At 43.6% G+C, this 1033516-nt stretch overlaps 2 protein-coding genes and 1 pseudogene across 8 annotated transcripts in view; all 3 read left to right on the top strand.

Moving 5' to 3' along the window:
• LAMA2 (laminin subunit alpha 2) overlaps nt 1-315838 on the top strand; it is a 3858378-nt gene extending 3542540 nt beyond the window's left edge. For 5 of the 7 annotated variants that reach the window (XM_086927001.1, XM_086926997.1, XM_086927000.1 and 2 more), the window contains 14 exons: nt 78040-78178; nt 141050-141170; nt 145215-145391; nt 146471-146613; nt 152957-153133; nt 176510-176732; nt 200236-200295; nt 207598-207710; nt 216019-216208; nt 260584-260739; nt 266766-266919; nt 283340-283470; nt 311405-311627; nt 315470-315838. In XM_086927001.1, the coding sequence (XP_086783127.1) occupies nt 78040-78178; nt 141050-141170; nt 145215-145391; nt 146471-146613; nt 152957-153133; nt 176510-176732; nt 200236-200295; nt 207598-207710; nt 216019-216208; nt 260584-260739; nt 266766-266919; nt 283340-283470; nt 311405-311627; nt 315470-315627 (2165 nt within the window). In that variant the 3' untranslated portion in view covers nt 315628-315838. The remainder of the gene's footprint in view (nt 1-78039; nt 78179-141049; nt 141171-145214; nt 145392-146470; nt 146614-152956; nt 153134-176509; nt 176733-200235; nt 200296-207597; nt 207711-216018; nt 216209-260583; nt 260740-266765; nt 266920-283339; nt 283471-311404; nt 311628-315469) is intronic. The other 2 variants (XM_086927002.1, XM_086926998.1) reach the window with 1 other exon arrangement.
• Nucleotides 315839-463933: 148095 nt separating this feature from the next.
• LOC147708257 (enoyl-[acyl-carrier-protein] reductase, mitochondrial-like) lies at nt 463934-1008911 on the top strand. Its single transcript, XM_086925328.1, has 10 exons — nt 463934-464216; nt 541711-541808; nt 649140-649271; nt 747150-747293; nt 794556-794658; nt 909248-909350; nt 909496-909569; nt 910590-910650; nt 979876-979948; nt 1008333-1008911. The coding sequence occupies exons 1-10, from the start codon at nt 464056-464058 to the stop codon at nt 1008494-1008496; spliced, it is 1113 nt and encodes a 370-aa protein (XP_086781454.1). The 5' UTR covers nt 463934-464055; the 3' UTR covers nt 1008497-1008911.
• LOC147708258 (small ribosomal subunit protein uS10 pseudogene) lies at nt 582953-583427 on the top strand (annotated as a pseudogene).
• Nucleotides 1008912-1033516: the final 24605 nt, after the last annotated feature.

Below are 1033516 nucleotides of genomic sequence, written 5' to 3'. Positions count from 1 at the left end.
TATAGTTCCATATGAAAGAGTTGATTTCTCTTTGACATTTTTCAATCATTTTCGGATCAAAGGCAATTGGGATAGTATTAAAAATAAAGGTGAATTTTGGAAGGATACACATTTTAACTAGATTTACTCTACCCATTATAGAGAGTGGTAGATGTGTCCAAGATTTTAAAAGTCTTTTGCTCTCAGTGTGTATTCTATCCAAATTAGTTTGCCCAATGCTGCCCACTTCTTGGGTTATTCTTATTCCTAGGTATCCCATTGATGTTGATATATTTACCCCAAGTAAGCATGAGCGAATTTTGCGGATCTCGCGTTCGCGAATTTTGCGGATTTGCGGATTCGCAATCCGCAAAATCCGCGAATTCCCGCGAATTTGCGGATTTTTTTTTTTTTTGTGTTTGCGCGGGTTTCTGCGAGTTCGCGAGGGTTTTGTACAATGTCGCAAATTGCGAACTTACCTGTCGGGTCGCAAGTTTCGCGAACTTGTTGTTTCTACTTGTCCAGCCTGTTTGGGACACTCTTCTTTCATCACTGCCACTCTCTGACTACTCATGCCACCCTCTGGCCCACCCATGCCACCCTCTGTTAAATCAATGCCACCCTCTGGTTCATCATCACTGTAGAAGATGGGGGGGAAAAGCAAGCCCACCTGCCCTGCTTGAACTGACATGAATTAATTTGGGGTTAGTTTATTAACAACACCTGCCCTGCCCCAAATGACAATAATGAATTAGGGGCTAATTAATGTGTCACTGAAAGAATTTAAAGTTCCAGCCTGGCACCTGCTTGTCTGCTCCTTTAGCTGTAAATCAGGACCTTTGTGGCATACAGTTAAGGTCAGAGCAGGGTCACACAATAGTTGCAAGCAGGCAACCGAATTCTGGAGGGCCCCCTCAGGAAGCAGTACAAAGAATCGTTACAAATCATGAGGTTGACCTTTTGCACCTGCTCATTGCTTTTGCTTTTGCTGAAATCGTTTTGCGGTTTTTTTCGCGCTATTCGCGGGGCGCGGCGTCGTGCGAAACCGACCGCGGAAGCCGCCAATTCGTGCGAATGAGCATTTTATTTTTTTGCGGCTTGTTGTTTCGCGAGTTTTTTTGCAGTATTCGCGAGCCGCTTGCAGCGCAACACGCGAATTTACCCCAAGGTCGAGTACGGGCGCGGCCATTTTGTTTGCGTGACGTATTTCCGTTTCCGCCCGCTATGTATAATCTCGCGCAGTAAGCGCATTGCGAGTAGAGGTTCGCACGAGATCGCGCGGGAAATCTAGAGGTTCGCACGAGATCGCGAGGAAAATCTCGCGCGAACTGACTTTCGCGCTCGGAAACGGGCGCCGGCCATCTTGTTTTTCATTCATTTCCTGTGTCTGGGCATGGTGTTTAATCCTCTTGATATCTTTCCCATCCTTTGCTTGTTTTCAGTTTTTTTTTTACGATTTTGCTTCTTATCTATCCCTCTCTTTTCCTAGCTGTATATTTTTGTCTTTTCTGCTATTTTTCTTTACTTTTAAACTACTTTTGTAAACTCTTTTCTTTTCTTCTTCCCTATCCTATTCCTTCTTAATTTTCTACTTCTTCCTACCTTACCTGCCCAGACCATGGTCAAGCCAGGCGCCGTGAAGCTGCCCAGGCACTTGAGGGCCGCAGCGGCGGCGGGGAGTAGTGCTGGACCCAGTGGCAGGACAGCAGGCGTGAGATCGAGGGGGGAGCAGGTGACGCGCCGGGAGATATTCAGCCCGGAGGAAGTGGGCGCGCTGGTCTACTTCGTCCAGCGCCGCCTGCCCAGGACCATCGCGGGAGGCGGCAGGATCGCGGCCGGCGGGTACAACATGCGGGAGCGCCGGAAGCGGTGGGAGAAGGTGTGCTGGGCCATATCCCACCTCTACGGGGTCCAGCGCACCTACAGCCAGGTCACCCATCGCTGGACGGACCTCCTGGACCGCGAGCGCGACCTGCTGGACCAGCTCGGCTTGGAGATCCCCGGGCTTGGTGAGTAGTAGTAGCCATTGGCATTTAATCACTCACTACTATGATGTTTTCTCCTGCTCTGTGTTGTTGTATTGCAAATATTTGTTTTTTACATGGAGCAAGCCAATAATGCCGCTGATGACGATTACATTGTAGTTAAATTATATTTCAAAATCTTCTGTGCATTTCAGGTGCACTGCTCTCCTTCTCAGTGGGGTTGCTACTATGCTTATTTGTTTTCTATTTCGTGGTCTCATTGGCCTGAGTAACTATTATGTATGAGTGTACTTAACAGAACTGCGTAATGCTAGACACTAGGGGGCAGATTACATTTACAAGCCCCTTGCGCCACGTTTACGCTGCCTTGCGTGACGCAACAGCGGCGTAAACGTGCCGCATCCCTGCAAGTCATTTACAGCATGACGCATCTAGGGAGATGCGTCACGTTATAAAGCCATGGGCCTGCACCACAATGGGTGCGTTCCTAGTACGCAGGGTGGGCGGTCCAGCGGCTGTGCGCCTCGCAAAATTGCCTGCGTGAAATCTACAAGATTTAACGCAGGCACTTCTGCGACGCTGCTACGTCAATTCAATTCCTTATGTCTGCTCGAAGCAGGCGAAAGGACTGACACAGCATGTAAAGTATTGGGTGGCCCTGAGCATTACTGGAGTTGCATTGCGTTGGCGACGTGACTCCAGCGATGCGCCGCTCTTACGTGACGAGATGCGTCACGCAAGTGCCTACCCTTGCGCCAGGGCGCGCCGCATTGTAAATGAGGCACATCTGCCGTGTCGCAAGGGTAGTTTTGCGTGACGCATTTGATCTGGCGCATCTCTGGAGATGCGCCAGAACGCGTAAGTAAGTATGCCCCTAAGGGGCAGAATTGCAATTACCGTCGCATCCCTGCAAAGTAGCAGGGATGCGCCATTAATTGTGCGGCCCGCTACCACCACCAAACATGGTGCGCCGTATTTGCAATGCGGCGCCCCATGGGCCCAAAACGTCACCGAAGCTTTACTGCTGGAGTTGCGTCGCAACGATGGCGCAGCTCCATCAATGCTCTGGGGTACCCTATCTCCCCAATGCTGGGTCAAGCCGTACGTCTGCTTCAAGCAGGTGCAGGGTTTGTGTGACGCATCATTGTCCTAAAGGTGACTGATTGATATTTTGTAGATTTCCCTCAGCCACTATTAGGATGTGTTCCAGCGCAGGAATGCCCTCCCTTGCGCCGGAACGCCCCCTGATGGCGCAGGGCTTTATAACGGGATGCATCTCCCAAATGCGTCACGTTGTTATAATATTATACGCCGCACCATGGCGCCCTTTTTTGTTTAGCTGCTGCGTCACAAAAGTCACGCAAGAACGGCGCAAAAGAGCCGCAAGGGCTTAAATCTGCCCCTTCCTTTGTAACCCTGACAATAAGAAAAATAGTGGCGGTGGATTGATAGTTTGACTATTTAAATGACTGGTAATGTAGCAGGCAACTGTTAGTGTTGTCACTGATCTGACTGAAAATCACAATGGAGTTTGTCTGTCACTTTGCGTCTTGCCTGCGGACTGCTGCCTGCCAGTCCTAGGTGAACGTTTCAGTACTTTGTTTAGTGAGTTACGTGACTTTCGAAGTCACAGGTCCGCAAATAAATAAAAAGTAACCATAATCAATATAATTTCGCGGAAATATTTTGTTATTGTTCTTTTGAAATGTTTGATTTGGTTGACATTGACAAGCAACAATCATCCATGTTTTCTGTTCTTTCTTTCATGTTGTACGTCAGCTCCCCCCAGGGGCGAGAGGAGGACACAGGAGCAGCAGGCGGTGGATGCTGTTCAACAGGGCCAGGATCGGGCAGGCGAGGGCTCCTCTGCTGGCCCCAGTAAGTTTTCATTTTAGACTAGTACCTATTTTTCCTAGCGTTCCTCATTTGAATTTTTTCAAAATTGTCGTTGCTCTTCTTGTAGACTGTATCTAAATTCTTATCCTGCCTCTACTATGACTCCCTGTGGTATTACTAGATTATTCTTATTAGTCTGTCTGTGTAGCTAACTAAGATTGCACGGTTGGCGAAACTCCCATGATTCTAGTCAGCAATAGCTCTATCAACTTAGTGCAGTTCTCTGGGATTGTCCATAATGTCTTTTGAAGTGTTCTATCTGGACTCATGCTTGCAAAAATTGCAAAACCTTTCGCTCAGTCACTCTAGTCTGGAGGACCCAAAAACACAGATTGTATTTAAGTTTAAAAGCTTTATTAAAAGTAAACACATTTATTAAAATGAAGTCATAATAAAACTAAACGTTTAACTGATAATGGAAAAGTGGTTAGTGCTGACGATTAATTGAAGACATTTCTTGTGGTCGAGCCGAGCTCTCACCTGGTTTCAACTTGATCTTGTTGTTAGAAGTCCATCTTCTGTCTGTGTGGAGAAAAATGGTGCGTGTTAAAAAATCAGCCTTCATCAGTTGTGCCAAAAAGTGCAGCAAGACAACCTTCCCTGGAAAAAGGGACATTTTTTTTAACTTTAACGTAGACAGTCACAAATTACATTGTTTTCACATGTCTTCATTCCTAGACCAAATACTAGTGACTAGTGAGTGCTTTATTCTAAGATTCTTAAATGTACTTTGTAGGTGGAACATCTGGTGGCGGGGCCAGTGTGGTGGTGGTGCTCGACACGGAGGCGGAGGGCAGTTTATCAGGGGAGGAGGCGGCGGCGGCGGCTGTGAGAGTTGAGACGGTGGTGGCGGCCAGAGGTAAGCTCTTATATATTCCTTACTTATTGAGATTGAAGACTAGCTGGGAAGGCAAGAATATGAGATGCATGGCTGGGTGAATGATGAAGCAATGATGGGTGGAAGGACAACAGCCTGGGTGGGTGACACAGAAACTGTATGTGTCCATATACCTGGATCATGCTACTATCTGACTCTTAGATAGCATATGTGTATCTAGAGCAGGGGTACTCATAGTACGGCCCGCGGGCCGGTGGTGGCCCGGCAAGCCTTCCTTGGCGGTGCGCAGACCTTGCAGACAATCACTGCTCCCCCGGCCCCCACAGAGCAGAGGCTTTTTTGTATTTCACCTGTTAGCGCCCCTGCATCTCCACTCTGACAATCACTGCTCCCCCGGCCCCCACAGAGCAGAGTGGAGATGCAAGGCCACAAAGAGGTGAAATAGAACAAAGCCTCTGCTCTGTGGGGCCGGGCAAGCAGTGATTGTCAGGGTGGAGAAGCAGGGGCGCTAAAACAAACAAAGCCTCAATAATATGTTAATGGTCTTTTAAAGACCTGTTAAGTACTTTGGTGTTGTTGTCTGTGTGTGCGCGTTGAGGAAGCGGTCTCAACCCGGGCTGAAGGCTGACACAGATAGACACACACACAGTGAGATGACAGAGGGGGAGGGAGAGGGAGGGCAGGAGGGAGAGAGAGATGGAGGGAGGGCAGGAGGGACAGCAGGAGGGAGAGAGATGTATGTAAATGCTGGGTCTGGTGGCTCAGTGGATGAGGGCATCTGCTGCAGGGACCTGTGTGCAACCTCATGGTCACAAGTTATCGTTTTGCTTTAGCCCCGCCCCCTCTGACTCCGCCCCCACCAGTGCGGCCCTCGGCCCCAAACTACACTGTAAATGTAGCCCCTGAGAGAAAGTTTGTGAGTACCCATGATCTAGAGAGAGTAGATGGTCAGTGGATGAACTAAGTGTAACTTTGAAGAGCATGTAACACTGCACCCGCACGTCCGTTCCAGTGTAGGAAAGGCAAGGAAAAGAACTTTTAATTTTGTCCAAATACTACCATAAATAGTAGCAGTAGTTTGTATTGCAAGCACTGCATAGATCCGGTTATTATGGTGGCCACTCCCTACCTCTCTTAATAAGTTTAGTAGTACTCAGTCATTCATGTGTGGATGTATCACTGCCTGTCACTCAATAAAAACCAAAGCACCTAAAGTCATCCCATATATAAGCAAAAACATCCCATGTGAAGTGATAGATAATCAGATTATTTATCTTCTTCAATTTTCCATTTCTAGTACTCATTTCCACTGTAGGGTGAAAGTTAAATTAATTAAGCAGTAGCCCTTGAGTTGTAACAGAGTATTCTCAGTGCCACCCGTAATAGAAAAGTAAGAGATTCACCACCTGCATGTACTGGACGGGTACAGTAACGCAACGGCAACGCAAGTCTAGGTCACTCCTCATGGCGTGCGTCTCTTTTTCTCGGGTGCAAGTTTACCGCGCTGGCATTATGCCGGCTTGCAGAAAATAACGTACCAATTTTCCAAAACAAGAGATAAGAAGAAGAATAAGACTGGTGTACTTTCATAGTCGACTCCAATGGAAGTCCACAGTGCTCATAGAATTTGTTCCTTAAACTCCCACTAATGTTAGAGCAAGGATGAAGAAGTGTGAGGTTAGATAGATACTGGCCTCAATAGTTATGTAATGCGCTTGCAAGTTGCTAGTTGTACTGCAGCACACATTTCTGCTGAATGATTGAGTTAATCTTAAAGAGCATTGGTTACAGACTATGTCTTTCTTTCTTCATATAGGTTCTCCTTCCAAACGAACAAGGAGGAAGGAGCTGGCTAGAGCGGCCCGGCAACGGAGAATCGAGGCCACTGTTGCGGAATATCGGCGGCTGGTGGCCCTGGAGGACGAGGAAAGTGTGCGGTCGACAACAACGACAACGTCGTCCGCATCGGCCTCCGTGGCCCCACCGGCTGCCACCCAGCACAGTGGTCCACCGAGACTGAGCCGGGCTGCCAAAGGCAAACGCCACCGCCGAGCAGCAAGGCCAACAGCTGCTTCTCACAGGCCTTGCACCTGCAAGGCAGTGAAGGCACGCCTGCGCCGCACTACCCTGATGGTGTCCCGCCTTCAGCAGGAGCTCGCCTTGCTCCGCGAGGAGCATGATGCCCTGGCCCAAAAAGTTAACAGCATCCACCCATAGTGTCCCTTGCCCCTTTTTTAGAGACTTTTGGGGGGTGGGAATTGGGAGTTGGGTTTTTGGGGACTTTTGAAGGACAATCGTTGGGGTTAGGGAGGGTCTTGCGGGAGATTATTTTGTTAGGGATATAAATATACTTTTTCAAACTTTATCTGAGCATACCTGTTTTTTACTGCTTGCCTGGTGGGTGGGGGTTTAACGTTGACTGTTTTCCTGAAAGTTTAGTTCCATTTTCTTCCTTTAAGTGTAAATGCCCAAATGTTTTCAACACTAAGTGCCTCTCACAGACTAAGTGAAGTGAATCCAAGAGTCCTAGGACTTTAGTAGTACTACCTTCAGTCTCTCGTCTCTCGTACTAATACTCCATTATACCCCCAAACGCTTATCTTACCTGTAATTTGTGTTTGAAAGTAGGGCTAGGCCCAGGGCTGGCTCCACGGGAAACACCGAATAACGTTGGCAATCTTGGTCGGATAAAATTTCCTCATAGCGGTGGTACTAGTGGTGTGACACAGTGGCAGTTGCATGCCTATGAAAAAAAAGAAAATGAAATCTGGTTTGTCCTCCTGAGCAATTCAACGGTACAACTGAGAATATAGCAGGTGACAGAAGTACAGTAGAGCAGTGCCACATTGTAGCCTAACAAATGGTAAAGTATAACTACTAATTCGGTTGAAGTTCTTTCACATTAGCAATGGTTCTTTGTCAAGCAGAGTAAGAATATATCATCGACAACTGTGGAAAGAAAGAATGCGACAGTACAGGGCCTGTGTGGAATTATTGATAACTATATTCAACATAAGGTCTCTGTAGCCAGATACCCGAGAGCCTTGCTGGTCACTATAAATCCATTCACAACAACACTCAATGGGGTTGGTCTGGAAGGTGTCACGTTTACTCCCCGTGATCCAGTCGATGCAAATATGGTTCCACCTCCAAATGTCACCAACACCCAGAAGTGTAAACACAGGGTGTTCGAGGCATTAGGCGAGGGAGAAAAATAACAAACTAAAATAAAAAATGTGGGATGGGTAAAGGTAGGGTCAGCAGGGAAAGGATACCTGTAAGAGAAGACAAGACAGGCATCAGTGAAGTGATGTCCTAACATACAAGGGTACTCTCATATAGTCTCACTAAATAGTCTGCAAGTCTCCCGCCTACTCATGGGAAATGTAGTTTCATAGTACGGTAGGCGCTTAGGGGCTGCGTAACCTGACAGAAGGTATAGTAGATAGAAAAGGAGAAATTGCTTTTTTTCTAGGTGTCCCCTCACTCACCAGGGTTGCCCCTTGGTGACATGCTTCATCATTGGGGCCATCCCAGTCCTCTACGGCCTGGGGCGTGCTGCGACTTGCGAATTACGTAGGAGCACTTACAAATGACTATGTGTGGTGCAGATAGTGGAGTGGACTAAGTGATGTGTTAAGGGATCAATGTAGAAGCCGAGAGAGAGCAAAGAAATGCAGTCACAGTCAGAGAAAAAGGCAAGGGATACTGTATCTATGTGGTTGTAGTGGTCCTGTTGGAAGTGGTAAGTAAGTTGCCCGCAGAAAAAAAATCCTCCTATTAGCGGCACTCCTCCATTGCAGCCGACGCTTCGTCCACCGATGTTGGTCACCAGAAGACACCCTGTCCACTGCCTGCCTGATGCTGAATTGTGGCTCGCTACTGTGAAGCCTGACTCCATCCTTTTTTCCCCATTGCAGAGACTGAAACCCGGCCTGTAATTCTGCAACGAAAAACAGGAAGTGATATAATATTACAACACCACTGATAAATAAATATAAGGTATGTAGGCTGTGGAGTGCAAAAAGTCACAATTTGTTTTTCCTAGTAGACAGACAGTACAATGTTTTTGAAAGTGCGTACTCTGAGTCACCTTTTGAAGGATAAATAAGTATGGGCAAATTAATGTAGCGGATCTTGCCCCTCAAGCTAGGTGTACTGTAAACTGTGTTTTAGAACAAAAATAGATCTTCCTAGCAGTGCTCCCACCCAAAAAACGAGGCCTAGCAGAAAACTGGAGACAAAACTTACTTTGAAAGTAAAAGTAGGCCGAAGTACCCTAATTACCCATTACCCCCCGTGGATTGCATTCAAACCACTTGCAAGCAACCAAGCAAAAGTAGCCATAGCCAGCATCGCTCCAAGACTCGAAATCCCCCCCACTCAAACACATGCAATAGAAATACTGCTAACCCTAACGAACCCTAAGTTAAGAATAGTGGCAAAGGCTTTCTTTAACTATGCCAAATCCCCCCTTTCCCACCATGGATTTTCTTCAAATGACTTGCAACCAAAATTACACATTCTCACGAGTGCTCTAAGACCCCAGAACTCAGTTTGAAAAATCTAGAACACCCCGATACACATGCAATCCTGCTGCTAGGGCTAACCCTAACGAACCCTAAGTTACAAAAAGTGCCAAAACTAAAGGCTTTTCCGCGCGGATTTTGTCCCAACCACTTCTACCCGGTATTAGACCTTCCCAGGAATGCCCCAAGACCCGGCAACCCACCCGCCAAGAAGCGTAACACCCCCAAACAGGCCAAAAGCAAAATCTCATACTTGCAATATTTCTGGGCCTTCGGTCCAAACGCGCTGCGTAGCTAGGCCATAAGTCGGGGTTGGCACGACGGATTTCCTGAAAAGCAAATGCAATCAAGATTAGAGTGTCCCAGCAGTGCTCCCAGACCACGAAACTCACCCGCAAACAGACGGAACCCCCCCTAAGAGCACCTCAAAGGCAAGCAAGTCATCAAAAACACAAAAAAAATTCCGCCTGGGATTTGGTCCAAAACACTTTTATCCGGTATTAGAGCTTCCCAGCAATGGCCCCAGAGCCGTCAACCCAGGAGAAAACGAGTAGAAGACCCCCAAACAGCCAAAGAGCAAAAGTACAAAAATGGGGACTTAGTCACTTTTTCACAAATTTCCCAAATCACTCCGCGCGCGCTCTGCAGCTAGGCCCTAAGTCCCCTCAGCCACCATGGATTTGCTTCAAACCTCTTGCAAAGTAAAGTATATATAGCCAGCAGTGCTCCCACACCACGAAACTCACCCGCAAACACCAGGAAGCCCCCCAAACAGGCCCCCGAAAACGCTACATAGAGCAAAATGTCAGAAATAGCCCAAAAAAAAATCGGCCTGGATTTTGTCCCAACCACTTCTACCCGGTATTAGACCTTCCCAGGAATGCCCCAAGACCCGGCAACCCACCCGCCAAGAAGCATAACACCCCCAAACAGGCCAAAAGCAAAATCTCATACTTGCAATATTTCTGGGCCTTCGGTCCAAACGCGCTGCGTAGCTAGGCCATAAGTCGGGGTTGGCACGACGGATTTCCTGAAAAGCAAATGCAATCAAGATTAGAGTGTCCCAGCAGTGCTCCCAGACCACGAAACTCACCCGCAAACACCAGGAAGCCCCCCAAACAGGCCCCCGAAAACGCTACATAGAGCAAAATGTCTGAAATAGCCCAAAAAAAATCGGCCTGGATTTTGTCCCAACCACTTCTACCCGGTATTAGACCTTCCCAGGAATGCCCCAAGACCCGGCAACCCACCCGCCAAGAAGCATAACACCCCCAAACAGGCCAAAAGCAAAATCTCATACTTGCAATATTTCTGGGCCTTCGGTCCAAACGCGCTGCGTAGCTAGGCCATAAGTCGGGGTTGGCACGACGGATTTCCTGAAAAGCAAATGCAATCAAGATTAGAGTGTCCCAGCAGTGCTCCCAGACCACGAAACTCACCCGCAAACACCAGGAAGCCCCCCAAACAGGCCCCCGAAAACGCTACATAGAGCAAAATGTCTGAAATAGCCCAAAAAAAATCGGCCTGGATTTTGTCCCAACCACTTCTACCCGGTATTAGACCTTCCCAGGAATGCCCCAAGACCCGGCAACCCACCCGCCAAGAAGCATAACACCCCCAAACAGGCCAAAAGCAAAATCTCATACTTGCAATATTTCTGGGCCTTCGGTCCAAACGCGCTGCGTAGCTGGGCCATAAGTCGGGGTTGGCACGACGGATTTCCTGAAAAGCAAATGCAATCAAGATTAGAGTGTCCCAGCAGTGCTCCCAGACCACGAAACTCACCCAGAAACACCAGGAAGCCCCCCAAACAGGCCCCCGAAAACGCTACATAGAGCAAAATGTCAGAAATAGCCCAAAAAAAAATCGGCCTGGATTTAGTCCCAACCACTTCTACCCGGTATTAGACCTTCCCAGGAATGCCCCAAGACCCGGCAACCCACCCGCCAAGAAGTATAACACCCCCAAACAGGCCAAAAGCAAACTCTCATACTTGCAATATTTCTGGGCCTTCGGTCCAAACGCGCTGCGTAGCTGGGCCATAAGTCGGGGTTGGCACGACGGATTTCCTGAAAAGCAAATGCAATCAAGATTAGAGTGTCCCAGCAGTGCTCCCAGACCACGAAACTCACCCGCAAACACCAGGAAGCCCCCCAAACAGGCCCCCGAAAACGCTACATAGAGCAAAATGTCAGAAATAGCCCAAAAAAAAAATCGGCCTGGATTTAGTCCCAACCACTTCTACCCGGTATTAGACCTTCCCAGGAATGCCCCAAGACCCGGCAACCCACCCGCCAAGAAGTATAACACCCCCAAACAGGCCAAAAGCAAACTCTCATACTTGCAATATTTCTGGGCCTTCGGTCCAAACGCGCTGCGTAGCTGGGCCATAAGTCGGGGTTGGCACGACGGATTTCCTGAAAAGCAAATGCAATCAAGATTAGAGTGTCCCAGCAATGCTCTCAGACCATGAAACTCACCCACAAACAGACGGAACCCCCCCTAAGAGCACCTCAAAGGCAAGCAAGTCATCAAAAACACAAAAAAATTTCCGCCTCGGATTTGGCACAAACCACTTTTAGTGCTTCCCAGCAATGGCCCCAGACCCGTCAACTCACCTGCAAAGAGGTAGAACAACACCCCCACAAGTGCTGAGTCTTTCTTCATTGGGCGTAAACCAGCCCTCTGCTTTGATGGAAATAGGAGTCTGGAGGAGGAGGATAGAGGAGCATGTTCTTCTGAACTTGTGAACCTGAGGAATGCAGACTGCGGCACCTTCAAATAAATTAGCAAACAAGTGAAGACAGTTCTGCTGATGGGCTTGTCTTTGTGATTATCTGATTAAAGTTTGAATTATATTAACTGTGCACAACAAAGAAAGACAGACACACAGGAATAAAAGTGAATAAGGATGAAAAAGAAAGTTATTGATTCGTTGTCTCATTTTCAGGGCTCGAAGTCGGAATCACGGTCCAGGAATAAGAATAAGGCTTCGTCATCATACTCTGCGAATTCAGCCCGGGTGAGGTCAGTGCCACCTGACAGAGTAGAAATTCCCTCATCTATGGTGCTGGCCACCTCCTCTTCATCCGGCACGCTCTCTCGTACTCTTATATCTGGTGGTATGAGGTGCTGATTCATCTTGATCATTGTTAACCTCTCCACATTTTTGGGCGAGAGGCGGCTCCGTTTGGGAGTTACAATCCCACCAGCCGCACTGAAAACCCGTTCAGAAGACACACTTGCGAGTGGGCAAGACAAGTAGTTTAAAGCCAGGTTGGTGAGCTGTGGCCACAATTCTTTTTTCCCATGCCAATACGCCAATGGGTCAGAATTAACATAGACCTCTGTGGAGTCATTCAGATAGTCCTTCACCATCGACTCAAGGTCCTCCTCCAAGGTTCCTCCACTTTGCGTAGCTCTTGCTGTGCCTCTGGCCTTTTGAGAACCAAACCCACGCAGAGCTAGCCAATCCTCTTCAGCCTCCAATGTTTCTGCTGCCTTTCGTGCAGATGATGCGGTTGCCGGTGTCTTTAACGGCTGAGAGGTCACTTGTGCCACAGCCACAGGTGCAGAAGTGGATTGTTTTGACTGGGGATGGCCTGCTGATGTACTGCCATTTCCTTCAATTTCCAGCCGTTCTGTTTCAAACTTCTTGGCTGACAAGGCTAGCCAACGTTTGTACTTTGTAACATCTTCATCAGCAAAAGGAAAGAATGCTCTGCCTGCCAGCGCCTTTTTGTAGCGTGGATCCAGAATAGTAGCACAAATGTAATGCTGTTCTGAGTGGATCTTTTGAAGACGTTCATCACCTTGTAGGAGCTCTAATAATGTCTCAGCCAGAAGCAAAGAGTCTTTCTTTTTGTCATCTTTTCGAAACACAGAACACACCTCCTTCAGTTGGTCCTCCAGCATGTACAACAATGGGATAGCTTTTCCCAAATTAGAGTCCTCCTTGCTGACTGCACGTGTGAAGACCTCAAAAGGACGAAGCATGCGTGTTAGGCTTTCAACTATGTTCCATTGCGGCCCACCCATCCTCAGCTCCTCTATACCCTCTTTCAAGAAAAATTGATCGAGTTGCGTATACTGCTCATACAGACGCTCAAGCATGTAGAAGGTTGAGTTCCAACGTGTTACCACCTCCTGGATGAGTGCTTTCACTGGCATTTGACTTTGATATAGCATGCTCCTCAGCTGCTTGCGGGCCTTAAAAGAATGCCTGAAATGCTTGCAAATTTTTCGGCAGTTGTCCAATACACTGTACGCTGCACTGCGTTTATTACCCAAGAATTTTTGGACAACCAGGTTTATACAGTGCGCCAAACACGGCACTCTGAAATAGTAACCGTCCCTCATGGCCTTAACTATATTGGAGCCATTGTCTGTGGAAACATAACCAACCTTGCGTTTTAGTGGGGACAGACAGTTAAGGACCTTTGTGTTAAAGACATCCAAAATGTTTTCTGCTGTGTGACGTTTCTCCAAACCAAACATGGCTAGTGTTGCATGTTTCCGAGCACCTTTAAAAACAATGTTAGTGTCAACACCTGAGTTTAGCTTTGCTTTAGCCCCTGAAAAAGAGACCCAGTGTGCAGTGATGCACATGTAATCAGCGCCTGCGCCACTGGTCCACATGTCTGTTGTCAGATGTATAGTGTGAACAGCACTCTTCTCCAAAGCTGCCCCAATCAACTTCAGAACATCTTCATGTAGTGCTGGAACCGCAACTCGGGCAAAATAGAACCGGCTAGGAACCTTCCATTTAGGGCAGAGCACTGTCACTAATTCTAGAAAACCAACCCCTTCTACAAAAGAAAAAGGGAGAAGGTCCAGAGCTAGCATTTTAGCCAGCTTAGTGTTATACAGACGGGTCATTGGGTGGTTGCGTTCATATTGCGCTTCTGTAAACAACATCTTTTTAATGTTGCCCTGGACCAATGATTTACGGGATGATGATGATCTCTTCGACCCAGTTACGCTCGCTGATGAACTTTTCCGCATTGATGTCTCACTCTCTCCCACACTCTTAGTGTGGCTCCCATGGGGTGTGCTGCTGACATGGGAACTGGGTGTAAGTGAAGTGTTTGAATCGTCTTCTTCTACCTCCTCGTCATCAGCAGATGACAAATCAACGTTTTCATTACGTGCAATTCCGGCTTTCTTGACCGCCTCTAGGTGCGGAAACCATTCGACAGGGTGCCTTCTCTCAAGATGACCTCTCTGGCCTCCGGTACCATAGTTAGAACCAAGCTTACCACGACTATATCGAAGCTTACAAAGGCTACAAATGGCTACGTTTTCCTTTTTTGGGCAAACACTAAAGAAGTCCCAAACTGGAGACTTGAAATGTCTTCGGGGGCCGGAGGAGGCGGCGATACTGGTGGTGGTGGTCCTGCTGCTAATGACAGATGAAGTGGAGGATGTGGATTGCCGAACTTCAGTACGTTTTGCACTTTCACCACCACGAATTGAGGTCGAGGACGAGGTGGGTACCTTCTTGCGAGGAAGAAATATGGAAGCGGTAGGTTTTGGTGTACTACTTAACTCCAAATCTAATGATTCCATTTCCATTGCCTCCTCGCCGACATCATCATCACGCTCAGCAGCTTCTCGGGATAGGGTCAAAATGTCTCTTTGCTGCATGCCCGGTGGGGCTGCAGTGACCTTTGTGATGACTGCCTCGTCGTCATCGTGAGAGGCTTCATCACCAGCAGTATCTGTCACTTCTTGTTGAGCCTCATCACACTCCATAGGTTTGAGTTTTTGGACGACCTTCCTTTTACGCTTAGGTACCGGTGGCAGATCATGGTGTGCCTCTGCCTCACTGTCAGACCGCAGTTGTCGTGGTTCCCAAGACAGATCACTTGCACCAGAACGAGGTGGGCTTGAAGAAGATGTAGACACCCCCCTTGATCTTTTCCTTGCTAGGGATGTGGAAGACAATGAATGATCATCAGGAGGAGTGGCTTCCAATGATACCTCAGCTTCATTGTCGATTTCCAAATGTGCCCCTACTTCGGGAGGAACAACTATTGTGGGCACTTGTGAACGTCCATGCACCTTTGCTTGCGCATCTCCTTTTGCTGCCTCTCCTTCCACATGTACTTGGGCGTGTACTTGCACATGGTGTTGTTGTTGCGGCTGTGGTTGTTCAACACTTGTCAGATGAGTTACAACAACCTGTGTTGATTCAGGGACATTGCTGCTACTTTCTTGCGATGAGCCAACATCACTGGTCGATGGTGATTGGAGAAGTACACTGACTGCCTCTGAAGCACTCAAGGGCTTTGACTTAAGTTGGCGTGGTGGTGGAGGCACTGAACCCAATGGAGCAGGGGTGCTGCTCTCAGGTTGGTCCCCAGCAGATCCTGCTGCTGCAGGCGTACTTTTTTTTTTGCTCCCAAAAAAAGTGGCGGGTGGCACACCAGCCTCCTTGGTAACTTGCTTCTTCTGCTCCTTACTAGCAACTTTCTTGCTAGAGGAGCTACGGAGAACTTTCTTTGGGGCCATCTTCTTCAGAGCAGGTCAGACAGCAGGCCGCAGTTGCACGAATTGTAGAGTTGTCTGAGGCCAGACGTGACGTCGCGTGACGTTATGCTGCACACACACACCGCTGCAGGACTTCTTCCTGGCACTGGTGGTTCTCTTGAGTCTTGTGCACCTAAAAAAAATGGAAGACAGAGGAACATCAGTTCAGTTATAGAGCACAAAAAAATCGAAAAACACTGCAAAATCAGCACAATCCCAATCCATCCATGCCCTCCATGATGTTTAAATTCAAGACAACCCACAGAAAGACTAGGCCCATGCAAGACTCACTACCCCTGGGCATAAATAAAGGTTGAAAAATAGGCAAAATGGTTGGAGGCCTAACAACAAAGCCTGCATTCAAAATGGCCACTTGCCTGCCAGCACATGGCAAGTGCCTGTAGCTGCACTCAAAATGGCCACCAGCCACATGGCATGTCCCTCCCCATGAACACCCCCAAAAATCGAAAAACACTGCAAAATCAGCACAATCCCATTCCATCCATGATGTTTAAATTCAAGACAGCCCACAGAAAGACTAGGCCCCATGCACCACTCACTACCCCTGGTCAAGGCCCCAACAACAGGTCAAAAATCGAAAAACACAAAATTTTACAAAAAAAAAAAATTGAAAAACACAGAAAAATCAGCACAATCCCAATTCATCTATGGCCTCCATGATGTTTAAATTCAAGACAACCCACAGAAATACTAGGCCCATGCAAGACTCACTACCCCTGGCATAAATAAAGGTTGAAAAGTAGGGAAAATGGTTGGAGGCCTAACAACAAAGCCTGCATTCAAAATGGCCACTTGCCTGCCAGCACATGGCAAGTGCCTGTAGCTGCACTCAAAATGGCCACCAGCCACATGGCATGTCCCTCCCCATGAACACCCCCAAAAATCGAAAAACACTGCAAAATCAGCACAATCCCATTCCATCCATGATGTTTAAATTCAAGACAGCCCACAGAAAGACTAGGCCCCATGCACCACTCACTACCCCTGGTCAAGGCCCCAACAACAGGTCAAAAATCGAAAAACACAAAATTTTACAAAAAAAAAAAATTGAAAAACACAGAAAAATCAGCACAATCCCAATTCATCTATGGCCTCCATGATGTTTAAATTCAAGACAACCCACAGAAATACTAGGCCCATGCAAGACTCACTACCCCTGGCATAAATAAAGGTTGAAAAGTAGGGAAAATGGTTGGAGGCCTAACAACAAAGCCTGCATTCAAAATGGCCACTTGCCTGCCAGCACATGGCAAGTGCCTGTAGCTGCACTCAAAATGGCCACCAGCCACATGGCATGTCCCTCCCCATGAACACCCCCAAAAATCGAAAAACACTGCAAAATCAGCACAATCCCATTCCATCCATGATGTTTAAATTCAAGACAGCCCACAGAAAGACTAGGCCCCATGCACCACTCACTACCCCTGGTCAAGGCCCCAACAACAGGTCAAAAATCGAAAAACACAAAATTTTACAAAAAAAAAAATTTGAAAAACACAGAAAAATCAGCACAATCCCAATTCATCTATGGCCTCCATGATGTTTAAATTCAAGACAACCCACAGAAATACTAGGCCCATGCAAGACTCACTACCCCTGGCATAAATAAAGGTTGAAAAGTAGGGAAAATGGTTGGAGGCCTAACAACAAAGCCTGCATTCAAAATGGCCACTTGCCTGCCAGCACATGGCAAGTGCCTGTAGCTGCACTCAAAATGGCCACCAGCCACATGGCATGTCCCTCCCCATGAACACCCCCAAAAATCGAAAAACACTGCAAAATCAGCACAATCCCATTCCATCCATGATGTTTAAATTCAAGACAGCCCACAGAAAGACTAGGCCCCATGCACCACTCACTACCCCTGGTCAAGGCCCCAACAACAGGTCAAAAATCGAAAAACACAAAATTTTACAAAAAAAAAAAATCGAAAAACACAGAAAAATCAGCACAATCCCAATTCATCTATGGCCTCCATGATGTTTAAATTCAAGACAACCCACAGAAATACTAGGCCCATGCAAGACTCACTACCCCTGGCATAAATAAAGGTTGAAAAGTAGGGAAAATGGTTGGAGGCCTAACAACAAAGCCTGCATTCAAAATGGCCACTTGCCTGCCAGCACATGGCAAGTGCCTGTAGCTGCACTCAAAATGGCCACCAGCCACATGGCATGTCCCTCCCCATGAACACCCCCAAAAATCGAAAAACACTGCAAAATCAGCACAATCCCATTCCATCCATGATGTTTAAATTCAAGACAGCCCACAGAAAGACTAGGCCCCATGCACCACTCACTACCCCTGGTCAAGGCCCCAACAACAGGTCAAAAATCGAAAAACACAAAATTTTACAAAAAAAAAAAATTGAAAAACACAGAAAAATCAGCACAATCCCAATTCATCTATGGCCTCCATGATGTTTAAATTCAAGACAACCCACAGAAATACTAGGCCCATGCAAGACTCACTACCCCTGGCATAAATAAAGGTTGAAAAGTAGGGAAAATGGTTGGAGGCCTAACAACAAAGCCTGCATTCAAAATGGCCACTTGCCTGCCAGCACATGGCAAGTGCCTGTAGCTGCACTCAAAATGGCCACCAGCCACATGGCATGTCCCTCCCCATGAACACCCCCAAAAATCGAAAAACACTGCAAAATCAGCACAATCCCATTCCATCCATGATGTTTAAATTCAAGACAGCCCACAGAAAGACTAGGCCCCATGCACCACTCACTACCCCTGGTCAAGGCCCCAACAACAGGTCAAAAATCGAAAAACACAAAATTTTACAAAAAAAAAAAATCGAAAAACACAGAAAAATCAGCACAATCCCAATTCATCTATGGCCTCCATGATGTTTAAATTCAAGACAACCCACAGAAAGAATCAGTCCACCCACCACTGAGTACCCCTGGGAAAAGGCCCCAAAACAGCCCAAAAATCGAAAATCCCAAAATTTTAGTTGCAGCAACTGTAATGCCCCAAACAAACTTACTTGTAAAATTTCTAATCCAACAGTGATCCAAAGAAAGTCAAAAAGGCCTCAAATCCAAAGATCCAGCAGCATCCACAAAAGGTAATCCTTCCAGGTCCAATCCGAATGAAAAGTGACCAGGAGATGGACAAAGCACTGGGAGGAGCCTGCTGAACAGGAACAGGAAGTTGAAGACTATGGGGCACTTCCTTCCTCCCACCCCCCTGCCCCCCTCCCCAAAATGGACTCCTCGCTAAAAAAGTGCAGGCAAATGTCAAACTAAGGAGTTATTCACATAAAAATCATCATTTCTAGAAGGTTTATGCTGCTTGCTGGTGGATTTCTTGTGCAGAATTGCAAATTTATATTTTCGCGCGCCGCATCTCAAATCTCGCAATTTGCGAAGTACCGCGAGACGTGATCTCGCCGTACTCGCGTTGACAAACTCTCGCTGGCAAGCCGCGATGACGTAATCGCGCTCGCCAATTCCCGCGGGATCACACAGCAAGATCCAAAATGGCGCAGCACTCGCAAACTATCGAAAAAAACAACTCGGCAAACGATGATAAACGCCGCGCGCCGCAAAAATTGTATCACCAACGCCGCGCGCCGCCAAAAAAATCCGCTGCGTGCGAATTTGCGGATTTTGCGGGAAATCCGCAAATCTCGCGGATTGCGGATTTCCCGAAAATCCGCAAAATCCGCGAGCGGAACGGATTTTCCGCCCACGCTTAACCCCAAGCTGTATATTTGGTAAATTCCATGCCATTATCTCACTTTTACTAGAATTAATGTCATAACCCGAGATATGACCAAATTCTTCAGCCAGTTGAATAACGACTGGAAATGCCTTGACTGGATCAGATGTAAAGACAAGGATATCATCTGCATATAATGCTACCCGCCTTTCCCACTCTCCAAAGCTAAAAGATGGAATATTAGCCTCGTCCCTTAAAAGCTGAGCGAACGGTTCGATGTATAAGTTAAATAGGAGAGGGGAAAGCGGGCAGCCCTGCCTTGTACCTCTAGATATATTAAAGGCTTCGGTCAAGGCCCCATTAACCAGCAACCTGGCTGAGGGTGCACTGTATAGTTGTTTAATAGTCCTACAAAACCCTTCCCCACAATTGAATTTTTTTAATACGTTGTTTAGATAGAGCCAATTGACTCTATCAAACGGTTTGGTTGCGTCTAAAGTCAGAGTAGCCAAGGGTACAGAGAAGGCAGTAGCAATGTCTATAGCCCCCACAACTTCATGTGTTAACTCTGCTAGTTGTCTGCCCTTAATAAATCCTTTTTGATCTGAATGGACTATATTGCCGATAACGCTAGCCAATCTTGTAGAAATGATAGTTGTAAATATTTTGTAGTCGTTGTTGAGTAGTGATATTGGTCTGTATGACCCGCACTCTAAGGGAGATTTTCCTGTTTTCGGAATAAGGACAATTGTGGCCTCCCCCCAGGATTTAGGCGGCGGATCTCCATCTATTAAGATACCGTTAAAAAGTGCCGTGAGCACATGGGCAATGATATTCTCGAGAGATCTATAAATTTCTCCCGGCAGACCATCCGGACCTGCCGCTTTTCCTTTTTTTGATTGGCGAATTGCTTTTTTTACCTCGTCCTCTGTAATCTTATTCTCTAGGGATTTACTCTGACTTATTGATAGGGTTGGAAGGGTAATGGCATCCAGCCAACTGTCCCTTGCTTGCTGGTCATTGGGAAGATCTTCTTTATAAATCTCCTCAAAAAATTCAAAGAAGGCTCTCCCTATTTCTAGGTTAGTAGATCTTGTCTCTGACTCTCCTACTATCTTAGTTTCCCTGATATAGTTAAGGGCTTTGTCAGATTTTATTTTCCATGCAAGTACTTTCCCTGCAGCTTCTCCGAATTCAAATTGGGAAGATTTGCTCACTTCCCACCTTTTGTTTATTCTCTCTTGTAGAGTGTTTTCCAGTTGGGTTTTTAACTCATGTTCTTCTGATGTTGCTAAAGACGGGTCAATCTTTGATTCTAGAAGTTTCATATCTAGTTCTAGTCTCTTTACTTTTTCAATATATAATTTCCGCCCATAAGAGGCTCTGTTAGTGATCTGTCCTCTTAGGAAGGCCTTAAAAGCCTCCCAAACAACTGTTGGGCCTGCAGAGTTTCTATTTATATCGAAAAAGGTTAAAGACTCGTCTGACAGAAATTTGACCTCTTCCTCTTCAAGCAGAAGTGTTTGGTCAAAGGACCAAGATGGGTGTTTAACAAGATTATCAGATTTCAGAGTAAATTTTAGTGCAGAGTGGTCTGATAAATGTGATGGTAAGTAATCTATTGAAACCAGAGTATCCTTTAGACAGTAACTGAAGAAAGCGTAGTTGATTCTAGATTTATGTTTAAAACGACTGTTCCTAAAGGACACCCCTGGCTTATTGCCGACTCTTTCTCTCCAGAAATCCGCCAATCCCAGATGTGTCATGATTGTTTTGAGGGTTTCTCTGGATTTAGGGGAGCTACAAATTCTAGATTTTGTTGATTTATCTAATCTGGGATCAAGAACAATGTTAAAATATCCCATCCCGATTATTGGCTCCTGGGCTGAAATTAATTGATTTCTTACAGCGTCCAGGTGTGATGGATCATCTGAATTGGGACCGTAGTAGCCTACCAATGTCCTGATCTGACCGTTGAGAGAGACTCTAACTATTAACCATCTCCCTGTATTGTCTTCCTTACATTCTAGTATTTGCGCTTTTACAGATTTTTTAAAGATGAATTTTACCCCTCTTATGTTCGCGTTATGGTCTGTGGAGCAGAATTTGTCTATCCACCTTTGTTTTTTTAGTATAGTGATAGCCTCTGATTTAAGAAGATGAGTTTCCTGCAACGCAATGATCTGCGCCTATGAGTCTCTCAGATATTGTAAAATGCGATCTCTTCTTCCTCTCACGCGCAGACCATTCACGTTCCAGGACATGTAATTTATAGTTGTCATGTTTTGGCTTCATTCCCTAACATCTTCATTCTTTTACTTATACTTTTTATTTGATGACTTTTTGATTTTAGCATGTCGAAAATTTGATTTTGAGAAAAGTAGAAGACTGGAACACTAAACCAATAAGGATTTTTTGCTTTTTTTCCACCCCCCCCCCCCCCCCCCTCACCCTCCCCCTAGGAAACCCCCCCTATTTATTCTGGCTTGGTGTTGAGCCAGGTGAACGCCCACCAGCAGCCTATCCTTTGACCCCCTACTGCTACATTTTCCTCGGGTAAAAAGAAGTAGCTGTAACTGAGCCGGTAAAGGCGAAAGATCACCATTGACTATCATACCAAGAGGGGATATTTGGGAGTTATCTAAATAGTTTTTTTTTGTACCCCTTCTATGTTTTTAAGTATATGTATGTGTCACTATTGTATTTTAAATGAATAGCATTTTTTTTATTTAGTGTATATATTGTTTTGTTTATTGTTTATGTATAACTTTTTTTATTTATTTATTTTGTTATCTTTTCCCCATTCTTTTAATTTATGTAATTCTTTTTTTTTTGTCCTTCTAAAAGATCTGTGTACCTTCAGTGATACCTAAATTAACTTGTTTTATGAGCCTGAGCTTGGGCATGATCTCTGATGGAATCTAATAGGTCGTCGGCATCATGTATAGAACGAACGTTATGCATCTTATTAGTATACATGATTCGGAAAAATGCAGGAAATCTCATCTGTACCGTCGCACTAAATGATCTAAATTTGTCCATGTGCTGCCCCAGCTCCCACTGCCTATCCAGTGTAGTTTTCGAGAGATCTGAGCGTATCTCAAAGGAGAAATCAGGGCCCTTTATTGTACCAGCTTTCAGAGCAAGATTCAGTATTTTTTCTTTGAGAGCATAAGTCAAAAAGTTGATTAGCAATTTCCTTGGTTTGGTCCTTGCCGGATTCATACGAAACGGGTCTCTCTGTATTCGCTGAATGTCTTTGTCTAGTTCTTCAGCAGTTTTTCTTCCAGGTTAAGTGAACCTTTTATTAATTGTACTATAAAACCTTTAAGATCCCCACCTTCTTTTCCTTCTGGAATTTTTAGGAGTCGAATGTTGTTGCGTCTAGAATAATTTTCTAAGACTTCAATTCTCTCTCTGATGTTGTCACCATCTCTTTGGAGAGTATGTATTTTTGATCTGGCCGACTCCAGATTTGTGGTCAGTAGACCTACCGAGCTTTCTAGTACTTCCGTTCTCTCACAAAGGCCATCAACCTTTTGACCCAGTTCCTCACAAGTTACTCTAATCTCTGCCTGCTTAGTTTTAGAGACTGCGAAGTCTTGTCTTATCTCCTCTCTCATTGCTGCAATAGAGGATACTATGGCCTCGAGTGCGTTACCGAAACCTAAGTCTAAATTTTGGTCCGTTGCATTTTTCTTCTTCCCCACTTCGGTTGCTGAAGTCTCTTTTTCTAAAGTTTCCTTTTGTTGGGCAGGTGTTACATTATCGGTGAGATTCTTTGTATGTATTTCTGAATCAAGCAGGGTAGACTGGGTAGATCTTACAAGGGCTTCAGACGATGCCCCCTCTAGTGATGGAGCCAGGGATAAGTCTAATCTCGAGGTGGATAAGCCGTGCCCTATTTGTTTGTCCTGCTTATCCTGTTTCTCCTGCTGTACATTTTCGTTTTCCATAGCTGCGGCCATATCCTGTGTGATCTGCAATACTTGTGGCAGAGCTCTAAAATATGAGCGCAGAGATGGAGTTATGTCACCTGGAGCTTTTAATTTTTTACTCTTATTTTTACTTTTAAGCTGTTTTTGAGTAATATGTCTGTCTTTCGCTAATTCTGACTTTTTTCTTTGTACCTGGACTTTCTTTTGAATCTCCCCCAAGGTGCACTCTGGGAACTGTAGTCCGTTCTCCTCTAGCCCAATCTCCTTCCCTCTGTTTTTTGTTTTACTCCTTGTTACTCTTACTTGTAAGTATTTGTTTAAATCGCACTCTGTCTTTGACCCCTCCTTGAATAATTCAAAGACCTTACTTGGTTTATGAGAAAAGATGCCTCGGTCACCAAAATCCTCCAAACCAGCCTCCGCTGCAGTTGCTGTCGTGCTGTTCGTCTCCTCCACGGCCGAGCCGATCAATGCCACAACTCTCCGCGACTCCTCTCCTCTCCCTCCGCCGAACGCTGCCGTGTGTGTGCTCCGAGCAGCGGCCGCTCGGCCGCGCCTGATCTTCACGGCTGCCTGCCCCCAGCACAGGAGAGAGGCGGAGACAGGTGAGGCGAATGGCGGGCACATTCGTGGAAGCCCGTCGTTTGAACCGCGGTTGCTATATGGCACAAAAATCACTGCGGAATCCCCTTATTCGATACTCCAAGCCTCCCCTGTAGGCTCAATGAACAGGTACACTCAAAATTCGGTAACACCAATCATCCGCGGCAGTAGCACCGAGGGTCTCAGGAGACTGCTTCTGAGCGTGCGAGCCGCTCTAGCCTACGGCCGCCATGTTTCCCCTGTCTCTCAATGCCCGAATATTTGATTTGTAGTGGAATAATAGACCATAATAGAGAGTTGAATGGGGTTGCATCCATTGACTGAATTGTTGTAATAAATGGCTGTCAAACATTTCCATAACAGAAGGAGGTGTGGGTGTTTGCTGTATCAATTTTCAGTACCCTCTGCTGCTTGGTTGGCCACTGGGAAAGACATCTCTGAAAGGTTGGAACACAGCAAAAAACTTACATCAGGTGTGAGTACTTAGCAGAAGATGGACTGTAGGACATTTAGATAATAGAGGTCTGACATGCATACTATGTATTTGTGTCTATGCTCTTAGGCTCACTGTCTTGTTTGACAGGGAACTCTGACAGGTTATGAGGGCAAAAGAGATGGAAACTAAAGATCATAATTCCACCACAATTTTGTATTCAGTGTCATTTTTAGGTCTGGCCTAGACAGCGCTTTTGCTGTCGCTCAGCTACCTGTTTTATATGCTTTGTGGAGTTCCAACTCAACCATCTGCTTCTCTTTGCATTTCATTTGTTTATGTCAGTGTCTTTTAAAATACCCTTGCTTACTAGTGGTCAGTCCTTCTTCTTTGGCCCTCCTTTTTCTCTTCCGTTCCTTTCACGGAGCAGGGACTAATTACTGGCTCATTACGCAATGTTTCTTTAACTGTATTTTGGGGGATCATTTTTTTCTTGGTTTCCTGCTCTGTTACTGTTTCTCTGTGTTCAACTTTGGCACCATTGCTGCTTACTTTTGAATATAGCATCCCTCCCACCTCATTTTAATGTCACAGTTGTGTTGGTATTGCCTCCCGTGCCATACCTCCCACTCCGTTAGTACATTTATATGCTTTTTTTCCAGTTTTTGATGTCTACAGTCAGGTGGGCTTTTTTTGGTAGGATATTATTTTGGGTTTGGCCTTTCTTTTAATGGGGATTGGGCTTGTTGAACTTGTGATCTTTTGTGTGAGGTAGCCTTCCTGAAATATATTTTTAAATGTCGGACTGAAGGTTTTGAATCTGTTTTATTGGATTTACATTAAATGATTTTTCGCAAGTACCTGCTTGCATGTTAATGCACCATTCTTCAAGGAATAAAGTGTGGTGCTTCCTTTTAGCCTTAGCACAGCCTTCACCTGTGTGCACCTTTTATGTTATCAGCACATGAAATTAACATCAGTATCATAAACAAGATCAGAACTGGCAAACTATTTGACTGATTGCAACATGGTTGATTGTCAGGACATATGCCCTTCGCCGCCAGAGGCGCGCAGGCCGGATGCTGTGATGTCATTCATAAGCCTTTAACTTTGCCCTAGGTGCTCCGGCTTTAGACATCTAGACGGAAAACAAAGGGCCACGCTCGTCAGTTCCAGTGGCGTGTTCTGTTGCCTAATCATCAGTTCTGGGAAGGGCTCAGGGTTCAATGTGTTTGTTTCCTGTCGGACTGTGTTTGTGGAGCGCTAGTTCAGCCATTCACAAGGCTGGGTTGATGACAGCAGCATCAGCATATTCAGGAGCAGCAGGTTGTGCTCATTTTGTTATTCACCGACATCTAGGTTTCCATGTCCAGGTACCAACATCCACCAGGGCTTGGATGTTGACAGTCTGTGGGTGCTGCAGCACCAGTCAAAGGCAGAGACAAACACAAAATGGTGTGTGACACTGGCATTTCTTCTCATGGATTCTGCCAGAGATCCATCTGTCCCGCCCCTCCCCCATCTGCCAGCACTTGGGGCCTCATTTATGAAAAGTGACGCATCGCTGCGTGAAAACAGCGATGCGTCACTTTTCACTGCGCACTCCTTGCGACACCAATGATGCGTCATATTTAATGTATGACGCATCATGTCGCAAGGACTTACAGATACGTCAGTATTTCTGACACATCTGTAAGCGCAAAAGTGACGCATTGCTGGAGTGTGTCACAAAAGTGATGCAACTCCAGCAATGCGTCCTTTCACATGGGGAAAGCCCCATGTGAAAGGGCTTGCGTCAGTCTTACGCCTGCTGTGAGGCAGGCGCAAGATTTTGACGCAACAGCATCCTAAAAGTGACGCAGTGAAATCTCATAGATTTCACTGCGTCACTATTACGAGGCTTTTTGCGGGGGAACGCCCCCTCTGCATACATTATACCTGACGCAGGTATAATGTGGCGCAGGGGTTTAAAAAGTGACGCATCTACCTAGATGCGTCACTTTTTAAATATGGCGCAACAAGGCGCATTTTGTACGCCGCTGGTGCGTCACAAAAAGTGACGCACCGGCGGCGCAAAACTGACGCAAGGCCTCATAAATAAGGGCCTTGGCTTATAGTCAGTGTTTTGCTGTACAGTTGCCAGGCAAGTATCCAGCCACCCTTGCTCGTGTTCTGGGCGTAGTAGCAGCTCCCTGATCTGAAGTGCAGCACTGGCTGTAACAACAGTGCAATGCATCCAGTCAGGTAGAAGTTACCCTTCCAAAAGAATGCTTTCCGGTACACAGATAGTCATTCTGCATTAGCACTGGCTTGTTATGAACCCCATTCCCCCCGACCACGAAACGTTTCCACCAGCTCTCTACCCATCTTGAATGGCTGCCTCGAGCACCCCCTGCCACACCCCCGTCCAACCTGAAAAACTTGTTATCCAGCCATGACACAACTCACTACTCACAGAAAAAAATACACAATTTTTGGAGAAGCCCCTCTAGAGCAATGTTTGACACTGCCCAGGAGCATTTTCACTTCAGGTAATGGCGTAGATGTGGTTGTTACAGTTCTGCACTTTAGTTTTGCAACATTGATGTGTACTGGGAAGTGGGATGACTTGAGACATGAGGAATGCAGGAATTGTTCCTGCCCAATACTTAAAGTGGGAGGTGTAGTGGGTTGTCACATCAGTTGCCTGAGCGTCCGGGGTGATGCAGGCCAGTTTAACAAGCAAGGCGCGTGGAAGATCTGAATCTTTATAAAACATTCTGAATGTTTTAGTTATGAATATATAAAAATTTCCCAGAGGCTGTGTTGTTCTTTTACAGTAGGAAAAGAAGCCTGGGCTGTGTATAAAAAAAACATTCAATTTTCAACTAACATTTCAGATCCACCCAGTATTTGGAAACAGCGCAACGCCTTAAGGTACTTTTTTCTACTTTTGCTGACAGTAGTGGGTGATAGATGCTCACAACTGTCAGTATGACATGAGCGGAATGTAGTCCTAACTGCTGTGGGGTACAGAAAGGGACACACACATCAGTAGCGCGTTGGGGTGGTGCCGAACTAACTCCATCCAGTTTTGGCTGCCCCTTTTATTCTGCATACCACATCCAGTCCCTCCTTTACATGGGCACTACCATCATGCAAAACGGCCTGTGTCCCTAGCTGCAAAATACTCCCACCGGCGGAGCACCAAATTGTATGGTCCGCCAAAATAACAGCGGCCTCTTTGGTTGCTTTACGTTGTGCCTGCTTTAAGGTTCGTGACGTAAACATGTTAGCATTGAATCCGGCTGGCATGTGTAATGATGAGGCGACAGGAGAAGGTAAAGAGGTGACCTTCTTTATTCGTTCTAAGTATCAGAATGCCGTTAACTAACGGCTCCTGCTCACTCCACCTCAACGTTTGACCCGCGCGCCGGGAGTCACGCGCACAGGCACAGAAGGTAGGACGGGATCAAGGAAGGGACTAAGACAGGGTAAGGTGATGACAGCATATTACATCTTCTCCCGTTTTTTAAGACACCTTTGGAATGCACAGTTTTCAAATATACAGTGGAAATACTTTACTTCTCTTGACAGTAAACTAATACATTGCATAAGCCTTAAATCTTATGGGCGGAACAATTGTTCTCCTATCCCGAATGGCATCAACAGGACCGGTAGCCAACTCAGGAAGAGACACCTTGGGGAGATCGTCATTAGACACAGGATTAGTGCTATCCCTACATGCTTCCCCTATGCGTGACTGATCAGAGGACGCCAGACCATTGTTCTGCAATCCACAAGGCCTGCTCACAGGCTCAGGGATCCTGCTTCTGGCAACTTTCGAACCATTCCTCCACTGGCCATTGTCAAGGAGAACAGCATTCTCCTTAGTCTTGACCACATGCCTCGGTTCACTGTATTTGCCCATGTTGGCACCCTTCATGGGATACCTCACTCTCACCACATCACCTTCCTTCACAGACATCTTTTGTACAGCATTTCTGGTATCATAATTAATGCGCATGCACTACTGGCGCTCATCCACCAGACTTATCATCCTGCTCTCACTCTCTTTGTGGTTCTCGTTTTCCCACTTTTTCCAAGCTAATGACCAATGAGGTTGTAAACGTGTAAAAGCTGCCCTACCCCTGATGAGTTCAAATGGGGTTCTACTGGTGGTATTGTGGGGATTGGTACGGTACAACCACAACCTAGTGCGTAGAGCTGCCTCAACAGGAATGTGTGATTTCAAGGCCATTTGAATAGTTTCTGTAATCAAACGATTGGCCCATTCTACTTGGCCATTGCCTTGTGGTGATATAAAGAGGACTTCACATGCTCTATGCCATTTTCTTTTAAGAATGAGACTAACTCGTAGGACACAAACTGCACTCCGTTATCGGAGACGAGCTGATGGGGAAAACCTTCCCTGCAAAGCAACTCCTTCAAGAAGTCAATTACTTCACGTGTGGTGGGTTGAGACATGAATTTGACTTCTACACACTTGCTGAAATAATCAATCAACACAATAGCATAGCATAATTCTAGATTCAAAGCATTCATAGGACCTATGAAGTCAATGCCGACTTTGATCCATGGACCGTCTGGTAGTTCAACAGAGGTCAAGGAACAATGGCGTGTTGACATCGTTTTGTCAGCTTCATTGCAAACTGAACAGTGAGTGACAAATACATCAACGTCAGGATCCATGGAGGGCCACCAGTACCTTTCTCTCAATCTCTGTTTGGTGCTTGTCATTCCTACATGTCCTTCGTGGGTTAAAGTCACCAACCTGTTCATCATGAATATTGGTGCTATTAAAGTTTCACTCCGGAGAATGAGATCTTTGACAACACCAATATCTTCCTTAATTGTCCAGCAGGATCTGAGTGCCTCATCAAGTGCCTTTTGAAGTGGACAACCTTTAATCACATATGTGGTAACACCTTCCAACAGTGTGTCATCTCATATTGCTTCCAACCATTCTGATTTGGTAATGGTACCATTGGATTTGTGACCCTCAAATAAGCATGCAACGAGTAGATCATCTTCCTTATCCACTTCTCACTCAGAATCAACCTCACATGGGGCACGTGACAAGTAATCTGCTAAAACATTCACTCAACCTGGAAAGTATTCCATCCTAACTTGATACTCCTGCAATTTGCATGCCAACTTCGCAATTCTTGGTGAAGGTCGGCTGGAACCCTTTCCTTCAAGTATACTGGCCAGTGATTTGTGGTCAGTACGGATGGTGAATTCTTTGCCCCACAGGAAACTTTTAAACCTTGTGATAGCCCAAACACCAGCTAACAATTCGCACTCAATTACTGAGTACGTTGTCTCGGGGTCCTTTAACTTCCTGCATGCGAATACAATGATTTTCTCCCCTTTCTCAGTCATTTGGCTGAGCACGGCTCCAAACCCAATTTGGCTTTCATTTGTTGTTACAGTGTTTTGCAACTTCTCGTCGAATGACTGGAGTGATGGTGCTTGCTCAAGTTCCTTTTTAATGGTTTTTATGCTCTGTTCACATTTTTTATTCCAATGGAATTCTGCATCCTTCTTTATAATTTTTCGTAGCGGTTCAACCTTGGCTGCTTAATATTGTATGAATTTGGAGTGAAATTCATACATGCCCAAAAAAGACGCACGTTCTTCCTCATCTTTGGGATTAGGTGAACAGGAAATAGCTGATAGAAAGGACGGTTTGGGTCGTACACCATTTCCATCAATGAAGTGACCTAAGTACTCAACAGTTCCCTTCAGAAATTTGCACTTGGCTTTTTGCAATGGGAGGCCGCTGTCCTGAATCCTCTGAAGAACTTTGCCCAGGATGATTAGGTGCTCCTCTTCTGTCTTGCTGTAAATTAGTACATCGTCTTGGAACGATCTGACTCCTTCCATGCCGTTGAACAACGTATTCATCGTGCGCTTTAATTTAGCTGACGCCGAACACAACCTGAAGGGTAACCTGCGGAATTGATATGCTCCTTTTGGTGTGATTAACGCTGTGTATTTTTTTGACTCCTCTTGTAATTGTATTTGATGGTAGGCAGTGCTGAAGTCTAGTGTTGTGATGATCTTTGCTTGACCTAACGTCATTCCCATTTCATTGATTAGAGGCAAGGTTTGGCAATCAGCTACCAGATGGCGGTTTAATACATGAAGCTCAATGCACAAATGGATCCATCCAATCCTTTTCTTCGCGATAACCATGGGCGACAACCACTCAGATGGTATGAGTGGTTCAATGATACCGTCCTTGCACCAACTCTCTAGGATTGCCTTGAATTCAGCACGGGCAGACAAGGGTATATTCCTGACCCTCTGTTTCACTGGGTATGCTTTACTCTTCAGGACAATCTGGTGTTCAGCAACCAGCAGCACAAAGTTCTCCCGTAGTTCATTCTCATCTGAGTCTTCTTCGAATTTTGACTCATTTACTGTGTAAATCTTCTTAGAACGCAAAGTTCTGCAAACCTTAAGGAAATGTCCTATTTTTCCGCATCCTTGGCAGATCTTTCCCCATGCAGGACAATCTTTACTAGTTGCCACATGCGTGTTGAATCCATAATGATAACAGTTTGGCTTTCCAATGTACGTGCTGAGGTTTTTCAGAGTGAAATTATTGTGTGGCTTATGGGATGCAGATTCTTCCTCCTTCCGCATGACATTAACGCTTATTTGTCGGTTGCACAGCAATTTGACTCTTTTGGGCGATCTTTCCATGCTTTTGATGGTAGAAACTACTTTTTCGAGGTGAGTCTCTATGGCATAATAGTTTTTTCTTGCGCCTTCACGCACGTGGTAAGCATCTCTACCTGATCCCCTATCGTCTCATCTGCATCTTTGAATGCACACATTGTAGCCAACATCCTTAACGTTGCGACGTAAAACTCAATCGCCTGGTGCTTGATATCTGTAGTAAAAGTTATATCTCTCCATTATCACACTCATGGTGGTATCAAAATAGTACTTCATCCTCAATTTTGCTTCCTTAAACACATCCCATTCTTCATTCCCCTCTTCCTATTCAATGGGAGTTATGTGGTCAAATAACGTCCTTCCTTGTGCCCCTAAACAGTTGTACATCATGGCTTGTTTGTTTTCTTGTGGGATTGTATTCAGTTCCATCAATTGCCTCCAAATGTTTCTCAAAACATTTAACCCACTGTGTCCAATTTTCCACAGGTCGCCCAGGGACTTCTAGGAAGGTGCTGAGCAAGGCCACTTCATTCATTATTCCAGTCATGTTGACACTGTACCGGTGTTTTTTTTGGAAAATTTCTTAACAAGGCGAAGGTTAGGAAGGCGTTTGGCTCCCTCTGGTGGCAGTGTAAGGTAATACCTAGTCGGTAGACAAGTATGATGTTCCACTCACGTTTAATCGCAGCTCCTCCCAGGGGCTGGCAGGAGTCAGGGAAGATGAATGGTGTGAACCTGGATGACGAGTAGGCGTGGTGCGGAGGCGGTACGAAGAAAAGGAAAGTCTGCCTCACTTTGTACTCTGTCGGAGAGTGTGTGAATGGTCCGGAGCCTCTGGCGATCTGCCGCACTGAAGTGTCTGGGTTCAGATCCTGTAATCGTTGCCAAAAAATAATTATGTAATAATGAGGCGACAGGTGGAGGTAAAGAGGTGACCTTCTTTATTCGTTCTAAGTATCAGAATGCCGTTAACTAACGGCTCCAGCTCGCTCCACCTCAACGTTCGACCTACGTGCCAGGAGTCACACGCACAGGCACAGAAGGCAGGACGGGATCGGGGAAGGGACAAAAACAGGGTAAGGTGATGACAGCATCTTACACATTCCTGTTCTTACAAACTCTATAGCTCGAGGGATTTTTGTAAATAAATAAAAAGGCAACCTACTGTTATAATATTTCATTAACAAACACATATGTTCTAGCCATTCTTTAACCCGTTTACTGCGCCCGCGATTTTGGGGAAGTGCGGCACTTCTGCAAAACGGGCGGGGCCGTGTCGGCCATTGGCCGACGGCAGCACCAGTGAGGTAGCGTTGCCGTCGGCCAATGGCCGACGGCAGCATGGAAGGGGTTAAATAGCATGCTGTAGTTAACAAAAGTAAACATTTGCCTGCCAGACTTATTTTCACTCAGTGACGGATTACCCGTGACACGGAGACCTCTCGGTTTCCTCTCTCAGGGAATGTTGTTAATGAAAGATTTGGTAAGGCACAAACCACAATAAAACGTGCACGAGAGAAGAGGCCACAAGGGAATGATCTGGGAGCCACACAACTTCATCCTAGGGGATGAAAGGCAAGGGCAAGATGGTAAAAGTTCACAAACTGTCAAGACAGAACATGCTTTGAACAGCCCACTCCCCAACCCTTGCATGTGATTTACTCCCCATATACTATTACTTTGTCATGGGGTATGCTATGTAGTAAATAAAAACATATCTCAACTGAACTTTCATGGATCATTTTTGGTGGGAAATGTGAACAACAAAAGTTGTTATATTTCTATAACCATATCAACAAATGTGGTATTCATGAATTATGAATTCATAAGGCTGAACCTCCTGGAAAACTGCAGTGGTCTTCTCCTCGGACCCACTGCCATGATTCTGTATTCATTTATCTGAATGCATGCCTTATTCACTGCTTTGTGAGCACTATGAAGCTAAGGATTGGCTCTGCCAATTCTATTCATAAACTGTGAATAAAATGTAATAAAATATAGCATCAACATAATATTATTCATTCTTTGTCCATGCTCTTCAGTCCTACTGACTCTACAATGCGGAATTCGGAGATGACCACATTTTATTTCACTCTTAGATCTTTCCTCAAAGCCAGAATTTTTAAGATGTGAATTTTGGGAAAAATACGTCTTGGACATCAAGTACAGAGCAAATTCACAAAATGATGGGTAAATAGTAATGTTCACTAATGAACAATACCCAATAAAATAAAATAAACACATTTTAGCCACTCATTTAGACCTTCCTTTTCAAAGGTGGGCCAAGATGTGGGCTTATATCCAGAGCTGCCTGCTAAGTTCAAGTCGCAGTGTCGACTCCACATCCTGTGATTCTGGGTAATTCACTTAGGAGTATATTTACCAACACTTTGCACCAAGTTTGCATCACAAGAGTGATGCAAAATTGTAGTTTCAAATTTACTTTCCAGCACAAAAACTGTTTGTGCTGGAAAGCCGTCTGAAAGAAATGCAAATCAGTGCATAGCTGGGTGGTACATGGGCATTCTGATGCAACCACCTATGTTTTTTGATGCAAAACTCTATGTACTGAAATGAAAGAGAAAGGGAATTGCATAAAACAATAACGCCCTTTTGATCTAGGCTCTATTGTGGAGAAATACTTTAACCCCTCCGCCGTAGGGCTAATTCCCCCGCAACGAAGCTCGTCATGAGCACAACACCACTGTGCCTCATGACGAGCTGAGCTCGTCATGAGCACCCAAAGTGTTAATGTCTCCCTTCTTTTCTGACTTTGAATGTGTGTTGAACTGCAGAGCACATATACAAAGTAGGAAAAGTTTTAAAGTTACTCTAATCATAGTATTTTGTACTGAAGGATACCCTTCCAGTACAAAATATTTGCTAGACTCAAGCAGTTGTATGTGTGTGTCGCTTGGTAGCATGATTCTGCACCAGCACTGGGGGGAGAACAGGATAGTGTCATATCTCTGTAGATAAGGCTCATTCCTTATCTCCCTCTCATGCAATGCTGTGCAACAGTTTAGGCTGCGGTGTTTTGAGAGAATTTAGTAAATATACCCTTCAATTTCCCAATGCCTTAAAAAACAGGAACATGGTTTTGTGTAATGTCATCTTGTGCTCATGTACAGCACTTTAATGCTCTTGGGCCAGGTTAGAGCTTTATAAACAATGCAAAAAAAGTAAGAGTTTCCAATGCAATTACAAACTGTATCACTATTCCAGTACCATTTCCCAAATATGCCGATACCCCAACGAAGTGTCCACAAGATGAACTGAATCAGCCAGTGCACCCACTTTTTGGCAGTGTAATTTCCCTAGCATTATTGCTTTATCCCTTAAAGAGACCAAGTTGTCTCTGAGGCAGGGGTTTATTATGTTTAGAGTGATATTGCCCTTGTGGTTTCAAGAGATAAGCATAGAAAATCTAGAACAGAAAACTGCAGAATCACAGGCATTAATATATTATTACTCAATAATGACTTTCAGATGAGATGAATAACTGGAAAATCTAATCTGAGGGAGGAGCTGCTTGTCTATTTCTGATCAGATATTATATGCAGTTGCACTTCCCTGTCTACCTTTTTGTTTATTACATGCAATCTTTGCTTGCAACCAAAATGGAATCTTTAAGGAATCTCTGTGCTGTAAATGGTGAAACCGAGTATTCTTAATTAAATGTCCTTGCTCGTAGCAGGACACTACTGTGGGTAAGAATCTGTCATCCTCCATCTCTTACTCAAGATTTACTTCAGCTGCCTAACTGAAGCCTGAAAGTAATGGATAAAGAAACAATCTGATCAACAAACTACTCCTGCTTAGAGTAAAAAAAGCAGTTATACAGCATTTCTATTATTTAAGTTTAGACTACTGGATTTACAGCAGAATAAGGCAGTAAATGTCTACTGACTATATTTGGGTGTGTGCAGTTTTCTTTGTGAATACATATGAAAGGCATCTATAAAAGATCTTACATAAGCTCTCTTCACACACAATAAGGCAGGCTGCTGGGGTCAACTGGGACACAGCAATGAGCAGTTTTATCACAGGGAGTGGGTGATTGACAGCACAGACACATTATTGATTTTTGTGAAAACCCAGCTGCTCTGGCCATGAAATTCAATACTGAGCAATCAAGGTGAACAATATCAGGTGGTCCAAGCTGAGTGGTCTAACAATAAATGGCAGGAAATATTTATTTTATTTTTAGAAAGAATTGAACCGGTCATTGTAAAAAAGACTTGCACACAAATGAAAAAATCACAGCTTCACCTATCAATCGCAATCCAAATGTACAAGAACAAAAGAAATGTAAGTGGTAAGGTAAGAAAATCATAAAAGTGCTGAGCAAAGAAACGTAAACGAGTAGTTTTCTACATTATTATAGGACTTCGCATATAAACATGAACAGATGTTTCTTTTGTGTGTCCTTATTATGTAAGATTCTAGTAATTTAATGCAATTACACTAGAGTTGTTGCAATAAAACATCAAATTATTGAGAATTTTTCTCGCCGTAAGATAAAACACCAGAAAAACAACTTGGACACTGATGCATCAAGTTGCGAGTGGTTTTGCGCCTCTAAATGTGATTCTTCAGCTTATAAACAGCTGAACATTTGATCCCATAAGAACGCCATATTGGTGTAAGCCCAAAAATAGAGATGGGTAAATCTATCAGTCTACACTGAAATAGCACAAATTGTATGCTAACTGTAAGGTTGTGGGCCATAGGCCCGCATGACTCTAAAATAAGATACTGATCCAGTGGAAGTGGTGAAAAATTGTGAGCATAAACCTGTGATTACTCACCATACCATGAACTTAAAATCAATAGCCAAATCTCATCAACACAGAGTTTGGGCCCATTGAAACTCTATGACCACTTACAATTCACGAGGTCCTCCGATCTTTGTAAGAGCTAATAGGGACTATGATATTTAGAGATGGAAGACACTCCTTCATGAGGACCTGTAATATAGAAATGCCTATCTAACAGCAATAATCAATAACCATACATTGTCATCAATAAAGAAAGACAAACTTAGAATACTTATCAAGGTATCCTTATCTAAACTTCAATGATGAAAATGCTCAAATGCGAAAATACATTAGAATTCATTTAATACTTGGTTATTCAAATGTATACAGGTAAATCACAGTTTTAAACAGAATACATCACAAATCAAATCTCTGGCAGAGGGTAGAGAGAAAGTGAAAAAAGAACACATATTGCAAATACAGTATGCAATTTCAGGAATCATAAGAAACAAAATTTGGTTGTAGATTTTCAGGACTGAGACGCAAGACTAGAGCACAGTGTGCATTAGCCAGAGTAGTCAACCCTTCAACCGAAAGGTTTAGCCAGCTCAACTTCACCAGGCGAAAAAATCACAGGAGAAAAATTAGGAAAATTTTGTTCAAGGGAAATCAAAGTTGAAACCGACAGCATGTCACGCCAAGAATTGCAAGGAAATAGCCAGCCCAAGTCCTTTTTCTACAGGGCAATTATACCTGAAAGTGTTCTTAGTTCCTACCCTCAAAGTATCCTTTGAACAGTTTGATGAAGCAGGCTGTGACAGGACATCTCTGCTCGCATCCATACTTTAACCTGTCTTAGACAGGACACAAACACTGGTTCAAGGATTTCCAAAACCTTCTCATTGCAGCCTGCTGGAACCTTGTCGATTTTGTGGCGCTGGTCCACTTTGCTGATGCTCCAAATGATTTTTGGTTGGTGTCAACAGTTCAAAAACAGGGTAGGTCAGGAACGTTGGAGTCCATCGTAAAGCTTAGATTGGTGGTGTTGCATGACTCCTTTAAGACATTCTTGGTGTGCTGCAGTCTTTTGAAGTCTCTGCTCCTAGGCCCCAAAAGCTCCTGGCATCTGTCGGTGGGGCAACGTCAAGTTAATTTGTCGTGCTTGTGAAGACCCCTTGGTTGGGTTGCCATGAGACTGCATATGGTCTGTGCTGGGGCTGCATGTGTGCCATGTCTGAACCACTACAAGACCGCTGAGGAACCACTGCCTAGTCGCTCATGCAACCACAGGGTAAGTTGGTTCCTGTTCAAGGCACGCTCTCGCCACTCAGATCAGGATGCAGGTAGGATGAGCAGGTACTCAAGAGTGTCACTTGTGATTTTTTCCTGTAGATATAACAACAGTATTGGACTCCACTCTGGTTGTTAGATGCTCCGTGTGTAGTAGTGATGACGCAAAAAGACAGGGGCTGGAATGATGGGGTTGCATGTCATGTGGCGAACTTGTATGACAGTTGGTAATGAATTGCCTTGATTGTCACGACCATTCCTTGTTGGGCCATCAACAACTTGGAGTGTTGGTGGCCAAGTGCTCACATTCTTTCTTTATGGATGTACCAGTATCCTTCAGCCTGTATACTCTGGGTTGCTGAATCCCTAGTTACAATGTCTGGATGGTTATGCTGGGAGGCATGGGGCAGAGACTCGGTTTGCGCATGCTTATGGCGTACTCTTGGTTCTCCTATCGGGCTTGGGGCAGAGACTTGGTTTGCGCATGGTTGCAGAATACTCCCTGTTCTCCCACTGGGCTAGGGGCAGAGACTCGGTTTGTGGAGGCTTACAGCTTATTTCCGGTTCTCCCTTGGGTCTTTGGGCAGAGACTCAGTTTACACATGCTTGCAGCTTACTCTTGGTTCTCCCGCGGGGCTTGGGGTAGAGAATCAGTTTGTGCATGCTACCTGCTTACTTGCAGTTCTCCCACTGTGCTGTCATCAGGTTGTCCTTGTTTTACCTCGGTGGCTTCTTCGTGTGAATAGATGCATTCCATCAGTGGCTCGAGTCCTCACAAGCCCACCTTCCAGTACTGGCAAATCGTAATCTTCCCTCCTTAGGGAATGGTCCATTGCTAGATTTTCCATTGTGAACTGGTACTTCCTTCTTCTCTTTCTCCTTGTTGCTTCAGCATGCACCTTCTTTCCACTTATACTGGCAAGACGACTCATTGCATGCATCTCTTCTCTTTTTCTTCTATAGGGTTTTGTGGTATCTGGCCACATATCACATGTCCAATCTTCCGGGACATTCTTGGAGCTCACACTCCATGTGTAGATGTGAGTAGCTGGCCCTCTGCCTTGAGGGCCTTCCCACTGCCTAGTTCTCTTCTTCTCTGGGTCAGTGTGTCTTCATGCCACGTGTTGCCATTTCCTCCTCAGGGTCCTTTTTAGAACTTCTACTCCCTGGTGTCCCCTCCTTAGGGATCACTCTTCCATGGGTAATAGGGAGCTGTTTTTCTGGGTGGTGTAGGACTTGCACCTTGAGTCACCTTGAGTCATTGCTGCCATAGATGGTTGAGCGTATCACAGTGTGCCTTCAGGTTGTGGGATGGTGCGGTCCTAGGGTCTGGGCCACTGTCACAAAATTGTTTGCTTCTGTCCACCTTCTGGTCCAGCTTAGCTTTCCTTGGACATTCTCCTGCATGGGGGGTGTCCATCTGGTTGGCTTTGACATCCAATGTGGTACCTCTGGGGTTCTCAGTCTCTTTAACAGGTGGCCCTGGGTAGGTTGCAATTCGTGCTCTGTGCGTCCTCTTGAGAGCCCTCCACTCCTTTGTCGCGCAGAGGCCATGGTCAGAGTGCTCTCCTTCCTTTCCCTTGTTGGCTCATCCACTCCTCTCTGTACCTCTTTGGGGAGATAGGCTTCTGTCTACGTCCACTCTGGAGCCGGCTGTCTGGTGGTGCCACACTGTGTAGCGGTCTATTCTTCCAGCTCCTCAGACCATACCTGGGTGTCTCTAGGGGCAACGACTGCTGTTGGCTCATGGCGGGGTGGCTTTCTAGGCTTTGCCACCCTGATTCACTAGCCCTGTCTCTCTTTGGTAGTGTTGGCAGACTGTGGATTGGTGCAGTGCTACTGTTTGCTTCCGGGGGGGGGGGGGGGGGGGCATTCATAGTGCTTCTTGGCCCATATGGAACTGTCAGGCTGCTGCGTGGGAAGCTCTGTGACTTTTCACAGTGATTGGGATGAATCTTTTATGTCAGCTGTGATCTTCTTTGGATTGTGAGGGGCGCCCTCTTGTGAAGCAGACTCACAGCGTTTGTTGTGCTTCTTAGTGCCAACGATAGACTGGTTCAGTACCTCTTTCTCGCAGTGGGGGCATCAACCTATCAGGCCTTGCTGTACCTGACGGGTTGTGCTGAAGGCTGTGTAGCAAGGGGACAGCTAAGGAGCTCCCTTAGTAGGGGGCTGGCCAGACTGCGAAATGCCCATGAGTGTGCAGAGAGACCGACGCTGGGATGTGGGATCCTGCAAAACAGTCCCTCTTGTGCCTCTCTTTGCCCACAGACTCCTGATGGATTGCTGTGGGAGCCAGACTGCCTCCTTCATTGTATTGCCATTAAGGTGTGTGTGCCCTCCAGTGGGCAGCCCCTGCCCTTGTGCTGCACTATTCTCATATACCACGTTCCTGGAGTCGTTCCTCCTCATGCAATGGGCTGACCTGTGCTGGCAGTCCTTCTGTTCCCTATGCTGCTCCATGTGTTTCTCTTTCCCTCTCTTGCTGAGACAAGGGATACAGGTGGTGTACAACGCTCACTACACCTGTCTTGGCTTTACGTGAAAGACATCCCTCACCGCTGGATAGAGGGAATTGAATTTGTTCACACGTGCATTTGGGTAGGTGAGGCGGGTTTGTGAACTCTTGTGTGCCCTTTTCTGTCCCAGGCATCAACTATTCTCTAAAGGGACATGATTAAGGGGACTCGTGTGCGGCCAATGTCTCCTTGTCAGTGGGAGCGGCTCGATCCTTTCTCTGCCTTATTACATTGTGTACAGAGCTCATGACCTCATCGCAGCCTGTCAGTGCTGTTAGTCAAGGGGGGACTCACATCCATGCTCAAGCATGACTATGGAGCACCACCCAGTGGCATCTCAGGCAGGTGCCCTCTTCTCTGCCACGCCACACTACTTACTGACTCACGATGTCTCCCTACTTGGCATGCTAGTCCTACACCATGCTCTCTGCAGGTTTATGGCAGCTCATGAGGTGGGTTGTGGGAGCAAAATATCTCTGTTTCCTCTCACATGTTCAGGTAGAGTTCTACTCCTTCACGGAAAAATAGAGACTATTGCATGGTCAGGCTATGGCAGCAGTGCAGAACTGCCATTTTCCTCACTCATGGCTCTTTTCTCCAGGGAAGTATGGCCGGTGTGGTAATACGCCCTCATCACCAATGTAAAGTCTTGCACTGTAGGCCTGCATGTTGCTGAAATAATAGATACAGACATTTCAGTTACAGGTATTGTAACTGGATACGATCACATGCGCCCGGGTTCTTTTATTCACTGGGTCACCTGACTGGTGACATCTGTGTTGGATGGGTGTAAGTACTGCTCCTGGGAGGGGACTTGTCCAGCAGGACACAAAGGTAATGTTTCAGTTTTATCATGATTTGTGAATTTTTTAGATGATCTTGTGAAAGTGCATGACTTCTGGTGCTACAGTTATTACTGCAAACATATGTAAATTCAAGTATAAAAATATAGGATTGACGTTAGGTTACTAGTCCTGTTGTGTAGTTCCTAGGACCCCCCAGGACCTGTACGTTATGGATGACCTAATCTGAGGGCTTGGTGTGCACTCAGAGTGATTGTAAAATATATATATATATATTTTAATTCTTCAATCTTTTAATAGGTTTTTACTTTTTAAGCAGAGAACATTTTTGATTTTTCAAAAAATAAATGTCTACAAAATCACAAGTAACCACAAAAAAACAACAAAGATAAATTACATGATACATCCACAAATGTATAGTCAAATGTATGACTTATCTTTTCATCATATTTAACCTGTATCGGAAAAAAGATAGACTAGCTCTAGTTCCAGAAAGAAAAAGGTTAGAAAAGTCAGAATAGAAAAATGAAAAAGAAGGCCAAGCGGGGAAGAACACAGTCAAAAAGATTCACCTACTATTAAAGGTGTCAATTTTATATTACATCCCATTGTCCCACATTGGACTCGTGCAAAAACAATGGATGACTGAGGTAACCAAAGTGACAAGTACAACAACGTATAAACAAGAACAAGGTTAGCCTGGTCACATTTTTTTAAATCACATTTGTTTTAGCAAGAAAAAAAGGTCTACTCGTTTCGAGCCTTATTCACGTTTTAAGTGGGAATCTCCTCAGGACCAGAAACGAGCTTTACTACGAGTTTTTTGTCAGGATATCTGTTGATTTCTTTTCAACCCAGCAGCCGCCGGAACAACTCAATTTAAACTTGCTTGAGCAAAGGAGTAGTTGTTCACGCGTTTTCCATGTGTGTGTTCTGCCACTTTGTGAGATATACTTTGTCGCAATCGCAATTTAAACTGTGGTGCGATTACAAGTCCGGCTTTCCTTTGACAAACGCCATTCTCTCTCGGCTGGATCACTCAGGACGATGAGCGTACTGTTCCCATTACAGGTAGCTTCTCAATAGGCCCCAAAAAAAAAAAAAACAAGAAGGCAGTTGATGTTGCAGGCTCATGAAAGGTAACTTGAAATCAGTGAAAATGTATTCACCATTAAATCAGCTACATTTTAGGGTGTTTGGAAAATATGTTACAAAACAATCAAACTGTGAAACTTCCATTATAATCTCCAATCAGTTTCAATGATTTACAAAGCTAATATTTTTTTACAAAAAGGCTATATACTCAATAGTACTAATTTAAGGAAGTTGGAAAGATGACATTCTTAATTGTCCCTGTGTGAATTTGAACCTGTGACTCACAGATTATACTCTGATCTTTTCCAGTCAATAGCCAGTACCTTATTGGAAATCACCATGTAGCATGCAGGTTACACATAGATCTTGAAAATAGGTTGATTAATCCCAAAATCTGTATTAGAAAGTATTGGAACTCAGAAATGGAGGCTACCCATAGATCTCTATTGCATCCAATGTTCGTTTTCCTCATCTTGGTCATACATATAAGAGCAACATCTTCACCAACTTCTAGAAGTACACAGTTAACATTTTAATGGTTTTCCCACTACGTAACCCTTCAATTCATTAATTAGGAAATGTCATCATTTCAAATCCATTTTAAATGGTAAATGTTATGGCAATATATAAGCACATGCGAATCAAGTTTAAAACATGCTTAACAGAGTGACTTGTGATAAATGTTATGTTTAGCCTAACAAGATAACGGACCACGATACGTGCACTGTGCTATTAAAGTAAGGGCAGTGTGAGGGACTGTGGGGGTGATAACATCACTGTTACATAGGGACACCTTTTTTCGGTGGTCACCCCCAGTTTTAAGTTTTTTTGTGGAGGACTCATCTGCTGGTAGCTTTGAACTCGAACACTGGTACGCTGCTATTCAGAGCCCAGTGTATGTGCTCTGACCCCAAAAACAAAGGTGAATTAACTTAAAGGCCCATGCCGTATATTTGATTTTATTATACAACCATTGTTAATGTTGTACAAACTACACCTATAGAGTGTAAGACGAGATGTCAAATATGGATTGAAGTACTATATTGTGCCACCCTCTTGTGACCCTAAAAACTTGACAAAGACTTCCACTGAGAAATGTAAATATTTTTCTTCATGAAAATGACAAAATCCCTTCCTAACGTGGGACTTAGAAACTTTTTTGAACTGTTTGACTTGTATATGGGGTAGAAGCTACACCTATGGCATGTTAAATGAAATTTCACATGGATTGAAACAATGTTTCATGCCAACCACTTTGTGACCCTGAAAACATGACACAGGCCTCCACAGAGGTGTTATTCACCACAGCCTGCAAGCTCTCATGTTTGTACAGATACCTGTAAAAAGAAACTCTTGACTAGGGTTGAAGCCTACTTCTAAGCGCTAAATAAGTCTTCCCTGTTAGAAATGGGGTTTCTGGTTGGCTATGGTATGCAACTAAGCCAGGCAGAGTCCACCACTCTAGTTAGGGTAACAGAGTTACACACCCAAAATACCCCTGCTCACCCCTTGTTAGCTTGGCAGAGCGCTCAGGCGTTTGCTCACCACACACACACACTGGTGACACACTAGGCCCACCACAAAAGAGACTCCACACAAGGTCATATAAAAATACTAGCAGCCCGTCCCGACGTTGTCCGGGTATGAATTGCTGCCGGCCAGTAGTATATTGTTTTGTAGGATTTCGTTTTGATAGCATTTCTTATCTGTGACAGGCCTGTGAAACGCTCCGATTCACAGTGCACTGCTGATGCACTTAAGAGTGCGCGTTCAGTAGTGTGTGAACTCGAGTTTCCCTACTTTATTTTTCCTTGCAGTATTATATAGCGAGAACTCGACAACATGGCATGAGCACAATTTACTTTACATAAGAACACATTCATTTGTGGTAGGCACGGGGAGACAAAGCGATTTGCCTGGAATCACAGGATGTTGAGCTGATGCCGAGATTCGAACGTAGCTCCCCAGCTCTAAAGTTCGCAATTCTAGAACTTGTGGAGGGAGGTGTGTCTAAAAGTGTATGTCGGTGCTGGCCATCAATGAGAGAGACCTGTGCATTTTTCAAATGGGTGGTGAAAAAATATGAGTATGTTGCTGGAGATGTGGGCCGCCGTGCCACCAATGTACTTACCGGGGGAGGGTAAACACCCATTAATCCGCAACTTTCTTTCCGCATACCATCACTCTGCATACTTTCATTACGAAAGTACCATGACTCCGCAATGCGATTAAAACGCATGGCATTACATTTTATATGCATTTACAACACATACATTTACAACGAAATTCGTTGTAAATGCATGAATGGTAAAAGCATGTTTTTAAAAAAAATGTTTGGATAAGGTAAGTATGGGTATAGGGGTATATGTTTTGGGGTACTGAGGTACATGTTTTGGGGTGTTTGGGTATTTTAAGGGTTCAGATATAGTTTTGGGTTATGGGGTACAGGGGTAGTTTTAGGGTTTAGGGATAGGTATGGGTTTTGCGGTACAGGGGTATTTTTAGGATTCAGGGCTAGATTTGCGTTTGGGGTATAGGGGTATTTTTAGGGTTCTGGGGTAGGTTTGGGGGTACTGGGGTATTTTAAGGGTTCAGGGCTAGGTTTGGGTTTTGGGGTACAGGGATATTTTTAGGGTTCAGGGCTAGGTTTGGGTTTAGGGGTACAGGGTTATTCTTAGGGTTCAGGGCTAGGTTTGTGTTTTGGGGTACATGGGTATTTTTAGGGTTCAGGGGTAGGTTTGGGATTTGGGGTACAGGGGTATTTTAAGGGTTTAGGGCTAGGTTTGGGTTTTGGGGTACAGGGGTATTTTAGGGTTCAGGGGTGGTTTGGGGGTACAGTGGTATTTTTAGGGTTCAGGGCTAGGTTTGGGTTTTGGTGTACAGGGGTATTTTTAGGGTTGAGGGGTAGGTTTGGGTTTTGAGGTACAGGGGTATTTATAGGGTTCAGGGCTAGGTTTGGGTTTTGGGGTATAGGGGTATTTTTAGGGTTTAGGGATAGGTTTGGGTTTTGGGGTACAGGGCATATTTATAGGGTTAAGTTGGGTTAGTGTTTAAGGGTGTTGGGGTATTTTAAGGAGTAAGGGTGGGTTATGATTATGGGGTGCAGGGGTATTTAAAGGGAGCAGGTGGGATTAGCACACAATATGAGACATGGCATGAAGGGCGGAACGTACCACATGCCCCCAGCACACGCCCACAGCACAACACAGACACGCCCACAAGGGACTACTTTGCTGGCATGGTTCTTTTACCTTTTAAATGTATATGGTGGGCGTCTGCATAGCCTATGTCCTTCTGCTGTAACTGCCCTTTCCAACGCTGTATTGGGTGTTGTGATTGGTGCTGGGGTTCCTGAGATTACCCGCCTCAAAGGTTTGGGCTCTCTCTTTATTATATTAGTATAGATATAGATCTCATATACTGTAGATAAAACACATAGACCACAATCATATTCATCACTTTGCCACCAGGCAATTGTCGTAATAGTGTATAGATTATAAATCACTTGCCAACTACACAATTGTCCTAAACAGAACAGTTAGTTCATTAGGTAGGTACTTATAAGTTGCACAGATCATGAAAATGTTATCATTAAATCATTATGCATAACAACACCTTACACCATCATGGTACATGTTATGCTGCTCCTGCAATAAGATGTTATCCTGTCAACACACAGTATGAGCATGACATAAATTCATATCTCAGGGCATGAAATGGACACTGTAGTTTGTAGCACTCAAGCACATTTAGCTCTTAACCATGCTCAGGCCGCAGAGACGCCTGCACTTCTATTACCAGCAATACAGTAATACTGTCAGGGGAGCGAGCCTCATTGTTCCTCCGTAGAGGATTCCCTACTGCACCACCTAGTGGGGCCCTCTATGCCCTGAAGGCATGTAATAAGGCAGCTGCCCATGATCGCGCGTGCATCTGCAGGTAATGCCAAGGAACAAGTCAGGGACCTCTCCCGGTCTCATGTAGTTGATTGGAGAGGGGCTGGTGCCTTGATCCCCCCCTCCCGCCATATCAACAACAATGCCTGCGGCGCTGCTGGTAACAGCCACACTTCTAGCTAGGGTGCGGGCGGGTCTGCCTGTGTCTCCCACGGAGACGTACCCACTGGTGATGTCGCAAGGCCTCTCCCACAAGACCCAAAAGCGGTAGCGACACCAGGCCAGCATTCTCACAAAATCGGGCAGGCTGCACTCCGTTGCTGAGGGTTTCTAGGCAGCCTTTCCCATTCAGGGGCAGCATAGGGAGATGCCAATGAGACTCCTTCTACCCACGGCTCCACCAGCTTGCTCCATGCACTGTCTATGCGGCACGAGGCAGGAGAGAGGTTGGGAGAAACGTGTCTTCCAGCACTTCACCTCAGCATCCCTCACACAGCGCTTCACATGTGCTACTGGTGGTACACAAGGGAAATGGCCCCAAGACAGCGCTGCACAAGCAGGCATACAACTCCCAAAGTGCATAGCACGCACTGGTAGGGAAATCTTGTAATCACATTTCTTGAAGTAATCTAAAGTCCTTGGGTTTAAGGTCAAACACTTTTAGCCCATTTTGTCATTGTTCTCTTTGCTTCAGAGTCTCTGAGCTCAGTCCAAACCAGTTCTGTCTTCCCTGGACCTGCATGATCACAGGGGGTGGATACAGCATTATGCAAGGGAGACACAACCTATTCATGTGCTAGTGAACCTCCTCCCACCACTCTAAATGCAGCCCAGGTCTATCCAGCCTATCGATGAGTCACCCAGGCAATGCAGGGCACTATTTGCAGACACTGGCGTGTTTGGTAATAGCAATGCTTAATAGCGACCATTTACCCAAAGTATACTGCCCACTGGCTAGTAGCTCCTGTCTCTACTTTTTGTAGTGTCACATAGTGCAAACTTGACAGAAGGGCATTAGAATGCTTTATATGAGCACCAGATTACATTTCATAAGGTCTGATTCACAGTTGTTAGGTGTGGGGAGTTTAAGTGATTAGCCCAGAATCACAGGAAACTGAACTGAGGCCATGACTCAAAACTATTTCCCTAGTTTCAAGGTCGAGAGCTCTGGCCCTTAGATCAAATCACCTCTATAATTGGAGTTTGAGTGGCCTGAGGAGATAAAATCCAGCGAAAGGTTGTTGAATAAATGTTACAGGGTAGAATCATGTACAAATAAATACATGTGCACAAATGGGAATATGTGTTGAGTTTTAACGGGGTAAACCCATGAAAACCTACCCGACCTGGGTCAGTAATGCAGTATTCCCTAGAAATAGTTGTGGTAGTACTTTTTGAAAATGTTTACAATAGAAAAAACATTCACCGCTCAAAACTTCAATATGATTCAAGGAACCGGAATTTAATTCCATGAGTTTAAACAGGCATCAAATGCAATATCAAGTCAAAGCATTAATGATTATCAACACAGTTGCTCCAATCAGGTAGCAGTGCATTCAATATTTACAGTGCTCTTGTTGTGAAGAAAAGGAAGGGTAGGGTCAATGGTAGTGAGTCTCAGTGGGTGAGGGACAGGGTAAAGGTATGGTGACATATATATATAAATGTTTACATAGAGATGGACATTTCCAGCCTAACATTGGTCCGTTGTTCCTATATATACGCATAGTTCAAAGGTACATAATGTTTCAATTATTCAATTCTTTGAGCTTGCGAACAGGTGATAGATTGTCTATGTTTCGACCCCTTTGATATAGAGGGTGGTTAGGTCCTCACGTTGGGGTCTTCATCAGGGCAGGGCTGGGTAGAGCACCTAGGAGTAATTGAAATAGGTGGGGTCAGTCTAGTGACGGTGTATGCATGTACGGTGAATGCTAATGGAGGTGAAGTGACTGTCACCTACTTGTAGAGGGAAGGCCGGACACCATGCGTTCCCTTGTGGGCTATCAAGTTGCTTCTGAAAACTAAAATAATGTATACATTGTCATTGTGGAAGAGTGGTGTGATTACATCGCACTCTGTGTACAGTATTCGACAAAAGGGAGTAGAAAACTCACTCAGCAGCAGTGGTTGCTGGTGGGGTATTATATCTCCCTCAGCAATGACTCGATCAATATCAGGATCTGGTAAGGAGGGAGAGACAGACTAAGGGACTAAGGGCGAGTGGCACGCTCGTGCAGTACAACGTATATTTAAGAGTTCTTCGTCAAGCAAAAATATATAAAACTGGCAATTCGTAAATGCGTGCGACTCGAGCATGAGTGAAACATTGATAACATGTAAATGAAAGTGGGATCAAACCCTTGACATATATCAAAGCAGCGTATATGCGGGTGCCCATGGACTAAGGACGAGTGACATGCTCGCTCGTGCAGTATAACCTATAGTTAAGAGTTCTTCGTTAAGCAAAAATTCATAAAACTGGCAATTCGTAGATGTGGGCAGGCCGGAGCCGAGAATGCAGAATTCATTCTAAAAGGTGAGGGGGCTCAGATGGATGCGCTACGATATCCTATTGACATGCATCTGTGCGGGCTTACCTCCTTTCCTTAGGCGCTCGGGAGTGAGCCCGTCAGGTGAAATCTCACGCATATTATAGTAAGATGCCAGGCGCGCATGCACCACGTGGTGCAGCCCCTCAATGGTTTCTGGGGGCTCGTCGGGACGGTGGCCAATGGGGAAGTGAAGGGGCGGGCCCCACGTACTGTGTCAATGTTCTTTTTAACCCTATGTGTAGGAGCTTATGAGAGGTTTCACATTGATTGGCCAAATTACTGTTGGGTTACTCACAACTTCTTAGTGCCTAATGGGTTTTTTAAAAAAGGTTATAAAACAACTAGTATAAATTATTGCACAAACAAGGACTGAGATATTGTCATATGCACACATGTGCTACGTGAATTTGCATGGTGGCACGTAATTCATGGCATGGTAACATCAAAGTCGGTTTATGCTTTACAATAGGATCATATCAATGCACATTAAAGCTCGGTCAGATAACGATCACCATTTGGTTCTGAGAATGAGTGACGTCTAAACATGATTATGTTTGGTCAAATTAATATACAGTAAGGCACTTTCACAAGATGGTATTTACAAGTCAAGTATTTGGTATAGACACATTGGTTTTGGTATGCATATATTCACAATTTCTTTTAAAGACATTAATATGGTTATCACAACTGAAAATAGCATTGCAATTATGCATTGAAAGACATTTGTATTGAGCTTAGAAGTTATTGTGCAATGGTATCTAAACACTTTGGAATAAATGGTCTAGGGTCTAAGATACGACCATCAGTAAGGTGTGTGTCATGTGTAAGGGTTCCCCAGGTGTGGGTCGGGTTGGTCCAGGGAGTATGGGTATTACTGACAACCGTTTTAAACAATCACTCTGTTTGTAGTCCTGCCAGCTGGGCGTTCGTGCCATCCAGCTTATTAAGTCCATTAGTTACTGTGTCCAAGAGTTAAATCCACTTGCATTCTCTCGTATTTAAAAAAAAAATCATTAGGTACTAAGAAGTTGTGAGTAACCCAACAGTAATTTGGCCAATCAATGTGAAACATTTCATAAGCTCCTACACATAGGGTTAAAAAGAACATTGACACAGCACACGGGGTCCCGCCCCTTCACCTCCCCATTGGCCACTGTCCCGATGAGCCCCCAGGAACCATTGAGCAGCTGCACCATGCGGTGCACACGCACCAGGCAGCTCACTACAATATGCGTGAGATTTCGCCTGATGGGCTCACTCTAGAGCCGAGCGCCTAAGGAAAGGAGGTAAGCCTGCACAGATGCATGTCAATAGGATAACGTAGCGCATCTATCCGGGCCCCTCGGCTTTTAGAATTAATTCTCCATATTTGGCTCCGGCCCGCCCGCATCTACGAATTGCCGGTTTTATATCTTTTTGCTTAACAAAAAACTCTTAACTATACGTTATACTGCACAAGCGTGTCACTCGTCCTTAGTCCCTGGGCACCCGCATCTACGCGGCTTTGATATATGACAAGGGTTTGAGCCCACTTTCATTTACATGTTAACAATGTTTCACTCAAGCTCGAGTCGCCCGCATTTATGAATTGCCAGTTTTATATATGTTTGCTTAACAAAGAACTCATAAATATACGTTGTACTGCACAAGAGTGCAACTCGTCCTTAGTCCCTGGGCACCTGCATCAACATAGGCTGTGAATATGTGCAAGGGCTGAAATGAAAGTACCTCTCACACACATGCACAATCCATGGAGCCCTGCTATTGTGCCTTGCCTTTGCTTCTGACATGCTTACTCTTCACTAACAGCACAAGCCTCAGTAGTGAAAACAGACAACATTACATGCCCGTCATTTCGGCAGTTTACGTTTCTGCTGCACAAAGCTGCACAGTGCATTTTCTAAAGCTGTGATTGCTGGTTTTGGTGGGACAGCACCCTATGGCCCAATGTGGACCTGCTACCACTTCTGGCTGCCTCTCTCTCTCTCTTCATTTGGCATCCCTTGCTCAGCAATGATCTTATCTTACCTTGTTGATCATTCCAATGCTGTGTCTTGAGTAAAGCATGGTATGGTTATGGTTCTCCTCATATCTGCTGTGGAGGTCCAAATGGTTCTGTTGCAGTGGCAACTGCCTCTGAACAGGGTGTTTGGGCAGGGGTCAGGATGAAAAAAAAGAAGAATAAGCTTACATGCTTTTCCGCTGCATCTCTCTCCTCCATCTTCTCTCCTTCCCTGCTGCTGCCTGCACCGGAAGCACCCAGGCTTCCGACTCTGCCAGCTAATCACGATGCTACAGGAGCATCGCTGTGATTGGTCTGAGTGGCGTGTTTAGCCGCTCAGGCAGTACCTGGAGAGGCTGGGCATATTCTACCCCATGGAGGACATGCCAACTACGCATGACTGTTAGGCTGGCCCTAGAGGGCCAGTGAAAGCGCCATGCACATGTAGGGAGGGAGTGCAAACCACGCCTGCTCCCTGTGTGGCGAGCCAGCCCTGCCACGCCCCGCTAGTAGTCGCAAAGGAAATTAAAATGATAATAACTTCTTGCTGTTATTATTTTATTTTTATTTTCCACTGCTCAACAAGCAGTGGGTCAACGCTCCTCCACCTTAGCGGTGGAGCCGCCACTGCTCTGTTGTTGCTGCTCTCCTCCTGTCTACACAATCCTTCCTGTTTCTTTGATCTCCTTTCAGATCTCCTGCTACTCCTACGTGGATGGTTTCCAAATCTGTTATTTCTTTTCACCCTTTGATTCTTCTCTAAGAAGCTCTTTCACCAGTTTCCTATTATTCATCCATTCTTGGATGGCATAACATTCCCTTATTTTTAACCAGTCTAATCTGCTTCTAGCCTGTACTGCTGTCCTCCTCCTTCTAGATAATTTTCTTCTGCCTTCCTCTCATTGTCAGCTGAAGCCGGTAACATTGATATTATATTTGATTTCTTTATTACCTTCTCCGCGCACTTCTTTTACGTAGACTCTTAATGCCTTAGGAAAATCCATCCTTTTCTTAGTTTTTAAGTTATTTATTCTTTCTCACTTTTATTGCTATCCCTCCCGTGCCATCACCCTCCTTACCTACCAATTGGAGATTTAAAATTTGAGTGGATTAGGTAAATCCTAATACACTCAAATTTTAAATCTCCAATTGGGCTTCTTTTCTGGCTTCCTCTTTAAATGCCTATTTCCCCTTCCCTTGCTGCTTTACATTACCTTCGATTTCACTCCCATATTCTCTTTTACTTCTGTATTGCTTTCCAATCCATTCTTGATGTTTCCCCTCCTTAAATTTCCCCCATCGTCCTCTTTGTGTTCCCTCACCCATTCTTCATTAGGCTTGTCAGTTTGGTGTCTTCTCCCCAGCTTGTGTCCAGTCTGATGTCTGTTCATTCTTGCTACTTGCCCCAACCCACTGGTATTCTTTTATCTAAATGCACCACCCACACTTACACACCTTCTGCTCTCTCCTTTCTTATCCTCTCCCCTCAATTGTCTCTTCACATTACCTGTATTGATGTACGTAATTATTTCTCCTTTTATTGATTGTACTGCTTTAAAATATATTTTGCAAAGTGCTTTGGCTAAAGTGCTATATAAATATAATACAATCACGTAAGACCCACTCCCAGAGAACATAAAATGGCGACAACACATTCCTTCTCCTGAGGAGATTAAAGATAGTCGGGTTCCTTTACAAAGGATATGCCACAGATTTATCTCCAGCCACGTCTTGCCCAGAACATTCTTAACTTGCCCCTTAACTATGCATTATATTGTTTTTGATTTTTTTTTACCTCTTGCTATTTCCATGTTCAGGGTTTTTAGGAAGCCCGACTGCACTGAAAACGTTTGGGGTAAGAGTGGTAATGTATAAGAATCATACATAAATATAGTACCTGAGGAGAAGAGACATAATACGGAAAATGAAAGTATGGAAATGGAGCTTGATAACATCTTCATAATGTGATGGTAATCTGTGAGGTATTGAGAGGACAAATTGCAAAAGTTATGAAGGATGACTATAAACACACCACAAGCGCCAATGGTTACATTTAAACAGTAAGATTTGATTGTATAGACGCACAAAAATCCCTAGTATGTGATGTAACAGAACTGTGCCTAGCTGCTGAGTTTTCCAAAATGATCTAATCAAGATGCACACCTCAAATTTCCTCACCCTAAAAACCGTCACAACCTGTGGTGCCTGGAAGTCAGTTCACCTCCTGGACCCTCTGATGCCTGATGACATGAGTGGGTGGACCCTAGTCCCGCCATGGCCACCTGAACAATGTGCTATGTCCTACTGAGGGTTACCTGAATGACAAAGAGTAGAAAATCCTGAAGAAAGCAAGGCTCTTGGATCCCTGTTCACTTTTCCGTCCTGTCTTTCCCTTGATACCTACAGGGGACAGTGCTGGGGCTATAGAAGCGCAAGTTAAAAGTGGCACTGCTGCTCGCGGCTGTCCCTGTGTGATGTCTGTGCTTCTGTCAGTCAGTGCAAGACCTCTTTCACGAGTGCGCTAAGGGAGGCTCAGGGTCGCATTTGTGAAACACGTCTCTTGAAATGCCCCATTTACTTACCAGTAATCTTCATTACTTCGAGTATAGTCTTTCTCGCCACATGATTAACGAAGTGAGCTTCAGCTCCACACCAGAACCCTTCAAAGCAAAAAAGTTAGCCTCCCATCCCTTCCCAATATGGCCGACCCATGTCACCCTTGACCTCTATAAGAGACGGGCCGGCCCAACCCTTCAGCCTCAAACTACTAAGCATAAACATGAGGCCGGTAACCAGACAGGGAGGGAGGGATGGGAACTCATGTGGCGAGAAAGACTATACTCGGAGTAATGAAGATTACCCGTAAGTAATCAGGGCATTACCTCCTAGTAAGTCTTCCTCGCCACATGATTAACCAAGTGAACACATACCAAAGCCAAGCGGCTTCATGGAAACTCACAAGAAACCAATGGACCAGAAGGGGATGCGAACAAAGCAGGCAAACCCAAAAGACCAGCCGAGCGGAAGGACCACCCAAGAGAGAGGCAACAACGAGTAGGAAGAACCAGCCTGGGACAGAGAGACACCGGGAGGACCGGGAACCCGGACCCCGGGACACGTAGGGCCGCCAGAAAATCCACCCAAACTGACCAGGAAGGAGGACAGGGAAGGCACAGAACCAGACCGTACAGGGCCAAAAGCAACAACAAACAGTCCCAGAACAGAAAACAGCAAGCCGGTTCAAACACACCAAGACCGCCCAACGGATAGCCAAAAGCTAGAGGGGAGCAAAAGCCCAGATGTCGGAACCGAAGAAAACAGAGCGAAACCCCACCGCAGTGACCCAAAAAAAAAGCCACAGCAGCAAAGATCCGCAGTCCGACCAAAACACAGCAACACCGCACAGTGGACCACCAACAGCAAGAGAGGCAAATCCACCCGAGGACAGAAGCAGCATAACCGGACGCAAGCAAAAGAGACAGGCAGGAGCTGCAAGGAGAGAAACAGGCGGGACACGGACCCCAGTCACACAAATGACCCCCCCCCCCACCCTCCCCCTCCCAGAAGGGAGCGCGACACCAAATAGAGAACCCACGCAGGCACAAGGTAAAACAGACCAAGGAAGCCACAGGAAATGACTCTGAAGCGACCCGGCCACCAAGGGAAACCAACCGGACAACAGCGAAAAGTAGAAAGCCCACAAGGCCACCCACAGAGCCCGAAGAGCAGAAGGGACCAGGCCCATGCCAGGTGACCAGAAATTCAGAAAGGAAGCGAAGGCCCACTAGGGGACACCACACACAAGAAAGCTTAGAGAACCCAGTAGAGAGGGGAATGCAGCACAGAAAAGCAAGACCGTCCCGCCCAGGGGCCAAGCAAACAGGCCCAGCAACATACCACATGTAGGAAGCGAGCCGCCGAAGCGATCACCCAGGTGGCCATACAGCCAGCCAATAACCAGACCCGACCCAGCCCAAACAACAACGAGCCAACAGGAACAGGAGTGCACAGGGAGGGAAGGCCACAGGCAGAAATGCACCAAAGGTGAGAAGGGCAGAAGAGCTGGGCCAAGCAAGCCTGAGCAACGTTAACACCTCCAGGGAGCAAACCCGAGCCAGCAGGCCCCATCACCCCAAAACCAGGGACAAAGAAGAAGAGGATGCAAATTCTGCACAAGAAGCGCAGTGCCCCGCCCTGGGAAGGAGTACCGGGAAATCCCAGCATCCCCGGACAAGTAAAAGCACAGTTCGAACATACACCACCGTGGGAACATTGGAAGCAGTGGCAAGATACAAACCCTTGACCCATGCAAGCCTGTGCCCCCACAAGCACAATACTCCCCATTGGGCCATAGCTCCATGGGCCAACACTCGCAGCAGCAGAAACCAAGGGAGAAGCACCCAGGTGAGCACCACCAACAGGAAAAAAGACCGTCCAGGCTAGACAGGCCCAGACCCCCGTGAGCAAATTGGACCAGAGGAAAGCGCAATGCCAGGAGCCTGAACGAGAAGGCAGATACAGCCCCCACTGGAACAAGTGACCCCAACAAGGACAGCACAACCATGCTAAAAAACCAAAGGGGCAAACATAAGACTACAGCACCTGGTATTCTCAGGCAGTCTCCCTTTCAGACATAAAACAGACCTGACCCTGCTTAACGTCTGAGACAGACAAGACCAGATGCTTTCATGGTGGTATGGCTGTAGGCTCAGCAACCCCCTGGAGAATGAGACAGGTGAAAGAAACTGCCCAGAAAAGCAACAGGAAGCGCCCGCAGGGCAGGGGCAAACCCCAGACAAACCAAGGAATGGCCAACAGAAGCCAGACTGTAAACTCGATATCAGGTGTTCCAATTGACCCAGTACAGACCGGGAACCCAAGCACACCCCACATGACAGCAAAGGCGGCCAACCCCCGGGACGGGGATACCAGAACAGAAAGACCACCGACACCCGAGAACACAGGGTGGGAAGGGAGTCACCGTTTCCAGAGAAGGGACACCCACGGGAACCGGCGAAGCCAGAAATTAACCGGAACCCAGGAAAGCCTAAAAGCATTGCGACCAACTGGATGGGGAGGACCCACAAGCGAAAGAACTGGGGAAGTACCTCCTGTCAACAAGGCCCAAAGACACCCAAAACACTCCCCGTGGAAGGCCCCTCCCAAGGCAGACAACCCAAACATGAACAGCTGTAGGGCCAAACAAAACCAGCCAAAGGGGGAAAGGCACCAGGAGGAAGGCAACTAAAAACCGGAAAACTAGAAACAGGATGGGGAAGACACCAATACCCCACCGGTAAACTGGAACCGGAGGAACCGGTCCCGCCGGAGAAGGACCTGCAAGACAGCCAGTAAGTGACCCCGCAGAACCAGGCCAAAACGCACACCCCAGCAGAGGTGTGCGCCAAACCCCTGGCCCGACCAAGCAGTCACCACCCAAAGGAAGAAGACCAACCAAACAGCCACAGCATTTCGGACAGGAGCAGGGGAGCCCAATAACCGACAACCGGTGACAACCGGAGCGGGCCACCAGTAGGCAGGACCCAAGGAACCGTGACAGAGGCCACCCAGGATGGGAGAAGAGGCAACAGAAGGCCCTAACTGAGCCCCAACCCCCAGGAAGTTGAGGAGAATCACGGCCAGGTGGGGGGCGCAAGAGCCACCTGCCATGCCAGGGAGCAGGAGGAGGAGCCACAGCCATGACCCTGGAAAAGAAAAAGCAAGCCCACAGGGTGCAGAAACAGAAGAAAGAGCCACCAGGAGACTACCAAAGCAGCAAAGAGACGGACGGACAGGGGCCAACCGCAGCCTGCCCCCATCAGCTATGTAGTGGCCCACAGCCCCCGGAAACCCCTGGAGCACGTCCAACCAGGGACCTAACTGAACAAACCCAGCACAATAACGGAGAACATGCAGGAACAGGAGTACACAGGAAGGAAGAACCGCAGGCCCAAAGCCTGGAAGGGAAGAAGAAGTCAGGGACAAACACAGCCAACAAAATGTAGCCGTGGAACCGCAATACACCCCTAAACGCCAGTAAAACACCAGGACAGGAACACACACCCCAAAAGGCAAACAATTGAAGCATTGGTCACCACCAGTATGTACATTAATGGCAATCAAAGAGCACCACTACTAATAGCGTATCACTACCCAATGGAACCCACCTTGCAACCTCAGAATAAAGAAAGATTGAGAAGGGCCCAGTGCTGTGTCATGAACTGCATGTTACAGTGGACATACAGCTTCTTGATGCCTCTTCACAAAACAGCAATACGCACAACAAAAATAGATAGTAATGACGAGCAGGTAATGAATACAAAGACATATTGCAAAAAGTCGTACGTGGAGGACCAACATACATAAATCACAAACACCTAAATAGCTATACACACATTGTGCGTAGACGCAGGACCAATATCACTAGGCATAATGGGGAAAACCAAGACTAATTTGAACCAAGATTCAGACCAGGAATGCAAAAATAGGTATAAACCTATAAACAACATTCACCCAGAGTATGAAGATCCCGCAGGCCGAAACGTGACAGGCAGCAAAAGAGCCGCGCTGAGACGAGAATGCCAAACACAACCTGCTCCCATACACAGCTGTAAACCATGTATACAGTGGTGCAGTGTGAGAAGGACGAAGCATGCATGCCTGCGTGCAAGACACCGCAAACAACTAAACACCCTGAAAGCTATGTCTAGGAAAGTGAACTATCCAAGAGGCATAAAGCTTCCCACCAAGGACCAGTGCCACTCCAGGGACACCTCTATTCTACACGCCGCACGTCCCCGGACCGAGGAATGGGTGAGTGTTAGGCAACTTCGGGTCTGGGATCGCCAAAGGCAACGGCAGCAGCTCGCGGCTCCAGAGAGCCCGCAGCTGCAGGCGGAACCCAGGAGTATCCGTCATCTCCGGGAGAGCAGCACGGGCCCTCCAACCAAGGAGACCATGCTCAGGAGGCGGACTATCGAGGCAAGGTCCTTCGAGACCGGGCCGGCCGCCAGATAGCAGTGAGGCTCAATGGGGTTCCGAAAAGAAAATGAATGAAGCGGAGGCGCACCTGTGGACCGTAGAACGGATTGCCAGGCGTCCCACCTCACACACAAGCCCCAAGCTGCCCCAGAGCCTGACATGCAGGTATAACGGGAAACCTGGAGCGACTGTTAAAAGGCAAGACTAGAACCCATCATATCGAAGTAATAACAGTCATCATCTCCGTTCAGGTGTGCTAGTGCAACAGAAAGAGCAACACCAGGGGAGGCACAAGTAAAACTTATAAACACTATGCCCACACGGACTAGGGGAGAGGGAAAAAAGGCTGCCAGGAAGAGCCCCAGACCCCCTAGTCCGTCCCCCTGTAAATCCTTGGCTCACTAAAGCAGAGCCTAACCGGCCCAGACCTGACACCGGGGGAAGGAAGTAGGATGGTCCCAGAATCCCAGGCCCCCTCATCCGTCTCCCTGTAAACCCTTGCTCACTAAAGCAGAGCCTAACCAGCCCAGACCTGACACCGGGGAAGGAAGTAGGATGGTCCCAAAGTCCTAGGGCCCGCTAGGGCAGGGCCACCAACCAGGGACCCCATTCCCAGCTACAGCAGGAACCACTTATCTGAAACACGCTCTGAAGAATCTGCAGCGCAGAACCAAAAAAACAGGCTGAAGTGACAAGTGTCGGCCATATTGGGATAGGATGGGAGGCTAACTTTTTTGCTTTGGAGGGTTCTGGTGTGGAGCTGAAGCTCACTTCGTTAATCATGTGGCGAGGAAGACTTACGAGAAGGTAATGAGTTCTGCGCTCACATCTGTGGCTGCAGACCGAGGGTATAAAACTAAAATGGCAAATAGGCCTTTTCGAAGTAGTTTGTATGGAAACAGCCTCGCCTGTAGACTCAAGGTAAAGGGCAAAGTTAAAATAAAGCTGCAGCAAGAGAGCCTTAAAAACTAATGTGTGTGCTAGGAGCTTCTGCTGCAAACTCATGGGAGAGGTTTTGTTTTCATTTTGCATAATATTCTAGAGAATGTATGCAGCAATAAATGTTCTCTCCTCCTTGCCTACGTCTGCAGCAGTCTATGTTGTTGGGAGGGAGGAAGATTTTTGTTTTAGGGGGCAAAGCTTTCTCCTGATTTGAACCCGTGAAAAGAACGTGTGAGGCTTGCAGTGAGGGCTGTGGTGCCACTCCTTCAGCTATGTGCAGTTCTAGGGCTGCGCGTATTTACATATTTCAAGAGAAGGAATATATCGTTATTGGAATACAGACAGTGCTTGATTTGTAGAATAAGTACAGTGACCCAAAGCTTTGCTCAGTAGCCAACGACAAGCACTATTGAAGGTCAAGGTGCCGAACACCGAGACTGCTAGTATTGATTCCACCTTCAACAAACAGACACTTCTTACCTTTTTCCCGAACTCTTGCCGTTTATTTTCTCCTCTGCTTTCTAAATTTGTAACTGTTTTCACATCCTCCTTTCCCCCTTTCTTTTCTTTATTTCCTTTTTCTCTTTCTTGCTCTGTATCAAAAGCTGTTGATAAAAAATAAGTGCTGGTCCCCAAAATTGAGTGCCAGTGGTTTCCACCTGCAAATCCGGCCACGAGCACAGGGGCCCCGTGCAGACCAGAATTTATCACCCATTTTCTGTTAAACATTTTTACCTCTGTGAGTGGTTGTGTATGCAGGACACTGCTTTGCCCGGAGGCCTATAATGCTGTTAAGACAGTTCTGCCAGTGGCACCTTTTCCCATATGTTTTAAAGCATGTATTTGACTCCGAAGAGCACAACAAAGAGACAATGACAAGTACTGGTCAATTGTTGGAATTTGTTGCTTATTGAAAAGTTGGTTCACCAATCATCCTTCCCTGCATTTTCTTGCTTATTGAAAAGTTGCTTCACCAATCATCCTTCCCTGCATTTTCTTACCAAACACTGAGTCCTATTTATGTATTTGCTGGATTGGTCATTTGTCTTTTACATAGACTTACCTACTGTTTTTGAATCTATGCAAACTTTCTCTGAGGTTTTGAGGCTGGGCTTTTTTCCTTCACTTTACTTTCATGTGTTTATTGTGCACAGGAAGGAGGGACTTGGATTGCGGATAGCTAGCTATTGCCTGTCTGTAACTGAAAGGCGTTTTTGTGTTGTCAGCATTATCAACAACAAGATTTGTACAACGAATGCTGGAAACATCATCATAGTGGAAGCTCAGAAGTTGGATTTCACTGTTAGGTGTTTTACAGGATTTTTTCTGCAAATGGTCTCCTACAATATCTGGTCTGAAAGACGGACACATTCTGTCAATTAATGCAGCATATTTTAATGAATGAGGGTCATGTGCAGGGAAAGCCTTGTTGCATATGGCAATATTGTTCTTCATGAAAATGGCCAGGCATATCAGAAGTTTTTGTTGGTCCAGGTTAACAAACTGAAGTCCAGTCCTTCATAGAGTGAGCACCAATTTTAAAGTTTAACAAGCATTGGCAAAGCCAACAGGTCCCGCCTTTTGGATCTTTTAAGTGTTTCGACATGCAGCACATTTTCTTGGGTGTTGTGCAGCCAGGAATTAAAGAGCTATACAACTGGTACACACTAGTCACAAAGGCGAGCCCGTCTGCGCCCGTCCGCGCCGGACCCGCACCCAGGGCCATACCCCCTGCCTCTCCTAATCTAAGCCCTATACTCAAACAGGCTTACAATAGAGAGACACTCTGGGCCTTAAACAACAAGTCCTCCAGCAAGGGCTGTAAAGTATGGGAACCTGGGACGAAAGCTCCATTCACATCTTCCCATTGCGCTAACTGCTCTCAGCTGTTGCCCAAACTTCTCTGGCTACCTATTGCACCCCAAGGAAACCAAAACACTGTTTCCATTAGAAAAAAAGACTCTCTGGTGAAGTGCCTCCTTCTCAATACGAGGTCGCTAGTTAAACACAGCTCGGAAATAGCAGAGCTAATCCAGGATGAGGATATAAAAATAGCATTCATTACTGAATCATGGACTGATGCAGCATCAGGCCCAGATATAGTTAAAGCCACCCCCCAGGACTTTGTTTGCCACACCCAATACAGGGACAAGAGGAGAGGGGGTGGCCTAGCCATCATCCACCATAAAAACATTAGAGGCTCCTTTCAACCCGGTCCCGCCGGCCTTGATGAATCTCTGCTTTTTAATTTCACTCTCTCAAACCACCTGTCCCTCACAGGCTGCCTTGTTTACAGGCCCCCAGGTGAGAAAACCCGATTTTTAGCAGCATTGAGTAAATTACTAGAAGCGGCAGCATGTACCCAAAGGTTCACTCTACTGGGTGACTTTAATTTTCATCTGGAATCCAATGCAGACACAGATACTCGAGAGCTAATAGACCTACTACAGGGGATTGATATGATGCAGCTGGTATCTGACCCCACACACAGAGCAGGACACACCCTAGACGGGATTTTCTCGAATCTTCCCAGTCTAAAAGTTACTTCGGTTCTACCAGTCTCCTGGTCAGATCACTCAGCAATTCACTTTGCCATTCCCCTCACCACTCCTGAAAAACCACCTAGCACGAGACAAGTTAGAAAATGGAAGAACATTAAAGGGGACAATCTGGATAATATATTAAAAAACTCCCTGACCCCTCTTCCTAACAACGTGGAGGAAGCAGCTAGGACCTATACAGCCTGGTTGGACCAGGCTTGCTTACTCTTGCCCCCCCCCAAAACCACCCACTCCACCCGGGCTAATCCCGCTGCCCCGTGGTTTACAGAACAAATCAGGGAACACAAAATACGATGTAAAAAGCTCGAAAAGGTCTGGCGAATGAATTATAGCGAGTTGGACAAACAAATTCTCAATTCTGAGCAAAGACGTTATAAAGAAAGAATCCTACAAGCAAAAAAGGCCTTTCTCACTAAACAGATAGAAGCAGGGGTGGGGAATTCATATCGCCCGACGCCCGAGACATGTTGATTTCTGTCAGGGGCAAGAAGATTTAATGTCTATTTTGTCCTACGGACAACTAGACATTAAATCAAAATAAACGGGGATGTCCCTACTTGGCCCCGCACCTACAGCTATTGGCTCCGTGAGTGGCCCGTGGTTTTCTGTCAGATGCTACAACCAGTAGCAGAAGAGAAGTTGCATCTGTAGGCAAGCATAGCTCTTATGTATTACAAGTACGCACAAGAACAATGGTCTGCCTAAGACTGCTCCACAAGTCCCTCTCACTTGATTTAATAATGCTGTAGTATGCGTGATGGCACGGGATGCAGATTACAGAAAATACCATTTCTTTTCCTTGCAGTTGGGATGTTAAAAACACGCTTTAGTGTTTTCCTAGCAGCTAATGTCTGCGTGACTAGTGCTGAAAAGTGGACACTTTTGCTTGCAAGCACTAGAAGTAGAAGAAAGAGGCAGCAGAAAGAGAATAACACCGGGATGAGCAAGGAGAGGGGTCTTTGAGAGCGTACTGTCTGCATGTTTCTAATTGCCACAATTAAACAAGAAGGAGTCCATAGTAACTTGTGTTAGATTCTACGAAGAACGCAATATAAAATGAGCTGAGGGCCGGTAAATACTTTTTTCCATCTGTTATGTTGTCTGTTTTCTCTTTTTCCTTTGGTGCAGTTGTCCAAACAAATCTAAAGTGTGGTGACGATTTCTCATGCAGGATAGTGAGTTTGTATTTACAAGGCTTATCTATTGGTGTGCCCAGAAGCAGTCCTGCATGGGTAGTACTGGAGGGCAGTCTCACCTGGCGTGAAGGGTCCCGTTTGGGTCACATTCTCTACTGTCTGGTCTTGGCGGCTCTGCTGTGGTTGGAGCTGTCGGCTGAGGCGGTGCTCAAGAGGGCAGTGGAGTTGGTTGGTGCTTTAAGTTTCAAGAGACTCTGATTGGCCCGGGAGGGCATAGACCTTGTCATTCAGGTGCTGAAAGATGAGAGTGTGTTTAAAGAGGCGCTGGCAAGTTTTCAGTGGGCTTCGGCGTTACAGTTTCATTTTTTCAGGGTATTTAAATTTGACGTCTTATTTTATGTGCGAAATTTAAGAGTTGCTTTTGGCTCTTTTAGTAACACACTTAGCCAGCATTTTGAAGGCCTTTTGTGTGATGTTGTGCTCAAGGCTGCCGATTTTACATTGCCTATGTGTGGCACTTCTGTGTTTTCAGTGTACTTATGAGTGACATTCTACTGTCCAATGTTGGACACCTCGAGTGACATTTTATTGTGAGTAAACCGAATAACGAAGACATGCAAAGAAATGCATATCTGAGATTACCCCTTTTGAGCAACGTGAACTGCTACAAAACCCCTGAATTGGACGATCTAGCCTACTGGGCATATTTTCAACCTACCTTCCTGACAGTTCTAAGCACTAACAAAAAACACATAGCTGCACTCTAAAAGAGAATCATTGCTCGAAACTGCATTATTTAATAATATATTATGCATTAGAGTAAAATCAACATACTTCCGAGTCAACACAAGTAATTTTCCCAACAGTAATACGGTCTCCATTTTTCTCCATGCTCGCTGGAAAATGAACCACAAAGCAAGCAGTGAGACCTTTCCATAAAATCCCACCACATTAGGTGGAATTTTCTTCCCACTTCCACCCTGGACACAAATTTTGTTCGATCTTTGAAATGAGCAAATACTTGGCCATGTCCATGACGAGAATGGACTGTGGAAAGATTTGTGAACACTCCCAAAGGCATTATTCTGTGGGTGTGCACAAACTTCCCAGGCCTTTCCGACCCTGAAGCACCCTCTTCTCACACCTCAGAAAATATTTATTCACAAGAAAAGGTAGGTTTAAGTGAATCTTTTACAAGTGCACTTCTACACTTTGAGCCTAACAAACTGAAACGCGGTGCGAGTTGCGAACCTAAGTTGAAATAAGCATTAGCAAACAAGAGATCCTAAACAGCCAAAGAGGCAAGGGGTGTCCAATATGTGCCAAGGAGGGCCACAACCCATACTCGATTTTCACAATTATAACATAAAATAAACAAACAACATTTTAATCTCATTGGAACTAATTTGAATAGTCAGTGGTAATTTTGAAAGTCTGGCCATGGATTCTGACCTGCCCTCATGGACCTATACTGGACATCATTGCCACCTAATCTTAAACTTCCTTGGAAACCTTCCCCTTCTGCAAGATACATTTGTATTTCATATCAATTTGTATTATATCCTTCCTTAGAATAGAAAACAAGTGGATTCTTTCAGCCTCTTCTAGAAAACCATGGATATCTTTGCGGGCAGTATCTCTGCTCCAGTCTGGGCCAAGTTAGGCCCATACGGTTAGGCACTGCCTGTCAATAGGAAGTGCTTGGGTCTATTTATTGGGGGTGTATTTAGGTCTGCGTAGGGGGGTATGTCTCTAGGGGAGTGGTCCTGCATGGGGTTGTGTGTCTGTCCATTAAGTGATGTATGAGTCTATGCATCTATAGTGTAGCTATGTGTCTGCAGTGGCGTTGTTTGAGTGTGTGGAGTGGGTGTGTTTATCTGTCCTGTGAGTGTCTTTGCAGTTGGGTTGGGTGTATGTGCAGTGAGTATGTCAGTATGGAAAGATAAAAGGGAAAGAACCAATTAGGCTGGAAGCTGGCCAGACGTTTTGTGACAGACAACACCTCCCCAACTGCACAGAATTTCTCATCCATTTATATTTTTACTGCAACACTGAGGTACTCCGCCTAATTTTTGTCCGAATAGCATGCTACCCGAATATTATTTACAAAATATTGAGGGTCAAAATTTGGAAAAAGTAATTGGTAAGTTAAGATTTACTATTTTTAACTCCAGACTCTATATTTTGGTCCTCAGTATTTTGGAAGCATGCAGTTTCTGTAGTAGATATTTCCACATACAACCAACATGGATGGATGTGCACATATGCTGCAACTTGCGTTTTGGACCAGTATAACCAAACTACCATACCTGAAGTCAGTTATTCAAGATCCTTTCAAGATGATACGGAGGAAGCTTTTCACAACTTCAAAGAATGTCTTAGAGCAGTCGCAACTTGGATGGATGCAAACCATTTAAAACAAAATTGACAAAATAAATGTTTTGGTTTTTACTAAAATGAACACCTTCTATCGGGTGGTGGCCTGCCAAACACCTTTCCTAATCATACCACATCTGCTAAAAATGTGTGCATCATCTTTTACTCCACCCTTTCTTTTACGTCGGAAATTAATCATATTTCGTCTGTCTGCCTTATGAAGATGAAAATTAGAAAGAAGTTTCTTGATCTGGTTCCTGAAGAGACTAGGTGAACAGTAGTTCATTCTTTAATTAAGTCCCATCTGGACTACTTGAACAGTCTCTACCTTGGTCTTCCTTCATATTTGATAAAAAGGTTTCAGCTAATTCGAAATGCAGCAACAGAACTAATCAGGAGAAAGCTGAGGCGCCATCACATCTCTCCATTTTTGAGACATCTACACTGGCTTCCAGTGGAATTTCGTATCAACTAAAGCTCTAACAGTGGCTTTCAGCACATATCATGGTGAGGCCCCATGGTATCTGCTGAATAGACTGTCTCTGTATACTCAAAAGAGGGCACTTAGATCCAACAATAGTCACCTTCTGCGGATTCCAAATTTCTGAAGTCTCGTCGTGGCGGCAACCCCATCACCATATGCACTGCAAGATTATGGACAGTCTTCCTTTCCAGTTATGGTTAATTGACTGTCAGTCTTCAAAAGGCAACTTAAAACCTTGGCGATTTGAATCCGTTTAGTTTCTTGTTACTTTGGCCTCTCTTTACTGTCTGCTAAAGCGCTGGGACGCTACCTTCGATGCAGCTGTGCACTTAAGTGTCATTTGATTGATTGATTTATTGAAGATCATTTATTGTTGTGTTTCAGTACTTAAGGAGAATATCGCTTTTCTCAGCAATAAAGTCAAGATTTCCTTCAACATTTTTACAAATCCTTTATATTACTGGTCAGTTTTATTAACACAAAAATCCATTAATGACTGTGTCATCACACATAATTGATTTGGGAGTAGGTGGGACAAGTTGATTGTCTTACAGGACAGGTAGATTTATGTTGCATTTTGTCCCATGGACAAGTAGATTATTTAGAAATTTCCACATCCCTGTAGAAGATGCCAGCAATACCCCCAAAGAACTATTCCAAACGGTCTCTTCCCTAGCAAACCCAAAAACCACAGAAATTCCCTCCAGTCCATTCTTCACTCAGTAAGCCTGCTCACTCACGCTAGCTCTATCACACCAGCGCCAGGACACCTCCGGGTAACAGAGCGCTCTACAAATGTGCCAAATAAATAAATAGTTCAAGTAGTCTGATTTAGAAATATATGCTTCCATTAGTAAACATTTATGGGCACATTGTAAGGCCCGTTAAAGCACACAGACAAGTGCTTCGATGCAAGTCAACAGAGCTACAACATTCTTTATGCGGCTATCATAAAGCTGTTTCCTTAGTAAATGTTACAAATAATCCTAGTCTGAGCCTCGCAATGAACAGCTGCATTCAAGCTGAATCCACCAGGCACGGATCACAAGAATAAAAGTCTCGGTCTGTTGAGTTATACTTCATATAAATGGACAGAAATAATCAGGTCTTATTCAAAATATTTAGAATAAAAAACATTTGAAACATCTGTGTGTGCAAGTGTTGAGTCTGTGTGGCTTTTCTTATCAGAATACTTCAACTTTAAGGTAAACTTTGAATATTTTGGTTATAAGGAATAATCATGGAATACCTTCATTTGAGCCTATCATCATACATAAACAATGTGATTCTACCCTATATAGCAATTTAATTCTTGTTTTTTAATTTTGGATTAGGAAATAAGTGGGTGTTGCTGATCCTTGAAATGTCAAGGAAAAGCACTAGGTGTTTTTAAAATGCCCCTCACACACTACGAATCCCATAGTGTCCTGCTGCATCATAGGGGTCTTCCCGTCCCTCTACGGAGCGGGGCGTGCTACTACCTACGAATACGCGGGAGCACTTGGTTTTTGAATATAGGTTATGTGAATGAAACATGAATGAAATTTTTTTTATTGTTCAGTTACTAAAAACTTACAATTAAAACAACATTATACAATTCTTCTTACATTTCATACATTATTAAGACCACATAATTAAAAGAAACTTTTCATCAATGTATAAAACCAAATATAAATAAAACCCTCCTCATTGTCCACAGTTAAGCAATTTCTTCTCCACTATTTCTATAAACTTCAAAAGTCTACCCGTAAATTGCAAGCTTTCTCCTTGTAAACTGGCTATGACTGCTTGTCGGCATGTTCATATAATTTGACTATTAAAGTCCGACCTTAACAGCCTCCTACGTTCCTCTATTAGTGCAGGGCAGCTACAGATGATATGACAAATGTCTTCCCTCTTGTAATAACAGAGGCGACACACCCTCTCACTACTCATCAATTTCCATGTAGGGGCGTCTCCAAGAAATTGGCTAATTCCAAATCGGAGATTCATCAGCTTCAGCTTTGCCCTTTGGCTATTTGAGTCTCCTAAATATCTTTGGGGTTTTAGCATACCGTACGAAGCAATAACTGTCCATGCATGGGATCTCTTTGCCAGTACTGCTTTATCCCATAAAGAAGACAATTTTTTGCTGGACCACCTGTGAAAGAGGTAAGGCCCATAGTAGTTCCGCATTGAATGTATCTATCGCCAGTTTGAAATATTCATGTGCCTGCTTATGTTTATTATCGCATATTACCACTGTCATAAGCGAGGAATTATTATCCCTTTGTGGCAGAATTTTAAATACGTTCCTAAGCTATTTAGGTTCTGTCATTTAAGTCCGAACTCAAGTCGGATTTGTGCCGGTGAAGAATGTCGCGGAAGATTAACCAGGCGTCGGTAGGTCCCTGTCACTAGCTTATCTATGGTGTTGTCAGCACAACCTCTTAAGGTCTCTACTCCATATGCAAGAGTTGGCACATGTTTAACTGACATAATTTGTAATAGCTGGTTAAGGGGAAGCCCTTTTAAGTTATTCTGAAGTTTGGAAAATGCAGCAATTAATGATTTGTTTCTTCTCTGTAGTGCAGCACACTGTTTTTTACCCGTGCCCCTAGCATCTATTATAACACCCAGATATCTATATTCAGTGACCGATTCTAATACAGTCCCCTCCATTCTCAATTTTGGTCTTACAGCCAACCCTCTAGTCACCAGCATTGTTTTTGTCTTTTTTAAGTTAATCTTCAGGGCATGAGTGGAGGCGTACTGTGCACGTTCATTAATTCATCTCTGCAGACTCACCTTGGTATAGCTTATTAAAACAATATCATCGGCATAAAGTAAATGTGAAACATTAAAACCTGCAACAGTCGGAGAGTGAGAATTAATTTAACTAAGCCTTGATGAAATCCCAGCTAAATACAAGTTAAATAAGGCTGTGTGTCGTGTGGGTAGTGAGAGTGGTAGGGTCTGTGAAAAGTGACAAAAAGGGGGTTTTAGAAGTTCCCTGACTAGTGGAAAAAAATAAACTTTACTCACTTTCCCTGGCTGGAAACATTAAAAAGGGGGTTACGTAGAGGGTATATTCAAATTAAATACCCTCTACTGGGTCAACATGTTTCGTAAGCAGCCCCTACTGCTTTACTGATCAGGACCTAATATGATCCCTACTGCACTCCAAATATAATGTAGTTTTTAGGGCTCGCCTGCTGTGCGCATGCGCATAGCTGGCGAAGCTCTAATGTGGCTTATCCAGAGGTTGACCACCACTGGCGATTCCACTGGCGATTGCATCAAGTGCATGTGCTTTTAAGGTGATTGCGCAAGCGCAAGCCCTAAAAAGCGCGTGCACAATGCCACCAGCCGCCTGCCTGCATTACCACATCAAAGGCAGCCCGCCCCTCCTCCCACAAGCTTCTCAGCGTGTGCCCTGCCTCAGGCCGGCATTTCTCCTCCCCTCGGGCAAGCAGATAGCCGCAATAACACCCTCCCTGCTCAGCTTTCTTCTCAATTTCTCCCCGTCTCCACTTCCCATTAGGAGCCCTTCCTCCCCCCACTTCGTATGCTAGCCTTCACTCTAGCAATGGCAGTGCTTTCACTTGTTACAAAATCAACCACTTTAATGGTAGTCAGTGGACTAATTAAATTCCGAATATTTGTTTCGAAATCTAAACTTTGAAAAAGCAATACGTGATTAGACAAAATGCAGATCTTTTATTTTGTGCTTTATTTTATTGCATAATGCATCCCGGTGTCAATTCTGGCGAAAGAACACATTTGGCACAAAAAAGATGAAAAAATAAATTTGGTGCGAACAGCTGCTTGCGTTCTGTTTGCGTTCTGTTTGCTCATGTTGTTCCTGTGATATAATTTTGTAGCGAACTGCTGCATAATTACTCAGCATGGTATAGTTTTACAATTTTTTCCAAACTACACCGGCGTAATTTTACTTTTGCTCAGCCCCTGGTCTTTTTAGAGCAAGTACATAGAGACGCAAAAGTGAACTCCGCTGACTTTAAAGCATCCTGCTTCAAATGCTTGAGACTGCTCTAATCGCCTGTAGTTTTATATTCCCATAGCTGCAGCTTGATTTAACGACACCTGGAATAGCGCCGTAAAGAGCACTCGAAGTGTAGTGAAAATGCTGTATTGATGTTGGCGTTAAAGCAGTTTTTGACTTTAGGTTACTTGATGAAAAGAAGAGATTGAAGAATTATAAGAATATGTGACTTTTTTGGGGACCTTTTATATAGCGTGAAACTGACTCGAAGGTATTGGGGCGCTTTACCTGAGCACCAGTTACATTACAGAAAGACGAGTTTATTTTTTTTCTCTCTCCGGAGATTGAGTGATTTGCCCATAATCACAGGTTGTTGAGCCAACGCCGGGACTCGAACCTGGTTCCCCTGCTCCAAAGTCGGCAGCTCTGCCCCATACGCCACACCCTGGCACATTTTAAAGAAACCCTGCCATACCAAAAATAGATGTTTTGTTTTTATAGTGTGGAGGTTACTGCGCTGCTGCAAACATTGCTGTGGTAGGTCGATCAAACACGCGCTTGTATTTTTAGATGCACAGATTAAAAGGTGAGTTTTTCACATGCCCTTGACAGGCCTTTAAACGAAGCTTAAAACGTGAAACAGTGTTCATGGACAATGCGGCATTAGTACGTTGTTTTGATAACCGTCCAATAAACCGGTCCTGTGCTTTGCATTGTTCACGCCGTGTCTCTTCCTGTACAATATATCAATAGCTGCCAAGTAGGAGGGCTAAACCGAGCCTTCCTGATTCGAGCTAAGCTGCTCTGGTTTAACGGCAATTGCATTTTGAAACTTTAAAGGTGTGTAACTTTTTTTTTTTTTTTTTTTATAAGTGCTATAGCCTATTTTATTTTGTCTTTTGGTTAATATCAAGTTATTGGTAACTATATTGACACACAGGAGCTAATCCGTTCTACCATCTTCAAAATACATTGAGGCCTGTGAAGACTTTGAACTCTTCCCCTGGGGTTTGACACCCACACTCAATACTTGTGGTCAAAGTGCTGTTACTGCGGGCTGGAGCCACGGGTTCAATTCTCATTTGCTCGCTGCAGTCTCAAAATATGCAGGTCGAATGCAAGATGGCTAACTACTGTGAGATGCAGCCAGCACGCTGTTTCCCTCCTTTTAGAGATAGTAAAGTGTAAGCAGATGAAATTGAAAACCTTCGTTTGCATATCTGCCGTGTCATTTACCTCAGAATACCCACACTTTTTGAGAAAGTGTGGTCTGCTGGCTGTCTTTTCAAAACGGGAGGCCCGCATTATAATCGAACCACTAGTAAGCGATTTTGCGGCGTTTTCCGGATAATGATGTATTTAGTGCTTTTGCCATATAATCCATCATCTATGTGCATAATTTGCAGATTTTACCCAAAAAAATGATACAGTTCAAACAGATCAAAAGTTTCTAAAAATGCTGCAACACGTGTTACCCCGACGTGATAGCCCCCTGACAGAAGTCAGCTGGTCACCTTTTAATTGCTTCTTACTATTTTTGAGTGTAAAACTGTTACTAATGATGTGGAATCTTTGTCTCTCATCCACCACCACCACCGCATCCACCACCACCACCGCATCCACCACCACATCCACTGCATCCACCACCACCGCATCCATCACCACATCCACCATCACCACCACATCCACCATCACATCCACCACCACCACCACCACCCCATCCACCACCACCACCACATCCACCACCACATCCACCATCACCTCCACATCCACATCCACCATGACATCCACCACCACATCCACATCCATCACATCCACCACCATCACATCCACCACCACCACATCCACCACCACCACATCCACCACCACCACCACCACATCCACCACCAATTCCACCACCACTGAATCCACCACCACCACCACATCCACCACCACCATCACTACATCCACCACCACATCCACCACAACCACCACATCCACCACCACCACAGCATCCACCACCACATCCACCGCATCCACCACCACCGCATCCACCACCACATCCACCATCACCACCACATCCACATCCACCATCACATCCACCACCACATCCACCATCACCTCCACCACCATCACCACCACCACCTCCACCATCACCTCCACATCCACCATGACATCCACCACCACCACATCCACCACATCCACCACCACCGCATCCACCACCACCGCATCCACCACCACATCCACCATCACCACCGCATCCAACACCACATCCACCATCACCACCACATCCACCATCACATCCACCACCACCACCACCCCATCCACCACCACCACCACATCCACCATCACCTCCACATCCACATCCACCATGACATCCACCACCACATCCACCACATCCACCACCATCACATCCACCACCACCACATCCACCACCACCACCATCACATCCACCACCAATTCCACCACCACTGAATCCACCACCACCACCGCATCCACCACCACCACCACCACTACATCCACCACCACATCCACCACAACCACCACATCCACCACCACCACCACCACCGCATCCACCACCACATCCACCGCATCCACCACCACCTCATCCACCACCATCACCACCACATCCACCATCACATCCACCACCACATCCACCACCACCTCCACCACCACCACCACCACCACCTCCACCATCACCTCCACATCCACCATGACATCCACCACCACCACATCCACCACATCCACCACCACCGCATCCACCACCACCGCATCCACCACCACCACCACACCCACCACCACTACATCCACCACCACATCCACTACAACCACCACCCCATCCACCACTACCCCGACCACCGCATCCACCAACACCTCCGCATCCACCACATCCACCACATCCACCACCACCACATACACCGCATCCACCACCACATCCACCACCACATCCACCATCACCACCACATCCACCATCACATCCACCACCACCACCACATCCACCACCACATCCACCATCACCTCCACATCCACCGCCACATCCACCATCACCTCCACATCCACCGCCACATCCACCACCACCACATCCACCACCACCGCATCCACATCCACCACTTCCACCGCATCCACCACTTCCACCGCATCCACCACCACCACATCCACCACTTCCACCGCATCCACCACCACCACATCCACCATACCCACCACCATCACTTCCACCACCACATCCACCACCACTTCCACCACCACATCCACCACCACTTTCACCACATCCACCACCACCAAATCCACCACATCCACCACCATCACATCCACCACATCACCACCACATCCACCACCTCCACCACCACATCCACCCCCACATCCACCACCATCACCACCACATCCACCACCATCACCACCACATCCACCATCACCACCACCACCACATCCACCACCACCATATCCCCCAGATCCACCACCACCACATCTATATGTGTGTGGCTCTGTGTGTGTGTAGGTGCAAATGCAACGTTCTTGGATTTTCGTCACAATAAAATACACTGAACATAATCTTCACAAAAGTTATTTACAAACGTTTAAGCTATTGCCATTAGAAATTACAATAACTTTTATTTAAGTATTAATTATTTACAAAATTAAAAGCCATTGTTATTTGTAATATCATTACATCTAAGTCACGTAAATACAACACACATTGCATTACAAATGCTATAGGTGTCACATTTTCAAAAGTTAAAACTACTGACATTGTAACTGACAAAGCTATTAATTTTGCTACTTTCAAAACCAACACATAAATAAAAAAAGTGTCATTTACAATACCAATAGCTCAAACTTTCCTAATGCGAGACCTATTGCATTTCCAATGCTTGTTATATGTAGTATGCCTATCTTCCAGAATCAGACAGCAGAAATACTCTATCTTGAAAGTGAGGGGTAGAATCGCACCTTGATGAAAAAATAACCAAAGTCGGTATCTGAAAAGGTTGTTTTTGCAACACATCACCATAGCGTGGAATCTCATTATTAGTAGAAGTCTGTGATATATTTTTCTGGGGCAAGGCACTATTACTTTGTCATGCCTTGCGACAGTGCTACACACTCATTGGGTGACTTCGCAGTTTATCCCTTGAAATTCATACACATCGAACACGTAGATTAGACAATGCAACCACATGGATTATATATACTTATACAAGCGTTCTCTCACTATGTTGCACGCTGGCATTGTTGGTAACTCACACATCCTGTGATCCAGACATGCCAAAAATGTGTCTTTTCATTCATACTAAATGCCATTTAAAAAAGGTACACTCATACATACGTTCTGTCACTATGTTGCATGGTGGCATTATTGGTAACTCACACATCCTGTGCTACAGACATGCCGAAATAGTGTTTTTTTCATTCGTACTAGATGCCAATCAAAACAAGCACTGGCGTTGCCAATAGGTCTCGCATTAGGAAAGTGTGAGCTATTGGTATTGTAAATGACAATTATTTTTTTTAATATGTGTTTGCATTGAAAATATATAAATTAATGGCATTGCTATTTACAAAGCCAATAGCTTACACTTTCCTAATGCGAGTCCTATTGGCTATGGGAATGCTTGTTGTTAGCCAGCAGCCCGGGACGAGAGAGCTGCAACGCGAGGATGTGGATGCCAGGGGGGGGGGGGGGGGGGGGGTTGGTGGGAGTCTGCGATGATCAGGAGCGGGGGAGGGGGTCCTGGGGGCTTTGATGTGAGAGATAAATTAGGGGCGGGGTGGACTCTGGCAGGGGAGGGAACATGGCCTGGAGAGAGGCCGAAGGGAAGCCGGATGGGGGCGGGAGTGCAATTAACATGGTGTAAACGGTCCGAATTCAACGTAATGTGGGGGCTCTGTGGTCTCTGTTCCTCACAGAGTCTGGGTAGTTAGAGGGGGAAGCTGGGTAGTTTCCTAGGGTTATAGTGCGATGGCATCTGGTGTTTTGAAGGGTCCATGAAGAAAAGGCGGAGTTCTGTGGTGGGCGGGATGAGGGGATGTGGCGGACAGTAAGGGGGTCTGCAAGGACCGAAGGAGAGGGCGAGCAGCCCGGGACGAGAGAGCTGCAACGCGAGGATGTGGATGACGGGGGGGGGGGGGGTTGGTGGGAGTCTGCGATGATCAGGAGCGGGGGAGGGGGTGAGGCTGTGGGGAAAAAGCCATAATTGAATGTTCTGTGAACGTGCATGGGTGAGAAAGTGAGATCTGCCCTCTGTGACTGAAGCCTGCTGTTTGGAGGTAGGGAGGGAGGGCGCGCGGGGAGGCTGAGAGATACCGGAAGAACAAATACATGATTGGAGAAAAGGAGGGAGGAGAGCACGACGAAGAAAACAACAGACATCACGAGAGAGAAAAAGTGGGGAAGACTGAGGAAAAATTGAACCAGGGACGGACCGCCACAAGCTGCGAGGTCTCCGGCTCTGTCACTGCCCTTCTGCTACGACGAATGTTGCCATACCATGCTCTCAGGGCGGAACTGAAGTGCATGGCTGTGATTGCGTGGAGAGAGAGGGGAGGTGCTGGTGTGGGAGGGGGAGGCGGAACTGAAGTGCATGCCTGTGATTGCGTGGAGAGAGAGGGGAGGTGTGGGAGGGGCTTGCATGCGGATTGGGAGAGAAGCCTGATGGGGGCTGGAGAGCCTGGTGGGTGGGCGTGAATGAGAGGAGGACTGGGCTGGGCTTGCATGCGGATTGGGAGAGGAGAGAAGCCTGATGGGGGCGGGAGAGCCTGGTGGGTGGGCGTGAATGAGGGGAGGACTGGGCTGGGCTTGCATGCGGATTGGGAGAGAAGCCTGATGGGGGCGGGAGAGCCTGGTGGGTGGGCGTGAATGAGGGGAGGACTGGGCTGGGCTTGCATGCGATGCGCGTGCATGTTGACGGGCACTGCATGAAAACCGCGGGCTGAAAGCCCTTTGGTTTGACGAGAAAATAGCCGACTTGAATTCTCCCCATTTCCCATTCCTGCGGAATGGTAAAGGCTCGACCTAAAAAGTACTTGAGAACATTATATATACATACACTACGGGAAAAGATAATCGGGCCCCATTAGCTTGCACCGAAGGGGAGGTATCCTCTGATGAGACACTGTAGATAAATTCAGAGATCAGGAAAAAAAGTTAACTGATCTTTCTGTGAGGTTGTAAGTAAATAGAGTCACAGCATAGTTCCATGAGCCGGGTTTAAAGACATGGCTCAAGTCTTACTCACATGAAGTTGCATGTTTCCTCTGCTTAAAATTACCTCTTTGCTGCTCCGTGGGTTGGAGAAGAAGCAGAAGGCTTCGTTATTTATTGGTGCTTAATTGGAGAAAAGTCGCTAAAGGGCTTGTTTCTGATGCACTAGAGCATTAACTAAAGCAAAGATGGCAGCTTGCTTTGTTCAGATATACTTATGAAAAAGAACACCTCTTCCTGGTTTTGCGGGCAATGTCCGATATAGAGGAGAAAAAAGATCAGGTCCAAATGTACAAAAAATAGGCGCTTGTTATGATTATTATTTTATGGAAATCTCAAAGACGTTGCTGTGAACGGAATAATAAAAGGACCTGTTCCGTACACTTCGTAGCACAGGGGGCTGGTATCTACAGAAAGACTGGAGCGAGAAGTGCGAAAAAAATGGCCGCTATTATTGTGACAGTGGTAGCACCCAAATTAGTCTACTTCCTATATGTAGATTCGTTCGTGAGAATACAATGTTAAGCAAAAAGAGTCGCTCTATTCAGCCTGGTATTGTACCAGAGCGAGGAGTGTGAAAAAAGGCTGCTCTTATAGTGACGGTGGCATCATCAAAAGTAATCTACTTCCTGTATGTAGATTCGTTTGTGAGAATATAATGTTAAGTAAAACGAATTACACTATTCAAGCTGGTATCGTTATCAGGAAACCAAATGGGTTTCTTCTGAGAAATTAATAAATAAGGATACTTAAAGAACTTGCACCAGGGGTTCCCAGGGTAAGGATAATATAATGAGAGCTACCACAGGGGAACTCAATAGGAAATTTTCCAAAAAAGGAGAATGTCTCAGTGCTCTACTGTCAATTCCACTTCGGAGTGTCATTATTCCCCTAAATTCCTCCGGGGAGTGTTTCTTCTAAAAAATAGTTCCTTATATTTGCTTAGTGACTGCACACGTGGTTCTACATCATGGTTCTTAGATGTTGTTGAGGAACTCAGTAATGTACGATATAAAAGGGGAGGATTTGTATATATATACTGCTCTTATATATATATTTATATATATATATATAGATCTTGGAACTTTGTAGCTTTGTCTGTTTGACCTTTAGTAGGTGAAGGTTATAACTGACTCCATGGAATCTCGTCGTTAAGACCCTTTACATCAGTCCTCAGATGGAACACCCATCTCTGTTCTTTTTCAAAAAGGTACCATTCGTCGGGGACCTGTTCGATTACTGTCCACATATTGTCATTTGGGGTGTGGCCTTTCTCCAAGAAATGGGATGCCATTTTGGTGGTGCCTTTCTTGCACCTGATATTGCTTTATGTTCCCCTATTCTTGTTTTTACAGGTCGTGTTGTCATACCTACATATTCCAAATGGCACGGGCAGGTAATTAGATATACTACATTGCTGTTATTACAGGTGGTACATTTCCTTTGTTCCAATTTGGTGCCGTTAAGAAAGGTTATTTCTTTGCTGTTTTCTTGTGAGGTGGCAAACCTTACATTTCCCACATGGGTGGTGTCCTTGTATGTTTGCCATTGCTGCTGACTGACCCGAAGGTTTGTGCTTCTTGGGTCTCGTGTGAACAATCATGTCTCGAATGCTTTTTCCTCTTCTGTGGGAGAAGATAGGTTTGGGGAGATTCAAACTACCGCTGTTTAAGATCTTCCAGTGCTTATTGACAATTTTGGTCACTTGATTGGAATTAGTGTTGTATGTCGTGATACAAAATGGTTGTCTTTCCTCAGATTTAGGAGGGGCAGGTTCAAGAAGACTTTCTCTGTAGTTGTTACGCTCCCTTTTGTAGGCCTGATCTATTATCCTTCTGGTATATTGTCGCATTTCGAGTTTCTTTTTCAAATCTTTTGATTGTGTTTTGAAGTTGGTAATTTCAGTACAATTTTGTCTCAGACGTAAAAATTGCCCATAAGGAAGGGTATCTTGAAGGTGCCTCGGTGGAAGCTCTAGTACATCAAGAGACAGTTCTTCGATGTTGTTTTAAAATGCGTTGTGGTCATCAGTCGACCATCTTTGGGTGATATTTTAAAGTCCAAGAAAGCCAGTTCTTTGTTAGTAATAATACTGGTGAATTTTAGTAAATCATCCTGGTAATTGAGCCAAGTAATGAAGCGTTTTGCTATCAATTCATCTCCATCCCAGATGATCAATATATCATCAATATACCTTTTCCAGGTGTTTATGTGGTTGTGAAAAGGATTCAGAGTGTAGTATCTTGGTTGTCTCTAAATGATGGACATAAAGACCAGCTATGCTGGGAGCAAATGTGCTCCCCATGCTGGTCCCATGCTTACACAGTAGCTCCTTTGGACAACTTCCAATTCGTGCACTTTGATGTATTAATGTAATGGTACCCTCGTGCTGTTGTGTCTTAAACATCAGTCAATTAGCTATTATGTTTTGTGACATTGATGTTTTTGTTCACAGGTTGCCCCTGACGAAGGGACGCCCCAGTCCCGAAATGCATTGGGCTCTCTTTTTAAGCATTTATGTATAATTTGATGTGCTGTTCATGATGTAATGATCACACTATATGATTTTCATGTGATATGCTGTATATTTGCGAAACTTTTTATGGTCTTGATACCAATATGTTGTATCATCTGGTATAAGATGATTTAATATAACACACTTTCTGAGCTACATTGGTTTACTTATTTAATTGTTGGAGTATAATTTTGGGCATTATATAACCCGTCTGGATTCCAGTGCACAGTGTATACTACCTCGCCGGTTAGCATTTTTCCCCTTGGACTCACACGCTTGTATGGACAGCAAGTGTCACACTGTAGCACCATTGTGTACAGATAGACACATAGGGTTTATACGTTAGAAAAGGTGTGCGCCTCCTCCCCTTTTACGTTCAATAGTTCATTATTGAAAGCCACACGCAAAGACCAATAGAATGTGCCAAACAGACACAGAGAGGTTTCGGAGAAGTTTGGAGTGCTCACAAGAAGTCTCTCATAGAGAAGCGCATGCGCGCTGCGCTAGGTTCAACCTAACAATGCCCTACTGGGAAAGAGACTGCACTGCAGGTCCATCATCTGGCCCCATCTAATGGCATCAGCCATGTTGGTTCCCTCATCATTAATAAATATTTCAGTTATGCTATAAAAATCTATAAATACATGTTGCAGTACGAGTGGGGGGTCCTCAAAAGCACAGGGCCCGAGTAATTATGGCTCCCCTGATGCCACTTTTTATGGACCTGGGAATGGTATTGCTAATCCTTTGTTGCCTATGCGCCTGTTTTGCATATAAAAAAATTGAAACCACGGGTTCTGCACTTAACAATTTGCATTTTCAATCTATCTTTGTTTTCTAGCAAACATATCAATTATAGATTTGGATACGGAGGAAGAGGACAACATCATAACACTTGCTGTTGGAACTAATTTTGGCTTGAATCTAAAAGCTGATGAAAAAATCTACTTTGGCGGACTTCCAACATTGAGAAATTTAAGGTAATGGTGCCTTACTTACAATAGAGTAATTTGAATGTCAGAATATTGATAACAAAAATTTAATTTGACATAGATATAATAGCCTAAATATTTTTTACAAAAATATTGCTGCATTTAGTGTAGATTTTCTATTAACTCCACTAGGGTGATATTTTTGTAAATTATATTTAGATCACAATAATATTGTCAGACGATATTTAGGCCATGATATACTGATAAGATAATATAACGAAAAGTCCGGTCCCTTCATTATGGAAATGGAGAGTTTAATTTTTTTCTTATATTTATGTTTTAATCTTGCCCGTTTTGCTACGATCAAACACACTAAAATGTCTGTATATCTCTGTTCTAACTTTGGTAACAATAACTATGCTTGGTGCACAAAAGAACGGAAAATCTAACTTGTTCTTTAATTCCAAATAATGCCATCTAATTGGTGGGTGAATAAGATACTCAGATACAAAATGCCAATATCCCTCAGCAAGAAGAAATGAACTCTCGTGACTGGACTGGCTTTTCTCACTTTCAACCACGTCCCTGGTAGGGTGCAGGATTGGCGGCTGCTTTTACAGCAGGATGGGCTGCCATGAATTTACCATGTCCCCAATGAACCATTCTACTGGTGACCTCCTGCAGGGTAGACGGGTTGGAACATTTTTACCAGGTCTGATTTTCGTTTTCAGTCCACCTCTGGCTGTTCTTTCTTAATTATGGTCTCAAATGATATACCAGTGCTGTTCTTGGGTATAATGTATGATACTGATGCATACTGTACAGATGATCACCTGTGGGTACATTAAAAATGGTAATCCAGAGATTCTAGTATTTTATGCATTTTTAAAACTATTCATTATTTTTATGTTTTATAAATATTTTTTTCAAGCCTGCTTTCGCGTAGTGTGTTATTTCCGAACAATCGTTCTTATAATTAAGGCAAATTTGCTCTATTTACATGACATTTCGTAGTATGAGTTCCTTCAGAATTAAGAAGATATATTGAACCAATGCTGAGAGATCAAGGTAGACTTTTAATTAGAGAGCGTCTTATCACTGCCACAGACTGCACTAGTTTAGAGAGGTAACCTAGCCTGAGATCATTCACCATTACCTCTGTCAGCCTGGTGACCGAAAATCGGGGTAATTTGGTGGATCTGGATTTATCACTCGAGTCGTCGGGCCTCAATGCATCCAACAATTCTTCTTAATCTTAAAACACTAAAAAAATAATTTCCCTTCATCAATCCATAGCTTCAAGTGAGAGACATGAATGCTTTCATCATGTCATTATTGGACTATTTGGTAACCTTGATAAAAGGTGTACATCTCCTGCAGCTGGTCCACACACAGTCCTGTTTCTTGGGTGGACAAATTCAAGGGAAATGATCCACAGAGTAATTTACTGTTCGTTCATCAGTTAACACTGTGTATATCTAAAACCAGAGCAATCACCTTCGTGGACTAGGTCATTTTAATTGAGGCTGTTAAATTGTTAATGTGTCTCACCCTCTCCTCGAAGGCAGAGGCAATATGAGAAAGTGCCTTAAATTTTCATTTTTCAGTCTGCAATTTCCCTGTGCCTATTCTTTCTTATGCTGGCTACCAATAATTTATTCTGTTGTAGCATTAGTTGTGCAGTTAATTATGTTGTAAGTGCAGGTTATTGCAGCTTTTGAAGTATGTGCTAAATATGTATCTTAACATAATATTTCACACTTTTTGGTGTGTCCAAATTCCTCAAGTGCCTTGCCTTACTCAACGCCCTTTTAAATGCCTTCCATCTCCTGTTTTATTCCTACGAGGATGCTTCACACATAAAAATATACAAAAACATAGCTACCCCCCGTAGGTCCTCATTAGGGGGGCTGCTTGGGTATATGGGACTGTGTAATTACAAGTTCTCAGGTTTTTCCTTACCCACAATTTTGGGTGTGAAATTACCAGACCCTGTATTAGGTGGTGCAGGTCCAAACCTAGAAAATCTGTGCCTGAACAACAGACAAGGACGAAGGACAGAGGCACAGCTTGGCCTCTACCCTCCCAGTGTCACCTTAAGGTTATTGGTGTGCCCCAGGCAAGGCAAATTTGGGGGCCCCTGTATAGAACAAATTATACTTGTATTACCCATTTCCTGCGAATTCAAGCCAGCGTAATATCAGTATTGAATTACATGTTAAACTTTAATAAAGTCACACAAAATCATTTGAAACGTGGTTTGCTGTCAACCACAAAACATCTTTAAGATAACGCAGGTTAGAGAGACATAGTCAGAATTAGATGCAAGCAGAAGAGTAGAGAGGTAAAGATTGAAAAATAGGATAGAGGTGAAGTAATTCCCATTCCCATGAGGCCCCTCGGACCCATTGGACAATTGCCCACATTGTCCCATGCCTTGAAATGTCTCGGAACCCGCCCCATCCAGCACAATGAAAAAGCAGACAGTACCCCACCCAAAGAGTGTGTAGCCTGTCTCCACAAGACAGCCCTCATCCAACAACACCCAGCCACCACTGGCTTCCCCACACAGATATTTACCAGCTGCTCAGCGCAGATGATAAATATCTGCATTACCTCCTCGCCACAGTAATCACTAATGAGCATCCTGCTCCCACAGAAACTCCAAGCAAAGTTAACATACTAGTCTCCTTATCCCTCCAACATGGCCCCCCAGTGGCAACCATCAATCACATAAAAGGATACAAGATCCACAGCACGACCACCTGTTTTTTTGTTTCTGCACTACTGCTGTTCATGTTCCTGTTTATTCAGGTAAGTTGGGGGCTGCGGTCCTGCTTTGGCGGACTCTTGGGCCCCATTCTGATGGGGGGAGTTGGTTTTCACGCTTGTATTGCCTGTTTCACTCCCCCCTTGGTTGGCACTTAAGGCATTTTCCGGCCTGGGACTTTTCCTTATGGTACGTGCCTTGATGTAGGGGGGCGGTGGTCCTGCTTTAGCGGACTCTTGAGCTCTGTTTTGTAGGGATGCAGTGTCATTTATTCTGTTTTTATCCCCCCTTGTTGTGCACTTTATGCATCTTCCCCGTCCTGCTTTAGCGGACTAACGGGGTCTTGCTTTCAGTGCCGGTTCTTTTTCTGCTGCTGACACCGAGTCTTGCCTTTGCAGGCTTGGCGTCTTGTCTGGGGGCCTGATATTGTTTACTCGTGTTGCTACGTCCTGCTCTAGCGGACTTGGCATGTTTCTTGGTGCCTCCTGATGCCGCCATTGTGCTTGTAGCAGTCCCGGCGTGTTTTCTGGGGGTGCCCGCCCTCCTGGACCAGGGTTCGAATCCTGCCTGATCTGTGTTGCTTTTTCGTAAGTCCACTGTGCGTTTCCCTGCACGCCTTCCTGTTTGTGGCCACGGCATTGGTTTCCTGCTGTTGGTCATTATTTATGGCAGGCTGGTGGGAGGGGCTGCATTCGCTTGCGGTTTGTGTCCGCTTCTGATACTGCATGTATTTTTGTAGCACTTGCCTCGCGGGTGCTTGTCGGTTTGGTGTTTCCCTCCGCTTGTGCTTCTGCATACTCTGTATGTTCTTGGCTTCCCTCCAGGTCACGCTGGTGGGTCACATAAGTGTTCTCTATTCCTGACTGCCCCTCTTGTTTCGCATGTTACTGTCCTGCTTTAGCGGACTTGATGTTCACTGCTTCCGGGCCTCCCTGGTTCGAGGCATGTGGGCTGCTGAATTCATATCTGTGCATAGATCGCCGCCTAGTGTTGGGTCCGGATGATTGCACATTGTTGTCCTGGAAGAGTCTTCGAAGTATCACGAGATAGGTGGCTCCTCCCCTGGACTACAGTGCGCATGGGCATCGCCTCCATCCCCAGATTGTTTTTTTCCGCCATTGGGTTCGGATGTGTTTCGGTTCCCTCTGTCGGAATCGATAGTTGTTTAACTTTCCTAACTTGAGACCAAAAGGTCTTTAGGCTTGGCGTCGGTATCGTTTTTCGTTCGGGTTTGTCTGTTCTTCAGCTCCGAACTCTTGCTGCCCTTCCGCGTGCTGTCGGCGCAGACGGGCCTACACGACGCTCCAGACATGGAACGAACTCCGTTTAAAAGGTGCCCGGTGTGCACCTCAAAGTATTCACACCTCGACGTGCACCCAGTGTGCAACAAATGTCTGTCGCCGGACCATGATGAGGACAGGTGTATGGCCTGCTCAAAGTTCCGGTGTAAGAAGACTCTCAAGCTTCGTCGGGCCGCTAGGCTCCAGGCCCAGTTATCAGCGCCCCCGCCAGACAACATCTTCGAAGAAGACGTTGGAGACGACAATGTCTTTCAAGTTTCGGACTCTAGCCCGGCGTCGGAGGAAGAAAACTACGACGCGGGAGACGAGGACTTTGATGAAGTCGTCGGTGAGGTAGAGGACGACGATGGGGCCATTGCCACCGTGGAGGATAGCTCTGAGGAGGAGCATCCTCAAACTGACTCAGGGGTCAACCCCCATTATACGGCCCAGGTCGAGGGATCGCCTTCGGGCCTTACCCAAGACCTCGTTAATCGTCCCACGGCCTCGCCTCCGGGCCCGGCCACTGACATTTCTGATGTGCCACTCCCGTTGAAGAAAATGAAAGTGAAGCCATCGGGGTCCACACCATCGGTTTCGAAACCGAAAGTGAAAGTCGCACTGGTGGGACAGAAGGCTCCAGAGGCCTCCAAGTCTAAGAAATTCAAAATGGCCGACAGCAAGAGCCACGCCAAGATGGCCGACCCGAAGACCCCGGTGTCGAAGCCGAAGGCGAAGACGACCGACACGGTCGCGTCGGCGCCGAAGGTGGTCGGGGTCGATGACCCGAAAAAGGCTCCGAAGAAGCGTCAGGACGACGCCGAAGCTCTGGCTGCGCCGACTCCGGCCGTCAAGGCCAAGGATGGTGATGTGTCGGCTCCAAAGACCGTGCCTTTCGCCGACCCGACTCCGGACTCGGGGAAATCGCTCGAGCCGGTCCAGCCCTCCCCGGCCTTAACAAAAAAGGTCGTGGAGTCCCTGCAGCGGATTCGTAAGGACGCTGTGGCTCACGAACCAAAGGATGTGGTGCCGAAGCCTACACCAAAGCCGGCAAAGGCGCAAACGCCTATCCACTTCACGCTGCCGCCGAAGACGACGCCGAAGGCTTTCGCTCCGAAGCATGGGGCCGGGGTGCCTTTGAAGGTGGTGTCGACGCCCAAGGCGTCATTGGTAGTGACGAAGCCTCGGCTCCAGCCACTCACAGATGAGGAGCGTCGAGAGGTTCTCATCGACGCCAACACCGGGAAGCTCTCTCTCCTCAAACGGAAGATCACCACGGAGCCGGTGTTGGAGCATTATCGTATTCCACTCAAAAACAAAAAGGACTCTTCGGGTACTTCTGCCCCTATAGAGCCTTCATCTCCACGTAATTTGGAACTTTCACCGACGCATTCAAACGCTGGGGAAGGTGACGGAGATGAAGAGGACGAGTACAATTATCCAGCATACTCGGATCCAGAGGAGGTACATGAACCTTGGTCTGCCGGGGGCGACCCTGAGGACCCTCAGTCGGGTCATGAACCGCAGTTTTTTGCAGCAAAAACTTCTCCAACAGAGGACTCTGCAGCCTTCAGCGCTCTAATTGAGAGAGCTGCAGCTAATCATGATGTCGACCTACATTCAGATCCTGTGGATGTCGATTTTCTGTTTGACACTTTCTCAGTGGCTGAAAAGTCAGTCAACACATTGCCTATGCTCAAGGGAGTGCTGAAGCACGCGCCAGAGGTTTTCAGGGAGCCCACTCGGGCGTGAGTCATCAATCCTCGTATTGATAAAAAATACAAGGCAGCGCCCTCGGATCCAACGTACATCAAGGGACACTTGCCACTGGATTCTTTGGTTGTATCCAACGCACGTAAGCGGGCGAACTCGCAGACCACGGGTGACGCTCCTCCCCCAGACAAAGAGTCAAAAATATTTGAAGCCTCAGGGAAACGGATTGCTGCGCAGGCAGCTAATATTTGGCGCATTTCAAACACGCAGGCCCTACTTGCACGCTACGATAGGGCGCATTACGACACCCTAGAAACACTTCTGCAGCACTTACCTGATCAGTACAAGGAGGCAGGTGAAATGTTGATTCAGGAGGGGAAGCTGATCACCAACGCTTCCATCAAATGTGCGCTGGACGTGGCTGATACCGCCTCCAGGGCGATCAACACTAGCGTGTTGCTGAGGAGACATGCATGGCTTAGAATATCAGGCTTCAAACCAGATATACAGACAACAATCTTGAACCAAACAGTTAATCCTGACCACCTGTTTGGCCCCGAGGTGGATGCGACACTTGAAAAAATGAAGAAAGACACGGACACTGCTAAGTCTATGGGGGCCCTCCAGTCTCAGCAGTTTCGGGGTGGTTCCTTTCGCCGCTCCAATAACAGAGGCACCTCAAGGGGTCAGGCATCACAATCCACACAGTACTACAAGAGCAACACCCAAACCTCATACACCAACAAAGGTAGAGGTGGTTACAGGGGCAACAACGTCAAAGGCAGGGGACGTGGAAACAACAGCTCCAGGTCCTCCACCGCCAACAAACAGTGACGCCTTGTCACTGCCCCCCGACCACACAACACCGGTCGGGGGGAGACTCCAGCAGTTCCTGCCCGCGTGGAAATCCATCACCACGGACAGGTGGGTCAAGTCTCTTATCCAGTACGGTTACTGTCTGGAACTTACTTCCACTCCACCAAACATGCCTCCAAGAAACCGTCCTATGTCCGGCGAGCACTTGCACTTGTTGCAGCAGGAAGTTCAAGTCATGCTGCAAAAAGGGGCAATAGAGCTCGTCCCACTGCAAGAAAGGGGAACAGGAGTTTACTCTCTGTACTTTCTAATCCCCAAAAAGGACGGATCCCTCAGGCCCATCCTGGACCTCAGGCCCCTCAACTGGTACATTCTATCGGAGCACTTCCATATGCTCACGTTGCAGCAGGTCCTCCCCCTGCTTCGACAGGGGGACTTCCTGGCTACGCTGGATCTGAAGGATGCATACTTTCATATCCCCCTGCATCCTTCCCACAGGAAGTACCTCAGATTCACGATTCAAGACCAGCACTAGCAGTTCAGGGTTCTGCCTTTCGGGGTCACCACAGCGCCAAGAGTCTTTACAAAGTGCCTGGCGACTGTGGCGGCGCATCTACGACGCCAGAACGTCCACGTCTATCCCTATCTGGACGACTGGCTCATTCAGGCAAAGTCAGAACAGCAGTGCACCGACCACGTGTCCCGCACCATTCATCTCCTGCACGATCTGTGATTCTCGCTGAACTATCCAAAATCCCATCTCCAACCCGCCCATATACGGCAGTATCTGGGCGCGACAATAGACACTCTGGCAGCCACTGCGCAGCCAAATTCAGTGAGAATCGCCAGTATCCAAACGCTGATCCAACGATTCAGACCTCAGCACTCGCTTCCAGCGAAGGTGTTCATGCAGTTGATAGGCATGATGGCCTCCTGCATCTCCATCGTCCCGCACGCGAGACTACATATGCGTCCGCTTCAGGAGTGCTTAGCACGTCAGTGGACTCAGGCTCATGGGCAACTAACAGACCTAGTGTTGGTGAGCGGTCGGGCGTACAACTCTCGCATTGGTGGAATCCACAAAACCTTTGCAAGGGCCGACCGTTCCAGGAGCCTGTGCCACAGATTATCCTGACAACGGACGCTTCTCTCCAGGGATGGGGAGCGCATGTACTCCACTACACAGTGCAGGGACTATGGACACTACAGCAAAGGAAGATGCACATCAACATTTTGGAACTGATGGCAATCTTCATGGCCTTGAAGGCATTCAAAGTACATCTGTGCAACAAGGTCGTGTTGATCCGGACGGACAACATGACGGCCATGTACTACATTCAGAAACAGGGGGGCACACACTCTCCGCAGCTGTCTCATCTGGCTCAGAGCATGTGGAAGTGGGCCATTCAGAGGAACATCTTCCTCATGGCCGAGCATCTCCCGGGCAAGGACAACCAGATGGCGGACCTGCTCAGCAGGCACAGCCACCAAATGCACGAGTGGGAGATACATCCATCAGTACTCCAACCGTACTTCCAAAAGTGGGGTCATCCAGAGATAGACCTGTTCGCCACAAAGGAGAACGCAAAATGCCAAAGCTTCGCCGCCAGATTCCCACACCCGCAATCGCAGGGCAATGCGATGTGGATGAACTGGTCAGGCAGATTTGCGTACGCTTTTCCCCCAGCACCTCTGATACCGCTGGTGGCACGCAAACTCAGGCAGCACTCGATGACTCTCATCCTGGTTGCTCCAACGTGGGCTCGCCAACCATGGTACACCACGTTTCTGGAACTCTCCGTGGTACCGCATCAAAGGCTTCATCTCACTCCCAGCCTTCTGACGCAGAGCCATGGCGACATTCAGCACCCAGATCCGCAACAGCTCAACCTGGCGATCTGGCTCCTGAAGTCCTAGAGTTTGGCTACCTCAATCTTCCCCCCGATTGCATGGACATCATTCGGGAGGCAAGGAAGCCCACTACTAGAGCCTGTTATGCGGCTAAATGGAAGCGGTTTGTCATTTACTGTGTAAACCACGATATTGACCCGCTAGATGCTTCCATTCAGAACATCATTTGTTACCTGTTCCACCTGTACCAATGCAATTTAGCGTATTCTTCCATCCGCATTCACTTGTCTGCAATGGCAGCATACCTCCAGAATAGGCAACACCTATCACTTTTTAAGGTCCCTGCTATCAAGGCTTTTCTGGATGGACTCAAAAGGGTCATTCCACCACGGACACCACCAGCTCCGGAATGGAACCTCAATGTGGTTCTTACAAGGCTGATGGGTCCTCCCTTTGAGCCACTGCACTCTTGTGAGCTTCAGTTTCTGACTTGGAAGGTTGCTTTCTTAGTAGCAATTACATCGCTACGGAGGGTTAGTGAGTTGCAGGCGCTCACCATCCAAGAACCTTTCTTCCAAGTACACGCTAACAGGGGGGTGCTCCGCACTAACCCTAAATTCTTACCCAAGGTTGTATCTCAATTCCACATGAACCAGACAATTGAGTTGCCAGTGTTTTTTCAAAACCCAGAGTCGCTGGCGGAGCGGATGCTCCACACCCTTGACGTTAAAAGAGCCTTAATGTACTACATTGACAGGACAAAAGATTTTCGTAAGACCAAGCAACTTTTCGTTGCATTTGCCTCACACCACAAGGGAAACGCTATCTCCAAAGCTGGGATCGCTAGGTGGATCGTGAAATGCATTCAGATCTGTTACGCTAAGGCTAAACGCACTCTCACAATTCCACCAAGAGCCCACTCCACCAGAAAGTTGGGGGCCTCTATGGCTTTCCTAGGTAACATTCCCTTAGAAGATATTTGTAGAGCAGCCACATGGTCTACCACACATACTTTCACTAAACATTACTGTGTAGACGTGCACTCCAAACAGCAGGCAGCTGTTGGTCAGGCTGTTCTCAAAACACTTTTTCAGACTGCTGCAGCTGGCACGGGCGGCCGCCAATAATGGGAGGACTGCTATGTATTCTATGCACAGATATGAATTCAGCAGCCCACATGCCTCGAACTGCAAATGCTACTTACCAGTATGCATCTGTTCTTGGCATGTAGGGCTGCTGACATTCATATCGCCCACCCTCCTCCCCGGCGCCTGTAGCAGCTGCAGTATTCATATGTATATATATATATATGCTCGTAGCATGGGCATCACTCACATACTTCACTCCATCTCTGCCAATGGCTAAAAACAATCTGGGGATGGAGGCGATGCCCATGCGCACTGTAGTCCAGGGGAGGAGCCACCTATCTCGTGATACTTCGAAGACTCTTCCAGGACAACAATGTGCAATCATCCGGACCCAACACTAGGCGGCGATCTATGCACAGATATGAATGTCAGCAGCCCTACATGCCAAGAACAGATGCATACTGGTAAGTAGCATTTGCATTTTGCTCGCATGGGAGGGGGTTTGCCTGTGGGTTTGTAGGTCCCTGGTTCTATCCTGGGTTTCGTCACAGTTTGGACTTCTGCGTTGTATGTCGCGGAGCGGTTTGGTGTCGATTCGTTTTGACGCTCTTCGTTTTCATGTCCTTTATTTGCTGCGCTTCTTGGGATCATACGGTGTCATGCCTGCAGCGTGCTGCTCCTGGACTGGGGCTCTTTCTCTGGTTTCCATGGTGTTGGTACGCTTTTGGGGTGCTCCTACTTACCGTGGTGATGTTGCTGGTCATTCTTTTCCACTGCCTTAGAGGGTTCTTCTGATTCTCTGGACTCAGTCCCTTGCTTTGCGTGTTTCAGCAGATGTTGGTTCCTGCGGTGGCGTATGCCTTGCCTGTTCGGGTGTCGCTTCCCCCTCCCGTGTGGGCCAGATGTGTTCCGGGTCCTTCCCGTGTCACGGTGAGGGTGGAGGTTGTGGACCTGCATGGTCTTTTTATGCTGGGGTTGGATCTTGGGGTTATTCTTCGACGCATCCGTTCCTTCCTGTTGTTTCCGGGGTCCATGATGGATTTCCCCTGGTTTCTGTTTTGGATGGTGGGATGTCTCAAGGAGGCCTATGTCCGGTGTTGGATCTGCCTTGGTTGGATTGATGTTTTGGTTCCGTCACATACCAGTTGGTGTCCTTGGAGGTGTTCCTGCCTCTGCTCATTCATTGGGCTTATGGATTCCTTCGGGTTGCGGGATGCTTCTCTCCATGCCCCTATCCTCTTAACCTCTCGTATTGGGTTGCCCTTTGGCCTGTGTTTCTCCCTTCATGTCTTTGCTGCGGTTCTGGCACCTCAGATCCTTCCTTATTCCTTCTCTGGATCGATTGTACTTTGGGGCTCACTTGGGACGCTGTTGGGTTTGGTGTTCGGGTATCATACACTGATTTTGCCTCTGGTGTCTGTTTTAAGTCCCTGTTGTCGGGGACTTGCCCTCCAGTGTGGCTTTGGTTGGGGGTCCGGGTATTCTGTCCGCCTGCTTGTTAGTGATGCCTTGGGCTCCTCTCCCTTTGTCTCTTATGATGAGTTGTCTTGTTTTTCTCATTGACGCCCCTTTGGCTTGGATTTCGATCTGGGGGTTCCTGTGCCTGCCCTGGTGAGGGTGGTACTATGTTGGTGGCTGTTTGTTGGTCATCTGTTCCGATGTCGTCCGTTTCTGTTTGTTCCCTTTCGGACGGTCACTGCGCGTGTCTGTCTGTGGCATTGGGGGGCGTTTCTGGATGGCTCTTTGATGCGGACTGGTGGTCGGTGGCTCTGCTTTCTTGTTCTCCGTTGCAGGGGACTGATGGCTGTTCAGTTGGGTTGCTGGACGTTTACCTGCCTTGCTGGCGGTTCCCCGTGTTGGTGTCCGGGCAGACTCTCCTGTAGTCATGTTCTGCTTCTCTCTGTAGGGAGGGTTACGTTGTTCGCTCCCTCAGTTTCCTCTGTCGACTCCTTTGTTCCAGACCGGGGTCGTGGTTGGCCTCACTGTCTGCGGCCGGTTTCTCTCCTGAACTGGGGGAGTGTGTTGTTGGGCTGTCTGTGTGGGTTCTTCCCTCCGTGGGGTCTTTTTATCAGCTACAGATGGTATTCCTGCCATTGTTGTGGTGTTTTGAATATCGGATGGTGAACTTGTTTGCTTCTTCGGTCCTTGGCCCGTTCCGTTGTTTCTCCTCTTTGAAGCCTTTTCCGTGGGCTTGGATGGGGATGCGTTGTCCATTCGGTGGCCGAGGGGCCTGTTGTCCGCCTTCCTCTGGTTACTCTGCTTCCGTACGTGTGCTGGGGTTTGGGTGCGTTGGGGCTTTGGTGATTCTGGTGGTTCCGGGTTGGCTTCGCCCCCGTGGTTTCCTCTGTTGTTGGTGGCGGCGTTGCGTCCGGGTTGGGCGTCGCCGTTCCTTTCATATCCGTTGTTGGACCCTCCGGTTCCTCTTCCGGTGTTCCGGTTCGTGTTCCTTCTGGGTTGGCTCTTGTGCAGTGTTCCCTGTTCCTGTCTGTTAGTTCATTGGAGTTGCAGGCCTTTTTCCACTGTGGGGGCACCCCTCTGCTTTGTGGTCTTTCGCTGCGCTTTGGGTCTCCTTTGCTATTGGGGTCTGCACTATGATTTGGCTCCTGGTTGGGTCCTGGATATTTTTTGGGAGGGGTCAGTGTTGGTGGGCTTGGCCCTTTCTACCCTCTATGTTTGGGGGGGCCTACCTTTGGAGCTTTTTCCTGGTCTCCCTTTTGTGTCCGTGGGGCCTTTTGGAGGCTCGTCTTCCGCGTCTCTGGTCCTTCTACCCCCTTGTCCTGGGTTGTCTCCTCCCTGTGGGATTTTCCGTTGGTGTTGGAGCATTGCATGAGGTTCCATTGGTAAGTTGGGGTACGGGGATGTGCTGTTTTTGGCGTTTGGTAGGTTTCGGTGCTCTTGCATGCTCTTCCTTCTTTTGTGCCTGCTTGTGCTCTTCTTAGTCTGTCAGCGGGGATGTTGCTTCCTGTTGACTCCTTTGCACATTTTTGGTTGTGTAGCGTGCCTTGATGTTTTCTTGGTCTTGCACGGCTGCTTTTTCTGTGGTGGTCTCTTGTTTGTCATTGTAACTGCTCCATAGGGGTCTGTTGACATCTCTTGCGCTCTCGACCGGTGGTTTTGGGTGGCTCTCCTTTTGGTGCCTGTTTCAGTCGGTGGTTCTCTCTCATTCATTTCGGGGGCGTTCTTCTGGTTTGTTGCGGTTTCTTGGTCCGCCTTTCCGATTGTTTCCATGGGTGTTTGGCTGGTCGACCACTTGGTCTTCCCCTCATGCCTTCTTTTCTCGTTACCGGCTTGGGGCTTCTGTTGCCTTTGCCTCTTTGGTTCTGTACTCAGTGATTTCTTGGGGTGTATCTCTCTCCTTTGTTGTCCCTGTGGTTTTTGTTGTGCTGCCTTCCGTGTGTGGGCTGTATTTCTTATCCATGAAGCTGATATTGCTTTGGTATCTGCTCATTAGTGATTACTGTGTCGAGGTAGATGGGCGAGGAGGCAAGGCCCCGGTTACTTACCGGTAATCTTCATTACTCCGAGTCCTAGTCTTCCTCGCCACAGTATAGTTTCCCTTCCCTTCCGGCCCTTTGTTGTGGCTTCTTGTATACAGCTTTGGTTTTCAGGTCGTGCTGTGGATCTTGTATCCTTTTATGTGATTGGTGGTTGCCACTGGGGGCCATGTTGGAGGGATAGGGAGACTAGTATGTTAACTTTGCTTGGAGTTTCTGTGGGAGCAGGATGCTCATTAGTGATTACTGTGGCGAGGAAGACTAGGACTCGGAGTAAAGAATATTACTGGTAAGTAACCGGGGCATTAAACTCCCTGTTTTAGGGGAATGAAATATGCTATTAGTTTCCTGGTCGTTCTGGGTCCCACAAGTTGGCCCCAATTTCCGATGAGTTTGACTCATAGTCCCCAATAACTTCCAGCCATGGTATCTCCCCATAGAGTTAAAGGGGAACTTATAATAAGGGCCAAATGACACATAAGATAAGACGCTTTAAAAACATTAATTTATTACTCAACTGAGACACACCAGCAGGGCCACCCATCGTAGCAACATCTGCATCACTTGCACAATAATATATTAGCGTGAACATCACACAGTCACTCATCACAACCCCTCAGTACACATTTCAGAGAATATCTCAGACAACAAACTTGGCTTATACATGCCCAGCCACATTCTGTTTAGACTATTTCTAACAGCCAGGCAATGGCCATGTTAAATACCAAAGACATGGATAACCAACTGTTGAAGCCCACCAGCAGCAACCAAGGGCATAGTTTTGACCTACCAGAGGTCACATCTGCTACTCCTCGTTTACCCACTGCTATTCTTGGCACTAGCCTCGTGGCTCAAAAGTAGCGGAACATTACAAGAATAAAATAAGCCAACATTTCTCTCTAAAAACTGTGTATTTCTGCCATTCCCACTACTTGTCCCTTCCTTAGTTCCTCATCAGCCGACAGCAGACTATTGAGTGATAAATCGTGTGCCAACAGGTGAACAGAACTCCAGCTCTTTACACATCCACTAGCTCCGGATTGCTTCAGAAGAGCTATGGAAGGGGCAAAAGTTGTGATGTTTTACTCCCTTCACACATTTCCAGAAATTGGATGTGGAGGGATCCTAGATATAGACCTGATGATTCCATTCTAGGGAGGGGAATTTACCCATAATTCCAGTTTGAGGGTATGTGGGGCCGGGAGGGGGGATTACGAGGGACAATGCAGAGGGAAAATTAAATAAATAAATAAGTTACCCACAGCATTGTCCGTCAATCTCCCCCACCCACTCCATCGCCCTATCACAGTGTGCAGATTTTTCAGCTTTGTTGGCTTTCATGAAGCAAAAGGTGCAATTTCTCTCAGATGTCACCTTTGACAATCTCTGTGCTTCAGCAGCAGTTTGCAGTGTGGCGATTGCTACTCATTGCAACATTTGGATGTGGACATGGAAGGCCCATGTTGCTCAGAAAGCAGTCTTTCTGAAGCTTCCTTTTACAGGATCTAAGGATTTTGGCCGTGACTTGGAGGACATGATTAAGGATTCTGCAGAGAATAGGAAGCTGGTTACTCCTCTTTGGCCAGTTTCCAGAGACAGGGGATTTGGGTTCAAGAGGGCCTTTCCCGCTGGGTGAAGGTCCCATCACATCAACTCTTTCAAGTAAGGGGTAGCGACTGGGGCACCCCTCATGCTGACAATTCCTGGTACTCAGCTGCAGCGTTTTTTTCCTGCTCCTTCCAATGCATGAATGCTCCAGGTTGTGAGGGGGGGGGTGTTAAATTCTTTCTGGACATTTGGACTTCTTGCATTTCCAATGCATGGGCCAATCCAAGTGCTCTCTGAAGGTTACAGGCTAAATTTTGGCGAGACTCTGCCACACCATTTGTCCAGACTCCTGCTCCAGCTCCTTGTTTCCCTTGTCTGATCTTCTCCAGGAGATTCAGTTGCTGCTCCAGAAGGCACCCTTCATTTCCGTACCTCCTGGGGAGATATTCTTTACTTGTTATTCCCTGCTTTTGCTGGCCCAGAAAGCATCCAGGGAGTTCCGCTCTGTGCAGGACTTAAAAGGGGTCAATCAGTATATCCATCATGTCTCCTTCAAGATGGTGTCTCTTCAGCTGATTCTGCTTCTCTTGAGGAAGGGGGAGTTCCTGACTTCCATCGATCTCCTGGATGCATACCTCCATATCCTGGTTCATCCGTCTCAGCAGTGGTTCCTCAGGTTTGCTGTCCAGAGCAACCACTTCCACTTCCAGTTCCGGGTCCTGCCCTTTGGGCTGGCTTGGCTCTGAGGGTTTTCACCAAGCTGTTGGCTCCTTTAGTGGGCACTTTACATTCAGAAGGTTTAAAGCTATTTCCATATTTGGCAACTGGATTATTGCCTCTTGTTCTTTTTCCAAGGCCTAGACAGAGGTTTTCAGGGTGATCACGCTGTTGTGGGCCTACAGCTTCTTGATCAACTTGAAGAAGTCCCAGGTCCAGCCTAACCAGGATCTCCTCTTCATCTGAGTTCACTTCAGGATGGATTTAGGGGGAGGTTGTGATGTCAGAAAAGTGGTGTGTTCATCTTTGCTCCCACCTGTCTTCTCTCCTTCTTCACCCCTCGGCCTCGGCCCAGACAGGGCTTCACAGTCAGATGGAAATGTCCTCTACTTTGGTTCTGGTTCCTTGGGGGAGATAACACCTGTGTTCCTTAGTTCACTTTCTCCGTAGGCAATGGGACCTGTTGTCTCTGGAGACTTTGGTTTCAGTGACTCCACATATAAGCAGGGCTCTCCAGTGGTGGCTAGACTCTGCTCATCTGTGCAGGGGGTTTTCTTTGGTTCCTCTTCCTATTCTGGTTCCCATGACCGGTGCCATTGGGAGGGGCTTGGGTGCCAATCTGGGGGATGCTGCTGCTCAGGGCAGATGGGATCTGATGGAGACTCTTCAGTCTTAGAATTGGAAGGAGCTGGCAGTTGTCCTGAAGGCCTTTCTGTTTTCCATTCACAGCTGGTGTTCCCTACTGTGTGTGTGCAAACAAACAATCAGATTATACGATCTTACCTGATTAGACAGGACAGCATGTGTCCCTCTCTGTTTTTCCTTTCCCAGAGGATTTGTCTTTGGGTCAAATCCCATCTCTTGTCTTTGTCAGCAGTTTTTCTTCCGGGGAGGGAGAATTGGCCTGCCGATGCTCTGAGTCGGAGGTTTCCGTCCTCTGACATAGTGTCTGGATAAAGGGGTCTTTCAATTCATTCTGTTTCAGTTCAGTTATCCATGACTGTTTTTTTTGCCACGGAGGCATATGCCCTTCTTTCCCACTTGTGATGTCTGGTGCCTCCTCTAGGGCTTGGGTAGTGGATGCTCTGGCCATTCCTTGGCCGGGGTGTCTCCTTTGTTGTTTTCCGCACATCCTTTGTCTCCCTCTGGTGATTCAGAAGGTGGTCCAAGGCCAGGCGGAGATTCTGTTGATTGCCCGGGCATGGTGGAGTTGTCCTTGGTACCCTTGTCTTCTCTGCTGTCTGTTAGGCTCCATTTAGTTTTGCCATTCCATCCATCCTCCCTGCATCAGCGGATTCTTCCAATGGACACTTCACAGTTTGAGGTTGCCCGTTTGGCGCTTGAGAGGCAGACCTCCTAAGAGCAGGGTAGCTGTGTGGATGTTGCTGAACTAATCCAGCAGTCTCGGCAGCCACCTACCCTTAAGGTTTATGACTGCAATTGGCGACATTTTCCATCTGGTATCAGGATAAGGGGTTGTCTTCCTCCTCTTGTGGTCCTACAGCTGTTTTGGAACTCCTTTGGGATGGTTTTCAGCTGGAATTTGCTATCTCCACCCTCCATTTTCAGTGGCCTGCTGTTCAGGCTTTTCAGGGGGATGGTGTTTGTCGCTCCTCTAGCAGCTCATTTGCTGCAGAGTTGTTCTCTTCGGTGGCTGGTGGTGCATTTCCCTGTATCTCTTTGGGACTTCCCTTTGGTTCTGCAGGTTGCTCCCTCTGAGCCTTTAGAGTCCTGTGACTTTAATTTTCTTTCTACCAAAGTTGCTTTTCTGGTGGCCATTACACCGGGAAGACATGTTTGGGAGATTGAAGCCTAGTTGTCCTCCCCTCCTTTCCTTTATTCTTTTCCAGACAAGGCGGTGTTTCGCATAGCCCGGCATTTTTCCCTAAGGTGGTGTCTTTTCAATTGGATTAGGATATTGTTTTGCCCTCCTTTTACTCCAGTGGAGTGGTGTGGCTCACTGGTTAGAGGCGGCAGACCCAAGAGCAGAAAACGGCCCGGGACCAGGGTTCGATTCCCGACGCGGCAGGGTCTTGGACCAGGATCAGCTGACTCGATAATTCTCGCATCGGTGCCTACTCCAACCAGAGATCACACTCGGCAACTCTGGGCATTAGCTTGCCTCATCTCCACAACGGCCCCTCACAAACGCCGGGGTTGCCTGGTTTCACCTTGGAGACTCCCAGGAGGGACTATCTCCCAGGGAAAGCCAGGACGGGTTCCCCAGCGGTCTATAGCGCTACGAGGCCTGCGGTGCGGGTAGCAGTGCGCTTTACAAGACACACAATTTACAATTTTATTTATTTATCCATCTCCTGTGTCTGACGAGGAGGGGTGTTTACATTCCATGGATGTGCATTGTGCTCTTTCCATTTATTATCAGTGCACTGCTGTCTTCCACAAGTCAGATTACTTGTTGTCTCCCATGGTTTGGTGCAGCAGGGTTTCAAGCCGTCCCTCTCTGGTTTGGTGCAGCAGGGTTTCAAGCCGTCCCTCTCTACATTGTCCTGTTGGATTAAGTTGGCTATTTGGCATTCCTATTCCTTACTAGGCCAATCTGTTCCGGAGGCCTTCCTTGGAAGATCTACTAGGGGTGTTTCTACCTTCTGGGTGGCCTTTATGGCTGTTTTGCTGCCACTTGGGCTCTGCCCCACATGTTCATGACTCACTACTATTTGCAATTGGGTGGGGATGTTTCTTCCAATTTTGGTGCTGCTGTCATGAGTTCTGTGGGGCCACCTGCAATGTAAGACTTGGGGTCCTTTGTGTCCTTTGTTCATTAAATTCACTTGTTTAGTTTATTGTTGGTGTGGATTTTTTCAAAATCAGTGTTTGGCTTGGGTAGGTACTCATAAGCGAGGACTGTAAGAGGAAGACGGATGAGGGGGTAATGCCAGTTACTCACTTGTATTATTCATTACTCTGAGTCCATGACTTCCTTGTCACAGTCCAGAGTTTAAACTCGCCTCTCCCTGTGGTCCACTGATTTCTGTCTGTTCTTGACTACTTCAGGAAGTGAGGTACCTGTACTCATGGTTACATGGGCCATCTTGGATTGAGAAGGAAAATTCAAGTTCGGTGATTAGGTTCTGCTTGATTGGAGATAACTCATACATGAGGACTGTGAAAAGGACGACATGGACTGGGAGTAATGAATATTACCAATAAGTGACCAGGCACTACCAACAGTCTCCTGGCACATCGATGTGGTGGACAACCATTCCAGTGCTCATACTGAGACACCCTGGCACCCGTCAAGAGAAGACCATGTAAACAATGATCCAAGGCAGTCAGCTGGTTCACCTCCCCCTCCACAAGTCTACTCACACCTGCAGACTTCTCGAGAAGAAATGGAGGAGCTATAAAAACCTGGAAAGTCACGCAACCTTTAAATCCACCAGCAATGCACACCACCTCCTCCTCAATACCACTAAAAAATTGCCCTACAATTCAGAATCAACACCAGCGCACACAACAGCAAGGAACTCTACACCATTATCAAGAAGCCCACCAGGCCCAACAGTGAAACCACAGACATTCCCCCTTCCAGGACCTCTGCAACAAACCCAGCACCTTCTTCCACCACAAGATCAGGCAGATCTACGAGAGCCTTGACACCCTAGACCCAGCTCCCATGCAAGCCACCATCTCACACAACCAAGCCACCCCTCAACAGGCCGTGCTCTGCTGGACCCCGCTCACTATAGAGGATACGCTCAAGACCATGAAGACCCATGCCTATAACACATATTCCACAGAGCAGCAGCCACCATCGCCCCTGAGCTCTGCTGCACCATCACTGCTCCATCGAAACTGCTACCTTTTCCGATGACTTGAAACATGCAGAAATCGACTCCCTGCTGAAAAAGCCATCCTCAGACCCAACAGACCTCAAGAACTTCAGACCGATCTCTCTCCTCCCATTCCCAGCCAAGGTCATAGAGAAGGCCATCAACACCCAACTCTCTGAGTTCATCGATGCGAACCATGTCCTAGACACCTCCCAATCTGGCTTCCTAAGAAAACACAGCACAGACACCGCACTTCTCACCGCCACAGATGACATCCGTACCCTCCTCGACCGGGGCAAGTGCAACAATGACGATCCATGCCCTCAGGCTTGGCTCAATGCACAATAGGGTCCAACTCTCGATAGCCTCCATTCCATCTGCTATTATAGCACAGACATTTGAGGTGATCAAGTGAGGTAAAGAAAGGGAAGGGAACAGCTGGGAAGGAGACCTGAAATAAGCACAACATATATTAATCACTCCGCACATTGTTTAACATAATAAATATGCTCCCTATACCTTAAGCTTTACCTGTAAAAAAGCAAAAGAAAATTTCTGCTCTTGTAATTTCAAGATGAGGAAGAGGCGTTTCAAAAGTAGTATGTGTGTCCTTATGCTTGTCTAATGACCAAGCTAAAAAAATAAGAAGTAGATGTCATGTATGTATACTATTCACACTCAAATGCATAGTACCTTGGTATGAGGAAACGTATACACACCAAAAACAGATAGAAACTGTGCCTCACAGGGGAAGAACTAAACTTCCTGGACCCCACTTGACTCCCTGTAATTTTAGTAAAACATAAAAAAAAATGTGAACATTTTCAGGAGAGAACACTTTTTCCAAGCACATCTCTTCTTAAAAAAAATGAATTACTCTGGTAAACAATCCACATATATTTCACCATACATGAATGAACATAAGAAATAGTTATTTGTCCATATTGTTCCAATATGACCTCTTGTAGATAAAGCAATGGTATTTCAAGATGGAGTTTGTAGAAAGTAAAAGCAAAGTGTTCATCTCTTGATTTAATTAAGCAGTTACTTCTGTGTCCTCACAGTTTAAGCAAGCCAGCAAATAATTCACTCTAGCAAGATTTACGACTTCTTATGGTAACCTTGACACCAAGTATAGCTTTATCTGATTTCAAACTGAGGAACTTCAACATGTAAAAAAACCACTCTGTCAAACTGAATAATATAATACAGCTTTTCAGAAAATCAGCAAATGTATTATAACCCCTTCCCTGCTGCCGTCGGCCGTTGGCCGTCACGAGCACTACCTCCCTGGTGCTGCGAACGTCCAACTGCCGAGGCAGCCCCGCCCACTCCGCGGAAACGCCGCACTGCCGCGAAATAACGGCTGCAGTTAAGGTGTTAAAACAATCTGTAGATAAGTATTTACTCTAATCTCACAGAGCAGGCACAGACTTAGACTTTTAGAATGCATGAACAGGAATCTGTGCAAGCACCCTTACCACCTCACAAGTACACGGATTTTCAGGAATAAATAGCAGAAGTACTGGAAATAATCTACCTCATTCCTCAATCAGAAGCTCTTTTTATAGCTCTTCCAGGCTACTGTGAGTCAGAACTTACAAAAGGTTATAGAGCAACTGACCTCTACAATGATTCATGGGACAAGTAGTTCTAACCTTCTTCATCTGAAATTCTGCTTCTGTGATGCCCTTTGAATTCTCTCATAAACTCCACCATCTTGTGAGCTTATAAAATAATGACAGTAACTTCTGTTCTTCAGTAACTCTACTTGTAAATCTACTATTACGGAGATGTTTTGCTTTGTGTCAGTGTTCATGTCCCTTTTACTCCTCCAGACCCTTGTTTTAGTTGTAACAGCGAGACCACAGCCCTCATCCTACTTGACCACTCAGCCACCTTCGACACTATCTCCCACCACACCCTAATCACCAGACTCCACAACGCCAGAATCTGCGACTAGGCTCTGGACTGGATTCACTCCTCCCTCACTGGCCGGACCCGGCAAGTCACACTACCACCATTCCTCTCAGAACCCACGGAGATCAGCTGGAGAGTCCCCCAGGGTACCTCCCTGAACCCCACCCTCTTCAACATTTACATGGCCCCCCTCGCTGCCATCGTCAGAAGCCCCGGACTCAACATCATCTCCTACGCTGGGGACACCTAACTGATCCTCTCCCTCACCAATGAACCCTCAACCTCCAGAACCAACTTCCACAGTGGAATGAAGGCCGTTGCGTAGTGGGTGAAAGACAACTGCCTCAAGCTAAACTCAGACAAGATCGAATTTCTCATACTTGGGCCCGGCGCATCATCCTGGGATAACTCCTGTGGCCAGCCGCTCTGGGTGCTCCCCCCCACCCGAAGGACCACACACGCAACCTTGGCATTATACTGGATTCTTTGCGCATGAGGGACCTACAAATCAATGCAATTTCCTCAGCCTGATTCCACACGCTCTGCCTCCTCTGAAAAACTTTCAGATGGATCGCCACAGAATCCAGAAGAATGGTCACCCACGCACTCATCACCAGCAGACTCGACTATGGCAATTCACTCTACGTCAACATCACCCAGAAACAGCTCAATAAACTACAGAATGTCCAAAATGCTGCCAACAAACTGGTCTGTAACATTTCCTGCCACATCAAGCAACACCTCTGACAACTCCACTGGCTCCCAGTCAATAAGTAAGTCCCTTTAAAGCTCCACCCAGTCCGACCAGCAGCCCCCCAGCACCTTGAGACCCTCACGGGTGAGTAGACCTGCTTTTCACACCCCTGATTGATTGATTGATTGAGGAAACACTGCCTTCTTGCTGAGCATAATACCTGCACATACTGATGTAGAGGAGTGAGAAAGCAACCAGCAGACTTCTGCAGTCTGCTGCTGAAGTTGAAGTACAACCATATCACCCAATCCCAGTTCAACATGTCAGTCATGCAGATAGTCCATCCCATATCCTTACGCAAACAGCTTAGCACCAAATGCCATGCAGATGGTTACAACACTATCCAAACAAGCATTGTCAAAGCCAATAGTTTGTGCCTATTAAACCTTTAGTTTTGCCAATCTTTTTTAGCTTTACTCTATAGATTTGTGGCTGCTGTGCAGTGTGGCTATTAAAGTTTTAAAAAAGCATGATGATGCACATGCAGCATCATTTTTTAGGCGCTCACATGCATTCAACACATATGCACAAGCGTAAAAATTACAATGGGTGTTTTTTATTTGGAATTACCAGTCTGAGATGGATTGTACATTTTAAAAAAGCAGCTTGAAAGCACTATTTAAAATAATTAAAAATATAAAAAACTTAAAAAAAATATGGCCTGGTAGGGGAGGAGGAACACGACAAATGGGGGAAAAAAAACTCAACCTGATCGAAATACACAATGTGGACCATGGAGTGGGGAGGAACGCAGACGTGACAGAGGGTGTGCTTAAATAAAATTACAAATTAAGGAGTTCCTTAAAAGCAAGCAGGGGAAGCACAGGCTTCAGCCAATCAAAGAGGTTAGAAAGAGGGTGTAGTCCATAAGATGAACAAACACAGGGCTTACAAGACATTAATAAGAAGTAGTCAAATGAGAAAAAAAAAAAAGACAACCAATGATAAGCAAAGGGAGGGCTGCAATCCCCTGTATGTTCTTGGTAAGTCCACAATAAATAATTTGCAACTAACCTATTTGCGTTGTCAGGTAGGCGTGACAAAAAAAGAGAACAGAGCAAAATCGGTCTCGCTTTTCTAATACTTGTAACTTGCACCATCACTGGTGAATCTAAAAGCAGTGGCTACCCTTCTTGGAATCGTATTTTCTATAGTTCCAATATGACCATTATGTTGCCTGTAGATGCAACATGGTGAGCTTATTGGACGAGCAAAAAATAATGTTTCGCCATCTTGGATCATTATTTTCTATACTTCAAAGATTGACGCCATGTTGTAAGTAACCACCTTCCTGTAACACCATTAGAGTCAAAATACATTTTATTGTACTATAAGGGGGGTAGATAAAAAGGTGTGTGATATCACTTCCCCTAGCTGCAGTATTTTGATGAAACAACATCCTTGGCCACACCTCACTGACTACGAAATGATATGCAAACTGCTCATTCAATTTGCGATTCTCATTCAACCCAGGAAAAGGCTAGAACAAGACACTCAAACATATCATTACAAAAGAACTTGGACTCCAGTCTATGATGGATATTGCTGAAGTATATGGAAGTACGCCATACAACTGGCAGAACAGCAAGGCAATGTGGAAGACGGTGTTAAACAAAGTTCACTAACATAACATGAAATGACATGACACGACACAACATAACATAACATAGCATACCAATTTGTTTGAATCAAACTGCTGTGTACCAAAATATGGTTTCATTTGTCATTGTCCTAGTATTTTGTTTTTATAATTGATTGATTGGTCTCAGAGGTCTTCCCATGGGATGCTGTAAGAGAAGAAAGAGGCATTTATTGTTATTATTTTTGTTTAGTGTAATGAACCACCAAAGTGGAGTGATGTCCCAGGGAATAACTATTAGGAAATTTACAAGTATGTAATTTGTGTCTTAAGTAGGTTCTTTTTGAAGTGGACAATCGGCATTACTGGACAAACAAAGTTACTCATGACTGCCTTTCCAAACATCTTCCCATCTCCCTAGGGGTCCCTCAGGACTCTATCCTCTCCCCCTCTCTATTTAATCTCTTCATTGAACCCCTCACCCTTATCCTTAAACAAGCAGGAATCAACTACCACCTATACGCCGATGACACCCAACTTTACTATAAGATTCAATCCCGCTCAGATGTTCTGCACCTCAATGATACCTTGAGTAAGATTCAATCCTGGTTCAACTACAACCACCTCAAACTCAACCCAAAAAAGAGCGAAATCATTCTTTTCTCCCCTAAGGACAACTCGATCCCCATCCTTTCCTGGATCTCTGACTTTACCACACTCAACTGCTCCCTCACTACATCAAACTCAGTTAAATTCCTCGACTTTAACATTGATCGAAACCTTACTCTTTTCCCCCACATTACAAATTCGGCCAGAAGCGCTCTCTTCACACTCCATCACCTCAAGAAAATAAAACCCTTAATTTCTGCTGACAACTTTAAATTAGTCGTCCAATCACTGGTCTTGTCGAAATTCGACTATGGAACCCCTAAAACCCACCTATCCCCAATCAAATCTGTTCTGAACCTGTCTGCTAGGCTCATTACCGACCTCAGATGGTTCGATCACATCTCCCCTACCCTAAAAGCCCTCAATTGGCTGCCCGTTGAAGGTAGAGCTTCCTACATGACAGCTTGCATCACGCACAAAGTCCTGCATCAACACTCCCCGCAGTACCTCTCTGATAAACTTGACAAAGCTTGCTGCTCTAGATCATTGAGGAGTTCCAACACCCTCGCTCTTGTCCCTCCTCTGTTAAACGAGAAAACGACACTATATTGCTCATTTTCCAGGAACGCGCCTAACATTTGGAACTCTCGTCCTAAAGATCTTCGTTGCAACCCCTCCTACGTCAGCTCAAACTTCTCCTGCTCAACAAATACTTAATCCCTTCCTCACAATCAGGAGCATAGAGGGAAAAACAGAGAACCCAGGTTACCCTCCACTCAAAGTGTACTCAACAACAAAACCTGGTCCTGATTCTCAAAAGTATTTATTCTCACATTACCTGTCTACCTCTTTCACTGCGGCGGCTATTCTGCCGCAGTGCTAAGGGGCGGGGGCCATGCGGTGCTCCCGCGCTGGTGACGGAACCGCTCCGTCACACCCCTCAGGTGAGCTGTGCTTGTGACGGAACGGTTCCGTCACAGCCTCGCCTGCTCAATAGAATGCGCCGCGCAGGCGCGGCGAGCGGGCCATGATGGAACCGTTCCATCACCAGCACAGCCCATCCGAGGGGCGTGACGGAACGGTTCCATCACAAGCGTGGGAGGGTTCTACTGCTGTGTATGGATATACTTGAATCTATCACCCACATTGTTTCCCTAGATAGGGTGTACCTCCTTTTTGTCTTACTATAAACCGTTGTGTGTCTACATATGTCTGCGTGGCTACCATCCAGACGCCATGCTAAGTGTCTATGAAAAAATGTGTGTGAGGAAGGAAGGGACCTCACGGGAGCAACCACCAGGGAACTACTGACTGGTACTCGTCAGTGTGTTCCTCTTATCATCATTGGCTCCTTCCAACCAGAAAAAGAAAATGGTGTAAAAAGTGTAAGTGATACTGTGAAACACAAAAAGTGATTCTGCCTACTTACATCTATATTCACCCTCCCCCCTGGGGTAAGAGAACCGCTATTCAGTTCTCTACCCTATTTAACAATGAGTTAGATATACCTGGCTAAATGATACTCTTTATTCTGGCTGGGTATCTACTCTTATTAAAACCTATGCTCTACAGTTGAGCTTCGTTTTAATCTATAAGAAGCCAACATGTTTCGTTGCCTGTCTTACTTGGTCGGCAACTTCTTCAGGGCTGGGGGTTTGTCTTGCCACACACTGCTGTGAATATCCAACGCTCAAATCTGTAGGGACACAGACAAAGACACACAACATCAAAAATGTAAAAAACATAGAGTGACACTGATTAATAACTGCCCATATTCCAACTGGTTACATTGTATACCAACTGTTTCCTGGACGTTTGTGGTTTACCTTATTATGGTCACCTGCTGGCATACCTGTGGCCACCCATGTACCGGACTTAACTATGGGTCCTCTTTAGTTCCTTGCAGTCACTGTGTGTCAACCTGCAACATGGTGGGCATTATATCACTGTTGAATGCATTTGCATGGAATTATAATTCTGCCTCTGCTTATGGCATTTAGTGCTTGTCTGAGGCTGCAATAATACCTCTAATGAGCATTATTAAAGGTTTCCTATATATGGCCCATTCGTAAAATATAGTTGTAACCCCGGTACTTCAGTTTGGCATCCCACCTCGCCTCTTAAATGATCTCTCTACTAGCTTTCACTCATTCGCTAAAAATGCCAACAATCCTGCCCGTACACTGGCTCAAGTGAAAACAGACTCACATTGTCACCGTACAGTCCCCGCGTGCAGCCCCCGCGTGGTCGTCCCCTCTTACCGTCACCTTGGATAGGCTAACGCTCCATCGTGCTCCCGTTCCACTGAGCTGCCCTAGTGGTGTTGCTTTTAAAGTGCAGTGGTCACCCCGGGTATTCTCCGTGCTTGGTAACGTGCGTGTAAATGTCACGTGTTGTCTCCACTAGCGGCCATCTTAAAGTAATTAAACCATCGCATCTATTGCAATTCCTACAATTATGCATCCTCATTGGCATTAATAGCACTACAAAACTGTACACAATTTATCGACATAGCTCCAGCCCTTACAGGTGCCACAATGCGGGCTCGCAGTTTTACTTTTAATTCTTAATTTTTTTTAAAAAGGTTTAAAGTGAAGTGGACACCACGGATGGGCTCCTGGGCGTCATAACGTGCGAGTGTGTGTCACGTGTTGTTTTCTCCACTGGTGGCCATCTTGGAATAGGTGAAAACGTTACGTCAATTACTATTCTCACAGTTATTCCTCCTCATTGATACCATAAATGTTGAAAAACTGCTTATATATTATCGGTATGGTTCCCGCCCTCACGAGTGTCATAATGGGGGTGAGAAACTCATTACCTCGAACTCATAATACATGAATAGCGTAATGCAGTGGCAGCCATCTTAACCTGGGGTCGATAATGAGAACCCTCATAGCATCCTTTCTCTGATGCCTGGTTATGTTATATTGTGTTATATTTTCTATTATGAAACTCATGATTTATGATATTTTTGAATATTCTATCTAGCTTAGTGTGATAAAGCAGGGTGGTGCCCACTGTGACCCACTCTGGGGGAGTTTTCGCGACCTGCACCTTTCAATTTCCACCAAACATGTATACTGATCTCTTGGACCTCCTAGACTATGGGACACGCGTTCCTGTTTAGATATTACAGTTAGGAGCGCTCTAGGAGTGTGTGTTATTGTCTTTTGCGTATTTTTGGTCAGAAGGAAACCACCAAGATTGACATCCCGTCAGGATAGTTTACTAGGAAGAGCCCTCCCTGTAATGTAGTCATCCTCATGTGATTACTTTGTTCCATTCAATCACATAATTCAGGCCCATCTTGTCTGCCTGTTCCTGATAAATCCAACAGGCTTCTTTGGTTATCAATCTGGTCTCAATGTTGGTTGGATCTCCCCAGATTTTCTCTTGGACAACAAACCGGATTACTCTGGGATGATGTTTATACTCTTTGTAATGTTCAACCAGTCGCGTTGTCAATCTGCTGGGTTTGATCGTACTCAGGTGCTCCTGTATGCAAATTTTTATCTTTCTTGTTGTTAATCCAATGTGATTCAACCCACATGGGCATGTCAGGCGGTAAATCACATTGGCTGTGTTACAATTGGTGAATTTGTTAAGATGCCATACTTTTCCATTCACCAATTGTACACTCTTTGTTCGTTCCGTTAGTGCACATACTGAGCACCCTCCACAAGGGTAATGTCCTGCTAATGTGTCTAAGGACTGTGCCTCCTGCCTGGTGCGAGAATGTACCAGTCTGTCTTTCAGGTTTTGTGACCTCTTAAATGCGAACCGTGGGGGAGGCATCTTGAAATGGCTGGTACTAAGCAGGTGCCAGTGTTTCCTGATAATCTGGCGGATTTTGGTCAATAGTGGATCAAAAGTGGTGACCACCGGGAGACATTCCCCTCTGTCCTTGTTGGTTCTTTCCTATAATGCTTCTCTGGGTGTATTAAGCGCTCTCTTCCAAGCTGTCTTCACGACCCATTTAGGGTAGGCACGGTGTCCCAATTTCTCTACAAGATCACTTGCTTGTTCCACATATTTTTCTTTTGTGCTGCAATTCCTCCGATACCGGAGGAATTGGCCTACCGGCAAGTTACAATCATATATGAACCTTTTGCTTTGTTATCCTGTCCAAGAATGAAGACTCAATGATACTTGGAACTGGACTAATGTTACCATTTGCTACACAAACTGTTGTGATTAATAAGTCACTTGTTTCTACTTGTTCTTAGGATTGTGCTCCTCTTGACCCCTTTTTTGCATTTGTGGGTTAACCACTATGTCGTTCTCCTGTGTGGTTAAAACTCGGGTAGTTTTGGTCCCCTGCTCCGAGTGACCCTCGGGGAGTAGGTCTGCCATGTGAGGTTCTGCCTGGCACGTCCCCTACCCCTCTGTGCTTGACCTCCCCCTCTTCCACGGTCTGCCAGGTGCTGTCCTAAAAAAGACCTGAACAGTGCTCCGAGGTCCTCGTCTGATCTGTCTTGTGGATTGAACCTGACCCTGCCCAGGTTCGATGTGGAAGGTTGGGCACTGGTGTCGTCGTCCTCACTGCTGGTGTTATCAAATGCCCAGCTTTGTGGTGTCCTCCTACCCTGACGTCGGCCACCTCTCTGACCTGCTGATTGAAATGTTTGGTCTCGTTTTGATTGATAGTACTTATCTTCTGTGTATGGGAATGCCCACTCGTGTGAGAATCTTTCCAAATTGCGTTTTAGGCCTTCAATTTTTTTGGTTGACCATATAGGTCTTGTATTCTCCTAGGTCACTCTGGATCTTGACGAGTTGTTCCCTAGTATCTGTAATGGTAGTGTCAATCCTGATGGCCTCCTCCAAATCCAAAATCTCTTTCAGGAGTTCTTCACTGAGCCGTTTGGCCGTGTTAATAATGAGGATAAGTCAGTCCCGGGTGCACTTGTTGGCGATGTAACTCCAGTCCACCCGGAACCTCTTATCCTCAAGAAAGATTTTTGGCTCTAAACATACCAGAAGACTAGCTGGTGCTGCCCCTGCCCGGAGATACTTAGTCATGAGCGCCCCATGCAGGGAAACCCTAATTTGACGCTTCTTAAGGTTGCTGAGCTTATCCCATTCCTCCCGGGCTGTTGTCGTGCCGATTAATGGTGCGTCTGGGAGAAGGGATGGACCTGAAAGGATGGATGCTATTTGGTCTACAGTAAAAGCGAGGCAATTCCTATCCATGGTATGAGCACTCAGCCCACCCTGACCTCCTACTGTTCTCCTCCCCCACTCGCATCTTCCGTAGCCCACTTACTCCTCCCACTAGCCTCTCCCATAGGACCTGCATCTTCCCACTTTGTATTGCCTTAACCTCCCCCCTCCTCAGCCACGCCCCATTCCCATACCCTTCCCCCCTCTTCTTCATCCTTTCCCTCCCAAGCTAGGCTAATCTCTCAGGACTTGCTGTAGCCCATTGCAATACATGTTATTTGATTGTGTAAAACTGGAGTTGCTTTTAGTGTTTCGGATGGGTTTTGAGTTTTGAGTACTACCTCTTTGTAATTCTTTTACATTACAATTAATTATGTACTACGGTATGATTTTGCCTTAACCTACCCTCCTCCCTAGCCTCTCCCCATTCCTTTACCCTACCTCCCTCGTTTCCATTCTTCCCCTCCCTCTCCAGCCTAATCGCTCAGGATTGGCTGTAGCCCATTGCAACTTTTGTATTTTGATTGTGTAATATTTATGCTGCTTTCTACTGTTTGTTTTGTTTTTTTGAATACTACCTCATTGTAATATTTTGCTTTATTGCAATTAATACCATGGAAAGCGCTCTGATACCCTCGGGTCCAGCCAGCGCTATATAAAACATTTTAAATAAAATAAATAAATAAAAAAAATAAACTCCTGAGATGGATGGAAATGCTTTTTGTATTGAGACTGAAATTATTTTTAAGGAACTACAAATTGACAAATGTTTACTAAATTTAAGTATGTGAATAATTCAAATCAAATTAATAAAAATTATAAATGTGTCCTGCTGTAAGATTAAATGTACTAGTTTATCAAAAGCACGATTATTTGAAACTGTTTTAACATTTTTTATCAAAATGGCTTAAAAATGTACGCCTAAATGTATTCTTTTTTTTCTTTCATGTCAGTATGAAAGCCAGGTAAAAATGAACGTTTTCTTGCCATGCATGCCTTGTTGAATTGCATGGGTTTCCTTGGCGTGGCTCTGATTGGGTTGCTTCTGTTGGAGAGGGGACTGCTGTGGTGCTGAGCTTCCAGCTGTTCTCCTCCGGGCTGTGAAATCAGAGCTGTCTGCTCATGCTGGCACAACAAACGCTGCTGCTGCGCGCTTGGCGCTTTCCGTGTGTACCCTCGTGCCCACACACACACACGCTCTGACGCACAGACGCACACATTCAGACGCACACTTTCATGTCCCCTTCACAGCAGCACACCGCGCTCTCGGTTTATGTAGTGTCAGCGCGGGCGCCTGCTGCTGGAACTCTCATCAATATGCCGACTCTGTCAAACGACAGTTGCAATTTGGGCCCAGCGGGGGACAGCTGAACGAGCTGAACACAGTTGAGGCCTTTTGGGCATGGCCCGATACTGTTCATGAAATTATTTGAGCTCTGGAAATGTGAGAGGAGAACAATTTGATAAATAATCCGTTTCCAGGAACAGATTAGTTATTACAGGTAAAGAAGCGTGGTTGTAGGCGCTCCAGAGGAAGGCTGTTTCAAGAGGTGTTGAGACAGAGAAATTGGAACAGCATTATATATAAGAAAACTTTTTTGCCACTTAAGAAATTACGACGTGAATTCACCTAAAAATGTGTGATAGCGGAGAGGCTGCAATGAGATGCTATTTGTTTATAGATTAACAATGGCCTTTCTTTGACATCAACATTTATTAGCTGGTAAGTGCCATGCTCAATAATAGTCCTCACCAGGCATTTGCAATGCAATAGGTCCCGCGTTTGCGAGAGTTTAAGCTGTTGGCATTGTACATTGTATTGTATTGTAATTGCATTTATATAGCGCTTACTACCCCTGACGAGGCGTCAAAGTGCCTTTTATTCACCTGTTTTGAAAAACAACACAAAAATGAAAGGCATTGTCATTTACAATACCAATAGCTCACACTGTCGCAAATGCGAGACCTATTGCATTGCAAATGCTTGTTTGAGAGAGGATTGAAAGCAGAGAAAAGTGGAAGTGTTTTCATGTGGGCGGAAACAGCAGCCCGTTTCCTCTGATGAGCGGCAACCTGCTTAGGTCTAGCTCAAAGAGTGAGTGTTTTGAGGCCTTTAGAGTCATCATGGGTAGAGAAACGTGTTGATATATGCATGCAGGTACTGGTTATACGTGAGGGGCAGTGTTATGTGGGCCAGTTTTGAATTTTTCTGCATTTTGTGTGGCAATCTAGAGGTTAATGTTGTCTATGGTGTGTGGATGATTGTTTTATATGCAAGTGTGCAAACAGATTTGTGTGCGCAGTAAAGGGACAATCTTTTCAGATTGTAGTTAGCAGCGGAGGAGGCAAAAATGTTCAAACCAGCCCCACACTGCAGCAGGCTCATTGCTGTCCATTCTTCTTTGGAAATAACTGACTAGCCTGAGGATTACTGTGGCAGAATGTCCTGTCCGGCCCTGGTAGTGACGTGTTTGTAGAAATGTGGATAGGGACTGAGCAGCTCCTTATGGGGTTGCTTGGGTTGCCATGCATAGCGATGTGGTCTAGCCAGTGTTTGCTTTCTCAGGGCTTTAAGTGGGCCAGGTCTCACCTGTTCTGAGCACCGGTAGTTTTTTAAAGGGGGACTCAAAACGAGTCTCTATCGGGCTCTTTGTGCCCTGGCACAGGCAGCCCGTTTTTTCCAGACTGCAGTGACAGCAGCACATCGATGTGTGCTGCTCACACTGCTAACTTCTCACTAGTGGAGGGACGGCATGACGTAATTCCAGGTGAGCGTTGTAGGGGAAAGGAAATCCTTTTCTCTCTGGATTTCCCTTCTCTCACTCAGGAGCAACAACATTGTCGTGGTGTCATCAGGGCTGCAACACTGAGGTTGAATCCTAATGTCTAGGAGCAGCCAGTCTTCCTTAAAATGGCGTGCCAGGCAGCGTGCCTTTACGTCTGGTTAAGCTCGGTTGCTAGGCAACCAAGGGAATCGATTGGCAGAGAGTTCTGCATGACAGAATTTCCTTAGCCTATGGCTTTCTGTCGGAAAAGCTGTTGTATGTGGACAAGGGCACCAGTGGCAATTGTACATCTCATGCGCTGAGGAAACTGCAAGACAAATTTCGCTTCCCAAACGCATGCTAATCTCTGGTGATGCATGCTGGTAGATATGGCCAATTCCTCCCCTCAATTAGGGTCCGTGCACCTTTACCAGCAATTATTATCGCTTTTTAAATAGATGTGACTCCGTGTTTTACCAGCTGCCCCTCCCTGAGGAAGAAGCTTGTTAGCTTTGAAACGCGTTGGGGAACTCTTAATACAGACGAAATGTGCAGCTTTCTAGAATAAATGGTTGTTAACCTACCTGTCTGTGGAGTGGCGTCCTTGAAGGAGATGCATTTTGGGTGAAAATATTTGCGGCAGTCTCGGCCTCGGAGGATGCACCTCCTGCCAGCACTAAGGAAGCAGGTATGCACGCCGTCAAACTTGTTGGCCATGAAACAGCGCAGGCAGCTGTGAAAGGAGAAAGCTGCACCTCACGCCTGGAGCCCACTGGAGGGCTGTAAATGAACATAAAAAGCAATAATAACGGCTGGTAAGGTGCACGGACACTAATGGAGGGGAGGAATTGGCCACATCTACCAGCATGCATCACCAGAGATTAGCATGCGTTTGGGAAGCGAAATGGATGTGACTCCGTGTTTTACCAGCTGCCGCCCCCTGCGGAAGAAGCTTGTTAGCTTTGAAACGCGTTGGGGAACTCTCAATAAAGACGTAATGTGCAGCTTTATAGAATAAATGGTTGTTAACCAACCTGTCTGTGGAGTGGCGTCCTTGAAGGAGAGGCATTTTGGGTGAAAATATTTGCGGCAGTCTCGGCCGCGGAGGATGCAACGCCTGCCAGCACTAAGGAAGCAGGTCTGCACGGCATCAAACTTATTGGCCGTGAAAACAGTGCAGGCAGCTGTGAAAGGAGAATACATACATACATATATATATATATATATATTCACTGAAAAAAACATAGGTTTCACACCAGTTATAGTTAGCTAGAAATTTTACTGACATAAAACCAATGAAATTCCCACGTTATAGTTAGTTGGACTCACTATAACTTGCGCGTGAAATGCACTGCTGATGACGTCACATATTACATCACTCATGACATGGTCTGTGACATCACTCATGACATCACTGATGACACCATCCAGTGAATGTGTGTCTTTCTGAAAAATAAATATTAGTGAGTAATGTTTAAATTTTTAAATATATGTATTAGTGTTTCACTTTGTGTATAAGTAGGTGCATGGGTTGGTGAGTAGGTACATGTGTATGTACATGGGTTATTAGATGTTTTATTAGTATCAGTATGAGTGTTTGTATTGTTTAGTGTTGGAATTACTTACAACATTGATGCATGAGTGACTGACTCTTTTTTTGTATGTATTTTGAAGACTACATATGTGCAGGACTGTATGGTTGAATAGTGTGTATATGTGTATGTTAGTGAGTAAATGACTGTCTCACTAGTGTTTTAAACAGTAACTACATATGTTTTAATCTAGAATATGTGAATATTGATGCATATAAGTGAGTATATATGAGAGTAAGAGATTGTAAGAGTTCCTGTTTAAATAAGTATGTGTTTCGAAAAGTGATTGTTTAAGAGAATAAATATGTGTAATTTTCAATAGAAGTAAGGTGGTAGTGTGTGTATTGCTCTATATGCAAATAAATGGATGTTCAATAGTTTATTTGCATCTGTGAGTATGTGTGTAAGTAACTTTTGGATGACTGTCGGTGTGTAACAGGATGTATAGGTGTATCACTTCATATGATGAGTGAGTATATGTATGAGTGACTATATAGAACTGTTGGTGAATGAGTGGATGTGTATATAGATAGTTGAATTACTGAATTGGTTGTTGTAACTGATATGGGCATCTCAATTTTTTATTAAAATTTAGTTTCTATTTTTGAATATGTGTCTCAAGTGTTACATTACAGTGAAAGGAGGTCTGTCACTATGTCACAAGGATGGTGTCATCAGTGATGTCATGAGTGATGTCACTGACCATGTCATGAGTGATGTAATATGTGACATCATCAGCAGTGCATTGCACGCGCAAGTTATAGTGAGTCCAACTAACTATAACGTGGGAATTTCATTGGTTTTATGTCAGTAAAATTTCTAGCTAACTATAACTGGTGTGAAACCTATGGTTTTTTCAGTGAATTTATTAGGTTTTTTAAATGCAAATTCCTAACTATAACTGGTGTGAAACTTATGGTTTTTTCAGTGGATTTAATAGGTTTTTTTAATGCTAATTCCTAACTATAAATCTCAGTTTATAAGTAAGACTTTTAGCTCACTAGTTGTTCTTTAGAACACTCTGGGACATTCTGACATTGGGCTATATTTGGGCTACATCTGGCTAATATTTTGGCTACATTTGTTTTTTTTGTCTCTGGTGGCCATCTTTGGGCTACATTTGGCTACATTGGGCTACATTGGGCTCTAACATATATAAAACCCAATGTAGCCCAATATATATTTTTTCAAAGTTAACTTTCGTTAAAACCACTTGAGCATATATCTTGAGACATAGCAAAGGCACATCGGGCTACCAGTCCCTACAATTTTTTTCCTAATTTTTTTTTTTTTTTTTTGCCTTGGTGCGCTCCCAGCGCACCGGAAAGCGTAATTATATGAAGCGCCCCGGGGCGCGCACCGGGTAGCGTCCCGTAAGCGCCATTATCGCGAACGAAAATATGATCGTGACGTATCGCGTAGCCGCGTCTGCGTGAAACGCACGGCGTAAGCGCACCCGGAAGCACTCGTGCGAATACGATCGCGCATCGTAAACTTCCGACGCGCTTACGCTACGCGCCCCGGAGCGCGCCCCGGGGCGCGTAGCGTAAGCGCGTCGGATCATGTGACCTGAAAATAACACTTTTCATTGGTTCATATCATAACAGTTTTGGTTTCATAATAATGAAGCCACTGGTCATGTGACCTGAAAATAACACTTTTCATTGGTTCCAAACATTTTTTTTTTCCTTCTGATGAAAGACCCCACCTTTTTTCCTTCTTCTGACTTTGTCCTTTGACTGAGGAAGACCTGCTTGTACCTCTCTGTACCATTTTGATCTTTATAATGGCTTCAGTAGCAGCAGCAGCTGGTGCATCTGCACCACCACCACAACAACCAAGAGGACCACCACAAGATTTCATTGGTGGTCAACAAGAGGAGGAAGAGGAGGAGGAGGAGGAAGAAGGGAGGAGAACATTTCTCCAAGAACAAAATACCCCATACCAGCCCAGACCACACATTATTTGGCAGTTTTTTTTCGGTTCCACAGGGGAAGAAAAAGGTAAATGTAGCCAAGGTGACTTGCCTGATCTGTGACATGGAACTTTCTAGGGGGAACCCTAATAAAAAATATTCCTTTGGAAATCACACGATGATCCGCCACATGCAGCGCAAGCATCCTATAAACTATTCTGCTGCAGAGATGAGGGAACTGGCCAGTAACCCTCCCCAATCAACAAGAACCAGCTCAAAAAGGAAGCAACCCACTTTGTCTGCACCAGAGGAAAGTGAGACAATGCCGTGCATTCAGCCCCGATTTGCAGATTTCAGAATCACATGTAAATATTGTGGGAAGACCATCTCCTACGGAGAACAGAGCGTAAAGCTCATCGTCCTTGCTGGGGACAACCACAAATGCCCCAATCAACCCTAATTATTTATTTATTTATTTTTTCACTCCAGTTGAGCCATTTTCAATTCCCTGTTTTTTCGTTTCTCCCCTCGAAAAATACAAAAACAATATAAAAGTGTTCTGAAAACCCCCAAAAAGTACAAAATGGTTCAAAAACATAAAAAAAATATAAAACAACAAAAAGAAGAAAAAGGCTAAATTTTTTTAAAACTCTATTATTCATTTTTCCACATGGTACGCTCCCCGGCCCCCACATCAAACCTAGGGGGTCAGGGGGGGCTATCCCTGCCCCCTTATGGTCATTTCCCCCTTTTTTTTTTCCACCTCTTGTGTCTCTATCCTACCGAGACACAAGATGGCGGCCGCTCCGGACTGTTTAGAATGTTTACAGACACCCGAGAGCCAATCAGCTTTCCGTGCGCAAGTCGCGTGGCGCGCCCGGTGCGCTCCCCGGTGCGCGTACCGGAGCGCGCTTATAGATGTATATATTTTTTTGAACCTAAATTACTCAAAATCCACTGGAACACATATCTTGAGACATAGCAAAGGCACATCGGGCTACCAGTCCCTACAATTTCGCCAAGTTTTGTGGAAATCCATTCAGCCGTTCGGGCTAAAAGTGAGGTCGACCGCCCTATAGAAATTAACATGGGGAAAACGCGTTTTGGGACCCCCCTTTTATCTCGGCCCCCGCTTGACGCATCCCCCCCAAACTTTCAGGGAAGGACCAGAGCTCGACGAGGCCATTTTGAGGACATTTTCAGGCAGATTCGTCAACCGGCGCCAAAGTTATTCCAAATAGAATTTTGAGATTTAACATTGAAAAAAATCCTAACTATAACTACCTACTGGCGACCGCCAGTAGGTAATATATATATAAATCTAGCAAGGAGCGCACCTGCGCTTTCAGCAGTCACACTTAACGCACCGTGCCTTCTAGCTTTGTTTACCTCGTATATGCTCTGGAATCCCCGTTTCTCATTACAAATGATTATGCGCCCATCATGCGCCCAACGCGTTTCGACGCCAACGCCTCCTCTTCATGGGGCTGATGCAAACAAACAGGATGTGCTCGCACCTTGTAATTTACCAACTTTATTTCGTTTGGAATGATCCGCCCTAAGTGGGCGTGGCTATAGCGTGTTGTACCACCAGGAGTGATGGTTAATGTAGTCCGAGGTGCAAGTGTCAACAATCCCTTGAGTGGGTTCCCTGATTTGAAGCAGGTTTCACCAGTCTTGTTATACACTTGAGTAGGGGGAGAGTCAGGGATCCAGGAGCAGTCATTTTCATCGGAGCGTTAAACCTTTGGTAGCGAAGCAAAGTGCAGCGCCCAGGCCTCTCTGTGAAACCTATGGTTTTTTCAGTGAATATATATATATATATATATATATATATATATATATATATATATATATATATATATATATATATATATATATATATATATATATATATTGCATCTCTTCAGTCAACCCACTTGGTGCTTTAATTGTTCGAACTGATCTGGTTACTGGAAGCTGGGAACTATCATCTTAAGTGTCAGAGATTTTTGAAGGCAGTGAAGAGGTAACAGCAGTCACTGAGTTTCCAGGTTCAGTCTTTCCTTCACCATCTCATTCAGAAGACTGATGAATCTAATGCAGAAAGTGAGAAGAGGTTTTTGAAACCGACTTTCCAGGATGCTTGGCGGACACTACGAGGAAAGGTTCCGCATTATATGGAGCATCAAATTTCCTCCGTTGCATTTGTCATGCAATTACTAGATCTCCCCTCTTAAACTCAGTGTTCTTTGCATGTCACCTCTTGTCTGCATAGTCTTTCATTGTCTGCTCGTTAACCAAGTCTTTGTACAAGTGGTGTTCTTCTTCCCTTCTCTTTTGTTGGTCGAATAAGGTAACTTGGTTATCATTGCCCTCAAGAACATCAAAGTCGCAGGACTTTCGCCTGTGGTCAAGTGAAGTGTTGAATAATAGGCTCGTAAGGTGGAATTCAATACAATTTTTAAACTGAGCCTCTCAAGATCTGCAGACTGTACTGCTTTCTTTACCATACTCATAAAATGCTCAACAAGTCTGTTGGCCTGGGGCCACAAAGGTGGACTATTCTAATGCTTTATGTTCAGATGCTCCAGGAGAAATTCTTGAATTCTTGACTGTTAAACGGGGTGCCATTATAAGTCTTCAAAATGGCTGGAACTCCCCATGTCAGAAAGATGCTATCTAGTCCCTCAATGACTTGCTCATGGGTTGTGAATGAGAGATCTTCTGTTAATGGAAGATGTGAGTATTCCTCACAATTATCATCAGATGATGCCCATTATCGAGTTAACCAAAGACATTGATGGATATTATCTCTCATGGATACTTAGGGAGTTCTGAGATATTGAGTCATTTGAGTAATATTGGTAGTAAGGTAGTTACATAAATTACAGACTTTGTTAACTCTTTTATTTAAATATGGAAACCAAACTCAATCTTGGAGAGCTCTTTTAGTGGCAGCCATACCTTGATGACCTTCGTAGGCTACTTCAATTATTTTCTGTCGCAGACTCTCCAGAATTAGGATTTTCGACCCTCAGTTATGGACAGTTCATCTTAAAAATTGTTTTTTGATATTCACCTTCACTGGTGAGAGGTCGCATGTGTCGGTTTCATAACTGATGTATAATTATATCTTTCAACTTCAGCATGTCACTATCATGTCACATGGCAGTGATGATCTGGGCTAATGATGTAGCAGCTGGCATATTTACAATGAAATTAATGTAGGCTTCAGCCATCTTGGATGGAGTACCCTGCCCTTGAATAGGCACTCTGGAAAAGTAGCCAGCAGGGTGTTGATCCTTCTCTGGATTACGCACAATTGTATAATGTTACTATGGTAATCGTAGTCCCCACCATTCAGTGCGAGGAGGCATCTTGGTTTTCGGATAACCAAAGATAGTAAGTAAAACTTGATGATTAGTTACCAGTGTAAAAGTATTTGCATACAGGAATGCATGGAAATATTCACAAGCCCAAAACAGGCTAAACATTCTTTTTCTTGTTGGGAGTGAGCATGTTCTGTCTGGGCAAACTTCTAGTGGCATATGCCACAATATGCCTTTGAGCATGTGGGTGTCTGTTGTGCTGTGCCATGATAGTGCCTGACCCGACTGGGCTAGCATTAACACCTACCTTGGAATGAAGCTTCCGATTGTAGTAGGCCATGACAGTGGCAGTTTCAATGGCTTGTTTGATTTTCTTGAAACTTCTCTCACATTCTTGTGACCACTTGAATGAAACATTTTTCATCATTAACTCTCACAATGGAGCACTAATAGTAGCAAAGTCTTCTATTTACCTTGGAACAGTAAATGGCCATTCCAAGAAATTAACATGTCATAGAAACATCTTGTGGAGGATCAGTATTTGACAGGGCTTGTACTTTTGCAGGATTAGGTGTGATACCCCCATCTGAAAAGATATGGCCAAAGAACTTTAACTTTGTCTTGTGGAACTTACACTTTTTTGCGTTCAAAATCAAATCTGCATCGGTAAGTAAACAGCATACTTGTGTGAGAGCATGTTCATGCTCTTCTGTGTAGCTCCGAAAATCAATATGTCATTGCTATAATTAAATGCATGTGCAACAGGCTGTGTGACACATCAAATGGCGTCATGGAAAAGTTCTGCAGCCGATGGCACACCAAAACTGTGTCTCTTGTATCGAAACAAACATGTGAAGAAACTGTTGTAAAATACCTACAATCTCCTTTGAGTTTCAACCGATGATAACCTTTATTTAAATCAAGGCGAGAGAAGACCTCTGCATCATTTCATTGTGTTATCATGCCCACAATATTTGAGCCTAGACGTCGTTCTCATTCAATTGCCTTGTTTGCCTGACACATCTCAGTGCATATGAGTACATCTCCTTCACTGTCCTGTTTGGATACTACCACTATTGGATAAACCCATGGCATTGGACCAGGTGAACTCTCAATGATGTCATGCTTAAGTAATAATTCTGGTTCTTTTTTAACAGCATCTTGTAAATGGAAAGCAACTTGCCTATGTCTCTGAGCAACAGGACGGACGTCCTCATTATTATGCAAATTTACTTTCATAGTCTTAAGCTTTCCCAAACCATGAAATAACAAAGGGAACTGACTTAATATTTCATGGTGAGCATACATTTTGGAGTTCATGGAAATCAGTCCAACATCTGCCGCTGTACTAAAGCTGAGTAGACATGCACTTGACGCTGTACCATGAAGCTCATGCATGGGTCTTGCACCTTTATTTTCTTGTGTTTCATTGTCAATACAAATGAACCTTGACTTTTTATGGGTGTCGAAGCAGCTCATGTGTACACTTTGATTTTCAAAGGCGTAAGTTGGGGCTAAGGAGATAATTCATTGTTTTTTCTTATGGCATTATGTTTATCAATGCACCACTGTCGATGATGGAAGGTATCGAGCGTCCATTTATTTTCAATGTAATCTTCGGACAATGTGTGTATGCTTTGGCATGTCGACTTTTCTTTAACTAAAATTTTCCTCACATGAAACAAGTCCGACATGTGCACATTTCTGCACGGTAAACATCAAAATGGCACAACCATCTTCCTCACTTTCACTTGATATTGTGGCAGATTTAAATTACAATTGACTTTGTTCAGTGTCAATTTGCCTCAATTGATGTTGCCTGATTGTCCTTACAGGTAGCCTTCGAACGTTGCTTCTAGAAGGTTCTGGCAGCCATTTTGTCTTTGTGTCCTGACACACTTACTCTTTCCTTCGTAACAAAATGGTTCTCTTTCCCACAGCCTTTACATATATGTCCAATGGCAGGAGATGTACGTTCATGTGGAAATGAAAAACCACATCTAAAACAGAACTTTTTTATGTGTAGACATCACTTTGTGTCTTTTAGTCTTTTGCTTAATTGTTGTACTCTTGACGAATTCACATGTGGCACCTCTGGCTTCCTTGACATCCTTGTCAGCAACTTGTCTTTCAGCATGCTCCTCAACTCTAGTAGCCTTCAACACTCACTCCAGACTAAGAGTTTCTCTCACCATTCATTGTCTGAATGAATCTGACAAGCATCCATCAATAACTTTAAGACACATAGCTTCTTCATCAATACATTAATTGAACTTACAGTGTTTTATGAGTGTATTGAGTCCCTCAACAAATTCATCAATGGTTTCACCAGCTGTTTGGTGTTCTTGACTGAAAATGTATCTTTCATAATCACCATTTGGTATTGGGTTGAACTTTAGATTCAGCGTTTCTTTAATCTAACAATATGTAATTTCTGTCAGTTTGCAGTCTTTTGTTAATGACTACTTTCACAGCATCATCAGCAAGATTTTTGACATCCTTGCAGTCGCAGCCCATGCAGGTATGTACGGTGGGGGTGGGGCAGGATAGGGGGAGTGGTAAATGACAGAATAGCTCAAATAAATAAATAAATAATGAAACCACTTACCTTTTGCTCACCGCATCACTCAGTTGGCGATGCAGCGAACGCAAGGTAAGTGGTTTTATTTACTTATTTTATTTGACCTATTCCATCGTTTGGCACTTGCACACCCCCACCCCTGCACAGCCCCCACCAAGCCTCACCACCGCACTGCATTTACCTGCAGGGGCCATCACAGCATACTTGATAATCTTTCTGGTATTAGTCTCTTCAAGTGCATCATTCAAATCATACGATTTTCCTATCCAAGCAGTCCATCCATTGCTAATAATTAGCTTTTTAGCTGTATCGAAAGGTGGAAGTGGTTTCGGGAAAGTAGGAGCATGGTAACTAGTTATGGGAGTGGCTGACATCAAGGATGGAGCTCATTCTGCTACTGTCAGCTGTCCAGTTGAGCCTGCGCCATTCGCTCTATTTGTGAGGCCTTGCAATGGACATGCCTCAGACTATTTGTAGACAATTGGGGAAATGGTTACCTCCTACTTGGTCTCCATTGGAGCCCTGAACTTGTTGGAGACTTCTGGAGTTGTTCTGAGCCATCACCTGGCAGCCTTGGTGGTGGGCGACTTAAGGTATTAGACAACTCAGTAAGCAAAACCCTTGTGGTTCTCCTTGGGTCTCCTCGCCCAGTGCTCACATCATAAAGCTCCATTTATTAAGGCCCTGGTAAATGCAATGATAATACACTTCTTTCTTCGTTGTTTGTCAGCCAGCACTTATGTATTTGACTATTGCAAATTTGTGGAGCTTTTTTCTGTATCAATACATAACCGCCTTTTGCAGTATCACTCCGTGGGGTACATTGTCAAGAAGGTGTGATAACCATCGCAAAAGTTACTTAACGCAACTTCCAACATCGCAGTCTATAGTGGGAAAATTACACTGTGTTAACCAAGCATTCTCAACACAGCGGAACCATGCAATAGTCTCCAGATAACGCGCCAAATGTCTGTGTTACAATCAACGCCACGCCGCAAAAATGCAAAACACGAACATAAAAAAACTTGCGATGAGGCCAATCGCGGTACAAAAGCAGCGAAAACCATCGACAGGCCTGCAAATCCCACGCACCTGGTGGGAAAATGCACCATAAAAACTACAGAAACAACACACCAGAAACAATCCAAAGTGCGTAGCAACATGGCTGACCCTGATCGAGAGCAGAGGCCAACGCAAACCCCACAACCCCCACAGACCACCAGCAAGGAACAACAGGGACGGCCAAGGAGAAGAGGGAGAGGAAGACGGGATGCAATCCGCAGCAAAACCAGATCAGCGTCACGGAGGTGACAGAACACTACCTACAACTGGCCCACAACTACACTACCGGGAATGCAGTTGGAGTACCGTGGTAGACAATCAAGGAAGCCAAGAGGCGCTGGTACGATGTGACAACCTAAACAAGGCACAGACCCGCTGCCAACAGGAAGGCTGCAACGCCGACAGGAGGTGGGAGTCCTGCACCACAGGCGGAGCTTAAGGAGACGGAGGCCACAGTCATCAGTGTGGAGACGTGAAAGGAGTAGGGAGTACGGACACAGCATGAGAGGACCTGACACAACTTCAACAGGGTGAGTAATGACCAGGGACTGGGGGGACGGGGGGAGATGGGCACAATGGCACACATGCACAACGAGGTATAGCACTGCACACCCACAATTACCCTGGATCATGTCCCTGATCCCCGTGGCACACTGCAGCACACACACACACATAGCAAGAACAGCAGACAAACATTGACGACAACGTGGTACAATGCGCAAAGCAAAAACTGCAGAACAGAGGACACAACTTGCTCCACACATGCACAGAAACATGCCTATTACATCTGACAGAGCTGGAAACTGAAATGGAAATGAATGCGTACGACCTCACATCCGTCATGTAGTGCAAATGTACACTGTCCCGCAGCAATATTCAGCATCTCCCAAACAGGCTGCATGTAGACAAGAACAATGCGCCAACATACATTAATTCAGACACTCTGTTCATCACCACCCCCTTTTCTGAATCGTTTTTGGCCACTATAGGTGTGGCAGGGTATACTCAGACATGAGTCCCTTTCTCACTGCTCCATCAGGATTCAAGCAAGCCGGGCCGAAGACGGCTGAAATGCCAGAAACCGGTCCCCGGTAGCTTGTCTCCTTTCTGGTGAAGAATTGGCTTGGTAGTTTAGTCTGCCCTGTTCCCATGATGCACTGGGCCAGGGACAGACTGATTTGCATATAGCCAGGTTCTGAGCTGGGATGGGGCAGTGAGATAAATAACGGTGATGGATCAAGCCCTGATCTTTGGACTGGGTAAGAGTGGTCTGCTTAATTCAAACACTCTGTTCATCACCACCCCCTTTTCTGAATCGTTTTTGGCCACTATAGGTGTGGCAGGGTATACTCAGACATGAGTCCCTTTCTCACTGCTCCATCAGGATTCAAGCAAGCCGGGCCGAAGACGGCTGAAATGCCAGAAACCGGTCCCCGGTAGCTTGTCTCCTTTCTGGTGAAGAATTGGCTTGGTAGTTTAGTCTGCCCTGTTCCCATGATGCACTGGGCCAGGGACAGACTGATTTGCATATAGCCAGGTTCTGAGCTGGGATGGGGCAGTGAGATAAATAACGGTGATGGATCAAGCCCTGATCTTTGGACTGGGTAAGAGTGGTCTGCTTAATTCAGACACTCTGTTCATCACCACCCCCTTTTCTGAGTCGTTTTTGGCCACTATAGGTGTGGCAGGGTATACTCAGACATGAGTCCCTTTCTCACTGCTCCATCAGGATTCAAGCAAGCCGGGCCGAAGACGGCTGAAATGCCAGAAACCGGTCCCCGGTAGCTTGTCTCCTTTCTGGTGAAGAATTGGCTTGGTAGTTTAGTCTGCCCTGTTCCCATGATGCACTGGGCCAGGGACAGACTGATTTGCATATAGCCAGGTTCTGAGCTGGGATGGGGCAGTGAGATAAATAACGGTGATGGATCAAGCCCTGATCTTTGGACTGGGTAAGAGTGGTCTGCTTAATTCAGACACTCTGTTCATCACCACCCCCTTTTCTGGATCCAACATACATCCCAACACAATGTCAACATGCATCTCCCCTTCACATTGCAGAGGGGTACACAACACCTCCAGCAGAGCACAGAAGACAACACATCTGTGATGCCGGAGAGGACCACCACACCTACGACACTGATGCCCTAAAAACGCCCATGGACATCCCACGCAACCCATCACCAGGACCTGGGTAGCCAAGCTACTTAGAGAAGAACACAGACCCTGCAACAGACCACACAGCAGGAAGCACCCACAAGCATAGCTGGCCCACAACACACTTCACCCACCCACACATGGCACCCCAAAGCCAGGTGTCAGCACGCCAAAAGGAGATGGCCGAACAGGTGTGGGTGGGATCCGAACTCAGGAAGGCGAACTAGATCACATACGTTGTTGTCTATTATCCTTCAGGGACAACCTACACCCCACAAAGGAGACCTACACTGCCATAGAGACACATGCTGTGAGAAGTTAGCCTGGCATATGATGTCCACTATTCTAGTGGGCACCTTACACCAGTCTAATCAACCCGCATTGATGGTGGTTGTAAAGTCAACCTTATGGACAAGCTATCCTAGTGTAGCATGGACCAGCAGTCTTAGGCTAAGACTTCAGAGAGCATGTGAAGCAAGCTGTTTTACCAATTATAATCCTTTAAATACCAAATGAAAGGACACCACACAAGGTATATATCAAATATATATGTATTTATTCTAAACACAACCCCTCTGCACTCTTTATGAGGTCAGAGATTGAAGTACATCACAAGTTACTTAATTAGCATAAGATAAGTTGCACAAATACAGTTATGCCCTAGGGGCCTCACAAACCATATACTAAACAAGTAGTGTAAGAACCACGTGAGAGTTAGTCAGTAGGCCTAGGGCCTGTAGAATCTCTGGGGCTACACTAAACAACCAAAGGTTAGGAAGTAAGAGACCCATGGGAGACGCATGCAGTGTCTAAACACAGTCGCGAGTTAACATTGACTTATAATGGGAAACAAAGAAGTTACAAAGTTACTGTTTAAGGACACTTCCGGGTGGACTCCTGTAAAACCACTTTAGACTAGGAAACTTTGAGAGTCAAGACCCACGGGAGCACCGGAGTACTCGTGTTACCTCACTCAGGGAAGCCGGATACATAGGTGCCTTTTGGTGTCGGGTTTCGTCGTCTTTTTCTATAGGGATCTGCAAAGAAGTGCTGCAGGCGTCCAGAGGAAAAGTGTCCGGGTGGATCCAAGGGTGGATCGGTGAAGTGAAGAACCTGAAAGCAGAGGGAACAGAGTCTGGGTCACTAGCCAGTGACCAGGAAGGAACCAGGCGATGTCGAGTGCTTGAAGGTGAAGAAGGTGAGCTTGTCTCTTCAGCCACGAGGTCCAGGAGGCATCGACGATGACCAGGAGCTGGATACGAGCTGTCCCATGATGGATCTAGTTGACTGCAGAGTCGGTATCCGGACTGGACCCAACAAGCCTTGGCAACTGCAACCCATGCAGGATGACGAGATTTGCTCTGTTGCAGACCAGCAAGGTCTGTGGTGCTTCTCCCTTGATGGAAAGCTGGAGCAAGCCTGGAGCAACCAGAAAAGCAGTTTAGTTTAAAAAGAAATTCTTCAGGGGGCTCACTAGCCAACGGGCAAGGAACCAGGAAGACGCGTCGAGCTGAAATGCAAGAGCAGGCCCCACGCGGCACTCGTGGAGTGTGGAGGGCTGAGCTTCGGTGCAAATAGCGCTCGGGTCTGGGGCTTCTCGTACCTCAATGCACAACTGCGAGGGTACCTCGGTAGTCGAGCAGTTAGCAAAATGCAGGATGTCCAGGTTGTCCGGTCCCACGTCTCTCGTGTCCGCCACGCGTCTCAGCTTTGCTGTGGATGTGGGTTGCAGTTGGAGAAGTCTGAGAGTCCAGTTCCTGTGTCGCTGAGTCTTCGGGTTCCGGCTGGAACGTCGACAAAGCAGACTGGCAAGTTACTGGTGGTGCCTGTTTGCACAGGGTGGTCACTCCTTGACCACGAGATGTCTTCCGTCTTCTAGTCAGGATAGAATGTCGAAGGTCCAAGAGTTCTGTATCAAAGTTTCTTTCCAGGATAATCTAAAGTCCTGGGGACACAGCTCCTATATTTATACTAAGCTAAAGGGCTGGATTACCTGCCTAGGTCCCTCCTATGGGTGGACCTGAGAAGGGGGTGGTTACACCCCTTTCCATTTGTCCAGTTTCGCGCCAGAGCTGGGACTGGAGTGCCCCAGCAACTGGTTTGAACCGGGCTATGCATGGAGCACCTTGTGTGCCCCAGGCAGTGTCTAGATGCATTCACTGAATGCAGCCCTCCCTGCCCCAATACACATAACCCCTGTCTGGGGAGGTGCACATCCCTGGAAAGGAAACCTATTGTTCAGGCTGCCCTTGCTGGAGTTTCCCCCAGCACCAGGTGGTCAGACTCGTGTCTGTGGCAGCAGCATCCATTTTGTGATGCTGAGGCTCTGTTTAACTTTAAACAGGTAAAGCAGTAACATACATGTCTTTTCCCTCTAGACGGGTGGAATGCTACCCCCGCCGCCAGAATTGGCGGGGGTAGTATTCCAAAGTGTTTGACACCTTACACAACATGTTTTGATAAAGCCAAACCAAAGTTAGCATTAACCGCGAGGATTATAATGCACTTAAGAATATATGGTATGGCTATATCATAGAACAGCTATAAGGAGATGTTTCCGAAAGCTACAGAGGGGCTCAGCTCATGCTAGGGCACCCTCTCACATAAAACCAAGCACTCTGCCTCCAGGATTGTCGAGGCCTACCATAGGAGTAACTTATAGGTGCATATGTGTCTATGTATAATGGTAGATATAGGTATACTATATCTAAGTAAGGGGTGATTACACCACCTTACCCAAGCTGAGTGATCAGCCTGTGGTGTCAGTTTGGAGGGCCAGCCAGGGGTGGCATAATACATCCTGCAGCCCCTGGTAGGCCTTGGATGCACCTATGACCTGGGTACCTATGGTACCCTGTACAGGGACTCACAGAGGTGACCCAATACCCAATCTGGTATGTACCTAAAGTACATGGTATAAATTTAGAGAGAGAACAGCTGGGCTATGGGTCTGATTAGCAGGCCCACAGCCACATTAACGTCGAAAAACCAGAGAATCACAGCAAAAAGTGGGGGTGACCATAGGAAGCAGACCCTACTCTCCTACACATGCAGATGCACATTCACAGTTCAGAACCACACCCAGGGACACACAAATAGCAGTCACACACCCGCGTTGGATCTGTGTATGACAACCCAGGCCACTCCCCTTACGAATTAAGTGGGTGAAGACAAAGCTACATGTTGAAAGCTCCAACCTACTGCATGCGGTGACATGTTTGCGCCTGCTGTACAAAGCACAATGTAATGTTGTAGGGCCCAAGGCCCTCATGCATTACAAGAAGACCACAGAGAGACACGCAGATATAATGTTGAACTGGCCACGGGCACGTGCGCTCAGCCCCTTTATTGGCAGGGCCACATGTACAGTGATGCCTGTGCTGGATGTGTGTGGGGTGAGTGTAAGCCAGCCCACACGTAGTGCTTGGTGCTGGCAACAACTTGAACAGTGGACACCAGTGCAATGGAAACAGAAAACACCTCCATAACACAGTCAAATGCTGAGCAAAATGGAGGGAGCCGGACCAAGTCCCAAGGTCAGCCAACATACAAACAGAAGTGTCCATGAGTTGCAGTGCACTGAGGTTGGGGCACTAGAGCTGAGCGCGCTCAAGTGAAGAAAAAGTCTAGGATTGTGTCCCTTTGAGATATTCCTGATGCAGATGCAGTGGGGTGTGTTAAACATGCACCATCTTCCTCATCAACGTAACAGCTCTCCCACACTGCTTTACATTGCTGCATAACCTCTCCATGGGTTGCGGTGCACTGAGTCAGTGGCACCTGTAGTTCTGAGCAGGGGATCAGGCAGAAGATGGCATCCACGGCAGGAGCGAGCGACTCCGTCACTCTGCCAGTACCACCGTTTCGACTCTGGCAGATGGCAGATGGATGTGGACCTGGCGATGGTAGTGAGTGCCTTCTGCTGTGATGCGACGTCCGGGCCGGTCAGGACTCGATTAGATGTGTGCCCTGGTGGGCCGTAGTTGAGGCTGGAGGCAGCGGACAGTGCAGGGCCACAGACACATGGCGTTTATGACCCCAAGGCCATTGCCTAAGAGGCCATCCAACATCTCAGAAGAAGGGGTCTCTGACCTGCCCAGCACAGAGTTAGTGGCCCTGGATGCACAGTGGCCGGTACAGGCACCCTGCCACAAGAGGGTTGCTTGCGGTGCACTGAGGTAGGGCCACGCGGACTGGGCGGGTCCTCATCGATGTCGAAGGTGAATGTGGCGAAGGGTTACGGGGGACAGTGGAAGGTGCCCTCCAGGGCATGATGCGGACGGTCTGATTTTATCCAGAAGCAGCAAATGGTGGAGTGGAAAGCAACAGCTTTGTTGCCAGAACCGATTGGGTATCAGCTACATGAGGATGAAACTACCCCCTAGTCCATAGACTCAGACGCCACCAATGTACGACCAGTGAGTGTCCATGAATGTCGAGGAACAGACTTAGTGGCACCAGGGCTGAGAGGGGATGCAGTCTGCGGTGATGCCGGTACACTGATATGAACTCCGCCATTGCTAAATCAAGACTCAGCGACCTACTGGACCGCAGTGTAGGCCGGAGGCAGCGGTCAGTAGTGGCCCACAGCCACGTGCCGTTGGCTCGCGATGCACAGAGTTAGTGACACCAGGGCAGTTGTCGGTAGTGTTCAATCACCCCCAGTTCCGATGATCCTTTTTAGCTCCTGACTGCAACGTGTCATCCTCTTACACCTCTCCTTGCATGCAATATGTACTCTGCCATTGAAAAATCGATGCTCACTTCCAATTGTGTGACCAACTCGACCGCAGTGTAGGTGGTATACGTTTCCAGCAAGGGGCCAAGAAACGTGTTGTTGTGATGTTATACATAGACTTGGTGTCACCACATCGAAGGGAGTATAGTGATTTAAAGCCTGCATTGCCAAGTGTACCCGGCCATTGCATTATCAAGACTCAGTTCCAAATGTGTGACCTACTCGAGCTTAGTGTGGCCTGGGAGCAGTAGTCCGCGTGGGCCCACAGACATGCGTGGTTGTAATGCTATGCACAGACTTGGTGGCAGCACATCGAAGGGAGTATAATGACTTCAGCTCAGCCATACACATTGTCCTCAACCATAGTGTAATCAAGGCTCAGTTCCAAATGTGTGACCTACTAGTTCGCTGTGTATGCCGGTAGAGTACGTCAACGAGAAAGGAGTACTGTGGGCCTTGCTCGCGGAGGATGTGATGGTCGTGGCAGGTTGCCAGGGTCATGGGCCTCGGGCATGGAGCTTGCACCGGCACGTGGCAGGACCTCTTCGACGCACGCCGGTGTTGGCAGGTGGGCATTGAGGCCTGGGTGCGCATGTACGGGTACGACTGGTTCGGGACCAGCGTCCCTGGGTGCAGCAGGCACACAGGATCACAGACAACTCTGCTCACAGCGATGCGTCGGCCTCGTGGCGGGGTGAGAGGCACTGCCCTGGCAGAGACGTTGGACAGTCCGGAAGAGAACCACGCCTATATCTACATACCTTTTATTCGCACCCCTACGCTTGCCTGGCCTACGCTCAGCCATCCCACTCTGCTCACGCTTACGGGGAACATAACAAGCTACATTTCTGCATTCCTCCCCACTGGCTGGGGTGACAGGATTGCGTCCACTGTCCACTACACTCCATACACCAGCAGTGTGCGCCGACATGGATATGTGTGTGGTCTGCATATTGCAGTGTGGCCATCACATCCACGCCACACTTGGCATTGTGTAAATTTGCCTCTTTCCCACATGCCTGGTCCCCTCCTCTTCCCAAAACCTGCTATTGTGTGGCTGATGTGCCATGCCGTTGATGGATAATGTACATGGCTGCCCCAGGTTCCCACAGTAAGTTGTTCTGTTGTGTCTGGTGGGTATGCATGTTGTATGTGAGCCTGTTACATGTGCATTTCCTGTGTTGTGAGTTGCATGATTGTGGAGTTGAGGTGTGTGGTTGTTCATGTGGTATTGGCCAACGAGCAGTGCATTTCCGTTGGTGCCATCCTGGTAGCGCAGGTTGATGATGGACTGTCGGAAGGTGTAGGGCTCATGCACACTGCCTGGGCGATTGGCACCGACGTTGGCGGAGATTCCCCGGTGGTCCAAAATTGCCTGGACATTGGTGGGATACGTGCGCTTATTGTGTGCAGTGTTGCCAGGGGGCACAAGTAGGACATGTGTGTAGTCAATTGCCCCCTGACACGTGTGGTAAGACAACTGTGGCGTAGACTCCTTGCTTGGTCTCCAGCTGTTCCTGCGCAGTGTGTGGGAAGTATAGATAGTGGGGTACCAAACTGATGGTGTCATCCAGGACCGTTGTGCGGGACATGGATTGGGCTGGCTGTGTGACACCTCTGGCTCGTGCGGATGTTGGTTGGAGGGTACCAGTGGCCAACAGGTGCTTCACTGCCAGCAGCTTGGTCTGCGGTGGGATGTTGGTTGTCCGCTATGTTGGTACAGTCAGCCTGTGTGCAATGGTGGTCAGGATGTGGAGGATAGTTGATCATGTGTGCCTGTGGTGGGCTATGACATTCTCTGGTGTTGGGTCCGTGAGGTTGGTGCATTTTTGGAGGATCGCTGACTTTGTCTGCGCTGCCTCTGTGTTGGTTGTTGGGGAGTGGGGGTGCAGGGGGGTGGGGGGGTGGTCCTGGGGGTGGTGGCGGTGGGTGTTGTGCCCTCTTGGGTGTCCGGGCTGCATGATCAGTGGCTCCATGGCATCTTTTGTTCTTCAGGTGTGGCTTTGGGCTAGCCTCCCTTTTATGGTGCAGGCTGTGGTCCGACTTTACACCAAGTCAGAGCAGGTGTTAATTTCCTGATCGTAACGCGCCTTATCGCCTTTTTTGGGATCTTATCGCCGATCTGCCTGGTTATTGAGAATGTTGCGGAGTGGTGTTGTCACAGCTTTTTGCTCGGGAACGCCTACTCTGCTTCTCATTAGCGGTATTTGCGGGGGTCATCTGTGGCGATGTTTTTTGTGGCTGCTATCGCAGGTAAACTGGTGCTATGGGCTGTTAGAACCAGCTTGTGAATGTGGCGATAAATTTATCGCGACTTTGGCTGCGATAAAGTGCCATTAACTCGGCGATAGCTCCTTGAGAATATGCCCCCGGGTAGTTTCCAACTTTACCTTGCGTGGCAGTGCAATACCTTTATGTAGGACCTGACCAACAGGTTCTCGACCAGCGACGTGTAGATTCTTTGCAGTACTTCCGTTGTCTTCACCTGCATTACAGTGGTTGGAGTTGCTCTTGGACTTCACATGCATGAATTGTTGATTCTGTACTTTCAACAGTGACACGCGGCATGCACAAGCAGTTTGCTTGGACCACAGCAACCTCTCTGTGGGAGTGCGGTTGTTCTTCAGGTTACTTATACCCTCTCTCATTGACAGTTGTAGCGGCCTTCCTAGCCTAGGTACCCATCAGTGACTACACCACAGATGGAGCCTAGTCTTAGATGTCTTTATTCAGCTCTATGTAACTGCAAACTTTGCATTCTAAAACAAGCTTTCATTGCACCTGCTCTGACACCTACGTCACAGCTCTATGGAGTCAGTTTGGAGCCAAAAGGGTTCCTTCATAAAACTCCCAAGTCACTACATCATGCTTCATTTGTTTTGCAGTTTTATATAGCGGGAACATGATCTGAGGCCAGTGGAACGTTTTTAATGAGAAGAAATTACATTACACAGTCATTTTTTAGGCATGGTTAGTTCAAGTGATTTGCCCAGAATCACAGGATGTGGAGAGTCGAACCTGATTCCCTAGTTCCATAGTCAGAAGCTTTGGCCGTAACACCACATCTCATGCATTGTAATGAGCAATGTCAGCTTATACTGCTCCTCTTTCCTGCCCTGTGACATTGATATTGAATCAAGAAATTCAGAACCAAAAGGTCATTGGCTGGATAGTGGTGTGGTATGTTGTGTTGTGTGAGCTAGTTACCTTGTGGTTTAACACTGCTCAGTCTTCTGTCTCTTTCCTGCCTGCATGTAGGCATGAGTTGTTTTCCCATTAGTGAAGCAGATTATGAAGAAAATGTCCACATTAGCAAGACAAGGAAGTTTTGAACTTGTAAAGAGACGCTGAATAGGTATTTTGCAAGGTATGGAAGACTGCATGCATTTGTGCTTGCTGCAGGTAGATGTTGGCAAGCCAAGAAATTAACAGGCAGAGCCGAGCCAGAGTTGAGTCAAGGGTCTGGCTTGGGCCTAAGCGACTGTGCACGAGCTGAGACCTGGACATTTTTGGCAAGCAAATTATGCAACTACCGTTGAATAAAACTATGATAAAGTCACTTCCAAACTCGAACTACTTTTCAGTAGCGCATGAAAGCGATTCACCGTGGTACATCAGATTATATCACTACATCAACAGGAATTTATTAAAAGCGATAATTAAATAGAAGGTTTTTTTAGACTGCACAGCCAAACTCATATATATGAACATATTCTCATAAGCGACAATGAAGAAGATGGCTCAGTAAAATTAAATATTTGCCAAAGATCACACAATTTGGTGAAGCCTGGTTGCCTGGATTGATCCCAGGTTTTCAGGTTCCACAGTGTGGAGTACAGCATCTAAACGGGTATCACTGTCAATAGCCCATTTAACATTAAAAGTCACTGCCTTCTGTTTAATTCTTGGTGCCCGCATGAGATAAGAGCGAGGTGGCAGGTAAAAACCATGCAATGGTTCGACTTGTTGTGTGCACGAGGATCAAAGACGTCACACGTTTTCAGAGGCTCGCTCACCTCTAGGAGCAGGAAGTGTTTCTGGTAACATCAGGGAAATAAACAGTAAAATCCGGCACACCAAACCATAAAATAGGTTCACATACAGCCAAAAAAACGGCCTGTGAACTGACCTCTCAGACCAACCTTTCTGGCACTGTCAGAATGCTCTATAGTCCAGTCCGACCCTCAGGGTATTATGCAGCACTTAATTTGTAACTAATCAAGAGCACAAGACCAACGTTTTCATTAGGAGTTCTACCCCAGTGCTGTGGAAGGCAGGGGTTGCCGAAGACCAAGGCTGCCTAGTCATATTACACCTCTTCCTGTCTCCACCCTCCACTTCATATCATTCTATCACACTCTTCCACATTGTTTTAATTATTGCTTTCTCGTCCTCCTTTCTCCCTCTCTGCCATTCGCTTTCTTCTCTGGTCAAAAATTAAAGAGAAAAAATATGCCGAGGTCCTTACAAATGATTGCCTGTTAAATGCTGCCTTGTGATTTGCTTGTTGCAGGTTAACATCTACTGAAGCGATTCATTGCCAAAACTGCAAACAAGCCTCATGACAGACCTAAGCCACATATCACTACTGTGAAGATTTAATTTAGCAGCATATACTGACGAATTGCACAATGTCTTGGTCCATAACAATGTAACCACTGTTTTAGTGGAAATTCCCACCTTATAAATGACAACATAATGGGTTTTCTTTCTTTCCCTCACCTATACTTTCTTTCCCTCATATCAAAGAGTTTTTGAGATGTATGAGTTGGTCTAAGAGTTAACGTAGTAAAGTATAGGGACATTGACAAATATGCACGTGGGTGGTTTAAGCTCGTACTTAGAGCCATATGCCAGTAAAAACTTAATACCATACTAAAAATGTGTACTTCTGCCACTAAATACCCACCGCTATTGGCTTTGACAGAGCTAGATTCTTTTCGATTTGTGTTACATTGGCAAAGCCATTATTGAAGCCTGGCCCCCTTCAAATTATCGAAAATAACAAAAATGTTACATTCTGTTCTTTCAAGTGGCTGTCGTGTTGCGTCAACACATGACGCCCATCTTCAAAGTGTAGATAATCTATTTCATTTAACTTTCAAGATGGCTAATGTGTTGCATGATGCAACGTGGCATGACACCAAAGGGCAGCTTTCTTAAAAGTATCGAAAATAATATTTTTATACTTTTAAGATAGCTGCCATGTGACATCTCTTCATGTTGCATCATGCAACATAGTGGTCATGTTGATATCATGGATATGCTACTATCTATACTATTAAGATAGTCACCTTCTTGCATCATCTTGAAAGTTTAGCAAATAGAGTTTCAACATAGCCAGTAGCCACTATTGTCGTTCCAATACTACTGCACCTTAAAAGCATTTACCATTGTCAAGGCCAATAGTGGCAACCACAAAGCATTAGTAAAGCCATGGACTTTGCCAGTAATTGCTTGTGCTATTGAGATCTGCAATTAGAGAGTCTCATGTAGCCATCTTCACACAACCACCCATCAGATTATGTTTTTCAGTTTCCAATCGTATTATTGCCACAAGTTAATCGTGTTATGTTTCAATTAACCTTCAGTAATATTGTATTGTGTTGTTTTGTAACATTTATATAGTGCTTACTACATAGGTAGCAGGCTACAACTGTGCAATGGTATGTAGTTGGAAGTAGGTTGTCTTTGTTTTGATCCTATGAGGGAAGTGATTCCATGTCATGAGTGATGACTACTGAGGTGCAATTTGAATGCTTGTAGCAGTGTGGTGGAGAGACAGACGGATAGTTTTTGGTTTTTAGTATGCCTGTAGCTTTGAACAGCTCTGTAAGTCCCTTTAGATTATTTTGTATGATATAGTTTGCTTATCTTGCACTGGGTTGTCCACTCTGAGAATGTGTGTATTGTGTGGTCCTGAGATGGCATGGTTGAAGGCAGAAAGAGGTGGTGAGATCTGTTGGGATGGGCATTTTCAATATCATCCTATATCTGAGTATTGTTGTGAGATGTAAAGAAGGGAGTAAGAGGACATCCATTTTGCCATCCTTTAGGCGGGCAGAGATGTTTTATATTCATCTATCCTCGAAGGTGCAGAAAACAGTCTGTGACGAGATGAGTATCTGCAGGTAATGCATGCAGCTTGAGATCAAGCTGGGTATGATCAGCAAACAGATGACCATCGAATCGTGTTACTCTATATGATTTCAGCTAGCTGGGCAATATAAATGTCAAAGAGTTATGTGCACTATAAAAAGAAGATAGCCCTTCTATCTTCCACAGTAGACCTGTAATATAGGACTGGCCTTCTGCATTTTGCAGGTCATGGGGCTGACACTGCACAGGTACCAAAAAGTCAATGTTTTATGCATTGTAGTTTCAGTGCACGATAGCCTAGTCACAAATGTATTCATTTAAGACATGGTAAAGTACAAGTAATTTGATCCATGCAAAAATGCCACATATTCAGACTTTGGAAATAGATCAATCAACAACAACGGTACCAGAGGGTCTCAGGTAAATGTGCCCATCAACACAAGAAAACCAAGCAAGAACTCACCTCTACACCCATCTCCCCACCACTCGTCGGTACCTCCCCAGATGGCCAGGACGCCAGCCAGGAGTACCGACGGTTAGGTGAGTTGAACCCACATGCCATTTGCTGCTACTTTCACAACAGGGCTGTCCACATACGCTGGGCATACCTGCTCTTACGATCAGTCGAGTGGGTTCTAGAAGACCATCTACTCTTTGTTATTGTTAGTCCTGGTAGTCTTTTTGGTGTGTGCATCTAATGTTTTAACGTGTGTTATACATGTTTTTCTAGAGCGGTGCTTCATTTCCCCTGAGCCTCTGCCAGGTGGGGTGAGGCCATCTGACCTTACATGTTAAGGTAAGATTCTACGAACATTTGGTATACTGAAACTTTTGATCCAAGTGTACTTAATAATTTTTGTCTGCACCCACATGGTGCCTTTTCTAATTATTAGTTTACCCAAATCATATTTTATGGTTGGAAGTCCGAGCCCATATATCATATTTAAACCTCTCCTCACCTTTTTTCCCACAGTGCCTTGCACAGACAGTAAGGATACCCAGAACCTACAGGTGACTGTTCGCACTTGTTTCACGTTTCTAGGGTTAGGCTTTTTTCTCACATGGTGTAGTAGCTTTTAAATTGTTTTGGTCCTGAAGAAAGCATTTCTGACATAATCTGTCATTCATATGCTGAAACTAGTCGACCACCTCTTGTCCCGAGGCTGTCCACATAATTAGACAGCCCGCGGGCGCACTGTTTTTAATGTTGGTATGGTAAGCACATTTGAATTAAAATCCTCGTTTGGTGCTTATTCTTAACCAATTTTAAACCCACTTATTCTGGTTTCTTTTCTTGACACCTTCTTTAGCACTGCACACCCCAGTCCCATCTTTCTTTACCACGTATTTACATCTAGTGGTATATCACACTGTCATCTCTCTTTTCTAGTGAGGATACCCCCTACCACCGGGTTTACCTCCTAGGAGAGTTGTTCAATCCTCTGACGGGTGGTACGGATAAAATCCCAAATGATGAAGGGCGCATCCGAATGGTGACTGATGGGTATTTTTCCTCATCCACAGAGAGCTCTCTGGGACATAGCCTGGGTGTAGAGGTGAGTTCTTGCTTGGTTTTCTTGTGTTGATGGGCACATTTACCTGAGACCCTCTGGTACCGTTGTTGTTGATTGGTCCTTTTGGGGATAGTACCCAGAGCCTGGTCTTTAAATATTTCCCCTAGGTCCCCTTCCACCGTTTTGTGTTTGTCGTTTGGAAATAGATCACCTTTCTGGGGTATTTTTTTACTTGAGAGGAAATAATCACACCTCTCTGCTTTCTTTGAGTGCAAAAGGCCACTTTGTTTTACAACTGGCAAGCAATGTACCTAGCTGTTTGGCTAAGCTGCACAAGCTACTCCGTCAAATGGGCTAACATTGGTTCTAAACCAACCCACCTGCCCTAAGTAACTCCCACCATCCCACCCTGAAACACTTTTGAACTGCACGCAAGCTTTGAAATGCTCTAAGTCCTTGGGGTCCTCATACCAGAACCCACATTAACCATCTTGTTGAGGCCGACTGCTCTTGGACTAGGTCCTCGTCTTTGCCTCATGTCTTGACTACCCTTATCTTTTCCCCAATCAGCTGAACAGTTTGCCTTCCTCCACCACCAGAAAGACCCTCCCTGCGATGTCACTTCTGTCCTTCAACCCCAGAGCTTTTTAGGGTGTTTCATCCAGCCTTCCAGTGGATGTCAACCCTTCTAAACAAAGGTTATTGCCCTTGTGAGACAAGGGCACCCTTTCGTGCCTGAACAAAAGCAAGGACTCAAAAATAATGATCTGCTGAGCTTTCATCTGCAACCCTCTGTCCTTGCAGAGACCAGTCATTTCTCTATTCAGCTCCTTCCTGGCTTTATCTCAGCTGCCTGCTTCGTGCCCCTCTACATCCTACCAGACAACAGCATAGTCCTGAAAACATCTGCGGAAACCGAGCTAATCGTCTGCATTTCTATGTCCCACTTCATGGACTTCATTAAATCCAGCTCAGTATATTTTAAAATATAATTCTCACCTATAAGAATGATGAAAACATCTGCCCAGCCCCAGTTTGTTGTGTACTCTTACAAGGCTGACACCTGTTGCCCCAACGCATCCTACCAAGAACTTACCAATGAACCCTGGCACTATCTTTTTCCAACTCCTGCTGATTGCCTCCAAATTGTCCCTCAGCCTGCACCCTAGCCCACATCACCACAGAGGGACCACAGATCCCTATACCCCAAGGTGAGCCTCTGCACAAGGAGCACCTTCCAACAATGTAACATCCTGTTAGTTCTTTGCTTGCCAAACATACCTCAGCAAACCTGCTCTGCCACCTACCCAAACCATTCAGTCTGTCTTCTCTCATCCCCATTCAGAAACTCTCCTTCGCTGCTCCTAACCAAAACAAGTGGGTGCTTATGTTCAGTGATGGCAAGCATGGCTCCTGTAAGCATCTTCTCAGTACTCCCAGTACTTGCCCCAATCTTACTGCGGAACCTTTATCATGCAAGAAAATGGGGCCCTCACCCCAACCCCTTAACTCCAACAAGACCTGCAAGTGTAACCAAGGGTCAACCTATGTGTCACCTAAACAGTGTAAGTGCACCACTGCCCCTTACCCCTAAGGTCAGTCCTAGGCTTCCTCATATCAATCAATCAATCAATCAATCAATCAATCAATCAATCAAGGGGTTTATAAAGCGTGCTACTCAACCGGGAGGGTCCCAAGGCGCTACGGGGGTGGGGTTGCAGCTCCGGATCAGTTGAAGAGCCAGGTCTTGAGGTCCTTCCTGAAAGTGTGCAGGGTGGGGGAGCATCTGATGTTCACTGGGAGCTTGTTCCAGGTCTTGACCACGATGTAGGAGAAGGCTCTCCGGTCTGTTCTGTTTCTGCAGTTGCGGAGGACCTCTGTCAGGGCGAGGTCAGCGGACCGGAAGTTCCTCTTGGGTGCATGGAAGGATACTCTCTCATTTAGGTATTTGGGTCCGATGTTGTGGAGGGATTTGTAGGCGTGGGTGAGGAGTTTGAAGGTTACTCTCTTCTCAACGGGGAGCCAGTGGAGGTCTCGTAGGTGCTGGGTCATGTGTTCGTGGTGCAGTATCCCGAGGACGAGTCTGGCTGCGGCTGCGCACATGCACTGTGAAACCGTTTGTATGCAACTCTAGGTTTGCCATCACCCTCCCTGAACTACCTTTCCCACCTACCATCTCTAAAACCCTAATACGCTGAAAACACCAAACTGAAGATTGCTCTGTAGAGCTGCATCTGCAGGTGAAAGGCCATGCGACTCTTACCTGCTATATTATAGCCCTCAAGACCCTGATCATAATAAGACGCCTTGAGGGGCACCCTGCCTTGCTTTCGGGACCAGCTATCTAACACCATAGAATGCAATACTAGCCAGCTTTCCTCCTATGCTAATCGCAGATAAACTACTCTCTAATTGACCCAAAATAAATTCAAGCATATTCAGCATGTCCTCGCTTTTCAACCATAACCCCTTCTTTTCACAGCTAAGCCTTCTGGCACCCAATGCTGTTGGTACATCTTCCTTGTGGACATTGCTAGTGAATATTCCACAAGAAGATATGCTTTCACAGTCTGATGTCCCACTGGTCTTCTGGAACACAAAGACCTTCTTTGTCCACACTCTGGGTCAAATCAAGGAACCCTTCCGCTGTGAATGAGAAAGTGCATCAGCTACTCCGTTGTATAGGCCCACAATGTGGTTAGCTATAAAACCGGAGGTTTTCCTCCAAGCATTTCAAGACCAATTCTCTCAGAATCTTCAACATCCGAGCATCAGACAGAGTCACCCTGTTTACCACCTGCTAAAACTGTTGCATTGTCAGACACAAATGTCACCCTCCTGTTCCTCCAGTCTGCGTCCACTTCCATTGTCATCCTCAATCTCTCACACTCTCCTGTTACCACTGCTGTCCCAATGACAAGAAAATCATCCAAGTAATGAAGAAACTGCTCTGACACAGTTACTGTGCGAACCATCCATTTGAGGAAGGTACTACATTTTTCATGCACTTCGCATGCAACTGAACCTCTCATAGACATGAACGTGTCAACAAAGTATCTTCCCTGAAATGGTATTCCTAATAAATCAAGCTCATTTTGGTGCACTGACACTAGGCAAAAACCCAATATAATATATGCCTTCACCATTTGGCCCCAGCCTGCACCTCCACACTAACTTAATGGCTGTGTCTTTGCTGGTTGGCATATGACACCGAACACTCTGTTTGGTCGATGCAATCATTTACACATCTCCTATCAGGTTGTGACAGATATTGCATCACCATCAAGTTCCTCAATTTAGGAATCGGAAATGGCCCTGCTATACTACCCTGACCCACTTCTTTTCACTGTTTCTTCTACTAGTGTGGTAGTGCTCTTCCATCCCTTTGCAGGACTTCAGATTGTATGCTTGTCAACCCACCTGTGGACCCATGTAGGGAACGCGTAAACCAAAACGAAAACTCTCCCCCAAGAAAGCTGTTATTGTACTGTCAGCATATCTCTCCAACAATGGTAGCATTACCTCAGAGTCCACTGGAGTATCTGCCCATTGCCACCACTCATTTGCCATTACCCGTGCTCCATCCTGCTGGGAGTGGGTTGTCCCCTGCTGTGAACTGCAGCAGATGTGCCTGCCGCCACAATTGGAATAGTCATGTAAAAAGTCACAGGGTTCAAATAATAGGCTCCCTTTAGTTAAAGTTTCAACAGGCCCCCATAGAAGGTTGCTTGTCCATTTCCCTGATCCCATTCTGGGTGGGGCGTCTTGGAAAGGTGTCGTAAGGATAGGCAGACTACTCGCACCATGTGCCGTTTGCACAGGACTTGTAGGTGCCATGCACTGTAGCCAAAGCTCCTGATCAATATCCCCCATGATTTGTATGGCATGGTGCTTCTGCAGAGACTAAACTGCTCATCAAATCTTAACCATGCCAAGTCACCAAAACTGATTCGAGCTGCCTTAAGGAGATACATGTACTCCCTTAACACCTTGGCTGCTAGAGCAATTCCCGCTGGGTGCTGAAATATTCAGATCCCCATACTCCATGACGAGCTCAGCTCGTCATAAGCACACGACCAGTGTACTGCATGACGAGCTGAGCTCGTCATGAGCATCGAAGGGGTTAAGGCCAAACTCTGCCCTGGGGGCTTTCCACATAAGATGCTAGTGAAAATAGCGAATGCCCCTCTCCAGGTAACCATGTTACTGGGCACCTATGGCCCCTTAGCTAGCTCTCTTTCCTCTGCTTTCGAGCCTTCTTTGCTCACTGTCTACCTATAGACCAATTTAAACAAATCAATATACTTGTTTTCCCAAATCTTATTCTTGGTCGTCTGCATCAATTGACCACCTCAAGGGGCCATCTATGCCTGTATTCCGCAATTCACACATCACACCCATTTGTCATGGTTGCAGCCCAAGGAAGCCCCATTGGGGCATCCTCTGCCCTGATATTCTTCTACTTACCCATCTGTGTCACGGCAGAGCATTCATCCAGTGCTTAATGAACCCCTGCAATGTGTCCTGCACTTACCCCACAGTTGAGCCTTGCCTCTGCACCACATCACTGATGCGCCCCTCAAGATGATGATTTAGTCAATGCCATTCCTGCATGTACCTCTAGCTCTGACGTCAACCTTTCCTGCCCATGCCCCAGTGTCAGACCACTCTCTCACTGAAGAGGAGACCCCCAGCTGTAATCGCTATGGACAACACAGAGGTGCCCAGTCATAGCCAAAGTATCCTGTGGGTCTTTTCCATCCCTCCTCCTCGGTCAGCACCATGATCCATTCCTTACCACAAAGAACAGGAAAGCGGCCCTGTACTCCACCACCTATACAGACTTATTTGCACATGTTGACTGCAGTCCTTTTAGGGCTCCCCTTAGTGCTTATTGCCATATACGCCTCCTCCTTCATCCTTAGACCCTGTTCAAATTCTAAATTATTGCTCAAAAACCCAAGAAGGCCCTTCTTGGGGAGTGAACCCACAACAGGTCACCTACCCCACCCCAAAGAACTCTTCACACTGGACAAGTTTCTGGGGACCCCCCCCTCAAGCTTCTCCAGGGGCCTCGTCCTGCCATCGTCCTGTGTAGGCTCCCACCACCTGCCCGCACAGTTTCATGGACTTGAAGCTCTGACTTTATGATGATTCTCTGCAAGAAATGGCGCTTCAAAATCTGCAGCATCTCGCCCCAGTTCAGCCCAAACACTGGCTATTGGGTTTCCTAGCCCTCAAGAGAGTTGGTGCCTGCAGTGCCTGCATCTCATTGGTTCAAAAGGGAACGGTGCGATGATGACCTGGATTTCTGTCAAGACACTCTTACTGATGCATCCATCTCTTGGCTCCCCAGGCCTCTTCGTCCCAAGGGTGAGTAGCCACAGGGGGCTTCACACCAGACATACTGCATGATGTCGCTGACTTCCTGCCATGGCCACAACCCACAACAGGGCCAGCTGGGTCCATCTGGTCACCTCTGTGTGACTGGACACTGGCTCCTGCAGAACTCTTGTCAATCCCTGTCTGGCTGGTGTCGCTGTTCCTCCAACGAGCACCAGTGAGGGTCGCGTTAGCAGCCCCCACCAACATCCTGCTCAGGGTCAGCTGTGCTTCGATAACTGTGTCAAAAATTCAGAAGCTCTAGATATTCCCTTCAGCTTGGCCACATTCTCAAAGGAAGTTGATCTTGCTGCTGTATGGGCTGATGCTATGTGAGTGACCCTACGGCTGCCGCGCTCCCTGGCCTTCTTCCCAACCTTCGTGAGCGTGCTGCCCTGACCACGCTCATAATCCTGAATGTCAATTCAAGTCAAAGTAACTTTATTTCGGCCAACATGACCTAGAAAGTACAGAATTTACAGCGTTCATTTACGAAAAAACCTGAATGTAGTTTCCCTCTCTGGATTCTGACTCGTGATAATTCCCTCAGTAGATGCTCGAGTATTTATACCCGCAGGCGAGAACCAGCCCAACTGTAGATTTCAGGTAGCGCGCATGGTGTGGCACTGTCAGTGTGCATCCCACATGGGGACTAGGCATGCCATAAAACAACTACTAATCATTGTTTTGTATTGATCCTCTCTTTGTAGGCCTGAAGTAAATTTAAAGAAGTATTCAGGATGCATGAAGGATATCGAAGTGTCCCGTACGCCCTACAATTTACTGAGTAGCCCTGATTATGTCGGAATCACCAAAGGATGTGCGTTAGAGGTATGTTGGAATGTCAAATTGTTATGCCTGTTTAAGCCTTTCATGTTTGCATGCTCCTTAAACACATTTACAAACAGCAACACACTCCATGATAACATTTTTAGCGGGAGACCGCATAGATTCGCCAAATGCCAATTGCCCTTTAAAATGATAATGGTTGGCCTACAATAAAGTTTAAATGTGTGCAGTTGGAATTTATTTCTCTGAAAAAACTCTGCATATTCACAAAGTTGCAAAGGTTTACGCTTTCCTAATTTGCAGCAGTATCGTAACTTATGCAGTAATGCATGTAGGAAAAGGTTCCTGTGTACACAAAAATCTGCAGCTTCCACTGCACGTACAAAAACTCTGTAAACTGCATAGAAAAAGACTGCATGTATTTTCCATCTTTGTTGGGGTTGTTTGGCGTGACAATAACCTCACAAAAAACATGGAAAACGTATGCACAAATAATGGCAAAACTGACGCAGTAATCTTCATTAATTTTGTGAAAGCCAATTAAGTCAAGAAAAAACTTTGTAAACACCTGGGTATAATGATGTTTGTAAAAACTCTCTGTGTACTGAAAACAAATGCATGGTTATGCTTTTTGCCATTGTTCTGCCAAACGTTCAAGAAAAAGAAACATTCAAGTGGGTTAGTTCAATTCCTTCTTCTTTTTTATCCTGGGGCTAGGGCAGGTGTGGACACAAGTAAACCCCCCTAATAAGGCCATAAGGCATGGTACAACAAACACTTGTAGTATGGAAAAGCAATTACTTGCAACTAATCTAGAAGGGTGTCTTGGAACAGCAAACACTACTGCAGCTTTGTGAAAGACTTTGCAAGTACATGCATCCTACTCGAAAGGGACCACTAGTTGCGCCCTGCAGTACTACAGATTTGGGAAAGAGTTCTCAAATATTTATGTTCGAGTTAGGGGTTCATCTGGAGGCAGCTTGAAGTACTGGAGCTTTCTGGAAGATTTTTCAAGCATCTGTACCTGATTTGAAAGGACATCTATTAAGAACGTTCAATACTGCAGCTTTGTGAAAGGTCTGAACTATTTTTATAAATGTTTTTGCAATGTGCGTTAACTTCTATAACTGATGTTGCTTCCACCAAATCCAATGTTCATTAATAAAAAGGGCAATTTTGGTGAAAAGTGACTTTTTTTGCATTTAACCTTATATTGGTAATGGTTTCAGTCTTATCCAATAACCATGGGTACATTTTTCCAACAGAGTATAAACTTGTCACCATTCAAGCATGGATTTTCTCTATGAAATCTAGGTTTCGTGATTTAGAAAGCATGTGCGCAGAGTGACTTGTGTTGTCAAAATACAGTGACCTAATATGTACATCTCTACTATAGAAGAGAGGGGTAGTTCATGCTTTATTTGGACTTTACGACTCTGTACTTATTACCGTAGCTTTGTAATGCGCAACACTTCTTGAATATTACAGTTTGTATGTAGTTAGCTATAGAGTTAGGAAAATAGTAGATGCCTTCGTGCATGCCACACTGCTCCAAAGGGAAGGTATTTGCCATTTGTTTCTGAATGTTAGTGGCCTCACTGAAAACCGTGGCCTGGTGTAATACTGTAAGCCTCAACATTGTCAGATTATTTTCAACTGCCATCTCCCAAGAGTATATTATGTGTTTTGAGTTTAAGGTGAAGGTTTTGTCATGTGATGTTATTTCTCTCTCATTTCTACAATTTGGTGATATTTTATTGCGACTATCTCTTATGATGGTGCCAATCCTTGACATATTAAGGGCCATATGTATCATCCTGACCATTTGCGATTTCTAAATAGCGATTTTTAAGGAATCGCTATTTAGAAATCGCAAAATGGTATGTATTTAGGAAATCGCTTCTTTTTAGCGATTCCTTAACATTCCTAAATTGCGATTAGCAAATTGCTAATCGCAAATTTCCCATTCATTTCTATGGGCCAGGAGGCCCATAGGAATGAAGGGGTAATTTGCGATTAGCAATTAGCTAATCGCAATTTAGGAATATTTTCAAGGGTGTCACAAGAACACCCTGCTGCACCCCTGAAAATCACATGTGTTGGCATATGGCGCCCATACATGCCCTAAGGGCATGTATGAGCGTCATATGGCACCTTTGAATTTTAAATAAATTGCTTTATTAAAAGAATTCGCAATTTACCACCAACTAGAAGTTGGTGGTAATTTGCGAATCCTTATGGGCACTTTTGCATTAATTTTCCGTTGATACATTGCATTTGAGGAATCGCACAATTTGCGATTCCTTAAGTGCAATCGCAAAATAAGGAATAGCAAATTTTGCGATTCCTTATTTTGCTGTTAAAATGTGTCATACATACCATTTAGCAAATTAGCATTCGCAAAGGCCGAATTTCGGCCTTTGCGAATGCTAATTTGCTTGATACATATGGCCCTAAGTGTGTTAAGTCAGGAACTGTGTCTATCCATGGTATTATGGGGCCCTGGCCTTACAGCCCTATCTGTTTATATTGTGGGCGTTTGTAAGACAAAGCTGAGTATTCCTGCCATAGTGATGGCGGAACTCTCCGACACATGATTGGTGGTTCTGATAGTTGATGGTGATAGTAAATGTGCATGAAAGGCAGAATCCGTGCATGAACAGCAGTAGTAAATGAAAGTACTTGATGTAAATGTCAAGCTGATGCTTTGAGGCCAAACGCATTTGCTATAAACGAAAATGTAGTATTTCGAGTGAAAAACATGTGTTTGTGAAACTGACAAGCTTTTGTTTAGGCATCTTGGTTTTTATTGTTCAAAAAGTCTGTATTTTGATGGCGAACTGTTTATATTTTTGGGGAAACTAACGAGCTGATGTTTGTGAATATCGCTCCTGTATTTCCGAAATATATGTATTCTGATTTTTAATGCTGTCTTTGAGAGCCTTGTTACCCATCTTCAGTTTTTGTTTCCTCAAGTGCTTGCTTCTGTTGCTTATATTTCATGACTCGAATGTAGGAATTTTATCATGTACATGGATAAATATTGTATGTTTTCCTTACTTCTGTTTGGTGCCTGAGCATGTACGATTAGTGTAATCTGTATTACCTCCTCGTCCCTCCCTCGCTTCCATTCATTGCGCATTGAGGCGTGGAAGCGAGGGAGTAGGACTCCGAGTAATGCAATTACCGGTAAGTAATGGATGCATAGTCTCATACAAGATGTAAATTGAGTAGAAGAGTTGCTTTTTGCGCCATAAAGATGTTATTAGGCTGTGCTCTATATGGTCTGTGATTATATGAATGCTCTGCGGTGACAACATTTTAAAAATGTTTTATTAGGGAGGGTGACCATAAAACGCCCCTTTTGAGGGCAGGCTTGAAGGCACATGATGAAAGTATTGGAATGTTTCATAAGCGCCCTTTCAGAACCTTCGGATCTTAAGCCAATTTATAGGAAACTTTTTTAGTGCACAAAAGCCCCCACTACACCCGATTTTTTCAATATTTTCTTTTTCACTGAGGGAGACACCCCCCACACCCATTGGAGCACGTTAGGCGCATTCACTTCGCTCTCGCGCTCAGAGTAACTCCGTGCAGGTATTTACACCCCACCACTTTCAAAGTTGTCAAGCCACTGCTGATTAACTCAACACTAAAGGTTGTCAACAGTTTCAGTCGTCCTTATTTAAATAAGGAACATTTGCACCTTTTTGCTTCTGCAGTAGTCATTCCACCTGTGTGGAATAATCCTGAACCACTGCTCTCTGAGCTACACATGAAAGGTGTGAGCGAAACTTGCTATCCTGTTGTTCATGCTGTGCTTGTTCTGGGAATGTGGCTGCCGTTTGTGCTGTTAATATGCTGTCCTTGAGTTCTGTGTCCAAAGGACGTTTGCGTGGCTGTGTCTGTGTTTTTGTAGCTTTGCCGAGACTGAAGTATACTTGCACTTCTCCTGTAGTTTAGCTGTTATTCTTTGTCTTACTGAAGCTTAAGAAAGCCTTCCTACTTTGAAAGGGCCAAGTCTATAGGCTTTCTTTATGCTTGCTTTCCCAGCCTAACTACAGTGTTTGTCTTTTTCTTACACAGAAATTATACACAGTCAGCTTTCCTAAACCTGGATTTATTGAACTGCCTCCTGCCTCGTTTGACACTGGCTCTGAAATCAACCTGTCATTCAGCACAAAGAACGAGTCTGGGATCATCCTTTTTGGCAACGGTGGGACGCCCTCTCCTCCAAGGAGAAAGCGAAGGCAGCTCGGACAGGTACACCACCCGCGTCATCCTCTGCCAGACCTCGTTGGGGTAAACATGTGGGACTAGGTAGTATAAACTAGGCACCGGTGCGGTGCACCCGCGCACTGACGGAGTAATGCACGTGCAGCTTTTGTGCAAAATTGCACGGTTGGATAAGACTATAGGGCCATATGTATCAACAAATCCTGTTGCGATTCCTAAATAGCGATTTTTAAGGAATCGCTATTTAGGAATCGCAAAATGGTATGTATGAAGAAATTCGCTTATTTTAGCGATTCCTTAATCTTCCTTATTTGCGAATTCGCATTTTGCGAATTCGCAATTACGGAATAATTTCCAATGCATTCCTGTGGGCCAGGGGGCCCATAGGAATGATTGCGAAATAATTCTCAAATTGCAAATTCGCAATTTGCTAATCGCAATTTGAGAATTATTTCAAGGGTGCAGGGGTGTTTCAAAGACACCCTGCTGCACCCCTGAAATGTACATGAGTGTGCATATGAGGCACATACATGCCCTATGGGCATGTGTGTGCATCACATGCCACCTTCAAAAATGCCAAATTGTACATTTTTAGAAGAATTCGCAAGTTACCATCAACTACAAGTTGGTGGTAATTTGCGAATTCTTAACCATAATTCGCAGCCCAAAAATGCTACATACATAGCATTTAAGGAATCGCAAAATTGCGATTCCTTAAATGCTATGGCAAAATAAGGAATCGCAAATCTTTGCGATTCCTTATTTTGCGAATGTTTCATACATACCAAAACATGCAAAAAGGCCTTTTGCGTTTCGCAAAGGCCGAAATTCGGCGAATTTCGGCGTTTGCGAATCAAAAAAGGCTTGATGCATATGGCCCTATGTGATATAGGGACGCTGGTGAAGTTGTTGGCAGTTCCACTGTTTGATCCCGACAGTGAAGTGGTTATTAAATGCATGTGCTTAATTTGACACGCAGACTTAGTTCTAAGAAAGTGAAACTGGTCTAAGAACAGAAGGTGCACATTAATAGGGCGAGTCAAATGCAGAATCCACCTACCTCACCTTTTATTTTGCTCTCTAATCTTTTTGCTTTAATTTTTCAGGCCTTCTATGCTGTGTTGCTGAACAAGGGGCGAATTGAAGTCCAGCTCTCCACAGGCCTGCGGGAGCCCCATAGGATCACCATCAAGTCTGGGGAGTTTCACGATGGCAAGGAACATTCAGTCCGGATCGAAAGAACCAAAGGGTAACGGAAATAAACCTATCACTTATTGGTAATCTTCATTACTCCTACCTAGCCCACCCCCCTCTCGTCATGGTCAGATCTTGGCAGAGACCTATTTGAACAGGCGAAACCGTCAGGGACAGGAACAATAACAAAAGGTCGACTTATGTTGCGAGGAATTAAACAAAAAAGAAGGATGGGCGAATGGAACAATGCATACAACTTAATACCCTATTCCATGCGGTTTTTACCACATATATTTACCATTTGCTGTAACCTGGTGCTAAATGTATAGAGGGATGGGGGCATGGGGTAGTGGGTGAGATATTTGGATTGGGGTGGGAGGCGTAGGGGACAAATGGAAGTTAAAAAAAGAATTGTAAGCAGGGGTACCCACTGTTAAATTTAAAAAAAACAAGATCGATGGCTGCTACTACAGCCACGTCCTCATAATAATAATAATTCATATTTGTAAAGCTCGACCATATCACTCCCTTAAGGATTTCAAGGCGCTTGGGGCAGTCAGGGAGATCTAAGTTTCTTGGAAGCTACTGGCCCACTTACAGCCACCTCCCTCCAACAGTCACCCATGTAAACACAGGAATGGCAAGTGAGGTGGTGAGTGGTGCATGCGTTTTGCTACAATTCTGCCCTAGCTGCTTATGCACTGGTTAATTTGTAAAAAAAAAAAAAAATGACCAAGGTTCTCATCAGCAGGAAGCTTGCACAAGCCCATATCTCCTGTTGGCGCTGCCTAAAACGGAACCAACTACTAACCATGACAATGGGGAGAAGATCCAGCCTCATGGCCAGAGCTACCGGCTTCATGCCTGGGGAACGAAGTTTGAGTTTCGGCATCAACTCAACATCATGTGATTTTGGGCAAATCACATAATCCCCTTGTGCCATAAATGAATGTGTCCTTAACTGGTGCTCATGAAAAGGGCAGTTGTTGATGATTAAGTACCGGTGCTGAGTACTGAAAACCACCTGCTCAAATTAAGCACTATGGCATCCCAGTCTGCCAGTAAAAAATAATTTCTGCCACCTCCAGATTAGTATATGATTTTGTATTTTTACATTCAAAGGGAGAAGTTATAGGCACCAAAAGAGTTATGTGGTCGCTTGTCAGCAAGAGCTGGAAGTGGTGACCAAGTTCGCCTCACCTTTTGCTCAGTAACATGGTGCCTGTGGGGATCGACATGGCCATGCTGGCCCTTTGTGCATGCACGTTTTACCCAGTGGACGGCTAGTCGAAGGGCTTGCTTTAGGGCTAGATGGGGTGCCATGATTCAGCCCTGAAAGAGTGTAGGAAATATATTTAAAAGACTGTGCTAGATTGTGCATTGTTTCTGTACTCTGACGTTGAAGGGGGGCTCAATCACTCTCTCCCTAAAATTGAAGAGGGTCAGGCTTGGGCCCCACTTTTGCATGGTGCAAGATGGGTCTGGTTTCAACGTGTTTGCCAGTCCTGGCTCTGGGTCCCAGTTAAGGCATGGGGTGAGATCTTGCGGGAGAAATGTCCATGAGGACATCCTTGGACAGATCGCTCTCTAGTGGGCTGATAACCACATGCTCACGCCCACCCCTGAAACAACATCAGGACAGGTGACAGTGCTAATACAATGGAATCAGGCACATGCGCTTACCTCCAGTGCCTAACAATGTGTGCCAGTGGTACTTATTATGCAGCATGGCCTGTGCACCACCTGACACATCATTGACAATACCTTTCCAATGGCATCTTTACAAATTAAAACAGTGCATGAAAAGCTTTGTGGACCACTTATGAGGCACGGGCACATTTCACTGTGTATTTGTATTTCTGGGATTTGCTAACACAACCCTATTGCTTACAATAGCCACTGTAAGGTCTTTGGGTCAACCTCTTTCACCCACTGGCATTTTTCATCCAACCTGTTTTAGCTTTATCTTGATACTATGACAATCCCATCACGTAGTGCTTAATTTGTAAGAAAAACAAGTGTCATGGCTCTTTTCAGGAAGCCACTGCAGCTAGCTCCACACATGGCCCCTGCCATGCTGCCAATAATAGTAACAACACAACTCCTAACTGTCACACTCCTACAACTGTGACAGTTCAGACTATTTCAGGCCCCCAAAGCTATAAGATTGGCTTGGGCGGTAGGTAATAGTGATTTTAATGTATTTTGAATTAAATTATAACTGTTGTTGTGGTCATCTCTAAACAACTATACCACAAGAGAGATACCCTGGGTATCTCTCTTGTGGTATAGCTGTTAATATAAAAAAGGGCATTGAGATATCTGGGTCGGTAAATATGGGCCCTTAGACCCTCATTCAATTATGTTTTTTGGCATCTCTAAACAACGCCACCCTGTGGAAGACTGTCATAAATGCTGGTGTTGACAGTCATAAGTGCTGGTGCCAATCACCGGAAACCACTCGCACAAATTAAGCACTGCTTCAGCCCAGTGCCGTACTGGTTCATCTCTCACCTAAAACTACTGGTTGTTTAGGTTTGCCCATCTACCTCTACTCAAGTGCTTCTGTTGAGCTGCATGGGAGACTGTTTTACCACTGTAGCCCTCTCACTAAACTACCGGCAACTCCTTCCCATGTGTCTCGCTCAAACCTCCTAAAGCAGCGTCCATTAGAAGTGGCAGCTATCATGGCTGGGGGGTAGCTGGGCTGGCCGGGGGGGGGGGGTTTCGCTGGGAGCGATCATGGGGGATGTGGTAGGGGGGATCGCGGGGGTGTTGTGGGGGGCGAATAAGAAAATAAAAATAAACGTACCTTTCCGCCGGGTCCTACGTCTCTGCTCCTGCTCCCCTGTCTCTGCTCCAGGAACAGGAAGCAGGCAGCCAGGCTCCCTCCCCTAAACGAATCTCAACGCTGCAATGCAGCGTTGTGAGTGGTCTGATCGCCGTGACACAGCGCTCAGCCATGGTCTGGAGGGGAAGAGCATGTTCTCCATGCAGGCTTTAATGCAGCCTGAAAAAGAAGGGGAAAGTGCGCATGACTGGTTTGGGTGGCCCGAGAGGGCTGACCAAACAGTCACTGCTCACCTAGGAGTGGGCAAACCACTTCTCCCCTGCCCCACTCGGAGAGCAGCCCCGCTCCGTCCGCCTACAAAGCAGCAGGAAGCATAAAATGATAATAACACAAAGTTATTATCATTTTATTGTTGTACTGTGTACGCCTCGTACTGCTTTAAAGCAGTGGGCGACCCTCCCTTGCCATAGATGAGGTGCCACTACTGTCCATTAGTACCTTTAAATCCACACCTTTACTAGTGCCTCTTTTTCTTGTTTCATCTAGGCACTGAGCTGTGCAAGATGTCAAGTCCTCGCACCAAAAGAGATTTTCTCTAAACTTTTAAATTACTTGGTGGGAGAGATGAGCCGTGAAAGTTGCATTGTCTGCAATTGGCTGAGTCATGGAAGCTAATCAGATGGAAAGCAACGTATTTAAATCGCCACAGTGAACAATCAATAGTTTGTGTTCCTTCCTCTTAAATGGCCTGTTCACAGCTTCTGCCGAACGAGTATCTGTTTTCAGCTCCAAGAGCCAGAAGCATTACTTTGTTTCTGAGGGAGAAAAATAAATAGTGCGAACCAGAGAATTAAGATCTTGGCAGATGGGACCCCAGGAGCTTCGAGAGGCCCACTGAGCCCAATCGAATTGCATTATACCGGAGACACTTCCCATTGTACCCAACCAGGCGCCAATCATGTCCATCCTGCCAGGCAGACTTCTCATTACTGTTGCCAGCACCCGTACTGCTTGTGCTACGGTACACTGAGAGTAGATGAGCAGGGCCGCAGTTTTCTGCCACCCCTGCGGCTATCCACCGCAGCTGTCCACAGTGCAGCTGGTCCGCTGGCACGGGGGTCCAGGTGGTGGGGCGGGGACAACATTTAACCCGAATTACGGGCTGTTTTTCTTCTTCAGAGGATGAGGAGTCAGATTCCTTGCTTGCATTAGGGCTCACGGCCCTCTCGCGCACCGCCACTTTACTTATGCATCGTTTTAGGGTGATCAGGGGGCATATTACCAACAACTAGCGATAATTATCGCTATGTTGGCTTGGGGGGAAATTCCTATCGCCGCCCTTCACCTGTTTTTATTGCTGAGATACCTTGCTATTATCAAGGTTTATCTCAGAAGCGATAAAAAACGGGCGAAATGCGTGAATATCGCTGTCAATACAGCAATATTCAGGCATTACCGTGACAATGCTCTTAGCGATCTTATCCACCTCTCATTGGATAACATGGCTAAGAACTGGTCAGGGCAGGTGTTAGCTTTTGGAGATATTCGCGCTTAGCGCGAATATTTCCAAAACTACGCCTGTGTTGATCATAGGCGATAGCTATTGCAGCAACTGTTTTCAGTCTCTGACATTTTGGCACGCCCACTTTGCATTTCATTAGCGATAATTATCGCTGACATGCAAAGCGGGCCCCAAAATGCCCGCTATCGCCTACGAGCTGTCGCTAACTGGTGTTAGCGACAGCTTGGTAATAGGGCGAGAAAATTATCGCCGCTTTAGTGGGAAAATGTCCAGCTAAAGCGACGATAATGGCCCTTGGTAATATGCCCCCAGAATTTTAAAGCCACAAAACAGGACATTTCACAAGCATAGAAGAAGGACTACAATTTTACCTCTAGTGCTCGCTTGAGGTAAAATTGTAGTCCTTCTTCTCCTCAGCAGAGAATTACAGAACAGGCGGCTAGAACATACATAAAGTTCGATTTTTAAACCCAGTAGCTTGCCTGTTAAATTGATTCTTGAAACAACTGCTAACTATCCCTGCTTTGTAAAACATAAAAATGCACCTCCTGCCGTTTTCAGATGGCTCTCTCTGAAAACCGTGACGTGAGCTATATTTTTTTGTAATCTGCCGGGACAGCTAGTGAAAAACTAGGACCGTCCTGGCAAATCCGGGACGTGTGGTCACCCAACATTGTTTACGGATGAATGAAAAAGGCATTGAAGGACAGAATGAAGAACCAATGAGGTTATTTCTAGGACCCTCTCAGATTGTGACAAAAGAGCAGGGAGGTTAAGTTACAGATTGGCTAGCAATACTACCGATGACGATGAACATTCACCTGAAAAGGAGACAAAACCGAAAATAATAAAATTGTAACTGAAATGCTTATCGGAGTAACTAGAAATTAGCAATAAATTATCAGTAAATCATAGAAGATACCTCTTAGTGGGATTTGAGCATTAAAAAACCAGGCAGAACTGGGTAAACTTTGGATGAAGTGGGATTTAGATACAAACAAACCAGTGAAAAGATAGGTTCGGCACATTTCAGGTCGAACAGCTAACACAGCATGAAAGTGAGGATTGTGTAAGGTCCATTACAAAAGTGACAGGCAATAGGTGAAAACACGAGGGGCAACAGCAGCAAAGTAACAGGTGGTTTCATTATGGGAAAGGAGGGATGTGCAGTCTGCCATGGGAAGACATTAATGGCCTCACTTGAGGTTGCCTAGTGTATCTAGGGGCATTTCCCTACACAATGACTCCCAGTAAATGACCGGAGCCACTTTGAGGGAAAAATGAACTGCGTCAGCATGTTCGCCATGCCAGCAGGATGGACCATTCGTCCTTTATGATGTTCCTAAAGCCAACTACTAATAAATGCCCTCCACACACTGGAAGCTTTAATCCTTTATGAGAAGGATAATTTAAGGGTATTTGTCCGGACTGGAATTGTTTACATGGAGGTTCACACGGACAGAAAGGAAGCCGGTGGAAATGGCGTCTGAGGGGCTATCCGAATTAGGGATGCCCATCCACCATCATTTGAACTGACATCCGGTTTTCTGAAAACGTTTTCCCAATGGCAGATCAGTGTCGGCTCAGCCATCAGCATTCATTAGTCCCACACTTCACTCAGAGGGGGAACAGAGAGGTAGGAGGACGGGACACCGTCTCTCAATTGCAGATTTCCCATCTCTACTCTTCTGTAAATGAGAGTTGAAGGTAGTGCTAGACAATAAGGTCTGATGGAAAGCTATTGGTGGCAACAGCACAGACATATTATAGGCCTTTCTTTTTCATTGCTAAAGCTCAGGGGCCAGATCATATAATTTGCATCAGGGGAGGCTGATTTTGCACCGGTACAAGGACTTGTGAAAGAACCATGAAATAAGAATTTCTCGGTGTGAATGCAAGCAATGTAATTTTTTATATTTTAGTCCGAGCTAATGTTGCTTTTACATGTGTATTTCTCTGTGAAATTGCTAAGCTTCAGTCCATATGCTGGTATCTGGTCCCTGGCTCGACACTGCATACATATTGAATGGACTGAAATGATGTGGTTGTAACATTGTTTTTTTTTGTTTTTTTTTTAATGTTCAGAGCGTTTACTGTCCAGGTGGATGAAGAACAAGGGCAAACACACAAGATAAATGGTGATAAGGCTATCAATGTGAAAAGACTCTTCGTGGGAGGAATTCCCCCCCACTCGCAGCCCGCCCCACTGAGAAACATTCCGCCTTTTGATGGATGCATATGGAATCTAGTGATTAATACAGTGTAAGTTTTGCTGCTAGGAGCAGCTGCTGCATTACTTATACGTTGCTGCATGATATCCTTGCTTGAACAGGTTTTTACCCGTTTTAAAGGCTATGGGGTTGAAATGCAATATCTTCAGATCAGATCCTCAAATGAAGCTTCTTATTGACCTTCACTTAGTGGAACAAATATGCACAGACGTGGGCTCTGTAGCCCACTGGTTCCAATAACCAAATCTGCCCCTCACTGATGATGCCCAACAAGGACAAAAGCAGTCCTGTGGTTGCTTGTGTTCCTCTACAGTGATTACATGGTCTACCAGTTTGGGACTTTTGGAGCAGGACCAAGGCAGATTTGCATATGATTGGTCTCTAGCTGTAATAGATTCTGAAAATGATTGACTCAATGACGCCTGCATCACTACCAGCGGTTGAGAGTAATTCAAGCATTCTATCCACTACCTTTTTATTTTTCTCAAGCAAGCAAGCAAGCATCACACCAATCAGGCTTCCACCTTCAATTATGGGACCAGAACAGGTATTGTGGAAATGTGATGCCATCCAAACTAATGCCTTCTGAGAAGACTGCCAACATGCGATTCACTTGTAATGGTGTTTCTTGGAATGGTACTGGGCCAGCCATTTGCTTGTGGACGGTTGGCATTCTTGTCTATTTCATTTGCAGACTTCGGTGGCTTTCCTTCCTATTGTTGTGCTGTGTTTGGCCCTCTCCTCGAGCATAGCTATCTTACAGTATTTGTAATTGGATGCATCGTATCCTTACACTGTTTATATTCGGAGAATTACTTTTTCCATTTTCTTTGAGCACTCCTAAGGATTGCAATTGCTTTCTTTCTCTCTCCCCTACGTGCTGTCTTTCATGCCCCACAGCTTCCTTGTTGCTCCTGCAACTTGTCTGAATCTTCCCCTTCCATCCCACGGCATTTTTTGTGGCTTTCTTTCTACTACGGGTCTATGCTAGCTCCTCCGTCTCTCCCTTCTGGTCCTCCCCGCTCAGTTGCATTGAGATGTTCCTTTCATTCCTTCATTGCTCACCTACCCTTCCCTACTTTTTTCATTTGCATTTCATTTTATCTTTCAGTGGGCCTATCAGATGCATTTGCGTTCCTACTGGTTATTTATTCTCATTAACCCCTTCAATGCTGATGACGAGCTCAGCTCGTCATCTGCTATGGCGCTCGTATGCTGATGATGAGCTGAGCTCGTCATGTAACGCGGGTTTTCGAAATACCCAGCACACAGCGGGAAAACCGCTAGCGCGCAAGGGGTAATGCAGTTTTGCACATGTTATATTTTTTAATTTACTGATCCCAGGCGGGTGTCCGTCATCTTGAAATAGTATATAAAAAAATAATATAAAATGATAGTTGCAACCTCATGACACTGCTCAGGCGTGCATATACATCATCATCATGGAGCTCGCCGTTTTGGATTTTTGTTTGTTTTGCCAATGCTGTTAAGAATCATCAACAACCATCAACCATTTTTTTTGTTTTTGTCAATGCTGTTCAGCCTCTGAAACAGCACTGCCAAATACAAAAGATCAGCTAATGCATTTAAAAGGAAACACCCAATGTGTTTGCCTAGGCTTGTTTTTTTTTGCTTTCAGTAGAAAATAATCAACTCTTTTCACATTGACCTGTGGCATCCCGAGTTACAATTGCAACCAGACAAGAACCACATTTGGCAATCTTTAGGTGAACAGATCTGAAAGCCAGGGCTCCAGTATTGAGCCATGCAGCCATTCACATGCGCCTGGTGGCTTAGTGGACTAATGCATCCACTGTAGGGGCCTGTGTTCGATCTCATGGTCATAAGTTCAAATGTCGGTGGGTCCACTCAGCCTTTAATCCTTCTGAGGTCGTTAAAATTAGTACCATTGAGTTGGGTAACAATAAACATCTGTTATACAGCGTCAAGTTACCTGTTGTGGTGAATGTGCGCTTTACAAGTTCACGTTATGTTATTTTTCGCATCACATGGATTTAAAACTTTAGACAATTCACCAATTTGTGGTTTATCTGCAGTAGAAAATCTTAAACCAAATGCAGGACAGTGAAAAGGATAGACACTTGCCCAGCACAAAGTTGCTGAGCACCTAAAAGCCGGTAAGTTTGCTTGTGTATTCAAAAACGTTTTGGCGGTCAGTTTGACTCTGAATATACAGGTGAAATTACTCTTGTAAAATAAAGGAAATTATTTCTTTTCATGATGTGGAACAAAAGATAGACAACAAGTTTCAAGTTTGTTTTATTTGATTCGGAACTCCGAAGAGATCCACAAAAAAGCAATGAATGCAACAATACAAGACCATTTTTACAAAAAAAAGAAAGAAGCACATTACAAAGTCACAATTTCTGAACAAAAGGCCAATACGGGTTACAAGAATCAATAATACATACTATGCAAGAAGAAAAAGCCCCTCAATAAATATCTAAAAAACATTTAAAAAAGTTAAAAACATTAAAACAAAACATCTCGTTAGGAGGGTTATTTAGAGCATGTACAAAAGCATTAGCAGTAAGAATACTCAATTTCAAGCAAATGTGGCGTAACCATTTGCGACGGAAAGGGAGCAGGGAGGGACATATAAATATGACATATGTCAGATCTTGTTTAGGGAAGTTGCAAAAGTTACAAGCTGCGGAAGTACCATACCACTTGGCCAAAAGTACATCTAAAGGCAAGAGATCTTGTCTTAACAGAAACCAGAATCGTCAGACACCATGGGATAGGTTCCAAGATATGTAGGGTTGCCTATATTTGATTACACAAGATGAGATAAATGGAGTAACTCCCTTCCTAGTTACAATATACTCCCTATCTAATCTGAAACTAAGTGCCCATGAGGCCCGTTTCAAGACTAGTTTTAATTGGCCCTGGGAGAGTGAGAAAAGGGAGGTCTCATCTAATTTCAGAAGTGTCACTGCCCTTCTGAAATTTTTTACAAGAAGGGAGAATTCATTAAAAGACCCCAATAGTTTGTCTTTCATTAGGCATCTTAATGTCCCCACTTCCCCTTTGGCCAAACAGGCAACCCAACGCACCAACCCCGCTAGGCCCTGGGCCCAGCTACTACGAGCTCCAAACTCCAGTCTGAAAGCGGCAGCTGTACATGAATTATTGGTAGTGGTTAGATTCCGGAAAATCTTCCCCTCTGCCAACTGCAAAAAACCCCATTGCCCCAAATCCACTATATCAAGTCCATATAGTAAAGTGGACGGGATCTTAGCACGAAATACCTCTAACAGGAAGGAGAAATGGCGCCTCCCTGTGGCTGAATAAAGGGCTTGTAAACTTTTGCCTTGGGCCACTGCTTTCCGCATGTTGTTATCAATATGGGGTTTCTCACTGGAGTTATTAGTTATTACTTTCCCCAAGAAAACATAACTATTTACAATTTCCAACTTAAGTCCCCCAACTGTCCATCCAAATTTCACAGATTTAGGTTTTTTATTGCCAACAATACACATTATTTTGCTTTTAGAAATATTTATTTTGAGAAAGTGAGTTTCAGCAAATAAATGGAGGGCATGCAGGCGGTTGTTTAAGCCTTTAGGCGTTAGATCCAACAATAAAATATCATCAGCGTAGAGTAAACTAGAAATCGCGACACCTCCCAGCGTAGGAGCTATTCCTTCGCAGGCAGCCAGAGTCATAGGGAGATTCAAGATATATAAAGAAAAAAGAATAGGGGCTAACAAACAACCCTGCTTGAGACCATTAACAGAGTAAATGACCCTAGATAGCCCTCTTTCTCCCCCAAAAGGACCTTACACCAAGTATCTGTGTGAAGTGCGCGCACCAGCTCTAACAAAATAAAAGGCATACCCAGCGCAGACAGCTTCCTCCATAACAGCGGACGGTCTACCTTATCGAACGCTGTTGAGAAATCAATGAACGCTGCGTACACTTTACCGCCACGGACCCTCACATATTTGTCTGTAATTATCTGTAACGCCGTAAGATTATCAAGAGTACCATGACTCTTACGAAAGCCTGTCTGTTCAAGGGGCAGTATATTACTATTAACTACCCACTCATTTATTGAGTACAGCAGGCATTTAGAAAAGACCTTACCAATTGCATCAAGAAGGGCGATTAGGCGATAGTTTTGAGGAACATTCCTATCGCCCTTCTTGATCAGCGGCACCAAAATGCTACCCTTCCAAGATGGCAGAACTGTTTTGCTCATGAAGCAGTACCTAAATATCGGAAACAAAATCTTGCTCCAAGAGCTGGGATCCTGCTTTAGAACCAAAACAGGGAGCTCATCTGGGCCCATTGCACCAGAGGAGCGTAATTCTATTGTAGCCCGTTCGATAACCCTCTCAGAGGGAGGATCTATGAGGGAGCCATCTTCTTTACAGTCCCCAGAGGCATTTAAACAGCCATTACTCGCGTAAAGGTTAGAAATAAAACTAATCCAAATGGCTTCAGCAATGGGAATTGGAGAAGGAAAAGACCTTGTTCCGCAGCCCTCACTAATTAGGGACCAGAACAACCTTGCTTGCCCGCGCACTGCGGCCTCAAGCAAGCTAACCCATATTGTGTCCTCTTTGTCCTTTTTTATTTTCATTTTGACCCTATGCCTCCTTCTTCTCAGAAGGGTTATTTTATTGTTTCTATCGAGGGATCTGCATAGATATTGTTCTCTAACTAGTTTATTTATTTCCCTATTGAGACACAAAATAGAACTAGGAGTTATTTTCCTCCTTTTTTGTCGAGAGGGTTTTCTAGCAACAGACGTTACCACCTTCAAAAAATCTTCAAAGAGGGGTAAAGACGAGCTATCCTCATTTTGTAAAGCATTTAGTTTATTCTCTATAATAGGTTCTAGGCCCATAATAGACGTGGAGTTCCAAAAGCAACGTCCAGTCTTGTTGGCAAAATTAACAAAGTCACCGCTAAGAGTCCAGGAATCAGTGATAGGCGGATTTATCAACACTGATACCGATAACACATTATGATCACTCAGTGTAGTCTGCAGGATTGATAGGTCGTTTAGAATATAAAAACTATTCATATCTATAACCATGTAATCTAAAATAGACCCACCATGAATGGATCTGTGCGTACAATTAGCTGGAAAATCAGAGGAAAATCTTCCGTTTACTATAATCCCCTCCATCTCAACAAGTTCGTTTAAAAACTGTTTCCCTCTCTTGTTTGTTTTAATCTTATCCGGAAAAACGGCCCGGGGAATATGGAGAGATTCCTCTTTCAACTTGTTTCGGAAAAGTTCCAAACTTAGGTTTGAGACATGACAGTTGAAATCTCCCACTAGTATTACATGGGGAAAGGGAATTTTATCCATAATTTTCTTTGTATAGTCAAAAACCTGTTTTAGAATGATATCGAAACTAGCTTCCGGGGGGATATAGGAGTTAATAATTACTAAGGGTTTCAAGTTCTCAAAATTGTCCGCACTAAACAATGTTACTGATTGAAACAGCTTACTTGAATCCAGGTGGTGAGAAAAATTCCACCTTATTTGATTTGAAAGTAAGCATGCAATACCACCCTTAGCATGGCCTCTCTTTGATGGCGAGGCTCCCCCCTCTAGGCAAAAGTATCTACACACCATGTTTCTTGTAAACAAATTACAGGGGCCTTCAATGAAGAAAGATACTGCCGTTTCTCCGGGTCATTTTTTAAACCAGCAACGTTCCACAAGATTATCTTCAGTCCACTGCTAAAGGTGTGAAAATAATTTGGAATGACAAGTGGATTGACTGGTCAGGACACCGGGCAACCAATTCCATTGGCAGTTTTCCTCACCCATAGTCCTATTAGTGCCCAAAGAGATAGGAGTTCTATATGTCACTTGGCGGGTACTTTTAGTTAGACTTATCTTTAAATCCTCGAAGCCCTGGGCAAACCCACTTGATCCAGATGAGAACGGGAAGGAATTTTTGACTACATTATCCTCTTTCCTATTTAATACAAATGGCATAACATCGATCACTCTACATTGAAAGTTCTCAGCCTGATGGAGGATAAGGTTTACAATTAATTTAGAATAGAATTTTGCCCTAATATACATCCTATCCTCACTTTTCAAGATCGTAACCAGACCAATATCATTAGATTGTAATAATTTTAATCCCTCAAGCTCCCCGAAACATTTGAGTAACATAGATCTATTTAATATTAGACCAGAATCAAATAAGGGGAAAAAATCCAATATGAGAGTATCGACCCCTTCTTTATTAGGGATTACATTCGAGTTTCTTAACTCTCCGTCATCAACCAAGAAAGGTAGGGCCTCTGGGTTAAGAGGGGTTAGTATAGAGGGTATAGCTATCTTCCTATCTTCCACAGGTGCAGGAACCAACACCCTACCAGGAAATCCAACACAACTTCCAGGTGCAGATACCCCTCCCTCAGGGACGGGGTTCACACCCTCCAAGGAAATAACTTCCATTACTGAACGATTTTGTCCCAGAGCTATAGGACCAACCAAGTCAGCAGACAACTTTACAGGAGAATTATTTTCAAGATCTTTTAAAGGAGAGTTCTCCAAACAGCCAAAGACAACTCTTCTCTGTCTTTTTTGCTTGTGTCTACGGACAGGTTTCCTCTTTTTCCCTCTGGTAGTTTTAGACTTTCCTTTTTAGTTTTCCTCCATTTTAATATTTTCCTCGGGCAAGAAGATTGGAAAAAGTTCTTTATTTGTATTTGTACCATTCAATCCCTCAATTGCCTCAAGCTCTTCAATTTTTAAATCATCATCAATGGCATTATTGTTAGCTGCTGGTAATGGAATGGGGGACAGATCTGCCTTTGCCCCGGATAAAACATTAACATCAGCAACCACTGATAATATATGTCCAACGTAGGGTTGAGGTTTAGGTGAATTCGCTACAACTAAAGGGGCCTTAGGAGAAGAAAGCGTAATAGGGCCTACTTGCGGAGCCAAACTACAACCCTTCTCAACATTTTTATTCACCAGGGCCGTCAAAATCTGTGTAACTGCCTCCAGTATACAATCCGAACTACCAACAAATCTACCCAGTAATGACAGAATGGAGGACAACAAATGTTCAAGGGCAATCATTGATTCAGAAATTGGTCTATCCTGCCGATCAGGTTTAATTAGCTCAATGCCGGATAGCTCCAACTCGGGACTCTTAGAAAGATTGGACAAAGAATACATATCAGAAGACTTCATAAAGGGCGTACTGCTATATAACAATAACCCAGATGGACCTGAAACTAGTGGTGTTTTAGTGGAACCCACAGATTCAGAGAGGATGTCAGGAAGATACCTCTTACAGAGCTCCATATCAATATCTGGAAATAAAGGGTTTCCATCAGGAGTCGCCAAAACATCCCCTACAGAATTAGAAGTCAAAATGTGCCCCGTCGAAGCCATAGGGATAGGTTGAAGCGGGCTTACTACTATTAAAGAAGAAGCACCTGAGGGAGAAGGTGGATTAGGAATGTTCTCCGTAGGAGGATGTATATCAATAGAGTTAAAGTCGAGATGATCATAAACCACCGACAGGGGAACAAATACACCTGGTGTATTTACCACACAGACGTCTGCACGTACAATTGTAATAGGAGAAGCGACCCCATTTGGCACCGGTATGTTTAAGGGTTTTTCCCATAAGTCAAATAATTGACATTGTCCCTTAACGAGGGGTAGCTGTGCATTCTTATTTCGTAAAGGATTAGATTTTGTCTTACTACACGCTCTTCCCATGAGAATTCTCCCTGATCGCAACTTTTTGGCGGTCATATTTATATTCTCACTACACGATCAAAAATTGAAAAGTAAACAGTAAATATAAATACAAAACACGTTAAAATTTAAAACACCAGGCTAAGGCAAAGTAATGCACCCCAAACTTCTAAACCACGTATAATCGCTGCAGAAAATAAATACTATCTAAGGTCACGCATTACGTGTGTTAACAATGCAAAGTGCCACGATGTTTATCAAAAAATAATTATGGTAAAATGAAAAGGAATGGGCCCGGCCCGGCCTACTTCGGTCTCTGAGGGCTTAGAGGGCCCGCCCTTTCCCGGGCTTAGCCCGGCACCGCCCGCGCGCGTCCCGCGATGCGCAGAACTGCAGCGCAATTTGAGCCAGGTGAGGGGAGCGTGGCGGGGAGGTGCTCCAGGCCCAGATGGCTTGTGGGCGATGATGTTTCTTGGCCTCCCTGTCAGCCAACAAGCCCACAGTAACGAGTGTTTCCCGCGAAGCGGGAAACACGAGCAGTTAAGCACAAGCGCTGCCAAATAGCGCTATGAAATAAACAGTAGCGTTATTCTTGCAGTTACGGCTGCACAATGAGAGTTCACCTCCTCAGCAAAACGGCAGCCAACTCCAGATCAGCAGCAAAAATCTCCGCTCTCCAGCGGTACTGCAGCGCAATTTGAGCCAGGTGAGGGCGGCGTGGCGGGTAGGTGATCCAGGGCCAGATGGCTTGTGGGCGATGATGTTTCCTGGCCTCCCTGTCAGCCAACAAGCCCACAGTAACGAGTGTTTCCCGCGAAGCGGGAAACACGAGCAGTTAAGCACAAGCGCTGCCAAATAGCGCTATGAAATAAACAGGAGCGTTATTCTTGCAGTTACGGCTGCACAACGAGAGTTCACCTCCTCAGCAAAACGGCAGCCAACTCCAGATCAGCAGCAAAAATCTCCGCTCTCCAGCGGTACTGCAGCGCAATTTGAGCCAGGTGAGGGGGGCGTTGCGGGGAGGTGCTCCAGGCCCAGATGGCTTGTGGGCGATGATGTTTCCTGGCCTCCCTGTCAGCCAACAAGCCCACAGTAACGAGTGTTTCCCGCGAAGCGGGAAACACGAGCAGTTAAGCACAAGCGCTGCCAAATAGCGCTATGAAATAAACAGGAGCGTTATTCTTGCAGTTACGGCTGCACAACGAGAGTTCACCTCCTCAGCAAAACGGCAGCCAACTCCAGATCAGCAGCAAAAATCTCCGCTCTCCAGCGGTACTGCAGCGCAATTTGAGCCAGGTGAGGGGGGCGTGGCGGGGAGGTGCTCCAGGCCCAGATGGCTTGTGGGCGATGATGTTTCCTGGCCTCCCTGTCAGCCAACAAGCCCACAGTAACGAGTGTTCCCCGCGAAGCGGGAAACACGAGCAGTTAAGCACAAGCGCTGCCAAATAGCGCTATGAAATAAACAGGAGCGTTATTCTTGCAGTTACGGCTGCACAACCAGAGTTCACCTCCTCAGCAAAACGGCAGCCAACTCCAGATCAGCAGCAAAAATCTGGAGTTAGACAACCATATTCCATAGGACAATAAGTGAAAGGTTAACCATTTGGAAACGTGTTTTTCTATGGGAAAATGTCAATGAAAAACATGTTTGTACTAAGCATGGTCGGAAAATCCGTTACGCTCGCGGATTTTGCGGATTTTCGGTAAATTCGCAATCCGCGAACGCTCGCGAATTTACCGAAAATCCGCAAATTCGCACGCAGCGGATTTTTTTTTCTTGGTGATACAATTTTGCGGCGTGCGGTGTAAGTTCGCAATTGCGAACTGGTACAAAACCCTCGAGAACTGGCAGAAATCCTTGCGAACTGGCAGAAATCCTTGCGAACACAAAAAAAGCATTCAGCAGGTTCAAAAGTTCAAACTCATCATTAGTAACCATTCCCTGTAGTGCTTCCTGACAAGGGCCCCTCCAGAGTTCAGTTGCTAGTTGCAACAATTGTATGACCCTGCTCTGACCCTCACAGCAGGCTCATAGAATAGCTACAAGTAGGCCACAAAGGTCCTGGAAAAAAAATTGCACTGCAACAGAAAGCAAATTACAGATAAGGAAGCAGGTGCCAGACTGGAATTTTAAAACAGTGACACATTAATAAATCAACCCCAAATTAATTCATGTCAGTTGAAGCAGGCAGGTGTGCTTGCTTTTTCCCCCCATAATCTACAGTGATGATGAACCAGAGGGTGGCATTGATGTACCAGAGGGTGGCATGGATGAAACAGAGGGTGGCAGGGGTGAAACAGAGGGTGCTGGGAACCTGTGATGATGAACCAGACGTAGAAACAACATAATCGTGACCGTTGCGAGCCGACATGTAAGTTCGCAATTGCGAACTGGTACAAAACCCTCGCGAACTGGCAGAAATCCTTGCGAACTGGCAGAAATCCTTGCGAACACAAAAAAAGCATTCAGCAGGTTCAAAAGTTCAAACTCATCATTAGTAACCATTCCCTGTAGTGCTTCCTGACAAGGGCCCCTCCAGAGTTCAGTTGCTAGTTGCAACAATTGTATGACCCTGCTCTGACCCTCACAGCAGGCTCATAGAATAGCTACAAGTAGGCCACAAAGGTCCTGGAAAAAAAAATTGCACTGCAAAAGAAAGCAAATTACAGATAAGGAAGCAGGTGTCGGACTGGAATTTTAAAACAGTGACACATTAATAAATCAACCCCAAATTAATTCATGTCAGTTGAAGCAGGCAGGTGTGCTTGCTTTTTCCCCCCATAATCTACAGTGATGATGAACCAGAGGGTGGCATTGATGTACCAGAGGGTGGCATGGGTGAAACAGAGGGTGGCAGGGGTGAAACAGAGGGTGCTGGGAACCTGTGATGATGAACCAGACGTAGAAACAACATAATCGTGACCGTTGCGAGCCGACATGTAAGTTCGCAATTGCGAACTAGTACAAAACCCTCGCGAACTGGCAGAAATCCTTGCGAACTGGCAGAAATCCTTGCGAACACAAAAAAAAATCCGCAAATTCGCGAGAATTCGCGGATTTTGCGGACTGCGAGTTCGCAAATTCGCAAAATTTGTGAACGCCAGATTCACAAAATTCGCCCATGCTTAGTTTGTACACAATTCTGCACAGCAAGTAATAAACAGTGGAGGCTGGTTGTAGGAATAGAAGTATGCTGGCATGCATTTTTTTCAAAGATAGCCATTCACCTTTTTTGTATGAATCTTTGTATATTTTAGGTCTATGTATATGATGAATAGAGTTTCACATTTATTTCTGAATGGGTTCCACATATAATAGATTAAATACGAAAAACTGATTTCACCAACCCTTAAGTCTTAAAATGTATTTTTGTTTCTTCAGATTGTTCACCAGTACCTTAGGAATCTCACCGACATTTGTACCAATTTACAAGTGCAAAGTGACATTGACACCACTGGACCAGTGCACAATATTATTAGTATCACCTGACCAGGAAAAAATTGTTCTACAGTTGGCCAGTGAAAAATGTGGATATAAAACTGCCAGGCTCTGATGCCAAACTGCTAAGTAGTAGTGCAATTTTATCTAGAACTTTTTCATTCTTTGAAGTAACATCAAAACCAAATCATTACAGTCAAGAAATTTGAACTTATAAACAATATGGACTGCCTGGCCAAATGTATATTACTGAAAAGAAGATAAAAATTGAACAGTAAGTAAGAGAAGGAAGGAAAAAAAGCCCAAGGGAAATAAATGTTAAACTATACAGTAATATCCTAGAAAGTCCAATGGATTATGCTCCACACTAGCTCAGAAACAGTGACCAAGATTTCTGAATGAGGCAAAGTTCAGTCCTGAACCTCAAAACTACCACCACTATCAGAAATCATCAGAGGATCCGTCCCTGAGTTATTTTGACGATATATTAAGGATCATGGGACAGGTGTACCTGTTGGCATTTGCAAACCATCTGATTCGCAAAATTAGATTGTTTGTGGCAAATATAAAGTGGTTAGGTATGTATTAAACCCATTTCAGGAGTCAGTGAAGTATTATCGACTTCTAAAATGGGTTTGGAAATGGATACGGAATCAAACTTTGGAAGGGTCTGTTATTCGACATCCCTTCCAGAATGTTAGTCGACATCATATTTATCAATGGTTTTCAACCAGAATGTAAGTCTCAAACCATTGATAAGTTAGTTCCTGAATCCCATGTTGTAGTGGTAACTGATTAACAATGAGTAAAAGGTCCTGTTTGGACCCCTCCCCCTTTACGAATTGTGATTGTAGCTTCTAGGGGAGTACGTAGTGGTCCAGGACTCCCAGTGACTTTTACTAACGTTTTTCAAAAGTTAATTTTAAAAAAATCAGCATCTCTTCCTTTAAGCAAAATAGACTCCTTTAAAAATCACTTTTGAAATGCAGACATGGTGATGGTGGATTTTTTGTGCCATGCAGGCCACCATCCCTGTCTTTGTAACCAGTCGGAAGGAGTCTCACTTTTTGACCTGTCTAAGTAATATTTATTAGCTAGGTCGTTTTGTAACCCACAGACTTATTTTTTAAAAAGTAATATTATTGCATCAGTTTGCAAAATTAGATACTGTTTGCAAAATCAGTCTTGACCCTGTACCTCATGGGAACAGTCCAGCCCGAACTGCCAAGCCAGATCCGCCCAGGACCGGAAACAAGCATCCTGGGACCGGTTTCGGGTTTCACCCCTCATCAGCCAGGATAGCTTGATTCCAGTGGCACAGTGAGCCCAGGACCCACGTCTGGGCATACCTGGCGCACTTAGGGCGAGAAAGCAAAAGACACATGATGGACGAATGCAGAGCAAATCAAAACATTCACCCCCAGTCAATAGATCTGGGTGAAATCCATCATTCTTTTGCTCTCCATGCCACCCCAGTTTAGACCTGGCCATATGCAAATCAACCCTTGTGCCTCATGGGAACAGTCCAGCCCGAACTGCCAAGCCAGGTCCTCCCTGGACCAGAAACAAGCATCCTAGGACCTGTTTCAGGTTTTCACCCCTCATCAGCCATGATAGCTTGATTCCAGTGGAACAGTGAGCCCAGGACCCACGTCTGGGCATACCTGGCGCACTTAGGGCGAGAAAGCAAAAGACACACAATTGATGGACAGAATGCAGAACAAATCAAAACATTCACCCACAGTCAAGAGATATGGGTTAAATCTATCATTCTTTTGCTCACCATGCCACCCCAGTTTAGACCTGGCCATATGCAAATCAATATTTACCTGTGCCTCATGGGAACAGTCCAGCCCAAACTGCCAAGCCAGGCCCTCGCTGGGCCGGAAACAAGCATCCTAGGAGTGGTTTTGGATTTTCACCCCTCATCAGCCAGGATAGCGTGGGGGGGCGTGGCCAGGTACCGACAATGGCGGTCGCCTTCTGTAGGAGCTCCCAACCCGGGCATACATAATCCTGAATACTTGCCGGATACTGCGGGGCCTGTCGCTTGCTGAGTTTGGCCGCCGCAGGGGCTGCCAGGCACTGACCTCCGTAGCATTCTTTGGGTCCCGATTAGGACCAAGTTGCGGAGTGAGCGGACCTAGTCTGGAGGGGCCGCGAGGCCTGAGACGGCCCGGGCCACTGTTGCAGTGCCACCCGCCGGAGAGCGAGCAGTACTGGCGGTGGCATAGGGGACAGGCAACGGAGACCTGAGCCAAAATGGTGGTCCTTCCGCGGCTACTCTATTATGTTATGTATTATTTCAGGACACTATTGTAAGCTTCCCGATTCATGCCCTTATATAGGTATAAATCACCATATCCTTATATCCTTTTGCATGCTCATGACGAGCTCAGCTCGTCATGAGGCACGGCGCTCCAGTGCTCATGACGAGCTCAGCTCGTCATGGGCCGTGGAACGCTCAGGTGCGGGGAGAATTCCCCTCCTGTGCTCAGCGTTCCATGGGAGCCAATGCACCTGTGACGAGCTGAGCTCGTCATGAGCACAGGAGCGCCGTAGCTCATGACTAGCTCAGCTCGTCATGAGCATGCGGGCGCTGTGCGCGCCCCCCCCAGCACAGCGGGGCAATTGCCCCCGCAGCGAAGGGGATATAGGCATAGAAATCATACCATATTTAGGCATAGCTCATGCAGTCCAAATACGGCAGGGCTACTTCCACTAGTTCCAAAAATCCACAACGATTTCTTGGAAAAACTCAGCTTCAGCAGCTAGGGACGTCCCCTTGCTTAAATATTGATTTGTCCAAGAACTCATGGAGTTTTCACAGAACTGAGGGGCAAATTATCAAGATGTGCGTTAAAAAACGCACATCGCACATTTCCCTATCGCCGACTATAGTCGGATTTTATCGCCATAATAGCGCGTTATTATCAACGCGCAACACGTAGGTGATAATAAATCCGGCGACAGTCGGCAATAGGGAACATTAGCGCGTGAAACAAGCGTTGTTGTCACGCGCTAATGTGTGCCTTGATAATATGGGGGGTGGATTCAGCTTTATGATCCACACCCCCATGTTATCAATGCCTAACACCTGATCAAAGCAGGAGTTTGGAGACCTGCTATAAACGAGTTTATCGCAGGTCTCCTTCTCCCAAAGCCTGCCTTGATAATAGGGTGTTACCACCTCCAACCACATTCTACATGTGGTTGGACGTGGGAACACCCACCCTGCATCCCATTAGCGTTATCTATCGCCCCCAGCTCGAGGGCGATGTATGAAGTCAAGAATACGTCTCTAACTCCGGTTACAGACGCATTGAGAATAGTGCAATAAAAAAAAATGTGTTAGCGACTTTAAAAAGTCGCTAACACATTTATCGCGGGCTTGATATGATGCCCCTAAGACTCTTTGATGATATTATTACGTCCAACTGTACGTCAAAGTTGGCACCTTCAAGGTATAAATATGCCCACACTCGCCCAAGCAAACACACAATGGTTTGGAGCAGTTCGACTATCTACTTGCCATACGCGCCCTGCTACAGCCAGTGCTGAAGGAAGGCGACCTCCAGCAGACGCACTGAGAGAGACACTGTCTTTTCTCCTGCCGAGAAATCCAGCTCCAGTGTTTCCAAGGTACCCTTGCGGGTTGTTGGGAAATCGAATCCCGAGACGGACCTTCTCCATTCTAAACTAAGGTACGGAGCTGATTGGACCCTTAGAGAAATCTTGAGCAGATTCTTGGCAAAAGAATACTACATTTATGCTGCACCTCACTTACTTCTTCCCTCGTACTAAGCTTAGGTTTGGTACACCGGGGTAGGCGTATTTTAGAAGCACCAGTTGAATTCTTTTAGCCTCAGCTATTTATGTATGTATTTATATATGGTTTAGGAACCATACAATGCCCTTACAGTATTATTTTATTCTACTATTTATACTGTACACATTATATTTTACAAACAGTTTTACGATTGTAGCAGTCATTTCTTATGCTTGAGAAAAAAGACTGTTCAATAAATCCTTTTATTGAAAACGCCCGTCTTTCTACTTTCTCTGCACCTCTAGTGAAACGAAGCATGCACGATTGACTGAGTGTAATATATATCTGTTGTTTCCACGACTCTGAAGATACGTTTTATCTTGAGGAAACAAATTTGTCAAGTTTATGCAGTTGTCAGAAACTAATCCCTTCTTGTGAATTCGAGAACGTTTCTAGTGACCTCTGAGCTAGCTGGCACACACAATTAAGTCTAGTAAATTCGATAGAGACCTAGTCGACCTCAGTCCTACGTCTAATCTATAGGATATATTATTCCAATGCGCAGAGCCTATTGGGAATATAGGAACTTCACTACAATTACTTTACAAATATACCACTTATGCTCCCGAGCAACACTTTTAAATTAATGAATACCTTGTTGGTCAAACTTATCGGGAGGTCGGGCAGGCGGAGGATTAGCCTAAAGAAATTGCAGCATAGCACATCTGGAGGGGGCCTAGGTGTGCCTGATCTTAGGGCGTATTTTATGCCTGTCAACTGCAGTGGCTATCCTTCTGGACGGCAGGGCGGAACTTGCAGGAGATAGGGATGACCGAACAAGATATAGGTAAAGGGGTGCTTCACACCCTTTTGCTACCTCATAGCAAGCTACCGCGGGACCTCTCCCCCCTTCTGCGCACTGCGCTGCAATGTTGGAGGGCAGCGCTGCAGTATACAGGGTCCTCTCCTGCATAAGCCGGGAATATACCTCTTCTTGGCATTCCTTTACAAAGTGGACGCCTATCGCTGCGCAGGCTCACACCCTGAACTGATGTGGCAGTCACTACAGTTGCAGACCTCTTCGGTGAGGGACTATTACTGGACAATGATAATTTTGTTCGGGAAAAGGGAGCACCAGACCATCTGTACCTCTTACATGCGGCTCTGCTACAATATGTCCGGAAGTATTGGGCCCCACAGAGACAGAAGCCTCCCACTATAAACGCTATATTACATGGGCAGGGGAAGCCACCTCATCAAGTGGTTATACGTAGGACTCCGCTCCCATACGCAAGCTGACCTGACACCGCTCCGCACCGCCTGGGAAGGGGACATAGACAGGGCCCTTACGGATAAGGAATAGGAGAGAGCGATGGAACACCCAAAAAAAATATCGCGGATTGCTCGCTTTAAATATATTCAAACTATGATTCTACATAGGGCGTATCTTACGCCATGTAAGCTTGACAGGATATTCCCTGCAGTGCGCCACTACTGCCCTAGATGCTAACTAGAGGGAGCGGACCTAGTACACATGATATGGTCCTGTCCGTGGCTTGGAGGATATTGGGCTTCGGTCAGGGCACACACAGCGGAAGTCACACAAAGGGAGATAGATGCTACAGTTGAGAGCTGTATCCTGGGGCGGCGGAAGGGAACTTCTAAATTCAAGGTGAAATATAGATTTGAGAACTTGGCGCTTCTCCTGGCAGTGCGGGCGATCACTATGCGGTGGAAGTGGAAAGCACCACCCTGTATCCATACATGGCAGAGTGAACTGACACGGTGGGAAGTTGCAGAGAGTGCTGCATTGAGACAGGAAGAAGCTAGGGGGTTGCGCAAGACACCGATTCTGATGGACTGGGAACTTATGTTGGGGGCATGTAGGTCTTTGGACATAGCCTTTGACACCGAGGCTAGTAATGCATAGGGCAATGGTCCAACCCACGGAGTGGAGTGGCATGGCCCTGTGTACCAGCGGAGCGTGCTGGGGATAGTGTTTGTGTTGGAGCAGGCGACCAACCCTAGATAGAGTCACTATGTATATAAGCAGGATCAGAGGGTGGGGGGAGGGTGAAGAACAGTTGTGTTTTTTTTCCCCATTTTTTTGTGTAAGCATATGTGCGGATGAGACAGTGACGCACTTGTATCCAGGAGTTTTGTATTAATGCGGAGAAGATAACATAATGTCATAATGGTCTCACTTGATAACGCACTGGATACATTTTGGACTGGCCAAGGCATAAGAGCACTGATGGGAATATCTGAAAGTGGGCTTTGGTAATATGTGATATGGACATTGTTGTGGTATGCTTTCTATATTGTCATAAGCTGTTCAATGCACAGATGTACAATTTTATGTCCATGTATGATGTGGAGAAAACTAAAATCCAATAAAACTATGTTTAAAAAAAAAAAGCCAGGATAGCTTGATTCCAGTGGCACAATGAGCCCAGGACCCACGTCTGGGCATACCTAACGCACTTAGGGAGAGAAAGCAGTTTGGGCTGGACTGTTCCCATTGAGCGCAGGGTCAAGACTGATTTGCATATATCTGAGTTCAAACTGGAATGGCATGGTGAGCAAAAAAACTATGGATTTAGGTCCAGATTTCTGTACTGGGGTGAATGTATGACATTGTTCTGCATTCTGTCCAATAATTGTTCTTTTTGCATTTGTCACCCGAGAGGGACGGGTATGCCCAGACAGGGGTCCCATGCTCTCCATGCCACTGGAGTCAAGCTATTCTGGCTGATGAGGGCTGAAAGTTCAAAACCGGTCCTAGGATGCTTAGTTCCAGTCCAGGGAGGACCTGGCCTGGCAGTTCGGGCAGGACTGTCCCATTGGACGCAAGGTCAAGACTGATTTGCATATGACTGGGTCCAAACTGGAATGGCATGGTGAACAAAAAAATTGTGGATTTAGGCCCAGGTCTCTGTACTGGGGTGAATGTATGACATTGTTCTGCATCTGTCCATCAAATGTTCTTTTTGCATTTGCCAAATAACTGAGGCATCTGCACCCGTGGGTTCTTCCAATACTGCTGAGGTGGACTCTTTTCCTTTCCCCGATCCATTTGGAATCGTCACCTAATGTTTTTAGTCCTTCAACCAAAGGCCAGCCAGCAAAAGGGTCTAAGTATGCGTCAACTTTAAAACACATGCCCACCAGTGGCAAGCCAAAAGCTAGACTCTAGAGGCCAGCGTGAGGCATTTATTGCTGAGGCTGTAAGGGTTTTGTGCAGTAAAGTAACTGATATATTGGAGGCTAAACTAAAACCCCTTTATTAATGGCTGTGGGTTATTGAGGAAGAACTTTGAAAGATGAATTTAGCTCCATTACCTCAGTCTTCGAATCTTTCCCTCAAGTGCAGGCGTAATTTCTTCCACAAAATGCTTTGTCAATGACACTGAGACCAGCGGCCAAGCACCCACTCATACTTCTATGAAGACAGGGGCTAGACCAAAATTTATGGTTAATCCTGCCCTTTCGGGCAAGGAGCAGATTAACTCTAGTTTCGGGAGGGCTATAATGGAGGAGGCTATTGGGGAAACTGGGGTGCTACAAACATTGCATACTTGTCTGGTCTACTGAAAGACCCCCCTCTCGAATATCCAAACAATTAATCCATAGTCTATGTTAAAACAAAATCTAAGACCATGCTCTGTTGCTTTACTTTCTACTAAAAAGCCTACAAATGTTATTAAATGTGTCTTTTACTAAACTACAGTGGCCTTCTGTTTCTGGATTTGGTATGTTATTGAGTAGATGCCCTATTAAAGGCTGACCAACATGACATCACCCCAATCAAGGTGCCATCAGCACACAACTCAGACTGAACAAATGCCTCTTAAATCAGCTCCCCATTGACATAAAAACTGCACCCAACATCTGACATCTGATTTTTCAAAATCCAAGAACTCAAATATCTTATTGTTGTGGATCCTTAATCCAAGGGTTGTGTGGGTGGCCCAATAACTTATGTACAAGGAAAATCTGGCAATGTCTTTTCTTGGCCTTATTTCCTTTTCGAACACCTGTAACTGTTGACGCATTTCAGCCTGTCAAGCCGTTTCAGGCCTCATCAGGACAAAGGGCAACAATAATCTTACAAGAAATCCACAAAATAGTATTACAGTTACTGGGATAAGCGCAGAGGAGTAGTTGATCCACAACAATAAGATATTTGAGTTCTTGGATTCTGAACAAGATATATTGCTTTTGAATCTTGATAAGTATTTTCACACAAGATTAAATATTGCGTGAATTGTATGTATGATGTAAAAATATGAAAAAGGATTTCTAAAGGAATACGTTAAATCATCTTTTGTTGTATGTTTTTTCTTTTTAGTTTTAGTTGTTGGTAATGGCTAGTAGATGAACGTTGTATTAGATGAGATATTTACTATACAATGTACTATATGATGAGACAGATAATTAGTAGTATTTGGCTTGACAAATAACCTCCCTTAAGAAAATACCATTGGCATCCCCTTTTTCTTAATTAGCTATATTCACCCAGATGCCGCATGGTTTACCGGGTATCCCCTGTTGTTAATAATAAGAACTGTTCTGGGCAGGTGTTAGTTTTTGAAGATATTCGCGCTTAGCGCGAATATTTCCATCCCTACACCTGCCTTGCTAATAGGCGATAGCGACGTTAGCGACTGCTTTCAGTCGCTAACAGGTTGGGTACGTCCACTTTGCATGTCATTAGCGCTAAATATCGCTGACATGCAAAGCGGGCCCCAAACCGCTCACTATCGCCTACAAGCTGTTGCTAACTGCTGTTAGTGACAGCTTGCTAATAGGGCGATAGAATTATCGTCGCTTAGCGGCCGAAAACGGCCGCTAAAGCGGCGATAAGTCACTATCGCCACCCTTGATAATATGCCCCTTTCTTTTCCCCTGTTGACTGAATTTGATCAAACATTTTCCCATATATTCTAAGTACATGTGGGGCAAAGATGAAAATGTAGAGTTTTCCAGAGTATGAGTTAAAGCCAATCACTGACTCATGGTATTTGGTATGTTTTAAACATGAATGCCTTATCTGAATATAAGAAGAAAGTAAACGGCCTAAGTGTTTTAAATGTGTAGTAACATTGTATTTGGATTACCATAACGATCACTGATTTCAAATCCTAATTGAGCAAATTAGACGCTATTAGTTGATTCTGAGTGATTTATATTGAATATGTATCTAGAGGAGCTCCAATTCAAACTGCACCAATCAGAGTAAATTGAGCCAAGACCAATATCTGTCTGTCCCCACACATCGGGCCAGATGAGTGACCATAGCATTTTGCGACTCGCAAATTGCAACAAATTGCAAGTCGCAATTTGTGAGTCACAAAATGCTATGTACAACAGTGTCTGAGACACTGTTTGTGATTCCCAATGGGGTCGCAAATGGCATGCTTCATAAATATTAATGAGGCAGTCGCAATTTGCGACCCCATTGCGAATGGCTAGCACTCTCAGGGATGGTGGTCTGCTCGGGTTGGCAGACCACCATGTCTGGGTCTGCTTTAAATAAAGCCATTAAAAAAAATGCTGCCCGTTTTCCTTAAAGGAAAACGGGATGCATTTAAAAAATAAAAATGAAACTTTTAAGTTTCATTTTTTAAGGGCAGGCAGTGGTCCTTGGGACCACTGCCTGCCCATAAAAAATAATTGTGCATGCCTTCCCAAGGAGGAAGGGGTCCCTTAATTGATTAGTGACTCGCAAAATAGAGTTGGTACATGGGCCACATAATTATTGCGGTAGAAAACGGGCCAAAAACCCCTTTGCAACCGCAAAACACAGTCGTACATCTGGCGGATTGCCTTCATTTAAGAACATCTCATCCTTTGTCACCACAAATGTACATACCAGGATTTATTTGTAGGATTACTTTCCCATGATGATAGACTTTCAATATAGGAGTCCGAGAAAGGCCTCCAGACTCAAGATCAAAACCACTTTCATCAATGTTAATTCAGAAATCTACATACATGTTCCAAGTGTAAATGTGCTGGTTACATTTAAGATTGATTCTATGTCTCGAATCTTTCAATGACTAACATTTTTAATCCTTTACCATCAGTTTTTCATTCGAAGTAGCCCTTATTCGAATAATGACCAAAACAATTACGTTGGTCTTAAGTACATTATTAAGCAAGAAGTTATGAGTTGGATAGGTGCACAATAGTCTAAGTTGCTTCTGTGTACTCCAAGACATATGTGAAATAAGAGCAGCATCATCAGCATGCATTATAGGCTACCAGCTGAGGTGTTTGCCCTGAAAGTCAACAGCAAGAGCATTTAACCAATCTGGAAGAGCATCGATAAGAGAACTAGAAAATCTAGGAGCCAAACACTTAAGAAAGGTTTTCATTTGCCTGTAAACTAAATAATAAGATGTTCAACTCCCCAAAAACTACCATACCATTATCTGAACAGAGAAGTGGAATAGTTTAAACATACTCCCTGGATTAGTCGATGTTTCTACTTTCCCAAAACAATACGGTAATGGCGTACACTAGGTAAACCAGCGGAATGTACCCATACTACTACCACCATTTCATATTGGTTCAAGCAATCTCACCATCCCATTTGTCCAGCCCTTTCCATAAATGTCAAAAGTCAGTCCTTTCTCTTAGGCCTCCTTCATCTCTCTTCAGCTATCAACACCATTGACAAACAGACCCTCGCAGTGTTCTCTTTATTCTCCTGCAATTTGACTCCAGTCATTCAGATGTGGCCCTCCCATTCTGAGCAACAACCTGCAAAGAACAGAGTACCCCAAAGATTCATTCTTTCACAAGTGGTCCTGCTGGATAATCAAGTTTCAACAACACAATGATAAAACTCAACAACTCTGTTTAAACATCTCTTCAGTCCCTCAAATAGACCAGTTGCAGTGCCAGGTGGCCAGCACCCATCTTTAAAGTGGCCCCCATCAGACAGAAATGTTCCTCTTTAACAAAGCTCCCAACAAGCCCAAATCTAGTACAAGCACTTTAAGAGGAAACTAGGAGATTTCTCTCAGGAACTCATCCCCAATGCAAATTCCATAGGGTTTATCACAGATTGAAAGCTCTCCTTTAAGATCCACACTTCCAAGAAGACATGAGCTGCCGGCTAGTATCTCTTTCTCTCCATTCAGATCCACCAAATGAGACCTGGGGCCATATTATGCATTGTGATTGTTTGCACCGGGCCCACCTTTAAAAGGTGCGCCGGGCGTAAACAATCACAGTGCACCCTATTATGATGTATGCGTTGCCCCGAGGGCAGCCGCGACCTCACACGGCCCTGGGGGCAGCACATTCATGTGAAAACACAGAGCAGTCGCTTTTCTTAGGATATTAGAGATCCCCTTGGAGGCGGGTGCAGTTAGTGACTGCACCCACCTGCAAGGGGATGTCTGGTGGGTCCATGGGACCCACTTTACCCCCTACAGAGGGTTGCTGTCAGGAGGCGCACTGATAGTGTGCCACCTTTTAAATGGCGCACAGTCAGTGCGCCTTCTGAGGTCTTCTGTGACTCTGCGCCCACGTCTGTAATAAGGTGTGGGCTCAGAGTCAAAGGAATTCCATCATTTGCATAGAGCACGCCCCTATGCAAATAAGGGGACACCCTCTGAAGGTAGCACTGGAGCATTAAGTGCGCCATCGCTATTGGTATTATAGAAGGGGACGCACACGCGTCTGCGCCCCCCTTCTATAATACCAAGGTGCCCCGAGAGTATGCAAAGCGGGCGCAAATGCCCGTTGCACCCCCGGTGCACCCTCCTTAATACAGCCACTGGTCCTTTCCCTGGATGTGGCAATTCTGTACTCACCAGCCTCACCAATATACATTTTACTGCAATAGCTCTATAGTATATTCCACGCGACTTTGTATTTATTGGGTATTTTTCTCCTGGTAAACATTGGCCGGTTTGAGCTAGTAAAATATACATGGGGAGAATTGCAGTGTGTGGTAATGGTTCCTGCGGGGACAGAAATGTCATGGTCTACACATATTCATGGCCTTGCAATATATAGAAATTGATAATCAGGCATGCCTCCCAATTCTGGTCCATGTTTGCCCAGAAGCTGCTTTGACCGGTCAGTACATAATGCACGACAAACTATACCATGATAAATGTAATGATTTTCTGGCATTCAAATCAATTAACAACAAAGAAAAATGCTGAGCACGTTATCTACAGTTCGCATTGATCTTATGCTGACATAGAAGTTCAAAATAGATAGGGGTGTCAGTCCAAGAGTAAACAAGATATGATAGTCCTCAATCACACAAAGTTACTGCTGTTGGCCCAGTTTATAAATGTTTTTCTTGGATAAATACATCTTCAAAAACTACAGCTCTTGTAACCACTTCACAGCTCATTGTTACATTTACTGTTAAAAGAGAACAGCAGCTCAGTGTTTCAGCATTAACCTTTTTATGTGCCAGAGGTAGCAGTTATCTCATTTCTTCCCACAGACCAATGGATTTTTCACAGAATTTGGACTTTGAGAATGCAGATATTGGCCACTGCCCCACTCAGGAACAGGCCAGACCACCTCCAGATGAAGGAGAAGATGGGGGAGCCCCAACAAAGTCACCAGGCAAAATCCAACCCACACCTGTCCCCGGTGGAGCAGAAGAGATTACATCCACTCCTCCCAAATTCACCCCCCCACCACCTCCTTTGCCTCCTCCTTTTGTAAGTATAACTTGCGTTTTCTGAATTATAGGTTTTGAATTGTAGTATCTAAAATGTTAACTACTCTTTCAACAGAAGAGCAACCCTGACGTGCTGTAAAATGGACTGTGCTCACGTTTACAAAACATCCATACTTCTCCTGCTGTGTTCATGTGCACTTCTTCCAAAGTGTAGTAACGAGGCAGCCTTACAAAGCATGGTCCCTCCTTCCTGTCCTAAATTAAAATAAATAAATGAATACATAAAATATAAATAAATGTATGGCTTCCTGCCACCCATCCCCACCACTCTGTGGCCCTCCTCCAGAATCTGTGCTCCCTGCATTTCAAAGCTGCTTTGACAGGCTGCACCAGAGTCTAGCCAGGTTACCACGGAATTCCTTTATAACATAGCAACAGTGGTTAACAAGTTCTATTAGTGACCATGCCTTTGTTCCTACAGATAAACTAGTAATACTACATGACTCCTCAGATTTGAAAGGTGTATCCTTCCACCGGTTGTGCTGGTTGTCAGTTGCGTTTGCAACACTTAAGATGTGCATCCTCAGGCACTGGTGTTCCCCCATCACTCAAACACACGGAGAGTGGTTGATTGAAATGTAAAAAATGGTCTCTTATATGCAAATTATATAAATAGACCAGGATATCAGAAGGATATTTTTCCTACATTTGGACTCTCAGAAGTAGGGAGCGAGTGATTGGCTGTGATGGAAAACGGGGGAGATATAAGGTAGAATACAAAAAAATAAAAAGAATCCCTTAATTGTTCCTAACTCTGTTTAGGCTTCTTATATTACACTCCTTCCTATATAAACTACTATCGACCCTTGGTAGAGGTCTTCAGCACCCATGGTCTGAAACACAGGTAAATCAGAGCTGATCGTGAGGCAATAGCTACATTTATGTGTTTCGGTTTCTTTAGCATGATATATTCCAGGGTTCTTAGAGATACTGAGTGAACAGATGAGGATTTGCATAACTCGGTTTACTGACCTCTCCCGTTTTAGCCACTCATTTAACCGCTGTATTGGGAGGTGAGAAATAGCTAGGCATAAAATAGTGGTAATATTTTAGGCTCTGCTTGTCTTTATTCATATTCATATTATTAACCCCTTGGCGCCGCGGCGCTGGGGGGGAGAGGGGGCTGCGCGGCGCCGCCATGCTCGTGACGGAACCACTCCGTCACAAGCCATGAGCGCGCTGTGCTTGTGACGGAGTGGTTCCGTCACGGCCCCACCCGCTCAATAAAACGCCCGCGCAGGTGTGGTATTGACGCCGCGTAGACGGGGCGGCCGCGCTGTGACGGAACCACTTTGTCACCAGCACAGCGCGTCCGTGGCTCGTGACGGAGTGGTTACGTCTCGAGCACATAAGGGGTTAATATGATTAAATGTATTATTATTTATATATTCTCCAGTACTTTCACTATGCGTGAAACATCACACTTTTATTTTTATGTTAAACTTCAATATTAAAAAAATTATAACAAAATTACGATGGAAGGATCTTGGAGGTGTCAAGAAATATTCAATATAGCCAACTGGAAGAGCATAGATTTAGGGCAGCAAACCAGTGCAGAATATTTCATTATGAGAACCCTGTAATTATGTTAGCTGCTGGTCTCAAACTTTATGACGTGTATAGAGTGCACGAAAAGGAGATGGAACATGCACAACGAATGTGGTGGTGCTATGAGGCATGAATATCCTTTAGGATATAGAAATCTAGATGATTGTGTCCAGTTTTGAAAGCTATTCTCTGAAAAGGAGGGTGAAAGTAACAATACAAACTTAAATACAGCTCTAGAATCGTATTGATTGAAAGGAATATTGTATTGATTGAAAGGCACATATTTAAAACGAATATAGCTTGTTACATTGGATGCATTGTAAACGCATGCGATTACAATGCGGTTGTTACAGCAACAGCATTGTTGCTTCGCAGTACCATTCCAACGTAAGTCGTTACAACGACTTGCTCTAGGGGTTGCGCTGGAGTTAGGAATAGTATAATTTACTATTCCAACTCCAGTGTGTGAAACAGTAGGGAAGGTGTTTGAATAGTAAATTATACTATTCCTTAGTTTAGAGAGTCCCCTAGAGCAAGACTTGCATTGTAATGGTACTGCAATTTAACTCGTGGTCGTTGTAACAACCGCATTGTAATCGCATGCGTTTGTAATGCATGCAATGTGATGGCTGTATCCCATTTAAAAGAGTATTCGTATGTAGGTCTGGTTTAAAGGTGGATGATAGTGAGTCATGCAAGTAACAGAAGCAAATATTTTATTCACAGATAGGGTAATGGTTACCATGCCATAGAAATCAAGGATTGCAGAAGATGCACTTGTGTAATTAACCCACAGCAGAAATGTTCAAACTGGAGAGCAAGGTCCCCTGCTGGGGCATAGTGGCATTTCCAAGAGGCTAGGGTTCCACAATGAAAATGCAGGACCTGGCCAATTAGTCACAATTTCTGTGAACATGGGTACCTGTATACAGGAAAGAACCTAAGCAAAACCCAAACTTCACAATGACAGTGTTGGAAATGGCCCTTTATGCACACTTTTTGCCTTCCTCTCCTCCTTTTTGCTGAATTCGTTTTTGTTGGGGAAAGCGCTATCAGTTTGCTTATCGCCGTGAGGGGAACGGCTCCTACCTGCACTACACGCCATGAGGGGAACGGCTTCTTCCTTCAATCCACACCATGAGGGGGACGGCTTCTTCGCCAGCAAAGTGCCGTGAGGGGAACGGCTGGAAACAGCAATAGCCTACAACTCCCAGCAGGCCAAGGGGAGCAACGCAACGAGCGCACCGACGCTAGCCTACAAACTGCTCCCGCCCCCACGCATCGCGGGAAGCACTATCAGTTTGCTTATTGCCGTGAGGGGAACGGCTACTACCTGCACTCCACGCCGTGAGGGGAACGGCTTCTGCCCGCAATCCACGTCGTGAGGGGAACGGCTTCTTCGCCAGCAAAGCGCCGTGAGGGGAACGGCTGGAAACAGCAATAGCCTACAACTCCCAGCAGGCCAAGGGGAGCAACGCAACACGCGCACCGGCACTAGCCTACAAAGCGCTCCCGCCCCCACGCATCGCAGGACGCTCGCGGGCCAAGGGCGGGCCCGTCCCGCGCCTGTCCGCGACAGGAAGAGGCAGGACCCCCCCCCTCTAATAACTGGAGTGCAAGACCACACAAGGAAAGCGCAAAGGTCTAAAGGGACTGTGGGGATTGGGGATATCACACGATCTCCCACATTTCTCTTCAGCCATCAGGAGAACATTTTAGCAGTGTGGCATCTATTCCACTGAAAGCGCGTTCGCTATCTTGTACCACGGGTGAAACCTGACCTGGCACAGGGACTAGAAGAAGCCGGATCGGACTATTCCCCCTTGCTTTTGACAACACCACTAACGAACAACAAGGTACTGATAAAATCCAGTTTGGCCCTGAGTCATTATGAATTATCTCACTATTTTACTGCTAGTCCCACTTCCCCACGGACTTGTAAGAAAAACAATTTGTGCATATTGCCATTTGTAAGTTTTGTTGCTTATGCTAGTATAGCTATTTTACATTTATTTTTATTCTCTCTTCTTCAAAATTCTCTCTATTAGAAAATGGGGAAAAAGGTTTGCCCAGCAAAAAAACTCCCACCACCGCAGCATACACCTGCCCAAAAACAAACCTCAATTGACAGGATGCTAGAAAAAGCTTTAGGGTCAGTACCCTCAGAAATTGAAAGAACGGAGAGGCGGCTATCGATTACACCTAATTTAGCCACTGGTCCATTGATTTTGCACTCCCCTGATGAAACAGATCAACCAATATTTGAGCAGCCCAACGATGCACACATAGATGCAGAAACTTTAAACAAGGATCCCCAGCCCAACATTCGCCCCAGGCTAGACAGAAACACCAAAGTTAAGCCCAGGCCAAAAGCGAAGCCACAAGCAAAGCGTAAAAAAAACATGCTAATAGTGTAGACCCAGTGAAATCCCCGATCTCTAACTTGGCAGGAGACCATACTCTTCATTCTGATGACCAGCCCGGGTGGGTAACATCCCTGGTAGCTAACTTACAGATTCAATTGAGAGCCATCATAAAGGAGGAACTTAGGCCTACATTAGAAATCTGGAGGGCCTAAATTCATCTGTTAAAGGAGCTGCCATCAAAAGTAAGTCTCGCCAGGAGAGCCACTCTAGTGGCATTACTACCAATACCCCAATAAGAGATAAATCCAATATTAACATGAGCACAAGAGTTTTATTACCCATAATTAATATAATTCCAGGTGCTCAAATACAGGCGAGGCCCACCATGGAAAAAGGGGCGGAGAATCTTAATATAAACCAAGTCAAGGGAAATACGGCACAACAAATAGTAACAGGTAGCGCTGGAGAAGCCGAAAAGATTGGGGGGAAAGGCCAACCTGAATCAGGCCCCTTGCCTGAACAAATTGATCAATTGACCAACCCTCCAATTATAAATCTCCTGCCGGCTGCAACCCCGTATGTGGTATAACAAGGCTATGCTCTCGCAACTACATGTGTGGTAACAAACAAGGTACAATGACCAAATGGAAAAGAGGCACAGAAGCAGATTCTTTGGTGTGTTTCTCCTTGTCACAGCAAGATGTTGGTTTTATTTTCTCCAGACTTGAGAAATGTTATATTCGCCGACACGTGTTTCGTCGTGTGCGGTTGAGTCAACACGACTCTTCAGGGCTTAAACTCCAATTCCAAATGGTAGGTTTGGAGTAAGTCTGGGTCTTGAGATCTATGTTCACTATGTAACTAGTTTGACTCGGAAAAATCAATACAATGGCAGCATTAAACCAGTGAGGTCATGCGTGTGCTGAGTAATTCGTCTGTCTGTGTTCCAGTCTCACTGGTAAGTGATGAATCTCGAGTTAGGCTCTGAGTACGTCTGCGTATCAGGCGGAAGCCGGGAGGGGATGCTTCGGTTGTGCCCACGAGGGAAACGGGTGCGTCTCCTCTACGGCGGTGTACCGATGATGGCAATCCCTCCTCTGGTAGTTCCCGGCGGTCGTCTCTCGTGTACGAACCCCGTATGTGGTGATCCTGGCTGGGGTACCGGAGCTACGAAAGGGACAGCCAGAATCTCACCAAGAGTTAAAAAACAAAAGCATACATTGGTTGACTAACCATAGCGACTTCTGCTACGAAAACACAGAAGAAATGTTATCAACTAGAAGGGTGGGTTGGATAGGCCAACGTCACAAAGACATACAAGGAAATTGTATTGTAATTAATTTTAGAAAACATGCTGTCACCGAAAGGATTTTAAAATCTGTCTCAGCTATTAATCCGGGCAGTATTATTCCTCTCCCTATGGGCTTTTCTACCCTCCCAGGGCATCACTTAGGCAAGATTACGGCAACCAAACAAGATGGAGATCTGCTAGCACTAATCTCCTCTCGTTTAATCTCGGCCAAAATTGGAGAAATCAGCATATTTTTAATATACCCATTGGTAATAGGTTTAGCCCCCTTGACGGGGTTGATTGACTGTTGGCAGACTCAGTAGTAATACAGGAGGCAAAACTAGCAAATCCAGACACTTTAGAAAATGGGGGGTGTTCTTCTGAGTCCCATTCCCCTAGACAGGTTTACCTGGATGGAGAGTACTTGAGCGGTTCCCGATCCAGTGATCCTGCGGGGGAGGGGTTCGTAGCGTTAGCTGCCCCCCCCCCCTGTCTCCCAACTGCCAATAGCTTAGAGAGGGTAAATGTGCATTCGGCCCTAACAGTAGGATCTAAGGATTGCCATTCCAATGTTAATACGAAATTAGCCAGTGAAGAAACTACAAAAATCCTTTTTTGGAATGTAGCAGGCATTAATAGTAAACTAGATGACCCGGAGTGGAGATCATTCATTGCAGAGCACGATATATGCATGCTTCAGGAAACGTGGGCAAGAGGGGAAGTCTCAATGCAGGGGTTTGCTTCTTTTTACACCCCGGCAACCTCAGTGGGTGTGGGAAGACCCTCGGGGGGATTAGTGATATGGGTGGGTGCACACCTTGGATGTATGGCAGTCCAACTCGACACATGCTCGAGAGACATTCTTTGTGTACAGCTGCAGTTTTCTCATCTTAATCCCATTACACTAATCAATGTTTATTCAAGACCTAAACCAAGAAGGAAGGAGTCTGCTACCCTTGAGGAGCTTGACTCAGTTTTATCTAGCACCCCAGCGAAAAATATGGTTATATTAGTAGGAGATTTTAACTGTCAGTTCGAGCCCTTAGAGGGCCTAAACTGTGATAATATCCCCGAGGAGGACTCCCTCCTACAAATTCCGGAATCTGGCTGCCCACCGGTGACCAAATGGACACCTTTGGCAATCCAAATGAATTGCCTAACTTTAAATCACTCACTGAGAGCATGCAATGGTAGATCACCCTCCGATACATCAACTGCCTCTACATTCCATAGCAAAAATAGTGGCTTCATACTGGACTACATCCTGTTAAATACTAATAACTGGGACAGGATGCTTGATTTCAGAATTCTTCCCCGTATTGACAGCGACCATGATGCATTAGTACTTGACCTTCAACCAGTTACCCCAAATCCACTAAACTGTGCTGATTCCTTTGAAGATCAGGGGACAACATTATCAAACTGTAGGAGGAGAGTACGTTGGGTTAATTTAATCAAATCAGAGGAAAACATGAGCATTATTTATGATGCTCTTTTGCCAGTGTTTTTAGAAGCCTCTACCCTATATAATTCAAATAGGGGCCTTATGGACAAAGAGGCGATTGGGCTTAATCTTGACAAATTAAAGAAATTTGTATTAGAATTCTTTTTCCCTACTAAAGAGAAAATAACCGGTAGACCAGTGCCCCACCCATGGTATGACTCGTCTTGCCGGCAAGTGCATTGCTTGCCTCAATTAAAATAAGGGATCGCCCCCAAATTAAAACCTTGAGAAGGGCCTATAAAGAAGCAGTAAACAGAGCTAAACATGGGTGGGAACTGGAAAACTGGGATTTACTTAAAACTTCTCTCGGGGAAAGAGACATGCAAACTTTCTGGATAATTGTAAATTCAGGGTCATCGATACCCAGAAGAGCACTAGGACCATCCCTAGGAGAAGATGTTTGGCGGGAACACTTTGAATCCCTGTACAAAGAAAAAGAGTATCTAGGGTTGCCACCCGGCAAGCAGCATTGGGATAAAACCCCTGGTCCGACAATAACTTCAAAGGAAATAAAGGCTGCCATAGAGAAGATAGCCCCAGGTAAAGCCCCTGGTCTGCATAAGGTCCCTGGGGATCTTTACAGAAGTGAACCAGACATCTGGGCCCGGTATCTGTGGGTTCTCTTCAATGCTATTCTAATGGCCATGATGATCCCGCTAAGCTGGGTAGGCACAGAAATAATACCCATTTTTAAAAAGGGTTCACCCTTAGTGCCTAGTAACTACAGACCAATCAGTCTAATAGACATCCCGCAAAAGATTTTTGCATGAGTCTTACTGCTCAGATTACAATCCTGGATCGATGAGGAGAATATCCTCTCACCGCTCCAGGCAGGGTTCAGGGAAAAACTGTCTACCCTGGATCAAGTATTAAGATTACAACTGCTCCACTGGAAGACTGTTTGCTTGGAGGGGGGTAGTTTGTATCTGATATTTGTTGATCTGAGGTCAGCTTTTGACTTGGTGCCAAGGGCAAAATTATGGTCCGTTTTACTTGAGCTGGGGGCCCCGGCGTACCTTATACACCTTATTCGACGCTTGCATGAGAACACCTTTGCACAAATAAGATTTGGAAGGGATGGAAACCTATCGGCTCCCATACCAATCAAACGTGGTGTACGCCAGGGCTGTGTATTTGCCCCTACACTTTTCAGCCTGTATATAAATGGTCTTATAAATGTATTGTCGCAGGAAAAAGATTTAGATGCCCCCAAACTAGCTACCCGAAAGATCTCAGCTATGATGTTTGCTGACGATACACTCTTGGTGTCTAAATCTCCCATGGGGATCCAACGGGTGTTGGACAAATTTCAGATGTTCTGTGGGGAAAGGGGGCTTGAGATCAACCTCCAGAAAACGAAGTTTATGGTTTTTAATAAACCGAAGAGTACTCGTCCAAACCCTCTATTAAACAACGAACCCCTTGAAAGAGTAACATTGTTTATGTATCTAGGCATTACAATCACTGAGACCATGGATTGGGGAGCACATAGAGGGAAATCCACACTAAAACTTGCCCAGTCAACAGGGGGAATACTGAAGGTTTTTAATAATTCAGATAGGAGTGCTGTTAGCCCGGCATTGGAAATTTACAAGGTACAAGCTTGTGGGGGTGCTCTGTATGGTGCAGAATTCTCGGGCTACTGTAGACCCAAACCCCTATTGCAGATTGAGAAGCAGTATATCAGGAATCTTTTTAGATTGCCACGTAGCACTCCTCTAGTTCCGCTTCGCCTAGACTTGGGTCTGATGGAGCTGGAGGCAGTCCTATGTCTTAGGCCCCTCCTATACTGGCGGCGCTTATGGTCGACTCCGGAACTCCTTATTTACAGAGAGGAATTATCCGAAGTTCTAGAGGTCAGAGGTGCTGCTAGGCTTCCCTGGTTTTCCCATGTCAAACAGTTACTAATTGACATGGATCTGGGGGAATGTTGGTTTGATCCAGAGGTAGCATGCCCCCAATTCTCAAAAAAACTACAGAATGGCTCTGCTTCATTCTAATTCTAACATAGGAAAATCAACCCTAACTTTTATGGAAATAAAGGATAATTCTGTTTTTGAAAAGGTGTTCGACTTTATTAAACCGCAAACTGCTAGAAAACTCTTTCTACAATTCAGATATGGGTTCTTGCCCCTACGCTGCCTGACCTCTAAGTGGACACCCCAAAATGAAGCCAGGTGCCCTGCATGCAACAATTGCGATGAAACCTAGCTCCACGTCTTCTTTGGTTGCCCAGGATATAGTAAAATGAGAAAAAGATGGCTTGCACAGATCTGTAGAAACTTAGGTAGTAGACGTTGTATTGAAGCATTCAGGGTATTGAAATACGATCCGAGTATCCCAATTGTCTACTCTGTGGCAGGATTCCTGTTTTCCATGTGGTGTACCAGAAGGGCCCTTCTTAAATTCTTGATTGTGCCTGTAGTTAAAAAATAATTAATGAAAGATTCAAACTTTCACAATACTACACACAAATCAATTCCAGCATTCTTGCTCCCCCTTTTTTTTTAGCAATGTTTTAGCTTGACCACTTGAATTTCTAGGGAAAAATGTACCCTAATGCACTATGCACTTTACATGTAATTCTCTTGGTGATTATGTGATAATATGTTGTGCTATAATGCCATCCTCCATCTCCTCTTCCTCTCCTTTAAAAAAAACATATAGGGAAAAAGTGAAGGGATGAAGTTTTTATGTATTTATATAATGTTTTTAACCTTTTTAACTATTGTAAATATTATGAGATTATGTTTTTTTTTTTAGATGTATCATGAATTATGCACTTTCTGGACCACGTTGGCAGTAATAAAGTTACTTTGACTTGACTTGTTTTTGTTGGCCATATGACTCTGGGCACTTTACCACTGCTGACCAGTTCGAAAGAGCATGTGCTCTCTGCTTAAAACATAGCAACATTATCTTACCCACAGTTAGAATAATTAATTTACTCATATGTCCCTAGTAATATGCACTACATGTGCCCAGAGCCTGTAAATTAAATGACACTAGTAGGCCTGTAGCACTGATTGTGTCACACACTTAATTAGCCTTTTTAGATGCCCCACCTATTAAAAGCGCTACTCTGGTTTGTTCATATTGCCCAAAAAGCAATACGCAGATTTGTGGCGAAAGCCCTGATGCTAGCAAAACGGGAAATTGCAATATGCTGGGGTGGCAAGCACCCACCGACATTAAAGCGATGGATTGGCACCTTAATATTTTGCAGCACCAACTGTGATATATATTCTCAACTTCCAACGATTACCTCATGCCCACGTGACATCTGGCAACGACTCCAAACATATCTTCTAGAAACACAAAATGACTCAGATCACACCCCAGATTTGGTGGTCTAGCAAGATACGCACACATAGCCCACGCCCTATTAATAATCCCCATTGTATGACTTCGGCCCATTCTTGCTCACGCAATGTGTACACAATTAGCAGAATTTGTGAAATGGACACAACGTTATTACTGTTAGTTGATTAAGATTTGTCATCAATGCTATCAGAAATGTAACATGGTATGGGACTTAAATCTGTCATAATCCTATGGGTTGTTAACTGTATGAAAAAAGGAAAATAAAGTTTTTAAAAAATGTAGCCTTTAAACATGTCTCACATCTGCCATTGCAGAACAAGCATGTGGAGTTTTAAACTGCTATGTCGACCTGGCAGTTTAACGCTCTTGCCAGGCCCAAACCTTCCTTTTTAATCATAAGGAAGGCCCTGGACAGCTGAATGGCAGGGTGCACTCTATAAAAAGTAGGACTTAAACATTTACTTTTTACATGACCTGGTAGTAAAAAACTCGTTTTTCACTACTGCAAGGCCTCTCCCTCCCATAGGATTACGCTGAGATTACCAAATTATATTTTGTAAGTGTCATTTGCAACAGGGAAGAGATTGGAGCCCCAAGCTTGGTGTCCCTGGAACTGCAATTGAAGATCATAACTTATAGTCGGATTTTAAATTGTAATTCTGAAAATGCCTCTTTTAGAAAGCTGCAAACACAACAATTGATGTGCAGAATGCAGAACAATGTCATACATTCACCCCAGTACAGAGATCTGGGCCTAAATCCATTCTACTTTGAACCAAGCCATATGCAAATCAGTATTGACCCTGCGCTCAACTGTAACAGTCCAGCCTGAACTGCCAAGTCAGGTCCTCCCTGGACTTGAAACCAGCATCCTAGGACCGGTTTTGGTGTTTCACCCCTCATCAGCCAGGATAGCTTGACTCCAGTGGCATGGAGAGCATGGGAGCCACGTCTGGGCATACCCGTCCCACTCGGGGTGACAAACGCAAAAACAACAATTGATGGGCAGAATGCAGAACAATGTCATACATTCACCCCAGTACAGAGATCTGGGCCTAAATCCATTCTACTTTGAACCAAGCCATATGCAAATCAGTATTGACCCTGCGCTCAACTGTAACAGTCCAGCCTGAACTGCCAAGTCAGGTCCTCCCTGGACTTGAAACCAGCATCCTAGGACCGGTTTTGGTGTTTCACCCCTCATCAGCCAGGATAGCTTGACTCCAGTGGCATGGAGAGCATGGGAGCCACGTCTGGGCATACCCGTCCCACTCGGGGTGACAAACGCAAAAACAACAATTGATGGACAGAATGCAGAACAATGTCATACACCTTCTTGTGTTTACTTTTAGAAAGCTGACATTTTCTTTCGTTAGCCATTTGATGCCTCCTGCCTGTCCCTGAATACATGTCTGGGGTGGGTGATAGCTGGGGGATGGGCATTCCCTCTAGCCAGTTACACAAAAAGGGAGCTTAGGTCGGGCTGATGGGCCATCCACATCCTGATGGGCCATCCTGTGCAGGATGGGAATGAGGAGCTGACACTTAACCCTGAATACGATGTGTCATATCCCCTCACAAATGGCTGCATCCCCCCCTTCCGCAGGGGGCTTGGAGTCAGAGCAGGGACTTTGTGCACTTCAAAGGCATCTCTTTAAAGTCTCGACCATTTCAAAGTCACAACTGGGTATAAGTACTGGACCTCTGACACTACCACTTCAGTACACCTGTGGATACTCTGCCAGGAAGAAGGACTGCACTCTGGTGGGCTACTACTCTGCTGGTCTCCTGCTTTGCTGTACTGACCTGCTCCCTACTGCACTTCTTGCCTGGGAGTGAGAAGGACTGGACCTGCATCTCTCCATCTCAGTACCAAAGTGACTCCGGGGTTTGCTGGCATGCCTCCTGTTTCAAGTCTCAGAGACATCAAAGACTTCCAACTCACCCCGATACAGCACCTGGACTCTACCATATGGAGACATGCCCTGCCAAATGGTGCCAATCCAGACCAGGGCCATTGGAAGTGGGTATAAAGTGCTGCTCCAGCAGAAATCCATGCATCGATCCCATTGCACATCACCACTGCAGCGAGGATCGAGGACATCTCATCACCAACTGCGTGGTGCATCGCCTGTATTCCTAACGCATCTTTGACTTTCCACAGCTCGGAGTCGACGCATTAATCATCCTGCGGTTCGACGATGACACATCGGCTCATTGTTTCTTGCATCCTGGCTCCGATGACAATGCATTGCTTCTTTGCTTCACGCATCTCGGATCCTTTGACGACGCAACTAAGGTACTTTGCAGTGGGCCAAGGCTGGTCCCTGTACCCAACCTGTGCTCCATTGCGGTCAGCCTGAACTTTAGGATTTGACACAGTCTAGCTTGACCAGATAACCCTGGTTGGCGCTTTATGCTTTTAAGCACCACATTTCAGTTTATCATTTAAAAATGTATAACTTCGGTCCTACTTATAGGATTTTTGTAATTTTGGTCTAGTAATGTTCATTCAATTGAGCTTTATTTTTCTAACCAGGTGTGGTATTATTTTGTGTGGTGTTTGTTTTACCTGTTTTACTGTTTGAAGTATTGCACAAATACTTTACACATTGCTTCTTAAGTTAAGCCTGATTGCTCTGTGCCAAGCTACCAGAGGGTAAGCACAGGTTAATTTAGGGTGTGGGTCTCAATTACCCTGACTAGGATTGTGCTTCCTGCTTGGGTAGAGTGCATAGCTCTGTCATCCAGAAATTCCATTTCTAACTGAAGACGATACCCATATCACTGTCTTTGTGTGGATTATATTTGATCTGGGCTTCTATTTTGTAGTCAGTTGTGGTTTAAAATGTCAAAAATGGTCATGCTTCCAATCCAAGAATATATTTCATGGCCAGGGATTGACAAAATGAGGGGGCTGAATGTAATTATGCACTTTAAAAAAAATTGAGGGTAAGTACATAAAGTAATGCACAGAATGTTTTGAGACAGTGGGACAGTACATAAGAATTGATGCACAGTGATGGGAGAGGTGAGTAATGTTGAGACAAAGGGGCAGTTACGGGAGATTTGGGTAGTGGTGTGGGTAGTAGCGGAAGTGGTGGCTATGACTCCAGATGAGGCTGTGACAGGCATGTATAAGAGACACTGACATAGCAATAATTAGAAGAGGGGACTTTAACAGTGAGAAAAGCGGAAATATGTGATCCCTTGCTCCACGTGTCTCAGTACAATTCTTACTGTGCAAACATTTACTAAACTGCCTTCCGCTCCCCTGCATTTTACCATCTCCTTCATAATAGACTTTGGGGGGTGATGCAGAAACATTTTACCTAGGGCAGACTTGACAATCCTGGGCTCGAGCAGGGATAGGGGATTAATGGTACTGAACACAAAGGTAACCAGGTGGACACTGTTTAGACTTGAGATGTAAATTATTTCCCTTTCACTTTGACATCTATCTACCCTTTGAAGACAGGCTAAAATCTATATCTATTCTTTTATTTCAACCGCCTAAATCTCCAGTTCTTATATATAGCAAAACTGAGTCGCCGGCTTGCTCTTTGTTGTCAGATGCAATGAAATTGCATCCTCTCAACACTCTCAATAACCTGTCACTGAGCTAAGTTAAATTTAGCTCAGCCTATTTAAAAATATATCAGAGAGGAACTAGCCTTACAATAAAATGGATCACAATGTTTCAACAATGTCCAATAAGGAAAATACAGTAGACAGCCTTTAAAATGGAAAGGGGTGAGCAGCATTGACCATTCCATGTTGCTGTCACTCTCTTCCTCTCCCTGTGAAGAAGCATTAACAGGAACCCAGCTGTGGTTCTAAAGTGGCCCCAGAGCTGGATGCTGCATGCCAGGCTCCAAGCAGTGGTCTAGTACACCTCTGCCCAAAGGCTGATAGCAGCTAACACCATCATAAGACGATCCCCTTCAGCTGAAGTGCAGGATCACCACACTGCATCATGTCAGAGAAACAGAAGGTGGGTTGCTACTCACCTGCTTTGGAACTGCCTCAATGCCCCAGATCTATTCAGAGATACACACATAGAACCTGATCCCTGCCGTCAGCAGCAGGACCCTAAATCTGTAACTGCGGATGAGTATCTAGATAGTGTACTGTGGTGGGGGCAGCAGAGGTCCTGTTAGAAGACAAGGTGGGGGATATGACAAGCCACATTGTGTCTTATCAGGGGCACAATCTTGCTGCCACTTCTGCCATGCCTACTCAGAATGTTCTCTGTGCCTCTTCAGTACTAATTGTGTTGAGGTCATGATCTATTGCTGCTTATTGGAGGCACCAAATGTAGACCTGGAAAGTGCACCAGATTGCCAAAGTATATGGGCTCTACTTCTTTTAGGGCATTGGCCAAGAGATCTTTCTCTTTGGTCCCAGAAGTACGTAGGGCTTCCATGTCTAAGACAATTCATGTTAGGCAGGATGTAGAAAAATATGTTTCCCATGCAGGCCTCAATAGCACATTGGCAGAGCGCTGGCACCAGTGTTCTGCTTTGAAAGCACACATGGATGAGGTCAACCCGTTTTCTGGTGATGTACAAGCTGTGTACATGGGCATGCTCTTTAATGGGCGTAGACTGTTTGGAGAGATGGCACACTCCACACTTTAAAGGTTTCAAGACCATGGGGGCACAGCCCACTCAGCGTTGCTACTGATTCCTGCAAAACAGCTCCCTCATCAGTTCTGCAATTCTAGGGGACATTCCAGTGGGTTAGCCTGCAGACAAGAGTAGCCTTTCCATTCAGTGTTGCAGCAAACTGCTCAGCACTTTCAGGGCCTTCATCATGGCGCCAGCAGACATTACACAGTGCAGCAGGGACACCAGTCCTCCAGCTCCTCATAACCCGCAGCTACAGCTACCTGCTTTAGTTTGCCGTTAATGATTCACGTACAACTTGTGTGAGTCACAATACTTCCTCCAGGTTGGTGATCCATCACATCTGGCAGATCTATCTTACAGATCATTGAGAGGGACTATGCAGTGCATCTCATTTCCTCCCCACCCTACCTTTCTCCATCACTAAAATGAATTTCAAAGGAGTATCCATCCTATTGCAGTAGGCACATCTTTTACTCTCCAATGGCACCATTAAAATGTACTGGACTAAAAAAGAAGCAAGGATTGTATTCACTGTACTACTTCTTAGTTCTGAAAAGGATGGAGCCTCAGACATATACCAGTTCTTTCGCTTCTAAATGCCTTCCTGTGTAAGGAGAAATTGAAAAAATTCCCTCTGGCTAAATCTATTTGACATGGACCCAGGTGACTGCATGGAGTCCCTGGACATGCAGGAAACCTGGTCCATATACCCCTCCTGCAGTCCCACAGTGGTTCTAGGGGGACCAGGAATACTTTTTATTAGCCAGGATGTTGGAGATCACTGCCCATCTTTGGACCCTTGAGGTTACTGCATTGACATATCTCACATACCAGTTCTGGACAGCAGTAGAACTTTAAACATCATTGGGTTTCACCATAAATAAGCCATCATCCTTGATCTCTCAAAGAGGCTACCATTCATTGGGGTGATCTTGGGTACAGTGAGATTCGAGGTCTTTCCTCCACCACAATGAGTCTGGGACATTCAGGTTTTGATCCTGATGTTTCAGGTTTAGACTTGGATCTTGTGAGGATGTCTTGAGGCTTCTTGGTCTCTTGGTCTCATGCACTATCTGGCAAGCAACACCAGGTGGCACATGCAGGCCCTGCAATGTAACCTGAAATCCCAGAGGCTGCCTCCCCAACTCCAGCTCAGTTTTGAGGGAGGTGGCGCAAGATCTGCAGTAGTGGATGACCAATCCTAATTTACCACGCTCTTTTCCCTACAGTAGGGTGGTGCAGGTTCCTCACTGACAACACATCTGCCATATGGTATTGCAACAAGCAGAGAGGAGTGGCGTCCTGTGCCATTATGCTTTACTTCTCTGGAGGTGGCACATTACGAAGGCCATCTACAGCCAGATGTAGCACAGGACATATTCGACCAGTGCGGAGAGCCATGGCTCAGGTCTATTCAACACCAATGAGAACTCTCAGTGTAAAGGTTTTGTAGCCTTGGACTTTCCACAAGAGCACTCATTAGAACATACATTCTGACTGAGATAGAACAAGGTATTCCTCTAAACTGCTCGCCATGACCTCTCTTTCCCCGATTTCTAAATAAGATCAAGAACGACTGGGCCAAATTCATCCTATATGCCATGGACTCGGCCAACACAGTATGGTACCCGGACTTCAGGAGTAAGAGCATCTGACCCCCAATCAAGCTATCCCTTGGTAATGGGAAAGGGTCTTCGAGCCATGCCTCTACAACCTACACCTCCATGCGTGTAAATTGAGAGGTCGAAATTGACAGCATTTGAGTTGCAACTGAAGTGCTAGATGTCATCCTTGCTGCCAGACGCACCTCCATGAAATCTATCCATGCTGAGACAAACTTGTTGTCTGTGTAGTTCTCGAGGCACTACCCCAGAAAAGTTAAGCTGTCAAAAGTCATGTTATTTGTCCTTACTTTAGCTCAGCAATGATTTTCACTAGGCACTATAAAAAATAGTTTGTTTCCCCTTTTAGTGTCCCTAATTTTGCTTGACTAACCATTATTGTTTAATTCACCAGATGTGAAATGGTTCATTTAGGTGTGAGGCACCTTTTTCCTCCCATAACTGTGTGATGCCCAGTTCAACCTTAACATGGGCTTGACATTTCTTGTGTGTACATCTCTTGAGTCTACGCATCAGCGGTGGCTCTTCTGCAGTAGCAGAGGAGTGTCTCTCCACTGCCTGGCTCAGACCCAGAAAATGAAATATAAAAAGATGTTCTAGCATTCTTGTATCTTCCATTTGCCGGCTCTGAGCCAGCTTGTGCAGGGTGGGGTGGGGCATGGGAGGAGGAGTGCTATGTGCACTCCCTAAGTGCGCATATGTGTTTGGCCAGCCGTCTCAGGTCGGCCAAACACCCTAGCACACTTAGGTTTCTCCAGCCCAGCTGTATTGAGCAGCCAGGCTGGAGAAATCCCATAGACTCCCTGGCCTGAGCAGAGAATCTTTTCATCCCGCTCAGGCCAATCCCAGTGCTACTCTCAAAGCATGAAAGCAGCGTGGGGATTGCACAGGAAGTATGTCCCAGGGCCTGCTGGGATCAGGAAGAACACAGAGGGGTGACGCGGGAGGCGGCCGGTACCTTAAGGTAAATTTTATTATTATTATTTATTATTATTAACACCACTCCCCCGCGCTCCCTCCATCCGCCCTACCACCCTTTGTTTATGGCGGCCCCCACTGCTATGCACAACTAGTTGTTTCATCTCTTGACTCGCTTCTTCAATTGTTGCATGAACACCCAGAAGCCTCGATTCAGCCACCCTACACCACCTTGTTCCTGGACAAATTGGTGCTGAGGACTCATGCCGTCTTCATACTGAAGACTGTAACTCCCTCGACAATCACTCTACCAGAATTATCTGCTCCCCCTAATCTTTCAATAAAGGAAAAGAAGGTTCATGTAGGCCCATTGAGTGGATGATCCACTTTTTGCAGAGTTTTCAGCAGTGAGGAAAGAGAAGGTTGTGCAAAAGAGGATAGGGTCATCATCATCATCATCAATAAACTTTATTTGGCTTTAAGGATAAAACCATAAAAGTCAAACAACTACAAAATATCATTGTAATATAAATTCACGGGTGTACCAAAATCCATATAATCAAAACACAAGGTAAAATACATGATATGCAATACAAATATTAGTCGTGACTTTTCCTAAGTCTGATGCCATCCCGTAAAAAACGAATTGTGTGCAAAACAGTATCGCTGGAGAGAAGTTGTAAAAAGACGAAAGCTGGTCTTACCCTACTAAAACCCAAATGTTTTAAAATGGGGATAATAAATAATTTTCTGGGTACAACATAAAAGGTACAAAACAGTAAAAAGTGCATCATGTCCTGAGGAGACTCTCCGTCGCAGCCACAGGGCATGAGGCACTGGGCACCTGTTCTTACTGCTACCATCAAAGCCTCTGTTTGGGCTGGCTGCCCTGATTCCTTGGCTTTATCGACCATAGTCCCGATTTTCAAAAAAGGATGACAGGGATAGCACCTCATGCTACATGCCCATCTCCCTCCTGGATTCTGGGGTGAAGGTGGTGGGCCGGCTGATACTTGAATGGCTGGTATCTTGGGCGGATGAAAGTAATTTATTTTCTGAGATCCAATATGGGTTTCGTCCCGGGTGTTCCACCATGGAGCAGTGTCTCAACTTGTATCTTGTCTTGAACAAGTATACGGTGGCGTGCCTGCCCCATATAGTTAGCCTTCATGGACCTGTCCTCAGCCTTCGACTGTGTGAACAGGTCCATGTTATAGCAGCTGATGACTTCCGCCGGTATTGATAACAACATCATCTGGTTTCTGAGGGATCTTCACCGAGACTCTAGGGCAGTAGTACGCTACTCAAAGGATTTGAAAGTGTCCCCCAACTCAACATAAAGAGGGGGGCGTCAGGGGTGTATCCTTGCTCCATTTCTTTTTAACTTATATATTAATTCTCTAGAGAAGGCTATTTTAGACATTAAAGAAGACACCCCACAGTTAGGTAAGCGCAGTCTGTTGGTCCTCCTCTATGCGGACGACGCAAGGGCTTACAACTTCTCCTTAACTCCTTTGCTTCTTTTATGGAGGAGTTGGACTTATCAGTAAACCATTCCAAGTCATATCTCTTGAAAGTGGGCCCTGGTAAGGCAAAGGCAAAACAGCCCACTTTTAGATTGGGACGTTCGCCAATACCTAAAACTGATGTCTTTTGCTACCTGGGAGTTGTATTTGACCACTCCCTGAGCTGGCACCCCCTGATTAACTGTAAGAAAGGGCACCTAGTGAAAGCCTCTGCAGCCGTTTTTAACTTTGCCAGTAGAGTGGGCAGGACATCAATAGGGGCGCTCCTGAAAATGTATCAAGCAAAATGTATGTCTAAGGTTATGTATGGGAGCGAGATATGGGGTCATATTGAACTTGGGGCCGTGCAGAGCACCGAGAACTCATTCTTGCGAAGAGTCCTCTCGGTTTCACAAAGTACCCCATCCTATGTCGTACACGAGGAATTGGTGATGTCTTTCCTTGCTGATGACTTAGCTTTCCGCCCTTTGTCCTTGTGGCTCAAAATTTGGTCTAAGCAGGAGAATTCACTTAGTAAAAACGTCATACAGGACTGTCTTCCTCTTGATCATGCCCCGTGCATCCGCTGGCTCCAGTACATAAGTATTGGCCTTGCCAGGCTTGGAAGAGCTGACCTTTATATGAACCCAAATGGTATTTGTAAAAGGGACCAACCACACAGAGTTATCTATCTTGTTTGCCAGCCCCGCAATGTTCCAAGACAGGAACCTACACACTCCGTTCTTACGTGATGCCTGTACCGGGGAAGGAAAGTACCCATGTGATGTATGGACCGTACAGTCAATCAAAATCTTCCAACATGCTCAGTGGAGCAAACCTATTTACGATGCTTACCCCTCAGGTCCCATCCATGCAACCCCCATAAGCCCCTTCGGGCTGGGCAAAAATTATCGGGTCTACAAAAGAAACCGAACGGGAGTGCCAAAATTGCAGAATTCCACCCCCTAAATTCAAACTGTGCTACTGAACTCAAAATATGGTTTACAATGCTTGGGTTATTACAATTGACAATGATATAATTCCCTGGCCAAGATTTTGAGGTGCCACCAACCCACTCGATCCGTCGCACCATGAAAATTTGATTGTCCTCCCTAGGACCAAGGGCGATATAAGAATTGAGCCAGTGCACCACCTTGTTCTTTAGCTGGCAAAAATCTTCCTTGTTATTGGGTACAAGGCGCAGTAAATTGGCTAACACCACGATGTAGGGGGTGGACTCAGGAGGGAGATGCACAGAGGCTGCACAGCGGGCAGGGTACAACATCAGACCCATCTTGCCTGTCAGCTAACGATGCAAGCCACCAACATTAACACTCCGAGGTTGGCGGGAAGGGGATGTAATGGAGGTCAAGATAATGTCCCCCCTACAAATGTAGTTGGTGCTGAGATGGCAGCTGGCTTGAAGTTTGGCTGCTGGACAGCAGAAGACCCTACCACATTTCCTACCCTAGTGCCACTACCACTAGAACTTAGAGTGGCAATCGTGGTCAGGACTTGTGGTAAGAGAAGTGCGGTCCCTTTGCAAGAAATTTGTTAGTACGCAGAGGTTCTTTTCAAAAGCAGCAAGATGATGTAAGATAGGGTCCAATTTGGTATCCAGGACTGACAACAATGCAGCTTTGAGCATATCAGGCGAGATCACGTCCAAACTAGATGTTACCGGGTGTGCTGCTGAGTTTGACTGGGGACCTGTTTTCTTTCTGCGTTTACATGATCCTCCCACCAAAGGTCGTTTTCCCTTTGCGCCTCCTGCGCTAGGCCATTGCCAAGGGGCTGTCCTGATCCAGACCCGCATGCTGGGACTAAAACTGTGGGAAGTGCGGTGCGCCTGATGATAACTGTCGTGAAAAGAGGAACAATACCACCCACCTGAAGATGCTGACAGCTCGACCCGATCTACCGCAGGAGACTGAAGCTCAATTGAGGTGTCGGCCTGTATGGTAGTTGGGGAGATCAGAGCAGGACAGTGAACAGGAGAGCGGGATAAACGTCAGGTGGCCAGTTCAATCTCTTTGTCCAGGACCCCAGCCGCACGCTGAAGAAAAGCATCCATGGTACTGCCCATGAAATAAGGCTCTTGCTTGTAGTTCCTGCCGCCACGCTGCGCCTACCCATGATTGGTAAGTTAGTGTGTCTGTTCTTGTGAGGCCAGCGTTAAAGGTGTATAGATCGATGATACGCCCGGCACACGTAAATATCAAGAAATCAAGGTGATAAAAAAGGCAGTCCATGCAATACAGACCACAAGGGAAATACAGAAGTCCGGGCTAACTTAACCAGATTGTATTAGGAGGCCAAATCCTTAACTAGCGACCAACTGAAAATGTAGCCAGATGGTTGGTACTTGTATGAGGGTTAATAACAAATTGCAGTGAGGAAGAAGTTAGCTCCCTACGTGGTCGTCTGCAGCTTACATGAAGAGAAGGTCTCAACTTCGGAGGGTAGACAGAGAATGATCCTGGTGAGCAAGACAAAACCAAGAGGGTGGGCACAGCCCAGCCTCCTCCGGTCTGAGACGGGCACTTACAAGCCTGCCCTTGGCCCCCGCGCGTCCCGCACTGCGGGAGCCCTGGCTGACAGTTAAGCGCCTCCTGGCTCGAGGATTCTTTGTTGGCGGCGTACTCCCCGCGTGGCCCCCTGGAGGTTGTGGTCTCAGCAGTCGGGGCAAGGAACAGCAAGTGCGGTAGGATAGGGTAAATTTTTATACCAAGCTTCAAAAGAAAGACAAAACATCTGTAGCAGCAGTACATCCTTTAGTAACACAGATATTAAATAAAGGATAAGTGAAAACTCACCTACTTAGGACCCCATTATGATGGCGGGCGGATCGCCACCGCCCGGCTGGCGGTGTCGATCCGCCCACCAACACAACCTTATTTACCCCCGCCATATTACCATGTCCACTTTTCCGCTGGTCAGCAATCGTCATGATTGCCGGTCGGGCAGGCCTCGGGCACAATATGGTGGCGGTGCCTGGAAGGCACCGCCATCCATATTATAATGCCTGGTGGTTCAGGCCTTTCCATGGGGGTGATGCCGCCATGGAAAGGCATGCGGGAATCGCTGTGGCGGACCGTTGTGTGCCCCTGGGGGGGTGGGGGTCTGCACTTGGGGGTACCTATGGTACCCTCCTTCATTGCCATGCACAACGCGACAGGTACTGCCCGGTGCCTGTCACGTTGTGCATGGCAATACACAACATGCCTCTTTGGCATTGCGGAGGGTGATGCGTACAGCAGCTCCCAACGCAATGATAAAGATGTGGGATGCGACTGCCAGGGTGGAAGTAGTATCCTAATTGGTGGTGCGAAACCGCTCCACCCCTGGTGGCCGGTCCCAGCCCTGCTAGGGTGGCGGGCGGACTGAAATCTGCCCGCCATCCTAATGGGCCCCTAGTGTGTAAATCATTAATGAGTTTCTTCATCTTGCACTGAGAAGCAGCGTTCTATTGTTCTCTGGTTGTATTGTCTCATAGTCACAGGTTCCCTAGGGTGATATTATTTTCCTTATGTCAGCAATTATGATTTACTTTTATTAAATTGCCATACCTACATAACAATGTGTGCAAGTGAGCGTAAAATTGTGTCTTTGTTCCAAAAGATTCAAAAACAGAACGGTCAAGCAACTACTTGTCCCTCTCTTTTGCGTTGGCATGTTTTGATGCTTTAATATTTATCAATTAGTACAGTGGTTCTTAAACTGTGATGCAGGGACCCCCGGAGGTCAACAAACTCTACTCGTGTTTGCGAATGCCTAAAAGATTAAATAGTATTACCAGATTAATAAAGTGTTTGTGAATAAAAAAGCAAAAGGTAAAGTTTAAACCTTGAAAACATTCTGTAAATTTGAAGGAATTTGAAATTGGAGTCTAAAAATCCTCAGATTGATTTGTGAGAGCAGTGAAAATGCGTCAAACACAATATAATATGGATGATGAGCAGCCTGAAGCGAATTTAGAAAAGCTCCAATTTTCCCATTAATATAAAAAAAATGTTTTTTTATATATTTGTTTGTGAATACAATACAATATTTCATCAATTGTGTATTTGTTTGATAAATGCATGTTTCTGTAATTTTGTGTATTGTTTTGCAGTTCAAATCATGGAGATTGCTTAGGTCAAGTCCCCTGCTTCTAGTAACGAATCCCAATAATAATTAATTGAGGTTCCCTGGTTCAAGAAATGATTAAATGGGGGTTCCACAGAAGTCAAAAGTTTAATAATCATTGGTTTAGTGTGTATTATGGCACGTCACCCACAATACAGAGAATAGCAACAAAAGATGGCCACGTGGTGGTGCATGGTTCAAAGAAATATAACTTAACCCCTTCGCTGCGGTGCGAATTTGGCCGTGGCACGAGGGGGCTAGGGGGTGAGCACGGCGCTTCGGTGCTAATGACGGCTTCATGCCGTCAAGAGTCATGGGCGGCGTGTGCTCATGACGCCGTGGTTCCGTCATGACCCCGCCCGCTCATTAATTCGCCTTCACAGGCGGGGAATTAGTGCCGCTTGGTTGGAGCGGCAGCGGCATGAGGGAACCACGCCGTCATGAGCACAAGCCCGTGACTCATGACGGCGTGGTTCCGTCATAAGCACTCAAGGGGTTAAAGAGCAGTTGAAGTTGAAAACCACAAAGAAAAAACAATTATGTCCTTTGTCTCAGTGCCTTTGTAAAAGGGGTGAGTTTGAATGTGCCTTGCCTGCCAGAGCTTCCTTAACTGCTACTTTGCCTCCTGTTATTTAAAACTTTCTAGGATTCTCACGCCACTGAGCTGAAGAGCGCCAACGTAATGGCCGACCAAGCTGCCATGACGGTATCTTTCAGCGATTCCAGCATTTCTTAATTTTGTTTTCTTTAACAAGATGTTATTAATGGTGTTTATTTTCCAGTGATGCCGAGTTTTCTCTTTTTCTAATACATGACTTTTCCCCTGAGTGCGGTTCTGGTATCTTTCCTCCATTTTTAAATAAAAGAATGTGTGATATTGTCAGCTGTTAATTTATATATTTATTTCTGCTACGTTCCTGAACACATTGAATTATAGCCCAAAAGAGTGGTCATAGGGATTCAGTAATGCATCGGTTATTAATGGGAATAAAGGGAAAGAACCATGAACTCCAGCAGAATCAAAAGAAGGGATTCGTGGTAGTCCTGAAAAACACAGGCCTTTTAGTGTTTAGTGTAAAAATCTAAAACATATTGTGGATATTCCAGCATTTTGGCATTTAAAATAATTTCAAATTGCAAGCAAAAGCTTGTAAGAACGTTCTCAAAAAATAGCCCACTATTGTTTTGTTATATCTAGATTAATAGGGCATATGTCATAAAGGCCTGGCAAACACCTGAGACAATTATTCAAAACGTTTCATGTGTCAAGAGTCCTAACTGACATTGACTAGCACTCTATCAACATGGCACATCTTGGTAAAAAAATGCAGGCTCGGCGACTAGTCTCTGAAAGCTTAAAAACAGTCCCTCAGGCGCAATGTAACCAAAGTACGCACAAAAGGCCTTCTTGAAGAACTATTTATGTATTAACTCATCAGCCAGTCTTGAACCCAAACATTCATGAGTTGAATGTTACGGTTACATTGTTTACCAGTTTCTCTAGTCAACTAATTGGAAGCGGGAAAATGTCTGCAAACAAATAAAGTCTGAAAAAGCGTGAACATATAACACGCGGCTGAGGGGGTATGAGAGCCCTGTTTGCCAAAGATGTGCCTTTTTTGGCATATAATATGATAGAACATAAACACATTCTGCAAACATGGCTCTGTTAGATGACTATTATCACACATTCTTCATGTGACTGTTGTATGCTCATGAATAACATTATTCTAGCCTGTTGTTTGAATGGGTGTGACGTTTCACAAATGTTCAAAGGTTGTCGAAGAGCATGCTTTCTTTTCTCTACTGTTTCTAGGATTTCATGTATACACTCATTTGATGTTTGAAAAAAGTCAGCAAGTTTTAGAAAGATCTAATTTATCGACAGTTAGGAGGCAGGTACTTGGTTGTTTGGCACTGCTGAATGTGAACTGCTTCTACTCCTTGGGCCTTATTTATGAAGGCCTTGCTCCACCGGTGCGTCACTTTTAACATGGGAAAAAGTGACGCACCCGTGGCGCAAGGCCTTCATAAATAAGGCCCCTTGTATATAACTCGAAGGAGAAGTGCAAGTCGTGTTCCTCTTGCATTTTGCTCACAATCCACGGTATGAAGACAAGAGGCAGGCCTTTCCTGTCACATAAGCACGTTTGTGGTCACTCGGTGGTATATTCTCATCTTGGTCGTGAATTTCAGGAAGACAAGTGAGGCAACAATTTCCAGAAGAGGTGTGTGCACATACAGGCTTTCAGATATTTGCACGCAAGGCAATTCTTTTGTGGTTGTTCATTTTTATTTTTCAAATATGCACATTGCATAATCTGCTTTATTTGCAAGGTACTTCGGTTGGAAATCTTATTTGGTTAGTCTCTTAACAAAAAGGGGGAAACATGGGGGCATATTACCAAGGGCCCTTATCGCCGCTTTAGCAGGACTTTTCCCCTCTAAAGTGGCGATAATTTGATCGCCCTATTACCAAGCTGTCGCTAACACCAGTTAGCGACAGCTAATAGGCGATAGTGAGCATCTTGGGACCCGCTTTGCATGTCAGCGATATTTATCGCTAATGACATGCAAAGTGGGCATGCCAAGATGTTAGCGACTGAAAACAGTCGCTAACATCGCTATCTCCTATTTCCTACAAAGGTGTAGTTTTGGAAATATACGCGCTAAGCGTGAATATCTCCAAAAGCTAGCACCTGCCCAGAGCAGTTCTTAGCCATGTTATCCAATGCGAGGTGGATAACATGGCTAACAGCATTGTCACGATAATGTGTGAATATCGCTGTATTTCCAGCGATATTCACGCATTTCGAATGATTTTTATCGTTTCTCAGATAAATCTTGATGATAGCAAGGTATATCAGCGATAAAAATCGTCGTAGCGCGGCGATAAAATTATTCCCACTAACCCTGCTTAGCGATAAATATCGCTATTTCTAGGTAATATGCCCCATGGTTTCATGGAAACTACAAAATAGGCAAGAAATCTATCACTATAATGTGACCAAGACCACGACGGCTATGGTCGAAGCGCGTCTGTTTATCTGCCTGAATAAACAACTTGATTAACACTCATTTTATCTCCAACTGGGGATTCTTCTGGGAAATTATAACGCCAGTCTTGGGGAATATATATATATATATATAAAGCAGCAACTGCAGTCTTGCACCACGCCGCCACCAGAATAGTAGAGACAGGAAAGACCACGCAAATCCAAGACGTTGTATCTTCGGCAAAGATTTATTAAAGGAGAGCCACCTAATCATATATATATATATATATATATATATATATATATATATATATATATATATATATATATATATAATATATATATATATATATTATTTTTTTTATCGAAATCCACACTCCTGATATGCCAGCAGGACAAACAGGTACGGGCCACAGCTTCTTCAGGTTTCACCAAGCAGTGCTTTATTGCATGGTGTAAATAAAATAAATCAGCATCACGGAAATGCGAAGATTAGTGTCCAGCCTGACGCGTTTCGACCACGTTTCCGCGGTCTTGATCACATGATGCGCTGGACCAATCAAAAATTCTTTATAGAGTGCACAATCTAGAATCACCTCCCCTGGAGCCAACACAATGAAAGAAATACTTAGCGATTCATAAATCTGTTCAATTCGTTTCTATGCTAATGTCAAAGGATATAACCAATTAATGTCTAACGACATACAATACTGGTTAAAATTGAATTGACATGAATAAATATACGACTGATAAAAATGTATAAAAATCAATGTTACAAATTATACATACAGGTTAAAACAGGGATAAAAAGCAACGTGCATACATTTTCAGAAACCGTAATGGTTGCTCATGTCAACTCCTGTATGGAAAATAGTTCTTCAGTCAAGAAGCATCGCATGGGTTGTCGCTATCTCACAAAGTATTGATCCAAGCTCCCCCATAAAGTGCAAAAGATTTAAAGTGCAAGTGCAAAAGAGGTGCAAATTAACTAAACTTGTGCAAAATATACAATTCATGAAATGATGGCACATATATTGTCAGTTGTTTGAATCTTTAAATACAAAAGTGCAAATGCACGATAAACACATCGGTTAAATGCAAAGAGGCAATTATTTGACTTAATTTTCTTGGTTAACATTCGCTGAGACAGCATGGTAAACCTCCACCAGAAACACACAACAACGTTAGAGTGGAAGCTCGGAATAAATCCTCAGAATTAAAAATGATCAGAGTAAAAGCCAGGGTCAAAAACCGAGAAATGCTGTATGAATATAAAAATCAGTAAAAACTACAGTACATTGAAAATTGAAAACAGAGTTGGACTGAAATGGCTTCCCAGAACAATAGAGAGTGACTGCCCGAGTGGAACTAAGCTGTAATGACTATCATTGCTAATTCACAAAAAATTGTGAAGGTTTTCCCCCGTATTAAGACCGTTTGGTAACTCCTTCTCCCTGTTGCCACCACGTAAGGACTTCGGTACAGAACCAATCACATAATATTTCAGGTCATTTAAGTTGTTGTTACAAACATGTTTTAGATGCCTAGTGACTGGGTAGTTCAGATCCGAATTAACCACAGCACGAAGATGTTGTAAGATGTAGTTAAACACCTGGGTTCAGATTTACAAGCCCCGTGCCCCACTTATGCGTGTCTTTTCCCATGTTAAAAGTGATGCCAAAGTGGCGCAAGGGGCTTGTAAATCTGCCCCCTGGAATTTAACACTCCTACGTACTAAAGTTGGCAGGTACATTATAAAATGTACACTGCGAACTCAGTACGGCAAGTGAGATGACCCTGGATTTTAATGGGTCTATCACCAAATGCTGTTGTGTATTTGGTGATGTTTTTACCAAATTTACATGCACGGCACGTGTTACATTTGAAAAAAACCTGACCTGGGAGACAATCAGTTTTCAGACACAATTACCTCCGGGCTGCTCTTGACAGGTGCATCCATCATTGAGGGTGCACAGCTAATGTGAGAGTAGGAAGTTTGGGCACGATTTGAGATATTGTTAGATCAGATAACACTATTGCCCAATGTTTAAAAATAATCTTCCTGATTGCTCTCTCCTGGCAGCCACCGCTCTGGACTATCAGTCCCCTGGATAGAAGTAGTTGTACTCACATTGGTGCCAGCATTTTGGCCCTGGAGGAATTCCTCTCTATTGTGCTCATTGGCCTTGTTCAATGCCTGTATACGCTCAGACTGCTTGTAGCCCCTGGCTTAGAATCTCTGTAGAGCTTCCGCCTGACATTTCGCAAGATATATAGATAGATAGATAGATAGATAGATAGATAGATAGATAGATAGATAGATAGATAGATAGATAGATAGATAGATAGATAGATAGATAGATATTTAGCAATTTTCCATTTACTTAATCTATGTTAGCACCTTGCTCTGGCTCTGCCAATCAAAATACTTGGAATTCTGGCCTAACAACTAGAATGTGCATTCCATTCTGGCCTCTGTGGCTGCAGCATGAAGCAGGTTATAAAGCTAGAGAACAAACACTGCATTTCAAGGAGAGAACATGGGTCTGTAGTAAAAGAAAACAAAATGGCCCCCGGGACTGGTTTAAACCAACGAATGACAGATTATGAGTCATTTGCAAAAGAACATCAAACCTGACATGCATCAAATAAAAGTCCTGAATAGTAAAAAAAAATGGCAAAAACATTGGCAAGGAATATGTATGTGAAATGTGTTTCCTACCGAACAGAGAGCATAACACAGTGAAGCTGTGCAGTTATCGGAGTGCAGGTTGAAGGCTGTAAGTATAACACGAACAATGCGTATGAAAATAACCCAATTATTCATATAAATAATTTAGGGTATACAGTAGTGATCTGGAATGCCTGATAATCTGTAACTAGAGATGGTTTCTGCACAATTTGCAAAATCAACATGTCCCTGTTCAGGACAGCCTCTTTTGCATACTGCTCTGAGCCTCCAATTGGGTAATAGTGTTGGTGTAGTATATCTCCCCATACTTATTTCATACAAGACCTCAGAAGTACCAGATAATGGAGTGACTTTGGAGGGCTTGTCAGTGAGATTCTAGTGGGCAGGCCTACAGAGACTAGGGAACTCATGCTGCAAATCTTCATTGACCGATTGACCAACTGAACCTATTTATAGACTGCATATTTACTACTGAGCACCTTGGCGCTCTTAAACTAGTCAGTACTCCAGTACTACAGATTCCCTCCTTACTTAACAGAAGAGTGAGTTCTTTAGAGAGTTATAGAAAACCAAGGGTCTCCGGTTTGACAATTGGATCCAGGGACATTTTAAGGATTTTGGGGGCCCTTGACCAAAAGTATTTAGGGGGGCCTATTCGGAACAGCTTTGAATTTATGATCCAGTTTTAGCTCGTTCATGCCGTCTTTGGCCAGGTCAGTGACAGTGCACAGGCACACTGGCCCATATTCTAAATGTGTTTACATCTAATAATCAGGGATACTGATGTGCTGATGTGTTTTCTACATTGCAATACAGAGGCAGCTCACTAATATCACTGCAAATAATCTCTGTGAGAACCTACCAGTTCTCATATGTGAGGTCCTGTATTTATCTAAAAAATCATTTTCATGGATATTTGCATGAAACCAAAACACACATTTTCTCTCCAAAATGTGTGTAATTGACTCTCACACATCACCCACGATAATAAAAAAATTAAAGGAAAACGCTATATAAAATAATGTGTTTAAGAATTTATCAAGGTCATCAGGGCAAGACTCTCTTGAGATCAGAGCTGCCTCTATCAGGGGCCCCCTGAAAGGCTAGGGCCCTGGACCAGAGCCCACTTTGACAATACCTTAAAACGCTTCTGATTAGATCCAGAGTTTTGGCCCATAACCCCTAAATGAATGTCCTCCAGGACATACCTAGGAGGACCTGTGCACGTTTTATAAATCTGTTTTCATCATCCGCATACCCGTACCTGTTATACAGGGACAGAGTTAATAGTCCCCTGCGAGCGAGGCTTCGAGACGAGTCATGGCAGGGAAAGACAGCTGTCCTGAAGAAAGGAGGGCTCCGTGCAAAAGAATGCTAGGTAACGGTTATTCGTTGCAGAATACCATAAGAGAATCTGTTATTGAATGTGTAACTGATGCACTCCTGACGGGCTTCTGTCATGTTGTAAAAAAACAAACAAAAAAAAGAGTACAGCTGTTTGTCGAAGACAAATATACAATGGGAGCACTATCACACATACCAATGCAAATTCTACCCCGTAACTGTCTGTACATCCATATGAGGGGGCCTCTTAAACATTCAACCCCAGCTATATACATCTCTTACTGAGACAGACAACTTTCTCCAACATCGGGGAATATATTTGTAGACAATTGTAAAGTAGGTTAATAATCTCACCTGGTTAAATGTCTGCAATTTAGTAGCCGTTGGTTGAAATATCAGAAAACATTTATTACCTTTTTATCATTTTACATCATTTATTGTTGGTGAGCAGACACTACTGCCATTATTACAAGATGCGGGGAATTGTGGGAGTGTTTACCACACCAGTTAAATACCATTACCCAAGGGAGGGATATTTATCTTGTGCGGCAAATATCTTCTATTTTGTATTTTTAATTTGGATGTGAGGCATAACATGCAGAATCAGTAAAGGACACATCTAATCCCACGTTTTGCCTTTTGTCCAAGACTTAAATCAGTTTCAGAAGGTCCGGCCTGTAATCACACAACTCCTGATTCTGATGCCTGCATAAATATCTGTTGACAAGGGATCGGACTTTAAAAGCAAGCTCATACCCTATCCGACCTGTGAGTTAAGGACACACAAACACATTGATGGTTGAGTTTGTCGGCTGTTGATAACATCTTGGATTGGGTGCTCTAGGTGTCCAGTTTGCTGCCTGTTCATCGTGCCCTCCTCGAAAGATCAAATATTTGTTACTCATCAGGCACAGATAGCTCCAAGAGCAGACATCTTGGAGTAAAACATTAATTAAACACTTCTTTCCTCCTTTAGGGCTCTTGTGCCGTGGACAGAGAACCAGTGACCCTGGAGGGGGGCAAACAGTTTGGTCTGTCACGGAACAGCCATGTAGCTGTTGCATTTGATGACACTAAAGTGAAGAACAGGTATGTCATATCACATTACTTTTTGTTATGAGTTTTCAGTTGACATGGCAACATGATGTGTAGCACCCCTTTCCATACAGATGCGTTATGAACTAAAGACTGCAAAGAAAGGTTCCTGGTATGGCTAGCTGAATACATTTCAGGACACAAATATATGGTAGGCCAACCCTCGTGAAAAGGCCATTGTAGATGGAAAACCTTACCCACAGCTGAGGTTGGGTACTTAATTTCGGAGATTACGTCAACCACAAATGTTGCAAGATTTACCGACCGTTCTTGCTAAAATTTGAATTTCACTCATTCTGTGCATGAAATGAATTTTGTCACTGGATAAAGTCCTCTATTAAGAAAGACTTTACAGTTAGGGGTAATAGTTCTCAAAAACATAATTTATAGAGTTCTCTGTAACTTAAGCGTTACATGTGTTTGCTGCAGGCGCGCAACACCCATTGGACTCAAAGGGCTTCAGGCCCCCCGTCGTGTGTGGCAGCCCGGGATGAGACAGCTTCCCGGGCACACACACATAGCCGACCTGAGCACTTCACAGGTCTATTAAATACCATTTGCATGTTAATGAGGCCTTGCTGTTGTTTCACCCCTTCTAAGAGCACCTGCAGCTCCACTGCATGTTGCTTAAAGATTCAGCCCTCCCCCGAAATTCTTACTTAGACCCCCCCCCCCGAAATTTGGCTCTAGTTGCGCCTCTGGTTTACAGTAAGATTGCAGAATATAACTTGATGCCAGCTATGCACAGCAAATTGTCTGAAGAGGATTTTAACATACAGTCCATATGTGAGAGTACTGGGAGCATATTCTTCCAGAAGCCACTTGTTAGAAATGGGGTTTCTGGTTGGCTGGGGTAAACACCTAAGCAAGGCAGAACCCACCCCCTTGATAGTTGGGCAGAGCAGTCAGGCTTATCCCAGAGGCAATGTATAAGGGGAGACACACACACTCACTCACTCACTCGCTCGCTCGCTCACTCACTCACTCACTCACTCACTCACTCACTCACTCACTCACTCACTCGCTTTACCACCCATTAATCATAACTGCTGGGCCTACCATGCTAGCTTGTGAATGTGAGTAAAAACAACATGTACCCCAACATCAGGTCACAAATGAAGCCATTATGTAGGGAGGAAAAACACATAGATCCACCTAAACATCACCAGTTAATGCCAGTTATGCAGTAAAAACCCGTAGGCCACAGGTGCACCTGTACGCCTACTATTGGCCTTACAGTAACTTCAATAAAAAGGAGATGTGGCAAGTTTCTCTAGGCAACCAGGGGCCTCTGGCAAAGTTGCGCCCATGTCGCAACATTTCAGCAAAAGCTCCAAGGTAGGTGTCAGTATGGGAGGCAGACACGCACTACCAGTATCGGTTGTGGCACTTTGCTGGGTCCCCCTCAGGCAAAATCAGCAGGTGGGGCTGCTTGCAAACATGTGGTACAGCCCTCGCCACCCGAAACTCATTGGCACTCAGCATATGAATGCTTCGATGTCGGTGACCTCCTCTGGTTCTCGAGCGGGCGTGCCACTTTGCAACAATGCTTTGGGCCAGCCGAGGTTGCAAGAGACCTCCATTGGTCTCTCGATGTTGCACTGCCTGTGGAGCCAACCACCCGCTAGCAGCCATGCTACTCGATCTCCTCAGTGGTACGGGAGCAACTCGATCTGAGCGGTGCTGCAGTGGAGGCCGCTTCTACCTCCTGCAGCTGTGGGAATCCTGGGTGGCTTCAGGAGGTGTTGCGGGGGTGCCACAGGAGGCTTCACTGCTGTGTCAGTTGCCAGGCAACGCTTGGTGGTTCTGCTGCCCTTACCCAGCTGGGGAGTGGCCTCACTCTGGTCCTTCAAGGTCAAAGACCTCATAGCACTTTGGACGGCGACTCAATTGTTGCTAGTCGCCGGTTAAGGGGCACAAGCAATTTTTATTCCTGGAAGCATAAGGGAGCTTACCAGCGAGGAGAGCACATAGGGACTTTCCAGAAAGTAAAGCACAACAAAGTTTCGGTATGGCACCAGGAATTTCCAATAAAGTAAAAGCAACAGTGACGTCTAATAAAGTAAAAGCACAAGGAACTAGTTCTTTTCTTAGATGGAAAATAGAGCTCTCACCATGCTTTGTTTTGCAAATTGATGAAAGAATAGTCTAGTCCTTTCTTCTGCTCCACGCAGGAGCAGCAACTGGCCCACCAAACACACAGCAGGGCCAATGCTTTTCATACAAATTCTTCAGCTCTCCTCCCAGGCAAGTTGCCTTTTGGTCCAGCAAGGAAATTTCCTGAAGTCTTTAATCTCCCTAAGACTTCCAACAGGAGGCAAACACACACGAGCCCTTTGAATTTCTTCAAAAGCAGGATACCACAGCAGAGCATAAATAGTCAGTCCTTTTTCCTCTACCACAGACAGAGGCAGAAACTGCAGGCCAACCCACCCCTCGCAAGAAAAGGTGGAGCTCTTCGCACAGCTCTTCAGCTGTTCTTCCTGGCAGGGTCCTCTTGTTTCCAGATGTAATATAAAGTCCTGGGATTTCAGGTCCAATAATTATACCCATTTTCTAATTGAAGTCTTTGTTTCAGACCAACGGAGCTTAGTCCCAACCAGTTCTGTCCGCCCTGGTTCAGCATGAACACAGGAGTGTGGATACAGCATTGGGAAAAGGAGACACAGCCTATTTAGTTACTCACAAAACACCTCTTACCACTCTAAATGCAGAGCAGGTCTCTTCAGCCTAGTGATGAGTCACCCAGGCAAGGTAGGGCACATCTCAAACCCCCTTGGGACTGTCTAGAGTGAATGCACATCCCCAGCTCCTGTCACTCCAAAACCAAACAATGAAAATACAACAGGCAGAGGCACACAGAATGGTAAGGCAAGAAAATGCCCACTTATTGGCATTTTCAAACACACAATTTAAAAACGACCTTTACTAAAAGGTGTGTTATTAAATTCTGAGTTCAGAGAGTCTAAACTCCATTTCTCTATCTGGTCCTAATTGAAAGTTGCACACATAAAATGTTACAGTGCAGTTACAATGTTAACCTATGAGACAGACAGCTGATTAACAGTGACAAACGAAATACAGTATTTCACTATTAGGACATATCATACACCAGTACATACCCTACATTTCACCTACACTGCACTCTGCACATGGGGTACCTTGGGCCTTCTTTCGGGGTGCCCTACATGTAAGAAAAGGGAAGGTTTGTGCCTGGCAAGTGGGTGCTCTTGCTAGGTCAGCATGGCAGCTGAAACCTGTGCATGAAGACACTGCAGTGGCAAGCCTGAGACACATTTACAGGGCTACTCATGTGGGTGACACAACCAGTGCTGCAAGCCCACTAGTAGAATTTGTTTTACAGACCATGGCACACTCATTGTATTTTACTAGAGACTTACCAGTAAATCAAATATGCAAATCATTGATAACCAATCATAATCATACTTTACTCAGAGAGCAAAAGCACTTTAGCACTGATCAGCAGTAGTAAAGAGCACAGAATCCTATATCCAACAAAAACAGGGCCAGACAAATAGGAGGCACAAGACAAAAAGTTTAGGGATAAACCTGTAAAAAGGGCAAGGTTTAACACCACTTAATCGAGAACTACATCACTCGGCTTACTGTAAATGATGATAGAGAACATTTTGTTTATACCTTTTTGTTGCTACTTCCTTCTTAGTTGCAGTATGACTATTCTTAGGTTTGAAATCTCTTTTTGACACTTGGAGCCTCATTCACAAAGTGATTTCCAAGCTTGTTGAAAGAGAGAAGGCATTTGCATGGGAAAAATGTGTTTTGCATAAAGAATAAAATGCAAGTGCCCATTGGACTGCATTTGCCCAGGGAGGTATCGACCAGCATGAAGAAGTCTGCATTCGGGAAAAGAGTGGACAGGAATATATCACATGGTGCTCCCAGTAGTGTGCATGGAAACCTGCAGCTTCTTTCAGGGGGTACTATTGGGAATGTTTGTGCATCCCCCGAAGCAGTAAAAAATCTGCAGCCTTTTATTGGAGTACAGTTACGAGTAAAGATTTAATATTTTTCTAAATTAATCAGGCCCATGAATTGTGAATGTGATAAGGGTATAGTGGGAAACCTTTTTCTCACCGGCATCTCAGAGTCTATTAACTGGCTATCAGTTTATCATACTCAGAAGAATTAACGGTAGGCACAAATCCTAGGTACCAGTAATCCAGGATCGTTCCAAGACAGCAACAGTAGTACAAGTGTGGCATACCTTACCTAGTCACATTTAATTTTACTTGTCTACAAGTGAGTACAGGTTCTAGCTCTGCAAAACCAACCGGAACCCTAATGCATTACTCGATGAGCAACACCACCTACTGTACTGGGAATTACTTCTATGCCATCATCACGATTTACTGGAGTCTACACGTCTTTGTGACCAAAAGCGCCTTATACCCAGGGCCATTGGTGTTATGCTACAGTCTTGCAGCGTTGGCTAAGTTATGTGGCAACACAATGCAGTATTAACTGATTTGTGACTTTAACACAAATTAATACTGTCTGAGCAGATGCTTCAGCTCATTAGTACCGTTTTCAACACCTTAATACAACATATAGTTACTAAAAGGTGACAAGTTAACCTGTGTGATAGGTCTGGCACTTTACAGCACTACTTGAGTGCTGTTTTTACTTTTTAGCAACAACCAATCCGTTTTGAGCTAGAAAGATAATTTTTGTAGAAATCTGCAAATAATGCAGCAGGAGCAGATTGCGTCTGCCATAAAGGTATTCATACTTCCTACCTTTTTGGGCTCCCATCCATAATGATTCTTCTAGCCATATCAAATTCTAGAAAAATGACGCAAGTCAAAACTGGAGGTTGGATCTGAGATATAATGTCTGAAGTCCAATGTCTCTCAGACTAACCTAGCTTCAGTTGTCTTCATCACCTTTCTTACACCTACCTTCAACTCTCTGTCTGTCGCTTTAAACTGCCTCCTACTCACCTATCTCTCACCTATCACTTAGATGCCTCTTTTTCACCCTTTCCACTCTCTGCAGTGTTTTTTTCCCCTGGCTCTATTTTACCCCTTTGTTCAGACCTGTTTCCCCTTTATATGTATCTTTCTCATCTTTCTGCCAGGTCTCTGTCTTTTCCTCTGCCAGCTGTCTCTTTTTCGCCTGTCTTTCTTAAACGTCTCTCTTGTCTCTCTCATATCTGTCTGTCTCTACCTTTCAGCAAATAACTCTTACTCAGCTGTTTCTTTCTTTTTATTACTCTCTCTCATTCATACATGCTTCTGTATCACACCTATCTGTTGTGTCTGCTTCCTCCCATCTGGTCCATCTACTCCTCCCTCGTTCCTCCCTCTCTACTGTCTGCTGTAATTCCCCTGACATGTCCAAAGACAGCACGAGACATGGAGGCGCCGTTTGGCCCGGCCTTCTCATTCAGCAACAATAAATGATGTTGCAAAGTTTTGTTATTTTCAGTTTACCATTGTGCTATTACCACTGTGCTAGGTTTTTGGTGGAGATACATACTACAAAAGCAGCTCAGCACATGTACCACCGACCAGAAATTGTAACATTTTGTTTCAGTGCAGTGTAGTTTCACTTGTAAATGTTTTTTTATTGCAGGCAACAAGTTAATGTTCAGGAAAGCCCTGTTTAGCATTCCTGGCACTACTTTAGCGATCTCCTAGGAAAGGGGCCACAAGGGTGGTGCCAGGTATCACAAGGGGCAAGCTGGGGGTGCTAAAGCAACCGCTGCCGACCCCTAAATGACGTCTGTGGGAGGCCCCAATGGCACACAAACTGCTGAGCCAACCTGAACAGAAATGAGATGCTTTTATACTAGACATGAGAAAGCAAAATACACAGGGTTGATGGATGGAATGCAGAAAAAAACAAAACATTCACCACCAGTCAAAAGATCTGACTTAAATCCATCATTATTTTGCTCACCATGCCACTCCAGTTCAGACCTCACCATATGCAAATCAGTCTTGACCCTGTACCTCATGGGAACAGTAGAGCCCGAACTGCCAAGCCTGGTACTCCTTGGACCGAAAACAGGCATATTAGGACCAGTTTTGGAGTTTCACCCCTCATCAGCCTGGATAGCTTGAATCCGATGGCACAGTGAGCCTGTGACCCACGTTTGAGCATACCCAGCGCACTTAGGGTGAGAAAGCAAAAGACATAGAATTGATGGATGGAATGCAGAACAAATCAAAACATTCACCCCCAGTCAAGAGATCTGGGTTAAATCCATCATTATTTTGCTCACCATGCCACCACAGTTTAGATCTGGCCATATTCAAATCAGTCTTGACCCTGTGCCTCATGGGAATAGTCCAGCCCAACCTGCCATGTCAGGTCCTCCCTGGACTGGAAACAAGCATCCCAGGACCTGTTTTGGGGTTTCACCCCATATCAGCCAGGATAGCTTAAATCCAGTGGCACGGTGAGCCAAGGACCCTCGTCTGGGCATACCCGGTGCACTTAGGGTGAGAAAGCAAAAAACACAGAGTTGATTGATGGAATGCAGAACAAATCAAAACATTCACCACCATTCAAGAAATCTGGGTTAAATCCATCATAATTTTGCTCACCATGCCATGTGCAAATCAGTCTTGACCCTGTGCCTCATAGGAACAGTCCAGCCTGAACTGCCAAGTCAGGTCCTCTCTAGACCGGAAACAAGCATCCTAAGACAGGTTTCGGGTTTCACCCCTCATCAGTCAGGATAGCATGAAACAAGTGGCACAGTGAGCCCGGGTCCCACGTCTGGGCATACTTTGGCACACTTAGACTTTTTGAGAGGGTACCAGGCCAAATTGAAAGACCAGTTTGGAACAGTAGAATTGACACTGCCACACTGCCCCACACGGACACATATCTAGAAGTGTTGACAGCTAAAACTGACGAGAGACCACTGTGAACATTCCTGGGAACACACACCAGTACACTTCCCACAGCGGAGATAAACAGGACCAATAATTTGGGACCCTACAACATACCCCTATCTAGTTGGACATGACTGGAAGACACAGAGGAGCCATGGCACTTTTCACCCAATACTCTAACAGAGACTATCTCCCACCCCTCAACCCCAGTAAAATGATGCACCAGCCAGTACTATATAGAACTGGCAGTCAGGCAAGCGATGATCCAGAAGTGAGTTCATGTCCTCACGTTCCTGGAAGAGGGAGATAGAAGAAAGTGCAAGATACTGATCTGAAGCAACTAAGACTGTGCTGAACCACCACTAGTTAGTTGCCACAACATTTCTACTGTTTAAAGTTGGGCGGTTGGGGTCTACTTAAATCATGACAAGTGATGGCCTTGCACACATCACAGCCAATAGTCTGGTGGGGACTTGGTAAAAGGGGAGACCAACCACAGGAATTTGCTCTTGATGATGTGAAGATGGCGTGCACACTCATGTAAAAGGTTGGTGTTTTACCAATCTGTATCTGCAAAGCATAGTAGTAAAGAATCGCTTGGGAAAAAGGAGGATTTATGAGGATTTATGAATGTAAGGAGTTTCCATGGCCCTAAGATCTTTGATGCCAAACTACTGAAGTATTTTTCTTTAAAAAGCTCCTCTGCACTCACCTCCTCAAATGTAAAAGTTTTTTTTAAATCACTGTGTGACCCCAGGTTTCCCCTCTTCTGTCCACTTACAAGTGGCCCAGAATTCCGAGTAGAGCTGTTAATGGAAGTTACAAGACCCATTGAGAATCACAAGTGGTACGGTATTACCAAGGATCACTTCTACAGATCGTATCAGAACTTGTCACTGGCCAATGCAATAAGATGATGAGTTTACATGATTCTCTTAATTATTTCCCCAGTGCATAGGAGCCTTTAGATGTCAACTTGTGATCACCCAATAATACCAGGACCTGGTGCTTGTAATTCTGGTATGGTTTACAGCCTCTTTCACAGGTCACTCGCAATGAGGTCACAAGTATTCTCCTAAAGCCAATACTGTGTAGTTCACTACTCATGACATGCAATGGTCCCTTGCTCCTCTCTGTGTTTCTTTGCTGAATCATTTGGTAGTATGAGCATCCCAATGTTAGTTGGCAAGGCTTGCATGGCAGTCAACAGGCTTGGTGCAGTAATGCTGAGACAGAAGAACCTTCCTCTTCAAAACAGCAGTGACCGACATATGTCTTATTAGAATTGTTTACTCATGTATGTTTCAGAAGGAGAGTCTGTAAAATGCACTTGCTGAATAAAGGGTCACTGTTAAATGAATAAAAACGTGTTATATTTTCTTTCATGCATACATGGGTTTCTTCTTTCTTTGCAGTCTCAATATTGAGTTTGATGTCCGCACAGAGGCAGAGTCGGGCTTGCTTTTTTACATGGCCAGAATCAATCACGCTGATTTTGCTACTGTTCAGATCAAGAATGGAATGGCATACTTCAGCTATGACTTGGGAAAGGGCAACACCAGCACAATGGTCTCTAAAAAGATAAACGATGGACAATGGCACAAGGTATACAAACGGTAGAGTTGGGGGGGTGCACCTGGAGAGAAAGAGTAAGAGCGAGTGTGGACTGAGAAAATGAAAGGAACAAAGACATCAACTGTTCAGTTTTGGAAAAGGTGATTGAGAGAAAAATAATAGATTAGACGATCAGTCAGTTGTGGAGGAAAGTATGTGCAGTGGTTCAATTTGACGCTAAAACATTTTTATATTTGATAAATGATTTAATTCATTCATTTGAATCCAATGCTTAACAAAACCCATGCTTTACTGTTCCCCAAAGACTTATCTTTCCATTGCCATACCTTTAAAACATGAGTTCTCATTTGTCCCCTTTCTTGTCTCGTTTGTAGCAAGACATTCCTGTGTCTTCCTTTCTGCCTGACCATCATCCTTCCGTGTTTTGAGGAGATAGCTTCCTCTTCTTTCCATTTCACTTTACTCATTATACTTTCCAGGTTCTCTGTGCATCCTTTCCTCCTCATTTTACCACTTCCTCTGTCTCACACTCTCCTCCCTCAGGCGCTTACTGCCAGGCATCCTTTTTCTTCTTTTACAAATTAAATGTTTTTTTTTATTCTCACTAGTTTTGCCTCCCCATCAGCGCCTCAAATGAAAAGCCTCACTTGCCTTTGCCTAAATTTCCTTAACCATTTATTGCTAGTTAATGATTCCCTTCTTCCACCTCTACCATACTTTTCCCGCTGTGGTCATGGTAGAAATAACTAACAGTCTATACTCTCAAAACTTTTGTTGTTGTAAAAATATACTGTTCACATTCCTACAATTCCTTCTGTTTGGGGATTGTAAAAAGATGTATGCTCCTTTTTAAAATGTGTGTTTTCAGTCTGGTTCCAGGATAAAAAATGTAATGCAATAGTTTTTTTTAATGCCAATCGTCCCATTTGGAGAAAAAAAATGTTTTGCCTCAAGTTACACATTCACCAAGTTGGAGTTCCATCAATCTGAGTTTGCCCAATGTTGATTCTCCAACTAAGTCCCAGATTCCTGTAATGGCTGCTAACAACATTTTGCTCATGTTGTCGGCAGCCAATCAGAGCGCTCACTCCCGAAGGAATCTGACTCGTATGGGAGCAAGATGGCCAATCTCCCTGGGCCAATCAGAATGCTGTATTTTTAAATTGCCACTCCTGAAAGAGTCTTTCAAGACTCTCACGGACCCAACCATCCAGATATAGAATTATGGTAGCCTCCGGTCTTGTAATGAAATTATTTTTCAACCCTAATTTTTCAGAAACTACTGAACAGATTTAAATCACATCACAAAAAGCACAAGACCAAGACCTAGCTTCCTGCCAACATTTGGTGTAATTCTGTTCAGCAGTTTTTGCTGTAGCCTGTCTTACAGAAGTCTACTTCAAATGCATGAGGATTTTACGTTTTGTGACACCCTTTTTTCTTTGCCATCACTTGAAAGATTGGACAACTTTTTGGTCCACCGTAATGCAAATACATAACAAGTAGGCGAGCTATTAAGAACATGCCTTTAAATGAAATGGGCAAGTAAGACAAGAGTTTGTGTGAGTTCTGTCAGCCATTTGCAGTTGAACTTATTTTAATCTGGAATGCTGGTTGCTGTAAAGCGCTTGTCGGAATATACGGACAGCACTCTTTCTGTGTCAGCGAAAAAAAACAGTTATCAACAATCACTTATTTTGCATATCTCTATGCTTTTTTTCCACAACACGGTGCCCCATGTTTCCTTTAGGGCTAATTTTCACTAGCTTCTTAGTATGATGGAAGAGGGTTTTCATGAATTCACTCTTATACACCGGACAAATTAACCTTTGGTTTGCCAAGATAGTTGCATCTGATATGGATTTTATAGAAACCAGAGAAGAAGCAGTGTCCATTCAAGGTATTTTGCAGTGTGTACTAAACTATGCTTCTATCAGTCTATGCAGGGTTATCTCGACTAGCTCATAAGGATAAAAGTCTTACTTGAGCTTTTTGCTATTTGATACTTGTTGTAGCTACCAATGGCACAGCAAGTGGAGTGGTGCCGGGGCATAGCCCTGAGGGGCCCAGTGAACCCGGATTATTGCTGTGGTTTACTACCCCAACAGTCAAGAAACTTTTTTTTCATTGCCTGCACACAGGCCTGTTGCATCCATGCTGCGATACTGCACCGAAGTTGGATACATCTCAGAGTCTCTGACTTCACTCAGAATAGCAGTTTGCCCAGCTACTAAGAAAAAGGCAACTTTTAAATTAAGTTATAAATACCCAAAATACAAGACCTCAGAGCATGGACTGAATATGGAATATTACGGTTTTAAGGAAGAGCCACTTTATAACAGCATTTATTTTGCCTCACTCTGGCTTCCACACAATGAGCCCCAAGTGGGTTTTTGGAAGAGAGGAGAATGTAGACCGAGGGTCATGTGATGCAGGAAGATTCATCTGAATAATTAGCCTTTCAAGTACTTCTTAATGGTGACTATCTATCGTCTCTCTGGGGAAAGAAAAAACCTAGGATCATTATAGGCTGACAACAAATTGTGCAAATATTTAAAATGAATTAACTACTGGTTGTAAATGAGGCACGAGGATGGAAAAGACTATACAGTATGTGCATAATCATATTGTGAATGCACTTACTGACTTGCTTTGGTACCTCTTCAGTTAGTAACACGTAGAATAAGAGACCCAATGTAATCCCATTCTGAAATGGATACCTCTGAGATATCGTTGCACTGGTTGACATCTATGCTCCTAGCTAGAAGTATGGCATTTGGATTGGTTTTGAATTACTTTTTTCTTCAAGCAGCTATCCTGGAAGCACCTTTCAAATCAAAGTCAAGTCAAAACTTACTTTATTCGGCAACTGAAAGCCATACAAATCAACATGTTAAAAAAGAGCATTAATTTCATCAACATAGATTCAGACTTTAATAAAAACATTGATCAGTTAAAAAATATATAAAATAGAAACATCCCTTCAATCAGTGCGAAAAACAGGTTTCAAGTTTTTCTGTTTTTTTTAAATTACGCAAAATACATTTGTAAAGTGCAAAAGTGCTAGAGACCAAGTGCAAGGACAAGATATCAAAAAGTGTGTAGACGATTGTAAGAAGGGCCATTAGGGCCAGCTGGTTAATATAGAAACAGCTTTTTTCTGTGCCTGGTAGCTCCTGTTAAAAAACTTGCAACCCCGAAACAGACCATAGGGGTGGATAACATTTAAAGATGCAGTAAGGCAGGCCTAACTTGGGTAAAGTGGTGATCTCTGAACAGGGAGAGTATAAATCTTTTACGCAATGGATGGTTAAAATCACAGAAGAAAATAAAATGTAGGGTATCTTGCTCTGAAAGTTATCAAAGGGGCAGGGTTTTAGAGTACCAGGTTTTGTGAAGCCTAGTGGATCAGCCAAAAGCCAAGCGACCAAATACAGCCAAAATCTTGTCAAAACGGATCGATGTAGGTACAGTTGGACTTGCTTGCCCAGGGAGAGTGTGACATGCCTTCTCACAGTGGGTTTCACCACCTCTGTTTCCTCCCTGAAACCTTGCCGTTTATCCAGGAACTGTTGGTTAATAATACTAGAAGCTGATTTACTCAAAGGTTTGGGGCTCAAGTACAAGTTGCGGCAGCAGAGCCAATTTGACAGATCCCTTACATATTTTAACCAAGGGATATACTTTTCCCCCTCCGATGCTACACAGTCAGTGACTACAAGTTGTTTTAAGCTGATGGTCGAGCAGGCCCATATTCTCAAACAGCGCAACAAAGGGGCTACCCCTATCAGATCTGAAATGTACCCCATGCCTAATTCTTCGTGTAATATAAAAGCTGGGGTAGTATGTGGGACGGCAAAAACCTTACGTATAAACTTGTTCTCTGCCACCTGGATATCCTTTCCATCCTTGTAAGCCCAGACATCACTTCTGTAGGTTGTCATGGGGATGAACTTGTCTTTATAAATCTTCAACAAGGCAGGAAACGGTTTTGACCCTAATCTTTTGGCAAAATTCAAAGTAGCCACTGCCGCTCTAGTAAGGGTATTTGTTTTTTGTGTAATTTGAGCACGCCAAGAACCATGCTCATCAAAAAGTACCCCTAAGTACCACCAAACTTCTAGAGTCCAAACGCACTTGCCTCCTCCTCGACAAAGAACTATTAAACATCATCAAGTAGTTCGCCCAACCGACCAGCGAGTCCACCGACATCCCTCCCTCACAAGACCTCTGCGACAAACTCAGCACCATTTCCCACCACAAAATCAAAAGCATCTACGTCAACTTCGATGAAGACAACCAACACACTGAACCCTCACCAACCATCCCCGACACCCTGAAGCCAGCGATCGACAACTGGACAGCCCTCACCACCGAAGACACACTGAAGACGATGAAGTCAATCCACTCCGGGGCCCCCACGGACCCTGCCCCCACCACATTTTCAACAGAGATGCCGACACCGTCGCGCCAATGCTCTGCCACACCATCAACCACTCCCTGGCAATCGCCAGGTTCCCCGATGACTGGAAACATGCCAAGGTCAACCACCGCCTGAAGAACCCTTGGCGGACCCCACCGACCTCAAAAACTACAGATCAATCTCCCTGCTCCTGTTCCCAGCGAAAGTCATAGAGAAAGCCATCAACAGCAAACTCGCCACATTCATCGAAGAGCACAACATCCTTGACTCCTCCCAATCCAGCTTCAGAAAAAAACCACAGTACGGAAAACGCCCTCCTCGCTGCAACAGATGACATCCGCACCCTACTGGTCATAGGAGAAACAGCAGCCCTCATCCTACTCGACCTCTCAGCGGCGTTCGGCACAGTCTCTCACCACATCCTAATACGCAGACTCCACGACACAGGGATCCAAGACAAGGCCCTCAACTGGATCTGCTCCTTCCTCTCCGGCAGAACGCAGCGGGTCAGACTCCCCCCTTTCCTCTCGGACCCTACACCTACCACCTGTGGAGTCCTCCAGGGGTCCTCCCTCAGCCCTACACTCTTCAACTTCTACATGGCTCCTTTCGCCTCCATCGTCAGCACCTACAGACTCAACATTGTGTCATATGCAGACAACACCCAACTCATCCTCTCCCTATCTAACAAACCCAATACTGCCAGACACAATTTTCGAGAAGGCATGGAAGCCATTGCCAAATGGATGAAAAACAGCTGCCTACAACTAAACACCAACAAAACAGAAGTACTCATCATGAGCCCAAACCCCAACGTATGGAACGACACGTGGTGGCCCCCACCCTCAGAAGCCCGGCCACCCCCACGGACTATGCCCGCAACTTGGGAATCATCCTGGACTCTGAGCTCAAATGGACCACCAAATAAACTCCGTCTCGCCCTCCTGCTTCCACACCCTCCACCTCCTATGTAAGACCTTCAAATGGATCCCCCTTGAACACAGAAAGACCGTCACTCATGCCCTTGTCACCAGCAGACTCGACTACGGCAGCACACTCTATGCCGGAATAAACAAAAACCTCACCTGCAAGTTACAGAATATCCAGAACAAGACTAGTCCTCGACCTGCCAAGACACTGCCACATCTCTCAGCACCTGCGCACACTCCACTGACTCCCTATCAAAGCTAGAGTCACCTTCAAGATGCTCATCCATGCCCACAAGGCCGTCCACGACACCGGTCCAGCATATCTGAACAGCTGACTCAAATTACACACACCCCAGAGGACCCTATGATCAGCCCAGCTCTCCTACGCCGTGATTCCCTGCACCAGAAAGACCAGATCAGGAGGCCGCTCCTTCTCCTTCCTCGCGGCCCGAGCCTGGAACGCCCTTCCGCTCCACCTCACAGACAACGTTGCTTCCCATCTTCACAAGTAACCTCAAAACCTGGCTCTCTTCGACAGACCCCCCCCCTGATGGACTGGAGCCTGCTAATCTCCCCCAGCCACCTCCAGCGCCTTGAGACCCTTAGGGGTGAGTAGTCGCGCTTAACAAACGCCTGATTGATTGATTAGGTCAGGGAAGGTCGATACTTTGGTTAGTTTTGCCCCCTACAGTAAAATTTGGCCTTTAAGGCCTTACGGGGGCCTGTAGACATAGTATCCGATTTTGTTACGTTTATGGTCAGGTCTAGGGAATCCATAAAAGCTATAAAACATCTAAAAGTGATTGGAGGCCCACAGCGGTCCTGGCCAGCAGAACCACATCATCTGCATAAAGAAGTGCAGGTATCACCTTGGTACCAACCCTGAGGATATCTTTGCATTTTGAAATGAGAAGTCCCCTAACCTGTTTATATACAATGTAAACAACAGGGGGGTCAATATGCAGCCCTGAAAGACCCCCCTCTTCACTGCCCAGGTATCCGCCAGACCGCTATCCCTGTTATATCTAACTGCGGCTGAGGAGATGTTTTCGTGGGCTGTAAGTAAGAAAGCCACCAGCTCTGCATCTAGGCCCATGTTACTTAAAATCAGCCATAACCTAGACCTGTTTACACAGTCAAAGGCTTGGGTCAAATCCTTAAGAGCTAAGTGCAGCATTCCCTTCTTAGCAAGGGTATATTTTCCAATCACTAAATGTAGATTAAGACATTGTTCCAAGGTCCCTTTTCCCTGCCTAAAATGATATTGTAGATCAGAAGTAACATTTAAGTGATCAAGCCAAGCAGTTATACATTCCAATATCACTTTATCCATAATTTTAGCAGCAGAATCTAAATGGGAGATTGGTCTATAACATGCAGGATTATCCCTTGCTCCTTTTTGAAAATGGGAATAATGACTCCCATTGCCCACGAAGAGGGCAAACCAAATAAACACGCTGCATTAAAAAAGTGAGTTAAAATCTTGGCCCAAACCTTTGGGTTGGCCTTATAAAGATCTGCTGGAACCCCGTCCGGGCCGGGGGATTTACCACCAGATATAGAAATGATTGCCTTTTAGACCTCGTGTAAGCTAAAGTGGAGAGGTATACTGGATGGGCCACCTTCAACATGAGCCTCAGGTTCTCCAATGTTAGTGCCGCTAAAAATCTGTCCAAAATGCTGCACCCACTGGTCAGCTGGGATTATGCAGTCTATATTAGAGTTTAGGGTATCAGAAAAAAAGGGACTGTTAACCACTGACCAGAATTTGGACCTGTCTGCTAGCACACTTACTTTCCCTAGAGCCTCCCATGCCTGCTCTTGAATCATCTTCTTCCTCTCCTCTATTGCATGTTCGTATGCCTTTCTTCTGCTCCTGACCAGTGCTTCATCCCTAGGGTTGTGCTTTAGGGCCTACAGGAGCTCCCAATAGGTCGCAGAGCAGGAACTTTCGAACCAGCTCTTGGCCTTTGGGCGGCTTGCTCTGCTCACGGTGGTAAGGTTAGATGAAATCTGCTTAGTTATTATATCAAAGGCCTCCAAGGTGTCTCTACCATGCAAAGAGGGGTCCAAGCATGCTTGTACCTCTGTGGCACAGACAGCATATAGATTGTCCAGAAAACTTTCCGGGACAACCCTTTCCCACTTTAGCCTGCAAGCTTAATCTTTGGTACTAAAGCTTTTATGTGCGATGCAAGTGCTCGTCTCCCATATTAAAATGGCTTCATGGGATAACACAAGTGTGAGAGGATTGTGATCACTGAGACAGACCAAGAACCACTCATGTGCTCTCCAACCAAGACTAGTGGCACAGACAGCAATATGTAATCAATGGTATTGGGCCTTCCATTGCCTACATAAGTGGGGACCGGAGCCAACGTGTTTGTTTGCCGAAGGCAGTGTAGTTATGTGGGGAAATAAAACCTTCTAAAAACTCACCTGATGGTAAGTGCTCAAAGTGGTTAAATGATTAGGAAAAGTCCCCCTGTTCCAGTGTTAAAATGCAATCAAAATGGCACTGGTGGATGTTAAAATCCCCTAAGATTATCAGGTCAAAGTGACCTGGTTTGACTACCTTGTGTTGTTCCAAAAGTTCACCTAGAGCTGGAAGGGGTTGTAGCTCGTGACTTTTGGTGAAGGAGTTATACAAATTAACCACTAATATAGATGGGAGGTTCTTAAAAGACAACTCTACTGCTAGCACATGAGGTGATCAGCCTTCAATCACTCTGGATTTACAAGACAGTTTTAAAGAAAACATTAAAAGCAGACCCCACTTGCTCTTCCCATGTTCGAAGGTGTAGCGTGTTTACAGAATGAAATAAAATTGTCCAAATAATAAAAATCCTTGGCTTCCCACGTTTTTTTGTAGGGCAATAATATGGTGCGTTGATAGGAAATTTTCGCAAGGTATATTGCCCCTTTTTGCTCTAATGCCGGCTATATGCCAGGAGAGAACCTTCACATGTTGGATTTCAGTGTGTGTTGATATGTCAATAGTGCCAGAAGATTTGGCCCTCATTTGGCAAGGAATAGGGGCTGGTGGAATAAAAATTTGTGTAGCTTTAGGTAAAGATTGATTACCCTGTGTCTTTACTTCCTCTATCTCTAGTCTTCATCCAAGCTCGAAGGTTGACTAGGGATTGGAAGCGATTACTCATGGGTAAATTTGGGTTTTGGGGAACTGCCATTCAGGATAGATCGTCGGCTGTCCAGAAGGATAAAAAAATTGTAAAGAAACAGTTCTGATTGTGGAGGTGGAACTGTTCTTATAAACACAACACAATAGAAACTTAGCCTGTGCAGAATGCCTAAAATTGACAACTATACAATCCCCCGATCCACTTTTTTTTGTCCCATGGCCAATCCATCCCATTCTTCTTGTCATATTTATGTCGTAAGCTATGTTCTGGCCATTCACCAAGTTCTTGGTGCACCAATGGGTAACCTTATATATAAGGTCCAGGGAAGATTCCTTGGCAGGATGAGGGGACCCCTAGAAATACAGCGTCGAGGGGAGCAAATGCAGGTGGCAGGTCAAGAATACAGTTGTTTACATCCTTTAACATAGCAGGATGTGACCGAGCATGTGTCAGTATTAGGTCTTTCCTGGGTATAGGGGGCATACCCATCTGGCCAACCTATACTGACTCAGCCATTGGGGTTGCCTCTCCTGGCATGCTGTTAGGTATAGGGCTGTGGGGCACTTCCTCAGTTTCTATATCTTTAGTGCTTAATACCTGGGGAATTTGGTATGGGTTCTCAGACACAGAGCGGGTGCACCCCCGCTCCTGCCCACTGGATGTTGGGCAATGGGGTATTTATCGGATGTGGGGACAAAAATGTTTACTCATCTCTCGACCCCTTTGAGCTTTAACATTATTGGGGCTAAGAGATCTTTAGTCATTTTCTCCAGTCTTATAAAAAGAGAGTTCAATAATTGTTCAAGATTGAGGCCAGCTGGTAATGGTGGTTTAGGCTGGGGAGGCTTATTCGTGGCCTTGTTACCGCCTACTCGCTTCCTCTTGGTATGTGGAGAAGTCAGCACTAAATCCTCTCCAGCTGTTCATTTGGCTGTCACGGATTTTGAGGGAGTTTCTAATTCAGCCGGGTGGCCACCATGATTCTAGGCGCAGATATGACCGAGCTTGGAAGTCCCTCTGGCATCCCCACTATATACCCAAATGGGAGAACAGTTGGGAGAACCTTAATTTGCAGATGGCAGGGCACATTTGTCAGCAGATAAAAATAGTTAGTACATTGGCATATTAGGGAAGAGGTACACATCCTCTTTTATAATACCAGCTTGCATGAGAATACTCTAATGTGGGCATAACATAAACTGACAAAAGGTGTCTTTGAAGAGTAGTCTATTATTTCTCATCTAGACATGACACTGACTTTTTGGAGACAGGCTTGACTTGAGGTAAACCAAGAACTCGAACTTCCAGTGATTTAAAACTAGTATAATTCATCCACTCATAATGTTCTCTGAAATGGTCTATAGTATTGCCATTATACAGTGACTAACTACAAATGACAATGGGTGATTGTAGCCGAGTACAAGCAGGTGTGCACAATGTCTGTCAATTTAATATTTTTTCATTCTGTAACACGTGACTATAGCTTAGGTGCTCATCGGAATGTCAAGGTTTCAAATCTCTGTTGATTATTTTAGCTCACATTACACTGTGCTAAAGTACAAACTGACATTATAGCCTTATAGGCCGCTGCCAATGGCTATACTGGTTGTTAAAGGCCTGAACATGAGTTATATACCAGAGATGCAAGCGTGGGCCTATAACAAGCAAAAGGGCATTTAACACCTGGCATAGCCCGAGGCAAAAGGGCTGCAAGGTTATTCGAACATTCCACCCACTGAAGTTAGAATATTCTGAGCTAAAAAGGGAGAAACAGAAAGACAAACATTGGAATGTTGTAGCAGACATCTTACTCCAGCCAATATTAGCTCTGAGCCACTTCATTGTCTTTAGAAGAGCTCACCACATTCCAGAGTCCTAATTGCTTATATAGAGAATTATAGATGGGTGACAGTGAATTACAGGCTTGTTTTTTTTACCTAGTGTCTTTGAGTGACATCAAATAGACACCAAGAGGCAAGCTTGAGCTGTCTATGATGTCACTTGAAACCCTGAGGTGAAAAATCCCTGTAATTCACTTTTTGCCCATCTATGATTTTATGTTATGTATGGCCCTCTATAGTGAAGTACAACACTGCAGAAAGAATTTCCAAGTTAAGTTTTGTAATTTCTTTGGTATAGAAATGTCTCAGCCACAACATCACCACCCAATCTCCAACTGTGCGCACTCCCAGCTCTCAACCCTAAACATTCTTAGAACATTACATCACTACTAAAAGGAATGTTCTAGCAACTAACACTAATAGTTATATGCTACGTACCACACATCTTACCACTTATACAATATTAAAATAAACAATGACAATAAATACCCTGAAAAAACACAAAAAGAAAAAAAAAGCAGAAAGAAGTTCAAACATTACGCACAACATTTTTCCAAACCTTACATTTGTTACAGGTATCATTGACAGCAATAAGTTCAAACATCACACACATAACCTTTCATAAATCTTGGAGGTTGTGCCATCCTCTCACTCCTTCTGGGCAGGTTACTGCCTTCTGTGTGTAAATTCTCAGTTTCACCTACACCATGAGGGTCCTGATTCACACCTACAACTCTACCAAAATTCAAAATGTGATAATCTTACAGTTTTACGGCATTGTGGAACAGTTTAACCACCTTGAGGGGTGATGAACATTTTAATAGCTTGACAAGTCCTCAATGTGTTTTTTCCCTCACCGAGTCACCAACCACAACTTTAACGTTATTCGTAGAATGTTTGTTGTCAAATAGTTTTTTTCCTGTCAACAATTTTTCCTGCTGTTTATTCCTCCAATTGTCTGATATATGAGAGGAGCCACAATTTATATGATTCATCCATGAATAACAAGGAATTTGTTTTCCCACCGGTAGAGAGGTCGAAGGACACTCTGCTTGAAACAACATGTGGCGATATATATCTCCTCTGTGAACCAAGGTTCCCCTTTCCAGTCCATAGAATCTTGCTACCTGAAATTATTCTTTCAAAACTCTATTATACCTTTCCACCAACCCATTGGACCCTGGCTAATGCAAGGAGTACTACTAATGCTAATCATCCTGTGAAAAGGAAAGCTTCCATTACTTGAGAGACCAATTGAAGACTATTGTCCATGAGAATAGAATCTAGTTTCGATTCCCTTCTAAACACCCCTTTTAGAAGAGCGACAACATTATTTGTTTCAGTACACTTGGATATGTGTTTTTCTGGTCAACGTAAAAACATGTCAATACGAATTACACATACTACTCCCCTGTTCTAATAGTCACAGACCCCAAAATATTTAAAGCACTTCTAGCCCTGATTTTTCCAGAGGATTCCTCACAACTATTGGCTGCACTCTTGCCTTGCATGCTTTGTCAATGCACATGCACTCTGTAATCTCGGATAGCCTTCTCTATCTGAACATCCAGCCAATGCCACCAAAATAATGTAACCTAATTCTGTTTTTAGTTTTAAAAATTCCTAAATGTCTCTGATCAGTCAAATGGATTAAGGGCTCTCAGATGCATGTGGGAGGAATTTTTTTTGTACCTGTCTCTGAAAAAAAGGCTTGTTGGTATGACCGTTTATTCCTAGCTTCCCAGAATTTTATGATTTCTTGACATACATTGTTTAGAGTCCATCCCCTCTCATCCAACTTGGCAATTTCCTTCACGATTGCATCACCGGCCACAAGGTTATTCCCTTCCTCCTCACTAATATTGCCCCAGTCATCTCATAAACATTGTAATCGGCCAACTCCCATGCATCCTCCACAGTGTCCTCATCCACATGTGTTTCAAAAGGAACCAACCTTGAAAATCAAATTCCTGCAGACAGATCACCCACTTACAAATTCTTGTAGAAATGGCATCCATCCGTTTTTTTTCTTCCAAAAAGCACCATTAAATGACGTATGGTTTGACTTCACCTCAGAACATGTACTCCATAGAAGTTTCTTCGCTTTCCTGATGGCCCAGAATATAAACACAGCTTCTTTTTCAGTAACAGAATATCTGTACTCTGGACCACTAAGCATCTAGAAATGAACGTTATAGTCCTCTTATTGCTAACTTCGCCCTGCTTTAACACTGTATCTAACCCCTTGGAACTGGCATGAGTGACCAAGATTTTTGGAAGTACTGAATTTTTATAACAAAAGAGCATTGAACAAAACACCTTTATGTCTTGAAATTCTAAGGCACATTGTGATGACCACATAAAAGCTGCTACCTTTTTAAATAGCTTCCTCATGTTACGGTGTACTGGGGTGAATGTACGACATTGTTCTGCATTCTGTCCATCAACTGTGTTTTTTGCAATTTTCACCCCGAGTGGGCTGGGTATGCTCAGACGTGAGTCCCAGGCTCTCCACATCACTGGAGTCAAGCTATCCAGGGTGAAGAAGGCTGATAGCCAGAAACCGGTCCTTGGATGCTTGATTCCGGTCTAGGAAAGACATGGCTTGGTAGTTCGGGCTGGACTGTTCCCATGAGGCACAGGGTCAAGGCTGATTTGCATATAGCCATTGTCTGACCTAGGGTGGTGTGGAGTGCAAAAAAACTATGCATTTAGGCCTAGATCTTTGTACTGGGGTGAATGTAAGACATTGTTCTGCATTCTGTCCATCAACTGTGTTTTTTTCCCAGAATATAAACACAGCTTCTTTTTCAGTAACAGAATATCTGTACTCTGGACCACTAAGCATCTAGAAATGAACGTTATAGTCCTCTTATTGCTAACTTCGCCCTGCTTTAACACTGTATTGAACCCCTTGGAACTGGCATGAGTGACCAAGATTTTTGGAAGTACTGAATTTTTATAACAAAAGAGCATTGAACAAAACACTACCTTTATGTCTTGAAATTCTAAGGCACATTGTGATGACCACATAAAAGCTGCTACCTTTTTAAATAGCTTCCTCATGTTACAGGTGTGACTAACAAATTTGGGAACAAATTTGCTATAATATTCAACCATGCGTAAGAATTTGACCAACTCATCTTTATTATCACAAACTGTCAACTTTTCAATCGGTCTCACATTATTTTCATGCAGTTTTACCAATCTCACAAGCTAACCTGTGGCCTAGATATACAATAAAATCGCGATTAAGGTGACACTTGGCTTCCTTAAGTTTGAGCCCCTGTTCCTGACTATGTTTAGTACAGACATCAAACGATAGTCATGCACCTCCGGCATTGTTCTGTATAATAGCACATCATCCTGGTAAATCTTCCCCCCCAGGAATGCCACCCAACTCATCCTCCATGGACCTCTGAAAAGCAGATGCCATTAATATCGGACCAAATGGCATTTGTGTGAATCTAAACACATTAAATGGAGTAATGAACAAAGTCAAATCCATGTAACTACTATCCAGTTTAATCTAGTAGTAAGCAGACCTAGGACCTAATGCGGACTGATTTATTCAAACCTCTCAGATCCATGCACAATCCTACATCTCCCAAAGCTTTGCATTCTAGTACAACAGGTTCTACCCACTCATTAGCTTCTACCTCTTCAATAGCTCTTCTTTTTTTAACTTATCGACCAAATCAGCCATTGCCTTCCTCAAGGCAAAGAGGACCCTTCGTATGTTAGAAGCAACTGGAATAGCGTTCTCTTTCAACACCAGCTTGTGAGAGTAACCTAACTCATAACAAAATACACCAAGAAAGTCCTGATATACCAAAGCAGCCAATTCATTATCATCTTTCTCTTGAACTGATTTACCTCAGTTTAATGCCTTCTCTTTTAAAACAATAGGAGGATCACTGTTACGGTCTAACATAAAATCCAAGTTTTTTTGATGAAGCCAGATAATCATACTCTCGCCTTTACAGGATACATATATTTTCTCTGCTGTTATATGGTTCTTATATTCCAATTTGCCAATATAATAACCAACCAGTTTAATCGGTTCCCCAACATAAGCTAATGGTCTAATGCCTGGTTTGAATATCTTAACTTTATTAATAAGACCCTGTTCATAACAACCCAAGGCACCAGAGAATTGGTTAAAGCAGAATCAAATAGCATCTTCACCTTGAACCCATTAACATTTATATAATCAATCGAACCTCTTACTCTCATGACCCACTCGTAGAACTATTTCTCCACGCTGAAGACTGTCATACTTGCAATCAGAATACACTACTACTACCTTCACTTTAATCATTTTTTTCTGTTATTTACAATTTTTCTCATAATGACCTTTCTCACCACACACTATACATATAACATTCCAGGCAGGACAACACTTGTCATTTGCCATGTGACCTACAGCCCCACATTTAAACATTTTCAAGAAAACCTTATCTTCGACATTTCAGCACTTTTACCTGTGGTAACACTATAGACATTTTCCATAGACAAACTACCATTTTCCTTTTTATCACATCTACACATGCAAGAGAGTATTCAATCTGTTTTTGCATTAAGCAAAATTCATCTAATTTGGAGTTATCTTTCTGCCACAGCTCATCTCATTCTTCGTTGTATTACACCCTAACATAAATTGATTTATTATTCGTTCCTCTAGTGACCCATGAAACTTGCAAGAGAACGCAAGCTTGCCTAAATCATTGAGATACTTCTCTACAGATTTCTGTGGCCTTTGTAATCTCTTGCCAAAATGTTACCACCCTAATATTGTGCTAACTTTGGGCAAATAATGATTGTCTAATTTTCTAGTGCACACGTCAAACTGATTCAGGCCTTTAGCGTCACCATCATCTATTTCTGGAAGATGTTTGAAAAACCTCTTGGTCCTCTGGATATAAACAATGAAGAAGGAGAGAAGTCCTCTTCTCTGCACTCAAAAATGTAACACATACTCAAAACAAATTTGTCGAGGCCATATCTCCTTGTTTTGTGGATAACAAGGGGACTGCTTCATCCCATTTGATTGAGTCAGATGCTTTTAAAGTAGTAGTTAGGGGTTGCTGTTTAGCGGAGGTTGTTGGTGTGCATAAAATGTTAGTAGGTGAAGTAGAATAACAGGAAACATTACTCTAGGACCTAGAGGAATGGTGAACAGGAAATCCTGCTCTTAAGTATCCTTTACTAGAGGCTAGGGAATTACTGGCTGCCCAAGTTAAGAGATCCAGTTGTTTTGATTATAGAGAATATCAGAATAGAGTCCATGTTGAGCGTGATAAAACTGGTTCACATTTAACGTGGCTTAACAAACCAAATATCAGCGATGCCTTGGTTTTGGAGCTAGATTCAGACACAGGTAAACCCCTATAAGGCCAAGCTGCCATAAACACAATATTTTGTGAGAACTATAATTCCATCTATGCAGCAGCTCCTAGGTTGCCTTCTCAAGCCATTGATGATGCATTGGGGTGATATTACTGGGCAGGAGTTGAAAGCAGCAATTCAAAGTATAACATGAGGGAAGGTTCATGGATCTGAAGGCCTGCCTGTGGAGTTTGTGCAGCATTTAGGGATAGCTTAGCTCCAAAGCTTGTAGAACTTTACTCTGCTGCTCGGGGGTCGGGTTACCTGCTGAAGTCCACATGCAAGGCTCTGGTCATCCCGCTCTTCAACCCACGGCGTCCTTCCACAGATGTCAGAGCCTGCCGGCCATTATCAATGCTAAAAGTGGACTGTAAAATTCAAGTCAAACCTTAGTGACTCACCTTCAACCCCATATGCCCTCTTTGATTCATATTATCAAGCGGGTTTTATTCAAGGGTGTAATACAGTACTAAATATCAGAAAACTCATTTCATTACTGACTGAAAAGTTTTTTTGTTAAACAGTTGGCAGCTGTCATGGCAACTGACTTTGACTTTGATAGTCTAAACTGGGACTTCTTATATTGGGTAATGGCTAAAATGAGCTTGGGTCCTGGGTTCATTCGCTCAATTAAGTTCCTTTACGTGTGTTCCACAGCATGACTTCACTCAGGCAGCACCATATCTGAGCCTCATGATGTGGGCCATGGAACTAGACAAGGGTGCCCATTTCCATCACTATTATTTGCCATTACAATGGAACCTTTGGCCTTGTGTGCACACACTGGAGAATTCTATTGTGTATTAGAGGTTAGAGGGCTATCCCATTACTCAGCATTATATGCTGATGACGTGTTACACTTCCTGAGGGATGTTAGAGTAGACTTGCCAGGTGCAATACATTTATTGCCCCTGAAAATAAATATTTATTTGTTTCCACTTAGTACAGATACCCCCCCTGACTCATAATCTGTTTGGGCTTGCATGGGGCTCCACTTGTCTTAAATATTTAGGACTTCAAATATACCATATTCAACATGACCTACTGGATGGTAATGTGGGAGCAGCTATCGGGGCTCTACAAAATAGTATGACGTTTTGGACTACATTGTCTTTATCTATGGCTGGCAGAATAGCAGTTGCTAAAATGGTGATGTTGCCAAGATTGCTCTATTTCTTTTCTAAGCTACCACTGCTAGTGGCTCACTGGCTGCTCAAAAAATATGGAAACTCTATTGTTAGACATAAACTTTGGGATGGGTAGGTATAGATTAGCCCTGACTAAATTGCAGCACCCTACCATGGAGGGTGGTCTGGCTGTACCTGATCTTGAGGCTTATTATATAGTGGCTCAACTGCAGTGGTTAAATCAGTGGCTTTATAGTAGAATGAACCCTGGTGAAGGGTATAGTTGGCTTGTAGCCTGTTTTGCAAGTCCTCTTAGTTCCTCGAATATGGCTGTCTGTGGCTACTCAGGAGCTCCTGATAATACAACCATGTTTGCGTTGCTGTCCTTATGCCCTATTCACCTGATTTACAACTTAGTTGGATGAAGTTGCTGGCTCATGTAGGTGCGGTGGGAGGAACTGAGAAGTGGGTTGAATATGGGATTAATTAGGTAGGTGATTTATACCAGGATGGAGTATTACTTTTATTTGAAGGTTTTACAGATAAATTTGATATTCCTGTTAGCAAATTTTTGTTACGTAGGGCTGTGATCGCTATGATTTAGAGTTATTGGGGAATGGAGGGATGCACAAAGCATGCCAACTGATCTGTGCTACAATGGGCTGTGTAAAAGAGAGCACAGTATGAAGCATGAGGCAATACAGTTGACTATGGTCGCTGAAATATAGGAGACAGAGGACACCCCAACTGTAGAATTGCAAGAAGGAGTGTACTTCCCTAACATTCTAGGTGGCCAAAGTTAAAAAAGATAAAGAACAGTACCTTTTTTAAAAAAAAGAAAAAACAATCTGTTGAGTCAATATGGTGTTGAGATGTGTGACCTCCGCTAGCTGAGAACCCATAGCCAGCATCAATACAGTGAAGTACAACACTGCAGAAAGAAATTCCAAGCTATATATTCTAGTTTCTTTGGTTTTGAAACATCTCAGCCACCACACAGCTACCTGATCCACAACTGTCCGCATCCTCAGCTCTCAACCCTAAACATACTTAGAAAATTACATCACTACCTTCTAAAATGAATATTCTGGCAACTAACACTTGCAATTATATGATACCTTAAGATACCACACCCTCAAAGTTATCTGCCTCTGTTTTCACCAGCTACGCTGGTTGGCTGAGGTATGCACCCAGGCCAAGCAGGAATCACCGCTCTATTCAGGGTAAGCTAGATACACACTACAAGATAATTGTGCTCACTCTTTGGTAGCTTGGCACAGAGCAGTCAGGCGCATCCAAAGAGGCAATGTGTAAAGTATTTGTGCAACACACACAGAGTAACACAAGGAATTCACCACAAAATAGACTTAAAAATAGATTTAGGAAAAAAAGATTATTACATTCTGAACAAAACAAGACCAAAAGGAAAAAAATAAAAAATATAGAAGCTGAGATATTGAATTTTAAAGGAATAAATGCTGTTGTTGTATGACTTTATTTGATACTAGCAGCCCGTCCCGACGTTGTCCGGGTATGAATTGCTGCCGGCCAATTGTATATTGTTTTGTAGGATTTCGTTTTGATAGCATTTCTTATGTGTGACAGGCCTGTGAAACGCTCCGATTCACAGTGCACTGCTGATGCACTCAAGAGTGCGCGTTCAGTAGTGTGTGAACTCGAGTTTCCCTACTTTATATTTCCTTGCAATATTATATAGCGCGAACTCGACAACATAGCATAAGCACAATTTACATTACAGAAGAACAAACTCATTAGTGGTAGGCACGGGGAGACAAAGCGATTTCCCTGGAAACACAGGATGTTGAGCTGATGCCGAGATTTGAACGTAGGTCCCCAGCTCTAAAGTTCGCAATTCTAGAACTTGTGGCGGGAGGTGTGTCTAAAAGTGTATGTCGGTGCTGGCCATCAATGAGAGAGACCTGTGCATTTTTCAAATGGGTGGTGACAAAATATGAGTATGTTGCTGGAGATGTGGGCCGCCGTGCCACCAATGTACTTACCGGGGGAGGGTAAACACCCATTATTCCGCAACTTTCTTTCCGCATACAATGACTCCGCATACTTTCATTACGAAAGTACCATGACTCCGCAAAGCCATTATAACGCATGGCATTACATTTTATATGCTTTTACCACACATACATTTACAACGAAATTCGTTGTAAATGCATGAATGGTAAAAGCATGTTTTTTTTTAAATGTTTGGATAAGGTAAGTATGGGTATATGGGTATATGTTTTGGGGTACTGAGGTATATGTTTTGGGGTGGTTGGGTATTTTAAGGGTTCAGATATAGTTTTGGGTTATGGGGTACAGGGGTAGTTTTAGGGTTTAGGGATAGGTATGGGTTTTGGGGTACAGGGGTATTTTTAGTGTTCAGGGCTAGGTTTAGGTTTTGGGGTATAGGGGTATTTTTAGGGTTCAGGGGTAGGTTTGGGTTTTGGGGTACAGGGGTATTTTAAGGGTTCAGGGCTAGGTTTGGGTTTTGGGGTACAGGGGTATTTTTAGGGTTCAGGGCTAGGTTTGGGTTTTGGGGTACAGGGGTATTTTAGGGTTCAGGGGTAGGTTTGGGTTTTGGGGTACAGGGTTATTTTTAGGGTTCAGGGCTAGGTTTGGATTTTGGGGTACAGGGGTATTTTTAGGGTTCAGGGGTAGGTTGGGTTTTGGGGTACAGTGTATATTTATAGGGTTAAGATGGGTTAGTGTTTAAGGGTGTTGGGGTATTTTAACGAGTAAGGGTAGGTTATGATTATGGGGTGCAGGGGTATTTAAAGGGAGCAGGGTGAGATTAGTTTTTAGGGTGTAAAGGGTAATAAAATAATAAAAACAATATAAATAATGCAATTTAATAGAATAAGTGTTTTAATTAAATAAATAAAAAAAAAATATATATATATATTTGCCCCAGTATTGGAACTTTCATAGATTCCCATGCTTTGTATCATTCCCCGTCGTCGGACTGGGAGTCTCGGTAATAAAAAAAATATCATAGTAGTAGGTACAAAAGAGAAAGGAAAGGCCTAGGCCTCATTCCCTTTTGTAACATATCAGCCTCTTTTTGTAAAAGAGACCAAACTCTAGGCGTCAGCCAATCAGAAGAGCCTCACCCTTAGAACCTTCCTGAAGGAACCTCAGAGCCTCAGATTTTCTACCGCACGTTGTGCTAGGGAGTCTCCATTGAGCTCTGCTCTATTTCTACTCTTTAAAACTCATTTCTATAGATATTTCTTCGGATTTTTCTTCAGATTCTTCAGGAAACACCTTTCTTCATAAAAATGGCTGAAGTTGAGAAGAAAAAAGCCCTTTTTAAACCCTGTTCCACCTGTGGTAAGAAGAGGCTGTTTGTGGAAGACAAACACAAGGACTGCATTTACTGCCTGTATCCTGATCACAAGGCAGAGGACTGTCGAATTTGCCGCACTCTCTCCACCAAGACCTTGAGAGATCGTGCTGGAAGACTTCTGACATGGTTGCAGAAGCAGAAGGAGAGGAAACATGGAGTTTCCAGTGATGAGGAGGAATCAGTGTCCTGCGCTTCTTCTAAAAGGTCAGTGAAAAGGGGTAGAGGTTCCCCTTCTTCCTCTACTGGGCGCCCCTCTAAGGCTTCAAGGAAGACCCCCAGTGAGTCTGCTGGCCGGGGTTCAGGAGGTTCCCCCCACCACAGTGGGTCGGGCAAGGTAGAACTGGTTTCGCCTCCTAAGGGTGAGAAGACAGACCCAGCCTTCAAGAAACTCTCTTCACACTCTTCTGAGAGGAGTTCCAAGTCCTCTACGACGAAGACATCATCGACGGTGGCTCCGTCGACGACGAAAATGAAGCCCAAAATCCAATTGGTTCCCTCGACGGGCTCGTCGACGGGAGCGTCGACGGCTAAAGCACCGTCGTCGTCGAAGAAGAGCTCGACGACTGCAGCGTCGACGGACAGTATGCCGACGACATCGTCGACGAAGGTGAAGACATCGTCGACGAAGAAGCCGTCGTCGTCGACGGCGGTGGTGACGACGGCGATGCCGCCGACGACGACGTCGACGACGAGCACTTCGACGACGACGCCGTCGACGATGGTGTCGACGACGGTGTCGACGACGGTCATGTCGTCGACGAGTGCTTCAACGACGACAACAATTTCGACATCGACGGCGGGCTCGTCGTCGGTGGCGTCGACGACGACTTCCTCCATTCCTGTCTCGTCGACGAGGATTTCCCCGGCATCGACGGAGCAGCCTACAATACTGGCTGCAGAGAGGAGGGTGACGATTTCTCTTACAAGGATCACGCCTGAAATGACGTCCCCAAGGAGAGTGCCATCATTACCTCCCACAATGTTGCTAGACCAGGAGGACTCTGAGGGAGACGGTCAGGATGGCTTTGATTATGCGAATAGCCCTTCGCAACTTCTCACTAAAAGTCAAGAAACTGACTCGGAGGAAGCATATGAACAAGGGGGCAGTTACTACCCACAAACTGACGACCCAAGGGAATATGAATCACAGGACATGGTTTCAGTCCCGACGTCCTTCCTACATGACCTGCACAAGATGTTGCAAGACTATAAATCCAAGGCCGAGCGCCCAGCTCCGAGAAGATCTATTCCATCAACTCCAGTTAGGGACCACTCTTCAATTGTCCCACCTATGCACCCGGTGCAGTCTCCTCCTCAACCACAGTGGCCACTGCCCCAGACTCCGTCTGAACCAGCAGATGATCCGGATAGGGATCATGATAATGAAACGGATGTGTCTTCCGATAATCGTCCGGACTCGGATCAGGATGGAGATGAATACAATGATTACATCCACCCGGATCAGGCTTCGCCACACCAGGACCTAGGCGATTCTCCTCCTGCTGACATCGGTAGTTTTCACCAACTGATGGAACGTGCAGCTGGCCGATTTAAGTTGGTCTTGCCTGCGCAAACAACGGATTGTTTCTTGTATGACTTTAAAGACACTCACCGTAAGTCTACGAGGTCCATTCCGATTGTGGACCATATATGGGAGGAGGGGTTGAAGACCATGAAAAACCCAGCCACGGTAGTCCCTGTGCTACCGCGCCTTGACAAGAAGTATAAAGCGCCGGAGGATGGACCGGCTGCCCTGACAGGTCATCCCAGGCCGGACTCTGTAATCTCACAGGCAGCCCAAAGGAAGTCACGGAACCCTTCTGCACCCTTAACGGCCCCTCCCGATAAGGATGGACGCCGGTTGGATAGCACAGGCAAGAGATTTTCATCCATCGCTAGCCTTCTGGTTCGCGCAGCCAATGCTTTGGCGATACTGGGACGATATGACCGCCAGTTGTGGTGCGATATTGCTCCCTATTTGGATCAACTTCCTCCAGAATCAGGACTGGAAGCCAAGAAGACCTTGCAAGAAGGTGAAGCGGTCTCCATGGAGATCATAGACTGTGCCATGGACATTGCCACTACGTCCTTTAGAGCTTTGGCAGGAGCGGCAGTGTTAAGGCGCCAAGGGTGGCTAAAAGCGACGTGGTTTAGACCAGAAATCCAAAATAAGGTCCTGGATCTACCTTTTGATGGCGAGGCACTCTTCGGCAAACTAATCGACGACACACTTCAGGAGATCAAAAAGGACACGGAGACGGCTAGATCGTTGGGTACACTCCAGTACCGCAAAACTCCTTTTAGGGGCACAAGAGGCAGAGGTGGCACTTACAGGGGCGCATATCAACAACAGCGCTATTCTTCGACCAGCTCTGGATACCAACTAAATCGCCAGTCCTACCAGCAGAGACAGGGCCAGTCCTCTGGTTATTCACGGCCATACAATAAGGGCAAGCAGGCTGCCCGTGGACGGGAGTCGTCTAAACGCCAATAGCGGCCTCCTGGCTCTGCCTACTGCTCCCTCCTCCAAGAGATCATCAGTTGGAGGCAGGGTGTCAAAATTCCTTCTGAATTGGTCCCAAATTACATCGGACCATTGGGTGCTCAACATAATCAAACGGGGACATACTTTAGAGTTTACGGAAGTCCCTCCACCCAGACCCCCATCAGCCATACCATCACAACATCTTCATCTCCTACGGCTAGAGGTTCAACAGATGCTCCGCAAGGGAGCGATAGAACCGGTCCCCTCCAATCAACGGGGCCAGGGTTTCTACTCCAGGTTCTTCCTGGTGAGAAAAACGCAGGAGAAATGGCGTCCCATCCTCGACCTCAGGGAGCTAAATGCCTATCTCATCTCCCTATCCTTCAGGATGGTATCCCTGCAGGATGTTTTGAAGATGGTCAACCCGGGAGATTATATGGCCACACTCGACCTGGAGGACGCGTACTTCCATGTCCCAATTCACCCAGCGCACAGAAGGTTCCTACGCTTCACAGTAGCCAAGAGCCATTTTCAATTCAGAGTCTTGCCATTCGGCCTTCGCTCTGCTCCAAGGATTTTTACGAAGGTGCTGGCACCTGTCGCAGCATTCCTGAGAAAACACCACTTCCAGGTCTTCCCTTACCTGGACGATTGGTTACTGAAGGCCCCAACAAAAACATTGGCGCAGGACGCGGTGCAGGCTTGCACCACTCTATTCCACAATCTGGGTCTCACCTTGAACAGAGACAAATCCACGCTGCTGCCGTCACGGAGGGCTCGGTTCCTCGGAGCAATGCTGGATTCGCAGCTTTCCAAAGCTTTTCCGACTCAAGAGAGGATTCAAAAACTGCAAACACTATCAGGAAACCTTCAAAGAAAAAAGTGTCTTTCTGTACGCAGCTACAAGTCGCTGCTGGGGGTAATGTCATCCTGTATCCCCCTGATCCCGCACTGCAGGCTCCGGATGCGCCCCCTGCAGGAGCAACTGGACCTCCAGTGGCAACAAGTGCACGGATCGTTCGACGACAAAGTACTGGTCACTCGAGACATGAAGGATGCAGTGCGTTGGTGGTCAAATCAGCAGAACTTATGCCGAGGTCTATCCTTCGCAAGCGTTCCATCGCCTCACATACTGACGACGGATGCGTCATTGGAGGGATGGGGAGCAGTGATGCAGGACCTGCAGGTCAGCGGCCATTGGTCCCCAAGCGACCAAAAGTTACACATCAACCTGTTGGAGCTGAGGGCAATCAGGCTGGCCCTTCAAGCCTTTCTTCCGCGTCTCCGGGGTTCACAGGTGCTAGTCAGGACAGACAACACCACGGCTATGCATTATGTGAACAAGGAGGGAGGGACCAGGTCACTTCCCTTGTCACGAGAGACTCAGCAGATTCTGGAATGGGCGATTCTTCACGGAATTTGTCTGAGGGCGGAGCACTTACCAGGAGTGCTCAACGAAGGCGCAGACAGACTGAGCAGACTCACCTCAGTCACTCACGAGTGGGAGCTGAAGCAACAAGTTCTGGATCTAATCTTTCAACAATGGGGCACACCAGAGGTGGACCTTTTTGCAACTCCAACCAACAGAAAGTGTCCAGCCTACGCCAGCAGGTTCCATCACCAAGACTCTTTGGGCAATGCCCTGTCGATAGCCTGGACGGGGAGGTTCCTCTATGCATTTCCACCGATCCCCCTGCTTCCTCGACTCATCAGGAAGATGAAGACGGAACCATGCAGACTCATCCTAATAGCCCCGGCATGGCCAAGACAATTCTGGTACACCGAACTACATCTGCTATCGCTAGTACCTCCGATAACGCTGGAGGACGTTCCGGATCTCCTGGCAATGTCCGGAGGACAAGTTTGGCATCCAGACCCAAGGTCGTTGCACCTGACCGCATGGCTCCTGACCAGCGAGAATACATGAATATCCCACTTCCCACTGAGGTCAAAGACATCCTCTCTCAGGCGAGGGCTCCGTCCACGAACAAAACATACAGATTAAAGTGGAAGAGATTCTGTATTTGGTGCAAAAAAGAAAAGATTGATCCTTTCATGTCACAACCTCATCAGCTCCTGCCTTACCTACTCTCGCTAGCTAAGTCTAATCTGTCCCATTCTACTATCAAGGTTCATTTAGCGGCGATTTTGAGATTCAGAAGGTCGGATTCGGGTCCTTCTTTGTGGTCTGCGAGAATTGTCAAGCAATTCCTCAAAGGCCTGTTCAGGGTCTATCCACCAGTGCGATCTCCTCCTCCAACGTGGCATCTGAACTTAGTCCTGGCTCAGCTAATGAAAAGACCTTTTGAGCCGATTCACCGCTCAGACCTAAAGTTCTTATCGTGGAAGTTAGCTCTACTCTTGGCCCTCACGTCAGCAAGGCGAGTGGGGGAAATACAGGCCCTGACTATCCAAGAGCCATTTTTGCAGTTCAAAAAGAACACTACCGTCTTAAGGACGAACCCAAGGTTCATTCCCAAAGTCCCCACTGACTTTCATCTAAATGAACCAGTCATACTTAAAACATTTTTTCCGAACCCAGTCACTCCAGCAGAGAAGACATTGCACACTCTGGATTTGCAACGCTGTCTAAAGTTCTACATAGACCGCACCAAAGACTTTAGAAAATCTTCGCAATTATTCATTGCCTTCGGCGGTCCAAACAAGGGTCTCCCTCTGTCCAAACAGGGGATCTCGAGATGGATTTCAAGTGCCATTCTGCATTGCCACAAGTTAGCAGTAAAACCTCTGGTGGGCAAGATCCGCGCTCACTCGACCAGGTCGGTGGCTTCTTCTACGGCCCTCTTTGCGGGGGTACATGTCAAGGACATCTGCAGGGCTGCTACCTGGAGCAGCGTACACACGTTCACTAAGCATTATTGCTTAGACTCCTTGCAGCAGGATGATGCGGCTGTGGGCCAGGCTGTCCTGAGAAACCTCTTCAAGTGATGGGTGAGCTTTCCTTTCTATCCCACCTTCCATGGGTGACACATTTTGTACTTTCTTGCTAATGTTATAATGTACTGCTTTACAAAATGTGTTTATGATGTTTACTGCTTGCTATTCTGATACAAAGCATGGGAATCTATGAAAGTTCCAATACTGGGGCAAGAAAACAAGTTACTTACCTGTAACTTTGGTTCCCCAGTATTGGTAACTTTCATAGATTCCCATGCGCCCACCCACCTCCCCGGGGAAAGCTCAGCCTTCAGCAGGTATGGTGTCTAGCACACTACGGCTACGAAAATCTGAGGCTCTGAGGTTCCTTCAGGAAGGTTCTAAGGGTGAGGCTCTTCTGATTGGCTGACGCCTAGAGTTTGGTCTCTTTTACAAAAAGAGGCTGATATGTTACAAAAGGGAATGAGGCCTAGGCCTTTCCTTTCTCTTTTGTACCTACTACTATGATATTTTTTTTATTACCGAGACTCCCAGTCCGACGACGGGGAATGATACAAAGCATGGGAATCTATGAAAGTTACCAATACTGGGGAACCAAAGTTACAGGTAAGTAACTTGTTTTCATATAAATACACATATATACAAACATATATTTGATGTTTTAATAATGTACTTTTACAATGTATATGACTTTACCACACATGCATTTGCGTTATAATGGCATGCGTGATAAAGTCATATTCGTTGTAGAAGTTTTAGAAATGATGTCTTTGCCGGAGTAATAGTCCCTCGTTATAAAAATTGCGGAGTGATGGTATGCGGGATGTTGGTTTGCTTAATATCATCACATATTCCCGAGGGAGGGATAGTCCCTTTCTTGCTATTTCCGTGGAGGCGGGCCTTGTGTCCGGATGTGCGTGGCGCGAGGCCTGTGCGCAACAGAAGTGGTAAATCTCCAGTGTGCGCTTCAGGCGTCACCGGAAGTTAAGGCGAGATTACATTTCCTGCACAATGGCCCCTGTTTGCGCTCCTTCCGGCCCTTGAGAATAGCGCCACGCCTGATCTCCATACAGTAAAGCAGGTGCACGTACTGGGAGCGCGGGGCAAGCACACCCGGACCTGGAATTTTACAGAACAAGGGAAGAAAAACAATGAAATATGGGAACAATGCTCGCTTTTTTTTCCGTAATCCTGCGCCCCGCAAACGCCCACGCCCACGCACCCAGCACACGCCCACAGCACACGATATGAGACATGGCATGAAGGGCGGAACGTACCACACGCCCCCAGCATTTGTCATGCCCCCAGCACACGCCCACAGCACAAGGAAGACATGCCCACAAGGGACTACTTTGCTGGCACGGTTCTTTTACCTTTTAAATGTATATGGTGGGCGTCTGCATAGCCTGTGTCCTTCTGCTGCAACTGCCCTTTTCAACACTGTATTTGGTGTTGTGATTGGTGCTGTGGTTCCTGAGATTACCCGCCTCAAAGGTTTGGGCTCTCTCTTTATTATATTAGTACTAGCAGCCCATCCTGACGTTGTCGAGGTATGAATTGCTGCTGGCCAGTAGTATATTGTTTTGTAGGATTTCGTTTTGATAGCATTTCTTATCAGTGACAGGCCTGTGAAACGCTCCAATTCACAGTGCACTGCTGTTGCACTTAAGAGTGCGCGTTCAGTAATGTGTGAACTCGAGTTTCCCTACTTTATTTTTCCTTGCAATATTATATAGCGCGAAATCGACAATATGGCATGAACACAATTTACATTACAGAAGAACACATTCATTTGTGGTAGGCACGGGGAGACAAAGCGATTTGCCTGGAATCACTGGATGTTGAGCTGATGCCGAGATTTGAACATAGCTCCCCAGCTCTAAAGTTCGCAATTCTAGAACTTGTGGCGGGAAGTGTGTCTAAAAGTGTATGTAGGTGCTGGCCGTCAATGAGAGAGACCTGCGCATTTTTCAAATGGGTGGTGAAAAAATATGAGTATGTTGCTGGAGATGTGGGCCGCCGTGCCACCAATGTACTTACCGGGGGAGGGTAAACACACATTATTCCGCAACTTTCTTTCCGCATACCATCACTCCGCATACTTTCATTACGAAAGTACCATGACTCCGCAATGTCATTATAACGCATGGAATTACATTTTATATGCTTTTACCACGCATACATTTACAACAAAACTCGTTGTAAATGCATGAATGGTAAAAGCATGTTTTTAAAAAAAAATTTGGATAAGGTAAATATGGGTTTGGGGTTTGGGGTATATGTATGTGTTCTCAGGACACCCCCGCGCCGCACGGCCACCAGCTGTGTGTGTTGCACTGTTTGCCTGCCGCCCTAGCTGCCTGCCTCGCTGTTCCCTGCCCCGGCACCTCCGCCGAGTTTTTCCGTATTATACTCTGATTGTGCTGTACTTTCCATTGCCTTTGGTGTTTCTTTACTGTTGTCCCCCTGTGCCTGTGAGCATTTTGTAAAGCCTTTAGCATTTATTTTACTGTTGTCCCCCTGTGCCTTGCCCACCCCGCTCCCCGCTTCCCGCCGCCGTTCACGCGGCCACGCCCCCTTTTGCTTTGTGTCCTCCCCGCTCCCGCCTCCCAGCTGCTTCTCCCTCCCACTTAGCCATAAATGGCGACCGCGCGGACGCGCAGCTGTCACGCGCAGCGGGTGCGCCGATTGTGCGCCGAAGGCGCGCCAAAGGCAAGCCCGTCTGCGCCCGTCCGTGACTGGACCGTGCCCAGCGCCAGGACCCCTGGCCCCCGCCGATGCAAGACCACCCGACGGACCTACGACGCCGCCACCCTCAACACACTTAATGCCGGCCGGAACCCTGCCTGCTACCGAGCAACCCCGAGACGCACCCACGGACCCTTCGCCTGCCAAGCCTGCCGATTCACCTGCTCCCGGACCTGCACCACCCCGCCAAGTCGAGTACCAGCAGCAACAACCTGAAGTGCATCCTGATCAACACCCGCTCCGTCCACAGACACGCCGTGGAACTCTGGGACCCGCTCGACACGACAGCACCGGACATCGCCTTCCTCACCGAAACCTGGATGAACGCCTCCTCAGCGCCCGACATCGCCATAGCCATCCCGGACGGATACAAGATCACCCGGAAGGACCGCGTCAACCAGACAGGAGGAGGCATCGCCATCGTACACAAGAACACCATCCGCATCTCGACTAACTCCGACGAAACCTTCACCGCCGTCTAACACCTGCACTTCCAGATACACACTGACCCCAAGACCACCCTGCGCGGCAACCTCATCTACAGACCACCGGGACCACACACACAATTCAGCGAAGACATCGCAGACTTCATCAGCCCGCACGCCCTTCCCTCCGCCTACTACATCCTCCTAGGGGACCTCAACTTTCACCTGGAGAAGAACAACGACAGAAACACCACCACCCTGCTGGACAACCTCGCCAACCTCGGACTCAAGCAACTGGTGAACACCCCCACCCACTACGCCGGCCACACTCTTGACCCTGTCTTCTCATCCAGCAAGCACATCTCCTTCAGCCACGCCACCGGACTCCACTGGACCGACCACAGCTGCGCCCACTTCAGCTTCAGAAGAACTACGACCCACCACCACCCGCAACAGGTCCCCCGCCGAAGCTGGAGCAAGATCACCTCCGAGCAGCTCACCGCCTCCCTCAGCCAGAACACTCCGACCAGCACAACGGACCCCAACGAAGCAGCCAACAACCTCACCAAGTGGCTGAGCGCCTGCGCCGATGACCTTGCACCACTGAAGAACCCCCCCTGCAGACCCGACAGCAAGAAAACCCCCTGGTTCACCGACGAACTCAAGGAATCCAAGAAGAACTGCCGCTCCCTCGAGAAAGCCTGGCGACTCAACCACACCACAGACAACAGGGCCGCCCTCAAGCACGCCATCCGCAAACACCATCAGCTGATCCGCGCCACCAAGAAGACGGCACTCAAAGAACGACTGGACAACAACACCCACGACAGCAAGGAACTCTTCAGCATCGTCAAAGAGTTCTCCAACCCCAGCGCCGGAAACAACGACATCACTCCCTCGCAAGACCTCTGCCACTCACTGGCCTCATTCTTCCACCGCAAGATCGCCGACATACACAACAGCTTCGACGCACAGACCACGCACCCCACCACCGAACCAGCGCCCGCCATCACCACCCTCTGCAACTGGACCCCGATCAACACCGAAGACACCACCCGCACGATGAACTCCATCCACTCCGGATCACCAACCGACCCGTGCCCACACTACGTCTTCAACAAAGCCGGCGCCACCATCGCACCCCATCTCTGAGACACCATCAACTCCTCCTTCCACACCGCCACCTTCCCGGAGAGCTGGAAGCACGCCGAGCTGACCGCCCTCCTGAAGAAACCGACGGCGGAACCCACCGACCTCAAGAACTACCGCCCCATCCTTCTCCTTCCTTTTCCGGCCAAAGTCATTGTGAAGACCATCAACAAACAGCTTGCCGCCTTCTTCGAGACGAACGGATCCCTCGGCCCCTCGCAGTCCGGGTTTCGGGCCAACCACAGCACCGAGACCGCCCTAATCGCAGCCACCGACGACATCAGAACCCTGATCGACAACGGGGAAACAGCGGCCCTCATCCTCCTGGACCTCTCTGCAGCATTCGACACCGTCTGCCATCGCACCCTAGTGAAGCGCCTCAGCAATGTCAGAATCCGAGAGAAAGGCTGGAGTGGATCATCTCGTTCCTCACCGGAAGAACCCAGAGAGTCCGCCTCCCTCCGTTCAGATCCGAGGCCACTCAGCCCAACCCTCTTCAACGTCTACATGAGCCCCCTCGCTGCCATCGCACACCAGCACAACCTCAACACCATCTCCTATGCCGACAACACCCAGCTCATGCTCTCCCTCACCAACGACCCCACCACCGCCAGAGCCAACCTGCACGAAGGTATGAAAGACGTCGCCGACTGGATGAGAAACAGCCGCCTTAAACTGAACTCAGACAAGATGGAAGTCCTCATCCTGGGATCATCACCCTCCGCCTGGGACGACTCCTGGTGGCCCCCGGCCCTGGGCACCGCTCCCAAACCAACGGACCACGCACTAAACCTGGGCTTCATCCTGGATTCCTCCCTGTCAATGACCAGACAAGTCAACGCCATCTCAGCCTCGTGCTTCAACACCCTGCGCATGCTTCGCAAGATCTTCAGATGGATCCCCACGGAAACCAGGAAGACCGTCACCCAGGCACTCGTCACCAGCCGACTAGACTACGGGAACACCCTCTACGCCGGAACCACAGCCAAACTTCAAAAAAGACTCCAACGCATCCAGAACGCCTCCGCACGACTCATACTCGACATCCCCTGACACAGCCACATCTCCGGACACCTGAGACACCTGCACTGGCTCCCCGTCAGCAAGAGAATCATGTTCAGACTCCTCACCCAGGCACACAGCGCTCTCCACAACCTGGGCCCCAAGTACCTCAACGACCGAATGACCTTCTACACGCCCACCCTCCAGCTACGATCGACCAGCCACTCACTCGCCACCGTTCCACGCATCCGCAAAGCCACCGCCGGAGGAAGATCCTTCTCCTACCTGGCAGCCAAGACTTCGAACTCCCTACCCACCCACTTTCGGCGAACCCAAGACCATCTCTCCTTCAGGAAGCAGCTCAAGACCTGGCTGTTCGAGCAGTAACCTACCCCTCTCCCAGCGCCTTGAGACCCTCCCGGGTGAGTAGCGCGCTTTACAAATGCCATGATTGATTGATTGATTGATTGGGTACTGAGGTATATGTTTTGGGGTGTTTGGGTATTTTAAGGGTTCAGATATAGTTTTGGGTTATGGGGTACAGGGGTAGTTTCAGGGTTTAGGGATAGGTATGGGTTTTGGGGTACAGGGGTATTTTTAGTGTTCAGGGCTAAGTTTGGGTTTTGGGGTACAGGGGTATTTTAGGGTTCAGGGGTAGGTTTGGGTGTTGGGGTACAGGGGTATTTTAAGGGTTCAGGGCTAGGTTTGGGTTTTGGGGTACAGGGGTATTTTTAGGGTTCAGGGCTAGGTTTGGGTTTTGGGGAACAGGGGTATTTTTAGGGTTCAGGGGTATGTTTGGGTTTTGAGGTTCAGGGGTATTTATAGGGTTCAGAGTTAGGTTTGGGTTTTGGGGTACAGGGGTATTTTTAGGGTTTAGGGATAGGTTTGGGTTTTGGGGTACAGGGTATATTTATAGGGTTAAGATGGGTTAGTGTTTAAGGGTGTTGGGTTATTTTAAGGAGTAAGGGTGGGTTATGATTATGGGGTGCAGGGGTATTTAAAGGGAGCAGGGTGGGATTCGTTTTTAGGGTGTAAAGGGTAACAAAATAAAATAATGAATAAAAACAATATAAATAATGCAATTTAAAAGAATAAATGTTTTAATTAAATTAACAAAATGTATAACGCTAGCTTTTTTCGTAATCCCGCGCCCCGCACACGCCCCAGCACACGCCCACAGCACACGATATGAGACATGGCATTAAGGGCGGAACGTACCACACGTCCCCAGCGTTTGTCAAATCCATCCAGTTAAGACAATCCAGTATTAAAAAGGAACAGTATCGCAATGTCATACAATCAATCGATAAAACACATTCACATTGGTTAAGAACAAGTTATACAAAATGTAAAAATACCTTAAAAAACTATACAAGATACAAACAATTCATATATCCTAGAATCCACTAATTCAAAGGGAGACCTTACTATTGTTCCTGGTTTTTAACAGCATTGGGCTTCAGTAACTTGCTTCTGATTAACCAGACACAGCCCAGAAATTTAGCTGTCCCACAAATTGTACTAAGGGAGGATATGTCCGATTTTAAAATACGCAACACCTCCCTATAGTTCCTAGCTCCCAGATTGAAAAAGTATTTGTGCAACAGACACAGAGTAACACAAGGAATTCACCACAAAAAAAGACTTAAAAAGAGATTTAGGAAAAAAAGATTATTACATTCTGAACAAAACAAGACCAAAACGAAAAAAATAAAAAGTATAGAAGTTGAGATATTGAATTTTAAAGGAATAAATGCAATAAAGTGCTTAGAAGCAAGTAGTGCTAAAAAGGTTATATTTGGTCATGCTGGAATGGGACAAAGTCAAAGTGTAAGCCAACCACGATGGAGCACTGGCCAACTGCAGGACGCACACAGACCCCGATGAACAAAGTACCTTTCGTGGCCACAAACAGCAAGATGCATCGATGTTGAGGCCAGAAGGTGTAGGATGCGGCAAATTTCTCCATGCAATGAAGGTGATGCGTCAGGGCCATAGACGGGTGCCAGAGCTGGAGTCGATGCACCAGATTCTGCAATGCAGTTGAGGGGATGCATTGATCTCACCGTGCTGCAGCAGCAGTGAAACATTGTCTGATACATAGATCTCTGGAGACAAAGCCTTGGTTCCGATGCAATGTGCCAAAATCTGTGTTGCAAGTTCCTGTGTCACTTCCAGTGAGCCAGGGACAGGAGCAGGGGTAGAGACTTTGATATCTCTAAGTCTCAAGCAACAGGAGGCAAGCCAACAAGCCCTTGGAGATCACATGGAGTGAAGGCAGAATCCAGCTCTCCTTTAGCAGATTCAGATAGCAACAGGAAACAGGACAACAAAACGACAAACAGGCCTTCCAGATCAGCAGTCCACTTGAGTCCTTTAAGCAGTATAGCAGTTCTCCTGGCAGAGCTTCAGTTACAAGTCCAGTTGTGTCTGATGTTAGGGGATCTGGGACCCAGTACTTATACTTCAAAGTGCTTTGAAGTGGGGGTGACTGCAAAGCAGCTCTCTGAAGTGCACAACTATCCCTTTCAACCCAGTCTTGTCTGCCAGACTATCTGTGGGGGTATTCAGTCATTAGTGTGGGGAAAGGACACTTCCCTTTTTAAGTAAAATATTAGCCCCTCCCCTCCATCCTACCCTGGCAATGCCATCGGAATGCAGATATATGTAGATCAGTACTCAGCCAAACCTATTCTTCCTCTGTTGTGGCTGTCTAGAGGGAATGGACAATATGTAGCTGTCTAGAGGGAATGGTCAAGGTGTAGCTGTCACCTGCCCCAGATGTGTATTGGAGACAGGCTGTTAGACATACAGAGCAGTAAGTGCAGAGAAATGTCCAATTTATAAAGGTGAAACATGTATATAGAGCCTGCACTCCTTCCCTTTAAGTTGCTCCAAAGTTCAAATGTGAATCCGTGCGTCTAGTGTCCGTGGATCGCCCAAACCACAGTCAATCCTCATGTATTTAAGAGAGAGCACGCCTCTTGCGCTCCCACTGTCGCAGTGCAAAAAGTGGGAATTGATCCCGCCAATATATTACTTTTATCCAAGTCCTCCAATGTAAACTCATTATAACTTTCATTGTCCAATATTTAATCCATATACTCCTATCTTTTCATCATAACAGAGACAGTGTGATTGAATCTGTAGTCTTTATTATCGTCTTCAAATACCAAGTGTATGCCAATACAGGGTTTATACAGTTATAAAGGGGGCATTTCTAAAACAGTAATGTTAAATCCAGCTTCACCAGAAAATAGGATTTATCAACTTTATTTTTGTAGCAGAGGTAAAAGGCAACAGACAGGCTGGTGCAGAGTCAGTCACTGGTCCTTTCTTTCCCAGGCTGGTGTGGCTCTTAAGTGTCCAGGCTTATTAGGTCATCGTAGATCTGATTTCTGGGTCTTGGGGAGCAACCTAAATACTTGATTTAGGGGCATTACAGGGTAGTAACAGGTATGGACCAATGGGTTTCTTACCTCGGGTGTCTACACCAATTATGCTTCCCTCCTGTGGGAAGGGAGCATAGCCCTAGCCATGATTGGATAAGGTCCACCATCTTCAAGATGATTGGCACTGAAAAATGTGCTTTACTGAGCCTCCTGCACCTGAGGGATGAAGTCAGTGAAGGGGGGCACCCTGCCTATTCTTCTTAAGTTTTCCCTGTGGTTCTCCCACCAAAGTGAATGCTTTGCTGCCTCTTGGGACAGACCACACACCCCAGAAGGGACCGCAGCAGCAGCCCAGCACTGATGCCGCTACACCTGTGCTCTAAGGCCCTTTCAAATTGCCAGTTAGGCTCCAACAGCATGGGACACGTTCGAAATGCGCCAGGTCGAGTGCCCGGGTGAAGACGGGACCAGGTGCGGCCCCTTCTGCGCCCGTCAGTGGCCCGAAGAGGCGAGGCTGGGACCACTCTATTTGATTTGAGGAGCAAAAGGGAGAAAATACCCCGCTTTACTGTACACGAGTGGCAAGTAGGAGACAAAGGAGCCATTTTGGCATACCCAAAATTCTCACAGTGAGTAACCACGCATTAATCAAACAATTTGGTACAGCTTGGCGGGCCTCAGTTCCTTTAGGGCCAATTAGTGCACCCTTATATTCCCCCCCTCCCTATGGCTATCAGTGCTCTACCAAAAATGGTGAAAAGAATAGCTGTGGCACTTACGTCACCTATTGGAATAAAGAGATCGACCATTGACACATTTTTAGTCAAGGCATGGGTGCCAAATCGGAAGAGATCAATTGGGCAGAGAGGAGGCTCTCTGCTGGGACATTAAGACTGGGGGATCCATCCCTGACGCTGCCTAGGGGAGCTCTACATTTGATAGATCCACCAGAGATTATAGAGGAGCTTGACACAGGGGACACACTGATAGATCTAGCTGGCCCAAGCTTTAAACCCCCCCCCCCATGACGCTAAGAGTGACTCGAACATTCCATCTTCATCGGCTCCAGCTGGTGGTAAAGAATCAGTAACGTCCCCACCCTCTTAGCGGAAATGTAAAACTAAAAAAGGTGAAGAAATGCCAATTATGCAGAAGGGGGCTGGGACTAGCCACACCAGGAAGGACATGAATGAGTTTGGGGAGCTTTCAATACAGAAAATTACAGAGCTATTGACCAAGTTAAGGACTCCATTTTGCGATAGAATTGCAAGACTCGAGTCATACTCAATGCATTTCTTGATGAAGCCGAGATTTTCTGGTGCACCACCAGTGAAACCCCCTAACTTTCAACTCCTCATGCCCAAGCCAGTGGCCCTAAATAGCCTCGCACAGCGCAGCTGAGTAGATGCCGTACTCACACCAACATTAACATGTCTATGGGCATTTCTTACCAGGATATTCCTATCTAACATACAGATTCAGAGACCATTAAGTTGCAAGATTTTATTGCCCAGCCCCTAATGCCATGTACCCTGGTAGAGGTGAGGAAGCAAAAGATGTCCTTTAATACCTCTTTTCTTACCATGATAAACCTCCCCCAGATTGCTGCTCCTATACCCTGGTCTTAGTAAGGGTCCCCCGGCTCAACTCTGCGAATCAGAAATCCATGGGTCAACTAATCAGTAAAGTTTATCATTGTTTACGCAAACACAATAAATTTATTGTGACAGACCAAAGACACATCCTGATGGCTAGGAGAATTTCCTGGATAGGGACCTCACGGAAGAGTTTTGAGGGAGACTTGTGATCATCGCTATTAGATACCCTGCCCTAACACGCAATTTCTTGAAACATTCAATACTCTTATATCGATTACTAAATTATTACCCCTGTTTTTTTTAAAAGACCCCAGCAGAATATTACACCCATGGAGCATTTTAATTTACATGGGGGGAAGTTTGTGCGCAGGGTTGATTGAATGCATTGTCTAACCACTCTGGCAGACCAAAATGATTTAGATTGACTGCCATTTGATGATATTAGACATTTTATGAATGAACCCCCTTAATGGTCCCCTTCAAAGGTATGTGCAGATGATGATGTCCCCTCGAACTCTAACCAGAGCACGCTATTTGCAGGCTTCCATCTGAAGACGCCACACCCAAACCAGTAAATGTCATTATCCCTCTTCCAATCCGTATTAAAGACAACGGTTAAAACCTTAGCCATGTCTCATTTAATGTGGCTGAGTTATCAGCAACTTTTGCAGATGTAAGGTGTATTTCGTTTATTAGATCATTCAATATCATTTGCCTCCAAGAGACTTGGGATATTGAGAACAACCTTTTTATTGAGGGTTTGAAAATGTTCTTTCTCCCATCGGCGAGCTCTAGAGCAGGTAAAGCGAGAGGTGGCCTGATTATTTTTGTGACTCTTGATCTTTGTGGGTAGAGGATGCAACTGAAGTGGGATTCCAGAGTGCTCCAGGGCATCGAAGTAGTGGTGGGAAGATGCTCCGCTTGACCATAATAAACTTTTATAGTGCCAAAAATGAAAGGGTGGGGCCATCAAGTCTATCAGAACTGAGAGGGGTATAAGGCACGCTGCAGGGAGAGGGATTATGTCTTGACAACTTAATTATAGCTGGGCATTTCAACTGTCACCCCTGCCATGGTTCATTACAACTTCACCTAAGTGCCCAAACATGTATGATAAAAGAAGGATTGCATATGGAGCACTCTGCAGAAGGGTCTGAAGTGAGTACCCATGTACATGCCCCAATTTAGCGCTTACTATAGATAAGAGACCCTATTATACTGTTACCCCCCCTCAAGCTACAAGTGAAGGGGTTACACGACAATTATTGAATATATTTTTGTTTCCGCCTCGTTGGGAGGGTCATCACTCTGTTTTAAGATCCTGCATAGCCCTTATAGCAATCAGATCATAATCCCTTGTCATTGTCACTCGAAAGGCGGTTATTCATTTGAAGCACCCCAATACATCAGTGAGCGCTATATGTAACTGATCAGGGTATACGCCTTAGTTAGTAGCAGGAAGACCCTAAGGCTCAAAATCATTCTCTTTTTTAAACTAGACAAAGGGAGATCCAAACCAGCCTGGAGCCATTTGCATTGGAAGAAGAGATTATTAATTCATTCATTACCATCTCGCCGTCAACTGCTAGTTTATTATAGGTTTCCGGGGCCTAATCCATCTCGGACCATCCAAAATGGTTTGACAATAAGTGGTCATGCACCCTTTGTCTCCTAAAGAAGGCCCTGAAAGAGACCCCCAGGGATAGAGAGAGGGTGATTGATTGTTGCACCAATTATAATGCGGCCTCAAGGACCGGAGGCGAACATTACAGGGACAGGCATGGGAAGAATTAACTCAAGCAAGTGAGCAGCGGAATAGCACTCTATTTTGGCAAGTAATAAATAGACCCTGTTTTTCTGATCCTTTGAAACCCACCCGATGTCAACACATCACCACGGAAGATTGGATCGCCCATTATGAAGGAGTTTATAATTATGAGAAAGGCGAAGGATTTGACACTGAGATATTGTCACCTCAGTCAAATACCCCTATAATCTTCACCCTGGATGAAGTAAGGTTGGTATGGAGATACTGATGAATGGGCTGCGGTTCTGACGAGGATGTTAAATGCAGCTGTAATGAACAGGTTAACATTGTAGTGGTCTACCGCCATGATCGTGCCAATCTTTAAGAACGGGGACAATAATAATCCCAAGTGTTACCGCCCCATTTCACTTATCGACTCCACAGTCAAAGTCCTGGGGCAGGTCTTACTTAATAGGCTCTCTCACGTGCAGTATCGCTTCCGGAAGGGAAAATCAACCACATAGCAATGTTTGAATCTTTATTTAATAACTAGCAGCCCGTCCCGACCTTGTCTGGGAGCAACAGGCTTCCCCGCCCGCCCCGACATTGTCCAGCAGCCCGGGCCCCCGCCTGCCCCGTCCCCCGCCTGCCCTGACCCCCGCCTGCCCCGACATGGGTCCCCTTACCTCAGCCGCCGCTCCTACCGCCTGTCCGCTGCTCGCACCGCCGCTGGCCTGTCCGCTGCTCCTCACTTCACCACTCCTCCCCCGTGCCATGTCCGCCGCTCCTAGTCGCGCTCCTGGACGTCACTCCTCCCCGCGCTCCTGACGTGAGCACGCACCTCGCGGCCGGCGCTACTTCGGAGGGACTTCTTTTTTTTACTGTAAATTTTTTAAATAAGGTTTTTTTAAAAATGTATATAGCTTATAACCATCTACACACCCTGACGATTCCAACGGTGTATCGGGTGTGTGGATTGGTGCTGTGGTTCCCGAGTTTACCCGCCTCAAAGGCTGAAAGTTCTTCCTTTATTATAGTAGTATAGATTGCTAAACACACAGTACCTCAATCTGGTGCCCTCTTTTGGGGTTTTATGGATCTCACTGTGGCCTTCGACCGGGTGAACCGCCAAAAATGATGGGCCCTATTTGATTCCTTAGGGATTCAGCCTGCTATTGTAAATTTATTTAGGACCCTCCATGCCCACACTACAGCCGCAGTTAGACACTCACAGGGGGCGGGAACCACAAATTATTTTAATTGTACCAGGGGGGTACGCCAGGGGTGCATTTTTGCCCTTTTTTATTCACCCTATATATTAACGGCCTAGAGGTGGCCTTGACATCTTTGCAGACAGACTGGGCCCGATTCACAGAACTATCGTAAGACAAAATCCTAAACTTACTACCATTTTGGTATTCACAGAAGGTACTTACTCATGGGCGGAAAATCCGTTTTGCTCGCGGATTTTGCGGATTTTCGGTAAATTCGCAATCCGCGAGATTCGCGAATCTCCCGCAAAATCCGCAAATCCGCGAGCAGCGGATTTTATGGCTTGCTCGCACTGTTCGCGTGAGTTCGCGGCTTCCCAGTACAACTTCGCGCCCCGCGAATAAGCGCAAAATTGCAGAAATACGATCTTAGCAAAACTGAAACTACTTACCAGGTTCAAAAGTTCAGGCTCATCATTAGTAGCCATTTCCTGTAGTGCTTCCTGAGGGGCCCCTCCAGAGTTCAGTTGCCAGTTGCAACTATTATGTGACCCTGCTCTGAACCTCAGAATAGTTACACATATGCCACAAAGGTCCTGAATTACAGCTAAGGGAGACAAGCAGGAGCCAGGCTGGAAGTTCTAATCCATTAATCAGCCCCTAATTCATTATTGTCAGTTGGGGCAGGGCAGGTGTTGTAACTAATTTTGCAACAATGAAAGCACTTAGCAAGTGCAAAAGATCACTAATCAGGAAGCACTAAGGAAGCAGGTGCCAGCTAAAAAAATATTCTGTGACACATTAATCAGCCCCAAATTAATTCAGGTCACTTGAGGCAGGGAAGGTGTGCTTGCTTTGCCACAATAATGTACACTGACTGGACAACCAGAGGGTGCTGTGATGAAACAGAGGGTGGCATGGGTGGGCCAGAGGGTGGCATGAGTAGTCAGAGAGTGGCAGTGGTGACAGAGAGTGGCAGTGATGAAGAAGAGTGTCCCAAACAGGCTGGACACGTAGAAACAACAAGTTCGCGAAACTTGCGACCCGACAGGTAAGTTCGCGTTTTGCGAAATTGTACAAAACCCTCACGAACTGGCAGAAACCCGCGCAAACACACAAAAAAAAAATCCGCAAATTCGCGAGAATTCGCGGATTTTGCGGATTGCGAGTTCGCAAATCCGCAAAATTCGCAAACGCGAGATTCGCAAAATTCGCCCATGGTGAGACACTTACTCATTTCGGTATTCACAGAAGTTAGGAGTCCTAACTTTAGGACTCCTAAATGCATTCTGTGAATACCGAAAGTCTTAAAATTAGGATTTTTCTCAATTTAGTAGTAGTAAAGTTAGGACTCCTAACTTTAGGATTCCTAAGTGCCTTCTGTGAATACCGAACGTCTTAAAATTAGGATTTTTCTCAATTTAGTAGTAGTAAAGTTAAGACTCCTAACTTTAGGACTCCTAATGCCTTCTGTGAATACCGAAAGTCTTTAAATTAGGATTTTTCTCAATTTAGTAGTAGTAAAGTTAGGACTCTTAACTTTAGGACTCCTAAATGCCTTCTGTGAATACCGAAAGTCTTTAAATTAGGATTTTCTCAATTTAGTAGTAGTAAAGTTAGGACTCCTAACTTTAGGACTCCTAAATGCCTTCTGTTACTACCAAAAGTCTTAAAATTAGGATTTTTCTCAGTTTAGTAGTAGTAAAGTTGAGAAAAATCCTAATTTTAAGACTTTCGGTATTCACAGAAGGCATTTAGGAGTCCTAAAGTTAGGAGTCCTAACTTTACTACTACTAAATTGAGAAAAATCCTAATTTTAAAACTTTCGGTAGCCACAGAAGGCATTTAGGAGTCCTAAAGTTAGGAGTCCTAACTTTACTACTACTAAATTGAGAAAAATCCTAATTTTAAGACTTTCGGTATCCACAGAATGCATTTAGGAGTCCTAAAGTTAGGACTCCTAACTTCCGTGAATACCGAAATGAGTAAGTGTCTTCTGTGAATACCAAAATGAGTAAGTGCCTTCTGTGAATACGAAAATGGTAGTAAGTTTGTCTTAAGTTAGTTCTGTGAATCGGGCCCACTGTCCCTAAGTGGGTAGGAAAGCAATTCCAGTTGTTTTATATGCTTATGATGCAGTGCTGACGGCATGCATCGCTAGGGGCCTACAGGCCCTAATTGAAGGATTTTTAGCTTTTATGAGCGGGTTTGACCAGTCGGCCAACTTCACAAAGTCACACATTTTGGAAGTTGGCCCCTGAGGGACCCAATCTAAAACATTCAAAGCAGGTGCCCATACTCTTGCTAAGGTCCTGGCTTTTCATTATCTAGAAATCTTATTCAATGAGAAATTGAACTGGAAACAGTGTCTAGAGGTAAAGGTAGGTGATATGAGCAAATTAACGGGAGCCCTTGCTAGCTATTTATTTATTTATTTATTTGTGCAATTCGTATAGCGTGCAAATACCCTGGAGTGTTTCGGCGCTATAAAGTAAAAAAAGAGCCGCTGCGTTGGGTGACTACTGGTTGGAGAGTTTTTACTTGTTTCATAAATGTCAGGAGGAGGGGCTGGTTTTAATGTGGAGAGGGAGGGTATTCCACAGTCTGGCTGTAGCAACTGTGAATTATCTTTCTCCCCAAGATGTTTTCTTTGTGCGAGGAATAGTAAGTAGGCGAGCTGAGGAGCAGCGCAGGGGTCTATTGGGGGTGTAAGGGCATAGTGCTTTTTTTTAGGAACTCACGTTCCGTGCTGTTAACAGCTTTATATGCGATGCATAGTGCCTTGAATTTGGTCCGGCTTCTGATAGGCAGCCAATGAAGTTGACGTATGACTGGAGAGATTGATTTGAACTTGGGAGTGCCAGAGAGAATTCTGGCCGCTGAGTTCTGAACTAATTGCAATTTGTTGAGGACTTTCTCCTGAGCGTTTAGGAGGAGCCCGCTGCAATAGTCCACCTTGGACATAACTAATGTGCACATGAGGGTCTTGCAGGCACAGGGGGAAAAAATGGCAAAAGTTTCCGTATCATTTTAAGGGTGTAGCAGAATGAAGAGACGACTGCGTTCGCATGGTGGATGAACAAGAGTTTAGCGTTGAACATTACATTACACCTAAGTTCCTGACCTTTGTGAAAGGTCCCAGAGGTGATCCCAATGTTGGAGCCCAACTTGGGGCAGGACTAGGTACATGGACCCTGGGTGTGGTTATAAAGCTCTACAAGTTATTTTGTATATCCAAGGCCTTGTACAGAAGTGAGGTGTGGGGCTATATAGAGACCAACAAACTTCAGATTACAGAAAATAAGTTTCTGAAACGAATATTGATTGACCCACAGGGCACCCCATCATTTTCTGTGCATCAAGAACTAGGGGTACATTATATAGCGGACGTGGTGGCAGTAAAACCCCGGACCTATTGAGTGAAAATCTGGAGTTTGCCCTCAATAGACTGATTGTATCAGATTGTTTATCACTAGACCATGCCCTAAAAATCCCCTGGTTGCGCTATATTAAACATTTTTTAAAGCCTGACTCAGTGAAGCCCTGCGAGTTGAGTATAGTGAAGGAGCTATTTTTTAAATACACTATGGCTGCCTGGAAAAGACCAAGCAAACCAAGCCAGTTTTGAGAGGGCATGCTCTCCTGAAATCAGTACAGGGCATGGAGAATTACCTATGCAGGTTGAGAAATGCTTCTGATAGATTTAACCAACTCCATCATCTTTTAGCTCAGACGGCTTGTTTTGTTTTACTTGATGAGATGAGAGGCCCCTGTGGTTGTGACAATAGGTCCCCCTCGGACACCCTACATTTTGTACTTTTATGTAAATATTGTATTTACCCTAGGAGAATAAATCTTAAACCTCTTTTAAAAGCTATGAGTTTTAGACAAGCCTGTGTTACCTTAATGTAACTGTAAATGTACCTAATAATCACATGCTCTTTGCAGTTACAATTCTTTTAAGGGCAACACTTAGATCTAGAAATACCAGATGTACTAATGATTGATTGGATTTTGCTCTTTTGCACATTTTTAGTCTGATACTCACTTGTACTGATGAAGTATTTCAAGGCTTAACTTTGTTTTATTATTGTATCTTTTATGGATGTGATTACCTCTGAATAAAGATTATTATTATTATTATTATTATTATATGATTGGATAAGGCGCACCATCTTCAAGAACTGAAAAAGGTGCTTTACGGTGCCTCTTGCACCTGAGGGATGGAGTCGGCGAAGGGGGGCACAACTCCTATTCTTCCTAAGTTTTCCTGCCAACTCTCCCACCAAAGTGGGGGTTTGAACAGGGGGCTGTCATCTGCTGCTAGCAGCAGAGGCTGGGTTCACATTACAAATGCGGCAGGCCATTGAACGTTCCTCTCAAGCACGGTGACGATCCTGGGGGAGGAGGAGTTACATCTCCGCCCAGGATGTACTTTGTGTCTGGCCACAGGGAGCAGAGACTTTAGATCCAGGTGACCAGAAACAGGTCTGATTGTGGCAGACTGCCTAAAGCCAGTCAGAGACCCCACCTGGGATAATAGGTTTTCAGGGGGGTACCTCTGAGGTGCCCTCTGGGTACATGGTTTAATAAATCAAACACAGGCATCTGTGTGGGTTTATTAAGAGGAGTCATTTGATACAAAACACTCCTTGGTACATCATAGTGCTGAGGAACTTGAGTTGTCGAGTTTCCAGCCATGGACTCTCTATGGCTTCCCTGGAACTTACAATATCTAAGAACAGACTTAAATGTTATAGGGGCACATCTGCCCATGAAGGTTTGCCCACACCTGTGATATAGTGTACCCTGCCTTAGGGCTTCTGAGGTCTCCCAGAGGGATGACTTACCTATACCTTAGGCAGTGCTGGTTTGCTGGCACACAGTGAGTGTGTCATGTCAACTTTGTTAATGTTTACTGCACCAGGGCATGTAAGCTGCATGGCTTCGGTGAGAGGTCCCCATGAGACCTTCTTCAGTTCCCATGCCCTAGGTACCATTTACTAGCGATTTACATGGGCTGAAGTTGCCAATGGTGGAACAGTTTTGGGGAAGAAGCATCAGTACAGGGAACCTGGTTGGCAGGAACCCTGTGCACTACAATCAAAACCACATCACTTTCCTGCAAAAAATGGGGGGCCAACCATTTGAAGAGAGGAACTTTCTCACATTTTGTTAGCAACTGTTGCTACATCATAGCAGCAAATTACCAGATTTTGAATCTGGCATTCAAGTTAAAGGATTCCAGAGGAAGCCATGCATAACAGTACAGTTAAAAATACAAACAAATTCAGCAACATTTAGCTCAATAAAAAATATGCTTAATTACAATGACTTTATTATGCATTTCTCTCGATGGCAGCAGCACTTCTGTTCACTTTGGACCCGTAAAATAATCTATCAGAATTCGCGTGCACTATATTTCTGAACCAGCAGCTTCCTGAAAGAGAGAGCTTAAAAAATAAAATTGTGCCTGATTGAGAAAATGCCTCTTTATTTTTGTAATTATGTTTCTTTTTTAAATCTTTATCTAAGATAAAAATATCTAGATTGAAGCAAGAAGGTACCCTATTTGTGGACGATCAATCAAATCACACTGTAAGTCCGAATGCAGCCGATATCCTCGATGTGGTAGGAATGCTGTATATTGGAGGATTGCCCGTGAACTACAAAACTCAACGGATTGGGCCGGTAAATCATATATATATTTTTTTATCAGATACATTGCCATCATGTGTTACTTCTCCCATGTATAATTTAGACATAGATGTTGATTCAAGAAAATGCCTGGAGTATGAGAACTGTCCTCACACATCCTTTGACTACTCATGTCATCATAGGGTTGACTGTATATCAAATTTCTATTCTCTCTGTGGTTTCCTTTGCACGTCTGAGGGAAAGGGGAGGGACAATGTGTTGAAGCAGTGCTTGATTTAGCAAGTGGTTGTAACTGTTGGGTCCAGGTACTCATTTTTTGGGGTCCAGGACTAATATTTCATCATTCGAACTTCACCCAAGCAATACTGGGGGAACCAGACAAGGGAGTTATGTAGCAACAAAGAGGGCAGAAGGGGAGATCCACAATGATTACATAAGATATAGCTGTGCTCTCTGCATTACTGCACGCACCAAAAGCTAAGTTAATACTAATTATTGACGCTCTGCACAAGCTGGATTTTGTTTAAACTTGAGCAATTAATGAGCACTGTCAGCTAAATATACTATGCATGGCTGACTTGTATCAATGTTTTTCCTTTCAGGGTTCTGGAAATAAGATATGCTTATGCTTGATGACTACAATGTATGCTAAACTGGAGATATCACTGTATCTGCCTCACAAGCTGTCTGTTCTTTTTGTTATGGTTTAAAAATGGAATAAATAAATACAAAAAGAAAAAGGCCTATGGTCTTGGAGGTATTATTTTTTTTATTTAAAAAAAGAAAATCCCGCTTTGGGATTTTCTTTTTGAAAATAAAAAAGAAAAGAAAACAGTTTGGTGCAAGGCTCCATTATGTTGATTGAGCCTTGCACTAAACTGCAAATATCATTGGCAGGAACCACACTGATAGCGGGTCCTGCCAATGCTTTATAATAGACCAGCTTCTTGGTGGTCATTTCAAAATTTGATGGGTGGGGTATCAGTCAGGGCAACAAAGTAATTTACTCTGTCGACCCAGTGGAAAAACGGGCCTGCCAACAATTAAATTAGACCCAAAGTGGAGTGGTAGCGGCTGAAAATGAAAATTTTTGAAGCATTGTTTAATTATGGTTTCTGCCACTTTCTTCATCACCCCTGAAAACACAAGATAGCAAGGGCAGTGCAAGGGCTACCAAAAGATAAGACATGTGTAAGAGAAAGTACTTATTTGCTGCTTCTAATTGACTCCTGTATGTCTAGTGAGGAATGTTCATGGTAATACAAATTAATTTGAATAATAATATGGCAGTACTTTTTATAAAAAATGAATGTCCAGCTCCAAAAGCTGATCTGTGTCAATTTCTCAAACCCTGTGCTTTCATGAGCAATATGTTCTAACTCTTATAAAACTGTACAGTTCATTCCTAAGATAATTTTGGCAGCATCAAAACAAACCCTTAAAGTAATGGCTCTCCACTCAGAATGTCTCTGGGAAGGAGGAGATATGTGGCTGCTGGGGTCAAAGAGCATCAGGCGGCCTTCCCTGCTTCACAATGCATAACAGCTCAGACATGGAGCGCATGGACCTATACATCTTTTGATCCCCATAGCAGGTCTCTCCCCAGTAAATCACATGAGCGAAGGCATTGATGTTTTCTGGCATATTGAGACCTTGCAGTTCTCCCCAGATATCACCAAGCATAGTAACACACAGAGGCTGCACATCTCTTTCACATACTTTTGTTGTTCTGACCAGCAAGTTCTTTAAGTAAGGGTGATGAAGGCGAAGGTTGCTTTGAGACATCTGTAGGAAAGAAGTATCTGCTTTTTATGGTTAACCCCACTTTTAGCTTAATGTCTCTCTGTTTTGCCTAGTCTGACTGGGATTCTGCTAACCAGGACCCCAGTCTATCTGCTGTCTCCCTTCAATTGACATACATGTACTTTGACACATTCCAGATTGGATATTGGGGTACCCTTATCAGTCCCTAGTATTTGGTACACCATGTACCCAAGGCATAGATACCCCAGAGGGCTCCCAGGGGCTGAAGCAGGTGTTATGCCACCCCTAGGAGGCCATACATAATGGAACTCTAGGTCTGCTACTGCAGCCTAAGTAAGATGGTGCTTCCAACACTTGCTTTAGATATAGGTTTACTATATCTAATGGTCACTACACTTAAAACATATAAGTCACCCCTATAGCAAGCCTTAACCATCCTGAAGACAGGGTGCTGGGTTTTAGGTGACAGGGTGCCCCTGCATGAGCAGAGCCTCTCTGCAGCCTTCAGAGACCATTCCCCCGGGTTGTGTTTGACTCAGTTGGACATATAGGTAGAGGTGCATTATAACCTTGTGGTAAATGCTATCTCGAAAACGGCTGCATAGAAACATATCGTGTTTGGTATGAAACACTTTGGAATCATACCTCTTCTCCAGTAACTGGTGTGGGAGGTAGAATTCCACCCTTCGGAAGCGAGCTTCGTGGGGTCACCGGTCTATCTGGTACCAGCCTTCTCGACCCGGACAGCACAAAATGGATGCTGCCAGCCAGAGACACATTTCTGCCCTCCTGCTGCTGAGCCACGCTCAAGCAGAGGAAGGCAGCACAATAGGCATCCTTTCACAGGGAGGAGTGACCACCTCCCAGAGAGGGTTTAGTGTATTGGGGCTGGATGGGCGCACTCTGAGAGTGCCTCAAAGTCTGCACTGGGGGTACATTTGGTGTTGTCCCTGAGCATGGTCCAGCTCAAACCAGTTCTGGGAGCCATTGGCTCCTGCTCTGGCGCGAAACTGGACAAAGGACATGGGTGTAGCCACCCCTCTCTCCTGTCCCTCCCTTAGGAGTGTCCCCTGGATCTGTCCAACCCTCTCCTGTGGGTAAAAAAGTGCTTACCTGGCTGTAAGACTTTATGTGGACCAGATTCTACATAGAAGAAACCACTGACCTTTGACCGTCTGGACACTTGGACTTCGCTGGACCTCGACTGGGCTCAACTTTGTCCCACTTTCCGTCCAAAGCTTAGTTTGTGCCTTCGTTTCATACAGGCTCTGTGCAGGACCTGTGGTGCACTTAAGACAACAGAAGAATCTCCCTTGGAGTGAAGGAGTCACTCCCCTACTTCGCAGGCACCTAAAACTCAACTGAGTGGTCTGCTGTTCCTGAGCTCCTGCGGACTCTAAAGATGTCAGCAACACAGGAGGTGGGTTCCTGAATGTCCCTGAGGTTGATCTGCCCTCTCGCCGAGTTTAAGGTCAGTATACCTTGTGAGGGCTGCGTAACCCAAACCCCTGGGGACCGCGTCTATTTGCAAGTGCATATGCTTGTTGGCGATTCCTGAGCTTGAGCATGTGACCCTGAGCAGTATTTTCACCAAAGAACTCAAGCCTCCTTGCACCCTGTGCTCCGTGGGCTGGTGCTTTGCAAACTTGCTCGAGGTCCCAACTTGACTCCTGGTCATTCGGCCTGTGGGTCCTCCTGAGAGTCAGCTCGATTGTTCCTGGGCTTTCCTGGTTGCTCCAGATGTGCTTGGGGAGTCTCCTGGACCCTGCTGGTCCACACTGTAACCTGTTTGTCCTTCCTGCAGGGGTTGCTGTTGCCCAGGCGTGTTGGTCCTCCTGCCGGACACCAACCCCTCAGCACTCGGCATCCTTCGTGGGACAGCTCACCGCTGGCTCTTGGTTGTCCTCGACTTCTCCTGGTCCTCGTGGCTGCAGAGTCAAGCATCCCTTCTTCGCACCTGAGCACTTGACATCAGTGGGCATTTGTCTACCCAGCCCCTGGTCACTCTGAAGTGACCCAGACTCTGTCCCCTCTGCTTTCAGGTTCCTTCCATCCAGAATCCAGGCTTGGATTCCACCGGACCCTTTTCACCTTCATGGCAGCAGTACTTCTTCACTTTCTCCCATTGAGAACAACAAGGGTTTCCGACGCCACTTCAGACCTATGCACCCGGCACCCCTGGGATAGGTAACTTGGGTACTACGGTATCCACAGGTTGTGTGGCTCTCTAAATTCTTATGTTTCACAGGATTTGTTCAAAGTCCTCTTAGAAGGGTCCTTAAACTTTAACTTGGCAACTGTGACTTTCCCATAGAGTTGTACGGAACCCGCAGTTGTGTTTCCTCACTGCACCCGTCCTCCGTGGGTCTCCTGTGTCATCACCTAGGGTGGTTCCTTGGGGTCCCAGCGATTCTATGTGCATTAGGCACTGTGTCTAGTCAAATCGTGATTTTTATACCACAATTTTAGTATATGGTTCAGTCTCCCCCTGGAGCCCGCTGCGTATTGTGCTACTTACAACTGTTCTATTGATCTAGTATAGTGTGCTTTGTGGTCTCTCCTCATGTAAAGGGTAGTAGAAAGTGTTATATTAATAGATACACATATTTATATATCTACTGTGTGGTTCTCCTTCATTTAGTTATCCAGGAGGTGATATTCCTGTAAAAGAAACTGTTTACATTCCTTCAAGATTAAGCCTGAAAACTGCTCTCCATAGCTAACACTGGGATCGCTTTTGATAAGGTTATCTTTGACCTCATACATCATAATGGTCGTGTGGACTGGTACAGGGTGCCTACTTTAAATAGTGGACAGCATCTCACAATCAAGTCCATGGCTAATCCACTTGACATTTTCAGCACACAATAGGCCAAAAAGGCTATTGGCAAGCTCTCCTGATGTCAGACGTTTTAGCAGCCCTGAATTAGCACAGGCTGAGGAGGGCACCACATTTTCCAGACACAAGCCACTTGCAGGTACATTTCCATTCACAGTAGTTAGCACTGGCCCCACACACACACCTACAGTTTTCAGCTCCCCGAAGCAACCCTGCACCAATGAGATCACAGAGGTAAAAAGGCAACGTATAGTTTCTGCTACATGAAGTCACCCAAGGATGCATCCATGCATAGCAGGGTAGACTATTATCTTTCCAGCTTTCGGCCTATTAGAATGAAAATGCATGTCTCATACAGCATAATTAACAAATAGTACAATTATTTTCAGATTATGGAATTTGTGAACAGAGTATCTATGTTCCTAGGTTGCACAATTAATATAGACTGTAGGGAACTTGCATAGGTACATGAGCCTAAATGACTCTAAAGATTGTTGTAATTGATGAGGATAAATGGGGTCCTCCTTTCCCTTTCTATCATAATTACACCATATGCTTTTATTCATTCTAGACAGTTTAGTCTTTTTGAGACTGATAGGTTTTTCATATTCAACATAGAGCTGGGAGCAAAAGTGTCTTGTGGTAAGGCACACTATCCATATTCTTTTAGTGTCCTTTATCTTGTACCTGGACTCATTTTACAGTTCTTATATGGTCTCTTCATCAATCCTTTACAATGTTCCACACTTCCTAGTACTACATTACCTTATGATGCAAAGGCCATACAACACCAACTGGATCCTATGAAAACCATTTTAATTGGTCAACAGGAATTTCCACCCTAGATATTAATGTAAATTGCTGAATAATATCTAAATTGTCAAATACATGAGTAATGTTTGCGAAATCCAGAGGTTTGTTTTTGACTTCTCCCCTTTGTCAATGAGCTTTTCTCAAGAATCTTCCAATATATCTGAATTCGCTGAGTTTACAAAATATTAACATAGAAAAACTCAGATTAACTGAGAGTCTGACTACGTGGTCTCATACTGAGGCTAGCATAATTGTAAATGATTTATGATTCTTGAATACATATGATCCAAACTAATTTGGTAAGAATCACAAATCTAAAAACTCAATATTGCATGAATTTTTGCACTTGATTCAGAATTTGGCAGATAGCTACTTTATCACAAATTTGACGGATATCCCATCAGCCTTATTACAAGTGCCATAGGATTTAATGCACATGTAATAAGGTGGAGGGAAAATCTGTCACATTTGTCACAGAGTAACCCATCCACCAATCTCTAAATCAGGCCCTTTGTCTATCAGCAGGTTAGTCAGATAATTTGAATTAGTGAAAACTTTATAAAATGTTCTTCCTCAACTTAAGCTGTATGTGTGCAATATTACCTCGTACTATTAAATCATTTAACACTTATTATTTACTCAGGTGTTATACAGCATTGAAGGCTGCATGAAGAGGTTTAAAATGGCAGAGTCTCCCATTGATTTTGATAACCCCACTTCCAGCTACAACGTAGGAAAATGTTTTGCAAATGCACAGAAGGGAACCTATTTTGATGGAACCGGATTCGCAAAAGCAGGTGCGTTCATTTGTGATATGTTACAAGAGCATATGAAGTGAATGATAACTGTAAATTAAAGACCATATGTACAAACATTAGGAATATCAATTTCCTAACTGTAATTCTCTCTGAATCACAATTTGGAAATTGGTATTCCTAATGTTGGAAACTCATTGAGTTTCACTTAGGGATTCCATGTGGGTCTCAAATCGACCTACCTCATGAATATTAATGAGGTAGTTTATAGTTTGCAATCCATTAGGAATCATAGCCATCACAGTGATGGTGACCTGCTAAGTTCAGCTGATCACCATGTCTATGATTGCTTTTTAACAAAGCAATCTTTTTTTGTTTTTAAATGCAGCACGCTTACCTTAACCCCTTGCATTCGCCGCAAATTTTCACGCTGTGCGGGCGATTTTAAAAGTGGTTGGGATTCAGCCGGCCCCCGGCCGTCGTAAGCACACGCACACTGTGACGCATGACGGCCAGGGGCCGTCATGAGCATGCAAGAGGTTAAAGGAAAATAGGGTGTGTTTAAACAGAAAAAAATGAAACTTTTACTTTTTATTTTAAGAGTAGTGCCCTTAAAAAATATTAATATTTATATTCTCAAAGGGAATGGGCTCCTTAAGGACCCCTTCTCCTTTGTGAATGGGTTAGCACCAGTTTTAAACTGGTGGTAAAGTAGTACTAATTTGTTACCAAAAGTCACAAAACAGTAATAAATACCATATCAATTTGTTATTTGGAAGAGACGCTCTAAACATGCACCTTCCAAATAACAAATCACAAGTGCAAAATATGATTCGGGAACAAGTCACATTTTGCACATTTGAAAAACCATTTTCCAGTCATAAACGGGCCGATTCTGCAAATTGGGCAATTTGCGACAAAAAATGTACAATGTACATCTAGCCCTAAGTTCTTAGATGTAATTACTCAAGACTGGTCTTTGGCTGGCACTCTCCTCAAACTAATGCACTCAAGAGTTTAAATGCCCATGTATGGAAGCGTTATATGTAGGGAATGTTGTACTTGGGAAGGATTAACCGCATGCGCGCTAGCGCAATTCCTCTCCTGTGCTGAGTTTTTTAAAACCGCACTTTACGTGACGAGCTGGGCTCGTCATCAGCGTGCGAGGAGGCTACGCCATGACGAGCCCAGCTCGTCATGAGCGTGGAAGGGGTTAAATGAATGAATGGATACATTGTATTAACATTCAGTGGCGGCTCCACTGCTAAAGTGGAGGAGTGTTGCCCTAATACCAAGAAGCAGCAAAAGATAGGAAAAAAATATATATAATAAAGGAATGTTATTATCATTTTATTTTGTCCTCCCGCTGCAGCAGTGTGTGTGAGGGGGCTTGGCTGCAGAGCAGGGGAGGAATAGTAGAACACTCCTGTGCACCATGACTGTTTGTTCGGCCCTCTCCGGCCTTCCAAAACAGTCATGCATTACAGCCTGTAGAACATGCCCACCCCTCCAGCCCCTGGCTGAGCGCCATATCACAGCGCTCAGACCAATCACAATGCTGCATTGCAGCATTGTGATTGACTGTGGGGAGCGTAGGAGCCCTGGTGCTTCCTGTTTCTAACAAGGAGCCAGGAAGAGGATAGGAGGGGACACAGAAGAGGCGGCGGCCGGGAGGTAAATGATTTTATTTTGTTTCTAAGATTTCACCCCCCCCCCCTTTCTCACACCCGACCCACTGCTTCTTCTAGGCAGCATCCTCAATTGTTAACACTTTTGGTTCCTTTGAATCAGTAATGCAAAGCATAAAATAAAAAAGCATGCAGGAAATGTGAGACTGTGCAAAGTATTAATTATCATGGCAAATATATGATACAGCACATGCAGATGTCTTTGCTTTCACTCAATGCATGAATTTAGCCTTACACATCACTGGTTATTTAAGTTTCCACATAAGGAGAGAAAACTTGCATTCAGCCAGATAAATTTACCCATAACTCCACTCATAAAAATAAAATCTAAATTCCATAGCAGGAAAATGGCACAGCTGGGCCACTATCTAATTAATTTTCTAGCTATCTGGATTGAAGACATTGAGGACTGGCCGACCCCTCTCTTGTTTAAAAACCCATCTCTCTTTTATATTGCTTGACCCAAGACAGTCAAGCATTTCTTATCCCCTGCTTTACCTCTGTTTCCAGACATATTTGTCTACTGTATGACCACTACTAAGGACCCAACTCTCTCTTAACCAGCCATTTAGCGTGTTTTCCTGAGGCGAAAAGCCGGGAAATTGTATTGTGCTTCGTGTGTGTGAATAATTAGTTATTTTCGTGTATGTGATTACTACTGCATTTTAAAACTTCTTTTTAAACTTTGACATATTTTGCACATTGTTACTTTGTTCCCGCTACCCACCTCTGACCGCACAGCAGTTTCTCACGCTGTCGCGGCTCGAACCGGGGGTCAGCCGCCATCTTGGGGAGGTGCAGGGATCGCGGTCTAGGCTCGCAGACCCTCCCACCCTCCTCTTGTATAAATGTGTGTTATCTCTCGCCCGCGCAGCGGGCGCGCCGATGGCGCGCCGAAGGCGCGCCAAAGGCGTGCCCGTCTGCGCCCGTCCGCGCCCAACCGGGCCCTGGGGCCATAACCCCTGTCCCTTTCTCTACGGAACCTCTTTTGTATACTAGCAAACAGCTACTCGACCTTAGACCTCCTAGTACGCACGAAAGACACTTATTCGATATGCTCGGCTGTTTTCCTCAGCACTGCCCTAACTGCCCTTTTTTGCTAAATACTCCGTTATTATGCAATAGTCAACGTCACTTAGTGACGACTCCTTCTCCTCCCGGATTTACTTTTATTAGTCATAACTGTCGTTCCTTACCTAAACATAAGCGCAACATATTCGACTTACTTACTGATGAAGTACCAGATGCATTATTTATTACTGAATCCTGGCTTCACGATAGCTCCGGCCCGGACATCGCCGAAGCGTTGCCCACTGACTATGCCATTTTACGCAACGACCGCCCGAAAAGGACGGGGGGCGGTGTGGCTATCATTTTTAACAAAAAATATCAGTGTCATTCTGACCCTATAACTTTGAGCGGATGTGATGCTCTGTTTTTTAAGCTTACCTTAAATCCCAATAACACTCTTACAAGGCTCCTAATGTATTGTCCTCCGGGCACTGTAAATTCCTGGTATACCCAGTTTCTGGACTATATATCATCTATACTTATTTCTTCTAGTAACTTTTTGGTTATTGGTGACCTAAATCTACATTTGGATAACCCTAATGATCTTTCTGCTGATAATTGTATAAATGACCTTGCTGCCATGAATTTGAATTTACTAAATAAGGGCCCTACCCACAAGGGTGGTCATCTTTTAGACCCTATTTTTTCAAATTCCTCAAATATTATATGTTCTCCTGCCTTGCCTGTCCCCTGGTCTGATCATTATCTTGTCAAATTCACTATAACAAAAAACAAAACACAGACTGCAGCCAATCCTGCTATGTATCTTAAAAAGAGAGTCTGGAAAAATCTGGATATAGCCGCTCTCAATAAAACCTTATATGATCTTATGTCTAAATACCCGCTCAATTTAGACAATATAAATGCATCTGCAAACTTGGTAAATTCCTGGCTCTCCGAGGCTATAAATACTTGTCTTCCTCTTACAAATAAGAGAAATACTGTCCATAATTCCCCTGCCCCATGGTACAACGAAACCCTCCGTGCTCACAAATCTCAATGCAAGAGACTTGAGCGAACCTGGAGAAAAGACTATTCAACCGCGGCTGGGCTTACATATAAAGCTGAACTGAAACTTTATCATAAGGCCTGTGCACATACCAGAGCTACCTATGCCAACAACTTGATAACAGTAGCCATAAATAAATCAAATGTTTTATTTAAGGTGGTAAAAGACCTTGCTGGATCACATACAGCTGCTATACCCCCCCCTCTCTCCAACACGAAATGTGATGAACTTGCTCAATATTTTACATCTAAAATTGATACCATTTACAAAGACATAGCAGCCCAAGAAAAATCCGTCACTGACGTATTTCCATCCTTCACCACTTCTTGTCCTCCATCAGCCTTATTGCAGACCTGGCCTAATCTTGTACCTGCTACCCTTTTAGAAATTTTAAACAACATTAAATCCGGTTCACCTCTGGACCCCCTACCTATTTCGGTTTTACGTCAACTTGAGTCCTCTCAATTAGATGTAATCTGTACTTTGTTAAATGCTTCTCTTGATTCAGCCACGATGCCTCAGAGCTGGAAGCATGCTATGGTGACCCCACTTCTTAAAAAACCTACTGCAGATCCAAACGTTGCTGCCAATTTCCGTCCCATTTCGCTGTTGCCGGCTTTCTCTAAAATTCTGGAACGGCATATTCACGCACATTTATCTCGTTTTGTTGTCACCAACAATCTTCTTCACCCCTCTCAGTCAGGCTTCCGTCAAGGTTTCTCCACTGAATCCACTCTTTTGGGAGTAACTGAGAATATTCGCCAACTACTCGACCGAGGTGAAACAGCTGCACTGATATTGCTTGATCTCAGTGCAGCCTTCGATACTGTATCACACAGTATCCTTCTCAGTAGCCTTGCCTCTTTTGGTTTATGTGACAAAGCCTTACACTGGCTCTCTTCTTTTCTTACTGACCGGACCTTTCAAATTTTTTCCAATACTTCCACCTCTAATACTTATCCTTCTCCATATGGTGTTCCCCAAGGTTCTATTTTAAGCCCTCTTCTCTTCAATCTTTATGTTGTTCCTTTAGCACATGTTGCTCATCACTCTGGTCTTAATCTTTTTACTTATGCAGATGATTCACAAATTGTGTTTTCCTTATCCCAAGCTGACCCCTCATCACCTTCTTCTTTACAATCAGGTCTAAGGGACATCTCCCGCTGGATGAGCTGTAATTTTCTAAAGCTCAACAGCGATAAGACGGAGGTGCTCATCTTCGGTAATAAGCCTGACCTTTGGAGCTCGAGACATTGGCCGTCAACTATGGGCGACTTACCCATTCCATCGGAACGAGTGAGAAATCTCAGGGTCATTATCGATAGGGAGCTATCGATGAAGGATCAGGCAAATAAAGTTGCAGCCACCTGTTTTATCATCCTTAGATGGCTGCGAAAAATCTTTTGGATCCTTCCTTCTGATACCCAGAGATCTGTTGTGACGGCGCTGGTGACCTCTAGATTGGATTATAGTAACGTGCTCTTTCTGGGGGCGACAAAGGCGGTCATGCGCCGTCTCCAACTAGTTCAGAATGCCGCTGCTCGGCTTCTGTGTGGCTGTCGGAAATATGACCCAATTACCGAACGCATCAAACAACTCCATTGGCTTAACCTTGATAAACGAGTCAAATTCAAGGCACTATGCTTTATGCATAAGATAAAAATTGAAGTTGCCCCCACTTATCTACAATCCCTGGTCAAACCTTATGTTCCCGCACGCTCCCTCCGTTCCTCCTCCCAACACCTTTTCTGTGTGCCTAAGTTTAGGCTCTCTAGAGTGGGTGGCCATTCCTTTTCTGTACTAGGACCCAGACTTTGGAATTCTCTTCCTCTGGACTTACGAGTGGAGCATTGTCATCTTCGTTTCCGCAAAGCTGTTAAGACCTGGCTTTTTGCCCAATAACTCTTTCGGTCAGCCACAAAGCTTTTTCTAGTTCTGGCTTTTGTGATATATCTCCCTCTGGATTGCTATGCTATACTGCCAATCAGCGCCGGGAAACCCTCACGGGTAGCTGTTCGCGCTCTACAAGATAAAAAAAAAAAAAAAAAAAATCTACATGACCATTTCAGACCTAAATACCTGTATCGTCCACATATGTGACCACTTCATGTATCAACACATTTATCATCATAAATTTTTCACCTTAATTGGAATGTTCAAGCTTTGTTTGTGCTCAAGAGCTCAAATTACATTGTGTTTTTTGTTTTGGTTTAGCAATAACCTAGTCATTTTGACCATAAAAATCCTGTACTACATTCATTTGTTTTAAAAATGTATTTCGTAACCTCATGGTTATGAAGACATAATCAGCATACCTAACATATATGGAAAACATACATGGAATGCACATTAAAAGAATGTATTTAATTGTGCTGATTACTGACTGACAATGCAAATCCAACTGGAGCACTGTGCTGCAGTTAGTGTTATTACCACAAGGTCAAAGAGTGGTGCTTTTGCTCAAAGGTGTTGTCCCATAAATATATTGCCATTTGGTCACTTTTCCCCAAAGGTGTCAGTTGTGGACATGAACAGCTCTTTTCCTATATTTTTTCCTTGTTTCCTTTCATTTTTTGGGGTACTTTTAACGTCTATTATTGAAAGTCCCCCGAATATGGCTAGAGGTGCATTTATCACTGCTGAGGAAGACCCCTCATAAATTGTGACTAGTGGTCAAAAGGTAAATATTTTGTAACTTTGCTTTTGTTACTCAGATGGACATTCAAACTACTAGGGAAGAAGAGGCAATTGTCCTCTGCAGCAGAAATTGTTGTGTAGCCATCATGTTTCTGTTCTTTATTTCCACGTTATCATTATCAATGCTGTCTTATGATGAGCGTTTTAAGGGTGAAGACATGGCCTCTTCTCTTCATATATTCGTACTATTACAAAAGTTTATGCTTACCTTTTGCGTTCGCAGACCCTTATAATGTGGCTGACCCTATCACCCTGAATTGGACTAATGGCAAATAACCCTATTGAAGTACTCTCCCTCAATACCAAATGTATCAATCACCTGGTTAAACATAGGAAAGTCGTAGATGACTGTACTAAACTCAAAGGTGATATAATACTTTTGCAAGAAACTTAGGGGCTGACTATGATGTCGGGTGGAGTTTCCTTCACCCAACACTCGGTCAGCGGTCCCAACCGCCTAATTAGGATGCGACCGAACTCTGTTCCAACGCATTCCTATACTTCACAATGGGAGCATATATTCTGGCCATAAACGGGCATGCTCCCATTGTAAAATAGGATAGGAGGTGTAGTTCATCCCTTAAAGTGCCTGCCATGGGGTGCAGGGATCAACAGCGGGCAGCATAGGTGCCCCCTCTGCCTCCAACCAGAGGTCGTGCACCCAAGGAGGTCCCGCTGGGGATACCAAAGTCGGGTTGCGACCACCTTTCTGTTGCAGAAAGGCCGGCACGGAAAGGTTACTACAAGAACAACGGAGGGACCCTGAAAACAGATACTCAGAGAGGCTGGCAGGGAAAGTATCAAAACAAGAACAAAAACCTCTCAGGCAATTGCTTTAAACATTGGTAATATATCCAAAACTCATTGAAATAAGTACATTGCCCCACACAAAAAAAATATTTTAGAAAAATATATTGTTTCTTTAATTATTTTACATAAGTTCCTTAGTAAATCACAAATAAATAATCATCATATATAAATCAATACATTGTGTAACCCAAAAGACCAATTTCTACATCCATCACGCATCTCCATACAATCCGCTCAATCACACCATTCAAATGCAACAGTCTCACCAGTTAGAACCAACTCAACAGCATACACTAAACAAATAATACAATTAACATACTATAACAACATACAGAAAGTATATACAGAAAAGAAGAAGATGAATTTCTTTTTTATATAACACACAAAAACGCCGACGCGCGTTTCGGACAGGAAGCCTTGGTCCTGAATTCCTTCGTCAGGGCGCAATTAATAGGTATAATCCAATTTAACAGTCTTTATCTTGATTTCAGATTATATAGACTTCAATCCAGGTTAATGGTATTTAGGGGGTTACACAGGGTACTCAGATGGCACGGAAAGGTTGCCGAAAACCGAAATTGGAACCCCAAGGGTGGAAAGAGCCGCTCTTGGGATTATTGGATGCAGTCCGACTGGCGGACGGACCCTCCGAGCCCGTTGGAAGCCAGTTGGAATGACTCTTCAGACTCCTTACCAACCGCCTCCATCATAATGAGGTAGTCGGAAAGGAATCCGACCGGCATATTACGATGCAGTCGGAAGACTCCGACCGATAGTCGGAGCCTTTTCAGACCGCACCGTAATCGTCCCCTAAGTTGGGACACAAAGAATGTAATGCCTAACGCTACCGAGGTATTCAAAGTATTTACGCCTCCCCAGACAATAAAAAGAAAAACAGCGCCACTACCCTGATAACTAATAAAGCTAACTTAACATCAGTAGATAGTACCCACTACAATGAAGCCCGATGGCTAATCACCCACATTCAAAATAACCAGTCTTCCCTTTATATTATGAACATTTATGCCCCTACAGCTGACGATCCTGGATTGTGGATCACTCTAAACAAACAAAAATGTGATTTACCAAATGACGCTAACATTTTCCTTGTAGGCGATTTAAACCTTTCATGGGATACTGTTTTAACCAGGCACTCTACATATAAATATATGCCAAACAAATCACATAAACAAATGAGGAACCTAAGTAAGTCATATTGCCTAAATGACATCTGGCACCTCTAATATCTGACTGGAAGTAACTTTATCAATAATAGACTATATACTAACTAACAATGTTCTAACACCAGCTACCATATCCTCCACAATTAAACCAATATTAATCTCAGATCATGCCTGTATCTCATTAAACTTACAAATTGACCTCAAACACCCCAGGAAGAATCAATGTAGTTTCAACTAAGAGTTCCTCAAACAGCAATCAAACATTGTGAAAAAAAACTGCACAGACAACTTCTTCCTAGAAACTCACTCTAATTACATCTCTAAGCAAACCATATGGGATGCCATGAAGCTATTATTAGGGGAGAACTCAATAATATTATTTCCAACATAAATACATGCACTAACAAATGCATTAACAAATTAAAATACTCAATCAGAAGTGAAATTATTTGCTAACATAAAATCGGGAACTCCTCTTACAGCTTAAGACATTAAAATATTAGTACAACAAGATTTTACGTTCCAGAGCACATGCTTGTGTACAACACAACAAAATGAAACTCTTTAAAGATGCAAAGAAAGCAGGCAAGGCGCTAGCAAACTACCTAAAAATAAAAAAGAATCAAAACTATATATCATCTACTAAGGACCAATCAGGAACGGTAGTCACGTACCAGACGGAAATAGCCAGTGTCTTCAGAGAGTTTTCTAGTGACCTTTCTAAACCTATGAAACTGCAACAGCTGAATATGAGAAATAATTGGAGACAATACAGCTCCCAGTAATTACACCTGTCTCAAACAACTTCTTTCTCGTACGGAGATTGTGAAGGCAATACATTCCCTTAAATTAGGCAAAGCACCAGGGCCTCACAGGTTCACATCTAGCTTCTAAAAAACATTCCAAAAATCAACTAATACCACACTTGGAATCCCTTTTTACTCATTTTGAAAACTCATGGGTTTCACAGGAACAACTTCTGAAGCCAATATCACTGTAATTCAGAAAGACAGAAAGGACCCTCTAGAAGTCAAAAACTCTAAACCTGGATTGCAACATTTATGCAAAAATCCTAGCAACCAGACTAGAAACAAATCCTCCCATCCCTCGTTTATAGATCAGAAACTGGCTTCATCAAAAGGAAGGCATGGTTCTGACGACATCAGACTTTTTTGCCATATCATGAAATAAGTTCAACTTAAATCATCAACCACAGGAGCAATGGCCTTGTATGCTGAGAAGGCCTTTGACAGGGGCTCATTGCCTTTCCTAAGAGCCGTCATGACCAAATTCAACCTCGGGATACCTTCATTTGCCAAACATTTGCCCTATATGCTTAAACCTTGACTGGTATAAGAGTAAATAGGACGCCTAGGGAACCAGGCAGAGCAGTCCCCATCACCGCTCCTATATCTTCTAGTCATTGAACCTCTTCTTCTATCAATCAGAGCAAACAAACACATAAAAAGTATCTCCTTTGGAAAACGTACCCACAAAGTTCCTAACTATGCTGACAACGTAGTCATATTTACACAGGAGGCGGACACTGCCATCTTAGCAAACCTATCCGAAATCAACTCCTACGCCCAAGTCTCTGGCTACTCCTTAAATGTAGATAAACCCGAAATATTCCCACTAAATAACTTAAGTCTCCCATATGTTATGAACAACACCAAACTACACTATCAAACCTCTCTTATCAAATACCTAGGCATACTCTTTAAAAACAACCTCGAAGACATGAAGAAGGCAAATGAAAACTACCTAATAAAGAAAATTAAAGATACATTTATGGCCTGGTGGGGTCATGTAGAATGGATTAAAATGATGACTGCCCCACTAATACGTTTTGTTTCCCCCATGCTACCCATTCAACTTTCAAATGCCTTTTTTAAAACAACTGACACTGCAATTTCTGACTGAATTCCTATGGAAAGGGAAGAAAGGAAGATTAGAACTCAAGCAACTAAAATTAAATAAAAGTTTTAAAGGCCTCAACATTCCCAACTTACTTAATTACCAACTTGCTTACCAATCAAACAGACCACATGGTGGTTGATCCCTATCACACCTGAAACCCTGCTTTGGGTTCTTATTGAAAAATTGCTGGTAAAACCTTATGCCCTTATCTCTCTGCTTAGTATAAAGACTGTACCACTACACTCCCACTCTATTCTCAAAGACACCATCTCATCCCTCAAATCATTGGTCAAACTGCTCCTGCACAAAATCTAAATCTCAGACTACGCTTTCCTATGGAACAACGCCAAAATTAAAATAGATGGCATTGATCCCTCTTGGATATCTTGGTCATCTAATAATAGCTTCTTCATAAAAGAGATAGGATCACCAAATTCTCCTATGACTTTTGCTGAACCACAAAAATCCTATAACCTCAAAAACATTGAATTCTACACTTTTCTCAAACTAAAGGTTGCAATGAAAAAGAACCCTATGCCACACAATTCAACCTAATCATCTTACTTCATAAATTATCTGCAACACCTCATGAAGCATTTCAGTTTATAAGTCCTTGAACTCCACCAACAAAAAAATCACATCAAAAATCCAATCAAATGGACTGAGCCAGACCACATCTCTTATAATCCCCCCTCAAAAAATATTCCATGGAAAGAAATGTTGACATACTCTTTTAAACAGTTAATCCCCACCCCCAACCTTCTACAATGCAACAATTGCCTTCTACTCTCTCTTTCCTCTACCCCTGTTGTTTTCTCTTTCTATTTCTGGGGTGCCCTAATGTCTTCCTTTAGCTCTATTCAGTAAAGGCCGTTATTTACTATAATTTGATTGCAGGATAGAGTTCAAAAGCACTTCTACAATACACACATCCATGCAGAGACTTAACTAGACACAATTTCCATAATCTGTAGAGAAAGATAAGATCTTAGTGTGCATTGCCATGTCTGAATCCTACCTCAAATTGGAATCCTCACCATAAAGGAGATAACCAATGTAAGCAGAACTTTCATCATAGTAGGCCTCCGAGTGTTGAATGCCATATGCTTCCTCATCCAGTCAGTGTTAAACCTCACCAGTTTTGCAAAAGACTAAAAATTGCTCTTTTCGAAAGGAACACATATAACCTGTATGTAAAGAGCACCCACCAAGAAAAGCTCTATTAAAACAAAGGCTCAAAGAAAAAGAAGTATATAAGAGCTAAGCAAACAATAAATAATATGTGGAAAGAAAAAACTGTTCATATGAAGTTATACCTAATGACCTGACTATGTATACATGCAGGAGCAGGAAATCAGCACACAATGCCAGAGACACTAAAGTAAATAAAAACAAGTAGTAAACTTTTTTTTTACAATTTGTATGAAAGTATCTAGCTTTGAGAATTAAGTCAGGGATTTTGTTAAAACAAGACTGTTCGTGATTAGTGCTTCAACTGAAGGCGGAGAGGAGACAAACTGTGGTTGAATTTATTACTGACTTAAAACTGGTGATTAGAAAGGTATGTAGCACCTTTGTAGAAAGCAGTTTGTTACATCTAAATGGAAATAAAACAGCAGTACATGGCAGCAAGTTACAAAGAGTTTTCCACACTAAAGATAGTCTGAAAACTGAACTATTCATTCCCAAGTGGAGCGCAGATTTGCCAAATCCCATTAACTCCGCTATCGAAGTGGAGTTTGCTGCCCACCATTTAACAAGCTCTCTCAAAAATGGCACTTGAGATGGGCAATGCCAAAACAGCCAATACACAATTTGCTAACCCTGGCCACTGACATAGCTTTCCATGCCATGCCAATACTGGTGTACCTGAAGATTGTGATTCTCTGGGACTTATTCTGCAACATATGTGTTGAAGGGGACATGTGCCCTCAGAGTTATTGAAGCAGTCAAAAATGCTTTGCTGCCTGTGAGATTTTCTTTACCTACTGCCATTCCCTGTCCTGGAGGAATGCATTGCACGTTCTTTGCTGCCTGCCTGCCCACATTTCCGGTAACAGTCCATGGGGACTGCAAAGTCCAGCTTGCTGTGTGCTGCGCACGGCCGCAGACGCTATCGACAAGCGCAAGGAGGCGCTTGATAGGCGGACGCAGCCTCCCGCAGTGCGGGACACGCGCGGGCCTGCCTGGGACGTTTCCGGGCAAAGCCCAGGCCACAGGCGGGCCCCTCTGCGCCCGTCCGCGTCTGGACGAGGCTGTGCTGTGCCAGGTCCTTTGGCTGTTTAACAAGGAGATGAGATGAAAAGAAATTAAATGAAATGAAAAAGAAATGTGTTAAGCGCGAAAACATTCACCCAAGGGTGTCAAGGTGCTAGCTCCTCAGGCGAATAAGTAAAAAACAAGCAAATCCACATCAAAGATTAAAAAGCCACATTTTTAATGCCTTTCTGAAAGCCAACAGATGAGTCTCTTCTTTTAGCCTTAACGGAAGTGAGTTCCAGAGACGGGTAGTGCCGATCATGAAACTTCTTCCGCCCTAGGCAGATTTTTTTACCTGGGAACTACCAAGTTTTGAGCATAGTTTGAGCAGAGATGACGGGTAGGAATATAAGGCTGCAGATTTTGTTTTAGGAAGACAGCTCCTATATTGTGAACAGCTTTAAAAGCTATGCAAAGGGCCTTAAATTCAATCCGCCTCTTTACCTGCAACCAATGTAGCTCTTTAGACAAACGTAGACAAAGATTTGTGTTGAGGAACATTCAGCAGCAAACGTGCTGCTGCGTTCTGCACAATCTGCAACTTAGTCAGGCATCTCTTCCGAAGATTGATAAAAAGGCCATTGCAGTAGTCGGCCTTAGACAGAACAAGAGCAGAGACCACTAATTTACATAAGTTGGCCGGGATAAAAGGAAGGATCCTTCTGAGTAATTTTAAGGTGTAGAAGGATGTTGACGTAACCTGGTTCACATGAGCTTCAAATGAAAGCATGGAATCAAACGTGACACCTAAGTTCTTTACCTTATTCACTGGGTTTGGTAGAGGGCCCAACTCTGGAGGCCATAATGCAGGAGACCAAAAACTCTTATGGCAACCAAAAAGAAGAACTTCGGTCTTACCAGAGTTTAATTTCAGACAGTTCGCTGATAGGAGCCCCTGGGAAAAGCCCCCTGGTATAGCTAGTGCACTGGGTAAGGTAACACATAAAGGTAAGGAGATGGGAAAACAGAAAACAATCATGACCACTGCTAAAGCCAGGCCGCTAACCTCATCGATCACCAATTTTTAACAACGGCGATGGGGGCAATAACAAGTGAGATAGAGTCAGTTGAGGAAAGACTGGGGGAAGCACAAATACGGAAGACATTGCATCGACTAGTCTGGATGCAAGCAAGTTCTGGCTCCATTCAGGAGGGGGGCCTTATTGACACTCTTTGCCCACCACCATCTAAAAACCTAAGACCTGTGGGAAAGCGAAGAAAGAAATATTACCCATGGTAACACAAATATATTATGATGGTATGCATCCCAGGGTCCTCCAGATTCCTGGAGATCGGTTATAATAGTCCCTATATACAAAAAGGGAGGCGGGTCAGACCCCAAATGCTATCGTCCAATCTCTCAAATTGGTTGCGCCTGCAAAATCATGGGATGAGTAATACTGGAGAGATTGGAGACCTGGATAGCAGAAACCGGGAAACTCTCTAATGTCCAATATGGATTTAGAAAAGGCCTCGGCACTGTTGAACAGTGCCTTAATCTGCACCTGGTCATAGGAAAATACACCATGGCAAACTCAGGGTCCTTATACCTTAGGTTTATGGACCTGACTTCTGCCTTTGACTGGGTGCAGAGGGGGAGACTCTGGGAGAAAATGCTTCTTATGGGCATTGACCCACCTATTGTCCATTATTTAGCAGCAATGCATCAGGGAGTCACAGGGAGAGTATGCTATGGAGCAGCTGGTGAGCATACTTCACCAATAAAGATGGACAGTGGGGTCCGTCAGGGATGCAAACTCACTCCTTTTCTATTCTACTTATACATAAATGACTTAGAAAGTCTCATCAGAATTGGAAACATAGACGTACCTACAGTAGGCAACAGGTCTCTACCAGCCTTGTTATATGCTGAAAATTGTGTTTTAAAGTCGAGAACTGGGGAGGGGCTACAGAGGCTTTTAACTGGTTTTAATGAATATATGATTGACCTTGGCCTGAAAACGAATGTTGCAAAATCACCTGTTATGGTAACCCGCAAACCCCCATCAAAAACAAAAACTTTTTATATAAAAAATGAAACACTGTCTCAGGTACCAACCTTCTCTTATCTAGGTATACGTTTTAATGAAAACAAATTGTGGTCCCACCTAGTTAATGCAAGGATTGGAAGCTTCAACAAAAATGTGGAGGCCATTTTTAGATTTACAAAAAAACTAGGCTCTCACCCAATAAAAGCCATTATGGACTGTTGTATTTAGCCTGTCTCTTTTCTGCCTATGGGATTTCACTGTCATTCACATGATGTCACCACTAGAACCTCTGGTGACATCATGGAGTGTTTGGGGCTTAGCCTGGTGATGACAATGAAAACCCACAGACAGAAAAGAGACAGGCTAAATATAACATGGACATTTACAAAGCATGAACATGCGCCGTCACTTTGTATGGCGCTGGTGTCTGGGGTTGTACTAACACCTTGGGCCTTCAGAGAGCAGAAAATATGATGCTAAAACATGTACTGACACTACCTAAAAGCACTCCCGCCATCATGTGTCATAACAAACTAGGTGTAACTCCATTGTCTTTTCACATGCAATCAGCACCTCTGATGCTTTGGCACAACATTTGGATAAAAGAGGAACCAGTTTTGAACCGCAATATAATTTTAGATTGTTTGAAACTGGATTGCGCAAAAAAAAAAATCCCTGGCTTTCTTATATCCAAGAACAACTAGAGAAGTTAGGATTGCAGGACTGCTTTAATACACCTGGAAACACTTCCACAATCCCAAAAAACAAGTTGAAAAGAGATTAGCTCATTTATCTTAAACAAGGAAGGAAATATTCAAAAATTGGTTATAAAAAGAGTTGTAGATCACTCATTGTTAGTTACCTCTCAAAGAATTAAACCCTACCTCTCTTTTTAGTTTAACCAAGCTAAAATGTTCGATTTGATTAGAAAGGATGGGTATTGCACATCTCCTGGTGTCGTATCCATGTGACTCAATTTCTGCACATTTCATGTTTGCTTGCAAACTTTATCTAGACCCGAGACGTATCTTTTAAAACCATTGTTAAGACTTTTAAATATAAGGAAGTGTTGACCAGCATTATGCCATTTACTCCTTTTTCAAACGATGAATTTACTTGTCTAATGATCTACAGGTATATCTCCTCTTCAGTCCGGCTCCGTAATATTGTTAGAAATGATTTTTTTGCATTGATTATGTCAGTTGAATTTTATCACGTTCATTAGTGTAATACAAATGTTTTTATTTGTTCTTTTATGGCTACAATTTAGCTGAATAAAGATTTTTGACTGACTGACTGACTGTTTTAAGCCAGGCATAAGACCTCATTAATGAAAGATTTTTGCCCGGGATTAAGTCGTTTTAAGACAGTTTCACCTTGAAACAGATCATTTTAAGACAGGCCTGATTTATATATATTTTTTCCTGATTAATAACACCTTTAAGACGATCTTATTACCAGGGCAGAACCCTTTGTAAAGCACCTTACCTGCATTAAAACAGTCATAAATCTTAAAACTCGAAAAGTACTTCAGACATGGGGCCATGAGTGTGTACATTAGATTATATCACTTAGCTTTGCATTTATATTGGACCTATGACCCTAAGAGGAAATCTTGGCCACTTTGTAATCAGGAAACAACAGCACAATTGTAATTTATTAGTATACTTTAAAAAAAAAATACATGTGTTGCTATCTATCTCTTCAACTTGACTAATATTCTTTGGGCCTGGTAGGCATGTGGGGGCTCAAAGTCCCAATATATTAATGCACCAACTAAATTATGTATGGAGTGATCATAATATCTTTATATTTTTTTCATATATACATCAGTGGATGCTTTTAAAGTGGGATTACAACTGCTTGTGGAATTTGAATTTCGAACTACTCGAACAAACGGAGTTCTACTCGGCATAAGTGGTCAGAAAATGGAAGGAATGGGTCTTGAATTGGTGAATGGAAATGTGAGTAAATAACGTTATCAACGTGATCCCATATGTAACATATCTGTGCATGTAATTACATTGATTTATGTATATAAATCTTTTATCTGGAAAATAAGCAAATTGATGTTTAGGTCTATTTAATATCATAGTTGCTTTTCATGATATATAGAGCTGGTGTTCATTGAAGGATAGATACCTTTTTTTTTTTTAGGTTCATTGCGGAAAACCATTAGGTGCCAAAACAGAACAGCCAATTATTATGATGCAGCATGGGCAATAAAACTCTGGTCTCCTATGCCAGAACAATTTTCTTTTTATTTATTTTTTTATTTTATTTTATTCAGGCATAATAAGTAGGATATCATTACAATAGTACATCAATTCTAAATAAACTCAAATAATACAGTATTATTAATAAATCGCAGGTTTTGGAATTCAAAGGAAGATTAGAAAATCAACATAAATAACATTAGAGAAATAGAAATTATAGAGCATTGTAAGCAAACTCTAAAGTCAATTATAAGTATAGTCAACAATCATCCAATACCACCAGGGACAATGCAATTTTTCCATTCAGTTATTGGTCGCCAAAGCATATCTCCTCGTAGTTTAGATCGTAACCCTCTTGTTTTAAATATTGCAATTTCATATCTATAAACTGCCAAAAAGCGTGCTAACCACATCTGAAAACTTGGAGATTCTACATCTTTCCATCTCGCAGATAGAAGTATCCTGAATACAGCCATGCCAATAAACACTAATCTTTCTTCAGGTTTTTCCAGATTTAAGGTATGGTCATGGCCAAATAAAAATAGAGTTTCGGATTCTGGTATTTTATGTCCAAAAATTTCTTCCCAAAAAGAATTTATCATACTTTTAAATGTGGTCAAATTAGGACAGGTATAAAACATATGGGTATGGGTTGCCGGCCCTTGAGTGCATCTTGGGCATAAATCATTCTCCCGTTTGCCCCATGTAAATAATTTAGCAGGGGTAAAATAAAGGTCAAAGATAGTTTTGTACAGTTGTGCCTTAAGATTACTTGCCATCAATAACTTTTGGCTCATATTTAATACCTGGTTTAAATCTACATTCAGATTGTTCAGTTTTAGCACCCACTTTTTTCAGTTTTGTCAAGATCATCATTCTTCATGCTTAAAAGAATATTGTATAAGGTTCCAATTCTGGTGTTTGTTCTAAATATTGCATCCATAATTTCATACTTATGCAAGCAAATTAGTGATTCCTTGGCTTTTAGTGTAGCAAATATCTGTGCAAACTTCAGAAAATCTCCATTCGGTAGTTTATATTTAATTTTTACAGCTAGGAAAGTTGTATCATAGTCATTTATTAAAAAATCGCCTATTGTCTTAATCCCCATCTTGGCCCACTGTTTTAAAAAGGCATCTGAATCCTGTCCTTGAATAAGATTAGAATGAAAAAGTGGTGTATAGCGATTGACTTTCTCAACTTGACTATATTTAGCAATTTTATTCCAGGTTTTCCAGGCATTAACCATAATTTCACCTTTAAAGTCTTTATAATTTCTTGTCTCAGTTTTTCGCAATAACAAGCCTTTTGCCTCCCGACCAACCAAAAGTTCATATATTGGCGGTATTTCAGCACGGCCCTCTGGATTCTCTTCGCTATATCCTTTAAACATAGGTGTAAACTGTTTTAGCTGTGCTGCCCAGTAATATAATACCATATTAGGTATAGCAAGGCCACCTTTATCAATGGGAAGAGACAGTAGCTCAATAGATCTCCTAATTTTCCCATTCTGCCACACGAACTTAGATATAAGTGAATTAATCAACATTAGAGTCTCTTTTTTAATGGCTAGTGGTATTGCTCGAAATAAGTAGAGACATCTAGGTAGCGTATTCATGTTAACATAATTAACTCTCCCTATAATGGATAGGTGAAGGCTATTGACCCTTTCAAAATCTTTCTTGATTTTTTTCAGTAATGGATCGAAATTAATTTGCGAGATTAACTTAGTGTTTGCACAGAGTTCAATGCCCAAATAAGTAGCTTTTTCGGCTCTTCGTGGGTCCATACAAACTGTGTCGGCTGTACTTATTATAATCGCCTTTCCTTTATTGAGAGAATATCCAGAATAAGGCCCAAATTCAGAAGTAATTGCCTCTATTTCATGAATAGCTTCTGTCGGATCGGATGTGACGATCGCAATGTCGTCAGCATAGGCCAGTACTTTCGTTTCAAAATGATGACTGACAACAGGTTTAATATTAGTGCTCTCAAATAGTTTCAAAATAAGAGGGTTGATATATAAAGCAAATAACAAAGGCGAGCACGGACAACCTTGCCTAGTACCTCTTGTTATATTGATATATTCAGAAAATAGTCCGGCCGCGAGAACTTTGGCTTTGGGGCGGTGATACATTGATTTAATTGAGTTAATAAATTTGGGGCCAAAATTATTGCGTGTCATAACTTCCCAAAGAAATTTCCAGGTAACACGATCAAAAGCTTTCTCAGCATCCAGTAGAATCAATGACATTCGCTCCCCCCTGGCAGTCGTGGCATCAAATAAGGCAATTGCCCTGCGGATGTGATCTGTGGTTCCCTTTCCAGGGATGAAGCCATGTCGCCATGGGGAAGCGAGCTGTTCAATGACCCCACTGAGCCTGAGTGCTAAGATTTTTGCATTTAATTTGGAGTCCGAATTGATAAGGGATATAGGACGGTATGAGGTGAGAAGTTCAGGAGATTTTCCCTTTTTTGGAAAGACGATTATATTAGCTTCCTCCCAAGAAATTGGAGGTATACCATTAAATTGTATTCCAAGAAACAGATCGTGTAAAATCGGTACTAACTGATGGCTAAGTATCTTAAATAGCTCAATCGGTATCTTATCGGGACCTGCTGCTTTGCCAGATGCTAGTAATGATAATGCGGCACTAACTTCTGCAATTGTAATTTCTTTTTCAAGATCCTCCCTTGTATCGTTGTCCAATATTTTCATAGCCTCGGGGTTGCTAAGAAAGTTGTTTAAAAAAACTTTTGTTTCTGTCTCAGACCTCTTAGTATCCTCTGTGTATAGCTTCTGATAATACCTCTGAAACTGGGAATTAATTTCAGTTGCGTGAGTAAAGGTCTGCCCGTTTTCTATTACAGTAATGATGTCTCTTCTTGTAGTTTTCTGGCGCGTACTAAGCGCCAGTTGTCTGCCCACTTTCTCTCCGCTTTCATAAACTTGCTTTCTATGTGATTGATAAGTCTCAGCAGCTTTCTGACTTAGTTTAGAATTTAATTCTGATTTTAGTATAGCTACCTGCATCATCACCTGACTCGTGTCTTGTCTTTGCCTAATTTTACTAATATGTTCTTCTTCGGCTTTAGCTAAAGCAGCTATTTTTATTTCATATTCTTTTTTTTTCCCCATTCCTAATTTTAGATTGGTAGTTAATGGTTTCCCCCCTTAGAGCGGCTTTATAAGTATCCCAAACAATATTTCTTGAGGCACTAAATCGATTTATACAAAAAAATTCCTCAGTCCAGGCTTTAATGAAATCGATATATTCTTGGTTGCATAGTAGTTTCCTATCAAAGGACCATGTTGTTTTTTTAATATAATTAGTATCATATTCAATTGATAATAGTAGGGGATTATGATCTGATAATGTTTTTGGAAGTTTCTTTATGTGTGAAAAGGATGTTAAATCTTTAGATGTAAAAATGTAATCTATTCGTACGTATTTTTGGTGGGGGTGTGAATAATACGTATAGCCAGAGTCTGTTGGGCTATTTTGCACCCAAATATCAGTTAGCCCAAGGCTACATATTAAACTACTAATAGCCCGATAAACCTTTGGTTTCCGGCCAATATACTTTAATCTGGTTACATATGGTGACAAGGGTGGTGTTAAAGAAATGTTAAGATCGCCGCAGAAAATTAATGGACCTTGCCACATGGCTAATTCTGCTTCTAACTTTTCAAAAATTATAGGATCATCCTGATTAGATCCATAGACAGTACATATCGTAATTCCACTTACTAATTTAGCAATTGCCCATCTCCCATATGAATCTGATGCACAGCGTATTCCTTGTCCATGGCAACTCTTAGCCAATATTGCAACCCCCCTTATGTTTGTCGTTTGAGATGAAGCTACTATTAGATTATATCCTTTCAGTCTTAGTAACGCTATTTTACTCCATGGAATATGGGTTTCTTGTAGGCATAAAATGTCTACAGGATACAGCTTTAATAATTCCTCAAGTCGTACTCGTTTATCTCTAGTCAGTAAACCTCCTATATTCCAGGTTTGTATATTAAGCTTACCCATTATTAATATGGTAGTTTTGTCGATTAATATTACTCAAGTCATATTCCATGTACATACCCTGCTTTGTATTTTCCAAAATTAACTCTGCTCCTACTATTATGCCTGATTTTTTTCCATTTTCTCCTTCCCCATCCCCCTCTCCCCCCCTCCCTCTTCGTCGTCCCTCCCTCTTGCCCACCCCTTCTCCATGCCCTCCCCTCTTGCAGAGGCTTTCAGACTCAACCAGAGTCTGTGTGATGAAGTTGATGCACTTCTACTGAGCTACCTTATCAAGTTTTTAAGAAAAGTATCATAAAACAACAGAAAAAAAAGGGTAAAAAAAAAAGGATTCTACATCACATTCACATGTATCATATCATCTCTCAGAGCTATATTCAATCTATATTCAATATATCATACATCCCTAATTTGTATCTCCATTTGCTGCGCTACTGTCTCAAAAAAAAAAACACTTCCTTCACGCATCGAGAAGATAATGAAGAGGACATATCTCACTGTAAATTATTAGATTATTATGTCCCAGGTGACGTAAATTCTATATAAGATATTTCATCTAAGTATGCTTTTGCTTTTATTTCTGACTGAAAGAACTTTGTCTGGCCACGATGGACAATCTTAAGAGTAGCAGGGTTGTTCAAATAGGCCAGAGTGCCTTTCTCTTGAAAAGATTTAATCAACATTCGTAACCTCCATCGTCTTTCGACAGTTGCATGGCAGAAATCAGGTCTCGAAAAGAAAGAAAATCCATTACAAGCTATTTTCCGGTCTGGTCTCGCTTTCTCTGCCACCGCCTGCCTAAGTAGGAAATTACCAAAATACACTAGAACAGTTCTTGGATATAATCCTAGTTTCGGCGGTGGATTAAAAGGGAAACGATGTACCCTTTGAATTTCAACTTCCCAGTTCCAGTTCTGTAATTCGGGCATAGCTTCGCTAAAAAGTTTAATAATGAAAGCTCGAATATTTTCTCCCTCAACTTTCTCTGGTATCCCCAGGATGCGAAGATTATTACGGCGCTGCCTGTTTTCAAAATCTTCAAGCTTCCATTTGATATCCATCAGTTCTGTTTCCTGTAGCTTAATTTTCTCACAATTTTCGGAAGAGTCCTTCTCTGCTGCCATTACCCTTTGTTCCATTTCAGTTACACGCTCCCCAATCCGTGTGCATGTCTTAGACAGTTTTTTTACAACCCCCTGCATTTTACGCAAGGCTATACGAGATCTTTTGCTGTCCTGAGCAGTCTCTTCCCTGTGAGCTGCTATAGCTTGAAGAATGGTCTCCACTGCAGAGGGGGTTATTGCTGAATCATCTGGCATATCTGAGGAGGTAGCTTGATTATAGTCAAGTTGAACTGTTGTTATTTTCTTTAGTACAGTTCTTGCATTACCTTTGGGCTTAGTCTTCACAGTATTAGGCTTCTGCCTCCCCTCATCATAACTGTCTTCTGAGGAGTATATATGTGTTTCTGATTCATCTTCATCCTCAGTCGATTCATAGCTTTCAGACCATTCTCCTAATATGTCAGCTCCAACCTCTTCAGTGTCATCAGAAAAAGAGGAGAACTCAGTGAGGTCTTTTTCCCCCTCTGGTAGTTGCCCTGTTTGTGCAGGTAATTGTAGAACAATACTTGGAAGCAAATCATTGGCATCTTTATTTACTGTAGTTAGTTTAGAAATTTGAGATGCCCCGGGTACACCTGGTGTCTCCTCCGAAGCTGTTAACTTATCTAAGCCTGGAGTTGTTACAGTTGCGCTAGGCTCAATCTGATTGGTGTTTGTCATAGGTGAAGTCTCTTCAGGCACAGGATTAGTCTGTTCATTTTGCACCCCTAGTATATTGCCCCCAGGACCTGAAAAGGACATTGCCCGGCCCGCCTCAGGTTGCTTCTCCTCATCCACCACTATTACTATAGGCACATCAATTGAGCTGTTTTTGGAGACCTCATCAATTGCAATGTTATTAATATCGAGAGTTCCCACTTTCAAAACATCAGTTGTGATTGCTATGTTTTCAGGGGTAATAAGGGAGTTGGATGTTCCCTCTTCCGGGTCAGGAATAGCATTTAGTTGCCCCTCAGTTGAAAGACTCTGGTCCCCATTCATTACTGGAGTAGATACAGTCTCAGTCTCTAGTTCAGTCTCTAGTTGTAAGTTATTCTGATTTGGGGTCTTTCTAAGCATTAACTCGAGCACAGTCCTCCCACCTGCACTGCTTATTCTTCTGCGAGTTGCTAAAATTTCCTGCCTTGAGGTACCCAGGGGAGAACCAGTTGCAGCTACTTGCTTTTTAGCTTTTGCTGTTTTTACCTGTAGCTGGTCTTCGCCGTCCATTAGTCCTTCACGTTGCTGTCTCTCTGCTTCCTTACGCAGCACCCTTGCCGCCTTCGCAATCCTGGCTCTGGTCGCTGCAGCTGAGGCGCTTTTTGGCGGCATCGCTGTGTCCTTTTCCCTCGGCGCCTCCCTTCGCAAAAGTTTCTCTAATCGCCAGACCGAGCCACACACAGTGGAGCTGGCGTTTTGCCGCGCTAATTCCCGTAGCTGACACGCCTTCCGTAGAGCTGCTGGCTGTGTGGATACTGTTTCCTTGGAAACGCCGCGTAGAGGAGCCGGGTTCCACCAGAGAGTAAGTGTATCCAAGTACTTGAAGATTTTTAGCACATTATAGCAGTATCGCATTATCGTGCTGCCGCAGGAGCCTGTAACTGTATCTGCCGTAGGAGCCTGTGACTGTATCTTATCCCCAATTTGGATGTGTCAGTTTCAGTTTGGCGAGAAAGCGGTGTAGCCGTACACGCTCTCATTGAATGATTTTCTTCGTGGCGCCCGGGGTTTCAGCTTGTCGGCATACCAAGATATCGGCGTGTCCTTTCTGTTTACTTCGACCAAGCAATCAGGGGCTTTCCAAAACTCTCCTTTCTTCATACCTTTTTCTCGAACCCTGTAAGCATTTTGCTAGAGTGTATTATAAAAAATACGTGTTCTCTCCGTGTAGAATCCGTCACAAGAGCGATCCGACTGGTCACATCATCGGAGCTCAGTAGAGTGCTGCAATCAGCCTAGCGTCTAGGCCGCCATCTTGCCCCTCGCCAGAACAATTTTCAAGTAATAGAGGCCTGCCTTATTAATTCGCAAGTACTAGTCAAACAGTTTATTTTTGCACAAGGACTTTGTTTACATCCGTCTATTAGGTTGGAGTACAGTGTTCTAAAGAAATATCAAGCTTCTCCCATAAATGAAAAGGTATTGGCAAATAGAATAGGTCTTGCCCTTCTAATGCACGCGCATTGCTGTTGGTTTTGCAAATGTTTGTCTGTAAAGTATTGTTTAATAAAAAAGTTTAAAAGAAATAAACATTTGATAATATTGGAGGAAAATGAAACAGATGCTGTCTCACTGTTTTCAATCTTTATAATATCATGACTTATTTTTCAAACACTTTTTACTGAGGGAACTTTGAACAGAGTTTTCAAAAGAATAATAACTAATTTACTTTGCACAAAATGTAGCTTTTTGGGTTACCAGGAGAAGTTTCATGATCAGTACATCTTCTGACTCAGATACTAGCTAAGTCACTACAGCATATGGTTATACGGTCGACCCAGTCAAATATGTGAGACAAGCCCATCAAAGCTAGGTATAGCGAGCAGCGCTATTCCATAGAATATTTACCGATTATGAGGTGAAGGTTTAAGCATTGTTCCTGACCCAGCTGTGAGAAATTGGGTTATTGGTGAAGCCCCACTCGGCAACAACCACAGTACTTGTCAAGGTCTCCGACCTCCGGGACCACGCACTCAATTCAGCGAGGACATCGCCAACTTAGTCAGCCCGCATGCCCTCCCCTCCGCTGACTACATCCTCCTGGGGGACCTCAACTTCCACCTGGAGAACAACAACGACCGCAACACCAGCACCCTGCTCGACAACCTCGCCAATCTTGGACTCAAGCAGCTGGTGTCCACCCCCACCCACCTCGCCGGACACACACTCAACGCCGTCTTCTCATCCAGCACAGACATCACCTTCAGCCACGCCACAGAACTTCAATGGACGGACCACAGATGTGTCCACTTCACCTTCAAAAGAACGACGATCCACCACCGCCAGCAACAGGCTGCCCGCAGAAGCTGGAACAAGATCACAGCCGACCAGCTCGCCACCTCCCTGAGCCAGCACCCTCCTGCCAGCTCAGCGAACGCCAGCCATGCCGCCGACAACCTCACGAAGTGGATCAGCAACTGCGCGGACGAACTCGCCCCGCTGAGGACCCCGCCCAGCAGACCCGGCAGCAAGAAAGCCCCATGGTTCACCGACAAACTCAAGAGCTCCAAGAAGAACTGCCGAGCCCTCGAGAAAGTCTGGAGAAGGGAACCAACACCGGACAACATGACCACCTTCAAGCTTGCCACCCGGAAGCACCACCAGCTGATCCGCGCCGCCAAGAAAACTGCATTCAAGGACCGGCTGGACAACAACGCACACAACTGCAAGGAACTCTTCAACATCGTGAAAGAGCTATCCAACCCCAGCGCAGGAAACAACGACATCACCCCATCGCAAGACCTCTGCAACTCCCTCGCCTCCTACTTCCACAACAAGATCGCGGACATACACAACAGCTTCAGCACCCAACCAACGCACTCCACGTCCGAACCACCGCCCCCCACCACCACCCTCCGCGCCTGGACGCCGATCAGCACCGAAGACACCGTCCGCACGATGAACTCCGTCCACTCCGGATCTCCGACCGACCCGTGCACTCACCACGTCTTCAACAAGGCCGACGCGGTCATCGCACCCCACCTGCGGGACATTATCAACACCTCCTTCGACACCGCCACCTTCCCCGAGAGCTGGAAGCACGCCGAACTCAGCGCTCTACTCAAGAAACCCACAGCGGACCCCACCGAACTCAAGAATTACCGCCCCATCTCGCTCCTCCCGTTTCCAGCCAAAGTCATCGAGAAGACCGTCAACAAGCAGCTGGCCGCCTTCCTCGAGACGAATGGATCCCTCGGCCCCTCACAGTCTGGCTTCCGAGCCAACCACAGCACCGAGACCGCCCTCATCGCCGCCACCGACGACATCCGAGCCCGACAACGGAGACACAGCGGCCCTCATCCTCCTAGACCTCTCCGCGGCATTCGACACTGTCTGCCACCGCACCCTAGTACAGCGCCTCAGCAACGTCGGAATCCAGGAGAAGGCACTGGAATGGATCATCTCCTTCCTCGACGGAAGAACACAGAGAGTCCGCCTACCACCGTACAAGTCAGAGGCCACCGAAGTCATCTGCGGCGTCCCTCAAGGATCCTCGCTGAGCCCCACCCTCTTCAACGTCTACATGAGCCCCCTCGCGGCCATCGCATGCCAACACAACCTCAACATAATCTCCTACGCCGACGACACCCAGCTGATCCTCTCCCTGACCAACGACCCCGCCGCCGCCAGAGCCAATCTGCACGAAGGGATGAAAGATGTAGCCGAGTGGATGTCGACCAGCCGCCTGAAACTGAACTCAGACAAGACGAAGGTCCTCATCCTGGGCTCATCGCCCTCCGCCTGGGACGACTCCTGGTGGCCTCCAGCCCTGGGCACCGCACCCAAACCGACAGACCACGCACGCAACCTGGGCTTCATCCTGGACTCCTCCCTCTCCATGACCAGGCAAGTCAACGCCATCTCCTCGGCGTGCTTCAACATCCTACGCATGCTACGGAAGATCTTCTGGTGGATCCCCACCGAGACCAGGAAGACCGTCACCCAGGCCCTCGTCACCAGCCGACTGGACTACGGCAACGCCCTCTACGCCGGTACCACCGCCAAGCTCCAGAAGAGACTCCAGCGGATCCAGAACGCCTCAGCCAGACTCATCCTCGACATCCCACGAACCAGCCACATCTCCGGACATCTGAGAGACCTGCACTGGCTCCCCGTCAACAAAAGAATCACCTTCCACCTCCTCACCCACGCACACAAAGCCCTACACGACCAAGGCCCGAGCTACCTCAACAACCGAATCAACTTCTACGCTCCCAAACGCCACCTCCGATCAGCCAACCACGCCCTCGCCGCCGTCCCCCGCATCCGAAGAGCGACAACAGGAGGAAGGTCCTTCTCCTACCTGGCCGCCAAGACCTGGAACTCCCTCCCGACCGACCTGCGCCTGACCCAAGACCACCTCTCCTTCAGGAAGAAGCTGAAGACCTGGCTGTTCGAGCAGTAACGGCACCCCCTCCCCCCCAGCGCCTTGAGACCCTACGGGTAAGTAGTGCGCTCTATAAATGTCTTTGATTGATTGATTGATTGAAGGTGAACCACAATGGTCACTAAATTATCCTGTGCTTAACCATCTGGTAGCTTGGCACAATAGCAGTCAGGGTTAACTTAGAGGCAATGTGTGAAATATTTATGCAGCAGTCAAACAGTAATAAAGTGAAAACACAACACAAGAAAAATGCTAATTAGTAGACCCAGCAATATTACATTTTAAGTTTTTTCCTAAAAAGAGTTCAAAAGCTCAAAGTGCCAAATGTGGTTATCTGGTCATGAATGGACCAGGACAAACTCACAAGTTCAGGTCGACCACGATGGAGTGCAGGCTGGGTACAGGGACCACGTCTAAGAATTGTACGTTATGTCCTTGATACCAGGCTGTGTTGGTTCCAGTGAGGAGGTGCAATGACTGCAATGTGAGGTTTTGCATCAAGTTGTGTCACGCTCTGTCTGTTCGGATGAGGCCCCAGAGCAGGAGCTGCAATGCAACCTCCTGTGTCGTGCTCCATCCGATTTGATGTGACCCACTGTTAGTCAGGGAGGAGTACACTTTGATGCCAGGAAAGAGTCCAGTACCTTTGGGGGGCACCTCTTGTGGATCAGGGCACACTCCAGGCAGGGGCCAGCATCAGGGCTCAGGCAAGTCCATTTGAAGGTCCAGGGAGTTCCAGTGCAGCTGGTCAGTTGCAGGGAGACCTCTGAAGCTTGTTACATCCCTGTAACTCGCACAGGAAGCTACCAACTGAGTGGAGTCAGTCTGGTTACCTTGGGATGAAGGCAAGCAGGTCCAGTCTTCCTCCCCAGACAGCAAGGCAGTCCTCCGTCACTTCCACAGGTCGGGAGTTTTATGAAGCACAGCCTTGGAGGTCCAGTATTTATACCTGGTGCTAGCCTTTTCGGTGGGGGGTAGTCCCTGTTCTATGCACACATTTGTTTCTGGAAGGTTCTTTCCCTTTCCAGGCTTTCAACTGCCTGGGTTTGAGAAAAGGCAATCAGGCCTACTGTCACATTCATTTGAGTGGAAAGGAGGAAAAACCCTTTGAAGTCCAAGTGGGGCTGGGTGCTGCCCCTCCCAGTCATTCTGCCAGAATGGCCCATCCTGTCCACACATAAGCCCCCTTTCTGTTACTGTTTGGAAGCAATACTTGAACACCAATAGCAGAGCCATCTACAGTTATGTGGCCCAAGACACTGTCAGAAGGCGCAAAGGTTAGGACAAGAAAATATCTACTTTCCAAAAGTGGCATGTTCAGAATTGTGACTTGAAATCTGACTTCACCATTGAAGAGGATTTCAAATTAATTTGAGAGCAAACGCAATTTATTTCCCTGCTCTCAATTCAAAGTTCACACTTATTAAAAGTAATCCTCTAACCCTATATTAGTCAGAGAGAGGCCTTACAATAGTGAAAAACAATATTAGGAATTTTTCACTGCCAGGACGTGTAAAATGTCAGCATACATGGTCTAATTTTCAAATACAATGCACCCAGCCCTATGAGCCTTCAGGGCCTGCATTAGGGGTGAGTTATAAGAATTAAAAGCAAGGTCTAGGCCAGGCAAAGTTGTATTTTGTCAGGTTGAAATGGCAGATTAAAATTGCACTACAGGCTGCAGTAGCCCGGCACCCCAACTTGCTGAGTTGTTATGGGACCCTTTAGCCCTATTCCAGTGTGCATGTATGCAGGCTGCTGATAAGGGGTAAACCTTGAGATGTAACATGCTACAGCCTGGGCCCAGAATAATGTTATCTATGTCAGGATTCCCCTCAGATTGAGAACTGATCCACAAGGGGCCTGTCTTGAGTTCTGCATGGCGGTCCACCAAACCTGTTCAGCTGTTTCCATGGGCCACTGCTGGTTTATGGGCATCACCTTCCCCAGGGTGGCAGTCACAGCTTTGCATGCAGCACTCCTCATCTGACCCAGCTCGGGTATTGTAGGCAGGATCACCAGGGAAGGAGCGCAAATGCACAGGCATAGGGCCTAGAGTGGAAATAGCGAATCTAGTTTGTTGTGTGCTGACTATCTCCGTGTCACCTCTGTGGGTCAGGACTAGGCCACAGGGTTTGATTTCAGGCCTCTCAGTGAACAGAGGCCACTTTCAGTCCCCATCCTTTGGTGTCTGTAAGACAGCAAGGGAGGGTTCTAATCACGCTGCATGGGGAGGGGCCTCTCATTAGGCAAACTCAATCCCAATCCTCTTCTTGCCAGTCGCTGCAGACCCAGCCAGTAAGCTAGATATTGTCCCTGTCGTTTTTATGACTGTTGTAGAAAAGATGGTTAGCAATCAAGCCAGGGACTTTGCTGGATAACTTAGTGGTCTCCTGGAGCAGTTTCAAAACTAGGCCCCCACGTTAGCCTCTCTGGCCACCCCCTTTAGAAACTGAGACTGATGTAAGCCCAAAAGATTATATTGAGCAGTGCATTAGTCATCCATTGCCCTAAACCTAACCCAGAAGAAATAAATCAGTTAACATATGGGACTGTGATACAAACTCTAGGTCCAAGTACACATTTTGTATAAAAGTGTAAACCGGAATATTTTGAGGGAGCCAGAAAAAAACTGTTGTACAAACCAAGGTTAGTCAAATCCAGTAGGGAATAATATCTCAGAACTGAAGTTGATTCCAGAATCATGACAGCAATGCAGGCTTCCAGGTCATAACAATCTGGACTACCTTAGGCAAAGTGAGGTCTGAAAATATAGATCACTTTAGATTTGGGGCCTGAATGTCACAAAATGCTTGAGAAACAACCTGAACGGAGTACAAGCCTTCTATCAGAAAAATACAATATCATATCAAGATACTTTTGATGGGTGTACAGAATTTGTGAGACTAACTGTATTTGGAGCAATCTGAAATTATTTATGCGAGGGACAACTTTATAATAACATCATACAAGTGAAATTGATTTTAGTTTTACCTTTTCTAAAATATAAGACTCTCAGTGTATCTTTTGCCACTGGAGAGGATTGAACACTTAGGGCCGCATTCATATCTCAGCAGGTGGGCCATAGTTCTGCTTGGGCGAAGAAGTAAATACCTCCATCGCCCTGGTGGAGGTCCCAACTGCCACATATATAAAGCATTGGCAGGAATCACCGGCACTGCTGTTCCTGTTAATGCAATCCCCTGTTTGGTGCAGGGTTGCATCAAACAGTATTCTTTTTTATTTTCAAAAAGAAAACTGAAACAGGATTCTCTTTTTAAAAATAAAAGAAGTAATGGTTCCCCTCGACATGGAAGTAATCTTAGCGACTGTGGGGTAAGGGCGAGGAGCATTATCTGCGCCCTTTGAGAAAGCCTTAAATGAAAATCTCACAGTTTTTCTGGACTCCAACAATATTTTTAACCTGTCCTAACGTGGATTCAGGACGAAATATTGCACTGAATCAGCTCTACTGGTAGCAATAGAGGAAATCCACAGTTTGGTGGAGGAGAGTGGCAGAGCTGCTCTTATATTGTTAGACCCCTCTGCCTTCTTTAATACGGTGAACCATGATTTGTTAATCAATCAGCTATCCATGGCGGGGATCAGGGATACTGCCTTGGCCCTACTTACCACGTTTTAGCTAACATAGAACAAATGGTGGAGATAGGCAGTTTCAACTCTAGCCCTTTTTCCTATCCTTCCGGAGTACCGCAGGGGTCATCTCTGTCCCTTACGCTTTTCAACATTGATATCACTCCCTTGGTGGAATTGATTCAATCATTTGGTTTCTCTACCATGACTTATGTATACAACATGCAGATAATTGTATCCATTCTTGCAGAGGATGGCACAGCTGCCAAAAATTCGAATAATTGTATGACCCGCATCTCAGCCTGGATGCAGGATAACTGCTTAACATTAAACACTGAAAAAACGGAGGTGTTTCTATTTGGGAGAAACAAATCAGTCTGGAATAACTCATGGTGGTCTGACAACTTTGGCCCTTTACCTTTGCCTGTTCAGAAGGCAAAACATTTAGGGATTGTAGTTGACGATCAGCTACATTTTTCAGAAAAGATCAACTGTATAAAATCCTCCTGTTTCCTAAGAATCAAGATGTTAAAAAACATATTTCCTTTTATTCCACACAACCTACAAAAGATGGTGGTGGTTGCTCTCATCCTTTCAATGATGGATTATTGTATTGCCCTTTATTAAGGGATAAACAAGCGATTGCAAACCACGCTGCAATCATTACAAAATGCGTCAGCTTGGCTCCTAAACAAGACACCTAAGTTTTACATGTTCAGAAAAAAGTTACTGGACTCACACTGGCTGCCATTGCCTGTAAGGATCTATTTCAAGGTGCTGTATACAATGCATTAAGTCCTGCATGGATTAGGGCCTCTCTACTTCCAAACTACTTTTAAGTGGTATTCCCATGGGGAGAACTGAGGTCCTCCTGTTCTAATCTGGTAACTATCCCAAAAATAATGAAGGCTAGTTGGGGTGTTTGAAGATACACATTCCTAGTTAACAAACTGTGGAATTCCATGCCTTTGCATTTAGGATCGGAACCATGCCTTATCCGTTTTAGGAAATGTCTAAAGACATGGCTGTACTATCGCTGTTATAAGTAGCCCGGGTTGTTCTTTGAGCTGTTTAGGCCCGCTAGCGCCAGGACACCTCGGTATTTGGGCGCTCTAGAAAAACTGATACTTACTTACTGTCCCTCAGCGCTAGGGTTTGCCTAGTGGTGACATACAGTTACAATAAGGCTACATATTTGCTCATCCTGATTGGGTGGATGGTCATGTTGCGATTTCTCTGACATCTCTTACTTCTTCAGGCTGTCAGAGAGGTTGAGGCTATGGTGGTGAAGCCACCACCATAGTCAAACCAAAGGTCCTCCCACATTTAAATCAGGCTGGCAGACCTTGATGTTGGTGGTATGTATACTCCATTGTGACAGAGTATACATACTTCCAACATATGAATGATGCCCTTTGTGTCATATTTAGATTTTGAGGACGGGATACTTTGTGAAAATGTATATGATAGCCCATCAGTTGTATTACACATCTGATAGGCTATAATACACTTGCAATACATAGGATGGGAACTGTCATATTTGTGACAGAGTATCTCATTCACCAGACTCTAAGGTAGGACTTTAGTCTAATTTTCAGCTTATGAGTGAAGAGAAATCCCTTGAGAACTAACCACCTCCAGAGGGACTCCATCTCTTGTAAAACAAAGGTGAAGTCAGTAACAAATGCTTTGCAGTAAAGAAAGAAGAATGTTGATGGCCATGTGTCTTCATTATCTTCAGCCACAAATGATTACTCATCATCAAACAGTAAGACAAGTCAATATGTCACAGTTCATGAGGTCAGTAATGCGATATGGAGGAGTCAAGATGGCGGGCTGACACCGCCGAGTGAAGGCTGCTGCATGGTGCTGCTCTGCCCAAGAACTGCTTAATGTAGTGATAACGACAAGAACTTCCTTACACTTAACCGGCAGATTCAGAAAGCCGGCCAAGCCAGCCAAGACAAGCAAGAAATTATAGCGAGTAAACGCGCTTACGGTAAAAAACGGCAGGCTGCAGATTTAGATTGCTGGCTCTGCCTCTTTGGCTCTGCACCGCTATCCCGACCTTTAGAAGTTTTCCACCCCGACTGCCTGCCGGATTCTGAAACGGTCCCAATGATATGCGCTCTGCTTCAACTCTGCAGCGGGAGTCTGCTTCGCTCTTGGACCTACGCGGCGGCCCGCCCTGCTTGCACGCCAGTAGGGATAGCCAGCTGGGCGTACTCATCGCAGCTGGGCGCTCACCTGGATCTGCACTCGATTACGCTGAGAACGCTGAGAACGCTGAGGAGACCAGAGGCGGAAAAATCGATGTCCGCACGGCAGACGAGGTCCACACGGAGCCGGAAGACCTGCCTGGCAGGGAGACAACCAAACGCAGGTACGATGGCGGCAGCGGTAGCAGGGGTGGCGGCAGCAGGGGCGGCTGGCACTATTAAGGAAACCCAACACGTACAAACTATTAGCTTAAATGCTAACAGTGGGAAAACGAAAGACAGAAACACTAAAACGGATGATTTAAGTGAAGGAAACATATGCTGTGAAGTGAAAAGTGCTCCTTTTATTAAGGGGGGCGGCTGTACTGAGCCTAAACCTGGCTCAGAACAAATGGCAGAGCCTAAAATCAAAAAGAAATTGAACGATAAAGGTGAGGACACTCTATCTGTAAAGAACTTAACAATAGCAGAAAAGTCTATTGAGAGAGTAGTAGACAAAACTGAGACTAAGCTCGGAAGCTGTGGAATGCAAAGCTCGGATAAGTCGACTAGCGCGAACGGAGAATCAAGTTCAGATTCAATAAAGCTAGTCCTGGAAACCCAGCTGGAGACTAGAGAAGATACACCGAGTGGTGGCAATAGGGCCACTCAGAGTACAGAAGAAACAGAGGAATTGCAAACTATGGCTCAAAATAAAAGGGCGGATGAGTCTATTATTAATACTAATCCCAAATCGCAGACTGATCAAAACAAAACAAGGGAGAAGAAAAGCGGGGATGGCCTGCCTCATGAATCTATGGTTGTAACAGATGAAGATTCTAATCTAGAATACGAGGAATTGACAGAAGATGAGGGTGTAGACGAAACAACTAAAGTCCTCATTAACAAAAAAACTGGACCAAGGAAAATTAAGATGAAAGTTAAAACCAAGCAAAAAAATCTATCACTAAAGACAGCTAATAAGGAACTTCCAGGAAACAAAAAAAGCCGCCTAATAGATGATAGCCCTCTGAGAAGATGGATGGAGGCAAAAGGAGGTGTTAAGAATATGGCTTTAAGACTATCAGGCGCCAGCCCCGATGATGGGCACAGCACTCAGGGGGCTAATACAACCAATCTTACAGATTCCACTGGTGACTCTAATCTAGGTGTAGCATCTATAAATCAAGAGACATCTCAGCATGTGGCCTCAACCAACATAGAATCGGTGAAAGGGATTAGAACGGGGGATCCCCAATAAATACAATAACCTCTCCCACTCCCATTCTCAATATTTCTTCTACTCCTTCCACTTACAATATAGAGGCGAATGAATCTGAAGACCAGGATCTCGAAATAATCATCCACAACTCTGATCAACTAATGGAAGGTACGGAATCTATAATATCAAGTTTGAGAAAAATCCAAATACTGCCAACTGGGAACCCTGCTGGGAACCCTGCTGAGAATACAAGTGAAAACCTTGAACAAGAATTTATAGAGTTGAGGACGGATGACTCAAATATTATAAGCCAAGAAACGTTAGCAGGTCCCATATCCTTATCTGGTCAAAGACTTCCACAAATGGTCTCACATGGTTCCTCTAACTCCTCAGACTCCACAAAGATATCTATGGAATCAATTATGCAGACTCTCTTAGAGCAAAGAGCGGAGATTCAACAACAATATCTGCAATTAAGAGAAGACAATACTAAGCTGCAAGAAACTATGAGAGACATCTGCCAAGGCCTGGGAGGCGTGACAAAGGAGATAGAAGACATAAAACAACGAATTGTAGAAGTGGAAGGAGACGTTAACAAGACTACATTAACAGTTAAACATAATACATCAAGAGTTTCTAAGCTAGAAGATAAAGTGGAGGATTTGGAAAATCGAGCACGAAGACAAAATCTCAGATTATTTGGTATACCAGAAGGAATGGAGGGGTCCGACCCGAGGTCATTCATGGTGAAACTTCTTCAAAGCGCCTTCACGGATCTTGCTGATTGGGACTGGGATTCTCAGCTACAGAGAGTACACAGACTGCCTCTGATCCAAAGAAATACAAGCAATAAATTCCCTCGACCATTCTTGATTTATTTTGGCAATTTTCTTTTGCGGCAAGCTGTTTCGTTGAAAGCCAGGCCCAATAACCCTGTGACCGTGGACAACTTAACTTTTTTTGTGAAATCTGACCTAAGTAAGGGTACAATGGACAAACGTTGGGAGCTCAGGAAGATGATAGATGCTTTCAAAAACTTAGGATGTATGGCCTATCTTCAAGAGCCTGCTCGCCTTAAGGTTATACGCAATGGTCATGTGTTTTTTTTTACTGACCTTGCAGCCGCTGAACAAGCCCTGGAAAAATTCTCTTGGGAAAACGAACGGGAAAAAGAAAAACAAAAAGAAAAAGAAAACTAATGTGATGAGAAAACTGGAGCTCACACACTAATGACACTATCTAGCTTCTGGCTTTTTTTGAGTCCTTTATATTGAACTTTTTCTATCTTTTAAGTACGATTATGCAATAGTTTCTTATCACTAACTTTTTCTGTAGGTGGGTTCAATATGCTTCTATGTTTATACTTTAGGTGTGAGCTAACATTGAGAAACTTAAGATGTGGCATGAGCAGACTATCATGCTAGCACCTTCACTTTGCTGCCCCTACAGCGGCAGCTTAAGATAGAGGGGTGCTCCCCCCTAAGGGACGGGAGGCTGCGAGGGCGGGGCTGGGGTCCTTGCAGGGGAGGGTCCGACCTTTCGGGTCGGGGGTGGGGAAAAAATGTGGGGAAAAAAGTGATTGCAGGATTCGACTATTTTTTAAAGATTAGTGGAAAAAATTTAATTACTATGAAAAGGGCAAAGATAGAGGGGAGAAATATGTACTGGAAAATGTTCAAGATACTATAATGTCTAAACTAAGAATACTAAGCTGGAATGTAGATGGCCTAAATAGTAAAAACAAAAGGAATTTAGTACAAGAAGAGATCAAAATGTATAACCCTAATATAGTTTTGCTTTCAGAGACCCATATCAAATATCAAGATCGCAAGCTACTTTCACAACTGAGCTATGATTTGGTTGTATGCTCTACCTTAAATGAGACCATTAGGGGGGTAGCTATTCTAAAACAAAGAGGAACTCGACTAGAAACAATTGAAACTGCTTCAGATGCCAGGGGTAGGTGGGCAATTGCGCAGATGCAAGGAGATAATGTTAAACTGGTACTATGTGTAGTATATGGACCAAATATTGACGATCCCAAAGTTTTTGAAGAGTTAAGCTTAGAACTACTTACATGGGAGGGAGAAACCATCATTGCAGGGGATTTCAACTGTGCTATTGATTATAAAGTAGACTCCACTGGGCAAAGTAAACATAAAAGAATGCATAAAGTTAGAGCAGCAATCTCAGAATTAGTAAGATTGAACAATGTCAGAGATGTATGGCGATCAAAACACCCTATGTTGGCAGGCTTTACTTATTATTCTGCACCACACAGATCTTGCTCAAGAATTGATATGATCTGGGCTTCTGAACAAACTATAGACAATTGTGAGATTGAAATCTGCCCTAAAGTTACTTCCGACCACAACCCCTTGTTACTGGAAGTCACATTTAAAGATCAAAAAAAAGAACCACGAAAATTCACCTTCCCAAGACACTTACTCGCTGATACAAGATTTACTACATCACTTAAAAAACATATTCAGGAGTTTATTTCAATTAATATTAACTCGGCTAATATAAACACAGTATGGGATACATGCAAATGCAGCATCAGGGGGTTTGCCCAACAATACATATTTAGGCAAAATGCTGAGAGCCGCAAAAATAATAAAAAAACGATTTCCAATATACTGAATATGGAAGTACGCCTTGCTGAGGCATCACGGCACTCAAAAAACAATATAGAAGGGATTAGACTAAAGCTGGCGGAATTACAAGCAGGACTAAAAAAAACTTTGAGAGAAAGATACATTTCCAAATTACAAAAGTATAAATTTAGTCAATACGAAGGCGGCGACCGCATTGGGAAATTACTAGCTTTTAAAACTGCGGATAGGAAAGCCAAAACAAAAATTAAAGAAATAATAGGATCAGATTCAAACTCTTACGAACGAACGGATCAAATATTGAGCCAATTTGTTAAATTCTATCAACAACTCTATACACCAGAGGCTACACCAGCAAAAGCAGATATCATTCAATATTTAGACAAATATCTAACTTCACCTCGGGCGTTAAATACAGATGTACTTCAACAACTAAATTCAAAAATAACATTAGATGAAATAAATCGAGCAATTGATAATCTACCCTTAGGGAAGGCGTTTGGAGAAGATTGTTTACCTGTGGAACTCTACAAACTCTGCGCCCAAGAATTACTGTCTTTATTTGAGAGGGTGATAAACTCAATTATTGTTTCCAAACAAGCACCTCCATCATGGAAAATTGCGAAAATTATCTTTTTTTTGAAAAAGGGAAAACCTGAAAAAGAATGCGGATCATACCGGCCGATCTCTTTACTCAACTCTGATGTAAAAAAAATTGCTAAAATCCTTGCAAATCGTCTAGCTCCCTTCATGCCAGATATTGTTAATCTTCAACAGCATGGTTTTGTAATGGGCAGAGATACTACCACGCATGTAAATACATCAATTACAGCTTTTGATGTAGCTGAAGCTACCCACACCCCGCTCGGTATGATTATGTTAGATGCGGAAAAAGCATTTGACCGAGTGGGGTGGGAATATCTGTGGGAAGTATTAAAGAAATTGGGACTTTCTGGGTCTTATTTAGATTGGGTAAGGTCTCTTTACGATGAACCACTGGCTATGATAAGCTACGGAGGCAAAGACTCAGCCAACTTCAAGATAGCAAGAGGCACAAGACAAGGTTGCCCCCTTTCCCCATTACTTTTTGCTCTTTCTTTAGAACCCTTTTTAAATGCACTAAATGAACACATTAATATTATCCCAGTTAACCATGGGGGCATAGCTCTTAAACTAACTGCTTTTGCTGACGACATAGCAATATACACAACTGACATTAATAAAGCTATGCCAGAAATTATCAATGAAGCACAAAAGTATGGTAGAATTTCAGGATATAAATTGAATGTGAGTAAAACTCAAATCATAGTCAATTATACCCCGGATACACATATTTATGACACTTGTAGAGAGGCTGTCTATCTAGGTATTAAACTAGCTCCCAAAGTGGGAAACATTTTGGAAACGAATTACGAGACATTTTTAAAAGAAACTACCATAACTCTTAAAAAATGGCACAAAATCCCTCACAGTTTATTAGGCCGACTCAATTTGATTAAGATGAAAATACTACCCAAATTACTTTATTTGTTCAGAGCCATACCATTACAACCGAATCAACTTTTTTTCAAAAGGCTAGACGGTATATGTAGTAGCTTTATATGGGGGTACAAAAAGGCACGCAGGGCTATAAAACTTTTGGCATTACCATTATCTAAAGGGGGACTTGCTTTTCCGGATTTTAATTTGTACTTCTTAGCTACCTTTTTTTTTCGAATAAGGAGCTTACTAAAAAATGAGCCATCTCTATTTTTTCACCAGTATATGCTAGGTGCTGAATCTAACCAATTCCTACTTCGCGCCCATGATCCAAACTATTTCAAGCGGGTCAAATTAAAGACCGCAAAACACGCTATAAAAATTTGGAATAAAATCTTGCACATCAGTAAGAGCTCATTTTACAATGCTGAACTTAGACTATGGAACAACCCAGGTCTCCCGGGTATTTTTTCAGATGGGACAGGGAATCGCTGGATTAGTTGCGAAATTAACACACTAGGAGATCTATTTGGAACTAATGGCTTGTTAGATTTTGAAACTTTGAAAATAACAAACAGTTTAACGAATGATATGCACTTTAAATATCGCCAGTTAAGAGACTTCTTTCATAACAAAATGAAAATAACGGAAGCTATTCAATCTGATATTCTGGAGTGTATATATTCTGATAAAACCAAATCACTCATAAAACTGGGATACCAACTCCTAATTGAAGACAAATGTGAAAATACTACCAAATTGGCCACTAAATGGTCTCGCAGACTAAACTTTGACATAAACTTAACACAGATCAGAAATGCCCTAACACACCTAAGTGATGTAGTACATTCCTCTAACCTCAGAATGCAATTGTATAGGACAATTACTGAGCTATATTACACACCACAGAGAATATCCTCATGGACGCAAGGGAACTCAAATCTAAATGTGCAAAGTGTAACACATATGCTGCTGGTATTGAACATATGCTATTTTCCTGTCCCGCACTCTCTATTTATTGGAATGGAATAACAGACCATTTTAAAATCAATCAGATAAAGATACCTGAACTTTCTCCACAGTTGGTCTTACTAGACATTCAAGAGATCAACTGTCCCAATCGGGACCTTATAACGATTCTGTTCGCTTGTGCAAGATTAATTGTAGCAAGGGCATGGATCTCGAAGGATCCTCCAATCGTAACTGAGTGGCTAGCTTTGGTTTCCGAAATTAGAACTATGGAACTCACACTTGCTAAATACAGTGGACCAAAAGCCCTTGCTAGAAAGGAAAAGATTTGGAAACAATTTTTTGAAATATAAGAAGTGGGGACTGTTTGCAAAATTTTTACTATGAGCTAAACATTCTTTCTTTCAACTGCTCCTCTTTTTTATATCCTTTTGTTGTTTAAGCACCTAAGGGTTTTTATATCTCTCCTCTATCCATTATTTTTTTCTGCTTTTCTCTTTTTCGCTTTGTTTACTCTCTTTCTTTAACTTTTTTACCTTCTTACTCTCAAAACTATACTTATATGTTTACTACTATGTTTACCCAGTCCTTTGGAATTTGTATCTATGTATTACTTTGGTTTTTGTCGCATCCTGCAACAATAAAAAATATTTAAAAAATAAAAATAAAAAAAAAGTAATGCAATATGAAACAAATCTTCCCTACTACTCAAACATACAAATTGTTGAAAAAGACTTCAATCACCTTAACTCCTTTGCCATTTATAGGTTGTCACATCCTAGATATGCCATGTGAAACGAGAATTTTAGACTGTATGAAAGGTATTCAGAAAGAAGCACAAAGAGATATAATATGTTAATCATTTGTTATGGTATGAAAAGGCAGACTCACAGACCTGGAACGTTATTCATCTCGAGTTTACATTACATCTATTTGTGAAGAGTTTTTAGCCTCTATTTGTCTAAGATTGTATTTGCATTGAACAGCATTTTTACATTTTCATTTTAAATACTGACACAGGCCTCTCTGTCTTTTACTCTTACATCGTACCATTGCTGCCCTTCGCCATATTTGTGTCCAACTTGCTCTCTGTTCCACCGCAGGATTTCCAGTTTGAGTAGAGTGAGCGAGCGACCGCGAACCTACCCTCACTTCCGGTTAAGGGAGGAGCTACAAGAGTTAGCAGTCTAGCTGCTCCCTGGCTCCTATTTAAATGCTTGGCTCCCCAATGCGCAGAGGACGCGCGCAGCGGGAGCGCCGAAGGCACACCAAAGGCACGCCCGTCTGCGCCCAGCGTCGCCAGGAGCTAGGACCCAGGACCCCTGCATCCTTTAGGTCAGACACTGCTCCTGGGCCAAGATATATTTATTCGGCTAAGGAGCTTCTAAATTTATTAGACTTTTGTACAAGGCTCACTATTAGAATAGCTCACGTGGCATGTCTAGGGCATTTTGTAATATGGAGGGTCCATTTTCTTGTACACATTGCCAATTCCAAAGCGTTGAGCTGAGGCAGTAGTCAGTTACACAGCCTATCCCTGACTCGGTGGTTTGGAAATATATTATAGACACTTCTCCTTCCCCCTCTGACACTCTGCCTGCCAAACAAGTTCGGATGTGGAAATGCTTCTTGAGTAATGTTAGATCTTTGCTTAAGCATGCTACAGAAATTTGGGACCTGCTTACCTTAGGAACACCTGATCTCGGGTTCCTCACCGAGACATGGCTCACACCCAGCTCCACTCCCTCCATTACAGTGGCACCCCCAGAGAGCTATCATATCCAAATGTTAGATAGGGAGAACCAGGCAGGTGAAGGTATTGCTATTATCCTTAAAGATACTGTCAAGGTATCTATTCTTGAACACTGCTTTGAAGATAAGATAGAGATTTTTATTTTTAGAATTGCTCTCTCGCCCTTGTGTACCACCCCCTTGACCCCTCAGTGTTTTTACGCTCCAATTGATGGAATTGATTGCTCCCCATACCATCTCTACCAAACACTTTCTTTTACTAGGGGATGCCTCTTTGTTCCTTGCCGATATGGCTATTATATGACTGGATAAGATTAACGAGGGCCCAACACATTTGTCAGGGCATACGCTAGCTCTTATGCTGACCAACTCACAGCGCATTTATATTGAGGCTTCACGCCCCTTGGTATGGTCAGACCATTCCCTGATTGATTTTCAAATTCTAGGGTCCAAGGTGGAGTCCACCCTCTCCAATGTCCCCTATAGTCATAGGAGACAGTGGTGTAAAATCATACCAGACACCTTTATGAATGAATTTTAATCATATATGAACTGGGAATTGAGGAATACCAACGATTGCTCAACTGACTACCATAGTGCGGTAAAAGCGGCTAAAGAAAGTTTGGCCCCTCTCATGTACTGCCGACGGTGAAAACCGTTTGTAAAAAGCTAGAGAAACGCTGGTGCCACTCACATGACCAGAATGATAAGGAAGTCTGTAAGACTTCCTTAGCTGTCTATCCTAAGAATTAAACAAATTGCCAACGAGCTTTTATTGCCTCACAAATTAATCAGGCAGGGAATTCTCCTAAATAAGTATGTCACATTATTAAATCTTTCACCATTCCGAGGTCTTGCACCAATGAAATCCCCCTGTCTCAAGAACTTTGCGATGAGGTCGCCATTCATTTTGATGTATGATAAATTCACTGCAGCTAGGGTCTCTCAGAGTGAAACAATAAAATTCACTCTACCTACATCGGATAATGTCCATATTTTGGATAGTTTTACCCGCTCACAGTAGACACGGTTGAGGCAATGTTGGAGGCAGCCAAATCTGGGTCACCTATGGAGTTAATCCTAGCCAGAATCTCTTCCCTGCTACATAAACACTGGCTCCCTCTATCAGCAGAATACTCAATCTCTCTATGAGGGAGGGCCAACTCCCACCTGAGTGGAAAGCTGCACAAATAATCCCCATTCGAAAAATGGCGGATAGCCCAGTAGTGGATTTATCCAACTACCTCGCTTTCTCCATCTTGCCTCTACTGAGTAAACTCTTAAAAAAACATATTAACAAATTACTCTCAGAATATACTGAGACCACTGGATGCCTCAAAGTCTGGCTTCAGACCAATGTACAGTACTGAGTCAGCACTGGTTGCTGTTACAAACAACATAAGACACCCTCAATAATGGTCAGGTGGCCTTGTTGGTGCTGTTAGAATTGTTGGAAGCCTTCGACACTGTATCCCACCTTACTGTGCTCCAGAGACTTAAAGTTATTGGGTTCTGTGGACAAGCCCTATCATGGTTCTCAAGCTTCATATCCCATCGTACAGAGACAATTAATTTTGGACCCTTTCGCTCTGGAACTATGGAGCTTACCATGGGAGTACCACGGGGATCTTGTCTCAGCCACAATTTAATATTTATGTGCCACCCCCCCTTGCTAACCTATTTGGAGAATTGAGCATTCATCCCGATTTCATATGCTGATGATACTCAGCTCCTACTACTGTTGACAGAAATATCACGAACACCCAGTCTCATTTATCAGAAGGTATGACAGAGAATTTTCTCCAGTTGAATGCTGGGAAAATAGAGATCATGCTCTTCTGCGATGCCCTTTCACTTTGGTCTTCAGAATGGTGGCCCCCTGAGTTGGGCAATGCCGCCATCTTTCATATGCTGAGACTTTTGCGCACAGTTTTTCCTTTCCTTCCTCTCTGTGTGGGAAAAACACTTGTTCAGGCACTAGTGATCAGCTGCCTGGACTACTGTAATGCCCTCCTGATTGCCGCAAGCAATTCTTCACTAAATAGACTCCATGTAGTTCAAAATACCACTGCCCATCTCATTTGGAACTTACCAGCCAGAACAGCCTCACTTCCCCTCTTGTGACAACTTCATTGGATACAGATACGCCAGCGAGTTAAGTTCAAGATATTATGCATTGTACACAAAGTTTTGAATGGCAGAGGACCCAGTTATTTAACTGAAAAACGTATCCCATACCAGTTAAATAGATGCCTACGATCAGAAGAGAAATCCCTACTTGTGACACCGCGTTTTAGAAAAGCTTGTATGGGTGGCAAAGCATTCTTCTATTTAGCCCCTCATTAATGGAATCAACTCCCGATCCATCTTCATAAATGCTCAGAATATCTTCTTTTTAGAAAACTTTTCCGAGTCTTTTTCATCTGGTCTGTACTGACTGCTATGTTTTCCCACATCGCGGAGATACCCCTTTGGTGATGATTCAGCTGCTTTATAAATTAAATCAATACATAAATCAAATCAAATAACTGGAAAGGATAAGAATGCAAAGTTATATATATATATATATATATATATATATATATATATATATATATATATATATATATATATATATATATATATATATACACACACACACATATATATATATATATATCGAACAAAGACATCAGATTATCAGTATTCATTCAATGTGAATATGGTCTCTGGTTTTCAATTAATACCAAATTTAACTGATAAAAAACATTAACAAAGATGAAACTCCATTTTCAGCAGAAACCAGAAAACACCATATTTTACGGTGTTTTTACTGCTTTGGTACTCCCAGTATAAATGCAATCCCTAATTCAAGCGGATATCTATGATGGATGCACCTGCAGACCATCATAAAGTCTGAGCCTAAGTCTGACTTTCCAAAATATATTGCTTAAATGCATAACTATCACAATTTGGGGCCAGTTGCACAGATAAAACATATTACTACAATTTGTTTTATTATGGAATGAGATATATTGTTTTGATCGGTTTTTCAACATTTAAACCTGCTGCTTTCAACAGATTTCTCATAATATATACAGCTCCGTAAATATATATTCTTGACTGCTACGTGTGAAGTGTATAAAAATTACTGAAAAAAACTCTGAACATGCTGAATTGTCTCTTATTTATTCATGTTTAATCCTGTATTTAGAGATCTTGAGATCATTACAATGCGATTCATTGTGTTTTTTAAAGAAGTATTTAAGAAAGACATTAGCTTACCTCCTGGCATGGGTAACATTTTGAGCTGACGTTTGAATGGTTCCATTATTGTGGCACGCGAAAGCACACGTGGGGCTATACATCCATAGCGCGCGGATCTATTTCAGATAAGTGAATAACCTCATGGATTGCGTGGGAGATAATTATGCCCATTGAAATGGTATATTAAAGATCAGTCCTTGTGTACTCCTTCTGCAATACTAAAATGTTTTGCCGTAATAACATGGGGCATTATAATACCCAATCCATTACAGGGAATTTTATGTACGCAAATTTTTTTTGCAATATTCTAATGTATGGTATCATAATGCTGATTTATTTAAACATTTGTTTCTTTAGGTTCTCTTCCATGCGGATAATGGTGCAGGACAGTTTTCCGCCATATATGAGCCTGATGTTCCAGGAAGTTTATGTGATGGTAAATGGCACAAAGTGACAGCAAACAAGATCAAACACCGCCTGGAACTGACTGTGGATGACAACAAAGTAGAGGGGAGAAGCGAAGCTGTGTCTTCCGCTTCTGCGGACACCAATGACCCAGTCTATGTTGGTGGCTATCCACGTGAGTTGCATCAACGCACTATTAGATAAATAATTAGCGTAAACCTCCTCATTTCTGATTATAAATGAGAATGTCATAGTTCAAACTACATCATGCATACTCTGTGCCATAAGGACAAATTCAGATTCCTGTTTGCACGGACAAGGGTCAGTATCAAGGACAATTAGCAACTATAAAACCAGTCTGAAAAGCCTTCTCCTAAGAACAGACAACAAAAACATCCAAGGCTGAACATTGTGGCCTAAGTATACTATTGAAAAAGTCATGCCACATAGTTGCAACTGATGTTGCTACACCGCACTGCATGAAAGGGAGAGAGCAGAACAATGAACATGTACCCAGATATGGCATCCTTTTCCTCGTTCCTCTTCCTTCTGCACTTTAGGCTGATCTGCACCAATGCACGCACCTTTGCACCATAGTGCAAGCGTGTGTGCAGCATTAAGGAATAGTTTTTTCCCTGGTAGAGGATCCTTCCTGTACATAAACTACTCTTTAATATTTTTCCTGCTTTGTATTTTTGCTGTAAAATGCAGCACACAGGCAAAGTAGGACAAAAAAATAGAATTGAAAGCATTTCTCTTTGTTACGGCTTGCTCAAGGAGGCTGAAGGTTCTGGAGCAATTCCATGTCTATGAATATTTGTAGATAGGGATTTGCAACAAAACTCATGCATGGTTACATGGGAACGCCCATGCCTCACCCGCAGAAAACCCCTTGACATAAATGAGTGCATAGTGCAATTGTTGTGCTTTGAGAAACTATCCAAAACAAAATTCTGATTTTATCCAAAGCAAAATTCTGATTTTATCCAAAGCAAAATTCTGATTTTATCCTAAGCAGAATTCTGATTTTATCCAAAGCAAAATTCGGATTTGTGTTAGATAATAAATACACAAACCAGCCTAACAGTTTACATTGGATTTGCGTTACAAAAGTAATGCAAGTCCAGTGCAAACTGTTGGCAAATCTGGACCTGTATCTATATTGTATATAAATGTGTCTTATATGTAACCCACCTATTTACTGTCTTTTTTGCATTTTTCCAACCTCTGTATCATGGTGATTTTTGAAGGTTGCCAAAATGTCTGAATTGTATGATGATCTTAGGTGAAAAGAGGAGTGCGCCAGCTTTACAAAGATGTGGGTCCTTTGCTCAATTTGTACTAGAAGTTAAGCTATAGCAAACTGCTGAGCCCTGAGTAGGCTGAATCCGGCGTGGGATTGCTAGTGTTTTCATCTGGAGGGTTCTTTGCTTGGCAGATCGGGTTGCACTGTTCCTATGGAAGCATGACAATTGCCCATTTGCCCATAGCTAGTGTTTTTCTAGAGTGTCATTATGGGCAAAAGATAATAGACTAGAATGCGGCATCAAGCAACAGTGGTGACTGGTGAAATTATAAAGTGGTAGGGCTTAGTTACCTCATCGATTTTAAATGTGTGCAATTAACGTTCTAAACCCGCTATTAGGGAATAAGGACAGTTGGGACCACATACGCACAAATAAAAAAAGCCATTACATCTCTAAACACTAATCTAAATGAAAGAGGGTGAAGATTCCTGTAGAACTGCGCTGCCAGGAAGGTTTGCAGTTGCATTGCACAAGCACTGCTGTGAGACAGTCTGCGGTGCCTGCTGGCATTGCTTCTTGCCACCAGCTGCATCCCATGTCCGAACTGAAGGCAGGCTCGTTAAACCTGCTTAACTCATGTTCAGGCTGAATGCTGCTGCCATTACTAGCTTTGTGTGAAGAGCTAGCATACAGCAGTAGGCCTCGCACTACAAGAGAGAGTGACTCTCTAAGTACTCTTCACGTGTGAGGCTCTCCCTAGTACAATTTAGTAAGAGCTTCATACACGGACGCTTTTACACACACTCCGCTCAGCAGATCCTACTGGGGAGAGATTGGCTTTTCTTAGACTCATAGAGACTTGTGTAATTTGGACCAAGTACAACATTCCACTATAGAGTGACTGGTGGGTATCTAACTCACAAGCACTAACCTGTTCTGCATTGCTACACGCACAAGTGCTAACCCTGATGAAGTCCCTGACAGGATGAAACCTGTTGCCTTGGCTGACTGAAAGCATACAGCATTGATGAAAACGAGCAAAGATGAAAATCATGGTTTGAACTGATTGGAATTTGCATGGCAGGATAAAAACTACTTGATATTGAGTGTTCCCTCTACAATAAGTTTTTTAAAAACATGTTTGGCAGTTTCTGAGCAGTGGGACTTCAAGAGCACTACTGCTAAACGTTATCGGAAATGACACTATTGCAGTTGCCCCAAGGCCAACACTGCTCTTCTCTGGTATGTGTTCCAATTATTGAATGAGTAATATAGTCTTATTACCCGCCGTAGCGGGCTATACCAGCTATTAGAACATTGGAATGTTGGGAGCTCCATTGAAAACAATGGAGTGCTCTGGGCTTATAATGGCTGGTATAAGCCTGGAGCTCCAACATTCTAATGTTTCTTTGTTCACAGCTCTGGCTGTGAACAAAGGCTGCAGGGAGCATGAGGGGATTCCAATCCCCTCACGCTCCAATAAGGCTTTGTTTTTTTTGTTAGAACATTCTGCCCTCTAGTGGCAGAATGTTCTAATAGCCTTATAGTCCTTCGTAGCTGGGCTATACTGGTTATTAAAGTCCCTCTCACTTGTTGAAGGCTCTCGCCTTCGGCTCGGGCCTTTAACGCTTGAGAGGGCCTTTAATAGCCAATATAGCCCTCTATGGCGGGCTATAAGGCCCGCTCCCGCGTTAAAGGCCCGAGCCTAAGGCAAGGGACTTTAACAAGGGACTGGGTCTTTAATAGCCGGTTATAGCCCTGCTACGAAAGGCTTTAAGGCTATTAGAACATTCTGCCACTAGAGGGCAGAATGTTCTAACAAATAAAACAAAGGCCTCCCGAAGCTTGAGGGGATTTAAATCCCCTCGAGCTCTGAGAGGCCTTTGTTAAACATTGGAATGTTGCTCTGCAGGCCTTTAACGTCCCGTAGAAGCATGGAGCATCCATTGTCTACATTGGAGCTCCCAACATTCCAATGTTCTAATAAATATTTGTATGCATAAATGGACTTCCGTCTGAAGAAGATGTATGCATGACATTTTACAGGTTAGGAACTGCCCCTTATTTGGAAAAACTTGCTAGTTCATATAAAAATATAAAAACTTGTATTTTATTAGATTTTGGAATACATTTACACAGTGCGACCAGATTAAAAAATAGTGACCACGAGTCTTAAATTGTAGACAAATATGAGCTTTCAGAGAAAAATATGGTTTACTATAAAAAGTACATATACTGTGATCTTTGCAACCACGTTTAAAATACTCAGATAATACATTTTCCATTACCTCATTGATCACCCCGTACAAAATGCTTACTGAAGAGACTGATCCATTTTGCTTATTTTCACTTGACGGCTGACCACTTTGGGACAAGTGTTAACTCTAAGTTTGGGAATATACCCCTATGAACATTATAAAAACATTTTGCTAGCTTCCAAAGAGCCCGAAATGCTACAGTTCCCAAACACTGTAAGACACTGAACTAGGGCGCAAGAAAAATTAGTTTTACTCATGATAAACCACTGAACCCAGAAAAAGGCATGGAGTTCGACCATATTCCATTTAAAGAGAATAGGGTATTCTCTGTCCTAATGAATAGTTGTGATTCCGTAAGGAAGGTCGTATTGAATTAATATTTGCTAGTGTAAAACAAAACACTGTATGACCCAGTGGCTTCTCCAACTTCATATGCAGCTTGAGCGTTCAAAATGGGGGAGAGATGTGGATTTGTGTTTTTGTAACTCGTGTCATTTGTGTTTTTTCCTCAGATGGCCTGAATCAGTTCGGCTTGAAGACTGCAGCACGTTTTAGAGGGTGCATTCAAGACTTGAAGCTCACCAAGGGAACGGGCAAGCCTCAGGAAATCAACTTTACCAAAGCTCTGGAGCTCATTGGAGTCCAGCCTCTAACGTGCCCTGCTGCATGAAACCTCTCTCCCAAAAGGCAGTTAATTCTTTTGGAATGTTTATTTGCAGATATTTAAACGGGCATACTTAACAGTGCATGGATTGACACATATCAGCGTGTTGAAAGAAGCCATGGTACTACTTAATGATAACATAAAGGATAAGAATTATGCAACAAAAACAATGAATATTTCCCCCCAAAAACACAATAAAGATTCTCCTTTTACTGCAGTTTGTTTTGTGCTGTTTTTTTACATGTTTAAGAAGTCAGAGTCGAAATCTTACAAGAAAATATATGCTAGACTGTGTTTTATCTGCCAGAAAATAGTAATAAAAAAGTATATGTTTTCAAAATTATTTTCATGAACACACCTCAGGTGCTGCCAAATATCCCGATTGCTAATCATCAACGACGACTAATCATGATGTCACCTCATGCCTCTTTCTTCCACCAACCTGCTCTTTCTGTCTATATTTCAATCTTGATGGTTCTTTTTTAGGTTTCGGTTAAGAAGAAAAGACCTGTGCTTTGTGGTAAGCTAAATAGAGTCAGGAATACTGACTGAGCTAGACTATACTAGAGGAAACTAATTTCTAAAGGTGAATATCTTTTGGCTTTTTTTTAAATAACTCACCTTACTTCTATGTATGTTTTATTGAATTTTATTTAGATTGTAACCCACATAGGGAGGCATTTTAATAAATTGTGTTTATACCTTTCATATTTTATCTTGTGTGTTTACCTGTTATACCATGTTTATTAATTTTCATGTTGTGTGGAGTTATACAAATGGACAGTGCTTGATTTCCTAGTCACTACTATAGAATATCGTGACTATTCACCTTTAGGAATTAGTTTCCTCTAGTATAGTCTAGCTCAGTCAGTATTACTGACTCTATTTAGCTTACCACAAAGCACAGGTCTTTTCTTCTTAACAGTATTCTACCCCTTCCTGTGTATAATTACCAGGGGAACCTTCCATATATTTTGGTCTTTTTTAGGTTTCGCCTAGGCAGCGCATGCGCTGTCTCGGCGAGAGATCCTGTATACAGTATAGTGGGGGAAGCTCCGCCCACTTTCCGCCTATCTTTGTGATTCACTAAAATCCTAAATGCTGCAATCTGATTGGTTTTTAGCAACTTAATCCCGGCTCCTGGCGGCCATGTTGTCATTTTTCTCCTTCCATAGCTATCAGCCCTATTACTTTAAAAACATTTTTGTTCCCCTGCCTCCCCCAGATCCCTCCTGCAGTCCGTGGCTTCTCTGCCCACCACCACCCCCCCTCCAACTCCCATTCATACCTTTTTCGAGGCATGCACTTTTATGTACAATACAATAGGTCTCCAGTAAACACGAGAACTATTGCATTGATAAATGCTTGTTTTGTGCTGCGATTGGCTGGTGGAGTTCACACTGTATTATTCCTGACCTGTCCCCAACACATGCGCGCTCACACAATATTTTTTATGCTGAAGGAGTTACGTTCATGTTTGCAACACAAGCCAGTTCACGGGGAAGGCAAAGGCAGAGACAGCACAAGCAGGAAACGAAACAGGACAAAGAGAATTCCACCGTGTTGAGCATGCTGTCCTTTTTTTTGCTTTTCATCATCTCCAGCTTAATGGTGTCCTGGCTGCATGTGTGCAGAGAGCCATGGGAAGTGGTGAGCTTGTCAGCCAGTTGGATGGGAGGGGGTGCCTTGTGGTTTCGCATATAAGTCATGATTTACCTGTAATAATCACGCATGCACCACTTTTAAAACAACCCATTCTTAAGTAGGCATCAATTATGAACAGACAACTACCAAATGCAACATGTATGTGGTTGGCAGTCTTGGCTGTGCAGAGCAGTGCAGAAATAGAGGGGACATGGCTTTGCTTTCGAATGTCTTGACATAGCGCACAAAGTTCTCTTGCGCACACTGAAAACTGGCTGGGCTATTAATTTGGCAGTGTCCTTTTGCCCAGGCTACCATGCGTGAAATGAATGCCCCGGGTGCATGCCAGTGCTCCTAATGCGCCTGCGGGCAGGCGTTTCCTTTACAGCAGAGGCCACAAGACGGTGTAACGTGAGGTGGACTCGCAGATAAATCCCCAAGTTAAATCAATCTCGAGATTGTTCGGAGGCCGATTTAATTAATGCCTTCAGTAGGGTGACCAACCCTCTGTAAATTTCACGGACAGTCTGTAATTTCGGCCGTCTGTCCGTTGTCCGTGAAGGTTTCTTTAACGGACGCCATTTGTCCGTAATTTCACCTGCTGTTGGGTGAACGCCAACCATGTGCCTTTCTTTGCTAACCATTGCTCCAATGTTGGGGGGCGTGGCTTTGCTAGGCAGCGGAATGGCCGCACATTAGCGCGGCTCCGCCGGCTGAGCCCAGAATATCCGGCGAATATACGTAAAATGCGCCAGATGCCAGGTGCCACATGCGACAAAAAGTGCAGGGACGGAGTTTGACCTCATCGGTCCCGGTCCGGAGGCTGTGCTCCCGCGAAGCAGCATGTGGCATAGCTGTACCTCCAGGACTGGTGAGAGGCCCGGGCGATTGTGGCGGCCGGGGCCTCGCGTGATTGGTGACCCGCAGTGCAAGCTGAGGGGGGTCGCGAATGAAAGAAGAAACTGCCCGTGCTTTCTGAGTGCCCTCATGGGTGAATGTGGTGGCGCCGGCTGGTAAGGCGCTGTGCTCGGCTACTGTTGTGGGGGCTCTGGTAACGGCTGCGGCCAATAAATATATAAATAAAAGTACCGCACTCTTCTACGGCTGTGGGCGGCTGCGCCTGTGTCCCAGCGGCATTCAGGGAGCGAGATTGCAGAGGAGGCCTGGAGCCGCGGCGGAGAGGCCCCGAAGCGAGGGGCGGACCTGGGAGACTGCTGCCCTTGCACCCGAGGACCTCTGCTGCACTGGGAGGTGTGCTGGCTCTAATCCCTGGTGCAGCGCACGGAGCGCGAATTGCCGGCGTGGCCGCCATTTTATTGAGGGGTCAGGCTGCCTGCGTTGATATATGAGGTGCCATCATGACTCGAAACCCCTAACTGTGAGTAGTGCGGCAAATGGGGTTTGGGCCACTCAAGAGACATTCTAGTCGCAGTGGCGCTTGGAACAATTGTTGAAGAAGCTGTTTGGGTGAGATAATTAGCAGAGGCACACGGGGGAGCGGCGGGCTCCTGGAGCCGTCTTGCAACACAAGCACATTTTTGAAGGCCCAGCTGGAGGATACATGTGGCTCTGCACGTAGTATACCACTAAGTCTGGCAAGGGTGCACATATTCAACAAGGCACTGGATTTTGTGGCTACCGTCCTGATCTCCCTGACACACTGAAAGCGGCCCTGCTGTTCAGGCTCTACACATCTTAGTACTGTTTTTTGGCCCTATTTCAAGGACCCTGAATAGATTTGCCTCAGGCAGCGACTAGATCAGAGGCCTGGAAGACTGCGAGGGCGAGAGGAACTAGCCCCGGCGACGGCTATGGGGCCCAGACGTTGTGTGGAACCCGGGACCGTGTTGCAGAAGAGGGCGGGGTGTAACGGAACAGCAGCCAGAGTTGACCTTACAAGGAATAGGAGCTGGGGTGGATGAGCGAAGCACCACGCAGACTGCACCCACTAGTCAGGCGTTGTGAGAAAGAGTTGGGATCAGGCTGCTTGGACAAGTTGAAGGCGTAGATGCATTGGTGTGTGTAAAATCAGACGACTGCAGGTGTTTGCCCTGCTGCGTGGTCCCACGACTATTGGTGTAGGGCATAAACAATAGGAGAGCCGGCTGCGGGGCACCAACCGATGTTGCTCGAACATAGGGAAGGCGGATGCGCGGCAGCCTCGGATCAACTTTTTTAAAAAGTCAGAAAAATCGCTTGAGACTGATACAGGAAATCATGACCCTGCGGAGGATGCGACAACAAGTCAGCCGCCAGTGGATGATATCCGATCAATGTTCCAAGAACTAAAAACCAGCCTTCAAGGCGTAGACTCCAAAATGGATAAGCTTGCGGAACGTATGGATAGAATCACCCAGCGGATGGACAAACAGGAGGGACGTGTGAGTGTATTGGAGACGAGAGTGACGGAGACTGAGGAGGGGCAAACCGACATGGAGAAGAAATTGAGAGGCATGGACAAAGTTTTGGCTGTGATCCAACAGAAGAACGAGGATTTGGAAGCGAGATCGAGGAGGAACAACATACGGATAACGGGAATTGCTGAAACGACGAACATTCAAAACATGGAGCAGTATGTAGAAACCATGATGAAGGATTTATTTGGACCGGACCTGTCCCAAATGTTTCTTATCGAAAGGGCGCACAGATCCTTGGGCCCCAGGCCTCGGCTGGGAACGCCGGCGCGTCCGATTCTGGCCAGAGTACTTAACTACAGGGACCTAGACACAATACTTCGCCTGGCTATGGAGAAGGGCGACATACAATATCAAGGTAACAACATTGCATTGTACCCTGATTTCACACTGCAAGTGCAAGCCGCTCGTTGAGAATTTATCCCTGCAAAGAAAATATTTCAGCAACTTGGGACCAAATACGCTCTGATATACCCGGGCAAGCTGCGCATTCAAGGACATGGCAAACCGACCTTCTTCACGGATGCTAAAGCCGCATTGGCGCATGCGAAACAGATGGCGAACGACCACAAGCAGTGGGGGGCCTCGGATGACGGACAGCCGGTGGAAAGACTCATTGACAACAACTGACAGCACACGGACTAAAACTCATGCTGTTGGGCGGACCAGTTTACTCCAGGTACCATGGTTGCGAGCGCTGGAGAGCACAGGTAAGATTAGAACTCTGCTCTCTTGTGTAGAGGACATATTGCTTTGCACACTTCAATGATCTCCCTGACAAAATACATAGGTTGTTATTGTTTAGGGGTTCCTGGGCATTTGGGCGTGGTGCTTGAGGCTTGGCCACCCTGCCATATGTGCAGGGGTGTACGCTGGCAACCTCACGTGCCCCACGGGATGACTTCCTTTTGTTGGTTATTGATTACAGACTGGCTACTGTTATGGGTAAAGGGTGGGGGGATGCACAACCAGTTTGGACGGTTGGTATGGGTGGGGGGGATTGGTTGCTTTTCGCTGTTTTTCTGAACTGCCACGAATTGTCAGATATTGCACGTATGATGAGAGTCTGTCATGCACTGTTATGCACTCATGCTTAAAGGGAAATGGTGCTAGGCTACATCTGCATGCGCCTACGAGCCTCAACAGCGAGCAACCTGGTGGAGGGGTCTGCGACGAGCCCACATCTTTGCGAACAGAATTGCCACAACAAGCTATTATGAACTCTCTGACATGCCTTACCTGGAATGTTAGAGGACTAAATGATCGCAGAAAGACGAGACTGATTCACTCCTACCTTGCAAGACATATGGTGGATATATGTTTCCTGCAGGAAACACATTTGACAAGCGCGTCAGCGAGGATGCTTATAAACAAACGGTGGGAGGTGGTAGTGGAGGCTGGCTATTCCAATTACTCAAGGGGAGTAGCTATACTTATACGAAGGGGACTGCACTGGCGTACACGCAACACGATTGTAGATAAGGAGGGCAGGTATATAATATTACAGGGAGAACTATGTCACACCCCGATAGCACTGATAAACACCTTTGGCCCAAACACAGATAGTCTGGACTTTTTCCAGCAAATATGGCAGAGAATACAGGCATTGGGACACTGAAGGACTGGGTTAATTTAAGACCCAGCGGTGCCAGGGATAACACCTGAAACCTTCGTGGGTTACCTGTTCCGGCGTACAAATGACAGAGACACGGACACTTCCTTCGGCGTCAAAGATTCGAGGTTTATTTACTGCAGGGAACACAGAAGTCACGTGAAGTACATAACATGTAAGTTCGCGGAGTCTGATTCGAATTGTATCTGTGGATCGCTCCTTTTATACAGTTTTTGAGCATAGGATAACATAGAGCACAAAGGATTACAACCTGGTTCCCATCGTAAAGATCGTAAGGGGTCGCTTTCATGTATTCAGAGCCCGGAACATAATTACAGTAGCATTTGGTCGTTCCCAACTGTAAAAGTACATCTTCCCACCATTAGTACATTCCATTCGGCAGTAAACGAATCGAGGAAAAGACAGAAACAGGTGCAGAGGAAGACGAGGACAGTAACAGATCGAAAAGGGTGTAAAAGGGGTGGTACCAGGAAACACGAGTTGCAGGCATCAAAGGGGACGTGCCTAATGAATGCACAACTGAGACAATAGACCGGCACGGCAAGATGAGCCTGGAGCGGGGCCATCTGCCTTACAGTGTCATCCCCCTTATCATAAAGACACCCTCAAAGGAACACGTGTCTTCCGCAAGAGCTTGGGAATCCCAGGGTCGCGAAGCGGACAGCGTCCGTTCGCTGGCTACTTGAGGGCAAGAAACAAAATGGATGCCGTATCTAAGATGGAACCCGTGGGTTCAGATGAAGAAACCCACGAAACAAACGAACGGTTTAGGCTAGCACAGCGAAAACGCGTACACCCACTAAACACGTTATTTGCGGTTCATAGATACCAGACTCGACCATATTCGTGCGAGTCGAAAACACCACTTACAATTGTCACGGAACCTCAGACGCTCCTTTTGCCCTCATGTAGGCAAGCACTAGTCGGAATCATAATCAATCTCGATATTCATCAGACCATCCAGATGCTGCTGCAACATAATTCTATCCATCAATGCTTCCTTGGTAACAGGCGGCCGTCTTATACACGTTGTAGCACAGAGGCCACATAAGGCAGGACCACACTGCACACAAAGACAGCACGTGAACAGGAATGCTACAACAGCCCCAATGATCATCAGAATCTTCCAACCCCAAGTCGACATTAGGCCCCAAAACCATCCTAGTAGCGTCCAATCCCCTACGTCCACGTGTATGGACTCGAGATGGCTTGATAGACAGTCGGAACGTTGTCTGGAGTGAAAATACAACAGCTCGAATGGATCACCTTACATACTCCACCTCGATCTGCTAAGACAACGTCTAAAACCATACGGTTTTGTAACGTCATAAGCCTATCAGCCTGAAGCTCTGCTGTAATGTTGCCAAGGGCACTGGCAGTGATATTAGCAGTCGATTCCACCACTCGAGTCAACTGTCTCAGGTTCCTACTATTAACCATAGGTCCCCAAAACGGAAAGAAACCCTTGAAAAAGTCTCCTGCCTCTTGACCGGCAGTGTCCTCTTTGCTAATCACGCCCCTCACAACTCTAGTCTTGTGATAATCTGCTGCAACTGTGAAGGTTGGTGGCAACAAGTTTGCAATATAACAGGTGCCCACGAAGTCCAGGGGCAACCATGTATATGCACGGTCGTAACAGACAAAGTACGTACCCTTGGCAGTCAGGAGAACAGGGGAAGAGAGCATTGGTAAAACATACGTCTCAGAACAAGCACTCTCCCCGAGGTGAGCTCTCGGGCTTCGGCCACGGCCTTTCAGACAGAAATTACCAAGGTGGGGTACGATCCATATTGGAGATGAGCTTCTAAGCTGTCTTTCGCCCACGAGCGCACTATACTCAACCTCACTCAGATCCCTATAGGCTCGCACCTCTTCCTCTGGGATGAGCGACGGCTCATAGATATCCCTATCTAAATCAGCAATCGCTATTGCCAAAGACTTATGGTACGGACCGGGACCAAAATGGGGAGAACGTGGCTCTCGATTGGGGTAAGAATCTAGTGCGCTTCGAAACATTGATTGGAATGCTCGAGCTGAACCCTGGGAACTGTAAGGAAGGACCAAGTACGGAATTCCCTTATCGGTGCTATGTGGCATTAACCCACACACCCAACAGTTGATAGTGTTTACAACTAACTGATGCTGATGAAGGAGCTGAACGAAGGAATTGTTCATGAACTCTGCACGTCTAGCCTGCTCGTGTTGTGGTAGGATGTGGAAGGAATGAGGAGAAACAGTGGAAATAGGTTTAGGTTCTGGAGAAAGGGTAGGTGAGGCAGTAGGCAACAAGGACTGTATCGTATAATACACCCCACCCACCAATAACAAAGAAACAGTTACAAATAGAAGGAACACCTGAAATATGAAGCATTTTCTTTGTGCAACTTTACGAATTCAAATCTTTGAGCCTGAGCCTTTTCCAAATACGACAGCTTTGAGAAAGCCATCCTCTAAAACCGTCCGCAACGTTTTTGACGCACTTCGTTCTGTGTAGCAATAGTCAATCCCCAGGAGTTCCTAGGAACCGACGGTCTTCGACCTAGTGTCAAGACCTACTAACCAGAAGGAAGTACCCGTGCGGCCCTACGGCCCACCCGGATGTAAGGTATTTTTAATCAACAATATATATATATATACAAAATCTCTTAGCTGTGGAAGCAAAAACGCATACATGGAAAAAGGCTCAAATTTTACAAAATTACAATTATACGAGTGTGTTCAGACTGAATGGTGGCAATGGGGTAACGTGGATGTCAGGGGAGTAAGCAAAGGTATTTTTATTAGTCTCTGGTATTAGATCGAAGAAAATATCGGCTTCTCCCAGGACGTGTCTGTTCGTCAAACAATTGGTCCGATGATGAAACAGAGTTCTGTTGATCAATCAATTGTTCAGATCGTGAGTTCTGTGATGACAAATGTTCAACAATATCGTTCTGCTGCACTGAGCTATCTCCGACAGGCTGAGCGTCGCTGAAAGGGACAAAGTTCGGTACAGTCTCAACTTCAGACAAGGCGATGCCCTTCCTTACCCACGAGTCTGCTGGTAAAGGTATAGGTACCTTTTTGGTATGGGTGGCATGCACCCAGTTCTTGCATCCTTCCAAACGAACAGCAGTCCTCATGGCAAGGAGCACTTGGTAGGGTCCGGTAAAACGAGGCTACAAGTTTCTCTTGCGGCCAAAATTTCTTGTGACCACCCAGTCTCCGGGCTGGAGCTGGTGGCCTGGACCCTCCGTCTGCGTCGGCAGTGCTTCAAAGACCTGTTGGTGAATTAACCTCAGTTTAGCAGTCAGATCATGAAGATAATCGATCAACATAGGGTACTCAAGATCAGAGAACACACTGGGTCTAGGGACCCCCCAAACATTGGCAGGGCGGACGAACACAATCTCATAAAGATTGAGCCCTACTCGGGAGTGTACAGTCGCCCTTGTTGACAAAAGAGCTAAGGGTAAAGCGTCAGGCCACGAGAGACCAGTCGTAGCCTGAATCTTTGCTAATTTTAATTTGAGGGTGCCATTATAACCTTCAACCAAACCTGCTGACTGGGGATGATTGGCGCTGTGGAATTTTTGTGTAATTCCAAGGCCCTTACACACACTCTTCATCACACTCCCTACAAACTCACTTCCGTTATCAGACCATACAATCCGTGGCATTCCATACCGAGGAAAGTATTCCTTCAGTAGGATCTTTGCAGTGGACAGGGCAGTGTTGTCTTTAAGAGGGTAGGCTTCAATCCATCGGGAGAATGCGCAAACCACTACTAAAACGTATTTTAGATTATTGCATCGCTCCATATGGATGAAGTCTAGCTGAATCACTTCAAAGGGACATGAAGGGGGAGCAAAGTGGCCAGGGGGTGTAGGAGTTCCCTTACCAGGATTGTACATCATACATATAATGCAATTCTTAACCAATCTCTCAGCACACTTAGTAATACCATCATTCTTCCATACAGGGGACAACAACTTACTGATACCTTTCGCAATAATATGTGCCAAGCCGTGTGCCATAGTCACAACAGCTAGCACATATGCATCCGGCAACATCCACCTCTTATTCTCAGACAAATCAATCCAACAACCATTCGCATCCAGCTTTCCAGTACTCTCCTTCCACTTGGTCTTTTCAGTCTCAGTGGCCTCGTTCTGAATCGCTTTCACACTCTCGATAGTGTCCTCGCACATACCCGTTTCTGAAGGCCACCTTACCGAACTCGTCACATACATTCTAGTTGTAAGGTTCCTGGCAGTCTCCTTAGCAACTTCATCAGCGAACGCATTGCCACGACCAACATCATCCGTCACCTTACGGTGTGCACTACATTTAATAATCGCCACCTGCTTGGGCAATGTAAGTGCATCCAAAAGATCATTCACAAGCTGTCCATGCTGAATCTTCGTACCATGCGAAGTCAAAAAACCTCTCTCTCTCCACAATCGTCCAAAACTGTGCGCAACACCAAAAGCATACTGGCTGTCAGTAAACACATTCACCCGCTTCCCTTTCGACAAAACACACGCTCTTGTCAAGGCAATCAGCTCTGCCGCCTGTGCAGAGTTCTGATTCAATCTCGCAGTCTCCACAACCGTACTCAAAGTTACCACAGCATGCGCAGTCGTCACATCGCCATTCGGCAACTTAAAACACGAGCCATCCACATACAGGGTACCATCGGGATTTTCCAATGGAGTATTTTTCAAGTCAACACGACCTTTTGTTTCCTCCTCGGTTCGTAAGTAGCAGTCGTGTGCAGCTACCTCATCTGATTCCGTATTGGTTGGCAACAAAGTCGCCGGGTTAAGGACATTACAGCGTTTTATTTGAATGTGACTTGCCAAAAGCGTCAACTCATAACCAGACAATCTTGCACTCGTCAGGTGTTGGGTTTTTGTACGATTTAAGAGAGTGTCAACTGCGTGCGGAACCATCACCGTAAGCATATTATCCATGACCAATCCTGCAGATTGTCGGATGGACACCGCAGCTGCCGCTGTTGCTCTCAAACAAATCGGCAATGCTCTAGCTACGGGGTCCAAGGTCGAGGAAAAATATGCACATGGACGCTGCTTACCACCGAATTGTTGCGTTAAGACACTCAACGCACAACTTTCCCTTTCGTGAACGTATAGTGTAAACGGCTTACTGTAGTCAGGAGTACCTAACACAGGGGCCGAACACAACGCATCACGCAGTTCAGAAAAACTTTTCTGACATTCTTCCGTCCATGGTAAAGGAGTTGGAACATCCTTACACGTAAGAGCCACCAATGGTTTCGCTAGCAATGAAAAATTTGGAATCCATTGCCTGCAGTATGACATGATACCTAAAAAGGCACGCACATCTCTCTGAGTTGTTGGCACAGTCATTCGAGCAATCGCTGCAATTCTCTCTGGGGTCAACCTTCTTCCCTCCTTTGACAATAAGTGACCTAGATAGGTTACTTCTTGGCAACAAAATTGCAGTTTAGAAGGTGACACCTTATGATGTAAGTCACAGAGATGTTGCAACAACAACACCGTAGCAGTTTTGCAAATGTCCTGAGTGTCCGCAGCCACCAATAAGTCGTCGACATATTGGATCAAGGCCGCACCAGCCGGCAACACAAACGCGTCAAGTTGGCCCTTCAAGGCTTGACTGTATATCGATGGACTCTCACAGTAGCCCTGAGAAGCGCGTTTAAACCTAAAGCTGCGGCCACCTAGAGAGAAACCGAAAAGGTCCCTACTCTCTTCAGCAATCGGAATGCTAAAGAAAGCATTCTTCAAATCGATCACTGAGAACCAGGACGCAGATGCTGGAATCAGGGTCAGTAGAGCCGTGATGTCAGGCACCACAGGGAACTGAGGAATCACAATTTTATTCACTTCCCGTAAATCGATAACAAAACGATAAACAGGAGGCTTAGATGGATCAGTGCGTTTCAAGATGGGTAGCACAGGACTATTACACACGTTTCCCCGAGTCTCCTCAATAACATCTTTCTCAATCAAGTCATAGATGATTGCTAACAGCGCTCGCTCACCATCAAGGGAGGTACGATACTGGGGAATACGTGGCAAAAGCACATTACATTTCAGATGAACAACATAAGGGGAGATATCAAGCAGGCCCACGTCATTGGGACCTGTTGCCCACAAAGATGCAGGAAGAGAACTCAATTCCGGTGGAAGCTTATCGAGAGACAAGTACATAGGAGAGATGACTTTCTCACCCAAAGTAAGCTTCACTCCCGCAGGAGAACAATACAGAGTCGCATATAGTTGATCAGCAAATCCAAGCCCAAAAGATTTTCACCACAACCAGTAGTCAAAATCAAAGGAGCTTTCAGCTCACGTGGCCCAATTGTAAGGGGCAACGGACGAGAAACCGGATTGCTAACGGGGGCGCCTGAGAATCCAACGGAAACATTTGTTAAGCCAGACAAAGGTGCGCCAGGGAGTTTCGAATGCATCATGGAACTTTTCGCTGCACCAGTGTCCAACAGAAAAGGCTCAACTACGCCCGAGGTGGCAACTGCGACGTAAGGCCCTCTCTGATCAACCAGAACTGATACTACTCCCTCTCCTTGTCTATGGCTGTCCTAGTAATTACCGTCGTCAGTGCCCTGATCGACGTAATAATCATCCACATTGTACTGAGCGGATCTGCCTTGCAACGATCCACGCTGATCGAAACAATTATTAGAATCAGAGGAATCATTGGAACAATCATTTTGCAGACCACGACCTCTACCACGTGAGGCCTGCTGAGGACCACCACGCCCTCCTCTAGATGAATTTCCACTATTTCGATCACGCAAAACTGGACAATCGAATTTTAAATGACCCTCCCCCCTACAATAGGCACACTGATTGTACCCCAACGTAGATCTCTGCGAAGAGGAGTCATTTCGTGATTGCGACCTATTCGACTGAGACTGCGATCGATTCCGCTGTTGCGAATCATTCTGATTCGAACATGGAGGATACGCCTGTTGCAACAACACCTTCGTTTTGAGCTCTTTCGTCTTTTTATCGGCTCAATCATTTTCCTCTTTCTCCCTATTCTCATAATATTGGCCGTAGCCAATATCTGAGCAGAAGTGGAAACAGCCCATGCACTTTCTGAATTCCTTAACTTGTTGCTTAAGTCCGGCAACAAGTTCGACACAAATTTGTCCACAAACAATCTCTGACCTCCCTCAGTGCCCATATCCTGACCACTGTGATCGATAAATGCCTCCTCAAATCTCGTAAAGAAATCGGAGACACTCTCATCCTTCTTTTGCTTGCAAGCGGACAACTTGTCCCAATTCACCTTCATAGCTGGCATAAGCGTCTTCATGAGAGTAATTATTCTCTGAGGGAGATTAGCAATCAACTGTTCGGGCTTAGCCCCACCAACTTGCAAGGCATCCGCGGCAAGAAGTGCAGCCCAGTCACCACCTAATTCGTTTGCATGATCTTGCTGACGAATCTTCGCCCATACCGGTTGCGGTACTACGTTACCGAACAACATATCGATATCGGCAAGATTCATTATCGTAGCATCCACTAGCTGCGACAATTCCTTATAGTACCCTGCTGGATTTTTGCGAGGATCAGGTAGCGATTGTTTTACTTGCAAAACTTCTGACCGTTTCCATGGAAGATGTATCCACACTCTCTGGAAATGTGGCAAGATCGGTGGAGCTTGAGTAGCATCACCCGGCATCCACACTGGTGGAACTTCGCGCATGGGATACTGACCAGGCGCTGCTAGTGGTTCCTCAATGTCTTCTAAAAACAATTCCCGAGGCATTATAGAAGGGCGGAAGGATAGCAACTGCTCGACAGCATGTCGAACATTGCTACCCACCAGTATTCCGCTCGCAAGCTGGAGCTGAAGATTAGTTAGAGCAGCCAATACATCATCAGACGCATCGGCTGATATTTGATCACGTAAAAGTTTGCACATTTCCTCAAACATGAACCTCTGTGTCGGTTCGTTGAATTGAGAAAACGTATCAAGCACCACACGCGGAGGATTCCTAAGAGGATATTTAATCAAACCCATCGCCATATTATATAGCGAGTCACGTTCCCTACCACCAGGGAGCTGGCTTCGTCTTTGGGGACCATCAGAACCAGCGGACTCAAGAATCGGTCCCAAAGAAGTAAAGAAGTTAGCAGCAACAGAAGGGGTACGACGTCGAGCAGATGGGGTAGAGGAATAAGACAACGGGGTAACAAGAGAAGTGTCAGGAACGGAAGGAACAGCAGGAGTAACCAGAACAGTAGAAACAGCGGGAGCAGGAGTATGAGGGAGTACAAGTGGGGGAGCAGTAGGGGCAGGAGCAGGTAAGGGAGCAGGAGCAGGTGGAGGAACAGGGACAGGGGGAACCACAGGAACCACAGTACCCTGTGCATACGGAGGTGGTGATTTCAAGAGATAGGACAAAAAGGGGTCCTCTACTACTTCCTCCTTCTTATCCGTACCCGCCGGTAAAGCGGGGTAACACTTATCTACAGTCATACGCTGCAATCTATCAAAGACTTCCTTTTCCTTTTCCTCCTTATCTCGCTGAAACTGCTCTGCGTTTCTTACCGTTGTAACAGTACCTTCTCTCTTATTACGTTTTAGCTGTTTGATTTCTCTCTGCTTGGCGTCTTTACGCCACAACCGAAAGGAATCAAACATGGCCGGCCTTGCTTTTCTCTGAAATAATTTCGCTTCAAGATTATCTAAAATCGGGGCCTCGAAACTACCGTGAGGTGGCCAACTAAGGACACCGTCTTTTTTAGTGTAACAAACCCAACACTCATTAAACGTGATTGGACCCAAACCATGGCGGCTATATAACTCATAAGTTGGAGTTCCAACCGGAGGTATCGGACACGAGTCCTCCAGTCGGGAATCCGTACCACAACTTTTAAAGCAACTGAACAAAGTACTACAGCCAGGCATCGTGCACACTAACCGAGTTTCACAAACGTCAAGGGTTACGGGATTACAATGTCCCTGCAATGAGCAAAAACTGCAGACGTCAAATAGTACAACTAAGAACAAAATACCAAGAACCACAAATGCAATGTAACCATGCAACAACTATGCACCCACAACAACAAAGGACTCTGGGAGCGACCCACAAATACTTAACTCAAAGATCGATGGCGTCACCAGGAAGGCCCGTCAATCGTCTCGCTGTACCAAGGTCTACGCCAGGCGCCAAAACAGGTCTACAGTCAGGGCAGCAGTCCGTCGCAGCCGTCAGGAGGCGGGAATCTTCGCGGGAAAAGTCGTCGGGCCACTTGTTTCGACAACAGGATCGATGAAGCGGGGTGCACCTTCCCTCAGAGATTTCACACGAAGTTCCTCACGATCGTTGGGCTTTGGACCGGTACCGCTGATGCAGCCCCACGGTGGGCGCCAACTGAAGGACTGGGTTAATTTAAGACCCAGCGGTGCCAGGGATAACACCTGAAACCTTTGTGGGTTACCTGTTCCGGCGTACAAATGACAGAGACACGGGACACTTCCTTCGGCGTCAAAGATTCGAGGTTTATTTACTGCAGGGAACACAGAAGTCACGTGAAGTACATAACATGTAAGTTCGCGGAGTCTGATTCGAATTGTATCTGTGGATCGCTCCTTTTATACAGTTTTTGAGCATAGGATAACATAGAGCACAAAGGATTACAACCTGGTTCCCATCGTAAAGATCGTAAGGGGTCGCTTTCATGTATTCAGAGCCCGGAACATAATTACAGTAGCATTTGGTCGTTCCCAACTGTAAAAGTACATCTTCCCACCATTAGTACATTCCATTCGGCAGTAAACGAATCAAGGAAAAGACAGAAACAGGTGTAGAGGAAGACGAGGACAGTAACAGATCGAAAAGGGTGTAAAAGGGGTGGTACCAGGAAACACGAGTTGCAGGCATCAAAGGGGACGTGCCTAATGAATGCACAACTGAGACAATAGACCGGCACGGCAAGATGAGCCTGGAGCGGGAACATCTGCCTTACAGTGTCATCCCCCTTATTATAAAGACACCCTCAAAGGAACACGTGTCTTCCGCAAGAGCTTGGGAATCCCAGGGTCGCGAAGCGGACAGCGTCCGTTCGCTGGCTACTTGAGGGCAAGAAACAAAATGGATGCCGTATCTAAGATGGAACCCGTGGGTTCAGATGAAGAAACCCACGAAACAAACGAACGGTTTAGGCTAGCACAGCGAAAACGCGTACACCCACTAAATCTAGCACAGCCGTGGAGGATAATGTCCCCCCTTCAAGCTCTCAGCCTGAAACAGTCGGGGCTGCCCCAACCTCACTATCATCTATCCCTGAGATCACCTTAGACCAGGTCAACTCTCTGATCGGGACCATTAAGTCAGGTAGCCCAGTAGACCTCGTACCTGCCCGGGTTATGCACCACATTGGGAGTGTCCTCAGCCCCTGTATTCGGACGGTGATCAACCGCTCCCTATCTGAAGGGCTGGTCCCCCGGGTGTGGAAGGAGGCCATAGTTAAGCCCATCAGGAAGAACACCGCCATCCCTTGGTCAGACATGACCAACCTGAGGCCTATATCCCTTCTGCCATTCATCGCCAAATTGACAGAGAAGCATGTCAATCACCATCTCTCCTCCTTCATTGAACAGACTGGCAGCTTAGACCATTCTCAGTCCGGGTTTAGGCCCAGGCATGGTACTGAAACCGCCCTCCTCTCCGTTACGGATGCCATACGCATGTCTCTGGACAGAGGGCTGTCTGTGGTGTTGGTGCTGCTGGACTTGTCCGCAGCATTCGACACCATATCCCATGCCATTCTCCTTACCAGGTTAAAGGAGACAGGCATTGACAAAGCTGCCCTGGCATGGTTTACCAGCTTTCTTTCAGAGCGGACACAGACGGTGAACATGGGCTCCTTTAGCTCCTCCTCGGCCAACATCATCAGAGGAGTCCCGCAGGGCTCATGTCTTAGCCCTACGTTGTTTAACGTATATGTCTCCTCCCTGGCCAACATGATCAGGCCCTTTGGGTTCATGCCTATCTCCTACGCTGACGACACGCAGCTGCTGTTTACTTTTAAGACCTTTACTCCTGAGATTAGACAAGCTTTCTCTAACGGCATGACTGCAATCGCCAGCTGGATGGCCAAAAACTTCCTACAGTGTAATGTAGGAAAGTCTGAGGTCATGTTATTCGGAGAGGCGAGAACCCTCTGGACCCCAGACTGGTGGCCTCCAAGCTTGGGACAGGCACCGCTCCCCAAACAGGTAGTCAAGAACCTGGGAGTACGTCTAGACCAGGACCTTACCCTTTCTCACCATGCCAGCACCACTGCAGGGTCTTGTTTCCACACTATTGGCCTCCTTCGGAAGGTGTTCCCCCTTCTACCTGATGACACCCGGAAGACCCTGGTCCAGGCCCTCGTTTTAAGTCGCCTGGACTATTGTAATGGCTTACTTTTAGCTGCCAATGAGGGAGTGCTCAACAAACTGCAGGTGGTGCAGAACACCGCAGCACGGCTGGTGACCAACACCCCCCCCAGAACTCCGTCCCTTCCCCTCCTTAAGGCCCTTCATTGGCTTCCTATCCGGAAACGGATAGAATTTAAGATCAGCTGTGTGATACATAAATGTTTACACAATCTGGGACCACATTACTTGACAGACAAATTTGTTTTTCACCGTCCATCCCGTAGTCTCAGGTCCTCTAATCAACAGCTGCTTCAGGTTCCTAGACATTATAAGACCAGACAGGGAGGCCGTGCCCTATCTATCATGGGTCCTCGTCTATGGAACAGTCTCCCCCTTTCCCTCAGGGAATGCCAGAGCCACACAGCTTTCAGGAAACGTCTAAAGACTGTATTATTCTAGGAGGAGCCTTTCCGACCTGCTCACCTCACAGCACCGCGCGGAGATACACCTTCGGGTGTGATGCCGGCGCGTAACAAGCCTATAAATAAATAAATAAATAAACACGTTATTTGCGGTTCATAGATACCAGACTCGACCATATTCGTGCGAGTCGAAAACACCACTTACAATTGTCACGGAACCTCAACACACTGCGATTTTGTGGGGGGGGGAGACTTTAACGTAGTCCTATCAATGTAGGTGGACAGACAGGGTTCATCCCCAGCACATCACTGAGGGCAGCAGCACTATTACACGACTTCATAGAAGACCATCAGTTAATAGACTCATGGAGGGCATTTCACCCTTTGGCCAGAACAGGTGCCTGTGCTACACACCATCGGAATGCGTGGTCGCGCCTGGACTACTGGTTGGTCTCTAGGGACCTCCATACCTGACTTACAGCTGCCACTCACCATCCTCGCACTTTATCGGACCATGCGCCTGCTCAGATACAGTTGCGTATGCTTCCTGTATATGCCCAGCCATTTGCCTGGAGGTTCCCTTCTAGGGCCCTGTTGGACCTGGTCTTTCGCGAGGAGTTTAGGAATAAGATCACAGAATACTTTGCGCTTAATGAGAGCACTATAGACTCACCGGGCACGCTATGGGAAGCCTTTAAGGCGGTCACAAGAGGGGACTGCATAGCGCTTAAATTGTGAGTCCTAAAAGATATACGCAACACGCTGAGTAGGCTCGAGCGTGAAATAAAAGAGCTGAAACAATTGCACATGCTTTGCCCGTCCCCAGAGATCGCAGCACAGCTGAGAACTAAATTAAGGGAATTCCAGGACGAGGCAGAGAGGGAAACGGCATATCTCAACAAGCATGCCCAAACCAGGCGCTACGGTGAGAGCGAGAGACCGGGAAAAACACTAGCAGGGCTTCTCAGCAAGCCTAGAGGGTCGACATACATAACTGAATTACAGGCAGAAAGTGGGGGAATAGCTAGAACACCACCTGACATATTGTGTGAAATGACGCTGTTCTATAATCGACTTTATACATCTCAGACGGATCCATCACTGGCGGACATAGTGGACTATTTGGATGGTGTAACGCTAGCTTGGTTCAACAATGGGGCCCGAAAATACATGGAGATGCCGTTCACAGCGGACGACGTTAAACAAGTCATAAATAGTATGCCGGCAGATAAAGCCCCAGGGGATGACGGCCTAACGGCAGCATTTTATAAAGAATATGCTGATATCTTAACCCCCAAATTACTACAGGTATATTTAGAAGCAATGGAAACTGGTGTACTCCCTCCGACACTTCGGGAAGCCACTATAATAACCATATTGAAACCGGACAAAGATTCGACTAAGCCGGATTCGTACCGTTCACTATCACTGATTAACTTAGATGCGAAAATATACGTCAAGCTACTAGCGAATAGGTTGCAGCCTATGCTACCACAGATAGCTTTGCCAGACCAGTCAGGATTTATACCGGGCCACTCCACTGCCCATAATCTGAGAATGATTTTCGGCATACTCCACTATCTGGCCCCACATGTGCAGGCCACAGCGGCGCTATTGGATGCTACTAAAGCATTTGACTCCCTGGAGTGGAAGTTCCTATTTACCTTACTGACTCGCTTAGGCCTTAGCCCCTTATTTATCAGACAGATCCAACTACTGTACACAAACCGGACGGCGTGGGTCAAAATAAACCGGCTGGTGTCTGAGCTCTTTCACCTCACTAGAGGAATGAGACAGGGCTGCCCGCTGTCGCCATTATTGTTCGCCATAGCCACAGAGCCTCTTGCGGCCAGGCTCAAGCAGTATCATACCCAGAAATGCATTGGGCTCACATCCAGGGGGCTTTTAGTATCGATGTATGCGGACGACATGACTATTTATCTGTTCAATCCTAAAGACAACTTCGATGAGGTGATGAGAGAACTGACACGTTATGGCGGACTGACTGGAATCCAGATTAACTGGCAGAAATCTTGGATGTTGCCCCTCACAGACACCACAATACCGTTTGACTCAGAATATCCGATACAATGGGCAGAAGGGGAAACAAGATATCTAGGTATTCAAATTAGTAGATCTCTGCAGGAAATTTGGGTGGCAAACTATGGTAAAGCAATGGACTGGCTGGAGAGCAAAATAACAAGAAGGAAGGGTCTCCCGTTGTCCTTCACGGGGCGCATAGCCATTACTAAAATGGTAGTCCTGCCCAAATTTGTATACCTGTTCGTGAACATTCCAATGCCATTGAACACTCACTTTTTTAAATAGCTTAGATCAAATATATGGGAACTAGTGTGGGCGGGTAAGCAACCCCGAATATCTTGGAAAATACTGACTTTGCCGTTCACACAGGGAGGGTTGGGCGCCCCAGAATTCGAACTTTACGCCTACAGTGCGCAAGCGCAGTTCCTGCACTTCTGGCACTACCCTACACCGTTCCAACCACATGTGGCAATGGAAATGGGCAAAATCGTGCCACTCCCACTTAACACGGCCATATACAAACCATATAAACGTCCACAACAGGAAATAGACATGGTGGAGGCGGTCAGATGGGCGTGGAGAGGAATCGCAAAGAGGGCACGACAGGAGGTGCTTTACACGCCATCTATGCCCATAGGAGATAATCCACTACTGAACCCCCTTTTAGAGAAAGCAATTATTAAAAGGGCAGAATCACACAAGCTAAAGAAAGGGAGTGATTTATTTCCAGAAGGGAAAATTCTAACACTAACGCAGATGTGTGATCCACAGATGCCCACTGCGTCCGATACGCTCTTATACTTCCAGATCAGGGCAGCATGCAGGTGCAGATATAAGGAGTTTCCAAGCGCACCGCCTACCCTGCCTGCACTGAAGGATCACTGACATAATATCGAGGGACAGAATATCGACCATCAAGAATATCGTTGAAAAAAGTATCTACAGTCAAAATATCGAGTTTCTATCTACAAACAGGTAAGTACAAAAATATCGAGTTAAAAATATCGTTTACTAAAATATAGTTTTAAAAAATATCGACTTTACTAAAAACAATGTTAAATTAAATTAATATTAAAAATTAATTACTAAAATATACTTAAAATACTTATAATAATTAAATAATTAATGAAAGTTAAAAAAAAATATTCATATTTGTTAAAACATATATACATAGTAACAAAATATAATTAAATAATAGCCAATATTATTAACTTACAATAACAAAAGTGTAAAAATTACTATTCCCACTCCAAAGAGTGCAACAGTAGGGAAAGCGTTGGATAGCGTAAGGGTAAAAATTACTATTCCCACTCTAGTGAGTGCAACAGTAGGGAAAGGGTTGGATAGCGTAGGGGTAGAAATTACTATTCCCACTCAAGTGGGTGCAATAGTAGGGAAAGCGTTGGATAGCGTAGGGGTTAAAATTACTATTCCCACTCCAGTGGGTGCAACAGTAGGGAAAGCGTTGGATAGTGTAGGGGTTAAAATTACTATTCCCACTCCAGTGGGTGCAACAGTAGGGAAAACGTTGGATAGCGTAGGGGTTAAAATTACTATTCCCACTCCAAAGAGTGCAACAGTAGGGAAAGCCTTGGATAGCGTAGGGGTTAAAATTACTATTCCCACTCCAGTGGGTGCAACAGTAGGGAAAGCGTTGGATAGTGTAGGGGTTAAAATTACTATTCCCACTCCAGTGGGTGCAACAGTAGGGAAAACGTTGGATAGTGTAGGGGTTAAAATTACTATTCCCACTCCAGTGGGTGCAACAGTAGGGAAAACGTTGGATAGTGTAGGGGTTAAAATTACTATTCCCAATCCAAAGAGTGCAACAGTAGGGAAAGCTTTAGATAGCGTAAGGGTTAAAATTACTATTCCCACTCCAGAGAATACAACATTAGGGAAAGTAAATACTTCATGTATTATTTAAAAATTTAAAAATCAATATCTATTAATAATTCATTAAAAAATAATTAAAAATGTTATATAATATAATATTTATTATATTACAATTACTAATTAACAATAATTATTTCAATTGATCACCTATTAATACAAATTAATTAAAAATTAACAATTCATTATTTAATAATTAAAAATTATTTAACAATTATTTCCAATTAAACAAATTTAAATACATTTAATTAATTATTAATAAATTACTTCCCACCCTATTCCCCTATAAACCCACAACCAGCTACAGAAAATAAATTATTAAAATTAACATAATTAACAATTATTCAATTAAATTAAATTAATTGGCAAATACAATTTTTATAATTACCCATAAATAATTAATAATTAATTCTAAATAAATACCAATAAATAATTTTACATATTTAATTAATTATAATTTAATTACTTCCCACCCAATTCCCCTATAAACCCACAACCCGCTACAGAAAATAAATTAGTAAAATTTACATAATTACCAATTAATCAATTAATTAAAATTAATTACCAATTAAATTTAATTAATTAACAAATATAAAATAATTAACAATTAATTAAAAATTACTATCAATAAATACATTTACATATTTAATTAAATTACTTCCCACCCTATTCCCCTATAAACCCACAACCCGCTACAGAATTAAATTACGCAATAATTATAAAAACAAAATTCATTAATTAAAATTAATTATAACATAAATACACACTTTTCACACATAACATAACATAAAAATACACTATAAAAAATTAGATATTATTAAAAAATCGATATTTTAAACTATCTATATTATATACTTCGATATTTTAACTTTATATATTTTTATCAGTCGATATTAAATCACTTACCTTAAAAACGTTATTTTGGTTATCTATATTCTGTCCTGTCGATATTTTGTCCAGTCTATATTTACAACTCGATATTATGTCCAATCGATATTTTGGAGTCGATATTATGTCTGTGCACCTGCGCTGAAAAATGTCTTATCAAATCCATCACCCGCTAACTTATTACACGTATCTACAGTATCACACAGGTAGTATCTCCAATCACTTATGCTACTTCCAAAGCAGACTGGGAAATAGATGCTGATTTAGTCATTTCTGATGAACAGTGGCAGTTCTGCTGCTCTCAGCTGGAACACCTGTCGCCGAATTATAGATTGTGGCTTATTCACTTTAACTTTTTACATAGATTATACCGCACACCATCACAGCTGCATCGTAAGGGCCTGCACCCAGATGCTGGGTGTTGGAGGTGCGGAGCTCAGGGCGCCACTTTTACTTATTTGGCCTGGGACTGTGGACCCATCGCAAAATATTGGTTAGACATATTTAAACATGTGGGACAAGTGATTAACACACCATTGCAGGCAACGCTGTTCATGGCATTGCTCGGGTATGTACAAGAAATCCCGAAAGAACACCGTAAGCTCACGGCCATGATGCTGTTGCTTGCGAAAAGACAGATAGCTATCCACTGGAAGACAAAAAAAAACCCTGCGGTGGCTGACTGGTCAGGGCGGTTACGTATTGTAAAGATCAATTATCTGCCTTCTGGGAATTGATGCCAAGTAGATCTAGACCGGCTGACATATGGGAACCATTTGCTAACTGGTTACGATTGGGTGGCGCGGACCTCCAGAGAAACTAGACTACGGGAGATGACAAGGTGGACTTGGGTGGCCTGCCACCGTTGGCAATATGATTAGAGATGGGGCATAGACGTGTCACTGCGCATTGATTAAAGGGGGTGTAAACTGTTGACTATGCACAGATTGCTTGGATGTGGATGATGTGGCAGGCTTGTGGACTCGAACTTGAAGGGGCTCGCCTCTTGTTTCGATTAAATGGCAGTAGGGGGGATTCGTAACGGGGTTAAGTTTGTTATATTGTAAGAAGAAATGGACTATGTTGTAGTTTGTTTTTCCAGGCTAGGAATACAATGGTAGAACTCCGCTGCCCGCCCTCTGGGTTGTTGGCAATATAAGCTGTGTACTTCAATCCAGTTGAATCAGCCGCCGGCCTCAGGGTTGTTGGCGAATGGCAGTGTAACCTGTGAAATACGTAATAAAAAAAAATAAAAAAATAATTTAAAAAACCATTGCTCCAATGTTTGTTGTGGAGAGCAAACAAAGTGATCTAGGATTGGCTTGAAAGCCACCAGCCAATCCTAGAGCTCGCTGAAACACTGCTGGAGGGTTCTGCCAATGAGAACAGCTTTAGGGTACCCAGCCACGGAAGCCTTTTCCTTTTAATAGTTTGCGGGACCTGGACTCGACCCCTGACCTGTAGGCTTCTGTGTGCGGCTACTGCCAGTCTGCCAGAGGAGGAAGACCCGGACCGGACTCACCAGTCTACCGCGGACCGCCATAATCCAGCAAACACCACTGCGTTCTGATTTGGTGATCTGTAAATTCAAACACTTGTTGGAATTAATACATGTTCTATAAAATTAAAGTACAAAGCGCAAAAACAGATACAAAATGTGTGTTGCCTTTTATCATGAGTGTATTTTGGTTTTACTTCAGTGGTACTGTTTATGAGAACATTTTTTTAAATGTGGTATTGGCGTATGTACATTTTTTCCCCAGAAAAAGCATCAGCACATTTTCTCGATTTTTTACCAGTAAAATGATAATGAAGTTTAAAAGCACACCCTGCTCTCGATTAATTTAATGTGCTTGGTGTTAATGCTGGGGTGTGAATAAACCCTTTCAGTGGTGAAACCTGCACATGGAAAGTTCTGCCATGAAAGTGTCGGTTTCTCACTGCACCTGTTTGCTGGCTAAAGCAAACTGATAAGGTAAGGCTTGTTAGGTGGTTAGGTTCATTTTATACGGTATTATGTTTTGCTGTTGACTTGGCTAGAAGGCATTTAATGTGATGCAATATTCCATTCTGTAAATCATTCGAGCAATTCGTTGCAGGTGCAAAAAGAGCAGAATTCCTCAAAGGACACTTCGGTAATACTAGGCATTTTTTCACACTTTTGATGTCAATGGCAGCACCTAGGTCGTGGACGTCTTACAAAGGCGCTTGTGTTAGCCTGTGGATTAAGACTAGTCGAATAACAGAGGGAAACACTTTTCAGGTCTTAGTTGCGGTATCTCAGTCTTGGGGGCATTGCAGTCTTGATGGCTGAGCAGAAGATCCCAGTTGTAATTATCTTTGTATTGGAAGCTTTAACATGAAGTCAGTTTTGGTGCATCCAGATTTACATGCCCAAGAGACAATCCAGAGCTTACCAAAGATCACCTAGGCTTTGACGTGAGTGTCATAGGCATACATGTGTTAACCCATGTTAAATCTTTCAAGTATGTTTTCAAACAGTGTCATGTCGCTATCACAGATATAGGGTAACAGATGATCCCTTTGGGACACCATAGGTCAACTAATTGAATATGGATTTGTATGAGTTGAGTTAAAGCTATAATGGTAGCACACACCCAGTTTAATAAAGTTCCAGTAGTGCGCGGATCAGACAGTTCGGAAGTGTACATGGTTATTTGTGAACACTGCTTAATAACAAGTATGTAGTCGTAGTGTTGTAATGAGAGGCTCTTGACATTCTTGTTAACAGTATGACAGTATATCAGACAGTCATATCTATGGTACAAAATGTTCATTAGTAGTGCATATAGCGGTGCCCAATGGGAACCTTCAGATAACTTTAAGTAGTGCAGCAACCAGCCAAAATATGTTTCATCCCCTTAGGAATTGTTTCAAGGGACATTTATTGAAGATGGTATGTGCTGAAGAAAACTGATCCTCGAGTCTAAAATAGGTTTGAGATAGGAGATCAGCCTCTCCTACCTACTATAGGCCCATGTGAGCTTCACATGAGTGAAATGTTTAGCTTTGTCATTTTGCCGATGCCCACTTAATCTATAGCATTGCTTTTGCATAGTTTCTGCCATTTCTTACTCAAACAATGCGCGTGCGAGCAGAATTAAGAGATTGTAAAGGGTTTCACTCAGAGTAGAGTGTCACTCACAGGGTAAGCGTCTTTAAAATGTTTACGAATTGGGTTATGTGTCTGTACATACGTTGACAAGTTTGACCTTCAAAAGGTAGAGGAGGATAAAGAATATGCTCAGTTTCATGAATGGAATGTGTACTGTTCACAATTCTTCATCTGTGCTCATTTCCATAGATCTTTGTGCACATCTTTCAAATGTTAAAACTTGGAAATCAGTTGGATGATACAGTTGAATGGCATCAAATTAATAATTTATCCGCCCACCATTAGGAAATGAGGTCCTTGGTGTACCTGTACTTGCACTAAGTCACAAAAACAAAAAGAAATTGCACATGCCCAGGATCAGACAATGTATGCAGAGCTTGGGCAGGTTTTATAAATAGAGGAGGCAGTGTTCAATTTAGAATATTTTAAGATACTGGCACAATTAAGGTGAAAACATAAAAATGTCCCTGTCGGAAAGTTCGCCTCTGACTTATCCAATGTTTGTTTAAGTTTGTTTAAACATTTCAGTTTTACAAATGCTGTGATTCTCCTATGCCTCAGTCTCCGGTGACCAGATCAGCCTAAAAACGGCGGACTTTCCGGTCACAGTATTATGTTTAGGTCTAATCGTGTTGCGTGATGTGATAGTAGCATGCACAAGTTGTCGCCTCAACCAAAAATAACTCCACATACTGAGTGCCTAAAGTAAGGCATCTCACCACTCTAGTTAGGGCAATGTAATGAGTTTAATATAGCATAGCATGGCTGTATCAAACGCATTACATGGTGCTCACTAGAATGCTAAGTTGCATTACTTTAGGCTCTCAGTACGTGGAGTTATTTTTGGTTGAGGTGACACGTTGAACGTTGTTTAATTTTATTTTTTATTTACTTAGGTTAAGTTACAAGACGTTCGGTTGAGATTATTTTTATTCTCATATGCTGTCATACTATATTCTCCCTTGTACAATTCCAAGTAAAATTTTAAGGATTTTGGGGGGCCACTCTTCACAACACCTTTCAATTTATTATCAATTTCAGCTCTTTGATGCCCTATTTGCAGAGGTCACTGAAACAGGCAGGCTGGTACAAATTGTTAATGAGTTTACAGATACTGTTCAGGCCAGGATACTGATGTGTGTTTTTCAATATTATAATTCAGCAGCGGGTCACTAATGTTACATATAAACATGCCACTTGCAAGCCAGCGTTACACTGTGTCCTGAATGCCTTAATTTATTTGCAGTAAACCCAACATACATACTCCAGTGGTGAGGTGCACTACAAGTGGATTTTATTTTTGGATTGCTGAGCTTTCAGAAAGTTGCATTTTTGGATCTCAAAGATGTATTGTGGGAGAGCATGCTCTTCCTTTGCATAATAATGAGTGTTGCCCTGAACTTTTTCTACTTATACCTAAGGATGTTTTTTTCTTCCTGCTGCTTGTGGACCTCACCTTAACTGCTGTGATTCCCTTCAAACTTCAGTATATAGCATCACACAATATTTTTTATTGTGGGCTTGATGTAAACATGGGGTTGCAGTCCGTTTTTCCATTCGCTCAATCTATTTCATGCCATTTACTAAATCTGGTCCACAAAAGGCGATGCAGTGAGCAGGCGATGGGAGGTTAACGAAGCCTGCAAGGTGGATGTTTGTGGGGCGTTTCTTTGGGGGGGTTGGCGAGTTATGAAAAGAGCAGTAGTACTTTGGCCTCAGGCACTCAGCAGTGCACACAAGCAAGTGCAGAAAGAGCTGTTGCCTCAAAACAGCCAGGTCCTATTTTATACTAGGGACTTATGGGCAGGTTTAATACCCCTACCCTATAATCTACTAGGGATTTATAGGGTAGGCCATGCTAAATGTAAGTGCACCCTTTTATATAGTTTGCCCTATTATATAATAGGGATTTATATTTAGGTTTAATACCCTAACCCTATAATCTACTAGGGAACTAATTTCAAACACTAGCACCAAAACTAATATTACCGATGTGAAAACTCTGTTATTTCCGTGGTCAAATTTCGCTTTGAGTGCTGTACTACTTTTTAACCTAATATAAACCTATTTTGACTTGTACTTATGTTTGTTGTTGATAAGTGTGGCTCAAATCCACCTGAGCGACTTACCTCACTCATCTATCACTAACAATTAAATAATCCAGCCAGGCAGTGGAGAAGAATTAGACACATATTTATTTATCTAATATTCATCTGCAGATGGGCCCTGTCAGGTCTACACCCCAAGGGTGCATCGAGAGGACTGACTCACATCATCACAGCAATACATTATAATGCAATACAGTACATTGGGGTATGCCCCTTCTGGAAAATTACTGAAACCCAGACAGAGGACAATGTCCTCATACAGAAGGCATCTGCACCTGCAAGGGATACATCGCTATCTTTGCTCAAGGCCGCGGAGCTAAGCCTCAGCGTCTCTGGTGCATGAGAACATTACTGATAAGAGACTTGTTAGTTTCGGCCACAGTTAGCTGAGAAACGAAAACTGCTGCATTAGTGAATTTTCCTATCCCTACGGGAGGGGTGAATGAGCGAGTGCGACGTTCTTGAATTCGTCATCAGACTCGTCATGTAGGAAGCCAGGCAGCCTCCCTCCCCTCCGACTCCACCACAGCACAGCGCTGTGATTGGTTCGGCCGGTTGCCTCAACACCACGTGATTTCTCTGTATGCTGCAGCATACAGAGAACAGGGAGAATGGGAGGGGTTACCCGAGGGCAGGGGGGAGCGGCTTTCCCCGCTGTTATGAATACAGTTAATACTGTCTGTTTGGACAGCCTCTCAGGCTGCCAAACAGACAGTATTAACAACAGTGGGGAAAACCACTCCCCCCTGCCCTCGAGTAACCCCTCCCACTGAAAAAAAGCAGGAACTTCTGCTTTCTCGCCGTGCGAGAAGGCAGAAACAAATGGTAGTTCTCTACTATTTGTTTCTGCCTTCTCGCACGGCGAGAAAGCAGTGGGGCGGCGCCCAAACGCCCATATGGAGGATCCGCCACTGGTAACAGAGAAGCTGGCGCTTTTTTCGAGGCAAACCTCGCTCTCCTCTGCCTAAAGAAGAACATTTTTAGGTTTCGGCTAGGCAGTACCAGCGCTGTCTCGACGAGAGGTGCTGTATCTAGTATAGCGAAGCAAGCTCCGCCCACTTCCCCGGCATAACTTTGATTGGCTACGATCAAAGATTCTGCATTTTGATTGGTTTTCGGCATTTTTGTCCTGTCTCCTGACTGCCCTGACGTCATTTTTCCACTTCCGAGGCTATCAGCCCCTTTACTTAGAAAAACGTTTGGTTTACCTCTCTCTCCCCGTTCCCACCCGCAGTCTGTAACTTCTTGTGTCTCAAACACTCCCCCACCCCCTCCCGTTCGTGCCTGCTCGTCCATTTAAAATGCAATAGGGCTCGGGTAAATCCGAGTCATGTTGCATTTTCAATGCTTGTTTGCGTCATGATTGGTGGCGTAATTCTCACTCTTTGTGTTGCATGCGCGCAATGTCTTGCATCGTATGCATGCACTACAAAACAGTGGCATTCCTAATTGATGACGGGAGGCAGAGACAGCACAAGCTGCACCCGCCTGACTACACAATGCTTGTTTGTGCCGACACTGCAGCCTTCTCGAACCTGCCTGGGTTTTACTTAAGTCTTGCTGTAGTATTATAACTTTAACCCCTACCTTACTAATTTTGGTCTCCAGGGCCTGGCGGGAAGACTCAATCGCTGGATGATTGCATGTGTGCTGGAGTGGGGCTTCTCGTCTTCTTCCTGCATGGGGGTTGCGGTATCAGCCTGGTGAACATGTCCAGTCTCCCCTGCTTTGGCATGGCTTTATCCCTCACCATCTTGATGTGAAACCAACTTTTCCTATATTTTATCGTCTACTTTATTTCGTTGCAATAAACACGTGTAACATGTAGTAGTTTTTTTCCTAGGGTTTCTGCAGTTTTTTGTTTTCTGTAATGGCATATTGATCCTTATGCACTTTAAAGCTGTGGTGAAAGTGTGCTTTCCAACTACATAATTACTCGTTTACCATTTAATTTGTTTTGTCTACATAGGATTCCATTAAGTCCGCTTGCGGCAGCATCTCATGAAGGGAGAAGTGTGAAGTAATGAAGTAATCACTTCAAATGAATGTGCACATCTGTAGAACAGCCCCCCCCCCCCCCCCCCCCCCCCGGCAAAGCAGCCAAACTCCCCCTCTCCCCACTCGACAACTATTGTACTCCGTCGGAAACACTAATCCCTCACGTGGAGGCTTTCATTAGAGTCATGGATTTTCCTCTAAGTGCTGGAAATTGTCTTCTGCTAACACAGGAGGCCAGGTCCTGTCCAAGAAACACTGTCAGGACGTCTATGGAGGGGGAAGGAGGGGGAAGGGGACAATTACTGCTTATACTGCCGGAAGGAACCATACATTGCTGCTGATTTGAGACGGGCGCTGCTGCAATTAGTTCCGGGGTAGCAAATATTAAACAAAATCAGAACGCAGTAGCAACCCAACTCTGCTGCAGCCATGGTTCGAGGCACTCAGGAACAGATAGCAAAAAACTATATTAATGTTTACATCAAATACTGTTTCTTCCACTTTGCATTTTTTTGTCTTTATTCATAAGTTGCTAAGTAGATGCCATAATGTTTCCTGTATAAATTGAGTCTCACTCTTTCAAATCATTAAATTATTACAGTGATCCCTTCCAAAAGTCCTAAAAAATGAAAGGCCAATAAAACCTGATAGATGTTGTCGTGACCTGACAGATAGGGCGACAGGACAGGAGGTCACTAGGACCCTGTGGGTCATGAGGGAGGTGACCAGGCCACCGGACACCACATCCGGTTAGGGACAGGAAAGACGGCAGACTGACCAAGACGGGTACAGGGATGGACGTGCATGTAACTAGCCCCAATAGAAAGAAATAAAAGAAGCATTGCGTAACCAACCTGTGTCCTGAGTTTGATGTGTTGCCTGGCGCCCACTACAGAAACACGACAGATGTGGTCCGAGCTTTCAGTGGGATGAAAAACCTGGGTGTCTCTCAAAGGGCCGTGGCCTATGTAATTAAGGACGTGGCATATAACACCCTAAGCTAAAAATCTGTGCTTAGCATAGTGTGCTGCTGGACTGGTATTTTGCTGTCTCTGTCATTGCATCCAGATATAAAATACAAGTAACATTGCACTTACAGCAAGTGAAGGCTATTGGCTTTGTCAATTGTTGTTTGTTGCATAAGATAAAAAAAATGCACAAACTACGGCTTTGTTGTATATAAGATTGACAATGTTTCAGTTCTGAAATGAGGAGACTGAAAGAACTATAGAGTATCTTTGAAGTTACCTCAAAGGCAGTGAAGGGTGGCACTATTGCTGAGTTAAAAAAAAAATTCTCACCAAGGGTGAGGGCAAAAATGGAGAGCCTGATTGTGACTGGTCTCAGCACCTGCTTTTAGGAACTGCTGGTGCTGAGTACAGGTAGGACCCGGCCCACTTAGAGCCCTGGATGTTGTATGTAGGTAGCTTGGGGGCCGGATCACCTCCACGACAACCACATTTTAGGGTCTATAATGGTACTGCTGCTGATTTTCTGGAAAAACATTGATCATTGCTGCAGATGATGCAGTCCATAAGGGAATGGCATGCTTCCTCTATCAGTCTCCTATGTCGTGTGGTGCACCATGGCCACCATGTCTGAAAAGTGATATGAACTCGCTTACTCATTTACCTTACTGCTCAACTCTGTTGACCTCACTTCTCTGGCTGTATATGACACTCGGGTTGAAAACAGCATAACTGTTAGTCGGGGGCTTGATCAGAAAGATGCATAATCCCGGTGGTTAGTGGTCCAGCGAGATGCACAGAGAAGGCATGGTCACCAGCAGCAATGAAAGTGAAACCAGAAAACGAGTATAAATTGCATCTTACCTGCTTAAATTGTGTGATTTTAGGCAAACATTTTATTTAACCATTATGAAAGCACTTTAAAAATATTGAGTTCAGAGCGCCTGTTGTACAAAATCCTACTGTGCTTGATTAACAACAACAAGTGGGCAAGGGTTCCCCTCCCGCCCTGTCTGAGCCACACATGTGTGATTGGAATGCTTTTCCAACTCTGCAGTGCACCGAGGACATATTTTCATAATACACTAATATGGAGAAACCAATTGGCATGGCCAATGCTTGTTATCCCAGAATTTTCCCTTTTCACTGTGTTCCTTACTTTCTCTTTCGATTATGAAACATGAGTGCTAGTCCCAAAAAATGTGAACTGGTGCTCATTATTGCACAGGCACACATTAGCACTGTACAGCTTGCAACTTGTTCACAGGCCCAGTGTTTGTGTTCCCAAGTAGGTGCTGTATGAATTAGTATAGACATTAATGTTCTGGTTCCTGGTCTACCTGGATGCATTCCTGAGTCCTGCTGTCCCACCCGGGCATGGCGGTTGACAATTTCCTGTCTTCTTTTTGTCTTTTTGGCGTGGTGTGTTACAGGAAGTGCTTCATTAGTTCCTCCCTTTAGTGGTGGTTCCTGTGTAATGGGGGCATCTGGGGAAGTTTTTGGGTTTCAGCTAGGGAATAGGTTCTACCAGAACGGAGAATTATATCATAGGTAAGGACTTCGTAAATCGGACTAAGGAAGATTACTGATAAGTAAACATTGCATTACTGAATGCAGTCCTTATGCATGAGACCCAAGCAGACCGGTGACTATTTCCAGTCACTATGGTTTAAAAAACACACCATTAAAGCACTAAGGATGCTGAATGAAAACCAATTTATTACAACATACAAAAGAAACTGCTATTCAAGATACAAAATGAGCAGAAGTATCAGTCGCTGCAGACAGGACATGATCCCCAAAGGAGGAAAAAATGCCCACCCTATAGTAAACGATAGAGGGAGAGGAAAGTGTGTTGGGAACTCCAAGTAGCTGAAGCACACGCTTCATGCAAATGGGCACTGCTAAAGACTGCCCAAGAGATAGAAACCCTCAAGTTGAACGGCCTTGCACCTGCAGAGGAAAACAACATCCAGACCTCTGATAAGCCAGCATGACTGTAGACTTAATTCAGTGTGAAACTGAAGCAGTAGAAGATCAAAGTTAACAAAAAGGGAATCAACCACCCGAAAGGAAGTAGAATGTTCCAAATAAATGGACAATGAACTGCATAGATCCAGGGAATGTAAACCAACTTCTTCAGCCAAAGAAGGGTCAGGAAAGAAAACTGGAAGGACAATGTCCTCCAAATAAGGAAACTGAGAAAGAACCAAGAGAATGGAAAGCCAGGCCTGGCCAAAGAACCAATTTATCCGTAAAGAAATGGAGAACCAGAAAAACCAACATCAAAGCACTCATTTCTTCCACCCTTCCCCCAGAACCCACTTCAACCAAAAACACCACCTTTCTCCTTCAGAAAATAGAAGGAAACCGCATCCAGGGGCTCAAAAGGAGTACCAGTCAGTGCCTGAATACTAAAAAAAAAAATACCAGTGAGGAATCAGAGAATCAGAAACGGGCTGTGCAGAAAAAAAAATCCTAAGGAGACGAGAGGCCAAAGGCACAATATCGAAGACCCTATACCTTCAAAAGGACCAAAAAGTCACCCACTGGGCTCCAAGGGCCGGTGTAGCCAAACGAAAGGCGAAGCCATCCTGCAAGAAATCCAAAATCCGTAAAGAAGAGGAGGAAACCAACCCCTTAGAATCACACCAATTAGCAAAATGCCCCCAATGGAAATTGAACGATCCGTGAGTGGAGGGCTTGTGAAACAAATGGATGGAGATGGATGACCCCAGGCTCAGAACAGCCTAGAACACACAGAGTCAACCGTTTAGCAGCCAGACCCCCAAAACGAGATGCTTCAAGGAGGAAATCTCAAGAAGGGGATGACTCAGAGGAGAAGGCAAAAACGGAAACACTCAGGGAAGACCCTCTGACAGCTGAAGAAGCAGAGGAAACCAAAGAGTCATCGACCGCCTGCAGCCACCAGTAGAACCTTTGTGTGGTCAGAAATCCCCTTGTGCAGAACCCAGGGAATCAAGGGGATGAGCAGAAAACAATACAGGAGACACCCAGCCAGGGAATTGAGAGGGCATCCAAGGCCCAGGCTCCCAGAGAGTGAATCAAGGAGCAGAAATAGGGGAGAAAGGCATTGCACTCTCTGGCAAACAGGTCCAGCCAGGGGCACCTGAACCTCTAACATATCTCCCAAAATACCCTGGAGGAGAGACACAGAGAGACAGACGATGAGAACTATGACTGAGCTGGTCCTCATGCCCATCCTCCCTCCCCGGAAGACAGACTGCCGGCAGATAAAGAAGAATCCGCTCTTGCCACAGCCACACCTCCCAGGATAAGAGAAAGAGGGAGGGAATCATCTCCCCCAGATGAAAAGCGTACGACCTCATGACCTGATTGTCTGTCTGGATACACACTCCTCGACCCCTGATGGATGGGGGGAAATGAAATAGAACCACCTACAATGAAGCCAGTTCCTTCCATTTGAAAGAATGGAGAAACTCACCCCTGCTCCACAACCCATGGGCAGTAAGACTCACAAGATCTGCTCCCCACCCCCACTGCTGGCATCGATGAAGATGATCACAGAAGGTAGACCACTCAACGGATGACCCATGTTGAGGTTGTCTGGGTTTACCCACCACTGCAGTTCCTGCACAACATGCAGAGTAACTGGAACCCGAGCTGTGAAATCCTGAGACAGAGGATTCCACTCATGCAGAATATAATGCACAACTGGATAGAGATACAGACGGCTCCAGGAGACCAGAGCCAAATTGAAAGCCATTTCTCCCTGACTCCTCAACCACAGTCTCACTGGAACCAAAGGGAGAGACAGGAGGGGTGACAGGTGTAACATCAGTTCATCCTATCATGCTGGAACCAGAAAACCACCCCCAAATCCATCCAGAAGAGAGCTCCTATAAGCTGCAGAGACGGTGACAGTTGAAGGTGGGGCTTTGCGGTGTGGAGCAGAAATCCATGAGTGTGCAACAGGACAAACACGTCCACGACCTCTTGGCAAACCCTAGAGAGAAAAGGAGCAATTGAAAAATGTCAAGGAAGGAAACACCTGAATAACTTGATAGTACAAAATACCTACCAGTGGAGCCAGCAGCTTGGTGAAAACTCTGAAAGGCAATGCCAAACTGAAGGAGAGAGAGCATAACTGGTAATAGCGGCCATCCACTGAAATCCTAAGGTATTGTTGATGAAGATAACAGAGTGGGACATGCAAAATGCATCCAGCAGGTCTACAGATGCAAGGATCAGGCCTAATCTCAACAGGGGAAAGATACTCTGAAGGGTGACCATTATAAAAGTTCTTGTGACCACGAACGGATCCAATGCTTTCAAATGCAACACAGGGTTAGTCCCCTGAAATGTTTTTACTAAAAAGAGAATGGAGTAAAATCCCAGCCTGTGTTCCCTCTGGGGAACACAAACAACTGTCCCTTCATCCTTTATTTGCTGTATTGGTACCAGATCCTGTGGAAGAGGAGTTTCCTGGAAGAACGATCCTGGATGCTCTGCAAACTCCAAGTGATACCCCTCGGAGACTACCGGTTAGGCCCAGACATTGAAAAAGTCGTTCTGCCATTGGTCTTGAAAGTCCACAATGTGCCCACCCACTGAAGAAGCACTCACATGGTCGCGCTTTTGGAGTCTGGTGGTAGCAGCTGAGGAGGAAGGCAGGAACCGGGATTTTCTGGATACAGGGTGCCTTAACTGTGACCTCTACCACTAACCCCTCGCATAGCCAGAAAGAAAAGCGCTTGTAAATGCAAAACCTCTGCCCCTTTGAAAGGATCTTGCTGGCGCCATCAATTTCTAGTTTCCCACAGATATCTTGATCTTCATCTCAAGAAGCTGCCCTAACAGCTTGGGACCCTCAAAGGGCAGCCACATCAAAACAGTCATTTGAACTGCAATAACCTTCCAATTGTGCAAACACTGAGGTCTGCCAGCCGCAACAGCCATCCCAGAAGTAGGTGCAGATGCACGCAAATTGTCTCAGGGCAAGTGAGCTAATAAGCGACCTTGCTGTTCCATCAGCGTCAGAAGATTCAAACAATCTGAACCCGGCCAAGGCGTGAAAGTCCTTGACTAAGGACTGGGCAGTATGAGTTGCATGAGTATTCGCACAAACAGAAAAATTGGCCACAGCATGGCACCGTTTTACAGCCCCATCCACCATCCTATCCACCGCATCAGGGGGAAGTATCCTCAGAAACCACACTCCCCTGAGTGGACATGACAGCCATCAGATTATCCACCTTGACGACAGATGGAAATTCCTTCACAAACTTGCCCACTGGATAACACTGTGACAAAAACTCAGGGAAGGTTGATATGCCCACTTCTTTCCACTCATGCAACAGCACCTGCTGAATCACATTATGTAATGGTAGAGTCTCAGTGTCCGCCTGCGGATAATTAGCCAATACATAATCCTCATCAGCTCATGCACAGCTGCAAGAAGACTCAAGTTTTCTCTAACATGCTTCAAGAGATTTGTCAGCTCAGACCCTGAAAATATTGCTCCCATTGATTCTCCTCCCCAGGAGCACCCATCGGCTCCTCAATCTCTTGCCTGGAATCTTAGGAGGAGGCCGGGCCTTAAATGCTGCCTCAACCGCAGCTACAATAATGTATTTCAGAGACTGTAAAGAGGGCTGCACAGAAGGACCAGGCTCTTCCTCAACAGGCTCTGTACTACTCAAACTCCAACCACTCCATTCACTTTCCTATGGAGAGAAGCGGAGAAGAGACTACTAAAAATAATACCTCCTGGATGCCGAAGTACCACTTTGTGACGCCTTGCAAGAATTAATCCCAAAACTTCTGCCATGGCAAGGTGACCAAACATGAACATTCTACTGAGCCCCACCCACTACTGCAGAGCGCTTTGGGCCCGGGAATCCAAAGCCTGAATGCTAAAGCAGAGCAACTTGGCGGGGATCCCAAACACAGCGCATGTTGGTGTTCGTGGACCCCACCAGTCCTGCCTGGTAAAGCTGGACATAGTGGAGAGCCACAGCACACTGTCCTGAAACCCTGCTCACAAAAGCTGAACAAAAGGACATACAGAAATATGATCAAAGGAATGCCAAAAAATGGCAATGCAAAACAATTTAGACATCATAAATCAGAAGAATGAAGAAGATCACTTTCTTAATCAGTAAAGGAGCTTCAGACTAGGGTGCGTTACAGAAAGAAAAAGCAGGAAGTGCTTTGTTACTTCCTCCCTTTTGTGGTAACGTCCAGGTAATGGGGGCCATATTGGGGAAACATTTAGGGTTTCAGCTAGGGAATTGGTTCTGCCAGAAAGTAGAAGTATCTCATGTGTAAGGACTGCATCCAGGAAGGCGGACGAGGAGGTAATTCTATTTCATATTTGTTCGGACTTGGCCCTTTTTGGCTAAAGTTCCTTAAACTTTTTGCCTTCCTCCTAGACCTTTTTCTGACATAATTTTGCCGACTTAGATGCTTTGGTAACCTTGCCACTGCTGATCAGTGTCAAAGTGCAAGTGCTCCCTGTATAAAGTGTTATGGTAATTGGTTGTCCATAATTAGTATGTTTGCCTTATTAGCAAAGTCCCTAGTAAAGTGCACTATGTGTGCCAAGCTGGTAATGCAAATGCTACTAGTGGGCCTGCGATTCAGAAAAGGGGGTGGTGATGAACAGAGTGTCTGAATTAAGCAGACCACTCTTACCCAGTCCAAAGATCAGGGCTTGATCCATCACCGTTTTTTAGCTCAGTGGGCCTGCAGCACTTATTGTGCCACCCACACAAGTAGCCCTAAAGAGAGATCTCAGGCCTGCCACTGCAGGGCCTGCACGCAGTTGGTAAACTGCCTTGTTGACCTGGCAAGTGCACCCACTTGCTAGGCCTTACCTTTCTTTTATATGCACTTCAGACACCACTATAGTAGGCCCAAGGTACCCCCCTGGGCAGGGTGCAGTATATGTGAAAGGTAGGACATGTACTGAAGTGTGTGCCATGTCTTGACAGTGAAATGCTGCCAAATTCGTTTTTCACTGTTGCAAGGCCATCTTGCCCATAGGACAGAATGGGGGATGCTCTGTGACATACCAGCATATCTTCCCATAGGCATAAGATGGAGAGATGGCGTTTAGTGTGCCTGGACTCAGAATGTAGTAACACATCTTTTTGTGAAGATGTTTTTTAAATTTTGTGCTTAGAAACCACATTTTTAAAAGTGGCTGGTTTCTTGTCCGAACCATCTTGTGTGCCTCTGCCTGGTTGTATATTGCCTGCCTGTGTTTAGATGTGACTAGGTCTGGAAAGTGTCCTGACTCCAGGGAGGAGCAGGTGAGACAGCAACAGCCAGTGTCTGCATTTGATGTAGGGGGGGAGGAGTAGCCCCCTAGATTTGAAGAGGGCTGTGTTGCTCCACCTTCTGCTGAGCGTCTGGACCCCAGACCCCCACTATCAAAGGAAGAAGGTGTGTCCTGGTAGGAAGGCAAACAGAACTGGTTTGGACAGTGCTCAGAGCCCCCTGAAAACAAAGACTTCAAAGGCATTTAGGGGTATAAATGTAAGAGCTGAAACCTCTGAACTCAGGTCTGCAATCCATACTGAAAAGGATTGAACCTACTTTGTGATCAAGAGGAATCTCTGCTAAGGAAGAACAGATGAAGAGACTGAAGAAAAGGACTGCCCTTGCTGTGTGTACTGGGGCTGGTTGCAGTTTTATATTTTCACTAAGGAGAGGACAAGGAGCTTTACTGTGTGCCGTGTCCACCTGCTTGTGAGGACTTTGCTGTGTGCTGTGTCCTGAAGTAGTATGTCTTAAAGGGCCCAAGGAGAGCTGGTCCCCTGTTGTGGAAACTCAAGAACACAACATTTTCCAACCGTGTCTCAGCAATGCTTTGTGCGTGGTGCTCTTGCACGCCAGAGACTTCCGAGTGGTCTGTGGTACTATTTATGAGGTGCCCTGGGATCACATTGCCCCTGCAGCGTGAAACTTCGTCCACACTGCTGCCTTGCTGTTGTGGCCCAAGCCATCATCGTACCTGAGGCTGTGAGTAAGTAACACCGCCACCGACCGAGCCGCAATGTGCCAAAGGACTGTTTGAAACTAAAACCTGTGTCTCAGCGACGCTGTGTGCATGGTGCTTTTGCACGCCTGAGACTGCTGTGTGGTCCATGGCACTGTTGACGAGGTGCCCCCGCAGTGTGAAACATCGTCCACGCTGCTGTATTGTTGTTTGTTGCCCAAGCCGTCATTGTAACTGAGGCTGCGACTACAGATCGCCGCCCGCCCAAGCCGCAACGGGGTACTTGGAATTGAGGACTGTTTCTCAGCGACGCTGTGTGTGTGGTGCTCTTGCACACCCGAGACTGCCGTGTGGTACGTGGTACAATTTATGAGTTGCCCCAGGATCGCATTGCCCCCGCATCCTGAAACATCATCCACGCTGCTGTTTTGCCATTCGTGGCCCGAGCATCATTGTAACTGAGGCTGTGAGTGAGGATCACCGGCCAGAGCCACAACGTACTAAAAGGATTGCCTGGAGCTAAGGAAGCTACAAGGTGTGGTTGCAAATACTTTACACATTGCCTTGGAGATAAGCCTTACTGCTCATGCCAAGCTACCAGGGGGTGAGCAGGTGTTATCTAAAGGTGTTTCCCCCTTACCCTGACTAGAAGAAAGGGTCCCTATTTGGACTAAAGTACCTACCTCAGCCAACTAGAGACCCCCAGCTCTAACAAAACTTTACAATATTTATATGTAAGAAGCCTTCTGCCTGCCCCACTCGCTAACTCTCATCTTCTCCCGATCTCTCCTCCAGTGATGGGCTAGGAGCTGAAAGCAGCCAGGAAAAGGCTTTCATATCAGTCCCTCGCATGCTGAGTGAGCCGTGAGTGAGCTTGACAGTGCCCTTGAGGATTTGGAGGGGTATTATACATATTTCTACAAGAAAATTGTGTGTGCTCTTTCAGGATTGTTTGCCAGGCTGATTAGTTGAACTTCCATCCACCTCTGGAAAGCAGCCCTGTGGTCCTCCACCCATCCACAATTGTTCCAGTGTCCTTTACGGCCAGTCCAACCCATCAATCCTTACTGCCACTAAGTGGCATATTTTCTTGGGTTGGTACTGCAACTGCTGATCATCTCTAGATACAATTCTTTCACTTAGTTTCCTTTTCTGGTGTCAGATTTAAACATTCTCATTACCGTTCATTAGTGCTGTAAGTGGATGTGGCTCGGGTTTGCAAACTCAAGTGCAGTATCACATAAAATGAGCACATTAAGTTTTACTTTAAAACTGATATCTGCCACAGTTTTGGACAAACTGGTATGGTAAACAGTTAAAGAGTGACCTACAGCAGAGGTGGTTTATCACATCAGACAGTGGTAAATGGATGTCACTGGGACTTAAAAGGAATGTGCTGCTTTTGGAAGGAAATTGTTAGACCTGGCATAATTGGCATGAGTCTCTCCTCCATTTTTTGGTCTGTTTGCCTCCTCTATTTACGATGTTTTGCTGGAATATTGCTTTGGGCACTGTGCCACTGCTGATCAGTGCCAGAGTGCAAGTGCTCCCTATGTTAAATTGATACATTAATTGGATTCCATGTTTGGCTTATTTGGTTTACTGTCAGTCCCTAGTAGAGTGCACCAGGAGTGCCAGGGCTTGTAAATACAAATGCTGCTGGTGGGCTTGCAGAACTGGTTTTGCCACCCACAGAAGTGGCCTAGTAAAATATGTCTAGGGTCTGCCATTGCAGAACCTGCGTGCAGTCTGGTACTGCCATGCTGACTGTGCAAGTACACCTACTTGCCAGTCCCCAAAACCTTCCCTTAACTTCATGTTAGTCACCCCTATGGTAGGCCCAATGGCAGGGTGCATTGTAAGCATAAGGTAGGACAAGCCCTGATGTGTGTGGCATGTCCTAATAGTGAATTACAGCCATTTTCGTTTTTTCACTATTGTAAGGCTACTTGCTCTCCTTAGGCCAGACTGGGCTGCTGGAATTATTACACTACATAATCCTAACAGACTCAGAGAGCATGGTGGAAAGTCGAGTTTAGTATCCCTGAACTCAGTATTTAATAACACATCCTTTAGGATGGATGGTTTTTAGATTCTGAGTTTGAAACTAGCACTTTTAGAAAGTGACTAGTTTCTTGTCTAACTATTTACCGGTCTCTGCTGGTTTGGTGTGTGTGTGACAGGGGCTGGGTGGCTCCAGAGGTCTGAATAAGTCAGTGTGGGGTGAATGAGGCATTGTGAATGATTAAAGTACAGCATGCAAGAGGAAGATTTGTGAAAACATGTTTTATTTGAGTTTTCTATAGCAAGCCACTTGAGAACAGTGTCATTCAGGATTAAACAAACTAAGGATTTGTCAAACTACGTAATTTTGAACAAGAGGTCGTTAAGGCCTAATTGGGGCCTATTTAAGATAACCCAGCTAAACACACTTTAGCATGTCATAGTAAAATTGTTTCAACTTCAATAGTACCATGTTAACATAAACATGTGAAATCAAGAGTACATTAATATTCTGCACACTGTAAATCATGCATGTTCTTAGTCCCTAGACCTCCCCTCCTCTAATGATTCTATCATCACTAAAACACTCAAATAATTCAGAACATAGTCTGCATCATTTTCTGTCGCTTACGTATCAATTTTGCCAACATCTTGCGTTGAATATCGAGTCGGTCTTTGGCTTCCTCCATCTCACATCTTGCATTTTCTCCTTTTAGACAATATCTTTTTCTTGTACAACCACATGTTAAAAATGATTGTAAATTGGAATTATGCATGCGTTTAGAACGCATGCCTTTTTAACGCCGGCATTAATATGAATACATCGTAATGAAGCATTCCTTTGGCACGTAAGTCGTTACAATGACTTGCCTTAGCGGGCGCTGGACGTTAGATTACTTTCATTTACTAATCCAACTCCAGTCTGCGCAACAGTAGGGAAGGTGTTGGACTTTAAATCCAACACCTCTCCACCAATGCGTCCCCCTAAAGCAAGTTGTTCTAATGACCTGCATGCTAAACGAATGCGTGTTAACTACACGTTTGTTCAATTGCCGGCACAGTAAAGGCACAACGTCATTCTGGTGTCGCGCTGAAGGCTATTTTCTGTTCAAAATATTTTTTTTGAAAATTTGTACTAGGGAAACACAATGGTTGCACAAAGTAACATTTTAAAAACAGGGGTTAGTATAGCCCTTAACATGCCCCCACCAAAGATGTCAAACCTTTCAACAATTTTTCTAAAACCCCTTGCAGTTTCACTAACCCAGGAACCCACTGATTCCCATAAGCCATGCTCTTCAAAAGCTTAGACTTAACGAGAAGCATTAGTGATATTAGTTACATATGCCTCAATAAACTTACAGGTATCTGGGGTGAAGGGGCAGGGCTCTCCCACCTTCAAAACCCTGTAACTTCACATTCCTTTGCAAGAAGGATATCTAGCTGTAGGCGCTTTTGCATTGTCCAAATAGCAATTAACTCATTATTTATCTGACTAAGGGCCATATGTAGCAACACCCTCATTTGCGATTCTCAAATAGCGATTTTTTAGAAATCACTATTTGACGCAATTAAGGAATCCTTTCCCATTCATTTCTATGGGCCAGGAGGCCCATAGGAATGAATGGGAAGTTATTCTCAATTTGCGATTCGCAATTTGAGAACCGCAAATTGAAAATAATTTCAAGGGTGCACGGGTGTCATAAGGACACCCTGATGCACCCCTGAAATTTACATGTGTGTGCATACGGCACACATACATGCCCTAAGGGCATGTATGTGCGTCAAAATAACACCTTCACAAATGATAAAAAGTGCATTTGTGAAAGAAATCGCAAATTACCACCAACTTCAAGTTGGTGGTAATTTGCGATTTCTTAATGAGAAATCGCACAACTTGGGTGCTTCATACATAGCATTTAAGGAATTGCAATTTTCGATTCCTTAAAAGCTGATGCAAAATTAAGGAATCGCAAATTTTTCGATTCCTTAATTTTGCGATGCGATTTCAATCATACATCGCATTTTCCGAATTTTTAGTCGCAATTGCTGCTTTTTTGCGAATCACAGCGTTTGCAATCTAAAAAACGGATGATACATATGCCCCTTAATGCATTAGCTGTTAGAAGCAAGGCGAGCCACAAGTGTAGATAATTTCTAATTCATCACATCATACATAGCCACTCCAAAAGATGGAATCATAACCCCTAATATGTCCAGCACAATTTGCCCAAAAGCTCATTTTACTCTTTTCTTTTTTTTAAACATTTTTTATTGATAAAAGAAAAAGAAAAACATAAAGCAGCAGTAGGGCAACATAGGAGTCCACAGCATGAATGTACACTTTGCAATACAGTTGGAATCTGGGAGACACAGTACAAACCCTTCCACTTAGTCATAGTAATACTTTCCGGCATACACATCAAACAATTCACACATAGGAGGACCAGATCATGAGACAAAAATGTACAGCGAGTGACGCAGGCCCTGGTTGTTAATGCGATGGGGGGCACCGCATGTCTCAGCAGCACAGCTCCCCAGGACCAGGGCTCCCAGGGATGGCCTCAAATAATTTGAGCAGGGCCCAGTTGGGTCAACTGACCGGCGCTATCGAAAATGGTGCACTTAGGTCCACCATGGCCGCAGTCTACAGCGCCCCATCCGCAGGACCCAAGAGGGTTGAAGGAGCAGGGACCGCCGCCCCCCGGCTGGGACGCCCAGGTCGTCAGATGTATCCCAGGTTGCAACTGCGGCCCGGCCGGTATACACTGGCGTAACGAACATTGAGGGGGCGTCGGAGGGTGAGCCACCTGTCAACGCTCCTCGCCCAAAAGGCGTAAGTCTGCGGTTTAGGATTTGCTGGGTGGGGCCTCAGGCAGCCCACTGTGCTCTTCACCAATGCGGCCGTGCTTCACGGGGCAGGCAGCATACGCACCAGGGCAAACGCTGCTGGGAACGATCACAGCCCAGCCCCTCAGGCATCCAGTTGGGCCTCCGATCCTTGTAGCCGCTGGGGAATCAATTGGGCGCTCACAGCCGAAACAAAAGGCGGCGCCCAGAGTCTCTGAGCCCCGCAGATCCGCACCTCTCTCTCCCACAGCCGTCCCAGCGCTGCGATTCCGGCCAATTTTCGGTCCGATGATGGAGACCAGCTCCAGGGGCAATCGAGCTTCTCAGCCTGCAGTTGTGGCCGGGGCAAGTTTTAGTTTGGCAGATGTATCAGGAGTGGCGCGACGGAGCAAAGCTACTGTGCGGCCATTTACCTGTATAGTTTGCATCACCCCCCCTCATTTCACTTTTTTCGAACTAATGGCATCACTAATCTTATTCACCTGGTAAACACAAAGGAATAAAAAAGCAAGGTAGCAGCTTTCCACACAATCACGAGGTAGGTTAAAATAAGCAGTCTTTCTTCACTCTCAAGAGATTCCTCTAAGAATCAGCTCTCCAACCACAAATTAAACACTAACAACAAAACTTTCACATTCATACTACCCCCAAACTCCATTCGTCTAATTCGTGTAGGTTCATAGATCTAGGATCACTCACTCTGTTAGAAGGCGAGATATTGAATTAAGAATTCCGTCCTAAATCCATAATTCAAATTGTCATTGCTGTGTGCTTAACTCACCCATTGGCCTAAATTGGATTTGATGGGGAGTGCTGTGCAGTGCATGATTGGTGTATATGTGCTGGGAGTATGTTGCCTGTTAAACGTACAGTACAAGGATAATGCAGTACTGTGCCATGCATGCATGTTAAATGCATGTATTGCGGTGCGTGTATGTGTGCCAGGAAGTGCCATAGTACATGAAGTATACAGGGCTGTACAGTGTATATATGTGAAATGCATGTACTGGGGGTATGTGTGCCTATGAATGGTACAATACATTGCAGACTACGGGTTCCATTTTGGGAGACCCAGGGCTGCATGGTGAAACACTGAGAGGAGGTAGCAAAATCCCCCCAGGCAGATTTGTGTTTTTCTGCATTCTTGTAAGCTGGGTTAGGCACACTGGAGAGAGGAGAGACTGGCTTCCCCGTATACTTCAAAGGGTGCTCTTTGATTCTGAGAGAGGTTACAAGCAAGGGGCCTGGGCACATCTCAGGAAGGAGATGTGGCTGATAAGGGAATCATACGTTTAAGGCTCAGGCCCTGAGCTAGTACAAAAGGTGGTGGTGATGGACGGAGCATCTGAATCAATCAAACACTCACACCCAGTCAAAAGATCTGGGTTTAATCCATCACCGTTCTTTAGCCCACTCTGCCACCCCAGTTCAGACATGGCTATATGCAAATCAGTCTGACCCTGTGCCTCATGGGAACAGTCCAGCCCAAACTGCAAAGCCATGTCTTCCCTGGACCGGCACCAAGCTTCCGAGGACCGGTTTCTGGCATTCCAGCCGTCTTCAGCCCCGCTTGCTTGAATCCAGTGGCAAAGTGAGCAAGGGACTCACGTCTGAGCATACCCTGCCACACTTATGGCACCCAAAAGCGGTACAAAAGGGGGTGGTGATGGACGGAGCATCTGAATCAATCAAACACCGACACCCTGTCAAAAGATCTGGGTTTAATCCATCACCGTTCTTTAGCCCACTCTGCCACCCCAGTTCAGACATGGCTATATGCAAATCAGTCTGACCCTGTGCCACATGGGAACAGTCCAGCCCGAACTGCCAAGCCATATCTTCCCTGGACCGGAACCAAGCTTCCGAGGACCGGTATCTGGCATTCCAGCCGTCTTCAGCCCGGCTTACTTGAATCCAGTGGCAAAGTGAGCAAGGGACTCACGTCTGAGCATACCCTGCCACACTTATGGCGGCCAAAAGCGGTACAAAAGGGGGTGGTAAGTGACGGAGCATCTGAATCAATCAAACACTCACACCCAGTCAAAAGATCTGGGTTTAATCCATCACCGTTCTTTAGCCCACTCTGCAACCCCAGTTCAGACATGGCTATATGCAAATTAGTCTGACCCTGTGCCTCATGGGAACAGTCCAGCCCGAACTGCCAAGCCATGTCTTCCCTGGACCGGAACCAAGCTTCCGAGGACCCGTTTCTGGCATTCCAGCCGTCTTCAGCCCGGCTTGCATGAATCCAGTGGCAAAGTGAGCAAGGACTCACGTCTGAGCATACCCTGCCACACTTATGGCGGCCAAAAGCGGTACAAAAGGGGGTGGTGATGGACGGAGCATCTGAATCAATCAAACACTCACACCCAGTCAAAAGATCTGGGTTTAATCCATCACCAATCTTTAGCCCACTCTGCCACCCCAGTTTAGACATGGCTATATGCAAATCAGTCTGACCCTCTGCCTCATGGGAACAGTCCAGCCCGAACTGCCAAGCCATGTCTTCCCTGGACCGGAACCAAGCTTCCGAGGACCGGTTTCTGGCATTCCAGCCGTCTTCAGCCTGGCTTGCTTGAATCCAGTGGCAAAGTGAGCAAGGGACTCACGTCTGAGCATACCCTGCCACACTTATGGCGGCCAAAAGGGGTACAAAAGGGGGTGGTGATGGACGGAGCATCTGAATCAATCAAACACTCACACCCAGTCAAAAGATCTGGGTTTAATCCATCACCGTTCTTTAGCCCACTCTGCCACCCCAGTTCAGATTTGGCTATATGCAAATCAGTCTGACCCTGTGCCTCATGGGAACAGTCCAGCCTGAACTGCCAAGCCATGTCTTCCCTGGACCGGAACCAAGCTTCCGAGGACCGGTTTCTGGCATTCCAGCCGTCTTCAGCCCGGCTTGCTTGAATCCAGTGGCAAAGTGAGCAAGGGATTCACGTCTGAGCATACCCTGCCACACTTATGGCGGCCAAAAGCGGTACAAAAGGGGGTGGTGATGGACGGAGCATCTGAATCAATCAAACACTCACACCCAGTCAAAAGATCTGGGTTTAATCCATCACCGTTCTTTAGCCCACTCTGCAACCCCAGTTCAGACATGGCTATATGCAAATTAGTCTGACCCTGTGCCTCATGGGAACAGTCCAGCCCGAACTGCCAAGCCATGTCTTCCCTGGACCGGAACCAAGCTTCCGAGGACCGGTTTCTGGCATTCCAGCCGTCTTCAGCCCGGCTTGCTTGAATCCAGTGGCAAAGTGAGCAAGGGACTCACGTCTGAGCATACCCTGCCACACTTATGGCGGCCAAAAGCGGTACAAAAGGGGGTGGTGATGGACGGAGCATCTGAATCAATCAAACACTCACACCCAGTCAAAAGATCTGGGTTTAATCCATCACCAATCTTTAGCCCACTCTGCCACCCCAGTTTAGACATGGCTATATGCAAATCAGTCTGACCCTCTGCCTCATGGGAACAGTCCAGCCCGAACTGCCAAGCCATGTCTTCCCTGGACCGGAACCAAGCTTCCGAGGACCGGTTTCTGGCATTCCAGCCGTCTTCAGCCTGGCTTGCTTGAATCCAGTGGCAAAGTGAGCAAGGGACTCACGTCTGAGCATACCCTGCCACACTTATGGCGGCCAAAAGGGGTACAAAAGGGGGTGGTGATGGACGGAGCATCTGAATCAATCAAACACTCACACCCAGTCAAAAGATCTGGGTTTAAACCATCACCGTTCTTTAGCCCACTCTGCCACCCCAGTTCAGATTTGGCTATATGCAAATCAGTCTGACCCTGTGCCTCATGGGAACAGTCCAGCCTGAACTGCCAAGCCATGTCTTCCCTGGACCGGAACCAAGCTTCCGAGGACCGGTTTCTGGCATTCCAGCCGTCTTCAGCCCGGCTTGCTTGAATCCAGTGGCAAAGTGAGCAAGGGATTCACGTCTGAGCATACCCTGCCACACTTATGGCGGCCAAAAGCAGTACAAAAGGGGGTGGTGATGGACGGAGCACCTGAATCAATCAAACACTCACACCCAGTCAAAAGATCTGGGTTTAATCCATCACCGTTCTTTAGCCCACTCTGCCACCCCAGTTCAGACATGGCTATATGCAAATCTGTCTGACCCTGTGCCTCATGGGAACAGTCCAGCCCGAACTGCCAAGCCATGTCTTCCCTGGACCGGAACAAAGCTTCCGAGGACCGGTTTCTGGCATTACAGCCGTCTTCAGCCCGGCTTGCTTGAATCCAGTGGCAAAGTGAGCAAGGGACTCACGTCTGAGCATACCCTGCCACACTTATGGTGGCCAAAAGCGGTACAAAAGGGGGTGGTGATGGACGGAGCATCTGAATCAATCAAACACTCACACCCAGTCAAAAGATCTGGGTTTAATCCATCACCGTTCTTTAGCCTACTCTGCCACCCCAGTTCAGACATGGCTATATGCAAATCAGTCTGTTCCTGTTTCTCATGGGAACAGTCCAGCCTGAACTGCCAAGCCATGTCTTCCCTGGACCGAAACCAAGCTTCCGAGGACCGGTTTCTGGCATTCCAGCCGTCTTCAGCCCGGCTTGCTTGAATCCAGTGGCAAAGTGAGCAAGGGATTCACGTCTGAGCATACCCTGCCACACTTATGGCGGCCAAAAGCTGTACAAAAGGGGGTGGTGATGGACGGAGCATCTGAATCAATCAAACACTCACACCCAGTTAATGCCAGAAACCGGTCCTCGGAAGCTTGTTTCCGGTCCAGGGAAGACATGGCTTGGCAGTTCGGGCTGGACTGTTCCCATGAGTGTTTGATTGATTCAGAGGCTCCGTCCATCACCACCCCCTTTTGTACCGCTTCAGGCCCTGAGCTAACCTTTTGATACACATATCACTGTGACCTACAGCCAGGTGTGCACTGTAATCACTCTCATGGCATGTGGTGTGTGTCTACCAGCTATGGAGTTGCTCCTACTGTGACATACTGCTTTGAAGAGTAAGGGAAGGTAAGGAGTGGACACTTCAAAAGGAGGCAGATCTCCAACATCAACTTCCAAGATTTAGAGCCTAAGTCAGATTTGGTGTCTGGAAATGGAGTATAAGAATTGGAGCTTGAAACTTCAAAACATGTCAACTGTCATTCAGCCAATCAAGCGGATTAAGGGCGAGAAGCTTTGCAAGGTTTCTGCCTGTGTCCAGAACTGGGAGCCAAGGCTCGTTAGTCTCCCAGTTGGCTGAGGGGACATTACCCTGGGAAACCAAGAGCACCAGTGCCTGCCTGCTTTCCAAAACCAGCGTGCCCTGTATGGAAGAGAAATGCTTTGGAGGTAGTGAAGTCCATTGGGTGATCCTGTTTAGTGGATTCACTGCACTAGGTTTGTGGAAACATCTGCTGCACTATTTCAAACATTGCCCATGTGATGCACACAGTGGGCTACCCACTTTATGCAGAGGAGAGCAGCTGTGAAGTAGGCCATGAATATTGCTTTATAGGGAAGGAGAGGAAACCCCCTATGCCAGGAGGGGCCACAGTGAGTAGACAGATTGCCATGCAGAGGAGGCTGTAGTCCTGGCACAGTATTTGAAGCGAAAGCTGCTGGAAACATAAACAAAGGGCTAAAGAAACGAGTTCGAACAACTAGAATGCTAATTTTAATTTATACATTTTTATGCAGCGCGAGTAATGCCCAAAAGTGCGAGAGTATTTTACGATCGAAATATATGGATAGGCACAGAGGGTGCAAATATTACTAAAAGTAGATACATACGGTCAAGAATTACGAAATGGTAAATACTTACAGAACGAGTCAGGTCCCGGGCCGGCAGCCAATCACAGCACGGCCCGGGGAATGACGTTACGGAGGTGTCACAGGCCGGCAGCCAATCACAGCACGGCACGGGGAATGACGTCACGGGGATGTCCCGGGCCGGCAGCCAATCACAGCATGGCCCGGGACACACGGCAACAAGGGGCGGGACTTAAAAAAAGACCGAGAAACGCCCCCGAATCGCGTTCCGATGGGGAAAGAGTGATTGACAGCCAATCTCTTCCAATGGCTAGCCGCCATTTATGGAGCTAGCCAATGGAAGACAGAGGCGGGACAAAGCCCCATACTGTAGGATCATAAGATTTCGCAGTGCTACGGCCAGGCAAAACCTAAAAAGGACGTAAATAAAAAATTATAATACAGACAAGACAGAAGCTAATTGGGAAAGATGGGAGGAAGGATTCAAAGCATGCCTTGATGCTTTTGAGGGCAAATCTTTTACTCACAAAAAGAAGTACGCAATCCTAAGACACTGTTTAGGTTCAGAAGGTCGCAGCATTCTGAAATACGGTCCTAAGATTGTTGTATTTTTAGTTGAAGGTGATGGTGTAGAGGATGAATATGCTACAGCCATCAAGTTCTTAGATCAAAGATTTAAAGCATGCAAAAATGTAACATTGCGGAGAGACACATTTTACAAAAGAGCACAATTACCTGGGGAATGAGCATCAAGAAAGGTACTCAACGTGGAACATTTTACAAAAGGAGAGTCATCATCAATTGAAGAAGAACAGATCTACACCATTAGGGATTCTCACACTGTGAGCATGTGTAGTGCTATCTCGCTAGGAATTAAATGCCCCTTGTGCATAGTCAACATCAGTGGGATGGATTTCAAATTACTGGCAGATTCTGGTTCTCCATTTACTGTAATAAGTGAAAGAGACGGGGCGATTTGTTTCAAACTCAAGGGTTTACTTTGAGACATTCAGTTATAAGACCTATTGGATACGGAGGGAAAACTGTTGATGTAGTAGGTGAATTCGAAGCTAATCTATGTTTCAAAGACAGTAAATCCCAAGAAGTAGTGTATGTGGCAAAGGAGAATGCTAGTTTGTTGGGGTGGCAGGATCAAGGTAATCTGGGTATTATACTGGATCCCAATGATCCCCACCTGGTAATTTTGAAGAAAGAATTTACTTGTATTCAAAGTATCAAAGAAGAATCATCAGAGCTAAAACATACAAACGTTTTCAAATGGGAACTAGGTCTTTTTAAAGGATTTTAGCAGAAAATAGGGTTGGTAGATGGGGCGGAAGCTTTTGTGCACAAGGTTCGCAGGGTACCATCGGTTTTACGTGAGGAATTACAGAAAGAATTAAATAAGTTATGTGCCAGCAATGAAATAGAACCTATTGAGTCATCGGACTGATTTTCTCTGATTGTTTTGGCCAAGAAAGCTAATGGGACTCTTTGCATGTGTGTTGATTTATGCAATCTAAACCTTCTTTTGGTTCTTGCTGTGAGCCTCTTCGAGGCACCTCACCTCCCTGACCAGCGGCCAGGCTTGGCTCCGCCACATCTTTCCTTGTTTTGACCGGCCGGGCTTTGCTCCGCCGGTCGGACTTCAATCCCCAGCATCCCACGGAGGGAATTGACGACGTGAGCAACCAGCGCGCCAGGAGGCACGTAAAGCACCGGCAGGGGCCGAGTTCCCCGTTCTTCTTTTGGTTCTTGCTGTGAGCCTCTTCGAGGCACCTCACCTCCCTGACCAGCGGCCGGGCTCGGCTCTGCCACATCTTTCCTTGTTTCGACCGGCCGGGCTTGGCTCCGCCGGTCGGACTTCAATCCCCAGCATCCCACGGGGGGAATTGACGATGTGAGCAACCAGCGCGCCAGGAGGCGCATATAGCACCGGCAAGGACCGAGTTCCCCGTTCTTCTTTTGGTTCTTGCTGTGAGCCTCTTCGAGGCACCTCATCTCCCTGACCAGCGGCCGGGCTTGGCACCGCCACATCTTTCCTTGTTTCGACCGGCCGGGCTTGGCTCCGCCGGTCGGACTTCAATCCCCAGCATCCCACGGCGGGAATTGACGACGTGAGCAACCAGTGCGCCAGGAGGCGCATAAAGCACCAGCAGGGGCCGAGTTCCCCGTTCTTCTTTTGGTTCTTGCTGTGAGCCTCTTCGAGGCACCTCACCTCCCTGACCAGCGGCCGGGCTTGGCTCCGCCACATCTTTCCTTGTTTCGACCGGCCGGGCTTGGCTCCGCCGGTCGGAATTCAATCCCCAGCATCTCACGGGGGGAATTGACGACGTGAGCAACCAGCGCGCCAGGAGGCGCATAAAGCACCGGCAGGACCCTCGTCCCGCGAGGACGCGCGCGGGACGCGCCGGACGAAGCCCGGACTAAGCCCGGACTAAGGGCGGACAGTCTAAGACAGTCCGAGACTGGCAGAGACTGGACTGGGCCAGTTACTCTGTCCGTAAACTCAAGGTGAGACTTTGTCACTGATCGAGGCCTACCCTGGACACTATTTGCTATAGACTTTGTAGGAACTGTGGCTAAGCCGCTTTGAGGGTCTGTGCTATACGTTGTCCACGCATCTATATAGTGTACTTGGGAGGGTATTGTATACTGGTGAGCTATGTCTAGTAAAAAGCTATCCCCGGCAAAAAATACCATGGACAACTACCTAGTCCAGGTAGTTGCTAAAATCAATAGTGAGAGGAGATCCTCACTTGGGTTAGGTGTATCTCCTAAATCACCTAAATCCACCTTGCCGGCACCTGACCTGGCCCAACTCCCTCATTCAGACAACAGTAGTAGTATTGCTGCAATATTTGACCATGCTGATAATGTCATTTCGGCTCAGATTAACAGTGTAGCACAAGATAGTGATAATGAGGAGGAGGTTGAATTACACGCAATTGAGGAAAAAGCCCCTACCCCAGTGCCTGCGCCGCGTACCACCAGAGGAGTAAGAAAGGGCCAGCCTAAACGCGGAGGGCTACGATCAAGCCGGAAAAAGCCTGTTTCTCCACCTAGTAATATTGTTGTGGTGGAGGGAGAAGGATCAATTGATGAAGTTTGCATGTCTTTAACTAATGAGCAATTTAAGAAGCTGTTGGGCATGATAGACACGAAGATTAAGGGCATAGTAAAGCTGCTGGTAGGCAGGATAGAGAAGCTCACTAGCGAGGTTAACCGATTGGGGGATCTCTTGAACAAAACTCTAGTTGAAGTAGATAAATTGCCTGACGAAGTCGCAAATAGAGTTGAGCTAAAGAAGGGAACCTCTAGATCTGAGGGTGGCGGTGGAGTTTTTCCTTTGTTCAACCAACCAGTGGTTCCTCAGGTAGCCACAGCGGCTGGTGAGCAAGGGGAAGTTGTCCCTCCAGTTGTATCCACAGTTCAGGAACCTGTGAAAGGCTCGGTTGAGCTTATAGTTGAGGCTTCCCCTCTAGTCCTTGTTTTAGCTAACGTCCCCACATTGGCTCCAGGACAGGAAGAAACTACCTCATCTCTGCTGTCCAAGGCCCTACACTGGCTGACTAACAACATGGTGATAACTCCCTGGGGTAAGCAACAGTTGGCAGAAGAATTAGTTATGGCCAGGAGGGTGGAATGGATTGGAAGTAGTCTAAAAAGATTTAGGGGTGATTGTGTTGTTTTGAATTTCTCACACCCTGATGTATTAACCAACATTCTGCCCAACCTTCTACCGCCACAGCGAAGATCCACCGACATTATCCCACTCACCTTAGACTTTTTTTACTATCGGAGTGGGAGGGGTCCTAACCGGTGTACACTAAGGACAAAATGGAATGTGGTTTCAACCAAGGGGAGGAGGGTTGCCCAATCTACTGAGTGGGGACTAAATCTGGAGAATAGGTTCTCAGCTCTCTCTAATTTGAACGAATGTGATTGACTTCCTGGAGGCAAAAGTTTCGCACTATCAGCTCCAACCGATCAGAGTCTATGTAGCTTGCCTGCCCAGAATGGCAACTGTTACAGAAATAAGATGGCGACTAGGCCTGGGGACGTGTTCGGCCAAAGTATCCTCTAACGGTCATGGCCTTATCCTCTCTATGCGGCAATTTTGTAGTTGGCTTGCAGGGGGCAGGTAATAGTGATACCATAAGTAATGTAGCCCAGATAAGCCCTGCAGTGATAGTAGCAGGTGAGCCTAGTATCCCAAACCTTACTTCTGAAGCGCAAGCTGGCTCTTCATCTGGGGCGGGGAACCTAATCTCCTGGAATCTGGCCGGGCTGTGTTCTAAATTAGATTGTGGGGACTGGCTTGGCTTTGTTAGTTTATACGACGTATGTATATTCCAGGAGACTTGGGCATGTGAACCTGTTTTTGTGCTGGGATATTTACATTTTTCTGTGCCAGCAATAAAGGGTCCAAAAGGGAGACCAATGGGGGGTCTCACAATTTGGGTCCGACAGTCCCTTAAACTTACAATCAAATGTATAGGGACTAGCCATAATGATATCCAGTTGAATCGGATAACTAATGATATTTCAGGGTCACTAGATATTTATAATATATATGCCAGAAGTGCTAAGGGTGGTCGATCTGAAGTTTTAATTGCCTTGGGCAACTTTCTTGATACATATTGCCACGACAACAGTACTGTTATAGCAGGTGACCTTAATCGGACTTTTGAGCCTTTGGTCACGTGTGAGGCTTTCCTTGGAGCAGAAGAGGACTCTCATTGGGGTATCCCTGAGCTACAATTGAAGCCAGTCACACGCTGGACCGAAGACATAATAGATCTGAACGCCATGTGTCTCGAAAAAGGTCTGAGAGCTTTGAATGGAAGAACAGCACTGGGTAAAAAAGGCTCTATGACTTTTGATAACGGGAGACACAAAAGCAGAATAGACTATGTAATCTGTAGCATGATGCTATGGCCATCTATCTGCGACATGGAGGTTGTCGTGAGACCCGAGAGTGACCACAATCCCCTATGTGTAGAGCATAAATGGTGGCCCGCTGGGACTATTTTAACCTGCCCGAATGCTCTTGTTCCACCTTTGATCATTCCAGAAAATAACATGCGCAGGCTCAGATGGGCTAGAGTTGTGACCAACCAACAGGCCATCGACAACATTAACCACGAAACTGACAAAGCTATATTAGCTATGGAATTGATTAGCGTTTCTTCTCCTGGCTTGGGGGATGTGGTCAACATCCATGATACCCTCTTTGGCAAGATCAAAAAACACTTTTTGAAACCTGCAAAGCGCAATGGGGCAAGAGTTTGTAAAGGTGCAAAATGGTATAATGCCGAATGTAGGGCGGCACGACTTGCTCTGGGTCATGCCATCAAGAAGAGGGAGCCTGAGACCATCCGCCTAGCCAGAAAGGGTTACAAAGCCTGCATAGCGAAAGCTAAGAGAGCCTGGGATGAGCAATATTGGTGTAAACTGAAAAAAGCTAGCGACCGAAAGGATTCCAGAGTGTTCTGGAACATCGTCAAATGGGGAAGTGAGAGAGTTGAGGAACCCCCTAACAACAATGTACCACAAGAGGACTGGGTAGAATTTTTTAGTTCACAGTATGCTCTTAATACTCAGATTACAGGTGAGGACAGTATTACTATGTCTTTTTCCCAAGGTAATCTTTTTACTTACAAAGAGATTATGTCTGCCCTAAATGCAGTGAATAGAGGGCGTGCTCATGGTTTAGATGGCGTCCCTGCCGATATCTTCTTAAATGACAAAGAGCGTTGGGGTAAATATATTCATTTACTTATTAACTTCATCGCTAAGGGTGCTGAGATCCCTGCTTCATGGAGAGGAGCTGTGATCATCCCAGTGTTTAAAAAAAGAGACCGTGCGCAGCCAGGTAATTACAGGCCAATAAGCCTTATTGACACCGTGCAAAAAATAGTTGGTTGTGTGGTTGTAAACAGGCTCCTTGACTGGGCAGAGGACAATAACATCTTATCACCCTATCAAGCCGGATTTCGCAGGGCAACAAGCACGGTGGATCAAGTATTCCGCTTTCAATTGCTACAATGGAAGACTGTGGTGCTGGGAGGAGGCAGCCTTTATGCGGCTTTTGTCGATTTGAGGGCTACCTTCGACCTGGTGCCTCGGGTTAAATTGTGTCAAGTTTTACAGAGTCTGGGGGTCCCTGTGGAACTGCTGACCTTGATAATGCGCCTCCACGAGCTTACTTTTGCTAAAATTCAGTGGTGCGGCCACAGGATGGTCACAGCTGACTTTCCCGTTGAGCGAGGGGTTCGACAGGGGTGTTCAATGGCTCCAACCCTGTTCACTCTGTTCATAAACGGTGTTGTCCCCCGTATGGTATCAGCGCCAGTAGATGCTCCCTCTCTTTCAGGTCTAAAAATCCCTATTTTAATGTTTGCGGATGACACGCTTATTCTATCTAAAACCCCTAGTGGCTTGCAGCGTGCTCTGTCCATTTTTGAATTTTTTTGTGGGGAACATGGTTTAGAGGTGAATGCAACTAAAACTAAACTCATTATTTTTAAGCCGCACCGCTGTTTCAAGTCTAAAATTGTCATGAGTGGTCGGCCTCTTGAGGTGGTAAACTCATTTACGTATCTGGGTATCCATGTTGCAGATAACAACAGGTGGAGTCAGCACGTAAATATTGCTACCCTGCGACACAAGCAATTAGCCGGTGCCATCAATTCGGAACACAGGAAGTCTTTGACCAAACCCGTCAAGCCAGCTTTGCTGGTTTACGAAGCAAAGGCAATTGTGTCCGCACTCTATGGTGCGGAGATGTGGGGCTTTGAAAATTTGAATACCCTTCAAGCCTCAGAGAACAAATTCTTACGGTTACTCACTGGTACCCCGAAAAGCACTCCATTGTTGCCTTTAAGATATGATCTTGGTAGGAAACAAATAAAAGATCTAGCCAGACTACGACCAATCCTGTACTGGCGAAGGCTCTGATCTACTCCCGAGCTTTCGCACTATGCTGAAGGTTTTATTGATGTCATCAAGGCGGACTGCTTCCACAAAATTAGGCTCAATTCACTGAAAGCTATATTGTTTGAGCTTGGGTTAAGTTCAATATGGCTAGATCCAGTAGGTGCAATATTTCCCACCAAGTCTGTCCTAAAAAACATATTTTGGGAAAACGTTTCTAGTAGGAGTCTGAGTAGATCTAGCAACGGGTCCATGTCTGCGAGTTTTCTTGAGGTCAAACTGTATTCCGCATTGGAGTCGTACTGGGATATTATTTCAAAGCCGGGTGACAGAAAGCTCCTATTCCAACTGAGAGCTGGAGCCCTCCCCATAAGATCTCTGTTAGCTAAATGGGGCACAGGGGGGAGTGACACCTGCCCAGCCTGCGGAATAGGGAAGGAAACACTTAGTCACTTTTTGTTTTCTTGTAAATCCTGCTGTGCTCCAAGACGTGTTTGGCTAGCACCCATGTGTAGGAATCTTGGGACCACCTGTAGCTCTGTTGCCCTGCGTATCATATGTTCAAGCCCACTTACATGGATATTAATAGCCACAGCAAAATATATTGGATGGGCATGGGCGATCAGACAGAGACTGCTAGTTAATTAACTATTCTCTGTCTGTAAAATCTGTCTCCATGAATTTGTTATCATTGCTTTTTAGACCATTAATGTTTTTGTAACCAGACAGAGACTGCTAGTTAATTAACTATTCTCTGTCTGTAAAATCTGTCCCCATGAATTTGTTACTATTGCTTTTTAGACCATTAATGTTTTTACAACCTTGCTATCTTTTTAATAATGTATTAATCTCTTTTAAATATTTAACAAATACTGTGAGAAACGTTTTAATCGAGTGTATTTTACTGATTCAATAGTGCACTGTCTCTGTGATTGACTGTAAATTTAATTCTATTTTAACATTTTGTGTATGTTTTGCTTTTATGAGTAATTACTCGAATAAAGCACTTTTGAATTGAATTGAATCTAAACCAGCACCTATGGGTAGATCAACACCTTTTGCCCAACATCATCGAAATTACCCCCACTCTCAAGGGTGGAAAGTGGTTCAGTTTACTGGACATTACTTCAGCCTGTCACCAGATCGATTTGCACCCTGACTTTAGGCATTACACGGCCTACATCACTCCCGAAGGTTTATTCCAATGTAAACACATGCTCTTTGGACTTGCTTCTGCCTCTGTAGTGTTTCTGAAAATTGTGGAGAGCATGTTCAAGGGTATGCCTGGGGTGATGTCTTTTCAAGATGATATGTTGTTGTTTGGTATCAATCAAGAACAACACAATGAAAGGTTGCACTCTGTATTGCCTATTCTAGAAAGTAAAGGGTGTACACTGAGTCTCAACAAATGCAAGTTTAATAGGACCACCGTGGAGTATATAGGCTACAAACTGTCCTCTGAGGGGGTGGAGCCCAATGCCAGTTTAGTGAAGGGGGATAGAAGATTTCAGCACACCTGAGGATAAGGGCCATTTGAAATCCTTAATAGGACTCATTAAATTTATGCTAGATTTGTACATAATTGTGCTGCGAAAACTTATCACATGGGGGACCTCCTCAAGAAGAACTCCATGTTTAAGTGGAGTAATGAGTGTACAGAAGAATTTGTTTCAATTAAAAGAGAGATTGCACATGCCATTCCTTCAAAACCTTTTGATACTAGGGATCATACCATAATCATGACTGACGCTAGTCAGAGAGGTTTGAGTGCTGTGCTTATGCAAGACAGAGGGGGAAAGGTTGAAGTGATAGCTTTTGCATTCAGAGGTTTGAGAGGAGCAGAAGCAACGTATTCTGTTGTGGAACGCGAGGCATTAGCCTGCTGGTGGGGCATTGTCCTATTTAAACATTACCTATCGGGTTCATAATTTACAGTGAGGGTGGATCACATGCCGTTAGTTCATCTATTCACCACAAAGGTAGGTGATAAGGCAACCCCCAGGATTTCCAAGTGGCAATACAAACTTTTGGAGCACAATTTCAAGGTTGTTCCTGGCAAGAAGAATCTGTTTGCAGATTGTCTGTCTAGATCACCCAGTTGTGACGAAAGTGGAGGTGGGGAAGATGTAAGGGATTTTGACTCTGATATTATCTGCCATACCATGTGTAATTCTAATGGTGCTTTGTTGGAACAGAAGTGGAGGTGTGCTTATGAGATGGATGAGGAAATTATGAAAGTCATGAGGCTAGTGCACATAGGTTGGTCTGGAAGCTATCAAGGGACAACTCTCTCAGTAAGTTCAAACATGTTTTTGAAGAGTTATCTGTTGTTAATGGATTAATGTATCAAACTTATTTGCTTGTGGTCCCTGAGGCCATGTGCGATAAAATTCTTATGTTAGCTCACGATGGTCAGATTTGCATGCGTGCATTGAAGAGGAGAATTAGGGAAAACATCTGGTAGCCTGGTTTGGACCGGCAGGTAGAATACTTTGTGAGGGATTGCATGTTCTTTGCTGTTAGCGATAAGTCACAGGTAACTGTGCCCAACACAGTTGAAGCCATTGAGGTGCCCACAAAGGCTTTGTACAAACTTGCCATTAACATCATAGGTTCCATGTCGCTGTCTGTCAGTGGTGTTCCTGAGTATGGTATAGTCTTTGTGGACTACTACAGTCGCTGGCTTCAGGTCAAGTTTGTAAAAATACCCATGGCTGTTTGTGCCATTGAGTTTCTTGAATTATTGATTGAGAGGGAAGGGTTTCCTGATGAGGTACATTACGACAATGGCTGTCAATTTACTTCAACCCAATTTAAGGAGTTTGTGGAATTTATGGGCATAAAACACACTAGGACTTATCTTTATCACCCTAGAGCAATGCCTCGTGGAGAGATGATCAAGGAGGATGTACAACTGTCAAAAGCAGTGGTTTAAATTGTAACCAAGAACTAAAGAACCTGCTGAAGGCAGCGCGCCCTACTGCCAATGCTGACACTGAGGTTTCTACACTCATTTTGTTGAGCGGACGTGTTAGCTCTTCCAAAATGTTGAGTAGGGGGATGGGAGGGTATAAATTGCCAGAAGATAAAATAAAGGAGGCAGATAGTAAAACAGTTAAGGCTCAGAACAAATATGTTCAACCAAGGACCAGAGAGCTAAGAGTATGTGTTGTTGATCGATTGAGTGCAAAATATCCTAGGATTCTTCCTATGGTAAGAGTCTAAATTCTATGAACTTAAGACTGTAATGAGAATCCATGAGTTTAGTGAAATTGGTGGGTGGCAGATGGTGGAACAAAAGTAAAATCACAGTGCCTAGGTCACATCAAGGCAATGTGTCCAGGGAAGATGGGTCTCAAGCCATTCACACAGATGCACCATGAAAACAGTGCTGGGTACCTTCTACCAGGATTTCTAGGTTGCCAACCAAATTTCAAGATTATTTTATGCATTAATTTACTCTCTATTCTGCTACTTTTAAGTGTTTTGTTACATATTAATTCAGCAATGTTTTTAGAGTATGTCTTATATTATTTAAAATAATTTCCATTTAGTTCTAGGGGTTCGATATGCAATTATCCAACATTTGAGAACTATGTATATGTTTTGTTTGACTTTAACTGGATAAATTCTGTACTTCTGTTTATTTATTGTTGTATAGGAGGAAGATGTGTTAGGCTACGGTTGTATGCTGAGTCTAGGGTGAAATGTGGTGCATAGTTCTGGAATGTGGGAGTTGGGAGGTGACGGTTGATTTATGGAGAGGGGCTGCAATTCTCCTACTGGCTTCAATTAAGAGACTTGCACCATACCTTTTGAAGCCTCTTCAAACGGCTGTCTTCATCAAACAGGATCTGGACTCAAGAGCACCCAGGGGGCTACGATGTTCCTGCTGGATTCAATAAAGAGACTTGCACCTTACCTTCAAAACCTCCTCAAACACCCATCGTCATCAAACAGGATCTGGACTCAGGAGGACCCATGGGGCGGGCACTCCCTGCACTGCTGAACATTTCTATACGCCAGAGCGGGGACAACTGATACTGGGTCCGTGGGGTCCTGGGGGACTCACTGATAATGGTGTTGCAGCACCATAGAAACATTTGACTAATACATAAGGAGTCAATTAGTATGTATTTCCTGGATGTGGCCACAAGAGAATGGTGAATAACCCTGAAAATGTTACAAGGCAGAAGGTGGGACAGGAATTTGCCTGACAACTAGTAGAGCTCCGACCTCAAGGGAAGTGTGTTATTGCATATGAGTACTGTTATACCTATGCATGTCTAGAATAATAAATACAATACTTTCTTTTCTTCTAAAAGTAAGTATTGAACTGGACGTTAATTTATTTTTTGTACTGTGTGAACTTTGAGGTACGAGCCATGCTCACTTCACTGTATCTACACTCCCAAAGGAGCTTTTGACTGAACACAAATAGATACTACTGAGAGTCACATAGGGATGAGGTACTTGGCCCAGTTGCTTACGGTCCAAAGTAGGTAGGGGCTGAGGATATCAAGAGTAAAAGGCCTCAACCACCACAGTTGGGCCCAGTTTCCATGTGTCCCTCATGGCCCTCTGAAAGGGGTTCTGACATGCAGTGAAGAGCTGCTAGGAGGAGCCACTGTGTAGGCATCTGCTATGCCGAATGGTATTGTCTGTGTTCAGTAGAGATACAGTGACTCCGTATGCCAGACGGGTCACCGGAATTAGCATGGAGTGCGACCTTACCCAGAACGTCACCAGAGGAGTGAGGTCACTGTAGGAACTCTTACGTACCTACCCAAGGACAAGGGATCAACTGCAGGAACTTCACACCACTTTCACGCCCCACAATAGGATGAACAAAAGTCTTAATCTGTATTTGACTTAGCCTCTCTGCTGAGTCATCCCCAAACAATTTTGCTTCACGCTTTTGTTGGCTTTTAGAACTCTGCACACATTACCACTGCTAACTAGTGCTAAAATGCTTGTGTCCACTCCTTAAAGCATGGTAGAAGTGGGTTAGGTCCAATTGGTCTACCTAATGTACTTGTAAGTACCTTGTAAAGTTGTGCTAGATGTGCCCAGGCCCTATCAATTAAAAGCTACTAATCGCCCTGCAGCGCAGATTTTGTCACTCACTTAAGTAGCACTTTTAGCATATCTCAGCCATCCAATTGCAGCCTGGGTGTGCAGTTTTAAACTGTCATTTCAGCCTGGCATAATTAAAGCTTTTTCCAGGCCCAAACCTTCCTTCCTAATACATATAAGTCATCCCTAGATTAGGCCCTGATCACCCCAGAGGGCAGGAGGGAGTGTTTTTAAAAACTAGGGCATGTACGTTTAAGTTTTAATTGTCCTGGTAGTGATAGTGAAAAATATCTAAATTAGTTTTTCACTCATGCCAGGTCTACCTCTCCCATTGGATAACACTGGGTTATCCTAATACATTCAATGTGAAAACTTTCTATTGGGAGGAGGCAGACAGATCACGTTTGGTATCTAAAGAATTGAATTTTAAAATCCCTCTTTAATTGTAAAGTTGGATTTTTATTCACAATTCTGAAAATGCCTCTTTTGGAAAGTTGGAATTTTCTTTTCATAACCATTTGGTGCCAGCAGCCTGTTCCTGGGTCACATGCCTGCAAGAAGGTCTATGTGCATTGCTCCCAGACAGTAAGGCAAAGGGAAACAAGGTGTTAGCAGGATGGGCCACTCTGAGTTGGTGAGGCGGAAGAGCTGTCACCTACCACCCTTGCACATCACAAAGACTTTGCCTGAATACTCTCATAAAGGGTTTCAATACTGGTCATTGTGACCCTAGACAAGCTGGGGCCAGGACAGGGAGGCAGGGGATGCCTGACACATCAGAGGGGTGGGAAGCTCTACTAGCTTCTCTAATATCACAGTGAGCACCTTTTATAAATATAGGACCCTTAGATCCAACTTTTCAGTACACTTCTGGACCTTTGGACGCTGCCAGGAAAAAGGACTGTTGTAGTGCTTAAAGGACTGTCACTCTTCTGGACTGCTGCCCTATGGTGCTGACCTGCTGCCTTCTTACCTGGCTGAGAAGGATCAGCATCTCTAAACCCAGGACCCAAGAATGACTGCAAGGGCTAGTTGGCTGGCCTCCTGAGCAGAAGCCCCAGGTACAGAACAGGCTTTCAAAAACCTCGAACCTTGCACCTGGGCTCTGCCATCTGTTAGTACTGCCCTCCCAAGTTGTGCTACCCCAGTCCTGGGCACTTGGAAGTGGGCCTAAAGGTGCTATGCAAGCACGTCTGTGGAATCAGCAGAACTGATGCATTTCCTCCTCCGCACATGTTGGGCAGAACTGGATCATCTATTCTGCTGCTCGAGGCATCGCTCTCGGAGCCTATACATTGCATGTCCTGCGCAGACTTCCACAATGCAAGGATTTAGCATCACCCATCGCAGTACATTGAAACAGCTACTAAGCAACGCATCTTCATGTGCCTCGCCCAAAGCAACCCATCGGAATTACTGCTGCAAGACACATCTCCACGCAAGTACCACATCGCATTTGGCAGCTCCCTATAACCACTGCTGCACAATGCATCTCCTCACCTGGACCTCACATCGCCTTTGCTAAGCAACTCATCCTCAACAAAGACTCCGCATCTCTTCGCAAAAACAATTAAGGTACTGTGTTCAGCAGACTTAAGTGGGTCCCAGTAGTAGGACCGCACTCCACTGTGGTTGACCTGAACTTGAGAGTTCTTCCAGGTCCAGAGCAAACAGATAAACATAGATGGCGCTATGTGATTTTTGGTGCTATTTTCACTCAAATCTTAATAAATGCATGTCTCAGGTTCCACTGATTGGAGTTTTGCCATTTTAGTCTTTATTTATTTATTAACATTTTTCATATTTATTAAAATTGGTGTGGCATATTCCTTGTTTTGTGCTATCACTTAATTACTATTTGAAGTCCTGCATAAATACTTTACATATTACCTCTAAATAAATTCTGACTGCTCTGTGTCAAGCTACCAGAGGGTTGAGCGTAGGTTAATTTGGGGTTTGCTTGTGACTTCACCCTGACAAGGATTGTGGCTGCTACTTGAGTAGGGTTTCACCACCCTCAACCAGTAACACAATTTTTTACACCCTGCAAGGAGGAGCCACAAGGAAGTGCTGTGAGTGCAGGACCTCATATGAAGAACTCAGGGATCATCGAATACATCCTGCGTGTGCAGTAAGCTCACCTGAACCAGCCACTGCCACTCTGGTGCTAGAAAAGGCGGTGCTCTCAGGTACTCCAAATGCTCAGATCCTGCAGATGTGGGAAAGCCTGAATTTGGGCCCATGGTAACGCTTTTGCCTTTAAAATAAAGTTGGGCAGACTCTTGAGACTAGAGCTACCAGTGGTGTATACCCTGGATGCTGCCTATATTAAACGGGGAATAACCTGTATCGCTAGAGCAAGGAAGGAGTGGGATATAGGTAATTGGCTACTAAAACACTAGATCCCTGACCTCAGGGGTACTGTGTAGTTTTTTGTTAATGTCATATTTCCCTTTGTGTTGTTAGTAGGCAAATACTTCTTTTATCCTCAAAGTCAGTATTTGGCTGGACAGTCATTTGTTGCTCCTACTGCGTGTGCTTTGAGTTGTGGGCCTGTGTCCACCGCCTGTATCTGCACCCCCCCACACTTCGATGGAGCCTCTGACTGCTTGGATCAGGGTGATCAGTGTTGAAGGGGTACGTGGCCCTGTTGCTCAGAAGCCAGAGCAGGTCGGCCCCAGGACACCAGGAGTGAAAGGCCTCAACCCCCACGGTTGTGCCCGGTAGCTCCTTCTTACCCTGTTGGACTCTGAACGGGTTTCTGACAAGAACAGTATTTGTAGCTGACAAATTCCAAATATTATCAAATTATGCAAATGAGAGCCATTGTTGCATTGAATAATTAAATTGCTAGGCAGCAAGTTCTTGCTAAATCAATCAGTTCTGCCACTAATGCTGAAATGGTGTTAGGCACATATAATCCTTTACTTATTTCAGAAGCATACTGCATAAGCAGCTTTCAGTGTTTTTTGATAATCTCTCAGACAAGAACTATCTACAAATTCATATTCGGAATTTCAAGGGAACCATCTTTTCTATCTGGTCTCGGCACGGTACACAATTCTGTCATGTTAACCACTTTGATGTGGCGCACATTTTGCTACACTGCGGGCGAATTCTACGCGTGCGCAAATCGGACTGCCGTCCGATGCACACGCCCACTGTGATATCAGACCGCCAGGGGACGTCCAGCGCACGGAAGAGGTTAACACAATCATGATCCGGGGCTTTATCCTCATCTTTGTCTTTGTCTGGAATTGGCAGCAGCCTGCATTAAAGGTTTTGCACCTCTTGGTTGATGGTTTGCAGATGCCAATATCTGCTCATACCTCCAGGATTCTTCAAGAACTTCAACAACACAAACACTGACAAAGAGGACAGCCTTGAAGAGGTGGGGACAAAGGAGTCCAGCAAAGAAGCTCGGAGGGAAAAAATAAGCAATTATGACATAATGGCCACGACCCACAAATCCAGCACTAATGGAGCCAAGCCACCACCTTGAATAGCTAAATTAGTGCCCGACTCAAGTTCTTCTTTCTCCAACGAGTTTGTACATCTGGCTACCACACCAGCCGATGTCAAAAGGCAAAAACCCAGGGGCAGACCAACAGGTGCCCCTGGCCCAAATGGCATTCCACCAATACTATACAAATCATTCTGGAGCGTAGCACTAACACCAACATTCAATAATATAAAGAACACCTTGACTCCTCTGAAATCCTGGCACGGGTCAGTAATAAGCCCTGTCTTCAAACATGGCAATAGCAAAACACCCAAATAACTATCGGCTTATTGCTCTTTTAGATGTGGAGGCCAAGTACTTGGCAGGAACCATACTGAAGGAGCGAACATCATGGGCATATGAAAACTCAGTAATTCCGATCAATCAGACTGGTTTCTGCAAGGGTCAAGGGACCACAACTAACATAACGGCACTGACCCTGCTGATGGATGAAGTAAAAGAGACCAAATCTCCTCTTTTCCTTTCCTTCATCGATTACACTGCCGCATTCGACCACGTGGATGGTAACAAACTCTGGCCGAAACCGGACAACTGGGGAATACCCAAACGTCTTCTAGACAAGTTGATATTACTCCACTCAAATACCTGGATTAAGGTTAAATTAGGAGCAGGTACACACATCTCTAACCCTATTTCAGCAATGAAAGGCTTAAAACAGTGTTGTGTGTTAGCACCGCTCTTATTTAACCTTTTTCTTGCGGATTAACCAGGGGAACTTGACAAAAGCCTCTGTCATGCCCCGAAACTAGGGAAAATGTAATTGTCCAATCTGCTTTACACAGACGACTTAGTGCTGATAAACTGGATACTGATAGGCCTTCAACACCTTCTAAATGTAGCCCACTCCTTTTCTGAAAGGAATGCCTTGCAAATAAATTTCAATAAATCCAAGGTCATGGCAGTGAACTACAGGAAAAAAAGGATAATTAAATGGCACATAAACGGACAAGGTCTGGACTTGGTAACCACCTATAAATACTTGGGAGTAGTCCTGGACAACAAGAACTCATTCAAACTCCAATTGGAATCCTTACGAGGAAAGGGAACTGTGACTCACCTGGCGATAAAAACCTTAAAATCAAAACTCCCCGACCCAACGCTCAACCCCCTTCTCCAGGTTTTGCACGCAAAGTTACAGCTGACTCACACATATGGGAGGGAACCCCTTCAAGGGAAGGATGCCGCATTACTTGATACAGTAATAGCTAACGCCTATAGGGCTATCTTTAACCTGCCGAGATATGTCTCACCTGCACAAATCCAGTTAGAATTTAGTCTTTTGAAACAAACACTAGAAAGGCGGATTGCTTATGTTACCAACTGGCACAAGATTCGCAGTGCTGAGGCTTTAAACTCTAACCAATGGGAAGAGCTGCTCTGACATTGCAAATCCTCAGCCAGAGATTATCTATTTGATTCCCTTCAAGTCCTTGGACTATCAGACTTCTGGGGTACTCCAACAGATCTCCTGACTTTCAAAAGAATCGTGAAAAAATCAGCACAAATCATTTCCTCTATTGAGGACAAGGAGGCATTAACAAAATGAGCGCAGGGCTGGATCAGGCTTGACGATTACAGAAGAATGCAGCCACAAGCATATTTTAACATTGGAATGAACTTAAAAACAAAAGAAACGTTTTTAAAATTACGCCTTGGCGTGATCCCAGTAACCCTGCACTTACCACCCTGGGAGAGAAAAAACTTCTCGCTGCAGTGCCACATGTGCAAAGCTGACAGGGAAGACATCATCCACGTCATGTGCATCTGTCCTAAATTAAAAGATTTGAGGTACAATCTATTACGTCCCTCCTTCAAATAATATGGTGTTCCGACATGCAGGCAGGCTGTTAAATTGTTTTTTAACTCCACTAAAACAAAATTAAACTGTCTGGTGGTAAATGTTTTTGAATTAGTAGACAAAAGACACAAGAGCACACTGGGAAATGACCAGAAAAAGCCAGACGTTTGATGACCCCGAAACATTTGATGGACAATTATACACTGAGATTAAGTAAACTTGTAAAACTGAGGAAATTGCGCATAACGATCTTTTAACAATTTTTAGCAACGTTTTATTGTTTTGTAAAGATTTTTATTAATCATGTACAAATAAACAAATTACTTACTTACTTACTTGTGCAAGTTAGCAACATTTCAACTGTTTGGGGAATGAATACAATGAGTGTATGACCCATAACAATCCTCTCACTCTGGTCTATTGCAAGGCAAACAGCTGCAACCACTTCCAAACAACCAGGAAGATCTACAGTTACTGGATCTAGTGTAGCAGAGAAGTAAACAATCCATCACATTACTTCTCCATGCTTCGGGATCAGCATGGATAGCGTACACTCATCATTCTCATGACAATGAAGATTAAAATTATTTCTCCTAATCAGGCGTTCCGTGGTGGTGCGCACTGCAAAGAGTTTCTCTTAATTCTTGAATGCCTTCTTGCATTTGTCACCAAATGGTTCTGGATACTTCATATCAATGCAAGTATTCATCACTAAAGTCTTGCAAATAGGAAAACGTTTGGTACACACTGACAACAATAGCCAACTATTCCTCAAAACATCCTCACCTTCCTATAGGTGTTTGGAAGATTTATCATAAGGATTGCAGAAACACATTCTTTAGAAACTTTCCTTGCCCCCTTCTTACTGTGATGACCAAGATGCATCACTTTTTTAAAGCACTGCATCTTTGTGGGTGAGACCTAAGAACTGTAGTCAGCCAGTTGATGCAGGAGTGCAATTGTATGTAGCTGATAGACTTCTTTTGTCACTGATGCCACAAACAGGTCATTAATATATTGCACTAATACTGAGTTACAGGGTAGCTGTAAACATTCAGAATCTTTATTTAGAATCTGAATAAAGATTAAGGGTCTTTCATTATATACTTGTGGGATTCGTTTGCAAATTTCAACTTTTTTTAGGAACCAAATTGCAGAAAGATATTAACTATCGTCTTGCAGAGTAATGGAAAAGTATGCTTGGCATAAGTCAATAACTATATACCATCCTACATCTATTAGAATCTGGAACAATACAATGTTTTATTTGGTACCACTAGGCAACATACAATTACAATTTGGTAGAACTTTCTTAAATCTTAACTTTCCTCCATTTATCATTTCATTTGTTGACACCCACCACTATAGAGTTGCAAGGACTACCAAGCATCTCTGGTAGAATGCCATGTTCTATAAATTTTCATTTCTTCTATGCTTCTGATAAAAATGTTTTTTTTGTGCCACACTCTGGGGTAAATGTAATTTGGTTTTATTTGAATCCTAACTGGTACTGCACTTTTTACTACCCCGTTTTTTTTTCTGTGAAGCACTATGTCTCTCCTTTCACTATATGTCTTAAAGGTGTAGGTCATCTATTGTCTGAACTGGAAACAGCTCAACTCTTTAGTCTTGTGGTTGTATTTTGAAAACTGACTCTTCATCTGGTGTTTCAAGGACATTATACGGTGTGCAGTAAATCACACAATTCACTTTGCAAAGCAAATCTCTACAAAGTAAATTAACAGGAATTGAATCTCACAATACGAATGGATTACTGTTTTGCTTTGACCCTATTTTAACTGGGAAATCTGCTGTAACCTGAATAATAATCTGTTTGTTGCTAATACCTACAACGTGGAACTCTCTTCCTGAAAAGGATAGGTTTGGAACCTCCACAGCACAACTGTAGAGTGGGTGGCACCATTATCAATCAGTAGTGATAAGTGGGAGACATTCCCCTAACTGTCATCATTATGGGCAAATTTGGTCTAACTCTAGGACTGCACCATGCATGCAACCTCCTCTCCCTCAGGTACCATCATCGTGAATGTGTCTCTGGTGAAAATTGGGGAACATTATTGCTTAGAATCAACAGATTCAATTGGTATCTTGAATTTAATGGCATCTTTTTTCTTCTGTTTTGCGGCAACAATTGAGCTATGGGCATATTAGTATGGAACTGCCTTTGATTCTGCACATTCTGCACAGGAGTCGGTTGGACTGGGGCAGAAAAGTGTGACTGAATTTGAATTTTGTTTTATTGCATCTAGGGATTGGTGAACAAAAACCTTCTGGATTAGATCTACCTTCTGTCTGCACTCATTCTTCCAGTGACTAGCTTTACCACAGATGTGACATGTAGCACTCTTCTTTAGAGAATGTACATTTACTGCAGAGTTATCCACATTCTCTCTTCATCGACTCTGAGTCTTCATCATCTCATTTATCATTTCCATTCTTTGCATCTTCTGTGTCCCATTGATTACATAATTTTGAAATCAAACACAAGGAGATGATGGACGGAGAGCAGAAACTTTTCAGACACTCACCCCCTGCCACAGATCTGGGTTGAATCCATCATCGTTCTTTAACTCCCTTCGCCATCTCAGTTCAGAACCAGCTATATGCAAATCAGTCTCAACCCTGTGCCTCATGGGAAAGGTCCAGCCTGAACTGCCAAGTCAGGTCTTCCCTGAACCGGAAGCAAGCATCCTGGTACCGGTTTCAGGGTATCACCCCTCATCAGCCAGGCTAGCTTGAATCCAGTGGCAAAGTTAGAAAGGGACCCACATCTGGGCATACCCTGCCAATTTAGGGCGAACAAAGCAAACACAAGGAGATGATGGACGGAGCGCTGATACTTTTCAGACACTCACCCCCAGTCACAGATCTTGGTTTACTCCATCATCGTTCTTTAGCTCACGTCGTCACCTCAGTTCAGACGCAGCTATATATACAAATCAGTCTTGACCCTGTGACTCTAACCCTGTGATCCATAATTTTCAGCCAGCACCAAGATTAAATTAGAATTCATCATTGGATTTCTATTATTTTTCAGAGTTTGTTTTTCTGTGCAATCATCAGTTTCTCTTTGGCCCCTTTCTGCTTCATATCAAAACAGGTGCTACAGTATTTAGCATATATCAGAATTTCTAGCACTCTGCTGAATATGAGAACTAATATTTGGACACGAACCCAAAATGAAAGCTGATACAAATCCGCTAATGTAAATGTATAAAAAATGTAAATTGATACTTGTATAGCCCACTACTCACCCACATGGGTCTGAAGGCGCTTGTACGAATACCGCTGTAGAACCCATCCTGGCTTTCCCTGTGAGGCGTCCACTCCTGGGCACCCCCAAGGTGGAGGCCAGGCATCCTTAGCGTTGTGGGGGCCATTGTGGAGATTAAGCAAGCTATTGTCCAGAGTTGCAGAGTGGGACTCCATGATTGGAATAGGCACCGAGGCGAGAATTATCAGGTCTGTGGAATTTTTGAGCCCAAGACCCGCCGATGCAGGGAATTGAACCCTGGTCCCGGGCTAGACCTCTGCATCAGGGTCTGCCGCTCTAATCATTGAGCCTCTTCAAGGCTATTCAACTTTGCCATACTAGGAATGAATATACATAAGCCTTTCATAAGAATGCACTGACTCTCTTGTGTGACCCTAATTATTTTCGCTTATTTCATTTCCTTCTCTGGCACTTTTTTCAAATGCATTATCACTGCTCTGTACTTTTACATAGCTACCTCAGCTGGAGCATTGCTAGGTGGAGTTCTTGCTGGTTATTCAGTTGGTCAAGCAACTGCACTTTGTATTCTACCCACTAATCACTAGGAATGACAACGTCAAATAATGTATCCAAATCAATCCAAACCACCTTCGAAATTGTCACCAATCTCTGAACCGCCTTATACCACTTGTCGGGTCCCTCTCTCATGTTAGAGAAATTTGTCATAAAGGCATAAATACCCCTATTCCAAGGTACATGAACTCCTTCCATGTATTTCCTGTATCCAAAATCTATTTCCACTGTAGTGAGTCTGGCTGCTACCACAGTAAATTATTGGGCTACAATGTGACATTTATTAAATGCTAAATTTTGATTGGTAGCAGCTAGAAAAAATTTCCTTAAATTCCATTCAATTGTAATTGAAATTCTTCCTGTATGGTGAGGTCATATTTTATATTATTAGTTTAGAAATGCAACTTTTAGAAAGTTGGCATATTTCAGCCTAAAGGTTCCAGGAGTTTTCAGCAGCTTGCGTTAATAATGGTTCTCCCACTGGGAAATACTTATTTGACCTGGCATCAGCCTTTTATGTCAATAGCCAAAATGGAATTAAACTCAGGGAAGAGGGGAGAACAGTCCAGAATCAGTTTTAGGGTCACAATAAGGCATGTCCCTCATCTCTAGGCTCGGTTGGACATAAAAGTAGCATACCCGGCACATGAAGGAGAGCAAGACCTTGGCCTCAGACTGCAATAGCAGCAACACCATGGACAGCTGAAGGAGAAGCTCCTTGGTGGACTGACTATGCTTTCTGCAGCTAACCCCAGTACAAGTGAATCTCTCCAGGGTCAGTAATTCTAGCTCCATACACTCCATGAGGACCAGTTGGGGGAAGACGGATGTCTGTGCCCCAGGAGGTGGGGAGCACCTGGAGTGGGGCAAAGGAGAAACCTAGTGAAGGGAGCCAGAAGGTAAGGCCTACTTAAAGTGCTCCGGGTGCTACAACTTACCATCAGGGGGAAACTGAGCTCAGGACCATCAACATCCAGAGTTATGAACCTCCAAAGCTTTGTGATGTTTTGACTCCCTGTGAGGAATGAAGCACATGGTATTTCACAGCAAATTCTAAACTCACTCCTAAGGTGGGCCAGTGCCTGGGGATGAATGTGAGGAGAATTTGATTATTTTCCTTCCAGAGTGGGGGCATACCTAGTGCCCCCTCCAAAGACCCTTACTAGCCTGAGGACCTCATCTCCCAAGTCAGCATAAACTATAACAGGGCCCAGGACCTCCTTGACTGCCCCAAAGACCAGTGCCAGGTTCTGGGAGCCCGTTTCTGAGACCCAGAAGAAGGAGGCTGCTCGGTACCACAGGAGCTCCAGGTAGGTGCTCTTGCGAGGAGGGAACTGGTTTCCATCAAGCACAGCGCTGTGCACAGAGAGTCGACTGGGTTGCGTGGGTGTTGGGGATCCTGTTACTCCCCCAGCTAAAAACAGCCTTGGGGGTGTCCCAGGTAGGATGCGTACCCCGGTTTTAAAAACCAAGAAGGAACAAAAGAAAAAGCTGAGAAAATGGTGCTAATAAAGTATTTACAGCTCCATGGAAGGAGCAATTCAAAATGTAAGGGCTTAATCTGCATATGTTTTTTCTGTGCTTGTAGATACCTCAGGAGAAAAGAGGCACCATCAACATAAATTTCCGCACCTTGGAGGCTGCAGGAGTTGCAGCAGTGCCCACCAGAAAAGCTTTAGAAAGTATCCATAGGTCTCCTCAGTAATGGAATTCATGACCTCAGGAAAGTTGTTCACAGTTTTGAAGTACTTCTAAGAATGGAACTTTCGTTGTACAGTCTGAGCATGCAGGGACCTCTAGTCGTTCTTTCTATGGCATGTTTTATGTGACATATATGTGTTAAAGACTCAGACACATGCTAAAATGATTTCCAATGCTTTATTGCAAATATATGGTTGATAGTAGTTTGAGATAAGCTTTGAAAGTTTTATTAAAAATAGTTACTGCATTCAAACAGGGTTATTGAATTCAATTACATAACATTCTAACATGTGCTTATTATTCTTTTAATGTAGTGAACCTTTGACACAGCCAATAGGCTCACCTTATATTACTGTTATGATGGTAGCCTGACAGAGCCAATAGGCGTGCCATATATATATATATATATATATTGACTGAAAAAAGCATAGATTTCAGAGACGTAATAGTTACAAATTAGCATTTAAGAAGCCTTAGAAATTCACAGAGCAAAACATAGGTTTCAGGGGTGTTATAGTTAGCTGAACATTTCACTCATACAAAACCATAGAAATTCCTCTGTTATAGTTAGTTCTGCTAACTATAACTCGCGCACCCGCAATGCACTGCTGATGATGTCACATATTACATCATTCATGACATGGTCAGTGACATCACTGATGGCATTACTGATGAGATCTCAAATGACATCACTGATGACGTCATCCGCGTGACAATCTGATACACCTCATCATACACTAGTATAACCTTTCATCACTCACTGTAAAATACAGAGTACCATATTTGAAACCATTGACATACCAATACCAGTTACTACATACCCACTCACTGACTCCTAAGTCTACAGACACAACTATCCATTCAACAACAGAATCACTTATACATGCACTCGCTAATTAATAGAACACTATCAATGCACTTAAACACATATATAGACATATATAGGCAGTGCATTGCAGGTGCGCGAGTTATAGTTAGCAGAACTAAATATAACGGAGGAATTTCTATGGTTTTGTACAAGTGAAATGTCCAGCTAACTATAACACCCCTGAAACCTATGGTTTTTGCTGTGAATTTCGAAGGTTTTTTAAATGCAAATTTCTAACTATAACGTCTCTGAAACCTATGGTTCTTTCAGTGAATTTCAAAGTCTTTTTTAAATGCTAATTTCTAACTATAATGTCTCTGAAACCTATGGTTTTTTCAGTGAATTTCAAAGGTTTTTTAAATGCTAATTTTTAAGTGTAATACTAGTTATATCTATTTTTTTGTACTGATTTTCTACAGTTTTTAACAGGTTATTTATAAATATATTAAATAACATTATATGTTTTTCTGAAAAGTGCAAAAAAGATTATTCAAGCTTAAATATAATTTAAAGTTTTTCTTTATTTTAATAGATTTATATTATTTTCTTTTTTTTCCAAATTATTTTCGGAGTCGCGCACCCAAAGTGTACATATCACTGTGGGTGCGCAGATTCTAGCTGCCATTTTTGAAAAGTCATGAAGGATTCGCGTACGGTGTGCCACAGCTGCATGTTTTTCAGTTACATCATATACTTTTAATAATACGTGATGTTCACGATTGGTATGCGACCAGTCCGCAACTCCTGCTCCAGTGCATTTGCAACACATGCGCATTACTGTACGTGACACTTGCGCGATGGCGGGTCCCGTGTGACGTCATATACTTGCTAAGGCGCGCTGGGTTTGCGACTCCCGTAAAAAAAAATGTATGTTCTAAAATGATATGTATGTGCCTTTCATATACATATTAGGGCAAGAGATTATATAAGATATTCCTAAAAATAATATATTTGTACTTATAATAAACTTATATCACTTTTAAATATATTTTCGAGAAGTCGCGTCAGGGCGTGCTTCGTGATCGCAGAGTGCGCGGATCCCATGTGACCTAAAAAAAAAAGATTTCATTGGTTCAAAACATTTCCCACTGGAACTATTGAAGGACCCCACCCATTTTAATCATTCTTGTTGGAGCATCTTTAGAGAGACATCTCTTTTCCTACAAGAACCCTTTTTGCTTGTTTTTTTGGTGTCTTTCAAAAAATATCAAACAAAATGGCATCTGGACAGCGGTACAAAAGGGGGTGGTGATGGACAGAGCATCTGAATCAATCAAACACTCACACCCAGTCAAAAGATCTGGGTTTACTCCATCACCGTTCTTTAGCCCACTCTGCCACCCCAGTTCAGGCATGGCTATATGCAAATCAGTCTGACCCTGTGCCTCATAGGAACAGTCCAGCCCGAACTGCCAAGCCATGTCTTCCCTGGACCGGAAACAAGCTTCTGAGGAATGGACAGCAGCAGCAGCTGGAGGAAGTTTTTTCTGAAGAAGAGTTCTTGCACGAGGCACCAAGTCCACAGAGGCTGGAATCTGTTGTGTGGAAAGTCTTCACTTTTCCACCTGGAGAGAAGAAAGTAAATGCAAGAAAGGTGATGTGCAAAATTTGAGACCGAGTCCTGTCAGGAGGCAGTGAAAAAAAATACTCTTGTGTCACTGCTTCTATGTACAAGCATCTCCGGACCACACATCCTCTCAATCTTGCTCGGGAGGAAATGAGGCGAGCTGCTTTGAACCCCTTACCTCTGTGGCAAGTACGTCTGGAGCATCCTCAGGAATACCTGCATTGGACATTAGGCCAGAATACGCCTTTCTCGAGCAACACTGCGTGAAGTGTAGGAAACTTATATGCTTAGGTGAGCAGTCGGTGGTTGCAATTTGTGCTGTGCAACGCACCATCGTTACATTTTTTTGTTGCTATTTTGGGATGATAACTAATTCCAAATGTTTCCTGTTTTATTTGTTCTTTTTTTTGTTCATTTTTTTAAAAAACACCCCAAAAAATATAACATTGTTAAAAAAAATACAAAAGAAAAAAGAAGAAAAAAAAAGTTCTTATCAGAACTACCTTACCTGCTTAAATATAGAACTATAATTGCAAGGTAATGTGTGAACGTTTGGTTGCATATATGTATACAGCATGATTGACTGAAAGAATGCATTAGTGGTGTATGGTGAATTTATAGGTGAAGATTTATGAAGAAGTACTGCAGAGTGACACTGCAAGCTCTTTAGCTGCACTGCACTGTAGGACTCCCGAAGCACAGGGATGTGACATATGAACATGAATATGTTGCAAATCTGTTCTTCCCTCTGCAGTGCTGCACAAACTGCAACCATGCGGTGACACAGGCACCCTTGCACCATGGTGCAAGGATGTCTGTGTTGTGCAGAGATTGTTTTTGTGCAGGAAGGGACACCTTCCTGTACAAAAACAATCAGTAAAGGCATTTTCCTCTTTCAAAGTATGCTATGGAATGCAGCATGCATTGAAAGAGGAAAAAATGAGGAGAAATGAAAACAATTTTCCTCGTTGCGCCTTGCTACACCAACTCTAGGATGGTGCAGCATTCACACACATCTCCAGATTTACGATTTCTCTTAAATCCGGAGATGTGTCTTGTTCTATGGGTGTTGCGTGGGAACACCCCCTCAACACCTATGGAACGCCACTTCAACCCAAAGTTCTGTGTATTAAGGGGTCGTATTGGCAAGGAGAGGAAAAACCATGCAGGGTGGCTTTTTTTCTCCTTGTAAATATGGAGTGCCTTGCCCCATCACTACGTTACAAAAAGTGACGTACTGGTGGCACAGGGTGCTTGTAAATCTGCCCCATAAGTGCTTAGGTATTGGCAGACTGATATAATAAGAACATAGTGCTGGATGGGTGATTGAAGAATTGCATGAGACTGAAAGGAGGTATCCTAAGCTACATGGGTACTACTTCACTATTTAACGGAGTGGACCAATAGTATGTATCTGCTTAGAGATTTGGATGGATTATGCACCAAATATTTTATGTGTACTTGTGTTGGTGCCTAGGTAATTTTATAAGAATACCACTAATAACTGGAATGATGACAGTGCTGCAAACAGAGTGAACACTTAATTTATAAGTGCTTACGTATTGGTGGAGTGATAGGATAAGTAGATAGTGGTAGATAAGTGGTAGATAAGTGATTAAAGACGTGCATGGGACAGACTGGATGGTTCCTACACTGCATGAGTACTAACGGGGTATTTAGAAGAGTGTATCAATAATATGTAGCTAGTTAGAGGTCTGCTTGGATAGTGCACAAATTATTATAGCTGTACTTGTGTTAAAAGCTAGGCTATTCCATAAGTTCTAGTAACTAGAATAATTACAGTATTACAAACAGAGTGTATAGTGAATTTATAAGTGCTATGGTATTGGTGGAATAATAGGATAAGTAGATAGTGCTGGGTGGGTGATTGGAGAAATGCATAGGACAGACAGGAGGATTCCTACACTGCAATAGTACTAACTGGGTATTTAGAAAAGCGTATCAATAGTTTGTAGCAGGTTAGAGGTGTGCATGCACAGTGTACAAAATATTGTACCTGTACTTGTGTTAGTGACTACGCCATTCCTTAAGTATATAACTAATAACTGGAGTAATTTCAGTGTTGCAAAGAAAGTGCGTGCTGATTTTATAAGTGCTTAGGTAATGGTGGAGTGATAGGATACGTAGATAGTGCTGGATGGGTGAATGGAGAAGTGCATGGGACAGACAGAAGGATTCCTAGACTGCATAGGTACTAACTGGGTATTTAGAAGAGCGTATCAATAGTATGTAGCTGGTTAGAGGCCTGCATGCATAGTGCACAGAATATTGTAGCTGTACTAGTATTGGTGTGTCTATGGTTTCGAGAATGGTAGTCTGTATTTTAGGGTGTGAGGAGGTGCATCAGATGATCATGTAGATGATGTCATCAGTGATGTCATTTGAAATGTCATCAGTGATGTCATCAGTGATGACACTGACCATGCCATGAGTGATGTAATATGTGACGTCATCAGCAGTGCATTGCGGGGGCTCGAGTTAGAGTTAGCACAGCTAACTATAACGGCCGTGATACCTGTGGTTTTTTTCAGTGAATTTCTGATGGTTTTTAAATGCTAATTTCTAACTATAATGTCCCTGAAACTTGTGTTTTTTTACAGTGAATTTTATATATATGTATGCAATCTCCTCTCACTCTTACAAGGAAGGAATCAGCAATAATTTTGTAGTTTGGAAGTACTTAATCTGCAAAGGACGGGATCCACGCTTTTTGGCTCGTCCGAACCTTGATAATGATACAAGACGTCATTGTAGCAACCTTATTTAAATGTACAAATGCTTAAAGTTGCCAACATTACCAAAGGACTACATATTACTTTAATCCCAAAAGCTTGCGGCCATATTTGCCTGGTCAGAATGTGAAAATTCAGGTATTAATACAATAAAGAAAAAAAAACAAGTGTTAATATGCACACAATGTCATTTCAGCATATCTTGCCCCATGACCGCCATACCTGTATTTTCGTCAACGTGACTTATTCATAATAAACATACTTAGGATTGCAAACATCAACATAAAGAATGGACTACACATTACTTTAAAGTGAAAGGCTATAGGTCATGTTAATCTGGGCACGTTGCCTATTATAATGGTTCTTACACAAAAGAAAAGAAAAAAAAGGGGTGTTAATATACACACACTATCCCTAAATAAAGTTCTAGCGATTATAGTTCCATTCCATTCACAGCTCATCTGAGATGTCGTGAGTGATATCATGAGTGATGTAACTGACCATGTCATGAATAATGTAATGTCTGAGGTCATTAACAGTACATTGCGGGGGCGCAAGTTATAGTTAGCTCAGGTAACTATAATTGCTGAATTTCACTGGTTGTGTATGTGAAATCTGAGTCTAACTATAATGTCCCTGTAATCTTAGTTTTTTCCAGCAAATTTCTAGTTTTTTTAACGTTAAGTAAGATGCATATCACAATGGATGGTGGGGGTTTGAAGCAGGGCCTGCCATTGTGCTGCTCCTGGCCAAGCTTGCTGCTCCTGCCTTATCTCCTCCTAGCCATCCATTGTCCAAGTCCACGTCCCTGCTCCCTTATTACAGCCCTGTGTGGCCGTTGTTCTGCCACTGGCCTTCCTACCTTCTCTGAACAGTTAGCTTGCTACCCCATCCACCTTCTCCCTATCGTCTGTTGTCTTAATCCATGGACTAGCCCCCTCCCTCCTGCCATGCATGGTCTGATGTGCTGCCACTGCCCTCTTTTTAGCATGATGTACCAGTCCACTCCTCCTGCCCTCCATTGCCTGAATCTTTGCCCCATCATTGACCTCCTGCTAAGCCTCTGCGCTAAGCTTGCTGCCCCTATTCTCCTTCCCCCTCCCCTTCGATGTCTGTGTGCATGCCCCTGCTCCATCCTTTTTGCCCACCATGTTCCATGGACCTGCCACTCCTATCTACTCTGAGTGTTCTGTTGAGCTGCCACTCCCCTCCCACCTGTCTAGCATAGTCAGATAACTGTAACCTCTCCCTGCCACCTCAACCCTGCCTGTCCACATTCCATGCACCTATCTCCTTCCTCCTGTCCTCCATGGTCCATTTTACTGCCACACCCTTCTGCCCTCCCTGGTCTATTGTAGTGCAACTGCTCCTCCTGCCTGACCCGCTTGGTCTGTTATGAGGCCCCTTCCCCTGAACTCTCTTGTCTGTGCCCAGGTCCTGACCCTCCTTTCTATCCTCCATGGTCCTTTGTGCATGCCCCTGCATCCTCCTTCTTGCCCATCATAGCCATTGTGCTGCCATTAACCCTCCTGCTTGCCATGCATGGTCTTCGGTGCCTCCCACCTTCCCTGTGTGGTCAGCTAGCTGACCCGGATCCCCTCCCACCTTCCCTCCGTGGTCTGTGTGTATGCCATTATAGTCTCACTGTTGCTCTCCATGCTGTGTCTTGCTTCTAGTGCCCGACCTCCATGGTCATCATGCTGCTCCTGCCCCACCCCCTTGCCCCCAGCCCTCTGTTTCCATGTGCAGACCCCTATTCCCTCCCTCCTGGCTTTTCTGTTTCATTGTAATGCCCTTGATCCGTCCCTCCTGCCCTTTATGGTCTGTTATGCTGCAGCTTTCTCTCTTGTCTGTCCATTATGGTCAGCTAACTACCATTGCCTCTTTCCCCTCTGTTCTCTGTTGTCCATGTGCATGGTCCTGTCCCCTCCCTATTGCTTTCTATGGATTGTTGTGCTGCACTCCTGTCCCGCATGCCCTGTGTGCTGTATTGTGCTGCTGCAAACCATGATTCCTACCCTGTAGGGTCAGTTTGGTGCACCTCTCCATGTTCCTCCTGTCCTTTGTTATCCGAGTCCATGTCCTTACCCCAATTCCTCCTGCCTTCCATGATCCAATGTAAAATACTTGCTAACATTTTGAACTTGTTAAGAGGGAGATTTTGAAAATAAACGGGGTATTGACTTTCCCCTTTGACTTACAATGAAAAAGAAGAGATTGCAGACAGGAGACAGATCAAATAAAGCCCATTTGGGCTTACAAACATTGGATGTTTCTTGGCTGAATCAGGTCTGTTGGCATGTATGGTTATACTACCACTGCCTCTTTTTCTGCCCACAATGGTTTATTATATTGTAACAGCCTCTCTTGCCAGGCCTGTATTGTTGCTTTGTTGCCTCTGCCCCCCTTTCCACTGCCCTCCATAGTCTGTTGTGCTGCCACTGCCCTTCCTGCCTGCCCAGTGTGGTCAAATTGTTGCCTCTGCACCCTCCTACCTGCCTTCAATTTTCAGAGTCCATGCCCCTGGCCTCTGCCTCTCAACAGTATCCTAATAAACAACTGGATTGCTAACATTCTATATTTATTACAAAAGTGTGGAACGCCTGACGTCATCTTGATGTAATCAAAACTGTAATACCTAGAGTATTTCCTTTAGAAATTACATATATGAGAGGGCCTTATTTGCATCAAAATTATGGTTAGTGCTCTAAAAAACTAAAACGAGGACATATTTTCTGAGTTTTCAAATAGCGACAAAGCACTTTTAAATTATTTGTTATCTTTATGTTTTTTGTTATCCAGTTGACCACTTGATTAAATGTTGCACTTAGGGGAGAGGATGTGGTGTTACTTCCCGAGCTGCAGACTTTGCATCTGGAGAACCAGGTTGGAGTTTCTGCTTCAGCTCGACATTCTGTGATTCTGGTCAAATCACTTAATCTCCCCATGTCTAAAACCAAAATGAATTTGTTCTTGTGTGATGTAACCAATGCTCATGTAAAGCACTCCAATACCTGACAAGTCTGCACTACAAAAAACTGCAAAATCACAAAAAATAAAAAGTGTTTTGCATACTTCTGTCATTGGGCTACATGCGGGCTACATCTGGGTGATATTTGTGCTACATTTGGGCTCTTTTGTCTCAGGTGGCCATCTTGGGAGATTTATTTGTTATGAAGTTTCCTAATTTCTTCATTTACTGCAGTCTACTCGGTAGGAAATGCTTTCAGTTTTTTCACTTTGATTCCATCAAGAAGGTATTAAGATATGTCACACATTTGCAATACATTCTGAATGTTAGCACTCTAGTTGCTCATGAGATCACTATTGAAAGTACATGTTTCTGTCTGCATGTCAGAATGTTTTAATGAAATGGAAGAGGATTTGAGAAGTCACTAAAAATATACCCTACATTTTCTTTCTGCAAGAACTAATCATACTTTCTATGGCAAAATGAACCCCCTCATTCTGTTCCTTTTTTAATTAAATGTTTTAAGAGTTACCACTTTATTCCAATCAAGATGGCTTCATGTGTTTCACACGTTTGTCATAAGTAGGACTGTTAGCGCTCTAGTTGTTCTTTAGAACACTCTGGGAAACTGCAGTAATTGACCTGGCATCATTGCCGTGAGTCTCCCTTCCATTTTGACGGAATGCGTCCTCTGTTTTGATAAGTTTTTGCTGGTTCACTGTGCCACTGCTATTCATTGCCACAGTGCAAGCGCTCCCTATGTTAAATTGATGTACTAATTGGTGATTCCATGATTGGGTTATTTGATTTACCTGTCAGCCCCTAGTACAGTGCATCATGTGTGTCCAAGGCTTGTAAATCAAATGCTGCTGGTAGGCTTGCAGCACTGGTTGTGCCACCCACAGAAGCAGCTTGTAAAATGTGTCCCAGGCCTGCCATTGCACGGCCTGTGTGCAGTCTAGTACTGCCATGTCGACTTGGCAAGTGCACCCACTTGCCAGTCCCTAAACATTCCCTTTGCTTCATGTTAGACACCCCTATGGAAGCCCAAGGGCAGGGTGCATTGTAAGTGTATGGTAGGACATGATCTGATGTGTGTAGCATGTCCTAATAGTCCTTTTGCGCCGGAGATGGCTATTATGTATATGGCGCTATACGAAGAACAGTGGATCTACAACAACAACCCCTACGACGGCCATATTAAAATATGGCGTCGTTACATAGATGACGTTTTCATGCTGTGGAGAGGAAGTGAAGAACAATTACACGAATTTGCGACCTGGCTGAATGATAGGAACCCCAACATCAAATTTACACTTTTCCACAACAAAAGAGAAATTAATTTCTTGGACCTAATGATAAAACAAGAAAGTGGTCAAATCTACACATCGCTGTATACGAAGGAAACCGATAGGAATACTTTCCTACATTTCAAAAGTTTTCATCAATGTAACCTGAGAGAAAACCTGCCCCTAAGCCAGTTCTTCAGACTCAGGAGAAATTGCTCCAAAAAAGAAGATTATTTCTTCAATGCCAAAGAACTCTCAAGAAAGCTGGAAGAAAGAAAGTACCCCAAACAGCTACTAAAAAGACCCATGAAAAGAGCTTGGTTCTCCCCACATGAGTCTCTTCTCACCCCAAAAGAAAGAAACAAAGAAACACCCCTGGTATGTGTCACGACATTCTCTGGGGCCACAAGCGATATCCAGAAAATTGTTCGCAAGAACCCGAACACAGTGAAGGGCTTGAAACCTCTTGATAGTTTACCAATCTTTGCTCTAAAGAGAAACAGCAACATAAAAAACATGCTGGTGAGAGCAGACACTTACATGCCAAGACAAGAGATGTCCCTAAGGTCCATGCTGAGCCTACCACCCATTCAAGGCCACAGAAAATGGGGAAATTGTGTATCCTGTGATAGCACCTTAGAAGGAACAAAGTTTGTATATGGAAACAAATATATACTCCATGAAGAATTTACAAACTGCAATACGCACAACGTCATATATGGCATTATATGCCCCTGTGCAATGGCATATATTGGAAAAACAAGCCAACCTGTCAAAGCCCGAATCTCACAGCATCGCTCAAGAATTCGGTGTAATACTCCCAAAGCACCAATGGTAACACACTGCTCGGAGAAGGGCCATAGACCAGAAGATTTAAAATGGACAGTGTTGAGACACATTACAGGAAAAAATAGGGAGAAGACCCTATCCAGATTGGAAGCAAAAACTATCCTATACCTGGGAACTATGAACAATGGACTAAATGAAATGTCGGAGCTGACAAATTATAACTAATAAGATCAACACCAGCATATGTCCCCGTTATTTCACCTCCAAAAAACGGAGCCCAGTGGCCACAGTGAACAAGCGAGAACACCCCACGAAAGATCCATGGCATCTGACCCCCAAAGCAAGGAAAACAAACCGAGAGAAGATCAACAAAATTCAGTTGCCTAGCAACTTCTGCTAAACAACAAGCACGCTTTACGTAATCCTGCCCAATCACAACGAAGCTAGCTGGAGCCAATCACCTTCTGTCTACCTCCGGAAAAGCAACTCACACCAGAGTCTCGCGCGCAGATGAAAACAAAGCCGGGAGCAAGAACGGAACAATCCACGGAATAGAAGAAAACAAAGGAGGTATGAAATTAGACCCATTTACTAACCTTGTCAATGCATGCTGTCCCGCTTTAAAAGAGAGAGCTTAACGCGAGCAAAGTTCCATCGAGTACTAGCGCCACAGGGAAATTTCACGAGTACTAGCGTCACAGGGAAATTTCACGAACTTTAAAAGGGGATTGACCCGCCTCAAAAACGCCACACCGCAGAAAGCTTGGGTGAAGACAAGAGAGACCACGAGACCCGGGACAAAAACAGCCTGACTATAATAGACCCACAGACAGACAGGGAAATCAAGGCAAAACAGTGAAACATGTAGTTAAAATCCAACCTGCCTATTTCTTTCCCCACGCAGAAAAGATACCGACATTAGCAATAAAGACCCAGAAGTGGGAGAACCGAATCCACCACAATGGACAAAGAAAACTAAGGGTACGTGATCATAAAGTTCTATAAGTGCATACAGTTGGTTCTAAGTCAAGCATATACACATACTGAAAAAGTATTATTACAACTTTCAGGTGATGTCCTACAGTCCAAGCACACAGCCCTGATGAAGACCGCACACAGAAAATGTACCTTGTCCTAATCTAAAGACGGTCGAAACGCGTTGGCAACGAATAGTGGATTGGAGACATTTATGCTCTTTTGACTCTATATATATGAGGAACACTGGACAATAGAACAAATTCCCAGCAGAGCATAATTGTATATAGTAATATCCTCCTACACTATCTAGGACTAGAGATACAGTTTAAAACTGAGGGATAAAAAATCTAATCACCCCAGTTAGTGAACCCCTGAAAATATAAAGTAGGACTTATTGGATAATACTAATGCTTCTTGGAATGATCCGATTCAACCAACAAATGAATATGTATATAATGAAGTAATCAGTTGCATGTACAGTGTATATATGTCTCGTGTATAGTTGAATGTATTGTGAATTTAAATGTATTTTGTTTTCTAACAGTAACATATGATTTGTATAAAGGAGAGCCTTTGAAATGAATGTAGATACCAATATATAATAAGACATACAAAGAAAAAGTCAAAACGTGAAACAGCGCAGAGTCAATAAAAGGGACTCCTGTGTTAAAAACAATAAGTGTAATTCATGGTGTCAGAGGTATTCCTTGTTTTGAAATACTAATAGTGAACTACAGCCATTTTTCTTTTTTCACTATTGAAGGCTACCTGTTCTCCATAGGCTAGAATGGGCAGTTAGATTATTACATTCTTATAATCCTAACTGACTCAGGGAACATGGTAGAAATTCGAATTTAATAAGCCTGAACTCAGAATGATAAAATACATCTTTTCGTAAAGTTGGTTTTAATATTCTGTGTTTGAAAATACCACTTTTAGAAAGTAGGTATTTTCTTGGCTAACTTTCTAGGCCTGCCTCTGCTAGGTTGTGTATTCCTTGTCTGGGTTTGTGAGTGACAGGACCGGGGGATTCCAGACAGGATGGGGCGGCCCAGTGGTGAATACAGAGATCTGCATCTAGATGGGAGGGAGGAGTTGCACCTGGGTCTCTGATGTGTGTAGCATGTCCTAATAGTGAACTACAGCCATTTTTCTTTTTTCACTATTGAAGGCTACCTGTTCTCCATAGGCTAGAATGGGCAGTTAGATTATTACATTCTTATAATCCTACCAACTGACTCAGGGAACATGGTAGAAATTAGAATTGAATAAGCCTGAACTGAGAATGATAAAATACATCTTTTAGTAAAGTTGGTTTTAATATTCAGTGTTTGAAAATGCCACTTTTAGAAAGTAGGTATTTTCTTGCCTACTTTCCAGGCCTGCCTCTGCTAGGTTGTGTATTCCTTGTCTGGGTTTGAGAGTGACAGGACTGGGGGATTCCAGGAGACTGGATGGGGCGGCCCAGGGGTGAATAGAGAGATCTGCATCTAGATGGGAGAGAGGAGTTGCACCTGGGTCCTGAATAGGGATGGCCCTTCCCTCTACAGTGCTGGCTCCACCTCCTGTGGCATTTCTGATGTCTCTGCCCTGTACTGTGAAAGGAGAGAAGGAATCTTGTTAACAAAGTGCTCCAGAGCTGTGCCTTCCCTCTGCTTTCGGGCTCCACCTTCTGTGGGGCGGCTGATGTCTCTGCCCTGCACAGTGAAAGGAAGGAGAGAGTCATGTAAACAAAGTACTCAGGAACTGGTTTGGACTAGAACAAAGAACAAAGGAACAAAGAATTTTGGGGTATAAATATGGGACCCTGATCCCAAGAAATCAGATCACTTCTGGTACAAGAAACCTTATGCCAAGGAGAAGAACCATAGGAAGCTGCAGGAGTTTGGACTGCCCCTCTGCCAGTGTGCTGTTTGCTGGGTTGGCCTGCAGTGGTTGCTTCATTGCCAAGGAAAGAAGAAGTAACTTTTTAAGGAATTTCATCATTTACAGAACATTCTTCAAGGGCTTGAACTGTGCTTGCCTCCTGCTAAAGTCTCAGGGACAAAATATTTAATCTCCAGCTCCCCTCTGAATTTCCTTGCTCGGAATTCTCAACTCCAGACATTTGCATGTTGCTGGGAGCTGGAAGCGCGACGCATCGAGAAGAACCGTGTTGCCTCCGCAGCTGAAATCGTCGCATCACCGGAAAAGTTAGCCTTTGCCGCATTTCCCTGGAAGCGAGTGTCCATCAAAACTGTCTGCTGTCGCATCACCGCAGAAGCGTGATGCCATCGAGAGAGTCGCCATTGCATCACCGGAGCAGCGTGTTGCAGGGCCTGTGGCGGCTCCAAAGTACAGAGTCGTCGCAAGGCTGCCAGGGCACCTACGCATCATCATTGCAGCGTCATCGCATCGCTGCATCAAGGGTGCCATCTTCTCGCATCGCAACCGGATCATCACATCGCATCAAGGCGCCATCTTGTGCAACGCAAGGGGCCCGTAGGCCGAGAATCTATGCAGGACCTCCACACCAGTAAGGATTAAGACGCAACCCCTACTCTGCGCAAGCATTTAGGTACGACGCATCATCTCCCCCGGATCACGGAACCGATGCATCTCCCCTTTTGTGAGCCTTTTTTTTACTTTGCGTTACGCATCCAGGTACTTTGTTGAGAACTTTGTCGCATCTATCAACCACTTGAACTAAGTAACTTTTATCATCTTTAAAAGCAATCTTAAGTGTAGTATTTTGGATTTTTGTAGTTTGTGGTCTTGTGTTTAAGTCTATATAAAGAATACTTATTTTTATAAAACCTGTGTTGTGTCCATCTGTAGTGTTTTCACTGTATTACTGTGTTTATTCACAAATGCTCAACACTGCCTCTGAGATAAGCCTGCCTGCTCGTACCAAGCTACCAAGGGGGTGAGCAAGGGTTATTAAGGAGTGTAATCCCCTAGTCCTGACTTAGAAGTAAGGGACCCTATTTGGACAAAGGTGAATACCATTACCAACTAGAGACCCCCAGATCTAACATGCATTAGAACACAAAGGAATCAACTGACAGTCTCTGCCCTTGTTGGATGTACATGTTTTACTGAGAATGTCAGACTTCATTATCACATGACTGAGAAAGATAATGTGAATTTACAGAAAATATGCTCTCAGTTTAGCTTATAGATCACCTTTCAAACCTCTGTGGGAAAAGCATGAGAAAATAGTTTTCTCTCAAACATGATTCGTGATATCCCAGCAGAAGGCTTTTTCACATGATAAAATCACCTTACAACACACAACAATTCCTAAAATGAGTATGGTACCATCAACAAATGATTTATAATGTAACTAAAGTCTTAAAACCTTCTTTTAACTGCAATGCTTTTTAATGAGGTGCTATCATGTATATTGGTCCCAAGGTGGCTGCCAACACTTCTTGGATGAAGTGCTGACAGCCAATCAGATCTCACGATTAGATGTGTGGTTAGGGTCTGCCCAGATATATATATTTGTTTTCCCATTAATATTTAAAATTAATTATTAATATTTAAAAAACTACAGAACATATTTACACCATTTAACAAAAAGGGCGCTTTCTGAACCAAGGGCCACCTTTTTGCCAAATTTGGTGTAATTCAATTCAGCAGTTCGGGTTGTAGCGGTGTCTAAAGTATCCTATGGAAAATTGCATGGAGAAAACACGTTTAGGGCCCCCCCTCTTTTCTCGGCCCCCGCTTGCCGAATCACCCCGATACTTTCAAGATAGGAGCGGACTGGAGCATGCCATAAGTTTTAAAAATTTCACGAAGATTCATCAACCGACGCCAACGTTATTGGGAATAGAATGTTGTGATTTTCCTATGGTAACTAGGCCCTAACTATAACTACCTACTGGTGACTGCCAGTAGGTAATATATATAAATACGTGTATGTGTATATATATATATATATATATAAATACATATATATATATATATTACCTACTGGCGGTCGCCAGTAGGTAGTTATAGTTAGGATCTACTTTCCATAGGAAATCCACAACATTCTATTGGGAAAAACTTTGGCGCCGGTGGACGAATCTTCGCGAATTTCTCAAAGTTCGTGGCCCGCTCCGCTCCTTCTCTGAAAATTTGGGGGGGATTCATCAAGCGGGGGCCGAGATAAAAGGGGGGTGCAAAACGTGTTTTCCCCATGTTAATTTCCATAGGGCGGTCAAACTCACTTTTAGCCCGAACGGCTGAATGGATTTCCACCAAACTTGGCAAAATTGTAGGGACTGGTACCCCGATGTGCCTTTGCTATGTCTCAAGATATATGCTCCAGTGGTTTTTATGAAAATTAACTTTGAAAAAATATATATTGGGCTACATTGGGCTATATATATATATGTTAGAGCCCAAATGTAGCCCAATGTAGCCCAAAGATGGCCACCAGAGACAAAAAAAAACAAATGTAGCCCAAATATCAGCCAGATGTAGCCCAACAATTTGCTATTAAAAAACCTATGAAATTCACTGAAAAAACCATAGGTTTCACACACGTTATAGTTAGGAATTAGCATTTAAAAAAACCTTTGAAATTCAATGAAAAAAACATAGGTTTCACACACGTTATAGTTAGGAATTAGCATTTAAAAAACCTTTGAAATTCACTGAAAAAACCATAGGTTTCACAGTAGTTATAGTTAGGAATTAGCATTTCAAAAACCTATTAAATTCACTGAAAAAACCATAGGTTTCACACCAGTTATAGTTAGCTGGAAATGTTACTGATATAAAACCATTGAAATTCCCACGTTATAGTTAGTTGGACTCACTATAACTTGCGCGCCTGCAATGCACTGCTGATGACGTCACATATTACATCATGACATGGTCAGTGACATCACTCATGACATCACTGATGACACCATCCTTGTGACAGAGTGACAGACCTCCTTTCAGTGTAATGTAACCCTTGAAACACATATTCAAAAATAGAAACTAAAATTTTCCAAAAAATAGAGATACCCATACCAGTTCCAACAACCAATTCAGTAATACCACCATCTATATACACATCCACTCATTCACCAACGGTTCTATATAGTCACTCATACATATATTCACTCATCATATGTAGTGAAACACCTATACATCCTGTTACACACCGACAGTCATCCAAAAGTTACTCACACACATAATCACACATGCAAATAAACTATTGATCATCCATTTATTTGCATATACAGCTATACACACACTATCACCTTACTTCTAAGGAAACTTACACATACTTACTCTCTTAAACAATCACTTATAGAAACACATACTTATTTAAACAGGAACTCTTACAATCTCTCACTCTCACATATACTCACTTATATACATCAATACTCACATATACTAGATTAAAACATTTGTAGTTACTCATTAAGACACTAGTGAGACAGTCATTCACTCACTAACACACACATATACACACTCATCCACCCATACAGTCCTGCACATATGCTGTCTTCAAAACACATACAAACAGTGAGTCAGTCATTTATGCATCTATGTGCTAAGTAATACCCCCACCAAACCATACAGACACTCATACTGATACTAAAAAATAAAAAACAACAAAAAAGAATAAAAAAAAGAGTGACACCATCCTTGTGACCGAGTGACAGACCTCCTTTCAGTGTAATGTAACCCTTGAAACACATATTCAAAAATAGAAACTAAAATATAAAACATATTGATTTTTCAGAAAGACAAACATTCCCTGGATGGTGTCATCAGTGATGTCATGAGTGATGTCACTGACCATGTCATGAGTGATGTAATATGTGACGTCATCAGCAGTGCATTGCAGGCGCGCAAGTTATAGTGAGTCCAACTAACTATAACGTGGGAATTTCAATGGTTTTATGTCAGTAAAATTTCCAGCTAACTATAACTGGTGTGAAACCTATGTTTTTTTCAGTGAATATATATATATATATATATATATATATATATATATATATATATATATATATATATATATATATATATATATATATATATATATATATATATATATTATATATATAATATAAACTACAAAGTTCGCAACGAAACCCTGCATGTCACAGCGGTGGGCACGGATGGGGTTGCGACTCCCGATATTCCACCAAATTGTTTCAATACAATTTCAAACAAAGCAATGTCCAGGCTGCTTGCGTAGTTCCAACATGTATTTAATTCAGTAACACTCACTCAGCGCGTTTCGGGGGACAAGCCTCCTTGATCATGAGTGCAAGTGTATGTTTGTACAACATTTAAATACATTTCACGTGATTTCACCATAAGTGTAAACATAAACAACAGACTCCAAGGGCAGGTTTAATACGTTCAGAGCTAGAAGGCAGAATCTTTTGGTTGTAGTCGAGAGTTTTTAATAAAACACACATTACGCATAACAGTAAGCAGTTAAATTAATTGCTATGCTAAATGCATCATAATGCCAAGAAATGACATAAAATAAAATAAAATGAAATTAGGAATAAGCAATGCTTCTGGAAATGAATATACAGTGACTCCGATTGAATAGCATTTGGTCAAATATTGACAGCCATTGTGTCATGTCTTGGTCAAAAGGGATACGCTCAGGTTACTGAAGATCCCGTAATCCTAAATTACCCCATTAAGCCCCAGGGGCAGAAAATAATATATTCTTTGGCACATGTTGCCTCCAATATAAATCGTCACTGTACAAGGCTATACTGTTTTTCATTGCCGATAGTCAATGGTTTACTCGCCCCAGTGGGCTGGAACAAAATGTCAACCCATATTACAAACATACCCCAAAAGGTCATTCGTGCTTTTTTCCCCATTCATTTCTTCACCGTTGTGTGCAATTATTCTCAAGCTGTGCCTTTAACTCTCCTAAACGGTCTCACCAAGGATCTGTAAAATAAAATTAATAAAAAAGGTGATAAGAACATATCTCATTTAGACGTGAATCTCCAAACATACATCACACCAAACCTTTTTTTAAACCACAGAAGGAAGCAATAATGGTTAAAAATAATGACAAAACAATCATTTCAATTAAATCAAGTCTTCACGTACTTGCAGGCACCAGATACCTACTCCTATCCTAGGTGTATTGCCAGGGCCTCATCACAATTGTGACCTTCAAGTTGCATTGTTCGATATTTAATGATTAATCTGGATTCAAGCCTTCTCAACTCTTGCACCCTGTCTCCTCCCTTCTCTCTCACTGGGACATTCTCTAGGACACAGAATGAGATAAGGTTGTTGTTACTTTTGTGGTGCGTGGCAAAGTGCCTAGCTACAGGATACTGTTTCTCAAGATTTTTTATAGCCCTGAGGTGTTCTAACACCCGTTTTTTAGCCGGGTGTATTGTGCTGCCAATGTAAAATTTGTTGCACGGGCATCTAAGTGCATATACTACATGGTCCGTATGGCATGTAAAGGTTTGCAATGGTTGGAGAGTTTAACCTCCCTAATATTTTTACTATATTTACAAGCTTTACATCTACCACATACATAAAATCCCTGAATGGGATTCTTTCTAATTGTTGCAGGAATCAGTGTTTTACAAATCCTGTCTTTTAAAGATTCAGGTCTACGGTATGTTATTTGTGGATGATCTTGGATACCTTTTGCTACATCTTTGTCAGTTTTGAGCACATCCCCAAATGTATCAATCTCTGTCCTGACTTCCCAAGACTGTTGGTGATAATCAGTGATAAATCTGGATGTCTCTGGTATGTCATCATTTCTACCTTTGTCTTTCTTTACAATCCGTTCACACCTCTCCCTTTTGGTAACTGTCTCTACGGCCACATCAATACGTTTTTTGCTATAGCCTCTTTGTCTGAAACGTTCACACATTATCAAGGTCTCTTTCTCAAAATCTTCCAATTTAGTACAATTTCGTTTGGCGCGTAGTAGCTTGCCATGGAGTTAATCAAACTGCTCGGGTGGCAGCTCTGAGGGTGTAACAGGCTGTTACCAGCAGTTTGCTTCCTGTACAGTATGGTTGTAAGCCTATTACCATCGGTTTTAACTTTTAGATCCAAAAAATCAATCATGTTCTTATCCATGTGGCTTGTGAATGAAAGATTAAGGGTATTAGTGTTCAGGGTACTAACAAAATCTTTTGCTTCTTCCTCGTTGCCATCCCGTTGCCATCCCAGATAACAAAAATGTTATCAATATAGCGAAACCATTTTTTGACTTATGTCTGATATTGGGGGAGGGGTCTGACCACCTGCTCCTCCCACCAGCCCAGGTACAACCATGCAAAGCTGGGGGCGAATGTTATGTTAAGTTATGTCATGTTAAACTGTTTTTCTTGAGCGCACGTTCACCAGACGGTTTCTTGGCACTTATGAACAGGGACGGACGCTGTACCAAACAGAGAATGAGTATCAGTCATATGCTTGGGAGAAAAGCCAGGTTTTGAGTGATTTCATGAATTGGGTATATGAGTTCATCATGCGTAGAGTAGGGGGCCAGGATCATATATCTAAGGCCGCCATGTTTCTTCTGTTTAAAGGCATGGGACACCAGAAGGTTCTTATTGGAGGAGCGTAGATCGCGAGATGGAAGGTACCGCTAGATTTTAAGGGCAATGAAGGCGGGGCCGCGTCCTGACCGGGCTTTACGAATGGTGCAACCCAACTTAAACAGGCATCGTTGGAGAATAGGAAGCCAATGCAGACTCTTCAGTAAGGGCTTCACGTGACAGTGCTTAGGCTGACCAAGAATGAGCCTGGCCGCTTGATTCTTAGCACGTTGCAGACAGAGTACTTGATAAGCAGGGATGCCCACATAGAGGGAGTTGGTGTAATAGATACGCGAGATGACCAGTTCCTGGACCACCTGGGTCAGGGCCTCTGTGGAAAAGAACATGCTAATTTTCCTAATTTTGCGCAGATGATAAAAACATGCTGAGACCACAGAGCTGACCTGAGCCTTCATAGTAAGATCACAGCCAATCATGATCCCCAGGCTTTTCACTGATAGTGCCGGGACCGGGGAACTCCCTAATGAAACGGGCCAAAAGTTCGAGGTTCACGAGTTAGCCACACCGCCCGTAAGAATCAGCTCTGTCTTATCTGGATTTAATTTGAGTTGGTTAGCGTTCATCCATTCGCTGATGAAAAGCATTACAGATTGAAAATTGGAGATCGATGACGCGGATGACTCGATGTTAAAGAACACCACAACCTTTCTCTTGCGCAAGGCAGTAATCAATGGGAGGATATACAAATTAAAAAGAAGTGGTGACAGAGCGGAGCCCTGTGGGACCCCACACATCAATTTAGTTCAGCCCTGAAACCAGCAAGACTAACAGATTGGTAGCGATTGCTAAGAAAGGAGGTAACCCATCCTAGAGATAGGCCATGAATCCCGGTGCTATTGACACGATCAACCAAAATCTGATGGTCGCCGTATCAAAGGCCGCTGACAGGTCAAGGAGCACTAGGGCCTGAGTAGTGCCCTGGTCTGCTCCCCTCCCTAGCTCATCCAGCACTGATAAGACTATAGTTTCGGTAGAGTGTTCAAGTCTAAAGCCTGCTTGGTGAGAGTCCAAATAGCATGTCCATTCAACAAACGCGCCAAGGCTGTTGGCAACATGGGCTTCCATAACCTTACTCAGATAAGGCAGCAGGGAAATGGGGCGGTAGTTGCCCGGTACCTGCGGGTCTAGGCTAGGTTTTTTTAAAAATATGGACAAACTCTGCCAGTTTGAAGAGATCAGGAACAATCCCTTGAGCAAGGGAATTGTTAATGAGTGATAGGGGAGGGTCTGGGCATCGTGAAAAAGCTTCCTGGAGAATACAGGGAGGACAGCTGTCCATAGGGGAACCAGAACCAATCTTCTTAAGAAGACCATAGAAGATATCCTTAGTAACAGAAGGAAAATGGTCCAAGACCTCACTGTTAGGTCCGCACCCAAATAGGACAGAGGATCCAGAAGTTTGGGATGCTTGCCTTAATAATAGTAATTTTATCTGTAAAAAATTGATTCAGTGAATCACACAGATGTTGGGAGGGGGTGGGCTTCACAGTAACTCTATCAATTTTGGACAATTCATCCACAATTGAAAACATTTCTTTGGTTTTATTAGCGGAGTTTAGAATTTTGGATGAGAAATACTCAGCCTTAGTTTGCAAAATTAGTGCTTTATAATCCTTGAATAGAGATAAAAATGTGGCTTTAAGGCTAGGGCAGTAGTTGTGGTGCCATTTACGTTCCGCTTGCCTAAGAGCTAGTTTCTTCGCCTTCAGCTCTGAGGAAAACCAACGTTGTGCTTCATGGGGCCTCTTTATTTTTACTTTCCCCAGGGGGACTAGGTCGTCTCGAGCCTCATCCAGCCAAGTGTTAATTGTGGCTGCTTGAATATGGAGCGACTCCCTCCCTACTCAAGGTGCCGAGGAGTCCAGCCTAAGGCAGAAGTCATCTATATCCACTTTGTTCCAGTTTCTAGCTAAGAAGCTGACTGTGAGGTACCAGGTTTTTATGGACCCGGCGGTGCCAGGGAGAACACCCAAAGACCACGAGTCCTTCCTGTTTCAGACCACAGAAACACAGAGTCTTCTAGGTGATGTCAAGGATCGTATTTATTGGCTGCAACCAGTAACAGGTATCCTAGAAGTACAACAGCATGTATGTTCTCAGGAGACTGCTAGTTTTTACAGAACCAGCCTTCTCTTTTTATACTAAATAATAAGCTTCAGGCAAGAATTCCTTGTTTTACAGTTGGTCATACAAATATTTCTACTACAAAGAACAAGCAGAGTCATGATGACAAGCCCACATTTCAGTTTGTCCAGTTCGTGATCGATTACCCAGCAAGGCCCAGACCTTTCATCAGATATCGACGGACCCCTAACAAAATCGGGCACCTCCTCCTTGTAAAACAGGCCATAAAGAAGAAACAGGGACAGGTGTGTGTGAGATTAAACATAGCTTGTATGCGATGAACGGTTTATGACATTTTGAGCCTTGATACTAATCTCGCTCGGCCACTGGGAAAGGAACTGCCCGAACAGGTTTGGCTTGAGGCAGTGGAGTCAGCTCGCCCAGGTCACAGGGGAGTCAGCAAAGGTGTCCTTTCAGATCAAATTTGGCCTTAGTCATTTGGCTTTGTAAGGGCAATCACAAAATGGCTGCCGCTCACAAAATGAAACCCAAGGGTTCAAGACAAAAACTACGGTTTCAGGGTGATTTCGTCACTTGATCAAGACGCAAATGCTTAGGTATAGTATCCCAATCATTACCGGTCTGCCAATACCACAATCGTCATGATACGATGATATTTCTGACACGAGTGTAGAGCTTCGGTACCACACAATAAGCAGGGTCCAGAATTTTCAGTACCACAACTGATGGGGCGGTGGTGTGAGCATGAGCAGAAGGAATGGCAAACGTAACCAGATGATGATCTGACCAGGGACACGGGGCTACTTGTAGATGAAGAATAACAAGGTTGGTAGTTCAAACCTGGTCAAGAGTACGCAATTTAGCATGTGTCGCGACTTTTATGTGTTCGGTGCAGTTCAATCCTGTTAGTAGTTCAGAGAATTCACACGAGCAAGGGCTTTCGTGTAAGTCATTGGGCCAGTAGTTGAGATCACCCGCAATCACTACGCAGGCGTTGTTAATGATTAGCTCAGCAATCTTGTCAGCTACCATCTGGGGGAAACAAGACATATGAGAGGGGGAGCACACAAATAAAAGAGAGGTCCTGCGACTCGAATTTCAGGGAAAGGCTATCAACTTGGGGGATGCCTAGGGGGACCAAGGGGTCATTCTATGTTTCTGTTTGATAACAGCTGCCACCCCTCCTCCCACCTTCCCTGCAGGTCGGTCTGCCTGAAGGATTTAATAGCTATCGGGAAGTGCCGCAAGGATGTCGGGATCTGAATCATTGGAGAGCCATGTTTCAGAAAGAAGGAGAATGTCTGGTTTAGCAGTGTCCAGCAGGTGGTATATCTCATGTTGGTGCTTCACCATTGAGCGAGTATTCAGGTAGTAGATTAAAAGACCATTTTTTGCTTGCGGAGAAGGGCTAGGGAGGGCCCATGTGCCTTTGTTGTTACAGGCGGGCTCTTGATCAGAGGCTTTAGACTGCAGCGTGGAGGTGAGATGCTCATGCCGGAAGATCCCAAGTGAAATTAGGAGCTTCTTAGTGAGAGGGGTAATGTCCTCTGTGCCTTGGCAGAGTTTGAGCTCTGGCGAAGAATATCTTAAACAACGGGCATAGTGTATTGCCCCTGGCCCCAAATGGGCGCGGACGGGCGCAGACGGGCTTCCCTATTGCACGCCGCCGGCACGCCCGCTGTGCACGTCCACTGCACTGGAGGAGAGGCATCGATTTAAATATTGTTGCGGGACTCCGCCCACTCCGGTCTGCAACCCGGAAGAGGGGGAATGACAGAGTTCCTGGCCAGCACTCCCTCCACTCAACCGGGATAGGGACCCATGGTGGACCGGGGAGCAGTGTGGTTCAGGAGAGCGAGTAGGAAATGCAAAATACAAGTTTTAAAATGCCAGCATATATTTAAAATACAACACAAAGCCCCCAGCGTGCATGTAGCCACACACACTCAGCTGACAGCACAGCGCGCGTCCACTCGCGAGAGGGAGGCAACGATTTAAATATTGTTGCGGGACTCCGCCCACTCCGGTCTGCAACCCGGAAGAGGGGGAATGACAGAGTTCGTGGCCAGTACTCCCTCCACTCAACCGGGATAGGGACCCGTGGTGGACCGGGGAGCAGTGCGGTTCAATAGAGCAAATAGGAAGTGCAAAATACAAGTTTTAAAATGCCAGCATATATTTAAAATACAACACAATGCCCCCAGCATGCATGTAGCCACACACACTCAGCTGACAGCACAGCGCGCCCACTCGCGAGAGGGAGGCAGCGATTTAAATATTGTTGTGGGACTCCGCCCACTCCGGTCTGCAACCCGGAAGAGGGGGAATGACAGAGTTCGTGGCCAGTACTCCCTCCACTCAACTGGGATAGGGACCCGTGGTGGACCGTGGAGCAGTGCGGTTCAGGAGAGCAAGTAGGAAGTGCAAAATACAAGTTTTAAAATGCCAGCATATATTTAAAATACAACACAATGCCCCAGTGTGCATGTAGCCACACACACTCAGCTGACAGCACAGCGCGCGTCCACTCGCGAGAGAGAGGCAGCGATTTAAATATTGTTGTGGGACTCCGCCCACTCCGGTCTGCAACCCGGAAGAGGGAGAATGACAGAGTTCGTGGCCGGTACTCCCTCCACTCAACCGGGATAGGGACCCGTGGTGGACCGGGGAGCAGTGCGGGGAGCAGGGTGAAGAAGGTGCCCATTGCCGTCCCAAGGGTATGATGATAGATGGTGCCATTGAACAAAAAAAAGTTTTGCGTACTCCATTGAACTCTATTGAACCTCCTCAATTTTACGCAGGAAATCTGCTGAATCTTTCAAATATGCGGGGAGTTCCTGCACATATCTGGATGAGTACTCCAAACAGCTACCCCTCGAGGAAACAATAGGCCTTCCTGGGGGATTTGTCATGTTTTTATATAACTTGGGCAGTAAATAAAGCGCTGGTATTTTGGGGGGGAAATTACATTTTAGAGAAAAATTGTCTTTTCTTTCACTCAACCGCCTATCCCTCCAATCATTGAGTTGTTCTTGATATTTAGTATTGTTGGCATCATACACCTGTTTGTTACTTTTCTCGTATTTGTCTACAACACTCAACTGTAATAAATCTTCATTAATATACATTTCTCGAGATAGGACAACAATGTTTACTCACTTATCTGACTTCTTTATGATAATCTTATCATCATTTTTAAGACTTTGTATAGCATCAAGTTGTGTTTTGGTTAGATTGTTTCTACCATGTCTTGCTTTCTTAGATATTTTGTCAAGTTCAATAATTAAACCCTTTTCAAACACATCAATAGCCTCAATAGTAATTTGAGGGAGAAAGATTGACTTGGGTTTGAACCCACTTTTGCAGTTCAAATCCAGTCTTAGCTTGTCGTTAATCAAATTCAAAGTGGGATCGACAATGATGTTTGGATCCCCTCCAAGATCATGTAGTAGATGCGATTCAGAAAAGGGGGTGGTGATGAACAGAGTGTCTGAATTAAGCAGACCACTCTTACCCAGTCCAAATATCAGGGCTTGATCCATCACCGTTTTTTAGCTCACTGCACCATCCCAGCTCAGAACCTGGCTACATGCAAATTAGTCTGACCCTGGCCCAGTGCATCATGGGAACAGGGCAGACCAAACTACCAAGCCAATTCTTATACTGGGAAGGAAACAAGCTTCCGGGGACCGGTTTCTGGCATTTCAGCCGTCTTCGGCCCGGCTTGCTTGAATCTTGATGGTGCAATGAGCAAGGGACTCACATCTGAGTATACCCTTCCACGCTTATGGTGGACAAAAACGATTTAGAAAAGGGGGTGGTGATGAACAGAGTGTCTGAATTAAGCAGACCACTGCAGACCCCTTTTACCCAGTCCAAAGATCAGGGCTTGATCCATCACCGTTTTTTAGCTCACTGCACCATCCCAGCTCAGAACCTGGCTACATACAAGCGTGGAAGGGTATACTCAGATGTGAGTCCCATTCTCATTGCACCATCAGGATTCAAGCAAGCCGGGCCGACGACGGCTGAAATGCCAGAAACCGGTCCCCGGAAGCTTGTTTCCTTCCCAGTATAAGAATTGGCTTCGTAGTTTGGTTTGCCCTGTTCCCATCATGCACTGGGACAGGAACAGACTAATTTGCATGTAGCCAGGTTCTGAGCTGGGATGGTGCAGTGAGCTAAAAAACGGTGATGGATCAAGCCCTGATCTTTGGACTGGGTAAGAGTGGTCTGCTTAATTCAGACACTCTGTTCATCACCACCCCCTTTTCTGAATCATTTTGTCCACCATAAGCGTGGAAGGGTATACTCAGATGTGAGTCCCTTGCTCATTGCACCATCAGGATTCAAGCAAGCCGGGCCGACGACGGCTGAAATGCCAGAAACCGGTCCCCGGAAGCTTGTTTCCTTCCCAGTATAAGAATTGGCTTGGTAGTTTGGTCTGCCCTGTTCCCATCATGCACTGGGACAGGAACGGACTAATTTGCATGTAGCCAGGTTCTGAGCTGGGATGGTGCAGTGAGCTAAAAAACGGTGATGGATCAAGCCCTGATCTTTGGACTGGGTAAGAGTGGTCTGCTTAATTCAGACACTCTGTTCATCACCACCCCCTTTTCAGAATCATTTTGTCCACCATAAGCGTGGAAGGGTATACTCAGATGTGAGTCCCTTGCTCATTGCACCATCAGGATTCAAGCAAGCCGGGCCGACGACGGCTGAAATGCCAGAAACCGGTCCCCAGAAGCTTGTTTCCTTCCCAGTATAAGAATTGGCTTGGTAGTTTGGTTTGCCCTGTTCCCATCATATACTGGGACAGGAACAGACTAATTTACATGTAGCCAGGTTCTGAGCTGGGATGGTGCAGTGAGCTAAAAAACGGTGATGGATCAAGCCCTGATCTTTGGACTGGGTAAGAGTGGTCTGCTTAATTCAGACACTCTGTTCCTCACCACCCCCTTTTCTGAATCATGTTGTCCACCATAAGCGTGGAAGGGTATACTCAGATGTGCGTCCCTTGCTCATTGCACCATCAGGATTCAAGCAAGCCGGGCCGACGACGGCTGAAATGCCAGAAACCGGTCCCCGGAAGCTTGTTTCCTTCCCAGTATAAGAATTGGCTTGGTAGTTTGGTTTGCCCTGTTCCCATCATGCACTGGGACAGGAACAGACTAATTTGCATGTAGCCAGGTTAAGAGCTGGGATGGTGCAGTGAGCTAAAAAACGGTGATGGATCAAGCCCTGATCTTTGGACTGGGTAAGAGTGGTCTGCTTAATTCAGACACTCTGTTCATCACCACCCCCTTTTCTGAATAATTTTGTCCACCATAAGCGTGGAAGGGTATACTCAGATGTGAGTCCCTTGCTCATTGCACCATCAGGATTCAAGCAAGCCGGGCCGACGACGGCTGAAATGCCAGAAACCAGTCCCCGGAAGCTTGTTTCCTTCCCAGTATAAGAATTGGCTTGGTAGTTTGGTTTGTCCTGTTCCCATCATGCACTGGGACAGGAACAGACTAATTTGCATGTAGCCAGGTTCTGAGCTGGGATGGTGCAGTGAGCTAAAAAACGGTGATGGATCAAGCCCTGATCTTTGGACTGGGTAAGAGTGGTCTGCTTAATTCAGACACTCTGTTCATCACCACCCCCTTTTCTGAATCATTTTGTCCACCATAAGCGTGGAAGGGTATACTCAGATGTGAGTCCCTTGTTCATTGCACCATCAGGATTCAAGCAAGCCGGGCCGACGACGGCTGAAATGCCAGAAACCGGTCCCCGGAAGCTTGTATCCTTCCCAGTATAAGAATTGACTTGATAGTTTGGTTTGCCCTGTTCCCATCATGCACTGGGACAGGAACAGACTAATTTGCATGTAGCCAGGTTCTGAGCTGGGATGGTGCAGTGAGCTAAAAAACGGTGATGGATCACGCCCTGATCTTTGGACTGGGTAAGAGTGGTCTGCTTAATTCAGACACTCTGTTCCTCAACACTCCCTTTTCTGAATCATTTTGTCCACCCTAAGCATGGAAGGGTATACTCAGATGTCAGTCCCTTGCTCATTGCACCATCAGGATTCAAGCAAGCCGGGCCGGCGACGGCTGAAATGCCAGAAACCGGTCCCCGGAAGCTTGTTTCCTTCCCAGTATAAGAATTGGCTTGGTAGTTTGGTTTGCCCTGTTCCCATCATGCACTGGGACAGGAACAGACTAATTTGCATGTAGCCAGGTTCTGAGCTGGGATGGTGCAGTGAGCTAAAAAACGGTGATGGATCAAGCCCTGATCTTTGGACTGGATAAGAGTGGTCTGCTTAATTCAGACACTCTGTTCATCACCACCCCCTTTTCTGAATCATTTTGTCCACCATAAGCGTGGAAGGGTATACTCAGATGTGAGTCTCTTGCTCATTGCACCATCAGGATTCAAGCAAGCCGGGCCGACGACGGCTGAAATGCCAGAAACCGGTCCCCGGAAGCTTGTTTCCTTCCCAGTATAAGAATTGGCTTGGTAGTTTGGTTTGCCCTGTTCCCATCATGCACTGGGACAGGAACAGACTAATTTGCATGTAGCCAGGTTCTGAGCTGGGATGGTGCAGTGAGCTAAAAAACGGTGATGGATCAAGCCCTGATATTTGGACTGGGTAAGAGTGGTCTGCTTAATTCAGACACTCTGTTCCTCACCACCCCTTTTTCTGAATCATGTAGTAGATGCAACATATCTACATCCCCTATTTCAATGTTACTAGGTTCAACTTGAACTCTTGTTTGTTCTTGAGTGACTTTTGTAGAGAACCATTTTTTTTGTCTCAGTTTGCGTGTAAATTGAAATAAATCTATTCTACTTTGGGTATAATCAAAAGTAGCTGAAGGGCAAAAGGATAAACCGTAAGAGAGTACCTCAATCTCAGGTTCACTGAGTTTCCGTGTGGAGAGGTTGATCACTGTTTTCTTGTCTTTCATTTCGCCTTTCTCTGCCCCCTCGTTGTCGATCTCACGGGGCTTGCCAATTTGTCTCTTACTGATCCATTTGATCTGTTTCCGCCTCTGCCTCCTCGTCCGCGTCCTCTTTGTCCAAATGCTACGCAATCGGAGTCACTGTATATTCATTACAGAAGCATTGTTTATTCCTAATTTAATTTAATTTTATTTCATTTCTTGGCATGATGAGGCTTTTAGTATAGCAATGAGTTTAACTGCTTACTGCTATGCGTAATGTGTGTTTTATTTAAAACTCTCGATTCCAACCAAAAGAGTCTGCCTTCTAGCTCCGAACGGAATAAGCCTGCCCTTGGAGTCTGTTGTTTATGTTTACACTTATGGTGAAATCACGTGATATGTATTTAAATGTTGTAAAAACAAACACTTGCACTCATGATCAAGGAGGTTTGTCCCCCGAAAACGCATCGAGTGAGCATTACTGAATTCAATACACGATGGAACTACACAAGCAGCCTGGACATTATTTTGTTTGAAATTGTATTGAAACTATTTGGCGGGCGCCAGTAGGTATATATAGTTAGGACCTAGTTTCCATAGGAAATCCGCAACATTCTATTTGGAATAACTTTGGCATTGATTGAGGAATTTGCGTGCAATTTTCCCACATTTTGCCCAGCTCAGTTCTGCTCCTTCCCTGAAAGTTTTGGGGGGATTCGTCAAGCGGGGGCTGAGAAAAAAGGGGGGTCCCAAAACATGTTTTCCCCATGTTAATTTCCATAGGACGTTTAGACACGGCTACAGCCCGAACCGCTGAACGGAATTAGACCAAACTTGGCAAAATTGTAGGGACTGGTATGCAGAAGTGCCTTTTGTTTAAATGGTGTAAATCCCCCTAGTAGTTCCTGAGAAAATCAAAAGAGAAAAAATATATATCTATAGCAGCTTACTGTAAGCTTACTGTAAGCTTACTGTACTCTGTACCATTCCGAGCACAAGCTGCATGCTGATTGGCTGCCAATGTCTGTCAACACTCCAAACCAGAAAGTGTTGGCAGCCATCTTGTGCCTCAGTAGACTGAGGCACAGGAAAGCAGAAAAACAAAGATGCAAAACATGCAAAGGGAGCAGGGTAGAAGCACCCTGACCCCCTAGGCCTGCTCAGGGGGTCCCACAAGGACCCCCCAGGCCCAAAAATGTTTTTATTTTATTTTTTTTTAAATCGCGGGGTAGGTGTACCGTGTGCGTACGTATGCATACCCTGCGAGCACCCTGCGCGTACCCTGAGCAGGCCTAGGGGGTCAGGGTGCTTCTACCCTGCTCCCTTTGCGTGTTTTGCACCTTTGTTTTTCACTGCTTTCTTGTGCCTTGGTTAAACCGAGGCACAAGATGGCTGCCAACACTTCCTGGTTTGGAGTGTTGACAGACAGTGGCAGCCAATCAGCATGCCTTCCAGAGAAAGCTGCATGCTCATTGGCTGTCAACACTTCTAACCAGGAAGTGTTGTCATCCATCTTGTGCTAGTGTTGACAGACAGTGGCAGCCAATCAGCATGCTTTCCCGAGAAAGCTGCATGCTCATTGGCTGTCAACACTTCTAACCAGGAAGTGTTGGCATCCATCTTGTGCTCGACTATATAAGGCCTGAAACCTATGTTTTTTTTAGTGAATTTGCAAGGTTTTTTAAATGCTGATTCCTAACTATATAAGGCCTGAAACCTATGGTTTTTTCATTGAATTTGCAAGGTTTTTTAAAAGCTAATTCCTAACTCTACAAGGCCTGAAACCTATGAATTTTCAGTAAAAAAAATAAATAAATAAAAAAAAAAAAAAATATATATATATATATATATATATATATATATATATATATATATATATATATATATATATATATATATATCCAAACCACAGCTCCTCTCCATTAAAAGACAAGCAAGACACAGCTCCGGATACCAACAGGGGATTTATTGAGCACAGCACAAACCAGTCCTCGCAGTCCGTGAAACGCTTTGTGGCAGACGCGTTTCTAGCCGGATTCGGCCGTCATCAGTAAGGTCTCACAGGCTGGTGGTAACATCCTTGGGCTCAGAGACCCCTCCCTTAAGGTAGTCTCTCGGCTCCTCCTCTGCGCCAGTGTGGTTGTGGCTCAGGGCAAAGTGCATGCTGGGTGCTGTAGTCCAACTAAGCTCAGCATGCAGTCTAGCAGAACCAAAGCAACAAGTGATATATATATATATATATATATATATATATATATATATATATATATATATTCACTGAAAAAACCATAGGTTATAGACCATATATAGTTAGGATTTAGCATTTACAAAACCTTGAAAATTCACTGAAAAAACCATAGGTTATAGACCATATATAGTTAGGAATTCGCATTTACAAAACCTTATTTTACTCACACAAAACCATTGCAATTCCATATATAGTTAGTTGCACTAACTATATATCGCGCACCCGCAATCCACTGCTGATGATGTCACATATTACATCATTCATGACATGGTCAGTGACATCACTGATGACATCACTGATGACATCTCAAATGACATCACTGATGACATCTCAAATGACATCACTGATGACATCACTGATGACATCTCATTTGACATTACTGATCACATCACTGATGATATCATTCATGTGATAATACGATGAACCTCTTCAGACTCTAATATAACCTTAGATACAATCAGTGTAAACAGACACTCACAGACTGTCACTCATCCATGGAGTTACTCACACACCTAGTCAGTCATGCAAAGAATCAATCACACCTCCATTTCCTCAACTATACAGTTATACAAACTTTACTTATTCAACCATATACTAACACATATTTACTCTCTTATACAATCCCTGATACAAGTTCACAATGATCCATACAGCCACTCACACATTCACTGGCTCTTATGCACAGTTATTTATATATGTCAACTCTCACATGTACTGTGTTTTACATATGTACTTACTTTGACATGTAGCACTGAGATATCCATTCACTCACCAATACACTCATGCACACAGTCAACCGCCCATACAGCTGTTTCCACATGCACTTTTGAAACCATACATCTAGTGAATCAACTGCTCACACATCTATGCACAGAGTCATACACCTCCCAGCCACCCACACACACACTCAGTCTCCCATACAAATACCTGGGCAACCAATCAATAACCCATATAGTTACTCATATAGCTACTTATCAACATATGCAACAGTTTACAGAACAACAGACATAATGATGCACAAATTAAGACAGTTTAGTCACTAACCCATGCACTCAGTGAGACACATTTAATCACTCACTCATACAGTCAGTCATGCACCTACTAAATCCTTCATCCAGACACTTATACATCCACTCATTCTTCAATATGTAAGACATATTTACAGAAACATACAGTCACTGGATGTTGTCATCAGTGATGTCATCAGTGATGTCATTTGAGATGTCATCAGTGATGTCATCAGTGATGTCACTGACCATGTCATGAATGATGTAATATGTGACATCATCAGCAGTGGATTGCGGGTGCGCGATATATAGTTAGTGCAACTAACTATATATGGAATTGCAATGGTTTTGGTCTATAACCTATGGTTTTTTCAGTGAATTTTCAAGGTTTTGTAAATGCTAATTCCTAACTATATATGGTCTATAGCCTATGGTTTTTTCAGTGAATATATATATATACATACATATATAAATATATATCATCTGTATATCTATATAAATACAAACATAAATGCATGCATACATATACTTATATGCATACAGATGCATGTTATTTACATGAAAGTTGAAAAAACACTGTAAATGTAAATGTAAATGTATTGTATAATAAAAGCAAAGCTAAAAAGCCACCTCATTACAAACAGAATGGCTTTAACTTAAACGAGGGCGAGATCTATTGCATTTTCAATGCTTGTTTACTTTGGTTCCATCAAGAAGGCATTCAGATGTGTCACACATTTGCCATAAATTCGGAATGTTAGCACTCTAGTTGCACATTAGATCACTGTAGTAAAGCTACTGCTCACCAGGGACGTCTGCTGCTGGTATTCAAAGTGCATGTTTCAGTCTGCATGTCAGAATTTTTTTAATGAAATAGAAGAGGATTTGTGAAGTGACTCAAAATGCTCCCTAATTTTTCTTTCTGAAGCACTAATCATACTTTCTATGGCAAAATTAACCCCCTCATGTTGTTCCTTTTTAAATTGAGTGTTTTCAGACTTACCACTTCATTCCAATCAAGATGGCTTCTGGTGTGCCATACTTTTGTCATAAGTAAGACTGTTAGCGCTCTAGTTGTTCTTTAGAACACTCTGGGACATTCTGTCATTGGGCTATACTTGGGGTACATCTGGGTGATATTTGGGCTACATTTAGGCTCTTTTGTCTCTGGTGGCCATCTTGGGAGACTGTATGTCAGAATGTTTTAATGAAATTGAAGAGGGTTTGAGAAGTCACTCAAAATGTGCCCTAATTTTTCTTTCTGCAGCACTAATCATAATTCATATGGCAAAATATACCCCCTCATTTTGTTCCTTTTTAAATTAAATGTTTTAAGAGTTACCACTTTATTCCAATCAAGATGGCTTCAGGTGTGCCATACCTTTGTAATAAGTAGGACTGTTAGCGCTCTAGTTGTTCTTTAGAACACTCTGGGACATTCTGTCATTGGGCTATACTTGGGCTACATCTGGGTGATATTTGGGCTACATTTGGGCTCTTTTGTCTCTGGTGGCCATTTTGGGAGACTGCATGTCAGAATTTTTTAATGAAATAGAAGAGGATTTGAAAAGTCACTCAAAATGTGCCCTAATTTTTCTTTCTGCAGCACTAATAATACCTTCTATTGCATAATATACCCCCTCATTTTGTTCCTTTTTAAATTAAATGTTTTAAGAGTTACCACTTTATTCCCATCACGATGGCTCCAGGTGTGCTATACCTTTGTAATAAGTAGGACTGTTAGCGCTCTAGTTGTTCTTTAGAACACTCTGGGACATTCTGTCATTGGGCTATACTTGGGCTACATCTGGGTGATATTTGGGCTACATTTGGGCTCTTTTGTCTCTGGTGGCCATTTTGGGAGCCTGCATGTCAGAATGTTTTAATGAAATAGAAAAGGATTTGAGAAGTCACTCAAAATGTGCCCTAATTTTTCATTCTGCAGCACTAATCATATTTTCTATGGCAAAATATACCCCCTCATGTTGTTTCTTTTTAAATTAAATGTTTTAAGAGTTACCACTTTATTCCAATAAAGATGGCTTCAGGTGTGCCATACCTTTGTAATAAGTAGGACTGTTAGCGCTCTAGTTGTTCTTTAGAACACTCTGGGACATTCTGTCATTGGGCTATACTTGGGCTACATCTGGGTGATATTTGGGCTACATTTGGGCTCTTTTGTCTCTGGTGGCCATTTTGGGAGACTGCATGTCAGAATGTTTTAATGAAATAGAAAAGGATTTGAGAAGTCACTCAAAATGTGCCCTAATTTTTCATTCTGCAGCACTAATCATACTTTCTATGGCAAAATATACCCCCTCATGTTGTTTCTTTTTAAATTAAATGTTTTAAGAGTTACCACTTTATTCCAATCAAGATGGCTTCAGGTGTGCCATACCTTTGTAATAAGTAGGACTGTTAGCGCTCTAGTTGTTCTTTAGAACACTCTAGGAGGCTGCAGTAGAACACAAAGGAATCAACTGACAGTCTCTGTCCTTGTTGGATGTACATGTTTTACTGAGAATGTCAGACTTCATTTTCACATGACTGAGAAAGATAAGGTGAATTTACAGAAAATATGCTTTCAGTTTGGCTTATAGATCCCCTTCCAAACCACTGTGGGAAAATCATGAGATATTAGTTTTCTTTCAAACAATATTCATGATATCACAGCAGAAGGTTTTTTCACATGGTAAAATCACCTTAGAACCCACCACAATTCCTAAAACGAGTATGGTACCATCAACAAATGATTTATAATGTAACTAAAGTCCTAAAACCCTCTATTAACTACAATGCTTTTTAATGAGGTGCTATCATGTATATTGGTCCCAAGATGGCTGCCAACACTTCTTGGATGAAGTGCTGACAGCCAATCAGATCAGATGTGTGGTTAGGCTCCGCCCAGATATATATCTTTTTTTGAACCTAAATTACTCAAAATCCACTGGAGCACATATATTGAGACCTAGCAAAGGCACATCGGGCTAACAGTCCCTACAATTTTGCCAAGTTTCGTGCAAATCCATTCAGCCGTTCGAGCTAAAAGTGAGGCCAACCGCCCTATGGAAATTAACATGGGAAAAACGCGTTTTGGGACCCCCCTTTTTTCTCGGCCCCCCCTTGATGAAACCCCCCCAAATTGTCAGGGGCTGCTCAGAAACAAAATGTTCCATTTTCCTGAAAATTTCAGCCAATTCCGTCCACAAACGCCAAAGTTATTAGGCATAGAATTTTCAAAAATCCCATAGAGAAAAAATCCTAACTATATATACCTACTGGCGACCGCCAGTAGGTAATATATATATATATATATATATATATATATATATATATATCAAGCACAAGCTCCTTCTCAGAATTTCACAGCGCCACAGCCGCAGCGGCAGCAAACGAGGGAGACGGACCACAGGAATCAGTCAGGTAGTTTTATTCAAAGCAACAAACAGAGAACAGCTACGCGTTTCAGGCAACACGCCCTTGTTCACGCTGTAACGTTGCCACAAAAGACATGTTTTTTTTGATGTGGTGACCTTTGACAAAGCTAATAGGCTTGCCTTATATTACTGCCGTGATGGCTCCTTGGCAAAGTCAATAGGCCTGTCTTATTTAGCAATACATTCCCCTATATTATGATGTTCTAGTTGGTATAGTTGGAGGGTACTGTGATTTTGGTGGGCGTCAAATGGGATATCAGAATGTCACAACAGGTATTTCTATTTGGTTGATGTATACATTTGTAGATTATGGGAGGGTGAGCCGCAATCAGAGATCCACCCACAAGACAGCAGGGAGGGGGAGCGCCTCCTTAGGCATGGGTCTTTGCCAACTCATTTCAAAATGGGCACATTCAGTCTTTCTGTCCCCCTGGTGGTAGATGGGGGCAGTAGCCCCCAATCAGCTCCCTAGACACCAGGGATTTTTTTTAGTTCAGGGTGGGGGCTGCCCAGATGGGCATGCCAATACCCCCCCCCCTAAATACCAAAGTCTTTCTGCCCCTCCCAGGAGGCAGATGGGGCAATAGCCCCTGATCTTCCCCAGGGGGGCAGACATTCCACCAGGCACCAAGGATTATTTTGTTTCATAGTTCATGAGTGGGGGCTGCCCAGAATGGGCATGCCAATGCTCCCACCACCCAAAATAAATGCCACAGTCTTTTGGCCCCCCCAGGATGCAGATGGGGGCCCGCTTTACTGGCACGCCTCTTGATTTGGTGCTCCGCATTTGCCGACAACCTATGTGGTTTGCGTGCATGGACTGCACAAGTGCGGCGCCCCCCCAGCCTGGACTTCTGTGTGGGCATTTGGGGAAAGAGCGACAGCTGGTCTGTCGAGGAGTTGCTTTCGGAGGATGTAATTCGCCATGTTCCACACATTATTAAAAGAGGAACGGGACATGCTGAGAGCTGACTGTGTCAGGGCATAACTGTGTGTCTGTGAGGTGGTTACTGTACCTGGCTCACCAATTGGACGTCTGCTGTTCCTTTAAGTGTGTGGGAGGCAAACTGCGAGTCATCTTGAGCCTTGGAAGGGGAAAAGACTCTAAGTCCTCCCCCTGTGATGTCATTGTTTGGTCCAATGATAAGACTCACCTGGTGGATTTAACCTGCCCACGAAGGTCTTTGTGAACTCCACCTTTTTCAGCATATCTGGCATTGATGAAGGCACAACGCCGAAAGCGGTCTGCCTGGGGCTGAGAGGAAAGGCAGCGTGAACATTTTGCAGTGCTGTATTTGGTGGCAAATAAATCTACCCGAAAAGCAACTTCAGCATGTGTCAGACCCGTTTTCTATGAAAGCGGGATTGGAGGATAAATATATATATATATATATATATATATATATATATATATATATATATATATATATATGTGGTGACCTTTGACAAAGCTAATAGGCTTGCCTTATATTACTGTCGTGATGGCTCCTTGGCAAAGTCAATAGGCCTGTCTTATTTAGCAATACATTCCCCTATATTATGATGTTCTAGTTGGTATAGTTGGAGGGTACTGTGATTTTGGTGGGCGTCAAATGGGATATCAGAATGCCACAACAGGTATTTCTATTTGGTTGATGTATATATTTGTAGATTATGGGAGGGTGAGCCGCAATCAGAGATCCACACACAAGACAGCAGGGCGGGGGAGCACCTCCTTAGGCATGGGTCTTTGCTACCTCATTTCAAAATGGGCACATTCAGTCTTTCTGTCCCCCTGGTGGTAGATGGGGGCAGTAGCCCCCAATCAGCCCCCCAGACACCAGGATTTTTTTTAGTTCAGGGTTGGGGCTGCCCAGAATGGGCATGGCAATACCCCTCCCCATAAATACCAAAGTCTTTCTGCCCCTCCCAGGAGGCAGATGGGGCAATAGCCCCTGATCTTCCCCAGGGGGGCAGACATTCCACTAGGCACCAGGGATTATTTTGTTTCATAGTTCATGAGTGGGGGCTGCCCAGAATGGGCATGCCAATGCTCCCACCACCCAAAAAAAATGCCACAGTCTTTCGGCCCCCCAGGATGCAGATTGGGGCAGTAGCCCCTGTTCTGCCCCCCCAATGGGGCAGAAAGCCCACTAGGTACCATCGATTTATTTTATCTGTAGGGATGAGGGCTGCCCAGAATGGGCATGCCAATGTCCCACCCCAAAATAAATGCCACCGTCTTTCTGCCCCCAGAGGTATATGGGGGCAATAGCCCTTTATTTGCTCCCTTGGGGGCAGAAAGCCCACTAGGCACCAAGGATATTTTTGTTTTTCAATGTTCAATGGGTGGAGGCTGCCCAGAACAGGCATACCAATGCCCCCACCCCTAAAAAAAATGCCACAGTCATGGATGGCAATAGCCCCAAATCTTTCCCTCGGGGGGCAGAAAGCCCACTAGGCCCCAGGGATTATTATAATTTTTTTTATAAATAGGGGTAAGGGCTGTCCACAATGGGCATGCCAATGCCCCTTCCCCCCAAAAAATGACACAGTCTTTCAGCACCCCCCAGAGGAAGATGGGGGCAATAGCCCCTTATCTTACCCCCGGGGGGCAGAAAGCCCACTAAGTACCAGAGATTTTCTTTTATGATACATAAAGTTGTGGGCTGCTCAGAATGCACATGCCAATGCCCCCACCCCCCTGAAATAACAGCCCCTGATGTGCCCCTCCCCGGGGAGGAATAGAACTTACTAGGCATCAGGGATTATGCAGTGTTTTATACGTAGGAGTGGGGGCTGCCCAGAATGGGCATGCCAATGCCCCCTCCCCCAAAACATAAGGCCACAGTCTTTTTGCTCCCCCTTGGGAGCATATCGGGGCTATAGCCCCTAATCTGCCCCCCGGGGGAGGCAGAAAGCCAATTGGGCACTGACCTTTTGTTTGCAATGTGCCCAGCTGTGGATTTTGGTCCCTAACACAGCTGGTACCTCTGGAAATCTTGCAAACCTGTACATTTTTTTAAAAACTAGACACCCAGGGGAATCCAGGATGGGGGTGACCAGGTTCTGCTACCCAAATTCCCTTTCAACCCTCAAATTTTGTAAAAAAAAACACATTTTCCTCACATTTTTGTGATGTAAAATTCAGGAATCTGTGGGGAGCCACAAACTTTCACCCACCCAGCATTACCCCAAGTACCCACATAGAAATGGTACCTTACTTGTGTGGGTAGGCCTAGTGCCTGCAATAGGAAAGGTCTCAAAACGCAACATGGACTCATCAAGTTTTTTCACTGAAAACAGACCCTTTTTCACAATGTGCCTAGCTGTGTATTTTGGACCCTAGCTTAACCAGCACCTAGGGAAACCTAGTAAGCCTGTACCTTTGTGAAAATGAGACACCCAGGAGAAGCCAGATTGGGGTGACTTGTGTGGCTCTTACTAGGGTCTGTTACTCAGAATCCCTTTCAAACCTCAAACTTTGTAAAAAGGAAACACATTTTCCTCGCATTTCTGTGATTGAAAGCTTTAGAATCTGTGGGTAGCCACAAACTACCACTCACCCAGCATTCCCTTAAGTCGCCCAATAACAATGATGCCTCACTTGTGTGGGTAAGCCTAGTGCCCGCGACAGCAAATGGTCAAAAATGTGTTGTGGAGATTTCAAAAAGATCAATCTAAAAAAGACTTGCTTTAGCTAGGGAGTCACCAGCGTTTTTTTGTTCCGGGCTCGGTGGGCATCTAGGGAAACCTACTAAACCTAGACATTCCTGAAAACAAGACACCCTGAGGAATCAAGTGAGGTGTGGTTTGCGTGGATCCCCAAACGTTTTCCTACCCAAAATCCACTTCACACCTCAGATTTAGCTGAAAAAACATTCTTTTCACATTTCTGTGAGGAAAAGTTGTGGGATTACAGGACTGACACAAATTTCCTACTACCGAGCGATCCCTCAGTTCTCCTGATAAAACTGGTACACCACTTATATGGGTGGGCCAAGTACCCACGACAAGGAAGGGCTCAAAATGATGAGGATACATCTAAATTATCTATCAAAAAATAACCTGGTTTTGCAATGGGGCACCTGCGTTTTTTGTCCCGGGCTCAGCGGACATCTAGGGAAACCTACCAAACCCATACATTTCTGAAAACTAGACACCTTGTGGAGTCCAGAAAGGCGTTACTTGCATGGATCCTCTAAAGTTTTCCCACCTAGAATCCCCTGCAACTCTTAAATTTAGCTGAAAAAAATCTACTTTTTCTCACATTTCTGTGTAGGAAAGTTGAGGGATCACCGGGGTTGACACAAATGTCCTACCTCTCAGCATTTCCACAGTTCTCCTGATAAAAATGGTGCCTCACTTATGTGGTTGGGCCAAGTACCCAAGGCAGGAAAGGGCCCAAAACGTATTGTGGAGACAGCATTATCTATCAATAAATGACCTGATTTTGCAACAGGGTCACCTGCGTTTTTGGACCCAGGCTCAGCTGCCATCTTGGGAAACCTACCAAACCCACACATTTGTGAAAACTAAACACCCAGGAGAGTAAAGGGAGGTTTGGCTTGCATGGATCCCCCAACATTTCCTACCCATAATCCCCTGCAAACCTCAAATTTGGCTAAGTAAATAAAATTCTCCTCATATTTCTGTCTGGTATTACCACACCGGCACAAATGTCTTACCACTTAGCATTCCCCCCAGTCTCCCGAGTAAAATGATACCTCACTTGCAGGGGTGGGCAAGGACCTGAGACTGGGAAGGGCCAAAAACATGGGGATTGAAGGGATAGCACAGCAAACTCTAAACGCTATATTTTTTTAAAATACTTTTTTAGGCAATTCTGCATTAGACACCCACACAAGTGAGGTATCATTTTTATTGGGAGACCAAGGAGAACGCTAGGTGGTAGGACATTTGTGCCAAAGCAGTGATCCCACACAGAAATGTATGGAAAATATGACTTTTTCTAGCTACATTTGAGGTTTGCTGGATAATCTAGGTATGAAAATATTGGGGGATCCAACCAAGCCACACATCCCTGTACTGCCCTGAGTGTCTAGTTTTCAGAAATGTGTGGGTTTGGTAGGCTTTCCTAGATGACCGCCGATCCCGGGACCAAAAATGCATGGACCCCCTTGCAAAACTAGATCGTTTTGTGATAGATAATTTTGATGCCCCCACAATACATTTTAGGCCTTTGCCTGTCGCTGGCACTTGGCTCACCCACACAAGTGAGGTACCAATTTTATCGGGAGAGCAGGGGAAACACTTGGTGGTAGGACATTTTTGTCAGCCCGGTGATCCCACAACTTTCCCACACAGAAATGTGAGAAAAATTTGATTTTTGTCAGCTAAATTTTGGGCTTGCAGGGGATTCTGGGTATGGAAAACGTTGGGGGATTCACGCATGTCACACATCCCTGGACTTCCCCTGGTGTTGAGTTTTCAGAAATGTCTGGGATTAGTAGGTTTCCCTAGATGGCTGCCGAACTCGGGATCAAAAACGCAGGTGAATCCCTTGCAAAACAAGGTCTTTTTGTAATCTATAATTTTGAAGTCTCCCCAGTACATTTTGGCCATTTCCTGTCACGGGCACTTGGCCTACCCACACAAGGGAGGTAACATTTTTATCGGGATACTTGGGGTAATGCAGGTTTGGTGGAAGTTTGTTGCTTTGCTTAGATTCCAGAACTTTCAATTACAGAAATGTGAGGAAAATGTGTCTTTATTTTACAAAGTTTGAGGTGTGTAAGGGATTCTGAGTAACAGAACCTGGTGAGAGGCACACAAGTTACCCCCTCCTGGATTTCCCTGGATTTCTAGTTCTAAAAAATCTATAGATTTGCTAGGTTTCTCTAGGTGCCGGCTTTGCTAGAGCCCAACATTCACAGCTAGGCACAGTGCAAATAAAGGGTCCGTTTTCTGTAGAGTAAAAAAAACCTGATGAGGGACACACAAGTCACCCCATCCTGGCTTCCCCAGGGTATCTAGTTTGCAAAAAGGTACAGGTTTACGAGGTTTCCCTAAGTGCTGGCTGAGCCAGGGTCCAAAATCCACAGCTAGGCATCGCAAAAAATGGGTACGTTTCTTGTGGAAAAATGTGATGTGTCCATGTTGCGTTTTAGGACGTTTCCTGTCACGGGCACCAGGCCTACCCTGACAAGTGAGGTACCATTTTTGAGGGAGACTTGGGTGAACACAGAACTGTAGAACAAGTGTTATTGCCAGTTGATTTTCTATGCATTTCTGCCTTCCAAATGTAAAACGCTGTGTAAAAAAGAAGTAATTTTGAAAAATGTCCTCTAATTCACATGCTTGTATGGGTACCCACAATTTCGGAGATGTGCAAATAACCACTGGTTCTAAACTCTATATTTTGTTGCCATTTTGGAAATATATAGGTTTCCTTGGTACCTATTTTTTACTCTTTATATTTTACCAAATTAATTGCTATATACCCAGTACACAATAAAAAAAACATTGCAAGACGCAGCTTAGTTATTGGCTTTTGGTACCTCTGGTTCTTGGTTACCCTACAAGTACTATATATCAATGCAACCAAAAGGGTCCAGCAGACATAACGGTATATTGCTTTAAATAATCTGCAATACTTCAAAGAAGTTACAAGTGAAAACGTGGGCACAAATAGCTGTTTTTATAACTCAGTTTCAATATTTGTTTATTCAAATAGTTAGTTTCTATTAAAAAACTTGAAAGAGCTACACAAATGACCCCTTGCTGAATCCTAAATGTTGTCTACTTTTTAGAAATGTATCGTTTTTCAGGATCCATTGTTTCTTTCACACCCATTACTACCACCAACTGGAAGGAAGTTGAAAGCACAGCAAATAGGCCATGTTCCAATAAAATGCCCAAACTGCGTACAACATTTTGGTTTTCTGAAAAAGTCAGCCTGTTCCTAAAAGCTGTGTAGATGGTGATTTTAGCACTCCAAACTCTTTGTTGATAACTTTTGCAGGGGAAATTACAGACTCTTTCTTTAGTTCTTTAGAATTAGCTGTATTATGGCCCATTTCTCAGTTCCCTCCAGAGGAATCCACAAACCTCTAGAATTCTCAAGATATTGGAAGAAAGGGACGCACATTTGCGGTGGATACCTTATTTGGACAAAACATTACAGGGGCAGAGTTGTGAAATACCCCCAAATAGCCAAAAAAGGCTTAGCACTGGGTAGGGTGGGGTTAGGCCTAGCAGCAAAGGGGTTAAGGTCAAAATTGATACAACTGTGTTACATTGATTAAAATGTATGGTCCAATTGCCAATTACCTGAATTTTTGTAAGCAGTGGATTAGGACACTGTCATTACTATTAATCTATTAACAGTACTAGGGCTTGTAAACAGGTTACTACACAAATCAAAGACAATAACAGCCCTTCTTAATACAGCTGCTATATATTCAATGGACAGTAGCTGCACATGTTAAACACACTTCTGTGCATTAAATTCACAGTTCCAGCTATTCTCACCAGGGCTGCCATACTTTTACTGGGACAGTACCTTCAGTTTACAAGGAACGGTACCAGAGCATCTCAGCATGCCTGCTCTAAAAGTAGTGGTCAGTTCCAACACGTTTTATTATTGATGGGTAAGTACCAAGTTGTGAACAAATTTTTTGTTACTTGTAATGGACCATAACAGCACTTATTTCCAAGTAGACACTTTTCTTCTACAGGTTTTCCCACACCATAATGCATGTGTTATATTACGTGTCATTAATATCATATCCAACACATTGACCTAACTACTATATTGATTGACCAGAATGAGAGGGGTAGACGTTGATTTAAGAATAACAGTTAATAATTTACCTTGATAATATAGTCAACCTCAAAATAGTGTGAAACATCAACTCTTACATAATTGCAACAGCCTTTCATTTATTGGTACAAATATTCAAATATCATATGACACAGTTAAGAATGACTGAGAGCTGAGCACAGCATTTCAGGAAGATTTTTTAATACCCTCAAGGGGGCAATTTGATAAGGGGGTCAGCCTAGCACAAAACATCTGTAATGTGGAGCCACCAAACCAGCGGCCTATGGCTGGAAACCCTGTAACGAGAGTTCTACGATGACTGTATGTTTTATGTTGTATGTAAAAATAATAAACACATGTTGAAATAAAAAAAAAACATAGGGCATTTGTCTGTGCTTGACGTTTGTCCAATATATTACCAAAACATAGAAACCCAGTCCTTTTCCCAACACTTCATGCACATTTTACTAAAATCAGCCTAAGGAACAACAATCCCATCAGTTAAATGTCCTACTGCCTCTCTATTGGGCAGTTTCCCCTACACTCAGATGGCTACATTGTTGCGTATGTGGCGATGACCATGTCTGAAAAGGAGCAATTACCATTTGCCCATGACACAGGGCCTAGGTTCTACAAACTTTTTCAGGACAGTGCCAGTGGAGGAGGAGGCACTTTCACAGAGGGAGCGTTCTTCATTTTGTTAGACACTGCTTCTGCTGGCGGATATTATCGAGACCTTCACAGGTTCTCTGAATAGTAGATGGGAATGCCAATTCTCTAAGACGATTACTGGTAGAACAGCATTTTGAGGTATTCGGCTCCAATACAGTAAGGGCCTTATGTATCAAGGGACTGTGTTGCCTTTGCTCCTTGCAACATGAGGCATGCACAACACAACCCCAAAATGCGATTGATCAAGCCATGCTTGGCCAATTTGCATGGCCCTGAGTGGCTTGATAAATAGCGCAATGCAGCACAAATCACTGTGTTGCTTTACTCTGTCCTATTGAGGCGTTCCAGACGCATTGTGTGGGTGTTCCCACGCAGCACCCTTGGATTTTGATGTATTCCCAGATGTACCATTACGTGTAGACCTGGGAATGCACAAGAATGGTACGCCTTCCCATATGTGGGGTAACGAGTAGAAATATCTTTATTTCTCCATGTTACTTCCTCTTTCTTTGCAAGGAAAATGCCTCAGGGGATTGTTTTTGTACAGGAAGGTGTCCTTTCCTGCACAAAAACATTGCTGCATGCAAAGCAGGCACCCTTGCAACATGGGCAGCACATTGTTTGCCAATGCAAAGAAAAAAAAGGAATGCGCTGATATAAATATGGCGCTTTCCTGCCCTTTCTCTATCATGCATCGCAGCAAGGTGGCTGCATGATTTTTTTTATAAATATGTCCCATAGTTTATATTGTGCTTAGTTATTGGTAATTCATAAATTCAATGTTTGCATCATTCTTTTTTACAAATATATTCTATGCAAATCAATGACTTTGCGTCAGTTCAGTACATTTTTGAACAGTCTGTCATGGGACAGTTTAAAACTTATACAAGGTGCCACATTGGGACTGATTTGCGCGATCGTTACATTCAGAGCTGCAAGTATATGGTAATGGCTCAATTCGTCCCAAATACAAACTGCATATTTTTAGGTAGTTGGCTAGGTTATTGTCTGAGCTAAGCTTGGATTATTAACTGACCTAAATGGAGTATAAAAGCTGTCTTCTCCTTAGGAAACCCTTATATGTGCCTTCGGCCATAACGCCTAGAACAAAAACAAAAGACATGATTTAGAGTTGACTGCTAATGGAAACTCCTCCAATTTCTGCATTATATTCTAAATCCAGAGTCGAATCCACTGATGGAATTTCCTTCATCATAAGATGTGCATGGTGGATGAAATTACACAAATTGATGTGCCTCCGGATTTACCATTTCTTTGAGGAATTTTAGGATTTTTCATTATCAATCAGGTACTAACACTTCAAAGATTAATAGGCTAAAAAAATCATTTATATGTTTACATTTAGAGAAATTCTTAATTTTTTATGATTGATTATTGCTTTAATTTGCGAAAGTGCCTAGCATGTTATCGTCCACAATCTCAAATAATGTTACATGTGAAACAATTCATGTAAAAAAAGGTTCTTTTCCGTCATGCATTACCCTAAACAATAAAAAATATGAATTCGTGCAATTATGCTCGCCAATTAGTCACCCTGGGCCTCATTTATGAGGCCGTGCATCACTTTTACGCCGCCAGTGCCTCACTTTTTGTGACGCACCAGCAGCGTAAAAAATGTGCCTTGTTGCACCATATTTACAAAGTGACGCATCTAGGCAGATGTGTCACTTTGTAAACCCCTGCGCTACATTATACCTACGCCAGGTATAATATATGCAGGGGGGGCGTTCCGACGCAAGAAAGGGTCATAGAAGTGACGCTGTGAAATCTATAAGATTTCACTGAGCCACTTTAGGACACAAATGTGTCAATTTCTTACGCCTGCCTCACAGCAGGCGTAAGACTGACGCAGGCCCTTTCACATGGGGCTTACCGCATGTGAAAGGACACATTGCTGGAGTTGCGTCACTTTTGTGACACACTCCAGCAATGCGTCACTTTTGCACCATACAGATACATCAGAAATACTGATGTATCTGTAACTCCTTGCGCCATGATGCGTCATACTGTAAATATGACGCATCATTGGTGTCGCAAGGAGGGCGCAGTGAAAAGTGACGCATCGCTGTTTTCACGCAGCGATGCGTCACTTTTCATAAATGAGGACCCTTTGGGCAATATGCAAAGCCCACATCGACTGGTGGTGGCATTTGACAGTTAAGTTCAGCATTGAAACCCACAGGTTCCCTGTAACTTGCGCTTACTTACTTCAGGAGCAGCAACCCGCAGCAGTTTCCTGTCTCTGAAGCAATAAACCACTTCATCCTGTGACCCTTTGCGAAGAAGCACCAGAACTGCACAGTCTTATCAAGTTACTGTCTAGCAGGCTCCCTACCCTACACTATGCGTGCATTCTTCACATAAAGAACATTCTTAAGTCGCGCGTTCAGAGAGCAACTCCAGCCAAAGAATTATGGGGAATGGATCTCCATCGTTTCATATACTCTGTTGGGCTTTTGCAGACTGTTTATATATGTTACAAACACCGTAGGGCTGTGGGGAGGGGCTGGCAGGGTTTAACACCCCCATTTCAAGGCTTGGCTTCCCCAATACAACTGTCAGCAGTCGGAGCTCACGTTAACACTTGTTCACTTCCTCATTTGTCAAGCTAAACTTAAACACACATGGTGCATTGCAATAAACATTTCAAACCATTTCTTTGCTTTTCAAACACCAGTAACACTGCTCCTGCACGGCCATCCATGAAAATTTGCATGATGGGGATGATTTTCATGCTGCTTGAGCCACAGTATTATGTTTTTAGTCAACACTACCTTTCTGGAAGTGAGTCTCTCCCTCTCTAAAAAACATTTTTTTATCACTTTTCTTAAAGTTATCCTTTCTAAGACACTTTTTATCCTTGATCCATTTTTAGATCGGCAGTTCCCTCCTCCAACGTTACCCTCATCTTGGCCCTCACAACTTTTTCAGCCACTCAATGCTTCAAAGCTTTATACGCAGTGACATCGTGTAACACACTAGACTAGCGGTATTACACTGAAACAGGAAAGCCACAGCTGACACTAGTGAACTAACAAAGGGGCACCGAGAATGCCACAGTAGCACCAACAAAGAGTAGCCAACAAGGTTACAGGTTACAACAATGGTGACATTATACCATTAACATGGGTAAGTGAGGAAGGGACCCTGGCACTCGAACACTAACAAAGGGACACTGACAACGGGGCACTGGCAAATAGACACTGTCACACAGATACTGAAATGCAAAAATCAACCCTGGCATTGGGACACACCCACAGGGGATACTGAAAGAGGCGTGCCAATACTGAGGTGGAAACAGTGGCTCTGGAACAGTGGCATAAGGCTCAAACACTAATGCTTGGAGAGTGGCACGAAGAGCAGTTTAACTGGGTTATTGAGACAGAGATGCTATGGCACAAAGTTACTGAGACTAAGATAGTAACTAGTGACTGTAGGACACAATTCCAGAATAGTGACCCAACATAGGAACATTGACACATGGACTCCGACTGGAAGGGGGGCAACACGTATGTACTACCGTGGATACTGATGAAGGACACCGACATGGCCACTCTGCCGTGGGGACATGCAGATTAGAGCACTGACTCTGGGGTATCTAGACCAACATGGAGATGTTGATTTGGGAGTAGTAACTCTAGAACTTTCACATGTGGAAATTACAATGACACTAGGGCACAGACACAGGGGCACAAACACTGACAGCAGGACTCTGACACTGTAGCACTAGCAATGGAACTACAATAATTGTAATGGGATGATGCGATTGGGTAAAATATAATAGGACACTGATATATGAGCACCAATACTGAAATGGGGATATTTACCTGGGAATAATGACTGAAATGCTGAGGGTGCACACATTGATGCTGCAACAATGGCAATGGCACTAACACAAGGGCACCACTTGGGAACACAACACTGAGGTACTGACATGTGGATAGTGACATGGGGACACTAATACTGGCATACTGACACAAGGACACTGGCATGGACTGACATAAGGACACATGAATGATATTGACACTGGAATACTAACATGCATATTGGGTAAGGCAACACAGAAAATAGTTCCCACCACTGCACCTCTGCATGGGCATGCAGATATTGACAGGACAAGAGGACACTGACTTTGAGGTACTAAAACCAACTTGGGGACATTAGGACGCTGATACTGGCACATAGGCAATCTCACAGAAGAACTGAAATGGGGAAATTGACAATGGGACAATGGCACCTGGGTACCGATACTGGGATCCGGGTAGATGGGGAAATAAAGACACTGGCACTGATACTGGAACTGGACAGGAGGGAGAACATGGAAACACTGATACATGGTACTAACAGTGATTGAGTATTGGGACAAACGTTGTCACTAACACATGTGCTATAACACATGGATATTGACAGAAACACTGTTAAGTGACACAACACAAGTGCACAAGCCTGGAGACACTAAACCTGGATCACTGCCACAAGAACACCCACACTGACATAAGAAAACTGCCAGGAAGGACACAAACACTGAGACCCAAGCATTTGCATATGAATACTGAGAGGGTCCTGAGAGAGAAATACTGACCCTGGGAAACTGATACACCAAAAACTGACATGGCTGTATTGGCATAAGAGTTCAGACATGTTGATAATGGCACGCGAACATCACCACAGCCATTGGGATGCCCTTTGCTGCCATTAGGACACAACCAAAAAAACATTTGTGATCCTAACACTGAGACAGTTCAACTTACATTGGGACATTAACATTGGAATAGTGACACTTAAAAAGGACACAGACATTGAAATGGAGGTATGGAACCCCAATGCTGACACAGGGACTTGTAAATGATACTGACATTGGGAGGTTGATGCTTCGACAGTAACAGTGGGGCATGTGGGTATATGGGGACAGTGGCATGGGCACTGAAACCTACACAAGATCACTAAAAATGGGACAAGTGAACATAGAAACTTTAATTTGTGGGCACAAAGACTACGCCAGGGAGGCAGACAGGGAGACCCTGTACATAAGACAAAGGAAGCCCACAGTCAATACTAAGCAACTAAGGCCCTTATTTATGAAGGGCTTGCGCTGCTGTTGCATCACTTTTTTGTGACGCTGAAGTGGTGTAAATAATGCACCCCACTGCCCCTTATTTACAAAGTGACTCATTTAGACAGATGTGTCACTTTGTAAAGGTCTGCTCTACATTACACCTGCGTCAGGTATAATGTATACAGGGTGGGCATTGCCCAGTGGAAAAGCCTTGTAGAAGTGGTGCGGTGAAATCTCTGAGATTTCACTGCGCCACATCTACGACTTGACTGTGTCACAATCCCCACACCTGCTTCAAGCTGGCGTAATGAGAACTCGCTAAAGAAATTGCCAACACCAAAGCAGAATTGACAAATATTATGGAAACCAAAGACGGGACCAAAACATTCGAAGGCAGCAATGTTCAATTAAACAAATACACCCAAGATATCAATGAGAGGAAAGTTTGCAGGTACAAGCGAGACACTATAGACTACAAACTGGGATAAATATATTCCTGGGCAGAAGTGTTCACCAGACAACGACAGAACAGACCTTACAGCCAAAATACAGAGACCGAAACATCGTCTTCGGATAGCGATGTCATGCACAAACCACATAGAACAGCTAGTAAACATCCATCAACTTCTGTGATCACAGAACACCAACAAAACCTGAGCGTTTCTTTTTTAGAGGAGGGCCAAAGCAACAAGGACGACCCAGGAGGGGCAAAAGAAAAAGAGAAAGAGAGCAAGAGACTCAAAGGAAATCAATCAATCAATAAACATTGGTCTATTCTAGCCATGGAGCCTGATTTTTTAGGCATATTCACTGAGACACCGATTTTCACATACAGCAGAGGCAAACATATCAAAGAATTGATCACACATTGGCCACAAGACGCACAAAAATCCACACCCTCCTATAATTGCAGCAATAGCAACAACGTTATTAAAGGATCCTGGATAACCCTTCCTATGAAAGGAACTAGAATACATTTGAGAAGGACTGCTAACTGTGACACCACCAACGTCATATACTTGCTGAAATGCCAATGTGGGCTGACATATATGGGTAAGACTGAAAGAAAAAATAAGATCAGAATACTTGAACACAAGAGCAACATTCGGACTAAAAACATTAAATCAGTGGTTGCCGCCCACTTTGTTCAAAATCACCATAACATCAGCCAACTCAAGTTCTTGAATCTGGAAGTTGTGGAGAAGCCGAAGGGAGAGACAATAACAACTGTCTCCTCCAAAGAGAAAACCTTAGGATCAAATTCCTAAACTCTTTAACCTCACAGCCTTAACAACAGAATGGAATTTTCATGTCTTCTTTAATATAGCCTTATAGCCCGCCGTAGAGGGCTATATCAGGTATTAAAGGCCCTCTCCAGCGTTAAAGGCTCGCCTTCGACAAGGGAGAGGGACTTTAATAGCGGTATAGGCCATCTACGAAGGGCTATAAGGCTATTAGAACAGTCTGTCACTAGAGGACAGAATGTTCTAACAAAAAAAACAAAGCCTTTTGGGAGCGTGAGGGGATTGGAATCCCCTCAGGCTCCCTGAAGCCTTTGTTCACAGCCAGAGTTGTGAACAAAGAAACATTGGAATGTTGGAGCTCCAGGCTTATACCAGCCATTATGGAGTGGTGTGGCTCACTGGTTAGAGGCGGCAGACCCAGAAGCAGAGAACGGCCCGGGACCAGGGTTCAATTCCCGACGCAGCAGGGCCGTGGACCAGGGTCAGCGGACTTGATAATTCTCGCCTCAGTGTCTACTCTAACCAGAGATCACACTCTGCAACTCTGGGCATTAGCTTGCCTCATCTCTACAACGGCCCCCCACATTCGCTGGGGATGCCTGGTTTCACCTTGGAGATACCCAGTAGGGACCATCTCACAGGGATAGCCAGGACGGGTTCCCCAGCGGTCTACCACGACGCCTCAGGGCAGCAGTGCGCTTTACAAGACACATACATTACATTACATTACATACTTTACATTATAAGCCCAGAGCACTCCATTGTTTTCAATGGAGCTCCCAACATTCCAATGTTCTAATACAACTGAATTTCATCTTCTTATACTGGACTCATAACTTTCTCTTTTTTGTAATACATTGTTTCTTGGTATGCTGTGATTCTCACACGAAAGGGGGAAACAAGGGAACCCTACTCACACTGACCTTTTGGTTGCTCCCCATAACTCTATTCTTGCTCTTTTACCGTTGCTCCATGACACCTACACCTTGAGTACGTTTCCTCTTTTTTTTACACCCCTGCAATTCCTAATTCCTGATATTTTAATTTGGGTTCTTCATTCTCAGCTCAAAGACACTCTCCCCACATTTACTTCTCACTATTTGCCGTTTTGGTTTTGACTTTTTTGTTCACCATCTTGCTATTTAGATTACTTTTGCATTCCTACTCCATCCGCAACTACATTGATGTATACAAACCTCCTATAGATTTATGTCAAGATCTCATACTATAATGCAGTTTGCATGTTTCAAAATGGCACCCGTTTTCGGTGGCTATTGCTTTAGTCCAGCAAGTCCCTCTTCACTGTTTACCCTCTATTTCATACAAATTCATTCCCATTCCGGACGTTTCACCTTCACTGTCACATGTCTATTACTGCGATTCCATTCTTGTAAGTAACACAGCTTGCATGCTTCTATGTTCTATGTTCATCAGCACTTAGCGTTTTTTAAACTTATTTGGACATTTTCATTGTTGACCGCGAATGGTGCACATATCTGCACGCATATGAGTAAAAATCCTATCTCCTGAGTGTCTATTTTTTTTTAAATGTTTGAATATTCACTTATACTTTATGTTCACACACACTTTAGTCTTCTAGCCCCCAGATGCATCAAGCATCCATTTTGCGATTCCTTATTAGCAAAAAATAAGGATTCGATAATAATGAATAGCAATATGCTATGCATGAAGAAATCGCTAAAAAAATTGTGATTTCTTAATATTCCTTAATTAGCGAATCGCAAATTGAGAATGCAATTTCAAGGGTGCAGGGGTGTCCAAAGGACACCCTGTTGCACCCCTGAAATTAATCTGTGAACATATGTTGCGCACACACATGCAAAAAGGGCTAATTTTTTTACTTTGTTGCATTGCATTTAAGGGATCTCAATTTGGGATTCCTTAAATGCAATCGCAATTTAAGGAATCCCAATTTAGAGATTCCTTAAATTGCGATTTTTGCATTTGGGATGATGCATCCCAAATGCAAAAATACCGGTCGCAAGGGGGCAGATTCTGAGAATCTGCCCCTTTGCGACCAGATTTTCCTTTCATGCATCTGGGCCTAGGTTCCGTGTACATTCGATGTCAGCACGTTTGTTTTCCAGTGGGTGTTTCTCTTATTTCACTGCGTTTTACTCATGTTGACCATGTTTAACTTGTTCTCATGCCTACACAGGTGTATATGTGTACATGGTTGCACTCAAGATACTGGTCACTCTTATGGAAATACTCACCCGGGTCGAGGTGACGGTACTTATTCTCATGGTTTGAGTTCCTCAAACTACTATTGTTTGTCTCTTGTAGAAATTTCCCCCTGATGAAGGGTTTAGACAGCCCGAAATGCATCAGGAGGGATGATTGAAATTTGTGATGGCCTCAACTGACTTTCTTAATATGATGTAAACCCATGATGAAAAAAATCAATATGATAAGCTAATATCGTATAAAGAATAAAACCTTTACAAATTTTTTGCTACAATTTGATATTTCATCTCCTGGTTGTATGATCCTTTAACAGACCTAATATACCCCACTAGGCGGGCCTTGTGCAGTGCTCAGGAGGACGGCCCCTAAACAGGAGTCGCTACTTCAGTACTATTATCTCACACTCATTGACCAGAGAGTGATACTCTTGAAGCACGCAACAATCTAATCAACCTTTCTACATCCAGTTGTGCGTGTTCCACCATTTATTTCCTGATGCAGGGCTTTTCACATGGGACTCGACTGCTGACACACTTCTTGAGTTGCTTCAGTTATCCGACACACTCCAGCAATGCATCATTTTTGCGCCACCAGATACGTCAGGATTCCTGACGTATCTGTTAATCCTTGCGCCATGGAGTGCCGTATTGTAAATATGTCGCATCCATGGTGTCATAAGTATGGTACTATGAAAAGTGACACATTGTTGTTTTTGCCCAGCGATTCGCTACTTTTCCAAAATGAGGCCCTAAGGGGGCATACTGTTGGCAAATTCTGATACTCAACGATAGTTCCTAACTTTTATTCTTGAGATAATAAGTTGGATATCAGCTTCCAAATAAAATGACCCCTCGAGTACTGTTCAAAGTAACCCTAAATCCTACCTCTGCCAATTTATGTCCCTAGAATAGACCATTTGGCTTCAACATGCTTCCTGCTGTTACAGTGCAGAAAGGGAGGGTGGGAGCTTCAATCAGACCTGGTCTGATTTAGGTGGAGGAGAAGAGGGGCTCTTCCTTCTCTCATTGGTAGATCCTTTTTCCTCATATAAATTAAACTGCCACCTGCAACGCCAATTTTGAAACACTGTGCACACAGCCACAGAGATAGAGAACAATAGAGTATGGAGCTGAACCCAAAATGCAGCACCACGACTCACTGTCAGTTGCTTCGAGACCATGCAGTAACTAATATGAAAATTAAGTAAATAAATATAAATAAAGGCAAGGCCCAAAGTTTTTCTTAGATGCAAGAAAAAGGTCCAGGGGTCCTGGGTGATGTAGCCAATATTTGACACTAATAAGGGGAGGAGATTAGCTCGAGCCACTGGACCCTTCCAGCCTCATTTGTAGAACTGTTCAAAGAATTTGAGCGATATCGTCCATCTATTTAGTTCTCCCAAAAGAGTTTTTTTGTTCGATTCTATTGTTGAGTTTGGAAGAAAGACAATTTTCTGGTGTTCTTCTGTTTTTTATTACCAACATTTTGTTTTATTGGTTATGAGACGTGTTTCGCCCCAATGGGTATATTAGACCAGGGCTTTCTCAAGGCTTAACGAGTTGGACCATCATGTTACTCAGAACAAGGGATTGCCCCGAGACCCCTGCCCCACCGTAATAGAATTACAACCTAAATTCTCGTTGGTTTGAAAACTGATACAACTTACCTTATGTCCTAATCTGAAGGAAAATGCATATTACTATCATGAAAACTTGTTAAGCCTTGAGAAAGCCCTGGTCTAATTGGGGTGAAACACATGTCATAGCCTGAACCCGCCCCTCCATGCACACACTGGCTCAGATAAAATATTGCTTTATTTTTCAGCTGCTGTCTCTGAGCCGGTGGGGTGACGCTCCACCACCATTGCAGAGGAGCAGCCTCTGGGTATTCTCCAAAAGAGCAATAATACCAAAAAATTGTTGGCCCTGATAAAAACAATGAGAAAATTGTCTCAGAAATATCCAAAGGATAGGAAGATTCATGTTCTATGGGAAATCCGCTTTACTTGGTTCCTGTGAGGAAAATTAAATTTTGGCCATGTTGTGTTCCCTAGCGCGTACCCCACCGACTCCATGTACCAGCTTAAAGTGCATGTAACTTCCCTCCTGTGCCAGCTATGAAGACGCAAATACATTTGCGTCCACCGTTAACTTGTCCTCTTTCAGATCCACCATGAATGGATTATATAGTCCGTTCCTAAGTATGCTATGCCACCGTCTTTTTGTAGTGCACTTTTCGTATTTTTCCTGCTCTAGCAAGAGTAGGCCCTGAATTCCTGCCATCTGAACCTCTTTTGTGGCTCCTGACTCTGCCCAGGCTACCTCTGTACTCGTGAACTCTGTCCTACTTTCAGCGCGGCCCCTCGCGCTCAGCTCAAGCCTGCTTTCTGCCAAGACTGACTATAACCTTCGAGTTATCTGTTCCGCTCCTCGAGAATACATTCCTGCCTACTAGATCCTGTAAACATCCTCTCCAGCTGCAGAGCCAAAAGGCCGACCTGTCTTAATGCAAGTAATTCATAGCCTCTGTTGCCATGCTTCCATGGAAGGCCCCGTGCCCCACGCTTCACATGTAGACACTCAGGCGCTTAAACACGCATCCACAGTTAGCATAGAATAGCTTCTGCCCTAGAGACCTTTCCGCCCAGATAGTATAGTTCCTAAACACCAGATATCAGATATGATAGAAGTACAAGTTGATCTGACATGCCAGACTTCTGTCTCTTTCCGTCAGTGTAAATGTCAAGTCCCCTGCACCCCGTCAATCACACGTCATGCAGCTGCGCGCGCATCCAAGCTTCCGATTTCTGCTGACATTGCAACATTCTGTTAGCACCACCCCTTGGTGCCACCCACTTGCGTCACCTATCAGTGACGTTTCTAGCACACACCTCTGGTTCACGCCTAGTTTACGCCTCTTGATGATGTACTAGTACCACGTGTATACTGTTATCTTGTCTTCTCTCAGCTGTTACGCCTCTTACATTGATTCCTATGGTGTAAATCAAGTATATAAGCTATGTATTATCAATAAAGTTCAGCGCGCTCATCTATCCCTTCTGACACCCCTGTGGTGGTCAGAACATGATATCCTGATTCCTTTATGAGGAATAAAACCCTTAGAAACTCTAACACCACGGACTCTGTTTTCTTTCATTCCGATTGAGTTATTATTGATTAAGTACCTACCTGCATAGAAATTAAGAGAGTAAATTAATTATTTACGTCATTTTGGCGCCCGAACAGGGACCCCTCCCCCACCTCACGCGCCGGTTGGTGCGTTGCAAACTCTGTCCCCTGCCATCAGTTAGACGGAACACACGTGTACTGGCAGGATTTCCTGCATCTCCCTCTGACCCACGGAGGTGACGAAGACTGCGATCAGTGCCCAGACGAGGCGGTGAGGAGTGCGGAGGATCCCGACCAGAGCCCAGCCGAAAGAAGCAAGGTCCGAGGTGTGAAGAGGCCCACCAGTTTTTCCGAAGTTTTCCGAAGTTTTCCGAAGTTCCGAGTCGAGTCCAGTCGAGTTTTCCGAGGCCTTCTGTTTCCGTGCTTCCCGGTGAGTACCATTGCTGGGTCGTATCTAGACGGGTTTGGGTACGCAAGTCCGGTCTGCACTGTTTTTAGGCAGTGTATCTGTACTGTTTAGCAGTATATCAAGTATTCCGAATTTCTGCACTGTTACACCGGTGTATCCGTACTGTTGAGCAGTACATACAGTATAGGGGGTAGTCATCTATGTTTTCAATGTTTTTATGTGATTAATGTTGTGGTATGAATGTGACTGTTTAAAACGTGTATTATTGTGTTTCTCGTATAATCTAGCTGTCAGGAGTATTAAGGAAAAAGATCTAGCGTTCAGTAATAAGTAAACAAGATGCCGTTCTTCAACAAGTTAAAACAGATAGGAACTAGGAAAGGGTTACTGGAGGAAGAAATTCCTATCCCCCCTAGGGACACTCCAGGCAATTTTATGTACCAAAAACACGGCATAGATGCCATATTATATCTAGATTTATGGGCCGATTACACCAAACACCTAGACGAAAGACACAGATGGCCTGTTACCGGAACGTGGGATGCCGAGTGCATCATGAGGGTAGAAGAAGCATTATGGAAAAAGAAAGCTAGACAATCTCAGAAGGACGCCATAGAATTTTGGCGTAAGGAATCACGTAAGCGTGCTGACAAAGCACTCCGTAGAGAGGATAGACTTAAAGAATCAGATAAAGAACAGGAAAACGAATTAGTTACTGAAGGGATCCGAGTAAAAACAGAACAAATAGACCGAGCCCGAAATAATATTGTAAACGGTATGTATCTTGCAGCAGATGGCACATCTGAAACTGAATCAGAGATACCGAAAAACTTACCGACACCATTAGTTCCAACTAAAGTAATGCATAAAACCACTAAAGACATATTCCTAAATTCATATCTAGAGGATGTAGCACCAGCTTATACCAATCTGCCTGTTCGTGCCCTGCCTACTGACAGGGATGGGGGTGGCACTACGCCCCCAGATAATGTTCCGCCGGTACCGCGACAGACCTCCTCTGTTCCGACAGCTCCGCCACTTCCCGTACTCAAAACAGACCTACCGAAACCAGTCCTGCCTGATCTTGCTAAACGACAAATTCCAGTTCAGATCCAGACGCCGCGGAGAGATAATGCTCAAGCATCCGCCTCAGGAGGTGCGACAGCGGGTCTACAGACCCCGCCACCGACACACAGATTAAACTTAAGGGACACGCAGAATCCTTTCCAGTCTCCCCACTTATCCCGGCTTGACGCATTTAAAGAGAAGATGTCAGTTTGCAGATATGATCCAGTACCCGGAAAAGACGATTTAATGATATTAGCATCACTACGATTAAGATCTGCCACCGATAGCTTGTTATGCTATGTAGGAATGCAGGAACTTCTCGACAGAATATATAAGTTTATACAGACCGGGAAAGACCCCGACAGTGTCAAAGCTGCCATGCATAAACAGAAAGTTGACATTCAAGCACAGATATTACGATTTTTTATAAATTGTGTAATAAGAGAACGAGACAGGCCCGGGACAGATCAAAGTGAATTAGACGCATTAAACAAGTGGGGTCAAAATATAGCCGAAGGAAAGCATGATAAAGGGGCTTGCATAGCCAGTATGTCCCAGAAAATTAGAAAGGCAGTATTGACTGCACACCAGGAAGAGAATGATAAAGCTTCCTCCGAGGAGGAAGATGAACATGACGCACCAGGAAGATCTACAGATACTATAGCATATGTAGGTAGGGGAGCCTACCTTAGGAAAGGCATCCGTCCGGAGAGCAAGAGAGTTCTTTTCTCTGCTTTAACAAATCCGAATTCTTCTGAACACCAGTTCCAGGAAACCGATAAAAGGCTTTGAGACCGAGTGGGGTACCATGTACTCAATTCTATGGATGAACAAGAACTAGCACGGTCAGCCGTGTTATGGGCCGAAAACCCAGACATGTATAATGATGACACGTTAGTACAGACATTCCTGAACCTTTCCCCGGAAGAGCAGAAAATAGCAGGTGTATACATGATTCAGCACCTCCTCATCAAGTTCAGAAACCATCATTCTGATCCAGGTCCCTTACATGAAACATTAGAAGCACTACTCATGGATAGATGGAGAGGTTTTAGTACCAAATTAATACAAATAATTCTAGAACAACGATGTAAGTATAACACCTTCCTAAGCTCTGAATATGTTCCCGCCCCGCCTCCAGAAAGAAAAACGTACCACATGCAATGCGGTGGTAGCATTGAAAGTCAGAACCCCTTACGAGAAGTACACCCAGTTATGGGTGAGGACCAACGCTTGAAGCGTGTGTATGTTCACACACCACTGACTAAGTTAGAACTGTTAGAAATGAAGAAATTAGTTCCGTGCCATGATAAGGACCCTGCAGGTTTTCATAGAGAGCTTAAAGACATGTTACTGATGGGAGATTACACGTATGATGATATTATGAAAATGTTAAAAGTACTGTTGCCCACGGGCATTTACGAAAAATTAAAGGAGAAGGATTGGGAGGTAGGAGAGTCAAAGATAGCATGGGCAGAAATAGAAGACGAAGAAAGCAAACGAGTCCCAGGGGTAGGCCTTGGGGATAAGACTAAAGCATTACCAGGTTTAATAGTACAGGTTTTGCCAAGATTATTGACAACAAGAAAGGAAGATTGGGACGCAATCTCGTCCTGTAAACAGAAACAAGATGAAGATACTAGTGACTTTTATTCAAGATTCGAGAAATGTTTCATTATAAATAGTGGTCTAAAAACTAGTAGTGAGTCATATCCGCACCTTTTTGTAACAAAATTAGTAGAGAATGCCCTACCATTAGTCAAAAATAGAGTGTACAAAGTTGAAAGTACTTGGCAGGCAAATACGCCATCTCAGATGTTACAAATGTTACAATATCACCAGAACAGAATTAGGGAAGAACAAGATCAGGAACAGAAACGTATGAAAGACACGAAAATGAAAATGTTAGTAGCTCAGACGATCCCAGCCGACGGTCATAGAAAAGGTGGGGCCCAGACCAATCATTCTGCCGCTCCCGTTAAAGGGACATGTAATTATTGCAAGCAGCCAGGTCACTACGTACATGAATGTCCAGTCCTGAAACATAACATTGAGACAGGTAAAACTAAAGAAAGACCGCGTCCGCCTAGACATGAACAGGGTCATCAACAGACTTCACAGAACGAACAGCAAATGCAGAATACACAGCCTATGCATGATCAGTCCCATACAGTACAGACAGTAGCAGTACCGCAGCCACAGCATGCCCAGACACAGCCCATTGCCGCAACTCGGCAAGTATCACAACAGATGTACCAGTATGCCCAGGCGGCATATCCAGATTATCAGCGTTATACATGAAACAGCCTAGGGAGGGACAGTGATTTGCCTCTTATTGAAATTCCTGTAGATCAAGAAGGTCCTTATGTACACAGTCACGTATTAGGAAAAGACAGAAAGTTTTTAATTGACACAGGGGCAAGTCGCACTACCATAAGTCACAATGAAGTCCCAGGGGCACCCCTCTCAGGCTCACAGAATGTTTCCCTTGGTTTTTCAGGACAGCCTATTGTAAATGAAGTATCGGAACCAGTACCATTAGCTGTAGGTCCATTATCTCGAGTTACAGATTTGTTGCTTACGAAATCATGTCCAGAAAATCTGTTAGGAATTAAAACACTGAAGGCTCTAGGAGCAATAATATGCTGTTCCCCGGAGGGAGTCAGACTCTTTCTACGGGATTTCAAGGGTCATTATGTTCTACGTGACTTTGATGTCAGATTGAAAAATGTACCAGATCACTTATGGGCAAAAGGCCCAGCTGATGTAGGTTGTATGCATATCACTCCATATCGTGTTACACTCAAGACAGGAGTTGTTTTACCCAGAATCAGGCAATACAAGTTACCACCCGATGCTGTAGTGGCTTTACTGAAAATAATTGAAGAGCTTATTGCCCAGGGAGTGGTCGTAGAGACTGACTCCAATATCTGTAATTCACCCATCATTCCAATTCTTAAACGTACAGACCGCAATGCACCGCCAGTATATCGGCTGGTGATTGACCTTCGAGAACTGAACAAATGTATTGTACCACAGTATCCTGTGGTCCCCGATATCTCCTCCCTATTGACTGCTATTGATTCAGAAGCAACGTTCTTTACTGTAATCGATCTCAAGAACGCTTTCTTCAGTGTACCTATTGACCCGGAGAGCCAATATCTCTTCGGATTCAGTTTAAATGGACGAAGTTTCAAATTTTCCCGCGCACCTCAAGGATTTACAGAAAGCCCCAGCATCTATAGTCAAGCACTGAAAAGACAACTAGATTGTATCCAAATGCCAGTTAATACCGCTTTACTGCAATACGTCGATGATCTACTGATCACCGCGCGAAGTGAGCCCGAATGTGAACAAGCATCTCTGACAGTTTTGCATTTCCTGGCCGACAAGGGACACAAGGTGTCCCCTTCGAAGCTACAATTCTGTGTTCAGCAAGTTGTGTACTTGGGTCACTTGCTGTCCAAAGTGGGGAGACAGCTCACTCCCGATCGCATTCAGTTAATTGTAAACATGCCACGACCCCAGACACAAAAGGAAGTGCGGGCCTTCATAGGCCTCACCTCGTACTGCAGACAATGGATTCCTCAATATGCATTTCTAGCTAAACCACTCATCCAGTTAACGACACAGGAGGCAGCGACTTCGACTGTCCTCCCTTGGACTCAGGAACATACACAAGCCTTTGAGGAATTAAAGAAAGCTTTATGCCAAGCGCCAGTTTTAGCAACACCATGTTACAGCAAACCGTTTACACTTTTTGTTACAGAACGTGACGGTACAGCGTTGTCTGTCCTCACTCAAGATCAAGCAGGTTCACATAAGCCTTGCGCTTATTTTTCAAGTACATTGGATTCAGTAGCACAGGCACTCCCTGCATGTTTAAAGTCAGTAGCAGCAACAGCGTTAGCAATCAGACAAAGCGACTCAATTGTTTTAGGTCATCAGTTAACAGTACAAGTTCCACATTCTGTAGAGGTTCTGTTAAACAGAACCCAGACTCAGCACTTGACTATAGCACGACTGACAGGTTACGAATTGACATTATTCCAGCCACACATAGAAATCAGACGCTGCAGTATCCTGAACCCAGCAACACTGTTACCTACAGTTATGATAGATCCAGCTCCACATGATTGCATAGAGATCATTAATGCAGTAACAAAGCCCAGACGAGATTTAACAGATGTTCCATTGACAAATCCAGACCTGACACTTTATGTGGATGGTTCATGCATGAGAACAAGTACAGGAGAGTTAGTGGCCGCGTATGCCGTGACCACTGAAACTGAAGTTAAAGAAACACACCGTATTGATACATTGTCTGCTCAAGCGGCAGAGCTCATCGCTCTGACCCGAGCCTGTATTCTAGCCAAGAACAGAAATGTCAACATATACACTGATTCCCGTTATGCGTTCGGAGTCGTACACGACTTCGGCATGCTCTGGCAAGAAAGAGGTTTTCTGACCTCTCATGGTACAAAGATACAGCATGGTCCTCTCATTCAAGCACTGTTAGAAGCAATACATCTGCCTTCAACCATATCAGTCATGAAGTGTAAAGCACACACTAAAGCCACAGATTCTGTTTCCCAGGGTAACGACCTGGCAGATCAGACAGCAAAACATACAGCACTGACTCACACTCAGACAACCGACACAACAAAGACAACAGATCCGACAAACTGTATGACAGTCAGAGATCCCACACTAGATGTTATTGACATTCAGACACATGCCACTCCAGAAGAAATAAAGAAATGGATCGAACTAGGAGGGATCCAGACAGATCAAGGTTGGATGACGAAGGGAAAATCTACATGGTTTCTCCCTGACTCTATGGTCCAAGTCATGATAAATACAGCACATAGTCCTGCACATCTAGGAGAGAAAGCAATGCTAGACAGTCTGCAAAATCTCTGGAACAATAAACACTTACGAGCAGCAGCAAAACAGAAAGTGCGTACTTGCATGATCTGTTGTCAGTTCAATCCAGGTAAAAGCGTCCCTGTAGAGCAAGGTGGATTTCATCCTCCCGATCACCCTTTTGAAGTCCTCCAGATGGATTATATCCAAATGGACCGTTGTCGAGGATTTAAATATGTTCTCGTAGTTGTCTGTGCTCTGTCCCGCTGGACCGAAGCATACCCAGTCCCAGATTACACTGCTCCGACCACTGCCAAACAGTTGGTTCGTGAATTCTTCCCACGATACGGCATGCCTCGTGTCGTGTACTCAGATAACGGTCAGCCATTCTCATCCGAATTAATGAAACAAGTTTCCTTGTTACTGGGATACCAGTGGAAGTTCCATTGTGTCCGACATCCAGAAGCAGCAGGCCTTGTAGAAAGGCATAATCAGACATCAAAGATCCGCCTTGCCAAAATATGTCAGGAAAAAGGAGTCGACTGGATAGTCGCCCTGCCAGTGGCACTATTCTATATGAGAATGGTCGCCCATTCGAGATCAGGGCTATCCCCGTACGAGGTGGTCTTTGGAAGACCACCGAATATGTGGGGGACGCCCATTCCTAAAAAGATTACTGATGTTGATTCTAATATGTTGACAGATTACCTTGCCTCCTTGATGTCTGCACTCCAATCATGTCGTTCACAGGTTGCCGCAGCCTTCCCTGACAACACTGATGTGAAGCCGCATGACGTCCGCCCCGGGGATACTGTCCTCGTCCGCAACTTCGACAGGAAAAGTCAGTTGGAGCCCCGCTGGAAGTCTCCGAAGACCGTTCTTCTTACTACAAGGACCGCAGTCAAATTGGAAGGCAGAAAGGGGTGGGTCCACCTAAGCCATATCAAAACATTCCCAGGACTGAAACCGGAACAAGACACACCCACCCCCACCAAAGACTGTGTTACCAAAGACTTTACCGAATCCAAACGAGAAAAAACTCCTCAAGAACAATACCGCACGAAATTACGATCTAGCAAGTCAGACAGTTTAATTGTTTAAGTCCTCCCCTAGGTGAATCGGTTAAATAGTTTCTGACATGTATCCCCTAGATCGAGATAGAGAGAGAGAAGCAAAGAAACGTACATATTGCAAATCACTCCGTAGTCACTGCATAGTGACACTAATAATAATGTTTATTCTCAGTGTTTTAATTATTATTGCTAGCATCTTATTACCTACCTACTATCCTATTTTCAAGCGTGAACAATCTGCTTACAATGTCTCTGCTGAACACACTTTTAGTGAGTTACCTCCTCACGAGCTTTCCTACAGACTCGCGCTGCGCAACAACACATTCATTAGTATGTTACATCATTCTCATCAAACTAACAATGCTACAAATTGCTGGATATGTGGCCGACTCCCTCCCTACCAGAATTACAAGGGAGCTCTGCCTCTCTTTCCGTACCCGTTCACTCACAATGGCTCCTGTGGAGCATGGTTTAAGATAATTAATTCTTTAGATCCCGACATTGCTGTTTTCGATGGGGGTTGGGTTTGGGGAAACCTGAACTTGGTCCTACTAGACGTCTGTTACCCGGATAAGGAGGGACTCCCCACTAGAATAGGAACTGATCTAGAAAATGAAGTGTATGGATTAGGTAATTATACAATTAGCCTTATGATTCTTACTGTCGAATCCGAAGCCACACCAGTTCTACCTATTATGTCAGTACTGCCAGTCACTGGTGAATTATGTATCAAGAAGAAAGGTTCTGTACACTTAGGTCATAGTAAATGCACTACTGTGGTCGAATTCAGTGACCATGGAAAGTCATCTTTCAAAGCTATCAGTCATTCCTACTTTGTTTGTGGTCATACCGCATACATACGTCTACCTCCAGATTGGGATGGTACCTGCTACATTGCATTCCTTCTGCCACCTGTTTTTCTAGCTCCTCCTGATTACCACAGAAATAGCAATCTAGTAAAGAATAGACCCAGAAGAGATGTCCCACTTGTCGACTACACCGAAACGGCATGGGAACAGTACACCGATTTTAATAAAGGATTCTTTTTCTTTTTAGGACCTGTTCAGAATAGTAAATTAATACGCAGATTAACTAGAACACTTGAAGCCGTAGTAAATGAAACTGCCTCCGCCTTAGGTAACTTAACAGAAGAGCAGTCCGCTATGCGGGTTGTTGTCCTTCAGAATCGTCTTGTAATTGACGTCATCTTGGCAGATAGAGGTGGAGCCTGTAAGGTCATCGGGTCAAGCTGCTGTGTTTTCATTCCACAAAATGCACCATCTGTATATCAAGCTATCACCCGTCTTCATAATATTGCAAATCAGATACATCAGAATCCAGGCACCTGGACTTGGTCCGGTTGGTTCTGGACAACGTTAACAGCTTGGGGATGGAAGATCCTATCCTTCCTAGGCATTGGCCTAGTCCTAGTATTCAGTTGCTGCCTATGCCTGCAGTGCGGGCCAGCGATTTGTGGACTGTGTGCCACCTCTTGTATTGAACATTCCAGTTTTCACTCAAAACGTAACCGAAAGAAAGAAGAACAAATGATGTTACAAGAACAGACTGATCGATTCATGAGGATCGATATTTCATGAAGGGTCCGTAGGGAACAAGGAGGGAATGAGGAAAATTAAATTTTGGCCATGTTGTGTTCCCTAGCGCGTACCCCACCGACTCCATGTACCAGCTTAAAGTGCATGTAACTTCCCTCCTGTGCCAGCTATGAAGACGCAAATACATTTGCGTCCACCGTTAACTTGTCCTCTTTCAGATCCACCATGAATGGATTATATAGTCCGTTCCTAAGTATGCTATGCCACCGTCTTTTTGTAGTGCACTTTTCGTATTTTTCCTGCTCTAGCAAGAGTAGGCCCTGAATTCCTGCCATCTGAACCTCTTTTGTGGCTCCTGACTCTGCCCAGGCTACCTCTGTACTCGTGAACTCTGTCCTACTTTCAGCGCGGCCCCTCGCGCTCAGCTCAAGCCTGCTTTCTGCCAAGACTGACTATAACCTTCGAGTTATCTGTTCCGCTCCTCGAGAATACATTCCTGCCTACTAGATCCTGTAAACATCCTCTCCAGCTGCAGAGCCAAAAGGCCGACCTGTCTTAATGCAAGTAATTCATAGCCTCTGTTGCCATGCTTCCATGGAAGGCCCCGTGCCCCACGCTTCACATGTAGACACTCAGGCGCTTAAACACGCATCCACAGTTAGCATAGAATAGCTTCTGCCCTAGAGACCTTTCCGCCCAGATAGTATAGTTCCTAAACACCAGATATCAGATATGATAGAAGTACAAGTTGATCTGACATGCCAGACTTCTGTCTCTTTCCGTCAGTGTAAATGTCAAGTCCCCTGCACCCCGTCAATCACACGTCATGCAGCTGCGCGCGCATCCAAGCTTCCGATTTCTGCTGACATTGCAACATTCTGTTAGCACCACCCCTTGGTGCCACCCACTTGCGTCACCTATCAGTGACGTTTCTAGCACACACCTCTGGTTCACGCCTAGTTTACGCCTCTTGATGATGTACTAGTACCACGTGTATACTGTTATCTTGTCTTCTCTCAGCTGTTACGCCTCTTACATTGATTCCTATGGTGTAAATCAAGTATATAAGCTATGTATTATCAATAAAGTTCAGCGCGCTCATCTATCCCTTCTGACACCCCTGTGGTGGTCAGAACATGATATCCTGATTCCTTTATGAGGAATAAAACCCTTAGAAACTCTAACACCACGGACTCTGTTTTCTTTCATTCCGATTGAGTTATTATTGATTAAGTACCTACCTGCATAGAAATTAAGAGAGTAAATTAATTATTTACGTCACCTGTTGCAGTGGCAGTTGCAGTACAAAGCAGCAGCATGTGTCAATCAAATTTATAGGCTGTGCAACATTGCACCACATTTTAGTAGGCATTGAAGCACTTTTCGGCGAGTAGCATGCTACTCCGGAACCCATAGTGCATTTGTTGTGAGTTAGTATAGGGAAATCAAAGTTGTTCATTTGAGCGGTGGACATGTGAATCTGTTAGTTGTATTGAATAAATAAAGGAGGGATAGAGGAAGGAAGAGTCTAGAAAGGGTTATTATGGAGATTATAGTAGTAAAAGGAGGTTTGGGATGAGTCAAAGGAGGAATAGAGGAGGGCAGAGTCTAGAAAGTGTTATTTGGGAGATAATAGTAGTAAAATGAGGTTTGAGATTAGTAAAATGAGGGATGGAGGAGGGACGAGTCTAGCAAGAGTTATTAAGGGAGACCACAGTAGCACAATGAGGTTTGGGATAAGTCAGAGGGTATAGTTAGAGGATATATTGAAAGAGGTATAGTCGAGCACAGAGGAGCTGGCAGAAACAAGATTAATCCTCATTGTACTAATAATGACATTAAACTGAGTAGCCCACACAGCAGCAAAATTCAGCAGTTTACTAATGGTGGACATAGTGGTAGAAGTTCAAGCCAGTCACAGCATTCCATTGAGAGGTAGACTTGATTACCCATCAACACCAAGCATTAAGAAATAACACATATACGATTTACACTGAGTTGGAAGTTCAAGCTCTGGGCTTATTTACAAGCAACTATTTTGAAACTATGATTGGTTTGTGCCTAAAGTATATATGTAGATTCCTTGGGGTGAAAAAACAAATGTTGATGTTGCATTTTAAATATAGCATTCTGTATTTATTTGTTATCATAAATACAAGTGACTAAAAGAACAGCCGACACATGTTTCACCCATTTGGCCAGCAAGCTAAGGGCATTCTCAAGGCAAAAATTCTTCGAAGGATAGAATTAGAAAGTCTTGTAATTCTATGGTGGTCAAGGAACAACTGCGTCCGCATTAAAGGAACTTCATCCGAAATACAAAATATTTGCCTCTAAATTGGTGGTCCTTGGGTGAAGAATTGGGTCCTGTCCCATTATGCGTGAACCCCGGCAGAACCTACCCCCAAATGAGTTTGCGTATTTGCAAGCCCCTTGCACCACCGGTGCTACTTTTTATGACACGCTGGCAGACAGAGTGCAGACCCATATCTAGGTCACACAAAGCCACTTTGCTTGGCTTTTCATGGCCTCGAAGATATGGGGTAAGAAAACGCAGCGCAAATCACTGCATTTCCTCACACTGCGCGGGGGTGTTTCATGGGTTTTGGCACATTCCTAGATTTGCAAATATCTGTAAAGCTGGGAAAGCATCAAAACTGTATGCCTTAATTTCTCCTGGTTTTTCCTCTTTCTATGAGGAAAAAGTCTACATGGATTATTATTGTGAAGGAAGGTGTCCCTTCCTGCACAAAAGCAATCCTGCCAACAACGCAGACACTGTTGCACCATGGTGCAAGGGTGCTTGCGTTGGTGCTAGTACCAAATTGGGCTCCCACTGAAAGTACAGGCATGCACTGTACCTTGTAAATACGGTGCATACCTGCCCTTGCTAATTGGCGTAGGGCAGCACAGCAAAAAGACTTGCAGCACTGCCCTATGCCAATTCATTGCAAATAAGGCCCTCAGAGTCTGAAAGTGCTAGAGTGTATAATATTTTCAGGAGCATGCGACCAATAAGTGACAAGGATTTTATGCAAGTGTGGCCCACATCTCTTAAACAGCTGGCCCATCCTTTTGCCAGTAATCATGACTTCACGTTTCATGACTCTGCTCTGTTAGTCTTCGGCACAACTTTTGAGCAGAGCACTACTAGTGCAGTGCTTGATCACTCTGTGCAGCCTGTTGCTCACATCTGCTCTACCTTCTCATCTTCCTCTCTCTTTGTCTTTAAGTAGGATTCACCAAGTGTCAGCATCTCCCGCTGTCAGTAGATGTTGTCTTGTTCTGTATTGCAGAAAGTCCTATATCCACTCTGTCTGTCTCTGAACCCTATAAATCCTTATGCAGGTATATTGGTTGTGAGTGGGTTTGCTAATGTTCTAGTGTAGAGATTCTTAACCTGTGGTCCGGGGCCCCTGGGATTCAGTGCCACCTACTCAGGGGGTTTGTGACTGCTTTGAAAATGAAATAATATTTAAATAGATTAATAAAATGTATATAAATAAAGAAGCAAAATGTAAAACTGGAATTTTAAAACGTTCTGTAAATGTTAAGGAGTTTGAAATTGGAGGCTGAAAATTAAGTTGGTATCCTCAGATTGATTCATGGGTGCAGTGCAAATGCATCAAACAGAATATAATATCGAAAATGGGTGGTGTAAATTGGATTTAGAAAAGCTCCAAACCTTCCCATTAAAATTAAAAGTTTGATTCGTTTTATACTTGTATGTGAAATAAATAAAATATTTCAGCATTTGTGTATTTGTTTGAGACGTGTTTTATCTGGTATCTTTGTGTATTCTTTTGAGGCTCAAATCATTGAAATTGCTTCGGCTGGGGTCCCTGCCTTCCAGTAATGCCTCAATTGGGGGGCGCTGGAGTCCAATATTGATTCATTGGGGTCCCTGGATTTTAGTATTGATCAAGTGGAGGTCAGCAGATGTCAAAAGGTCAATACCACTGTTCTAGAGGATTGGGGAATGTGAGTCAGTCCAGCCACTGACCTACATCTGGTGATGCCTCTGAGGGTTTCTATCGCTAATTGTTGTCTCACTTACTGCCTTAGGTGCATTTTTGTCCCTTGCCTCTTTGAGTGACAGCATCACACATACTAATTCTGTGCTTTTCTGGTCTCTGACACTTCTTGAATGTTTGTGTTGTAGTCTTTGTCTGTCATTACCCTAAGTCGTAGGGGTAGTGGTTTCCACAAGGGTCACCATAGATGTACAGGATAAGGAGTGGACTGCTTATTGTCATTATTTGCATCATGTGCCAGATCTGTTGAATTAGGGTTGCACATTAGGAACCTATAGATCCCTTAATCTAGACCCATGGTTCTTAACATGTTGTCCTCTGTGGACCCCAATTTAATCAATTCTGAAATCCAGGGCTCCCCCGAATTGTTGGGATCCAGGGCAGAAGAACCAGTGATCTATACACTGGGACCAAATGTTATCATAGTGTTGCATTGCCCTTGTGCATGCAAAGGGGCACAAAGGTGACACAACACTAAAGTTAGACTTATCAAGCCATGCGAGGCCACCTTGCTTGGCCCTGCATGGCTTGATAAATCTAGAATAATGCAAGTCAGCTCAAACTGCTTTGTGTTACTTTGCCCTGGGGAAGTGTTCCATGGGTGGTGCTGTGTAGTTCCTATATGACCTGTACAGGAGCTGCACGTTTGGATAACATAAACTTTGGGACTGGTGGCAGACTGATTCCGTGCACCCCCACTAGGTATCTTAGCCTGTCAGTATCAGCTAGCTCACAGTGCCACTCTAATCTCCTCTTACCAAGGAGGGAATATATTCTGGCAACCTCAGTACATGACAACCCTGACCCCTCAGGATCGTTGGTCTCAGAGAGATACACAGAATAAACAGGCTAAGTGTTTTCAATAAGAATGTATTGAACAGTTGATCTTCTAGTGTAGAATAGATGAGCTGCAACAACCATTAGCCAGTAGCAGAGATATATGATTAGAAGTACTACAAAAGTAAAGGGATGGTAAAGTTCTACCTTCCTGCAATACTCATGTATACATACAAGTATATAAAACACATGATAAAAAGTGTGTACTCCTACGATGCCTCCCTAACTAGATGTAACTATATGTATCTATATGTATCTAGCATCTGTGTAGGTGTTATGCCAAGAATACCTCAAGTATCTAGTTAACCCCATTACCTGAGAATGAGAAAATATAGGATCCTGTCCTGGTCTCGAGTGTGACACCCCGTGAGGGATGTTAGACCACTGCAAGCTGGAGCGTCTACATGCAGGAACCTCAGCGTCTCTGGTCAGTGTGTCAGTTGAGAAGTCTCGGTCTCCTCTATACTTCTAAGCAAGATGTGATGTATAAATACCCATAGGTTTTCCCAGGGGTCCTACCTTGCTGTGTTACTGTGTCGGCCTAAAGGAATATGTCAGGCCTGAACTTTATTATCACAAAAAACCTGCTGGGGCATCTGCCAGAGGTCGGGGTTCCGAGAGGAAGAAAAACCGGAGTATGTCCTCCCTAGAAATAAATATACACAAAAGATACTCCAATTACACTATGATATAGCGTATTGCTAAATAGTGTATACTCTAAGGAAAGAGATGTAAGTAGTGGTATGGGTCAGGCACTTTCCTACTTAGGGTATGGGGATCACGCTAATCATGACCATGTTTGCTAAGGGGGGCACTAGGGTCTTAGGACCATTAAAATCCAGAAAAGACCTGCTTTATCTTTCTTTTAACAACCGGATCTGACCCAAGAATAAAGGGAAACCCGGGGTCAGCTCCAGGTATTTTATCTTAAAGTCCCCCGCCCTTCATCTATCTAAAGAGCTACCCAATACTGTGGTTGAGCCCACCTCGACCTTTAGGAGTCGTGGTGACCCGATGATGAAGCATGACACCACTAGGGTGTGTGAGGGTAACTAATTAGGCCTGAACTTTATCCAGAGATATTATACAGGAGATGTTAGTCCTGCTGTTAGTTCTGCTGTGCTTCCAAAAAGCCTCATGCATAATGTATGAGATTCGAACTAGGGAAAAAACAGCGTTCTGAATGCAGTGTTGTATCTAGGTAAAAGGTCAGCCTCTAAGACCGTTATGTATGTAATGTAGGGAAGAATGTAGGTAAAAGGCGCCAATGTTATCTGTGCCATATAGTGTACCTATATGGAATATAACAGTGGAACATGGGTGTTCCCACACATCCGTTCATGGATTTTGGCATATTCGCAGAGTTACCATTACTGGTAGACCTGGAAATGCGTCAAAATGCTATGCCTCACCAGGTAAGGCGTAATGAGGGGAAATATCTTTATTTCTCCTTGTTGTCACCTCTTTCCACGTGTGCTGCATTCTGCAGCATCGTAGAAAGAAGAAAATACAGGTGTTCCTTCTTATACAAAAACAATCCTGCTTAAAACGCATGCACCCTTACAACATGACGTGAGAGTGTCTGCATTGGTACTAGACAGCCAAAAGTGTGTAAGCGCTATGAAAAGACAGGAAAGTGACATATACTGTTAAATACAGTGCTTTCCTGCCCTTTTCCTTAGCGCAGCACAGCAAGGTGGCTTGCAGGATCGCTCTAGGTGAAAGTATAATAAATATACCCCTGGATGCATTGTTTAAGCCAGCTAATGATTCTCTCACGTGTGCATCATTTGTGAATGTGTACTCTGCCATGACTTTCATGTTCCTTGCAGGGAAAATTGTGTTTGGGTGTCATCAATCATCTCCTCAAAGAATATGTGCTGCCAGCAGTTGGTTGATTCTGTGAATCATTAATGTACTTGGCTGTGTCTGTGAAGAGAAATGAGGATGAGACTAACCTAGTAAGATACATATTCTGTATGATTGTCCATTTATTTGAATCTATTCAAATCCAAAGCAGAATTATATGTCGTAAGAATGGAAAGATGGAGTATGATGTTGAAAAAGTACCAGTGTTATGTTGGACTGGTGAACCCTTTATGATTAGAGTGGAAGGCTTTCTACCGTTGAGATGGGGGCATTCAATGGCCCCTCTTGTGATGTAAAGAAGAAGCCATCCAAGTCTAAGAACTATCAGGCACATGCATCAAAGGATTTTGTGATCGCAAATGGTGCGAATCGCAAAAATCAGCCGTTTGCGATTGCAAAATCTGCTTTTGGAATGCATGAAGGGTGAAGGCCCTCGCAATTTGAGAATTCGCAAAAATTTGGGAATTCTCAAATTGCGATTGCATTTAAGGAATCGCATTTTGTAGGTAAACATGTACAATGCGTCAACTTACATGTGAACACAATGTTAAACTGCATCTCCCCTTCACATTGCAGATGGAAAACCAACACCTCCTGCAGAGTAGACCAAACCTCTCTTCACTGATGACGAAGAGGGCCTCCACACCTTCGATACCGATGCCCTCCAAGAGTTCATTGACAGCCACGTCAACCCACCTCCAGGAGCAGTGCAGCCTAGCTACAACGAGGAGACCCCAACCCCTGCACAGACCACACAGCAGGCAGCACCTACCACCAAGGCTGACTCCTAGGACCCCCACGAACAGCACATGGCCTTTCAACGCCGTGTGTTGGGGTGCCAGAAGAACATGCCTGAACTGGTGCGGGTGGGGTTCGACCGATGGCTTCCAAACTAGATACCATACGTGGGTGTCTAAGTCCCATCAGGGACCACTCACATTCCCTAATGTACACCCACAGGCCACTCCATGCTCTCCAACGATCCATGGCTGACGGATGTATGATGTTACAACGCATACTTTTACCACGCATGCCTTTACAACGCGGTTTTTACAACGCATGCCTTTACAACGCATAGCGCTTTGGGGTGCTGGATAGTGAATAGTTTAATTTACTATTCCAACTCCAGTCCCCGTGGACACTAGGGAAGGTGTTGGATAGTAAATTAAACTTATTCCCTATCCTAGAGCGCCCCCCCCCAGCGCAATGCGTTGTAATGGTTTGCGTTGTAATGACTGCGTTGTAATGGTAGTGCGTGGTAAAAGTTTTGTTGTAAAGGTTGTATACCATGGCTGACATCGCTGGAGTCCTGACTCGTAGACAAGAACAACTGTCCAGTCAGAGTGGCTCCAGCAATGTCAGCCGGGAGTTGGGACATATGCAGAGGATCATGGAGTGGATGCAGGCAGAAAGAGCGGCTGCCACGGATGCACACCAGTGAGAGGTAGCTGTGTTCTTCCTGCCGTACAGACCCTCCTCATGGCATTGTTGCCACAAGGCCTTGCACGGATGAATGCTGTTGCTACCACTCCATCCACATCTCTGCCCCCTAAAGTGCAAGTGCCACACAGTGCAACAGACAATCCACCTCTGGCCTCTAATGTGTCACTGCCACACAGTGCTGGAGACAGAACACCACCACCCACATCTGAGGCACATGAAACAGCAGAGGACAAAGATGTGGATGACTCTGCCTTACTAGTGAGAAGGAAGCAGTAGCATTCATCTCCGCCATATGGCCTGTTTCTGCTCAGTTCTGCCCTTTGCATCATCACCTTCCACTGTCCCCGATACACTCTGCGACACTCACCTTGGACCTCGACATGGACTGCCATATTCTGTTTGGTTACCAATGACACAGCAATCAGACTGTGTACTGAACTCTTCCTCTTCCGATGAACTTGTCATTCCCTATAGGACTCTGTCAGGCCCTCCACGGGTCAACAAAGTAAAGTGGGGTTTGCATGGCCCTGTACTGCTCCAGCAACAACACTCCACTGAATGTGCATTAAACATTCATATTCACACAGATGTGTCATGTCTATTATCATTCAAGTGTGGAAGTAAAGATGAATGTAGGGTCAGTGATGCCCCCTTACGTCCATGTTGCTCATGTTGTGGGACTTGAGTCACAGGGTGCAACATTACCGATTGCGGTCCGGGTGGCACCGACACTACAACAGAGACACACACCTTAGTTACTTCCTTGTCAAGCCCAAGACAGACCCAAGCCCAGAGACCCATGCTACATGTCCCAGGTCTTCCCTGTAGTGATCTGCTGATCACAGCCTAGTTGTCAGCATGCCACGGCCACTCCCTGAGGGCTAGTTTACACTCACACCCATCCAGCACAGGCGTCACAGGACATGTGACCCTGCCAATAAAAACGTCCGGGTGCACGTGCTTGGCACCATTCCACTGTATGTCTGCGTGTATCCCTGTGGTTATTATTTATGTATGAGGGCCTAGGGCCCTACCACATCACATTCCCCAGTGCCGGACGTGACATGATGGCATCCGCACCACGATACTCAATCATAAAGGGTCCTTGACTTCCGCTGCACAGAGTTGGTGTCTTCGGATACACTGCGGCCGGCACGGGCCTACGGCCACGGGACGGTGACTTTCGGTGTTCTGAGGTAGGTGCACCTTAAGTGCTGAGCGGGTATGCAGAGTGCGATGATACGCTGCCCTGTCAGTCCGGACTGGTAAGGAATTGTGTGAGCCCTGCTGGACCGCAGTGTAGGCCTGAGCCAGCGGGCAGCGCTGGCCTACCGCACGTGGCATTGCCTCACGGTTCAAAGAGTTAGTGGCACCTAAAGAGCTGAGCGGGTGGGCAGCCTGCAATAATGCTGTGTGCACTGATATGATCTCTGTCTTTGCAAAATTAAGACCCAGAATTACGTGTGTGACCTGGTGGCCCGCTCTGCGGGCTTCATGATGTGGAAGCTGCCATGGTTCCCGGCCCCAGGCTTGGAGCTTGCCCCTGCACATGGTGGGCCCTCTTGGAGACACATTAGTGGTGGAAGGTGAGCAGTGAGGCCTGGGTGCGCAGGGGCGGGCAATAACCGCTGGGCGGCGGGAGGGGCCAGGGGTGTGCAAAGGGCGGGCAAGCAATGATGGCGTGCGCAATTATATGAACTCTGTCATCCATAAATCTGGACTCTGTTTCAGATAAGGGACCTGGTGGACTGCAGTGTTTACTGGCACGTGGTTGGAGACGCACCGGTGGCAGCAGGTGAGCAGTGAGGCCTCATTCTGCAGTGTCTGCACTCTCTTTCTCCCTCTCTCTTCCTCTCTCCCTCTCTTCCTTTCACTCTCTCTCTCTCTTTTTTCCTCTCTTTCTCTTTCTCTCTCCCTCTCTTTCTCTCTCTCTTTCTCTCTCTCTCTTTCTCTCTCTTTTTCTCTCTCTCTCGCTCTCTCTCTTTCTCTCTCTCTCCCAATCTTCCTTTCACTCTCTCTCTCTCTTTCTCTTTCCCTTTCTCTCTCTCTTTCTTTTTCTCTCTCTATTTTTCCTGTCTTTTTCTTTCTCTTTCTCTCTCTGTCTCTCCCTTTCTTTCTCCCTCTCTTTCTATCTCTCTCTGTCCTTTGATGAGCGCATGACACACCTTCTTATCATGAATTTTGTCTTGCAGGCTGTGACAGATTGTCCAGAGAAGACCCGCCATGATTCTTCCAAACAGTTGTTTTGAGTTTATTTTGAATAAAATGATTTGTTTGGACATTCAAAGATGAATGAATGATTCTCCTTTTTCTGATCACACATGAGTGTTAATTGTTGTAATTGTGCGACATCATGTGAACTGTTTTGTTAATGATTTCGTAAAGTTGATGTAAAATATCTTTGTCCGGGAGTGGGTGGAGGGGATGGGGGTTCCCGGGGTAGGGCCCCGGGGGAGGGTCCTGCGGGTGGTGGGGCTGAGTGTACGAGCTGCATGATCAGTAGCTCTATGGCATCTGCTGTTCTTCAGGTGTGGCTCTGGGCTGGCCTTCCTTTCGCTGGTGCAGGTTGTCATCTGACTTTACACCAGGTAAGAGCAGGTGTTTTGGGACCTTATCGCCGATCTGGCTGGACGTTGAGAATGTTGCGAAGTGGTGTTGAGGGCTTTTGCGCGGGAACGCCTACTCTGCATATCATTAGGGTTAGTTGCCGGTGTCATCTGTGGTGATGTTTTTTGCTACTGCTATCGCAGGAAAACTTGTGTTATTGGATGTTAGAACCAGCTTGTGAATAGGGCGATACATTTATTGCCACTTTGGCTGTGATAAAGTGCAGCTAACTCAGGGATAAGTCCTTGAGAATATGCCCCTCTGTTTTTTAGGTCTACTGTTTTTATCCAGCCCTCTTCATCCACTGGTCATTCTGTCATTCACATTATATTTTTGACCTCTACAGAGTGCAGCAAGGATAAATGTGTCAGTCCACTGCAGACGATGGTTAACTTCGCTATTAGCAACGGTATTTCGCTCTTTCACAGAGAGCACACATTCTGTGAAAGTAGTTCCCTTCAGGGACTGTTGTGGCAATATTTGCTTTTGAGAATAACATTTTTTGCTTGTAGCATTTTAATAGCCACGACCAGGCAGCTCTCACAAGAATAAAGTTTAACAGAATCCATGACAAAACTAAAAACCAGCAACGAGTAAGCCAAAATACTGGCAGGCAAAATCAGACCTTTTGCCGTTGCCATTGCCTGTATTCCTTTTTATTAGCTAGCCTGTGGTTATTTCATGAGTAATATTTTACATTTCCCGTAATGTCATTTCAATACTTATTTTGGGTTTAGATATTTTTTGTTTTTGCTAGTACGTCATGTGCATTACTTACTTTGTTGCAATAGTAAATGAACAGAAATCAAAATTTAACCATGATTATACTCTAATTGACAGGCAAAATATAACTTGCCCAACGTTGATTCTTGCAGCCGAAAAGGAACCAGAAGCAACCCATTTCCCTGCAGTTTATTTCCGTCCCTTGCGCTTCCCCTTTGCTTCTTGAGCTCCGTTGGCTCACACAAGCAAATATGGTTTTTTTCATTCATTTTTTCAAGCCTTTAAATATAGTGGACGATACGTTAGTGTCTTTCTATTGGCTTAAACAAGACATTTGTTGTCATTTTTTTTTCAAGCCTTCAAATACAAAAGAGACGTGGGGGTTTTTTACTTTTACATTGGCGCTTTGATAACCGTGAATACAAATAATGGCACTTCCGTGGCTTCGGTCCCTTCGAAAAGTTGATATTTTTTGCTCTCCTATGGCGGGAAGACTGTATTCTGTCCTCCGATCCCACTGCTCAGCTGGGGTGCGTAGCTGTGACGCACTCGTCTACCGGACTCGTGGACACCCCAGAGATGTCTTGAGGTAAGTTAATGTTTATTTTTGACAGGGCGTGTTCTTTAAGTCTCTTCGGCTATTTTTGCCAAACTTGGTTAAGATTAGTGCTCACTCGATTCTTCCTTTATGTCGCCACTTATTTATCAAATTTACATCCGTGATTATAGCAAAATTCGAATTAACTGTCATCTCTACAATGGGCATGCTCCTAGAGTAATTAGATGAATGATGCATGTCTTCTTTTTAGAAACAACCAATGAAGCATTACACAGCATACCAGCACAGCAAAATTAAATTGCATAATACCAGTCTCAACAACTCTGTGTCATTTTAGATACAGTAATTTATCTGAGTCCCAAAATATTGTGGGTATTTGTCGACACCCACTTGGGACAGTAGGAAGAGCCTCGTCACAGTTTACACCCTAAGAATAAAGGGAGGTGTGCACCACTCAACCCTTACAATGTTACTATCATCCACACTGTGCACATGCGCATAGATTTGTATACAGACCTATTTCCAATTACATATTGTCCCAAATACGCTTAAAAGTGGAAGCACAAGCCATTTGTCTGTGATCCATGGAGATTCTGTTATCAGCACTTCTCCCTTTTTCCACAAGAGCAGTGCAAACATGAATGGGAAAAATATCTTAGTTTGAAAGGTTTTCTATATAATTATGACTCTGCCATATTTGCCTCATAATACAACATCTGCTACATTATCTGACAATTTTAAATAATAAATATTTTTTAGCTCAAACGGATCAAAAGTTACTAAAAACGGTGACTTGTGCTGCTGCAAAGTAGACGGCCCTTTGCAAAGGTTGACTGATCACCTTTCTCACTGCTGTATTTGTATGTTACACTGTACTAATAATTCAAATTATTTCCAGAGATTGTTAGCATGTGTAAAAATGTCAAAATAATAAAGTGTCAGAAAATATACTGCATTACGTTGCAGCCTTTTTTTGCTGCATAATTTAGTCAACACTGAGGTGTCATTTTGTCTTCTTTTGCTGCATAATTCCAGTGGCCCCAAAGCAGGCAGCACATCTTAAAAGTGCGTGTGCATGAAGCAGAGAGAATGTGAAGTTTGTGAACTCAGTTTAGTGTGTCTGCAAATCCTGTATTGTCAATCACTGGTGAGTTCAAGCTACTACTGCTGAAACAAGGCCAATAGCGATACCAATGGGTGAGGCAGACTGGCCTCAAGGGCAGGGCCGGCTTTAGCGCTGGTGGTGCCCTGCACAACAGTCTTTGTTGGTGCCCCACATTGACCACCTCCGCCACAGAGTCCCTCAATTCCAACCTTTAACAGATGCATTTAATTTGATTTACAGCACCACTCAATCCAGTGTAAGGTTTCAGAGCACTTTACATCACACAGACAATCAATTATACATGTGTAAATCACTGTATAGGAAATGTTACATAAAACAAAGGACTAAAAGGTGTAGAAGTCACATGCCCTACTGACCCGGGATATGAAAACATTCTGGTCAATAATAAGAACGGGATATAAGGAGGGTACTCTAGTCCGTGAACCTAACCTGCCTGCTGAAGTGTGGACTGAGCACTTTTCAGCTCTGTTTGCGAACGATCCAGAACAGGACCCCCAAATAGATTCGAGAGGTATGCTTTGCTTGGGTAATGCATGTGCAGATGTCCAACCAGCACCATTGATTAGTCAGATAAATGCTATTCACGAAGGAATAACGCTTCGAGAGGTTACCTTAGCAATAGAAAGACTACCAGCCGGAAAAGCACCTGGTTTAGACAAAAACTCTGGGGATATGTTCCGGGATGAACCGTCAATTTGGGGCCCTTATTTATTAGTCTTATTTAATGCCATCATGAATGGCATGCCCATTCCTGACACCTGGGCCGGGGCTGAAATTGTCCCAATCTTTAAAAAGGGTTCCCCGTTATACTCAGCAAACTATAAACCGATCAGTTTGATCGATGTCACACAAAAACTGTTTGCTCGGGTAATACTGGACCGAATCCAGGGCTGGCTGGAAGAGAACAACATTATCAGCCCATATCAAGCAGGATTCAGGAAAAACACCTCCACACTCGACCAAGTGTTTAGATTCCAACTAATCACTTGGAAGACAGTATCAATGGACGGTTGCAGCCTCTACTTGATATTCGTGGACCTGAAAACTGCTTTTGATCTCGTCCCCAGACCTAAATTGTGGGGGGTTTTAAGAGATATGGGATCCCTCCCTATCTATTTGATATCTTGATTAAGTTGCATGATGACACCTATGCTAAAGTTTGATGTGGAAGGGGAGGAGATTTAACCAGCAGGCTTTCAGTTGGCAGAAGTGTAAGACAGGGATGTGTGCTCGCACTGATCCTGTTTTGCCTCTATGTCAACGCATTGATTCCACTTCTGGCTAAGGTAGTAAATAACGATGCCCCAAAGTTAGCAAACACCAAGGTGACAGCATTGATGTTTGCTGATGATACCCTCCCCCTATCAAAAACACCGATGGGTATTCAGAGGTTACTGGACAGTTTCGCCTCATTTTGTAACAGTAGGGGTTTGGTGATTAATACTACTAAAACTAAATTCATGATTGTCAACCCCCCTAAGATAACACGTCCCAATCCACAACTGAACGGCTGTTGTTTTGAAAGGGTGCCTGTCTTTGAATATCTTGGCGTCACCCTTTCAGAAGATATGCAGTGGGTGCCCCAAATAGCCAAAGCTAAGCTCAAGCTATCCCAGATTGCCGGGAGTATAGCCAAATTAGCCAGGGAATCATCTTTTAAACCCATTGCTCCCGCGCTAGAAATGTATAGGGCGCAAGCGCGTGGAGCCACCCTTTATGGGGCAGAACTATGGGGGCACAGTTCGTCTTCTACACTAGCTGTAGTCGAGAACAGATTTTTAAGACAAATAACGGGTCTTTCAGCGGGTACTCCGTTATTTCCTCTACGACTAGACCTGGGTATTTTGCCGATTGAAGATGAGATTGCCCTAAAACCTTTAACCTTCTGGCGAAGACTCTGGGCAACTCCCGAATTAGCATCATATCAGGCAGAAACAATTGAGCTTTTATCCTACCCGGGTTTGTTGAAAAGGGTTCCCTGGGTTGCCCATGGGAAGCATGAGTGCGAAAAGCTTGGTCAACTCTCCCTGTGGAGCACTTCAGACATTACTAGCTCTTTAGTTCCTCAAGCCTTATTACCTAAGACCTATCGCCCCCTAAAGCTCGAAGCCATGCATACAAATTCCAAACTGGGTTCCCTCACAACAGTTTCTTGTAGTGAAGGATAATTACAAGTTAGAAATTTTCCTGGATGATATCCTTCCTCAGTTTGTAAAAAAACTGTATCTTCAGTTCAGATATAGTACTCTACCTGTACGTGCGTTTACTAATAAATGGGCTGGGCAGAAAAAGGAGGGTTGCCCTGTATGCATTACACAAGAGGAAACAGAAACGCATGTTCTATTCTTTTGCCCTGGTTACCAAAAAGCGAAGCGCTACTGGCTTATACAGCTTTGCCGGAATCTGGGTTTTGAGCATTGTAGCGAGGCTCTTCGGGTCTTAAAATATGATACATCTAAACCTATTGTGTTTGCTGTCTCACGATATTTAAATACAATGTGGCAAAGGAGATGGGCTTTTATACAAAAGGGTTAAAAATGATAAAATGTGTATCAGCAGTATATTTGTATATCTGACCCCCATAGCTTCGGTCAAGATAATGGTTTTAGTTTTATACTATTACTAGCAGCCCGTCCCGACGTTGTCCGGGTATGAATTGCTGACGGCCAGTAGTATATTGTTTTGTAGGATTTTGTTTAGATAGCATTTCTTATCTGTGACAGGCCTGTGAAACGCTCCGATTCACAGTGCACTGCTGATGCACTTAAGAGTGCGCGTTCAGTAGTGTGTGAACTCGAGTTTCCCTACTTTATTTTTCCTTGCAATATTATATAGCGCAAACTCGACAACATGGCATGAGCACAATTTACATTACAGAAGAACACATTCATTTGTGGTAGGCACGGGGAGACAAAGCAATTTGCCTGGAATCACAGGATGTTGAGCTGATGCCAAGATTCGAACGAAGCTCCCCAGCTCTAAAGTTCGCTATTCTAGAACTTGTGGAGGGAGGTGTGTCTAAAAGTGTATGTCGGTGCTGGTCATCAATGAGAGAGACCTGTGCATTTTTCAAATGGGTGGTGAAAAAATATGAGTATGTTGCTGGAGATGTGGGCCGCCGTGCCACCAATGTACTTACCGGGGGAGGATAAACACCCATTATTCTGCAACTTTCTTTCCGCATACCATCACTCCATGGTACTTTCATTACGAAAGTACCATGACTCCGCAATGCCATTATAACGCATGGCATTACATTTTATATGCTTTTACCACGCATACATTTACAACAAAATTCGATGTAAATGCATGAATGGTAAAAGCATGTTTTTTTAAATGTTTGTCTATGGTAAGTATGGGTATAGGGGTATATGTTTTGGGGTACTGAGGTATATGTTTTGGGGTGTTTGGGTATTTTAAGGGTTCAGATATAGTTTTGGGTTATGGGGTACAGGGGTAGTTTTAGGGTTTAGGGATATGTATGGGTTTTGGGGTACAGAGGTATTTTTAGGGTTCAGGGCTAGGTTTGGGTTTTGGGGTATAGGGTTATTTTTAAGGGTGGGCGGGCAGCTACGCTCCGTGCACGGAGTGTGCGTAGTGCCGGCTTCTACGCATTTTGCGTAGCAGGCGTAGAATTCGGCACTACGCACGCTCCGCAGACGGTGCGTAGCTGGCCGCCACCCGCCTCCCTCCCGCCCTCCCTAAATACTTTAATTTAAATGTCAGAAAGAATTAAAAGGCACTTACCTTGCCCGCCGCTGCCCGCCGCGTCCCCGGGGCTCGCTCTCTTCATCGCTGCCGTCTTGGGTACTAATGCGCATGCGCGGGCGGTCTGCCATGCGCATTTCTCACGAGAAATGCGCATGCGCGGCCGCCCGCGCATGCGCATTAGTACCCAAGACGGCGGCGATGAAGAGAGGGAGCCCCGGAGATGCGGCGGGCAGCGGCGGGCAAGGTAAGTGCCTTTTAATTCTTTCTAACATTTAAATTAAAGTATTTAGGGAGGGCGGGAGGGAGGGAGGCCGGCGGTGCATAGTGGGGCTACGCGGAGTGCGGAGGTGGGCGTAGTTTCTCGCCCACTTCACGTAGCTCCGCGAAGCCCCACTACGCCCACTACGCCCAGGGCTAGTTATTTTTATGGTTCAGGGGTAGGTTTGGGTTTTGGGGAACAGGGGTATTTTAAGGGTTCAGAGCTAGGTTTGGGTATTGGGGTACAGGGGTATTTTTAGGGTTCAAGGGCTAGGTTAGGGTTATGGGTACAGGGGTATTTTAGGGTTCAGGGGTAGGTTTGGGTTTTGGGGTACAGGTTATTTTTAGGGTTCAGAGCTAGGTTTGGGCTTTGGGGTACAGGGGTATTTTTAGGGTTCAGGGGTAGGTTTTGGGGTACAGGGGTAATTTAAGGGTTCAGGGCTAGGTTTGGGTTTTGGGGTACAGGGGTATATTAGGGTTCAGGGGTAGGTTTGGGTTTTGGGGTACAGTGTTATTTTTAGGGTTCAGGGCTAGGTTTGGGTTTTTGGGGTACAGGGGTATTTTTAGGGTTCAGGGATAGGTTTGGGGTTTGAGGTACAGGAGTATTTATAGGGTTCAGGGCTAGGTTTGGGTTTTGGGGTACAGGGGTATTTTTAGGGTTTAGGGATAGGTTTGGGTTTTGGGGTACAGGGTATATTTATAGGGTTAAGATGGGTTAGTGTTTAAGGGTGTTGGGGTATTTTAAGGCGTAAGGGTGGGTTATGAAAATGGGGTGCAGGGGTATTTAAAGGGAGCAAGGTGGGATTAGAACACGATATAAGACATGGCATGAAGGGCGGAATTTACCACACGCCCCCAGCGTTTGTCACACCCCCAGCACACGCCCACAGCCTAACGCAATTCAGAAAAGGGGTTGGTGATGGACAGAGTATATGAATTAAGCAGAACACTCCTACCCAGTAAAAAGATCAGGGCTTGATCCATCACCGTTTTTTAGCTCACTGCACCATCCCAGCTCAGAACCTGGCTACATGTAAATTAGTCTGTCCCTGGCCCAGTGCATCATGGGAACAGGGCAGACCAAACTACCAAGCCAATTCTTTTACTGGAAAGGAAACAAGCTTCCGGGGACCGGTTTCTGGCATTACAGCCGTCTTCGGCCCGGCTTGCTTGAATCCTGATGGTGCAATGAGCAAGTGACTCACATCTGAGTATACCCTTCCACGCTTAAGGACAAAACGATTCAGAAAAGCGGCCCAACGCAGACACGCCGATGAGGGACTACTTTGCTGGCACGGTTCTTTTACCTTTTAAATGTATATGGTGGGCGTCTGCATAACCTATGTCCTTCTGCTGCAACTGCCCTTTCCAACGCTGTATTGGGTGTTGTGATTGGTGCCATGGTTCCTGAGATTACCCGCCTCAAAGGTTTGGGCTCTCTCTTTATTATATTAGTATGGATAAATCAAAACTGCTGACAATGTGTGCAGTAAAGCAACTACGATATTTTGACGAAAATATTCTAAAAGGTGTAAAGAAATGTCATAACATCTTACTACACTGCTGCCACAAAGATGAGAGAGACATATATGGAAATCTTTCTACATGTCTTTTATACTGAATAGCAGCCCGCCCCTGCGTTGCCAGGGGCAGAAGGGGTCTGGGGGCAGCATTTACGGATTGCGGCAGCGTTGCCTGGGGCACAAGGGGGCTGGGGGCAACATTTCTTGCTTGGGTGCATTCCCGCCCCGGGCCCCGCCCGTCCCGACATTGCCCAGACCACCTCCTGCCTCCTGCCCGCCTCCCGCCTCGCCTTTGCCTTTGCCTTACCCCGCCCGCCCCGACATTGCCCAGACCGCCTCCCGCCTCCCGCCTGGCCTTTGCCTTACCTGAGCCGCCGCTCTTCCCCGCGCTCCGGACTTCACCGCCACTCCTCACTGCTCGTCAACGCTCCTCCCCGCCTGTCGTTAACACGCACGTTGCGGACATCGCTAGGTCGCGGCCAGCGCTACGTCGCGGCCGGCGCTACTTTTAGGGGACTACTTTGTTTTTAAAGTTTAAGTTTTTTAATTTACGTTTTTTTTATTTTATGCAGCCTATGTCCATCTACACACCCTGAGGATTACAACAATGTATTGGGTGTGTGTCTTGGCGCTGTGGTTCCTGAGTTTACCTTGCCAAAAGGTTTCTGTTCTCTCTTTATAATAGTAGTATAGATGTACATAGGTGCATTTTCTATGAATTGGATTTTAATGTTAATAGTGCAATTTTCTTTTTTTAAATTATTTATCGGAATATGGTTGCTACCTTTTTAGTTACATGCCGATTGTGCCACATTAATTGATATAATCCCCTCCCGCTGCTCTAACTCATTGCCCCCTTCCTTCCTCCCTAGCTGTCTGGCAAAATCTTTGAATTTGATTTAAAATGGAATTGTTTACCTATGGAGTGTCTTTTAAACATGTATGCATTGATTAATAATGTATGTTATTTTATTTCTATGTTTACTTCTTATGGTCCTAGCGACCAAAATAAAAGTTTTTGAAACGAAACATGCCAACCATACTAGTGGGCCGTACAGTTTAATAGTGATTGGTCTGGACAAACACAAACTCAGAATTTAAAACGTAACACCATGGTAGGGTGTTCTCTTTAACCCCTTCGCTGCTCATGACGAGCTCAGCTCATCATGCAGTACACTGGTCGTGTGCTTATGACGAGCTGAGCTCGTCATGAACAATGCAGATCTGGACCCTTCAGCACCGGAGGGGAAAAGCCATAGCAGCCAAGGTGTTAATAACCAGGATTTATTTCTATCCAAATGAACATTTTTTGCAACATTAGGATAATCAAAGACTGGGGGGAAAAGATAATGTTCTAATTTGTACCTAGCAGTTTGCTTGCAGCTCTTAGATGACAAAAGCTCACTGTTCTATGTTATGATTTTAACTTCAAAACATCAAGCAACCAGAGATGTCTTTCAAAATCAGTAACCCACTGACCTATTTACATCATTTGCACTTTGTGATCTGCATAGTACATGTTCTTTGCAGCAGACACATTAACTTTCTGCGCAACCATTCCATGAATCAAAACTTCCACTTCTGAAGGGTCCTGTGACCTCAGTGACAGAGTCACTGTTCCTCTAGGGTGTGCTGCTTCATAAGCCTGCCAGCAAGACTAGAGGTGAACTTCAGTATGGATCCAAACTGTGGTTGCAGGATTTAACCTACTGTCGGGGCCAGCTAGTTTGTTATGCTGAAGAGCTGTCCGCACCTTCGAGGCCACAGTAATTTGGTCACCCCTCACAACCTACTTGTTATCTGTTTCCGCTATCTAAACTCATGATAACTCTGATAATGGGATGGTTATGCTTACTACTTGATTGTGTTGCGCTGTTCCCCCTTGCCTCTATCCATTTCCTTATTTTTGTAATGAAATACTTGTTATATGATTGTTTGTGTAGCCCTGACTTGCCTCCAATGGATGTTTCATCTTTGTGTAATGTATAGATACCGACCCATATGCCATGTACTGTACATCTTTGTGATGTTTGTTCTTACTTGTTGAAAATGATCAATAAAAAAAGCAAAAAAACTTCAGTATGGATTGTGGTGGACAGGCCTCCAAGGTTAATCCACACTTGCCCCCACTAGGGTAAACCTGCTGGTGCTAAGACACCGGGGCTTCTATGGCCTTGCAAGGCCTTCTTAGGCGTAGCATGGGAATGTACTCCCTCAGGAGAGTGGTCTGGGGGACGAGTCATGAAGGCTGAACCTGGTTCCTCAGTTCCAAATCCACAAGCTCTGACCATAGTGCCACATCCTCTCCTCCACTGAACACCATATTGCCCCACTGAAAGAAACTCGCACTGCCTTCAGCTACAACCTAATTGTGCCCTGCTGTAAATACCTGGATGTGACTCAGTTAAAATTACGACCTAGACAAGAGCAATATATGCTGCCTAAAAAACGTAACAACATCCGGAAAAAAGCAAACATCCATAGGGAATGAAAGATTAAGTGAAGCATGTAAAATGCAAGCAGCAACAACATAGATAACTGAAAGCATTTACACTCACTATTCAGAAATCAGTGTGTGCTTGTGCCTGAAAAGTTAAGGATATGACTACAGAGCCCAGAAGGGACCTGCTTCAATGTCCACTGCTTATAGCCTTACAAACCGCAAGCTGTATGGTTTAAAAAGAACACATCCATGACCACTGAGCCGTGGTACGCATTTTTTTCCAATCAACCCATCAATTCGGCATTGCAGTATCTCAAGGAGTTTTGCACTTCATCATTCAAGGAAAACAATGCTGTTCAAAGAAAAGATAAAACCAAAGTAGAACTTCACTGACAAACTCTGTATAGTGGCGCTAATGTGTTTGGGTTTGAATAAAATCAATCTGGCCGCTTTGTGAATACTAACTTATTTAGTTATTTATTTTTGATAGTTGAACCGTTTATTTCTCTCACTCCTGAGGCTGTACTTTGGAATAGAATAAAGTCAGAAAAAGACAACATTTGCAGCAAAAGTCTTTTTCGTTTTTGGATCCATTTCACAGTAAAACAAATGAACGAAAGGAGGAAAGAGAGGGTGAGAAGTAGGCTAGCCCAGCCACCACCTCGCTCCCTGCTACAAGTGACTCACAACAAACAAAAGTCCCTGCTCTGCTGAACCGGGCTGGGGCCTAGGCCCTCCTTGCCTCTTCCTTAGGCACCAGCCCTTTTGCTTTTGATTCTGGCTCGGCCCAGCTGCGACTCCCCTGCAAACTCACGGAGTCACAGTCGGTCCAAATCGGTCCCAACAACAGAACCGGCACCCTGTCACAAAACCGGCCCCCACCCCATCCAGCCTACTGGGGGATTGCCCGGTGCCTGGAATGACCAGTCCAGGCCTGACTACCATTCACCAGGGGAGGGAGGGACGGCTTCCCGTAACACCGCCTAGAGCTATAAAGCGCCTTACATCTGCACGTGGCGCGAGACACGCCTAGGCAAAGCCGAGCCAAGGGCAGGCCTGTTCACTCCCGTCTGAGCCCCTGGGAGGCTGGGCTGGACCACCCAACTAATCTTCAGTCTGCGATTTCTTTGTATTTCAAGTTTGTGTAGTAAACCCCTGTTTTGAAGGGTTATTTGTTTGGCAGGCTTCTGGATTTAAGCACTAAGCAGGTGAACCTGCAAGTCCTGTAACATTCCTGAGGAAAGAAGTTTGTGGTTGGCTGCAGGTGCCCTTTTCTGTTTTGTTTTAACCAATGAGACTTTAGATCGTGAAGGACTTTTTGTTCAAAGTAATGTTTAACCTATTCTTAGTTTGGGCATCTAGAGATTGTGAGGTCGTTTTGAAAACTACATAGTGCTAGTATCACCTTACAGTAACAGGAGCCAGCTTTGTTGTACTTTAAGGCCTGCACGGGTTGAGGCAGAGCCTGGTATTCTTCTGTCAGCTGAGATAATATATTAAGGGCATGATTGGTTGCTCAAAATTGTAGAAGAAGTGGCATGATACTGTTGACTACTCTTTATTAATCAGGACATTCAAATTTTTACTGAGTCTTTGCTAGATGGAGAGGAAACCGTCCCCTAGAAGGAGAAGGGTTCTATAGGTATAGTTTATTCATCTTGGGTTATGAATAGGTGAAGGAAGGGTTGCAATTAATCCATTGTTCCTCCTTATTTATCCATAATTAATTATGAGGAAATGAAAAGCTGTTGATGTCACTACTATCCCTCGTGAACCCACCAAATGTGCTAGGAAAGACAAAGAAGCATCCAAAGATCAACCACATTTAATCAAATAAATGATTTAATGGAAGAGGTTGAGACAATCCTGAACCCGTCTTTCCCCCCACGGACTAGTGGCCCTAAGCAGGGTCAGAAATTCACACAACCAATACTGCAAAATTTCCTTTCACAAAGACATGACAAAGTAAGGCCTAGCATTCGTAGGTCATCTCCCGGTCCAGTACATGCCCAAATACCAGCAGCAGTAGAAGATACTACCAACATTTGGCCAGTACGTTTACCTTCACCCCTTGAACCTGTGGTTATCTGTTCCTAGGATTTTCGCCCTTGATAGAGAACATTCCTGAAGGCCTGCCAGAGATTGAATGCAGGAGGGAAGAGGCTACTATCATTACTAGGTCACCCAACTCTACAACTAACTTGTATGAAATAGTGCACATACTGCCTAATGAAGTAGTAAGTTTTAGGGAGTTGGTAAAGTCTTTAGACAGTAACCTGAATACTGCTGTTGATATGATCCCTCAGATCATTAGTGCCCAGGCAAGTGTTTCTGGCCTGCCTGTATCAACACCCCATTGTCAATCGTCCTTACCAACTCATAAAAACACAGTAGTCCCAACTCTGAACACTCAAGGTGATCAATCTGAAACAGGGAGGTCTAGGCAAGTTGCTCAGCCTTTCAAATCTAAGATACATCAGGCTGATCAGTGTGGCTTGGGCTCTAAACAGGTTGTCACACGAGAGTAGAGGATCATAATCTAATAAAGTTTACACTGGCTAAGGAGGAATTATAAATGCAAGTCAATCATTATGTCAGAAATCCTGAATGTACGACGGAAATCATCTGATCCCCAGCTACAGGATATAAAAATGGGATTGAGGTAGCTTCTAGAGAAATAATTGACAGGCTTTTGGCAATTGATGCCTGTGACATCTGTACTTTTGGAAAAGTGATACAGCTTGCCTTTTCTAAAGACCCTGACTGCAGATGCCCTACCGACGTAGTGGGGGAGGGGGCGATTACAGGAGAAAGAGGTCCCTAACTAGGGTTGATTGACTCCCTTCTGATAATATTAGCAAGTCCTTCACCTCTGAATCTACATTAGTAGAGGCTGAGGGATTGTATTGCCAGTAATAGAGCTGGCAGTTTGGATCCAGAGAGGAGGTGTCCCAACTGGAGTCATTCCACAGGATTGTTGTAACCTCGAGGGGCAGCTGCAGGTCATTTCATGGAACGTTGCAGGCATACATAGTAGGCTGGCTGACCCATTATGGGGAGTTTACATCAACACCTTTCATTTATGCTTGTTGCAAGAGACATGGGCTTTAGAATCCCTGTATAGATCAGTGTTTGTAACATACGCTGTGGATGCACTCCCCTTCCTGTATGGTTGCCCTGCTGGGGGCTCCTGATATCCATAAAAGTATCTCTTGGAGGGGACATTAAGCAACTGATAATTGAGTCACCTGAGATACTAGGACCAACTGCAAGGGCCAGCAAGGATCTTACTATTAACATTTATAACATCTACGTTCGCAGTTTGCCCAATTCTAGTGTCTCTGTTACTATACGCACCCTCGATCACCATCTAACACTACCTATCAGCCATTGGTTTATATATCTTGGGGGACTGAAACGGAAGATGTATCTATGGCCATCCTCAAACTCAATGCCCCCCCCCCCTTAAAATCTTGCTCTGGCTTTGCTTCCCAAATTACTCTCTCCACGATCCCTCATAGGGTTCAGGCACGCAACAGCACCTTCTATCAAGGGGCTGTCACATGTAGAATAGACTACATACTCCTTTCCCCCGATTTCTGGGTATGGCTGGTGGACTTCGGTGTTGTAGACAGAGCCAAGAGTGACCCTAACCCATTAATCTTGACTCTGAAAGCAGAGCTGTTGGCTGCCCCATCGGAGGTAAGGTTTCTGAAGGATTTTTGAAATTAAATGAAATGAAATGAATTTGTACTTGTAAAGCGCACTTATAGCCCAACCGGGGTTTCCTGGCACTGTACGCATACCGCTGTGGAACCCCTCCTGGCTTTTCCCTGTGAAATGTCCACTCCTGGGCACCCCCAAGGTGACGCCAGGCATCCCAGCACTGTTGGGGCCGTTGTGGAGATTAAGCAAGCTATTGCCCAGAGTTGCAGAGTGGGACCCATGATTAGAATAGGCACGAGGCGAGAATGATCAGGTCCGAGGAAATTGAGCCCAAGACCCGCCGAGGCGGGAATTGAACCCTGGTCCCGGGCCAGACCTCTGCATCAGGGTCTACCGCTCTAACCATTGAGCCACACTTCTCCAAAAGGATTCTTAAGTGGTCTAAATGTATCTCTTGCCCTAGGTTTCTTGGCATAATTTATGAGTGCTTCGACCCATTTCTAAAATTCATAACCACCTTTTTAGTGCCCTAAGTTAACTATACCAGGTTGAGGCACGTTCTGATCGTTTGAAACTAGCCGATGATAGTACAGCCCCATGGTTTACAAAGGACTATAGGAGGGCAAAAACAGCCTGATATTAGCCACAAAACCCTAAATTCCCAAAGTATTTGTGAAGTTAGAGCTCTCTATAAAAAGGTATTAGAGGCGAGCAAAAAGGAATGGGATGAACAGAATTAGCAAGACCTGTTGGAGGCTTCCAAAGAAATAATGTTTCAACTTTCTGGCATAATAATGCCCATGGTAGCCTAAAAGCCAGTACTCCAAATATTCATCATATACGACAATAGGTCTGGGTAAAACATTTTGCAAATCTTTACTCCACTCCTTATCAAGATCAGCCCATTTGCTATATTAACCATGGCCCAAGAAATATTGGTAATACATTGAATCGCCATTCATTACAGCAAGATCAATCTGACCACGCTAACAACCCCGGTTTTAGGAGAAATGGTGACTTACTGAACCAGATGGGTGATACCTTTTCACTAGAAGATACCAGGGTAGTAAACCAGTCCTTAAAGCCTGGGAAAGCTCCCGGACTGGATTGCATACGAGGCGATTTGTATAGTTCTGAGGTTGATGATAGGGCCCCTTACATCAACATCTTGTCAAATGCTATAATGGCAGTAGCTTCCCTACTTGATAGTTGGAGTGGAGCCGTGATCATACCCATTTATAAAAATGGGTGTTAGATCAGACCCAGTAATTACGGCCAATTAGCCTCATTGATATACTACAAAAGGTGTTTTGTTCTCAGTTTCTCGACAAACTTCAGGGGTGGTTCACTGATAATGACATTCTTTCCCCCTTCAATGCTGGGTTTAAATCTAGTTTCAGAACAGTGGATCAGGTTTTTAGATTTTCTATGAACCTCTGGAAGTACATCAGGATCCTGAAGCATCATTTATACATAGCTGTTTTTGATCTGGTCCCAAGATCTAATCTTTGGGACGGCCTCAGTTCTATGGGGGCTCCGTTACACTTGTTGGAGATCCTAATGCGGCTGCATGAAGAAGATTTTGTTCAAGTTCGGTGGAGGCCAGATGGGAACTTACTGAGAGGATAAAAGTCACACGTGGGGAGTGGCAGGGATGCGCTCTTTCACCTACCCTCTTTTCATTGTTTATTAACCTTCCGTTTGGCTATCTCCTGGAGTGTACCCATGAAGTCCCCAAACTATGTGGCACCCCATACCCAGTTTACTGTTTACAGATGATACGTTGCTCATTCAGAAGCTGTTAAACAAATCCCAAGAATTCTGCAACCTTGAGGGCTTGAGATTGAGGTTGTCAAAACAAAGTGAATGATTATCAGACCACCTAGATCATTTAGGAGTGACCTGAAACTAGGGGGCTTAGTATTTGAAGAAGCTAAATCCTTTGACTATTTGGGCATAATAATCAGTAGTTCCCTCTTGTGAAATCCTTATACATAGAAAAGTAATGCACCTATAGAGCACAAATCAGCTACAATCAGAAAAATGCATAAGGCTTCCAAACAGAGGGCAGTTTCTCCTGCAGTAGAAATATTTAAAGGTTGCAGTCCAGTCTACATCCCTTTATGGGGCAGAGGTTTGGGGAATGACTCCTCTTGATCAGTAATAGGTTAGCTAAAACCACTTCACCAGATCAATACTTTCTATGCCGCGAGCTACACCACTAGTCCCCATATATTATGACCTAGCTTTTAACAGGATTGGTGACCGAGCCATTTTAAGACTATTGGTCTGCTGGGTTAAAATCCGGTCCACTTCCGAACTGTGCTTGTACTGTGAAGGCCTTCAGATCACCTTTATTTGGATAAGAATGCGTCCACCCCTTCGTTGGCGCACATTAAATTTTGGCTCTTTAAATTTGGGCTGGGTGAACTGTGTTCGGTCTAAACCCTTAACCATTAATTCTGCTTCAGAGGCTCTTCTAAAGAAATCCATTTGGTGGTATTTGAACTTTAACCGTCGGCTTATAGCCGGCAGTGTCAGCCTTACTTGCAAGTTTGTATCTATAAAACCAACTCCATATTTTGAATCTAATGGGCCAAAACCCTTTTTTATTAAATTTTGTTATGGTATTTTAACACTTAATAGTTACACTTGTAAATAAAGCAAGGTGAGCACCACTATTGATGGCAGGAATAAGTGCCCTCTTTGCCCTGATTCTGTAGAAAATATCAACCATATTCTATGTTGTTGTCCATTGTACTCTCATCATAGAGTACATTGGTTAAAACATTATTGTAAAAATTTGGAGTTCCAGCGTTATTTACCAGCCTTTCACATTGTGAGATCTGACCCAAGCTGTTACGCATTTGTTGACTGAGCAGGTTCCTATTAGCTGTAGGTGTGACCCAAAAATGGCTAGGTCTACAATTCTAGTACAACCAATCAATCAATCAGTAATTTAAAAGCGCACCACTCACCTGTGAGGGTCTCAAGGCACCGGGGATGGAGGAAGTTTGGGCAGTTCCGATTCAGACAAAGAGCCAGGTCTTGAGGCTCTTCCTGAATGCTTCCAGTGTGGGGGTTTGCCTTATGCTGAGGGGAGTTTGTTCCAAGGTCTTGGCCATGATGTAGTGGAAGGCTCTTCCTCCCGTTCTGGCTCTGCAAATGCGAAGGATTTCAGCCAGGGCAAGGTCGGCAGAGCAGAGGTTTCTCATGGGGGAGTAGAAGGAGATTCTTTCTTTGAGGCATTTGGGTCTGATGTTGTGGAGGGATTTGTAGGTGTGAGTGTGCAGCATGAAAGTCAGTCTCTTTTGTCAAAAGGGGAGCCAGTGGAGGTCTTGTAGGTGCTGGGTGATGTGGTCTTGTCATGGGATGCTGAGGACGAGTCTGGCTGCGACTTCCTGGAATGTCTAGAGTTTGTGATTCTGGCATAGAGGGTATTCCTGTAGTCAAGTCTGCTGGTTATGGATGCATGGGTAAAGGACTTTCTGGATTCGGGGGGGGGATCCATTTGAAGGTCTTGCGTAGTATGCAGAAGGTGTTGAAGAACATGGAAGATACGGCATTGATCTGTCGTTCATGTTGAGGAAAAAAATTGAGTATGATGCGGAGGTTGCTGGTTTGATCCGTGGGTGTGGGAGGGTTGCTGAGGACAGGGGGCCACCAGGTGTTGTCCCATGCTGAGGGGGTGGATCCGAGGATGATGACTTCTGTTTTCTCCGAGTTGAGTTTCAGGCAGCTGCTGCTCATCCAGGATGCAACATCCTTTATTCCTTCCTGGAAACTGTCTCTGGTATTGCGGTTTCCTTGGTGAGGGAGAGGATGAGCTGGATGTCGTCGGCGTAGGATACTATGCTGAGTCCGTGTTTTCTGATGATGGTTGTGAGAGAGGGCCATGTAGATGTTGAAGAGCGTGGGGCTGAGTGAGGATCCTAGGGGTAGTCTGCATCTGATCTTTGTAGGTTCAGAGATGAAGGGCGGGAGTCTAAGTCTTTGAGTTTGGCGAGCGAGGAAGGAGCGAATCCAGTCTATAGCAGTTCCTTGTATGCCGGCGTCATGGAGTCTGGTGGCTAGAGTACAGTGGTAGATGGTGTGGAAGGCTGCTGAGATGCGTAGTAGAATGAGCACTGATGTGTGGCCTTAGTTAAGGAGAGTGTGAATGTTGTCCATGGCGGCTAGAAGGGCGGTCTCAGTGCTGTAGTTACTGCGGAATCCAGATTGAGAAGTGTCGAGGATTGCATTGGATTCTATGAAGTTTGTGAGCTGGTTATTGACTATCTTCTCTGAGACTTTGGGAGCGAAGGGGAGGAGAAAGATGGGTTTGTAGTTCTTGAGGTCCGTTGAGTCTATGGAGGGTTTTTTGAGGAGGGGTTAACAATATATAATTTTATTTTAGGCCCAAGGCAACTGAAGTGAGTTGACGACTGTTTTTTATGCATACAACTGTTGTGAGTTGATGACTGTTTTTTATGTATACATTCTCACGATTATTCTCTTATAAAGATGTAACAACATCCTGTGCAACCTATATATAAGCAATTGTAGGTGTTTTCATAAAACCGGCAAGGTTTTTAAAATAATATTTAAATTAAGTGCATTAGCAGCCTTGTGAACTACGTAGTGTGAAGTTCTATTTCTTATGGATGATGTGATCTACTCCTATTTTATTGTAGGTCTAAACCAAAGTTATTACTTACTGGGGAAAGATTATGTAAAGTTAATCATGTGGACTATCTATTTTATCTTTAAGCTCAACGTACTTTTCATCGCCTTTTGTTTTCATTTATGTTTTGCTTGATGGTCTGTGACCGAAATAAAGCATTATACTACAACTGGTTGGCAGTGGGTGAGAGGATATTCAGTCTGCCTAATGTTAGGCCGTTAGAACCCACTAGCGATATCTATGCAACATCTCTAGGCATCAATGCCTGGGGCTGGCTAATTCATGCCTTAGATCCAAACTTTTTCAAAAGGATAAATGTCAAAGTGCTAAACGATGCCGTAAAAATGTAGTCACAATGGGTTAATGTGCTAAATATACTGGGGCAGATTTACAAGCCACTTGTGCCTCTTTTGCGTCACTTTTCCCGTGTTAAAAATGACGCAAAAGTGGTGCAAGTGCCTTGTAAATAAGCCCCACTCTTCTTAACAGGTACATTCCGATCGGCACTTGCACCTTACTGCCAGAGACTTTCTATGATGGAATGGCCCGGAAATGCGCTAAAAATGGGGTCACACAAATTGCAACACTATATAAAGGTCAATGCATTTGCACATAAGAGTACCATAGGAAGGATTTTCCATTGCCTAGATTTAGATTTCTCAAATACCTACAAATTAGGGATTATTTAATGAAAACAAATCTACCGAGAGGTAAACTTTAATTATTTGAAATTGGAAGTAAATCAGACAGCGCAACCATTAGGAATATATCCGCCTGATTCATGAAGCAAAATTGCACTCGCAAAGGGCAAGATTCTCAGAATCTTGCCTTTTGCGAGTGCAATTTTGGCGTTTGGGATTCACAATCCCAAATGCTAAAATCGCTAATGAGGAATTAGCAAATATGCGAGGATTAGCATTTAAGGAATCTCTATTAGAGATTCCTTAAATGCTATTCATGACACTTGCAAAAATTGCGATTTAGCAAAATTGGGCCGCTATTTACCGAGAGGTCAGACCTCTCGGTAAATAGCAAATACATAGAAAAATGCTTTTAAAAGCATTTTTCTAAGTTGCATGTTGCACACACACATGTCCTTTGGACATGTGTGTGCGCAACACCTGTTCAAATGTGCATTTTAGGGGTGCTACAGGGTGTCCTTTGGACACCCCTGGCACCCTTAAAATCGCTATCTGATTTGCGAGTAGCAAATTGCTACTCGCAAATAAGGGATACTCCCCATTCATTCCTATGGGCCTTTTGGCCCATAGGATTGAATGGGGAGAAATTCCTTTTTTTGCGAGTAGCAAATTGCTACTCGCAAATAAGGGATACTCCCCATTCATTCCTATGGGCCTTTTGGCCCATAGGATTGAATGGGGAGAAATTCCTTTTTTTGCGAGTAGCAAATTGCTACTCGCAAATAGAGAACATGTAGGAATCGCTATTGATTTAGCAATTCCTACATGAATGCCGTTTTGCGTGTCCTCAATAGCGAGTCGCTATGATTCGCTATTAGGGCCACGCAAAACGGCCCGTACATGAATCAGGATGTAAGTCACTGGATATAAAGGTAAGAATTGATGTATTGCCATTACGGTTTAGTCGTGGTAATGCATTTTTAGGAGTTGCCAATCTATTAATAAATTCAACAGTATATGACATAGATATTCCATGATTTTTCACCCAGTAGGCTACATTAATAGAATGATAATTTCATCTCGAACTGTCCTAGATGCGGCGAACAAAATGCCGACTAGGTACATATGTTCTCTGCTTGCCCATTGCTTGGAGATTGAAATTAACTAATATGTTATGCACCATCATAAATCTGTCAAGCGTAAGATGGAGGTAGGGGCGAAAATCAGTCTGAGGTGAAAAATACTGACTGCTCCCTCTGTCATCTGAACCTTGATATATCAGCTTCTGGTTCTGAGTAGTAAAGGCCCCCTCAGTGTTTAGTCCTTATAAGGCATGATTAGAATTCAGTCATAGTACACAGGCTACTAATATCCAGGGCGTTAAAGTGCTGCCCAAGAGAAGAATGACACGGAGCAAAGGATGAAAAATGACTAATTAGCCAGTGCTTCCATTTTCATGTTCGCAATAAAAAAAGACGTGAGGTTCTAAAGTCAAAGTAAGAATTGAAATAAATGTAACCAGAAATACTTGGGAAGCGGGATGGCGCTCACCTTTAAACTGTAAATCAATGTTAATCATGACTATAAAACACATGCCAGCTACAAACATTTTCAAAAGGCATGATTTTCAGCAATAAATGAATATGTAATTGCATTAGCTAAAGTGATCTTCCACTTTTAAATTGTTTTCTACATGTGAATAATAGCAATAAACAATGGTCTGGATTTGCGCAAAGGTGCCGCCACCTTGCATAAGCCCCCACAGGAACAATCTAAAACTTTAACGTACCGAAACTCATCAGTTCTGCCCCCATAGCCTCCCAAATGCAGTTCTCATTGCCTACCTCTTGTAACAAATATCTAGATGATGCCATCAATTATATTGCGGTGACATCACACATCAGATCCACATTGATAGTTTCGATAATAGCAAATATGTTCTCTTAAGCACATTTGTCACCTGGCGGTGTGAAGGGGCAAATATAAGGCCCTTGCACGGAAGGATATGTTGGCAAGCGGACTGAACATTGGGCCTGGCTAATGTATAGGCCTTGTTAGCTCGGCCCAGCCTAAGACCAAGCTCGGTGAGCTGCAGGGATTTGGTGGGCACAGGGCCTACCAAAGGGGAAGCGCACAAACAAATATCCGGATGTATCAGTGCAGCCGACAGCATTAGTGCAAAGGACTTTGCACTGACGAATGCTGGCAGTGACTGCTGCCCTGCAGCATCCAGTCCGCGGATGATCCAGCTTAGTACTTTTTGTTTTACCATGGGCATCCAAAGACCTCCTCATCATAAATCCCTCTCTACATGACTTTTAGTTAATCATAGTCCTAGTAGTGACCCGTGAAATTGACTTGGGTCAAAACAAAATCGACTGAAACAGGGATTAATGGTGCACTGTATCATCATTCATGATGGTGATTTTCTGTTTACCCTGTCGGCCAGGTGTTGTTAATCTGCACTATGTTTTCATGTATGGTGTGGATCCCTCCTACGGGCACCAAGACCCCTCTTCACTATTTGCTGCCGATTTGATCTGTTACATGGCCGTGTGCAAAACCCATTCAACCTTGCCTTTGATGGATCGGGAGAGATGTAGTCCCTAAACGGACTTTGGTGCCCCCCTTTGTACTTGTCTCAGTTTAAGAAGTTAAGGGTAGCAATTGCAAATGACAGAAATGTAGGACACATTTGGCCCTCCAAGAATGCGCTGGAGACTCTGGCATTTCACTTAGGGACATCTTAAGGATTTTGGGGGCCCTGGACCAAACATATTTTGGGGGCCCCTGTGCAGAACAGCTTTGAATGTATGATGCAATTTGAGCCCCTGTTTCCCATGAAGTTTCTGCTTCCTCAGCTGCACTAGCGATCCAGTTTACATCATCGGCATTAGCTTATATATTCTCGAAGTAAACAGACGCACGCAGCTGACAGTAGTAGGATTATGTGTTTCCTGCCCTGCTACTAGGTTTTTAATACTTTTAAAATTGTATATGTGTAGCTGAATTACTCTGTGCATTTCTTCTCCTACCTACGGGCACTTCACTTTACTTGATTCTTCTTGCCTACACCTCCTTAACTGCTCCTATTTGCATCTCGCTTTTCCCCCAGTTCTGGTCCACGTGGCCGATATGCTGATTGTGCAGAGGGCTGGGGCTACTATTGGGCTCCTCACTTCCTCCCATGTAGTTTCCGCTTCCTCAGCTGCGTTAGCGATCCAGTTTGCATCATGGGCATTAGCCTATATATCCCCAATGCAAATGGACGAGCGCAGTGGACGCACGGAACTGGCACGCTGAAGGCGCACCAAATGCAAAAACCACAGTTGATGGACAGAATGTTGAACAATGTCATACATTCACCCCAGTACAGAGATCTGGGCCCAAATCCATCGTTTTTTTGCACTCCACACCACCCCAGTTCAGACATGGCTATATGCAAATCTCTCTGACCCTGTGCCTCATGGGAACAGTCCAGCCCGAACTGCCAAGCCATGCCTTCCCTGGACCGGAAACAAGCTTTGGAGGACCGGTTTCTGGCATTCCAGCCGTCTTCAGCCCGGCTTGCTTGAATCCAGTGGTGTGGAGAGCATGGGACTCACGTCTGAGCATACCCATCCCACTCGGGGTGACAAATGCAAAAACCACAGTTGGTGGACAGAATGCTGAACAATGTCATACATTCACCCCAGTACAGAGATCTGGGCCCAAATCCATCGTTTTTTTGCACTCCACACCACCCCAGTTCAGACATGGCTATATGCAAATCAGTCTGACCCTGTGCCTCATCGGAACAGCCCAGCCCGAATTGCCAAGCCATGCCTTCCCTGGACCGGAAACAAGCTTTGGAGGACCGGTTTCTGGCATTCCAGTCACCTTCAGCCCGGTTTGCTTGAATCTAGTGGTGTGGAGAGCATGGGACTCACGTCTGAGCGTACCCATCCCACTCGGGGTGACAAATGCAAAAACCACAGTTGATGGACAGAATGCTGAACAATGTCATACATTCACCCCAGTACAGAGATCTGGGCCCAAATCCATCGTTTTTTTGCACTCCACACCACCCCAGTTCAGACATGGCTATATGCAAATCAGTCTGACCCCATGCCTCATGGGAACAGTCCAGCCCGAACTGCCAAGCCATGCCTTCCCTGGACCGGAAACAAGCTTCCGAGGACCGGTTTCTGGCATTCCAGGCATATTCAGCCCGGCTTGCTTGAAACCAAAGGCAAGCCCGTCTGTGCCCTGAGGCATCCGGCACCAGCCATGCTGCCCAGTTCCCCCTCGGTGAGTTTATTCCACTATATTACAATGGGGAAAAACTGCTTAACCGTAGGCGACTACCATTTTGTCAGTGTACAGCAGTTAGTCCGAGCTTGGAGGTCGACTTTCGGTGCAACAAGTTCAACTGGTCTCTCCTCCAGCCCAGGGAACTCGCACCCAAGATCCTCCCACACAACAAGTGTAAAAACAATAAGAAAACAGAGGACTTAAAGGCCACCCTTTTAAATAGTTGCTCTATGCAAAAGCATGAACCACACATTTATGAACTACTTTTAGACGAACAGCCTTATCTTTTATTTCTCACTGAAACCTGGCTGTCTGAAGCCTCCAACCCTACTATCACCTCGGCCATCCCTACGGGTTATAAAATCCTTAGGACGGACCAACCGAGTGGAACGGGGGGTGGTGTTGCCATAATTTGAAATAAAAAAACTAGTCTGCTCTCCCATCCCGATGGAAAACATTCAGGGTGCAGATTCCTTAGGCTTCCGCTGTACCTTATCCCCCATCATAGCATAGCTGGTTTTCTGATTTACAGACCTTCCGGTGCAATTAGAAATGTTATTACTACGCTTAATACAGCCACCACCTCCCTGGCCTTAAAATACAATAACTACCTTATTTTGGGAGATTTCAATTTACATATGGAAAATGGAAAAGACCCTCAAACAATTTCCTTGTACGAGACGCTGCAGGCCTGCAACATGTTTCCATCTATTTCTTCGCCCACCCATGCCCTAGAATAAATCCTTCACAACTTCGACATATCAGTAAGCCTACCTCTTCCCATTACCTGGTCTGACCACCTCCTATTAAAATTCATCATTCCCAACTCTGCCACAGCCCCTCGGGCTAACACAGTGCAGAAGGTCCCTAATTACAGGACGTTCCATAAAATATCCATCCCGATGTTAGCAGACGTCCTCGGTCGTTCCTCACCAGAGCTTTCTGGCTGCCCCGGCTCAGACGCCCTCTCAATAGATTCAGGGCTCCGAACCAACATTGGTGCATCGGTACCGGTTGTTTCCAGCTCCTCAAAGAGGTCGGCCCCACCAGCCCCATGGTTTAATGATTCTCTCAGATCTAGCAAAAGAAATTGTAGAAAAATGGAATGAAAATGGCATAATGCCTATGTACCGGAGGACAGGAAGGTGTATAAAGATACCTTAAAAGCTCATTACATTCTCGTGAAGACAATCCAGAAAAGCTTCTTTCAAACCAAGATAGAAAATGCCCAAAATAATAGAAAGGAAAGCTTTAGCATAGTTAAATCCTTTACCGCCCAAAAGCCGTCCCAAAGGAAGGGTCCTGCACGGATGAATGGTCTAAGCAAATAGCTCAATTCTTCCACAAAAAGATCTCTGTGATCCAACAAGCCTTCACTAACATCTCACAGGAGGAACTGACCTTCTACCTTAGTTCTAATAGCAAATTTCACCTCTTGGATCCTCCATCTTTACTAGCTTTCCCTGAGTTTCAGCGTGAAAAGTCACTGACCCTCCTACAAAGCATTAAGTCTGGCTCTCCTACCAACCCATGTCCAGCGAATATCCAGAACCTATTAGCTCTGACCATAAACCCCACAGTAAACCAGCTCTTTAATGCTTCCCTTTCCTCAGGCAATATGCCGAAAATATGGAAGAATGCTAAGACTCTTCCACTGATTAAAAAGGCTAACACCACACCGACGAACCCTGCCAACTACATGCCAATCTCCCTTCTTCCGGCCCTCTCCAAAGTATTAGAGAAGCATGTAAACAAGACCCTCCAAAAACACATTGAAGATGGAAAGCTCCTTCATGACTCCCATTCTGGTTTTAGGGCTAACTACAGTACAGAGTCCGCTCTGCTGAAAGTGACTGAATTTCTCAAGGGTAAGCTGGACCAGGGAGGCAAGGCTGTTCTGATACTGCTCGATCTGTTGGCAGCCTTCGATACGGTTCCGCATGAGAGGCTCCTGGAGAGACTTGCTAACATCGGCCTTGGGGGTACTGCCTTAACATGGGTGTCATCCTTGTTGGCAAATAGATCTCAGGACATCTGGCTCCCCCCTTTCTCATCCCCAGTTCCGGCCATGAATGTAGGTGTCCCTCAGGGCTCCATTCTCAGTCCTACCCTTTTTAATATATTCTTGTTCCCCCTTGCATTTCTGGTGGAGGAGGAGGGCGCCAAAATTGCTTCCTATGCTGATGAAACTCAGCTGTTTTTTTACATGTGAAAAAGGAACCGACTTTGACAGGGCAAAGATTAAGTCTTGCCTCGCAAAGGGTTTTAACTGGCTTAAGATCAATCAGCTAAGTGCAATCCTGACAAAACGTAAGTTTTTTTCTATGGTAATTCAGAAACGCCTGACTGGAGTTCTTGGTGACCAAAAGATATGCCGCCCGCGGAAAAAGAGAAAGTCAAAGACTTAAGAATTGTCATGAACAAGACACTCTTCATGCGCTTTCAAATCCAAAATCTAACTGGCTCTTGCTTTGGCATACTCCGAATGCTAAAAAAATTCATGCCACTATTACCGCTTGAGAGCAGAAAGATCGTGATGCAGGCTCTGATGACATCAAAGCTTGACTATGTCAACTGCTTGTACCTCGGTCTTCCTAAATCCCTAATTAAGCACCTACAAGTGGTACAAAACGCGGCGGCCAGAACCATCCTGAGAACTAAACCCAGATCTAGTATGACCCCTGTTCTTAAGTCTCTACACTGGCTCCGCAAAAAAGAACGTATTGACTATAAATTGATGACCTGGGGCGTGGCTTGAGAGGCGATGTGAGCGGACGTGCTCTGAAGGGGCTCCCGCTGCTATCGGCCTATATGTGCTATTAAAGCGGAGTCGGGGGATTCTGCACTCACCCCTGGATGCCTTAGAGTTGTGGGCACACTGCGAGCCAGCGTCCGACCGGCGGCCCGCATGAGAAACAGCTGAGGAGCGGGATTCGGCGAAGACGGGCAGACCTTCGGGAGCAGCGACCCGCCATCTTAGAGGCCCGGCAGTAACGGCCCCCGCTCCTACCGATCGGAGGGTGAGTCCTGACGGGGGGACAAAGGCTGAGAACCCGAGACGTCCTACATAACGGCCCTTGCCGGCGGGTGCTTTTGAAAACTCCTCTGCACCCCGGAGAATCGCGGGCAAAAAAGGTCACTTGAACCCGGTTGCGAGGCCCGGGACGGGGTCCCGCCATTTTGAAGTGCCCGGAGACCTGCGGCGGTGGCCTGGCCGTCTGAGCCTGCCGGAGGCGGATGCAGCGTTTGTCCCGGTGAGGTGGAGTGGAGCGGCGACGTCCCGGTGAGGGGTTCCCGGTGGCGAGCTCGGACTGACGGTGGGTGCAGAGCAGTGCCGGTGGAACCCTTGATATGCTGCGCCCGCCATTTTTGGAGCTGCGGAGGAAAGATTGAGTGGAGCGGGGACGGCCTAAGGCGAACAGTGGTTCTGGAAGGCAGCCTGCAGGGTGTGGGTGGATCGGAGGGTGAGTCCTGACGGGGGGACAAAGGCTGAGAACCCGAGACGCCCTACATAACGGCCCTTGCCGGCGGGTGCTTTTGAAAACTCCTCTGCACCCTGGAGAATCGCTGGCAAAAAAGGTCACTTGAACCCGGTTGCGAGGCCCGGGACGGGGTCCCGCCATTTTGAAGTGCCCGGAGACCTGCGGCGGTGGCCTGGCCGTCTGAGCCTGCCGGAGGCGGATGCAGCGTTTGTCCCAGTGAGGTGGAGTGGAGCGGCGACGTCCCGGCGAGGGGTTCCCAGCGGCGAGCTCGGACTGACGGTGGGTGCAGAGCAGTGCCGGTGGAACCCTTGATATGCTGCGCCTGCCATTTTTGGAGCTGCGGAGGAAAGATTGAGTGGAGCGGGGACGGCCTAAGGCGGACAGTGGTTCTGGAGGGCAGCTTGCTGGGTGTGTGTTGCGCCTTTGAGTAGCGGCAGGATGATCGACTGGTGCTTCTGCCTGCGAGGTCTGTGGCGATCCGTCCCTGGACGGGCAGAACTGTGCTCCGGGAGGGTGGCTGGCTGGTAGGAGTGGTGACGGATTTACCGCTGGGCCGGTGCTGACCGGGTGTTGTGGTCTGCAGTGCTCGGGGACGGCTCCCAGGAGGTCCTGCGAAGGTGGGCATGGTCACGGCATTGAGGTGAGCTGCGCTGGTCCAGCGAGAAAGGGGAGGAGGACGGCGGAGCCCGCCATCTTTTGCTTACAGCGGGAGGCCTAAAGTCTGAACTGGGGGTCCCTCGGCCGGACTGGGTGTGCCCTGCCTATCGTCCCCCACCTGGCCCCCAGACGCCCTGGACAGTGTGACATTTTAAGTGAACCTTACCTTCCCCTGGCATTGGCTGGCGTGCTGCCCTGCAATTGAGCGGCGAGGCCTACAGTATCGGCACTGAAGCGCGATTGATCCCTGCCTGACGGGGACCCGACCCGCTCCCCGAACAGGGGCGCGATCTCCTCTACTTGCCCAACCGTGAGGGTGCGATGACGCGCTCCAATAAAGGCCCCCAAGGATAACACAGTTGTGGCCATGTGGGGTAAAGCGGGAGCGCCTGCGGCCAGAGAGGGCCCATCCCGGGTTTACGCGGAATCCCCACCGGTCACGCAGGCCTTCATGACCACCTTTATGACGGAGCTAAAACTGGAGATAGGGTCCCTGCGGTCTGAGGTGCACTCCTGTGTAACTGAACTCAGGAAGGAGGTGACGGAGCTTGGGGACCGAGTTGATGGGCTGGAGAGGACAATGGACACGCGCACAGAGGATCAAGAACACCTATGGCAGCATCTGGTGGCCCTTGAGGAGCAGAACATCGAGCTCCAGGTCAAGCAGGAGGATTTGGAGAATAGAAGTCGATGCAACAACCTCCGCATCCGGGGAATTCCGCTTGGAGAAGAAGGGGAAGACATCATGGGCTAACTTCTAGGTCCGGGGAGATGCGGCTGCCTCGCCCCCGACTCTGGACCGAGCGCACCGGGTGGCAACCCCGGTGGGGAGGCCGGGACTCCTGCCGGACATCTTGACCAGAGTGCATTTCTTCGTGGAGAAAGAGGCAATATGGAAAAGTGCGCGTGATCAATCAGACCTGCGATATAAGGGCCACAAGATTAAAATCTTTCAAGACTTGGCGCCTAACACTCTGAAGCGGAGGCAAGCATTCCGACCAGTGACTGAAAAGCTGCGTGGCATGAACATCGCCTACCAGTGGGGACCTCCATTTGCACTTCTATTCCAATGGGAGTCAAAGCGCAGAGTCCTACGATCCTACACGGAAGCGCCGCAGCTTTTCCGCATGCCGACATCTCCTCCGGCGAGTCCAGCTCGGCCTTCTAGTCGAAAAAGGACGCCGGCCGGCCCGGACTGGACCACGGTACAGAGGCACCGGTGCCCTTCCCCTGTGGCGGGGAACTCGCACACCCAGGCCAAACAAGACATTATAGCCCACATTCGATCTCTTGAAGGAGACAAAGCAGAGTCAGATGGAGACTCCCTCACACCTTGAAGTATGATTTGCGTGCTACTCTCCTCCTAATGTGGTGATCTCGCACCTGCCGGTGCTGGACTCTGTGAGTCGAGATGTGGTGAGACTCCTCGCTTCCTACACCGACTCCAACGGCTGGGTTGGGGGGCAGTGGGAGCCCCATGACCAATTGTACTTTGGGACCGCCACAACCCCCCTTGATCTGCCCCCTAGGGAGTGACATCCCAGAGAGCGTCCAAACCTGTGGGTGTAGGATGCCCTGTAATGGGGTCAGAGACTTTCGGCCCTGTTGGCCGCGATTGTTCTGTCTAAATGACCGGCCTCTTAGGCCGCAAGTTCTTTCTTTATCTCTTTATCTTTCCTTTGTTTCTCGCTGCTCTTTCTTCTGTTTCTCTTTCCTTCTTGTGGGGACCCGGGGAGGGGGTGCTGGATTTCGATAAGGAGTGGATGGGTGCGGGCCCAGGCCTGTGGTGTGTGCGATGCGAGCGGATTGGCAGTTGTGGGAGTAACAACAACTTTTGGCGACACCTATTACAGCTGTGAGCGCGCCTAGCCCTCTAAAGATTCTGTCCCTCAATGTAAAGGGCCTTAACTCGCCTAATAAGCGCAAGCAGGTATGGCATTATCTCACCCGCCAGAATCCAGACATCATATTCCTACAGGAGACTCACCTTCTACAGGCTGACACTGTGCGCATGGCACACCCTAAGTACCCCCTCCAGTTCTGGGCGGCTACAGACACAAAGACAGCAGGGGTAGCGATTCTGTGCAGAGCTGGCATCAGGCGGGGAGAAGACAGACCTTTTCGGAATGGTGATGGGTGCTTTCTCAGAGTGGGTGTGGAGGTGGGGCGGCGACGCCTCACTCTGTGTAACATTTATGCCCCCAATCAGGCGCAGGACCGCTACCTCAGAGACCTCCTGAGAGAACATGTGCCGCAGGACGGTTCCTCTCTTATTGTGGGGGGCGATCTTAACCTAGTCTGGAGCGAGGGCTCATTCAGTGGTGCTGGGGCAATGTCCTCGGAGTTACGGAAGCAATTTGCGGACCTTGGGTTATTTGACACATGGCGTTATTTTTCCCCAGACAAGAGGGAATACTCATATTATTCCCACGCTCACTGCTCCTACTCTTGCATCGATTATCTGTTTATGTCCCATGATCTCTCCTGTGATGTCATAGGGGTAGAAATGTCTGATATCTCAATTTCTGACCACGCTCACGTGGAATTGCTCATATAGGATCCGGCAGCCTGCCCTCCCCTGGAACAGTGTCATCTGCCGCCAAGTATCCTTCGGGATGCTGCGGATGTCGAGGACATTCGGGGGGCCATTGTTTCCTACTTCGAGCGTAACGACTTGCCTGAGACGCCCTTCCCGGTGGTCTGGGATGCCTTCAAGGCAACAATACGGGGGCACCTTACGTCCCTTTCGATAGCGAGGGCGCGAGAGGCGCAAGCATTGGAGGACAAACTGACAGAGGATCTAAAGAAGGCAGAGGCAGCGGATCAGGGCGACTCCACCCAGCGGTCGAGGAGGCATCTAGCTAACCTTAGGGGTCAAATCAGGATGCTGCGCGCCAATAGGGCTGAAGCTTCCCTGGTGGCCTTAAAACAGAAATATTTCGAGGGAGGAGACAAGGTAGGGAGAATGCTGGCGAGGAGGTTGAGGGCTAAAGCTGCTAAGGCACATATAACAAACGTACAACTGCCAAACGGGACCAGGGTCACGGCGGCAAAGGATAAGTGCCAGGCTTTCAGGGAGTATTACACGACCCTCTATATGGAGGAAAAACCACCCGAGCTCGTGGAGGAAGTACTGGAGCAGTATGGCGGCCCAACGTTGCACCCCCATTTTGCGCAACTCCTGGAGGACTCGATCATGCAGGAGGAAATAACCTCAGCGGTCCAAGAGCTCACCTGGGGAAAACGCTGGGGCCTGATGGCCTCCCATTGTCCTTCTATATTCCGGGCGCAGTTGGGGGCCCTACCTTCTTCGGTTGTTTAACTCTTTCACTGACGAACAGGGGCCGTCCCCGGACATGGGGATGGCCGAAATTGCCTTGATACTGAAGTCGGGGCAGGACCCCGCTCTGTGCTCGTCGTATCGCCCGATAGCCTTATTGAACACCGACTTTAAAATATACACCAAAATACTGGCGAAACGATTGGACCCACATATGCCGGGCCTGATCGACCCCGACCAGGTGGGTTTTATCCGCGGTTGACAGGGGGCCGACAACGTACGGAGAGTAGCACATCTTGTGGGCAAGGCTCATCACTGGCAGATCCCGGCCTGTCTCCTCTCCTTAGACGCCGAAAAGCCGTTCGACCGGGTGGATTGGTCCTTCCTCCGGGCAGTCCTCCATAAGATAGGGCTCGGTCCGGAGATGGTCACCAGGATTATGGCGCCCTAAATTGCGCCACGGGCCAGGATTAGAGTGAACGGGCAGCTCACGGAGCCGTTTTCTATAGGGAGGGGAACCAGGCAGGGATGTCCGCTCTTGCCCCTATTATTTGCCCTGGCAATAGAACCTCTGGCGGACATGATTCGCCGGGCCCTGGACATCCATGGTATCCCGATAGGCGGCTTCGATAATAAAGTAGCACTCTTTGCGGATGATCTCATCCTGACACTTACTAAGCCCTGAGAGTCTCTACCGGCAGTACACTCTACGCTTTGTCTCTTTGAACGTGTCTCTGGCCTGAAAATCAATCATGGCAAGTCCTGGGCGCTCAACCTTACCATCCCAAAGACAGAAATTCCCCACCTGGAACAGATAGCCCCCTACCGCTGGACGGCACAACACATCCAATATCTTGGCTTGCAGTTGACTCCCTCGCTTGATGGCTGGACACATGCCAACTGGAGGGACTGCCGCCGAGCGGTTCTGGAGGATCTGCGGAAATGGAAGCTACTTGTACCGTCTTGGCTGGGTAGAATCAATGCAATAAAGATGTCCATCCTACCCAAAATACTATATCTGTTTCAGTGCCTCCCCACTCCCATTCCGCTGCATAATATAAGAGCCCTGCAGAGGGATTTAACCAACTTCATCTGGGGGGGAAAGAGACCCCGCTTCTCACAGGCACTCCTTCTGGCACCTCAAGATCGGGGGGATTGGCGTGTCCCAATCTGGTGGAATACTACTGGGCTGCCCATCTTCGCTTCATAGTAGAATGGGGTACTACAGAAAGCGAGAAGGGATGGCTGCACATGGACAGAGCCGTGACTGGCCATACCATCTGGGATTTGGCATGGAACCACAAGACGGGGCACTCCCCGAGTGCCTACATGGTGATACCCACGAAAACGGTGTTGGAAATTTGGGAAAGGATAGCAGTGCGTCGGGGCCTCATCACTTTTCCCTCGCCGCACACTCCAATTGAAGGGAACCCGTGGTTCCCACCAGCTCTCCGCACCAGAGCCTTCCGTAGATGGTCCCAGGGCAATGGCAGGGTGCTTGCAGACCTCTTCGATGGGGGCACCCTTAAAACCTTTGCGCACTGTAGGGAGGACTTCCGACTACCACTTGATGCCGAGATGCAGTATGTCCAACTGAGACACTGGATAATGGCGGATGAGACGTATCAGGCGGCTACTCGCGCTTTCACCCCGTTCGAGAAGCTAGCTCGTTACTTCACTGATTCAAAGGGTTTGATCTAAAAAATTTACCACATTCTGCAGCAACCCCAGACGCCGCCTTCACATAAGTATCAGCATCGTTGGCAATCTATTTCGGGCACTGACATCACATCAGCACAATGGCTTCGGCTGTGGCGCGACATACCTAAAGTTTATCGTAGCGTACCGCAACAGGAAAACGCTTATAAAATGATGACCCAGTGGTACTATACGCCGCAGCGACTCCACAAAATGTTCCCGGCCTCTTCTCCTGAGTGCTGGAGGTACCGGTCTACGACTGTGGATTTCTTACACATTTGGTGGACCTGCCCCTCGCTAACACTCTTTTGGAAGGAGATCTTGAGCCATATCAGGGGGGTCCTGGGGTTTCCTCTGCCTGATGCTACTAGCACAATTTTACTGGGGGTCAAACCAACAGGCCTGCTAGCGCTCACCCGGAGCGACTGGATGCTAGCGCTCCAAATGCTGGGGGCAGCCAGACAGCTCATTGCCCTTTACTGGAAAAATATGGAAGCACCACCTGTCACGGCATGTCCTAACAATGGAGCTCCTTACAGCTAGACTGCAGGCTCGCGACACACGCTTTAACACGATGTGGCAGCCTCTGGTAAAATATTTATGTAAAGTGGAACATGCGCGACACATGCCCCCTAAATTGCGGACAATGCGTCTGGTAGAGGATGCGATGGCCCCCTCCGTAACAAACAGGTTACTGCCATAGCAGCTCCAGAGAGTGTGACGCAAAATATGACAGAAGCTGCTGATATTTACCGGGATCTGGTGAGACGCTCCTACCCCCCTAGGCCCTCCTGCTTCTATTTTCTCAACCTTCTCTTTCACTCTTTTCCTCTCTCTATCTTACACTGATGCCTCTCCTACAGGCACTGTATTACGGTTTGGACCCGTTTGGTCCTATGGTTACACTGGTTCTAGTTCCTGGGTTATACCTGGCCCTTGGGGCCAAGCGATCATTGGCAGTGGCTGTTCAGTGTGCATGCAGCGATGTATTGTGCGGCCAGCCCTTTCGGGTTGTAGGCATAACGCTGTGTATGAAGTTTGCATAGATGTGCGTCCCTACTTTGTTTCCATGCATTTTGTTTGACGCGGCTGGCCCTAGCAGGGTTGTAGGCTTACCGCTGTGTACATGTCACTATTAAGCAAACTCCTGATTACAGGGATGTAATAAAAAGACTTGAACATAAAGTGATGACCATCTTCGTTAAAGCTTTCCACTGCTTAGGAGCCAGCTACCTAAATAAGCACGTTCATCGCTATACAACATCTAGACCCCTAAGATCTTCCAATGCCAACCTGGCCAACATGCCTAAAAGTGGAGGCAGATCCCTCGGCTTTCTAGGCACAAAATTGTGGAATAGACTTCCTTAGTCTCTGAGACTAACCACAGGCCTACTCTCTTTCAGGAAGAACTTAAAAACCTGGCTTTCTAATAAACGATGGGTCTTTTATGCACGTTTTCCTTCTGCTGTCACGCGCCAGGGCACTCTAGTCTGAGTAGCTGCTCGCTTTATTAAATACACTATTTCATTTCATTTGGTCCCTGACAGTGCAACGGAACACCCGTGGAAATTCAAAGGGCCTTATTTATGAGGCCTTGCTTCACTTTTATGCCGCCACTACGTCACTTTTAGTGACGCATCTGCAGTGTAAAAACTGTGCCATGTTGCACCCTATTTACAAAGTGACACATCTAGGCAGATGCGTCACTTTGTAAACACCTGCACCACATTATACCTGGGTCAGGTGTGATGTATGCAGGGTGGGTGTTTCCCCACAAAAAAAGCCTTGTAGAAGTGGCACATTGAAATCTATGAGAACTCAGTGCTCCACTTCCAGGACACCAAACTGATGCAGGCAGAAAGGACACATTGCTGGAGTTGCGTCTATTTATAGACACAACCCAAGGAATGCATCACTTTTGCGCATACAGATACGTCAAAAATACTGACGTATCTAACTCCTTGTGACATGTGTCATACAGTAAATATGATGCATCCATCATGTCTCAAGGATGGCGCACTAAGAAGTAACACATCCCTGTTTTCACACAGCGATGCATCACTTCTCATAAATAAGGCCCTAAATGTGTTTACATCTAATATTCAGGGAAAGGTATGTGTGTTTTCGATATTGTAACACAGCAGCAGCTCACCAATATTACTGCAAATAATCTCTGTGACGACCTCCCATTTCTTATATGTTGGGCCTTATTTTGATCTAAAAGAAACTTTTTTATGTATATTGCATGAAAATTAAACACATTTTCTGCAAAATGGCTATACTAAACTCTCATGCATCAGGTACATTAAAAAAATTAAAGGAATACAGTATTTAAAACAATCTATTTAAGAAATATTCAAGGTCATTGGGGCAAAACTCTAGAGAACGGAGCTGACTGTCAGTGGGCCCCCTGAAAGGCCGGGGCCCTGGGCCAGAGCCCACTTTGCCCATGCAGTAAAAAGTCTCTGATTTCACTCAGGTTATTTTCTGGCTGTGGTTTACATGAGTGGGGCTGCGAATACTCAGGTCGGCCTCGTCTTTTTCCTCTGCTGCTTCAGAAACGTGTAATCGAGCAGTTCTCAGAGAATTAGTGGATGTTGATTCCACTCTTCCTTTGCTAATCTCACTTTCTTCGTGTTTGAGGCATGAGTCCAGTTTGGTAGGCCTGCACATTTCACAGCGGTATTGGATATGAGGAAGACCTAGTACGGGGCTCTCCAACTCTCCTCCAAGCATGACTTGCAAGCATGCTTTTTCACTCTGAACCCAGTCTCCAGGGTTCAAATCATGGCACAGAGCAGATCTCACAGATGGTGTCACTGAGTCAACTTGATGAGAAATAAAATGCAGCACATTAGCTGGTCCTTTGCAATAGTTGAGAACTTTGTCATCTGTAATATTCACAGGTGCAGCTGCAAGAACAGAAGGAATTCTCAATGCTCTCCCCTTCCGTATCTCATGGGGGGAGAGTCCGGTTCTCATGCTCGGAGTGCTTCAAATGCTCATGAGTAAGGGTGGGCGTAGTGCTCCGCTCTGTCTACGGAGTGTGTGTAGTGTTGCCTACTTCGCGATTCACAAAGTAGGCGTAGTAGTCAACACTACGCACGTGCCATGGCGGAGCGAAGTTGCCTGCCACCCGCCTCCCTCCCACCCTCTTCTAAATGCCCAAAATAATTTAAAACATTGTAAAACTAATTCCCTTAGATGCGGCGTCCCGGGGCTCCCTCTTCCTGGTTTCTCGACGACTTCTTCCTGACAAATGTGCATGTGCGGACGCCCGCACATGCGCATTTCTTGCGAGAAATGCCCATGAGCGGGCGCATTTGTCAGGAAGAAGTTGGCGAGAAATTAGGAAGAGGGAGCCCTGGAACGCCGTATCTCAGGTAAGTCATTTTTAATTAGTTTCACAATGTTTTAAATTATTTTGGGCATTTAGAAGAGGGCGGGAGGCAGGCGGGCGGCGCGTAGTGGGGCTACGCGAAGTGTGTGGGTGGGTGTAGATTTTCCCCCACTTCGTGGTGCTTTGTGTAGCCCCACTACGCCCAGGTTAACCCATGAGTACCAGTGGGAGTTCATCTGGCCAATTCAAAGATATGGAGGCATTGCCTTTGCTTTGATTGTCCCGTTTACATTATATCACATTACAGCAACATTAGTCACGCCCCTAATGGAAATATACTGGACTGGAGAAATAACGAACAATGAACTCATACACGAGGCAGTTGCACCTGTGGGGAGGATGGCACTGTTATCTTCCCCAAGGCCACGGAGATCAGACTCTGCTTCTCCCGGGCATGGGAACATTGCTGATTACATTTTCGTTGTTAGTTTTAGCAACTACTAGCTAAAATAGAGAAATGCTGAGATCAGGGATTCTCTGCTCATGAGGGAGGGGGGTTTGCAGCCTGGCTGCGGAGACAGCCTCCCAAGATGGTGGCACAGAAGCTAAGCTAAGAAATTGTTAACTGAAACACGAAATTAATAAATTAGTCCCAAATACCTAGGCAACACATTCTTTAGTAAGACACACTATGCTAACTTATCCGTCATCATATTAAGTGATTGAGTGGCGGGAAATGCAAAATCTATCAGACCCTCCTTTTAGCATATTGTGGCTAACATGAGCGCAGCCTTTATTAGCCAAAAGGCAGTGTCTTTACAATAGTTATGGGCAAAGAAACTATCTAATAGTATCCTCAAAAACACTATCGTCTATGGCCATAAGTGATTGAATTTCTTTAAGCTCCACATTATTCAAAACTGGATATTGTCGACATTGGTATTTTGAAGATGTCCTTGTACTGGCACAAAACAAGCAACAGGGAGGAAAACAATAAACACAAAAGCAGCAAGTGAAAATGATCCCTAAAACCCCCACTACCCCCATCAATATTTTCCAACTCCAGGAAGCGAAGATACCCCAGAATAGCAGCAAACCCCGGGAAAAGTCCGTCCATTGTTGTAGAGAAATGTCAGTCTGGTCAATGTCAACTGCTTGAAGTTCCCTCCTTTCTCTCTGCCCAGGAACCACTGGGGACCAACGATGAGTCTTATGATAATCAGAAGGGGCCACATAAACTGGGGGCAGGAGATATGCTAAGTGACAGACACCCTCCCACCCCTCAGGTAACCAAAGGTATCCATTCTCACCACAGACAAAATAGATATTCGGTGGAGTGACTAAAGAGGGGCTAATGGGCAATCGAATTGAAGAGGTCACATTGCAGGAACTGTTACCAACCTTTATAGGTCCCCTCCCTAAAATGCAGAATGGAGACTGAGGACCTATCACAGCAATAGGAACTAAAGAGTGACTACTACTATTCCTCGGGCGAGGACGTCAGAAAGTCAAAGAAGAATTCAACTGCTAAAAACTTCCTTTAACATGATCTGTGTCATTCAGTGTAGCACACCGTCCTGCCTTTCTATAACATGTGTCTATAAAAGTCTCGTCAAAACGTCCATCATTAAAAAAACTGTCCGGAAGGGGATTGGTGACTAGGGCGTATCCTCATTGTCAATGTACACCCACTATTTGTAAGTCCGGGCTGCAAAAATCATGTTGTTTGAAGAATTTTACCAAACTAATCAGAGTGTACCAGCATACACAACTATTCACAGAAGATAATGGAAGTGCCAGTAACCTATACTTTTTGTATCCCGCTGAAGGTAACAACCCACAAACCCAACAATCTGTCACATTGTGGGCAGCATGTGCATGGTGCAGGGTCTTGATGAAAACATTATCCTGGTAACCTTTACGCAAACATTCTTCTCTGTAATCTAAAGTGACTACATTATGTTCAGGTCTCGGGGTAGTGGTAGGCATGAAGTAATGAACCGGGTACTTTTCATCAAGATAAAACAGAATTCCTAAAATTATTATGAATACAATTCTAAACACCACAATGAATAATTTTTTTTCCTTTTCTGGGTAATGATGGCCCGGGTGAATCATGTTCAGCTCTGTGAGGAGCCACAAAGAGTTGCTCCTCCTCTGGAATAGGACAACCAAAAGGATACATATGTTGCCTAGCTATAAGTCCAATACTAAACTAAAAGAAAGAATCAGTCCACATGGAGGCCAACCAGAGGGGATCTTTTCGCTGTGTCCGTTAGAGCCTCACAGTCAGGCTCCTATTGTTCATTGCTACTCTACCAAATAGAACACTACTCTAAAATAATGCCAGCTGAACAGTAAGAACAGTCACACAATTTTGAATACTATAGGCGGAGCCACTTCAGTACAATTTCACTGGAATTGCTCCTGCAACTATGCCCAAAGCCCGTTCCAAGCCTCTTTGGTAGGCTTCTATCGTTCATCAAATCTTCTTCCATTGTCTTCTTCAGCGTTGGGCCTTCTCCATCCAGGCCTTTTCATGCAAATAATACTGCTCAGTTGGAGTGCCCTCCTGGCAAACACTCGCAGCTCACTCGAAAATCTCAATGTCTCAAGGCAGTGCACCCATGTCTCTCCTCTGCGGTAGGCACTACAGATACCATGCTCTTCGGTGCTCGTGGGCGCAGATCACATCGTGCAGACCCAAGTACTATGAATTGGGTAAGAGCAACAGACTTTCACGTTCAGTCTTTGTAACGACTTGCATTGTAAAAGTTGCGTCATAAAGGCATGCGTTGTAAAAGCATGCGTTGTAACGACGTGCATCCCAATGATGTATGCGTCATTGGAGACAGTCCGGCCACTTCTGCCACACTGATCTGGTAGATGGCGGACCATCTCACTACATCAGCCAAAATTGCGCTGTGCTCTTGGGTGTCCCCTGGGTGATCTTACTATAAGGGCCTCCATGGCAGGGTCCCCCTTCTCCAGGCCTACGGCATGAGCGTGCACCCTGGTCCGTTCTCTGTGCCCGTCACTGGGCCGAAATCACTGCCTATCTACACTTGGTAGACTTCTGGAGGTGTGGGCTGGTACCTGGGGCTATCTTCTCCAGCCCTCTCAGTAGCAATATCACTGCTTCGCTTACTGGGTTGGGCTACGGTGTCACCCCCCCACAAGCTGACTCTGAGCAGCTGCATCTTTGCTGGGGATGCCTCAGAAGGGCCCTTTGCTTCCTGCCCTCACCTCCAGTCAGGGTAGGAACGTGGATCAGCCCGCTCTGTATTGCCTGTGCACAGCCCCTCTCGCCTGTACACAGACCTGGGTCGTGGGTGTCGCATGGTGCTGGAGACGACAAGTCACCTCATCGCACCAACCTGGTTGATGGTGGGGCCTCCCCTTGTCTCCAGACAAGCCCTCTCACTGATTTCAGGGGGTCCCTAGGTAGCCGCCCACTCCAGGGCTTTGTCTTTACCTCAGCAGGGAAATGCGACTCAGTCCGCCCTTGATCACCCCTTGTGCTGCCCCTCTCACCTGCGCATGGGCTAGGCTTGTATTCTCATGTATTCTCTGGTGGGGGTCGGAACCCTGGTTTCCTGCTTCTGCTGCCACTCGATCTAACCCCAGCTCCTAGTATGCCACGGGGAGCAACAGGATGACCGAAATCCGCACCTGTCGCTCGGCCCAGGAATTCAGCCTAGAGCGCCACGTCCTCCATCTTGGGCGGTCTCACCTCGCCTCTAGGTCGTCTCATTAGGTCTCGCCTACGCAGTGTGCATGTGCTGCATAGAAATGAGACCTGTAGCCATGGATTACCTTTTTCAGGCTAAAACGTGCACCCGTTCCATTGCCTTCAATGACAATGCATGCACGTACGGGATTCCCTTGCGGGAGCGAGCTTTGGCAACATATGCTTGTAATTAACTTACAAACACATGGTGCCCCTGGCTCGCTCCGCAAGGGAATCGCTCAGGCCTCCTCCTCTCTCCCTCCCCCCTGCTGCCAGCAAGTGAGGCATCCACTTCTGTCTTTTTTCTGCGATCAGCTGTAATGACGGAAGTGGATGCCTGCTTGTTCCCCAGGGGAACTGCAGGACAGCCGAGAATCTGTCCCAAAACGGCAGACTTTAAACCAATGCCACCATGCCGAAATTCACAAAGGCTTAAGGGTGGGAGGTGCTGTGCGCCTCACTATGCACCTTGAGTAGTGATTGGAGTCGTGTGTTGAGTGATTGCCGCAGTGTGTGTAGTGGGTAACAGGCGTGAGCTGTGCAGTGTCATCTCACTGGGTACCACAATTGTCTCAGTGTGTCTTGGGTGGCTGCACGAGTAAATCTCTGCTGTTTCGACAAGACCTTTTTTCATGTATATATATATACAAGTATAAATTGTATATAGGTTGTCAATCCACTTCCATCACCTGTGATTAGGCAGCAAGCCCGGAACCGCAATTTCGTGTTTGAATACTGGCTTGCCCCCTGGCACAGCAGAATGACTGGAGTAGAAGGTGGGGCAAGTGGAGAGGTTCGACATTGAGAGCCGGATGACTCTCTTGGCAGGGACTTTTCAATCCTGCAAGAGGTCTCTGTCTTCACCCTTGATTGGAAGCCGCCATCAGGAACATCAGAAGATCAAGCTACGGATAGGCCAGCACAGGAGCAGAATCCATTGCCAAACAGCCAACGCGCCCTTGGTCGAACACTTCAAAGAAATGAGACACACCGAGAGTGATTTTACTTGGACGGTCATAACACAGATCAAAGCCCCCCCGCGAGGAGCAGACATTTCACAGATCCTAAACAAGGAGGAGCTGCATTGGATCCTGAAGACAGACAGCATAAGGAAAGGGCTCAACAGGATTGAGGACTGGACTTCTTTACTATGATCTGCTTCATGGTAGAAATTAACTGAATTGTTATTAAGGTCCTTGAATATGCTTTAACGAATAAGCATGTATGAATCACCACATGTCACAAGAGCACTTTGCACATAGGTTTCCTTAAATCCCTAATACCCTGTTCACCACTCCAAGATGTCCGCCCATTCACGGACGGCTCAGTCCCTCTACTATTTTTAACACCCTCTCAATCCCACACCACTCTAAGATGTCCGTCCTTTCCCGGACTCCCTAGTCCTTTTTCGATTTCTATTTCCTTCTAATCCCAGTCCCTCCCTCCACTGGCTAGCGATCACCGCCAGAACCCCAGTCGGCCAGCCATCGAGCAGGACCTGCTAAAGTAAGTGACCCCCGAGCCCGTCTGACTTTTAATTACATCCCCCTCTAACCCCCTGGTAACCACGCCTTTTGCCTTCCCAGCGATCGATCTCTTGAAAACCCGGCAGCACCACGTTGGAAAACGAGCCACGCAAGTTACCAAGTAAGCCCTATTTGAATTTTACATCTACGGGCTACCACCTAGTTTGGAGTATTGTTTTTAATTACCCCTCCCTTTACTCCTCAGTTGCAGTTAACTCCTTGTGCTGACCGACCCTAAGTGAGTATTTTGGTCAACCCTTTCACGCACTCGGATCACTTTTTACCGTAATGGCTCAAGTAATGTTACTTCTTCCCTTTTTTTAGATGCCATGTAAAACTCCCGAGCCCATTCACGCTCACTTGTAATCAACCCAGTGCAGCCCAACCAGGGCTGCCTTAGCCGACCAAGGTAGCCCGCTTCTCATACTTTTCTTCCATCTTATTCACTGCGCCGTTTTTATGCTCACCGCGCCGTTCACGTAAAGATGTCACGGTTTTATTTATGTTTACTGCACCGTTCCCGGTTTCACCGCGCTAGTCACTTGAGAAACTCGGAAGTTGTCACGGTTATATGGAAGAATAACTTGTAGTTCAATTAACTCGAAAACATGCATGCAGGGGCAATCACGGAATCCCACAAATTCGAACGTCACAAACTATGATACAAATTCTCACTAGTGAATATGACGGAGGCGTCCAGTATAAATGAATTTTGAATTAGCCAACCCCACTTGCAACTATGTCTAAGAGGCTTAAAATCTCAATTCTCAATGTGCATGCATGCCACCATAGAAACAACTGTCACCAATGTTGTTTTGTTAAAAATAACCTAGCCACTTCTAAAACTTCTGGACATTAGTACTTAACGATAGACTAAACCATGCCTAGCTTTCTAACGGAAATTCTTCTGTTTATGTTTGTATGTTCCTTTTCTTTTTTCTCCCCATTTATTTATGTGAATCGCTAAAGAGGTTATGCACTATGTGTAAATTAACTCTAAGACAAACATGACTTAAATAGTTTTGTCCTGAAGATGATGCATGTATCTTTGAATTGCATCGAAACGTCGTCGACTTTAAAGCACCATATGTTGCCATGAATTCACAATAATGTTGCCAACAATGGGTTGTTAGAAATGAATCTAGTCTGTATTACTGAATAATAGTGCAGACCACCTGATGCGTTTTCTACATGAATTCTTGTCACTTGTTTTGTCTTGTTTTCTGTGGGTCACAGGTCGTGCCCACTTTTTGTATTAATGTGAAATAATGAACTATTATAAGAATCCGAATTAATAAATTCCTGTCCGGCTGGACAGAGGCTATATACTATTTAGTATATCTCAATTCTTTCAAATGATCCTAAATAACTAGGGTCCCCTGTCTTGTATAACGCCATCAGGAACAGGGCACTGATGTCATCGGTGCAGTGGTGAGGATGGGAAGTGGACTGTGTTTCTGGAGGACAAGTTGCACATAGTTTAAGGTATGAACTGCAACTATTGCCCTGGGTTCAAGGCAAAATTATGAGATTGGATGAAGCCTTAATATGAGCAGGTGTTAGCAAGCAAGGGCGGCACACTTCATTTACCAAAGTCGAGTAGCTTAGCTCAGGCACAGGAATGTATTAAACGTTCCTCGCTGAAAATGTTTATTTGATAAAAAAATTATGACAATATCGGATGCTTATTTATAAAATTCAAGTTACCTACCCATTTTAGGTTTATTAATTCAAGCGCCGGGAAGAGGGGATGGAAAACATAGCAGCCCAACCATCTTTCTTGTCCCAGTACAAAAGTGTTGTGTAGTAAAATCCGCACTCGTAGGTTTGTGTATAAGTATATTGAAATGTATTCCAAGGGCCTTATTTATGAGGCCTTGCGACAGTTTTGGGCTTCCGTTGCGTCATTTTATGTGACACATCAGCGGCGTAAACCATGCCTTCTGTTGCGCTCTATTTAAAAAGTGATGCATCTAAGCAGAAGTGTCACTTTGGAAACCCCTGCACTACATTATACCTGCGTCAGGTATAATGTATGCAGGGTGGGCGTTCCCACGTATGTAAGCCTTGTAGAAGTGACGCACTGAAATCTACCAGATTTCACTTCGCCACCTCTAGGGTGCAAATGCGTCAATATCTTACGCCTGACTAACAGCAGATGTAAGACTGACACAGGCCCTTTCACATCGGGCTTGCCCGATGTGAAAGGACACATTGCTGGAGTTGCGTCACTTTTGTGACACATTCCATCAATGCGTCACTTTTGCACCATACAGATACATCAGAAATACTGACGTATCTGTAACTCCTTGCGACATGATGCGTCGTACAGTAAATATGACGCATCAATCATGTCGCAAGGAGGGTGCACTGAGAAAAGACGCATCGCTGCTTTCACGCAGCGATGCGTCACTTCTCATAAATGAGGCCCCAAGTATGTAAAAGAGCAGACAGGCAGACGAACAACGAGGATGTACCAAGCCAGCAACCTGACTCCAGGCACCAAAAAAAAAACATCAGGTAACTGAAAATGCCGACCTAAAAATTACCAACGTAATCAAGCAAAAACCAACAAGTGTACTGCTCGCAGGACATTAGCACCAAGCATGCTTTGGACCACTGTCTAGTCTCTAATGAGGAAAGTGTGGGCAGGAGCTGAAATAGTAACTCGCAAAACATAATCCCAATTCCCGCCAACCAGAAGGCCGCCATGCCACCCATCAAGCACTGATGGTCCAAGTAGAGCCATCCATGCCTACGCGAACACAGGCCTGGGCTCATCCAAGCAGCAGCCGCAGACTTCTTAACCTGGCTAGTAGGCCATTACAAAGCACAACACTATTAAAAGGAAACATATAAGGAAAGGTATCACCAAAGACTCCAGCTCACTGTAGTATTTTTGTATAAATAAACCAAAAGTATAAGCTAAAGATAATACGTTTATTCCAGGAAAAGAGCACGTCTTTTAACCCCTTCCATGCTCATGACGAACTCAGCTCGTCATGTAGTACACTGCTCGTGTGCTCATGACGAGCTGAGCTCGTCATGAACAATGGGATTCAAGGAAGTGCAGCATCCGGGATGAATTGCTGTAATATTGAAGGTGTTAAGATCATGAGCAGAGCTAGAACTGACATACAGTGGAACATATTGCATTCCATTACAACTCTCTAATAGAACATGGAAAGAAAACACATTTAAAAGACTACATCTCATTTAAAGAGGTAAACCTAACATTAAAGATAAATTCTAAAAATCTTATCAATAATAACATATCTTCCCCTTTCACAACAACAAAAAAAATACTAGTAAAATATTAATTCTTTGTACTTTTCTGGTCTCTTAACAGATCTTCCAAAAGAAGATTTTTTACCAGGAGATACTGAGATTTCAGTATTAACATTGTCAAAGTCATTATTAATAACAAGCTCATTATCAGTAGAACATTAAGGTAAATCTTGAGGAGATTTATCACTATCATCATTGCCTAGGCACCAAAAATGACTACGAGATTTTGAAACTGGCACAGAATCAATATCATTGAACATATGCACATAACTTGGGTGTGTTAAAGCTAAACGACTCGTGCCAATTTTCACCATTATCTAACGTTACAGAATTATGATGAATTTTTGCAATTCTTTTTGGAGTGTAAAATTTCTGTGATCCTTGGGAACTTTCTTAGCACTCTTAATGCATACCCATTGGCCAACTTGTAAATTAACAGGTGTAGATCCATGTTTGGTATCATTATAAACCTTATTCTTCATTTGTGAAGAAGTAAGGTTTGATCTAATTTTACTGGCATCATAAAAAAACATTTCATTTATTTTCATCCAACTAGGATTCATATTGGATAATGGAATTCTACATCTCATAAGAGAAAATTGACGTTATCTTAAAGTAGGATGAGGTGTTACCCTATAAGCCCATAACATGTTTTTAACCCCTTGCATGCTTATGACGGCCCCCGGCCGTCATGCATCACAGTGCTCGTGTGCTGATGACGGCTAGGGGCCGTCATGAACCTGCCCACTCTTCAAAACGGCTGCACAGGCGCAGAATCGCAGCCGCGCCCAAGGGGTTAAGCTCACAATCTCAAGAAAGTTTAGATTTTATGCATAAAAGTACTTTTGATGACTCTATTGAGCCTTTCCACAGTACCATTGCAGGAAGGGTGATAAAGTGGCGTCAACTTATGATTGATTTCATTTGAAGTAAGAAAGGTTTGCATTTCCTTAGACTTAAACTGCACACCATTGTCTGTTAAAATGGATGACGGACATCCTTCTTGTACAAAAATGTGTTCCAAAAAATCTATCACATTAGTGGCATTTACTTTGTCAACAACTTTAACTTCAAACCATTTAGAAAATAAATCAACAAGAACAATAATATACCTCAAAGTATTATCAAACCAATTAACAGGACCCATAATGTCCATTGCTAAATCTTCCCATGGAAGTAACTTCACCTAATGGTGGATTGAAAGATTTCTTTGATTTATCAGAAAGTTCACAATTAATGCAAGATCTGACAACTTTTTCAACATTATTATCCATTCCTGGCCAACAATATTGATCCCTCACTCTAGATTTGGTGTGAGGGATACCAGGATGGCCTTCATGGGATTACTGTATAATTTGATTTCTCAAAGAACATAGGAGGGATTATTTTGTCTCCTCTAATGAGAAAATGATCAGAAATTGAGAGTTCATCTCTGATCTCCCAAAAACCTCTCAATTGATCACTAAGATCTTTTTTACAAAATTCACTACAACCATTTATCACTTTAGATTGAACATCATTCAAAATGTTGTCTTCAGTATCAGCTTCTAGCTATTGTTCTTGAGAAATACTATTAAATAATGTATCATTGGAAATAACATTAGCAACTGAATGGTCATTCCAGGGATGTTGATCAGATTCAATAATGGGTAAGGAGAACCTGCTTAAAAAGTCAGCGATAACATTTTGGCTCCAGGAGCGTAACGGATTTCAAAGAAGAAATCTTGCAAGCGCAAGGAAAGTCTTGCAATCCTGGCAGTAGCTTTATTAAGACCTTCTGTTGTGAGTAATTTAGTAAGCGGTTTGTGATCAGTTCTTACACAAAAACTTTTACCCCAAATAAAGCTTTTACCCCAAATAAACTTCCCGAAATGCTCCAATCCCCAAACTACTGCTAAAGTTTCCCTTTCAATCACGGAATACTTTCCTCTGTGGGGGTTAAAGATCTAGAAGTAAAAGCGATCACTACTTCTTGATTAGTCTCTAAAATTTGTGTTAAAACAGCTCCTAGACTCTTGGAACTCGCATCAGTAGTTACCAGTGTATGAGCACAAGTATCAAAACCTTGAAGATTAGGAGCACGACAAATAGTTTTTTTATTCATTAGAAACGCTTGCTGAAAATCGTCAGACCAAATGAAAGGCATTTTATTTTTCAAAAGATTCCTCATTGGATGAGTCTTTTCTGAAAAATTAGATAGAAATTTTGAATAAAATTCGGCTAAACCCAAAAATGATCTTAAGTCATCTTTAGATTTTGGAGCAGGTGCATCTAAGATAGCTCCTACTAATTTAGTATTGGGTCTAATGCCATGTTCTCCGATTTCATGTCCTAAATATACTACACTATTCTCAGAAAATGTACACTTAGACATTCCAGCAGTAAGACATTTGTCATTTAAAACACTTAAAACTTTTCTTAATCTAGAATCATGTTGATGCAATTTTTTTCCCATTACAAGGATATAATCCTGAAAAAAGATGACTCCATGCATATCTCCAAACAGTTGTGACATAAGTCGTTGGAATACTGCAGCCGCAGATGCTAATCCAAATGGCATGCAGCGAAAATGAAAACACCCAAAAGGAGTGCAAAATGCTGTCAAATCATGACTAGAATGATGTAGGGAGATCTGGTGATATGCTGAAGATAAATCTAGCGTTGAAAACTATTTGGCACCTCGAGTTAATGACAACATTTCGTCGATTCTTGGTAAGGTGTATTGGTCGACTATTATATTGTCATTGAGATTTCCCAAATCCACACACAAGCAAATTTTCCCATTGGCCCGTCTAGCCACAACCAATGGAGAAATCCACTCCGCAGCTTCAATTGGTTCTATGATGCCATTTTCCTGTCATTTCCATAATTCACATTTAACTTCATCTTTCACAATAACTGGAATGTTGCGCACCTTATGTATTTTAGAAATAGCATTACTTTCTAACCTTATGCGATGAGAGAAACCTTTGAATTTACCAATCTTACCTGTGAATACACTTGGGAATTCCTCAAGGACCCAATGTTTTGTGTCCTCACTTTCACCAGTGACAAGAACTTGTTCTGGATTATTGGGATCCAAAATAATATGCAAAGATCTTTGATCTTTCCAACCCAATACAGAAGAACCATCAGCAGCAATATACAAATAGCAGTGTGGTGTTGAAATTCAAACACTAATGAGCGATAAACCAACATATCAATGTTGTCACCTGTAAAACTTTCTGGAAGTACATCAGTAGGATCTAGGTGTGGCCCCAAATCATTAACTAATTCTTTTTCCCATACACTTTTGGCCATAATAGCGAAAAGAGAGCCCAAATCTACTGCAACCTGTAAAGAAATCCCACCAAACTTAACTATGCACAAAGGTTTGCTTTTTTCATTATCACCAACATTTAAAACAATATTGCATTGTTTGTTTTCATTAGAATTAGGAACAGTATTGTTCAAATCAGAATCGTAGTCCGATGAATCAGTATCAGTAATGCAAGGAACTTTAGCTCTCTGAACTGATTTCCTTTTGCAGACTTTGGCAAAATGACCCAAAACGCCACAATTAGAACACTTAGTGGATCTGGCTGGACATTTTTCAAAGCCTGCATTGTGACTTTTTTTCTCACCACAACGATAAAATGCAAAAGTAGGTATATCATTTAAATTAGACTTAGATTTGTTGGACAATTTATAATAGAAGGATTTTGTTTGAAAATTCTTGCTAGTTTGAAAATTCTTGTTGGTTGTTGTTTTAGAAGACAGTTTGTTTTTCTTGTAATCAGATATTTTGATAACTATAGGAGTAGATTCAGACTGTTCAGATAGTGCTTTGGAACTTCTGTCTGAAAGTTCAGCTTTTATAAGAAGTGTGATGACATCTTTAAGGCTGGATTCACCCTCAATCTAAAGTCTATCCTGAATACTCTTATTTCTTGTGCAAACTACAACTTGGTCTCTAATAAGTTCATCATGCGAAGATCCAAAATTACAATGTGCAGCTAATAATTTTAATTGAGAAACGTACTCTTCCACAGTCTCATGCTGAAGTTGTTTCCTTTTAAAGAAGGCATGTCTAGTAACTCCTATGCATACAGTAGGCGAATAATGTTCAGTCAAATCTAAAATAGCTGCTTTAATAATATCAAAGTCACCTGAGCTCTCTGGTTTTTGCATCTGATTATATACTCTTAGACCTTCGAGGCCAATACTATGTAGAAGCATCCTTTTCTTCCTTTCAGGAGAAAGAGTACCAACATTGTCTTCTAATGTAGCTATATAGTTTAAAAAATATTCTTTCCATTCAGTCAATTTGATGATAGGTTCACCTGGGGCTGCCAAAAATTCTTTAGGAGCGCTTAAATTAATGTTAATACAAGAGGATGAGATTTGCACATTTAAAGGGTTAGAAGTAGAAGCTGAATTATCTGTAGAGGGATTTGTAGTCATAGTGATCCCCCCAAAAAAATGTAATATATATATGGAAAATACGAAGAAGTAGACAAAATTGACTAGTTTGAAAAGTGAAATCAGCTTGTAAAAGCTATAGCAGTAGTAATGATAAAATTGTAAAATTGTTCCATTTCAAAGTACCTGAATACAGATGAAATATGTCCAAATATGACTTACTTGCAATGAATTTGTAGAAACCGTTGCAGTAGAAGTAGGAGTTAAAATAGAACTGTTACAAATGTCCAGACGTGCTCGAAGATATTTAATAAAGTATAAAAAAAAAAAATCCAAAATGGCGGCACGTTTGCCTTGTGGGGCCGTGTTGCGTGACCTATGAGTCATGAAAGTAGAAAGTACACAATAAATAAACGCGTTGAAAAGCGTCTGACGTAGGCAGTATTGAAAGCAGCGTTGCTATGCAGATGGAATCTTCAGCGCAGTCCGCAACGGCAGCAGTCAACTGGCACGAATTCAAGGAACAATAAGTGGTGAGTCAAGACATGAACAGAACAAAAAAATTCACTGAGAAAACTCACCAACTAATTAATTGTTCGTGCACAGATTAATGATTGTTCCGAGGGTAAAAATGAGATAGAAAATGCTTGAGAAATAAAAGCACTAGGTTTACTCACTTTCCTCTTGTTGAATCGAAAAGGCATTCATTCAAGGCTGCGTGGTTGGACAGAGAACAGGAGTGAGAGAGAGACTGGTTGGCACAAAGAACTGCTCGATCTACTCACTTCACACTTGATGTTTGTCCGCAGTAGATCATGAAGCAATAAATAGTGAAGACAACAATTTGTAGAATTTCAGTACAAGGCTTGTGAAAAAGTCGAGAAGAAGGAAATAAAAAATCCCAATCTTCGCCAAATAAATGTAGTATTCTTGTATAAATAAACCAAAAGTATAAGGTAAAGATAATAAGTTTATTCCAGGAAAAGAGCACGTCTGGTCAGAGCATGAGCAGAGCTGGAACTGACATACAGTGTAACATATTGCATTCCATTACAACTCTCTAATAGAACATGAAAGGAAAACACATTTAAAAGACTACATCTCATTTAAAGAGGTAAACCTAACATTAAAGATAAATACTAACAATCTTATCAATAATAACATACTACACTCACCCAATCAGCGATCGACATTGCGCCCACAGGAAGATCCACTTTTCCAAAAGACACAGCAGAGTGTGGTTGATTCCAGAGGTTCAAATGAAGTACACTGACGACCGCCAAGGACCAGGGTGAGATCCAGTGGAATGCAGCCCTTTATTGCGTTACAAATGGTGCTCACCTAGTGCATTCTGTTCATGGATCCTAGCGTCCGTCTATGGTTGCTGTGAGATTTGCTGCTGGATACAGTCTTTCACCCCAATACCTGTGATGCATATTGCATTCTAGATTTCCTGGCCCTACGGTTCCATAAGAGGCTGGCATCCTCCCCCTCCCAAGTCACGATTTAGTGGGCTGCATTTCTTGTTTTATTTTAAAGAGGGAAGATGTGGTATCTTGGGTGAAGTGCATCTTCCTGATACCATGGTGACGGGATGATGTACTGGAGCTGGATTCCAGAATGGTGGGACTACAGTCAGTTGAAGAGGGAAGCTGGAGTGGATAAGGTGTACCTGCTTGTCTTCAATAAAGCTTACTAGAATATTTAACTGGATTTACTCATCTTTACATACCATGCTTTTCGTTCTCTCGCACCCTTGTTTCCCGGAGCGCACAGCTATTTTGGTTTCTTTTTAAAATCTGTTCGCGGGCGTGGCCAAGCACGAGGTCCTAGGGCTCGGATGGGTTTTGCTATGGTCTCAATTAACTAGTTGACATAGTATATTGAAATCAAGTACCCCTGCTACGACCGCCGGCGGGGATGTCCGGTTCCTAAATAAATACAAAAATTGAAGCTGAGCTCTTGCCGGGCCTCCCAGGGGCAGTTGAATAAACTGACTAGTTGTGTCTACAATAATGAAAAAGACACTGAAAGCACGGTAAACCCAGCTCCCTATGTATTCCGTTGCCTGCTAAAGTACTTCCGGTGTGAGGCACGCATGCAGGCCCTGGCCGGTTGCCTGTACCTTATCTTGGGTCACCGGGCTTACACTGCAAGCACCCCAGCAATCCCCCAAACTCGCAAGTCAGAGAAGTGCAGACAAGGAGTGCTGCATGCAGTTTAAGCTGAGAAATGCTTGCATTTGTAGAATATGTGAGGCTGGTTTTTATAAGTGTGTTATCCTGCAGTGTGACAGCATGGGCAGAGAAGCGAGTTTGAAATTAAAAGTCCACTTGCTACGAAACCACTCATTTCTTTCTGCCTCAAATTATGTCTTAAAACCCCAGCGCTACTGCTGAAGTGCCGTGAGTTCCTAGTAAAAGGTTTATTTTAGAAAGTTCGCCATTTTATCGAAAGAAAGTGTTTCTCCTTTAATAATCGCTCACACGTTGGATGTGCTTGCAGCAAGTGTGTTGCTCACGTTCATGCAGTCTCGTTGCGTCCTGATTCCTGCTGGGGATGGCATATCAGAATAGTCCATTTCAGTTTTGCCTCATGTTAGTTTGCTTTCATCTGTTTAAGTTCTTGATGATGTTCACTTTCATTTTTAGAGAAACACATTTAAGTTCAAAAAAGAATTTTATTTGGTAAAAGGAGAAAAGAACAAGGTGATAATACAATATAAGTACAGTAGTAAGCAGTGGGCACAATACAATTGCAAACAATTAGAAAATCTTATCATGAGCATCAAAACTAAATAAAATAGAGACAATAATTGTAGTAATAAGATTATGCAAAAAGAAATACATATAATTGATATTGAAGGAGAAATGGAAGGATGAGGGCATTTAAGGGGGTTTTAAGACTTCTTGCTGTGAGGGTCGTGGGTGAAAAGAACGTTTAGCACATACATCAAGATAAAGTGTAATAGGAAGCCATAAATCCATACGTAGAAAAGTTCTTCCAGTTGACTGTAATCTGCTGAAACGCAACAGCTAATAATAAATCAATGATCTTAGTATTAAGATCAATATCTTCCCAACAAGGAGAAAGACTACCCAAGAAAACGTTAGTGTATGAAAAAGGAATGCGAGTGTGGAAAATTACATTAATTTGGGCCCAAACTTGCAACCAAAAGTCGTGAACAGATTTACATAGGAACAGCATATGATCTATCACTCTCTGTGGGAGAGAGTGAGAGGCAAGATGGCGTCTGGCTAAGAGGCTGGTTGTGATCACTCCCATGCCGTGTTAGGAATGTGAACGAATATTTCGCGGAAGAGCCCTATTCCCCCTAGGATACTGGATGGATTCTGCCAAGAAACGCTTCTTGTATTTAAAATTCTGTCGGCGGTTTCTCTGGGCGCTTTGGTCGGCAGTGGATGCTGTTGAGAGGCTTGTTGCAGAGCTGGAGGAGCGAGAACAGCACTTCAGAGCTGAGGTGGGCGGATCCGGAGCGGTAGGACAGCTCGGGGCTCGCTGCGGAGCTCACGGAGTTTGCAGGCAAATTAGCGGAGCCCTGAGAGTTCGACCAGGCAGCTTGGACGGAGGAGCAGCGGAGCAGGGCAGAGTGCCTACGGTGCCCACGGAGGTTGTAGTTACGCAGGCCGCAGAAACTCAAGCCAGCGCAGCCGGAGGTAAAGGGTCGGCAGATTTTGGCGGCAAACATGAGGAATATCAAGCGGCTCATAGTGACCTGCAAGCTCGGTCATGTGGAGAAGCCTTGGGAGCCTTGGGAGGCAGGGAACCCCGCCGCGATTGTGGGGGTGAGTACTCTGTGGCCCGCAAGTGGTGGATAGCAGCAAAACGAGGTGTGAAGACAATCAGCCCCAAGAACGCGGGTACTGTGGTAGAGACTGTGGTAGAACTGGCCAGAATGGCTCCTAAAAACGCACGAGGAGGGAAGGGGAAAGGTCCTGATAACCTTGAAGCTTCAAATAAGCAATCTGCTGTACAGAAAGAAACTGCTAGGAGTAAAGATACCGGCAAGGATACTCCTAAAACGGTCAATGAAAATAGCGAGGGTGCCTGGAACAAAACCAGAGGGAAGAGACAGGGCGCACAGAATGCGGCGCTAAATGCAGGCTCAACTAGAAATATCACGGGCTATTTCTCTCCCTCCAACGTGGGCAATGTGGATAAAACAATTGCTGAAAAAACGGTGGGTACACTTGGAACCACGTCTGGAGGTGCAATTATCAAAACAGTTTCTGACTCTGGGGGGGCACAGCTTATACCAATGATAGACGCATCTCATTCCGGGGCTCAGTGGGGCAATATAATGGAATCCCAGGATGCATCGGACGTAGCTGGGGTAGAGCTAGCTTCCATCGATGTAGCTATCCTAAGTGAGACAGATCGGCAGACAGCACTACTCGTGCAAAAGGCTGTAGCAAGCAGCGGACCAAGCGGCGCTGAAGATAATCTTGACCTACCGGATAATTTTTACTCAGTAACAGATGGGTCTGATTCATCTAAAGCTTGCCCTCAGAGGTAGATGAGGAGGAAGGTGGCGCCAAGACAGGTTCCAGGTTGGATTCAAGTTTGGAGGCGGAGAGGAAATCTTCGGTGGAGGATAGGGGACCTGCTCCAAGGAAGAAAAGGCGGTCAAGGCGACAGAGAAGCTCGCAGTCACAGGAAAAGGCAGGTAATAGCCAAAGGCGTAACATTGCTGCAAGCACGGAGACGGAGGCAGTTTTGAACTGGGATTATTCTGCCACCCAGATGACATATGTAGAAAATTTAACAGCGGGGGCACAGGGCCCTATCCCCTCTGTGGAACCAACTCTGCACCTGATATTGAGCTTAATTAAACAATTACAGGATGCAACAAAGATTGAAGGGAAGAAAAACCGTCTAGCTACGAAAAATTTACAAGGAGCAATTAAAAAAGTGGCTAAGATCTGTACAGCCACAAACTCAAGAGTGGCTCACCTGGAGGAACGCACTAGTACACTGGAAGACCAGCAAGTAAAGGATTCAGCAAGACTAAGCGGATATGAAAAGCAAATGATTGATGTCCAGTGGAAGCTAGAAGACTTGGAGAACCGCCAACGGCGGAATAACATCAGGATTCTGGGCATAGAGGAAGGGGTAGAAGGAGAGGATATCAGATCCTATGTCTTAAAAATGCTGAAAGGGGCATTCCCTGAGCTGATCCACTGGGATTGGGAGAAGGAGGTTCAAAGGGTGCACAGGTTCCCGATGACCTTAAAAAAGAACAGCCGTCCGACCACGGAAGGAGCACAGAGACCCAGAGCTATTTTGAAATTCTTTGGTAGCTTCTTACTAAGGGAGGAGGTATATGCGAAAGCACGCCCCAATGCCAGACGGTCTTTTGAGAACCAATCTTTTTTTTCAACACCGGACTATTGTCACAGCACAGTGGAAAGACGGTGGGGGCTTAGAGAACTATTGGATCCATGCTGCCAGATGGGCCTCCAGGCATACTTAATGAACCCTGCCAAACTGAAAATAATCCACAAAAATACCACAAGAGTGTTTTTTTCCGAAATTCAAGCCAAGGCATATATGGAGGAGATACGCGGAAATAGGGAGACCGGGGACAATTCATGAGGACCTTTTTTTTTCTTTTCATAGCTTCTAATTCTATGGGTTGCTGAGGTAGAAGGGGTTTGTTGGGTGAAAAGGGGGCTGGAAAAGATGGGGGAAAAAAAAAGCGGTTTGATATTCTGAAATTTTGATGTTTATATTTGAAGGCAGAGTGAGGCCGACAGACAGACACCATCATAGAGGCCTATTTGCTTCAGGTGGTGGGGGGGAGGGGGGAAGCGGGAGGGGTCAGGAGGGGATAAGGGAGGGCCGGGGAGGAAAAAGGGGGAAAAAATTTCATCACATCAGGATATAGAAGAAACTAGAGAAGTCAGTGTAACAAAAGTAGAATGGGGAGAGCGAAATTAAAACAGAAATGCCTATGCGGATAGTCTCGTTGAATGTTTGTGGACTAAATGATGGTAAAAAACGAAAAGCTATGAGGGAATATTTAAGAATATTGCACGCCAAGCTGATTTGCTTGCAAGAAACACATATAGAGGCTTCTCAAAAGGGTTTTTTAGAACAGCTGGGATATCAATTAGTATCATACACGACGCAAGGAACAAGAACACGAGGGGTGCCGATCTTAGCAAGGCATGGATGTGTGGTTGTAAATAGGCAAAAATCAGACTGCTACGGCCGATGGGTTTTGGTGGAGTGTCAGGTGCAGGGCTTTAACTTCACACTATGTTCATTGTATGCTCCCACTGTAGACGACCCAGAAGTTATGGACTCTGTTAACGTACAAATAGCCAACTGGCCTCTGCCATTAGTAGTTTGTGGGGACTTAAATGTCAATGGCCTGAATGGTTTGTGGAAGAACGATCCGGGGAAATTCTCCGGTCGGAAGAAGAGAAGCCACAGGGCATTGATTCAATTGATGTGTGATAACGGTCTAGTAGATATGTGGGAGCTGCAAAATAACTTAGGGAGTGGTAGTACATATTATTCTGCCCCTCATAAGGCTTTAGCAAGGCTAGATTATTTTCTGGTATCACCAGCAGTAGCTTCTATTGCAAAGATTAGCATACTCCCCCAGGTAATGTCCGACCATAACCCGCTTATCTTAGATATATCAATTTTTGCCCAACAAAAGAAGGTGACAAATTGGACATTTGAGAGAGCCCTGTTACAGGACCCGGAGTATACTGCCCTAATGAAAGAATGAATGAGACATTTTTTGGAAATAAATAAAGGCTCTGCCCTCCCTGCAGTAGTGTGGGATACGCTGAAAGCAGGTATAAGGGGGGAGACAATTAGGTACTCAATTAGGCAGAATAAGGCAGAGAGGGAGGAAGTAGAAACAAGGATAAGGGCAGTCGCTAGACTAGAACATGAACTTAGTAGCGCAATCAAGGCGAATCAGGATATTGTCAGAATAACATATGAGCTTGCTATGGCTAAGGCAGCGGTTGGGGAGCTATTTGCGTCTAAGGCAGCAGGGAAGTATCTGGCGTGGAGAAAGGACCAATATGAGTATAGTGAGCAGATAGGTTGTATGCTAGCTGTTCGAACTAGGCAGGCTGCTACTAAGGGGGATATTTCTGAGATTAGGGCTGAGAACGGAAGTGCCGCAACAACACCCGAGAGTATATGTGCTAGCTTTCGGGACTACTATCAGAGGCTATATGAAGCCAACTATATGGTGCCTAGCGAGGATATAGAGAGGTATCTTGGGAGTGTCAGGCTAGAGAAGCTAATGACAGAGGATAGGGGGATTTTGGAGATAGCATTCAATAAAACAGAAATGCAGAGGGCAATCTATGACTTACCGTCAGGTAAAGCGGTAGGCCCAGACTCTATACCCTTGGAATTTTATAAAACATTTTTAGCCGAGATAGAAGAAGAACTATATGAGATGGTTGTAAATATACAGGAGGGTGCGATACCCCCGGAGTCATGGGGAGAGGCAACTATGATAGTCTTTCTGAAAAAGGATAAGCCCCCAACCAATCCTGGGTCTTATAGGCCGATAAGTCTAATGAACAGCGATGTGAAAATTTACTCAAAGATGCTGGCAAATAGGCTAAGAGCTGTAATCGGGAAGATCATCTCTCCATGGCAGCACGGGTTTATCCCTGGGAGAGGAACGGCGGAGCATGTTAGAAGAGTGCTTACGTTATTTGATGGCACTGCATCCTCACGAGACCCTATGGCGCTGATTCTTTTAGAGGCTGAGAAGGCTTTTGATATGGTCTCGTGGGGATTTCTCTGGGCTGCGTTGGAGAAGTTGAATCTGGGGGAGGGTTGTGTGGGGGCTCTGAAGGCCTTATACCACAATCCAAGAATAAGGGTTAGAACTATGGGGGAGCTGAGTGGTATTATAGATATTGGACGAGGGGTGCCCCTGCTCCCCGCTACTCTTCGCTCTATATATAGATTTGTTCATTAGGAGGATAGAGTAGAACAGAAACATCATGCCCATAGCACTGAACAGGCATGAAACTAAAATCCTAGGATATGCGGATGACCTGGCTATAACATCAAGCGATCGAGTGTCAGCCCTAAGAGAAATAGAACAGGAAGCGGCTGCATTTGGAAGACTGTCTGGGTACAAATTAAATGCAAATAAGACCCAAGTGGTAATAAATCAGAAAATATCTTTAGTCGATCCAAGAGTAGTAGAGACAGCAGTATATCTGGGGTTCGTATAACCTCAGACCTTTCTAAAGTGGTGTCGAAGAACTTAAGCCCCATTATAGATAAGGCTAAAATTGATTTTGACAAGCTGAACAACCTACACCTAACAACAATTGGTCGTTGCAATGTTATTAAAATGGTGTTTATGCCAAAGGTGCTATATTTATTTAGGACCATACCGCTAATTTTTAACAATAGCTGGTTCAGGGAGTTAGAGAAGGTGACAAAAAGATTCATTTGGGCTAAGGGCAAAACACGCCGCAGTCAAACATTTTTGTCGCTCCCAAGAGAGAGAGGTTGGCTGGCGGTACCGGACTTTAAGGCATACTATTGGGCAACGGTCTTGCAATACATCAGAGGTATGCTGGGGGGAGTGTTACAGATAGATGGAGAGGTAGAGATGGTGTCCCAGACGTATACGAACTTGAAGTGAAAGATTCCAATCAATGGTTACTTACATATGAGGAGAGGAGCTATTACAAAAAAGTAAGGTTCAAGACTTTGGTGGCCGCAAGGTTAGTCTGATCTGGGATAAGGAGAAAATTAAAACTAGGGAGAATTAATTATTATACCCCTCTGTATGGTATCCATCGCTGCCGGGGGTATTTCATGACCCAGTTATGAGGGGTTGGGATGCACTAGGGGTTAAGACTATTGGGGATCTTATAGGGGCAGCCGGTCTGATCGCTTTTGAGCAGGCACAACGCTTATATAATTTAGGGCGTAGAGACTTTTTAAAGTATCTACAAGTGAGGTCAGTTTTGCTAAAGAAACAGAGGGGGACATAAACTTTCAAAGAGTTGAGCTGTTGGAATGTGTAAGGGATGAAGGGGGATCCTCTATCTCGCAACTATACAGGGAAATTTGTAAATATAAAGAGGATGATTGTGGCAGAATGTATGAGAAGTGGAGAGGCAAACTAGATCTAACAGGAAACGAGGCAGAGAAGTCATTAAAACTGTCAAATTCGGTGCTAAGTGTGGCAAATTTACAATCTCAACAATATAAGACTATGTTTGAACTTTACTACACTCCTCACAGAATAGCGCAGTGGGGGGGAACAAGCGGGGGCATCTGTCCAAGATGCCAATCCACGCAAGCAGACACAATTCATAGGTTTGCATCATGCCCCTCTCTAGATGTGTATAAAAAATCTTTGGAACAATTTTTTGCTGATTCTCTGGGGATTCATTTAATTGTGACTGATGAAGTTATGATTTTGGGTGTAGTGAGGGAGGGTGTTGAAGTTCTTCACCATGAGTTTCTGTATTTAGCTATGACCCTCAGTAGACTATGCATAGCAACACTCAGGAAGGATCCCAACCCCCCAACTTTACAGCAATGGATCTCTCGGGTATTGGCCATATATATCTTAGAAATGGCCCTATATGAAAAAAGGGGGAGGGAAAAAAAAGAAGCTGGACGGAGGATATGGGCCCCAATAATTGAATGGAAACGGAGGTTGGGTGAGATATAAGATGAAATGGAGGGAAAGTTTAATGCAATTAAGATTGCATGACATTTCTTGATGATGGTTTTCTATTGTTCTTGGGATGAATTTTTCCCTTCTTATGATTCACTTTTCCCAGTCTATAGCTCTTTGTGTTTTTGAAAAATGCTTTATTTGTTTTGAACCTGATGATAATGCTTTCTGAATTGTAAGTTACTTTTGTTTCTCTGGTAATGTCTTATGAATTTGTAACTCTGATGTTGATGAAAAATAAAAAAGGTTAAAAAAAAAAGGAACAGCATAAGGAATAAAGTTGCTTGCGGGGAGGAACATGACCAGCAAATGTGTGGAGTGGCTGGAAAACGCTTATGGAGGTCAAATGGCGTGAAAAGAAGTCTGTTGTAGATGAAGAACAAGGATTGTGTCAAGGTCGCTGCTCTAGGAGACTTGCGATTCTTATTCCAGATCTTATCCCATAAAGGAATGGGCCAAGATGTGGCAAGATCGTGTTCCCAGCATTCCTCCACTTTAGATTTGGGTCTAATGATATCTTTGGTGTGAAGGCGTTTGTAAATAGAGGAAGCTTTGGGAGTAGTGCGCAAAAAGGAATGAAGTAGTGAGGTGGGAGTGAGTGAAGAAGAAGAAGAAGGGAGAGGTGTTAGCAAGAGACGGTTGTAAGTTGCCATTACTGTCTCTTTAAGAAGAAGGTATTTGTGAGCAAAAGAAGCAGGCAAATCATAAGTGGTGCGAAGGGTAGGGAAGGCAATGAAAGAAGAGTGTGAAAATAATTGGGAAACCCATATTAATTCTTTTGCCTCCACGACTTCCAGTAGAAGGGTTTGTCGCAAATTAAGAGGGAGTTGTTATGCCAAATGGTAGAGGTGAGGAAGTCAGCAGCGGTAAAAGGGGAAGCATGAGTAGAAGATAGAAGTAGTCTACCCTTTGTTTAAATAAGTACATTAAAAAATTATCGGATTTAACATCTAGATGGCATCCTCTTTATTTATCATGGTGGGGCCGTCTAGATACAATCAAAATGATGCTATCTCCTATAGTCCTTTACACTATTTCTAACATCGCTGTCTCTATCCCTTCTAAATTTTTCAGGAAGATTAACTCAATTCTTATGTCCTTTCTTTGAAATAATAAAAAACCCAGGCTTATACGCCCCAAGTCAGAAGGCGGAGTTAATTTCCCGGATTTCCCAGCTTACCACAAGGCGTTTCTGTTGCAACAGGCTTCCTTTTGGTTGCAAGACCAGGTCTCTCCTTGCCCCTTATGGGCTAAGCTTGAACACCTTTTTCTTTCTCCCTTTTCCCTTGCTGAGAGAAACACATTTAGATTTGGGTGCTCCAGTGAAACAGTGCCAGTGTACGTGAGCCCCTGATTTCAAAACGAGCAAGGGCTTCACATTATTAGGACACAATGCTGATTTAAATATTGCACTTTCATTTATTATCATGGGCAAAACCAGTAAATTTATTTTAATTACTCTACAAACAGTGGACATCCCTTTTAATAAACTGTGCAATCCTTCCCAGGGCATTTCAGCTGCAAACTAAAACCAACCAGTAAAAACATGACATTCTATCAAGTTTCAAAGGCCTTGTGTTGTATGTGGCACTTCCGTACCACACAGAGCAAGGATGTCTTACTTGTGTGCATCTGTCCAGTGTGCACGGAACCCTCAGGGAATGGAGTTGTGTCCAGTTGGGAAGGCGCAGAACTCAATCTGGACCATATGTACATATGGAATTTAATAGTACTAATTGCTTCTTTTAGAATGTAAGTGCCAATCTTTTGCATCCAGTAGGTATATTTTTGATATTTAATTGCATGTGTGTTTGCATATTTATGCAGAACATTAATAAAGTACTGCCTCTGAAAGATATGTTTGTTTAATATCATGGTCACTGGGTTGTTTTACAGTACAATTAGCTTACCAGGGCACTAGGTTAGTACCCTTCCATTTCTGCGCCTTTGCAGCAGTTTCAAGATCCTAAACTTTTTCGTGCTCAAATCAGAGTAATTTCTCATATTTAATTGTTTCCATTTACTTCATTACTTGATTTTGCTCCCAAGAAAGTTTGTAAGTCACATTCGTTGAATGTCACTCTTAAGTACACTGAAAATTTGAAAGTGTCACACATAAGCAATCTGGAAGCTTGGCAGCTATGTATATTAACACAAATAAGGCTCTTACGGTGCAGTCGCAGGTATGACTATCTCCCCCAACCAAGCCCATCATCCACCAGTCTATCATTAAAATCTAAGACATGTTTAATTATCCTTGCAGACACAGTGACGTATGACCTTTAACACTTCACCCTAACTAGTTGTTTATAAGTCGACTATTTTATTGGTAACTGACTCAGTCCGCACCTTATCGGCCCTTTCTCAACAAAAGGTGCAGAAGCAACAGTTTTCCTTTAATATTGGTATTGAAATTACGGTGGTTTAGAAACTTTATCAAAATATTTACAGTAAGTTTACATGTATTTGCAAGCCTGCTAGTCAGCATTTGATGCACTATTGTTTTTTGTTTACATTGTGCCATTACCACATAATTCCACTCCATACCACATGCACCCATGGAGAAGTGTGGCTCAGGGGTTAGAGGCGGCAGACCCGGAAGCTGAGATCGGCCCTGGACCAGGGTTCAATTCCCCGCCTCGGCGGGTCTTGGGCTAAAAATTCCTCGGACTCGATAATTCTCGCTCTGGTGCCTTCTTGACTCACGGGTTCACACTCTGCGACTCTGGGCAATAGCTTGCTTAATCTCCACAATGGCCCCTCGCGGCGGGATGCCTGGCTTTCACCTTGTGGATACCCTGCCTGGGGTTATCTCACAGGGGAATACCAGGACGGACGGGTTCCCTAAGCAAGCGCCGGGACACCCACTGCGGGTAGCTGTGCGCTATATAAGCTCAAATACATACCCATCACGCTCCATACTAAAACACATAAGTAAAAGACATTGTAATTTACAGTGCCAATAGCTCTAACTCTCGCAAATGCGAGACCTATTGCATTGCAAATGCTTATTTCTTTTGCTCCCCCTCGCATCTCAGCTCAACAGGGACAGCGGTAGGGGTGCTCACATGCTGTGGGAAATGAACAGCACCTCAAATAAGCAGCAGATGGTGGCTTGAAGGGCAGGATTATAGTCAGGATGAGTGTGGGGCGGCCGGAGCTCCGGAAGATGCTGCTACCCTGCCTTGTTCCTGACATGCCCTCCCACAGTCAGCTATTCGGGCATAAGTTCTGCACATCACATAGCAAAGTTTTTCATCAGGAGCTGTACCCACTGAGCTATCCCTCAGCTGATGTGAATTCAATGACACGGCCTCTCCTCAGTCTCCAAACTGGCTCCCTTCTGAGGTGGATGAAATTAGTGCGGTCCGGTCTGTCTGTAGTCGTAACACAGCATCTTCTTGCTCAGAATCGGCACAGACACTAATTGTAAAACCAGTGTGAAGTTTTGGGAGTCAAGGAGTGTGCATTTTACTGCTCCACTGTTTTTTTTGCAGATTCATTGATTGTGGGGGAAAGCCTTAGAAGAAAGATCTTAAATCTACTTGATCTAATGATCCCTTCTACAGCTCACGAGGTTACGTCCCCTGCTGCAACGAGCTGTGTAAAAAACAGGCTCTAATTCTGGCAGAGCTGTCCCAACTTTTCATCTTCCCAAAACAGATAAAATTAATACAGCACTGTGCACATTTTATCCATATTTTATATTGTTCATCACCAGACTATCTAAAGTGGTTCTGAGCTGTATCCTACAGCAGTGAAAGCAGCTTTTACAAGGACATTACAAACCAATTTCTGCTGTTTACTGTGCTGCTTTCCAGTGTCCTTGTACTGCATAATGCATTTTTATCCCACTGGATAAAATAGTTCAGCATTTAAGGTGTCCGTTTAAAGTCCCAACCTTGAAGCATTTAAGTGGAGACTCCTCCTTTCATCTTTATGAAGTCAACAGACAAACAGTAAGGAATATTAACCTCGTTTGTTCAGATGTATTAAAATGATGCCATGTGATGTTATCTAACATTCCTATAGCACATATCTGTCACCAGTGGAGTAACATGGCACTTAAACTCTGGGGTGTAGTTAGGTAATTACATACAGACATGTATGTGCAGTTGAAGAGGTCAGTGGTTTTAATGTTCTTTGTGGCAGATTTTGTTTCCCGATTGTGATAAAAAACCACGGTCTAGTTTGTTGTAGCAAACATGTGGCTGTCTTAATGTGTGTCCATTTTTTATAAAATATATTACAAGAACTTTGATCTGGGACATAAACAAATAGTCAACCATTTCACATGCACATCATTTGTATATGAGTAGTGTGTTTGATATTTGGATTCTTGTCACGCTTCTGAAGTCGGGGCAAGCATACTTACGACCGCTAGGGGAACGGTCCAACTTCCTCGGTTGCTCGGTGGTACTCCCGGTGGCAGGGGGCACGGTCCAGGTCTTCGCCGTGAGGGGAACGGCTACAACCAGCACAACCTCGAGACTACAAGTCCCAGCAGCACTTCCGGCGCCCAGAGACAGCGTCACTGTCCGGTGCCGCCACCAGCCGCCAGCCCTTATTAGCACGCTGTACTTTACGCAGCGCGGGACGCGCGTGAGCATGCGCCAGGGCCAAGGGTGGGCCCGTCTGAGCCCGTCAGAGACTGAAGAGGCTGGGCTGGGCCAGGACTCTTGGCTGGGCTGGGCCAGGACTCTTGGTCCCTATCTTTTGAACTGTGACACAATCGAAGGATTCTCGAAGACTGTCAGGCGGGTAAGGACTCCTTGATTCATACGAGTCTGGACTGGACTGGTATACACTTAAAGTACTGTGTACTTGGCTCATTTCATAGGCTTTTCTTTGAAAAAGGTATAATATTTCATTTTAATAATGTCACGGCGTAAGGGTTGTAAAACCCCAGTTGAGCATGCCAGTTCTACCCTTGACAACTATTTGGTGAGAGCAGTGAGCGTAATTAACGATCAAATAGTTAGAGCAGAGCGGCGACTCTCACTTGATCAGGGTAGTCCAACAGTAACATTAGCAGCCCTCCTAGTATCACCTGACAAAAGTAGGGGGAATGGCAGCATAGATATCACTTCACAAACCAGTTTAGTGGACATACATACAGAGGCTGTTGCTACTCCTAGTCCATCACACGTCCCAAGAACTAGAAGGGGATGTAGGAAAGCTCAAACCAAGCGAGGTCCAATTAATTTGGGCAAGGGTGCAAAAAGACCAGCTGAGCATGCATCCTATGTTGATGATCATTTGGGTAATACCAATTCATTGGTTTTAACCGATTTACAGGTTGAGCGACTTATGAATACCTTTGTTGCCAGAATTGAAGGATTAATTAAACCCCTATCTTATAGCGTGGACAATTTAACCTCAGAGTTTAATAGGTTGAGGGCTGACATTACCCTACAAAATGAATTATTAAGAACTCAAGCGAAAGGGCTGGAAAATTGTCAGGTTAGCATGATAAGAGGAGAAACGGCCAACTCTGAAGTTCAAAATCAGAAATGGGAGGGCACCTGTACATGCAAATGCATCGGTAGAAGAATCAAATAGGCAAATTCCTGAAATTAAAAAGTGTAAAATAGTCTTAGAACCGAGGAGGGGGGACATAACTCAGAATGTTAAGCAAAGCTAGAGTATCAACCTACCCCCTGATTGTGCCCCTTATATGGCTGTCTTAACCAATGTTCCACCACTAAATGATAACCCGGCTCCGAATCAAATGGAGTCCCATGAATCACTTAAAAACAAAACTGTTTCTTGGCTTAATAACCAATGTGGATTCCGGTGGCTTTATCTGACCAGATCCTCACCACAAGAAGGGTCAACTGGATCGGGAAATCACCCTAAAACATTAAGGGAGACTGTGTCATCATGAATTTCAGATCCCCCACTTTGCTATTACGTCCTTGATTACAGCAACTTCACTACCACACAATGATCAAGGAATAACATTACGCCCCCTTAGTTATTTTTATAGCCTATTAATGTATCAAAATAATACTGGACCTATTAGAGAGTTATGCCCACACCCTGACATACAAAGTCCGTTTCAGGTACTGGTATCCAATCTATATCAATCCCTGAGTACCCTGGATGCAAACGATTGAATCAATCAGGATCATACCATTACGGGAGCGGTGGTTAGACCCATATGCATTGAAACAGAGAGGGGTGATAAAAGGGAGTCAGGGGCCATTTATGTGGCTGAATCTAGTAACGATATCCAGGATAGGGCAAATGTGATTAATATGCAAATGGAGGGGGCTGGGAGGTCAGGAGTTCCCGACCTGGAGCAAATAGTCACCCCGCAGAACAAAGACAATCATCGTCCCCATTGCTCCATAGTTAGTTGGAACATTGCCGGACTAGCCCCAAAAGTGGATACATTGGGCTGGTCAGACTTTATTAATTTCTATGACATCATTTGTTTCCAGGAAACCTGGTGTCAGGATCTGATTAGCTACAATGGTTATACCTCCTATAATTTACCAGCGGTGGGCTCTGTTTCTGCCAGAGCCAAAGGAGGCCTCTTGACACTGGTATCAGTTAACCTCCCCATTATCATGAAAAGGCATATGATGGTTGGGGCACATTCACAGGTTCTATGGCTGTTAGAAAAACAAGCCCGCAATGTTCTTTTAATTAATTTCTATAATAATGTTTTTGATAATACGCGGCACCTAGTTGTGAAGGATTTAGAGATTGCTCTAGGTGAATTGATGGCAAGGGAAAATGTAATTTTTCATTTTATTTGGGTGGGGGATTTTAACATATCCACTTGTCCACTATCCAACCTAGGGGTGTGTGGGGTAAAGGGCAATCTAGAGGAGGATGACATGCATTTCCCTCATAATTTGTATGGTGAGTCACTTAACAAAATATTGGCGGACCAAGATCTGGAACTTCTGGCATATGGCAAGAATGATTATGGTGATATTATCCCGACATATACGGGCCAAAACGCTAATACGGTGATTGACCATATATGTGTATCATCCAATATCACCTCGCTATGTAAGACTCCAAAGATTGTAGAAACCCTGTTGAGTGACCACAACTGTATTATTTTAGAAATTACTATCTGGGAATGCAGACCACCACCCATCTCACGTATTCTAATGAACATTGAACCCCACAGACCCAACGGTGTGCGATTAAGATGGATGGGAAAATAATCAGAAGAGGTTTTAGAATCTATTGTAAAAGGGTGCACTGGGGAAATTAACGCTATTCTAAATACTGATCATGACCCCGATTGCATCCTAAGAAATGTTATGTTTATTAATAAAGTTATTGGGCCAGATTCACAGAATGAACTTAAGACTCAATCCTAAACTTACTACTGTTTTGGTAGTCACAGATTGCACTTACTACTTTTGGTATTCACAGAATGCACTTACTACTTTTGGTATTCACAGAATGAACTTACTCATTTCGGTATTCACAGAAGTTAGGACTCCTAACTTTAGGACTCCTAAATGCCTTCTGTGAATACCGAAAGTCTTAAAATTATGATTTTCTCAATTTAGTAGTAGTAAAGTTAGGACTCCTAACTTTAGGACTCCTAAACTGAGAAAAATCCTAATGTTAAGGCTTTCGGTATTCACAGAAGGCATTTAGGAGTCCTAAAGTTAGGAGTACTAACGTTACTACTACTAAATTGAGAAAAATCCCAATTTTAGGACTTTCGGTATTCACAGAAGGCATTTAGGAGTCCTAAAGTTAGGAGTCCTAACTTTACTACTACTAAATTATGAAAAATCCCAATTTTAGGACTTTCGGTATTCACAGAAGGCATTTAGACATCCTAAAGTTAGGAGTCCTAACTTTACTACTACTAAATTGAGATAAATCCTAATTTTAAGACTTTCGGTATTCACAGAAGGTATTTAGGAGTCCTAAAGTTAGGAGTCCTAACTTTACTACTACTAAATTGAGAAAAATCGTAATTTTAGGACTTTCGGTATTCACAGAAGGCATTTAGGAGTCATAAAGTTAGGAGTCCTAACTTCTGTGAATACCGAAATGAGCAAATTCATTCTGTGAATACCAAAAGTGGTAAGTGCATTCTGTGAATGCCAAAAGTAGTAAGTTCATTCTGAGTTCATTCTGTGAATACCAAAAGTAGTAAGTGCAATCTGTGAATACCAAAACAGTAGTAAATTTAGGATTGATTCTTAAGTTCATTCTGTGAATCGTGCCCATTGAAACTATGTTCACGAAAACTGGCTCGGGGACAACCATTCATAATAAAGGGTGGTTTGACCATGCCTGTACAGTACTGCAAACCGCATTAAAGCGGGTTCTTGCGGTCAGGCCTAATGATAAGATAGCTGTAAGCCAATTGAGATTCGACTACAAAGCAGCCCTCAAGCGTAGAAAGGTAGACCTGCAGCAAGATGCCTGGGAAAAACTGACAGAGGCCGCAGTTACTTCAAATAGCACGTTATTCTGGGAACAGTTAATTCCCCTTTTTTTAAAGACGATTCGGTCCCTGAACTTTCATCTACCGTTACTAGTGAGACATGGGTAGTTCAGTTTTTCTACTATATTTAAGACCGACAACCCCCACTATGTCAATAACAGTGGGCCTGTAGTCCCTCTGGAATTTACAGTCGCCGAGGTAGAACTAGGCATCAACGCTAGTAAAGGGGAAAAGGCCCAGGGGCCGGAAGGGGTCCCTATTGACGTGTATAAAACTGCCCCTAAGTTGAGGAGCCCCGTGTTAACTATTGTATTTAATGCTGCTGTGAGTAATGGTGCCCCACCAACCTGGGGGAATCCATCATAATTCCGATCCATAAAAAGGGAGATAGGGGTGATGCCAAAAACTACAGCCCTATTTCCTTGTTAGACTCCTCCGTCAAAATCATGAGCAGAATACTGCTGGCTCGGTTGGAAGAATGGGCTGAGGAGAAAGGGATTATGGCCGGGCTCCCAGTATGGCTTTAGGAAAGGGCGAGGAACTTTGGATCAGTGTTTAAATTTAAATTTGATTATCGGGAAGTATACCCAGGCCAAACAGGGCTCTCTCTACCTCTGCTTTGAAGATGTAAGCAGCACCTTTTACCTGGTTGATCATTCTATCCTTTGGGCGAAGCTGCTTGAATTGGGGGCCCCGGAAGGTATTATTTTCTTTTTAGCTCGGCTGTATGACAACCTCCAAACTAGTGTCCGTTACGGGGTTGAAGATGGAATGTACCCCTAAATTTAGGGTTAGGAGTGGTATAAGACAAGGATGTGTCCTCGCACCCCAGCTTTTTACACTTTTAATCAATGAGGTAGATTTAGTTTTAAAAACAGTTAGTGCCAATGCCCCACAGGTTAATGGCCTTGACGTGCCGGTATTATTATATGCGGATGATGCCGTGCTACTGTCTAGGACTCCCATTGGCCTTCAACGTTTGATTGATAGATTCTCCATTTTTATCAGGGATAGGAAACTGCTTATAAATAAAACCAAAACTTATACTATGATATGTGGGGGTGGCCGCAGGAAATCCCATAGCTTTTTTATTGAAGGACAGAGAGTGCTCCAAGTTGAGAATTTTTGTTATTTGGGAATTAGCTTTGCCAGAGACAAAACTTGGGCACATGAATTTACCAACGTACGGGCAAAAATGGCTAAGACTGCCCACAGGGTTTTTAGATTTGCCGCCAAGATAGGCGATAGACACATCAGGGATATGTTGCAGATCTATCAATCACAATGTGTGTCTCTTGCCCTATATGGGTCTGGGATCTGGGGACCTTGTTCTAATGGTTGTCTGCAAGTTGAGGAAAATGTTTTCCTCAAGAAACTTCTGTGTCTACCAAATTCCGCCCCAAATGATTTAACCCATAGAGAACTAGGGATCTTCCACCTGTCAGACTTGATATCTCTGAGACCGCTTATGTTATGGCGCTCGATCTGGCTAAAGGAGGAGACAGCTATGAATAGATCTGTAATCAATTACTGCCTCTCTCTGGATAATTACTCCAGGATTCCCTGGTTAAAATACATAACATATTCATGAAATATAAAGCAGAGATGCGGGTGAGCAACAGTAGTTTATAACCGACCTGTATGTTTTATAATTAATTTGCAGGAAATGGGGGTTTTCAATTATATCTGGGCCAGGTGACTAGACCCTCGCATAGATTTGTCCTAACGAGGATGAGGCTTGGGTTAGTACATTATCTGGTGGCCTTACCGTCTCCGAAAAAACATCCGGTGGGACCGTGTCATTGTGACGGTCAATCTAAGCAATGCACCTTGCACTTTCTTCTGTTATGTAATCTCTATATGAATTACCGCATTGTTTATCTAAAACCTATCTTTGTAAAATATGGAGTCCGCGCTGATAATGGGGCTATGAATTTGCTTTTTAATATGCATAACCTGGATGTATGCTTTTTTACTGCTTCCTTTTTAAACACAAATCAATTCATGCGGGGAAAAGTATAATGTTTTAATACCTTCTGCGTTAACTGATTTAATAACCCCTGCAACCTTTGCCTGTTTATATTTGTATGATATCCTACGCTTTTATGGTCATTTTTTTATATGTACTGAATAAAGCTTTATGAAATGAAATGAAATGAGTAGTGTGTTTGATATTTGGATTCTTGTCACACAGGATATTGCAAACTATACGCACCCTGGCAAGCACGCCACCCATTGATTTAATTCTAAGTTTGTTTTTGTTTAAATGTTAAGGAACAGAGGAAATATATTAGTCACTTTTAAAAAGGGAACGACTTGGACCGTGTTTGAGACAATGTTTTTATTTTTCTTGAAAACGCAATTGAAAATTGTACAAAATAATTGTAATAAAAAGGGTTATTGTGAGTTAAAGTTTCTGTGCTAACATCCGTACTTATTCAGCTTATTAGTAGCCACAGATGTGGTGAGATTATGTTTCAGAATCGGTTTCCTCAATGATTTCGCTTGAGCAATATTTTTCTGTTTTGTAAACAGGAGATAATTTTATTTATATTCTGTGTTGCACCAGCATCAAAATTCGTGCAAATTGATTTGACCTACTTTTTTTCTTTTTGCGACTTCCCAGAGTTTCCTGGTGTTAGTTGATTAATAGGAGATTGTTCTGTACTCAGTCACTCTGTCTACCACAACCATTTAGAAATCCTCTAGAACAGTGCCAGCTATGGTGTAAACCAGTTCCCACATCCCCTCTCAAACCCACTGGAACGGAAATGTATTTACCTGTTTGCAATACTTGGCCTGTATCTATGTCTAATCCACCAGGACTGAGGTGAAACTCAACTGACAGTGACCTGCCAGAACGACCCATGTTCTCTGGTCACAGACCCATTCCCAGAATACAATAGCATATGGTAGGTGTATGATGGCCGTTTTGTAGCACCTCTCACATCAGTGCTGGGTGTTGGATCACTTTACATCACACACACATATAGGCAATGATTCACCTGTGTGACTACAAGGTGTAGGATTCAAATTTCATCCATACTGGTAGGCATTTTTTACGAATGCTTGGTCTGGGGAAGCACACACTCAGGATTCAAAACGTAAGAAAAGTGTTTCTACTGAAACAAACCCTTTTAGCCACATTAGGATATTAAAAGACTGTGAAAAACATAACTTTCTTACCTGTATCATGCAGTGTGCATGCAGCTCTTTGATGGCTGTTCATAGCACTACTTTAGATGAGTCAAAACTGCCACTGGACAAAACGCCTAATCCAGCAGGAACATTATTATCTTGATATTTTTATTGTTGCCTGAAAATTATTGGACACACATGGAAACCTGTAGCACATACTTTTAAACCCATAAATTATTTTCAATACAGCACCCCCAAGGTAAGCGTTAAGTGGTCGCTCCACCCTAAAGTAAATCTGATTACATGCACATCAAATCTTTGACCTCTCTGATGCCAGTATAACACTTACGACTTAGCAATGATAATGATATTCCCCAGGTAGCGTTAATACTAGGATGCTCTAATGGTTTTGTTTGTGTAAGCCCTATGTTCACCTTCTAGTGTGTTTTGCAGGTGCAACAAAGTGGATGATACTTTGTTTATCTTTTTAGTTGCAAGTATACTTCATGTAGGTAACATAGGTGTGTTATTTGTGTTTATTTGTAGTGTCACATGGTTGCTAGGGACATTGTCGACATCTTTAAGTTAGCATGAGCCCAGTAGCCATGATGCTGCTTTTGCACATGACACTGCATGTCTTTATCTTTCAAATAATCTGTTTATGCCTTTCACATGAGAACTCACTGCTGTGTTCCTTCTCTGCCTGTTCCTTGAGTTTAATCTGAACATTGTGAGCAAGGTTGATAAACACTGTGTCTTGTTATTCTATTCTGGTCAGGCCCTTGCACCTAGACTAAACATACAAATGCAGCTGTTTTTGCTGGAGCCTCCTACTTTGATAATATGTGGATGAATGCTTAGGAAACACACTTGATGAGGGCGTAAACAGTCAAAATATTGAGTAAAAACATATCGAATGGACATAATATCGAGTTCAAAATATAGAATGGACAAAATATCGAATGGACAGAATATAGTCCTTAAAAATATCGTTTTGAAGGTAATGTATTATCAAATTTTAAGAATATAGAAAGTCAAAATATCGAAGTATATAATAGAGGTTATTAAAATTATCGAATTTTTAATGATATCGAATTAATTATAGTGTTTTTTATGTTATTATATGTGTGAAAAGTGTGTATTTATGTTATATTTTTTTAATTAATGAATTTTATGTTTTTTAATTTTTGCGTAATTTAATTCTGTAGCGGGTTGTGGGTTTATAGGGGAATAGGGTGGTAAGTAATTTAATTATAATTAATTAAATATGTAAATGTATTTATTGGTATTTATTTTTAATTAATTGTTAATTAATTTCTATTTGGTAATTAATTACATTTTAATTGGCAATTAATTTTAATTAATTGATAATTATGTTTTTTTTACTCATTTATTTTCTGTAGCGGGTTGTGGGTTTATAGGGGAATTGGGTGGGAAGTAATTTTTTTATAATTTATTAAATATGGAAATTTATTTATTGGCATTTATTTGAAATTAATTGTTAATTAATTTTTTGGGGTAATTAATTACATTTTAATTGCCAATTAATTTTATTTAATTGTTTATTTGCTAATTATTTTAATTTTACTAATTTATTTTCTGTAGTGGCTTGTGGGTTTATAGGGGAATAGGGTGGGAAGTAATTTAATTATAATTAATTAAATATTTTCATTTATTTATTTGTGTTTAATTTGAATTAATTGTTAAAACATTTTTAATTGTTAATTAATTAATTGTTAGTTTGTATTAATAGTTAACTAATTGTAGTAATTAATTTTAATTTGTAATTGTAATTGATTAATTATTATATTATATTAAATTGGTAATTACTTTTAATAATTTTTTTTTAGATATTAATATAATTATTTTTTTAAATACTATATGAAGTATTTACTTTCCCTACTGTTGCACTCTCTGGAGTGGGAATAGTAATTTTTACCCCTACGCTATCCAACGCTTTCCCTACTGTTGCACTAACTGGAGTAGGAATAGTAATTATTACCCCTACGCTATCCAACGCTTTCCCTACTGTTGCACTCACTGGAGTGGGAATAGTAATTTTTACCCCTACGGTATCCAACGCTTTCCCTACTGTTGCACTCTTTGGAGTGGGAATAGTAAGTTTTTACCCCTACGCTATCCAGCGCTTTCCCTACTGTTGCACTCTCTGGAGTGGGAATAGTAATTTTTACCCCTACGCTATCCAGTGCTTTCCCTACTGTTGCACTCTCTAGAGTGGGAATAGTAATTTTTACCCCTACGCTATCCAGCGCTTTCCCTACTGTTGCACTCTCTGAAGTGGGAATAGTAATTTTTACCCCTACGCTATCCAGCGCTTTCCCTACTGTTGCACTCTTTGGAGTGGGAATAGTAATTTTTACCCCTACGCTATCCAGCGCTTTCCCTACTGTTGCACCGTCTGGAGTGGGAATAGTAATTTTTACCCCTACGCTATCCAACGCTTTCCCTACTGTTGCACTCTCTGGAGTGGGAATAGTAATTTTTACCCCTACGCTATCCAGTGCTTTCCCTACTGTTGCACTCACTGGAGTGGGAATAGTAATTTTCACCCCTACGCTATCTAGTGCTTTCCCTACTGTTGCACTCACTGGAGTGGGAATAGTAATTTCTACCCCTACGCTATCCAACGCTTTCCCTACTGTTGCACTCACTGGAGTGGGAATAGTAATTTTTACCCCTATGCTATCCAACGCTTTCCCTACTGTTGCACTCACTGGAGGGGTCAATAGTAATTTTTACCCCATGCTATCCAGCGCTTTCCCTACTGTTGTACTCACTGGAGTGGGAATAGTTATTTTTACCCCTACGCTATCCAACGCTTTCCCTACTGTTGCACCCACTGGAGTGGGAATAGTAATTTTTACCCCTACGCTATCCAACGCTTTCCCTACTGTTGCACTCTTTGGAGTGGGAATAGTAATTTTCACCCCTACGCTATCCAATGCTTTCCCTACTGTTGCACTCTCTGGAATGGGAATAGTAATTTTTACCGCTACGCTATCCAACGCTTTCTCTACTGTTGCACTCATTGGAGTGGGAATAGTAATTTTAACACTCCCGCTATCCTACGGTAATAATATTGTATTTTTTTTAATAATATTATGTTAATATATATATATGTTTTAACAAATAAAATTGTATTTTTTTTATAACGTAAATTAATTATTTAATAATTTTAAGGTTATTTAAGTATTTTTAAGTATATTTTAGTTATCTATTTTTAATATTTTTTTAATTTTACATTAATTTTTATTAATTCGATATTTCTACAAAGTACATATTTTTAAACGATATTTTGGAGTCGATATTTTTGTACTTACCTGTTTGTATATAGGACTTCGATATTTTGTCTGTCGATATTTTGGCATCGATATTTTCAGTACTCTATATTTTGTCCCTCGATAATATTTCATTGATCCGATGAGGGACCTTTCCTGGGAGAAGAGCAACCCTCATCTGTGATGTAGCAATACGATCTATGGCCTGAGGTATGGGGTCTGCTGACAAAGCCCAGAGATCTTCTATTATATAATAATACTTCTTCTTGTGAAGGGGAGGGGGGGTTAGGCCTTATAGTCCTTCATCCACTGTCTCATCTCCCTTTATGATATATGGCCTTGCTGCAATGCTAACTGTACTGATATTATGCATTTTGCTACTGGTTGTGGCACGTATACTGCATTTTAGAGTATGTTAGTTAAAATAAATATTTCAAACTATCTTTGTGTCTTTGTCAGATCTTATTGTGGACAAGTACGTGAATGTGAGCTACAAGGTGTGTCTTCTTACCACATTTCCGAAAAGAACCAAGAGTGTTGTGTTCTGGGGTGTTTAATCATTAGTTTCTTCATTTGTGAGAAGGAGAGCGAGTGAGACACTATAGCTAGTCGGTCCTCAGATCATGGGTACTAAGGTGGTAGGAAGGCTTAGCCTCCGTACACAGAGTTTCCATAATCCTGCGCATAATTCTGTATATGTGCAGAATCCCTGAAAAATATTTAAGCCAAATTGTGTTGAGTGTTAAACATGTGTTGGCTAAAATGTTTGGGAATTATCGAAATGTGATACAATGAAGTATTCTGTGTCTATCAAATAAAGAACTGTTTGCATTGAAACCACGTTTCTTGAACATTACCAGGAGATATATCAAACTTACAACTACATCTATGTGTTACGTATATTAAAGTATACGATATCCTGGAACTCTCCTGATTTCAGCCACTTCTATTATTCACCAGAGTTATCTAGACATTGGTACTGTTGACTAAAAAATGCTGAATATAAAAGGAGCTCTGCAGAGGGTGCTTTTAAACCCATACCAATTTGCAACACACAGTACCCCCTAGCTCAGCGATCGGTGCAGTGGGGTTCATGTAGGACCCATCAGCACCATCAACACAATTAAACATTTTAAATAGTCACAGACATCCACTCAGCATTCACCACCACTGGTAGTAGCTGAGCTGCGTGTCGGGGGATGGAGAGCGTGGGGGATTTAAAAATAATGATACCAGGCCAAGGCCCTCAGTTACCACTGGCAGTTTTTAGTAAATGACTCGGATGGTAGCTGGTCCAAGGCTTGGCTGCCGGCCTCTGGGCCTGACTATCTGCCCCAACTCTGAGCACCCTGACACCCAAGAGGAGAGGCCAAGGAATTGAGGGAACAATGCTAAGGCGGAGAGTGCGATAGAAGGACAAAATATTTTACACCACAGCCATCATGATAGCGCTTTCGTGTGCTACTGCAGATAGATGGTCCTGTGAGCAAACACACCACTAGGGGTGGACGGGGTTACATGGTGTTACATTTATTTTAAACGCTCTAACATGCACGTCTGGAGTGCTGGCTGACCCCCGGGAGGCTGGAAATGAAAGTGAGTAGATTTGTTTGCGAGCTGATTTTGTTAGTTTGGGGCCAATAATGGATCAGCACAGCAAACAGGCACCCAGAAACAAAACACACCACCAGGAACAAAACCAGCCCCCACCCTTCCAGCCTTCCATAGAAACGCCTGATGCCCGGTACGGCCAGTCCAGCATTTTATGTAGGTATCAAAAAGGAAAGATTAGCCCTGGCAAAAGGATTATTTTGCCAGGCCATAACAGCTGCTTTAAAATTGCATACATGCTGCGATGGCAGACATAAGACATGTTTAAAAGGCTACTTAAGTGGGTGGCACAATAACTGCTGCAGGCCCACTAGTAGTATTTCCTTTACAGGCTCTGTGTACATGTAACACCACTTTACTAGGGACTTAAAAGTAAATTGAATGTGTCAATTGGGTTTATGCCAATTATACCAGGAAGTGAACACACGCACTTTACACTGGTTATAAGTAGTAAAACGCAGACATTCCTAAAGCCAACAAAAACGAATTCAGCAAAACTGTATGGGAGAAGGCAAAAAGTTCGGGGGTGACCTTGCAGATAGAACTTAGTCCAACAAAGTTAATCTTGAATAATCAATATATTACTTTTATATAATGCTATGAACTGGTATGTGTTAAAGTGTAAATAACAATGCCCCTGTTATCCATTTTAGTGTTACTCAGTTGAGTGATTTTGTGGTACAGAAGCCTGAGTTGACTTTGCCGAGTGTAGATTAATGACCTGCAGTTGGAGGCCAGTGGTGTTCCTTAAGTTACAAGACCATCTAGCTAGTGTGTCTGAGGGCAGTGTATACATGCTATGAGGCTAGTATTAAAGAAAATGGTAGGAGAGTGAAGAAAAGAAGGAAATGGAAACACAATAATTAGAATGGAAAAGAGAATTTTATAAACATTTTGGAAAAATATAAATGATGAAAAAGGCGGTAGAAAAGAATATGAGCTACAGTTGGTATAGGAGACAGGGCAGAAGAATGAACCAGAGATGAAGGGTGAGTACGCAAGAATGTGGGGGAGAGGGGAAAGGAAGAAAAGAGGAAGCAAATGCAGAAAAAAATCGGAAATCGGAAACAGAGACTGATGGAGTAGGAAGCTGCATTGAAAGGCGAGGATATAGGAAATGTAGATAAGGTGAAATGATTTTGTCATGTCTGTTTTCTGCAAATATCATTTTTAACAAATAAAGCACCCAGGGCCACATGTATCAAGCAATTTTGTGTATGCAAACTGGACAATTCTCAGAATCGGCCTGTTTGTGTCCCTTCCAAATATGGAATCGTTACAGCATTTATGAATGTTTTGTGAGCGTGAATGCATTTCTAAAACGTTCGCATTTTACCACCGACTTGAAGTTGGTGGTAATCTATTCGCAAATGGCAAGGGGGTCCCTTCCCCTTTGGTATGGGTGGCAAAAACGTTATTTGAGAGCAGGCAGTTGTCCCACGGACTGCCTGCTCTTAAAAATGGAAAGAAAACTTTCATTTTTCTTTTTTAAACACAAACCATTTTCCTTTAAGGAAAATATTGCTTTATTAAAAAGCAAATATGTAGATGGTGGTCTGCTGACCCCAGCAGGCCACCATCCCCATGATTTTAGCGATTCCTACGGGGGTTGCATATTGCGACCTACCTCACTAATATTAATGAGGTAGGTCAATTTGCAACCCTCTAGGAATTATAAATGAAACTCTTGGAGTTTCGTACATTAGGAATGGCGATTACCTAATTACAATTTGCAGGCAATGGCAGTTTGGTATTGCTATTCCATGTTGATACATGTGGACCTCAATAGCAAACAGACAGCACACATCTCTTTTCACTGGTAAAAGCCAAGTCTCTGTTTTGTGTAAACTGTTCTATAATTCCCATACATGCAAACTCTGCCAATACAGGCAGGGGACTATCAATTTCAAGGCTAGTCTCCCGCCTCCCCATTTCTGCATGCAGAAACCCGATTTGGAGTTTTGTAAAACTGCCAAAAATAAAATGTTGATGCCTGCTGGGAGAAGTGCAGGGAAGTGCCGTATTATTGTAAATACGGTGCATCCCTGTGCATCTAAATTGACGGAAAGGCAGCTTTAGCTACTTTGGAACTAACCCACGCCAGGCCCGGACTGGCCATTGCGGGCACCGGGCAATCCCCCGGTTGGCCGCATGGGTGGGGGGCCAGTTTTGGGCCCCAGCTGGCCGTTTTTGTTACAGCTGCAAAAATGGCCCGGTAACAAAATCGGCCAAAAACCGGCCTTGGCAAAGAGCACGGTCGCACCCTCAATCCCCCCCCCCCATCCCCCCCCCCCCTGGTGGAGGGTGGGGGCGTGGGGCGGCCGAGCACTTTGCCAGGGCTGGTTTCTATTCCCAGTCCGGCCCTGACCCACGCTCTGCCACTTTATTGTAAATATGCCCCAGAGGTTGGAACTTTGTTTGCACTATTAAACTGCCAAAATTGAAATGATGATTGTCTGTAACCGTACATGCCACTAGACCGGATTCAGGCAGATTGCCTAATCTCCCACTTACCTGCTCTAAAATGTTGGTATATATGAATTCCTGAAGTTACATATAACAGCACTTTTGGGGCGGTCTTATACATGCAACGCAACGCATTTTCCTTTATTGCGCTGAGCGCAGCTTTTAAAAGTTGCGCTTGGTGCAATGAAGGAAAATGCGCTGTATTGTACTGAATGACGGCCTCCAGGGCAGTCACGGACTTGCTTTCATGTGAAAAAAACGGAGCTGCTGCTTTGAAGCTGCTCCGTTTTCTCACAGTGCAGGTTGCAACCCTTCTGCACTTTAAAGGGGGAATAGAGATCCCCTTACAGGCGGGTGCAGGGGGTTACTGCACCTGCCTGCAAGGCGATGTTTGGGGGAGGTCCATGGGACCCCCTTTCTCCTCTCCAGAAGGCAGCCATCAGGGGACGCATGTAATTCGGCGTGGGCGCAGAGGCATAGGGTTTACTCATGTGCGCATGCGATATCGGTATTACAGAAGGGGCTGCATAAGCATCTGAGGCCACTTCTGTAATACCAAAGTGACCCAGGGGCGCACAAAGTGGGAACATATCCCCGTTGGGGCCCTGGGGCACTTGTATAATAAGCCCCTTAGTGCAATCACTCTCAGTAATGTCAAATAATTCGAAGTTTGTGCTTTCCGTAAACGGAAATGCGACGAAACACACCTGTAAGGGTTTATAGACTGGGAAAAATATTTCTTCCCTGCAGGGAAAAAAAGTTGATGGTGCAAATGTACTTCAGCATGACGTACCTGCATACAGCAATGCACATAATATTGAAAAACATTAAAGCAAGTGAATTTGAAATACATATGCAATGCTACCATCTAGTGGTAGAAATATGTATTCTACCAATAAACTTGGAGCATAATTTTTATTCTTTTTCCATGCTATTTTCTGAATTTATATAAATATGTTCCGTATCTACGAACAAAATGGAAATGTTGATATGCACGATATAAGTGAATAGTTTTGTTCTTGAGTCGGGCATATTAAAACAAATTCTGCCTCGCAAGTAGTAGATTATTTCAACTTTAAGTCTGGTATACATTTTGTTCTGGTCAAATGATGTTTCTTTATGCCAACAGTATGGAAAATGTCGTCCTGCCGCATGTTCACGAAACAGATGTTCGAATTAAAATGCTTGCTGCCCCGATTAATCCAGCAGACATCAACATGATCGAAGGTGAGATACATGCCAAGAACACTTTGTTTAAACAACATGCACCTTCTGTAGGAGTCGACGGCACACCCCTATCTTCAACATTTGACAGGGGAAATTATGTACTTCTTCATCACCACAATGAAATTGCATTGATTTATGATCAAATGCAAATGCAGTTCTTTATTTACAGCATTGAATCTGAGTCTAAAGTTGAGTCTTATGTTGCTAAAGGGCCTACTATGCCTTAGAGTCGAATCAGACCGCTCCTAAGGGCTGTTGAGTTTAAACACGTGAAATCGTAAAGAGTTTTAAAATGTTAATACGTGTCTAAGGAATGCATGAAATAATAGAAAATCAATCTTATAAAATACGTTAAAGCTGCGGTCGATACTTCCCGTACTCATAGATTGTTGGTAACTGGGCCTAATGAAAACATTTCTGTACCACATGGGACCATATCTGTGATTCTGCAGAGAGGTGGAAATGGAGTACCCCATTGTCCGCTTCTATTTTTAGTTTTTAAAGTACTCTGTACAGGAGGTTTGACATCACTTCAGAAATGATTTTGGAGTGTTGAAAACGGCTGATTTTATTACGAATCAATCTAACATTACATCAAATACAATCCCACGGATCGCCCACGTTACGTCCTTGATTGACAAGGAATATTTAGATGAACAAAGCACACGAAGAGGTTCTAAAACATCACCCACTTCTAAACACTAAAACATCACCCACCTTTAAACATTAAAACATCACCCACCTCTAAACACTAAAATATGACCCACCTCTAAACATTAAAACATCACCCACCTGTAAACACTAAAACATCACCGAGCTCTAAACACTAAAATATCACCCACCTCTAAACATTAAAATATCACCCACCTCTAAACACAAAAATATCACCCACCTGTAAACACTAAAACATCACCCAGCTTTAAACACTAAAACTTCACCCACCTCTAAAACTAAAATATCACCCACCTCTAAAGACTAAAACATCACACACCTCTAAACACTAAAACATGTCCCACTTCTAAACACTAACACATCACCCACCTCTAACCACGAAAACATCATCCACCTTTAAACACTAAAACATCACCCACGCCTTAAACACTAAAACATCACCCACCTCTAAACACTAACATGTCCCACTTCTAAACACTAACACATCACCCACCTCTAACCACGAAAACATCATCCACCTTTAAACACTAAAACATCACCCACGCCTTAAACACTAAAACATCACCCACCTCTAAACACTAACATGTCCCACTTCTAAACACTAACACATCACCCACCTCTAACCACGAAAACATCATCCATCTTTAAACACTAAAACATCACCCACGCCTTAAACACTAAAACATCATCCAGCTCTAAACACTAAAACATTACCCACCTCCGAGTAGATTGTGAGCTACTGGTAGCTCTTCAGCTGCCTGTAAGTAGTTCTCACGGGTGCATCCCATCCTACAAAACTGGAACCATTTGCTTGGTTGAATTATTATATATATTCAGATGAAGTAATATATATGTGCCAAATGTGTGTATTTAAAACAAATATGTGTGTATTTTCAGAAGTCATAAGCTTCTGTTTGGAGAAAAATGGAGATTACATTTTCAAAATATATTCAAAGCTGATTTTTGAGCGATAAATCAAATGAGGAGACTTATTAATAATATTGTAACTTTTATGCCAGGGCACTGCAGCAATGGCTGACATGTATTACCTATGTAGAGGCATTACAAATTCACTTTGCCTTTTCTACATTACTGCTAGCTCTACTGTCTGATGCACTGGGGTGGTCACTGCTGGTAATCTTGCAAAGGTTGGCCACTAATGTAATCTTGTCTTATGCGGTCGCTATTAGAACACTGATAATATAAGTAGCTCACCATGATTTTAATTGAACATTAGTAGCTCTTATTACACTAAATGTTGGAGACCCCTGCACTAAAACATCACCCACCTCCAAACACTAAAACATCACCCACCCCCAAACACTAAAACATCACCTACCTCCAAACACTAAAACATCACCCACCTCTAAACACTGAAACATCACCCACCTTCAAACACTAAAACATCACCCAGCTCCAAACACTAAAACATCACCCACCTCTAAACACTGAAACATCACCCACCTCTAAACACTGAAACATCACCTACCTCCAAACACTATGATTTTAATTGAACATTAGTAGCTCTTATTACACTAAATGTTGGAGGCCCCTGCACTAAAACATCACCCACCTCCAAACACTAAAACATCACCCACCCCCAAACACTAAAACATCACCTACCTCCAAACACTAAAACATCACCCACCTCTAAACACTGAAACATCACCCACCTTCAAACACTAAAACATCACCCAGCTCCAAACACTAAAACATCACCCACCTCTAAACACTGAAACATCACCCACCTTCAAACACTAAAACATCACCTACCTCCAAACACTAAAATATCACCCACCTCCAAACACTAAAACATCACCCACCTCTAAACACTGAAACATCACCCACCTTCAAACACTAAAACATCACCTACCTCCAAACACTAAAACATCACCCACCTTCAAACACTAAAACATCACCCGCCTCCACACACAAAACATCACCCACCTCGAAACACTAAAACATCACCCACTCTAAACACTGAAACATCACCCGCCTTCAAACACTAAAACATCACCTACCTCTAAACACTAAAACATCACCCACCTCTAAACACTAAAACATCACCTACCTCTAAACACTGAAACATCACCCACCTTCAAACACTAAAACATCACCTACCTCTAAACACTGAAACATCACCCACCTTCAAACACTAAAACATCACCCACCTCCACACACTAAAACATCACCCACCTCGAAACACTAAAACATCACCCACTCTAAACACTGAAACATCACCCGCCTTCAAACACTAAAACATCACCTACCTCTAAACACTAAAACATCACCCACCTCTAAACACTAAAACATCACCTACCTCTAAACACTGAAACATCACCTACCTCTAAACATCACCCACCCACCAGGACGGGTTCCCTAAGCGCTTGCTTAGGGAACCCGTCCTGGTATTCCCCTGTGAGATAACCCCGGCAGGGTATCCACAAGGTGAAAGCCAGGCATCCCGCCGCGAGGGGCCGTTGTGGAGATTAAGCAAGCTATTGCCCAGAGTCGCAGAGTGTGAACCCGTGAGTCGAGAAGGCACCGGAGCGAGAATTATCGAGTCCGTGGAATTTTTGAGCCCAAGACCCGCCGAGGCGGGGAATTGAACCCTGGTCCAGGGCCGATCTCAGCTTCCGGGTCTGCCGCCTCTAACCCCTGAGCCACACTTCTCCACTTCTCCATTTCTCTAAACATCAGCCACCTCTAAACACTAAAACATCACCTACCTCTAAACACTAAAACATCACCCACCTCTAAACACTAAAACATCACCTACCTCTAAACACTGAAACATCACTTACCTCTAAACATCACCCACTTCTAAACACTGAAACATAACCTACCTCTAAACACTGAAACATCACCTACCTCTAAACATCACCCACCTCTAAACACTAAAACATCACCTACCTCTAAACATCAGCCACCTCTAAACACTAAAACATCACCCAGCTCCAAACACTAAAACATCACATACCTCCAAACACTGAAACATCAGCCACCTCTAAACACTGAAACATCACCTACCTCTAAACATCACCCACCTCTAAACACTAAAACATCACCTACCTCTAAACACTGAAACATCACCCACCTCTAAACACTAAATCATCACTCACTTTTAAAGAATGGGGTGGTTACACAGATCTCAAACTTGATAATTGAAAAATAAGTTCCCTATTCTGGCCGAGAACTTCGAAAAATACTGTGTGTGAAGAGGGGCACTGGCACCGCTGCAAATCACATTTTCATTTCCGACTACGGTGATCATTCATTATTTGAATTCACCTGTTGTTGAGATTTATGTGGAAGCTCCGTCTCTATCATAGGTCCGAAGAGCATAAACCCATCAGCGTAATACTCGAGCTGCAGAGATATTGTGTGCTATTAATATGTGAGAGATTCCAGCTCGGCCCTGTCTATTCAAAGTGTCATCAGTCAGAGGTCAATAAAAAGTACATTTTAGTCATTAGCAGCAGGAGTTACTTGAGTCAGTGAAATGGCCCGATAAGCAGCTGCTGGCAGTTATTCATTGAAGGCGCTACTGAGAAGATGTTACCATTTTTCATAATGCTCCTTCAAATTTTCATGATGCCCTTCTAAATTTGCCCTTCTTCACAGTAGCCCCAAGCAGACTTCCTCCTCACATTACTTAGGTAGTAAGCTTCAGCTTCCCCACCGAACCCTTCAAGCAAATTAGCGCTCTAGCCTTCCCATCCCTTTCTAACATGGCTGAACTCCTTCAGCCCAGACCTACTATAAGAGGCGGCACAACTCACCCCACTTCCTGTTTTTTTTGGTTTTGCTTTGCAGACTCTTCGAGTAAGTTACAGGTAAGTGGGGCAAGGTCGTGCGGTAGCTGACCTGGGGGCCTGGTAGAAGCCCTGCTGAGCGGGCTCTTTGTGTCTATCTGTGTGCTTTTGTTGTTATACTTTTTTTTTTTTTTTTTTTTGTTTAAGAAATTTTTATTAAGCATTAAAACAGTAATACACGAAACATGTCATGAAAAATTAGGAAAAAGTACATATGAGTATAATAATAATTGAAAGACATCAATCTACAGAAATTTATATAGAGAAAAGAAAGGTATGAAAAGATAGAAAGGAGAAAGAAGAAAGGAAAGAAGCGAAAAGGAGAAAAGAAAAGGAGGAAAGTAGAAGAAAAGGAAAGAGAAGAGGAGAGAAAGAGGAAGATAAGGAAGTAAAACTAAGGGATCATAAGGGACAAGAAGCACGCGGTAAGGGAGAAGGATTAGAAGAGAGATAGGAAGTAAAGGGAAGCCATAATAAATCAGATTTAATTTTCAAAGGGATAGAGGTAGAAGAGGCAATAGAAATTCTATGTTCATCACATATATAATTCCACCATGTGTGGACCGAGAGTTTAGAATTGTCTTTCCAGCACGATAAAATAACTTTAAATGCAAGTGCAATAAAAAGGTCTAACAACTTAGCAGAAGAGGGTGTACTAATATCAATATCATCAGCTAAAGAACCTAAAAATATGTGTATAAAAGACAATTGTGAAGAAAGAGATAACATTTTCATACAAATATTCCAAACTTCAGTCCAAAAAGATAAAACTGGGGAACAATAATAAAGTTGGTGTTGTAGAGTACCAGGGTCTTTAGAACAGGACCAACATAAAGGAGAGGAGGTTGGAGAAAATTTATGGATAGTAACCGGTGTAATAACAACTCTGTGATAAATAAAAAGTAGGGATTGAGTAATGCGTGCAGCAACAGAAACTTTAAAGAGTCGAGACCATAAACGATCCCACAATGCAGTGTCAAAGGAGACATCCAGATCAGTTTCCCAAGCAGTCTCTACTGTAGACTTAAAACGGACAGAACAATCAGATAATAAAAGTGAATATACAAGGGCAGCTTTAGGTTGTTGAGTGGAAAAAAGAGGGTAAAGTGGGGTGACAGGAGTAAAAGAAGAAAAAGAATCAGAGGAAGAGGATAATGAGGGTAAATGAGATTGTTGTTATACTTTTGATTGTATGGTTTATGGGGCAATGGGATCGCCTGCAGGTTGGTTGTTCTTCCAACTTCAGGGAACTGAAGGCTGTGCAAATGGCTTCTCAGGAATTGTGTCGGCCCTCAGTGGGTATCATGTGCTGGTCCGGATGGACAATCAGGTCGTGATGGGTTATCTCAATCACTAGCGGAGTTGCAGGGTATGGTCCTTGTGGCTCCTGGCTCAGGAGATTCTGAGCTGGGTGTAGAGCAAAGTGTTATCTCTACGGGCAGATTACCTCCCAAGGAGGGAGAATTGTTCAGCAGACCACCTGAGCAAGGTTTTGTGCCCATGAATGTGATATCTTTGTCAATGGAGGTGTCCCTTGTATTGCAGAGGAGGTTTGGGTGTCCAATGATGCACTTATTTGCAGACAGGGACAATGCTCTACTGCCTCACTTCTGCCAAAATTCTTCTTGTTCAGTGGCGTGGCAAATGGATGCGATGTCATTCAGGGGGCTGGAAGGCCTTCTCTATGCTTTTTCTCCAATCCCACTGATTGCCAGGGTGTTGTGCAAAATCTGCTTGGAGAAGGCTCTTGTTCTGTTGGTGGTGCCAGGCTAGTTCCGGCCCCCCTGGTAGACTCTAGTGAGGGAGCTTGTGGTTCAGGAGTTTTGGGTGATTCCAGACCATCCCGATCATCTGCCTCTGAGAGGTTGGCTGCTGCCCATTGGGATTCTGCGGCGGCTCCATCTTCAGGCCTGACTATTGAAAGAGTGACTCTGTTGTCACAAGGTTGCTCAGCTGAGGTGTTTGATCTACTTCAGAGTTCCAGACATCCAGCGGCTCTTAGATCTTATTCCAGACATTGGGGGTCGTTTTCTAGATGGTGTGTCACTAAGGGGCTGGACTAGGTGGATCCGCTCAGGATACTAGATTTTCTGTCTGATAGATTTTCCTTGGGCCTGGCTCTCTCTACTCTTCGGCACAGTGGGCGGCTTTGCGGGCTTTCTGGAGTCCCCATGTGGATGAGTTGGATCCTTTGGTTTTCAGGTTGATGCATCGTTTCTTTCTTCAGTGTCCTAGGAAGATGTGTCCTGCCTCAGCCTGATAATTCCCTTTGGTGTTGCAGGCATTGCAGGCTGCTCCTCTTGAACCTTTGTGGGTGGTGAACATCAAGTTCCTGACCATAAAAGTTGTGTTTTTGGTGGCCATTGTGTCCGCTGGAAGGATTGGGGAGTTGGGGGTCTTTTTTAGGATCTCTTCCTTTCCTGAGGATGTTCCTAGATTACATTGTCCTGCAGTGTGGTCTGAAGTTCTTGCCCTGATTCCTTCCGTAACTAATCATTCGAGGGAAGTTGTTCTGCCCACATGTTCTCCTGAGTCTCTATCTGGGGTAGATGCTGGCCTCCCGCTATTGGATGTCAGAAGGGCAGTTTTAGTGTATCTTGAGAGAACTTTGACTTTTGCAAGTGTGATAATTTGTTTGTCACGTTTAGCCTGGTGAGGTCTGGTCATAAACGTTCTATTTCCACATTGATTAGGTGGATTAAACATACAATCCTTCTGGCATGAGTCTCCTGGGACGGAGGCATCGGCCAGGATACAGGGAAGGTCTATCCACAGTGTTTCTGTCTCCTGGGCTTCTTTCAAGGGGGTCTCGATCGAAGACATTTGTAGGGCTGCAACTTGGGTTTGTCCTCCCATCTTCATGGACCACTTTTGGGTTGTGTGGGGATGTTCAGCTGCTGGGGATTTTGCTGCAGATGTCTATTGGCTGGCACTGACTGTGATTGACTGTCGCTGTGCTGTTGGGTGGCTGTTTGTTTTTCCTCTGTTTGATGTTTGTTTTAAACTTTATTTGTGCCTCGCATTTTGGTTTCTGGTGTTCTTGTTTTCTGGTGACCATGAAGCCGCATTGGCTTTGGTATATCCTCACTACATAAGTAATGTAGTGAGGAAGACTTACTAGGAGGTAATGTCTCAGTTATTTACCAATGTTCTTTGTTACTCCAAGCATAGTCTTTCTCTCCACATGGGTTCCCATCCCTCCCTTCCCTGTTTGGTTATGGGCTTCATGTTTTTGGTACTGAGGCTTGGTAGTAGAGCAGGAAGTGGGGTGGGTCGTGCCGCCTCTTATAGAATGTCATATGTCAAGAACGTTGGCCAAGTTAGGGAGGGATGGGAAGAAGGCTAGGGTCCTAATTCACTGGGAGGGTTCTGTGGGGGAGCTGAAGCTCCCTATGGAACTAACGTGGCGAGGAAGGTTTACTCAGAATAAGGAAGATTACCGGTAAGTAACAGGGGCATTGCCCATTTTCACAAAGGCCCTGTAAGCAGATAGATGTAGTTTTGTAGTTTTATGTTTAGCAGTAAAGCAGATATTGTCATCTTCCACAGGTGCACTCTTAGCAATTATTGTCACTTTTCTCATTGCCACATAATGTAGATGTATCTAGTTTCCATAAGCTTCAAGAAAGTAGATATTGCTACAGTATTTTTCTAATCCCACAGTACAGTGTAAATGTGCTGTCTCATCAATGCCACTGTATACAGATATTAAGGATTTCAACATTTCCCAGAAATGCCAATACTTTCAGCTTTTACATTGCATATCAACGCAGACATGATTTCCAGTTTCCAGATTGCTCAGAAAAGCTGACCTTGCCAGTTATATAGGCCGTAGCTGCACACACATCCACACAAACACTTACGTGGAATCTGACATGAGGGATAAGACATGTTATTTTTAATCATATTTCTCTTTCTAATAATGGACTGTGTGTGTTTGTGTGCACGCGCTTGTGTGTGTGTGGCCTGTTGTGAAGGAAATGGTGAACTGGAAGCTAAGCGATGTTTTAAGACTTAACTCCTGAAGCAACAGAAGTAGGAAAAGGAAGACTCAATGCAGTGGTTGCTGGTGAAAGTGAGACAGGCTCAGCCCAGCCTGTTGCTAGGTGGATGGTTTCTGGCTGGAGAGACAGAGATGGCCAGGATGGGGATGTTGGCAATGGCACACAGAGGAATGACCTACTAGTTCAATTATGTTAGTTATAAGTGCTTGTTGAATGAATGCTGCACATCTACATGAAAGGCTAGAAACCCCTCAAATAATTCTGGTGTAAAAAGAGCATTTTAGAAGTCTCAGGCTTGACATTTTCCCCTCATAGGTGCGATTTTAAGCTGTTTCAAATTATCTCTTCCATACCAGCTCAAACTATTTGGAATTTGCTTACATTTTTTGATGATCTTCACTGAATTCAGTTCAGTTTGCAGTACATCATGGAGGATGGATTGGAGAAAAGATAACACATTCAGGATTCTGAGCAAAAAGGCTGTAGTGGACGTTGTTGAACCACAAACCTGAGATGGTCCCCTTTTTCAGAAGGGTGTTTGAACAGATATAAAATGTAAAAACAATATTGTAATACAAAAAAATTGTTACAGGAATATTGTGATGTAACAATATTGTGGTTATAAATATCACAGGTATGTATACTGTTTAGGTCTCGCCTACGCAGCGCGCATGCACTGCATAGGGGGGACCTCTTGGAATCGATCCGCTTTTATCCCCAAAAATGTGCACGCCTTGCATTGCTTTCAATGGCAACGGATGCACGTTTGGCGATTCCCTTGCGAGAGCGAGCTTTGACTCCATCTGTTAGCAATTGTCGCTCCTGGCACTGCTCACTCCCGTAAGGAAAAGGCTGTCAAGGACTTCCGGCCGAGCTCCACGTAAACCTCATTATGACTGCTACTTGGAAGGAAAACAAGCGCGTCGCATTAACTTTCACGGCCACACTTGTTATTGTCTTGATAACGCTTTGTCCCTGGGGAGAAGACCAAAGGCACCCACTGCGTCCATGGGTATTGGTGCTCTATGAGCTCCAAGCCGTTGTGAAATCCGACTCTACTCAGTGGCGTTTTTGACATCGCTGTTATTGGGCGGTAACTCTTTTTTTTTTCTTCAGCGGAAGCAAAAAACAGAGCCCCTGTTTTTGCTCCCTACTTGGGATCCAAAATGGGAAAAGGCGCAGCTGTTGCTGGTCCAGCATTTTCCAGCAACTCCGTTGTCAGTGGCGGAGAGGAGCTTAAGAAGCTATCTGTCCTTGGTGATTTAGCCCTGTTCCCAGTCTGCGCCTTGAGGCCTGTCCTCATACAGATTTAACTGCTGCTTGGATGCAGAGCACTCCAGAGTAAAAGGAAGGCCTTTCCTATCTGACACTGAAGATATTTTTAATTGACAGTCCCCGAAGCCTGGGTGATCGAGGTTGTAGTGGTCCCTGAGCGGAAAGCAGCCTGCACAGTGCACTGGATCCTCGGGCCACCTGGTGTTGTGTACCAAGTTTCCAATCAATACAAGCACCACAAAACGGCAGCAAAAGTTTTCAAATGTAGAGTGCAACAGGAAATCGGCATACTAGCCACTAGTGCTTTCTCGTAAACCTCTGTTGTTCCGCAGATGCATGAACAAAGTCCTCGAGCCTCCCAGGCCCATGCGCAAGTAGCTTACTCAGACCACATGTTTGCTGTGCAATCTAGGACTTATAGGCATCATTGCTGTGGGATAATTGAAACTAGGATGGGTAGTATGAATCCGTACAGGACTGGATGAAATATACCGGCATCTCCCTTTAAAATATGAGACACTCTGGATGAGTGCAACTGGCTCGTCTGTCTAAACTTGACACATACTTGGCTTTAGGATGGTGCGACTGGTGCCACCGCACCGGGCAAAGTGGTCGTGTGGCGCTGTATTATGAAATATTTTGTGGGCTTAAAAACACCTGTTGCATAGCCCCTTATGTACCCAGCAATGTTCAAGCAAGAATACCAATATTAAGATTACTTTGGTGATTAATTTACATGCTGGGAGATCGGAGCTTTGTCTAGTGGCAGTTTTGACATCATAAAGTAATGCAGACGGTCAAAGTGTCTGCTGCTAGGCACGAGTAAAACGTAGATTACATAATTGTATGTTACAAAGGTAGCGCAGGCTACTTTGTGTCACAGAGATTCTTTTGTTACATTCAATTCATAAGTTACATTCAGTTCATAAGTTACAATCCTTCGAAAAGACCGTGAGCTGTGGGCTGGCATCAAAGAGCTGCATACGAAGTGCAGGGCGCATGTTTAGAACCTTATGTTTTTTTCCTTTGTCTTTCTTTATCCTAACGATGCTAAAAAATATTGTTTGTATGGGTAGAAATTCATTTGTATAAGTAAAGCCAGCCACAACAACTTTATTACGTTTTAAATCGCAAGTTTGTGCTTCTCCTGATCAACCACTCGTAAAATATAATGCATTCCAGTAAAGATGACATGTGATTCCTACACCTAGTAGTTACCGTTCTTATGTAACCTTTCCTAGGTACTGATTTACAAGCTTATATGATTCAATCTCTGCATAATAAGGTGCATGTGTGATGTGAAGTGCTCTGACCCCCTACATTAGTATGAATAGCACTATTAAAGAAATGAAATTCATGTGAGAGAAGGTCCAGGTGGCAGCGAGGGAATCAAATGGTGAAGGTCATTGGGGCACCAAGAAAGATTGTCCCACCAGGGGGGGCACCATCGCTAAAGCCGGCCCTGGCTTGGCATACACAACCAAGAGGAAGGGACAAGGTTTCTGAAATGGTCTCAACCCATGGAATGAGTCGAAGGGCATTTGCGTATAGTCTCCATGTTCATAACTAACAATAATGGCAATCTGATGAAACACTGAACACCTAACCTTCGATTTTCTCATTTTAGTGTGTCGTACAAGTGTTTATGTTGCTGTATAAACTGACTTTGCCACAGCCTCTACAGTACTCGAGTGATCATCTGTACTGCCAGGGTCCTCCAGAAGTGCTGGAATCTTCTCCCATACCCTCTATCTGAAAGTGTTGTATTTTGCAGGAGTAAGAGGTGGAAGAATCCACACATTTGCTGACCGAAATTGCCACCTAGTCTGAGCCTGCTCAGTAGTGCGGTGTGGTCGGTTGTATCATAAGCAGCTGAAAGTAGGTGGACCAGAGGATTTCATGTCATCAGAACACATCTTTTCTAGTTGTGAGTTTTGATTTAATATTAGTGCATTCTGAGGAGTTGTAGTCTGGACTCCTCTAAATTTAGCCAGTTGGGCCAACAGATTGGATAACCATAATATGTAGGAGCAAAGTCCAGAAGTGGAAAATTGGTGTCCCTGTGACATGGAGCCATCTGGTTTCTTACCTGAGAGACTGAAGAGAATCGGAGCAGTTTGAAAGGCACCCAACTCTGAAGATGGACATCAATAGGTGAAAGAAAATCTCTTCTAAGTGATTATCCCAGAGTAAGACTTACAGCTCACATGAAGAATAGTGTGACTCACAAAACGAAGGTCTAAATCACCTTCAGTAGAATGAAAGGCCAAATCAGCACCGCAGATTTTCAAACTTTCTCTAGCAGGTTGTATGTGTATTTTATCCACGGAACCCTCTAACTCCCAAAAATAATGTGTGTGTGTGCTGCCAAGAGCCGTAGGTCCCAAGTACAGTAGAGCACAAGAGCAGTAGCACAGAAGAATGCACTGTAGGAAGCACACACTGACAGTAGCACATCGGGACAAAAGGGAGATAAACATGTTATTAAATTGAAAACCATGCATACAGCACGCGGAAGAGGCAAGCATTTCATCATAAATCAGACAGCATAACACAATATATAGTAATTGTACAGCTATTCAATACCTAGCAACACAATAAATAGGATAATGTGCTGCATACCTAAATGCTTATAAGGTCCAAAAGGCGAGACCTAGTGGCTATGCCAATACTTGTTTTGGTCTTGCTTTTAATATCATTTACTAAAATATCATTGTATTTCATGTTGTTTTTTTACAAAAAGTTTGTGATGTAATTATCTTAAAAATGGTTATCGTTGTATACATTTATTTAAAAAAGTAATCATAATGTGTATTGTATTTAATTTTACAGTGTATTCCTTGAAAATTCGAAAAATAAAACTATATATTTAATTAAATTTTTAGTATTGGTATGTTGGGTTTGTAGGAGTAGAATAATTACCATATGTATTATTTTCCATGTAAAGGTAATGTTTTATTACTACATATATATTTTCTACATTACAAATTTTGCCAATGCATATTTAAATTTGAAACAATTCTTTTTGTTGATTTTTGTAATGTTACCATTGTTTTCTTAATTTAGTTTAATTTGAAAGTTTATGTTTGCAATTTTGTTTTATTTTTGTATTCATTTTTTATTCATTTTTAAAATCTACGTTAAGCCTTGTTATATTTTGTAATAATTTTAAATTAAAATGATATATTTTATAAGTGTGTTTATAGACTAATGCAATAATTATTTCATTTTAAAATATTTCTGTTCTTTTCACCTTTTTTGTTTTTTCTGTACTTTTATAATTCTAATTGTTTTAAATTTGTTATTTTCAAATGGGCATTTAGTAAACAACGTGTACCATTTTTTATGTGAATTAGATTTTTGATGCTCAGGAGAATTTGCTGCTTTTAGTGGGGACTTGGTGTCCTATAATTCAATAGCCCTGGGAGAGGAGGAAACCCCGAAATCTCCAATATCTCCCTCCACACTTTACCAGCCCCTCCCACCTCCCATGGCATGGGACACCTCAGAAGACTGCTGCCTCTGCTGGGGACTCAGTTTGCCATAGATTCATAGCCATACAAGAAGAGGGGCCACTGACATCTCCCCGCACAGTGTGCTTAAAAAACACCTACCACCTCTTGCTGCCTGGGATGCATCAGGAGACTATGCTGCTCTTGCTGGGATCTCGATGTCCCATAATTCAATGTCCCCAGGAGAGGAAGGGATGCAGACATCTCCCCGATCTCCTCAATTTAAAAGCACTTACCACCATCCGCAGCGCTGGACACCTCAGGATACTTTGCCGCTTTTGGGGCACAGATTCAAAACCACACACGCGGTTTAACTTGCATGCTTTTAGGTTTATCAAGGCCTTGCTCGTTCATTCCTCTCACCATCATTTTGTGCGCTGCACTCGTTTCTTGCAAGATTATAATCTTACAGCCACAGGACGACCTATCATGATCATTTCCTCAAATGCCAAATGCCTCTGTACACCTGCCATCTTGGCTATATACTTTGACCTTTACCAGACAGCTCTTGATGACTGCCTATATTACTTGTTGCATTTACTGCTTTAAAGAAAGGGCACAATACTGTGAGGGATTACCTTCCTGGTATACCATTCGGAACATTGACACTTTTTGTTCAATTCAACCATGAAAAAGTCTCGGTGATCAAACACGTGTCGGCTGCCTGTCTGTATATATTATTATGTCTTTGATGCAAGAAATGTGAATAACACTGGGAAGAATAAATACAACCAACACAACTTTGAACTTTGTAGTACTGGTACTACTGGCCATAGACCATAACCATTGGACTTCTCTGTGTGCTTCAGTACTTTTTTCTTCATTACTTTGCCTCTTTTGCTGGGGACTCAGTGTCCCATAATTCAATAGCTTGGTTGAAGGAGGGGTTGCCGATATCTCCGTGTGCCCGTTAAGAGTGCCTACCACCTTCCACGGCGTGGGTTGCCTCAGGAGACTGTACCGCTTTTGCTGGAGACTAATTGTTCCGTAATTCAATAGCCCTGGGAGAGTAAGGGCCGCTGACATCTCCTCACTCCACTCGCTTTTAAAGCACCTACCACCTCCTGTGGCGTGGGCCATGCCAGGGCAATGCCTGGGCCAAGGAAGGGTCCCTCCATGCCGGCCACACCAGGAAGAGGCCGGGCAAGGCCACCCCTCTTGGCTTTGTATCCTGTTGAGCTTTTTCTTTCTTTGTTAGTTATTTTTGAGGGATGGCCATTTGTTGCGCCTTATAAGTTTGTGCCAAGGCTTAACCTACTGGTGCCCTTGTTTTTGTGTCATTCCTCATTATGGGCAAAAGGAAGGCTAATAAGTGCTTCCTGGGAGTAGGGAAAGAGACCAACACTGATGCAGACATGTCGCGAATACTTGTAGCCTGAATTAAAGCCCCCATAACAAATATTTCTCAGTTTTCCTAAAGCAAATTAACTGGTGATTTTTCTGGCACCTCTACCTCTTCCTCTATGGAGCAGTTACAGCACACAGAGGTGCGAAGGACCCTAACTCCTATTATTTCTTGCCCTGATCAGTTTACTCCATGTGTTTGGAGCACACTTGGAACCTAGTGTGAATGTTCTGTGTAAAACTTTGCCTGGAGACGTTGCTATTACTCACTTGATAGTCTCATAGGACTTGCCTAATAGAGATGTTCAACCCCCCTCTGATAATCTGACTTTTTATTACTCATGTTTTGACATTATCAAAGATATTGTGGGTAGTCTGATAACCAATCTTAACATTGATAAGGATGCAGTTTTTACTTTAACTTTAAGAGTGTCTAATTTTCTAGATCTTAACAAGGGGGTACTCGAAAAATGTTGTTGCAGCAGTCTTGTAATTATTCGCCTCTCAGGACATATCAGCATTTGTATCAGACTAATGGATCTCAGGGTATCCGTAATACTGAGCCTAGTCCAACGGTCTCTATTCATTCTCTGTTTACCGTTGGACTTATTCATGACTGCAACACTGTAGGCGAGCGAGTGGCAATGCCAGTGAAACCTGACTCTGGTGACCAATGTGGAATCCTCTCTTGGTTTTGCTCCAAATGTGGTGGACAACAGTCACCTGGATCTTGCTGCTAGTGAGTCTTGTAATATACCCCCGGCCTAATATTAATCATCGGAATCTCCTTCCTGATTGTATTCCTTATTTAGTAGTTTTGGTAATTATACCCTGTTGAAGACTGCTGGGGAAGAAAACTTTGATCATCTGAGAAATTAAGTGACACATTGTTTGTCTACCAAGTTTGGGTTCCATGTAACAAATCATTATGTTTCGTAGAATTGGGTGGGTGAGCCGGGCCAAAATCCTTTCAAATCAACTGTATTGTGTTTAATTTTGCAATAGTCTGGTCACAGGCAGAATTCTTGCCTCCTGTCAAAACAAAGGTTTTCCGAATGAGTTTATTGGATTCAACCACTTGGATTTTTTATCAACCAGGCACTGTTTAGACTTCTTGCTCCCTAAATCCCACCCAGCATCCGAGAGAGTGGAGTCAACAGGGGGCTATCAGGGGGTCTGTCCGTACAACAGACATGCTTTCCCCTTATTGAATTGCTTTGACCACTCTCAGAGGTCCAAGAAGAGCGCAGAGTGATAATAAGGGTGAACTCTGGTTTGATGGAGCCTGTTTCAAAGCCCAGCGGGAGTTAAAGAAGGCCACTAGCTGTATTTCAAGGGTCATAGTAGAGGTAAGCTTACTACGCAGACAGAATAAGTTGGCTATTAAAAAAATGGAAAGGCCAGGGATAATTTGGTGTGTGCTTTTTTTTTTTGTAAATATTTTTATTAGGCACAAAATACATGAGGACAGAACAATATTTAACATCAACAGAAGGCAAGGCGGAGAAAAAAAGCAAAGGAAAGAAAGAAAAGCAGCAGATTTAGCTATGCCATACCTGATACAAAATCCAAACCAAAGTATCTTAGATCTTGACGAATCCCTAAACCTAATACATATAGGTACAAAAGAAGTCAGGGATATTCACCCTTCTACTTCCATATAGGAGCTAACCAGCCCCCAGATTTGCTTCCCCAGCGCCCTTTTCTGCAGCCCTTTCAGGGCATATAGGCTATGTTTGGTATTAAACATAAAGAGGAACCTCGCCCGCCAAGCTTCAAATGACGGTGCATCTTTTTGCAACCAGCACGGGGCGATGCATAATCTGAGCACAGCGGTGGCTACAAAAAACAAATAAACAATATTACAGGGTGCTAGTACCGAGCCAGTGCCCGTTTTTACACCCAGTAAAATCTGCATAAGTGAGAGCTGGACAGGGGTTCCCACAATCTTGGATAGGAACTTGCCCACTTGTACAAACAAACTCCTCAATTCAACACACGTACCAAAGATATGCATCACATCAGCCGCCAAGGCACCACATCTGAAGCATTTTCCATCCGGATCGCCACCCCATTTCAAAATTTTATCTGGCGTATGATACAAATAAAATATAGTTTTGTAATGTTGTGCGGCCAAGTTGGCAGACATGAATAGTCGTCCTGCTAAATCAATTGAAGTCTCGAGTGAAATCCCTTGACATCCTAATCTATTCTCCCATTTACTGGCATGGATTTCTAAATCATTGGGCATAGCTTCTAACATTAAATTATAAAGTACACCTATCCGAGCGGCTTTTCTATTTGCTTCAATAAGAGGGTTGGGTTGTATACAATGACCGGCTTTCAGCAAATAATCACGAATTTGTAAATATTTGAAAAAATGTGAAGTTGACAGCTGAAAATGTTCCTTGAGCTGTTCAAACGATTTTAACCCACCCTCTATGTACAAATCACCTACACAATTTAAGCCTTTAAGCCGCCAGTTAATCACAACACGGTCCCAAAAAAGACTGGGAAAATAAATCGGAGCACTCAGTGGAGTATACCAGGAAACCTTTTCAATCTTATATAATTTTTTGATAACATTCCAAAATTTGTATGCAGCCATTACTACCTTAAATCTTGTGTGCTTGTAGTAATCCCAGTCCAGATTAAGAAAAAGATGATTTTTCGCTTCCGCGCCTAGCAGTATGTTATATATTGAAGGTTGTTCGGCTGGATCTGACGGTCCTACCCCAGTGAGCAAAATGTTCATGTGCTGAAGCATACAAGCGTAATAATATAAAGCAAAATCGGGGACAGACCATCCACCTACAGCCTTCGGTAAAACCATATATCTTTTAGCGCGTCAAGCTTTCCCCTGTGCCCATACAAATTTCATACAAATAGATTGAAGCTTCATAAGACTAGCCTGAGGTATCTCCAGTGGTACACAGCGAAAAAAGTACAACATTTTAGGTAAGACCATCATTTTTAGAATGTTACATCTGCCAATCAGTGTTAAATGTAAACATTCGGATTGATCCAATTGTTTACAAATCCCAGTCAGTAACCTCTCCCAATTAGATTGTACCAGAGCAGAGGCAGAAGCTCTTATCCGTACCCCCAAATATGTCACTTCTGGTAAGACCCTGGGATCAGCATAGGATCCGGTATTGACACATAGGATCTGAGTTTTTGCTGCGTTTAATTTATAACCGGAAACTGACCCATATACAGTCGCTAAATGCTCTATCTCTGGCATCGCCACTGATGGTTTGGGGGAGACCACAGCAACATCATCGGCATATGCCAATACCCAATATTCTTGTTGATGTATTATAACTGACGGTATCCGGGAGTTGCTCTCAATCATCTTTAAAAACGGATCTATATATAAAGAAAATAACAACGGGGAGCAGGGACAACCTTGCATTGTGCCCCTTTGTATAGATACAACTGCCGATTGTAGCCCCATAGTACAAATCCTAGCAGTTGGTCGTTGATATAGCGTCTGTAAGGCTTTTATGAATTGTGGCCCAAACCCCCGACTATTCATCACGGCCCACAGAAACTCCCATGAAACTTGGTCAAAAGCCTTCTCGGCATCTAAAAGTATGAGACTCAAAGCCTCACCCATACCGTTAGCATAGTCTATCAAGGCTATCACACGATTAACGTGGTCAGTACCAAATGGACAGGACCAAATCGGCTTCTCCCCTTGATCCGATTCCTCTTAAAAAACTGAAGGAATGCAGAAATTGCCTTCTTCCCCCTATGCTTGAGGTTTTGAACAAGGCTATTACTCAAGGATCTTTCCCTCCGATATGGAAGAAGGCAATTGTTAAACCTCTTCTTAAAAAACCGTCCCTGGATCCGGCCACGTGGAAAAACTTTAGGCCAATTTCCCTCCTTCCAGCTCCCGCGAAGATGCTTGAGGCGCATCTGAATTTCCATCTGTCCTCCTTCCTCGACTCCTCTGAATACCTGGATAATACCCAACATGGTTTCAGAAAACACCACAGCACAGAGTCCGCTCTCACTTGTGTAGTCGATAACATCCGACGCAAAGTGGACTCTGGCCAAACTACGGTTCTGGTTTTGTTAGACCTCACGGCCTCGTTCGACACCCTGTCCCCCGCAATTCTTACATCTCAGCTGAGGGAAGCTGGTGTCACGGGACCGGCCCTGAGCCTCCTAATTTCCTTCCTGAGTGAAAGGGAGCAGAGAGTGATGCTTGGGAACCACCTCTCCCCTGCCAAGTCATTGCAGTGTGGGGTGCCACAAGGGTCGGCCCTAAGTCCGACCCTATTTAACATCTATGTTTGGCTCCCCTGGCAAGACTAGTTAAATCTCAGGGGATGGAGGTGGTATCCTACGCAGATGACACCCAGATCATGGTATCACTAGCTCACACCTCTGTTAGTACATCTGCCGCCAGTTTCAGGGTTTGCATGCAGTATGTGGCAGACTGGATGACTATAAACTCCCTCAAACTGAACGGCGAAAAAACTGAGGTGTTGATCTTTGGGAAGGACCAAGATCTGTGGTCGAGTGAGTGGTGGCCCTCCTTTCTTGGCATCTGCCCCACTCCCTCCCAATCTGCCAGAAATCTTGGTGTACTATTTGACACCTCGCTTTCTATGTCCCTGCAAGTCAACAGGACTGTGGCCACCTGCTCGGGTGTGATCAGGACACTCAATAAAATCCGTGGATACCTCTCCTCCCAGGCACGTAAACAGGTTGCAGTCGCCCTGGTTGGCTCGAGGCTAGATTACTGCAACTCCCTGTACATGGAAGCCAATAAAAGCCTGATACACCGTTTGCAGATTTTGTAGAATGCTGCAGCACGCTTTGTCTTGGATCTTCCGAAAGCCTCTTCTGCTACCTTAGCCAGGAAGGAGCTCCATTGGCTTCCGGTGCAGCACAGAATCGCCTTTAAAATTCTCTGTTTGACCCACAGAGCATTGAAGGATGGTCCCTCTAGTGCTATTGGTTCTCTTCTATTGCGTTACGTCCCCACAAGAAGCCTTCGCTCTGCGGGACTCTGTCAACTGGTTGTTCCCCGTGCCAAACTTGCTAGATGGGGAGCCAGAGCTTTCTCCGTGGTTGCTCCGCAGCTTTGGAATTCCATCCCCTTTGAAATAAAAACTCTCCCTTCCATCGAGTCGTTTAAAAAGGCTCTCAAAACCTACTTCTTCAAGAGGGCCTACTTATGAGAGAATAGGACTTAGGAGGGTAGTAGCTTCTGCATTTGACTTAGGCGCCTTGACGCCCACTGGGCTAAGTTTGCGCAATACAAGAACGTTTTCATTCATTCATTCATTCAGTTGTTCCACCTTTGGGGATAAACCTGTGCTGGCACAAAGAGACCAATGGCGAAATCACTGCTGACTACCTTGCCGCCAAGATTTTAGAATAAATCTTTCCATCCGCATTTAACAGCGAAATAGGGCGATATGAGGCTGGTCGATCCGCTGGCTTTCCCTTTTTTCTAAAAACAACTGGCCTCATCCCATGATTTACGATATACGCCATGGCTAACCTATTGTCCTTCAAGACTTGAAAGAAGCTTTTGTAAATCTCCAATGGCAATCTGTCAGGGCACGCCGCCTTACCCACGGAAAGTCCATTAATCGCTTGTTCGAGTTCAAGCACCGTGATAGGGGTCTCTAACTTCACTGCTATCTCCGCATACAGATCTTGCGTACAATATTGCTGTAACAATATTGCGGCTTTATAAGCATCATATTATTCACTGGCATATTAAGTTGCATAGAACTGCCGGAATACTTCCAGTATTTCAGCCTCACTCTCTCTCAATCGGCCAGTGGAGTCTACAAGAGAATTAATTCTTTGCGCGGCTTCCTTAGATCTCATTTTTTGGGCAAGGCACCTGCCACTTGCCTCCCCATACTCATAGAGCAGATGTCGCTTAACAGTATACCAGGAGGGGATAAGAAATGCAAGGAAAACATACAAGCTAGAGCTGGGGAAAACAAAAAAAGATTGGGATGAAGGTAGATGGCAGTCCCTTAAGGACGCATGCCAAGCAAGAGACAGTAAAAAATTCTGGTCGCTAATGGCACGGGGGCTGAGGCAGTCCATGCTGAACTAGAAAATCACATTCTCCCTGACGTTTGGCACACCCATGTTTCCAACCTGTAAGCTGACCTCGAAGCGCCTAAGTCAGTGACTGTGCAACCCAGTTTGGTATCTTAAAACTAACGGGGTTCTTTTTTCTCTGAAAGATATTTTATCTGCTATTAGAACTATAGTCCCGTCCATAGCTCTGTGTCTCGATGGGATACCAGGAGATCTATTTCTTCAGGATATCCCTGGATGGATGCAATATATGTGTGTACTTTTCAATGTCATAGTTGAAGGTGCCCCTATCCCAGCTTCCTGGAAATTCGCAGAAGTTGTACCAGTATTTAAAAAGGTGACAGGTCATTCCCCTATAATTATAGGCCAATCAACCTTATTGATGCAATTCTGAATGCCTTCAGCATGGTGCTCCTGGGCAAAATTCAGCTATGGGTCAGTGTCAATGAAATCCTATCCCCATGCCAAGCAGGATTTACAGAGAAAACAGACACCTAGAACAAGTATTCCCTTTTCTCCTTCTCTGCTGGAACACAGGGCTAATTGGGAAAGGATATGTCGCATTTAAAGCTCTTAAGACAGCATTTGTTCTTGTGTCCAGGCAAAACCTGTTGCAAACATTCAGAGATCTAGTGTTGCCAGAGGAATTTATAGCTCTGCTCATTCGCCTGCATGAAGGTTTTTCTGCCAGGGTGCTTTGGCACTCCCAAGGACAGCTCACAGACTCGATCACTGTTAGCATGGGTGTCCGAAAAGGATGCATCTTGGCCCCAACACTTTTTTCGTTATTCATTAACAACGTGTTACAATTTCATACCTCTAAGCCAGCTGATACCCCTACAATAGGGGAGAAAAGTAATCACCCTTCTTTTTGCTGACAATACCCTGCTGGTGTCTAAAACACCTGGAGGATTCAAGTGGCTGCTAAATCCGTTCCAGGAATTTTGTGACTCCAAAGGCCTAATAATCAATATAACAACAACCAAATGTATGGCCCTAAACCCCCACAAATTTATTGGGGTAGTCAGAGGCTTGGAGTTACACAGCTTGAAAGAGTTATCACTTTTGAATACCTAGGGCATGGAAACCCCATATTATTAAGATGATCTTGAAGCATAAACAGTTGTCTCGGGTCCTAGTGTGAGAACATCAATTATCTCATACTAAACCGATTGGGCCAGCATTGCAGACATACAGTGCTAAAGTGTCGAGCTCTGTGGTGTATGGTGCAGAACTGTGGGGCCTGGAACATCTAGAGGAGCTTAGTAGCTTAGATTTTAGCACTCCCCTCCTTCCACTCATGCTAGATATGGGCAGAAACTCCCTTGCTCCAAAGTAAGATTGCGCCCCTTGCTATTTTGGCTCAGGATTAAGACAATCTCTGAACTATTGCTGTAAGCATGTGCAATGGAGGATGTAATAAGCAGGGACTCAGAAAACAAAGTGAGTAGCTAAGAGGGGTTAAGAATCTGCTCACAGCCATTGGCGTGGGTGACATATGGGAAATCAGTGATTCCACCTTTCTCCCCGGAAATGTGATCTGAAAAAAATCTATTGGGGTGAGTTTCTCAGGGAAAACTGTGCAGCAGAGCTCAGGGGAAACTTACCTTAGATTTTACGGCTCACAAACTAGTTCACTCTCTGGAAGGCTATCTTGACTTTATAGAACATCCTAGAGATAGGAAAATATACATCCAGTTCCGGTTCAACACTTTGCCCATGATTTTACCAACGAAACAACTCTCACATGTCCTGGCTGTAAGAACCACCAAGAGACCCTACCCCTTCTAATGTTTGCCTGTCCATTATACGCAACACCTAGGAAAAACTGGCTTACTCCAATCTGTAAGTCAAAAGGAACTGATAATTATCGAACCGCATTAAGGAGTCTGAAGTCTGATGCTAGGCCACTATTTGCCTGTGCAGTGGCAAAATATCCGGGCCTAATGTGGGGCAGTAGAGGCAGGGCAGGGAGGTCGAACACTATTTAAAGGCTTAACCATACTTCCCAGGCTATAGTTGTTTTTACCTAAAAAGAAGGCGTTCTTGGCAGCTGATCACATAGTACTTCGTACCCTGGTATTATGATATTCCTCTGAGGTATTACTACTGTTTTACTGTATATGATGAATTCATTACTCAAATGCTCTTTATCTCACTAGTTGCTTTTACTGTATCCTTCATGCATGATCCTATACAGTCAATCACTGAATGGTATTTGTAAAGGATCTGACGTGGAGAATAATTGATTATATTTTGTAAATAGTTTTATTGTGCGATTGTGTACCTCACTCAAGGCTATTAATCCAGAATTGCTGCTTACCCTTTTAAGTGGTTTTACTAGGTTGATATATCAATTCTAAGGACCATATGATTATTAATCGATTATCTAGTAGTCAGAACTTTTCACGCTATTGCTATTTATTTGTATTTTAACCTGGTCCATGATTAATATTCACATTAGATTCACATTTTATGTAATGGCTAAGTACCATTAGCAAACTGTAACTGAACTTTTATTACTTAACGTCGAAATTAAGTAAATGAATTGAACTGATTTGGTAAAATGATGTACAGTGCTGGGGTAATTGTAAATCTAACCCCTATAGTGTTCAAAACCATTCTCAAAACGGTTTAGATAGGGGTGGGAATAATAAATCTGACCTCTTTATTGTTCAACACCTTCCCTAAAAGGGTTTGGACTGGAGTGAGAATAATAACTTTGACCAATTTATTGTCCAATACCAGCACTATGTATATTTTAAAAACCGTTTTATTGTTTTTGTGTAATATTTAGATAGTTGTTTTAGTTTAATGTAAAAAATGAGGTTTACATTCTTTTTTTTTTTTTTACTGGTTTATTGTTAATTATATTTTATTCTTATGTATATTTAAAATATATTTTAAGTAAAATGAAATGTATTGCAAATGTATTTATAGAGAAGTTTCTTGTTAAACTAAAAATTGCTTTTTGAAGTTTTTTGGGTTTTGCGTAGGACATTTCATACTTCTATTTCACAAATTTTTGCTCATTCTATATTCAAAAAATGATACATTTGTTATGTGATTTAATTTTTTTTATATAAACAAATCCTTGATAAGATTTTTAATAGTGCAAGTTTGGATTTATCGAGCAATAAGGTGCGGGAATTCTTTAAGTATTTATTTTTTATATTTATATTCTATTTGCAGATTTCTGTTTTAAAATGCTACATTTTAAAATTAAAGATTCAACAATTCATTTGTTTGTTTTTGATAATTGCTATATTTTATATATTATTTTAACTAAATTTTGAAATACCTGAGTGGCTCTGATACTTACAGTTGGGTCACCCAGTGAGGGGTCACATCAGTGAGAGAGAAGACCGATTATTGACAGACTCTTTGGCTGACATGGTGATCTAACTAATATATAAACTGATGAATAACTTCCTGGATCCATTAGGGCCACTGAAGGCAGCTTGGGAGGGTGATTTTGGTCCCTTAGACAATGAGGACTGGGTGGAAGTGGAAGCTATGCAGGGTCCACGAGAAGTGGCCACACCATCTCGCATTGCTATTAGATATTAGAACTTACTACTCCAGGCCACTGCTACATCGCTTGGGATGAGCTGAGAATTAATTGTGTCAAAGGGGATGTGGACAATAGGGGACCTTTTACCATGTCTTGTGGGACTGGTAGTTGATTCATAAATATTGGACAGAAATAGGAAGGATTATGGCAGAGGTGGTAGGGTTGGAGGTCCCATTAGAAGCAAAGTGGCATCTGCAGCTTATCCCTGAGTTGAATCCTGGCTGAGATATAAAAAAAATATAGTTGGCGCTGGCCACGATCGTGGCTAAGCACAATATAGCACAGGGCTGGGGGGAAGTTTCTCCCCCCAGTGTTGCTGACTGGGAAACAGACCTGGGCTGGTGTTGGCGAGTCGAACAAACAATTCATCTAAGTAGAGGATGCAAGCATAAATGGGAGAAGGTATGGGGGAGTGGCAGGAATACTGAGGTTTGTAGATAGAGACACCTAAGTTTAGGTAGGAGAACTGTGTACAACTGTATACAACTGTTGCTGAACATTTCCTAAACCAGAGCGGAGCAGTAGCTGCAAACCCCTTACCTTCGCCAGGCACCTGGGACACACGCCTCTGCTGTGATACCGCCGCCGCCGCGCTCGGAGACACCAGCGGCAGCTGAGCGGACTCGGTACCCCAGGGGGCCCAGCTCTCGCGCACGCTGTGCGCGTCATCTTCTTGCGCCAGGAGGCGCCTGAAAAGCCGGGTCCCCCCGCAACGCGGGACGCGAGCGGGACGCCCGGAGCGAAGCCCGGGCAAAGGGCGGGCCCTCTGTGGCCCTCAGTGGCTGAGGTAGGCTGGGCTGGGCCCGGTTATTTTCATTGACATTATCACATTTGTACATGTTAATGCGCTTGACTGTTTGAGGAAGATCCTTTTATTGACATTTATACATCACTTCCTCTTATACTACTGCCGGACAGCCATTGCTGCATCTCCAGGACTATATTTATTATCTTATGAAATCTTAACATTTTTTGTATTCATTCTTCTGGAGGTTAATCACTTTAAAAACTTTATTTCGTGGAAAAATCCTACTGAAGATGTCTAAAAAATTACGTTCAGGAAGGGTAGTGGGAGAAAAACCTGGTGCAAAAACAGTCATTACCCGTACAAGAAACAAATCTGTGAACAATCCCCCGTTGAAGGGTCAATGCCAACTCTTTGAATTATGGGACCTGCCTCCCTCTAAGAAATCTAATTTTGCTGTTATAGAAGCTTCCTGTGCCATGGTCCAGGACGTTCATACTCTAGGTATTACAGACCCTCCGCCTCCTCCTGTGCAGCCCGCGTTTTTACAATCAGCGCCAGCGGTGTCCCCTTCTCTTGTTCTATCTGAAGGGAAGGTGGAGAGTATTTTCGAACTTCCGGTACCTGTAAGTGAACCTGCGAATCAACCTTCTATGCCTCAAACCCCTCTGAATGATAGGCTGGGTGGCGACTTGTCCTCACTATCTATCGACCTGGAACTCTGTGGTCGCTATGTAAACACAGCTAAAGTGGAGACTCAGGACCCATTTAAGCCCTCGGGGGGTGCTACCCCATCTGGGTTATTGTTGTATAGTAGTACCCCTTCGCTAAATGGTCAGGACATGTCTGATCTGTTAAATGTCTCCAGGAGCCCGGATCTTAATCTATCTGGTATCTGCCGTCCAGTGGAAGTATGTGAAAACCCGATTTCTGAATCCATGATCGCTCTGGAACAACTATTAGCCTCCATCTTACTTCTCTTGGGGAAATTTGTAGGCAGCTCGGATTGTATCTTGGATTCAGTTACCCAAATATTGAAGACACTGTTACAGAAGTCGCCAGATATGAGGAGTGTTTCCCCCTCCATGACTGAACACAGCTTGCCTAAGGGGCAAATAAGTGCGCCTATAGTGGTGTCAGATATGAAGGCTGCAACAGCAGTTTTGGAAACACACACCGTCTCTATGCCTTTAACCGCAGTCCCCAATTGCATTAAGAACTCAGTTCTAGTGATCGAGGAAGAAAACAAATCTACTCCCGGTCCCAAAGTGGTCAAAGATTTATTCCCTATCTTCATGTCCGAAAATAAAAAAGATCTTTTGGTCGATAAACAGGAGGTAAAGGTAAAAAATGGTAAACATAAAAACAATAAAGGGAATAAAAGGAAACCAATTCGAAAATACAGGAAGAAAAGGCAGCGTCGGATAATCTTCCAAAATACTCTGGCTGCACTGGAGAACGATGAAACTGATGTGGATCCCTCCTCCACCTCCTTAAAGGCGGATATTGAATTGAACTTATCCACTTCGACATCTTTAAAGGTGGAAAGTGATCGGTGTCCAACAACGTCTCTGGAAGTTATGCCACAAATGGGGGGTTCTCTTCCATGCCCTTCTTCACTGACTGCGACAGGAGCCCCAATCTTATACCCATCTGGGGCCCTTAACCCTTTGGCCCCCCCTTTCTCCGTAGCTTTAGAGACTGGAGACCGCTCCCTTCCTGTCCGGCCTCTAAAAAACTCTAAGGCTCCTGTGGACGTTCTTGTGTTAGTCTTTTTAACTTTATTCGATGTTGACCTACCCTTAAACAGAGCATGGCTTCTTAAGCGCTTTAGCGAGATTGAAAGTCTTCACCATATTCAATCTAGGGACATTGAGTTGGTCTCCCTGTTGGGTGGAGTCAGGGTATTGAGTATAAGGGTTAAATTGTATTCTCCTATCATAGTAAATCTGATACTAGAGCAAGCCGAGAATTTTCAACGTACAGGTATCGACATTCTCCCGATCTCTAACCTTGGTAATACAAATCCTTCTTTTGGAAAGGTGTCTGGGGGTGATGAGCAAAATGGGGTAGCCTCTCCTCTTAGAGACCTGAAAATTTGGGTCTCTAAGGGAAAACGCTCGGTCTCGCACGTGAAGCCACTCCTGCTAACTCAGAATTCCTCTTTTATAGAGGATAATAACCGGTGGAATTGGCTGCATAGTGCCTTATCTACAAAAACAAAAGATAATCCCAAATTGTTTCATCATCTTTAACACCTCACTAAAAATTATTTCTTGGAATGCGGCAGGGATCCACAGTAGCCCAGAGAAATTTGCTTTCCTATTTTCTCTGGGTGCCAATGTGATGTGTATTCAGGAAACTTGGTGCATCAATATGCTAGCGGCATCAAAGGATTTCTATGTCCTGGAAGTGCCTGCTGCTCCTTCCAAGAAAGGTCATGCTAGGGGGGGATCGCTTGCTTACTCTCAAATAAATTGCAATGGAGATTTTCCCACTATATCGACCCAAGTAAACTTTTCCACGCTATAACCATTGAAAATCTGTTTCATAATGTTATAAAGTCACCTATTGTAATTCTTAATGTGTATATACCCCCAGAAGAGTGTTTTAACGTTATTCTGCAGCAGGTTTTCCGATATATTGACCAGATTAAAAATGTCCCATCCCCTCCGGAAATTTTGCTTGTAGGAGACTTGAACTGCAAAATCTCCAATGTTAGTCTGAAACTTTTTAGGAATAAAGCTAAAGAAGAGGCGCATTTTGTTCCCCAAACACTCTTCCCTGATAAGTTAGTGACAAATAAAAGAGGGAAGATTTTGCTAAAAGAACTAGCGGCCGTTGACGGTCTTATACTAAACGGGAGATTTCCGTCTGACGTGCCTGCTAAATTTACTCACAAATCTCCTTTTGGGTCTTCTATCTTGGACTATGCAATAGCAGACTATGGTTTGTTTCCTTATATTCAGGACCTTAAGATCATACCCACCTCCCTTAGTGACCATAGCATATTGTTTATAACCATTTCTTTAAATCCCATGACCACTGCGTCTTGGTCCCTCAATGGCAGTGATGCTGCCTTCCACGCTTCCTCGGGAAGGTGTTTCTGGAATCCTTCCGCTATTAACGGGGTACAGGATTTCTTGTCTGATACCCTAATAGTATTAAATGAGTGGCGTGGGAACAAAATAGTTCATTTTGAAGAATTCATGCGAAACATCATTCTTTATGCCAAAAAAACCGTACGCCCTAGAAAAGGGGTAGTGGTCCCTAGTATACTGCGTATCCTGAATAAGGAAATAAATAAACTAGTCCGTGAACAATATTTAGATAGAGTCTTGGAACGTGAAAAAGAAATTTCCAGGTTAAAAAGAAAGATATGCAGACTTAAGCTAAAAATAAAAAAGGAAAGGGAGGACAATGTTTGGATCAATCTGAGGGAATCTGTTGTCCATGGTAGGATCAGAGATTTTTGGGCAATAATTGGGAAGGGGTGCGGTACTAGACTAAGTCCCTCTCCCATCCCTATAGCGGAAGAGGTATGGATTACTTACATCCGGGATCTCTATGCAGGGAACGGGATTACAGGGGATGATATTGCCATAAACGCTACACCTGAAGGTCTCATTAATTACCCCACAGAAGAAGAAATTGAGATGGCTATAAAAAACATGCGTGCCTCTGGGGCAATGGGCCCGGATGAACTCCCCATGACGGTCCTTAAACAGGACCCTTTAAGGTGGAGTAAAATCCTGTATCCTCTGTATAAAGCCTGTTTCTTGTCCAAAACGGTACCTGCCTCCTGGAGGGGAAGTATCTTGGTCCCCATTTTCAAGAAGGGAACTAGGGAGAGCCCCAGCAATTACCGCTTGATTGCTCTCCTCGACTCCATCGGAAAGGTCTTTGCGAAATGTCTTCTTAATTCCCTCTCCGATTGGGTCGAGGAGAACAACATCTTCCTGTTTGAACAGACCGGCTTTCGTAGGGACCACGGTACGCTAGACAACCTCACCGCTCTCCATGTGGTCACAGATAAATATGTCCAGGTGAGAGGAGGGGTAGTGTATGCCGCCTTTATTGATTTCTCCACAGCGTTCGACAAAGTAGATCGTAGAACGCTGTGGAGAAAATTGGCAGAGCTTGGTGCCCCAACCTATCTGTTGGAGCTGGTTCGGTCTCTCCATACAGAGACCTGGTGTAGGGTCTTGTTGGGGGGCGAAAGGGGGCTATCTTCTCAAATTCCATCTTCGAATGGCCTTAAACAAGGCTGTTTATTGGCTCCCCTTTTGTTCTCCTTATACACGGCAGACCTACCCGCCGCCTTGTCTGCCAGTGAGAGCATTGCCCCGGTGGTGGGGGGACCCCTATATCCTGCCTGATGTACGCCGATGATGTCCTTATTCTTGACTTGACCCCTAAAGGTCTTGCAAATCGGCTACATGCTCTTCACACCTTTGCAGCAGGCCATTGCATGAAGATCAATATTACCAAAAGTAAAGTTATGTGCATAGCCGGTAAGAAGAAGTGCCGTTCTGTAGATTTTGGTTGGTTTATTGGGGGCCAAAAACTGGAGGTTGTAAATTCCTATACATTTCTGGGAAAAATAATCACGGCTAACTTGAGTGAAAGGCTCCATATAGAGCATTGTTCACGCAAAGCTCTTGCCCATGGCAAAGGTTTAAACTCTCTATACCAGGCAACGGGAAAAAGGCACCTCTCGAGTTTATTGGAAGTTTATAGATCAAAAATTCCCGCAACAATTCTGTATGGTATTGAACTCAGAGGTGAAAAACTGGGACTTTTGCCATAAGCTTGAGGGGAAACTCCTAAGATCTCTATCTTCCCTAAATACTGCGTGCTCCTTGGCCGCCTGCAGGCTCAACTTTGGACTCAGGAGCAGCTGGGTACAGGGATTATGTGCCCTAATAAGATGGGTGGCCTGTCTGGCTAGAGCGGGAGTAGGGACTATGCGAGCTCTCCTCAGAAGTGAACGACTGGGTAATTTTAAAGAGTTTTCTAAACTTGTAAGTAACTTTAGAAGGGCGGTAACCCTTCTAAAGTTAGATGAAAACGCTTTGTTTTTGTATTCTCCCTTACAGTTAAAACTCGTTTTAAAGGAAGCCTCGTGGGATCTATATTTTCACTCTGATAAAAAGTTAATTTGTGAGAAAAGGAATGTAGACCTTCTCCTTAACTCCTATGTGATGAAGTTGCCACAACCTTATGTCATATGGAACCTACCGCATGGCATTCGTAGATTTTGGTTTTTCATACGTTACGACTTAATTCCTTTAAATCTACTGCTATCCAAATGGTATGGCTCCTCTGCTTTGTGCAATTTATGTAAATTGAGCACCCAGGACTGTATGCATGTTTTACTGATTTGCCCCGCGCTCCGTAAATTGCGCTTTCGATGGTTAAAAGTTATCTGTCTCCGCCTTGGCATTGTTACTTTGAATGGCTTTCTTCATGCACTTTATTGCCCTCCCAATGAAATGTTCTGTTTCCATATTTTTAACTTTTTTAAAGGTTTTTTAGCTATTTATTAATATGTATCTGGAGATGTTTTGACTGTCCGACCTCCCGTAGATTAGTTTCCGCATGTCTGTACTCAACCCTGTCCCTCAAATGTTATGATTTTGTCATGTATTTGTCTTGTTGTTTTATATCGTAAACTTTATGTGGCCCTCTTCGAGAGCCAAAACATAATAAATAAATAAATTAATTGTATACAACTGTGGTATAAAGGATTTTAAAAGTTGATTGCCGATGTGACCATTGTACATTTTGACTAATGGATCAATGGTATACTGTACAATATACTTTCAATGTACTGTTGATTGAGAACTGATAAATAAAACAAGTTTTTTTTTTAAAGGAGCACGTTGTTCTCTCCGAAGGCACCTTAGTAGCCCCAGTATTTTTAGTATTTGTATTGCTGTTAAATGCCTATTGCTGCTGCTATTTTTTAGTACCTTTTTATAAGAATGGTTGTTATACTTATCATTAATGCTAAATGTCTAAAAGTTGCTGCTATCAATGGATCCAGTTTAGTTTTACTGCCACTTTATAAACTGCCAATTTATTGCCTTTGACTGTGGTTTTACTCATTTTAATGGAAAATGCGATTGCTATTTCTCTAATGAGTCTTGATTATATTGCTGTTTGTCTTTTTTTTAACACTGTGTGTACCATTTATGATCTGGCTTCAGAAGATCTAATAAAGACAATTGAATTTAACAAAATTTTTTTATACCTTTTATAATTTAAATCCAATTAAAATGTTTAACATTTATTTTAAATTAATTACAATTTGGTTTATGTGTGTAGTTATATTACATATATTTTGTGTTTTTATTTTTATATACATTTTAATATTTGATACATTCATTAAAGCATTGAAAATATGTTTAACTTTGAAAAAAGTAAATTTTAAAACTTATTAGTTTGTTTGTGTTATAATATTTCTATTATAAGCAAAGATGTTTCTGAGAATTGCAATTTTGTAGATTGAGATATTTAATCATGAACAGAAATATATAATCTATATTCATGTCCTGTGTTTGTTTTTTTATATTTGTTTTCATTACATGACATTCTTAATGTTATATATTATTTCTGTTTTTTAAGTTTTGAATATTTTGTGTTATGATTTATTATATATTGTGTAAAATGTATTAATTGTAATGAACCATTATTGTGTTTTGATGTTTTTAATGATTTTTTAAAATGATGTATAATGTTGTGGTAATAGTAAATATGACCTATTTAGTGTGCGTCACCTTCCCCAAAATGGTTTAAATTGGAGAGACTAGTAGATCCAGCCTCTTTAGTGTCCAACAATTTCCCTAAAAGAGTTTAGATGGTTTGTACATAATAAATCTGATCCCTTTAGTATCCAATACCTTCTTCAAAATGGATTAGAATGAAGTGGAACTAGTAAATCTGACCTTTTAGTGTTCAACACCTTTCCACAAAATTTATTAGATTGGAGTGGGAATAGTAAATGTGACCCCTTTAGTGTTCAACACCTTCCCTAACATGGTTTAGATTGGAGGGGAAATAGTAAATTGCATTCTTATAGCGCCCAACACTGTCCCTGAAATTTATTAGATTGGTGTGGAAATAGTAAATCTGGTCTTACTGCCGTCCTGCCGTGGCAGCGGGCCCAAGTACTCCGTCGAGACTTTGGTCTTACTCCCGTCGTATTTAGATGCATGTAGCCTAAACGGCCAACCACATTGATGGAGTGTGTCCCATCTACGACGTGTCTGACTGCACTGCTGGTGAATGGTACTTTGTTGCCATCATGGCAGCGGATGCCAGCTGAGCATATTAAGAAATCATAGTCGCACTGGCGATCTCCTTGTATCAGTTCCCCGACAGCGGGAGTCCATCACAGTAGACACTCAACCAAACACCATATCAGTCACCATGAATGGAAACAAATACAACACACCTGATGTACATTGGCCAAGTGGAAACAACTACATTTCACAGTATAACACATACCCAATTTCAGAGCATGATACTTCCCCAATTCACTGCACCACCACATGGGGAACCAGAACATTTGGTCAGAGAAGGCAGGACTTTTTTGTTTCTCAGTTTTCCACTCTATTCACTTTATATTTCTGGGTGTCATTAATTTTGTTGTAATGCTACTTTGTTTAATTTGGGAATATTTCAAGAATCGAAAGTCCGAATTTTTTAGAGAGAGAGTTGTCAGTCATGGTGGATGAAATCATTAAAATAGAGCCACAATTGTTTGGAGCACAAGTTCACAATACAACTATCAGTCAGAAAGGGCAAATGTGGGTCAGAATAGTTGGCAGGGTGAATGCTGTAGCTAACAACCTTCACATACAGGAGGAAATTAGGAAGAGGTGGAACGACCTGCGGGGGAAGGTGCATTCAATGGCCTTCAAGCATCACCTGCAGGCACAGAGGACTGGTGACGGTTCTCCCACTCCCACAAGGCTAAACAGGAATGCCTAGTGAAGTCTAGTCTGGTAAGTTACACCTCAGTAACTCTTATGAAACCTTAATCCCCTGATATTTTGTATTGAATATAAGATTACAGGTGTCAATCAACATTAAATGGCAAATTATGATATGTTACCTGTACGTGTTACAAGAACAACTAATTCAGTACCCATCTGTGTGTCATATTGTATATATGTAGCCCATTTCAAGTGCATATTATCAACTAGGGGTGGGTGGTGAACTTCACTCCACCAGCAAAATTCCCTATGTTTTCTCAAATTCGCACTCCACTTAGAGCATGGAGTTCAGAGAAACTCCACCATCCAAGCAGAGTGGAGGTCACTGCACAAAAAAAATGCCATTGGTGTGACACTGTTTACAACATGTCTGTCATGCTGTCTGCTGCAGAAAACCATGTGGTTTATACCTATGCCACGAGCGTGAAAGTGCTCCCTCCATTCCACCTACAGCAGCTCCCGAGTCTGATAACCCACCCTGCACACCACCTCTGAAGACTGTCCGGAGTATATTCAGGGCCCGGTCCAGCCTCCGCACCTCAGACGGGGTGGCCCTCCCTCTTGGGCTTTTGCTCCACTGCGACCTGCAGCTTCCTCACTGTAAGTAGACACCAACATGTTCAGAGCCAGACGGCTGCGCAGGACAAGGTGCTTGGCCCTCGACCCTGCTTCATGTAGCCTTGTGGGTACTATAGAGTTCTGAAGGAAGAGGAACAGTACACTTTGATGTAGATAGAAGTAGAGTGGAAGTGAATGAAAAGTGAAGTACTGTTACTCAATATTACTTTCTGTGTCCTTGCCTGTGTGCAGAATACAACCAACCTGAAGATGCAAAATCCTGTTGAAAAACAAATCGTTTTAATATAACATTAACACTGAAATTACCCATATGTAATTATGCTACTGCAAACAAGAGGAAAACAGTCAGCGTTCAGTGTGCTTACAGATGTATTGATGTTTTTTAACTGTAAATAAAAGCTCATTGGCACAATATTTCGAAAGAGCTACAGAGCAACGGGTAACTTACTAAGGGACAGCATCTTGTGATTTCTCCCCAAAAGAAAGACTAAACCTAATAACCAATAAATTAACCACCAACCATCGTTTCCGTTGTAGCATGCTAGCACTTAAGGGGTAGCAATTGCTTTATAAATGCAGTCACATTTTCCATAAACTGTAGAAAATGTGCCTGAATTAACTTTTTGTTCATAAATAATATCGATCCCATTTCGGATGTGCCTATTATATGAGGGGTTAGTTGACCTTCAACAGGCCAAGTTGGCGAATGCCCTTTCACCTCTCCTAGTCTGAGAGAGACTGTGTGTGGGAAGGGAGGGTGTGGTCATGGCAGGGGAGGCTGTGACTGTCTGCTCTGCTCTCCCTGCTCTCTCCTTTTGTAAATCGTTTTTGGCCACTATAGGTGTGGCAGGGTATACTCAGACATGAGTCCCTTTCTCACTGCTCCATCAGGATTCAAGCAAGCCGGGCCGAAGAAGGCTGAAATGCCAGAAACCGGTCCCCGGTAGCTTGTCTCCTTTCTGGTGAAGAATTGGCTTGGTAGTTTAGTCTGCCCTGTTCCCATGATGCACTGGGCCAGGGACAGACTGATTTGCATATAGCCAGGTTCTGAGCTGGGATGGGGCAGTGAGATAAATAACGGTGATGGATCAAGCCCTGATCTTTGGACTGGGTAAGAGTGGTCTGTTTAACTCAGACACTCTGTTCATCACCACCCCCTTTTGTAAATCGTTTTTGGTCACTATAGGTGTGGCAGGGTATACTCAGACATGAGTCCCTTTCTCACTGCTCCATCAGGATTCAAGCAAGCCGGGCCGAAGAAGGCTGAAATGCCAGAAACCGGTCCCCGGTAGCTTGTCTCCTTTCTGGTGAAGAATTGGCTTGGTAGTTTAGTCTGCCCTGTTCCCATGATGCACTGGGCCAGGGACAGACTGATTTGCATATAGCCAGGTTCTGAGCTGGGATGGGGCAGTGAGATAAATAACGGTGATGGATCAAGCCCTGATCTTTGGACTGGGTAAGAGTGGTCTGTTTAACTCAGACACTCTGTTCATCACCACCCCCTTTTGTAAATCGTTTTTGGCCACTATAGGTGTGGCAGGGTATACTCAGACACGAGTCCCTTTCTCACTGCTCCATCAGGATTCAAGCAAGCCGGGCCGAAGAAGGCTGAAATGCCAGAAACCGGTCCCCGGTAGCTTGTCTCCTTTCTGGTGAAGAATTGGCTTGGTAGTTTAGTCTGCCCTGTTCCCATGATGCACTGGGCCAGGGACAGACTGATTTGCATATAGCCAGGTTCTGAGCTGGGATGGGGCAGTGAGATAAATAACGGTGATGGATCAAGCCCTGATCTTTGGACTGGGTAAGAGTGGTCTGTTTAACTCAGACACTCTGTTCATCACCACCCCCTTTTGTAAATCGTTTTTGGCCACTATAGGTGTGGCAGGGTATACTCAGACATGAGTCCCTTTCTCACTGCTCCATCAGGATTCAAGCAAGCCGGGCCGAAGAAGGCTGAAATGCCAGAAACCGGTCCCCGGTAGCTTGTCTCCTTTCTGGTGAAGAATTGGCTTGGTAGTTTAGTCTGCCCTGTTCCCATGATGCACTGGGCCAGGGACAGACTGATTTGCATATAGCCAGGTTCTGAGCTGGGATGGGGCAGTGAGATAAATAACGGTGATGGATCAAGCCCTGATCTTTGGACTGGGTAAGAGTGGTCTGTTTAACTCAGACACTATGTTCATCACCACCCCCTTTTGTAAATCGTTTTTGGCCACTATAGGTGTGGCAGGGTATACTCAGACATGAGTCCCTTTCTCACTGCTCCATCAGGATTCAAGCAAGCCGGGCCGAAGAAGGCTGAAATGCCAGAAACCGGTCCCCGGTAGCTTGTCTCCTTTCTGGTGAAGAATTGGCTTGGTAGTTTAGTCTGCCCTGTTCCCATGATGCACTGGGCCAGGGACAGACTGATTTGCATATAGCCAGGTTCTGAGCTGGGATGGGGCAGTGAGATAAATAACGGTGATGGATCAAGCCCTGATCTTTGGACTGGGTAAGAGTGGTCTGTTTAACTCAGACACTCTGTTCATCACCACCCCTTTTGTAAATCTGCTCTCCCTGTTGTCAGAGCCCTTTAAATACCCACAGCACTGGCTCGAGCAATCCGGCTGCAAGAATTTGAAGTGGAAGGGTTCACGCTCCAGCTTCAGGAGGCGTGCAGCACCCACAATGAACTCTTTGGTATTTTTTGTTGTCCTATGTGTATCTTTGTGGCTTTGCTCCAGAGTCAGCGGTGACTGTGGCCCCTGCTCTCCTGACAGCTGTCCTCAGTTGCCTGCCAAGTGCCTCAACTCGTGGTTAAGGATGACTGTGGGTGCAGCCAGCATTGCATGGAGTGGAGGGAAAAGAGTGCGGGGGTCAGGGTGAGCGCAAGGCACACTGTGGCCCAGGGATGGTGTGCATGTGCCGGTCCAGAACAAGTGGGACCAAGGGCTTGGGGCTCTGGGTGTGCGAAGAGGATGGTGCTGTGTGTAGATCCAATGAGATGTCCCACCAGAGCGTCTAATCACTACATCGGCATCTGCATCAGCTGGATGCACTCCGGCCGCGATAGGATTCATAAAGTGCTGATGGAGAATGCAAGCTGAGTGAGGAAGTGAAGTGGGATACAGGTGCTCGACGATGTAAGCAATTGTTAGACGTCACTTGCACTGTCGCAGCTCCATGCCAAGTTGGAGTCCCTTACTTCACTCCGTGGAATCTTGCAGAGTTTTTTGGGAACTTCACAGAATTCCGCAGAGTTAGACTCCGTGAGCTCTGCCCAGGCCTATTGTCAACAGGTATCTTCCACTAACCATTTTGCTAGTGTTGACAATGACTACAACCACCATGATGTCCTGTTCTGTTCAAAACAAATTTGTCATGTGGTTTTGCTCAAGGTCTCTTGTCTGACGTATTCAACTGAATGTCAGTGTTCATATACTGAGCAATCTATCCAATAGAAATATCTGACTTGTTTCCTGCATGTTGTCCTGTTTTCCTCAACTGATTAAAATCAAGGTGAGAGTGGCACTATACCAAGGGTGTTGAACCAAATATTGTAAGGCATTCATTTTACTCTGTTGTTTAGAAGTGGCAGCTGAAATACTGACTCTGCACTGCTCACATGATGACTAATAGTAAACATCCAAACAAGCTGTGTAATCGTCCAGTTTGTACTCAGCTAGGCCTTGTAATTGTCAAATACACATGTCACCTCTCCACTGTGTCGGGTTGAATGGTTGGAGACGTCAGGTATACTTCATAATCAAACATTTTACATCTCAGATATCTTATGACCTGCTCATGAGAAGTATATCTTTTTGAAATTTCAGAATGTCTGGTTAATATGTTAAATACCACTGAAACCTATCACCATATTAATCTCTACCTTTTTGTTTCTTCTAGGTTACTACATTCTTTGTTCCTAAAGATTAGGATGTATATTCAACACTTACCCTAATAACAATGTGCTCCGTTTTTCAACAGGTCTATCTGCAAAAGCACATGGCCAGAGCTCTGCCTCTGAATAGATCACCACTCCACTCCAGGAGCAAGCCTTCAGTTAAGACAACGCTCCTGGTGATCTGGATGAGGATTACAGTGCTGGTCCATTTGGTCTGCAGTGAGGGGGTACCTTCCTGCACATAAGCAATCATAGGCAATTTTCTGCCTCTCTGTGTGCTGCACTAGGCAGCACACATGTAAACTTCAAAAACAAGGAGAAATAAAGCATTTCTCCTCATTTCCCTTTGTTTAAGACTAGGTTTTCCCTGTTCTTAATTTTGGCGCTGCCACCTATTTATGCTGCCATTGTAAGTAGGGGGCAGCAGCAAAATCAATGGGTGTTGTGGTGGACTCCCACAGCAACACCCATTGCCCTCCTCGGTAACTCTAAATACAGTGTGAAAGGGGCCTTATTTAACAAGGCAGCGTTAAGCCATGTTAAGTGGTTTAACGCTGCCTTGTAAATAAGGCAAGGTCCATATTGTTATTATAACGTCACTGAAAGTGATGTTGTGGTGGTAGTAAGTGCTTGTAAATATGCACTTCCTTGCCATATTGCAGAATAAGTCCAATATACTCTTCAATCTTTCATTCGATCACAGTGCAAGTTGCCTTGGTACAAGAGTTGTATACCCAATGTCTGCACTTCCCAGGATCAACCCATATTTCCTTTGTACTTCGAAACAGTACCAAAAACCTGCAAATTTCACAACTCTGAGGAGACTAAATGAAGAGGACATGGTGAAGGAACCTAAAATGGATCAGAACAAGAAGATTACCAATCAAACATAACATAATGGACACATTGCAAAGTCAAATTTTGGCGGACACACTTTCACAAATCAATCAGAGTGAAAAATTATAACTGAACAAAGTTGGCAATGTTGCAAAACTATGCTCAACAAACACCTTTGGCCTGGGTTTCCCAGGGCTTGCTCTTCCTAACTAATTACCACAACATACTCCTCTCATTATGACATCAAGATTTGCTTTAAAATGTAAAATAATGCTGTCACTCATGAGAAGAAATTGTTTATTAGATACTTATGAGTCATCTCCTTCTTCATCACTATCATCTTCATTTGGTAGTTAAGGATCCTCACCCGATGACTCTTCTTGCTCTGCTTCCTCTGCGATGTTGGGGATAGTCCATCGCAGTGCAATGTTGAGCATGCAGCAGGCCACAGAGAGGAGGGCTCCACCAGTTTTGTCCAGGCATCTAAATCAGACCTTCAGGAACTTGAAAGCCTGCTCTACCTGCTGCCATGTTCTTCCAACGGCCTCATTGAAGGAGACTTCCCCTGGGATTGTTGGATTCCTCAGCGGTGTCAACAACCATGGTTGGTTGGGATAAGCTGAGTCTCCTAGAGGGAAGACAAACATAAGTGCCACAAGATGTTAAACTTTTATTTGCATCATGCGACTTGACATTACACAGACAATCGTAGGACAGATCATACATACCAACAAGCTCACCAGTTACACTTGGTTGGGACATACCAACAGAAATTGCCACAGTGTATTGGAAGGAAGCCATGGCTTTAAAATGAAGTACTGCCAGTAGTTTAACAATTGGTGGTATACATGTGGGATTAGTGTTGTGAGGCAGGAGATATGGCTCCAGCTGATAACATAAATCCAGTATTGTTTGTCTATTCAACCTGAACTTCTTAATTACACCCCATTCTTCCATGATGGCAAGGTCTGGAAATGACTGGCTAAATGGAGTCTGTTCTCTTCCAACTGTCCCAGGGTTCCTATGTCTGCAGTGATAAAAAATGTAACCATTAATGACATTGTCCACAGCAACATTTGTGAAGAGGAACACAAAAAGTCAGGTACTTCCACGTAAGTGCATATGCTTTAATACATATTTTCAACAGAGAAATAGCCTTATGTACTTAATCCATAACTAAAGACAATTGTGGGCTTGATATTTGTATTAATACAAATGTGTAAATAAAAAGTTACAAATGTGTAATGTACACATTCTTTTTTGTTTCCAAATCTTTTATCACACAATATTCCATCTATAGAGGTGTACACAACAATACGCAAATTGTGCATTTCAGCACAGTAACGCTATACACATAAATGTTTAGTTTAAAATATCAACAATCCATCGATGGTTGAATACATTAACAAACTAGCCCCTATTGGAAGTGGTGGTGACGCACTTACCAGTCACTGACACGTATTTTGGACCTCTAAAATGGCGGGTGCCTGACATCGCCATAGGGTCATTTTGACTCAGACGGCGGATGCAGAAGTTGACTAGCCAAGAGGTGATAAAACTCCACTACAGACACAGACCATAGGCTAAAGTTGGTGATGGTAATGGTTGAAGGCCAATGGCTCTGCCCATTTCCACTTATGATCGCATATGTCACGTACATGTACGAGCTGGTTTCAAAAAAAGCTCACTTGCCTCCGGACACTACTGCCATCAAGACTTCTTCCACTTGCTGCTGTTTGCTGTTTGGGAGCAATTATGCCAGACCAAGCAAGAGAGAGGGCCATTGCCTTCTCGGCATTGGAGCTGCTGGCTACTGAGGACCTTTCCCTGTATGGGCAGCTCTATGGCTCACCAGAGGAACAGGTACATTTATTGCATATATATGATCATCTGTCTAATTGCCTCATGTCCATTTCCACAGGCTACAATGTGCCTCTGAGTTCCAGAGTGAAGTGTACTAATTAATTTCACATTATGTGGTCCTTACATAGGACACTCATGTTAGGGATTATTGAACACTATACATTGTCTAATGAACATCTCCATTGGGAAGTGTAATGTTTGTAAAGCCCTAGCTTGTACTTTGTGTGTATGTAGACATCGATACATGTATACATTTGATGGTACCTGTGATATTTATACAACTAATATAATGCTAAAGTTGAGTACCGATCTATACCCTATACAGCATGAACTATGAATGTGTTCTGACAAATGCTAATGAGGATGATGTTAGCTATCTGTATAGTCCCACTTTTCACTCGGCCTAGATCAACGCTCTCCAAATAGTTGTCTGGGAGCTATCAGTAGCTCACAGAACCCTTTAGAGTGGCACACAGACTTGAGGTAACATATTTGAGGGGCACAAGCTTTACATTCCAAATTTTAATGGGTGGAAAGGTTCTGCTCATGTGACATCATAATACTCAGCCTGCAGATAGCTTGACCTCATAATGAGGTGTGCCAAGTCAGAGCCATGGGCAGAACTGGGACTGAGTCTCTGTGGCAATACAGTTGATGCACTGAGTTACATTCCCATTGAACTGTAAATCCGTGGATGATCACAAATTGAGTTGTGATCAATAATACCACCCGTAATTGCTCTCACATGGACTACATTTGGAATAGTGAGTGCGGTAAACTGTTGACTTAACACTTCATTTCATTTACTTACATTTTCAAAGTGTGTGCTTTCCGAAAAATAGGCCCCTTACTTCCACTGGTCAGTTTTCACTGTTTCATAAGTGATGCTTGCACTGTATGAGGCGTTGAATGGAAGATTCCACTGCAGTTTTATAGTCCCCCAAACCTTTCGAATTCAGACAGCGAGGTCTGCTGATCTTTTTTCCTGGCTAACCGCTGTTCGTTCATTTCTTAATTTGAGGACGAATAAGTTGGCCAGGAAGCACATTAGCTATGGCATTTAAAGACGCTGGCAAAGCACCTGTGGAACAGGAAGTAGCTATCCACCGTATTCGAATCACCCTGGCTAGTCGCAATGTGAAGTCACTTGAAAAAGTGTGTGCAGATCTCAGAGGTGCGAAGGAGAAAAACCTGAAGGTGAAGGGGCCAGTTCGCATGCCTACCAAGTCTCTGCGAATTACTACTCGAAAAACACCTTGTGGTGAAGGTTTAAAGACTTGGGATCGTTTCCAGATGCGTCTTCACAAGCGCTTGATTGACTTCCACAGCTCTTCTGAAATTGTGAAGCAAATTACATCTATCAGTATAGAGCCTGGGGTAGAGGTGGAAGTTACCATTGCTGATGCATAATTTAATCTTTTAATAAAAGATTATTTTTTCTGAAAAAAAAAAATAGTCCCCCAATCCAAAAGAACATACAAGGGTATGTTAATGTCATCAATGTAACAGTGCCACATATGGCGAAAGGTGTGTCCTTTACTGCTAGTATATACCATGCAGACTCAGTCAGCCATAGCATGATATCCCATTGATACATGCACACACTCTCACATCTCTAGAGAGCAAGCTCTCACTGACACACATTGCAGACCTTTTATAGTGCCCTTAGTCATAGGATGAAGTCTTTACCATAATGCCTGAATCTATGGCTGGTAGGCATCAAGTCAATGATGCCGGCCGTGAAGGTGTCTGGTAAAAATGCACAAGTTGTTTAGGCGTCAGTAGATCACAATGTTTTGTTCTGTTTCATTGCAGCTCATATCACAGAAAATGTAGGAGGATCCTGGGCTAGATTATGTTACTGGGTTGGCATACTGAGTTTAGGAACTGACAAGGGATGAGGATAGTTAGCAGCTTACAACAAAAGTTTGCAATAATGTATTTGTAGTGCTCAATAAGTGAATACTACCCATGTTGTATCCTAACTTGAGCTATGCTTGTGCTAGATGTAGTTAAATTGTGTCACATCAATACCGATATGCAAAAAGTGACAGTATGAATCAGTTTTTTCCCTCTCTTATATTCATACAGGTCAACGCCCATCATATAAGGAAGGCCATCACCAGGAAGGTGCAGACCCTGGGGTCTTCAGGGGTTGCAGCATACATTGCCGGAAAAGGTGAGAGGATCTCAGGCGCTGGACACAGAAGATCACAAAGGTTCAACTGGGAAAGTCTTTCATACATGTGCCTGGCATGCCACAACCTAACCCCCCCTAATGGCCCACATACTTGTGGTGACCTTGCCTGAGCTTGATGGGCAGTTGAGTGTCGAACTTCAGAAACAAGGGGGTAAGTCCTGGCCTGAGTTACCATGTTATTTATATATATTGTTTTGAGGTTGGGTTTTGTTGGATATATGAAACCAGTGTGTAATCCCTTTTTCAGATGTAAGGGGTGGAGATTATGTTGAGGGAGGGGTATCCATGAAATGTGAACAATTGCTGTTTTGATAGATTCTTCTTGATAACAGTGATAAAATGTTATGTTTGTATCTCTCAATAGGTTTTCCTGTGGTTTTTAACGTGAGAGACAGGTATAGGTTTTTGTCCTGAAGAAGGTGGCCCGAAATTATAATAAAATTGACCACCGAAACGCGTTGACGCTTGGTACCTTATTTAGAGTTGCATCCAAGGATCCCACTTGTGTCCAATAGAGGATATGGTCTATGGACAATTGTGACAAAACATAATGAATTCTATACGGAGCAACTGATCTAGGATGTTACTATTAGCATACACTATATTTTGATGTCTCTCCTTTCTATCTATTTATGTATGTGTTGTTTATAAGATTGTGTTTTTTTTAACTGTGTGCACTGTGGAATTGTTCACGACATATGTTTTAACTGTTCTTTGGAAGATATAAATCTTTCTAATAAATTGTTCTCTTTTTACACAAATTGTTTAGGATTATTGTACGTCACAATTGACTAGTAGGGTCCTTATAAATCTGAGTGATTGGGTGACTGGTGATTAGTTGGGCGATGATTTGGGTGACTGTAGCAGTGAGTAAGGTATGCTTGGGCTGAATGATAGACACAAGTGAATTGATCAGGAATTAATCCTGGTGTGTTGAATCTGTTCTCAAGAGAACATTGCTTTTTTTGATTTATATGAAAATGAATACAGGACATTGGTGAGTGTGTGACACATACCCCAAGGCATTACTCAATGTCATTAGTCAAGTCCAAATGATGAAGCAATGATGGACATGACTGGTAGACTTACAGTGATTTGTTAACATTGAAAGTTCAATCTTATTTAATGTAAACTTGTCATCTTGAAATTTTCAGAACCATTACCTGACTTTTGACATGCATCAAGGAGTGAAGTATACAGTTTGGAATAATATGTGAGTGTTTCAATTCAGTATTAAATGGCATTTGGTGTTAGAGGAAAATGACACTGTGGTGTGCCATTCCATTGGGACAACAGTGAATCCCCCTCTTTTTGTCATAGATATTCCCTTAGTTACAACAACCTTCAATGGCCTATTGGCTTTTAGGAATGCTATGCAAGAATGGTGTTTTGAACAGCACTGAGGTAATTTGGGAAGGTTTCTAGGGCTATGTTTTCACATATGTTGTAGGAATCTTTTAAAAAATCTCCCAGAACTTTGTCCCTGAATGTTTCCAGGCCAGATATTTATGCTAAATATGATACATACCAAAGCAACTTCAGTACAGCTTTATTGGACTATTTTGAGAGTGGATTTATGAGGAGGTGTTTACTAACAAAATGACATAATTGTGCAATGGCCACTTGCAGGTGACCTGATTTCAGTTTCTGGACATGTTGGAGCAACTTAGCAGTATTGCTTGACTCTCATCTCATAATGATGTAGTTTAAGAGAAATGAGACATTGCTGAGTATGCAAGGTGTTAAACTGTCCTAATAGATACGTGAGGATGGAGTATAGACAAGCTAATTCCTGGTATTGGAACTATCTGGGGTTATGATATGAGCAAATGTTTTCAGATAATGTAAGATACATGCATGTGCTCATGCTAACGGTGAGGCCAATTCAATAGGCTTGAAGCAGGTGTCATCTGTACATTTTGCAAATGTTTACGTTTAAAGGTCATGATCAGTTGTGTTTCTGCAGATTCAATAAACCTATCCTATTGTATATGGTATTTCAGCACCATCATGGGCAAGTTAAGGAGAAAGGGCCAAAATCGTTGGAGAAGCAGCCGTCCAGAGTGGTTCGGGTCCTGAGACAATGGTGACCAAGGGACACAGTGGTCCAAAGGGTGAGGGGGACTTCTATAAAGGAACGAAGCTGAACATCTTCATAATTTGAGTCATCCTCTAGTGGGCACTCCCTAGTGGTGGCAGATCCAACAGGAACTGTGAGAATATCATCCTTGTCTGCCACCCCTATACCATCTCCACCCTCCCTGTTGCTCCCCACACAGTTGGTCGGGCCGCAACCCCTAAGAGAGGTTCCATCTCCTTCGCTCCAGACACCTTCTCCCCCTGCCCCTGTTACCCCACTGCACTGTGAGGAGGCTATTGACTTCCTGAATAACATTTCTGTAGGTCAGACTGCACTACTGAATGCCATCCAGGGGCAAGGCAGACAACTGGAACAAATGGTGGCCTACCTGGAAGGCATTCACAGTGCAATGTTTGTCCTACAGAGATGTTTTCAGGCTCTGGCCTCCTCCCTCACCACAGCCTCCCATCACTCCCAACCTTGTGACCCTCCCCGTGTCTTTCTATCCCAAAACCCTATTCACAAACATGTCCGAGCAACATGCACACATTTGCATGCACCCACTCATACAGACCCAAGCAGCACATCTACACATAAACATAAACCACACAAGAAATACTTATCCAAACAGGCAGACACCACACACACCACCACACCCACAGCCCCACCCCATCACATTCACACCCAGCACAGATGACACCACACCCACATAAAACACTCAACCCCATCAAATCTACACACAGCACAGATGACACCACACCCAAATAAACACACCCCACACCATCACATCCATACACAGCAAAGACAACACCACATACTCATGCACACACCCCACCCCATCACATCCACACACTGCATGGAAAATCCATACAATCATGCACACACCACACCCACACCTTGACATCCAAACCTAGCACACAAACCACCACACCCACAATCCCCAACACATCAGTATGTACAAAACACCCAGCACATCCGCAGCAACACCCTCCACAGGCACACTAATCCCCCAATATACACCCAAGAAATTGCGATGTTCACAATCATGCACTCAGTAGACACATGAGAGACAAGACGCACTTATACTTTCAGAACACACACCAGACACACAAGCAACTGCAACCTCAACAGACACAGGCACATCACACACTGTCACTACCTCTACCTCTAAGACCTCACTCCTTAAAAAACAGCGACCAAGTTTTCCACTGAAGACTCTACCTTTTACCCTGTTCTCACCCCTCAAAAATCTACAACCACCCCTTCCAAACATGATCCTACCCCTCCCACAATTAAGACCACCCCATCCACATCCAAATCCACCACTATTGCAGACCCATCCACCCCTTTGAATTCCAGAAGCACTCCTTCCACTTGTCAATTCATCCCTTTCCACTTTCAAACCCACAACTCCTAAACACAAGTTCTCCTCTTCCTCTTCCCAACCCTCCTCGTAAGCAAAAGTCCACTTCATCCTCTTCCCAAGCCCCTTCCTAAACAGAAGTCCACCTCTTCCTCACCCAAGCCCCCCTCCTCAACAAAAAGCCACCTTTTCATCTTTCCAAGGCTTCTCACCTGAACAAAAGTTCCCTCTCGCTCTTCCCAACACAGCCCTCCTAAACAATAATCCACCTCTTCCTCTTTACAAACCACCCCTTCCCAACAGAAGGACACCCCTCCCAAACCCAAACATCTCTCTCCCACGTAAGATCTATGAGGAGCTTGCCCTGCCTAATGGATGTCCCTTCCTGAGGAGGTTCTCCTGGCAGTGTCTTTTGAGGAAAGATTGGTGACATTGCACTTTGCTCAGCGGCATGGTTGAGTTCTGGACCACCTATTGTCCTTGAGTTATGCACTGAGTTATTCTCTTGTTTTTAAAATAAATAGTTGTTTAATATTTGACCACATTAGTCCTGGCATTACTTTTCCATAGCTATTAGAGGGAATCTAGCAATGTTGCAGAGCTTAGAATGTGTAAAATATGTTTTTTTGTTTGCACATTATGGCAGGTTATACAACATCAAATCAATCAAATAAAATAATCCTTTATTCGGTTTTCATGGATTAGAAAAACCATAAAAGTACATTTGAAAAATGTGCACAAAAAGGATGATTTAAAATTCATTAATCTAATAACAATTAGGATAAAAGTTCATTAACAATTGAACAGATAAAGGAGCTGATCAGGGGCAAGATGGCGGCCGGACTCTCGGCCGGACAAGCTGCTTAGGGCTTTATCTCCCGACTGACCCACCACCATGCCTTGAACTAATGGTACTGACTCCCTGAGTACTCCTGAGTGAAAACCCGTGAATATTGTGCCATAAACCTTCCTATTGGCCTCTGAACGTCATGTTCTGGTGTTCCATTGCAGTTCAAGCCCAGCTTCTAACGTGTCGGATCCTCCTGTGGCGGCTTCATCTTTCCACACTTGGTACAAGCAGCGGCACAAGCAGTGGCGCACTCCCTCTTCATCGGTTTGTTTCCCCGCCGACAATAATGCCGCCGAAGGGCACAGCTGCTGCCGTCCCAGCGCTGCAGGGTCGTGTTCCACTTGTGTGAGGGGGGGGCCCTCTGAAACCAGCCCCCAAAAGCGATCGAACAGCGTCTGCAGCGGCTGTGGCAACATCAATGCTGACCCCCTTGGCAGGGGGTCAGCGATCAACAGAGAACACGAAGGAGAGCGCGAAGAAGCAGCGGTCTCCTGCTATGGTAGCGGCTATGGTGCGCTCGAGAAAGACCGTACCCAGTATGTTCCACAAATCATCAGATGCGACCAAGCAGACCTGTAAGAATAAAAAGAACCAACCAGTTCAAGTAAAGGCAATTGTTAAAGCCATAAGTACTTCAGCTGGTGAAGCACTGGATTCAGGCGTTTTGCCGCTTGCTAGATTCCCTGTTTCTCTTTCCGCAATCAATACAGCAGTGGGGTCAGATACTACGGATTGCACTACAGCGCCACATTTAGTAGGGCCAGTCTCTTCTCCAGCATTATCACTCGCTAATGGCAAAGCGGCTACCTCTGCATTGCCCAATGGAACTCTGGGACATGTAGTCCTATCCCAGATTACAGGGAATACTACAGCAATTTCAACACCATCCATTGATCCAGGCCCTATATTACTCCCAGATGAGACAAACCTGGGCTCAATTTGTGACGTAACTGAACTCACAACTCGACAAAATATAGTATCAAACTCTAATGAGGATGTTGCAGGGGGTGATAGATACTACTCTCTGTCAGATCACACAGGTTCCTCCGAGGAAGATTTTGGTGAAGAAAAGGACTGGACCGACGACAGTGAAGCAGGGGACCGGCGTACAAGCGATACACTAATGTCATATTCTGTCCCTCGCACAGTTCGAAAACTAGGTAAAGATCATGGGGACTCAGCTCCTGGCCAAGACGCAGGGTCATTGACCTGGGACTATTCATTTTCTCTCCAATCTGGGTTGGAGAGGAATAACGCTACTCCTACCAATGTGGGGAATGAACATGGGACTAATCTTCCATCTGGTGAAATGACACTTGCAGTGATCTATCAAACTATAATGGCTCACCGCGAGGAAACTCGTCAAGAGAGCTCTCGCACCCAAGGAGCATGCCGCAGGGTACAGAATTCCATCCGCAGAATTGCCAAGAACTGCTCAGACATCGCATCAAGAATTGGGGTGGCTGAGGAGAGGATATCCACTCTCTAGGATGACATGGTTACTCAAAAGGCTGTTACTGATGCAATTAAAGCTCAAAGGGAAGATATTACATGGAAGTTCACCGACCTTGAAAACAGGTTCCGCCACAATAACTTAAGAGTCCTAGGAGTTCCAGAGGAGATTGAGGGTTCAGATGTCCGACAGTTTATAGTTTAACTATTCACGGAAGCGTCCCGGACATCAAACAATGGGACTGGCAGCTTGAGATCCAGCGAGCTCACCGTTTCCCATTCAAACCAGTGAAACGCACAGGCCAGTCCGATGGCAAGCCTCGTGCTATCCTAATTTACCTAAATAACTTTCTGGCCAGGGAAAAGATATATGACTTGGCACATCCAGATAGGAAGTGGTCAGGCAAGGACTGTCAGTTTTTTGTTAGGCCTGATCTGTGTCCGGCTACTGTGGAGCGGAGGTGGCAGCTCCGTCAGCTAATAGCACCTTTTCAGGCAACAGGGGCCCAAGTATTTCTACTGTTTCCATCCAATCTAAAAATTAAAGTACAGGGCCAGACCAGATTTTTTTCCTCTGAAATTCAGGCCAAGGAATTTTTGAATTCTCTAAAATCATTGTAGTCACCTTTATGGCTGTTATGCATGTTTTTTTTTTCTCTTTTTTTTTTCTCAAGGGATTTTTTGCTGTGGGGATAAGTCCTCTTATGTGGATGGGGGGTGCGTTCTCTGGAGTTTAGAGAATTGTGAATTATGTTTACTACTTGTTTGTTTCTCTCCTTTTCTCCCTTCCACTCTCTTAGGCTTGCTCCCTCCATATCAATTTCTTGGTGGTGAGTTCATCGGGGGAACTGCGCTTTAGGACAGCTTTCCATCACAAGGACCTCCGTCCTGGTGTCCTATGTAGGGGGTGGTGGGGTGGAAGGTTTTCAGGGGGTGGGTTCAGGGTAGGTTCAGCCTTGGAGGCTGGTCTGGGTCGGGTGGGGGGTTTGAGGGTTGGGGGGTAAAAAATTAAAAAAAGCTTGAATGCACACTTTAATTATGTTTTATTGGTGAATGTTGACATGAACATGAAATTCTTTTCATTGTGCTTAATTGCTCAGTTTGGGCTATCTATTGCATTCTACGAAGATCAGATTTCTGTGGGTTTGGATCTTCCTTTTTTTTTTACACGAATGACCCAGAGTAAGATACATATAGGCTCCTGGAATATTTGTGGACTGAATGACGGCAAGAAAAGAGCACTGTTTTATAGGGTTGTTCAAGCTCCACATTTGGAGGTATTATGCCTTCAGGAAACCCACATTCCATGGGCCAACCATAGCTCTCTGAAAATTCCTGGGTTTGATCTTGTTGGATGCTCGTCCCAGACCACTATGATCAGAGGGGTTGATATTTTAGTTAGACGTAGTCTGGGCTCCTGTAGGAAAACTAGTCAAGATAATGGTGGGAGATGGGCGATCTCTGAGTTGTCAATTAATGGTATAACCATAACGATATGTACCGTATACGCCTCCAATTTGGATGACCCAGCAGTCTTACATCATCTAAATGTAGAGCTGGCCCTCTGGCCCGTCCAATTTGTTTTTGCGGGGACTTTAACATTAACTTTCCTGCAAATTTTGACTTAGCTGGGGGCCAGAACTATGATGGTAGGAAACCTAGAGTTTTTAGGGCACAGCGAGCACTGGTTCAAGAGCATGGCCTCATAGACGCTTGGTTTCATAATAATAAGCATTTGGATGGATATACTTATTTTTCTGCCCCCCACAATAAAATGGTCCGCCTTGACTATTGTTTTATGTCCGATCAATTGATAGCCGATACTATCATCTCAGTCCCCCTCAGGATCTTAATGGATCATAATCCGCTGATTATAGATTGGCCCTTGCCTTGTCTTACGAAACTCCCCAGGGTTTGGACATTTGAGAGAAAGTTATTATTGGAGGAAAAATATATTGATCATATGAATAACTGGATGTTAGAATTTTTAGATTTTAACAGGGATCCTGCATCATGTCCTATGGTATGGGACACATTAAAAGCGGCGATTTGGGGGGAGACAAAGAGCTTTTCATCCTTTCGGCAGCGATCTATTCGAGCTCAAATCAATAAGCGGATTGAGGAACTGGGGGCTGTAGAGGTCCAGTTAGTAACCGCAATTAAGAAGGGCCGTAATATCTCTCAAACCCAGCAACAGGTGGCTAAAGTCAAGGCCTCCTTGTTGGAGTTCTTCGGTCAGGACCTAGCCGCCAAATATCTGCAGTTTCGCTCTATGATGTTTGAGTACGGGGAAAAATCAGGTAGGGTGCTGGCCAAACGACTCCAACAGCGTGGGGTAGCTAATGGTATTACTAAGATCAAAGACCCCCATGGCTCTGTTCAGGAAACATGAGAAGGGGTCATGGAAGTTTTCTACCAATTCTATAGCTCTCTGTATACTGAGGAAGTGAGGCTCCCAAGTTTTGAATCTAATGTTGGGTCCTTTCTTCAAGGTCTCAGTACCGATAAGGTCACTGTCCAGCAGAACGAACTACTCTCTGCTCCCATAGAATGGGAAGAGGTTAAAGGTGCGATTAATTCATTAGCCAACGGTAAAGCGACTGGCCAAGATCTTATTCCCTTGGAATTTTATGGCTGCTTTCTCACTGTGCTCAGGCCTGAACTCCTTAAAGTTTTACGCGGTGCCCAGCGTGGTCTCATCCCGAACTTCTGGCACCAAACAACAATCATCCTCTAAAAAAAAAAAGGGAAACCGGAGTTGGACCCTTCATCATTCCGCCCGATTTCCCTAATTAATTCAGATAGTAAGATTTATTCCAAAATTTTTGCCACCAGACTGGCCTAGGTAATCTCTCCTCTAGTTTCATTACAACAACATGGTTTCATTCCAGGGCACGACACGGCCAACCATATTCGTCAGGTAATTGCACTCCCCTCGGTGTGATCCTGTTGGATGCCGGAAAGGCTTTCGACAGGGTCTCCTGGGGGTTTCTTTGGGCAGTCCTCCAGTGGAAGGGGCTCAGCTCCGCGTTTTTGCAGGCAATCCAATCACTGTATATCAATCCTGAAGCTACCATTTCAATCTCACGTAATTCATCTAGACCACTTAGAATTGGCAGGGGTACCAGGCACGGCTGCCCGTGCTCGCCCCTCCTGTTTGCCTTATATATTGACCCTTTTCTTAGCAAAATCTGGAGCTCTGGGGATATACTACCAATAAGGGTCAATACTATAGAGTATAAGTTGCTGGCATATGCTGACGACATTTTAGTTTTGACTAGTAATGTGGCCTCTGCTTTTACAGCAATTGAATACTTAGCAAAACAATATGGTCAGCTCTCGGGATACAAACTTAACGGGAGTTAGGCCAGAGGATCTGGGGTCCAGTGGTGGCCTGGCTCAGTGGCTAGCTCACCGAGTCCTTTCCCCAACTGCATTGCAGGTTTATTTATTTATATACTTTTCTTTTGGCTCCTGTTTCTTTTATTTCTTCGATCTGCCTCTAATCAAATGTGATTTTCCCATTTTTGTTAACCTTGTCACCTAGCACTGTTCTTTCATTTTTTTTTTGCTTCTCTCTTCATATTGGTGTTGTTTTCAAGCTGTTCAATACAAAAAAACAGTTGAACAGATATATAATACAAAAGTGCAATCCATCAGTTAGAAAATAATCTAAGACATGATAATCAATATCAAAAATAACTATAATGTTAAATAAAATGTAAATTTCACAGCTTAGTCTAAATTCGGCCTATGTCTAACGAAAAACTATAAAAATGTAACTATGGATTTTGCAATACACTCTTCGTTCAAAAATTGTAAAAAGAGGAATGCAGGAAGACATCTTTAAAAACCCATCGTTTTTAGGATAGGGATGAGCCAGCGATTTCTTGGTTCATTATAAAACTTATAGAATAAAACCGTGTGCAAAGAAGATTGAGGGAAGACGTCATCACAGAGGCAGGATGATAACAATTTTGCCCAGTCATTTATTTGTGGAAAAGTAACTAGGCGGTGGAAAATGTCCAACCTGAACCGTGTTAATAAAAATCTCTCATAGCTGCTCAGGTTGAAAGTTAGATAGGGTTTTATGGTCAGGGTCATCTGGACTGTTAACCCTTTGCATGCTGATGACGGAACCGCTCCGTCATCAGCTGCGGGTGCGCTGTGCTGATGACGGAGCGGTTCCGTCATGGCCCAGCCGCCGCGCCTGCGCGGCGCTGATTTCGCGCCTGCGCGGGCGTTCTAATGAGCGGGGCGGGTCATGACGGAACCGCTCCGTCACCAGCATAGCTCAACCGCGGCTGGTGACGAAGCGGCTCCGTCACCAGCATGCGGCCGCCGCGCGGCCGCCCCGCCCCTTTAGCGCTGCGGCGGAATAGCCGCCGCAGCGAAGGGGTTAACATATGCTGTACTGTTGTTTTGCTGACCTCATTGGTCAGCTGCAGCTGTTCTAAATGCGTCAGACATAGTTTTTTAAAAACTTTTTGGGGAAGTTCTGACATTAATATGGGTGAGTGATAGTATTTTGCCATACCCAGATCATACAAAAAGTTTTTAATGTAGGCGACTCACCAGAATCTTGTGAGCATTTTCAAGAACAAGACAGTCCTGGATGAGCCCTTGACAGAAAGCAGTTTTGGTAGATGTCCAAATGCGATGCCATAACAGGAGTGGTTTGATTTTAATTATATCCGTCAAGTATGACAACCCCAATTCCATATGGCACGAATAAGTCGAAGTAACCTGAGGTACAACAAGCAGAAACCTTAAAAACTGTTTTCAACCTTTTGCAAGACATCCACCTTTCCATAGCCCCACACACCTGCCCCATAGGGCGCGATACTTATGCATTTTGCCTGATATATCTGCATGAGTTCAGTGGGGGGCCTTTTTCCTAATCTGCGTGTAAAATTGACTAGCACAACTGTTGCCCTCAAATAGAGCAATTTTCTAGTCTCAATTGCCTGCCTCCAGGAACATTTATTGTCTATTAAGATGCCTAGGTACGGATACGTCTTTGTGCTCTCAAGTTTTATATTATCAATAAAAATAGCCCTTGTCTTCTTAACTCTAGAACCTGCAGACATAACAAAGGTTTTTTTATTTTAATTTTCAGGTCCAAGTGGCCATAAAAGTATGATATCTCGCTAGAGCACGTTGTAGTTCTAAGGGGGTACGAGCTAAAATCACAGCATCATCAGCATAGAGTAAAGCTGGTATAGGACGTTTATTGATAAGAGGCAGGTTCTGGCACCCTTTTACCATATCTTGTTCTAATCCATTGGTATAGAGTGTAAAAAGAAAGGGCGCCAGGACATAACCCTGCCTAACCCCTCACTCTACCCTGAATGACGCCATTAATTCCCCCCCGGCACCATACCTCACTCTTGCTGTGGCATCAGAATATAGTTCATGTAAAAATTTTACCAGAGCTGGCTCTACCCCCATATCCAAGAAAATGGACCATAAATTAGAATGACTTACGCAGTCGAAGGCTGCTGATAAGTCAACATACACCATATACAGAGCCCCGCCCTTAGCATTTACATAATTACCCATCAAGAGGGTCAAGTTAAGGGCTTGCTCTGTGGTACCAAGTCCTTCTCGAAAGCCGAATTGAAGATCCAATAAAATCTTGTTATCGTCCACCCAGTGCTGGAGTCTCTCAAGAATGACACGTCCTGCCACTTTCCCCAGCGAGTCCAGCAAAGAAATCGGGCAATAAAAGGAGGCGCATTGGCGATCCCCTTTTTTAAAAATTGGAACAAGGATAGATTCTGACTATGAGTCTACCAGCCCTACAGCACAGGATGCTGCTAAAACTCTGGTCAGAATTGGGGTCCACAGCTCCATATTGTATTCAAAAATATCGACTGGGACCCTGTCGGGGCCAGGGGCCTTTCCACTTTTACTGGCCAAAAGGGCAAACTCTACTTCACTATGCATTATATCTAGAACTATGGGACAGGAAATTGTATCCATTTCTGTGTTTTTTCTTTCCATATTGCTATGTTCTTCTTGTCCCTTAGGGGGCAAGCCAAATATCTGGGCAAAGTGTTCAACCAATGTTTGTTCATCAATCGCTATTTCAATTTTTGGGTTGTCTCTAAATTCTGAAAGAAATGGGGATTTAATGGTTGCCCAGAAAGCAGTATTGTCCTTTGTGATATAGCTTCTGTGGAGTTAGTCCCATAGTTCTTGTTTCAATTCTATTTTCCTAGATTTTATGGCCTGGTTATACTCCCTTCTGAGATTAACAATTTCCTGTTTGTCCCTTACTGTTTTATGAAGGGCACGTTTTAGTTTGGAGTATGCTTTGGTGCATCTATTGTTAAACCATCCGTTCATTTTAGGGTTTTTACCATTTAACCTAATAAAGAGAGTCTCTTTTATTATTTTTGTTATAGTCGCGAAGCTAGTCATGATTTCTTCATTAGAGGTGGCAGTGTCAAGGCACTTTTCAATTGCTGTTAAGGAGTTTTTGACAACAGTGGAGGTGATCACCGATGGGTCGACTTTATCCCACTTAAGCGTATACCTATTGAGCCTATCCAAACTCAGGGCATTTTGCCCAAGGGTTCTCAAAGGGTTACGCCTTTCTGAGTTATGTGTAAGTGATAGAGTGATACTATTAGGATGGTGATCACTTGTAGCATTATCGTGGGTTTTAAAGTTCGAAATTTGGGGACCAGCATTACTAGAAATTAAAATAAAATCTATACTGCTCTACTTTCCTCCACTGTTAAAAGTACAAGTAAGCGCGACAGAAAGATTAATCAATTCGTTTGCCAGACCCATTTCCAAACAAAAAAGGGTTTCGTTCAGACAATCCCCACTTACTGTATGAGGAAAGTGAGTTATGGAATTTTCGTTCTCGTCCCAGAGGCCACACATTTGATTATTACTAGGGCTACATATGGTTTGATTGAAATCGCCTCCCCATACAATAATCACATCTTTCATTATCTTGTTTTTCAAATCCTACAAGGAGAGAAAAATTTATTTTATTACTGTAATTAAATCGACCTTTTGGAGATTGTTATAAAAATTGACCAGCACAACGGAGTCAGCCTTATTCAAGTGCATAGTTATTATTTGGAAATTAGGTTCCAGTTTAAACGGATCGATTTGTTTAATTTCCAGGAGGTTAGAGACAAAAATGGACATTCCTCCTTTAGCTCTCCCAGAGGGTGAAGAAAGTGCTGGTGAAAAATAGGTTTTAAAACCCTCTATATGAATCTCGGATGTAGCCCATGTTTCTTGGAAACAAAGGACATTGAACCTTTGCGCGAATCTGAGCCAGATTTCATTGGTCATTTTCGAGCGCAGACCTGCAATATTCCAATAAAGTATACTGAAAAATGGCTTATCCTGGGGTCTGATAGATACTGGGCCCTGAATAATATTCCCAGGTTGTGGGTTGGAATGGTTTATAACGTCAGATACTTCTCGTTTGGTGCTAACACCTAAACCCAAGCTTCTTTGTTGATATTGAAGGTGTTCGATACAAAGATTCGATTCAAGGGCAGATGAAGTCATGTTTAGGGATTGGTTAAAAAGAATTGAATGTACTATTTGATTGTGACCTACCGAGGTCGAAGGTTCATACTGCCCTAATCGGTCACAGTTTGTCTTAGCAAGTCAATCAGTCTCTTCCAATCCCGATAACCCATTAAATCTGTTGCTAGTTGGAATATCATAAAAATAATCCTGGCTTAGTGCGTTATTACCAATCCTGAATGCCATCTGGGGCCTAATCGGCGGTGGATAGAAGAAACCAAGTGGGAGTATGTTAATCTCACCCATTTCTAGGGAATAGTTACCACTCTCCCATAAGATTTTATTTACCAACAAGGGGGATCTAAAAGTGAGAACAATACAATCTCCTGAAAAGACTTTCTCACGTCCACCCACGCGCTGGACCCTTCTTGCCATCTTAAATTCAGTAAACAGATATTCAGTTAGGCCTGTTTTTCTAACCAGCCAATGGACCGATTTATTTCTAAGTGTTTCCCAGTCTTCTACTTCTGGCAATCCCCTTTTCGGCACATTTGCAAGAACAATTATATATGGGGCGGCAGCAGGTGGTAAGTCAAGTTGTTGGTCAGTACCCATATTGGCCCAGTTTGAACCTGAAGGATTTGAATCTAGGTGTTGGAGGGTCTTTGGGGGATGAGGAAGAGTGGTTGTGCCCAGGGTTTCTATGGTCCTTTTTAAACCCCCGACCCTTCCCTCAAGATTATACTTGTTGGTTTGTGTTTATCAATCTGCCGCGGCCGATCTCTTATTGGATTGTTAGTGAAATGATTGAAGATAGTGGCCGGTATTAGTAGAGGCTCATTGTCCTTAGTGTGAGAGGGGCTTTTATCCTGAACCTTATTCGTGCCTATATTACTGTTCCTCTCTGGGATGAAAGAGATTTAGGGTCACCTCCGCTAGGCTTATTCTTATTGGATATATGTTCTTCTATGAGAGTCAGTCTGGCTCCCATTTGATCCAGCCTAATTCGCAAATAGAAACCTAGCCTTTCCACCAGGGTTGCTAGATTTTTTCTATCATTACTGGATGCATCATGATTTTTACTATTCTCATCTCTGGTCTTTAAAGCAGCTTTACTAGGTCCCGCCTTTTTTCTACCTTGATAGTTATATTTTACTTTTGTGGGTAAAGTGCCTATGCAAGTATTTTTACCATCCTTGATTATATTATCAGCAGCTGTATTCTCCACAAGCATGGGATTTTTTTGTTTCTTTTTGCGGAAGTTGTAAAGAGGAATCTGACTCACTTGAAACAATCTCGTCAGAGATGTATTGGATACGACCATTTGGGGCAGTTTCTATCATTATATTTTGTTTTGAGCTATCAAAGACCTTATGTTGTTCTGGTTCTAATTCAGGATCGGACCGTGAGGTACCCGCTTCGAGAGATTCTACGATTGACCTGACCTGTTTGTCCAAGGCCCCCATAGCTCCAGTGAGGTAACTCAATAGGGTTTGTTGGGACTCTGTTTGTATTTTCTTTCCTACACTGGGTTTTGGACTAGACATTTCCCTTTTACCCATGGTATCAAAGTTACCACGATAATTTTATAAAAGGTGTTGAATGTAGATGTTTTTGGTTAAGGTCCCGCCCCGTGTGTCCAAAGGGCACTACAGACACTCTCTAACTGATATATACACTTATAGTTACTTCACAAATAATTATAGTCCGGTCTAGTGCCAACTCATATGAGAAGTAAATGTCCCAATAGTACAACTAATCAGCAAACAAGCAAATGGTCCTTACTGGCAAGTTCTTGCTGGTTTCGAAATACGGGGACCAAGAGAATGAACCCAGCCCGACCTCATTCGGTCACAGACGGGCAAGGACGGGGCCCCTGATCGTGATTTAAGCGCCTCCTGGTGCGAGATGGTGATGCTTGTTGCTGGCGCCGCTGGGGACTCTGGGAGCTGGAGTCTCTGGCGCTCGGGTGATCGTTGCAGTCCTCCGGGACTGTTAGAAAGTGGCAGGACAAGGCGGCAAGGAAGCATTCAGGAAAGCTAAGGGGCCCGCGCTGCGGGAGCCCTGATCGTGATTTAAGCGCCTCCTGGCTCGAGATGGTGACGCTTGCTGCTGGCGCCGCTGGGGTCTCTGGGAGCTAGAGTCCCTGGCGCTCGGGTGATCGTTGCTGTTCTCTGGGACTGTTAGAAAGTGGCAGGACAAGGCGACAAGGAAGCGTTCAGGAAAGCTAAGGGACCCGCGCTGATCATGATTTAAATGCCTCCTAGCGCGAGATGGTTACTCTTGCTGCTGGCGCCGCTGGGGACTCTCGGAGCTGGAGTCCCTGGCACTCGGGTGATCGTTGCAGTCCTCCGGGACTGTTAGAAAGTGGCAGGACAAGGTGGCAAGGAAGCGTTCAGGAAAGCTAAGGGACCCAAGAAGTCCAAGATCACACTGTGTCGTCCTGAACGGCGGGATCTCCTGACGCCGAGTCCACACAAGCGGTGGATGAAGGCTACCTGTGCCTCCCGTTACCTGCCGATACCTCTCCAATGCTGTCAGCCAATGGCAGCCCAGTCTAGCGGGCTCTGAGAGATCAGCGGTCTGGTGCGGACCAACAGCTGCAATTGGATCCCGTCAGCCGGCTTTCTGGCTCATCACCGGGGGAGAGCGAGTCCTGGCAGCGCACTCTCATTGGTGAGTCACTCGTCACCTGGAGCATGAAAACCCACTCGACCTGTCTCTCGTTCCGCTGTCAGAGACGACTCCACAGGTTATACAACATTTACATTTATAGTGTAGTTTGTCATCTACATTCACAGGTTAATATGTTATGTGATGGTCAGACATTCATTATAGTTAAGACGACTTGAACCACCTAATTGATGCAAGATGCAAGATAATTAATTGGGATGCATGACTACAGGTTTGTTTGTTTCACCTTGATTGCTGATTAATATGAAGAGGTTTGTATCTATTGTCCTTGGATCCAGTTCAGGAGTTACACAGGAAAGGGGAAATGTCCCATAAATCAAATTGTGGCATTAACCCAGATTGGGACTGACATTGATTTGGGTGGTATTTCCAATGGTAACAGTTTCAGCTTGTCTAGAGCAATGTCATCAATATGTTTTATTGCACTTCTCCCTATGATGTGTGTTTAATATGTGGAAGTTAGATATTTGTTTATCCACATCTGAAGGGTGATTATTTGTCATACATTTTTCAATACTCTTTTGTGCATGTGTCCCTTTTTCGGGTAGCTTCCACCAACTTTCTACATGTGAATAGCGTGTTGTTACAGGATTGTTAATTTTAATATCTCACACTTCAACATTACCCACATATGCACTGTACTTGGCCATGCTATTGGTTTTCCAAAATATTTTTAAAGTCCCAGGTTCTGTGCATCAGTTAACTGGCACATCAATGGAAACTGGTAAGTGTAGGGTTTACCGTCGGTTGAATTCACAACGGGGTTGGCTTTGGATATCATCAAGCAGCAGTGGCAGGACTTGTAGAATTGGCTTCATGGTGGCACAGGAAGTGTGAAGGTGAGTAAGGGCGATTTCGTGGCTTATATCCCTTTCATTCCACCAACTCAGGTGGGGAAGATTGACCGTTACAGTGACTTTGGCAGGAGGCACCTCATGATTGAGCCGGTGGGGAAACAGGCGGTGTTCCCTTCGACAGCCTTTTTTACCCTATCCTGCTGTCAACATGGTTGAGATTTCCAGGGGTGACGGAGGGAATGAGCAGTTTTACATCTATAAATCTACATGCTTTGTAATAGGGCGGGCAGACCGCCTAGTAGGTGGGTGGGAAATCCGTCCCGATTATGATGGCAGGACCAATTCCGCCAAACTTGTAATCAGGCCATATATTGGAGTTGGAATAGTGCATTTGATCCTTTTAGTGTCCAACACCTTCTCCAAAATGTTTTAGATTGGAGTGTGATTAGTGAATCTGATCCCTTTTAGTGTTTAACACCTTCTCCAAAATGCATTAGATTGGAGTGTGAATAGTAATTATTACTCCTTTAGTGCCCAGCACCTTTCCCAAAATGCATTAGATTGGAGTAGGATTTATAAATATGACCCATTTAGTGTCAAACATATTCCCAAAAGTACATTAGATTGAATTGGGAATACCAAATCTGACCCCCTTTTGACTTCATTATATGTATTGGAATAAACATATTACATTTGACCCTTTTAGAGCCCAACATCTTCCCTAAAATGGTTTCATTTGGAACAGAAAACCATACACTTTTTGTGTCCAACACCTTCCACCAAATGATTTGCAGCTGTGTACGGTGTGTGTAAATATTTGTACATTTTACTTTTTATGTTTGAATCATATGTATTGTATTTTACCACAGTTTCAATCCATGTATATTTGTAAAAATGTCTACACAAATGGTAAGCAACTATTTTTTGTCCATGTCTTTTTTATACATGGTACGTTGGATTGTTACATTTTCAAAATGTATTTTTAGTATATATTAATTAGTATTATTTAATATATAATTATATTCTTTATATTATTTAATTTATACTTTACATGTAAATTTATATTTGTTCAGTACCTTATTTATCATTTTTTAAACATTTGTACAAATTCTTTTAAGCATTTTTACACATTTTTCATATCATTTTACATTTTTATTGATTTTTATCGGAAATTTGTCTTTTTTATTTACTTCAGGCAGCCAATTTTTTTATGTTACCTGTATTCTGTAGTCTATTTGTGTCATTTTGATGTTGATTTCAGTTGTGTCTCCCTGTTGCTGATCAGCAGACAAGGTAAGAGTATGTTTACGTTTTTGTGTAGGGAGGAAGTGGGTAGGTCTATTTAGTGTGGGTTAAGATATTAGTTTTATTTGGTAAACTTGTTTAATGGCAATTTGTGATCATTGGTATGTAGTGCAGTCTAAAGAAACTCATTTGGTTTGATTCAAACCAAAATTATTTTGTAATTTCCTTTAATTTTGAGATTTTCTGAAGTTAATTTGAATTTTTCCTGTGTTTTATGATTTCCAATTACAATGGATCGCTTCAATGGGTTTCATTTTGTGATTCCATATATGGATTTCTTTGGGTTTCTTTGTATTGATTTTTTACTTTTTGGATTTTTGGGAAGTGGGCATGGATCAAAAATATCGGCTTTGCTATTCTAAGCAGAATATTTTTATTTATTTTTGCCTGGGACATGTTATATTTTATTATCTATATGTGTTTTGCTTTTACTGCAATTAAAATATTTTATTGTTATATGTCTTAGCTTTGTTTCATGAGTTGTATTGTATATTTGCATATGGAATGTTGTTGGTTATGTTATGACTATTTTTATTCAAAAATATAATTAACTGCTTTGTTTATCTGTCTTATTTGTACTTTCTTATATTTTTTACTATAGACTGATTTATATACATATTAATTTAAATATATATTTAAATTTGTTTTTATTCTACGCTTGTGTTGTTGTTTTTTTGTATTTTAGTTTTGTGTATGTTGGTACATGGTATATAATGGTGATTTAGCTATTATTTCCTGGTAGTCTAGTCCTTTGTTATTTACAAAGAGTTTGACTTTGAATGATAGCATTTCCTACATTTAACTGGTTGGTTTAATTATTTTCAGTTTGATGTATTGTAGTGATTGTTCTATCCTTAGTTGTTGTTAGCTTTTATATTTTTGGGGAGCTTCTTTGAATATGTATAGTGTTTGTTGGGTTGTTCCTAGTGTGGCTTGGAAGGAATCGTGCCATCCTTTCACTGCATTATTGGTTTTGGGTTGTTGAGCCATGGCGCTTTTGTAGACATTCCACCATGGTATTTGGAATTTGGGTTGGGGTATATTTTCAGAAAGGTGCATTACTCCAACCCAAGTGTCCGCGAAGTAGTCCATTAGTGGACTAATTTTTTCATATTTTGCCACATTGTGAGGGGATGTTGGTGCCCCCTAGAACTCATAGTGGAGGGCCAGGGGGGAAGTGGGCCCTGCTAGGACCCCCAAAGTCACTGTCCGCTTGCTTTTTTGTGGTCTGAACAGGCACCGCCTCATTGTAGGGAACAGGAGTCCGACTGCCGCACTGACGAGATCCTTGATCCTGTCGGACACACCGGTCTGTCCCCCCTCCAGCCAAGATACGACTGCCTGCACCGTATTGCGGTGGTCAGGTCCAATGGGCTGGACGGTGGTGGGACTGCCACCGACAGCCTGATGGTAGCGGTCCCACTGCCATATTAATCAGGCCCTAAGTGCAGATTTTTTCAAATGTTTCCAATGCTTTAGTTGAAGTGATTATAGCAGTCTTGTATGGCCATATGTGGACATAGTTTCAGTACGGTATGGTTTCAGTACTTTTAGTATCATTGCCTGTTTATTGTCTTTTATACATTTGCATGAAGAGTAGTTGTTAGTTTTTATTTTGATCTGGTTTTAAAGTTTAGAATAAGTTGCACTGTATTTGTTATTCAGCAGTGCGTAAACAAGAGGTATGTTAGTGTTTTGATATTCACCATGTTAGTGATTGGTAGAGGGCACCTTTTGAAGGTTCCGTCCATCAACCACATTTTACATTACCTTAGTCTTAGGAGATTGTTTTCAGTTGCAAACATGATTATTCTTATGTAGTAATTGTGATTGTTGTGTAGAAGAAAGGGTTCATCATTATCTGTAGTGGTTAGGTGTTTTGGGATCTGAATGGCTTTGTATTGTCTAGGGGCAGCAAGGGGTGGACTACTGATGATTTTAGTATGTGATATTAGTTATGACCTGCAATGTGCTCACTTACTTTAGGTAATATGTCTTTTAACATTTTGTTTGTGAGATCTTGAGAACTTGAAGTACATCCTTTACCTCTATTTCTGTTACATTTGGCGGGTGGTTGTGTTTTCTGATGCTAATTACAATATAATGGGTCATTGTAGCCCCACGGTAACAAGCATTTGCATAATATTTAGTATACTTCCAAATCACATTCTCAGTACTTGTGGTTTACTGACTGTATGTGTATCCCATGTGCTAGAGCAATTGTTTGCCTTTCTGCTATGTATTATATGAGCTTCTTTCTGCCAGCATGTCTGTGAGAGGTATAATTTTAAAAACAATAATTTTGGAAGAAAAGTCTATTATGTTTGCTAATATATTCTAAACATGCTTTCTAATGCTTTACATTTTTGAATGACATATGTGCTGTTGCTTTAAGTTGCACTTGAATTTCCTGTTTGACTTTGATGTAGTTTAGATGTGGGTCAGGTGGGCTTTCCTCCTCAGAAGCTAATATAAAATGTTTGTAACAAATATAGATTTGGTTTGATTTGAGAGATGATACTTTTTTATGTTTAGGTTTAATGTAAACAGGTTGTTTCATTTTTATACCTGTGTTTATGTTGCTTACATTAACAGGTTTGCCAGTACAGAATAGGACGTTTTGGTGTGCAGTACTTATTTTTTGCTGTATGTTTCTATAGTATGTAAGGATCAATATAGAGATTAGCATGTAGGATTTAGTAACTTATATAAGCATTTGCATTTTAAAATTCTGTTAGTTAATATTCAGTTAGGACCATTTTTAAACTTACTTGTGAAGGTGGCTTGATATTTTTTTGAAGTCTCCTTTCTGGGTTTTCTTCAACCAGTTTTGGATAATGTCCTTTTTTTGTAGTTGTTCGGTTTTTCATGCAAAAAAATGGTTAGGATTTGTGCACTTTTTCATTATATTTAATTGATAATGGTTATACACTTGTATGTTGGTTAGTTTGTTTTACTATAAATGTTATTGGCTGCTTTTTTGTAAATAGAACTTTTTTACCAGTTGTTTACTTTTTGTTTGGACACTAATTAGCGTTCCTGTTTTATTTTTAAATATGAGTACTTGTTGGATTGTTGATAATGTTTGATTATTTAAAATAATAAATATATATATATATATATACATATATATATATATATATATATATATATATATATATATATATATATATATATATATATATATATATATATATATATATATATGTTCAAGCAATTGTCCCTTGCTGGAGGAGGAGCGACCATTCAGCTGGTGCCGGTGCCGAGTCAAGGACAAGACTCGTTAAAACTTTCCAAAGCAATTTGAAATAAAACACCGCACTCTTCTAGGTTTTGATTAAGCTTTTTAATCCATCAAGGAAACGACTTCCTCACCTACGCGTTTCAAACAGATTACTGTTCTTGCTCACGGTAGTTACAAGTCCTTTTTTTCTTTTTACTATTTATACCCTCCTACCCATTTAGCAGTTAGGATGCATTATGGGAGGGGTAGTTTTTGGTGAAAACAAACCATGTCAGGTCTCTTTTACAAGATATCACTGTCAGATAATTGACTTAGGGATGACTTATGAAGGCTGAGTGCCTCTGGTTTCGTTGAAAAAAACCATTACATAGCGGGTCGAGTTGTTATCTCGCTCGCTGTATGAATGTACATGTATAGTACATTCTGGGTGGTAGCTGAGTGCTAGTTTTGAAAGTCAATGACGTATAACTTGTTCCAGGACTCTGACATTAATTAAAATAAACGCTGTAAGTAACAAACCATAAATTTTGCATATTTTTACATATGTGCTCAGTTTAACCCTTTATATTTCAGACTTTTAAGCATTATGTACTCAAAGGAATCAAAACGTTCGGTTCAAGTTTCAAGTTTACATTTTCAGATGCTGTGTTTTAGATTCAAACACTACTCTATGAGAAATAATTTTTGAGAAGAATATTATACCATCTTGTTACACGGAGATCTTCATACATCTAGTCAGGTAAATATATTGGACTTTTTGGATAAGTCATAAATGTACATAAAGTTCCTCGTCCCCGTTCAATCCTTGCGGGGTCTTGGTTTTGAACTTTATTATTAATTTTGACTCCAAACGTCTGAGTTTCTGCAGGCGATTGCCACCTCTCTCATTGTCCGGTATCATTGCCAGTCCTGAATATCTTACATTTAGCCAGGTTTTATTTTTGTGACTCATGAGGTGTTTTGCCATAGCATACGTTTGGTCTTTGTTCTGCATGGCCCTAATGTGTTCTAACATCCTTTTCTTAAGGGTACATATAGTCGATCCAATATATCTCTTACCGCATTCACATTCCAGGAGGTAGACAACATAATGGGATTCACAGGTGATCTTTGTTTGTATTTCAAAGGGTTGGCCTTTAGGATCAGTTATGGATTTAAGATTTTTTCCGATTTTGCACGCTTTGCAAGATAAGCATTTGGTAAACCCTTTCTGTCTTTTCTCTAGCCATGTTTCTTCTCTTTTGTTTGTAAAATGGCTGTTCACCAGAATGTCACCAATTGATGGTGCTTTTCTGAAGGAGAGTAGGGGGGCATCTCCTATTGTGCTTCCAATGTCAGGATCCTTTTTCAATACACTCCAGTATTTTGTGACCGCTTTTCTTATATTTACACTTTCTTTTGAATATGTCAGGATGAGACGAGGTTTCTCTTCCTTTGTTGTTTCGGTAGCCTCTTTTTTCTTTACTATCAATGTTTCTGTCCTGGTTTTTTCTCGGGCTCTCATTTCTCCTCTTTTTATTGTTTTCATCTTGTATCCCCTTTGGGAAAACCGGTTGACTGTTTCTGCAAATTTGTTTTCCATTTCCGTTGGTTCTGAACAGTTGCGTTTCATCCTTAAAAACTCTCCATATGGTACGTTTGATTTCAAGGATGTTGGATGAAAACTGGTTCCATGCAGGATGCTGTTAGTAGAGGTTTTTTTTCGGAAAAGGGTCGTATGTATTGTGTTGTCTTTTATATATACTTTTGTGTCCAAGTAGTCTATCTCCTTTTCTTGGATATTGAAAGTAAATTGTAGGCCCACATTATTTTGGTTCAAGATCCCTATGTATTCTTCCAACTCCTCCCTGGTTCCATTCCACACCAGGAAGAGATCATCGATAAATCTCAGCCAAAGAACAGTCTTGGCAGTATATGGTTCGTTTTCTTCTCTCCAAGCTATGTGTTTCTCCCACCATCCCATGGTGAGATTAGCATAGCTCGGAGAGAAGGAAACTCCCATAGCAGTTCCACAGTTTTGGGAATATATTCCATTATTGAACAGGAACACATTGTTCGTTAGGCATATGCGTATCATGTCCAACAGCATAGCAGAGTGTTTAAGTTCCCCTATTGGTCTTTGTCTTAGAAAATAAGCAATTGCATCAAGACCTATATGGTGATCTATCGATGTATAAAGTGAGACTACATCGATTGTAGCTAATAGGTAAGTTGGTTGCCATTGTGTGTCCATTATAATTCGAAGAAAATCTCCAGTGTCCTTGATGAAGGAATTCAGTGTGGGTACTATGGGAGCTAAGAAATGATCCACATATGAGGCAATATTTTCGTACAATGACCCACAGCTGGAAATTATTGGTCGTGCCGGGGGTTTACACAATGTCTTGTGAACTTTCGGCAGAAAGTATATAGTAGGTGTTATGGGGTTGTCCACTGTCAAAAACTTGGCTTCTTCCTGACTCAACAGTCCACTTTCTTGCCAAGTTTTTATTTGACGATGTATTTCTGTTGTCATTCTAGCTGTTGGATTTGCTTCCAGTTTTGTATAATTTTTGGTATCTAGCAGTTGTCGATTCGCCTCTTCTATGTAGTCAGTTTTGTTTAAAACCACAATATTCCCGCCTTTATCAGCTGGTTTTATTTCAATTTTTAAGTTCGTTTTGAGAGAGTTCAATGCTTGACGTTCCCCCCAAGTTAGGTTTTCTTTATTTTTGTTGCTGACATTCTTCATTTTGTCAAGTTCCGCAGTGACAAGGTCATGGAATGCATCAATTTTGTTGCCAGGATGTAGGATTGGGCAGAATTTTGACGGATTTCTGAAGGATGTTTTTGGATGTTTGTTATGTTCTATATCCATTTCTTTCAAAATTTGTGTTTCCGTTATTGAAATGTTCTCATCCTCAGTTGCCAAATTGTGGGCTACTACAAGTGCTGGGAGGTCAGAAATTGTGTATCCAGCCTCATCTCCACTGTTGGTCTCATTTGGCTCCTGTGTGCTTTTTTTGTTTGATTTGGCAAAAAACTGACTACATAGAAGAGGCGAATCGACAACTGCTAGATACCAAAAATTATACAAAACTGGAAGCAAATCCAACAGCTAGAATGACAACAGAAATACATCGTCAAATAAAAACTTGGCAAGAAAGTGGACTGTTGAGTCAGGAAGAAGCCAAGTTTTTGACAGTGGACAACCCCATAACACCTACTATATACTTTCTGCCGAAAGTTCACAAGACATTGTGTAAACCCCCGGCACGACCAATAATTTCCAGCTGTGGGTCATTGTACGAAAATATTGCCTCATATGTGGATCATTTCTTAGCTCCCATAGTACCCACACTGAATTCCTTCATCAAGGACACTGGAGATTTTCTTCGAATTATAATGGACACACAATGGCAACCAACTTACCTATTAGCTACAATCGATGTAGTCTCACTTTATACATCGATAGATCACCATATAGGTCTTGATGCAATTGCTTATTTTCTAAGACAAAGACCAATAGGGGAACTTAAACACTCTGCTATGCTGTTGGACATGATACGCATATGCCTAACGAACAATGTGTTCCTGTTCAATAATGGAATATATTCCCAAAACTGTGGAACTGCTATGGGAGTTTCCTTCTCTCCGAGCTATGCTAATCTCACCATGGGATGGTGGGAGAAACACATAGCTTGGAGAGAAGAAAACGAACCATATACTGCCAAGACTGTTCTTTGGCTGAGATTTATCGATGATCTCTTCCTGGTGTGGAATGGAACCAGGGAGGAGTTGGAAGAATACATAGGGATCTTGAACCAAAATAATGTGGGCCTACAATTTACTTTCAATATCCAAGAAAAGGAGATAGACTACTTGGACACAAAAGTATATATAAAAGACAACACAATACATACGACCCTTTTCCGAAAAAAAACCTCTACTAACAGCATCCTGCATGGAACCAGTTTTCATCCAACATCCTTGAAATCAAACGTACCATATGGAGAGTTTTTAAGGATGAAACGCAACTGTTCAGAACCAACGGAAATGGAAAACAAATTTGCAGAAACAGTCAACCGGTTTTCCCAAAGGGGATACAAGATGAAAACAATAAAAAGAGGAGAAATGAGAGCCCGAGAAAAAACCAGGACAGAAACATTGATAGTAAAGAAAAAAGAGGCTACCGAAACAACAAAGGAAGAGAAACCTCGTCTCATCCTGACATATTCAAAAGAAAGTGTAAATATAAGAAAAGCGGTCACAAAATACTGGAGTGTATTGAAAAAGGATCCTGACATTGGAAGCACAATAGGAGATGCCCCCCTACTCTCCTTCAGAAAAGCACCATCAATTGGTGACATTCTGGTGAACAGCCATTTTACAAACAAAAGAGAAGAAACATGGCTAGAGAAAAGACAGAAAGGGTTTACCAAATGCTTATCTTGCAAAGCGTGCAAAATCGGAAAAAATCTTAAATCCATAACTGATCCTAAAGGCCAACCCTTTGAAATACAAACAAAGATCACCTGTGAATCCCATTATGTTGTCTACCTCCTGGAATGTGAATGCGGTAAGAGATATATTGGATCGACTATATGTACCCTTAAGAAAAGGATGTTAGAACACATTAGGGCCATGCAGAACAAAGACCAAACGTATGCTATGGCAAAACACCTCATGAGTCACAAAAATAAAACCTGGCTAAATGTAAGATATTCAGGACTGGCAATGATACCGGACAATGAGAGAGGTGGCAATCGCCTGCAGAAACTCAGACGTTTGGAGTCAAAATTAATAATAAAGTTCAAAACCAAGACCCCGCAAGGATTGAACGGGGACGAGGAACTTTATGTACATTTATGACTTATCCAAAAAGTCCAATATATTTACCTGACTAGATGTATGAAGATCTCCGTGTAACAAGATGGTATAATATTCTTCTCAAAAATTATTTCTCATAGAGTAGTGTTTGAATCTAAAACACAGCATCTGAAAATGTAAACTTGAAACTTGAACCGAACGTTTTGATTCCTTTGAGTACATAATGCTTAAAAGTCTGAAATATAAAGGGTTAAACTGAGCACATATGTAAAAATATGCAAAATTTATGGTTTGTTACTTACAGCGTTTATTTTAATTAATGTCAGAGTCCTGGAACAAGTTATACGTCATTGACTTTCAAAACTAGCACTCAGCTACCACCCAGAATGTACTATACATGTACATTCATACAGCGAGCGAGATAACAACTCGACCCGCTATGTAATGGTTTTTTTCAACGAAACCAGAGGCACTCAGCCTTCATAAGTCATCCCTAAGTCAATTATCTGACAGTGATATCTTGTAAAAGAGACCTGACATGGTTTGTTTTCACCAAAAACTACCCCTCCCATAATGCATCCTAACTGCTAAATGGGTAGGAGGGTATAAATAGTAAAAAGAAAAAAAGGACTTGTAACTACCGTGAGCAAGAACAGTAATCTGTTTGAAACGCGTAGGTGAGGAAGTCGTTTCCTTGATGGATTAAAAAGCTTAATCAAAACCTAGAAGAGTGCGGTGTTTTATTTCAAATTGCTTTGGAAAATATATATATATATATATATATATATATATATATATATATATATATATATATATATATATATATATATTACCTACTGGTGGTCGCCAGTAGGTATATATAGTTAGGATTTTTTTTTGAATAGGGATTTCTGAAAATTCTATGTTGAATAACTTTGTCGTTGATGGACGGAATTTTGTTCCTGAGCGTCCCCTGAAAGTTTGGAGGGTTTCGTCAAGCGGGGGCCGAGAAAAAAGGGGGGTCCCAAAACATGTTTTTAACATTGAGTTTTCCATAGGGCGGTTGGACTCACTTTTAGCTCGAACCGCTGAATGGATTTCCACAAAACTTGGCAAAATTGTAGGGACTGGTAGCCCGCTGTGCCTTTGCTATGTCTCAAGATATATGCTCCAGTGGTTTTTACGAAAATTAACTTTGAAAAATATATATTGGGCTACATTGGGCTATATATATGTTAGAGCCCAAATGCAGCCCAATGTAGCCCAATGTAGCCCAAAGATGGCCACCAGAGACAAAAAAAACAAATGTAGCCCAAATATCAGCCAGATGTAGCCCAACTATAGCCCAGTGACAGAATGTCCCAGAGTGTTCTAAAGAACAACTAGAGCGCTAACAGTCTTACTTATGACAAAAGTATGGCACACCTGAAGTCATCTTGATTGGAATTAAGTGTTAACACTTAAAACATTTAATTTGCAAAGGAACAAAATGAGGGGGTTCATTTTGCCATAGAAATTATGATTAGTGCTGAAGAAAGAAAAATTAGGGCACATTTTGAGTGACTTCTCAAATCCTCTTATATTTCATTAAAAAAATTCTGATATGCAGTCTCCCAAGATGGAAATTTTCAGGAAAATGGCACATTTTGTTTCTGAGCGTCCCCTGAAAGTTTGGGGGGGTTTCGTCAAGCGGGGGCCGAGAAAAAAGGGGGGTCCCAAAACGTGTTTTTAACATTGAGTTTTCCATATGGCGGTTGGACTCACTTTTAGCTCGAACGGCTGAATGGATTTCTATGAAACTTGGCAAAATTGTAGAGACTGTTTGCCCGATGTGCCTTTGCTAGGTCTCAAGATATGTGCTCCAGTGGATTAACGTTCAAAAAAATATATATATCTGTGACAGCGTCCCGGTTAGCGCCCCGGTTCGCGTACCAGACGCGTAACGGAACTTCGCGAGGAGAAGCGGATTGGCTCTCCGGCGACTGTCAACATCTAAACAGTCCGGAGCGGCCGCCATCTTGTCTCTCGGTAGGATCGAGAGACAAGAGGTGGAAATAAACGAAGGGGGAAATGAATGAAAGGGGGCAAGGTAGACCCCTCCTGACCCCCTAGGATTGATGTGGGGGCTATTAAATGGCCCCGCGGGGCAAAAAAATAAAATAAATATTTTTCCATTTTTCGCGGTGAAAGCGCTACCCGGTACGCGAACCGGGTAGCTCACCGGTAGCGTAACGGGAGTCCACCATCTTGTGTTTCGGACGAATTTAGTCACAAGATGGAGGATGACCAATGTTGGGAATGAGTATAAGGGGGCACGGGAGACATATCCTGACCCCCTAGGTTTTCTGAGGGTGGCTGAGGAGGCCGATATATGTAAAAAAAACAACAACTTTTTTTTCAAATTTTTGCACGGTTAGCGCCCGGTCCGCGCACCGGGTAGCGTTGCGGAAAGTGTAACAAGGGGAAAACCAAGGGAAATAGTAAAATAATATTTTAGAGTGCTTTGAGGTAGGGTAGCTCTGAATAGAGCTGTTGTGTTGTGTGGGTGATGTAAGTACCAACATGTAGGTACCAATGAAGAGTCTAAAATTCAATGTACACCGTCTCCTCTGTAGATATTTTGTATGTTCTAATATGGGTTATTTAAATGTAAATGTGTGGAAAAGCACTTCATGCTTTAAAGCAATTGTATTTTTGAACTGATTGTTCTTTCCTCTTAGTCCTCCTCTTAGTTTTTTCCCCACACTCTTCTTCAGCATGATAGCTGATAAATTCGTTCCCTCAAAAAATTTATATACATAAAAAAATTATATTAAATACATATAAAATATATTTTTCCTTTAAAAGAAGAATACATTTTACAGCTTTTGATATTTGCTATTAAAAAACCATTGAAATTCACTGAAAAAACCATAGGTTATAGACCATATATAGTTAGGAATTAGCATTTACAAAACCTTGAAAATTCACTGAAAAAACCATAGGTTATAGACCATATATAGTTAGGAATTAGCATTTACAAAACCTTATTTTACTCACACAAAACCATTGAAATTCGCATATATAGTTAGTTGCACTAACTATATATCGCGCACCCGCAATCCACTACTGATCATGTCACATATTACATCATTCATGACATGGTCAGTGACATCACTGATGACATCACTGATGACATCTCAAATGACATCACTGATGACATCACTGATGACAACATCCAGTGACTGTATGTTTCTGTAAAGTTAAAATATGTCTTACATATTGAAGAATGAGTGGATGTATAAGTGTCTGGATGAAGGATTTAGTAGGTGCATGACTGACTGTATGAGTGAGTGATTAAATGTGTCTCACTGAGTGCATGGGTTAGTGACTAAACTGTCTTAATTTGTGCATCATTATGTCTGTTGTTCTGTAAACTGCTGCATGTGTTGATCAGTAGCTATATGAGTAACTATATGGGTTATTGATTGGTTGCCCGAGTATTTGTATGGGAGACTGAGTGTGTGTGTGGGTGGCTGGGAGGTGTATGACTCTGTGCATAGATGTGTGAGCAGTTGATTCACTAGATGTATGGGTTCAAAAGTGCATGTGGAAACAGCTGTATGGGCGGTTGACTGTGTGCATGAGTGTATTGGTGAGTGAATGGATATCTCAGTGCTACATGTCAAAGTAAGTACATATGTAAAACACAGTACATGTGAGAGTTGACATATATAAATAACTGTGCATAAGAGCCAGTGAATGTGTGAGTGGCTGTATGGATCATTGTGAACTTGTATCAGGGATTGTATAAGAGAGTAAATATGTGTTAGTATATGTTTGAATAAGTAAGGTGTGTATAACTGTATAGTTGAGGAAATGGAGGTGTGATTGATTCTTTGCATGACTGACTAGGTGTGTGAGTAACTCCATGGATGAGTGACAGTCTGTGAGTGTCTGTTTACTCTGAGTGTATCTAAGGGTATATTAGAGTCTGAAGAGGTTCATCGTATAATCACATGAATGATGTCATCAGTGATGTGATCAGTAATGTCAAATGAGATGTCACCAGTGATGTCATCAGTGATGTCATTTGAGATGTCATCAGTGATGTCATCAGTGATGCCATTTGAGATGTCATCAGTGATGTCATCAGTGATGTCATTTAAGATGTCATCAGTGATGTCACTGACCATGTCATGAATGATGTAATATGTGACATGATCAGCAGTGGATTGCGGGTGCGCGATATGTAGTTAGTGCAACTAACTATATATGCGAATTTCAATGGTTTTGTGTGAGTAAAATAAGGTTTTGTAAATGCTAATTCCTAACTATATATTGTCTATAGCCTATGGTTTTTTCAGTGAATTTTCAAGGTTTTGTAATTCCTAACTATATATGGTCTATAACCTATGGTTTTTTCAGTGAATATATATATATATATATATATATTCAATGAAAAAACCATAGGTTATAGGCCATATATAGTTAGGAATTAGCATTTACAAAACCTTATTTTACTCGCATAAAACCATTGAAATTCCATATATAGTTAGCTAACTATAAGCGCTAACTATATATCGCGCACCCGCAATCCACTGCTGATGATGTCACATATTACATCATTCATGACATGGTCAGTGACATCACTGATGACATCACTGATCAAAACAACCAGTGATTGTATGTGTCTGTAAAGTTTAAATATGTTTCACATATTGAAGAATGAGTGGATGTATAAGTGTCTGGATGAAGAATTTAGTAGGTGCATGACTGACTGTATGAGTGAGTGATTAAATGTGTCTCACTGAGTATATGGGTTAGTGACTAAACTGTCTTAATTCGTGCATCAGTATGTTTGTTGTTGTGTAAGCTGCTGCATGTGTTGATCAGTAGCTATAAGAGTGGCCATATGGGTTATTGATTGGTTGCCCAAATATTTGAATGGGAGGCTGAGTGTGTGTGTGGGTGGCTGGGAGGTGCGTGACTCTGTGCATAGATGTGTAAGCAGTTGATTCACTAGGAGTATGAGTTCAAGAGTGCATGTGGAAACAGCTATATGGGCGGTTGACTGTGCATGGGTGTGTTGGTGAGTGAATGGATTTCTCATTGCTACATGTGCAAGTAAGTACGTATGTAAAACACAATACATGTGAGAGTTGAGATATATAAATAACTGAACATAAGACCCAGTGAATGTGTGAGTGGCTGTATCGATCACTGTGAGCTTGTATCAGGGATTATATAAGAGAGTAAATATGTGTTATTATATGTTTGAATAAGTAAGATGTGTATAACTGTATAGTTGAGGAAATGGAGGTGTGATTGATTCTTTGCATGACTGACTAGGTGTGTGAGTAACTCCATGGATGAGTGACAGTCTGTGAGTGTCTGTTTATACTGAGTGTATGTAAGGTTATATTAGAGTCTGAAGAGGTTCATTGTATTATCACATGAGTGATGTGATCAGTGATGACAAATGAGATGTCATCAGTGATGTCATTTGAGTTGTCATCAGTGATGTCATCAGTGATGTCATTTGAGATGTCATCATTGATATCATTTGAGTTGTCATCAGTGATGTCATTTGAGATGTCATCAGTGATGTCATCAGTGATGTCACTGACCATGTCATGAATGATGTAATATGTGACATCATCAGCAGTGGATTGCGGGTGCGCGATATATAGTTAGCGCTTATAGTTAGCTAACTATATATGGAATTTCAATGGTTTTATGCGAGTAAAATAAGGTTTTGTAAATGCTAATTCCTAACTATATATGGCCTATAACCTATGGTTTTTTCATTGAATTTTCAAGGTTTTGTAAATGCAAATTCCTAACTATATATCCACTATAACCTATGGTTTTTTCTGTGAATTTCATTGGTTTTTTAATAGCAAATATGAAAAGCTTTAAAATGTCAAGTACGTGATAGATAAAAACATTTTCGTATTTATGCACGCTGATGTGCTTTGAACGCTGCCCCCCCCCTCCCCTCTTTTGCCTTAGTAGTACTCTCTCTTTGCAGATACAGAAGGGTAGTTAACGCAGGCCTTTACCCCCGTTGTAATCCGTCGTACCTCCTTGTCTCTCCATTTGATTGATTGTTGTCCAAGCATTTACTGTTTTAGAATTGGTTCTCTTTGGATCATTCTCTATTTACAAACAAGCACAAAGTCGCAATACTCTGTTTAGTCTTTGCAGATAGTGAAAAATCGTGTAAAAAAAATAAAAGTAATCGAGCAAAATCAGTAGGCCACTAATTGGATCTCTTTTTGACCTCGCTAAAATAGAAATATTAGGAACAACCCTTCTTGAGAAATACGAAAATAGTGAGATGAACTGAGCTCCACACCATGAGGGCTGCAAGACAGCTCGGCTCCATCACCCATCCCGCACAAAATAATGACAAACCCTATGCAAATATTAAAAATATAGACAACACACCAGCAAAGAAACAGGGTAAAACATTTTATTAAAAAACGATTTACATAACGTTGGTTTATAAGATGATGTCAGTAGTGGACCGATGTGTGAATAGATCGAAAACAGCACAAGGCTCCAAGATCCGGATAGCAAGCTCCTGGATGTTGGGTGCCATAGTTTAGAGTTCTGAATTTCAGCCTTTTTCAATGCCTGTGCTTTGTTGAATCAAAATGGCGGCTTGACACAAAGCTGACTCAAGCGTTGTTACTGATGCTATGCAGACCAAAACTGGTTTTCAGTTTGTACATTTTTCTAGATTTTTCAATCCAAGTTTGGTTGACTTTGTAGAACGATGGCTTCAGATTTTCAACATACGGTGTGGTGGCGCTGACTGGGAGGGGGCGCTTCGCTCCTGCCCCCTCCCCAAGTAAGATTTTCATACGTGAAAGTACGTTAATGGTTTTGGTCCCTGAGATGCTTCGATGTCACTACCATTCTCAAATAGCATAAGTTCTAGATGTTGGGTGCCATAGTTAAGAGTTCTGAGCAGCGCTTGTAACACTGTCTGAAGCTTATTTCCACCTACTGCAGCTTCACTATTCTCAAAGTAAGTGAGTGTCGTTTGTGGACCTGACTGCATTAGAAAACAATGTGATATGTTACCTTCCTAAACAGCTTGACGGAGGCCCCTGAGGGGCGCTGTGATGGCCATGGACTCGGAGAAGACGCTTGGCTCCGACACCCTCCCCAAGTCTTATAGCACTGGTGTAGCCTGAGATCGCCCCCGACATAGGCGGCCGGCTCCCGGGGTCCGGCGGTACTTTTTGCCTTTTGATGACTCTTCAATTCTGGACCTTGTCCCACAATCCGTTTGACCTGAAGACAAGCTGTAGTGAGGCGCCCCTTTATCGTTTTAGTTGCCATTCCGCCCGCTTTTGCTACACTGTGCCTCTTCCGCCATTCAGCTGTTTTCCGCCCGCTCTTGCGACTACAGCGTCTCGCTCACCATGTAGTTGAGATGCGCCCGCTCTTGCGGTGCAGCGATAGGCGGCTGCCACAGGACTCTCAAAATGGCGGCCGGCTCTTCGGTTTTGGGCCTGGTCCACTAAAATGGCCCTGGGACACCTTGGAACTCGGACGCTTGTCTGCTAGGGCTTGGGTCCCATTCTCGAAAAGCGTCCCCTCAGCCGTGAAGATTCTACAAAAGTCTTGGGGGCCTCCGACTCCCGCAGGCTTCTGGTGGGGAGCGGCTGCCATGATTGCTCGTGGAATGGCCACGACGGAGCTACGAGATGGTAGTGGTCTCATGCTGACGCCAGCTTTAGTCTGAAACATCCAGAAACACTGTAGACTACCAATTCGATCAGTTCCGGTAGCGCCCCAACATGACCCGGAAGAGAAGAACTTGCCCTCCCCTCTTTGACTGATGGTTCTTGTTGCCTGTCCCCTCTGTTGTCATTTAACAGAACTTTTTGGACTGCTGAAAGGGGTTGTGTTCTGAACGCTGGTTGGTGGAGACATTTAGACTATATTCTTGACCTACGTTGTCGCGTAATGCGTTTTATGACACGCCGCGTTAGCGCACCCGGAAGTGATCCGAGGCGCGGCGCGCAGCGCGTAACGTAAGCATAACAGGTCATGTGACTTGTTAATAAAACTTTTCATTGGTTCATTTTACTTTTGTTAATTTAATGATGAAAAGCTTGGTCATATGACCTAAAAATTACGCTTTTTATTATTTTCGAACAATATTTTTTTTTCAAACATATGTTATAATATTCCAGGCTAATGTACTTTCCCGGAAAATTTACAACTGTCTTGCAAGTAAAATATATTCCTTTTTCGAGAAAAAGGGCGTTTCTTCCTTCCATGACGGAGCCGTTGAGTAAAAGAGATTCGGCCTGCTGTCTTAGTCGCCGATACGCCTGATTATCAGATTCTTATCGATCACTTTATGTTGCAGACATGAAAAACACAACTGCCCTTGACCATTTATCTTTACTGCGTTCCTACATATTATACCTTTTATCCGTCATGTAATTGGACTGCTTTATTTCACTTGCCTTTTACTGATTCGAAAACAGTCACTAAAAGTAAAAACTTTACAAATGAAAATACTACTACCGTGTTTTGTTTTAAAAACCTTTATTGTGAAAATGTCAGTATACAAATACGGGCCTATAACCACGTGGGCCGGCCACGGAGCAAACTCAAATCGTATATGATGAGGAGACATTTACACTGTAGAAGAACGTAACGAGCGGGCCATTAGGTGACAAGAACAAAGGTGTCTAACAGTTGCGGAATCGGTGGACGTACATTTTGTAATTAAAATACGACAGGGCCACTTACAATAACATTTTCTAGATATACATTTGCGGGCAAAGAGTTACGAGTCCCATTTATACCGGCGCCATTTTGGGCGAGGCCGGGCAGGTCCAAGATATAGTCAAAATGTCTCCACCAACCATCGGCCAGACCAGAACCCCTTTCGGCCCTTTATGTTACAAGATGGTGTCTTCCATTCAGAAAATATTGGTGGCAGCATTTTGAAAGGAAACAGAAACAGCCGTTCTCCTAGTGAGTTTCACATTGTTACATTTAGGAAGAATGTTGAAGAGTAGTATGTGGAAAATCTGAAGACATTTTTCTACAAACTCTCAATCAGACTTGGATGGAAAAAAAAACCTGAAGAATGTACAAACTGAAAACCAATTTTTGTCTGTATAGCACCAACAGTAACGCTTGAGTCAGCTTTGTGTCAAGCCGCCATTTTCATTCAATCAATAGCGTCCCCCTGCACACATTCAGGGACCTGGTCGTGTCTTCAGATGAAACGCATTGTAGGAAAAGAAGCAGAAAGGAAAAGGAAAAAAGTTCCGCCGGACCTAGTGAAGCTGCAGCAGGTGCAAATAAGCTTCAGACAGTCTTACAAGCACTGCTCAGAACTCTCAACTGAGGCACTCAACATCCAGGACTTGCCATTCGGATCTTGGCGCCTTGTATTTTTGTTTTGTTTTTGATGGAGGGGAAAGAACAAAAAACAGACATTGAAAAAGGCTCAACAGTGCAGGGCGCCTTGTGCTGGTTCCGACCTATTCACACATCGGTCCGCTACTGACATCACCTCATAAACCAACGGGGCACCCCACGCCGACTTTCGGCGCAGCATTGTATGATGGCCACACCAGTGCGGCAATTTGCTGGACACCACCTCGGTGCCATCCAGATCTCGGCGCGTTCATTCATTCAATAGCGTCCCCCTGCACACATTCAGGGACCTGGTCGTGTCTTCAGAAGAAACGCATTGTAGGAAAAGAAGCAGAAAGGAAAAGGCAACAAGTTCCGCCGGACCTAGTGAAGCTGCAGCAGGTGCAAATAAGCTTCAGACAGTTCTACAAGCACTGCTCAGAAATCTCAACTGAGGCACTCAACATCCAGGACTTGCCATTCGGATCTTGGCGCCTTGTGCTGGTTCCGACCTATTCACACATCAGTCCACTACTGACATCACCTCATAAGCCAACGGGGCACCCCACGCCGACTTCCGGCGCAGCATTGTAGGATGGCCACACCAGTGCAGCCACTTGCTGGACACCACCTCGGTGCCATCCGGATCTCAGCGCGTTCGAGTCACTGTGCCGGAAGAGTGACCGGAACTCAGCTGAACACGCCGTCTTTCGGCGCAGCATTGTAGGATGGCCACACCAGTACGGCAATTTGCTGGACACCACCTCGGCGCCATCCGGATCTCGGCGCGTTCGAGTCACTGTACCGCAACAGTGACCGCAATTCAGCTGGACACGCCGTCTTTCGGCGCAGCATTGTAGGATGGCCACACCAGTGCGGCAATTTGCTGGACACCACCTCGGTGCCATCCGGATCTCGGCGCGTTGTGCTGCCTTCGGCCTATTCGCACATCGGTCCGCTACTGACGCCGCCTCACATGCCAACGGATTTTCTACGCTTTTTGTAGCCCTATGTCGCATAACAGGTCATGTGACTTGTTTATAAAACTTTTCATTGGTTCATTTTACTTTTGGTTTCCTAAAGATGGAAGGCTTGGTCATATGACCTAAAAATAACACTTTTCATTGGTTTAGAACATTTTTTTTTCCCAAACGATGAAAGCCCCACCTTGTTTCTGGATCATTCAGACTGAAGCTGGCGTCAGCATGAGAGCACCACCATCTCTTGGCTCCGTCGTGGTCATTCCGCGAGCAATCATGTCAGCCGCTCCCCACCGGAAGCCTGCGGGAGTCGGGGGCCCCCAAGACTTTTATACAATCTTCACGGCTGAGGGGACGCTTTTCGAGAATGGAGCCCAAGCCCTAGCAGGCAAGCGTCCGACTTCCAAGGTGTCCCAGGGCCATTTCAGTGGACCAGGCCCAAAACCGAAGAGCCGTCCGCCATTTTGACAGCCATGTGGCAGCCGCCTATCGCTGCACTGCAAGAGTGGGAGCAACTCCACAACATGGTGAGCGAGACGCTGTGGCCGCAAGAGCGAGCGCAACTCAGCTAGATGGCCGCCACCTGGGGAGGCCCGTTCACGCCGCCTCCCCCCCCCCCCCGGGCCGCCGCACGCCAATTTTCGGAGCAGCATTGTAGGATACCAAAACCAGTGCGGCAGTTTACTGGACATCACCTGGGTGCCTGTCGTACATGTTGTGTCAGCCATGTGACACTGGACACAGACCGCTACTGACGAGGCCTCCCCCCGCACCACCCGGGACGCCCCACGCTGTTTTTCTGTGCTGCATTGTAGGATCCCTAAACCAGTGCGGCACCCAGGCGACATCACCTGGGTGCCGTCCAGAACTCTGCACGTTGTGCTGCCTTGGGACTATTCGCACAACAGACCGCTACTGACGAGGCCTCCCCCCGCCCCACCCGGGACGCCCCACGCCAATTTTCGGAGCAGCATTGTAGGATCCCTAAACCAGTGCGGCACCCAGGCGACATCACCTGGGTGCCGTCCAGAACTCTGCACGTTGTGCTGCCTTGGGACTATTCGCACAAAAGACAGCTTCTAACCATTGTTGCTTTTTGTGTTAATAAATGTTTAAATGTTTTTAGTTTTTGTTCTGTTCATTATCGTTAAAAGTTAATAAAGTTTTATAACCTTAATTTGTTGGAGTGTTATCTATTTTTTGAAAAACGGGTGAATGGGGCCTTGAATCGGGTTATTGTCATGTGTGGGCTTTGGAAGTGTGCTGCTGCAGGATCGGACATTTCAAACTCAAATGCACGTTCTTTTTCTTACCTTTCCGAAGCATGGAGCGCAATAGCAGGCAGAGAAAGGGTGATGCACGTGTTGAACACTACCTGACCTGGCAAGTTGCTGGCAGTGCCCCCCCGCCCGCTCCTGAAAGAGGGCACACACACACCGCCGCCCCGAGTACTTCACAAATCTTTAAAAGACCATGCGCTTGTTCATGAGGCTTAAATGGTTTATCACCTCTTCTAGAACCCCTACATCGACCCTCTGACGTTTCATGGAAAAATTACCATGTAACACAATACCAAGCCCTGTCAGCTGAAACCCCCAAGGAATCGTGGGGCATATTATCAAGGGGGTTTATCTCCGCTTTTTTGGCTTTAAAAACCATGAAAGCGGAGATAAAATTATTTCCCTATTATCAAGCTGTCGCTAACACCAGTTAGTGACACCTAAAAGGAGATAGCGACCATCTTGGGCCCGGCTTTGCATGTCAGTGATACTTATCACTAATGACATGCAAAGTGGCGTGCCAAGATGTTAGCGACTGGAAACAGTCCCTAACATCGCTACCTTCTATTACCAACTTTTGGAGATATTCGCGCTAAGCGCGAATATCTCCAAAATCTAACACCTGCCCTGAGCAGTTCTTAGCCATGTTATCCAATGGGAGGTGGATAACATGGCTAAGAGCATTAGGTCGATAATACATGAATATCGCTGACTTTTCTGCGATAATAGCAAGGTTTATCTGCGATAAAAATCGCCGATGTGCGGCGATAATTTTTGTCTCTAAACAAGTTATAGACAAAAATTATCGCTAGTTGTTCGTAATATGCCCCCGGGTTTTTGCTTGCAGAAATCGGGAGGCGGGAGACTAGCACTGAAATCAGTACTCACACGCCTGAATCAGGAGGATTGGCATGTCTGAATTCTCTACAGCTGGGGCCATAAACTACATCCGCAGGGGTAGGTGATAGCCTGGGACCAGCCTGGCATCTAAAATGGCTGCCGTGCACGACAAAATTGTGGCATTCGAAAAAAGGCAAGATGGCGCAGCCGCTGGAAGAGATATATCAACATATATCAGCCTCCTCAGCCACCCTCAGGAAACATAGGGGATTAGGATATGTCTCCCGCACCCCCTTATACCTAGTACTTTAATTAACGAAGCACAAAATGGCGAATTCCCGTTTCGCTACCAGTTTGCGGCCCAGTTCGCGGCCCGTGAAGCGCTTCTACCGTGAAAAATCATTTTTTTTTTATTTTCCCCACGGGACCCTTTAATAACCCCAACAACATTCCTAGGGGGTCAAGAGGGGGATACCTTGCCCCCTTTCATTAAATTCCCCCTTAGTTTTTCACCTTTTCTTCTCTCTCGATCCTACCGAGAGACAAGATGGCGGCCGCTCCGGACTGTCACGCAGCAAAAAAAAAAAAAAAGCTCACCCACAGCCGCTGGAAGAGATGTATCAACATATATCAGCCTCCTCACCCACCCTCAGGAAACATAGGGGATTAGGATACGTCTCCCGCACCCACTTATAACTAGTAATTTAATTTACGAAGCACAAAATGGCGAATTCCCGTTTCGCTACCAGTTCGCGGCCGCGCTTCTACCGTGAAAAATCATTTTTTTTTATTTTCCCCACGGGACCCTTTAATAACCCCAACAACATTCCTAGGGGGTCAAGAGGGGGATACCTTGCCCCCTTTCATTAAATTCCCCCTTCGTTTTCCACCTCTTCTTCTCTCTCGATCCTACCGAGAGACAAGATGGCGTCCGCTCCGGACTGTTTAGAATGTTGACAGACACCGGAGAGCCAATCAGCTTTCTGCGCGCAAAGTTCCGATAAGCGAAAAGTAAGCGGACCGGATCGCTGCCCAGAGCGCTGTTACAGATATATATCTTGGTTTGAACGTTAATTTCTCAAAAACTACTGGAGCACATATATTGAGACCTAGCAAAGGCACATCGGGCTAACAGTCCCTACAATTTTGCCAAGTTTCGTGCAAATCCATTCAGCCGTTCGAGCTAAAAGTGAGTCCAACCGCCCTATGGAAAAATGAATGGGAAAAACGCGTTTTGGGACCCCCCTTTTTTCTCAGCCCCCCCTTGACGAAACCCCACCAAATTTTCAGGGGCTGCTCAGAAACAAAATGTGCCATTTTCCTGAAAATTTCAGCCGATTCCGTCCACAAACGCCAAAGTTATTAGACATAGAATTTTCAAAAGTCCCATAGGGAAAAAATTCTAACTATATATACCTACTGGCGATAGCCAGTAGGTAATGTATATATATATATATATATATATATATATATATATATATATATATATATATATATATATATATATATATATATATATATATATATATATTTTATATAAAGGTCGCCAGTAGGTAGTTATAGTTAGGATTGTTTTCTATAGGAAATCTGCAACATTCTATTGGGAATAACTTTTGCGCCGGTTGAGGAATCTGCCTGTAATTTTCCTTAAATTTGCCTCGCTGCGCTCCGCTCCTTCCCTGAAAGTTTGGGGGGGATTCGTCAAGCGGGGGCTGAGATAAAAGGGGGGTCCCAAAATGTGTTTTCCCCATGTTAATTTCCATAGGGCGGTTGGACTCACTTTTAGCCCGAACGGCTGAATGGATTTCCACAAAACTTGGCAAAATTGTAGGGACTGGTAGCCCGGTGTGCCTTTGCTATGTCTTAAGATATGTGCTCCAGTGGATTTTGAGAAATTTAGGTTCAAAAAAATATATATATCTGGGCGGAGCCTAACCACACATCTGATCTGATTGGCTGTCAGCACTTCATCCAAGAAGTGTTGGCAGCCATCCTGGGACCAATATACATGATAACACCTCATTAAAAAGCATTGTAGTTAATAGAGGGTTTTAGGACTTTAGTTACATTATAAATCATTTGTTGATGGTACCATACTCATTTTAGGAATTGTGGTGTGTTCTAAGGTGATTTTACCATGTGAAAAAGCCTTCTGCTGTGATATCATGAATCATGTTTGAAAGAAAACTAATATCTCATGATTTTCCCACAGTGGTTTGGAAGGGGATCTATAAGCTAAACTGAAAGCTTATTTTCTGTAAATTCACATTATCTTTCTCAGTCATGTGAGAATGAAGTCTGACATTCTCAGTAAAACATGTACATCCCACAAGGACAGAGACTGTCAGTTGATTCCTTTGTGTTCTACTGCAGCCCTCTAGAGTGTTCTAAAGAACAACTAGAGCGCTAACAGTCCTACTTATTACCAAGGTAGAGCACACCTGAAGCCATCGTGATGGGAATAAAGTGGTAACTCTTAAAACATTTAATTTAAAAAGGAACAAAACGAGGGGGTATATTATGCCATAGAAAGTATTATTAGTGCTGCAGAAAGAAAAATTAGGGCACATTTTGAGTAACTTCTCAAATATTTTTCTATTTCATTAAAAAATTCTGACATGCAGTCTCCCAAGATGGCCACCAGAGACAAAAGAGCCCAAATGTAGCCCAAATATCACACAGATGTAGCCCAAGTATAGCCCAATGACAGAATGTCCCAGAGTGTTCTAAAAAACAACTAGAGCGCTAACAGTCCTACTTATTACAAAGGTATGGCACACCTGAAGCCATCTTGATTGGAATAAAGTGGTAACTCTTAAAACATTTATTTTAAAAAGGAACAAAATGAGGGGGTATATTTTGCCATAGAAAGTATGATTAGTGCTGCAGAAAGAAAAATTAGGGCATATTTTGAGTGACTTCTCAAATCCTCTTCAATTTCATTAAAAAATTCTGACATACAGTCTCCCAAGATGGCCACCAGAGACAAAAGAGCCTAAATGTAGCCAAAATATCACCCAGATGTAGCCCAAGTATAGCCCAATGACAGAATGTCCCAGAGTGTTCTAAAGAACAACTGGAGCGCTAACAGTCTTACTTATGACAAAAGTATGACACACCAGAAGCCATCTTGATTGGAATGAAGTGGTAAGTCTGAAAACATTTAATTTAAAAAGGAAAAAAATGAGGGGGTTCATTTTGCCATAGAAAGTATGAGTGATTTCTCAAATCCTCTTCTATTTCATTAAAAAAATTCTGACATGCAGACTGAAACATGCACTTTGAATACCAGCAGCAGACTTCCCGGGTGAGCAGTAGCTTTACTACCGTGATCTAATGAGCAACTAGAGTGCTAACATTCAGAATTTATGGCAAATGTGTGACACACCTGAATGCCTTCTTGATGGAACCAAAGTAAACAAGCATTGAAAATGCAATAGATCTCGCCCTCCTTTAAGTTAAAGCCATTCTGTTTGTAATGAGGTGGCTTTTTAGCTTTGCTTTTATTAGTGTTTTTTAAACTTTCATGTAAATAACATGCATCTGTATGCATATATGTATATGTATGCATGCATTCATATTTGTATTTATATAGATATACAGATTATATATGTTTATATATGTATGTGTATATATATATATATATATACATACACATACATATATATAAATGCATATGCATATATATGCATATATATATATGTGTATATGTGTGCGTGTAGAGAGAGGTAGAGAGGTAGAGGTGTAGAGGTAGAGAGGTGGAGGTAGAGAGGTAGCGGTAGAGAGGTAGAGACTAGTAGAGAGAGAAGTAGAGAGATGTAGAGAGTAGAGACTGAGTAATAGAGAGTAGAGAGTGAGTAGTAGAGAGTAGTAGAGAGCAGTAGAGAGAGTAGCAGAGAGTGAGTAGTAGAGAGTAGTAGAGTGAATAGTAGAGTGAGTAGTAGAGAGTAGTAGAGAGTGAGTAGTAGAGAGAGAGTAGTAGAGAGTAGTTGAGTAGTAGAGAATGAGTAGTAGAGAGTGAGTATTTGAGAGTAGTGGAGTAGGAGAGAGTAAGTAGTAGAGAGTAGTGGAGAATATTCCAAAGTTTGGCACAGCACCACTTGCACAATAAGTCCAATCAAATCATATCACTTAGAGTCCTTATTGAAGTGCTGAATCTTGGTGTATATTCTAATGCTTTTATTTTCCTTAAGTTTATGTACCGCAGCCAGCCGAAACGTTTCGTTCTGTACAACAGAACTTCTTCAGGGCGTTCTTATTTCCTTCAAGTTATGTCGGTATCCTGTTGTCATATAACTAGATATTTCTTCCAAATGTTAGACGAGACGTAAGTACATTCTTATTCAAAGTGACTAGGTATCAATTTTACCCACACAATTCGGGCAGACTTGAGTAATTTATAGCATCCTCAAAGTCAGTCTTTCAAAAATTCCAAAGTATAGGACATGATAATCCAAATCCAAATGTTTCTCAAGAAAAGTCATTTTCAATCGTTCGGAATATCGGTGTTTGGGCAGATATGACCCAGGGACCCCCAGTATGCAAGGGGAATTAGTCCCCCCTATGCAAACGCGCCAGTGGCCTGCGTTGCAGAGAGGTGTAAAAAGGGGCATAGCCTCATTACACCTCTGTGCAATGCAGCCCCCTGGCGCATACTGGAGGCTCCAGGTGGGCTAGTTGGCCCCCAGGGACCCCTAGTATGCAAGGGGAATTAGTTCCCCCTCTTCAAACATGCACGGGGGCTGCGTTGTAGAGAGGTGTAAAAAAGTGTGTGGCCTCATTACACCTCTCTGCAATGCAGCCCCCTGGCGCATACTGGAGGCCCCTGGTGGGCTAGTTGGCCCCCCAGGCACCCCCAGTATGCAAGGGGAATTAGTCCCCCCTCTGCAAACGCGGCAGGGGGCTGCGTTGCAGAGAGGTGTAACAAGGGGCATACCCTCATTACACCTCTGCAATGCAGCCCCCTGGCGCATACTGGAGGTTCCAGGTGGGCTAGTTGGCCCCCAGGGGCCCCCAGTATGCAAGGGGAATTAGTTCCCCCTCTTCAAACATGCACGGGGGCTGCGTTGCAGAGAGGTGTAGAAAGGGGCGAGGCTTCATTACACCTCTCTGCAATGCAGTCCCCTGGCGCATACTGGAGATTCCTGGTGGGCTTTCAGGTCTTATATAGTTAGAAATTAGCATTAAAAAAACCTTTGAAATTCACTGAAAAAAACCATAGGTTTCAGGCCTTATATAGTTAGGAATCAGCATTTAAAAACCTATGAAATTCACTCAAAAAACCATAGGTTTCACACCAGTTGCAGTTAGGAATTAGCATTTAAAACACCTATTAAATTCACTGAAAAAAACATAGGTTTGACACCAGTTATAGTTAGCTGGAAATTTTACTGACATAAAACCATTGAAATTCCCACGTTATATTTAGTTGGACTCACTATAACTTGCGTGCCTGCAATGCACTGCTGATTACGTCACATATTACATCACTCATGACATGGTCAGTGACATCACTCATGACATCACTGATGACACCATCCTTGTGACAGAGTGACAGACCTCCTTCCAGTGTAATGTAACCCTTGAAACACATATTCAAAAATAGAAACTAAGATTTTCACTCACTAACACACACATATACACACTCATCCACCCATACAGTCCTGCACATATGCTGTCTTCAAAACACATACAAACAGTGAGTCAGTCATTGATGCATCTATGTGCTAAGTAACACCCCCACCAAACCATACAGACACTCATACTGATACTAAAAAACATCTAATAGCCCATATACACACACATGTTGCTACTCACCAACCCATGCAGCCACTTATACACAAAGTGAAACACTGATACAAACATTTAAATATTTAAACAATACTCGCTAATATATGTATTCACTAAGATACACTTAATAAACCAGTTAACCAATCAATTAAAAAAAAAACATCCATTAAGACACTTATTTAAACATTTATTCTTCCATCGACCTTTACATATACATATATAAAACATATTTATTTTTCAGAAAGACACACATTCACTGGTTGGTGTCATCAGTGATGTCATGAGTGATGTCACTGACCATGTCATGAGTGATGTAATATGTGACGTCATCAGCAGTGCATTGCAGGCGCGCAAATTATAGTGAGTCCAACTAACTATAACGTGGGAATTTCAATGGTTTTATGTCAGTAAAATTTCCAGCTAACTATAACTGGTGTCAAACCTATGGTTTTTTCAGTGAATATATATATATATATATATATATATATATATATATATATATATATATATATATATATATATATATATATATATATATATATATTACCTACTGGCGGTCGCCAGTAGGTAGTTATAGTTAGGACCTAGTTTCCATAGGAAATCCTCAACATTCTATTTGGAATAACTTTGGCCCTGGTTGAAGAATCTTAGCGAATTTCTCAAAGAAGATGGCTCGGTCCGCTGCGCTCCTTCCCTAAAAGTTTGGGGGGGATTGGTCAAGTGGGGGCTGAGATAAAAGGGGGGTCCCAAAACGTGTTTTCTCCATGTTATTTTCCATAGGACCTTTAGACTCGGCTACAGGTCGAACGGGTGAATGGATTTATAAGAAATTTGGCAAAACTGTACAGTCCGGCTCGCAGATTACGCTTTTTTTGGAATGGTGTAAATCCGTTCAGTAGTTGCTGAGGAAATTAAAGTTAAAGTCAATTATATATCTATAAGCGCACATGTGCGCGCACCCAAACGGCTGCGCGCGCGAGCGGAATTTTGTTGCGTGACGTCTGTTAACGTTCGATTCGAAGGAAATCAGGAAGTGTTGACCGCCATTTTGTCATTGCGAGTAAATATATTGTTGATTTCAAAGCGTTGGAATATGGAAAGGGGAGAAGGTAGAGATTGTTTTGCTGCGTAGGTTTTCTCAGGGTGTGCAGTAAGGCACTTAAAGGCGAAAATATATATATATATATTTTTTTTTTAAGTTGCGTGGTGCGCGCACTCGGTCGTGCACACCTTTTAACAAGAGTGTGAAAATGGAGATAAATCAGAAGTTTGAATGCTTAGATATAAGGTGGCTCTGAAAAGAGCCATTGTGTTAATTGAGTGTTTTCTGCATTTATAAGTAAGTACCGATGCAGAGCCTGATGTTGCAGAGGAAGATTCTGTTTCCCTCATTCGTGAAATGAACACCGTCTCTCCTATAGACGTCTTGCATGTGGTATCGCAAGTTGTTGTGGTAAATAGAACCCATGCTATAATCTCTGAGGAACGCAGAAACAGATTTATTTACATGTCTCCTTGCTTTCTCAAATTGTGCACAATGGTGATTGGACCAATTCTATTTCTGTCTTTGGCATATATTGGAATATACCAAGGCAGATCGAGGAAAAAGTGTCATCAATTGTCGAAAGGTGTCTTTTAGAAGCATTTCCAGACCTACCTCAGTGATTGTGCCTAGATCGTTCCCACCACAGTGCACAATTATAAGGTCTGGTTCTGGGAGATGCATAAAAGTTTTCACCAATGGAATCAATTGGTGACATTTCAATCCTCTTTTGGAAATCCATGTTATGTGTACATTTGGTAAGCTGAGGTTGCAAATTCGTCTGCTTACTGCATATTTTTCACTCCAGTGAATATAACTGTGTCCTATTAGCCAGACCTTCATTTTCAAGGGATTTGTAGTCGTCCTCCGATCGGTTCTGGAAGTGGAATGGTAGTTAGAAGTTGAAATTCTAAATAAAGAAAAAGGAAGAGGCTGGGTGTGGTTTAAAAAATAAAAATGATTGGTTGATTGTAAGAAGTGGAGATTGAACAGTACGTTGCATGTTAATGTTTATGTTAAACGAAAAGTACTATTGGGTGTGAAAAAAAAAGACATGTAACAGAGCTGTGGATTGGCAGGTGTTTCTGGAGGGAAAACAGTGTTGTTACTTTGCTGTAGAACGTTGAGATATGAACTTTTGACCTGTGCCTTCAGCCAGGTGCAGAATGAGGTGTTACCATGGAAACAGCCAGAGATGGCAGTGGGTGATGGGTGACTTTTATGTGACATTGAAAATATTGTGAGGGAGAACCAACTGAAATGTAATTGCTTACGTTACGCGCTCCGCATTGCTTCCGGGAAGCTGCGCTTCGCGCCTCGCGCACCGGAGCACTTCCGGGTGCGCTAACGCGGCGCGTCATATGACGGATTACGCAAGAACGCGATACGTCGTTGGGGCTCCACCGGAACTGATCGAATTGGTAGTCTACAGTGTTTCTGGATGTTTCAGACTGAAGCTGGCGTCAGCATGAGAGCACCCCGTGGCTACGTCGTGGCCATTCCGCGAGCAATCATGGCAGTCGCTCCCCACCGGAAGTCTGCAGGAGTCGGGGGCCTCGGTGACTCTTGTAGAATCTTCAAGGCTGACGGGACGCTTTTGGGAATGGGGCTCATGCCCTAGCAGTCAAGCGTTCGAGTTCCAGGGTTGCCCAGAGCCATCCTTGCAGGCCAGGCCCAAGTCTGTGGAGCCGACTGCCATTTCCTGAACTCCGTGGCAGCCGCCTGTCGCTGTATCGGAAGAGTGGGTGCAATTCAGCCGGATGGCGGGTGAGACGGTGTAAATGTGATGGTTGGACCAGGGCACCGCAGGACGTGTCTTCAGGTCAAATGGATTGTGGGACAAGGTCCAGAATGGAAGAGGCATCAAAAGGCAAGAAGTTCCGCCTGACCCCGGGAGCCGGCCGCCTATGTTGGGGGCGATCTTAGGCCATACCAGGGGAACAAGACTTGGAGAGGGGGCAGGAGCCAAGCGCCCCCTCCGAGTCCGTGTTTCTTGGACCCTGAAGTAATGCACTCAACATTCAGAACTTATGACATTTGTGCAAGGCAGGGACATCGAAGCCTCTCAGGGACCAAGTATATCCAGAGTCCTTCCTACAGAAGGTGGTGGGGGTGGCGGAATTAGCAAGGCATCCCCCCACACAACTTGTCGGACCCTGAAGTATGGCTCTCAACATCCAGAACTTATGACATTTGTGCAAGGCAGGGACATCGAAGCCTCTCAGGGACCAAGGATATCCAGAGTCCTTCCTACAGAAGGTGGTGGGGGTGGCGGCATTAGCAAGGCATCCCCCCACACAACTTGTCGGACATGACCTCTGGATGTACTGGGTGTTCAATTTCAGAATTGAAACTACTAAGAAGCAATTAGAAGTGTTGTTTTCATGTTGCAGTAGGTTCCATGTAAATAGTTATTTAATAAAACGTTTTATCCTGTTACTTTGCTGGTGTGTTGTATATATTTATAATATTTGCATAGTGTTTGTCGTTATTTTGGGCGGGGTGGGTGGCGGAGCCGAGCTGTCTTGCAGCCATCATGGCGTCGAGCTCGGTTCCTCTCTCTAGTTTCATGTTTTTTCTAACGATTTATATGTTATAGTTTGCTAGCACGATACAGCGGATAGTCCGCATTTTATATATATGTCCTTTTTATTAGGGGGGTCCTCCGGTGGAGTCGGACGATCTACCTCTAATAAACGGTCCGGGTTGAACCAACTACCAACAAACGGGGCAGAGATAGGCATGACGGGTTACAAAGGGGACAAAAGTGTGCACTACCTATCCTTCACTATCTGCAAAAACTAAATAGAGTATTGCGACTTTATGCTTATTTGTGAACAGAGAATGACCCAAAGAGAACCAATTTCGAACAATCATAGGCTATTGGCAGTGGGCAGAGAGGCCATTACACAGAAAATGGCTGTTACTTACGTGCATGATGGGGCCTAAAAGGGACTAGATGGCGTGGCCACTGTTTCGCGACTTTCACTTTACTTTTAACAATGGCTGTGGTGAACATAAATGAACGCCGCTTATGTATACTTAATTTTAGTCATTTTCCACAAAAAAGCTTTTGATATTTGCTATTAAAAAACCAAAGAAAATCACTGAAAAAACCATAGGTTATAGACCATATATAGTTAAATATCTGAAGTCCATCTCTGCACTCCATGGAGATACAGGTCGTCGATCAGAAGATGTGCTGGCCACCTCTAATGGTAATAGCGTGGCCAGGGCTCTTGTCGTTGCCTCTGCAAATTGCAGAGGGTGCACTTGTTTGACATGCCGCACCATGGTATGTATGGAAAATAAATATTTTTTTGCTGGATTTCTTCTTGAGAGAACCAAGTCACATATCGTGCAGGTTACTTTTGGTGCATTCACTTTCTTTTGATCTTCAGGATAAGTGAAAAATTGCCAGATGAAAGATTTATTTTTTCTTATTAAAGGTAGTCGATCATTTTGGTCAGATTCGGAAGATGAATGAGATACGGTAGCCATTTCACCAAAGTCTTCCGAAAGATGTAGGACGTTGTTGTCTCTTGAGAGTAGAAAAGATAGTGAGGGAAGTGGGTGGAGTGCTGCGTGTAATTCCAGAATTGAAACTATTAAGAACCAATTGAAAGTGTTGTTTTCATGTTGCAGTAGGCTGCCATGTAAATAGTTATTTAATAAAACGTTTTACCCTGTTACTTTGCTGATGTGTTGTGTATCTTTATAATATTTGTCGTTATTTTGGGAGGGGTGGGCGGCGGAGCCGAGCTGTCTTGCAGCCATCATGGCGTCGAGCTCGGTTTCTCTCACTAGTTTCATATTTCTCATGAGGGGTTGTTCCTAATTTTTCTATTTTAGCGAGGTCAAAAAAAGATCTCATCAGTGGCCTACTGATTTTGCTTGATTCCTTTTGTTTTTTCTAACGATTTATATGTTATAGTTTGCTAGCACGATACAGCGGCTAGTCCGCATTTTATATATATGTCCTTTTTATTAGGGGTGTCTTCCGGTGGAGTCGGACGATCTACCTCTAATAAACGGTCCGGGTTGAACCAACTACCATCCTGATTTTGTATATCTTCTGAGCTGGATTTAAGCACACAATTGTTAAAGTATGAAACGTTTTATATTTCTAAAAAAAATACCAAGGTGTGTACATCCGGTAACGCACGAAAGTTTAAAAAGACATTCGGCTCCATTTACTGAAAAGTTTCATAAGAATAAAAAAGAAGTCTAGGTACAGTCTCTTTGACGTACTATAAGTTCTTTGAGGGGTGTATGAAGAAATTCAATAAGTTCAAATCGCAAGGTTTTTACGAAATATATAGGCCTGTGCGCGCACTCGGTCGCGCACGAAAGCCTGGAAATGCGATATCCATTTTATTGACAACTGTTGCCGAGAGTGCGCACACCGGGTCGCGCACGAAAGTTTAGTAAGGCTATTTTTATTTACAGACAAATTTTAATGTGTTTAAAAAAAGGCAAGGTACAGACTTTCGAATTCTGTATTGCTTTACAAGGAGTCTCTATGCAACTTGAACAGTGAAGAAAACGGCTTGTTTTCGAAAAAAATATTGCCAGAACTTTATTGCCAAAAGTATAGGTTGCATACACGACATTTTTCTGAATTAGCATTTTAAAAACCAATGAAATTCACAGGAAAAACCATAGGTTTTACACACGTTATAGTTAGGAAGTAGCATTTAAAAAACCTATGAAATTCACTGAAAAAACCATAGGTTTGACACATGTTATAGTTAGCTGGAAATTTTACTGACATAAAACCAATGAAATTCCACGTTATAGTTAGTTGGACTCACTATAACTTGAGCGTGCAATGCACTGCTGATGACGTCACATATTACATCACTCATGACATGGTCAGTGACATCACTGATGACACCATCCTTGTGACATAGTGACAGACCTCCTTTCACTGTAATGTAACCCTTGAAACACATATTCAAAAATAGAAACTGAAATTTAAAAAAAAATGCAGATACCCATATCAGTTACAACAAGTAATTCAGTAATTGCACGCACAAGTTATAGTGAGTCCAACTAACTATAACGTGGAATTTCATTGGTTTTATGTCAGTAAAATTTCCAGCTAACTATAACATGTGTCAAACCTATGGTTTTTTCAGTGAATTTCATAGGTTTTTTAAATGCTACTTCCTAACTATAACGTGTGTAAAACCTATGGTTTTTTCTGTGAATATATATATATATATATATATATATATATATATATATATATATATATATATATATATATATATATATATATATATATATATATATATATATATATATAATCTGCTCCCAGGAGAGAAATGACTCAGGAGACTGCACTCCGTGGGAACTGAAGCTTTCTTTATTGCAGGTGGCATGTAGGCAGACAAATATCTATGTGTTTCGACTTGGACAGCCTTGCTCACGACATTAGTGTGTTTTCCAGGAAAAGGTTAAATAACGTTGTGCAAATCATAAACATAGAAAGAGGCATTTCAATTCAATGCCACTCCGATACAATTTCAACAACAAATTTGTCTGTCTTGTACCATATTCTTTCATCATGAAAATAAATTGAAATTAACTGATTTAAATTGTGCAGACATTTCACATTCCCTTTGTTGTGTACAATAGGTTGAACCAAAATTGACTAGATATTGCAAACAAATCAGATATTATCATTACCATGGTATCCATTTGAAAGAATGTATGGAACAAATTAACTAAAATCACTATGAGTATAGCCCAATTGGGCTTAGTCCATTGCGTTTGTCTGCAACCAAACATCATGAATTTTGACAATTCAGATAAACAACGCCGAATGAAAATATACATAATACAGCCCTAGTGGACTTATTCCAATATTAACAAAGAATCTAAAAATTTCAATTAAAAATCAAAATCAAATAGCACCCACATTTTGACAATATAATGCCTCAAAGGGCATCATATTTCTATTGTGTATAATTCAAACAAGTGTTTCTTTCTAGTTGCAAGAATGTCCATACTGGAATATTGATAAACTGGGATTTGACCACATGTGAAAAACTGATAAAGTGCTATAGTCCATTGAGCCCCATTGGGTAGCGCATTTGAAATCAAAATTACTGTGGAGCAATAGTATCAACAAGATAAGTAAAAATGTTGCCAAATATCATGGTTATATGAAATGAAAAATCAAAAATAAAAGAATAGATATCCTAGCTTTTTTGCTGTCACACCACAGTGTTCCTCCTGGACAACCTGGAACAGAAGGAAACAATCATAATATCAGAACATTTTCCTGGAAGCAGAAAAACATATTAAAACCAATACAATCATTATAATAAGATGTAAACAGATTTACAAAAGCAGCACAGAAGTAAGCTATTGGTCTCTACAAATTCACAGGGAATAACGTCAAAAAAGCACTGTTTTACAGAAAAGTATACATTTCCTCCTTAATATTTATGCCTATCGGCTCTTTGGTACCTATCCTGAGATTATATCTGCAATCTAATTGCCTGAGAGCCTCCTCTCTGTCACTGAAAAAACCATAGGTTTCAGGGACGTCATAGTTAGTTGGATATTTCACTAACAAAACCATAGAAATTTGACCGTTATAGTTAGTGCAGCTAACTATAACGCGCACCCCCGCAATGCACTGCTGATGACGTCACATATTACATCATTCAATACATGGTCAGTGATATCACTGATGACATCTCAAATGACATTACTGATGACATCACTGATGACATTATCCACGTGAAAATCTAATGCACCTCCTCACACTCTAATATAACCTTTGATACATCCACAGTAAACTACAGAATACCATTTTCAAAAACAATACCAGTTACTACATACGCACTCACTGATTCCTAGGTCTACACATATATCCACTCATTTACCCATAGAATCACTCATACCTGCAGTCACTCATCAATGCAACACTATCATATGCACTCATACACCTATACAGACACTCACACACCGAGTTACTCACACACCTAGTCAGTCATGCAAAGAATCAATCACACTTCCATTTACTGACCTACACAGTTATACACACACCACATCACTTAGATACTTGTTTATGTACCACTGACATACATCCATTCACTCACCAACACACCCATACACACATTTACCCACCCATACATCTGTTTCCACATGCACTCTTGAACCCATACACCCAGTGAAACAACCACTGAAGCATCTATGCACAGAGTGACACACCTCCATCCCACCCACACACACACTCAGGCACCCATACAGATACTCAGTCAACCAATCGATAACATATATAGACACTCGTGTAGCTACTGACCAACCCATGCAGCAGCTTATACAACAACAGACAGACTGATACAGACATTCGCACAGTTTAGTCACTAACCCATGCATTCAGTAAGACACATGTAATCACTCACTTAAACAGTCAGTCAGGTACCTACTAAATCCTCCATCCAGACACTTATACACCCACTCATTATAAAATCCACCTTGTCATATATATAATACATATTTAAACTTTAAAGAAACTCAGTCACTGGATGATGTCATCAGTGATGTAATTTGAGATGTCATCAGTTATGTCATCAGTGATATCACTGACCATATCATGAATGATGTATTATGTGACGTCATCAGCAGTTCATAGCGGGCATGAGTTATAGTTAGCTGAACTTACTATAACACCCAAATTTCTATGGTTTTGTACGAGTGAAATGTCTAACTAACTATAATGTCCTTGAAACCTAAGTTTTTTTCAGTGAATTTCAAAGGTTTTTTAAATGCTAATTTCTAACTATAACGTGCCTGCAACCTATTGTTTTTTTAGTGAATATATATATATATTACGAAATCCTTTTACCAACAGCCCCCTCGATCTGAGGGTGTAGAAAAGAAGCAGCACAGCCAGGCAGTAGCAGATTGTGAGTAGGCCTTTTATTCCATTTTCTTAGTCCACTAACAGTTCAACAAGGGACCTGCCTGTTTCGGCGGGAGCCTTCAACACATATATTTAACATTTAAAACATTATTACCCATTGCACAGATAGGGAAAATAGGCAAAATTCATAAGGTCTTTTCAATGAATTTTTCTTTAAATTATTCTCCATACTCCACCACACTAGTTAATATAAATTTGAGAAGCATACTGTAATTCAAATTTGAAATGTCTAGTTACGGTAAAGTACCTGTATGTAACGTGGTTGTATTAAAATAATGATCTAATCTACAGTCACTGACTATCTAATTTTGACAGATGGAGTACTAAAATTTAAAAAATCATTTCATAGCAAAAAGAGAAGAGAAATCAATCAATATACAATATTCGAGCAGTGAGAGAATTTGAGTGGTTGTCAAAAATAGCATGAGTATCGGCCATGGCTGTCATGCAGGGTCATAAGAGTATGATTTGAGTTTTCCTTCGGTGCTATCTAGTGTCATGGCAAGCCCAAAACAGTGCATGAGAAGAATGCATTCAATTGTAAAATTCATAACAGTATATAAATTGAAAAAACACAATGCCATATGTTGTCCTCACTATTCTGATATTTCCTGAATGTCCAAAGCCTATCTTGTCCTAAATATGATCTGGATGTCCATTTAGAAATTCAGTTCCATACCAATGTCAATAAGCGTTGTTAGCATATATGTATCTGAATATCTGAATATAGAAGTGCAAGTGCTATGTGCTGTAAACTTAATCACAACTGGATCACATTGTTTAATCTTACCTTTGACTAGATCTCATTCTTTATGTCTATATGAACAGTAATATGATTTTAAAGTGCTATAGTCTGTAAGCTTACCTATACTTAAATTTGTATGTTAAGATTAGGGTCATAGCGAGTATATATTACAGCTATGAGACATACATTGTTAGTTTTATAATTCTGTTTATACATAAATAATGATAATAAAATTCTCATTGTGATATTAGGTCTATGAAGTGTCAAGTGCTATAAACAGAAAGATAATAAAAAATTGATTTTCCAGTGATCTGATATCTACAGACTATAACGAGTATGACTTCTTTAAGAATCACAACATAGGATGTATCGTAACTCTTCACAGTCCTAATGTTTTATATTATGCTTACATATATTTAGTACTCCTGTTTAAAACAATCATGGATCTGGGACAAAGGAGTAGCACACAAAAAAACTTCCATGATTCCATAGGTAATACATACACACAAATACTTTTATGTTTGCCACTTTAATACATTATAATTTTCTGTGTACTTTATTATTATTCTTATACTTATCATATTTAAAAAAAATCTAGAGTATGATTTAATATATTCTTTATATTTCACTATGATATTGTAGTTGAGATTGTGATATTCAATATTTTTGATATTTTGTAAATATTTAAATAGTAGGGGCGGAGCTTGCCGGCACAACAAGATGGCTGCATGCTAGCTGAGCTCTGCTACGCCATTGGGTGCCTGGAGAGTCGGAGGCCCTCCGGAATCGAACCACACTGTTCTGACTTGGCTGCGTGGCGAAACAGTGGAGATACGCCTGCCGAGAGGAGCCCACAGCAGGAATGACAGACAATTAGATTCTAAACATGGAATGTCTGAGGCCTTAATAATCAACGCAATGTGCGGAATGTCATTGCTTACCTTAAACGACTCTCTATAGATATAGCCCTACAGCAAGAAACTCATTTGCCCATGGATAGCACAATGTTAACGCAAAGAGTGTTGCAAGACTCGTTTCATGCTTCGGGGTTCACTCCCAACACCAGAGAGGTGCTCATGATGTTTAACCCAAAATCAGGACTTAAGATTGACCTGTGCGTGGCTGATGCAGAGGGGCGGTTCACCATTTCCTGGTGCAGGGGGAAGGGACTAGACTTACTGATAATCAACATGTAAGGACCCAAATATGATAACCCTCACTTCTACCATTCCCTTTCACATCCCCAGGTGTCGATGCAGTGCTTCCGCTGTTAGTGAGAGGTGATTTTAATTGCATCTTAGACCCAAAGCTGGACCGCTCCGGGGGCCCAGAGTATCCCACTTCGTCCTCAGCAAAACTTATCACGGACACAACAATATGACTAGATATGGTGAATGTCTGGAGGGCACAATTTCCGGGGCAAGGGTTGTACACACACAATTCTGCTCCACATGGTTTCCACATAATAATAGATTATTGGTTATTGTTGTGAGAAATGTATTCGGAGGTCAGAGACTGTAGGGTTTACCCACGAACCCTGTCAGATCATGCTCCCATACGCTTGGTTCTACGTAGTCCCCAGAAGCGGCCCCCGTTCACTTGGAGGTTTCCCCCATATTCGCTACTTGACACTGCTTTCAAAGATGAGATGGCTGAGGCACTTGAAGATTTTTTTGCAAATTGATAGGATCGGTTTCGCAGTTTTCCACAGTATGGTTAACATTTAAGGTATACATTATGGGCACTGCTATAGCAAAGCACTCTGGGGTGCTTTGTGCAATTAGGAGCAGGCTAGACCCCCTGACCAAACATCTGTCTGAGTTGGAAACAGTACTGTGTCGAGATGGGGCGGTGGAGGGGACGACGAATTGCAAATAATGCTCGCCGAATATCAGGAGGCTGCTGATAGCGAAGTTCAGCTTATGGGAAAATAAGCGGTCGCGAGAAGCTATGGGGAGGGAGAACGGCCGGGAGCTACACTTGCGGCGCTGTTGAGGCACCAGAGAGAGGCATCAACAATTATGGCAATTCGGTCAGAGGAGTGAGAGATGTTGGTAGATCCTGAATGCATGGCCAACCACTTTAGGCAGTACTACGAATCCCTTTATCGCTCCCATCCCCATGCAGAACAGAACGCGATCCACGACTATTTAGAGCACATGAAATTACCCTGGCTCACGAATAACCAACAAGAGTACCTGATGAGGCCGCTAGAGACCTGGGAAATAAATGAGGCTTTATGCCATATGCGATCTTTAAGTGCCCCGGGGCAAGAAGGCTTAACAGTGGCCTTCTATAAACAATTTAAAGATCTCCCTACTCCACACTTAGTAACATTGTTTGAAAAGCTTTGCTATCATGGCCCCATCAATGAGAGAAGCCATGATAGTCACTATACTTAAGCCCGGAAGCCCCCAGAGGAGTGTTCCTCTTTCCCCCCACTGTCGCTACTGAACATGGAAACCAAAATATATGCCAACATTTTAGCTAACCATCTTGCTCCCCTGGTCCCGAGTCTGGCCAGCACAGAACAGGCAGAGTTTGTCCCGGGTTGTAACCTATTGTACAACCTGCGCACCTTCTTTGGCACACCCCAGCATGTGAATCCGGAGGTCAAAGCAACTGCTGTAATTTTAGATGCAGAAAAAGCATTTGATTCGGTAGAATGGCCATTTATGCATGCAGTATTGGAAAGAATGGGGGTGGGTGCTGTGTTCTTGAAATTAGTTGCAGTACTGTATAATTTGCCTACTGCTAGAATACGCCTGGGAGATATGGTTACGGCCACAGTAAAAATCTCTAGGGGCAATAGCAAAGGACGCCCGCTGTCATCCCTTCTATACGCTATAGTAGCAGAACCCCTTGCGTGCACCCTCAGGGAATACCATGGATTTTGAGGGCTCCGCTTTCCATCCTATAACTTGATAGTGTCATCATATGCTGCTCTGCATTAGGAACCCGGAGGTCAACCTATCCCTGGTGCTCAGGGAAGTTGTTCGATTTAGGGAACTTTCCGGTTTAACAAGGGATAAGAATAAATAATCTTCCCCCTGACACCATCCACCACTCTGTTTGAGCTAGATTTCCCCTTAACTTGGACCACAGATCTGGTTCGCTATCTGGGCATACAAATCCCTACTGACCCGGAGACAGTTTTCAAGGAGGGCAGTCACTAAACTAGAAGAGGACTTTGATTAATGGATACAATTGCCTATCTCGCTCCTGGGGCGGATATCGCTGATGAAAATGGTGATACTCCAGAGGTTTCTCTTTTTATTTTTAAATATCTCGATGGTCCTCCTAGTACACATTTTTAAAACCATGACCTCCATACTGACTAAATTGGTGTGGGCGGGAAAGCAACTGAGAGTACGGTGGAAGGTCCTTACCCTACCTTAGTATCTTGGAAGATTTGGGAGCTCCAAATATGAACTTGTACTACGGAGTAGCACAGAGCTCACATGCATTTCTTTGGCTACATCAGACTTTAAACCCTCCACACTTACACATCGAAAGGGTGGTGGTTGCCCCTTCTGACCTCCCCTCTATTCTATTTCAGCACCCAGATCGCCATACGGGAATTCTAGAGTCCATAAACTATACAGTGGACGCATGGCATAACGTGGTGAAAAGACAGGCCTGTAACATACTATACTCCCCATTGGTTCTGCTCGAATGGTGTGCTTGGCTCCCTATGAGTAGAGATCGCGCAGCGCTCAAAGCACTGCAAACTATAAGTGTAACCGCGGCATGCAACCACTTCCTGGAAGGGAAAGCTTGTACGTGGGATGAGGTAGTACCAGAGGGCACTGCGGCCACCACATTGGTGCAGTTCCAGTACCATAGGGTGAGGCACACCCTGCGTGAGATACTGGGCGAAGATATGGCGCAGCCTCCCAAGGTAACTCCACTCACACTCATAATGAAAGCAGAATCACCTATAAAACTAGTGTCCAATATCAATGGGGTTACACAGGGCTATCGTAAGAACTATTACACAAAGTCTATACTGGAGTGGCAGAAGGACCTAGATATGAATATAGATGACAATACTTGGAGACATAGATGTGAGGCGACCCGCTGAGTGTCCTTAAATGGGCGGCATCGGCTAATTCACTTTGAATATTTGCAGGGTCTACTACACCCCGGGGTGGCTGTTTCGGTATGGGCAGCATGAGACAGCTGAGTGTGAGAGGTGCAGGGCGCGTTCTGCGGATTTCCTGCACGCAGCCTGGCTATGCCTAATAATCACCAAGTACTGTGAAAAGGTATTTCAGAAATTTAGTGACTTCACTGAGGTGCCAATGCTCCCTGATCTGTTAATTGCACTGCTGGGCTATACTAAGAAAATAAAAAACAGGAATTAGAAGATTGATTGAAATGGAAGTGTTATTTGCAAAGCATAGATTAGCAATGCGTTGGGTGTGTGGCACTCCACCCACAATACAGGAGTGATCATGAGATATGTTGTACTACAACACACAGAAGGAACTGTATAGTGAGCTACTCCCCCACCGTAGCCGCCCCAAGAACTTTTGGGGATTTTATCAAACATATCTTGCTGGGAAGGCTCTCCCGACCGCGAACCCACTCCCTGACATGGTGGACAACCCAGGCAAAATGTTAATGCTACTAGCCAAAATGTCACTGACATATGAGACCACCCTTGGTAACCAACCTGGCAAACAAATTGTAGAAGAGGAGATATGGAAATGTGCCTGCTGTGTACGCTGAAACAGTGTATAAGAAGGTGAGTAACCCAATATACCCTTGCGGGCTCGGGCAGAGTTTAATGTAATATAAAATGGCCAGCAAGGGGTTTTGTTTATATGCAATTTCAGCACTGGTTAGGACTTGTTTAGGGGCAATCAAAGTACCAAAACCTGAATTGAATCAGCGACTGTTCAGTTGAATTTAAAATGAAACGTTCTTTAAATAAGAAGCACAAGATGTTACCACACTAACATCATAGATACAGTAAATGAGTAATAAAACATGAAACCAGGGTTATTTGTTTGCCTGAAAAGTTATTATTTTAAATTCAAGACAAAGAATATTTCTGTACAAAAAATGAACATTAACATAGGACAGGGTACATACATAGATATACTTTGGATATTTAAGGTGTCGGTTGCTTTTCCTATAACATATCCAAAAATAAAGTCCAGACTGCTGGAACACAGTATTGGATTGATTTCCACTATCAATCAGGAGAAAATCAAAAGTTGATATAAAACAAACTATGCAGAATTGGACTAATTTTAGATAGCAAGCACTTATGCACACAGCAGTGCTGCAATGAACAGGTTCTGGTAATTGGTCCAATTTGTATCACTGTTCCAAGGCGCTCACATTTATTTGGAGGTTTTAGTCACAGGACGTCAGTTACGTACGATCCGGATAGTACGTAACTGACTTGTGCTTGCTATCTAAAATTGACTTAGCTCATTGCCCGCCATAGAAGAAGAAGCGGATGCTGTCACATACTCCAAAGTGACGTGAATCTGAATCAAAAAAAGGGTCATCAACTGTATATATTATCACTTCGTCCTGATGATGGTCTTGTGAATGATCAAGATAAGACCGAAACGTCGACTTGCTTAGTCCAATTCTGCATAGTTTGTTTTATATCAACTTTTGATTTTCTCCTGATTGATAGTGGAAATCAATCCAATACTGTGTTCCAGCAGTCTGGACTTTATTTTTGGATATGTTATAGGAAATATTCTTTGTCTTGAATTTAAAATAATAACTTTTCAGACAAACAAATAACCCTGGTTTCATGTTTTATTACTCATTTACTGTATCTATGATGTTAGTGTGGTAACATCTTGTGCTTCTTATTTAAAGAACGTTTCATTTTAAATTCAACTGAACAGCCGCTGATTCAATTCAGGTTTTGGTACTTTGATTGCCCCTAAACAAGTCCTAACCAGTGCTGAAATTGCATATAAACAAAACCCCTTGCTGGCCATTTTATATTACAGTGTACGCTGAAAGACATCACTTTGGCTCCTGTTTGTTGAAAATGGTTTGCATTACTTCTTTTACTGTATATACCCATGGGAATGCTTTAAGAATTCATACTTTGTAATGGTTTATTCTTATCACCTACTTGTAGAAGCAGGACATGACTTTATTTTAATGTATAACCTAATAAATACAACAATAAAAAAGAGAATATATAAAAAATGTAATAACAATATTTAAATAGTAGATGATATTTTCCATTTTGATATTTATGTGTTCCACATTTAAAAATGTAGATATTTTTAATGATGACATTTTTGTCATTGATATTTGTGTATTTTGCTAAGTATTGCAAGGCAATATTTTTGTGACCAATATTATTTTGATAATATTTTGGTGAGTTGATATTGGTTTCCATGATATTATGGGGTTTATTAGGATGACGGGCGGACTAGCGGTGCTGGGACCAGCCGCCAGCAGTGCGGCGGTCTCGGGCAGCCAATGAGGATGCGATCGCCACCCTGGAAGTCACATTCTGCATCATTATCATTGAGGCGGGTGGCGCTGTAAGCAGCACCCGCCCCAATGCCAATGAGGCATGCTGTGCATTGCCATGCACACAAAGTGACAGGCACCAAACGCATGGCAAAGAAGGGGGGGACCTGTGCTGCACCCCACCCCCGCAGGGGACCGCAACGGGCCCCAAAGCAAATTCCGCCAGCCTTTCCTTGTCCGCCCGTCAACATAATATGGTTGTTGGTGCCTGGAAGGCACCGCCACCATGTTATGCCTCATGTCTGCCCGACTGGCAATCGTAATGATTGCCGACCGGAGTGATGGCGGGCGCATTGCCACTGCCGGCCGGGCGGTGGCAATCCACCCGCCATCATAATGAACCCTTCTGTTGTGGAAGTCTTCAGAGGCACTCTTAAGAGTTCAGGTCTGGTAGCTTGAAGTGGGCCTCCAATTATAAACATAGCAGCTAAACTGCAAACCATCCCCTCTTCCTCAATACTCAGGGAGAGAGTTCTCTGTCTACAAGCCTCTAAATACTCTCTAACAGTGTGATGGCTGTGATGACATGCAGCCCACAGGGAAGGTGAGCAACCTTGTCTAATGTGTTTGATGTCCACCACTGAGCAGAGTAAGTGCTTCTGATTATGTCATCTGGCAATTTAAAGCCTGTGGCCATTCATATCTTGACTCATTTTAACTTACAATGCTCATAGTTATTACTTTATGATTCATACCCTGTTTCTAGTCCTCTCCCAGATCAGGGCCTCAAACAGATTCAAACATTATGAGAAACCTACCATGGCAAGCAACTGTGATCCATCATAGGTGCATGCCAATCAAAGCTGTGCCAAAGACCAAGATGCCATTGCTAAGCTGCCTGAGCTCAACTTCGATTTCTTCTGGCCCTTACCTTCGCAAAGCAGAATCGAGCATGGGCATAAGTCATGAGACTTCATGACTTCACAAGGTTATCTCGAAATATGAATCCAAATGCTGGAGTTTGGCTTCCGAACTGTGGAAGAAGCATGTATGGAGCAGGTGCAGGGCTGAATTGGATAAACAAAATCAGTTCTAAAAATGTTCAAACCATGCACACACCGCAGGAGGCTTTGACTAGAATTGGCTTTCCAGAGCTGAGAGAAGCACCTGTCATGCTATCTCCTTGGGAAACACTAAAATAAGTGAATGGCCAGCCTGTCCCTGCACAGGGACCAAGAGTTGGCCTGTCAAAAGTTAAGCATCCCTAAAGAACGCCAGTAATTCCTAACGACATGTACATCCTTGCATTTGTGAGATTCCACCATCATTATTGATACATTTAGTCATTTTGACACGTTCATCCACTACACATGTACCCCGTCCATAACCAAACACCACAACTAATATCCTCCTCCGTTGTGCGATAGAGGAATCGCTCTAATCATCCTCCTTATGTGCCCAGGGTCTGCAGGAAGACAGCTGTACCCTGCACAAGCACACTCCTCTGCCCACTTTACCCATGTTAGACATGAGTGCCTCTTGTGCCGCTGAACACTCATTTTGCATTTTATTCAATCAATCAATCAGGTATTTGAGAAGCGCTCTACTTCCCTGTGAGGGTCTCAAGGCACTGGTGGATAAGGGTGAGGTGTTTTGTGAAGCTATGTATCATCCAAGGAGACAGGTCTTGAGGCACTTCCTGAATGCTTGCAGAGTGGGGGATACAAACCCAAGACCCACGCAAAGAGAACAATTCTGTTAATGTGTCAGTATACACAGTGGTGGGTAGCACATATTCCTTGCTTTGCCTATTATGTGATTCTGTTTCAGTGTTGTTAATCGGAAGCAAAAGAATTTAGGTTCATAACTGCAAACGCAGTAAGTTAGGAAGAGATTTGAAACTGCTGAGCGAAATATTTTTTGAAGGCGGTAAGTGTTACTGTCCTTTTCTATTTTAAATTATATGACAATCTAATATCTTTCAAATGAAACATTTGGGGCTTGTCAATTAATAATGAATGCAACACATGTCAGTAATCCCCTCAAATGAGATTTGAATGGAATTCCTGTGTTCTGTCTTTAATACATTATTCTTAGAACTTATTGCAAATAATAACTCAGTTGTCAGAGAAAAACAGTTGACATGTGTGCATAAGCAAGGTGGTGCTATTTAGTGTTATGGTGCTGTTGAAATCCTCTTTTTTTGTTTGTTCTCCTCTAAATTTTATTTTGTTTTTATGGAACTATATAACTGGTATTCTGGACCTATGGAGAGAGAGCGGCTTTCAAACATCTTATAATGCAGTGTTCTGCCTGTCAACATGACAACTAATTGTAAAACACCAATTTTGATTTTGATAAAGCTAAGTTAAAAGTGAGCAAAGACTGTGCAAATGACATGAAAGGAAAATATCCTGCATAAAGTGTACAAGTGAAATATGTAAAGTATGTTAACATGAAGGACTCAGTAGCAATATGTACAAAAGTACTGCCTGCCTGCATTGTCTTGGGTAGGTTTGCCATTGTTAAATCACATGTTTTATGTTTAAAGCTACTGTTATTGTGCAACTTGTCATCAAAAAAGTTAGAAAATACATCTTCGTGGTGTTTTACTAATTAAAAACTAACTAATTGCCAAATGTTATTGTTTTGCACATGTCACAGTTAACATATAAAGATGTTTACACTTGCCCGCCAGAACTTGAAGCCCCTCAACCAGTTCTGCCATGCCACCACCTACTGTTTTGTATCTATAAATACATTTTCCCAAATCCAGAGCTTTACCCGGAGAGGAAGAGAGGCATGAAGTACAGTGATTTAGGGGCCTATTAGGATGGTGGGTGGCTCGCCCCCGGCGGGGGTGATCGCCCGCCATCCTTCCATGATTGACCCTGCCACATTAGGATGGCTGGGGGGTCCGCGGCGGACGGGAAGACTGTCTGCCGCTTTTCCGCCGGTCAACACGTAGACCGAGTGGAAAACTGCTACAATATGTTGGCAGTGTCTGTAAGACACCGCCAACCATATCTGATGCCGGTGGAGAGCAACCTTCGCTGTTGGGGGCCCATAGCGGGTCCCCAGGATGATGGGGTGGTGGGAGGTGCACATGGTACCGCCCTGTATTGGCATGGACAAGGTGGCAGGCAGCAAGCTGTGCCTGTCAGTTCGTGCATGCCAATGCACAACGTGCATTCCCAGCATTGTGGCGTGCACGCTGTATACCACTTATTTCTACTCTATCCCCATTACTTTATTTTAACTATAGCATCAAAAGTTAAGCAGAACACATGAGGTTCAGTTCAGGCACGGCATATGCATTAGCATGTAAGGTTTGAAGCGGCCATCTTTGTCACTAATGCGCAGCTGCAAGAATTCCCACCAAAACCATAGATACGTCATACCACGTAGATGTAGATGCATGCCCAAAAAGGTTCCCGCGTTTTCTGCGGCCATTTTAGGACACTCGGGTTACTGTCAGTAAAAGCACATAGGAAAGCTTTCCCTAGATAATAAAATGTTGTGTGGTGTAATTATTAGTAATCACAAAACATGTTGGTTAATTTGTTACATGTTATTTCCAGAGGATTGAATACAAGCAAGTTTCTGTATGTATGAAACCTTGCTCCATCAGGTGTGCTAAAAAATATTCAGAAATGCGGGGCATGCATTTGTGCTTTAAGCGCGTACGTTGGTGGAGATGTTGAAATAGTAAAAAAAATATTTGAAGATGGTCACCAGCTAATAGCTCAGCAGCTGGCCGAAGACAAGAAGACACTTTGTGGGGTTCGGGGTAGTAGAATAAAAAAGAGAGGTATGGCTGAAAAGAGAAAAAAAAGCAGGAGCGGAGAGGCAGGGGACACAAAAGTTCCTCACTTGCAAATCAAGGTCTGACAACAAAAGTGAAAAGATACTTGAACCAATTAAAACGCTGGAGAGCAGAAAGCTCCTGGGCGGCACAGTCAAAGGGATAAGTTGAAAAAACATCAACACAAGAACAGCGAAATGAGATGGGCAACACAGTCATGCCATCATGAGCAAGGGTCCGACCCAATGCCCACACAGCAAAATTTGTGGCTGAGACCTAAGACTGAGTCAAGCCATTGTGCTTCTGCATCCTGCACACACTACTTTCCAAAATCTTGATTGATTTATCCTGCTAAAGATTTACACATAGATTTAATATCAAATGTATTGATACATATTTTTCAATTCTGGGCCTTACAAAAATATGATTCATCTATGAGTCTTGCTACAAACTAATGGATGAGTCAGAGTCGAGTGAGCCATTAGATGAAAACCGGCCTTTAGGATTCAAAAGTGTACAAGCTCTATTCGACTCTACTTTAGATTGTATTGCAGTGAAGTAACATTCCTTATGTTGTTTTTTCTCTTTTCAGGCACTTACGCTCTGTTGCCAACATTACCTGCTGTTGGTGGGAATGAAGGAATGGGAGAAGTCATTGAGGTCGGGCGTAATGTCCTTGACCTTAAACCTGGGGACTGGGTCATTCCAGTGGATGCTGGCTTTGGTAAGAATGCAGTCTGAATTTAGGCCAGATCATTTTTTGGAGTCAATTAAATATACACACGAGCATATTTACTTTCAGTTGCTAGCTGCTTTGCAAACCATCTCAGTGGAAACTCAGATTTGTTTTCCTTTACCACAATAGACCTTTATTATTATTATTATTAATATTATTATTATTATTATTATTATTATTTAACATTTGTTGAGCGCATAGCTACCCACAGGCATCCCAGTGCTAGTGACAGCAAGCAGACAGTATTAGGGGTTCTAAGACATATTCTGGAATAGTCAGCTCTTCAGAAGCTTCCGAAAGGAAGATGGTGGGCTGTTGATCGAAGAGGAAGGGTGTTCCACAATCTGGCAGCATTATAGGAGAAAGAGCAGCTCCTCTTGATTTTGTGGACTGATGCTAGAAAAGATTGGTTGAACGAAGACATCTTAAGGGGCAATAGAAAATGATGAGGGAGTGATTGATTGTGGTACCTTTCACCCAGAGGGTCTTGTGAACTATACATAGTGATTTGAATATTATGCGTTCATTTATTGGCAGCCAGTACAGAGTTTTAGGAGCAGGCGTGGCAGAGTGAGTTTTGTAGCAACCTGGCTCAGCAGTTCTGCATGACTTGAAGTTTCCTTGTAGTGGATTTAGGAACACCCAGGTAGAGGGAATTCCCATAGTCCAGGCGGGAGAGAACCAATGCCTGAACCATGACTCTCCGAGCAGGTAACGGAAGAAGTGGTAACATTTTCCGAATCAATCTTTTGATGCCAAAGCAGGTGGCTGCTAACTTTATTGCTTGGTGTTGGAATTTGAGAGATCTATCCAACCAGACCCCCAAGCTTTTGATTTTGGGTTTAGTGGCTGGCGGGGGGCCAAGACAGTTGGCCAGTCCTAGGGTGGAGATAAAGTAATTGCCCAAGACCATTAGTTTAGTCTTGTCTCCATTGAGCTTGAGGCATGGATGGTCCATTCATTTGGCCCCAGTTTCCAGACAGATTTCTGGGTTGGCTGAAAGGTTATTTGGGGTGTTTTAGTGCTACCACTAGCTGAGTATCAATCGCATTTGTGATAATATGGATCTCATAGGGGAGGACTAACTCAGCGAGAGGTTTCATATAAACATTAAACAGAGTGGGGCTCAAAGAGGAGCCCTGGGGAAATCCACATGTGAGTGGCACATTCTTAGAAGTGTTGTTTCCTTCAAATACCTGAAACGGTCTGTCAAGTAAAAAGGACTTGATCCAAGCCATGACGTCACCGGACACTCCAACCATTCTAAGTCTGTCAATAAAAATGTTATAGTTGATAGTGTCAAAGGCGGAGCTCAGGTCAAGGAGGATGATGGCCATGGCTCCTCCCTGATCGAGGATTTTCCTGGATTCTTCCATACCATGTTGCGTTCGGAATCCGATATGTGAGATATTCAGTCGGTTATGAGTTTCTATGAACTCTGAGAGATTACTATTAACATATTTCTCTAATATTTTTGGTTATCCCAGGGAAAAGCAAGACAGGGTGATAGTTACCCCATACCTTAGGGTTAAGATAATTTTTTTAGCTTTGCTTTTATCATGGCATGTTTCCATGACAGAGGAACTTGACTAGTGGAAATAGATAGATTTAACACTTCAAGTATGTTTGGGAGTATTGTTTCTCTGCCTTACAAAGAAGTTGCTGGATGGGGTGGGGACCAGGTTTGACCTGGACAAAGAGTTGGGGAAAGGTGGCTCGATTGGTAGTTGGAAGTTCCTTCAGTCGTGGTTTGCTGCCAGGTGGAGTATCAACTTCCGAGACTGAGTTATTGGGGCCAAGAACCAGAGGGAAGGTATTGTATATATATCTAGAATTTTCTTGTTAAAAATTTCTGCAAGTTCATTAGAGCGAGATTGGGTAGAGTCAGGTGGTGTCTCAGACGGAAGACATTTCATAAGGTTTGTAGCTATCCGAAAGATTTCCCTGGGAGCATTGGCTCTGGAGGTGATTTTTTTTTCATAGTACTGTGCTTGTGTTATCTTTATTTCTGTTTGGTAAATTTTGATGGACTCTCTATATTTCTGTGTTGTACTCTTTCCGCCAAGCTCTTTCTAATCTTTTCAAATTTTGCTTAAGTTCCTGAAGTTTGGGTGAGTTTTGGGTGTCGTTTTCTCTTAACATCTTTAATGGCTCAATTTGAGTGGTATAGTGGCATCCAAGGATGATTCAATCCAATGGTCGAATTTATCAGTGGCTATGTTAAGGATGGTATCCAATAGATGTCTAGTATTCATCTGGCTGTGGTCCATGACTCTATTGAGAGTTTCGCCCAGGGGCACACCCAACAACCAGAAATTTGGAAGTTAGTGGGCTGTTGCAGGAAGCTCCATTGGATCTGGATCAGAAAATGATCCGACCAAGGCACAGGGAATGGGATTGCATACTGAGAGCTTTTCATTGTTTGAAAAGATTGGATCCAAGATGTTACCTTTACAGTGTGTCGGGCTAGTGACTTTTTGAATCAGTTGGTTAGCCAATAAGCCTTAGGTAAGATCCAAGGCTCCAGATTTAAGAGGGTCCTCTAAGTGCCAGTGAAAATCATCTAATAAGGTAATGCTGGGCGAGGTACCTGCTAATGTAGCAGCGGTATCTGTAAGAGATTTAAGACATTGTCCACACTGGCCTGGGGGGCTATAGATAAGGATTCCTGATAGGGTGAGTGTAGCAGAAAAAGAGATTGTGAAGAACATATTTTCGCAGTCGTGAATAAGGTCAGACTCAATAGGACCTTTCAGGTGGTCCTTGACAATGATGGCAAAGCCTCCCTCTTTCCTCAATTCCCTGCCTTTCCTCAAGATATAGTAACCAGGAGCCAGCTTGCACAAGGCCGGGATCTGATTCCTTGTGGAGCCATGTTTCTGTTAAGAACAGAACATCGGGTTGTTCTCCATCAATAAATATAATATTAATTTCAGAAGAGTGTTTAGGTAGAGACCTGTAATTGAAAAGAAATGTTTTGTGTACACTAGGGGTATTTGTTTTAAGCTGTGTCCACGGAGCATTGCAGGAACCAAAAGAACAATAAGTACATGGTGCAAAGCCGTTTGTTAAACAAATGGAATGCAGGCATAGATCTTTACAAGGAATCCACAATTGATGGAGTAGCCAGGAGGAATATGTCAAGATCTCATTGGTAGAAGAGGCAGGGGTTCAGGCCCCTGGTCCCCAGGATGAGCACAGACGGGCGCAGATGGCAGTGGCTTTGGCGTCTGTGCTGCCATGCGACTTAAGTAGTCTCCGGGAGTCTGCCTACATGACCTATGCCCCAGAAGTCACCCCACCTCCTCCCTCCACTAAAACGGAAACTCCGTGGTGGACCAGGGAGTGAGCGTAAGGCAGGAGCCTTAAAAAGGTACCGTTAAAACAAATGACTAAAACAGTAAAAAGCATATATTTAAAATGCCCACAGTAGAGTGCTCACTGCAATATAGTTTCCTTGCCTGCTTACGTGTCACTGCGCGTCCGCGCTGCCATGCGACTTAAGTAGTCTTAAGGAGTCTGCCTACCTGACCTATGCCCCTGAAGTCACCCGCCTCCTCTCACCGGCTTCCTTCACTCAAACGGAAATTCCATGGTGGACTGGGGAGTGAGAGCGAGGCAAGAGCCTTAAAAAAGTACAGTTAAAACAAATGGCTACAGCAGTAAAAAGTATATTTTCAAAATGTCCCCAGTAATCCAGAGTTTCTTTATTTCATCTTAGAAAACCGAGACTTGCGGGTGGGGTAAACTTTCCAGATTTGTGATTATATCATAACGCTTTCAGCTTAAGGCAAGCTTCTCATTGGCTTCTTATGGAATCCTCTCCTTATACTCCTCTATGGGTCAATATTGAACGCTGTTTTTTTACTTCTTTCTCGACCAAGGTTGTTCTTTCTTTCACTGCCAAAAATGCCCTCACATCCCTTCCATTATTTAAACACACTTGCTCTTTGTTACAACCTCCTCTTACGCCAAAATAATATCCAGAAATGCCTTTCTACACTCTCCTTTGTGGCATAATCTTCTTATCAATAAGAGACGTCAGTACTGGGCCTCATGGAGAGCAAAGGGAATTACTTGGGCTACCGATTTATTTGATGGCACCTCTCCTTGTTCTTTTCCTGATTTTTAAGCTACATTTAAATGCCCTCGTTCCTTTTTGCATACATTTTCCATACTTATGGAATTACTCCTAATCATTTTCTATTCCCTTCCTTCAGATGAAGCTTCTAGCACTTAAGACTCACTTCTTAAAATATGAGCATCAATTCCAAAAGCTTCCTTAATCAATAAATTCTTTAACACCATGAATCCAGAATGGGACAAACTAAGGTGGAACTTGCTTGGGAATCAGACTTAGGCTTTCAGTGGAGCACTGATATATGGAATAGAATTTGGGCTCGCTCGCTCAAGATCCGCTTCCACCACTCAATCAATGTTTTTTCTATATCACAGACTATATTTCACTCCCATTTCTATAGCTAATTTCACACACATAGACAATACGAAATGTTGGTCCTGTGATTTTCCATCAGCAGGTCTCTCACATCTCTTTTTCTCATGTCCCCCTGTTATTTCTTTTTGGACACAAATCTGGGCTCGTTTATCTAACATTTTTCTAAGTCACACACCTATGTCCAATATTTTTCTCTTTATGGGAAGTTTATCAGAATCCGTTCCTTTACCTTTCTATGAAAGAGGATTGTTTGATCTTATGTTGGCTTTAGCGCTTCAACAAATTACGATAAATTGGAAAAATTTTGACCAAACTTTAAATTAAGCTATGGTGGAATACTTTATGTCAATGTCATAGGTTAGATGTTGCCTATGCCTCTCAATGCAATCCACATGTAAATAGAGATGTATTTTGGTTACGATTAACTACTTATATAAATATGGTTTCACTTAATAATGTTTCTCATTATCGTTCTGAAAATGTTCAACCCCCCTGAATTCCTTCCTCTTTATTCTATCTTCCCTCGTCTTCTAATATTTGGTGAAAATTTACTCAACAGTTATTTGTTCTTTATATTTTACGATTTTTAGGAGAATAGTATTGCAATCTATTTAGTAATTATGATTATTGATATATTTTATACCCCGTCTTTTCCCTTTCTCCCTCTTTCCTTTCTCTTGTTTCCCTAAAATGTAAACAGCTTTCTACTATGATTATTTCCTACTCTATTTTGTTTACAAGATATCCTATGCATTGTTATTTTTTAGGCCTTTAATGTATGTTATTATCAAACTTAACAAAAATGCCCCCAGTAAAGTGCTCAGTGCCATACAGTTTCCTTGTCTGCTTACGTGTCGCTTATCAGTCAAATTTAACACACACAAACCCACAGTGGCAGTTCACTAATACTTTAAATGCATTCTTTATTTATTTAGGATAGCAAATCATCATACCACTATAAACCAAGTACAGTAAGGGGCGTACCATTCGGTCCTCTATCCTGAAATAAATGTGCTTTAGACAGTGGTTAAACCAGACTTTCAGGTTCTTTATTACTTGCATCCAACTCTCCAATGATGTCCTTCCTTCTACAGGATTCAGTGTTCAGAGCCTCTTCAGACACACTTACTTCCAAACACCAATATGAACTCATCATCTGGTGCTGCCATGTCCAGTCCAATAGGGTAAATGGGCTGGATGCGTTGTCTGGTTCTCAGGTCCCAGTTTGCAGTACGTTGGAATTTCAACCTACCTTCTGCTAGGACAGTACATTCCATGTACAAGGCTGGTACCCGCGCAGATATGAGCTTCATTCCTAACATTCACACGGGCTCACTTTTCCGAGAATCCTTCTGAATTTGCTGCACTGGCACATTTGTGGCCTCCTTGGTGGGATCTCCTACCTGCATGTCACATCATTAAATCGGGATCCTGCAGTAATACACCTTGTTGCCCATTGGTAGCTCTAGATTACACAATGCCAGAAAAGCTACTCCTCGGTCACCCTAGGGATAAGTATCAATCCCGCACCACAAACCAACATGAATAAAGATATACAATTGTTAGAATGTACTCGTTTATGCTCTTTTTCTTGCATTTCTCCTAAAATAATCCTCTTGGTGTGAACAGAACCTTTACACAGGCATTGAGTTGCATTGCTAAAATTATCCTCGATTCAAACAGATGGTACTCTTTCTCATCAGAAAATAAATATATCATTCTATTTTTAACACTGACACCAACAAGTGTTTTTTTTAATGTGCATTAATTTATAATTGGTTCCGCATTTTGTCAGGTTTGATTATTTACAATTTGTGGAATTTTATTTGTGATGAGCATAGACATCATATTGTATCATCTATCATGCTATCCCAAAAGATTAAGGGCCTGATTTAGGTCTTGTCGGATGGGTTAGCCTATGGCAACGCTGACTGATATCCGTCCCGACGAAATATAAATCCCTTTATGGCTTATGAGATTTATATTTCGGTGAATGGGATATCTGTCACCATTGTGACAGAGTAATGCGTCCGCCCAGATCTAAATCAGGACCTAGGTCTGATTTATACAGGCCACCTTTCACTAACTTTCTCTCCCTGCACTCATAATTCTCTTGCTTTCTTTTCTTTCTAATCTCACCTCTCCTCTTCTCTTCTTGCTATACCCTCCTCCTCTTTTTTTCTGTCTCCCTCTTTTGCTTTCTTTCCTTTTCAACTTTTTCTATAAATCCCCCCAAAATATTCTATTAATTCTCATATTCACACTTGAATATTGCAATCTTAGGGACTTATTTACAAAGAATTGGTGTAGGGCAGCGCCAGAAGTAATTTTGCTTTGCTGCCTTACATTAATTCATAAGGGCAGTAATGCACTGTGTTTACAAGATAAGGTGCATTCCTGTCCTTTCAGTCTGCGCCAGCGCACAATTAGCAGCCATTCGCCAAGCACCATGTGTTGTTGTCTGTGTTGTTAGCGTGATTGTTTTTGTGCAGGAAGGGGCTTTTCACCCCCAATGAGGAATGGATTAGCCATCTGGCCTCCCATATCCATGAACAAATTAAAATCATTCAAGACTCCTTTGAGGCCCCGCCCCTGACCAATGGAGAGTTTTTTGGGCCCCCAATCCCTTCCACTCTTGTGACAGACCGCCTCTCATCACAGTTCCCTCTGATTCCCCTGGAAAAATCCATGGAGATTATGAAAGCCCTCAAGTCCGGCTCACCCTCTGACCCATTCCCAGCTAAAGTGCTGGCTTCTATAGCTGGGATTATCAATGCATTTGTGAATCTGATCCCCAATACTTCACTGCAGAGTGGACTGGTGCCAGACAGTTGGAAGGAGGCAAAAATTCTCCTTTTACTAAAAAAGCCCTTGGCCGACTGTTTAATAGCCTCTAATTACAGGCCAATATCCCTACTCCCCTTTTTCTCCAAAGCATTGGAGAAATATGTGAATCTTATCACTACGGAATATGTGGAAGTCAACCATGTGCTTCACCATAGCCAGTCTGGCTTCAGAGTAGTACAGAAACAGTCTTATTAGAAGTCTCTGATGTTATCAAGGAGACACTAGATAAAGGAGGCAAAGTGGTGCTGATACTGTTGGACCTATCCGTGGCTTTCGATACCATGTTCACAGATCGGCTCGTGCAGAGACTTCTGGAGTGTGGCCTTGGTGGCACGGTACTCAAGTGTTTTTCTTCTTTCTTGAAAGACCGCCAACAAATTATTTGGTCCCCGCCTTTGCTGCCTCCATCCCCCCATGATGGTAGGGGTTCCTCAGGGCTAGATTCTAAGCCTGACACCTTTTAACTTATATATGGTCCCCCTCGCGCATATAGAGGAGACACATGGCGCGAAAATAGTATCATATGCAGATGATACACAAGTGCTGTTCACTTTTCAGAAGGGTGCTGATTTTAGAGGGGATGTGCTCAACACCTGCCTGTCAGAAGTGTTCTCCTGGTAACAACTGGACCAATTGAAGTGTAATTCGGAGAAATCAGAGATCATTTTCTTTGGTCCTTCTCCCTGTGAGGTGTGGCGCCAATGGCTGCCTATACACCTGTCCCCACCCGAAACCTCATTAAGGACAGTCAAGAACTTAGGTGTCAAACTGGATGATGATGTATGCATGAAAGCTCAGATCCAAACATTAGTGGGGTCCTGTTTCGGCTTGTTAATAATGCTGAAGCATTTTTTGCCCCTGCTTCCAGTTATTCGCAGAAAGATGGTGGTCCAGGCTCTGAATGTGTCAAGGCTGGACTACATGAACATCCTGTACCTGGGCCTCCCGGTATATACACACTGACATGCCTTCAAGTGGTCCAGAATGCAGAGGCGAGGGCGATTCTCATACCAGGACCCAGAACAGGGGTGTCCTCCCACATGAAAGACCTGCACTGGTTGCCGATTTGTAAGAGGATTCTGTTCAAAGCTCTGGATCTGGCCTTTAAAGCTCTACACGACATTAGTGCCTCTTATCTTAGGAAAAGAGTTCAGCATTAAAAACCACAAAGAACTCTGAGGTCCTCATCACAGCAGCAGTTGATCATCCCTAGGATATTCGGCGCCTGCATACGCGGCCGCTCTTTCTAAGTGCAGACCTCCCGTCTCTGGAGCAGCCTGCCACTTAGACAGATGCAGGATTTACTCACCTTCAGGAAGCAGCTGAAAACCTGGCTATTCCAACAATAGTCAATGAGCTGAGTGATCTGGCAGAGTTAGTGTCAGTTGTCTGTCTTGAGGTCCTTCAGCACCAGGACAATCTATTGAGTAGCTGCGCACTCTAAAAGTACCTTTTTACATTACATTACACAAAAACAATCTTTAGGGGTGTTTTCTCTTTATGAGTGCTATAGAAAGCTTCTCTAATCCAAGTGTATGTCAATACATTGCTGCATCATTTTCACAACTGTTGGAAATGGCCGTCTCTGTGTCGTCATCCCCAAACCTTTTGCCTTCACTCCTCCAATTTTTGCTGAAATCGTTTTTGTTGCCCTTGAGACTCTATGCACTTTACCAATGCTAGCCAGTGCTGTGCTAAAGTGTTTGTGGTTTTTGCCTAAAATATGGTAAGATTGGCTTATACCCATTTAGCATATTTCATTTACTTATAAGACCCTAGTAAAGTGCACTACACGTGCCCAGGGCCTGTAACTTAAATTCAACAAGTGGGCCTGCTGCACCAGTCACTTAAGTAACCCTTTAAACGTGTCTCAGGCATGCCATTGCAGATCCTGTGTGTGCAGTTTTAACCCGATGTGTGCTTCGGATGGCCCCCAGCCGACCAACTTAACGGTGGCCGTGTGCTGATGACAGCCGAGGGCTGTCCGAATCCCGCCCACTCAATAAAACCCCCACACAGCGCGAAAATTTGCGCAGCACCAAAGGGGTTAAACTGTCGAACTGGCAAAATAAACCTTTTGCCGGGCCCAGACCTTCCTTTTTAATATATATGTCAACCCTAAGATAGGCCCTGGACAGTCCCAAGTTCTAGTGTATTTAAAACATTGGACAAGAACTTTTACGTTTTACAAATCCCGGTAGTGAAAAACTCTTAAATTCGTTTTTCACTACTTAAAGGCCTATCTCTCCCATAGGATAACATTGGTGTTACCTTATTACATTTTATAACTTTACTTTCCAAATGGGAAGATATGATTGGTTTATGTCTGGTGTATCTGAATTCCCATTTTAAAATCCTAACTTATGGTGAAGTGGGATATTAAATTACGAGTCTGAAAAGGGCGCTTTTAAAAAGTTGGCATTCTTTCCTTAACCATTTGGTGCCTGCAGCCTGTCTCTGGTCACATGGCTGGATGTAGTTTGCAGTTGGGCTGTGTGTATTCTTCCTAGACAGCCACACACAATGGAAGCTTAGGTGTGACTTGATGGGCCATCACTGGCAGGATGGGTGGGAGGAGCAGGGGCCAGCCTCACACCTGAATAGGCTGTGTCCTGTCTTCATACAAATGGCTTAACAACCCTGCATTGTCACTTCAGCCAGCCCAGCTTGGAGCCAGGGCATGGGAGGTAGGGAATTACCTGCACTTCAAAGACACTGTCTAAAACGTCTCCAACCACCCAGATCCTGAGCACCAATGTATAAAAGAAGGACCCCAGACTCCAATGTAGTGTAGTTCCCATATTCCCAATAGGCTCTGCGCATTGGAATAACATAAACAGCAGTGTAGACGTAGGACGGAGGTCATCTAGGTCTCTACTGACTATGTTAGACTTAATTAGTTTTGCCAGCTAGCTCAGAGATCACTAGAAACTTTCTCGAATGAATAGGGAGGGGTTAACTTCCCTGATTTAGACAAGAAGGGATAAGCTTCTGACAACCATATAACATGACAACTTTGCTCCCCCAGAATAAGGAGTGTATCTCCAGAGTAGTGTGAAAACAATAGACAGCTATTTCACTCAGTCAATCGTGCATGCTTAGTTCCACCAGAGTGCAGAGAAATAGAGAGACGGGTGTTTTCAATAAAATGTGTTATTTTATTGAGCAGTCTTCTTTCTCATGCAAGAGAAATTAATTGCCACAATTGCAATACTTATTATGAAGTAAAGTGCGTACAGTAAAAGGAGTATTATAGAATAATACTGTAAAAGTATTGATATGGTTTCTTAGCTATATGATACTTTAAAACGGATAAAATATTTAAATACATAAAAACATTGACTAACGAACTCAACTGGTGCTTCTAAGATACGCCTACCCCGGTGAACCTGATCTAAGCCTAATACGTGGGAAGGAGTCAGTAAGTTGCAGTTTTAAGTTAAGTTAAGTTGGGTTTTTTGCAAAGAATCTGAATCAAGAATTCTCTCTAAGGTTTGAATCAGCTCAGTTCCTTGGTTATAGAATGAAGGAGACCTTGTATCTCGTTTCTCAGGACTCGATCTCCCAGTAACCCGCAAGGATGACTGGAAACACCGGAGATGAATTTCTCGGCGTGAGAAAAGGCAGCTTCTCCAGTGTGTCAAAGGGGAGGGGCGTCTTCCTTCGGCTCTCGCATCAGCTGGGCTTCGGATAAGTAGATAGCCGCTCTGCTCCACACCACCGTGTGTTGCTTAAGGCAAGTGTTGGTATATTTATACCTGGAAGGTGCCGTGTTTGACGTAAGGTTAGACATAAGACGTCAATAAAATATGTCACTAAGAACTGACTGTTCCTTTAGTGCTCGCAGGAGTTCAATGACAAATCAAAACAAAGACATGGGGAATTCCCAGGTTGCTGAAGGTTTGGTGTGTCAAAAGAACTCGTTGTGCTCTCTAGGAATCTAAGGAAGTAGCCTTGCCGTATTTGGGCTGCGTGGGCTATGACTGAATATGGGTAAAATTCGTATGCCTTCATTAGGACGTGATTTATCATAACCGCATAAGGGCATGAATCAGGAATATTTAATTAGGGTCCTAGATACATTCACAACAGCCACTCCAAGTATAATGTCCATCATTACTAAATACTAAGCAATATATAAACATATAGGTAGGCATGTGTTTTCCAACCCACCCCAAAAAACAATGAAATGCTTTTGAAATGGTATAGATACACGAAATGAGTACTATACTGTACGCTTTCAAGCAGAGTTATCATTCAGGAAATGCAAATATGAATATAGGCTGAATGAATTGCAAAAATTATATTTATGAAATGGCTCTGAATACAGAAAAAAGATAGGCCCTGGACAGTCCCAAGTTCTAGTGTATTTAAAACATTGGACAAGAACTTTTACGTTTTACAAATCCTGGTAGTGAAAAACTCTTAAATTCGTTTTTCACTACTCAAAGGCCTATCTCTCCCATAGGATAACATTGGTGTTACCTTATTACATTTTATAACTTTACTTTCCAAATGGGAAGATATGATTGGTTTATGTCTGGTGTATCTGAATTCCCATTTTAAAATCCTAACTTATGGTGAAGTGGGATATTAAATTACAAGTCTGAAAAGGGCGCTTTTAAAAAGTTGGCATTCTTTCCTTAGCCATTTGGTGCCTGCAGCCTGTCTCTGGTCACATGACTGGGTGTAGTTTGCAGTTGGGCTGTGTGTATTCTTCCTAGACAGCCACACACAATGGAAGCTTAGGTATGACTTGATGGGCCATCACTGGCAGGATGGGTGGGAGGAGCAGGGGCCAGCCTCACACCTGAATAGGCTGTGTCCTGTCTTCATACAAATGGCTTAACAACCCTGCATTGTCACTTCAGCCAGCCCAGCTTGGAGCCAGGGCATGGGAGGTAGAGAATTACCTGCACTTCAAAGACACTGTCTAAAACGTCTCCAACCACCCAGATCCTGAGCACCAATGTATAAAAGAAGGACCCCAGACTCCACTGTAGTGTAGTTCCCATATTCCCAATAGGCTCTGCGCATTGGAATAACATAAACAGCAGTGTAGACGTAGGACTGAGGTCATCTAGGTCTCTACTGACTATGTTAGACTTAATTAGTTTTGCCAGCTAGCTCAGAGATCACTAGAAACTTTCTCAAATGAATAGGGAGGGGTTAACCACCCTGATTTAGACAAGAAGGGATAAGCTTCTGACAACCATATAACATGACAACTTTGCTCCCCCAGAATAAGGAGTGTATCTCCAGAGTAGTGTGAAAAAAATAGACAGCTATTTCACTCAGTCAATCGTGCATGCTTAGTTCCACCAGAGTGCAGAGAAATAGAGAGACGGGCGTTTTCAATAAAAGGTGTTATTTTATTGAGCAGTCTTCTTTCTCATGCAAGAGAAATTAATTGCCACAATTGCAATACTTATTATGAAGTAAAGTGTGTACAGTAAAAGGAGTATTATAGAATAATACTGTAAAAGCATTGATATGGTTTCTTAGCCATATGATACTTTAAAACGGATAAAATATTTACATACATAAAAACATTGACTAACAAACTCAACTGGTGCTTCTAAGATACGCCTACCCCGGTGTACCTGATCTAAGCCTAATACGTGGGAAAGAGTCAGTAAGTTGCAGTTTTAAGTTAAGTTGGGTTTTTTGCCAAGAATCTGAATCAAGAATTCTCTCTAAGGTTTGAATCAGCTCAGTTCCTTGGTTATAGAATGAAGGAGGTCTTGTATATCGTTTCTCAGGACTCGATCTCCCAGTAACCCGCAAGGATGACTGGAAACACCGGAGCTGGATTTCTCGGCGTGAGAAAAGGCAGCTTCTCCAGTGTGTCAAAGGGGAGGGGCGTCTTCCTTCGGCTCTTGCATCAGCTGGGCTTCGGATAAGTAGATAGCCGCTCTGCTCCACACCACCGTGTGTTGCTTAAGGCAAGTGTTGGTATATTTATACCTGGAAGGTGCCGTGTTTGACGTAAGGTTAGACATAAGACGTCAATAAAATATGTCACTAAGAACTGACTGTTCCTTTAGTGCTCGCAGGAGTTCAATGACAAATCAAAACAAAGACATGGGGAATTCCCAGGTTGCTGAAGGTTTGGTGTGTCAAAAGAACTCGTTGTGCTCTCTAGGAATCTAAGGAAGTAGCCTTGCCGTATTTGGGCTGCGTGGGCTATGACTGAATATGGGTAAGATTCGTATGCCTTCATTAGGACGTGATTTATCATAACCGCATAAGGGCATGAATCAGGAATATTTAATTAGGGTCCTAGATACATTCACAACACCCACTCCAAGTATAATGTCCATCATTACTAAATACTAAGCAATATCTAAACATATAGGTATGCATGTGTTTTCCAACCCACCCCAAAATACAATGAAATGCTTTTGAAATGGTATAGATACACGAAATGAGTACTATACTGTACGCTTTCAAGCAGAGTTATCATTCAGGAAATGCAAATATGAATATAGGCTGAATGAATTGCAAAAATTATATTTATGAAATGGCTCTGAATACAGAAAAAAAAGTCGAGACCATTTCATCACAAAGTTATATAACATTGTACATATGGTAGAGGCTGATTCAAAATATTGTCTCTAGAGTCTCTAAAAATAGAACTTCTGTTCTCTAAGAATAGTTCTACTTTAAGCAGAGTACCATGTGCCAAAAAACTGTAAATATTTTGGAATTTATCAGAAAATAATTTCGTTTTCGGGAAGGGAGAAAAAAAATAGTTTCACTGTCTTTTTGGAGTTCTGTTTATCAAAATTGAAGGTTGAATTCAGAGTTCAGGGAACGCTGTGAGCTCATTTTTTCAAATATTATTCTCGTTGTTAGGGGAGATCATTACTTCTGATAGGCCGGTAAAAAATTTGTCTACAACAGTAGGTGAAAGTTGGGCCAACTCTGAAAAGGTGTAAATAGTACATATGTGCGATGCATTGCCATCATCGATGTCAGGATCAGCAATGTTCACAGAAGGTTGTACCTGTGTGGTGCTGCTTTCATCTCGTACCTCACCGCCACTTAATTGTAATGGTGAAGTCTCAACGAATGGCGTCATCAGAATAGGTAACCGCTTGGGACAACACGATGCATGAGTCGTTACCGGACAAAGCAAAGCGTTGATATCCATTGGTACTGCTGATGGTAGTGTAAGACAAACGTCCAACACGCATAGCAGACATCGAAGCACAGGTAAGATGCAATTTTGCCAAATTGGTCTGAACAAAAGAAACCAGGTAGTATTCAGATCTCTTAGCCGGGCCAATCCGAGGACCTTGGTGATACGGTCTCGGTATCGTATTGCTAGGATCGTTTCTTCCATCGTAGCCAGTGTTTTGTCTGTGACTTGGCTTGCCATATCGGAGCAGAAAGAACAAAAATAAAATTCCTGCTACGAGTCCCAAAATAAGAGGCAGGCCACCGAAGAGCGAATGCACAAAATTCGGGAAGATGCCAAGAACTGCTTCGAAGGGTGTTAGCAGTCCCGAAAAAATTGTCTTAAATACATGTGCGATGCCACTGGTATCTGACACGTTTAAGATTTGACTTAACATTTCTACAAAATGCACTGGGCAATTTGTCGATAATAGGGTATGTATCTCTGCCGCTGTCCTTGCAACTAGCAGGTCATATGTCTCTTTGGACGAGATTAAAGGCACAGTTCTCTGTAAAAGAATAGACTTCATTCTGCTTAAAGTATCAATTCGAATAGAAGAGATATTCACATAAGGCCATATTGCCGCCTCCATGTCTGGATTGCTGTTTGGATACAATACTTGCATACAGCAAATGACCCTGGCCGTCACAGTTACGAGATAGGGGTTTTCCTGGCACTATGCCACAGCAGCTGTGATCACTTATTAGAACGTAGCTACCGTTGGAAAGCTGTCTGAAAAATGGCTCTATCTGTGTAGTAGGGGTGCCCTGAAGATGACATGAAAGGTTGTTCGAAGAACCTTCACAGGCCCCATGCAAGTTAATACCTTGACACAGGAGTGTACTGCTTAGCGATTTTTTACAATCATTACCACTAAGAAATACCTCTTTTTTACCTTCACTGTAACATTTGTGTGTATAAGGTAAATTCCAGGATGATTTAATGTATCCTTCACCCAACCTTTCATACAGGCCTGCTGGTATATATTTTTGGCAGTATTGAAACTGAAAAGTCATAATCGGGATTGTAATGGTGCCATGTATTATCCATTCAATGACAGGTCTTTCTGACATTGTCAATGGTAATCTCTCAAGTTTTTCAATGCTCAGTATCGTATAGTCTGCTCCTTTTTGTGCCAAACTGATTTGTTTATCAGTAAGCTTAAAGATAGAAAACAATGACGTTGTGTTGATTAAACGCCATGGCACATAGCCTGAACGCAGGTTTTGTAACGTCCAACCTAGCTGTACAATAGAACGTAATTGGGACTGGCCATGTTGTAACATTAGCATGTCCTGCTCTATTATATCAATAGCAGATGATACGATGCTGTCCAGTGAAAAGATTCTGGAGGACAGAGTCGTTAGCCCATTGTCCACTACAGAAAGTGATTTCTCCAAATTGATACCGTCCATTTCCCGTATTTTTTCTGCAGTTTCAATTTGTTTCAATTTCCAAGCTTCATTGCAAGCTGCGTATATACCGGCGTATATGAAACGTTTTTGACGCTGTTTGCGAGGTCCCATTATGAAATCTCTCAAGTCAGCACCTTTTTTAAGTAAAGTTAAATGTTGATTGATTTCGGGAAGTGTGGATTTCTGTAGCCAGTCAAGGCATAGTTTTCCTACACTATATGTTGTTACTATCCCTGGATGTTGTCTCTGGGAATATCTAGGGTCTGGCCTGTTCTGTTTGAACCCCTGTATTTTGTTCAGGAATGTATTTTGATAGTTATTTGTGTCTATGGGCCAGATCAACCATTTTTTCCAATAAGGATTTGTTCTGTTTTGTTTTAAAATATAGGACACGTCTAACCCCTCATCTGTAGTGGTGTTTCTATCAGGCATAGGTTTTGGTATAGACGGGTTATTTAAATCTTTTATCTTAGCTAAGCCAAGACAGGTTGTTTGCTGAATTGTATCATTCAGGAACATTATTTGTTCTGGGATCATGCAGGCTCTGAATAATGCTTCTAGACCTTGTACCTGCCATTCTTTTGATCCCCATATGGTTTTTGTTTCAATGTTGTTTTTCCAAAACTCAAAACCAAATTTTGACATTTTGTCATAAAAATTTTCAGAATAGATCAATTTAGTATTTGTCAGCATGCTTTTCATTCCTGTCTTATTTAACATCTTGAAATAAAACATTTCTGGATCAGTGTGATTGAACCCTGAAAAGTATGGGGATTTTTCAAAAAACGTTTTCGAACTGCCTATTGGCAGAGTTGGACAATGTTCCCACTGATTATAAGTAAAAACATTTCTAGGATTCGCCGACTTATGCAGATAATGATGACCATAGTGGTTATAACAGTACATCTCTTCATAATTCGATGAGCCCTGTAAATAATCATGTTCTGTAAATGTTGCTGACATTTCTAAATCTGACATCATATTATTAATATTTTCAAAGTCCCAATCATCAGAGAAAGAACTTGGTGTCACAAAATCACTTAATGAAATCTTGAATTGGTGTGGATACTTCAGGAGCTCTACCGGGCCATAGATTTCATAGTCAGTTCTGTCCCATGCTATCCCACCAGGTATAGGCTTTGCTGCGATGTTCACTGATGATAGTTCTCTTTTCTCTATGTGAGAGGATCTGTGTGGTTTCAGGACCAAGTTGATGTTCTGACTTGCTGTGTCCATTGTACTGTATTTTCCATCAATAAATGTACTCAAAATTAAAACTAAAATTAGCCAAAGTAGAAGGATAAGTACCCCTAACACAATCCATAGTTCAATCCAAGGGGAAATCAGATATGTTTCATTGAGTTGATGAAAAAGTTCTTTAATTTTCATTTTGAAAGTTTTTGTTGCTGGCTTGTCTCCATGTTCACATGGATCATCGGAAAAAGTCATCAAAGTTGATAAAGTAGCCAGACGCAGTTCTTTCAATTGGTGGGATTGCTTCCGGATTTCCATTGATCTTTGCATTTTCTTTTGTTACATTTGTATAGTCCAAGGCTACATCGTTGTAGACTGGTGTTTCTTGAACTGTTGCAATTTGGGTTTCAAGAGGCACAAGTTCCACGGCTTTGTTGCATAGTTCTTTTTTATTCACTGATGGTTTATCGAAAGTGATTAGTCTTTCAGTTTGAACCTCTTGGATTGTAGCAAGATTTGGTTTTCTGCTACTTCTTGGGAGTCCACTGGGCCTACTCCTTATTATTGGCCACATGATTATGGTTTCACCAGGTCGATGGAAACAACTCTGTTTTCCTTTTTACCAGCAAGTGGCTGTAGTACTACTGATCTTGTTCCGCTGACAGCTAAGACAGGTACTGCTTTTCTGTAAGAAGGCCCAAATTCCTTCTTCACCGCGATCTTTTCTCTGACCAGATCCTCAATCTTTTGTAATCCAGACAGGTCTTGCTGGGACAGGTGGTTCTTTAGTGGTTGTTGGCGTATACTTTATGTTACTTAGACTTTTTCTTGTTTCATTCAAGTCCTGTAAAATAGCCAAACGATCTTTGATATCAAAGGTTTTTTCTTCCACCACTGAAGTATGACAATCTAAGTCCTGGATTCTTATTCTAGTGCCGAACAATAGTTCGTATGGAGTGAAACCTTTTAGAGAATTTCTTGGCAGATTGTTAAGACTAGTGGAGTGGTGTCGCTCACTGGTTAAAGGCGGCAGACCCGGAAGCAGAGGTCGGCCTGGGAACAGGGTTCGATTCCCGACGCGGCAGGGTCTTAGGCCATGGTCAGCGGACTCGATAATTCTCACCTCGGTCCCTCTCAGCAACTCTGGGCAATAGCTTGCTTAATCTCTACTAACGTCCCCATCAGCGCCGGGGGATGCTTGTCTTCACCTTGGAGATGCCCAGGAAGGACCACCTCACAGGGAAAGCCAGGATGGGTTCCCCAGCGGTATACAGCGCCGGGACGCCCCTTTGCTGGGGCAGCTGTGCGCTTTACAAGTATACGACATTTAACATTTAAGACTACTTTGGACACTTGTTAAATGTTTGACCCACCCATCACCCGAACCTAATACCCTCGCTGTTATAGATTGCTTTATGTCACGTTTTTTTCTTTCCACAACCGCATTTCCCTCAGGATGGAAGGGAGAAGAGTACCGCAATGCAATGCCCATGCTGCTCATTGCCTCTTTGTAAGCTCGAGAGCTAAACGCAGGACCCTGGTCAGAATGTAGCATGCCAATTGCGTATGTGCCGATAAAGACTCGCAAATCTTTTATAACAGTTCTGGCGTCAGCCGAGCGCTGGGGCCACATCCTTAGTGAATCTAGTCTTAATAATTATAAGACCGCATTTGTCCGGTCGGACGTCAGCGCATAGATAGCCTGATGCTGTCTAATAGTGGTTTCTGGGCTGGTGCCTGGTCTGGTTCACAACTGCAATCTCTGTTGCAGTCCTCACAATTTATTGCAAAATTGTAAATTTCTATGCTCATCCCCGGCCACCAGTATTGTGATTGTAATTCTATCAGAGATTTCAGGATCTCTTGGTGCCTCAGACCCAATCCCATGTGTGCTTCTTGTATCAAGAAGATTCTCCGGTTCGTGTTTGGAATTACTCTATCCCCCACTCCAGGGATTCGAACAAACAGAACGGAGTTCGCATCAATTATGTATGTATTATTGAGTGGATAGTTGAGAGGTAATGCCGCATAGTCGCCTTTTAATGAAGCTTTTACTGCAAGCATGGTTTCTCCATCTATTTGTTTTTCTGAACGCTTTTTAGTGGGTACGGAAGCCGGTTGACCAGCCGCCGCTGTGGCTCTATCAGCCAATGAATTCCCTGCAACGTGAACGCCATCACGTCGATGACTCAGTGTATGTATCAGTCTTTTGTAGTTCTTCTGTAAAAGAACTACTTGTTCCCAAAGTTTTTTATGCTTTTTTGTGGCACCTGTGTCATCTTTGTAACCGTTTTTAATCCAAGTCTGCAGGCTCTTATTGTAAGACTGGACGCAGTAATGTGAATCGCAAACTATCAGTGTGGGGAATTCGCGATTGGCATTTTCAAGCACCATCTTTAGAGATCTTATTTCAGCTCGCTGAGCTCTACAGTTTCTGAATGATTCTGTTTTAGTGACCATTGGTCTGAATTTACCTAACCGCCAACGACCTTTAACAATCGCGCACGCGTTGTTGTAAATTTGCTTTTCCACAACGAAATGTTGTGCAAATCTGTCTGTGTATATTACACAGGTGTACTGTTCCAGAGGCAGAATTTCGGTCGGCAGAGGATATTCATATTCGTATTCCAGATTTTCTAGTTTTTTCATTTTCGGATCAAAATAGTATTTCACGTCTTCTGTAGTAAGAGAATGTTCCCATTGTATCCATTTCGGATCTAATGCCACATCCTTTAGATTGCGTGGACTTGTTAATGCTTCAATGGCTGATTCTGCTGTTAAAACAGATATTCTCTTGCCTTGGGCTAGGGCTCTTTCTCTTGCTACAGCAGTTTGAACCGCTGCCAGAATTTTTTTCTAAAGAACTGAATTTAATTTTGCAGTAATGTGAATCGCACACTATCAGTGTGGGGAATTCGCGATTGGCATTTTCAAGCGCCATCTTTGGAGATCTTATTTCAGCTCGCTGAGCTGTACAGTTTCTGAATGATTCTGTTTTAGTGACCATTGGTCTGAATTTACCTAAGCGCCAACGACTTTTAACAATCGTGCACGCGTTGTTGTAAATTTGCTTTTCCACAACGAAATGTTGTGCAAATCTGTCTGTGTATATTACACAGGTGTACTGTTCCAGATGCAGAATTTCGGTCAGCAGAGGATATTCATATTGGTATTCCAGATTTTCTAGTTTTTTCATTTTTGGATCAAAATAGTATTTCACGTCTTCTGTAGTAAGAGAATTTTCCCATTGTATCCATTTCGGATCTAATGCCACACCCTTTAGATTGCGTGGACTTGTTAATGCCTCAATGGCTGATTCTGCTGTTAAAACAGATATTCTCTTGCCTTGGGCTAGGGCTCTTTCTCTTGCTACAGCAGTTTGAACCGCTGTGAGAATTTTTTTCTGTAGAACTGAATTTCATTTCAGCTTGTGTGTACAAATGTGATTTGTAAGCTATTGGTACCGTTTCTCCCTCATTAGAGGTCAGGTATGTGAATCCGCATCTTCCTGGGATGACTCGAATTACAAGATTGCGTTCGTTTGCGCGTGTTTGCAGTTTTCTTTTAGTTAACATGTCTGTCTGTAATGATCTCAAAATTTCTGTGTGTTTTTAAGTCCAATTATTTGGTTTGAAATCAGGTTTTATTAATTCGTAGAGAGGTTTAACCCTCTGTGCATGATTTAGAATATATGTTCTTCCGAAATTCAGGAAACCTAGTATTGATTGTAAATTCTTCAGCGTTTTAGGTGCTTGGAGTACTGCACATTTCTCTAAGAGATTGTCTGCTAGGCTTTTGCCTTCACTTGATAATTCATATCCTAAAAATAGGACAGTTAGATGGGCGATTCTTGACTTTTTAAAGTTGAATTTGTAACCTTCGGATGCAAACCCAAGTATTATGGTGTTCACTCTTTTCAAGTGAGTTTCTAGGTCATCGTCTGTAAGATAGATGTCATCGACATAGGATAATGCCTCATCATCATACATTTGTACTAATTCTGTTACCCTTGCTGAGAATAATCCTGGGGTGTTCTTGAATCCCTGTGGGAGTCAACAAAATTGTTTTTACAACCCCATTATTGAGAAAGCGGTCAAATACCTGCTTTCAGGTGCAATGTTTTGACAGAAGAATCCATTAGAGATATCTAATGTCGTTTTATATTTTTTGCGAACAATGTTATTCATTAGTGCTGCACTGTGAGAGTTTTGGACTGCAAAAGTTTTACAGCAGGAGTTTAGATGCCTGTAGTCCAAAACTAGACTATATGAATCGTCTGGCTTGGAGACAGGAAACAAAGGATTGTTCATTTGTGAGGTGCATGTTTCAATCACCCCTTGATATTCAAGTTGACTGTATTTGATATCAATCAATGCACTTTGGAAATTATTCCACATATTATACTTATTAAGAAGGCACAGCCCTCCGCCCACTACCTAAACTAATGCATCCTGAAATGGACCTTGGGTGTAGCCATTTGTGAGGCATGTGCCACTATCAACATTTGGCCCTGACCGCTGTAGCACAAGAGCCCAGACTCATCCACCCACCACAGCAAGTTGCCTCTAAGTTAAACCTGACTGCTTCGTGTCAAGCTATCATAGGGTTGAGCACAGGTTAATTTGGGGTTTGCCTCTGCCTTTACCTAACTAGGATTGTGATTGCAGCTTGACCAGGGCTCACATCCAAGTTCACTAGTAACCCAATTTCTAATAACAACTCTCTCATTTTTAACAAGTACACTTACTGCAGTTAGACATTTTAGAAGAAACTAGATTCTACTTTACTCGAGGAGTTCAGAATGATCTGTGAAATACCTTAAAATGTATCAGCCTAGATCATACAGTAAGGTATACCTTTCCAGTTTGCTGCTAGTTCCCTCATCACATTATCTTCTGATATTGCCACCTCTAGAGATAGCTCCCACGGAATGTGCCTTTAGGTTTTTATTTGTCCTCATGCTATTATTTGAAATTCACAATCCTGATCCCCCGCATCTCTCTAACTCTTCATCTTGACAGCCAAGTTTGAGATAACTGGTTCCGCTGGGACAGATGACTAGCATTTGGTACTTTAGCAGCAGAACCCTAATCAAATACCGTAGTGTCAAATCCATCGGAGTGGGATTAGGAACCAGCCATATGCAGCATCCATTTCCACTCTACCTTCCTGAGTAGCAGGCACTCGCTTCTGGAACCTGAGGGCAAGGCTCAAATTAAGGGACAGCCATGACCTTGAGATAATGTAGTGAGAGACAAGGAACATACACCAGTTTATAGTGAACACTGGGAATTTAACGAGTGAGTGACTGCCATCTCTGCCGTCTGGGAACAAAACATAAGCTTTATGAACAGGACACTGCCGGTTTAAGGTGAGCAATGTGTTCTGTGTTCTCCTATACCATTCACACTGCATGGAATAGAACATGAGAAAGTAGAGAGCACACATCTGGAGAGCCACGTCTAAATACGAGAGGGAATCGTGTAGGCACATTTCAGGCTCTTCCACCTGCACTACCTATCAGGCTAACTAATTACAAACAAGCTTACTTCTGCATTAGAGAACCATCCCCTCACTCCCACTTGCACATCATCTTCAGGTTTGAATTTGGGTTTCAGGGCATTTTTCTCATATTTAATCAGTGTAGACTTTTTTTTGCAACTGAAAGTTTAACCACCGTCAGCTAAGTACAGTTTTCCTCTTTGTGATTTGGGATAGTTCAGAAAAGTATTAATGTTTACCCTTCTTCCCAAATGAGATAAGTAAGAAGCAGAACAACCATTCCCGAAGGCTAAATTTTTATCAATTTGAAGCCTTTTTATGTTTTGTTTTAATTGGGCCTTTTTGTGTTGAAACTTAATTACTGTGCAGTGTTTGTCTGCACACAATGTGCAGAAATATATTTTGTCCCCAAAGAAATAACTGTTCTAAAATCTGAGTGCAAGAATTCGGTCATTCGTGTACGTTGTGTGCCAGCTTATTTTTATGTTGTCTTATTTTCTGTACACATATATTGGAAACCGTTCAGTGGCTTATAGTTTATATGTTCTTGTCTGATTTTGTGAAGAATGGTTTCAATCGGTTTTATGTGTTCTGTTGTGCCAATTTTTTGCCATGATGTCACTGACAGGTTAATTTATCATATAAAAATCATCGTCAAGAACATATACAACTCAAAATAGAGCCTTTCCAAAAGCACGCTTGATGCACTGTATCCATGAGAATTACAGGTACTAATCTAACCGGCATGTTCAAAGTCCACAAGAAATGCAGTCTATGCCAGACTGACAGTGGTATACTTTGAAAGGAAAGTATACCACTCATACCACCTGATGTATCCATGAGAATTAAAGGTACTAATCTAACCGGCATGTTCAAAGTCCACAAGAAATGCAGTCTATGACAGACTGACAGTGGTATACTTTGAAAGGAAACTATACCACTCATACCACCTGATGTATCCATGAGAATTACAGGTACTAATCTAACCGGCATGTTCAAAGTCCACAAGAAATGCAGTCTATGCCAGACTGACAGTGGTATACTTTGAAAGGAAAGTATACCACTCATACCACCTGATGTATCCATGAGAATTAAAGGTACTAATCTAACCGGCATGTTCAAAGTCCACAAGAAATGCAGTCTATGACAGACTGACAGTGGTATACTTTGAAAGGAAACTATACCACTCATACCACCTGAATCACTCACTGGAGTGGTTAAGGTTTTTTCTCAAGCAATAGTCGTGTTTTCATCATATTTTTTTCTATTTGCCATCGGTAATAGACACACTCACACACATCACGTAGTCAGTTTGAAGTTGAACATCACCTCACTGTGTGAATGCTTGGTTCTCAAGGCAAGGCTTTGTCGCCCGAGCTGTAAATATTCATCTCATTCGCATTCATTTCTCCCAACCTTTTCAAAATCCTAGGTTGCAAAAAAACAAGTTTCCTAAAAATATTCAATTGTCCCATAACTGTGCTTGTTTGCTTTTGATGATTCGAAAGTCGAATCGTTTTCCTTTAGACAGACACAGAAAGCAAGGATTCCAAACACACCATAGATAAAATTCAGATGAACACACATTAGTATTCCAACAGCACAAGCACACGCTCCATAAATCTTAACAGGCCCTCCATTTTTTTCCCATAAATACAGCAAAGGTCAAACTACTCCCAGCGCTTCTTTTTCAGTGAGAGGAAAATTCAAATGAGGCACTCTCTGTAAACCCTTGGCGGGGTGCCTGGAAATGATTATAAGGTCCTTGCTTTCACTGCAACAGGAATAATCATTGTTTACAAGCAAATAAATCCACCATGACAAGACATCATTAAAAGCATCAGCAATCTGTCACTGATATGCAAGCTTTTGACGCTTGTTGGTACACCACTGTAATATATAGCAGCTGGCCTCTGACTTCATGCTATTTGAGCACGGCAACGCATCACTTAGGTAGCGCCATCTGAAAGAGCCTTAGGAATTAGCGACTAGTGCTTAAATTAGCAGCAATTAACCCTCAGTGGATGCATAAATGTATGAGTGTGTGTTATACAATTCTGTGGTGGTTTATAGGGATGAATAATGACCCGTTGCCAGAGCTTCACTTATTCGCAGGCCTTGCTACTATTTCATTCTGCTCTCTTTGAGTCTACAACGGTGCTGCAAGTTGACAACTACTCCGCTGCTTTTTATGTCTGGCTTGACATAACGGCTGTCTGCCTGACCTTTTGTCTCTACTCGTCCAACAAACTATATACATCCAGTGGGATCTGGGGCAGTAAATATCTTTGAATTCATTGTATTGGCTGTTTGGAGTATCATTTCACCTCCTAGTAAGTGTTTCAATTCCAATGCATGTGGTGCATTTTATCATTATATGGTCAGGATTATTTAGTGAAAGCAGAAGTCATATTTCAAAAGAAGGCACTCCCTTCTAAAAGCAACAGGTTCTGAATTATAATGTTTGTCTTAGTAGCGCAGGTGTCTGTTGGTGCCTCCTGGGTGTGAGTAGGGTTTGAAGGACAAGGTACGCAGCCAAATATGTTGTGAAGTACCCTGCTCACCAAACTCGCACTTCCCTCCCTCCTTCAGTCAAGGGAACGAGCATGTTTCTAATGGTGAAGCCTACATTAACTCTGCCAGTAGGAACCTTTTGGTGATTGGTGTTAGTCTATTTATTTCATTTGAGGCAGTTCCAACAAATTTTTTTCTTTTGAAAACTGACAGGAAAAGCCAGGAAATAAGACTATTGATCTGTTGTGGTGTAATGGAGTAAAATGTTATACAGTAGTGTGCCATGGTGTGTCATATAGTAAGGTGGAGTACGCATAGTGGAGTGGTGTGCTGTACAGTGGAGTGGAATGTCCTGCAGTACAGATGAGTATCATACAGTGGTGTTTCATCGTCTGCAGTGTTGTGGAGTGGAGTATCATTGAGTGGAGTGTCGCAGAGTGCCATTGAGTGGAGTACAGTGCAGTAAAGTGTCATACAGTTCAGTGTTGTAGAGTGGAGTGTCATCCAGTACAGTGGAGTAGAGTGCCATACAGTGTAGTGTCGTACAGTGGAGTGTCATACAATGGCATGGCCTACAGTGGATTACGGTACAGTGTTGTCCAGTGGAGGAGAGTGTCATAGAGTGGAGTGATGTGTCATATAGTGGAGTAGAGCCGCATGTACAGTGTAGTACAGTGGCATACAGTGGATGGTCATAGAGTAGACTAGCATGTCATATAGTGGCAAAGAGTGCAGTAGAGTCTTGTAGAGTGGAGTTGCATAGAATGCAATAGGGTTTCGTACAGTGGACCATAGTCGAGTGGTGTGTCGAAAAGTGGCATAGAGTGGGGTCAAGTATTGTGCAGTGGAGTAGAGTAGATTGGAACTCAGTGGAGTTGCATAGGACAGACTGGAGTAGAGTGTAATACAGTGGATTGTTGGGTTGTACAATGGAGTGGCATAGATTGGAATGGAGCACAGTGGCCTGGTGTATCATACAATGGAGCAACATGTTATAAATGGCAGTGCTGTGTGGTATTGTGGAGTGTTTTGTTAAGTGTCATACAGTGGAGTGGAGTACAGTGTGGTAGTTGAGTGGCATAGAGTGGTGTAAAGTAGAGTGGTGAACAGTGGCATAGAGTGGAGTGGAGAGTTGTACATTGGAGTCTGCGGGCATACAGTGTAGTAGAGTGTTGTACTGGCACAGAGTATAGTAAAGTGTAGAGTATTGGAGAGTGGACTTCTGTAGAGTAGAATGTTGTAGAGTGGAGCTCATAGAGTGGAGTGTCATACAGTGGTCTGAGTGGGATAAACTGTTGTATAGTAGAGTTGAGTTGATTGGCATAGTGTTGCCTGGAGTAAAGTGTTATGTAGAGGAGTGGCATCTTGTATAGTACAGTGCCATTGAGAAGAGTAAGGGTAGAGTGGAGCAAAGTGTCAGAGAATTGAGTGACTTGTCATACAGTTGAGTGGTCTGTTATACAGTGTGGGAAACGGATGTATGACGGTACAACGCGTGCTTTTACAACGCGTACCGTTACGAAGCAGGTTTTACAACGCAATTCGTTATAACGACTTGCGTTGGGGTGCGCTGGATAGTGAATAGTTTAATTTACTATTCCTACTCCAGTCCCCGTGGATAGTAGGGAAGGTGTTGGATAGTAAATTAAACTATTACTATCCTAGATCGTCCTCCAGCGAAAGTCGTTGTAATGACTTTCGTTGTTAAACCTGCGTCGTAACGGTACTTTGTTGTAAAAGTTCCGTTGTAAAGGACGTTCCCCGTGGGAAACTGTAGTAGAGTGGAGTGGCTTAAAGCGGAGTACAGTGTTGTACAGTGGAGTGAGGTACAGTGTTGTTGAGTGTGGTACAGTGTGGTACAGTGGTGTGGCATAGAGTGTTGTAGAGTCAAGTGGCATATAGTGCACTTGATTGCAGTGGCATAGAGTGGAGTAGTGGAGTAGAGTTGAGTAGAGTAGTAGTGTGTTATAAATTAGAGTGAAGCAAATAGTGGTGGAGTGGGGTACAGGGAGTTGTGTAGAGTGTCTTTAGGACATAGAGCGGACTACAGTGTTGTACAGTGGAATAGCATAGGGTGGACTATAGTTTGGTACAGTGGAGGGGTTTCGAGTGTCATAGAGTGGAGTAGGGTTTTGTTGAAGTGAATAGACTTGAGTGGCATTGACTGGAGTAGCGTAGAGTGTTGTGTCATATAATGGTATGGCATGGAGTGTTGTTGCTTAGAGTTTCATGGTTCACCGCAGAGTGGTGTAGAGCCGAGTGGCATAGAGTGGAATAGCAAAGAGTGGAGTGGTGTAGAGTAGAGTGGCATACTCTGGAAGAACGCTTAGTGGAGAGGCATACAGTGAAATAGCATAGAGTAAGGTGGCGAACAGTGGGGAACCGTATAGTTGAATAGCACAGAGTGGAGTAGGGTACAGTGGAGTGGCATCCACTGCATGTCCTAGTCTGGAGTGGTGTACATTGGAGTGGGGTAGTGTGGAATAACATACAGTAGAGTGGGGTAGTGTGGAATAGTATACAGTTTAGTGAGGAAGAGTGTAGTAGCGTTCAGTGCAGTGGCATACAGTGTAATAGTGTACAGTGTAGTGGTGTAGAGTGAAATGGTGAGAAAAAAGAAGTGAGGAGGGTCTGAAGGGGTCAGGTTACCGACCCTGACATCTCAAAACCCCAACGCAAATATAATAATAAGAGAAGAGATGTCCGGTCAAGAGAATGCGTGTGCTGCACTGAAAACTAAATGCAAAGTGAGATCATGTAGCAACCAATTGAAATGACACAGGGCTGAGAAACTCCCATCAGCCCACCCTTATGGCGGAATATCATCATGTGGGATGCAGATAGTAAATCCAAACCTCGCCCAACCCATCAATAGATGGTGCAGAGATGGATTTCTGAGGTGGAACTCTAGCCACAGTGTTATTCAAATGATGCTGATGATGTGCAGTGCTGTGAATAAGTGTGTGAAAGATATTAAAATTGACTACTAGGGCAAAAAATGAGTTTAATAAGCAATGTCCCAGTGTCAAAAATAAAATAACGCCCAATAGTCTGAAAGTATAACTATGTTCAGGTGCTGTGCAGTGAGGTCAACTAGTGAGGCTAGAGTTCCACCTCAGAAATCCATCTCTGCACCATGATGATATTCCGCCATAAGGGTGGGCTGATGGGAGTTTCTCAGCCCTGTGTCATTTCAATTGGTTGCTATATGATCTCACTTTGCATTTAGTTTTCAGTAGAGTGAAATGGCACACAGAGAAATAGCATAGGGTGGAGTGGTGTACAGTGCAGTGGCATAGAGGGTAATAGCGTAGAGTGAAGAAGTGCACAGTGGAAAGGCGTACAGTGGAGTGACGCATACATGTGGCGAGCAGTAGGGTTCGGTAGAGTGGATCAGCATAGAGTGAAGCAGCATACAGTGGAGTTGCGTACAGTAGAATAGAGTAGAGAGGATAGGCATAGAGTGGAGTAGTGCTCAGCTGAATAGCATAGAATGGAGTGGTGTACATAGGAGTGGTATAGAGTTAAATCGGGTAGAGTGGAGTGGTGTAAAGTTCACTGACATACATTGGAATTTGAAAAAGAGAGGATAGCGTACAGTGGAGTGGCAAACACTGGATAGGATAGAGTGAAGTGGCATAAACTGGAATAACGTAGAGTGGAGTATAATATCTCAGAGTGGAGTAGCATAGAGTGAAGTGGGGTACAGTGGAATGGAGTAGACTAGAGTGGCGTACAGTCGAGTGAGTGGAATAGCATAAAGTGGAGTGGCATAGAGTGGATTGCTGTACAAGAGAATAGCATGAAGTAGTAAGGAGTGGAGTAGTGTACAGTGGAGTAGCACAGAGTGTCACAAAGGAGCGTGCAGTGGAGTGGTGTAGATTGGAGTAGCCTATAGTGAAGTAACATACATTGGAATAATGTGGAGTGGCTTAAAGTGGAACAGCGCAGAGTGAAAGTAGCATTCAGTAAATTGACAGTGCAGGGGCTATATTGGAGTCACCTAGATTGGAGTGCCTTATAGTGGGGTGGGGAAGAGTGAAATAGCATACAGCAAAGTGGCGGAGAGTACCATACATTTGAGTGGCATACAGTGGGATAGCATAAGGTGAGTGGCATAGAGTGGACTTGCATACAGTGGAACAGTGTAGAGTGTGTGGCATACAGCGGAGTGGCATTGAATGGAATAGCGTACAGTAGAGTGGCGTAGAGTGGAGTGGGGTACATTGGAACAGTGTAGAGCAGATTGGCGTAAAGTGTCAGTGGCGTAAAGTGGAGTGGCGTACAGTGGAGGGGCGTATAGTGCAATACCTTGAACTGACATCCAGTGGAATACCAAACAGTTAAGTTACGTAGAATGGAGTGGCATACAATGGAGTGAGGTAGAGTGGAAAAGGATACAGTGGAGTTGTGTAGAGTGTAGTGGCGTATACTGGAATAACTTAGAGTGGAGTGGCATATAGTGGAGTGGCATACAGAGGAGTGGCATAGAGTGGAGTGGTATACAGTGGCATAGCATAGAGTGGAGCAGCATAGAGCGGAGTGGCACACAAGGGAGTACAAAGAGTGAAGTGATGTAGAGTGAAATAATGTACAGTGGAGTGGCGTAGCATGGCGTACAGTGGAGTGACAGAGTGGAGTGGCGTACACTGGAGTGGTGTGAAGTGTAATAGTGTAGAGTGGAGTGGTTTACATCAGAATATAAAAGTGGAGTAGCTACAGTGTAATAGTACAGAGTGGAGCAGCGTGTAGTGGAGTGGCATAGAGTGGAATAGCAAACAGTGGAGTGGGGCATAGAGTGGAGTGGCATACGGTGAAATAGCATAGAGTGGAGTGGCATTCAGTGGAGTGGCATAAAGCGGAATAGTGTAGAGTGGAGTGGTGTACAGCAGAATGTCAGAGTGGAGTAGCAACAATGGAATAGAGCAGAGTGGAGCAGCATGAAGTGAAGTGGCATAGAGTGGAATAGCAAGCAGTGGAGTGACATACAGTGGAGTAGCATACAGAAGTATAGTGTAGAGTGGAGTGGATTACTGTGGAGTGGTGTAGAGTGGAATAGCATAGAGTGGAGTAGCTTACAGTGGAGTGGCGTACAATGGTGTGTCGTAGACTGGAGTGATGTCAGCTCCCCTAGGTGCAGGTTACTTACTGGTGTAATTAGAATGTGGTAAATGGCCAGAACATATCCTCTGACATCATAATGTCCAGAAGAGTGGAATGGATTGGCCATTGGACAAAAAATAATGTAGTGGGAGATTGCATAGTTGTTAATTTCAAGCACTCCTTGCATGCTAAGTCACTAGTGGGTGTGTGTATAAGAATAGCTGTACCTCCAAAATCAGAACTATCCCCTTACAGTTCTTCTATCACCCTAAGCAGCCTCTTGCCATTCCCCAATGGCAGCTACCCCCAAATCCAGTCAGGCCAGACCACATAGGTAATATGGATACAATTCTACCCATGAGTAACCGCTTTCAACCCCTAGCCAGCCCTCAGGGCCTAGATGAAAAGAGCTGGATGATGAAAAGATCCAGCGCAACAACTCACTCCACATGGTCCCTAGCACCTTCGTTCCAAACCTGCTTCTATGACTGACCTAATGTACAATGACTCTCCCGGCACTATTCTCTCACCAACCCTTTCTGTTGCTCCATGTATGATGGCACTCTCGTGGAACATATTGGGTCTTAGGTTAAAAAGGGCAATATATCTTGGGAAAATCTCCTTTCAACGCATCACATTATTGCCCTACAAGAAACCTGGAAGGCAAATTAATGTTTTTATTTAGACGGTTTCATCTCATTTTGTAAACATGCTACCCCTTCGAATATGGGAAGAGCCAGAAGGGGTTTGCTTCTAATGTTTCCACTCAAACTTTCTTGTAAGACCAGAATGATTGAATGCCGATCACCTCATGTCCTAGCAGTAGAGTTGTCTTTTAAGAATCTTCCCACCCTGCTAGTGGCCAAATTTACAACTTCTTTTAAAGAAACTATGAGCTAGAACACCTCCTAGCTCTAGAGGAACTCTTGGCACGTTATGAGGAAGATACATTAGTTCACGACGATCTGATATCTCTAGGGGATTTTAACATTCATCAGTGTTATTCCAACTGTATTTTAACATCAGAGCAGAGGGATCCTTTTTCATTATCTAATCATTTTGAGTACACACCACCAGGCATATTCTTAGAAGGTTTTCTTTCAAGTCACAATCAACACTGCTTACAGCAAACAGACATGCTGGCTACAGTTCCTGGAGTTCATGGAGAAGTGTGGCTCAATGGTTAGAGCAGCAGACCCTAATGCAGAGGTCTAGCCCGGGACCAGGGTTCAATTCCCTGCCTCGGCGGGTCTTGGGCTCAAAATTCCACGGACCTGATAATTCTCGCCTCGGTGCCTATTCCAATCATGGAGTCCCACTCTGCAACTCTGGGCAATAGCTTGCTTAATCTCCACAACGGCCCCCACAATGCTAAGGATGCCTGGCCGCCACCTTGGGGGTGCCCAGGAGTGGACGCCTCACAGGGAAAGCCAGGATGGGTTCCACAGCGGTATTCGTACAAGCGCCTTGAGACCCTTGCGGGTGAGTAGTGCGCTATACAAGTATCAATTTACATTTACAGTTCCTACCTACACAGGAAGCGGTAGGCCCAGTATTATCAATCATATTATGCTGTCTGCGCCATTAGTCTTGGTTGTAGAAAGCCTGAGTGTTTCTTGGTCTGGCCTCAACAATCATAATCCCCTCAAACTCGTGCTGTCCCTTTCTGACATTCTAACAGGGGAGGTGACCACCTGCATCACAAATAAAAACATCAGCACCAAAGATCAAGCTCACAGGCTGAAATGGGAAAGGATCGTCCCGGAAAGTTTCCTGGACAATCTGTTTGCTGTTTGTCCCACACAGGTTTAAGCATGTGTGGAGCCCACTACGCATGGCAGAGTCACTTTAGAGGCCTTTGACAAAATTACTAAGCAGATAGCATCTAACCTAACCACTGTGAGCAGAGCAAAATGCCCCAAGCCCAAGAGGTGGTTTGATGGGACCTGCTCCATAGCCCATAGGGAGCTATTGCAGGCCCTTAAGCATTACCCTAGGGACAAAGTTGTGGTCAGGAGTAGAAGAAAGGTATACAAACTTGCATTGCAGGAGAGGAAGAAACTGATAAGAGAGCAGGCCTGCGAGGCTCTAGGGCAAGTAAGTGTCTTGGTAGATAGCTCTGGTTGGTGGTCAATAGTCCCTTCTTCTCTGATATGCCAAATATCAATTCAGACTGCATAATTCCGGCTGACCAATGGGTACAGTATTTTTGCCATATTTATAGCGGTACCAATTTAGGAGAATCTGAGGCTCATATGAACGGTGGGTCAACCAGTGTGGCCCTTCCATTTTAGTATAGATGAGGTTCACAATTCAATCATCTCTACATTGGGGGGTAAAGCCCCCGGCCCAGACGGGGTACGGGCAGACTTATATAAGGCTGACCCTAAGGTTTGGGCCAAGATTGTAGCTCACGTTTTTAATGCAGTGTGTTTATGTGGTTTTCCCCCTTCATGGGCAATGGCAGTTATTATTACCATTTTTAAAAAGGGCCCACGGGATGACCCTGCATGTTATAGACTGATCTCGCTTTTAGAATCTGCTGCTAAAATCATTGGCAAAGTGATATTGGATCGTCTAACAGCATGGCTTGATCATTTTAATGTCATTTCTGATTTACAGTATGGTTTAGGCAGGGCAAAGGGCCGCTGGATCAATGCCTTAACTTGCACTCAGTGATCGGGAAATATACCATTGCTAAAAAGGGAATTTTACATCTGGCTTTCATGGATTTGACTCAAGCTCCTGAGTGTTTAAAATGTTTACATTATGGTTGATTTTAAGTAACAAGGGCCTTGATGCAAAGCTGGTGACTTTTTTGTATACTGCCCATGAAAACACCACAGCTGCAATCAGATATAATAGGCATGGCGATCTGCAGATACCTGGGCTGTGAAGAGAGGGGTTCGACAGGGTTGCATCTTGGCCCCCCTGCTGTTCACGCTCTACACTAACAAGTTAGGGGATTTTTTAATTTCAAGTTGCAAAGATATCCCAGGGTTGGTGCCAAGATGATCCCTTCACTCCTGTTTGCAGATGATGTGGTCCTGCTTGCTAGTACGGCTGTGGGCCTCCAACAACTCATAGATGATTTTATAGCTGTTATGGACTCTTTAGACCTGACCACAAATATTACTAAATCACACACTATGTCTATAGGCCTCCGAAAGGCCACCAAGGATACATTTTACTGTAAGAGAGCTGAGCTACGGTCCCCATCTTCCCCTATTTAGGGGTACTTTTTGATGATCGTGGTTCTTGGTGTGCACAAATCACACAAAAAAAATACCTTAATTAGAGTGGCGGGGCTACTCTGAATTTTGCTAAAAGATTAGGGTCAAAACCCTTCTCCGTCCTGTTGAAGATCTACAAAGAAAAGTGAGTGTATCCCCATTGCAACTTATGGATGTGATGTCTGGGGCTACAAGGACAGAAAGGATATCCAGGGGGTTGAAAACAAGTTCATTTGTAAGCTTCTGGTAGTCCCGCTACTACCCCGGTGTGAGAAGTTGGCCTGGCATATCCTGACCACTATTCTAGTGGGCACCTTGCACCAGTCTAAATGACCCTTATTGATGGTAGGTTAAAGACAACCTTTATAGAAAGCTATCCTAGTGGTAACTGTGGAGAGCAGCCTTCGGGCTAAGTCTTGGAGGAATGTTTTACCAGTCTGTAATCTCTTGAATGACCAAATGAAAGGAGAACCACACTAGGTATATCTATAAAATATATATATTTATTCTAAACACATCCCACTAGTATCTTTATGAGGCTAGAGGCAAAAGTACATTTGGTAAACTTAATATCACACAGTAAATTAGCACAGTATACGTTGAGCCCTAGGGGCGTACCAAACCATATATTAAGAAAGTGGTATAAGAACCACAACTTGCATAGACACAAGGCATAGAGCCTGTAGAACCTATGGGGCCACCAGGAACCACCACAGGGGGCCCACAGGGGACGCGTGCAGTGTGTGAACACAGGCGCGAATCGCCATTAACTTGCATGGGGAAAGTCGTGGTTGGAAATTCAAAGATTAAGGACACCTAGGAGAGGACTTTGAGCAAACCCCTTTAAACTTAAGGGGTTCTCTGGCCAACACACATGGGAGCACCAGAGTACTCGAGTTACCTCACCCAGGGAAGCTGGGTGCATAGGTGTCTTTTGGTGTCGGTAATCGTCGTCGTTTTCAATGGCGATCTGCTGCAAAGTGCTGCTGCAGTCCAAGTGGAAAGTGTCCGGTGTGATCCAACCCTGAATCAAAGATGAGAAGAAGCTGAAAGCAGAGGGGACAGAGTCTGGGCCACTTGCCAGTGACCAGGGGCACGATAGTCGAATGCCCACCGATGTCGGGTGATTTCAGGTGAAGGAGGTGAAGCATGACTATTCAGCCAAGAGGAACAGGAGGAGTTGACAACAACCAGGTTCTGGAATCGAGCAGTGCCAGAAAGCAGGTCGAGTGCTGTGGTGTTGGTGCCCAGATTGGACCCAACAAGCCTTGGCAACAGCAACACATGCAGGAATCAAAGAAATGATTCGCTGTGAACCTGCAAGGTCCGAGGGACTCACCACGGGGTAGGGAGTCAGGTCACGTCTCGAGCAACCAGAGAAGCCCACGGAAAATCAGAGTTGCCTTCATGGGGACCCATCAGACAACGGACCAGGGATCAGGAAGGGGCCTCAAGCTGAAATGCGAGAAGTGGGCTCCCGGAACACCCATGGAGTGTAGGCCCACAATCTTTGGAGCAGATGACGCTCAGGGCTTGGGCTACAAGTAACCCAAAGCACAACCTCAAAAAACATCAAGAAGTCAATGCAATAGCAAATGTGTAGGGTGTCCAGGGATACTGGTTCCTCGTCACTCGTGAAAGCTGTGGGTCTCAGCTTTGCTGGGGACTTGGGTCTGTCTCTGAAAGTCTGGAAATCCTCTTCCTGGGCTGCAAATACTTTGGAGTCCGGTGGGTGCTTTGGAGATGCAGACTGGCAAATGCTGCATTGGTGCCTGCTTGAGCAGGGGAGTCACTCCTTGACCCCAAGGGAGATTTTTCCATCCTCTAGTCTTTAGTAGCGCATCGAAGTTCCAGGATTCAGTTTCAGAGTTTCGTCCAGGTGTAATCTAAAGTCCTGTTGCCAGGGGTTCCTTACTTATTCTAAAGAAAGGTGTTGGACATACTCCGGGGACCCACCTACAGGAGGGTCCGGAAAGAGGGGTGGCTACACCCATTTCCTTTGTTCAGTTTCACGCCATAGCAGGAGCTGGTAGCCCCTGCAACCGGTTTGAACTGGGCTATGCACAGGGACACCAAATGTGCCACCAGTGCTGACTTCAAAGCACTCTCAGAGTGCACCCACCCCGCCCCAATATACTAAATCCTGTCTGGGAGGTGGTTACACCTCCCTGTGACAGGAAACCTATTGTCCAGTCCTCCCCTTCTGGAGTTTCGGTCAGCAGCAAGAGGTCAGACTCGTGTCTGTGGCTGCAGCATTCATTTTGTGATGCCAGGGTTCTTTTAAACTATTACCGGTTAGACCAGTGTGAACATGTCTCTCCCTCTAGAAGGGTGGAATTCTAACCCCCGCCGCCAGGACTGGCGGGGGGGAGGGGTAGGATTCCAAAGTGTTTGACACCAAACATGACATGTTTCCATGCAGCCATTCCAAAGTTAGCATTTATCTCGAGGTTATACTGCACTTAAGAGTATATGGTCTGGCTGCATCACAGAACAGCCTCAGAGAATAGGCTCTGAAAGCTGCAGAGGGGCCCAGCTCATGCATGGGCACCCTCTCACACAACACCAAGCACTCTGCCTCCAGGATTGATAAGGCTTGCCATAGGGGTGACTGATATGTTTGTATGTGCAGTGATTAAAGGCAGATATAGGTAAATTATATCTTAGTAAGGGGTACATGCACCACCTTACCCAGGGTGCACTCCTTGACCCCAAGGGAGATTCTTCCATCCTCTAGTCTTTAGTAGCGCATCGAAGTTCCAGGATTCAGTTTCAGAGTTTCGTCCAGGTGTAATCTAAAGTCCTGTTGCCAGGGGTTCCTTACTTATTCTAAAGAAAGGTGTTGGACATACTCCGGGGACCCACCTACGGGAGGGTCTGGAAAGAGGGGTGGCTACACCCATTTCCTTTGTTCAATTTCACGCCATAGCAGGAGCTGGTAGCCCCTGCAACCGGTTTGAACTGGGCTATGCCTAGGGACACCAAATGTGCCCCCAGTGCTGACTTCAAAGCACTCTCAGAGTGCACCCACCCCACCCCAATATACTAAAGCCTGTCTGGGAGGTGGTTACACCTCCCTGTGACAGGAAACCTATTGTCCAGTCCTCCCCTTCTGGAGTTTCGATCAGCAGCAGGAGGTCAGACTCATGTCTGTGGCTGCAGCATCCATTTTGTGATGCCAGGGTTCTTTTAAACTATTACCGGTTAGACCAGTGTGTACATGTCTCTCCCTCTAGAAGGGTGGAATTCTAACCCCCGCCGCCAGGACTGGCGGGGGGTAGAATTCCAAAGTGTTTGACACCAAACACAAAATGTTTCCATGCAGCCATTCCAAAGTTAGCATTTATCTCGAGGTTATACTGCACTTAAGAGTATATGGTATGGCTGCATCACAGAACAGCCCCAGAGAATAGGCTCTGAAAGCAGCAGAGGGGCCCAGCTCATGCATGGGCACCCTCTCACACAACACCAAGCACCCTGCCTTCAGGATTGATAAGGCCTGCCATAGGGGTGACTGATATGTTTGTATGTGCAGTGATTAAAGGCAGATATAGGTAACCTATATCTTAGTAAGGGGTGCATGCACCACCTTACCCAGGGTGCAGTAGCAGTCCTATGGCGTCATTTTGGAAGGGTTCCCAGGGGTGGCATAATACATGCTTCAGTCCCTGGTAGGCCTCTGGGGTATCTATGCCCTTAGTACCTAGAGTACCATATGCTAGGCATTCACAAGAGTACCCCAGTAACCAAACTGGAGTGTACCTAAAGTAGATGCAATCAATTTAGAGAGGAAGCAGCTAGGCAGGGTTCCTGGATAGCAGGGCTCCAGCCAGATTAAAGTCGAAAAACAGTGAAAGACCAGCAAAAAGAGGGGGTAACCATAGTAAGCAGATCCTTCTCTCCTACACCTGGCATTTATTTTTCATGAAGAATTAGGGGAGGGGTACATTTTGGGTCTGATAGCGGTAGCCCCCCTGCTACGTTGGCTGAGAGTTTGGTCCTGTACCATTTCTAATCTAAATCAAGTCATAATCACTGACTGTGTAGCACTGGAGGGTGCTATGCACATCCCTTGGTTAAAGTATGCAATGGAACTGACAAAATGGCTCAGCTGCCCTGACCTGTACCTGCGTCCTAAACCTTTGGGTAAAGCAGCTGTCAGAATGATCAAGCAATAGTTCCTGGACAAATGCCAGGGGCTCAGGGAGGAGGAGTTAGCAAAGTCCACTGTGAGAAGGTATGTCACACTTTCCCTGCGCAAACAAATTCAATGGTATTTACTCATAGTTAGCAATGCTTTTCATCGCTCTGTGTTGATCAGATTTTGACTGCATTTGGTCCCTTGGCTTCTGGCCTTTCCCCAAGGATTTACCAAACCTGGTACTCTAAAACCTTGCCCCAGTTGCAACTTCTTCGAGCAAGATACCTTACAGTTTATTTTTTTTCTGTGATTTTTATTAGTCATTGCGCAGAAGGTTTATATTCCCATTGCTCAGAGACTCCCATTTCACCCAAGTTAGGCCAGCTTTACTGTACCTTCAAATGTTATCCTCCCCTATGGTCTGTTTGGGGTAGCACGCTTTTTAACAGGGGCTACCAGGCATAGGAAAAAGCTGTCTTTGCAGTAGCCAGCCTGTTCTTTCTTGCCTTGGGCCTAGGGCTCATTTTATGTCAGCATGTCCACTTTCTGATACACTGTTTAATGTATCCATTGTAACTTCAAACCCTGAATCTTGGCCCTTTTATTGATATAAATGATGTACCTATTTTATCTTTTTATGTGACTAAGGTTTTATAAGTCAAATATATGTTAATGAAATGTATCTTTTTTAACATGTTTGCTTTTATGGCTTTTAGTTGCTGTTTAAAGTAATTTCAATTTCAATTTTATTTGAATATGATTTGGAACTCGATTGAGATCCACATATAAAAACATATTTAGCATAGAAATTCCAAAAACATAAAATCCACAAAGTAACTTCCATTTATACAAAAACAAAATATAAGAATCACTTCTATTAATATAATTCTAGGAAACATTTAAAAAAGTTAAAAATTCTGAAACAGAACATTTCATTGTGAGGGTTGAAAGTGGCATCACGTAAAGATTTAGCAGAGGAAATGCTTAACTGTAAACAAATTGGTCTCACCCACTTACGACGGTAGGCTATTAGAGCGGGGCATATAAAAAGGATATGGGCAATATCCTGAATTGAATTGTCATTGCTGCATAAATTACATTTGTCGGAACCACCCTGCCATCTGGCTAGTAATTTGTTTAGAGGGAGAAGATCATGTCTCAGGAGGAACCAAAAACGGCGTAAGCCGTGAGGAAGGGTCCAGGATGCATAAGGTTGTATATGTTTAAATGAGTAAGAGTTGACAACCTCAGTGACACCTTTCTTTGCAATAAGGATATCTCTATCCCTCCTAAAACATAACTCCCAAGTTGCACGTTTTAATGACAGCTTTAGCTGATATGGCGTTAATGAGAAAAGAGTGGATTCCTCCAATTCTAAAAGAGTGACAGCCCTTCTGAAGTTCTTTAGAAGTAAGGAATATTCATTCATGGGACCCAGTAATTCCTTTTTAATCAAAGATCTTAAAGTAGCTGATTTGCCCTTGGCTAGGTTGAAAACCCAACGTATAACTCCTGCCAGGGCCTGTACCCAGGTACTTCGAATGCCCAGTTCAAGCCTGAGGGATTCCACTCTACAGGCATTATTGACCGACAATAAATGTCGCAATAAACTACCCTCGATAGTATCTAGGAAACCCCATTGACTCAAATCAATTAGCTCGATGCCATAGAGCAGGGAAGCTGGAATTTTTGCTCGAAAGGCCTCCAACAGATATACAAAATGTCTTCTGCCAGTAGCCTTATAAAGGGCACTCAATCCATTTCCCTGGGTCTTGGCTTTCCTAATGTTATTGTCTATGTGTGACTTGGTACTTAAGTTGCTACATACTATTTTCCCCAGGAAAACGTAAGATTTTACAATTTCAAGTTTCTCGTTACCCAAAAACCAACTAAAATTTCCGGATTTTGTTTTTCTTTTCCCTGTAATACACATTACCTTACTTTTGGACATGTTAATTTTCAAATGATGGGACTCAGCGAATCGATGTAATGCATGCAGACGATTATTTAGTCCTTTTGGAGTAAGGTCCAAGAGAAGGATATTGTCTGCATACATTAGGCATACGAACGGTTTGTCCCCTAAAGTGGGAGCAATTCCTTCGCTTAGGGCTAAAAACTGGGGTAAGTCACAAACATAAAGAGAAAACAGCAAAGGTGCCAATAAACAACCCTGTTTTAGACCATTAGCTGTGGGAATTGCTTGGGATAGTCCTCTCTCTCCACCCAGCAATACTCTACACCAGGTATCAGAGTGGAGTTCCTGAATTAGATTTAACATCCTAGCTGGCATACCCAAAGTGAGTAGTTTCTTCCACAGCAAGGGACGATCAACTTTGTCGAAGGCCGTGGAGAAATCGATAAAGGCTGCATAGACCCCCCTCCTCGGACCCTGATATATTTATCAGTTATTACTTGGAGAGCGGTTAAGTTATCCAAGGTACCGTGGTTCTTTCGGAATCCCGTCTGTTCTAAGGGAAGTACATTTGCTTGGTCCACCCAATCATTAATTTGTTTCAAGAGACATCTTGCAAACACTTTGCCAATTGCATCCAAGAGGGCAATTTGGCAATAGTTTTGGGGAGATAGTCGGTCTCCCTTTTTAAAAAGGGGCACTAAAATACTCCCTTTCCATGACGGGAGGATCTTGCCGCTAGTGAAACAGGTGTTAAACACAGGGCATAACAATTTACTCCATTTCATGCCATTTTGCTTTAGAACGGAGATCGGAAGTTCATCTGGCCCCATTGCCCCGGAAGAGCGCATTTCCTTTATAGCTATTTCAATGTCCTTTTCAGATAGGGGGGCCAAAGGTTGATCGCTCTCTTTAAAACCTATAGGGGAGACCCCTATTCCATTATTTGCATAGAGAGATGTGACATAATCCACCCATGATTGTTCTTCAATGGGGATAGGAAGCGGTCTGATTCTTGATCCACATCCCTCACCTATGAGGGACCAAAATGTCTCATTTCTCCTTTGAAGGCTGCCTCTCTTAGTTTTATCCAAATGATATCCTCCCCTTCTTTCCGTAATTTCGCTTGTTGCCTTTTCCTCCTTCTTTTTAATAAAGTTACTCTGTGTGATCTTTCTGCCATTTCACACAGATATTGTTCCCTTACTAGCTTATTTATTTCTATATTAAGTAAACGTAGGGGACAAGGAGGTATTGCAAAGCACCTTTTCTTGATTGGTTTTTTAGCTACCGATATCACTAGTTTCATAAAATCTTGGAAACACGCAATTTCGAGACCATGCCACATAGCAAGATCATCAATTGCAGCGTCAAGAACTCTCTCCAGATCTTGTTCTGCTTTTGTGTTCCAATAACATCTTCCTGATTGCACTCCAAAACTTACCAGGTCGCCATTAAGAGACCATTGGTCAGATTTGGGAGGATTTATATTCAAAGAGGAAGAGAGTAATTTATGGTCGCTAAAAACCGTTTCGATAATCCTGAGATCCTTTAATAGTACAAAGGTGGAGTTCTCAACTATCACATAATCTAATATAAAGTCTCCCTGATAAGATGTATGAGTAAAATTTGCAGGGGAATCAGATGGGAGCCTTCCGTTCGCTATGATCCCATCCATAACGGACAGTTCTTTAAGAAGTATCTTCCCTCGCTTATTTGTTTTAATATTCTCTGGAAGGAGAGCTTGGGGGATCTGAAATGATTCTTCTTTATATTTGTCGCGAAACAGGCTCATGCTTAAGTTAGAGATTTTACAATTCAGGTCCCCTACTGAGATTATATTAGGGGGGGAGATTTATCCCTAAGACTCTGAATAAAGATGAAAACCTTTTTTAAAGTTTTGTTAAAACTAGCTTCAGGGGGAATATAGGCGTTAATCAGCACTAGGGGTTTAGACACCACAACATTATCCTGGCCAAATAGTGTTATAGCTTGGAAAAGGTTACAAGGATCCAAGTAGTGGGAAAAGTTCCATTTTATCCGATTGGATAACAAACATGCAATTCCCCCTTAGCGTGGCCTCTCCTGGTGGGAACAGCGTACCCTTCAAGTACAAAATAGTCCCTTCCTATTTGAAGTTTCTCTGAGCACCAAGTCTCCTGGCGACAGATCACGCTGGCTTCTAAAGACATAAGGAATCTGATTTTTTCAGGACAATTCTTTAACCCAGCACAATTCCAGGAGAGTAGCAATATATCATCGCTAAAGATGAGGATTAGGCGGGTACTCAATAGTCAATTTCTTCGAAAGAACACCTGGTAACCAATTCCAGCGAAGGGTTTCATCTATGACTGTATCCTGAGGCAGGGGAGTGGGAGGATTAAGGTAAGATACAAGACGATGATCTTTTGAGAAGCAAATTTTTAAATGATCGAAATCGCCGGAATGTTTCGCATTTCCAGGTGCTACCTGCTGGGATGATAAAGTAGACCCTAAAGGCCTTAAAGTCTTACAAGGTCTGACAGAGTGGGGATTCCCCCAAACAGGCATAACATCAATCCCTCTACTCTGAAATTCTTCAGACCGTTGTAAAATTAGATTGACCACTAATTTAGAGTAAAATTTTACCCTCGTTAAGTTTCTACCCTCTGACTTCATAATCCGTACTAGGTCTATATCTGCCGATTGTAGCAGTTTCAATTTTACCGATTCCTGAAAATATTTAAGAAGTAGTGATCTATTTAGCGTGCAATCAGCATCAAAAAAGGGGAGGAAATCGAGAACTAGGGTATCAACGTTCTCCCCCATGGGGATTTCGGGGGACTTTTGACAAACCACCACTCTTTCCCTTTTTCCGCAGTAGGGACTTGCCAACGGATTAAGAGCGGTAGAAATAGAGCCGATAGAAATGATTTCATTTTTTGGGGGAATTGGAATTAACAAATCCTCCTTTGTCACAAGGGGCCCACCTGCAGTGCTGGAAATAAGGGGCAGAGAGTCAGAGGTCTTTAAGCTCTGTGCTGCGGAAGTTAGAGTATTCGCAGCTAATTTTCCTTCCTCACTTGCATTCTTTAATACCAACAGAGAGGCCTGATGTAATTCTTGATTAAAGATCATTTCCAAATTTGTTCTCCAAAGGATTTTTCTTCGTCTATTCTTTTCTATTCTTCTAATTAGTCTTCTCTTTTTTGACCCATTCTTTTTTAATTTCCCTAAATTCTCCTTTTTTCTTTCGCCTTCTTGTTCCTGGTCCTCCTTATCACCCACACTAGGCTGTTTGTTAAAAATTGGAAATAGTTCTTTATCCACCTTAGGATGCATTTCATACTGATCCTCTACTATCAGGGGTAGTTCTAGATCATTTTTTGACCCTATTTCATGTAAAACCTCTACTACTGGAACTATATCAACTACACAATTTGAGGTAGGGATTTTCAAGGGGAGGACTAGCAGTTCCCTATCATTAGAAAGATTTAAAGTGGTGGGATGCCCATTATATTGCTCCACAATTTTCTGCTATACAGGGACTTCTCCCACAATGTTCAAAATAGAACTAGATGTCTTCTCAAATTTATTGTGTAACAAAACCTTCAGTATTTGGATTACTGTTTCCAAAACACAGTCAGACCCCCCAACAAATGTCTCTAGTAATACTCGTATGGAAGAGAGCAGGTGTTCAAGGGAAGATAGGCAGTCGGAGACAGGTTTATCCAGTCTGGGAGGAACATTAGCATCACTACCTGTTATATTAAAATTAGAGTTCGTTGAGGTATTTAACTGGGAGATATTCGAGGGAGTACTGCTATAGAGATGGAGAATAGGTGGGACTGGCGTTAAAGGAGTTTTTTGTAGATCCCTTATCTTATCTGTATCAACCTCGATATATCTTCTACAAAGGTCCAAATCAGAAAAGGCTGGGTCATTGTTAAACCCTTCTCTAGGTGGTGAGAGGATTGCTTCAAGTAATTCAGATGGAGGCTCACTGGTTTTAAGGAGTGGGACATGATCTAACACCTCCTCCGTTTGTAAAATGGCTTCCGGGGGGGATTGAGGTGGGGGAAGAAAACGATTATTTTGTTCCTTTAAATTTTGTGTGATAGTAGACAAATGATTAATCAATGGAACCAAGCCTTCTGTTACTTTGGCTGGAGAGGTGACCCCCATTTCTATATTATTCTCATACACCGAAACCTCAGTATTCAATCCCTTCCGAGAAATGGGAGTTTTTACCGAGCCATCATGAGTAAATTCAACAGATAATGCTCTATTTTTTCCCTGCTCCTAGTGATTGAATAGCTGACAAGTACCCCTAAGTTGTACGACATGATTATCCTTGTTACGAAGGGGGTTCGATTTTGTTTTGGAACAAGACCTCCCAACCAATAGCTTTCGAGACCTAAGCTTTTTGCAGTCATTTCTGATAAGACAAAGAAGGTCACAAGGGTATCACAAAAAATCGTAAAGGGCAAAGAAACAGTCACAGGCTAACAGGTATGCGTTGAAATAAAGACTTTCTAAAGGGGGGGGCACAGCACAGCCTACTTCAGCCTCTGAGGGCCTCAGAGGGCCCGCCATTTGCCCGGGCTTAGCCCGGCGCCTGCCCGCGCGCGTCCCGCATCGCGGGAAAGTGATGGAATAATAAGTGGGCAGGCGGGGGCGTGATCACTGCAGGAAGAGGCGGCAGGTGTGCAGCAAATGGCCTGCTGGGCCTCGCAGTCCCGCAGCGTGAAGAGTTCTGCCCCAGGTATCTTGTGAACGGCTCCCGCGAAGCGGGGGCCGTGAAAAGTCACAACAAGCACTCTCAGCAATCCTCGCAATCGCCCTTGGCAAGCGCCCTCGGTAATCCTCGCAATCAGGAGTCAATAGCACAGAGGTCAGCGGTCAGCAAGGTGAGCAAAGTTCAAATACGGCTTCCGTGGAGCGTGAGCCGACTATTCAAGAGTGAGAGGCAGGCGGGGGCGTGGTCACTGCGGGAAGAGGCGGCAGGTGTGCAGCAAATGGCCTGCTGGGCCTCGCAGTCCAGCAGCGTGAAGAGTTCTGCCCCAGGTATCTTGTGAACGGCTCCCGCAAAGCGGGGGCCGTGAAAAGTCAATCCTCGCAATCGCCCTTGGCAAGCACCCTCGGTAATCCTCACAATCAGGAGTCAATAGCACAGAGGTCAGCGGTCAGCAAGGGGAGCAATGTTCAAATACGCTGTTTAAAGTACCTTATGGCTTGACTTGACAAGGCAATAAATAATTGTTTAAGGGCTGCCTTTGCAAATGTGAAAGGAAAGCATTTGGTTATAATACGCTTTAGCTGTGTTTTGGGTTAGGGCCTTAAATATAGGTTAGTAGTAGGTTTTATTATGGTTCCATCCCTATTACCACTTTATTAAAGAGTTAATAGGTAGGGACATTTATTTATATTTTTCCTACCTAATACCACTTTAAATAAGTGACAAAAGGTAGGGGAAAATTCTTAAACCTAATACTTACCTATATTTAAGCCCCTAACCCAGGACACAGGGAAAGTGGCTTTAAAAAGAACATGGCTGCCTTAAACTTTTGCAATTATTAGCTAATGACATAGGGCCTCAATATGATGTTGGTGTGGAAAGCAATCCAACAGCTCGCTGAAGGCTTTCCGCCCGACATCAGAGGTTTCTGTCTGACTACCGTATTACAATACTGGATGTCTGAGGAAACCTGTAGGAGAGAAGACCGCTATGCTTCCGTCGGGGCGGCCGTACGAAATGTAATCTTGAAATGGCAGTGGAGCCAGCCTCGGCTCTGTCATTGGGATTAAAATTCTGCTTGCCCTTTCGTGGTGGTCCACCCTCCATGAAAAGACAGGCGGAAAAGGATTTTGGGGGCCCCTAGCAGGGCTACTTTCCCCCCTGGCCCTCGGCTATGAGGGCTGGGGAACACCTGTGGTGCCCCACCATAATATCCCTGCATTGTGTGGCAGCACAGTGCAGGAATGTTTAAAGTCTGCACTTCTTCCATTGCGCCTTGTGCTGCGAGCGGTAGCACATCAGCAATAGAAAAAATACAGGCTCCGAGTACCAGCACACAGTCAGATCGTAATCTGGGAAGCGCGACCTACGAAACCTTTGCGGGCTGTCTTGTTTCTGCTACGAAGCTGGTTGGACACACGTTTGACCGGCATAGTAATCAGCCCCAAAATGTCTTGTCATCGCTAGGTACCACTGTTCTTTAGCGAAATACCTTGAAAATACTGCAACAACAGATATCACTAAGATAAAATACTTTATAAGTTACAAAATAATTACCATACTTACTGGTACAACTCAAAAGGATCACCTACACACAAAAATCAACGTTCCATCCACATTTCATTTAAATCTGTCCCACCATTTTTGTGCTATGCATCAGTACAAAGTCTAAAAAAAACATTGGTGCCTAAATACATTTTGGGATCCCCTTTTTCCTTTGCAGCCCCTTGACGTATCTTTGCAAAATAGTGCATCCATCACCAATATATCTGTGTAGATTCAGCAAATGGGTGCAATTATATGAGCGACCAAAACTTTCAGGAAATCCTATCTCTATTTACCCTAACGGTAACTTGCACCTCGCCATGCACTGCTTATGCCCTTACATATTACATCACTCATGACTCATTTATAACATCATTGATGATATCTCAAATGACATCTTTGATGGCCTCACTGATGAGATCATCCATGAGTGTGCTAGTTTGTTTTACAGTTTAAATAGTGGCTGGTAACTACCATTTTACGTTTCTATGTAATTTTGTATGGCTTGGATCCAGCTAATAGGTGTAAGTGTTTCCATAACGCATGTGCTCCCAATGCATCATAGCTGTTTAGAGGTGTAAAACACATTAGAAATGTGTGCATTCCAGAGTAACTCTGTGTGCAAGTGACAGTGGAAATGTAGTCAACTTGCTCCACACAACCTTTTAGTTCTGCAGAAAAAGTTTGCAACAGGAGAAATATTCTATGAAGTAGATATTAGCATTTGTAAGCAGCCTTGAGTAATTAGATCGAATTGTGTCAGCAAGATAATTTATACTTAAGATAGAAGAGTGTGTTCACCAGGTCCTTACTTATGTACTAGTGCTTCTTTTGCTTCAGAAGATGGACCGTTTTTAAACTTTTCATCACAGTATGAAGAGTGTGGGTAGTATGATCTTAGCACCTTCAGATCTTAGTTATTTTTAGCAAATAGCGACTTTTTTGACAACTGTTGCACAGAATATAAACTGTTATTAGTAAATTCTTTTTGAATATTCTGTGGTCTAATTCTCATGAGAGTTTTCCTGTTTGCAAACAATGTGGTACAGAACTCTCTCTCTCAGTAGAGTAAACACGGTTTACAGTACTCAGTTCTCTTCTGATATCAACTTAATTTTTTTATGTAGGTTCAGTGTGTGTCAGGGGTTTGATACAGATAAAAGCTGTCCATAGTAGAGCATTTGATTTGGAGTTGGCATTCACTATTTTGTTTTTTTCTGAACAGTTGTAGAAGATTAAACACTGTATTCAGTGAGAGTTTCTCATATATCTGTGGTTGATTGTTAATGTGAACTATGCTGCCTGTAAAGTGAAAGCTATAGGGCCAACGTTGTACATGATGCTTGTTTTCAATACCTTAGGGAGTTGTTTCTGTTTTGGTTGTAAATGATGGCAAGAATACAAAATAAAATGATGGATGGAGTGTTGAAACTTTTCAAACACTCACCCCCAGTCACACATCTGGTTTGAATCCAATGTTATTTTTCTTCCCACATCACCCCTGTTTGGACCCAGCCACATGCAAATCAGTCTTAGCCCTGCTCCTCATGGGAACAGTCCAGTTAGAACTGCTAAGCCAGGTCCTGCCTGGACTGGAAACAATCATCCATCCTGATATTAGGACTATCCCCTCCTTTATAAAATTAAAAAGGCCTCTACCTCAACCGTGCCTTCCTAAACTGATATCCGAAACACACAAGCCTGCACTCTACAGCCACCAGGCAATGCTCCACCTCTCCCTACCTCATCCCTGCACCCTAACCCCCTCCTTGTGCATCGTCACTCGGAGGATGATTTAGCACAAGACTTTGTGCACGCATCAAGACTACCTCGGATCTCTCTACCTCAACGACGGACTTCGGTAGCACAGCTCACTGGAACTTTTTAACACTTATGTTTACCGTTGTCTCTTTTATGTAATCTCTCTCCTATTATGCTGTAAAGCGCTCTGATACCTTCGGGTATGACCAGCGCTATATAATACCTCTTAAATAAAAAATTACAAAATCTCGGGACTGCTTTCGGGATATCGCCCCTTATCAGCCAGGCTAACTTGAATTCAGTGGCACAGCGAGCAAGGGACCCACGTCTCAGCATACCCTAGTGATACCTCAAAACCGGTCCCAGGTTTCTTGTTTCTGGTCAAGGGGGGGCTTGGTCTGGCATTTCAGGTTGGACTGCTCCCATGAGGAGCAGGGTTTAGACTGATATGCATATGACTGTGTCCAAACTGGGGTGACATGGTGAGCAAAAGAACAAGGGTTTTAACCCTGATCTTTTGACTGGGGGTGAGTGGTTGAAAAGTTTCAGCACTCAGTCCCTGTTTTGTTTGCTATGTTCGCCCTAAGTTGTCAAGGGTAAGCCCAGATGTGGGTCTCTTGCTCACTGTGCCACTAGATTCAAGCTAGCCTTGACAATGATGGATGATACCCCGAAACTGATCCCAAGATGCGTGTTTCTGGTCCAGCCAGGACCTGTCCTGGCAGTTTGACTGGACTGTTTTCATGAGGAGCAGGGTCAACACTAATTTGCATGTGGCATGGTCCGAACTGGTCTCACTGGGTGAACAAAAGAACAATGGATACAACCCAGATCTTTTGACTGGGGGTGAGTGGTTGATAAGATTCAGCACTCCGTCCATCATCTAGTTGTGTTTGCTTGGTAATAATGATGCCTGATCTTCTCCTGAGATATTTTGCACCTATTGTCACAGACCCCTAATGGCACAGTAACTCATACAGCAATACACTGGGAAAAAAAGCTTGGATGATGGCATTCGTGATGTCATCAGTGATGTCATCAAGGATGTCATTTGAGATGTCATCAACAATGCCATGAATGATTACATAGAACATGTCATGAGTGATGTCATATGTAAAAGCAGTGCATGGTGGGGGCGCCATTCATAATTACCGCTGCTAACTGTAACTGGTGAATTTATGTGGTTTTCCTAGTTCAAAAAGTTAATGTTTTAACTGAAGAATTCACTGAATTATAATATGTTACTTTAAACTTTGATTTTTTTCAGTGAATTTCTAGGGGTTATTTTTAAGTAAATGAATATTTTTTTAAGACTATGTAAGGTAGAATAGCTGAATAATGTATCCTGAGTGTGGACATTATTCTGCAAGGGAATTGCTCTTGGATTGTAACTTAAGAGGAAAGGTTGCACTCTTTGCAAAATGTTTTAAACAAATTATGTTTGAGTATAAAATAGAGTAATCCATCAATATTTGTGTTGAGATTGTCTAATTCCTCAGTTCATCTAACTCTCATATTGAGACAGTTTCCCAGAAAGTTAATTAGTATTGTAATAGCATACTTTTCATAGCCTTTGTATATCTTTTACTCTAAAGTCAGAATTATAATTCAGACAGAGAGGAATCAGTTTTTTTAATATTGTGTAGTATTAAGTTTAATGACATAAGTCTATTTATTAAGTGTGTAATTACTCAGTATAGTTCTATATTTTGTTATAATCTACTATTTAGAGTTCTTTTTCATGTGTTCAGTTATTATTTAATGTTAATCTGTAAAAAGAGAGTCATTAAAATACAATGGTAATATCGTTTTTAAAATAAAAAGGTGGTGACTCCCACGAGACGCTTGCAGGAGTCGAACACACAATCCCCTGCATCGACTCTGAGGGAGATGCACTTCTTGGTTGGCTCTCGTGACCCGCTTGCGAGCTCGTACATTTGAGATTAAGTTAAAAACAGTGTTTTCCTGTAATTCTGAACAAAGTAACAGATTACAGAAGTTGTTTATATTAAAAAAATTAATTATAATTTGTTCCATTAAATATATGAAGCAAAAATAATTGTTTGATTACCTGAGACACTCGCAGGAGTCGAACACGAAATCCCCTGCGTGGACTCCGAGTGGGCTGTACTTCGTATTCGGCTCTTGCAATATACCAGTGAGAAAATGCATTTGGAATTAGGTTAAAAAAGCATTTTGGGGATATTTTGAACAAATTAAGACATTAGAGATGTTGATCAGCTTGTAAAATTTGATTATGCAGTGTGCCATTAAATACATAAAGAAACAATATTTTCACAATCTTTCAATATGCCTGCATGAATGTCACAAGATGTCAGAGAGAGGAAACACACGTTAAGGAATGATTGTGATTGTCCATGTGGATATCTTTATTTGGAAACAGAATATTCAATCATTTTGGTTTTATTTCCGTATCAGATATTAGTGAGGGTAGACATATCTGGCTTGACATCCTTTCCTGTTTACCTTCCTACACAAAGATGTCTTCATCAGATTCTGGTGAGCAACCAGGAGCACCTGCATCAGCTTATCCACCTCAAATTCCCAAGTAATACTTGGTGTGGCAGCTCTTTGAACTGAGGCCAGGTGGTACGAAAGCTTCTGCAAAGTATGTCATCTGAAAACTCTACAAGAAGGAGCTACACCTGGGGAGCAGAAATAAACACTATAGTATGATTACCACAGGCATTTGATGGCACCTCAGATATATGCATCCGCAAAGGCTTGGTTTGACAGGGTTGGATCATGCTGCGGAGCTAAACAACTCTTCAGGGACTTTGACATTATTTGAGCCAGTAGGTACGGTGACTCACAGGTAGAAAGTTCTGAAGTAGACAATAAATATCCATGCTTAACTGAATAAACTATTTTTCTGCTCATGTAAGCAGATAATGTTTTCTCAGAGACAAGTAGAAGAAGCTTTTCCAAGACCACCAATGCCTCCCTAGGCAGTAGTTAGGTTTTCTAACAGTTTTTTCAAAAATGTTCTCCTTTTTGTTTTTAACCTTTTAAGTGCAGATCAAACCAAGGTCAATGGGAGCCCTTGTGACCCCAGTTTCATACATTTCTATACCAGGCACAAGGCCCAATCCCACAAGTTGCTCACCATTTTTATCGGCAGAAGTGGGGCAATGCTACGTGGTAAGAATTTAGTAGATTCATGCGGATTCTGGAAGGTTCCATCCAGGCAAAGTTTATGGTTTGCAAAGCATTGTGGGTAAGAAAACCTCATGAGATCCACGCTAGACACACTACTCTGGAATCCCCTAGTTGTCTAGTTTTAAAACAGTCCTCGGTTTGCAAAGGAGGTGCCACAGCAGAGAACCAAATACTGCCGCTACCCTATTGCTTATCTATCAACATAGTGCTGTAGGGCCTTTTGTGTCATGGGTCACTCACACAAGTGGGGTACTATTCTTATCCAGGGACATGTAAGAACTCAGGGTGGTAGGATATTTGTGGCTCGCCGCAGATTCCAGAACTTTCTGTCACAGTAATGTGAGGAAAATGTTTGTTTTTGACCAAAGTTTGACATTTGCAAGGGCTTCTGGGTAAAATTATCTAGTGAAAGCCATCCAAGTCACTCACCTCTGGACTCCCCTAATTGTTTAGTTTTCAGAAATGTGCAGGTTTGCTAGAATTTCCTAGGTGGCGGCTGAGCTAGAGTCCAAAATCCACAGATACCCACTTAGCAAAAAAAAAGGTTCAGTTTTGAGTGGAAAAATGCAATGTATCCATATTGCGATTTGGGCAATTTCCTTTTACAGAAACAAGTCCTAGCCACACAAGTGAGGTACCATTTGTATTGGGAGACTTGTAGGAATGATGGGTGGAAAAAAGGTTGTGGTTCCCAGCAGCTGCCAGAAATTTCCATAATAGAAATGTGAGGAAGATTTTTTTTTTCATATTTGTCGGTTTGAAAGGGATTGTGGGTAAAAAAAATCTGGTGAGAGACATGCAAGTCACCCCACCTTAGATTTCCCAAGGTGTCTAGTTTTCTGACATGTGCATGTTTTCTAGGTTTCCCTAAGTGCCTGCTTAGCTAAGGCCAAAAATCCTCAGCTACCCACTTTGGAAAAAAGGGTCAGTTTTGATTGGAAAAATGTGATATATCCAGGTTGTATTTTGGGCCGTTTCCTGTTGCAGGCACTAGGCCTACCAACAAAAGAGATGTTACCATTTTTATTGAAGACATATGTGAGTATAGAATGGTAGAACATTTGTTATTACCAATTGAATAGCTCTGCATGTGTACCTTCCACATTAAAGCCACTATGTAAGAAAGAAGATATTTTGAAAAATACCATCTAAAACATATGCTTGTACTGGTACCCACAAATTGAGAGATGCACAAATAATCACTGCTCCTAAACTCCATATTCTGTACCCATTTAAAAAATGCATAGTTTGCGCTGATACACATTTTTCACTCTACATTGTTAATCATATGAATTGGTATTTACTCGGTACATAATAGAAAACCATTGTAGGATGCATCTGAGTTGTTTGATTTGGGTACCTTGGGCTCTTAAAGAACCTACAAACCCTATATATCCCAGCAACTAGAAGGGTCTAGCGAACACAATGGTATATCGCTTTTGTAAATCTGACAGCATGACAAAAAATTACAGATTAAAAGATTGTCACAAATGGCTGTCTTTTGCCTACTCATTTGCAATAGTTCTTCAATGCAACACTATGTTTCTTTGGGAAAGATCTACACAAATAACCCCTTGCTGAATTCAGAACTGTGGCTACTTTTCAGAAATATGTAGTTTTCCTGGATCACCCATTGGTTTTATACTGGTTTCCACCACAAACGGTAAGTAGGTTGAGAGCACAAAAAATTTGAAAAATTAGATACCACATTGAAAAATGCCAAATGTGTGCTAAATACTTTGGAACATTTATTGAGCCCTGCATGCTTCTGAAAGCTGGGTAGATGGTGACTTTTTTACAGCAAACACGTTTATCCAGAGCACTTTTTCCCAATTTTTCTCCAAAACTCGAAATTTATCTATACATGCTTATTTTTTTTCAGTTCCCCCCAGGGGAATCCACTAATCCTAGGTACTTTTAGAATTTCTAGGATGCTGAAAAAAAGGACTCCATTTTGACATGGATATCTAATGTGGAAAAAAGTTATGGATCCCTGAGCACGAACTACCCCAAATTACCAAAAAGGGGCTCAACACTAGAGGAATAGGGGAGGTCCAGCAGTTAAGGGGTTAAGGAGAATTTGTTGGTGTTTGTTTAGCATCTCAGGTTGTAAGTTTTTATACTACCCTAATTTAAAAATATATATAAAAAATGTTAGAAAACACAAAAGAACTTATTGTTAGAAATGGGTTCCCTAGTTGGCAGAGTTTTGCACCCTGTCCAAGTAGGGACCACAAACCTAGTCAGGGTAAGTGAGATACACACCCAAAAGCTACCTGTGCTCACCTTTTGGAAGCTTGGCACAGAGCAGTCATGCTTAACTTAAGAGACAATGTGGAAAGTATATCTGGAACACAAATGCACAGAGGAAAACAATGAATACACCACAAAATACTCCACACAGGTTTATAAAATAGATTATCATATTCTAAACAAAACAAGAGAAAAACTGCAATAATGCAATAAGTAGAATTCAAGATATTGAATTTTAAATATTAAATGCAGTAACATGACATCACACAACAAGGTAGAACCCCTGACGGTACCTATTGTATATATAAACACCATATCTTTGCCGGGGCGGTCGCGCAAGGGATGCCAGACCACCGCATGCAGGAACCTCAGCATCTTGCGTTAATTTGTTAGCATGAAAGTCTATCTCCTCGGCCTTCCCCAGCAAAGATATGGTGTTTATATACCCAAAAGGTACCCTCAGGGGTTCTACCTTGTTGTGTCATGTAGGCAGAGGAGGACAAAAGCGATTACCCATATACATAGTTATTATGCAGAAGATGGTAAACCTGCTGTGATTCCGATAATCCTTATGCATATCAAATTAGGCTCGTTTTCAGGGAAACCCACAAAACATTTATGCAGCACCTAAATAGGTGAAAGGTCAGCACAAACCTGCTATGTTGTATAATGGCAGAGTAAATTGTAGGTGAAAGGTCAGGTGTCTACCTAAGCCTATATTGGGGTGCATTACAAATCATAAAACCCACTCCTCATCAGACCGGACGATATACTCAAAAGGGAATGTCCTTCTAATGAGTGATAAAACATTCTAATAAATGTACAGAATAAAAATGTATAACATTTTTGTAAAAATACCTAAAAAACACTACAAATCCTTTATATATGTTAAAATCTTTATAAGTCCATTAAAATATGTTCATATATAGGGTTTGATCAAATGAGAACGTTTGAAAGCCATGGTGCTCAGGAAGGGTAAAGTACACAGGAACCATTTTTTGTTTAAAATTCCAATTTTGGTTGTTTTGGAAAAAAGCAAAAGTCTTCCCAGCACACAGAGAGACAAATGTTTAAGTGTCCTGTGTGGGAGACGCAACATCACTGCTGAATGCCTTTGTAGACGACGGTCCCTGTAACACCTCAAGATCAGGTCAATCAAGCAAAGGTGATCTTCAGTTCCCACAGCAAATGCTGAGGAAGTAGTTGAAACATCCAAAGGCCGTGTGCCTATAGTAGAGCAGGTATCCAACCCAGCAGAAGCTTATGCATCCCATGGTGGCCCTAAGAAGGCCGACATCAACAGGGGAGTACGCTGAGGACACTGTGCCACATGGGCCTTTAACAGGTCAATCAACACATCCACATTTGGTGGCGCAACCAATGGAAGTGTGAGACAGAGATCCAACATGCATTCTTGTCCGCAGAACAAGCTGCAGAGAACAGGCAAAACACTGTCAATCGAGACTGGTCAAAATGATAGAAACCAAGACTTGCTTAGCTCCTGAAGTCGAGGTGTGTCAAGATGGAGAACAATGCGATTACGGTCACAACGATGCAAGAGTGTTTTTTCCATCGCCGTGTTGACTGGAATGTCGATTGTGTAGCAGAAAAAATAAAATCACACATTTTAAAATAATTATTTTACTTGCTAAAACTGAATGGGAAATTGACAGATGGCAGGCTGTTAAAAAAGCATTAAAGGAAAAATATTCAAGAGGATTCTGGAACCTTGTGAAAACAGGAAAACCAGAGGGCAGGTCCCCAATAGAGCCAAACCTTGGGGAGGAGGTCTGGCGAAGCCATTTTAAATCTTTATATTCAAAGTCCCATCTAGGGGCCACTGCGATGGGTCTGCCCGGATTTGATTGTATTGACCATATTCATGTCCCTCTTAACAAGATGCCTCTCTGCCCGCTAGCTGAGGTGTCAGCGGCCCTGACCAAAGTCATACCAAACAAGGCTCCGGGTTTGGATCGAGTCCCAGGGGACCTGTTTAGATCTGAACAGGTAGTTTGGGCTTCACACCTGCAGAGATTTTTTAACGCAATACTCCACAGCTTGAATACCCCCCAACTTGGGTGGGTGCCGAGATCATCCCTATTTTTAAAAAGGGCTCCCCTCTAGAACTGGCAAATTAAAGGCCTATTAGCCTGATTGATGTAACACAAAAGATCTTTGCTCGTGTTCTATTGGGGAGGTTGCAGATCTAGATGAACCAATACAATATATTAACTCCCCTACAAGCTGGATTTAGGTCGAAGACATCCACCATCGATCAGCAGTTTAGACTACAGCTAATCTATTGGAAAACCATAATACTGGAAGGGGGTTCTCTCTACATAACGTTCGTGGACTTAAAATCTGCGTTCGATATGGTGGATCGAGATTAGTTGTGGGGCCTTTTGCTTGAGATGGGTGCGCCAGCTTACCTTTGCCAACAGCTCAAATGCCTTCACGATGGCACTTTCGGCAGAATAAGATTTGGGAATGGCGGGAAACTATCGGCTCCTTTTCCCGTTGAGAAGGGAGTGAGACATTGCCCCAACCCTTTTCTCCCTCTTTCTTAACGGACTAATTAAGGACCTTTTGGCTGTTAGGGATATAGATTGCCCAAAACTTGCTAACCGCAAAATACTTGCACTAATGTTTGTGGATGACATGCTACTGCTATCGAAAACACCCATGGGGATGCAGCGTGTCCTAGTGGAATTTAGCTCATTTTGTAAAAAAAGGAATCTTGAGGTAAACATAAAAAAACGAAGTACATGGTTTTTCATACTGACTCAACCAACTGTCCGCACCCTGAATTGGATTTCAAGTCCTTAAAGAGGGTCACGGTTTTCGATTACCTGGGCCTTACTCTAAATGAGAAAATGGAATGGGGTCCATAGACCAATAAGGCAAATTTGAAACTCATCCAGGCAAGTGGGGGGATTCTAAAAGTTCATAGGAACTGCGCCGTAAAAGTTATCAGCCTGCCTGCAGAAATATATAAGGTTTAGGCAAGGGGAGCCACGTTGTGTGGAGCCGAACTCTGTGGCCAACGTCTTTGTAACATCCTGACAGTAACTGAAAATAATTTTTTAAGGCAACTCCTGGGCCTCCCGCAAAGCACCCTGTAGTTCCGTAGATTGAGGGTCTGTGGTTCGGTGTTCCGAACCCGTTCAATAAAGGTTGTCGGAAATAGTTGATTTTGGTGTCAGCGGACCGCAAATCACGAATGCGGTATGTACGAGTGTTTTCGCATTAATCGATCAATGAGAACACTATGTATTTAGGGATTTCGTTTGAACCTTCGGGTTCCATTTTGTGTGTGGCAGCCATTTTGTGGCCGATGACTACGGCCGAGCGAGTCCTTGGGACACGTACACCTTAGCTGACTTCTGAATGACCTGGCCAAACTGACTCCCTTGCCCCAGGCTGACTTCGCTAAGCTAGTTCCTTATTAGCAGCTGGTCAGATAATGATCAAAGAGCAGGACGTGCCGAAGTTTACGGTACACTGCATCCACCTTTCTATCTTGCTTCCAATCTGTTTCTGCTCCTTCCTTTACGACATAATCACAGATTTGGGTTGAGGTTTTATGATGGGTTTGTCCGGCCTGATCGAACAAGAATTTGGAATGTGCGTGGTCATTTCTGGTGGGCTGGACTACGGAAAGTGGGATTGTCGTTATGCGATATGTTTGAAATGTCACACTGTGATTGGCTAGTTTGTATGTAATCGATGCTACCTTTGGAATGTGATTTTTGGCATAAAAGACCATGCTCCGCTCATTGAATTTGTGCAGTCTCTAGCGAACCACCCGTGTGTGCTTCGTAGACCTCTGTTCCTGGTTGCAGCCAATAAACTTTGGTCTTTGACGTCATCAAGAAGTGTCCCGTGTCTCTATACTCTAAGACAGGTGAATCCGAAGACATCGGGCGTTTTTCCCTGGCGCCGCTGAGTTCTAAAAACCCGGTTCTTTAACCCCTCTATTGCTGATTTGGTAGCCTTTCGCCCGCTTCTCTATTGGCGAAAGCTATGGAGCCCCCCAGAGCTGGAACACTACAGAGAAGAGCTTAAATCAGTTTTGTCTATTCGGGCAGATTTCCTGGCTGACCTTTATTCAAAATGAATTTGGCAAAATAAGGCGAAATGATCTGTGGGTTGCACCTGAAGAGTTTTGTCCCACTATATCCAAACAATCCTTAACATCATCCCTGAAAAAACAGAGACTGGCAAGTATGTTCCAGACAGCAGACTCAACTAGTCTTACCTCCGGGTTTCTAGACATAAAGCAGCACTATAGTTTGGAGCCAGTGTTAGATATTATTCAACCCCTTTTAGCCAAGCAATTTTACCTCCAATTCAGGCACGGGACGCTCCCCCTCTATGCATTTACCAATAACTGTGTGGTTGCAAAAAAGCTGCTATGCCCCGGGTGCAAGACTGTGGAAGAAACAGAGATCCATGTGATCTTTTTTTGCCCTCTATATAGTGCTGCTAGATCTAAATGGGTTCGCCAACTCTGTAGGAATCTGGGTATTAGAAACTACAGAGAGGTCTATAGGGGTTTTAAACATGATACCTATCCAGTTTTTGTTGTGGCAATTGCTAAATTTCTATTCGCAATGTGGAGCAAACGAAGATGCCTTGTTAGTAGTTAGAGCAGCGACCCTAGCTGTCGTCGTTCCACCTAAAGTTCAATTTCCCTGATCTTAAATGTTATTAATTGAAGCTTACTTCCTTTTATCTTTCACATTAACTTATTTATATTTTAAAATAGTATGTGCTATAGGCTGATGTTATGCTTTACGTCACTAATGTTATCCCTAAATGTGATACTTGTATACGCTTGTTGCACTTTAAGGGCTACTCCCTCGCGAGGGCGTGACCCTTTTCCCTTTCGCTATCTTTTTTACTTTCAGGATAATCTCGCTAACATTTTTAACTGTTACTTTATTTTTTTCTAGTTTTTATTATGTGAATTTATGATAATGATCATAAAAATGCTATATCACTGTACTTTTATGGCAGAACCTGCCGAAATAAAGTTTCTTTGAATTGAATTGAATTTCATAAAATCAGGATCCCCACTACAAGTAGCAGGATTAACAGAAGCCCTCCAAAAATGCTTCCGAATACGGAGTGTAGAAAAGCTGGAATCACTCTGAAGACTGTCTCAAAGGTGCTTAACCATCCAGAACCTATGGTTTTAAATAGGTGTACTATACCCTTCGTATCAGACAAGTTAAAGATAAGCTGTACCATTTCTCCGAAATGGAAAGGCAGTTACCTCATACCAGAGCCTGTATCTCAGCTGAGGACCTTGCAAACTGAAGATCAAAAGTCTCTTGGGCTGAGGTCAAGGGCACATATTTTTGTAAAAGCATGGCTTTCATTCGGCTCAGAGTATCAAACTGTATAAAGGAAACATACGATGAAGGCCATAACATCGCCTCCCTGACTGTGTGGATCGGTGGAAATAATATTTGCATACAACAAGTAACCCTGGAACTCACTGTGACTAGATATGTGATTCCTGGAAGCATCCCACACCAACCTTGATCATTCAACATTAAGTAACTCCCCTTTGAGAGCAGCCTGAACACTGGATTAATCACAGAAGGTGAGGACCCTTTCAAATGACTGGACAAGTTTGCAACTGAACCATTACAGGCCCCATGAAGCATAATAACCTGGCAAATGAGAGATCCACTCAATGAGTTCTTACAGTCTGTACGGCTGAGAAACACTTCAGTGTCTCCATTACTGCATCTAAATCTCTACAGTAATTCCCAAGATTCATTAATTAATTCCCTACCCATTGCTTCATACCTGCCTATCTGGTGGTGTTCTAGGCAATATTGAAACTGGAAAGTTGTTACGAGCACTGCTATATAGCCATGAATTAACCATTCTGTGGACAGTGACTCTGCCACGGTGAAAGGTAATTGGTCTAATTTTTCAATGTACAGCATTGTATATTTCGCATCCCTTTATGCCATTGTTGTCTGCTTTTTTCAATCATATTATATGCAGAGAACAGAGACGTACTGTTGATATATCACCAGGGCACATAACCAGAGCACAAGGATTGTAGCGTCAAGCTTAATGACATACTAGAACGTAACTGTGATTGCCAATGTTGTAGAATGGACAGATCTTGTTCCAGTATATCTATAGCAGAAGATACAATGTTGTCCAGTGAATACATTCTGGGTGTCAGTATGGTTAACTATGTCAATTTTACAAAGTCTCTCTGTAGCTTCCTGTTGAAAGATTTTCCAAATTTCATTATAGACAGCGTATAAGTAGAGGTTACGAAGGGGGATTTGGCGACCTGGCCAAAAATCCCTTAAATCCATGTCTTCTGAGAGTAAGGACAGGTGTTGTTTCAAATGGGACAGTGTTGAGTTCCCTAGCCAATATAGGCTTCACTTCCCAACACTGTATGATGTCATCCCCCTGGATGTTCTTGTCGTACTTAGAGTAAGTCAGGTATATGGATACTAAACCCTTACGCAGTACCCTTGAATCTTGACTGAAACCTATTTGTGTCAATAGACCAAACTAAGCATCCCTTCTAATTGGGGTCTATTGTATTGTATGAAATGTCTTGCATGATGTCATCTAGTGTACCCTCACCATTTTCGGTATAGTTTTGCCAACTCTCAAAGTGTGAAAGTGAGGGAATACGAGGAGTGTTCAAGTCCTTAATCTTGCTAACCCAATACAGCAAGTCTTTTGCACAGTGTCGTTCAGGAAGATAATTTGTTGTGGTGTGAGGCATGCTCTAAATAGTGCCTCCGTTCTCAGGACCTGCCAGCCCTTAGTACACCAGACAGATTTTATGTCTATAGCATCTTTCCATAAGTTGAAATTTTAAAAACAGAAAAATAAGCAAACTTCTGTGCAAATGTGTTTAAACTACCTTTTGGCGGTGTTGGGCAATGTTCCCATTGGTGATATGTGAAAACATTACATGGTGCACTGATTTTATGAAGAAAATGATGACCATAGTGTTGGTAACAATACATGATGTCAAAATCAGATGAATCGTGAAAAATCTCATTTTTTGAAAATGCTGCATACAGTTCTAAATCAGGCAGAATTCTATTTACAGTCTCAAAATCCCATTTGTCAGAGTATGTATTAGAAGTGATGCTATCATTCAAAGAAATTTTTAATGCTTGTAGTATTTTCAAAAGTTCAGTGGGACCAAATACATAATATGAAACTCTGCCCCAAACTATTCTGCCAGGAACTGGAACTGGTGTGATGTTCACATAGGACAGGTCTCTGTTCACAATGAGATGATGTATGAGGTTATGGTACCAAGTTCACGTGCGATACTGCAGTGCATTCTCGGAGATAATGTCCATTCACCAGTAAGAAAAAGACAGTTACTAAGTCTATCCAAACTGGTAGAAATAGTATGCCAGGTGCTATCCAGAGCTGTAGCTATGGTGACACTAGGTATGTCTTTTTAGCCTAAGGTAGAATTCATGAAGTTTTTTTTTTGTGGGAAACTGGAGCTGAAGGTGACTCAGGTTCACTATAATCAAGAGAAAAATTGTCAAAATTGATGAAGTAGCCAGATGCAATTCGATCTATCTTTGGTAGCTCAGGAGGTTTTCTTGAACTTGAAGGTGTCTCTTGTAGAGACATGTTTATATAGATGTCAGTGGTAGGCCAAATTGATATCTGTGTGTTTCATTCATGTTTTGTTGCTGTTCAATTGCAATAGGAATGAATTCAATTTCATTGTTGGTAACATTACTATGCAGAAGACTCTTCAAATGCTATCAGTCTTTCTGTCTGAGCCTCCTGTATGGTAGCAAGAGGAGAGCGGCAGCTACCCAGGACCCCACGTGGCCTGCTATTCAGGATCGGCCACATAGAATTTTTTGATCTGATCAATGGAGACAAATCTCCTTTTCATCTTCCCGGCAAGAGGTGGAAGGAGTACTGTTCTTGTTCCTTTGACAGCCAGGCCAGGCACAGCCTTTCTGTAGGATGGCCCAAATTCTTTGTTGTTCACAATCTTTTCTCTGACCAGATCCCCAACGTTTAGGATTCAGGCCTGTATTGCCGTAACTGATTTTACTTCCCCAGTAGTGGTGCATTTTACTTGAATGTTGCTTTGTAGTGCCCAGAATTCATTTAGTTCCTGTAAAATATCCAAACAATATCAAGTGTTTTTTTATACGCCACTGTGCTGCCACAATTGAGGTTAGGTACCCACATTCTTGTCCCAAATCGGACCTTGTAGGGAGTATGTCCTCCTAGGGAACTTCTTGGCATGTTATTAAGTGCCGTCTGAACTCCATATAGATGATTGACCCAACAGCCACCTGAACCTTATATCCTTGCTGTTTGCTTTAAGTCCTGGCCTTTCTTCTCCACTACCAAATTTCCTTTTGGATGGTGCGGAGAGGAGTACCACCATGCATCACCCAATCTTCCCATGGCTTCCTTTTAAGCCCGAGAGCTAAACGTGGTTCCATAGTCAGAATGTAATGTGCAAACTGTGTATGTCCCTATGAAGACTTGCAAATCCTTTATAGCAGTTCGTATGTCAGCCTAGCACTAAAGCCAAACCCACAGGAATCTGGAGCATGAACTAACTGCAACCAAACTGTACTTGCAGGGAAACATCCTGAACAACGACTCCGGAACAACGAGTTCCGGAGTCACGAAAGCAGAAAACGACTTGCCCGAACAACGACTCTCTCTTAACCAGGCATGTGCGTGGTTAAGAAAGAGTCAGTCTAGTGTTCGGACAGGGCGGAGTTAGGAGGAGCGTCACAGTCACAGAGAAACAGGTAAGAGGGGTTAATTTTTATGTGGAAGGGGTTAGGGGTTAGTTTAAAGGAGTTTGGGATTAGTATTTAGTATTTATTTATGGTAGTGGGGGATTTCGTGATTATTTACAGGAAGAGGGGAGTTCGTTTTATAGGGGTTGAGAACGTATTTAGGAGGTGGGGGGGCGTTCATGATTATTTAAAGGGAGAGGGGAATTAGATTTATGGGGGTTGAGATAGAATTCAGGAGGTGGGGATTTCGTGGTTATTAAAAGGGAGAGGGGAATTAGAATTAAGGGGGTTGAGTACATAATTAGGAGGTGGGAGGTTTGGTGATTAGTAAAAGGGAAAGGGGAATTAGATTTAAGGGAGTTGAGATCGTATTTTAGGTACGCGGAATTCGTTTTTAAGGGGTGGAAGATCTGGGTACTAGTTGTAAAGCATTTTTTTTACCACGCATTCCATTAACACGAAAAATTGTGGTAAAGGAATGCATGGTAAAAAAAATCGTGGTTTAGACAAGGTCGTGGTTGTGACCTCGTTGATAGGGAAGTCGTGGTTCGGGAACTCGTTGTTGAAACATACAACCACTTGCAAGCCCCATCAGATTGAACAGGGCAGCAGTGGTGCAAATAGACACAAGCAAGAGGTCTGTCTGATATCAGTAGGGGTGTATGCAGTGGACGTGCTATAGTTGAACCCTTCGTCTGCTGGCAGATGTCGCACTTAAGGACGAATGCTTTTGTCTGTTTCATTAAACCTGGCCACCAATAACTTTTTTTAGTAATTAAACTGTTGCAGTAATCCCTGCATGTGCTGAACACAGACACTTGTGTGCAGCTAGAATCAAACCTGATCTGCGATCCATGTTTAGTATTACTCTATCTCCCACTCCTGCAATTTGAGCATAAAGAATGTTTTGCGCATCTAACTTGTAGGAGTACATGAGTAGAAAACATTTTGGCACAACTGAGCTGTTTTTGCATGAAGCAATGACAGCTACCATTATATCTCTGTCTATTCTCATGCAAAAATTAGGTATTGCTGGTGTGGCAGCAGTATGCACAGTTGCCTTGGTGGCTTGATCCACCAATGAATTCCCTTCAACGTGAACACCATCACATTGATGACTCAGCATATGACTCACGTGAGCCTGCATCAAGCCTTTTTTCCAGCTCTGCCCCTTGTTCTCAAAGTAGTTTATGCTTAATTGTGCACCCTTTAGAGTCGTTAAACCCATTTTCACCCCAGTAGCTAAGATATTCATTGTAAGACTGGACACAGTAAAGTAAATCGCACACTATAAGTGTGGGGAATTCCCAAACCATATTTATTAGTGCCAGTAACAGGGCTTTTAATTCTGCCTGTTGTGCCGTGCAGTCTCCTAGACACTGTGTCTTTGTACTGCTAGGATAGAGGTTGCCTTCCTGCATACGTCCTTTTACAATTGCACAAGCTGTGCTGTATTGCTGTTTACTTGCTATGGTAGGCTGAGGAGGACCGTCAGTGTAAAAAATGTATTCCTACTGATCAAGAGGCAGTATTTCATTCAGGAGAGGATATTCTTGATCATATTGCAGGAATGCTTGTGTTTTTAGTGTAGAATCGAATTTGCAGTGAGAGAATTAGCCCATTGTATCCATCGCAGATAAAGCTTTAGCATTTGGAACATTTGCCTTTGTAACAACCTCTAAGGCTGGTACTAGAATTATGACAATAATTAGTTTCCCCAGAGCCATTGCTCTTTCTCTCACTATGGCAGTATGTACTGCTGTCAGAATTTTTTACTGTAGAAGCAAAACGCATTTTTGTGTTGTGTACAAGTGTGATTTGTATTCTATGCGTACCGTTTCACCTTCATTGAAGGTTAGGTAAGTGTACCCTGCTTGACCTGTGATTACACGGATCACCAAATTTGTAGTGTTTACACGTGTGTGTAAGTGTTTGGAAGCTATCATGTCAGGTTGTAAGGAATGTAGGATTTCTGTGTGTTCCGGTGCCCAATGGTGAACTGAAAAATTTGGTCTGATTAAGTCGCAGAAATGTTTCAGTTTTTCTGTGTAATCTAAAATGTATGTTTTGCCAAAATTTAGGAATCCCAATATAGATTGTACGTTTTTCAGAGTTTTGGAGTTTGGAGCAGTGCACACGTTTGTAAAAAGTTAGCTGCTAGGCTTTTTTCTTCATTTGATAACTCGGATACCAAAAACAGGACATTGAGGTGGTCTATTTTCAAATTTTTAAAGCTGAATTTGTAGCCTTCAGAGGTGAATCCCAAAATTGTGTTGCTAACCCAGGTCACATGATCCAATAAATCATCACCCATCAGATAAATATCATCTACATAGGACAATGCTTCCCCATCAAAATTCTGAAGTCACTCTGTTACCCTAGCTGACAAAAACCGGGGGCTAATCTTATACCCTTGGGGCAGTCTACAAAATTGATTTTTAAAGCCTAGGTCTGAGAATGCTGTCAAATATCTGCTCTCAAGTGATATATTTTGGCAGAAGAATGCATTTGAGATATCTAGTGTTGTTTTGTATTTTTTCCACGCAATGTTATTCATTAATGCAGCACTGTGTGCATTCTGTACTGAAAAGTCTTTGTAAGTTTTTTTAAATGTCCGTAGTCTAAAACCAGACAATATGAATTGTCAGGGTTCATTACAACACCTTGGTATTCAAGTTAATCGCCTGACTTGTTTTTTTGCATCTTGTTTTACTGAGTACAGTCTCTGTAGAGTTGAATTAGTTTTTATTGGGATTTTGGGGTAAGGCGACTCAGCATCCCACCCAACATTGTTGAGATATAATGCTGGAGCAAGTGCTACGGCCCACTCTTGCGTGTATGAGTGTTGTAGTGATTTGGGAACGAGGTCAGAGAAAGCTGATAAAATCACTGTTTCCCCTTTTGGGCAATCCATAACAAACTCAGGAGGCCAATCTTTTTCAGCCAGAAGGATGTTGTATCCAAAAGTTAAGTTCTCCCAAAAGAGACCTTCAACTTTCCTGGGTTTGTCCCCCTACATTTGGAGTGTTATTTCAAATAACAGGTGTGACACACTTACGCTAGTATCAGGTGTTTCCACAGTGATATATTCATTCAACGCCTCTGTCACCAGAAATCCCATCAGGTTCTGGTGAGCTATTGTTACTTCTGCCGCGCTGTCTAGCATTGTCAGAACCCATTCCCTATTCGGAAGTTGAGTCTTCAGCAGCTTGGGCATTTCTTAGTTTAAGGCCTGCTACTTTCTTCTTTTTAAATGGAGGTTTTCATTTTGGTATATCTTCTTTTTTACTATTGTAGTCGTTATTTCCTGACATATTTTTTCTTCATTTTGTTTTGTGAATAATACCATATAGTATTATAAGTTTATCATTTGATATGATTGTCGTAAATGCATGAGGCTAAATACGTCTAATTGAATAATAGAGACCATTTTATTATTACCATCTCAAATTGTTACGGCGAGGCATTTCAGGGAAATCTCTTCTGTGTTCCAATTTTTGGAGTCCTTGTCATTCTACTGCAGTTAATAAAGCTCAAGGGTTTTTGATAAGTGTCCTTCCCTCCTACAGATTTTGAGTGCTGTGTAACTTCAAGCATTTTTCAGTTTGAACCCTCCATAACATAAGACTGGCAGCCTACTTGTACGGAGCAGGATAGGAATAGTGCGGACCCCATTATAAGGAACTTTCCCATCTTCAAACAGTCTAAGGGGACCAAAACAACAGGCTTCATTGCGGCTTCTTGCCACCACCGCCACCGCACTTGTGCACGCCAAGAGGTGCTTGAAAAGCACGGAAGCGCTCCAAAAGAGTGGGACAGCCATAGCAGCACCACTTTGCCTCGCTCTCCAAGGACACCACAACAACCGGCCTCCATTGTGGCTTCCTGCCGCCACTGCCACCGCATTTGCGCATGCCAGGAGGCACTTGAAAAGCACAAAAGGGCTCACGCAGCACGGAACGCGGGCAGGCATGCCCAAACCAAGCCCGGGCCAATGTTGGGCCCGTCCACGCCCTTCATCGCCCAGAAGAGGCTGAGCTGGGGCACCCCCACAACGTTTGGATCATTGTGACCCGTAGTGATTTGCATCCAAGATGGCTAAAAGGAAAACAAAAGCTGCCGAAGAGGGGGGGACAATTACTAACACCCTAGATGCTTTCCTCCTGAGAACGGCAGACGTCCTCTCGAAAGAGGTCAAAATTACAGAACTGCGCCTCTCGCTTGTGGAGGTAAGTTCCTACCCGGACTTTATTGGTCAGGGCTCTTTACTTGCCCTAACCTCGTAGTGCATGTTGATGTACCCTTAGCCTTAGATACTGGTACAGAAATCCTACCATCGCCTCAAGAAAGTCCACCAATCGAACGCCCTGGTAAAAAAAGAAGGGGGAGGGCGAAGCAAATTATAGCATCAAGGACTGCACCAAAACCTGTAAAACCCTTGAACCCTAACAACCAATACATTGACACCCGCCCTTGCTTAGTGGGGGGTTCACTGTTATCATTAGATGGCCTATGCTGGAAGTTGGACTATTCTTTCTCTCCCCTTTTACAACCGCTTAAACTGTTTGAAATCTCCATTGCCTACTCCAACTTCAACTCATTCAGCTTTTCCCAATGCCTTAGATCCACATTCTGTGGCATTTGCTACAACGTCATGAGTCCTAAATTCATCTAGTGATAGTAACTATCTCACTACACAAACCAACGTACCCCTAATTAGTTTAGAGCAGAGGTGTCCCCCGAATGCACATCTCCCCTCAGTTTTACCCTTCCCTGCTTTGCCAGAAAATGATATTGCTAATGTTCGACCACCTATAAATGCTGCTTCTTTAGAACAATGGATTTAACCCAGATCTTTTGACTAGGGGAGAATGTTTGCATAGTCAGCGTTCTGTCCATCATTTGTTTGCTGTAACACTTTTCGCCCTAAGTAGGATGGGTATGCCCAGACGTGGGACCCTTCTCACTGTGCTACTGGATTCAAGCTAGCTTGGCTGATGAAGGGTGACATACCCTGAAACTGGTCCCAGGATGCTTGTTTCAGGGAGGACCTGGCCCGGCAGTTAATTATTTCTAAATATAAGGCAGCTAAGAATGGTCATTTATACCTTGCTTTCATGGATCTGTCGGCAGCCTTTGACTGTGTGGCACAGTCTAGGCTGTGGCAGATAATGGAGGCAATGGGAATTGAGATACAGATCATTAATATATAATCCCGACCTGTATGCTGGAGCAACTGCCTGTGTCCTCTTTGGCAAGGAAGGAGACTGCACAAGACACTTTAAAATTATAAGGGGTGTGAGGCAGGGGTGCGTCCTTGCACCCTTTTCATTTGCACTTTATACAAACGCCACAGAATCTGCATTATTAGGGTCCACTCTAGATGTCCCACATATTAATTCACTTCAAGTACCGATACTCCTCTATGCGGATGACGCGGTGATTCTGGCATATACTGGTAACGCCCTGCGTCGTCTCGTAGTGGAGTATGCAAAATGTATGAATAATTTGGACCTGAAAAATAGTTACTCCAAGTATTTTGTTCTTGTTACAGGTCCAAAACAGCCAAAACAGCCACAAATTTATATTAAAGGGGGAAAGCTAGATGTTGTGAACTCTTTAAACTATCTAGGGATCATGTTTGATCGAGATAATAATTGGCGAAGTATTGTCTCTAATAGATGATTATTGATGGAAAAAAACATTGGGGGTCTTTTTAAATTCATGAAAAAATTGGGACTAAACCTATTGAAGTGGAAAAGAAAGTCTATGAAGCAAAAACTGTGTCAGCTGCCACCTATGGCGCAGCGGTTTGGGGCATCTCTGACTCTTCTAAACTGCAATGTATAGAAGATACCTTTTTGAAAAACATGATTTCCCTGCCCCGTTCGTTGACTAGGGTTATTGTAAATAATGTTTTGAAATTGGATATTGTGAATAATATCAGTTGGTTAAAATATGTTGAATCCAACCTTGAGACGGCTGGTTTACATCACCTTTATGAAGATCCAATGATGTGTTGGTCTATCTCTAAGAAAGAGCTGAAAATTAATTTACTGACCCACTTACAGGCACGAAGGCAGGACATTAATCTTAAACTGTCGACAGAGCATATCACGCTGTACGGAGCATAACATTGATTAATGCGCATTCAACTTATCTATCTATCGTTTGTTTCAAATCTCCAACATAGATATATTTTACAAAGGTTTCGCCTTAATTATATCCTTTTGATGCTAGGTCTTCCTTTTAAAACCTATGTGATTTCCGACCTGCCACCTTGTCCTTGTGACAAGCTATCTGACCAGAATGATCTTCATTTTTTGTTCTTCTGCAAATGCTATGATGAAGAAAGAAAAAGATTTATTGTCTCCCTTATTCGTAAAATGATTTTTTAACAGTGTTGTGTGGCCTTATATTATCACCAGTTACTGTTTGATTCCTTTACATGTTTTAATTTGGCTGCATTCCTTTTGTCTGCCTTGAGAAAAAGAAGATTATATTGTCAACCTGTCAACCTGATACTCAAACTGTAAATTAAGCTACTGAATTGTGCAATAACATTTATCTCTTTTAAAATTATGAATGACTTTTTATTCTAACTTTATTCTTTTTACTAAATTTGTTTTAATACATGTCATTTAAAATTTTAATAACAATAGAAATTGATGTGTTTGTAGAATACTTTTCATGAAATCATTTTGATAGCAAAATAAAGTTATTTCTGACTGACTGACTTGACTGGCTAATATAGTCTGAAGTAAGATGTGCATCTCTCATCTTTGTTCTTTCTTCTGATCTGTATTCTGGACATCCTTCCCTCTCGGAGTTTTTTGATGAACCCTGAAAGGAATAATGATGGGGATGTTTTCAATAAGCATTTATTGAGTTAGCCTCATTCTAGTGTAAAATATGTGTGCTGCAACAACCATAAAACAGAAACAGATATAAATGGTTATAAGGACCAAAAGAGTAAATGGAGGGTAGATTTCTACCATAGTGCTAAAACAATAGATATTTGCAGGTATATAGAAACATGACAGTAAAAATACGTACTTCTACGATACTAACCCTAACTAGATGTACCTAAATGTACCTAGCATGTATACAGATGTATAGCCAAGAATCCCCCTAGGATGAAGCCAACCCCATTACCTGAAGTAAGGAACTGGAGGACCCAATCTTGGTCTTGAGATAGACACACCGCAAGGGATGTCAGACTACTTCTTGCTGGAGTATCTGCATGCAGGAACCTCAGCGCCTCACATCAGTGTGGTTTTTCTCCTCTGCCTGCCCCAGCAAAGATAAGGTGTTTATATACTCAAAAGATACCCTCAGGGGTTCTACCTTGCTCTATCATGTCGGCCAAGGATGACATAAGGGATGACGCTTATACATAGTTATTCTGCAGAAGATGGTAATCTTGCAGTGATTCCGAGAATCCTTATGGATAATAAATGAGGCTAGTTTTCAGGGAAATCCACATGACATTTATGCAGCACCTAATTAGGTAAAAGGTCAGCAAAAACCCATTATGTTGTATAATGGCACAGTAAAATGTAGGTGAAATGTTAGGTGACTACCTAGACCTATGTTGGTGTGCATTACAAATCATAACAAGACCTGTCTCTTGACTGACAGATGTGCGTAGTAGGATGTGAGGAGAAACGGCTTCTCAGATGGAAAGTAACCATAGTACAGTTTATGGAGGGACTGGCCTCTCCACTGAGACCTGTCTCTGGAAATAACACATTTTGTATTAGAGTGTGGGGAGTTATTGGGCTCTACACTGATATCTGTGCTCACATCGCTACCCATGTTGATAAGTATGCATTGTAGGGTGTTAGGAGGAAGTGGCCTTTCTGCTTATACCCTAGTCTTGGATGACATGTACACATAGTATGATGTGCAGAGAAACTAGCCCCTATGCTGACATCTCTATCTTGGAATATGGATGTGCATAGTAATGTGTTAGGAGGGTTTTACCCACCTGCTCACACTTCTCCCAGGGAGACAGATGTACAACTACGATGTGGTGAGGAAATTACCTCTATGCTGAGAAGTGTATCTTGGATGACACAAATAGAAACTAGGCTATGGAGAGAGACTGCTTATCAGCTCAGACCTCTGCCCAGAGCAATCATGTGTATAATAGACTGTGGATTGAGATGGGTCTCTCTGCTCCTACCTTGCTTCATGGTAATGAATTTGCATAGTAGGGTATTAAAACAGAGTATCTTCTCTACTAAAACCTCAGTGTTGATTTTTGAATGTGGGTACACACTCACCTCTCTCTCAGACCTCTCCCCATGGACACAGTCATGCATAGTAGGGTGTGCACAGAAACAGACCCCTCCACTGAAACCTATCTCCAGAATGACAAGCATATATAGTAACAGGTACAAAAGAACTGCCCTCTCCACTTCCAAAACTATACCAGCTGTCAGCAGTTCATAGCAGACTATGAGGTTAAAGTGTCTGTGTGCCAATACCTTTATGTTGTTTGTGCACTCTCTATACTACATTGTGGAGAAGGACTCATCTCTCTACTGAGACTTCACTTATGCATTACAGCTCATCATACTTGGGTTTACAAATAATCGGTTTCTGCATTTAGCAGTCTCTGCAGCATAAAATGTACATAGAAATATATATATGGATATACATGTAGGAACATTACTGCATTCCCTGGAAAAAGGAACTGCCAGTTGTAGTTAACACTGCAATACTGAAAAAATATTGAAATCTATAACTATTAAGCAAAGAAATCACTACTAATGTTCAACTTTTTTTAATACAGCAAAATAATATAAAATTAAAAACTACAACAACTGTATTAAACTATTTGAACAACCGTAAAACATACAAAATATCCAACTTCATTAATTTATAATGTCTTCATCAGATTATGATGTGCCAGCTAGTGTACCTTCAGCATCCCAGCCAAACAATCTTATATTTAGGAGATTTTTCTTTTAAGGCCAGTTGGCAAAAATGTCACAACAAAACTTCTTAGGTGTACAGTTTTTTAAAAAAACAGTGCTCAAAGGATAGCTTGGGCAGAGTTAGCACATGCTGCTAAACGGAGAACTCTTCAGGTGGTTTCACATTCTTTCAACCTAAATACACTGTGCCTCATCAGGTACTTATTGCTGAACCACACAATAATTCGGCTTTTCTTAACAGGGCTATCAGATAATTATTTCCTCAGAGACAAGTACACCTACACAGGACAAGCGTGTGCAAGATAACAAATGTCCTATGCAATATAAACGTTATCAGTTCTCCAATTAATAGTTTTTTTTCCTCACTTTAAAAAACGAAATATTATTTCCTGTTTTTCAAAGTGGACAAGACTTTTTTTCTTCCCGATATACTTTTTCACATGGTTGTTTTCTTGCTCAATCCTTTGAAAAAAGGAGTGTGTAAATATCAATACATCATTTATACAATAGCTCCAAGAATCATAATCTTGATCCATTAGCTCAATAAGATCCGATCACAAATAGTCTCTTGGGAGTCTGTTAGTTGATTTTCAATTCCAAATTATATACAATCCATGATACATCAATAGAAGCAGTCAACACAAACCAGTCAACGCGTTTCGCCCTAAGTGGATTCTATTCTTCAATATGTGGTATTAGTCTTTGTACAGTGACTCAAATATGTCCTCATGTTACCATTTTCTTCCAATCCATAATAACCTTACTTTTCCATGACTCCTGCTCCTCTGGTATTCATTCTGCCATTGGCATATTGAAGAATAGAATCTGTGCGTCAATTGTGATCTATTGTATAAATGATGGATTGATATTTACATGCTCCTTTTTTTTGAAGGATTGAATTTTGTTTTTAATTTTGCCTAATGGCAGTGGGACCACATAAAATTGAGCGTGAAGGTGAAACCATGGAATTTCCTTGATTATACACCAGTGCACCCATGTTCTAAGCTCTTACTGCCAGCGAGTAGTTTTCTTGTTCACAACTTCTGTTTTCCATTTTGCTACTGAAAAAGAATAAATAACCCAAAAATGTAAAGCTATGTACTAGTCAATAAATGATAACAGTCATTCTTCATTGTATTCTGTTAACTTTTCTACATCTTTCACACACAATCACATATTTATATCTAGTGTATCACTAACTTGTTATACCCTTCTGAAAAATTCCACACCCTCCCACCCAGTGCATTTTCTTCATAAATAAATTATAACATGCCATCAAATCTGATTTTATAAATGTTCATAAAGTAGCACATTCCTTCTGAGCTACCTTTGCTAACACTAGGCACACCATTTCCCTCTAGAAATAGGTATATCACCATGCATACTCAACACAGGGCTACATATTTGTAAAGTGAGATTCCTAAAAACACTAGGGCTTGTATTAACAAATACCTTGTATTTTCGTTTGGGAAACTATATTGAGAAATCTACACCTTTACAAACATTTGTTCACTCAGCAAACTTTATGTAGAATAGGTTTACCATCATTAGTGCACTTAGCAACACTTCTCAACAAACTTCATAAAGTATGCTATTAAATAACTGAACTTGGAGCTCTTTTTTAAATGCAGTTGAAGACGCCAGTCTCCTTCAGTTCCAAATTATGTCACATCTGCTGAGCACAACTCAAAGAGACTTCCTTCTCCTCCAAAGTACAATGGACAATCTGAGCTATCTCTGGTTCTACACCCAATCATATCACAGCATTGCATCAACCAGCTTAATAAGAATGCTAACTATTAGACCTTGGCCCTTTTTTTCTATTTCTCCCCATTCGATCTCGTGAGGTTCTCACGGAATTGTAAAATATCTCTTGGCAGGCCCAGTAATTTTCCATGCATGGTTTCACAAGATGCTCACAGGATCGAACAAGGTCCATGCCACAAGCTTCACTTCCTCAAGCTTGCACACTACCCTCGCCAGACTCCCATGGGATTGAAGTACGATTCTAGGGAAATAATATGTATGAGGAGGACATACCTCTCTTGTCAGACCTCTCTCTCAGATTGCGGGTGTTCATAGTAGGATGTGTAGTTCAAACCTCTCTCTCAGATGATGAATGTGCATAGTAGAGTATGTGGATGGGCTGGCATCTCTTTTCAGATATCTCTCTCAGCTGACAGGTGTGCCTAGTAGGGTTTATGGGAAGCCACAGATCTTGCCGTCCGACCTCTCTCGCAGATGTGAGGCAGAAGAGAGTTTAACGCTACTCACTTCAGTTTCCAAACCAATGAGCGTAAATAGTAGACTTTGATAAACAACATTTCTAGTAAGATTTCATCTTACAGTAACAAGTGTGCATACTAGAGTGTATTCAAAAAGATCATCTACTCCTTATGATCCTGCTAGAGTTTTGTGAGATCGCAACATTTTTTAAAATAAGAATGAAACTTCTACTCATCACAGAACTTATCTCTTACCCACTTTCTCTCAAAAACTACGACCAAAATATGCATTCCTGCTAGTAGAGTGCATTGAGAACTCATCCACTCTTTTTAACTATTTTCAATATTCATGATCCCGCACGAGTCCGGCAAGAGCACAAAAAATAGTTAAAAACAATATAAATGTATCATCTTCACAGAAGTATCCCTTAAATACCTTCTCTCTAAATCTAGGGGGATAGCATACCTTTCTACTTCCCACTTATGTAGCTTTTTACTTTATTTCCACAGCACCTTTAATCTTTTTACAGTAAGCAGTTCTGGCGGCCATTTGATTTTAACATTCCAACAGCCAGCCAATCGGAGCGCTTGCGACTCTCACAGGAGTCTCTCGCTCCTGTGAGAGTGTGAACGCTCACAGGAGTAATAGGCCTCTCCACCAATCACAGGCCTCCATTTTTATTTCAATCTTTTGCAGGACTCATGCGAGTCAAACTACCAAAATACACAATAATTCTTTACCCTTAATATCTCTAAACTGGACAGATTTACACCAAAGTGTGAATGGCACAATCTGCGGACCATGGTCTAGTTTTCTGCTGAATTTGGTGTAATTCCTTTCAGCAGTTTTTGAGATAACTTATCTTAAAGAAGTCTATGGAAAATGCATGGGGATTTTACATTTTGGGACCCCCATTTTATCTTGGCTCTCACTAGACGGATCACCGCAAACATTTCCAAGAAGGAGCTGAGTGGATGAACTTTTTTTGGGGAAGGTTTTATGAAGATTCATCAAACGGGAACAAAATTATTAGCATACCAAAAATGCTTTGTCTATGGTAAAACATACCTAGTTTTCACTGAATATATGATGATACTTCGTAAACTAAAACAACGCATACTTTTACGTTATTTTTAGTTTGCAATATCGCATACCATTACTTCGCATTTGCTTAGAAATGCATATGAAATGTCTTCACTTCAGATCCCAATTCCCCGCATAGATTAACAATGCATTTTATTAAAAAATAACCTGCAACACTAAGCTAATGTCTACATCCATATACACTACCCCACATAACACATACTCCACAACACTTCCCTAAAACACTACCCTACACTACACAACACTACCCTAAACTCTAAAACACTAACCCCAGCACTACCCTACCCCTACCCCGTCCTTCCGCTACACTGAAACACTACCCTTCACAACCCCTGACGCTACCCTAAACCCTAAAACACTACACTACACTACACACACTACAACACTACCCTAAACCCTAAAACACTACCCCTAGCACGACACTACCCCTACCCCCAGTCCGTCCCCTACACTGAAACACTACCCTACACAACCCCCTGACTCTACCCTATCCTACACTACACAAACACTACAAGACTACCCTAAATCCTAGAATACTACCCCAAGCACAACCCTGTCCCTACCCCCAGTCCACTCCCTACACTGAAACACTACCCTACACGACCCCCCAACACTACCCTAAACCCTAAAATACGACTGTACACTACACAACACTACACTACCCTAAACACTATCCCCAGCACGACCCTCCCCTACCCCCAGTACGCCCCTACACTAAAACACTACCCAACACAACCCCCGATGCTACCCTAAACCCTAAAACACTACCCTACACTACACAGACACAAACACTACAGCACTACCCTAAACCCTAAAACACTATCCCCAGCATGACCCTCCCCCTACCCCCAGTATGCCCCTACACTGAAACACTACCCTACACGGCCCCCGACACTCCCCTAAACCCTGAAACACTACCCTACCCTACACTACACAAACACTACAACACTACCCTAAACCCTAAAACACTACCCCAGCACAACACTACCCCTACCCCCAGCCGCTCCCTACACTGAAACACTACCCTGCACAACCCCCTGACACTACCCTAAACCCTAAAACACTACCCTACCCTACACTACACAAACACTACAACACTACCCTAAACCCTAAAACACTACCCCAAGCATGACCCTGCCCATACCCCCAGTCTGCTTCCTACCCTGAAACACTACCCTGCACGACCCCCAAACACTACCCTACACTACACAAACACCACAACACTACCCTAATCCCTAAAAAACGAACCCCTGCACGACTCTCCCCCTTCCCCCACTCCTGTCCCTACACACAAACACTATACTGCACGACCAACAACACTACCCTAAAGCCAAAAACACTACTCCTCAAACACAAACCCTTTAAAGAAACACAGCCCCTCTTACCTCTCTCTCCTCGGTGCATGTCCCTTGTCCACGGCAGCAAGCGCCCGTCATCGCTGCAATCATCCAATTCAGTCCTCGAGGAATTCTCCACTCCCCACTGCCGTCATCGCTACATACTGCAATGTCATCGCTGCAATCATCCAATCCAGTCCTCGAAGAATTCTCCACTCACCACTGCCATCATCGCTGGCTTTATGCATGGTAATAAAATATTACTTCACTGCAAAAAAAACCACTAGAAATTCACTGAAAAAAACAAAGGGTAAAGTAATGTCATACTTAGGGGTGGGCGGTAAACTCTTCTTCTGCGGAACTCATGAAGTTTTGCCCACTCCGCCCTCGACTTGGGATGTGGTGTTCTGGAAAAACTCAGCCAACAGCTGTGCGGGGGAGTTTTTTCTCACGCGTGGCTCACCACCTTTAAGTTGGCAAGCTTGAATGAGAAAATCAAGCACTAGGCCATCTCCCGGCACAATTTTTCAATGTGCCACATGGTGCTATTTGCACTGATTTTCTACAGTGTGGGATAAGCTCCGTATACTAGAAATCAGCACAAAAAGCGTGACATACTCAAACTCCGGCACTCATGCAACATCACAGAATCTCAATGAGTTCATAGATAACTTGGTGAGTCTGCTCCCCCCCCCCAGTTATATGCCATGTGTGGTGGGGCTTGACTTTACATATGGTAATAAAGTTTTAACTTATGTTTAGAGAAAACTAGAAATTCACTGTAAAAACAAATGTTAAAATAAAATTATAGTTAAGTGAAATGTTCAGTAACAGCATAATGTTTTAAACAAAAAAAGAGAAAATCATCAGTTATAGTTATTTCAAATAGTTATATCTCATGCCCTTGCCATGGACTGCTAATTAACCCACATATTCTATCATTCATAACAGGTTCTATGACATCATTGATATCACTAGAACATATGCAATTAAATTATTATTGAGAAAACTGTGCATGGCTGGGGTGTGAGCTATAATGCTCGGGATGGGGACCACTCCCCCCTCTCCTCATACAATATATTTATTGGCACTGGTGGTTGGGGTCTCTGTGGCCAATAGTAGCTTGGGGAGGGGACGCACACAACTCCTCCCCTTTTTTAACAAAAAACAAAGGTCTTGCGGTCCCCAGGTCCAGTAGTGGTTTGAGAAGGGGAGCTGCATGACCCCAACCCGGTCAGGGAGTTGGATGCAGGCCATGTGGCCATCCCCACATGGCACATAGCGGAAAGCTGTGCATGGCATGGGATTGCTTGATGGTGAGGGGTTGGCCTCAGGGCCCCCAGCCAACCCACCACCTTGCACAGCCAAAGGCTGTGCGCGGCAGGGGGGTTGTTTTAGGTATGGCAATAAAATATGACTTTATGTTAAACAAAACCTAGAAATTCCCCAAGAACACCACCTACGGTTAAAGTGATGTTATATCAGGTGAACATTTCAATGCCAACGTAATGATTTAAACTCCAAAAAACATAGAAATTCACCAGTTATAGTTCTCTCTAGTAACTATAAATCATGCCTTAGGGTAACTATACCATGCACCCTCACCATGCATTGCTAATTACCTCCCATATTACATTGTACATGACCTATTCGATGACACCATTGATAACGTCACTGCAGCTTTTCAAATTACATCTTTAATGATAAGACTGTGCATGCCAGGGGCACAATTAGTAGTTACCGTAGGGCTTGAGTTTAAGGGGCTGATTACGACTTTGGTGCATTTGTGCCGGCTCTCCGCTAGCACGGCTGCACCAAAGCAGTGCAAGAACCACCCTCCTTATTACGAGTTAAACTTGTGCGAGGCAGAAAGTCCATCGCTTTTCCCATGGCGGGACTGGAAAACGGGCAACACAAGGGGAACAGCAAAAAAAGTTCCAGCACAGCATGGACGGTGACTGCCATCCCATGCTGGAGCTTTTGGGAGACTAAAAACAGAGGGAAATATGTTGTGCCCTACTGAGTGTATCCCCATGGCGGAGGCCCTGTTGGGCTTCTTTGTTCCTGCACCACCAGCCTTTTCATTGCAGGGCTCCTGCCATGAATTGGCGGGAAGTGGCAGACCTCCTAATATGCTCAATGGGACTGTTCCAGTCCCACTGAGCATGTTACATTGTGGCGCTGCTCCACCACAGCCAGGGAACGACTGTTCCCTGGCACAGCCAGTGTTCCTCCACCGCTACGATGTTTGAACTCATAATGAGATGGATGGTGGACTGCCACTGCAAGTGTGGTGGTTGGAAGACCACCACACTTGTAATTGGGCCCATAGTTACTAGAGATAACTATAACTGGTGAATTTCAGTGTTTTTTCCCTGTCTCACAGGGACTCTAGGTTAAACTCTGTGCTCCCCCCTTTCCTAACTATGGCAACCCCCTCCCCTAGCACTACACTTGCCATCCCGGGTAGTCCCAACGTGGCAGGCTGCTTTCTTCTCTCGCACATGGGATCCCACTTAAAGAGCCCATACTGGTAGCACTCATGGCACTTGGGCATAAAGTGGCCTGAGGGCTTCTTCCCACAAAAATCCTTTCTTTTGTTCAGCGTGGGACTGGGGTTTCTTTCCCTGAAAACTCTTTTAGTGCCTTGAGAGAACTCCTTTGCTTTTTCTCTGTTCCCCCGTCTTTCTTCTGGTGGGGATCCTTTTCATCCTACTATTGATACTCCTAGGTCCCTTTTTGAACTCTGTGGTACTGATCTTGAGGTCAGCTTTCTTTGCAAGCACCCTGGGGACAGTGAGCTTGGTGTCTGTCAGGTGTTGGTGCAATCAATTACTGAGCACGTGCTCTCTCAGAATCAGATTATATAGCCCATCAAAATCGCTCACTTTGCTGCCCTTCACTCAACCATTCAGTCCTTTGCTGGAGTGACCCACAAATCCATCTTAGACTGGTTAGACAGTTTGTGATTATCCCTGAACCTCACGTGGTACTTTTCTGGGACGAAACAAAACCTGATGATACGGGCTGCCTTCAAGGGGCATTTGTCATCAGGACATCTACCTCTACCGCCAGCAGGGTATCCCTCTCAACAACTGGAACTTGCTTCCATAGATTAGGCCACCAGTCTCCTCTGGGCTCTATGCATATGCAGGGTTACCTCATATGCTGCAAACAAAGTATCAATACTATCCCCCGCCATATAACTAGGCACCTGATTTTTGGGAATGTCAACACTGATATCTCCTCTGGGCCCTTCTGTGTCTCTGCCACCATCTTCACTGGACTCTGAATTTCTTAGCCATTAGGTCCAGCTTTTTTCTCTACCAAGGCTAACCTTTCTCCTTCATGGCCCTGGTGGCGGCTGATGCCACAGACATCAAGGCACTTCTTATGAATCTTCCACAGGTCCAGGAGTGTTTCACATTTGGTTTAGGCAGAAAAATACCTACTTTCTAATACTGGCATTTTCAGATTAGTAACTTAAAATGCAACTTTACCATTCAAGAGCATTTTAAATTAAAACTCAAATGAGTGGAAGATGCATTTCCCTGTTCCCAAACTGAAGTTGTCACTTGTTAAGTGTAATATGGTAACCTGGTGTTAGTCTATGGGAGAAATAGTCTTGCGACAGTGAAAACCGACTTTCAGAGCTTTTCACTGTCAGCACACATAATATTTAGGTACACATATCCTACATTTAAATATCTTTTGGTGTGTCTTTTGAGTATTAAAAAGGAAGGCTGGCAAAAAAGATTTATTCGACAAGGTCAAAATGACAGTTTTGAAACTCTACTGCATGCTGCAATGGCAGAACTGAGACATGTTTTAAATTGCTACTTCACTGGGTGGCACAATGGGTGCTGCAGCCCACTTGTAGCATTAAATTTACACATCCAGGGTACATGTAGTATCATTTACTAGGTACTCATAAGTAAATTAAATGTGCAAATTCGGTGTATACCAATTGTACCATGTTTAAGGAAGAGAGCACAAGCATGTTACCTCTGGTTAGCACGAGTAAAGTGTAAAGAGTCCTAATGCCAACAAAAACGAGTTGAGCAAAAATAGGAGATTGAAGGCAAAAAGTATTGGGGAATACCACTCCAAGGATGTTGCTTCTAATTGAGCATTTCCACGTTCTGTTCTAATGTAGAATAGTTTGAAGCATTAAGTCCTGTCTCACTGCTGCGACTGTATAAGATCTGCAGGTCTCCTGACATTTCCACTGATTGAGTGGTGTAAAATAAGATTTTTCACACTGATAGGGGTAATGTGTGCTGCTGTTCAGGAAACACACATTGATCTGGTATGTGTTTCACATAGGTTTATTTCAGCATTAGTTGTCCATTATCAACTGCCCATATCCAAACAGCTTTCCTTCTCAGCATTCTCTCCACACTTACCACCTTCGAGAATGAAACACATTGTTCTCACCAGATTACCCACCAATTGGACCAGGCCATAAGAAGGAGACGGTGTTACTATTGTACCCCTAGTCATTATTATTATAAATGGAAAAATTCCCTATGCTACATTTTCACATTTGCATCATGTAAACATATGAGGCGGATTACATTACTGTTATAAAACAAACAGTGGCAGCAAACACTCTATAAAAATGCACATTGTATTTTATGTTTACATTTGTTTTTATTGTTGGAAGGTAAGCATGAAAATGAGATCAGTCATCTCCTGTTATGGTATCAACATTCAGCCACTGTCAGTTATTATGCAACTTATAACATGAAACTCCCCTTCAACCCCCCTCCCTTGCCCTCCCACCCCGGGTGCCCATACAGTCAAGAATGTATCCGAGTATCAAAGCCTATAGCCATCACATGATCAATCTCAGCTGTAATGTGGGGGTGGCTCCATTAAGCGCAGTAGTTTGAGATATCTAGGGCAAGTGAGCTCAGTGACCCCTGTGAGAGAAGTGTTAGGAATGGTTGCCAGATCTCCCTGAAAATGTTCCCCTTCTTGTTTAAGTATTGACGAGAGTCTCTCCATCCCTAGTGAATCCCAGATACAATGTATCCATGACAATCCAATTGGGATTCTGTTGGTACCCCATAGGGCCAGTATTGAATTTTGTGCCGCTCTTAGGGCCAGTGTAAAGTGTCTGCCTCTCCTGGATCTGAGTGGGTAAGTTAGCGGATTGGGAAGGTCTAATACTACATATGAGGTGTGTTAGAAATGGGGGTCTCTAGTTGGCAGAGGTCGGTACCTTTGTCCAAATAGGGGCCCTTTGTCCAAATAGGGGTCCTAGCTTTTAGTCAGGGTAAGGGGGATACACTCCTAAAATAGCCCCTGCTCACCCCCTTGGTAGCTTGGCACGAGCAGATCGGCTCATCTCAGAGGCAGTGTGTAAAGCATTTGTGAACACATACAGTAAAATGGAGACTACACCAGTTTAGAAAATAAATAATCTTTATCTAACCAAAGCAAGACCAAAATTACAAAAATCCACAGTACAAGTATCAAGATATTCTCAAAAATAGGTTATTCACAAAAATAAAGCTTGTAGCAACACATAACTCCACTTGGCGTTATAACGATGTTGTGACCGGTGGAAATCCCAAAGTACAGCGCCGACTGCGAAGTGCGCGGCATCGGGCCCGGAGTCAAGCAGACCCTCAAAGAACAGTACCTTGGAATTGATGAAAGCAAAGACAGTTCACAGAGTCGGGGAGGTGCAGCTTCAAAGGCACTGTGTGGCGTCGGCTCCTTACGACCCCAGGGGAGGTGAGACAATAGTTCCTTACTGCGTCAGGGAGAAGATGTCGAGATGGCCCGAAACCACTGTTCCTTACGATGGCGCTATGTCGTTGGATTCGAGGTTCACCCACGTTGAGGATCGGCTCTGCAATGGTGAAGTCAGCTTCGGAGTCAATGCGGCACGACAGCAGGCGTCGGGCCACCGTCGCAAGTCAGAGCAGCACTCACAACTTCAGTGCAGGTTTTTCCGTTGCTTGCCGGCATCGGAGTTGCAATTTCCTTCTGTAGCACCTGAAACAGTAGTTCCAGATGCATGAGACAGAAGGGATGACAAGGTAAACAGCAAAGTCCTTTTTCTCCTTTCCTTGTCAGCAAGCAGCCACTGCAGGCCAACCGGAGACAATGAACAGCACAGGGGCAGTATTCCTTCTCAGCTTCTCCAGCTATTCTCCTTGGCAAAGGTTTCTTCTTGATTTCCCAGAAGTGATCTAAAGTTCTGGGGTCTGGGCCCCAATATTTATACTACAAAATCCTTTGTTCTCTGAAGGTAGAGAGTGTCTGTATCCCGCCAAAACCAGTTCTGTCTTCGCTGGTGCAGATTCCTGGCAGAAGGTGGAGACAGTATTGCTGAAGGCAGACCAGGACCATTCAGGTGAAAAGGAAATCTCCTCCCCCTACTCTAAATGCAGCCCAGATCTATTCAGCCCAGCCCTGACTCATCAGACTTCTGGAGCCACTGCCCTCCTCCAGACCCTGTCATCCAAAAGCCAGACATGCAATACACAAATCTAGCAGAGGCACACTGGATGGTCAGGCAAGAAAATTCCCACTTTCTAAAAGTGTTTTTTTCAAACACAGAATGTAAAAATCATGCTCACTAAAAGATGCACTTTAACATTCTGAGTTCAGGCATGCTAAGCTAAACTTTACTTTTCTGTCTTGGTCCTAGGGTCACTTATGTTATACGATTTTATTAAAAAACTCCCCATTCTGTCCTATGGGAAAAGATAGCCTTGCAATAGTGAAAAACGAAATTGGCAGTATTTCACTATCAGGACATGCCACACATATCAGGGCATGTCCTACCTTTCACAAAAATGCACCCTGCCCACAGGGGTACCGTGGGCCTACGTTAGGGGTGACTAATATGTAGAGAAGGGAAGGTTTAGATACTGGCAAGTGTGTGCACTTGACAAGTTGACATGGCAGTCCCAGACTGCACACAGGCTCTGCAATGGCATGCCTGAGTCACATTTTATAAGCTGGTTCTGTGGGTGGCACAATCAGTGCTGCAAGTCAGTAGAATTTGATTTACAGGCCCTGGGCACACATAGTGTACTGTATTAGGCTCTGACAAGTGAATCAAATATGGCAATCATGGAATCACTAATCCAGTTTACTAAGAGAGCATATGCACTTTAGCACTGATCAGTAGTGGTAAAGTGCCCAGACTCATAAAACCACCAACAGCAGGTCAGAAAAAAAATACAGGAGGAAGGCAAAAAGTTCTAGGATGACCCCGCAAAAAGGGCTAAGTCCAACAAGGGTAATGCACATTGTATTTGAAAGACTTTTAAAAAAAATCTTACTGCTCCTAACCACGTCCATATGAGTCAGGTGATCTGTTCTAGGTGGAAATAGAGGTTGCTGGGTCATGTGAGATCTGTGGATTCAAATCTTGGCTTTCCCCACTGATAAAATGGTCAAATTTAGGGCCCATTACACATCTTGTTGTGTCTCAGTACCCATAACTCACAGACAAGGCATTGTTTTTAATTAAATTAGAAGTTTAAGGGTGGTTAGGTCTGGAGCCAACAAATTACCAGGAGACTAGAGCCAAGCCTAAGTAGGTCCTGGCATGCCTGTAAGAGCTCAAACATGAGCCAAGCATGAACATGTTTGGCTTGTAAATCATGCAACAAACATGTGAAAATATGATTAAATATCTACAAAAGTCGGAGCTTTTCTTTAACATGCACAAGCGTTTTATCTTCATACAATACACATTTCTGCATTGACAAGCATTTATTAAAAGCGATAGCTTTTGAACATGAAGTGAGAAACATTCACCCGGTTACAAATAGTCATTTCCATATGTTGGTGTCATGTGCAATTTATATTTGGCCTAGATTCTTATTATTCATGGAGCAAAGATTTGTAGAATAAGGTAGTTCAGTGTGTGCTATGTAAAAACCCCTTGTGTTTGATTTATCATGGGTTCGGTGCTGATGGTTCTTCACCTAAACACATTCTAGAGTCACTTGTTTCAAGTTACTCTCACTTGCAATAACACACACTTTATATCTTTAATGATGTAAGAAATGGGGCAGCTTTAAATGGGTTTAAATATTTCAAGACTTATACGGTCACAATTTCTGTAGAAATAGGTTTAAATATTTGAAGACTTATAAGTTCACAATTACTGAATACAAATTCTTGCTTTCTCAAATAAAAAGCATTATTGACCACAATATTTTTCAAAATTGTCTGGAAGGACAGACGCCACTTATTTCTTTTGTGCTCGTTCGCTTATCTCACGTGCTATGTAAAACTCATCCCCAACTTTCACGCCCCTGCACTTTGAAATCTCACCAGCCACAGCTGGTACGGACGAGATGTCAGTATCAAGTGTTTAAATACGGAAGAATGTCCAGAGTAGCTTGTTAAAGGAAAAAGAAGCACAGGAGCAACATTGTGAGCTATGTCAATTTATCTTTTTAAAAGTGCTGAATAAGCAGGAAAATAAATATGTAAACCAACAGACGGACTTGCACTTTAAAATATGATGGCAATATGTTACACGGAGAGAGGAAAAATGTAGTCATAAGTACCACTGGTAAACAAGAAACACTAGCAGCACATTTGGTGGTGGTGGTGTGTATTTTAACTATCAAGAAGGCCTCAGAGGTAGGTTAGTAGTTGAAACTTTAGCCTTTTTCCTGGCTAGTCTTTGAACAAATCTTTCAAAAAATGTTCAGAGCTAATGGGATAAATAAAGACAAAAAAGCAGGATCAGTACCTCCAGCTATATGTGATGCTTCTGAAGCACTCCTATTGAAATATGAAGGAGTTCAAAGTGGACAATCTGGACGTTATGCAAAATCATTGATGCGACCTGTGAGTTCGACAGGAACCCTTCGGAATCCCGAGGCCTGGAAAGCAGTGCAAGATACACACTATTAAAGAGAAGTAGACTCTCGAAAAACATCTGCTGGAAGTGCTACAGAATCTGATATATTGAAAGCGTTTTACCAAACACACACAAACCATTGGTTTGCTCCCCGAAGATGATTGTCAATTAGCATAAAACAAGTATCCAAGTATTTTCAGCACTTGCTGTGCCAAACCTGTGTGTCAAACAATTGATTGTGAGTGTGAACTTTATGCAGGTCTGCATCTACCAGCTTGCACTGTGAGAGTTGGTACAGGCAGACACCCAGTGTGTTCCACTCCCATGTTGGATACATTTCTTCAAGCTGAACCCTGTTTAATCAACCATTATTTTAACAAAGCAAATCATTGAAGTAGGATGCTGTTGTAATGTAACTTGTCTTGTGCATCCTCCCTATGCTTACCCCTGCTCTACTGCTTGGCCCTTGATGATGTCATTGGAATGTTGGGAGGGTTGAACAGTAAGGAGATGTCAGTTGGCATGAGGGGCTGAGCAGTGGAACTGCTCCTGGTGGGGTCTCTACTCTATCTCTTGAATACATCTTAATACTATGGATCTGAAGTAGGAAATAAAGCTATGATCCTGAACTACACCTACAGACTACGGATCTTTCTTTATTGTAACACTGGCGACAATTTTTAAGAACCTGCATGTATTTTTATGGATTTTGGATTAAGGAAACCTCAAGCAAACTTGGATTTGATGATTTCTGACACATCTTTGAAGAAACCTGGCACCGCAAAGACCCCACCAGTGACCACGTCAACGGTCGCCCTATTCATGTAAGTGCCAGTTTCTTTCTCAATGTCTTTGGCAGTACTGGTTTGCTGTAACCTTCTACAAGCTGTTTGGGAAGAACAGATTGAGTTCTGTGTTGACTCTTTGTATGAATTTGGAGAGGTGTCAGCGTTTACAACAACTACAAAATAAACAGCCAGGCATCAGGATCACAATATTTTATCTGATGTTTGGTTCTGGCAGTTTTGATCAGCGTATGATGGAGATGCCAGTTTAGTAATTTACTACGAGCTGTTTGGAGAGTTTTCCTGTAGCCCTGCTGAACCTGCTCCCCGGTTTGAAATGTTCAGCAACGTTTTTATCGACACATACAGAGGCTTAAATGTGTGTCTGTTTTCTGAGAGACTGTTTATTTTTGTGACGTGCATCGTGAATCTTTAACATCTCAGCTGTGCCACTTGTGACCTTCGACAATTTTTTGTGGTGCAGTGTTAATAACGGACTGGATAAACTTTTCCTTACTGCAAGAGGAGCATCTTTATGAGCGAGTCGGAACATAGCGCTGCAGTGAACACTGTGTGGGTGCTCAACCAAGCCAGTATTTTGTGGAGTCACTGGTAACTGCGGTGAGGTGGAGTGGTTTTCAGACAACAACGTACGTTTGGCAGTTGTACGTACATGGGACTGTGTTGCTGCATTATGGTGTACTTTAACGTTGCATGGGCCTTGCTGTTGTGTAAAAGTAACTTTTTTCTACTTCACTGTTAAACCGTCAAGCTATCTTTCAAAACGCCATGCGGTGCACGCGCCTCTTACGTCTTTCAAGCTGCTCTCGTGCGAACCTCTATGACGTCTGTCTAGATCATTGCTGCTTAGCTGATTTGGGATGTTTTTGGCGCAAGAGCCCGCCTAGAGCCATTCGGTGTACATTACTTAAACGTGCCTCCATCTTGGGGATTGTCATGTCTCTTGACTTTTGCAGGAAGTCAACCCTTCATGTTTAGCACGTATGCCCTGCCAACCACATTGTCATTTCGATAAAGTTGAAGATTTTGAACAGTCTAAATTTGGAGTCGTCGTGTGGGGTTGTTTTTTAACGATGGTCTTGGATTTTCACTCTCACTGGCGCAGGTGTCAATACTGTGTACTGTCTTCCAGCTTTCGGCGAAACCTTTGAGAATAGGCTTCCTGTCGTCATCTGAGCTTTCAGTTTATTTAGGAGTGGATTCTAAGTCCATCACTTTGATCTTCTCTCGCCACAACTTGTCTTTCTCTGGGAACTGATGGACTGAAGGTCTCGGGTGAGGGACCGCTCACCAGTGCTCAAGTTTGTCCTTACTGTACATTTAAGATGTGTGTTTTACATTGTGGGGGGAAGAATTAGTAATTCTTGTGGGCTGAGGGTTTTGGGGTAGTGTTGACCTGTTGCACTCATAGAGTTGAGGGTATGTCCATCTGTAATCTTCTTAAACTGTTTTAAATGATGTTTGGATGTTAACAGCAATGTATTTTATGTCAATGTTATATGTGTTTTGTCAATATGCTGTTATTGTTTATGTATGAAAAATGGGAAGTGTGTGTGTAGTATCAGTAGTGTATGCAGAAGTGGTAGTACACTGTGTTCCTAGTCTAGTTATTGTATGCAGTATGCAGTTGTGTTGTAGGTGTTGGACTGTGCGTGACGGGTACGCACATGAGAAGTCTGTCTTTTGAGTAGCTTCTCTGATTTGCCTTTTTGGCTTTACTCTCTGGAATTGTTTTTTACCTCGTATGAGGTGTTGTATTTCAAGGTTTTGTTGAGAGTCCGGGAGTTTTGTGCTCTCATTTTGGTTGTGGGTAACTTAGTTGGTTACCCCATAGGCTATGTGCCGTTTTCTTGGTTGTGGGTGACATAAGTCTGTCACCCCATTAGTATTTCAAGGTTTTTGGGAGGTGTTTTTCCCAAATAGGGAGGTGATTTGCCCTATATAATATGTTTCAAGGTTTTGGGGAGGTGTTTCCCCTACATTTTTGTATTTTCCTATGGAAAGGAGATGGGGAGAGGATGGTATACCTCCGTTGTTGGGTGAGAAAAATCTAGTCCCTGACATTTTCTGGAGTTGCCGTAGGACTTTTGTGTGGGTCTTAGGTTATGGAATTATTTTTATATGTATTTCCAGTGTTAGAGGGTTTTGGATTTGGTGGTTGAATTGCTGTGTTATTTGACCTCTGTTTCTGAATCTCTCTGACATTCCCTTTGTGCTTTTTCATCTTTGCACATTTACTTCTTTGTGAATTATATTGCTTGTGTGCTTATGATTCATTTGTTGATTTTGATAAAAAGGGGATGTGTTGTATTGTAACTTGTCTTGTGCATCCTCCCTATGCTTACCCCTGCTCTACTGCTTGGCCCTTGATGATGTCATTGGAATGTTGGGAAGGTTGAACAGTAAGGAGATGTCAGTTGGCATGAGGGGCTGAGCAGTGGAACTGCTCCTGGTGGGGTCTCTACTCTATCTTTTGAATACATCTTAATACTATGGATCTGAAGTAAGAAATAAAGCTATGATCCTGAACTACACCTACAGACTACGGATCTTTCTTTATTGTAACAGATGCTCACTGAACCTTGATTGATCAAGATACAGACACAGGAGCTGTTGTGTTCTTGTGTACAGGAAGCAACCAAATAAAGAACATCTTGGCAGCAATTACAGTTTGGAAGAATGCGGGTTGTATGTAAAAAATTGGCAAATGTCCTGCCCAACTGATTTAGAATGCATGCATACAAAGTAGCCGAGTGGTTGCTTATCATATTTATCACCCCTGAAAAATAACAATACCAAAGGGATCAGTTTATGTATATATATATATATATATATATATATATATATATATATATATATATATATATATATATATATATATATATATATATATATATATATATATATATATATATATATATATATATAGATAAATCACTCACATTTCTAGTGTAGCCATCTGATAATTAACAGGTGCAGCAATCTTCACACTAAATTGCGACACGTGTCAACAGTCATTTGGTTTGCAGAGGGATGACAAAAGTACAAGGCTCCGCCAATCAAGGCCTAGAAAGGGTGGAGGTGATATCCGCCATTTTTTGGCAGAAGCCCCACGTCAGCAAATTCTAGCTGAGAAACAGGATCACTGCTGTGTAGAAACATTCTTTCTTCTGGACTAGAGTAATGGATTTTATTCTGAAAATATGCAGTTCCATCTGCCATCCCTAAAGTTACAAAGCTGTGCATTCGTAGGCGGATCCGCTACTGTAAGGGGCTGTCTCAGGTGCATGTGTCTTGTTTATGTAATTAAAAACAATGGTGGATAACCAGAGCGATACCCAAGCACCGAGCCAGTACTTGCTGGCCAGCATAAAAAATGTGAGAAGGAGCAGAATGTGAACTGGCTGCTCTGCTTCTGCAGTATTGCAGCTTGTGTCTCCAACTGGGTTGAGAGTTGTGCAGTGCCTGTGGAAATGAGTGAAACGTCACAGAGACCTGCGTGCAGCCTCCTCCATAATGCTGGCTCAATCAAATGGGAGTGGCATGGTGAGCAAAAGAACGATGGATTAAACCCAGCTCTTTTGACTTGGGGTGAGTGTTTGAAAAGTTTTAGCACTCTGTCTATCATCTTGTTGTGTTAGATATGTTTGCCCTAGGTGTCCCAGATGTGGGTCCCTTGCTCACTGTGCCACTGTATTAAAACCAGCCTGGCTGATGAGGGGTGTTTGGCTGTTCTTGGGTGCTGGTTGATGGCGGGAACCTTGGGGGCATTGGGGATGCACATATTAGTGTTCTAGTTGTGCGTGGGATGCTACTTTCTGTGGCTCCGGTATCTGATTGGCTGGAGTTGGAGGTGTTGCCGAATCACTGCATAGAAGGAGGGCTAATGGCATTTGCGGAGAGATCGATGGATGTTGAGAAGGCATCTTGAGGGGCTGGTAGATTCCTGAGGACTGACAGAAGTGGTGGTGCATGCGGAACCCAGTGGCGGTGCTGCAGGTGTGGCCGGAGAAAGATGTGACCCCACCAACAGCAGCCAAGAGCACCCGAGGAAAGTTGTGTTGGATGAGGCAGCCGTGACTCCATTTCAGGTTCATGGCTTAAGGCAAGTGCTGCGAGCAAGTGCTTACACCCTTGGTTATAGGCTCACAGTGCATGCGTACTTAGTGGGCCTGTGGTGCACATTGTGGTGGCACTCATCGTCATATGTTGAGACATTGGAGCACTGTTGATTGGTATGCCCTCTCTGTAGTGGGAAGCAACAAGAAGCTGAGGGTTCTTTTCTTTCCCCGACTTTTCTGGAGCTATTGATAAAAGCATATTGATGATAGGCGAAGTGTCACAAAACGGTGAATATGCTTTATGTGGTACACTGAGGTGTCTAATAGTGATGGGCGCAAAGAGGGAAAGCTAAAATATGTTAAATGCCCTGTGCTTATGTTTTCATAAGGGTGCTGGTTTGTAAAGAAGGAAAAGGACTGTGAGTAAGCCCTAAGGAGGAGACCTATAAAACAAGAGACTGTGTGGAGTGACTGATGTTGATTCTCAATCTTTTTTTGCTAATCATCAACGTATGAATAAATAAAACAAAGTGATATAACGGATTGGTCTGGCCTTGGATCACTTGTCCCGTAACTGAGTGATACTCCAAAACCGTACACAGGAAGCTTGTTTCTAGTGCAGGGAGGACCTGGCTTGGCAGTTTAGGCTGGGCTGTTCCCATGGGGAGCAGGTTCAAGACAGATTTGCATATAGCTGGGTCCAAACCAGGGTGGCATGGTGAGCAAAGAACAATGGATTTATCTCTTTTGCATGGGGGTGAGTGTTTTGTAAAGTTAGAGCACTCGGACCATTATCTTGTTGTGTTTCCTAGGCTCCGCCTATGGTGCATATGTGACCTTGGTGCTTCGACTGTTAAAAGCCTTCATACTGACCACATTTCCACTGTTGAGCGGCACCTGTTAAACATACTTTCATTTCTCTTTCAGCCTCAAAACACATCACAAGACGTATGTGTTGTTTTCTTTACTTGTTTAGTTAAGTCCAGGTCCTAGCAACAAAGTTCTTCTGTTGGAATCCGGTATGTGGAGTCCAGCAGAGAAGCTTGGTTGTGGAGCTGAGAGGTTGGCTCTGGGGGGTCACTGTGTATATTCTTCATTAAACTATTTATTTATCTTCAAATGGCTCCTGAAATCTCAAAAATGGCGACGAGGATGGGATCCTGTTAATGAAGATAAATGTCTGAAGAAGATTGCAGTAATTTTGTAGAGATTTTTTTTTCACTTCATGTTATTCTGGATTTCTTTTTTTTTAAATAAACAAAAAGGAAGAAGAAGACCCCCAGATTGATTAACAACATGTTTGATTATCTCAGTGGAAAAATTCATCAATCTGCGTGTTGTCAGAAGAGAAACAAGATTGTTGTGATTAAAAACTGACTGTCTGTACCTGGCACGTTGGTGACGGAGTGGATCGCGTGCCACTGCTGAGCCACATGTACAAGTGGTAGTGAGTGGAATGCATGGAAGTCGGTGACAGAGTGCCAGGACTGGTGACGGCCGCAGTAAACATCCAGTATTCTTTTGGATGTGGATTTGATGTGCATTTGTGCGGGATTGCATTTAGAGGCGTTGAGTGTTACGAGAAGCTCACAGTTCCAGACGAGCATGAAGAGACGTAAGAGGCTCGCGAGGGATGTTGCCAGGAGAAGACGTGGAGTAGGTTGCCTGGAGATGATAACAGCCTGTTGAAAAACCTGGCAGAAGTGTACGTAGAATACGTGACACGTAATAGAGTCACAAGGAGACTATGGAATGAGGCGCATACTAGTGCATGCTCAGTAAGTCTTGAAGTGAGATAAACACTTTCTGAGGAGATCGAAGTGAGCTGTAAGAGAAACATTGAATCCCAACAATATAAACTTCACTGGTGCCATTTAGCATATTGGAGCATCAAGGGTGTTTTGACTGCAGTGTCATTGTAACCGATAATCTAAGCAAAACATTGTGACTTTCTACGAATAAACAGCAATTTTTTTTATATACATACCATTACATTTGGAAGTATTCACGAACATCTTGTTCTTAAGTAAAAGTAGTATAGTAATTTGAACATAGACTTTTCAAGGCGAACATTTCTTTTTCCTCAATGCACAATATGCAAGAACAAAGGAAAGGAAATATTTTTCTTTAGTAAGACATTTTCTCAACAGGAAACATTGATATAAAGTATTATTTTATGTGAAAACAAATATTTGCAATTTAGCTGGAGGAACGTATATTTTCCTTGTTTATGAGGAATATGTGTTTATTATTTTGCAAAATAGTTTTTACTGTTAAACTGTACGAATATCCACTCAATATCTATTTTGTTTCCTTCTATATTACATCTGCATAATATTGGCCACACAATCATTCCTACTCTACCTACATTTCTTCCCGAACCTCGTGCTCCATGCTTGGATTGGGAAGATTGGAAGGAAGCTTTTACTACTTACTTAGAAGCAATAGGTGGTGATGTGTTTATTTCTGAAAGGAAATTGCCAATTTTAAAAGTATGTGTAGCTGTTGAAGGTAGGAATGTGTTAAAAACGTTACCAAATTTCCAACCTAATGCTGCCAATGTTGACAATTCTTCTGATGATGATGAAGAAGATGTGTATGAAATGGTTTTGAATGCCTTCGCTAACAATTTTGGTAAAAAATTGAGCATTGTGGTAGAAAGACATCATTTTTTCTCTTGCTCACAAAAATAAGGTGAGAAGATTGAACAATATGTAGCTGCATTGAGGAAGTTATCTATAAGTTGTAAATTTAAAGACCTGAGAGATGATATTATTAGAGATCAACTCATCAATAGGACTAATAATAAGAGGATCTAAGAAAAACTATTAGATTTAAAAGACCCATCCTTAGATAAATCTATTGAAATTGCTAGACGTATAGAGAATACTTCTAGGTATGTGATACAGTTATCAGAAAATAATTCTAAAACAATAAGCTGAGTCTGGCAAAGTATGTGTGTTAGGTTCTAATTCAAAAAAATATGTCAAATCAAATAAGGATGAAAATAGTACCATGGCAAAAAAGACAGAAGGAAATTACAAAAAAAATTGCTACAGGTTTAGTAGTTAGAGACACAGTGCAGATGCCATACAATGCCCAGCAGCAAAAATTAGCTGTTACAAATGCAAGAGAATTGGCCATTGTTCGCGTGTATGTAAGTCTATTGAAAATCCCAGTAGTAGTAAAACTGTAAATACTATTGGTGAATTTAAAACAGTGCATCTGAGAGACGAAATGCGTGTAGAAGAGGAAAGTGACATTGAAGTTATGGTGATAGAAAGTGTGAACACTTTCTATCACCATAATTCAAAAGATGTTCATCAACCTCCTAAGTGTGTACTATACGTTAACAACTATGAGGTATATATGTGGGCAGATTCATGCTCTCCTTTTACTTTAATAGATAGAAACCATTGGAAAAATTTAGGATCTATTATTTTATTTCCCACAGATGTTGAACCACTCGGATATTGTAGTGTTAAATGACCAGTTTCGGGATATTTTAATGCCAAAATACAATTTGAGGATCATTATATTGTTGGCAACATTTCTGTGGTTGAGTCTGGCAGAAATTTATTAGGATGGAAAGAACAGAAAGGTTTAGGAATTATTTTAGATCCTAACCATCCCCAACAAGTATTGTTAACAAATAGTGGTAATGATAACAAATGGGTGAAGGATTTCCCGATCTATTTACAGAGACATTGGGATGTTTAAAAGGATTTGAACATCAAATTATAGTTAAAAAATATGTCAAACCTAAAGTACATAAAGTGCGCAACGTACCCATGGCATTGAGAGAAAAATTGAAGGAGGAATTGCAAAGATTCTGTAAGGAGAAAATCATAGAACCAATAGAAGCATCTGATTGGTTAAGTCTGATTGTGATTGTGCACAAACCCAGTGGAAAAATCCGCATGTGTGTGGATTTGAGAGACTTAAATGAGTGCATTTGGGTGGATAGATATCCTTTACCCCGCATAAATGAAATGTTGTCATGTGTCGAGGGTGGTAAATATTTTACTACATTAGACTTATCAAGTGTTTACCATCAAGTACGATCGCACAAAGATTCAAAACATCTAACATCCTTCATTACACCGGAAGGTGCATTTCAATTCATAAGGATGCCATTCGGTCTAGCTTCGGCATCTGCTGTTTTTCAAAGGATAATGCAGAATATATTGAGAGACATTAAGAATGCTTTAGTATTCCAGGATGATGTCTTAGTTTGGGGTAAGGATGAGTTCCAACATGATGGAGTGCTGAAAATTGTGTTAATGAAACTTGAAATGGCCGGTCTCACTATAAGTTTAAATAAGTATAGATTTTATCAACAAGAAGTGTAATATCTAGGACATAAATTATCAGAAAGTTAAATAAAACCAAAATTGAATTTGGTGGAAGATTTAGAGAAGGCTCCATCACCAGTTGATAAGGATCAGGTAAGATCATTCCTTTTCTTAGCTGAATATTATGCAAAATTTGTCCATCATTTTTCTGATATTGTACAACCCCTACATAACATAATGAAGAAAGGTGTCAATTTTAAATGGTCCGATAAATGCCAAGATGCATTTGTAACAGTAAAAAAAGCTGAAGCTAATGCCACGACATTGAAATCCTTTAATCCTCAACATAAGTCAATCATTGTAACTGACGCTAGTCAATATGGTTTAGGGGCTGTTTGATGCAAGAAAATGATGGTAAGGGAAATGTAATAGCATTTGCGCCATGTACACTGAAATGTGCTGAACCATCATATTCTACTATAGAGAAGGAAGGGTTATGCGTGGGGAGTGCAACATTTACGTGTTTATTTTTGGGGCACCAGATTTGAACTTCGCACTGACCATCGACCTCTGTTAGACCTTTTTACTACTGCAGGTGCCGGAAGAGCCACCCCACGTATTGCTAAGTGGTTGTATAGATTACAGGAGCATTCATTTGAATTGAAATACATACCTGGAATAAGAAACATCAATGCTGATTGTTCGTCGCGGTTGACTGTAGATGGCAGACATGATGAAAGCAATGAAGATGACAACGTATTAATTGTAAACATTGAAGAATATCATCAAGCCATTAGTGAAGGTGAATGGAGGGATACTATTAATTCAGACGCATCGTTATTCAAGGTGATTAAAGAATTGCCTTTGCTTGTAAGTGGGAAAATCGATGAAGATATTGTCATGTATAAAGATGTCTGGGATGCATTGTCAGTTGTGTATGGCATTGTAAGACGGAGTGAGAAATTAGTGGTTCCAGTATCATTGAGAAAAAAGATGATTAATTTATTGCATGAGGGACATGGAGGAATGTCCGGAGTCAAGAGAAAAGCCAGGATGGATTTTGGTGGCCAAATATGGTCAGAGATATAGAAAGATTTGTGAGAGAATGCATATCATGCACCTGCAGTGACAAGTCTCATGTTTTAAGACATTCTCCAATTACACCTATGAGTTTGCCTGAGAGAGCATGGGAAAGACTATGAATAGATATTTCTGGTCCGTTTGGAGGTTTGGGTGCAGTCGATAAATATGCATTAGTAATGATAGATTATTATTCAAAATGGCCGGAAGTAGCTTTTGTGACTGATTTAAAAACTAGCAGTATTATTGCTTTTTGCGAAGAAATATTTGGTAGAGAAGGAAGTCCAGCTGAAATTTTATCAGACAATGGTCCACAATTTATTTCCCAAGAATTTGGTGAGTTTTTATAAAAAAAAGGGGGGTCAAACTTTTGAGGACACCAGTGTATCATCCAAGCAGAAATGGTTTAGTTGAGCGCTTCAACCGAGTGTTGGTAGAACATATCCAATTAGCTACATCTACGAATATGTGTTGGAGAACTCAAATAAAGAAAATGTTGTGGAACTATAGAAAGGCTCCTAACGCAGTAACAGGAGAAACTCCATTTTATCTTCTTAAAGGCGGAATTCCTTGTACAACTGCTGTGCCTGCATGGAAGGGCAGAAGTGGAATAAAAATAGTGAAGGATGATGAAATATGTGACAAGGTGGTAAGATATCAAAAAGGGTATCAAACAAGATATAATAATATAGTTCGCAAGATTCAGAGAGTCATTGCAGAGGGAGATTTTGTTAGAGTATGTCCTGACATCTTTGTAAAAATAAGAAATTCCAAGTTATCTGATGCTAAGAAGGTGTTGGAAGGTAAAGGTAATTTGATCAAAACATTGGATGGTAAGTAGTGGAACATTTGCAAAGTTGTCAAGTGTAATGATGCCGAATTAAGATTTTGGATTAAAGAAAAAAAAGAATGTTTAGACAATGATTTTGATGATTACATAAGAGTTCCCAGCACACGTCATAAAGTGAGACCTAGGAAGTACGATGACTATGTTTGTTCCTAATTGTATTTTATGTAATAAGGGAGATGTGTTATGTTTTCGTTACTTGTTTAGATTTGTCCAGCTCCTAGCAACAAGGTTCTTCTGTTGGAATACGTTATGTGGAGTCCAGCAGAGAAGCTTGGCTGTGGAGCTGGGAGGTTGGCTCTGGGGGTCGCTGTGTATATCCTTCATTAAACAATTTATTTATCTTCAAATGGCTCCTAAAATCTCAAAAGTATGTATGCAGCGTATTAGTCAATTTTGTTGAATAAGTAGTTCTTGAAGCACGTATTCAGTATGGATGACAATTTCATGAGAAGTAGTTATAAAATATTAGTTACAGGTGAAACATAATAAAAGTTTACAATTTATTTGCCTTTATCTCTGTGAATTGATTCTAGAGAGAGTTTTGTGATTTCTAACTCCACTTAACAACGTTGATTTCCCATATTTTTAGAACAGGCCCAACCTCTTCTTGCAACATTATCAATAATGTCATAACCAGTACTTTTGCCCAAAAAAATAAACGGAGAGGGGCTTCGGTCATACTCTTTCAGTCACTGGTTTGTTTGAGTCAACCTACTTTAGCTTTTGCTTGAAGAAAGTGCCATTCATACTTTGGGTAAGCCCAGAGAATTATTTATTTCTTACAGTCATGCTTTCTGCTTGTAGGTGCACTAGGCAGCCCACATAGTGCCTCATTACAGTGCATTGGCCATACAGCGACCTTTTACTGCAACAGACCAGCTGGTATATGGTTAGGGGAAAGCTGTCTGCCGCAGGAGACTCCACCAAGTCTTACACTGCCCCTGTTTAGAGAGCTCACTTTAGTCTTTTATCATGCAAGGGTTCCGCCCTCCTCCTCTTCTGGCTCCACAACAGCACATATGGTAGATAGAGTGATGGCTGCTGTCTCTTTTACTCACCCCTCCTCTGGGAACATTCTTTCTGTGACCAGTGATCGTTTCTTTAAAATAAGAGTGAATGCTGTAATGTGAGGGAGTTTGTAGCTTTGAGGGATTGTGGGGCGTGCTCATTGGCTCCTCATTCCTTGTTTGCCAAAGTACACAAGAAGAAAGATCAGGAGACCCTACAGTAGTATAGGGCATAGGAGGGAAACACAAGCAAGTACTTTTTAGTATGCACAATATATAATGCATGAAGTATTAGACATCAATGTCAAATGTTAAGATCTTAGGGGCAGATTTATGTCGGACTTGCGCCACGTTTAAGCCGCCGTTGCGTCACGCAACTGCGGCGTAAACGTGGTGCATCCCTGCGACCCATTTACAATGTGACGCATCTAGGCAGATACGTCACGTTGTAAAGCCCTGCGCCACATGTGGGCGTTCCGGCGCAGGGTGGGCCTCGCAAAATAGCCTTGCGTGAAATCTACAAGATTGCACTCAGGCACTTTTAGGCCAATGCTGCGTCAAAACCCTGCGCCTGCTTGAAGCAGGCGTAAGGCTTGAAACAACATTGGACAGATAGTGCCCCCCCCAGAGCATTGCTGGAGCTGCGTCACGCTTGCGACGCAACTCCAGCAATGCGCCGCCTTTACGGCACACATGCCCCATGGTGCGCCGCATTGTAAATACGGCGCACCATGGGTGACGGAGCTGTGGCAACCAATAACTGGCGCATCCCTGGGGATGCGCCAGTTATTGTAAATCTGTCCCTTATTTTTTAAATATAAGCAAAATATTCTTAAAGTTTAGGATTTTTTTGTTCGGATACCACCACTTAAGTTATCAAGTCTCCCATTCGGTCCAGTTGCCTTTTCTGGGAGATTTACAGTTTTCACTATAGACCAGCCCACCCTTGCGTTCACACAAAACTGAGTAGAGCGTCAATGAAGGAAGCACTAGCAAGGAATCTGCAGCTTTGTTTTGTTAGTGAAGGCCTCAGACACCACAGCCATACTCGTTTCTTTCTGGTGTTCCCACTGAATAGAACTCAAATGATTTGTCTGCAAAAAATGTGTTGCATTTTTAGTTGTATGATTTACTGCGTACTTGCCACTGAATGTTCCAAGCTTTGTGGAGTTTATCTCTCGTGTTCCTCTTAATAGTTCTGTGATGAAGAGCCATGACAGAAAATAAATAAAGAAAACATCTGAAATCTAAGGTCCTAAATACACAAGTGACCTTAATTAGAGACGGTTGAAAAGCACGTGGTAACATTGTGAAAAAGACAACTAACCACAAATATTGGCCTATGTCAACAATAATCTAATCAAATAAATGCACCAATTCATCTACCAAATGAGCAACGAAGTATGCGTTTTGGTTAATTCAGTTTATTTTGATAGCTCTCAGGTATGGTGCTAAATTACTCGCCTGAAAGGATTATTATTATCAAAGTAAGTTCACTCATAATACAAAAATACGAAAATCTTCTCCATGATCTTGTTTACTTTCCCAAGGTACCTGGCGGACAGAAGCTGTTTGCAAAGCAAGTGAGGTGATGCTGGTTTCTAAGGATATACCTCTTCTAAGTGCTGCTACTATTGGGGTCAACCCTTGCACGGCTTACCGGCTGCTGATGGATTTTGAGACCCTGATGTCTGGTGAGCGTCCCAATAAGTGCTGCTTTACGACATCTATGTCACATTCACATTCTCTTTTGGAGGTGGGAAGTATGTATACAAAATGGTGCGTGTCGGCTGGTGTTTGACTGAAAGTTAATGTTAAGAGTGACTTGTAAAGAGCACGTACATCGGGTGGTTTCATGGCGCTGTAGTATACTCTGATCATTACCTATGGGGACGTCAGTTGTAGGCTTGTGCAAATAGCCCGGTTTTGAGGGACCTCCTAAACTTCAAAAGGTCACTGCTTGCCCGGATCTCCAGGGGGAAGAGTTCCACAGTCTAGGGGCAAGAGTTGCAAATCTGCAGCCTCCTAAAGGTTTCCGCTTGAACGTGGGAGTGGAAAGGAGCGAGAGGTGAGCTGAGCGCAAGCTGCAAGAGGGGGTGTGCCTGAGTATCAGGTTGTCAATGAATTTGGGACTCTGACGGTGCAAGGATTTGAAGATCAGACATCCTGTCTTAAAGGCGCAGCGTTGAGGGATGGGGAGCTAGTGCAGTTTCCTTAACAGGGGTGTCACTGGTTGCCATCTGGACTGTCGTAGAATCAGTCTGGCTGTGTGATTCTGGACTATCTGCAACTGTTTGAGCAGATAGAGAGGCATGCCCAAGTAAACAGAGTTAGCTTAGTCCAGGTGTGGCAAGACGGTGGCTATTACAACCTTGGTCAAGGCTTCCTGTGTGAGTAGGCGATGAATCTTCCTGATCTTTCGCAATTGGAAGAAGTATTTGGAGATTACTGAGCCGACCTGTGCTTTTAGTGAGAGAGCTCTGTTTAAGGTGACACCAAGTGTTTTTGCAGAAGGGGAAGGAGTAGGCAGGGATCCTAGCTCTGGTAGCCAAGAGTGTGGGCCCCAGTACTTGTGGCTGTCTCCTGTGAGCACTAGCTCCGTCTTGCCAGGATTCAACCTAAGGTGGTTGTGGCCCATCCATTGCTGAATGTGCTGCATGGTGGCATGAAATTCTGTGATTGAGCTGTGTGAATTGTCGGTCGTGAAGACCAATTGTAGGTCATCTGCGTAGTTGAAGACAATCACCTTCCTGTCTTCGAGGGACTGGATCAGGGGGAGGATGTAGAGGTTGAACAGGTGGGGGGAAAGGGAGGAGCCTTGTGGAACACCACAAGTCGTTCTCCGTTTAGGGGCCGTAAAGTGGCCTTGACGGACAACCTGGGACCGGTCCCCCAGGAAGGAGCTAAGCCAGCTAGCGGCTGCGCCTGGGATGCCAGCTTGCCTGACATGGTAGACCAAAATAGTTTGGTCGACCGTGTCAAAGGCGACAGAGAGATCCAGTAATACAAGTTCCTGAGGAGAGCTTCTGTCGGCGGTGTCACGGAGAGTGTCCAGGACAGCTAACATTACTGTTTCTGTCGAGTGGGCAGGCCGGAAACCCACCTGTTGAGGGTCAAGGTAATGAGATTCTTCCACTAAATTAGACAGACATCTTGCTACATGTGCCTCCAATACTTTCGCCAAAAAGGGGAGCAGGGAGATGGGACAGTAGATGGGCAGGCAGGTAGGGTCATCTCCTGGTTTTTTCAGGAGAGGAACCACAATGGCTTCTTTAAATGCTGTTGGAACGGGGCCGGACGAGAGGGACTCGTTCAGGAGAGCGAGGGCTGGGCCTGGGAAGGCGGAGAGGCAGTCTTTTAATATGTGAGGTGGGCAGGAGTCCGTGGGGGCTCCTGACTTGACTTTGCTAAGAAGTCCTGAAATATCTCAATGCTGATAATGTTGATAATACTGCACGTTAATTTCCATATATAGCACAACCTGTGCACTTTTATCGTTGGACAAGAAACATGAACTTTAGGATCTTGTGCTTCTGGCCCTTTCACCAGGCAAAATACATTGGGAGGATCCATAAACGCATTTATGAGTATGGGAAGCAACCATACAGGAGTACTCTTTTACAATACTTTTGTGACTAAAGTCGGGCTGAGTCCATCACACTACAGTGTTGGTGAGACGCTAATCCAACAGACATCGTAATAGGCCCCTTAGTCTGCATAGAAGAGAATCTATGTAACGGAGTTAATGACTTGTGTTGGATAGTTAGGAGGAAACTCCCAAGACTGATTGCAACACATCAAGCTGAGAAGCTTATCCTCGAAGCAGAGTACAGCACGTCCGGGCTATTTACTGCAACTACACAACACTCTCCAAGTAGAGTTAATGTGAAAGTCAGTATGTAATACACTCGAACCCTGAGTTACACTTTCTGAGTGACAGCCAAACATAAAACAGACGACCTGACTAGTCCTCTCAAACCCTTTCCCACCATGGACATTTACTTCAGCAAATGCTGAACTAAATACGCTTCAAGGGTTGGAGGGGGAACACAACACCACCAAACTTAATTGTAGGTTTAGGGGAAATATGAAAGGACATTTTTTTATTTGCTCATAGGGCTTTAATCCTTATATATAGGAAGAATTAGTAGGCTGTATTTAAGTCATGCTTTGTTGCAATATAATTGTCAATGAGAAATACAGGAATCGAAATATGACACGTGGGGCAGTGATTATTTTGTGCCACTGGTTTCTCGCGGTTGGCAGCAACACTTACTTTGTGGACCAACACTTATTTCTCCTCACCAGACTTTGATTCAGAAGCGAGAAATGACTAAAGTGTTATTGAAGGAGGGAAATGAAGAGAGACAAACAGAGACTCTGGAAAAGCAGAGATGAAAAAGAACCTGCAAGAGTGATAGTTGAAGACAAGATGTAGGGTGGGGGATGAAAGAGGCATGAGGCTGAAAAAAGACTAAGGGGCATATGTACAAGGCCTGGGTGAAACCTACAGCTACCGCTAGTTAGCTGCGGTTTTCTTACCACTGTGTACCGCTGAAAACTATCGCCTTGTTAGCGATGTATGTACAAGACGTCGCTACATGGCGATAGCTTCAGGGATGAACAGTGAAAACTGCCACTAACATTAGCATTATGGCGATAAGAATTTCAGTGTTAGCGGGCGAAAACCAATGAAAGGCCCATTAGCAGAAAAAAACGCACGTTAGTGAACCCAACTTGAGTTTTTTTACCTCTATTGGAAAAAATTGCTTATCAGTCGACCTCCAATAGAAAATAGGCAGAATAGAGCAGACAGGGCCAAGTGCAGCATAGATCAACAACCCCCTCAAGTCCCTCAACATCCAGGATGACCAGAATGAGAGCCAGGAGGCCTCACAGGAGTGGCCTCCGGAGCCTGGCTGCATCGCTGGACCTGCGTCTGGAGCCTGGATGCCTCGCTGTACCTGTGTCTGGAGCCTGGAGTGGGATGCGGAGGATCTGTGGAGTTGAGCTGTAGCAGTAGAAATTGTGGCACATCGATCACCCGTATCTGGTGGTGAAGTCTGTCAGATCGCATGGAGACACGTTACTGACCTGAGTCAGAAGACCTCCTTGGACCTCTTGGAGCTGTGAATGGTAGATTCGCTCCTGCGTACCAACGTAGGGAGGTCTGCATCGCATACTATGATCCACCACTACACTGGGGTGCACAGAGGGGATTACCAGTGGTGGGCGGCGCCTCTCTGCATCACAGGCCGGATTATGTTGAGCTGGCCGGATGCTTTGGTGGGTGAGAGCCCTGAACTGCACTGAAATTGTGTGGTGGGAGCCCTGCAACTTCACGCCTAGGGGCACCGTTTCATCAACTGCATTGGGAGGTTCACCAGCTGACTTGTCGGTGACTGTTGTACCCTGGCTTGTGAAACCCCACTTGTATGAGGCTCCTGTAAGGAGAAAGTGGGACGCATAGTGGAGGAGGCCTGGGGGTCGAGTCGTACAGGCCTAGCACCTGTAGAAGACACCCCCCCAGTGGCAGCTCATCCGCTACGGCGGAAGAGCGTTGCCCCACTGCTTTCAAGCAGTGCAAGAAGAGGAAAAATCATCACATGATGATAACTTCAGGATGTATTATTTTGTGCCACTGGTTTCTCGCGGTTGGCAGCAACACTTACTTTGTGGACCAACACTTATTTCTCCTCACCAGACTTTGATTCAGAAGCGAGAAATGACTAAAGTGTTATTGAAGGAGGGAAATGAAGAGAGACAAACAGAGACTCTGGAAAAGCAGAGATGAAAAAGAACCTGCAAGAGTGATAGTTGAAGACAAGATGTAGGGTGGGGGATGAAAGAGGCATGAGGCTGAAAAAAGACTAAGGGGCATATGTACAAGGCCTGGGTGAAACCTACAGCTACCGCTAGTTAGCTGCGGTTTTCTTACCACTGTGTACCGCTGAAAACTATCGCCTTGTTAGCGATGTATGTACAAGACGTCGCTACATGGCGATAGCTTCAGGGATGAACAGTGAAAACTGCCACTAACATTAGCATTATGGCGATAAGAATTTCAGTGTTAGCGGGCGAAAACCAATGAAAGGCCCATTAGCAGAAAAAAACGCACGTTAGTGAACCCAACTTGAGTTTTTTTACCTCTATTGGAAAAAATTGCTTATCAGTCGACCTCCAATAGAAAATAGGCAGAATAGAGCAGACAGGGCCAAGTGCAGCATAGATCAACAACCCCCTCAAGTCCCTCAACATCCAGGATGACCAGAATGAGAGCCAGGAGGCCTCACAGGAGTGGCCTCCGGAGCCTGGCTGCATCGCTGGACCTGCGTCTGGAGCCTGGATGCCTCGCTGTACCTGTGTCTGGAGCCTGGAGTGGGATGCGGAGGATCTGTGGAGTTGAGCTGTGGCAGTAGAAATTGAGGCACATCGATCACCCGTATCTGGTGGTGAAGTCTGTCAGATCGCATGGAGACACGTTACTGACCTGAGTCAGAAGACCTCCTTGGACCTCTTGGAGCTGTGAATGGTAGATTCGCTCCTGCGTACCAACGTAGGGAGGTCTGCATCGCATACTATGATCCACCACTACACTGGGGTGCACAGAGGGGATTACCAGTGGTGGGCGGCGCCTCTCTGCATCACAGGCCGGATTATGTTGAGCTGGCCGGATGCTTTGGTGGGTGAGAGCCCTGAACTGCACTGAAATTGTGTGGTGGGAGCCCTGCAACTTCACGCCTAGGGGCACCGTTTCATCAACTGCATTGGGAGGTTCACCAGCTGACTTGTCGGTGACTGTTGTACCCTGGCTTGTGAAACCCCACTTGTATGAGGCTCCTGTAAGGAGAAAGTGGGACGCATAGTGGAGGAGGCCTGGGGGTCGAGTCGTACAGGCCTAGCACCTGTAGAAGACACCCCCCCAGTGGCAGCTCATCCGCTACGGCGGAAGAGCGTTGCCCCACTGCTTTCAAGCAGTGCAAGAAGAGGAAAAATCATCACATGATGATAACTTCAGGATGTATTATTTTGTGCCACTGGTTTCTCGCGGTTGGCAGCAACACTTACTTTGTGGACCAACACTTATTTCTCCTCACCAGACTTTGATTCAGAAGCGAGAAATGACTAAAGTGTTATTGAAGGAGGGAAATGAAGAGAGACAAACAGAGACTCTGGAAAAGCAGAGATGAAAAAGAACCTGCAAGAGTGATAGTTGAAGACAAGATGTAGGGTGGGGGATGAAAGAGGCATGAGGCTGAAAAAAGACTAAGGGGCATATGTACAAGGCCTGGGTGAAACCTACAGCTACCGCTAGTTAGCTGCGGTTTTCTTACCACTGTGTACCGCTGAAAACTATCGCCTTGTTAGCGATGTATGTACAAGACGTCGCTACATGGCGATAGCTTCAGGGATGAACAGTGAAAACTGCCACTAACATTAGCATTATGGCGATAAGAATTTCAGTGTTAGCGGGCGAAAACCAATGAAAGGCCCATTAGCAGAAAAAAACGCACGTTAGTGAACCCAACTTGAGTTTTTTTACCTCTATTGGAAAAAATTGCTTATCAGTCGACCTCCAATAGAAAATAGGCAGAATAGAGCAGACAGGGCCAAGTGCAGCATAGATCAACAACCCCCTCAAGTCCCTCAACATCCAGGATGACCAGAATGAGAGCCAGGAGGCCTCACAGGAGTGGCCTCCGGAGCCTGGCTGCATCGCTGGACCTGCGTCTGGAGCCTGGATGCCTCGCTGTACCTGTGTCTGGAGCCTGGAGTGGGATGCGGAGGATCTGTGGAGTTGAGCTGTGGCAGTAGAAATTGAGGCACATCGATCACCCGTATCTGGTGGTGAAGTCTGTCAGATCGCATGGAGACACGTTACTGACCTGAGTCAGAAGACCTCCTTGGACCTCTTGGAGCTGTGAATGGTAGATTCGCTCCTGCGTACCAACGTAGGGAGGTCTGCATCGCATACTATGATCCACCACTACACTGGGGTGCACAGAGGGGATTACCAGTGGTGGGCGGCGCCTCTCTGCATCACAGGCCGGATTATGTTGAGCTGGCCGGATGCTTTGGTGGGTGAGAGCCCTGAACTGCGCTGAAATTGTGTGGTGGGAGCCCTGCAACTTCACGCCTAGGGGCACCGTTTCATCAACTGCATTGGGAGGTTCACCAGCTGACTTGTCGGTGACTGTTGTACCCTGGCTTGTGAAACCCCACTTGTATGAGGCTCCTGTAAGGAGAAAGTGGGACGCATAGTGGAGGAGGCCTGGGGGTCGAGTCGCACAGGCCTAGCACCTGTAGAAGACACCCCCCCCAGTGGCAGCTCATCCGCTACGGCGGAAGAGCGTTGCCCCACTGCTTTCAAGCAGTGCAAGAAGAGGAAAAATCATCACATGATGATAACTTCAGGATGTAATCATGCTATGTTTCCTCTGCAAGCGGGAGGGTGGGTAGTTCTGCTTCACTCATGGAGCAAGGAAGGGGCGCAGTGGCATGCCCACTCAAGTGCGCAATGACTGTTTGGTCTGCCACTAAGGTCGCCCAAAGCTGTCAAGCGCACTGTCCTGTTCGCAATGCAGGCTGCATTACAGCCTGCATGAAGAACATGCCCAGCCCTCCAGTCCCTGGCTGCACGCCTTTTCCCAGTTCCAATGAATAATCCGAAGACACGGGACCCAGCCTCAAGGTAAGATTTCTCTCATTTAAATATTTACAACACCCTTTCACACACACACCCCTGCGTCCACGCCCCACCTAGTGTCTTTTCCGGTGTTTCCCACCTCCCAGCTGTCTAGTCCCCCCGCAGCACTTCTCAAATGCAGCCGCTGTGCAGCCATGCGCAGCGGGCATAACACTGGTGTGCCAAAGGTATATATGAAGTTACGACGCATACCATAACATTGGATTCCATTACAAGGCATACTAATACTAGGCATATTGCAACAGTAGGGAAGGTGTTGGATAGTGGAGATGTAAAAATGTACTAATCCCACTACAGTGAGTGCTACCCTAAAACAAACCCTTGCACCACAAAGCAAACCCTGAACCCTAAAATTCATCTTTGAGCCCTCAAAACACACCCTAAAAATCATATTTGACCCAAATGCAAAGCACACTTTTCATATTTGACTCAAATGCTCACCCACATTTTCATGACTGACCCCAAAACACACCCTACATTTCTAACCTTACCCCAAAGAGACACCCCAAATTTAATCTCTGACACCAAAACCCATACCCACCAAAACTTAAAAATACCCCATTACTGACCTCATGATGTGCTGTAATCGAATGCGATGTAAAGGCACCTGTGTTGTTGGAGGTGCGTTGTATTGGATGTCTCATGTGCCAAAGGCAAGCGGTAGGCAAGCCAGTCTGCATCCGTCTACCTGGACTGCACTCAGCACCAAGGACCCTTCCTCTCGAATACTCCACCACTACGGAGCCAGGACCCTCCTCGCCATCAACCCTGGACGCCACATTGCCTGCAAGGACCAACATTCCGGACCGGACATCACCATCGCCATCATTGACAGCTACTAAATCACCGGCAAGGACCATCCCAACCGTCAAGGAGGAGGCATTGCCATCCCCTATAGAAGCACACTCCAACTGACCACGCAGTCTAATGACCCAACAGTGACCATGGAGCACCTCAACTTACAGATCTCCCATCCACCGACAACATCCTACTCTGTGAACTCAAGTTCCACCTGGACAACCCCTGTGACCCAAACACCTGCCTGGGGAAGCTTCCCCAACATCAGACTCAAGCAGCTAGTCACCGCAGCAAGCCATATAGCAGGACACACGGTCGAGCAGGTCGCCTCCGCCAGCGGCAACTTCAACTATGACCAAAACCCCGGACTCTCCTGGACCGACCATCATTGTATGCATCACGTTTTTACCATGCCAACCGTACACCATTCCCATCATCGCCCCCCTTGCAGCCGGATCAAGGCCAGCAAAGAACATCTTGTCAACTCCTGCAGCACCATTACTCCGCCAATGCTTACAGAAGATGACCCCACAGCAGGCACTCGCCACCAATGGATCTCAAACTGCGCCGACACCCAAGCACCCCTCAGGAATGGACCAGGAAAAACTAGCACCACGTTGCGCCGTATTTGCAAAGTGACCATGTAGGCATATGCGTGACCTTGTGAAGCCCTGTGCCATATCATACCTGCATCAGGTATGATGTACCCAGGGTGTGCGTTTCCACGCAACAAGGCCTCATAGGAGTGGCACAGTGAAATCCCTCAGATTTCACTGCGACAATTGCAGGACAGCACTGCGTCAGTACCTTACGTCCTGCCTTATGGTAGGCTCAGGGGTGACGCAGTGCCACAGGCATAGGCTGGTCCCATGCATTGCTGGAGTTGCGTCTTATTTGTGACACAACTGCATCAATGCGTGACTTTAGTGCAGACAGATACATCAGGATTCCAGACGTATCTGTCATTACTTGCATAATGGAGCGCAGTCCAGTGAATACTGCGCAACCGTGGTGTCGCAAGAAGGGCACAGTGAAAAGTGCTGCAACACTGTCTTGTAGCAGCGCTGCAACACTTTTCATGACTGAGGCCTAGAAATGTGCACTATCCTATTGATTGTGCGCATTCCTGTCCTGTAGTTTTGTCGCAGGGCAGCTCTGCAATATTGCTTTCAGCGCTGTCCAGCACCAAAAAAGAGACCCCAAGTGTTATCTCCATTTTTAAGACCAGCTATTTTCTTGTCTTAAAAAACTGCCTCCAACTGTGGTAGGAGGCAGTTTTTTTGGTCCTCCAAAGTTCAGGAATCCCCTTGTAAATATCGTGAAGTGGGGTTAGAGGCATTTTTTGCACTGGAACGCCTCCCTTGCCTGTCACTATTGCAAACAGAAGTGGCAATCTTAAGAATGGACGCTTTCGGCAGAAAACTGCAGTCAATAGAGGTTAGCAACAGCTTGTACATATGCCGATAAACTGTTGGAAAAGTGTTGGTAAAGCGGCGTAAGCACCTTGTACATATGCCCCTGAGCTACTTTGATATTTGGTAATCCCAGCATTGGGCAGTGTCAAGCAAAGACTCTTCAAAAAATCTTTGGGCCCAGCAGTTAAGATCCAACATTTAAGATAAGGTTACTTGTTAACCGAAACGGGTCATGCCTGAGAAGATTCGTGATGTGAGAGAATAAAGCTTCCCGAAATATTTACTTGCTGCGTGGTGGCTCGTTATTCTGTGGTACGAAGTACGCTGGGTGCAGTGTATACAAAGATACATATATATATATATATATATATATATATATATATATATATATATATATATATATATATATATATATTGGACTATTACTGAAACCTTCAGATAAAGGGGGTAATGTGGTTCTTTGGGGGAAAGAACAATATAAAAAAGAAGCACTGAGTCAATTGCAGGACTTTAGTTGCTATAAGAAAATAAGCCCCAAAGAATATGAAAATGTGACTGTTGAATTTCATAGAAGACTGGACCACTTGAAAGAAAATGGATTGCTGAGCTGGGACGAGCATAAATTCATTAAACATGATAATCCTGTGGTTCCAGTCTTCTATATGTTACCAAAAATCCACAAAAACTCCACTAGCCCACCAGGGAGGCCCATTATTTTGTCTTGTGGAAGCTTGTTTGAGAACGCAACGCGTTATATAGACTATTTCTTGAACCCTATTGTTAGAACGCTTCCCTCCTATTTGAAGGATTCTACCGATTTCTTGAAATGTATCTTTGATATATGTTGGGATTCTGCAACGATGGTGCTTTTAACATTAGACATTTCAACCTTATACACAAGTATAAGACATGTGGATGGTCTTAGAGCATGTGAGCATTATTTAAACAGGAGACCGATACCCCTTGCCTCGCAAAATAGAATGATCCTTGAAATTATGGAATGCTGTCTAACTAAAAATATTTTTCTCTTCGGCAGTGACCTTTACATCCAGGAGTGGGGGACTGTGATGGGCACCTGCTTTGCCCCAGTTATGCCAATCTACATCTTGGCTACTGGGATGAGCAGGTGCTCAGGGGGGTCCCCTTGATCACTGGGCGGAACATGTTCTGTTATGGGTCAGGTATATCGACGATGTCTTCGTGCTGTGGCAGGGCGCGGAGACATCAATCGATCTTTTTATTGAAGAGGTGAACCAGAATTCTCTAAACCTGGAATTTGTGGGGAATTCAAGTAAAATATCTATAGATTTCCTTGATATTAGGATTACTCCCGTAAATAATAAATTGGAAACTACTGTGTTCCGTAAGACCAATGCTGGGAACTCAATCCTGCATGCTGAAAGTGCTCATCCAACAGCTCTTATAAGAAGTATTCCGTTTGGGGAATACTATAGAGCAAGACGCACTTGCAGCAGTGATGAGCAAAACAACATAATAGAGACTGAGATGACCCAAAGGTTCATTCAAAGAGGATATAAGGAAACGGTCCTGAAAGGTGCTTCTAATAAGGCTAGAAGGTTGATCAGACAAAATATACTTTTTGAACCATCCAGAACTCAGAAACAAAAAAATTTAAATAAGATGCAGAAAGACCAAGTTACTTCCAGATTTATAACTACATTTAACACCAGGCATAAAGAAATAAGAGCAATACTTAGAAAAGACTGGTATTTAATGAGAAATGATCCAGTGTTAGGTTCAAAGGTGAAAAAGAATCCTGAGATAACGTATAGAAAGTCTAAATCTCTGAAAGATCTGGTTGTGAAAAGTGAGTTCGTAGATAAAAAGAGAAGTAATACCGACTGGCTGAAACCTAAACCTGGTTTTTAAAGATGTTTTAAATGCAAAGCGTGCCAACATGGAATGAATCGCACAGATTTTAAAACCTCTTTTAATAAGACCATCAAAATTAGGAGTGCCATTACTTGCAAGAGTGAATATGTGGTGTATTTACTACAATGCCCATGTCCTAAGATCTATATCGGTAGCACCATTCTACCAGTGCTCCAGCAAATCCTTCAGCACAGACGCGCAATAGTTAATCAGGACAGATCCTACCCTGTGGCGCGACACTTTGAATTACATCATCAAAGCAACCGCGTTGGCTTGCAATACTCATGTATTGCAGAGGTCCCAAAGAAAAGGAGAGAGGGAGATAGAAAAGGCGAGCTCAGAAAATTGGAGACCTATTTTATACTAGAGTTCAATTGCAATTAACCACAGGGTTTAAACATAATTGAGGATCTTTATACAAGTTTAAACTGATTATCCGTATATATGATGAACTGATTTAACAACCTCGAGTATACCGAAACTGCATTTTTTGAAATTTTGATCTGTTAATGCTTTTAATTGACAAAGAGTTTCAATTTTAATAATTGATTTTTTGCTTCCCTTCTTTTAAATGCATAGGAGGTGGTATGTTGTATATATTTGAAGCGGCATTGTGAGAAATTAAATGGAATGAGTAATGCGTTTTTAACTATTTTATGCACTGACACTTTATATAATTTTCTTTTTAACACCTTGGCTGCTACTTAACTTAACTTAATGACATTTGTTAAGCGCCTGGTTGCACAAGGAACAGTGCGTCCCCGCGCTGACAATCCCACTAAACATCTCTTCAGCTTAGCTCACAGAGGATGAGCACTAGAGTCAGGGGAAACTATACTGATTATGTCTTGGGGAAGAGATGGGTTTTCAGCCTCTGTCTGAACCTAGTTTCAGACGGTTCCATCCTCAATTCGATGGGTAGGTCATTCCAGTCTTTACTGGCAAGGTGTCTAAAGGACCGTCCTCCCATCCTTGCTCTGTGGATCCGTGGAACCACTAATAGCATGCTGCCCATCGACCTAAGAGGGCGTGAAGGACGATAGCTTGGAAGCAAATCCTGGAGATATGGAGGTGCTTTTTTGTGTGCTATGCGATGGGTAATGCACATAGTTTTAAATTTAATTTGTTCCTTTATTGGGAGCCAGTGCAGGGAACGCAATGCATGTTTCCCAGAGGCTCTCCTAGGGAAGTTCAGGACCAGCCTGGCAGCTGAGTTCTGGACGCGTTGTAACTGTGTTAGGCCTTTTTTACTGAGTCCACATAGGAGGGAGTTCCAATAGTGTAAATGGGAGGTGACCAAGGCATGTACCATTGTTTTTCTGGAGCTGGGGGGCAGTAGGTCCAGGATTTTCCTCAGGACCTTCAAGATGCCATAGCATTTACCGGCAACATTACCAACATGATTGGTGTAGGCTAGATTAGAATCAAGAAGAATGCCAAGGTTTTTGACTGTGTCCACCGGGGCAGGGACAGAGCCCAGTTCTATGGGCCACCAGGCAGATGTCCAGATGGAAGGACAGGGACCAACGATAAGAACTTCCGTCTTATTACCATTGAGGCGGAGATAGTTCTGCTTCATCCACCCATCAAGTGCCACCAAGCAGGCCAAGAAATTCTCAGCATCCACAACTGGATAACAGGACAGGTTGATCACCAGTTGTGTATCGTCTGCATAGGATACTATGGCAACACCATATGACTCCACCAGTTTGGCAAGGGGTTCCATGTACAGATTGAATAACGTGGGGCTCAAAATCGAGCCCCGTGGAACCCCTTGTCTAAGACATCTTATACTGGATTTACATGGTGGACAATGCACTTGAAATCTCCTGTTCTTAAGGAAGGAAACCAACCACTCATGGGCAGGTCCGGTTATTCCCTTTTCACTCAGACGGTCCAGTAATACGGAGTGCGATACGGTGTCAAACGCCGCACTTAAGTCCAATAGGACCAGTGCGGCCGTGTGACCCTCATCCGCCCTACACCGCAGCAGTTCTGTCGATAGGAGGAGGGCGGTCTCAGTCGAGTGTTTGGCTCTGAATCCCGACTGAGACGAGTGGAGGAGCTTATTTTCCTCCACAAAGCTCACCAGCTGTCGGTTAACCAAATTTCTCTACTACCTTCGCACAGTTATTGTTATTGTTATTGTTATTTTTGATTTGTAGCGCGCTCAATCACCTACAGGCCTCTAAGCGCTCGGGAATCGATGGTAAAACAACAACTTTGACAATACAAAAGGCATCCACTAGCCTAAGTGGCTCACAGGGCTCTCCTAAATAGCAACGTTTTCAACCCCTTTCTGAAGCGTAGGAGGTTTCCTTCCTTACGTAGTGGCTCAGGTAATGTGTTCCATAGGTGAGGAACCAGCACCGAAAAGGCTCTTCCGCCCTTGGTGGCAAGTTTGTACCGAGGGCAGACCAGTAGTTGAGAGTCTGAGGATCTAAGAGCTCTCTTTGGGCTATACACTGCCAGACGATCTTTAATGTATGCGGGCGCCATACCATAGATGGCTTTGTGGGCTAGTAGGGAAGGAGGGAGATAGGTCTAAGGTTGTCTAATTGCGTTATGCTAATATGGGCTTTCTTTTTTATCGGGACAACTTGGGCCAGTTTCCAGATGTCCGGAACTAGACATTCATGGAAGGAAAGAGAAGCCATGTTACCTATGTGCTCCGCTACCTGGGGAAGATGACTGCGAAGAATCCTCGCAGGGACCGCATCTAAGGGAGAGCCAGAGTGAATGTCCGATAAGATGTTGATAAGCTCCTCTGCTTGGGGGACCTAAGTTTTTCCATAACCTGATTTTCGCAGTTAGGGTCTGGCAAATTTGGGGGTTCAGAATTAGGTTCCTGTCCTAGGGCTTGACTGAAGGCATCGTGACTGAATTTCCTCCAGTCCCTGCGCCTAATAGCGGGGGGTTTCTGTATAGGCCCCCTGTTGGGCAATCTTCTGAGTTTAAAAGGGATCAAATAATGATCCGACCACAGGATCTTAATCGGGACAGATACGCTTTTATCTTCCCAATTAGCAAAAATTGGATCCAGCAGATGTCCCGCTTGATGAGTGGCTCTGTTATCTGTCAAAACAAACATAAGAGCTCTAAGTGCATTAATCAGGGATACAGCCTCTCTGCAGTTGACATCATCCAAATGCACGTTGAGGTCTCCTACAATCATGAACTTATTATGGCGTAAAGCAGATTGCGTTAGAGCCTCCAGGAGGCTCTCAATGAACACGGTCGCCACACCAGGAGGGCGATAGATAAGGTAGCCCTTAATGGTGCAATTAGGGCCAACCGAGATGGAAAAAAGTCCAGCTTCACAGTTATTAATGGCAGTCGGTTCAAGAGAACATGATTTGGAGAATGTTATAGCCGGAGGGAAGGGCCTCTATAATATCAGGGAGGGATTGCTCATCCAACCATGTTTCTGTCAAGAAGACCAAGTCAGGATTGTCATCTATCAGCATGTCATAAATCTTCAAGCTATGACGTTTCAACGATCGACAGTTCAGTAGTAAGGCAGAAAGTTCGTTACCTTCCTTACTCGTCTCTTGGTCTCTGAGGATAGTATAGCCGCAACCCTCACACTTCAGGGGCCATTGCTCCACGTGCAGCGTGTGTTCGCATTCCGGCGGCAGCACCTTGCGCAGATGTAGTAACGCCTGCCTCGTATAGGTTGCCATCCCACGCTGGTCTGAGGTGGTATGGCCAGGGGGACGGGCCCTGGGCCGCGTATGGTCACGGACGGGCGCAGACGGGCTTGCCTTAGGCGCTCCCGCTGCGCTCGTCCGCTGCGCTTGCGTGGGTGGCACATTTAGGGAGAGGATGGGCGTGGCCTGTCAGGTGGGCGTGGCCTCGCGTGTGCAGCGATGGCGGCCTTCCAAACAACTGTCCCACGAAGCAGCGCTAGCTCCGCTGCTTGTGGGGTGCCTGCTTGGCGCTGAGCCTAGATAGAGCTCAGGGTGAGGTTAGCAAGTATTAAAAACAGTATTGACAATTTAAGGGGTTTTCCCGTCCTGTGCTGCATTCTGACGATTCCCATTGTTCATGACAAGGTCAACTCGTCATAAGCACAGGGCAGGTAAAACCCATGACGAGTTGACCTTGTCATGAGCACTGAAGAGGTTAAGTGCAATAGGAGTGGATTGTTTACATATTGAGTACGAAGTACTATTGTTGGAATTTAAGCATTAGCACTTGTTTGTAACATATTTAGGCACTAGCACTTTATTACCCTTTTTAGAATTATGTGCATTTTATAGAGTAGTTGTTTACAGTAAAAGAGTATTATTGTTTACAAAAGCACTTGCACGTTATGATGAAACAATAAGCTTAATTTGATTAAAATAGCACTACTAAATAATTGACTTCCATTTCAAAATAGTATGGTAAAGCCACGTGATGAACCAAGTTGAGTTATTGAATCAGTTGTTTAAAGGTCAAAATGTAGGCAACTAATTGGGAACTAGGACTGTACAGCATAATACAGGATATTGAGAATAATCCTAAAAATTCCAGAAGGTTTCATTTGTTTGAAAAAGGCACTTGCCCAAATAATTGAGAAACCTTTTGATCATGCATATGATCTAAAAAGGAGGTGCTAATGCACTTGCATATAATTGAAATAATGTTTTTTATCAGTTTTTTTAAATTGTACAAAAAGTATTATTGGGATTTTAAAGATTTTTCACTTTTGTATTGATTTCTATGCTAAACAAGAAGTATCTTAGAACTTTTGCTGTACTGAAGTCCCACAAAATTTGCAAGTGCTAAAATGGCCACCAGATTTGTAAATAACTGAATTGGGTTTGTATGTCTTTTTACAATGTTTACTACCTTGCCTGTGTACTAATAGAAGGGTTGAATGGCGACGCAAACATCGTGATCAAGGGAGCTTGACTCCTGAAACACGTTGATGTAACTTAAATAAAATAAGCCTGAAACCCACGATACCTGTGTGAGAGTGCCGGATGATTTCTTCACGTAACTGGAGCAGATATACTATTTTGAATATATATATATATTTTTGTTTATATATATATATATATATATATATTACCTACTGGCGATACCCAACGCGCTACGGGAGTGCGCGAGCGGAAAGCTGATTGGCTGTCGGGTGTCTGTCAACATTCTAAACAGTCTGGAGAGTCCACCATCTTGTGTCTCTGTAGAATCGAGACACAAGAGGTGAAAAAAAAGGGGGAAATAATTAAAAGGGGGCAGAGTAGACACCCCCTGACCCCCTAGGTTTTCTGAGGGGGGCCTAGAAGGACCTTGAAGGGCAAATAAACTTTTTTATTTTTTTATTTCGCGGGGTAAGTGCTGGCAGCGCTCCCAGGTGCGCGCTCCGGTACGCGCACCCTGAGCACAACACGGGGAAAAACAGTGTAAAAAAAATAGAGTAAAAACATAATGTAGAGTGTTTAGAGGTAAGTTAGCTCTGAAAAGAGCTGTTGTGTTAAGTGGGTGTTTTTTGTACAAAGTAGGTACCAATGCAGAGTCTTATATTCAAGAGGAAAACTCTATTCCCCTCATCTGTAAAATGCACACCATCTCTCCTATAGATGTCTTGCATGTTGTAACGCAAGTTGTTGTGGAAAATGGAACCCATACCATAGTCTCTGAGGTAAGCAGAAATTGTGGGCAGCCATTTTGTGCCTCGGTAGAGTGAGGTACAGGAAAGCAAAAAACAAATGTGGAGAACTCAAAAAGAAGGCAGGGTAGAAGCACCCTGACCCCCTAGGCCTGCTCAGGGGGTCCCACAAGGACCCCTAAGGCAAAAAAAAAATTGGGGGGAAAAGTTGTACCCCGCAACTTTTTCCAAAAACATTTTGCCTTGGGGGTCCTCCAGGGTGCTTCTACCCTGCCCCCATTGCGAGTTTCACACCTTTGTTTCACTGCTTTTTTGTGCCTTGGTTCTAACAAGGCACAAGATGGCTGCCAACACTTCCTGGTTTGGAGTGTTGACAGACAGTGGCAGCCAATCAGCATGCCTTCCCGAGAAAGCTGCATGGTCATTGGCTGTCAACACTTCTAACCAGGAAGTGTTGGTATCCATCTTGTGCTAGTGTTGACAGACAGTGACAGCCAATCAGCATGCCTTCCAGATAAAGCTGCATGCTCATTGGCTGTCAACACTTCTAACTAGGAAGTGTTGGCATCCATCTTGGGTCTCAGTAGACTGAGGCACAAGAAAGCAGAAAAACAAACGTGTAGAACACAAAAAGGGGGCAGGGTAGAAACACCCTGACCCCCTTGGGCTGCTCAGGTGGTCCCACTAGGATATCAATTTATTTAAAAGTTATCCGCTAATAGAATAAGCATTTTAAAAAACCTTGCAAGTTCACTGAAAAAACTATAGGTTTAAGGCCTAGTATAGTTAGAAATTAGCATTTAAAAAACCTTTGAAATTCACTGAAAAAACCATAGGTTTCAGGCCTTATATAGTTAGGAATTAGCATTAAAAAAACAATAGAATATATAAAAACGTTATCCGCGAATAGAATTAGCATTTAAAAAACCTTGTGACTTCAATGAAAAAACCCTAGGTTTCAGGCCTTATATAGTTAGGAATTAGTATTTAAAAAACCTTTGAAATTCACTGAAAAAATCATAGTTTTCAGGCCTTATATAGTTAGGACTTAGCATTAAAAAAAGTATGAATATATAAACGTTATCCGCTAATAGAATTAGCATATAAAAAGTCTTGCAAATTCATTGAAAAAACCAAAGGTTTCAGGCCTTATATAGTTAGGAATTAGCATTTAAAAAACCTTGCAAATTCACTTAAAAACCATAGGTTTCAGGCCTTATATAGTTAGGAATTAGCATTTAAAAAACCTTTGAAATTCACTGAAAAAAACATAGGTTTCAGTCCTTATATAGTTAGGAATTAGCTTTTTAAAAACCTTTGAAATTCACTGAAAAAACCATAGGTTTCAGGCCTTATATAGTTAGGAATTAGCTTTTAAAAAACCTTTGAAATTCACTCCAAAAAGTTTTAGGGGTGTTATAGTTAGCTGGACATTTCACTCATACAAAACTATTGAAATTGCTCCTATATAGTTAGTTGTACTAACTATATTTCGTGCACCCGCAATGCACTGCTGATGATGTCACATATTAGATCATTCATGACATGGTCAGTGACATCACTGATGACATCTCAAATGACATCACTGATAACATCATCCATTTGACAATCACATACACCTTTTCATACACAAGTAAAATCTTTCATCACTCTTTGTAAAATACAGAGTATCATATTTGAATCCATTGTCACAGCAATACAAGTATCTAAAAACCCACTCAGTGATTCATAGAGGTATACACACATCTAATCACTTACCTGTAGATTCACTCATACATGTTGTGAATGAACAATAGAACACTATCAAAAATACTTCTACACCTATATTGACATTAAACAACAGCACACATCCTATTTACATATGAAGTCATCCTACTCACTTATGCAAACAATGGATCATACTTACATATACTTAACTACACACTTATACAAACACCACTTAATCTTTTCATTTAGATAGAAAGTCATACTTAGTGAATTATAAAATCATTATTAAAAGTATATAGTTATCCATACAGTCACTCACACAATCATTGAGTCTTATGTATACTTATTTATATACAACTGACACATACAGTGCCTTTTATTTTTCTAGTTTGTTGGACATGTACCATTGAGAAATATATTTGCTCATCACCACACCCATAAAGAGATTCACTCACCCAAACTGTTAGAACATGTAATTTTAACTTCATATATCTACTGAATCAACTATTCACACATCTTTGGAAAGTCACCCCCCCCCCATCGAACCACACACACTTTCACTCTCCCATACAAATACTCAGTTATCTAATCAATAACTAATATAGACTTCCACTTAGCTAGTAACCAACTGGAGAACCAGTTTACACAACAACTGACAAAGTGATAAAGATATTCACACAGTTTAGTCCCTATCCACTATATTTAGTGAGACACTATAAATTGGTCAAGTAAACAGTCAATTACACTGCTACTAAATCCTCCATCCAAATATTTATTTATATATATATCCACTCATTCTTCAATGCAAATTGCTATATATATAATGCATATTTAAATAATGAAGCAAACCACATTCACTGGATGATGTCATCAGTGATGTCATCAGTGATGTCATTTGAGATGTCATCAGTGATGTCACTGACCATGTCATGAATGATCTAATATGTGACATCATCAGCAGTGCATTGCGGGCGCGCGAAATATAGTTAGTACAACTAACTATATAGGAGCAATTTCAATGGTTTTGTATGAGTGAAATGTCCAGCTAACTATAACTTTAAAAGCTAATTCCTAACTATATAAGGCCTGAAACCTATGGTTTTTTCAGTGAATATATATATATATATATATATATATATATATATATATATATATATATATATATATATATATATATATATATATATATATATATATATATATATATATATATATATCCAATTCAAACTCCTGCTACGCCTCCCTTTAGGATATGTATTCCGAAGAAGAGAAAACACAGGTACAGACCACTCCACAGCGCTGCGAGTAGAATTCAAAGGTTGTTTATTGACCCCTTGTCGCCAGCATGACGCTTTTCGGCTACGTCACAGTAGCCTTGATCACATGCCTAGCGGAACCAACACTAGTGTTTAAATACTGTGCACAATTAACAAACAAGGGGCGTACCCATCCATGAACATAGAAAAAATACAATGATTACAAAATATCCTGTTTGATAAATAATCTGGGTTTTACTATTATGTTTAAAAAGACAATTTTTTTCTCTATTTCCTTTATCTGTCTTCACAACATTATAAATAAGATTATGATCACTATTTACAATGGACCACGGATAGAGCGAATTTACATACTTATTTCGACATTCATAGCTGTGAAACATTTTGCGCAAAACATGACAGGATAAAAACGAGTTATGTAGTACCGGATGGAATTAATACTGGCATACTACTCCAACGTTCTTTAAAGTGCAAGTGCTAAAATTCATGAAGAAATCGTGCAAACAAACGTGCAAAGTGCAATATCAGCCGTGACATGGAGGTAAATCCCTGCCTCAGTTATATCCCATGGGTCACTGGCTGATTAATAAAGAGGGAAGACAATGTGGTTAAACATGTTAAGCCAATTATGAGGTTTACATGTATTAATGAATTATTAAACCATTCACCTACCAACACTAAATGTAATGGAATGACAATCTCAATGTAATGGCAGCTATTGATCAAAAAAAGGAGGAAAAACTTATGGCATAGTGCCCATTTCATCCTAAAATTCTGTTATGAAATGCTGTCTATAAATACTTTATACTCAAAAAATCAATAAGATCATGGCAAAAAGTGTCAAAACCAATTAACATTCCGATGCAATGCTGTAATGTTATTTTATCAGACCAAAACTGAATAGTCAAGATGGAAAATTCTCATGATAGAATAATAATTTGTTTCATATTTAAATATGCATGGAGAGCAGGCCACGCTGGATTCTTACATGAAAACCTGAAAACATGAAAACATAAAATGAGGGGGGTTATAAGAAACAATGCAGATCCTCCCTTGTATTCATTCCATTAGGAATCCTAGTGTCTAAAAGCAGAATGTATTTGCTTTCCAGTTGCCTTAACATTTTTTCTCTGTTTCCGCCCCTGATGTTTTTAGGAATTGCATCAATAATGAAATATTGTAAATCGTTCAAATTTTTCTTATGGACCAAACCAAAATGGCGCGCAACTGGGTAGTTCTCATCAGAGTTCACAATTGCCCTAAGGTGCTGGAGGATGCGATTAAAAGCCTGTAGTTTGGTGCTCCCAACGTACTTTAGCCCACAAGTACATTGGAGCACATAGACCACAAAATCAGTGCGGCATGTAAAATGCCCTTTGATTTGAATAGGCACAGGATCAAATGCAGAGCAGTATTCTTTGGTGTTTATACCAAATTTGCATGTTCTGCAAGAGATACATTTGTAAAACCCAGACTTGTCTGACAACCAATTTTTCTTTATGATGACCTCTGGACTAGATCTGACCAGAGCATCCCTCATTGAGGGAGCTCTTCTAAAGACTATGGTCGGTTCATTTGGTAACAAAGGTGCCACACTGATGTCAGTCTTCAACAAAGGACAATGCTTCTTCAATATCCCCCTCACCTTCCTTTCCTCAATGTTGAAGGTGGTGATTAAACTGATCTTGTCAGGGGCTTCTAATGTGAGCTTTTGCCCAATTCTGTTAGCACTAGTGGAGGTGAGATATTCTTCCCGGTTCATGTTATTTGCCCTGGTCAAAGCTTCCTTTAATAAGGATGTTTGATAGCCTTTTGCACAAAATCTTAAAAACGCTTCAATCTTGCATTTCTCCAAATCTGAATTGGAACTACATATTCAACGTATACGTAGAAATTCCCCGTACGGAATACTTTTGACTAGATGACCTGGATGTGCGCTATTTGCGTGCAAGATTGAATTTCCCACCGTAGGTTTTCTGTGGAGTCGGGTGTACAGTTTGTCATCTAAGACATACAATTCAACGTCTAAAAATTGAATCATGGTGGTGCTGATTTGAGATGTAAACTTAAGATTCAATTGATTATCATTGATTACTCTGACAAATTCAGCCGCTGATTCTACCGAACCCCTCCAAATCATACAAATATCGTCAATGAAACGCCAGAAATGGGCAATATTGTTAGGGAACAACCTAGCGAGTGAACCCATGAGGACATGCTCCTCCCACCACCCAACATGTAAACATGCATAGGTAGGGGAGAAACATGCCCCCATAGCCACTCCTCTCAACTGTTGGTAAATTTCCCTATCAAACAGAAAATAATTGTTATTGAGGCATATATCCAACATTCTTCATAGCATATTGCTGTGCTGACTAAACGCAATGCTTTGTTTCCCCAGATAAAATTTGATTGCATTTAATCTGTCCTTATGGGCAATACTTGTATAGAGAGAGTCTATATCTGTCAATACAGACTCACTATCACACACAATATCATTAATTTTAGACAAAAAATGTCCTGTATCTTTGATGAACGAGGGCAATGCCTCCACATATTCATAAAGAAAATGGTCTACATAACGTGAGATAGATTCCAACAAGCTGCCCTGAGCTGAAATAATGGGACGGCCAGGGACCGGAGTAGTCTGCTTGTGACTTTTAGGGATCAGATAAAAAAAAGGTGTAACCGGGAAATAATTTTTTAGAAAAGCATGTTCTTGTTTGCTTAATAATCCTTCCCGCTTCCATTGATTGAGTTCTTTGTGAACCATGTCCTTTAGGCACATGATATCAATAAAGCTGCCTTTTCTGTAACATGCATGGTCCCTCAAATGCCTTTCAGCTTCCGCCAGATACTGTATACGGGGTGAGATAACAGTGTTACCCCCTTTGTCTGCTTTGTTTATTATGAGATTGGAGTCGCTTCTTAGTTTCTTCATCAATTTATTGTACTGTTTCTCTATGTATTTGATACGTTTGGTTCTCCGTGAGATGGTACACTGTAGTTTTTTCAGATCCTCCACAACTATATCTCCAAAGGCATCTATATTGTCCTTAGGCATCACAGGATAGAATGTGGATGGAGGTTTGAATTTGGTGACACAAGGTTGATTTATAATGATGCCAGCATTCGCCAAATTCTGTTGAGTGGTACCAGCCACAAAATCTTCTTCCAGAACCAACTCCTGTGCAACTTTCAAAGCATTAGTTTCAGATATTGAGAACACACTGGAAGGATGAGATTTTTCCACAATTTCAGATGCGCTCACATGGGCATTCGATAACTTGAAATGTTTTTTAAGTTTAAGTTTGCCAATGAACTTGAACACGTCAACACGAGTTTGGACATAATTGAACGAGTTTTTGGGGCAGTATGAAAGACCTAAGGATAATAATTGTAATTCAGCCTTATCTAAGATGGTATCGGATAGGTTGATCACTGTGTTGACCTCTGGTCTCACCGATGTGCACACTTTACTCGCCGATATCAAACTTTCTGTGTTACTGCAGATTAACGTAGGTTCAGTGGGGGATTCCGTGGGATGTGTGATGGCGGACACTAATGTCACCATTTCTTTCCCCTGCCTCTCTCTGGCGCCCCTCTGCCTCCTGCATTTCCTCCTTGCACTGCGTTTTTTGTTTGCTGCTCTTCGTTTAATTTCCGCTGCTGTCGAGTTTGCGGCCGCAGTGTTTTGAATCTGTCCTCGACTAGAAAACCCAACTCTTCTGATGGAGTATATTTAGTGGGTACTTGACATTGATTGGAACTTCCAGCTACTACATCTTCTGAGTCACTGCTGCTCGCCGCCGAGCTCAGCTCTGTTTTGCACAATTCTGCAGTTTGATTCTTTTTCGACGTTTGTACATTAACCTTAGGTGCCATGGCTTGCCGCTTTGCATTGTCAAACTTGCGCGCAAACGTGAATATTCTCCCTGTCTCGTAATCGTTTTTGTCACGCGCAAATTTGTATTGTTTCCTCGTGCTTATAGTTTCCTGATGCTTGACTAATCTGACGTCGATCTCATCTCTAGATTTTTTATGAAGTCTTGGTCTTTTTCTTCTTCCAATTCTTTATTGAGCTGTTCAATTTCCTTTAAAATCTCATTCTGATCGATTTCAGCATATTTAATCAGCAGGCAAACCATGTTCATAGACGCATCAAGATTTCCCGCCACCCATTCTTTCAGCATGAGAGGATTGGGGTTCTCAAAAGATGGTGCTATGAGAACCCTCAATCCCCTTGGAACACGGCCCACTTCTTGATACTTTTCCAGTGAGCGTTTCTCCCACCATTTGGTAGTCTCTGTTTTGAGCAATTTTTCCAATCTTTTCATTTTAGCTTTTAAGTCTGTTGCCCCTTTGCCGGGCTTTGTGGTGTCATTCCTACTTGTAGGTAGGTTCACGAACATGGCATCCGCCAACGCCTCCCGGTTCCGTAAAGCTTCCGCTGGCGTCGACATTTTGAGGGGCAATAAACATATACCTCCAACCCCGGTTGACGATACTGTCAATACCGGGTGGTATCAGTAAAGCGCTAATCCTTTCTCCCGTTACAAATGGTTACTTGCCTAAATAACGGCAAAACCCAGTTCATCAGCTTACCCCAGAGGTCACCAGGCGGTACTTCCTTGGCATCCTTCGACTCCTCGGGAATCTCACCAACTGCGGCTCCAGGTATTCCGGCAAACTGAACTGTGAAACACCAGACGGGGGGCTGTCGGCTCAATTTACTCCTTCCGGGTCAATTGAAAATTTGCTTCCGCTTGTTGGCCGCATAGCACGGCAGCCCAAAGATGAAATGAGGGTCTGTAGAGGAGGCAAGGGTCCAGCACCTCCTGAATGAAATCCAATTCAAACTCCTGCTACGCCTCCCTTTAGGATATGTATTCCGAAGAAGAGAAAACACAGGTACAGACCACTCCACAGCGCTGCGAGTAGAATTCAAAGGTTGTTTATTGACCCCTTGTCGCTAGCATGACGGTTTCGGCTACGTCACAGTAGCCTTGATCAAATGCCTATCGGAACCAATACCAGTGTTTAAATACTGTGCACAATTAACAAACAAGGGGCCTACCCATCCATGAACATAGAAAAAGTACAATGATTACAAAATATCCTGTTTGATAAATAATCCGGGTTTTACTATTATGTTTAAAAAGACAATTTTTTTTCTATTTCCTTTATCTGTCTTCACAACATTATAAATAAGATTATGATCACTATTTACAATAGACCACGGATAGCGCAAATTTACATACTTATTTCTGCATTCATAGCTGTGAAACATTCTGCGCAAAACATGACAGGATAAAAACGAGCTATGTAGTACCGGATGGAATTAATACTGGCATACTACCCCAACGTTCTTTAAAGTGCAAGTGCTAAAATTCATGAAGAAATCGTGCAAACAAACGTGCAAAGTGCAAAGTGCAATATCAGCCGTGACATGGAGGTAAATCCCTGCCTCAGTTATATCCCATGAGTCACTGGCTGATTAATAAAGAGGGAAGACAATGTGGTTAAACATGTTAAGCCAATTATGAGGTTTACATGTATTAATGAATTATTAAACCATTCACCTACCAACACTAAAAGTAATGGAATGTCAATCTCAATGTAATGGCAGCTATTGATCAAAAAATATATATATTACCTATTGGTCGTCAGTAAGTCGTTATAGTTAGGACCTAGTTACCATAGGAAAATCTCAACATTCTATTCCCAATAACTTTGGCGCCTATTAAAGAATCTTCGTAAATTTTCAAAACTCATGGCCCGCTCTGGTCCACTCCTTTCTGCATAGTTTCGGGGTGATTGGTCAATGTGGGGTCGAGAAGAAAGGGGGGTCCCAAAACATGTTTTCCCCATGCAAATTTGTATGCAATTTTGCATAGGAAACTTTCGACACGGCTACAGCCCCAACTGCTGAACGGAATTACACCAAATTTGGCAAAAAGGTAGCCCTTGGTTCAGAAAGAGCCCTTTTTTTGTTAAATGGTGTAATTCCGTTCAGTAGCTGCTGAGAAAATCAAAATCAAAAAAGTTTTGATATCTAGAGGAGCACAGGATCTGCACACCCTCCCGATCAAGAGCTTCATGCAAATCAGGAAGTGTTGGCAGCCATCTTGTGTCTCGGTAAAACGGAGGCACAAGAAATCAGGAAAACAAACGCAAAAAAAGAAAAGGGGGTAGGGTAGAAACACCCTGACCACCTAGGCCTGTTCAGGGGGTCCCACAAAGACCCCCAGGGCCCCAAAAAGATTTTTGTTTTTTAAATTGGCAAAATCTGTGTAGGATCCCCGGATCCGTCCTAAAAATGTTAAAAAACAAAGCGTGGGCTCCAGCGCTTCGTTATTAGTTAGCCCCCGGGTGGCCCAAGTCCCGGGGGCAATGATAAGATTGTAATGGGGGCGCAAAGGGGCCCCCCAGCCCCAGGGACCGCCACCCCGGGGCTTGTTTAGTAAATGGGTGGGGGGCTAAAAAGGCCCCCCCAAGCCCCGGGGACTGCCATCCCCTTGGCTTATATAAAATATTGGCGTTTGGCTTCCCCACAGCCCTGGGGACTGCCACCCCCGGGGCTTGTTTAAAAAAAAAAATAACTACCTGTGTGGTGGGACCTGAACCCCCCCACACTCCCCAGGACTACCACCTCCCTGGGGCTTTAATTATTTAAATTGGGGGGTCCATGATGGATCCCCAAGCCCCGGGGACCACCACCCCGGGGCTTTGCAAATGTTGGGAGGGGGGCTGTGTGGCCTCCCTCCTGGAGTCTGTGATGGCCCTGGGAACCGCCACCCCCAGAGCCAGCTCCTGCAGTGTCCAAGGGTGCCCGCCCCCGGGACACTGCTGTTTGCTATGGTTTTTTGTAACCTGCTCTCTCTTCCAAAAATCAAAGCCAATTGCTTTTCCACACGGGGAGCTGCATCTTAGCAGCTCCCCATGTGGAAAAGCAATGCTGGCTCCCGTAGGAGGCTCGGAGGCGCCAGGATCATGGGGGGGTAGGGGACCCCCCACAGTCCCCAATGGAGAGGGCCAGCCCCGGGGGATGTGGTCCCCGGGGCCAGAAATGGCCTGAGGAGGGGGGCAAGGAAGCCCCCTCCAAATACATATAGAAAAAAAATGGGCATGCCCCAGGGGATGGGGTCCCCGGGGCCGATTATGGCCTCAGGAGGGGGCCACGGCCCACTTCCAATTTATTTAAAAAAAATAAAATATTGGGGTTAGGCCCTGGGGGATGGGGTCCCCAGGGCCAGTAGAACAGGAAAAGAAGGGGGTCCACACAGCCCCCTTTCTAAAAAAAAAAAAAAGACTGGCATTGCGCCGGAGGCCCTGCCCCCTTCCTGCAGCACTCTGCAAAAGCGCCCGCTGGTGCATTTGCAGATGGGGAACTAATTCCCCTTGAATATTGGGGGTCCCTGGGGGTCAACTAGCCCACCAGGAACCTCCACTATGCGCCAGGGAGCTGGGTTGCAGAGAGGTGTTCAGAGGCCACGCCCCTTTTTACACCTCTCTGAAACGCAGCTCTGTGGTGCCTAATGGAGGTACCTGGTGGGCTAGTTGCACCCCAGGGAAACTTAGGATTCAAGGGGACTTAACCCCCAAACTTAAAACGCGCCACAGGGTGTGTTTGCACATTAGTGAAGGGAGGGGGCGGGGCCTGAGGTGATGTGTGCAAATGCACCCTGTGGCGCGTTTTAAGTTACACATACTTACTCTCTTAAACAATCACTTATAGAAACGCATACTTATTTATACAGGAACTCTTCAAATCTCTCACATACACCAATACTCACATATACTAGTTTAAAACATATGTAGTTACTCATACAGACACTATTGAGACAGTCATTCACTCACTTGCACACCCATACACACACTCATCCACCCATACAGTCCTGCATACATGCTGTCTTCAATACATACAAACAGTGAGTCACTCATTCATGCATCTATGCACTAAGTAATACCCCCACCTACCCATTTAGACACTAAGACACTCATACTAAAAAACAACTAATAACCCATATAGACACTCATGTAGCTACTCACCAACCCATGCAGCCACTTATACACAAAGTGAGAGACTTATTCAGCTATTTATATATTTAAACATTACTCACTAACCCATTTATTCACTAAGATACACTTAATCAGTCAGTTATACAATACATTTTACAAAGCAAAGTCATCTATTTAGACACTTATATACCCATTTATTCTTCCATCGACCTTGAGATGTACATATATAAAACATATTTAATTTGTAAGAAAAACACACATTCACTGGATGATGTCATCAGTGATGTCATCCGTGATGTAATTTGAGATGTCATCAGTGATGTCATGAGTGATGTCACTGACCATGTCATGAGTGATGTAATATGTGACGTCATCAGCAGTGCATTGCGGGCGCGCGAGTTATAGTTAGCTGAACTAACTATAACGGTGGAATTTCAATGGTTTTGTACGAGATAAATGTCCAACTATAACTCTTCTGAAACCTATGGTTTTTTTTCAATGAATATATATATATATATATATATATATATATATATATATATATATATATATATATATATATATATATAAACCTACTGGTGGTCGCCAGTAGGTAGTTACAGTTAGGACCTAGTTTCCATAGGAAAAGCGTTTTATGATTTGCCAACATCTTTGGCGCTGTTTGATGAATCTTCGCGAAATTTTCTAAACTAATGGGGCGGACCGGTCAGCTCATGTCTTGAAAGTTTTGAGGTGATTCAAAAAAGCAGGGGTCGAGAAAAAAGGGGGTTCCCAAACATGTTTTCCCCATGTTAATTTCAATAGGTATTTTGAAACAGGTTACAGCCCGAACTGCTGAACAGAATTACACCAAATTTGGCAAAAAGGTAGGACTTGGTCTAAAAAGCGTGCTTTTTTTTTAAATGGTGTAAATCCATTCAGTACTTTCTAAGAAATAAAAAAATTAAAAAATATTGATATCTGAGAGGAGACTAACCACACATCTCATTGTGAGATCTGATTGACTGTCAGCACTCCAAACCAGGAAGTGTTGGCAGCCATCTTGTGACTCTTTAACCGAGTCACAAGAAAACAGTGGAAAAAAGATAAAAATCAAGAAAAGGAGGCAGGGTAAAACACCCTGACCCCCTAGGCCTGCTCGGAGGGTACCCCAGGCCATTTAAAAAAACCAGCCAAATAAAGTCAGAATTTGCTCAGGGTGTGCAAATCCTGCAGAGAAAATGTTTAAAAACGAAGCATGGGCTCCCGCGCTTCGTTATCTGTAAGCCCCTGGGTGGACCAGGTCCTGGGGGCTATGCATAGTAAATTAGCAGGGCCGCGGTGACCCCCGCAGCCCGGGGGATGGCCAACTCCCAAGGGCTTTCTTTAATTATAATGAGGGGCCTCACAGGCCCCCCAATCCCCTGGGTACCAGCACCTCCCTGGGGCTTAATTAAATAAATTGAAGTGTGGGGGGCTCCTGTCCCCCACACTGTCCCGGGAACCACTACCTCCCCGGGGCACTATTTATTTGAAAGCAGGGTTCTGTTGCAGACCCCAGGCCACAGAGACCACCAACTCCCTGGGGCTTTGCAAAATGTAGGGAGGGGAGCTGCATGGCCCCCCTCCTGGTGCCCTCGATGGCCCTGGGGACCAACACCCCCCAGGGCCAGTTCCTGCAATGTCCCGGGTTGCCCACCTCCAGGACATTGCTGTTTGCTATGGCAGGGCAGGAGCACCCCTACCGTCCTGCCATAGCAAACCCTGCTTTGCTTCATTGAAGCAAGAGCAGGAAAATCTGCTCTCGCTTCAATGAAGCAAAGCAGGATTGCTTTTGGGCAAGGGGAGTGGCATGTCCGCATCTGCCCTTGCTCTAAAGCAATGCTGGCTCCCACAGGAGGGTAGGAGATGGCTGGGACCATGGGGGCATTGGGGCTCCTCCCACGTTCCCCAACGGTGAAGCCAGGCCCCGGGGGATTGGGTCCCCAGTGCCAAAATCAGCCTCTGGAGTGGGGCTCCCTTCTAAATTTTCATTAAAAAAAGGGGTCAGGCCCGGGAGATGGGGTCCCGAGGGCCCCAAAAATAATAAAAAAGGGGGCCCTCCCTTTACTAAAAAAAAAGAATGGCCGGGCCCCAGGAAGTGGGGACCCCGGCCAAAAACAGCCTGCGGAGGGGGGTGGGCACCCTCCTCAAAAGCTATAATTTTAATAATGGCCAAGCCCTGGGGGATGGAGTCCCCAGGGCCAATAGTGGCCCCGGGAAGGGGGGCTACTTGGCCCCCCTTCCCTGTTATGTTATGTTATGTTAATTTCGATTTATAAAGCGCCAAATCACCGACAGGTCTCTTAGCGCTTGCTTTGGGAACCCGTCCTGGCTTTCCCTGCGAGATAACCCCTACTGGGCATCCCCAAGGTGAAGACCAGGCATCCCATCGCAGTGGGGCTGTTTGTGGAGATTAAGCAAGCTATTGCCCAAAGTTGCAGAGTGTGAACCCATGATTAGAGTAGGCACCGAGGTGAGAATTATCGAGTCCGTGGACATTTTGTTTGAGCTCAAGACCCTGCCGCGTCGGGAATTGAACCATGGCCCTTTTTACACCACTCTGCAAACCTGCCTCTTGGCTCACTGCTGGTGGGGGATGAGGTCCTCTTTTGTCCTGAGGACCTCAAGACACAAGTGGACTTCATCCCCGAGCAGCAGTGCCCAGGAAGCATGTTTACACAGTGGTGTGAAAGGGGGCATGGCCTCGGACTACCTCTCAGCAATCCAGCTGTGTGGCGCTTATTTGAGGTACCTGGTGGGCTAATTGGCCCCCAGGGACTGTCAGGAGGAAAGAGAATTTCATCCCCTAATAAAGCGCGCACCAGTAGGGGCGTTTGCTGAGTGGTGTAAAAAGGGGACATGGCCTCTGTCCACTCTCAGCAATCCCACTATCTGGAGCTTACTGGAGGTGTCCGGTAGGCTAGTCAGCACCTAGCAACCCCCAGCAGCGAATGGGACTTCAATCCCCATCTAAGAGCGTGCCAGGGGGAGTGCATTTGCAGATTGGTGGGCAAAGGGGGCATGGCATGCTTTAAGAACTTACCATTGCTGTCGTATAGGACTTACTGGAGGTAAGTGTCATGGAGTCCCAGTAGGTCCTAGTAAGTCCCACACCTTGTGCGCATCTCTTGCTTGGAGACCAGTAGAACTGTATAGGTGAGTAAATGGGAGTGTGATTGATTCTTTGCATGACTGACTAGATGTTTGAGTAATTCTATGGATGAGTGGAGGTGTGTGAGTGTCTGTGTAGGTGTATGAGTTTATATGATAGTTCCATATTGGTGAGTGACTGTATGTATGAGTGGCTGTAAGGGGCAATGAGTGAATGTGTGTATAAACCTAGTAATCAATAAGGGGGATGTAGTAACTGGTATTGGTGTGCCTATGGTTTCGAAAATGGTAGCCTGTGTTTTAGAGTGGGTGTATCAAAGGTTATATTAGGATATGAGGAGGTGCATCAGATTGTCACGTGGATGATGTCATCAGTGGTGTCATCAGTGATGTCATTTGAGATGTCATCAGTTATGTCATTAGTTTTGTCACTGACCATGTCATGAGTGATGTAATATGTGACATCATCAGCAGTGCATTGCGGGCGCGCGAGTTATAGTTAGCTGAACTAACTATAATGGGGGAATTTCAATGGTTTTGTATGAGTGAAATGTCCAACTAACTATAAAATGTCTGAAACCTATGTTTTTTTTCAGTGAATTTCTAAGGTTTTTTAAATGCTAATTCCTAACTATAACGTCCCTGAAACCTATGGTTTTTTCAGTGAATTTCCAAGGTTTTTTTAAATGCTAATTCCTAACTGTAATGTGGCTGAAACCTATGGTTTTTTCAGTGAATTTCTATTTTTTTTATATATGAACATTTTTAAATGTATAGCTATATTTTTTATACTGATTTACTACATTGTTTTAACCTATTTTTTTATATTTCATTTTTTAAGTTACATTCCATATTTTTTATATGAATTGGAAAAAAATGATTTTAAAAATATTGAAGTTGTAATTTTTTTTCTATTTTTTATTTTTTTAAATGTATATATATTTTATATAGCAGGCAATGATATCCTATGGAAGGAAATTCAAGTTACTGTAAGTATGGTTAGAATAACTTTTCAGGATCAGTAGTGGGCTGAAAGATGCAGCACTGAGGTCTCTCCTGATAACAGGTGAGTAAACCGGAATTCGTAGTTCGGCTGATTTTATAGGAATATTTTAAAGTTCCAAAACTCCAGACTTAGAAGAATTTCCAAGTGAAGCCAGTCAATGTTAGCCTATGAAAGGAAATTCAAGTTACTGTAAGTACGGTTAGAATGACTTTTCAGGATCAGTACTGGGCTATTTGACCCTCAGGGACCATCAGTATTGAAAGAAAATTAATTCCCCAACTTAAAACACGCCACGGGGCGTGTTTGCACAGTGGTGAAGGTAAGGGGTGTGGCCTGAGGTGACATGTCTGCAAACACGCCCTGTGGCGCGTTTTAAGTTGGGGAATTAATTTCTCCTCAATCCTGAGTGTCCCTGGGGGCCAACTAGCTCACCAGGTACCTCCAGTATGGGCCAGGGGGCTGCATTGCAGAGAGGTGTTCAGAGGTCACGCCCCTTTTTACAACACTCTGCAACGCAGCTCCGTGGCGCTTACTGGAGGTACATGGTGGGCTAGTTGCCCCCAGGGAACCTCAAGAATGACAAGGAATTAATTCCCCAACTTAAACCACGCCACAGGGTGTGTTTGCACACATGTGCACTCAGGCCCGCTCCCTCCCTTCACCACTGTGCAAACACGCCCTGTGGCGTGTTTTAAGTTGGGGGATTAACTCCCCTTGAATACTGAGGGTGCCTGGGGGGCAACTAGCCCACCAGGTACCTCTAGTAAGTGCCACAGAGCTGTGTTGCAAAGAGGTGTAAAAATGGGCATGGCCCCAGAACACTACTCTGCAACGCAGCCCCCTGGCGCATACTGGAGGTTCCTAGTGGGTTAGTTGGCCCCCAGGGACCCCCAGTATTCAAGGGGAATTAATTCCCCCTCTGCAAACGTGCCTCCCGGGCCACTTCTGGCCCCGGGGACACCATTTCCCAGGGCCTGGCCTCTTGTTGGGGACTCTGTTGGCTCCCCTCAGCCTGCGGGAGCCGGCATTGCTTTTCTACATGGGGAGCAGCTAACATGCTGCTCCCCATGCAGAAAAGCAATAGTCTTTGGTTTTTGGAAGAGAGAGCAGGCCTCCGTGGCGCTTACATACATACATAATCTTAAAGCCCCGGGGGTGGCAGTCCCCGTGGCTGGGGAGCCACTCTAGGCCCCCCATTATTATAAAAAAAGGAGCCCCGGGGGTGGTGGTCCCTGGGGCTGCGGGGGGGGCCGTGAGCCCCCCATACATAACGTTAAAGCCCCGGAGTTGGAGGTCCCCGGGCCCCCTCTGGGCCCCCATTATAATTAACTACATTGCTCCCCGGATTTACCCCCCCGGGAGCTAATTACAAATAAAGCAGGCTTTGTTTAGTTTTTTTCACCGGATACGCGTATCCCTATTTTTTGAGGGACCTTGGGGGTACTTGTGGGACCCCTTGAGCAGGCCTAAGGGGACAGGGTGTTTCTACCCTGCCCCCTTTGCATCTTTTGCGCACTTGTTTTTCAGTTTTCTTGTGCCTCGGTTCTACTGAGACACAAGATGGCTGCCAACACCTTCTGGTTGTGAGTGTTGACAGACAGTTGACACCCAATTAGCATTCAGATAGTGCTCGTAAGGGTACGCGCATGATCCTCAGAGGATATGCGTACCCTACTCCGTCCATAGATATATCTATGATTTTACTTTTGATTTTCTCAGGAACTACTGCACAGATTTACACCATTTAACAAAAAGTGTGATCTGTGAACCAAACTCTACCTTTTTGCAAAATTTGGTGTAATTCCGTTCAGCAGTTCGGGCTGTAGCTGCGGCTAAAGGTCCCTAAGGAAAATTGCTTAGAGAAAACATGTTTTGGGACCCTCCTTTTTTCTCGGCCCCCGTTTAACGAATCACCCTGAACCTTTCAGGATATGAGCAGAGTGGAGCGCCTCCTTTTTTTGGAGAATTTCGCGAAGATTCGTCAACCGGAGCGAAAGTTATTCCTAAGAGAATGTTGCCGATTTCCTATGGAAACTAGGTCCTAACTATAACTACCTACTGGCAACCGCCAGTAGGTTATATATATATATATATATATATATATATATATATATATATATTCACTGAAAAACCATAGGTTTACCACCAGTTATAGTTAGCTGGAAATTTTACTGACATAAAACCAGTGAAATTCCATGTTATAGTTAGTTGGACTCACTATAACTTGCGCGTGTAATGCACTGCTGATGACGTCACATATTACATCACTCATGACATGGTCAGTGACATCACTCATGACATTTAATACGTTTTTTAAATGCTAATTCCTAACTATAACTGGTGTGAAACCTATGCTTTTTTCAGTGAATATATATGTATATTAATATAATACCTTTTTTTTTAAGTATATTCATTTTTTTTTATGTTTCACCCTGGAGCGCTCCCGGTCCTCGCCCCGGTGCGTGTACCAGGTCGCGTACCGGGAGCGTACCAAAAAAAAAGAAAAAAAAATAATGAAGGAGTGAGCATGAGCAAAGGGGACAGAGACAGTGGTGTAAAGAGGAAGAGAGCTAGATGGAAGAACACAGAGGGACTGTGTAATAGATAGTAAGACAGAGAAAAGGTGTTACAGGTAGTAACTGAGAAAAGGAAAATGAATAAGGGAAAACCTCAAAAACCCTAGGGGGTCACGGGCTGTCTACCGTGCCCCCTTCTACCCATTCCCAACGTTGTTTGTCCTCCATCTTGTGTCTCAATTCGATCGAAACACAAAATGGCAGACTCCCGTAGCGATCCCGGTACGCGTACCGGGGCGCGCACCGGTGAACGCTCCCTGAAAAAATGTGGGAAACGAAATTACATAAAAATTACTGGACAGACTTTCACCAAATATAGCATAGACCCTACTATATTCCACTCCCTACCATTATCCCACATTTGATAGTATTCCATTCAGCCATTTGGGCTGTAGCCCTGTCTAAATATCCTGAGGTAAATTACATGACAAAAACACATATGAAAGTGTTGGAATTTACAACCAATTAAAATGTTACTTTCATTTCCTACTTTTTTTTCCTAACATTTGATTGGTTATGTACATGAATATAAATGAAAAATGAGAGGGAAACACGGCCATTTTGACTACAACTTCCTGAGATACATCTTTAAAAGATTTACTCATTTATCTTCATCACCTTTCTATAAGGTAAGTTATAAATTTGAGAAGGGGCGCTATAAGTTCATTTGTAAAAACGTTTTTTGACAGTTATTTACTGTCCCTCTGTTATAATTACAGATTGAGATAGGCTTCTCTGTTATAGTTATAGATTGAATTAGGCTTCTCTGGTATAATTATGAATTATATTAGGCTTCTACACATACACTTTTTTATATTTCTACTTCCTACCTCATACCATACACTGCACAAAGATAACTTCACTGTTAAAAACTCACAAGTACCTGTCTGAACTTAAACCCAACAGTGCCCTATCTCTACTGATATATTTATTTTTTATGCAATTTACAGCAAGAAAATGAAAGAACAAAATAAAATTAATATTTCATTTGAAATTGATTTGGAAAACAATCCTAAGGAAGACAATGATGAATTAGACTTTTACGATCAGTCTCTGGACCAAGACTTACCTAATTGTGTAGAAGAAATTGAATCATGGATTCCAAATGAGGACATACCTGACGAATTAATGTTGGAAATTCTTTTAGATTTTGAAAAATCACAGCAATAAATTTTTATTTAATAATTTAAAATTGTTTGAGACATTATTCTTTTTTATATGTAAATTATGAAATAGTACCAAAATAGATATATTATTAACTGAGACTTAAAATATACTATGCAACTTTTTTATGTTACATTGTAATTTTGCTCATAGATACTTCCTTTCTCCCACTATATTATCTCCAATGTGTATTTAACATCTCTTTATCATCTCCTGCCTCCATGTTGTTTCTGCTTTCCTGACAGACTATGGTATGAATTCCATATACCACAATAACTTCTGTAACAACATGCAAGATATCTACAAAGGAGACAGTGTATATTAAATTTTAGACTCTGCATTGGTACCTACATGTTGGTACTTAAATAAATAAAAAAAACAACAAAAAGAACAATTAATAAACATACAATTTTTGAAAAGTCTGTCATTCTTTTTTCCCCATGGTACGCTCCCCGGTGCGCTCCCCGGTGCGCGTACCGGGCGCTCCCCCCGCAAAAATCGAAAAAAAAATTATTATTGTTTTAGCCCCGCGTGGCCCTTTTATAGCCCCTCTCTGTAGTGGGGCTACATCTCGCCCCAGACAATCGCACTGCTAATTGTGCCCATTGCATGATTGTATGTTATTTCGTCCAATATTCATCCTTGTTATTCCATAATCTTATCTGTTTCTCATATTTTTACTCCAACTTAAATGCGACACATCAAACCTATGGGGTCAGGGGGGGTCTACTCTGCCCCCTTATGGTCAATTCCCCCTTTGTTTTTGCCACCTCTTGTGTCTCGATCCTACCGAGACACAAGATGGCGGCAGCTCCGGACTGATTAGAATGTTTACAGACACCCGACAGCCAATCAGAATTCCGCGTGGCTCGCCCGGTGCGCTCCCCGGTGCACGTACCGGGGCACGGCCATAGACATATATATTTTTTTGAACCTAAATTACTCAAAATCCACTGGAGCACATATCATGAGACATAGCAAAGGCACATCGGGCTACCAGTCCCTACAATTTTGCCAAGTTTGGTGGAAAACCATTCAGCCATTCGGGCTAAAAGTGAGTTCGACCGCCCTATGGAAATTAACATGGGGAAAACACGTTTTGGGACCCCCCCTTTTATCTCGGCCCCCGCTTGACGAATCCCCCCTAAACTTTCAAGGACGGACCGGAGCTCCACGAGGCAAATTTGAGGGCATTTTGAGGCAGATTCGTCAACTGGCGCCAAAGTTATTCCAAATAGAATTTTGAGATTTTGCATTGAAAAAAATCCTAACTATAACTACCTACTGGCGACCGCCAGTAGGTAATATATATATATATATATATATATATATATATATATATATATATATATATATATATATATATATTACCTACTGGCGGTCGCCAGTAGGTATATATAGTTAGGATTTTTTCTCTATGGAACTTTTGAAAATTCTATGTCTAATAACTTTGGCGTTTGTGGACGGAATCGGCTGAAATTTTCAGGAAAATGGCACATTTTGTTTCTGAGCAGCCCCTGAAAATTTGGGGGGGTTCCGTCAAGGGGGGCCGAGAAAAAAGGGGGGTCCCAAAACGCATTTTTCCTATTCATTTTTCCATAGGGCGTTTGGCCTCACCTTTAGCTCGAACGGCTGAATGGATTTGCACAAAACTTGGAAAATTGTAGGGACTGTTAGCCCGATGTGCCTTTGCTGGGTCTCAATATATGTGCTCCAGTGGATTTTGAGAAATTAACGTTTAAAAAAACAGATATATCTGTGACAGCGTCCCGGATAGCGCACCTGCAAAGCGAAGCTGATTGGCTCTCCGGTGTCTGTCAACATTCTAAACAGTCCGGAGCGGCCGCCATCTTGTCTCTCGGTAGGATCGAGAGACAAGAGGAGGCCAAAACGAAGGGGGAAATGAAGGAAAGGGGGCAAGGTAGACCATTTCTGACCCCCTAGGATTGATGAGGGGGATATTAAAGTGCCCCGCGGGGCCCAAAAAAAACCAAATTGCGATTTTTTGTCTTAGAGGCGCAAATCGGTACGTGAACCGGGCAGCTAACCGGGCAGCTAACCGGCAGCGTAACGGGAGTCTGAGGAGAAGCTGATTGGCTGTCAACATTGTAAACAGTCCGGAGCGGCCTCCATCTTGTCTCTCGGTAGGATCGAGAGACAAGAGGTGGAGAAAAACGAAGGGGGAAATGAAGGAAAGGGGGCAAGGTAGACCCCTCCTGACCCCCTAGGATTGATGAGGGGGATATTAAAGTGCCCCGCAGGGCAAAAGGAAAAAAGAAAAAAAAATTGCGATTTTTCGCGGTAGAGGCGCTTCCCGGTACGCCAACCGGGCAGCTAAACGGTAGCGTAACGGGAGTCCGACATCTTGTGTCTTTGGAGCGTCCGGTTTGCGTACTGGGTAGCGTTCCGGTAAGCGTAACAAGGGGAAAAACAAGAGAAACAGAAAAATAAAATTTAAAGGAATAGATTTCCACCAAACTTGGCAAAATTGTAGGGACTGTTTGTTTGATGTGCCTTTGCAAGGCCTCAAGATATGTGCATGTGTGGATTTTGTCTAATTAAGGTAAAAAAAATATATATATATCTGTAAGCGTGCTCTGGCGCGCTTACGTTACGGGTTTTGTTTGCGCTGCAGAGACGATACGTCACGTTTATGTGACGCGTCATGAGGCGTCTCACGTGGCTACGTGATACGTCACGTAATAAAGAATATATTTTACAGCTATAGATATTAGCTTTTAAAAAAAACAATGAAATTCACTGAAAAAACCATAGGTTATAGGCCATATATAGTTAGGAATTTGCATTTACAAAACCTTGAAAATTCACTGAAAAAACCATTGGTTATAGACCATATATAGTTAGGGATTAGCATTTTCAAAACCTTATTTTACTCACACAAAACCATTGAAATTTCATATATAGTTAGTTCCACTAACTATATATCGCGCACCCGCAATCCACTGCTGATGATGTCACATATTACATCATTCATGACATGGTTAGTGACATCACTGATGACATCACTGATGACATCTCAAATGACATCACTGATGACATCTCAAATGACATCACTGATGACATCTCAAATGACATCACTGATAAAATCACTGATAACATCTCATTTGACATGACTGATCACATCACTGATGATATCATTCATGTGATAATACCATGAACCTCTTCAGACTCTAATATAACTTTAGATACAATCAGTGTAAACAGACACTCACAGACTGTCACTCATCCATGGAGTTACTCACACACCTAGTCAGTCATGCAAAGAATCAATCACACCTCCATTTCCTCAACTATACAGTTATACACACCTTACTCATTCAAACATATACTAACACATATTTACTCTCTTATACAATCCCTGATACATGTTCACAATGATCCATACAGCCACTCACACATTCACTGGCTCTTATGCACAGTTATTTATATATGTCAACTCTCACATGTACTGTGTTTTACATATGTACTTACTTTGACATGTAGCACTGAGATATCCATTCACTCACTAATACACTCATGCACAGTCAACCGCCCATACAGCTGTTTCCACATGCACTTTTGAACCCATACATATAGTGAATCAACTACTCACACATCTATGTACAGAGTCACACACCTCCCAGCCACCCATACACACACACTCAGTTTCCCATAAAATTACTTGGACAACCAATGAATAACCCATACAGTTACTCATATAGCTACTGATCAACACATGCAGCAGTTTGTAGAACAACAGATATAATGATGCACAAATTAAGACAGTTTAGTCACTAACCCATGCACTCAGTGAGACACATTTAATCACTCACTCATACAGTCAGTCATGCACCTACTAAATCCTTCATCCAGACACTTATACATCCACTCATTCTTCAATATGTAAGACATATTTTAACTTTACAGAAACATACAGTCACTGGATGATGTCATCAGTGATGTCATTTGAGATGTCATCAGTGATGTCATCAGTGATATCATTTGAGATGTCATCAGGGATGTCATTTGAGATGTCATCAGTGATGTCATCAGTGATGTCACTAACCATGTCATGAATGATGTAATATGTGACATCATCAGCAGTGGATTGCGGGTGCGCGATATATAGTTAGTGGAACTAACTATATATGAAATTTCAATGGTTTTGTGTGAGTAAAATAAGGTTTTGAAAAGGCTAATCCCTAACTATATATGGTCTATAACCAATGGTTTTTTCAGTGAATATATATATATATATATATATATATATATATATATATATATATATATATATATATATATATATATATATATATATATATATATATATATATACATAACATTTCTATGGCAAAATGAAACCCCTCATTTTGTTCCTTTTCAAATTAAATATATTAAGTGTTACCACTTTATTCCAATCAAGATGACTTCAGGTGTGCCATACTTTTGTCATAAGTAAGACTATTAGCGTTCTAGTTATTCTTTAGAACACTCTGGGACATTCTGTCATTGGGCTATAGTTGGGGTACATCTGGCTGATATTTGGGCTACATTTGGGCTCTTTTGTCTCTGGTGGCCATCTTGGGAGACTGCATATCAGAATTTTTTTAATGAAATATAGGAGGATTTGAGAAGTCACTCAAAATGTGCCCTAATTTTTCTTTCTTCAGCACTAATCATAATTTCTATGGCAAAATGAACACCCTCATTTTGTTCCTTTACAAATTAAATGTTTTAAGTGTTAACACTTAATTCCAATCAAGATGACTTCAGGTGTGCCATACTTTTGTCATAAGTAAGACTGTTAGCGCTCTAGTTGTTCTTTAGAACACTCTGGGACATTCTGTAATTGGGCTATATTTGGGCTACATCTGGCTGATATTTGGGCTTCATTTGTTTTTTTGTCTCTGGTGGCCATCTTTGGGCTACATTGGGCTACATTGGGCTACATTTGGGCTCTAACATATATATAGCCCAATGTAGCCCAATATATATTTTTTCAAAGTTAATTTTCTCAGCAACTACTGAACAGATTTACACCATTCAAAGAAAAGTGTAATCTGCGAGCCGGACTCTACCTTTCTACCAAATTTCTTATAAATCCATTCAGCCGTTTGAGCTGTAGCCGTGTCTAAACGTCCTATGGAAAATATCATGGGGAAAACACGTTTTGGGACCCCCCTTTTATCTCAGCCCCCATTTGACGAATCCCCCCCCAAACTTTCAGGCAAGGAGCGGAGCAGGCCATCTTCTTTGAGAAATTCGCAAAGATTCGTCCACCGGCGCCAAAGTTATTCTCAATAGAATGTTGCGGATTTCCTATGGAAACTAGGTCCTAACTACTGTCATTGGGCTATAGTTGGGCTACATCTGGCTGATATTTGGGCTACATTTGGGCTCTTTTGTCTCTGGTCTCCATCTTGGGAGACTGCATATCAGAATTTTTTTTATGAAATATAAGAGGATTTGAGAAGTCACTCAAAATGTGCCCTAATTTTTCTTTCTTCAGCACTAATCATAATTTCTATGGCAAAATGAACCCCCTCATTTTGTTCCTTTGCAAATTAAATGTTTTAATTGTTAACACTTTATTCCAATCAAGATGACTTCAGGTGTGCCATACTTTTGTCATAAGTAAGACTGTTAGCACTCTAGTTGTTCTTTAGAACAATCTGGGACATTCTGTCATTGGGCTATAGTTGGGCTACATCTGGCTGATATTTGGGCTACATTTGTTTTTTTGTCTCTGGTGGCCATCTTTGGGCTACATTGGGCTACATTTGGGCTCTAACATGTATATAGCCCAATGTAGCCCAATATATATTTTTTCAAAGTTATTTTTCTCAGCAACTACTGAACAGATTTACACCATTCAAAGAAAAGCGTAATCTGCGAGCCAGACTCTACCTCTTTACCAAATTTCTTATAAATCCATTCAGCCGTTCGAGCTGTAGCCGTGTCTAAACGTCCTATGGAAAATAACATGGGGAAAACACGTTTTGGGACCCCCCTTTTATCTCAGCCCCCACTTGACGAATCAACCCCAAACTTTCAGGGAAGGAGCGGAGTGGAGCAGGCCATCTTCTTTGAGAAATTCGCAAATATTCGTCCACCGGCGCCAAAGTTATTCTCAATAGAATGTTGGGGATTTCCTATGGAAACTAGGTCCTAACTATAACTACCTACTGGCGACCGCCAGTAGGTAATATATATATATATATATATATATATATATATATATATATATATATATATATATATATATATATATATATATATATATATATATATATATTGTTTGCAGTCTCTTGTTAAATAAACCCAAGTTAATGTATTGAGCGAGTGCGGACATTAATCTCTTCCTGGTGGAAAATATATATATATTTTCCACCAAGAAGAGATTAATGTCCGCACTCGCTCAATACATTAACTTGGGTTTATTTAACAAGAGACTGCAAACAATCCCCTTCACCTACGCGTTTCGACCGCAGGTCTTGGTCACAGTGTTACCACTAGTCCATCATTGCTTTCTAGTTTATATACCTTCCTATCCAATTGCATATAATGATGCATTATGGGTGAGGTAGTTTTAAAGTTACACATAAAGAAATATAACATTTGTTTTGCAGAAAAAACAGTGTTTGATATCCAGTTATACCTGTCAACGTAAGAGTAGTTAATAATTCTCAATTGTACAGTTTATATCCCCATTATTTTTGTCGCTTATCACTATAGGAATTTCCTATTTAACCATTGTATAGGTTAAAGAACGACTTAAACAAAGAATAACATATCTATCAGTTAAGATACTTTCACTTATTCATTTGTAATATAGTTTTTTTGTATAGGCTAAGTGCCCCGGGTTATAATTTTGTACAATTTGTTTCAATACTTCTTAGTAATGGCTAAGTGCCTTTATGATCTTATTACTGTTGCAACAGATCTGGTTTCAATAGTTGTTAGAGCAGTCTATTTTCAGTATTTAGTCATATAGAATTCACAGGTGGACATGCATCTCTTCATCCATATTCAATCCCCTCGGCATTTTTGTTCGAAATCTAATGATCAGGCGCGACTCCAATCGTCTGAGTAGTTGTTTCCTGTTCCCTCCTCTCTCATGTTGAGGGATGGTGGCAAGCCCACTGTAGCGAACATCTTTCCATGTTTTCCAGTGTGTTTGGACATGTGTTTGGCAATGGCATAAGACATATCACCATTCTGAATTGCCCTGATATGTTCCAGGATCCTTTTGTGCAGTGGACAAGTAGTCATTCCAATATAATTTTTACCACAGGCACATGTTAGCATATATACCACATAAGTTGTTTTACATGTGATAATATCCTCCACATTGAAAATCTTACCCTGTGGATCTTTCAAGGATTTCAAGGACTGGCCTATGGTACAAGCCTTACATTGGTAACATTTATTAAAGCCATTTTGTTTCAGTGTTAACCAGTCTTTTTTCTTTTTCAATTGAAAATGGCTTCTCACCAGTTTGTCTTGTAGCGATTGTGGTCTCCTATAAGTCATTTGCGGATATTCTCCAAGTTGTTCGCCAATGTCCGGGTCCTTTTTTAGGACATTCCAATATTTATTCAATATTTTTCTCACATTTTGACTTTCTTTGCTATAAGTTGTTATCATCCGAATGGGTTCAGTTTGTTTTTTTGTTGTCATGTCCAATTTTGCTTTGTTAATCAATGTTTCAGTTCTATTCAAAGCTCTAGCTTTAAGTTCTCCTTTTTTTACGTCATTGTAGTTGTACCCTCTTTTAAGGAATCTCTTGGCAGTTTCTTTATATTTACAGTTCATTTCTTTCAGGTTAGAGCAGTTTCTCTTCATCCTAATAAATTCCCCATAAGGGATACTTTTTTGGAGATTTGTAGGATGAAAACTATCTCCATGCAATATACTGTTCGTTGCCGTGGATTTGCGGTGGACTGTTGTTTCAATTTGTCCATTAGCCACATAGACCTTGGTGTCCAAAAACACGATTTCCTTATCACTGATTATGGATGTGAATCTTAATCCTAGTTCATTGTTGTTCAATTCATCTAGATACCTGTTAAATTCCACGGTAGTACCATTCCAGATCAGGAAAAGGTCATCGATAAATCAGAGCCAGAGTAGGACCGTAGATGTATACTGGTCGTACTCTTCTCCCCAAGCTATTGTTCTTTCCCACCAACCCATTGCTAGGTTGGCGTAGCTTGGGGAAAATGCAACTCCCATGGCTGTGCCGCATCGTTGAGCATAGTACGTTTTATTGAAGAGAAAGATGTTATGGTTTAGACAAAGTTCTGTCATTTCCTTGATCATATACCAATGCTGTAACTCTTCAAGAGGTTTCTGTTTAAAGAAAAATTCCATAGCTGTGAGACCCATATTATGAGTTATGGAAGTATATAATGATACTACATCGATTGTAGCTAGTTGGTATCCTTCCAGCCAGGCGATGTTCATCAAATTGCGTAAAAAATCTCCTGTGTCCTTAATATATGACGTTAGAGTGGGGACTATCGGTGCCAGAAAAGAATCTACATAAATTGAAAGGTTCTCATATATTGAGCCACAGCTGGCAATGATGGGTCTCCCTGGCGGTTTCTTTAGTGTCTTATGCACTTTCGGCAGAAAGTACATGGTTGGCATAATAGGGTCTTCATTGGTTAGAAATTGTACTTCTTGATCTGTAAGTAATCCTTGATTATGCCACTTGGCCAACTTGACATTTAATTCCACAATCAATTCATTGATCGGATTTTTCTTCAATTTCTCATAATTTTTTTGTGTCGCTCAGTTGGCGCATTGCTTCCTGCATATAGTCCGTTTTCTCCATAATGACTATGTTTCCGCCTTTGTCCGCGGGTTTGATTTCTAACAAGTCATTTTCCATCAATGCCTTGAGGGCTTCGCGTTCCGGAATTGACATATTTTCTTTTTTCCCTTTTTGTACATTTTTTTTCATTTTTTCAAGGTCTCCATTTACCAGATCAAAGAATATATCTATTTTGTTGCCTGGATGTAATGCAGGGTAAAATCTCGATTGTTTTTTTAAAATAGTTTTTTGATGTTTATCAGTACTTTGTCCCATAGTTTGTACCATTTGGCTGTCGGTCAACGTGGAATCCTCCACCTCATTAGCCAGCTCAAATGCAGTGCGCATTGCTGGTATTTCCCCAATCATGATCCGCATATCAGTTCCTTCAGAAATATCAATATTCTGATCTTCAGTATTAGTTTGTGTTTCTTTTCTTTTAAAAATTTTAGCCAATTTCAGTTTACGCGTATATTTATACAAATCAATTTTTGTTTCCACTGGATCAAAGTGAGTTTCCGGGCAGAAGGTTAAACCTTTATTCAATACATTTTCTTCTGCCCTGGTTAATACGTGCTTAGATAGATTAATAATCAGGTAAGGATCAGGTTCTCTATTTTCCAAGATCAATTGGTTACTCGATTTCTTAAATGGTACCCCTTTGTTTTTTCCGGAGCCTCTTCTGGTTTTCCTTGGCTTTTTGTCGGATTTGGTTGACCTTTTCCCTTTGCTTTTGTTCTCTGTTGTCCCCGGCCTCTTCCTCTCCCTCGTCCTCTTCCTCTTGATTGTTGTTGGTCTAAGTATACCAACTTGACCTCTTCTAAAAAAGGAGTTCTAGTTCCTGGGTTTTCTAATTCTTCACCACCACTCCAATCTGTATCAGATTCGCTCAATGATGTATTCGGGGTTTCTGCTTGTGGTTGCGTTTTCATTTGCTGTTTGAGATTTTCAAATCTTTTAGCAAAGGTTAGTATTTTTCCACATGTGTAGTCTTGTTCATCTCTCCTATATTTTCGTTGTTTTCGTTCCTCTACTTCTGTCTCATGTTTATCCAATGCGACTTCCATATCTTTCCTATGTTTTTTTGCCTCATCTTCTTTACCACAAGATAATAGGAGAGATTCCACTTCAGCTATTTTCTCATGCAGTTCATCAATATCAATTTTAGCATGTTTGACAATGATTCTGATCATATTTGTTGAGCATTGCATATTAATATTACCCCATTCAATAAGCATTTCAGGACGTGTGTCTGGGTGGTTGGGGAGAGTATATATTCTGAGTCCTCTCGGGACCATTTTACATTCAAGGTACTTTTCCATTGTGATTATTTCCCAACTTTTAGATATTTATTTTTTCAATAATCTTTCCAATTTCACGAATAACTGTTTCAATGTCATTGCTCCAGGATCAGATGGTTCAAGTTCTTTCCCAGTATTGTTAGTGGCATTTTCTGCCTGTTTCCCCTTTTGAAATATCGTTTGAGCACGCATTGCTCGTTTGTTTGCTCTTTCTTCCATTGTAAATTAAATGTTATATTTTCTGCACAAATGTTTATAATTTCCACAAAAAGACTGTTCTTGTGGCTGGGGAAGCGTTAATTAAACGTCTCTTAAACTCTTATGCATTGAGCGCGTTTATTTTTGCTGTTCCCGTCGCTGCCTTTTATTTAGTTACAGCCGGTATTCTTTCACTCAACAGCTTCGCACGCCGAGACCCTGCTGGGCGTTTCCGTCAGCATAAACAAACAGACGCTGGGCACTCTCACCTTTACTCGCGGCGCCTCGTGTCTTATGTTTTCTTTTTTGAAACGCGTAGGTGATGGGGATTGTTTGCAGTCTCTTGTTAAATAAACCCAAGTTAATGTATTGAGCGAGTGCGGACATTAATCTTTTCTTGGTGGAAAATATAATTGTGGGGATGTTCATCTCCGCTGTCCTGCACCGGCCGTGCAAAGTGTGCACTTGCTAAATGAACAATTTGGTGGATAATATATATATATATATATATATATATATATATATATACATATATATATATATTTATACACACAAACATACATATATAGCCAGGATCCCAAAGAAAGACCACGCCGGGTCAAACAAGGGGAACAGACTCCATAATGGGTGTAAATAAGTTGATTTATTGCATATCCATGTCAAGATGACGCTTTTCAACCACAAGCCTACATACAAATTAAGCACTAGTTTTGGGAGTAAAATCTTATGGGCTTTGGCTTTTCTCCTCCACTTGCCCAAACAATTGACCTAATATTTAGCCTTCCTAACTGTCAATTAACGGAAGACGTTGTCCAAGAAGTTACTTATCCATGCCAATATTTGACTATTTATAAAAATATAAGTACTGTAAAAATTAATTTTTGAACATGTGCACATATAAATAAAAATTGGAAATATACCAGTGAAAGGAAACCACGCCTAAGTCCACGTTAAATATACTCAATACTCAGACAATATATTTTCTACTGAGCAAGAAAATGTTTAAGTGGTCTCAGGGGTCATGAAAGAACAACACTAGCAGTTCTCTACTATTACGTCGGATACTACCAGGTTTCTGGCTTCCTCCTGTTAGATAGATTCTACTAAGTAAGGTATCGAAAAAAGGAAGGTTGTGAGCCTAATATAGGATAAATACATTATTAAGATAGCAGTCAGGATCAGCACACATATATGTACAGGCATGAAAAATCATCAGACTAATCTTTAGATATATTTGATGAGTTGAAATACACTTTTCAAAGGAGAACTTACATATTAATGTTTAATACTTTACAGACTGTGTCAAAAGAGTACAGCGTGATAATTAATATGATTTTCCTCCTCAGGAGATACAGTGATTCAGAATGGTGCTAACAGTGCTGTTGGACAGGCTGTAATTCAAATTGCGGCATCAATGGGTTTAAAAACGATTAATGTGATAAGAGACAGGTAACAGCCTCATTTTTTGCTTTAGCATGTTCCAGGTGAGTGAGTATATTTCTGTCAACTCTTTTTGTGATTTGTTAGTGTAAATGTTTTTTTAATTTGTATTATCAAATGAAGTGCAATGTGTTTACAGTTTTAACAGTTCGTTAACATCTGTTATTGGTACAATTTAATTAGCTGCTACAATACATTGCTATAAAGTAGAAGCTGGGCCTATTATTTCAACTTGATAACATAATGACCCTTCTGCATACTTAATAACAAATACCTAGAAAAATAAATCATAATATCTTCTCATACCATATTATTTCAATGAATGTATGGCTCCAATTGTGAGGAAGATGAACATGCCATTTGCTTCTTATCATATTGTTGTCACGTCATTCCTTCGTGGGTATGCAGTGTTTTGGAATATTTCTTAAGAAAGGGCGATTACTCTGGTGATATTAGTAAAATGAATACAAAATGATAGTCTGGTGGGATACACAAACAAATTGAAGTTTATATCAATTAATAATTAATATAATATTCAATACAATATTTGATTGAATAATGAAATGTTTTCACTTTTACCAACGTGCATGCAGACAATCTGGTCCTTGATGAAAAGACGAGCAATAGTGTGGGTGACTTACAAGTTTCTTCAATCAAAGGTTACAAGAGTAATCAGCTGTGCTGGGCTAAATCTGGAGATCCAACTGGATCACCAGTGCAAGGAGTGATACCTTTAGGTTCTCAAAATTAGAATACTGATTAAAAAATAATCATACATACAGTCAAGACGGTGGTAGATAAATAGGATTACGCACCCAGACACCCTGAAGATCACTGATTAGCAAAGATGGATCCACCGTGTCCCAGCTGCCCTTGCTCCTGCTGTACAGGGATCCTGTGTAACTCCTGATGTCAACTCACCATTTCTTTGTCCTGCTGCAAAGATTAGCGGGCTTCAGGGACTGGTGTTTCCTCATGGCTCCAAACAGTGAGATTCAGAAAAACCTTCTTTCTCAGCATGCATAAGGGGTCGATGCCCATCCTTTACACCTGCTCAGAGATGGTTCCATCTAGGTTGTATGATGTTACAATGCATTCCGTTGCAACTCATTCCTTTTCGACACATGCGATACAACGCGAATGCCACTACCACGAATATGCTTTACCACGAAAATGCCTTTACCACGCATATCTTTACAACGTTTTTTGTCGTATAACTATGCATGATAATGGCATTTTCATTGTAAATTCTTTTTTCGATCCCTGCCCCAAATCCTTATATGTTCCCTAAAATCATTTAAAGTTAGTATATTAAATAAAAAAATACACACAGTTTTTCATGGACGGAATTCTCCTTCTTCTAAGTTAAGTAGTCCTTTTTCTATTTTTGTGAAAAGGCAGGACGTAGACGCACGTACATTATTAAGTCGTTAGTGAGGCTTATTTCATGAAGGACAAGAGGCACAGATGAGCGTCTTTAAGGTTTGAGTTTTCTTTCTGTTTTTTAAACCCACTCTTTTTAGCCCTCCCAGCCCCCTTTTTTAATTCTACCTTTACCACACATTCCTTTACTACGTATTTCGTACTAAAGGAATTCAAGGTAAAGGCTTTACGTGGTAACCACACATGCGTGGTAAAGCATGCGTGGTTAAGTGTAGCGTGAAAACGGCCACGTTGTAGTGGCTGTTTCCCTCTATCTACAGCCCATGCTCCGTGTCAAGTCATGCTATGAAAGGAAGTATCTGCACCTGCTCCAGTGCTTTCCAATTGCATATTTTCAGTTACTGCAGTCCAGGTGTCTCATTTACCTGTACTAATCCGTTCGTCAAGTGCTGTTGATGTTTTTCCCATTCTCTTCCCTGCGTCCCCTTCAGCATCAGTCCTGCCTACTGTTCTTCCCTATAGAGCTTTTCTTTTCTACTTCTTATTCGACTCTTAAATCTGTGGTGTAACAATTGCCCCGACAGCCGTAGCGGTGCGGGGGTGGGGATGCCCAGAGCACCTGGGGGCCCCCTCGGGCACTGTGCACAGGTGGTGGGGCTCCTGACCCAAAGATTCCTGACTTGGTCCAGGGTGTTTGAGGCCCCCTCAGTGACCTTTGTAAGAGGGGCCCCTCAAATTTCGTTACTCTACTGTCCTCAATTAATCTACTAATTTTAGAGCCTCTGGAACTCTGAGTATCTTCCAAGAAGCGTTTTGGTTCCTTCACCTTTCTCCAGGATTTAGCTGTATACCAGAACATCCTTAGCAATCCAACCTATTATTTCCTCCAGAAACTGTCTGTCCTTGGTGACATTTTTCCAATCTGTACTGTGTGTCAAAGTCTCAGGGGACTACGAATTGGGAAGAAGTTCTTGACCCTGCAACTGTCGGTCCTACCTGGCAGATGCTGAGTGTTCTGACATGGGGCAAAGAACGACACAGGCTATCCCCATCTCTTGTAGGAGGGCCAATGAAGGAATAAACATGTTGGGGTGTGGCCAAGACCAAACGCAAGGCCGTTGCAAGCTTAAAGTGCTCTAAATTTTTGTTCTTCTCCCAGTCTCCCAGTGTGGCAACCTTTCAGATGCACAGACGTATCGCTTCGCATAATGTGGACATTAAAATCTACATGAACGTATTAGCAAAAAAGACACACTTGGGTATTACCAGCTTTCGGACAGGAGAATCAGCCTATGTCATGGGATGTTGTTGTACATTGATTCTTCATGTAATATGGTTGTCTTTTGTCTTAGTCCTTTCTTTGTGTTTTCTTGTTCTCTGTCTACCACAATGCTTATGTGTGTTCTGACATCTACCTGGAGAATTCCACTAGTGTCAGTTGGTGGTCTGGTCAGCTGGCGAGGTTGTGTTCTCAGCTGTGTCCTACATTAAATCTACATGTAATCAACTAGAAGTATCCTGTCATCATTTACCATCCTATTTACAACATTTTGGCGACGTTTTTAGCTGACACGACCAGAGAGGAAACCATTTAACACAGCCTGAGCTACACCTCGCAAAAAGAACCCACTGCGGTCCACCTATCTGCTGCCAGTAACATTGTCAAGGGAAGCTTGAAACCAGATGATTGAAGGAAAACTCAAAGGAAGATAAAGTGAGAAAGGAACTGTGAGTACATTACTCATCTCTGGCAGCACTGCGCAAACTAAACTGTGGCAATAGAAAGAAGAGAAAAAGTCTAAAACCAGCGTACGCAAGAGAGTTTGAAGAAATTAGCCGCAAGTTACAAGAAAATCATCAAGACAAGCTGCAAGTTACACCTCAGAAACGCGTGAAAATAATTATAAGCAACTGTGAGTAAACTAAAAATATGATTAGAGACTGTGCCCCTGCAGCAATTATTTAAAAAGTAATTTTAAGTATTCTGGAAGACATCCTTAAGGCTGGGAATCTATCAAGATCTGGATATGGGCAACGTGTGAAATTGGCAAAAGTTTTGTTAACGACACTAACCATACGTGTTACAAAAACGAGTGACTTTTAGGCAAAATACAGTTATGAGGAAGTCTAAATGAACGTGTGATTTTAAAGGAAATAACTGTTTGCTGCAAACTGAACTTTAAAGGAAAAACGAGTGACTTACTAGGAAAATACAGTTTACTGAGATCGATTTTCAAGAAACATACAGTCCTAAGGAAGTCTAAAATAATTTTGGTAACAGCTTATGCTTAAGCTCGAGTGAAATGCCTTACTTTACTTCAACTGCCAACTGCCTTGCTTTTTGCATGCTGAGTGATCCTGCTGCTGGGCGTTCATCTGTGCTTTGATGACGTCTCAGAATCTCTTTGGGTGTTAGCGGAGAGGCTACGCATTCTGTATTCCAGCACTTAGTTGAGAGGTGAGCAACGTGATTTGTCACGACGTCAGAGCAACGTGAAAGGTCACGCAACGTCGATCTGCCATTTTGTTGTTTTGTCACCTTAGTTACGGGACCAGAGCTGCGAGGAGGATTTCTTTTCCTCTATCCCTCGCACGTTGATGTATCCAGTGGTCGGGGCTTCTTTGGTGGTAATGCCCTGCACTATGATGGTAACGAACGTCCCTCAACTCGATGTCTCTTGTCAAATAGCACAAGTAAGCGAGCGCTTGCATATCTAAATATAGCCCCGATATTTTACAGCTTGGCAGTTGAACACACTACTTTTTAGCACAAAGTCCTGTCATGTTTTCTGCAATTATCTCGGAATTAGAAACAAGCACGAATGAGTTGGGAGAGTTTTTAATTCTTTCGCAAGAGTGCCATCTTGTGGTTTTTCTTAGTATGGCAGTTCTCAATAATTTGGAGTTGAAAGCTACATCGATCATTATTCCTCAGGAGTGTTAAAAGTACTGCTGTTTTGTTTAGTATCTCTGTTTTTAAAAAAAAACAACTAATATGTTCACAAGTTTATGGCATCTATGGAGAATGGTGGTTCAAAACGAATCTCAAGCAGCATTAGTAAAGTGAGAGCAAGTGCTGGTATTAACAAAATGTATTATTACATTGCTTGGAATTTACTTGTGAAGAAAGTAAACGTAGCAGAGATAAGGGAAAATCAGACTAGAAGTCTTAAAACTGGTGCCACGAGACCCAAGAGTGGGTGGGGACAGAAAAATGTCTCTGGACTGGAAGAGGAAAAGGTGAATTTCAGTACCCGCTGAACTATGAGAAGGTTCTAAAAAGAGCAAAGGAGAGACGGAAAAAGTGAATTCCAGGACCCACTTAATTAAAGAATGGGTGGGGACAGAAAAATGTCTCTGGACTGGTAGAGGAGATAATAAATTCCAGGACCTGCTGAAGCAAGGCATTGGTGGGGGCAGAAGAATGTCTCTGGACTGGAAGAGGGAAAATAAATTCCAGGACCCGCCAAACCAAGAGATGGGTGGGGACAAGAAGATGTCCCTGGACTGGTAGGGAACAAATCAAATTCCAGGACCCGCTAAACCAAGAGATGGGTGGGGATAGGAAGATGTCCCTGGACTGGTAGAGAACAAATCAAATTCCAGGACCCGTTAAACCAAGAGATGGGTGGGGACAGAAGATTGTCTCTGGACTGGAAGGGGGACATAAGTTCCTGATTTAGTACCGGGAGAGGACATAGGTTGTCCCAGGACCGGAGAAGGCGTACCGGGAGTGGACAGATGACGTCCCAGGACTGGTGGTGGACAAGTCTCTCACAACCTGTACCGGGAGAGGATGAAGAGAGTCCCAACTCCGGCAGGGTTCATGACCGTGGTTCATGAAGGACTAGAGCTTTTGAAATGAAATTTAAGAGATTTTGGAAGCCTAAAAACAATCTGAGGCTCTTAACCCAAAGGATAGACCCAGAATCTGTACACCTGGTTCAGGTCTAACTTTTTGGTCTGAAAGAGGTCAAGTTCCAAATTTTCTTCGGGAGTATCCTTCCAGATCTGTTGTATCTTCTAAGCAGCGAATATCTGCGATGTAAGTCCGCAATGTGAAAAGTTCCTGTGGTGACTGGGGATGGTAAGTCCCTAGTTAGTAAGTCCTCAATGGTGGTCAAAAGGCAAAGGTGTGTCTCTGGACTGTAAGTCCAAGGTGAGTCTCTGGACAGTAAGTTCGCAACGTGAAAAGTTCCTGTGGTGACTGGGGATGGTGAGTCCCTGGTTGGTTGGTTCATAACGGGGGTCTAAGGTTCCAAATGAGAGACTCTGGTCAACAAGTTGTAAGTGAGTCTCTGGACTGTAGAACCACAATGTTGACGAAGAAGAGACTCTGATCAGCAAGTTGTATGTGTGCCTCTGGACCGGAAAGAAACATGGATTTCAGTGTCTAGCTGGGAGAGGACAAAGTTTACCGTCAAGTGGCCGGAACTGATATTGTACTGATGGTGACTTTAAAGTTTAGTAAAATTCGAATTGGGACTGTGAGTTCTGAAGCATCTCACTGAAGCAAGTAAAGTGAGGAATCTGTTTTGGAATAGGTCCAAGAGGTAAATTTGAGTCTGAAGGGTTTCAAGATCTTCCAGGTCTAAGGATTTGCGACAGCGAGTTTGTACAGAGAGACTCTGGGAAGAACCAGGACTACGACTTGTTGTGTCTTGTTGTTAGGCAGCTCATTAACTTGTATTTCGGGGGTCAATGTGGATAGTGTGTGGCTGTTCTTTCCCATGGCGGTGTCTTTTACCCTGTGGTGTACCCTTCTTTGGGGAGGGGGTGGGGCCGGTCGGTTCCCATGGTATACTCTATGTAGGGAGTGTTGGAGTATAAGTTCCAAAGTATGAACCTTGTACTATGTTTGTTGTCACCCTGTTTTGTTGTGTTGTTTGGTCACCGAGTTTGTTAGTAGATGTTGTGTTGTGTTGTGTTATGAGAATGCTTGATATTGATCAACACTAGATATGCGATGACTCTTTCTTGGGTCTGTTCTTCCTTTGTATTCATTATGATGAGGTTGCACTGACATCTTGTGATTCATTCTAGTCTGTAAGGCTATTTCCCCCGATGCACTTTATCTAGGAGGGTTTATGTGTTTTTCCTGGTGTGTTTTACCTTTTGAGCGTTTTGGGGGTCAGTGTGGAAAGTGTTTTGAGAGCTGTTGTGGCTCTACTTTTCTATGGCGGTGTCTTTTACCCATTGGTGTACCCTTCTTTGGGGAGGGTGTGGGGCCAGTTGGTACCCATGGTGTACCCTATGTAGGGCATGTTGGTGTATAAGGTCGGGCATGTTGGTGTATAAGTTCCAGGGTGTGAACCCCGTGCAACCTGTTGTGTGTTAATGGGGTTAGTGTGGAAAGTGTATTGAGGGTTGTTGTTATTGTACTTTTCTATGGCGATGTTTTACCCATTGGCGTACTCTTCTTTGGGGAGGGTGTGGGGCCTTTTGGTACCCATGGTATACCCTTTGTAAGGCATGTTGTAGGTTTGGTTTCAGGGTTTGAACTATGTGTTGTACCCTTCTTTGGAGAAATAGTGCTGGAAGTTAGTCAATCTCCAAGTTAACCATCCTGTGCTGTCGTTTTGTGTAGCCTACTTTGGCGGGTGTGGGGTTAGTGAGTAATCTATACCTATCTTAGTTCTCAGGTTGTCTGGTTTAGTTTCTCTGAAATGGGTGGTAGTGTTAGTGCTATTCTTATTAGTCATTGCCCATGTGTGTTCTTCCTTATTTTGAGGAGTCATGTTTATAGTGTCAGTGTGTCCGTAAATATTAAAAACCTTTGGTTTCTTTAACTTTCTTGGGGTATGTTGTGTTTCTCCCAAGGGTTAGTGTTCATACCTACCTATGGTTAATAGGGTTTCTACCCGGTTCCTCTAAGGGAGGAGGATGGAGTGTAATGGTATTTCGGATACCCGGTGCGGTACTTAGTTGGTTTTATGTATCTTGTTATTGTACAGCATGGGGTAGGTGTTGTTTAGTTGTTTGAGTGTTTTGTTTCACCTCACTCTTCACTCTTCATCTTGTGTCTCTGAATACTCTTTTGTCTTTGGAGTTGTCGTTGCAGTCTCTTGTAGTGTAATCTTTGTTTTCCTTTATTTCTTTTCTTTTCTATAAAGGAGGGAGATGTGTTGTACATTGATTCTTCATGTAATATGGTTGTCTTTTGTCTTAGTCCTTTCTTTGTGTTTTCTTGTTCTCTGTCTACCACAATGCTTATGTGTGTTCTGACATCTACCTGGAGAATTCCACTAGTGTCAGTTGGTGGTCTGGTCAGCTGGCGAGGTTGTGTTCTCAGCTGTGTCCTACATTAAATCTACATGTAATCAACTAGAAGTATCCTGTCATCATTTACCATCCTATTTACAACAGATGTCAAAGGTTTGACACTACTTACAATATAGCTCACCTTGTCGAAAAGACACATGGAAAAAGATCGGGTCAGTACTAACAACTTTCTTTGTGGAAACGGACTTTGACAGGGGAGTTGACAGTTTTAGCAGGAAGCTATGGAGTAACTTGGCCAGGAGAGAATTTGTAATTTGAATTTGTAAAGATGATTATAACAAAATACCAGACTCTGGCTACTAGAGTTCTTCATCACAGGATATTTTCCCCAAGCAGGGACATCCAATATCCCCTCTTCAGTTTATTTTTTCAAGTTGAGCCTTTCTTTTCCATCTGTAACAGAGGTTATTCTTGAAGATGCCAACCATAACATGGCACTATTTGGAGACGATGTCATTCTGTCGGTTTTGATCACAAGACTTCCAATCCCTCATCAACTTGACATTTTGCCTTATTTCTGGGATACGTAAGTCAATAAAATAAATACAGGCTCATTAATATTGTTGCCTCAAACCTTGAGCAGTCTGGCAGCACAGTGTCTAAAAGCTGTATCTCCCTTCCACCTCAAATGAACAACTGATAAAATGCATGAGACATACTTTGACTTTCAGAAAGGCCTAGATGACAGAATCTTTAGCCAGGCAATACGATCCCTTCTGAATTTATGGAGCTCCCTGCCTATGTCAGGCAATAAAATCAAACAGGGACATCAGTACTGTTGCCTGTAACTTTGAAGAGGGACATAAACCGCAGTATGGCTGTCAGATGGAGAACACTTCATTAAGTAGTGGAGAAGTGTGGCTCAATGATTAGAGCGGCAGACCCTGATGCAGAGGTCTAGCCCGGGACCAGGGTTCAATTCCCTGCCTCGGCGGGTCTTGGGCTCAAAATTCCACGGACCTGATAATTCTCACCTCGGTGCCTATTCCAATCATGGGTCCCACTCTGCAACTCTGGGCAATAGCTTGCTTAATCTCCACAACGGCCCCCACAACGCTAAGGATGCCTGGCCTCCACCTTGGGGGTGACCAGGAGTGGACGCCTCACAGGGAAAGCCAGGATGGGTTCCACAGCTGTATTCGTACAAGCGCCTTGAGACCCTTGCGGATGAGTAGTGCGCTATACAAGTATCAATTTACATTTACAATTTACATTAAGGGGACGATGTGGTGGTATTTAACACTGGAGAAGCTCTGCAAAATATTCCCTAGGATGTTGGATGCTTGGTAAAGTGAATTAGCCCATTCATAGGACATACTGGAAGGAGGGTTTGACAACAATTAATTCCATAATGGGATTTCCAATCACCGAAGGCATCTGAGAAGAAATTTATTGAAGGGAATGGAAACTGATTTTTAACTGCCCATGATGCCCAAATGGATAATCCGGAGACAATGAAATAGGTACTGTAAGAAATTGGAGTAATAATTGGGGAAGGGCGGGGTGAACCTTAATAAATAAAATTACAACAAAATGACAAAACTCAAATAAATTGAACTGGGGAAATGAGTTTTTAAAGCTCAAATTAAAGTGCAGAGCGTTACCCACGCATATCTGGTCGCACTAGACTGAGTCAAAGTTAAAGGTTAAAGCCAACCAGTTGGACATGTGGGCTGATACAAGGACCAGGTTCATCTTGGTTAAACATTTACCCTCAGACCTAAAAACTTTTCTGGAAGTCGGAACTCCTTCAGAAATGTAAACTGGCAAGTAGATTCAACCGGCGAGTTCATGTCGATGGCTTTGGCTTAATGGCAATCCCAGTCTCCAGTCGGTTTCCTCCGGTTCTTTAGAGGAAAAGTTGAAAAAAGTTTCTAAGTTAACATTCTAAAAGTGTATTATATTAATGGGAACATCACACATATAAAATCCAACTTTACCATTAAGTTTGATTTTAAATTACCATTAAAATGAGCTCTTGAATGATTTTTCCAGCTCTTCCCAAACTAAAATTAAGCATTATAATGCTTCCAGATGGAAGGGCCAACCTTGCTACTGTGAAAAATAACTATGGAGTTTTCCACTGCCAGAACATGTAAAATATACACATCCTATTTTGAAAAACAATGCTCCTGCCTTATGGGCATTGAAGGACTACATTAGGGGTGACTTTTATATATTAAAAACTGAAGGATTTAGGCATGTCAAAAGGGTTATTGTGACAGGTTAAAATGACACTTTAAAACTTCATTACCACACCGGCAGGCCTGGAGACTGGTTTTCACAATGCTATTTTAGTGGATGACACAACAAGTGCAGCAGCCCACTGGTAATATTTTATTTCAAGCTAGCCTGACGGATGAGGGGTGTTACCCCAAAACCAGTTCCGGGATGCTTGTTTCTTGTCCAGGGAAGACCTGGCTTGGCAGTTTGGCCTGGACTGTTCCCATGAGGAACAAGGTCAAGACTGATTTGCATATGGCTGGGGTCTAAACTGGGGTGGCAAAGCGAGCTAAAGAACGATGATGGAGACTGCACATTACTAGCAATAGAGAACGGACTCTAAATTGAGAGCCAGAGAGCCGGGGAAGAGAGGACAAATGCCGGAGAAGCTGCTGCCAGCGAGCGAGGAGAGTAGAGCGAGCCGAGAGCGGGTGACGGTGAGAAAGAGCTACTACTACCACTGCCCTCTGAGCCCTGAGCCCCCTGAGCGGTACTCGCAGCCCTACTCTCCCACACCGAGGTACAAGCCGTCTGCATCAGCTGCCCCAGCCATTTCCAGCAGCTTCACAGCTCCAGTGCAGAGCATGTCAAGTGTACCACAGAGGTGCGCGAAGGGAGCTGAGAGGGAGCAGAGAGGCAACTTGGGATCACGATCACCCCGGCCCCCGCAGCCACGCCTCACAACTCCTGCAACTTCTTCAGCCCCCACGTAAAGACAGACTCAGCATTTTCACGTTAATTACTGAGCGAGTGAGAGGAAAACTCGGGCTTCCTTGTGGCTCATAGCCCTCAGCCCATGGCCCCCTCTAATTTCCACACAGTGGGGACCCAACAATCCTTCACTGAGTCTTGCGGTGGCAGGCGGGGGGGCCAAGCGTGGTCGAGCCCCAACCCCTTACAGAGCACAGGTTTCTCCCCATCAAGGGCACAACAACGCCCCAATGCTCAGCTGCAGTATCAGCTGGCCTGCAATGTACTAGAGCAGCCGTAATTAGGTTGGGTCGAGATTCGTGCCGGGACCAAGGGCGGATGAGCCTAGCGGCGCCAAGTCGAACCAAGAAGCTGAGACAAGGAGGCACTAAATTCCTGCCGCCAATTTCGCCGCCAGCAATTATACCCCGCCATTACAACTGCTATAATCATGGAACGCCCCATGAAGCAAAGTAAGCACAGCACTTACAATCGGCAATTTGGAAAACAAGCAGTAGCAGCAGAACCAAGCGCAAAAGAATACCGCTCTATATCGCGGTAAATCAACTTTCTGCTACAGCGAGTGAGAAGTGAGCGCAGCTGCCATTAAGGGCAGCCGCTTAGTGTGTGCCTGTGAGTCCGCAGAAGCGGTCCAACTAGGTTGGACGCGGCTTGCTGCTCACCAGCGAGCCCTGCTCACAGTTAATCTGCATCACAAGCGCTTACACACAAGATCAGCAATTAGCAATTACCTGGTTTCGGAAGTTCTCCAATCCACCTTTCCTTAGGACCATTATTATTCACAACATACTTGAGGCAAGCAAATAGCATGTGCATAGTCACGGAGGACCTTGGTAACAAGCAAGTACAATACTACAATATAATAAAAGAACAACAGAATAAGCCGGCACATTCTCTGGAACCACCGGACCAGCACATAGTGCTCCGCGCAAATCACAGTGAACTGCGCCAAAAACAAAAATGATAAAATGGATTCCAGTCAATAGGTCAAGGTCAACTGTCAACGCTAACGGAGGCGCAGGCTTAGCAGGGCTACCAACTAATAGTCCCTGCACAACATGTACAAATGCCCAGGACTCAGACCAGCTTTTAGGGTTCCCCAAGACACAGAATAAACAAAAGATCGCTAAGACTGGCCTGATAACTAAATAAATGCTTCACAAGGCCCTAAATGGTGCTTCCATCAATGACAGCATAGACCACCTAAGAAACAACTCAGACACTAAGGAAGAATTTTCCTCCTTTGCAACAAGAACCCAGGGCTTATGCCCCATGGAAACAAAACGCTGTTCCCTCTCGTGTCCAAACATGGGTTAATAGTCTCATTCACTTGTCCTTGGGGCTAGACTCTGCCCCCAATGCCAACATGAACTTTGCTCCAACGGCCCTTCATTCATCTTTCATTGACACTCCTTAACTAGCCTCACGTTCACCAGGAAGATCTAAAATAACTGAGGCTCAAATACATCAACCATATTCACCCACCCAGCAGCATCCTCTTCTGATTGCTACCACTGGTGCTTACGCTGTCATGAAAAAACAAGAGCTGAGAGAACTTTCAACATTATTTCTACAGCAGCTTGAAGCTAAAATAGAACAAACTTTGGAGTCTTCTCCACAGCTGTACATACTATCTAGCGGAACAAACTATTAACACTGCACTCCTCAATACATAGAAAATCTAAGCTTCTCGGCTGCCTCGGTTTCGCCAAAACTTACCAACCCACAATATATCACAGCCAAAGCCTTACTTTGGCAATCCTCTAAGATGGACTTGCAAATGGATCTCTTACAATCAATAGCCTTGTGCTTGGCGGACTTGAAAGGAAAAATGGACCCCATCACAAACTTGATGTTTATTCCACAAACAAACTGCTCATGCTCTTGTGCGGCTTTCGTGGATCAGTGAGAAAATCTTCCGGCGGTCTTGACCACCTTAGCAGATTCAATCCGGGCACAACGTGCCCTGTGGGCCACCCTCACAATTGCCTCCAATCAACCCTGAATCAAATACTGAACTCATCAACAAGCAAGCTAACTTACTTGAAGATCCATCGGCAAGCTCAATTAAAACATTACATCTGTCACTATCTACTGATGCTAGCTCAACACACCCAACTGGGTCCACAACAGTTGTGCTTTGTCCTCCAACTAGCTGTCAAACAGCAGAAACACTTGATGACGCCATAGAGATTAAACAGAAGGAAGGCTCGCTCTCTAGGAAAGCAAAGAAAAAATTGAGGAAATCACATAAAAGGGTGAAAGCAAAAAATAGAGTGGCATCCCTCTTCACTCGTACACATACATCTGAGTCAGCTACTTGCTCAGTTAAATTTTATCCAATTTTTGCAGCAAAGACACCAGGAAAGAGGGACAGGTCAATGACATCAAACCATCTACAACTAAGCAAACAATCATCAATCAAGGGCTCAGCGGATGATTCTGGCCGAGGGGCAATTACTCTTAATGTCCCCACCTCCTCCCCGCCTGACAAAGAGAAGGTGGTAGACCACACAATAGCAACTCAGTATAAGCCTATGGAAGGACCATATATGAGGACTTGTCCTCTCCCTGGAGTGACACCACTGTCTATAACATCAGGGGGACAGGCAGAGGCCGATACGCAATCAACGTCCACTGCTACACTCAGTAACAACATGTAGCCCCAACAGGCGTCAACATTTTCACCCGGACCAGTGGCAGATGGATCCTTTTCAACATATCAACTCTCCCTAGTTCCCCTGCTCCTATTCACTTTTATACCATCATTGGAGCACATAACTTCAGCAGATGTTGCCTGGGTAACATTTCAAAGCCTGCCAGGGGACTCTCACGATCAATCCACAGTGGTCAGGCTATTCCAGCAGCCACATCAGATGGCAATGCTGCGCGAAGCCAATCAACTGGCGGACTGGGGCATAGAGATTAAGTATTTACCTCAAGATAGATATCCTTACGTCTTAGAAATCAAACCCATAAATACATTAACCTATTCCATCTTAAAATGTGCTGATGGCACTCGCCTAGGCTACCATCCCTCTAGTGTACTTTCTAAACACAAACGTTTGAGGATCACTTGCTCCCCAAATCAATGAAGAGTGTTCTCAAGCAAACAGAACATCAACAACCAACTTGGACCTCAGGCCCTGCATGGCCATCACTTGGCTCGACAGCACATCCAAGCCCCTCAGAGGCAACACAGACTTCACACCGAACTAGCAAAATAACCACCTGACGATCATCTCTTGGAATGTGGCTGACCTTCAGAAATTGGTCAGGAAAGAATCTGCTCTAGAGCATCTAGAGCCTCTCAGTATACACCAAGCACTCCAGAAGGCTGGAAGTCATCACACTCACACTTCTGTCACCTGGAATTCAAGCTCTACTTATCAATGGAATAAAGAACCAACATAAAACGCTTCAACTGCTATTATTCAACTGCTATGGTAATCCAGCTTTGCACCAGAGAAACCAAGCACTCGATGATCAGGTTGCCATTATTGGAGATCTTCTTATTAAATATCCCTACCACAATCCACTTATAGTTGGGGACTTCAATAATAGATCACTTGATAAGACAGGAAAGGATATCAAACATTGTAAAGAGGTCGCTGCATTGCAAGCTTTATTTGATTCCTGCTTCATATCATCTGCCTACAATCTTAAGAAAGCAAAAGTTTAGACATTGGCCCCGCTCCCAACATATAGAAACATCTCCACAATAGACTATATATTTGTTGGCAGTACACTAGCTTTTCACTTAAATGACTTTGATATAGATAACCGAGCAGAGAGCGACCACAGTCCCCTTAGAGCATCATTCAGTCTTTCCACCGTTTCATCCTGCAAGTATACGAACGTAGGAGAACCTACGGGGGATGAATGTGACAAAGTTCCCCGCAGGATAAAATGGACCCTTAACCTCGGCACTAAAATGTCAGTTTGGACAACAAAAAATGAACAATTAAAATCGTCATTCAACTCGCAGGCCATGCTAGACTACTGGCCCATCCTCCTCAAGGATCTGCATCTGGCGCTAGGTGGAACATCAGACGCTCGTCAAAAGCAGGGGCTAACCCAGCTATATCAGCATCAGAATAAGGAAATGCTGGAAAGCAAACAGAATACTCAGAAGGACCCAAAAGCAAAACAGAGAGGGGACAAAGCATTGCAGGGTGCTGTCACTGGATCTCTTTGTGCTGCCTATAAGAAACATGCATGGGAGAAACATACTAAACGAATAGAAGATGCTTGGCTCAAAATTTTCTCCCTTGTTAAAGAAAATAATCCAGCTACATTTTGGAAATATGTAAATCAACTCAGCAACAACAGCCAGTCTAAGGAGAATGGGGTACCCGAGAATGTCAGCTCGAAATCAGCGGCTGTTATTACCGGACCGGAGGGGGGCTGGACTCAATGCCCCAGTGAGCACCGCATCATCCCGTCACTCCCAAGCGCCTGGAGGCGCTTGTTTAAAACTGCCAGCTGCCAGCTGCCTGCCGCAGCGCGGATGACAGAAATTAGCTGCTGTTATTACCGGACTGGAGGGGGGCTGGACTCAATGCCCCAGTGAGCACCGCATCATCCTGTCACTCCCAAGTGCCTGGAGGTTCTTGTTTAAAGCTGCCACATGCCTCCCACAGCGCGGGACACCTGAAATCAGCTGCTGTTATTACCGGACCGGAGGGGGGCTGGATTCAATGCCCCAGTGAGCACCGCATCATCCTGTCACTCCCAAGCGCCAGGAGGTGCTTGTTTAAAGCTGCCAGCTGCCTCCCGCAGCGCGGATGCCAGAAATCAGCTGCTGTTATTACCGGACCGGAGGGGGGCTGGACTCAAAGCCCCAGTGAGCACTGCATCATCACGTCACTCCCAAGCGCCAGGAGGCGCTTGTTTAAAGCTGCCTGCTGCCTCCCGCAGCGTGGGACTCCTGAAATCAGCTGCTGTTATTACCGGACCGGAGGGTTGCTGGACTCAATGCCCCACTGAGCACCGCATCATTCCGTCACTCCCAAGAGGTGCTTGTTTAAAGCTGCCAGCTGCCTCTCGCACCGCGGGACTCAAGCGGGCGAAGCCCGGGCCAAGGGTAGGCCCGTCCGCGCCAGACCGAGGCAGGTCAGGGCCCCCCCCCAAGCCCGAAGCTATCAGCAGCTGTGGTAAAGAGCCCAAAGATACATTATCACTCACCACGAACACTGGGCCCATATCCCTGGTCTCTATCTTGTAATTTGCACTAACTGGTAGGCGGCCAAAGCCTTAAATATTTATAGTTTAACAGTGTGGCAAATTATGGTATACCATCAACTGCTATATTGTTCTTAACTATCTCCATTGCGACTACTCAATACATATTTCTCTCTGTCCGACATTGTTTATTTGCCCTGATATCAACTAGTGTAATTTTGGTTCATTGTAATGGGAAAAAGAAAAGCTGTCGATAGGGGGGATCTATAAGGAAAGGTAAACCAGCTAAAAAACCTACCAAAACGCAGAGCAAAACTCACGCTGTTATGGATCGTATTGCCAACCTTGCTGGTGAATGTGAGGAGATTTTATTTAACTCACCTGGCCCGTGTAGTTCCACCACTATGGCCAGTGTACCACCCCCCACAAAAACCCCAAGCATCAAACAAACTGCCTCAGTTATTGCTGATATGTTCAAAAAGCAAAACCCAAAGAGCCAACAACCTGCTAATTCTGACCTCGTTCAGCACGAAGAGAGTACTAATTCTTCCCTGCCAAGCCCATGCCCTGTGACAATCTCTGCAAAAGAGCCTGCTATCATTTGTTCAAATCGATATTTGCCCCAATTGCTTACTTCCCAGGAAGAAAATGCACAGTTATACTCCATGGGGACTGAAGGAGAAAGCAACAGATGTAATGGTATAATGAATAGGGCTCATTGTTCCTGCTCAGGTCAGCTTAGAAACCAGATAAAAGACTTAAAAGATCAGACTAAGCATCTCATGGGGGAAGTTAAGGAACTAAAGGGAATGATAGACAGCCTCAACTTAGCGCTAAAAGCACACTCTAGCAAAGAGTATTCAGCCACACAATATTTGCCCCATATACAAGCTTGCAGAGCACCAATTTCAACAAAAGAAATCTAAGCTGTCCAATTGTTAAAACATAGGCAACATACAAATGGACGGAGTTTCTAAAAAAACAGCTAGCGATTTAAATACTATGCAGAAATCTGCCGCTACTAATGAAGTTGTAAGCAGATCTGATAATTTGCATAATACATCTAACAGAAGGGAAACTCTACCTCCGTATGTTCCTTTAAATCAGCCTAGGACAAATTCACACACAAGAGCAAGTTCCTTTGAAAATCCTTGTCCCCGGTCACTCAAGTCAAACATTTTTCTAAATAATGTCCCCAAGACCCTGCCTAGTCTAACTAGAGAGGATGAACAGTCCTTGATTAACAAGAGTACCCAGTGGCTGAGAAATGTTTGTCAGTGCAGATCAATAATCAGGGAGGATACATCTTCTGCTGTAGGACATCGTTCGAAGGATATTGACTCTGACTATGTGTTCCTTACCGTTGCTGCGCCACTGTTGGTAGAAAACCTGTTAGCATTTGAGCTAAGAACTTCCCATTTGATTCATACAAATATTAGGATGAAACTGAACCCTCCGGACGCTGTTAATCATTTATCCACTAATGCCCATGAGCCTTTTGGGGACTCATCCCTCCAAAACATAGATTGACAACCAATTGGTTTGTATTGACAAGGAGAATCCAGCGTAATTGGAGGGGATGAAAGCTTCTGCATAAGCTGCGCCCCTGGTATTGATTTAGAAGGGATAGAGTGTGCCAATGACATGCTTAGGACCCCAGTCCAATCACCGAGTGTGGTCCATACACAAATGGGTAATTCTAGCCAAATAGGAAAGCATATCCCAGTCCTAGCTACTCCTGTATTGGGTACAACTATGGTAGCTAGCCCAGGCAAAACCATAGTTCACCATGATCCATCTCTACTGAGACTGGCATCGTGGAATATAGCAGGGTTGTCTAACAAGATACATTCATCCGATTAGATAGATTTTATAGAATCACCGGACATCATTGCGTTTCAGGAGACCTGGGCGTTGGCCCCGGTCTTTCACTATGGCTACCTAACATTCCGGAGAATTAACAATATGGGTGAGGCAGAGCTCCACTTTTAAAATAACTGAACTGGAGACTGTTAACAAGGATATTTTGGTGCTGCTTATTTGTCCAATAAATCGCCTAAGTTACTCATTGCTAATGTTTACGCTAGGGGTCTGGCGGGTGGCAGGTCCTCAAAGACAATTATTGATCTTAAAAAGAAAATTGTTGGAAAGGGAGAAGGGTTCAACACCATTGTTGCTGGAGATTTCAATACCACATTTGAGCCTTTGGACTATGAGGATGGCCATCTAAGTGCAGACGAAGACGCCCAATGGGGTATTCCCCAATTGGAAATTCCACCAATCAAAAAATGGACCGAGGCAGCCCTACAGTTGAAAGCTTGTAGCCTAGAGAGGGGTCTGAGAGCAGTAAATGGACGTACTCCATCCGACCGCTCAGGATCACATACTTATAACAATGGCCTGAGAAGTAGTAGAATAGATTACATCCTTATTAACATAGAGTATTGGTCTTCAGTAGTGGATATGAAGGTCTGTACAAGGATTGAAAGCGACCATGACCCACTACTGTTGGAAATAAAAGGCCCAGCTCATGTAGCACTCTTGCCCCCGGTTGAGGTAATTGAGACCGCCGATGTTATCATTAGTAATGACATGAGGAAGGTCAAGTGGTCCCGGGTTATCGAAAATTAAAGCTCCCTCACAAGTATGACTGCTGAGGTTTCAAACACGCTAGACCGACTCAAAAAATTTAAAAACCAGGATGAAATTAATCATAATATTACACACATTCATGAATCCATGTTTGAAAATATCAGGCGTTTTTTCACTAAACCTTATAAAACCTCGAAGAGATCGTTACCAAACCATGACCATAGGTATAATAAGGCATGTAATGCAGCATACAAGCAGTTGTCCTGGGCTATAAAATCCAATTATATAGATAGGATAAGAACAGCCTGCAAGCAGTATAAAACCACACAAATACTTGCAAAAAAGGCATGGGACAAACAAAGGTGGCAGGATCTTTTGCAAGCTAGCAAAATGAATAACACAAATCATTTTGGCGGCTTGTAAAATGGGGCCGTGAAGGCCAAGGAAATGCCCCGTCAAACCATATTGGCCCGGACCAATGGGTATCTTTTTTTAAGCACCAATTCACTGTTGTTGAGAACATTCTCTTATTTATAGTTCCAAGTGTAGTAATCCCGGTAAAATTCTCTTTAAGGAAAGTCGAAACCGCTGTGACCGCAGCCCCAAAAGGTAGGGTACCCGCCACCCACTGCGTCCCAGTGGACTCATTTTTATCCAATAAAGAAAATTGGTTTAGGTACATTCTCTCTCTTGCAAATGCGATTGCCAGTGGAGCATCTATTCCTGATTCCTGGCATGGGGCGGAAATCCTCCCTATTTATAAGAAGGGGGACCGTTCTAGCCCTAATAACTACAGGCCTATCAGCCTGATTGATTCCACCAAAAAGATCATGGCTAGATTGGTTCTGAACAGAATACAGACATGGATAACAGAGTGTAACATACTATCCCCCTTCCAAGCAGGTTTTAATGCCTTTGTTAACACGATAGATCAAGTTTTTTACTTTTTATTAATCTATTGGCGTGTTGTATTGCTAGCGAGTGGAACTGTTTATGCCACTTTCGTAGATCTCAAAGCAGCTTTCAATATGGTCCCAAGAAACAAGCTCTGGGTTGTATTGAGAGACCTGGGAATTCCCCCCCGAACTTTTGCAGCTGGTGGTAAAATTTCATGAATCAAACTTCGTGCAGGTTCGATGGGGAGCTCAAGGGAATACTACCCCCAAATTTCCAATTCTAAAAGGGGTACGCCAAGGATGCATGCTGGCTCCAACCCTGTTTTCACTTTCTGTAAATAGTGTGGTTAGTTATTTTTCTGATTACCCAACCGATGCTCTCTCTGTTGCAGGTATCAAAGTACCAATACTTATATTTGTGACAATACTTTAATTTTATCCAAAACCCAAGCTGGGCTGCAGAAAGCCCTGATACATTTTGAGAAATTCTGCAAAGAACATGAGTCACTGGTAAATGAGGATAAGACTACATTTATGGTGTTACACAACCACAAAGTCATCAAGTCATGGGTTGTTATGAACAACGAGTCTTTAGAGCAAACATATTTATTTACCTATATTGGAGTAAATATTAATTGTAATCTAGATTGGAAGCCCCAAATTGAAATAATGGCGCTCAAACACTCACCGATAGCAGGGATGATTTTGAAAGAACACAGGCTTTCTCAGATGAAGCTTATTGGCCCTGCACTCAAGGTTTACCATGTAAGGGTTATGGCATCCATCTTATATGGGGCAGAACTCTGGGGATTAGAAAATCTATCCTCCCTAGCACAGGCCCAAAAAAGCTTCCTGAGAGGTTTGGTTGGTCTCCCCCAGAGTACTCCTATCACTCCTTTATATTTTGATCTGGGGTGCCGATCACTAACAGAGGTTGCTAGGTTTAAACCATTGGCCTTCTGAGAAGGCTTTGGTCTACACGGGAACTAGCCCATTATGCCACAGCTCTTATGGAAATCAGGGGAATTGACACTTCTCATAAGATCAGATGGCTACAACAGGTCAAAAGATACCTGGTGGACATGGGCAGTAGGCATCTTTGGGAGGATCCAGCACATAATACTTTTCCTTCCAAAAAAGTATTTAAAGATGCGTACTGGACTATGATTAAATCTGGTATTCTGAGTTCCTCCAGATCGCCATCATTGACCAGTACCTTCTTGGATCACACGCTGGAACTATTATATGTAGAATTCTGGGATTTTATAACTAAGCCCATTGACAGAAAACGTTATTTTCAGTTCTGGATAGGAAAGTTGCCAACCAAAGATTTCACCAAGACCTGGCACCCTTTCCAAGATAGCAAATGTCAATTTTGCCACCAGAGTATGGATGAAACAATCTCCCATATATTTTTAGTTTGTCCAGCATATTGTTCTCCATGGAGAAAATGGCTCAAACAATTTGTCAGACCCTTGGTACTAGGCTGAGCGATACAGCGCTAAGATTACTAAAGACTAGTACCCAAGAGGCAATTGTGATTGCTATAGCAAAGTTTGGGAGATGGGCCTGGAGAATAAGATAAAAGGCCGAAAACAAGCAGACTGCGACAGTGTCTACTAATGTACTGTCTTCTGCTTAGTTTTCTAGTTCTGTTACACGCTGTTCTACATATATTCATAAATCTTATATATCTGTACATTTGTATAGGGGCCAGATGGAATAGATCATTATATGAATTGTTGCCTTTTTAGCCTGTATCGTTTTTAAATCTTTGTAAGGGAACTATATTAACCAGTTTTTAGTAGATGTCTTTGTTGTCTTTGTAACTTGTATTTGTATAATCTTGATGTGAAATGGATTTTATATATGTATTATGTGATGATGTAAATATTCTTGTCTTTTTTGATCATTTTGGTCGAAATAAAGACTAACAAATGAAAATGAATCATATTATACAGCTCTACAGCGGCGGGACAGCAGAGCCGCTAGTCTCCCAATCATCCCAGACATTAAATTACGAAAACATCCAGGCCCTAGAAATTCCAGAAGTCGAAGTAATCAAATTCATTAGTCCCATGAGGAACGATGGCGCGCCAGGGCCCAATGGAATACCTACTGCATTCTTTCAATCAAACCGATTCTTTTGGGCAGAACCTCTCATGCCGCATTTTAATCAATCCTTTCTTACAGCCACAATTCCATCTACTTGGCAGGGCTCAACATTCCATCCAATTTACAAAAAAGGCAACCGCTTAAACCCAGCCAAGGCTGCGTATTAGCCCCGCTACCTTTTAATCTCTACACTGCCGACTTACCCAAAGCACTGGCTGGTTCAACCTTGGTTGCCCCAAACCTGGGCAACGAGCGGCTCCAAATTATGCAATACGCTGATGACATTGTCCTCATGGACCATACTAGAACGGGTCTACAAAGAGCGCTCACTGCCCTTAACATGTACAACATCAGTAACAAACTCCTGATGAATGAGTCAAAAACTAAAGTCATTATTTTTAGGAAACATCAAAATATTGAATTGGAGAGTAGTTGGGTCACAAATAACCACCTGCACCAGCTACAATGGTTTGGGAGTCTGGTTCAATGAAAGGGCAAATTAAGTGGCCCACCTTAAACATCTTTGGTCCAAGGGAGCTGGAGTTATACACAGCCTGAGACGCCTGAATCGGCAGCTGCACAGCCCCTCCGCCAAGCCAATTTTAAGGGTCTTATACACCAAATTGCTTCCAGCATTATCTTATGGCGACCTGGCTTTTCCAAGTAAAATTGACCTATTTCTTGCAAACTATCAAATAATGGCCAATAAGAAAACATTTCCCATTCCCCAGCATACAAGGAGGGCCAGGCTGAGGCTCGAGTTGGGCCTGGCAAGTGCAGGCCTTCACTGCTTAGGCGATTTAATGAAACCCTGAGCGCCTCAGCTCAATCCTTGAAAGAACAACTTCAATTTATATTCATGGACAAATTCTCCCCCTGGTACAGACAGCTGCATTTGGCCATTTCCACATTGAAGATTGAAACCACAAACCTCTCTAATCCAGCCATTCCTCTATCAACATGGAAAAACCCCATAAAAAGCCAAATTATCTTAGTGTCATTTGAGAGAGACATTGCTCGGCTTTCTAAAAACCCACTCTTTACAGCCCTAGATGCCTCGTACATCAAAGGGAAACATCAACCATATTTCAACTACTCCCTTCAACCACAGACTCGCAATAAAATTATCTATGTGAGGCTTTTAGCCCTTCCAGTCTACGACTTTAATCCGCTTTGGGCTCACAGGAATGGACAGCTAACGTGTAGACTTTGTAATTACCCAGATGAGTCTTGGCTTCACCTGCTATGCTGCTGTCCCCGCCTTGCTCACGACCGTTGTCGGCTACTGTTCCCAGTCAATCGGGAGAAGCTGCTGAGGCATTGCAGGGAAGCATCTGACTTGTGTTTTAGCAACAACTCCGCTTAAGTTCTTGCAAGGGCTGGGAAGTTTATTAACATTATTTTAACGACATTGCATACAGCTCAGCACTACAACACAGCTAAAGAACGGATCACTGAAATATTATCGACGGACACATTATCGACTTACCAAAATATCGTTGACAAATTATCGACGACTAAAATATCGACTTACTATACTTATTACACAAACTACAAAAATATCGAGTTAAAAATATCGAGTACTAACTATATCGAATACATAAATATCGCTTAAAAAATTATCGACTACAATTATATCGTTGGACATGAAATTAGCCCTAACACTACAAAAATATCGACTACAAAAATATAGACTACCACAATATCGTTAAAAAAAAAATATCGAGTTCATGTTTGCACACTTTTCTTTCTAAAATACCATCTTTATCATCAATAAAAGTCATTTCTCACTAAAAAAAACTTTTCACATATAATACACGTTTCTTACATAAAATTACTATTAATCCACATTTGCTATACATTCTATTACATGCATTTTATCATTTTCTATTATTCTTTGCATTTAACTAACATTTTCATTACTTATTTTCACATATAAATATATTTCATTTAAATACGAACCTGCTTTAATGCGGGAATAACCACATACCACCATTCTCACATCAACAAACACTCCAATTAACTTAAAAAAATTCAAACTAGCCTATACTATGCTTCCTTACATCCTACAACCAATGAAATCAAAGCACACATAACACATATACTATAAAAGGGCTACATGCATTCTACCATTTGTTGCTGCTACCTCTCTGGAAAGTAGATGCCAACACTTTGAAGATTTTGTTGCAGAATAAACATCTTTAAAGATCCAGCTTACTAGCTAATTAATCAAGTAAGTAACACAGCATTTTTGTAGAAAACTAAATTAGAAGTGCACTATTTTCCTTACATCTCCTAAGTCTTACACTTATTTTATTTTCATGTCTTCCTACTTTTCTGATAGAAACTACTCCAACACAATTCCTATTACATTGTCATATTTCTTCATGTGCAAAATCAGATAGTAAGTATATAATATTTCTCTGTTACACACCAACTGCTTTTTTTAAACACTAATTTACAAGAATATTAATTTTTCATTAACATTATATTTACAGATATACTGAAATTGTGCTATTTCTACAGGAAAAACGATAAAACTACCCTAATTACACATGTAAGTATAGATGTGTTTGTTATAAAACGGCCAATTTCATTAATGCACATTTTTAAACAACATATCTTGCTTTTTACATCTTCCCTATAGATCATTTGAAAGATCCAAGATCAACTATAGCAAAACACAAGAATACCCTTCAGAAAAATGTAAGTATAATTGTTATTTGCTAAAATGTGGGCACAAAAAACGCTAACTATATTCTTAACACCATGTTATTTATTTTGAATTGCCTCTACAGATATTCAGAAAACATCATACATCTATTCTACATATCATATGAAAACATCCTACACAAAATATACCAATATAGAAGAATAGCCTTGTAAAAAATGTAAGTATATTTATAATTTCTCAAAAACTGCAGAAAATAACACAGACTATGTTCTTAACAACATCTTATCTATTTTATATTTCCTCTACAGATATTCTGAATACATCATACAGCTATTCTACCTACAACAAAGAAAACGACATATTTAGAAGTTAGTATACGTTTAAATCTGTTACTTTTCCAAACGGTTCAGTATTAAAATTATAATATTTTGCTTTTATTTCTTCTATCTACTCTACAGATCATACCTGTACTACATTGATGAACTCCAGCAATTACTACTATTCTACTATTTAAACAAGTAAGTATATGTAATGTTTACATCAAATGCACTAGTAGACAAAAATGACAACTGCTTTTGAGTAGGAAATACGTTTGTTATATATAAACATTAACGTTGTTTTTCTATATTTTCATACCAACAGCAAATAAAGACATACATACAAGAACATCATTCAAAAGACATTTCTGCTTCTGTGACTACTACTTTGATTAACTGTAAGTATAAATGCATCACTAATGATGTTAGCACCACATAAGTAAAAAAATGTGTACTGATTTTGTTTCTTTCTACTCTTTCCTAGAACAAGTAAATCAAAATGACTGAAGGTGCAGAATTTGTCATGTCTCAGAAAAATAAATTGCTATTATGCTACATGGGTTATGTGTATAATCAGGAGAGACAAAGTGGTCGAAAGGTTTTTTGGAAGTGTACAAAATATTACTCCAACAAATGTTATGGGAGGGCCACTACCGAGGAAACTAATGTGCTATTTACTAGAGAACATAATCATCCCCCAAATGTCACCGAAATTGAAATTAGAGATGCCTTAGAAAGTATTAAAAGTGCTAGCACACAAAGTGACAAACCCACCACCCAAATACTTAAAGAAGAACTGGTAAAAATCCCTGCCCATGCTTCAGGGCAACTACCCTCTATTGACTCCCTGAAACGCACAATTGCACGCACCAAACGACTCACTAGCACAACCCAACCCAACCCAACTTGTTTTGAAGAAATTATTATTTCACCCGAAATGGCCATCACACACAATAAAGATAAATTTATTCTTTTTGATAATGAAAGCAGTACAAACAGAATAATTATGTTTGCAACTGCAAGTAATTTACGAAAAATCCAACAGTGTCCCCAATGGATGATGGATGGAACATTTAAACCCTGCCCAAAACCTTTTTACCAACTGTATTCCATCCACGGTTTATACCATCATTCTAACATTCCTTTCATTTACTGTTTGCTACCCAACAAACAGCAAACAACCTACACCGAAATTTTAAATGTTCTCAAAACGGAAATCAATAATTATTTTCCCGAAAAAATAATTATTGATTTCGAATTAGCTATGATAAATAGCATTTTGAGAACATTTCCCCACACAGCAATCCAGGGTTGCTATTATCATTTTAATCAGAGTATATGGAGGCATCTCCAAAAATCTACTTTAAGTGTACTATACTCTACAGATAGCACCTTTGCCTATCAAGTTAAAAAGTTAATAGCCCTGGCCTACGTCCCTGTTACAGATGTTGCTGAACATTACAATTTATTAATTGACAGCGCATATTATAAGAGGAATGAGGATAAGCTAACACCATTGCTAGACTATTTTGAAGACACTTGGGTGGGAAGGTTGCACAGATCAGGACATCGACGCCAGCCCAAATTCCAAATCCCTTGGTGGAATGTCTATCTCAGTACTTTAAACCAAGAGGCGAAAACCAACAACAGTGTTGAAGGGTGGCATAATGCTTTCCAAGCAACTACAAACAGAGGCAAACCCACATTCCACAACCTTCTTGAAGCTTTGAAAAAAGAACAAAGCTATCAGGAACTAAGAATGGAACAATCAGTGTCACAAATAGGGCCCAAACTCACTAAACAAACCCAACAAATGTTCCGACTACTTCAAAGTCAAGTCACATTATACCCTACAACTAGAGGTTTAGAATACCTGGCAATAATAGCAAAAAGTCTTCTATAAAAATGTCAAGTAAATATACGAATGTCTTCTTACAATACTAATAAAATTAACATGTCATAAACATATATAATGAATTATAAATAAAACATATTTGTTTGACAAACTTTTAAAAGTTATGTAAAAAAATTCGTAACAAATATGCAATGTTTATAATTTTTTATAACATACACATAACATTAGAAATCGACATTTCCCACCCAATCAAAATTGTAAAATAAATACTTACAATTTTTGGACTTGAGAGACGCAATCAAGTAAAAATCAATCCATACAATCCAATCCAATATCTTAATATTCCAATATGGGAAACCCTCAAAAACCCGAAAATAAATTGTAAAACGTAAAAAAACGCTCCAGGAAATCCCGAAAAGAATAGTGTGTACACGTTAGGATTTAAAGTTATATACACACTATTTAAAAAAAACGGTCACGCATATCAATGTATCAATCCGTTTCGAAACCCTCCAAAAAACCCGAAAAAGGTTTAAAAAGTGAAAAAACCGCTCCTGGCAAACACGAAAAATAGGAGATAAAAGTCAAAATATAAGCTTAATAACTTAAACATTTGTTTCTCCGTTAAAAAACACGCTTCCTTCCATGTAGTTTTCATGCGAGGAACCGAAACCTGTTAAATAACATACATAACGAAAGCCACCCACAAATACCCCCTTCACATTTGTAAATATACTAACAATTAACATTAACCATGTAAGAAGACATTTCCGAACACTTAAAATTAGACTTGAAGGAAAAAAAGCACGACACATCTATAACGGAGACTTTTCACCCAAACGCTACTTAAACTAATAATACATACACCAAAAAACACTACAGAGTTTGATTACACCCTCAAACATGACCACTTACTTATAATTTGTAGTTAAAAATAACCTTACCTCTCTCCACGCGAAGCAACTCCCAACCGCGAGCTTCTCCAGTCCTGAATGGAGCGCAATAACCTTACGCGGTAAAAAAGTAGTCCCCTTAACCCATTTGTGTAAAAGGATAATAGAATAAACAATGTGAAATGTAAAATATATAATACATACACATGTATAATGTAACAAATTAATACACTATACTCATGACAATTTTCCTTTATTAACAAAAAATAATATATTTAATATAAATTAATATATAATATGTATTATATATTAATAATATTAAATAATTATGTTAAACTTTGAATAAAAGATGTAAATATTTAGTTATTCTGTATATTTATATGATTAATTTTGTGTATAATTTTAATAAAACATTATAAATGTTTATGGGAATAATTAATAATGATAAATAATATAACTTATTTATTGTTATTAATATAACAAGTAGAACCATTTAGTATATAAAGAATGGGCTGAAAAAAGTCTCTATTTTTTCTGTGAATGTATATATTTTTGTTAATAATAAATGAATGTTTATGTTTATTAATTAATAATAATAATAATAATTAATAAAATAATTATTATTTTTATTAATTAGTAAAAAAAGTTATATAATTATTTCTAAGTATAACAAAATTATATAATTGCTTTACAAATATTTGATAAATACCAGATATTATAATTAAACATATTGTTTCCCTATACAATTATAAACTTTACAACCAAAGCGATTTATATGTTTTATGTTAAAACAACATTGTGTGAAATATACACTTAGAAAATTTATTTTAGTATTTCAATTTATCCTAACAAATGTAATAATAGTCATGTTACTTGTTAAAAAGAAATATGTATTATATATTTTATTATATTAATATTTAATATTAACATTATTAAATATTAATGTAAGAAATATATAACAAATCATTGTTTAATGTATTTCTATATAAATACTTTAAATTGTAAATGACTGATGGGAATATGTAAAATTTACTGAAAGAATCTAGTAATCCAAATTATTTTTTACATTGACCACATGTATATAAATGTAAATATGTTATTGTGTGAATAATAAAAGTCCAAAAAAATGTGATGTTATATTTGTTTTTGATTTTATTGTAGTACACAATAAAAAAATTAAAAATTGTTTAATAAACTAATTTGAAAACATCTATGTTGCATTAATTTTTATTATTAAAATACAGTAATGAACAAATGTATACAAATGTGCTGCACACTGACCAATTTTATATGTATTGTTACTACTCCAGTCAATCTAAAATCATAGAAGCTGCAGGACACTAGCAAAAATTATTTTACTATTCCTACTACACTCAAGCTAATACCATAAAATGTGGTGGAGACTAACCAATGTATTTTTATTAATCCAACTCCAGTGTTGGTAATATTACTGATGGTGCTGGACACCAACCAATTAATATTTAGAATTCCACCTCCACTGTAGCTACTGTCTGGAAACATGGTAATACATAAATTGTTTTTATCTAAATAAAGGGTACTAATGTAAAGTTATAATAATAGCTATTTTCGTGTAATAAATTTAATGTTTCACTGTTAAGTTAAACTATACATCAGCACTCTAAAATACCCAAAACTGTCCCAAAACACTAAAAAGACCCCTTCACCCTAAAGGCCAAAACTGACCCAGAACCCTACAAATACCCCTTTATCAACAAACTGAAAACTGACCCTGAACCCTACAAATCCCCCTTACCCACAAACTAAAAACTGACCCAGAACCCTACAAATACTCCTTTACCCACAAACTGAAAACTGACCCTGAACCCTACAAATACCCCTTTACCCACAAACTGAAAACTGACCCTGAACCCTACAAATACCCCTACACCCACAAACTGAAAACTGACCCTGAACCCTACAAATACTCCTTTCCCAACAAACTGAAAACTGACCCTGAGCCCTACAAATACCCCTTTACCCACAAACTGAAAACTGACCCTGAACCCTACAAATACCCCTACACCCACAAACTGAAAACTGACCCTGAACTCTACAAATACTCCTTTCCCAACAAACTGAAAACTGACCCTGAACCCTACAAATACCCCTTTACCCACAAACTGAAAACTGACCCTGAACCCTACAAATACCCCTACACCCACAAACTGAAAACTGACCCTGAACCCTACAAATACCCCTACACCCACAAACTGAAAACTGACCCTGAACCCTACAAATACTCCTTTCCCAACAAACTGAAAACTGACCCTGAACCCTACAAATACCCCTTTACCCACAAACTGAAAACTGACCCTGAACCCTACAAATACCCCTACACCCACAAACTGAAAACTGACCCTGAACCCTACAAATACTCCTTTCCCAACAAACTGAAAACTGACCCTGAACCCTACAAATACCCCTACACCCACAAACTGAAAACTGACCCTGAACCCTACAAATACTCCTTTCCCAACAAACTGAAAACTGACCCTGAACCCTACAAATACCCCTACACCCACAACCTGAAAACTAACCCTGAACCTCCAAAAAACTCCTTTACCCACAAACTGAAAACTGACCCTGACCCCTACAAATACCCCTTTACCCACAAACTGAAAACTGACCCAGAACTCTACAAATAGCCCTTTACACAAGAACTCAAAACTGACCCTCAACCTCAAAAATACCCTTTTACCCACAAACGAAAAAATTTCCCAAATCCCACTAAAGACACCTTTACTCACGACTAGAAAAATGACCCTGAACCCTAAAAAATTAACCTATAACAAAAACTATGAAACTAAGCCAGAACACTATAAATAATAATGAACAGTACATTAAACATAAATATATAAAAAAACAATTTTTTAAAAAAAAACTATTATAAAATATATTATCACATTAGCTATAATAATTTTGATTAATTAATATTGTTTAATTCCAATTAATTAATTAACATCAACATAAATTAACACATTACATTTAAATGTATACAATTAATGTAATTAAGTCATTATTATAAATTAATTACCAATTAATTTATTTAAATGATATGCAATATATTAATTACATCATTAACTAATTATAATTAATGTGTTAGCAATTAATAAATGTAAATAATATACTAATTCTTAATACAATAAATCACTAATTATTATAAATTAATAACCAATGTATCAATTAAAATCATATACAAATTAATTTTTTAAATTAATAATTATTAATAATCAATTAATCAATTAATCAATTAAATTATATGCTAATTAATCAATTAAACAATTAACTAATTAATATTAATTAATTACCAATTAAAATCTAATTAAAACAATTACCAAACATATATTAACTAATTAATTATTATTAAATTACTTCCCACCCTATTCCCCTATAAACCCACAACCCGCTCCTAAACATTAGGTACTATTTATTTATATATTATATATATATTCTTTTATAAAATCAATATTTCCTAACATTTTCTCGATATTTTTTACTTTCACTATATTTCGATATTTTGTCTAGTCGATATTTTTGAGTCGATATTTTTGTATTCGATATTTTTGGTTCATTTTTGCAGTCGATATTTTTTTCAACGATATTCCTACAGTCGATATTTTGTTAATGTCGATATTTTTCCGTCGATATTTTGTCCATTCGATATTATATAGTCGATATTATGTCCAGTTACCCTAAAGAACATGCGACGGCGGCCAGGGGGCAAATTGGATCACCTTACAGGGCTCAACAACACATTTACAGAGATTGCTCACTAAGAGCTGTTGAAAGATTCTCAAGTCCCTTTCAATATTGCCACTGTACAAAAGCACTTTGCTGAAAGCTAGGTACTGGCAGCTGTAACAAACTCTGGGACATTCTGATATTGCCTTTTGCACTTCACACTTTTCTTCTGGCTCTAAATGGTTACATTAACATTCTTGCCATTAACCTGAAAAGCTGCTTGGGAATTGTCATTAATCTTGACCACATGCTTTTACAATGTGCTATTAAAACTTTTTATTGATGAGATGTTTATATGTTACGGTTTTAATTAACTGTATAATAATAAATTTTTTTTAAAAAGATTCAACCCAGATCCAATAATGAGGGAGGGTGAGTGTCTGAAAAGTTTCAATGCTCTGTCCATCATCTCTATCTGTTTGCTATGTTCACCCTAAGTTGGTGCGGTATGCTCAGATGTGGATCCCTTGCTTACATTGCCACTGGATTTAAGTTAGCCTGGCTGATGAGGAGTGTTACCCCGAAACCATTCCCGGGATGCTTGTTTCCGGTCCTGGGAAGACCTGGCTTGGCAATTTGGGCAGCATTGTTCCCATGAGGAACAGGGTCAAGACTGATTTGCATATGGCTGGATGTGAACGAGGGTGGCGCAGTGAACTAAAGAACGATGATGGATTAAACCCAGATCTAATAGTGACTGGGGTTAAGTGTATGAAAAGTTTTAGCGCTCGGTTCATCATCTCCTTGTGTTTCCATTTTTTTATTTATAGTCATTGGGTATATGTAGTAATATATATTATGGAATTACAAGTGAATTAAATGTGCGAATCAGGGGGGGCGTGGCCGGATCGGCAACCGTAATGGCCACTTGGAGCTGAAGCTCCGTGTCGACCTTGCATACTGCATCACAGAACGGAATGTGAGAATCATTTATTCCTCCTGAAACACCGAAATTCCGGGGTGGCAGCAGCTGCTGAGAAACTACAAATTGTGCAGAAAAATGGACAGCTAGGACTCAAAACGACTGCCACGTACTTTGAGACCCATAACACAATATGGCGACCAACTAATATGAGCTGAGTGACAAATACCCAGACCCTGCCGAAGCACTCCCGAAGCGGAACCATAGCTCAGCACGAGCAACTGGAGTAAAGCTTGATGACCTACAGCAAGGTTGCCCATTTGGAGGGCCCCTTAAAGCTGTGGAGCCCAGAGAGGGGTCGTTGCTGGGTGGGGCGGAGGGGCCCAGACACACCAAGCTGCACATAGCACGACACGACTGCGGTGTTTGAAGCCTGCAGAACACCAGCCAAGCGGAGGCTACCGCGATCCCACGCAGCCTTGGTCGAATGAGCCACTTCACTTCTACACCCACCGGAACCCATGTGCCTTCTGGACGTGGGGCTGCCGCTCTTCAGGGAACAAAAGGAACAATGCCATAACATTTAAATCCCTCCGCAGCACAGAATCACTGGAGCTGGGATGCTACCAAAGCTCCCTCTGAGACATCAATCGCTTGCAACATGGCGTCTGGAGTGAGCAGAGCCTGAGGCTTACAAAAACAGGCAGGCTGCAGCAGGGTGCTCAGCCTCCCCTACAGTGGAGCGGAGCAGTTCCACAGTCAGTGAAGCATCGCCAGAGGAACACCTGGGCAAGGAAATTACACCCAGCCACATAACTGAGGTGCATCGTTCTTTTGACCTGGTGAGTGAGCCCCCCCCACCTGGCATACCGGACAGCTGCACGACACCCTTAAAATATTGACAAGGTGCGGTGTGAGTCATGCGCATTTTGTGCATACCTCAAGGGTGCCACGCCTACAAAGAGCACACACTTTACACCTTGATTAAAGGCCACTGACCCCTGGGAGCCCTCATAACATCTATGCGCGCATACCCTTTCATGATACATTACTGGATTGGGAGGGGACACATGCTGGGACGCCCATCACGTGGCTAAAGGGTGGGCTGATCAGAGTCTACTGCGCCAGCGGGGAATGGTGCGCAAGGACCCCAAACAAAAACAGCTTAATTTTGAACCCATTATAAAGACGACTGCTCTGCAACCCACCTCAATGGCTGCGAAAGCTGCTGCCGGCGCCACTGGTGGCACGATGCCCCCAGATAATTTGGTCCTGCTGCTAGAACTGCGTTCTCAATTCAAAGTGCTCTAACCAGATTTGACTCTCTAGACCGGTGCCTTGACGGAATGGGAGAGCGGATCGACTGCCACAACACTAGATTGGACACTGTGGAGGGCTGAACTTTAGACATGGAAGACGGAGCAGCTCAAACCACCAAACGAGTCGAACCATTGGAACGAATATTAAAGTCAGTTGCCGCAAAGAATGCAGATTTGGAGGTGATAAGCAGGTGCAATAACGTGCGCGTCATGGGAGTTCCAGAATCAACCAATACAGGAAAACTGGACCGCTTCATGCAGCAACTACTGACAGACCTATTCGGAACAGATCCCTTTGCAAACACCTTCACTGTGGAATGTGCCCACAGAACATTCGGCCCCCACCCTAACCCGGGACTGCCACCCAGGCAAATTATGGCACGATTGTTAAATTTCAAAGATAGAGACACAGTGCTCCAATTGGCCAGAGAAGCAGAGACACTGACTTGGCAGGGCTCTTCTGTCTCATTTTATCCAGACTTTACAGTCCTGGTGCAAGAAGCCAGGCACAGGTTTGCAGGGGCCAAAGCAGTGGTCAGGAAACTGGGCCTCTGCTACTGCATGTTGTATCCGGCCCGGCTCAGAATTTATGTAAATGGTAAAGTAACATTTTTTGATACACCCAACGAGGTCCACATCTTCTGTAATCACCACGCAGTAATCAGAGGCACAGATGGCGAATCTTCTCCAGGAGGAGCTTCTCAAGATTCACTGTCAGGGACAAGTGCAGACTTATTCACAGCAAGCTAGAAGAAATACTTTGACAGACAAACTGGTATGCAACTGTGCCCCATTGCAAGATAACTTCAGTCAGTAACTATATGGGCATAGACAACGGGGCATATTAAGAACAATCTGTTTACATAAATGGACTCTTTGTTGAGGAGGGGTCCCACGTGGTGTAGCCACCTCCCTCTGTGGGATCACAATGTTACAGAATGGGGGGACATGCCACGTTGGCATTTTTTGCAGCAACAGTTAATGGGGAGGAATATAGGGACATCGCCCGGTGGACAGCCACTGAGGGAGGGAGAGGGGTGTAGAATTGATTTGTGACTTTCTTTGCTAGTTTGTTACATTGTTCCAAAGATGCAGACACATCCCACATACACCAACTTCCTGTTATGACTCATAAGGTAGAACTACGAAGCAGTGCTTAAATGACCATACTGACCTGGAACATCCACCGACTGAATAGCCCTAAGAAATGTAGACTACTGCTCCAGTACATACTTCATCAACACATTAGATATAGTATATCTTTAAGATACGCATCTATCCCCTCTGACCCTATCGAAATTTGCATCTACCTGGGGAGCTCACAGATATTTCTGTAACTACAGCTCATATGCCAGAGAAGTAGCCATTTTGATTAATCGAATAGTACCATTCAAGCACATAGACACAGTATTTGATCTGAGCGGGCGGTACTCGGTAGTAAAGGGAACAATAGCAGGACACAAAATTGTATTAGTCAATGTGTACGCCCCTAGCATTGACAACTTCTTTTTTTTAACGTTTGCAGTTGCTTATAGACAGTCTATCGACAGACCACATAGTACTAGGTAGAGATTTAAACATTTTGTTGGATCCCCTCCTGGACAGCACGGCAAAGGCCCCTACACATAAGCCTCGAGCCCACAAGGCTCTCCAGGACATGTGCCAACACTATGAACTGGTTGACGCTTGGAGATATTTGAACCCATCTAGCATGGAATACACCCACTATGCACCACAGCATGACAAATGGACGAGGTTAGATTAGTGGCTGTTTACTAGACCGACAACTGCATGGGTCCAAAGCGTGAGACACCTACCCAGCACATTATTGGACCACTCCCCTGTGTCCCTCTCAATACATTTACCAGCAGAAAGTGGGTTCAAGAAACAATGGAGGTTTCCCACGATGGCGTTAAAAGACCAAGTATTCCACGACAAGCTACCCACAGCGAAAGTGGACTATTTTGCCAATAACGTCGGCTCAGCCACTAAACACGCAGTGTATGGGAAGCTTTTAAGGCATGCATATCCACACACACTGGGTTACTTAGGGACTTGAGGAACAGATTAACTTTGCTAGAAGACAGACTACAGCTGCTGGACAGAGGAAACTTGACAAAGGACAATCACAACGGCGCAGAGTATTTACACTGCAGGACTGAATTACTGGCAGAATACACAGAGGACGCTAGTAGAAAAGTGCTATATTTAGGAAAATACCCCGCAGCCCGTAGCTATGGAGGAGGAGAGAGACTGGCTGCACTCTAGCAAGGCTGCTCAACCTCATTATACCCAAAATTACATCACTAAGCTCCTCGATGAGGAGGATCAGATCATAGTCGGGAATCCTGACATAGGTCGCTCTCTCCTGTTATATTAAACACCTCAAAATCAGGAACCAACACAGCGGACATTAAGATATAGTTAGACGAGATCACTATGGTCTGGCTTCCGGACGCCCACAGGGAATTCCTGAGCGAGCCATACTCAGTTGAAGAAATACAACAAGCCATTGAAGCAATGGATGGCTCCAAAGCTCCCGGACTAGATGGATTCCCCGGAAATCTTTTACAAAACTTACAAAAAGCCCCAAACATCCTTGAGGTATACGCCAAAGCATTGGAAACTGGCACTCTTCTACCCTCCTTTAGGGAGGTGGTGTTGGTCCTACTCCCCAAGCCTAGTAAGGACCTTGAGAAATGCGGATCTTTCCACCCACTATCACTCTTAGACTTCGACTGCAAAATCCTGGCCAGAATGATGTCAACTAGATTGTCGCTCTTAATGGAACACATCATAACACCTGCACAACCTGGTTTTGTGCGACATAGGTCCACTGCACTTAACCTTCGCACCTTCTTTTCAGTGGTCAATAGAATAAACCCTGCCACACCTGCAATTGCAGGCTTTTTAGATGCCGAGAAGGTGTTTGACTCCATGGAGTGGCCCTTCCTACATGCTGTGCTGGCCTAAATGGGCATGCCCAAAAGCTTCACAGACTTGGTGAAATTACTTTATACAGGCCCGTCAGCTCCTATCTGTTTTAAATGCACAATAACTGAACCATTTACGGTGTCGCAGGGCACCCGTCAGGACGTCCTCTGTCTCCCTTACTTTATATAATAGCAATGGACTCCCTCATATGCTTTTTTTCAAAATGATAATTTACACAGAGGGCTCCAATTCAAACATGGCTAGATGCAAGTGACGCTGTATGCTGACGATGTGGTACTATACGTCAGGAAACCTGATGAGAACTTACAACTAATATTAAGAGAAATAGATCGTTTGGGTGCCCTATCGGGCCTCAAAATTAATTGGGCCAAATCGAAATTATTCCCTTTGACTGACGTCCAGAACCGCAAGTACGGGGAGTACCCGGTACAATGGTGCGAAGTGGAAACTAAATACCTAAGCATCCAGCTACATAGAGACCGAGAGCATTTCCTACTATTGAACTATGGTCCAGCCATGAGCCACTTACAGACCCAAGTGGAACAGTAGATCAAGCTACCATTATCAATGGCAGGACGCATCGCCATTATAAAAATGGGGATATTGGCCCGCTTTCTTTATCTATTTGCCAATATCCCCATCCCATTGACTAATCAATTTTTTAGTGCAACTTCGCACACACCTTATAAAACTGATATGGGGAGGGAAACAGCCTAAAGTCTGTTGGGACACCCGAACGCTTTCGTACGAAAGAGGAGGATTCGGAGTTCTGGATATGCAGCTCTATTTTCCAGTAGCCCAAGTGGGTATGCATATCACTGGTATCACCCTGATATAGCATGACATACTGCAATACCACGAGTAAAAATATATGCAGAATTGCAAGCACACACTTTACGACGAAAAGATATATGGCAGCCTCTTCAGGAATACCTGGGTACAGGGTACACAGAGCACACCAGTCAGTCAGTCAGGCTACAGGGAACAAGTCAGAAAGCCCAAGTCACAGGGTGACACACTCATGTTCACAGAGACCGTGCTGCATTCAACAGGCCATGCAGGCTTTAGACAGGAAGCAGGTATGCAGAAGCAAGAGAGTAGGGAAAACACGAAACCCACTCAAAGGTCCACCATCAATCTTAAAGGAGGGAATGTACCTATTTATCTGTATATGTTTCATTATGTCTGTAATCTTTAATTTTTTCTTGAGTCTGCAAGAACTGTACGTATAAATTTAAACTTTGTGAATCTATGTATGAAGTTAATAAAATGGTCAATAGAGTTTTGAAAAAAAATGTAAATATGCCAGATGTATGCCAAATTTACCTTTTTTTATTTTATTTTTTTATTGCCACCGTTGGGTCATTTGAGAAATAATACATTCACAGCATCAAAATATACACATCCACAATCTTCTTTTACAAAATTGTCTGAAACGGACGGGAAGGACAAGATTACCAAATTCATATACAAAATACATAGATCCATAAACTATTCCTCTAAATACTCTTTAAGTACCCCCCAAATCGATATACCTAATAGTTTTTTCCTAACACCCTTTAGAGCATACAGATTCCATTCTAATTCATATGCATTAAACAATTTCCTTCTCCAAAATTCGGTGCTTCAGGTTGTAGCCATTCTGTGGCTATACATAACCGGGCTATGGTCATTGCCACAAATAAAAAGTTCTTGAATTTACACAAAATCACATTTTCATTGACACATTGCCCCCCCCCTATTAACATAAGTGCTGGGGAAATTTTAATCTGATAATGAATGACTAAAGATATAAACCTTTCTATACTGGAGATGAAAGACAATAGTTTAGGGAAGTTGTAAAAGACATGAACAATATCTGCATCTTCCCCTCCACACCGAAAACACTTTCCATCATACATAGGCCCCCATGTTGCCATTCGTTTGGGAGTATAATATAATCTAAATATAGTCTTACATACCTGAGCTTTTAGATTGGCTGACAAACACAAATCCTTAGCCATCAAAATAGTATCTACAATATTTAGGTTGGTTTCCTCCAACTGGTTCTGCCAGTATACATTATATTTGTTCAAGTCGTCAGGTTTATATTCCATCAGCGACCGATATATCATACCAATCCTTTTTTTTTATTGAATTGCCTCTATTAATTTATTAGGAGTGGGTCTGGTTAGTTTCCTTAAACAAAAATCTCTGACTTGAAGATATTTAAAAAAGGAAAAATGAGGTAACTGATATTTACTACCCATATTTGAAAAAGATCTGAATATTCCGTCCGCCTCATATAAATCTCCAATTCTGACCACCCCTTTCTTGCTCCATTCCTTCGCTACATTGTCCCAGAATATCGATGGAAGTATTTTCTCAGCTGAAAGAGGAAGTGTGAAACGAAATTCTCTCTAGCTTCATGATCCTCGCGACCTTTCTCCAAACTTTATATGCAGACTCGACCACCTTAAAACGGGTGTGCTTGTAGTAGTTCCCCTTCAACTCTTTTAACAAACATCCCTTTGCATGCTCCCCCAATAATAGATGGAATATCGACGGGGACTCTGCCGGGTTCTCAATTTGTTCACCAGTCAGCAAGATTCTCATTCTTTGTAAAAAACAAACATAATTATAAAACACAAAGTCCGGAATCCCACGCCCACCTCTCTCTATTGGCAAAGTCAACCATTTCATTGCTCGCCTAGTTTTTCCGGGTGCCCCAATAAATTTTATACATAAAATGTACAACTTACAAATATGATTTAAGGGTATCTCTAAGGGAATACTGCGATATAAATATAATATCTTGGCTAATACATTCATCTTGATGATGTTGCCTCTCCCAATTATGGACAATTGGAGTTTCCCCCATCTATCTAAGGATTGCTTGAGTTGTTGCATTATCTTACCCCAATTAACGTCCACTATCTCTTGTGTATGAGATTCGATTGTGATTCCTAAATATGTCACTTCTGGGGTAACCCTATAATCATTAAATTGAACGCTATCTGTACAGAGCACCTGCGTTTTGGCGGCATTTAACTTATAGCCGGAGCTATTTCCAAAATCAGTGGCCAAGCGTTCAATCTCTGTCATTGCCTGCCCAGGATCAGTGGTAATGATAGCTATGTCATCCAAATAAGCGAATACTGAGTGAGGTATGCTTGAAGCAATGAATGGTTTAATATGTGGTGACTCTAGCAGTTTAGTTAAAAATGGATTAATGATTAACGCGAAGAGAAGTGGAGAGCAGGGACACCCCTGGCGTGTACCTCTTGTGATAACTATGCTTTCCGACTTTCGGCCCATAGCTACAACTCTCGCGTTAGGTGAGCTATACAATACCTTAATAGCTCTCAGGAAGTTTTTACCAAATCCCATTCTGTTCATTACTGCCCACAAATATGCCCACTCTACGCGATCGAAAGCTTTCTCAGCGTCGAGTAATATCAGCGCCAAGTCTCTTCTCTCGGTTTCTGCTATGTCTATCAAGGTGATCACCTTATTAACATGTGCCACAGTTCCTCTATTTGGGATAAACCCATGCTGAATCAGTGATACTAAAGGTGTTATAACCTTAGACATGCGGTTTGCAAGCATCTTTGAATAAATCTTGCTATCGCAATTTAATAAAGATATGGGCCGATATGAGGCGGGCTGCTCTGGCGGTTTCCCTTTTTTAGCGAAAACAACAATTGATGCATCATCCCATGACTGTGGAGCTCTCCCCAATTGTGCCATTCTAAAAGTCTCCAACATAAGAGTTTTTAAAGGTTCAAAAAAGCATTTGTACACCTCCCCTGGAATAAAATCAGGGCCAGCTGCCTTCCCATTTGGAATAATTTTGACTGCTCTTTCCAGTTCTTCCATTGAAAAAGGCTGATCTAACGCCTCTTTCTCAAGATCTGTTAATTTGCTAAAACTGACCTCTTGCAAAAAGACGCCAGGAGATAAGTTAGATTGATGGGTATATAACTCAGTGTAAAACTGGTATAATATTTCCAATATTTTCTCTGGATCTTCAAACATAACACAATTTTTATCTTGCATTTTCGCAATTTGGCGAGCAGACTCCTTCATTTTTAATTTTAGGGCCAGAGCCCTTCCTATAGCCTCCCCATACTCATGAATATACCTTCTATATGTTAGATATTTCCGAGCTATCTCCTCACAACAAACTCCTGTGATATTAGCACGACATTTAGCAATTAACTCCTCATACTCCTGGATTTTAGTCGTGTTATCCCCCTTCTCTATTTCTTTAATCAGATATTCTTCAGCCTTACACAGCTGATCATACAAGTCCCGCATTTTTCCCCGTTGCTGGTTTTGATGATAGAGTCCATAACTTACCGCTTCCCCTCTAAAACAGGCTTTCCAAGTATCCCATATTATCTCAATATTAGCGGAGCTCATATTGTTCTGTATAAATTCTGCAATCCATTTACCCATATATTCTCTGTATTGTTCATCCAGGCAAAGTTTCCTGTCGAACGAAAAGCTCCTACTTTGTTTCATTTCTCCAACATGGGCAATCTCAATTATCAGTGGGGAATGGTCCGATGTTACCATGGGGTATAGCTGAATCTTTATATTGGATTGAATGCTAGTTGAAGTAAAAAAATAATCCAGGCGGACAAATTTCCTGTGTGGTGAGGAATAATAAGTATACCCTGGTAATGTTGGATACTTTTTACCCCATATGTCACCCAGCGCGTAATCCTTAACTAGGTTGTATAATGCTTTAAAAACACGAGGTTTTCGACCCTTATAATTCTCTGCTCTAGCATCTAACTCACCAGCCGCCAAATTAATGTTCAGGTCACCACACACAACCAAGGGAGAGCTCCAATTAACCAACTCTGAGTTTAAATGCTCAAATACTTCCCCCTCATCCGAATTAGATCCATAAATTGAACATATCGTTATGTATGTACCTCCTATATTTAATGTCATTATCACCCATCTACCCCACCTAGCCGTTAGACTGCGTACAAGCGTACCTAAACGCGGTCTGATCAAAATCATTACCCCTCTAATCAAGCTTGTTTGCTGAGATGCTGCCAACACTGTATGCCCTAAATCCGCAGCTAAGCCCCTTTTCTCCCAGGGGAGATGGGTCTCCTGCAAACACAAAATATCCGGTTTCAAAAAACGAATTTCATAGGCAATCCTCTTCCTTTTATTTATATTGTTGAGACCCGAAACGTTAAAAGAACAAATTTTGATATTCCTAGCCATCACAGTAGTTTCCCACCATCTTTGCCTTCTCCACTTACTTGATTTATTATTACTTTGGTAAATCCCATCCTACCCCTGGCTAGTACTCTAATAATAGATCTTTGACTTTTTGTTAATTCTATACAGTCATTTGACCCCAACGTGGAGTTTTCCCCCTTTAATCCCAGTGCCCCCCTCCACCAACAACCCCCTAGCCCCCCAGTCACCCTCCCCCCTCCCCCCCCTCCATTACCGAGGCTTTCGGACTCCTGGTCCTGGTGATGGTAATGAGCTTCCCGCCCCCTCTGTCGTCACCCCACAGGTTTCTTTCCGTTCAACTTTTAACTTATATACATACTGCTGATTTTACATCGTCATATCCATACCTTCCAATTCTTACTATCAAAGACCAAAAGATAAACAGTGCATCTCCGTAATACATGACCATTCCTTTGAAAAACAGAGAAAAAATTGCAGCAATCATACTATATTGTACATCATACAAAATGCAGGCCCGTTGGCTAAGTCAATAACTGGTACCTAAGAGTCATTCATGGATGACAAATATTATTTTGCCGCCGTAACGTTAGTAAAGAATCGAGTCTTCTCCTTATAAATCACCTTCAACTTTGCAGGATTCATTATGTAGGCTTGTGCCCCTTTTGCTTGATATTGACTGACCAGTTGACGTAGCTGCCACCGATTATCTATTGTATATTTGCTAAAGTCTGGTGTAGCGAAGAAATTAAATCCATCACCCATACTCTTACTGTTAGGTCTGGTATGCATATAGATATCTTCTCTGGCTCGAAAGCTATTAAATGCTACTAGTAGTGGCCTAGGTTTAGAGACATTTTGCCCAGGTTGAAGATGAATGTTAAACGGGTATCTATGAGCTATTTCTACCTCTCTGTCCCAATCCCATTTTTTCAAGTCAGGAAAGGCCTTTTGAAATAGGTCTACAACAACTTTCCGTACATCTTGTCCTTCGTTCCCTTCCGGAATTTGCATTAATCTTAAATTGTTCCGCCGGGCTCGATTTTCAAAATCTGCCATTTTCCATAACATATCTTCTTTATCAGCTTTAAAAGTCTCTGTAACAGCCTTCTGCTTCACCAATTCGTCTTCAATGTTGGAGACTCTTGTTTCCACTTCCGTAAACCTTTCCTCAAACTCAGATTGTGATTTCACTAACCTGCGAATGGACCCTTGCAGTTTACGGCATGAATTCTGAATTTTTAAACTATCCTGCTCTGTCTTGTCCATATGATGCAATATAGTTTGATATATTGAGGCTAATGTAATGTTTTCCTCAGCGCACTCCTGAAAACCACCGGTAGCTCCTTCTATCATTGACGCATCCTCTGCCCCTCTTACAGTATTGGGACTATCCTCCATATTGTCATCTACTTCATCATATTCTGTCTCGCTCTCCTCATCTCCCATGCGCATCTGTTTAGAATACTGTGCCACCAAATCCTCGCAAGAAGAAGCGGAGTTTTCTGAGGCTGAGTAAAAGTTCCCTGACTCCGGTTCACTAACGACCCCCTTTCCATGGGTTGAAACTGAGGATGATTCAGACATAGCCATTTTATTTACAGGTTCAATAGTCACTGCCGGTGCACCATTATTTAATAGTACCTCATTGTCAGCGTTATCAACGTTTTCAATGCTAATCTCAGTCTCAGTGTCAGTTACCTTATGGCCCCCATCTTCAAAAGTACTTTGTGAAACTGCTGGTACTACTGGCACTGATATGTTCTCCTTTTGGAGGGATACAGCTGAAGCTTCTATTATTCGACTCTCAGCTGGCACATTGGGAGTCCTCCCCTTTCTTTTCTCTTCTACCACAGTAAAAAGAGCCGGACTAGTTTGTCTCTTCTCCGCCGGTTTCTCCATAATGATCCCATTCCCAGCCACATTCTTTTCCCGCCTGCTCCACATGGGTTCTTCTCACCTCCGGTATTGGCTGCAGTGTTCCAGGCCGTCTATTGGACTCGTGCCTTGCGGGCGCCCTTGGGAGCCATAGCCGCTTCGAATTCCCCAGTCCACGTCCTCCTCTCCGTACACCCGCGCTGAAATCAGCGTTCTTTGAGCCAAGCCGCAACACCTGAGCGTGTTACCGCCCACCAAGCACGGCGAGACTGCAGAAACGCGAGGAAAACCTCCAGCATCGACGTGTCTCTGACAAACAAACGGAAGGTTGGATAGTCGATGAATTACAATCAATGTTTCCGACCATCCGTCTTCTCCTGATAAGTCACTTATTCTCCCGGTAAGTTCCAGCTTTATCGCAAGTGCATTTTGCGATACACCTCCTCATATGAACTCCGCAAAAATTTTAGCCTGCACTCCGAACAAAGCTCCACACAAACCGCTTTTCCTTAGCCGGGTACTAACAGCAGTTCAGCTCCGTGACTCCCACCTGTGGGCCAGCGAGAGAGTTCTGCTCACACGTCCGCCTCGACTGACCGTGTGGACGCCATTTTGCCTCCGATGCCAAATTTACCATACTTAAAAAGGAAAGCACAATAACTTTAGCACTGGTTGGCAGTGATAAAGTGCACAGAATTTTATGCTCAACAAGTACATGTTCAGCAACAGAAGGTAAACATCTGGGGGAATACCACACAAACGTTGGTCATTTCGAAAAAGACCTATTCCAACTATGTCTATCTGGTTTTGAACAACACGTAAAACAATGGCTGTAGAAAGACTCATGAGACACCTGTTAATGCCAAGTACCATTTCTATTGGTATGGCTTCTATTATTGTGGTACACAGAGAAGTAATTGAGGTCACATGTCCTCTCAGACTGAGGCCCCATATCTATTTTTACTGTGAATACCCTTTAAACCTTCGCCTGAGAAATAAGCCATTCAGTAAGGAGATGTAATGTATCAAAATGTGTACCGTTTTGTTCAGTAAGTGCAGTATGTGATTATATATATTTTTTTGTTTTGTTTTAGAAAAATTGTACCTGCTAGTTGAGAAAGTAGGATGTTTGACTGAGATTGAGGATGGTTATTTTACAGTGAAGCAGGTTTTACATTTCAGTTGTGAAATAGAAAACCCGTTGTTGTTTTGGTTCTTGCTGACGTTCATAGAAATTAAAATATTAATAAAATGAAGAAAAAATAATGCAGAAATATGTATTGTGGGGCAACATGACTTCTATTATGCAATATACAACACATTGTATGCTTATATTTCTTATGGCTTCACTCCACTATATCACATAAATCTGTTTATGGAGTCAAACATTTTTATCATAACACCAAACATGGGAAAAACTACCGGGAAAAAGGGGTGGGAAGGACAGCGAGACCCGCAGAGAGGAAGGAATGAAAACACAGTTCTTCAATGTTACAGATCAGAATCCAGTTGTTCACCCTGTAGGTGAATCGAAAGACCACCAAAAGAAATGACCATTCGGCAGAGGGGACGGGGGTTTCAGTCCACACAGCAATTCACACCTCGAGGCCGAATCTACCCCAGTTGAACAAATTAGTCGGCATGAATGGGAACATCCATTAAATCATCAAGCACCAGCAAGTCCTGTAGCGCACACAGCATAGCATTCCATTCAGCAGAGATGGGGAATTTACATAAACCCAGTGTATCCTCTAGTATCAGGAGACCGCTTCAGCCTTCACCCAGCTGAGCATGGAGAAAAGCCAGGCTCTCATCGGTGGGGGTTCCTCCGACTTCCACCTACGAGTAATTAATTGCTTAGCCACAATAAAGCCCAGGTCCAAAAAAATGGTAGATGCTTTGCATTTTTGTATCCCTAAGGAACATACCAGCTATGCTCATTACCCATGTCCACGGTATCGCCCTATCCGAACAAGTGACTAATGCCTCTAGCACCTTCTCCCAAAAAAGTCTGTAGGGCAGGACAGTACCAGAGCATATGTAACATATCTGCATTTGCTAGCTTGCAGCACAGGCAACATGCATCCTGCCTATGAAAATACTGATGCATTTTATCTGGGGAAAGATAGGCTCTGTGGACAATATAAAATTGGATTACCCCAAAACGGGCATTTCAGGGGACCTTAGTTCAAAAGAATAGGGTGACCCTGAGTCCCTCAGAACCTGGGTAATATAGACGTTTCAGGAAAAAGCGGTTCTGTCGGGTAGTAATATAGACGTTTCAAGAAAAAGCGGTTCTGTCGGGTAGAAGTTTCAAGAAAAAGCGGTTCTGTCGGGTAGGTTTCAAGAAAAAGCGGTTCTGTCGGGTAGGTTTCAAGAAAAAGCGGTTCTGTCAGGGACCTGCTTGGGACTTTCGAGTATCATGGACCTTTCCGTCTTTGAGAGGGGCCTACCCCGATCTGCCTCCCACTTAACTCGCAATGGCGTTAGATCTACTAGGGTATGTTCCCTAATGGATTCAGCGAATCACTTCACCAAGTGGCAGCCTTTACTAATAACATGCACGTATTGCACTAAGAGATGCATCAGGGTTCTTGCATTATATCTCCCCACCAGCGTCTCATTGCGGCGGTCCAGTAGGCATGATTCAAAAATTGACCTGGAGGGACACCATTCTCGTTCGTGATATCAAGAAATGGCCTCAATGTCCCCTCTCCATTTAAGTCTCCTAGGGCGGATTTGCCAGCATCCGCCCAGGAAGTAAGGCCCATACTCTGAACGCGTCCTCGCATGGTCGGCATACCTAAGATAGGCACATCAGGTGCGTATGGTATGAAATGATTGGTAAGATGAAGGGCCCTATGGAAAAATTTCCGCACTATCCATTCCAGCAGAGGAAGAGGTTCATTTGATTTATTACCAGGTTGGAATAGGTAAAGGATCTTCTCTAGAGAGTATGGGGGTCATGCTCTGCTGAGTCTGCTAAATGTAATTCCTCCACCCATTTCGTCACCCATAAGATTTGGGAAGCCAAAAAATAGTGCTCCAGATTGGGCAGAGCCAGCCCCCCCTATGAGCGAGGAAGGTTTAATTTCACCAGTGCTACCCAGCACTGCGAGTTGTTCCAGATGAAATCCCAAACAATCCTCTCCAGAGAGCTGAAGAAAGACACTGGTAGGTATAGTGGTGGATTAACAAAATAGTAAAGAAGGAGTGGCAGCATGACCATTTTAATTTACTCCGCCTGACCTATATCCAAAAGGTTCAGCGTCTTCCAAAATTCAATCTGAGAATTAAGTGCTGTAACCGCCTTCGTGATGTTACCATCTGTAAGATCCTAAGTGTAGTGGAAAATGCTGATACCCAGATATCTGAACACCACCGACTGTTATTTCACTACCATCCCGTCCACCTCCCAATCCGGGTCATCCATACTAGGATTAAAGGGGTAGAGACAAGATTTGCCCAAGTGCACCCCCAGCCCAGACAAGACTGCAAAAGATTTCAACGTGGCGGGGATGATTTGTGGAATCGCCAGAACATCCTGCATGTACAACAAGATGTCATCTGCGTAAAGCAAAATAGCATGTTCGCCATCCCCGAGATGAATCCCCAGTCTGGTGCCAAAGTGCGCAGTGCCATTGCTAAGCGGTAGGGAGCGTAATCAGCATAGCCTCTATCCTCGAGGCAGGAAGGGCCAAAGACTCAAGCACCTCTGTGTATACCTTGAGCAGCTGGGGGCTCAGGAGGTCTGCATGTGCTTTATAAAATTCATGAGGAAGGCCATCGGGGCCAGGAACCTTTCCAGAAGGTAAAGCCCTCATGGTACCTCAAACCTCCTCAAGTGTAAGCGGGGCATCCAAGTCCGTCCGTTGGTCTAGTGACAGGACTGGGAATGGGAGTCCATCTAAGAACTGCTGAATTGCCTCCTCCGAGGCCTGGGGACCACCTTTATACAGCCGTGTGAAATGTGCAGACAGCTCATCATGTATCTATAGCTGCATAAACCGAAGCTCCCCACCCGAAGAATGGAGTGCTGTAACTAGCCCACCTGGCTGCTCTTGTTTAATCAACTTTGGGAGGAGAGGCCCCAAGTGGTCTGCTTTTGCGTAAACTGATGCGGAGTGTGCGGCGAAGTTAAGGCAGCGCTGTCGTTCAAGGAGTTCTGCATGTTTCTTTCACGCTTCAACAAGGTCGGCTAATCCCCCGGTGTCCCCCACAGCCCTAGATTCCAGCAGCAGTACTGCCTGTTTTAGCAAGCCACAGTCCAGCTCAAAGCACTTCCCACTCAGGGTTACTTTCATGGCCACCCACTCCACTCGTGTGGAAGAGTCAGTCCCATATCGCCTCACCAATCGTCTCCCGAAACATCGAGTCATGGCCGGTTGCAACCGCCATGTAGGTACTCCCGAGATCCCGCCCTCCCAAGCCACGACAACACAATGAGGTTTGTGATTGGAGCACGTGCGCCCCCAATACTCAAATTTCAAAACATACGTCAGGAGGCAGGGGGACCCAAAGAATCTGTCAAGCCTGACATGAAGGTTATGAGGTGCCGAAAAAAAGGAGTACACCTTCTCCCCGGAGTGTTTATGTCTTCACATCTCAACCAGACCCCAACCATGTGCCCATCTTTTCAGCACTGCCGAGTTAGCTGTGGTGCCTATGGTCTTGAGAGGAGGAAATGATCTGTCTGTCCCCACATCTCAGATGCTGTTAAAATCCCCACCCAGCAACCAATGGATCTCACACCACCTCCCCAAGGCAAGAGAAAACTGACTGAGGAACTTCCACATTCGGTGCATACACACTATTCAGCAGTAAAGAGGTCCATCTAATTTACCCTTCACCAACACATACTGGCCCTTTTTATCTGTAAGAACCTCATCCAAAGCAAAGGGTATCCCAGGGTATATCCAGATAAGGGTCCCCCTACCAAACAAGGAATAATCCGTGGCATATATTTTACCCCTCCATCTACGCCGCAATCGGGTAGACTCTAGTGCATTTAGGTGTGTCTCCTGTAGCAGCGTTATGTATATATTGTGGGCATATCTACGGGAAGGCATGTGGAGAACCTGAACATTTTAGGTAAGGATCATGTGACCCATGGCATAATGAAAGGAAGTGCACAGCAGTAGTTCCCCGTCCCAAAACCCAGTGTGTAGCAGTCCGATGTACTCAGCAACAGTTTTATTATATCACCACCCGACTCCCGCAGCAAAAAGGAAAAGGAAAATATCAACTAGGGAAGGAAAAAAACCATTTAAGGAAAATCCCCAGCACATTGGGGAGTCTTCCAAACACAACAGACGGCAACCCAGCCACCTGTCCTATTGGCCCGAAAGGTTGGGGAAATCAGGGGGGGGTGTAACCATGCAGGGCACCCTCTCAAAGTCCCCATAAAGACAACTGACAGTGCATTGCCACAATGCACATCCAATATTCAAGCCCAGAAGCACCACTAGTACACACCAAGCCAACCCCCACCCTGATTTATGATAGCACATGTAGACCTCAGGAACAAATTCCCCACAGTAAAGCAATCAACAGCACCCAGCAAGGCAATCTCAAAATAGACAGTTTTATACGATAACATCTGCTGTTTGGGGTGTAACATCCAGCATTCTCATAGATGCTTTATCAGATGAGTCCCCCAGCGAGGAGCCCCCTCCCCCAATGAATGATAGGAAATGTCCACTTTATCTGCTGCCATTGCTGCTTCCGCCATTTTCTCGGCGATACGGACCACATCCTGCCGCTCCTTACGGATCTGGGCCGGGCCAGCCACTGCCGCCGACCCCAGTAACCGCCATTGGGGCCGCAGTCTCCGTGTTTCCCTGCCACAAGCTTCCCCAACTCATGTCATATCAGTGACCGCAGGCCTCAGGCCAGAGTGTAGACCTGATGTCTCCAGCCAGTTCAAAACATCCTGAGGCCTGTCGAAGAATCTGGACTTCTAATCTAAAATAATACAGAGTCTGGCCGGGAACATCAATTAATAGGGGAGACTGAGCTGCCGGAGCTGATGCTACACCGGTAAGAGAGACCCCCGTTGACACTGGACCTTCAAAGTATAGTCCAGAAAGAACAGCACCTTGGCATTTTCATAGTGGATATTGCCCCCTTCCTGGACTCTCAGAGGATCACATCTTGATCCCTAAAATGCAGGAGCTTGAAAATAAGTGCACACGCTCTGCACACCGGGGGCCGGTTTTCTCCCTGGAATTTCATGTGCTTGTTCTATGGTGAAGAATGGGGAGAATATGTCAGCAGGCAAAATGGTTTTAAGGCCAGATTTAGAGGAAAGCGACCGCTCCCTGGCCCTCCGCACCTTCTGGCATCCCAATCAATTGGACATTGTTCCGCTGTGAGCGGCCCTCCGCAGTTTCAATGTGGTCTTCAAGATACTGGATCCGGACTTCATGGGCGTTCTGTTGTTTATCTTGGAACTCTGTTACTGGTTTCGATTCAGCAATCTCCTGCTCCACAGCAACCACCCGGTCTTTCAAATTCCAATGGTCCGCATTAAGTAAGTTAAGGTCCAGTGCCATCTTGTACAGTTTAGCCTCCATGGAAGTGCTAGAGTGCTCTGTCGCCTGTAGTATAGCATCTAGGCTATCGTCGGGGGAGACTGCTCCCCCACTGATTCTGGTGGGTCCACGTTTCAGGGCTCTGCTGCTAGTGAGGAGGCCCTCGACCCGATTCCTCTAGTGCGTCCAATTGTCTTATGCACCTTCCGATGCGCTCCCTTTATCACCAAAATATTTCACTGTCTCACTTTGCACAGTCACCTGGCCCAACACCTGTCCACACCTTCACAATTCACAAGCGACTGACACTTACTGGTTCCTCACCAATCTCCTCAAGCAGCGCCAGGGTGTTCTTCTGCAGTCACACTGCTATCACCAAGGTGCCATGGTCCCAGACCACTTAGCCGCGTGGCAGAATATCACCACTGTTCCTTTGTGCCAAGTAGACTCGGCCAGATGCAACGTGCAAGTGCTCCTGCTAGTATCACATTTCCTCTCAGTGCCACCTCTCCTAAACGGGACCTTTTCAGCACAGTTAACTGGAATGTGACAGGCTCATGCCCATCAACACGCTACGGCCATTCAGGCATAGGCCGCTAATATCACTAGGCAAGTGTCATGGGGTCCCTCTGCACAAAAGATCATTGCGGGCACATTTGGCTTGTTCACCTCTGTCTCCTCCTCCAGCCAACCGCTGGCATCAGCACACCATCTCTATGAGGCTCTCACTGGGAATGTCCTTTACCAATGCAGCATCCAACTGCCTGCATTCATCCCCATCCCTCCTTACGCGATGAACGGGAAGTAGCGGACTTTCCAATTAGGCTGCAGCCTAAGTGCGCACTTCTACTTGGTGGTGTCTAGGGCAGGCCCCTCACCGCTTCTCTCATCCCAGTAACCAACTCCATGAGACATTGCTCCCTCTCCGCTCTCAGGCGGGGACACGACCTGAATACGTTTTTCAGTCTGGAGGGCAGAGGCTCCGACCCAGCCGTCCTTTCTGGCTGATTGTGTCCGTGGCCTTTCCGTCACACTCCAATGTTCCAGTAAGGAGCACAGAGGCTCCGGGTCTTTATGGCCAATCCCTCAGGGGCACCGTGTACTTCGGTGCCGTCTTGTCTTTGCACAGTCTTGCAGCTCCTTTCCGAGGGGGCACAATTTGTCCTACTGCCAGATTCAGAAAGGCGAGACCCAACAACGGCGCACCATCCGGCCACTCAAGGCCATGATACTTGTGCTGTACACCAGTGTCTCGCAAAGTTGAGGACAGCCCGACTTTTGGACTCCGCTATGTCCTCCACTAACTCCCGGGGGTGTCACTAGTGTGCCGCACACTCCTCTGCTGCACCAGATATTAGCAATACAGGATAATTATTGCAGATTAAGCGGACATACGACGGAGCATTTCTAAAAAGAGTCCGCCATGCTGCCCCTGCTGGCCACGCCCCCCAATGGTAAATGCAGTTCATGGTACATGCTTACTTGAATATTTACTAGAGTATTCCACCAAAGATGGTGCAGGTCACTTCTGTAAATCTCTATACACCTGTTTCTGGATATCATCCGTCATCAGTAGAGATAAAAACTAATTTAATCAGGGGTTGCTGAGCAGGCTGCCGCAATCCTTTCAGGTCTCAGCACTTTTCACAGGCTTACAGGTGCATCTCCACAAGCTCGTCAGCTCAATGGCTCAGGGGAGCCTTTTTGAACAGAAAGGGGTAAGCAAGTCAGCATGTACCATGAACTGCATTTACCATAATGCCAAGAGGTGAACTGCGCTGGGAGGTGAAGCAGTCTGCTCGCACCCCTTTTTGTTTGAAAAGGCTCCCTTGAGCCATTGAGCTGGCAAGCTTGCGGAGATGCACCTGTGCGCCTGTGAGAGGTACTGAGACCTGAAAGGATTGTGGCAGCCTGCTCAGCAACCCCAGATTAAATTTGTTTTTATCTGTACTGATGACGGATGGTATACAGAAATACACTAGAGATTTACAGCACTAACCTTCACCAACTTTGGTGCAACACTCCAGTAAATATTAAATAAGCATGTAACATGAACTGCATTTACCATAATGCTGAGGGGCGAACTGTGCTGGGAGGTGAAGCAGTGTGCTCACACCATACAGGTGGGCTTGTGAACTTTACCCAACTACTTCAAGCTGTGTTTGTGGGAGTGATCCTATCAGGTATTGTAGTGAGCTTATATACATGCTGCCTATTATGTTAATTGACTGTGTGCAGTTCATTTGAACGCAATGCAGTGCTCTGTGGTTTTTGGGGTGTTTTACAATTGAGTTCCTGTAGGAGTCCATTGCGGTGACATTGAACTGCACCATGTGCCATAATGCCATCTTGTACAGCTCGCTGAACAGTTCTACTCCCATATAGAAGTTGTCCAGATAAAGATTAAAAACATTTTGAAGGAGTATTTGGTTAAATTAGCCTTAATGAAAGAGAAATTGGACAGGATCCTGTACAATCTTTGGTGTGATTCCTAATGTAGAAGGGCAGCCTTCAGGTTGTGCACATAACCAGTAGAGCTTTAACACAGTATGTACATTTCTTTCCAGGAGTATAAATCTCTGGAAGCCTTGCAGACAAATGTTCTACAACAGGCTGAATTTTGAACATCCTGTCATGGTCTAAGTGGTAATGGGGCAATGCAACCGAACCGTCTTCGAAATGCTGCATACGCTGCAATAGCAAAAAATGATCTCTGCTCATGACTGGTGTGAAGGTGGGTGTTCCCCAAACCATTTGAGCAGACCAATAGGACTGTACACTTGGTTTGTGCACTGTCTTCATTTTGAGTTTACGGGCCAGAAGTTTCTTTAACCATCCAAGTGAAGTGGGAGTTCACCGGTTCTCCCTAGATAAGGCCAGGGAGAGCCTCCATGTGCCCTCATAAACTGGCAGGCAAAGTTCTTTGGTGCATCATTTCCTCAAGGAGGTCAGCATCCAGAAAGAGATGGCCATAGTCAATAGGCCAAACAAATTGCTATATTGTTTTATATCCAGTGTCTGCCATGAATGAGGGAATTTGAGGCTGCACTAAATGAGTGTCCACCAAGAGAGCACTCTCTCAGTGCTTGCCACTGCATGTCTGCATGTACCTGCTCTCTGTATTAGGCTACCTTACTACTGTCTCTCTACTGGACAGATTGTGCTTGCGAAGGGACATCACAACTGCCATGACCATGCTCCTCAGAATCACTAGAAGACAAGTCACCAGACAGAGCACCTCTAACTGAAAAGTCACTTCCAGATTCTGCTCCACTTTCCTCTCCCTCAGATGCTTTCTCTATAGCTAAACATGCCTGAGAGATATCCTCTCTGCTTTAGTTTGGGCCTGGGCAGAAGTCATCCACCAAGATGCTATCCCTTTTGGCTGGTTAAAACCTTCCTTCTGACAGACTATGTCGAATGTACAAGGCAGAAATATAGATGTAAGACAGTGGGTACCTGTGTGAGGATATATCACAGTAGAAAAGGAAAAAAAGCACATATCTTTTGGATTCTATGATTTGAATAATTCATCCAAAGACCCTAGAAGAGCAAAAAAGAACAAGGTTTTACTTCAACTTCCCAAATACCACAGCATACTTCAAGGTACGAGAGGTGAGCCCTCCCCAGCCTTTCTTCATTAATTATTACACTCATATGAAGTGAAGACATTTTTAGATGGGAGACAACGAAAACAAAGCCATATTAGGCCCACCAACAGAATACAAGTGATCCCCATTGGAAAACCAAATAGCTAAACAAAAATTTGAAAAGCCAATAGGTCTGGTGTGTGCTGCCAGCCTTTTGTCTTTGTCAATGCTTATTGTGTCATGACATCGACAGAACTTTATTTTTTGGGGAGCTACCAGGCCATTGGCAGTAGGAAAGTAATTGCTTGGAGGCCGAAATTTAGCTTTGATCTCAACAAGCACACATTCCAATAGTAGCCCCTGGAACTGAAAAGTCCTATTTTACGTCTTGATGTGCTTGTTGTGAAAATTCAGTATGCCTTCACTCACAGTGAATTTACCGAATGGCTGAAGAGGCCTCATTTGCTACCCTATGGAATCAAGGAACACTGGCTTTGGTTATTAGTGCACTTTCAATTTTCACACCTGTACAAACAAACCAGTTTGCACAGGTGTCCGGAATATGAGTTTGTCGAATTATTTCACACCTGGTACTTACTGGTTGCAATAAAATTATACAGTTGGAAATGTCCCCAGGTAGATAGCAGAATGTCAGTCCTGGCAATATGTACAGAGGGAAATAAAGGCCCAGAACACACCAAGACATGCAGACAAAGTAGTGGAAAGGACTAAAATATTCATTTTATTCCCAATCTTAAAAGGGAAACGTCTCTGTGGCGACATTTATTACATTTTATAAATCACAATTGCTAGGGCATCGTTTTTATCAGGTGTAGCACCAACACCGAGATACTTGTAATTTAGGCCTATGTATAGTTTAGGCCTCAGGAGACTGCAACATTCATTGCTTTTGGCCACTGTTAGGATTTTCAATTTGTGGTCTTCAAACTTGGGGCCAGATGTAGGAGCCCTAATACCGGTCGGAAACGGCTGATTTTGGCCGTTTCCGACCGGTATTAGGGTTTTAAAATGTAGGGGCATGTTATTTCAAGAATCGGTCATTTTACCGAATCGGTAAATCCATATGTAGGTGACACTCCTAAGAGTGCCACAGGCCCTTAAGAGTCGGTATTTTACCACAAAATCCTATTGTGTGGTAAAATACCGAATTCAGGTGTGCATGCACATCTGTGCATGCACACCTGTGCAATTTGACACACAGACATGCCCTTAGGTCATGTCTGTGTGCCACATGGCACACATGCCTGTATTTGGGGTGCTAGAGGGTGTCAAAGTGACACCCCCTGCACCCTTGCTGGAATCGGTATTTACCGAATCGGTAAATACCGATTCGGTAATGCCCATTGATTCCTATGGGATTCAATGCCCATAGGAATCCATGGGCATTACCGAATCGGTATTTACAGAATCAGTAAATACCGAAACTTAACGATTCGGTATTTACGGATTCTGTAATACCTACACCCCCCCCCTCTATTTTACCACTTCTTAAATACCGAATCGGTAAAATTCGGTGTTAGACCTGTCTGCTCCTGTGAGTTTCCTTACACTTATTATTTATTTTGTCCACTTTAGCCTCCTATTGTTATGTTTTTTTATGTCCACCAGAACTTTTCTAGTGTTGGCAGAAGGGGGGGGCTAGGTGTTCCTTGACTATGATGTCTTCCCTTCCTCTGAGGCCTAGTCAAGCTCCTGAAAATCTAGGGACGCCTAAAGACCTAAAATGGTGTCCAGAAACTGCCATAACTGCCACAGCGATGAGGTAGCCCCATTGGACTCTATGGAGAAAGTTCTGGAACTAGCTAGAAGATTCCAATGGTCAGAGGCCAGCCTATAAAAGGCTGAGGACAGGACAGCCATTTTGTATTGGAATAGTATTGTCCAGTGTGGAGGGAGGCGACTACAGGAGGAGAGCTTTGCACTAATAGGGGCAAGATCGACCTTTGGGCCGGCTGTCACCCTATTTGGATGTGACCACCCTGGAGCTGACCAAACCCCACTGAGACTGAAAAACACTTGTGGTCTAGAAGATCTCATTAAAATTCCCAAGGCACCGGAGACGAAGCGGTGTGGGTAAAGTAAACTGCGGGGCCTCAGACATCTAGAGGACTACCCCGCCATCTATGGACTCAGACACCCTGTGCTGATACCTTACTGAAGACGAGGGCTGAGGGCGCCGCCTCTGAGGCTGAAGAGCGGGTCGAGTACTCACTGCGGGGGAAGACGGAGGCGACCGCTGGCGTCTATCCGGATAGAGATTGTCTCCCACGCGCTGAAGGATCGACGCAGCATTCAGGAAACCCAGGCCCAGCTGTTTCATGCCAGCAGCTGAGGAGAACCAGAGAGCGACGCCGGAGAGGAAGGCGAATCAACGTCAGAGAAGGTGGAGCGGAAGGAAGAGCTTCAGGAGGACCTTCCGCGTCAGAGGTGAAGGCGGAACTGCGCCGGTGGACACCCAGTGGAGGAGGAGTTTCCGGAGGCAGTGACGGTGAGGAGAGTAGCGAGTACTGCGGCGCGTCCTGTCAACATCGGAGAAGGAGTTCCACTAAACCAGCCGGGCCAGTGACGAGGAACTCAGGCCATGCTCACCTGAACTCTGGGGCAACAGCTGTTTATCGAGACTGACTCGCACAAGTGGAGGAACACCAGCGAAGACAAAAGTAAGCTGGGACATTCACGGGTGAAGGGAGGAGGCAGTACTGAGAGAAGCTGAGCTTCAGAGGGTGTCGGGTTGTGGCCGCAACCATAACAAACAGAACGTCATTATCATCAAGCTGTACTCTTCCCACACGAAAGAACAGTCCATGATTTGGGCTTGTTTAACTGTTGAACTGCCGATCTGAGAGAGAGAAGGGTTGGAGGAGGGAGAGTCAAACCCGTTTGGGGTATTGAAAGGCATAGAAACAAGCTGAGAATTCAGTGCGGAGTAGAGTTGTGAAGAGAATATCCCAGGCATTAAAGTGTATTTAGAACTGCCAGAGATTTCCCTAACAGAGGAGGGGGGATCTAAGGAGGGACAGGAAACAATGTGATGCTAATCTTCCAATTCTTTTCTAGTGGTGCAGCTGTACAAAGCATTGTCAAGTTATTGTGATACAGTGAACCTTAAAGCTCTTTTGACCCTGCACACCTAGGGGTAAAGTATAAGTTGGTTACCTTTAAGGATACATCAAGCTAAGACAACCCTTTGCTCTTGTATTGTACTGCTTTATCTAGAAAGAAGTCAGGACGGGTTAACTGTTATGTACTCTTCCTATTGAAGGAGGAAGAGAAAGATGTCTAAGCTCTGGATGTGAAAATGTATTAAGTGATGAAATTGCATTAATTTGAAAAGTGACGTACTGATGTGAAGAAAATACTAAAGAATACAGTAAACACAGAGTTTATTTTATAAAGTACGATCCGTATTTTTCTAAAACTGGTGTGGAGTCTTCATTTTTTAGTGGTAAAACATTGAGTTACTTTGAAGTGGTTGATAAGCATTACACGCACGCCTTAGAGTTCTAGCAACTCCTGTTCTGTGCCAGGCTACCCTATGTAGTCTAGGTTTCCTAGGTCTAACATAATTGGTGTTTCAGCGGCGGGATACGGGTTTGTGCTTACAACCACTCACTAGTAACACAGTGCCTACCACAGGCCTACACCTGGAGTTTTCTCCAAGCGGACTCCCTAATTCAATTTTTGCTTTTTCAAATTTCCTTCTGGTGGTGGGTGGAGGTTGTCCTTACATTACACCCTTCCTTGTTTCTTCTGATCACCTGTTGAATACTCCGTGACAAAAATGGAATTTGATCTTGGGGATTTGGAGACCTACACTGTGGCCCAGTTGAGGGATTTTTGTCAACAAAAGGGGGTATTCTACAAAAAGGGTGCGAAGAAAAGTGAGCTTCAGACAAGTGTGAGGGCCTGGATGGAGGCACACTTAGAGGAGGAGCTGGAAAAGGAAGAGGTGGATAGAGACACTGTCATTGGGACAGAGATGTTGTACCAAACTGAGGGGGGGGACCTTTTGACAGGTCCTAGAACACTCTCAAGGGAGGGCAGCAGTGTCTCAGTGAGGAGTTTAACCGAAGCTGAACTAGCAGACAGGAGGGAGGAAAGGAAGCTAAAGTGGGAGTTAGCTAGGTTGGAGTTGGAGAGGGAGGAAAGGAGGTTAGCTCATGAGTTGACTCTTAAGGAGCTGGATCTCAAGGCCCTGCAGATAGGGTCTCCCAATCCAAGCAATGGTGGCAGCGAGAAAAAGGAGGTAACCAGGGAGCTCAGACCAAGTTTACCCAAGGATGTAGTTGCTAGCTATAGTGCCGGCGATGATATTGCCAAATGGCTGGCCGCATACGAGGTTTCCCTCAGAGCTCATGGTATCCAGGAGAGAAGACCCATTACCCCACCATGAGAGTGGCGCTCATCAAGAAGTTTGGACTAACCCCCGAGAAATATAGGCAAAAGTTCCGGAGTAGTCACAAACTGGGCACACAGAATTGGGTGGATTTCCTTGATTATGCGAGAAAGGCCTTGGAGTTTTGGGTGAAAGGCAGTGAGGTAGGGGATTATGAGGGACTGTATGGCCTCATCCTCAAGGAACACCTACTCGAGAAATGTTTTCCCGAGCTGCGTCAACACCTGGTGGACAGCAAGCTGACCAGCCCCAGGAAGCTTGCTTAGGAGGCGGACATATGGGCTAGTACCCGGGTGTCCACAAAGGGGACTGGAGGGGATTCCCAGAAGTCCGGACAGGGCGCTCCCCAGAAGAAAGAGGGGAGAGATAACAAGAGGGAGTTCTCTAAAGGTCCCCAAAATAACTCTAAGGGGAAAGGATTCACCCCTAGGGCTAACCCGCCCCAAAACCCTAATCCTCGCCAAAGCCAGCAGCCAAGGGTTGTCCATTGCTTCGAGTGTGGTGGTGTTGGACACTATAAAGGAGACGTGAGATGCCCAAAAAGACCACCCCCTCCCACTGGAGGGAAGGCCCCAGGAATAGCTAGTGTAGTGCTCGGGGAGGAGTTGCCCTTAAATAATGGAGGGGAGTGGGCGGGTGTCACCTTAGTGTCCCTGGGAGATCGGGAGATGGTTCCAAAGATCCAGTTGCCCTCAAATACTGCTAAGTATGAGCAATGGGTCACCATCAATGGCCAGAGAGGGGAGGCTCTGAGAGACACAGGAGCCAGTATGACTATGGTAAGGAGTCATCTGGTGTCTCCAGAGCAGATACTTCCAAATGTACTCCACCCCGCCGCAATGGCTGACGGCAGAATGGGTCACTATCCAGTGGCCGAGGTTCCATTTGAGTGGGAAGGGGTTGCAGGTTTACTTCGAGTTGCCGTAAGCCCTGCCGTGCCAGTCGATTGTCTGTTGGGGAATGACATGGAGCACAATGCTTGGAGGGAGGTGGAATACCGAACTCATTCTGAGATGCTGGGTACACCTGACTGGGCTTGTGTCAGCACAAGGTCCGTGACTACCCGGAGGGGGAGTTCACCTACGCTGGAGCCTGGAACAATGGCCCAGCCAGCTGCCAGAGAAGAGAAGGACAGATACATGAGCCCCCTCGCGACCATCGCACGTCAACACAACCTCAACATCATCTCCTACGCTGATGACACTCAACTGATCCTCTCACTCACCAAAGACCCTAACACCACCAAAACCAACCTACATAAAGGAATGAGGGAAGTAGCCGAATGGATGAAGCACAGCCGTCTGAAACTGAATTCCGACAAAACAGAAGTCCTTATCTTAGGTACCTCCCCCTCCGCCTGGGACGACTCGTGGTGGCCAGAATCCCTTGGAAAAGCACCCATCCCAATGGACCACGCACGGAACCTGGGCGTCATTCTGGACTCCTCACTCTCGATGACCAGACAAATCAACGCAGTTTCATCATCCTGCTTCAACATTCGTCGCAGGCTCAAAAAAACATTTCGTTGGATCCCCACTGAAACCAGAAAAACGGTCACCCACTCACTGGTTACAAGCCGCCTGGACTACGGAAACACCCTATACGCCGGTACCACCGCAAAACTTCAGAAAAAACTCCAACGCATCCAAAACGCATCAGCCAGACTCATTCTAGACATTCCGCGTAAAGATCACATTTCTGGTCACCTGAAAAACCTCCACTGGCTCCCCATCAATAAGAGGATAACATGCCGCCTTCTAACCCACGCACACAAAGCACTTTACGAACTTGGACCCGAATGCCTCAACACACGACTTTCCTTCTACACACCCTCCCGCCAGCTACGCTCCTCCCACCAAGCCCTTGCTGCTGTACCTCGCATCAACAAAACCACTATGGGAGGAAGATCCTTCTCCTACCTGGCGGCTAAAACCTGGAACTCACTTCCCACTCACCTTCGCCTCACTCAGAACCACCTAGCATTCAGAAAGCAACTTAAAACCTGGATATTCGAAAAGTAACTCCCCACCCTTCTCCAAGCGCCTTGAGACCCTCTGGGTATGTAGCGCGCTATATAAATCACTGAATTGAATTGAATTGATAGGCAGGAGGAGCCTGCCTCAACATCCCTACAGTGAGATGGATAGGCCACCTTCGGAGGTGGACCTGGAGTCCACAGAGGAGGATGTTGCTCCCTTGGAGAACCTACCTATCCCTGCTGGTTGGCATGTGGAGGGAGAATCTACCAGGGAGGAATTCTGTAAAGGCCAGAAGGAGTGTCCTACTCTTGAGGGATTGAGGCGACAGGCCGAAGCCCAGGCAGCAGGAAACGTTACAGGGCACTACCATATTTACTGGGAGGATGGACTCCTCTACATTGAACCCAAGGCACCCGTGCACGGTTCATCATGGGACTTGGTGGTCCCTAAACGTTATGGAGCCTTTCTTTTAGAACTGGCTCATGAGATACCCTTGGCAGGACACTTGGGACAGGACAAGACCTTTGCCCGGCTTGTCCCCCACTTTTATTGGCCTCAGATGAGGGTGGCGTCCGATACCTATTGTCAGACATGTGTGTCTTGCCAAGCCAGTGGGAAAACAGGGGTGAAGCTGAAATCTCCCCTGGAACCACTTCCCGTCGTTAGCACCCCCTTTGAAAGGGTGGGCATCGACATTGTGGGGCCATTGGATCCACCAACTTCAGCTGGTCACAGGTTTATCCTGGTTCTGGTGGATCATGCCACACGGTACCCAGAGGTAATTCCTCTGAGGACCATTACTGCGCCTTCAGTGGCCAGGGCCCTAATGGGGATCTTTACCCGAGTGGGTTTCCCCAAGGAGGTTGTGTCAGACAGGGGAACCAACTTCATGTCAGCTTACATGCGGGCTATGTGGAAGGAGTGTGGAGTAACCTACAGGTTCACTACTCCTTATCACCCACAGGCCAATGGCCTTGTGGAAAGGTTCAACAAGACCTTGAAGGGCATGATAGGAAGTCTGCCTGAGAGCCTGCGGAGGAAATGGGACGTCCTCCTACCCTGTCTGTTGTTTTCTTACAGGGAAGTGCCACAAAAGGGAGTGGGCTTCAGCCCCTTCGAACTTTTGTATGGGCACCCTGTACGCGGACCTCTCAGCCTGGTGAAAGACGGATGGGAAAAGACTCCCAGGAAGCTTCCCCAGGATGTGGTGAGCTATATGCTGGCCTTCCGGAGCCAAATGGCTAAGTTGTGGAAGCAAGCTTCTGACAACTTGGGAGCCAGCCAAGCAGTGATAAAGGGGTGGTATGACCACAACGCTCACCCGGTGGAGTTGGAGCCTGGCCAGAAAGTGTGGGTGATGGAACCTGGGGAGCTAAGTGCCCTCCCGGATCGCTGGACAGGCCACTTTGAGGTGATGGAGAAGAAGGGTAAGTCCACTTACTTAGTGGATCTTAAGACCCCTCGACAGCCCCTACGGGTGCTTCATGCTAATCGCCTCAAACCACACCACGAGAGGCCCGAAGTCACCTTGATGATGGTGACTGATGGAGCAGAGGAAGAGGAAAGCGAGCCTCTCCCTGATCTCTTTTCGTCTCAGGAAAACGATGGGTCGGTGGAGGGAGTGATTCTCTCCCCATCCCTAACTCCTGAACAGCAGAGGGATTGCCGCCAGGTCCTGGAGCAATTCTCCTTGCTGTTCTCCCTTGTCCCGGGAAGAACCCACCTGTGTACCCATTACGTGGACACAGGAGACAGCCCACCTGTGAAGTCTAAAATCTACCGGCTGTCAGACAAGGTGTAGGCCAGCATCCATAGTGAAGTCACTAAGATGCTGGAGCTAGGAGTGATCGAACCTTCTAGTAGCCCCTGGTCCAGTCCGGTGGTTCTGGTACCTAAAGCTGCCCCGCCGGGTACCACTCCAGAACTGAGGTTCTGTGTGGATTACCGGGGACTAAATTCAGTGACAAAGACTGATGCTCATCCGATCCCAAGGGCGGATGAACTTATTGACCGGCTGGGAGCTGCCCAATATTTGAGTACCTTTGACCTTACTTCAGGGTACTGGCAGATCTCCCTTACAGATGGAGCCAAGGAAAGGTCAGCCTTCTCCACACCTGAGGGACACTACCAGTTCTGTGTGATGCCCTTTGGGTTCAAGAACGCTCCTGCAACTTTTCAGCGGCTGGTGAACGAGGTCCTCTCCGGAATGGAGGCTTTCTCTGCTGCTTATGTGGATGACATTGCTGTCTTCAGTAGCAGTTGGGAGGATCATTTGCGTCATTTGCAAGCTGTTCTCCAGGCCCTGAAACGGGCTGGCTTGACAATCAAAGCCAGCAAGTGTCAGATTGGGCAGGGGTCAGTAGTGTACCTAGGTCACTTGGTGGGTAGGGGAACGGTGCAGCCCCTCCAGGCAAAGATCGAGGCTATCATGGCCTGGGAGCCCCCCAAGACCCAAACAGAGGTCCGAGATTTCGTGGGCCTCACAGGATACTACCGTCGCTTTGTGAAGGGGTATGGCACCATTGTGGCACCCCTCACGGAACTTACATCAAAGAAACAACCCCGACGGGTACTCTGGACAGAGGCCTGTCAGCAGGCCTTTGACACTTTAAAGCAAGCATTGTGTACTTCTCCAATCCTCAGAGCCCCTGATTTCTCAAGAGAGTTCATTGTCCAGACGGATGCATCGGAACATGGCATTGGGGCAGTGTTATCACAACTCAATGAAGAGGGCTTGGATCAACCTGTTGTCTTCCTATCCAGAAGACTGCTTCCCAGGGAACAGAAGTGGAGTGCGATTGAGCGGGAAGCCTTTGCGGTGGTATGGGCTCTGAAGAAGCTGCGGTCATACCTGTTTGGCTCGCACTTCCTGGTTCAGACTGACCACCGGCCCCTTCGTTGGCTGATGCAAATGAAGGGAAAAAAACCCAAGTTGTTGAGATGGTCCATCTCCCTACACGGAATGGACTTCCGGGTGGAACATCGGCCTGAAGAGGACCACGCCAATGCAGACGGTCTCTCTAGGTATTTCCGCCTTAGTGATGAGAACTCCCAAGGGGTTGGGTAGCTCTCCCCACTTTCAGCTGGGGGAGACGCGTGTTAGACCTGTCTGCTCCTGCGAGTTTCCTTACACTTATTGTTTATTTTGTCCACTTTAGCCTCCTAGTGTTATTTTTTTTATGTCCACCAGAACTTTTCTAGTGTTGGCAGAAGGGGGGCTAGGTGTTCCCTGACTATGATGTCTTCCCTTCCTCTGAGGCCTAGTCAATCTCTTGAAAATCTAGGGACGCCTAAAGACCTAAAATGGTGTCCAGAAACTGCCATAACTGCCACAGCGATGAGGTAGCCCCATTGGACTCTATGGAGAAAGTTCTGGAACTAGCTAGAAGATTCCAATGGTCATAGGCCAGCCTATAAAAGGCAGAGGACAGGACAGCCATTTTGTGTTGGAGTAGTATTGTCCAGTGTGGAGGGAGGCAACTACAGGAGGAGAGCTTTGCACTAATAGGGGCAAGATCGACCTGTGGGCCGGCTGTCACCCTATTTGGATGTGACCACCCTGGAGCTGACCAAACCCCACTGAGACTGAAAAATACTTGTGGTCTAGAAGATCTCATTAAAATTCCCAAGGCACCGGAGACAAAGCAGTGTGGGTAAAGTGAACTGCGGGGCCTCAGACATCTAGAGGACCACCCAGCCATCTATGGACTCAGACACCCTGTGCTGATACCTTACTGAAGACGAGGTAAAGGGGGCTGAGGGCGCCGCCTCTGAGGCTGAAGAGCGGGTCGAGTACTCACTGCGGGGGAAGACAGAGGCGACCGCTGGCGTCTATCCGGATAGAGATTGTCTCCCACGCGCTGAAGGATCGACGCGGCATTCGGGAAACCCAGGCCCAGCTGTTTCACGCCAGCAGCTGAGGAGAACCAGAGAGCGACGCCGGAGAGGAAGGCGAATCAACGTCAGAGAAGGCGGAGCGGAAGGAAGAGCTTCGGGAGGACCTTCCGCGTCAGAGGTGAAGGCGGAACTGCACCGGTGGACACCCAGTGGAGGAGGAGTTTCCGGGGGCAGTGACGGTAAGGAGAGTAGCGAGTACTGCGGAGCGTCCTGTCAACATCGGAGAAGGAGTTCCACTAAACCAGCCGGGCCGGTGACGAGGAACTCAGGCCATGCTCACCTGAACTCTGGGGCAACAGCTGTTTATCGAGACTGACTCGCGCAAGTGGAGAAACACCAGCGAAGACAAAAGTAAGCTGGGACATTCACGGGTGAAGGGCGGAGGCAGTACTGAGAGAAGCTGAGCTTCAGAGGGTGTCGGGTTGTGGCCGCAACCATAATAAACAGAACGTCATTATCATCAAGCTGTACTCTTCCCACACGAAAGAACAGTCCATGATTTGGGCTGGTTTAACTGTTGAACTGCCAATCTGAGAGAGAGAAGGGTTGGAGGAGGGAGAGTCAAACCTGTTTGGGGTATAGAAAGGCATAGAAACAAGCTGAGAATTCAGTGCGGAGTAGAATTGTGAAGAACCTTAAAGCTCTTTTGACCCTGCACACCTAGGGGTAAAGTATAAGTTGGTTACCTTTAAGGATACATCAAGCTAAGACAACCCTTTGCTATTGTATTGTACTGCTTTATCTAGAAAGAAGTCAGGACGGGTTAACTGTTATGTACTATTCCTATTGAAGGAGGAAGAGAAAGATGTCTAAGCTCTGGATGTGAAAATGTATTAAGTGATGAAATTGCATTAATTTGAAAAGTGACGTACTGATGTGAAGAAAATACTAAAGAATATAGTAAACACATAGTTTATTTTATGAAGTACGATCCGTATTTTTCTAAAACTGGTGTGGAGTCTTCATTTTTAGTGGTAAAACATTGAGTTACTTTGAAGTGGTTGATAAGCATTACACGCAAGCCTTAGAGTTCTAGCAACTCCTGTTCTGTGCCAGGCTACCCTATGTAGTCTAGGTTTCCTAGGTCTATCATTCGGTATTTAAGAAGTGGTAAAATAAAATTACCTACATCTAGGCCTAGATGAGTATCCATATTGTTGCATTAATTCAGTAATCCACCTCTAGTTATGGGTAAGCCAATCATATAAAAAAAGGCCAGCAGTGTGAATTTTTTTGAATGCACTGACTTGAAAGATCTCTACTTAAGACCTAGTACCAGATATGCATCACTCCAAAAATATCATTAGCACTGCTCTTCCTGAGGCTTGTTGATACAGAAGAAGAGTCTTTATTCCCTTTCCCTTGTTGGAACATGTTATAATCATTATTCATTATATTTTTTTGTTTCTGCTCACAGTTTCTGAACCTCTCTTCACTTTCTATTCGTCAGCTTGAGGATTTTCCCTTACCAAAAGTGCCTTCTTTTTGAACTCAGCAGATAATATTATTAATGGTAATACTTCTTTTAGCTTCATGCTGCACTGGTGCTAGGGTCTAAAGTGGCAAGTGATTATATAACCACATTTGGTTGTATTCAATTTACAATTTACTGACTTAAGAATAGTAAGAGACTGACATGGTGAGATTTCAATACGTGATCTACATAGGCATCAGATTCCACTGAACTATCTTGTTTGAAATAGACTACATCCACTGAGGGTTTCATTTTCAACATTACGAGAGTGAGGAATGTGCAGAGAAATAGAAGGATCATTCAAAGGATAACACTTTGTGACTAACCAACCAGAAATGTTTTCATAGATTAAACACGATCAAGCATATCCAATGAAGCAATTATAAGCACTAGTATACCAGGCTACTGGTGCACTTCAGTCTTACTTTAAGCACCCAAATTTCCCCATGTGACAACAGTTCACAAAAAATAAGAAGAATTTGGAATGCAATAGGTCTAGCATTTGCTTGAGTTAGAGCTATTGGCGTTGTAAATTACAATGTATTTTAGCCAGGTGTTATGGAGTGTATTTATGTGGTGTATAGTGGAATTATATAGATTTGATTGGAATTGTTAGTTGTGGAAATGGGTGACATGGAATCGTTTGGTGTGGAGAGTATTTGTGTAGTGGAATTATGCAGCATGATGTGCAGTGGAAATATGTGGATAGTAATTATGTGGTATTGAGTGTGCTACAATTATGTGGAGTGTGATTATGAGTTATAGAGTGCTATTACCCAAGGGTCAGGTAGGCCCTATGCAAGATATAAAATTGTATAAGTTTTAGCATGGTGTTCCTGGACACTGTAAATGGATTAGGGAGGGCACATTCCCATTCGGCATTGTTGAGCTCTTTGTTGAAGTTTGCTTCGCATTTAGCACATTTTACCCCTATGGGGGCCTAAGTGTGTGTAGTGAATGCTTTTGCAAACCATCTGATGATATGCCGATTGCCCGTGACATGTAGCGACTAATCTAAGGAAATGACATGCAATTATTTAATTACAAAAATACAGGTTTGACAACAAACCAAATAAATTCTGCTATAAAACTGAAAAACCAAACAGATATTATTTTAAACGTACAGTAAGAGAAAACATGGACTTTCAGTTTTATCCTATGCTGTTCATACTGATGAATAGTTGGCAGATAGTGGCAAAATGTCTTGTTGTAAAGTAGCTGTCCTGGAAATGCCGGAAACCAGAGCTCCTTGTTAATGGAATGCTGGTACTTTCAATTTCAGGTTGTAAATATGTGATAATCGTCAAAAACTGTTTGCTTCATCATGATGTTGTGAACAAACAAATTTAAATAGTTCTGCCTGACCATGACATCGCTGGCTAGCTACGGTGTGGGAAAGACCCTCAAAACAGTACCTTTAGAAATGCAGGGCATCTACGACCTCTCGTTGAGCTTCCGAAAGCACGGCGTCCACAGGCGTTGGTTCCCGAGGTTGGTGCAAGAGTCGTCGGGCCCTTGAAGTCACACCCATCGCAGATCAAACTCCTCGCGGTTAATGCCAGGAGCACTGGCATCGGCAGGCATTGGGGGCTGCGGTGCGAAGTGCAGCGATGCGGTGTGCGATGACTCAAGTCGCGGTGCAAGCAGATGCTCGGTGGCGGCATCAGATGGCGTCATCAGTAAAAAACAGGTTTGCAGTGCGAAGTGATGTGGTGCTTGTTGCAGGGCTGGCATGTCACGGTGCAAGCAGCATTGTTTCTGAAGCATTGTCATTGGCTAACGAACTGAAGTCGATGGCACTGGCGTCGGTAGGTCAAGGCTGTGGTGTGGGATGAGGGCGATGCGTCGTGTAACTTTACGAGCAGTGCCCTTGAACCACAGTGCAAGCAGGGGTGTCGATTTCAGCATGGAGCATCGTCGATGGAGATACCAAGGCGATATTGTGAAGCGAGGCGATGCGGAGTGCGGTGCCCACAGGTTGGGGTGCGAGCAGTGTCTCAGTGGCGGCATCAACAATTGTCGTCGGTGAGACCAGGGTTGTGGTGCGGCGTTATGGCGGTGCACTCTGCAGTGCCTTCAGGACACAGAGTCAGCAGCAGCATCATAGATGGCATTGTGGTGTTTTTTGTTCTGTTGCCACACAACACACACAGTGCTGAGGGCAGAAGAACTTGAAGTCTTTGCTTTTCACGAGACTTCTTGAACAGGGGGCAAGCTCTACCTCAAGCCCTTGGAGATACTCAAAGAAAGAAGTTGTAGAAAGTTCAGTCCAGCCCTTTCATTGCCCAAGACAGAAGCAGCCACTGCAGGCCAACACAGCAATGTACATAGCAAAGTGCTAGTTCCTCCTCACAGCTTTTCCAGCTCTTCTTCTTGGTCCAAAAGAGTTCTAAAATTCAGGGGTTTGGGCCCCACTCTGTATAGCCCAAAATCCATTGTCCTCTTAGGCAAAGAGTGTCTGTGCCCAGCCAGAACCAGTTCTGTCCTCTCTGGTGCAGCTTCCTGGCAGGAGGTGGAGACAGCATTATCCAAGGCAGACAGTGCCTATTCAGGTGCAACAGAAATCTCCTCCCAACACGCTAAATGCAGACTGGGCTTATTCAGGTGCTTGTGACAACTCCTCCCACTACTCTGAATGCAGCTCAGGTCTATTCAGCCAAGCTCCGACTCATTCAGGAAATGCAGGACACACATCAACTCCCCGGTGGCCATCTGAGAGAATGCACCTCCTCAACTCCTGTCACTCCAGAGGCAGACAGTCAATACACATCCTAGGAGAGGCACACATAATGGCTAAGTAAGAAAATACCTACTTTCTAAAAGTGGTATTTTCAAACACAGAATGTAAAAATCACTTTTACTAAAAGATGCTTCTTTAGATTCTGAGTTCAGGCATACTAAACGTTATTTTCCCATCTGGTCCCAATGGGAAGTTATATTTATGAGATGTTATAAATTAACTCCCATGCTTTCCTATAAGCCAGATAGCCTTTCAATAGTGAAAAATGAAATTGGCAGTAGTTCACTATCAGGTCATGCCACACACACCAGGGCATGTCCTACCTTTCACATACACTGCACCCTGCCCAAAGGGGTACCTTGGGCCTACCTTAGGGGTTACTGAAATGTAAAAAAAAGGGGAAGATTAGGGCCTGACAAGTGGGTACACTTTCCAAGTCAACATGGCAGTCCCAGACTGCATACAGGCTCTGCAATGGCAGGTCAGAGTTACATTTACAGAACGTTTGGATGGGTGGCAGAATCCAGTGCTGCAGCCCACTAACAGCATTTGATTTACAGGCCCTGGAATGCTCAGTGCACTTTACTAGGGTCTGACGGGTACATCAAATATACCAATCATGGAAACACCAATCCATAACACAATGTACAACAGGAGCCCTTGCACTTTAACACTAAACAGCAGTGAGAAAGTGCTCAGAGACACTAAGCCAGCAAAAACAGAGTCACAACCTGGAGGTCAGAAAGCAAAAACTCAGGGGAAACACGCCAAAAGATGCCAAGTCTAACAGTATGCTTGGGGGGGCAACCTGTGAGGTGAATCCAAACACATCTAGAACCACCGATAGCCACAACTACACAGGATCTACACAAAACTGCAAAATAAACAGAATACATTTAGTCTTACAGTGTGGCGGAAGAAGCTTAAGGTGGTATGTGGCATTCAACCTATAGTAGCACAAACTTGACTCCAATGTATGCTTATTCGCCTGCAAGGACACCTAAAGATTATGTGAAGAACAGCCTCCAGAACAAGGAACATGATCGGATAGATGAGCACATCTTCAGCTCTTGGGCTGTAAGGCCAGAAAATACAAACCAGCCCAGAATCATTTACAAAAACAAGAAAGAGAATAAGTCAGAAAATAATGCAAGCTAAAAGCCACACAAAGTATCTAGTGGCAGAACGACAGACATCCAGTAGGAAATGGAACTTACTCTCATCTAGTATGTCAGAAGATACTGTCCATAACTTGCATGGTGACTATTGCGGCATTAAATTCTTCTGAAGTAAACATTTGATCATGTATAGATTTATCAACTGTGACGAGTAGGGCAGTAGATTAGTAGATTAGGAAAATAGATTTTATGACTGAAGTTTTTAGAATGTCACTGTGGAAGAGTGTAGTCATCATAGGAGCAGCAGTTTAATCAACCTCTTCCAGAGAAAGATAGCTGCAGGAGGACCAGAAGGAAGGGGTTGCAAATGCGATCTAAGAAAGAAGTCTGTGAATGGGTATTAAACTAGAGGTGCAAACACTTGGAAATGTTCATCTTACATTCTGATTTTGCTGAAGACTTGATTTAGTCACCAACTTGTCAACACAAACGTGAGATCAAACTTAAGAGTACCCTGAGCATGAAAACCTTCTTAGCCATCTTCAAAAGGCTGTAAAGATGCCCTAGTAGTTCAAACATTTTCAGTCAGCTGAAGGCACTTGGAGTATATACAAAAGTATGCACATATCTGGATATTTTCACAATGAACTGAAACTCCACATTAAGTTCCAGACAATATGACTAAGACTAACGTTTGTTTTAATTAAACTACTCTATTGTATGTGACCAACTGAAAGCTTGTGTGATATGTGTACACATGCTCATGTAACTTGATGGGGCAAAAGTGTTCTCTACAATAGTCTTCACATCAGCTTACCACTGGATTACACTTGATGAGGAATCATGTGACCATACAGCATTCATCACTCTATTTAGTACTTTCAGATATGCAAGATTACCATTTGGTTTGGTGTCTTCAGCATCGGTTTTTCAGAGAGCGTTAGAAATGATATTCAAAGGTGTAAAAATAATAGGGAGATATCAAGAGAATATCTTAGTATTTGAAAACAAATGTGGCTAAGTATGATCAGGGGTGAGACAGGTGTTAAGAAAACTTAAAAGTCTAATTTGTCTGTGAAGCTAAAGAAATGCAAATTCAGGAAAGAATAAATAGATTATTTGGGGCTTACCATCACTGGTGAGGGCATAATTCCCAAGCATGTCCTAATTAACACCCTATGTTATTTTAAAAACCCCAGCCAACAAAGAAAAGTTGATGAGAATTGCAGGTATGGCAGAGTACTACAGTTTATTTGTCAAGGGTTTTGCGGCAATGTGCTCAGGAATGAGAAACTTACTCAAGAAAGGAAATACATTTGTTTGGTATTCTGTTTGTGAAGCGGATTTTAAGGAGGTGAGACAAAAATTACATTTAGCACCCAAACTTAAGAATTGTGACCTAAAAAGGAAGTAGGTACCCACGACAGATGAAAGCCTTAAAAGACTAGGAGCAGTCTTGCAACAAGGAGATCTGGGTTCTGAACAAATCATTTTGTACCTCTTGAGAAGCTCAAGGGTTCAGAAAACCATTACTTTGTTATAGAGAGAGAGGCACTTGTGGTATTTTGGGCAGTCAAAAAGTTAAAAACGTTCTTATGGAGCAGCAAATTTGAAGTCAGAACTGATCACAGACCTTTGTGTGCCAAAAGAAAAGGTATAGATGCAGTTTCAAGTTGAATTATGAAGTGGGTGATTTCTCTTTAGGAGTATGATTTTGAAATAGAATATATTTCAAGTATAAACAACACTGTAGCTGACACATTATCTAGGTTAGTGTCTATAGAGGAGGAGGCATCATGAATTTGATAATAGGAAGTGGAAGCGAGAAATGATCTGTGAAATGGGTGATGCCATTGGGATAGAAGAGAAAAGGCAGTCAGAACTGAAATTAGATAAAACCTTACAAGAAGTTCTACACTTATTCAAAACTGGATGAGGTAGCAGCAACAAAAGAAGTTAGGAAATCAAAGTGTTCTGGGGAATGAATTAAAGATGAGTTTACAGAAAGTCATGGGTTACTATTCAGAGGAACATACTTGTTCCTCCTCTGATGATGAAAGAAGAACTCATGTCATTAGCCTATTGCCTTTAGCAAGGGATGTCTAAAACATGGAGAGATATTGAGAATGACGTGTTGGTAGCAAGGTATGGCTCTACAAGCAGAAAGATCGATTTGAGAATACATGCAGTGTGCTTTCATTGAAAATTCCACGAAACCTAGGGTACAGCCTATGGTAATTAGAGAGTATCCTGCTGAGCCTTGGGAAGAGGTTGCTTTGGACATACTTGGTCCAGTACAAAGTGATGGTTGTGAAACATATATTATAGTTTTAATGGATATCATTTCATTTCATTTATAACTTTATTTCGATTTACCTAAAATCACAAAAGTTAAAACACATATACATAATATATAATAAAAACAAGAGATGGAGCTGCTCATAATAATTGAAGAAATTATACAATGTCTAATCAGCACCTTATCTGAACATTTAAAAATTATTTATAAATGTAATTAAAAACATTAAAACGTTAAAAAAACCATGACCATAGTCCTAAATTTTATGCTCTGCTCTTACAGAGGGTACATTTTATCTAGGGGGGGTAATACAAAATGGGTATTTCAAAGTTAGGGAGGCCTATCTAGAGGTGGACCATTGCCTCTGCCTCTTCTCTTTCCAGCGAAGCACCCATACCCAGCCTAGATACTTAGCTACTGCAACCACAACTGGTCCAGCTACTGATATTTTAAGGATTCGAAGAGCCTCAAAGCTGGACCTAATACCCATATTTGCACAGGTAGGTTTCAACCACCTCGTTCTTGGTTTACTATAAGCGGGACAGACACAAAAACATGACCTACTGTTTCTGTCATGTCCACACAAAAGGGGCAGTAGCTAGATTGTGTATTACCCCACTTAAGTGTAAAATTATTGGTGGGGAGCGTTCCCACTCTGAACTGGTGGAATAACTTCCTATCGCGAGTTGATGAAATGATATCCCAATACCCCTCATATTTTGGCTCCTGCTTGAAGTCTAGAAAAACACTAGACAGAGAGGAGCTAGGAGAAGCCTGAATGCATTTCGTATTAAACAAACATTAGAGGAGTAGCATCAGAAATTGCTCAAAAAAGCACTCTGAGTGGGATGACTACAAAAGAGTAAGAAGAGAGTCCTTCTTTTATTTATAAAACCCCTCACTCACCAACCTGGTTGGTGACATGCTTCATCATCGGGGTCCACCCTGATAGCCGAGTGCCATCACGGTGTGCTTCGACACCTGAATTACAGTGGAGCTGGTATTTGTGTGAGTGGTGTAAACAAAAAAAAATTAAAAATTGTCCTGGTATAACTTGTGTGAAATACAAATTTATTCTCAAGCTACTAGACAATATTAAAAGGAAGTGTATGGATACATTAAGGTATGTTATGACCATGTGTATCCCTGTGTGCTAGGTCTACATGTTTCAACCGGTTTGGTGGAAAATACCGGGTTTTCTTTAGGACCGTAGGAAAATGGGTGGTGAGGGCACACTAACGTCCTGCCAGTCCTAGATTCCTTAACCCTACTGACAAAAATCTGTCGTAGGAAAAGATCTCGAACCCAAGTGGGCGAGAGAAAAGCAAAAAGACCTGTTGGAGAGAAAAGGAAAAAGTCACGAGTATACCTGTTACAAGCCTGTAACGAAGTGCCGTGCTGACTCTCACGTGTCTGCTTACTTACTGTGCATCCCATTCAGAGCAGATTAGGATCGGTCGTGTTATGCAAGGCTACCCACCATTAACTACTCATGCTGGTGCTTACATGTGTTTTAATAAACACGTACTAAGACAAAACCTATTTGAGGCCCAAACTGGCACACTTATCAATTGTGGTGTGCTCAGTAATCAACAAGTCGTTATTTTATCGGTCAGAAACACTCATCAATTAACTGTGCGTGGTTCGATTTCTCACATTGACACTAGCGTGAGTTAACAACTACGTGTGGTGCATTATTTATCCTTTCGTTCAGGGGACTAGGAGTACTCTCCATTCACCTTTGTGAATTTATTCCCTTACTCTCCCTTTTGTTTACCTGCATTTCGTATTAACCATAGCCCAATAGGCAGCTTTGAACTCGGATTTGGATGGAAATATACTTTTAGCTGGGGATGTCCACAAGTGGACCAAACCCATATCTGCTAGTATATTTTTGACACTCCTGAACCACCCAAGTTTCCTGTTTACGTCTAAATCTTTTGCTTCCATCAAAGCTTGGGCGTAATGGGTGAGTTCTGGGGTTACCCATATTATTCTCCAATAGGCAACCAACCTGTAGTGTGCCACATACCTGATTGTATGGTACCCTAGATCCAGAAACAGGGGAACTAGAGGGGTCAATTGGGGAAGACCGATTATAGAACGTAGGAATTTGTTCTGAGCCGTAACTAGACTGTCCACATTCACATAACCCCACAGCTCTGGCCCATAAATTATCGAGGCACCAATTTTGGATTTATAGAGCTGGAGCACCGGTGCTATGGGTTTTGTATGGGACTGTCTGTGTTCCTTCAACAAAGCTCCCGCAAGTTGGGCGTGCCTAACGGCTTGATGGTTGACCTGCGGCTTCCAGCATACCTTCTTATCAATTAAAACACCCAGGTATGAGAATATCTCTGTTTGTTCAAGAATTTCCTCGTTCATCCGGACGACACCAATAGCCTTCGAGGAGTTAGTCAGCACTATGTACTTGGTCTTGTCAACATTGACAACAAGATCATGGTCCCGACAAAACTCCTCAAATTTGGACAGGGCACACTGGAGGCCCTGTCTGGTTTTGGAAAGGATAAGGGTGCCGTCCGTGTACATTAGTAGCGGGATCCTAGTCCCCGCTAAGGTTGGAGCATCTGTAGGGAAATCCTTGAAATATTGTACCACCCCATTTATATATATAGAAAAGAGGGTGGGGGCAAGGACACACCCTTGTTTCACCACCCTTTTAACCTGGAAATGTTTGTGTGGTATTACCCCTTGACCTGGGCGAAGTTGTCAGTATACAATTTCACCACATAGGCCAACAGACCCGCAGGCATGACCAGCTTATTCAGTGTACACCACATCTTGTTGCGCGGGACCAAGTCAAACCCTGACTTAAGGTCCACAAACGCTGCAAAGATGGTGCCCCTCCCTATGGTAATAGTACGCCAATATATCAAAATAAACCTTGTGACATGGTCCACAGGGCTTGTACATTGCCGGAACCCTGCCTGAAGGTTCGAGAGGATGGCGTATTCTTCCAGCCAGGCCTGGATTCTCCCTAGCACCACCCTTGTGATAACTTTTTGAATGCAGTCTATTAGGCTAATGGGCCTGTAGTTAGCCGGTATCGACCGATCCCCTTTTTTAAAGATGGGAAGAATTACTGCTCCTGCCCAGGTACAGGGTATGCGAGCTCCCTTAGCAATAGCATTGGCTAGGAGCTGGATATATTCTGCCCACAATCCTGTATCTTGGAGGAACAGATCAGCTGGGATACAGTTGAGCCCCGGCGCCCTGCCCTTTGGGACCCGAGATAGAGCATTTTCAACTAAAGCTTTGTTATCTGAAGAATAGGGGTTACTGCCGGCATTCCTGTAAAAACACTAGATACGGTGTCACCGGTAAATTGACCTTTGAAGTGGAGAAACCCATTGCTGGGGCTCCACATGGTTTGTTGATACGTTGGCTGGAACGCCATTACCCCACTTCACCAGGTGCCAAAACGTTGTCATGTCTCTCCTGGAGCTGGCCTCCAGGAGGGCGACCCAATGCTCTTCGTCCCATTCCCTTGCGGCCGCTACCTGTGCAGCCTTATAATTAGACCTACTTTTATTTATTAATGCCCTGCCTTTACTCCTAATAACCACTGCTAACAATCTATAAGCAGTCACGCAAGTTGAATTATACCATTCAGATGCTTTTGATGTGACCCATGGCATAACAAAAGGAAGTGCACAGCAGTAGTTCCCCGTCCCAAAACCCAGTGTGTAGCAGTCCGATGTACTCAGCAACTGTTTTATTATATCACCTCCCGACTCCCGCAGCAAAAAGGAAAAGGGAAATATCAACTAGGGAAGGAAAAAACCATATAAGGAAAATCCCCAGCACATTGGGGAGCCTTCCAAACACAAAAGACGGCAACCCAGCCACCTGCCCTATTTGCCCCGAAAGGTTGGGGAAATCAGGGGGTTGTGTAACCATGCAGGGCACCCTCTCAAAGTCCCCGTACAGACAACTGACAGTGCATTGCCACAATGCACATCCAATATTCAATCCCAGAAGCATCCCTAGTACACACCAAGCCAACCCCCACCCTGATTTATGATAGCACATGTAGACCTCAGGAACAAATTCCCCACAGTAAAGCAATCAACGGCGCCCAGCAAGGCAATCTCAAAATAGACAGTTTTATACGATACCATCTGACGTTTGGGGTGTAACATCCAGCATTCTCATAGATGCTTTATCAGATGAGTCCCCCAGCGAGGAGCCCCCTCCCCCAATGAATGATAGGAAGTGTCCACTTTATCTGCTGCCATTGCTGCTTCTGCCATTTTTTCCGCGATACGGACCACATCCTGCCACTCCTTATGGATCTGGGCCGGGCCGGGCACTGCCGCCGACCCCAGGAACCGCCGTTGGGGCCGCAGTCTCCAAGTTTCCCTGCCACAAGCTTCCCCAACACATGTCATTTCAGTGCCCGCAGGCCTCAAGCCAGAGTGTAGACCTGATGTCTCCAGCCAGTTCCAAACATCCTGAGGCCTGTCGAAGAATCTGGACTTCTCATCTAAAAGAATACAGAGTCTGGCCGGGAACATCAATTAATAGGGGAGACTGAGCTGCCGGAGCTGATGCTACACCGGTAACAGAGACCCACGTTGACACTGGACCTTTATAGTATAGTCCGGAAAGAACAGCACATTGGCATTTTCATAGTGGATATTGCCCCCTTCCTGGACTCTCAGAGGATCACATCTTGATCCCTAAAATGCAGGAGCTTGAAAATAAGTGAACACGCTCTGCACACCGGGGGCCGGTTTTCTCCCTGGAATTTCATGTGCTTGTTCTATGGTGAAGAATGGGGAGAATACGTCAGCAGGCATGGTTTTAAGGCCAGATTTACAGGAAAGCGACCGCTCCCTGGCACTCCGCACCTTCTGGCATCTCAATCAATTGGACATTGTTCCGCTGTGAGCGGCCCTCCGCAGTTTCAATGTGGTCTTCAAGATACCGGATCCGGACTTCATGGGCGTTCTGTTGTTTATCTTGGAACTCTGTTACTGGTTTCGATTCAGCAATCTCCTGCTCCACAGCAACCACCCGGTCTTTCAAATTCCAATGGTCCGCATGAAGTAAGTTAAGGTCCAGTGCCATCTTGTACAGTTTAGCCTCCATGGAAGTGCTAGATTGCTCAATGGCCTGTATTGTAGCATCTAGGCTATCGTCGGGGGAGTCTGCTCCCCACTGATTCCTCTAGTGCGTCCAATTGTCTTATGCACCTTCCGATGCGCTCCCTTTATCACCAAAGTATTTCACTGGCTCACTTCGCACAGTCACCTGACCCAACACCTGTCCACACCTTCTCATTTCACAAGCGACTGACACTTACTGGTTCCTCACCAATATCCTCAAGCAGTGCCAGGGTGTTCTTCTGCAGTCACACTGCTATCACCAAGGTGACATGGTCCCAGACCACTTTGCCGCGTGGCAGAATATTACCACTGTTCCTTTGTGCCAATTAGAATTGGCCAGATGCAACATGCACGTGCTCCTGCTAGTATCACATTTCCTCTCAGTGCCACTGCTCCTAAACGGGACCTTTTCAGCACAGTTAACTGGAATGTGACAGGCTCATGCCCATCAACACGCTACGGCCATTCAGGCATAGGCCGCTAATATCACTAGGCAAGTGTCATGGGGTCCCTCTGCACAAAAGATCATTGCGGGCACATTTGGCCTGTTCACCGCTGTCTCCTCCTCCAGCCAACCGCTGGCATCAGCACACCATCTCTATGAGGCTCTCACTGGGAATGTCCTTCACTAATGCAGCATCCAACTGCCTGCATTCATCCCCAGCCCTCCTTACGCGATGAACGGGAAGTAGCAGACTTTCCAGTTAGGCTGCAGCCTAAGTGCGCACTTCTACTTGGTGGTGTCTAGGGAAGGCCCCTCACCGCTTCTCTCATCCCAGGAACCAACTCCATGAGACTTGCTCCCTCTCCGCTCTCAGGCGGGGACATGACCTGAATACGTTTTTCAGCCTGGAGGACAGAGGCTCCGACCCAGCCGTCCTTTCTGGCTGATTGTGTCCGTGGCCTTTTGTTCACACTCCAATGTTCCAGTAAGGAGCACAGAGGCTCCGGGTCTTTATGGCCAATCTCTCAGGGGCACCTTGTGCTTCAGTGCCGTCTTGTCTTCGCACCGTCTTGCAGCTCCTTTCCGAGGGGGCACAATTTGTCCTACTGCCCAGATTCAGAAAGGCGAGACCCAACAATGGCGCACCCTCCGGCCGCTCAAGGCCACGATACTTGTGCTGTACACCAGTGCCTTGCAATGTTGTGGACAGCCCGACTTTTGGACTCCGCTATGTCCTCCACTAACTCCCGGGGGTGTCACTAGTGTGCCGCACACTCCTCTGCTGCACCAGATATTAGCAATACAGGATAATTTTTGCAGATTAAGCGGACATACGATGGAGCATTTCTAAAAAGAGTCAGCCATGCTGCCCCTGCTGGCCACAACCCCCCAATGGTAAATGCAGTTCATGGTACATGCTTACTTGAATATTTACTAGAGTATTCCACTAAAGATGGTGCAGGTCACTTCTGTAAATCTCTATACACCTGTTTCTGGATATCATCCATCATCAGTAGAGATAAAAACTAATTTAATCAGGGGTTGCTGAGCAGGCTGCCACAATCCTTTCAGGTCTCAGCACTTTTCACAGGCTTACAGGTGCATCTCCACAAGCTCGTCAGCTCAATGGCTCGGGGGAGCCTTTTTGAACAGAAAGGGGTAAGCAAGTCAGCACATACCATGAACTGCATTTACCATAATGCCAAGAGGTGAACTGTGCTGGGAGGTGAAGCAGTTTGCTCCCACCCCTTTTTGTTTGAAAAAGCTTGAGCCATTGAGCTGGCAAGCTTGTGGAGATGCACCTGTGCACCTGTGAGAGGTACTGAGACCTGAAAGGATTGTGGCAGCCTGCTCAACAACCCCAGTTAAAATTTGTTTTTATCTATACTGATGACGGGTGGTATACAGAAATACATGTCTAGAGATTTACAGCACTAACCTTCACCAGCTTTGGTGCAACACTCCAGTAAATATTCAAATAAGCATGTAACATGAACTGCATTTAGCATAATGCTAAGGGGCGAACTGTGCTGGGAGGTGAGGCAGTGTGCTCACACCATACAGGTGGGCTTGTGATATTTGCCCAACTACTTCAAGCTGTGATTGTGGGAGTGCTCCTATCAGGTATTGTAGTGAGCTTATATACATGCTGCCTATTATGATAATTGACTGTGTGCAGTTCATTTGAACACAATGCAGTGCTCTGGGGTTTTTGGGGTGTCTTACAATTGAGTTCCTGCAGGAGTCCATTGCGGTGACATTGAACTGCACCATGTGCCATCATGCCATCTTGTACAGCTCGCTGAACAGATCTACTCCCATATAGAAGTTGTCCAGATAAAGATTAAAAACATTTTGAAGGAGTATTTGGTAGCACAAAGCTTTACCAAGCCGCATCTGACAAGAATATTGGACTAACACATTGCTGTTCCGAGTTGCATAACGTTCATCGCAGCACTTGTGCAAATGGTTTCCGGAGCAGAGGCGGAGCTAGTGGTATGAGCGGCAGCAGCGGGAGTTGTAGCGTTCTCGCTGCAGGCTTCCCGCGGGTTTCTTGCACCTCGCAGCCCGTAACGCGTAACCCGTCCTGGCTTGGTGAACGGAGCCCGGTGTCCGGCGCGACAGAGCCCACAAGAGCCTGCAAGTCCGTGAAGTTCGTGAAGCCCGAAAAGTCTTGCAGCCTCGAAAAGCCCATCAGTCCCATTAGTCCACCAGTGAGGCCAGTGAGGCGAGGAGTGAGGAGACGAAATTCCGGGCTGAAGCAGCCTTTCAAGGTGCCAAATGTAAGAGGCAGCGGTGCTGGTGTTGGTGCTGGCGCTAGATGGAGGTGGCGGCCGCAGCCGCGGGAGGTGGCTGTGGCAGTGGGTCGACAGCGCCTGGAGGCATCTGGAGGAGCGAGAGCGAGTGAGTTAGGTGTGCAAAAACACCAGGCGGCCAGGGCATGTTTTCGTTTCACTTCTGTGTCGTGCATTTTGCTTAGGACCATCAGGAACATTCCCAGGGACTTTCTCTGTGGTTCCGCCGTGGTCTCCAGTGGCCTCCAGTGGCCTCCAGTGGCCTCCAGTGGTGGGCTCTTCATCAGCTTGGGGTTCTGGTTCTTGTGTGGTTCTTGTGTGGCCCTTGTGTGGCGTCTTCTGTGGACTTATGCCAAGCCCTGAATATCGTTGATAAACCGTTGAATAGTTATAAGCCCTGTCAAGGACACTGGAGATAAACCTTTGATAATTCGGGCAAGGTGGTATGTGAAAAGTCAGGGGGATATCTGTGAGGTAACCGAGGATTATTTGAGCTGGAGGAGCAACAATTTTAAGTGGCGCTACATCACAGGGGCAATGGTAATGTCTGTTAGGCGACTGCGCTCACAGTCAAAGGTAAAATCAGCAGAAACTCTAGTGACCTTCAATCAGAGTGCTAAGAGCTCAGTGAGTCCCTTAAAACCTCAGAAAACTATCCGACGATTCAGAGGTGGTGCACATTTGTCACTATTGAAATCTTATCCATCAGTAAAATCAATGTTTTCCAAAAAGGGAAGAAGTTTTAAGCATGGAACAGGTCTATAAAATGGAGATGAAGTAAAGGAGGGGAATCTACTAGAGGTTTCAATGGTCTCTGAAACAATAGTCAAGAATGATATGGAGAATCATACAACAAGACCAGATGTGCTTTTCCCCGCCGTAACTATATTAAAGATAACTAGTGATGAATGCAATGTATCTCCGCCTTTAACAGTAAGAGGAACAGATCTTCCGCAAGTAGAAGGGGAGGATAATAATAACTCGGAAATGGAGATTGAGATGGCCCCATCCAGGTCTGAGGTAGTGGGTCCTCCTCAAGCCGAGGGCAGTGAAAGAAAGAAAGTAACCCCAATCTCTCCTCTAACAGATCTGATATCCCTTTTTGAAAAGACAAAAGACAATGTTTGCATGTCTCAGAGGTCTATGTCGGACTGCACATTAATAAAAATAAGCGACATCACTCCTAGAATGGAATGGCAGAAAGAATATGGCTTACTTAATGGACAGGCGAAAATAGAGGACTTAACTCTCCCGGACATTGCCATCCCTTTAGAAAAGAACGCTGATCGAGTGAAGCAACTGGAAAAATTAGATGCTCAAGGTTTGGACTCAGAGACTCAATTTAACAACGAAATTTCGACTTCTCGAGTAGGAGTTCATTTACACTCGCCTATTATGTACAGTAGTACCCCTACTAAATTGTCTATGGTTTCGGACTTACATGACTTCTCAGGTGAAGAACTATCATTGTCATGCGATAAAGGGGTAAGGAATCCCCTGTTTTCATTGTTCGCAAATGATAATGCAGGAATAGAGGGGTTAACGAACACGTTTCTTAAGTTGGAAAAAATCCTAGCCGAAATCTTGTCTCTGTTGGAGAAAAGTACTTCTAACTCTGATCACATTCTCAAAGTTCTTACTCCCATTTTAGGTGGAGTTTTAGATCTTAAAAAGCATAGACAAGTATGCGTGAAATGTGCTTCCCCTATGTTTAGTAAAGCATGTCAAACACATAATGCAATACATAATGCTGATAAACCCTTTGGGACAGGGGAGCTCGAAGAACTGTTGGTAGTCTCTGAAAGCTTGACACCTGTAAGAAATTCGATCTCAAGCCTATTACAAGTTAACCTTAATAATGTTGTAAAGGTCTCCAACGTGGAGGAAAAGGTAAACGTAAGTGCTTCCCCAGTTATAAACACAGTGCGTGTTTTCCCAATTTTTAATATGTGTAAATTAAAAAAACATAAACCCCCAACAACCTGATGAAATAATTGATATCTTAGAGACTTCAGCTGGGGGGAAATCTCAATAGTAAGAAAAGGAACCACTAAAAGCGGTCGTAGGAGGAAAAAGAAGATGAAAAACCGCCGGATCCCAAAACGCAAGCAGAGAAAGCTTCGGTTCCAAACAGTAAACGAAAAGGAAAATACTTACATAGCCCCTGTTGACGATAAGAATATAATGTCTGTGGGGCAACTGAAAATGAGCATGAGTTTGAATCATGAGCTGGATCTTGCCCTTCAGCAGAATAGTTCAATTGCTATGCCGAACACTAATCTGAATAATGTCGGGGAGGGTGAAGACAGTTTAAGAAGAGGCACTAACTCGCTTAGTGGCACAGGAATTAAAGAGGCCAATTTAAAAAGCTCAGTAACATTACCGAGAGTTGATCTAAGTGGTGCCGCACAGGAGTTCGGTTTGGCCCTATCAACAACGAACCTAGAACTAAGTAATAGTGGGGGAGTTAGTTGGAGAACGATTACAGCAGTTAAGAATATTAAAGGGGGGAATTTAAATGACTATCTCCCCAGAAGCCTGCAAGATACAAATATAACTAGGATTTCTGAGACAGGAGCTAGGCAAGTGAACAAGACTTTAACTTTTATCCCTCTTTTTGATGCTGAGTCACTGACTTTGAATAGAAGTGCCCTTCTTAGAATCCTATCTGAAATAGATGATTAAAATTATTTTCCAGTAAAGATATTGAACTTCATTTAGATTGGAGGTACAAACCAAATGTAACCAAAGCCACTTTAACATCTGGGGTAGTGTATTCGCTCGTATTAGCAAACCTGGACGGCTTCAAGAAAAGAGGAATAGATGTTCTTATCAGTATGGAACTACATGGTGCCCCGCCCAAAAGCCTCGAAATACTTAATCATCAGCAAGGTAAAGGATCTGTTGAACATGAGGGAGAGAATACACCTAAAAAATTTGAGGATTTGGAAATAACAGTAGGAAGGGTATCAGGTGCAAGACAAATTAAGTTTTTTGCCCCTGAGGTTCAAGAGGCGCTCAGCATAGACGGAGGAGATGAGGTGTCAAAATGGAGTTGGATTGCAAGTACATTGAATGGGGCAAAAACAACAAAGACAAAACCTATAGAGCGGGGGTAGCTTATTGGGGACAATTGTGTCATGGAACATGGCGGGCTAGGAAAAGAAAAATATAAGCGCAATTCTTTACAATACCTAGCTCCCAAAATAATTTTCATTCAGGAGACGTGGGCAAGGGAAGAGTTCCAGTTAGAGAACTACTATGTGTACTGTAGTGAAGCAAAAAAATCTATAATGGGGCACAAGTGGGAGTTTAGCCATTTGGTTAAGCTGTGAGTTAGCATGGAACCCTGTGATATACATCCATCTATCAAATTTCTGTTTTTGCGCTAAGTTAAAAATGGAAAAAGATAAACTGGGACATCCATCCTTTTAGCTTTTGGTAAACGTGTATATTCCTCCTGGGAAAGCATTTACTCCTTTAGTTGTCTCCATTTTCACTTTTGTACAACATTTATGTAGCAATGAAGAAAAAGTATGCATAATGATGGTAGGGGACTTTAATGCTAAAATAAGTAACAACTCCATCTCGTCCTTCTCCAATGTCGATCTAGAGGAGGTCTGGTCTATACCTGAGCCACTATTCCCGGCCAAATTAAAATCTGACAAATGTGGCCTTTTGCTCTTGCAAAATCTTAGGAATCTTAACCTTGTATTATTAAATGGTAGATTCCCAGAGGACTCACCCGCAGCGCTTACATTTCACGGGACATTGGGCCATTCTCCACCTGGTTATATGGCAGTATCTTTTCAATTGTTTGAGGCATGTTCACAGTTTAAAGTGCTTCCCACTAAATTGAGCGACCATAACATCTTGTTGGTAAATTTAACATTACATTTCGAGAAACCTGAACTCTGGAACCGGAGGAATGATAACGTAACTTATTCTCGAAATAATGGTCATACTTGTTGGTCACATAAGAACCTTCCAAACTTTCAGTGGGTATTTAAAAATATTGTGCCTAGTTTATTCTGCGAGAGCCCGATTGTGAGATATGAAAGAGTAATGACTGCCATACGAAATCCGGGAAGAAAAAAGAAAGGTAAAAGAGCCATCCATATAGCAATACTCCCCATCGTAATCAAAAAACGTAATAATTAGATAAATGAGCTGATCAGATCCCAATTCAGAGACCCTAGCCAATTAAGACAAAAGGAGATATATATAGATTAAAGCAGGTACGAAAAAGAAAATTAGCAGCTGACCGTAGGGCCACCGAATATGAAAATTGGGTTAGCCTTCGGGAAGTGGCACTCTCGGAGGATACTAGAAAGTACTGGGCCTTAATAGCCAAATTTTGTGACAGTAGAGAAAAATCTCATCCCATGTTGATATGAGAAACAGAGTGGTCTATTTATATATCCTTATGGTATGCCCCTAATACACAAGTTGTTGAGGTTGAGGGGTCCGTTAATACCATAGCACCGGTGGGTGATGTAGCAGCGCCATCAGTGAAGGAAATTGAAGGATACATTAAGGGGGCGAGATATTCGGGCGCAATGGTACCGGACGATGTCCCTGTCGCCATAATAAAAAAGGATTGTGGCGACTGGGCAAAAGTTCTACATCCTCTAATCGTCCATTGCTACAATTTCGGGAACATCCCTTACTCCTGGAAGGGAAGGATAATAGTCCCGTTATATAAAAAGGGCCCTAAAAACTCACCCGCGAGTTTTAGGCAAATTTCCCTTTTAGATGCAACGGGAAAATTGTTCACAAAAAGTATCCTTGTTCACCTACAAGAGTGGGTATTTGGAAATAATTTAATTCCCCTTGAACAATCAGGGTTTCGGAAGAATAGTGGCACATTAGATAACATATCCGTTCTGCAAACCCTAATTGATAAATACCCTGTGGGTCGGAGGACTTCGCTGTATACAGCATTTATCGATTTCTCCACAGCGTTCGATAGGGTAGATTGGGGGACGCTGTGGAGGAAATTGACCTCCATGGGGATCCCAGAGAACTTGTTAAGAGTAATAATTGCTCTCCACTCTTCAACATGGACCCAAGTTTTGTTAGGGGGACTCAAGGTCTCTCAAAGAAAATCTCTACTAACAACGGGTTGAAGCAGGGATGTTTATTGGCCCCTTTACTCTTCTCAATCTACATAAATGACCTACCGAGTCGGATAGGGGAGAGTAAAGGGGATCCTCCACAATTGGGAGACCTAAAAATAAGTTGTCTATTGTACGCAAATGACGCAATAATAATGGATTTAACCCCAATTGGGCTGCAGAGACGACTGACTGAATTAGTTAGGTACACTAGGGAATACTTTTAAAAAATAAATGTTTCTAAGAGTAAAGTGATGATTTTTAGTTCTACTGGCTGTAAGGTTGATCAAATTTGAAATGGTGTTTAGGAGATGAAATAATGGAAATAGTAAAACTTTACCCTTATTTAGGAACATTTTTCACAAATAAGTGTCCTGCTAATAGACATATGGACCACTGCAAAAGTAAAGCTATCTCGCAAGCCTCAGCAATTAATCGCTTGTATTTACAATGCGGGAAAAGACACTTTTCACATACTATTGCAGTATACAAAATAAAGATCCCACTGACTCTGAATTATGCAACTAAAACGATAGATGAAAGCAAATGGGCAAAGTTTTAGAAAGTGGAAGGAAAAAATTGGCGCCAATTATGCAACTTGAGTCATGCTGCGCCAATCGCGGCTTCTAGGCTCGAATTTGGCCTTCTTTCAACCTATACCTTAACAATGGCAGCTTGTTTAAGGTGGGGTAATGCATTGTTAAATGGCCAGGAGAATCTATTAAGGTTGGCTTTACATAAGGAAATCTTCGTTAATATGTTATCGAAAAGCATAATTTTTAGGAATTATTTAAAGGCTTTGAGTAGTTTTGGTATAGATTTTGAAGTGGCAGCAGGTGTGGATAAACAGGTTTAAAGCATATAATTAAAAGAACCATATATGTGATTTCACGGCAAACAGATTTGAAAATATGCCGCGTGAATAGAAGGTTGGACTGCATTGCAGAGAGCTCTCAAGTTAAAAAGCCTCAGCCGTACGTTCTTTGGAACTTGAATCATGGAGTTCGCAGAGTGATTTTGTTATTAAGAATGAACCTGCTTCCTCTGAAGATCATAACAGGTGCCTGGGAGTGTATCCCCAAAAATGAAAGGCACTGTGATTTATGTAACGGCGGCATACAAGATCTTAACCATGTTCTGTTTGTGTGCCCAGCACTCCTTTTAATACGTCGTAAATACTTAAGACTTGTTTTTTTACAGTATAAAATCTCTACAGCAGAGCAGACCAGCGACTTCCTTCTGCTCCCCCATCTGAATTGATCTGTTTTAAATTTTTTCGCTTTTTTAAAGAATTTTTGAATGTTTATTGAAAATTAGTGGGCGAGGGTGACTCGTAGGTTTTTATAGTACTGTGCGTTGTGATTCTATGTATTAGTTCGTTTTTACGCACTTCAAGCATTTTAATCAGTTATTAAATAGGACAATCTATATACTATTTTTATTCTATACTAGCATCCCTGTAAGATAGTTAATTTATCATGCATATTGATTTATAGCATCTCGATAGTCATTTGTGAGAAATGCTCTAGAATAGGGTTTCAATGCATTGGCACTTTATGTAAAGCATTAGCACTTTAATATGCACTTTATAAAAATGTTGCTGCTATTACTGCTCCTTGTTCATCTCCGTAAAAAAGTTTTTAATCATCGTAGTGAAGAACTTAATGGAAGAAAAGAGTTTTTTATCCCTGGGAGGATGCAATGTAGGAAATCTGAAATTGTAATTTTTGTTTTAGACACTGATCTCTGTTGCTACCCATAGTGCAGAGTCTAATTAAGAAAAGTATCTAGGTACTCTCAGTGTATTCGAAGAAAATTGAAGTTGTATTTGTGTGCTTTAATTATCATGATGTGTACGAAATGATGTTTTATTTGTATTTTATGTGGAATTCCTTGGAATTCCAAATCATAATAAAATAATTGACATTGGTTAAATTAGCCTTAATGAAAGAGAAAATGGACAAGATCCTGTACAATCTTTGGTGTGATTCCTAACGTGGAAGGGCAGCCTTCAGGTTGTGTACATAACCAGTAGAGCTTTAACACAGTATGTACATTTTGATGCAATAACAAACTCTTTTGCTTGGTATGCATTACCTGAACAGCAGCCACCCTCTGTACAGGATCAAGGACACATCAATGTCAATATTCTTTCCAGGAGTATAAATCTCTGGAAGCCTTGCAGACAAATGTTCTACAACAGACTGAATTTTGAACATCCTGTCATGGTCTAAGTGGTAATGGGACAATGCAACCGAACCGTCTTTGAAATGCTGCATACGCTGCAATAGTAAAAAATGATCTCTGCTCATGACTGGTGTGAAGGTGGGTGTTCCTCAAACCATTTGAGCAGACCAATAGGACTGTACACATGGTTTGTGCACTGTCTTCATTTTTAGTTAACGGGCCAGAAGTTTCTTTAACCATCCAAGTGAAGTGGGAGTCCACCGGTTTGCCCTAGATAAGGCCAGAGAGTGCCTCCATGTGCCCTCATAAACTGGCAGGCAAAGTTCTTGGGTGCACCATTTCCTCAAGGAGGTCAGCATCCAGAAAGAGATGGACATAGTCAATAGGCCAAACAAATTGCTACATTGTTTTACATCCAGTGTCTGCCATGAATGAGGGAATTTGAGGCTGCACTAAATGAGAGTCTGCCAAGAGAGCACTCTCTCAGTGCTTGCCACTACATGTCTGCATGTACCTGCTCTCTGCATTAGGCTACCTTACTACTGTCTCTCTACTGGACAGATTTTGCTTGCGAAGGGACATCACAACTGCCATGACCATGCGCCTCAGAATCACTAGAAGACAAGTCATCAGACAGAGCACCTCTAACTGAAAAATCACTTTCAGATTCTGCTCCACTTTCCTCTCCCTCAGATGCTTTCTCTATAGCTAAACATGCCTCAGAGATATCCTCTCTGCTTTAATTTGGGCCTGGGCAGCAGTCATCCACCAAGATGCTCTCACTTTTGACTGTTTAAAACCTTCCTTCTGACAGACTATGTTGTATGTACAAGGCAGAAATATAGATGTAAGACAGTGGGTACCTGTGTGAGGATATGTCACAGTAGAAAAGGAAAAAAACACATATATTTTGGATTCTATGATTTGAATAATTCATCCAAAGACCCTAGAAGAGCAAAAAAGAACAAGGTTTTACTTCAACTTCCCAAATACCACAGCTTGCTTTGTAAAGCACTGAGCTCCTGAGGCGGAAGCCGGGGCGAGATCTGTTTTAATCTAATTTGAATGTCACTTGTTAAATACTTGCTTTTAATAACTCACCCACTTCGCTCCTGATTTGTTCGCGCAGCGGATTTAGCGCTGCCGCGGCACCTGAATTCACACACTCCTTGCCGCCATTCCGGCGAGCCTGGAGGCCACGCCCCTTTTTCTGAGGCCACGCCCCCCGCCGAGTCCTACAAATAGACGCTGATTGCAAGCGCCTTCATTGTAAAGCACTGAGCTCCTGAGGCGGAAGCCGGGAGCGAGATCTGTTTTAATCTTCTTTGAATGTCACTTGTTAAATACTTGCTTTTAATAGCTCACCCAATTCGCTCCTGATTTGTTCGCTCAGCAGATTTAGCGCTGCCGTGGCACCTGAATTCAAACACTCCTTGCCGCCATTCCGGCGAGCCTGGAGGCCACGCCCCTTTTTCTGATGCCACGCCCCCCCGGTCGCCGCCCTACCTGTCCATAAATCATGTGCGTCTTCCGGACGCGCAGCGGACGAGCGCAGCGGGCGCGACGTTTGCGCGCTGAAGGCGTGCCAAAGGGAAGCCCGTCTGCACCCGTCCGCGGCCGGCCGGGCCTAGGGGCTCCTCACCATGCCCAGATTATACAATATTCTTCTGCGCAGCTTTACAACCTCCAAGGCCCTTGGCCTCTGGATGACCCTGTAATTTTGCGCATCGGCAGGTTGGGATTGACAGCCCCGCGCCTTCTCCCCTCTCTCCCCTCCTTACCCTCCCTCCCCCCCCCCCCCCCTGGCCTATCTCCCGACCTCCCTGCTCCTCCTGCGCCCACCACCCTATCCGTTTATTACCTTAACACCAGGTCAGCAGTTAAGCACTGCCACAAACTCTTTATCTTATTGGACTCGCACAAACCGGATCTCCTATTTCCTACAGAGACTTGGTTTTGAGACAACTCCCTTCCCTCTTTGTTAGCTGCACTTCCTGCCTCATATTACGCTCTGCGTGCCGATCGATCCTCCGGCAGATCGGGCGGCGGCGGCGCTCTGATCGCTCGTAGAGAAATCTCCTTCCAGACTTTAGCCTTCTCCCCCGGTGGCTCATCAGACTTTTTAGTTGTCCGCTCACCCTCTTTTAGTATCCCGCTTACCTGCTTACTTATGTACCGCCCCCCCAACCCTCTCAACTTTTTGTATCTGGTTTCCAAGATTTGGTGGCCACTTTAGCGGTCAACAACTCCTCCATCTTGGTATTAGGAGATTTTAACTTTTGGCCTTCAGACCCCGCTAAATGCCCGACCTCTAAAGAATTCTCGGATACCCTTCGCTCCCTCAACTTTGACTCCCACGTTCACTCCCCCGCTCACATCCAGGGCCACATCCTTGATCAGATTTGGTCCCTTAATTGTCCAGTAGCCTCCCTGTCCATCTCCCCCTGCACTTGGTCCGATCACTTCTTGATGTCCTTTTCCCTACACCTTAGCTCAGTCCCCAAGCCCTCTCTTCCCAAAAACACCTGGGCGCGCTCTTGGAACCAGGTGGATGTGGCCTCTCTGTCCGCCACACTCTCCGCATCCAGTCCGGACCTACATGGTCTGTCATCTTCCGCACAAGCCGACTCCATTAACTCCTGGCTTCTGTCAGGTTGCGACTCTGTCGCCCCCCTTAGGAGGGGTGTCCTCTAGGCGCGCGAACGACACGAACCATTGGTTCAATGAGGAATTGAAGGCCTTAAAACTTACTGTGCGCCGTGCTGAGCAGGCCTGGAGGCGAGATTATTGCCCGAACCTTAAAAATCAGTATATCATCCTCCTGTCTCTGTACAAAAAATCTACTTTGGCGACCAAGACTGCTTACTTCTCTTCAAAAATCCTGGCTGCCGAAAATCAGCCTAGAGAAATCTTCTCCATTGTGCACGACCTCGCCTACTCTGACAGAGCTACCCTCAAACCCTCCCCTTCCCAGGACTTATGCAACTCCCTTAACACTTATTTTCTGGACAAAATCTCTAACATCAAAGCAAACATCCCTCTTCCCCCCCCTTACTTTGTCGACCCCCAGTGTCCGTCAGTCGGGGCATGCCTTGACTCCTTCCCCCTTCTGACAGAAGAGTCTTTTCTTTCCCTCCTGCCTATGGTCAAATCAGGCTCCCCTTTGGACCCCTGTCCTGCCCGCATCCTTAAGCACATCTACTCGGCTTGTGTGCAGCCCCCTCTTAAATTTCTCAATAGTTCACTGTCCCAGGGCATTGTTATTCCACCTCTCAAATCGGACATCATCGTCCCTATCCTTAAAAAACCTGGTGCTGACTCCTCCGCTCTTTTCAACTACCGCCCCATCTCATTACTGCCCTTTTTGGGGAAGGTATTGGAGCGCCATGTGACCAGAGCGCTCAGTACCTTTGTGGAGGAGAACAGGGTATTAGCCCCCCGTCAGGCTGGTTTCCGCCCACACACTCCACGGAGTCCGTGGTGCTATCGGTCCTCGACAACATCAGAGAGGGCATGGACACTAACCACCCCAGGCCCTGGTCCTCCTCGACCTCTCCACTGCCTTTGACACGGTTGACTACTCCATCTTACTTTCCCGTGTCAGGGCGGCGGGGATTGGAGGCTCAGCCTTGGTCTGGCTGTCCTCCTTCTTGAGGGACCGCACCCAGTCAGTGCGCCTGGACGACTTCTCAGCGGACTTCCGTGAAGTACAATGCGGGGTTCCCCAGGGCTCCTCCCTTTCCCCTCTTTTATTTAATTTGTACATTGCCCCTCTAATTTTTGCGCTTCAACAAATGGAGGTCTTCGTCTATAACTATGCGGATGACCTTCAGCTTATTTTCACCTTGTCCCCATCCCCTGAGTCCATGATCAAGTTCCAGTCTGTCATGATCTTTATCCGGGACTGGATGAATTACAACCACCTGAAGTTAAACCCAGACAAAACCGAGCTGGTTTTGACAGGTGGTTGCTCCAGTCCCTGGACCTCTCTCTTCTGGCCCCCCTCCTTAGGTCGCCCCCCTTCTCCATCTTCCTCTGTGAAAGCTCTTGGGATTAAGTTGAATGACCAACTCACTCTGCACTCCCAGGTCAGTCTAGTGGTGTCCTCTTCTTTCCTCTCACTCTGCACCATCCGCAAAGTTTCTCGTTTCTTTTCTCTCTCTGCCTTAAAGCTCATAGTCCTGGCGATGGTAATCTCTCGCCTAGACTATGGCAACACTCTATACTGTGGCATGCCCGCTTACAGTATGTGATGATTACAGCTGGTCCAAAACCAGGCTGCCCGCCTGGTTTACAACTTGGCCAAATCCCACCATGTCACTCCTCCCCTCAAGTCCTTACACTGGCTCCCTATCCGAGAACGAGCTCAGTTCAAGATGGGCTGCATTACTTTTCAGGCCCGGGTCGGAGCAGCCCCTGCCTTCATCTCTTCGGAAATTAAAGCCTACGCCCCTGCCAGGGAACTGCGGGCATCCTCCCAACAACTGTTGGCAGTTCCCCGCTTTAGGCATAAAAAGTGGGGAGGCACGAAATTTTCCACACTCGCCCCGGCCTTTTGGAACTCTCTCCCCGTTCACCTCAGATCTTCCACCCAATATTCACACTTCCGAAAGGCGCTAAAAACGTTTCTTTTCTCACAAGCCTTCTCATCATAACTGTCTTATTCTCTGCCTCCTCCCAATCTTCCTGTCCTTTTGGGTTCAGTACTCTATAGCGCCATGAAACCACCAGGTGAACGTGCGCTCTATAAATATTTTAAACTCAAACTCAAGGTACGAGAGGTGAGCCCTCCCCAGCCTTTCTTCATTAATTATGACACTCATATGCAGTGAAGACATTTTTAGATGGGAGACAAGGAAAACAAAGCCATATTAGGCCCACCAACAGAATAAAAGTGCTCCCCATTGGAAAACCAAATAGCTAAACATAAATTTGAAAAGCCAATAGGTCTGGTGTGTGCTGCCAGCCTTTTGTCTTTGTCAATGCTTATTGTGTCATGACATCGACAGAACTTTATTTTTTGAGGAGCTACCAGGCCATTGGCAGTAGGAAAGTAATTGCTTGGAGGCCGAAATTTAGCTTTGATCTCAACAAGCACACATTCCAATAGTAGCCCCTGGAACTGAAAAGTCCTATTTTACGTCTTGATGTGCTTGTTGTGAAAATTCAGTATGCCTTCACTCACAGGGAATTTACCGAACGGCTGAAGAGGCCTCATTTGCTACCCTATGGAATCAAGGAACACTGGCTTTGGTTATTAGTGCTCTTTCAATTTTCACACCTGTACAAACAAACCAGTTTGCACAGGTGTCCGGAATATGAGTTTGTCGAATTATTTCACACCTGGTACTTACTGGTTGCAATAAAATTGTACAGTTGGAAATGTCCCCAGGTAGATAGCAGGATGTCAGTCCTGGCAATATGTACAGAGGGAAATGAAGGCCCAGAACACACCAAGACATGCAGAGAAAGTAGTGGAAAGGACTAAAATATTCATTTTATTCCCAATCTTAAAAGGGAAACGTCTCTGTGTCGATATTTATTACATTTTATAAATCACAATTGCTAGGGCATCGTTTTTATCAGGTGTAGCACCAACAGCAAGATACTTGTAATTTAGGCCTATGTATAGTTTAGGCCTCAGTAGACTGCAACACTCATTGCTTTTGGCCACTGTTAGGATTTTCAATTTGTGGTCTCCAAACTAGGGGGCCGATTATGATCGCGGACGGACTTGCGTCCGTCCGCGATCACTGAGGAGGAGGAGACGTCCGCATGGGCTGCGGAGTCCCCTCCTGTGCGATTGGGATGTGACCGCCACCCTAGCGGGCACATCCTCTATTTCTAACATTGCGGCGGGTGCGGCTTCAAGCTGCACCCGCGGCAATGGTAAAAATGCAGTCATTGCATTTGCATGCAGAAAGAGGCAGGCACCTCGCGGTGCCTGCCTCTTTCTGCATACAAATGCAGGGGGGTACCATAGGTACCCCCCATGTGCACCCCCCAGCCCCCCTCCACCTAGGGGGCAGGCAACGGGCCACCGCAGTGAAGTTACATATGCTTTTCCACGGCGGAAAAGCATGTTTTACATCCCATCCTAATCTGCCTGACGGTGTCTGAGAGACACCGTCACCAGATTAGAGCTTTTCCACCGCGGTTGTAAGCCAACTGCGGCGGAAAAGCTGCGGACGGAAACCAGGACCCACCAGCCATCCTAATGTGGCGGTGGGTCTTTGGTTTTTCCGCATCCTCTGGGCCGGTGGTGCCTTCCGCCGGCCCCGAGGATGCGGAAAAACCGCAATCCTAATGAGCCCCTAGGAGTCTAGATGAGTATCCATATTGTTGCATTAATTCAGTAATCCGCCTCTAGTTAAGGGTAAGCCAATCATATAAAAAAAGGCCAGCAGTGTGAATTTTTTTGAATGCACTGACTTGAAAGATCTCTACTTAAGACCTAGTACCAAATATGCATCACACCAAAAATATCATTAGCACTGCTCTTCCTGTAGCTTGTTGATACAGAAGAAGAGTCTTTATTCCCTTTCCCTTGTTGACCATGTTATAATCCCTCTTCATTTTATTTGTTGTTTCTGCTCACAGTTTCTGAACCTCTCTTCACTTTCTATTCATCAGCTTGAGGATTTTCCCTTACCAAAAGTGCCTTCTGGTTGAACTCAGCAGATAATATTATTAATGGTAATACTTCTTTTAGCTTCATACTGCACTGGTGCTAGGGTCTAAAGTGGCAGGTTATTATATAACCACATTTGGTTGTATTCAATTTACAATTTACTGATTTAAGAATAGTGAGAGATTGACATGCTGAGATTTCAATACGTGATCTACATAGGCATCAGATTCCACTGAACTATCTTGTTTGAAATAGACTACATCCACTGAGGGTTTCATTTTCAATATTAGGAGTGTGAGGAATGTGCAGAGAAATAGAAGGATCATTCAAAGGATTACACTTTGTGACTAACCAACCAGAAATGTTTGCATGGATTAAACACGATCAAGCATATCCAATGAAGCAATTATAAGCACTAGTATACCAGGCTACTGGTGCACTTCAGTCTCACTTTAAGCACCCAAATTTCCCCATGTGACAACAGTTCACAAAAAATAAGAAGAATTTGGAATGCAATAGGTCTCGCATTTGCTTGAGTTAGAGCTATTGGCGTTGTAAATTACAATGTATTTTAGCCATGTGTTATGGAGTGTATGTATGTAGTGTGTAGTGGAATTATATGGATTTGATTGGAATTGTTAGTTGTGGAAATGGGTGACATGGAATTGTGTGGTGTGGAGAGTATTTTTGTAGTGGAATTATGCAGCATGATGTGCAGTGGAAATATGGGGATAGTAATTATGTGGTATTGAGTGTGCTACAATTATGTGGAGTGTGATTATGAGTTATAGAGTGCTATTACCCAAGGGTCAGGTAGGCCCTATGCAAGATATAAAATTGTATAAGCTTTAGCCTGGTGTTCCTGGACACTGTAAATGGATTAGTGAGGGCACATTCCCATTCGGCATTGTTGAGCTCTTTGCTGAAGTTTGCTTCGCATTTAGCACATTTGGTCCCTATGGGGGCCTAAGTGTGTGTAATGAATGCTTTTCCAAACCATCTGATGATATGCCGATTGCCCGTGACATGTAGCGACTAATCTAAGGAAATGACATGCAATTATTTAATTACAAAAATACAGGTTTGACAACAAACCAAATAAATTCTGCTATGAAACTGAAAAACCAAACAGATAATATTTTAAACGTACAGTAAGAGAAAACATGGACTTTCAGATTTATCCTAAGCTGTAAAAACGGATGAATAGTTGGCAGATAGTGGCAAAATGTCTTGTTGTAAAGTGGCTGTCCCAGAAATGCCGGATACCAGAGCTCTTTGTTAGTGGAATGCTGGTACTTTCAATTTCAGGTTGTCAATATGTGATAATCGTCAAAAACTGTTTGCTTCATTTGTAACTATTCCCATTCTTCAGGAGAGGGTAATGAAACCGTACACACTGCCAAATGTTTGGTTAATGTAGGCTCTTGTAGTATGTGTTAAAAATGGGGGTCTCTAGTTGGCAAGGGTTTGCATCTTTGTCCAAGTAATGACCATTCTTTTTAGTCAGCATAAGGGAGTTACACTCCTAAAATAACCCCTGCTCACCCTCTTGGTAGCTTGGCACAAGCAGTCAGGCTTATCTTAGAGGCAGTGTGTAAAGCATTTGCACATATCTGACAGTAATACAGTGTAAGCACTACAAAAGGACACCACACCAGTTTAGAAAAATATTCAATATTTTTATATACTTAAGACAATACCAAAAATGATAAAAAATCCACAATACAGCACTTAAAAATCTTCAGTTATCAAAATAACCTTGAAAAACAGTTCCTCTGGGGCTATCATGATGTTGTGAACAAACAAATCTAAACAGTTCTGGCTGACCATGACATCGCTGGCTAGCTACGGTGTGGGGAAGACCCTCAAAACAGTACCTTTAGAAATGCAGGGCATCTGCGACCTCTCGTTGAGCTTCCGGAAGCACGGCGTCCACAGGCGTTGGATACCAAGGTGATATTGTGAAGCGAGGCAATGCGGAGTGCGGTGCCCACAGGTTGGGGTGCGAGCAGCGTCTCAGTGGCGGCATCAACAATTGTCGTCGGTGAGACCAGGGTTGTGGTACGGCGTTATGGCGGTGCCCTCTGCAGTGCCTTCAGGACACAGAGTCAGCAGCAGCATCATAGATGGCATTGTGTTGTTTTTTGTTCTGTTGCCACACAACACACACAGTGCTGAGGGCAGAAGAACTTGAAGTCTTTGCTTTTCACAAGACTTCTTGAACAGGGGGCAAGCTCTACCTCAAGCCCTTGGAGATACTCAAAGAAAGAAGTTGTAGAAAGTTCAGTCCAGCCCTTTCATTTCCCAAGACAGAAGCAGCCACTGCAGGCCAACACAGCAATGTACGTAGCAAAGTGGTAGTTCCTCCTCACAGCTTCTCCAGCTCTTCTTCTTGGTCCAAAAGAGTTCTAAAATTCAGGGGTTTGGGCCCCACTTTGTAAGGCCCAAAATCCATTGTGCTCTCAGGCAGAGAGTGTCTGTGCCCAGCCAGAACCAGTTCTGTCCTCTCTGGTGCAGCTTCCTGGCAGGAGGTGGAGACAGCATTATCCAAGGCAGACAGTGCCTATTCAGGTGCAACAGAAATCTCCTCCCAACACGCTAAATGCAGACTGGGCTTATTCAGGTGCTTGTGACAACTCCTCCCACTACTCTGAATGCAGCTCAGGTCTATTCAGCCAAGCTCCGACTCATTCAGGAAATGCAGGACACACATCAACTCCCCGGTGGCCGTCTGAGAGAATGCACCTCCTCAACTCCTGTCACTCCAGAGGCAGACAGTCAATACACATCCTAGGAGAGGCACACATAATGGCTAAGTAAGAAAATACCTACTTTCTAAAAGTGGTATTTTCAAACACAGAATGTAAAAATCACTTTTACTAAAAGATGCTTCTTTAGATTCTGAGTTCAGGCATACTAAACGTTATTTTCCCATCTGGTCCCAATGGGAAGTTATATTTATGAGATGTTATAAATTAACTCCCATGCTTTCCTATAAGCCAGATAGCCTTTCAATAGTGAAAAATGAAATTGGCAGTAGTTCACTATCAGGTCATGCCACACACACCAGGGCATGTCCTACCTTTCACATACACTGCACCCTGCCCACAGGGGTACCTTGGGCCTACCTTAGGGGTTACTGAAATGTAAAAAAGGGGAAGATTAGGGCCTGACAAGTGGGTACACTTTCCAAGTCAACATGGCAGTCCCAGACTGCACACAGGCGCTGCAATGGCAGGCCAGAGTTACATTTACAGACCGTTTGGATGGGTGGCAGAATCCAGTGCTGCAGCCCACTAACAGCATTTGATTTACAGGCCCTGGAATGCTCAGTGCACTTTACTAGGGTCTGACGGGTACATCAAATATACCAATCATGGAAACACCAATCCATAACACAATGTACAACAGGAGCCCTTGCACTTTAACACTAAACAGCAGTGAGAAAGTGCTCAGAGACACTAAGCCAGCAAAAACAGAGTCACAACCTGGAGGTCAGAAAGCAAAAACTCAGGGGAAACACGCCAAAAGATGCCAAGTCTAACAGTATGCTTGGGGGGCAACCTGTGAGGTGAATCCAAACACATCTAGAACCACCTATAGCCACAACTACACAGGATCTACACAAAACTGCAAAATAAACAGAATACATTTAGTCTTACAGTGTGGCGGAAGAAGCTTAAGGTGGTATGTGACATTCAACCTATAGTAGCACAAACTTGACTCCAATGTATGCTTATTCGCCTGCAAGGACACCTAAAGATTATGTGAAGAACAGCCTCCAGAACAAGGAACATGATCGGATAGATGAGCACATCTTCAGCTCTTGGGCTGTAAGGCCAGAAAATACAAACCAACCCAGAATCATTTACAAAAACAAGAAAGAGAATAAGTCAGAAAATAATGCAAGCTAAAAGCCACACAAAGTATCTAGTGGCAGAACGACAGACGTCCAGTAGGAAATGGAATTTACTCACATCTAGTATGTCAGAAGATACTGTCCATAACTTGCATGGTGACTATCGTGGCATTAAATTCTTCTGAAAACCCATAGTGATGCACCCCTACTAAATCATGCTGTGCTGTGCACAAAGGTAACTTTAGGCAACCCAGAATTAACCCCACCCTTTATATTTGGGGCAAAAGCTCAGCAAGTACTGCAGATTTAAAATGTGCATTGTTTTTAAATTAAGGTATGACTTGGACTACTTTAAGAGGAAGTAAACATTTGATCATGTATAGATTTATCAACTGTGACGAGTAGGGCAGTAGATTAGGAAAATAGATTTTATGACTGAAGTTTTTAGAATGTCACTGTGGAAGAGTGTAGTCATCATAAGAGCAGCAGTTTAATCAACGTCTTCCAGAGAAAGATAGCTGCAGGAGGACCAGAAGGTAGGGGTTGCAAATGCGATCTAAGAAAGAAGTCTGTGAATGGGTATTAAACTAGAGGTGCAAACACTGGGAAATGTTTATCTTACATTCTGATTTTGCTGAAGACTTGATTTAGTCACCAACTTGTCAACACAAACGTGAGATCAAACTTAAGAGTACACTGAGCGTGAAAACCTTGTTAGCCATCTTCAAAAGGCTGTAAAGATGCCCTAGTAGTTCAAACATTTTCAGTCAGTTAAAGGCACTTGGAGTATATACAAAAGTATGCACATATCTGGATATTTTCACAATGAACTGAAACTCCACATTAAGTTCCAGACAATATGACTAAGACTAACGTTTGGTTTAATTAAACTACTCTATTGTATGTGACCAACTGAAAGCTTGTGTGATATGTGTATACATGCTCATGTTACTTGATGGGGCAAAAGTTTTCTCTACAATAGTCTTCACATCAGCCTACCACTGGATTACACTTGATGAGGAATCATGTGACCATACAGCATTCATCACTCTGTTTAGTACTTTCAGATATGCAAGATTACCATTTGGTTTGGTGTCTTTTGCATCGGTTTTTCAGAGAGCGTTAGAAATGATATTCAAAGGTGTAAAAATAATAGGGATATATCAAGAGAATATCTCAGTATTTGAAAACAAATGTGGCTAAGTATGATCAGGGGTGAGACAGGTGTTAAAAAAACGTAAAAATTCTAATTTGTCAGTGAAGCTAGAGAAATGCAAATTCAGGAAAGAATAAATAGATTATTTGGGGCTTACCATCACTGGTGAGGGCATAATTCCCAAGCATGTCCTAATTAACACCCTATGTTATTTTAAAAACCCCAGCCAACAAAGAAAAGTTGATGAGAATTCTAGGTATGGCGGAGTACTACAGTTTATTTGTCAAGGGTTTTGCGGCAATGTGCTCAGGAATGAGAAACTTACTCAAGAAAGGAAATAAATTTGTTTGGTATTCGGTTTGTGAAGCGGAGTTTAAGGAGGTGAGACAAAAATTACATTTAGCACCCAAACTTAAGAATTGTGAACTAAAAAGAAAGTAGGTACCCACGACAGATGAAAGCCTTAAAGGACTAGGAGCAGTCTTGTAACAAGGAGAGCAGGGGTCTGAACAAATCATTTTGTACCTCTTGAAAAGCTCAAGGGTTCAGAAAACCATTACTTTGTTATATAGAGAGAGGCACTTGTGGTATTTTAGGCAGTCAAAAAGTTAAAAACGTTCTTATGGAGCAGCAAATTTGAAGTCAGAACTGATCACATACCTTTGTGTGCCAAAAGAAAAGGTATAGATGCAGTTTCAAGTTGAATTATGAAGTGGGTGATTTCTCTTCAGGAGTATGATTTTGAAATAAAATATATTTCAAGTATAAACAACACTGTAGCTGACACTTTATCTAGGTTAGTGTCTATAGAGGAGGAGGCATCATGAATTGATAATAGGAAGTGGGAGCGAGAAATGGTCTTTGAAATGGGTGATGCGATTGGGTTAGAAGAGAAATGGCAGTCAGAACTGAAATTAGATAAAACCTTACAAGAAGTTCTACCCTTATTCAAAACTCGATGAGGTAGCAGCAACAAAAGAAGTTAGGAAATCAAAGTGTTCTGGGAAATGAATTAAAGATGAGTTTACAGAAAGTCATGGGTTACTATTTAGAGGAACATACTTGTTCCTCCTCTGATGATGAAAGAAGAACTCATGTCATTAGCCTGTTGCCTTTAGGAAGGGATGTCTAAAACTATGGAGAGATATTGCGAATGACGTGCTGGTAACAAGGTATGGCTCTACAAGCAGAAAGATCAATTTGAGAATACATGCAGTGTGCTTTAATTGAAAATTCCACGAAACCTAGGGTACAGCCTATGGTAATTAGAGAGCATCCTGCTGAGCCTTGGGAAGAGGTTGCTTTGGACATACTTGTTCCAGTACAAAGTGATGGTTGTGAAAAATATATTATAGTTTTAATGGATATCATTTCATTTCATTTATAACTTTATTTCGATTTACCTAAAATCACAAAAGTTAAAACACATATACATAATATATAATAAAAACAAGAGATGGAACTGCTCATAATAATTGAAGAAATTATACAATATGTCTAATCAGCACCTTATCTGAACATTTAAAAATTATTTATAAATGTAATTAAAAACATTAAAACTTTAAAAAAATGACCATAGTCCTAAATTTGATCCTCTGCTTTTACAAAGGGTAAATTTTATCTAGGGGGATAATACAAAATGAGTATTTCAAAGTTAGGTAGGCCTATCTAGAGGTGGACCATTGTTTCTGCCTCTTCTCTATCCAGCGAAGCACCCATACCCAGCCTAGATACTTAGCTACTGCAACCACAACTGGTCCAGCTACTGATGTTTTAAGGATTCAAAGAGCCTCAAGGCTGGACCTAATACCCATATTTGCACAGGTAGGTTTCAACCACCTCGTAATTGGTTTACTATAAGCGGGACAGACAAAAGAAATATGACCTACTGTTTCTGTCATGTCCACACAAAAGGGGCAGTAGCTAGAATGTGTATTACCCCACTTAAGTGTAAAATTATTAGTGGGGAGCGTTCCCACTCTGAAGTGGTGGAATAACTTCCTATCGCGAGTTGATGAAATGATATCCCAATACCCCTCATATTTTGGCTCCTGCTTGAAGTCTAGAAAAACACTAGACAGAGAGGAGCTAGGGGAAGCCTGAATGCATTTCGTATGAACCATAGCTCTATAGGCAGCTTTGAACTCGGATTTGGATGGAAATATACTTTCAGCTGGGGATGTCCACAAGTGGACCAAACCCATATCTGTTAGTATATTTTTGACACTCCTGAACTACCCATGTTTCCTGTTTACGTCCAAATGTTTGACTTCCATCAAAGCTTGGGCGTAATGGTTGAGTTCTGGGGTTACCCATATTCTTCTTCAATAGGCAACCAACCTGTAGTATGCCACATCCCTGATTGTATGGCACCCTAGATCCAGAAACAGGGGAACTAGAGGGGTCAATTGGGGAAGACTGATTATAGAACGTAGGAATTTGTTCTGAGCCGTAACTAGACTGTCCACATTCACATAACCCCACAGCTCCGGCCCATAAAGTATTGAGGCATCAATTTTGGATTTATAGAGCTGGAGCACCGGTGCTATGGGTTTTGTATGGGACTGTCTGTGTTCCTTCAACAAAGCTCCCGCAAGTTGGGGGTGCCTAACGGCTTGATGGGTGACCTGCGGCTTCCAGCTTACCTTTTTATCAATTAAAACACCCAGGCATGAGAATATCTCTGTTTGTTCAAGAATTTCCTCGTTCATCCGGACGACACCAATAGCCTTCGAGGGGTTAGTCAGCACCATGTACTTGGTCTTGTCAACATTGACAACAAGATCATGGTCCCGACAAAACTCCTCAAATTTGGACAGGGCACACTGGAGACCCTGTCTCGTTTTGGAAAGGATAAGGGTGTCGTCTTCGAACATTAGTAGCGGGATCCTAGTCCCCGCTAAGGTTGGAGCATCTGTAGGGAAATCCTTAAAATATTGTACCACCCCATTTATATATATAGAAAAGAGGGTGGGGGCAAGGACACACCCTTGTCTCACCCCCTTTTCAACCGGAAATTTTTGTGTGGTATTACCCCTTGACCTGGGCGAAGTTGTCAGTATATAATTTCACCACATAGACCAACAGACCCGCAGGCATGCCCAGCTTATTCATTGTACACCACATCTTGTTGCGCGGGACCAATTCAAACGCTGACTTAAGGTCCACAAACGCTGCAAAGATGGTGCCCCTCCCTATGGTAATAGTATGTCAATATATCAAAATAAACCTCGTGACATGGTCCACAGTGCTTGTACATTCCCAGAACCCTGCCTAAAGGTTCGAGAGGATGGCGTATTCTTCCAGCCAGGCCTGAATTCTCCCTAGCACTACCCTTGCGATAACTTTTTGAATGCAGTCTATTAGGCTAATGGGCCTGTAGTTAGCCGGTATCGATCAATCCCCTTTTTTAAAGATGGGAAGAATTACTGCTCCTGCCCAGGTACAGGGTAAGCGATCTCCCTTAGCAATAGCATTGGCTAGTAGCTGGATATATTCTGCCCACAATCCTGTATCTTGGAGGAACAGATCAGCGGGGATACAGTCGAGCCCCGGCGCCCTGCCCTTTGGGACCCGAGATAGACATTTTCAACTAAAGCTTTGTTATCTGAAGAATAGGGGTTACTATCGGAATAACCTGTAAAAACACTAGAAAGGGTGTCACCGGTAAATTGACCTTCGAAGTGGAAAACCCATTGCTGGGACTCCACATGGTTTGTTAGTACGTTGGCTGGAACGCCATTACCCCACTTCACCAGGTGCCAAAACGTTGTCATGTCTCTCCTGGAGATGGCCTCCAGGAGGGCGACCCAATGCTCTTCCTCCCATTCCGTTTTGGCCGCTACCTGCGCAGCCTTATAATTAGACCTACTTTTATTTATTAATGCCCTACCTTTACTCCCAATAGCCACTGCTAACGATCTATAAGCAGTCCGGCAAGTTGAATTATACCATTCAGCTGCTTTTGATCTGACCGGTTTATTGGATACTTTGCTTTTAGTAATAAAAAACATTTTGAGTTCATTAAAAAGGTGCTCATGGACATCAACTGCTTTATCACTGGGTACTTCCTGCTCTGCCTATACCTGTAGTGTTGCTTCTGCACTAGATGCCAGCATATATTTATGTGATTCACACACTCAACTTTGCACGCCACCTTGGACCATTTAAGGCGACGTGTATCATTAGTCACGTGGGCCTCTACGTATCCTGGGCTACCTACCATACCCTCTGCATGAATAGAGTTAGAATATCGTAAAGAAAGTAGCAAATGGTTATGATCACTTTCGGGATGGACAAGTACCTCCATATCCACTAGGCACGGCCAGAGTTCTTTACTAAGCAAAAAAAAGTCTATACGGCTGGCACGTTGCCCGCTAGAAAAGGTTGGTATCCCAGTTTTTTCTGAGTTAGTACGCCCATTAGCTGCTCTCACCCCATGTTCCATGCAGAAAAAATTAAATTGTAATGCAACACTAGACCACTTTTTAATAACTGGAAGATCCAGTGTGGGAATAGACCACGATTCATCCTCTTCTTCACTAAAATATGTATCATGAATATCCAAAGGTTTGAATGTACAATTGAAGTCGCCGGCTATAAGAACCTTGTCGTTCCCTTGATTATTGGACAAAAAAGAATCTAAAATGGAAACCGTTTCTGAAGCCTTGCCACCTAGATTTCCCCTGGAATAGACATTGATAAGTAACATACCTGGGAGGTTTCCCTTGTGTAGCTTGATGATAAGAATATCCCTGGAGTCAATATACATTTCTTCAAGCTTAAATCGATGACACTGCCTTACCCATGTAGTCAGAACCCCTTTTGGCCTGCCCCGCATTCCCTGTTCGGCAACTTTGGAAAAATTTAAATATCCCCGATGAAAAACTTTTTCCACGGCCCAGGTCTCCTGCGTAAAAACAATGTCTTGAGCTTCAATAAATATGGACCATTCACTGGAAACCATTTTGCTCACAAGACCCGCTATATTCCAGGAGATCACCTTTGAACCCATAATGTCATTGTGGAAATCAATGTTACTTAATGAGGAACTCTAGCCACACCCAGATGCAGGATGATTTGTCACAGCAACAGGGAAGTGCCACTGTAGAACCCAGGGGTGATGGATGTACACCCATAGTAGACATGCTGTGTGCGAGCATGGGGGAAGCAACACTTAGATTTAATTCTTGTAGTGCTACACCATTTCTTAGGTCTGCCAAAGTAGAAGAAATCTTCTGTACAGAAGGTAAACAACGTAGTCAGTCTATGTCCTCTAGGCTAGTAAATGGCTCGAATCTGTTGTAAACGGGTACATTATAATCATAGCAATTATGCCCCTGCGGACCATTCCAATGACAGCCCCTTTTACGAGTGGGTATAATAGTGTTGTGATAAAAAAAAACAAGAGGCATTATAGAAATGCCATTCCCTGCTCAGGTACCTTGCCCCTGCCCTTTCCAGAATCGTACTTACAAGGTGCGGGGACCCAAAGTTCAGAACCACACAGTCACTACTGCACACTTTAGGCGACGTACCTACCCACGGGGTTCTACGGATCATTTTGAAATCCTGAAAGAGATGTGTGCCCAACCCTGTTCTGTTGTTTAATAAATGAAGGGCCTTATTTTTAAGGGATGACCAGTGTTCCTCAGAGCTTGAATGGAATGATGGAACATTGGTAAGTATGACAGTATACGGTGTCGAATCGGGCGGTAACTTTAAGGAATCCCTGAGATATGACGATCCAACCCTGGGCATTTCTGGATCACTGCTCTCTATATACTCTGACGAAATCCCTGCCCTATCTGCTATGGGTTGCGTGTTTGTCAAATTAGCTGGGGGGCACGCACTGTTTTACTAGTACTGGCTACGACGTCTGAAAATAAAGACGGTTTTGCGTGCACTATTGCTAACCTAGGCTCCTTAGGAACACTATTGCTCTCTTTTTTTGCTTGGGGTTTAGGGGAAAAATATGTTGCTCACTTTGTTTTAGCCTTGTATCAATATCTGATAGTTTGGTTAATACAGGCTCAAGCAATACCGCTATTTTTTCCTCCAATTGAGCAAGCATATGAGCTTGTTGATTTTTCACAGCCTGACTTTGGGGGGCCTGGGCACAATTGCCTGATAGACTAATAGTGTTACCTGATGTTGGCAATTAAAAACTACTTTTCTTTCCCCGGGTCACCCCTCTTGTTTTTTACATTTTATTAGCTTGTGATGTAGCTGATTGCAAGATGACTGCTTTTATTTTTTCACTTAAAGTGACACTATCCCTTTCCTTCTCCTGCACTGAATGTTGCTTTCGGGTTCAAAACTGTTTTGGGGGAGAAGGAGTAGGGGTTGGAGAATTGGAAACCTGGAGCACTGCCAATAAAACTTCAGCTTCAATTTGTGGGGACCTCTCTTGGGCTTGCGCTTTACAATCAGGAGTAGGATCAATAAATAGCTGGGGTTCAACTAGGGGGTCTTTAATCAGGGCAAAGCAAGGTTCCATTGATAATCTCCTTTGAGTTAACTGTATTTCGTGATTAAGAACTGACTCTGCCACAGGAGAAATGTATCAAGTGTGCCCACAACCCATTGGCCCCTTGTCCCCTTGCAACAACCCTTATTTGTTTTATTTATTTATATGCTTATATAGCGCAAGACTCGACCCCCGTAGGGGTATCTCCGCGCTTGGTTCGCCATATATGTCTAGGAGAGAGCTTTGAGAGGTGCGGGAAAGGTTTATGCTGTCAGAAACAGATGTGTTTTTAATGTCTTCCTAAAGGTTGAATGATTCGGGTTTTGTCTCAAAGTTAGGGGAAGTTTGTTCCATAAGGTGGGACCTATGTACAAGAGTGCTTGGCCCCCTTGCCTTGTTCTTTTGATGGATAGGATTTTTAACAATGATTGGTTGCTAGAGCGTAGGGAGCGCGTAGGTTTGTAAAACTTAAATTTTTTTGTCAGATATTGTGGCCCTAAGCCGTAAAGGCATTTGTGTATAGTACAACAAATTTTGAACCTAGTTCGCTGATGGATGGGCAGCCAATGAAGGTTTTCCAGGAGTGGACAGGAGGGTGTTCTAGGTGGAACCTTTAGGACCAGTCGTGCTGCGGTATTCTGAGCCACTTGTAGTCTGCTGAGCACGTCTTCATTAGCAGATATCAGTAGGCCATTACAGTAATCCAGCCTACTGACTACAAGGGCCTGGACAAGGGTTTTTCTATGGACATCTGGCAGGAATGGAAACACACGCTTCAGAAGTCCGATTGTCCGGAAGCATGAGCCAGTCACCTGGTTTACATGCTCCTTCAGTAGCAGTCCCTGGTCCATTCGTACGCCCAAGTTCTTTACTGTCTGCTTGGGGATGGGAACTGGTCCCAGTTTTAATGGCCACCAGTCCGGTGACCACAGGAGGGGGGCCTCCCCAAAAAGCATGACCTCGGTCTTGCCCACATTGCATTGTAGGCAATTGGAGGCCATCCAGCTGGATACCGCTCTCATGCCCTCAGCAAAGGAGTGTTTAATTGCTGGGGTGAGGGTGTGAAATGGAAACAGGAGCTGAGTGTCGTCAGCGTACGAGACTGGCGTAAATCCATATGTTCTCACAATGTCAGCAAGGGGGGCCACATACACATTAAATAATGTTGGGCTTAGGCATGAGCCCTGTGGGGCCCCCTTGGTGAGCTCCCTCGATGTCGAGCAATAGGAGCCTAAACTGATGCTTTGTGTGCGACCAGAGAGGAAACTCTCAAGCCAGGACAGCGCCAAACCTCCTATCCCCACCTTCTGCAGACGATCTCGTAGAATATCATGTGACACCGTGTCGAAGGCAGCGGACAGGTCCAACAGCACCAGAATCATAGAGCTCCCTCTGTCCTGTGCCATCTTGATGTTATCTGACACAGAAAGGAGCGCTGATTCGGTGCTGTAGTTAGGTCAAAACCCAGATTGGGTGTGGTCAAGACCTCCCGTTGCCTCGATGTATTTAGACAGGTGGGTGTTCACATGTTTCTCGGTCAGTTTACTCAAGTATGGCAGAAAAGAGATGGGGCGGAGGTTGGATAAGTCTGTCCATGGTATGGCCGAGTTTTTCCGAATTGGGTTTACTATCGCTTTTTTCCAGTCTTGGGCACCTGACCCTCCTTAAGGGAGAGGTTCACGATTGCTTGTACCATAGGGCAGAGTAGGCTGTTTAAAGAGGCAGCCATTTTGGCTGGAAGAAAGTCCAGAGGGGACCCTGTTTTAATGTGGTTCATTAAGGAGATTATATCTTCCTGGCTAGCTTCTGGAAAGGCGGTTAATGTACCATCATTGCCGGTGGAAGAGCTAGTGGGGAGGTTAGCAGTGTTATCCTTTTGATGGATGGTTTTGGTGATTTTTTCGTAAATAACCTCTATTTTTTTTCCCGAAAAATAGGGAGATGTCATTACAGAGAGACTGGGAAAAGTCATCCGGGCTTTTGCAGGCAGTGGGTTTCACAAAGGTCTGAAGGATCTTATATAATTCCTTAGAGGAATTGCCTGCTTCAGTCAGCTGTGAAGCGAGGCAGTTTTTCCTGGCCAACCTGATGTTTTTATGATAGGAGGACAAGGCTTTGTGATATTCTTTCCTACTTTCCTCAGAGTGGTTTTTCCTCCAGGCTTTTTCCAGCTTCCTACATCCCTGTTTTTCCAGTCTAAGTTGTTCTGAGTACTAAACTTCCTGTTTGGATGAGGGGTACTGTTTATGAAGTTTCAAAGGGGCCAGTAGATCAACCGCTGCCAAAAGGGCAGTGTTGAATTTGGATAAGGTGGACTCTGCATTGTCTGTGTCTAAGATGGGGGGTTCTCTCCATACTTCCTGTAGGTCACTCAATGTTACCTTATGCCATTGTCTGCGCCACAGGGAGGGGAGGGGGGCTGTTTAGCAGGTTTTTCCAGTCCAAGAAGTGAGAATTCGATCATAAGATGGTCAGACCAGCTTATTCGGGAGGGGGGGCGACACTGTATCTTGGGGAAATTGGAGAAGATTAAATCCAAGGTGTGGCCTCCTGTATGAGTGGGGCCACTATTCTGTAACTCCAACCCTAGTGAAGAGAGGTCGGATAGCAGGGATACCGTCTCAGGAAGATTCGGGTTATCTACGTGAAAGTTAAAATCTCCTAGGAGAAGAAAGTTTTCCTTGGCTTTAGAATGTTGAGCCAGCAGCTCAGTTAAGGACAGAGTGAATCCTGTGTCTGACCCCGGCAGGCGATAGACCAGTGCTCCCTTCCAGTGTTCTTTGGAGCCTGCGCTAATCCTAAAGATCATAATTTCCATGAGGGGGCTGCTTTTTTCTTCTATTATAGCTACCTTCAGCTCTTCTTCATAGATTATGGCAATGCCCCCTCCGATTTTATTCGGGCGGTCAAGTCTTAGGATTTTATATCCTACAGGAATCCCTAGAGTGATAGTGGGGATGGTGTGGGGTTTTAGCCAGGTTTCAGTTAAAAAACATATATCAGGTTTGACTGTATTAATCAGGTCCAAAAGTTCAGAATGGTGCTTTGGTAGGGAACGGGTGTTCAGGAGAAAGCATTTCAGACCTTTTGGTTTTGGAGTCCCCCCCGTAACATAACTGTTTGATATGCCGGTGTGTGAGGCATGGAGCCTACAGTATATGCATGAGAAAGGGCCTTCTGGGCAGGGCCAGGAGCTGCGCGCACAACCAACCAGCGGCTTTAGTTGAAGGCTTTTTAGGGTCTGGGCTGAATACCTGATGCGGCAGTCTCTCATGGCCTCCATGTTCAATCGAGCAGAGTCCCTAGCCCCTAACCCCGTCCGTTCGCGGACGGGTGCAGACGGGCTACTCTTTGACTGCTCTTCGGCGTGTCTTCGGCTCCCCCGCGCGCAACCGCTGCTCGCTCTGGAGGGGGCGAGGGCTAAATAGTCCACTAGAGCGCTCACCGCTCCAGCGACCAACAGGAAGTGCCTGGCTCTCCCTGACCCGCCCTCCGCACAAAGGTACTGGCTACCTCGTCAGACCGGGGCGGGCAGGAGTGGAAATCGAGCTCAGGCTTCCCCAACTTCCCAAGGTACTGTCCTCCCCCTAGTAAATCAGGTACAAGGAAGCGCGGGTCTTTACTGCGCAGAGGGGCTTGTAATTCGAATATTTAAAATTCTAACATCAATTTTAAAATTGTCAGCAGTGATTAAAATAAGCTTTGTGTTATCTGAGCACAGCATTTACCACAGCGCGAAGCACGATTCTGGCACCTCTGGCGAGCAAGCGGCTCGGGACGACTCTGCCACAGTCACCCTACCACCCTAACTTACTCATGATAAAGTTAACAATCCAATGGACACAGTATTACAATATCTTAAGCATGCTTATATGTCCAATATGACTTTTTAGGAATCACACTAACCAGGTCCTTAGTGACTCAAGTCCACCGATGAAAAGGAGGTGGCCCTGCCCTGCCTCCTCCTGGCCTCAACCGTTCTTAAGCGCCTCCGGGCCACAGAGCGTTGCTTGGAAAAATAGTTTCGGTGGCAACGATGGTGGCGGCAGCCGCAAGACCAACAGCAGAAATCCCCGCCTGTAGCTGCGAAGACCTGGGGGGCAGCGGTAGATAGTCCAGATCCAGGCTCGCCTTATCCAACAGGTCCGATAGACCGATGTAGTCCGATGGCATCCAGGCGGTGGGGTCAAGGATCAGTGGATTCGTAAAAGGCTTCAGAGCTCCTAAGAGGTTAGTGGGGTGGCCTGGCTGAGCCTCTTCTGGCTTCTGATGGGCTTGGGACTGGCCCGCCCTTGGCCCAGGCGCCACCGCGCATGCCAAGGGATGCGAGGCTCATTCTTAAGCACCTCCTGGCGCTTCTGGATAACGCCGACGGGGCCTCACCGCAGGCTGCCAGGACGTGTAGTCGGGTGTCAGCCCGGGGCCACAGCAACAGGACCAGCAGTACGGGGGCACCCCCGCCAGCAAAGGAACTAAGTCGCAAAAAAATGCGGAACAATCCCGGGCCCAAAGGCAAGACCAACAACAGGCACCGATTATTTTGTCCTCAGCGCAGTGTTTAATTTATTTCCTGTGGGTCACAGTTCTCTCCGCTGCTACTGCTTCGGCCCTACTGGTACTTCTTTCTAGCGCTCACTTTTCCCAAGCGCTTATACTTCTGATGATGACCCCGCCCTCTGCTTTTATGGACTTCGGGGGTTCTTCAGGATTCTCAGAACAGTCTTTAGAAATGATAAGCTGCCGCACACAAATGCACACCAGGTGCACACAGCGCCTCCTCAAATGTCCAGCTCTAAACGGGGAAGGCTCTGTGTGCATTGGACACTTCACGGTGCTTACTGCTGCTGATCACCAGCGCGACCACAACACCCCCGCGGCACCCTCCGGCTGCCCCCGCTGCTCACCTCTGCACAACTGCTCCTCCCCTGGTGCGCGGCGCGTTGGGTGCAAAGCACTCGAGGTTCCGTGCGTTAGAGGAGGCCACGCCTTGTCTCCTCACCGGCCCCCTTCTTTTTTCTGCCTCGCAAATCTTTGCTTAATAAATTCCCATTAAGGTGCGGGACACCGGTACACCGGGGCTCACGCAATGCAGCACAAGGCGCGGGGCTCGGGGCTTGGGGCTTGATTCAAGCTACCCAGCTCCGATCCGCTGCTAAGCTCGGCTCGCACTGCACAGCTCCGCCCCCGCACTGCACAGCTGATTTCACTAACACGTGTTGTTCCAATACAGTGCTAAGAATCACACTGGTATGTCATAGTCAGGCTTATCAAAGTGATATCTATTCAAGATGGTCTGAGGTACACTTCACATGAGGTATTGAAACTAAACATGTGGTGACACTTTTGAAAGAAATGTGTAGGAGGGGAGGTTTACTGCGAATTCTACTAACAGACAATGGAGTTCAGTTAGTTTCCAAAGAAATTGAAACATTTTTAGGAGAATGTGCTATAAAACACAAAATGTATGCACTTTACCATCCAGAACCAAATGGAATGGTAGAATGTTTCAACTGAGTATTAACGGAGACTATTCTCCTGGCCAAAGAAAATGGTTTGACGTGGAAGGAGGAAGTCTGTAAGAGAGTAGAAGCTTACAGAATCACACCACACTCTACTACTGCATACCTACCATCTCAAACGGTGCCACAGTGTGACATACGATATCGGCTCCCATCACATAGTCACCCGGTGAGGAGCCGATATCACACTGTGGCACGGAAAATTAGCCGAAAACCACTGTAAATAGTGGTTTTCCAGGTTTTTTTCGAGAGGCGTTGAACTGCTGGCGCCCATTAAGGAGTGTGAAAACAACACAGGACATCGGCATCAGCCTCTGTAAGCCTTTTTGTTTGGGAGGAGATGGCTTGGAGGTGGGGTGGGGGTTCAAAGTCCTTCCTAGGTACTTCTTGGCACAAGGTCCTGCCCTTAAAAGGCCCCGCCCCTTCCTCACATTGTGAGTTTATTCTTCAGGTTGGCAGGTCTACTATCGCTTGAACTACTTTGCAATTATTTTGCTGTAGATGTCAATGTACACTAATTAATCCTTGTTGGATCACCTGCAGTAGATAGGGGTGAAGAGTGGAGATTGAGAGAAGAGAGGATAATACAAGCATGCAAACAACCCTGTGATATGAGGAAGTCAGTGAAACAAACAAGAGTTGTTGTTGGTGATCTGGTTATGATAAGGAAACCAAGTGGTAAGGAAGGTGGTTACAAATTTTCCAGACCCAATAAGGTCATAAAGAGCTTCAACAATGCAGTGGATACAGAAGATAGATCATAAAATATGGAACCTGAATAGAGTAGTGATTTATAAAGGGATGATAGCTCAGGAAATCATGTCTGCGAATGTGTCAGGTGGTAAGACAACTATGAACAAGATGGAAGCCAGGGAAAGATCTGGTAGAGTTGTTAAAGCTCCAAACTATCTTGAAGATTACATAAGATAAATGTCTTTCCATTTTCCTCTGGATCTGTACCTAATTGTTGAACTGGAAAATTGGTATTCACATCACATATCATTTGTACTGCTCAATTTAACTTTTCTTTTATATGTTTAGTTATTAATGTGTTTTAAAATTCTGTTAAATAGTGTTTATATGTGTTGTTTGTTTAGTAAGGGAAAGATGTGTGATATGTGCATACAAAGTGAGATGAAGCTGTCTGTGACAGCTGCAGCAGTCATCTCACGGAATCTTGGTGGGAAACCAGTGGGCAGTTGGCAGTTCGTTGGGACAGAGCTGTTTGCCTGCCATTGCAGCTCGATGAGATATTCTTGTTTGGAGAATAAATACTTTGTCATCTAAACTCTGTGCCTTGCAATCTTTCATTTCACATCAAGCTCGTCACAGCTTGCACAGTAATTAAGAGACATCTTGTTTGACTTTTGTATGGTGCATGTTCCAGGAGGGAGCATATGAATACACTGCACATATGTGGAGAGATCAGAATGCCCCCAAGTACTGATGTATATATTCACATTCCAAAGTAAACGTATATCCAATGGAAAAACACGTTCTTTTAGTGAATGTCAAATATGGAAACACCCATCACTGGCTGACTTGCTTCTATTAAACAGCTCTAAAATCGGAAGCTTCCAGCTACATTTTAAAGCCCTGAATGCCTGTAAATGCAGTGCATGACCATGAACACCCAGGACGTTCACAGAATGAGAGGTCATTTTGAAAGTTCAGCAGCACGGACAGCATGGACAAGTTAGAACTGCATTCTGGTTGTGTACATAATCAAATACCAGTCCAAACGGCAGAACACCACAGGTTAGAGCATTGGTCCACAGCATGAGTGAGTAACAATTCACCTCAATGGTAACCATTCCCAAGTGTTTATAATCGGGTGACAAATACACGATTAGGTCATTAAAAATAGCAGAACAGGTAGCCACTGATACTTCAAACAGAACTACAATTGGACTTTTTAAGAACATGAAATGCCAGACCCTTATTTGATCATATTCCATTTTACAAATCACATTAACAGCAAGCAGCTGTCCTCCTCCAATTGCGGCATTTGGCTCTGCAACACAAACAAGTGGAGCAGACATTGTAAGCTCCAGATTTATCTAAAAGTACAGAACGCAAATGTGACCAACCTTTTGGAAGGAAACCTAAGCCCTCTCATAAACCATGCCCTGGCCCATGCAGCCTAGCTGTCCTTCAACCTCCCATCGGCCAGTCTTGCGCCCCCCTCACCTCATTAATGGATGGTGCTGAAGGGCGGCCATGCATGGGCAGCTCCTCAGGGCAGGAGAGACGTAATAATGGGGCAAGATACAGTAAGGGCAGGCAATACATAAACTATGGAAAAATCCCTTCCCTCCAGCTGGGCTCCCGTTTGCAGTGTAAATAACAGAAGAGGATGAGGCATGGTGCTCATGGGGAACAAGATGCTGGCTTGAGCAGGAGAGACGCAATGATCGGAGCACGATGCAACAACAGGGGTAAGCAAAAAAGAAATAGAAAAATACCTTCTCTCCAGCTGGGCGCCTGTTGCAGTTTAAATAACCGAAGCGGATGAGGCGTGGTGTTGGTGGGGAGCAAGACGCGGGGTGGAGTAGGAGAGACGTAACAATTCGAGCAAGATACGATGGGTGTTCGCAAAAACAAAATAGAAAAACACCCTCTCTCCGGCTGGCGCTGATGGGGCGCAGATATCAGGAGAAACCTCTACGTTGGCTGGAGAGCGTGCAAGGAGCGGGAGGTGGCATGGGGGACTCAACGCACATGTAGTGCGAGACATTCAGGAAATAACAACAATGGCAAGCTTCTGCAAACACAACACGGAACCCAAGAAGAAAATAGTGCAGAAAACAACCAGATACAGAGCAAAGTGTAAGGTTAGTGGTACTCGCAGAGGCCGCCCCCAACAGGGGCTAGATGGCCGGCGCTATAACTGACGCCGAGCCCCGGAAAACTGGTTTTGGCGCGATGAGGCGCTGAGAAGCGCCCGCGCCCCCCACCCCCCAACGACAGCCGCCAGGAAGGTGCCTACCCCCCGGCCAATGGGGAGACAAGCTGGGTACAAACCCTCCAATGGGCGAATCTGCCTGTGAGGCGAGAAAGACACAGGGGGATTTAAGCGGCCTCTCCCCCAGGTAGCTCCTATCTTCAAGGAGCAGGGGAGCAGCAGCGGCACAACAAGAATTTTGTCCCACCCACCCACGCCTAAGGAACAGCAATGTCACAGTGCTGGGAAGCAGGCAAGGCAATGGCGGAGAGCTACGGGGATAATGGTTGGTAAGGAGGCAAAGCGAAGGGCTGTGTGCTGGAATAGGACCACTCACCTTCGGATGCCTCACGGCTGGGTGAGTTGGCCTAAGGGCGATGTGTAGGACCACTCACTTTGGGATGCCTCACGGCTGGGCAATTTGGCCTACAAAAAGGGGGTAGCAAACGGAAACAGTGCTCGCAGCCCAGCCCCCACCAGATGGCAGGGCACAAAAAAGTCCAACAAGGTAGCGAGTCGTGGCCTAACTCTGGGGACAGAAGCTACCCCCCGCGCAAAGAGAGCGCAAACCCAACCGTACAAAGGGATGACCTAGAAGGGACAAGAAACGAGACAAGCTTCCAAATGAGCTAATCAACGAACTGTCAGTCCAATTTGCTAATTGGTGATGTACATATGATTTATGACAGATATTACTTATGACAAATGCATATGATTTATGATGCAAATATGACAGTTCTACGTTGATGATTTATGTCCAGGCCATGCGAATAATGCCAAAGTATATTCATGTATTCCTAATAAAACTGCGGCCAACAAATGACCACTACAAATACAAATGCATGTTGGCTTGTTCATTCTAAGGAATACAGTGGGGAAATGTAGCATGTACTCTGGAGTGGGCACAGTGCGGGGGTTATTGGCAGTTGCTCTTCAGATAAGAACAGAAGTGACGTATTAACTGCGAGAACCAGTTAGAAGGCAGCAATGAAGAGCAACGCTGGAGCGAACCTATGGTAAGCAGCAGGCAGTATTAAACTCCTTTTAGTGAATACAGACGGTCTTGCAGACAGGCATTTGCGCTGCCTATGCTTAACCTAAAAATGACTAATAAGATCCTAACAGAGCCCAACCACTGAGAACAGAAGTAACAAAATAGGATCCACCATCGAGGGAATTATTACAGTGCCCAAATATCGATCCACCTGCCTGCATTAAGAAGTGTGTCAGATAAAAAGCATTGAATATAGGCAATCTTATTTAGGAATGCCTCATGGTCCACAATCTGGCCATTATAGACTATCACCAATCATAAACAGCGAAGAGCAACCCCAGTTCAGGAGAGTGCTGCAGAGACCCAAAGTAGGGGTTCTCTGCTTCTCTCGTGTCAATGTCTCCTTTAGTATATATCCGCTTTACCCAATATAGTTATTGCCCCACATCCCTTGCCAGTATTGACAGCATAATAAAATAACACTTGACACCATTAAAATAGTGGAGTGTTTGTACAATCCAATTAAATATTTCGTGTTCCAAGGTATCACAGTGAATGGGTGCACTGTAAACAAGGATGAAACATCATGTATCTAAGGGAGCTGATGAATAGAGTGATAACTTAAGTTTCTTCTTACAATCTATTCTAAATTTGATTTCTTTGCTCGCCTAAATAACATTACTTATTTTCTTTCCCAGACCAGATGTGAAAGACCTCATGGAGACTTTACAATCTATTGGTGCCGACTGGGTCCTCACAGAAGAAACACTAAACAATTCAAAAATGGCAGATCTATTCAGGGTAATTGCACTACTTTCTAAAAAGTACTTTTAGAACATTTTAAATTTGTCCAGTTTTATTTTAGTTTTTCTATGCCATATTACAATCATATCATTTGTGACCTTCATGGTACAAGCTCTGCCAATAAACATTCTTCCTTTCACAGGGTGTACCAAAGCCCAAATTAGCTCTAAACTGTGTAGGCGGACACAGCGCTGGGAACCTTTTGAAACACATAGAGTAAGTTATGTTTTGTTTCTATGGTAAAAGCCTAGTTATTTAGAAATCTGCCATGTACAAAATTCTGCCACTTTAAAAGTAGATGTGATTTAATATGTTTAATCTTCCATGCAAAAAGCTACCATAAAACTTTATTTTCCCAGGCCGGTCATTTTGTGCAGGGCCTAACAAAGAGATCTGATCCTAATTTATTTTACTTTTGCCTGTGCGCATTCAGTTTTTTAATTATATTTATCACTAGTTATGTGGAAGGATTGTATACAAAGGACACGCTTCTTTTGCTACTCATAAAGGAATTCTAGGCAGTTGTAGCAGAGAGCCAGTCAGAGCAGCACTGGAAAACAGAGAGTACTGCTTAGGCAGGGTTGTAAGGTCACAGGAAGATTTATATGTGTATAAATATATGTATGTGTATATGTGTGTGTGTGTGTGTGTGTGTGTGTGTATATATATATATATATATATATATATATATATATATATATATATATATATATATATATATATAAGAAGCAGTTCCCACTGGGAGTTATAGTAAGGTTGACTAATTTCTTCATGGGAAGTTTCAGAATGACCCATGAAGTGGGGCTGAAACAAAAGGGGGAGGGGGGAATGCAAATATCACTGCATCACTGTTTTACAGTATTACACCACCTTTTGCAGGAATCTAGATCTTAGTCTATAACGTGTGCTTTTTGTGATTTGGAGTAAATCTGGTAAGTAGTTTTTGACAAATTAGGTATCAAAAATACTTGGGTTGGGTTCAAGGGACTCTTTTGAGAATGCCTCAAACCCAATCTTTTTTAAAGTAGATTGGCCTAGGGGTATTTTTCCACTTGGGCAATTTGCTGCCACAGGAGAAAGACACCTGTGGGAGCAAGAGCTTTGACTGACTGACCCTCCTATGGATTGCCGCTAAGTAGGCATGTATATGCTTGTATCAGGAAGTTTGATTAACTAGATGGTGCTTCTTTCCTTTCAACACTGCTAACAATGCAACTATCCTCTCTGACTTTGCAGATGTGGTGGCACAATGGTGACCTATGGAGCAATGGCAAGAAAGCCAATGCAATTACCATCTGTGAGTATTTAATAGCGGACTGTCTGTCTTAGTAAATTAAATATCATTAAAAGAAATAAACTGCTAAGTCCTCATTGTTGTCACAAGCGATACCTTTAATGTAAATTGTGACATAAAAGTCTTTGCTAAATATGTGATGTGTTCTTTGAGGCTCGGCATTCTATTGATAGTAAGATAATATAAAAATCCTTATACATTCAATGTTCTTATTTTGGCACTGGTTGAACAGCCAATACGTGTTTCACTCCTATGCTTATCAAGGTACTCTTCTTTTTTTAAAACAAATTAAAATGCTCCATCCATGATTATTGACTGTGTGGAGATATTGACTTAATAAGGTGATTTTCCAAGTAATGTCCATATAATGGACACTTGGCATCCTCCCTTCACCCTTACCTATGTCCCTCATAAAAAAGTTGTGTATCAGTTTCCCTGAAATGGTGATGTCCTTGTTGCTGGTTAGAAAGTGTGATGCTCTTTGTTCTGTCATTGCTAGCATCAGAGACATGGTGGTACGTGTACAGGAAGGAAACCCTCTTAAAACCAAAGCAAACTTTCCATTGCTTTGAAGAAAAAAAACATGTGCACACAAGTGGCTGGTGAATGCTGGTGTCATTTATTGGCAGCATGAGCAAGCAACCTTAATTTTTTTCTATTTTTTTGCTCCAGTTGAGCTGTTTGCAATTCCCTGTCTTTTGTTTCACACAAGAAAAACTACAAAAAATATATAAAATTGTTCTGAAAATCCCCCCAAAAAAATGTTCCAAAAAACAAAACAAAAATATAAAACAGCAAAAAGAAAAAAAAACAGTTCTTTTCAGAACTACCTCCCATTTATATAAAATGACTTAAATTTGTAAACTCTGCCATTCTCTTTTCTCTTTTCTCCCCGGTGCGCGTACCGGGCGCTCCCCCCGCGCAAATCAAATTTTTTTTTTTTTGCCCTGCGGGACCCTTTTATAGCCCCCACATCAAACCTAGGGGGTCAGGGGGGTCTACATTGCCCCCTTATGGTCAATTCCCCCTTTGTTTTGGCCACCTCTTGTGTCTCGATCCTACCGAGACACAAGATGACGGCCGCTCCGGACTGTTTCGAATGTTTACAGACACCCAAGAACCAATCAGCTTTCTACGCGCAAGTCGCTTGTCGCGCCCGGAGCGCTCCCCAGAGCGCGTACCGGGGCGCGCTTATAGATATATATTTTTTTGAACCTAAATTACTCAAAATCCACTGGAGCACATATCTTGAGACATAGCAAAGGCACATCGGGCTACCAGTCCCTACAATTTTGCCAAGTTTCGTGGAAATCCATTCAGCCGTTCGGGCTAAAAGTGAGGTTGACCGCCCTATGGAAATTAACATGGGGAAAACGCGTTTTGGGACCCCCCTTTTATCTCGGCCCCCGCTTGACGCCTCCCCCCCAAACTTTCAGGGAAGGACCGGAGCTTGACGAGGCCATTTTGAGGAAATTTTCAGGCAGATTCGTCAACCGGCGCCAAAGTTATTCCAAATAGAATTTTGAGATTTAACATTGAAAAAAATCCTAACTATAACTACCTACTGGCGACCGCCAGTAGGTAATATATATATATATATATATATATATATATATATATATATATATATATATATATTCAATGAAAAAACCATAGGTTATAGACCATATATAGTTAGGAATTCGCATTTACAAAACCTTATTTTACTCGCACAAAACCATTGAAATTCCATATATAGTTAGTTGCACTAACTATATATCGCGCACCCGCAATCCACTGCTGATGATGTCACATATTACATCATTCATGACATGGTCAGTGACATCACTGATGACATCACTGATGACATCTCAAATGATATCACTGATAACATCACTGATGACATCTCATTTAACATTACTGATCATATCACTGATGATATCATTCATGTGATAATACGATGAACCTCTTCAGACTCTAATATAACCTTAGATACAATCAGTGTAAACAGACACTCATAGACTGTCACTCATCCATGGAGTTACTCACACACCTAGTCAGTCATGCAAAGAATCAATCACACCTCCATTTCCTCAACTATACAGTTAGACAAACTTTACTTATTCAAACATATACTAACACATATTTACTCTCTTATACAATCCCTGATACAAGTTCACAATAATCCATACAGCCACTCACACATTCACTGGCTCTTATGCACAGTTATTTATATATGTCAACTCTCACATGTACTGTGCTTTACATATGTACTTACTTTGACATGTAGCACTGAGATATCCATTCACTCACCAATACACTCATGCACACAGTCAACCGCCCATACAGTTGTTTCCACATGCACTTTTGAAACCATACATCTAGTGAATCAACTGCTCACACATCTATGCACAGAGTCATACACCTCCCAGCCACCCACAAACACACACAGTCTCCCATACAAATACTTGGGCAACCAATCAATAACCCATATAGTTACTCATTTAGCTACTTATCAACACATGCAACAGTTTACAGAACAACAGACATAATGATGCACAAATTAAGACAGTTTAGTCACTAACCCATGCACTCAGTGAGACACATTTAATAGCTCACTCATACAGTCAGACATGCACCTACTAAATCCTTCATCCAGACACTTATACATCCACTCATTCTTCAATATGTAAGAGATATTTTAACTTTACAGAAACATACAGTCACTGGATGTTGTCATCAGTCATGTCATTTGAGATGTCATCAGTGATGTCATCAGTGATGTCACTGACCATGTCATGAATGATGTAATATGTGACATCATCAGCAGTGGATTGCGGGTGCGCGATATATAGTTAGTGCAACTAACTATATATGGAATTTCAATGGTTTTGTGCGAGTAAAATAAGGTTTTGTAAATGCGAATTCCTAACTATATATGGTCTATAACCTATGGTTTTTTCATTGAATTTCAATGGTTTTTTAAATGTAAATTTCTAACTATATATGGTCTATAACCTATGGTTTTTTCAGTGAATTTCATTGGTTTTTTAAAAGCTAACATCTGTAGCTGTAAAATGTATTATTCTTTAAATCCCAAAATATATATAGATATTTATTGATAATTTTTTTTAAATATTTTTTTCTTCGCTTCTAGTTCGCGAACCGGGAAGCTTTCCGTTAGCTCATCTTGATGCCGCGATCTAGTCCGCGAACCGGTCAACGTTACGTTAGCGGAACAGTGACGCGTCGCGGAAGCGCGACATATCACGTTATCGCGTAATGCGTCTAATGACGCGTCGCGTTAGCGCTCCCGGAAGTGCTCCGGACCGCGGTCCAGAAGCGATCTGGGACGCGGCGCGCGCCGCGTAACGTAAGCGGAACAGGTCATGTGACTTGTTTATCAAACTTCTCATTGGTTCATTTCACTTTTGGTTTCCAAATGATGTATGACTAGGTCATGTGACCTAAAAATAACACTTTTCATTGGCTCAGAACTTTTGTTTTCCCCAAATCATGTAAACCCCTCCTTATTTCCTCACTCTGACTTTCATCTTGGTGAGAGAAAGACCATTTATCTGAAGATCCACAATGGCTTCCATTCTTGCTGCAGCTGGTGCACCCCCACCACCACCTCCACCTCCTCATAAGAAGAGAGGACCACCTAGACAAATTATGACTAACAGAGAGGAGGAAGATGAGGAAGAAGAAGAAGAGGAGACAGAGGAACAACAATTTGTTGATGAGTTGCCCCGGGTTTCCAAACGAAAATCCAGTTTCATATGGCAGTTTTTCACCATCCCTCCTGGAACAAAGAAAGTGAATGCAAAATATGCCACCTGCCTCATCTGTGATCACACATTGTCGAGAGGCACAGAAAAGAAGTACAGTATGGGGAACTATACAATGCATCGTCACATGAGCAGGTGGCATCCCTTGAACTACAGCCGGGCTGAGTTAAGGGATCTTGTAGACAATCCGACGGCAACTCCTGTGGCAAGATCTACATCCACATTGTCTTTGACGGGAAGAGAGGCACAAGAGACTGTGCCAAACATCCAACCTAACTTCCAGCACATAAAGTTATCTTGTGTTTACTGTGGTGAAATGCTGTCATATGGCAACATGAGTGTCAACCTCATGAACATTGCATATGAAAATCATAAATGCCCTAATGCACCCAAAAAGTAATTTTCTTTTTTTTGCTCCAGTTGAGCCGTTTTGAAAGCCTGTTTTTTGTTGTCTCCCCTCCATAAAAAAAACAAAAAAAACATAAAACAGTTCTAAAAATACAAAAAAATCAAAAAATGTTCAAAAAATAAAAAAAAAATATAAAACACCAAAAACAAAAAAAAACAGTTCTTTTCAGAACTACCTCCCCTTTCAAACAAAATTGCTAGAATGTTTATCACTCTGGCAAGCTCTATTTCTTTTGGTTCGCTTCAAGTTCGCTGACCGGTTCGCGAACTTTAAGCGAACTAAAAAAATATTTTTTTAAAAAAAAGAAGAGTTAGTATAAGGGAAGTAATCAGAGAATAATGTAAAAAGAAAGACAGCTAGAGAGAGTAAATGAGAGATAGTGTCAATGACATCATCAGCAGTGCATTGCGGGTAAAAAGAGTGGAAAACATTTACCTTATAATTCTTGTTACCTTTTTTAAATATTTTTTCATACTTTCAATCTGTAAAACAAAGAACAAACATTTCAAAAAATATTAAAACATGTATTTAAAAATTAGAAAAGACAAGGGAAAAGGTTAAAAAACAAACAGTTTTTCAACAACTTTGACATTTACAGAAGTCTCTGCTTCTCTACGTTCACTACACAATCCTAAAGATATATATTCGAAAGAAACTGTATCTTGATGTTGCTGAACTGAGGCCTATTTTGGAACATGATGTTTTTCTTGCACTGCTAATGTCTCACAATAGTGATGCAATAGCAGCGCAAAAAAGATGTAAAGCCATAAAAAAATTGTGTCTAACATTGTAAATGATTGTTTTAGGATGCAAATAAGATGTGTGCTTTCAAGAGCTTTCTTTGAGGTGAGGCCTCTTTTTTTATAAAAAAAAAAACACTACCCAGAAGTACAGCACTCTAAGCATTAAAATTGATATTTACAGAACTCAGCTTACCCATATGTACCACACATTTCTAAATGTATATCATAAGGACAAAAAGCATAACATTAATTATACATGTTAAATGGTTTATTTTTGCTGTTCTCAGAATGTATCAAATTTCACTTAAATCAGTGACTTGAAGGTATTCATCATGTAACAGCGGGGAAAAAAAAACACAATCAAAATGACTGTGTTTAAAAAACCCATACAACCTAAGAAATCTGATTTCAAAACTTCTTAAAATTAACTTACTTTCAATGACGTCGAAGGATCTCCTATAAACAGCATCCACTCTGTTGTGCTTTAAATATTTTCAGCCCGCCACTTTCTGAAAGAAAACCTCCATCGATACGTGAAATATGTTACATAGAAAAAAAACTTCTCTCATTATATCACATGTTTCCACTAGGCCAAATCATGTTGCTGCGATTCGCAAATCTTGTAATTCTTCCAATCAAATCCCGACATTTTCTATTTTCGCAACTTTCAAAAATAAAATATTTGAGATTATTTTCACAATCCTGGACTACTAATATCTTACTCTTCTTTGTCACTCATGTTCTCCTTTTCCTATGACACTGATACTGCTTACTATGAAGCAGACTTACTTGCATCAGGTTTATATAGTTGAATTTTTAATCGAGACAGCATTGCAGACTTACATTCCCTCTACTTAAAATTTTGGTTTTAAAAACACCAGGTAAGAATTTTTAAGGTCAAACGGCAATTTTTTTTTGAACGTTACAACAGAATCATTACAGAATGACCAGCCGTTTCCAGACTTTAAGTAAGCTGTATAATGTCCTGATGTAGTTGATGAACCATCGTGATAGATAATTGCTACAGTAACAAAAGTCCTCCCTGATATTGACAGCTGAGAAGCCACAAAATTTTTTATTAAAGTTGACAATTTTGTTCCATCAGGCCTACATCGTTGCATCATTAAAATGACATACTGGCCATATCTACGTATAAATAATGTTGACATCATATCACATTTACATTGACTACACTCCATGTTGTGATCCGCTGCATTTACTAGCTTATTAAAGGAGACTGATTTACTGTCTGGCAAAGTTAAATATATAAATCTTTCTGAGTCTACACTAGTAGTACTTGATACCATACAGTTCTCGCAGTCATGCTGCCATTGATAAGAAAGCCCAAACAGGTGATCTACATCTACACCCTCAACTTGCAATATATCAAGCATATACATTAAAAACTCCTGACAATCTTGCTGATTATTTTCAGAGAAGTCTGTTTGACCTGAACATTCATCTAACAGATAACGAACTTCAGACACACTTTCTACTTTTGTTCGATCAGTGCTACATTTCTCGAAAACAGAATTCAACAAACAGCATAAAATTTGTTCAGAATTCAACAGAATCTGTTCTTTTAAACTCTCTAGTGAAAAGAGAACATTAACCACTACATTTGCATAGCAGTTGACACCAGAACTGTTTTCAAATTGAAAACCGACAACATCTTCAACAGAATCCACTTTATTTCTGCTAACAACTTTCGGTTCATTGACTTTTAGTCTTTTTGCAACAACCTCCCTACTATTACTACTATTTCTACGTTTCCGGCCTACCACACGTTTCTCAAACAAAGGATATTGAGGCAAATGTGGCGCATACTCTCTTCTTAACCTATTGTATTCCTTAACACAATCTAGATCCGCACAAATGTTTGTGACATCACAGTCAATCAAGTACAATCCCGATAAAGTTCTAACTCGCGACAATGCCACATATGCCATACCCTCCTTGAACACTGAACTGCCAATATTCACCAATGCACAGTCTACACTTAAACCTTGCGATTTATGGATTGTCACCGCATATGCCAAGCAAACAGGAAACTGTTTACGGCGAACATATAAGTCTTTAACAAGCAAAAACCTAGCAGAACAACGAGCAATTTTCTGTACTTCCTCAATACCATCAAATTTAATTCTTAAAAATTCTATTCCATCTCTATTTCTGTATTTCTCAAAATCAACAACATTACCCATTGATCCATTTACCAGACCTCTTTCTACATGTAAATTCCGTCTCAAAATGATTCGGCAATTTAAACACACATTCAGAGTCTTTTCAAAACCCGCTGTCTTAGATATAGTCTTCTCTAATGAATCCAATTTTGATTTCAAATTATCTGACAAAATAATTGTTGATCCCATATGCTCTAATTTGTCGATAGCTTCAAGTTTCACAATCTCTTGCTTTTCTAAATTCAACATTTTGTTGTTGAAGATGGCACATTCTGCAAGAGTTGGCATGAGACATATCCCGGATTTCTTCTCAGTAATTTTCTGAAAAATATTCTCAGGCACAATCTCTTGTTTGGGATACAAATTTGACAGTAACCGTGCATTTAAAGCTTCTTTCCCATACTCGGTCACTTTTCCAATTCTAATATCTTGTAGAATATTCTTGTAATCTTCATCCTTTGCCTGACGCATATTTTGATGCAGTTCTGCATAATTGAAGTTTAACCATATATTGACGTTGCCAATGCTCCCTAGGCACTTCCTGGTATCTTCATGCGTGAGTATTTTGAACACAGGTTGACCTTTTACTGGTGTCAGCTGTAGAAGATCTCCGAAAACAATAATGTGTTTCCCACCAAATAAGACATCATATTCAGTTTTAAGTACTTCTTGCATTCTCAAATGCACAAAGGCAAGCATGACATTGGAAACCATGCTTACTTCGTCAATGATAAGTAGTTTCATTTTCCTCAAGACTCTTGAAACTTCACAGCAAGCATCTCCAGATAACTTGTTGTATTGTAATTTGTTGTCATGCTCCACCGGCAGCATCAATAGACGATGCAAAGTAATACCTTTAATATTATGTGCTGCCAGTCCAGTAGGAGCGGTGACAACACAAGACAGCGATGACTCAGTCCTTTCCTGCAAATAACAAGAGATTGCTTTAATGAGGAAACTTTTTCCAGTTCCCGCTTCTCCACTCACGTACAGTCGGACAGGCTTCAACGACGTACACGAGCACTCTTTCTTCTCATGACTTAATCCGTGCTCAATTTCCTTGGTAACTTCATCATATATTTTCCTCTGCTCAACGTTGAGTTGTTTTTCCAAGTCTTGTAAGTTAACTGAATCCTCCTGAGCATGTGCCATGGCTCTTTCTACTTCATTCATAGCAGTGGCAGCTTCATTTTCGATAATAGGTCCTCCAAGTGGATCTTGACTCAATGAAACAGAACTCTGACTGTCCTGAGAACTGTCTCTGGCAATCTCGGCTGCAATCGTTGCTTCCTGCTCAATTTCCAAAGTTAGCATTTCTTGATATTTAGAAAAAGCAGGACATTCTATGGACTCCTTGGCTGCATTGAAAGAGTCTTCGTAACAGAGGAAATCTCCAAGCAGTTCCTCTTCTGCACGCCAAGGCTTGAAAAGTTGCAAAAGTGCTAAATAGAAAAACTCCTTTTTTTCTGGAGATTCGCCACTTAATTTTCGATGGTTTACTAATTGGCATTTTCTTTGCTTGACCAGGCATCCCTCACTTCCAATTACAGCATACACTCCTTTCTCAATATCTTCTTTGATGTTCCTCTTGAATATATAATTTTGGAGAACCTCATATAGACAAACATTCTCAAGGTGACTGCTTCGATTTGGATAATATGTATCCAACATGTTGGTCTTCAAAATGTCGGTACTGTTTGGTTCCTTTACTGCCAAATACTCAATTTCCCGAACAGGTTTTAGAACTCGATTTCGCGTTGCAGCAAGACCAAGACTCGCCCAAACGAGACTCCTGGATTTGGCATAGAGACTTGCTGAAGACAATCGATCAGAACATTCGTAAGCTCCGATTTCTCGATGCGACAACATCTTCAGACTGAAACTGTACAACTTCTTGCTGAGGCTCTTTTCATGGGAAATGTCCTCCCACATATCCTTCAGTTCGGTCTTTTCTTTTTTGGTGATGTAAGATGTCACATACCGAGCCACTGCCATACAGTTGTCAGCCACAAACTGTATATCCATGTTCGCATTCCACATGGACAAAATCACTGGGTTGTAGTCATTGATGTACTTGGACTCTTCGTTCCTTTTCAAATTGTATGTATTCTTGGGTGATTTCCTCGTCACATTATGTCGCAGCGAAGACATCAAACTGTTCACTCTTCCTTTAGAAATCACCGGTCGTGGAAAGTTGAAACGACATTTGGTGTAGAACTTGTCCTTGTTTCTGAATTTACGACGACAGTACTTCCCACAACGATGGCTTTGGAAACGTAGAACTTGTTCTCTTAGACTTTTCTTCTCCGTTGCGTTTGGAACAGCACATGTAGAATACTGTTCGATGAAATTCATCACTAAGTCATCCGGATCTGTTCCAAATTTAGGTGCATCCTTGATCCACAGCAACATATGTATATGAGGGGCACCTCTTGCTTGATACTCCTTTCTCCAGAAGAAATCCAACACCTCTCCAAGAGGTGGATTCTTTTTATTTGTGATGAAAGACATCATAGCTTCAAATCTATGATTGAAGTACCTGCATACATTCACAGGATCCAAAGAACACAGTTCTCCAGGTGTCTTGAATTCAATGTTTTCAATATTTCCATTTGCCTCTCGTAGAAATTCAAGTAAGTCATCCCAGCCATACTCAGCACAGCTCAGAGTGAGGAACCATGTCGGAGTTCCTAAGTTCCTCAGCATACATTTTAAATCACCATGACGACGGTACCAGTACTCATTAGTACCACGCTGACACGCCATGAGATTAATTAAGTGAGAATCCAAAATACTGTCTTGGACATTGACTTTATGCATAAAGTCACTTGCCGAGATGTTTCGCATCTGTATACCACTTTTTAAGATGTGGTTCACTGCATATGAAAGTCCAGACAGATCGCTTTCAAACAGGAGATGAAACAAATAGGGAATGCATTGCCGAAACCTAGGATCTTCTGCATACAATCGTAAAGTCCGGTATTCAGACGCAGGAATTTCACGAGGTCGCTCATCATATCTTCCTCCTTGACCTGTGGGAAATAGCTGTGGGAAACACCGAGCTTCCAAACTTTCCTCCCAAACACTAATGGGACTCCCTTTGGCTTGTTTCATTTGAAACAACTCAATAGCATTCCCCATGACTTCCTTGGAATGCAAAGGATGAACACTATAATGTTCATATATTTCTTCACTTTTAGAGGCCTCTAGTTTCTCAATTTGGCCAGCACACAAATCGCTATCCTCTTCATCACTTACTTCCTCTTCTGCAACATATACATTCTTATAGTACTTATTATTTTTCTTCAAATACACTGTTGCCTTTTTGACTTTCCTAACATCCACTAAATCTTGCCATATTTTCTTATTCTTTGTCGGAACCCCATTAACCAAGATAACCAGAGGTTCCTCTTCCACTTTTTCTATTCCAATTGTGTTAATGTTTTTGTTCAAATCTAGAGGCAAATAAACAACTCTTCCCTTTAATCCTCTCTGTAAATCTGCTGGAGGCAACTTCCCTGTCTTTGGCTCCATTCTTACAATAGCCTGAAAGGGATGGATACTTTGAATCAAAATAGATTCATAAGTATTTAAATCCTTCAATTCAGAAGGAATCTCAACCAATTCCAGATTATTATGAACTGCCCTAGCAGGCATCTGGTTTTGGTTTAATTTATTACAACAATAAGTACACACACGTTGATCCGATCCCAAATCAAAATAATTTTCTACCATCAAGTATGTGGCTAAATCCTTCCATTCACTATTATTTTCCCTTTCACTTTTTGCATATAAATCCACTACCTTAGTCTGATTCTTATAATAAGTGCGTCGACAACATACACAAGTGAAATTAGGCCTCTCACTTGATTTCATCTGAAACGTGGCAATTTCCTTCTGAAAATTATCTGTACTGGAAACCTGTACATTATCTTCCACATTACCCTCTACTTCAGGGTCAATTTGAACATTCTCATCTTTACTACCAAAGTAACAAAACTCAATTTCTTCACAAAGATTCTTCACATCTATTTCAGAACCATGCAAAAGAGCAGCACATAACTGTTTAAGCATAATTGCTGGACTCTTAGCATAATACAACATTCTCACTAAATTTCTCACTTTATTATGATGCACTGCTAGCATCCTGAAATGATGAAAAACACTCTGGCATACTCTCCTGGAAAGACAAGCCAGTGAATGACCACGCAAACCTGTCATTTGTCTCACTCTGCAAGGATCTAAATTTTGCAACAACTTCATTTTCTGCTTCAAACTTTTCTTATTAAATGTCCGTATAAAATCACAAAGCAAATTGATGGAAACCTGTCGCACACTGCAAACTAAACTACACTTCCAAATGTACACAGGACCCTTAGGACGTCTTCCTAAAACCTCATCACTTAGCGCCTCTTCTGTCTCTGTTGTCACAAGTTGTTCTTTTTCAACTGGACAACCATCCTTCACTTCATAAGCTCGACCATTGATGTCAACTGCATGCACCAAATCATTATCCTGAAAATAAGTCTCTTCATTAAAAAATGCCTCAGAACTTGAACTATGCATCCATTCTCCAGAAAAAACTTCACAAAAGTTAGTACGATTTACTACTCTCTTCCATCTACTTTTTGTTTTGAAATCAGAAATTACCTTGCTTAGTTTCCTAATTCTATTAATTACCAAAATAAACAACTTTCGCTTGATTTCAAAAGCATGATCAATAATTTTCTCTACATTTTTCTTCTTCCTATAAAATGCCGCTTTCTGTTGGCCTTTCTTTTTAATATTTTTCAATAAATTAACTAATATCCTATTACGGAACATTCGTTGTCGAATGTCCCTAAACTGTTGTTTCCTTCTACTATCATGCACAGAGTTATCTCTTCCTCTACCAGTAACATTTGTGATGTGTCTCTCCTTTCCATTTAAATTACGTTTTTTTTTGTGAACAGACACATTTTTTTGTGCAAAATTTTTTTTACTACAAATATTTCTTAAGAATGATTTCGTGCTCTTACCCGGCCCTTTCTTGGTGTTTTGACAAGTATTTGGGGAAGAGGACTGCTGCAATAAAACATCATCCTGCTGTCTTTGACGTTTTCTAGCCTTTCGTATTCGACTTCTGGAAGGCATTTTCCAAACTATGAAAGAATCTGCAGTTGAATCTGTGAAAAAATATAATATAAAATGTTATTAACCACTATTACCAAACAGTAAATAAATAACAGTCATCTAAAACTTAATGCCGTACTAATTATTTAACATAGCAAATATTTTCCACCAGCACTGCATCACAAAAATGACACTCAATGGTACAAAACAGGCATACAACACTCATAAATCACTCCCTAATATTTTAAATCATTAATTCAGGATGACGATAAGATGTAGCCTATCTAAAGGTTTGTTTAGGCCCAGATCTTTGGACTGGGGTGAATGTGTGTCATTGATCCACATTCAGTCCATCACCTGTTTTGTTTATTTGAGGTGAGGCCAACACATGGTTGCAGATAAGATTTTCACTGAAAAAAAACCAAGGTAAAAAAACATGTGAAGGCCTACCAATGAAGTAAATCATTAAATGAAAACCAATACATTTCTGGGAATATGCACTACTAGTGCTTCATAAGATGTTTTGGGTCATATTTATAAGTTATTTGAGTATCTAGTATGCTATTTTACATTCTTCATGGTGCAAATTTATTGTAAATACGCTCCCACCTGCGGTTGGCAAATTTAGATTTTGATTATGGGAGTTAGATAGGCATGTTAATAATTTCCCAAAAATGGTATATAACCCCAAACAACCTTTGTAGCAAATGCTCTTAGCCATGTTATCCACCTCCCATTGGATAACATGGCTAAGAAGTGCTTGCAAATGTGATAAAAAAAGGCCTGCAATGCATGAATATCGCAGAAAAATCAGCGATATTCATGCATTTTCCAGCAAATGCTCTTAGCCATGTTATCCACTTCCTATTAAATAACATGGCTAAGAACTGCTCAGGGCACCATGAGGAACGCTTTCCATTTAAAAAGGGAAAAATAACATCAAAGACACTAAAATGCCTTCTAAATATGAACCCAAACAACCTATGAAGCAATGTGGAAAAAACTGCCGCAATGCATGAATATAGCAGAAAAATCAGCGACATTCATGCATTTTCCAGCAAATGCTCTTAGCCATGTTATCCACTTCCTATTAAATAACATGGCTAAGAACTGCTCAGGGCACCATGAGGAACGCTTTCCATTTAAAAAGGGAAAAATAACATCAAAGACACTAAAATGCCTCCTAAATATGAACCCAAACAACCTATGAAGCAATGTGAAAAAAAACGGCCACAATGCATGAATATAGCAAAAAAATCAGCGATATTCATGCATTTTCCAGCAAATGCTCTTAGCCATGTTATCCACTTCCTATTAAATAACATGGCTAAGAACTGCTCAGGGCCCCATGAGGAACGCTTTCCATTTAAAAAGGGAAAAATAACATCAAAGACACTAAAATGCCTTCTAAATATGAACCCAAACAACCTATGAAGCAATGTGAAAAAAAACGGCCACAATGCAAGAATATAGCAGAAAAATCAGCGATATTCATGCATTTTCCAGCAAATGCTATTAGCCATGTTATCCACTTCCTATTAAATAACATGGCTAAGAACTGCTCAGGGCCCCATGAGGAAGGCTTTCCATTTAAAAAGGGAAAAATAACTTCAAAGACACTAAAATGCCTTCTAAATATGACCCCAAACAACCTATGAAGCTCTAACAGTACATATCCTGAAATTTAATTCATTTCAAAATTCGTTTTTAAACACAGCATATAAATCAATTGTATACCTGCATTCATGAAGAAATAACTAAAAATATCCTTGAGACACATGAAAGTGTTTTCTGGAATGCCCTAGCACCATTTTTGGGACACTATTAACATGGCTAGGTAACTCCCATAATCAAAATCTAAATTTGCGAAGCACAAGTGGGAGCGTATTTACAAGACACTTGTCCCATGAGGAACACTTTACATTTTAAAAGGCGAACACAACATCTTAGACACTCAAATACCTTATAAATATGGCCCAAAACAACCTATAAAGCTCTAGCAGTACATATCCAGAAATGTAATTGATTTCTTAAATCGTTTTTAAAAGCAACATATCTGTTTCAGCTTACATAACAGACCATGAAATGGCCTCCATGTATTACAATATCTTGTGTTACTGCATGCCAGAATGTTACACCAAATATGCAATTATAATTTCTCTATGAAACTAATTCTATTAGTATATCACTAGAGACAAAACCACATTTTAAAAACACAGCTTTCTTCATCATTTTCTCCTTAAATCATACTATTCTCTATCTAAATTAAATAAATCTTTTCTCACCTTAGCAAATATTTTTTGAGTTTTGAAAACAGTCTCAGAAATACACCAAATTGTCTTCAGCAGAAGAAAAAGGATGCACTCCAAAGGCTGCAGCTATTGAAAGCACAGAAATACAGATATTCTTTTCACATATCTCTCATATTAGCCAATCATACCTCTTCCCTCACTTTTTTCAAATCAAAACCCTTCCCCCCTCTGCCCTGTCTGCCTTGTTTCCATAGCAACCACCTCCTGGAAGACCTCTCATGTTTGCAAATTCACACAACAATGTTTCAATTGAACTCTGAACTCTCAGTGCACCTGCGTATCCAGTGCAATCTTTCATTAATTGTTTCTTCCTTGACCATTCAAATTACATCTTTCAAAGAACACATCCATGCACCCTAACTTTCTGTTTTCAGAAATGGAAATGCACCAATCACTGCTAATGAATCATTAGCATAGTAAAACCACAGTTTTTTTTCTTTAGAAACTCCTACTGTTTCAACTGCCCTTTCATTACCACACTTCATCTGACTGCAGAACAACCTTCTTCCACCATGTTTAACGTCTGGATTGTTGGACATAGTTACATCCACTGGGCTCAAAGGTATGCTGAGAGCAGAAATTTACACAACCTCAATTTACAAGATGTGGAAATTAACTGGTTGGGCCAAAGAGGATTAAAATGTCACCAATTGATTCCATTGGTGAAAACCTTTATGCATTTGCCAAAACCTGACCTGTTAATAGTGCACTGTGGAGGTAATGATTTGGGCACTTTGACAGGGGTAGGTCTGGAAATGCTTTTAAAGGACACCTTGGAGCAATTAATGGCACTTTTTCCTCAAACTGCCTTGGTATATTCCAATATATGCCAAAGACAGAAATGGAGGTGGTCCAACCAATTTTGTCCACAAATTGAGAAAGCGAGGAAGCATGTAAACAAATCTGTTTCAGCTTACATGAGAGACCATGGAATGGGCTCTCTGTACAACAACAACTTGCGTTACTACATGCAAGATATCTACAGAGGAGATGGAGTTCACTTCTCAGATGAGGGCAACAGAATTTTCATTCTGAATTTAAGACTGTGCATTGGTACCTACTTATAAGTACCTAAATGTACCATAAACCCAAAAGCTCTTCTCAGAGCTACCCTACATCTGATCACTCACAATTATTATTTTTCTCTAACTTTTTTCACTAATTTTCCACAAAATTCGCTCCCCGGAGCGCTACCCGGTTCGCTAACCGAAAGCTAACCTCGCGGAATTTTTAAAAAAAAATTTTTTTTTCCCGCACATATAAGCCTCCTCAGCCACGCTCAGAAAACCTAGGGGGTCAAGATAAGTCTACCATGACCCCTTCTACCCATTCTAAACATTATTTGCCCTCCATCTTGTATCTTAATGCGAACGAAACACAAAATGGTGGACTCCCGTGACGCTTAAGGTTCGCTAACCGGGCAGCTTCCCGGAAAGCGGTCCTAAAAAAAGGCGGGAAAGTAATTTACAGAAAAACGACTAGAGACACTCTCATCAAATATAGATTAGCTCATACTACATAACAATCCCTTCCATTCTCACAAATTTCATTGAAATTCCATTTAGCCATTTAGCCTGTAGACCTCTCCAAGTACCGTGAGGTAAATTACTTCACAAAACACATCTGAATTGTTGGAATTGACAACCAATGAAAATGTTACTTTCATTTTCTACTTTTATTACCTGACATTTGATTGGTTATATACCTGTATATATATAAAGGGAGAGAAGGAAACACAGCCATTTTGACTACTACTTCTTGTTGTACCTCCTATTTCAAAAGCTTCAAAAAACTTCAACTTCTTTGTGAAGGTAAGTTATAATTTAATATATTGTGCACTATGACTTAATATAGTAGACTTTTTCTGCTAGATATACACTATCCCTCTGTAGTAGTAATGTATTTAGATAGACTTCTCTGTTATAGTTATCAATGGAGTAAGGCTTGTCTTGGTTAAATCACATACACTTTTTTATAGTCCTATTTCCACTCTCATACTATACACTGCCAAAAGATAAATTCACTGATAAAAACTGCCTATCTAAAATTAATCCCAACAGTGCCCTATCTCTACTAATATATATTTTCTTATTCAAAATTTCAGGCAAAATGGAAGGCGAACAACAAGTTTCATTTTCGATTGAACTGAAGGAGAACAGCCAAGACAAACTTGATGACTTTATGGATGACAGTAGAGACCACGAACTTCTACAATGTGTTGAAGCAGTAGACAACTTGCTTCAAAATGAAAAACAATTACACCCTATAATAAATTATGACATTTCTGACAATGAAATGTTAGAAAATTTAATAAAATATGAAACATCATAAAAAAAAAATAAACAAAGAAAACAAAAAAAAACAAGAAAAACAACAAACAATTAACATACAGTATTAGAAAAGTCTTTCATTCTTTTATCCATAAAGTTCGCTGCCCAGAAAGCTATCCGGTTCGCGAACTTGGCGCTTACCACGCAAAAAAAAATTTTTTTTTTTTGGACCCTCTAGGCCCTTTTAAAACCTCCACATAAAACCTAGGGGGTCAACGAGGATCTACTATGCCCCCTTATGGTAATTTCCCCCTTTGTTTTGGCCTCCTCTTGTCTCTCGATCCTACCGAGAGACAAGATGGCGGCCGCTCCGGACTGTTTAGAATGTTGACAGACACCGGAGGGCCAATCAGCTTCTCATCGCAAAGTTCCGTTACGCGAAAGGTTCGCTAACCGGATAGCTGCCCGGAGCGCTGTTACAGATATATATCTTGATTTAAACGTTAATTTCTCAAAATCCATTGAAGCACATATATTGAGACCTAGCAAAGGCACATCGGGCTAACAGTCCCTACAATTTTGCCAAATTTCGTGAAAATCCATTCAGCCGTTCGGGCTAAAAGTGAGTCCAACCGCCCTATGGAAAATAACATGGGAAAAACGCGTTTTGGGACCCCCCTTTTTTCTCGGCCCCCCCTTGACGAACCCCCCCCAAATTTCCAGGAGCTGCTCAGAAACAAAATGTGCCATTTTCCTGAAAATTTCAGCCAATTCCGTCCACAAACGCCAAAGTTATTAGGCATAGAATTTTCAAAAGTCCCATAGAGAAAAAATCCTAACTATATATACCTACTGGCGACCGCCAGTAGGTAATATATAAATATATATATATATATATATATATATATATATATATATACGCCTGGAGTGACAGGGATAAGGCTTTAGCGGAGATTAAAATCTTGGAGGAAGAGCTGGATAAGGAGGAAGGAACGGAGAAAGTGTTAGAACTTAAGGGGCTGATGAAATCCCATCTAACCAAGTATGAACAAAAAATAAAAGTCAGGAAGCAGGAGAAATATGATCGTGACGAAAATGATTATCAGCAGGGTCGCGTGCTGACTCTTGCGAAGAAGTTCGACGCTCCTCGGAAGGCACTCCGCCAGAACACGCAAATAGCAACAGACCCTGATGCAGTAACCTCTGAATCAGAGGTGACGGAGAATGAATCCAGTGACGACCAACTAGACCCCAAGAGCACCCAAAGGGTTAGGGGCAATGTGACACCTTTTCACAACGAGTTCAAAATAATAAGGCAGTCGTGGTTACGAGGGGGGAAAAACAAACCACCAGAAGCCACAACAGGAAGACCAGAAGAGCATGGGGCGGTAGCAAGAGGAAGAGGAAGAGCAAAAGCCTTGAGCTGGGCCAGCCGGAACAAGAAGAAATAACCAACCACGAGCAAGGAGATGTGACCAATTTGACAGTGGTCAATCTCACCAAAAGGTTATTGACGGACACAGAAATGGAACTCTTAAGGCTTGGCCTCACATTTTGCCCCAGTAATAGTCTGGAATATACCCAAACACGAATTGACCTCTTTCGTTTCACAAAGAAGTTGAAACTTCATAAACACTTCAAGCTGAGACCACACATCAAAGATCTGATAAGAAATGGAGCCAGATTGACAGCAACGGACATGTTAAGCAGCAGGGATTTACCTGGTATGGAGGCCCTTGAGGATTTAAGATTGGAGCAAGACTCAAATAAAGGTGCTATGGACATGGCCCAGCGAGCAATATTGCAAGTAGTGGACCAAGAGAGGGAAGAAAGCTACTTTAAACCGGTTTCTGTCTTCATCCTGAAAACACCCTGGGATGCGATAGATGTTTTTACTGAGGCAATGACTAACGACCTGCTGAGGTATAGAAAGGCTACAAATTCGAACAGTAGTAACATAACCGATGCCCAAAGAATGGCACTGCAAGATCTGATGAACAACAGTACCATCATAGTGAAACCCTCTGACAAAGGGGGAAACGTAGTCCTACTCAGTAGAGAGTATTATAGACAAGAAGCAATCAGACAGTTATCGGATGAGAAATACTATATGATGAGCAATAATGAAGCAAACCAGCAAAGTATCAGAGAGTATGACACCTTAATCCGTAAATGGTATGATCTATCTATGCTGGGCAGGGATGAGCATCTTTTCCTGCGAAGCGACAATCCGATGACTCCCACCTTTTATCATCTTCCCAAACTGCATAAAAACAGTGTACATCCACCTGGTCGACCAATTGTTTCTTCCATCAACAGCCTCACTGAAAATATGTCCAGATTTGTGGACAATGTCCTGTTCCCTTTTGTGGTCAATCTAGATTCCTACATTCAGAATACTAAGGACTTCCTAAATAAGATTGAGGATATGATATGGGACACTGATTACCTACTGATGGTGCTGGACATTACCAGTCTCTAAACATGTATAGAACACCAACATGGTTTGAATGCCGTCCGGCACTATCTTGACCAACGGCAAATGCGCTTCACTCAGCATAATATGATGATTCTGGAATTTGCAGAATTCTGCCTCATTAATAATATTTTTTTGTTTGAAGAACAACTGTTCAGACAGAGATCTGGGACGGTGATGGGTACCTGCTTTGCCCCCAGCTATGCGAACTTGTTCGTTGGCTGGTGGGAGGAGCAGGTGCCCAGGAGCTGCAAAGTGGGACAGGATAGTGGTAAGGGTGTATGCTGGTACCGCTATATAGATGACCTATTCATTGTGTGGCAAGGGGCAGTGAATACGGCAGAGGGATACATCGAGATCCTTAATAACAATGACTACAATCTGTACTTTTCAGGGTCCATCAGTCCAGTGGCGGTGGACTATTTGGACCTGAGGGTGTTCATTGATAGTGGCCATATGCATACTGCACTTTTCAGAAAAGAAACTGCAGGTAATTCTATTCTGTTTCCCAGCAGTAGTCATCCACCTCAGTTGGTCAGAAGCATACCCTATGGGGAACTACTAAGATTTCGTAGAAACAGCTCGAGGGAGCAGGATTCCGAGGCTGCTGCCTCGGAATGCCTTGCATGATTTAGTCTTAGAGGGGATGATGAAAAGCTGCTACAAAGTACTCTTAAAAAGGTGAGTAGAATACAGAGAAGAAAACTTCTGGGTAAAAAATCTTCCAATAGTGAACTCACCAAAAAAGAGGGGAAATTCAGGATGGTTACCCCATATTTCTTGTGGGCTAATCAGTTGAGAGCTATGTTGAGGAATAACTGGCACATTCTCCTGACGGATAGTGTGCTGAAGGACGACTTACCACCGCATCCCTTGGTGACCTTTAGTAGAGCAAGGTCATTAAGGGACATGTTGGTGAGAAGCCATCTGGAGACCCAGCCCCTAGGACTAACACCTTAAGGGAAATGAAGGGATTTTTATCCCTGTGGCCGCTGTAAGGCCTGTGCAACTAGCAGAAGGGTCCTCACGTACGATATACCCGATGCAGGGAAATCCATGAAGATACAAAAATTCATCACCTGTGGCACCTCCTATGTAGTTTCTCACTATAACATGTGTGAAACCTATGGTTTTTCAGTGAAGTTCTAAGGAGTTTTAAATGCTAATTCCTAACTATAACGTGGCTGAAACCTTTGTTTTTTTCAGTGAATTTCATAGGTTTCGTAAATGATAATTTTTAAATGTATTAATTGTTATTTTTTTATACTGATTTACTACATTGATTTAAAGCATTTATTTTTAGATATTTTATTTTTGAAACTACATTACACATTTTTAATATACATTGAAAAAAAATGTTTTTAAAAATATTGAAATTGCAATATATTTTTATTTTAATATATATATATTTTATATAGCAGGCAATGATATCCTATGGAAGGAAATTCAAGTTACTGGTAAGTACGGTTAAAATTACTTTTCAGCAACAGTAGTGACCTGAAAGATGAAGCACTGAGGTCTCTCCTGATAACAGGTGAGTAAATCGGTATTTGTAGTTCGACTGATTTTAGAGGAATTTTTTTAAGTTCCAAACTCCACACATAGAAGATTTTCCAAGTGAAACAAGTCAATGTTAGCCTATGGAAGGAAATTCAAGTTACTGTAAGTATGATTAGAATTACTTTTCAGGATCAGTAGTGAACTGAAAGATGCAGCACTGAGGTATCTCCTGATAACAGGTGAGTAAATCGGAATTCGTAGTTCAGCTAATTTTAGAGGAATTTTGTAAAGTTCCAAAACTCCACACTTAGAAACTTTTCTGGTGAAAACCACACAATAGATTCCTATGGAAGGAAATACAAATTACTGGTAAGTACGCTTAGATTTACTTTTCAGGGTCCGTACTGGGCTCAAAGATGCAGCACTGACGTCTCTCCTGATAACAGGTGAGTAAATCGGAATTCGTAGTTCGACTGATTTTAGAGGAATATTTTGCTCAATAGTGAAGGAAGGGGCGGGGCCCAAGGTGACATGTGTGCAACCACGCCCTGTGGCACGTTTTAGGTTGGGGAATTAATTCCTCTTCAATCTTGAGGTCCCCTGTGAGCCAACACGCAGCCCCCTGGCCCATACGGAGGCTCCTGGTGGGCTAGTTGGCCCCCAGGGACCCCCAGTATGCAAGGGGAAAAGGTTCCCCCTCTGCAAACGCGCCAGGGGGCGTGTTTGCAGAGAGGTGAAGGGAGAGAGCATGGCCTCCTCCTGATCCAGTTTTTTAAAATTTACTTTTAAGAAGGGGGGCTGTGTAGCCCCCTCCTTTTTCTTTTTTTTGGCCCTGGGGACCCCAACCCCCAGGGCCTGCCCACAATTTTTAATTTAAAAAAAAATCGGGAAGGGGGCCGCGTGGCCCCCTCCCAAGGCCATACTCTGCCCCGGGAAACGCAATTAGGGGGGGGGGCTGCTTTGCAACATTGTTTTGAGCCTTTTTTTTTTAATATGGATTGGTTATTGTCCGAAAGGTTTATAATTAGTTTTCTTTTGTGTTTGAAATGTATAAATATATATTATAGTTTCAGTGAGGACTTAATTTCCTTTAAAAGTCCTTAAAGTCCATAATTTATGTTCATAAAATCAGTTTCATCGCCTGAACAGCTGGTCCGTTGGCTCTGCGCTGTGCGTTGCCATGGAAAAGCACAGCGCAAGCCAAAATAACCCCTCTCTGAACCTCTCTCAGGCTCTAATTTGTGCTTTGCCTGTCCCAAGGAGAGGGGTCGGTGACGTTGATGCCGCTCATTTTTGCTTGCGGGTCACCTTTGGGAAAGCCGGTGGAGCAGCGCTCTCATTCAGGGAAGTCGCGCTCGGGAGAGGGAGCAGCACGAGGATGAGGTAACTTGTATTTTTAAACAATAAAGTGTTTTAAAACCGCATGGGGAAAAAACTAAAGTGATTGGAGGTAGTCTCCGTCTGATGTTTCAAAGCGGAGGCAGACACGGTTATGTTAAAGCGTGTCTGCCGTCCATTTGTGATGGCTCAAGCTGTCCTCAATGTGGTATTGGTTTTAAGTAAAAAGGGGGGCTTAAAAGGACGTGATTTCGGAGGGCGAATAAAACAGGAAAAAGAAAGGAAAGAAGGTAACCCAACCATAAATTGGAAGGGTGACAATGAAAGGACATTATATAACTTATCTGAAAAAGGATAATATTGTCTAAAAGTGTAGCCTACATCGATAGGCTTACTTAACCATTCTAATAAATTAGTTAAAAAAACGAGTGTAGATTATACATTTACATCAAAATACACCAAGTATAGGAGATAGGAAGAAGTTGTACCTAACTGTCCAGGAGCAGCGAATAAAAGAGGAAGATAATCCGTCACCATGGTACTTTGCTATGCTGTCTGGAATGTTATTATTTGTGATGTAATTGTTACACTTTAAAGGGCTGCATGTCTTTGGCAGTTATAAAAATTATTGCATAATGTATCCTCGGGTCTTGTAATGAAATTGGAAGGACTTTTTTTAACGTAAAGTAATATGTTATTACCATACATAATGCCAATCACACGCTATTAATGGCCTTCTGCTGGGTGGGAGCACATTACACTTTCCCTGCCCACTCTTCCGGAAAACATTATGCACTGGGAATTGGGGCTCTGAGGACACAGTCATGAAGCCAGCCCCGAGGATGGGGTTCTAGGGCCATAAAATAGCTCCGGGTGGGGGTGCATGCCCTCTTCCTTTTTTGAAAGTTTTCGCTGTGGGAATGAGGTCTCTGGGGCTTTCATAGTCGCTGGCAGGGAGGCTGCATGCCCACCTTGCCCTCAATTAAAAAGTGCCCAAAGAAATTATATCCCTGGGGCCTCAGTTAGGTTCAGCCTGCTCGCTCCCTTTCTCCCATTTTTTAAGATATCAGCCCTGGGGGAATGGGGTCTCCAAGCCTTCCTCAATGCTCGGTAAGGGGAGCTGTGTGCCTTCTCCCCATTTTAGCAAATATTGGCCCCAGGGAATGGAATCCCGAGGCCCTCAGAGTAGACTGGAGAGGCGAGCCATGCAACCAAACACCCCTAAAGAGTGTTTGTACTGCCGCCACATGCCATAAGCAAAAAGAACAGAAGATGGATCAAACATGACCCCCGGCACAGATCCGGGTTCAATCCATCATTCTGTTTTGCTTACCAAACGATCCCAGTTTGGGCGGTAGGGAGACAAAATATCGAAATTTAAATATCACCCTCTGGAGTAGGAATAGTATTTTTTACCCCTACGCTATCCAACGCTTTCCCTACTGTTGCACCCTCTGGTGTGGGAATAGTAATTTTTACCCCTACGCTATCCAACGCTTTCCCTACTGTTGCACCCTCTGGAGTGGGAATAGTAATTTTTACCCCTACGCTATCCAACGCTTTTCCTACTGTTGCACCCTCTGGAGTAGGAATAGTAATTTAAACCCCTACACTATCCAACGCTTTCCCTACTGTTGCACCTTGTGGTGTGGGAATGGTAATTTTTACCCCTACACTATCCAACGCTTTCCCTACTGTTGCACCCTCTGGAGTGGGAATAGTAATTTAAACCCCTACGCTATCCAACGCTTTCCCTACTGTTGCACCCTCTGGAGTGGGAATAGTAATTTTTACCCCTACGCTATCCAACGCTTTCCCCTACTGTTGCACACTCTGGAGTGGGAATAGTAATTTTTACCCCTATGCTATCCAACCTTTTCCCTACTGTTGCACCCTCTGGAGTAGGAATAGTAATTTTTACTCCTACGCTATCCAATGCTTTCCCTACTGTTGCACCCTCTGGTGTGGGAATAGTAATTTTTACCCCTACGCTATCCAATGCTTTCCCTACTGTTCCACCCTCTGGAGTGGGAATAGTAATTTTTACCCCTACGCTATCCAACCTTTCCCCTACTGTTGCACCCTTTGGAGTATGAATAGTAATTTTTACCACTACGCTATCCAACCTTTTCCCTACTGTTGCACCCTCTGGAGTAGGAATAGTAATTTTTACCCCTACGCTATCCAACGCTTTCCCTACTGTTGCACCCTCTGGTGTGGGAATAGTAATTTTTACCCCTACGCTATCCAACGCTTTCCCTACAGTTGCACCCTCTGGAGTGGGAATAGTAATTTTTACCCCTACGCTATCCAACGCTTTCCCTAGTGTTGCACCCTCTGGAGTGGGAATAGTAATTTTTACCCCTACGCTATCCAACTTTTTCCCTACTGTTGCACACTCTGGAGTAGGAATAGTAATTTTTACCCCTACGCTAGCCAACGCTTTCCCTACTGTTGCACCCTCTGGAGTGGGAATAGTAATGTAAACCCCTACGCTATCCAACGCTTTTACTACTGTTGCAATATGTGTAGTAAGTATATATATATTAATTTAGATGTACACTTTTCAATTTATTTTAAATGTATATGTATTAGTTATTAATTTTTAAATATGTTTTAATGTTTTAATGTAATAATAGTAAAATTATATGTATTTTTAAATTATTTTTACATTATTATTAATACATTAAAAAAAACGATATATTTAATTTCGATATTTTTGTACTACGATATTTTTTTTCCGATATTTTTGTACTTACCTTTATGAAGATATAACTCCGATATTTTTGCTGTCGATATTTTTGTGTCGATATTTTGGTATGTAGATATTTTGTCTGTCGATAATATGTCAGACATTCAGTTTGGGCACAGTCATATGCAAATCAGTCTGGACCATGCTCCCCATGGGAACAGTCCAGCCCGAACTGCTAGGCCTGGCCCTCCCCGGACCCGAAACACGCATCCTGGGACCGGTTTCAGGGTCTCACCCCTCATCAGCCAGTCTAGCTTGAATCAAATGGCACAGTGAGCACGGCACCTACATCTGAGCATACCCTTCCTGCTAAGCATGACAAAAGCAAAAAGAACAGTTGATGGACGGAATGCTGAACAAATCAAGCATTAACCCCAAGTCACAGTTTTGGTTTAATCCATCATTTTATTGCTCCCTTTGCCACCCCAGTTTGGACCCAGCATATGCAAATGTGTCTTGACCCTGCTCCCCATGGGAACGGTCCAGCCCCAACTGTCGGACCAAGTCCTCCCTTGACCGGAAACAAGCAACCTGGGACCTATGTGCTTTCTCCATCAGTGCCTATTTCTGTGAATGTGTGTAAATAGGTAAGCACACGTTAATGTTAAACCTTACTATGCTGCAATTGCCTTTTTTTGCAATTTTTGTACCTTTTGTTTTGAATTTTTAAAGTGTAAAAGTGTCTCAAGGCATTCTTAAACTATCGATTAGACACGATGTTGATAGTTATAATAAGTATGGAGACATGAATTCCCATCCCATGCTTTCCGTAGTCTTGACTCTACCCTGGACATCTGATTCTTCCCTTTTTCATCCAACTCGCCTCTTCCACTGCCTCATTTTTTATCCCTGCACTCACTCAGAAACTTGTCTAATGATGAAACATCTTAAAACATATATATGCTCAGCCATTTCACGATGCTAGAGTACATACAGAGAGCCTGAAAAAGTAAGAAACGAGACTCGTGTGTGGATGTCTGACGGTACAACGCGTACCGTTACAACGTGTCCCTTTATGACGCAGTTTTAACAACGCAAGTCGTTACAACGACTTGCGTTGGGGGGGCGCTGATAGTGAATAGTTTAATTTACTATTCCAGCACCAGTCCCCGTGGATAGTAGGGAAGGTGTTAGATAGTAAATTAAACTATCCCCTATCCTAGAGCGCCCTCCAGTGAAAGTCGTTGTAATGACTTTCGTTGTTAAAGCTGCGTCGTAACAGTACCGCGTTGTACCACTTACGTTGTAAAGGATGTTTCCCCTCGTGTGTACATATGCCTGTAGAAATAATAGCACCATGATTTATGAGCTACTTCAAGCAATCCCTTAGTCGATTCTGTCAAGCCTTCACCTTATTATTTAAAAAAAAGTTGCTTAGTGTCATTTTTTAATTCATTCCAAATAATGTGAACAACGTGTTCTGGTCATTCTACTCAGCTCTTTGACCGTTTTTTTATACAGGAATATTGGTTGTTTTTGAGTGGTTTTAATTATAAATTTGAGTTTTATATTAAAGTATAAAAAACTGACAAACTGCATATTTCCATTTTGAAGATAATCGTCGGTTTTGTGGCATACTTCTGAAAACATCTGAATATTTTTTAAAGTCCAAATTGCGTCTTGCTTCTTTTCTAAATCCTACATCTCGCACAACATTCATAAAAAAATGCCTTGTTTCATTATGCACGGTTCATAAATTCACCGGTCCTTAATTAGGGAGAAATGATGAAAAAGTACGTGTGTTAATTAGCTGAAATTCAATTAAAAGTTAAAAAAAAAGTTCAATGTCACTGTAACTTTCTCAGCGGTAAAACAAGCATTAATAATAAATGCACAATATTTCATTGTGATATGTTAATGCCATGAGTCTGTTGCTCATAAGAAACCCCAACAATAATAACCATGTAAGGCATTCTTTGGCTTGGTACCGATGGGACAATGCTTAGAAACTTTACTGCACGCCTTAACCAGGCTCCCATAAAAGCTTTGCCAAACTGTCTCCTCAAAGTCAAGTCAAGCGCCTCCTTGAAGTATTCCTGCTTCATCCAGCAGTATGTCCCAGACTCAAGAGGAATTCAAGTCTAAAGAGGAAAGGGACTCAGAACCCCAAAATCCATAATACAGTTAAGAGAATTAAGAAATTGTGATACAATATTATATTGCATAAACTTTTAACAATATATGTACGAAGTACCACTAAATACCTACAAAAATGGAAGAATATAAGTGTCACCTTTTGAACTGGGAAAAGGGGTTTGAACCGTCGACTTCGGCTCAACATCCTGTGGATGTGGGCAAATTACCTCATCACTCCTTGCATAAAAATAAATGTGTAACATGCTGTGGTTCGATTGTAAAGCACTCTCATGCCCTGTGCCAAGCTCGTGCAGTTGAGTGTAAGATGGGGTAACCTTTATTAGCTGATATCAAAGAGAAGCAAAACAAGGTTTATAGAGGGAAAAGTTTTATAAAAATAACAATTCCTAGGCAACTGTGGGGTCCTAAAAGATATCAGGTACAATGGCACAACAATAATATGAGCACAACAAATATGGACTAATGCAGTGTACGGGAAAGATGAACAAAAAAAGAATTAAAGTGAATCTTATTCATTTATTATAAGAAGTACATAACATAAATTTAAAAACACATAACTCACAAATTTTATGACCGATAATTACAACGGTTTCAGCATATATTATCCATCATGTTTAAAATCAATTAACGTACATAAATAAAAACAAATTCATTCATAAAAACAACCAAGTGGGTAAATTAATAATCTCTACGCGCGTTTCGGCGTTACACACACCTTCTTCGGGAGAACCACTTGAAGATTCTAAAAAGAAATAATATACATATGAACATAAGAAGATATATATCAGTCCAGTACACTGCAATGATTTACAAATGCTACATGGCATGACAAGAGGCTGAAATGGAATTGTAAAGCTGGTTAGTGCCAAAGAAAGAAGAGGCTCCAATCACCAAACTAGAAAGTGCTAAAATAAAGTGAAAATACCATAAAAACAAGAATTGTGCCTCGTATAGAATAGGAACCTAACAAGTAGGGGATAGGGTAAAGAATGTGTGAAATCCCAAGGAATTATTATGATTAGACCTATACATCAAAAAACCACAGTGGATCAAAGTTCCATGGTAGCTGGCAAGCCCTTACCTAAACATTCCTGGGAGAATACATGGAATAACCGGATACAGGTATCGTTACATATGAGGCATAAATAGAACAAAGTCCTTAAAGGGGTAAGAGAACACAGAAATATTATTAATGTGGGGAATGAGGAACTAAATGATATGGAATTGCAGTAGATTACATATCCCTCACTATTACCTATCGACAAACTACTGGTTGGAGAGTCCCGATTGAATCCCGGTCTGCTAGATTAGGAGTATAATGGCTAACCGTCACTCAGCGAAATGGATTGGGATTGAAATTACTCTCACTTCGCCCTCAAGATAAGGAAAAACCTGCGTAAGAGATGGTAAAATACGGGTGAGTCGGGGGGATACGTTATCGTAAAATAAAACATAAGATCTGGAGCTAATAACATAGACACCAGATTTACCTTGCACAGTATACAACGATAAACTGACAGGGGCGATGGCTTTAGCAACTCAGGATAGACTTAATGTGTCAATGTAGAAAAATTGTGAATACTTAGCGGGCAACGTGATGATATCGCCTCGAAGGAACCTGTCGAGCAAGTAATGAGGATGGCATCAGAAAAGATATAGCTATTCCTTTTCTTAACTTAAATATAAAACAAAATATGCTATTACCTTGATAAAATGTGAATTCTGGTTTCACTTAACGGTTGTTGAGGGCATGGATGGCCCCTTAAAACCAGTGAGAATAACTATAGTGAAAATAGAACATGAAGTTACATTAGAGGAATTAGTCATGAATGCCATGCGTTAGATATTCTATTTTTAATCCAAATTAAAAAAGGACTGCTAATGGGAGTGGGAGAACGTACTTGCCACCTGAAGCGCACGGAGCGTCTGGAGGGGTTCTGGTATAGATGTCGATAGCTACGCCATGCCGCATTATGTAGCTCATGCAACAAAACGCCATTGCGTTGATTGCCGCGGTCGAGTCCCTTATGGATGACGTCATGCGTAATGGCCAGAGTGTGACGGATAAAAAACAACTAGACCGGCGACAGAAAAGGAAGCTGAAGCATAGACATAAATAACAGACTGCAGTTTATTTGATGTTATATTTGATGGCATTTTCCCACGGTATCTCATTATTCAAACCTTTGGGATATGATGCCAAACTGAACATCCCAAAAACTTCTTGTTTTTTGCGCTTGTATTCCATGTCAATAGAAGAGGCATAATTGCAGCGGATGGCCGAACATCGTTCGGCCATCCGCATGTCTAAAGTTAGTGCTCCATTGGTGAAGCACTATCTTGAACACAAGCACAAACCCACAGATATCCGATGGTATATTATAGAAAACTGCAATTATGCCTCTTCTGGGTAAGCGCAAACTCGTGATTGCGGCTGTTGGCGAGGCTAAAGCTAAGGTTCCTAAGTACACCACTAGCATCATCACGTTTTTGACTACGAAAGTGTCTGAACTATCTACCCAGATCGCAGAGTCAGAGCGCGAGTTGGGTCTGGAAACTATCCCGGTAGGCGCGGACTCATTAAATACCTCCACCATTAACTGTATCCCGTTGGAACCCAGGGTCATTATTGAGTCTTGTAGGCCAACTCTGCCACAATCTCCCACGGTTCTCCCGACCCCGGCACTGCCTGAAACAGTGAGGCCGTTTATTTTGGCGGTTACGGGGGATCCAGGAAGCACAGCATGTAGTCAGCCTGGGGCTCAACGTGCATTGTTTGTTACTGAGGAGGGTATCTCAGCTCTCCTTGAAAAACTTTTTTCGGACAGGCTTGAATCTGCCCTAATCCAGATTGCCACTGATATTACCGAAACATTGAAGGACTGCGTCAAGGAGCTTCTGGTGAAATGCGAGCGCATTAACGATGTTCTAAACACACGGGCTCTTTCAACTACTATACAAGTGGCGTCATGCCCAACAGCGGTACAGGTTTCTGCTCCCAAGACTGGTGGCCCATCCACTACTGTAGCCACTGGGGCTACTAATGTGGCCGCTGAGAACCCTGCTCAGAACAAAGGGAAAGTTAACAAGGGTTTACCCGCACCTTTGCTAGAGGCCGTACCTAGTGAAACCCCAATAGTAAGGTCTAGAGCTACACAGGGGGCCCAGGGGAGAATGGTACCCCCAGTAAATTTACCTCCTGATGCAACACCATTTGTAGCAATACTAGTTAATGTACCGAAACTTGCTGTTGGGGAGGTTAAACATCACGAAACCCTTCTGAAGCATATCAAAAATTGGTGTAACGCGAATTGCACGGGTGCAAGTAACATCGCAGATAACATTTTGACAGGAAGAAGGGTGGACTGGGTGGGCAAAACTAGGAAAAGTGTAGCAGGAGACTGCGTAATTGTTAATTTTAAATCGAGAAACGTCTCCAGCCGTCTCTTTTGGGACGGTTCCCCACTGGACCCAGCAGGCAAAGGTGTTCGTGCGATGCCCCTTGGCTTCTTCTATCCCCCTGCATTTAGGTTAGGTGGTGGAGAGAACACTACGTCACATCATATTAATAATGTATGGGCTGAATGGGCGGAAGACAAACCTATCTCGCCCTTACAAGCGAACCAATGGGTGACTAAGCAACCCAGGGTTGGTGGCACAGTTAATTCTGTAAAAAATATCCCTACTTATGACTTACTACTGTCGAATAGATTCTCGGCTCTGGCAAATAATTTAGACATTGATTGACTAGAGCATAGTCATAATAGCCGGAACGCCCCTTGTAATGAAAATGTTCCTATTGACTTATCATGTAACACAATTACTGCCGTAAATGACCCTTTAGTTTTGGGTAGGGGTAACATCAGGCTACTTTCCTGGAACATTGCGGGATTACGTTCTAAGCAGGATGACCCGATTTGGCTACATAAGATAAAAGAATATGATATAGTGGCCTTACAGGAAACTTGGGCAAGAGATAATGCTCTGTGGGTGGACGGTTATACATCATTTTTTGTCAAAGCGCAGAGTTCCACGGCGGGAAGGGATAGGGGGGGCCTGTTGCTTTTAGTCTCAGTTAACGCAACAGGCACTGTTAAGGAAATCCCCAGCTCCTCATATTATTTTCAGCTGGTGGAAATTCTGCAAAAAGACAATAATAAGATTGTGCTAATAAACTGTTATAATTCTGCGCAGGGGGGTCCCCCAAACTTTGTTTTAGAAGAGTTATCTTCATTTTTAACCAATTACATGTCAAAACAAACCACTTTTGTTCAACTCATATTGATGGGAGATTTTAATGTTCATTTGTGTGGGCTACATTGCCAGATTGAGCATGATACTGGCCCAGATTATGCATTTTGAGCACAGCCCTAAGGGTGTGGCAATGGAGGATTTGCTTTCTTCTAATGATTTATTTGAACCAGGGTTTTTAGACTTAAAGGAGCGTGTGGTTACATACAACGCGAGGGGAAGTGAATCGATCATCGATTATATTTTTATGTCCCCGGGTTTGCTCCGCTATGTATTGTTTTATAATGCCATAGTAAGTGGGTTCAGTGACCATAACCCGGTGTCGCTAGTCTTAGACGCTTCCATTGGTCTATGCAAAGGGGCCTTGAGGGCCACCTCTGTGAAGGATGTAAGGAGTAAAGACCAGGGAAGGCGCCTCAAATGGTGCAAAGTTTGCCCTGAGGATTTCCTTGCCGTAATTGAGCAAAACATGACAGTGGAACTTGGGACATGTAGGGATCCAGACATGGGGGGGAGGGAGGTAGTTTGTGCTTTTGAGGATATTTGTGCTAGAGTGGAAGAAGAGCTTACAGCTAGACCAAAGAGGGGACCTGCCCCAGTTTTTGGTTGGTTTGACCACACATGTTCCAAAGCACATTCTGCTCTGTTGAAAGCGCTTAAACACTCCCCCAGAGATAGGTCACTGGTGGCACACTTGAGGAAGAAATATGCTGTGGCAATAAAGACTAGGAAAAAGGCTATAAAAGAGGAAGCCTGGGATTCTTTGATGGATTCTACTACCCTTAAACAAAGCTCCAAATTTTGGTCTATAATCAATAACCCTTTATTTGCTGAATCAAACAATTCAGATCTCGAAGTAAATATAGCTGAAGCAGAGTGGCTCAAACATTTCTCTAATATCTATGGGTCTAATGAAATGGTTGAGACATTTGTTATGTCTTGTTTTTCAACTTCTCCCCCCAAGCTAAATTTCACCAAAACTGAAGTGGAGGTTGCTATAAAAGGTTCAGCTGTAAACAAAGCCCCCGGTCCAGATGGGGTTCCTCTGGATCTCTATAAGCTAAACCCAGGCATGTGGGCAGAGATATTAGCAAATGTTTTTAACTGTGTACTTGAGGGGGGTTTGCCAAAAACTTGGGCTTGTTCAATCGTTGTCCCTATTTTTAAAAAAGGTCAAAGAAGCGATCCCAAATGTTACCGACCCATATCCTTGTTGGATTCTTCTATGAAGGTCTTGGGCAAAGTTTTACTGGCAAGAATCAACAATTGGTCTTTGAAAAATGACATCTTATCGGATGCCCAGTATGGGTTCCGCTCAGGAAGAGGTACAGAGGACCAGTGTTTAAATCTCCATCTGATAATTTCTAAATATTCAACGGTATCAAAGGGGTCAATTTTTGTTGCATTTATGGACCTGTCCACGGCCTTTGATTTAGTCAACAGAGCTCGGCTGTGGACCATGCTGCTGAAATTGGGTCTTGATCCTCCTCTTGTACACTTTCTGGCTGAACTTCATAAAGACTTAAAGGCATCGATTAGAATGGACGAAGAAGGAAATCGCACAGGCTGGTTTAAATCGAGCAGGGGTGTACGGCAGGGCTGCATTCTTGCCCCCATGCTGTTCACTCTTTACATAAACTCACTGGAGAAAAATCTTTTAACTGCTACATTGGATACACCGCGTGCAGGGGATACTCGCATCCCCGTTCTCCTGTACGCAGACGATGCTGCATTAATAGCTCGGACACATTTAGGCCTCCAGAGACTTTTAAACGCATTTAGCGAGTTTATGTCCTCACTTGACTTAGTGGTAAACAATTCTAAATCCCATGTTATGGCTTTTGGGGCTGTTAAAAACAATACCAAATCGTTTTATTGTAATGGTGAAGTGATCACTAATGTCAAAATTTTTACTTATCTTGGGGTGATTTTTGATACAAAGGGCAGTTGGTTACCTCAAATTACAGCCAAGACCAAAGCGGTGAGGAGTTTGATAAATGCTATTTTACGTTTTTCTAGGAGACTGGGAGGGAAGCCGAGCGGTGCTTTATTAAGCTTGTATAGGGCAAAAACTCTGGCAATAGCCAGGTATGGTTCAGGTCTGAGGGGCTATGTGAATACCGAAAACATCCAAAGGGAGGAAAATAAGTTCCTTCGGGCCATACTAGGACTCCCCCAATCGACAGCCACATTTTCAGTTCACCAGGAGTTAGGTTTAGGGTATATCACCGATATCCTTTCAATGGCACCTATTCTCTTATGGATTAGGACTTGGACCAATAATAACTTAGGTCTAAACCATAAAATACTGTTGGACTGCTTAAAACTGGAGAAATCCAAAAACATTGCCTGGCTGTCATATATCCATAGGTGCTCTCTGGAATTAGGACGCCCTGAGATATTTACTGCCCCCATGGGTCTGAAGAAATCTGACTTAGATTGGGTCAAGCTCAATTTCTCCAAATTGAAGACCCTGGAGAGAGAGATCAGCAACTTATTAAGCCCACGGTTAGAGCCCATTACATGACTATTACTTGCTTTGATATTCAACCGTACCTTGCTACAGTGAATATCCCTTTTCATAGGTGGCTTTTAGTAAAATTCCGGTTCAACCAGATTTATATGGTTCTGTGTGATAGCCAGGGTTGGTAGAAGCAGGAGGATGCACCTGTGTGCAATTGTGACAATTTTGCACTGCAGGATAACATGCACCTAATGCTGTTTTGCTATTTTTATAACATGCCCAGACGGAAGTACCTGGTCCTCTTATTGAAGGATAAAGCTTTTCTTCAGGCAAAACCAGCCCTCCTGTATCTCCAACTGCTGGACTCACCTTTGGTCATGTTTAGCGTGGCAAACTATCTCGTTGCTGCAGTTAGGATTAGGAGGAGGCGATTGAAAATGTAATATGGGGGTACTCTTTGGAAGATGAAATGTGTTCTTTCTATCTGTAATGTTGGCTAATAATTACCTTCTCTTTTTTAGCTGTTTTTAAATTGTTTTTAAACTGTGTATATAAATGATAATTCTGTATGTAATTTTTATGATATCAAATTGCCCTTTTTTATTGATTGTAGTATGCTTTTATGATTTTTAACTAAATCGAATAAAGTGGTTTTGACTTTTAGTTCGCCACAAGATATTACAGGATGCCATGTGAGTGAAATCTTCACCTGATTTGCATAGTCTGAACGTCACAAAAACAAAAAAAAAAGATATCAAGGCATACTCGCCATGCGGTTTAGGCACTGGTGTACGCTGAAAAACTCTACCGCACTCCGCCAGTGGCAGAGTCTGTTAAGTTGCACTGCCTGCACTGATTTTTAGCACCAGGAGTTTGTCCCGTGCTGTAAAATCAGTGCGAACGGCACTATGGGTCACGCCAGAGGGAATTGCTGCTTTTTGCCGCTCATTCTACTCGAGTGCAGCTTCCTCAATGCGAATGGAAGATTTCTCAACGCGAGCCGTCACAACATGCCGCTAACACCTGCAATGGGAAATCTCACCAGGAGGAGCTCTAGCACGTTACCGCAAGTGCTTGCCAACTTACCATTGGCAAGCCACTCGAGAAACAAAACTCTGCCCTGCGTCACTTCGAGGAGTTTTTCCGAACTCCGCACGGGGCTCGTTATGGACAAAACTCCACGAACTCAGCCGGCAGAGCTGTAATCTTCACCCACCCCTAGATTTCACATGTCTGGCTGCTGCAGGTCTACCAGCCTCCATGGAGTATATATAGTCCCTGAATCCAGATGTGTGGCAGGACGTCATGATCCCAGGTGTAGGATGAGGGTGAAGCAAAGTCAAAAACCTTTACCATCACAAAGGCCGACACTTCTCAGAGTCATCCTAAAACAGGGGCAACGTTTTACATTTGCAAACCCCTTCCCATAGCACTGAACTGAGTTGATTATTCGACCTACATAGTAAATACATTCAATAAGCTCAACAGACAAACTCTTATGTAAATATTAGCGCTTGAAATACACAACCGAATATTCCCACTTATGCAAATTAGCCAAAAGGCACAAGATTTGGCCCACAAGGGGAAAGTTGAATTCCATGGGGAAAATGAACTAATACATAACGCTGCACACCCCTTCCCAAAGCACTGAACTGAGTTGATTATCCGACCTACACAGTAACTACATTCAGTAAACTCAAATGACAAACTAGATTAATTAAGAGCAAACTCTTACATAAATAATAGGGCTTGAAATACACAACCAAATATTCCCCCTTACGCAAATTAGCAAAAAAGGCACAAGATTTGGCCCACATGGGGATAATTGAATTCCATGGGGAAATGGACTAATACAGAACATTGCAAGAATCTGTCACTCATTCATAAAGAAGAGCCTCTTCCAGGGAAAACTCACAACCAGAGTCGCCCAACAATGCCAAGAGGCAAAAGGACCACAGCATAATGCATTACTTGTACGCTTTGTAAATGACCAACATGCAACCTCCGAAACACTTTGCACCCCAAAGATCCTGTCAGTGGCTTGGAGTAGGACAGGCCGTTACTGAACCTTGCAAACACAAGGAGATGATGAAAGGAGTGCTGAAACATTTCAGACACTCACCCCTAGTCACAGATTTGGGTTGAATCCATCATCATTCATTAACTCACTTTGCAACCTCAGTTCAGATCCAGCTATATGCAAATCAGTCTTGAGCCTGTGCCTATGGGAACAGTCCAGCCTGAACTGCCAAGCCAGGTCTTCCCTGAACCAAAAACAAGCATCCTGGGACCGGTTTCTGGGTAATATCCTTCATCATCCAGGCTAGCCTGAATCCAGTGGCAGAGTGAGCAAGGGACCCATGTCTGGGCATACCCTGCCAACTAGTGCTGGGTTTGCACTGAGGTGGTGCAGATCCTCTCCGGATCCTCTCGGATTCAGGTGGATTAGGGTAGATCCGCAGATCCAGACCTCAATAATAAAACATAACATACTCATTCACAGACCTACACATCTGCTCACACATCTACTCACACTCACATCAACACACACCCATACAGCCACTAACACACCTATTCACACACTCCGTTACACACCCAGGTTGGAAGGATACTATAGTTAACAAATAGCATTAAAAATCATAGAAATTCATTTAAGAAAACAAAGGTTACAAGGATGTAAATAGGAAATTAGATAAAAAAAACTGAAAAAAGCCACAAAAAAGGCAAAGTTTACAGGGACGTTATATTTAGGAAATAGAGTTTTTTTTTAACTTTGAAATTCCCTGAAGAAAACAAAGGTTAAAGAGATGTTATAGTTAGTCTTAGATTTCACTTGTACAAAACCATTGAAATGTGGCAGTTATAGTTACTTGAGCTAACTATAACTTACGCACCCACAATGCACTACTTATGACCTAACATATCATACCACTCATTACATGGTCGGTGACATCACTGATGACATCTCAAATAACATAATTGATGCCATCATCAAGTGAGTGTCGATGCTTTTATAGGAATTTATGAGTGTTAAACATATATACCACCGTAGTACAAAAGTTAGATTACTATACTAGGTGTACTAGTAAAGGGTGTTTCTATTTCTAACATAGGTGATCTGAGTAACTGTGTGACTGTCTGTATGAGTGTGTGAGTGTGTGTCTGAGTGGTTGTATATGTGTGTGAGTGTGTAAGGGTGGGTGAGGGAGAGATTGTAAGGTGTGGAAGTGGTTTTGTGTATTGGTGTGTGAGGAGCTGTATGGGAGGGTGAGTAGGTATGTGAGTGGTTGGCTGAATGGGTGTATGATTGCGTATCTGTGGGAATGGCTGTTTTTGGAGAGTGAGTGGATATATGTGAGTGGTTGTATGGATGTGTGAATGAGTATGTAAGTGGTTCTGTGAGTGCTTGTATGGTTGAGTGAGTGTTTGCGTTTAGAGACTGCATGGGTGAGTAAGTGGGTAGGTGAGTGGCTGCATAGGTGAATACATTTGTATGTGAGTATCTGTATGGATGGGTATGAGGCTGTGTGAGTGGCTCTATGGGTGATTGGTTGGTTAAATGAGTAGCTGTATAGGTTAGTGAGTGGCCGTTTGAGTGAGTAGGTATGTGAGGGGCTCTACAGATGAGTGAGTGATTGTGCAAGTACTTATATGGGTATGTGAGTTATTGTCTGGATTTTTGAGTGAGTGTATAAGAGGTTCGATAGTGGTATGACTGGGTACCAGAGTGGTTCTGTGGATGTCATCAGTGTTGTCACTGACTAGGTCATGAGTGATGTAATATGGGGGGGTCATAAACAGTGCACTGCAGGGGCGTAAGTTATAGTTAGCTCAGGTAAGTATAACCACTGAATTCACTAGTTTGGTCGGAAGGAAATCTGAGCCTAACTATAATGTCCCCGTAACATTAGTTGTTTTTAATGAATTTATTTGGTTTTTTAATGTTATTTCAGACTATAACATGCCTATAACTTTTGAGTTTTTAAGTATGGCTTATATATTACCTACTGGCGTTTGCCAGTAGGTAGTTATAGTTAGAACCTTGTTCTCCACAGGAAAAGCGTTTTTTGATTTGACGAATCTTCGCAAAAGTTTCAAAACTAGTGGGGTGGTCCAGTCAGCTTCTGTCTTGGAAGTTTTGGGTGATTCATCAAGCAGGGGCAGAGAAAAAAGGGGGGTCCCAAAACACGTTTTCCACATGTTAATTTCCATAGGAAAAGTTGGACGAGGCAACAACCCAAACTGCTGAACGGAATTACACCAAATTTGGCAAAAAGTTAGGTCTTGCTTTTTTTGTTAAATGGGGTAAATCCGTTCAGTAATTTCAGAGAAATTAGAAAAATAAAATATCGATATCTGAGTACTGAGGCGGGTTTGCGAACCCTTCGGGCATGAGGTTCACTCCGATTAGCTCCCTACACTCCGAACCAGGAAGTGTTGGCAGCCATCTTGTGACTGAACCGTGTCACAAGAAAACAGTGAGAAAGAGGTTAAAAAAAGAAGAAACGGGGGCAGGGTAGAAACACCTTCACCCCCAGGCCTGCTCAGGGAATCCCACAAGGACCCCCATGCCCAAAAAAGCATTTAAAAAAAATGGCAGTATGTGCGTTGGGTTGTGAATCCCACCGAAACTTTTAAAAAAATGTAGCGCAGGCTCCTGCGCTTAATTGGGCCCCCGGCACCAGGGGATGGGGTCTTTGGGGCCATAATTGACCTGAGGAGGGGGGCCACGCAGCCCCCCTCCAAACATTAAAAAAAAAAGTAAAAAAAAAAGTCTGTCCATGCCCAGGGGATGGGGTCCCTGGGGCCAATATTGGCCTGGGAGGGGGCCACGCGCCCCCTTCCTGTTTTTATTTAAAAAAAGGTAAAAAGGGGTCAGGCACTGGGGAATGGGGTCCCCAGGTCCCCAAAAATGTAAAAGAAGGGGGGGCCACACAGCCCCCCCTTGTTAAAAAAAAGTAAAAATAAAAAAGCCGGCAAGATGCTGGAGGCCACGCCCCTTTTCTCCACCACTCTGCAAACACGCCCCCTGGCACATTCTAAGTTGGGGGATTAAGTCCCCTTCAACACTGAGGGTCCCTGGGGGCCCAACTACCCTACCAGGTACCTCCAGTAAGCACCACACAACTGCGTTGCAGAGAGGTGGCCGGAGGCCATGCCCCTTTTTACACCCCTCCGCAACGCATCTCTATTTTGCTTACTGGAGGTACCTGATGGGCTAGTTGTCCCCCAGGGACCCTCAGTGTTCAAGGGGACTTAATCCTTTACCTTACAATGCGCCAGGGGGCACGTTTGCACAGTGGTGCAGGGAGGGGGTGGGGCCTGATATAACAAGTTAGCAATCTTGCTGTGTGGGCCTTACTGGAGGTAATAAAAGGGGTAGTTTGCCCCCAAGGTTGAGGGCTAACTACCCCTGCTGTTACCTCCAATAAATCTCAAACAGTGGGATTGCTAAAAGGTGTTTTGAGGTCACGCTCACCTTTCTCCACCAGTCTGAAATGAGACTGCTATATTATAGTTAGAAATTAGCATTTACCTTGAAATTCACTGAGAAAATCACAGGTTTCAGGCACGTTATAGCTAGAAATAAGCATTTGAAAAACTTTCGAAATTCCCTGAAAAAAAACATAGGTTTCAGAGACAATATAGTTTGTTGGACATTTCACTTGTACAAAACCAGAGAAATTCTGCTGTTATATTTAGTTCAGCTAACTTTAACTTGCACCCCAGCAATGCACTGCTGATGACGTCACATATTACATCTTTTATGAAATGGTCAGTGACATCACTGATGATATCACTGATGACATCTCAAATGACATCACTGATGACATCATCCACGTGGTAATCTGATGCACCTCCTCACACCCTAATATAACCTTTGATACACCCACTGTAAAATACAGACTACCATATTTTAAAACCTTAGACATACCAATACCATTTACTACACACACTCACTGATTCCTAGATCTACACACACATCTACTCATTCATGGATACAATCACTCATACATACAGTCACTCATCAATCCAGCACTATCATACGCACTCATACACCTATAAAGATACACACACCGCCACTCATCGAGAGTTACTCACACACCTAGTCAGTCATTCAAAGAATCAATCACACTTCCATTTACTCACCTACACAGTTTCACACACAACACCTCACTTATTCATACAGATACTACGGCATGCTTACTTTCTTATACAATCACTGATACAAGTACACACTCATCCATACAGCCACTCTCGCAATCACTGACTCTCATCTATAGTCATTTATATACTCCAACTCTCAAATACTACCTTTTACATATGTAGTTACTTGGACATGTGCCCCTGAGACATCCATTCACTCACAACACACCCATACACACACTCACCCACCCATACAGCTGTTTCCACATGCACCCTTGAACATGTACACCCAGTGAATCAGCAACTCACACATCTACGCACAGAGTCACACACCTCCCACCCACCCACACACACACTCAGGCACCCATACAAATACTCAGGCAACCAATCAATAACCCATAAAGACATGCATGTAGCTACTGACCAAACCATGCAGCAGCTTACATAACAACAGAGAAACTGATACAGACATTCACACAGTTTAGTCACTAACCCATGCATTCAGTAAGACACATTTAATCACTCACTTATACAGTCAGTCACGCACCTACTAAATCCTCCATCCAGACACTTATACACCCACTCTTTCTTCAAAACACCTTGGCATATATATAAAACTATATAGAAACACACAGTCAGTGGAAGATGTCATCAGTGATGTCATTTGAGAGGTCATCAATGATATCATCAGAAATTTCACTGACCATGTCATGAATAATGTAATATGTGACTTCATCAGCAGTGCATTGCGCGGTTGTGAGTTATAGTTAGCTGAACTAACTATAACGGCAACATTTCTCTGGTTTTGTACGAGTGAAATGTCCAACTAACTATAACATGCCTGAAACCTATGTTTTTTCAGTGAATATATATATATATACAGATGCCTGACAATTTTGAACTATCAGTTCCGCTCGGCAGCGTGGATTTTTAACACTTCTTAACACATTTTAAGTGTACAGACTTTACAGGACTAGTATTTGGTTGCAGATTTTATTTGCTTTCATTTTTCCCACTGTGACGCAATCCCATGCATATAATGTTTTTCTAAACTGTCTGTTCTTACTAGACAAGCTCTCAGTCAAGTGTATATATTTCGTGATTTTTGCATTACGTTATTTTCTGTCTGACATTTTGCAATCATACAGCTGTATTGTACTGCCATACACACTTGCATTTTGTTGGGCTATGGGACGATTGGTCACACTTAAATGTGTTTTCTATGTCCATTGCAAAGTCCAGTGGGAGGTCCAGTGGGAAGGGCTATTTAACATACACAATCTATGGCGCCAAACTAGATTGAGAAAGGCCTCTGTGAAGGCCGAAACGTTTTTCTGTACCTGGGATTGAGGGCGACATGATGTAATAAATTGATGCCGAATCCTGACACCACTTTGTGCTGTGCCTTCTTCCACGGAGTTTTGCTTCACGGGAGCTGGATTTTCTGTTCATATATATATATATATATATATATATATATATATATATAACCAAGAAAGAAGTGACTCAAACAGATAGATTCACCAAAGAACAAAAATATATTTCCAGTACAACGTTTCAGCTTCCGCCTTCCTCAAGTAGTTTCAAGATGGTAAGCTCAGTGGCTGCACAGATGACACAGCTGAATTTTCAAAAAGCATCATGAGTGAAGATTCCATTTGGAATGTGGAATCAATGCAGTCCTGAGAGTTCTTGAGATATGCATTAATCAGGTTGTATTGTCAGTAAAGAGGGAAGAGAGGTGCAGTAAGTAGAAGAGATGAGCAGAAAGAGGCAAGAGAAGTACAGAAAAAGAAAGAAATTTGCAGAAAGAAGCAGCAGAAATGCAGAAAGAGGCAAGAGAGGTGCAGAAAGAAGCAAGAGTGGCTTGGCTCCATTAGGACCAATTTAACACCCACATTTAGCAATAAGCAACAGGTGACAATTCTAGGTTTGCAAAGGGCATTACACCACGCTGTAACACTTGTCGCTGCATTTTTGGTAACATTTCAGCCGTTTGAGCTAGAAACAAGGCTTTTTTTGTTTAAATCTGCAGATTAGAGAGCAGTTGATGGATTATGTGGCTAATACGGAAAATGTTTAATTGTGCGAAACTCTGCAGCCAAACAGCCACAAAATAGCAGTGGCCCTGCTCATATATCTGACTAGGTCCACAAGTGCTCCTCAGTGATTCCTTCTTTTTTTGTCTCACTGAGTTCATAGTTGAGCTTTTATAGAAATGAGGAAAACTAAACCTGAGGTTACCACTCCACAACACAGACTACAATACCACATAATTACTCTCCATAACACATAACACATAAACCCACTGTACATAATTCCTATTCACTAAATACCACATACTTTCTATCCACATAATTGCACTGCACAAGATACCACATAATTCCACTACACACAACACATATCCACTCCACAAGACATTAGTAAAAAACGTTTACATATACAATGCCAATAGCTCTAACTCTCACAAATGCGAAACCTATTACATTGCAAACATGGCATCAGAAAAGATATAGCTATTCCTTTTCTTAACTTAAATATAAAACAAAATATGCTATTACCTTGATAAAATGTGAATTCTGGTTTCACTTAACGGTTGTTGAGGGCATGGATGGCCCCTTAAAACCAGTGAGAATAACTATAGTGAAAATAGAACATGAAGTTACATTAGAGGAATTAGTCATGAATGCCATGCGTTAGATATTCTATTTTTAATCCAAATTAAAAAAGGACTGCTAATGGGAGTGGGAGAACGTACTTGCCACCTGAAGCGCACGGAGCGTCTGGAGGGGTTCTGGTATAGATGTCGATAGCTACGCCATGCCGCATTATGTAGCTCATGCAACAAAACGCCATTGCGTTGATTGCCGCGGTCGAGTCCCTTATGGATGACGTCATGCGTAATGGCCAGAGTGTGACGGATAAAAAACAACTAGACCGGCGACAGAAAAGGAAGCTGAAGCATAGACATAAATAACAGACTGCAGTTTATTTGATGTTATATTTGATGGCATTTTCCCACGGTATCTCATTATTCAAACCTTTGGGATATGATGCCAAACTGAACATCCCAAAAACTTCTTGTTTTTTGCGCTTGTATTCCATGTCAATAGAAGAGGCATAATTGCAGCGGATGGCCGAACATCGTTCGGCCATCCGCATGTCTAAAGTTAGTGCTCCATTGGTGAAGCACTATCTTGAACACAAGCACAAACCCACAGATATCCGATGGTATATTATAGAAAACTGCAATTATGCCTCTTCTGGGTAAGCGCAAACTCGTGATTGCGGCTGTTGGCGAGGCTAAAGCTAAGGTTCCTAAGTACACCACTAGCATCATCACGTTTTTGACTACGAAAGTGTCTGAACTATCTACCCAGATCGCAGAGTCAGAGCGCGAGTTGGGTCTGGAAACTATCCCGGTAGGCGCGGACTCATTAAATACCTCCACCATTAACTGTATCCCGTTGGAACCCAGGGTCATTATTGAGTCTTGTAGGCCAACTCTGCCACAATCTCCCACGGTTCTCCCGACCCCGGCACTGCCTGAAACAGTGAGGCCGTTTATTTTGGCGGTTACGGGGGATCCAGGAAGCACAGCATGTAGTCAGCCTGGGGCTCAACGTGCATTGTTTGTTACTGAGGAGGGTATCTCAGCTCTCCTTGAAAAACTTTTTTCGGACAGGCTTGAATCTGCCCTAATCCAGATTGCCACTGATATTACCGAAACATTGAAGGACTGCGTCAAGGAGCTTCTGGTGAAATGCGAGCGCATTAACGATGTTCTAAACACACGGGCTCTTTCAACTACTATACAAGTGGCGTCATGCCCAACAGCGGTACAGGTTTCTGCTCCCAAGACTGGTGGCCCATCCACTACTGTAGCCACTGGGGCTACTAATGTGGCCGCTGAGAACCCTGCTCAGAACAAAGGGAAAGTTAACAAGGGTTTACCCGCACCTTTGCTAGAGGCCGTACCTAGTGAAACCCCAATAGTAAGGTCTAGAGCTACACAGGGGGCCCAGGGGAGAATGGTACCCCCAGTAAATTTACCTCCTGATGCAACACCATTTGTAGCAATACTAGTTAATGTACCGAAACTTGCTGTTGGGGAGGTTAAACATCACGAAACCCTTCTGAAGCATATCAAAAATTGGTGTAACGCGAATTGCACGGGTGCAAGTAACATCGCAGATAACATTTTGACAGGAAGAAGGGTGGACTGGGTGGGCAAAACTAGGAAAAGTGTAGCAGGAGACTGCGTAATTGTTAATTTTAAATCGAGAAACGTCTCCAGCCGTCTCTTTTGGGACGGTTCCCCACTGGACCCAGCAGGCAAAGGTGTTCGTGCGATGCCCCTTGGCTTCTTCTATCCCCCTGCATTTAGGTTAGGTGGTGGAGAGAACACTACGTCACATCATATTAATAATGTATGGGCTGAATGGGCGGAAGACAAACCTATCTCGCCCTTACAAGCGAACCAATGGGTGACTAAGCAACCCAGGGTTGGTGGCACAGTTAATTCTGTAAAAAATATCCCTACTTATGACTTACTACTGTCGAATAGATTCTCGGCTCTGGCAAATAATTTAGACATTGATTGACTAGAGCATAGTCATAATAGCCGGAACGCCCCTTGTAATGAAAATGTTCCTATTGACTTATCATGTAACACAATTACTGCCGTAAATGACCCTTTAGTTTTGGGTAGGGGTAACATCAGGCTACTTTCCTGGAACATTGCGGGATTACGTTCTAAGCAGGATGACCCGATTTGGCTACATAAGATAAAAGAATATGATATAGTGGCCTTACAGGAAACTTGGGCAAGAGATAATGCTCTGTGGGTGGACGGTTATACATCATTTTTTGTCAAAGCGCAGAGTTCCACGGCGGGAAGGGATAGGGGGGGCCTGTTGCTTTTAGTCTCAGTTAACGCAACAGGCACTGTTAAGGAAATCCCCAGCTCCTCATATTATTTTCAGCTGGTGGAAATTCTGCAAAAAGACAATAATAAGATTGTGCTAATAAACTGTTATAATTCTGCGCAGGGGGGTCCCCCAAACTTTGTTTTAGAAGAGTTATCTTCATTTTTAACCAATTACATGTCAAAACAAACCACTTTTGTTCAACTCATATTGATGGGAGATTTTAATGTTCATTTGTGTGGGCTACATTGCCAGATTGAGCATGATACTGGCCCAGATTATGCATTTTGAGCACAGCCCTAAGGGTGTGGCAATGGAGGATTTGCTTTCTTCTAATGATTTATTTGAACCAGGGTTTTTAGACTTAAAGGAGCGTGTGGTTACATACAACGCGAGGGGAAGTGAATCGATCATCGATTATATTTTTATGTCCCCGGGTTTGCTCCGCTATGTATTGTTTTATAATGCCATAGTAAGTGGGTTCAGTGACCATAACCCGGTGTCGCTAGTCTTAGACGCTTCCATTGGTCTATGCAAAGGGGCCTTGAGGGCCACCTCTGTGAAGGATGTAAGGAGTAAAGACCAGGGAAGGCGCCTCAAATGGTGCAAAGTTTGCCCTGAGGATTTCCTTGCCGTAATTGAGCAAAACATGACAGTGGAACTTGGGACATGTAGGGATCCAGACATGGGGGGGAGGGAGGTAGTTTGTGCTTTTGAGGATATTTGTGCTAGAGTGGAAGAAGAGCTTACAGCTAGACCAAAGAGGGGACCTGCCCCAGTTTTTGGTTGGTTTGACCACACATGTTCCAAAGCACATTCTGCTCTGTTGAAAGCGCTTAAACACTCCCCCAGAGATAGGTCACTGGTGGCACACTTGAGGAAGAAATATGCTGTGGCAATAAAGACTAGGAAAAAGGCTATAAAAGAGGAAGCCTGGGATTCTTTGATGGATTCTACTACCCTTAAACAAAGCTCCAAATTTTGGTCTATAATCAATAACCCTTTATTTGCTGAATCAAACAATTCAGATCTCGAAGTAAATATAGCTGAAGCAGAGTGGCTCAAACATTTCTCTAATATCTATGGGTCTAATGAAATGGTTGAGACATTTGTTATGTCTTGTTTTTCAACTTCTCCCCCCAAGCTAAATTTCACCAAAACTGAAGTGGAGGTTGCTATAAAAGGTTCAGCTGTAAACAAAGCCCCCGGTCCAGATGGGGTTCCTCTGGATCTCTATAAGCTAAACCCAGGCATGTGGGCAGAGATATTAGCAAATGTTTTTAACTGTGTACTTGAGGGGGGTTTGCCAAAAACTTGGGCTTGTTCAATCGTTGTCCCTATTTTTAAAAAAGGTCAAAGAAGCGATCCCAAATGTTACCGACCCATATCCTTGTTGGATTCTTCTATGAAGGTCTTGGGCAAAGTTTTACTGGCAAGAATCAACAATTGGTCTTTGAAAAATGACATCTTATCGGATGCCCAGTATGGGTTCCGCTCAGGAAGAGGTACAGAGGACCAGTGTTTAAATCTCCATCTGATAATTTCTAAATATTCAACGGTATCAAAGGGGTCAATTTTTGTTGCATTTATGGACCTGTCCACGGCCTTTGATTTAGTCAACAGAGCTCGGCTGTGGACCATGCTGCTGAAATTGGGTCTTGATCCTCCTCTTGTACACTTTCTGGCTGAACTTCATAAAGACTTAAAGGCATCGATTAGAATGGACGAAGAAGGAAATCGCACAGGCTGGTTTAAATCGAGCAGGGGTGTACGGCAGGGCTGCATTCTTGCCCCCATGCTGTTCACTCTTTACATAAACTCACTGGAGAAAAATCTTTTAACTGCTACATTGGATACACCGCGTGCAGGGGATACTCGCATCCCCGTTCTCCTGTACGCAGACGATGCTGCATTAATAGCTCGGACACATTTAGGCCTCCAGAGACTTTTAAACGCATTTAGCGAGTTTATGTCCTCACTTGACTTAGTGGTAAACAATTCTAAATCCCATGTTATGGCTTTTGGGGCTGTTAAAAACAATACCAAATCGTTTTATTGTAATGGTGAAGTGATCACTAATGTCAAAATTTTTACTTATCTTGGGGTGATTTTTGATACAAAGGGCAGTTGGTTACCTCAAATTACAGCCAAGACCAAAGCGGTGAGGAGTTTGATAAATGCTATTTTACGTTTTTCTAGGAGACTGGGAGGGAAGCCGAGCGGTGCTTTATTAAGCTTGTATAGGGCAAAAACTCTGGCAATAGCCAGGTATGGTTCAGGTCTGAGGGGCTATGTGAATACCGAAAACATCCAAAGGGAGGAAAATAAGTTCCTTCGGGCCATACTAGGACTCCCCCAATCGACAGCCACATTTTCAGTTCACCAGGAGTTAGGTTTAGGGTATATCACCGATATCCTTTCAATGGCACCTATTCTCTTATGGATTAGGACTTGGACCAATAATAACTTAGGTCTAAACCATAAAATACTGTTGGACTGCTTAAAACTGGAGAAATCCAAAAACATTGCCTGGCTGTCATATATCCATAGGTGCTCTCTGGAATTAGGACGCCCTGAGATATTTACTGCCCCCATGGGTCTGAAGAAATCTGACTTAGATTGGGTCAAGCTCAATTTCTCCAAATTGAAGACCCTGGAGAGAGAGATCAGCAACTTATTAAGCCCACGGTTAGAGCCCATTACATGACTATTACTTGCTTTGATATTCAACCGTACCTTGCTACAGTGAATATCCCTTTTCATAGGTGGCTTTTAGTAAAATTCCGGTTCAACCAGATTTATATGGTTCTGTGTGATAGCCAGGGTTGGTAGAAGCAGGAGGATGCACCTGTGTGCAATTGTGACAATTTTGCACTGCAGGATAACATGCACCTAATGCTGTTTTGCTATTTTTATAACATGCCCAGACGGAAGTACCTGGTCCTCTTATTGAAGGATAAAGCTTTTCTTCAGGCAAAACCAGCCCTCCTGTATCTCCAACTGCTGGACTCACCTTTGGTCATGTTTAGCGTGGCAAACTATCTCGTTGCTGCAGTTAGGATTAGGAGGAGGCGATTGAAAATGTAATATGGGGGTACTCTTTGGAAGATGAAATGTGTTCTTTCTATCTGTAATGTTGGCTAATAATTACCTTCTCTTTTTTAGCTGTTTTTAAATTGTTTTTAAACTGTGTATATAAATGATAATTCTGTATGTAATTTTTATGATATCAAATTGCCCTTTTTTATTGATTGTAGTATGCTTTTATGATTTTTAACTAAATCGAATAAAGTGGTTTTGACTTTTAGTTCGCCACAAGATATTACAGGATGCCATGTGAGTGAAATCTTCACCTGATTTGCATAGTCTGAACGTCACAAAAACAAAAAAAAAAGATATCAAGGCATACTCGCCATGCGGTTTAGGCACTGGTGTACGCTGAAAAACTCTACCGCACTCCGCCAGTGGCAGAGTCTGTTAAGTTGCACTGCCTGCACTGATTTTTAGCACCAGGAGTTTGTCCCGTGCTGTAAAATCAGTGCGAACGGCACTATGGGTCACGCCAGAGGGAATTGCTGCTTTTTGCCGCTCATTCTACTCGAGTGCAGCTTCCTCAATGCGAATGGAAGATTTCTCAACGCGAGCCGTCACAACATGCCGCTAACACCTGCAATGGGAAATCTCACCAGGAGGAGCTCTAGCACGTTACCGCAAGTGCTTGCCAACTTACCATTGGCAAGCCACTCGAGAAACAAAACTCTGCCCTGCGTCACTTCGAGGAGTTTTTCCGAACTCCGCACGGGGCTCGTTATGGACAAAACTCCACGAACTCAGCCGGCAGAGCTGTAATCTTCACCCACCCCTAGATTTCACATGTCTGGCTGCTGCAGGTCTACCAGCCTCCATGGAGTATATATAGTCCCTGAATCCAGATGTGTGGCAGGACGTCATGATCCCAGGTGTAGGATGAGGGTGAAGCAAAGTCAAAAACCTTTACCATCACAAAGGCCGACACTTCTCAGAGTCATCCTAAAACAGGGGCAACGTTTTACATTTGCAAACCCCTTCCCATAGCACTGAACTGAGTTGATTATTCGACCTACATAGTAAATACATTCAATAAGCTCAACAGACAAACTCTTATGTAAATATTAGCGCTTGAAATACACAACCGAATATTCCCACTTATGCAAATTAGCCAAAAGGCACAAGATTTGGCCCACAAGGGGAAAGTTGAATTCCATGGGGAAAATGAACTAATACATAACGCTGCACACCCCTTCCCAAAGCACTGAACTGAGTTGATTATCCGACCTACACAGTAACTACATTCAGTAAACTCAAATGACAAACTAGATTAATTAAGAGCAAACTCTTACATAAATAATAGGGCTTGAAATACACAACCAAATATTCCCCCTTACGCAAATTAGCAAAAAAGGCACAAGATTTGGCCCACATGGGGATAATTGAATTCCATGGGGAAATGGACTAATACAGAACATTGCAAGAATCTGTCACTCATTCATAAAGAAGAGCCTCTTCCAGGGAAAACTCACAACCAGAGTCGCCCAACAATGCCAAGAGGCAAAAGGACCACAGCATAATGCATTACTTGTACGCTTTGTAAATGACCAACATGCAACCTCCGAAACACTTTGCACCCCAAAGATCCTGTCAGTGGCTTGGAGTAGGACAGGCCGTTACTGAACCTTGCAAACACAAGGAGATGATGAAAGGAGTGCTGAAACATTTCAGACACTCACCCCTAGTCACAGATTTGGGTTGAATCCATCATCATTCATTAACTCACTTTGCAACCTCAGTTCAGATCCAGCTATATGCAAATCAGTCTTGAGCCTGTGCCTATGGGAACAGTCCAGCCTGAACTGCCAAGCCAGGTCTTCCCTGAACCAAAAACAAGCATCCTGGGACCGGTTTCTGGGTAATATCCTTCATCATCCAGGCTAGCCTGAATCCAGTGGCAGAGTGAGCAAGGGACCCATGTCTGGGCATACCCTGCCAACTAGTGCTGGGTTTGCACTGAGGTGGTGCAGATCCTCTCCGGATCCTCTCGGATTCAGGTGGATTAGGGTAGATCCGCAGATCCAGACCTCAATAATAAAACATAACATACTCATTCACAGACCTACACATCTGCTCACACATCTACTCACACTCACATCAACACACACCCATACAGCCACTAACACACCTATTCACACACTCCGTTACACACCCAGGTTGGAAGGATACTATAGTTAACAAATAGCATTAAAAATCATAGAAATTCATTTAAGAAAACAAAGGTTACAAGGATGTAAATAGGAAATTAGATAAAAAAAACTGAAAAAAGCCACAAAAAAGGCAAAGTTTACAGGGACGTTATATTTAGGAAATAGAGTTTTTTTTTAACTTTGAAATTCCCTGAAGAAAACAAAGGTTAAAGAGATGTTATAGTTAGTCTTAGATTTCACTTGTACAAAACCATTGAAATGTGGCAGTTATAGTTACTTGAGCTAACTATAACTTACGCACCCACAATGCACTACTTATGACCTAACATATCATACCACTCATTACATGGTCGGTGACATCACTGATGACATCTCAAATAACATAATTGATGCCATCATCAAGTGAGTGTCGATGCTTTTATAGGAATTTATGAGTGTTAAACATATATACCACCGTAGTACAAAAGTTAGATTACTATACTAGGTGTACTAGTAAAGGGTGTTTCTATTTCTAACATAGGTGATCTGAGTAACTGTGTGACTGTCTGTATGAGTGTGTGAGTGTGTGTCTGAGTGGTTGTATATGTGTGTGAGTGTGTAAGGGTGGGTGAGGGAGAGATTGTAAGGTGTGGAAGTGGTTTTGTGTATTGGTGTGTGAGGAGCTGTATGGGAGGGTGAGTAGGTATGTGAGTGGTTGGCTGAATGGGTGTATGATTGCGTATCTGTGGGAATGGCTGTTTTTGGAGAGTGAGTGGATATATGTGAGTGGTTGTATGGATGTGTGAATGAGTATGTAAGTGGTTCTGTGAGTGCTTGTATGGTTGAGTGAGTGTTTGCGTTTAGAGACTGCATGGGTGAGTAAGTGGGTAGGTGAGTGGCTGCATAGGTGAATACATTTGTATGTGAGTATCTGTATGGATGGGTATGAGGCTGTGTGAGTGGCTCTATGGGTGATTGGTTGGTTAAATGAGTAGCTGTATAGGTTAGTGAGTGGCCGTTTGAGTGAGTAGGTATGTGAGGGGCTCTACAGATGAGTGAGTGATTGTGCAAGTACTTATATGGGTATGTGAGTTATTGTCTGGATTTTTGAGTGAGTGTATAAGAGGTTCGATAGTGGTATGACTGGGTACCAGAGTGGTTCTGTGGATGTCATCAGTGTTGTCACTGACTAGGTCATGAGTGATGTAATATGGGGGGGTCATAAACAGTGCACTGCAGGGGCGTAAGTTATAGTTAGCTCAGGTAAGTATAACCACTGAATTCACTAGTTTGGTCGGAAGGAAATCTGAGCCTAACTATAATGTCCCCGTAACATTAGTTGTTTTTAATGAATTTATTTGGTTTTTTAATGTTATTTCAGACTATAACATGCCTATAACTTTTGAGTTTTTAAGTATGGCTTATATATTACCTACTGGCGTTTGCCAGTAGGTAGTTATAGTTAGAACCTTGTTCTCCACAGGAAAAGCGTTTTTTGATTTGACGAATCTTCGCAAAAGTTTCAAAACTAGTGGGGTGGTCCAGTCAGCTTCTGTCTTGGAAGTTTTGGGTGATTCATCAAGCAGGGGCAGAGAAAAAAGGGGGGTCCCAAAACACGTTTTCCACATGTTAATTTCCATAGGAAAAGTTGGACGAGGCAACAACCCAAACTGCTGAACGGAATTACACCAAATTTGGCAAAAAGTTAGGTCTTGCTTTTTTTGTTAAATGGGGTAAATCCGTTCAGTAATTTCAGAGAAATTAGAAAAATAAAATATCGATATCTGAGTACTGAGGCGGGTTTGCGAACCCTTCGGGCATGAGGTTCACTCCGATTAGCTCCCTACACTCCGAACCAGGAAGTGTTGGCAGCCATCTTGTGACTGAACCGTGTCACAAGAAAACAGTGAGAAAGAGGTTAAAAAAAGAAGAAACGGGGGCAGGGTAGAAACACCTTCACCCCCAGGCCTGCTCAGGGAATCCCACAAGGACCCCCATGCCCAAAAAAGCATTTAAAAAAAATGGCAGTATGTGCGTTGGGTTGTGAATCCCACCGAAACTTTTAAAAAAATGTAGCGCAGGCTCCTGCGCTTAATTGGGCCCCCGGCACCAGGGGATGGGGTCTTTGGGGCCATAATTGACCTGAGGAGGGGGGCCACGCAGCCCCCCTCCAAACATTAAAAAAAAAAGTAAAAAAAAAAGTCTGTCCATGCCCAGGGGATGGGGTCCCTGGGGCCAATATTGGCCTGGGAGGGGGCCACGCGCCCCCTTCCTGTTTTTATTTAAAAAAAGGTAAAAAGGGGTCAGGCACTGGGGAATGGGGTCCCCAGGTCCCCAAAAATGTAAAAGAAGGGGGGGCCACACAGCCCCCCCTTGTTAAAAAAAAGTAAAAATAAAAAAGCCGGCAAGATGCTGGAGGCCACGCCCCTTTTCTCCACCACTCTGCAAACACGCCCCCTGGCACATTCTAAGTTGGGGGATTAAGTCCCCTTCAACACTGAGGGTCCCTGGGGGCCCAACTACCCTACCAGGTACCTCCAGTAAGCACCACACAACTGCGTTGCAGAGAGGTGGCCGGAGGCCATGCCCCTTTTTACACCCCTCCGCAACGCATCTCTATTTTGCTTACTGGAGGTACCTGATGGGCTAGTTGTCCCCCAGGGACCCTCAGTGTTCAAGGGGACTTAATCCTTTACCTTACAATGCGCCAGGGGGCACGTTTGCACAGTGGTGCAGGGAGGGGGTGGGGCCTGATATAACAAGTTAGCAATCTTGCTGTGTGGGCCTTACTGGAGGTAATAAAAGGGGTAGTTTGCCCCCAAGGTTGAGGGCTAACTACCCCTGCTGTTACCTCCAATAAATCTCAAACAGTGGGATTGCTAAAAGGTGTTTTGAGGTCACGCTCACCTTTCTCCACCAGTCTGAAATGAGACTGCTATATTATAGTTAGAAATTAGCATTTACCTTGAAATTCACTGAGAAAATCACAGGTTTCAGGCACGTTATAGCTAGAAATAAGCATTTGAAAAACTTTCGAAATTCCCTGAAAAAAAACATAGGTTTCAGAGACAATATAGTTTGTTGGACATTTCACTTGTACAAAACCAGAGAAATTCTGCTGTTATATTTAGTTCAGCTAACTTTAACTTGCACCCCAGCAATGCACTGCTGATGACGTCACATATTACATCTTTTATGAAATGGTCAGTGACATCACTGATGATATCACTGATGACATCTCAAATGACATCACTGATGACATCATCCACGTGGTAATCTGATGCACCTCCTCACACCCTAATATAACCTTTGATACACCCACTGTAAAATACAGACTACCATATTTTAAAACCTTAGACATACCAATACCATTTACTACACACACTCACTGATTCCTAGATCTACACACACATCTACTCATTCATGGATACAATCACTCATACATACAGTCACTCATCAATCCAGCACTATCATACGCACTCATACACCTATAAAGATACACACACCGCCACTCATCGAGAGTTACTCACACACCTAGTCAGTCATTCAAAGAATCAATCACACTTCCATTTACTCACCTACACAGTTTCACACACAACACCTCACTTATTCATACAGATACTACGGCATGCTTACTTTCTTATACAATCACTGATACAAGTACACACTCATCCATACAGCCACTCTCGCAATCACTGACTCTCATCTATAGTCATTTATATACTCCAACTCTCAAATACTACCTTTTACATATGTAGTTACTTGGACATGTGCCCCTGAGACATCCATTCACTCACAACACACCCATACACACACTCACCCACCCATACAGCTGTTTCCACATGCACCCTTGAACATGTACACCCAGTGAATCAGCAACTCACACATCTACGCACAGAGTCACACACCTCCCACCCACCCACACACACACTCAGGCACCCATACAAATACTCAGGCAACCAATCAATAACCCATAAAGACATGCATGTAGCTACTGACCAAACCATGCAGCAGCTTACATAACAACAGAGAAACTGATACAGACATTCACACAGTTTAGTCACTAACCCATGCATTCAGTAAGACACATTTAATCACTCACTTATACAGTCAGTCACGCACCTACTAAATCCTCCATCCAGACACTTATACACCCACTCTTTCTTCAAAACACCTTGGCATATATATAAAACTATATAGAAACACACAGTCAGTGGAAGATGTCATCAGTGATGTCATTTGAGAGGTCATCAATGATATCATCAGAAATTTCACTGACCATGTCATGAATAATGTAATATGTGACTTCATCAGCAGTGCATTGCGCGGTTGTGAGTTATAGTTAGCTGAACTAACTATAACGGCAACATTTCTCTGGTTTTGTACGAGTGAAATGTCCAACTAACTATAACATGCCTGAAACCTATGTTTTTTCAGTGAATATATATATATATACAGATGCCTGACAATTTTGAACTATCAGTTCCGCTCGGCAGCGTGGATTTTTAACACTTCTTAACACATTTTAAGTGTACAGACTTTACAGGACTAGTATTTGGTTGCAGATTTTATTTGCTTTCATTTTTCCCACTGTGACGCAATCCCATGCATATAATGTTTTTCTAAACTGTCTGTTCTTACTAGACAAGCTCTCAGTCAAGTGTATATATTTCGTGATTTTTGCATTACGTTATTTTCTGTCTGACATTTTGCAATCATACAGCTGTATTGTACTGCCATACACACTTGCATTTTGTTGGGCTATGGGACGATTGGTCACACTTAAATGTGTTTTCTATGTCCATTGCAAAGTCCAGTGGGAGGTCCAGTGGGAAGGGCTATTTAACATACACAATCTATGGCGCCAAACTAGATTGAGAAAGGCCTCTGTGAAGGCCGAAACGTTTTTCTGTACCTGGGATTGAGGGCGACATGATGTAATAAATTGATGCCGAATCCTGACACCACTTTGTGCTGTGCCTTCTTCCACGGAGTTTTGCTTCACGGGAGCTGGATTTTCTGTTCATATATATATATATATATATATATATATATATATATAACCAAGAAAGAAGTGACTCAAACAGATAGATTCACCAAAGAACAAAAATATATTTCCAGTACAACGTTTCAGCTTCCGCCTTCCTCAAGTAGTTTCAAGATGGTAAGCTCAGTGGCTGCACAGATGACACAGCTGAATTTTCAAAAAGCATCATGAGTGAAGATTCCATTTGGAATGTGGAATCAATGCAGTCCTGAGAGTTCTTGAGATATGCATTAATCAGGTTGTATTGTCAGTAAAGAGGGAAGAGAGGTGCAGTAAGTAGAAGAGATGAGCAGAAAGAGGCAAGAGAAGTACAGAAAAAGAAAGAAATTTGCAGAAAGAAGCAGCAGAAATGCAGAAAGAGGCAAGAGAGGTGCAGAAAGAAGCAAGAGTGGCTTGGCTCCATTAGGACCAATTTAACACCCACATTTAGCAATAAGCAACAGGTGACAATTCTAGGTTTGCAAAGGGCATTACACCACGCTGTAACACTTGTCGCTGCATTTTTGGTAACATTTCAGCCGTTTGAGCTAGAAACAAGGCTTTTTTTGTTTAAATCTGCAGATTAGAGAGCAGTTGATGGATTATGTGGCTAATACGGAAAATGTTTAATTGTGCGAAACTCTGCAGCCAAACAGCCACAAAATAGCAGTGGCCCTGCTCATATATCTGACTAGGTCCACAAGTGCTCCTCAGTGATTCCTTCTTTTTTTGTCTCACTGAGTTCATAGTTGAGCTTTTATAGAAATGAGGAAAACTAAACCTGAGGTTACCACTCCACAACACAGACTACAATACCACATAATTACTCTCCATAACACATAACACATAAACCCACTGTACATAATTCCTATTCACTAAATACCACATACTTTCTATCCACATAATTGCACTGCACAAGATACCACATAATTCCACTACACACAACACATATCCACTCCACAAGACATTAGTAAAAAACGTTTACATATACAATGCCAATAGCTCTAACTCTCACAAATGCGAAACCTATTACATTGCAAACACTTCTTTAACTAGTAGTCAAATTTGTAGAGTGGCAGAGAACGGGTGCTGGACCTCCAACCAGCGCTCAGGAATTCCACTGTGTAGGATTTACAGGAGGTACCAGAAGGGCTTCTTGGCCCACAAAGTCTCTCAGGAGTAAAGTCAACTTCATCCACCATCCCGTAGTCTGCCAGGAGGCGGGTTTGCAGAGTGGTGGAGAAAGGGGGCATGGCCTCCGAAGACGTCTTAGCAATCCTACTGTGTGGGACTTACTGGAGGTAACAAGAGGGGTACATGGCACCCAAGGACATCCTTGGAGGCCAACTACCCCTCCTGTTACCTCCAGTAAGTCCCACACATCAGGATTGCTAAATTCTCATAACAGGCCACACCGCCTTTGCCCACCACCCTGCATACGCACTCCCTGGTGCGCTCTTGGATGGAGACTGAAGTCTACATGGCTGCTCCGGGGTCCTTTAGGGGCTAACTAGCCTACCTCTTACCTCCAGTAAGCCTCACACAGTGGGGAGTGTGGCGAAGTGTGGCTCACAGTGGAGAAGTGTGGCTCACTGGTTAGAGCAGGCAGACCCTGAAGCAGAGGTCAGACCCGGGACCAGGGTTCAATTCCCGACGCGGCAGGGTCTTGAGCTCAAATGTCCACGGACTCGATAATTCTCGCTTCGGTGCCTGACCTAATCATGGGTTCACACTCTGCAACTCTGGGCATTAAGCTTGCTTAATCTCCACAACGGCCCCCCGCGGCGGGATGCCTGGCTTTCACCTTGGGGATGCCCGTTAGGGGCTATCTCACAGGGAAAAGCCAGGACGGGTTCCCAAGGCAAGCGCCGAGATGCCTCCGGGTAGTCGAGCGCTATATAAGAACATACAAAAAAAAAAAAAAAAAAAAAAAAATTGCTGAGAGGTGGACACAGGCTACGCCCCCTTTCCCCACCACTCTGCAAATGCGCCTCATGGCAAGTTCTAAGTTGGGGGATTAAGTCCCCTTGAATACTGAGGGTCCCTGGGGGCCAACTAGCCGATCAGGTACCTTGAGAAAGATTAAAGAGAGGTGGTCTGAGGCCACACCCCCTTTTTACTCCACTTGGCGCACTGCTGCTCGGGATATGAAGCCCACTTCTGTCCTGAGGACCTAAGGACACAAGAGGACCTCATCGCCCCACCTGCAGTGCGCCACGAGTCGCGTTTGCAGAGTGGTGTAAAAAGGGGCATGGCCTCGGACCATCTCTCTGCAATCCAGCTGTATGGGGCTTACTGGAGGTACCTGGTGGGCTAGTTGGCCCCCAGGGACCTTCAGTAATCAAGGGGACTCAATTTCCGAACTTAGAAGGCGCCAGGGGGCCTGTATGCAGAGTCATGCAGGGAGGGGGAAGAGCCTCCGGCGAATTGCTGGTTTCCTTTTTTCTTTCTCATTAATGTTTTTTTCTTATGGGAGGGGGTCGTGTGGCCCCCCTTCCAGAGGCCAATTATGGCCCCGGGGACCCCATCCCCTGGGGACTGCCTTTCCATTTTTTTCAATTTTTGGGATTTTTTAATTACAGGTGAGGGGGGCTGCTTCTGGCCCTGGGGGCCCCATCCCCCAGGGCCTGGCCTTACCATTGGCGACCATGGGGGGGAGCCCTAATGCTCCCATGGTCCCAGCCAGCTCCCGCCTCCTACAGGAGCAGGCATTGCTTTTGCACAAGGGGAGGTGCTGACATGCAGCTCCCCTGGTGCAAAAGCAATCTGCTTTGGCTTTCGTAAGTAAGCGTTCAAAAACTAAAGCAGAGTTTGCTATGATAGGGTGGGAGTGTCATAGCAAACAACAATGTCCCGGGGGGGCACCCTGGGACATTGCAGGAGCCGGCCTTGAGGGGTGGTGGTCTCCAGGGCCATTAATGACTCCTGGAGGGGGCCGCGCATCCCCATCCCATCATTTCTGAAGCCCCAGGGAGGTGGTGGTCCCCGGGGCTGGGGGTCTGTAACGGACCCCCACATTTGAATATTTAATGCCCTTGTAATTGGTGGGCCCCGGGGCAGTGTGGGGGCTCCAGCCCCCCTACTAATTATTTATTATGGTGGCAGGCCAAGGGCATGGGGGCCCGCAAGGCCCCCCACTCTTATTTAAATTAAGCGGTCCTCGGGGCTGCAAAGGGCAGCGTACCCGTGCATAAATTATAAAGCCCCAGGGACGTGGTTGTCCCCGGGTTGTGCCATAATTTACTATTGCCCCTGGGAGCTGCCCCACCCAGGGGCTTTTTAACAAATGAAGCGCGGAGCCCACCCTTCATTTTCTTTTCATAATTTCAACCGGATTCGTGCACGCAGTGCGAATTTAGCCAAAAGTATTTTTTTAAATGCTTTTTTGGGCCTGGGGTTCTTAGTGGGACCTCCTGGGCAGGCCTAGGGGGTCAGGGTGTTTCTACCCTGCCCCCTTCTTCTTTTTTTAACCTTTTTCTTGTGACTTGGTTACCGAGTCACAAGATGGCTGCCAACACTTCCTGGTTTGGAGTGTTGGCAGCCAATTAGAATGAAGATTGTGCTTGGGTGGAGTCGCAACTCCTCCTCGGTGCTCAGATATATACATTTTTATTTTATTTATTTCTAAGGAACTACTGAGCGGATTTACACCATTTTAAAAAAAGGTTGGTTTTTAACCAAGAGGTACTTTTTTGCCAAATTTGGTGTAATTCCATTCTGCAGTTCGGGCTGTAGCAGTGTCTAAAGTTTCCTAAGGCAATTAACATTGGGAAAATGCATTTTGGGACCCCCCTTTTTTCTCGGCCCCCGGTTGACGAATCACCCCGAATCTTTTAAGACAGAAGCTGACCTGAGTGAACCATTAGTTTTCAAAATTTCGCGAACATTTGTCAAGCGGCGCCAAATATATTGGCAAAAGAAAATACGCTTTTTGAATAGAAACGAGGTCCTAAATATAACTACCTACTGGTGAACGCCAATAGGTAATTAATATATGTATACATATATATATTCCATAAGACAATGAACCTGAATATGGACACCCAGCCTAACAAGTCAGGGCTCACCAGCAGGTGTCTCTGCGTACATATTAAAAAATACAGGTACCATACCTTCCATGATGTCAACACGAGCTCAACCAACCAGACAGTCATGTACAAATATTCTTTATTTGCAGAAATATATAGCATGACGCATTTCAACCTGCAATCGGTCTCATTCATATGCTTTGTTGCAGGGATTCTGCCCAAGAACAGAACAAGGTGCAGTATTATAGAACCTTGGTATATAGGGTCTGAGTCATCTTACCACCTTAGTGTCCATGAGCCCAGGACTAGCTATGGTGTCTCACTTCCTCTCCTACTTACTCACAGAGAAATAAATGATTAGATACCCCAGAAAAAAACACTCCCAGATCTCTCAGGAATCGCAGAAACAAGACACACTCTTTCGCTCGCACTTTTGTACTTGTCCACAATAAGGTCTGACCGAGACAGGATACAGTTTAAAATATTTATTTTAACAAACATGCCCTAACATACAGTATACGTGCCACAACAAGCAGGAAATGCATGGTACAAATGCAGTCAGCATAGCAGCTAGTCCATAAATCATAAAGGGAGATGTCATCATGGAAAGGCAATAAAGCCTAACCTCCCTCCCCTTGATAAGAAACAGTATTACTATATTTTAGAAGATATATGGGCTTTGTCAGCAGACCCCATACCTTACCCTATAAATCGTAGATCTACATTGTAGGTGCTGTCTCACTCTTCTCCCTGGAAAGGTCCCTCTCCAAGTGTGTGCTCCCTATTTGTGTATTCCAATATAACCAAAGTACGTTGTCCAAACACCAGCTGCAGCAAAACAACAAGTATTACATCATCCAGTAACTGAGTATTTTAAAAATGTTTTTGAGTAATAAATATATATATCAAAATGTACTGATGCATGAGTGGGTGTTATTTAATAAGTACATGGTGCTGGATGGGTGATTGGAGGAGTACAAGGATACTGACAGGACGATGGCTGCACTGCAAGAGTAAGGCTTAGGGTATTGTAGCAGTGCATACGTTTGTGCTACTGCTTTACTATTTTACAACTACTTTTAATGTTACACCTAGCCAAATACAAACCATTCACATTTCTCTGCTATAAGTCTCACCATATTCCTAAAACATGCAAGGATATCTCTGTACCACAACACTACGTACACTTCAAAAAATTCACAGAACAAACTTCAAATTAGAACCAAACACCAAAAATGATGTGGCATATTTCAACTGTACCTCTGTAGAGACTTATAAAAACTATTCTAATCAGAAATACCTTAACTAAACATATGCAAGTAGACACATACTTCACACATAACTCCATGCACACCTTTAAACTTGACAAACTGCACTTCCAATTTGAAAGCAACACCTAAAATTATGCGGTATACTAAAAATGTACATGTGATTGGAGAAGTCTAAAGGTAGGGCATGTGCACTGCCTAAGTGATCAGAGGAATGCATAGATCCTGACAGGGTGATTGCAGGAGTGCAATAGTAGTGTCTAGGTGATTACATAACTGCATAGGTATTGCCCACATGATTTTGAAAGTGCATCAGCACTGCCTAAATGATTGGAAGAGTGCATTGATTCTGACAGAGTGATTAGAGCAGTACAAGGATAGTGCCTGAGTGATTGAACCAGTGTATAGTGAATGCATTGATGAATCTATGACTGCAGAAGTATGTCTAGGGGATAACACAATTACATAAGTAATATCTAGTGATTTCATGAGCGCTAGGGTAATGTCTGGGAGATTCCAGGAGTACATACAAAGTGCCGAGTGATAATATCTCAACAAACATATCTCACACCTCACATTTGTGCTGCTGCATTACTATTTTACAACTACTTATAATCTTACACCTAGCCAAATAGAAAGCAAGAACCGTTCACATGTCTCTGCTCTAAGTCTCACCATATTCCTGAAAACATGCATGGATATGTCTATACCGCAACACTATGTACACCTCATAAATTCACAGAAAAAAACTTCAAATTTAAATCAAACACTAAAAATGATGTGGTATATTTCAACTATACCTCTCTAAACACATATAAAAACTAGTCTAATTAGTAATAACTTAACTCAACATATACACTTCCAACTTGAAAGCAACACCTAAAATGATGCGGCATACTACAAATGTACATATCCACACATTGAAACAAACTACCATAAACAGTAATCCATATTCCAAAATACACATAATACTATACAGAATCTATATTAAACAACATTTAAATACATTACAACAAACTGTAATAAACATTTCTACATTTAATAATATATGTCAAATTTCAAAGATCATGATTTATATTTTACCTTTAAAACAAAGCCAACACATAATATACCTCACAAATTTATAGCTCACCTTTCAAATTGATTTGTAGATTAGTAAGCATCAGACACTCAGAATTATTTTTCTTATGCACTCAATCAATATGTATAACACTTCTCTCAGCAAAGCAAAACCAGAAATGGCAAAGTTTCCCTCTCTTTCTCCACACATATACATGTAAACAACAAATCACATTGCTTCCCAGATTATTTAAAATTCTAACTGAACCCAAGCTGCATCTGGAATTTTTGGAAGTCGTGATTCCACAGTGCACCGTAAGCGATGGCACCACAAATCCATACGGGAGTTCAAAAAGATATTACAAATGTTTTTACCACTTTTTTTTAATAACACACCACTTCTAAACATAGCACTGATTTGGAAAATCTCACTGTAATAACATATTACTTTATTATTTATAACAAATGCACATTTTAATGCCACAGTTAACTTTCAACTCTACCCCCATTCTGCTTAATACCTGTTTCAATAGTAACAGTTCATGGAACACTCAACTGAACTCACAGGTCACAAGTTCTGCATATTTTAAAGTTCACCACACAATGTTGCAAATACAAACAGCAGGTGTAGTTGACTTTACAAAATATGTGCTTATTCTATCTACTGCACCTTTCAAACATTTTTTCTAAACAATAAGAAACATGCTATTTAAAGACAAAAACATGCACCCTGTTTTTCCCTGTACAATGTTCTTAACCAACCAATCATTCCTCTTCTTTTTCAAAAACTGCATCTTATCCACCATTTTAGATACCTCTCATTTCACCAACTGCCTACTTCAGCTACAGACATCTTTTTAGTGCACCCAGACTTCCCTTCAAGGTGCTTAGAGTGTGGATTGTGGGACACAGCTATGTTTTCTGGTGCAAAAGGTATGCCGAACACAGAGGTATTGACAAAGGTCTAGCTTTACCAAATGTGAACATTAATTGTTTTGGACAAAGAAGATTAAAGTGGCACCAATTGATGCCTTTGGATAAAACCTATTTACATCTCCAACCCCCTGAACTTATGATTGTCTACTGTGGTGGCAATGACCTAGGCACATTGACTGGGGTAGGACTGGAAATGCTAATGAAGGACACCTTTGCAGAATTGATGTTGCTTTTCCCCAAAACTGTCTTTGTATACTCTAACATATACCAAAGACAGAAACAGAAGTGATCCAATCAAGTATGTCCACAAATTGAGAAAGCTAGGAAACAAATAGCAAGAAGGCTGTTTCTGCTTATCTCAGAGACCATAGGATGGGCTCCATATTCAACAACAATCTGCGTTTTGATATGGATGGCATCTACAGGAGTGATGGTGTACACTTCACAGATAAGGGAAACAGAGTCCTTCTCAACAACCTCAGGCTCTGCATCGGCACTTACATGTAGCCACAACAAACTCCAAATAAAAGCAAATGCTCTTTTTAGAGACACCTAGTAACCCAAAATATAGCCTAGCTTTACAATTTGTTGTTAAATTATTTATGCTTGGAGTTGTGCACCCATCATGTTAACACTAAGGGGCTGCGCTGAGAGCCGAGCACTCATTGCGTTCATACTAGAGAGCCACGCACCCATTGTGTTCACAGTAGGGGGCCGCGCTGAAAGCTGCACACCCTTCGTGTTCACACTAGGCAATGCACACCCTTCGCATTCACATTAGGGGGTGGCACTGAAAGCCGAGCTAGGGTCTCCACTCCAAATTTTTTGGGGAAAAAAAGTATTCACTTTCATTAATGTACATTCGCCTCAGGGACCCCACCCCCGAAGCATGCCCAACATCTCCATATTTATTGTATTATTTTTAAAAAGGGGAGGGGGCCGTGTGGCCAATCTCCCAGGCCACTACTGGCCCCGGAACCCCATCCCCCGGGGACTAGCCTCTCTGTTGGGGACCATGGGGGGAGCCCCAATCCCCCCACAGTCCCAGCCGGCTCCCTGCCTCCTGCGGGGGCCAGCATTGGTTTTGGGCAAGAGGAGCAGGTTTTCCTCCTCTCGCTTCAACGAAGCAAACCAGGGTTTGCTACGACAGGGCGGGAGGCGTGCTTCCACCCTGTCATAGTAAATAACAATGTCCCGTGGGTGGGCCCCGTGGGACATTGCTGGAGCCGGCCCTGGGGGTGGCGCTCCCCAGGACCATGAAGGGCTTCAGGAGGGGGACCGCACGGCCCCCCTCCCTCTATTTTCAAAGCCCCGGGGAGGTGGTGGTCCCCGGGGCTTTGGGGAGTACATGAGGCCCCCCTGTATACTTAATTAAAGCCCCAGGGGTGGCGATCTATGGGGCTTGGCGGGCTTCGGAGGCCCCCAATAATTACAAAACAAGCCCCAGGGAGGTGGCGGTCCCCAGGGCTGGGGGAGGGCACATGGCGCTCCCGCACCAAATTTACATAGCCCCAGATAGGTGTCGGTCCCCGGGGCTGTGGAGGCCCTGCATACCCCCACAATATAATTATAGGATTGCCCCTGGGGGCTCATTTAAATGAAGTGGGGGAGCCCCCACTTAATTTTTTCAAAACAATTTGGCTGGATTCGCGCACTCAGTGTGCATTCAGAGGTTTTAAAAAAGGCCTAGGGGGTCAGGGTGTTTCTACCCTGCCCCCTTTACATATTTTTTAATCTTTTATTGGCTGTTTTCTTGTGACTCTGTTCTACCAAGTCAGAAGATGGCTGCCAACACTTTCTGGTTTGGAGTGTTGGCAACCGATCACAGTGAAGCTCGTGGTTGTGGCAGCCAATCACAGCAAAAGCTGGTAGTTAGGAGGGTGCTCGAACCCACCACTGCCCCAGATATCAAAACTGTTATTTTTTTTCAATTTCTCAGCAACTACTGAATGGATTTACACCATTTGAAAAAAAGTTGCTTTCTGAATCAAGCACTACATGTTTGCCAAATTTGGTGTAATTCAGTTCAGCAGTTCGGGCTCTAGCCTTGGCTAAAGTTTCCTATGGGAAATTAACTTTTTCGCCTTTATTTTTTGAATTTCTCATCAACTACTGAACGGATTTACACCATTTAAATAAAAGGTAGCTTTCTGATCCAAGCTCCACCTTTTTGCCAAATTTTGTGCAATTCCATTCAGCAGTTCAGGTTGTAGCCTGTAATAAAATTTCCTATGGAAATTACCATGGAGAAACACTTTGTGAGACCCTCTTTTTTCTCAGCCCCCGCTTGACATATCACCCCCAAACTTTCAGGATAGGAGCTGACCTAGATAGACCCTTTTTCTGAAGAATTTTGCGAACATTCTTCAAACACCGCTAAAGTTATTAGCAAATCAAAAAATGCCTTTCCTATGGAAACTAGGTTTTAACTATAACTACCTACTGGCAATATATATATATATATATATGTGTGTGAATGGGCTGACAACAATTTACAAGCCTTTTAAAAATATGTTACACATCTTAATCAAGTATGCCCAATCTGATAGAGACGCTTTGCTGATTGAAATAGATCGGGTCAATGGTCTGTTAGAAACCACCGGTGAAACTGACCTAATCAATAAAACCAGGAAGGAAATTGATATTCGTTTGGCGAAACTTGAAGAGTCCATTCAAGAACGCAAGATACAAAAATGTGCGCGCGACCAACGCGACTATGCTACCGGTCGCATCTTTACTTTCGCAAGGAAGTATGACTCTTACAAACGAAAGGCCATGTCAATTCAACAAATATCAGGGCCAATGGCTGGGCCATCCACTAACACCAACGTTGATCCCACTGATTCTGACAATGTGTCTTTAGCTTCCTACAGCGGGTCAGATGATAGCCGGTTAGGAGCACGTGTGGACCCAATCGAATTCACAAATTTCTCTGTCGTGGAGGAATTGAATTTTGTCAGCGAGGACTGGAGGTACATTCTGCGCCCCCGCAATCCTCAACAATTACAAGGCAGAGCAGCAGTCAAAAGCGCCGCATCAGGAGGCGCAATATCAAAGAGAGGCGCAATGAGAGGCAACACGCGCAGGAACTGGAACAAGTAACCGAGGAACAGGAAAATACTGTAATTAACTTCGCAGACCTTGTTCTATCAAAGGCAGAGGAGCAGCTTTTAACATTAGGTCTGCCATACTGTCCACCTAATAACTTCTGTTACACTCAGGCACGCATTGACGTTTTCAAGTTTATCCGAAAAATTAAACTTATGACATACTTTCAACTCCATCCTCTGCAGGACAACACAGTCAGTGCCAACCCTGAAGGAATTTCAGAAACTGCTTCACTACAAGTAAAAAGTTTTGGGGGCCTACAATCTCTTCTCTCATTAGCACATGAGGATAGCTCGAGGATAGCTCACAAGCAACACCTACAGTGAGTCAAGTAATCACAGTGAACAAACCAGCGTCCTGTCCTTTTCGTGGGAAATCAACTTTTTTACCCCAAATGCCTAAGGACGCAGTTGATGTCTTCAGTGACAGAGTTGTCACTGAACTAAAGAACTGAACTAAAGAATCTAAACAGGATTACCTTGGGAAGAAAAAAACAACAAGAGTACAATAACAAACAGTACATGACACTAATAAAGAAAATACAAGACAATCCTTCTGTGATTGTTAAAAACGCTGATAAGGGTGGAAACACGGTTTTGTGGGCTAAAACTGATTATTTACAAGAAGCTGCACGACAATTGGGGGATCCCACGTGTTACACCAAAACCACCAAGTTTGATATGTTGAAGACCAACGAATCAACACGAAAAAGTATCCATCATTGGCAAAGAAAGGAACTCCTCACAAAAGAAGAGGTTAAATTCCTAAGCGTTCCACATCCTATCACCCCAGTCTTTTATCTCCTTCCCAAAATCCCCAAACTGATCACCCCTGTTCCTGGCCGTCCTATCATTTCTGCACGGGGTAGTACTAATGAAAACTTATCGAAATATGTTGATTTTCTTCTCCAACCACACATGACCTCCCTCCCCTCTTACCTTAAGGACACCACAGACTTTTAAGGTTAATTGGTGCTCTGATTTCTGTTTTTTGGTGATGGATATTGAATCTTTATATACGAGCATTCATCACTCTCATGGTTTGGAGGTCACTAAGTATTTTTTAGATACATGAGATGCAGTCCTGCGAGAACACAATGCAATGCTGCTGGAAATGATAAAAATCTGTCTAACTGACAACCATTTCCAGTTTGAGAAAGATATCTACCATCAAGAAAGAGGTGTGGCTATGGGCTCGTGCTTCTCCCCCAGCTATTCATGTTTACATGTTGGCTGGTGGGAGGAGCACGTGCTACACAAAGCCCACCGGCATTGGCTTTCTCATCTAGTCCACTACTGGCGCTTCAAAGATGACATATTTGTCACCTGGAGAGGCTCACAGGATCAGGCCCAAACGTTTATGAATGAGATTAATATCAACACTCGTAATTTAAAATTCAATGCCACAATCACTTCAAACTCGGCTGAGTTTTTAGATGTACAGATGTATGTGAAACAGGGCCAGCTACACACTAAGTTACACAGGAAATCAACGTCTGGGAACTCAATTCTCCACGCCTGTAGTTTCCATCCGTCCCACACCATAAACAATATTCCTTTTGGCGAATTTATTCGCATCAGGAGAATCTGCAGTGATCATGATACATCCAACCAGTGCTTAGCAGAGTCAGTGCAGAGGTTTTTGAAGCGCGGCTACAAGTTAGAACTCTTAAATCGTGCCCTCTCGAGGGCGTCATTACGCTCGAGAGAGGAACTATTGACCCCTAGCAATATGGCCATACCAGAATCTAATTCTATCTGTTCAGTCCGTCTCATCACTAATTACTGTACATAAGAACGTAAGATCAGACGGATTATTCATTCTGAATGGCCTATTGTTCTAAGTGATGTTATCTTAGGCCCGATTTTGCCCAAACTACCCGCTATTACCTTCAGGAGGGCTCCCTCCATGAAGGATGCACTGGATAAGTCTCCGCCTGAGTTGACTCCCAAATCCAACTGGCTGGCCAAAACAGGTTTTTACAAGTGCACTTCATGCCGTGCATGTTCCTTTGCAAAAAATGGAACACACTACAAATCTGCATTTAGTGAAAAACCAATGCTATAAATGAACATCTGACTTGTCGCAGTGAGTTTGTCATTTACAAATTTACTTGCACTTGCAACTTATCTTACATTGGTAGCACAAAGTTGCCAGCAAACCAACGGATTCTGCAACATGTGCAAGCCATAGTCAACTCGGATAGCAACTATCTAGTGGCTCGCCACTTCAAAGCTATCCATGATAATAAACTCAAAGACCAGCATTACACACTTTTAGGCTCGGTCCCCAACCCCGGACGGGGAGGCAATCGTGAAAAACTCCTCAGGCAAGAAGAAACATACTTCATCTTACTGTTAGATTCACGAGCTCCAAATGGATTAAATGTAATTGATGAACTACATAATTTTTTGTAAATAAGATATTAGTGTATAACTGTATTCATCTTACTTTGGTTTGTGGTGAAACTTCCTTTTGTTAAATTGCTGTTGTAATTAAATAATTTGTCCTTAAAATATTGAGATCTAGTTATATAAGATGCACAGAATTGCCAGGCTACCTAGTAGGGGGCGCAACCGCCATAGACATACTCTTTTTTATTAAAGAGTCTTTTTTTCACCCCTTAAGCACCAGCACTTTAGTGAATTAGGCACGTAGTAGACTGCCATTATTACTTCTTTGAAAATTCAGTGACATTAGGAATATGAGGCTATAGTGATCACATTTGCATTTTACTCTATTTAGTTTACAACTTCTAGCGTAATTTGTCTTCATATTCTATTGTATTCTGCACTTGCACTTTATTTCAACATACAGTTTATGTTTTGAGGTATTGTATGTACACAGGTCTAATGGAAAAGGAAAAAACATTTTTCACTTGCACTTTATTCTACATGGATATCTTTGTATAACGCTATGAATTATTTAAGGGTAAATCGGCATTTGCCACTTACGCTCATTATGCATTACTTTGTCTTGTGTCATTGAAATACGATCAAGATATGAGCACTATGCTCACATTGTTGTCCTACATCTATTAGTTAAATGAATTGTATAATCTGTCAACTTCATTTCATGAATGCTACTGTGCCGTTACACTTACTTTTGCCTTTCATCCATTTTTTATGGTTGTTAGGGCTTTTAATACACTTGAAATGCAACACCTACTCCTGTCGCGTCATGTGATCAAGCTCCGCCTGCGGAGCGAAACGCGTCAAGGAGAGCACTTGCTCTGTGATTGCTACAAAATAAATCTTCACTGCTAGCACGATCGATTGTGTGGCGTTTCTGTAAACTTCGTTTGAAGCAACTTTAAGGGAGAGGTGGTCTGTGTCTGTTTGTGTCCGCGCTAATAGCGGTCAGGATCTTCTATAGAACTTGCCAGGATCCAACAGGAAAATCATGGTGGCACCATCTTGCAGAGTTTTATGATTGATGGAAGGGGGCGCATTTCTGTGCAAAGACCTTAACACCAGATCTGGCTGCCTCAAGTGCCACTGTTCAGAATATATGATCACAAGTGTATCAGTAATTAAAATAGCTTGTAGTGTGTTGAGGTCCCCTCAGCTCAGGATAAAGTGCTTGTAATGGAAATAATTAGATCCATTCAGTGACCGTATTCTAAAATTTGCAAATGAAACTTCAACATTTTTCAGCATGAACTTACAGGATACAAGCCTGCACAATTATGCCCTTTTATCATTAGATTTAATTAAAGTAGGAAATTCAAACTTTATCATTTAATAATTCATTACTCAGTTATTTCAGATTAAAAAATCACATTAGTATTATAAAATCAAGTCATGACGACTCCTTAATTTGCCATTTCTCTTAGAAACATCTAATATTTGATGACATCAAAATTCGTGGGTTTTGGATGACACGATGGAAAAAGGAGAATAAGAAAGGTAATATTCTGTATTACTTCAAATGAAATGACTATTGTATATGACATATTGTTTACATTTTAACCAGAAAAAAAGGAAAATGTATAGAAAGAACACGTGCAACAACTACCCATTTTCTCTAAGGGACATATGATCGAAAAAATATTTTCCCAAGGTCTCTTCTTTCATCACTATGCTCTCGGATGGACTTGGGGCACTAGGGTGCCTGCTCTGTGTTGTTTGCTTTGGACCCATTTCCAGATTTTGGAGGTTGTAAAGTTTCTCCCTCATCTGGGGTGTAGGCTGAGATTGGGTTTAGCCTGTGCTCTCTGGCCTTCTGGGCCTTGTGAATTTAGTTCCCATTCCCCCTGGCTCATGCTGTTGTATTTCTGCAGTTACTGCTGCTGCCTTCCTGTTGGGTGACTGTGAAGTGATGGTTTTGTTGTGGTCCATATTTTATCTAGCTTTCACCTGGTAGAGGGGCTGGGGAGTGCCTGCTCTTTGCAGCACTAAGTCCCTTTGCTTGGGGTGAAATATTGTCCCTCCCCTTTTTTCTGGGGCTTAACCTGCTGTTGGGATACTTCATGCTCCCTGCCTACTCATACATGTCCTCTTCAATGCCTCTGCCTGCCTTCTAAATTTGCTGCTGGCTTGTGTTTCTATATTTTCTCTACCCTTCCATGTCTCCCTGCTGTGCTTGGAACAGGGTCTTGGCTAAGCAGGGACTTTGAGGGAATGACTGGGTTTAGGTTTTCCCTTGTGCTCCTTTGCTGAATTTGGAACTTGTGGGTGCTGTGTCCTGCTGCATCTTTTCCTGTTTAGGCTGCCGTCCCCCATTTCTTTTGGTTGTTCAGGGATTGCGATATGGCTTTTTTTATCTTGTGCCACCTGCTGAGCTTGGCAACCTCTGGCTGGTTTTCATAGCCTTGGGTATTATGGTACTATCGTTTTGCCTCCCTATTTTCTCTGCAACCTGGCTCTGGTTTGCTTTTCTTCTGCCCGTGATACTCCTTTGACAGGTAGTTGTTCTCTGTGGATGTTACTTATCTGGGTAGGGCTTCTTCCTTCCAGGTTAACCTTTCTAACTCCATTACCGCATCTTTATGCGAGCCAGTGTTTTCTGATGTGCTTGATGTCTCTATGGCCTCCGTTTGCAGGTTGTTTCAGCTGGTGCCTACATGAGGTATCTTAGAGTCATTTTCTGTGTCAATCTTTGCATTCTCTGGATTTTTCTGGCTTTGCCATGGGTGTTTATGCCTGTCTCCCTCTTTGTCGTTGCTGTACACTGAGGATGTTGTCATTTTTGACCTTACATTGATCGGTCTACAACATAATGTAGATGCTCTCTATAGGTACACTGAAGTAATTTATATAAAAGTAAAGATCTCCAAAACAAAAGAAGCACCATTTAGGGGAAGGAAACATCACATCCCTTTTGACTAAAAATTAGGTGGTAAACAGATAAAGGTACGTAAGACTTATACTTACCTGGGGAGGGTATTCACTCAGACACTCAAAAACAATTCTCATCTCCAGACCTTGGAATTCAAGGCTATAGCCCACATAAGTGCCCTAAAAAGATGTTATTCTTCCTTTGGAAAGAGACATTTCCACTCACTCCTTGAAATATATTTTGCTAAAATTTCTCTTGTATGCATTAGAATATATTCCCATAAATAAATGGTATACCCTGAATAAGATCAAATGGAAATTACTCCATATAATAACCACAATGAGCTAAGCTACACCGGTACAAGCACTCCATCAAGAACTATCATTAGCAAGTGCCAACACAAGAGCCTTGGCCAACATAATTAGATGGGCAAACAACCTAGTGCATGTGGAAGAAGACTCTTTGCGAGCCCTTTTAAAGCATGAAACATTCATGGTTTGAATGAGTAGCTATACTTTTAATGAAAATCTTGTGACAGCTATAGACCATTTTAAATGCAGTCTTGGCTACGTGCACACTTGAAGTTGTTTTTAAAAAATACGACCCGTTTCTAGGTTTGGACCTATATATTGCATATTGTTCTCAGTTATTTTTTCTAGGGATTATACCTCTAAGCACCTATATTAAATACTGGGACGATACAAGTGATAAGACAGGATTATGCAAACTGTGCAATGGAGGAGTACAAGATATAGCCCATGTTCTATTTATTTGCCCCAGTAAAGCCTTGATAGAAGCTCGACATTGCTTTTTAAAGCTATATGTTTTAGATACAACGGGCCTCATTTATGGAGCTGTGGGCCACTTTTACGCCGCCGGTGTGTCACTTTTTGTGATGCACCAGTGATGTAAAAAATGCGCCTCGTTGCGCCATATTTACAAAGTGACGCATCTAGGTAGATGCGTCACTTTGTAAACCCCTGCGCCACATTATACCTGTGCCAGGTATAATGTATGCAAGGGGGCGCATTGACGCAAGGAAGGGTCGTAGAAGTGATGCAGTGAAATCTATGAGATTTCACGGCGTCACTTTTAGGACGCCGTTGCGTCAAAATCTTGTGCCTGCCTCACAGCAGGCGTAAGTCTGACGCAGGCCCTTTCACATGGGGCTTGCCCCATGTGAAAGGACGCATTGCTGGAGTTGCGTCACTTTTGTGACACACTCCAGCAATGCGTCACTTTTGCGCTTACAGATACGTCAGAAATACTGACGTATCTGTAACTCCTTGCGACTTGATATGTCATACATTAAATATGACGCATCAGGAATGTCGCAAGGAGTGCGCACTGAGAAGTGACGCATCACTGCTTTCACGCAGCGATGCGTCATTTCTTATAAATGAGGCCCAACCTATTTACTACTCATGATTTGTTCGCTCTAATTAGTTCCCCTCTAAATTATTTTGATTGTTACCATCTGCATAAATGTTTTAAATCCTTTCTGTTGCTTTTTTTAAAAGAATTTATACATATCGCTGTTATATTTATAATGTTGTATTCATTTTGTACTTATTTTAAATTGTTGACCTCTGAATAGGTCTAAATCAATTAATACACTTATATGTATCTTTGTCTTTGCTGCCCTGTGCTGACATCCACATTCTTGGGCTTTAATGCATGTTACATTGTGTTCTGCTGCTGCTGGCATCTCCTTTACTCCATCTATTACTCAATGGTATAGTACTGGGGTTACCCGGTATACCTCAGAAGTTGGACTTCTAATATGAGTATACACAAATGTGGTTCTATCTTATTTATTAAATAAACCGTAACCAAGATCCCTTGGCGGAGATCCTTAAGTAAATCCTCTACTTCTCAATGAATAAAACCAAAGAGCACACCAATTTCACATTTTTCACTTTTAGTGCATCATATATTGTTTCAAACATCACACAAGATATTTATATTTGCAAGGTAGGTGTTCCAAAAAACAAAATAAGGGCAGCTGCACAGTGCTTGTGGAAGGTGAATGTAGTTGTGTCATAATAGATACAAAACAGATAATGAACATGTTTGGTTAGAATGGATACATATAGTGATTCATATGGCAAATAGTCAAATTCATAGTTTTGCCTACTCGTACATCAAAACAACAAATCTTTTAAAGATTTTAGTGTTGATGTTTTGACCCATGGAAGGGTGATTTAACAAAAGCAGATCTTCATCACGACCAAGGAAGATGGATACATCCTGTGTTGTAAAAAAACACTACGAAAGGATGGTGTGCATCGGTGTAAGAAGCTGTGTATCATGTAATATATTTGGGTTATTTCCTCACTGCCAAAACATGCCAAAGGAGGCCAAGAAAAGGCACAAAGATTCACCTACAGTCACTTTATGTAATCCTCAACAGCTACCTTTGGGATGAACCAAACACATGTATTTAAAATCTGCTCTTCATCAAAGAGTTACAGTAAATATGTATAAATCTAGTGTAACTCACCAAATTATCACTTGAGCTGTCTCAAAATGCCCTGCATACTTCAAAAAAGAACATGAGTGACAAAAATAGGAGAGTTATACTATGTATATACTTTAAAATAGCAGCGGCATCAACTCACCAATTGTTACAATTATCAAGGTTGAAAAATTCTGAAATGCTCTAAAAAACAACATAGAGTCTTTACTTTAATAAACTTTATTCGGAAACATGTAAATCATGTCCATAAAAGTACATACATACAGAAAACATGCTAAAATGTTCAAGACAATCGCAATCACTAAGAAAGAAAATACAGTGGAGTACATATAAGAAATCAGATAAGACACTTAAAAAGATTTAAAATAGATAAAATGTTATATAAAAAACATTAAAAAATCATGCTTTTCCTATAACTGATGGCCCTGAGTAAGTAGCTAGCTGTATAAAAACAGATGTCAGGATGATGCATATTAAAAAGTTATTTCATTGCCGCATTAACAGTTCTGGCTCCGAATTTAATAAATAAAGGTTTTAAAAAAAATTTACGACATTCGCTATACAAGTTACAAGTAAGTAGAAAGTGCTCTGTGCTTTGTTCAGAAATATTGTCACACCGACATGGACCTGTGGGGCGTGTTTTAATCTCAGGAAATGCAACCAATAGATGGGCCGTACCCATCCTCAACCTGGTAAGGACAAACCTATGTTGCCCTTTAGTTACCTGAGTGAGGTATGGATGTAGGCCCACAAATTCATTCAAATGGTTATAACGTACACAGGTGGAAAGCTTCAGATCATCCGTGGCCCGTCTTTCTGCACAATGATTTAAGTAAATTGATTTCAGACTCTCTTTAGAGAGATCCGAAGCAGAACAATGATCTGATGCAACGTCAAACCCAAACACATTAGAAAAAGATTCAATAATGTATTTGATCCAAGGGATTCTGAGAAAATAGTCAAGACGAAGGCAATCCTCAATAATGGTCCTATTAAATGCAACTTCGTCTTTAATCCAAACAGAACGCCACAACATCAGAGGTCTCAATAATAGTAAATCATTTAGATGGCATAGTCCTAATTCTTTATGAGCCAGACTATTAGCAGTAGAAGTCGGGAGACACAATAATCTTTTCAAAAATGTATTCTCTTCTACCTGCAGGGATTCTGCCCTGGATACTCCCCATACACCTGCCCCGTAGAGGGCAGCAGATAGGCACCTGGCTTGGAAAATCTTAAGCATAGCTTTAGGTCTTCTGTTACCTAATTTACTTGCAAAGGCAAATATTCCATTTGCACTTCTGGCCATTTTGTCACGCACCACCTTATGCTCGGTGTCCCAGCGGCCGTTTTTAGAAAAGTTGACCCCTAGGTAGCAAAAATTTTCCACGCACTGCACCTCTTGACCATCGATGAGATACCTATAGGGCTTTTTAGTTTTAACTTTACTAGCACCACACTCCATCACATAGGTCTTGCTCTTATTAATGACCAGCTTTCTCTTTTCGATGAAGGCCACAAATTTATCTATCAGAAGCTGTAGGCCCCGAGGGGTCCTGGAGAGCAACACAGCGTCGTCCGCATACAGTAACACGGGGATGGAACTTGTGTTTACTCTAGGGGCGTCCGCTGGTACCTCCTTTAGGATTGAGTCAATTTCATTAATAAACAGAGTGAAAAGCAAAGGGGCCAAAACACACCCTTGTCTAATACCTCTCCTGACCCTAAATTTATCTGTGCATTCGCCCGAAGGCCCATAACGGACGCACGAGCTAAGCCTCTCGTATAGACGGGCCAAAAAGTATATAATTTCCCTAGGTGCTCCCATTTCTAGCAATATAGTCCATAATATAGCGTGGTCCACCAGGTCAAAAGCGCTGCTCAGGTCAGCGAAACATAGGTAGAGCGAACCGTTTTTAGCTCGGGTATATTTCCCTATCAGGAGCTCCAGGTTTAAGCATTGTTCAATGCAGCCTCTACCTTTCCTGAACCCATATTGACAGTCTGTCATTATCTGATTAGACTCAGCCCACTCTTCTAATCGGACGAGGAGTACACGGCTCATGATCTTGATGGACGAATCCAGCAATGAAATTGGCCGGTAGTTTTTAACATTTCCTCGGTCCCCTTTCTTATGAATCGGGACTATTATGGATTCGGACCAGGTGCACGGGAAAGTATAGCGAACAGCAGCATTAAAAACTTTGACCAGTACTGGTCCCCAAGTCTCAGGTGCAAATTTGTACATGTCAACTGGAACACCATCGGGTCCCTGGGCCTTGCCGCCCTTACTAGCCCTAATACAACTTAGGACCTCCTGCAAGGTGATGTCTAAATCAAGTACTGGCCAAGAGCAACTAATCGGCAATGTTACCGTGTTAGAGTTAAAAATACCGGAGAAGTGCTGTACCCACGACTCCTTACCCACGTTGGAGGTTAACACGGGGAGTTTATCGTCTTTTAAAAAGGGGCTATTTACTACTGCCCAGAAAAGGGTACAATTGTTCGATGTAGCCGCCAGATCCAGCCGCTCCCAAGCTTCCTCACGTAATTCATTTTTCCTTTGCTTAAGAGCCAGATTATAATCGGATCTAAGCTTAGCTACGACTGTTTTGTCTCTAGGTTTATTGGATAGTGCGTTTTTCAGTGACTTCAGTGCCACAGTGCAGGCATTGTTAAACCATCCCCTTGCTTTGTTATTAAAATTTCCAGTCAGCCTAGTAAACTTACCACTGATAAAAACATTGATTTTCGTAAAGTAAGAAATGCAGGCCTCCAGGTTAGGTTTCTCATCAATAATTGATGTGATATCGGTTAAGCAGTATGAGATAATGCAGTTAGAAGTTGCTTCTGCTCTATCTCCAACCCACCTTATCCTGAATCCGTTCGACCGATGTACCTCAATGTTTATAATAGGGCTGCTATCTGGAATTGTACAAACTTTCCAAAACCTAGTTTCGATAACAAGACAGTTATGGTCACTAACCAAGTAATCAACAACCTTGACATCAGAACTAAAATGGGCTAATTCGGAAGACATGCAAATAAAATCAATTACAGTGTTTGCCCCTCTCCCCACAAAAGTTGGCAAACTATCACCCTTCCCATCCTGTTCAATCTCTAGGATTTCCATATCGTAATCTAGTAGGAAGGAGTTAAGAGTATCTCCATAAGTATTGTGTTGGAAATGCGTAGCTGGCTCTCCAACACGATTCAGAATGCCACACAACTTGTGGTTAGAGAGAGGACAAACAGAAATATTAAAATCTCCAACATATATGAACTCAAAAACTGTATTGGAAGCTTTCATCAATTGTTTGATTGCGGTGTCTAATTCTAAAATAACCTTGTATCTACTGGCATCAAAAACATTATTATACATATTAATCAACAAAATGTTTTTGTGTGTCTCATCAACTAGCCACAACAATTGGGAGTTGTTGCCCACAGTGATGTGCTCCTTCACCCTTATTCGCATTTTCACTGAGGTCAGGATTAACAAACCACCTTTAGCCCTTCCTGAGGTAGTAGCCGTTGCTGGTAACTCGTAAGCTACAAAGCCATCAAGGCCCTTAAAATTTAGGCACCAGGTCTCTTGAAAACATATGATATCAAATGTTCTAATAAGTTCTAACCACCCCAATACATCTAATTTAGAGGCTAGTCCTGCAATATTCCAGCTGGCAATGAGGCGGGATGTTGTTGGCCCCGCTAAGGTATTGCGGGGTAGACCCACATGTTTAGGCTGTATACTAACAGAAGTAGCAGTAATATTTGGGGACTGATGCAAATCAAATCCAACACCCCCTTCAGCAAGCTCTTGTCTGACCTCTTGTCAATCGCAATTATTAAGACCAGACAGAGCATCATACCTATTATGTAGTCGCGTGCTTGGTACTAGGGGGAGTGCCCAGCGATTACGCATATTCAAGTGACTATCCCACCCTAATGCTGGTGTTTTCGGTAGAGTTACATTTTGTTGTTCCCCATAAAAGAACTTTAATGTTAGGGGCACCACCGTGCCTCTTCTACGCTGAGGTGGGAGAATGTGTGTTAGGACATTAGGAAGTACGTCAGGGTGGGCAAACGTTACCACCACACAGTCCCCTTTAAATCTTTTAGGGCGATTCCCTATCCAGCGAACACGTTTGGCTGATTTGATATCATGCGCCAGTTGCTGTATCCCACCAGGCGCTAACCTCATGTTACCAGAGAGCCAGTGAAGGGCCTTACTACTCAATGAGCTAGATGACTCAGTTACACCGTCATCCGGCAAAGGTACATTTGCTAACACCAATACGACAGGTGAGGCTTCCTCGATAAACTGCAGGGGGTCTGTTTCATGGACTTGTGCTTGGGGTGCATTTCCCATCAATGGACACTCTACTGTAGTTGCAGTATTAAGATTAACTATCGGGGCAGGCATATGCACTACGTTAGTCGTCACACCAGATGGCCCTTCCCCATCTTGATTAGCCCTTGCAGTAGTATCCCTTGTTGATAATAGAGTATTAAGACTACCTATTTCCTCAGTCAGCTTTGTTTGCACACCCCCAAGTCGTTTTACTTCTGCCTGTAATTTATCTATTTTGGAGATCAGAGGTTTTACAATTTCAAAAAGTTTACCCTCAACAACCTCAAGCAGTTTAGTAAACATATCGTCATCTCCTCTATTTCTTGTAATCCCATCCCCTACAGCCTTTTGTGGAGCTTTAGAGGGGCCAGGGGATAATATTCTTTTTCTTTTTACTCTTGGCCTTTGTCCGCCCTGTTTCCGTTGGTTCTTCACACAGGCGCGCACCGGCCGTGGTGTATGCTCAATTAATGGTAGGTCATCCTCCACAGGACCAGATACAATTTCTGGGTCTGAGTCAGTAACGTTGTCAGAGTCTACCTCCAGAGTAACGGGAGATGCTAACATAATCAGTGGCTGGCTGTCAGTCTCAATCCTAGGTGATACGTTTGGCGAGACCCTATTTTCCACCAGCACGAAGGGGCTATCCTCTGCTGACTGAGGCAAAGTAGGGCTTAACCTACGCAAGTCTGGTGACTGGCTTAGCCCAAGTGATTCCCTCCTTTGTTCGTTAATTTTCTTCACCGTTTGCACAACATAATTATCCATGGTGTTAGCAGGCAGAGCAACATGTTTCTTTTTTGTCGCCATATCGACGTCACACAGTTCGCAAACAATGCAACAGCAAGGTCTTACTTGTAGGTGCGTCTCTGGTGGTCCAGGGGGTTGGGCCCTGCCCCTGCCTCCTCGTGCCGATGAGGGCCGTAGAGGGCCCGCCCTTTGCCCGGGCTTAGCCCCGTGCGAGCCCCGCGCGCGTCCCGCTGCGCGTTGCAGCGGTGCCGATTTTGAAGGTCCCAGGGGGCGGGGCTTCCGGCCGTCACCTCACGCGAGACCGCACTGCCTGCTGGGTGTTGTAGGCAGGCAGCGCGCGGTCCGCGGGGATCTCCTGGCACGGGTGACCTTTTGGGGCAACAATCCCCCAGCAAGATGCAGGCGGCAGCCGCGTTTCTATTCACGGCGCGGCCTGCAAACAGCAACACTCCTCCAACTCTCCCCCTGTCAGGGAACAGGCAGCGGCGTTTTCTCCTCCTCACGAGCAGCTTTCAGGCAGGTTAGTGGCACGTCCCGCTGCGCGTTGCAGCGGTGCCGATTTTCAAGGTCCCAGGGGGCGGGGCTTCCGGCCGTCACCTCACGCGAGACCGCACTGCCTGCTGGGTGTTGTAGGCAGGCAGCGCGCGGTCCGCGGGGATCTCCTGGCACGGGTGACCTTTTGGGGCAGCAATCCCCCAGCAAGATGCAGGCGGCAGCCGCGTTTCTATTCACGGCGCGGCCCGCAAACAGCAACACTCCTCCAACTCTCCCCCTGTCAGGGAACAGGCAGCGGCGTTTTCTCCTCCTCACGAGCAGCTTTCAGGCAGGTTAGTGGCATAGAGTCAAATGTTACTGAAGAAAATTGAACATGCTAAGAGTTCAATCAGTTGAATGGTGCTGGGCCGAAAAAGGATCCTTACATGCGCTTGTATGTCTGTAATGGTGTATACGCTGTGCTGCAAGAAGCGAGTTCAGAATGAGCTCTTAATGATGTGGGTGGGAACTGCATATCGAAGTGCACCCAGGCCTATTAGAAACAGATCCAGAGTTTTTTTCTTGCGTACTGTGTGGGAAAATGCAGACTGGCCCACACTGGAGTCCATAGTCTTATTTTAAGTTGAAGAGTGAAAACACCTTTGTTTAAGAATCTGTTTTTTGATGTAGATTGAAGCAATCCTGCGAAGTCTAAATTTCAATACATGGTTATATGCTGTGGTCGAAGTGGGCCGGATTGGCAGGTCATTGTGTGCCCTTGCTTTTTTAATATAATCGAATTTGTTTCCCAACTTGTTTATTTCAAAAATGCATCCAGGATGGCAGAAATAGCCCAGGCCTTTAGAAATGGTGTGGCTGTTTGTGGCAGTATGGAGATGGACGGGCTGGGCAGGGAAGGGAAGGGGAAGGACTCTATCTCTTCGTTCTTGCCCAGAGAAGGCAAGGACAGTGTTATGACAAATGTCACAATGCAAATAAAATGTTATTAAGGCTTTATTAACATTACAACAAATAAAAGGCCCATGCAGGTCCTGGCAAAACAAGAGGTTTTCATGTTCCCAACAAATCATCTGATCTCGATGTTACATGACAGCACGTAAATACATAAAGAACATTCTAACATAGTGCATCATAGTGCTAGCAAGTTTTAATAGTTTAAATCATGGTGCAGGCAAACTTGTCAAAGGTGCATGACCTTAAGAGGAACTACGAGCAAACTTCTGTAAACTTACACATATACAACATCTCCCTTTCTTTAATGATAAAGTTATGCAAAATATACTCTTCAAATCTCTTAAGTACTTTTGAGACTCTGTCTGATGACATGGAAGGTTCATCGATTTTGTTCTGTAACTAATACCGATAATTAGAAGTTAAATCAGATCTTCACCAGAACTGTAATTTACTTGAGCAACATACAAAGGTCTAGTGGCTGAATTAATATTCTTAGTTTAAACATGTTTGTCATAAAAGCTACAAAACTTTTCAGTTACACTTATCTCTTTTCTTCTATTAGCTCTACCAACACAGTTTCCATTGTCTCCAACACAAGTAGTGGAATCAATAGTGGTGGATCCTTGATCAAAGTCGTTCCTGACAAATTGATCATTTTCAGAAACAGATTGAGTCATTATTTTTTTTAATTACATTTTGACCAGGTTTCAACTTTACAACATCGCTCTTACTCCACCAACCATTATCTTTCAAATGTACTGCTCCCTTAGAAACCTCAACAACACAATAAGGTGCAGTGACAGCTGATTCCCCTTTTTGTATTTTAATTAGGTTTCTTGACAATAACCCAGTCACCTTTTTTAATCATTTTATTTTTTGCTGTATGAATTTCATTATGCTAACTCTAACTTGTGTTTATCTACAATTTTCTGTTGGACCTAGAAATTACTATCAATGTTTTCAACATGTTTTACAGTTTTAAACTCCGATCCAAACTTTGGTGTGAGCATAATATTTTCTTTCCTTCCTCTCATTAAAAAGAAAGGTGTGAAACCTGCTACATCATTTTTAGTCTTGTTGTAACTGTTAACTTTGTCAAGTAAAATGTATAAACTGACAGATGTGAAGCCAATTGGACTACTTCTTGTAAAAATCTATTAACACAATCCACCTGTCCGTTTTAAGATGGAGACTATAAAGGTGTTTTCTCTAGTTTAATTCCTTGGTCCTTTAAATAGTTTGTCACTTTGATTTAAACAAGTTGTGTACCATTGTCAGAAACTAAAATATCAGGCTGACCTTCAATTGCACAATTCTAAAAAAATCAATAACCAGTTCTGTGGAAATATTTGGTAGGAAATCGTAATTAATCCATTTACTATAGTAATCAGTTAAAACAACACGATATCTACACTTGGGGGCCCATTAGGATCATGGGCGGATCGTCACCGCCCGCATGGCAGTGGAGATCCACCCGTGATCCTACCCCGCCCGCCACCCAATTCCCCCCACCATATTACTATGGCGGGGGGGACCGCGGCGGACGGAAAGACCATCTGCTGCATTTCCGCCAGGTCAATGAGTTGACCGGGCGAAAAAGGGTTTAATATGGTGCCATCCATATTACTATGCAGGCGGGGACATGACTTTCTGTGGCAGCAATGCCGCCACGGAAAGGCATGCAATGTTAGACATTGTGGGCCTGTTGCGGGCCCCCAGGGACTCTGGGTGGTGGTGGGTGCACATGGGGGGTACCTATGGTACCCCCCAGCAGTTCCATGCACAACATGGCAGGCACCACGCGGTGCCTGCCATGTTGTGCATGGAAGTGCACAACATGCCTTCCTGGCATTGTGGTGGGCGGTGCTGAGTGCACCGCCCGCCACAATGACAGGAATGCAAGATGCGCCCGCCACTGTGGCGGGCGCATACTAATTGCCCCCACAAGACCTCCGCCCTCATGGCGGGCGGTCCCGTTTACCGTTAGGGTGGCGGGCGGACTAAGTCCGCCCGTCATCCTAATGGGGCCCCTGGTCTCTAAAATGGTATAAGGGCCTGAAAAATCTACGGAAATCTTAGAGCATGGTGCATCAGGAATGGTAACCATTTACAACTAATTTTTATTGGTTTTCAAATGTGTAACCGAATTTAAACACTGTACACACATATCCATGTACAAATTACCATCTGCATCCAGTAATAACTGCATAGAAGTTTTTTTGACGCAGTGGTACAAGGATGTCCCTTGTGAGCCAAATCAATTAATTTCTTCCTTAGTTGATGTGGTGGAACAAACAAATCACGGCTTAACAACATACCATTTTCTATGGTTAACTCTTCAGCTAACTCTTGACAGTCCGTTACATTTTGCCTAAGTTTCTTAATGGTGGCCATTTATCTGTCATGTACTCCATTACTTTTTGTAAAACGTTATCGTCATTCAGCACTCCTATCCATTTGTTATCTGAAATTGCATCATCAGTAAGTGAAGTTGATTCAATGGGATCTACCACACAATCCATGTCTTCTAAGCAATCATCTGCTTGATCAGTGACAGGAAGCCTGGACAAGCAGTCAGCTGACAGTCAAGTCCACCCGGAATGTGTTTGATTTGAAAACTAAATTCCTGTCATTTATTGAACTACTCTAGAAGAAGCCTTTCCACTACCTCTACTGCAGCAATCTATGCATCATATATATTAAGGGCTTATGATCTCTGACAAAATCAAATGCCTTTCCCTTAAGGTACATTTTAAATGTTTCCACAGCTCATACACAAGCCAACGTTTCTCTCTTTTGTGCTGTAGAACTCAGCATTTTTTCTCCTGGATTTTAATGCAACTGTGTATTCCTGTCCAACTTTTTGTGTAAATACAGCTCCTATGCCAACTGCACTTGCATCCACAGTGACAATGTTTTCCCGTCTGAGCCATAAGGATGCAAAGCTGGTGCAGCCACAAAAGATCTTTTTGTCACCTGAAAGGCATCATCTTGCTCCATTCCCCACTTGAATTTTAATACTTTTCATAACAATTTACGCATTGTTCCAACCTTGTCAGCGCAACCACTGGTAAATCATTAATTATGTTCACGTAGGCTAATAAATGACTTGAGTGCCTCTTTCTCTGTAAATGTGGGTGCATCACTAATTGCCATAACAAAGTCTTCTTTGGGCTTTGATTTTATCAGGAGTCAACATATGTCCTAAATACTCAATTTAATTTTGTAAAAATTTGCTGCATTTACCCTTCTAAACAGTTGCAACTGTTTTATTTTTTTTAATGAATAGTACTGTATTTCAAATTTCATTATGTTCCTGAATGGTACCTGCATGTACAAGTATATCATCTTGAAATTGCTCAACCCCTCTCACATCTTTGAAAATGACATCCATTAACTTTTGAAAAATGATGGTGGCCGAAGCCAGCCCAGAAGTTAATCTCACATACCTCAAAGCTCCAAAACGAGTTACAAAAGTTGTATAGTCTCTTGATTCAGTAGATAACTTTACTTAGTGATATGCTGACTTGAGATTGATTAATTAATACAATTTTGAACCGGACGTGGCAGCCAACATTTCTTGTATCTTGGGAAGGGGGTGAAAGTCTGTTACTATAAATGTATTCAGTGATCTCAAGTCAGCACATAGCCTAATATTTCTTGTTCTTTTTAATACCGACAATAGCGGAAACCCATTAAGATGAATCAGTGGGTTCTATAACTCCTTCTTTGCATAATTTGTCTAGTAACAGCTTCAATTCAATTTTTACTGAAAGTGATAGTAGCCTTACTTTATCTTTTATCGGAATAGCATTGTCCTTAAGTTTGATAACATGATCAAATCCTTTAAAACATCTTATGTGATCTGCAAAAACTGCTTGATTGTCATTTAAAACTCTTTCCAAGGTTTCTGTTCATTTGCTTTGCTTACATATAATACCAGAATTTCACCTAAAACAATAGGTTCTGGTGAGCCTGGTTTCAAAATAATTCCAAGCTAACCCAAATTTTTCCAGCCTATGATATTCCTCCCTTTTTCAGCTACATAAAGTTTTGTTTCGATGGATCTTCCTCAAAATCTTAAAGTGTCTTCAAAATAACCGAACATGTTTATATCAATGTACCCAAAAGCTTTTGGATTTACATCTGTGACCTGTAATTTGACATGTGGCCAATTTTCAAAATATGTTTTGTCAGATATGATAGTTATGGATGAGCCAGAATCTGCCATAACTTTTACCTCTATTTTTCCTATTTCGATTATTCCTAATGGTGCTTTCGTCCTACTTATGGATTCATCCACTGTCAAAACAATATTTGAACACATTTCTTACTTAAATTTGTCAACACTTCTAACGCTAACTCTTGAAACAATGTTACCTTTAATATTTGTACATACTGAACCAAGATGACTATATTTTTGACATTTTAAACAATTCTTACCCACAGCTGGACATAAAACAAGATCGGGAAGCAGCCAGGAATTAGACATCAGCACTACTTTGAATTGTGACTTACATAGTATATTGTGACTGCACGTTGCCCACCTCAATGATCAGCTGCCTATTGACCAAGCCTAAAAATGTTATATATACAAATAGAGAGGCAAACACTAACAATTCATTAATGTAACAAATTCAAGAAGTGAATACAAGTTACAGGTCTTGGTCGTTGTGTTGGTTACTTTTCTTTATATTGATTTTTCTCTTATATATTTTTCTGTCAAAACTAGTGCAGCCAATGCATTTCACCTTAAAGAAGGCTTCATCAGGGCTGAAAATATGAAGGATAACACACATATGTAAAACCTTATAAGGTTCTATGTGACACTATAATAAGTCTATTTACAAAACAAGACATATACGAAAGGACACATTATACACAACAGTACAGTCTCATTATCAAAAACCATTATTAAAATGTACATGTGAATCTCTATCCACCAAAGCAAGGCTAGTAACCGGGTTGGCAGGTTTAACCAACTATTACATTTAGGTAGAATTTCATAATATCCAGTGAGTGTTAGTCACCAGCACTAATGCAAATGCATGAGCAACTCCACAAAAAGTATGTAGCATACATAATACATAACTAAAACAATGACAGAATATGAAAATATGTTCACATCCCAAGTTTAAGAAACACCAAAAAACTAATTTAGACAAGATGAAAGGAAGACACAGAAAATCCCAAGGCATGCATGGAGTCAATACAATCATACAGGAATTAGCGAGTGAGCATGTTTTGTCTTGTTTTAAATAGATCACATGGTTAAAAGAGAGGAGCCATATGCTATCACAATGTGAAGTGCACTTTAAAACAGACCGAGTACCTCATGCTGTATGGTATGTCTCATTCAAATACCTGGATTAATACAAATGTGTTGGGTTCGCCCAGAAGGAAGAAAAGTATTTATGACTTCATGGCATTCTTACCATAAAGTTGTATAAACCACTCAAGAAGAAATAAGATTTCTCTTCAGCAGATAGTCAGGCTTATTTGAACTCTACAAAAAATATAAGATCAATAATTAGTATTGATATTTATCAGCTATACACATAGAAAATGTACAGCTCAATAAATGTTATCAAGCTCAAGAATTACACACCTTTCGCAATTACTACAGGTTGTTGTACCACAGTTTTTCAATGTTTCCAAAATTCAAGGATATAGGCAGCGTAAAGCCCATACATGTGTCCTCACTTCCCCCATGTAAGTCAAACAAAAACAGATTGCTTCTGTATTGAAGAAAAGGAGAGGGCAAATCAAAAACAATCTTTCCCTAGATTAGATCTTCATTGTATGGACTCATACAGGGTATCAGACATTTATTCACTGATCCTAATATCACCGGAGTGATCTATTACTATCAACGTAAACCAATGAGAAAAGCCAGGATAAATGACAACCTAATGTGTAACTCCTATATTTTGTGATATTGGTGTATGTTATATATCACCAGTGTTATACTGTAGGCACCGCAGCATGCAGTGTATTTAAGCTTTTATGGAAGATTTTTTTTTTTTTACTTCCCCTTTTCTTCTATACGGAAGCAATCTGTTTTTGGGAAAGTGAGGACATGTGTATGGCCTATACTCTGCCTATATCTTTGAATTTTGGAAACACTGAAAAACTGGGTAGGACAACCTGTACCAATTGTGAAAGGTGTGTAACTCTTGATATTGATAAAATGTATTGAGAAGTACATTTACTACGTATATAGCTAATAAAAATCAATTATAATTATTAACCTTGGATTTTTGTAGAATATAAATAAGCCTGACCATCTGTTGAAGAGAAATCTTGTTTTTTCTCGAGTGGCTTATACAATCATATGGTAAGAATACCATGAAGTTATAAATACTTTTCTTTCTTCTGGGCTATCCCTGCACATTTGGATTAATCCAGGTATGTGAATGAGACATTCGCTACAGCATGAGGTATCCGGTCTGTTTCATCTTTTAAAGTGCACTTCACATTGTGAGATCGTAAGGCCTCTCTCTTTTAACAATGTGATCTTTTTAAAAAGAGACAAAACATACTCACTCACTAAATCCTGTATGATTGAAACAACTTGTCACCACCCCCACTCACAAGGCAGGACACACCCACGACCCCATGCTCACAGGAGGGAACAACATCTGCTTCATCCACACCACGTAGCCCCTCTGGACAGACCACCACTGCGTACACTTCACTTTCACCACTGCCACCGCTCACAAGCCCACTCCACGTCTACCAGAAAGGAACTGGAGCAAGGTCACAGAGGAGCACCTCAACTCCTCCTTCATCCATGACCCCACGCCTCGACTGACGCCAACTCTGCAGCCAAGGAACTACACCGATGGATCACCAACTGCGCAGACAAGCTTGCACCCCTTTGCAACCCCAGCTGACAACTGACCTCCAAGAATCCAGACGCACCTGCAGATGTCTTGAAAAACGATGGAGGAACAGCAAAGCCACTGAAGAACCGACCACCTACAAGAACGCCATGACAGAATTGCATCAACTCATAAGATCCACCAAAAGGACCTTCATCTGGTACAAAATCCTCACCAACTCCAACAACTCGAAGGAACTGTTCAGCATCATCCAGCAGTTCACCAAACCTCCCAGGGAAGCCACAGACCTCTGCAACAAGCCAGGCTACTACTTCTACCTGAAAACAAGGCTCTCTACGACAACTTCAGCGAACGGACTCTAGGAACCACCCTTTCCTCCAGAAACGACAGCCAGCCCACCATCACCACATAGACCCTGGTCACCACCGAAGAGACCACCACGACCCCACGACCCCTGCTTGTCGCACATCTTCCACATCTTCCGCCGCCAACATAGCACCCGAACTGCAATGCACCATCAATGCCACATTTGTATCTGGCAATCTGGAAATGCGCAGAAGTCAAGCCCTTCCTTAAGAAACGCTCTGCAGACCCAACGGATCTGAAAAACTACCTACCTATCTCTCTCCTTCCCTTCACAGCCAAAGTACAGAGAAGATTGTCAATGCCAGCTGACAAACTTCATCGAAGAGAATGCCATCCTCGACTCTTCTCAGTCTGGATTCTGCAGTAACCACCGTACCGAGACCGCCCTCCTTGCTGCCACAGATGACATCTGCATGCTCCTGCACCAAGGCCACACCACAGCCCTTATCCTAGTAGACCTCTGCGTAGCCTTCAACACCATCTCCCACCGCACTCTCGCAGCCAGACTCCATGACGTTGGCATACAGGGAACTGCCATCCACTGGCTCCACTCCTTCCTCGCCAGCAGAACCCAAAGGTTCAGACTCCCACCTTTCCTCTCCGAACCCACAGAGATCAACTGTGGAGTACCCCAAGGATCATTAGTGAGTCCCACGCTCCTCACCATCTACATGGCTCCCCTCGCCACCATTATCAGACAGCATGGACTCAGCAAAGTATCCCACACCGACGACACCCAGGTCATCCTCTCCCTCATGAATGACCCCAAAGCCACAAGACTGAGCTTCCAGGAAGGAATGAAAAATTTCACATCTTGTATGAGCAGCAGCTGTCTGAAGCTCAACCCGAAGAAGACCGGAGTCCTCATCCTTGAACCCACCCCCTCAGCTTGGGACAACACCTGGTGGCCCACTGCCCTCAGCAACCCTCACACCCCCATAGACCATGCCCGGAACTTTGGTATTATACTTCACTCGTCCCTCACCAGACCCACCAGATCAACGCTGTCGCCTCCACCTGCTACAACACCCTCTGCATCCTTCACAAGACCTTCAAGTAGATCCCTCCCGAAGCCAGAAAGACGTCACCCACACACTCATAACAAGCAGACTGGACTACAGAAATGCTCTCTATGTTAGAATCAACAAATCCCTGCTATGCAAACTCCAGACCATCCAGAACACTTCAGCCAGACTCGTCCTCGGCATCCCACGACATGAGCACATCATCCAACAATTGCGAGACCTCCACTGGCTCCCCGTCGAGAACAGAGTAACCTTCACGCTACTCACCCATCTCTCCACAACACCGGACGCAAATACCTCAACTAAAGAGTCTCCTTCCACATACCAAAAAGAATCGTCCACTCCACCGACCTCACCCTAACAGAAACCCAGCGCATACACAGAACCAGATCAGGTGGAGGAGCCTTCTCCTACATCATGGCTAAGGCCTGGAACAAGCTCCCGGTCAACATCAGACGCGCCCCTACTGTGCACACGTTCAGGAAGAGCCTCAAGACCCGGCTTCTTGACTGACTCGGACCTGCAGCCCCTGCAGTGCCTTGAGACCCTCACAGCTGAGTAGCACACTTCACAATTCCCTGATTTATTGATTGATTGTATTGACTGCACGCACGCCTTAAGATTTTCTGTGTCTTCCTTTCATCATGTCTAAATTTGGTTTTCTGGTGTTGTCTAACCTTGGGATGTGAATATATTTTCATATTCAGTATGTGTTTCAGTTATGTATTAGGTATGTTACATACTTTATGTCTAAGATCTTCAAACCTTTTGATGCTAAGACCTCCCTGTAAAGATGTTTTAGGCATAAGGACACGCTACTGACAAAGATTTCTAGAACTTGGTACTCTTCATCATTGACAACTATAGACAACCATAAATGCCCCCAATTTTCATAGCAAATCAAATAGTGGGAAATAATATTAAATAGTGTTTATCACACCAAAGGTCAATGAGCGTGGAAGCATTGTTAAAGGTGTGGCTAAAAACAAAGGGCCTAATTTATGAGGAATTGGCCTAGGGCAACGCTGCAAGTCTTTTTGCTGCGCTGGCCTACGCCAATGTAAAAGTGCAGGAATGCACCTTGTTTATGAAATATGGTGCATTCCTGTCTTTTTCCCCTGCGTTGACGCACAAATTGGTGCCTAGCATCAATGTAGGGAGGATTGGTTTTGTGCAGGAAGGGGCACCTTTCTGCACAAAAACAATCCACAGAAACATTTTCCTCTTTCTATGTGAGCTGCAGAATGCAACACACATGAAAAGAGGGGAAAAACGGGTAGAAATGAAAACATTTCTCCTCGTTACGCCTGCTGTGGGGAGGCATGTGGTTTTGGTGCTTCCCCAGGTTTGCATGGTTTTGTAATTCTGGGGTAGTATCAAAATCCATGGATGTTGCATAGAAACACCTACCACAATGCTCATGGAACACCTACTTGACAGACTCAGGGAAGGCAGCGATTTGCTCTGCTTTGTCTTACTCCATATGTATGAGGCCATGTAAAGCCACGCAGGGTGACATTTCGTTGCCTCATAGAATATGATTGAGACGCTTGTGCCACCGATCTTTCACCATCAGGTAGCTACATATAAAATAATGGGTAGCTTAAATGAAAAATAAAATTTAAAAAGCTGTTACTCAGTGGGAAATGCACTGTAGTACATTATGAAACCTTTCTTAAGTAATGCACTTCAGAGGTCTGTGTGCAACCAGAGAGCCACAAAAATAAATTTGGTTGGCACAATGGAGAATAGTGACTTGTGTATTTTTAGTGCTACAAGGTCAATGCCTGTGACTGAAAGCACTGTGAATATGTAATACATTATGTTATTTTTGCATTACACACATTATAAGATACACTGCTACAAACTGTGCAAACAATTTTAGGATAAAATGGAGTTTCCAAAATGTACATTATAGTAATACCGGAGCATAAGTGATGCCTTTTCTTTTTTTCATAACTGTCCCTTCAACACCTCTTCAAGGGTACTTAGCACTGTGTAAATTATGATTAAAGACATGCACTTCACAGCCCAGTTGTTAACTCTTCCTACCATGACTCAAAACAAAACTAATTCTTTGCCAGCACAAAGCAATTAAAGGCAGAATCACTCCCAAGCACCCTTTACATTTGCAGATTAACTCATAACACACCATTGCATTTCATTCAGGCAACCTGGCATGACAGATTGTTAGAAATTGCTGCCCAGCCTCTTCATTTCACAGCACAAGAGACTCCATTAACTTCAGCTGAAGCATTTTAACCACCAGAATGAAGCATCAGGGTTTCCACAAGGAAGAGCATATGTTTCAGATTCCAGGCAGAAGTGAGGCCTGGAAATGAGCAACCCTCTTCCCGGGACTCCACGACCCCCCTGGGTGTCGCGCCTCACAGATTAAAGACCTCTGCTTTATGTGGAATTGGCCACACTTTTGCGTTAGTGCTTGTGACTGACACTCACTTGATGTTATGAAATTCACTGGTCCACCTAAATTTAATAGTTGGTTAAACCTGCCAATTCATTTAAAAGCATTACTTTGGAGGATAGAGATTCACATGAACGTTTATTAATGGGTTTTGATAATGAGACTGTACTGTTGCATATAGTGTGTCTTTTTGTATATGTCATGTTTTGTGAATAGACTTAATTCAATGTCGAATAGAACCTTATAAGGTTTTACATATGTGTGCTATGTTTCATGTTTGCAGCCCTGTGAAGCCTTCTTTTAGGTAAAACGCAGTGGCTGCGCTAGCTTGGGCAGAAAAAGAAAAAAGAGAAAAATCAATAAAGAAAAGTAACCAACAAATGACTAGGACCTGTGACTTTTATTCACTTACTTCATGAATTCATTACATTTATGAATTGTTTGTGTTTGCCTCTCTATTTGTATATATTCAATGCTGTAGATGGACATCCTTAGTAATCCGCCTTGTGACTCTTTGAGCCACACCTGGAACAAGCAAAAAATATTAAATCATTACTTTTACCAATTTAAACATTTTACTAGATCTGTTATCAACCTTCCTTCTTTCCTGTAAAGCAAAAACGTTATTAGTCTGTGCACATTTAGAAGCTAAAAGTCAGGATGATAAAAGGGATCGCTCAATTCCTTTGGCATAAAGTTGGATTCATGAATGCCAATACTCTTTCCTGTATCTTCTTGGAGTAGCAATGAAATACAAATTAATCCCTTATATATATATATATATATATATGTCCACCATGTCATTGAATTTGCATTCAGTAGCTAATACATTGAGGCTCACAATGTACCTCTCTATGCTCTCATTCTCAATTTATTTGCACATGCTAAACCTATGTCTTGCCACCATTATATTTGCTTGTTCTGAAAACTGTTTTTCCATGTGCTTAACCACTTCCTGATATTCATCCAATGGTATGAATTTACCTGGAGCATTTCCATATTCTGGCAAACTATAGAAAATGTCCTGTCAAGCATTGCCAAAGAGACCAAACATCATGGCTTTTTTTCCTCTCTGTATTGTAAGCCTTTCCATCAATAGCTACAAGATAATTTTTAAAAGATCTATGCCAGTTTTTGTATCTCAATGCTTTTTTACCTAGTTCATTTAAAAATGGAGTGGGTTGACATAGCACATTAATTTGTGCCATGTCGTTTTTCGATCCTTTGTAAAAGACTTCTACCTCTTTGAACATAAGAAGTTGTCCTGGTTAAAATGTTCACTTTAAAAAAGGAAATAATCACTTTATAGAATGTATTTTGTAACTTCCAGTAAGTTTGTTGAATGAGCAAAACATCAAACACATAATTCTGTCACAATGTTGCGAATGTTGTATCAAGTTTTAACTGATGACTCAGAATCTTTCACAAGGTAAATAAATTAAATTACTTTTCCCTTTTTCTTTTAAAATAAATGTACATTTTCAAATACCTAGATTTACACAAGGCCCCTATGTTCAGTGTTTTACAAAGCACCTAATTCTCCTGTACTAGGGGTGGGCAGAATTTGCGTAGTCGTGCTAAGCAAAGGTACGCGAAACGGTAAAAAATCTCTGCGAGCACGCCAAAGTTCTGCGAATACGCGGAATTGCTTGTTCCGCCCGTTCGCAATGCTTTTTTCCTGTTTGCGAATGCTGTTTGCGTACTTGGGGAGAAATATCTTGTGAACACGCATTTTGAAAGCGCAAACAAGCAAAATATTCCGCAAAGCCGCGTAACGTGGAGTTTTGGGCAATTCTGCTTTCTCCGCAGAATGCGAAATTACCCAAATTCCGCAAGCAGAACGGAATTTACCACCCAGACCTATCCTGTACCAGCCACTACACTTTCTGTTGCTCTCACGGGGTGAAACCTTCCGACCCAAACAGTTCCTCAGAGCAAACCAAAATAGAGGCACTTAACGTAGCGTACCAGTGTGAGGCGCACACTACCAGGTGTCATGTGGAAAATGCCAGGCTTACTGTTCATGCGTCACACACGGGGCTTCTGCAGTGCGAACGCAATGGCCAGAAGAATGCACAAGCCTCCGGGAGCATATATGCAACATCACACAGAGGTAAAAGCTCATTTGAATTTAAAAGCAAATAAATGATGGTATGCAGGCTTAATTAGTGATAAAGTTCCCAAATTTCTGCTTGGAATATGTTTTAAAAAAATGAACCTTCACTTAGTCGTCTCGATCAGATGCAAGTTCTTGTCTCAGAAGGGTTCCCATATGCTGCGTAGAAGGTGAATATATTGAAATTCAGCAATAGACTCTGCTTTGGGCCATCAGATTTTCCCCAAAAAAGTAGCCAAATGGTATTACAGAAGCCACAATGCACATAAAATGTTAAAAAGTCTTTATTAACATTACAACAAATAAAAGGCCCACACACAGGTGCTGGCAAAACAAGAGGTTGTCATGTTCCTAACAATTCATCTGATCTCGAAGTTCCATGACATCACATAATTACATAAAGAATATTGTAACATACTGCATCATAGTGCTAGCAAGTTTTCAATAGCTTAACTTATGGTGGAAGCAAACTTGTCACAGGTGCATGACCTTAAGAGGAACTAAGAGCAAACTATCTACATACTTATACAACAAGCAATATCCAATTCTCCTGCTCTTCTGCTGGTAACTGCCCTCCACTCTCTTTCTTCCTCATCCTCTTATTCCCTCTCTTTCTATCTCGCTCTTCCTCACTTGCTAAAAACTATGAATTCAAACCACTCTTTCCTCTCCTTTCCTCCATTCGTTCCCCTGTGAAATTTATCCAAGAAATAAAGAAAACACTTTTGCTGGAAATGTCTTTTTCTGACATTTTTCTATCCCAAAACGCAGCTTCAAGACGGAGAGAAAAAACGTTGTTAAAAATACTAAAAATAACTATATAACTACATAGAGCAAGACAGAGTAGTCAAACAGTGTTAAGATTGGTTTTATTCACACCCAAACGTGTACTGCACTACCTGGTTGATGCATGGAGTAGAAAACATTTGGTATGGTCCATATGGGCTGTTTTCCGTATTTTAGCTTAAAAAATATGTACCATAGTTCTGTGTTCAGTGATGTGGTCTTTTTAAACCATACTGCTTACGTTTTTTCAGGATATAAGCAATGGACATTAAAACTGGTCCCTTCCAGACTCTACTTATGTCCTTAACTTTTCAGTCAAAGACTCTCATTGATTTCTGAATAATGAGTGTAAAAGCGTTAAGTTAACCATGTTGTTCTTACTTACATTTCACATTCTTTACTTAATCTTGCATTCCCTATGAGTGTTTGCTTTTTCCAGGGTGTTGTTACTTTTTTTCCCAGGCAGTATATTACTTTTGTGTAGTGCATAATTTGAATTGAGTTGCATCCATAGGTTTCTAGCAGAGCACAATTGGGTTGTAGCTGAAGGCAGTGTGAGTTTCTCTCAGTGGAACAGTATGGTGTTCAGCGGGGGAGAGGATGCGACACTGTGGCCAGATCCTTTGAATCTGAAACTCGGGAACCAGGTTCAGCCTTCATGACCTTCCACTCTCCTGAAGGAGCACATTCCCATGCTTGACCTTAGAAGGCCCCAAAAGACCTTAGTAGCCCTGGTGTCTTAGCACCAGCAGGTGGACCCTAGCAGTGTCAAGTGTTGGTTAACCTGTCCACTACACACCATACTGAAGTTCACCTCAAGTCTTGCAGGCAGGCCTAAGAGGTAGCACACCATAGAGCATCAGCGACTCTGTCACTGAAATCACAGTACCCTTGAGGCCAGTACGCCTTACACATTGGTACCTCCATTGGCCTTGTTTCAGCAGTACTAGTGCAACTCACCAGGGATCAGCAATGCAAGATTTTCACACACACCTAACTACGTTTGCAAGCTACACAGTCTCTCTGCTTCGTACACAAGCACTTTTAAAATGTGCTGCCTGCTTTGGGGCCACTGGAATTATGCAGCAATGAAGGACAAAATTATGTTGGAGTGTTAACTAAATTATGCAGCAAAAAAGAAGGCTGCAGCGTAATGCGTTACATTTTCTGATTTTTGGGATATTTTTACACATACTAGCAGTCTCTGCAAAGATATTGTCTCATTAGTACCAAGGTAACATACACATGCAGCAGTGAGATAGGTGACCAGTCAACCTTTGCAAAGGGCCCTCCCCTTCACAGAAACACAAGTAATATTTTTAGTTACTGTTGACCCGTTGGAGCTAAAAAACATTTTTTAGATAACATCGTGAGATAATGCACCAGATTATGAATTATGTGGCAAATATGGCAAAGCCATAATTATGTAGAAACCATTTACAAACTAGGATATCTTGCTATTCATGTTTGAACTGCTCTTGTGGAAAATGGGAGAATTGCTGATGACAGAAACTGCATGGCTCAGGGGCAAATGGCTTTTGATTCCACTTTTAAGCGCACTTGGGGCATTCTGTGTGTGGAAAAGTATCCCACTTTGTGAAAGTATTTAATGTAAATAACTCATAATAAACCTTAAATAAAAATGTGTATCCACTGGTTGAATTAAATAACATAACATAAGCTGTAACTGGTCAGTAAAATTGCAAACAATTATAAAAAAATTGGGATGTTTTGCTTTCCATGGCCACACCTCTGACTCCGCCCACTGACCCAGTCCTCACTGGATTCAAGCTAGCCTGGCTGATGAAGGGTGTTACCCGAAACCGGTCAAAGGATGGTTGTTTACGGTTCAGGGAAGACCTGGCTTGGCAGTTCGGACTGGACTGTTCCCATGAGGCACAGGGTCAAGACTGATTTGCATATAGCTTGGTCTGAACTGATGTGGGAGGTGAGCTGAAGAATGATGATGAAATCAACCCTGATCTGTGACTGGGGGTGAGTGTCTGAGAAGTTTCAGCGCTCCATCCATCATCTCCTTGTGATTGCCTTGTTTGCACTAAGTTGGCAGGGTATGCCCAGACGTGGATCCCTTGCTCACTTTGCCACTGGATTCAAGTTAGCCTGGCTGCTGAGGGGTGTTACCCTAAAACCGGTCCCAGGATGCTTGTTTCCAGTTCAGGGAAGACCTGGCTTGGCAGTTCAGGCTGGACTGTTTCCATGAGGCACAGAGTCAAGACTGATTTGCATATAGCTTGGGCTGAATTGAGGAGGCCAAGTGAGATAAAGAATGATGATGGATTCAACCCTGATCTGTGACAGGGTGAGTGTCTGAAAAGTTTCAGTGCTCCGCACATCATCTCCTTGTGTTTGCTTTCTTTGCCCTAAGTTGTCAGTGTATGCCCAGATGTGGGTCCCTTGCACACTTTGTGATTGGATTCAAGCTAGCCTGGCTGATGAGGGGTGTTACTCCGAAACCGGTCCCAGGATGCCTGTTTCCAGTTGAGGGAAGACCTAGCTTAGCAGTTCGGGCTGGACTGTTCCCTTGAGGCACAGAGTCAAGACTGATGAGTCTGAACTGAATTGGTTAAGTGAGCTAAAGAATGATGATGGATTCAACCCAGATCTGTGACTGGGGGGTGAATGTCTGAAAAGTTTCAGCGCTCCGTCCATCATCTCCTTGTGTTTGCCCAATCCTCAGTTTTTCCTGCCCTCCAATTCTCAGCCTACAGTTACCTTACTTTTTTCCTCCACTTCGACCACTGGTTATATGTGAAAACACATACAGCGGTATAAGACATAGAAACGGTAATAATTAATTGTTCCCTAATTTTTCCAAGTTCCTCACAATCATTTACTCCCCTGAATCAAGTAGGTGCACTAACTTGAATTCCTGTACATTCAATACTAGTCCAATGTCCCCACCCTGTGGATTCTGTTGCACCTTCTATAAAAAGACCCATTGTATATAGTCAGCCTATGAGTAGGCGCTTTAAAATGTTCCCCTACAAGTGCTTCATGTGTATGGCATTGAATATGAATGCAATGTTGAAGGATGCATTGTTTTACTCTGTTTTGTCCGACCAATATACAGCAGGTTTCATGGGCATATATAGCACACATAACATACATACTGTTACAATTCATTTAACTCTTTAAGTAATATTTTAATTTTGATGACCAAAGTTTTTCGTTTCCAAGCATGAATTACAGACTTTATATTTGCCACATTTGTAATTGCCCACAAGCGGTTGAAGATTTGATTCTGAATGGAGAGTGTTCAGTGCTTGGTAGAAGTATTTGCACGTTACCAATGCTAACCAGTGCTAAAGTGCTTGGGCTCACTCCCTAAAACATGGTAAAAATTGTCTGACACCTGATTGGCATGCTTAATTTACTTATAATTCCCTAATAAAGTTGTATACCATATAGCCAGGGCCTATAAATTAAATGCTACTAGTGGGCCATAAACACTTATTGTTCCACCCACGCCCCTAAGTTAGTCCTGAGTCAGCCCATTGGGCATGGTGCATTGTAATTAAAAGGTTGGACATGTATATTTAAGTTTTACATGTCCTGATAGTGAAAACTGAAAAATTACACTCCCTCCCCCCATAAAACCCATCAAACTTACCTCCACCACACAGGATGATTGGTAGTTGTAAAAAGGAGACATGTACTATTAGTCCTCTGAAAGTGCTTGAGTCTAGATGTGAGATGACAGAGGAATTGACTAGTCCCAGGGCACGCAGCCTTTGAGGGTATGCTGGGCTGCTCTGGTCCTTGTTATGATAGGAGAGCTCTTGGGTCCACAGCTCAAGGAAGAGGTTGGATTTATCAGCTAACGCGTAAGCAAATGTCAAATGTCTTGTGCCCAAGGAAACACCAAAGTTTATGAAGCTATTGATCACAGGTCAGCGTTACAGCCTTGTCCCAAAGGGAGAGAATGGTGTGTTTTGCTGCCAGCAGGAGGTGGGAGATTTGTTTACCTGATGTGGAACCAAGGCAATAAAAGACCTCTGAGTGTCTACCCAGAATGGCCAGTTCCAAGTTTTGTTGAGGGGGATATACCTGTTTCTGAAACATGGTGGGAAAGAATGTGTACCAGAGGTCCACCATGAGGGGGCAAGTCCAATAGTATGCAGTAAGAAGCCTCTCTTCCCACATCCCCACCAACAAGTGTCAGGGCAGGTAGGGTCAATGGCATGGAGTCTGGCTGCCTGTAATTGCCAATTGTCAACTTATTTCACCTAAATTACCAAACTGCATGTTAATGAAACATGGGACAAAGCACTCTAATGATACCACAAGTTGTCAAGATTGGATCTGGATTTAGGGAGATACAAAATTATCAATTAATATATGTGCAATGCAAACTTTGTTGAATAAATGTCTCATTCACAACTTTTTTTGTTCTTAGATTTGAGGAAGTTTAATACAATGGTGTCACTTATGTCGGAAATGGTCAGAAAAGGAAAATTGACTGCTCCAATGTGTACACCAGTTCCATTACATGACTACAAGGTTGCGTTGGAAGATCTCACGTCTACAAATGGAAGAAAATACGTGCTTATAATGGATTAAAATTGTACATCAACTGTTCTGAAGTTACTTGCTCGCACCTTTCAGAAGATCTGACAAATTACCCCATCATCACACTGCTTTGCTTATGGCACTCTAAAACACTGGACACAAAATTGTTTGAGTCATTTGTTCACTAAACTCAATGTCGTTGTGCAGTTCTAAGACTTTACAAAGTTTACATGCATATTCGACCAATATAAAATAGAGAAGAATAACAACCATGCATAGGCCTTAGGAGCTCTTGGAACAAGAGATTAACTGGAAATCACCTCCTTTTTAGGGAATACACTACAGTGTGAATGTTCACCCTGCAAAGACATGCCATTTGTATGTAGCCCCAAAAATGAATGTTGATCATGTGACAGCCATAAAAATAGATTTTCTCAAAAAATAAAAATATTATGTGATTATTGTCAATATTTTGCATCATTTTGAATTAATGACCAAATGCATAAGAATTAAAGACGTACTTCACTCACAGTCAAACTACCATAAAAAATATAAGAACGTAGTGACAGTGTGTGATCAAAAAATTGTCATATAGAACTTCTGCAATGAATTACATTAGAAAAACTAATGCTTCTATGAGCAAAATGATAAATCTGAAAATATTCAGAAAATGAGATTGGAAAGTACCGTCTTTTTGTTCAGTAGTTCTTCTACGCCACTGGAAACATTTTGAAATGTCTATAACACACATTTTGCACCTGTTTTGATACAGAATACATTACTATTATATGTGTGTAAGGCACATGGATGACCACAGCAAAGCCTTCAATGATTTAAGGGGTACCCAATTATGTTTTTCATCAGGTTAAGTATATTGTTTAGTTTTAAGATCTGTGAGACATTTCCAACATCTGCCCACAGAAGAGCATGTTTGTATCTCATTCTATTAACAATTTGTAGTGAAGACATACGGGAAACTGGTAAGTAGAAGTTTCTTTTATTGTGATACTGGACAATCAGAGCAGAGCAGCGGCAGCGCAGTGGTCAAACAAGCAACTCCAACTGCCAGCCCTGGAACTCCATACAAGAACCTTGACATAGTGGAGTGCCACACACACTTGTGGTTCTAAAAACAAGCAAAGATTACTACATGGGTTTTTCCTTAAATAAAACAAAAATGCAAAAAACACAAAGAAAAACAAATATAAAAAAGAAAGTTAAACATAGTACAGCAATAAACAATGCAAATACAGAGAACAATAAAGCTCCCATAATAGATGGGAAGTCACTGTAACAGGTTTAAACTTAAGTATAAAACTATAAAATGTTAGACTCTGTAACAAACAGGAAGATTCCTAACTCTGACACTGCACCACAAAACAGGAAGGTTATCCACTTCTGAACTATTTTGAATACGAACCCTCTCTGAGCTATTTAATTTCTTCCAATCGAAACCTTATTTTTCAATAATGAACACATATTCCACCAATGTCCATTCTTAAGTTTCACAGAACGACCTTTCACCTTGATCACCCTAAAAGAAGGACCAAACTTTGGCAAACCCTTCCTCACATGGAAAGGTTTCTTCATACCAACATAATCACCCACAACAATCTCTACTTCCTTCACTTTTTTGTTGAATCAAAATAGTCTTTCTGCTTGTACTGAGTCATTTTCACACGACTTCTTACACAATCATCAGACCATTGTCTTCCTTTCACCCACTTGCTCATCTAACCGGGGCTAAAAGTGGTTGAAGCTCTCCTGCCACGTAACAATTCAAACGGTGAAACTCCTGTTGTGGAATGGGGAGTTGTGTGATAGAACCACAACATGCTCATCACTGAATTCAATACAACATGCTTACTGGCAATAGCCCACTGTATGCACTCACCCAACACTCTGTTCATATGCTTGACTAAACCGTTGGTCTGCGGGTGGTACAAAGAACTTTTAAGATGTTTGATTCCCCAGGTTTGAATAAAATGTTCAACTTCAGAAGCAACAAATTGGGTACCATTATCTGTCACTAAAAATTCAGGAAAACCTTCTTTCAAGAAAATGTAATTGAGGAATTCAATAACTGCTTTAGAGCTCACTTCTCTCACAAACCTGACCTCTGGCCACTTGGAGTAATAATCCATCATGACCAACGCAAATTTAGATGAAGGGTCAAGTGCATTAAAAGGACCTACAATATTGAGTCCCAACTTAACCCATGGTGCAGATGGTAAATCAACTGGAGAAAGGGGAGGAGTACGTAATTTGGCTGTTTTATCGTAACTTGAACAAATAACACAAGACTTTACAACTTCATCCACCTCTCTGTCCATAGAAGGCCACCAAAAAGAAATACAAACTCTTCTCTTTGTTAAGGTAGCTCCTAAATGCCCCTCATGAGCACTCTTGATCAACTCAAGCCTTGAACTAAGAGGAGGAACTAACTTGTCCCCACGCATCAACAAACCATCCTCAATAGTCAACTCATCGGCAATCTGAAGATAGGTCTTGTACTCAAAGTTTAAATTCCTCTCCTTAGGCCAACCATTTCCAATATATGTCATCACCGAACCCAAAGACACATCACTACTGAGGGTATGGTGCCATTGACTTTCCGAAACTGCACACAACTGTGGGAGATCTACCGCGGCAACTATGAATTCCTCTTTATCATCCTAACAGGTAGCAAAATCACCGTCTACAGTGTTGGAAGAACGCAAGAGGAAATCTGCACAACCATTTTTCCCCCCAGGAATATATTCAGCATAAAATTCAAATTGGAGAAGCTTAGAAGACAATCGTGCAATTCTACGAGTAAAACCTCTAACATTTTTGCCACTCAGAATAAAAACTAAAGGTTTGGGATCAGTACGGACACAAAATTTTCGCCCCAAATGAAATTCCGAAATTTCATTACTGCCCACCAACACGCTAGTAATTCCTTTTCAATAACAGAGTAACTCTTTTCCAAAACTGATAACACTCTTGAGGCAAAACTAATAGTTCTTGGTACAGCATCTTTTTCCTGGGTTAACACAGCCCCCACACCAAACATTGTTAGCATCCACAGTAGGAGTGCAAGTGAGAGAAGGATCATAATGTTTTAGAATTTTTGGAGAGAACAGTTGTTGCTTCACCCACTCAAAAACCTCCTGCCATTCATCATTCCATTCAAATGTCACTCCTTTCGTAAGCATCCGTGATAAAGGTCTCAACTTACTCGTAAAAGCCTGTACAAAACGAGAATAAAATTCACACAATTCCAAAAAGGAATTAAGACCAGGTTTGTCAGATTGAGCCTTGGACTTAACAATAGAATCAACCAAGCTGTTTTTTGGGAGTAAACCATTTTCATTTAGAAAAATTTGCCCTAGGTACTCAATTTCCTTGGTCCTGAAAACACATTTGTCTCTGCGTAAAACCACCCCAGATTTCTGAAATCAAGACAATCCTTCAGAAAGAATGGCCTCATGAGAACTCATATTGGGAGCAAAAATCAAAACATCATCCTGAAATATACATAGGCCATCAATCCCCTTCACCATATTATTCATCACAAGCTGAAAAACTGATGCAGCTGATGCCAAACCAAATGGTATACGTACATACTGATAAGTTCCAAACGGGGACACAAACACCGTGAGGTGTCTTGATTCGGGTGCCAACTCCACCTGATGGTGGGCTGAAGCCAAATCCAATTTTGTTAAACTTTTAGCATCTTTAAGACTCGCCAACAACTCATTGATGTTGGGCAATGGATGAGAATCCACCCAGAATTCTTTGTTAAGACAGCGAAGTTCCACACAAACTCTCAACTCGCCATTCTACTTACGAGCAACCACCAGTGGAGATAACCACAGTGAGAATTCAATTGGTTGGATTATGCCCTTTTTACAAAGTGAATTAGGTTCACAATCTAAATCATGTTTTACACTAAAAGGAACATTTCTCAACTTATGTTTTATGGGAATGGCATCATCCTTTAATATAACCTTGTGCTGGAAGTCTCTGATTTTACCAAATTCACCCGAGAACACACTGGGAAATGTATTTGTCAAATCTTCTAGATCAGGATTATCCCTCTCAACTATAATGTGTTCAGATGACCCAGGTTTAAGTACCATTCCAAATAGTCCCTGGTGGAACCATCCCAAAATGTTCAACCCTCGTTGTGCTACATATACCTTGCCATGGATCTTTCTGGCCTTGAATTTCAAAATGTCTTCAATATACCCAGAGAAATTAATGTCACACCCTTCATATGAAACTGCTTTACGATCTGGAGGAATAAGGGGTCTTGTAGACCAAGTTTGATCATAAAGAACTTGAGTGATCATGGAAATATGAGCACCAGAATCAACTAAATGTTTCAAAATCTGATCTCCAACCATGATCTCAACATATGGATCAACATACATTTCAGGATTTCCTACTACCACCCCACTGTTTTGTACAACTGAGACCAGTTCACTAAGTTCTTTAATGTCTTTAACTCTAGTGGAGTGGTGTGGCTCACTGGTTAGAGGCGGCAGACCCGGGAGCAGAGGACGGCCAGGGTTCAATTCCCGATGCGGCAGGGTCGTGGACCAGGGTCAGCGGACTTGATAATTCTCACCTCAGGTGCCTACTCTAACCAGGGATCACACTCGGCAACTCTGGGCATTAGCTTGCCTCATCTCCACAACGGCCCCCCACATACGCCGGGGATGCCTGGTTTCACCTTGGAGATACCCAGTAGGGACCATCTCACAGGGAAAGCCAGGACGGGTCCCCCAGCGGTCTACTGCGCAGAGATACTCCTTCGGGAGTCGATTCTAGCGCATTACAAACCCACAATTAATTAATGATGAATTCCTCGTCATCATTATATCTACTCCGGGGCGTGGCTTGGATGCCGAGGAGGTAGGCAGCGTGAGCTCGGAGCTCCGTGCCCGATCCCGGAAAATATCCTGAAAATTCATTCGAACCCCGAGATAAAGGACATTATCCGGTACTGGACGGTACTGCGGAGGGTCCGGGACCCGCGGAAGACGACACCGAGCCACCCCGCAGCAGTAACTTAACTTCGAAAGCTGAACTCGGCCGAGAAGTCGCGGACCCCAAAATGGCGGCGATGGCATGAGATCGCTTGTGACGGAGACATCTGCCCGGAGACCCACTGCAGACCGCTCCCGGACACGCTAGGGGTGCTGGCGGCCGTGTCGCGCCTCTCCCCAGTTGTTGGTAGAACTTTGGGCGCGCCCTTGGGCGGTGGTTGAGGACCGTCTCCGGATTGGGGCGACAACGATGCGACAGTGACTCGGAGACGAGAACCCCGGGTCTCAGGCGCAACTGGTGCTGGCCGAGCCACGACCGCTCAGTGCTTCCTGCCTCTTGGTGACATTTCTGGACCTGAGAACCCGGCCGGAGGACGGTGCCCGGCGACGCTCGGAGGGCGACCAAGAACACATTTGAGGTCCACCGCCCATCCCGGCCCAGATGGGGAAACCGAAGGGGAAGGGGGATGGCGCGTCCGACACTGAGGCGGCGGAAGGAGCAGAGAGAGACCAGGCGGCGCTACAGCGGATGCAAGATCGCATCCTGGAAGCCATCGCCACCACAAAGGATGCCCTACAGCAAGATATAGCTCAGGTGGTAACAGGCCTGGGCCTCCTGAAGGCCGACCACGACAAACTTAAGGACAGGGTGAAATCCGTGGAGACCACGGTTAAGGACTTAGCCCCGGCCCAGGCAACGGTGAAGGCCCAGATGGCCGACGTGATGGACCGACTGAAGGTACTGGAAAGGAGGGCCGAGGATGCAGAAAACAGGAACAGGCGCAACAACGTACGCCTAGTGGGCCTGCCGGAGAAAATTGAAGGAGACGACATGGTGGGCTACTTGGATAACTGGCTGAGGACGGAGGTGGCACCTGAAGGCCTGTCCCCCTTCTTCTCCCTGGAGCGGGCACATAGAGTTCCGGCGCGTCCGCCAGCCTTGGGCCTTCCTCCTCGCCCGGTGGTGTTCAAGTTGCTCCATTACCGGGACAGAGACTGGCTTTTACAGAGGGCGAGAGAGGCAGGGCCCTTTCAAGTGGAAAACAACAGAGTCACCATGTTCCCGGACTACACGTTTGAGACTCAGCGACTCCGGGCAAACTTCTTGTCCCTCAAACGCGAGCTCCGCCAGGAAGGCATCAAGTACTCCCTGTTGTTTCCAGCCAAGCTAAGAGTGGTGGTGGACGAAAAATCTTTATTCTTTACGACTTCTGCGGATGCATGGGACTGGTGGGAAACTTATAAGGCAGGAACGGACGGTGCTAAGGCCAGGGAGGAAGAGGCCAAGATGGAAAAGCCGATCAGACAGTCCCAACGGATCAGAAAGAATCGCAGGAGGACCGGGAAACCCTCGATGTCGCAGACGGAGGCGGAGAGGCAGGCGGCCCTACAGGCGGTGGTGGACTTATCTAGAGCCGCCAGGACTCAGTCTGGGAAGGGCACGGATTCGGAGGCCCCGGGAACGGGCTCAGAGACAGGACAATCGGAATTTGGTGGAGCCCGGGGCCCTATTGTGACGCCGCAGACCTCGGGAGAGATACTGGAGGCATGTTGAACTGGTTTGGCGGAATGGACTCGTTGGTTGGACACCGGGGCGATGGACCCGCAGCAGTGGAAAGACATTGATTGAGGTTATGGGGATCTGTACTGTGGGGATTGTGGGGTGGAGCGCGCGGGGCTGATTTGTTGGAGGTTCTATAGCATTGAGCCGCGCCTTACTGGCCCCTAAGGTCATCGCAGTGGGGACTGCGAATATTACCACCTTTCCTTGAGGGGTGATCGGGAGTGTTGGTTTGGATGGGGGTACTTCCAGTTGCGGGGGGGCCTGTCCTGGGGGGGTGGGAGTTGCGAGCAGTTGGGGTTGCTCAAGGGGTTGTAGTTGTTGGAGGGGTTTGGCTTCCTGTTTGGAGAGGGTGGGGGGGAGGGCCCGTGGTCGCGGGAATTAGGCGAACACTGTTCTTTGTTGTATGGTCCGGTTGTGTAGGGGGGAATGGCTAGTACTGGAGCGTTGAAATGTGTGACCTGGAATGTGCGGGGCATGCAGTCCATGGCGCGCAGACATAAGGTTCAGGCGTACCTCAAGCGTAGGGGGGTTCACATAGCGTTCCTGCAGGAGACGCACTTAAATAAGCAGGAAGGGGCGGCTCTACAAAGGCGCTGGAGGGGGCAGTTATTCTACACGACATTTTCAGCATTTGCGAGGGGGACATTGATTTGGATACGGGCGGGGGTCCCCTTCCAAGTCTCGAAGTCATCGATAGACCCAGAGGGCAGATATGTGGCGGTGGAAGGAAGGCTGAGAGGCAGGATGATATCGCTTTGCAATGTGTATGCTCCTAATGTAGACCTGCCCGCTTTCTTGTCTACCGTCTCGGGCAAATTGGCGGGTTACTTGGCGGGGCCGGTCCTCCTGGGGGGGGACTTCAACTCGGTTGAGGATGTGCTACTAGATAGGTCCCATCCCCCGCTACGCGCGTCCCCAGCACATAGGATCGCCAAGCGTAGATTAGAATGGCAGGAGAGCAGGGCCCTCACGGATGCATGGAGGGCGTTGCACCCCACCACTAGGGATTACTCCTTTCACTCACACCTGCATGATTTACATGTGAGGCTGGATGCGTTTCTTTGTTCGGAATGTGTGCTCCCTGCGGTGGGAGGGGCGGAATACTTGGCAAGGACGATATCGGACCACAACCCCTTGTTGATGTCTCTGGAATGGATGGTGACTGTTAACTGCGTGCCAACATGGCGCCTGCAACCTGACACCCTGGACGACTTGTTGTTCAGGGAGGCCCTGAGTGACCGTATCGAGAGGTATTTTGAGGAGAACAGTGGTTCGGCTTCCACGAGGGCGGTTGAATGGGATGCTTTCAAGGTGGTGGTGCGGGGACACTGTATTGGGCACACGGCAGGGGCACGGAGGACTTTGTTGGACGACTTAGATAAGGCTGAGACACGGCTGAGGGATCTTGAGAAGAGGCGCCCGAATCACCCAGAACTGCAGGAGGGGCTTAGCGGGGCGCGGGAGGGGCTGGCGGTAGAGCTAGAGCGGCTGCGTAGCTTCGACCACAAGGCATACGTGACGAGGGCGCATGCGGAAGGTGATAAGGCGGGGGCGATGTTGGCTTGGCTTGCTAACCCTATCCGGGGGGGAGGGCCGATCATGGGGATACAGGAACCAGGGGAGGAGCCTTGCCACACCCAACCCGGGATCCTGAACAAGTTCCGAGCTTATTATGAGGGGCTCTATCTGAGTGGTGATACGGGAGGGACGGAGGAGCTTGAGGAGTTCTTGGACGGGCTAGAGTTGCCGCAAGTGGAGGACTCGGAGGCAGAAGAGTTAGGGCGGCCAATCTCCCTCGGTGAAATAGGTTGCGCTGTGAAACAGATGGCTAGAAACAAGACCCCGGGCCTTGACGGTCTACCGATCGAATTTTATGGCAAATACCTAGAGCATCTTGCTCCTCGGCTGCGCGAGGTTTACAATGAGGCGCAGGAGAAGGGCCGACTCCCGGGCTCTATGTGCGAGGCCCTTATGATCCCACTCCTGAAGCCGGGCAGAGACGGTGCGGCGCTGTCCTCGTACCGTCCGTTATCTATGTTGACGACGGATTACAAAATCCTCAGTAAAATACTGGCCAACAGATTGCTGGTGCACATGACGAGCCTGGTTCATGGTGACCAGTGCGGTTTCATACCGACACGCAACACCACCCATAACATCCGCAGACTCACGAGACTGATGGGTGTGGACTGGCCAGACACCGTCTCCCCATTTGTCCTGTCCATCGACATTGAGAAGGCATTTGACAGCCTCGAATGGGGATACCTGTATGAGGTGATGCGCCGCTTCGGGTTGGGAGACGGATATATACAGTGGACCAAGGTCCTCTATACTGAGGCGGTGGCGAGGGTCCGGGTGGGTGCGCTGATCTCGAGACAATACCCGATCAGGCGTGGCACTAGACAGGGTTGTTCCCTGTCCCCGCTACTGTTTGCGTTAGCAATGGAACCCTTCGCTGCGGTAGCCAGACTGGGCCGCCACTACGCAGGTCTGCCTTTTAGGGGGAGGCCGCACCTCATCTCCCTTTACGCGGATGACTTGTTGATGTTTTTGGCCAATGCCGGCGCCGAACTTCAGGGGGCGCGGAGGCTACTGGAGCAGTTCGGTAGGTTATCGGGCCTGAGGGTCAACTGGCCTAAATCCTGTCTGTTTCCCCTGAGGCCGGGAGAGCCGTGCCCACTTACTGCTCAGGAACTCCGGTGGGAGCCGCGCTGCCTACATTATCTAGGGGTTTATGTTTACCACTCCCCGTCCGACCTGCTGGATGGCAACGTAACTCGCTGTATTAACGCCCTGCGTGGATCTATGGATTTCTGGGCGACTCTACCGCTCTCTCTGGCTGGTAGGATTTCCCTGCTTAAAATGATAGCCCTGCCCAGGCTTTTGTACTATTTTAGGACACTGCCGGTATGGATCCCGAGTTCGGTTTTCAAACGCCTGAGGTCACTGATTATAGCGTTCCTGTGGGGCACGGGTAGGAGACGCATAGCGCTCGACACGCTGCTACGCCCCAAAGATGAGGGAGGTATGGCAGTGCCGGACTTCGAAGGATATTACCTCGCTGCCCAGCTGCAGACTTTTACTCAGGAGGTAGCAAGAGTTTATAGAGGTCCCGAGGACGCGAGAGTCGAAGGCACCCCGCGACACGTTCTGGCTTATATCACGCTGCACCAGAAACTCCGAGTGGGAGACCTGACGGTCGAGGAGCAGACTTTCCGTCTATGTTGGGACCGGGCCCGTAAGCGGGCGGGTGTCCGCCTTATGTACGCCCCCGAAATTCCGTTGGGAATGGTCACAGCCCTCCCACATGGAGGTGACTGGTCACGCTTGCTCGGGTGGGAGGAGGCGGGAGTACACGTGCTGGGTGACCTCTACGAAGATGGGGTGTTGCTGCCGTTTCGGGACCTACAAGAGAGATTTGACCTACCGAGGGGTGACTATCTGCTGCACGCGGCAGTCACAGGCGCCATGCGAGCCCACTGGGGAGAAGGGCTGCAGGAACCAGGTACCTCAATGGCCTGCCAGTACGCCATGATGGCGGCGGGAACCTTTAAGGCCGTCACATGCCTGTACTCGCGGATACAGCGGGAGGCCTTGCAACCTCTGGCAGCCCTGAAGGCCAAGTGGGAGCTGGACCTCCAGGTGGAGATACCAGACACGACCTGGGGCCAACTACTGAGGAGGGCGCGGAAGAGCTCGAGGAATGCCAGGTTCCAATTAATCCACTTCTATGTTATCCACAGGGCATACCTTACGCCCGGAAAAATCCAACAGTACTTTGGGGCGACCGACGCTGCTTGCCCCAGGTGTAATACAGCGGGGGCGGATTTCTGTCATATGCTGTGGGATTGCCCCTCTTTAGGCGACTACTGGCAGGAAGTTGGACGGGCCCTTAACGGGGCGACGGACAGGGATATCCAATACACTAAGGCAGTTGGCATCCTTCACTGGTTCCCACACACACCTAGAAATACGATGTCAAGTAAATTTATAGATTTAGGGCTTATCCTGGCCAAGCGGGAGATCACACGAAATTGGAAGTCCAGAGTGGGGCCCACATATAAAAGATGGTATGGGGAGTGTCTGAGATGGGCCGCGTGTGATAGTACCCTACGATACCAGATGGCCTGGAGGTCGAATGATGAGAAAGCACTGGAAAGGGCGACTGCATGGGAGGTGATGGTGCAGGCGCTCAGGGATGTGGACGATGAGGGGCAGGAAGGCGAGAGCGAACTAGCTGGAGCAGACCCTAACATTATACAGGAGAACACACCTTAGCGACTGTTTGCTTCCTCCTGCAACACACCAGGCACTGATACAAGGTTACTCAAGCGCAGCGCGACCACGGGGGAGGGCGGGTAGGAAGCTGGTTTGGAGGGATGTTGGGGTACCGAAATTTGGGGAGGGGGAGGGGCGTAAATCACAAAAGCATTCCAGGGTTATGTGCACAATGAAGCGGTCAGACAATGTAAGACGTATGAGCTCAAGACGGAGATGAAGCTGCCCACGTCGCAAGCGGCGAGAGCTCCCCGGACGGAAAACGATTGTATTCAACTGAACTGGTCCTTGTCATAATCATTTTGCTGAATATCTTGTCTGTACTTTTATATTGGTGATGCAATAAAAATGATGTTAAAAAAAAAAAAATCATTATATCTACTCCTGTCAACAATACATTTAACTGTAGAAGGTTGCGGAAATGGTTTTTTCAAATTGGTTTTTAACACACTTTTGTAAAATGTCCTACTCTATTGCATATTCTGCATGTAACAAACTTTGCTCGACATTTCCCATTCCCAAAATGTGATTTTTAACCATATCTGAAACAAATATTATTTTGTAAAAAAAAATAATTCTGTCTCTCTCCAAATCCAGAATTTTGTTTCTCTCCTATGTTTGAGCTAGGCTTTTCTGTATTATTTTTGTATTTTTCCTTGTTATTCTTTACTTTAACTACAGACACAGGTTCACTACTTTCTCCATCGAGTTCCTTAGTGGAAATTTGTAACGTTTCAATACTCTTTGCAACTCTTATCGTTTCTTCAAGTGTGATATTGCCCATCAAAATAAGTTTTTGATTTATGGATTTATCAACACAGTGACAAATAAGTTGGTCACAAACCAATTGCTCTGCAAAATGTTCAAACTGGCACTCTGATACAAGTCTCCTTAAAGCTGTGCTGTAACTTTCCACATCCTCACCGGTATTTTGTACATGTAAAAAAAAATTATGGCAAAGAACAACAATACTTGGTTGAACATCAAACCTTGTTTGTAACCTTTTTACAGTGACTTGGTACTCATCTAAAACATCTTCACCAACAATAACAGGTGGAGGAAGATGTTTCAATATTTCCCTTCCTTCAAAACCTAATGAAGGAGTAATACATATTTTCTACGTTCTGCTCTAAATCTACTTGCCCTTATAGCCCCCTAGTAAGTTTCAAAACCATCGAACCACTGCTTCCATTTGATGGGTGGTTCCCCTGGTGTTTCCAAAAAAGGTGGCGGTGGTGCGACAGCTTGCATGGTAAACAATTAAAATGTAGAAAATAGCATTAGCAATTCTGTATAAACAAAATATAATATGAGCACAGTACCAAAATAGTGGAAATATAATCCCCAGAGCAAAATTGTTCAGGCTAGAAAAATATAAATGTTGTACACTTTTTTCTACATTAAATGTGGCTTACTAACCTTGAATATGAATGAAATAGCTTTAATCATTCCTCAAAACTATAACATTCAGGATACCTAAAGGAACAAACATGTATGAATGAATACATTTTTACATTTTAGAAATTCTTATACTAAATTGGCTTAATATGCATCTAACTAGTTTTTGAATAAGGGGGTCTGCGCTTAATGCAGTGCCCAAACTTTGTCTTGTTTTTTTTTGTTTAGATTCCAACGTATACTTTTAAAGTCACACAGTAATTAACCATCCACATGTACCATAATAATTTCCTTTTAAACTAAGCCAAACGTTGCTAAAACGTGGGAAATTCAGGCATTTAACGTCTCTTCCGAAGATAATATGCTCTGCGGCTTCCCGTAACTGAGCAACACACTCTTTGCTTGGATTCCCAACCACGCATTGAGGTACACATTGGTGAAACGCATACTTTTATGCGTTCCACATCTTCCTTCACTAATGTATTCCACATGTTTTACGCACTCACTAACGTGCATTCACAACGTCCAAATTGCGCATCCACATGCTTGTTGGTGGAACAAGCTTTCGTGCGTTACACGTCTCAACTTCCAACTCTCTGATGCGTTTCACCAACTCTTCGATGCGTTTCACAGATTCACGCAATCACTTTTCCTTGAATCTCATGATAAACTGACACACTGACCTTGAATTTTGCGCTCCGCTTCGCTCTGCTCACAGTTTCACCATAAATCACTGCCTTGTTTCATCTCACAATTGCCAACGCTTACTGCAAACTTCATCGTCTTGAGGCAATAGATAGCGTTTTGATTCGGGATTCAAGGATGGCTGCATGCACAACACGGGTTTGTAATGATGGCCCAGCGCTCATCTCGTCGCCATCCAAAGTGTAGTGAAGACACACAGGAAACCGGTAATTAGAAGTTTCTTTTATTGTGATACTGGACCATCAGAGCAGAGCGGAGCAGCGGCAGCAAAGTCGTCAAACAAGCAACTCCAACTGCCAGCCCTGGAACTCCATAGAAGAACCTTGACATAGTGGAGTTCCACACACACTTGTGGTTCTAAAAACAAGCATAGATTACTACACAATTATCCGAATGTTTCTCCTACATTATATAATATTGATGAAATCCAACTCCAAGAATACCAAGTTATCATAGTCAGTCTGATAAAAGTCGACCCTTATGAAAAGGCATGTTGATAACAACTTTTCATGTAAAAAAAAATAAAGGTTAAAATACTCACAGGTCTTGTACAAAATTCCAGATTCAGAGTACAACGTTTTTAAAAAAAAATTAAAAGAGGTAAATATTGTAATATATTCAGAAAAGGACGGCGTGAACTGATAAATACAGGTTAAATGTGGATGGTCCTTTCTTTTTCTAGATTAATTGACGTACAATAGAACAACAGATCACGCCATAAAACACTTGAACATATGAAAGAATGAGAAGGAAAACTAAAAAAAAAAGGGATTAGAGTGTAAAAAAGCAAGTTGTGCGGAATGTGAGAAGGGCGCACTGAGAGAAGGGGGCATGGAAAAACGGTGACATGCAACAAAAGGAAGGGGAAGGAGGTAAGTGAAGTAGCAACCGTGTTGAGAGGAAGCAGAAAGAAAAATAAAGTAGTCTTCAGGGAAGGAAACACCAGCATCATCAACATTTATGAAGTAGGGGGGATTTTGCAACTCTTTTCAAATGCAGGGTTGTAAGACACCAGCAAATCTTAATGCCAGTATTCACATTTCTTACTAGTGATAATTTTCTAAGCAACCCTATTATTTAAAGCTGTAGGGACTGCATTTAAAAAATGTTCACATGCAAATAATGTGTACATAGGATACATGGAGTGGTCCTCTGTCTAGTCCTTCCAAGGCCTCCTGACATATTTCACAAAGTACCCGTCCACCTGGCTGCCATCTAAAAAAGGGTGTTGGTAAACGTGGAATGGTGTCCAGCCATAAATGCACTGCAAACCATTGATGAATACCATTGTGGCTCACAAATGGGAGTTGAATACTATCTCTTTGCGAGGGCAAATGGATTGCAAAAGCCATTTTGAAATACTTTGATGGAACACAAAATGGCTTATTTACATTGCAACCAGAGATTCTGCAGTCACAAAGACTTGGGTTTAGCGAAAGTCCTAGACCATTAAAAAGTATTTAACATAATATAAAACTTGTAAAGATTGTTAGTAGACTGCAACTTTGGTACGTCTTCATTTTAGTATACACACAAATTCAAACATAAGCAGGAAATAAACATTTGAAATGTATGAGAGACCTGGCAAGGTTTCTCTTACACAAACACCATAGCACTTGAAATTTAAGCTGGAAAGGGCATATTTTGCTAAATGAACAAAGTAATCTTAAAAGAAAGCATGTTTAAGTGCGTACCTCTTAACCATGCTTTAGCAAAAATCATACCACTGTTGAAAATTCTTAAAAGCAATTATGCAAAATATAAACACTGTCTCATCTAGCTGGACCTTGGGAATGTAAATCAGGCTTTAAAGAAAAATAGATAGTAATGGGCTGCACGGTGACAGCTCACAAAAAATGTTTATAACAAACATAGGGAACATGGGGTATCAGGAAAACACATCAATTCATTTTCTCTAGCAGTGAATGTGAGACAAAGACCTATGCACTTCAAAGCCAGATAACTTTTAACATGTCTCAAGTATGTTTATGTAACAATGTACAGAGCAGTTACAGCCATAACTCTAAGCCATTCATCCTAGGAGGCACCAATTTGGTTGCAGCAAACCTACCCTTGAGTAATGCAGAGGGTAACATACTGTTTACTGCATTAGGAGGGGTTCGGAATGCCCACAACAAATCCTCCAGTTCTCTGTTCCAATCCAAACCATTTTCTAATGACAGCTGCATATTGTCCCTAATCAAAATGTCGCACCTCTCCACCAGACCATTACTCGTGGGATGGTACAGAGAAGTAGTCATATGCTTCACACCCCAATGGTTCATAGATTTGCTAAAAAAACCTCAGACATGAATTGAACACCATTGTCCATTACTAACTTCATTTGAGTCCCATCCCTCAGGAATAAGGTGTGCAAATATTTTATCACAAATTTCACCTTGGGCTATGAGAAAAGTAATCAATTAAACTGATCCTATATCTAGAGCTCTCCTTAGCATATTCATAGGCCAAATAATGTCCATGCCCAGTTTCATCCAAGGTTTCTCTGTCACTGGGACAGCCTCCACAGGACTTGGCACCATCACCTATGACTTGGCACTCAAGGCGCACGCTACACAATCTCCTACCCAATATTCCACCTTCTTATCCAATCCAGACCATCAAAAAGTGTCCCTAATCCTTCTTTTTATCGCTCTCATACCCACATGGCCCTCATGCGCCAATTTCAACACCATTGACCATGCTCCCTGAGGCACTACCAACAAATTTGCACGTCTCAAAATACAATCGGAAACTCTCCAAACATTTCTCTCAATGAGTCATTAGCACGTCATTTTGGCCGCTCTTCATTTAGAAACGCTATTAACTTTTGCAATACCAGATCCAATCTTACAGCTTCTTTCCACTCCTTCTCACCTATACAGCCCAACTCACCAGGTAATGTACAAGCCACAACACAAACTAATCGACCTTTTCTCTGTTCCTCTTCACTAACACCTACCTCCAACAGTAACCGTGATGGTGAGGAAATATAAAATTCTATGGTCAAGTTGTGTTCCCTAGCGCGTACCCCACCGACTCCATGTACCAGCTTAAAGTGCATGTAACTTCCCTCCTGTGCCAGCTATGAAGACGCAAATACATTTGCGTCCAACGTTAACTTGTCCTCTTTCAGACCCACCCTGAATAGGTTAAATAGTCCGTTCCTAAGTATGCTATGCCACCGTCTTTTTGTAGTGTACTTTACATGTTTTTCCTGCTCTGGCAAAGTAGGCCCTGAATTTCTGCCATCGAGCCTCTTTTTCTGGTTTCTGACTATGACAGCCTCAGCCCAGACTGCCTCTGTACCCGTGAACTCTGACTTACTTCCAGCGCGGCCCCTCGCGCTCAGCTCAGCCTGCTTTCTGCCAAAACTGACTATAACCTTCGAGTTATCTGTTCCGCTCCTCGAAATTGCATTCCTGCCTACCAGCTTCAGTAAACATCCTCCCCAGCTGCAGAGCCAAAGGGCCGACCCGTCTCAGTACAAGTAATTCATAGCTTCTGTTACCATGCTTCCATGGAAGGCCCGTGCCCCCTACGCTTCTCATGCAGACACTTAGGCGCTTATACACGCATCCACAGCTAGCATAGAATAGCTTCTGCCCTAGAGACCTTTCCGCCCAGATAATATGGTTCCTAAACATCAGATATCAGATATGATAGAAGTACAAGTTGATCTGACATGCCAGACTTCTGTCTCTTTCCGTCAGTGTAAAATGTCAAGTCCCCTGCACCCCTCCAATCACACGTCATGCAGCTGCGCGCGCATTCAAGCTTCCGATTTCTGCTGACATTGCAACTTTTCTGTTAACGCCACCCCTTGGTGCCACCCACTTGCGTCACCTATCAGTGACGTTTCTAGCACACACCTCCAGTTCACGCCTCTTGATTACGTACTAGTACCACGTGTATACTGTTATCTTATCTTCTCTCAACTGTTACGCCTCCTGCACTGTTGCTTATGATGTGAATTAAGTATATAAGCTATGTATTGTCAATAAAATGTAGCGCTCTATCCCTTCTGACACCCCTGTGGTGGTCAGAATCCGATATCCTGGTCATAACCATTCCTTTTTGAGGAATAAAACCCTTAGAAACTCTAACACCACGGACTCTGGTTTTTTCTTTCCGATCTGAGTTATTATTGATTAAGTACTTACCTGCATAGAAATTAAGAGAGTAAATTAATTATTTACGTCATTTTGGCGCCCGAATAGGGACCCCTCCCCCACCTCACGCGCCGGTTGGCGCATTGCAAGCTCTGTCCCCTGCCATCAGTTAGATGGAACCAACGCGTACCGGCAGGATTTCCTGCATCTCCCTCTGACCCACGGAGGTGACGAAGACTGCGATCAGTGCCCAGACGAGGCGGTGAGGAGTGCGGAGGATCCCGACCAGAGCCTAGCCGAAAGAAGCAAGGTCCGAGGTGTCAAGAGGCCCACCAGGTTTCCGAGGTTTTCCGAGGTTTTCCGAAGTTTTCCGAAGTATCGAGTCGAGTCCAGTCGAGTTTTCCGAGGCCTTCTGTTTCCGTGCTTCCCGGTGAGTACCATTGCTGGGACGTATCTAGACGGGTTTGGGTACACAAGTCCGGTCTGCACTGTTTTTAGGCAGTGTATCTGTACTGTTTAGCAGTATATCTAGTATTCTGAATTTCTGCACTGTTACACCAGTGTATCTGTACTGTTGAGCAGTACATCCAGTATAGGGGGTAGTCATCTATGTCTCAAATGTTTTCTTATGTGATTAATGTCGTGGTATGAATGTGACCGTTTAATGTGCATTATTGTGTTTCTCGTATAAACTAGCTGTAACCAGTATTAAGTAGTAAGGATTGAGTATTCAGTAACAAGTAAACAAAATGCCGTTTTTCAACTAGTTAAAGCAGATAGGAACTAGGAAAGGGATACTGGAGGAAGAAATTCCTATCCCCCCTAGGGACACTCCAGGTAACTTCATGTATCATAAACATGGCATAGATGCCATATTGTATCTAGACTTATGGGCCGATTATACCAAGCATCTAGACGAAAGACACAGATGGCCTGTTACCGGAACATGGGATGCCGAGTGCATCATGAAGATAGAAGAAGTATTATGGAAAAAGAAAGCTAGACAATCACAGAAAGACGCCATAGAATTTTGGCGTAAGGAATCACATAAGCGTGCTGAGAAAGCACTCCGTAGAGAGGACAGACTTAAAGAATCAGAAAAAGCCCAAGAAAACGAATTAGTTATTGAAGGGATCCGAGTAAAAACAGAACAAATAGACCGTGCTCGAAACAATCTCGTAAATGGTATGTATCTCGCGGCCGAGGGTACACCTGAGGCCCTATCAGAAATACCGAAAAACTTACCACCACCATTAGTTCCAACTAAAGTAATGCATAAGACTACTAAAGACATATTCCTAAATTCTTATCTAGAGGATGTAGCACCGGCTTACACCAATCTGCCTGTTCGTGCCTTACCTAATGATAGGGACGGGGGTGGCACCCCGCCCCCGGATCATGTCCCGCCAGTACCGCGACAGACCTCCCCCGCTCCGCCAGCTCCGCCACTTCCCATACCCAAAACTGACCTATCGAAACCACATCTACCTGATCCTACCAAACGACAAATTCAAGTTCAGATCCAGACTCCGCAGGGAGATAATGTCCAAGCGTCCGCCTCAGGAGGTGCGACCGCGGGTCTTCGGACCCCGCCATTAACACACAGATTCAATCTCAGGGATATGCAGAGTCCTCTCACGTTCAGGTCACCCCGCCTTGACGCATTAAAGGAAAACATTTCAGTTTGCAGATATGATCCAGTACCCGGAAAAAACGATCTAATGATATTGGCATCACTACGGTTAAGATCTGCTACTGATATCTTGCTATGTTATGTAGGGATGAAGGACCGTCTAGATAGAATATATGAGTTTGTTCAGACAGGGAAAGACCCTGACAGTATCAAGGATGCCATGGAGAAACAGAAAGTTGACATTCAAGCACAAATACTACGATTTCTCATAAATTGCCTAATAAGAGAACGAGACAGGCCTGGAACAGATCAAAGTGAACTAGATGCACTAAACAAGTGGGGTCAAAATATAGCAGATGGAAAACATGACAAGGGGACTTGCATAGCCAGTATGTATAAGAAAATTAGAAAAGCAGTGATAACGGTACACCAGAAAGGGAAAGACAAAGCTTCCTCCGAGGAGGAAGAAGAACTTGAAGAACGAGAACGAGCTACAGATACTATAGCGTATGTAGGTAAGGGAACTTACCTTAGGAAAGGCATCCGTCCAGAAAGCAAGAGAGTTTTTCTCTCTGCTTTAACAAATCCGAATTCTTCTGAACATCAGTTCCAGGAGACTGATAAAAGACTACGAGAAAGAATGGGGTACCATGTACTCAATTCGATGGATGAACAAGAACTAGCCCGGTCAGCCATCTTATGGGCCGAAAATCCGGACATATATAATGATGATACCTTAGCACAGACGTTTCTAAACCTTTCCCCAGATGAACAGAAATTAGCAGGTGTATACATGATTCAGCACCTCCTCACGAAATACAGAAACCAACATTCCGATCCAGGTCCCTTACACGAAACATTAGAAGCACTACTCATGGATAGATGGAGAGGTTTCAGTACTAAGTTAATACAAATAATTCTAGAACAGAGACATAAATATAACACCTTCATAAGCTCTGAATATGTTCCGGCCCCGCCTCCAGAAAGGAAAATGTACCACATGCAATGCGGGAGTGGCATTGAAAGCCAGAACCCCTTACGAGAAGTACACCCAGTTATGGGTGCGGATCATGCCCTGAAACGTGTATATGTGCACACGCCACTGACTAAGTTAGAACTGTTAGAAATGAAGAAACTAGTTCCGTGTCATGATAAAGACCCTGCAGGTTTTCACAGAGAGCTTAAAGACATGTTGTTAATGGGGGATTACACGTATGATGATATTATGAAAATGTTAAAGGTGCTGTTGCCCACGGGCATTTACGAGAAATTAAAGGAAAAAGAATGGGAGGTGGGGGACACAAAGATTGCATGGGCAGAAATAGAAGACGAAGAAAGCAAACGGGTCCCAGGGGTAGGCCTTGGGGACAAGACTAAAGCATTACCCGGTTTAATAGTACAGGTCCTGCCAAGATTATTGACAACTAGGAAGGAAGATTGGGACGCCATCTCATCCTGTAAACAGAAACATGATGAAGATACTAGTGACTTCTATTCAAGATTCGAGAAATGTTTCATTATAAATAGTGACCTACAACCGAGCAGCGAATCATATCCACACCTTTTTGTATCAAAACTAGTCGAGAACTCCTTACCATTAGTTAAAAATAGAGTGTACAAAGTTGAAAGTACTTGGCAGGCAAATACGCCATCCCAGATGTTACAAATGTTACAATATCATCAGAACAGAATTAGAGAAGAACAAGATCAGGAACAGAAACGTATGAAAGACACCAAGATGAAAATGTTAGTAGCTCAGACGGTCCCAGCCGACGGTCAGAGAAAAGGTGGGACCCAGACAAGTCACACTACAGCTTCCGTTAAAGGGACATGTAATTACTGTAAACAGCCAGGTCATTACGTACATGAATGCCCAGTCCTGAAACATAACATAGCAACAGGTAAAACTAAAGAAAGACCGCATCCGCCTAGACAAGACCAGCTTCAGGAACAGACCTCGCAGAATACACAGCCTACGCATGCTCCATCTCATACAGCACAGACAGTAACAGGACCACAGCCCATTGCCGCGACTCAGCAAGTTTCGCAACAGATGTACCAGTATGCCCAATCTGCATATCCAGATTACCCCCGATATACATGAAACAGCCTAGGGAGGGAAGGTGGTTTGCCTCTTATTGAGATTCCTGTAGATCAAGAAGGTCCTTATGTACACAGTCACGTATTGGGAAAAGACAGAAAGTTTTTAATTGACACAGGGGCAAGTCGCACTACAATCAGTCATAATGAAGTCCCAGGGGCACCCCTCTCAGGCTCACAGAATGTTTCCCTTGGATTTTCAGGTCAGCCTATTGTAAATGAAGTATCGGAACCAGTACCTTTGGCTGTGGGTCCATTATCACGAGTTACAGATTTGCTACTTACGAACTCATGCCCAGAAAATCTGTTAGGAATTAAAACTCTGAAGGCTCTAGGAGCTATAATATGCTGTTCCCCGGAGGGAGTTAGACTCTTTCTACGGGATTTCAAGGGTCATTATGTTTTACGAGAATTTGATGTCAGATTGAAAAATGTACCAGATCACCTATGGGCAAAAGGCCCAGCTGACGTAGGTTGTATGCATATCACTCCATACCGTGTTTCACTCAAGCCAGGAGTTGTTCTACCCAGAATCAGACAATACAAGTTACCACCCGATGCTGTAGTGGCTTTACTGAAAATCATTGAAGAGCTTATTGCCCAGGGAGTGGTCGTAGAGACCGACTCCAATATCTGTAATTCACCTATCATCCCAATTCTTAAACGTACTGACCCCAATGCACCGCCAGTATATCGGCTGGTGATTGATCTTCGAGAATTGAACAAATGCATTGTACCACAGTACCCTGTGGTCCCCGATATCTCTTCCCTATTGACTGCTATTGATTCAGAAGCAACGTTCTTTACTGTAATTGATCTCAAGAACACTTTCTTCAGTGTACCTATTGATCCGGAGAGCCAGTATCTCTTCGGATTCAGTTTAAATGGACGAAGTTTCAAATTTTCCAGCGCACCTCAAGGATTCACAGAAAGCCCCAGCATCTATAGTCAAGCACTGAAAAGACAACTAGATTGTATTCAAATGCCAGTTAACACCGCTTTACTGCAATACGTCGATGATCTACTGATCACCGCACGAAGTGAGCCCGAATGTGAACAAGCATCACTGACAGTTTTACATTTCCTGGCCGACAAGGGACACAAGGTGTCTCCTTCGAAGCTACAATTCTGTGTTCAGCAAGTTGTGTACTTGGGTCACTTGCTGTCCAAAGTGGGGAGACAGCTCACTCCCGATCACATTCAGTTAATTGTAAACATGCCACGACCCCAGACACAAAAGGAAGTGCGGGCCTTCATAGGCCTCACCTCGTACTGCAGACAATGGATTCCTCAATATGCATTTCTAGCTAAACCACTCATCCAGTTAACGACGCAGGAGGCAGCAACTTCGACTGCCCTCCCTTGGACTCAGGAACATACACAAGCCTTTGAGGAATTAAAGAAAGCATTATGCCAAGCACCAGTTTTAGCGACACCATGTTACAGCAAACCGTTTACACTTTTTGTTACAGAACGTGATGGTACAGCATTGTCTGTCCTCACTCAAGATCAAGCAGGTTCACATAAGCCTTGCGCTTATTTTTCAAGTACATTGGACTCAGTAGCCCAGGCACTCCCTGCGTGCTTGAAGTCAGTAGCAGCAACAGCATTAGCAATAAGACAGAGCGATTCAATTGTTTTAGGCCATCAGTTAACAGTACAAGTTCCACACTCTGTAGAGGTTCTTTTAAACAGAACCCAAACTCAGCACCTGACTATAGCACGACTGACAGGTTACGAATTGACACTATTCCAGCCACACATAGAAATCAGACGCTGCAGCATCCTGAACCCAGCAACACTGTTACCTACAATTATGACAGATCCAGCTCCGCATGATTGCATAGAGATCATTAATGCAGTAACAAAGCCCCAACGAGACTTAACAGATGTTCCATTGACAAATCCAGACCTGACACTTTATGTGGATGGTTCATGTATGAGAACAAGTACAGGAGAATTAGTGGCCGCGTATGCCGTGACCACTGAAACTGAAGTTAAAGAAACACATCGTATTGATACACTGTCTGCTCAAGCGGCAGAGCTCATCGCTCTGACCAGAGCCTGTATTCTAGCCAAGAACAGAAATGTCAACATATACACTGATTCCCGTTATGCGTTCGGAGTTGTACACGACTTCGGCATGCTATGGCAAGAACGAGGTTTTCCGACCTCTCACGGTACCAAGATCCAACATGGCCCCCTCATTCAAGCACTGTTAGAAGCAATACATCTGCCTTCAGGCATATCCGTCATGAAGTGTAAAGCACATACTAAAGTCACAGATTCTGTTTCCCAGGGTAACGACCTGGCAGACCAGACAGCAAAACGTACAGCATTGACTAACACTCAGACAATTGATACGACAAAGACTATAGGACCGACAAATTGTATGACAGTCAGGGATCCCGCACTAGATGTTATTGATATTCAGACACACGCTACCACAGAAGAAATAAAGAAATGGATTGAACTAGGAGGGATCCAGACAGATCAAGGTTGGATGACGAAGGGAAAATCTACATGGTTTCTCCCTGACTCTATGGTTCAAGTCATGATAAATACAGCACATAGCCCAGCACACCTAGGAGAGAAAGCGATGTTAGACAGTTTACAAAATCTTTGGAACAATAAACACTTACGAGCAGCAGCGAAACAGAAAGTGCGTACTTGCATGATCTGTTGTCAGTTCAATCCAGGTAAAAGCGTCCCTGTAGAGCAAGGTGGATTTTATCCTCCCGATCACCCTTTTGAAGTCCTCCAGATGGATTATATCCAGATGGACCGTTGTCGAGGATTTAAATATGTTCTCGTAGTTGTCTGTGCTCCGTCCCGCTGGACCGAAGCATACCCAGTCCCAGATTACACTGCTCCGACCACTGCCAAGCAGCTGGTTCGTGAATTCTTCCCACGATACGGCTTGCCTCGTGTCGTGTACTCAGATAACGGTCAGCCATTCTCATCTGCATTAATGAAAGAAGTTTCTTTATTATTGGGATACCAGTGGAAATTCCATTGTGTCCGACATCCCGAAGCCGCAGGCCTTGTAGAAAGACATAACCAGACACTAAAGATCCGCCTTGCCAAAATATGTCAGGAGAAAGGGGTCGACTGGATAGTCGCCCTGCCAGTGGCACTATTCTACATGAGAATGGTTGCCCATTCGAGATCAGGGCTATCCCCGTACGAGGTGGTCTTTGGCAGACCACCGAATATGTGGGGGACGCCCATTCCGAAAAAGATTACTGATGTTGATTGTAACATGTTGACAGATTACCTTGCCTCCTTGATGTCTGCACTCCAATCATGTCGTTCACAGGTTGCCGCAGCCTTCCCTGACAACACTGATGTAAAGCCGCATGACGTCCGTCCTGGGGACCTCGTCCTAGTGCGCAACTTTGATAGAAAGAGTCCGTTGGAGCCCCGCTGGAAATCACCGAAGACCGTCCTTCTCACCACGAGGACCGCCGTGAAGATCGAAGGGAGAAAGGGGTGGGTTCATACGAGTCATGTGAAAAAAATCTTTGGACTGAAACCTGATCGAGACTCGTCCACCCCCACCAAAGACTGTGTTGAGCCAAAAGACTTTACAGAATCTGAACGAGAAAAAAACTCCCCAAGAGGAGTATCGCATGAAACTCCGATCTAGCAAGTCAGACAGTTTAATTGTTTAAGTCCTCCCCTAGGTGAATCGGTTAAATAGTTTCTGACATGTATCCCCTAGATCGAGATAGAGAGAGAGAGAGGCGAATTAAGAAACATGTATACTGTAAATCACTCCGTAGTCACTGTATAGTGACACTATTAATCATGTTTATTCTGAGTATTTTAATTATTGTTGCTAGCATCCTTTTACCTATCTACTACCCTATTTTCAAGCGTGAACAATCTGCCTACAATGTATCTGCTGAACACACTTTTAGCAAGTTACCTCCACACGAACTCTCCTACAGACTTGCGCTGCGCAACAACACATTCATTAGTATGCTACATCATTCTCATCAAACTAATAATGCTACAGACTGCTGGATATGTGGCCGACTCCCTCCCTATCAGAATTACAAGGGAGCTCTGCCCCTCTTTCCGTACCCGTTCACTCACAATGGCTCCTGCGGTGCATGGTTTAAAATAATTAATTCCTTAGATCCTGATATTGCTGTTTTCGACGGGGGCTGGGTTTGGGGAAACCTGAACTTGGTCCTGCTCGACGTTTGTTACCCAGATAAGGAGGGACTCCCCACTAGA

The sequence above is a fragment of the Lissotriton vulgaris genome, chromosome 6 (genome assembly GCF_964263255.1).
Source record: "Lissotriton vulgaris chromosome 6, aLisVul1.2, whole genome shotgun sequence".
In the NCBI taxonomy this organism is placed as follows: Eukaryota; Metazoa; Chordata; class Amphibia; order Caudata; family Salamandridae; genus Lissotriton; species Lissotriton vulgaris.
The sequence above is the reverse complement of the archived record's forward strand: the minus strand, read 5'-3'. Positions and strand labels throughout refer to the sequence as shown.

Bases quoted from the DNA above. Each gene is read 5' to 3' on its own strand.
- LOC147708257 (XM_086925328.1), top strand. From the start codon at position 464,056: ATGGCACTTCCGTGGCTTCGGTCCCTTCGAAAAGTTGATATTTTTTGC. The intron at 747,294-794,555 runs GTGAGCGTCCCA...TTTCCTCCTCAG, and splicing joins TTTTGAGACCCTGATGTCTG to GAGATACAGTGATTCAGAAT. The intron at 794,659-909,247 runs GTAACAGCCTCA...TTTCTTTCCCAG, and splicing joins ATTAATGTGATAAGAGACAG to ACCAGATGTGAAAGACCTCA.